This window comes from Danio rerio, chromosome 20 (genome assembly GCF_052040795.2).
Source record: "Danio rerio strain M-AB ecotype USA chromosome 20, GRCz13ab, whole genome shotgun sequence".
Taxonomy (NCBI): domain Eukaryota; kingdom Metazoa; phylum Chordata; class Actinopteri; order Cypriniformes; family Danionidae; genus Danio; species Danio rerio.
The window spans coordinates 44,225,001-45,157,500 of record NC_141040.1 but is presented as its reverse complement, the minus strand read 5'-3'; the positions used below and the strand labels follow the sequence as shown (position 1 = coordinate 45,157,500).

Genomic DNA, 932,500 nt, shown 5'->3' with positions numbered 1-932,500 from the left:
ATTCATGCTACAGGATGTCTAATTACATTTTTGTATTGAGTTAACAGGTAAATCACTCACAATTGACGTATGGTGTGAACGCACCATAAGGACTGGCAGTCTGGCTTTTTCTGAAGCATACAGCGCCATCTGGTGGTAAACACTAAGTTAAAATTCAAGGTTCAAGAGAGAATCGAATAGCATTGCAGAATGCAGGAAATTGCAAAATCAATGCAGAATCATTTCTTGATTCACAATCCATCAGTTTATTGTTCTAGCCCTAAAACCTTAATTCTAAAGGTTTTTACAGAGAAATATGTTAATATGTAACTTGCCGTGCAGTAAAAAATATTCACTATGGCTGTAACTTGTCAAAGATCTGATTAAATAAAAAAATATGTACATTATATATGTACATTGATATATATATATATATATATATATCAATTTACTTTAAAGGATACCTTGTGTAGGTATATACACAATATAACATAAATAATGTTTTATAAATGGCTTAAAATAACATAAATAATGTCCCAATGTCAAACAGTACCACTTTTTTTAACACAACTCAAAAATTAAATTACTGAGACGATGTGTCAGTTTTAGTTTTAATTTTCAATGAAAGTCATGCTGGTCTTCACTACTGTCGATTTTTCCACACAATTATCAACGTTAAATAGCTCTGGATTTCGAGTGAAATACAAGTCAAACATTTTAAATTTGCCAAAATGTAGATAGCACCCTCTAGTGGATTTGTCATCAGAAACATGCAAAGAAAATGTACCTTGAGAAACTTAGTTTATTTAGCAAAAATGTAGGCTGAGGTTTGTATTTTCATGGGTTGCGAAAACAGATAACTTCTTACCCTATTCACCTGCAGTGTCTTGCCCTCCGGTACTGTATTTCATAAATTATAAAAAACCTGCCACTACACGAATTGTGTTCGGAGCAGATTTTGCAAGAGTGTTTGCACTGTTACCTGATTTGCATAATTCCGTCAGAATGCTGGCCACTAAAACAATACAGCCCATCTGCAAATAAACTACCTTATCAGCAGCCGCAGTTCATTCCAAGTGAATTCCCCCCTCGTTTCTCTTTTTCCAAACGTCAGGCTGAAAAATCATTCATCTTTAGACAGCGTTCACCATAATTAGTGTTTCCCTCACTCCAGTCTGGCACTTTTTCTACAGTGATCTTTCATGTAGTGCTTGGCCTAGGGTGACAAAACTTGCAGAGAGATTAATTAGTTTGAATGAATCAGTGGGGAAAGGGGTTTGGAGACTTTGCCCCATGCAAAATACATTCAGCCGTTCACTCTCTGCTTTCATGGCAGAAGCAAGAGAATGAGCTTCAAAGCTTTGTTTTACACTGGTATTCACTTTGAGCTGTGTTTCTACCACATGTAGTTAAATATGATTTTCTGTTATTTGCAAACATTACGCAATTCTGAATGTGCCTCACACAGGTCAGTAGGCTTGACAAACCACCTATAGAAAACACACTCTTTCATCTCTGATACTTTAACCAACACTTGCACCAGTTTGCACATTTGCACTAGACACTTCCTTACAATTCCTCCATACAGTATCTTTATAAAAAAACATTGTGGAAAACCGGAAGACACCTGTAGAAAACAATGTCTAGCCAGTTTCTAAGCACAATATTATTTTGATGTCTAATACCGACATCAAATGATGTTCATATTTGGTTGATTTTAGGTTGTGTTGGAAAGTGACCAAAATCCAACATCTTAAACCAATGTCATATTGATCTCAAATACTAACATTTATATGTCAGTATTTACTGACATTTAACAACGCCAAGGGTTGTTATTTGGTTGTTAATAGTTTGCATTGGAAAGTCACCAAAATCCAACGTTTGTCCGATGTTGGACACTGACAGATTTTCTTTTTTACCTTAAATGCAAAGTCCCTTGACGTTAGGGTACAACGTCAATCTGACATCATGTTGATGTCCTGTGGCGGCTGGGTTAGGGTTAGGGTTCCAGACACTTGCACCAATTTGCACCAAACCATTTCTCACAAACAATTTATCATTTTATAAAACATTGTGCATTTCTGAGTGCCTCACACAGGTGAGTGGACTTGACAAACCACCTGTAGAAAACACACTCTTTTGTCTTTGACACTTTGAACAACACTTGCACCAGTTTTGCACATTTGCACTAGACACTTTCTTACAATTACTCCATACAGTATCTTTATAAAAACATTGTGCATTTCGGAGTGTGCCTCACACAGGTGAGTGGGCTTGACCTGTAGAAAATACACTCTTTCCAGCAAGCACACAATGTCAGAAGATAATATTAGGTTAGATTTAGGTCGTAATGTCAGCTGACCAAAATTCAATGTCTAGCCAGTGTCTAAGGACAACATTGTTTTGATGTCCAATAACAACATCAAATAATGTTGATATTTGTTTGATTTCATGTTAACAGACAAGCTACCATAGATGCATGTTCCTCATAATAATAAATAAATAAATAAATAAATAAATAAATAAATAAATAAATAAATAAATAAATGAGTCATTTTCTCTTTCAGTAAAGGTATCTAAAAATCCCTAAAACCAGATATATTAATTTTCTTGAGAAGCAACATTGCATACATATTAAGATATTATAAAATAACAGCATACTCTGCCCTTTTTTGCATTCATAATTAGCTTATGTTTACAAACTGAATTCATAAATAAGTTTACAGGGAATTTTCAACCATTCCTACTGAGTTGCTCTTCATCTTAAGGTTGGAAAACAAACTTCACAGATTCATTAGCAATTAAACAAGTACAGATATGTTCTAATATAAAATAATAAAGAAAAGACTTTAGCAATTGTATTCTCTGAAAATATTTGCCAGTATGAGTGAAATATGTTGCCAACAGAAAACAAGCTCTCCCATGATTGACATCTGCCAAAGAGGGATCATGGTGAGTCATACAAACAGAACCTGGCTGCTTTCTGCACGGTCACAGTGAGAGCAGCTCTTCTTCATTCAGATATTAAGAAATCTATATCACAGATGTGTTAATATATTTCTAATGAAACACACTTAAAAATGCTGTACCAAAATCATAACGGTTTATCTTTTAGTTTAAACCAAATATATGTTGTTCGAAATTGACTTTTTTTCTTGTTGTTTTATAAAGAAAATACTATAGTAGTTCATAGTAAATACTGTAGTGTTCTTTAACCCTGACCTGATTTCAGCGAGTAAGCCATGTCCTTGGATTAACATCTGTTGATCATGGAAAAACATTACAATCAGCCAATCAGAATTAAGGGATATGTTTACAGTTTATGTTAAGTTTAGGCTTATAGTTTATGTACTTCTACGTGATTGTTATCCAACTATTATTCCCCTCCAACTTTGGGAACAATATACAGTAATGGTTGAGTTTAGACGTAGGATGGCAATGACATGCGTTTTTAAACCATATATAGAGTACTTGAATTAAGCTATTGTGGCAGTTCTATAGCTGGTAACACAACAACTAGTAATACAAACAAATGACCCAATACTGTAGTTTTCTACAACTACACTAAAAAATTATTCAAAGATAAATGACTAAATAATAAATACTAAATAACTAAATTGTTTTAAGTTAAGTGGTTGTAAACAATTTATTTGGGCTGAATTTGAACAAACAAATTAAGTTGAACATTACTGAATTTAAAGAGTTTATTTAAATTCAACACAAATAAATTGTTTGCAACAATTTTGCAGACATTTTTTTTCAGTGTATAGGACATATTATACTACAAAACACACTACAGTTTACTACAGTAAAAACTAAAGTATACTACAGTATTTATTAAAGTTTATAAGTAACTATTTTATGCTCAATAACAAAGAGTTGTAATATACTATAATATACAGTATAATGCATTATATTTCCCAGTGATGGGTTGCAGCTAGAAGGGTATCCGCTGTGTAAAACATATGCTGTATAAGTTGGTAGTTTATTCCGCTTTGGCGATCACTGATTAATAAAGGGACTAAGCCGAAAAGAAAATGAATGAATGAATAATGCACTTTAATGTAGTATGGTTCAAAAACACTATAGTATTTACTCTAAATTATTACAGTATTTTTCATGAGATAAAGAAACATAGCCCGATGAAAAATTCATCTGTAACGAGCTGTTCATTTTAAATGGACAAAACCTAGCATGTTACTTCATCCATTATTCAAAGCAGAAGGATAATTATAAGATAGCCTTTCATATGATATAGAAAACAAACACACATGAAAAATATATATTTTTAAACAGTTGTTAGATCTTTCCTCTTTTTATGTCCGTACAGATGTTCTCTTTGCATGCACATACCTCTAGGAAACGATATAGGATGTTGCCTTTAGCCAATAATCTCACAAATAGGAAAATGTGATATATTACATTTATAAGCTCATCTTATCTTTAAAAAACAAAGCAAAACATTTAGTTACTTTTAGGTTACTTTTTTTTAAGTAGATAAAACTCTTTATTCATTCTTCACTCACTTCATTCATTTGTTCTCTATTCTCAACAAATATCAGAGTCTTTAAACCTTAATTTGTATGATTGACTGTCAAGGTGAAAATACAACTAATCATTTTGAACAGTGTGGCTTACATGATGACAAATACACTATGAGTTATGGTGGTCTTGGCCAAATTACTGACACAATAACTAGGTTTTGAAGCATGAATGAAATATTTTAGGGGAGTGACTACATTGTGCACATGTACAATAAAGTTCTGAAGTTCCAACAAACTGTTTTTTTTGTCAGTTGGTTGGTCGGTCATTTTTTTTTCTTTTTTTATTATTTCGCAAATTATGTTGAACAGATTCAGAAAATTTTCACAGTATGTCTGATAATATTTTTTCTTCTGGAGAAAATGTCTTCTTTGTTTTATTTCGATTAGAATAAAAGTGTTTTAAAATAATAAAAAAACATTTTAAAGACAAAATTGTTAGGCCCTTAAGGCTACTTTGTTTTTCGATAGTTTACAGAACAAACCATCATTATTCAAAAATCTTGCCTAATTACCCTAACCTGCGCAGCTAACCTAATTAACCTAGTTAAGCCTTAAAATGTCACTTTAAGCTGTTTAGAAGTGTCTTGAAAAATATGTACTCAAATATTATGTACACTGTGCCAAAGATAAAAGAAATCAGTTATATATGAATACATACACAATATATATATATATATATTTAGCAGACATTACAAACAATGTCAATATCAGATATTTATGGTGAAAACGTGCATATGCACATGTTTGATAATTGAATAAACAGCTTTGAGTGTGATGTTCAAACGATGAAAAATTATTGAGCAGTTTTGAATAGTTTGGCAGTTTACGGGTAAATGAGAATTGACTCATCAGTTTTGATAAACAAGCCATATGCAATTAGTTTTTGTGCAAACTACAGATAGTTGTACTTACTATTTGCACACATGCACCACAGCGTTTGGAATTTGCTTAAATCAGTAAGAAATGTCACTCTGAAGTTAACCTTAAGCTTATTCTTTAGAGACTTAAACTTCGAAATTCGAGAACTGAGCCAAAGCAATTGAGAAAAACCAATATTGTGATGACTTTTTTTCTCAATACTGCTCACAAATGGGTAAGTTTGGATTTTGAGTGAAAAGAACTGATCCTAGAGCAGCAGTAGGCATCTTCATTAAAGCATTAAAGTGAACTTGAGTTAAATCTCCCAGTGATTTTTCTTGTTCTATCAGTTTCCTGCTTGTACTTTGACAAGTCATCTTTAGTGGGCACAGTATGTCACTGCCCCCTAATGCCCACCCATGGTGCATGACCCTGGCATTAGTTCAGCCCTCAGAAATGAAGCCAGTTTACTGGAGATGTGATTGGAGGTGCAAAGTTGTGAATATCTATCTTCCCTGATGCTCTGCCCTACATTTAGCAAGAGGAGAGAAGCTCCTGAGGGTTTTGTAAAGTGTGAGTGGTGTCAGTGGCAGTCTGATGGTGTCGAGATGGAGTGACTTACACCGTTAATGAGCATTAGATATCAGGGACGGGAACCTGAAAGCCCTCTGGCACTGATGCATCTGTTGTAATCATCTCTCTGTCTCTCTCCAATCGCATATGACAATTACCTCCCACCTTCACTTGTCACCAGTTATGCGTTGAACTAAAAGACAAGCAAAAAAAAAAAAACATAAACTGAGAAGGTATACATGTGTGAGATATCTCATAAATAACCACAAACAAAGGAGAAGCAGGGATGCAATATAAAGACTCTATCACAGAAAGTGAGACACTCCATGGATTTTTCGAAGGTGTGGCAATTGTTTCACAGCTGGTGTCAGCGTTACACAATAATCCAGCTCATAGTCTACGTGATTCAGAACAACAGGGTCTCTCCAGAAACCACCATAGGGGTTCATAAAATCCTCTAAACCTGCCTTTTTATAACCATTTACTGAGTGTAAGCAAACAAGCAGTCTTCCATGCATTCATTGTTATAGCTGTCATTTTCTCAGGCCATAACGCTGTTTATTCATCAATTCATTGTTCAACCTATTCTTTATCCATCTACACATTCCTCTCTCCCTCTGTTGCTTTAATTATCTATTGTTTTATCCATTCATTCACTGTTTATTATCCTTTTCATCATCCATCATTCTAACTATATTCATCCAGTAATTGTTCTAATTATCCATCTTTCCACCATTTCACTCATCCACCCATCCTTCCACAACTTCACTCATCCATCCATCCTTTCACAATTCCACCCATCCATTCACCATTCCACTCATCCATTTATCCATCCATCTGTCCACCATTCCATCCTTCCATCATTTCACTCATCCACCCATCCATCCTCCATTCCAATCATCCATCCATCCATCCATCCATCCATCCATCCATCCATCCATCCATCCATTTATCCATCCATCCGTCCACCATTCCATCCTTCCATCATTTCACTCATCCACCCATCCATCCTCCATTCCAATCATCCATCCATCCATCCATCCATCTGTCCACCATTTCATCCTTCCACCATTCCACTCATCCATCAATCAATCCATTGGTCAACCAACAATCCAATCTATCATCTATCCACCCATTCTTTTTTCTATCCATTGCTCTAATTACTTATTGCTTTATCCAGTCCTCCATTGTTATTATTATGCATCTATCATCCATCATTCTAGCTATATTCATCTAGTCATTTTTTTAATTATCCATCCTTTCACCATTCCACTCATCCATCCATCATTCCACCTTTCCACTCATCCATCCACTTAGCCATCCACTTATCCATCCATCCCTTATTCCACTCATCCATCCATCCATCCATCCATCAGTCTGTCCATCCATCCACTCATTCATCTTTCCATCTTTCCACCATTCCCATCATTAATCCATCCATCCATCCATCCACCCTTTAACCAATCATCCCATCTATCATCCATCCACCCATTCTTTTCTACATCCGTTGCTCTAATTATTATCTTTTGCTTTATCCATTCATCTACTGTTTATCCATCTATCATCCATCATTCTAACTATATTCATCCATCCACCCATCCATCCACCCACCATTTCAGTCATTCATCCATGCATCTACCCATACGTCCAACCATTCATCTATCCATCTATCCATCCATCCCTCCATTAAAATATAAGTGAACGCAGTACATTGGTAGTGCTTTTTTTGACATTTTAAGAACATTATAATGTCCAGCTCAGCATAATTTGCCAACAACAAAACACACCCATAATCCAACAGGACTTTGCACCTATTTTTATATATCTTGTATAATTACTAGACAGTCCACATGCTGCTTATTAGCTGTAGGTTTGTTTTAAGACACTCTCAAAAAAAAAGTTTTTTAAATGATACATTCCAGGGGTCCTACATTCCTGGGGGACCACCAGCTCTGCAAATTTCCCATGTCTCCATAGCCAAACGCATCTGATTCAGAATATCTTCTCATTAGCAGAGACCGAAAGACCGTGTGACAGACAAAGGAAAAATCTAAAACATGTAGTGTTGGTGGTCCTTCAGGAACATGGTTGAGAAGCACTGGCATAATGCATCTTTAAGTTAGTAAAAACTAAACTATAGTCTAATCGCAACAATATCTCAGACTTGGATCTGATTTCCCAAGATGCCATGGAAATACTTTTAAAACCCATCTGCATTCATTTTAAAGCTCTACACCTTTGCTTCATTATTTTCTCATTTGGCGAAAAACACCTCAAGATGCAAATATGTTTAGGGAGGATATTTATGCTGCATCCTAATTTGCCTACTTGTAATATATGTTCTAAAAGTTTCTACTCTTTTTGTGAAGAAAAAAGTAAATAATTGAGTGTGTAAAAGAAGAGCATGCTGTTGAGAAGACTAAAACTCAACATGACATAAAAGCATAAAATTAAAATTTCTCTGCACCTAACCACCAATCTGGTTGATCCCCTATGTTTGTAGTTTATTAACTTCTTTTACCCATGTATGTAGATTTAATTGAATTCACGTCCAACACACAATGTATTGTGGGCAATATTGGACGTTAATAGTAGTAGTAAGCACAGCTCTGCACATCGAATTTCTACAGAAAATAGTTGACTTTGGAATTCTCATTTCCACACACTATGATTTGGGACATATCAATTCCATTTTTTATATTGTTTACACTGTAAGCTAGGGTGCCAAAAAATAAATAAATAAAAAATTGCTCAATAAATAACAGAAATTTACTGTAAAATAACGTAGGTTAAAAAAACAGAAATTTTCTGTAAAATAAAGGGCGTTTAACAACAAAAACAATTACTGTAAAATACAGGATGTTAAAGAACATATTTGCTGTTAAATAAAAGACAATAAATAACATATTTACGGAAATATTTAGAATTTTACTGTAAAATAACAGACGATAAATAACAGAAATTTACTGTAAAATAACGGACATTAAATAACATATTTACTGTAAAATAACAGACGTTAAATAACAGAAATTTACTGTAAAATAACAGACATTAAATAACAGAAATTTACTGTAAAATAACGGACATTAAATAACATATTTACTGTAAAATAACAGACGTTAAATAACAGAAATTTACTGTAAAATAACGGACATTAAATAACATATTTACTGTAAAATAATAGACGTTAAATAACTGAAATTTACTGTAAAATAACAGAGGTTAAATAAGATAAATTTACATTAAATAACAAAAATGTATTATAAGATAACGGATAATAAATATAAAAAATTTACTGTAAAATAACAAACATTAAATAAGAGAAATGTATTGTAAAATAATGGACATTAAATAACAGAAATTTACTGTAAAATAATAGACGATAAAAAAACTGAAATTTACTCTGAAATAATTAAAATAATGTAAAACACAATTACTTAATGGCTGTTATTTTAGGGGGGGGGGTTGGCACCCTAGGTGCACCACTTTTTTTTTTACAGTATAGGATGAATTGTGATGCAGGGCTTGCAAATATCTAAAAATCTCACATTTCAAACCAATGAAATTTATACATGCTGTCTAAATGCAAACTTAATTAACTTCTATTTTTCAAATTTGAATATTTTTTTCCTCATGTAACTTAAATTTTCTCAAGAAAGTTTCCTAAAACCAAATAAACTGCTTTCTCTATAGGGAATTTTTTTATCAGAGACAAAGCTGATAAGTAAACATAACGCTGCTGCATAAAATAGAAGCCCAGCATGACAGTTTGCCACTAGATCTGTCTGCCATCTACTTCAATATGTATTTATCATGTATTTATACTCCGTTAAGAGGAATATCATATTCCCAGATGAGAAACTAGGCATCAGGGCTGCCAATTTCCTTCTTTGTCTTCTTTCATGCGATTTCTTTTGGTCTCAAAGCAAATGAGAGCAAATAAATCTCACAGATAACAGCACATGCAAATTAGTCCAGCTTGATGTATCCAGTGGTCTCCCAATTTGGGTTCTCCGTGCGAAAATTAAGGTCCACTAGGTGTGTAATTAATTTCACATGAAAGTAATTCTGCGGGCTCATATATCACAGTAAAGCCACCGGGTTAGTTGGGTTAATGCATGCTGCGTCTATTCACCTCGCTGAAAGGCTCCGAGTTTCACGTTAAGAGGAAACTTTTAAAAAGATCTACAATTAGGCTGAATCCTTTTGTCCAAATAAGCAGCTATTGTCTTTTTTTTTCCTTTTAAAAAGCAGCCTGTAATCACAGATGAACTCTGTCAACCTCAACATCACAACTGACATTTCCAAATAACACACAGTTTGAATAAATGAAGGATCTTTTTGTTTAAAAAAACTGAAATTTACCACTTTAGTTGCGCTTAGTGGTTTGACACACTGAGAGTGGGTTTCTTTAACAGCTTATTTAACTTTAAACCGCTTAAATGCCTGCAGGAAATAAAATAAGGGGCTTTTTCTGAGAATTTTCATGTGCTGTGTTATTTGCTTTTTATTGGCAATAGCTGGATTTCCATTAGCCTGTGTTTTGCGCATTTGAAAGTACATTCACGTTAGAAAGGAATGATGAGAACTGCCAAGAAATATGAATAAAAAATGCTTGCTTAAGATGGTTTTGGAAGTGTGCGGAAAAAAGTGTTGAAATGAATTAGGGGAGATGGAAAATTATATTTTATAAACCCAATCAAATAATAAGTCAATCATAAATGTCTAAGTGGATATTACAACCATGTGACCAATCAGCTGTCTCAATTATGCTTATCATGTTTACTGTTGTTTACTAAGTTACCAATTTTCCCTTTAATGGTCATCTGCATCTTAAATGCTTGAAACTTTTTAATATTTTGATTCTTTCGAATATGTGTGCATATTAATATGTACACTCACTGGTTACTTTATTAGGTACACCTGTCCAACTGCTCTTTAACGCAAATTTCTAATCAGCCAGTTATATAGATGCAACTCAATGCATTTAGGTATGTAGACATGGTCAAGAAGATCTGCTGTAGTTCAAATCAAGCATCAGAATGGGGAAGAAAGGATATTTAAGTGACTTTAAATGTGGCATGGTTTTTGGTGCCAGTTGGGATGGTCTGAGTTTTTCAGAAACTGCTGATCTACTGAGATAATCACGCATAACCATCTCAAGGATTTACAGAGAATCTAAAAAAGAGAAAATATCCAGTGAGCGGCAGTTCTGTGGGCAGTTCTGTGTTGATGCCAGAGGTCAGAGCAGAATGGCCAGACTGGTTCGAGCTGATAGAAAGGCAACAGTAACTCAAATAACCACTCGTTACAACAGAGGTATGCAGAAGAGCATCTCTGAATGCACAACACATCAAACCTTGAGGCAGATGGGCTACAGCAGCAGAAGACCACACTGGGTGTTATTCATGTCAGCTAAAAACAAGAAACTGAGGCTACAATTCACACAGGAACACCAAAATTGGACAATACAAGATTGGAAAAACATTGCCTGGTCTGATGAGTCTCGATTTCCGCTGTGACATTTAGATGATAGGGTCAGAATTTGGCGTCAACAACATGAAAGCATGGATTTATCCTGCCTTGTATCAACTGTTTAGGCTGTTGGTGGTGGTGTAATGGTGTGGAGGATATTTTCTTGGCACACATTGGGCCAATTAGTCATAAACGTCATAAAGCATGAATCATCTTAGACTGCTTTCTTGAACATGACAATGAGTTCACTATACTCAAATGGCCTTTGCAGTCACCAGATCTCATTCCAATGAAGCGCTTTTGGGATGTAGTGGAATGGTAGATTCGCATCATGGATGTGCAGCCGACAAATCTGCAGCATCTGCATGATGCTATCATGTCAATACGGACCAAAATTTGAGGAATATTTCCAGAAGCTTGTTGAATATACGCCACGAAGGATTAAAGAAGTTGTGAAGGCAAAAGTGGGTCCAACCCGCTACTAGTACGGTGTACCTAATAAAGTGACTGATGAGTGTTTTCATGTATTCATGTATGTGTTATATCACTTTTGCATTAAATTACAAAAAAATGTATTATCGCTTATGCAAGGTGTTTCAGAAACACAGCGTCTATGATAGGACAGTAAATTTGACGTTACTCTCTCCTCTGGTTGCCGTTATCAGTAATTTTTTTTTCCTTTTTCTGAAAGTCTAGATAACATTTTTGTGGAGCTTTTCTTTTATTATTTCAGCATGTAGGATTGCAAAAAAATATAAATTTCTTGTACTTTCCCATTCACTGTGCTCTAGGTTTACTCAACTATGATGACTTTCACTACTGAGAAATTAGGAAATTCCATTGTGTGAAAAAGTGTTAAAGTCAATAAAGGGAAATGAAAAAAGCATATGCGAAGAAACTCTGACAGTGAATATTACACCTATTTGACCAATCAGCTCGTCTCAACTAGGCTTGCCTTGTTTACTGTTGGTTACCAATTCTACAGTGAGTCAACTTCTGTAACAACCCACAGTAATTCACGTTTGTTTTTGTTTTTTTAAATGTGAACTTTGGGGAAAAAAAGGGGTAAGCAGTTTGTAAAGAAACAATCTAAGCCAGTTGACTGATTTTTATAGACACAAATACATGTTAATCATTTTAAGGATAATGCTTAATGAACTGTAGGGTAATGTGTAATTAAATATTCTGTGGTGTAATGTCAATATGTGATGCAAAATATGATCAGTTGTGATGATGATGTCGATAAATAGAAAACTAGCACAAAGGTATCCATATCACTATGATCAGATGCTTTGTTGTGTGTTTATTAATGAGATATTTAGTTATTTATTATTTACATATTGACTTTTTTTTTGGTTTTTCCTTTTTCTCATCTGGCCAAAAACCCAGATGATAACATTTAAACTTCCTATCCAGTCCCACGCAAAGCACGCTGGGAACTAGAAATCCCTTGCTTGAACAAATGAAAATTATGCATGAAGTCTCGATGCAAAACGTATTAACTTCTGTTTACCAAATGTCTATAATTTTGCACCTCAGTGCAGATGAAGTTTTCTCATTAATTTCTTCTAAAACCAAATAATCCGAGGAACGGAAACTGCAGCTTACACTGGTTAAGTCTTCATGCAGTTATTCAAATGTATAGAATAGTAACAAAAGGCAAGAGTTTTGTCTTTCTGTTTGTCAGTCTGTTATTGAACAACTTTTGGATTGCATTGTGAGGCCTTGATCTTTGCACTGACAACTTTTGATGTTGAAACGTTGACAATATTGACATTTTTAAGTACACAGTAAAACATTATGTGACAAAAAGCTCTAATTAACTTGTAGATTAATCATTAGTGTGACACATGAACAGAGAAACAAAACTTGTAAGTAGAAAAGTAATTGTTAGCGCTGCCAAACAGAATTTACCGTTGTTTACATCCTTGTTTACATCTTTGCTACAACATACCTTAAACGCTAGAAACTGTGCATGCAATAGATCAGTTTAACCAAGTATAGATACTTACAGGTTGTGGCTCACAATTCACAGCTTCTGCTATTATGGTTGGAGCTGCTCCTCCTTTGAGGAGTTTTAACCGAATCCAGCACTCAACTGAGAAAGATTCTGGAAGTTCTCCTTTGTCAGATGCTAGCTATATCTTTTTTTTATAGTTCTCTGGAATATAATTAAAATTAAATTGTAAGCACTTCTCTCTTTATGTCATTCCATTTGGAAGCCCAAATACAGAAACAGAGCAAGCTCTGTGGAAATAGCAGCGTTTGAATGCCATTTTTAGCTTTCTCTGCTACATTACAGTGCCTCTGGCCACATCCCTTTACTGTGTGGGATATATGTGCATAGTGAATGCATGTAACTAGACGCGTTTGTGATCTCACCAGCTCGGATGTGTTTTTTTGTAGTCCTCAAACTTCATTCGCTGTAGGTTTTTTTAAGCCAACTCTGTAAAAGCCAAAGTCTCCCTTTGTGTTGAACTTTAAGCATATTACATTCAAAGATGCTATTTCTGTTCACACAGCTACATTACACATCAACTAAAGTTTAACATATGATATCGTAGTGGACTACCCCTTTAACGGGACCTTGGTTTGAAGTAGTAAATTATCTGGGCCATATTAATTGCCTTGCAAAAACATGTAATGAGCTGCCAGTACTTATTTATTTTAATGGATTTATTTTATATATTACATCTTATACAATATATACATTCACACGTCACTGCAGAGTTCAAATTTCAATATCAAAAGTTGTCGGAGCAGAGATCAGGGTTCTATAAATGCAATTAAAATAAATGGAAAAACAAATGATTTCCTAGGAACTGCCTGTTTTGTATGAGTGTGTGACGGCTCTGTTTACTTACATTAGCACCTTCACAAGAAAAGCTCTATTTTTTCACCTCAGTGGCAAACCTAAAAACAGATAAATACATTAAAAATATATGGTTAAAAAGGAAAACAGAGCATTTGATGTGTAAAACTAATGCCGTAATACTTGGTGGTTCATGTTGCTGTGGTGACCTCTGATAAATAAGAGACTGAGCTGAAAGAAAATGAATGAATGAAATAAAATCTCAGTGTTAAGTGAATTAGCTTCAGCTTTTGTAACAGTTTTTGCTGCACATGCTTAGTTTAATTAAGTAAACAAGCATCAACTTCATTGTTGAGATCATGTCAGAAGATTGATATACGAGCCATCATTTAAAACGACAACAGAGTGGATATCTTCAAAAAGCAAGGCTTTCATTAATTGTGGTTTAACTTGGCGTTTCAGACACGCACATCTCTCTTTTCTAAGATATCCCAGAAACTCATCCTCCCACGACTACCAATGTAATTTTAGTTCAGAAATGTATGTGGCTAGAGAAAATAACAGCAAGTGAGATTTATGAAGACACTGCCCACGGCCATGGCTCCTACAGTCTGATGAGACACAAGACTACTTGATGAAGTGTGTTTTCAGAGGAGGAGAGGAATATTAATTGATGACGAGACTCGCCATCAGAGGCGATGTGTGTTCGCATCACACTGTATATCTCGAATAAATCTGCATGCACAATCATCATCGGCGCAGTGTGATCCTGTTAAACTCACTGAGGGAATATAGTCCTGTTCAAAAACAGATTATAGAAAATTACAGATGGCGTTTAAAATGCTAATTTAAAATAAGTTATTGACAATTTATTTGTACGTGCTATTAAATTTAATTCCACAGATTTGCTTCAAAATTATTGTTATTATTTTTTAAAGACTTGAAATTATGGAAGTACTTAGAGGCCATTTGTTATATTATATTTCAATTATATTATAGTATAATTAAATTTATAAAACAGTTCTGTCTGGTTCTTGAATCTGATTGTCTGATAGCTGTTTGATATTTTGCTAGTAACATCACACAAAGACCTCTTTACCCTTTACCTCTGTGTATTACTCTGCCCACATACAGCAACCAACAAGCAGGCTACAGTTTGACAAATATTACTGTTGTTAGACAACAAAATGTACTTTTAAGGCTTTTTTTTAGTTGAGAATGTAGTTGTTTAGATTGCAACTATGTAGTTTTTTTGTAAGAATAGTGCCTATTTTAAAATATTTACAGTTTCTGGGACCTCGTCGGCGGCCAAAGACGGTTGATGTTGTCTATCCACAAGATGGCGCCAGAACCACATAATAAGCTCTTGCTCAGTGTGTTCTCCTGAGCGCGAATAAAAAGCTGAAAAACGAAAGCCTAGTGGTTTTTAAGGTGGACCGGATAGAGTCAATAAGAAGCTGCGAATAAGAAGCTGGATTCAGCCTTGTCCCTCCTTATCGCAAACACAACAGCAGTCTGGTGAAAAATCTCTGTAGACGGATGTTATTTCATGTCACGTTCAGCCTTATAATCTTAAAATGTGAGCAAAATTTGCTGTTTTGTCATCCCCTTCAGAGGGTCACACACCAGAAGCGTCGCTTCACATTACGCTATAAAGAATCATTCAAATACTAGCTCTAAAGTGACGTTGGTGAATTAGTAACGGCTTCTGCTGTTCTGATGTCAGCTGCAGATGTGAATGAATGGCGAAAGAAAGTAGTTTCTAATACAAAGAGAGGGTTTAAGACTCTTTGTGTTTGATTTTCTTTTTTATGTACAAGATTGTGCCGTCAAACTGTTGTATAAACGCAATATCACACTCGTAGCAGTGTGCTATGGCTGTATATCAGCACTGGTGGAGCGCTAAGGCACTCGACCTGCAGCCTCTTGCCGACGCACGCCTCCCACCAGTGCTGATATGTAGCCATAGCACATTGCTACTTGTGTGATATTGCTCATTTATATTATTTTTTTCTAATAATCATGGCTCGGTTTTTTGGTTATCTTGCTCGACATAACGTGTTTAAGACAATGACTGTAAAAAATATGGATGACGTGATATCAAAAATTTGTACGTCAAATCAACCATGCCACCCGAACTTGTCATTTGACCACCCCTATCTGCACTACAGCAAAGGCTCACTAAATAAATATAAGAGATTACATTCAAAAACAAGAAATAATATACGATTTAAAAACTGTGTGATGTAGCCGGGTTTTAATAATTTAATAAAAACAATACATGTTGTACTGCAGAAATTAAAAATAATTCATACACTCTAGTCTAAGTTAGACCAAGCTATGAGCAAAAAAAAAAAAAAAAAAAAAGACATATATTTGTATATATGTCATATCTATCTATATATCTATCTATATATCTATATATCTATATATCTATCTATCTATATATATATATATATATATATATATATATATATATATATATATATATATATATATATATATATATATATATATATATATATATATATATCTTATAACGGGTTGTTGGTATTTATTGTCTTTATCTTAGGATCCAAAATACACGCATCATAAACAGCTATTTCCCATGCAAAACTACACATTTATATTAACAAAAATTACAGCAATATTTCTAATATCAACAGGATATTTACATATCCCAGCATTACCTAAAATAGTCCTTATCAATTTGTACAATAAACTTTGCAGTATTAATACATCAATCTACGTCTATCAGCTACTGCAACATAGCTTGTATTGTTTATTTTTTTGCCTCCGTTTTCATTTAGTTTATTTGATGCCTTTATTATATCTGTCAAAGAGAAATTGACATTCATTTTAATGTGTATCAGGAGTTTCAAAGAGACATTCTTTAAATCAAGTTCGATTAACATTACAGGAGGTCAATCTGGACATAGGTTGTTTAGTCTTTTTAATTATTATATCAGACCCATAAAAATAATTACTGCTAGATAATGATCACCTGTTTTCCCTGAAATGATAACGTTTGGCAAATATCACCAAACAAAAGCCCACATTTAACCGAATAAACATCCTGTAGGTTAGAAAGTATAGTTTACTGCTGAACAACTAATTTTAAAATAACACAGAAATGAAACATTGGTACTTAAATCTCCTCCCGGAACTACGACAGTCTGCTTAGAGAAGCTGTCAATCATAATGACACGCCCCGTTTTTAAAGCATTAAATTACTGGATAAAATCATACTCTTTACAAAAATGAAGATCTGAACCTGTATCGGCGTGAAAACCAGTGACTCTATTGACCAAAACCATCTTTCGGGAAATTTTATTGCAAGTGTAATTAATTTTTTTAATTGGGCTCAAGTCTCGTTGGTTAACATGGGGGAGGCGGGCTTTATGACTCTGGTTGGAAGCGTCACTCATAGAAAGGTGTGTGGTACACTTGGTTTATGATCTTTTTCACAACCTAGACACACATACAGTAGCTTCATGATGCATTATTTGTAAGCATTCACTTTTTAAAGTACTTGCAAATAGCTTGCGGAAAGAAGGTAATAAATTAACGCAAAGGCAGGATCTTCATCATTCTTCATAATCTAATTCTTACATGCAACAGCTTATTTTGCGTCATTTAGAACCTACGCTCTAAAACATCGAGGGAATGTTATTGTAAATATGAATATATAACCATGAATATACATTAATAAGGGTCACACTTTACAATAAGGATTCATTTATTAATGTACACACACCAGCCACTTTATTAGGTACAACTTACTAGTATCGGGTTGGATCCGCGTTTGCCTTCAGAACTGCCTTAATCCTTCATGGTGTAGATTCAGCATGGTACTGGAAATATTCCTCAGAGATTTTGGTCCCTATTGACATGATAACCTCATGCAGTTGCTGCAGATTTGTCAGCTGCACATCCATGATGCGAATCTCCCGTTCCACCACATCCCAAAAATGCTCTATTAGATTGAATCTGGTGACTGTGGAGGCCATTTGAGTACAGTGAACTCATTGTTATGTTCAAAAAACCAGTCTGAGATTATACGTGCTTGACATGGTGCGTTATCCTGCTGGAAGTAGCCATCAGAACTGTGGTCATAAAGGGATGGACATAGTTAGGACATGGACAACAAAAATTGAAAATTAAAGTTGTAATTAAAACTTTTAAAATCATATCTTTCTTCAATAAACAGTGGGAAATGTTTAAAAGATAAATATATTCTACAGAATTACTCAACAGTCAGCAAATTAAATATAATAACTCTAATAATCATTAATTCAGGGTTGGGGGGCTAATAATTATGACTTAATTTTGATAATAATTATATAAATACACACACACACGCACGCACGCACGCACGCACGCACACACACACACACACACACACACACACACACCAGGACCTTTAAAGTGCAATTAAACTATGAGAGATGTTTCAAGTCCCCAAGACAAGTTGTAAAAAAACAGCCCCCCTGTAAAAGGACACCAGTGGAATGACAATCCCCTCCTCATACATCTCGCTCCCGCGGCAGTCATGTACTAATGATAACTACAAGATGGAAAGTCTCAGATCAGAATAGTGTTGCAAATGGAACTGCTGGAGTGTGACTCTTGATCCTTTCCCTTTGAAAAGCCAACTCCCTATGGGAAAGCGGCACAGATGAAAACCTATAATCACCAGGAGATACGGCCTATATAGATCAAACAGATCATAGAGTTGAATCAGACAGGATTTGGCTCTACTGATGGCCGAATCTCTGCTTTTTACACTGCTAATGTCTGAGTAAGCGTCTGTGTGCGGCAAATGCCATCCGTTTAAGTTTCAGAGCAGTCTTTGGTAAATATTAACATTTCTGCAAACGCCTGCGAAAGTCGTGGCAGGAATTAATGAAGGACAATGAAATGTATCCGAAGGCTATTCTTTCATTCACTGTAAAAAATGCTGGGTTCCATACAATCCCTTCATGTCATCCCAATGCAAACCGATTAAGTTAACTTACTGGTTTTTACAATTATGAGTTGATTGAACATAAATTAATTTATCCTCACAAAAAAAGCTTAAGAATTGTGTTTCAATAATTTTGTTCATTTTCTTTTCAGCTTAGTCCCTTTATTAATTTGCGGTCGCCACAGCGGAATGAACCGCCAACTTATCCAGCATATGTTTTATGCAGCGTATGCCTTTTTAGCTCAACTCTGGAAAACATCCATACACACTCATTCACACTCTTACACTACGGACATTTTAGACTACCCAAATCACCTCTACCGCATGTCTTTGGACTGTGGGGGAAACCGGAGCCCCTGGAGGAAACCCATGCGAACATGCAAACTTAACTTGTTTCAACTTATTTTAAATAGGTAGTTTGAGCAAGCAGCAAAAGTCCTTTGACACACTGATTTATATAGGCTGTTGGATTATGAAATCAAAACTGAAGTAAGAATTAAAACACGCAGGAATCCTTTTTACGTATCATGAAAATCTGACATAATATATCAAAAATAATGGGAATACGACAACCAAATAACTTTGTTTTGGTAATCTTTTCTCCGCAAGCTGGTTAAAAAAAAACAGTTCAGATTTCACTCCCTACACTCTCAGAAATAAAGATACAAGGGCTGTCACTGCGGCAGTACCTTTTCAAAAGGTACATATTTGTACCCGAAGAGTCCATATTGGCACCTCAAAGGTACATTTTAGGTGCATTTAAGTACTGATATGTATACTTTTGAGGTGCCACTAAGGACTCTTAAGGTACAAATATGTACCTTTTGAAAACGTACTGCCAATGCCTTAGTGACAGCGCTTGTACCTTTATTTCCAAAAGTCTTATTACAATATTACTGTCCCAAATATGCACACTTCCACCCACAGTGCCAATGCAGCAGTTTGCCATCCTTTTTACTCATTTATTTAAATTTTTAATTGTTCAAATTTTATATTTATAATTATTTTAATCAGAAATAAAGCATTATCAGTGTTTTGCTGTTGGATGTCCAACTGACATAAGACTCCAGACATAAGTGCAGCTGTGGATACTGTGGTTGAATTAAGTTTTTGAAGAACAAGTATACAAGAATCTTAGTAGGTATAAAAATATATAAAGTATAAAAATATATGGCAGACTTGTTAAATTTTGAAGGCATGCATAAAATCAGACTACCACAATTAATGCTTTGTTACTAGATAGAACAAACTTTTTCTATTTCTTTCATTTTTGTTAGTATCGCACAGCAGGTCCTAAAAAAAATTTATGGGGCAGGCACTATAGGATCCAGCAGGACGCTGCTTGTGAGTGATATTTTAAAGAAAAAAAGCATTAAATGGAGCAGATACTGAATTGAGCTCTGTATGAATGGTGTCACAGTCAAAAAGTCAATCTTTTTTCATACATTCTGACCAATATATCAAATAAGTCTAGGGCTCTATTTTGATGATCCATGCGCAAAGTCCAAAGCGCAGGGTGCAAAACCATTAAGGGCGTGTCAGAATCCACTTTGGCTATTTTAAGGACGGAAAAATCCTAACAGGGTTGAGCTTATTCTCTTAATGAGTTATAGGTTTGTTTTGAGAAATAAACAATCCGAGTCTCATCTCCCATTCCCTTTAAGAGTCAGTTGTGTCGCACTGGAGCGCATTTGCTATTTACATGACGGACTTTGTAAGTGGAAAAACTGAACACTTCAGATAAACAGATAAACAGATAAACAGAGCATCTACAGGCGAGAATGAGAGATGAGCCTCCTCATTCTTTACTTTTACTTTTGTGGATAGGAAAATTTGTTGTACGCACAGACATCCATTAGCCTATACATAATTAATTTTATTTGTTAAGCGCAAAGATTTGTTTCAAAACAATTTCTAAATATAGTTCTAATTTCCAGCAAACGAATATATGAACAATAATAATAAAGTGTGGTCAAAAAACTTATATCCAAATACACATGCTGTGCCCCATATGGTCCAAAACCTGAGCGGTGGACAAATCTAAGCTTGTTTTTAATAAAACAAATATGAATATGCATATAATAAATACTTCTAATAATAATAAGAACATTATACAAAAGCAAATTGTTATGAATAAACTGAAAAAGTCCCCCGAAATAAAAAAAAGGCATGGAGGCGGTGGTTGTTATATACATGTAAGCTAAAAATTATAATTTTTGTGATATTTTAATCCTTTCATTCTTTTTCATACATAAAGATATTTGCGTATAGCTGTACATTCTGTTCATTAAGCAATGTGTAAGCGAGGCGCACAACAAACGTGATCTGCGCTGCACTATAGACCTGTTTTGATCTGGTCTATTGAACAGTCTTTTATAGTTCATCAAAATAGCAACTCGCCAGCAATGCGCCTGATCATGCCTCCTTTTTTAGATCAGAATGCCTATGGGCGGACATATGAGCGCAAATGCATTTACTATTTAAACAGCGTGTTGCAAAACATCGAAGCAACTCCCGCAAACAACAATTGCGTCGCGTCTTCCGCCACATGGCGCCAGGTGTATGATAGGGCCCTAAGCATTTATGACATTACTTCATGTAATTTGTGTTTTACTTATTATCCCTAGCTTTACTAAACTTTACAGTTTACCAGCTTCCCCACACACACAAAGGTACAAAATCTGTCACTGAGGAGGTACTATTTTAAAAGGTACACTTTTGTACTTTACAGCTGAACATTACTACCTTTAAAGCACACTTTTGTAACTTTTAAACTACTATGAGGTACATAATTGTACTTTTTTTTAGGTATTAACATGTACCTGTAAGGAACAAAAAAGTACCGCTCCAGTGACAGATTTTGTACCTTTATTTCTGAATGTGTCTGTGAATTATTCGTGTTACTAGGTGGGCATTAGGGCCTGGTGGAGGCTTTTAGCTGACACATGCTGTAGCACTTCACAAGTGACTGATTTACTGAGGGATATTGTACACAGAGTTATTCTGTACTCACGTTCACAGATTACAATTGGTAATTCAAAACAGGTAATCTAAATCACAATTAAATGTTAACTTCAAATTGCTGGCGTGGTCTTATTAAAAGCCCAGACACATGCACACTTTACATGAGTTAGCCATGCAGACTTATTTACATTTAGCGATATATTGCAGTATATAACGGTCGACAATATATTCTGTGGTTTAATCTATAAGATTTAGCCTCTTCCTCTCCATTATTGTTTTGTTGTTTTTGGAGTTTCAGAATAGTGTGTAAAGACTCTGTCATCTTCTGGAAAAGTAGCAGCTTATTTGCATTTAAAGGCACATTTAAAAACAAAAAAAGTGTGTTTTTGCTTACACCAAAATAGCGGAATGTTTGATGATTTTTTTTTTTTTTACAATATTTGTATATATTTTTTTACTTTTATTCCAAATCTGTACAAAATCTGTCACTGAGGAGGTACTATTTTAAAAGGTACACTTTTGTACTTTACAGCTGCACATTACTACCTTTAAAGCACACTTTTGTAACTTTTAAACTACTATGAGGTACATAATTGTACTTTTTTTAGGTATTAACATGTACCTGTAAGGAACAAAAAAGTACCGCTCCAGTGACAGATTTTGTACCTTTATTTCTGAATGTGTCTGTGAATTATTCGTGTTACTAGGTGGGCATTAGGACCTGGTGGAGGCTTTTAGCTGACACATGCTGTAGCACTTCACAAGTGACTGATTTACTGAGGGATATTGTACACAGAGTTATTCTGTACTCACGTTCACAGATTACAATTGGTAATTCAAAACAGGTAATCTAAATCACAATTAAATGTTAACTTCAAATTGCTGGCGTGGTCTTATTAAAAGCCCAGACACATGCACACTTTACATGAGTTAGCCATGCAGACTTATTTACATTTAGCGATATATTGCAGTATATAACGGTCGACAATATATTCTGTGGTTTAATCTATAAGATTTAGCCTCTTCCTCTCCATTATTGTTTTGTTGTTTTTGGAGTTTCAGAATAGTGTGTAAAGACTCTGTCATCTTCTGGAAAAGTAGCAGCTTATTTGCATTTAAAGGCACATTTAAAAACAAAAAAAGTGTGTTTTTGCTTACACCAAAATAGCGGAATGTTTGATGATTTTTTTTTTTTTTTACAATATTTGTATATATTTTTTTACTTTTATTCCAAATCTGTACAAAATCTGTCACTGAGGAGGTACTATTTTAAAAGGTACACTTTTGTACTTTACAGCTGAACATTACTACCTTTAAAGCACACTTTTGTAACTTTTAAACTACTATGAGGTACATAATTGTACTTTTTTAGGTATTAACATGTATCTGTAAGGAACAAAAAAGTACCGCTCCAGTGACAGATTTTGTACCTTTATTTCTGAATGTGTCTGTGAATTATTCGTGTTACTAGGTGGGCATTAGGGCCTGGTGGAGGCTTTTAGCTGACACATGCTGTAGCACTTCACAAGTGACTGATTTACTGAGGGATATTGTACACAGAGTTATTCTGTACTCATGTTCACAGATTACAATTGGTAATTCAAAACAGGTAATCTAAATCACAATTAAATGTTAACTTCAAATTGCTGGCGTGGTCTTATTAAAAGCCCAGACACATGCACACTTTACATGAGTTAGCCATGCAGACTTATTTACATTTGGCGATATATTGCAGTATATAACGGTCGACAATATATTCTGTGGTTTAATCTATAAGATTTAGCCTCTTCCTCTCCATTATTGTTTTGTTGTTTTTGGAGTTTCAGAATAGTGTGTAAAGACATCTTCTGGAAAAGTAGCAGCTTATTTGCATTTAAAGGCACATGCACAAAAAAAGTGTGTTTTTGCTTACACCAAAATAGCAGAATGTTTGATCTGTAATCTTGGAGCTGAAGATTTACAGACACCATATTTATATTTGTATTTATTTATTTATTTATTTATTACAATATTTGTATATATATTTTGACTTTTAGTCCATGCCTCAAGATTGCTCAAAGCTTTTATCAGCCATGCAGGAGAAAAAAAAAAAGGACGGCACCTCCATGAGTTATGAACACTCCAACCACAGCACGAAAATATTAAACTCCATTGGAAACTATTTAATAATTAAATACATGCACGAAATCTAAGCAACCCCACTGCAAGAGTGATTACAGCTCGCAGTTCACGCTTGGAGGAGAATCACAGGTCCCTCAGAACCATCGCTGGCTTATTCATTTATAATGCAAATGGCTTTATTCAACTGAATGAACACATAAACAAACAGACAGAAGAATTCCCAGAGATTTAATCAGGGTGGGAATCCAAAATAAATCTGGTAACTTTGCGAGATTGGAATTACACTGCATGAAGAACCTATTATTAGGATCAATGCACAAGGAGGATAAAGAAATCCCAAGGGCTTTACAGTATATTTAATTCATTTTACACTCTGCATAGTGATTTGACTTAAGTGTATAGTCGTATGTTCCCTATAAGGACACATATTGCTGCATAAGTACTAAAGTGATTGTCTGGCTTTTCCAGAACATGAACACCTAAGGTAGTCCTTTAATAAAAGTGCAAATTTATAATTAAATTAAAAACAATTGCAGATCATATGCTATTCATGAGGTGATGCAGTGGCGCAGTAGGTAGTGCTGTCGACTTACAGCAAGAAGGATCCTGGTCTGAGCCTCAGCTAGGTCGGTTGGTGTTTCTGTATTGACTTTGCATGTTCTCTCTGCGTTCACGTGGGTTTCCTCCGGGTGCTCCGGTTTCCCCCACAGTCCTAAGACATACGATACAGGTGAATTGAGTAGGCTAAATTGTCTGTGTATGAGTGTGAATGAGTGTGTGTGGATGTTTTCCAGAGATGTGTTGCAGCTGGAAGGGCACCGCTGCGTAAAACGTGCATGCTGGACAAGTTGGCTGTTCATTCCTCTGTGGCAACCCCGAATTTTTAAAGGGACTGAAGCTACGGTCACACTAGAGTTTGTGTGCGAGAAATTCTGTCATACGGCGCTGCGAAAAGGGGCGGGATTAAACAAGCTTATTAGGCATTTAAAAAAGCGAGTGATTGCTCCATGTTTTAAATTTCTGTCCAGAGGGTTCGTGTTTTGATCCTCGATTGGTCTCTAGCAGTCAAGTGATGCGATTTTACATGTCAGAGTTCACCAAGCTTGAACTTTGCACTGCAGCAATCTGCGAAACTTATATCATGACCCTGCGTTTCTGGTCTGACGCATTCGAGTGCGTATGAATAGAAGTCTATGGGAGGAAAAGCCCAGTGTGACCACAGCTTAAGCCAAAAAGAAAATGAATGAATGAACGAATGATGCTATTCATGATATTACAAATTATGCAGGTCTATTTGCCAATGATACTAATCACCATGGGTTAATATTTTAATTGTTGAACTGAACTTACGTTTAAACCTTGGTGACATTTAATAGGCTTAAATGGACAAAATTGTGCATTAATAGTAAGTTAAATGTTAAATTATTTACATATGATCAGCCGTAGAAATGCAAAAGTCTTCACACATTCTTCGAATTATATTTATGTTACACATTTTTAATACTTTTGGATACATGTTATGACTTATAAAATAAAAATAAGTTTGTAAACAATTTGTATTTTATTAAAAAGTTTTGACATATGTTTATCTATTTATTAGAAATGCCATGATGCTGAATGAAAAAACTGCTGAATGAATGACATGTAAATAACATGTATAAATAATAAATAACTAAATTATATAATGTAAATGATATATGATCACAATTTAAAATAAAACATATCTTTAATTAATAATATTAGTATATTTTTGAAATATTTAATTCATTTAATTCATGATTGCAAAGCTGAATTTTCAGCATCATTACCAGTGTTGGGTAATGATGTTACTTTAGAAAGTAATGCATTGCAATATTGAGTTATTGCCCAAAAAAAGTGACTACTTGCGTCACTTAAATACTTTTTATGGTACTGTTTAAATAATGCATTACTTTACTTTTGAGTCACTTTCTTCTGAACTGGCTGAGGCTTGATCTATTTAGGAACTTGCAGGGTTTGTTTTTTAATTCCTTTTCTTTGTTTAATAGAGGAGTTCTGCAATTAACAACACACTGTATAACCTTTATTAAAAAAACATATAAAAAATTATTTAGGATAATGTTATCTTCAGAAAACTTCTAGACCCCAGAGTAATGCATGCTGTATATACAGATTCATGAAATACTGTCTTTGTCTTATTCAAAAGTAAAATCTCTAAGAATATTTCCATCTCAGAAATAGAAGTCTTCCTTACTTTCTGCTCCTGTATTCTCTCATTGCGTGCAGTATTCAATGTGACTATGATCAATTTAATTCAGCATTTTTTTTAAAAGCGAATTAACTTAACATAAAAAGGTAACTCAAGTTACATTTTTAAAAAGGAACTCAAATATTATTACTTAATTTTGAAAAGTAATTTGTTACTTTACTTGTTACTTGGACAATTACACAACTTGCGTTACCCCAACACTAGCTACGTTTCGATCCACCTGTTTTTATGTGCATTTTGGATATGCGCATAAAAAAAGTTGATGGAAACACCAAGATGTGCATATATTTTGAAAATGTGCATAAAAAAACATGCACATAACTGAGCAGGATAACGTCTTTTCGATAAGAAAATATGAACATAACTACGATGGAAACAATTTTACAGAACAAATTCCAGTATGCACATTAAAAAAGTCATGTGATTTTGTTATAAGAGATCAAGTGATGGTAAAAAATGTGTGTGAATGGACGAACCCACAGGCTGAGCACATTGTAAAACATCTAAAATGTTGATTTGGTCATTCTAAAACGCCTTAACTATTTCAGTATTAGTGCTCTTACATTATTAATTACCTCCAAAATTCTCTACCATTCATTTAATGCGTGTCGGCATAGTCGTTTATTAAATAAGGAAAAGTTTCACACAGCTTCTCCTGCCGCAGCAAATTCCGTTTCTACTGAGGATATTTGGTGCCAGTTAATTTGAAAATGACAATTTTGTTCTCTTTGACTCATCGAATGGAAACATTGCTTTATTTGCGCATCTTTTCTGTGATATTCCAGTTTTGCGCATAAATTTTATTTGCATTTTTGGATGGAAAACATAGCTACTGATCATTGCAGTCTTCAGTGTCATATGATCCTTCAAAAATCATTCTAAGGTTGGGATTTGCTCAAGAAACATTTCTCAGTTTAGCAGTTACACATCTTTAATATTTCCTTGTGAAAACATATGAAAAATATAATGACATGATTAACAGTGAACACCACCTTGTTAATTTAATGAATATGAAACTCTTTGATCTTATAATAACTTAATCATGCGTCCATTTTAGAGACTCACATTGCATTAAAGAGCCCATATTATACATGAAATAGGGTCATATCTTGGTTGTAAGGGTCTCCAACAACAGTTTAATATGCATGCAAGGTCAAAAAACACTTTCATGGTCTTATAATCTGCATTTATTTTTACCTAATTATCCCAGCGACTCCTGTATGAATCGTTCAGTGATTCATTTGTTCCCAAACCCCTCCTTAGCGCGAAGCTAATCTGCGCTGATTGGACCGATGACAGTCTGTCGCGATTGGTCGACTGCCTTCAGTCAGAGAGTGAAATGGCCAATAGCTAATCAGCAATTTAAAAAGTAATCACAGTTCAAACACGCTAGATAGTGTAGGCGTGGATTTTAGCTGCCACACACACACAAACACACACACACACCTCCGGACGAGAACGCTCCCGCTTCCGCCCGCACCCGCCAGGTTTTAGCCTTAGAACACGCCCCGTATTCTGCCCGCCGCGCCCAATCCCGCTAAAGAGCGGGGGAGAACAAAACCGAAAATCTGTATAAACACACACACAGCACCAAGCATAAAGCTCTCGCTCGCTCGCTCGCTCTCTCTCTCTCTCTCTCTCTCTCTCTCTCTCTCTCTCTCTCTCTCTCATACGCGCGCGTGCGCACTAACACACAAGCACCAAGCAGACACATCTTTCTCTTTCTCAGGCAGCCCGCTCCCGTCCCAAATCAAACCCGTTACCGACCGCTCCGGCGATTTATTCGGAAATTTATTCCCGCGCCGCAGAAATCTGGCGCGGGGACAGCCGCGGGTATGCACACCTCTAACGTTACCACGGAGCTCCATAAACAAAGCAGCACGCGTCGCGTTTTTAACGTGACTTTGCACGCGATAAGAGAATATAGCCAGTTAACCTGATACAGTACACTCGGTTACAAGTAACAAAACACAACTAAATACATTTGCAAGCTAGAGTCAACGAGGCAACAACTTTAACCGCACGTACTTACACTTGAGAAATGGAAGAAACCCATCCTGATGTCCATCAGTAAGTTACTGATCCTTCCTTTAACAAACGCAGATGAAGTATTCTTTGTAGCATGTAGCTTCCAGAAGTTTCCAGTAGTTTCCAACTGCTTGGCTATAATGCTGAGGTTTCATCTTTGGGTAGAGACTCAATATATCCATCTGCAATGTGACTTCAATCGACCGGCATGTTTGTGTGCGTGTGTTTGTGGGTGTGTGTGTGTGTGTGTGTGTCTGGGTTACTGCGTCAGAGGGCGGGGCCTCAGGTTTGAAATCTCCCGGGTTTGCGCGTGCACGTGAAAAACTTTGTTTCGTTCGTACGTCATGGCGAAACACCTAATGAGTCGGTATCAAGGCGACTCGTTTGAAGCACTATGAATCGACTCTTTTATAGATGAATCAACCGTTTTAAACACTGTATTCTTACAGATTTAAGCCTTAGCTGGATACTTCACTTCACTTAGAGCTGTGTTACACACTACATGGAGGGGAATTTTCAAAAACCCATAATATGGGCTCTTTAATTATCCATTATATAGAAGTATGTGATAAAATCCCTCATACGAACAACTATGATTATTAATGAGATCCTACTGCTGTTGGCATTTCATAAATGAGAGTTTGATTTACATTAAGCATATAAAATCTCCCCTTAACTGTAGTAAAATCCCTCCAGTGCATGGCCTCTTGTGGCATATCACTTTAATATGTAGAAACTCATTAGGTGGTCAGTTCAATAACCTCACGCAACTTAAAAACTCCGGTCACAAACCTATTTTTAAAAGACTACTTTGCTATTCCATTTGAAGCATTATTCAATACGCCTCAGAGCTTTATACCATTTAAATGCTGTAAATTATTACAGATCCTTGTCATATATCATGTCACTGAACTAATTTATCTCACAGACCGAACACATTAAGACTCGCCCAGCGCCTCACAGCTGGCGAACGATCCGCAATTTCAGACCTGGGTGAGCCTGTGATTGGAGCGCATGCTGGCAGCGCGGCTTGAAAGACTACTTTTTTTTTTTTTTTACAGCAGCATGTGGATGAAATGTGTGCTTTACTCCTCAAGTGCCATTGCTGAATTCAGAAGCACATATAGTAATTAATGATGTCACTCATTTGGATTTTAGTGTTAATTTCGGTTCTGATTCAGTCATGATATTTTTCATTAATACATTTTTTTTCATTGATGGAAATTATATGATAAATAAATATAGTGCTACATGTACATTTGAATTTGAACTTCATGTAGTTGAAGTGAGCCTGGTCAAGTGTGATTTTACCCATTTTTAGAATTTTCTTTTTATATATGTATAATTTTAAAGAAACCCAAAGTTAATGTTATAAATGTATGTTCTTCTTGACATATTCACATGCTCAACTGTAATTTTCAGAATTAATTATATTTAGTCAAATAAATAAGTCTGATTAAGTCTGTTATCTAAATGACAATGAAAAAAATGATTACAAAAATAAAAATGCTGCCATTAACACTGTGGGTATCGTACCACCAGCATGCTGGGAAACACTGAGTGCAGTTGTTTTGCCCATGCTATCAATGGTTGTCACCACAGTTAGGAAGAGATATGACCAGAGTTCCACCCTCTGCATGTGTCCGTGTGTATGTTATTTCCCTGCAGGGCTGTATTGCTGTGGGTATAGAGAGGAAGGCACACATAAAAATGAGCTACTTTTATGCCCTGTGAGCCTCCACTATCCACCTATGTCCTCGCTGGGCTTCTATATTACGCCCACTTCAACAAACTCCCATCATCCCGCAAGAGTGCGTCCTGGTTTAATGAGGCCGGAGAGCACATATTTACTGAAATGAGAAACTTCCAGAGAGAGCAATATCTCTTATGTGCACAGATATTACCAGTTATATGAAACGGGAAAGGGTGTTAAACGCTTGCATTGCCAATGAGCAATCAGTGCTGGATTATGAATTCACAAAAAGGTTAAGAAAAAAATTGTTTGGGTGAATTATAAGTTTGATAGAACTGCTAGAACTTAAAAAAAATGTTCTTAGATCTTAATAATAAATTCTTTATTTCTCTTGTACCACGCTATGGAAAGCTACTAGATCATTTCAATGTGGTGATGCCATTGGCTTATGATTCCTGCTTGTTGTCAAACTATTTTAATAACTGTAACAAGAGGCGATTCAATCATATCTCAACATTAAAACAACTGTCATAGCGGTATTTATCAATATGTGGACCTTTTAGAATTCTCGGGAGCTATGGAAAATAAAAATGTTAAACAGGTTATACATTAGGATCAATGGTATTATTTACCTCCCTCAAAATGGTATAAAATTCTGATTTATATTTCTGTGCTTGAGTAAAACATTTTTTCTTTTATTTTAAAATGGCAAGTTGTCATTTACAGCATTAATTTTTACATTTTTTAACAAAGAATAAGAAAGAAAGAAAGAAAGAAAGAAAGAAAGAAAGAAAGAAAGAAAGAAATATGTTTTCAGACATGTTTATACTTACTTTTAGAAATCACACCAACATTTCAACAGTTAAGAAAACAATCTTTGGTCAATTAAATTAGTATATGTTTTTGATCACCTTTTAAATTTTATTTACACTTTCTTATGAGCTCTGTACATTTTTTATGTTACAGCCTTATTCCAAAATGGATAAAAAAAAAAATCCTCAAAATTTTACACAAAATACCCCATAATGACAACATGAAAAGATTTTTTTAATTGTTGCAAATTTATTAAAAATAACCCGAACGATCACATGCAAATAAGTATTCGCAGCCTTTGCTGTGAAGCTCTTAATTGAGCTCAGGTACATTCTGTTCCCACTGGTCATTCTTGAGATGTTTCAGCAGCTTAATTGATGTTCACCTGTGGTCAATTCAGTTGATTGCACATGATTTGAAAAGACATTCAGCTGTCTACACAAGGTCCCAGGATTGACAGTGCATATCAAAGCACAAACCAAGCCTGAAGACAAAGGAGTTGTCTGTAGACCTCCGAGACAGGATTGTCGAGGCACAAGGTTTCTGCATCTATGAAAGTTCCAATGAGCACAGTGGCCTCCATCATCCGTAAGTGGAAGACGTTTGGAACCAGCAGTACTCTTCCTAGAGCTGGCCAGCCATCAAAGCTGAGTTATCGGGGGGAAAGGGCCTTAGTTAGGGAGGTGAGCAATAACCCGATGGTCACTCTGTCTGAGCTCCAGCGTTCTTCTGTGGAGAGAGGAGAACCTTACAGAAGAACAGCCATCTGTGCAGCAATCCACCAATCAGGCCTGTATGGTGGAGTGGTCTGACGGAAGCCACTCCCTGCCTGGAATTTGCCAAAAGGCATCTGAAGGACTCTCAGACCATAAGAAACTAAATTCTCTGGTCTGATGAGACTAAAATTTAACTCTTTGGAGTAATTGCCAGGTGTTATGTTTGGAGAAAACCAGGCACCACTCATCATCAGGCTAATACTATCCTAACAGTGAAGCATGGTGGTGGCAGCATCATGCTGTGGGGATGTTTTTCAGCAACAGAAACTGGAAGACTAGTCAGGATAGAGGGAAAGATGAATGCAGCAATGTACAAAGACATTCTGAATGAAAACCTGCTTCAGAGTGCTCTTGACCTCAGACTGGGGCGACGGTTCATCTTCCAGCAGGACAATGCAGCAGCACATTGCCAAAATATCAATGGAGTGGCTTCACAACAACTTGGTGAATGTCCTTAAGTGGCCCAGCCAGAGCCCAGACCTAAATCCTGTTGATTATCTCTGGAGAGATTTGAAAATGGCTGTACACCGTCGCTTCCCATCCAACCTGATAGAGCTTGAGAGGTACAAAGAGGAATGGACAAAAATTCCCAAAGACAGGTGTGCCAAGCTTGTGGCATCATGTTTAAAAAGACTTGAGTATGTAATTGCTGCCAAAGGTGCATCAACAAAGTATTGAGCAAAGCCTGTGAATACTTATGTATCTGTGATTTTTTAAGTTTTTTTTTTTTTTCATAAATTTGCAACAATTGGGTATTGGGTGTAAAATGTTGAGGAAATAAATGAATTTAATTTATTTTGGAATAAGGCTGTAACATAAAAAATGTGGAAAAAGTGAAGCGCTATGAATACTTTCCGAATGCACTGCAAGCACATTTCTTATTGAATAAAGTTTATCCTACTCAGTAGTTTTTTATGCAAAAGAATCAACTTCTCTTTTAGCATTAAATAACACATGTATGTCATGTTACATAAATATAGTAAAATAATATACAGTTAAACAAATATAGGTAGCACTTTAAAATAATGTTCCATTAGATAATGTTAACTAACTTACTAACCAACATTAAAAACAATTAGTAATACATTTATTATCATTTACAGGGTGGGATGGGGGTTTTGCTTAGAGATTTACAAAAAACGAAATAGTTTTATTAAACGATTATACTTGCCATATTTCATCCATAACCTACAGAAGGTAAAATTATTAGTTTTATGTTACATTAATTATGTCGTTATGTCTTTCATTTTTTTGTATTAGATAGTGACCCTTGGGGTGATAACTTTATATTAAAGACAAATCAATAGTGTCAGATGCTATAGACTGACTTTATGGCACCAGGTTAAACTTTCTGACACCTTTACAATATATATAAAAATAAATAAATTAATTAATAAAAAAAAGAAAAGACCTGGTCCTATTGGTGTGTGTGCACCATTGCATGCAAGGTTTTTATATTTATAACCACCTCAGAAGATATCAGGAGTTGCGAGTCACTGGCATTGTTATTTTGGGGGTTGCAGGCTGAAAAGTATTACTGAACTATTGGACCATTATTCTGTTCTTAAGTGTTACCAATATATATTTAATTTATATACATTTTATAGAAAAGTTATATCAAATAAAAACAAACTAAACTCTGTAGTAACCAAACTGTAAAATGCAAAAATAAAAAGTCCTACTGTGGGCTGTAATTCTGTCATTTCTGTTATTATGGCAAAACTTCACATTTAAGAATTGCGTAGGCCACACTAACCCTCTGCTGACCCTCTGAAACGTCATCATCTTCAGCGCTCTGAGTTTGAAGCTCTCAAATCCTGACCCTGCGCACCTCCGTTCTGCTTATCACCCTCAGACAGTCCAAATGAAGGAGAAACCTTGACTCTGGTCAAAAGCGGATAATTCACTGCAGGACAGAAAAAGACTGAGGGTCACAAAAGTCTGTAATGAAGGAGCGAAGGAAATTAACAGTCTCTTGAATAGCTAGAGGACAAGATCTACCAATCCAGGCTTAAACAGTGGACTACAAGTATGCAATCAGCCGTTATTGATTGCTTTCTAAAATAGCTGAAAGCGGGAGTATTTTTGGACGGTTATACAGATGGATTATGCGATCAGTGGGTGAAAATCTCTGCTATTTGGAGTCAGTGGTTTATATAATTTTCTCGCAGTGTGAAGTAAACTCCTTCCCCTTTTTCAACAATGATGAATTATTCATGCATAGAGCTGTGTGTTTTAGTTCATGTACATGCGCTGCTACAGATGCATGCAGGTTTTTGGCAACTTATCAGATCAAATGTGCTGCAGATGACCTGAAAACATGTTTAATCCACCCTAGATTAATATTTCATTTGTGAACATATGCTTCAAAGAGGGAAAACTGATTAGGTCTACGCCTCATGGGATGTTTTGATGCATCTTTTTTTTTTCTCAGAAAAGGTGATCTGCTTTGCTGTTCCTGGATCAGTATTTCTAGAGACTCAAACTTCTGAAAGGGAAATAAGTTCAATTAGATGGAAAATAGACAAAAATATGTCTGCAAAGTCTAACCTACTATAAACTGGAGAAGTAAAACAAAATAAAAAATAAAGTCGCCCCACAGCAAGTAGGTCGCTGGTTTGAGTCCCGGCTGGGCCAGTTGGAATTTCAGTGTGGAGTTTGTTTGTTCCCCCGTGATCTTGTGGGTTTCCACTAGGTACTTCGGTTTCCCCCACAGTCCAAAGACATGCACTATAGGTGAACTGTGTAAACTAAATTGGCTATAGTGTTTGAGTGTGTGTGCAAATATAAGAGTGTATGGGTGTTTCTCAGTACTGGGTTGCTGCTGGAAGGGCACCCGCTGCTAAAACATATGCCGAAACAGTTGGCAGTTCATTCCGCTGTGGTGACCCCTGATGAATAAGGGACTACGCCAAGGAAAATAAATGAATAAATGAGAAAATAAAAGTTTCAAATTAATAATGCTGCTTTTGTATGAATATTCTGCAAGATAAGCTTACACACGTGATGAAAATAAACAATTTGGATGCTATTTTGAGATTCCAAATCACAAAGAAGCTAAACAACATGCAAATTACTACTATTCATAGATTTATAAGGCAAAAAAAAATGAATAAAATCATCTCAAAAATGAATCTACCTCACCCCATTAACTGTTCCAGTTTCTGAATATGCATGACATTATAAGAGAAACGTGATTAATACTAAAAAGATGGCTGACATAATTGATGCAAGAGCCTGCATACAGTATGATATCCTACTGATTGAGGCCATAAAAAATGAAAGATTTCTTTTTATTATTTTAGTAGTTTAATGCTGCTTGTGTATTACTGCGAATAAGAACCACACAGCGAAAATATTGTGACCTGCACCTTTCTACGTTTTATTAACTTATTATAAACTGAATTACTGAAGTGCTGCTATTAATCAGAGTTGGGTGTAAAGCGTTCCACAGTAACACGTTACTGCATTTACCTTTTTGGGGAATGCAATAACGTAACGAATAACATTTTAAATGTGTGTAATTTGATCACAGTAACTAAAGTCAATGTTAATGTGTTACAAGTATAATATAATACTCGTCACCAAAGAGGACAACGGCCCAACTCAGCCTAAACAGACTAAATTGAATTTTTGTGCAGGATCGGGAGTGAAGGTAACTTCTAAAAATGTGAAGAAAAGCGTAGCTGCTTGTGGGGTCGTTCACATATTGCGTGTTTTGTGCACGCAAGTTCGTTATTTCCTATGTGGAGATGCGCAAAATGGAAGTGAAGCACATGCTGCGCACACATATTCCAGATTTTACATATTCCACATTTGAGCATTTATAGTTTGTTTTCTTTACAACCACAGACACACTGTAGTACGTGTTTTTCTCAGCATGAATGTCAATGGTTACAGGTATCCAGTTTTCTTCAAAATGGCTTTTTGGTGTTTAAAAGAAAAAAAGGCCAACAGGTTTGGAACATGTGAAGTAAATGATGAGAGAATTTATAATTTTGGGCAAACAATCTCTTTAAATCTGAATTGGTTTTGAATTTGTCAAGCTGCTGTGTTTTATATTTTTTAAAAGTAACCTCAAATTAACGTAATTAGTATTCTTAGTAATTAGTAACAAAAATTGTTAATCATAACTAGTCTTACTGTTACTGCATGTTAAAATAAGGGACAGCACAAATGCATGAGATGACAAAACATTGCTATGATAACCATGGTGTGTGAGTCACCTCAATTCACAGAGCAAGGTCATACACCCACACAACCAAAATATCATTTAAGGGAATTCAGAATTTGAATACAACTGTCACTCCTGAAACTTTACTGTGGGTATTTTTATCTTGTCAAATTCTCTAGTCAATATTCAGAGTGCAAATGCTATTGGAACACATCCCACAAAAGTAACAGTACTTAAAGGGATAGTTCACTCAAAAATAAAAATTGGCCCATCTTTTACTTACCCTTTATACTTGTTCACTGAATAAGTGAGATTATTTTTAACTATTAAACACAAAAGAGGATTTCTTGAAAAATACTTGTACCAGCAGCATTTCCCCTACAACGGAAGTTGACTAGCATTTCAATGACAAATGCTAATTTAACAAAAAAGTGCTGGAGACCTGGAGATTGGCTGAACGGATTAAAAAAAATGGTAATTGAAATATATAATTTGTAAATACCTTTGATTTGCAGAATGAGACTTTTTTTTTTTTGGACTATTCATTTAACATGTCTTGAGTGCCAACGACAAGCTCCTGATGGATACCTTAATTTTTTTTGTTAATATTATGATTAGAGCTGCTGATGTTCGCAGGTTCTTGCCTTTTTCTTCTATGCTTAAGAGTCAATTTGAACTACTTTTACAGTATCATGAACTCAAAACACCAGCAAATAAACTCAACATAGTGGAACATAGAAACCCACTGCCGACTAGTGTTTGAAAACTGTATTGCTATTGCAGCACAGACAGAATGCAGTAGTATAAATGCTGACAAAAGCATTGGCTATGTGCAGGGGATGTGCTGTGAGGTACTGCGATCATTCATTCATTCATTTTCAATCCCCTTAGTCCAACTGGCTCAGCCGGGACACGAACCAGAGACCTTCTTGTTGTGAGGTGACAGTGCTAACCACTGAGCCACTGTGTCACCCTTATTGTTATCACTAAAATTTTAATTGGGAAGAATATATATATTTCAAATGTAAATCACTGCAAAGATTCTGTTTGACTGACATGTGAATTAACCAATCAGTTTGTTTTGTTCAGCATCACATTTAAGGATGTGAAAAAGTACATTATTATTATTATAAAATATGATAAGACATTAATGTGCAAAGTGAATTAACAGTTCACCATTAAAAACTCCTGGATTTAACTGCCATAATCTACATAATCTATTGCTTAGTTGATCATGAAATCTACTGTCACAATGGGCTACAATCATAGTGTTCTTTAGCTAATAATAAACTTCCGGTGAAAGATTTAAGTTACTATTTTCATATTTATAAGGTTCCTTTTACTGCATCGATGTTGTGATGTAATTAAAATACATTCAGTTCAATGGACGTAAGCATTCATTTAGTTGTTCAAGCATAAAACGAGATGAAAGTCTGCGTAAACGCTAGTGACAACAATAGCCGGCTGGAGCAGAAACTCCATTGAAAATACTCGAGTAAAATAAAGTTTTATATTTTTAATACATGGCGGGGAAAAATGGAATTTAATTGAGTGCTTCTTGTCTGTTCTGATACCCACTTTATATCATGAATTTATCCGACAGTGAAGATCGCTGATTTTTAAAGGGTCAGGAAACACCAAAACACATTTTTTGAGATGGTGACAATCATATGCATGTCTCACGATGCTAAAAACACTATTAAGAAGCAAATATTCAGCTAAAAAGTGAAAATTCATACTTTGGGTTTGAAAAGAATTTTTGAAGCTGAGTCACAGCCACTGAATGTCTGTGCCGGCGGGTACAACGTGATGTCTTTGAGCTTCCATCATAACTCATGAGAAAGACTTGGTTCGAACCAAACAGCGCGCTTTATTGTGAATGAGGTGCAACTACTTTAATATGCATGATATTGCTTTGATGATACCCGTTACAGAATTTAGATGGCAGAGAGACGCCACTTTGTGTTGCCAACCATAATTAAAACAAGTGCAAGAAGAAGAACTGTTCGGAGACATTGGTCGTCATTGTTGCGTTTATAAATGTGCCGCATCAAAGTGTATTAAGTGTATAAAGTGTATAAGTGTGCCGCATCGATTACATGTAAACCCACATGTGTGGATTACACTAGTCTGCTAACATGCGACAAAGATATGATTGTAGGGAACATTTTTTACCCAAGAGCTTCTCGAATCTGGAAATGGTGAAATCCGGATTTGCTGCTAGTCTTCTTTTAAAGAAAGACGCAATTTCAGTTTGGTTTGATTGTCCTGTCTCTACAAATCTGGTAAATCAAATCAGATCTTAAACACTGATTTTGTAATAGAAAGATAGTTCACCGGAAGCGTTTGGGCTGGCTGACTGAAAATTAAAAGTCTGTGTGCATATACCTCATTGTCAACACAACAGATTTTGTCTCACATATAGGATTTCCCGTCATAATGGCTTTGTTTCCAGGAAGACCTTTTAAAAACAAGACACACTCCCACCCAAATGCTGTAGAATTCACCCTATCAGACAAAGACTTTGAAACTCCAGAAATGTTTCCAATTTATGTGCCTTATGCATCAGAAATTCAGTCAGCGGTTCACAGCCTGACATCTGAATCTCAGACTTCTATTCGCCCAACTTATAGACCAATTCATCTCCAGTCCACACAGTGTCAAGCCTTTTTTATTTTTATCTGAGTAAAAACACGATTCATTATTTATTTGTACAAATGTTAACTTTACCAGCGTCTGAGCGTTCAAAAATAATTGTCTGTACCTCTGTGATGATGCGTGTGTAATTTAAAATAAGACTGCGAATTTGAAGACGTGTATGTCTTTTTTTTGCCTTTGCCACACACAGACACAGGGGACGGTGGAAGATTACAGACAGAGGTCCGCAGTTGTGTGAATTAATGGTCGTATCTCAGCAGTGTTGCTGCTGGCTAGACGTTCCTTTGACTCTTGTATTGTTATATCAGTGTCAGGCAGATTAATGGTAGTAATGGAGATGTCTCCAAAACCACCATAATCACAGGCAGAGACAGACGCCCTGTTTTCTACCTCACTACAAAGATTCTAAAATACAAATCAAATCAAAACTAACCATTGCTAGTTTTGTGGTGAATAATTTATCTGTGCATGTTATTAAGAACAAATAAATAGTTTTCCTTTGTAATCTAAAATTGAAATCTAAGGGTGCTTTTACACCTGTGAATCGATTCAGTTGTTCCGAAACAGGGATTACAATTGTTACATTGTTGCTCTTTGCTCTTGTCACTGTCATTGGGTAATTAGCAAATTGTACTTAATTGTATGAATAAGATCGTACGAATTCATATGAGTTAGCCACTAAATCAAAAAGTTATGAAATGCTGTGAGATTGCGTTGGTCTGGAGGTATTATAAAGTTGATGACAACAACATTGCCATAGCAAACTATGAGAGATGTAAACTTGGGATTGCCTGTCAGGTATTTTAAATTGAGGTGCTATTTTTATTTTTATTTTTTTAAGATTATTTTAGATTTACTGTTGCACTAAAGTCCAAAAGAGAAGAATTTATGTTAGTTAATACTTGGTTGTTCAAGGTAACTCACAGAAGTGCTCTGTTTGTTAACAAAGTTGTTGAATGTTAAAATAAGGTAAATTAAATAAAAAAATAAGGAACATCCTGAAATTGTTTCTTCGCTCATCTTTATTCTTTTTTTTTTTAATGTATTATAGAAGTATCGGATCAGGCTTTGGTATTGGCAGAGACTTAAAATCAGATGACTCGAGGGCAAAAAAACCTGATCGGAACATCCCTAGTTGTAATAACTCTCCCGAAACCCTTTTTCCGATCTATCTGAAAGAAATGCCTACTTCATATATCCAATGAGCTTGCAGTAGAAAACAAACTCGCAAAAAACCCCTGTTGTCTCATCTGTTTCTCTATGAACTGCGTCGCAGTACATAAGGAAAAAAAAACAGTTACAACTTCCGGTTCATGTGGACTTTAAGACTACAGAACATAGCAGAAATTAAAAACGCTCATATAAACTGGTGAGAATCTGTTTGTTAGCAAATGCAAGATGCAAATCATTTAAATGTCACACAATAAACTAATGATTTAATACATTTGAGATCTATGTTGATTCTTCTTTTTGGGATTTGAGAACAGGGCTTTAAAAACTACAATAAAAATTACTTAATGGAGACTGAATATTTTGGTATATATAGACCATTTCAATGTGGTCATGTCATTGGGCCATGAACATTTCCTGCTTGCTACCAAACTATTTCCTAACAGTAACAAGAAGAAATTCAATCATAACTTGATTTTAAAACAGCTATTATAACATTATTTATCAATTTGTGGCTTTTTTTTGTGTTCTCGGAAGCTATAGAAATGTAAAATGTTAAACAGGAAATATGTTGGGAGCACTGTTTTTGTTTACAGCCATCAAAATGGTCTATAATTGGTCTATAATAACTATAATTTTGGTCTATAATAACTATAATTTTTTCATAATTAAAAAAAATTGTCTTGTTTTCCAGTAAAATATATAAATCATGCTTTACAATGCATTTGCATGATAATCTCAATGGGAATTAATTTAAGTCTTGTTTTTTTAAATGTATTACAGTGAGAGTTTAATCTCAAACAAAAATTGTTTTCCTCTAAATAAATAGGAACTCATTACATACAGTTGCATTCAGAATCATTAAACCCCCTTTGATTTTTTTTTCTTTTTAAAATATTTCCTAAATGATGTTTAGATTCAGGTAATTTTCACAGTAAGTCTGATAATATTTTTTGTTTCTGAAGAAAGTCTTATTTGTTTTATTTAAATCTACAATAAAAGCTGTTTTTAATTTTTAAAAACATTTTAAGGTCAATATTATTAGTCCCTTAAAACTATATATTTTTCGATAGTCTACAGAACAAACCATCATAATACATTAACTTGCCTAATTACCCTAACCTACCTAGGTTACCTAATTAACTTAGTTAAGCCTTTAAAAGTCTCTTTAAGCTGTATAGAAGTGTCTAGAAAAATATCTAGTCAAATATTATTTACTATCATCATGGCAGAGATAAAACAAATCAATTAGTAGAAATGAGTTATTAAAACTATTATGATTAGAAATGTGCTGAACAGGAATTGGGGAAAAATAAACAGGAGGCTAATAATTCTGATTGCAACTGTATATTAAATATTTTACATCTGTTTTTATGGTTTCCAGCATTTCTCAAAACGTATTCTTTTGCACTCAACAGAAATAAGGAAAGGTGGAGGGTGAGTAAATGGTGAAAAAATGTGTAATTTTAACCTTTATCTCTCACTACATTCCTGCAGAAGTATATGCACTTTTTACTACATTATTAATGGGTAATGCAGTTTCTCCTCACATTCTGAATGCCATTTCAGCAGCAGTTTATCCTACAAAAAAGATATTTGACCATCTCCTTAAGGTACTTGATCATAAGCATTTTGCACTTGCATGCACAGACCAGTCAACAATGCTACTTTACATTCCTGAGAGTGCATAAGCCGCTAGTTGCTGAATAGGTTCTCTATCATTTATGAGATGAGGAACTTGAACTGAATTAAGCAGGATAGATGACACTACTGTTTACATAAAGCTGCATTACAATTTTATTGCATCTCATAACACTGACACTAATTTTGAACTGACTTCAATCTACACTTGAGTCGAATAGGCTTGAACTTGTAATTTTACTCCATCCATTTATTCATTCATTTTACTTGGCTTAGTCCCTTCTACATCAGGGGTTTCCACAGCAGAATGAACCGCCATATGTTTTACGCAGTGGATGCCCTTCCAGCTGCAACCCATTACTGGGAAACACCCATGCACTCTAAACTCACCTTTACACAAGCACTCATACACTACAGTTCAATTTAGCTCATCCGATTCACTTATATAGTGCATGTATTTGGACTATGGGGAAAACCGAGGCACTCAGAAGAAACCCACCAAATACAAGGAGAACACGCAAACTCCACACAGATATGGCAACTGGCCCATCCGGGACTCAAACCAGCAACCTTCTTGCTATGTGGCAACAGCGCCGCTGAGTCACTGTGCTGCCTTATTTTACTCTATTATGTTTTATATTGAAAAAACCTTCTAGAATACTTTACTTGCACCCATACTGAGCAGCATTTGTAGAGGTTTAAAGATGCTGCTGTGTCAATCTTAAAATATTGAGGTTTTATTTTATAATAATGGGACTTAATTATCTTTTTCTTGCTTTCAACGATCATGTATATTGGTTGTTATATATAAATTAAATGAAACATTTAAATAAATAATGATAATAATTTCATTAAATAAATAAAAGTGAAATTAAGTAAATGTTTTAATTGGTTGTTGTATACAAATTAAATAAAACATTTATTCATTCATTCATTTTCTTGTTGGCTTAGTCCCTTTATTAATCCGGAGTCGCCACAGTGGAATGAGCCACCAACTTATCCAGCAAGTTTTTACAAAGCGGATGCCCTTCCAGCCGCAACCCATCTCTGGAAAACATCCACACACACATTAACACACACACGGACAGTTTAGCCTACCGAATTCAACTGTACCGCATGTCTTTGGACTGTGGGAGAAACCGGAGCACCCCGGAGAACATGCAAACTCCTCACAGAAACGCCAACTGAGCCGAGGCTCAAACCAGCGACCCAGCTATCTTCTTGCTTTGAGGCCACAGCACTACCTACTGTGCCACTGCTTCGCCCTATATAAAACATTTGAATAAATAAAAATAATAATTTAATTAAATAAATAAATCAAAGTGAAATTAAGTAAATGTTTTAATTCGATACTTTAAGACTTTTATTTGACTTGGGAATATATGGAGACCCAGAAGAGACTTGATTGTAAGGAAAAAAATTGGGTGGAAGAAAAAGAACTGGGTGGGAGAAAACAAATGGGTGAGAGATAAAAAAAAAAAACCTTACTCTGTGTGTAAGTAATAGTAAGACATATATAGTTTTTAAGTTTTTGATGTTTTTGCGCTCCCTTGCAAAACTTCCTGTTCTCTTTTTTTTTTTTTTTTTTTTGCAAAAAAAAACAGTTGACAAGTTTGTAACAATATTTGTTTACAATGCAGAATATGAATTACATTGTCAATGAAAAGAGATATGAGAGAGAAAGACAGAAAAATAAAATAAAAATAAAGAACATGATATAAACTTGAGGGTAAGACATTTAAGAATCAAGAACAGTACATAAATTAAAGTAATTACAAAATGAAATAGTTCTGTTTGCTTTCTTATTTTTAGATAATGAAATTAATTGTATATAATGACTAAATTCTTGCAAAAACACAGGAAAATATGGTTTAGTATTAGTAAATTTGCATTTGTGGATATGGAATTTACAAAGAAAATAAATTAAATTTATAACAAAACAAGCATTTCTCTTAGTAGGGGCAGATTCATAATAACCAAAAACAATTTCTTTAAAAGTAACAGAAACATCTTGTTGTATATTATCATTAATAAATAATCCAATATGTTTCCAAAATTGTACAGCATAATTACACTCCCAAAATAAATGAATAACAGTTTCAGTATGAAATTGACAAAATGAACATTTTACATCAATATTAGAATTAAACTTTTTCAAAAATTGTTTTATAGGATAAAATTTGTTGATCAATTTAAAAGACACCTCTTTGACCTTGTTGGTGAGAAAATATTTTTGTTGCAAAGACCATATTTTTTCCCATATCAAATCTCTATTGATATTATTCCAATAAGAGATTACAGGGGACAATGTAGCAACTTTTTCAATAAAAAGAGATCTAATTTTGTAATTTCTATCTTTTTTGTTTGAAAAACAAATTTTACCCACAAATGTTTCTGTCGGATCAGAAAGGTACACTTTTTTAGGAGTGAGATGAATGGTACTTTTGAAGAGCATAGTAATTCCTGATGTTATAGCTCCCATAACAATGGCGAAATTTTTTGGACTTACTGGTATGTTATACTCGGAAATAAATTCAAAGTAATTCATTAAAAAACCTCTGTTGTTAAATAACTGACTAACTAAAAGCAAACCGTTGTTAAACCAATCACTGAAAAACAAAGATTTATTTTTATATAAAATATTTTGGTTATTCCAAATAGAAAATGTGTGAGGAGTAAAATTATGTTTATAAATAAAGTCCAGGCCAGAAGTACTTGTTGATGGAAATTTGAAAGTTTAACAGGAATTTTGGTTAAGTTATAATTACACATCAATAAAAACTTAATGCCTCCAACAATAGAAAATACCTGTTTTGGGAAAATATTCCAAATTGAGTCTTCTTTATGTAGATACTGGTTAAGCCAATTAATTTTGAAAGTATAATTTGAAGAGCAGAAATCAATACAGTTAAGACCTCCTTTATTATACGAATTTATTATAACAGTCTTTTTCATATAGTGGCATTTATTTTTCCAGACAAAGTCTGTTAAAGTTTTATCAATTAGTTTGCATGTAGGCTTATCTACGTACAGAGATTGAGCTGCATAAGAAAGACGAGACAGGCCCTCTGCTTTGGTGAGCAAAATTCTTCCTTTAATAGACAGATCTCTTTGAAGCCAACTATTCAATTTTCTTTTAGTTTTTGCAACAATTGGATTAAAGTTAGCATCACATCTATTTTTATCGTTAGTTATATTTATGCCAAGGTAAGATACTGAGTTTTTAACAGCTACTCCACAAATTGAGGAAACACCACAATTTTTAATGGGAAGTAATTCACATTTATTTAAATTAAGATTTAAACCATATGCATTGGAAAATGTTTGTAGAGTATTTAATGCAGCCGCCACTTGAGATGAATCTTTTAAAAACAATGTTGTATCATCTGCTAGTTGACTTATAATTAACTCTGTACTTCCAATAGTAATTCCTTTTAAATTACTCCATTTGATATGTAAATTAAGAAACTGTACTGCAATTAAAAACAAATAAGGTGATACTGGGCATCCCTGCCTTACTCCACGATGTAAAAAAAATCTTGGGGAAGTACCACTGCTTAACTTAATAGAGCTATTTATGTTTTTATATAACATTTTAATCATTTTACAAAAAGTAACACCAAACCCAATTTCTTTAAGCGCTTGAAATAAAAAACCATGTTCTAAAGTGTCAAAGGCTTTATAATAATCCAAAAAAAATATGAAACTGTCTCCATCAATCATATCAGAATAGTCTAGGATATCTAAAATTAATCTTATGTTATTAGATATATGTCTATTTGGCATAAAGCCTGACTGAGTTTCATCAATAATAGAAGGTAAAATTACTTTTAATCTTTTAGCTAAAACTATAGCAATTATTTTGTAGTCGTTGTTCAACAAAGTTATTGGACGCCAATTATCTAATAAACTTCGATCTTTATTTGGTTTGGGGATTAGCGTAATCAAACCTTGGCATAAAGTAGGTGGGAGAAAAGAGTTATCTGTACTTTCCTTATAAACACTTAACAAGAAGGGAGCAATATTTTTACTAAACATATGGTAAAATTCTGAAATGAAACCATCAGTGCCAGGAGATTTATTCCGTTTTAATGATTTAATTGCTTCTTCAACTTCTGTTAATGTGATTGGAGCTTCAAGAAAAGCCTGATCAGCATTCTCCAATTTTTTTACACAAGATAATGTTTCGAAAAAATCTAAAGCATTTTGTTTATTAAATTTAGAGGTGTACAAATCATTATAAAACTTAGCACAAAAATTAGCAATAGTCTTCTGGTCTTCACATATTGATTGATTAATTATAAGTTTTTCAATTAGATTTTTTTGCTGTTGTTGCTTTTCCAATCTAAAAAAATAAGAAGAATTCTGCTCACCTTCTTCCAACCATCTTTTCCGTGATCTAATAAATGCTCCCTCTGCTTTTTCCTGATAGATTTGATCTAATTTATTTTGATAATGGGTATATTCAACCTTTTCACTATCAGACAAAATAGTTTTAGATAGAAAATCAGAAATTTTGCATATTATAATATTTTCATTTTCTTTTCTTTCTTTCGCTAATTTACTGCTAAATGTTCTTAAAAACTTTCCGATTTCATATTTTGCTAACTCCCAATTCTTTCCAAAAACATTTTCCTCGTTTGCTTTTTTCCAGTACTTGCAAATTATAAATTTGATTTTTTCATTTACTTCTTTATAGTTAAGCAATGAACAATTCAATTTCCAGTAAGAATTGATTCTACATAAGTTGGCAGTTTCTGAAAAAGGAATAGTTATCGAGATGCATCTGTGATCAGAAAAGGGTGATGGAATAATGTCTGAATTAGCCTTATTTAAATCTCTTGAGATAAGCCACAAATCTATACGGGATTGTCTGGAAAGAGAGTTATTTGAAACATTTTTGATTAGGATGAGTGTCTCTCCAATTATCAACTAAACAGAATCGTTCAATGAAAGTTTTAAAATAAAGATTTGAGTTATCAGGTGATTTTGGAGGCCATCTGTCTAACCTAGTATCCAATGCAACATTAAAATCTCCGCCAAGGATTAAAAAAGCATTTGGGTATTTAGTAAGTAATTTCAAAATGTGTTGTTCTATTAGATCAAGAAGTTTTTCATTTTCTTTTTGTTGATTAAACCCATAAATATTAACAATGATAAACATTGATTTGGATATTTCAGTTACAAGACAAATATAATGGCCATTTGAGTCACATTCAGAGCAAATAATTTTCCCATTAAATTGATTTTTAAGGATGCAAACACCAGCTGATTTGTTTGTACCATGAGCCATCCATAAATCTAAACCCCACTGAGATCTCCAAAAATTATAGTCCTCTTTTACAGAATGACATTCTTGCAAAAAACAAAAATCAGTTTTAAACTTTTTCATATACAAAAATATAGCTTTTCTTTTTAGAGTATTTCTTAACCCTCGTGTATTAAATTAAATTATAGAAAGAGACATAACAAAGAAGATATAACCTAGAATATTAAACTAGATTATTCTCAAAAAAGGATTTGCAAAGCTACATTCAGAACGATGAGAACTGCAAACTCTATATGAACTATAAAAATAATGTAGTGTTAATTAAGGTGCATAAATTTTACATCAAAGAACAAAAAATGTTTTGTAAATCAGATTAAATTACTGAAGTATAGAAGCTACTCAGTTGAACAATTTTACTTTAGCCCATAAAGTTTTTATAGACTATATTCAGTGATATTTTTTTTCAGGTGTGTTAATAGAAAAGTAAGAAAAAAGAATAAATAAATAAAATTGTAAAGTCAAATTCTAAATTGAGGCCCTTTTTGTAAAATACCCCTTTACTATTGGCTTAACTGTGTGAAAATAAGAAATTAGCGAAGTAAACTGTTAAATCAGTTTTAATTGTCCTAAAAAGGCCATCAATTTAACAAAAAGACATTTTTTTTTAACCAACTTAATATTAACATCACACACCTTCCCATGTAAAGTCTCAAGCAGGAGGGAATATTTCGTTTCCCTCTACGAAAGCCCTACTTCCGATGAAGTATGCTCGTTTATTATCTTTTCTTGCTTTCTCCACTGCTGGCCATAGTTTGTTTCTTCTTTTTTTATCTGCAAGGGATAAGTCTTCTGATATTTTAATGTTATTTTCGCGCAAAAAGGCAGAGTCCTTTGCTGCACGCCAAACAGCATCGCGAAAGAAACGGGAAGCAAATTGTAGAATAATTCCTCTGTTCTTGTTTGGTTGCTTGCGACCTAACCGGTGTACAGTGTCGACGGCGCTGGAGAGTCTGTCCTTGTCCTCTGGTAAGAGATGCTGACAAACGTCTATAACCCTACCACGAACATCCTCTCTTTCATTTTCCGGAATGCCGTGCATCCTGAGATTCCACCGCCGCGAGTAACTTTCTAACTGTGACAGCTTTCGGTCGTGTCCCACGCACGTTTCCTCTACCTTATTCAGTGTGGATTCCATCACTCCATACTTGTTTTTCAGATGGTTAACCTCAGCACTCACAAATTCGATAGCTTCTTTCACACTTGTAATTTGTTTTGTATTTTCATTAATTACCTCCTTCATGGAGGTAATCGCTCTTGTGTTTTCTCCGATCACATTTTCTAAAGCATCAGAACGGGTGTTTATTAATTGAGAAAGAGCTCCGAGTTGGGAGAGAATGGCAACCTCCGAACTTTCAGTTTTCCGTTGTTTTGTAGCAGGTGATTTGCATGGAGTTTCTGGAAGTGCAGGGAATTCTTCCTCACACATCATAAATTCGTCAAAGTCCACACTAATTTTTGAATAATTGTGTAATTTTTCCGTTTCATAACTACATGAGGCTCCCATCGTTTCACTCACGTTACTGCTAACATTAGCAGCGTTAGCTGTCCCCAGAGACACGTTTTTGTTCTTCCTTTTCTCCGATTTACCCATCTTATCACAAACAGGGACTAATTCTGTAGTATTTATATTATATTCTCTCTTTGCACAGAGTAAAATAGCTTTCAACTAATAACACTACTAGCCAATTACAATGTTTGAGCTTACAGAGCACATCAATCCGCTTGTTGTTAGAGCGCCATCTTGGTCCAGTCCCTGTTCTCTTTGTTACATGTCAACCCTCCTGTATTCTACCATTCTATCCCGCTATCATCCTATCATTAAGTTTTTTTGCCATATTTCTCCCATATTTGTAATCTTAAAAGCATGTTGAAGTTAATACAAAAAGTCTGCATTCACTTTCTATTCATTAAACCTGTGCGTCGATCATCGCCCTTCGTATGCAACCTCTGAATCAGTGAATGCATGCATTTGTGCTGACTCACGGACGCGCTCCGTATGATAAACTGATCCCAGATCAGCTTCTGTAAACGCCATTTAAAGAGGAGCTAAAGTGCAGGACACTTTGGGATTTGGTTAGGTTTAACCAGACAAATACACTAAATAATATGTAAACATGTCCGTCCTGCGTGTTTAAATGAGCACAAACAGTTACTAAAGTAATCAAATGCATACATTTTAGATCTGTGCATTCTTACAGAGAAACCTCTACTATCAAACAAAACAAAACAAAACGAAAGATTCATTTGCTGCTCTTCACTTGTTTGTTAATGAAGATGTCACTTTAAATGGCATGTACAGAAGCTGATCTGGGATCAGTTTATTATGTGGAGTGCATCCGTCAATCAGCGCTTATGCATGCATTCGCTGGTTCAGAGGTTGCATATGAAGGGCGATGACTGACGCACAGCTTTAATGGAAAGAAAGTGACTGCATACATTTTTATAATAATTTCAACGTGCTTTCAAGATTAAAAATATGGGGGAAATATGGGAAAATATTTAATGATAGGATGATAACGGGATAATGGTAAAATACGGTAGAATCCCAGCAAAAACGGAAGGGTTGACATGCACGTATGTATTAAACATACGGTGCTTGTGGATCAACAGTTTTGGGAGAGAACGCTAAACATCTTTGCGAGAGAACGCTAAGCATCTTTGCAAGAGAACGCTAAACATCTTTGCGAGACAACGCTAAACATCTTTGCGAGACAACGCTAAACATCTTTGCAAGAGAAAGCTAAACATCTTTGCAAGTGAACGCAAAACATCTTTGTGATAGAACGCAAAACATCTTTGCAAGACAACGCAAAACTTTGCAAGGGAACGTCAAAGATCTTTGCGAGGGAACGCAAAACATTTTAGCAAGAGAAAGCAAAACATTTTAGCGAGAGAACGCAAAACATCTTTGCGAGGGAACGCAAAACATCTTTGTGGGAGAGAGCTAAAACATATTTGTGGGAGTGAGCAAAACATCTTTGCGAGAGAACACAAAACATATTTGCGAGGGAATGCAACAACTTAATATATATTTATCTTCCTATCACTCACTTTTTTTTCTTCCGCCCATTTTTCCCCTCACCATCATGTCCCTTCCGGGTCTCCATGAGAAAATGAGTTGAAACTTGTAATGAGGTAATTTTTACCATAAGGTACATGTATTTTTATTTTAGTAAGCTCACTGTGGCGTCTTGGAAAACAACTTTTGCCACTTTGAGCGACAATGAAACATTGACTATTCTGAGATAAAAGACAAAAGTGTCATCTGTGTGTACAGTATATATCTATAACCAACTTACCATTAGCTTCTTGCAACTTTTTATTTTATTTTTTTTATTTGAGACTCAAGTCAGTGGATGAAAATTTCTGGAGACCTCTTTTTACGTCTTGTTTTTTAACTTTGTATATTGAGCATCACATTTTTAGAATGATGTGTCATGTGTATGAGATGCAGCAAAATACAAGGGAGCATTGTCAAACATATCCATATATATATATATATATATATATATATATATATATATATATATATATATATATATATATATATATATATATATATACACACACACAGAGAAAAAGCTATGTAAACCAGCACAGTAAAAAGAAAAAATGCATTCAGGCCCCTATAATCTTTTTGCACAGTATAGAAGCTCTGGATATAAACAAAAAACTTGCAGTGTAGTTAGCTTTTCTAATAAAGTAAAAGTTCTAATTTAGTTTTCCAGTGAACATGATTCAGTCAAATTAACAACTAAATACAAATATCAGTCACCAAAACAGTGCTTTACATCAGCCAGTGTTGCTTTGTTAGCAGAACTCGAGCAAATAAAACAACAATGCAGTGATTTACCAGCATAGTTTGAGTGGACGGCCCTGACCCGCACTCTCAGCATAATATAAAGAAAGACCTATGCTTTCACCTCTGTAGGGACTGATGAGAAAATAAGACTCTTGGCGTGGCAGAAAAACATCCATCACAGGAAGTACAGCCTTCACCATCCGGCAGACGAACACAACTGCATCTAGACACACAAAATGCTCACACACATACACAGAGGGAATGAAAACTCATCTGAAAACAGAAAGCTGAAAAGCAACATTCATCCTACCAATTTTATCATAGCTTTTGACGCCCAGTTCTCCAATCCCACAGCGGAGAAACAAACTAAATCTCTGATTTATTGAATGAAAGATTTATTGAACCATATTTAAATCCATCAAATAGTGATTTTCAACTTTCACTACGGCAAGCCGCCTTTAACAAATACATATTCTAGCTCTCAGCAGAGTAATTGGTTTTTAGATTGCAGTCAACCATCGCATCGCATGGAACATTGAAGAATATAACTGAAAACCCTCATTAGAAGCTTTCCAAGTATATGGGTTTTGACTGTGCAACTGAGACCCCGGGACCTTGAGATTTAGCCATGAATGTGTGAGTGTGTCTGTTCAGGGCGTAATTATTGATCTAACAAGATAAAGAAAAGCTCTGTATGAAAAGAGTGCTTACACAGCGATGCGTTTCGATGAGTGTTTCACCTCTAGGTGAGAGCACGTCATTCTGCAAGAAAGACTGAAATTATGATCCGCTCGCAGAGGTTTCTCCGTAATTACGTATATTGTGCAAATGCAAATTTGTGTACTGAATGTGTCATTTAAATGAGTTAAATTACAAAGATTGTATTTTGCTTGCCTGTCGCATTCAGAAATTCTCTCTTCTTCTCTTCATCTGTGTCATTTCTTTTTAGGATAAACAGAGTACTTTGGAGTCTGTAATAAAAAAGACAAGGGATTTTAAGGCAGTTTGAGCCAGCTAGCTCTCTGCAACTCTCACATTGTCACTCACTGAAGTTGAACAGGCCTGGGTCTGGTTAGTAACTAAATTGGAGATCGCATGAGAAAACTTTATAATCACACTGGTGTGATCGTACACGTGAAAGGGTTAAAAATCTCAGGAAGTCCTTTGAATAAAAAAAAGGAGTGTATCCCTGTATTCTGGCCAAGTTTTCCCAATGGCTTCTGTCCATATTGGCCTCCTAAACATCCCCATATTATAATTGGCCTTATCACTGCGTCTCCTCTACACCAATATGCACTTTGAGAACCCAGAAATGCACTATATACCGTGCATATAAAAAAATATTATTATAAGAGAGTTATAATAGCAAGTTAGTTATTTTGAAAAACAATAGTGTTGTGGGGGAAATTATTTATTTGTCATGTGTCCTTTACACAGGGATTGATGTATGGACATCTATAATACAATCTAAGAAAAAGAAAATTGATTTCAATATTCAACAGATACTTGCCCTTAAAGAAAAGTCACTTTAATTTCACACATTTTTTACATGTGTATAAAAATTGCATTCATAGAAATTTCAAAAGCATTTCACATGTGGTTTAAGCATGTTATTGTGTTTCACATGTGCGGAATTACATGTAGACATGCTTTATTACACATGTGAAACTTGTGTGGTATTTTTTAAGTGTGCATTAATTGTATATTAATACATTTCCCAAGGAAATCAAAATAGTGCTTATTTTGTAATATAGGGCTCTATTATCTTAATGATCTAGGCGAAAAGTCTAAAGTGTGTGGTGCAAAAGCATTTAGGTCATGTCTGAATCCACTTTTGTTATTAAAATGGTGGAAAATATGGTTTACGCCCCGCACATAATGAGTTATTGGTGTGTTTTGAGCATAACATTTGTTAAACCAATCAGAGTCTCATTTCCCATTTCCTTTAAGAGTCAGTTGAGTCATGCTATGGTGCATTTGCTATTGACATGGCGGACTTTGTAAATGGAAAAACTGAATGCTTCACAACCGAGAAAACAGTTAAACAAACCATCTGCAGTACTAGGATAAAGAACGCGCCTCGTCCATTCGTCCTCTTTACTTTCTCTTTACTTTTACCTCCTTTACTTTCTTGGTAAAGAAACAGTGTTGTACACACTGATCTGAAGACATGCATTGCCTACATATTTAATTTTGTTTGTTAGGCACAAAGATTTGTTTAAAAACTATTTCTAAATTCAGTTCTAATTTCCAGCAAACAAATAAATGAACAATAATAATGAAGTGTGGTCAAACAACTTATAAGTTATATTCAAACACACGTCCTACAGTATTCTTATGCCCCATATGGTAAAGCACACGTCTCCAAAACCCAACAGGTTGGGCAAATCTAAGCTTGTTTTTAATAAAACAAATATAAACATGCATAGGATGAACAACAGTGCTAATAATAATAATAAACTAAAGGTTGGTCGAAGGCGATGTCTATTACAGTTCTTCAGTATAGCAACGCACCAACAATGCGCCTTAATACACCTCTATTTTAGACCTCTATTTTTTAAAACTTTTCCATTATTAAGATTATATTTGGGAAAAAAGTGGAACCAGCAATTTTTTTTCATCCCATTCAAAATATAGAACTACAATGAGCAATGCAGAGCTACTACTAATACTACAAACAGCAAAAAAAAAAACTATATACTTGAGCATTTAGTCCTTTTAAGATTTTAGGTTTGTTTACATTTAGTTTGTCAATATTTCAGTCAAACGCTACCAGAGTTTGTTTGGAACTGGATGTCTTTTTTCTCAGTCTGTCTATTCTGCCTATCGCACATCAATGTTCAGACGGCAGTGGTCACACTCATTCAAATAAATCGAGCACAGTATTTCAAACCAAACCTGCCAAAGTGTGAATACACTCTAAAATACCACTTCCAGGTAGCTTTATAGCTGTACGGTTACATTCATCTGTCCATTTCCCACAGATTTGTAGACCAAATCATTTGACCATTTCCTGCACTCTGTTATTTTTTTTACAGTTATTTACCTGCTATTCCATGTGAAGTCCCACAGATTCACAGGAAATTGCATGTCTACACTGAAAAATAAGGTAAATATGAGTTTTGTGAAAAACATAAATGAACTAAAACACTGTCAGAACACATACTTTTGACTGTCCATCAGGAAAGAAAGACTTTTTTGTGGCAGCATGGTCCAATGTTCAATGCTAACACCCTGATAATCTAAATGTAAATTATTTAAATAGGGTATATATTATAAAGCAGTATAAAATGCATTCAAACATAGCAGGAACAGTGCAGAGCTTGTTGGACTTGCACAAAATTCCATGCCATCCAGTTACAATGCTTTGTGGCAAGTGTGTGTATTTCCTGTTGCTGTGCTAATGAAAGCTCATTGACACCCTGATCACAGAGCATGCAGTCGCTGGGGCACGTCACTAATTAACACCGCCATAATCCGTGTCCCGCTCTGACCTTTCCAGGCCGTCCAAGGTTTGTGTTGCTGGCACCGAAATTGATGTCAATTATTTCAGATTTCATGTATTTTCTCTGTGAATAAGTATTGTCTGGAATGACTGATGATTACGTTTCATGAAAATGTGATTAAGAGGACAAAAAGACGGTGTGCTTTGAATAGGCTATTCTGCCTTACTATTTCCTTTCATGATTGGCACATTTTGATGTGATTACATTTCATGCTACATGGTCATTTAGCTTTTGATATTGGTTCATTAATTATAAAAGGATAGAAATTGCTTCTATTAACCAAACAAGCCCTTTGTGATTAATGAGAAAAGGTGATAGGCAACTTTAAAGGCCTTCTTTTTATTGAGTATATACACTACCTGACAAAAGTCTTGTTGCCTATGCAAGTTTTAGGAACAACACATAATAACTTGATGTGTAATTGATTATTTGGTATCAGAAGTGGCTTATATGAAAGGCGAGAGTCTTTAGATTACGCTTATTTTTTTCAAATTACAATATAATCATGCCTTGATTTTTAATTATTTAATTAAATACTGAATTTGCTTAGACAAAAAGTCTTGTCACTTAACAGAAATAATGTAAGGTATAGAATATAAAGTCATGGTGCAGTGTAAAAAGAATTAATTTTGTGTAGGACTCTCATAAGCTCGGACGACTGTATTCATACTGTCATGATCAACAGCGATCTAACATCCAGAAATCACTTGTAAACATTCACATTTACACAACCTACAAATCTGCCGGTTTATGGACTACAGATCCCAGTCAAGCAACACACACACACTCACCTGCTCCAACTCATCATTATTGATTAGACACTCACATCTGAAGCTGCTTTTGGACTGATTACTGCACTATAATTACAGCACACTAACACACAGTTGTTGCTAAGTCTTGTTATCTGTTAAGTGACATCACAACGGGTTTCCTTTCTTTTGCTTTGCCGTGTTTTAGATCCTCGCCTCGTTTATATGTTTAATCCTGTTTGCTGCCTGCCTTTTGACCATCTGCCTGTTATTTTGACTATGAATCTGGATTGCCCTCATACATCTGTTTGCCCCTGTATTGGATCCAGCATTTGGATACCCACCATTGTTGTCAGTGTCACACATTGGTTGCACATACATCTCTGCAATGACTTAAATAACTTATTAATAAAATCATCTAGAATGACAAATAAAGCGTTCTTGTACTACCAGAGTTTATTAAGATTATTTGGATTCATCTTCAACGCCTCCTTTATTTTACCCCACACATGCTCAATAATGTTCATGTCTAGTGACTGGGTTGGCCAATCCTGGAGCACCTTGACCTTCTTTGCTTTCAGGAACTTTGACGTGGAGGCTGAAGTATGAGGAGGAGCACTATCCTGCTAAATAATTTGCCCTCTCCTGTGGTTTGTAATGTAATGGGCAGAACAATGTCCTGATACCTTACCCTGTTGATGTTGACATTCATCACTCTGCAGATTTCTTGCACGCCCCAATACTGAATGCAACTCCAAACCATGATTTTTCCTTCATCAAACTTCCAATAGATCATCTGCAATATTTGTGATGATTGAGGTGCAGTTTAACAGATGATTTATCAAAAAAAAAAAAAAAAAATCTACCTACTGCCACTTTTCCAAAGGATCAACTAGAAGTCAAGTTATTATTTGTTGCTCTTACAACTGGGATTGACATCAATACTTTTGTCAGGTAGTGTAGTGACCACATCAAGTTGTTGGATACCTTAGCCGCAAAAAATAATGTCTGAATTCCTAAAACAAATAGAATATGCTAAATTCTTTGAAGACAACAGCAATGCATATAGCGTGCATGGAATAAGAAATGAGGGAAAAAACCTCTAGAAATGCAAGAGATAGCAACGGAGGTCATGTTTAATGCAAAAACATCTCTAAAGCAATAATCTCATAAAACATAATGAACTATCTATGGAAACCTCATGTTCACCTTACAGATCAAGGTGAAAAATGTTTCTCAAAACAACCATTAGCCTTTGAAGACCCACTGCAGCACAATTATAACACTTGTAAGCAATTAAATATCTTAAAATATATCTTTTGCACTAAATATGTAAAAGTAAAGATAAGAGTGTTATATAACAGCATATAGATTGGAGACAATTTAGAAATGTTTTCACCTTCCTAATGATTATGGGTTCATAATTGGTTTAGAAAAATAAGCAGGTGGATTTTCCAATCAGTAAAAGTAAACCAGCATATTTACATTTAATCAAACTACTAAAATATCGATAAAAGTCATTTTGTAAACTGTGGAGTTGAATTTTTAACATCAAAAGTCGACAGAGCAGAGGTCAAGCTCCCATAATGCAATTCACAATCATGAATAAATGGAAGACACAAAATATTGAAACTGTTAATTAACTGATATTTTTACAGTGTATAACATGATTTGAATATAAGATATATAACTTATGTTTCTGTAAACAATAATAATAATATAAAATGAGGTGTATCTGACACTTTAGATGACATAACCTGCTTAAATTTGCACATAGTGCAGAGTTTAATCATTGAAATCATATCCATTACTGAACCTATAAAACTCTATCACAGACCTCACTGTACCTGAAAGTCACAGAACATTGTCATTGTCCCCTGAAGCACCATACTTCTGAATCCCATAACTGTCCATCACATCCAACTGCTGAGGAAATGAAAAGCTGCTTCAGTTCAGAAAATCTATGACAACTTTATATCTGATGTACTGTATGGCAGGCTTTATAGTTAGCACAGTTGGCAGCTAATATTCCACATTGTTTTCTCATCTCATTGTCAATGCAGTACAAGGCTCTAAGCCTACATTAAACTTTAAAAATTGCACTTTGAGTCATATTTCTAATCAGAAAGAATGGTCTAATGGTTGTATCCCAAGGATTTCATAACCTGCAATGATTTAGTACCAGGGCACCAACAACAGGAAATGAACAACAACACCGGTCACAAATAACCAAGGAAACAATTTGTAAGAATTTAGGAGCTGCTGTGAAAATAGTCTTGCAACAAGCTTGTATGTTTTCATCATCCTTACTTAAAAATGGAATCTCCATCTATGTAACTTAATCTATGGTCATTTTTCTTCTTTTGACATCTAAGAGAGACTATTCTACTGGTGGGTAGAAAAATCCTAATTTATTATTCTTATTTCAGGCAGAAAGTGTCAAAGACAGCGTTAAACAGAAGGCTTAAATTGTACTAATTACAAGGTAAACAACACACTCACTTGACATTATTAGCTTCAAATCAAGACAGACTTTAACTCCTCCGCTTGGTGAAGTTAAAGCTTCATCTCCATGCCTGTGACCATTGTAACACCTGCAGACCTTACAGGCAGTTTCTTGACTAATGATCTGAAAAGAAGATGACAATGAATAATAATAACAACAGAACACCAGTTCATGATAATAATGTGCAGACTTAAAATGTTGTCGTTTAAAGCAATGCGTAAAACAAAAAAAAGTTTTGAAAGAACACTCAGCTCAGCCTATTTTATATCTTCCTTCGAGTTAAACTGTGGAGTTTTACCATTTTTGAATCCATTCAGTCAATCTCCGGGTCAGTCGGGAGCATTTTTAGCTTAGCTTAGCATAAATAATTTAATCGGATTGGACCATTAGCATCTTACTCAAAAAAATAAAAAAGAATGTGTACTAAGAATGCAAGTAGAGCTCCTAGCCATTTGAATAGCAATCATTTAATTTCCTATTGATTTTACCAGACAATGTAACCAGGGCTTAAAATAAACCCTCACCAAGTGCCAAACCCAAAACATCTAAGCTCTGGTGAGTATTTATAAAAGTGTCAGTTGCCACTTGGGTTTACTGTAGTAGTAGTAGTAGTAGTATCAGTGCAAACTGCCTGTTTTCATGGCCAATAAAAAAAGAAAAAAGAAAAAAAGGCTGATAAATGTTTTCTAAGTCAGCAGCTATGAATGTAAGTATAGGCATGAAGGAGGGAAAGTTAGGAAGATTCTAAGGGCCCACAGTGTTTTGGGGTCTCCAGATTTAGGGCGCACTCACACTATGCTATCCAAACCACAGCCAGGTGTGTTTCCTGGTATGTTTGAGAAGTGTGACTGCTCTGAATTGTGCCCAGGCGGGGTTCAGTTGGCTGGCCCTGGTCCAGTTGAAAGAGGTGTACCAGAGCGTGGTAAACTTGTACTGTAAGTGCAAACTGTGCTGAGTCCAAAAGTGAAGACGTGACTTTTAAGGGACTGTTTTACATGCATTTATTAATTATTCTTAATGTTCAATAAATGCGAAATATCGTATTTTTCTAAAGACACAAACCCCTCACTGCACGTCAGCTGCACTTTCAGCAAATCTCCTAATACCCGAGCGATTCTCTTCTGTTAAACTGACCAGCGCATCATCGATGATGTAAGTGTGCTCCGGCTCGGATGCAATATGAGTGCAGGCTGTTGGAGCAGAAGGGAGGGGACAAGTGTGCTTCAGCATGGTTTAAGGCAACTGTACGTAGTGTGAGTACACCCTTACTATAGCACCCCCCTCTCTCTTCATTTTCGACCGCGACATTGAACCCCCCTTCATGCTCTTCACATTTGCTCCAAACACCACCCCCACCTACGCTCTTCACTTTCATCCATGACACACTCTATGCCAAACTCTTCACTATTGTACACGAGAGCCCCCACTAGAATGTTCTGACCGTACTGGCCAGCGGCGCCACTGACTAGGTGTCATGCTTTAAATAGGAAAGTGATAAAACTGACGGTTAAAAAAAAAAATTATAAAACTTTTTTTTTTTTTTGAGATGCTAATGGCCTAATCCAATTCAATGATGTATGCTAAGCTAAGCTAAAAGTGCTCCTAACAGACCCGAAGATCGGCTGAATAGATTCTAAATGGTAAAACTTTAGGTTTTTGTATTGCTTTTAACTACAACAATACATTACAATGAGCCTTGTGTTCTTTTAATATGGAAGTTTTAACCACACTATATCGGTATATTATAGAATGACAATGCTCAGATTTATGCCAATATGAGAAGGCTGAATTTTCATACATGAATTACATGGTACACACTACATGAGTTAGGATTAAAATAAGTGTTGATTTAAAATATTTAAAAAAGCAAAAATATATTAATCACTGGGGGAGGCACGGATGCTTAGTGGTTAACACTGTCACCTCACAGCAAGAAAGTCACTGGTTCGAGTTTCAGCTGAGACAGGAGGCGTTTCCCAGTGGAGTTTGCATGTTCTCCCGGTGTTTGCGTGGGTTTCCTCTGGGTGCTCCGGTTTCCCCACAAGTCCAAAGGAATGTGTTTGTGTGTGTGTGGCTGTTTCCCAGTATTGGGTTGCAACTGGAAGGGCATCCGCTGTGTAACAGATATGCTGGAATAGTTGGCGATTCATTCCACTGTGGCGACCTCTGAAATAGAGACTTAGCTGAAGGAAAATTAATGAATTAATGAATATTAATCACTGCAGTAAAGATCAATGCACACTTAAGTATTTAATTAAATACAAACAACAATATATATGTATAAAAACAAAAAATACAGTACTATAGTGTCAATGGTGTAAATTGCTTTACACGGCTCTAAAAAGAAAACCATAGGGATTTTGTCTCCTCATTTCAGAAGACTGCCACACGCCACTTACACAGTTGACTTACCAGGGTTAATCGGCAGTCTGATCCCTAAGATCTCTGTTAGCTGCTCTCTGCCACGACTCAGACCTTTCTGCTGTGACGTCTGTCATTAATGTTTCAGAGCTCAAGCACTCCGGCGAGACTGTTGCTTGTCTGCTGATGGGGCTGTATTGATAAATGAAAAGCATTAAGCAGAAGCTTGTTTGATCAGCAAAGTGGAGGAAACCGCTGGCATACCAATTTACACCCATCATTTACTTTTCCTTGCATGCTGTTGGTAAAACCTCATTTATATATATATATATATATATATATATATACAGTTGAAGTCAGAATTATTAGCCCCGTTAAATTATTAGACCGCTTGTTTATTTTTTCCCCAATTTCTGTTTAAGGGAGAGAAGATTTTTTCAACACATTTCTAAACATAATAATTTTAATAACTCATTTCTAACAACTGATTTATTTTATCTTTGCCGTGATGACTGTAAATAATATTTTAAATGATATTTTTAAGACACTTCTATACAGCTTAAAGTGACATTTAAAGGCTTAACTAGGTTAATTAAGTTAATTGGGCAGGTTAGGGGAATCAGGCAAGTTATTGTATAACAGTGGTTTGTTTTGTAGACTATCGAGAAAAAATATAGCTTAAATAGGCTAATAATTTTGTCCCTAAAATGGTTCATAAAAAATTAAAAACTGCTTTTATCCTAGCTGAAATAAAACAAATCAGACTTTCTCCAGAAGGAAAAATATTTTCAGACATACTGTAAAAATGTCCTTGCTCTGTTGAACACCATTTGGGAAATATTTAAAAAAGAAGAAAAAAAATCGAAGGGGGCTAATAATTCTGACTTCAACTATTTATATATATATATATATATATATATATATATATATATATATATATATATATATATATATATATATATATATACACGCATAATATAATCTCTAAATCAAGATAAACCTTCTGTTTTTTAAAAATAATAATAGGAATAATTAAACAGCTTTGAATATATTTACACAAATTACATCGTTATCTTTAAAAATATTGTTTGTATGTGCATTTAGGGACATTTTGTCTTGAAAATATTAACTTATATTAACTTAAACCTGAGTTTGTCCCTGCATTACGGTCAACTTAGTTACATCAGTTATAAAAGGTATGACAATTTTTGAAGCACAGATGTGATGACATAAAAAAGTATGTCATTATCATTTTATCTATCATTTGTACAAAATGTGTAGAATATACCAATACTAGATTAACTAGCTGTCAATCCTGGTATTTTCAGTGAACTTCACTTTTTAAAAACAATAACATGATTAAAAGTGCAGTATGTAAGTTTGACAGCCAGTGGCTGAACTAGATATTTCACTTCTGGTTAAAAACACAGGCAAGTGCAGGTTGCTAGATTGACGACACCAACAGGAGTGTCCCTGACTATCTAGTCAAAAGATTAAAATTTTGTTCTAAATAAAGGCAACAACGTAAATTCTCCAAATTTAAAGGAGTTTAATTTAAAGTGTTCTTTACACCTCAAATTTATATTTAGAAATGGCTTCTGTTTCTATAGCAGCTGAACAACAAGTACACCTCATGTGCTTTATTCAGTGTTAAATGCTAATATTGTGAGTTTAAATGCCATTTTACATTACATTTATTGCCATACCACTGAAAGCAGCAGCAGATGGTTTACCAGCAGCAAATAATTCAATAAAATAAACCATTTGAAATTGAACTTAGAACTTATTTCTAACTTTAGACTCAAAACCAACGCATATCAGTGATTCATTTAATAATGTTAAAGAGGTTTAGTATATCGGCGCTAATAGCCTAGTGGTTAAAGTGCACTGACACATCGATTCTCAGCTTGAGGTGCTTTGCCAACCCTATCCCTCTCTCTACTCCCAATGCTTTCCTTTTTATAACTTCAACTGTCCTATCTCAATTAAAGGGGAAAAAAACCTAAAAATAATAATAAAAAAGAGGTTTAATATGTAATATTTAGGTTATAAACCTTACTATTTCATGCATATTCTGTTCTTCTGAATGACAGCATATTAAATTTCTGTCGTGTTTCATCTGGTGCAAACAGCCAAATTGCTCAAATCTCGTCACGTAGCATGTAGTTAGGACACAGGGTTACAATGTACGCCTGTGTCCCTGTGTTTACGTTCCTAATATTTATATTATTTACTAAGTAATGACCTCATGTGGAACTCCGAATCTGCTTCTAATTTTAGAGTTTGTTACTGTCCAGCGGTGGTCGCATTTCGGTCGCAGACGCATGCTTTGAGAGCCTTTTTTAATGAATGAATGAATGAAATATGCAGTTTTCCAACAAGGCAACCCGGAGTGCTGAAATATAATTGGCTAAAGTGGTGGTGGGCGGGGTAAATAAACTAAAACAAAGTCAGCATTCCGACACGTAAGACATTTTCCAAGCAGAATATCTTACTTCAGCATTGTTTTTCAGAAAAACAGGAATGTTCACTAGGCATGTTTCCTAAATATCTGCAAACATATAATAGTATTTTTTGATGCTTTGGAAGAGTCAAAAACTTTCATACAGCACCTTTAAGAACATTTTGTCAAAATATTAAATCAAAGACACCCATTATATCATCAGATAATCAAAACTATATTTACTTTATCAAGTTAAATAAAAATTAGCTGTTTTCTGTGTTATTTGTATTTTCAGTAATAACGAATACATTTTGTGTTTGTCTCTACATCCTGGTCAACTCTTTTACATCGGTTATACTGTAAAAAGTATGACAACCTTTAAAGCACTGATAATAAATGCATGTGATGTTACTTTTTCTGGAAGGCACTGAAGCATGTCATTATTCTTTTCTCCATCACTTGTACAAAATGTTTAGAATATATCAATAGAAGATTAACTCAGTCAACTCGGTTTTTACGATATTTTCAGTGAACTTCTCATTCACTTTTTAAAAACAATAATGTGATTAGGGTTAGCATCTTGAGCTAAAGTACAAAGGGTGAAAAATGTCAACGGTGTTATATTGGTTTTATAAGTGCGGAACAACAATTAGTAACATTAGTAAATATTTTGTATTATTTTACATTAATAGTGGATTTGGTTTACTGTAAATTATACGTGTTGTACAGTATATTATTCCAGTTAACGAAACATAAATGGAAAAGCCCTAAAGTAAACATGAGCAATGTCACATGAGTAGCAGTGCGATGTGGCTGTATATAGGCACTGGTAGTGGGTGTGTTGGCACAAGGCCGCAGACTGAGTGCGTGTTGCTTGTCGCTGTATGTGGGCAATACACAAGGGTAAATAGTCATACACAAGGGTAAAGGGTTAAGAGGCTGGACTAGTGCTTTTATTTGCAGAGTATTGCATGGCTATCAGCCAATCAGATTCAAGATCCAGACATCTTGAGATAAAGCACAATAACTTTAGTAAACATTTTGCATTATTTTACTTTAATATTGGATTCGGTTTACTGTATTTTATACTTGTTGTACAGTATATCATCAAAGTTGAAGAAAAATAAAGGGAAAAGCCCTGAAATATACACATGTATACATGCATACTATTCAAATCTGATTTTTTTTTTAGAATAATTAATAATAGGTATCATTTAAAAATGTTATAATGGTTACACTGCTTACAAAAAAAAAAAATACATCAGAAGCTCCAAAACATGGAGAGTGTTTAAACCGAATTCTTATTTGCAGGAACAAAATGAACTTATTCTTTTGCCAGGAAAGATGCCAACCATCACATCACCATTAAATAGTCTCATCAGTTTGTACCTCGTTTATATGCACTACACAGATGTCAATGCATTATGTAAAATCAAACCCAATAATAGGCACTTCACAGTGAAAAGGAGGCAGGAAACAAAAAATCTCCCAACTGTCCACGCAATGCTCCCCCCCCCCCCCCCAACACTCACTATTTCATTTGTACTGAGATGTATTTTTTTGTTTCCTTTGCTCGTTTTCCTTTCCCCCTCACTGGCTTACTATTTTACCATCACAAAAGTGTGTTGGTGAGAAATTTGATTTTAATTGTTTTTAAGACAAGCAGACAGAAAGACAAGTAGACTGACATATCCAACATCAATTAGGAAAGATCGATAGAAAGATACAGACAAACAGAACAAAAGTAGACAGATATAAAAACAGAACAAGACCAGAAAACAGGATGATCAATAAAACAAGACCAATAGACTGACCAATAGCCAGACAGAAAGAATTACAAATCAAAAGACAGACTGAACATCAGAATGAAAATAAAACATGAGACAGACAGATAAATAGAACAAAAGAATAGGGATTAAATGATAGAATGGGGGGGCATTTGCACAGATGTACTAATTAAGGTAATTTTGTGTTTGTTAGACCCTTATCCTATAAAATATGAAATAAAAAAAGGTCATTATATATAATTTATAGAAAGTTCTAGGTATTTGTTGTGGGCCCCCAGACTTCCTGGGGCCCTAAGCAGCCGCTCCACGTCCACAACTTCACGCATTAGGTTAAATTAGGCTTTACAGTCTCTTTTACTTCCATTGTATCTATTCAGCTGAGAGAATGGAACCAACCCTGTGACGTCAGACACAGCGGCATTCCAAGATGGCGGCCCCCTAGCTCTAAAATCTATAGTAAAACATGCGGTTTTCTTTTAAATGGTTAATCGAGTTTGTTTATTATATTTTCAATAAAGTGGAATCAAATGTACAATATAAGATAAACTTGACTGAGTGCTTAATTTCCCCTTTAAATCATTTAGAACTGCAATAAAATACCTGCACATTTTCCATACTGCTCTTTTTGTTTCCATAACTCTTTAAATTTTGCTTATACATTTAATAACATAAAAAAAAAATCTAAATTTACAGACATTATTTTTGATACATTATTTAAAATATGTGGCTAAAAATAGCTATTAACTTTTCTGTTTTTGGTTGGGCAAGTAAAAATCTGAACCACAGTCCCGTCAGGGCCAGTTGAAACAAAATCCTTAGCATTGAGCCATTAACCCTTTAAATTCATTTACAGTGTTGGGAAGGTTACTTTGGAAATTTAATAGATTACAGATTACAAATTACTCTATTTAAAATGTACTCATTTACATACTTCTGCATAATCTCCACCAGGGGTCATCAAACTTGTTCCTGGAAGGCCGGTGTCCTGCAGATTTTAGCTCCAACCCTAATCAAACACACATGAACCAGCTAATCAAGGTCTTACTAGCTTTACTTGAAACACCCAGGCAGGTGTGTTGAGGCAAGTTGGAGCTAAACACTGTAGGGTCATTGGCCCTCCAGGACCAGGATTGGTAACCCCTGATCTACACCCTTTATAATTGTGAAAATTAGAATTAATATCAGAGATGTTGTCAGTTGTGTTACTTTCCCCCCTACTATCCTTTGTTACCTTGAAAATGTTCATTGTATTCCATATTGTATATTGTTAAAATGCTTTGGCCATACTGCAACAAAAAGGTCATGCCAATAAAGCAACTTGAACTCGACAGAGGGAGACAGACGGCACAGTACAGTCACACAGCAGACAGAATAAAATGACCTCACCTCTCTGACGTCTCCTCAGTTTTGAAATACTGTACACTCCTGCATGATCGCTTCACTCAAACACTATCAGCACATAATCTCCGTTCCTGTAGTTAGAAGAGACAGAGACATTCAAGAATAATGCTGCTTTTTGCGCCGGGTTATCTGCACAAGCTCTCATATTCGATTCATTGGTCTCCCTTCGCGCTCTGCTACGGATTTTGTTTCTGGTAATTCAAATGGCTGCTTGTATGATAACGCTAATGAGACTTTTTGCAATTAACCTGATGGTCTCTTTAGGTGGGCCTGAGGGGAAATTGTGCTGATGGTGTCATTATGGGTTAGATCACACCGAAAAGAGAATTTGTGAAATACCGAGCCAAAGAAACGCAGTGTGTTGCTACTGCAGAACACTGATAGGATTCATACAGGGGGTATTGATGGTGTGCGATGAAAAGCTGGCCTCCGACTTGACTGAGAAAGCGTGTGTACAATACGTAATGTGTGTTATAAATTATTGGCTTCTTCTGACAGGGAATGGATGGGTTGTGCCAGTGTAGTAATCTTCTCCTGCCTCTCGGCTCCTCTCCGCTTGCTTCCTTTCTTCCGTGATTACTTTGAACATAAAAGAGTTTTACTTTTTCGCACAAAGTCTGTAGATTTTTAACTCTCTTTGGTTTGAGCCTGATCCTTAAGCCTCTTCTATTCCACAAGGAGCAAGAATCGACTCTTTCCATCTCAACCATTTGCTGTAAAAAGAAACTGACCCATCGTTGAAGCTGCTGGGCTTTCAGTTAGAGAGAGAGAAAGAGAGAGAGAAAGAGAGAGAGATAGAGAGAGAGATAGAGAGAGATATTATAGTCATGCATTCTAATCACAAGCTAATCAGTTCAGATTAGAATTGATACAGAGGGAAAATGGATTCATGCTCTCACCCCTTGAGATTCTGAAGTTTAATGGAGATGGATAATGCTTGTGATTCCTTCTTCAAAGAACCTCCGATTGATTGTACTGTATGTTTATCAATGCACTGTAAGCAGATATCCACTGACTGACATTTGAACATGCTAAAGGACAACCGCTTAGCTTGACCTGAAACAGACCCAAAAAAAATCCTTTTCATTCTAGTGAACTAGAGCAATACAAAAAAAACTAGAGCACCTCTCTTTTTCAGAAACAGGCTTGACTTCCCCTGCTTTCTTGACAAACATTTTGAAACGAAAAACCTCATTTCACTCATTTTAGGGTTAACATACTCTGAGTTTTCACTCAACCTCCTTTCCGAAACGGGCCCTTGGTCTTATTCACTTTTATTGATTTTTGGCAAAATAAAAAACATCAACTCGATATGCTGCTGGGAAATGGGAATTTCCTTTTTGTAACTTTTTTTTTATGTTCAGTTATGAACACAAATATTTGTAGATCAAGTAATTTGACCATTTACTGCTGTTTGTTATTCCAAGCCATTTCTCCCATAGCCAAATGAATAAAAAGTCCAAAAACAATTGCAGAAAATAGGTGGAAAGGGGTTGCACTATATTGGATCTCCTTTTTCTCGTAAATATACTGTACACTGTCATTCATTCTTTCATAAATCTTCTTGTCGGCTCAGTCCCTTTAGTAATCTGGGGTCGCCACAGCGTAATGAACCGCCACCTTATCCAGCAAATTTTTATGCATCAGATTTCCTTCCAGCCGCAACCCATTTTTGGGAAACATCCACACACACATTCACACACACACTACAGACAATTTAGCCTACCCAAATCACCTGTACCACATGTCTTTGGACTGTGGGGGAAACCGGAGCACCCAGAAAAAACCCAGGCAAATCCAGGGAGAACATGCAAACTCCACACAGAAATGCCAACTGATCCGAGGCTCGAACCAGCAACTCAGCGACCTTCTTGCTGTGGGGCGACAGCACTACCTACTGCGCCACTGCTTTGCCGTCATATTTTAATAAGATACTATCTCAATCTGCATGACTGAAAGGACATCCAAAAACCATAAACAGAACTGACTGGTTTCTCACAACACTTTTGATTAAAGTATTAAAAACCCATGATGTATATCTTCACGTAGCTTGAGCCGAACTGCCATTTAGACAAATGTCCTGTTCTCACCACAAGCAGTAACTATAAAGAGAATATACAGTCTCTATAATGATAACTACAGTGTATTAGTGGCCACACCAATACACAATGATCTGCTTATTACAAGTGCACACTGCAGTTTTAAGTGCTTGTTTTAAAAGTCAATGTTTTCATTGCTCATCATCTAGGAAAATTAAATCTGAGAGTCCAACAATACCACTCCACTGTGTTGTTACTATTGCAGCTATAATTTAGACGTTCCATTTCTCACACAGATTGAATGATTAACTTTAGTTATCGTTCTTGATCTGAGTGGTCCTGTATCCATCAGATTACTCATTTCAAGTGCCCTTCAGAATAAGTAAAGGAAAGCGATGCTTGCTTTCAAATACAATCTGCCCATTTATCAAGCCGATTCTTCAGAAAGTGGAATTTGGCAGTCATAACAGAGATAATTAATGTGAAGAAGAATAATAAAGCTTATTTACCAGAGAAAAACAAGCTAACGCAACTCCTCAAGCCTAACGCAGAGACAGATAGATCCTAATTATCAGTTAATCAGTTTAATTACCCATAATTAGTCTTTTCTAATTAGCCAACAATTTCGGTCCGCAGATAGATCATCAACATCCACGACACAAAAGACTTGCATTGTCGATTCATAACATGCCAAAACAAGACACACTAGATGACTGTTGGCCAACAATCAGTCATTAAATCATTAACCTGATTAATGCGTACGCCTCGTTATAATTACACAGAGATGAAATCAACTGAAGATCCACAACTGATTTTATAGTATTATTAAATGAGCAACATACAGAGAAGTGTTTTAAAGTGCAGCAGAAAAATCGAAGTAAAAAAATATGCACCGATACGGAACTTTTTACGATGATAACTGCTTCTGCCTCCTACTGGGTAAACAGTATGCAATATTTAGCAGTTGTTGTGAAGGAGAAAGACACCTCTCTAATGATCTAATTCATTATTCACTGTGTGAGTTACAGATGGCGAGGGTGAGAGATTGCATCTATGTGCTAATGACGGCCTGTCAACGTGTTGCAGGCTCGATATATATATACACGACTTCCTTAGGATGGAAATAAAAGACTGCAGATGTTTATGTATGCATTTAGAAAGAAAAAAAAAAGGAAAAAAACTGCACTAAACAACACGACTGAGTCAACGGCCTGTGAGTCATCACATACACAAGTGTTGACATGTTAGATCACATACTTGATTGTCCATCAAGACAGCAATCAAGCATGAAAACCGATGCATTTTTCATGTTTACTGATGTTATGTGGGCTAATGTTGGCAGATGATTTGTGAACTTACACTCACCGACCACTTTATTAGGTACACCTTACTAGTACTGAGTTGGACCCCTTTTGCCTTCAGAACTGCCTTAATCCTTTCTGCCTTAGATTCAACAAGATATATTATATATAATATATTATATATATATATATATATATATATATATATATATATATATATATATATATATATAATATATATAATATATATATATAACAAGGAAGGAAATATTCCACAAAGATTTTGGGGTCTATATTGACATAATAGCAACACGCAGTTGCTGCACATTTGTTGGCTGCACATCCATGATGGAAATCTCTTGTTCCACCACATCCCAAAGGTGCTCTTTTGGATTGAGTTCCGGTTACTGTGGAGGCCATTTGAGCACAGTGAACTCACTGTCATGTTCAAGAAACCAGTCTGAGATGATTCGCACCTTATGATATGATAGACATCAGAAGATGGGTACACTGTGGTCATAAAAGAATGGACATGATCAGCAACAATACTCATGAAGGCTGTGGCGTTGACACGATGCTCAATTGGAACTAATGAGCCTAAAGTGTGCCAAGAAACAATCCCCCACAACATTACACCACCACCACCAGCCTAAACCGTTGATACAAGGCAGGATGGATCCATGCTTTCTTGTTGTTGACACCAAATTCTGACTCTACCATCCAAATGTCGTAGCAGAAACTGAGACTGATCAAACCAGGCAACTTTTTTCCAATCTTCTATTGTCCACTTTTGGTGCCAACTATAGGCTCAGTTTCCTATTCTTAGCTGACAGGAGTGGCATCTGGTGTGGTCTTCTGCTGCTGTAGCCCATCCGTCTTAAGGTTGGATGTGTTGTGCATTCAGAGACGTTCTTCTGCATACCTCGGTTGTGACAAGTGGTTATTTGAGTTAGTGCATTAACGCCCACAGAACTGCCGCTCACTGCATATGTTCTCTTTTTCAGACCATTTTCTGTAAACCCTAGAGATGTTTGTGCATGAAAATCCCAGTTGATCAGCAGTTTCTGAAATAACCAGATCAGCCTGTCTGGCACTAACAACATTGCCACATTCAAAGTCACTTAAATTACCTTTCTTCCCCATTTTTATACTCAGTTTGAACTGCAGCAGATCGTCTTGACCATGTCTACATGCCTAAACGCATTGAGTTGCTTCCACGTAACTGGGGGATTTGTGTTAACCAGGAGTTGGACAGGTGTACCTAATAAAGTGGGGTACATCAGGGGTTGGAAACCTTGATCAAATTAGTATTTTTGGTCATGTAACACACAGAACACGATCCGTCAAGTGTAGAGATGTACAAAATGCACAAAAGTCATGGTCACTGCTTTCTGTTGGTCAAAAGTGAATTTGTGAATCTAAATCACCATTGTGAAGTCTTCCAACCATTTTTTGAAATGCCCAGTAATGTGAATTTCAGAGGCATTGTTTGTGTTTTACTTGTAAAAATACAGCAACGAACAAAAGTAAAGATAAATGCACCCTAAGTGTGGTGGAAACCGTTTTTCTTCAGTCTTTTTCAATTTATCCTTGACAGATAGTACAATATAAGCCCAGATTGCTGTCATCAGTTTATGTCAGATAGTCGGGTAGCACTACAGATCCAAAAATCACATACACTGTCAGTTCATTGTTGAAGGAAACGATTAATAGAAAATGTAAGTCTTGTTTCCTTTTGGTAAAATCATAATTGCACAAAAGGAATCACATTGTTCTTTGTCTGTATATTAAAATCCATCTAGTTAAATATTCCTAACGTAAAAAGCTTTGCAAAATGTTTTCACATTGCATTGACCGATTCAACACAGTTACTTGTTTGAAATGCTTTACATATCCCATAGAGCAGGGGTTCCCAAACTTTTCAGCCCGCGACCCCCAAAATGACAATGCCAGTGACTCGTGACCCCCAATATTCTCTGAGGTGGTGGTTATAAATACAGAAACCTTGTATCCAATGACGCGCACACACACCAATAGACCCAAGTCTATTCTTTGTTTTTTTATGTATGTCAGTGCTGTAAATGGGCTAGAAAGTTTAACCTGGTGTTACAAAATCTGCTGCATCTGACAGTACTGCTGTGTCTTTAGTATAATGTAATTACCCAAGAAGTCGCAATCCAATAGAACTAGTAACTATAAGCTACTATAGTAACTATACAGTAACTATACAGTTCATAGTATTTTTTTCTCTTCAGTAGGTTATTGATAAAATACAGTAAGTCTTAAGGTTTAATAAAAATTAATTGATTTTTGAAAATCACCAGGCGACCCCCCTTCATTGTCCCGCGACCCCTCGGGGGGTCCTGACCCCCACTTTGAGAACCTCTGCCATAGAGTACTGCAAGCCATATAAACATATCATCTAAAAATCGTACAAGTAATTTTTCCCCCATTAAAGCTAGTACTTATCCAAGTACCAGTGCTTAATCTTTAGATGCTTGTATCTTTTTGAAGGGTATTAGCATTTACTGCATCTAATAGATAATAGTTCTTATTTATTAGATGTTTGTGTTCATGCATTAGACTAGTTCTTATTTATTAGATACTAGTACTTATTAATTAGACATCTATTAAAGGGATAATGATACTTATTCAGTAGATAGATACTACTTCATTAAATACTTTTGCTATTTCATTTTAGATTTTTTTATTCTTATTTTTTTACTAATAAAACTTTAGTTGAACACTGAGGACAAAAAAAAAAAAAAAAAAACTGCTAGGATAAGCCAAGATCCGAACTCATTCATTCATTAATTTTTGGCTTAGTCCCTTTATTAGGGGTCACCTCAATGAAAGTAACTGCCAACTTATCCTGCATGTTTTATGCAGCAGATGCCCTTCCAGCCACAACCCAACACTGGGAAACACCCATACACTTTTGCATTTACACACATACACAACGGCCAACTTAGCTTTCTCAGTTTACTTATACCGGATGTCTTTGGATTGTGGGGGAACCCGGAGCATCCAGAAAAAACCCTTGTGAACATGGGGAGAACATGTAAAATCTACACAGAAATGCCAGCTGACCTAGCCGGGGCTCCAACTGGTAAGAACTGTTACTTGTAATAGTAAAAATACACAAATACAGTATCTAATAAATAAGTTCTAGTATCATATGAATAGATACTAAGGTCTAAAATATTTGAACCAGTCGCAAATATAATACATTCAGTACTAGTCAAAACTGAACATCAGATGTCGGTAGCAAATCCCTGAGGAAGTCAATAGCAAAAATGTAACTTTTGATAGTAGTATTAAGTCATTATTATCTAGAAGTACTACTACCTAAAATATATATGTGTATTAAATAGGGACTAGTATCTAACGAATGGTCTTTTAAAAAGTTACTAATACCTAAAGAATTAGCACTAGTAATTAAATGAAGCACTAATAAGTAATGGAAGACACATTATTGTAAGTAATATACATGCACATACGTCGTAATACAAGTGCATATAAATAAGTAATAGTAACATGAAAATAGACACTAGCATATATAGACTAAATGTTAAAATGGCTTGCCAGACACTGAGAGGTGATATGGCTCTAAAGAGTTTGCCTTATATTTATGGTCCCCTGAGTGAGAATACTCGAGTATGGAATAAGATTCAGAAAACCAAAGAGAAAGAAAGCAAATGGAAATACACAGGGTGTTCAACGGATCAGCAGCCTCTTCGCACATCGATCATGTTGTGTTACAAAACAACCTTAGTTCAATCTTCAGTCTCATTCTGTACCACAAGCACTTTCAGTCCCTGCTGTTCTTCAGTGGTGTATTTCCTTCTAGCTGCTCCTCGGTAAGATGCTCCTCATGTCCGAGAGCACCATGGATCTGTAGCTGCGCTCCAGCCCCTCCATGTACTCCAGGTAATTACTCACTCTGAAGCCTTGGATTGGTTCCTCCTGCAAGCGGGTAAAAGAAGCAAGAGATTTGATGAGCAGTGCTTGAGAGAGCCGGTTTGCGCAAAAGGAGGTAGAACGGGCTTATGACAGCTTTAAAATAGATTGCAGCCAATTCATTTCAATGAGAGTTTGATACTCTTATTCCAGTCTGAGCAGATCCTGATTATGCTGCACAAAGAAAGGCCAAAGTGAGAGAAGATTGTGTTCTGCTACATGAAATCATGCAAGATTTTACAACTTTATAAACATTATGGCAAATCTCTGTGCCTGTAGTAACATTAATGAAACTAATGTAACATTCATATGCAGACACTGTTTGTGGCACGGCTACACGTTCTTATAGTAAACAAAACAGCGCGCCGTCTAATACACTCTGACATTTAGCTGGGGATAAATAATATTGTTTAGACAAAGCCAAATGAATTACATTTTGTTTACGATGAGTCAGCCGATGCAAGTCCTGAAGCTATGCCTCCGGTTACAAAAGGACACTTCGGTCCGTGGTGAATGGATGAAAATGAGAGAAAGGATAATAAACCTTTATGAGTTTGCTGCATTAAATAAAATATGGCTGCAGTGTAAGCAGTTTTGTGTTATAACTGCAGACCACAGCAGTTGGTTTTGGAAATGACAAACAAAACAGATACACACGATGCTTTAAAAGCAAACAAAACAACTAATGAATGGACAAGTCCATTATAAAATGAGCGATAACCAATTTTATGCCCTGCTGATGGATGCTAGATATTGTCATAAATTTAAAGACGGAGCCTATTGCAATAGAATAGATTCAGATAATAAAAACAGAAAAGATACGAATCATGAAAACTAATTTGCTGCTTTGGTTAGTAATGAGTAGGAAAACACGGAATCTGCGCTTGCAGAAATCAGTAGATTTTTAGCCCATCATTGAGTGTATTTATTTACTTGTGTAAGTGTGTGTACATTTTTATTTATTTGGTTTTTAAAGTAATTTCAGTAATACTATTGACTAACAGGGCTGGACATTAACACCCACCAAATGTGGGTAGATTTCAGCAGTGGCAGTTTAGAAAGCCTCTCCTACTAGCCACTTTGGCTGTTTGAAATTAATTCTTAATGGTAGTTTTCGTAAAAGCAGGGTTCAACAATAAGGATGACCCAATGTGCATGCAAATGTGATCTTAGAATAAAGAAGCAGCATGACTGACAAAAAATAGTGTTCGCACGAGCAAAAAAAAAGCAGGTGAATACCAAATGAGGGGATGATTACTTGTGTGCACACCTGATGTGATTTTCCTTGACCAAACTTGACTGATTTCTATTTGAATCTTGGGTCCATGCAGGTTCCAATAGGTCTTCTGCAGTATTTGTGGTAATTGGGATCCAGTTCAACAGATTATTCATTAAAAAAATCTACCTTCTGCCACTTTTCCAAATGATCAACTAGAAGTGAAGTTATTATTTGTAAATGTCATTAGAATAATGGAAGTTATAATAATACATTTTAAGCTGATGTTGTATGTTGACTTGCAGATTGGAGCAGCTTAGAGATTCTTCAAAAGTATGTCGTTTTTAAATGTGCTGTAAAAGGCATACAGGTTGGAAATGACATGAAGGTGAGTAAATGATGAATTTATTTATTTATTTTTATGTGGAACATTATTTGAATCTGTACAACGCTGATAACAGCAGAACAACTATAACACAAAACCACAAAACCATTAAGAAGAACGATTGCAACCAGTGTGAAAACTCCAGATGTTTCCCTAGAGCTAAAGAAAAGTCGTCTGCTCTACAAAGCCATTCAAAATCAGAAAATGGATGCACGCGGCTGTGTTTAAAACGAAAATGACATTTTAATTACAAGTACCCATTATCTAAACACATTAAAACTATTCCATTGCCTTTTGTTGCTGATAAAAACCAAGGAGAAAAAAAGGCCCGTTTTTGCAGGATGCTTTGAACTGACTAGCCAGACTTTGTCATGGTTTTCAAAGTGTTCGGTGCTGGTGACAGACAATTGCTTTTGAAATCCTGCAAACAAAGAATGACTTTAGCGTAGTTTGATTTCTGCTACGTTTGGAATCCACCAAAATGGATTCATTGTACATTTACTCTGGCATTCAGCTTCTGATTGAAATCGGGAAGGATTGTTACGAGCAATTTCCATCGCTATCTTTAATTTAGATGAAATACAGATACGTTTTGCAATCCTGGATATGCACCAATCCTCAAAAATTTTTCAGGAATTGTCAGAAGTGGTTTCTCTGTTCTACAGGGTACACTGTGAACGTTGGCGTGCGCACACACAAACACTAAAAAGTTTAGAACTTTTAAGGGTGAAACAAGGACAAGAGCGTAATCTGATTTACAACAGCCATGCTCACTGGAAACCTCCACACTCCCTTAAAACAACACGGCCTCGATATGTTCTTACATTAAAGCACTAGTTCAGCCCAAAATAAATATTCTGTCATTATTTGCTCACCCTTGTGGTCTTTCGAAAGTCTGAGGAACATGCTTTTTATGATGATGTTTTGTCTTTTTAGACCATTCTAGTCCCAGATCCCTATTCACTTTTATCACACAGAAAAGAATAATGTGAACATTCAGCTAAACTCATTTTGAGGCTGAACATTACAACTTAACTCCTCTCAGTGTTGCAGTTTTAAAACAACATGAAGATGAGTAAATTATAACTCAATGTTTTTTATACATGCACAAAATTATCCAATATTAGATTATTTCAGAAAGTAGTTTTTTATGTGTTTGCATGCAAATCAGTAAACCTGTTATGCAAAAACCATGAGATTCTAAGCTTTGCCAGATTTCATACCGACTACCTTTACATGGCCATCAGTAATCAAATTATTTGCCTTAATCTGAATAATAGAATAATGTGCTTTACATGTTTACATGAGTTGTTTTTTGAATGTTTCAATTTGATTAACGTCATTGCGTCAACACGCTATCCACATTTCCTCTGAAGTTTGATTAAATTTCAGGTATTTCATATTTAATTCATCGACTTTAACTGCAGTTTCACTTTTATTCAGAAACATTTCATGCATGCCTCCGAGACCAACGAGATATTGGTAGCAATGAACTCCTGGAAGAGTGTTGTTTTAATGGAATTTGATACTCTACGCCTTAGGGTGGAAAAAAACTCTGCAAAAAACCCTCAAGGTGCCGGTGTCTGTGGTCCTTCATTGACTCGGTAGGTGCAGAGAATAGTGTCAAACAGAGGTGTGTGTATAGACAGGCCTTTTGCAAAACGCGGCAAAAAATCTTAAACGACGGAATTAGTTTGAATGCAGTGTTTACATGTCTGTGCTGCACTTCAATAATGCAGCTAAAATAGGCATACTCCTCCACATGTCTTAATCTGATTTCTGTTTAGTCTGAGTATGACTTTAGTCGGATAAAGGTATTTTTTTTTTTAAATGAATAAATTACTGCTTACAAAGTAGACTCTTAATAAGAGTATTGTCTTAATCGTATTAAAATGTGATTATTGATGCCCATGTAAACGCACTCATTGAAAGCTAATGTCACAGCCCAAACATCAGCATCAGTAGCTCGAAAATTTTGAGGGGAGTCTGTCAGAAGCTGTGCTGTTGTATTGTATGTGTGTTATCACTTTTTTACAGTATTTGTGAATGTAGCAAATTTTATTAATCGATTATTCGGTGCATGAAATATAACTGCTGCCCCTGTCTAGAAGTGCCTGCTTAAACTGGATACATGTCCGCAGTAGACACTCTTGGAAGAAGGTAATTTTGATAGAACTCACGAATATTGATAGAAATGAAATCTGTGTTCAACAAGTACCTTGCATGTGCAATCAGACATGAGTACATTAATAAACTGCTAGAATGCTGATAAACTTGTTTACATGCAATGCGATAATGGGTATTGTGTAAAAAAAAAAAAAAAAAAAAAAAAAAAAGCATTTTAACCATCTTTTACCTTTAATAATAAAATAAATAGGGGTAATGCGTTTACATGGCATTACACATATCAGCTTATTAAAGGGATATTCATGCAAAATAGCAGATGTAATCATCATTTATCCACCCTGAACCTTTATGAGTTTCATTCTTTTGTTAAATAAAAAAGATATTTTTTAAGAAACCTGGAAACCTGTAACCATTGACTTCCATAGTATTTGTTTTTCCCTAGTAAGGAAGTCAATAGTTACAAGTTTTCAGCTTTCTTCAAAATATATTTTGTGTTTAACAAAATAAACAGGGTTTCTGCAGATTTCACCAAATCAAATTTTAAACTTTGTAAGACTTTTTTTAAGACCATCAATAATGAAATTTCAGACTTATATAGGGCTAACAGGGTTCCTGCATGTTTTATCATGTCAATTTAAAGACTTTTTAAGACCTTTTTAAAGCTATTATAAATAAAATGTTACACTTATACAGGGCTAAAAATTATTTCTAATTGCCTGGTTTGCCACAAAAAAATAAAATAAAAAAAAAAAAAATCTTAGCAACATACATAAATGTGTCAAAACAAGAAAACTCTAGTTGTATACACTTTTTGTAAGTATACACTTATAAGTATACACTAGTTGTCAACACACTATTTCTTTTTTTAAAGGTAAGTGTAACATTGTTAAAAGAATATTTTTAATGTGGAGACAATTACATTACTAATCAAAATATATATTTGGCGGCTTTTGGTCCAAATTAATTGAGTATAACTTCTATTCAACCTAATGTGTTTCTGTAATAAAACCTTAAGTTTCATACCTATTTATAAATATTATTTCTGCTCCCCCTTCTGTAAATAATGTATGAATGGAAGATATTGTAAAGACATATATTGCTCTGTTATTATCACAAGCAACCGTGTAATTGATTTTTAGTTTACTTTCCCTGATTTTACTAAGATGGATTGTTGGAGAATGGATGGATGTTGACCCGATTGGGTAGCTTTACTTGGACAGAGGGCATACAACACAATATTTCAGTGAATTTAGGGCTTTTAAAGGCCTAAAATTTTGTTTTTGAAATATAAGACATTTTAAGACTTTTTAAGACCCCTGGCAAAACATAAGAGATTTTTTTCCCATAAGAAAAAAAAAATAAAATTCTTGCCCTATCAAAAAGTCATTGCAATCAATTATTTCTAAGTCACATATTTTAAATGATGTGTCAAAACAAGCAGACCCAAGTTACATACACACTATTTTTCCACAAAACTTAAAAAAAACTCTTTAAAAAATGTAGTAAACTAAATGTATGCACAACAAACTGTTATAATTTTAGTTATAAATAGAGATTTGCAAAAAGTTTGGCATTATTGTTGATTGGATGTGTTGGATTACTGGGTGAGACCTGTTATAATGAGACCTGTTAAAAATTATTTAAGACAAACAAAACAATACTTTGGTGAATTTAAGACATTTTGTTTTTAAAATTTAAGACCTTTTAAGACCTCGTGGACAACCTGATAAAGAAACACATATAGGTTTGGAACCACATGAGAGTGAGAAAATAGTAAGTCATTTTATTTTCATTTCTCTATCCTTTAAAGCATAATCGGCTTATGTAAACGCACAGTTAAAAGGTTATACTGCACCTTGAGGAAGACCTGGAGGTCTTGTGTCTGTGTGTGCTGTAGGATGTCCTGCTGTAGGTGACGGAGAGCAGAGACGCACATGTACACCTGGTAATCGGGTCCCATAATGACGCAGGTGGTCACATACTGACAGATCTCAGGCCAGTCCAGGTAGTTCCAGAAGCACTGGCCGAGCCACTGAACACAGATCTAACATAACAGGTGGAGAAATAAAGAAAAAAAGTAGATTTAAGAAACACTTACGATATACATTTTTAAACACTGATCAATATGAGATGCTGGAAAGATAAGAGAGATCGATGACTACTGAGTATTGGATTCTAGAATGCCTTCAGTACTTTTGTAATCTTATAGTTAAACATTTATTTTAGAAGCAAACCTGGAGTTTTAGCAGTTTTATCTTATAGTCTCCAATATTAATAAGACTAATCCATTTCAACAACGATAAAAAAAAAAAAAATCTTTTTATGAGCACCAAATCAGACACATAGTAGACAATAAATGATGAATAGGATGATATTATTCAGATATTATTTGTGACTATATTCTGTTGTAGTCACACAGGAATAAATAATATGTACATATCGTCACAATATTACATTCATTCATTCATTCATTTTCTTTTCAGCTTAGTTTCTTTATTAATCTGGGGTCGACACAGCGGAATGAACCGCCAACTTATAAAGCATATGTTTTACGTAGCGGATGCCCTTGCAGCTGCATACAACCAATGGGAAACACACACGGCCAATTTATTTCACCTAATTCACCTATACCACCACCTATACCGGAGCACCCGGAGGAAATCCATGCAAACACAGGAAGAACATGCAAACTCCACACAGAAATGCCAGCTGGCCCAGCCGATGCTCGAACCAGTGACCTTCTTGCTATAGGGTGATCGTGCTACCCACTGCGCCACCGTGACACCCCCACAATATTCAATTTCTAAATAAAATTGTTTATATATATTTATAGGTTGGTATAGATACATTTTTAAAATCTAGATTAATCTCACTGCAATCTTGGAATTCATTTTAAAAGATTAATCTAGATTAAAATGGCTCATTTGAATTCTACCACAGGCATTCAGAATGTGTGTGCTACCCAAATAATGACTAAAAGTAAGTCTTTGAGAACGGGTTTCTCAAGCCAGATGGCGCATTAGACCAGGGACTCATCTCCTGTTTCCAAAATGCGTCACAAACTGCTTGAGAAACTGTTCTGCTATGATAATTGTTGATGTTCAATGAGATGTACTAGTGTATACTAACTGTTTTTTCAGTTAAACGTGAATTTTGAACTGTCGGCCTACATAAGCACGAAACAGCGATTTTGGATTATCTTAATCTGACTAAAGTAATAACTGAACTAAACAGAAATGATATTATGACGTGGAGTATGCATATATTAGTGGCATTATTGAAGTGAACACCGCAAACAAACTATTACAGTCATGTAGGACTTTTCTGCATATTTTCCGACAAGACCCACACACAAAGCTGTCGGTAAAGGACCGCACACGCACACTTACACTCACATATCGTGAAATGCAGAAGTTTTTTCTTTCCATTTGGCGTGCGTTATAAATTTCCATAACACTCTCGCCAGTCCTTACTCCTTATATGCATCCAATACCCTGGTTTGTCACAGGGGCATGAATAAAATGATTATAAGTGAATTTGAAACTGCCAAACTGCAATTAAAGTCATCCAAAATTACTGGAAACTCTTACATGAAAGCAGTTCATGTAAACACCTTAATTATATCATTGTCTTTTAAGGCAAATAGCTAACTACAGATGTCCATGTAAGCATAGTCAGTATTGTCTTCGAAGTAAGTGAAAGATCCAAAAGGGCATCCTGCTGATTTGATTCAGAAGGGCACTTTTTTGTCAGATGGCTCGCCGGTTTGACTTTCATTCACCATCATTCATTTTAAAAAAGCACCCGATCCATTTTACGTGTTTATGTTTTACTTGAACGCATAAACTCAACAGGTGCCTGATAGTTAAATGAGGAGCTAACATTAATCAGATTCACTCTAGTAAACTGCATCCATTTTAGCACGTCATTTTTGATGTGGTAATTTTACAGTAGGAATACACACAGGTTCAAAGACTTGTTCACGCCACCTACAGTGCAATTCGGCCAGATATATATCAGCGCTAAAATATCAAGGTGAAAGTCATCATAGCTTGCGTAGAACAAACCCAGCTCCCGACCCAACTTCGAGAATAGATTAACAGCGATATTTTTTTTTTTAAATCGCCCGATAAGAGGCCTAAGTAAACGCAGCATGCTGATAACGGGCCACCACTAATATATATATATATATATATATATATATATATATATATATATATATATATATATAGTCTTTTATAAGATGTAAGTCTAAAATAACTGCTTATCTATAAGGTCTGTTTAACCATTTAATAATCAGGCAAAAAAAAATTTAGAACATTAGTTTAATTTTGTGCAGTGTATAAATGACAGTGCAAAAAAAAAATCCTGTAGTTCATGCACATAAATAAATAAAGTCTTTTGAATCGTAATACGCAAATATTCTTTCCATCCACAGACTCGGCATATTTCTGTTGCGTTTCTGTGGCAGTGAACTGAGTTCAGGTCATACAATTCTCCGCAGAGGCTGTTCAATTATTCTGCGGAAGATCATAGATGACGTTCCAGTCTTGCCAAGCGTACATGCCTCCTGTACATTCAGACCACTCCAGCAGGCAATTTATACAGCATCTGTGTCTTTCTTTCAGACACTCTTCCTACTTTGTCTAGAATTTGAAATGCTCTCCCCGAGTGCACAGACACGGACGCCCTCTATGATGGAGGTGACGCTCAATTTAAAACAGAAAATCTTCTTTCCTTCACTTTAAGTGCATTCAAAACTAGTTAGAAGTTCCAGAACTTCAGGTATTTTTGATTTCTGCTGCAGCTTTTGTGTTTTTTGCATCTTTCTAGCTATTATTGAGACGACCTTCAATCATGTATTGATTGCAGCCTTTAGAGAATCAATACTTCTGTCTGGTGTATAAAACAAATCCTGTCTGAAAAGACTGAACAAATATTTTTTTTGAAAAAGTATTCTTTTTACCCTTGTAAAACAGATTCATGGTAAAATTATAGGCACTATTTTAAAGCATGTTACTTTCAATACAGGGATATATATATATATATATATATATATATATATATATATATATATATATATATATATATATATATATATATATATATATATATATATATATATATATATATATACATCTTTAATTATATTCTTTAATCTGAAAAATGTATCCGTTTTAGTTGATGCATGAATACTGTATTATATATACATTATATTATGTTCTTTTCATTACATTATCATTATAGGAGCACATCTGGTCCAACAATCAAAATCTTTCAAATTATGTCCATTTTACCACACAATTCTAAGAGTCAATTCTGTTTTTATGTTTTATGTATTAAAAGATCACTGAATTAATTAATCAGTTCAAGTTTTTGTTCTTTCCTCCCTCTTTACTACCCTTTACTAAGCATGAAATAAACATTAAGCGGTAACACTGTATAATAACTACACTATGAATTATTTATTAAGCTTTAACAAATAGTGAATTCATTATCTGATAAGCATTAACTCTAAATTAACAGATGTTAGTAAGCAGTTTATAATTGCAGATACAAATGCTCTATTCTTGACTTTTGAACATTTATAATGTGCATAATGATTGTATTTACATATTTTGTTAATTCATTACTAATTTAAGCATCACATTTAAGTATCACATTTACAAACCAGTTATTTGAGAGAAGTTGTTGGTTTTTAAAGATTATTTAGAATGCATTAGCAAATAATTAATAATCTATTCAAATTAACATTTATATATTTTATTATTCAGGCATATAGTATAATATATAATAGTTAATAATAAATTATAGTTAATAGTTAATAATAGTTAATAATAGTTAACTTGTAATTTAATAAATACTTCATTAACTTAACTTCATCCAGTTTTGTGACCATATCTAAAGTGAGGACTTTTTATGCTTTAGAAATCCCTTATAAATGACAATTTAAGGCTCAGTTATGAAACTGTATCATAAGATTTAATGAAAAATAAATCTTAAGTAAAATCTTAACTAAACTAAAATTACTGTGCAGTTTAAAAATCACTAAATAACATTGATATGTTGTATCATAATATGTTGTTGTTGTTTTATCCAATTTTGTTATATTTTGACACTACTGTTATATATTAAATATTAAGCATTTTAAGCATATTTTAAATCATGTTCCTTTCAATTCAGGTCTGTCATTTTATTCTGTGCATTATGAGTACCAAACAATTAACATGTTGTTTTAATAACTGCATGAGTGGAACATCATTTGAACTTTTAATTTGAAATCTTTAAACCAATGCATTCTTGAATCTGAAAAATGTAAATGTTTTAGTTGATGCATGAATACAGAATTATTATCTATCCATTATATTATGCTCTTTTCATTACATACATTATACAGAGCACATCTGGTCCAATAATCAAAAGAAGATTTGGTATGACTTTATTTTGCTGGTCCCTTTAATGCATTTTGTTGAATTTGAGTTACATTGCATCTTACATGCAGTTAAATGTCTGTTGAAGGAGCAGTATCAATAGATATTAAGCAGACAGTCGACTAATACTCAAATGAGAATCAATTGGCATGTAGTTGCAATGTAACTTTTAGTCAACAAAATGTGCAATAAGGGCCATCAAAATAAAGTCTTACAGAAGATTTGGATTTTGTCTCATCTTTCAAATGATCTCAATTTTACCAAGCAACTCTAACAGTGATTTCTCTTTTTATGTTTGATGTATTAAGTGCTGCATTAATGAATCAGTTCAAGTTTTCATTCTTTTCTTCCTCTTTACTACTAGTCACAGCATGAAATAAAGTCATTAGCCTCTTTCACACAGTGATACCAGTAAATATCTGGAAAATGTCCGGAACGACTTTACCGGTATATTCAAAAAAGCGCTGTTCACAGGCGAGGACGTTACAGAAATTTTCCGGAAAAGAGCATTCACACATCCATTCCAAAATACCGGTAAATTCTGACATCATTCACCACAAATGAGCTTCAAATGGCTGCGCTTGTATTTGTAAACATTTGACTAAATTACAAACTCTGTGGATGATCAATATTGTGAACAACTTTCGCAGGATCACTTTCTCATATCGAGATGTTCATAATATGTGCGTGTGCAGGGGCTCACAGGCTGTTTCACAGGCACACGCAAAGCTTGAAGGTAAACAAACAACGGCTTATCATAAGCATCTCATCGATGATTATTTACACAGTTGACATAAAGAAGAACATAAACATGATCTGACACTTCTAGCAGCTAAATGTGTCTGGAAAAATATTCAAAGGTTTTTATTCTCACAAACCGCGCGGACGTAAATGCGTCTGACTGTTGTGATTGGCTAAAGCAGATGTCTCACGTCAGCACGTTCTAGACGTGCACGCGCTTATTACGGTAATCTTCATTCTGCATTCACACAGCGCAGCATTCCGGCAAATTGCCGGTAATGTTACAACTTCTCTTTCTGGAAAATAGCCAGAACGAATTTACCGGTATTTTCAAAAAGGACCCGTTCACACATACAACCTTTCCGGAAAATTGCCGGCAATTTTCCGGAAAGGTCTGTATGTGTGAAAGGGGCTATTGTGTGAATTACTAAATTTCATCAAATTGGAGTTAAAAACCCTAAAATTTGATTTAGAAATAAGGTTTTATATGAGTGTTAGTTATTATATCTAAAACACATTGCAATCAAACTGAATTACCTTCATACCTCAGTGCAGGATATTGGGCAGGATTTACTTAACTTTTTTTTTTAACATTATCTGACACAGACTACATTTACATGGACATCAGTAATCAAATTATTTGCCTTATAATCTGAAAGAGACAATAATATGTTTGAGGTGCTTTCATGAGTTGCTTTTTGAATGTTCCTTTTATGATCCCGTTTTACATGTTATAGCATATAATTCGATTAATGTCACTGCGTCACCACGCTAGCCACATTTCCTCTGGAGTTTCAGGTAGTTTTGGATGTTTCATTTGTAATTTCTCGACTTTAACTGCAGTTTACCACTTTCACTTTCATTCAGGAACATTTCATTCGTGCCCGCCGTGACAAACAACGTATTGGATGAGAGTATGAACTGCTGGAAGAGTGTAGTTTTAATAGAATTTAATACCACATGGACTATGGAAAAAAAAAAAAAAAAAAACTCTCCACATTTTACAGTGTGTATCTGCTGTCTTTTACTGACTTGATAGGTGCAGAGAATAGTGTCAAACACTCGTGTGTGTATGAAGTATCCTGTCGCAAAAAAATGGTGAAAAGTCCTACATGACAGTAATAGTTTGATTGTGGTGTTTACATGTCTGTACTGCACTTCAATAATGTGACTAAAATCGGCATACTCCATGTCTTAATTTGATTTCTCAAAAGTTCAATTATGCCCTTAATCTGATTAAATTAATCAAAAATGGTACATACATGGTAGACTCTTAATCAGAGTATTGTCTTAATCGCATTAAAATAATCCAATTATTGGTGCCCATGTAAACAAACTCACAGACTGCTGAGATAAGGAATGTGCAACTCAAAATTAATTGTTTTATTTATAGACAGAACCACAATTTGTCCCATAAGCATGCACATATATACCATATACATATACTTATACTAATTATAAGTATATTATAAAAATATGTATACTAACATACGTCCTAATTACAAACTACAATACTAATTATCATGCACCTCAAAATATCATACCCTTGTTCTTTCTCAACAACCTTAATTCATACAAGAACAAATACAGCAATATTCAAAAAAGTTTAATATTGATTAATTTAGTTGAATTGTTTATACTAAGACGACTATGCAGCATTACTTTACATTTGATTATTCAATTACTGTAATGCTTAACCCTCTGGGGTCTGAGGGTGTTTTGGGGCTCTGGGGAAGTTTTGACATGCACTGACATTTGTGTTGTTTTCAGTATCTTAAAAACATATGAATGGCTAAAGTGTGATAACACTGTAAACAGCACAAGTTGGGCTACAATAATACCTAAGCAGCATGTTTGTATGTGTTTGTGTTTTTGAGTAAGAAACGTTTATGCGTGGTTAGTGAAAAACTAAAATTTTGAAGTCACTGAAACAAGGCCATGAAACACAAGGAGAACATTTGTGCACAAGACTTTTGAGAACTGGATCTGGTAGTCTAGTGTTTTTGCTTCAAAATGATGTGAGAATCATCTTGTTAACTTGCTCACAGAAAACAATAAATTAAAAATTCTAAGTCACTTTTTAAGTGAAATTGGTTTATGCAGGAAGGCGTGAACTATCATTACTATGCAGTGAGTCACACCTGAGAAGACAAAGACCTGCATAATGAGCTGCATAATGAGCCATCAGACAGGTACAGTATGTGACTAGGAGGGAAGAGTTTCAAGAAGGAATCAGGAATTCAGCGCATTTTACTGACGCGTTTCTAAAAGCAGTTCACGGAGAGAGAAAAGACCGAATGCCTACACTGTTTGTTTTTCTTATTTTGCAAATGCACACACGTTTGTTGTTGTTGTGAGTGTACACAACAAAAAGTAGACACATAACAGATTAGATTGATGTATTGATCTTATCTGTACAATCAAAACTGGAAGTGTAATTTAAGTTCATTTCAGCAGTTTGACGACACCACAGGTCAAAACACGTATACGCGGTCTTCGACCCCAGAGGGTTAAATACAGTTCGACTCCTCGGGAAAACAATAAAATGCTGTATATTTAATTAGTATTTTTTTTTAATTTAATTTATCTATGCTTGTAGATTTTTTATTATATTTTATGCACTCATTCATATTGCAATATATATCGCAGAATTAAAAAAAATATATCAAATATATTTCAAATATTGTGCAGCCCAATTTTTTTTTTCTTTTTTATAAGTCCTACACCCTTAAAAATAAAAGGCACATGTTTTCCAGAAAGACTTATATTTTTTGCACTGAGGTTTGCGTATGTGAAAGTGTTTGAATAATTTAAAAGTGTTCTTTTTCCCCAAACAGCTCTGAAACATTTAGCAAAATATACAGCAACCAAAAGCATCTCCCATTTTAATCCTAATGCATTTTAGCCATGCCAAAGGAATTAAACCAGATTCAGACTCCAATTGAGAGTGTACAGAAGATAAACACTAAACTGAAAATGCAGTTACTTTTCAATATGCTTGTCCTTGACTGCTGGAAAAGGTCATCTCTGACTAAATGTGACAGAAGACTGGAGGCAGAGCTTTGAGATCATGCATATAAACCTCAGAGAGAGTGTGTGGCACTGAGTAATCACTGCAGTTGTCTATGAAGATTGTCAGTCATTCAGGTCACAGCTGAATGTCCTTGTATCTTTATATTTCTACTCTGGCAACGTTACGCCAGTTCACCCAGCCATCACGACTCGCATCAGCAGCGATGCGACTCCCACAGAGAACGGTGACGAAGTAATGTGTGATGAGCTTAAATATAGGACATCCACACCATCTGATAATGTTAGGCATAGACACATGCCTCAATTTGTGCAGGTTATTAAAGAGATCATCCAGTAGATGAAAAATACCACAGACTATACTTTAGCACACATTTTATAAGATCATATCTCTAGGGGATGCTCTCATTTGTATCTGCCAATCAAGCAGCCAATGAGAAGTGACATAACTTTTGATCCATGACCTAGACATCACCCCTCAGACTACTGTTAAAATAATGAGATCAATATCGCGATCAAGATCAATAAGAGATCATAGAGAGGGCAGGTTTTTTTTTTCCACTCAGACTGGCCAGAATCCAAAATCACATAGTTACATAACCTATTGTCATGCCCTACGAAGCAACCTTTTGGAGCATTTTAGCAAACAAAAAATTTAAATAGGCAGTAAAATTTAATACAGAATTCTGATTGGCAATTGGTTTTTAAATATAACCATCTAAAACATATAGTCATTTGCTAGCAACCATTCGGTACACCCTAGCGGCCATTGAGATTTACACAGAAAGTTATTACCAATGCTGAGTTTATATGTACACGTACACGCACACACGCACGCACACACACACATCCTTCTGTATTATTGTTGTGCTCTCATTATGACAGTAATGTGCAACATAAATGTAAAGTCAGTGCAATATTTTCTAAAACATTTTAATAATGCCTTTGCTTTATAAAGTTAATTATAAATCATTAATTATATTGTACTAAAAGTTGTATTTTAATACTATTTTTACTTATTAAGTCCTTCAATCTTCAACCCTCTGAAAACTGGAAAAGTTCAGAGGAGCCTTAAAATTAGTTCTTTTTTTAGATTCTTATAAACGTACATGTGGCTAAAGTCTAATACATTCGTAAACAGCACAAACTGGTCTACAATAATACATTATCAACAATTTTGCACAAGATTGTGTTTTTGAGAATGAAGCGTTCATGCATGGATAGTAAAAAAATAAAATTTTGAAGTCACTGAAGTAACTCCATGAAAAAATAAAAAAACTGAATATTTGTTCACAATACTCGAAAACTGTATATTGTAGCATTTTTGCTTCAAAATGATGTGAAAATTGACATACAGAAAACATTATATTGATTTAAATTTTCTAAGGCCCGATTTACACTAATACGTTTAGTTTTGCTACGGTTACTTCATCCATCCAGACTATGGAGGAGTTTGAGCGGTTTTAAAAACGCTAAAGAGGCCGTTTTATTTTTCATTTTTCCACATTTCTCAATGTGGATGGGGGACAACAGACATCTGAAAATGGAGGTAGGGCTGCAGACTCTGATTGGACTCTGATCTGATTGGGGCTTTTTCCTCAATATTAAGTAGCCTACACAAAGTTCATCCTCTATTGTAAGTTCAGACTTCTCAAGTTTAATATGGAAAACAAACTCCCGAGGACCAGTCGGGAAAATCTTTTAAGGGAACAGGGTACTTTTTAACCCTATTCACATCACCCTGGCAACGTTTTCACATTTTTAACAATAAAATGAAAAAATGATATGATGAACTGCCTATTTACATTTTGATTATAGCAACTTAACAGACACCAAAAATGTTAAGGCGTCTTGTAGTTGCATACTTACAACAAAACACAGCCTACAGTATAACATAACTGCCTACTTTAATTATCATTGAAAACATGAAACATTCCCTCTTTTTTGCTGAATATCCGTTTTAATAATCAATAATGGTCATTATAAAAGTATAACATACAATAAAAAGGTAAAAAAATTGAAAATAAAAGCAAGCAATCAGTCAAATGTGCAGAATCAGTGTACGTAGTTACATAAATGAATATATTAATTTATCTTTGCGCTCAGCCAAAACACATTACCTGAGAACAAGTAATAGATTCAAAAGTCCAAAGTCGGAATATGTCGTTAGATAGAGAAAAAATCAATTTAATATCACGTTTAACAAATATAGTGAGTTTAGATCCAGCAGTAGATCCTTATTGAACTGCCCGACGTGTGCTGCTCTCATTGCTGCAGTTGCGGCAGAGTTTTTCAAAAATGCTGGTTGAAACGCCAGTGTAAACGCAGATCGTTTCATTCTCAAACCCTGGTTTAAAACTAAAACGTAATAGTGTAAACATGGTCTAAGACATAGAATAGCCCTATGGCTCATATGTGAGGAGGCATAAACTATCATCACTAATGTAGTGATTTAGGGTGCTTTCACATCTGTAGTTAGCTTCATTTGTTCTGGACCAAGGGCAATAAATGATACATTGTTGCATTTTATGCTGTCTTTGGGTTGTTTTCACACCACACTGCTGGCTTTGGTCTGAACCAGTTGAAACGAACCAAAATGCAGTCATCTGACAAAATCCACATCTCTCATTGGCCAGATATTGTTAGACATATTTCCTAAACCTCTTATTGATTGGTTAGAATTCACGTGTGGGAAAATGCCAATGAACTCCCGCAAGTAAACAAAACAGGCAGACACAAAATGTCATTTTTACTCTAAAGGGACGACTGCGCTGACTGATTGTATGCCTGCTTTAGACAAACTATACATTTAGAGAATGAAGCGTGGCTGCAAAACAGTGTTTTAATTTTACGCTCGTCACTTCAGGAGGAGGCGTGAATTAATTTAGCTAAACTGCGACATGGTCATCTTGCGGAAATATTACCAACAATCCATCAAGTAATGTTTTCCCCACTCTCTCTCTCTGTTGGTAAAGCGCTGTCAACAAATATTTTTCCTCCAGATCCCATAATGCACAGCACATCGGCCTACGGCAGATGGAATAGTCCAAGAGGCGCAGTACTTTTTGCGGTTGGACCTGTTTTAGTACGGATCATATTCTCACCACAAACGAACCGCTCCAGGGTTCTTTTAAAAGCGTACCGAGACCACCTTTTCAAGCAGGTCTCGGTACGCTTATTTGGTCCGCTTTTGGTGTGCACTCGAGTACGATTGCTGCATTCTCACCTGCCTAAACGAACCGCACCAAAAGAGAAAACGAACTCTAGTGCGATTCAACAGAACTAAATAAAGCAGATGTGAAAGCACCCTTACACGTAAGAAGATAAAGACCTGCATAATGAGCTATACAGGTGATGGGAGACTATATAGAGAGAAAAACAATTATGTTTAAAACTCATCTGTTTTTAGTTTATTCAGAATATATTTAGCTATCAGACAAAATAACTTAAGATTAACTAACTTCAATGTAGAGCTTTTCGTTTTGTGGAAACCAACAGAAAAAGGCTTTATTTTGTTGGCACAGCAAACACAGGCATACCTGTTTTTAAAATGCCTACAGGTTTGGAGGGCTGTTGGATTATTTAACAACAGAGCAATTAAAATTGTGAAACAAAATGAAAAATTAAATACTTAAAATATTGCACCTGAGAGGGAGTGAAGCCAGACATTCTGAAGGCAGAAAAAACCAGAGGAACCTCAGCCTTGAGCAACATCTCTACATAATGAGCGGTGCAGGAGTAGATTGGATGAATAGCCGACTGAGCAATCTCTATAGGGAGATGGACCTATAACGTAAAAAAGAAAATCCATTAAACTTTGAAGACATGGTGCTTACTTTAAGTCACATGTAAAAATCTCTGAATTTTGCTTGATTTTCATTGAATTTAAGAGATAAACACTTCTTTCCATTACCAAAAATAAACAGAAAAAACAGACAGCTGGTGTTTTGAGCACTGAGCAGACACAAAACAACCACAGACAGCATTTAAAAGGTGCAGACTGGTGACAGCATTTGATTTAAGTGATTGCCAAGTGGGAAAGGAAAAAACGGCACTGAAAAAATAGTATAGAAGAATTACATATTGCTAAAATAAATGAAAAGAAATGATTTAAATGACAAACCAAAAATCCATTATATTCAATGACATTTAGACAACAAAAACATTAAACTCCCTGGCTTTCAATGTCTGGAATATCCTTGATATTTAATGATATAACCATGGTATTCTAGAAATTGCATGACCTGTGGGAGCCTGTGAAGATGTATTGCGCAAATGTGTGGTGTAAATGAGGATAAGCTATTAACGTTCCTGCATGTTATGCAACTGATCATAGTGCATATATAAATATAGCATTTTGTTGACTGTTCTTCTTGCGAAATTATAAGACAAGCATATAAAAACAAACTACATTTTATTATGCTTTTACTATTTTGGGAATGAAAGTCTCTTTTATTTTTATAGAAAATAGAAGCATCATGCAGAAAATTGTATGCTTTTGGAAAGACATGGAGGTTAGTAAATAATGACAGAATTGAGTTATTTTGATGAACTGTTTCTCTAGGGCTGCTCACCATCCCAGAAAACAAAACACCACAGGTGCTAACGACACAGGCCAGATTTTATTAGCTGCCATTGTGTCTTCCTGTTTAGGGGATCTGTGATGAATGTGAGGTTTTCCTGATTCTCCTCATTGTCTTTCAGCTGAACGATTTACATGCACATCCACTTTGACAGCACAGAAATACGGAACTGTAATCAGACAAACTTGTGTGCGTGCGGAGCATTATCATACCCTGCACATATTTTTACAGCTGAAACTCTATTAACTGAGCTCTGTTTACTATCCGCCGTTCCGAGAAAAAGCAAGATTGCTCCATCCAAATTTTATGGGGTCCACAGTAATGACTATGCCCCAGTAATATCATGATATCCAGCATTTCCTCACAGTATTAACCTTTCCTATGCAAATGGAGATTAGTATGATAATGCAGGCCAAAATGCACAGCTGTGCTTACAGCACATGGATATGGAAGCTACACAAGCATATACATATAAATTCAGGACATTACTAAACATGAGGGGGATGCAGCTGGTTTATTGGTTTAAAGAAAATTGCAACATGGGCTAAACTTGGGGAAAAGGTCAAAACAAAACTATCATTTATGTTGTTCTGAAAACTGATTTTCTGCCATGCAGTTACTGTTTGCTGAAGCTTTCAGGTCACACTTTATTTTAAGGTACAATTCTCATTATTAAAAAAAAAAATAATTAATTATGACATTCGATTCATTTATTCATTTTCTTTTCGGCTTAGTCCCTTTATTAATCCGGGGTCGCCACAGCGAAATGTTCCGCCAACGTATGCAGCTCATTTTTAAGCAGCGGATGCTTTTCCAGCCGCAACCCATCACTGGGAAACATCCATAAACACTTATTCACTCATACACTAAGGACAATTTAGCCAACCCAATTCATCTGATTTTACTTTTTACACACATCAACTTTGTAGGTGGCAGTATATATACCTTTACGCTGGTCTGTAACTCTGCATTTATACAGACAGAGAAGACACAGGTTAAAATACTGTTTGAGTAAACATACAAACGCGCATTTACCTACAAATATTACTCCGAAAGGCCCTGAATAAAATTGAGGTGAGTGAAATTACTCAACAACTTGTTACATGCATACCTTATAACACAGGCATCAGCGGCATCTACAGCACACACTGATTCATGGCTGTTACACAGATTCTTGTATTTCTATTTACCTATCAATACATGTAAAAACAACAACACTTCTACTTTTTTCAATCTGTGCAATGATTCAGGGGATTTTTATGTTTGAGCTGTTGTGCAGACACAATTTATACAGATACATGGATACAATTTTTTTTTTACATACAGTATCCTTTACAAGAGTATGGAGATGCAATGCTTGTATACACCCCCTGAAAAGTCTTGTCGCCTATCCAAGTTTTAGAAAACAAATAATAACTTGACTTCTAGTTGCTTATTTGGTATTAGAAGTAGCTGATATGAAAGGCAAAGGCCTCTAAATTACGCTTATTTTATCAAAATAAAACATGATAATGTCTTGATTTTTAATTATTTGATTAGGACAGTAAGGTCTGACTTTGCTTAGATAAAAGTCTTGTCACTTAACAGAAATATTGTATAGTACAGATTATAAAGTCATGGTGCAGTGGAAAAAGATTTAATGTTGTGTGTGACTCCTATGAACTTGGACGATCTGCAATGACTCAAATAACTCATTAGGAATAGCAAACAAAGCGTTCTTGCAGGACTCCCAGAGATTGTTCATCTTCAAATTTATTTGAATTTATCTTTAATGTCTCCTCCATCTTATCCATCCCAGACATGCTCATTAATGTTCATGTCTGGTGACTGGGCTGGCCAATCCTGGAGCACCTTGAGCTTCTTTGCTTTTAGTAACTTTGGTGTGGAGACTGAAATATGAGAAGGAGCGCTATCCTGCTGAAGAATCTGCTGTTGTTTGTAATGTAATAGGCAGCACAAATGTCTTCTTTGTAAGGTAGTGCATGATTAATGCATTTGGTTGCATTTTTTCATGATGTACTGTTGACATGCTGTTGTTATAATGCATTGTTTGCTTAATGTTCATGCATGGTTGGCATGCTCTAAAGTTGACAAATAGCTACAAGCTATGAAAAAGAAAGATTCTTGTAAAAAAAAAAACTTGTGGACACTTTAAATTTACTTCATTACTTTTTATTTTTTTCATTATTAATATTTTAAGGAGTATAATTGGTTACATATGAAATATTCAAATGTTATTTTATACAGAACCCTGGGTCTAGGAGTAATTAAAATATATAATTAATAAAGACTTTTGTCTGTGGTATAAATACTTTTTACAGCAAATCAACACATAATTAGGTCGCAAATATTGCCGCAAATTTTAAATTAGGTTTTGTAGGTCGCAAAAATCAGAAAAAAAGTTCTGCAAAAACCTGTAAAAAATACTTTTTACAGCAAATCAACACATAATTAGGTCGCAAATATTGCCGCAAATTTTAAATTAGGGTTTGTAGGTCGCAAAAATCAGAAAAAAAGTTCTGCAAAAACCTTACAGGGACTGTAATTAATTCTAAAAGAACATAAATGTTTCTTTTTGTGTCACTTAAAAGAAACAAACGAGACGAGTGTGAGCAAACAATGGCATACATTTATTTTTTCTAATGTGTTGTGTCTGCAATTCTTTGCTACTGTCTTGATAGCTACTCAACAAACACACTGAAATCTGGTAAGAGTGAAGAGAAAGAGAGAGAGAGAGAAAGAGAGAGAGAGAGAGAGAGAGAGAGAGAGAAACAACAACAACAAAAAGTCCTGTAATGGGCTGTAACTCACAGAGCTGTGCAGTCTCGGAGGCCACAGGAAGGCAGACGGCAGGAGACGGGAGAAACGCAAGAGCAAACTCAGAGAGCGGCCCACATCACCGTGCATGAGCAGAAATACTGTAGAAGCAAACCAATCGTGACCAGGATAACCACCTTGAAAATGGGCTGACACCTGGGTCAAGGAATCTTAAGTACATTCAAAAGGTTGACCTGTTTGAGGTTTTCCAATGTCTTATGCTATGGAACAGAAATCTGATGGCAATAATGCTGATAAATAGAATCAAAAAGTATTAGAGATTATTCACGCTTAGAAATGCATGATTGGTGTGTTATTATAGCATAAAAAACCAAGGGCATGATCTGCAAAAGGATGATGATAGAGCTTTTCTTGTATGTTGTAAGTCCTGAAGTTTTGTTGTTGTTGTTTTAAAACAGTAGATTTGAACCAATTGATCTAAAGGTTATGCTTAATATGTGAATAAAGAAGCTATTTAAACAGGGTCTTTTTTTAAAAGAATGCATTCAATTGATCAAGTGTGAAAGAAAAGCTTTTTGAATATAACAAAACCTTACTATTTAATAAAAATGCAGCCCTTCCAAACTTACCATCCATAAAATAATCCTAAAAATATGTAGAACATTTAAATAAAATATCATGAGAAATGTTTTCTGAACGATTAATAAAGAATGGGGTAATGGATACTGTAAGTAATTGAATAAATTACAGCCAAACAAATATATATAAATACATTCCACTTATACATAAAAAAAATATTTTTTAACCAAATAAATGCAATAATAAAAGATTCTAATTTCACTACATGAATTGGATTAGCATTTATTATCAACTGTTTTCAAAGGTTTATATGGGCTTTATGTCTAAAGTAAATTTCCATTGGTTAGATCATTTTTAATATAATACTATAAGTTTTTTTTTTTTAAGTATGGCTTGCTTATTCAATAATATTTGGAGAATAATTAATCAAAAGAAAATATTGTTAAAAACATTTAATTATGTTTTATTTTAAATATTATTTAAAAAGGAACAAAATTAAATAAATGAACAAAAAAAATTAATAAATCAAACAAACAAACAAACAAAAAAAAAAGATCTATCTGGTTTAAATAAATATTTACCATGTTAAACTTAATGACAAATTACTTGGAAACTACATTATTTTTTAAATAATTGTGTAGCTTGTTCAAACTACTTTTTTGGAGACAAATTAATTGTTTTATGTTCAAGCAACGTAAATTTGTTAAGTTAGCTTAATTGTAATTTTGTCCTACTAATGAATGTTGGTATAATAAAATAAATCACTAACACTAACTATGTTTCTGGCTTAGTACCTGCTTTATCAGGGGTTGCCACAGAGGAATGAACTGCCAATTATTTTGGCATATGTTTTACAGGCGTTTCTTCCAGCCATAACCCAGCACTGAGGGTCACTAACTTCCACATTAACATAACTCGTGTATGTGTGTGTGTGTGTGTGTGTGTGTGTGTGTGTGTGTGTGTGTGTGTGTGTGTATGTATGTACAATATTTGAAAAAGAAAAAAAAATGTTCACAAAAAAGAATTCACAGGAGAGCCAATAATTCTGCTTTCAACTGTATGTACATATATCAAATGATGATTTTGTGCAAACCAAATATAAAACATCAGAAATCTTGCAATAAGTTGCACATCACTTGACTCCTTTCATAAATAATGAGGATACAGAGCTCAGAGGTGACCTTGACACGTTGCTGAGAGAGAAACTCCTGACAGTGTTTCAGCAGAAGACACAGATCCTGCTCTGAATCTTCTCTCAGCAGCTTCAGAAACTTGCCATACCTACACACACACACACAAACATACGCGTGCACACACAAACACACAGACAGCTTCATTTAATCCCCTTTTCAATAAGACCTTGCTAAACAAAGGTGAAAGGACATTGTTAAAATAGTTCTTCCCCAAACACCAACTTGTGTGCATTTACATAATTAGAACTTTCTCAAGGCAATATTTCTTCACTAATAAGAACAAATTTCGCGAGCAAAAATAAATTAAGTTTTATCATGCATATACAGTCTCTCCCTGGGAAACACAGCAACCAAATGAAGGTTAACAGGGAGTTACAATTATCCCAATGTGCCGAGCACTAGAATGCATTGGCTGATTACAGCCATTGTGGATTGCCTTAAGACAAAATACAGTATCTAAATGGGTTCATATTGAGTTTAGCTATACTGCTGAAAGACGAGCAGTGCAGGAATGAATCTTTCTGAATATATTTGTTCTGCAAAAATCATTTTCCTAATCAGTATTTTTGTCCTATTCTAGCACAAATATGACCAAATGGAGTTAGAATTTTCGCAACACAGAGTTTAAAAAAACACTGATTTAGTAATATTATCGATTTGAAAACTGACAATGCCACATGTAACTTTAATGTCATGAGATTTTTGCAGAGGTATTGAAGCTGTATTGAACTTCTTTTATAATTTATATTCGTTTAAACATGAAAAACAATTTCCCAACAGTAAAGAGGCTTTCAAATAAAAATCATAATAGTTATGAAAAAAAAATTAAAACATAAATAATATTAATTTTTAACAACACTTTAATTACTTTATATAAACATTATCAAAAATAATTTAATTTTCAACAGGGTTTCATGTAAGATTATAGTTACTACTGAAGTGTTTATTAACTGTTTGTTAAATTAGATTATATATAGCTACAATTAAAATTTGTCTGATAATTTAATTCAAATTTAAATAAATAAATAAAAAAGTGATAAATAAAACAACAAAATTATGCCTGTACTGTTTAAAGGGCACCTATGATGAAAATCAACTTTTGTAAGCTGTTTGGACAGAACTGTGTGTAGTTGTATTGTGTCCACTGACATATTGACATTTTTAAAAATTCCCAATGTTAAATTTGGACTCAAATCCCAGTGATTTAGAGGACCACCGCAACATGACATAGGAGTGCAGTTTTCCTCACCCACTGAATTGATTGACAGGTGCCATGTTTCCATAATAACATGTATAACCAACACAAGTCCATAGAACATTGTTTTGCAAAACAAAAACTTGGATTAAATGTTTGTTACAACACTCTGTGATTTTTTAAGTATTATAAGTTTAAAATGTTTTTAAAACAGAGCATGTTTGTTAAAAAGACAGTAAAATCGCAATGTAATTCTTAACTGCTATAAATCACCATGGCTGCACAGTGTCAGTAAACGCCAATATACATGTATTATGTACTGCTAACAGCATTTTGTAGGAGACTCATCATTTAAGAAAGTCTTGATAAAACTCCACCACAAATGCATCAAATAAACTTACTCAGTATTTCTGACTAATGAGCAGTATTCAGCTTTATCCAAGTCTGTCTCTGTGCTGTTTATCTGACGAAACGTATGATGAGAAGCTGACACGCATGTGGAAGAGGTGGGTGAGGAAAAGAAGCTAATTTGCATTTAAAGCCACAGGCTACATAAACAGCTACACCGTATTCAGAAACCAAAATGGGCAGATCTGATGTGTATTTTGAGAGGAAACTTTACAGATATATTCTGTAAACACCAAATTTATTTCTTATATCAATAAATGGATAAAAAAAATAGGTAAAATGGATAAAATAGGTGCCCTTTAATTAAATATTTATTATGGTAAACTAAATAAAAACAAGAAATTTGTTACTTAGAAACTACAATTAAAAAATTTGTTTTGCTTGTTCAAACTACTTATCTAAAATCAGCTGAAATAGCACAATTATTGAGAATATTTTGGGGACAAATTTTTTTTTTTTTTTAATTCACCTAAATTTGTTTAGTTAACCTTATCGTAATGATGGGACAACATTTATTAATAGTTTTTTTACAGTGTAACTCTTATTAATGCTTATTTAATAATCAGTTTATATATATATATATATATATATATATATATATATATATATATATATATATATATATATATATATATATAATATATATATATATATATATAAATATATATATATATAAATATATATATATATATATATATATATATATATATATATATATATATATATATATATATATACTATTATTATTATTATTATTATTGTTTTTTTTAAATATAACTTACGATAATCCTGGTTTCCAAGTAAATTAGATTTGGGTATATTTAGACATCAAATTACATATTTTCGTGTATTACAAAAGTATCAACTTGATTAAACTAATTACTAACTATAAAACTAATCTAAAATTCAACCTTTGATATGCCATATATTTTACCTGAGTGAGATTTCCACACCTAGCTGCTCCACAGATGACAGGCTTCGAGTCTTTACACTGTTATCCACCACTGAGATTAAAAAAAAAAAAAGAGAGAGAAAATGACTTCCCATTTACACCCCCTCTTCAAATACTAATTTAATACCAATAAATGGAGCACAGAGTAGCAAAAGAGCTCTGCAAAATGCGCTGTTAAATAATACATTTTCATCTCAGCATCGGCTTACCCACAAATCAACATCAGCTGCGTAATCTACATTCATCATGTTTAAGAATGGCTTTAATTGAGAGAATGCCCTTGGTGAGACGGAAATGGGCCCACTGATATAATTATAGGACCATTCCTCTATCCTCATTAATATAACAACAATGTCAGGATTGTAATGATGACATAATGCAGATGGATGTGCACCTTGTGAAGTGACTGGTCTTGACTGGCTGGCCAACGAGCCAATAGGAGAGAGGAGTTAAGGAGAAATGACAAATCACATTTCCTGCTGCTCACATCAGTCAGCGATTATGACATGAACAGCTAAATGAGCTGTAGCATAACAACTCGCCATTTCTGCTCTGCTAAACGAGAGAGGATATGAACCCAGAGGCAGACACAAATGCTAAAGCATTAACGCTATAATTCTTTCCATGTCAGGCATCTATACTTTAAATTTATACTATGGAGATCAAAATTAGATAACACTTAATTATAAATCTTCTGAATTTCATTATAAGGTCATTGTTTAGTCCTATTAAAAGCTGTCCTAAAATATGTGAAAGAGACGTTTTTAAGCATATCCCATGACTTAAAAACAGATTTTAAAAAAATAAAACTGATTAGTTATTGGTGTTAATATGGTACATGGTAGTCATTTCCTTTAAGGTCCCATAGACTGAAAATCTGGATATACTTAGTAGGCGTAGGTGAATAATAAGAGGACAGTAAATAGAAATGGCATACCATGAGCCTCATGGTAATTTTGTGTAAATTTATTCTTGTGTAAATTTGGTAAGTGTAAAATCCAGTGAAAACAGGTTAATAGTTACAAAACTCTGACGATCCAAATGCAATCACAAACATGTACACTTCAAGCTGCATTTAATTAGCCATATTGTTTTCTAGTAAGATTATAATAATTATATCTTTTCCCTTATTTTTAAGTTAATCTAAGATTTAATTATAATTACTATGTACATGGGATTCTTATTTTGAAAGTGGAGTGTAAAAGGAGCTTTTCTGTGAAAAAAAAAAAACAGCCAAGCTGTGTGTTTAGTCCGTCAGAATGCCAGATGCCACCCCAAAGATTCATAAGGTCTGTTTATCTGTATCTTTTATAAGTTTAACGTTCATATTCGGAATTTGCCACATATCTTTTTAATAGAGCAACAGACAGATGTGCTTGTTTTTAATGAGACAACAAATGCATATAAACTATAATTCAGAATAGATTTTATCCACAACACAATCACGTGTCATTTATTTAGGTATCAAGTCAATTGGTTAAAATATTTTTTGACAACTTAAGTATAATTATTTTTCAGTGTGTGTGTGTGTGTGTGTGTGTGTGTGTGTGTGTGTGTGTGTGTGTGTGTGTGTGTGTGTGTGTGTGTGTGTGTGTGTGTTAGACAAATAGGGGCACTCACATGAGCTGCAGATACATAGAGCGACAGAACAAGGCCATGACCCTTCCAAATATGGTCAAATAAGACTTTTCTAAACTAGGGGTAAATTCTAAGCCTCGAAATGGGTTTGTAAAAGTTTCTGAAGAATCGTTTTTCTTCCCTAGGCTAAGATATTAAAGAACAATTTAACATATTAACATATTTAACATATTGCATTAATGCATTCTATGGCACTTTTTAATTGTCTGACAAACATAATGTGGTTAATTTCCTTCATTCATCACCTAATTACACTGAAAAAAAAATATTCACTGGATTCACTTTTTTAGTTAATTGGTTGCAAACAATTTACATGGGCTGAATTTAAACAAACTAATTAAATTTAGCAATGTTCAACTTAATTGGTTTGTTTAAATTCAGCTTAAATAAATTGCAATTTGCATTGAACCATTTTTTTTCAGTGTAGCCAGCAATTGTATATAGACAAATGTTGGTTTCAAATTATCTGCTTTCAGGTGATTCACAAAATCAGTATGACTGAATTAATACTGGTTCATAAAATTAATAAAACAAAAGCTTCCAAGTAAAACATTAAGACGAGTCCAATCAGACAATTTCATACCCTATAGATAAACATATTAATCAATGAAAAATGAATCAATCATATTATACAACTAATAATATATGCTACAACCTGAATAAAAGTGCATTGGAGTATAAAAATGCAAGCAGCATATTCAATTGTGCTTTCAGACTTTGGACTTCACTCACACATAAAAAGATATGCTTGTCATTCAATTAAAAGTTCATGAGTGTTCCAGAACCCAGACTACTAATAATCTCCACAGTTAACTGACTTGTGACCCTCCACATACTCAAACAAAGAGTTTCAAAGTCTTTCAAAGTACGAGAACTTCAGCGCTCTGAGATTAAAAAGAAAATTTGATGTTTTGAGAGAGCAAGACATTTTGAAAGATCTTTGATGTCATGGAGTCAAATACAAAGCAATGTAATCAGAATTTTCAAGACTTGTTACAAATCTAAAACCCAACAATAGGTTGAGTGGAGTGTGAATTTGGTCAAATCTTTTGAAGTGGTCACATTAATCAAACTCGACCATGCAGATATTTCTTGCAGCAGGGATTTAAACAAAAGAGAATGACCAATATTATTTCTAAGAACCATTATGCTTAATAAATGAAAAACCTACTGAGCAGTTCAACTATTCGGCTGTTTTCTAAATAATTCTGTTTGTATGAACAGAAAGCTGACAAATGCCTTCTGGAAGGATTTTTACAATTTTATTACAGTGATCCCACAGCATGTCCTAACCAGGTAGAATGCAGAATTTCTTACGGTGGAATGTGACGCAATTACATCCTATCAGAATCTAATTACTTTACTGTTATGAGAAGAGTAATTGTAACACACAAGTGCATATTTAACCTTGTGCATTTTTTAATTCATACACGCATCTCTATTGTCTGGCAGCAACTTGATAATAAATAAAAAAATATCTTTAAACACTGAAGTGCTTTTGACTGACCTTTATATTCTGCAGGCGGAAAGAAGCAGTCATTGGATGAAGACGAGAGATGCAGAACGACCATCTCCAACAGATCGGCAAGCACTATGGGAGCAGCAAATAAAAAAGAAGAAACTTAAACTGCTATGGCAATTTCTTTTGAATCAAACCTCAAGTCTCCAGCAAAAGAGTCTCTGTAATATAAAAAGTGGATGCTAGAGAAATCAAATAATGTCTTGAGCAACAGAACACTCAGTTTAAATACGCTTTGTGCCAGTTTCCCTTGAAATGATCATTTGTTATATTGAACAAAAGATGGAAACTGTGTTTTATGTGCAAATTTTGAGGTTTCAACTGCATGTTAGAATCACATCTTTAAATAGAAAAAAAAACTACTGTTATGCATCATAACAAAGCTAAATCCTTGTTATGATGCTAGATCCTCGTTAAAAAAACTAAACACTATGTGTGAATGTCACATTGTAAATGATCTATTTTGCGATTTGTAAACAAAAAATAAAAAATAAACAATTATAAGATTTCTCTTTCAAAATAAATAAAAAGGTTCAACAATATAATGCAAAAAAACTCCATTTTGAATAAAAAGGTCACCTTAGAGTTTTTTTTTATATATATAATTGTATTTATTTTTCCCTCCAGTACATTTTTTATTTGCTAAAACAGGCAAAATTTTGCTTTTTTTATGAGTATTTTCCACTATCTCATTGACCCTTAAAATTAAACAGGCCATTTTGTGCTGTTTTGCCTTTAGGACCTCTATGTAAATACCCTCTTTGCATGTTAAATGAGTAACAACACTGACTCACAAGCTGCAGCTTTGCTGTTGAGCCCAATATCATTTAAACTGACACATCTTTCAATTTTTTTTGCAGAGCCTGCATTGGACTTTGACAGGATTCCAAAATTGAAATGTTGTGATGAAAAGGACTGGATTGTGCAAGAAAAGGTTTGCCACTGAAAAGGATGGGAATTATTATTAGAGTCTGTGCTTTGGGCACTTCTTACTTAACCCGTATTACCTTACTGTGACATGTTGTTTAAAAAAGGGGGGTTTTTCATTACTGACCCTTTTAAATACAGAAAAATTTAGCAGAAGATTAGAGAAGTTGGGCACCATGCAGTGGATATTAGACTGAATGTCGGTCATACCGTATCCTGTGAGAGTGTTTGACTTTGTCGCCATAATCTTGCAGAACTGTCTCCTGCAGTCATCCATCCAGCTAGCATCTCTCTCTGTTTCCTTAGATGAGGTGAGGAAAGCACCAATTTCTGACTCTGAAGGTAGATAGACAGACAGATGTCAGATAGACAGATAGACAGACAGACAGACAGACAGACAGACAGACAGACAGACAGACAGACAGACAGGGATTTATAGATGGATAGATATAACAATGAACTGAAAAATAAATAGACAGACAGATAGACAAACAGACAGATGATGTAAAACATTCTTTAAATTTACTTAACATCTCAGAAGTTGAAATATTAACACGATGTGTAAACTGAAGTATCAACTAATTTGTTGTGCTATGAACATTTCAATAAAAAATAAAATGTTTTCTTTGATCATTTTATCAGTTATCATTTTACAATAAATAGAAATAATAATTATAATTGACAGATTTAATGTTATTTGCATTTATATGTTCTAATATAATATAATAAATGTCCTTATATATTTGTCAACAGGACAAAAGGTCAAGTTTTAGAACTTTGTCTTTTTGCGACATCAACCAACAGTTTTTTTTTGTCCAGAAATGTCATTGATGAACAATTAACACAATATATAGTTATTTACTCTTTATGTTTACCTCTGCAAAGTCTATGAAAGTTTATGGCACTTGAAAATACATACTATACAACAATTTGGCCTTCAGTATGACTGCAAACTGACTCATGCCTAGCAAACATTTAAAGAAAAAAAAAACAGACACTGAATAGGCCTTTACCCACACGCTGACGCTTGTTCCTAAAGGATGAATGTTTACTAGGCGTTAAGAACCTCTAGTCCCTATTTATTGAGCTGGAAACAGCTGTCAAGCTGAAATAAAGATGCATCGCCGTGACAGTAAAGAAGAGAAATGAGTTTGTCATAAAGAGAGAAAGTGTCCTTGAAGTTACTGCAGAGTAAAACCATTGCTGAACTAAATAGTAAACTTAAAGAACTGCTTTCACATATTAGAACAATGGTACATGTATAATGCTTCATGCTTAAAATGATAGTTCTTACCCTGTTTAGTGCGGAGAATCTTGGGCACGTCGAATATATAATACTTAGGCAGAGGATAAGTGGACACCATTGGCCATGGGTAAGGGTCATTCCCCTAAAAGAAAGATGAGATATTTACATTTATTTATTTTATTTTTTTCCAAATTTCTGACAGTTGTTTTTTTTAAGCAGGAGGGCGGCAGCAAAATGTCATTTTACCTTGATTCTGTAGGAAGCAAAATCTTTTTTTATAATGATGTTTAATTAACTATTAATTTTAATTACTTAATCTTTTAAACAGCAATGTCCCATTGAGATCTCTTCTACCAGGGAGTCCTGGTCAAGACAGGCAGCATAGGACGAAGTTACAAAAAATAAAAAATACATGTCACAACTCAGACACACACAAAAATAGTAAAACCCATAATTAATTGTTAAAATGTGCACTGTTCTAAATTAACAGTCTTTAAAATATTTTTAAATATAGCGATAAATGGTATATTAAACAATATATATAGTGCAATATAAAATAGTGAGAGAGAGAAATAGAGAGAGAGAGAGAGGTGGATGAGGAGATTCCCTCCAATGTGTAAAAGCGCTTTGAGTGTCCAGAAAAGCTCCATATAAATGCTCCAAGAAACTATATATACACACACAGCACACAGTTAAAGTCAGAATTATTAGCTCCCTCTGATATTTATTTATTTATTTATATTTCTCATCTTTAACTGAGCAAGGAAATGTTTGCAGTATGCCTGATCATATTTTTTTCTTCTGGAGAAAGTCTTATTTGTTTTATTTTGGCTAGAATAAAAGCAGTTTTTAATTAAAAAAATAAATAATTACAAAAATAAAACATTTTAAGGTCAAAATTATTAGCCCCTTTAAGCTATATTTTTTTCCATAGTCTTCAGAACAAACCATCGTAATAGACCAATTACCAACCTACGTCACACATGACGTCACACGGGTCCCCGGTTGCAAAAAAAGGACAGGCTGCAATGGGAAAAATGTTGTTTTGTGCGGTAGGATGCTGAATTCGAGTCCAAAAATAGAAAACTTAACTTTTACCATACACCACACACTGCTTTAATACCGACTGCAGACGTCTTGAAGTGAAGTGAGGAGCTAATTAGAAATGCTGGACTCTGCAGTTCTCATGTCATATCAGGTTAGTTCACGCTTTGTTGAATCCTACACATCAATCATTTTTGATTGCAGAAATGATTTTAGCAAAAACAGTTAGATATGGTGAATTAAACTGTGGACACTAAATGCTAAGAATGAAACGTGAAAGTTACCTTTATTAAGGAAAAGTTGGTTTTATATTCACACATTCATTCAGTTACAACTTGTGACAAACTCCCTATACTGTTTACCACTGCACTTTGAATATTCGGTCTGAAATAACCTGCAAGTGTGACTTGAATACAACATTAACACAGTTTATTTGACTGTGAACATGTTGTACTTTGAAAGTCATTGGCTGCTAATAGGATTTCGCTATTTAGAGTTTGCAAATAATACTTTAATGAAATTATATTGTTAAGGAGAAAGTTCGAATGTGCGAATATAAAACCGACTTTACCTCGTTCACATATCCTGCCGTACAGGTGCAGTTCACTGTCAGAATGCAGTCGTTTTGCGTGTTGGTGATTAATTACCCAGGCCTTGTATAACATTAATTATGTTTTCTTTCCTTGTCTTTGGCAAAGCAGAATCTCGGTTTTTAGCTCTACATAGTGTTGAATCTGGTAATCATGGACCATTATTTCTTGCACATGACCATACATAACATCATTGTTGGCATCCAAAGACTTGTAGACCTTTAACTTCTCTCTTGTAAAATCACTTGGAGCTTCAATGAGATTGTATATTTGGGGCTGGATGCTTGGTCACTTCGTCTTATGCAATATCCATTGGGTAGGTGGTATCGCAAATGGACCTGTCAGATGAACGCAGCTCACTTTAAGGTTAATTTTGCCGAATCACTGTAATTATCACTCGGTGACGAGCTGTTATAATATGCTGAAAGCATTATGTAAATAGTATATATAATGTGTAATCTATATATCTTATTTCTAAGGCAACAACAAACTGCACCGCTGCAGTTTGCGCTCCCGGTTTTTTCTCTTGGCGCACCTCCCTGTGCGCGCATCCTGAATGTTTACAAACATGGTAATTGGTCTTTACAATAACTTGCCTAATTACCCTAACTTGCCTAGTTAACTTAATTAACAAAGTTAAGCCTTTAAATGTCACTTTAAGCTGTATAGAAGTGTCTTGGAAAAATATGTAATAAAATATATTTACTGTCATCATGGCAAAGATAAAATAAATCAGTAATTAGAAATGAGTTTTTAAAACTAATATGTGAAAAAAATAGAAATAGAAGTGTGTTGAAAAAATCTGCAAACAAAAATTAAAAAAAATAACAGGAGCTAATAATTTAAGGGGTCTAATAATTCTGACTTCAACTATATATATATATATATATATATATATATATATATATATATATATATATATATATATATATATATATATATATATATATATACACACACACACACACACACACACACACACACACACACACACACACACACACACACACACTTATTTATTTATTTATTTATTTATTATTGAACATTAATCAGACAATAGTTAGATTAATAAATGGCATTAAATACTTTTAAATTGTTTAAAAATATTTCAAATAAATGCTGTTCTATGAACTTTGTACACATCAAAGAATCCTAAAAACATTTATAACAGTTTCCATAAAATATATTACAGCACAACACTAATAACAAAAATAATCTGTATAAAATCAGCATATTAAGATTATTTCTAAATCATGTGACACTGAAAATGAAAGACAAAAGGCTTCTGAAAAATATGCTTTACATTAAAAAAGGTTTACATTTTGAAAAGCAATTACTTTCAGTTATAATAAAACTTTACAACATATTAGTTTGCCCACCGAAATGAACATTTTCTAAATCTATCACTGCGCCAAAGCGTTTTTTTTTCCTTTGTTGCTACAATAATAAATATGTCTTGCATTATCAAATCAAGAGACTGATTTCAATGGAGAATGAAAGAAAAACAAAAGAATAACACACGAGGACTTTGTTTGTCAGACACAAAAGGCTGCAGGTTTTTTTTTAGTTCCAGTCATGGTAATCACCTAAAGATGTGTTGAGTCATCAACCAACCAGAGCCTCATTTTAATCCTGTATGCCATAAATGTCATATTCAGTCATCACTCAAACTGTCATGCTGTATGCATCCACTGCCTTGTTTTTGTAACTACTTTGCAAAACCACTTTATACAGTTTTACAAAAAAAACTCATTCACTCATTTAGAAAACAAACAGATTTTTCTTCTACAGCAATTAAATGATCCCAGACACATCTGAAATACAGGCAAATAAACAACATGCAAAGTGACAGTAAACTCTCTATGGAGATGTGAACATTGATATGCATTCATTCATTCATTTTCTTGTCAGCTTAGTCCCTTTATTAATCCAGGGTCGCCACAGCGAAATGAACCGCCAACTTATCCAGCAAGTTTTACGCAGCGGATGCCCTTTCAGCCACAACCCATCTCTGGGAAACATCCACACACACATACTCATACACTATGGACAATTTAACCTACCCAATTCACCTGTACCGCATGTCTTTGGACTGTGGGGGAAAACCGGAGCACAAGTAGGAAACCCACGCGAAGGCAGGGAGAACATGCAAACTCCACACAGAAGTGACAACTGAGCCGAGGTTCGAACCAGCGATCCAGCGACCTTCTTGCTGTGAGGCGACAGCACTACCTACTGTGCCACTGCCTCGCCCCATTGAAATGCTGATATTTGAGACCTTTCTAAAGGGGAGAGTTGACCCAAAAGTGAAAATGTTGTCATAGTTTACTCACTCTTTACTAATTCAAAACCTATTTGAGTTTCTTTCTTCTGTTAAACACAAAATTAGACATTTTGAAAAATGCTGGTAGCTGGCACCCATTTACTTTCATACTATTGTTTCTCTACTATGTAAGCCAAAGTGTGCCAACAACCAGTAATTTTCAAAATAAAAATGGAAGAAAGTCATTCATCAAAGTTTAAAACCACATGTGGGAAAATAAATAAGGTGATTTTCATGTTTGAGTGAACTATCTGCTTAAATTCAAACCATTAGATGATTGACTGCAAAATAAATACAAAATCAGCCTTTAACATTAATTCATACATTCATTTTCCATCGGCTTAGTTCCTTATTCATAAGCGGGATGAACCGCCACATATTTCAACATGTTTTATGCAGTGAATGCCCTTTTAGCCTCAACCCATTATTGGGAAACACACATACACTCTCACATTCACACATACAATCATACACTACGGCCAATTTAGCTCATCCAATTCACCTATATTGCATGTCTTTGGACTGTGGGGGTATTCAGAGCACCCAGAGGAAACCTACATGAACACTGGGAGAACATACAATCTCCACACAGAAATGCTAACTGGCCCAGCCGGGACTCAAACAAGCAACCTTTTTGCTGCGAAGTGAAAGTGCTAACTACTGAGACACCATGCCGCCGCTAGCCACTTACAATAACATAATAAATCACGATGCAGGTACCTTCATTAAATCATTCATTCATTCATTTTCCTTTGACTTAGTCCCTTATTTATTAGGGGCTTCCACAGTGGAACGATCAACCAACTATCCCAGCATTTACCTTACGCAGCAGATGTCCTTGCAGCCACAACCCAGTAATGAGAAACTTCATGTACCTTTCTAAGTAAAATATACAGTATGCTTCTTTTTATTCGTTACATTCAAATAAATACTGTAGCACTATATATCAACAACATCCTCATCTGTACGCAGTTATTAGAACTATACATACAACTGTAAACATGCACAGTATATATAAACAAAATTCCTCTTACTTTCTGCAAGGCTCTGGGGGGAAGTTTTCTCTCAGATGGACCGCCAACTGCACAGATTCGAACTAGGATATGGTTTCTTTCCACAGACAGTCCATCAATGATGAATTCCCTGGGGATCATAAAGTCAGTATTACTTTCCACAGTATGTTTACATCACACATTTGGCCTATGGGTAAATAAAATAATAATATAAATAGCTTAGATGTTTTGTTTTTTCCCCAAGTCTTTTACTTTTAAAGGATCACTGTTGGGAGGAATACAGAGAAGACTCACCCTTCACCTGATGGTGGCTCAGTGACATTGTCCCTCTGACCCTGAAGCAGCAAGTCAGTAAGTTTATACTGAGACTCCAGCAGCAGAAAAGAATCCAGGTTACAGCAAAGCACACTCAGGAGTCTTCAAGAACACATGAAACAAGCAATTTTACTTCAATTTTATGTTACTGAAAAATGCTGTTTTATTATCTTTAACCACCACGGAACTTTAAGAAATTACAGAGGATGAAATTACCATTTCTGAGTTTAAAGAAACTTAAAAGTTAGGTAAGTAAGCAAGCAAGCAAATAAATAAAATAATGATTCATGGTTAAATTATTTATTAATAACAATTTTTATGTGTATATTATACACGCTGTATAATTTGATCTCTAAACACCTACATGAGAAAAACTAAAGCTATATAGATGGGATCTATATATTTGTAGAATTTAAACTCAACTAAAATAATAGTTCTGACAAAATATACAGTATATAAAGTTCTTAAATTTGACAATGCTTTAAAAAACAAGTGTTTTTGATGAAAAGTGTTTTAAATACTTTAAAGGGTATCACTGAGTTTTTGAAGATTACCATTCATGCAGTGTATAACAAATCTCTAGGTCAGGGGTGTCAAACTCAATTCCTGGAGGGCCGAAGCCTTGCACAGTTTAGTTCTAACCCTGCTCCAACACACTTACCTGTAGGTTTCAAACAAGCCTGAAGGACTCAATTAGTTTGATCAGGTGTGTTTAATTGGTGTTGGAACTAAACTGTGCAGAGCTGAGGCCCTTTTGGAACCGAGTTTGACACCTGTGCTCTAGGTGAATGGAACATCTAGCTGAGGTTTAAATCTGAAAGTGCACCACGCACTGTTAAAAACTATTCATTCTTTTGTGTCGACTCAGAATGATTGAAAATCCTTTGTTCGGATCTTTTGCCTGCATGCGTTGACGTCAATACGGGACATAGCCAAATTTTAACTGCCGGATCTGGTAAAACGTGAACGCACCTTTCCTTTCAGACATTAGCAAGTGCGAGGGGTCATGGGATTGATCATGAGGCGAAGATTACTATCAATAAAAGATGATCAGACATGCGGCTGAGGGGAATAAAGGGTTAAAGTTCACTTTCACAACAATACCACAGTATACATTGTGCTGTGTTTTTACCTGTCATTTTTGTGGTGATTGATATAATAACCTACCCTGCATGTGATTCGTCGGCCGTTTGTGATTAAAGGAAGGAGCAGCAAAGAGTACGGGCGCACTCACACTATGCTATCCGAACCGTGCCCAGGCCCATTTCCCTGATCGTTTGAGAAGTGTGAGTGCTCTGAATCGGGCTCAGGTGTGGTTCAGTTGGCTGGCCCTGGACCGGTTGGAAGAGGTGCGCCAGAGCGCAGTTCACTTAGGCTTTTTTCAAGGTATGCTTGTAGTGTGAGTGCAAAGTGCACCTGAGCCCAAAACCGAAGACGAGATGTGAATTTTAAGGGCCTGTTTCATATGGATTTATTAATTATTCTTACTGTTTAATGAACGCAAACTGTCGTAGATTATTAAAGACGCAAGCCCCTCACTGCACGACAGCTGCACCTTTAGCAAGCCTCCTAATTCCTCCAGAACGAGGACTTTATGATTGTTTATGAGCTTCAAAAGTGGCTGATCTGTTTGGCGAAATATTTGACTGCATGTCAGTGCATCCCAAACGACTAAAACGATATAAAGAAATCTCCACTGTGCTGAGCGAGAGCGCTTCTGAACAGCGCATCATCGATAACATAAGCGTGCTTAGGCCCTAATGTAATGTGAGTGTGGGTCGTCGGGGGAGACAGGAGGAGGGACAAGCGTGCTTCGGCCCGGTTTAAGGCAACTGTGCATAGTGTGAGTACGCACTACAAGTGTATGGGACTTTTTCAGCAACTGTTACAGTTTATATGGACCTGTTACTTCTTCCTCTAGATCCTGTAAGTGTTTCTCCTTCCTACAGAACATGTAAGTGTGATTAAAATTGTTGCCTTATTTTCTGTAGTTTATTACTATTTTATCTATAATAGATTATTGTTTGTAATGTACCTCTCAGGTTAAAACTGTATGGGGCTATTAACATATTCTTTCCAAAACCACATTGAAATCGCAAAACATACTTCTTCCTTTATTGATTTAAATGTGTTTTGTGCTCACAATCTCCTGCTGTTTATTGCTATGGCCACCATCAGCTGTTTCTACACATGCATGGCGCGGTAAATTTTCAAAATAGGGTAACATTGTCAGCATTAATCCAATGTGTGGATTAAAATTGAATGTGTCATTGTTATTACTTGTGGATAGGTTAAGAGTAGAGTAATATGATTGTGTTTAACTGCATTGCTTTAATGCATTCCTGCATTCTCACATATGCTGTGCTACTTCATGATCGTGATGGGCGTTTCTCCCCGTCCACCGCTGATCGCAGTCGACCAATCACAACAGACTGGGTCATCAGACCGATTACCACAGATTAGCCTCACGCAAAGGAGGGGATGGGAACAAATGAGTTGCTAAACAAATATATGGTAGTCGTTGGGATAATTGGGTAAAAAAAAAATGCATATTAATTATTATTATTTATTAAATAAGGCAATGAAAGTTTTTATTTATTTATTTATTTTTTAACCTTTTATGCATATCAGCATGTTGTTGGAAACCCCCAAAACCAAAATATGACCTTTTATAATGTATACTGTTATAAGGGCTTTTTAATTACTTGTGTTTTTATTAATGTTAATATATATCTCACAGCAGTAAAATCCATAATGACATCTGCCATTAATCAATAGTGAAAAATCACATTAGTAAGTATTGGTTTATGAATTCTGCTCAATGACACATTAACAGAAAAAAAACTATATATATATATGTTGGAAGAGTAATAAATCATGAAATCCCAAAGACATTCTGTATGTATAGTGACACATATCAGTTTTCGAAACATACAAGGTAGTGAAATGCTGGATGGTGAGGTGACAGATTTTGCAATCTAATGGTTTCAAACGATGGGATTCAATGCAGCTGAGCAAAGCTGATTGTCAAGGATTTTCAATGCAGCCTTTAAAAGGCACTGTCTGTGACGAAGGTTGAATCAGTGCAGCATCAGTGCTTCATTTGCAGTTAAAGACCAAGAGATTATCTTACACAAACATGCACTATCATCCAACAGCATCCTATTTTGTATTTTTATACTATGCGTTAAAAGTATATCCTTTTAAATATTTAGTACAATGTAATACGTGACACACTGACAACACTTTGACCTGTTCTAGCTTGAAAATGCAGAAACACCCTTTGTAAAAAGATGTAAGGAATACAAAGTGTGTGTTGAAAGCAATCAATTTATAAAATGTCATTTTTTTCTCTCATTAATATCCACTCATGGCTCATTAGTAGGCCTTACCTACTTGGTTATGTCTAAAACTCAATTGAATTTGTTCTTGATCATTAGACTTGATGTTTTAGTAGCTTCCATCTGTAACTAGTTACCTTGAAACGTGCCTTCACCCAAAACCAGTGGCTGTGAAGTCAGCGGCCTTAGCTTTCAGATGCTGCTAATGGACTGCGACTCTGATCACAAGGATGCGTGGGCTATCCAAAGCATAATAAATGTCAGATGCTTGGACGCTGATAATCTTAACAGCACTCAGCTCATCAAAGTCAGAGCATAGCCAGATGTATTTACTGTGGGCTGATGAAAGATTCGGTGATGCAACACAAAGGGTAAAAGATGTTAGATTAGATTTGCAATAATAAGACTAGATTTTGGCAATCTATTTAGAAGTGAGAAACAAGTCAGCTATGGCGATAAGCCTTCTGTGTGTGACAGCTAAAATGACTCAATAAAAGTAAAGAACATGTAACTATTTAATTAAAAATGCCTACTGCTACATACTGATTTTTAAGTATACAGATTAAATGCATAACTAACAATCCTGATTAAATACATTTATTTTTTAATATAGCGCAAAGCCTTAAACCTGACACAAGAGGGCAATTTATACATACTCTAGAAGTCTGTAATGCTGCAAGTAGAAATAAATACTTGAGCTGAAGGACTTCAAAACACACCCAGAGTGACAGAAGGCATAAATTGCATGCTGTTTCGCAAAACAGACCATTCCATGTAAACACAGGAGTGTGAGATTTGTTTATACAGCACTTAAGTCTTCGGAGAGTCGTGGTTTTGTCATATCCTACAGGCCCACACCCAGGAACTCTTATTACTTTACACTCCTGTTCACCTCTTGAACCTTGCCATCCCAAAAGCCAGACATTTATAAAGGAGTCATTTATATCAAATCACAGATGTGCTGCACCTACAGGGTGGGTTTTGTTTTGCTACTTAAAAAAAAAAAATACATATATATATATATTTCAGCTATTTAAACCTACTAATGGAAAGCAAGTTTAACAGTTACCTTAAGAGTTGTTATCTTATGTAACTAGGCAATAATTCAAAAGAATGAACCTTGACTCATTTCAGCGTATTGATTTTTTTATTTATTTTTTGGCCAAGCTTTTGTAAACTGTGTAGATCAAACAATGTTTCTCGGAGTAGGATGGTCAATTCTAGTGTATGTGGGCAGGTAATAGGCTTGTGTGATTTTATATTATTATATGATATTATTATTTAGTGACTTAAAGCAGTTCATATCTTCTTTGGAAAGCAAAAGACTTATTGTCACCTTAGAATTATAAGGTTCTATCTGACATTTCAATTCTGTACAGGTAATTTCTATAGGAAAACATGTGATTGTAAATATCAAGTGGGGGCAAAACATTTATCCACGGTGATTTTGCAATGATTGTTTACATTGAATTCATCAGAAAGAACCTTGTTTGGAAATGACTCCTGTGCTTTTTACATCGATTCAGTATACAACAGACATACTGTCTCCAAAAGTTTGCATATTTGACTACATCTTCATCTAGGGAGCAGCTCTTTTTGATATACAACCACCCATTAACTGCATACCATCATACAGTATTAAAGTCCTTAACACAGTAGCAGCTGCATTGCAATGCCATGAAAATTTTTTATAAATCTTCACATTATCATGGTACTAGTACCTCCTCTTCTCCTTATTAATCTCCATAGATATATACACTATATATTACATACGGACTCTGAGTATGCTTCAAAAGTGCCACCACATTTGTACAGTGCTCCCAGGACAAAAGTCATTCAACCACACTAGTCAAGACCAAAGACTATGTGAAGATGCTGGACTTTAGTGCTGTATATGGGTGTAGTAATGAGCAAACAAATAAAACAAAGCATAAGGGCAGAACATTTCATAGCCAAGATTTTTACTTTTACATTTGTGTATGTTACGAAGTTTTGCACTCAACAAGTAACGTTATTTATGAAAATGCATTCTCTTACTGCACTGACCATAAGGCAAAGTAGCACCAACTTGCACTAAATACTAGGCTTATACTACTTTTGTTAAATAAAATCAGCAAACAACGTAAAAGAAATATGACAACAAGATGCTACGCAGCCAGAAACTTATATTATTGTTGGCTAAGTGAACGACTCGTTCATAATGGAGATTCTTTACCAAACAAATCACTCCCTCCATTAGAATTAGAAGTGAAAGAAGAAGAGGGGGTGTGTTTCAGGACACGGATTAGATCAAATTTAACAGGAAGGGGGATAATACATTTCCATGCACACAAACAATACCCGTGCAATCAATTATCCATCGATGTAGAAGAGTGATGTAAAATTATAATTTTCGTAATTTAAAAAAATATTTGTATACTGATTACCGGGAAAACTCCAGATCATAGATATATATGTGTATATATCTCTGGCTCTGGATGGCCAGTCCTCCACTGCAGCTTGGTCCCACATTCTTTTCAAAGGAGCGCTACCCTGTACAAAAATGGCGGCTCTATTGACGTTTTCCTTCCAATAGACAACAGGGTAGGCGACATCTAATGTAAATATCTATGAATAATCTCTGTCTGATCTCACTCCACTAGCAACTAATTATGGCCAAAATCCAATTCAAAGTCTTTAAAGACTACCACTAGAAAATCTCCTTTCTAACTTAAACCACTACTACAAATGTATGCTCCCTCCTGCCAGCTCAGGTCACTAAATCAGTGACAATTTACTGTTCCTACACAACAAGGCAAAACATCACTCACTAAAACCTTTACCCTTTCTGGTGGAATTAGATGTCAACTTCCAAGAAAACTGCTGAAGTCATCATATCTTCTGAGAAGCAACTGAAAACACACTTCTTTCAAACTCTCAAAACAATGCACATGCACGCACACACACACTAGGGCTGAACAGTTTATAGTTTGAGAATCGATATTGCAGAGTATGTCATAATGAGGAATTAGATTATTTATTAAATATTAAAATATAACAATATTAATAAGTATTATAGGTTTTAAACTATTTATAAAATTATGACCTTATTATTTGACATTTAATTGTTTAATTGCTGTATTTTTAATACTGTTTGACTCCCCAGAAAACCAAAGCACTGTTTACTTTACTTTTATCTTTGCTCTTTTGTAATTATATATTGGTGTAATGTATTATATTTTACACAGATAGTGAATCTGTGCAAAGAAAAATACTTGATCATCCCAGACAATCTAAATTAATGAATTAATTACAAAAGATTACATATGATGACGTGTGCAGGTTCTGTAGTGCTGTCCCATTTCTTAGGGGCTAATTTTGAAGCCCTTCCTCTTCACACTGTTTCAAGGGCCAAGGGGAAATAGAAAGGGGTAAGGGTACAAAAATAAATTTGGGATTGGGCCTAAGACTGCTATTGTCACTTTGATTAATTTCTTTGCTTCTTGTTTTGAATAAATACATAAATGTAATATTTTTAGTGTCAACTTTTAAGTGTGCAAACAATGTTTTTATCCACCCTATTAATGCAGTATAATTCCAGCTAAGCTGGGTAATTATTATATTTTTATGTTTATTTACCAAAATACGCAGATCTCACTTTTTCCATCTCAACTCTATTAAAGGGAAGACAACAAAACTTACATGACAGCATCAAATAAACAGCTCTTGGTTTCATCATAACAATCGATCTTCAGATTGCCAAAGGCAACGTTCTCTGCACCGAGGCAAAATGCCATATAAAGATTTAGATTCAGGCGGAATAACACAAACACAGCAGAAACACAAAAGGTAGACAGAATATTATTTACAATCTCATTCAAAATTGAGACTTCAGCCCTAGATCTTAGCTGCCATGCATCACATTGTGGATTAAAATAACTGCTCAATACTTTTTCCACGTCTATAAAATGTTTAACGCTCAAATAGACAACCAAATCTTTCTCTATTAGAAAAAGTCATACTGCATTGCAGAGGTTGCCAACTGAAAAAGCCAAATAATTTTCGATAATTAACCATTTTCTAATGTATCGCATGATTAAGAAAAGTTAAATGGGGTAGAGGGAAAAAGCTCTCTATATTTTTATGTTTGGATTGTACATCCAATTGACCTCTACAGTGTTTTGGCAGTTGCCTAATTAAGCCGATGCCAACATGGAATGATTGTTTTGACATCTCATCTATGAAAAACATCAATAAAACAACAAAAGATAAAACAGGATCAAATAAATAGTTCACTTGCAGTGAGCTCAAACATGGTTTGTGCATAGTGAGTTTTGTGCTGTGAATTATAGACTGCCAAACGAAACCACTAAAACATTTTTTTTCTTAAACAACGAAACATTTCGTGGCCTGTATAAAATGTTTCTTATATTCTACAATAAATTTATACTGTGGGGCTGTTCCTGACATTAGCTGCATTTCTAAACCCCTTATTAACTGCACTTCTATAGACTTTATGCGCATATCCATTTGGATATACGCATAAAAGCGGTTGATGGAAACAACAAGATGGGCATACATTTTGAAAATGTGCAAAAATAACAGATGTGCATAACTAAGTAGGATAAATGTTTTATTTGATGATAAATAATGTGCATAAACCATGATGGAAACACTTTTACTGAAAAAATTCCAGTATGTGCATTAAAAAAGTTATGGGATTTAGTTATAAGACAGGGGTGTCCAAACTACGGCCTGCAAGGCATCTGCGGCCCGCAATCAGTTTTGTGGCGGCCTGCGAGGCTTTTTATGAATATTGATAAAATCCGGCCTGCCATACAAAAATGAACCTAATTCAATAAATAACCACCGGGTGTCGCCATTACATGCCTTCAATTAGGCAGCAGTTCCTGTTATGAAGTAAAACGAACCGAACAAACTGAAAGAAACATAATTCATAATCACGTTTTGGCGAGCCATGGCACAAGCAAGAAAAAGGAAAATCAACAGTGAGTGCAGGAAATTTCAGTCACGATGGGGCAAAGAATATTTCTTCACAGAGGTCAGTGGAATATGTGTCTGTTTAATTTGCCAGGAATCAGTTGCAGTAATAAAGGAATATAATATTAAAAGACATTATAAAACAAAACATCAAGCCTTCAGCTCTTACACTGGTGCCGAACGAGATCAAAAAGTAAAACAAATAGCAGCTGGCTTAACAACAGCAGTTTTTTTTTTTTCGTGCTAATAAAGTGCAAGAAAATTCTACGCTGGCTAGTTATGATGTAGCCCAGCTAATCGCACAGAAGAATTTATAAAGGACGAGTGTTGCAAGTGTAATTTGCCCAGAGAAGATTTGTTATTTTAATTCATCGTCCAACTGTGTTTCTAGAAAGACTTTCGTTTTTAAAATCTTGAATCTTCTCTGGGCAAATTCCAAATTATTAAAATAATTCAATAACACACACACACACACACACATACATACATACATGCATACATATATACACCTGATATACACACACACACACACACACACATATATACACCTGATATACACACACACACACACACACACACACACACACACACACACACACACACACACACACACACACACACACACACACACACACACACACACACACACACACACACACACACACACCCCTATTATAAAAGATCATGTGACGGTAAAAATGTGTGTGAATAGACAAACCAGCAGGCTGAGTACACTGTAAAACACTTGAAATATAGTTTTGGTAATTCTAAAATGCCTTAACAATTTCAGTATTAGTGTTATTATATGTTTAATGACCTTCATAAAAGTCAAGAGCATGTGTGCTACGCATCTCATGCCTTCAAACACCACCACGCATTCATTGCGCATCGGCATACCATCTTCTGAGGCGCAAGTCATTTATTAAATAAAGAAAAAATACATGCAGCTTCTCTTATTGCAGTAAATTCCTTTTTTATTCTGTTAGGTTGCTTTCACACTAGCACTTTTGGTCCACACCCGGGTTTGTGTGACGTCATAGTATGGTACGTTTAGATAGTGTGACCGTGTTTTCTGAGCTTGGGTGTGCACCCTTGAACCGCACCCGAGTCCGCCTGAAAGAGGTAGTCTGGGGTACGGTTCAAGCGAACTCTGGTACAGTTCACTTCTAGTATGCAATCGTACCAAATATTGGAAGTAACCGACAACTGTACAACAAACTATCGTTTTCATAACGTTCCTTCGTGTGTGTGTGTGTGTGTCAAATATTGTACCTTGGTGACAAGCGGGACTGAGCCAGGGAAAACACAGTGATACACAGTGATGTCTGCTTGTCTCCTCCAAAAACGGCTTCTGCAGACACTGTGTGATGTTCTGAATGTTCATACTATTTTTTTTTGCGGCAGATGGACGCGAGTCGCTTTCTGTATGTCCGAAACTAAATGATTCAGTAAAAGCAAATCGACCAGGATGTGCGGAAGTCTTTCTATTTTGGCGCTTTGCTTTCGTCACTGTCACCTAGCAACAGCCATATACAAAACAACAGCTTGATGACGCAAGCGAACCGGGATTCAGAAGAAAAAAAAAGACAGTGTGAACACAAACCATATGAGAAAGTGGCAAGGGGGGGCAATCAAACTTGGGTATGGTCCAGGCAATTGAACCAAGTGTGAAAGCACCCTTAAGGGCGTCACAGACCGGATGCCCCATGACAAGGCACTCACATGACAGTTGAAAGTATCGCACACCAGACGCGCACATTCACATGCTATTTAAAATGAAACTAATCTGATGGCGCTCTGTGGCACGGAAGAAATATGAGCAGTGTCCTAAGTCGTGGCTGGGCGCCGTGGACATTTTTAGCCCACGACTAATTCTGTTTATTGACTTGAGTAAATATGTGTACATGTATATTTATTCAGTTTTTTTTTTATTAATTACAGTAATATTGTTGACTTACATGAAAATGTTCATCTGATTTATGTACAATGCAGTTTGTACAGTAATATTTTCTGTCTTTTAGTAGATGTTTTAGATGATACTTGCTTTGTTTACCAAATAAAGTGAATCTAATTTGATTTGCATTTTAAACATTAAATAAAAGTTTAAAAGATATTATTTTATTTCACATATTAAGGTTTTAGTTATGATACTCCAAAAATAATTTAGCAGAAATCCACAGATTTTTACCAAAACTTTGCAGAAACAGCAAAAAAAAAAAAAAAAAAAAACGTCTGGCCCATATGCGATATTGCAGTTTTGTTTAATTTGCATACTTGGATGAAAACATAGCTAATATTGCAACATAATGTGTATTACTATCTCAATTTTAAAATTCAAATCTGTCATGGAGTGTTACAGTAGGATATATTCATAATTAATATACTGACATAATCGTTTTTAATATAAATGCCACTGGTGGGGGAAATAATTGGCACAGCACTGTGTATCTATGTAAATGTGATCTTAGCCTAGAGTAAGTGATCTCAAGGGCTGAACAAACTTTAATTCATGAAGCTGATTTAAGAAAACACATCATTTATTTTTAAGCTATCATCATTTATTGATTTATGTGGACCAAATGCATCAAAAGTGTTCCTTTTTAATAAGTAGGTGGATTACACCAGTCATTTCTGCTTCCTTTGAGAGCCCTAGAACTCTTTCATATCCTGGTATCACACTGTCTGGTATTAATTCAGGATAATCATAGCCCAGAGAACACAAAGAGCTGAATCAATCAGCCATTGATCCCCAGAGAAGAATGAATGGAGAAAAAAAAGGCTAATCAGATAATAAACCTCTATAAGGACCCTCTATCACTTCTGCGCTCTTCCTGTCCATTTACTGGTAGAGAGGACTGAACTATTGATCTTACCTCAGGCCAAACGTGTGGGACTGTTCATAGTTGAAAAGAGAGTGAATCTTCGCGTCAGAGTTAATAATGATGAGACGGTCCATCAGGTCCTGACGGGAAGAGCAAGTGATTATCAAACATGCATAATTTCAAAGTAAATGTGACACACAAGGCCACAGTGGGTTCTAAGATGGCTGGTACATTGTCGGTCAAACTCTGCCCTCAAATGATCATGATCTGAACTGCAATGCAAGAGAATCTGGGAAATTATATCATATTTAATATTTTTGCTAAGAAATAGTATTGCTAAAGAAACAGGTACAGCTCTAAGTCAAAATTATGTAATCAATCAATCAAGCAATCAATCTATGTCAGTTTATCATTAATTTAATAATTTTCTGTCTGTCTGTAAATGTATATTTCTGTCTATATGTCGTTCATTTTACAATTTTATCTATCTGAAAACACAAGAAAATAGAGGGTGTAATTACAAACTAACAAATTCAAAATCATGACTGATGTGAGATTCTTGTGATCACAGTTTATCTATCTATCTATCTATCTATCTATCTATCTATCTATCTATCTATCTATCTATCTATCTATCTATCTATCTATCTATCTATCTATCTATCTATCTATCTATCTATCTATCTATCTCTGTCTATCTGTCTGTCTGTCTGTCTGTCTGTCTGTCTATCTATCTATCTATCTATTTTAATGCATCTAAAATTTTTATCTTTTAATGTAATGCCAACAGTTAATTTTTTACCATTCATTACTCCAGTCATGATCCGATTCTTCCCTTAAATTTCGGTGGAACCTATCATATTTGTTTTTTAAAATAGTTTACTACTGAGAAAAGTTAGTTCCGTGAACACTATGCATCAGGCAGTCAGGTAAACAGAGACAGCTGTGGGCGGCTAAGACTAAACACGTATAGGCAAGTCTGGGTTAGGAAAGCAGGTCATCCAATCTCTTGCACTCACTAAAACGGATGTGGCCATCTCTCTCAGATTGTACTCCGTCTTGTTAGGAAGTGCTCGATGTCCCAGAAGCTCCCACACAGCGTGAGGTGAAGAAAGCAGATTCACTAGAGACAGGAAGGACTGCACACAGACACAAAAAAACTGTGAAGTTCACTCATAGCCACTTTCTTGTTGGTATTTTTAAACTACCAGCTCTTAACAACTACACACACACACACACACACACACACACACACACACAAACACACATATATATATATATATATATATATATATATATATATATATATATATATATATATATATATATATATATATATATATATATATATATATATATATATATAAAACCCCCTATTTCATTATGCTTGTTTTTTATTGGATTATTTATCATAAAATGGTCTGTATCATTATCTTTTATCAAATGTAATATCCTGCAACTGGATAATGATAAAGGTGCCATAGAATGCATACAATGTGTTAAATCAGAACTATGTTGTTTAGGTGTGAGCACTAAATCAGTGGGAATTTACACTTACAAAATTTGCATGAGAATGAGGAAACAATGGTGTTTGGAACTCACGGTATGATTCTGATCATTCAGCTATGCTGAGGTATTTCCAGATTTTTATTCAATGGCACCCTAAACCATATAAATGGACTGTGAATGCAGTTTTTATGATTTAATCATAGAACCTTGAGGCAGCTCCTGTCAATTGGGTCCATTGGAGTAGATTTTGGATGGACCACCCTTACATCCTCTCGTCCACATTCCAAGGCTGACCACAGCTCCACCACAATTGTCTGGACAAATCCTGTAAATCCAATCAAAGTTTAACTAGTTTAATCAAATTTCCGTGTTAAAACATTTCCTTCAACATTGAGTAATGCGATCTGACTAAAGTCATAAACCTCCTTAATCAAACACTAACCATGTAAAACACATCCAGCAGCACATTAACAAAACCTTTGCTACCTGAAACTTTTAGGACAATGAAACATGGAAAATGTTCGTAATGTACATTTAATTGGTGATAAATAAAGAGTTCTAGCTACCTGAGCTTTGCAAGGCCACAATTCCAGGGGCTGTAGTGGCCACTTGTGTCACCATAACACCATAACCAAACTTCTCACATCTGCTGACCTGAGATGGGGAAAAGAACAGAGAAAATACACATAGATCAGTTTACTGTGTCTACAAGTACGTAATGTCTAGCACCTTCCACTAGTAATTGATTGCAATTCTCACATCACTGGCTTCATTCCACCCCACAATGGTAATTGTATATATATATATATATAAAATACCATTATCATAAAGAATATTTATAAAAAGCAACAACTTACAAGAAAGTTCATTAAAATTACAATAACAATATTCAACCTTAAAATTAGGGGTGTAAAGGATCACAGTTGATCCGTGATCAGTACGGATTACAACCCGCAGATCAGAATGCATGTGACCTGTGGATTATTAACTTTTTTAAACTTGTAGGTTAATCCAACATTTATAACAATTGCAGAGAGATCACCTGCCGCATGATTCAAATCATGTGTATAAAAGCATTTTAGCTTCCCTGTAAAATATAATGACGGAAGAAGTTGTGGTGGGACCTACCTAAATGCTTTCATAGGGTATTAAAGGTGTTTTTGTCACTGTTTGTTTAGCCTGCATTAATGCATTTAGTGCAAAGCTGCACAATTAAACATTGAAAGATTGTGATCTCAATTTAAACCCGCGCAACATGAACGATAAATGATAATGATTTGCATATGTTTATTAATCCTTCTAAACGCTGCATTCATTGCATTGTGTAACCAATGGGTGACGACAACAATGATACATCTATAATGAAACATGAAGTTTTGTGTAAATTGTTAAATCACTAATTGAAAATAAATATGTTGTACACGATGTTAGATTTCTATATTTAGCATTATCAGCAAAAGTAGCAAAGATAATTTTTCGTATTTAATTTGTTTTCTTTTTATAAGCTGGTTATTTATTAATTTTTGTTAAAATTACAGGTTCTAAGTTCTGTTTGTTAAAACCAATGGTTTTTGCAGTAATATCTTTCTATAAATGGAAAGCAAATGACATTTGTCTCCCCTTTTTGCTGATTCAATTCAACAGTTTTTCAATAAAACTAAAATAACACTGTCTAATATTGTCCATTGTATATTATGTTATGTTATGTTATATGTTATGTTATATTATTTTATGTTATGTTATGTTATGTTATTTTATGTTGTGTTATGTTATGTTATGTTATTTTATGTTGTGTTATGTTATGTTATGTTATGTTATGTTATGTTATGTTATGTTATGTTATGTTCCTAGTAATGGGTTGTGTCAGGAAGGGCATCAGCTACTAAACATTCTGCTGTGGTGATCTCTAATAAATCAAAGACTAAGCTCAAAGAAAATGAAAGAAATAAATATTATATCACATTGTTAACTTTACATGACCATACTTTGAGTAATATTGTTGGATCAAAAAAACAAAACAAAAGCAATATAAAATAACCAAAAAAATAGCACAAAAGCTAAAATTTTGAACAATTATGGTGAAAATTTTTAGTTGGCACTGATTCCTACTGTATTTTCTGTCCATACAATGGAACTGAAACCCACCAATATTCCTCAAAATATCTCCTGTGTTTCACAGTAGAAGGAAATAATTTCAGGGCAAGTAAATAATGGCAGAATTTTCATTTTGGTTGTACCTACTGTTTAATTTAAGAGCCACTAACGGTCTTGTTAGCTTACAACTCTTGAAAGTGGCATCTGATTACATTACCTGCAGTTTCTTGGTGAATCTTGAAAACATGTAAGTGACACACTCATTAATGGCCCCGGTCTGTTGAAGAAGCAAAAGTCCTTTTGGTGTGGCTGCGAAATTCAACAGGTTGTCTAACAGCATCTCTTCCCAGGCCACCCTGCACAACCAGAATAAAACGATTCAGCTAGAAAGCTAATTATCTCATTCTTGTTGATTCCCTTCTATAAAAAGCAACTGGCAGACCTAGCTCGAGTTCAATGCAGAAAAAAACAGCTTGCGTCGAAACAGGAGAGTGTGATGGAGAGATACTCACACGCTCTGCAGCTCCTGGGACGCCAGTGCTGGGGGAGCTCCAGGAACAGGAGTGGGAACTCTTTCCGACATTGAGCTTGTCTGCGGGGGAAGAAAATTCGTTGTTATGCTGGACTGCAACATGCCGTTCAAACCCTTCGGCTAAATAATGAGACGACACGTTGAGTGCAATGCTGATTCCTCACGCCGGTCGAAGCCTTCTTTATAAAGGCAGGGAAGTCCCCGGGAGGTTTCATTACTGACAGTGCAGCACTTTACAGCTGCTTCTGTATTCTATAAATCCTCTTCACAAAGCTCAGAGAATGGACGTTCAGCAGTTCTTCCAACATTAATACTGTTTTGCTTGGGGAAAAGTCACTGCAGGCTGTAAAGCTACCATCCAGAATAAGTAAAAACAAAAATTGAGGTCGGATTTTGATTGTGATAAGAATGATATTAAATAACTTCATGATTTGGTAAAGAGGCAGAACATGTTTAGTGAAATTATATATCAGTATACTGATAATAAATTTCATACAACAGTTCTGTCTGGTCTCGAATCTTATTGGCTGATAGCAGTGCGATATTCTGCAATATCAGAAATCGTACAGCTTCTACTCGTGTATTTCTCCACCCACATAAAAGTGACTGAGGATCAATACACTCACTACAGCTTGACAAATATATCAGCTGTTGGACAACATAATATACCTTTAAAGCTTTTTTAGGCAAGAATGTAGTTGTTTAGATTGTAACTATGCAGTTTATATATAAGCATAGTGCCTATTTTGAATATTTATATAAATCGCCATCAGCCTGTCATTGAGCAAGGCAAAGACAGTAGACATTGTCCATCCACAAGATGGTGACAGACCGCATAATAAGACCTTAGAAGAGAAAAACTACAGCTGACCAAATCATTATAAAACAAGTGAGTGACATTTGAAGTCGATCTCCCTCTATCAGGAATGTATGTATGTTGTGTTGGCCACTTTTTGTAGAGCCTTGAGTTACTTTTTGGTTGGCCATCGGTTTGTTTCTAATGCGTCTCCTGTTGTTGTTACTGCAGACTAGTTCATTTAAAAAAAAAGGAAAGAATAAATGCTTGCATGCGTTTTGTATTTTTCCTTATCGCAAACACAATAGCAATCTGGTAGTGTTTGCGCTGCTTTGGCTTTTTCAGGGGTTAATTATTGTGATCTCCTGAGTGCAACAAAAAAACACTGAGAAATCTCTGTAGACTGATGGCATTTCATGCCGTTCAGCCTTATAATCTTAAAATGTGAGCAAAATCACCTGTTTTGTCATCACTTTAGACATTACGCTAGAGAATCATTCAAATACTAGCTCTAAAGTGATGTGTGTAAATGAGCAACGGTTTCTACTGTTCTGACGTCAGCTGCAAATGTGAAGTAATGGGGAAAGTATATCCTCATACAAAAGAGTTTTTAGACTCTCTGTGTTTGATTTTGTTTTTTTTTATATACACGATTATGCCATTGAACAGTTGTATAAATGCAATGTTTCACTCTTAGCACTGCAATATGGCTGTATATCGTCACTGGTGGGACACCCACACCTCCCACCAGTGCTGATACACAGCCATATTGCACTGCTACTCGAGTGATATTGCTCATTTAACATTTTCTTGACACAAATTAAGTTAGTCAGGCTAAATCAAAATGAAGTTTTTACCATGGATGTTCTTTTAAATACGCGCCAGTACAATTTAAAAGTTTTGTGTCAGTAATTTGTGTTTGTTTGTTTTACAGTACATTCATATATCATATCAAGGTCACATTAAGTTCATCAGAAGTGTAGGTAAAGACATTTTAAAGTGTTGAAAAAAAAATCAATTTCACAATAACACTGTTAAAATAAACCCTGTTTTTAAATGTCGAATTATCAAGGCATCCTGAACAACATGAATCATTGTTTCAACAAAATAAAACTGAAAAATAAATGTTTATGGATCAACAAATCCGCATTTTAGATTTTTGATGGACTATGTGACGTGGCATAACACCTGCAAAAAAAAGTAGGTTAAAATTTTTTTTTAAAGATTAATTTTAAATCTTACTGACTCAAAACTTTTTAACGGTAATGTATTAGTCAGTACAAGACTAGGAGTGATCAGATTCCCAGACATAAAATCATCAGTCAATATCTTCCAGTTGGTGAGTAATAAAAGATACATGTCTTTTTGTAAATCATTACAACAATGACAGACAACATGAAATATTTTATCTATGGTTTAAAGGTTAACTATCATAGTTCCCAAAATTCTGTCACTGACCCAATAAAACAACAACAACAACAACAACATGAAAATATAACATACTCTAAAGGGGGGGTCCTTTTCCGTGTCATAGGATTATATTTAATTTACACGGAGCATATAGTTTCATGTGTATAACATGTAAATGATAAAAAAATCAGGGCCTGAAAGAATATAAGGGCATCACTGTTAACTGCATTTAAAATCAGCAAGCCTATCTCAGTAATTATTGCACTGTAAGTTTGGATGAAGCTAAATTAGTTTAAACGAAACTAATAAGGGCATAAAGTTGTATAAAGTTCACCGTTCTCCAGGCTTGAGCAATGCACTCATGCAGGCTGTATGGCCGCAGAACTTGCAGGCCCTCGCAGGTGTTGTACATCTGCCGACAGACGAAGATGAAGGCCCCGCTCATGCTAGAAGAATTCTCCACTTGCAGCTCCTTTGCCAACAGCTTCTGGGTAAACTGCACTATTAGATGTGCTGCTGAAATGCTGTGAAAATAAGAATCCAGAATATTAGCACTGTATTATTCTAATTAGATTCTTAATGGATCTGTAATTGTTAATTTAGAAAGGCCAACTTTAGGTGTTTTTAAAGGTCCCGTGAAATTAAAATTACATGATTTAGATGTTAGTTTTAGTCTGTTAGGTCTAAGGATATCTATGAGCTAGTGTGCTCCAAAGAAGTGAAAAAATTTGCATTTAGAAAATATAAATCTGATATAAACATCCAAACACCTGCAGCTTCCCCACGATGGACATCCATTGTTCTCTAGCCCTGAGCACCTAGACTGCAGCTCTGCATAAGAAGCTTGCCCAGAGGAGGAATGATCGTGGTTTACTTTCATCAATTGGTGAAGTTTTGCTTCTCAACAATGTCGCCACTGGCTTGCTTGGTGTGGAGCTGAGCATTGGTGCATTTGCTCTAAAGTGTTTAGACTTTCAGCAGTGAAAATTAAACCACACTGAACTGAAAAAAGCACTATAGAAATAAATCTGAATTGAATCTGAATATTCTATATATCCCACCCTCTCTTCATTTTCAGTTGAGATTACGTCAAAGATTAAACTAAAAAATGCACATGTTAAAGCACTTATTATTTTTCTTTTACTGTGGCAAATTGAACGATGGCATTGCATGTAGGTTAAGAACATGCCCTGGGTAACCAGACTGCTTTTTTCCCAATAATGGCATTCATTTTTTGTTTCTTTCACATAGTAACTCATCTCACTCAAGTCGCAGGTGTCAAAGGGTCCTTTCTTTTATTAAGAAGTGCTTCCTTTCATCCCATGCATGTTGATGATACATGTGGCACAAGTGCCGACGAGCTCAACACGACACTAGCTGAAAGAAGAAATAATGAATGTAACCTGATAGCAAAATTAGATTTACTTACCTTTCACCCTCGGCCGAGACGAGATTTCTGTCATAAAGTAGGAGTGATAAACCTCGTTCTGTGGTAGCAATCCTCGCCAGCGTGTCTGCTGTGTGAGTCAGGGCACTTTCCATGGAATTTAATTTTGGCTGTAACAAAAGACAAATTGAAAATGCTCCGGGTGAACATATAATGCATATAAAATGCAGCAGATGAGGTCTCTGATCAGATGTTATATCAAAGGTTACGGTTGTAATTTAGGATTTGAATTAGCAGGATTTGGATTAAGGATTTGAATTTTACTTTGTTGCAATGATACATAATGGAAACAGCATCTTGATGATATGTTCAATCTCCAAAGTCCTACTGTCAGTACTGCATAAAATCTTTGGTTCTCTTTTTGCACAAAAGACACACATCCATCCATATTTATCTACCCATATCTATCGCTATCTATCGCTATCTATCTATCTATCTATCTATCTATCTATCTATCTATCTATCTATCTATCTATCTATCTATCTATCTATCTATCTATCTATCTATCGTTGCATAGGGCATACAATTGATATCCATAATAAAAAAGTTATATCATGGAAATACTTTTAAATAAGGACTTTAAAGGAAGAATACATTAAACTGACCAAAAGTGACAGCATAAATTGCTTTCAGCACTAGTATTAAAATATATATGTCTCAAAATTCATCTTTGCCTTTAAAAAGTACAATTTAAACACATTAAAATAACAGTAATTTAAATTTTATCAATATTTCACGAAAAAGCTTATTTTATTTTATTTTAATTCCAGTCCCAAAACAAAACCTTGGTTAGCACAAAAAACAATTCAAAAAACAAATCTTACTTTGTGCAAACTTCTAAATGGTTGTTTATTCATGTTAATTATACAAAATAGCAATGATGCAGCCAAAAAATGTTAAGAGATAAGTTGTCATGGTTCTACAAACAGTAGAACACAGCAGTCAACAACACCTGAAGTGGATTCAAAAGTTTATCAAAATTGCCCTGAAGCAAGAATGGGTTTTGTTCAGTAGTTTTAGGGAAACTTTGATGAAAGGTTTTGATCCACTTCAAATCTTGACTACTATACAGCTACATATTTTCTTTTTTAAATAAATACAAAATACCCACATTAACATATCAATGCCTATTCAGTAATAAGAAACTACTGTATATTTTCTATTCTGAGTGAGATTATTCAAATGAATGTTGACAATCACAAAAAGTGACAAAACAAACAAACAAAAAAGACTCTGAAGTGTAAAACAGCTTTCACATTTCATAGCTATGTCTAGACACTTGATTACATATGTGCTGATGGGAGTGTTCATGTTGTGCTGACCAGCTTTCCTGTGAGCAGAGTGATAAGAGGAGCCAGCAGAGTCTCAATAACAGGGATTTGGTAAAGACACTCCACAGCACACTCAGTGCGGTCACACAGGGTCCTTAACACCTCCATCACAAGATTAGTGGGGGACATGGTGTCTGGAGAATACAAACAAACACAGACATACACACCCATCCGATAACTTATTAGGATGTTCAAGACAACTTGGTTGTTTTTTGGTCTTCGGTATTACAGCTGTGCTCATTTAATGAATGATTTGAAGTGCAGCACTGAAGGTCCAATGAGGGTAAAAAAAAGTTTCAGTGCAAAACTTTACTAACAGTTTGCACTAGTTTAAACCCTCTTTTGGTGGTTGCATTAAAGGGGTGGTCCATTACGATATCATATTTTAAACTTTAGTTGATGTTTAATGTGAACATAAACAACATCTCTGATGTAATACGCTCAAAGTTCAATGCAAAGAGAGACATTGGCTTTTACATAGTTAGATTAGCAAAGCCTACAGCGAATTAATTTGGGGACTACAAAAAACTACAACCAGGCTAGTGAGATCACAAGCATTTCAGGTTAATGTACTCACCACACGCATATACGCAGCAAAAGGGCATGGCCAAAGGCACTGTAATGTTATAGCAGTGAAAGCTAAAATGCCATCCAAACACTGCTACATTTCCACAAAGTTTGCTCTGTTTCTGTATTTGGGCTTTTAAAGGACATGATACAAAGAGAAAAGTGCTTACAATTTAATTTTAATTATGTTCCAGAGAATTATAAAAAAAAGATATTGCTCTAGCATTTGACAAAGGAGAACTTCCAGTTTCTCTCTCAGTTCAGTGCTGGATTCGGCTAAAACTCCTCCAATTGAGGAAGCTATGAATTGTGATCCACAACCTGTAAGTATTTTTATTTGTTAAAATTGATTAATTACAGGCACAGTTTCTAGCATTAACGGTATGTTGTAGCGAGGACATAAACAATGGTAAATGTTCAAATGGCTGTTTGGCACCATTAAAAATTTAGCTACAAATTCATATTTATCAGTCAAACTGCTGTAAACACCCACAATCTCCAGCAGCGCTGCAGTGTCTCTCTATGTGGCAACTTTCCCTGCGTTCTACATCTCAATTAACAAACTCGCAAAAGATATGTGAACATTTTATATTACTTACACATGCTTATTCTGAATATATGTGAAAGACACTTGTCAGATTTTATTTTAGAGAGCAGGCGTGAGGTTCAACTGTGTGCTCTTCATTTTCTGTCTAATTCAGCTACTGTTTTCACAGTGCAAAAGTGCGTGCTTGTAGGGACAGGACTATTGACATAGAGCTGATCCGCAAATCACAGCACATTATGACCAATCAGAGCCTCTTGAGGGCAGGACTTTCGGAGGAACTATGAAATATGACAGTCATTTTCATGTTAGCCGAGTAGCTGTATATAATCGAAGTAAGATATATGGAAAAACAACATAATTTTCTATAAATGAAGCATGAGCACACATTGCTTTGCATCTTATAAACACAACCAAGCCTTAAAAACACACAGTGGATCACCCCTTTAAAATTTCAGTATAGAAAAGGAATGGACATTTAAAGTTGACCTTTTTTAGTTGGAGGAGTTTGCCTTTTAGATGCTCCATTTATGGGAGTTTTTTTTTAAATGAATAATGCAGTTAGATTTACTAATTTTGTGGTAGATAAGAAACAAATCAATCATTATTCAGCACCTACAAAACAAAATCTGGATTTTCTCCACATGTTCATTTTTTTTAAGTGACAAAAAAAGGTGCAATTTATAAACATCTCCCAAGCCACATTATGTTTAATCACACTGCTCTTGGTAGAATGTGTTTGTTATTATGAATATGACTTGTGTTCTTTTATTTGGGCATTTTAAGTAAAAAAGAAAGAAAAAAAAAAAAACGCTACCCATCAGGCATGGGATGGTAACTGGTTTCAAGGTTTACTGCAGTTTGGAAAAGTAAAAAAAAGTTTAAAACGGCTAAATGTTCTGCTATTCCATTCCTAAGGTATATGTAAGTTTTTTATGTGTTTTTTTAATGTGTTCTGTGAAATCTAAGAATTTCTAAGAAATCTTTGTTTTTGAAACTAATGAAGAGTGTGGAAGTCAATGATTTATTTTATTCATTTAGCCTGACATGTTTACATGTTGACATGTTTAAAAAGTTTTTTTAACCAGACATTTAAAAAACAAACTTATTTTAGAGGAGTAATCACAATACCGTGATATTGTAAAACTGTGATATTTTTATCCAAGGTTATCAATCCATCAGAAACTTATACCAGCATGGCTATTACCCATAAAACTTTCTACTACCATCAGATTCAGTGCTTTTATGGAATTGTAGTCCAACACTAATTTGCCCCATTTGTAAATATAGTTCATGATCAACTTTAAAACATGTAATATGCTTCAGATTGTGTTTTATAATTTACACTACCTGGTTCTCCCAAATATGAGAATTATTAACAATTTACTCTAAATTACTATGACTTTCTTTCTATGTTGCTAAATTGACAGACACTATTTACAACTAGCAATTAAATAAATGATTAATTTTTTACACAAAAGGGACATTCGATGTTCTTCATAATTTTACTTTGCACTAAAAGAGACTCAAATAGGTTTAGAACAACATGTGAGTGAGTAGAAAAATGCCAAGTTTAAGTTTTTGGTGAACTCTTTCATCTTAAACTTCTTAGTCAATAATCAGTTCCACACGATATATTGTATAACCACTGAAAGCGAACTTGATAAGATTTATAATCCCAAGGAAGTGAGCGGGTTCATTAACCAGAGGAACACATAATAGAACGTTGCCTTGGTCATGATAGAGTAATGCAATCTGACACACCCATATTAGCACCTTCTACATAATCGAAAAAAAATCACAAGCTCAGACTTTCTGACTAACTTCTTTTGAGCAGATAATTCGATTATATCACTACAGAAGTGATATGACGCACCTGCAAGTGCCGTCTCACCGCAGGATGGTTTTGGGTGTTGGTACATTATATTGATCAGAATCACGACTAAGTCGGTCAAAGTCACCGGATCTGAAAGAGACAACAATTTACACATGTATACCATTAATGAGTCAGATTAGTTATTCTCAAACATCATCCACTATCTAAGTTGGTTTTCTCCCCACTAAGCTTACCTCTTCGCTTCTTCACTTTAATAGGAAAAAATTTCCTTCCATTAGTGTACATCACAAGCCTCCCGAGAACACACAGCGAATGAACGAAGTAAACAAACTCCAGCTCTTTAGATGTGTAGAGAGTTCTTCCAGCGGGGCCTGAGGGGCAAAACACAGGAACATCTCATTCGCAGAACACACTCCAAATGGATTCATTTGCATGTGACCTCCTGTTTCTAAATTAGCATCGAAATATAACTTTGAATCTTTAAACAAATCGGAGTGCAGAAAGGTTGCATATTTAAAAAGTAGTAGAGAAGAAATTAACTTGGGTTATTCGCTGGGACTCACAAAACTCGTAAATTACATGCCCAAATCGCATAATCATAAATATAAAAAAGACATAAAAATCAAACACAGCCTAAATATTTGTACATATTATTTTAATGACATTTAGAGGTTTTCTGACCTTAAGTAAGATAAGATTATTTGATTCAATGGTAATATAAAACATCTGAAATCAGCAGTAATGTTAAATAAGGAACAATTCCATAGAAGAACCATAAACTTGGTCTGATTACAGAAACTAGATAAGCGTCTACTGAAAAGAGCTGCCGTGTAATGAATGTTTGACAACTTTGTATGGGTTTTGTCTGAAATCTGGTAGCAATGACTTGTGTATACAACAGAAGATAATGCAAACAGTCAATGCTCTGTGTATGTATGAAGGTGTTTTTTGTTTTCTATTTGAGTCTTCTAGCTACAATACAGGACCATAATTCTGGGAAAGTTCTTCAGTATGAATGCTCAAACCCTTGGAATTATCTCTGCCAATGATAATCTAACTAGTTGACCATGAGAGGACAGTCTGTAACAGCACACTGGGGAAAACATAAGCCAACGTTTCAGATAAAGCATGATACTACACGTGCACATTGGGCAAAAGTTCAGCCGTACCAATCTGCTGATGTTCCAGGCTGTGGATCATTTCCAAGGTCTCTTCACTTAATGCATCACAGGAATCAAAGTAATAAATGCACTGCTGCAGAGCATTAACAATCTGAAGGAAAGAATTGAGAAAATCCATAATTAACCACTTGAATGCATAATGTTGTTAGCGGTCATGGTGAAAGCTGTTCATTTTACCCATTTCATTCAAAGGAATGGTTCATGTAAAAAAAAATGCAAATGTGTTCTTAATTTACTAAGCCAAAAACAAATTATGCCATTTTTAGATATTTGTCACTAAAAATAATGAATATTAAATAATAAAATAATGTGATAATGTCATGTGAAGTCAACCAATGACAATGTAGCATCATTTTGCTTAAAATGTCTATGGAACAGTTAAATATATCTCACCAAAGACTTGTATTTCCTCTCCAGAAGTCTTAAGACAACAGTTCTGCTATAGTAACCATGCTAGAAGAAATAGTAAGTCAAAGAAAAAGATTTTAAGCAGTTTTAAGTGAACAGAACCATAGAGAAACACAGCAAAAATATTTACCAAGTTTAAAAAAATATAAATATGCTTAACTCTCATGACCCATTCAAAATACAGTATACACACCATTTTTTGCATTCCAGCTCTGTTTTACACTCTGTATTGTCTCTAATCAGCAAGTAATGAGTGAAAGTAAAAGTTAAAATTGTGAATTACTGCATTTAACACTTTTTGTTATTAATTACAAAACTGAGATTGGTGTTGCCAAGTCTTTGTCCAGGTTTTGAATAGTCAATGGGCTACTTCTGTTGTGAAAACCTGGCAACCCTGACTGAGATATACTTTGTAAATAAAAACAAACATGCTCATTTGAAACAAATCTGCAAAACTGTATCAAATATGAAGAAAAGGCTACACATATTTTACTAATGTTTTGGACACTGAATAAACTTCATATATAATTTTACACTACATATTTCTGACAACAAAAGGTGCTCTATACATATACCAGGGTGAGACACGACTTGAATGTGTTATAATAGGTTAAAAAAGTGAACAGAAGGGGTCACAGAAGGGGGTCATTGTGGGTCACAGAAATTCAGAAATGTATTATTGAGTGTGTACGACAAACAACTGTATAAGTCCAAAAAAACTTAAAATGAGATAACCATGTGACATTAACTGTATGTGTGAACTTGGTATACAGAAAAAGTTTGAGGATATTTTCGCGTGAACAAGAGTTTGCATTTTAAACATTAAAATAGATTCATGCTTTCAAGCTTTATAGCTTCATGCCATTAAAAAGAATGGAAATGCCGCTTGCCGTCATGTCCGCTTCAGACATTAAAAGGCAAATCCTCTGCAAAAAAAAAGGAAAGCCAACATGAACAAATGGAAGGACAGAGTAAAGAAGGCTTTGAGGGATGTTGGGAAACCATATTTGAATCGAAAAGGAGAACAAAAACCCAGAAAAAAAAAATCCACCGAAAGAGGTGAGTGGAAGAACCGTATATGTGATGTGACCTCGCTAGCTCGCTCTCGCTCTTTCTCAAAACGCGCTGAGGACCACTAAACAGCACAAAAACAGATAAACTATCAAAATAAAATGGATCAATGCATATTTCCGCCAGTCCTGTGTAAACTGTGGCAATCAGAGTTTATTCTTAATATATTTATTTATAACGTGAAATGGCAGAGTGTGAGAAAAGTTTAAAGTAGCATATACACAGAAGCGCTGGCACATATACCTGTGTATATTTATGAATAAGCGACAATATTTAGCTATGATGTTTGTCAGCATTGTATGTATGTATTGTTATATTTATTAATTGTTTATCGTTATTAATTGGCGGCGATGCAGTGGCGCAATGGGTAGCACGTTCGCCTCACAGCAAGAAGGTCGCTGGGTTGCTGGTTCGATTCTCGGCTCAGTTGGTGTTTCTGTGTGGAGTTTGCATGTTCTCCCAGTGTTCGCGTGGGTTTCCTCCAGGTACTCCGGTTTCCCCCACAGTCCAAAGACATGCGGTGCAGGTGAATTGGGTAGGCTAAATTGTCCGTAGTGTATAAGTGTGTGTGTGTATGTTTCCCAGAGATGGGTTGCGGCTGGAAGGGCATCCGCTGCGTAAAAACTTGCTGGATAAGTTGGCGGTTTATTCCACTGTGGCGACCCCGGATTAATAAAGGGACTAAGCCGACAAGAAAATGAATGAATGAATGTTATTAATTGATTGTTATTGCCTGTACTGTAAGAAGGTCTATGTATTGTACATAATTTATACTGTATTTTCTGTTTTTAAATAATAATAATAATAATAATAATAATAAACTTGAAATAAATTGAGAAGCTTTTGTTGTCTATCTTTAATTAAAATAAAAATATGTCACATAATGTTCATAATAGAATTGAAAAAAATCGTATTACTCAAAATGAGAAAATATGGACTTATATGGTCCTTCGTCTCAAGGCCTCAATTATCACAATCAATTTCAATACTTTTATGTAAAATGTATGAAAGTTTTTCAAAACATATTCCTCGTTTTATGGCAAGACAAAATATTTGAGGATAGTGTCTGTGTGAGATTTAGTTTGTTTTGATGTGTTGTGTTGGTTATTTATTCTTTGATAAAAAAAAAAATGTGGCTCACCATCCATTTCTTAAACCAGGTGGCTTTGATATCCAGCAGAGAGATTAAGTGAATAGGCTCTAGGGATTTCTCTGAGCCGGGACTGCTCATGCCCTGTTCAGAATGCAGAGCGAGAAGAGACAGGGTGTTTTCAATGATTTCTTCCATGTACCTAGAGCACAGGACAAAAAAACTCATTTATTTTTAAAGTAATTGGACATAATCAAGATACACAACATAGTATGCAATACTCGCGAATTGAATTTGAAATGTGAAAGCTCACTTCTCAGGATGCCGTATCCAAAACGTAGTCACTTCCTTTTGAAAGTCATTCATTAATCGCATCTAGAATGACCCGTAAAGAAAAAATATTCAAGCAAGCTTTAATGTATTCATATAAAAGAGTAAATAAATGCCACATACTTGTTTGAGGAGACGGGCCATATCTGGTCTGTTTGCATCAATACTAGTAGTGCCACTGGGAAAACTCAACTTGTGGTAAAGGAAATGAGCCTCCAAGGTTTTTGCTTAAAAGCAAAGTTAACAAAACATGAAAACAAACTGACAGAGTGGTTTATTCCAGACATATTAAATATTAAAACATATGGCATAGTACTGTTATAGCTTAAACTATTACCTATGCTAGCGTAGATATCCTTAGTCACATTTAATGGAGAGGATGAAAATGTTTTTGCAAAAAACTGAAGAACTTTATCCTGTAAAATAAAGCAGAATGACAAGTTCATAACAGTGTTATTTTAATATGAAGGACATGCAAGTTTAGTTGTTATTAATATTTTGAATAACTTTTTATTTATTTATTTTACATTTCGATTTAAGGTTGATTTATTCTGTTGTGCTTTTAGCATTTTTTGTTCAGTCATATATAAAAAATAGCTACATACTTATAAAGACACTGCTTTTTATTGAGCTATTTATACCAAAAATTGCAACAGTGACTGTAAAGAACAAACAGAAAAAGGCAAGCGGAGTTATGCTACACATCTAAAGGGTTCTGACTTTACAATACTGCTTATCATATAATAGGCCTCAGGAATGATTATAAACAGTACAGATAAGTGGTGCAAACCTTAAAGAACCTTATACTGTGGATATTTTCAAAATGCATTGCAGGCTTTCCAGTTGAATCAACTCAAAAATAACCTTATGCTATGGTTTAATTTAACTGACAGCTGGTTAAAGACAGCATTTCATTTTTGGGTAAACTATCTCTTCAACACTTTAGTACTTCTTTCTGAAGGCAAATAAAAAATGCAATTTCCTATCAGCCAATACTTAATTATTTTTTCTTTCATTTTTTTCCCCGAGTTCTGGGTTGCGGCTGGAAGACAGCTGCTGCATAAAACATATGCTGGAATAGTTGACAGTTCATTCCGCTCTGGTGAAAACTGATAAATAAGAGACTAAGCTAAAGGAAAATGAACGAATGAATGAAAAAATGAATAATTCCTATTTTATTTACAGTATAGTTATTTTAAAATAATTAAACTAAATGATCAATATTGCTCAGCATGTACATGCAATAAAAAAAATTGACGGATGGAAAATAATAGGAGAACTATTATTCTTAAGTAACTACAACTAAAATTGGAATTATTAAAAATATTATTAAAGAGCCCCTATTATGAGTTTTTGAAATTAAGCTTCCATGCAGTGTGTAACACAGTACTAAGTGAATGAAAACATCCAGCTGAGGGTTAAATCTGAAAGTGCACTGTGTTTAAAAACTATTGAATCTTTAACGAAATAGTCGACTCAGAGTTAAACAAATTAATTGAGTTGGGTTTGGATCTTTTGCTTAAACATGTTGATGTCGATACCGTACATCATCAAATGTGTAGTTCCAGATCCGGTAAAATGTAAACGTGATTTCCCTTTAGACACTAGCTGAGTGCGAGGAATTATGGGACTGATCATGACTCAAAGATGACGAACACTGACTAATGGAGATTCAGCTGCAGGGAATAAATGGTTAAAGTTCATTTTCACAACATCAGTATAGTATAGACAACCGTGTGTTGTGTTTGTTCCTGTAATTTTTCAGACTTTTGATACTTTAACCTATGCTGCAAAGCGAGATTTGTCGGCCGTTTGTTATTTAAAAAAGGAGCAGCAGAGATGTATGTGACATTGTCAGTAACTGTTACAGTTTACACGGACCAGTTTTTTTCTCCCTCTAGATCAGAGGTCACCAAACCGGTGTCTTGCAGATTTTAGCTCCAACCCTAATCAAACACACCTGAACAAGCTAATCAAGGTCTTACTAGGTATACTTGAAACATCCAGGCAGGTGTGTTGAGGCAAGTTGGAACTAAATCCTGCAGGGACACCGGCCCTCCAGGACTGAGATTGGTGACCCCTGCTCTAGATCATAACATGTAAGTGGAATTAAAACTGGTGCCTCGTTTTGTGTAGTTTGCAAAATGTGTCCAAAAACATGGTGAAAACAGAATGCGTGCTTCTTCCTTTACTGATTTAAATGTGTTTTTGAGCTTGTGATCCTCTGCCATTTGCTATGGCCACAATCAGCTGCTCCTCACATGTGCGGCATGGTCAATGAACAAAATAGCTCAACTTTTGCCTCTGTGTGAATTAATACTGAATGTGTGGTGTTGTTATTACTTTGGGTTAGCGAGTAATGTAATATGCAAGTGTTTAACTGCATTGCTTCATTGCATTCCTGCATCAGGCTCTCACATACTCTGTTACTTCATAGCCGTGGTGGACATTTCTCTCTGTCTCGCGCTGAGTGCAGTCGACCAATCACAACAGACTGGGTCATCGGTCCAATCAGTGCAGATAAGCTTCACGCTAAGGAGAGTTTTGGGAACAAATCAATCGCTGAAGGAATCATATGGGAGTTACAGGGATAATTACGTAAAAATAAATGCATTTTATAAGACAATGAACGTGTTTTGACCTTGCATGCATATCAGCCTGTTATTGGAGACCCACAAAACATGACCTTTTATAATACAAAATAGGGGCTCTTTAAATATCTGCTAATAAAAATTGCTTTATTTTGTTTGACTTCAGAAAATTGCATACATTTTCATTAATTCATTCATTAATATTTTAGTTATAGTTATTTACTTAAGAATAGTTAAACTAAATGATCAGTATTTCTCTGCATGTAGCTGCAATAAAATACTTTTTTTTTAGTTTTATGATTTTAGTTAAGTGTAAAAATTCTGGTTTATTATAGTTGAAGTACCAACTGTAGCAATAACAAACTCCCACATACTGTGCAGTTCAATACTGTTAGTAAAAAGGTTCATGGCCTTGTGTTCCACATGACATCTCTTCTCTAGAATGTGCTGAAAATGATGGCCCGTATATTACCCCATTAAGCAGCAAAGGAATCAGTTTTGCTGTTGGGGCCCTGACTAAAGTCAGCACCTATTTAGCACTTAGCTCTTACGCTGAGCTCAGGGTCTGGGTCAGTGAGTGCTGTGGAGAGGTTTCTGCGAAGACCAGTCCAGCTTTCACAGCTCAGAACATCAGAAGGAGGGGCATGGCAGAGAGACTGCAAAGCTTCCCAGCGAACCTGCAATTAAATAGATCAGGATGACTGCTTTGTGCTGAATTAAAATGACAGTTCTCTCTTTTTACAACTGCAACTATGAAAAGTGGGTGTCTCTGAGGAGCTTTCACCTCTCGCGGTCTACCAGGGTCAAGCTTCTCAGCGATGACTTGCAGTTGTTCGTGTTTAATAAATGCATAGCTCTACGTGAGGAAAACAAAGACGTCAGTAAGTGATTCAGTCCGGGGTATGAATGTACATAGTGTGAAAAAGCTGAGCGTGACAGGGTGATAAGCTTGTCAAACAAATCACATCAGCTCTTGTAACTTATTTAAAGTAAAGAACAAAAAACCTGATTGAATGAAGAGTCACTGTCAGAGCAGTTGTCAGCGTATTGACTGATTGACTGCTGGTGCTGGATCTTCCGGTCCATTTCCTCTCTTTTCATCTGATCTTCCTCAAATTTATTGATTAGTGACTCCACAACCATCATCATGGTCTGCTTCAGAGTTTGCATCATCTGTTTATACCTACAGATTTAAACAGACATTTGTGATTTGCATTTAGGCTATGTGACACATTATAATATGATGCTTCTCAGCAGGCATACAATATCATAAGACGTTAATATTAGGTTAGATTTACAGTAGGTCCTGATGTTGGGTGACCGAAATTCAATGTCTAGCCCAGGGGTCTCAAACTGACAGCCCGCTATCCTCCCTCTGGCCCACAACTGACGTCAAAAATATAACAAGGTTCGGCCTAGCAAAACATATATTTTTCGCATCCAGCCACTTGTGGTCTTGACCCGCCACCTACTCGACATTTAAAGTACTGCATTCAGATTAGTTTAAATTTTTTTTCAGCGTATGGTTGAGAGTAACACACATGCATTTTAATTCTGTAGCTGATTTAGGCCATACTCACACTAGGTAGAGTTGCCTCGAACCGCGACAAAGCACGCTTGTCCCCCCTCCCGTCTCCCCCGACCGCCCGCACTCACACCACAATCGGGCCTGGGCACGCTTACGTCATCGATGCTGTGCTGTTCAGTGAGAAGTGCTGTCACTCAGCAGCACAGTGGAGATTTCTCTAGTTATATTGTTTCAGTTGGTTCGATATGCAGTGACATGCAGTCAAATTTTTCGCCAAACAGTCCTTAGGGATGCGGTGACACGCAGTCAGATATTTCGCCAAACAGATCCACCACTTTTGGCGCTCATAAACAATCCTAAAGCCCTCGTGCTGCAGGAATAAGGAGGTCTGCTGAAGGCGCGCAGCTGTCGTGCAGTGAGGGGTTTGCATATTTAATAAGCTACGGCGGTTTGCGTTCACCGAACAGTAAGAATGATTAATAAATTCATATGAAACAGTCCCTTAAAAGTCACATCTCGCTTTCAGTTTCAAGCTTTGGCCCGTTTTATACTCACACTACAAACGTACCGCGCCAAAGCCAAGTGAACCGGGCTCAGGCCCACCTCTTCCAACTGGGCCAGGGCCGGCCAAGTAAACCGTGCTTGAGCCCGACTCAGCGCACTCACACTTCTCAATCGATCCGGGAAACGGGCCTGGCCAAGGTACGGATGGCATAGTGTGAGTAGGCCCTAAACATCAAAATATATGTCTGTAAGAGCTCTATTTTTACTAAAGCTCTATTTTTGTAAATATTCAAGGATCGTTTAATTATCAGTTGTTTTTTGTTTTACAAACACTTCTTCATGGCTTACATGTTGTGCTGGTGGTGTAACAAATATGATCATTTTGCTAATATTCAATTCAAATGGTCTCATTAAATATATTTTCCTTATATGCTTATTAAGAAAAATTGTACTGCTGGTTGAGTTGAACTTGTTAAAGTAAATGTGAATATGTACATACTTTTCCCCTCTTTGTTGTAGTTTTACAAAATAAGAAAGATATTGAGAAGAACATCTGCCAGTAAAGTCACTTCAGTTACCCAAACTGCTTTCTGCTGTTCTTACGCTATTGGGACAATACAATTGGTTGGGACAGAATAATTATTATTATCCCTATCATTTTTTTGTATTTTCATAATAATTTAACCCCCCCCCCCCCCCCCCCCCCCCCTTCAATATGTAAGAAACAAAAAGATAGGGTTTTGACTGCATATACTCTGTGGAAGAATGACTGAGTGTGTGTCTAAGGCTCAGCCCTACACACAACAACCACAGATATATTTCAGCAGCTGATGTGTGACAAGATAAACGTGGTGATTTGCATTATTACTGGTGACAGGTAATGCTTGAAATATAAACTGTCTGTTGTCCAAAGATGCATCAATCATGTCAGGTTTCCACTTTTTCCTGTACTTTAATGTTAAAACGGCCCTCCTATGATTTGTCAGTCACTGAAATGGCCCCCCCCCACCAATTTAAGTTTGAGACCCCTGGTCTAGCTAGTGTCCAAGAACAATGTTATTTTGATGTCTGATAATGACATTAAATGCCATTAATATTTGGTTAATTTTAGGTTGTGTTGGAAAGTGACCAAAATTCAATATTGTCATCAAATACTGACATTTATTTGTCAGGTACTGTATGGCAAACAAATTCCAATGTCTGATAGATGTCATATTGATAACATCCATACATAGGTAATATCACAAGCTGTAACATCATTAGACGTTGATACTCAGCTGGTTTTAGGTTGCGTTGGAAAGTGACTTTGGGTTCTGACATCAACCTGATTTTCATTTCCACCCACAATGCAACACCCCACAAGATTGGGGTACAACATCAATCTGACGTCATGTTGACTCCCTGGGCCTGCTGGGCCTTTTGTTAAAGTCATCTAATATTGCAAACTTTACTAGGCAACAGGACTACAAGAAACTAAAAGAAGCCTGACAATAGCATATATAAACTTTTAAAGACCTACCATGAGCTTCAATCAAATACATTTTGTTTTATAGTAATTCAAGAGTTCACCCTTAACTGATGATTGATTATAAAGCGTGTTTGGCATGCTGTCCCAGGAGAAAGCCCTGAGCCTGTGAGATCCTCGAGCCCAGGGTAGGGCTTGAGATAGGTAGAGCCAGATAGGTTGCGAGAACTCCCCTGCTTGATAATGGTAAATGTAGATTAGGAATAGTTATGGAGTAGGTAGAGCCAGATAGGTTGCGAGAACTCCCCTGCTTGATAATGGTAAATGTAGATTATGAATAGTTATGGAGAGTGTATGCTGAATTCAACGCTTGTCTGATGTCGATTTAGTTTTGTCAATTTACTTATGTTACTTGTTTTTGGTCTGTGGGAAGAAACCAGAGAGCCCTGGGAAAACCCACGCAAACACAGGGAGAACATGCAAACTGCACACAGAAATGCCAATTTAGCCAGGTAAGAGCGGAGCCAGCGACATTCTTGCTGTGAGGCAATAATACTAACCATTGGGCCTCCACGCTGCCCTGACAAGGAAAGGGGAGGAGTAGGGTAGGAAGGGCGGATTCTTCAATACGAAGATGGCTGAGGTAAGATACTCTAGTTATTTATAGCGATTTAGGAATCGTCTGATTGGTGAATCATGCATTAGCTAATGAGGCCCAGCTGCTATCAATCATAAGCGCGTGCTCCTCTCGAAATTAGTTTATAAATAAACGCCACTAATTAACTCAGCTACACATTTGTGTTCGTTTTAGTTTGATAAGAATTTTGATATTTTATTTTTTTAATTCAACCGAGTACAAAACCAACATGCAAAAATAATTTCTGAAGTTTTATAATTAATCGAATAATATTTCACATATATAAGGAATTTAAGAAATTTTTATACTAACATTTCAGGTTTTAAAATATGTTTAAATATATATTATTTAATGTAATAACCTAAACAATGTAGTTTTATGTTTTACTTATTATTTCGTAATGTGCAATAATTTATTAAAGTTATGGAGTATACTGTATCAATAGTTGTGAATTATCCTGAAGATTTGATTCATTATATGATTCATTAGGTGTGTGTGTGGGGGGGGGTGGGGGTGGGGTGGGAGGGTTTCCCAGTACTGGGTTGCGGCTGGAAGGGCATCTACTGCATAAAACATATGTCAGAATAGTTGGCAGTACATTCTGCTGTAATTATCCCTAATAATATAAGGGATTAAGCTGAAGGAAAATGAATGATTGATTCATTAGCTTTTTAGTAAAATACTTTTAAAAGGTTTATGGAAATATTTATTGTATAGAAAATATATACACTGAAATGTAATTAGTTAAAAAATTACTCCTAATCAAACTCGTTCCAAAGTTTCATTGATGCAGATAATTTTGCATCATGCAATAAAGTGCTTTATCTGTTAACATCAATGGTACTTGGTATTCACTTTCATCACTGCATTTTTATAATTAATTTTGATTTTAAAGATTCCTGACAATGTTTACTTTCTTCATTGCGTTGCTGCAGAAATGTTTGCATCATGCAGTAAGCACACATTTACAAAAGTATCTTATAATATAGAAAATAAAAAGATAGATGGCATAAGAAATCTGAAAAGCACATACTGTGTAGACTCCCTAGTGTTCTTTGTAACAGCGTGAACCAAGGTGTCCTGCCCAGAGCCAACAGCATGACCTTCACCCTTAGTAAAATTCTCAGTCTCCACTTCAATAACTGCTCCCAAGCTGCTCTCCACATACTCCCTTAGATACTTGACAAACTCATAGCTGAATAAAAGAGAGAAAGAGAGAGCTTCAAAATAAGTCAAACAATCAGCAATCACAATTAGGCTTAACACATACAGACAGATCTCTCACTTGTGGAAGTTCTTGTCAGTTTCCTCCAAATGAAGCAGGATCTCCTCAGCACATTCTACCGATGGTGCTCCTGAGATTCTGTCTTTGACACTTTTCAGGAGCTTTCGCAGCAGGGTCTGGAGCTCTGCCTCATCCTCGGTGGAGAACTGAGACATCGCTCCTCAGGGGGTGTAATCGGCTCTTCTCAGCAGGGAATCTCTTGTTTAGAGAAACAAGGGTGTTAAGTAAGGTGTGTTTGGCCTGTAGTAACAGAGGTGGGAAGTATACGCAGTCTATGCAGTGTATTTTGACACAAAGTTTGTGTTTTTTTAGGTTTAGCAGGAATGCTTCTACTGTACAAAAAGATTCTAGGAACTGGGGCTGGGCCAATAAAACAATATTTTATCGAATTACGATAAAATTTATGTCAATAACAATAAGCTCTGGACTTTTTTTTACTCTATATTATTCAAAGAGCCAATCACACAGCAAAAACAATGGGAATCTTAAAATGTGTTGATATTAGAGATGCATCGGATTTTCAGCCACCATTTAATGCTATTTAATGGACCAGCTAAGTTTTGTGGCTTCAGTCATTCATTGTTGGGATAATCTTTTTAAATCTGGAAGCATTAACAACTTAAATCAAAATATATATCGTATCATTTAATATAGAAAATAATTATCAAGATGGCATTTTTGCCATATCGCCCAGCCCTTCCTGGAATGCCTTAAAAACAGTATTTAAAGGATTTTATGTAACATTTTTCATCATTATTTTACCCAATACAAACAAAAAAGAAAAACAAAGGTATTCATATTTAGGTTGAAACAGCAAAGCTAGAAACGCACAAATCTGACTGACACATATCAGGCCCGTAACCAGGGGGGAGGGGGTGGTTCAAAACACCCACCCCTCATTGACAAAGTCTAGAATTTTTCTCATATATGAGCTCATTTGTCCTATTTTGACTGTTATACCATCATAAATAGTGAAACTAATTCATAGAAAAACCATTATATTAAAATGAATTTAAATAGAATTGTTGTTATCCATGAATTTTCAAATGTACTTTCAAAAACTGTGAAGCTCTCCACTACTGCTATTATTATTTTTTAATATTATTATTATATCACAAACAATCGGCGAGAGGGTCAAAGTAACCGAAAGTCATTCATTTTCAATGAGAACCGGCGGTGAGGAGCAGTGCGGCGCATCTTCTCCGGTGTGGGTGTCGAGGAGAATTGAAATCAAGTCAACTTTATGGTAATGAGTTATGACGCAGTTCGGCGGCAAGCTATCAGTGTGAAGCTATCCACCGCTTTAGAGGAGTTCAGAAAACACAGTCCTGTAAACTTTGGTTCTGACCACAGTTGTTCCCAGGGGTTTGATTATTGCGGTTGCCAGATTTTCAAGTCGCGACGACGCAGGGCCTTCTAATCACGCGGGGCCCCCCTGTGGTGCGTGCCCTGCAGGCCCGTCCGCTACACGACTGCACCCAACCAGTGGTCTGTGTGGGTCCTAATGCCCCAGTCTAGCGACAGGGACACTATACTGCTCAGTGAGCACTGTCTTTCAGATGAGACAATGAACCGAGGTCCTGACTCTCTGTGGTCGTTAAAAATCCCGGGATGTCCTTTGAAGAAGAGTAGGAAATGAATAAGAAAATTTGATAACTGGCCTCTGTCTATCATGGCCTCCTAACCATCCCCATATCATAATGGCTTTATTACTCTGTCTCCTCTCCACCAATCAGCTGGTGTCGGGTGTGTGGTCTGGCGCAATATGGCTGCTGTCGCGTCATCCAGGTGAATGCTGCACACTGGATGAGAAGATTCCCCCCTATGTGAAAAGCGCTTTGATTGCCCAGAAAAGCACTATACAAATGTAAGGAATTATTATTATTTTTGTGTTTAATTTAAAACGGATTGTTTTTTTTATTATATACTAGGTAATACATACATATACATATATATATATATATATATATATATATATATATATGTGTGTGTGTGTGTGTGTGTGTGTGTGTGTGTGTTTATATATATATAATATTTTATATTATATTATATATTTCTTTATTCTAAATTTAAGAAATATGTTTGGAACATCAAAATAGTGTGGTTGTGATGGTCATCTGACAAGCTAATCCAGCTAAAAAAATGTGCTTAAAATGTATTTAAATCTCATAATTAAATAAAAAAACAATTAAGTGTATAACTGCAAAAAGGTCTACTTATTGAGAAAAAAAAGAACCCCCTTTGCCAAACTGGATACGGGTCTACATATAATGCTTTGAAAACAATATTCTAAGGATTCTAAATGATTTTACGCAACTTTTTTCTTTATTATTTCACTCAACCCAAAACAAACAATACATTTTAAAATGAAAATTCATATGTAGGTAGAAATAGCAAAGGCAGACATGCCCAAATCTCACTGAAGCACATATACAGTCTACTCAAGGCTAGCTAATATAGCTAAAATGTGAAAATAGAGTAATAAATAGAGTCATTCACGTTACAGCAAACGCCTACCCGAGGGGAAAAAGCACCACAAGTTAGCTGCCATATTATATGAGCATTAAAACTGACGTTTGCTATTCAAAGCCCACAGTTTTCCTTATTATTAACATTACAAATACACATAATGAATAGTTTGAAACATTACCTGCTAAAATTTCACATCATGTTCTCACAGACCAGCAACGACGCTTCCATGAGATTAGAAATAATTCATAAGCAGACGTTTCATAATGCAGGGAGCTGTGTAAAAGTCAGCTTAGCATCCGTTAGCACTATCCGTTTCTATGGAAACAAGCTCAGCTGTGTTGAAGCCTCCACAATACGCGGGTGTAAAACACCCGTCATTTGCGAAATATAAGCTTCTCTGCACAACCATATGCATATATTCTGTTTCCAGCACAGTTTAAGCTAGCAAAAATTATACGAGGAAGCACATCAAAACCGGAGAAATGGTAAGAAAGGTATTGTTTGGATGTATGTGACGCTGACTGAAGACGCCAGCTTTAGTCACGTGACAGGAGTGTGTCACGTGACTTTTGAATGTTCCGGGTTTCCTGATTCATATGATGTGAGGAGACCGAAGAGGAGAATCTGGTGATATAGCGCGTGTATTAACAAACATAGTGAAGCTAGTTGGGTGCAAACTAAAACGTTGAATTTAAAGAGTACAATTTTTCGAATCAGCAGGTAACTGAGAGTGTACAGAATACAGCTTGTAATGGCCGCTGTTGACAGCTTCCAGCTTTTGTATAGAGAAATTGCTAGATCATGCAGTGGTTATGTGGAAACGCTGGCGCTCGTGGGCGCGTGTTACATGGCCAGCAAAACTGTTATATTTATGAGGGACTGCTATAGTCTGATAAGGCTTTATTTTGTTCCTCGTCTTGTGCGCCATAGAGATCTTAGTCAGCAATATGGACAATGGGCTATCATATGTGGTAGGTTTAAAAGTGAATAACTATCTTTTTTCATAATGAATTCATGCATTATTAATGTATTTCCATTATAAAGTAATATGGGACATTCTACCAGAAACGTACATTATGTGTCCCTGAAATAAAAACATAAATAGAGTGAATAAGAAGTATTTAATCCCCAAAATTTCTGTGAGTTCTGTAAAGGAATATGTCCTTCACTTGGTTCTCAGACTTTTTTTTCTTCATTACAAACACTTAACAAAATATACAAACCTGTCATTGTCCTTAGCCAATTTGAACCTAGAGCTTTAATAGTTTTGTAATGCAAAAAAATGTTATTTAGAGAGAGAGAGAGAGAGAAAAAAAACAGAAATAGCAAAGTTTAAGTTTTTATCATTCACATCAATTGATTAAACACATGAGATTTTAAATCAAATCTACAAATAAATACTACAAATATATAATACAAATAATTTTACAATTGTCCCCATGTTTCTGTCAGTCATAAAATGTGTGCAATACATGTTTAAGACTCGGAAGTGACCACATTTGACAGAAGAAGCTGACAGTCATCAAGGATGCGTTCTATTATTGAATTGTATAATTTTATGCTTGCTTTTTAGGATTTTTTTTGAGGAGGACAACTTTAAGTCAGGCCATCACATTTTTTATAAGTGAAAATGTTTGTTTCTGGTAGATTGTCCCATATATGTTTTAACACTGCATTCCATGGAAGCTTGTTCTGTCACAGAATAAAAATGAAAAAGATAGTAAACTTAATCTGAAGATTCTTAATCAGAATTTTCCCTCTGAGTTTGAGTTTTCACAATTCTAATATTTTTCTCTCATAATCCTTTTTTTTTCTCCAGAGAATTGAAGTTATTCTTATCTACATTCACACATTTAGACTTTCTCCTTAATTATATAATTTCAGAAAAGGATTCTTTGCAAATTCTAAAAAGGGAAATCATATTATCAGCCAATGACTATCAAAGCTTAACATTGTTTACAGTCAAATAAATAGTGCTAATGTTGTTTTGAAGTCATACTTGCATGTGATTGAAGACCGAATATTCAAAGTACCATGGTAAACATTATAGTCTGCATGTCACAAGCTGTCGTTGAATGTATGAGCAAATATATAACAGCAGTTACAGGAATGAATTAAGTATTAAAGTGATGGTTCACGTCCCATAAAACAATTTTCCATACTATTTACTCACCCTCAAGTGATTCCAATCCTTTATAAAATTCGTTCTTTTGTCAAACACAAAAAAAGATATTTTGAAGAATGCTTTCAACCTGTAACCATTGACTTCCATAGTAGGAAAAACAAATTCTATGAAGGTGCATGGCTAGGTTTCAAACATTTTTTTTAAATATCTCTTTATGTGTTCGACAGAAGAAATTCAAAAAGGATTGATACAAGTAAATGATGATGATGATCTTAATTTTTAGGTGAACTATCCAATTATTGGTTCAAACCTTGCATTTGTGAGATACAGTTATCAGAAAATAAATATTTATAACATAGGTCACATTTGGCTTTTCTTTTTTCCATGCTGGAAACAAGCTTCCATAAAAAATAGAAATGTTACTGTTATGTAAAAAATGTGTCTTTCATTTATTAATTTATTCCAACAGGTGCTTCAGAGGCAATAGCAAAAGCATATGCAGAGGAACTGGCCAGGCATGGCATCTGTGTGATCCTGATTAGCAAAGACCTCAGCAGTGTGTCGGACACTGCCAGACTAATCTCAAACAATTACGGCGTGGAGGCCATTTGTATTGAGGCAGACTTTAATCAAGGCCCCTCGGCCTGCAAACCCATAAAAGATGCCATCAGTAGTAAAGATATCGGTTTCCTTGTTAACAGTTTTGACGGGACTCTGGAGATTTCTCAAAACTTCCTAGAACTCTCTGAATCTGTACTGTGGGGCACTATCAATAGAAATATAGCAGCTACCACCCTTGTCACCCGCCTGGCACTGCCCGCTATGATGGAAAAGGGAAGAGGAGCAGTGGTCAACATTTCCTCAGGGCACTGCTTTCATCCGATTCCTAGAAAGGCAGCTTTTTCTGCATCTACGGTCAGTGTGTTTACTTGTCTTCTTGTTTTCCTGCCAATATATAGTGTTCTATTCAAATCATTTCAAGTTTATTGGCATAGTGCTTTTTACAGTTATTATCATTCCAAAACAGCTTTACGAAAAATGCCAGAAAGAGTTAAGGTGTTGAGTATAAGGAGGACAGTACATATAGTTAATCTGCAGTTCTACAATATATAGTGTACATTTCAAAAAGAAGGTGTCTGTGTATAATACATATTCGATGAAGTGATCTGATCATTACAATAATTGTGTATTGTGAATTGCTTGAAGGTCCCATAAAATTAAAATAAAGTTTTTTAGATGTTAGTGTAAGTATTGTTAGTTTTTTTGGGTTATCTATAAGTGGCAAAAAGTAACAAAATTCACGTTTAGAAGATATAAAATTTATATAAGCTTGTAGTCAATTCCACCTAAATAGATCAATGGTTTATTCACATCGCCTCATACTTCAGGTTCTCATGAAATCGTGACCAATCAAATGCTCTCTTGTATCTGACATGCCCTGCCCCCCGTCAAGACACTTCACATTTGATGCGACTGATCTCAAAAACACTTACTGGCAAAACGATGAGAAAAAATGCTATTGGCTGTTTTTTTTTTTTTTATAAAGGGGAGGAGCTACACTATGCCCCTGTATAATACATATTCGATGAAGTGATCTGATCGTTACAATAATCATGTATTGTGAATCGCTTGAAGATCCCATGAATTTAAAAACGTTTTTTTTTTACATGTTAGTATCAGTATTGTTAGTTTTTAGGATATTTACAAGTGACAAATCAGTGACAAAATTCATGTTTAGAAGATATAAAATGGATACAAACATGTTAAGCTTGTAGTCACTTCCGCCTAAATAGATCAATGGTTTATTCACATCGCTTCATACTTCATTCAGGTTCTCATCAAATCGTGACCAATCAAATGCTCTCTTGTATCTGACATGCCCCGCCCCCTTTAAGACACTTCACATTTGATGCGATTAAGCTCAATGACATTTACTGGCAAAACAATGAGAAAACAAAATGCTATTGGCTGTTTTTTCTTAAAGGGGAGGAGCTACACTATGCCCCACCCTTTCTTCGTGTTTAGTTTAAGATTACGTCAAACGTCAAATACAGATGCACATTTCAAAGTATTAAACGGGCTCTTTAAAGTGTTGAGTATAGGGAGGATAGTATATATAGTGTACATTTCAAAAAGTCGGATATTCGATGAAGTGGTCAGATTATTATAATATTTATATATTGTGAATGGCTTAGACTTTGCGCCGTCCTTGACGTCTTCGTAGGTTTGTCATCCCTCTTCAATTCCTACTTGCTAATGTTGCAATGTTTATCAATTCCCCACAGGCCTTTCTCGATAACTTCAGTCGCTCCCTGCACTATGAATATGGTGATCAAGGAGTCTTTGTGCAGAGTCTGCTGCCTTTTAGAGTCGCATCTCAAAGACCTGAGGGTTCTGCTCCTCCTGCTAGCTGGTTGGTGCCAAGCCCACAAGTGTATGCCAGCCACGCTCTTTCAACTTTAGGCATCTCTCACAGAACCACAGGATACTGGCCTCACAGTATGCAGGTATTTCTTCAATTGGTTTCCTCTTGAGTTCGATACCTACCGTGTATTTAGTATTTTATTTTATTTTTTTAATGTGTTTACATTTGCATTGTCTCTAGCTTGGACTGGTGAAGATGATGCCGGAGTGGGTTTGGATGCTGGGGTCACGCGTTTTCACAATGGCCACCTGAAATGTTTTACATCTATATGAAAGACGATGTTGTTTCGACCAAATTTGGAGATGGAAAGCATGTTGAAACTCATTCCTACTGTATAATCAATTCTGTGTGAAATGGCTCAGATTTTCAGTATATTTGATTGCACAACATTTAGCAGTTGGATCATGATGACTAAGCTATTATATTTTTTGCACTACTGTTATATATACTATATAGGTTTTGACTTTAAATTCCATCTTTATTCATTTAGTAAAGGTCATGTTCATATTTTGAAAAGAAAGGGTTTTGTAAATGAGGTATTTATTTAAATTTCAGGTATTTTGAGTGTACTGGCTGTACTCAGCAGTGACAGAACATATTTTACTACTGATTGTCTGATTATTGCAGTGTATCTCATGTAATAAAGATATGATCAATAAAAAGCTTTGATGCATATATAAAGACTGCATTTTTTAAATAAACTTTTGATACACAGGATCATTCCCAAGTTCCATGCTTGAAACTTGAATTATTTGGTAACACTACAATAAAGTTGTATTAGTTAATGCATTTACCAACTTGAACAAACAATGAACAATACATTTATTACAACATTATTTCATTATTAATTCATTTAATAAATAATAGTATATATATATGTTATTAAATCATAAATTTAATTAATAAAACAAACATGTTCATGTTAACTTATGGTGCATTAACTAATGTAAACAAGCATGCATGTGAATGTTAATACATGTAATACATGCAAATGTTCAACTACGATTAATAAATGCTGTACAAGTACTGTACATAACTAGCTCATGTTAGTATATACATTAACAACATCTTATTATAAAATGTGACTATTTTTTTTATGTTTGGAACTTTTTTCTCTATCATATAAACTCTAGTCATGCTGACTGTCATGCCAGTATTATCTCTCTAAATGAGCGGATAAGGTCAAATGTTGTGTCTCGAGTGCCAAGAACACATAATACACTTGGTTTATGTAATCCCATGTATGTTGACCTTAACAAAAGTACAAAACAAAGACAAGACTTTTTTTAGTAATAGATCTCCTTCAGTGTATTTAAAATGGAAATCTCCATGTAGAAAAAAATACTTCAGAAAATGGTTTCAGAAATTATTTTTTCACAATCAAGTATGAAATAGTCAAATGTTAGTTAATAATTTTTGCTATTATAATAACTATTTTGATTGATTTATGTATTTTGTTGTACTAGAAATACTTTTAAGCTAATAACGCAACACTATACTGAGGACTGTACTACCTGTTTACTTTATATAAAAACATTATATAAAAACAATCATTTTTGTTATTTAGATGACTGTCCTGCAGAAAGAAAATCATTATTTAGCATTACAGAGCAGTAGTAAAGCACAATCCATAGTTAAACATATACAGTTGAAGTCAGAATTATTAGCCCCCTCAATTATTAGACCACTTGTTTATTTTTTCCCCAATTTCTGTTTAACAGAAAGCAGATTTGATTTTTTTTAACACATTTCTAAGCATAATAGTTTTATTAACTCTTTTCTATTAACTGATTTCTTTTAGATTTACCATGATAACAGAAAAAAAACTGCTTTTATTCCTGCCGAAATAAAACAAATAAGACTTTCTACAGAAGAAAAAACATTATCAGACATACTGGGAAAATTTCCTTGCTCTGGTAAACATTATTTGGGAAATATTTAAAAAGAAAAAAAAAATTGAAGGGGGCTAAAAATTCTGACTTCAGCTGTATTCTAAAGTAAATTCATGCCATATAAATATGCATGAGAAACGCAGCTTAACATATCCAAACTAAATATTCCAGCTCCAGATGTCAAGGTTGAAAATGGTTGGAGTCTACACAATGATAATGTGACAATCTTTGTTTTGGTTCAAAACTGCCTCCTAGGATAGGAAGTGGAAGGTTTAACGAAAACTTGTTACACATACATCTTTGTTGAGTCCCTGAGCAGTCTTTTCGAGCCTTCTCTGTGCTTTTATATTTGGTAAGTAAATGTATTTGTCATTTTACTGTATGGGGTCATTGGGGTCATTTAGATATTTTTTAGAGGAAAACATAAGGGTTTTAATATTGCATTTTAAATAAATGTGAATTTTTATCCTAAAAAGTATGTAAAAGTAAACTTTTAACTTTTGCTTTTTTATGTATTACTCTAAATTTATTTCTGATAAATAGTAAACTCTGCCTTGGTGAGTATAGGAGACCTCTTTAATAAACATAAAAATATATATTTTACTTACACTTAGTAAATTTACTTTTACTAAGTGAATTTATTTTTCATTTATCAATAAAATTATCAAATTTATTTATTTCTTTACAATTTAACTGTAATGTTTGGAGTCATTAAGATTTTTTTAGATGAAAACACAGGTTATAAAATATTGTATTCTAAATAAATGTCACTGATTTGAACTTTCTATTTAAACCGTCCTAAAAAAAAAAGTATTGAAAAAAATATTGAGCAGATTTTTTTGAACATTGTGAATAACATTAGCATATCAAAAAAATATTTTTGATTTTATTTATTCATTTACAACTTAACTGCTATATTTGGGGCTATTTAGATATTTAGATACTTTTGTTTAGTGGAAAACACAAAGTTGTAAATATTGTATTTTAAATAAATGTTATTGTTTTGAACTTTATTCAAAGTGTGCAAAAAAGTACAATGTGTAAATGTTAAGCAGATTTTATAAAAAACTGTTAATTTAGCATATAAGAATTATATATTTTATTAAAACTTTGATGTTTTGCTTTGTCTAGCCAATATAAAACAAATAAAAGTTTCTCCAGAAGAAAAAATATTATTAGACATACTGTAAAAATGTCCTTGCTCTGTTAAACATAATTTGGAAAATATTTAAATATTTATTATTTGTAGTGCATATGTCTTGCTGTGGATTTCTTATCTAATATCTGGTGTGATTTAAAATGATTTATCTAGTCTAACGCACACAGTTAAAGTCAGAATTAGCCTTATTAGCTCTCATGAATTATTACCCCCAGTATATTTTTCCCCAATTTCGATTTAACGGAGAGAAGATTTTTTTTAGTATTATTAGTATTAATAATAGTTTTAATAACTCATTTCTAATGACTGATTTCTTTTATCTTTGTCATGATGACAGTACATAAGATATACTGACTAGATATTTTTGAAGATACTAGTATACAGCTTAAAGTGCAATTTAAAAGCTTATCTAGGATAATTATGTTAACTTAGCAAGCTAGGGTTATTAGGCAAGTCATTGCATAATGATGGTTTGTTCTACAGACAATCAAAAATAAATATTGCTTAAGAGGGCTAATAATATTGACCTTAAAAAAACTGAAAACTTTTATTCTAGCCAAAATAAAATAAATATGACTTTTTATGAAATTCAACCGGGCTAATAATTTTGACTTCAACTGTATATATAAAACTACTCGAAAACATCCTATTTTGCACTTCGGTAAAAAATCAGCATTCAGATATTGGTAAATGTTCAAAACGTGTTGTGTAAATGTTCAAAAATGTGCTTATTACAGAATTATAAGCTCAGATAAAGACTGCGTATTGCTAATGACAGCATCAATGTTTTGAGTTTTTGAGGTAAAACCTTAGTTCCTATGCACAGCATGGAACATAACCTACTGCATACTGCATGTTAAATCCACAATGTTAATGTTAAAACAGTGCTTGTACAAAATGTTGCCAGTCTATCCAATTAATAAAAATGTCTTTTCTTTTCAGGAATTCAATTAACATTACAGATGGGCGAGTGGGATTTCCTCGGACGACTGCTGGATAGAGTCCAGACACACTCCACCGTAGTGGGAAAAATCTGGCTCACCGTCCTGTTTGTCTTCAGGATTCTAGTCCTTGGAGCCGGCGCTGAGAGAGTGTGGGGCGATGAGCAGTCCGACTTCATCTGCAACACAGAGCAACCGGGATGCGAAAACGTCTGCTACGACCGCGCGTTCCCAATCTCGCACGTCCGCTACTGGGTGCTTCAGATCATCTCTGTGTCCACGCCAACTCTGGCCTACCTGGGCCACGTCGTCCACGTCATACACGCCGAAAAGAAAGTGCGAGAGATGATGAAGAAAGAGCTTCAGAATGAGCAAATCAACCTCTTCCTCAAGAAAGGCTACAAAGTTCCCAAGTACAGCCGGGAAAACGGGAAGGTCAACATCCGTGGACGTCTTCTGAGAAGCTACATTCTGAGTTTGCTTTGTAAGATACTACTGGAGGTGGGTTTCATTTTGGGCCAATACTATCTTTATGGCTTCACTCTTAGGGCTCAATATGTCTGCAGCTATTTCCCGTGTCCTCACAAGGTGGACTGTTTTTTGTCGAGGCCCACTGAGAAAACCATCTTCATTTGGTTTATGCTGGTGGTGGCTTGCATTTCCTTGCTCCTAAATGTGATTGAGATCTTATATCTTTGCGCTAAGAAGATCAGCGAGTGTCTCAGCCGCAAAAAGGACTACACCATCACTCCGGTGACCCCTGTGGTGAGCAAAAAGAACTTTAAAAATACAGATCAGGTGATACAGAATTGGATGAACCGCGAGTTGGAGCTTCAGAGGAGGGAACCTGGCAATGAGGCGACCAAGAGCTTGGCTTCAGAGGGTCGCAGTGCTGACATGCAAGAGGTTCATATCTGATCAGCAGGCCTTTGTACACAAAGGCTTTCACACGGTCAACTAAAGCAAACAGTCAGTCATACAAAGTGACTCGTGCATGGTCATGACCGCCTGGCTTTAAGCACACGATGAGCTGCCTCTCTCTGTTTAACAGATCAATAATGTATTGCTGAAATTTGTGATGTTTTCCTTTTTCTTTATTGTGTCTAAAATTACTTTCTGTGTGAAGGTTCAATGCATTTTCAAAACTGTGACATGTAAACTGTTCTGTTTCAATCTGTTTCTGTATTTATACAAAAATAAATGCATTTGAATGCAGTTTATGTGCAGCAAAAAAAAAATAAAATAAAAACATTATATAAAGATCATTCAAAGAATCATTTCTTTTTTTAATCAAACTACTGTGCTGATTAATATTCTGTCATTTTTCTTCCTGATAAAGTAGGTTACATTATTATATTCAGGGGCAGACTTAGTGATTTGGGGGCCTAAGCAACTCATTTTTTTTCCAGAAATTTTTTTTCTGTAGATTTTTTTATTTTATTATTTTTTTTGTAAACACATATTAAACATATTAAAAGTACTTAAATAATTTTAAATAAAGTATACAAAATCTTCCAAACTAATCACCATTTTTCATTTGAATTGAATAATAGCTGTTTGTGAATCGGGGGCCGTTTCACTGGGAAATGTTATTTTATTTGAACAGGCCCTCTCTTAACAAGCTCACAGCGCTCATCACCTGAGAGGTGTTTCGGCCAGAAAGCGGGATCGCAGAAAAGCTACGTTTCATTGTTTGTCTTATTTCTACTTTTTTTCCCCAAAATTTTATCTAAATTCTCACTCTACCTAACTCTACTCTGATCGCTGGCAGACTGGCGATGTCTTTGAACCACTCACACACCTCATGTGCAGTACGAAAGGAACGTTCCACTATTCTTGGGGGCCCCCGGTTTTGAACAGAAGTAATAATGTTAAAACCTTAACAGTTATAGAACGAACTTACAAAATATGGAAGAAAATGTATAAAAGAGCTACATGATTAATGTAGGCTTCTTGGCACTGAAGAAGCCTACACGGGGGCCCTAAGCGACTGCTTAGCTCGCTTATTGGTTAAGTCCGCCCTTGATTATATTACACATTATTCATTCATTTTCCTTCAGCTTATTCCCTTTATTAATCAGGGGTTGCCACAGTGAAATGAACCGCAACTTATCCAGCATAGGTTTTACACAGCGGATGCCATTCCAGCTGCTACCCAGTACTGGGAAAAACCCATTAACTCACAATCATTCTCACACATACACTTTGGCTACCCTAGCTTATTCAATTCACCTATAGCGCACGTCTTTGGGCTGTGGGGGAACCAGAGCACCCAGAAAAAAACCCTCGCAAACTCTGAGAACATGCAAACTCCACACAGAAACACCAACTAGTGTATATATACACACAGTCGAGCCTGAAATTATATACATTATACACTCTTTAAACCGAAATTATTTAATTATTCATACCCCAAGAGTATGAATAATTTCGAATTTGACTGTAAATATGTATTAATCACTTGTTTGTCCTAAAATAAACACATTTTCATTTTTAAACAGTTTCTTAAGATTTACTGAACATATTAGGTAATTATTATTTTTTTTAATTATATGAAGTAACTTTTGAAAACTTTTCTTCCAAGTTGTATTGTTATTGTTTGAATTGTAATGCTATCTGTATGGGTCAGAGACTTGAGTGTAGTATATACTATTGTTAAAGCCTTTCAATCATTAATGTGGCACTCCTGTGTACTTGCGTTCCAAATCCAGCTCTTTTTCATGACCATCTGACAACGTGACAGTCTGCCACTTTCAGCCATTACGCAATCTTAGTAAAGCCCAAAAATCAAGGTTCAACTTTTCTCGTCGATCACTTGGTATGCGGCTTAGTTTCTAATAGGTGCAGCTCGCTAAAGGTAAGAGTGAAATCAATATAACATTGTTGGTGTTTTTTTCTTTCATGTATTGTTTTAAAGGTTGAATGCTAATTTATAATAAAAAGGTGTTGCCTGTAATGTAAAAACAGTGTTTAGGAATGATTAAAAATAATGATCTGATCCTAATTATGCTAAGTACTTAATTGCTAATACCTAATTAATCATCTTAATGATTCTAGTTTACCTTAAACTAAAGACATAGACAGTAAAGCTGTGAAGAATGAATTTAACAATGTTTGCATGTATTATTTTTACCATTAGTTAGAGATGTTTTCAATTAAAAACAGTTTTCTGTCATCTAGTAATACCAGTATGTAGTATTTAGCATCAATAGCACATTCTTTTTATTTTTCACCAGCACCATATATTTAAAAAAAATAACTTACTTTACAATTTTATTAAACTCCATTAAATGTGAAATATTTAAATTAATAACATTAATTTATTGATTAAAGTTATTTTTATTATTATCATCATCATTATTTTTATATATATTTTTTTTTAAATGATCATCTATTCTTCATGTCAAATCTGAGTAGAATTTAGATTTTCTTCCCGTCAAATTCGAGTACAAATGTTCAGCTTGTTTAAAGGACTTATTAATAATTAAGTATATTAATCTATTAAGAGTATGGCATTAATGAAGGCTAGTTAAAAGGCTTATTGATTAAGTTTAACTTACAGTGGACTTTGTATTTAATCTGTGTTCCCTCTCTTTCTTATGTCAATTTTTTAGTAAAAAAAAATCTGAGCATCAGAAAACATGGGAGACTGGGGATTTCTCTCATCGTTATTAGACAAAGTACAGTCTCACTCCACCGTTGTTGGCAAAATATGGATGAGCGTGCTTTTCATCTTTCGGATCCTGGTGTTGGGAGCAGCGGCGGAGAGCGTTTGGGGTGACGAACAATCAAGTTTGGTTTGCAACACCTTGCAACCTGGTTGTGAAAACGTGTGCTACGACTGGCAGTTCCCCATCTCACACATCCGCTTCTGGGTCCTGCAGATCATATTTGTCTCCACTCCGACTTTGGTGTACCTCGGCCATGCGGTGCAGGTCATTCACAATGAGAACAAACTTAGGGAGAAGAAAAAAATCCTTGGTGATGGCCACATGTTGAAGGAACCCAAATACACCGACAGCCAAGGCCACGTCAAGATTAAAGGAAACCTCCTCGGCAGCTATCTAACGCAGTTGTTTTTTAAAATCATCCTTGAAATCGCGTTCATTGTTGGACAGTATTATTTATACGGCTTTATTATGGTCGCCAAGTTTACATGCTCCCGTTCCCCTTGCCCTTACACTGTTGAATGTTTCATGTCCCGTCCCACCGAAAAGACCATCTTCATTATATTTATGCTAGCGGTGGCCTGCGTATCTCTGTTACTGAATGTCATAGAGGTGTTTTACCTGCTGTTCACCAGAGTGGGATGTCGGAAGAGACGATCACATACTGTTACTACGGCTAAAAACCCGGCCAGTTTGTCTTCCTCCTGGCAGATGAACTCTGAAGACGCTCTGAAGCAAAACAAACTCAACAAGCAGTTTGAGAGCGGACAGAGCCTTGGAGGAAGCCTGGATGGGGCGAAAGAAGACATGCAATTGATGGAAGATCACTAGATGTTGACTCAGAAACATCTTTATAATTAAATTTTGCGTTGTTCAGTATTTAGTCAGTTGACTATTGTATGATACTTATCAAATGGATTGTGTTTAATTATTGCATGATCATTTCGTGCACAATGCATGTGGTAATTGGATAGTTTTGATAAACTATGGCACAAAAAAAAAACACTCATTGCTGTATGATTGTAAATACTGCCTGTAAATATATGTATTAAGAGTAAGCAAACTCTAAGAGTAAGCATCTTTTGCTTAATTTTCACTGCCTGTCTTTTTTCTCGTTACAAAATATAAATTTATAGCAATGTGTGTTCTGAATGTAAATGTAATGTTCAGAGAACAATAACAATTTCTTTGTTTGAAATAAAACTTAAAAATGAATTAAAACTCTTTCCTTGCAAGACATTGTCTTCAATTAAGTATATATGTTTTATATATGTTTATTTATTTATTTATTTATTTATTTATTTAATTAAATGCACATAATGAATATAATTTCGTGCAGTACCAGGTGATGATTTTATATATTATTCATTCATTCATTTATTTTCTTGTCGGCTTAGTCCCTTTATTAATCCGGGGTCGCCACAGCGGAATGAACTGCCAACTTATCCAGCAAGTTTTTACGCAGCGGATGCCCTTCCAGATGCAACCCATCTCTGGGAAATTTATATATTATATTATATTATATTATATTATATTATATTATATTATATTATATTATATTATATTATATTATATTATATTATATTATATTAGATTAGATTAGATTATACACTACCGGTCAAATGTTTGAGGTCAGTAGGATTTTTAAATGTTTTAAAATAAGCTAAATGTCACCGACTCTTAGCTTATATTTAATTTAATAGGTTATTCCAGTGATTTTAAAGATGAATTTTCTGGTTTATTACTCTAGATATCACAATCACATGATCCTTTCATTCTAATAGAAAATAATAATAATAATAATTATTATTATTATTATTATTATTATGTAAGTAACAGTAACAGTAATAAATAAGTAACAGTAATAAAAGCAATAATTACTGGAGTAATAATTTAATTTGAAACTACAACTTACTTAAAATTGATAGTAATAAATGTTTATTAAAGTAAAACTTTTATTTTTCCATTTGATAAATGTTGATATGATGAACAGAATAACTTTCTTTAAAAAATAAAAACATGAAGAAAACATATATATATATATATATATATATATATATGATATACACAGTGCTCAGCATAATTAAGTAGACACTATTTTGAAATTGTTGATATTTTGTATGATATTTTGTATGATATTTTTATCAATTTCTCAGTGAATATAGGCAATGTCTTTTGGTACATTTAAATAAAACTGATTTAATAAATGGCTTAAGTACTGACTAATAGGCATGGGCCAGTATATATAACGGTGTGTTAACCTTGGATAAAAAATGTCACTGTTTCACAGTATTGTAATTACTGCTCTAAAATATATTCTTTTAATATGTCTGGGTAAAAAACAAAAACTGTTTTCAGCTTTGAGCAAAATGACTGTGTTCGAAATCACATTCCATACTACATATATAGTACGCTAAAAACAGTATATGAGTAATATATCTGAATTCACAGAATTCGAAAAACAGTATGCGAGAAGTGACCGGATGACCTACTACATCCAGCGAGATTTCGAAGTGTGCATCCATCCAATCGATGCTATGCTATCCCATTATGCACCGCTAGAGTATTCATGAATGCAAGTAAAGCGGGTATGCCATGTGATGATGACAAAATGGCATTCATAAACGTCCGAGCTCCAGTTATACTACTTGCATTCATACTGTAAAGAACACACTTTTCAAATGCAGTACCTACTGAAAAGTAAGTGATTTTGTTGCAGCCAATACATTTTATTTTAAAAACATTTTAAATATTTTGAAATAGAAAATATGTCAGGCTAAATTATTTAAATGAAGACTTCTGCTATCTCCATTTGCTTCAATAAAACAGATTTCTTTACAATTTAAAATGGCATCTTTGGGGTTTTTTTTTCTGCTTTTCTGTTGTCCTAAAAAATACAAAAAATAAATGAATGACAAAAAATCTTACATGTATCGTAGGAACTGTACAACAGACAATTTTGACGGTTTGAAAACCTTGACTTTTCCAAACCGCGGTATACTTTGAAATCTATTATCGTCTAATGCCTACTGACTAATCTAACGTATGCACAAATGTAATATTGTAAAGCATCCTATTAAAACATGAATTTAAAAGAGATTTGTGAGGGGTATACTTATATATGCTGAACACTGTAAAAAAATAAAGAAACGCATGTAAAACATCATATAAAACCCGCAGATTAAGCTGCAGGCTGCATTAAAAGACTTGGATTATCTTTATACTGATGTGTGTTGTTCTCACATATCTCAAAAATGGCCACGCTGCTGATTTTTATCACTATATTTTTTACAGACTCCAGCACAAAACTAGCTCAGATGATGAAAACCTTACAGCACTAAAACTCAAGCATTCATTATGTTATAAAACCGTCTCATGTTGTGCATGGAGAGGGAATATTTATTCTGCTCTCTTCTCTCGCAATGAAACATTAAAAACACAGCGGGTTTACTTCCTATAGCGCTCATTGTGTTCAGAAGTTCCAGTAATGTTATGAAGCACTCTGATGGCAAATCGATATACTGTGCCAAGCTTTATTTATCTTTAGGCAGGAGTGTATGTGTCCGAACACAAATTTTGACATTTTGTCTGGCATGTATGTACTTATCCAAGATTCTCTAACAATGATTAATATTTAACTTTGTGCTCAAATTTATCCTGTTATCCCAAATATGGCCATGGAATGGTTTATCAGACGTCAAAAGGAATGTGACAGCCCAAAAAAAAAAAAAAAAAAATTGCGAAATCCAGTGCACCGAAGTTCAATCTTTACACCTGACACATGGCATTTAATCATTGAGCAACGTAGTCAATCAGCAGCGGATTCAGACGCAGTTGTCACAGGTAGAGATATGCCTTTTTCATACTATATTTGAACGTTTTTTGTGGTTAAATATACTAGTTATATGTACCGTAAGGTTTACTTTATGGCTATGAAAAGGTACCAGATCTGATATTCAATTCATCTTTATTTCTATAGCGCTTTTACAAAGTAGATTGTGTCAAAGCAGCTTAACATAGAAGTTCTAATGAATTAAAACTGCTTCAGTCCAGTTTTCAGAGTTGAAGTTCAGTTTAGTTCAGTTCAGTGTGGTTTAATGTCCACTGCTGAAAGTCCAAACACTTAAGAACAATGCTCATGATCATGATCTAGTCTTTATATTACTGTATACAGACGGATTTTGCTACATGTTAACCATTCACGGTTTCAAACTGAATGAGTGATTGAAAAAGTCAGTCATCCATATAGTTCGGTGTTGTTAAGCATGTTTGAAACATATGTTTGCCGAGTACTTGTCTAATTTTTCATTGTCATTAACACAAATATAATTACTCGAATGCAGAGAATAGTTTGCGTTCAATATAAATACAGAGAGCAGTCAATGTTGTTGTTGTCCGCTTAAGTTCAAGTAAATGTACTCATGTTCAGTTCAAGTCTTATTTTAACTGATATTTTGTCTTGTTTTAATCAGATTTGAACACTGCACCTTGAACGCTCTTATCTTTTGAACATCGGATTTTTGTCACAGTCCACACAGGTACTGTGGGCAACGTTTATTTCTCTGCATGAATAATCATTTCACTATTCTCTAATAATATTACTAATGATTCGAATGAAACTTGCACACAAAGTGAGTACACAATGAGTAATGCTGTTTATGACATTGTTTGTGCCAGATAGTAAGCACTGGCTCTGTATACTTAAATATTACTCATTGATATTGTTTTCAGCATACATAGTGCTCAACATAAATGAGTACACCCCATTTTGAAAATTGATATTTTCAATATAATTTGATGCATTTGAACAAAACAGTTTTATGAAACAGCAGTATTTATTAAAATTATATTTTAGTCACCAAACATATTTAGAAATTGGACGATTATAAATTTAAATTTATGTAAAATACAGGAAAATATATATAGAATTTTTTTTTAATTTTTGGTTAATTATTTCTCCCTAACATATAAATTTGGGTGTAATAATGTTGGACTGTTATCATAAGTTATTTTGTTATACAAGCCCCAGATTTGGCTTCAGTGCTGACTAATCTAATGTATATGCACAAATATAATATTGTAAAGCATCCTATTTACACATATTTATAAATTTGGGTGTACTCATTATTGCTGAGGACTGTATATATGTGTATGTGTGTGTGTGACACAAACCAACATATAGTGTTATTTAAAGCATTATTTTACAATATCATAGAATAACAAAAAAGGATTTACTTTTATAGAAACATACTTCTTTTGTCTGGACTTACATTACAAGTAGAAGTTTAATACTGCAGTTCTGAGTAGATAAAGAATGTTCAAATATCAATACTAAAACAATACTGTCTAAGAATGACATGCTGAAGAGCAAACAAAGACTTTATCTGTGTCAAAAATGCGCTTCTATTCTATGCGCTACTATGCGCTTCTGCACTTACAAACTCAACAACATAGTATCCGCTTGTTAAGTGTGACGTCATGTGAAGCGGCTTCTGGGTCTAAGCCCTATATCAACCTGTATGGGGAGCCACATCAAATGGTAAAAATAAACATTCATACAAATACTTTCGAAAATCGCGATCGCAATGTATATATCCATGCCTACTATCCAATGGCCAGAAAGTGAGTAATTTTTTAGAAATTGTAAAAATTTTGATATTTGTGTTGCAGCAAGTCCAGAGACTGTTGTGTACACCATGATTTGATATAAAATTCACTTTAATGTGTGATAGGACTAAAAAGAGCTCATAAATGAATATTCTCTCAATTCAAATGAGTAGCAGCTTGGACCCGGAAACAGGATTTCATACATCACCGATACGTCACAACAAGCGAATATGTATGTAGGGTCGTCCCAAATGGAACATTAATGTTTTTTTACTATGCGGAAATTCAAACTGTTTCCCTGATGATGTTTGACGGGTGCCAAATTAGCTAAATAAATGGCTAAACTATCAAATAATACCTGCCATGAGTATAACCACATTCACCATCAGGGGGCGGTATAATGACTTTCGTAGGAGAATTTTGATTTCACAATCCAAAACAAATAAAGTAATAAGGGTGTCACGATCCTCCAAATCCTCGATTCGATTACATTTTCGATTCTAAAGGCACGATTCAATTAGATTTTCGATTATGAATAATTAATTAATTAATGACCAATTAATTATTTGTACCTACCGTTTAAACTACCTGACCTGCGTGGTCTTTGTTTTACCCATAAACAAATCCTACAGTAAATGAATAAAGGCAAGATACACACATAATTACCACCTGTCAATCACTTTTTCTGCGGGACTCGTGAATAGGCAGTGATCTGTGTCGTTATAATGGCATCGGTAAAAAAGACGCACAACCAACAGGAACCAGCCAACAGTATCTGAGGTGTTCGCTAAAATGACTAAGTACAAGTGAGTGAAAGATTGAAGCAGCCCTCTGACTGCCTGAACCTGCTGTCTCGAGCGCATGACTGTGAGTGCGTCTGTGTCTGTGTGGTCACGTGATGTGCATTTTCAGAGGTAGAGAGGAAGGAGAGCTGCTCAGAAATGCTACACGCCACTGTGGATGTCAAATCGTTGTTGTTCTAAAATGCCATTTAAAAACAAAGACAGTGTAAACAGGGCCTGAGTGTGTACTTTTCGCAAACGGATTTGCAACGGGGGCGGGCGGAGGATCGCGATGCCGGTGTTGTCTATTGGACGAACCGTACGTAATACGTACATAGCAGAGCTTGCAAAACTGTGTTTTTTTTGTCGACAACATGAACGTTGTCAACATAACTCACTGGAAATCCAAAATGCTTACACACCGGCGACTTCATTGAAAGAGGAGAGGGTTTAAGTTCTGTCAACGGGTCTCCTGCTTCTGCAGTTTTTACAAGCACTTCAACAAGCCTGTTTTTTTTCCCCGCTTGGCAAGCCAAGCTGACGTGACATGGGGGCGTGGCAGCATCGACGATTCTATTTTTTGATTCGATAATCGAAATTGAGCATAAATTTCGATTAAAAATCTAAATCGTGACACCCCTATAAAGTAACCCAACATTAGTGCCTGATAGCTCCACCCCTTCTGCTTGTTGAGTGCATAAAGCGTAGATCTTTCCACACTTCATTTTAATGGTTGAATAAGTGCATCATCCGGGTATTTAAAGAGCACTTATTATTTTCAGAGTTTTTTTTTTTGTTGTTTACACTATACTACAAAATGACGCAGAATAGTGCATAATTGTGCGATTTGAGATGCAGCTTTTATTTTTGGCTACAGTTCCACTATAACTCAAAAGAAGGTAATGATTCACACTCAATTGCTTCGTACTGTTTTTATTTTTACTTTTTCTTACATTTTACGGGTGATAACACACAGAGGAGGCTTTGTGCCGAAACATCTGTTTGTCTGTTATCACCCGAAAAATGTAAGAAAAAGTAAAAATAAAAACAATACAAAGCAATTGAGTGCGAATCATTACCTTCTTTTGAATAATAGTAACGATTAGATTAACGCACCAAACCAAAGAAGTAACAAAAAAATAATAAATGCAAGCGCGCAGGACAAACTTCAGTAACTCTACAGTTCCACTATACTCTCACAATTATCAAAAACTAACCACTAATACTGCAATCCCTCCAGTTTTGCAGGTAGACAAGGCACTTCAGGCTCAAGCATGGGAGAATGGGGATTTCTCTCCAAGCTGCTGGACAAAGTGCAGTCTCACTCCACAGTGGTTGGGAAGGTGTGGCTCACGGTCCTGTTTGTCTTCAGGATCATGGTTCTCGGGGCTGGTGCTGAAAAGGTGTGGAGCGACGAACAATCAAAAATGATCTGCAACACGAAACAGCCTGGTTGCACGAACGTATGCTACGATCACACCTTTCCCATCTCCCATATTCGCTTCTGGGTTCTTCAAATCATCTTCGTGTCCACGCCAACACTTCTATACTTCGGCCACGTCCTGCATGTCCTCCACAAAGAAAAGAAACTGCGACACGAGATCGAATCCCATGCTGAAAAACAAGGCCTCAAACAGCCGAAATATATAGACGATTACGGCAAAGTCATAATCAAGGGCCAATTATTGGGTAGTTACCTAGCCAGCCTGTTTGTGAAGATCTTGCTAGAGGCCGCGTTTATCGTTGGCCAGTATTATATTTACGGTTTCATAATGATCCCGAAGATCGAATGCTCCCAGTCTCCTTGCCCTCATACAGTTGAGTGCTACATGTCCCGTCCCACAGAGAAGACCATCTTCATCATCTTCATGCTGGTGGTGGCGTGCATCTCTCTGCTTCTGAACGTGGTTGAGATGTTCTACCTGATATGCCGCAGGTCAAAGAGACACCGCGCCGCAAAGATGACTTCATTTCATAAAGGTTTAAACGGATCCAAGGTGTACATTTCAGGAACTTCAAAGTCTAGCAAATCTTAAGGGTTTAAAATATTATTATGCTTGATGTTTAGAGCTTGGCCGTGGCTAAATGAGACTAAGATCTGGGAATTCAAATTTGTTTTGCAGAGTTTTTGTTTTGCTTTTAAATGATGCCCAGCTAACAGCTAGCATTTTAAAGTTCATTTATTTTCCTTTAGCTTAGTCTCTTTATTTATCAGGAGTTGCCACAGTGGAATGAAGCACCAACTTATCCAGCACATGTTTTACACAGCCCTTCCAGCTGCAACCCAGTACTGAGAAACATCCATACACTCATTCACACACATGCACTATGGCCTATTTCATTCATTCATTCATTTTCTTTTCGGCTTAGTTCCTTTATTCATCAGGGGTCGCCACAGCGGAATGAACCACCAACTTATTCAGCATATGTTTTACACAGCGGATGCCCTTTCAGCTGCATCCCAGTACTGGCAAACATCTATTAACTCATTCACACACATACACTATGCCAATTTAGTTTATTCGATTCATTTATACAGCGTGTCTTTGGACTGTGGGGGAAACCAGAGCACCCAGGGGAAACCATTCCAACACAGGGAGAACATGCAAACTCCACATAAAAATGTCAAATGGCCCAGCCGGGACTCGAGCCAGCAACCTTCTTGCTGTGAGGCGGCAGTGCTAACCACTGAGCCACTGTGTCACCCAATTCTAACGTTACACTATTAAAATAAACGTTCCTTATTGGCATTGACGGTTCCATGATGAAAAAGACTCTTTATAGAAAAACATTTTCTTTGGAGAACCAAAATATGTTCTCCATCACTGGGAAAACAATAGTTCCTCCTGGCACCTTTGTCTGTAAAAGTGTATAAATGTTTGTCTTCCACACGGTAAAAACAAGTTGATTCAACTTAAAATTTATAAGGACATTTTTGAGTTTACTCAACTTACATTGAGTCAAGTGCAGTAACTGGGTTGAAAGTTAAGTAAACTCAAAAATGTCATGAGGTTTTTTGCTTTAAAAATTTAAGAAGTCAACTTCTTTTTTTTTTTTTTACAGTTAAGTAAAATTAATAAAACATTTATCCGGTGTCTTTAAAATGTTCTCAAAACATAAAAACATCATACTTTTTTTGTAAAACATATTTTGATCTTAAACATTCAGGAACAATAATATTTCATAACTTGAGAATGCTAGTTCAGTTGGCTGGGATATTTTAAACAACGTTTGCACCAAAACTATTGTTTTATAGGATATTTCTGGTAATTTATTTTGTATGAACTATTTTTAACTTCTGACTTGTCATATATCCTGCCATTTATCTCATCTGATAACATGTGATAATAGTTCATTATGTAACAGTGTTAATGCTTTTATTTTTCTCTTTCAATTTGGTTAAAGCTAACCTGATGGAGGAAAGCAATGATAGCTAATGAAGGCCTTGCTTTTTAGGTCAAGCTAATTTCTGCATTCATATGTATATTATGCTGTTAATCCTAAATTGTTTACTTTCTTAAATGTATATACAATGCATTTGTAAATATGTGTAATTATGTTTTAGCTTTCTTAAAACATAATAAAGTATTCCTCAGGTAAATGTGTTGTGAGAAACGTGCAGTATACATTGGACAAGATTCAGCAAATAATCAAACTCTTAACAACATTAGCCATGGTTTTAGAAAAGATGTTGTTTTAGATTATCATATAGGTTTTACTACAAATATGGTAAACTATGGATTGTGTTAAGATCAGTGGTTTATTCTCGGTTATTTACAGTTACCAAAGTTTAAATACAATCGTGTTTGTTTGTTGTATCTGTAGTAAAACCATGGTCAATTTCTTTAAGAGAAGTAGCATACAATATCAGTTGTGTTATCAAGTATACTCACCATCACGTTATTCCAAAGATCTCCATACTCTATATCTCATGTTCTGTTGAAATCATATTTATGCAGTTAAAATATGCACATATTTTAGGATAACAAACACAAATAGACCCACCTAAACATGGCGGCGTCTGACGTGTCACGCCAAGTTTTATTTCAGTGACGTCAAATGCAGCTAATCACGTCTTAAGTTGCCTAAAATGCAGTATTAAGTAGATCCTTTCTTTTTGGTTGAATTGTTTTTGAAGGGAATCTTAATGCTTAAAGCACGTAAAAAAACACGTAAGTTAAATTTAAATAAATAGTTATTGACTTTTAAAGCAACTATGACAAGCACATTATTTGAAGTAACCTACACATTGTAACCTACACATGGGTTCCAGTTGTTTACTTTTATTCTTTTGCTTGTTTGTTTATGTTATGTTTATGTTAGCACTATCTTAATAGTCTTCACTTCACTAACTATTGTATTCATCTGTTTATTAGGCTATATGAGTTAAAATGCATTATTGTCTGTTTCTTCAGATTTTCAAATGCACTCATGTTTTGTGATATTCATACGCCCCCCTAAGGTGAAAAGAAAGCAGTGCAAGCCTCCCAGATACACTTTTTTATTTTATAATATTTAGACAAATATAAAAGCATAATATGTTTGTATATTTATTTTGCACACGTTACAATTTGACAGATCATTTCCTAAAAATTTCTGAACCGTGCTCAATATTACATTCTGCTAGCATAACCTGATTAGATTTTCCAACAAAGCATAAGCTATGCAAACATATTATAAACATGATATAATGGTAGGGGACAGCGGGGACGAAAGTACCATTTTCATTAAAAAATATTGTTTTTAGCAGAAATATATTTTTGCTGTAGTTACTAACTCACAAGTGTGCTCTATCAAAATCAGCTGTTATTTTGTATCAATGTACAACAACTCCAATATAACTTCACTTTAAACAAAAGTTGCACTTTGTTATGTTTGACCCCATAGGTAAGGACAAAAGTAACACACGGGTGGGTCACAACAACAAGTAACACAACAATATTTGCTGGATTTACTAGCTTAATCTTGTTTATTTTAAATATATCTGACTATGAACTTGTTATTGTCAACTGCAAACATTTTGTCCTTTATTTTTGCAACAAATATTACACAGCATTTTCATTTTAAATTTCAGCTCCATCAAATGTTTCAAAAGCAATTCAACAATGTAAAAGATAAAAAAAATTTTTTTTGGAATATTTTTTTTATTATTGGCATTATGTATTTATTTTTTTTAAATATCTGAATCCAAACACTGCAAACTTTAATGTGGAAGTGAAAAATAAGTTTTGTCCATTAGCATAGCACATCAATAGGTGTTACTTTCGTCCTCACAGGAACTCTTGCCATATAAATCTGATGTACTTTTAAACTGTAAAACTCAGACATTTCAACCATAAGGATGTGTTTTTGCACTGAATTACTTGTATATTGATCATTAGTCTGACACATGAAAAGAGAAACACAACTTGTAATAAGGAAAAAGAACAGCTACAATAATTTACCATTTGCACCTAAAAACTGAAATTTGGAGCTGTCCTGAAATCACATGATATTTATAAGCTCCATCAAGGGTTGGATGCTGAATGTGCAGTTACAGCCTGGAAATCAAATGTTGTCAGGGCTTTGAGAAAATGTTACTTTCGTCCCACCTTACTTTTGTCCCCACTTTTCCTATACACATAGAGTAAGGCTCTTTTTACATTTAAACCTTCCAGGGTTTTCCTAAAAAATCATAAAACAACAAAAGTCACTACAATAAACACACTACAATCAAGAAATTGCATTTTAGTGTCTGCATCAATTTCAATTTACAAACGTTTATACATATAAATCATGAAGTGTCTACTTCAAAATGTTTCAAATAACATTTTGTGACAATTGAATGTTAAAATGTAGCTGAAAAAATTATTCATTCAGTAAATATTTTAAATGATTAAAACATCTTGCTGACAAATGGGTAAGGAGGACTTACAAAAGTTAAATATGTTTTTTTTTTTTTTGTCATATTTATAAGTGACCATGTTTTTTGCCACATTGATGGATGAGTACAAATTTACTAAAACACTGTGGTTCAACTATGGTTATAGTGTACAGTAGCAAAATCAAGTGAATAAATATGAAGCAAAAAAGATATATACATATATATAGTTGAAGTCAGAATTATTAGCCCCCCTGAATTATTAGCCCCCCTTTTTTATTTTTTTCCCTCTCAATTTCTGTTTAACGGAGAGAAGATTATTTTTCAACACATTCCTAAACATAATAGTTTTAATAGCTTATCTCTAATAACTGATTTATTTTGTCTTTGCCATGATGACAGTAAACAATATTTTACTAGATATTTTTCAGGACACTTCTATAAAGCTTAGAGTGACATTTAAAGGCTTAACTAGGCAGGTTAGGGTACCTAGGCAAGTTATTTTATAACGATAGTTTGTTCTGTAGACTATCGAAAAAATATAGTTTAAAGGGGCTAATCATTTTGATCTTAAAATGGTTTATAAAAAAATAAAACCTGCTTTTATTCTAGCCAAAATAAAACAAATAAGACTTTCTCCAGAAGAAAAAAATATTATCAGACATACTGTGAAAATTTCCTTGCTCTGTTAAGCATTATTTGGTAAATATTTTAAAAAGAAAAAAAATCAAAGGGAGGCTAATAATTTTGACTTTAACTTACAAATGTTTGTTTGTTTGTTTGTTTGTTTGTTTGTTTTCTTACTAAGAGACTTTGTCTGGTTTCTTGTGTAAATGTCTAAAATAAATTAAATTAAGAAGCATTTTTTAGACAAGTCATTTGTTTTCCAGAAAAACCTATCATAAAAACATGTTTTAAAGGAAAAAAAATTATTACATTTTGACTTTTCTTTTCGACAAGATTTAACTTATTTTATATATTTACACATTATATATATATATATATATTGTGTAAATATATAAAATATATTAAATCAAGGAGCATTTTACAAGTAATTTGTTTGTTTTCTGGAAAAACTCGTCAAAATTAAGCAAGATTCTCACAAAAACATAAGTTGTTAAGAAAAACGTACTTAATTTTGACTCGTTTTCTTTTCTTTTCGACAACACATTTTTTATTGTCTAGAAAATGGCTCTTGATTAAAGAATTTTTAGATCTTAGACTAGACACAAGACAGATCTAATCGAACACAACTGAACAAGCTAATCAAGCTCCAACTAGATGTACTAGAAACTTTCTGGCAGGTGTGTTGAAGAAAGTTGGAGCTAAACTCAGCAGGTCACCAGACCTCCAGGACCTAGTTTGGACAACACTGACTTAGGGTATCTAATTATCCTACTTACTGTAATGATCCATCATTTGAAAATCATGTTTTGTCAGATTAAGTGCACTTGCTTTTGTATTGGTTTTACTCTGCAAAAAAACAACAACAACATTTTTATATATATATATATATATATATATATATATATATATATATATATATATATATATATATATATATATATATATATATATATATATATATATGTGAATTAGATACCCTAAGTCAGTGGTGTCCATACTCGGTCCTGGAGGTCTGGTGACCTGCTGAGTTTAGCTCCAACTTTCTTCAACACACCTGCCAGAAAGTTTCTAGTACTTTCTTACTTACTTTTTTAGAGCTTGATTAGCTTGTTCAGGTGTGTTTGATTAGGGTCAGAGCTAAACTCTTCAGGACACCCCTGCCCAAAGTGAAATTTGATGATAATATTACACTGCATTTTACTCAGCAAAACGTTTCAGTGGGGCTCAATTTGTGCATCTCATCCACAGCATTCGAACGAGTCCTTGCTTTATACACATTCCTGCGACCAATCAGATAAAAAATCTCTCCAATATTCAGAGCTAAAGACACGCAAGCCACAATGAGCATGAACACAATGAAGATGCTCTTTTCAGTTGGACGGGACGTAAAACAATGCAGACCAACACTAGGACATGGCTCTACATTACAGTCAAGCTGCATGGGCATCAAAAGGCCAATTAAAAAATACTGGCCTACAAGAAAGCCAGCCTCCAACAAAATAGTCACAATGAGGCTAAACATATAACAACCGAGAAGGTTCCCTTTATAATAAACCTTCCCATTGCCGTCTGTGTATTTCGGTAGCTTGACACCGTGCTTCTCTGCCTGATTTTCTAAACGCTGCCTCAGTTTGTTTTCTCTATGGATGACATGCAGAACATAAAAGAGGTAGACCAGATTCGGAGTGGCCACGAAGATGATTTGGAGCACCCAGAATCGCATGTGAGATATGGGGAAGATGTGGTCGTAACAGGCGTTCAGGCAACCAGGAGTGTTGATGTTGCAGACCATTCTGGACTGTTCGTCTCCCCAGACTTTATCCAGTCCGGCACCTAGAACCATTATTCTGAAGATCAGCAGAACTGTCAGCCAAACCTTTCCAATGCTGGTCGAGTGAGACTGCACTTTGTCCAAAAGTTTGGAGAGGAATCCCCAGTCGCCCATGATTTACAGTGTCTGAAAATTAGAAGACATCAGAGGGTAACTATGTGATGTGGAAGACTTACATAATTATTAGGAATTACCACTTACTTTAACAATAAAAATCCAACATAATAACATCATAATCTTTTTAAAAATAAATAACAAAATACATTTGAAATGTTCTCGCTCTGTTAAACGGCTGATGAGAAATATTTTGAGGAATTAAAATTTCAGAGGAGGGCTAATAATAGCTGTCTGTCTATCTATCTATTCATCCATCCATCCATCCATCCATCCATCCATCCATCCATCCATCCATCCATCCATCCATCCACAGTATATCTGTCTATCTATCTATCTATCTATCTATCTATCTATCTATCTATCTATCTATCTATCTATCTATCTATCTATCTATCTATCTATCTATCTATCTATCTATCTATCTATCTATCTATCTATCTATCTATCTATCTACAGTATGTCACAAAAGTGAGTACACCCCTCCCATTTCTGCAAATATTTATTTATATCTTTTCATAGGACAACACTGCAGAAATGACTCTTTGACACAATGAATAGTGGTCAGTGTAAAGTGTTTATAGCAATGTAAATTTATTGTCCTCTCAAAATAACTACAAATACAGCCAATAATAGCTGAACCCCTGCCAACAAAAGTCAGTACACCCCTAAGTGAAAATGTGAAATGTCAATATTTTGTCTGGCCACCATCATTTTCCAGCACGGTTTTAATTCTCTTGGGCATGGAGTTGACCAAAGCTTCAGAGGTTGCCACTGAAATTCTCTTCCACTCCACCATCACAACATTATGGAGGTGGTGGACATTTGACAACTTGTGCTCCTCCACCTTCCTTTTCAGGATGCCCCAGAGGTGTTCTATGGGGTTTAGGTCTGGAGGCATGCTTGGCTAGTCCATCCACCTTTACCTTCAGCCTCTTTAGCAAGCCAGTGGTCATCCTGGAGGTGTGTTTGGGGGTTGTTGGTCTGAATGGTCTGGGCCACTGAGCTGCAGCACAGTTTCAGAGTGTTGGCTCCCTCGCTCTCTCTCTCTATCTATCTATCCATCCATCCATCCATCCATCCATCCATCCATCCATCCATCCATCCATCCATCCATCCATCCATCCATCCATCCATCCATCCATCCATCCATCCATCCATCCATCCATCCATCCATCCATCCATCCATCCATCCATCCATCCATCTATTATATGTGTCGTTAAAATGCATAAATACATATTTAGAAATACATCTATAAACTATAATAAAATATAGATATTTATAAGCATATATTTATATGTAAACTATATAGTAAATATTACACATGAAATGTATTTTTCATTTATTTTTAATCATAAATAAAGCTATGTATGAACAAATATTTACTGTTTTTCTCAGTCGCTTTGGTTCGTTTCTCACAACACCAGTGCATTTCTGCACAACAGTTAATGCATTTCTCAAAACAATTAGTTCAAACTGCAAAACCTAGCTGATAACCTGCAAAAGCATGTCACATGCTCAAAATGGATAGTTCATTCCTCAAAAGCAAGTATTCATGTCAATCAAATTGTAAGTATTATCAAAATGAAAAGTCCTGACACTATTGTTTATGAACAAGATAGTCAAATGGCTTGGTCATGTTTTCATTATGACAATTACTCTGTACAATATATCCAATGCAAAAAAGTCAGATTTTGGTGACACTTCCTGAAAATGCCCAAGACAGCACTATATATTATTAGCACAGCCATTTGAAAACTACAGTAAAGTTAGACATCACTGCATTTAGTGAGGTATTTGAGTACAAGACACTGAATCTGTATGTTTCCCATTTTTACTGCATTTGCTCTTTGCAATTCTAAGTTATTCACAGCGTTGTGCAAAAGAATTAACACACCCTTATTTACAACAAACATAAACTTCCTTTGGGTTGAGCTGTGCACAACTGTAAACAATATTGCAGAACATATTGGAACTGAACCTACAATATACATAGGTCTGTAAATCATTCATGAAACTGTTCAATTTTTAAGACATTTTCAGGAAAATAAATATTTACATTTTTTTATAAAATATGCTGGAAAGATTTTGACAACTAGTTCAACATTGTTTTATGTAATGACTCAAGTAATGAAATGAGGACTATTAGTTTTATATGAAATGACTATTCAGCATTTACAGGTTTAGTTAATTTTAACTGACATGACATAAGCAGATGATAATGTTATAAACAGCAGAGAGTTGTATGAAAGCAATTGATGCTTGTCCAAAAGCATCTGCAGTGTGTTGGAAGGAATGAGAAACTGCTACTAGGATGTGCACAAATGACTAATTGTTTTGAGAAATGCATGAGCTGTTATGCAAATGTAAATAGTGTTGTGAGAAATGCATCAAAGCGACTGAGAAAAACTGTAATATCCATTCTTTAAATAAAAAGACATACAAATAAGCATTATTACTGTGTTTTGTTTACGTTTATTGAAAAACTGAAAAAAAAACCTTACCTTATGATGACAAATAGTAAAAACTGCAAAACTTTGTCTTTAATAGGGTGCAAGTGAAAAGATCTTCACTCTTCATGATCTGATGTCCAACAGGTTTTGTAATTTTTATAAGTGTAGCTTTCATTTAGTGTCCACCCACAAAAAAAAAAAAAGAACACTTTGGAAGACTTTTAGTCATTTAGCACGTACTCACACACAAACACACAAACACACACACACACACACACACACACACACACACACACACACACACACACACACACACACACACACACACACACACACACACACACACACACACACACACACAGATTTACATCACTCCAGAATTTACATTGTCCAGCATTGACCCAAGATGTTGCAATGAAACCACAAAAAAAAAAAAAAAAAAAAAGAGTTAAAAGTCACCACCCACATGGTCACAAGAAAAGTGATGAAACAATGGTTTCCATAGACAGCACTTTTTGAAGTCACGCAAACACAATGCTAAACAGGAAAGATCTGATAGACTGAATTTCAAACATGTTTGTTTATTTTATGCTGGATTACTGTTATTATTATAATCATTTGTACAGATTAATACAATAATATTTCAATATAACATTTGTGTAATATTTATCTATACAATATATATGTCTGATTATATATGAACAAAGCATGTGGTCAAAATGATAAATAAAAATACAACTTCCTCCAACAAATATGTAAATATGCATGTTCACATTGAGACTCTGTATCAAACTTAAGAGCATGGGGCTTTCTCATACTCTGTGCCTACAGTATATAGACTGCATTACCCATAAGCATCAGAAATGCCCCTTCTCTGGACTGTTTTAAGAAACTTCTTAAGACTCATTTGTTTAGCATTACTTTAAATCTATAATGATCATCTTGTCAACTTATTCCTTGCATTTTTATTGTTTATATATTTTTGTAATGTTTTACTGTTTTCTTCAATCTTTTCACGATAGCATGAACCACACTACACTTTGAGCTAGACTTTCTTGTAGGGAGGAAGGGGATTGTAAGAGAACAGTGGGATGAAGGGGAAGGGAAGAAAGAGGATGAACAGTGAACAGGTTGATCGGGTGTCCTACGATGATGCCCAGAGACTCAGAGTGGGGGTACCGTCTCTGTAATATTTTGGTAGAGTGATTGGACCCCCTGATTCAACCTAGGAGTTAAAAGAGTGTTGTTGTGAATCGAAAATGAAAAAATAGAGGGAGGGAGGGTGGGTTCGAAAGAAGGAGAAGAACAGTGCTAAAGGGCTGGTCTGCCTTAAATAAGTTTTATCGAGTAGGTGAATGGTTATGGAGACAAAAAGTGGTGTGGTTCCACCGCAGAACCTTCATTAACAAGTTAACTAAATTTACCTTCACCCTTCCAGCTGCAACCTATCACTGGGAAACACCCATACACTCTAATTCACACTCATACACTATGTACAATTACTGTAGCTACAGCGCATGTATTTGGACTTTGGGGGAAACCGGAGCACTCAGAGGAAACCCACGTGGGGAGAACATGCAAACTCCACACAGAAATGCCAACTGACCCAGTCGGGGCTTGAAACAGTGACCTTTTTGCTGTGAGGCGATCGTGCTACCCATTACGCCACCGTGACCTCCTATTATTATTATTATTATTATTATGTTAACATGCACGTCTGTTAACTTATACCCTTACACCACGGCCATTTCCTACACTTTCCACCATAATTAAGGTAGAAAATTGGATAACATGATTTTTTTTCTTGGATTTTTATAAAGTTAACAAAATATAGTTGTTCTCACACGTACCAAATGATACAATGTGGGCACCCCAAATAAGCATTTGACCTAAAGGTATAGTTCACCCAAAAACTGGCATTCTGTCATCATTTACCCATCCTTCACTTATTTTAAACGTGTTTGAATTTCTTTAATCTGTTGAACACAAAAGAAGATATTTTGAAGAATGCTAAAAACCTGTAACCATTGACTTCCACAGTATTTGTTTTTCCTACTATGCATGGTCACAGGTTTTCAGCTTTCTTCAAAATATGTTCTTTTGTTTTCAAAAGAAGAAAGTAACTCATAATGGTTTATAACCACTTAAATATTAAATACATTTTCATTTTTGGGTGAACTACCCCTTTACGTATAGATTTTATGACACAAACCATTAAAATAAAACAATTGTCACATTTTGCGCACATGTGTGTATGTTTAGTATGCATGGTAACAGTAAATGGGTTATAGGGATTTGTGTTAGAAGAAACGAGAAGTGAAGTGTCTGCTGTTTAAAATCCAAGCCTGGTGTTTGGGAAGCAACTGAACCATGTCGGTCTACGTGCTAGATGTGATTTAAAGTAGTCTATTTCATACTTTAAAGAAGTAGCTATAGTTTACGATTTTTACAAAAGTAGATTCATTCATTTATTTTTCTTCAGCTTAGTCCTTTTATTCATCAGTGGTCGCCACAGTGGAATGAACTGCCAACTTATCCAGCCGTATATTATGTATAGCATATATGTTTTACACAGCAGATGCCCTTCCGGCTTCAGCCCAGTACTGGGAAACATCCATACACACCCATTGACACACATACACCGTGGCCAATTTAGTTTATTCAATTCACTTATATCGCATGTCTTAGGACTATGGGGGAAGCAGCAGCACCCAGAGGAAACCCACGCGAACATGAGGAGGCAGAAATGCCAACTGACTAATTGTCAATAAATCAGGTGAATCTACCATGTCTGTGCATGAAGATCAACTGCTGGAGATTGCAAATGGCGGCAGTCTTTTAGGGGCCGTTTGCATATCGCATCTTTTCTAGAGTTTGTGCATGTTTGTTATTTCCAATGGAGGGGTCCGACTTGCACACGTAAGTGGCATGACACGCTCGTGCCTTCCAGATGCACACAGTTGAATGAATGCCACAAGTGCACCGCAAGTCACGTGACAAGAACTGACCGATCAGCTTAAGCTTGTATGGAATACACACATTTCAGAAGACTGATCATCTCAGACAAACACAGATCGGCCAAACACTGCAGTGCTTTGTAACTATTCCATGAATAAAACTTGTATCAGAGTGACAGTAATGTTTTGTCAGCTTGTCATCCTTTGAGAAATAAGATGGTTGATAATTGCCAAGCTTTGACCAGTCCGCTGTGATAAAAAAGTTGGGGACCACTGACTTAGGGAACATTTTGTTGTACGATTCGAAAACACATCCATGAGAAGGCAAGGCTTATTATACAGCTCACTTAAACCACTGACCTAAACCTGACCAACAATGTTTTCAAAAGCAAACGTAAGAGAAAAGTTCACAGTGACCAAGTAGTTTGACCTTGATTTTTGATTGCTTAGGTCTTTGCTTTAAGCTCTGCATCACATGTGAAACACCCATACAACGTTAGCTTCTCATTCTGAAAGGCGATCCAGCAATATATTTTCTTTGTGATGTTATTGTTAGAGTTTTGAAGTGCATCATTCATCTATGTTAATCTTTGATGGATTTTTATAATGATATCTTTGTCATTCCAATCACGGTGATTGGCTTTAGTGTAAACAGTCCTTCATTTTGTGAAAAAATGTAAGTTGGCAAGGGAGAAAAACAACATTTGCATGTGCTTACTGTAAGATCATGAATATAACAATCTGTTTATAGAGATCAAAAGTCCATGGAAACATTATTCTGAAACCATGATTTCTTAGGAAGCCTCTTTACTTCCTTTTTCCATTATTTCCTGACCAGAAATTGAGGTTTCTTTAAAATTCCTAGCCACATAATGTTCTTTCAATAATAGCCATTAACAGTAATTTCTGTTTGAAGCCCACAGTATAATGATCTGATAATATGGGGGATAATATGAATTATCAAAGCTTGTAAGTACATGCTCCCTAAAATACTGAGTTTGTCAAAAAAATCTGATGATCCTGTTCTAATGTCATTCCCAGTCCTCACTGCTTTCGTTTTCAATGACAGTTGATATATGACAATAGAGTCCATTTATCAAGATTAATATTCATTCATTTATTCATTCATTTTCTTTTCAGCTTAGTCCTTTTATTAAGCTGGGGTCACCACAGCGGAATGAACTGCCAACTTATCCAGCATATGTTTTACGCAGCGGATGCCCTTCCAGCTGCAACCCATCTCTGGGAAACATTCATACACACTTATTCACACTCATACACTACGGACAATTTAGCTTACCCAATTCACCTGTACCACATGTCTTTGGACTGTGAGGGAAACCGGAGCACCCAGAGGAAACCCACAAAAACGCAGGGAGAACATCCAAACTCCACACAGAAACGCCAACTGACCCATCGGAGGCTCGAACCAGCAACCTTCTTGCTGTGAGGTGACAGCACTACCTACTGCGCCAATGCGTTGCCTAAAGGTTAATATTTAAGATTTTTTTCTGTCAGTACTAGATGACCTTTCTGTTGCATCTCCTGAAAAAAATATTTATTTTTTTCAACCATGTGGTTTAGTTAAAATCTATAGTACAACAGTAGTTCTGCAGAAATGTACTGTAAAATGATCGTTTCATCAGTTTACATGGCAGTTAAATAGTTTTTCGTCCCTCTGTTGCCTTCAGTTTTGGAACTTACGTATGACATGAAATGCAGTTGTATCTGTTTAATAAGCAAGAGATTACTCAGAGACTCAAGACAGGCTAAAAGTTCATTTCTAGGATGAACCGTCCGCAAAATCACTCTCCCACAATTACACACAATTAAACAAGAATTTCAATCCATGAGAAATAAAACTCCTTTTCACCGGGAGATTACTCAGCTTTACTTGAAGCTCAACTGTGTCAAGTGTTTAGACCAGGTCAGAGTGTGTTTTATTTTATGCAGAGAATAAATATAGAATGTAGACATTTTCCACATATTTAACCAATTAAGGATTAAATGCAGCTTGTTTCAGATGAGAGGCATTTACAAATAATTTTCAAATGTAAAATATTTTATCTTTTTCAATGTGTTTTTTCCATTTGTTTTGGAGGATTGATAGCACAAACAATTGAAAACCTTATTGTCTCCATGCAAAAAAATTTTAAAAAATGTTGATGCCATGTGCATGCTTATATCATATTTAGTCTAAAAAAAAACAACCAAACATCAATGCAGTGTTTCTTCACAGTCATACTGCAAACTACTGGCCTAGTATGCATAATACTAGAGATGCTTCAATCAGAATTTTTGCAGCTGATACCAAGTACTAATTCTCGGTCATGGTGATCGGCCGATACGGAGTACCGATTCTGACGCTTCAAGCTTTATAATGCATTAAGCACATTTTCCCTCAAAATATGATACTTTTCATAAAATAGATCTTTTCTTACCTAAGATCATAAATTAAGGATGTTAATCCCTTAAATGTGTCTCTTATAGCCATTTAGGTGTGAACATGTCATGGTAAGAAGAAAATTTTTAGATTTACAGAAAATAAAAGATAAAAAGAAAATGACAAACAATGCAATTTAGAAACATTGCAAATGATAGGAGAGGAATTCAACATATCTCAATGAGAAAAAGTTAGGAGCACATATTTTATGAAGTTAAAACGCACGCCTACAGTATAAATCCATTACTTCTTTACTAAAAGAAAATAAGCATTTACTCTACTGTTTATTGCAGTAAGTATATTACAAGAAGTTATATAATCAAATATTCATGTTAAAAACGTATTATTTACATAATTTTCCAGCTAAGCTTTAATGAACTTGCAATATGGTCAAAAACTCAGAACTTAAATTACATGCAAAAATGTCTAAATGTAAGGTCATTCAAATATTTTGCTCGTCTCCAACTAACACAAACACTTGCGATTGGTTCATGAGATCAGTTAGATCACCGAGTACCGATTGAGTCATTAAATGTGATTATCGGTTGATAACGATCTCTGGCCGATTGATCTAAGCATTACTACATGAAACTGCATTTTAAGCTTGATTTTGAATACATAATGTTCATTTTTAAACAATTTACTACACTGTAAAACCCAAGAAGTTAAGGTTACTCAAACTGTTTGAGGAAACCGATTGCAACAAATCATTTAAGTTCAAAAACTAATCCTTATGAGTGCTGTGAACAGTTTGGAGTTATCTACACTCATTTCATGTGATAAAGTTGACTGTTGGGTTTTACAGTGCACAGTAACACTTCAAAAAAATGTTTTTCTTGGATTTTTTTTGTCTTGTTAATAATCGAAATATCTAAAAATTCTAAAATCAAGAAGCATTTTCAAGACAAGCAAAACATAGTCGTGTTTCAAGAAGTATTAGAAGCCAAAAATAAGTTTAAAACATGCAAAATAATCTGCCATCTGTTGGCAGATTATGGACAACATGTTTTGCCAGTCTAGAAAATGCTTCTTGATTTGATAATTTTTAGATATTTGGACTGGAAACAAGACAGAAAATCTATGAAAAGCATTTTTGCAGTGAACTTTTCTTTTAATACCTCAACTTTAAATGAGTTATCCATCATTAAACCTGAATACATAAAACTATAATACACACACACACACACACACACACACACACACACACACACACACACAGAAACACAAATACACAAACTTGTATATGTGCTTTACAGGGACTCTCCATAGTTATAATGTACTTTATGATCTAAAAAAAACCTTTATATGACCCTAACCCCCATTCAATGTCAAAAGACCTCATTAAGTCAAATTACGGGTTTTGATTTACAGGGACACAAGGCATATCACTGTAAACCACATTTATAATGTACAACTTGGTCATACTCATGTCATTATACAGTTTTATGTCCTTGTAAACCACATAAACCAGGGGTCTCAATCTACAAACTGCGCTTACTGACAAAAATATTACATTACATAACACATGAACATATACTTAAACTAATAATATTACATTAATGTAAAATATTACATTACTACATTAAAAGTAAAATACAAGTAAAAACATTTGTTGTCATGACTTTTTCATATATTTATTTTTACAGTGTAGAATAATTACAATGTAAATCGCTTTTGTAACAATATTTTACTGTCAAAAAGTGCCCACAATATGTCTCATAAAATTATATCCACTTTCAACAAATAAATATTCAGCGTACATTTGACTTTATTTATTTTCCTTTGGCTTAGTTTCTGATTTATCAGAGGTTGCCACAGAGGAATGAACTGCCAACTATTCCAGCATATGTTTTACACAGCGGATGTCCTTCCAGCCGCAACCTGGTACTGGGAAACACCCATACACACTCTAATTCACACCACTCATACACTGCGGCCAATTTAATTAATAGAAATTCACCTACAGCACATGTTTGAACTGTGAGGGGAAACCCACAAGGAAAACATGCAAACTCTACACTGAAATGTGCTAACCACTGAGCCACCATACCGCCTTATATTTGACTTTTATTTCCATCCATTTCACCAATTTAACCATCTATTATTTGCAACTTTAATATCAAATATACTCAAACAATGTAAAAGACATCAAATTAAATGTATCTTAAATGTAAGATAGTATCACTAATTAGCTATTTAGTCAATTACTATTCGTCAATTATACCTCACAGTGTTAAAATACTGTTTAGTTGTGTATCAATTTAGCAACAAATAAATATTTTTTACAGGGTCAGTTCCTCTGGAGTAAACTGTTGCTAAATGTCAAGTCAAGTCATTATTTCTATAGCCCCTTATTACATGCTAATTACATCAAAGCAGATTTACTGTAGAGAGACAGGCAAGAATCATTTCTGTGAAACAACTCCTGTTCAAGTCTTCTCAAGGTCACAGAAGTGATTTAAGTCTCTTATGAGGCTCAATTCTATCAACCCTATATCAACTCTCATGTTTCACCACTAAGCCATAATTATTAGTGACACAACCAGTAATGATGATACAACCAGGTTTCACCAGTGTGTGAACGTATATTGGGACAAGATTCATTTCATGACTAATTGTTCCTAACAAGAACTGAAAAAGAGAAGTGAAGATGTCTGGTTTAAACTGGTTTTCATCATCATATATTTGGGCGGAGTTTTCACTGTTTCTTCAGATAAATCAAAGCTCAAAAACTAAAGATGACTGATTGATCAACAGGTCCCGTCTGAGAGTCTGTGACCTCACAGAAACGGACAGACATTTCATGTTTTAATAATACTAAAGGTTTATTACAGGATCGTCTTTATACCAACAACCTAAAAAAAAAAGAAATAGGGTTATTGAAATATCTATGAGTTGTTAAAAATCAGGTTCAATAGTACTTGCAGTTAAACAGCGTAATTACCATTTGGACTCATCTGTTCAGGTAAGAATATCTTGTAAATTCAGTATATTATATAAAATAACAAACACTTTTGATAACGAAGAAGATGCAGATGTTGAAGTTATGAATTTAAATCATTTTAAATTCATAAATCATCAGCATATATTTGACTTTTCTATCAAATATAGGCATTTAAGAACTACATATGAAAAATATATATAGTTGATTGTATTAAATCTATTCTAAAAAGCTAAAACGTTTTAAACAATGAACTATTTAATGTAAGCTTATCATCAAATATATTCAGACAATGAAGAAGACAAAATCAAATGTATTTTAAACGTAATATGGTGCTATTCAATACAGATAAAAGAGCAAGGAAATTTTTACAGTATGTCTGATATTATTTTTTCTTCTCGAGAAAGTCTTATTTGTTTTATTTAAGCTAGAATAAAAGCAATTTAAAAATTTTAAAAACTATTTTAAGGTCAAAATTATTAGCCCTTTTAAGCTATATTTTTTTTCTCGATAATCTACAGAACAAACCATCATTGTACAATAACTTGCCTAATTACCCTAACCGTCCTAGTTAACCTAATTAACCTAGTTAAGCCTTTAAATGTCACTTTAAGCTGCATAGAAGTGTCTTGAAAAATATCTAGTCTAATTTTATTTACTGTCATCATGGCAAAGATAAAATAAATCAGTTATTAGAAATCAGTTATTAAAAATATTATGATTAGAAATGTGTTGAAAAAATCTTTGCTCCATTAAACAAATATTGGGTAAAAAATAAATAAGGGGTTAAAAATTTTGACTTCAATTATATAGAGATAGTTTCTCTGGATGTAGTGATTTTATTATGCATGTGTTTTCATATATTTTTAAAAGGTTATAGACGTCTGATAAAAATTCTTCCCAATTTTTTTAAATAAAAACATTGTTATAATAATTATAATAGTTATTAAAATATTATAATAAAATAGTTTTTTCTCTCCAGAAAATTACTAAATGTTTTCTTATTTGCTGATTTAAAATATGTATTATTTTACTAAATAGTACTTTCATAATTCTTCTGAAAATTTGACTAAAACATTTTTTTCAAAACCAAAAATATTTTTGTTATTTTTCCTAATTGTCATTTTATGCTCCAAATAAAACATTCTCTTTTAAAATTAGAAGAAATGTTTTCACCTGTCCAAAATTTGTAAATTTTCTAAATTTGTCCAAATTGTCTAAAAAATTGTCTAAAAACTGTAAGATTATTTTTTTACTTATAGTTACATTATAACAGTAAAATCTTCTATGTTTATTATGATAATCTTCTATAACGTTAATATGAAATATATTGAAATAACTGACATGTTTTTTTATTAACTAAACATAAATAAGCTGTATTTTGATAGTTACATATTGAACAAATATATAGAGAGAACGACAGAATGGGATTTTTAAATCATATCAAGTATTCTTTATCAAATCTAAACATTTAGAAAGAATACTAAACAGAAATTTTGTCATCAAAACTTTCAGATTATTCAGTCAATCAACAAAGATACCTCACACAACATGTTATAAATCCTTTTAGAATGAATACAAAGCTTGACATAATATTTTGAATATGATTTTAAAGAATGTCATTTTTAATATCTACAGGATGTCAAAAAAAAAAAAAAAAACATAAACCACAATTTTTTTTCCACTTGCTGAGTATGAATTAAGTTTTACGAACAAGACACTGGGTAAGCACTTTAAAGAACCCATACTTTTGGGAAGTGAAAATATTTCATAATTTATGTGTGACGAGTGACAATTCTCATTCCTTGAACATAGTTTATTCACTTAGAATCATTTTTATGATTCACGTGATTCTATGCTCTTTGTTCACATTGTTGTTTTTTATTTGATGGTCTAGGGCCTATTCACTGTAAAAAATATATTGGGTTTCACACAATCAATTTGTGTTGGCACAACATCATGGAATTAAGTTAATTTAATGTTTGTTTTTTTTTTATTTATTTTTATTTAAGTGTAATGAACATAAAACACGTTTATATACAAAGTGTAAAAAAAATGTAAACGGTCTACTAATCTGTGTAAAAAAAGGCTGTGTTCCACCATCGATTTGTGTTGGAATAACATGGAATTATTGACCTTAGTAGTTTTTATAAACTTAAGTGAATTGAATTTAAAACACTTAAGTTTATACACAAAGAGTTCTTTAAAGGTCTACTGTAAAAAGTTATTGTTCAAATAAATTGAGTAAACCCATTGTCTTAAAAAATAACAAGTTGATTTTCCTTTAAAAAGATACATATTTCTGTTCACTTCAAACTGTTAAGTTGACTTAACTTAATTTTTATAATTGTGCACATAGTTAAATTACTTAGTTATTTTGAAGCAATGCGTTCACTAGGTTATTTAGCAAATCGCTTTTTAGAGTGTAGGCTATTCACCGTTTCACGCAACCGATTTGTGTTGGGAAATCATAATGAAATTAAGTTAGCTTATTGTTTTGTTTTTTAATTAGGTGTATTGAACATAAAAGACTGAAGTTTATTTGCAAAGTGTATATAAATCGTCTAGGCTATTCATTTTAAAAACAATTATTATAAAAAAAAAATGCTGGGTTCCACAATCGATTTGTGTTGAGACAACATGATGGAATCAAATTAACTTGTTAGTTTTTGCAAATTTAATTGGATTGAACGTAAAACCTTTTGTTTTGTTCACAATTTGTTTTTTTAAAGGTCTACTGTAAAAAGTGATTACTTATATAAAAATATGTAAACCCATTGTATTAAATAAAAAGCAAGTTGACTTTCCTTTAAAAAATATTGGAATATTTCTGTTCACTTGAAACTGTTCAAAGTTGACTTAACTTAATTTGTATAATTGTGCACATAACTCAATTACTCACATTTTCAGTGAATCGCTTTTTACAGTGTAGGCTATTCACTTCACTGTTTCACACAATCCATTTGTGTTGGGACAATATGATGGAATTAAGTTAACTTATTGCTTTTTTCTTTTTTTGAAATTGAAGTGTATTGAACATTAAACACTTACGTTTATTCACAAAGTCTAGTCTACTACACTCTCAGAAATATATATATATACAGTGGTACAAATAATGTTACTTAAGGAACAGTTTTGTACCTTTGTAAAAGTTGTACCTTATATAGTACAGAAAAGACCTCTTATGATACTGTTTTGTACCTTGTTACAATTGATAAGAAGGTACACAATTGTTCTTATAAAAAAGATACATAACTGTTGGATCACTCCTTTATTGCAATACCTATGAAAATAAAGAGTACTGGAAAGGCAAAGTGATTTATGAATAGTTTCCATATTAAAAGAAGAATCATCATTTAAAAGCATATGTTTAACCCTTTGATGCACTACATGGATTTAAAGTGACCCTTCTACATTTATTTTTTCTATATCTATTTTCAATCTAGTGCATCAAAGGGTTAAAAAAACTCATAAACATGAATTATTAAGTTCTATAATACAAAACAACTGGCAAAACAAAACTATAGGTAGTGTAAACTAAGCCTTTAAGTCTTTTAAATACATGTTTGGTAAGCATTTTTGACACTGTTAAGGTGCAAAGTGTCTTGTCACTGTGGTGCTTCCTTCATGGGTCACATTTGAACCTTTGATAAAAATGCAGGTTTTAGAAAGCAAAGGTACATTTTGGTTTCCCATGGTACAAATCATGTCCTTAAAGGTAGAAACTGCAATGCTACAAATTTGATTCTTTGTCTTAAGGTACAATTCTCTACCATAAAAAGGTACTGCCCCAGTGACAAGGGTTTGTACCTTCTTTGGTACAAAATTGTACCATTTTTTTCTGAGAGTGTGAGCTATTCACTGTAAAAGAAAAGCAAACAAATGTTAACAAATTCAAGTTTCAGCTCATTTTAAATCCGTAGCCTGGTTTAAACAAACAGCAAATTGTTCCCTCCACTGACCCCAAAATGCTAGTTTCAATCATGTTTTCTGACAGTAACTAAATATCAATAATTCACTATTATCTCCTGTTTAGCAAAGTCCTGACCAACTGAGCGGCCAGTTATGGGAGACTGGGGGTTTCTCTCAGCCTTACTGGACAAAGTACAGTCTCACTCCACTGTCATCGGGAAGATATGGATGAGCGTCCTATTCATCTTCCGCATCTTGGTGTTGGGAGCAGGAGCCGAGAATGTTTGGGGCGACGAAAGATCCAACTTAGTGTGCAACACCAACACCCCTGGCTGCGATAACCTGTGCTACGACTGGCAGTTCCCCATTTCGCACATCCGCTTCTGGGTCATGCAAATCATCTTCATTTCCACTCCAACTTTAGTGTATCTGGGGCACGTGGTGCACATCATCCACCAGGAGAACAAACAGAGAGAACTTCTCAAAAGCAATCCCATGGCAAAGTCGCCGAAATACACTGACGAAAACGGAAAGGTCGAAATTAAAGGAAGTATGTTGGGTAGCTACTTGACGCAACTGTTCATTAAGATCATTTTAGAGGTGGCCTTCATCGTCGGACAGTATTATCTGTTTGGATTCATCATTGACCACAAGTTCATCTGTGAAAGGTCACCCTGTATGAGGGCTGAGTGTTTCGTGTCCAGACCCACGGAGAAAAGCATCTTCATTATCTTCATGCTGGTGGTGGCTTGCGTGTCTCTGGCCTTAAATGTTCTGGAGATATTTTATTTGCTTTGTAGGAGGATCAGTCGGAGAAGTAAGAAGTGTAGACAAGCAATGTATAATGGTGAATCTCGTTATCCGGGACATTTCACAACAGAACTCGAGTCTATGAATGGGATGAGGCATAATGAGTTTAATGTGGCCTTTCAGAACAAGTGGAGTCAAAGAAAAGGCAGTCTGGACGCAGCCAAACCTGAGGCTTAAAGGGTCACGAAACACCAAAACACATTCTTTTTTAGATATTGACAGTCATATATGTGTCCCACATTGCCAAAAGCATTATTAGGACACATTTATTTCACACAAAAAAAGTGAAAATTAGTAGCTTTCGTGATATTTCAAGAAAATTCAGTTTGAAAATAAATTTTGAAGCTACGTCACAGCCATGAGATCCTTGTTTGAATTCCAGGGTTGAGACTAGATGTCTGTAACGGTAAAATGTGACATCTTTGAGTTTTCATCATTAATTCATGAAAAAGATTGGTTTAAACCAATCAGCGCATGCTAGGGGGACACAAATAAATAATTATACTTTACGTTGTAAAACATTTAACGATTCCATTTTCAACCTTGCCATAAAACAAAATTAAGTTTTTCACCAAAATAGTGAAATCCTTTTGTGTAGGCTAGTATTTCTTAACAGTTTATTTTGATTGTCCACTTGAGTATTAGACTGTTTGCTTAATATCTGTTGATATGCTCCTTCAACAGACATTTAACTGATTATAAGAAACTTTGCAAGTATGACAACTTACATTAATCCCAACCAAACAGTCTACATTTATGAGAACTAGTTGGCATGTAGATGCAATGTAACTTAAATTCAACAAACCGACCATCAAAATAAAGTGACAGATACTTGTATCATCCACAAATTAAATAAACTTAAAGAACTCTGATATCTTACACATATCATTATTGTAAATTATAAACAATATTGGACCAAAAACTGAACCTTGCGGTATGCCACATTTTACATTTAGGTGTGAAGATTTATGGTTGCCAATTTCAATAGTGTTGCCTATTTTTTAAATAACTGCTTATTCAATCCAAGACTACTCCTCTAGTTCCACACCTTTCTAATTTATTCAGCAATATATTATGAATTATTGTATTAAATGCCTTCTTTAAATCTACAAAAGGTCAACTACATTCTCCTGTTTTGGAATACTTGATTTACCAAAGTCACAAAAGTGGCAATTTCACATTTGTTTACAATTTCTACAAAGCACGTAAACTGTAAACTTGCATACTTTTTTGATCTCATTCATAACTCATGTCAGGCCAGGGGTGGTTCATTTTTACTCAAAAAGTGGACCATTTTGCAGTTGTAGGCCACATTTAGGCTACTATTTAATATTGAATAATGCATTTTAGCAACATTTTAAGCACTACTTTAGCTAAAATAGATTGTCGCCCTACTGAAAAAGACTGAAAGCTGAAATCAGCCTAGGCTAATTGGCTGGTTTTAACTTGTCGACCAGCCTGGTTTTAGAGAGGTTTTGGCAAAATGCCAAAACCAGCCATGTTCAGCTTAAACCAGGCTGGTCAAGCTGGTTTTAGCTGGATTTAGCAAGTCATTTTCCAGACCAGGCTGTAAATGGCTGGAAACCAGCCTGGAAATGGCCAAAACCCCTCTTAAACCAGGCTGGTCAACCAACTAAAAGCAGCCAACCAGCCAAGGCTGGTTTAAGCTGTTCTTTTTTTCAGCTTAACCAAAAAAAAAAAAAAAAAAGTACATGGATAACAACAATAGCCAAAATAGTATTCAAATTCATTTTAATATCGGTTGCTTTTTGTGCTTCACACCTTTTCATTGGTCATTTTTTGTTCCAAGATTTACAGTAGTATACAAGTTACTTGTAATATTTTTTCTCTCTTTAAAAACAATACAGTAGCAAAAGATGACCTCACTTCATCAGATTGCATGCTGTCTTGCACATCTGGATGTTGGACTCATGAAAAATTATTTTGTGCAACTGGCTAAAACTAATTAGCTAAAGTCACACTAGGGGCGAAGCAGTGGCGCAGTAGGTAGTGCTGTCGCCACACAGCAAGAAGGTCGCTGGGTCGAACCTCGGCTCAGTTGGCGTTTCTGTGTGGAGTTAGCATGTTCTCCTTGCGTTTGCGTGGGTTTCCTCTGGGTGCTCCGGTTTCCCCCACAGTCCAAAGACATGTGATATAGTTGAATTGGATAGGCTAAATTGTCCGTAGTGTATGAGTGTGTGTGTGGATGTTTCCCAGAGATGGGTTGCAGCTGGAAGGGCATCCGCTGCGTAAATATATGCTGGATAAGTTGGCGGTTCATTCCGCTGTGGTGACCCCAGCTTAATAAAGCCGACAAGAAAATGAATTAATGAATAAAGTCAAACTGAAGCGACAGCCGACAGAGGATTCCACTTGGTCTTCAAACCTTTTTCGATGGGTTATTTTCACTATTTATGATGCCATAGCAGTCATATGCATGGGACAAATTCTGGACTTTTGTCAATGAGGGGTGAGTCTTTTGAACTACCCGAACTACCTGGCTACGGGCTTGCATGTCTACTTTCCTAATTTAAAATATTAAGCATGTTAACAGATAGATATTTTTCTGATCCCATAACTCTGTGGTTCGTTGTTTTGCAAAATATTAACAAATGTTTCAATGTAATGTTAATATATAGGTTTTTTGTATTTATGTTTTAAGATTTTTTTTACTGCAAATGTTACATCCATAACGCTGGAATGGCTCCAGTGTGTTTAATCAATGTTGTCAACTGTAAGGCTCGCTAACTGAACACAAGATGGCGGTACAACTGCTTGAGTTGCACTCGCTAAACCGAACTCCTGTCTCTACAAGGCCAGTGATTTACTCATTTTTGTTTGTCTCAAAAGCATTTCAGTGGCATTTAATGAAATATGTGTGTTTAAATATGCTTTGTTCTAATAAAAATTTGACAACAAAGACAAACGTAAATGAAAATGAATACGTAACAACTTTTTCATAAAGAAGATGAGAAATATCAGGTGCTATAGTAAGACCGACAGAAAGAAACACACACACCACATAGCCTACTCAAATAATACCTGCGTGCATATACAGTTGTTAACATTTAAGGGGGATAAAAAAGTAAAAAAAAATTGTCCATAATTTTGTGTTGTTTGACAGTTTTAAGTAAAACTTCAATATATATATATATATATATATATATATATATATATATATATATATATATATATATATATATATATATATATATATATATATATATAGGCTAGTAATTGACTTTTCAAGTGGATCAACCCCTTTTATGAAAGTCTATGGATGAAATGGGGCATACGGTCTATGAATGCCTCACAAAGATCAGTAGGCTATAGGCTTACTTGCTAATTTCAGAAAATCATAATCTTGTCTTATACAATTCTAATACCACTCAACCTTTTCAGTTTTAAAGTCAGACTTGCCATTGTAGCCTATAGGTTACAACTTGTTTTCTTTCATTCAGTAATTTTCCTTTGGCTTAGTCCCTTTATTCATCAGGGCTCGCCAGAGCGGAATGAACTACAAACTTCCAGCATGTTTTACGCAGCGGATGCCCTTCCAGCTGTTACCCAGTACAGCGAAACATCCACACACTCATTCACGCATACAGGGCCAATTCAGTTTATTCAATTCACCTGTACCGAATGTCTTTGGATTGTGGAGGAAACCCAAACGAACACGGGGAGAACCTGCAAACTCCACGCAGAAATGTCACAGAATCGAACCAGCGACCTTCTTGCCGTGAGGCGACAGTGCAGCCACCAAATTGTTTTCCTATTTAGATTTATTATATGACATAACTAACAAAATTCTCGACAGTTTCATGACGTTTTCGAGAGAAGCGTTTGGTAAACCGGAGGATCAAGTGAGCGAGTTTAGGCTACAAGGAGGACCCAAAAAACTCTCGTGACGTCGCTAGTCATGTGACTTCGCCAAACTTTGTGCGTCTGCTTTCCACTTTCTTCCCTCTGACTCTCTTATAAGCAGGGAAAGTTTGACAAGTGTGCTTCAGTTTCTCCATAGTCGCGTACTTGGATTTGGTGACTGAACTTCAGAGGCGACGGAGTAAGTCCCTACAGGGCTCTCCACTCTTTACTTCTTTCCAGGTAAGTTTTTACACAGTCTTACAACTTTTCAAAACTTTTTTTCTTCTTGCTTCAAGACAATAATATACAGAGCTAAACGGTGGAAATATACTTTTTTAATAATTGCAAAGATTTATATGCCATTTTCATGGTAAATCGTAACTTTTACACAACGCTTCAATGAGTTTACACGTTCACAATTCTATTAATCGCCATGATATGATTCATATTTGCTATTTACTTTTTGTCAAAACGTAAATTATGCTATCATATTTTAGAATGAGCCTTTATTATTCACGTCTAATATTGCAGGAGACACAGTCGGTAGATTAATAAACTAATTTAAAAGGCATGAAGTTAATTAAAACAAAAATGGAATAACTTTTTGTTTTTGGGAGAAATTTATGAAGAAAAAACAGCCTCAATAGAAGTCACAAATTAAAAATACTGGAAACAATTAGAACAATAAATTTTTCTTATCGTATAAGATGTAATATAAATGTTTTTCTTCCTATTTTAAACAATTCTAATACAACTTTGTTTTTCGGAAAAAGGATATTTATGTGTCGTGAGGAGGCGCTGTTAAGACCTTCATTTCATGTAACTCTGCTTTATTATAGCAAACTTTAACCTGCAATTCTCAATCATTTCAACATTATTTTTGTAATCAATGTAATAACATTTTTTCCCTTTCAGTTTATGTTTGAATAAATGTAACAAACAATTTGGTGTCACATTAAGTGGCTTTAACTACTATGTGCTTACATATAAACTAATCCCTTGATACACCTATTGTGTACACTCATGTATTAACATAGTGTTGTGGCAATATTAAAATTCCATCACTTAGTAGGACACAAACATGTCCAATTATATTTGAAGATGATTTTATTCTCTTCCAAGAGGGTCAGACAGTCATGCAGAAACACAGGTTCACTGCAGAGTGTGACTAAGGGATGGCTTTCTCCCGCTTATATCAGTTCTTCAAGGTTACATTACAGACCTGCTGTACTTTTCCACGCAAGACAAAGAAATTAACAAAAATTCATCGTATATGTCATGCTAGGTTCCACAGATAGAAACACAAGGTTTATAAGCATCCACAATAGTACTTATATTTTTTCAATTAACTGCATGTAATTAATTATGTAATTTGTTTTTAGTTATTTAACACATTCCTTACATCTTAACCCATTCTTAAACCTACCTATATCACCAAACCTTTCCCTAACCTTACCCGTATTCCACCTCAATAGTGTTATGCAATACAATATGAACACAAAAGTACATTGTGCTTCAGCTAAAAGTTAAGTCCACCTAATATAAGGTTGGACCAACATTGTTTTATACTTTATTTTACAGCCTAACAACAAATCAAAGATTTAGTCAAATGTAGCACAGAAAAAACAACTGTAATTACTTCCCACTTATTGTCTAAACAAGAATAAAAAATATTTATCGCATTGTGCTTGTTTTCTTTCCCCACTTACAGATTTTAGCACTGTAATTATGCTAAATACATTCCACATACCCCATTCAAACTTTTTATTAGTGCCACGAGACCCACAAATTGTCCAGGATATTGAAGAGATGCTCTTCTTCATGCCTGCACCACATGAAACAGGCAGTTCTTTAGAACTTCTTAAACAGTTCCTTATGATATTTGACTTTCCATGCTGCACTGGGAAATTAATCAAAGACTTGCTTCCCAATTCAGATTTGAAGCGAATGGTATTTTCTGTATTTAAACATCTCTGAAATATCTGGAGGACATCTTGCTGAATAAACAAGGGTCTTTAAAATCCCTAGTCAAGCAATGTCCTATGCTTGGCAATGTTTTTTAATGGTATTTAAGATCTTTTTAATCAATGGATGATGACTCACTTGCTGTAAAAAAAACTATCATGCTAGCTTTTATTTGTGAATGTTTAATTCACTAAGCAAAAGCCAGTTCTGGCAGTTATCTTTACAACCTAAAACTTAACCCCTACTTGTGGGAGCCACATGTTTGTTATCCGAGACCAGGTGTAGTTTATATTATGATAATCCTGAGGTCAGCTTTCATGATTATTTTCATAATAACATCCTCAGCAGGTGCTGAAACTAACACTTTCATTATGTGCCTACAGTGACCTCAGATTAAAAAAAAAAGTTTATGGACACATAAGCCACACTTCAACGTGTTTAAATGTCATCTTTGCATTACATAATCACTACAACTTTTCAAAAAAAGCCAAGTAACTAATATATGTATATGACTTTATATTATAGTAGCATGAACTTGAAGGGGAACTGTTTTCATAAATGCAGTAAAAGTGATGGACTGTTTGGTTAAAAGAAAATAATGTGAAGTATTATTTGTCACTTTGATAGTGTGCATCTAATACAGTGACATTAAGACATATTCAAGTGTCACCAAAGTGTCTAAATACATTTGATTACATATGAGCTTTCTATTTTCAGCTAGAACTCCCTCAAGATGGGTGACTGGAGTGCGTTGGGAAGGCTTCTTGACAAGGTGCAGGCCTACTCCACGGCCGGAGGGAAGGTCTGGCTCTCTGTGCTCTTCATCTTCCGGATCCTTGTTCTGGGAACAGCAGTGGAATCGGCCTGGGGTGACGAGCAGTCAGCTTTCAAGTGCAATACCCAGCAGCCTGGTTGCGAGAATGTCTGCTATGACAAATCGTTCCCCATCTCGCACGTGCGCTTCTGGGTGCTTCAGATCATCTTCGTGTCCACGCCGACGCTCCTGTACCTGGCGCATGTCTTCTACCTGATGCGAAAGGAGGAGAAACTCAACCGTAAAGAAGAGGAGCTGAAGGCCGTGCAGAACGACGGCGGCGACGTTGAGCTCCATCTCAAGAAAATCGAGCTCAAGAAGTTTAAGCATGGCCTAGAGGAGCACGGCAAGGTGAAGATGAAGGGTAGCCTGCTGCGCACCTACATCTTCAGCATCATTTTTAAGTCCATCTGTGAGGTGGTCTTCCTGGTCATCCAATGGTACCTCTACGGCTTCAGCCTCTCTGCCGTGTACACATGCGAACGCACGCCTTGCCCTCATAGGGTGGACTGTTTCCTTTCTCGGCCCACCGAGAAGACCATCTTCATAATCTTCATGCTAGTGGTTTCGCTCTTCTCGCTTTTGCTCAACATCATCGAGCTCTTCTACGTGCTCTTCAAACGAATCAAGGACCGCGTCAAAAGCCGACAAAACACACAGTTTCCCACTGGCACTTTGAGCCCCACGCCGAAGGAACTGTCTACGACCAAATACGCGTACTACAATGGTTGCTCCTCACCAACTGCACCGCTCTCACCAATGTCACCTCCAGGCTACAAACTGGCCACCGGCGAAAGGACCAACTCTTGCCGCAATTACAACAAGCAGGCTAATGAGCAGAATTGGGCCAACTACAGCACAGAACAGAATCGCTTGGGCCAGAATGGCAGCACCATCTCCAATTCACATGCACAAGCCTTTGACTACCCTGATGATACACATGAGCACAAGAAACTGACGCCAGGGCATGAGTTGCAGCCATTGGCGTTGATAGATGCACGGCCGTGCAGCCGTGCCAGCAGCCGCATGAGCAGTCGAGCGAGGCCTGATGACCTGGACGTCTAGCCATGCCACATCCCAACGCTAGAGGACTGACACAGGCAATGAGACATGCTCATCTCCTGTAACGAGGAGGCGAGGCTGAATCCTCGCAAGTTCCTCACTCTAGACTCTAGTCGATACAGAGACATAAAATTACTCACACTGCTGGAGGTACTATTCATTAACAATGATGTTGAAACTAGCAGAGCTAACATGCCCTAACTACCGAACAGTCAAGGGGGCTCGTCCGGGACGAACGGCACTGAACTTGCCACGTCTCTCAACTCAGCCCACCAGAACAGACCTTGGCGATGTGATTGATTTTTGTTGTGCTTGTTGAAATGCCACACAATGATTCCACTTTAACACTTTGCACTCCTACAGTTTGTGTAGATTTGTGTTCTAACCCCCCCTACAGTCGATCCCGGTTATAACGTCAATCGTTCGCATGATCTCAAATCCAACAGGGTGTTCACAGTCATGAATTAATATTTATTTATTCATAAAGATTAACATGATATCCACCACTAGATAAAGATTGACTACTACTCAAGGTCATGTCTACACAATTAATACCATCCAAGTGCATATTTATTGACAATAATCCAAATTCCAGCAATACGTTCATCAGCAAATGTGTTTTTTTTTTTTTTTTTGCTATTAATCACAGTGGACTGTCATTTTCCTGATAAACTTTGAATTTATGTGGTGTTGGTTTTTGTTATTCGATGATATTTGTTGTATTTTGGGTGGTGGTATGAAACGGAAATGTCTTATATGTGGACTGAGCTGCTGTAACTTACACGGCTTGATTCTTTCTTTTTTCTGCATCTTGATTTTTACTGAATAGTATGAGAGAGAAAGGCTTTATTTTTGTTCTCTTTTTTATTTCTTATTTTCCTTTATTTTTGGAGGGCAGACAGAATGATTTAGTTTTTTTTTTTTTTATTAGAATGAATAGAAATTAACGTCTTACCTTTGGAGTGAATGACCTTTTTAACTCAATGTAATCGTTGCTGCTTGAGAGATAGAGACTTAGTACTGTAAATCAAGCTAATGTCACAAATGTGAGGTTTTTTTAGAAGACTGCTTTTTTAGAGCTGGACTAATATTTAGTCAGTTATATTAAGAGATATATGCCAGCGTAGCTCCACAACTACCAAACACTAGTAGATGAAATTTCATTATGGACATTCCTTGTTTTGATTCTTCAAATTGTGCATCATAGTATATTGGTACTCATTTGCAGAGGCTCATGGATTTTTCAGCTACAATGGTGTTTGCACTGAGATTTTGGCTAGGGTGTTATTTGATGCAAAAAAATGACGAAAAGTTCTCTGTTATGCACGTAACTAATTTATTTTACAACACACTACGAGGCGTAAAAATCACTACACTTTAACAGTGCTCTCACATAATCCTTGGGTTTGAGATGTTGAGTGGCTAAGGCAAGATTGTGCATCTGGTGAATAGTGCAAATTTGGGTTTAAACTGATGTAATGGGAATCCGCTGTCGTACCGTGCGCATGACAGTGGAAAAACCGAGCAATCACAAACAAAAACGGACATTAATCAAATCTGTGAAAAAGCAATTTAACCAATAAAGATTTTTTCTTTGTCATTTTTGTATTTGTGTGTCTCAGTCATGATCTTTTAAATGCCCACACCAGTGCTCAAACTGTGTTTCTAATATACACTTACTCATTTCTGTATTTATGTTTACACCCAACCAGAGGCTCACGGTCAAAAAGAAAAAAAAGCACTGCAATTTGTCTGGTGCCAGTATCTAAAGGAGTCTGGTGCAGGCGTTTTATCCAAGAGAATTAGCCCTACACAAACCACTGTGTTTAAACAGGCAATAGAGACAAACGCAGTGTAACGGCCAAAATCCATCTACGCCAAGACCGACTCGCAAACCAAAAGACTGATAAGTTTTTACATGTATGTTTTAAAATGCCCCAGAAACTTTCAAAATTTCATCATATAAAAAGATTCAGTGCCTTTTCTCTTATCCAAGTTTCCTATTTAACCTTTCCACAAAGCTAAATAAAACCATATGCCTGGGCCGAGTCTGTGGACCACATGTGGCTAGAGCAAAAGAACGTAAAAAAGGAGACTTTGATCTAGTGCTAATTAATGCAGATCTTTTTAAACCAGATTTATCACACAGTGCTATTGCACATAACAGAGGCTAAACTGATAAATTCTGCAGTTATTCATCAGAAAAGATAAAGGGATCTGCTAGTGCAAAAAAAAAAGGCAATGAAGCCTTCTGTATGTACATTGCTCAGCAATATTGAGTACACCCCATTTTGAAAATGAATATTTTTTTATCAATTTCTCAGTGAATATGGGTGATATTGGTGCATTTGAACAAAACAGATTGATTAAACAGATATATTTATTCAAACACGAAACATGTTTAGAAGCTGAGAGATAACACAATAAAATTCTAGCAAAATAATGCAAAAATTATTGCAACCTACAAAATTTCAACTAAATTTTTAAATTTTCTTGCTTCTCTTGATTTTTCCTCTTTTTATAATAGTATTCAATATTTTTCTATAACATTAAGAATCGTTTCTGGACCACTATCGTAGGTTATTTTGTTAGATAAGCTCCAGATTTGGCTTCAGTGCTGACTAATCTAATGTATATGCACTAATATAATATTGTAGAGCTTCCTATTAAAAATATGAACTTAAAAGATAGATTTGTGAGGGGTGTACTTATATATGCTGAGCAATGTTTATGGACTTCGTATGTATGTATACAGTGCTCAGCATATATGAGTACACCCCTCACAAATTCTCATTTAAATTAATATTTTCTATAGGAAGCTTACAATATTATATTTGTGCATATACATTAGTTTAGTCGGTTAAAATAGCAGAAATCAAGAGAAGCAAAAAATATATACAATTTTGTTGAAATGTTGTAGTTTGCATGCATTTAAATGTATTATCTTTCAATTTCTAAAGATGTTCTGCGAATAAAATATTGTTTTAATGAATATATATCTGTTTAATAAATCTGTTATGTTCAAATGCACCATTATATATTACCCATATTCACTGAGAAATATGATAAAAGTACTCATTTTCAAAATTGCTCAAACCGTTTGAGGAAACCGACTGCAACAACTCATTTAAGTTCAGAAACGAATCCTTATGAGTACTGTGAACTTAATCCATTTGAGTAAATGAAGCAATTTCAGCAAAAACCCAACACAAACTAACTGAGTACTGTAAAACCCAATATATGTTATAGAAAATATTAAATACAAATTGAAAAGATAGCAAAAATCAAGAAAAGCCAAAAATTAAAAAAGTTAGTTGAAACTTTGTAGGTTGGAATTTTTTTCTTTAATATTTTGCTTGAATTTAATTGTATTATCTTTCAGTTTCTAAATATGTTTGGTGACTAAAATATTATTTTAATAAATATATCAGTTTAATAAATCTGTTCTGTTTAAATGCACCAAATAAATTATCTATATTCACTGAGAAATGCATAAGAATATTCATTTTGAAAATTGGGTGTACTCAATTATGCTGAACACTGTATACAAACCATTAACTTAGACTTTTACTAAGCTCAATAAGCTAATAATTTGCTGTTTATTTATGGTCAGCAAGGTAGTAGTTGGGTTTAGGTTTTGGGTAGGATTAGGGATATAGAATAAGAGCATACTTTATAATCAGACAACATCTTAATAATAAGCAAAGCAGGTAAACTGTAGTTAATAGCGGGAATTGGTACTAAAGTGTTACCCATATATTTTTCTCAAAAGTAACATATTTTAAAGTGGCAATCAATCAGTAAAGACTCTCTATCTATAATAATATTAAGATAGATTGCTTATTTAAGAAACATATTTTAATTTCAATATATATAAAAATATATTATATTTTTTTAATGGCAAAGCTGAATTTACAGAACCATTACTTCAGAAATTCAGAAAACATCTCATTTGCTTAAGAACAATGTCTTATTATTATCAATGTTAAAAAATAGTTATATTTTTTAGGAAACACAAAAGTTAGAAATGTAGCTTTTAGCGCTAACAGGAAGACATAATATCACGTTATTCATCACAATCAGTTACCCAATACCCAATGTCACATCACTATCATATTTAGTTCCAACCAATCGCAACGAGACACAAGAAATATATTAGCTGTGCATTCATTTCATTCATTCAGATACTGATGCGGACATTCGGCCACCATCATCAGGTAAGACCTGTCCAGGAGGGTAAGCTCTGCCTTTGTCCTCGGCAGCCATAGCTGAATATACAAACTTTCGATTCAAGCTACGGACGGAGGCTCCACCAAATAAATCCTAAGTTTTATACTTTTTGTCAATCAATACTCATCAAATAAATGTAATTCAATATCATATTCATCTCGATGGTCTTTCTGGTAGAGTATTTATTTGACATAAAATCTTTTGTAACATTCTAAACGTCTTTACTGAGATTTGATCAAATTATTGCATAAGTGTTGAATAAAAGTATTATTTCTTTCCAAATAAAAATTAAAAAAAATACTGATTTCAAACTTTTAATAACAGGTATATAGTACTCTCCATTGAAATACTTTATGCCAAGTCACCATTATTACCACAAAATATTTCAGCAATGGACGTCAGAGAAACCACTCAAGGGATGGGTAAACATCTCTGAGGTAGTTTATTTCACAGAGAAAGATGGGTGCGTAAGTAAAGAGCGTCGAAATGCATATACAGCAGTGCTTCTGCCCACAGACTACTGAAAACCTCAGTGTGTGTTACATTTCCTGCGCCCATACTGCCACCCAGACCACAACTCCTGGGTGGTGCTGGGAATCCATGTTAAAGCTGCTAAGTTGCATGGAATAAACATGGCCAATTGATAATTTAATATGACATCGCCCATGTTTGATAAAAACAGCTGCTGTGCTTCTCTCGTAACATCTTATATTGGACACCCGCCTAAATTTATTTTTCAATGACATTTTTCATGATTTCCTCTTCTCTGAGAATGTACACTGTAAAAAAAAAATCTGTAAATTGATAGTACTTTGTGATCAATATTTTTCACTTAGTTATGCTTTTGAATTGCATTATGGGATGTCGACCTTTCCTCCAAAAGCTTTTAATGTTGAAAAGTTTGAAAAATTTACAAAAAAACTTGTAATAAGCAGCCTGTATTGCCGTTATATGTTATTTTACTAAATTTGTTCTCTATATATTATTTCCTAAACAATATCTTATCCCCTACTAAAATGTCAATAAGCCGCTCTCAGTGTTTAGTTACTTTAAAAAAGTAATAATTTACAAATTACAGATTACTACAAGAAATTGTATGATTACATTACTAAATTTATCTGATTACATTACTAATTGCTTCATGTAAAAAGTAATCAGATTACTAATTACTTTGAACTTACTTTTAAAACATATAAGATACCATATAAAATACAAAAAAAAAAAAAAAACTGCAGCTCTCTCAGTCATTTAATAATCACTGAGAATCATTACAATGGGTTGATCACAGCAGCTTAACATATTCAAAAGACTTAGTTCGCCCAAAACTTAAACTTCTCTTATCATTTCCTTTTTCCAATCTAGTTTGTCTTTTTTAACATTTGAAAGAAAACTGGATACCTGACCACTGACATCCATGGTATGCAAATGCACTACAGTTTTTGGGTGTTCTGTGTTTGTCTGAGGTAATTAGTCTACCTAAATGTGTATATTCCATACAAAGTATGAAGCTGATTGGTCAGTTCTTGTCGCTTGATTTGCGGTTTTATCTGGGTGGGCCTGGAAATTGTGAGCGTGCGCAATATGTGAAAGACCCCATAAGCAGCTATGTTTTTTTTTTTACATTCAGAAAGTACCTTCACTCCCAATCCTGCACAAAAAAAAAAAACTATTTAGCCTGTTGGGCCACCGTGAGTTGGGCCACCGTGATTTGGAGCGCCTGTGTCCTCCTTGGTGACGAGTATTGTCGTAGAATGCGTACAAGTTGCTGGTCGAGTTAAAAGCAGTCGAACGTTCTTTAGAGACTGGACATAGACTGCAGTTCACAGCAATATTGAAGCTTTTACGCTCAATGAATATTTTCAAATGAAGAAGCAACCGATCTCACAGCAACCATTTCAGCTTGCATTCTCTAGCAATTTAAAGGCGCATGCTTATGAACTGACATTGCAGCAGAAAACATGATTTAAAAGAAGCTTTTTTTTTCTTCCTAAAAACTATATTTGTAATGTTGGTAACACAATTACTTTGACTTTAGTAACTGTAATCAAATGACACACATTTAAAATGTAATTCGTTACATTACTGTGTTCCAGGAAATACAGTAACGCGTTACTGTGGAACGCATTACACCCATATCTGGGCACTCCGTTAAAACTGCTGTTAAATGTTTAAGTGAAGTTTGTTTATAAACTAATTTCGAGAGTATCACGTGCTTATGATTTATCACGGCCGGTCTCGTATTAGCTAATCATTATCTTTCAATCATATGAGCCCTAAGCTACTATAAAGAACCACAGTTTTCAGTCCACATTATCTTCGTTTGGAAGAAACCCCCCTTCCTCCCCAATTCTCCTCCTTGACCTTGATCGGGCGGCACGGTGGCCCAGTGGTTAGCACTGAAAGCCTCACAGCAAGAACACCACCAGCCTAGTTTCGCCTAGCCGGTGGGCGTTTCTGTGAGGAGTTTGTATGTTCTCCCCGTGTTCGTGTGGGTTTTCCCCGGGCTCTCCGGTTTCCTCCCACCGTCTAAAGATATACATCACGCTTAAGAACCAAGCACGCTTTAGCCCCCTTCTCAGGTGTTCCCTTAGCTATCGCAGTCGGGGAGTTCTGAGATCCACCGAGCTCAGGCTCCCCTCTAGCTCTGCGAACGGGGGGAAGCCTCGGGCTTGAGGATCCCTTGAGCTCGGGGCTCTCTCCCGGGACAGCATGCCAAACAAGCTTTGACAGATCATCAGCTAAGTGTGAACTCTTGAATGTGTGTTCAGAGCAGAGATAAAAGTCCCATAATGCAATTCACAACTGTAAATAAACACTTGTAAATCACAAAATACAAAACCTGTTATAATTAACAGATATTTTGTACAGAGTGAAGCAAGTTTGCCACTAAGTGTTCAAGGGAAATTCAGCCACATTTCTGAGAGCCATCATTTCAGTGATGGTCATCTTCCCGAGAGTGCTTAGATCAGAATGTTGATTAAACTTCTGCATGCATCTCTCTCCTGCTGTTTTTTTTTTTTTTTGGAAGTGATTCCTAGTATAAGTGCATGAGGACATCACATGTAATTCCTGCAAACTCTTCCTGGAGGTCAGTTAGGAATGCCGATCAAACAGGCTGGGTGTGAAAAACGTGCAATGCTTTGTAGATGGTCAGCACTCACAGACTGACCGCTCTGCACCTCCAGGCACTGTGGATATCATGCACAGTCATGTTTCCTGAGAGATCTGCCCATTCCCCGCTGTTTATATAAGCATAAGCAAAGCAAAACAATAGGATGCTTCCAATTTTACAATGGCGAGAGCTGCCAATCCCAAATGGTGTCTCAGCTTTCCGTGCGGTTAGAAATTGGATTCGTCCTCATTGCATTTTTCTTTGAAAATTTTCCACTGCTGGATGGACTGGGACTGCTGAGAGAAAAGCTGTGGTTTTATTAAACATGGAAGAGCGGCTCCCAAACATGTCTAATAAGCTGGAGAACACGCACGGAGTCAGAGGAGCACAGCACTAATAGACCTTCTCTGTCAGTGAGAGGATTTAACTCTCGCTGTTTCTCATTTCTCACTACATTGTCGCCTGACACTGTCGGTAGTATCAGTCAAACCTCATATATCTCCTTGTTTTAATATTTAGCTCGTTAGTCAAAGGGAGATCACGTTGCCTGTAGGTGGTTAGACCTCTGCTGCACCTACAGGAAGTCTGCAGGATGACCCGAGGCATGCGACCCCAGGCTTTGCCATTTCCTTCCTTGGAAAACAAAGTATTAAAGCTCACAATTTGACTAGGCGTTTCTGATAAGCTAGCACTAAAACAAAAAAAGCAAACAATTTGTCATTGGATTTTCATTGGATTTATGTAATTTATTTTCTAATTATTTTACAAAAAAGTGACTTATCAGACGAATTTGCTTAAGCATTTTACATTATGTGGCTTATGTGACGAAAGCTGTCCTACTGCATCCTCATTCAAAGAATTGAGATTGACCAATACAAACACAATAAAATTACCTTATAGAATCGTACAGCCTTAAATTAACGAAGAGACTAGATTATTTTAGAGACTTTTGACTAGGGCCAGAAGCACTGACACATCCTAGTGATTAAACAGCAAGGTAAGAAAAAAAAAAAAGTCAGAACCTTTACTATAGAGTCCGAGAGGATTCATGCTTTATGAAATGACACATTCTCCTGCTGTAAGTAGCAGTCAGAAGATGGATACACTGTGTTCATAAAGGAATGGACATGGTCACCAACATTACTGAGGTAGACTGTGGTGTTGACACAATGCTAAAATGTAACCAATGGACCCAAAGTGTGCCAAAAAATATCCCCCACACCATTACACCACCAGCAGCAGCCTGAACCGTTGATACAAGGTAGGATGGATCCATGCTTTCATGTTGTTAACGCCAAATTCTCACCCTACCATCAAAATGTTGCAGCAGAAATCGAGACTCATCAGACCAGGCAATGTTTCTCCAATCCTTCATTGTCCATTTTGGACTAAGTACTTAGATCATATATATATACATACATACATACAGAAATATATAATACAGAAAGTTTTAAAAGTGTCCTTGAAGTGAAACTTTTACTTAAAGTGTATCTCATTTATGTTAGGAATGTCATTTTGTTCAGTCTTTTTGGGTTAAAGTGACTTTTTTAAAATGGTGACTTTTTTTAAATGCTCTTATAATAAAATAATCTTTATTATTGTTTAAAACTTAATCAAAACACTGTTGGGTTTTAAGCTAATATGTATTGGGAAGTTTTGAATATATAAATGGAAATAAATGTAAACACCTTTTTAGCATATTCAAACAAGAAGTATTAGCGTAAAGAGTGATGTTTAAACTCCTAGAACTTGTGCTTATTGCTTTGTATTTAATAGGCCTATTAGTTTTTGTTGAAATTACCCCATTGTTTCCTCTTATTTCTCTCATGTGTGTGTTATAAATTTAATTCATAATTACCATTTTGTTTAAAAATGAACTAGGGGTTAGTGCGTTGACACATGCACTCCGGTGCTCGCGGCAACCCGGGTTCGATTCCGTCTCGCGGTCCTATGCCAATCCTTCCCCTCTCTCTGCTCCCCATGCTTTCCTGTCAATTCTCTCTACTGTCCTATCAAAATAAAGGTGAAAACCACGAAAAAATTTATTAAAAATAAATAAATAAATAAAATTTTAAAAAAATAATAAAAATGATGATGATGATGATCGGTCATCATTAGCCACAACTTTGAGCCCCGAAGTGTCTGGCTGTCTGGCTTGACGACTCTGTTTTCAACTCCACCCCCAACTGCGCTTGGCTAATCTCGTTGATCACTGGCTACAGCCATGATTCAAGTCGTATGCACCTCTTGTCTACATGCCTAAATGCATTGAGTTGCTGCCATGTGATTAGCTGATTGGAAATTTGCATTAATGAACAGTTAGACAGGTGTACCAAATAAAGTGGCCGGTGAGTGTATATAAATACTGACTGATGATTGCTTCGGAGCAATTTGGTTTTTCAACAGGCCATATTTTAGCCATATACTTCTGCTCTCACTCAACACACAAAGAGAGAGCCATACTTTTACGTTGCTTTATTTTAGGGCGCATAAACCACCTATTGTTAAAAGCTGTCTCCCAGACATTTAAAGTAAAAGAACACAGCACATGACAGACTGAGTTCACTGGGTGCTATTGCTCAGACAGAGGAAGAGACGTGGAGACTGATTCAAAACACAGACAGAAACTCAAAATATGGACACGGGAAATAGAAAACAGGAAATGAACCAAATATCAAACTCAGAGAATGGTGGAAAATGAAGTTGATATCCTAGTCGAGATATCTAAAACTTCAGAAAGTGGACAGATGCACGCTGGAATGCATGAAAATTAAACGAGGCAGATGAAGAGAATTAGGAAGAATGAAGTGCAAATCCAGAACATGAGCAGCCGGCATGAAAAAATTAAAATTAAATATTGCATGACGTATGCGCACATGCAGCATATTCCAGATAAGAAAATCTGAGCCTGGTCAGAGTGAATCAGCAAAGGGTCTGATGAAATAACCGATACGGCCTCCCTCGGAAACACGAGGTTCTGCCATATGTGTCGCTGTTGGAGCAGGATGTTGGCCATGTGGGACGCATTATGCGGCAGTCCTGCCACTGTCCACTCTGTTCCCTGCATCCCAGCACCACCTTTGTTTTGATAGCACTAGCTCTTCGGCTCCCCCGTTCCAAGTGTCAAGGCCATTAAATCTTTAATGTGGCCGGCTCCTGCGCGTCTCAACGAGAGACTTTAAAGTTCACTGGAACTCTACCTCTAATTGAGGTGGATGGGGTTTGGAGAGAAGGGCATGCTGGGTCCACACCAAAGCTAAAATTACGAGACTTGTCATCGGTTACTGAGAGGTCAGGAGAAAAGAAAGTATGCAGCCCGCATCCAAAGTCAATAGCGGGTTGACTGGCATAGGCAAAATATTTCCATGCTTCACCCCGAAACGGCGCTCTGCGTTTTTTCCCCTCACTTCCACACCAGCTCTCACTTACGGCAAAACGTCCAATATGTCAACTATGGTCATTACTCTAAATTTAGCCAGATGCGCCCCGGTTTTCCACTGAGTGGTCCAAATCGAGAAAATCAAGCCAGGAGTATTCTAAGAATGGGGAATAAGATATATTTCATTCGCCTGACTGTAACCAGCATCTATTCAAAGAATGCAGCAGTCTGAATCACTTTCAGTGCTTCTCTTTTTGGGGTTTTAGGGGGGTGTAGGTATAGATTTATAAGAGTCAGTAGGTCAGGTTAAAGCACACATCTCAATAAAAGTGCTATCAACATAATTAACCCTCTATGTGTACCTCTTTTTCTATACACCCCATTCTATTGGGGATTCAAATCAGCATTTAACTGTGGAGTCGCAGCTTCTACCTTCAAGGATAAGTCAATAAGTGTAGCACTTGAGGAAAGGGGGTTGAGGTTTACTTAAAGAACTCCTACTAGCTGGCCTCTGTTAACCTTGCCCAACAAAACTCCATTTGCACTCACTAAATTCCAACATGAGGAAGATTTGAACCAGTGTGTCAGACATGGGATGTAGGTGCATTAAAGAAGACTGCAAGTAATCAATCACGATTGGCCCCTTGAGACCAGGGTAATGAGATTTGCAAAACAGGCTCATTCTGAGAATGTAGCCCTATGTATTTACATTTCTGGAGACTGCGAATTATGTATCCAGAAATTACCTATAGCTGCATGGTGGATTTACTGTACACAAAAACAGCAGGCGTGAATGGCTCCTCAAGAGAAATTTGAGATGTCAAAAAGCATACACTGTGGTGCATTCGCGAAAACAAAAACTGCAAAAAAAAACTTATCTCATGGGATGTATTTGACGCTCTGCAGAAATGTATATAGTGGTACATTTTCAGACTGAGCCTGGATTAAAGATTTGATTTTACAGCTTGTTCTAGCTAGCCTCCATTACATGCCCCACCCTAACCACATTTTAATTTCATCCGGGTCACGGCACCAGAATCTTTGTTTCTACTTCTATTTTAGATAGCGGAGGAAAACAAAAAAGGATAAATATCAACCTAAAGCCCTAGCTAGAGTGTGCCTTTTAAGCCAACGAGAGTAACTACAATTTGGCCTCTATTATATGTGTCCTCTCAGAATAGTTTCCCAGCAGACACCTTGATATCAAAACGATATAAAAAAAAAATTGTAAAAAATGCAAATCGATTTAATGTCAAATATACATCTAACATTGCTGTCAAAAACACATCAAAATCAATTACAGGACAGTCTTTTGTGTTATATTTTGGTGGCCAAAAGGGCATTAATGGGTGGATGTCATATGGACATCAAGGTTTTGACATCAAATCGATTTTCATGTGTTTTTTTGTATGTGTTTTTAATGTTGTTTTGAGGCTGCTCACTGTTTTGACAATGTTTTTGATCATGGCATAACAGACTTTATAGACACATTTTAGACACTTCTGCTTGTGTTGATTACTAGCTGCTTCTCAAGATCAAGTAGATCTAAATACTAAATAGCTTAAATCTAACTTTGGTAGTAGTGTTTTAAAATAGCTAGTGTTTCACTTCCAGCATTCCAAATACATCATACAAGTGCACATTGGATTTTTCAAAATATAAAGATGCTCAAAATGTATGCTCAAAACTTAGACCATACACAGATGGGGGATGTTTATGTGAGGATTTAGAGTAATATTATTCTTGTTACCTGACATGCTGCACAACTGCTGTTCAGGACATGTGAACCCTGTGAGAATCCATACGCTTTTGGGTTTCATTCTGTGCTACAGCATTTGATTATACCTCCACTGCATTGGCTCTGAATCTCTAGAAAATTCACAAGCATGTTTACAATCGCATCAGGAATGCTAAAGCAGCTAATAACCTTGTTAAAAACAAGGCTTTGTATGTTCGCTTTTGCTGGCTGCACACTTGCCAAGGCAGTAGTGGCTCTCAGATGCTGAGGAACTCTGAAATCAGCAGAAATGCACGTTCCTCAGGCGCATACGAGTTGCTAAGACAAAAAAAAAAAAAGAGGTAGCCGGGAAGGATGACATAGCACTCGTTTAACTGCTATAGACACTTTCAACAAACAAACGTAAGTGCATATCCACAAACTTCCTAAACTATTCTTGTTTAATTTTCCCTGGTAGCACATACAAGGTTCTAAAACCCGCCGTGATTGTAAAAATAGACAATGTCAAGTGCACTTGATTATGTACCAAAGTGTGCTTTGTAATATAAAATGACTTTGATGAATGGCTGTTTGAACGCCGAGGAGGGTTGCAATTCCCTGACAGAGGGTTTCCTCATTTATGTAACATTGCAGCTTGTGAGGAATAGCAGTTTTCCTCAGCTGTCTTCTAAACGCCTGTGTAATCTCAGATCTGTACTGTCTCTGTACACAGGTGCAGTTTTTCTCCTTCTGCAGATTGCATTGCTCTTCTTCGAATTTACACATTCGAGGATTAGAACAAACTGTCTTTAGGCAGAAGCCACTGGTGCTCCCATAAGAGAAACAGTTTCCTGATTTAAAAATAAGCTTTTCTCTAGGGTAATTTAATAAAGCTATTAAACTTGCCAATTACTTTTGAATATGCTTGTAATATCAAAAAAATCAAACATGCTGTAGTTGGGGCCATTTTCTCAAACCACACTGCAGTACTATCCCATTGTTTGTCTAATCATACATGCAATAGATGAATGTGTTTGACCATTTGCATTTAAAAACCCCAGTGTTAAATTATTCATTTAGTTTGAAATTAATCATACCCCTGGGCTCGAACAAACAAACAAACCAATTAACAAACCAACCAACCTACCGACCGACTGGCTGACTGACTGACCAACCAATTGACCAACCAACCGAGCGACCAATTGACCAACCAACACATCAATGAGTTATCAAAACAATCAATCAACCAACCAACCAACAAACCAACAAATGAACCAACCAACGAACCAACCAACCAACAAATTAACAAATTAACCAACCGACCAACTAACAAATTAACCAACCAACCAACCAACTTACCAACAAGTGAACCAACGAATCAACAAACCAACTAACCAACAAACAAACCAACCAATCAACCAACCAACCAACCAACAAATGAACCAAGAACCAACAAACCAACTACCCAACCAATCAGCAAATGAATAAACCAACCAATCAACCAACCAAAAAAACCAACCAACAAACAAATCAACGAACCAACTGATCAACCAACCAACAAATGAACCAACCTATGAATCATCGAACAAACCAACCAATCAACAAATGAACCAACCAACCTACCAACCGACCATCCAACCAACCAACAAACTGACCAACCAACCGACCAACCAAAAAACAGACCAACCAACCAACCAACCAACAAACGGACCAACTAACAAACCAACAACCAACGAATGAACGAACCAACTAATCAACCAACCAACAAACCAACAAAGGAACCAAAGAATCAACAAAGAAATGCACCAACCAACCAACCAACAAACAAATAAACTAATGAACCAACCAATAACTGAACCAACCAACCAATCAACAAACCAACCGACCTACCAACCAACCAACCAACGAAGCAACAAACCAACGCATGAACCAACGAACCAACCAATAGACCGACCTACCAACAAACGGACCAACTAAAAAACCGACCGACCAACCAACCAACCAACCAACCAAAAAAAAAACAAAAAAACAAACAACCAACGAACGAACCAACCAACCAACCAACCAACCAACCAACCAAACAAAATCAACGAATTGACGAACCACTCAATCAACCAACAAATTAACCAACAAACGAACCCACCAACCAACCAATGAACCAACCAACCAAAAAATGAACCAACCAACCAACCAACGAACCAACCAACCAACCGACCAATGAACCAACTAACTAACATACAAATGGACCAACCAACCAACAAATAAATCAACCAACAAATAAAACAACTTATGAACCAACCAATAATTATTTTAACCTGCACAAAAAGGCAAAACAAGGTCTTCTGTGTTAAAAACAGGACACAAAAAGCCAATGATGATAAGGGAGACATCTCTAAGGAAATTGTAAAAAAAAACATGTATGGAATTTTTTCACAATACAGGATCTGGAATGGCTTTCTAGCTTCAAACAAACATAAAAACTTGCCTCAGTTTGTTAAATCTGTATTTCTTAAATACAGTATATACAAATGATTTCCATGTATGTTTTGTTTTTCATGTAACCAAAGTAATTCTTGGTTGTCTGAAAGACCATGAGAAGAAGCTTCTTGCCTTTTTGTGTTACAATGGATCAGCATGTTAAGAACCAACCGTTTAGAAAAATTATAAATAAAAGCTTAGGTTCATAAAACATCAACTTGCATTGTTTATATGGAGGTGTTTAGCAGGCGAGCATTTAGGTGCTACCAAATGAGAAATTGGGAAAGATTTTTGCATAGTCAAAGCAAGAAAGAAACTCACAGTAACCATGCCAAGCAAAAACAACAAACAAAACGAACAGGGTGCTAATTAGCAATCAGCTCACAGCGAAACGGGCTCCTCTTAGTAGGAGTTTGGACATGGCACAACATCGAGCTAAGCGGAGCGGACTTTGTTACCCACGCTAGCTTTGTGTTTTTAATCTGCAAGAGCTACTAACTGACCAAAAGTGCAAGAAAATGGTTTGAAGAATGCTAAGCTGTTGAAAAACAGATGAAACTATCACAGGAATGGTAGTGATTTTAACAGTTCCATGTGATTTTAACAGTTCTGGACATTATATTGCTTTTTATGTAAACTGCTTTGGCCCTTTGGGTATTTAATTCTTTGTCTTTTATTGTTAGCAGGTTAGCATCAATAGTAATGGAATGTGACACAAAACATACTAGGCACCAATGAAATGCACTGGTTTTATTGGTTGAAGTTTGATGGTTTGTAATGTTTTAAATGGTATTCGTGGTGAAAACAATTAGACCAAGTCTTCTGTGAGGGTTTCAATTGTTTGTTTGTTTTTTCAGCAGGGAAATGATCCAAGACAGAATAGCTAATTCCAGCATTTTCCCCTAATACTAAATGCTAGAAAAAAAGGTGCTATTTCACCCACTCTTAGCTCCTGGTGCAGCACACACTGGATTAATCCTTGATGTAAACACTTGCGGGGTTGTGTTGAGGACAGGGAAACGGGCTCAAACAGTTGAAAGAAAATGCCTTCAGCGCGCAATCGCCCTCGAATGACCCCTCATTTGGTCACAAGGTTCATATGGCTAACAATGAATGTCCAAAAATCTCAACAGTGAGAGCAACAGCGATAAACTTATAATAATGAATCCATACAAGCTGATACCTGGTGACTGTTCGCAGGGAACTCGTAAATTTGGAGCAAACAAATTGAAATAATGTATTTTATAGCAGATAAATCGTTAGCATAGACACGGTGTTCCCACTTTAAATGCTGCAAAACACAAGACAAAGAGAAACACATTCATAAAGACACGCTCTCCAACTCACACACAACTAAATGCTTTTTTTTTTTTTTTTTACATTTTCACCACATGAGTCCGTGGGAGGAATTCAGTTCCTATGCAACCCAATTCTGCTTTGCACGTCTCCGAGTCTGGCTCTGTAATACTGGCAACAAAGAGTTTGACACATACTTAAATGGAGTGCCAAGCTCTGGATGCTTTTATGAAGGCTTTAAAAGAAACACCTTTAAATGCAAAAGTATGTATTTCATCAGCGCACCCTATTTATATTGCAATTATTTCTGCTAAAGAGGCTTTTAGACAGGCAACCCAGAAGCAATGAAGTCCGCTCGATGCTCAGATGAAGCTGACATCATTTAAATGCCCATGCCTGAAGTGTTGCGTTTGAGTCATGATCATTTGAAGCCATGAGCTCACCTGGAAGAACGATTTTAATAATGAAGAACCTCCATTCAGATGTTGGTCTACAGGGCTATATAAACCCATTTCCACTGCTTATCATCTGAGTTCACTTTGAACTCATTGTGTATGGTCGAGCTCTCGTTTTTGATATGCTAACATATTCATTGGAACTGTTTGGCTTGATCAGGTCAAAACCCATTTTTACTGCAAAAACAACACACCAATATGACAACAATATAAATTGTTGATCTTTACTTGAAAAGAATATAAAGTCATGGTGCAGTTGAAACTCCCATGAGGTTAGTCGACTGTATTCGTACATCTCTGCGATGACTCAAATAACTTATTAATAAAGTCATCTGGAATGACAGAGAAAGCATTCTTGCAGGACTCCCAGAGTTCATCAAGATTCTTTGGATTTGCCTTCAATGCCTCCTCCTTCATCTGACCCCAGACTCAATAATGTTCATCTCTGGTGACTGGGTTGGCCAATCTTGGAGCACCTTGACCTTCTTTGCTTTCAGAAACTTTGATGTGGAGGCTGAAGTATGAGAAGGAGCGCTATCCTGCTGAAGAATTTGCCCTCTTCTGTGGTTTGTAATGTAATGGGCAGCACAAATGTCTTGATTGATCATGCTGCTGATGTTGCCATCCACTCTGCAGATCTCTGGCATGCCCCCATACTGAATATAACCCCAAACCATGAGTTTTCCTTTACCAAACTTGACTGATATCTGTGAGAATCTTGGGTTCATGTGGGTTCCAATAGGTCTTCTGCAGTATTTGTGAGGATTGGGATGCAATTCAACAGATGATTCACTGAAAAATGTTTTACCTTCTGCCACTTTTCCAAATGATCAACTATAAGTCAAGTTGTTATAAATTGCTCTTACAACTTGGATTGATGGCAAGAGTTATATCAGGTAGTGTACATAGAAAGACATATTTAACATCCTTTCACCTTCGAGAATATTTTAAATAATAAGAAACCTCCATTGAGTGCTAAATAAACTCATTTCCACAGCTTATCATCTGGGTTCAGCATTAGCTCATGGTGTATGGTTTGTCTTTTGCTTATGAAGCTCTCATTCTTGTAGATATGCTACCATATTCATAGGAATTGTTTGGTTTGATCAGGTCAAAACATGGTTGTACTGCAAAAACAATACAACATCGTGAATTTAAAAATAAATTAATTTAAATAGTTGATGTACTTGAGTTTTGAGATTTTTGCCTTGTAGACTGCAAAATTGACAGACTTATTTAAAATAGTTTCACCTGTGAAAATGTTCCAAGCTCTATTGAAGGCTATATAAACTGATTTGCACAGCTTCTGAGTTCAGTTTGGACTTATTTTGTATGGTGAAGCTCTCATTTTTGATATGCCAACATATTCATTGGAACTGTTTGATTTGATCAGGTTGAAACACAATTGTACAGCAAAAACAACACACCAACATGATAATAATACAAATGGTTGACCTTTACTTAAAGTTTCTTCAGAATTTACAAACTTGAACATTATAACATTTTACCTTGAGTTTGGAGGTTTTTGTTTTGTAGACTACACATTATAGATATATATTAAACGCCTTTTCACCGGTGAGACGATTTTTAACAATGAAAAGCCTACATTGAGGGCTATATAAACAGATTTCCAGGTTCAGTTTGAAATGATTATGTATGTTTTCTCTTTTGTTTATAAAGCTCTAGTTTTGGGGGGATATGCTCACATATTCAGTCACTGTACGAAATGCTGGGTTCCACACAATCGATTTGTGTAGTGGCAACATGTAGGAATTAAGTTAACTTACAGTTATAGTTTTTTGGATTAAGCATGAAATAATTAAGCTGCCCTCCCAAAATCTAAAGAATTGTGATGTTTTGGCTCATTTTAAATAAGTAGTTTGGACAAGCAGCAAACGTCATTGTTTTAAGTGTTGGAACTGTTTGGTTTGATCAGGTCAAAACATGGAAACAATACACCAACGTGAAATTTAAAATAAACTAATACAAACTGTTGATCTTTACTTAAGGTTTCTTCTGAAGTTACAAACTTTAACAATATAAACATTTTTAATAAAATTGAGGTTTTGTTTTATGCACATTATTAAAACTCATTTTACTGGTCAGACATTTTATCTCATTTCACCTGCGAGAATGCTTTAATAATGAAGAACCTCCACTTAGGGAAATATAAACAGATTTTCCAGATTTTTTGGATTTTTCAGATTTTCCGGAAATATAAACAGATCATTTGAATTCATACGAAATAGCCACTAAATCAAAAAGTTACAAATTGCCATGAGGTTGTGTTGGATTTTCACAGCTTTTCTGTTTGAACTCAATGTGCACATTTTTTTTTTTTTTGCTTAAAAAGCTCTTGTTTTTGAGGATATGCTCCCATATATCCTTAGGAACTGTTCGGTTTGATCAGGTCAAAACATGGTTGTACTGCAGAAACAATACACCATCATGAAATTTTAAATAAACTAATACAAACTGTTGATCTTTACTTCAGGTTTTATAGACTGCACATTATTAGAACCCACTGTTCATTATAATGGACATATTTTATGTAATTTCACCGGGGAGAATATTTTAAATATCGAAGAACCTCCATTAAGGGCTATATAAACAGGTTTTCACAGCTTATCGGTTCAAACTCACTAATGGACAAACATTATTAACATTATTTCACCTGTGAAAATGTTTCAAGCTCCACTGAAGGCTATATAAAAATATTTCCACAGCTTATCATCTGAGTTCAGATTGAACGCATCGTGTATAGTTTCCCTTTTGCCTCTTAAGCTCTCGTATTTAGTGGATATGCTCCCAAATTCAGTGGAACTGTTACCAAGCGGTAACCATAGCAAAATCCAGCAGCACCAGACGACTGTTTAATTTGGCTCATCTTTTACTTCCAATGTTATGTCCTTCCTTCCTGTCTGTTATAATCTTGGTGTGGATCTCTTCAAAGTTTAATACTTTCTATGACATGTGAAATCTGGATCTAAGTTGGTCTCTTTTTGGTTTGACAAATCACCTTATTGCCATATGGGGTGAATTCAGTACTGTTTTGCTTTATGACTTACAAGAGAATTGCTAAAAACCTGCATCACTCATCACCCACACTAAACTAAGTATAACGTGTCACAAGTGTTTTCAATATTGCAAGCCATTGCTGTTGTTTTCCACACAAGTATAAATGCTCCAATGTAAATTAGGCTTACTGTATTCACAAAAACTCACATAAATTCCAAGTGCAACCAATCACTAAGAAACAATCAGATCAGATGCCTTATTATGTTCAATTGCAGCGATATCAGTCATCAATGGTCAGTCCGATATTTATAATAACAGATGTTTTTTTTTACACACTGGTTCTCAAAATTATGTTATCGCATCAGATACCTTGGGCCATATAATTGTTTTAATTTTCATTGCGATGTGCAACAGCTGAATCAACAAGCTTTAAACTGGTGTAGGTATTGGTGTATCCTACTTTATATTTGTTATCCTTATTAATATCCTATATTAACATTGTTAGGATTAGACAATACCTGTGTGAGATAAAACCCTTACAATTCAAATAAAATTTGGAATGTAAGGGTGCTTTCACACCTGCCTTATTTAGTTCGATTGAATTGCACTAGAGTTCGTTTTCCCTTTTGGTACGGTTCGTTTGGGCAGGTGAGAATGCAGCAATCATACTCGAGTGCGCACCAAAAGCAGACCAAATAAGCGTACCAAGACCTGCTTGAAAAGGTGGTCTCGGTACGCTTTCAAACGTACCCTGGAGCGGTTCGTTTGTGGTGAGAATGTGATCCGTACTAAATCAGGTCCAACCGCAAAAAGTACTGCGCCTTTTGGACTAATCCAGCTGTTGTAGGCCGATGTGCTGTGCATTATGGGATCTGGAGGAAAAATCAATATCAATAAGCAGTTTAGGAAATATGTTCAACAACATCTGGCCAATGAGAGATGTGGATTTTGTCAGCTGACTGCATTTTGGTTCGTTTCAACTGGTTCGGACCAAAGCCAGCAGTGTGGTGTGAAAACGATCCAAAGACAGCAGAAAATGCAACAATGTATCATTTATTGCCCTTGGTCCGGAACAAATGAAGCGAACTACAGATGTGAAAGCACCCTAAAAGTAAAAAAACCTAAATACTAAGAAAACAGACTGAGAAAAATGTTCAGTGAAATGCTTAGCAATGCAAGCTACTAATCAAAAATTGAGTTTTGACATACAGTGAATTCGGAAAGTATTCATAGCGCAAACTTTTTCCACATTTTTTTTTTTTAGATTTCCACATATTTTTTTTTTTTTTTTACTGTTTCTAAGGATATATGGGAACAATTCTACACACAATACCCCATAATGAGAATGTGAAAAAAGATTTCTTGAAACTGTTGCAACTTTGTTAAAAATAATAAACCTGAAAAATCACATGTACAAAAGTTTTGTACAGTGTTTACAGTCTTTACATTCCGTTTTCTCTGATCATTCTTGAGATGTTTCAGAAGCTTAATTGGAGTTCACCTGTGGTAAATTCAGTGGATTGGACATGATTTGAAAAGGCATGCACCTGTCTATATAAGGTCCCAGGGTTGACAGTGCATGTCAAAGCACAAACCAAGCATAAAGACAAAGGAATTGTCTGTAGACCTCCAAGACAGGATTGTCTCAAGGCTGAGAAAGGTTACATAAACATTTCTGCAGATCTGAAAGTTCCAATGAGCACAGTGGCCTCCATCATCTGTAAGTGGAAGATGTTTGGAACCACCAAGGAGAGAACTAGAGCAGCCTGGCCATCTAAGCTGAGTGATCGGAGGAGAAGGGCATTAGTCAGGGAAGTGATCAATAACCCGATGGTCACTCTGTCTGAGCTCCAGCATTCTTCTGTGGAGAGAGGTGAACCTTACAGAAGAACAACCATCTGACTTGAGACTGTAATTGCTGCCAAAGGTGCATCAACAAAGTATTGAGCAAAGGCTATGAATACTTATGTACCTGTGTTTTTTTTTTTTTTTAAATAAATTTGCAACTATTTTTTTCACATTGTGATTATGGGGTATTGTGTGTAGAATTTTGAGGGAAAAAAATAAATAAAATATATATATATTCTATTAATAAAAAATTCTATATGCTGAGCTTAATGGACTTATATAAATGTAATGTTCTCGGTGAATTGTTGAAGAAATTCAAAAATTTCCAAGTGAGTCAAACAAATAAGGATCTGCTGCATAAGAGATAGTCCTGTGTTGAGCTGTAATGAGCAACCATTTTAGGAGTAGCAGTAATTTTAGGGTTGCATCTTGTGACATCATGTCCTGTTTAAGTTAATTTAGGTGTCATTGGTCCGCTATCTGCCTGAGATAAAATCTTTAGAAAATCTGGAATCAAAGGGATCAAACTAATGTAAATACTGAGTGGATTGCCTTTAAAGTTGCTAAAACGAAGTGTTTTTTTCATTGCATATCACTAATAAAAAGACATTTGATAAAGATTGGAACAATTTACAGTAGAAAATGTACTAAATATCTTTATGGAACATGATCTTTACTTAATATTCTAATGATTTTTGACTAAATATGAATCTAAAATTGTAGCCCATATCAATTATTTATGGTTTTATCAAAAATACACCTGTGCAACAACAGACTGGTTTTGTGCGTGGCTCCATTGATTTGGTCTTTCTGTCTTATACCACTAAAATTCTGTGACTGTCAATTCATGCCAAATAATTATAACTAATCTCACAATTTTCCTCCAATATCTAAAAATGTGGTGGATATAACTTCATCAGTCTAAAAACTGTGGTTATGGTTTGAACCCACAACCCAATAAACCCAAAAATGAAAGGAAACCAGTTTGAAGCATGATCTGGTTTCAGTCAGCCCAGAACAGTCTGGCACAGAGGAGATTAAGTTCCTTGCACTTTTACAGTAATTATTGGAATATAATATGCCATATGAAGCCTTGTGGGTTTTAGAGATTTGCTGACGTCTGAAGCACAAATAGCCACAACATTTGTTTTTGATTAATAGCGTTGTGCTATTGAGCTATAATCATAAACAATTAAGCATAAGAACAAAATTAAAGGAGCTATAATTCCTAAATTATACGATATGTGACTTGCTGGGTGTTCTGTGTTTTGAGGAAAACATATTTAAATGGGTCTAAAAGCATACACATGGTTGTAACATGTTCCCATGCATTCCCTCAAAAGGGGTAAACAAAACTCCTATAGTGGGAAGGAAATTTTGGTCAAGGTATAAATTTAATTATTTCCTAAAACACTCTCAAAAACTCTATACCATACTAATTTGCTGTTTATTAATACTTAGTAAGGTAGTAGTTGAGTATACACACATAAAAATCTGATATATGAAATTAAAATACACGTTTACTTATTATTTTATATACATATATAACTTTTTCCAACTCTTATAATTAAAATATGTTAATCACAGGTTTCTGTGGTGTTAAAAATAAGACTAAGATAAACAATTTCAGATTTTTTGCCACCTTAAAATATACCCTGTAAAACTAAACTAAAAACAAGCGGAACTATTTTAGGTGAGAGAAAACAAATGAAAGAAAAAAACTGGAATAATGTGGTTGCATAAGTGTGCACACCCTGAAACCAATACCTTGTTGAAGCACCGTTTGGTTTTATTACAACACAAAGTGTTTTGGTATATGCGACAATCAGCATGGCACATCTCCGATTGGCAATATCAGCCCACAATTCTCTGGAGAAATGCTCCAAACTTGTCATACTGTAAGAGCATCTCCTGTTCACAGCTCTCTACAGATCACATCACAAATTTTCAATTCAGTTTAGGTCTGGGCTCTGGCTGGGCCATCTTAAAACTTGAATCATCTTCTTGTGAAGTCAGTTGCTGCGTCCCAACAAAAGTGTAGAACCGTCCATACTCTAGCTGCTGATATTCCCCACAATGTATTGCACGTTGGATGTGAATTTGATTAGACCAACGATTGGCAACGTTTTTCTAAACTTCTATTGCCATATTTGGTGAGCCTGTGCAAATTGGAGCCCTAGTTTCCTGTTCTTAGCTGACAGGAGTGGCACCCGGTGTGGTCTTCTGCTGCTGTAGCCCATCCACCTCAAGGTTGGACATTTTGTGCATTCAGAGATGCTCTTCTGCATACCTTGGTTGTAACGAGTGGTTATTTGACTTACTTTTGCCTTTCTATTAGCTCAAACCAGTCTGGCCATCCTCCTCTGACCTCTGGCATCAACAAGTCATTTGCGCCAACAGAACTGCTACTCACTGGATATTTTCCCTTTTTTCAGGCCATTCTCTGTAAACCCTAGAGATGGTTGTGCCAGAACAGCCCGTCTGGTACCAACAACCACACCACATTAAAAGTCATTTAAATCACCTCTCTCCCCCCTACATGCCTAAATGCACTGAGTTGCTGCCATGTGATTGGCTGATTAGAAATTCGCGTTAACGAGCAGTGTACCTAATAAAGTGTCCAGTGAGTGTATGTAATTTGCACATATTTCCAAATATCAGATTTCTATATCAATAGGTATTGGGTAGGATTAGGCATGTACAATAAGATTGTATAAGTACTAATACACAGCCAATTATCTAAGCAATAAGCATGTAAACGAGTGAATAGTGAGAATTGTTACCGAAATTAAAGTGTTACCTATTTTTCTTCTTTCCATTTTTTATAAGACTAGTTCAGGATTGTGCTTATTTAAGCAAGTTAACCCAGTTTAGGCAAAAACGTGCATCTGAGTTTGTCATTTGAGCTCAAGCCAGCAGCACCTAATTGGAAAATGGAAGCAGAGTAAACTGTGATTTACATGACTGGTATTGGTCGATTTGAACAAATAATGTCTTTCCTTTTTGCTGGGCTCAGCGATAAGTAATGAAATTAAAGCGTTTATAACCAGTAATTAGTGAACTGCTTGGCCACAGTCTGTCAGACACAGACAAGGCCTAATAGGCCACTTCTTGCATTTTACTGCCCACAAAACAGCTTAATAAACAGTAGCTACCCATATCACCTGCTGGGAGAGCTGGGCTTTGGAAAAGCGGCCAGCCAGAAACAGGCCTGGGAGCGCTGAATGCCACTCCGTCAGCCCACAGCGGGTCTTCCCGTGTGTCACCCTCACCGCAAACCCGCACCGTGTCTCGCCTCACAGCTCTTTTTATTGCACTGAACGCCATGAGTGATTGAACAGTTAATGGTGCAGCTGCTGGAGAATTAGTCTGCGTAAAATGCCCATAAAGTGTGAAATGTAAAATTAATATCAACTGGAAAGAAAGCTGCGAAGTTACTGGTGGAAAACTATAAAGCATTTACAAACCGGATGGTTGTTAAAAACAGTTGTCCCACATGCTATTCTTGTCTGCACACGAAAGGAAACGAGTTTCTAAACTAATATTTAAACACAGAATGCAATGCTTATCTGAAAGCAAACAATACTAAACTAATTCTGCTGCAAATGGTAAATATTGCTTGTCTTCATATACAATAAGACAAATTCAAGCTTCTAATATATAAATATTAGATATATTCACTCCATTTTGAGTGGGGGGAATAGTACTTAAGGCTTAAATGGATGTTTTATGCTGATTATTTTGGAAACACTTTACCAAATTACCAAATCTCACTATTAACTATGGCTTATTAACTGTTTATTAAAATATTGTTTATTAATATATACAAAAGGCTTATTTTGCAGGAAAATCTAATCCTACCCAATATCTAAACCTACTGTACATACAAGAAAATGACATTTGCTGTTTGATCAAACTACTTTCCAGCAAGCATTTTTTTGTTTTTAAAAGATGTGTAATAGATGCCTAATAGACGTCTAAACATAGTCATCTTATCTAAAACAAGGCTAAAGTTGGGCTGTCAGTAAAAATCTAATAGACCTTTAAGAATAGGCCAAAACTAGACTAGTCATCAAATAAACAGAAATGAATGACTAGACATATAATGTCTGTGTAATCTGCCTATTTGACGACTAGTCTAGTTTTGGCCTATTCTTAGACGTCTATTAGATTTTCACTGACAGCCTACGTTTTAGCCAAGCTTTCTATGTCTATTAGCGTCTATTAAACACAAAATTGTTTGCTGGGTTTATTTAAAATGAGCTGAAAGAACACAATTCATGATTTTTTTTTAATGACAACTTATTTGTTTTATGTTCAATCCACTTACATTTGCAAAAACTTAATTCCTTTATGTTGTCCCAACACAAATCAATTGTGTGGAACCCAGCATATTTTTACAGTGTAATTACTACCTTAATAACAGCCAACCAGGAGTTTATAAAGGCAAAAGTAACAGTCGGTCTGTTTAGTCGGTCTGTCTGGGGGAATTCTACCTTAAAGTAAATTGTAAACTTTTTTAATCATTATCTTATATTTACTGACTTTACTTATGTCAGACACATACACTAATGCTGAGACATTAAAAATAACTCCATTCAAGTTCAAATTACACTATAAAAAATGCTGGCTTCCACACATATTCTTCATGGTTTCCCAACACAAATCAATTAAGTAATCTTAATTGTTTTTAACAATATATGTGAACTGAACATATAATATATAAGTTGTCCAAAAAAAAAAAAACCCTCAAGAATTGTGTTGATTCAGCTCATTTTAAATTTGTATGAACAAGCAGTAAAAAAAAATTTTTTTTTTTTAGTGTGGTTGATCATAATCAGTTTAATAATGTCACTGGAACTCAAACTATTTAAGTTGTCAATTTAAAAATGTAAGTTATATATGCACTGTGAAAAAAGCAGGGTTGCACACAATTTCTTCATATATATATATATATATATATATATATATATATATATATATATATATATATATATATATATATATATATATATATATATATATTTTTTTTTTTTTTTTCCAACTCCTGTTAAATAAGTATTTTAAACAAGCAGCGAAAAAAAATACAAAATTGAGTGTATAATCAAGCTAAATATAAATATATAAATAGGTGGAGATGACCCATTTTGTATGATGTGTAAATGTAAAGTTATATTTAATAAGTAAATCATCATTGTGATTCTGTTCTAAATATGCTTGGGAAGATTTGGTTATAGACATTAATTGTTTTACTTCCCTTTTGTAAATTGGTAAAGTTTGTTCCTTGCCACTGTCACCACTGATTTGCTTGGTTTGGGATTTGTGAAGCTGTGCATCGATGGATTTGTTCTTTAGTGTTTGGACTTTCAGCGGTGAAAATTAAACTACACTGAATTGAACTGAAATGAACCTCAACTTTAAAAATTGGACAGACAGTTTTAATTGACTAGAATGTTAAGCTGCTTTGACACAATCTACATAGTAAAAGCGCTATAGAAATAAAGATGAATTGAAAAAAAAAGTTATAATTAATATGTCACTGATTCACAGTGGGTTATGTGTGTGTGTGTGTGTGTGTGTGTGTGTGTGTGTGTGTGTGTATGATGTATGTATGATGTATGTATGGATATTTCTCCTAAAAAATAATTAGAAATGTGCATCTGTTTCTGGGTAAAATGTGTCTCACATTACAGTAACAGTAAGCTTTTCATGCAGGTGCAGATGATACTGTATCAAGGGTGTTGTTAAAAAAAACAACAAGTTCAATTTATTTTTCAAGTATATCCACAGGAAGCACAGATGAAGACAGTCCCACCTTTCAAAGAAAACAATCAACTTTCAAAGAAAATAATCAAAGTTTTCTGCCACAAAGTGATATATTGACACACACAGCTGGTGAAACTGAAAATAGGGATCAACATTTCATATTTCCCAGTACCCTCCATTGTGGGAATGTGGAATACAGTAAGGGGCCGCTGACACACAACACATTTTTCATTCCACTGAGCAACATTTTTTCCAGTTTTTCTACCTGAACATACTTTAAAAAGACGTTTCAGTCATTGTACATTTGCTTTCCAGTATCTCATGCATGACAAATCATTCTAAAAATACGCAATGCAAAAGGTAAGAGTTAAGAGAAGATTAAATTTCAGAAATATATACATGCATAGCTGATTTATGCTCATGTTTTTATGTTTTATGTTTTATGTTATTCATTGTAAAATTAAGTAAAAAAAAAAAAAAGATATGAATACGTTTTGTTACCTCTTGTTACACAGATACCCCTTAATTCTCGCAAGTTTCATCATTACAAGCATAGTTCGTTGATTTGGGATTTCCCAAATCCTCATTCCAACGAACATTCGCAAACTGCATTGTAAACATGTATGCTTGCAACTACACCACTGGAGCTGTAGTTAGAAATATTGTTCCTGGCTGTGTTCTATTCCCAGTTACCCCCCCCCCCCCCCCCCCTTTGCCCTGCTATTCCTTTAGAACAATCTAACATTTAAACTTGGAGTTATAAAAAAAAGCATTAAAGTAATCACTCTTAGGTGTAATTTGCTTTCAAAGTATTTTTACAGTTCAGTTTTAGCGATCTTTTAAGCGATTTAGTGATGTTTACAATTGCACTCCCTTCGCAGTGCACTTTGAAAACATTGATGTCAATTTGAACACAGCCGTGACTAAAGCTATAGGTGACCTATTGACCCTATTCTAAAATAGCGGAAGTGCGCCTGTTTTCGCGATTGTCTTAGAACTTCCGATTCAGTCGTCTATGGGAGAAATGACTAATAATAAATGGCAGAAAATGGTCAAACTACTTGCTCTACAAACAAATGTTTGCATGACTACACAGACCAAGTAGCATAATATAATAAGAAAATATTAAATTGCAACATCAAGCAGCGTAACGAGCAGTTGTTAACGTCAAAAAATGAATTGAAGTGAATGTGACCGGAAGTCGCGAGACAAAGAGATCAAAATGGCAGCGCCCGCTCGTCGGCGGAGAATAAGGTGAATTATTTAAAAGTAGAATTTACGTTGCGTCTCCACAGCTTGTGAAAGCAAAAAACATAGCATATAGGTTAAGGCTTTTAATTTATTTATTAAGTATCTGTGCTGTATATGACATGGGCCTGCTGGTTTGAACATTTCTGCAGTGGTTTGCATTATTATTAATAATATTATTATTAAGGTAAAAAAAAATAATTCCTAATAAATAATATGTATATTAAATTAAATTTCTTAATATATAGTCTCATTTTTGTTTTTTTATATATGATTTATATATGAGATTATAATATGTGTTAGCTTTTTGTAAGTGGTTTTATGCTTTAGAATATACTATGGAATATTCCCATTATTATTTGTAAAGGAAACATAGGCCCTGTGCGTGCCATTTACATATATTTCAATTAATATTAAAAACGAGTGCATGTTTTTACCAAAACTAATATTGCATTTTTTTTAAATGTGTGTAAAACAATATAATTTACGCAATGAAATCATGGGGTTTTTCTCTAAAGAAGTTGTTACCACCCTGTTTAGAGCATCATTATGTGTGTTTTACATTGTAACGTGATTCAAACAATGGATCTGCGACAGAGAAACTACGGGTTTCGTGAAACACTTTTACACAACATCAATCTTTTACCAAACGATGCATCATACTATGAGAGTTCAGCCACGTGTTACGTCGTTGTTTGGGAAACACACCCCTGGCTGGGCCAGTTGCCGTTTTTGTGTGGAGTTTGCATGTTCTCCCCGTGTTCTTTTCAGCTTAGTTCCAATATTAATCTGAGGTTGCCACAGCAGAATGAACTGCTGACTTATCCAGCAAATATTTTACGCAGTTGATGGCCTTCCAGCTGCTACCCATCACTGGGAAACATCCATACACATTCATTCACACACATACACTAAGGACAATTTAGCCTACCCAATTCACCGATAACACATGTACTTGGACTTGTGCCAACTGACCAAGCCGCGGCTCAAGCCAGAGACCTTCTTGCTGTGAGGCGATTGGGCTACCCACTGCGCCACCGTGCAGCCTAAAATTTAAGGTAACATTGAAAAAAACATTTTGAAAAGAACATTTAATATTTCATTCTTCAAAAATGTTTGTGTTTTAGAATAGACATTAAACAAAAACTATCAAACATAAAAAAAATAAACTAACCGCATAAATAAATGAAAAAATAAATACATAAACAAATAAATAAATAAATAAATAATTAAATAAATAAATAAATAAAAGCAGCCCACAATTTGTATTGCTATGATTTGAATATCAATATTATTGCATATGTATCAATACCAAACCAGTATCCCAATAATTCACATTTAATACAACTTTCCCACACAGCATCTTTATTATACGTAAAAACAGCATTTACACTCGCATCTGTTAGTCAGAGTTAATCAAGCCAGTCAGGGGCACCAGACAACTAATTAAAGTCATTACCGTAATGTCTACCTGCGTTGGCTTCAATACTAACATGCTATTGTGCAATGCGGGATAATAGCATATTACACACTATGATGTCAACAACGTGAGTAATGACTGTTTCTAAAGACCTAAAATCTAAGCACCACCGGCACCAGCCTCTCTATAGTTAAATATGCCAGAAAAGGCCAACACGTTAATCAGCCATAATAGTGGATCAAGTTAAACACGGTTATTTTGTGCTTGATTAAATGTTACAAGCATTATTTATGTGGTCGTAAATTAGTGGTCAGCAGAGAGTGAGGACATGTCTGTTTAAAACAACATGAGAGACACAGTTTTGAGATTTTGCAATTTATAAAAAGATACAAAGATTTAAAGGGTAGATATGGTGGGTGTTCAAGTAAACTGGACTTAGACGTACATAAATTTCATTGTGATTCTAACAGATCTGCCCTTTGAATAAGAATTATGTTGTTTGAGAGGCCATTTCTTATTGTCTTAAGACATTCCTCTGAGAAACCATAGACACTGTGTAAAACTGTTCCATGGGTATCTTGCAATGCGAGTATGCCACTTCTGATTAAAAGCTAAAGTATAAAGCAGAGATGCCCAAACCAACCATGCCATCTAAGAAAAGAGGAGGAATGATGGGGATGCTTAAGAGATTGTGATTTCAAATCTAATTTAACCTTTTGTTTGTTTGTTTTATCATTAAAAGCTTACTGAAATGAAATGTTTCAATTAAATATTGTAAACTGATCAGATTAAGTTCAAATGTACATACAGTACTGTCCTCTGATGGATCGAGGACAATGCAGAGACTTTGGTGAGCAAATCAAAGCAAAGGCAGATTCTGCTTGACTAATGTATTTAGCATTGAACTCCACTGTTCACTGTTATGTTTTTATTGCAATAAGTTATCACTTTAAAATAGTTACTGCATTAGTTAATATGATTTAAATTAATGTTTTTGATTCACTTTTAATTATTATTAAATAAATTTGGAAATTAGCTACTGTATGGCGACTTTACCGTGATATAGTTTATATTTATTTACCTTTGGCCCATGGCTAATAATATAAAAAGGTTTGGACACTCTTGGTATAAAGTATAAAAGCTGTACAATTTTTGTTTTGAAATCTTAAACTAATACAACCTCAAAGGGATAGAACACCCAAAATTCTAAATTACCTCATCATTTACTCTCTTTCATGTGGTTTTAGGTGTTCGGATTATACTGTTTTAAAGTTTCTTTCTTTTGTTGAACACAAAATTACCTATTTAAAAGCTGGCACCCATTAGCTATGTTTCCATCCACCTTTTTTTTATTTAATTTTTTTGCGCATAAAAAAAAAACAGTTGATGGAAACGCCATGATGCGCATAAATTTTGAAAATGCACATAAAAAACGTATGCGCCTAACTGGGTAGGATAAACTTTTTATTCGATAAGAGAAGATGCGCATAAACTGCGATGGAAACACTTTCACCGCACAAAATCCAGCATGCGCATTAAAAAAGGTCATGTGATTTTGTTAAAAAAGATCATGTGATGATAAAAATGTGTGTGAATGGATAAAACGTCAGGCTGAGCACATTATAAAACATCTGAAATGTTGTTGTGGTCATTATAAAACGCCTTACCATTTCAGTATTAATGTTATTATATTATTAATGACCTCCAGAATCAAGAGCGCCTGTGCTCCGCTTCTGACACCTTCAAACGTCACTGCGCGCTCACTGCTTGTCAGGCTTGTATTCTGAGGGGCATTCATTTAGAAAAGATTGATGCAGCTTCTCCTATTGCAGCAAATGCAGTTTTTACTGTTGATATTTGCCGCCAGTTAATCAGGAAGTGACGCTTTGTTCGCTTTGACTCGTTGGATGGAAACGATGCTTCATTCGCACAACTTTTATGCGATAATCCAGTTGTGCGCATAAAGTTTATTCGCATTTTTGGATGGAAACATAGCTATTGACTTCTATAGCATTCCATAGTCGTTTTTTAAAATATAGCTTTTCATATTGTTTTTATTTTTTTTATTCGGAAACTCAAATAGGTTTTAAACTATGGAAGGGAGATTAAATAATAACTTCATTTTGACTTTTGGGTCAACTAACTCTTTAAGGAATCTGATCTGATTTAAATTAAATGTAAAGAGGTTTAAGGGTGCTTTTACACTTGGTTCAATTGCCTGACCGTATCCAAGTTCGATTGTCCCCCCCTTGCCACCCTCTTGGTTGGTTTGTGTTCACACTGTCTTTGTTCCTTCTGAACCCCGGTACGCTTGCATCATAGAGCTGCTGTTGTGTGTAAGGCTGTTGCTAGATGACGGCACGAAAGCAAAGAGGCAAAATGGAGACATATGCACTTTGCTGTCGTTCTGCTTTTACTGAATCTTTTGGTTTTGGACATACAGAGAGCGATTCGTGTCTATCTGCTGCAAAAATATTATAAATGTTCAGAACATAGCGCAATGTCTGCAGAAGCTGATTTTGGAGGAAACAAGAAGACATGATCACTGTGCTTGCCCTGGCTCAGTCCCAATTGTCCACAAGGTACAGTATGTGATACACAGACACACACACACACACACACACATACACACACACACACACACACACACACACACACACACATACACACACACACAAATGAACATTATGAAAATGATAGTTTGTTGTACAGTTGGCGGTTCACTTCCGTTATTTGGTACGATTGCATTTATATCAGAAGTACACCGGACCAGAGTTCGTGTGAACCGTATTCCAGATCACCTCTTTCAGGCGTATTCGGGTACAGTTCACGGGTGCCAGATTACAGAAGAATCCGGGTGCAGACCAAAAGTGTTAGTGTGAAAGCACCCTAAGAAAACAACAACTGTATTTTCACTTAGACACTGCTTGTAAATCGTTCACTTTCCCTTCGGCTTATTTATAAGGAGACACCACAGCGGAATGAAGCGTCAACTATTCCGGCATATGCTTTATGCAGCGGATGCCTTTCCATTTACAACCCCGTAAAGGAAAACACCCATACACTCACACAGTCATAAACTACGGCCAATTTATTTCATCCAATTCACTTATAGCGCATGTCTTTGGACTGAGGGGGAAATCGGAGCACCTAAATAAAATCCAGGGACCCTCCAGCTGCACTCGAACTAGAGACCTTCTTACTGTTTGGCGACAGTGCCAACTACTGAGCTACCATGCTGCATTTATTATTTAAGTCATTTTGTGTATGTGTGTGCACATATTTTCAGTGTTAAAAATGTCTAGTTTATTTTAAGGGCTTTATTTCAGTGAAAACCAATCAGCTACTGTAGATGTACATCATCCCGCTTATTACACAGCTACTTGACACAAAAGTAAACAATTAAACTGTCACAATCACCAGCGATCTAAACCTTGCAGATCGCTGGAAAACTAGACATCTGTCACTGAACTGGACTACAAATACCATCATGCACCTTAAACACACCAGTTCCTGATTTGTATTTTCACTTAGTATTTTAGATTACCTATATGCTCCTGTTTGAACCATTGCCTGCGTGACTTACAAAAACACTATATTAAATGTATGTCACATTGTATTATATTGTTTAATAACAGTCAATATGATCTGTGTAGTACCTGGATGTAATTAGTGGTTGACCAATAAGAGTCAATTATTCAAGAGAGCCATGCAATAACTAATGTTAAGGAATGAATTAATATTGTGTTACCCTGTTATTGCAAAGACTTTATTCTGTATTTTTCTATTCTATTTTCAGGTACAGTTGAAGTCAGAATCATTAAACTATACCCTAGCATTCAGCTTAAAGTGCAATTTAAAGGCTTAGCTAATTAAGTTAATTAGGCAAGTTAGGGCTATTAGGCTAGTCATTGTATGGTTTGTTATGTAGCCAAAAATATTGCTTAAGGGGGTTAATAATATTGACTTTACAATGGTTTTAAAAAATTAAAAACTGCTCTTATTCTAATCAAATTAAAACAATAAAGACCTTCTCCAGAAGAAAAATATTATAGGAAATACTGTGAAAATTTCCTTGCTCTGTTAAACTTCATTTGGGGAATATTTTAAAAGGATAAACATGAGGGCTAATAGTTTTGACTTTAACTGTATTCAACTGCCTCTATATCACCTGACACTTTAACTAGCTGTACAGGCTACACCGTTTCTTTCTCAGAAGCAGTGCTTATACATTTTCGACTAAACGCTGCTTAAGATGATACAGCTGACACCATTAGTGCTTTCTATGCACTTGGGTTTCTATCTTTCAGAGTCCTGCTAAACAAGAGCTCTCATTACTTGTACATTGCTGAACGCTCATATCGTGATGAGGCAAAGCTTCAGAGAGCAGCTCGGGCCTTTTTGGTCAGCACATCAAACAGCGCTGGCACTCTTATGACCAGCCAAAGCAATCAGTCTCTGATTGTCAGAGCCATCCAGAACCCTTATTACACGCAATCTCCGCTAATGTTGCAGACAACAGAAAGATCCCAATATCTTCTCTCTTTGTCCCCCGTGAGCTGATAGAAAGAGCTGCTAGAAAAGGAATTAAGGAAAGGCTTGGGTAGAATTTACCATTGTTGTTTCATAGCGTGCGTTTTTAGATCTGAGATATCCAGTAAGGTTTCAGGACAGAGACACAGAACATTCAGGCGTCTGCTGGGGCCGATGCCTATCATTGTTTCGGTTTCATGCAGAACACCTTCCCTCGAAGGTCTTGAGACCGTTTAATAGAGCTGATCTCTGTTTGTCCCGCATGCAGTCATTATGGAGCTGAAACAAAGAAAATGATCCATTTCAGTAAGTGCTGCTGGCTACTGCACACACCATTAACCTCTTCCTGTGTGTGTTCGCAGAGACGTTTCAGGACGAAAAAAAATAAAAGACAATCCATCAGGCTGTCAGGAAGGGTTTATCTTAGGCCTGCAGTCTCCTGATGAATGTCATTAGAGTCTTAAAGAGCGTTAAGCTGAAGTCTTTAGCATCATTATAGACAATCTGTAATTAATCATCTACCGTTCCCAGTAGTGGCTATACAACTGACGGTTATTACTTCACACAAAAATGAGAATTCTGTTGTCATTTACTCAGCTTTGTGTCATTTTAAAACTGAATGACTTCGGTTTCTCTGTGGAAGGTATAATCAAAAAAATAATAATTAAGTCAGTGGATTGGATAACAAAATTTGTAAAAGCTCAGACTGACTGAGATAGCCAATCAAATGTTAAGTAGGACAGTTTACATTTCGCAAAAAAGAAAATTCCAGCTTGAAGCCTCAGTTTGTTGGCAATTGAAAGGTGTCAATATTTGACCATTCAATCATTCATTTTCCTTTGACTTAGTCTATTATGTATTATAGATCACCACAGCGAAATGAACCGCAAACTATTCCAGCATATGTTTTACACAGTAGATGCCCTTCCAGCTGCAACCCAGTGCTGGGAAACACCTATACACTTTCGCATTCACACACACATGCATGCATACACTTCAGCCAATTTAGTTAATCCAATTCACCCATAGCGCATGTCTTTGGACAGTGGGGGAAACCGGAGCACCCGGGTGAAACTCACATAAACATGGGGAGAACATGCAAACTCCACACAGAAATGACAACTGGTCCAGCTGGGTCTCGAACTAGCGACCTTTTCGCTTTGAGGCGACAGTACTAACCACTGAGCCGCCATGCTGACTATATTTGAAAATAGAAATATTAAATAATTGATAATACCCAGCTGGCACATGACTGACCTTTAACATTAAAATATGGTTCAAATAAGTAGTAGTCTCAATGCTGAAACAATGTTGATACAACGTTTAATGTTAAATGGTTGAAAACCAACCATGGCCAACCTTCAATGTTCAAATATGGTTGAAAAAATGTGGTCTTTTGATCTTTCAACATTGAAGCCACTTTTAAACAATGTTAAATAATAGTTATTAAAGGTTAACCGATTAAATCAAATTGAAATTTTAAGATCATAGCTTCACCCCATCTTCAACAACTTTTTAGACATCCATTAATGCAAATTAATTTATTAGAATTTGCCATGCCAAACTGACATACACACTCACTGGTCATTTTATTAGGTACATCTGTCCAACTGCTTGTTGAAGCAAATTTCTAATCAGCCAGTCACATGGCAGCACCTATTGCATTTAGGCATGTAGACATGGTCAAGACGATCTGCTGCAGTTCAAACTGAGCATCAGAATGGGGGAGAAAAGTGATTTAAGCGACTTTGGTTGTTGTTGCCAGACGAGCTGGTCTGAGTATTTCAGAAACTGCTGATTTACTGGAATTTTCACACACAACCTTCAGGCTGGTGGTGGTGGTTTAATGGTGTGGGGGATAATTTCTTGGCACAATTTGGGCCCATTAGTACAAATTTAGCAATGTGTCAATGCCACATTCTACCTGAGCATTGTTGCTGACCATGTCCATCCCTTTATGACCACAGTGTACTCATCTTCTGATGGCTACTTCCAGCAGGAAAACGGACCATATCATAAAGCGTGAATAATCTCGGACTGGTTTTTTGAACATGACAATGAGTTCCCTGTACTCAAATGGCCTCCACAGTTACCAGATCTCAATCCAATAGAGCACCTTTGGGAAGTGGTGAAACAGGAGATTCACATTATGGATGTGCAGCCGACAAATCTGCAGCAAATGTGTGATGCTATCATGTTGGTATAGACCAAAATCTCTGAGGAATATTTCCAGTACCATTTTGAATCTATACCACAAAGAATGAATGCAGTTCTGAGGGTAAAAAGGGGGTTCCACCCGGTGATTGTATGTATATATATATATATATATATATATATATATATATATATATATATATATATGTATATATATATATATATATATATATATGTATATATATATATATATATATATATGCAAAGTAAAAAAATTTAATTCCAAACCAGAATCCACCCTAAAACATATAGATGGAAATAAACCCAAAAGAGATCATGTGACAAGTCCTATTTAGTTTATGAAGTAGATACAAATAAACTAGGAGGGAGTATTGTTCAGTATAGCCATCACATAAATGCGCCTTAAATACAGCGTCCCCAATTCTATTCTTTGCTTTGTTCATTCATTGTTTTGTACAATCTGTATTAAAAAAGGCATATGAACCATTTTGTTTTTTATATTACTTGAAAGTGACATCTTTTGCAGTCTATTTTGAAGATAGACTTATCCTATTTATCATTTTTCTATATGACTTTATTGTTCCATGCATGTACACATATAAATCATCCTCTCTCTAAATGCACCAGCACAGATGAATACATCAGGAGCTTTGAGCTACTTAGCAAGGAGTCTCATGGTACGTGTGTATTAGTGTGCATTGTTGGATTGAACTAGTGTCAAGAGCAGAACGATCTGGCTCAGGTCTTCTGCATCATTACATCCCAACTGCTGTCAGCGCTGACCACCTGATCACACTATTTCTGCTCAAGCACCAAATCAGAAAGCAATTCTGTGCGCCGCATTTCACTCCCTAATGGCACACCCAATGTTGACAGAGCATTCACGCATTTCAAGTGCATGCTGTAAGTTATGTAAGGTTTTAAAACTTGCTTTAGTTCGGCCTTCACTTCTTTTCGCCACAGCATTATGCTGGGGTAAAGAAATAAAACAATGACGCTGATTTCAAGGCTGAAAACAGCAGCGAGCAAATGAAAGAGCCACATCAGACAAAACAAACTATGCCTGCGACTTGTAATTATGTATGAAAAGTGGTAACCGGGATTTGAGACTTTCAATTATTTGCTAAGTCTTCAGAGATATAAGGCTGCTTCACATGGTTCCACTTTACAAGCTTCAAGAGAAACAAACAAATTGCACCTCATTTGGTTCACCCAGGGATTTATTTTTAACTGCCTTTGGCTTAGGCGACAATCAATAGCGAATGAGAGTTATGCTTGGTGCTAATTCATCTCAACTCATCAGAAATTTCCTGAGCATCGAAAATAAATCGGTGCATAATAATATCGGCGACTGACCAGAAACAATTAAAAATCCCTGTACCCACGACTTCAGGTCCGGGTTGATGACATGAGTGGGATTTTAAAGAACCAGAGGTCTTTTCTATCATGATTCAGAAGCATCCTTTAATAGAGGCGGCTTTATAAATGGGTATAGAGTGGTGTTTGTTCAGCATGTCCTCACATGTGAGGCCAAGCAGGCGGGCGGTGGAGTCTATGAAAGGCAGCTTGGACATGTGCTGATCCTGCCTTGATGTAATTGGTCACTAAAAACAGGAGGTTGTGGTTCAAACAGAGAAAAAAGAAGTCGGATTGGCTGTAATCCTCATTCTAGCGGCTCTCTCTGTGTGTGTGAGAGAGAGAGAGAGTAAGAGAAATGGAGAAAGCGTCCTGTGGAGTATATCATGTTAACTCTGAGAACCTTTAAAGCTCTGCTGACTCATAGAAAGGCTGCAGTTTCTGCGTCTTGTTGGGTTATAAATATGGTAGGGAAAATGTAGTCAGTTGGTAGTATGACAAAAAAAACACAGACAGGGTAAGTAGGACCACATACACGTAAAAAGGTCATCAAACAAAAATATCTGACACATGTAATAGTATGACCAAACAACGTGAATCTAGTATTTTTGTGATTCACTAAAGGGATAGCTCACTTAAAATCCCTCGTGTGATTTTAAACATTTAAGAGTTTCTTTCTAATAAACACAAAAGAAGATATTTTGAAGAATGCTGGTACGCATCGACTTACGTAGTATTGAATAAAGACTATGGAAGTCAATGGGTACCAGCTATAAGGATTTTTGAGTAAATGAGTAAATTAATTTCCATTTTGGAGTGAACTATCCATTTAAATGCAAGTGTTTAGCTTCACACTAATTCAAAAAATCAGCCAATCACACTACAGGAACTCTGTGCTTTAAGACATGTGGTTATGATGATCTGCAGAAGTACAAACCTACTGTAATACCACAATAGAGAATAAAGGTGATTTAAGTGGCTGAACATGACATGGCTGTTGATGCCAAACAGGCTGGTCTGATGATTTTAAAAACTGCTGATCTTCTAGAAGTTTCATGCACAAGTTTCATGCAGTTTCATCCAAGTGTTTGAAAAGAGAAAATATCTAATGTCCTGAAGTCTTGATCCAACTGCAACCTTCATTCATTCATTCATTTTCCTTCAGCTTAGTCCCTTATTTATCAGGGGTTACCACAGCGGAATGAACCATCAACTATTTAGGCATATATTTTACACAGAAGTTACCCTTCTAGTCGCACACCAGTACTGGGAAACACCCATACACTCTCACATTCACACACACTCATACTCACACTACAGCCAATTTAGTTCATCCAATTCACCTATCCCACAAGTCTTTGGACTGTGGCGAAAACTAAAGCACTCATAGGAAACCCATGCGAACACAAGGAGAACATGCAAACTCCACACACAAATGCCAACTGACCCAGAAATGCCACACAGAAATGCCAACTAAACCAGCAATCTTGCTGTGAGGCAACAGTGCGAACCACTAAGACACCATGCTGCCAGAAAAGCAACAGTGACTCAAATAACCAATTGTTACAACTAAAGTCTGCAGTAGACCTTGTAGAAGATTAAATCTGATCGTTTTAACCAAAATTAGGCTGAGTTTCTGTACTTCTGCTTTATTTTTAGCATCCTGACTGAAAATGATTTTAGTTTTTCTAAATGTTGTTCATTGTGCTAATATTTCTAGTATTGACTTTTATCATCAAAATCAATGCCAATCATAGTCATGGTGGCCGAGATAGTTCAAATGCGCTCTGAGTCAAGAAAACGCATATAGAAAAAGGATAATATGATAATGATGATGATGATGATCAGCCTATATTTGTCACAACGCTTTTACATGCAATGAACTAGAAACCCTTCTGACCATACAGGTCAGTCAAGAGGTAGGATAGAAAGAGGAAATAAAATAAACACAGACGCAACAGGAAAGAGGAACAGAGGACGTGGATGTCTGATGTAGGCAACAGTTATCTGGTCCTGCGGCAAAAAAATGCTGTTCGCAGACCCACCTACCCACACCGGTGGTGATAAGCATACGAAGATGTGGACATTGGGGGGAAAAAAGGAGGTAACAACCCATCCTATACTGTCTTTAAAGTGGAGCAGTGTGAGATCAGGGAGGAGGAAAGCCCGAGCTTTTTTTTTTTTTTTTGGGTGATGAGCCTTTATTTGTCAAAACACTGTTACATGCAGCGAAACAAACAGATTTAGACTTATTATAACAAATTGAGATTTAGAAGTGGATGCTGCTGTTTTATATTGATTTAAATATGCTTTCAAGCTGAATTAAAGCTTAAGCATAATTCTCTTGAACAGCTCTGGCAATTAAATCACATTTGAGATATTTCACTTTTCATAGAAATAATAAAAATACGGGAGAAATATGGGAAAATGCTTAAGCAGGATGGTAAAATACCTGAGAATCCCGACAAAAATGGGAGGGTTGACAGGTTTGAGTATAGTATATTTCTTCAAACACTTATCACAGCAAGAGTCAATGTAAAATATATTAAGCCAACACACACAAAAACAATGTCACACGTAGACATTTTTCTATAAGTTTAGTTTCTAACTAAAAGCCTCAGTCATCCTCCTTTTCTATTCCCACAATAGAAGCCACTTTTGTCCTCTTAAAGGAAAGCGTGGAGTGGACACGGGCCGTGTTTGAGGGGGATGAAGGACAGAAGGAGGTGCTTTAATTCACAGAAATAAACTGACACTAAATCTTCTGTTCTCTAAAGAACTCCTCAAGCTACTTTGAACTGACCAAAAAAAAGAAAATACATCAGAGTTTACCACAGAAAGAGAGCCACTGAACTTAATATGAAGTTCGGCAAATCCTGGCTAATTAACACGTGATCCAATAATCAACATCAGATTGCATTTTCTACTATTTTAATTACATTTTAAACCAAAAACGTTGGATTTCTTTCCTTGAGTAGAATCTCTTTATTGTCAGTGCCAATAAGCTTGTGGGTTTGAGGTGGGTGCTGAGAGACTTTGTCCAGTACGGCTCTCACTTTGAACCAAAAATCAAAGACTTATTTTTGCCATGTTTACAGGACAAGGATACAAAGGACTACAAGGGGAAAATGCGCATGTTATTCCTCTAAACTCTTTTGTCAAAGCACATTCTGCTGTTCAGAGAAAGGTGAGAAAAAGCTCAACATTTTTCTTGTGCTTAGGATAAAAAGATTATCTGTCAATCCCGAAAAGACCTGGATTGTTATTGGTGCTTGTGTACACTGTCTGTCCGCTAGGGGAATGGAGGAATGAAGGGATATTTGATGCGAACAGCTGTTGTGGTTGAGGTTTTTCTGTTGTGGTTGAAAGGTCAAGCTCTTTGAATAACCACAATACACACTGGACACTAACCTTTGGCGATTATTCCCAGAAAGAACGTGCTGGTGAGCGCTTGGCCTCATTGTTCCCACCCGGCTGGTGTCCATTCTCAATTGAAGGAAAGTATGCTGGAAGAACTTGACCTACTACTGGAGAAAATTTGTGTCAGTCATGAGGAAATATCACAAGCGGGCTTTAACAATAAGTGACAAGTAGATTTTTGAAATACTGCGAATGGGGCTTAAGCGTAAAGTACGCAATGGAGATGCTAATAAGCTCTCAGCAGATCTGCTATGTGGTTTCTAGACATGCCTGCTAGCTTCCTGATGATTTAAGAGCGTTTGTACAGTCCAAAAATATATATAATAATAATAAGTTTGGTGAACATTTCGATCACATTTGATTTAAACTGACATTTTTAGGACTCATTTTTACTTTTTTTTATTTATTTATTTTTTTATTAGAGGAACGTTAAAGGGCTATGAAACTGCTCTCTTTCAGTTCAAGTCTACCTCAGAATGTTTTCAAAAAATGCTCCGAGATAGGCATGGAGCTCTGCGAGCAGAGGGAGGAGGCCAGCAGAGCAGAGGAAGAAGAGGCGAATGACCAACTGTTGTCAGTTGGCTCACAAAATGACACTCAAACCGTGATGAGACGCTTGATTTTATAGCGTACAAAGTTAAAATGCAAGGAAATAAACAGTAACTAATTTAATGTGCTTTTTCATGTGTTATTCGTAATTTTATATACACATAACCACAATTTGTTATATCATCATAAAGATAATTGTGTTTATATAAACACTATAAATGAGCAGGACTTGTCTCCTCCTTAATCCCTGGGTCTGACTGCAGACACAGTGGATAGCAGTGTAGCAGGTCTCTTGCCCTATTTATTTTAACCATTAGCTCTGCCGGTAATCTGGAGGATTTTAGACATAGGCGAACATGGCAGCACGGATATAGGCATCGTGTCTGAATGGTAACAAACTTAACTAATAAAAGATAAAATCTGACAAAATCATGTGGAAACACATGCAACAAACCACATGGATCATGGCAACAATTACATACAACCCGTGCCGTGAGCAGACGCCGTCTTACCCAGTCATTAGGTCTCACAGCTTGCCAGGTCTGCCCTGCTTTCGGAAAGCACATGCTTTCATAAATAATTAAGAAGCAAAGTCTTCCTATAGGATAAGAAAACTCTGCTTAGCTAGCAGATTCACGCTATGTCACTGATTTTGAATCCGTCCCCCCAAAAAAAAAGAAATTAGCTGACAAAACCTCAAAAATATCCAGTTTTCCCCACAAGCTAACAGGAGCTAACATTGTCTTAACTGATGTCCAACACACACAAATCTGTTAAATTCTTTAAAAAAAAAAAGTACTCCAGAGTGTCTTGAACCTTTAAGCAAATACCTTAATTTTTTCCTAAAAATGTTTTTTCTTTGTAGGTAATGCATTTTAGCTAACTTGCTTGGAATAATAATAATAACAATAATAATAATAATAATAATAACCCAGTGATGGGTTGCAGCTGGAAGGGAATCCACTGCGTAAACATATGCTTTCTAAGTTGGCGGTTTATTCTGCTGTGAGGACCCCAGATTAATAAAGGGATTAACCAGAAACGAAAATGAATAAATGAATAGCAATAATAAAAATTAAAACATGCTAAATTAAGCAATGCAGATGCTAATAAGTTCTCAGGACATATGTTAGGTGTGTTCACACTTGTTGTTTGGTTCTCTTAGTTAATTTGATCCAGTCAAAAAACAAAAAATTATAATAATACATTTATTGAACATTACAATCAGCATTTCAATTGACATTTTTAAGTCCCTAAACATAAACAGCAAATAAAGTAGTGGAACAAAAAAATCAAATGTTAAACCTGCTAAGTTAAGCTATTAAATTGCACTATACTAAATGAGCTAAAATAACTAGTAAGTCAGTATGTACTGTCATCTCGGCAAAGTCAAGAGAAATTAGTTTGAGAAATTTGGATGAGAAATTTAAGACCTTAAAAAGCGTACACAGTGGCCTCTGGTGGATTCGTGAAAACAAAAACTGCAAAAAAAAAAAAGAAAAAGAAAAGAAACGTAGCTCCTGGGACATATTTGGCACTCTCTGAGAATGTATATAGGGGTACACTTTCAGAATGAGCCTGGGTTAAACTTTATGCATGCTCATAACAACTGTACGTTTCATTCACTCAGTTATGACATTTTAAATGCAAAGATGTCATTGTTTGTTATGACAATTTGACATTCCCAAGATAACAAAAGTTGTCATAAATCTGTCATAAACATGATTGTCAAGAAGACATTATATAATACATTCAGTCACAGTTTATAGTTTATTTACAGTTATGCGTTTGTAAATCATAATTTATTCGATGTGAAAAATAATACTCATGTAGTTTTTAATCGTACTAATATTACACAATATTTCTGTTCACACAATACAGTATTTGTGATCAAGTTAACAAGCTCTGCTTGACATAAGAGGCTTTCTTCAAAAACATACTGTACATAATCTTTAATCTAATCCTTATTCATAGCTTTTTACATTGGGCAGTTAAAAAAGCTATACTCTCATTCCCTTAGACAAGCCTAAGAGACTTTATTTCAGCAGCATACATAATCTTAATTATTCCACACTGTTGACCAGTGGTGTTAAGCACATAATAAACTGCATATTTCCAGTATTTTCATTTGGCACTTAAAAATCACAACCCCATTCCCTTAGTAAAATAACAGCCATTTCTTGCCAATAAACCAAATGATTTGATGTATTGTTTATGTCAATATACCACAAATGACATGGGATGCACTAATGTTTAATATTTAGGGGTTTGTTGAAACCTAAGTATGAGTAATAGTAACAGCGGTGCTTCCCATAGCACTAATTAAGTTCTCCAGCATATCATTTAATGAACTGCAGTGAGTGAAGTCATGCTAAACATGTGTTTCTTGGAACTAACCTTTAAACATCTTTACGAACGTGGCCAAATGAAACTAATTTCTGGCACAACAGCAATGTAATATAGAGAATATGTTTGAAAAATGTGTGTGCTATAATGAAACAAAGCAGTTACCAGTGATGTTACGTAAAGTGTCAACATCAATGGCATCTGCCAAAAGTTTGAACCGGAGCCAAAAGCCACATTTCCAGTCTGGGTCGGCGTGACTGGAAAATATGTTTCACTTATCGTGGTCCAATATTGAAGATAAAAAAAAAAAACACACAAGCGGCTTCTTTCACGCCAACTGAAATCTGGGTAACAGATAGCCGTTTGATGCGAATATGTTCTTCAGATGTGATCATGAAAAAGACTGTGGGATGAAAAATAAACTGTTAGCATTTTTACTGATCTAATTATTTGGATAAGTTGTCTTTAATAAATCCTAGCTTTGTATAATGTGGGAGCGCAGTTAACATTAATATAATATCAAACGCAGATCCAGATCCAGTCAAAATGGGTTGATTTGCAAGGAATGGTTCACTCGTGAATGAAAATCCTGTCATCGCTTGATCGCGCTCGCTGCGGTTGTTCCAAACCTGAATTACATTCTTCCATTTAACAAAATGTTCACAATGCTATGAATGTTTGCCGTTGTTTTCAATGGAAAAATAAGCCAGAAAGAACCATTTAGGAGGAAAAGGAAAGTCAGATGGGTTTGGGATGACATGAGAGAAACTAAATAATTCAAACACTGGTGTCAAATATTTCAGTAATAATATTCTAATAAAGTATTTTATTATTTTGCTAGATCTGTGTTTTACTCAAAGGCAATATAAAGGATTATTTACCCCATATATGAACTGTTCCTTCCCTTCCACTTGTTTCGAATCTGAGTTTCTTTCTTCTGCTGAACACAAAAGATAATCAGATTAGAAAGACAGACAGTCAGACAGACAGATAGACAGACAGTCAGATTATTTACCCCATATATACACTTTTCCTTCCCTTCCACTTGTGCCAAATCTGTGATTCTCTTCAGCTGAACACAACAGAAGATAGACAGATTAGAAAAACTGACAGACAGACAGACAGACAGACAGACAGACAGACAGACAGAAAGTCAGACAGATAGATAGATAGATAGATAGATAGATAGATAGATAGATAGATAGATAGATAGATAGATAGATAGATAGATAGATAGATAGATAGATAGATAGATAGATAGATAGACAGACAGACAGACGGACGGACGGACGGACGGACGGACGGACGGACGGACGGACGGACGGACAGACAGACAGACAGACGCATTATTTACCCCATATATGAACTGTTCCTTCCCTTCCACCTGTTTCCAATTTTCTTTCTTTGTTTTGAAGTTTCTTTCTTCTGCTGAACATAAAGACAGACAGACAGACAGATAAACATGAATTATGCTATTAGTCTTCTTTGTTTTTGGTGTGAGGAACATTTAACAATCTCTTTTTTACAGTTTTAAAATAGCTTTTGTGCAATCATTATAAATCGAATAAAGAACCATCATTTTTAGTCATCATCAATTTAACTTTCACTTAAAGGCGTAGTTTGAAAATGTACTCACCAATTGCTCAACCTCAAGTTTACACAGGGCATCAGCGTTAACATTTTTCCTTTACTTTGAATGGAGTGACATCAAGTGGAACTTTTCAAGCACCAATGAAGGGTTGAGCCAATGAGATCGCTTCATGCAAATATACTAGTGCTGACAATAGCCAATCACTTTCATGCATGATGCAACACCAGAGAATAGCGGCAAACTGTAAAAAAGTAAATAACAAAAAAATTAAGAGAACAAATAGTTGTATGTTGCTTTCACAAATTTGATAAGTTAAATGATGATTCAACTATTTTAAAACAAAGTTTAACTTAATAATTTAAGTCAGATTAACAAATTGAGGCAGCAATATAGCAAAGTCAAATCGGAGGACTAGCTTATTGAAAAGGTTGACAGTCACCCAGTGCTCTATGATCAATCTTTATATACATCCTTATACGCTACTGCTGCTTCTTTCATCAGCATGAAGCTTCAGATGCCAGACAGACGACGCCCAGTGTTGCAAGATTGTTAGGTTTTGAATTTGACTGTGCATGTAAAACATGGATTAGGTGAGTTGACAAAATTTTTTTGAAACGGTTTTGAAACACATTTTGTATCCAATTTTTTTACAAAACGTAACTGTGTGCTCTTACTTTATTCAGGTAGTAGTGAGTGACCAATGCATATCGCAACCGGCATTAGCTCACCTGCAAGGAGGTGAAGGAAAGTTACAAAAAACTAAAATATCTGAAATACTTTATTTTAATTTCACAAACCATTTAATGCAAATAAGTTATAAGATATTTAAATATCTATTTATTTATTTTACACTTAATATCAAACCCCCTTTTCCGCCCAGACCAACATCAGGTGTTTTTAACAATCATTTTTAAACAAATAAATCTACAATATCCAGGCTAATAGGTAGTGTAATCTACTCAACGTCATGTTCTAATTTTAATATGATGGTTCGGTGTTGGTTGCTAAAACTAAATAAAAAATTAATCTAATATTTTGGGCCTTTTTGGTGTGTTTGATTGAGTTTTGGACAGTTTTTAGGCTGGAAAAAGTCTGCTATATCTGGCAACACTACAGATGCTCCATATAAATGTGTTATTTCCTTGTATAACCCTGGTAGTCATTAACATTAATTGTAGAAAATATAATATGGAAGTTAATGGGTTTTCAACATTCTTCAGAGTATCTTCTTTTGTTTTCAACAGAAAAAAAAAAAAAACTTTGATAGGTTTGAAATAAGTGAAGGGTTAATAAACGATGACAGCATTTCCAGTTTTGGGCGAGCTATCACTTTAAATATAATTACTTGACTACAGTCACAATGATCATTTCTGAGTGTACTATCCCTTTAAAAACACTGACCACCTGAGTTTTGACAATATTGTGTGTGACATCAAAGGTCAAATGTGAAGTCATTTTCACAAAATACACAAGCATCATTAGCGCTATTCTTTCCACTCCATCTACACAGCAAGAGCAAAACAGAGAAAGCGAGAATCAAAGACGACGGACAGAGAAATGCGCAGGAAGAAAAAAAGTGGGAAAGAAAACTGCCACTACTGTAAACAAATCGAGCGCTAGGCTGTTTATCTTGGCAGATCTGGCATAAAAAGCTAATTGCTCCTGAGAAAATCTACTGCTCAAGTACTCTGGCTCCAGTGCTGTTATTTAACACGTTTTTAGAGCATTAAGCAATGTACCAACAACTGAGGGGTAGTTAAGGTCTGTGGCTTTTACCATTTTAGCACTTTCTGCAATCACCAAGGCGTAAAATGTGTTCTTTTTTGTTGTTAGCATGACTTACAATGATTATAAAGCACCTGGCATTTTCCAGGAATATGGTACACTATGTCCTATGATTTTACAGCATTAGAGAGCTCTTTTTTCTTTCTTTGTGCCGCAAGACCTGATCAACTTAATCTAGTAAGAAAAAAAGACCTTTGAAATTGTGATTTTGACCTCATGCTTCTTTAACGGCCAAACAGGGTGCAATGATCGTACACATAACTTTGGGATATTATAATCACATTATTATTATTTTAGAATGTTGTTAGAATTATTAGCGACCAGTGATAGGAATAGCAGCGCTATAAATAAACAGCGTTACTAAAAGCGATACTTTTTTCAATAGCAAGTAATCAGGTGCAGACTTAACCAATAAGCAAGGTAAGCAGCCGATTAGGGCCCCAGGGAATTAGGGGGCCTCGACCAATGCCAAGTAATCTATAATAATCATATAGCTCTTTTATAAATTTTCTATCATTTGTTGTAAAATCTGTCTATAACTGTTATGATTTTAACGTTACTAGTTCTTTTCAAAACCAGGGGCCATCATGAATAATGGAGCGCTTCAAAGACACTTCCAGGCTGTCAGCTATCTGAGCAGAGCTGAAGTGCGTGCAAGAGCGAGAAAATTTGGGGAAAAAGTAGAACTAAGACAAACAACGAAATCCACGATCCTGCTTTCAGGCCGAAACACCTGATGATGTCATCAGACAATGAGTGCTGTGAGCTTGTTAAGAGGGCCTGTTCAAAGAAAATAACATTGCCCAGTGAACATTAATGGCTGCCGATTAGCAAAAAGCAATTATTCAATTCATATGAAAAAACGGTGAAAAGATTAGTTTGACTGAAATTATATTTGTTTATTTTATTTTATTTTTTTAAATTATTTATATTAAAATCTAATTACAAAAATGGCTAATTTAGTTTAATGGTTACAAATTAGTTTAAGAACTTGTTTTTTATATGTGATTTTTTTTTTGTATTTAATTTTAGAAGAAGCAGATAAAGGTTCGTTTAAATATTAAATTATATATATAATATACTTTTAATATTTTGTATATACTTATATACAGTTGAAGTCAGAATTATTAGTCCCACTGTTTAATTTTCCCTAATTTCTGCTTAACAAAGAGAAGATTTTTTTCAACACATTTTTAAACATAGTTTAAATAGTTTTTATAACTCATCTCTAATAACTGATTTATTTTATCTTTGCCATGATGACAGTAAATAATATTTTACTAGATATTTTTCAAGACACTTCTATACAGCTTAAAGTGACAAAGGCTTAACTAGGTTAATCAGGTTAACTAGGCAGGTTAAGGTTATTAGGCATGTTATTGTATAATGATGGTTTGTTCTGTAGACTATCGGAAAAATATATAGTTGAAAGGGGCTAATAATTTTGACCTAAAAATGGGTTAAAGAAATTAAAAACTGCTTTTATTCTAGCCGAAATAAAACAAATAAGACTTTCTCCAGAAGAAAAAAAATGTTATCAGACATACTGTGAAAATTTTCTTGCTCTGTTTAACATCATTTGGGAATTATAAAAAAAAGAAACAAAAAATTAAAAGGGGGGGCTAATAATTCTGACTTCAACTGTATAGTTATACTATATACTACATGTACAGTATACTTATATTTTGTACGTGTGTGTGTGTGTGTGTGTGTGTGTGTGTATATATATATATATATATATATATATATATATATATATATATAGTCATAATAATAATAATAATAATCTACAGAATATATATATATATCTACAGTAAATAGAAAGAGAATGTTTTGAGTTTCAATGCTAGGGCCCCATACTTAGAATTGCTTAGGGCCCCATTATCACTAAGTCTGTCCTTGACTATAATTGTGATCACTGAAGCAGTTTCATGCGAGCAGCGTCTCTCTCAGCTGAGAGAGACACTGAGAGAGACGCTGCTGAAAACTGCTTCAGTGAGGACCTTTCTTTCTTTGGGGTGGGTGGGTGTGTGTGTTCGGGGCTAGGCGTTAAACACATAACCAACCAGAGATAATGATTGGTGTGTTTGTGAATGTGGTGTAACTGGGAATGTGATGATTGGCTTAGATAGAGTCCATTTCCATCGTTTGCCAAGAAGCAAGAGAAGTAGAAGCAGAGTAGCGTGGGTGTTCACACAAGCACACGCAACAGTCAAAAGTCTTGTGCCTTTTAAATTCAACACTGTTGACAAGCAGTAAAGCGAGATCCAAATGCCACTTCCCAGTGTTTATTAACATTCCAGATGCATTGTGGGACAGCCCTGTGATTAAAGGCTTCTCATTAGTTTGCCCAATCAGGTCTTTCTACGAGCGGTTGCCATGAAAACGGCGTCTCCAGAGCAGCGGAAGAGGACAATGCTGGCGTTCACAGTCGACTCCAGTCCGCTTCCTGTTGATTCCACTCAGGATTCCCAACTGCCTCTTCCCACGTTGACACAAATACTTGAGTAAATGTGACGTCCGGTGTGGAAGAGCAGAACAATAACAGAACAGTGCGTCAAGACCTGGGAAATGCACCATCACACCTCAAACACATCAGGCTAGTTCCTTTGGATCTCTAGCAGCGCTCAGTGTCTCGTCATCAATGCTCATTTACCTCAATACTGGGAAGGAATCAATGTGTCAGCGCTGATTTCGTCTGTGATTGCTTCCTATGTTTGTGCACATGTGCGTATTACAACTAAAAATCCCATAATATAATATAATATAATATAATATAATATAATATAATATAATATAATAGAATAGAATAGAATATTACATCATTTATTTATAGTATAATATAATAATACTATATCTTTATATAAAGTAATAATTTTAAATGACAATAATGTAAATTATAAAATGTATAATAAATAATAAATCATAAATAATAAATAAGTATAAAGTAATATAACCAGCCACTTTATAAGGTACACCTGTCCAACAGCTCATTATGCAAATTTCTAATCAACAAATTACATGGCGACAACTCAATGCATTTAGGCATGTAGACATGGTCAAGACGATCTGCTGCAGTTCAAACCGAGCATCAGATTGAGGAAGAAAGGTGATTTAAGAGATTTTGAACGTGGCAAGGTTGTTGGTCCTAGACGGGCTGATCTACTGGGATTTTCATGCACAACTATGTCTAGGGTTTACAGAGAATGGTCCAAAAAAGAGAAAATATCCAGTGAGAGTCAGTTGTGTTGGTGCAAATGCATTGTTGAAGTCAGAGGTCAGAGAAGAATGGCCAGACTGCTTCGAGCTGATAGAAAGGCAACAGTAACTCAAATAACCACTTGGTATAACCGAGGTATGCAGAAGAACATCTCTGAACTGTTCCAGTTACTGAACCACACTGTTCCAGTTACTATGACCATTTATGTGAAGCTGCTTTGACACAATCTACATTGTAAAAGCGCTATACAAATAAAGCTGAATTGAATTGAATTGAATTGAACTCCCAGCACATCCAACCTTGACTCAGATGGATTACAGCAGCAGAAGACCACACCGGGTGCCACTCCTTTCAGCTAAGAACAGGAAACTGAGGCTAGTGAAAGGCTCAACGAAACTGGACAATAGAAGATTGAAAAAACATTGCCTGATCTGATGAGTCTCTATTTCTGCTGCAACATATGGATGGTTAGGTCAAAATTTGGCATCAACAACATGAAAGCATGAATCCATCCTGCCTTGTATAAATGGTTCAAGCTGGTGGTGGTGGTGTAATGGTGTGGGGGATATTTTCTTGGCACACTTAGGGCCCATTAATACCAATTGAGCAACGTGTCAATGCCACATTCTACCTGAGTATTGTTGCTGACCATGTCCATCCCTTTATGACCACAGTGTACCCATCATCTGTTAGCTACTTCCAGCAGGACAACGCACCATGTCATAAAGCGTGAATCATCTCTGAGTTTTTTTTAACATGACAGTGAGTAAACTGTAATTAAATGTCCTCCACAGTCACCAGACTGTAATCCAATAGAGAACTTCATTGTTGAATCTATGCCATGAACGATTCGGTACTACTAAGATCTACCTAATAAAATGGCCGGTGAGTGTATATAGACAGACAGATAGACAGACAGACAGACAGACAGACAGACAGACAGACAGACAGGCATACTGTGTGCAGATGCTTTAGCACAATTTTGTCCAGCCAAGATCTCCTGAACATGTTAAATTCCTCCCCTAACAGCTGATCTGAGACCAGATTCTCCTAGTGATGGGAGGGAAGCAGAACCAGTGAACGTGAAGTGTCAACGCTCTGTTACGTCAGAGAGAGGATGTGCACATGCTCACTGTTTGACAAGAGCGTCTGCAGGCCAAAATAAGCCCCCATATGAATGGAACTGGACTGCTTCAGGGAAAAGCTTTAAAAGTGTGCTTTGTCAGAGTTTTAAAATGACAGCGCTTCTTACGCCTGCACTTTGTGTTCTATTTCTGTGTCCGTTCAGTGCGGTATCCATGTTTTTGGGTTGCAGAACTGGTTGTGGACTGAAATGACCTTTCACTAGAGACGTCACTTGAATGTGCTGTATGGACAGCTAGTGTTTTTCAGCCAATGACGAACCTCTAATGAAAGCTTAATGTGACTATGTTCAATTTCATAAGGCTCCTTTTACAGCATCGATGTGGTAATGTAATTAAAATACATTCAGTTTAGAAAAACATAGATTTTGTCGTTTAAGAGTAAAACAAGATAAAAAGACCATCAGTAGCAGTAGGCTAGTGCAGAAACTCCATTGAAAATACTGAGGTAAAATAAACTGTCATATTTTAAAGACATGGCAGGAATAAATGTTCTTGTCCAGTTTGACACCAACTTTATATCATATATCTATCAGGCAGAGAAGATCACTGATTTTTAAAGAAATCAGACCTTAAACGTGGCCGTTTTATAATGGAAAGAAAGTTCACCAGAAGCTCTGAGGCTGGCTGGCTGAAATTAAAAGTCTGTGTGCATATACCCTGTTCATGGGGTCCCAAATGACACATTAAAGAGGGTCCACTGCTAGCAGGGACAATGAAAATCTCTCCAACACCAACAGCACATTCATTAATAGAGTTAGATACTAACTCTTTTGTCCTTAATACTAGCAATATTCATTCATTCATTTTCACCCACTTTTCCGGGGCCGGGTTTCAGGACTTCCCTTTGCCCAGACACTTCCTTCAGCTCCTCCGGGGGGATCCTGAGGCATTCCCAGGCCAGCCAAGAGATATAGTCCCTCCAGCGTGTCCTGGGTCTTCCCCGAGGCGTCCTCCCAGTGGAACATGCCTGGAACAATTCTCTAGGTAGGCATCCAGAAGGCATCCGAAACAGATGCCGGAGCCACCTCAGCTGACTTCTCACAATGTGGAAGAAGAGCGGCTCTACTCAAAGTTCCTCCCTGGTGACAGAGCTCCTCACCCTATCTATAAGGGTGTACCCTGTTACCCTGCGAAGGAAACTCATTTCAGCCGCTTGTATCCGAGATCTTGTCCTCTTGTCCTTCATGGGTGAGAATGGGAACGTAGATTGACCGGTAAATCAACCGCATTACTACCACTGCATCGATCAGCCTGTCAATCTCACATTCCATCCTTCCCTCGCTCGTGAAAAAAACCACAAGATGGCAAACTACTTTTTTCCGGTGTTGCACCATGGCCTCAGACTTGGAAGTGCTGATTCTCATCCCAGCTGCATCACACTTGGGGCGGTTTGAGAATCAGCACCTAGCAATATTTTTAAATTAATTTATTAATTAATTTTTTATGATAAATATGAACAATAACAATACTGTTATGAATTATTGTTTTTGCAACTTATTGTAGTAATTTAATTATTATTAATCATTAAATTAAATACAACTTACTGTAGTAATTACTACCTAATTTAATTTAATACAACTTATTGTAGTAATTACTACTTTTTTTGTAAAATTTGATTTGTTTTTAGATGAGGTATAATCTCATAAGTTATATTTTAACGGTTTATTTTAAAAATATATTATTATTATTACTTTTATATGATCAAAAAATAATACATTTTATTTTGTTAGTCAGCTAGTTAGTAAGATACTAAGTTTTTATCTATTTTATATATTATTAACTATTATAAAACAGCATGTTGTTTAGATTTGGTTTACAATACATAATAAAATATACGTCTTCATAATGTAAACACAATTAAGACCATAATAAAACAAACAAACAAACAAACAAAAACTTAATATAACAATTAAATTATTTAAACTATTAGTTTAACCAAACTAAATTAATTTAATACTTACAAATTTCACACTTAATTATACAGTCCTTAAACAGACCTAATTTAGTTAAATTTAATTTAATTAAAATCAAACCTAGTTAAGTGTAATTTAATTTAATTTCTCTTTTTGATCCTGTGGTAAAATGTTCCCAAAATGGTTTTGGATGGTTTTTAAGATTAACACATCATTCAAGACAAACAATTCTGCTGTGTAAAAAAGAAAAAGTCAGCAACGTTAAATTGCATTGTGAGTGGCTAAACAAATATTTTAATTGCTCTTCCGAAAGCTTGTATAAAAACACCAAAAGAGGAGCAAATACTTCAGCTGGGGGATTGAATTGGCAAAGCATACTTTCAAATGCTTAGCGTTTTTCTGTCTTTTGGCCTTGATGCGTGTACGAGCGTAAACAACTTTTCTTACAAAACCCGAAGGTCTGTGTTTGACCCTGACATCTCCCATGGCCTTTTCTGCAGCAGGGCTTTATTTTTCTTCCCACAGAGCAGCAGTCACAGGAAGTTGAACTACTTGTGCAGAAGAGTGCACTTGGGACAATGTACATTAAACGTGCTGGACTGCACACACATAGACACACACAGACACACACACACAGACACACACACAGACACAGACACACACACACACACACACACACACTCTCCTGAGTTCACACACACATAATCAACAAAACAGCAATCAGACACATCATTACCTTGCCAGAGATCGTGCGCACTTGACTGTGAAGGCCACACTCACACACCGGTGCCACACACGTCACAGCAAACACACACTCTCTCTGCCATGTTTGACACTATTTGTATGGACGCAGCTCCACAGCACTGACTGGAAATGACAAACTGAGAGAGAAAGACAGAGCGTGTGGGTGAAAAAGGTCATTTCAACTATAGTATTAGCTGTGGTGAAAAAAAAATCCAATGGCATCTTGCTGTGACTGAACAAAATATAATTAAGAGTTTACGTGCAAAAACCATGCTAGGCTTTGTTATTAAGTGAGTTTTCTTGTTGTGCTTTTCTTGCATTCTGAATTCTGAAAGGAAAAAAACAAACAGACATCAGATAGATGGATGGACGGATGGATAGATAGATAGACAGACAGACAGACATCAGACAGATGACAAATACAGATAGACGGACGAACGAACATACAAACGGACTGACAGACTGACAGACAGACAGACAGACAGACAGATAGACAGATCGATCGATCGATAGATAGATAGATAGATAGATAGATAGATAGATAGATAGATAGATAGATAGATAGATAGATAGATAGATAGATAGATAGATAGATAGATAGATAGATAGATAGATAGATAGATAGATAGATAGATAGATAGATAGATAGATAGATAGATAGATAGACAGTCAGATGAACGGACAGATGGTCAGACAGACGGACGGACGGACGGACGGACGGACGGACGGACGGACGGACGGACGGACGGACGGACGGACGGACAGACGGACAGACAGACAGACAGACAGACAGACAGACAGACAGACAGACAGACAGACAGACAGACAGACAGACAGACAGACAGACAGACAGACAGACAGACAGACAGACAGACAGACAGATAGATAGATAGATAGATAGATAGATAGATAGATAGATAGATAGATAGATAGATAGATAGATAGATAGATAGATAGATGAACGGACAGATGGTCAGACAGACAGACGGACGGACGGGCGGGCGGGCGGGCAGGCGGGCAGGCAGGCAGGCAGGCAGGCAGGCAGGCAGGCAGGCAGACAGACAGACAGACAGACAGACAGACAGACAGACAGACAGACAGACAGACAGACAGACAGACAGACAGACAGACAGACAGACAGACAGACAGACAGACAGACAGATAGATAGATAGATAGATAGATAGATAGATAGATAGATAGATAGATAGATAGATAGATAGATAGATAGATAGATAGATAGATAGATGAACGGACAGACAGACAGACAAACAGACAGTTTATTTTGTTTTCTGGGAATAAACCAGCTTCTCACTACAGAGGGTAAATCTAATTCACATTATCATTATGTAATATTTGTACAGGAAGGGACATTCCTCAATAAGATTTGATTTTCAATCATATGATCACATCTTGCATGAACCCTCTTACACAGACCTGTTTGAAAATGATGGCTTGTTTTAACCCAACATTAGGGCAAATATGGACAAACTGTTGGGTTAAAACCATTGTAATTTAAATAAAAAATAAAAATAAACTGTTTTTTGTTTATGAATGTTTGTACATATTTGAACCAACGCTGTGTTAAAACAACCCAGCATTTTATTTATTTTCATTTTTTGTAGAGTGTTGTGACTCTCAGCTCTGCATTCCTTTCAGGAACCAAAAATGAAAGGTTACACTACTGTTATGTGTTAAGCTAAAATTCCATGACAAAACAGCCCGGATCCCATTCATATTTCACAAGCCGAACGCACTCGAATTAAATAAACAGGGCTTTTCGCTCAAGAATTATTCATGCTAATCCCTGCTGGCCACATGTAAACGGCAACAGAACGTCACAGCAATGAGATAGCAGGGTGAAAACAAGTTCCTCCTCCCTGATAAAATCTAAACTCAATTATTTTTCAATTTGTTTATAACACAATAGCATGACATCTTCAGCGCCCTCACAGAACGAAGAACCCATTTTTGCTATTTGTGCCGTCAGTAATTGGCAAAATTCGGCCCATTAAGAGCTAATGTAATAATGATGTTAAGAGGTTCGCGCTGTTCCCCGGTGTGTCAGAACACCACCGCTGACACACTGTTTTTACAACTAAACAACACAGCGCCCGGTTGCCAGAAAAAGTCATTTCACTGGATCAGTACGAGCTGAAATTGTTCTTTCAGGATATTCTCATCCCGGGGTGGCACTAAATCTTTTAGATGATTCTAAAGCCCTCATAACCGTTTGGTAATTTCATGTCTAAACTATTTTAATGAAGACGAATGAAGGTGAACGCCATGACCGATGATGTGCGATGCATCAGGGCGAGTTTCCAATACAGACGACTCACGTATCTGGACGTTATGATGTCTGATTCATGCCTCTCTGGGGTGACACAACATCCAATACGTCAACGTTATCGTGTTGATTCAGAGTTATCACTGTTATTGCAATGAAAGCAGAGGGGAGTATATTCTATTCCCTAGTAGTGTCACAATCAAAACGGTCACAAAGAGGTAAGGAAAGAAGAGGTGCTCACAGACGGTATATCATTAGCTATCAAGTTGTCGGGATATGAACTTCCTGATATGAAGTTGATAGGTTGGTTGTCGATGTGAGAACTGCGGAAAAGGAAGAGGCTGCTCATAATAACACAAGCTTAAAAGAAGTGGAGAGAACAAGATATTCTGTGAAATTAGACACAAACACATGCTTAAGTCTATTTCTGTCTTGGAGTACAACATGTTGAACTTTCATATAAAAATAAATACAAAAATGTGTATTGAAGTGGAATGGTATAAGAAAATACTGCAATGGCAATAATAAAAAGGTTATAAATAAACAATAAAAAATAAGGTGTAATTATTACTAGCAATTCTGGCTATTATAAAATAAAAATAATAAAAAATGAAATGGTTTAAAGGGGATAGTTCACTAAAAATGTATATTCACTCTCTATTTACTCACCCTCAAGTGGAAGGGTAAAGAGACCTGATTCCACTAAAACAAGGTAATTATGGCTTCATTTCTCATGACTGAAACTTTATATCCCACACGTGTGACTTTTATCATTTTTAATTTGTGACTTTTATCGTTTTAATTTGTGACAAATTATCATATCCGAACAATATATTGAGGATTGTGGGGTACGTTTCCCAAAACCATCATTAGCCAACTAAGGTCGCAAGTGCTGTCGTTACAAACATAGTTTGTTGATTTGCCGTTTCCCAAATCCGTCGCTCCAACGAACATTTGCAAACTGCGTCGCAAACTTGAGCACTCGCAACTACACCTCTGTATTTAGAAACATAGTTCCTGGCTGTGTTCTATTCCCACTTATCCCCCCTATGCCCTTTTCATTTAGAACATTCTAACATTCACAGTTGGAATTATTAAAAATAAAAAAACATTAAGGTCATTTCTCTTAGGTGTAATTTGCTTTCAAACTATTTTTACAATTCAGTTTTACGGATCTCCATGTTTAAAATTGTGCTTCCTTCGCAGTGCACTTTGAAAACATTGATGTCATTTTGAACACAGCCTCATGGCGAAAGCTATAGGTGACCTATTATTTAAAAGCGGAATTTATGTTACGTCTCCAAAGCTTGTGAAAACAAAAAAACATAGCGTACGTTAATGCTTTTAATTTATAAAAGGTTATTTATTAAGTATCTGTACTGAATTTGACAAGGGCTTGTTGGTTAGAACCTTTTGCATGGGTTTACATGTGTCAAATTGTAAAAGTAGACTTAAAAAAAAAATATATATATATATATATATATATATATATATATATATATATATACATATATATATATATATATATATATATATATATATATATATATATATATATATATATATATATATATATATCCTATTTAATAATAATAATAACAATAATAACAACAACAATAATAATAATAATAATAACACTATTATTTTTATTATTATTATTATCATCATCATCATCATTATCATCATGATTATCATCATTAATATTATTATCAAGGTATGATTTTTTTCATTTTTAATAAATAATAAATATAACATTTAATTTAATAAAAAAATAGCCTAATTATTTATTATTTATATGATTTATATATGATATTAGAATACGTGTTAGCTTTTGTAAGTGATTTTAGGTCTTAGAATAGAATATGTAATGTTTAACTTCTCAATAATATTAGTAAAGCAAACATAAGGCCCTATGTGCTATTGACATATATTTCAGTTAATATGGAAAACGAGTGCATGTTTTTACCAAAACTAATATTGGATTTTATTTTAAATAAATCTATCCGCCCTGTTTAGAGCGTCATTATGGGCGTTTTCCGTTACAACTAATGTGGTTCAAGCGATAGATTTGCGAAAACTACGCGTTTTGAGAAACACTCGTCACTACATCGTGTTTTCCCAAACGATGCATCGTACTATGATAGTACAGCCGCGAGTTATGTCATTGTTTGGGAAACGCACCCCTGTATGGTGGAATTTCTAATTATTTATCACACCTTATTTTTTATTGCAAGTTTTATTGTATGCCTTCACCTTTGTGACTTTTGAAACTTTTTTTAAAGGGATAGTTGACACAAAACCAACATATTCGCCATAATTTACTCTCACTTGTTCCAAAGTCTTTTGATTTTCTTCTAAACATTTATGAGTTTCTTTCTGCTGTTGAACACTAAAGAAGATAGTTTAAAGAAAGCTAAAAAGAGGTAACTATTGATTAGAGTAGGAAAAATGCAATATTACAGAAGTCAAGGGTTACATGTTTTCAGCTTTGTTCAAAATATCTTCTGTGTTCAACAGAAGAAAGAAATGTTTACTAAAAATGTAAATAAATTGGAACAAGGGAAGGGAGACTAAATTATGACAGAAATGTAATTTTTGCATGAATTATCCCTTTAAGAAAAATGTTTTTAAAATTTCACAATAATTAAATAAATAAAAATAATAAGGTGCAATACTTAATTAGAAGGAGTGACATAGTAGCTCAGTGATTAACACTGTCGCCTCACAGCAAAAAAGTTGCTGGTTCAAGTCCCAGCTGGGTCAGTTGGCATTTCTGTGTGGAGTTTCTGTGTGCATGTTCTTCCCGTATTTGACGGGGTTTCCTCAGGGTGCTTCGGTTTCTCCCCACAGTCCAAAGACATATTAATACAAAACACATTAATACAAAAACAACATCAACAATAATAAGAAATATGGGTCAGGTCAGTAATAAATACATAGAGAACTTTCAAACAAATTTTACTGTAAGGTTAGCAAATAAACCATTATGGTAAATAAAAAGTTTTTATTTATTTATTTATTTATTTATTTATTTAATAATCATTAATTATTAATATTCATTATTTAAATAAAAAGTTAAATGTTTTATTGAGATGGATTGTTGGTGATTGTATGGGTGTTAGCCAGATTGGGTATCTATACATGAACAAAAGAAAATTAAGACTTAAGATTTAAGACGTTTTAAGGCCTATTATTTAGTTTTTGAAATTTAAGAAATTTTAAGACTTTTTAACACGCTGTTATAAGAAAAAAAAAGTCACAAGTGTGAGATATAAACTGAAGTTTCTGTTATGAGAAAAGCCATAATTACCTTGTTTTTGTGGAAGCAGGACTCTTTACATCACCATTGTACTGTAAAACACCATAAATACAAATCACTGAGGAAAAAAAGGGGTCAGAGTTGTGACAACAGGATGTGGAAAACACGCTCATTGGCAGCTTTACAACATATTTCAGCCATAATTACATTATAGACCACATACACATTTTTATAATTTTTAGTTTTATTATTTTAGCTTTTTTTTTTTTCAAAGGACAGAGTTCAAACTATTTCATTCATGATATTGCAAGGCTCCAAAGACAAACACATGCAGCATTAGTCAAGTCATCAATTTCTGCTTCATCAACTCACAGTAGTGCTCCAGTTGCAAACATTTGATTCATAATTTCATTTCATCCTGTCAGTGCAAAGACATGAGCATAACTGCAACAGGCTGTAGGTTCTCTTTGGTGTGCTGTTTGTCTCTGAGGGTTTGGCTCTGCCATCTAACCAGAAATGTCTCTCTTTTAATCCCATGGGTTCCGTTCAGAGGAAGACCTATTATCTCACATCTGCAATAGACTCCTCTCCCTGTCTATTTTCAGCCCTTAAACTGGTTTACCATAATTCTGTCTTATAATATAGCCAACTGTGCAACTGGGTCTTAGTATCCATGCTTGAATCTGCTGGTTTTCAAAACAACTTTATTTCTATATCGAATAATTCAATTTAAAAATGAAATACGACTATAAACTATGGGAAGAGCAAGATATTCTTTGACATATTCACTGTAAAATAAATTCTTGCTGCCCTAATTTTTTTAGTTGAATTAAATTTACCTTTCTAGTCATCTCCTTCATTTTCTTTTTGGCTTAGACATTTTATTAATCTAGGGCCACCACAGTGGAATGAGCTGCTAACTTATCCAGCATATGTTTTACACAAGGGATGCCCTTCCAGCTGCTACCCATCACTGGGAAACACCCATACACTCCCATTCACATACATACACTACGGACAATTTAGCTTTACCAATTCACCTATACCACATGTCTTTGGACTTGTGGGGAAAACCGGAGCACCTGGAGGAAACCCACATAAACATGGGGAGAACATGCAAACTCCACACAGAAAGGTCAACTGACCCAGCCGAGGCTCGAACCAGCGACCTTCTTGCTGTGAGGCGAGGACGCTACCCCCTGCGCCACCGCATCGGCCTCTTAAATTCCTAATTTTTAAATTTACAATTAAAAAATGTTAACTAGGAATTGCAAAAACGATTCAAAGTGCATTTGTAAGCTGTGCAGACATTATATACATGGTCTCACACACATTTTGTCACATAACCAGCGATTGCTCTCCAGAGATCGCTGGTTCTCACACGAACATTATGGACTACACTTCCGCCTTCTCTTGGACTACAAATGCATACATGCTCTCCGGTCACACTCACGCCTGCTCATTCATCTAGACTGATTACACACGCTACACCTGAGGACTATCAGAGACTCATTAGACACCCTACATAAGCCACTCATTTACCCATCCTGTTTGCTGAGTCTTGTTAACTATAAGTGACATTACAACGCGTTTCTCCCTGTCCTGTTTATCTGTGTTTAGATCCTAGCCTTGTATTCCCTGTTATCCTGTTTAGCCGCCTGCCTTACGACCTGTTGCCTGTTATACTAACAACGATTCTGGACTGCCTGAACATACCCGTTGTCTGATCTTTGCTTGCCTGACGCTGAATAAACCTGCATATTGGATCTTACCTCCAGTTGTCTCTGTCACTCCCTCCCATCGTTACACATATGATATATGTGATATATTTATATATATATTTATACAACAGTTCTGTCTGGTTCTGGAATCTGATTGGCTGATAGCTGTGCAATATTCTGCCAGTAACAGCACTCTTACAGCCTCTTCACCCTTCACTCTTTTGTATTACTTTGCCAACATACAGCAACAAGCAGAGGACACTCTATATTATGACAAATATTGCTGCTGTTGGACAACTTACTTTTAAGGCTTTTAGTAAAGAAAGTAGTTGTTTAGATTGCAACTATGCAGTTCATTTATAAGGATAGTGCCTATTTTAAATATTAATAATTTCTGGGAGACAGCGCTTCAGCGGCCATTAGCCTGTCTTTGAGCAAAGATAGTTAACAATGTCTATCCACAAGATGGCTACAGGACCACCTAATAAGTCCTTTAAAGATGAAAACAGCATCATTTCCAACTATAGTCTATCAAATCAATATACTGCTAAGGGATATTCGATAAGTCGATCTCTATTTTTTGTATGTTGCAGTGCTTTATATATACTATATAATTGTAGTTTTTTGAGTGTAAGATGGTACTCGCATATCAGGAATGTGTGTTGTGTTAGCAGAAAGACAGAAGAAATGCCTGCATGTGTTTAGCGTTTTTCCTTATCGCAAACACAACAGCAATCTGGAAGTGATTGCGCTGCTTTTTTCAGGGTTAATTATTGTGATATCCCGATTGCAACAGAGAAATACTGTAGACTGTAATAGACTATAATACTGTGAGGAGTTATCTCTGTGGACTGATGGCATTTCATGTCACGTTTAGCCTTAGAATCTTAAAATGTGAGCAAAATCACCTGTTTTGTCATCACTTTAGACATTAGACTAGAGAATCATTCAAACAGCCCTAAAGTGACATTGGTGAATTAGTAACAGCTTCTGCTGTTCTGATGTCAGCTGCAGATGTGAATGAATGGCGGAAGAAACGAGTTTTTAGACTCTGTGTTTGATTTTCTTTTTTTATATACACGATTATGCCGTCAAACTGTTGTATAAACGCAATCCAGCACGTCTCCCACCAGTGCTGATATACAGCCATATCGCACGGCTACTCGTTTGATATTGCTCATATAATATATATGATGGTGCACTTTAAGCTTAATAATAGTATCTAACTAGTACAATGTTATGTATTTTTATCATGACAAAGACAAGACAAACTACTAATTAGAAATTAATTACACTTTTGGGTGAAAAAAAATCCCACACAAAAAACGAAAAAAAAAAAACTTTCCTTCATTTAACATCACTTGGTAAATATTTTTGAAAGAATTTAATTTCACAGAAGGGCTAATGATTTTGCCATCGACTACAGCAGATGAAGTTCTAATGCCAAGATCTTTGTTTGCGCATAAAAACTGAATCATGCTCCAGCCTTTAATATCCATGCATTGCCTTTTGCTGGTTTTTCTATATTCTCACAGAGTAATCCATTAGAGAATAAAAGTTTTTTGGGGAAAAAAAACAACTCACAGTAAACTTCTGAAAACTTAAAATTTCAGCCTTGCAGTTGCTAAAGCTCAGGATTCTCTGCACCAGACTTTGTTTTGGGTACACTGGGTCGAGTCTCTTCCTGCCAACCACACCCAGATTAGCCCTGTAATGATACTGATGATAGCCAGACACATAAAACAGCCTAAACAAAGGTGCGTATCCCAGCTTTCCCATCACCCTTTGGTTGCCGCAGCATACATTTTTTTTCTCACTCTAGAATTTTGCTTTTGTTGTGCTGGTGTTTCTTTGAATTATGAAAGGATAACTAGTGCTACTTAATATACAGAAATAAATAAACTAATGAGGAAATGTTTAATAAACAAAGCTCGCTTTCCACGTCCCCATGCAGTTTCTTACAGGCTGCCATTTTCTAATTAAAGTGGTTTTGCTGAAATGACATCAAGTAACGTTCCAGCTGCCTTTTTCTCCAAAAGTTTGGCATGCATGGTCAGTCGCCCACAACTGTTCTTGTTTGTTTTGTCTTTCGTTTTTATGACTTGTGCTTGAATAAGAAAAGGTCAGAAGAGAAGCAGCCATCTTTCGGTCTACAGCGACGCACATGTGGGATAAAGCTCAGGAAGCTGTTAAATAAGAGAAAAAACTATTTATTTGCTAACACTTTCGTTATATACATAATTAATATTTTGTTGGAATACTTTCCATTGCCAGACTGTTTAAGTTAATTAAACATTACTATTTTTTTAATTACTGAGGTTTTAGAGTAAAACAAAAAATAAATAAATTACTTTTCTCTGAAAAAAGTATTTTCTTACAAATGTTTAGCTTGATTGATTTTTATAGTTTTAAATATGTTGATGGCAAACACAAAGACCAAAAATATTTATTTTAAAGAAAAATAATAATATTTTTTTAGTTTATTACAAAAATTTACAAAACACTTGCTTTTATTCACATAATATATATTTTTAAGATCTTCAATGGCATATTCTTCATATTCACATATTTATTTATTCATTTTTTCTTTGCTTTTAGCTGAATTTAGGAAGCTGCTAAAAATCATTATTTAATTATTATTTAATTAATCATTAAAACATCATCAGTAATAATACTATACACAAAAATAACAATAATAACAGTAACACACAAAATACAATAAATAATAATAATAATAATAATATTTAATATTAATAATATTTAAATTAACAAAAACAACAAGAATAATAATATTAATAATAATGATTTAATTATTATTATTAGTACTGGTAGAAGTAATAAATTAATACTTTAATAATTATTTTTAATTATCCTATCATTATTTATTATAATTGGAACTAAACTGTGCAGTTTGACACCCCTGGAATAAGCCAAAGGAAAATGAATGAATAAATGAAATTAGTATTATTATTATTATTATTATTATTATTATTATTATTAATAAAAATTATAATAATAATAATAATTTCATTTATTCATTCATTTTCCTTTGGCTTAGTCCAGGGGTGTCAAACTGCACAGTTTAGTTCCAACCCTGCTTCAATACACTTACCAGAAAGTTTAAAACAAGCCTGAAGAACTCAGTTAGTTTGATCGGTTGTGTTTTATTAGGGTTAAAGCTAAACTGTGCAGAGCTGTGGCCGTCCCGGAACCGAGTTTGACAACTCTGGCTTAGTCCCTTTATTCATCAGGGGTCGCCACAGCGGAATAAACCAGCAACTTATTCAGCATATGTTTTACGCATCGGATGCCCTTCCAGCAGCAACCCAGTACACTCTTGCTTTCACTCATACACTACGGCCAATTTAGTTTATTCAGTTCACCTATAGCACATGTCTTTGGACTGTGGAAGAAACCGGAGCACCCAAGAGAAACCCCCTGTGAACACAGGAAAACATGCAAACTCCACACAGAATTGCCAACTAACCCAGCCGGGACTCGGACCAGTGACTTTCTTGCTGTGAGGTGACAGTGCTAACCACTGAGCCACCATGTCACCTCTTATTATTATTATTATTATTATTATTATTATTAATAATAATAATAATATCATCATCATCATTATTATTATTATTATATTTATTAAACTACATGGATTAAATTGATCGAGAAAGCCAATGAAATATGAAGTACTACAATGCTAAGAAGCGTGTGCCATCAGCTGTTCTGAGAATCTGATGTCTCATGCCTTTCTTTCATAATGAGCTTCTTGAAGTTGTTTAGTATAGCATCTGACCTGTGACCCCAATCTCATTTTTTCTGCAGCAGTACTGCAGACAGCCTTCAGTATCAAGCACTTGCTGCTGGGGAGGATTGTTTTGATTCATTTGAGCTTCTCTCCGCCTTGCTTTGAGAACTGTAAACGCGGACACGGGTCACATCCTGTTGTAATTGCCTTCCCAACATGCAACAGTCACTTCTGATTATAAATAGTTTTGACGAGTGAAAGGCATCATTTCCCTTGGAAAAAAAAATGGAGGAACAGCACTCACAGACAGATGTAATCTAACAATGAGCAGCACTCCAAAAGGCAAGGACATCCTAAGAGTTTTCTCAAAGACACACTAAGAAGCGCTACATCTGTTTAATGAACACTCAAGCACACACACACACACACACACACACACGCGCATGATGATTATTATCAATGTTGAGCATAGCTGTGCTGCTCAAACAAATAAAAAATAAAAAATGTTAAATGTTAGTTTTAATCTTTTAAGGATATCTATAAGTGATTTGATGTGAAGTGATGTGTATTTATATAGCGCATTTATTGTGTATGGCCGTACACCCAAAGCGCTTCACAATCATGGGGGGGGGGGGGGGGTCTCTTCACACCACCACCAGTGTGCAGCATCTACTTGGATGATGCGACATCAGCCACAGGACAACGGTGCCAATGCGCTCACCACACACCAGCTATTGGTGGAGTGTAGAGACAGTAATAGAGCCAATTCGGTGGAAGAGGATGATTGGGAGGCCATGATCGTATGGGCCGATAGAGGGACTTTGGCCAGGACACCTGGGTTACACCCCTGCTCTTTCACGAGAAGTGCCATGGGATTTTTAATGACCACAGAGAGTCAGGACCTCGGTTTAACGTCTCATCCGAAAGACGGCACCCACTGACAGTATAGCGTCCCCTTCACTTTTAATGGGGCATTAGGACTCAAATAGACCACAGGTTGAGCGCCCCCTGCTGGCCTCACTAACACCACTTCCAACAGCAACCTAGTGTTCCCTAGTGGTCTCCCATCCAGGTACTAACCAGGCTCAGCCCTGCTTAGCTTCAGTGAGTAACCTGTCTTGGGCTGCAGGGTGATATGGCTGTGGCCACTAGACAGTGTCTAGTGTACTCCAAAATTAATTTGTCTTTAAAAATATAAAACTGATATAAACATATAAGGCTTGCAGTTTGTCATTTTGCCTAAATTGATATGATTTTCACATCACCTCATGCTTCAGTTTCTCATCAATTTTTCTGAATGAAACAATATTGGCTGTCGTTTTTTTTAAAGTGTCAAGAAAACTGCCCTCTTTCAGTTCAAGCAAAGAGTTTAGAATGACCAAGAGGCGACAATCAATAGAATGTTCCATTGTAACATCAGCGCCCAGCAACAGCCCCGGATTCTGCCATTTTGGAGTGAAAGCGATCGGCTGTCAATAGGATCTCATTGCTGTCGCGATGGCAAGCAGCTGCTTTGTTTTTTTATTTATTTATTGAAAAAGCACATTAAAGCTGAGATACAACCTGAAAGACGACAATGCAACACTTACTTTCACAATCATCAGCACTTTTAATAGTTAATTTTACACACTTATAATATGCTGTTGTTCAATTGGAGTTTTCTTTTAAAATGGCAGCTACGCCATCTACTGGCTGTTTCCCAAATTGCACTAGAGTGTCGCCTCTTGGTGATTCTAAAGCAGGTCGCACACCAGAAGCGCCGCTCAGCGGCATGTATTTTAGAATTCTAAACAGAGGTTTCTATCAGGATACACACACCGGCGCCGCAAGTCGGCAGCTGTCGGCGGCGCCCGGTGACGGCTCAGGACGCAGTTCATTTTTCAGCCGCGCCACAGAGCGCCATCTGATTAGTTTCATGTTAAATATCATTCGAATGTGCGCGTCTGGTGTGTGATACTTTAAACTGTCATGTACGCGCCATGTCGCCTCGCCGAGCGGCGCTTTTGGTGTGCGACCTGCTTAATGCTCTTTAGTTCAAGTCTACCTCATTAGGTGTTTCGCGATGAGGTATCCACAAAACACAAGTAGTTGCGCAAGCAAACCAGGGAGATTTGAAACCTGCGGCCCCGCCCACTAACACAGGAAAAAAAGCCACACACACACACACACACACGCCAGTTGAATGTGAAGCCACGCTGTGCAGATGGATATTATTGAGTCTCTACCCAAAGATGAAACCTCAGCATTATAGCCCAGCCTTGAGCAGTTTGAGTGCTTCTGGAAACTACATGCTACAAAGACTTCATCGGCCGTTTGTTAAAGGAAGGATCAGTAAAGAGTACTGATGGACTATGTCAAAACATGGATCGTTTTCTTCCTCCATTTCACAAGTGTAAGTACGTGCGGTTAAAGTTGTTGCCTTTTTTACTCTAGCTTGCAAATGTATTTAGTTGTGATTTGTCACTTGTAACTGCGTGTACTGTATCAGGTTAACTCGCATTATTCTCTTATCGCATGTAAAGCCACGTTAAAAACGCGACGCTTGCCGCTTTGTTAACGGACATCTGAGGAGCAGGCTAATGTGTGTGTGTGTGGGTGTGTGTGTGTGTGTGTGTGTGTGCAAAGTCAGTATTTTCAAGTCTATCGTTTGTATTTACATTCACCCAATGGCAGCCAAAATCCACGCCTTACACTATGAAGTATATATGCACTCTGACTACTTTTATATTGTTGAAATACTGGGCATTTCACTCTGTCTCGTGCTGAAGGCTGACAGTGTCAACCAATCGCAACAGGCTGTCATCGGTCCAATCAGCGCAGACTAGCTCCGCGCTAAGGAGGGGTTTGGGAACAAATGAATCACTGAACGACACATATGGGAGTCGCTGGGATAATTAGGTAAAAATAAATGCAGATTATAAGACCATGAAAGTGTTTTTTGACCTTGCATGCATATTAGACTGTTGTTAGAGACCCTTACAACCAAAATATAAACTTATTTCATGTATAATAGGGGCTCTTTAAAGACCAGGAAAAGGACTTATTCTTTGCCATATAAGTGAAATTACTTAACATACACAGGAACCTGATAAAAATGCTCATTTTGGAAAAAAAATTTCAGATGGCATTTAGTTTTTTGCATGTAAACTCTTCAGTTATAAATGCAAATAAAAATATATATTTCTTTTATTTCAGCTGAGGTAAATTTTCCATAACATTTAAAATGTTTAAAAATCCTTTTTTAATGGAATTCAAAAATCGGATCTCAAATTAAAATGAAAAATAAATAAATAAAACTACATAGAATTTCCTTCAGCAATATGAAGTTCATTAATAATTACTGAATGTTCACTAATACAGTAAAAGCTAAAAAATACTAATTCACCTTCACCATCAAATGAATAATTTTATTTATGTAAAGTATGTCATCCATATAAAACATGTTCCTCCATGCATGTGCAAGGAATTACATAACATCCACAAAACAGCTCTGGTCTGTGTTTGCAATGTCTGACTGTTCCTGAAAAGCACAGAAAAAACATCCCAGCACCCAAACAGAGCTAAAAGAATGTTTGGCTGATTCAATAACATCATTCACCTCAGTGACAACCATTCACAAACTATAGCATCACGTTTTTCTATGGTCAAGAACCACTTACTGTATATTTGCTTCAGGATTTGTACAACTTGTACTAATGTACTTTTAAAAAAATATATGAAAAAATAAAGTAATTTTTTTAAAGGTTTAAAACAAAACACTAATTCAGTTTCACTTTATAACTGCATTTTTAATTCTTAATTTATTTTTAATTAGTTCTAAAAAAATAAATAAATAACAAAACTAAATTTTATATGTCTTGATGTCTTTATTAATAAATTAATAGACATTTTTATTATATATTTTCTTTTTTTTTTTCATTCAGAATTTATTTGTTATTAATTCTAAAAATAAATAATCAATGTTTAACAGCATGGGGACTTGAACCTCCCCAAGCAGTGGTATGGTTTTTTCAGTTTATTCATGACAATTTGTATTTGTATGATGTTATTAGTATTAGTAGTAGTAGTAGTAGGAGATGTATGCATCACTATATGGGAGATAAGAATAGGAAGCGTGTTTGGATATAACTTCATTATTATTGCTCATTATTGTTCATTTATTTGTTTGCTGAAAATTAGAACTGAATTTAGAAATAATTTTGACACAAAATTTTGCGCTAAACTAAATGAAATATTAAGGCTAATGGATGTCTTCAGTGGAGTGTTTACAACACAGTTTCCGCATCCACGAAAGTAAATAGGTATAGAGTAAGAGCAAAATAAAGAGAAAGTAAAGAGGACGAATTGAGGAGGCTCGTTCTTTATCCTCGCGCTGCAGATGGTCTGTTTAACCCTTTAATGCACTACATGGGTCTAAAGTGACCCATCTAAGTTTATTTTTTCTATACCTATTTTATAGCTTGTGCATCAAAGGGTTCTTCTTCAGATGCACCATAGGGTGACTCAACTGACTCTTAAGGGGAATGGGAGATAAGACTCTGATTGGTTGAATGGACGTTATGCTTAAAATAGACCATGCGCCGGGGCGCAAACGGTATTTTTTCATCCTTAAAATAGCAAAAGTGGATTTGTACACACCCATGTGTTTTGTGCCATGCGCTTTAGACTCTGCACCTAGATCATTACATCAGTTTTACTTCATAATTCCATTTTTAATCCATTGTTCTTTTTTTAAAATAAATAAAAGTAAATTAAAGTTAAGATGCTTTGAAGCAATTACAAGAAAACGCAATTAGTTGGTCATTATCATTTTTTTTCATTTATACTTTCTTTTTAATTAATTCTAAAAATAACAAAAGATCAAATTAAGATGTTTTGAAGCATGTTTTACGAATGAATTCAATGTCTAAATATTTAGTTTTGAAAATTAATAAAACCGTATTAAAGGTAAGATGTTTTGAAGAATGTTTTGAAGAATGAAGAAAGAACTAAATCAGTTTTACATTTTAACTCCAGTTTTAATTCATAATTAATTTTTAATTAATTCTACAAATAAATAAATTAAATTAAAATTAGGAAATTTTAAAGCATACTTTACAAGAAAACACTAAATCATTCATTCATTCATTCATCTCCTTTGGCTTACTACGTTATTTATCAGGTGTCGCCACAGTGGAATGAACCACCAACTATTCCAGCATATGTTTTATGCAGTGGATGCCCTTCCAGCAGCAACCCAGTACATTCTCCCAAACACCCATACATTCTCACATTCACAAATTCAATTTAGTTTGTCCAATTCACCTATGGTAAATGTCTTTGGACTGTGGGGGAAACCGGATTCAGTTTAAATCAGTTTTACATTATAATTAATTATGCAATTTTAATCAATTATGAAAAATAAAAAAAGATCAAATTAAAGTTAAGATGCTTTGAAGTATGTTTTACAAGACAACACTGAATCAATTGTTCATTATAATAAAATTTCTTTCATTCATTCATTCATTCATTCATTCATTCATTCATTCATTCATTCATTCATTCATTCATTCATTCATTTTCTTTTCGGCTTAGTCCCTTTATTAATCCGGAGTCGCCACACAGTGGAATGAACCGCTAACTTATCCAGCACGTTTAACGCAGTGGATGCCCATCCAGCCGCATCCCATTACTTGGAAATATCCATACACATTCTTTCGCACTACCCAATTCACCTGTACCGCATGTCTTTGGACTGTGGGGGAAACCAGCGCACCCGGAGGAAACCCATATCAACGTAGGAAGAACATGCAAACTCCACACTGAAATTCCAATCAAACCCAGCCGAGGCTCGAACGAGCGACCTTCTTGCTGTAAGGCGACAGCACTACCCACTGCACCGCCCTAAATTTTCTTGGTTCATAATGTATTTTTTATCGATTCATAAACAAACCAAAGGTAAAATGAAAGTTAACATGTTCTGAAGTGTGTTTTATAAGAAAACATTGAATCAGTTTCAGATTATAATAACTTCATATTTCATTCACAGTTAGTTAATTCTAAAAGTAAATAGAAAATAAAGTTATGATGTTTTAAATCATGGTTTATCATAAAACAATGAATACGTTTTACGTTATGATTTCATTTTTAATTCATACTTGAATTTTAATCAATTCTAAAAGTAATTAAAAGCCTAAATTAAAATTCAGATGTTTTGAAACATGTTGTACCAGAAAAGGTTAATTAGTTTTTTAAATCAGCACTTCATAGTTCAATTGTTAGTTTATTCGCAAGCCTTTGTTGTGACTTTTACATACATTAAAATTCACTCTGAATCAATGGACTGATTCTCAGTGAACTCGCTGCCTTTTCTCTATATGTAACTTACAATCTTCTACATTGTTTTCTCTGAGAAATACAATGTACAGCCTGCATTCATAAATCTTGACCGTGTAAGTTTAAAGAATCAAGCATTCCCATTGTTTTCTCCTGCCAATCATGTCATCGTCTTGTGAAGTTAATGCAGTGTGTCAGTTGCTTGACCTTTTTTGTCATTTTCCTCAAGGACATCCTGGGAACAGACAATAGTCGAGAACAAAGCAAAGGAGCGGTTCCCAAGCTTTCAGTGCCATTGTTCCTCTCACAATAGTAGCATACAGCCCACAGGACCACAGCACCTGCAGTTCACTGTAAATCCCTTCCAAAAAAGAACCAAAAAAAAGTGCCCCCACTGGAAATCACAGCAGTCAACTCTGGCACAAACCGGGGAGCGCAAGATGATCTCTAAAAAGAGCATCAACAGCTGACAAAAACATATTTGGACAGCAGTTTTTAAAATTTTTATTTTATTTTTAGGTCAATAATATTAGCCACTTAATTTTTATTTTTGGCTACAGAATAAACCACTGTTACAAATTGCCTAATTAACCTAACTTGCCTAGTTATCTTAACCTAGTTAAGCCTTTAAATTGCACTAAAAACTACGCTTCAAATTACGCTAAAAACTAGTTTCTTGCTAAATGACCAGCAAAATATTATGTGCTGTCATCATGGCAAAGACAAAAAAAAAAAAAAAAATAGTGATTAAAACTATTGGTCAAGGTGGCTGAGTGGTAACCACTGAGTAAAAAATGTCTTCTCTCCTTTAAACAGCAATTTGAAAATATTTTTAAACGAATTCAATTTCAAATGAGGGCTAATCATTTTGACTTTATATGTAGCTATATTATAATTTATTTACTGAAAGAGATACAGCACAGTTCAAAGGTTTAGGGTCAATGAAATATTTAAAAAAAGGAAATACTAATCAGATTATGAAGTCTTTGATTAGCGCATGAAACTGTTTTTAAAAATGGTTAAATTATACAAAAGAGATTATGAATAAGTAACATTCCTTGTGCAATCCTTTCCGGATGCACTGTATATATATAAAGTTGAAGTCAGAATTTTTTGTCCCCCTTTCATTTTGTTTTTTCATTTTTTGAATATTTCCCAAATGATGTTTAATAGAGCAAGGAAATTTTCACAGGATGTCTGATTTTATTTTTTTTTCTTCTATATTTTTTACTTCTGGAAAAAGTCTTATTTGTTTAATTTTGGCTAGAATAAAAGCAGTTTTTAATTTTTTTAAAAAATTTTAAGGACAAAATTATTAGCCTCTTTAAGCTATATTTTTTCGATAGTCTACAGAACAAACCATCGTTATACAATAACTTGACCAATTACCCTAACCTCCCAAGTTAACCTAATTTACCTAGTTACGCATTTAAATGTCACTTTAAGCTATATAGAGGTGTCTTAAAAAATATCTAGTCAAATATTATTAACTGTCATCAGGGCAAAGATAAGATGAATCAGTTATTAGAAATGAGTTGTTATTATTATTAGAAATGTGTTGAAAAAGCTTCTCTCCATTAAACAGAAATTGGGGAAAAAAATAAACAGGGGGACGAATAATTCATGGGGGCTAATAATTCAGAATTTAACTGTATATATAAATATATATATATATATATATATATATATATATATATATAGAGAGAGAGAGAGAGAGAGAGAGAGAGAGAGAGAGAGAGAGAGAGAGAGAGAGAGAGAGAGAGGGGGGGGGATTTTCATATTGTAACTCTGAATCTCATTTCGGAGGCTGTTTTTTTTCTCCAGAGGTCACATTTTTGGCTGTGGCTGCAAACAGAGGCAGCCCTCAAGAGATAAAATATGCTGTTTTTTCCAAGGCCAACCTAGATGTTGAAATTTAATTGAGTAAATTGGCAGTGGGCGGAGTTACACAAAATAACTGACTGTATTGTTGTTTTTCAGATAAATATCTACACTTAACAACTTTTCTATATCTGAATATCTGCAAACATGTGGTATTTTTATGCTTTAGAAGAGTCAATCTCAACCCTAAAACACACCGAAGAGCACTTTTTTTTTTTTATCTCGGACATTCTCTAAGCCTGATCAGACAGAAACGTCTTCAATCTGTTTATAATAAAACACAACAAACCGCCCATAAACGTGTCCTGAGCCAAGTCTATTTGTCAGCACATGTTTATGAGTACACAATCGACAAAACTCTAGAGGAAGCTAAACATAAGCAGGCCCGACCGCACCCGTGCTCCCCTGCACTCCTATCTGGACTGAACCATTTCAGACACACACACACACACACACACACACAAAAAATCAACTATTCCACCTTTGAACTTCAAGTATATTCATTTAGCGATACTTAAACTTGAAATGAATCGTAGGCAATGTGCCAAAGGGCCATTAACGTTGATGCCAAAGTACTTAAGAACCTACCTATAAGCATTTGACTTCATGGGAATGGTGAATCAGACATTAAACTCTCTAGTGGCTGAAGAAACATCCTCAATGGCTTCCTGAGAGCCGTCGGCCCTTCTGCAAATTCCCATAAATGAGCATTGTCTCACTATTAAAAATCGCACACAGTCAAATCAATCTAATGCGTATAGGAATCTGTCACCAGGAAGGATGCGAAAGTTCATTTTCTTCGCCTTCTTTTTTAACAGACTGAAGAATAATAACAAAAAGACTGCACACAGTGACAACCTCATTAGACTTCCCATTATTGTTTCGTTTGCCAAGATATACTGTATTTTTTCTTCTTCTTTTTTTTTCCAGGTACCTCCCTCGTGTCCCGGGCCTCCAGGTACAGACCTTGGGAGGCCCAGTTTCTTTGTGAGAACTAAAGGTTGAACAGTTGAGATCCCATAAAAGTGTAATCACTCTTCTTGACTCAGCTGTGTGTGTGTTACTCTGTTTATTCTTGGTAGCTGAATGAGCAGGACACTTTTAATCTTCTAGCTCCTGAGGGAAGCACAATACTGGGAATCGCCAGGCTAGAACACAATCCAGATTAATTTTGCAGGACGGACAGACTGCGCACAACTGTTACCCCCTGGCTTCAGCTTCACCCCCTTATGGTCGCCTCAGATTATTCTTTTTGAAATTTTCTCCTGTTGACTAAAAATTGTGAGGGTGTTGGACTCTTTTGGTAATGTAAAGTGAAGAACAGAGTTAAAGCACACTTTATTTGCATGCTTACTGCACTGCAAAAAAAATGACCGTTATTTAAATGGTAAAAAAAAAAACAGTAACATGCCTTAATAAAAATACATAACTTAGTACATAATAGTAAGTTTACTTGAAGAGCCCCTATTTTTGATTATTAAAGGTCATATTTTGGTTTTGGGGGTCTCCAACAACCGGCTGATATGCATGCAAGATCAAAATACACTTTCATTGTCTTAAATTATAAATAATAATAATTAATATCCATTTATATTTACTAATTATCCCAATGACTCCCATATGATTTGTTCAGCAAATCATTTGTTCCCAAACCCCTCCTTAGCGCTAAGCTAATCTGCACTGATTGGACCGCTGACCCAGTCTGTTGTGATTGGTCGACTACGTTCAGTGCGAGACTGAGAAACGCCCATTACGACTGAAGTAGCAGAGAGTATGTGAGGGCCCAATGCAGGAATGCAATAAAGCAATGCAGTGAAAGACCAGCATATTACTCTACTCTTAAACCTAACCACAAGTAATAACAACACACATTCATTCAAATTATTGCTGTCACACACTGCATAGAAGGTCATTTTAAAAAACCCATAATAGGGGGTCTTTCATATAAATACACTGTAAAGGACTTTTGTGAATTACACAGTATTTAACTACAATATGAGCTGCATTTTACTGTAGGACAGTTATACAGTGTGATATTGTTTTAAAGTTGCACTGTTAAAACTGCTGCATATTTTACAGTAAACATAAAATACTGTAAATACATATACAGCAAGAATTATGCTGCTATAAATGTAAATTGTAATTGATTCGCCATTAACTTACTGTAGATTCTACAAGAATTGTTGACAGTTATCACACATTGACTGCATTTTCTGCATGATACTCCACTTTTTCATCTTTTTGATAAAATTACTTGGTTAATAATTATTTGGTTTTTTTAGCATTTGTTTCTCAACAGTTATGTACAGTAGAGTTTTTATTACATTTAATGTTGATAAGTAATGTTTATTGCATTAATTTAATTTAATTTTATTATATTTTATTATTTTAGCTCGTTTCTCTGCTTGTAGAAAAGATGGTTCATCATTTGACTTTTCTCTGTTTTTATATGTGTAACAAAGTATCTGATTTGTAGATGTTTGTACTTCAAAACACTGCATTAACAGCATCAATTAATGAAACTGTAATGAAATAATGATTGATTGATTGATTGATTGATTGATTGATTGATTGATTGATTGATTGATTGATTGATTGATTGATTGATTGATTGATTGATTGATTGATTGATTGATTGATTGATTGATTCATTCATTCATTCATTCATTCATTCATTAATTGATTGATTAAACCAACACTAAAACCCAACAGTCGACTATCAAATAAAGTGAGTGTAGTTAACTTAAAATTGACTGAAAGGTAATTCTACTGAGTTCAAAAGAGTTTTGAACTCAGTGTTGAAGGTATTGAGTTAATTAAATACCTTTTTAATTCAACTTAAATTGAGTAATACTCTTAAAGATTATTTTTTTAACTCAAATGGTTTATAGCAATCGGTTTCCTCAATTGGTTTGAGTTGCTTTAACTTACTGGGTTTTACTGTGCTCAAATTGCTTCATTTACTCAAACGGATTAAGTTCACAGTACTCATTAGGATTAGTTTTTAACTTAAATGGTTTGTGGCAATACTTACTCCAATAGAGTTAAAGCAATGAGGTATTTAATTAACTCATTACCTTCAACACTGAGTTTAAAATGCTTTTTCAAATGAGCAGAACTTTCAGTCGATTTTGAGTTAACTACACTCATTACATTTGATAAACATTTGATGTCTATTGGGTTTTACTATAGAAAATGGTTTCTAAAATCATACAACAAAATCAAATCAAATCAAAGTTGTATAAAAATGCAATCAGCCTATGAAACATACTGTAAAAGCACTGTCTTTCCAGCTATACAAAGAACAATTGGAGGTACAACGGTCAAATCAAATGTTGCATTGTATTATTAAATTTCACTATGATGCAGAGTCCTTCACTGCAGGGGGGAGAGGCACTAAAAGCTTGACTTTGTGGCCTATTGTTAAAGCTGTAGGTGAACTTTAAGACTCAAGGGCTTTGCTGTTGGCGAAAACATCACCTGTCCAGAAACTACTGACCCGTTACACCGGCCAAACTCTTTGGTTTCTACAGCAGCACCTCTGGAATGCCATCACATTTTTTCCTCTAATCCGTTCTTCTGCTCTGTGATTCCTACAAATCCATGCTATGAAAACAATGTACTCAGCATTCAGGGGTGTTTGAGCAAGCATTCGGACCATGCTTTTGTTTTGATTTCACTTTTGCTTTTGCTAACATTCGCTAATGACTCACAATGGATGTGAATTGCTGTAATTTCTTATTAGAAAATGGCATATGTCAAAAGATTATGTGCTGGTTTTATTAATCATTCATGAACAGCTGTGGAAAATGTAAAAGATTTGTTTGTATTTGTAATTATGTTTGTTTGTGTTTATGATTTTATAGTTTAATTAGTTTTTCTTAACCCTTGTATACTGTTGGGAATGTTTTTATCCACTCTGGGGTGATTTTAGTCTTATTTGGCCATAACTTTTTCTGTGTTTCAGCTAGGAAAATTATTTGTGGTGACAAATCATGTTTTAACACATATGGTGCATCTGGGAAGTATTCATAGCGCTTCACTTTTTCCACATTTTTTTAATGTCACAGTCTTGTTCCAAAATGGATTAAATTAATTTATTTCCTCAAAACTCTACACTCAATACCCCATAATGACAATGTGAAAAAGATTTTTTGAAATTGCTGCTAATTTCTTTAAAATATATTAAACTAAAAAATCCCATGTACAGAAGTATTCAAAGCCTTTGCAATGAAGCTCTAAATTAAGCTCAGGTACATTCTGTTTCCACTGATCATTCTTGAGAATATTTCAGCAGCTTATTTGGAGTTCACCTGTGGTAAATTTAGTTGATTGGACATGATTTGAAAAGGCATACACCTGTCTATATAAAGTCCCAGGATTGACAGTGCATGTCAAAGCACAAACCAAGCATGAAGACAAAGGAATTGTCTGTAGACCTCCAAGACAGGGTTGTCTCGAGGCACAAGGCTGGGGAAGGTTACAGAAAAAATTCTGCTGCTCTGAAAGTTCCATTGAGCACAGTGGTCTCCATCATTCATAAGTGGAAGATGTTTGGAACCACCAGGACTCTTCCTAGAGCTGGCCGGTCAATTAAGCAGAGTGATCGGGGAAGAAGGGCCTTAGACAGAGAGGTGATCAATAACCAGATGGTAACTCTGTCTGAGCTCCAGTGTTCTCCAGTGGAGAGAGGAGAACCTTACAGAAGAACAACCATCTTTGCAGCAATCCACCAATCAGGCCTGTATGGTGGAGTGGTCTGACGGAACCACTACCCACCTGGAATCTGCCAAAAGGCATCTGAAGGACTCTCAGACCATAAGAAACTAAATTCTCCAGTCTGATAAGACTAAAATTGAACTTTTTGGAGTGGATGCCAGGCGTTACATTTGGAGAAAACCAGGCACTGCTCATCACCAGGCTAATACATTACTACAGTGAAGCATGGTGGCGGCAGCATCATGCTGTGGGGATGTATTTCAGCAGCAGAAACTGGAAGACTAGTCAGGATAGAGGGAAAGATGAATGCAGCAATGTACAGAGACATCCTGATTGAAAACCTGCTTCAGAGTGCTTTTGGCCTCAGACTGGGGCGACGGTTCATCTTCCAGCAGGACAATGACCCAAAGCACCAAGCTGCCAAAACATCAATGAGGTGGCTTCACAAAAACCTGGTGAATGTCCTTGGGTGGCCCAGCCAAAGCCCAGTCCTAAATCCTGTTGAACATCTTTGGAGAGATCTGAAAATGGCTGTACACCGTCGCTTCCCATCCAACCTGACAGATCTTGAGAGGTACTGCAAAGAGGAATGGGCAAAAATTCCCAAAGACAGGTGTGCCAAGCTTGCGGCGTCAGATTCAAAAAGACTTGAGGCCGTAATTGCTGCCAAAGGTGCATCAACAAAGTATTGAGCAAAGGCTTTGAATACTTCTGTACATGTGATTTTTCAGGTTATTTTGAATAACTCCACCTTGGAACAAGACTGTAACATAAAAAAATTGTGGAAAAAGTGAAGCGATATGAATACTTTCCAGATGCACTCAAAGTATTGTATATTTGCTAAAAATGCTATCATACCTTTAAAGAAAAAAACAACAAAAAAAACAAACAAATGTTAAACTTTTACTCAAATCGATTTCTAATAAAAGACCATTTTTTAAAGTGGTTTCTGGAATTTTCTTTTCAAGCACATTTTGAGTGTTATAAATAAAGCTCATTCACCTAACTGGAGATTAGCAATGGCTCAGTAAACATTTTCATGGGAAGTTGAATGAACTGGCGTATGTACAAATCACTCATTTAGACGACTGGAGAAAGTGCAAAGAGATGTGAGATTAGATAAACTGCAATGCATTTCAAGAGGGTATTGAGGAAAAGCACACACACACACACACACAAAATGGATTTTTGTTTCAGCACCAGCTACCAGTCTGTAATTTAGTGAGACTTGCTTAAAATAAAAAATGAAACCTGCGTTTCATTTGGACAAATTGCTATTGAGGAAAGTCCTGGACCACTAAGTACAAAATATGGCAGCGCACGGGCCAAAGACACAAGAATGTTTTACTGTGGAAGTCTGTTTAAATGTCAAGTGTCTGCATTTGACATTTATTACTAGAAATCCCTTTGTTCTTCCAGTTTACTGGGCTCGTCTGGACACAGATAGAAAATCTGGCACGTCACGTTTATTTCTGTTTTAAATGACAAACCCTGCCTTATCCTGTTGACAAATCAGCAGATAATGAAAATCAAAACCAAGTCAGACAAAATGAGAAATATTCAGAAGTTTAATCAAGGAACTAAAATACACAATAAATACACTAGAAAAATATCTGTTAATTCACCGTTTACATATTTTGTGATTAACAAGTGTTTCATATTTATTTACGGTTGTGAACTGAATTATGGAAGCTGATCTCAGCTCTGTTGACTTTTGATGTAGAAAATTCAAGTCTACAGTTTAACAAAGTGACTTTTATTGAAATATTAGTTGTTTAATATAAGTATAATGTTTATAATGTTTATAAAGAAATAATATATAGAGAAATAAATCTGTTAAATAAAAGATGAGAGCCCCCTACTAAATATTTCAATTTTCATCATTCCAAATATTTTCCTCATTATATTTCAATATATTTCATCATACTGAAACATAAGCCAGAATCAACTTTCGGTTAATTTTGATTGATTGATTGATTGATTGATTGATTGATTGATTGATTGATTGATTGATTGATTGATTGATTGATTGATTAAATATTTGACAAACAATATTTGGATAACAATTTTATTATGATTTGCTTTAAAATATCTATAAATGGGGCATGTTTACACTAATTTAGCAAAGCTGCAAAATCGACTAGATTTTAAAGCACTTTGTAATCAATGTTTTACAAATTTGCTGAATTTATAGTCAACAAGAACTCATTAATTTCTAATATATTGCAGCAAATAGATAAACAGAATAAGAAATGTACCAATAATAAAGCACGAATGGATTATTTTGTACCATAAAATGTTAACCAAATGTTATGCAATCTTGGCTTGCTGTTGGCCAGATGGAAACGTTAACAGTTAATATTAATTCTGATTTATGGAGTCCATAGCTGTTACAGTGATGTGTAAATTAATTAAACATGAAATATAGCTATGCACGTAGCTGGCAACAATGAATAATACAACCGGGAACTTCATAGTTGCTAATAATTGTGAACGCTGTACAAGCTGCAGTTGTCACTGTCACGTTAGTGTAATATGATTAACTCATTTCTTCTTTATTATAACAATTCAATTATTTTTCTGCACATACACTACAGTGTACAGTAGATGATATTCAGAGGAGCATATATTTTTATTTTAAACTTTCGTCTCTCTTAAATTTATTCAGTTTCCTAGAAAACTTGATTTAAGGAATTTTATATATTATAGATTTATTTATTTATTTAAAGAAATCATAGCTGGTAATAAATACAATTTTAAGCTTATCATCTCACCGACCACTTAATTAGGTACACCTATCCAACTGCTCATCATTGCAAATTTCTAATTAGTCAATCTCATGGCAGCATCTCAATGCATTTAGGCATAAAGACAGTTGAAAGGCAGTTTAAACTGAAAATCAAAGTGTCAGACGGGCTGGTCTGAGTATTTCAGAAACTGCTGATCTACTGTGATTTTCACGCACAACCATCTCCAGGGTTTACGGAGAAATGGTTCAAAAAACAGAAAATATCCAGTGAGCGGCAGTTCTGTGGGCACAAATGCCTTGATTTCAGCAAAGAACAGGAAACTGAGGCTACAATTTGTACAGGCTCACCAAAAATGGACAATAGAGGATTGGGAAAATGTTGCCTGGTCTGATGAGACTCGAATTCTGCTGTGACATTCGAATGGAGGGGTCAGAATTTGGTGTGTGGTACATCCTGCCTTCAGTCAGGTGGTAGTGGTGTAATAGTGTGGGGGTTATTTTCTTGGCACACTTTGAGTCCATTAGCACCAATTAAGCATCGCGTCAACGCCACAACTTCTCTGAGTATTGTTGCTGACCATGTCCATTTCTTTATAATCTAAGGGCTCTATTTTGACGGTCCATGCGCAGAGCGCAAAACACAGGGCTTAAACGCTTTCAGGGCGTATCAGGACGCGCTTTTGCTAATTTAAGGACTGGAAAATCTGCTTTGCGCCGTGGCGCTTGGTCTGAAAGTGTTGAGTTTATTTACTTAATGAGTTATAGGTGTGTTTTGAGAATAAACCAATTAGAGTCTCATCTCCCATTCCCTTTAAGACCCAGCTGCGTCGCGCCAAAAGCACATTCGCTATTTACAGGATGCAAGTCTAAGTGGAAAAAATTAGCATTTCACTAGCAAACAGTTAACAGTTGACAGTTTTTTAACAGAAAACTGTTAAACAGAGCATCTACTGCGTGAAAATGAGAGATAATGGATCACTTTCACATTCGCTCTTGGATAGGGAAACCTTTACGCACAGACATCAATTAGTCTATAAATAAATAATTTTGTTTGTTAAGCGCAAATATTCGTTTAAAAACTATTCCTAATTTCAGTTCTAATTTCCAGCAGACGAATAAATGAACAAAAATAACAAAATGTGCTCAAAAACCTGAGTTATATCCTAAAACATATGCTGTGCCCCATATGGTCTAAAACCTGACAGGTGGGCAAATCTAAGCTTGTTTTTAATAAAACAAATATAAATATGGATATATTAAATAATACTGCTAATAATAATAACATTATACAAAACCAAATAGTTATGAATGAACTGAAAAAGCCTCCCGAGATGAAGAAGACATAAAAGCAGTGATTTTTCATATTTATATAGGCTAGAAAATAATATTTTTTGTAATATTTTAATCCTTTATTTTTATATCCTATATCTATTCTTATTATATCCTATATATATCCTTAATATTTAAATTTTTTCATATGTAAAGATATTTGCCTATTGCTCTCTTGTGCATAGCAGTGTGTAAGCGACTCTGCGCCACAGTTTAGACAGGGTTAGTTTTGGTCTAATAAAAAATCTATTTTAGTTTCTCAAAATAGCAACGCGTCAGCAATGCGCCTCAGAACGCCTTCCTTTTTAGACCAGAACGCCTATGGGCGCACAAATGAGCGCTAATGCATTTGCTATTTAAACAGCGTAGCGCAACGCCTCAAAACGACTCTTGCGCCAAGCTGAAACTACCAAAAGACTACTGCGCCGGGTGTATGATAGGGCCCAAAGTGTACCTGTTTTCTGATGGCTGCTTCCAGTAGGATAATGCGCCATGTCATTAAGCGTGAATCATCTCAGACTAGTTTCTTGAATATCACAATGAGTTCACTGTCCTTAAACGGCCTTCACAGTCAACAGATCTCAATCCAATAGAGCAACCTTGGGATATGTTGGAATGGGAGATTGGCATCATGGATGTGCAGCCGACAAATCTGCAGCAACTGCATGATGCTATCATGTCAATATGGACCAAAATCTCAGAGGAATATTTCCATTATCTTTTTGATTCTATGCGACAGTACTAGTAAGGTGTTCCTAATAAAGTGGCCGGTGAGTGTATAACCAGTTATAGCATATAATAATATATGGCTATATACTGCACATATACAACAGCAAATCCAGTTTGATCCACTTATTTGGTAAACAAAGCAAGTCTCTCATATAATATATCTACTAAAAGATAGTATCTATCAACCAAAAGACAAACATTATTGTGAATAAATCAAATTATCATTTTCATATTAGATATTAAATCATTAATTTTATTTATTCATTTAAATTGAATAAATATAAATGTACTCACTTTTACACAAGTAAATAAACTCAATGATGGGCAAAAAAATTGGTTTATTTCTGCACGCGCTGATTCCATATGGGCCTAGCCATAGTCACTAAAATAACAAGACTAAGATAAATCAAAGTCATGAGCTTTGAGTCCTCATGTTTGCAGTAGAATAATATTAGGATCACATGACTCTCTAACCTCATTCTCTACAGCCTACAGTAAAATCCCTCGTGCTCCAGTGGGATTCAGTCTAATGGTGAAAGCCCTCCAAATAAATGTTTCCCCTTTGTCAGCTGTTATTCCTCTGCAGAGCCATGATAACATGGTAATAGTAAGCTTTAACATCACAAAAGCTTGCGATTATACTTTCCTTTGCCAGATAAGCCTACCTTCAACAAAGGCATGATTTTGGGTAATTACACCTCAATCTAAATTTGATCTTTAAACCTTTTACTGTAAATCCAGTCTGAGAAAAAACACACACAGGTAAGCCAGATGTGTTAAATAACTGGAAAATCCCTGAAGCTCAATAGCTCGGTTTCAGCAAACTTAAAGTTCTTATGCAGCGAAAGTCAATTCAGATTAAGTGATTTAGGTGAATATCCTAGAATTTTTTTATGTTTTAATGCAGTGATTCAGGAGGCCAAATATTAAACATAATATATCATTTTTGCAGGTTTTAAAAGTGTCAAGTTAAGATGTTACATGATTACACCGTAAAAAGGTATGCTTCTTTGTAGAATTTTCAGCATAGACTCACTTAAATGTGTTCAGTTTCTCAGAAAACTTGATTTAAGGATGTTCATATAGTATACATTTATTGATTTTTTTAATGAAAAAAGAAACCATAGCTGCTTATAAATACAATCTTAATGCTTTAAAAATACTTTTTGAAGACTTTAATTATGTTCATATAAATTATGCTTATATTCCCATCAAAATATAACATCAGTTATAATAATACATGGATATATAAAATAATGATTATATCTTTAAAAATGAAAATAAAAAACAACAGATTTAGAAAAAAAGGATATTGGCTGCTATTATTTATAAAGAGGCAATGTTTTACAACTGAATTCCCCTTTATATGCATTATACAAAAAGGCTAATAAAAGCAATTTTTATTAGGTATGGTTTTGACTTTTACAACTTAATAATAATAATAATAATAATAATAATAATAATAATAATGCAAGTTTTTAAATAATTAGTCTGCTTTGACTTTCTTTATTTAAAAAAATTATATATATATATATATATATATATATATATATATATATATATATATATATATATATATATATATATATATATATATATATATATATATGTTAGCTTTATATATATGTTAGCTTTATGTTGGCAGCCTCCACACTCCCTGGACCAAAAACATTGTATATGTTCTTGGACATTGCAAATATGGAGCTGTTTGTGACAAGGATGCATGGGGCTTCTACAAAAAACTATAATTTTATGGATATGTGCAATAACTAAGATAAAGTATTAAAGCTCGAATACCTCGATAAGGTATTGTGATTTTTTCTTTGCATTTTACTTAACCTATGTGTAAAAGTGCAATCAATGTATCTACCCTTGTTAAAAGTGTTCTTGTTAAAAGGTAAATGCAGAGGTAAATGTATTTATTTATTTACTTTATCTATCCATCAAATCAACCAATCTGTAGAACACAAAATTGTTATTAATAGAATTAAAATAACTATATTTAAGTGAACAAAAATATGATAAAAGTTATCTGAACCCTTTAACAGGTATCATAACTACCTGAATGACTTAGGTTTTCATTATTTTTTAATTGCTTATAACTATTTATCAGAGTTGTGTCAGAATTTCATTCAGTACAAGATGTGGGCCAAAAAAATGTATTTCAAGGAGTGCACCTATTTCATAATCTGCGTGATAAGAATAAATTAAAACTGATACCACTATCTACAAATTATTCATTCACAGCATCCCAGATAGTATTATTTAAAAACATCCTACAGGACGTTTTTCATATTGTCATATAGAGACAACTAAGGCACAGTCAATTTATTTTCGAAAGTAATATAATAATACAGATAAAAAAATGAATAACAATATATTAATGTTATTTTGTGACTCTCTGAAACCTTATAAAAACATGCTACTGTACATGATCACTGAATGATTCGTTCACTCTCAAAACCAAAGGTACGAGAGCTGTCACTGGGGTGGTACCTTTTTAAAAGGCACACATTTGTAACTAAGGGGTCCTTATAATAACTCAAACATAATAGTACCTAATGTGTCATTCATTCATTTTCTTTTCGCCTTAGTGTGTTTATTATTCAGGGGGCGCCACAGCAGAATGAAAACCCACGAGAACACGAAGAGAACATGCAAACTCTACAAAGAAATGCCAACTGAACCAGCTGAGAACCAGCGACCTTCTTTCTGTGAGGCGACATCGGCTACCCACTGCAACCCATACCTAATGTGTACCTCTTGAAAAAATTTGGTACTAATATACACCACAGAGGTACCAATATAGACCCTTTAAGTACAAATGTATACCTTTTGAAAATGATTTGTGATTTCCTGACAGTGTAGATAAACAAATTGTCTATAGTTTATAGCAGGGGTGTCCAAACTTGGTCCTGGAGGGCTGGTGTCTTCCAGATTTTAACTCCAACTTGCCTCAACACACCTGCAAGGATGTTTCTAGAAAGCCTAGTAAGAGCTTGATTGGCTAGTCCAGATGTGTCTGATTGGGGTTGGAGCTAAACTTTGCAAGACAATGGCCCTCCAGGACCCAGTTTGGACATGCCTGGTTTATAGTATACACAAAAAACTACTATTTTTTTTTTCATTCAGTTAGATTAAGCAGAAGAAGAAGAAAAAAATCTAAAAATTGCTTCATAGTGTACCTTCCCCGCACCTTTCCTGACTCAACCAGCTATGTTTTTACTTTCAAAGCTGGAATCTGCTGATGGGCCCTGGTGCAGAAATAACATGCGCATTCTTCCCATCTAGTGAGTAAGAGGGAATGCAATTAGCACGTATTAGAGAGAGTGGAGCAGGCCTGTCAGGTTGCTGGAGAGCGACCAGAGGCTAAACCTAGAGAAGCCCTTCCTTTGGGCTTATGGAGGCTTTAATGATCTAGGGTTGGAGAAATGTGAGACAATATACTGACCCTGGACCTTATTTACGTTCACATGACATCCATGTTCAATATGTGGGTCAACAGGGGCTTTAAGTTCAGTCAAAGGCTTTAGCTTAAAGTGCCCGGCGCCATAACACACAAGGAAACACTTGTAGCTTTTAAATGGCTGTTGATTGACTGGAAATGGTGACCATTATAGCCTAATTACATGCGAAATCCACATGATACACTGGTCCTTTTGATGTACGGCTGTAGGATGTGATCTGATTTGTCAAGGTCATTTAATAGAAGGAAGGACACAGCGTTTTACACAGCGGATGTCCTTCCAGTTGCAACCCACTACTGGGAAACATCCACACATACTCATTCGCATTCATACTACGGACAATTTAGCTTACCCAAATCACCTGTCCCACACCTTTATTATACAAAAAGAAATGTGTATTTTTTTACTTTTACAACTTAAAAATAATAATGATAATAATAATGCAAGCTCTTCGAATATTATTAGCACCAAGACATTTGAATGATTAAAGATTAAAGAATGTTAGAATTGATCACCAACAGTGATAAAAATCAATCAATCAATCAATCAATCAATCAATCAATCAATCTGTAAAACAAAAAAATTAATAGAATTAAAAATAAATATATTTTAGTGAAAATGCTAAAAGTGTTCTTAAGTTATTTTGAGGGATATCGATGGAAAGACAAATGGACGGACGGACGGACGGACGGACGGACGGACGGACGGACGGACGGACGGACGGACGGACGGACGGACGGACGGACGGACGGACGGACGGACGGACGGACGGACGGACGGACGGACAGACAGACAGACAGACAGACAGACAGACAGACAGACAGACAGACAGATAGATAGATAGATAGATAGATAGATAGATAGATAGATAGATAGATAGAAAGAGACAGTTTTATCTGCCACGTATCAGCTGTTCAGCAGTCAGTGAAGGAGCTCTGGGAAAGTGCACAGGCATGTTTTCATGCTGAGCTGAACTCCACTTGTTCAGGGTGAAATGCTGGACTGCGCTTGGCAGGTTCGCTCTTCATCCTGCTTTCACAGCTTTGCAATATGAAAACAGCGCCTGCTATTTCAGACTTTCCGTTCCATCTTTGAGGAGTTTTTTAAATACCGAGGTGTTAGCCAAACACCTGTGAGCTGGCTCTGCATGAACACCTGAGTCTATATCTACAAAGACATCTGCAAAGCTCAAGTGAGATCTCATTTCTGTGAAAGCCAGCATTAAAGGCTAAAGGGGTGCTGAAATGATGTTGTAAGGAGATTTTTTGATAGAAAGTGACAGCTCAGGCAACATGAAAATTCTGTTAAAACTGACTACTGAACTGACACCATAAGCAGGTGCTCATAACGATATGCATATGTCAAGAGTTGCCACAATATAATAAAACTTAGGATATAGAATTTAATAACACTTTAGTAAAAGTAAAAAGTCACACTGTGTCTTTTTACCTGCCTTTTATTAAGATGTTAACTGTTTATCAGCCCTTACAAAGCATGATCTTATTCATTCATTCATTCTTTTTTCTTCAGCTTTGTTTTTGATTTATCAGGGGTTGCCACAGCAGAATGAACTGCCAACTATTCCAGTATATGTTTTATGCAGCAGATTCCCTTCAAGACGCAACCCAGTACTGGAAAATACCCCTACACTCTTACATTCACATTTACACACACACACACACACACACATACACACACACACACACACACACACAACGACCAATTTAGTTAATTCAATTCACTTATAGCACATGTCTTGGGACTTTGAGGGCAACCGGAGCACCCAGAGGAAATCCACGTGAGCATGGGGAGAACATGCAAACTCCACACAGAAATGCAAACTGGTCCAGCTGAGACGTAAACCAGAGACCTTCTTGCTATGAGGTGACCGTGCTAACCACTGAGCCACCATGATGCCATATGATCTTATTTTAGCTTCCTATTCCTACCCAATACCTAAACCCAACTTCAACTATCTATTATAAGAAGCTTATTAGTAGTTTATTGAGTTAAAATACCTTCTTAATGATTGGTAATACAGCGAACTATACATTGAAATAAAATGTGATCAAACTTAGGATAAAAAAACATATCTGACGAAGAACTCTGATCAACATTAGAAAACACTACTTGAGCAAATAAATAATGGGCAGAATATTGAGCCTCAATCTGGGGTGCATTTCCGAAAACCATCGTTAGCCAACTAAGGTTGTAAGTTCTGTCAACATAGTTTGTTGATTTGGCGTTTCCCAAATTTATTTATGACCTATTATTTAAAAGCAGAATTTATGTTACGTCTCTAATGCTTGTGAAAGCAAAAAACATAGCATACATTAATGCTTTTAATTTATAGTAGGTTATTTATTAAGTATCTGTACTGTATGGGTCTGCTGATTAGAACATTTCTGCAGCAGTTTACATGTGTGAAATTGTTAAAGTAGACTTAAAAAAAAATATCCTACTTTATAATAATAATGATGATAACAATAATAAAATAATAGTCATCATCATCATCATTATAATTATTAATGTTATTATTAAAGTATGATTTTTAAAATTTCCTAATAAATAACAAATATAAAATTTCATTTATTAATAAATAGCCTCATTATTTATCTATTTATGTGATTTATATATGAGATTAGATATATCTCACTGGGGCCATGGTCCCATAAGCTGGAGGCAAGCAGGCAATGTGCCATTTACATATATTTCAATTAATATGGAAAGCGAGTGCTTGTTTTTATCAAAACTAATATTGGATATTTTTTAAATGCGTGCAAAACAATATAATTTGCACACAGAAATCATGGAGTCCAAAGAAGTTGTTACCACCCCGTTTAGAGCATCATTATGGGCGTTGTACGTTACAGCTAAAGTGGTTCTAGCTAACGGATCTGCGACAGAGAAACTACAGGTTTGGGGAAACACTCTTCACTACATCGTTCTTTTCTCAAACGATGCATTGTACTAAGATAGTTTATCCGCGAGTTACATCGTTGGTTGGACAACGCACCCCAGGACAATTCATTTAAAAATGCAGCTTAAATTATGAGCAAATTACTGTTTAATTTAATTTTTTGAGCCATTTTGTCATGAACCCTTTTTATTTTGGAGGATATTAAAAGTAAATAATTTATTTTACTTTATATTTACATCAAACAGTGCTTTAAAGTGATAGTAAAAATGCAGTGAAAAGAAAACTGCCCTTTCATTTACTCTCCCTTATGCGGTTTTATACATTTATGAGTTTCTTTTGAACACAAAAGAAGATATTTTGAAGAATTTTTGTTGCTGACACCTAATAGCTATGTTTCCATCCAAAAGTGTGAATTAACTTTATGTGCAAAACTGGAATATCGCATAAAAGATGTGTGAATAAAGCAGCGTTTCCATCCAACCAGTCAAAGAGAACAACATCGCCACTTCCTGATTAACTGGTGCCAAAATATCAACAATAAAAGAGGAATCTGTTGCGGTAGGTGTAGCTGCGTGAATCTTTTCTCCATTTAATAAATGACTTGTGCCTTAGAAGACAATGCCGACACGCAATGAACTCGTGATGGCGTTTGAAGGCGTGAGACACGGAGCACAGACCCTCTTGACCATTCTGGGGGTCATTTATAATATAATAACACTAAAACAGAAATGGTTAAGGCATTTTAGAATGACCAAAACAACATTTGGTTTGTCTATTTACACTCATTTGTATCAACACATGTTCTCTTATAACAAAATCACTCGACTTTTTTTAATGTGCATACTGGAATTTGTGCAGTAAAAATGTTTTCATCGTAGTTTATGCACATCTATCTTATCGAATAAAATGTTTATCAGTTATGCACATAAATTTTTTATGCACATTTTCAAAATTTATGCGCATTTTGTCGTTTCCATCAAGCAATTTTTTGCGCATATCCAAAATGTGTGTAAATAGGTGAATGGAAATAGCTAGTGACAAACATCTAAAAAATTACAAGGGACGTCAATAGATGTCAGAAATCAGCATTTTTCAAAATATTTTCTTTTATATTCTTCTTTAACAATAAAAAAGAAAGCCAAATTAGATCTGAACAAGTAAAAAGTGAGTAAATCATGACAGAATTTTCATATTTGGGTGAACTATCCCTTTAAGGCATCCAGTGTAATTTCTGCACTTAAGCTTCCATGGTGGTAAAAATGGGCGCCTCTTTCAAATAACGAATAAGAGAAGTGTGTTTGCTTTGGGTACTAGTTCTGTTAGTGCTTAGCGTATTAAATCAATGTTCTTGTTTGCATTTGAAACGGCTGTATGAAAACAAATAGCTGAATATCGGCCGAGGACAACCATGAATAATTATAAAATGTCGCCAAGCTGTAGATGCTTCGAAAGGAATTCATCTTCGGTTATGAGGCACATGAAGTGAAGTGTTTGCTTCGATTTCTAAACACAGCTGTTAATCACTGCGAGACCTTGAGTCTTGCTTCCAAAGCTGAACAGTCAGTGTTTTCAAATCTTAAATTTGGCTCTTTAAACGTCCTCACAAAGTGCTTTGAGATGTACAACTCTCATTAAGTAAGCATATAACTCTTCCTGTGCTTGTAAACCACACAAATCCAAGAATGGATAGGGGGATTCAAAACTAAACTGCTTAAAATGCTCAGTAAGTTTTGTGAATGAAAACATTTTATGATCAATAGCGTAAGCAATTTTTTAAATTTGCTAGCGCATATTGGCAATCTTTAAGTGAACAATTAATTAGCGCAAATTAATCAACTGAGAGTAAGTTTGTTTTGGTAATCTCCAATCAAATTCCCATCATTCCCTTTTACGTTTGTAGTAGTGGTCATTCTCTGGTGATGTCAGTTTGACAGCTTCAAACATAATATTATTAGCTACGCTCGTTAGTTTGCTATGAGGGAAAGATGCGCAAAAAGAAAGCCCCGCCCTTTACTCAATATTCCATTTCAGTCTGAAGCACATCAGCATACTGAAAGAAAAATATCAGCAACTTCTGGTTCACACTGACTTTTTATAGAGATAAAAAATATATATATTTCATCGACTTATCTGCTTGTTAAGTGTGGCATAACACGAAGTGGATTCCGGGTCCAAGTGCTATATCAAACTGTATGGGGAGACTCAACAAATGGTAATAATAAACATTTACAAAGCGATGTACAGATGAAGTCAGAATTATTAGCCCCCCTTTGATTTTTTTTTCTTTTTTAAATATATACCAAATGATGTTTAAATTTTTACAGTAGGTCTGATAATATTTTTTTCTTCTGAATAAAGTCTTATTTGTTTTATTTAAGATAGAATAAAAGCTGTTATTAATTTTTAAAACCAATTTTTGAGGTAAAAATTATTTGTCCCTTTAAGCTATTTATTTTTCAATAGTCTACAAAACAAACCATCATTATACATTAACTTGCCTAATTACCCTAACCTGCCTAGTTAGCCTAATTAACCTAGTTAAGCCTTTAAATGTCATTTTAAGCTGTAAAGAAATTGTACGTCTGTAAGGTTCTACTTTCTACATAGAAGAAAGGAGCTCAGACAAAGTGATTATCGGGTTATTGATCACCTTCCTGACTAAGGCCCTTCTCCCTCACTCAGCTTAGATGGCCAGCCAGCTCTAGGAAGAGTTCTAGTGGTTCCTAACATCTTCCACTTACGCATAAGGGAGGCCACTGTGCTCAATGGAACTTTTAATTTTTTTCTGTAACCTTCTCCAGCCTTGTGCCTCGAGACAATCCTGTATCTGAGGTCTACAGACAATTCCTTTGTCTTCATGCTTTGTTTGTGCTTTGACATGCACTTTTAACCCTGGGACCTTATGTAGACAGGTGCATGCCTTTTCAAATCATGTCCAATCCACTGAATTTACCACAGGTGAACTCCAATTAAGCTGAAACATCTCAAGAATGATCAGTGAAACAGAATGTACCTGAGGTCAATTTAAAGCTCCACGACAAAGGCTGTAAATACTTTTGCACATGTGATTATTCAGGTTTTTTATTTTTTTTTTAAATTTGCAACAATTAAAAAAAAAAATTATTTTTCAAATTGTCATTATGGGGTATTGTGTGTAGAATTTAGAGGAAAATAAATGAATTTAATCTATTTAGAAATAAGGCTGTAACATAAAATATATATATTAATGCTAGAAATATATATTTTTTAACGGTGATGATCAATAAATGATGGTCAATATAAAAATTGTTGTGACAGAAATAGATTTAATTTTACACTTCATATACCAAAATATATATTTAAATGCATTTCAGGTTTAAGATCAAACATTTCCAATAAGAATAAAGTATTCATAGTTCTCAAATGATATAGTAGTAGTAGTACATATATTTGTAAACAAATAAATCATACAGTGCTATGTACAACTCATAAATTCTCTGGCAGTTTTGCCACCTAAAGGATCTGTTCTTCTTGTTTCCACCCTCTTTAAACAGAACCATGCTCCAATGTTTCAAGAGCGAGAAAGAGAGTGGGTCAGAACTGCTGCAGATTTGAGATCCTCATGCTTGCCCGCTCTGACCCTCTTTCCCACGTTCCCAGAAGTAAACAAACACACGTGCTCACACTAAACCAGTCTCAAGCGCCTTGCCAAACACACACAGAATCAGCCACTAAATATTTAGCAACAGAGAGATTTAAACAATATTTTTTAGAATGCAAAACTACAAAATGCATGCCTTATCGTCTGCTCACGTCACGGAGAGAATTACTCTTCGGAAGGCTGCTAAAGCTCCTCAAATCCTGCCTGAATCTGATTAGGACAAAAATCACTTTCCCATAATCCCTCTTCTGGATATGCACAAATGCAGTGGTCAAAAAAAAGTTTCTTGCAATGATCTGATTCATTTTAATATAACATCAAAATCAAAAACTATGTCAAAAACCGTCTGGAAGAGAAAGATTTGATTGATTCAAAACTGCTCAGTGACTGGTTTGAATTAGCTGTAAAATACAGTGCGCCAAAGAGAAGGATTTACCAAATATGTAAATAAAAGCTTTTGTGTGCAGGATTCAAAGAGAAATTATGAATTTATATGTACTGGTCACTTTATTAGCTACACCTGTCCAGCTGCTTGTTAACGCAAATTTCTAATCAATCAATCACATGGCAGCAATCAATGCATTTAGGCATGAAGACATGATCAAGACGATCTGCTACAGTTCAAACTGAGCATCAGAATGGCCAAAAAAGGTGATTTAAGAGACTTTGAATGTGGCATGGTTGTTGGTGCCAGACGGGCTTGTCTTAGTATTTCAGAAATGCTGATCTACACGCACAACCATCTCTAGGGTTTACAGAGAATGGTAGGAAAATGAGAATTTGCATTTTATATTTGAGAATTTGTATTTGATATTTGAAAACTTAAAACTTTATAATATTAACAATACTACTACTACTACTACTACTACTACTAATAATAATAATAACAATAATAATATAATAATAATAATAACACTACTACTACAACAAATAATAATAACAACAACAACAACAACAACAATAATAATAATAATAATAATAATAATAATAATAATAATAACAATTGACATAGTATATTATAATGTACAATCTAATATTTATTAAACATATCATTCTTATATTTAAATCACTATGACTGTCCTTTGTTTTATTGTAAATAATTTGATTAATACATAATTAATAAAAAAACTAAGATAAAAAGATTGAACATTTTTTACACAATATTTTCAAATAACGATTGCTCAATTGAACAATCTATAATTTGATTTGATTTATTTATTTTAAACTGAAAAATCCTACACAAAACAATTATTTAAACAAAATACATTTGAACACGGTCGAACAGAAGTGGGATGAAGCACAAGCTTATTAAATCAAATAATCAAATACTTACGATTAATAATAAATCAAATAACAATGAATTATTCAAATTATAATAATTAATCAAATAGCTATGAAACAAAACAGTGTGAGCAGCAATTTAGTTAATTAGAATACTTATGTGAAAGTGAAGAAAAAAGCTTTGCCACAAGAATAACAAAATACATTATGTATAGCAGTATTTGTAATACTATTTCAAAATATTAATGCTTTGCTCTTTTATCAATAATAATAAAAAGGTTAATATTTCTTTTAACAAATAATAATAAATGGTGGCGCAGTGGGTAGCACTATCACCTCACAGCAAGAAGGTATTCATACTTTTCTGTATGTAGTTTGCATATTTTCCCCATGTTTGCGTGGGTTTACTCTGTGTGCTCCAGTTTCCACCACAAGTCCAAAGGCATGCGGTACAGGTGAACTGGGCAAGCTAAATTGTCCGTGGTGAATGTGTGTGAATGAGAGTGTATGGGTGTTTCCCAGAGGTGAGTTGCAGCTGGAAGGGCATCAGCTACGTAAAAACATTTGCTGGAAAATAATCATGCCCTGATTAATAAAGGGACAAAGCTAAAAGGAAAATGAATAAATGACTGATATTAAATACCCAATTTAATTCAATGATACAGAATGCAGATGAAGTGAACTGCATGTTAGATTATAAAATAATAAACAGCACTGATTTGAAATCAAATTAAGAGCAATCATGACAAGAAGCATGGCCTCACATATTATGTAGTTGGTGAGATCTAATTGCTTTGTTTCTCATGACAGTGTAATTGGCATGGCTGTTGGAACGAATATTAAATGTCATGTACTTCATAAACCCCTTCATCACCAATCTTGCAAACTCACTTCCTCATTCAAATAAGCTTTAAAGAGGACCTGTTACGACAAAATCACTTTTATAGGGGGTTTAAACATAGTGGGGCAGCAGTTTATGAATATAGCAAGTGTCTAAAAGTAAAAATTAATTAATTCTATCTTTTTTATAATCGCACTTCATCAAAACAGCCTGCAAAAACACTTTGATTGACATTTTCTCTTTATATGTGTCATCAGAAGGGCAAAGCCCTGCCCATAAGTGTCAATCTTTCCCTCATTAGCATAAACAGTCCTGAGTGTAAAGCAGCTGTCCTCCATTACAATTTTTGTTCAATACATGCCAAAGACAATGTCAGTGACTAAGAGGTATTATAAATGTGAATCTTTAGGTTGCACATATAAACACTGTAGTCTCTATGTATAGACTCCCTTCATCTTTTGACATTTTCAGTTTTTCACAAAGATAAAGAAAACAAGAATAAGTTTTACATGTTTGTAATGAATTACAGCGATTTTACCGTCTTTACTTTATCACCACAGCCACGCATCAGTACAATTATAAAAGAAGACGCTTTGTTTTAATAGACATTGAATTAGGTTTATTTTGTAAATTAACATAATGGATATCTATACAGCAGTGCATATTAACATGTATCCTTTTTACATGTGCATGCAAAAAGTTAAATGTGTGTACTATATGTGTGTTCGTGAACTTTGTAACGATAGTGTGTGACTCATCGTTGCAGAAAGGCTTGAATTAACTCCACAACAAATACATCAAATGATCATTGGGAAAGTTCTTACTGTAGAGATTGGCTTCCTTCATGTCTGTCACTGCGCTGTTTATCTGACACAGTTAAGACAGAGAATGAGGCACACTCTTACAGGCATGTGGGAACCACAGACTGTAAAAGATATGGACGTAGTATCCGTGACATAACCCATATATTTCTGAAGAAAGCAAAAAAAGCTACAAGTGGGTGTGGCCAACCAGTGCCATTTTTTTTACGTGTCATCGCTCCAACCTGGGGTAACCAAATAAGGGCAAAGAGGCGGAGCATGAGTGGAGCTACAGACGCCTGCTAGCATTTTGCTTAGACAGGCTTTTCTTTGGGGGAGATGCTTAATACTTAATTACCTGTGACTCATTTGCGTTCTGACCACATGTGCTTGGTTGTACACTATATCAGTGTTTCGTCTTTTAAGTGAAGTTTGTTTATAAACTAATTTCGAGAGGATCACGTGCTTATGATTTATCACGGCTGGTCTCGTATTAGCTAATCATTATCTTCCAATCATATGAGCCTTAAGCTACTATAAAGAACCGCAGTTTCCAGTCCACATTATCTTCGTTTGGAAGACCGCTCCGCACTAAACTGCGCTCCAGCTACCCTTTACAAACAGCAAGCAAGCTAACGAACAACCATATCTCAGAACAACAACAACAACATCAACAACAACAACAGCAACAGCAACAACAATAACGACAAACATCTTCATCTTCTTCATCATCTGCTCTCCATCGTCTCCTCTCTCAATCATCCGGCACTTTCTCCAACAATTCTACATCATGAACAATGATCAGCAAAACAACCAACAAAACAACACCGCACAAGATAACCCGGAGACAATCACATCTCCTCCCGCAACTCAACCTCCCACAGCACCGCCAGGATCTCAACCAGAGCCCGAGGCCATCATGAGAGGCCGACGCATAACTCGCTCCATTTCAAATCAACTTCTCCGCCGCAGATCTCCAGCTCCAACCACTACAAGAAACCAAAATACTTCACCTACCTCGTCCTATGTATCAGCCACCTCATCAGTCCATCCACCGAAGAGAATCACAGTCTTAGAAATCAGGAAACTGCTCGCCGAACTCGGCATTCACGCACCCAGATCGCTCAATAAACCGGAACTTCTCAAGCTCTACAATAATGCAACTTCGGACTCCCATCATTCAGCAAGCCCTCCTGCCAGACCAGCCATACAAAGTGCACGATTTACTCCATATTCACAAGCCTCACGCCCGATCCAAGGAAAAAGAAAATCCAAACAAAAACACACAGCAAGCCACTCCCCCGCAAGAACGCAACTCCAGGAAACCCGGCCGCTCCTGATGACGTCACGCCCGCTCGAAGACTCCATTCAAGGAAACCCTGCCTCCCATCCCCTTCCTCTTTCCTATTCAACCCCTTTTTCCTGGCCTCCTGCTCCATCTAGCTCTCTTATCACTCCTCATTTTACTTCTACCTCTAATGCTCCTCCTCATTGTCTTTCTGCAGCTCCTCTTGCCCCTGCTCAAAACCAAACTTTACCCTTTTCTGTCCAACCATCTACCTCTGCTCTCAATCCATCCAACCTGAATTTTTCATCTCAAAATCCTCCTGCTAATATGCCTCCTTTTTCTTCCTCCTTTCCCACTGCTCATTCAAGCACTGACCCTGCTCATATTTTCTCCCTCCCTAATCCAGTTTCCTCTTCACGCCCCCCGTTCACCCTGTCTTCTGCCACACCCCTCCCTCCGCCAAGTAATGCGCTAGCACTGGAACCTCCACCCATCTCTAACTCAGCACGCAACCAGATCCTTTCAGGTGCCGACATAGATCTCATTTCACTCCTCTCACCGATTGCACCTCCCGCGGCAGAGCGCCAGGTCGATTGTGGCGAATTCTCAGTCTCTCTCAAACCATCAGCCAGTAATCAGTCCCGTATACTAACATTAGCAGAATTTTCCATTGCCTTCTCTAGATTTACAGATATAATATGCTCTGCGTTCCCCCATAGGAGACGCGAGTTAAATGACTATATGGCTATTATCGCCGAGCTCGCGCTCTCCTATGGGGGCACACACTTCTACACCTACCACAAACTTTTCTCCGCCAAATGTGCTCTGCGAGTGACCCAGTGGAATCAGTGTCCTTACTGGGGGGCTTTGGACACTGAGCTCCACAACAGGGTATTTTTAGGATGCCGCAATCTGACCTGTGCGGTCTGCCGCTCCAGCCTGCACCCCACTACCTCCTGTCCTCTAATCACCCCCTCCTCTGATCAAGCTAAACCACCTATCAAATCCACCAGCTACGTTCCTCAACCACCCAGCCACAACATCCCTTCTCTTCTGTCTGCCTCCCTCAAACCCTCTCTCCCGAATCGTGACATCTGCATGAATTTTAATATCAGCAGATGCAATAGGATGCCTTGCAGATATCTTCATTTATGCTCCTACTGTGGTGGTGCCCATGCCAAAATCATATGCCAAGTTCTCAGGGCAAACAATAAAAAATCAAAAAATTACTTGTCGACTACTGTGAATATTTCTAACCTTGCTGCAGAACTATGCTCTCACCCTGATACTAACTTCTCTGATTTTCTCATTTCAGGTCTAACTCACGGATTCCACCCAGGTGTCTCAGCTCTCCCTTCTCACAACCTCTTTTGTCCCAATTTGCAGTCGGCCATCACTGAACCAGAAACTGTCGATTATCTTATTAAAAAAGAAATCGACAATGACTTTATGATTGGACCATTCAAAGCCCCTCCATTTAACATATCACGCATTAGCCCCATAGGAGTCGCAACTCGAAAATTTTCAGACAAAAAGCGACTAATAATTGATCTTTCGGCCCCCCACAATTCTATTTTTCCTAGCATTAACAGCACCTTCCCTTTAGACGAATATTCGCTCAACTATCATGACATTGAGCAAGCAATCACCCTCATCAAAACAGCCGGTCGCAACGCCTGGCTAGCCAAAGTAGACATTTCATCTGCCTTTAAAATCATGCCAATTCACCCAGATTTTTGGCATCTTTTTGGCATACATTGGCGTTCCCAATTTTATTTTGCAGTTCGACTAACTTTCGGATGCAAAAGTAGTCCAAAAATTTTCGACATGATGTCAGAAGCCCTATGCTGGATTTTGTCCAATAACTACAAAATCCCTCACCTCATCCACCTCCTAGACGATTTTCTCATAATCTCCCCCCCTTCCTCACCTCCAGCTAAGCACCTAGCGATCACCCAACAGGTTTTCGCTAATCTAGGAATCCCTCTCGCAGAGGAAAAAACCTCAGGTCCCAGTACTTCAATCGAATTTCTGGGCATTAACTTAGACTCGCAGAAATTCCAAGCATCCCTCCCTAAAGAGAAAATTGACCGAATCATTTCTCTATCTCAAATATTCCTAGAAAAACAATCATGCACTAAACGTGAACTCTTATCTATTCTCGGCCATCTCAATTTTGCTATGCGCATAATTCCCCAAGGCCGCCCATTCATTTCTCACCTCCTCCAACTCTCCACCACAGTCCATGGTTTAGAGGAAATAATCATTCTCTCTAAACCCAGTCGCGAAGAACTAAGCTTATGGATCTCCTTCCTTAAGCAATGGAACGGATGTTCCTTCTTCTACAGCGACTTAGTAGCATCCCCCATTGACATTAATTTATTCACAGATGCTGCCCCGTCAGTTGGATTCGGAGGCTACTATAATGGGCATTGGTTCGCTGCCCCATGGCCAGCCCAATTGACTTCCATTCCAAAAGATCAAAGCTCTTCAGCTCTCTTTGAACTCTACCCAATAGTGGCAGCTGCCATCCTTTGGGGAGATGAATGGTCCACATCTAGCATACTAGTCCATTGTGATAACCAAGCTACCGTTCATTGCATCAATAAAGGGCGTTCCCACTCCTCTTCAATTATGCCATTGCTAAGACGCCTCACTTGGATATCTGCTCAAAAACAATTTATCATGACTGCTGAATATGTGCCTGGTTGCAAAAACCAAATTGCTGACTCTCTCTCTCGTTTTTCTTTCCAGAAATTCTGGCTATTGGCCCCGGAGGCGGACCCTCAACCAACACCTGTCCCTCCTTATTCAGAAATGATATTGCCATAAACCATCCCCTCTACAGTTTACACCAAACCTCCATATCTTTCATCCTACAAGCGGTAGCCCCCAGGACCCTCCATTCTTATCTCACAGCTTGGAACTCATTCAAACATTTTCACACCCTCCACCACCTTCAGTTCCCCGATTTTTCCCTCCTCTCCATTACCTCCTTTATAGCCCACCTGCACACGGTTAAACACATACAAGCAAGTTCAATCAAAAGCTATCTCAGTGGGATCCAATTTTTTCACAAATTAATTTACGGGTCCCTCTCAGATACCATCAACAATTCGCAAACCTCCCTCCTCATTAAAGGTATTCAAAAAGCCCACCCCACCACCCCCGATTACAGACAACCCATCACACTCAAAATCCTTTGCTCTTGCATTCATACCCTACGCAAAGGTTACATTTCCACCCACACAGCCCGCACTCTAGATGCCATGTTTACCCTAGCCTTCTTCGGCTTTCTCAGATGCTCCGAATTAACAGTTGCATCCAAATTTAATCCATCACTCCACCCCACCGTGTCTGATCTAACTTTGCAAGATAAGGAAACAATTTCTTTCCTTATCAAACAAAGCAAAACTGATCAACTCCACAAAGGACACCTCATTTACATTTTCAACATACCTTCCCCCACTCACCCCTTCCAGACTCTCCTAGCATTTCTAAATCTAAGGAAAACCCAAGAAGCTGACCCTCTAGCCCCACTGTTTACTGATGACGCTAACCGTCCAGTAACTCGCTTCTGGTTCCAAAAACACCTTAAAGAAGTGCTCCGCCTCTCAGGTTTTTCCCCTGAGCCAATTTCCAGCCACTCATTCAGGATTGGCGCCGCCACCACAGCAGCCTTCAATGGGCTCTCCCAGCATCAGATCCAAACCCTAGGTCGTTGGTCCTCTGAAGCTTTCCAATCCTACATCCGCCTTAGTAAATACCACCTCAAAGAAGCCCAACGGGCTCTAACCAACCCCTAAGCCATTCCGGCTCTGACTCTCGCAAGAGTCCAATAGAGCCTCGATTCTCGCAAGAATCATCCAAGCCAAATCCATGCTTAAGTTTGTTCTCGCATGCATTTATGCGTATAATTACTTATACTTGTTCCCTCCATCCAGCTTCCCAACCTTTCATTCTTCTAGCACTATTGCCCACTTTACCTTTTGGTTTCAAGTTCCTTTCTTTCTTCTACATTTTTTACTAATTCTCCTTTTCTCTTCTACATTCTACTTGTAATATCTCTCTGCTCCCACTCAGACACCATCCCCAAACTCCGACCCCCGCAGGGGTCCCTGTGAGCCCCAACTCCCGCAGGAGTTACCCCCCCTCTGGCCCTTACAGCCCCACCCACACCCAACCATTTCCCACAAACACGACTTAGCCCCGTTCATGACTCTCAAGATCCCCCCTTTAGCATTTCCTCGACCACTTCCCTAGTCGCTCCTCCCATAAGCGATCACTCCCTCTCCCCTTCCTGCTAATCACCACTCATATTACCCCCTTCCTATTTGTTTCCCTTACATTCAACCCAAACTCCCCACCCCAAACCATTTCTTTCCTCCCTGACCCCCGCAGGGGTCCCCTTCATGCTCCAACTCCTCCAGAGTCCCCCCTCCCTTACGTATCAGCCCTGGTTGCACCCACCACTCCTTTTCCTCCACCCAAACTGTCTCTCCAAGAGAGACAAGCCAGCCCCCTGCTTCCAATCCCTGCCAAAACACAGCTTATGCCTCCCATTTAGAATAACTGGACTACCAACCTCTCAGCCCTTCTTCAGCACCCATTCACATTAAACCCCTCCCGAGCCCTCCCTGCTAAGTTCTTGCAGGAACCTTACCCTTACCATCTTGCTATTATGTCCAGTTCCCTCACATAGATCCCCTTACACTTCTTAGTCTACATACACAAACCCCCACAAGAACCTCACCTACCTCTACATCCAGCAGCCCGATATAGCTCCATTATTCATTTAATTTTCTTTTGCTTTTTGGGGGGTTTTTCTTAAATATGCGGCTGCTGTCCCGAGCGATTATTTAATGCAATTTGGGGAGTTCTGAGATCCACCGAGCTCAGGCTCCCCTCCAGCTCTGCGAACGGGGGGGAGCCCCGGGCTCGAGGATCCCTTGAGCTCGGGGCTCTCTCCCGGGACAGCATGCCAAACAAGCTTTGATAGATCATTGGCTAAGTGTGAACTCTTGAAGTGAAGTTTGTTTATAAACTAATTTCGAGAGGATCACGTGCTTATGATTTATCACGGCTGGTCTTGTATTAGCTAATCATTATCTTCCAATCATATGAGCCTTAAGCTACTATAAAGAACCGCAGTTTCCAGTCCACATTATCTTCGTTTGGAAGAAACCCCCCTTCCTCCCCATTCTCCTCCTTGACATTTGATTGGGCGGCACGGTGGCCCAGTGGTTAGCACTGAGAGCCTCACAGCAAGAACACCACTGGCCTAGTTTCGCCTAGCCGGTGGGAGTTTCTGTGAGGAGTTTGTATGTTCTCCCCGTGTTCGCGTGGGTTTTCCCCGGGCTCTCCGGTTTCCTCCCACCATCTAAAGACATACATCACGCTCAAGAACCACGCATGCTCTAGCCCCTTCTCAGATGTTCCCTTAGCTATCGCAGTCGGGGAGTTCTGAGATCCACCGAGCTCAGGCTCACCTCCAGCTCTGCGAACGGGGGGGAGCCCCGGGCTCGAGGATCCCTTGAGCTCGGGGCTCTCTCCCGGGACAGCATGCCAAACAAGCTTTGATAGATCATTGGCTAAGTGTGAACTCTTGAAAAATGTTGTAATACATTGAGTCACTAAGCATTGTTCTTATGATGTTTTTCTACAGGAGGAAAGTGCTAATTACTTCCAAATATTTCAAGTCTGTGTTGGTAAATTCAAGGCTATTTATGAAATCCAGGCATAAGACTGTATGAAAACATTTCAGACGACTGTTCTAGAGCCAACAGCTAATCAATCTGTCTGATTCTGGAGTGCATTACAGGTCTAAAGAAAAATATAAATGATAAATCATCTTAAATAAAACAAATACATTTATAGAGATGGTGTATATACGTATATAATTTCACTCACCTGGGAAATGGAGGCCATGTGAATGGTTTGTGAGCACAATTAAGTGCACACAGCATTCCATATCATCTGATAATTGCAAGAAAAAATTCCAAAAGGCAACTGACTGTGTAAAGCCACATAAAACAACACAAAAAATATGATGTATATGCTGAGTTCAGCTGTTAATCACGCCCTTAATTATGCAGACTTAATATAAATTAATATAAAGTAAATGGATGAGTTATAAAAAATAATCATCCCCTTCACAGTTGTTGTGAAGAGCAATATTAGCTATATGAACTAAAATCGTTCTTCGTACCAGGCTTTAAACACCTTTTTGCCGCTGTAGAGTTGGCCATTTTAACCAACCCAGGCTCATTCTGAAAACGTAGTCCAGCAGATATTTCTGGAGACTGCGGAATACGTCCCGGGAGGTACGTATGGCTGCATTTAATTTTTTTAAGTGAATGCTACGGGGCGGTGTGATGCCGTTCACTTTCGCGCTTGCCGGCTGACCGCTTACCTCCGTGTGGAGGGCTTTCCCACTGGTGGGTTGACGCGAGAACAGCGTGGGCGCAAACGGCACTCGCGAGAGACGTTCGAAATATGAAAAAGCGCGCACAGCGGCCTTTCGCGGATTAGCGAAAACAAAACCTGCACAAATACGTACCTCCCCGGACGTATTTTGCAGTCTCCAGAAACGTCCGCTGGACTACGTTTTTTACAATGAGCCTGGGTTGATTTTAACAGTGGGCTCAATAGAAATGTGATCTGTTATGGAGCCAGGACTAGCGGAATTTAGATGAATTGCTGTTTCAGTTACTTTCATATTTGCATCACGAGGGAGAGCGGGAGGTTGCTGCTTGGTGAGAACAGTGAGAGGGGAGAACTGGCATTAAAGGCACAGACACCAAAAACAGCTACAATGTGTTCAGAGCAGAAAATCCCAACATTCTGAAAGGTGAGCTGAAACTTTACAGACATGTTCTGGAGACACAAAAGACATATCTTAAAACTTGAAAAAGGGGTAAAATAGTTGCCCTTTAAATAAAAAAAGCAGAAAAGTGCCTCACAAAGCAAGAGGAGACGGCACAGTTGAGACTGTTATGAAGCATTTGCACCTCATTTGAGATTCAGGACAGCCTCCAAACCATGCTGAGAGTGAAGCTACCTGCAGAAAAAAAATACAACTAGGGAACTGACACATGCTGCTGTGTTTAGCGCTGCAGAAGAGGATTCCCTTCACCACCCACTGAGGCACTTACCCATGATGCATTGCTCACAAATTAACTAATTTCTCTGAACTCACAAATGAAAACTCCTCCTCTGAAGCAACAGAGCAGTAATGAGTAGCAGACACTTATTGTTTCTTTTCCTCTCCCACTAAATGCATTTGACAGTATTGTACAAACAGGAGGTGGACTTTTGCTAATTAGTGCTGCTTGTTAAGGCAAGAATCACAAATATTAGGCTGGATAATTTAGCAAATACCAGAACACCAAAAACACCATATATAATCACCATAGCAAGCAAATTAAATCCATGTTACCTAGCAACCAAATAGCAACCCATTAATATGTTAGAACACATTAGTAACCCTACAAAAAACAGCTTGGCAACTACACAGAAAACCATATAGCAACATATTAGCACCCCAGATCATCTTAAAAACCCCATAGAAACAACCTGGCAACCACCCAGAACTCCACTGAAACCACCTAGTGATGGCATTTCAACATATCAAAATTAGCATGTTACACATTAGCTACCCCATACAAATATGGAGCTAATAATATGGATTATTTGCGGATTTAATTCAACAAGCAAGTTAAATATTTTTTTTAAATACAATAAAAATGAACGAGCTAAGCACTGAAACCAGCTCAAATGTTCTTCAAAAAACATGTTACAGTGTTAACATATGTACAAATATGTCATGTCTGAAAAAGCCTTTTTTTAGAGGGGTTTTGGCAGTTCAGAGCCACCGTACAAGCTAAACAAAGATAAACAAGCTAAACACTGTAACAGCTAAATACAGATAGTAAGTTTTACTTTAGAAAATGCGGTATAGATTCATCCTATTTGGTGTTTTAGATTCTTTTGAACACATGTAACTGCTGCTTTTCAATCAAACAACGATTCTCTGTTCGTTCTTGCTGTCAATTGCGGGAACAATGATTGATTAAAAGTCTATGATAAACCGCTGTGAGTTCGACTCAACTGCGGGCGCAGATTTGCTCTCGGAGTCAGATTTTGATACAGCACCTGAGCATTGAGCACATATGACTTTATGACAAACAGGCGATTTAAAGCAAAATACACAGTTGCACTCAATCAAACATATCTACAATGATATGGAACATGGTTACTTACTGAGTTATTTACACACAGCAATACCACATGAAGAAAGGACGGACTTTGAAGGAATAAACAATGTGAGGAGAGATCCATTATAGTGCACTGGACAAGTCTGAACAAGTTCCACCCACCCATGCAGGCTGTACAATTACGTAATTTATTGGCTTAAAGATATCGGCCTAATTTAGACATCGGATCGATAACGATAATCTTAAAAATAGCATTCATCGGCCGATAACGATATGGCTGCCGATATATCGTGCATCCCTAGCCAAAACAATAGATGACTTTTAAAAGAGGCATTTCAGTGTTGATAACAGGCTTTAGGCAAACTTATTCAATTTTTCCCTAAAATACTATAACATGTGCTATGCTGTACTATAGAATAGTATAACAAATAGAATCTTACATAATGTGATGAAGAAGTGTGTGCATCCAAATATTTACTTTATCACAGTTGTTACATGTAAAAGTGAAAAGTCCTTAAATGTGACTTTGGTAAAGGCGTAAAACCCTGTCTCTCCTGAAATAACCCATCAGATGTTACAGTATAGGTCAGAATCAGCCCTTGATCGCTCAAAACACAAAAAATGTAAATAAAATTGATTAACCAATGAGATGTAATTGAATTAAATATATTAATTTGGTTCACTGAAGCATGTACATATTTATTACACGGACTACTGAAAATAGCTGAACCCCGATAGTATGTTTGCAGAAGAATTGTGTCCTCCTGAGCCTCAAATACACTAGTAAACTCACACCTGTAAAATACAATTAAAGCATAATTTTTACAAACCCATTATCTGCAGTTTATTTATTCAGAACACAAAAAACCTGAAGTCTGAAAATGCGTCAATAAAAAATTCAAGTCTGAACAATTAATTTGTTCAAAATTTCAGATGTTCAATATTCAGCTTAAGAAATTCAAATTAAGGAATTCAAATTCAAAACTATTTTAAGAGCATATAAAAATTCAGATTTATTAAATTGCTATTCAAATTAACACAATTCAAATTCAGACTGTTTTGGCATATCATTAGCTGGATATACAAACAGCATGGCAACAATGCCAAATATCATAGATACCACACAGCAACACTTTTACATCCCAGAACACATTAAAAACCCCAAACGGACTCTGAACACTATAGAAACCACCTAGCAACCATATAGCCACATTTTACAGAACACAATAAAACAGCATAGAAACATCGTGGAAATTACCCAGAATGCCATAGAAACAACACAGCAACCCTTTGACATCTCAGAACACAGTAAACACCATATAAACAGCTTGGCAATCACCCAGAGCATCATAAAAACACCTAGCAACCACATGGCGACATATTAATATTTCAGAGCATACCAGTAAACCCATAGAAACAGCCTGTTAACCACCCAGAAAACCATAGAAACGACCTAGCAACCAGAGAGCAACATTTTGCAGATTCAGAACACAATGAAAACAGCCTGGTAACAACCCAGATTGCAATAAAAACACAGCAACCACCAAATACCCCATAGAAACCACACAACAACAAATATTTGTAGGCTGCTTGGTCGCACAAACTTTTTCAACTCTGCCCACAAATTTTCTATAGGATTAACGTCAGGGCTTTGTGATGGCCACTCCAAAACATTCACTCAGTCTGTTGCACATTTTAACTAACTTGGCAGTATACCTAGGGTCATGGTCTGTTTGGAAGACCCATTTGTGGCCAAGTTTTAATTTCCTGGCAGATGTCTTTAGACGTTGCTTCATTATTTATACATATTGTTCTTTCTTCATGATGCAAGCTATGCTGTGAAGTGGACCCGTCCCTTCTGCATCAAAACAGCCCCACAACATGATGCTGTCGCCCTCATACTTCACAGTTGGGATGGTGTTCCTAGGCTTGTAAGCTTTCTCCTTTGTCCTGCAAATGTAACACAGGCCATTATGGCCAAACAGTTCTATCTTAGTTCCATCAGACCACAGGACATGTCTCCAAAAATGATTCTTTTTCCCAGTGTAATTTAGCAAATTGTAATCTGGCTTTTTTTGTTGATTCTGGCTTGTTAATTTTCCCATGTTGTCACACAAGAAAGCAGTGTGGTTAAGGTTTTTCTTAAATACTATTCTACAGTTGTGCCTCGAATTAAGGCAAGGCAAGGCAAGTTTATTTATAGCACATTTCATACACAATGGCAATTCAAAGTGCTTTACATAAACAAGAATAAAAGAAACAAGTAAAATAAAAATAAAAACAAATAATAAAAATGCGTAAAAACAAAACAAAACATAAAAATAGGTAAAATGTGATATAAAAGAATGAAGAAGAAGAGAAAAACATGATAGTGCAATCTGTCGGACGCAGCACAGTGCTCATTCAGTAAAGGCACAGCTAAACAGATGTGTTTTCAGTCTTGATTTGAATGTGCCTAGTGTTGGAGCACATCTGATCATTTCTGGAAGCTGATTCCAGCAGCGAGGGGCATAGTGGCTAAAAGCCGATTCACCCTGCTTTGACTGAGCTCTTGGAACTTCTAGTTTATTTGATCCTAAAGATCTGAGTGATCTGTTAGGTTTGTATTCAGTGAGCATATCTGTAATGTATTTAGGTCCTAGGCCATTTAGTGATTTATAGACCAGTAATAATACTTTAAAATCTATTCTGAATGTAACTGGGAGCCAGTGTAGAGACCTGAGGACAGGTGTGATGTGCTCTGATTTTCTGGTTCTGGTTAGAATTCTGGCTGCAGCGTTCTGGATGAGCTGCAACTGTTTGACTGTCTTTTTAGGAAGACCAGTGAGGAGTCCATTACAGTAATCCACCCTGCTGCTGATAAAAGCATGAACAAGTTTTTCTAAATCTTCACTAGAAACAAAGCATCTGATTCTTGCTATGTTTTTGAGATTAATTAACTCAAATTTTCTCAATTAGCCAATCAGAAACTTTCAAAACCTTGACACCATCATCTGAGCTTTATCAGAGACATAATAATCTTACTGTATGTAAACTTGACTTTCAAGAAAAGTTATAACAATTTCTCAAACAATATCTCGCTCATTATTCTACTATTAAGTCTAACAGAAAAACTTTGATAATCCTAACTTCCTAAAAGAGAAATAGTTTAGTCACTTTAACATCTGACTTTTTTAAAATAGTTATGTGCCTTTTATGTAATTGGTTACAATTGTATCAGTAAACCCATAGAAACAGCCTGGCAATCACCCAGAAAACCACAGAAACCAACTACAGTACCAACCACAGAGCAGCAAACTACAGTAGCATGCCAGAACGCAATAAAAACACCATACAGTATAAAGCCCGGTATCTGGCCAGAACACCATTAAAAAAAACTCCATAGCAACCACCAAAAACGCCATATAAACCACATAGCAACACTGACATCTCAGAACACTATAGAAACCCCATGGAAACAGCTTGGCAACCACCCTGAACATCATGAACACATCTAGCAACCCCATGGCAACATATTAACGTTTCAGAACATATCAGTAACCCCATAGAAACAGCCTGACAGCCAACCAAATCACCATACAAAACACCTAGCAACCCCATTGTAACACTTTGACATATCAGAACAATTATTAGTAACCCAAGAGAAACAGCTTGGCAACCACCCAGAACAACTTAGCAACCACATGGCAAAATATTAACACCCAGAACACATTTGAAACCCCCAGGGAAAGAGCCTGGCAATCACCAGTTGTTAGTCGAGCACTAGAACTCACAGTTTCTTCAGCACATGTAAAAACCCAGTCAGTTTATCGATTAAAACATACTGAGTTTTATTGCTTCATTCCCATGACAAAAAGATTGCGTCTGATTGCAGGTGTGTTTCACAGCTGGCTTTTGTTGCTCATCAAAAAAGCAGAAAAACCTTTTGATGGGCTTTTAAGTAAAAAAAAAAAAAGGTTGCGTCCAAATATAGGAATCAGTTTATCAAATAATGATGCAGTCCTCATGTTGTTACCTTACCTTTTAAGACAATCCAGAGCTGTAGGCTCACTTTAAAGAGAAAATATCGGATACTGACATCTGTATGCATGTTAGCATTTTTTGTAATATTTTGTTTTATTTGACTTTTTTAAAGGATATTTAACAAACACAGTGAAATACCAATAAAAAGAAGAAAAAATATAATATAATATATAATAATATAATATAAAATGCCAGATTCCCAAGAGTCTTAAAATAGTTCCCCATGTGGTTTTAGCTTTTTTTCTGTGAAGTTAACACATAGTCGTTCCTTTTGAATGACATAAAGCAGCTCATTCAACCATCTCTTAAAACAGGGAGCCTTTGGAGATTTCCAATTAAGTAAAAGCATCTTTATAGCTGTAATCATGCCAACCATCAGGGCTTGCTGTTGGGTTGATGGAAAGGTGTTCATTATACTATGTGTCACCATTTTTAAGCAGATTTTTTTCATTCATTAATTTTCCTTTGGCTTAGTCCCTTAATTTATCAGGGGTCGTCACAGCAGAATGTTATCCAGTATATGTTTTACATAGCGGATGCCCTTCCAGCTGCAACACAGCGCTGGAAAACACCCATACACTCTGGCATTCACACACATACATACACTACGGACAACTTAGTTTATTCAATTCACCTATATCGCTTATAGCGACTGTGAGGGAAACCGGAGCACCCGGAGGAAACCCACATGAACAAGGGGAGAACATATAAACTCCACACTGACATGCTAACTGACCCGGCTGGGACACGAACCAGCCACCTTCTTGCTGTAAGACGACAGTACTAACCACTGAGCCGCCGTGCCACCGTACATTTAGTAACCTATAAAAAAAATCTGATTTCTCAATACACTTCATAATTTCATCTTAATTTTGGATGTTTAATGTTTTCCTCCTTGACTACATCAAGAAATCTCTACCTTTCTGTCCATGCACTATAAAAGCATTGGTTCATTATATACAAAACCTTCCTTCAAAAACATGGAATGGAATGTTTGGAATGATACAGTGGTCCACAAAACGTTTACAGGACAATAAACACGTAATAGCATTACACACATAAACACAACACCACACACACATCCATACACACACTTGCATTCATTATTAAACAATTTAAGAATCTCTTACGCTCACCCAGTGTTAGGAAAGTTATTATTTAAAGTTGCAATATTGAGTTACTCTCCGGAAAAGTAGCTAGTTGGCTTACTTAGTTTCTTTTTATAGTAAGCAATGCATTATGTTACTTTTGAGTTACTTTCCTGACATGGCTGAGACTTGTTTTTTTATTTATTTATTTTTTAATAAGCTCTACAATTAACAACACGCTGTATAATTATTATTATTTATTTATTTTCAAAATTAAGCGCAGAAATAACAAAAAAAATGTCAGCAGATTCTCTCTGGCCCTACATATAACATACAGTGTGATTGTGTTTTCATATATCACACATAAGAAAAATAAATATAAGAAGTAATGTCACTATTTAAAATGGAGCAAATGGTTTAACATTTCTTTGTCTTCCGTGGCCCTCTTTCCAGTTCCAGTTTGTAATGATTGTCCTGTTTCTACAGATTTTGTAAGTGAGCGATCAGTGTTCTTTGTTCATGTTTATTTGGAAGGCAAAGTTAGTATAGTCAGCAGTACAATTTTTAAAGACATACCTTAGTCAAATGATTTAGTTACTAAGTTTATGTCACGTTAATAGTTATAGTACATTATCACTACACTATTATGGACTAAAGGTCCGCTGTAAATGCTGCTTTCCGAATGTAAACATGTAAACACCTTAACCAAACTATTACCCTCGTGTAGGATTTTCGCTGCATTTTGTGACAGGATAGTCTATACACACATGGCTGTTTGATGCTATTCTTTGCACATGCAGAGTCTCTGTATCTAAGTTACCGAGAAATGCGGAGGTTTTTTTCTCCCATACAACCTGCAGTATCAAAAATTCCATTAAAACTACACTCCTCCAGCAGTTCTTTGCACCCAATATCTTGTTTGTCACGGGGGCATGCATAAAGTTCCTGAATGAAAGTAAAACTGGCAAACTGCAGTTAAAGTCGACTAATTAAGAATGAAACATCCGAAATTACATGAAACTCCGGAGGAAATGTGGATAGTATGGTGACACAATGACGTTAAACGAAATGTGCTATAACATAAAAAACGGGATCATGAAAGGAACATTCAAAAAGCAACTCATGTAAACACCTTAATTATATTATTGTCTTATTAACATTAAGGCAAATAATTTGATTACTGATGTCCATGTAAACGTAGTCACTGTCTGTCAAGCACTGTCCCTGTGTCTGTGGTTGTGTTGAAGCTGTGAAATTCCAGCCTGATCTCACGAGAAAACGTAAGTATTTTACGTTTTGCCAGTTTAGTTGTTAATTCATACGAATTCGTACAAGTTCAGTCGTACGAAATGGTACGATTTTAAAAAGGAGGCGTGGCACCTGACCCCACCCCTAACCCCAACCGTCATTGGGGGATAAGCAAATCATACTAAATTGACGAATGAATTAGATCGTCGAATTCATACGAATTAGCCACTAAATGAAAAAGTTACGAATTGCCGTGAGATTGTGTTGGAAATTCAGGGTGTGCTCATACTGAAACTCCCCTATTTATGCAAACCCTTCCCTTTTTTACCATCCGACACCCCCGCCTAAACAAAGCTGCACTCACCAACTTACTTAATTCCGTTAACTTAACTATTGTAATTTTACAAATTTAAGTGGATTGAAAATAAAACAATAAAGTTGCCCCCCCCCCCCCCCCAAAAAAATCAAGAATCAGCTCATTTTAAATAAGTTGTTTAAACAAGCAGCAAAAAGTCTTTTTTTTTAAGCGCGTTAACAGATCAACCAGTCTCTCTGAGTCATCATCAAATCTAAAAATAGGCATAGAAGCAAACCATGAAGTGACTGAACCATGCCGTCATTCGGCTGCAATTATCGTAGCATATTCCACATCCTAACCATATCTCGCAGCTCATTTTGTTCTCGACACATGAGAAACAGGACATCGGCCAATGTGTTTTCAGTTCTTGGATCTGTAAACGGAGGTTTTACTTGACATGGAGCCCGGCTTCGCATATCAAAGGCCCTTAATATGTCCCGTCCCCCGCTGTATATTTGTTTCTGTGTTGTTTACAGCGAGGCATGAATTGGTTGTGTATGTTAACAATGCTTCCCAGCAGCCGTACAAGTCAGACATTATATTCTAACTATAGCTGCGATGTAATATGTGGTCAGACAGTGCTGAATTCGGTGGTCTGTGTTAATAGCATGAGTAAATGTTTACAGAGCTGGCAGACGTCAGATGGGTGAGCGATCAAACACAGGCCTGAATGTAGAGCTGAGCGTCTCATCACGTGCCAGGATTCAGGACTTTGCAGCAATGAAACTACTTCTTCTGTATGTTTGAGTATGTTTGTGTTGAAAAATAAATGTCTGGGGTAATTGTATGTACAGTGCTCAGCATGAATGAGCTTACCCTCTTTTGAAAATGAATATTTGTATCCATTTATTAGTGAATACAAGGAATAATTGTATAAACAGTATTATTCATTAAAATAAGAATGTGGTCATCTAACATCTTTATGAATAGAAAGATAATACGTTTAAATTTATTCAAGTTATTGCAATATTAAATAAATAAATAAATAAATAAATAAATGGATATTTGAATTAATAATAAATAAATAATTTATAATTGAAATTTGATGTGTTATATGTTTCTGTTGGCTTTTCTGGATTGTTAGAATTGTATTTAATATTTCCCCCCAACATATTCATTTGGGTCTACTAATTTTTGAACGGTAGTCAACATTTTTTATTTATTTATTTATTTTTATTAGTTCCAGTTTTGATTTTATGCTAATTTAGTGTATATGCAGAAATATATTACTGTAAAGCATCCTATATTTTTTACTGTATATTATCTTATTGTTAACACATACAATTATGCTTTGTGATGTGGTATTTATTTTATATGTGGCTACATAAAGACATTTTTTTGTAATATATATATTACCTATATTTAAAGTTTTTAAATGATCTATTCAACTTAAATAAATTATATATATATATATATATATATATATATATATATATATATATATATATATATATATATATATATATATAATGTTTCTCTTGGCTTTTCTTGTTTGTTAAAATTGTGTTTAATATTTTTCCTCCAATGTATTATATGTGGCTATATTAAGACGTTTTTTACAGTGATATATTACCTATAGTTAAAGTTTTCAACAATTGAATTAAATAAAATAAAAAATGCAATAAAACTTTTAAATAGATAAAAACACATTCATATAAAAGAGAAGAAAAGCAAATGCATAATCTAAAGATTATCGTAATTATAAATTTTTGATTATTTTTAATGATTAAATAAGTAACCAATATATTAAATAAATCTGTATATTTAATTCTAAAATCAACGGAAACAACATATTTTCCAATTAATATTCTTTCATTAATTTTCTTTTCAGCTTAGTCTTTATTTTTATCAAAGGTTGCCACAGCGGAATGAACCGCCAACTTATCCAGCATATGTTTCACACAGCTGATGCCCTTCCAGCTGCAACTCATCACTGGGAAACATCCAAACACACTCAATCACATACACTATGGCCAGTTTAGTTTATTCACTTCACCTTAACCACATGTCTTTTTGGACTGTGTGTATATATATATATACATCTTAAATGTAAATATGTATATTTACATCTACAAAAAATCTAGGTTATATAGAAAGATTAAATTATTCGAAATTGGGGTTTCAGAATATTGTATTATTGCATATTATTGTATATTGTATTATTTGTATTACAACCAAATGATAATTTAGCATTTAAAGTAATGAAACAATATTTTCTGAATGCCTGATTAACATGTTAAAGGTTTCAGAATGTAATATTATTCACTAACTGTAATTTATCAGTTATTCAAAGCATATTGCAAAGACCGGGTAAAATAAAACCACCATTATTAACATTAAAAAGAGGTCTGAAAGAGATAAAATACGTTTTTGCTTACTCATAGATGAACCGTTGAGAAGTGCTTTTCCCACAGCTTTATCACGGGACTTTCCTGAAAAACATAAATTACCTGAAAATGAAATATACGTGCAACCTTGACAATAATATTTTAATAATGTCTCCCATTGCCCCAGTTTCTGAGCTCTCTTAGCATATGTTTAATGTCATGTGGTGACACTGGACGTAGGAACAAACGCTCTGGGTGAGAAGAGGTGAGGAAAGGTGACGCAGAGGAAGGAACATAATAAATCTTTTTAATATTCTCAAATAACGGTAGACTTTAAAAGCAGAGAGAGACAGAAAATTGACCATTTTTTAGTATGTTAACAAGGAAAATACAAAAGGGAGTTATTAAACTGACAATTGATTTTACTTTGTTTAGTTTTATTTCCCTATAGTTGGCTCTAGAGAATCTAAACATTGAATTTTAAAACAGCATCATGAATATGTTTTCTTGAGCTCAAGTATAGTGGTTGAATTTGTCATTAAAATGTCAATAATTATAAATGCTACTGTCATAACATTAGCTGACCTTATCTGAATTATCTGATTTTTTAAATGTTATTGACAAATTCACTTTGTTTAACTGAAAGAAAAATGATCAGAAAAATATTAATGACACAATTATACTGACCTTATGACAATTTTGATTATGACAGATTTATGACAAATTATGGTTGGTATAGTCAAGTTGTCATGACAAAAACACTGATGCGTTATGATGTATTTGGTTATGTCAAGTTGTCATAAAGACATTTCAAGCAATGTCATCTTTGCATTTAAAAAGTGAGTTAAAAGCACTTAATGACAGTTGTCATGCACAAAATCTCCTTCATATCATCACGTGTCCTGTTTTGATTATAAAAGTGTCTTATGAATTCTCCTGTTGTAGACATTTTTTTCAAAGTGTATGATATTTATTTTAAAAGTTTGACACCCAGGGGTTGAACTATTGCACGCCTGGTTCAAAACACACTCAAGCGCAGGTTGCCAGATTGACGACACCAACAGGAGTGAGTCTGACTATTGAGCCTAAAGGCTGATTTAAGTCGTGTTCTAAATAAAAGCAACAGCACTCGATAGAAGAAATATTTCTATATTAAAAAGAGTTTTTGTCATAACCAGCACCTGAAATTAATATTTTAGTAAGGATTTTATTTCTTGCAGCGGAACAACAGAAAACTGACAATGATACCCTCAGGTACTTCTCATGTGCTTTTTTCTGTGTTAAATGCTAATAATGTAAGTTCGAATGCTATTTTATGTGACATTTATTGCCATACTGCTGAGAGCAACAGCAGATAGTTCACCTCAGATCTTGAAAATAAAATGAACCTTGTGAAATTAGAACTGACTCAGTGTAAACCAACAAATATGAGTGATTCAGCATCTACACTTATTAATGTCAAAGAGGTTTAATATGTATTAATTAGATTACAAACCTTACCATTTCGTTGGAGTAAAGTAAGTGCACTATTCTGTGCTTTTAAATGGCTGTGTTTAAAGTTCTGTCGTGTTTTTCAGGTGCAAAAAGCACAAATTTCGAATTACTGCAAATCTCGTCAAGTTGCGTGATGTTAGGACACGGGGTTATAATGTAACCTGCTCACCTAATGTTTACGTTCGTAATATTTATATTATTTACTAATTAATAACCACCTTATGTGGAACTCTGAATCTGAACTTCATTCAGAGGCTGCTACTGTCCACCAGAGGTCACATTTCAGTTGCAGAAGAACAACTTGAGAGCCTTCCTGACTGAATGAATAAAATACGCAGTTTTCCACCAAGGCAACCCGAGGAGCTGAAATATAAATGGCTAAACTGGCATTGGGTAGGTTAAATGACCAAAACAAAGACAACCGTTCCCACTCGTTACAGACATTTTCAAAGACTAACTGACCCTAGCATTGTTTTTCAGACAAACAAGAATGGTCACTTGTTTGTTCATGTTTCTTAAATATCTGCAAACAGATTATTATATTTTTATGCTTTAGAAGAGTCAAAAACTAACATGCGGCACCTTTAAACACACACACACACACACACACACACACATATATATATATATATATATATATATATATATATATATATATATATATATATATATATATATATATATATATATATATATATATTTTTTTTTTTTTTTTTTTGTCTTGTTTATCGATTTGAATGTGAACATCATAAAGGCATGGAAAATGGAACAGCAGTAAGCCGGAAAAACAGAAGTGGGTTGGACACATTTTTTGACCACTTCAAAAAATAAAAATAAAAATGTTGACATTTTTAATTTAAATTGTATAGTGGTACAGTATTCTGAATTTAACATTGCATAAGAGCAAATGCATTATGCATGCTGCAATTATTTCAAAGCACTTTGCTTTTAGAATTTATTAATGTGATTTTTGGAGAAAATGTTCTAAAGATATAGTTCATTCTCTCTATCTGCCTAAAAATTGCCCTGACACTAAGAAGGATTAAATCTGCTAACGGGTCCTTGCTAAGACCTTGCTAACTTCAGCAAGCAAAGTAAATGTCTTTCAAGCAGGAGATAAAGGCATTGAAGCCATTTCAAATCAAGGTTAAATCTTACTATTAACAAAATGTCAAGCCATATCTGCTTATAGTATGAATATAATCATTTAAAAAAATGAGAAAAATTGCTGTTTATTTACATAAAAAATTTGCAAGTGATGCAACTACAGCAAATAATGTTGTAAATAACGTTCAGTTTCTTGCATAGTTAGTTTTGCTTCAAGACTCAAAGGAATAATTAACCCAAAAAATGGAAATTTCCTGTTAATTTACTCACCCACAGGTCATTCAAGATGTAGGTGACTTTTTTCTTTAGTATAACATTAAAGAAAACTTTGGGCTGAATCTGTGGTTCTTGGTGGTTCATATAGTGGCAGTAAATGGTGGTAGCTTTTTTTTAGATTAAAAATAAACACATACAAACAGTTCTTGGCACATGCACAACTAGTCTATTCGTAGTCAAGTGACTTTTGACAACGATAGCGCGAGAGCTGATGAAGCAATCTCCAATATCTATCAGCAAACTTTGTCACCTGACCTGTATGTGTTGTTTTTTTTTTTGTTTTTTACTTTCAAAGCAATAGTAGCTAGTAATGGTAGTTAGACTTTGTTGCAATTTTACAGTTATTCACTGGAAAATTGCCCAGCAAAATACCACAGACATTCTTTACAGTACACTACTGTAATATGTACTGCATTGTGCATTATTTTAAAATGTTTACAGTAATATTGAGAGTTTGTGGTATTTTACAGCAATCAAAGTAATCACGTACTGCTACTGTGGTTAAAGACAAAAATGAAACGGTTAATTTAAAACAGATTAATTAACATATTTCATCAAAAATTATGTTTAAAATAGAAAATTAATTTTGTCAAGCATTTAAAATAGATATAATATAAACCTTACCATTCCGTTGAAGTACAGTAAGTGCACTATTCTGTGCTTCTGAATGGCTTTATTTAAATTTCTGTCGTTTTTCATCTGTTGCAAACAGCCCAATTGCGTATCACTGCAAATACCGTCATGTAGCATGTTGGTAGGCCACAGGGTTACAATGTAACCTGCTCACCTAATGTTTACGATCGTAATATTTGTATTATTTGCTAATTATTAACCACCTTATGTGGAATACTGAATCTGCATCTCATTTCGAAGGCTGCTACTGTCCACTGTAAGTTTACATTCTGACGGAATGAATAAAATATGTGGTTTTCCACCAAGGGAAGCCTAAGTAAAGTATAACTAAAATAGACAGATGAATGAAAATTACTTTTGTAAAGCATTTTTAAATAGATATATTAACAATTAATAATAAAAAATAATATTGTACACGATCGTCACTTGTTTATAATTTATTAAATTCTATAGTAAATACAAAAAATACAGTTTTTGTCTTGCTAGTGTAAAATGTAAATAAATGACAGTAAAGGTACTGCAAAAATTGTCATACTGTAAAATTTAAATGTAATTGTTGTAGGGCCCTGCTGCTGTAAGATACATTTACAGGTAAGCTACTGTAAAGGGGCAGTTGTAGTAACATGCTGGCAAGAGTGCCAAATATACAATAAAATGTCCAACAGTGTATTTACCTTCATTATTAGAAAGATCAAGGACAACAGATTCAGCTAAAAATGTTCTGTCTTGTTCTACTCGAGAAAAAAGTCACCCATTAGCTTGAGGGTAATTTAATAACAAACTTCAATTTTTCAGTGAACCATCCATTTCGGCACTATTGACAGCACTTTTCTTTTAGCATTTATTCTCTATAATCAGAAAACCTCCCCAATTGAATAATCAGTCAAATATGTGTTTATGTTTAAGCCGTTTCAGCATGTTGCATGAAGGCGTCCCTTGCAGATGTGATGTTAGGACGATAATTAGTGCTAAGATCACAAAGAAACTGCTAATTTAAAAACACTTCACCACCAAGTGTCTGCTATACATCTGTTCTCCTTGTCTGTCTTTGCTTTACAGCACAAATGTTTGGCTTTTTGTTCCTTTTTTAATAGTCTTGATCACAAATCCTTCTGGCAATTACTTCAAACATGCTTTAAATAGGCCAGTGGAATTTACAATGCAGACTCAAGACATGCACTACATGCACAGTAGTCCATAAAAATGCAGATACTGTGATGATCCCAATTCCATTATTTACAGTACACTTTTGTTTCTTCCAAGCACATTGTGAAAAATGGAATCAAACAGAAAACTCACTACTTTCCTAATGCTTTCTCCCCAAAGAAATACAGATTAAGAGCACCCTGACATTGTTTGATGTGAGTACAATCCCAAGGAGACATTGTGGTTTTAGCAGAATGAGAAAAATAAAAACAATCTAGAACTGACTGCTGCTATTGCCTCCTACAACTTCCAAATTCTAACTGTCTATACTGCTACATGATTTGTGATTCATTTAATGTAAAATCATATACAGGCAGACATCATCGAATCTAAAAAATGATGAATTGAACAACAAATAATGTGAGAAAATAATAAGAAGAAATAATGTGAGGTGAACAGATAGACAGGAAGATCCATAAGAACAGACAGATGGACGAACAGACGGACGGACGATAGGACGCAGGAAAGGATAGACAGATGGATGGATGGTTGGATGGTCACATGGACAGATGGATGGATGAACGAATTGATGGAGGTATGGATGGATAAAAGGATGGATGGATAGACAGACAGACAGACAGACGGAGGAAAGGATGGACAGATAGATAGATTGATGGTCGGATGGTCGCATGGATGGATGGATGGATGGAAAAATCGACGGAGGAAAGGACTGACAGATGGATAAGAGATGGATGGTCAGATGGTCGATGGATGGATGGATGGATGGATGGATGGATGGATGGATGGATGGATGGATGGATGGATGGATGGATGGATGGATGGATGGATGGATGGATGGATGGATGGATGGATGGATGGATGGATGGATGGATGGATGGATGGATGATAGATAGATAGATAGATAGATAGATAGATAGATAGATAGATAGATAGATAGATAGATAGATAGATAGATAGATAGATAGATAGATAGATAGATAGATAGATAGATAGATAGATAGATAGATAGATAGAAAGTTAATGATAGATAGATAGATAGACAGACAGACAGACAGACAGACAGACAGACAGACAGACAGACAGACAGACAGACAGACAGACAGACAGACAGACAGACAGACAGACAGACAGACAGACAGACAGACAGACAGACAGACAGATATATAGATAGATAGATAGATAGATAGATAGATAGATAGATAGATAGATAGATAGATAGATAGATAGATAGATAGATAGATAGATAGATAGATAGATAGATAGATAGATAGATAGATAGATAGATAGATAGATAGATAGAAAGTTAATGATAGATAGACAGACAGACAGACAGACAGACAGACAGACAGACAGACAGACAGACAGACAGACAGACAGACAGACAGACAGACAGACAGACAGACAGACAGACAGATAGATAGATAGATAGATAGATAGATAGATAGATAGATAGATAGATAGATAGATAGATAGATAGATAGATAGATAGATAGATAAAAAGTTAATGATTGCCAGAAGGGTGGATAGAATGATGGTTGGACATCCTGATAGATAAAATGATAGAAAAAAGCGACAGACAGACAGACAGACAGACAGACAGACAGACAGACAGACAGACAGATAGACAGATAGATAGATAGATAGATAGATAGATAGATAGATAGATAGATAGATAGATAGATAGATAGATAGATAGATAGATAGATAGATAGATAGATAGATAGATAAAAAGTTAATGATTGCCAGAAGGGTGGATAGAATGATGGTTGGACATCCTGATAGATAAAATGATAGAAAAAAGACAGACAGACAGACAGACAGACAGACAGACAGACAGACAGACAGACAGACAGACAGACAGACAGACAGACAGACAGACAGACAGACAGACAGACAGACAGACAGACAGACAGACAGACAGACAGACAGATAGATAGATAGATAGATAGATAGATAGATAGATAGATAGATAGATAGATAGATAGATAGATAGATAGATAGATAGATAGATAGAGGGCTGTAGAAGGCTGACATTGCAACGTTTCTTCTGTTCCCCATCTGTTAGCGATAATATACAGACTTTCGTGCAGGCATGAAGGAGTCGTTTTTAACAGTGACAATCCAAGAGCTGACCAATATTCCACAGTGCTATGGCTTTAGCCCACAGCTTTTCCACTGACATCATCACTATGTTGTTGTTGATATCTCCAAATTGTTTGCTGGTTGGAAATTTAAATAGTGGTGCGACCAGGAATATGATCAAAAATAATGCCAGACTGCAAGATTCTTCAAGCATCCGATCCAAACCAAAGAGACAATTCAATTGCATTCGGGTTACCTTGAAAGGTTAGCAAAGAAAAAAAAAAAAAAAAAAGTTCATGACCTCTTTAGTGCCTTGGAAATTATCAGCCACTTCATATATTTTCCTTATGGACCCTTTTCACAAGACTGTTTTGACACATTTAACGTTAATCAGCATATTAAATCCTTAAAAGTTTTTAATATTTTGAGTTTTGAACATGACTCTATAAACATTTATATGTATTTATGTATGTATTGTATCATCTTTGCATCAAATTACAAAATAAAAAAAAAATGTATTACTGCTTGTGCGAGGCAAATGAAATGTAGAGTCTAGGGTCAGGACTGGAAATTTGACGTTGTTCTTTCTTCTGCCTGCCGTTATCAGTCTCACACATTTTTGTTTTCCTTTTTCTGAAAGTCTTGATAACATCATAGTGGAGTTTTTCTTTTATTATTTCAGCAAATAGGATTGTAAAAAATAGTATTTGTTGTACTCCTCTGTTCACTGCACACCAACTATGATGATTTCCGCTACTGAGAACCCTGGAAATGTGAAAAGGATCCATATACTGTGTGTATATTTATGAGTGACATAATTACAACCCAGACCTATTCTGAAAACGTATTGTATACAATTTTAGAGAGCGCTTTATGAGATCTCGAATTTCTCTCGCAAACAAATGTATCTGTCTGCGGATTGTAAGACGAGGACGTAAGATAAAAGGGTGAAACTTGTAGTAGGTAAGAGGCATTGGGTTTAGGTTTGGGGAAGGTGTAGATGTTTTAACTATGATGGTTGGGTTAAGGGTTGGGGAAGGTGTAGAAGTTAATAACTATAATGGTTGGGTCTAAGGTTGCGGTAGGTGTAGACATTAATAACTGTGATGGTTGGGTTAAGGGTTGGGGAAGGTGTAGAAGTTAATAACTATAATGGTTGGGTTTAGGTTTGGGGAAGGTACAGACGTTAATAACGATGATGTTTGGGTTTAGGATTAGGGAAGGTGTAGATGGTAATAATGATGATGGTTGGGTTTAGGTTTGGGGAAGGTATAGACGTTAATAACGATGATGGTTGGGTTTAGGATTGGGGAAGGTGTAGACGGTAATAACGATGATGGTTGGGTTTAGGGTTGTGGAATGTATAGACATTAATAACTGTGATGGTTGGGTTTAGGATTGGGGAAGGTGTAGAAGTTAATGATGATGGTTGGGTTTAGTTTTGGAGAAGGTGTAGACGTTAATAACGATGATGTTTGGGTTTAGGATTAGGGAAGGTGTAGATGGTAATAATGATGATGGTTGGTTTTAGGGTTGTGGAATGTATAGACATTAATAACTGTGATGGTTGGGTTTAGGATTGGGGAAGGTGTAGAAGTTAATGATGATGGTTGGGTTTAGGTTTGGGGAAGGTATAGACGTTAATAACGATGATGGTTGGGTTTAGGATTGGGTAAGGTGTAGACGGTAATAACGATGATGGTTGGGTTTAGGGTTGTGGAATGTATAGACATTAATAACTGTGATGGTTGGGTTTAGGATTGGGGAAGGTGTAGAAGTTAATGATGATGGTTGGGTTTAGTTTTGGGGAAGGTTTAGACGTTAATAACGATGATGGTTGGGTTTAGGATTGGGGAAGGTGTAGACGGTAATAACGATGATGGTTGGGTTTAGGATTGGGGAAGGTGTAGACGTTAATAACTGTGATGGTTGGGTTTAGGATTGGGGAAGGTGTAGAAGTTAATGATGATGGTTGGGTTTAGTTTTGGGGAAGGTTTAGACGTTAATAACGATGATGGTTGGGTTTAGGATTGGGGAAGGTGTAGACGTTAATAACGATGATGGTTGGGTTTAGGATTGGGGAAGGTGTAGACGGTAATAACGATGATGGTTGGGTTTAGGATTGGGGAAGGTGTAGATGGTAATAACGATGATGGTTGGGTTTAGGATTGGGGAAGGTGTAGACGTTAATAACGATGATGGTTGGGTTTAGGATTGGGGAAGGTGTAGAGGTTAATAACTGCGATGGTTGGGTTTAGTTTTGGGGAAAGTGTAGATGTTAATAGTGATGATGGTTGGAGTTAGGGTTGTGGTAGGTATAGAGGTTAATAACTGATACGGTTGGGTTTAGGGTTGTAATAGGTATAGATGTTAATAACTGTAATGGTTGGGTATAGGTGTGGAGTAGGTGTAGACATTAATAACTAATTTACAGCACCATATTGCAGACAACACAGTTTTGACATGTCTCCATAACTTTAAGTTACACCTCTAAGGAACTACAGGTTACGCCCCTAATGCGCCTTCATGTTACATCCCTGTCTTGCAGTTCGCAGACAGACCCTACTCCTTGCAAGTGTCATTCATGCCTGCTTTTCTTTCGTAAATCCACCAAAGGCCACTGTGAACTGATTGTTTGACTGGCGCCACATTCACATGGGTATTCACAAACTGGTAACAGCAGGAAGCTGGCCATATGGAGGTAAGAAGTCAGCTGGTAAACGCGAAAAGTAACAGCGTCATACCACCTTGTAGAGTTCGTTTAAAGAGTTTCGTGTAAAGTCGTAATGTAGCCATATGTACTTCTGGCAACATAATTTGCTATCTCCAGAAATGTTTATAGGGCTACATTTTCAGAATGCGCCTATGTTGTATAATTATCTCAGTTCTGCAAAAAATATGACTTGCATATACAAGGTTCATACACTGTAGGAGAACAGACGCATCAGGCAAATCTGATTATTCATAATCTGATTTCCAAACTAATACATTTCAGCATTAGCCAGGCAAGAAAGATTCTACAACCATGGCAGAGTTTTTGTAAATGTTTGCAGTGGATTATCAACATATTATGTTGTCTAATATGTTCAAATGAACAAAGTTTTTCATTCGAATCATCCAGCACTTTGCCATTTGATTCCAGCTTAACTGGGGTTAAATGTTTACATAAAAGCCTGAGGTCTTATTACACAAAAATAACGAATAATCAAAAAGATAATCAAATACTTTTTTTTGTAAACAAACTGCAAAGTAGGTGAAGATGCAAAAAAAGGAAGGAAGTGAATGTTTTGGTAAACTCCATCTACAAGCTCCCCGAGAAGAGGCCTTGTCTAATTGCGACAGATCTGCTTGTAGGTTTGTCCTGGCTGTTTTCCAGGGATATTTGGGAGTCCCAGTTACTGGTCATTAGTCCGGAGCGGCACCCAGCTCCATAGCATGAGAGACTGACAGCTTAATCCTGCCCGAGCCTTTTGTTTTGTGTACCACGTTACTCTTTCATAGATGACTGAGTCACCCCTGCCTGGAGATTAAGTAATTTCTTTAACAACTTGAACAAGTGTCAGGTTTACTACTGTCCTCGGTTTGGACACTGCTGAGCATGAGAGGCCTGAAGACTGTTTAAAGTTGACCTTTCAGCTGACCTAATGATCACGTCAGCGGAAAGGAGTTCCAGTAAGAGATGAATTATCATTTGAGTTAACCTATAATCTTTTTCTGGCAAACATCCATTTACTAGAAATGCGAATAGTAGGACACAGACAGAAAAGAGGTCAAAGTTGTCACTTCTTGTTTTGTTCGTCTGTATACTCTATAGAGTAATTTAGTTGGCCTGTAACCACAGCTGCATGGTTGCCATTCCAGACATTATTTTAATGAATAATGCTAACATAATGATGACTGTTACATTAACTTAATATTTTGAGCAATTAACACTTTTTTTTTCTGAAGTTGCAGTACTTTAAAGGAACTGTTCTCTTAAAAATAGGCTCATTTTACAAGTAACCTTGAATTAAACATTTGATTTTTACTGTTTTTGAAACCATTCAGGTGATCTCTGGGTTAGCAGAGATAACATTTAGCGTAGCTTAGCATAAATCATTGAATCGGATTAGACCATTAGCATCTTGCGAAAAAAAAGTCAAATACTTTTTACTGCACTCTCACTCAGGCGTAATAATCAACACATTTTGTTTCCGTACCATGGCTGAAGCAGGCACAATGATATATGCAGCACCTGAAAATAGTCCCCAGCTAGGTACCAGTGCTCTGTATTATCACTGTGTCTGCCAAAGCCATGGTATGGTAGCAAAGTCCACTGATTATTATGCCAGAATAATAGTATAGTTCTTAGTCATATTGGCCTAGCCAACCAATAATATCTGGTTGCAGACTTGCACATGCAGTCTCAGACACGTGCACTCAATAGAGCTAATGACGTCACCGTGAGAGTTATGGGTGTACAAATTAAAAACACTGCATGTACTGTAGTCTCAGCTTGAATGAGCACCCCGTCTGCAGCAAGACCCTTCACTAGAAAACAGCTACTATTATCAAGTAGTCTTAATACATGGTGTAATGAGTCAAGCTTTAACCCCCAGCGGTCTAATGGTGTTTTTTGGCCGTGGAGAAGTTTTGACATGCACTGACATTTGTGTTTTTTTCATTATCTTGGAAACATATTAATGGCTAAAGTATGGTGACACTGTAAACAGCACAAGCAGTAACAATAACACCCAAGCAGAATGTTTGTATGTGTTTGTGTTTTTAAAAAAGAAACGTTTATGCATGGTTAGTGAAAAACTAAAATGTTGAAGTCACTGAAACAAGGCGATGAAACACATAGAGATCATTTGTTCACAAGTCTTTTGAGAACTGGATCTTGTGGCCTAGTGTTGTTGCTTCAAAATGATTTGAGAATCATCTTTTTTACTTGCTCACAGAAAATATTTATCTAATTAAATTGTCTGAATCACTTTTTGAGTGAAAATGGTCTATGCAAGAAGGCATGAACAATCATTACCACAGTGATTCACACCTAAGAAGACAAAGACCTGCATAATGAGCCATCAGACAGGTAAAATATATAAAATAAACAAAACTTTTTTTTTATTTTTTGGTTAAAGATGCTAATGGTCTAATACGATTAAATGATCTATGCTAAGCTAAGTTAAAAGTGCTCTTGCCGGACTCATTTCACTCAGAACCATGGATTTGAAAGTGGTATTACTCAACTGCTTAAGATTACCTGTAAAATGAATGCTCATTTTAATGAATTTGTAATATCTTGTTTACTAAATTTACTTACTAAATAAGAAACATTTAACATGGGTTATGCTAATTGTTCTTACTTTATTCATTTAAATATTTCTAGGGCAACTAGAAAAATATCTTGTTTATTAAATATACTAACTAGATAAGAAACATTTAAAATGAGTTATGCTAACTGTTCTTACGTTATTAATTTCTAGGGCAACTTAATTAGGAACTCATGTTTCTTTATCTCAAAGCAGTTTGTTTCCTGAATATTATTGTCTGTTCAATTGATTTTACTTTTAAAACAACTTTTTTTAGTCTAGGTCAAAAACTCTTCTTATTAACTTTAATATTAAACAAGTGACTTGCATATTGTCATACATGTATGATTTTATTGATAAAGGTCTATATACTGTAGGAGGACAGAAGCACCAGGCAAATTATTATGAATATTCATAATCTGATTTACAAATTAATGCAGTCATGCTGTTGTTTTCAGTAAATTACCAACATACATCTCTGGCTGCACAAGTTCTCCACTTCTTGGGTGAGATAAGACACATTAAAAATAAACTGATTTTATAAGACTTTTCTGTTGGACTTTTCACTGATGAAACCAACTAGTTTGTTGCCACAGTTAATGACCTAAAACATGGAGATGAAAGCAGCCCTGTTTGATCAGGCCATTTCCAAGTGATTTGGCCACGTTTGAGTTGCTTCAAATAATCTGGATCATTATAGTCAATCATGTGTGTTCTGTCATCAGCGATGAACACTGTATCCAGAGAGAAGTTCACTCGTCCTGCCCGGGTTGTGAACAAAAGTAGCACAGAACTTTTTTTTTTTGCCTGGGAAAATGTGAAGAGCTCACTGAGCACTTGGGCTTCTATGCGGACTCTTTTGAGGGCCTCTATTGCTAGCTGTGCTGCCAAAAAACTGGAATAAAAAGCTCATTCTGCCTCTCACAAACAACCATGGAGGGCCTCCTCTTTCCTCAGAGCCCCTTTAAAGCCTGGCAAATCAAAGTATTTTGCTTTATGAAAAGGCATCAGACTCCAAAGCGTATATATGGCTCCGGGGATGATGGCTAAAAGTTATTAACCAGGCTAATGTGCTGGTTAGTAAATTCTTTAAGAGAAGTGCTTGGACATGAAAAAATGGGAGCATGGTATTGTTATTGTGGAATTTGCAGTAACACAGAACCATTATGCATCTGACACCTTGCCATATTTCTGAATAAACTGAACTAAAATCGATCTACATTGTAAAAAATATCTGTTAATGAACAGTTTCCATATTTTGAGGGTTTCCCTTTTATTTGTGGTGGTGAATTGCATTATGGAAGCTTGATTTCTGCTCCATCGACTACACCCACAAAACATTCGACGTCTGACTGACATGCAGATTATGTCTATATTGTGTTCGTCAGTCCAATTCTGCATGCCTACACAATGTCAACATCTAACCAAGACCCCATTTGGACTTCAATTTGCAGTTCAACATTTGACCGTAGTAGGCAACTTATTTGGATGTCTAATGCCTCATTTACACTAGCAGCAACTTTGTAGCTGCCTGTCGCTTTAAAGCAGGGGTCACCAAACTTGTTCCTGGAGGGCCGGTGTCCTGCAGATTTTAGCTCCAACCCTAATCAAACACATCTAAACGAGCTAATCAAGATCTTGTATACTTGAAACACCCAAGCAGGTGTGTTGAGGCTAGTTGGATCTAAACCCTGCAGGGACACCGACCCTTCAGGACCAAGATTGGTGACCAAGATATATATATGTAGATTTGTAGAGTAACCCATGTTCTCTTGTCATTCATGTTTTAATCGGTAGAACTGTCTGAGATATAAAGAAAAGAAACAAAAGCAAGGGATGCATCAAGGTTTGATTTGAAAACATCTTGATTGGTTCTAAAAATCTTTAAAATCATTAAAATATTTTATAAAAATAATACAAACAATAGTTTAAAAATCTTCAACGATATTAAAGATACCCTGTGACTTAAGCCTAGTTTATACTTATACGTCAAGTGATCGGCGTGACCCCCGGCGCATACAAGCGTGTAGTCCGAAATGCTAGTTGGCAGTGAGGTGTTAATGTTCCTCTGTGTTGAGTTTCTTCGCTGGTGTTTTGTTTTTTCTGAATGCTTCCTTAATGTACAAGTGGCTAAAACTTGCTCATTATGAAGCAGGAACTGGCGGACGTGCAACAACTTTAACCATGAGGTAAACACAAAAAAACTTTCTATCCGGAGCTCCTTCACGGGACTCCACACTTGTAAACAATTGCTCCATCGGGCTTGCACGGCTCGGGCTTTTCCCGCTCAGACTCGTCAGCGCTACCAAGCCGACCAATCACTGAGCTTGCGCTAGACATTGTTGCGACGTGTAGTTACATTTTATGACAGGTGCGTGTCAACGCGTAGGCTGTGCCGTAGCATACGCGTGCGCTTGACACAGAACTATAAATCAGCCTTTAGTTCCAGAAACTTTCTACTTCTCTGTTTATCCATCTGACTTTACGGGGGATTCCTTTTGATTGCTCCATGACGTTTTAAAGAATATCTCAAAGGCGAACGCATGAAGTATAAAGGCCTCGTCCGTTTTGCGAGGTTCGCATGCCAGGCGAAAATATAAATCAGACTTAAGTGGCGACCTGCAACAAATGCAGGTCTGTGTAGGTCTACAGCAGAGAGAACACAACCGGCCTCTGAGCGAGCTGAGAGACAATCACAATAGCTCTACTGGTGCTCCTATTGGCTGTCGCTCAAGAAAGTCACTCTTCATTTGCATAAAGTTGAAGGATTCCCAACTTTGTCTTGTGGCCCGACATGCCCACCTGGTCGCCAGCGGTTGCTATCGCTTGCGTAGATAGGGGTTGCAGAAAGTAGCTCATTCTCCATTGAAATTATTAGTCGCTTGTCACTTTGCCGCTGTGAGTCGCTCGTACTGTGAATGAGGCTTAAGACACTTGTAGGAAATTTACATTATAATGAATGTAATATATTTAAGACAAATATCATTGTTGATATTAACAAGAGTGTTAATGCGATTATTTCTGATAAAACATTATTTGTCATTTAATAACACATACACATAAATCACAAATGCTTTTGAAATTCAAATCCCCTAAAGCAGGGGTGTCAAACTCAATTCCTGGAGGGCCGAAGCCCTGACCAGTTTAGTTCCAACCCTGCTCCAACACACTTACCTGTAGGTTTCAAACAAGCCTGAAGGACTTAATTAGTTTGATCAGGTGTGTTTAATCAGGGTTGGAACTAAACTGTGCAGAGCCGCGGGCCTTTTGGAACTGAGTTTGACACCTGTGCTCTAAAGGATTGTTAGTCTGCATTATTTAGGGCAAACGGAAACGGGAACACTTGCCAAAAGACATTTTAAATTGTCTACTGCGCTTATGTTAGTTTGTTTTTTTATTCCTGAGGTTTCCATAATCCTGGACCAGGCCGTATCCTGAGCAGCTGCTGTGATGGTCATAGAGGAGTGGAGAGCTCTCCAGCCTCTGGTGCCAAGACTGCATCTCTGCACAAGAAGTTTGGCCAGAGGAGAAATGGTCGTGTCCAACTGAGCCCAGTTTCTTTTTGGGATTTTTTTTTTCCCTTCACTTTCGTCAATTGGTAAAGTTTGTTCCTCGCAGCTGTTGCCACTGGCTTGCCTGGTTTACGACCTCTGTAGCTGGGCATCGATGGGTTTGCTCTTCAATGTTTGGTCTTCAGCAGTGAAAATTAAGCCACACTGAAATGAACTAAACTGAAGTTAAACACTGAAAACTGAACTGACACAGTTTCAATTTATTAGAACTTCTATGTTAAGCTACGTTGACACAATCTACATTGTAAAAGTGCTATACAAATAGAAGGGGAATTTAATTATTAATTAATTATTAGTTATTTTTATTTTTGTATTTTTTAATAATTATTATTTATTTATTTATTTATATATTTTTAAACTGTCTCTGTTTTAATCGTTATCAATGGAAATAAACACTTGGACAATGAAGCATTCCAACTTTAGAACTTTAAAGTCCCCAAGAAATCAAAACTAACCATTTATCAATGATATTGATATTGACATTTTACTAGTTTGAAATAATAAAATGTATATGAAAAAATATATAGAGAAATAGGTTTAAAATAACAGTAAATGCACTGGCAGTTTATTAAAATGTGTTTGTATAACACCAACCCAGACAATATGTCACTTTAAACTATTAAAAATGTTCATAAAAGTCACTTTTTTAAACTTTTTAAAGTTAAAAGTTGTTGGAATAAAGAAAAAGGTCCCATAATGCAACTCAAAAAATAAATAAATGGGGGGGGGGAAGAAACATGAACCACAAAAACTTTACGAATATTTTTGTACAGTGAAAAGTGAAGCACTGATCATCTCCTCCATGTTCAACTTTTTAAGCACTTGACAATATTATTAAGAAAGAACCCAATGACATAACGTGCACTATATATCACGAAGCTGTAAAAGCTTTAGGAATCATGGCAACTGATTCCAGAGTAAATCACGGCTGTTAAAGCGTCATTTATCTCCATGCTCAAATTTTTATATAATTTATCACAGCTGGACGCTGACCTCACCTGGCTGTTTTCAATTGAGTTTATTTGCTCATTGTTCGGCGGAACTCAATGTATAGCATAAATAATCTGGGTTTTAACGTGCTATAATAAAGCGGTCTAATTGCTAATGAACTGCATGACCTGCCTTGTTTGTTCCTGGAATTCTTCGCAGCTGGAGCGAGACGTCTGGCTTCACAGAAGAGCTACAAAAGACTAGACAGATATTAGACTGACGCTGACCTGTCAATTACTACAAACACACTCTCAAAAATTCTGAACAATTCTATACCGGCTATTTAATGTGTCCTTTATGCAAGTTAATTCAAGGAAACGTATTAAAATGTAGATTGTGTCAAAGCAGCTCAAAGGTGCAGTATGTGATTGTCTTCAGAAGCATTTTTGTTGTTGTGCTGGTTGAAAGTCTCTTCACAGTCTAATAGTAATGATTACAGTAAATGATCTAAATGTATTTATATGTATTTTTATATTTTAAATAACGCATAACAAAAAAAAAAATGTTTATCCATTTAAATAGAGTCGAGCCGACATCTCTCATAATTTCGATAAGTAGCCCAATCTGTCTGTCAGCAAATAGAGATTTGAACAACTGCACAGCCGTCTGAACGCAGCTCCGCCGAACGCCGCGTGTTCATGAGAGGGAGCATGCGCGCGATCAGTAAAAACCAGCTTAATCAAAACTTTTTAAAACCCTGAATCAATATTGGAGTTACCTTTGCACGCTGGAGAAAGGAAGACACAATGTCAGAAGGATTTCTCTTAATGTTCTGTTTTAAAACTGTTTTAACTTCACACAAAGCAGATGTAACATTAGATGTTGTTACAAATGGGTTATATCTTCACAGAAGTGTTGTTGAGCCACTAAAATCTTCCGGTGAAAGATTGATAAGACTATTTTCAGTTTCATAAGGGACCTTTTACAGCATCGATAATGTAGACTTTAATTAGTTTAACAACAAAACACAAGTAAATAGCAATTTTCCGCAGTTTGGCTTGCACGCCACCGGACAAGCACTAGTCGCTTTTAACACATGAAAGAGGGTTCTTTTGCTGTGCTCATATTTAAGGAGGCGTGACTCTGACGGCAGGGGAGGGACTGTGATTCAGACATTTAGGCCGTTCTCACACTAGGTACAGTTGCCTCGAACCGGGCCAAAGCACGCTTGTCCCCCCTCCCGTCTCCCCCGACGGCCCGCGCTCACACCACAAACGGGCCTCGGTACGCTTACGTCATCGCTGCTGCGCTGTTCAGTGAGAAGCGCTGTCACTCAGCAGCACAGTGGAGATTTCTCTAGTTATATCATTTCAGTCGTTTGTTATGCAGTGACATGCAGTCAAATATTTCGCCAAACAGTCCTTAGGGATGCGGTGACATGCAGTCAGATATTTCGCCGAACAGATCCGCCACTTTTGGCGCTCAAAAACAATCATGCACGTAGCTTTGCACTGTTTTTGCACAGCAAATGTGACAGGATACACGTTAATATACACTGCTGTATGGAGATCCGTTATGTTAATATCCTGTACAAAATACACCTGAAATAAGTCAATAAACCGGGATTGAAGCGTCTTCTTTTATAATTGTTCTGACATGCGGCATTAGTGAAAAATTACAAAGAGATTTTACTGTCTTTATTACAAACATGCTCTGTTTTAGAAACGTTTCTAACTTGTAAAACTCATTCTTGAGGTGCTGCTGATCACAGAGAGCTGAAGAGATTGTTTACTACGGAGACATGTTATTATGCGGCTGTCAATCAATTCGTTGGGTGGAAAAACCACACTCCTACGTCACGGTGTGGTGGGCCTCAAAATGGCAGGGATTTGGATCCTATTTTAACGTGAGAAAATTTTTAAAAGAGACTTGTTGCGTTTATATCACTCTAATATGACTGTGGACACACTATACCTGCACACAGCTCTGTCCAAACAGCTTACAAAAGATGATCTTCATCATGGGTGCCCTTTAAAACCACATGAAGAGGAGTAAATTATTGGGTCATTTTTATTTTTGGGTGAACTATCACTTTAAGTAATGTTAAATGAAAGAGAATATATTTTGAACAAAGCTGGTCACCTTTAACCATTGACTTCCACAGTATTTGTTTTTTCTACTAAGTCAAGGGTTACAAACTTTTCAAACTACTTATTTAAAATGAGCTGAAACAACACAATTCTGGAGTTTTTTTGTTGTTGTTGTTTTTTTTTTTTGAGGACAACTTAAATGTTTTATGTTTAATCCACTTAAATGTTTAAAAACTAATAAGTTGACTTCATCCCTTCATGTTGTCCCAACACAAATTGATTGTGTGGAGCCCAGCATTTATTTAAAGTAGAGATTTTCAGCTTCTTTTTTTCCAAATAACTTGTATTGTGTTGAACAGAGAAAAACCTTAAATATTTCTAACCACTTGAGAGTAAATAAATAATGAGTAAACTTTACTCTGGTGTGAACTAATTATTTATTTACTTATTATTAGCACTTTTGTTACCACGTCATGTTTTCTCGAAACAAGCAAAATAATTCTTTACTCTTAATTCTAGTCTAATTTTTTTAATGAATTAATTTAATGATTTTTGAAGATTTTTTCAATGCATTTTTAAACATAATAGTTCTAATAGTTTATTTCTAATAGCTGATTTATTTTCTTTGCCCTGATGATAGTAAATAATATTTTACTAGATATTTTTCAAGATACTAGTATTCAGCCTAAAGAGCAATTTAAAGGCTTTCTTTACTAGGTTATTTTGGTTAATTTGGCAAGTTAGGGTATTTAGGCAAATCATTGTATAATAAGGATTTGTTCTGTAGACAATCAAAAAAATAAATAGCTTATTTTGACCTTAAAATGCTTTTTTAAAAATTTAAAACATATATTATTCTAACTGAAATAAAAAATTAAGACTGTATCCAGAAGAAAAAATATTATAGAAAATACTGTGAAAAATGTCTTGCTCTGTTAAACATCATTTGGGAAATATAAAAAAAATTAAATAAATAAAATTCCAAAGGGGGCTAATAAATCTGACTTCAACTGTATCTATTTTCAAGATTTATTTTATTTATTTGTTTATTTGGCAGGGACAGTGTACATTAAATAGCATTGCTGCAAATACACTAAATGCACCATTTTTTTGGCTTGTCAAGATTTCATTTTTTTTTATTGTATGGCTAAAGACAGCTATAATTAATAACCTTAGACCTTGTGAACCCGAGTGCAGCTACTGTCTCTTTTTCCAGGACAGGTTGCAGGGGTGCTGATGGAGGCCGGCTCGCAAGACTCCCATAGGCCCCTGTGTTTAGCCGCTTGTAAAGCCCCGTCAGCCGGACATGCCATTCAGACTGGCATGCTAATTGAAAACAGCACCACTCTCCGGTTGAGATTCAAGCCTCCTCCAGAAGTCTGTAATACTCTAACAGCCTGAGAATAGCATTGTTAGGTACTGTATGCAGTAAACTTCTTCTTTATACCCAATTTAGAATTCGAAAATATAGAACCTCAGTGAATTCCTTTACCTCACCGTATACCATTAAAGTCCATTTTATGTGGCAGGGAGAGGGAATGAACTCAGAGGATATTTGCCAGAATCCCATTTCTTTTAACAGTCTGATTATTTGGTGCTCTTACTTAAACGTGGTTGAGGTCTGCCAACACATTGCACCTTTTTGCCTATCCAAATTGAAAAGTGGCACTTGAATTCCATTTCCTAAAATAGCAATTACTCGTCCTTCCAGCAATGCACTACATATTACAAATGCAATTAAGACGGTGCCTGTGAAATAATGATGCTATATAAAATAATCTCGTAATTATCCTGGGGGCCTTTTTTAAGTTTCAGCATTGTGTTGTCAAGCATATCATCCACCCATTCATACAAGTCATCTCTGGTTTCATTTCATTTTTATGGCATGTTTTGTAATTGTGGATTTTGAGTTATGGATGATAGTAAGCATGTAAGAAATTTTTTGAAGCAAGTCAACAAAGGGAATGGTCTTAAAGGGATAGTATATGCAAATTATTTACTCGCCATCATTCCAAAATATACATGATATGAAATGGTTTGGTTTAGTTTTTTTTGTTTATTTATTTTATTCTTCAGTGTTTGAGTAATACTAGTTGTTGTTCAACATTTTCATTCATTTTCTTGCTCAACCTCCAACTTATCCAGCAGGTTTTTATGCAGCGGATGCCCTTCCAGCCGCAACCCATGTCTGGAAAGCATCCACTCACACACTCATACACTACTGACAATTTAGCCTACCCAATTCACCTGTACTGCATGTCTTTGGACTGTGGGGGAAACCGGAGCACCTGGAGAAAACCCACGCAAACGCAGGGAGAACATGCAAACTCCACACAGAAATGCCAACTGAGCCAAGGTTCGAACCAGCGACCCAGCGACCTTCTTGCTGTGAGGCGACAGCAATACCTACTGCGCCACTGCTTCGCCCCTTGTTGTTGTTGTTATAATTGTTATTGTTGATGTTGTAATTTAACTTTTTTTTATTATAATTTATTTATTTATTATCATTATTTCTTTTTAATTTTTTTTATTCTTTTAACAACAAAACTATGAAGAGAAAAATCCAAATTTGAGTGTGATATTTGAATGACATTTATTTTAGATTTTAGTCATTTGACAAATTAATATTACTTATTATTTGTATAAATCATATAATAATAAAAAATTATATAATAATAATAATAATTTGTTTATTAAATAAAATGCATGTTGTACACAATACTAAAAAAATAATTTTTTGATTAAATTTTTACTAAAAGACTTGTAATTAACATATATAGTATTTAATATTTAATATATATAGTATTAGATTTTTAACTATGTGTTTCAGCATGTATAAACTTGTGTTTAATTAATCATAATCTTAATTACGTTCAACTCAAGTTTATTTGTACAGTGCTTTTCAAAATTAAAATCAGAATTAGAAAAGTTAAGGTTATACTTACCATAACTTTATTGGTAATTACTAACTTTAATTAACTAGTAACTTATTACTAATAGAGTTTAACAGTTAAAGTTATTATATTAACATAGTTAACCTGCAGTAATATAGTATAAAGGTGATGTCTACGTGTACATGTTCAATGAAGTTTATATAATCATCTGATAAAGCCCAACCTGGCTGATCTGACTGCTTCAGACATGGTACAAAACTGAAAAACTACTGATCTCTAAACAACTCTGTGATTATTCGACAGCATAAACAGGTAAACAACGAGCCATACGTGACTATTCAAATGTTCCGTTGTGCTCGTCCAAGTCTAGTTTTTGTTTGCGTCTGTCATTGAACAAACTAATCCAATTTTCACTGGTTTACATAGGTAGCATTTTCAGACTTACAATAAACATTTTCCCTTTGGTCTGAGGAGCGGAGTTTAAATTTCATCTCATCACACACAAACACATGTTGCCGTTCATCTGCTCAGTGTTTAAAACCATTGCATTCCTCAAACATCCCTTAGTGCATCCATGCTGAAGATGCTGGGGAATTATAATGTTTTTCTTTACCCATTAGTTCAATCATGAGACACGTGGGAGCTGCTTTACTAGGTGTGGAATATATGCATTTCCCTTTCGAGGTTGTTGGGTTTAAAAATATTAAAATCTGAACTCAGGTGATTAATTCTGTGGGTGTTCTAGGAGTGTTGATGGCATAGTTATCCAAAAGTGGATTCTTGTTATTTCAGTTATGTCTCCCATGCTGGTTCTAACCAAAAGGGAAATATAGGAACTAAAACAATTTTGTAAACCTTTATCAGGATATTTGGAGAACTTCAGGTTAAATTCAAGCAAGGATGTAAGGTGAAAAATGCATTATTTTTGCCTGATTAGATTGTCTGGAGATTTTAGCCCACGTTTTGTCACAGATTAACATAGCGATCATAAATCAAGATGATCCTTATTAAGATGCTTAAACAATGATATACAGTTGAAGTCAAATCCATTTGCCTTACTGTGAATTCTCTTTTCTTTCAAATATTTCCTAAATGATGTTTAACTAAACAAGGAATTTTTTCACAGTACTGTATGTCTGATAATATTTGTTCTTCTGGAGAAAGTCTTATTTGTTTAATTTAGGCTAGATTGAAAGTAGTGTTTATCATATAATTTTAAGGTCAATATTATTGCCTTTCATAAGCAATGTTTTTTATTTTTTTCAAATGTCTACAGAACAATCCATCGTTATACAACAATTTACCTTATTACCCTAACTTGCCTATTTAACTTAAGCTTTTAAATTACACTTTAAGCTGAATACTAGTATCTTGAAAAAATATCTAGTCAAATATTATTTACTGTCATCATGGCAAAGATAAAATAAATCAGCTGATAGAAATGAGTTATCAAAACTATTATGTTTAGAAATCTGTTGATTGTATTAAACAGAAATGGGGGAGGGGTATACAGGAGGCTAATAATTCAGGAAGGCTTTCAAATTTTGACCTTTTCCTATTTTTTTTTATTTTGGCACAAACTTTTTACTACTTGATTATTATTTTTACTTCTTTTAACTAATAATTGTTTTCTTTTTACAGTTTACTTCCTGAGTACTCCAATGTACAGCAACTTCAACTGTTTTTAAAACAAATATTGAATTTAATACCTTTTATTCTCTTTTCAGGATTAATTTGTTTATGGAACCTTGAGTTATGGCTCCAGTTTCTTTCTTTTTTTTCAAATTTGAGGATAATCCCACACAGGGAACTCTCCTTTGTCTCTGTGCAGTATAAATATATATATATATATATATATATATATATATATATATATATATATATATATATATATATATATATATATATATATATATTTTTTTTTTTTTTTTTTTTTTTTTTTTTTTTTTTTTTTTTCCCCCAAAGATATATCAATACATATTGGACTCTTAGTTTGCAATGTTTCTGTGCATGTTGCATAAAAATACATGAATAAATAAAAGCAGATTTTCAGAATTTCAGAATTTCAAACACCTTCAAGCATTTTTGAGCATTGGAATATCAAATGTCTCACAGTATAATCAATATAATCAAAAGCGTCAGTTTAAAAAATAATAATAATAATTTGACAATGTTAAAAATGTCAGCACAAAAATGCTTTATTTTTTTAACTTTCCAATCCTTAGAGAACCTGAAATGTACAAAAAAAAAAAAAAAAAAAAAAAGCAGCTTCTAGGAAAACTGGAATTCTGGCAGCTGAAAATTCACAGGAATTAATTGCATTCCTTTTTAAAGTATATGAAATAACAATATAACAATATTTTACAATATTATTGTTTTCATTTTATTCAACTGATTAAATAACAATACCAAAGCTTTATACGGTGGTGTTTATTTTATGCAATTGCTAACTAATTATCATGTTAGCTTTGAACAACACAGCATTCTTCCTCAAACTGACTGAACCAAAGAGATCTTTTTGGCCATAAAAGAACAGAACTAAAAAAAAAAGCTGACTTGCAGCATTTCAATGCAAACTACAACCCAATTTAATGAAGGGTATCATTTAGGTCAGGGTTTCCAACAAATCTGGTTAAAAGACATGCATGTAACCCAGATGATGCAGATTTATTTCGTGATTTGTGGTTGTTTGTGATTTGTAAATCAATGTCGCGGTTAGTGCTACAGGAAATGCAAGAAGAGAAAAAACCTCCACTGGCTCAGTTCTCAGGGGAAATTCGAACCCTCAGCCTTTTATTAAAGCATAAGCAATACCATCAAACCACAATATAAAAGACACAACCAACAGAGACCACATGCAATGTTAGATACGTCTAATTTTTTATTCCATGCTTGAAGAACATAACTTTCTGGCCACATTCATAGCGCAGCAGAACATGCTTGTCAATTCTGTATTTGAGTCATTAATCTACATACGTTCACACAAACAAAAATCAGACTCAAAACTGCATTTAAAGAGACTGTCTTTATCATGTTACAATAGTTGGTGTGTCATTTTTGTTGCATTAGTAATTGTGTATATTGTGAAATTTTCCATATATGTTTGTAATGTGGCAAAAAACACACTGCTGTATGTAAACTGCTAAATACTTGTACAGCCTCTTCACCCTTGTGTATTACTCCACCCATATAGAGTGACAGCATATCAATAAACTCACTAGAGCTTGACAAATATTGCAGCTGTTGGACAACAAAACGTACTTTTGAGGCTTTTTTTTAGGTGAGAATGTAGTTGTTTGGATTGCATCTATGCCGTTTATTTATAAGGATAGTGCCTATTTTAAATATTTATAATTTCGGCAGCCATGAACCGTTTATGCTGGGCAGAGCAAAGATGGTTGACATTACAACACAAGATGGCGACAGAGACCACATAATAAGTCCTTAGGGGGAGAAATATTCTGCGTAAATTTCAAACTACAGCTGATTAAATCATTATAAAATCAATCTCTCTCTTTTGTATGTTGTAGTGCTGCATTTATACTATAGTAATCTGGTAGTGTTCGCTTTTCTTTGGCTTTTTCAGGGTTATTTATTGTGACATCCCGATTGCAACAGAGAAATACTGGGAAATCTCTGTAGACTGATGGCATTTCATGCCGTTCAGCCTGAAGGAAATATCAGTTTGCAACATCAAAAAGCAGTTTTTAATGCCTAAAAATGAATGGAAGTGAATGAGACCGGAAGTCTCTTGCCAAAAAAGATTCAAATGGCTGCGGCCGCTCGTCTGAGAAGAATAAGGTGAATAGGTAAATTTGGTAGGTTAAATTGTCAGTAGTGTATGGTTGTAAATGAGTGTGTATGGATGTTTCCCAGAGATAGGTTGCAGCTGGAAGGGCATCCGCTGTATAAAACATGTGCTGGATAAGTTGGCGGTTCATTCTGCTGTGGCGACCCCACAGTAATAAAGGGACTAAGGGTGCTTTCACACCTAGACTTTTGTTTCGGAACCTGTCTTGTTTGACCAGTTAGCGCAGTTCGTTTGGAATATGTGAATCCACCAATCGCTCTCAGATCCGCACCAAAACTATCGCTCCGAGATCGCTTAAATGAGGTGGTCTCGGCTCAACTGAAACAAACTGTGGAGCGGATCGATTGTAGTGAGATACAATCTGAGACCGGTTATATCACAGTGTTTTATGAATATAATAGGCATATGGCTATATGAAGAGAGAATTATGAGTTGGGCGGGAGGTCATTCAACAGACATCCTGAGTCTCCAGCAAATGCACAGAGACTCCCTGATGCCTGCATATGAGGGATAATCTCCCGGTAATCACGTGCCTCACTTCCGGTCATCAAATACGTTGCGCACCCTTCTCACCCCTCCTCGCTCTTCAGACACGTCGCACACACCTTGTCAAACAACACCAAACCACCACCCCCCTGACAGCTGAGGGGGACTCTGCAAAATAAACAGTGAAACTCAGACAAATGTGAGGAGAGTTTACTTGTTTTAGCTCTTTTGGTCCGTTTAGAAACTTTGTACTGTGAAAGCAAACTGCACCAAGAGCAAAGAACAAACATTGTAGCAATTTTAATCCCTGTTTCGGAACAACTGAATCGATTCTCAGGTGTGAAAGCACCCTAAGTCGAAAAGAAAATGAATGAAACCTATCCACCACACAGTTAAACAAACAATTATTTTGCAGATGTATATTAAGACAAAAAAATATTATTAATTAATCACTGTTTGCCATCTTTAATGACTTGCATGATGTAATTCAAGACAGAACTACCATCTGATTTCTGGTAGCAATAGCGCACATAAAAAAGTGTTCTGCATATATCGAAATTACAATAATAAGCAGATTTAAAACTTATAAAATTGGAGTTTTCTGAAAGCTCATGGTTTCCGCTACATTCATTCTTCCATGGTGGGGCGCCACTCCAAAATTCATCCCGGCACGGCTACATTACAGCTTCTCATTCAAAACGTTTTATTTTTTTTATAGCAGGTAATAATCGCACCAAAACGTATTAAAGGGTAAGTGAATCATAACAGCGCAAACTTTTCTGTAACCGTAGTAGTGCTGTGCGTCATTTGTTTACCCTTTAAGGTGACGTGCTAACTGACTGACTGACAGGCTGACAGGTGCGTGATGCGTGAGGCCAGCAAACACGACGTATAGCCGTTACACTTTACTTCAGGACGCATTAATGCTACTCTGTAGGACTATTGCAGACATTCATAAATATTCCTAGCAAATCTAATAAATTCTGGAGACATACTCGTTACATAAATGCACTAAATCGCACCCAGCAGTGTTTGTTTGAGAGCGCACATGAAGATCTGCGCGCTCTTGAAGCAGCTTATATTTGAGGTGGCGTGCAAGAAGTTTTGTGCACGAGCAGAGGAAATCGGCGCGTAAGCACAGAGATTCGCATGCTCGTAGGCTATTACATAAATGCGATCCCAACTTCTAATACTGCGCTCACGACATTTGTCATTGAAATACAAACCCCACAGGTAGTTGGTAGATCTGTGTTAAAAAAAAAGGGCTGCTGCCACAGCTGGAAAAAATCCTACAGGAAACACTGAAGCTACAACTTGTACCACATAGCCACTGCACATCATGCAGAACCAGAGAAAATGGTAGTTCTTTTAGTAGTAAAAAGAAATTAAGCAGTTGGTAAGACTTTATAAGACATTTTGTTGACCAAAAGTTGCATTGCAACTACATGTCAATTACTTCTCATTTGAGTATTGGTAGACTGTCTGCTTAATATCTGCTGATACTGCTTCTTCAACATTTAACTGACTATTAGAAAACTTTGTACATGTCAGCTTATACTCAACCTAACATAACAGTCTACGTATAACCTATTGAGAATTAGCTAGCATGTAGACGCAGTGTAACTTAAATTCAACAAAATATGTTAAAGGGACCATCAAAATAAATTGACGACAAGCTGTTTTTTTGTATTATTTATGTTGGGGTTTTTTTATGTTGCTGCCTTCATACAAAATGAATATGAACATTAAGGGACATAAAGGTAACAACAATTTTTGTCATGGGTTTATAACAGTCCATTCAAAACAGGTCTTTGTTGAACATTATTTGTTGTCATCAATTACAGTAAGTACATAACATAAACAGAGTAACACAATTGCTTTCATGGCATGTTCTATTAATTGATTTTTCCAATAGAGTTTCCAACATTTCTTTAGTATTGAACATTGATTTGTTTTATTGTGTTACCATATGACCATAATGCCCCATTGACAACCTCTACTACACCCAAAACTTTCTTCAGTTAAACAAAGAGAAAATTAAGTCATTGCATTTGGGAACAGGGATGAGGTTCTCAAGGTTAATGTGTATCTTGTTTCTAAGGGTCAAACAATACAAAATAAGGTTAAGAATAACGGTGTGAATCTGGAGTCAGATCTGAGTTTCAATAGTCATGTCAAAGCAGTTAGTAAATCAGCATACTATCATCTCAGAAACATTGCAAGAATTAGATGCTTTGTTTCCAGTGAGGACTTAAGCAGGTCGCACACCAGAAGCGCCGCCGCCGCGCAGCGCCACGCAGCGCCATGTATTTTAGAATTCTAAACATAGGTTTCTATCAGGATACACACACCGGCACCGCAAGTCGGCGGCTGTCGGCGGCGCCTGGCGACGGCTTAAGCAGGTCGCACACCAGAAGCGCCGCTCGGCGGCGCGCCGCGCCACGCAGCGCCATGTATTTTAGAATTCTAAACATAGGTTTCTATCAGGATACACACACCGGCGCCGCAAGTCGGCGGCTGTCGGCGGCGCCCGGCGAAGGCTCAGGACGCAGTTCATTTTTCAGCCGCGCCACAGAGCGCCATCTGATTAGTTTCATGTTAAATATCATTCGAATGTGCGCGTCTGGTGTGCGATACTTTAAACTGTCATGTACGCGCCGTGTCGCGGCGCCTAGCGGCGCTTCTGGTGTGCGACCTGCTTCAGGACGCAGTTCATTTTTCAGCCGCGCCACAGAGCGCCATATGATTAGTTTCATGTTAAATATCCTTCGAATGTGCGCGTCTGGTGTGTGATACTTTAAACTGTCACGTGCGCGCGGCGCCGAGCGGCGCTTCTGGTGTGCGACCTGCTTTAGAGAAACTTGTTCATGCTTTTATCAGCAGCAGGGTAGATTACTGTAATGAATCCTTACTGGCCTTTTCAAAAAGACAGTCAGACAGTTACAGCTCATCCAGAACGCTGCTGCCAGGATTCTGACCAGAACCAGAAACTCAGAGCACATCACACCTGTCCTCAGGTCCCAGTTACATTCAGAATAGATTTTAAAGTATTATTACTTGTCTATAAATCACTAAGTGGCCTAGGACCTCAATACATAACAGATATGCTCACTGAATAAAACAGATCACTCAGATCATTAGGATCAGTCAAAGCAGGATGAATCTGCCTTTAGCTACTACTATACTTGCTTCTTTTATTCCTGGTCATGTAAAGCACTTTGAATTACTATTGTATATGAAATGTGCCATATAAATAAGCTTGCCTTGCCTTTATGTTAAGGGTATGTTAACATTAAGGATTGCTCAAGTGTTATTCGCTCTCTGGCCTGAGTCGGACTTCCATTGTGTTCGCAAAACCGCTCGGGATGCAGTGGCACGCTGACAAAGCACTTGTCGAAATAAAAAAAAGTCAAGCAGCTGCAGCCCCGCACAGAGGAAGCACTCAGCCCAGTTCTCCTTTCATTCCTCTCCGGGGAGAACGTTCTCCAGGAGGCAAAGAGCATGGCAGGAAATCCGCGCACACTGCCACTCGTCATTTCCAGCCGTCTGGGCCTCCAGTCCAGCCGAACTCAAATTAATCTGTCATCAGTTGCCTGAGCTGGAAGGCAAGCAGCTACACTCCAATCTCTAAAGAACATCTCATAATTGCCTGCAGACTTTAGCAGGGCTTTGGTACCAAGGCATCCCCCGTTTAGCATACTGTACGACTCAGAGTTCACAGTTGTCCAGTGTGGTCACCAAAAATATTGGTGGATTGGTGTGGGAGGGTGATTCACTGTGTTACGGTGATTGTGGTATTCAATCATCACATTGATGGGCCATTAGCAGAGAGTTTTGTTCTTCTAACTTGTGAATCACTAAGTTATTAAAACAAGCGTGGCCTGTTTCCTCCATGATGAACAGGATGAGGCTGAATGAGTGGGCGTTTTAACAGGAAGGGCTTCCACAAACAGTCATCGGGAGTGGGCATCCATCTGAAAACTTTGTGGTCTATAGGACTGCATACACTTAAAAAAAAGGTTCTTACTCGGTAGCTTTGTATTGTTTTTCAGTTGAAATATGCAAAGGTTATGTTTTTTTAAACATTATATACACTGTAAAAAATATCTGTTATTTAACAGTTTCTGTATTTTGTGATTCACAGGTGTTTTCTGTTTATTTACGGTTGTGAATTGTATCATGGAAGCTTGATCTCTGCTCTGACATTTTAATGGTCTAAAAATAATAAAAATCTATAGGAAATAATATATACAGAAATAAATCTGTAAAATAACAGAAAATGTACTGGCAGTCTATTACAAGGTATTGTGCCATAATATAAAACACCAATCCAGACAATATTTCACCTAAAACTATTAAAAATGTTTAAAAAAGTCACTTTTTCCAACTTTTCAAGGTTAAATCTTCTTGGAAGAAAAATCAAGATCTCACAATGCAATTCAAAAGCATGAATAAAAGTAAAACAAAAATAGAAAAAACTGCTAATTTACAGATATTTTTACAGTGCATAGAGCTATACACAAAGCCGGGACTCGAAACAGTGACCTTCTTGCTGTAAGATGACAGTGCTAACCACTAAGCCACTGTGTCACCTTTTTTAATTTAATTTAACTTAATTAAATTAAAAAAAAGAATTTTTGCTTGTCAAGAACAATTCTCATTTGTTTTCAAACAATGTACCTTGCTTTTTAAAATGTTTATTAGTTAGTAAATGACCAAAATACTGTGGTAGACCCATATTTCTGAGAAATAAACAAACACTGCCATTTTAACTCTTAACTTTGACTTGTTTTTTTACTAAAACCTTAAATAAGATACATAAAGAAAAATTGCATGTAAAATCCTGTTCTCAGACAAAAAGTATTAACAAATACAATATTATAAATTGACCATGCTTAAACGCTGTCGTGTTTGTCACTTAATTGTGATCATAATAATAATTAATAATTAATTCCTTACATTTATATAGCGCTTTTCTGGGCACTCAAAGCGCTTTACACACAATGGCGGGAATCTCCTCATCCACCACCAGTGTGCAGCATCCACCTGGATGACGCGACGGCAGCCATTTTGCGCCAGACCGCACACCACACACCAGCTGATTGGTGGAGAGGAGACAGCGATGAAGCCAATTGGAATATGGGGATGGTTAGGAGGCCATGATGGACAAAGGCCAATGGGCAGATTTGGCCTGGATGCCGGGGTTAAACCCCTACTCTTTTCGAAGGACATCCTGGGATTTTTAACGACCACAGAGAGTCGGGACCTCGGTTTAACGTCTCATCCGAAAGACGGCGCTCACTGAGCAGTATAGCGTCCCCGTCACTATACTGGGGCATTAGGACCTACACAGACTGCAGGTTGGGCGCCCCCTGCTGGCCTCACTAACACCACTTCCGGCAGCAACCTAGCTTTCCCATGTGGTCTCCCATCCAGGTACTGACCGGGCACAGCCCTGCTTGGCTTCAGTGGGCAACCATGTGAGAGTTGCAGAGAGCTAGCTGCCGGCAGATCTTGATTTACTGTAAGTCTTTTTTAGATATTTGCACTAGAAAAAAACACTCAAAAATCAAGAGTAGCAATTTGTACAGTTAAAAAGAGAGACTTATTCCAACACCTTTCTGTTTTGGTCACATACGGTAAAATAATTATGGATATCCTTTTAGCATGTTTTCCTGTTAGCCCAAAAATACACAATCAGCAAATTTGCAGGGGTTTTTTCCCCTCAAGTTGTTCATCCACTCTTAGCTTGGCGTCGTGTGACATCTGGAAGCCATGGGGTCCCTTCACATTAACCTCAGTCAGAACTGGACCGGCCTCAGTTATCACACCTTTTATTTGGGCTAAAGGTCAGCTGAACTAGAAGAAAGCACCAGTTTAGGCTCTCATGCTTTCTGTGCAACTTTTAACCCCCGTCTCTGTCATCCTCCTTTTCTTTAGACAGGAAGAGGAGCGAGAGAATAAGACTCTGTCAGACAGGAGAAGAACTCAGGAGGCGTTTTCCTATTTGCAAATCACCAGGGAGTTTTACACATTTTCTTACTAGGTTTATGCACATTTACAGCGTCACCAAGATGTGGTTACAGAAATAGGGAAAAAGATTCATTCAAAAGTTAAAAGTTAAAATGGAACTAAATTGAATGAAAAAATATATGAATATATATATAAGCAGAATTAATTCCAAAATTAAATTCATTTAATAAAATAATTCATACAATTTATTTATATTTTTCTTAATATTTATCACATTTAAAAGTTATTAAATATAACTTTTTTGATATATAAATTTTAAAAAAAATGATGACAAGTCAGGCTTTTAGTACCATAATTAAAAAACAAAAAAATATACACTTACCGGCCACTTTATTAGGTACAACTGCTTGTTAACACAAATTTCTATTCAGCCGATCACATGGCAGCAACTCAATGCATTTAGGCATGTAGACATGGTCAAGACGATCTGCTGCAGTTTAAACTGACCATCAGAATGGGGAAGAGAGGTAATTCAAGTGACTTTGAAAGTGGCATGGTCTGAGTATTTCAGAAACTGCTGATCTTCTGGGATTTTCTTGCACAACCATCTCTAAAGTTTACAGAGAATGGCCCGAAAAGGAGAAAATATCCAGTGAGTGGCAGTTCTGTGGGCGCAAATGAATTGTTGATGCAAGAGGTCAGAGGAGAATGGCCATACTGATTCGAGCTGATAGAACGACAACAGTAACTTAAATAACCACTCGTTACAACCGAGGTATGCAGAAGAACATCTCTGAATGTACAACACGTGCAACCTTGAGCCGGTAGAAGACCACACCGGGTGCCTCTCCTGTCAGCTAAGAACAGCAAACTGAGGCTACAATTTGCACAGGCTCACCAAAATTGGACAATAGAAGATTGGAAAAATGTTGCCTGGTCTGATGAGTCTCGATTTCTGCTGCAACATTCGGAAGGTAGGGTCAGAGGTTGGCGTCAACAACATGAAAGCATGGATTCATCCTGCCTTGTGTCAACTGTTTAGGCTGGTGGTGGTGTAATGGTGTGGGGGATATTTTCTTCTCAGAATCATCTCAGACTGGTTTCTTAAACATGACAATGAGTTCACTGTACTCAAATGGCCTCCACAGTCATCAGATCTCAATCCAATAGAGCACCTTGGACGGGAGATTCACATCATGGATGAGCAGCCAACAAATCTGCAGCAAATGCGTGTTGCTGTTAAGTCAATATATACAATATGGATCAAAATCTCTGAGGAATATTCCCAGTACCTTTTTGAATCTATGCCATAAAGGATTAAGGCAGTTCTGAAGGCAAAAAGGGGTCAAACTAAGTACAAGAGAGGTGTACCTAATAAAGTGGCCAGTGAGAGTACAATACTGCTATAATTCTGTAAAAAATAATACAAATAAAAAATAGTTCAAATAACCATAAAAAATAACAAAGTGCATAAATAATAAAACAAATAAAAAACTGTAATAAATTAAAAGAAATATATAATTCTAAAGCAAAGCAAAAACATAAAATAGTTTTTTATTTTATTTTATAAAACTCATTCATTCATTTTCTTTTCGGCTTAATCTCTTTATTAATCTGGGATCACTACAGCGGAATGAACCGCTAATTTATCCAGCATATGTTTTTTACGCAGTAGATGCCCTTCCAGCTGCAACCCATCTCTGGGAAACATCCATACACACTCATACACTACGGACAATTTAGCCTATCCAATTTACCTGTACCACATGTCTTTGGACTGTGGGGGAAACCGGAGCACCCGGAGGAAACCCACATGAATGCAAGGAGAACATGCAAACTCCACAAAGAAACGCCAACTGACCCAGCCGAGGCTCGAACCAGCAACCTTTTTGCTGTGAGGCGACAGCACTACCTACTGCACCAGAGCTTCGCTTATTTTATAAAATGTAAATTGAAATAAAATTAAAAATCTGTAACAAGGGCGAGGCAGTCCGTAGTGTGCGTGTGAATGTGTGTGTGGATGTTTCCCAGAGATGGGTTGCGGCTGGAAAGGCATCCGCTGCGTAAAAACCTGCTGGATAAGTTGGCAGTTCATTCCGCTGTGGCGACCCTGGATAAATAAAGGGACTAAGCCGACAAGAAAATGAATGAATGAATGAAATCTGTAAAAACAAAATAATAATTTTAAATTATAAAATGTACAATTTTATAAAAAACAAAACCCTAAAGATTGTTTAATAAAAAATAATAACACAAAATCTAATCTATTCTGATGCCCAACTTTTTAAAAAATATGCTAAAATAAACCACATTATTGAAAATAAAACTGCACAGCAACATCTTGAAAATATAACTCACAAAGATAAATCAAAAATAATAAACACAATATCCAAAATTATTTTTGAACAAGGCAGCTACATTACTGTACTCTGGGTGTTTTACTCAGCTGTCTGGAATGCGAAATCCCTTTAAACACTCCATGAAATGACTAAATTGCTTGTGTACATAACCAGCTGATTACAGAGGGGCCGGTGGAGTGTTTATGTTCTGATTCTGGTAAGTAAACACAGAACGGGCAAATGTGTGGAGGGCAGACTGCAGAGGGTACATCAAGGGTATGTACTGTACACTGTAAAAAATGCAGGGTTCCACACAATTCCTTTTAGCTGTCACAAATCAATTAAGTTAAGGTAACAAATTTAAGAGGATTGAACATAAAACAATTAAGTTTTCCAAAACTAAATCTACAGAACTGTGTTTTGAGCTTGTTTTTTTTTTTAAGTATTTTGAACAAGTAGCAAAAATCATATTTTTAGTGTAAAAAAATATCTTTATATTTTGAGATTTATGTTTTTTATTATGTTTTCCCATTTATTTTTACTTTTGAAATGCATTATGGGATCTTGATCTTTCTTTCAGCAACATATAATCTTGAAGAGTTAGAAAAAAGTGACTTTTATGAAATTTTTTAATAGTTTAAAGTGATATATTGTCCGGGTTTGGTGTTGTATTTTACAGTACAAAAACCTTTTAATAAACTGCCAGTAGATTTTCTGTTGCTTTACAGACTTATTTCTCTATTTATCATTTCTTAAACATTGTATTATTTCAAACTACTTTTCAATGTTCGACATCAAAAGTCCACAGAGCAGAGATAAAGGTCCCATAATGTAATTCACAACTGTAAATAAATGGAAAACACTTGTGACTCACAAAATACGGAAACTCTTACAGTAATTAACAGATCTGTTTTACAGTATAGTGTTCAAAAAATAATAATAATAATCCCAGAGAGACTCCTAATCACATCCCTCATTAATTACCTCAGTAAATGTACAGCTGCTGGTATATGACACATGAATGAACAATACATGAATGAACAATATTAAATAATGATCTTCTAGAGATTTAGCAGCAAAATTGGTATTTACAAAATAGCTATGAAAAACTAAACAAAACTCTTCCCAACTATTGAACGTTATATTTAAGATTCCTCACTAGTTTCAGAGACCATTTTTAGGACCAAGTTGAAGGTGAAGGTCTCGCATTGTGATTGCCCTCTACTGGTCGACACGGGAACAGCAAGAAGCAATTACGGCTACAAAATATGAGGCAATCGTCAGGATCCATTGCATACATGTGCTGTACACTGTAGATAGGCTGAACGTGACCAATGATAAAAGGCAAAATCACACAGAAATCAAGCCCAATAGCAGGGTTGCTGCTCGAAGAATTACAGCTGTGGTCATTTACTAAATGACCAATTAATTGTATTTTATTAACATCTACCAACATCATCCCTAAAACAAACATCACATTAATTATACAGAGTATTATTCATATTATGTATTAAATTACCCATTAAATTGTATTCTATCAACACCTACCCTACCTCAACTTTAAACCCTCCCAATGTAATAATATTAATTATATTAATTACAGTGTCACAAAAAGTATGCTATGTTGATGTATCCGCAGCTGTATCCCATCTTGACTTTACCCAAAAGCAGTGTTTTTTTAAATGGCATTTAAAGGGATAGTTCACCTATTTTAACTCCATTTTTGAATAATATAGATTTTATACAGTCACTTTTGATCAACTTCAAAAGTTCACTCCAAAAATGAAAATGACCTCATGATTTATTATCCTTTGTGTAGTTTTACACCTTAATTTCATTTTTCTGATTAACACCAAAGGAGATATTTTGAAGAATGCTGGCACCCATTGACTTCATGCTAGGGAAAAAAATACTATAAGGACATCAATGGGTGCCAGCTAACATCATTTTTCAAAATATATTATTTTGTATTCAACAGTAAAAAGAAACTGAACTAGATATGAAACAAGTGAAGGGAGAGTAAATGATGGCAGATTTTTCATTTTTGAGTGAACTATCTCTTTAGTAGTTAATAAAATGTATTAATTATTAATTTCACCACTTCTATGATTAAGTTAGACCACTGTCAATCAACTGAAACCAACAACACAAACTGTTTAAGCTGTATGCAAATTATCAATTTAAGGTTTATTGTGATGGGAAAATCATTATTGTTGATCATATTCAAATAATGATCACTAATCCTTTGATGCAAAAGCTATAAAATAGATATAGAAAAAATAAGCTTAGACGGGTCACTTTAGACCCATGTAGTGCATTAAAGGGTTAATGTTGAAAAATAGAATATTTTAGACCACTTAAAAATCCTCAATTATTCAACCAAACATTGATTTATTAAATATACTGAAGTAGAAACATGGGTATTGAGTTGTTTAAAAAGTAAGGTACACATTATTTGTTTTTGGTTATTTTTATGCAACACTCATGGACTTGAGTAAATATAAAAATAAAATAAAAACATTGGTTTTGTTGCATAAAGGACTAATACAATTTGATTAATTCAATTAAAAATGTTCTTATTTTTCTTAAAATTGGTCAATATAAAAAAATAAGTGTTTCACTTGCTGGTTCGAGTCCCAGCTAGGCCAGTTGGCATTTCTGTGTGGAGTTTGCATATTTTGCCCATGTTCGTGTGGGTTTCCTTCGGGTGCTCTGGTTTTCTCCACAGTGCAAAGGCATGCGTTATAGGTGAATTGGGTAAACAAAATCGGCCGTAGTGTATGAGTGTGTGTAAATGAGTGTATGGTTGCTTCCCAGAACTGGGATGCGGCAGGAAAGGCATCCACTGTGCAAAACATATGCTGAAATAGTTGGCAATTCATTCCGCTGTGGCGACCCCTGACAAATAAGGGACTAATGAAGGAAAATGAATGAATGACTGAATGAAAATTTCACCAAATATTGATTTCTTAACTTTTATGAAGTTAAAACATTGGTATTGAGCTGTATAAAAATCTATATAAAACTAACTTATTTGTTATTTGTATGAAACAGAATAATAGATTTGCAAAGATATATCAGTGATTCAAACAATAAAAAAAGTTTCTCTGGATTTACTGGATTTTTAACCTATGAATTTGAGTAAATGTTTATATTTGTTTTGTTCTATAAAGGACTAATAACATCTGATTATAAAACAAACATACATTTTATCATTTAGAGCTTTCTATAGTGAAAATTTAATGTGACTGAAAATGATTTTCACCAAATATTGGATTCTTCCATGTTTCTGTTTAGCTTTTTTTTATAAATTTTTACACATTGTACTATTTTTTCTACAGTCACATACTCTTACGAAAGTCTTCAAATATATTTGCTTTTATTAACTATTGCATAACTTCTATTGTTATTATTATTATTGTTTTATTTTGTTGTTTCTATTTCAAGGTCACGAGCGGTTGTGTAAGCATTTCACTGCATATCATACTGTTTGACTCTATGTGACATATACATTTAGAATTTATAACTATTTTACAGCAAAAATGTTGGTACTGAGTTGTATAAAAAGTGATGTAAACTTATTTGTTGATATTATTCACCAAAAATGCTCTAAATGACAAAATCTTAAAGAAATATCAGTCATTTATAAAATAAATTAAAAACATTTTCACTCAAACACAACTATAACAAGTGTAAATCACGAAAAACAGATTTTTTAAAAATTTGTTGCTACACGACAGATATGTTGGTCCACATTATATTATATTAGCACGTGTAGTTCAGTGCCCTCTTCTTGAATTAGTTTTGCATGTTTTGTTCATTTTGATGTCATATCTATCACAAAGCCCTGTTAATTTCTAGCCCTGACCCAAAGCATCATATTAAGTCAACAAAGTAAACAAAAATTGCATTAGCAAATACTCAAGTTGACTTTTATTTCCTGTATTTTGTGTGTGTGTGTGTGTGTGTGTGTGTGTGTGTGTGTGTGTGTGTGTGTGTGTGTGTGTGTGTGTGTGCACGCACGTGTGTTTTTGTAGCATCTCATGCTTAATACAGTAAGCATGTGGTGTCTGAAATTAAATCTTGGCCAGTGCGGTAAATTCTGGCAAATGTAAGTTAGTGAGATAACAGAGTCAGGATGACTACAATGTTTAAAAACATGCAAACCTAATAACAAACCCCCATTCTAAATCACACTTTTCAGATCAGGGTGTCTACGAGGACAAGACTAGATCGTTGTGATCTATAAATCTTGTATAGTTATTACCAGTTACATTAACATCTAAGCGATGCAATCACAGTTTACATGTATTTACTGTTTAAACCCATAGCACCCGCTTTCTGACAAAGCACTTCATCTACACTCAAAAAGATGCTGCTTGATGCAAGCTTCTTATTTACATAAGATAAAACAACACAATTCTTGATTTTTTTTTTTGAGAACAACTTAATTGTTTTATGTTCAATCCACTTAAATTCGTAAAAAAAAATAAAGGTCAACCTAAACAATTTGTGTTGGGACAGCAAGAAGCACTTGTGTGGAAACCAGCATTTTTACAGTGTACAAATGACATCTATACTGAATGTTTTTCTAAATCTCTCATAAAATAACAACTTTATAATTTCTTCTCTGGCTAATACTGATTTCTGTGCTCAGAAAACACATTAAACGCTTGCCACTGACAATTTCATCAGGGTAATGGCTTCTAATCAGTGTCATGCTTTTGTTATTTGCTTAAAAAGGTCAGACATAAAGCTGTCCCACCCTTGCAACGCTAATCATCAAACTGGCAAGGATTTCCAGGAATTGAGCTAAAGACTTTTTTTGCAGCGCTTCATCTTAGACTAAATCTAACGTCTGTTGGCAGTTACTCTGATTGTGTACCATGATAACAACTTTTATTTTCTTTTGGTTGCTAAGCATTTCAAGCATATACAGTTACACCACACACAGACACACACACACACACACAGACACACACACACACATTGCATGAGGAATCTGAATCGTAATGATCAGAAACCCATATTTCTGTTTCAATACAAAATGTCAAAACAGCAAATAAAACTTGCCAAGCAATTTGACAGGGCACTTTAAAAAGTACCCCAACTCAAATGCAACCGACACCAAGATGACTTTATGTTGGGGAATGTAAGGATATAAAAATTCTCAACATTTCAGTAAAAGAAACACTGTGGTTGACCACATTAAATTGAATTATTAAAGAGCCATTTAAATGCTTGTTATGGAATCTTTTCCCATTTGCTTCATAATGTCAAATACTTTTACTAAACCAACGTTGGGCTTGAGAAATAGAAATAACAGGGCACCGAGGTATTTTTTACAAAACAACACTGAATTTTATAAGTAACCCGAGTTGAGGTATAGACCGCAGCATATCCAGTGTCAAAAAAATGTCTTTAATGAACCTGAAAAGTACTTACTTTGGTCAAACAAAAAAAAAAATTTAATCAATAATATATTAAAAATAATCATTAATAGGCAAGGCAAGTTTATTTATACAACACATTTCCATCCACGCCGGCCACCTCCTACTGAAGAAACATAGGGAGAAAAACAAACCGGTACATACTGCATGGCCTTCCTAGACCTTGAAAAAGGTTTTCAACAGGGTGCCTAACAACCTCATTCGTCACTCCCTACAAAGGTTATTATAGTTAATGAAAACGAAAACTAAAATCCTTGTGGTTAACTGAAAAATAAAAATAAGTTTTTAAAAACTAGAACTAACTGAAACTGTATTGTGTACATACAAATCTAACTGAAACTAAGGTTATAGCAAATACGACTTTCGTTTTTGTCTTTGTAATGTGTTTAATACATAATCTAACTGTATCATACCTGTCAACCCTCCAGATTTTCCCGGGATTCTCCTGTATTTTACAGTTTTATCCAGCTATGATCCCGTAAAGGTATTTTCCCGTATTTCTCATGTATTTTCAGTCTTTCTCTGAAGGGTGGCAAATAAACATTAAAGAGTCGAGCCTCCTTATACGCAATCCGTACCGCCGAACCACCAGGGCTTATTCTTAAATGCCAGTCTGTTCTTTGCTTTCATATTTGCTTCATATGCAATACTCAAAACAGTCATAGCGCTGCATGACTGTCAGCTGACGCGCTCCATAGTGATAAATAGACCGTTTTCCAAACTAATTTTGTACTCGTGAATTGAAGCTGAGCAAAAGTCTGGGTTTTGGGTGCGTGTTTAAACAGACATATACACATAATTAATAATATTAATATCTAAAAAAGTTGATCTTGGTAGGGTTTTTTTCAAACACAAGTAATTTCATGATAAATAAGCATAAACAGTTAGGAAAGCAGTCGAATGCTTTCATTTTAATGTTAGATGTGTGCATTTTTAAAGTGACACCTGTTATGTAATCAAATGAAAAAAATCTAAATAAATAAATAAGAGATTCATTCGTTGCTCTCTAATAAGAATGTGTATGTTATTCAGTGAAGAAACGTCTAATGAAATTTGATTTATTTCATTATAATTGCTATTAATTTTAATAAGCTGAACTGTTTGCTATTTTATTTGCTGCTAATGAATACTATTTATTTTTTCTTTTGTGAATAATAATAATAAAACATATTACTGACCATTTAACTGTTTATTTACAACGAAACCGCTCCAACTGAGCATATTTAGTAATTTGGGGATTTTTTAAAGGGGGTCAGAGGAATCTTTTATTATGGTGGACATATCCCTTATTTTCACATCCCAATGTTGACAGGTATGTACAGTATGTACAGTATACCTTTTAGAAGTAAATCTATTTACTTCACACTGCAGGTGTTTGACCCGAACGGGAGCTCAGAGTCTGTAATCCTGATGCCATTGGCCAGATCAAGCCGGTCCTTCTCCAGTCAGTCCTCGGTGTTGCTCCCGCGTGAGTGAACATGACAGGAGCACATGACAGCATTAAATACAAAATTATAACTTTACACATCTGTGCCCAATAATATATTTTTTTCTGTATTAGTGATCACAAATGAATCTTTAACCAGATCTACTAACTACTTCAACAAATCGAAATGAATCATTTGAAACAATTTGCGTCTCCAGTAAGCACTCTTATCCACAAATTACTTGCTTTTTAACATGCCTGATACCCCCCTCTGACTCTAAATAAACCAATATACTCTTATTCAGTTACTAGAACAGTACACTGAGATCAGATTTGAGAAGCGATACACCAATAACTGCGCAAGCGTGATTCACTGAACCGAACACATACAGTACATCAGGGGCGGACTGGCCATCTGGCAAACCGGGCACTTTCCCGGTGGGCCGACGTACTTTTTGGGCCGGGCTGATCATCGTCTTATGATCTGATCGGCCCATAAAAGGCTTAGAAGCCTATCGTTTTTTCTGCCTTATTAATTGACGCTCCTGTCCTGTGATCTGTGACTATCTGAAAGTAGATGATTTTTTTCCCGGACAGACAGACCGGGCCGGCCCATGTGACACTCTGCAGCCCATTGGTTCTTTTCTTTACTGACATTGGGCTGGCCCAATCACAAACTCCTATTTTGGACTCCGTGTGAGCGTGCGTCGTCTGTGTGTATTTGTCAAAATAGTCGAGAGTCAGAGAGAAGAAACGGAAGGGAGGCGCAGAGAAATCGCGGGAAATACACCGGCGTTTCATTTAGCGGTTCTGAAAAGTTGTCCTTTCATTCTAGTACACGGCTAAAAGCGCAAATCACGTGACCACACACTCTCTGCCAAGACCTTCAGCCAGTAGATCAGCGGGTGAGCATAAACCCCAGGTGAGAGTATAGTGCATGTCAGAGTTCATCTGCTGGATGATCTCATCTCACTGTAGTTGTTAAACATGATATTCATCTTGTTGTCTCTATCTAACAATTCTTATGTCTTTTGTATTACTTGTTCTCAGTTAACTGTTTTGGCAGAATGCAAAGATAAGCTAATATAATAATTTATGTAACCACATACACTGATTCTGCACATAGACTGATTGCTTACCTTTATCGTTTAAATTTAATGTACGTTATACTGTTATAATGGCCATTATTTGTTATTAAAACTGATATTCTGCAAAAGAGACGGGGTAAAGTTCATTATTTTCAATGGAAATAAAAGGAGACAGTGATATTTAAGCCCTGTTTGGTCATAAATATCCAGAGTGAAGATGCTCATATAAATATGCAGCTACACGAGGCTGTTTGGTGTCTGTTAATCATAATATCAAAATGAAACAAATTTGACTTATATTATTTTTTCATTGCTTAGATAGTGAAACAGCAAGCAGGATGAGGTGAATGAGGTTAAAATGTAACACTGTTCCCTTCGAAGATTTACCGATGCATTAGCAGGCAGTTTTTGTTATGTTTATTATTAAATATAGGCTGAGAGAATAGTGTATTGAATAAGCTAAATTGGCTGTAGTGTATGAGTGTGTGTGAATGAGTGTGTATGGGTGATTTCCAATATTGGGTTGTGGCTGGAAAGGCATCTGCTGCATAAAACATGCTGGAATAGTTGGCAGTTCATTCCACTGTGGCAACCCCTGATAAATAAGGGACTTATGCAAAGAAACATAAATGAATGAATAGTGTATTTTTTAGAACTCAACAAATATCTGGACAGTATACAGAAATTAAATTGAGATTAAAGTTTGTATTTATTTATTTATTTAATATATATGGCTTGTGTGTTTTATAGAATATGAGTTGATAAAAATATTGGACGTGCATAGATAGATAGCATTTTGATTGAATTTAGTGGGCCGCTCTGGCCCAAAATGCCAGGGCCGATTTTTTGCCCCAGTCCAGCCCTGCAGTACATGACAGCCTGCTGTGACTGAACAAAACTTGAACAACTGCAGCGCAACCGAGAGTCTTAATGAGAGGATCTGGCGAAACATAAGTTTAGTTCATAACAGAAAGTCGTAATGGAATTTAAATGAGTGAATCATGCTTTAGTTGGGTTGCAAAACTTAACTGTAAGATTTTTTTCAGATCATGGTGATGCTTGAACTGACTGAAATTATGATTGCTCACTACATCATTTTGGTATGTTAAGTCCTTTCATGGGACGATTGTCACAAAATATCCGGTTCGCATTAAAGATCTGAACTTTCCATACTGTGTATCTAACCTTAGATGCAGCCTTGCACACATATTGTACTTAAGGCTGCTGTCTTGTGGGCAGTTGTATTTGAATTTGAGGGCGGGTAAATGGCAGTGGTAGATGATAGTGGTCATGTGTCCTCTGAATAAATGTTCCAAAAAATGTGTTGTTCAGTTTTTATTATACAATATTTATTCTGATGATTTTGAATCTTGCACCTAACAAATATCCTTATTTAGAAAAATAACTAAAACTAATAAAAACTAAACTAAAACGAAGCAATTTCAAAATATAGAAATTAATAAAAACTAGTAAATCTCCCTCTAAAAAACTAATTAAAACTAGCTAAATTTGAAAACAAGAAGTCAAAACAAAATTAAAACTAAAACTAATGAAAAATCCAAAACTATTATGACCTTGCTCCTTACGATCGCATGGAGGTCCTGAGGCATTCATTGAGTGGATCAGGCTCCTCTATAAGAACGTCACCAGCACAATCTAATGCATAGCCAGATTGTCACATCCTTTCCCAATCAGCGTCAGAGAACACCAAGGATCAGCCCTGTGACCACTAGTCTTCATTCTATGCATGGACATCATTACGGCTGACCTTAAGCTGCCCCACCCTTGGTCACTCCTTTTTGCCAATGACATGTTCCTCACCAGCGACGATAGGGTAGAGACCCAAACGAACACCAAGCTAGGAAAAACAAAGCTTGGCGAGTATGGTCTGAGGCTCCAAATATCTGGAAGGTAGTCCTAAAATGGATGGCATCATCACAATTGACAACGAAGAGCTGAAGAAAATGTGATCAAAGTCCTGTAAAGAGATGATACTAAGCACAGAAGACTTCTAGTGGTCTCCATAACCCTGGACCAGGCCGTATCCTGAGCAGATGCTGTGGCGAAGTGGAGGAGCGAAGTGTCTGAGACTGATTCCTGAAAGACCCAGTAACAGACTAGTCTCCGCATTGATCACGTGGGCCAGCCTGTACACCCGCCGGTGACCTACTCACCTACCTGGAGCTTCTCCACGATGGATGAAAGCGTTGTCCAGTCTCCGGTGCCTAGTTTGCAGCTCTGCACAAGAAGTTTGGCCAGAGGAGAAATGGTCATGCCCAACTAAGCCTGGTCTCTCTCTCTCTCAAAGTTTTTTCCTTCATTTTCTTCAATTGGTGAAGTTTTGTTTTCGCCACTGGCTTGCTTGTTTTGGGATTTGTGGAGCTGTACACTATTTGATTTGATTTTCAGAACAGTTTCAATTTCAATTTACTAGAACTTCTAAATTAAGCTGCTTTGACACAATATGCATTTTAAAAGCGCTTTAGAAAAAAAGATGAATTAAAAAAAGAGTGATGGGAGAAGCGATGGGAGCATCACCTCCGATGTCCGGGTAATATTAAATGCAACTTGGCTGAAATCAGTGAGGGAATCATTTACAAAACAGTCTTCCACCCAGTAGTCCTGTATGCTATGAATATTGGCCTGCATCTACCACACATGAACAAGCCCTAAACACTATGGAGATGGTACGCTGAAGCCTAGGAATAACAAGATGGGACCATATTATGAACAACGAAATACGGAAGCGACTGGGAGTAGCCCCCATCAAGGAGAAGATGCTCTAATCACACCTAAGGTGGTATGAACACATGAACCGAAGTCATGAGAACTCTGTAGCAAGAACAGCCATGAGAATCGCTCAAGACAGATTCTGGCCATATGGTTGACCGAAAAAACTGTAAGATTTGAGAAATCTCCGATACTTTTATGTAGCCACATCTGGACAATACAAACAGGGTATGTAAACACAGAGACATTTGCTTCCACACCCACACCGAGTGGGAATGTGGGTAAGCTCACTCCTCTTTTTTCCTTCATTTACATTTGAAGCCTCTCCCGCACTCCCTTCTGTTGACTCAGTCTCCTCTTCATCCAACTCACACAGAATGGTCACCTCAAAATATGAATGTTCTATATTACAGGTGTCAAACTCAGTTTCTGAAGGGCCGCAGCTCTGCACGGTTTAATTCCATTCCTACTTAAACACAGCTGATCAAACTAATGGAGTCCTTCAGGCTTGTTTAAAACCTACAGGTAAGAGTTGGAACTAAACTGGGCAGAGCTGTGGCGCTCCAGGAGTTTGACACTCCTGTTCTAAATCAATGCAAGTGATTTTTTTCCCATCATGTTTGATATTATTTGAAATGTCTCAGTGCGACTGGTACAATGGTCTCATTCTCACAAAAATATACATAATCTAAGTAAATTGATTTAATTAACGCATACACACACAGGTTTATTTTATTATGATCATTATATATAAATAAATATTTTTAAAAACAGCCAATAAAAATTGCATTTCTAGGAAATTTTGCAAGAATTATAGTTATTATAATACTTAACAATATTGACTATCACATATTTCCCTTAAAAAAAATATGTAAATGCATTAACAAAAATTTAAAAACAATAAATATTTGTAATAAAACAGTTTCTAGAACACTTCATGACTTCACAAACTTATTTATAAATATTAACAAAATGACATATGTTTTAAACTGACATTACTAGTAAACTGTGGTATATCCTTATAGTATAGTAAATATCATACAGTAAAAAGAAATTGGCAGGGTATAATAGGAGTAAAACCTCTAATAAATTCATTAACTTAAGCATGTTGACATGGTTAAATGGATCTGCTTAAGTTTAAACCAAGAATGGTCAGTTTTGGTGCCAAAGAGGCTGCTCTAAGTATTCCAGATATTTCAGAATTCTGCTGGGATTTTCACTGACATTCATTAGCTTGGTCTGGTGAATCTTGATGAAATTCACATGGTTTGGTCAGAATTTGGTATAAACAACATGAAGGCATGGAATGTTTTCACACTTAGGGCCAAAATAGAGAAACTAGTTCTAAGAAAAATCCCTTGCATAATTTGTTGGACATTTACACTTGGTCTCATATTTTATGCAATGTCATTCATCTTTAAAGCAATACTAAAGTGCCCTAATTAAAGTTATTTTTAGAGCATCAGAAGCATGCTGTAAAATCCTAAATAATTTAAGTCCCTTTAAGAAACTTTATCAGTTCATAGTTGTTATTTTTTGGATTTTAACCATGACTACACAGTTGTTGAAGGCAACATAAATGGTTTCCTGTGAAATCCTTTAGAAATATTTTTAATAATAATAAGTAAGTGCTGTTTAATAGAGAGATTTTTTTCATCATATTTGTTAAACACAATAACTAATTTCTAATAACTCATTTCTTTTGTCTTTGTCATGATGACTGTACATAATATTTTACTAGTTATTTTGCAATATGTTATTATTCAGCTTAAAGTTCAATTTAAAGGCTTAATAAAGTTAACCAAGCAGTTAGGTTAATCAGTTAGGTTAGTCCCTCAAGGATTTAGCATTTAGCATTTTACAAGGTATGCCTGTTTTCATTCATTCATTCATTTTCTTTTCGGCTTAGTCCCTTTATTAATCTGGGGTCGAAACAACAAAATGCTTAACCAAAATGCTTAACAACAAACAACTTAACCAGCATATGTTTTACACAGCGGATGCCCCTCCAACTGCAACCCATCACTGGGAAACATCCATACACACTCTTACACTACAAAAAGTTTTTGTTTACCCAATTCACCTATATCACGTCTTTGGACTTTGGACCAGGGCACTCAGAGGAAACCTACGCGAACATGAGGAGAACATGTAAACTCCACACAAAAATGCCAACTGGCCAAACCGAGGCTCGAACCAAACCATTGCTGCGAGGCGATGGTGCTATCCACTGTCCCACCGTGATGCCCTATTTGCCTGTATTTTTAAAGCAAAATAACTCAAGCAAACAATTTCAAACTGAAGCAAACAAAAGATAAGCCATCACTAAATGTAAGGCTATAATTATTTAGAAAAATGTCCGCGCAAAATCCTGAAAGAAATGGTTAATTAAGTCATAGGACAACATTGTGTTCTGTTGACAATGACAATATATATTATTTAAGGGGGCTAATAATATTGACCAGTAAAAATGACTTTTTTTTATGAAAAATTTGATTTAGTTAGTAGAGAAATATTACTTTTTTCCATAAAAATAATATTATTATATTATATATATTATTAAATTGTTATTATAGGGAATTCTGTGAAATGCTGTGAAAATGGCCTTGCTCTGCTAAACATCACTTAAAAAATAATTGTAAAATAATATAACACTTTTAAGGCTAATAATTTTGGGGCAGCATGGTGACAGCAAAAAGGTTGCTGGTTCATAAAAAAAATACAAACCAGAAACCAGAAAAAAAAAAAAAAAAGATAGATTTTTAATAATAATGCGTTTTTCGTGTGCATTATTCTATAAAGCCAGCTGTGAATCTCCAGCATGTGTGTTCAACTGGTACATGGATTACTACACCGAGCCATTCATTAATTCATTCATTTTCTTGTCGGCTTATTCCTTTTATTAATCTGGGATCGCCACAGCGGAATGAACTGCCAACTTATGCAGCACGTTTTTAGGCAGCGGATGCCCTTCCAGCCTGTACTGCACGTCTTTGAACTGTGGGGGAAACCGGAGCACCCGGAGGAAACCCTCGCGAACGCAGGGAGAACAAGCAAACTCCACACAGAAACAGCAACTGAGCTGAGGCTCAAACCAGCGACCTTCTTGCTGTGAGGCGACAGCACTACCTACTGTACCACTGTCACCACCACACCAAGCCAAACTGTGCATAATATCTCATGCAAAATGATATCAAATAGTCATTCTGCGATGCTGACAGCTGTTCGCATAGCTTCTCTGTGAACTACGGCCTTTTTGTAGTAAATGTTTCTAATGTCAAACCTGAAAGCATGTGCAAATAGCACATTCAATGATGTTTTAACTCAAAACTAACCTCATAGTTTCAGTCGAGTGTTTAAAATTAGTCCTTCTATAAAATGATGGGGCTTCTTACATGAAATAAAACACGCAACATAAATATAATAGCCTTCTATGCATTGACAAAGGCGTTGCATACTTTATTAGCAGGAAAATGATAATAAGAACTCGGATAAATTATATGTTGACATGGTCATGTGTTTATTAATACCAGTGAATTAATAATAGTTCCCTGCCAAACTACGCAAAATATCAATATCATATGCAATGTCATCATGCGATAGTCAAACAGCAAATAAACATTCTGTGATATTGACAGCTGTTTGCGAAGCTTCTCTGTAAACTACGGCCTTTTGTAGTAAAGGTTGCTAATGTCAACCCTGACATGTAATGACATTTTTATACTCAAAACTTACTTCATAGCTTCAGTCAAGTGATTAAAAATAGTCCTTTGGTAAAATTATGCGGCTTCTTAGATGGAATAAAACACACAACATATTAATATAATAGCATTTTAACCAGTGACAAAGGCGTTGCATCATTACATACTATCTTATCAGAAAAATAACAAGAAGAACTCAGATAAACCATATGTTGTCATTGTCATGTTTTATTAATGCCGTTAAATCAAATGAAAGCAGTTATATCTTGTGTTTATACTTATAAGGATTTCCCATAGACTGGTTTTACCTGGGTTTCTTTGGGGCATATTTGGTTGTTCTTGTTCATATTTGGTTGTTTGGGGCATATTTGGTTGTTCTGTGTTTGGTTGTTTAGTCCTTTGGACTAAATTTACTACTGATCACATCACTGTATTTTCCTCATATAATATGCAAGACAATAGTAGCTTTCGTTAAATCATAAATGCGATTTTATTTCGATATATCGTTCAGGTACATGCGGTATAGGTGAATTGTATAAACGAAATCGGTTGTAGTGTACGAGTGTGTGTGGGTGTTTCCCAGCACTAGGGGTCCACAAGTTAGTAAACTCTCAGTGCTGGGTTGCAACCAGAAGAGCATCCGTCACATAAAAGACATATGCCAGATCGACTGGTGGTTTATTTCACTCTGGCGACTCCTGATAAATCAAGCACAAGGAAGGGAGTAAGTGAATAAGTGAGTGAGCAATTTTGCCATCAACTGTACATAAAACCAAGAGAAAGAGAAAAAAAATTGGTGTAAATCAAGCATTATTGTAAAATATATATATATATATATAAAATATATATATATATATTAGGGATGTGCGGAGCAGCCGGTATTTGTATTTGTATTTGTATTTGTTGAGGGGGGGAAAGTATTTGTATTTGTATTTGTATTTGTATTCGAGTAAAATTCAAAATGGCGCAAAAATATATATTTTTTCTATAACACTTCTAATTTACATTATAGTGAAAGTATTGTTTAATTATACCCATTATATAAATTATAGACATGCAATATTGGCTGTTGTTTTTAAACATGTGACAAGAAATGTCATTGAAAAGAAAATAATATAGAAGCCATTATCTCATCCATGGTTAAACCAACAACTAATAAAATACCATTGTGAATATTATGAACCCCCACCACCACCGTTCTTGTTGAAGGAAACTGAATAGACAGAATAAAAACAAATAATACTTCAAAAAACTGTTCTTCTTCTGAAAGAACTTCTTTCCAATGCACAGAATTCCAAAAACTAATATTAACTAAATAAATCTAAATAAAACCCTGCCTGGGGGATCTGGCAGAACAAAAGTATTCTATATAATACTAAAAGATACAGCCCTGCTATTATCATCTGCCAACCACAAAACAGACACAAAGTATGTTTGTTTTTTATGTTTGAAACTGACTTGCTGGGGCAGAATGTGGCTGTGTTGATGGTTTGGTGCTTGTGGAGGATTTAGCAGAACATAGCTGTGCTGATTGAGGGGATTGATGCTTGTGGGGGGTTCACAGACAAGATCAGGAGAGGATGCTTTTAGTGCATGTGATAATACATTACATAGAAGGTTGCGCAGTGGCACAGTGAGTACCACTGTCACCTCACAGCAAGAAGGTTGCTGGTTCGAGCCATGACTGGGTTCTCCCCATGTTGGCGTGGGTTTCCTCCGGGTGCTCCGGTTTCCCCCACAGTCCAAACACATGCAATACAGGTGAATTGGGTAAGCTAAATTGTCCCTATTGTGTGTGAAAGAGAGTGTATGGATGTTTCCCAGTGCTGGGTAGCAGCTGGAAGGGCAGCCACTGCGTAAAACATATGCTGGATAAATTGGTGGTTCATTCCACTGTGGCAACCCCAGATTGATAAAGGGACTTAGCCGAAAAGAAATGAATGATTAAGCATAGGAGATGTTGACAGATGTTTAATATCTCTGCCGATTTCACTTTTGCACACATTATAACGTTACAGTATCAGTTTGTTTTATCTGCAGCACCACTGACTGTACAATTCTTCCACAAAGAACATGTTTTTTTTGACTGGTGGAGGACCAAGAAATGGCTCAGAAGCAGTCTCACTCTTTTTCTATTCGGGTGCCCAAATGTATTTGAGGAGTTTCAAGTTAATAAAAAGTGACGGGAAGCTATGCTAAGGTTAACTAGCCTATAGCATATATCTCGCTGTCTGCAAAAGACAGTAATGTAGACGTACCGTATAACTCCCATAAGTGCATACTATTCGACACAACAGCACAAGCATCATTTTAACCTTTATAAACGAACGTTAATGTTACTCTGTCAACAGTCTATTGTCTAAATTACCACGCTAACAGAGCTAACGTTGCGTAAACAGAGCACCCGGTTGCAAACTTCCCGATCCCGATCAAACTCCGCTACAAGTTTATAAACTGCATCTGGAACCCAATTAAGGTACAAAAATCTATTTAACAAAAATAGTGATGCAGATAAGAATTTTTTTCGCTCAGCCGAGCCTTCTCTGTCTGTATCTGTGGAGAAGATTGTGCCAGACACCTCCGCCCCGCCCTCCGACTGAGCGTCTCACTCGCTCTCTCGCTCTCGCTCTCGCGCTCTCGCGCTCTCTCTCTCTCTCTCTCTCTCTCTCTCTCTCTCTCTCTCTTTCTCTCTCTCTCTCTCTCTCTCACTCACTCACGCGGGCATGCACTGTGGTCTCATGAGGAAACGCTGCTTTTTGATATAGTGTTTTTCTTGCTCCCGAATACAAATAATTTTTCAAGTATTTGTTCGAAATAAGTATTCGTAAAAACACGCTATTCGTGCCTTTCCGAATACCGTATTCGGGTTCGGCTCCACCCTTAATATATATATATATATATATATATATATATATATATATATATATATATATATATATATATATATATATATATACCTGACAAAAGTCTGGTCGTCAATTGCATTCCATCTGTTGAACTGCATCTCAATTATCACAAATACTGCAGAAGGCCTATTGGAGTCCACATAGACCCAAGATGAAGTTTGGTTAAGGAAAAATCATGGTTTGGGGGTTACATTCAGTATGGGGCGTGCAAGAGATCTGCAAAGTGAATGGCAACATCAACAGACTGAGGTTTCAAGACATTTGTGCTGCCCATTACATTACAAACCACAGGAGAGGGCAAATAATTCAGCAGGATAGCGCTCCTTCTCATACTTCAGCAACTATATCAAAGTTTCTGAAACCAAAGACGGTCAAGATGCTCCAAGATTGGCCAGCCTAGTCACCAGAAATGAACATTGTTGAGCATGTCTGGGGTAAGATGGAGGAGGCATCCAAGATGAATCCAAATTATCTTGATGAACTCTGGGAGTCCTGCAAGAACGCTTTCTTTGCCATTCCAGATGACTTTATTAATAAGGTTTTTGAGTCATTGCAGAGACATATGGATGCAGTCCTCCAAGCTCATGGGAGTCAAACACAATATTAATTCTTTTTGCACTGCACCATGACTTTATATTCTTTACTGTACATTATTTCTGTTAAGTGACAAGACTTTTGTCAAAGCAAAGTCAGACCTTACTGTCTTAATTAAATCATTAAATATCAAAGTATGATCATATTTTATTTTGGTAAAATAAGCATAATTTAGAGGCCTTTGCCTTTGATACCAAATGATCAACTAGAAGTCAAGTTATTATTTGTTGCTTTTAAAACTTGGATAGGCGACAAGACTTTTGTCAGGTAGTGTACATTAAAGTGACACAGAGGTTACACGCTTATTCTACATGTTATTAATCTGTCATATTAAACCCCCCAGAAATAGCAGTCACGGTTGACTTAGCGCAGACAAATCTGTTCATCATCATCGTGATAATAAACACAGTGTTTTTATGAGAATCGATTTGGTTCACGTCTAACTCAGCCTGGATGCATTTCCAGTCAAGTCGAATTGCATGACAGTTCTCCGCCACATTAGTCTCCTAATGAGTTCCGTTTTATGTTGGGGAACACAACGTGATGTAAATCAAACAAATAGCGCATTCCTGACCCCCAATAACCAGACTGGGACGTCAGAGAGGCAAAGCGTGCTGAGCAGCCAGACAAACCTCCTCAACCCAGATACAGCAGGCAAAAACATGAGAGTTATGTTTGTTTTCACTCAACATGAGAGAAAGAGAGAGAGAGAGAGAGTTCAGTGCCACGCCATAAGCCAGCTGCCCAGATGTTAACACTTCCTCTTCCACACTCCATGACTTTGTTGGGACACACCACTAATAGACCTCTATTAGGCAAATTGTTTGGGGGAAACTTGCTGCCCACAAAACTAGTTGGGTTTGCATGCGATACCAGTGCAGCATGTTTGAACTTGATAACGTTGAGGGGGTGCTAGCCAATACATTAAAAATAATTGATGATGAAACAAAACTCCAACATTTATTTCAAGAGTTCACACTTAGCTGATGATTGATAGAAAAGAGTGTTTGGCGCGCTGTCCCAGGAGAGAGCCATGAGCTCTGAAGATCCTCAAGCCCGGGGCTTCCTCCTGTTGCATTGGGAGAGAGGGTAGTCTAAGCTCAGGTAGGTCTTGAGAGTTCCCTCGAATTCGGATTCATTTGGTCTATTTCTTGTTTATTAGGGGTTGCCACGGCGAATGAACTGCCAACTACACCAGCATATGTGTATGCGATATATGCCCACTATATACTAAAATACTCATATACTGTACCAATTTGGTTTATTCAATTGAATTATACTGCATGTCTCTGGACTGTGGGTTGAAACGGCAATACCTGGGGGAAACCCATTTGAGCACAGCGAGAACATTTAAACTACACACAGAAACACACCAGCCATCAAACCAGTGACCTTCTTGCTATGAGGCAACAGTGCTAACCACTAAGCCGCCGTCCTGCCCTGTCTTGGATTAATCTAGGAAAAAGGGGGAGGAGTAGGGATGGATGGGGGATTCTTCAAAACAAAGATGACTAAGGTAAGGAAATCTGGTTATTTATGTACATTTGGATTCATCTGATTGGTAAATCGTATGACAGCTAACGTGGGATCAGCCATGGTCAATCATAGGCATGTGATCCTCTCGAAATTAGTTTATAAATAAACTTCGCTTAGAGAAAGTGTTCTGACTCAAAGTGCTGTTTTTAGAATATTTAACATAAACGTGAACATTTTTCACACACATCGCCTACGTTGCGCAGCATAAAGCAAAATATAATGCTGAAAACTTAGCAGATCTACAAACATGTATTTGTTAAACAGTGCATAGTGTGACTCTTGATTGTGCCAGCCAAATATCACATTTATCTGAGCGGAATCTAATTTACATTGTGGATTAACCTTTTTTACATAGATTTTCAGTTGGTCTTACTACACAATATAACTACGTAAGTGTCAAGCTTTTAATTTTAAAATGATCAAAACTCTTTAGTTATTTTTGAGCTAGATGCTAATGTTCTAATCCGATTCAATGATCTATGCCAGGGGCGTCAAACATTCAGTTTAATTCCAATCCCTGCTTTAATATACTTACCTTGAGGTTTAAAACAAGCCTGCAGTGTTGGGCAATCTACTTGAAAAATGTAGTGAGCTAAGCTATTAGCTACTCAAAATGTATTTTAACTACAGTAAAAGATAAAAGATATAGTAAGCTAAGCTACAGGTTACATAGCAAAAGCAGCTTAGCTGAGTTTTCATTTTTAAATCGAAGCAACTTAAATCCAAGTCAATCATATCTTATTGATCAATAAAACTGTCAGTGAAACATATGAGGGATAATTGTTCAGTGTTTTACCAAACAGAAACAAATTATAGTATATAACAGCAAAAACAACAAAAAAATCTAATAAAACCAGGTTAAACATTTAAAATACTATAGAAATTAATAGTAAAGGGAAATATTTAGGAATAAGCCTTTTATTGTATATATATTTACAGCTCTTCAACAATGCGTTGCACTACTATAAGAATATAGTATACAGTATAATAATCTAGTATCATTAGTAACTCATTCATTCATTTTCTTGTCGGCTTAGTCCCTTTATTAATCCGGGGTCGCCACAGCGGAATGAACCGCCAACTTATCCAGCAAGTTTTTACGCAGCGGATGGCCTTCCAGCCACAACCCATCTCTGGGAAACATCCACACACACATTCACATACACACTCATACATTACGGACAATTTAGCCAACTCAATTCACCTTACCGCATGTCTTTGGACTGTGGGGGAAACCGGAGCACTTGGAGGAAACCCACGCAAAGGCAGGGAGAACATGCAAACTCTACACAGAAACGCCAACTGAGCCGAGGTTCGAACCAGCGACCTTCTTGCTGTGAGGCGACAGCACTACCTACTGCGCCACTGCCTCACCCTCATTTAGTAACTATAATAAACTAATAGTCATAACTATAGTATAATTTAGCCTTTACTACAGTAAACTATAATGTACAACAAATTAATTTGAGTACTTCACTATATTGTGTAGATCAATATAGTACTTACAATAAATTACTGCATAATTTTTTGAGCACAGCATCAGAATTAACGTTACTACATCTTAACATGTACTTCTCGAGGTATGGTAACGAGGAATCCTGCTTCAGAAATAACTCCATCAGTCATTTTTCCATCACGCAAATTTCTCGTGTTAGCGTAATTTGTTGGTGATGTCACCAACCAGAACGAGAGGTGGCAGTAAAAACAGCGTAAAATCGTAAAACAGAAAGAGATATTCTCGCCCATGCATGTTCTCGCCATCAGTTGATTTTACTTTCATCTGCTAGACACCCGCCTCACAGCTCCGTGAATGTTGGTGTTATAACTTATTGATCTGCGATCGGTAAATGTTGCTTGTGTTGATGCTACTGTGCTACTTGCAACTATATCAAAGTTTCTGAAACCAAAGAAGATCAAGATGCTCCAAGATTGGCCAGCCTAGTCACCAGAAATGAACATTGTTGAGCATGTCTGGGGTAAGATGGAGGAGGCATTAAAGATGAATACAAATTATCTTGATGAACTCTGGGAGTCCTGCAAGAACGCTTTCTTTGTCATTCCAGATGACTTTATTAATAAGTTATTTGAGTCATTGCAAAGATGTATGGATGCAGTCGTCCAAGCTCATGGGAGTCATACACAATATTAATTCTTTTTGCACTGCACCATGACTTTATATTCTTTACTGTACATTATTTCTGTTAAGTTGTTAATGTAACATGGAGACTGACACGGAGGGATCCATTTTGCAGTATTTATTAAACAAAGTTCAAACACAAACATCCAACACGCACTAAAGTGTGAACTCACATCAACAGTATTCAATAAAGATCGTGGGGCTGGCGGCTGACAGACACAGAGTGGTTTACCAGGCATAGATCAGTGGCAGGCGGCGTGGTTCAGAGTCCGTATAACAAGCGTGGGTCGTAGGAAGGCAGAGTGGTTCAGAGTCCGTATAACAAGCGTGGGTCAAGGGCAGGCAGAAGGCAACTCAGAGTCAGAAACAGTCCGGGGTAATGCACAGAAGATCAGGCAGGGAATAACGCTCAGAAATGTTGGCCGTGGCTGAACAAGACTTCGCAATGAACTAGTGTTAGAGTGTGGCTTATATAGGGAGCGTGGGTCGTTAACGGGATTCAGTTCAGGTGTGTGCACAATCAGTCTAGGTGGATGATGTAATGCTTAGAAGTCCGGGGATGGCGGCCTCTGCTGGCCAGCAAGGGGAATGACTGGGACAGAGTCGGTGACAGTTAAGTTGCTACTTGCTTATATAATAGCTTCGCTACTGAAAAGCTAATCGATTTAGAAAGTAGCGACGCTTCCGCTACACTACTAAGAAATGTAGTTAAGCTAGTAGTGTCACTACTTGTCTTGATTTGAGTTTGACCAGTGAACTTTGCTAAGCTAAGCTAAAAGTGCTGAATTTCGGCTAAGTGGATTAAAAAGATGGTAAAACTCAACTATTTAACTATTTTCCAAAAAGTGGAGTATTTCTTTAAAGCAATCTGACCAAATCCATTTACAAACTCGAACATTTCAGACCTTGCTGTCATCTACTTGTGATCAGATTAACAAAAGCACAAATTGTAAACAGCGCCTGTACTGCAAGTGTTACTAACAAAGCAGAGCTGAATTTACACAAAAAAACCCAGCATACTTCACATACAGTATGCCAGAAGTGTCTAAATGCAGAGCATCTGTAGAGTACCAGATGAACAGCATCTATCAAGTTTCCCTCTCCGTGTCTGTTTGGATGTAACCGATTCCCCTCACACATGATCTGAATCGCGCTGCCGTGCGATGCGAACCCTGACCACCCCAAAAGCAGTTAGTCATCTGGAGAATGCAGAGATTAAAAAACACATGTTGCGAACAGGACAGCCGCACGCTCCAAAAATCTGTCATTTCCACTCCAACTCACGTCACGCAGTTCCGACCTGTGCTCTTAAACAACACATCATTCGATCAATCTATCAGTGGAATAATTATCGCCTGAGAAGGAACGGCCGGGCATTTGAGCTGAGTGTTTACATCCAGCCATGCTAGATTCCGCTCCCCTCCTTCCCCGACCTCCAGTATCGAATAATTCGTCTCGCAGATGAACGTTTCAAGGGGACAGATGTATAATCATACACACACAAGCACGAGGCCAGAAGCAGAGGTTTTCATTGAATAATAAGCCTGTAGCCCGGGAGGAAAACATCAACGAGCAATGCGTAAACATTAACGCTGGGAGCGCAGAGTTGTTTGAAAAAGACTGATGCACGACATCGCTATTCAAATAGCCTTCTCATTATTTGCCCAATCGGTAATCCAATGAGCGTTCAAGTATGCCAAATATGCAAGTTTGGAGCTCCATATAAAAAAAAGAGAACACGTCTTGCTTGTCATCTCATTCAGGATTGTGTATTTGTGTGTATTCCATGGTGATGCTTCCTCAGGGATGACGTATGGGTGTAACATAATAATTAAGAAAATGACAAATGGACCTGATCTATTGCTCTCAGGCGATGTCTAAGGAAACCTCATATTCAGAACTGTACCATCCAATTGGGAGGTGACCCACTGAGGGTCAGAGTTCGGCTCACTCAACTCCCCCACCCATACACGTGTAAACATTTACATATCTGTCTGTGCAAAACACGCTTGGAAATAAACAAGATTTTTTTTAACAGAAGACTGCACCTCAGCTCTGGTGTCGATTTGTCCCCGTTGGCTTTGTGGTGAACTGCATCTTGTACTGGCTGCGCCCAGTCGACCATGGCGAAGCGCTCTATTTTCAGCACTCTCTGCGTAAGTCCAGGCCTCCCGAAAAGCTTCTTGTCCCTTTTTTTTTTGTGTTGTTGCTTTGAACCATTTGGAGTTTTATGGCTCGGAACATGTGCACGTCATTGGAAACACAGAGAAACGAAACGGAACAAAGCGAAGGTGCGTGTGAGAAATTGTAAACGGTGCTAATGCAAACTAATTCGGCCCATATCATCAATAAAAGCCAATAATACGTTGTCGAAAGTGATCACAGATGGACGTCAAGTCCGACCGAAAACTCCCTGGGTTATTATTTGAGCGCTTGTCTCGACGAGGGGAAAAAAAGGTAGATGGGATAAATACATGTCAGCTTCAATTTTTGCGCTAGGCATGTGAGCTCTGTCTGCTTTACCCAACATCTGTACAGCACATGACAATGCGAGGTATTTCAACACCTCCAAGACCACTTCTTTTTAAAGGCGAGAGAGAAAACACTCGTTCTAAAAGGAAAAATGTCTGAGAGCTGCGTTTTGACCCACGTCTTGGTATATTTAGCAGGCTAGAGGGGTTGCAAAGTGCATTCCCTCCCCTTCTCTTTAACATTTACCAGGACTTTCCTCTTACCAAACGCCAAACTTTGTAGGTGAGATCACAAAAAAGGGGGGATTTTCATTGAGGCTTGATTTACAAAGACAGGGTCTAAACTTAGCCCTGCTATGCTTAGCACCAGGGTGAGAGATGCTTGGCTGTTGGTGTGATGTCCAGTTATGTGCCATGGAGAAGTGAGCAGTGGAAGAATGCTCTGCACTCTATTGCATCCGTGCATCGGGGCTGAGGGGTGCCTTGAACCAAAAACAATACAAACATATGCACTATTTACTCTCCTGTGTCATTCGAGCTTGTATTGCTTTTATTCTTTCATGCAGCACTAAGATATTTTTAAATATATGTGTTGTCCATGTTGTTACACCAAATGGGGACTGTGAGTTTTAAGGTTCTAAAGGGACAATCACTTTGTTTTCCAAGAACATTTGAGAGCTTTGTGATAGAAAGCAATCAAAAAGTCGGTATGCAGTGTTAATTTGCCTCTAGTGACTCTCGGCTTAAGCATCCTTTTTGAAGGTTAACCCTTGTTTGCCAATTTTACATGTGCCTACAGTATCCACATTTTAGGAACAAAAAAAATAATAACTTGATCTCTAGTTGATCATTTGATATTAGAAGTGGCTGATATAGGTAAAGGCCTTTAGATTATGTTTATTTTGCCAAATAAAATATGATCATGCCTTGATTTTTAATTATTTCATTAGGACAGTAAGGCCTGCCTTTGCTTTGACAAAAGTCTTGACACTTAATAGAAATAATGTACAGAATAGAATATAAAGTCATGGTGCAGGGGAAAAGGAATTAATAGTGTGTATGACTCCCATGAGCTTGGAGGACTGCATCCATACATCTCTGCAATGAAAATATATTATTAAGTCATCTGGAATGGCAAAGAAAGCGTTCTTGCAGGACTCCCAGAGTTCATCAAGATTCTTTGGATTCAACTTCAATGCCTCCTCCTTTATCTTAGCCCCAACATGCTCAACAATGTTCGTAGGTGGTGACTGGGCTGGCCAACTCTGGTGCAACTTGATCTTCTTTGTGGTTTGTAATGTAATGGGCAGCACAAATGTCTTGATACCTCAGGCTGTTGATGTTGCCATCCACTCTGCAGATCTCTCGCACGCCCCCATACTGAATGTAACCCCAAACCATGATTTTTCCTTTACCAAATTTGACTAATTTTTATGAGTATCCATGCGGGTTCCAATCGGACTTCTGCAGTATTGTGATGATTGGGATGCAGTTCAACAGACGATTCAATATAAAAATCTATCTTCTGCCTCTTTTCCAAATGATTAACTAGAAGTCAAGTTATTATTTGGTGCTCTAACCACTGGGATTGATGATCTCACGACTTTTGTCAGGTAGTGTACTCTATATAGGTCTTGAAATGTCATAAAAGTATTATATGTTAATATTTTTCCTGCTTTCCTGCAGTTTTTTAGATGCATTTAGATTAGTCCTGATAATTACTACCAAAAATGTGTTTACTTTTATGAATTTTAACCTTTTAAATTACTGTTTGTTTACATAATTCCACTCTTTTTGTTATTTGTTGTTTGAAAAATCATTTATTTTATATTAATTTCTTTGATTATTACAACCTTGCAAATATCAGTGATTACAAATTCTACTGACCCTTATTCTTCATGTATGAGCAGGCGCAGATATTTGAATCATTTTGGCCCGAGACTTCTAGTCTCATTCACTTACATTAACTTTTATACATTAAAAAACTGCTTATTATGCTACTTGATGTTGCAAACTTATATTTTCCTATTATATTATTCTACTTGGTCTGTATAGTCATACAAACACTTGTTTGTAAAGCAAGTAGTTTGAATCGGAAGTTCTAAAACAATCACAAGAACAAGTGCACTTCTACACAAGTTGCAACTACCACTCACAAACATACAGAATTATTTTAGCACCCACTTCAAATGTTATCACTCAATTGAATGGGCGTTATCAGTAGTTTTCAGCTGAAAGATATGGGCCAGTAGGGGCCTTCTGCGCCCACTGGTAGGCTCAGAAGGCTGTTACCATCCATCCACATAGTAAATCAGCTATACTAATAAAGAAAACTCCAGATCCACATTAACATTACAGTGAGGGTTGAGTTTAGTGTTGGGTTAGTGGTAAAAATGAATTGAATGAGAAATTTAATAAATACACTGTAAAACACAAGTCAACTTTATCAAATGAAATGAGCGTAGTTAACTCAAAATTGACTGAAAGTTAACTCTACTCATTTGAAGAGTTTTGAATTCGATGTTAAGTGAGTCAATAAATACCTCATTACTTCAACTTAAATGGAGTAAGTTCACAGTACTTGTATAGATTCGCTTTTTTACTCATAGTTTGTTGCATAGTTGTTTCCTCAAATTTAAGTTTCCTTAACTTAGTGGGTTTTACAGTACTCAGTTGGTTTGAGTTTTCTTCATTTAATGGGTTTTACTGTGCACAAAGAGCTTCCTTTACTCAAATGGATTAACTTCACAGTACTTATTAGGATTAGTTTTTTTTTTTACTTAAATGGTTTGTTACAATCAGTTTCCTCAAATGGTTTGAGTTACCTAAACTTATTGGGTTTTACAGAATATAAATAATTCTTGTTAACTCTAGGCCGCAACAAAATGTGATCTATAGCTGATTAACCATGTGAATAGACTATTATAGCCTTCTGAGCCTACCAGTACATGCAGAAGGCCCCTACTGGCCCATATCTATCAGATAACAACCACTGATAATGCCCTTTTAATCAAGTGATAACATTCGAATCAGGTGATTCCAGTATGTACATACAAAACTAACTCAAGCCTGCAGTTCTCATCAGCAAAAAAGAAAGAAAAAGGAAGAGTATTTGTTCCATTTGATCTGAAACCTGAGAAAAATGTATGTGTTTGTTTGCGAATTAAATAGCACTGGGATTTAGCTTTTTAGTAGGTTTCAGTTTATGTCTTTAAGGTCCAAATTGGAAGTATTTTTCATATCTAGTGTAATGGAAGGAAATGGTTCACTTTAAAAATTCTATTGAAAAAAACACACACTTCTTGTAAAAAGATATACTATTTGCATTTAAAAAGGCTAAAATGAAAGACAAAATTGTCTATGAGAAGTTTTAAAAGCCTTAAAAAAATGTATCTTCACTGCAATTTCCTGAAAAAGATACCATTCCTTGGAATTATGCTTATTACGTTACACGGAAATAGAAAGTAATGCAAGTTTGGAAAGACATGAAGGTTGGTAAATAAAGTTTTCGGGTGAATGATTCTTTGAACTAAATAATAAATGGTTAAAATGGATAAATGGCTTAAACAAAACATAAAACAAACTTCTTATACTCAATTTATATCAAGTGTAAAATGAGATCTTGCAATGCACTACAGAAAATATATACAAGGAGAAAACGTGTAACATTTTTTACAAGCTGATCATGACATTTTTCCTCTGAATACTGGTTTACAAAAACAAATTAAATTAACAACAAAGAAAATATAGCACATTTTTTCCTATATACATCACTAAAATCATTACCAAAACCCTCAGTGGGATTTGGCAAAGTGTGCAGACAGCAAAATCCTAATTAGAGTTCATATAATCAAATGCAACCACTAAAAATCCCAAAATACATTTTGTTTTTGTTAAAAAAATGCTGAAAGCTTGACACATCCACATCTGCAGACGTCTTAAGGAAAGGCATTAAATCCCACTTCATTATCTACTTATCCACTTACCAAACCTCATGTAATGGGTAAAGGGATGTGCTCTAAAATTAATGAAAGGCGTTTTGGGTTGCATCCCTCTACTAAGAATAAACCCATCGTGCAAGGCGGTGTGGGTGAGCGAAAACTAAGATGCGGGACACAGCGAGGCCTGTGTTTGTGCACACAGGCTGCATATTAAAAAAGAAAGACACGCCACACAGGCCAAATTATCTGATTAAAGAAGAGGTGGAACAAGGACAGATGGTCCACAGGCTCGGCTGTCTGGGAGGAATTAGCATCCAGAACTGAGGAGAACTTTCAAAAACAAGGGGACAAAATATTAGCCTTGATGTCAGAACACTGAGGAATTCACAAACTGTCCCTGAACTCGTCCGGAAAAACAGCAGCATGGTCATTTGTATGCATGGAGCCTACGTCTACAGCCAGAGCTCCTGCTGTTGCTAAGGTTCTTTTGGGCTGGACGGGACAGGGACAGTTATTGGAATGGATGTGAGAAGGAAACAAAACATGCCCAGACTGACAATAATGACTTTCTACTCTCTTTTCTGTGGTGCTGCTGAAATGCCAGCAAACTCCCAGCGCACAAGCTCTCTCTCTCCCTCAATCTCGCTCAAGTTAAACCAACCCTGCCTGTCTGAAACTTGTCTATGAGCTGCCACGTACAATCTGATGTGAATCGCATTGAGACATTTAAAACCCGCAGCAGTGATGTTTAGGAACAGGTTCGTGACTTCTGAAGGTCTGTCAGCATAGATGCAGTGCTTAAGGTTGAAGTGTGTATTTTTCAGTGTTTAAGTAATTGTCTCATTGAGAGTTGATATAGAGAGACAACTATGAGTAAGCTATTCAAAGGATGACTGCTTATAAAGTGTAAACACATCCAACATTTCTGTGTTTGTTTGAGAATGCAACATCGAGCAATTCAGGAATCCAACCAATAGCGTGAGTTTGGTTCAGGGCTACCTGTTTGGCGTATTGATGAAAGACATGGCATGAAAAGGGCAGTATGAATGTTTGGTAAGCATGTCTGTTACACTCTCAGAAACAAATAAAATCAGTCACAGGTCCTTAAAGGTATGTTAAAACATAAAAATTACAAATGTGTACCTCAAACGAATAAATAAACAATAATAAAAGTTATATCCTAATACACATGCTGTGCCCCATATGGTCTAAAACCTGACAGGTGGGCAAATCTAAGCTTGTTTTTAATAAAACAAATATAAATATGGATATAATAAATAATACTGCTAATAATAATAACTTTATACAAAAGCAAATAGTTATGAATAAACTGAAAAAGCCTCCCGAGATGAAGAAGACATAAAAGCAGTGGTTTTTCATATTTATGTAGGCTAGAAAATAATATGTTTTGTAATATTTTAATCCTTTATATTTATATTCTATATATATATATATATATATATATATATATATATATATATATATATATATATATATCCTTAATATTTAAATTTTTTCATATGTAAAGATATTTGCCTTTTGCTCTCTTGTGCGTATTAAGCAGTGTGTAAGCGAGGCGCAACTCTGCACTGGAGTTTAGACCGGGTTTGTTTTGGTCTAATGAAAAATCTATTTTAGTTTCTCAAAATAGCAATGCGTCAGCAATGCGCCTCAGAACGCCTTCTTTTTTAGACCACAACGCCTATGGGCGCACATATGTGCACCAATGCATTTGCTATTTAAACAGCGTAGCGCAACGCCTCAAAACGAATCTTGCGCCAAGCTGAAACTAGCGAAAGACTATTGCGCCACGCCTTGCGTCATATTGCGCCGGGTGTATGATAGGGCCCTTAATCTTCATATTCAGTTCAATGATCAAATACAATAGTAGACGGTATGCACCTTCCATAAAAATTGCCACCTCAACATGGTCAAAACCGCTGTTTTAACACTGATTTTAAATACTGACTACTAGAGCTGGGCGATAAAATCGGTATTGATATTTATTAACTGAACACCATTGTCGAAAAGATATAGATTTTTATAGTTTCAGTATGATGGATATAGTTTTATTAAAATGTGGCTCCTGAGCGTGCGCCTTGGAAGCAGTGCTAATAAGCTTAAGGTTTGTCATTTCCAATGGAGACGGGCGACTTGCACAATACGCACATGGTGTACAAGCGGTGCACACGTGACGTGCGCACATTTTCTAGGTACATCTAGTTATAAAAACATCTGAACTTTTACGAATGCCGCAAGCCCACCACAATTCATGTAAGTAGAATTAACCAATCTCCTTCACACTTTGTATCTAATATACACGTTTCAGTAATAACGGCAAACTAATTACCTCAGACAAACGCATTTACAGTACCATACAGACTATACATTTACTTTATTTTAGATCAAATAAATGCAGGTCTGGTGAGCATAGAACACTTTTTTCCCCAACTCCTATTATTTGTACAATTTCTGTTCATTTATTCACAACAAAATAAAACTACACCCGCTTTAAGCTCCAGAAGGTCTAGACGAAAAGAAACTGAGTAAGAGTGCTGCCCATGCCACCTAACTGGCAGTTAAGACCCAATACTAATTTATCCCAGTTCACACTTTCCAGAGACCTTCATGCCCCTCATTTATCTTCTGAACCATGTGAAACTGCTTAACATTTTTCAACCCGCAGACACATACCTCTGGAAATCCACCATGTGATTAGTCACAAGAGGTAATGCGTGTTTTATTTAACACTACGATGATTTGCTTATCTTCATTTTATGTAGGGGGCCGTAAAGTGCATTGGATATATCCTTTTTCTAAAAATAGCAATCGTGTTCCTAATTAACCAAACAAGCTGTATTTAAATCTTGTAACTACAAACTTGTAGCAGGAATTCATGCCTAGATCAGTCAGTCCTATTACACTCCAAATGACTGTACACAGAGGCCTATCATGGTCCTCAACAAAAGCTAAAAATATCTACAAATGTAGCTTTTTCTTTTTAAAATTAGCATAACTGTGTGCATGTGTGGCAAAAAATGTCATGGAAAAAGTTGAGGGCTTTATTGTTTCTGTGTGTTTCAGGTTTTTGTTATTTGAATGAATTTCATATGGCTAAAATTGAGCAATTTTATATTTGCATGTTTCATAGCTATTTCTAGTACGGGGTCAGGTTCACAAGTGGCACGCAGCAACCCCTCCGGGTCCTTATAAAAAGAAAAGTGTCACCAACACAGGTTTTAGGAGTACCATTTAGGACTTTTCTGGTTTATCCAAAGCATATAAACACACTGCCAAGACTTGTAAACCATGGTACTTGTTCTCAGGGCAAGAATTCAACTGAACTCTTTATCCTTGAGATCATTTCTTGAAATGTAAACATTGTAAAAGAAAATAAATTTGTTTCAGAAGCAAAATTAGGATATTAACACTTGCTTTATATACATAAAAAAGCTATTTGTATAAGCCAAAAATACATTGTAAGGGTCAAAATGATCTATTTTTCTTTTATGCCAAAATACTTAGAGTATTAAGCAAAGGTTGTGTGTGGTCCATGAAGATATTTTGTAAAATTTACCACAAATATATCAAAACTATATCAAAAAAGAACCAAATCTTCTACAACAGCTATGCTCATGACACTCAGATCTACTTTGCCTTACTGCCTAATGACTTCAGCCACATTGACAGCCTCTGCCAGTGCATTGATGAAATTAACAGTTGGATGTGCCAAAACTTTCTTCAGTTAAACAAAGAGAAGACTGAAGTCATTGCATTTGGGAACAAAGATGAGGTTCTCAAGGTTAATGTGTACATGCATCAAACAACACAAAATAAAGTCAGGAATCTTTGTGTTATTCTAGAGTCAGATGTAGGTTTCAATAGTCATGTCAAAGCAGTAAGTAAATCAGCATACTATCATCTCAAAACATTGCACAAATTAGATGCTTTGTTCCCAGTGAGGACTTAGAGAAACTTGTTCATGCTTTTATCAGCAGCAGGATGGATTACTCTAATTACTCCACAGCTGCCTTCCCAAAACGACAGTCAGACAGTTGCAGCTTATCTAGAATGCTGCTGCCAGGATTCTGACCAGAACCAGAAAATCAGAAGACATCACATAAGTTACATTAAAAATAGATTTTTAAGTATTATCACTTGTCTATAAATCACTAAATGGCCTAGGACCTCAATACATCACTTATGCTGACTGAATACAAACCTAAGAGATTACTCAGATCTTTAGGCACATATAAACTAGAAATTCCAAGAGTTCAGTCAAAGTAGGGTGAATCCAGCTTCAGCTACTGTGCCCCCTGCTGCTGCAATAAGCTTTCAGAAATGATCAGATGTGCTCCAACATTAGGCACATTCAAATCAAACCTGAAAACACATCTGTTTAGCTGTGCCATTGCTGAATGAGCACTGTGCTACGTCTGACAGATCACACTATTATGTTTTTATTTTCTTTTTCATTCTTTTAAAACCTGTTTTAAGACATTATTATCTGTTTTTATCAGTTTTTAATCATTTTTATGATTTGTTTTTAATTACTTATACTCTTCTCCTTTATTTATCTCCTGTTCATGTTAAGTACTTTGAATTACTATTGTGTATGAAATGTGCCTATAAATAAACTTGCCTTGCCATAATGTATAAAATCTCAAAAAAAGACCGGTCTGTCTGTCTGTCTGTCTATCTATCTATCTATCTATACGTACGCACACGAGCATGCACGCATACACACACACACACCTTTTTTAGCTAAAAAATAATGACTATAATATAAACTTTGATTTAAAAAAAGACACACATTTATATGCTGTTTATGCTGAAATATAAATATTTCCGATTTGGCACACAAAACCTATTACATATTTAATGATTATATATAAAATGTATTATTAATAAGCTACAGGTCAGAATGAACATTTTTTTCATTTTTAAATAAAAATTAAACATCTGTTATGTTGAAAAACGACATTTCACTAAAATAAACTACAAATATGAATATTAAACAAATATCAAACTATAAATATTAAATCATTAAATATTTTAAATATATATTTGAGAATTGTTTTTTTTTACTTTGAAAGCTACAGCATTGCAAACATAAATAAATAAACAAATAAATTAATAAATGTGGATGGATTAATACAAAAAAAATTTACTTTTTGTCTGAAAGTAACTACTAACTCTAAGGTGGAATATTTTTGATAGAAAGAAAGTACATATACATACTGTAGGACATCATATGATCAAACACACTCTTTGATATATGAGATTCTCTCTCTATGAATAGGTCAAAAGTGAAAGACCACCCGCTAAACAGCCCCCGGAGACAGCATTTTTCTCACAGTGTATTGAGGTCGAATGCAAGTGGCAAAGAGAGTAAAGTTTTAAAGAGGTCACTGGGTTGACACACAGCTTTTACACAGTAAACTAGCCACACTGATTCTAGTAGTGTTTTTTTCTGCCTGCTTCTTTCCAAAGAGCCAAACCCCTTAGCTCTCTGCCACACAGCTTCACCGGTGACCACATTGATTTTATAGTATTCCTTGGCTGACTTCAGAACAGCAGTCATTTGGTGGACGCAGCGCAGTAAAGCTTCTCTCAAGCTTTATCGCCGTATCTCCACTACACTGCACAAACAGCAGCGGGCGGCCAAACCACAGAGGGCCTCTCAAATTAAACGCTTATTCAAATCAAAAAGAAAAGTAAGTGCCAAGCTTTTGTTGTACTAAAACTGAAAAAAAGAGGAACATTTCAGAAAGAGGTGATGCTGCAGGAAATGAAATGCTGCAATTGTAATGAGCTAAATGCACAGCTAATGTTTTACAGCCAACAATAAACTTGAAAGGTTAATGTGACTATGTTCAATATTATAGGGTTCCTTTTACAGCATCAAGCTTGTAATGTAATTAAAATGCAATCAGTGAAATAGACTTAAGCATTCATTTAGTTGTTCAACCGTAAAATGAGATGAAAGACCGTTTAAAAGCTAGTGCCGTCAGTAGCAGCAGGCTAGCACAGAAACTCTATTGAAAATACTGTGGTAGTTTAATGCAGTGCTTCTTTTCCGGTCAGAGATCAGCTTTCCATTATACATCTACACTACCTGACCAAAGTCTTTGCCCCTATCCAGGTATCTACCCAGATATCCAGAAACAACAAATAATAACTTGACTTCTAGTTGATTATTTGGCAATTGGAGATGTTGGTAATGCAATTTATAAATATTTAACCTCTTTAATGTTATTAAAAGTACATGTTGAATGGCATGCTAATTGTTTTATTTTATTGCTGGGACTTTTCTGGCTATAAATGCTATGTAAAATGGTATACATTGGTAACACTGAGTATTGCATGGCTGTCTGAAATACTTGTTCAGCCAAGACATTCCAAGGTACGTTAATCCTAGATATTTTGAGTATTCCTGGGTACTTCAAACCATCTTGGCCATCAGTGAAGATGTTCATATTTATATTTATATGTTTTGTGTCTTATTTTTACATTTTGTGGTAAGCAGCGTTGTAATAAGCAGGAACAAGTGCATCCAGGCGGTTGTTTTTGCAGAATAATGCCCTTCTGTCTTATATAACAGCCCTCCGCTTAGTTTCGGGGATAGCTGATAGGCCTGCCAGGCTTTATGTTAAGGATAAAATACATCCAGGAGGTTGTTACCGTAAAATAAAGCCAGACAGTCTTGTCAGCAGCCCAATGCAAAGCAGAGCACTGTTATAGAAGACTGAAGGGCTTTTTATTTTAAAACAACGGTCCTGGATGTACATTATCATGCTTATCACATGGCTAACTGCCACAAAAAAAAAAAAAAAAAAAATATATATATATATATATATATATATATATATATATATATATATATATATATATATATATATATATATATATATATATATATATATATATTGGAGAGAGAACACTTTAATTACATGCAAAGCTGAAACAAAAACAGCTGAATGAAGTATACACTAACCTACCCTTAATTCCAATGCAATCTCATGGCAATTCTTAACATTCTTATTTAGTGCCTAACTCATATGAATTCATATGCTCTAATTCGTACAATTTAATATGATTTGCTCATCACCCAAGGAAAGTAGAGTTTAGGGGCAGGGTTGTGAGCCATGCCTCTTTTTTAAAATTGTACTTTTTATAGAACTGAACTTGCACGAATAAGCCACTAAACTGACAATACGTTTTTCTCGTGAGATCAGGCTGGTTATCCAGTCAAAAGATGACACCGAACAATAATGGAAAGCTAAAACAAAACTGACTGGGTAAAACATATACTAACTTACGTTTTATTAATTCACTAGCTGGTGTCAAACTTACAAAAACAGTTTAAAACCAAAGCATGACAAACTAGCATATCTATACGAATGTGAGCAAGTATATGGATTTGGAAAATATTCACTGACGGTCAAGGTTCCTCGATGAAATTGTGCTATTTAGCAGTTGTTATCTTGGAATAATATTTATTGAAATGTCATGACTGACTAATCAGAATAGAGTAATCCAGACAGTAATGTAATCAGCTGTGATATCAACCGCCTGGAAGTACATTATCCTTTACATTAAGCACATAATCTTTCATATTTGTTATGCTCTTGTTCTGCTGCTATGTTGCAGAAATAGCAATGACTTCTAAACATAAATTTTGCCCACCACTGTACCACATGGGTAGTTAGGAAAAACTCCTTTCAACATGAACCAATACATTTTATCTCATAAAGCAGCACTGCGCACATGTTGATTAAACACGATGTGAGACATCGCTCTGGTGTAGCAGGAATATAATACAATTAATGTCCTTACTGACTGATGGCATCACAAATAAACACCCACACGGGTATGGTCCAAATGGGTTATGTCGCCCTCCAAAGTACTTTAAAGTTATAACCATCATGGCCACCAAACTGAAATGTCATTCCAAACCTACATGCTCAAAAATGGATGTAAATGTAAGAACAATACTGAATGAGTTCCAAAATTGTTTTAAGCGGCTCAAAAATATATATATACATCAAATCAAAATATTTGTACGATTTATGAAGTATCATGGAACATTTAAGACTGGAACGAAGACTGGGGAAAAATCAGTTTTGCTATCACTGCAATAAACAGATCTGAAATATAAAACACTTATTTTTAATTGTAATAAAAAATGTAAAATATGTCTTTTTTGATCAAATAAATATGTGAGAAGCATAAGAGATGATTTAAAAATCTGACTGACCACAAGCTGAATATTATTAATATTAATTCCTCGCAGAAAAATGCAGGGAAATATAATCAGCTAAATGTATTGCTCAAAAGATGCTTTGTTATTTAAACTCTAAAAACAAAGTTACTTAAACATTATTTTGAGACTAAAAACGAATGTCTGACATCGGCAGACCATTAAAAAATATTTAAAGAGGAAAAAAAACAGAGCTTACAATTCACATTCTGTTTGTTGTTTTTCTGCTCGCCTAAAAAAAAAACAGAGAAAAAAATGACCACATGAGCCTTTAATTGTCTCACTATTACTGTTAATCTGTTGTTGTATAATGCCTACAAGGTACCAACAAGGAACAATATGTTGGCTCTGCAATAAAACGCTGATTCCAGTAACTACAAATACATCCAGACTCTGAGCTGTAAAATGCACTGGGCATAATAAAATTGATTCAGTGATTAATTATTGAGCTATTCACAATTTTACAAGAGAACACCAGGATCTTTTATTGAGCCCTTATTTCATGTACAGCCAAAAATACCACATTTGCACTCTGAACAATACATAATTTCATGTAAGAATTTTGCGCACATGATGGGAACAAGTCAAATCATGCTATTCTTAGACTTCTCTTGAAATTCATTTTGACAACTACCAACAACAACATTCCCAGAACAAAACCCAAAGAAAACTCGATAAATGCTAGTCAAAGTTTTAAAGAATATTAGCATGTACAAATGTTAAAACATAAATGTGCAAATTATACATTTGAATTAATTCACTTTGGTCGAATCTAATCTGATACAACAGTGGTTGTGTATCTATTATCAATGAACAATGAAAATTGCATTGCTTCTGAAAAGAAATCAGGTATTTATTCATTGCTGTCTAATTAAGATTGATAGTTGTAAAAATGCATTATACAACACATTATGTAACACATTATACATTGTATACACCAGTTGAGCATAACATACATTTGGTCTCAACTGGAAGTCAGTGATTTAAAGTTATAATACAAAAAAATGTAAAGTTTCTGTTACAACAACACATTAATCCACTTAATAAGACCCTTTAGTGTGTTTAATAATAATAATAATAATAATAATAATAATAATAATAATTCCTTACATTTTATATAGCGCTTTTTCTGGGCACTCAGAGCGCTTTACACATAGGGAGGAATCTCTTCATCCACCACCAGTGTGCAGCATCCACCTAGATGATGCGACAGCAGCCATATTGAGCCAGACTGCACACCAGCTGATTGGTGGAGAGGAGTGATGAAGCCAATTATGATATGGGGATGGTTAGGAGGCCAATGGGCAAATTTGGCCAGGATACCGGGGTTAAACCCCTACTATTTTTGCGAAGGACATCTTGGGATTTTTAACAACCACAGGAGTTAGGACCTCGGTTTGAAGTCTCATCTGAAAGACGGCGCTCACTGAGCATTATAGAGTTCCCTTCACTATACTGGGGCATTAGGACCAACACAGACCACAGGTTGAGCACCCCCTGCTGGCCTCACTAACACAACTTCCGGCAGCAATCTCTTTCCCATGTGGTCTCCCATCCAGGTACTGACCGAGCGCAGCCAACCCATATGTTTACCCACTGTTGTCTGAAGCTTCAAAATAAAAGTCTATCATATTATACAGCATGGGAGAGCCAGGATGACATTTAAAACTACTCTGTAAATCTGACAGAAATGAGTCATGTACAACAAACATGAGGGTGAGCAAATTATGGGTTAATTTTTGGGTGATTTTTTTTAACATATCAAATCAGTCTGACAAAGAACTACGCAGCAGGCATATTGATATACAAACGATGTCAAAAATGTCAAAATTTCTATTTGACGTCAGATGACTACCTTGATGTCAAAATGACATTAAATTAACATCTAGCATAAAAAAATATGTCAAAAATTAATTACAGGACTGTCCTGACTGTTGCTCATGATATAATTAGTTTCAAGATTACAATTTAAGCTGTTAGATGAAATATTATAATACTTTAGCAATTAAGGCTAATTGAAAATATGTGCCCAGGACTACATTTATGAGAACTGACAAATATGCACCCTGGACTACGTTTTCTTGCAGTTTTTGTTTTTAACAAATCAACTAAAGGGCTGCGTGTATATTTTTGACAATCTCAAATATGTTACTGAGGCATATTTTCTCATACATGCCATTTCTTGTAAATCCACCAAGGGCTGCCACACACCCCCTTCCCTAAACCCAACCTATACTGTTTTCAAAAGCAAACTAGAAAAGAAAAGCCTTCGACTGCACCCTTACGCTGCTTTTTTTGGGTTTCAGTTTACATATTTGGAACAGTCATTCGCAGGACTCAATCCCCAGTCCACTCCGCTCCACCTACCAAATCTGGTGCCATTTACGGTGAGCTACCGAGCAAACTAGTCACACCAGAAAAGCTTTATTTGTTTTTTAAGGCTGAATTATACTTCTGTGTATGGGTGAAATTTCCATTTAACAGTAGGGAGGGACAATAAATCTAGAATTTCTCATGAGAAGGGTGGGCGAAGCGGTGGCACAGTTTGCCTTACAGCAAGAAGGTCGCTGGTTCAAGCCTCGGCTGGGTCATTTGGCATTTCTGTGTGGAGTTTGAATGTTCTCCCCGTGTTTGCATGGATTTCCTCTGGGTACAAAGACATGGGGTATAGGTGAATGAGGAAGGTTAAATTGTCTGTAGTGTATGTGTGTGAATGAGTATTTATGGTTGTTTCCCAGTAATAGGTTGCGGCTGGAAGGGCATCTGCTCTGTAAAAATTATATGCTGGATAAGTTCGCGGTTGATTCCGCAGTGGCGACCCCGGATTAATAAAGGGACTAAGCCGAAAAGAAAATGAATAAATGAGAATTTTTGAAGGGGACACAAATAATACAGTAAAAAAATGTACATATATAAATGCACTTATGTATGTCCAGAAGGGACCATATTAATTATAGTAAAATATATTAGGGTCAGTTTGAATGTAGCACAGTGCTCATTTAGTAAATGCACAGCTGTGGCAGTTAATGTTAAGTTAACATTATGTTAAGTAATCACAAACAAAACAATGCATGGTAAATGGCTTTGGCATGTTAGTTGCAGTGCACGCAACAAGCTATTGTAAACAAGTTAACGCTAACTATTCATCCATTCATTTATTTATTTTTTTTTGGCTTTATTAATCAGGGGTCACCACAGCAGAATGAACTGGCAACTTATCCAGCACATGTTTTACGCAACGGATGCCCTTCCACCCGCAACCCATTACTGGGAAACACCCACATACTCTTGCACGCATTCACATACACTACGGTCAATTTAGCTTATTCAAATTACCTGTATCAGATGTCTTTGGACTGTGGGGGAAACCTGAGCACCCGGAGGAAACCCGCGACCTTCTTGCTGTAAGGCGATTGTGCTAGCCTCTGTGCTACCCCTAAAGCTAACTGGATAATTAATATTTTAACCGCTAACCCTGCCCACACTCGGCAACACTAACAAATCAACCAATCACAGAGCTTTCACTACGCGTCATCAGTTACAGTACATTTTTTGAGAGGTGTGTGTCAGCTTCGGCCACAGCAAAGGATATGCGACTGTGCTGGACCTTCCACATGCACTTGGCACACAAAAAAAATCTGCCTTTACACACACATTTCTCAAAAATGTACACCAGGACACATTTTCCCATTGAGCCTGTGTCATTATTTTGGTGATCAAAAGAATGTGTGGATGTCAAATGGATGTCAAACAGACGTCAAAGTTTTAACATCAAATTGATTTGAATATTAAATATTTTTTGACCAATGTCCGTTTGATCAGTTTTGACATCAAGGTGCCCGCGTCAATTTGAACCACCATCAAAACAATGCATTGATTTTCAGAAGTGAGTATTTATTTAGTCTATTGCACATTGTGGAAGAGATTCATCTACAATCAGATGAAAAAATGCACACATCCTAAAGAAACTTTGAGCAGGGGCTCAATTATTCATTCACTTTCTTTTCAGCTTAGTCCCATTATTTATCTGGGATCACCATAGCGGAATGAACCGCCAACTTATCCAGCATTTGTTTTATGCAGCGGATGCACTTCCAGGTGCAACCCATCACTGGGAAACACCCATACACACTCATTTAGACACACACTTATACACCACAGTCAATTTTAAAGGGCACCTAGGTTACCCCTTTTTTCAGATTTAATAAAAGTCTTTTGCATCTCTAGAATGTGTATATAAAGTTTCAGATCAAAATACCCATCAGATTTTTCATTATACCTTTTACAAGATGCTGTTTTATACTGATTTCCAGCAGAGGGTGGTTTTGTCGTACTGCGCCTTTAAGACGAGTCTTTCCCGCCCACTATTTCTACATGCCTCCTCCCTCAGCTGAGTCAGACAACAGACAGACTTAAAGAAAGAAGGTCTCACGTAGTGTTTGTGAGATACTACAGTAAGAACTAATCTTTACTAATCAGTATTGTGAAGTTGCATTGATGAGTCACACACAATATCGTTACAAAGTAACACGCGCGCCCGCGCACACACACACGCGCACACACACACACACACACACACACACACATACACACACCACAGATGACACACACACACACACACACACACAGGCAGGCAGGCAGGCAGGCAGGCAGACAGACAGAGCGCGCTTAGCTTAGTTAAGGCTAACCTCAAGTACTGTGTGGATATCTGTTATGCTAATGTACAAAATAAACCTGATTTAACTTCCACAAACCGGGATTGAAGCGTCTTCTCTTATAATTGTTCTGACACACGGCTGTGCTGATGAAGTAAAGCTGAAGTAAAACGCTGTAATTAATTACACACATACTCTGTTTTAAAACACTTTAAACATGTGAAACTTACTCTTAATCACATTTGATGATGATTGCTGATCCTAGCGAACAGAACAGAGCTTTTATTCCAAGTTTTGCTTTGCGTATGTCTGCCTGGTCTTGTTGACATATACACGCGACTACCGGAACATGTTAATGCGCACAGCTGTCAATCAATTCGGTGGGCGGGGGGATCGCACACCTACGAAATGGTGCGATCGATTTGAAAACAGCTCCAATTGGCCAACCCTTTTTTTGTAGTTAAATTGAAAAAAAAAATACTGGGTGTGTTCATATCACCCCAGTATGACGGTCTATACACTATACCAACACACAGATCTGTCCAAACAGCTTGAAAAGTAGATTTTTTACCATAGGTGCCCTTTAACATACTCAATTCACCTGTACCATGTCTTTGGACTTGTGGTGGAAACTGAAGCACCTTGAGGAAACCCACGCAAACACGGGGAGAACATGCAAACTCCACACAGAAATGCCAACTGACCCAGCCGAGGCTCAAACCAGTGACCTTTTTGCTGCGAGGCAAACGTGCCACCGCCCTGGGCTCAATTGATTGAAACTAAATAATAAACAAACAAAAACTGTCCCTCTTCCACTATTGCTCTCAAAAGGCAACAGATCTCATCTACATGTAAGATTCACCTACAGCCTGTCATTAAATCAATGTGTTATAATCAATCACCCATTACATCAATGTGTATTAATGCGCATCATTGAAAATAACATCTCAACAAGCCAACAGGTTTCAGCTTTAACTAGTGTTTGATGTTCAAAAGAGACATCGTTCATGGGCAGCCAATTGAGACTATAGGCTCTCATTATGCAGAATTATTACAAACAGTTCAGGAAGTAAAACTGCAATCACAGATGACTTGCTTTAGGAGAACTGGTTCTTTCTTCTGGGAGACAATAGCTCCATTTATGCTTCACTTTGATCATTTATAATTACCTAAACCTTTACACTCACAAACAGCATTACACGCTACATGAAATGTAATTTCCAGAAAAGCATCATTAAAGGAGCACTTTAATTCAACATTTATCACAGGGGTGTCCAATCTTGCCTCCGGAATGCCAACATCCAGCTGAGTTTAGCTCAAACTAGCTCCAACACACTCAAATCGGTGTTTTAATCTTTTAAATGCCATGGACCTTTAAATGCACTATGATAAAATGCAATGGAGACCCAATTTGCACTCTGAGAAAATATTACTATTAATGGGCTTCAATTGTGTTATTTAGAAAATGTTTAGTTTATATTATATATTTTATTATGTTACACATGCACATTCTTTTTTTATTGTAAAACATATTACACATATTTACACATGCATTAACTTTAAACATATTTTATTTATTTTTAAGTTCAATTATTTTGTATCATTTATTATAATTTTGTATCATTTATTTGTCTTAAAACTTTTTTGCATTTATTATTTTATCATTAATATAGCTTTTTTTTCTTCAGTTTGTATGTTTGTCCTTTATACTAACTTATAATATGAATTTTAATCTCATTTTTTATTAGTTATGCATAATATTTGATGTTTTTGATTAAAACAAAATGTGTAAATATGGAATTTGGAATTGAAGCTTTCAGATGAATGAAATATAATACTTTTTGCTTCATCATCTTGGTGATTAAATGGACATCAATGCGTGGCTGTTAAATGAATGTCAAAGTTTTGACAACAAATCAATTTTACAATGTCAATTTGATGTGGGTAGGTAATCAATCTGAAGCGTCATCAACAGAATATATTGATTTGTCAGTGGCGAGTGTTTATTTAGTGCGTTGCACATTGTAGATAAGAGACATCTTTTTAATCATATGAAAAAATAGGGTCAGTGTGCGGACATCCTAATGAAACATGATTCATTTTCTTTCTGCTTAGCCCCTTATTGATCAGGGGTCGCCACAGCGGAATGAACTGCCAACTATTCCAGCATGCGTTTGTGAACTCCATTATAGGATGTTGATCTCTACACTGTAAAAAATAAATCCGTAAAATTTACGGTAAAAAAACGGCAGCTGTGGTTGCCAGTACTTTACCGTTAAAAACACGGAATAACCCGTAAAAGTTATTTTTCATTTTTACGGTAAATTACCAGATTTGATTAATTTATAGAGGTAATATGTCTGTATTTTGAATGATCAACATCTACACATCTTTTGTTTCACAGTTAGACACGTTAGCACACCCACATCAAGAAGGTGGTGATGAAATTACATATGAGCCAATGCTCATCACAATCAACTTTTCGCACAAGCAGAAAAGAGTATCAGCATATAGAAGGTGCTCAGTGTCATTCACACAGCTACTAAACACCAGTATGGTAACACGCATAAAATTAAAGTCATGAAATAAACATTGTTTATCAACATTAGATGTAACATAAATCTCTAATGTACATAACTGATGGGGAAACAACTAAAAAGATCCATATTAATGTCAACCAATAAAAAGTGATGTGCCATGCAGGGAATTCTGGGAAAGTCAATTTACGGTTATTCGCCGTATATATTAAGGAAACATACCGTTAACCAGGTTACGGATTTGTACTGTAGCATTTTTACATTTTTTTACCGTTGAAATCACGGCCATTTTTTACAGTGTACTCTGTTGACTTTTGATGTTGAAAATTCAACTCTACAGTTTAACAAAATGACTTTTATTGACATTTATTAGTTTAAAATAATATAATGTAAGCAATGATAAATAGAGAAAGAAGTCTGAAAAATGACAGAAAATATACAGGCAACTTATTATAAGGTTTTTTAGCATAATGTACGACACCAAAACACACAATATATCACTTTAAACTATTAAAATGTAAATAAATGAATTTTTTTTTTAACTTTTCATGGTTAAAACTTGTTGAAAGAAAGATCAAGTTCCCATAATGTAATTTAAAAGCAAAAATACAATATAAAACAGAAACATCAATCAAAAAATACAGAAAACTGCTCATTTCCAGATATGTTTTACAGTGTAGGCTCTCATCATGGAGATTTATTACAGATAGGCATGAGCTGTTATAAGATTCTGACGATACGATAACCTTGGATAAAAATATTGTGGTTTTACGTTATGGCGGTTGTGATTACTGCTCTAAAATATGTTTGTATGTACAACATGTACAAAAAGCTTTTTTTCCCCTTTGAACACAGTATATTGTATTTTGGGAAACATTTTAAATATTTTGAAACAGTGAACATATCAGGTTAAATAATTAAAATAAATTATTGACTTTTGCTGTCTTCATGTGTTTCAGAAACACAGATTTCTTTACCATTTAAACTGCATTTTTGGATATATTTTCTGCTGGAGATACTGTTGTCCTAAAAAAAAAAAAAAAAAAAACTAAGAAAACAGTATTACCAAAAAAGTTGGCGGTTTTAAAACCTTAACTTTTCCAAACCACGGTATACCTTGAAAACATCAAGAAAATCGTCCCATGCCTAATTATAGACAGATCAGGAAGTAAAACTGGAACCGCAGATGACTTGCTTCAGAAGAACCGGTTCTTTCTTCTGGGAGACAATAGCTCCATTCACTTTGATCATTAATAATTATCTAAACCTTTACACTCACAAACAGCATTAGACGCTACATGAAATGTAATTTCCAGAAAAGCATCATTAAAGGAGCACTTTAATTCAACATTTATCACAGAGGTGTCCAATCTTCCCTCCGGAATGCCAACATCCAGCTGAGTTTAGCTCAAACTACCTTCAAAATACTCCAATGTGCGTTTTTCATCTTTTAAAGACCCAATTTGCACTGTGAGAAAATAAATTTTTAATGGGTCTTGATTATGTTATTTAGAAAATATTTAGTTTATATTATATATTTTATTTTATTACACATGCACATGTTTTATTATTATATACATTACATATATTTACATATTTATTATACTTTAAACTTTATTTTAAGCTAGGTTTACTGTTTTATTTTAATGTAATTTTGTATCATTTATTTGATTTATTTAAACGTTTTTGTATTTTTTATTTCATCATAAATATCCATTTTTGAATTGATCTGTTTGTCTTTTTTACTTTTATTCTTATTTGGAAAGAATTCATCATTTTAGATATTGTAGGGGAGTGCATCTGCATAAAATTATATAAACCAATCAAAAGTATTGATAAATAAACACATGCAGGCCTTAAAAACACATGCAGATGATAAACATTTTAGTAACTTTCGATTAAAGTTTCAAGTTTTTGCAAACCAGATTTGTAATTTCAGTTCCTGTGACTATTACACTATTACAGATACAGGCATTGTGATATCGATCCTAAAACAATATATAATAAAGCCCTAATATTATACACAGTAAAAAAAAAATTGCAGGGTTAAAAAAAAAAACGTAAATAAATAAATAAATAATAATAATAATAATAATAATAATAATAATAATAAAGCATTTACATCCAGGGTGAGAACCCGTCATAATATAATTCCTTCCAGAATAATCTCAAATGACCATGTTCATTATACACACGTGGATAATACACAATACAGTATGAATATATATAAAACCATATACGTATTAGCATATATTTTTTTTATAAGTTGAGCATCTTCTATTTGTTTAAACCAACAAAATAGGTCTTCTAACTGAAATATATTTAACCATTTTCACTTAAATTAAGATGTGATTTTTTTTTTTTTTTTTTAAAGGGTGTAACGATACGCGTATTCAATTAAGACTAAAATCTAAAAAGATTAAAAAAAAAAATAAGTAGAAAATATAATGTTTTCAGTGCAGCAACGCTCAACATGGCATCCCAAATGACATGGCAGACAACATGCTGCCTTCCCTGCTGTCATGTTAAAGAGTAGACCATCGCTTTTTAACTCAGAATATCACTTTATTAAAGCATGCGCTCATTAGCAGCCTGGCTGCTCGTGCTGGCTCCGCCCCCGTTGCCCCAGCAACCCTGGACCCCCGACACAAAAGAGCCAACCTCCAAACACTACTCCAGGCACGTGCTACACTAGCTCGCAAAATGACTAGTAACGTTAATGTAATCCCAGACATCCCAAGTCTCCCGGAAGCTTCGAGAGACTCCTGGATGCCCACAAACGAATGATAATCTTCTGGAAATCGAGCGTCTCCCCCCCCCGGTCCTTTAATACGCACTCCTCTCCACCGCATCCCTCCCAGCTCTTCAGGTACATTGGGCATAACTCACCCCTGCCGCTCAGGTACAACGCACGCACACGCCTCCACTGCTCTTCAGATCCGTCACGTACCATCACCGCTACCAAGGGAGTGATAGAAAAAAAAACATCTGAGAGATTTTACTCGGTAGTGAAAATGTCGGGTTTTAATAAAATGTTAAATATAATAGAGCCCTGTTACATTATTCCTTCGTAAGCCCATTTCAGTCAGATAAATCCTGCTTTCAGATCGACTAAAATGGCAGGTGATCAAATCAAGCAGGTGATAAAATTAAGCAGATCTGTGTTGTCTGAGGAAAAGGTGGACACTCATCTTTCTGAAAATAAAAAAATACTTAATTGATTGAAACTGAGTTCCATATACAAACTAAATTGTTCTTTTCTTTTTATTTGTTTGACTGCAACAATTTTATATCTGTTTTTTTATAAGCAGCTTTTTGGTTTTGAGTATAAAGGATTTGTTTTATTTACTGCTAAGCAGAAACCCCAGAAGTATAGCTCAATCACTGTTTAAAGTGAAAGAAAAAAAAACAGGATCATACTTTTATGATGTTAGCTTTAATACATTAAAAAATTACAATTAGAGAATTTTTTTGCTGTATCGAAAACGTACCGAACCGTGACACCACTGTATCGTATCGAACCGAACCGTGATTTTTGTGAAGCATTACACCCCTAATATACTTATATATATTTTGCACTGGAAGTGCAAAAACAGAAAAGACTGATAAGAATAATGAGTTTTACATTATTTAAGCACTGTCTTAAACGGGCACCAAAATACATGTCTGTGAAAAAGGATTATGAAATGTATCATCCTATGGTTCCAGCTCTACCGGACATATATCATGTCAAGAGGTTCAGTCAAGGATGAAACCATGTTGGAAACTTTGCTTTGTGTTCCCAGGATGAATTTTCCATTTCATACCGAATTTGTGTCATTATTATTATTCAATTATATGCTGTATAAAATGTGAACCACCTGCCGCAGAGCCTTCGGGGGGGGGGGGGGGAAGGAGAAGGGAAACGTCTGTTCTTAGGGAGCGGATTGATGCCCGCTTTCTCCTCCAGTTCCCAAATAAACCCAGACCTCCTTCTTCAGCGCTGCCCTGTTAATCATTTGGAATCCATACTAATAAATGCCTTATGTTTGCTAGGGCCCGTCCAAGGGCATAAAGCGCTCTATTTGTGTGGCCTGATACAATTCCAATGATACCCTCAATAAAAAGAGATAAACCTTCCTTTTCCCAAGAGTCGACAGCATCAGTCTGCGGGAGGCACTTTGCTGCCGTTTCTTGCAGCGTTTAAGTGGAATTTCCTAATCATAAACTTTCCTCCCATTACAGAAGAACACAAGCACTGAAATGAAAGCACCAATAGACCACCTGAGCATTCAGACGTATATTAGCCATCTCAACTTACAACTGGGTCATGACCACATCCATTGTTTTACTGGGATAAATGTGGGCCTGAGCTGAGAATCGCTCTGGAAACAATTTGTTGAACTCACACATGACTAATGCTGTTATACATCATCATTGTCCATCATCTCAGTAGGCTACAAAATCAGTATCTTAAACGCAGATGAATGCTAGCTATATGCACTTACTGTACACATGTTTTGTAGATTACAAATCAAATCTGCGATTTCTGATTACCAAGACAAAAACATCTCAGTACGGTGGCTAAGAGAATTTTAATGCGCTGCAGGTTAAGAAAACACATGCAAATAGAAAAACACTAACAAATCGAGCAAACTAAATTTCACAACATGCGCAAATACATGAAAATACAGAAATAGACTGCATGTACTGTAGCACAGACTTCAACGAAAATGGTTGATGTCCCCAAAAAGTGACATAAATATCTGCTTCCTGTTTAAGGGCCCACTGTACTTCAACAAAATTCATTTTCAATTGAACGTTTTTGTGAAGTGAAAAACGAGAGACTGCAAATTGTATGTCTTACTTAGAGTTTCTGTCTTGTTTCTAGTCCAAATATCTGAAAATATTTAAATCAAGAAGCATTTTCTAGACAATCAAAAAAAAAAAAAGTCAAAATTACGAGATACACTTACCGGCCACTTTATTAGGTACACCTTACTACTATCGAGTTGGACCCTCTTTAACTGCCCTATTCCTTCCGAGGCGTAGATTCAACAAGGTACTGGAAAAAATATTCCTCAGAGATTTTGGTCCATATTGACATGATAGCATCCCATAGTTGCTGCAGATTTGTCAGCTGCACATCTATGATGGATCTCCTGTTCAACCACATCCCAAAGGTGCTCTACTGGATTGAGTTCTGGTGACTGTGGAGGCCATTTGAGTACAGTGAACTCATTGCCATGTTCAAGAAACCAGTCTAAGATGATTTATGCTTTAAGACATGGTGTGTTTTCCTGCTGGAAGTAGCTATCAGACGATGGGTACACTGTGGTCATAAAGAGATGATCATCAGAAACAGTACTCAGGTAAGCTGCTCAAATGGTACTCATGTACCCAAAGTGTGCCAAGAAAATATCCCCCACACCATTACACCACCACCAGCCTGAAACGTTGGTCTTCTGCTGCTGTAGCTCATCCACCTTAAGGTTTGATGTGTTGTGCGTTCAGAGATGCTCTTCTCTCAACGTTTTGAGTCACTGTTGGCCTTCTATCAACTCGGACCAGTTTGGCCATTCTCCTCCGACCCCCGGCATCAACAAGGCATTAGTGCTTACAGAACTGCCACTCACTGGATATTTTCTCTTTTTCCGACCATTTTGTGAACTCTGATTCTATGTAAAAATCCCAGTAGAGCAGCAGTTTCTAAAAATTCTCAGACAAGCCTGTCTGAAACCAACAACCATGCCATGTTTGAAGTCACTTAAATCACCTTTCTTCCCCATTCTGATGCTCAGTTTGAACTGCAGCAGATCGTCTTGACCATGTCTACATGCCTAAATGCACTGAGTTGCTGCCATGTGATTGGCTGATTAGAAATTTGCATTAACAAGCAGTTGGACAGGTGTATATAATACCTAATAATGTGACTGGTCAGTGTATATTATAACATTAAGTAAAAAATTTGTTTAGATAATCTGCCAATGGGGTAAGTAAAATAACCTTGATTTTCTTTGAAATAAAGGACACACTTTTGATATTATAGGTATTATTATTATCTAGAAATTGCTTCTTGATTTTTTTTTAGGTATTTAAGACTACAAACAAGAAAAGCTTTTGTTTTCAGTGAGAACAGTTTCATAAACATCTGCTAAAAACAACATTGTCCATGAGAAGCACCATTGCGGTGCATCACATCTTTACATTGTTTTCTATTTGCTACGGACAGACGCTGAGTGGTGCCACCAAACGGCACAATCTCTGAATAAGGACACAGTGCAAAAAGGTGGTCATCTCGTCCAGGGCATGAAAGAAAGAGAGTCTTTAAAATCTCTCTGTACAGGTTAGGCTATATATGTACCAGCTCTGCTACTCGAATCTCCAGTGTATTCATCTAGCTAGTGTTGTTGTTATGGTTGTTACTGTTATTATGGCCAGCCTAGGGCACATCTGTGCAATAACCATGCTGTCTAATCAGCATTTTTGATATGTCACACCTGTGAGGTGGATGAATTATGTCTGCAAAGTGCTCACTAACACAGATTTAGACAGATGTGTGAACAAAACCTGCGAGATATAGGGCTTTAGAGTACATACAAAAAGTTTGAGTTCTTTGAGTTGAAAATCGGAGCAAAAACAAAAGTGTTGTGTTTATATATTTAAGTGTATATAGGTTTACTGATATTTTACTAATTTTTAGAATAATGGTCCATTACTTAATCTATTTACTAACATTAGCCAAGTATGAATCATTTTGTAAAGCATTTATTGATAGTTCAGCATTTTCTAATACATCATCCAAAGTTGAATACAAAGTTGTGCTTGTTAACATTAGATAATGCACAGTGAGTTAACACAAACTAACGTTATTTAACTTAAATAACATTTACTAACATTAACAAAGATGATGAAATACAATAATAAATGTATTCCTAATTGTTTGTTCATGTTAGTATTAGGTTATGCATTAACTAATCGATCATTATTTTAAAGTGTTACCTTTTAAATTTATGAGAGAAGACATCATGCTCAGAGTTTGTAATTTTATTTTTTGCACACTTTAAGTTTTAATTGATATGCTTTTAAATGCTAATATGTTTATAAAGCAGTGTCATATTTAATTGATTTAATTCATGAAAAACACTGCTGAGACATACATAAAACAAATTAATAATTACAATTTCTTATTTTTAGTTTAAAAGTAGATTTGAATACTTGATGTCAAAGGTAACAATAATTTCAGAGTTTTTAGATTTTAGTTATGCAGCACGAGTTTTCAACCCTGACAACACAAATTTATTTTTAAACAAAAGCTGCATATCATTTCTAAGCAATCTGAAAATGTAATAACAAGGACCACACGGAATCTGCGCGCACAGAATTCTGCAGATTTTCCTCAGAATTCCGTAGATTTCCGCAAATTTTTAGCCCATCATTAATTCTGCTTATTTACTTGAGTAAATCTAAGTTTATTCAGTTTTTTAAATAATTACAGTAATATTATTGACTAATATAAAAATGTTCATCTGATTTATGTACAAGCAGTTTGTAAAGTAACATTTTCTGTCTTGTAGTAGATATATTATATGAGAGACTTACTTTGTTTACCAAATAAAGTGAATCTAATTGGATTTGCATTTTAAACAATATATAAAAGTTAAAAAGATATTATATTTATGTCACATATTAATGTTTCAGTTATGATACTCCCTAAATAATTCCGCAGAAATCCGCAGATTTTTACTAAAATTCTCCACAGGAATAGCAAAAAATGTCCGCAGATTCCGTCTGGCCCTATAATAACTCAGCTTTGCAAACATACATGACTTTTATGATTCAAAAGACAATAAATAAAATAGTTATCATTTATTATATTAAATTGTATTACAATTTTTATATCAGTTTATGCCAAACAAATGCAGCCTTAGTAATCAAAAGAGATCAAACACATGAACAAATCTTACTATACACAACAAATGTAAGTTAAATATACCTTTTCATATGAAGTAATCATCTTTATCACGATGGCAATACATTCCAACGGCAACTGCCAAAGTAAGCTAAGGTGTTATTGCCAACTATTGGGAAATTCAGAAACCCTTGGCCTGACTTCACAGGGATTGTTGTTGTCAGATTTTCACCAAAGTAACTGGATATCTTGCTTCATGAATGTGCAGGACAAGAACAAATAACTTCAAAAACCTTTTCTGTTGTCAGACCAAGGGTGTGAAGTACCCTTTACTGCGCTCTGTTCTGTTAAAGGTCTTTTTACATTACAAAACATAACAAACATGATGTAGTCCAGTTATCTGATCTTATTGGATCTGAGTTAAGCAAACAAAACAGGTGAACATGCATTCAAATGGATGAACAGCCCTACAGTCACTGTAAAAAAAAAAAGCAGGATTCCACTCAATTTATTTATGTTGTCCCAACACAAATCAAGTAAGGTATTACTTCACAAATTTAGGTGGATTGTTTATAAAACAATTAAGCTGTCCCAAATAAAATCTCAAGAATTTTGTTGTTTCAGCCTTTTCCTTTTAAATAAGTAGTTAATAAACAGCAGCAATATAATTTAGTGTTTAGGCAAGATAGCCAACTAATAGATGAACAGTAATCAGTTTAGTGATGTTTTCATAAGGAATAACTGATGATTATTATTTTCTAATAAATAACTTTTTTCAATTATGACTCTATTTAACGCAACACCAAACGGCATCACCAGATCGCGCAATCTCATAAAAAAGACATGGTGAAAAAGGTGGGCTTCTCGTCCAGAGCATGATCCCCTCCAAGTTTTTAAAATCTCTCTGCTACTCAAATCTCCAGTGTATTCATCTGGCTAGTGTTGTTATTATGGTTGGTATTATGCAATAATCACGCTGTCTAATCAGCAACTTAATATGTATAGGAAGGATATAGAAAGTAGTTTGAACAAGCAGCAAAATCATTATTTGACCAATTAAGAAGATGACCAATTAATAGATGAGCATTAATCAGTTTAGCAATGTTTTCATAAGAAATAATAAAGAAAAGTAGTCAATTATGACTCTATTTGACACGGACAGACACCGAACGGTGCCACCAGAGTCTGCAATCTCATAGAAAAGACATTAACATCTCTCGGTACATATTAGGATATGCCTGAACCAACTACTCAAATCTCCAGGGTATTAATCTGGCTAGTGTTGTTATGGTTATTATTGTTATTGCGGCTAGCCTAAGTCACATCTGTGCAATAATCATGTTGTCTAATCAGCAGAAGAGTACAGAAAGTAGTAAAATCATTTATTCTAGTGTACATGGTTTACGCAAGATGTCCAATATATAAATGAGCAGTAATAGGTTAGTGATGTTTTCATTAGGAATAACTGGCGATTATTGATATCTAAAAAACAACTGGAGTCAATTATGCTTAGACACTCTTCAGATGTTTTTATTTCAAGACATGTGTCATGTTTTTGTCTTCAAACTGCTTCTGTGTGTAGAACTACCTTCTTACGCATCTCATTCAAAACCTTCCGTCTTGTTGTGATGTAACTTTTGCAAATTGGAGGTTGTAAAGTAATTGAAATACTTGGGCGTATAGTGATTTGGAACTGAAATGTGTTTAAAACCTGTCAGGAATTACTTTAGTTTTGTGTTTATCTGAAAAATATTGCACACCTTAGAAAACTGTAAAAAATGCTGCAATTCAACGCATGTTGTCCCTACACAAATAGATTGAGTTAAATATATTGTTTTTACAAATTTAAGTGGATTGAACATAAAACTATTAAGTTGTCCACAAAAAAACTCAAGAATTGTGTTAATTCAGCTCATTTTAAATAAGTACTTTGAAGAAGCAGCAAAAATCTTTAAATGAATGTTCATCAGCCAAGCAGAATCAAGCATGGGTCATATGCCAGTGTTTCTCAACCATGTTCCTGACGGACCACCAACACTGCATGTTTTGGTTGTCTCCTTAGTCTGCCACACCCACTACAGGTCTTTCAAGTCTCTGCTAATGAGCTGATGATCTGAATCAGATGTGTTAAGGAGACATGGAAAATGAGCTGGTGGTCCTCCAGGAAAGTGGTTGAGAAACACTGCACAATGCTAAATGAATGTAATTTTTATTATTTTAACAAAACAAATGTCTCCTTAAAGTAAAATCGTTAGTTGATATGTGTCCAGCGTTCTACATTTGATTATAGAAAAAAAGCCATGTGATAACATGCTCATTTATATATTTGTATATGCCTCAAAGTACAGTCCTTAATGAGGCATGCATCAACCACATTACCTCAACTAATGGCTGAATTGAATGCCCTGGGAGATGTTTAATAACACTATTCCTGTGGTTTTGCTCCATGTTTTTAGTAAAGCTGATTCATCGGGTAAAAGATTTCATGATCATGACTCACGTTCCGTGTAAGGTACAGATGTTTGTGAATGGATTAAGTGGACTTTATTTCAGATTTACACCTAGAATTATGCTCAATCTCAGATACTCAGATTTTTTTTTTTTTTTCAAAGTATCATATGTGTAAAAATCCAATTTCAGTTTTGTCTATATAATAACTACTGAAATTTAAGTTTCAAATAAATAAAAAATTACGATTTACAGCATTTATTCAATTTGACGTTGTGCATGTTTTCAGACTTTACATATTAGGGAAATGTATAAATAATGAATGCACGGGACATATTAATTTTATGCTTCATTTAACACACTCTTTATATAATATTCCTAAGTGACATGGTGAAAACATTAACAGTTTTTTTTTTCCTTAATTTTGTTAAAAGCACATGTCTATTATTGTCATACATGTCATTTAATGTCATTTCTAATAAACAGCTTGAGGAAAAAACAAGACAACGTTAAAGCTATCAGTTTTTTCACTGTACATATTTATTATTTATTTATTTTTATTTTTTTTATTTATTTATTTTTAGAAGAATTACGAAGAACAACAAGAATGTTAGAAACTGATAACCACTAATGAATATAACAAAAATTTAAGAACAAGATATAAAAAGAACAAGATATTTTGAAAAATGTAACTATTGAAAAATGTAAACATTGACTTTCACGATATTTGTTTTTCCTACTATCAAAGTCCATGGTAACAGGTTTCCATCCTTTTTTCAAAACATCTCCTTTTTTGTTTAGAAGAAGGAACTTTTTTTTTTTTTGGTAAAAGTGAAGGGAGAGTAAACAATGACCCTATCCCTTTAAATTTTACAATTCAAGTTTGTTTTTTTTTTTTACTTTACTTAATTAGGCTTATAGGTGGCACATGTTGGTAGGTTTCTAATTGCTGTTTTAGAAAGTGTACATTCCTTATTTCCACAATGACGCACCAAGCATGTCACAAGACACTTAGAAGTCATAGTGGGGTTCATTATACTTTTAAATGCAAAAGCCAAATATACCCTAGCAAGTTTAGCATACACTGTAAAAAAGGATGTGCTCCACACAATCAATTTGTGTTAAGACAACATCAAGGAATTAAGTTAACATATTAGTTTTTACATATTCAAGTTTATTCCATTCCATTATTCCATTTCCAAAAACACTAAAGATATTTAAGCAATAAATTGAAATCTTAGTTTTTTAAATAAAACTAGGACAGTTGACATTTGCTTTACATAATTAGAAAACACAAACTAAATGAGACCTCAGCACACATTAGGTGACATGCTCTAAAGGCAAAATAGTGAGTTCATTTTTACTGTAAAATCATAACCAAAAAATATATTGTACATTTTAGGCGTTCTAAAGATGTGTAATTTTTTATCCGCATTTAAAAAAAAACAATAACTCAAAAGCACAGAAATCTGTGCGTCATGTAAAAATGACATGTAAAAAAGCTGTCATTGTTCAGTACTATGAGGCAGTGTAATCGTTTTTATGTCTGCTCTAGTTTGATGTCAGAAAGAGTTAGTTAGTTAGTTAGTTAGTTAGTTAGTTAGTTAGTTAGTTAGTTAGTTAGTTAGTTAGTTAGTTAGTTAGTTAGTTAGTTAGTTAGTTAGTTAGTTAGTAACTACTGTCATTTAAAAAAAAAGATATTTAAACTACTTGTTTGTGAAAAGATATTGTTACACTACTGTTTTTGAAACAAACTTATATTGTTAAAATACTTTTTTTTCTTTTTACATGTTTCTGAAACAATAAGACAGTGATTGACTTCTTTCTAGACAGGGAAAATGTATTTGAACGTGTAAAGTTTCAGACAAGTTTCCAAAAATGAATTACTCTAATACGACAAAGTCAGTTATAAATGACGGCAAATTACAACAAAAGTCAAATACCAGATGTACAAAACAAATTACGGAAAATTATTTTAGCCATAAATACTCTAGAAATAAATAGTGGTGATTTATTTAGATGTGATTTCATAATTAGTCACTATAGGGTTAAATAAGACCTTTTGAACAAATCGAAAACATTTGTGTGTGTGTGTGTGTGTGTGTGTGTGTGTGTGTGTGTGTGTGTGTGTACTTCAATGTAGTTAAGTAAATTGAATATTTTTAGATTAAAAGTCGTACAACAAGAGCACACTTCTTTCTTGGTTGTTTAAAACTTGGAAGCTTAAAGTTGAGGACTTGCAGCTTGACTCAGGACTTGACACTTGAATGCAAACACTCGAGATTTGACTTGGGACTTGAACGCAAAGACTTGAGACTTACTTGCGACATGGTCCCACCTCTAAATTCTTTTGCCACCACAGAAAATTACGAGAAGTGTAAACTGTGTCATCCAAGCTTGTCATCATAGTGTCACCTAGCATCTCTGCTAGCATCATACGCTTACTGCTACTAGCGTGTGCTAACTCAAAACACCATATGGCAGCATGCAAAACAAAGTGTGCTTGCCTGAGCTTGAAGAAGGCTCTTTTTTTTGTCTCTTTGACACTTTGATCCGTCTCTGCCAACTCAGACCACCTTGATTGAAGAGCGGGGGTCAAAGCATGGTCACATGGCCGTTCCTCACAGAGTTTGGATCCAGCTTCCTTTTCTGCTTCTTTATCCATGGTCCACAGCGGCTTTAGTCCTCGCAACACACAATGATGGGTTTCTAGAAACAGGCCAAAACAGGGTTATAAAGCTGGGCTGAGCAGAGATACGCTTTTGCATGTTGAGAGAGTCTCCAGTGGAGGGCCGGAGAACAGTTTGCACATTTCTGTGTGGATGAAGGCCTGAGCTTAGCAACAGCTTTGTGCTCCGCAAAAAATCTACCAGTAAGGAACGTTTTCATGAATTAAACATGTGGAACACAAGGTGCTAGAAATGTCCAAACATTATTTACTGATGCTGGGTTATATAACCTAAGACAAAAAAGGCACACTAATGAAGCTGAAATCCTGCCAGGGGCTCGGGGACAAAATAATAACAGAATGAAAAGACCCTGATGGATCTGTTTAGTTCTGCAGAATCACACTGGAAAGATATGTCAGATGTATTAATACACTGGTCAAAAAATGTGAAAAATCTTATTACAGATGGAAAAAAACTGTAATATTGTGAAAAATTATTTAAATTATTATAATTTAATATAACTATTTTGTACAACCACAAATCAGAAAACATTGGGACAGTGTGGAAAATGCTAGTAAAAGAGAATGTAGTGATTTCTAAATTTACTTTGACTTATATTTCATTTCAGACAATACACAAACATTATTTTTTGTGTTCCTCATGATATTCATATTTTTGTTTGTTTGTTTGTTTGTTTTTTTTTTACCTTTGCCAAGGGCACTGTTACAACCATCACCATTTCTCCCAAAAAAACTACCTAAAATACTGATTCATCTGATCCCAGTGCACATTTTCACTGTGTGATGGTTCATTTCATGCCTCAGAGCCCAGAGACACCGACAGCGCTTGTGGACAATGTTAACATATGGCTTCCTTTTGGCTCAGTACAGTTTTAACTGGCATTTGTGAATGTACTGTAACTCCGTAATGTGGTACTTGACAAGTTTTAGCAAAGTAGTCCTGAGTCCACATGGTGATATCGTTTATAGATGAATAAAGATTTATGTCTGAGGTATTGGAGATCATGGCTGTTCAGCTTGAAATTTCTCTCCAGATTCCTTGAATCTTTCAATTGTTATGCACTGTTGAAGGTGAAATATCCAAATGTCTTCCTATCTTTCTTTGAGGAACATGGTTTTAAATATTTCAATAAATTTCTCATGCATTTGTTGGCAAACTGGCGATCTCCTGCCAATCTTTGCTCCTAAAGGACTAGACATTTCTTCGATGTACTTTGGGTCAAAAGAAATTCAGAAAATTAAGAGTTTTTGAATAAAGTGGCTTTTTTTAATGGCTCAACAAGGCTGCATTTAGCTAATTAAATTACAGTTAAAAAAACTGTAATATTGTGAAAAAATTAATATTTAAATTATTATACCTTAATATAACTCTATTGTACAACCACAAATCAGAAAATGTTGGGACAGTATGGAAAATGCAAATTAAAAAAAAGAATGTAGTGATTTCTAAATTTACTTTGACTTATATTTCATTTCAGACAATACAACAAACATTATTTTTTGTGTCCCTCATAATTCTCATAGTTTTTTTTTTCCACTCTCAGATGTTCATCTCTGTTGTCCAGTACAGTGTGCTCAGTCCAATTTGATCTGTCTGTCCTTTGCATTCATATTTAACGTAGTCACCCACTTCAGTGCTCTCTTTTAGGCCGACGATTCTGATATTCTGACGCTGACTTCTATTTCAAAGTTCTTCTATCCATTAGAGTGCTTTTTGCAAGGATGTCTCAATAGATCTGAGGCGTGCTGAGCTGTTATCTTGATTATCTTCGAGGTCCAATACTCTCTGCTCGGCCTCGATGACTTTCTTGATCAAACTTTTCATTTTGCCTGATATCTTGGAAATTGGATCGCGTATCGCCTGTAACTTCTTTTCAAGAACAATCGACAACCTTTTCGACCATACAGTTAAAGGCATCATCCAATAACGTAGTTTTGTTAGAAACAGCTGGGCCCAGATTATCGCTATCGTGCTCAGCAATAGTGCTCCTGTTTTGAAGTTGATTTCTTCCAGCTTGTTTACTAGTCGAATCTGATTGCGGCAAAAAGGCATTGAGAAACATCTGTATCTGTACATATGTATATCTACATATGTATTTTGCGCTTCAAAATGCGCCACACATTCTCTATTGGAGACAGGTTGGGACGCAAGCAGGCCAGTCAAGTACCTGTATTCTCTTTCTCCACAGCTAGGACTTGTGTGCAGAATTTGGCTTTGCAATTGTCTAAACATGGGCGTCCCTGGAAAAGAAGACAGCAAAACCTCAATGTACTTTTCAGCATTATTAGTGCCATCACAGAAGTGCAAGTTACCTTTGCCAAGGGTCATGTATCTGCGACCACCTACCAACCAAACCTAAATTGCTCCTGTCCCAACTTTTTTTGGAATGTGTTGCAGGTCTGAATGACAGGAGACGATGTATGTTTACAACTGAAATCACAGACAAAACATGATTTTTTGTGTGTGTTCATATTGTCTGCAATGAAATACAAGTCAAAGTAAATTTGGAAATCACTACTTTTCCACACTCATTACATTTTCTGATTTTAATATGAATTCAAATGATGACATTTGTCATCAAGTGACTGCATATTTGAATTTTCAGCAGGCATTACTGTAGTCTTCCATGCTACTTAATCCTTCAGATGTCATTCTATTATGTTACATGCTAATTTGGTGCTGCTCAGTTATTTTAACTTGTGTAATGTTTATAATTGTTAATGCTGAAAACTCAGCTCAATATCTTCGAAGAAACAGTAACACTGTTTTCAAAATGCTTTGAGAGATAAAAATTAAATGAATGGCATTTATTGTGACATGCTACATGTGTGCATTATATAAAAAACATTAGATGCTGGTCAGCTGTGAAGCATTACAGTGGTAGTCAGTAATATAGACTGTGTGTAGTGCATATGATCTTCAAATTACTGTAAAACAAAAATGCTTGCTTTGTTATTGCAGTTGAGGCATGTAAACCTGCCCTCTGGTTTCATTGTCTGATCCTTCTGTTTTTGAATGTGCCAGCTTTGATGTATCACCAAGAGTTATTTTGCTGTTATTGAATTTGTGAGAAATCCCAGCACGGTCCTCGACAGGAAATTAAAAGACAGGTACCCACAGGAATTGTCAGCTCAAAGAATTTAGTCAAACATGGCAACTTCATGGAAAAACATCAGAATGGATCATCCATTGATGAGTTTTCTTGTCACGGTCAAATACAGTACAGTATAGCTCTCATGCAACATGATTGACTGGAGCGTTCAGGAAATAATGTATGAATAAAGGGGATTGAGTGGGCCCTCTAGCAAAAATGCCTTATTTATTATAAACATAATAAAACAGGCTGGCCATATCGTGCCTATACAACATCCTGTTTGTAAATGTGACATATAAAAACATCATCATATGCAACTGTCCTAACTAAATTCAGCATTCCACCCTGCCTAAAATAATAAACTTGGTCACTTCCAAGTTGAAAAAAAAAACACTGGAACTGAGCTTGAGGCTAAACAAAAAACTGGGCAAATGGAACTTCATTCATGAGAAAATGACAAAAAGTCACAATGTGTAAACTTTTTTCACTTTTCAGTGGTTGTTTTAGAGCAAAAACGCTTATTTGAGTTGCTAAGTATTTGAAAAAGAATGCAATAGTACTTTATACCTAGGTATACTTAGGTATGCATGCTTAGAATGCACTATAGGACTGCCAAAATATTAGGACAGCTAGTGATTTGCTGGATATTTGGTGGAGGCTGCTGAAACATTCTTTAAATTTTTATGGGTGGGCAGTTTGAGCAAAATCCTGTTGCGCAATACGAGTAATTTTGAATCACTGTAATGATATATTTTACTATTTACTCTTTTAAATAGGTAATTATTCAGGAAATTAAGAACATGGAATATAATAAATTTAAAATACTTCAGAACTGAAAAGTTTTCACCTTTTTCTTTTTGGACCTTGTTAGGCGGGATGGTGGTGCAGTGGGTAGCGCTGCCGCCTCGCAGCATAAAGGTTGCTGGTTCGAGCCTCGGCTGGGTTAGTTGGCATTTCTGTGTGGAGTTTGCATGTTCTCCCATGTTGGCATGGGTTTCCTCCAGGTGATCCGGTTTCACTTACAAGTCCAAAGACATGTATAGATTTATCTATAGGTGAATTGGGTAGGCTAAATTGTCTGAAGTGTATGTGTGTGAATGAAAGTGTATAGATGTTTCCAAGTGATGGGTTGAAGCTAGAAGGGCATCTACTGCGTAAAACATATGCTGGATAAGTTGGCGATTCGTTCCGTTGTGGCGACCCCTTAATTAATATAGGGACTCAGCTGAAAAGAAAAAATTAAATGAATGGACCTTGTTAAATATAGTAAATATATTTGATTTTTGACAATATTTTCAAACTCCTCATGGCTGAGCTGATGCCGATATCTTTTCAGTTTGTGTGTTTTTGAGAAGTGTTCATTTATAGGTCAATTTACAGAAAACGTTTATTCCACCATTAGTGTTAGCTTCATAATAAATGTAAATTAAATTGTATCTTTTTTTACTGTAGGTATACTATTAAAACACAGAAAATTCCTACTTTTTACTGTTGGCACACAATAAATAACCGTTTTTAATATAAAAACCCTTAAAATAATAGAAAATGTTTTGCGTTTTTGGTTACACCATCAAAAACAAAAAACTTTGACTTTCAAAAGTCTGAAACAAGCTGCCTGTACTATATATATATATATATATATATATATATATATATATATATATATATATATATATATATATATATATATATATATATATATATGGGCAATTCCATGCAAATGTCAACCTTGCCATAAAAAATAATTTAGTTTTCACCAAAATAGACAAACCGTTTCTACATTTTTTGTGTTAGCAAGTATTTTACAGTACTGTAAAAATACTCGTAAATGTTTCTGTCAGTATTTCAAACTATTATATTTAATTTGCCAAAATCACACAAGTGGCTATTTCACAGCTGTCACATCCATAACAGAAATGTGTCACATCCATAACGACACTTTTTCTTCATAAATGCAAAAATGTCAAATAAAATAAAATCAATCATTATAATTCTATAGTGAGCCGACTCATACCTGTTTGATGAGCATTGTTTCTTTTGGGTTGTGCAGTTTAACTGTCAGAATTTCTAAATAATCTGTTGTCCATTGTAAATTCGCAAACTTTTTTTGTCACATCCATAACGCATGTTCATTTTCCTAATTTAAAATATAAAACATGTTTACATATTGATATTTTTCTGCTACCATAACTCTGTGGTGAGCTATTTTGGAAAATATAAACAGAAGTTTCAATACAATGTCAGCATATACTTTCTGTGTGAAATTATGTTTTGAGTTTTTACTGCAAATGTCACATCCATAACGCTGGAATTGCTCATATATATATATATATATCTCCGAACTGACACTGTAACCTTCTATGTAATATGTATGTACTACAACCTTCTATGTAAAGCTCCTTTGACATAATCTAAATTGTAAAAGTGCTATAGAAATAAAGGTGAATTGAATTGAATTCAGTGCGATACTTCTGGATCGCAGCCCTTTCTGTTAAACACGTGACCAATCATAGGCTCTTACCAACTCAATAACACTCAAAAAGCAAGCGGGATAATGTTTACATTTGTTTTTTTCCTCTAAATGCTCATGTTGTTCTTTGCATGTATTTGAGTTTCGTTTGATGCACAGTGTTTTCTTTGAGCAGGTAAATTTTACCACATAAATGTGTGTAAGACTAACAGAGAATCAAAATGTGACCACTTGGTATTTAAAGTATGGAGCAACCATTTTATTTATCGATGTTGCGTCATCTTTTTTAACTCTACCCTTTTTGCAGCATTGTCCAACAGAAATTTGCATGCTCAAACTCTAATGTGACTGCAGCTTTAGCCATGCCCACCTGCTATTTACATACACAGAATTAAAAAAATAAATTATGGTTGACAATTTATTCCACAGAAACTATATATTCCATCACTCTACACTACATTAATAATAGCCCTAAAGTGTCCACACCTCACAACACTCGTCTTTATGCATGCACTGTTGAGCCAAAATGCAATATACACTAGACTGTCTAAATATTAGGACAGCTAATGATTTGTTAAATATTTAGTAGATGCTCCTAAAATGTTCTTTATTTCCATCATAAATAGTCTCCACACCTCATAATCCTTGTCTGCACCACTGGTCTGTTACTGTCAAAATGTGTGAGTGTCTTCTATTCATGTCGCCTCTCATCTCCAGTGAGAAATGCGTGCATTCATTCAACACATCTTATGAAGGGCAGATGAGAGAGCGCATGTGCCTTCTTATGTGGTATAAATGCGCTGCAGCAGTTTGTCCTGACACATGGTAACATGTCACAATAAAACTGATAAAAGAAGGACCTCTGCTGGAAGCTCCGCACTTTCCCCGCATCTTGACGGACCTTTAAAACAAAAAGGAACAGGGAGTAGCTTCAGGACATTCTTGACTGGGACATCACGAACCGACGAGACGACACCAAACGTATGACAAATGAAAAACACGTGACACGGTCCACTATGATGTTTGCAAGATCTCACATTTTGCTGCGTGCCAGATCTCAGAACTTTTCTTAACTGTTCTCATATGAGATCAAAACGTTGGGCCTTTACACGACAAGTTTTGGAAATTAAATCGACTTTCCAGTAACAGCTTATTTTAATTTGAGAGCAGATGATAGTTAGCGCAGCGATGTTTAGCATAGGAATATTAGCACAACCTGTGTTTTCGACGCTAAATGCTAAATCTTTGGTACATCTGGCTATCAAAGGGTGCTGTTTCACTGTTGAAATTGTTCAAGGCCTCCAAACGCTACAGAGAAGCCAGATGTCTGTGTCTCTGAGTGACAATCTTCTAACAGCGCTGCTTTATTTTCATTAATTTGTGGAGCTGTTTTGTCTTGGTTCTGCGCACAAGCTATTTCGCTTTTGTCAGCAGTTTAGCTAATACAAGCTATGTGCGAGAGTGGTAGAAACGTGGAGCTTCAGAGACAAATATGCTCAAAACTGCGACTGTATTTATGCAAAACTACCTTGATTATAATCTCAAGAGATGGAAATTGCACGAGGAGACAATCCGCTCTCTTAAATCCGACTAAAATTACACCTTTCTCCACATGCACAACAGTGAGGAGGGCTAGAATCTTATGCTATTGTCCAAAACATCACTTTAAAGTGTAGACATGTCATCGGGATGCAATGAAAACGTGGAATTTAGTGTGATCCCACACAACCATGTGTGGGGTTCCTCCGCCGTTGGAAATTGCGAGTTAAATATGTTTTGTCCTCTAAGGATGCAGCCAGTGCATAATTAACATTCCCTGGCTGTTTACAGTTGATTATTTAACTCCGTGGTTTTCCCTGGGAGCTGGTGATTATGCTGCTGCTTGACTACTAATAAAGAAATCCCTTTGAAAGTCAAGGCTCATATCAGGGAGATTTGGCAAAGAGGAACCAGTTATTAAGAGACAGAAAAAAAAGAACAAAAAAATCAGGATCATCTTCACGTTCAGCTTAGTGCAGTGAAGCCAAAATGATAATCGGCAGAGAAGGATAAGATAAGACATTAAATTGCACCACAAGAAGATTTTTGTGAACTTTTTGTAAGTCCATTATTAGTTGTGTCAATGTGTAAAAGTATAGGTGATTTTAAATACAAACAGACAAATAAACAGATTGATTAATGGACAGAATGATAGAACAATAAAGACACTGTAGAATGATAGATAGAATAACGGAGAGAGAGAGAGAGAGAGAGAGACAAAGAGAAAGAGAAAGAGAGAAAGAGATGGATTGATAAACAGTTCAATAAATTGAACAACAGACGGACGGGGACGGACGGACGGACAGACATAGAATGATAACAATACTACAAATTGAATGATAGAATGCAAGGAATGCAAAAATGATAGATAGAATGTTGGAACAACAGATAGAAGGAACAATAGACAGACAATGATAGATAGAACAAATGACAGACAGACAAACTGACAGACAGAATAATAGACAGATAGACATACAGCCACACAGGATGATAGACAGATAGACATACAGACAGTAAGACAGAATGACAGAAGGCGGACAGAGAGACGGATGGATGTACAGATAAAAGATGAACAGACTATAAGATAAGATAAATAGAATGATCAAAGTAGAACTATAGAATTATAGATGGAATGATAGAACAATAACAATAAAACAAATATAGCTGCAAGCAGCCATTAAGGGGCCAAGCACTTCTTAGGCAGAATGAGCAAAGCAGTCCAGACGCCAAAAGCAACAAGGTTAGTAAGGAGCATCAGACAAAGTGAAACATTTAGTTTTTTAATACATTTGAAGTATGTAATGGCTGACAGACAAAATGGCTGACCTGGAAAGATCAGTCATCGTCGCATTCAGCATGCTCCGCTGGATGTAGAGACCAATTTTATGAATTTTGGACAAACGGTTGAGAAGTTCTAAGCAAAAAATGGCATTTTTTGTATCTCTGGACCCCGGGGGGCAGAGCACCGAAACACTGCAGATAACCTCAGACTATAGCAGGGTATACGCAGGAATAAGCTTGAAAGAATAAATTATGCGGTTGTTTTGAGCGACAGGTTTCAACCACTGTTTAAACTTGGAGTACGTTTAACACTGTTTAAACTTTGAGATTCTCCAACTAGGAGTACGCAAACTTACATTTTCCCATTTTGCTGTCTGTTTCGCTACATGTGAAGAGCATCACATCACCTGTCGTTTGTTGCAAATTACGTGACTTCACCCAGACAGAGGAGCTTGGCCAGATGAATTCCATTCCAACTTGAATTCCATAACTTTTGGTCAGCATTGTCTGTAGGTCATGTGATACAATTTTTGTGAAAAATCGGGCACGCAGCCTAGGACAAGTTCGATAAAATAGGTTTTTCCAAAAATCGGAAATAGCGAAAAAATATTTATGACATAAAATGATGTAGTAAGATGCGTTTAAATCGGCCTGATTCAAGGAATCAGGAAAGAATTCTGATTGTAGCCCATTGGGTCCAAAAGTCACAATGATAAACATAAGTGAAGTTTTAGACAAGTGATGGCGCTAAAAAGTTTGAGTTAGAAACTTCATGTTTGCTCTACTTAATGTTGAGACTGCACTCTATAATTGTGCCAAATTAAACAACTTTCGAGCATACGGTTTAATGGGCTGCCATTCAAATTAGGCGGAAGAAACAGAAGGAGGAATAATAATAATAATAATAATAATAATAGGAACGCCAACGAAAACAATAGGTGCCTACGCACCCGCGTTGCCTGGCCCCTTATTAGAATGATAGAATGTAAGAAACGATAAAATGAAAGATGAATGTTAAAACAAAAGATAGAACGTTATATAGAATAAATGACAGACAGACAGAATGATAGATAGAACAAACAACCGACAGACAAAAAGACAGACAGACAGATAGATAGAACACAATAGAATGAAAGGCAGACAGACAGATGGAACACAATAGAATGAAAGACAAACAGACAGATAATCAGATAGACAGATAGACTTACAGACCGACAAATAGACAGACAGACAGACAGACAGATGATTAGATGGATGGAGAGAGAGTTTCTCAGAGAGAGAGATACTTCACATAAACATTGTTTACAGTTTGGTTGAAGTGTATAAAGTATGTCAAAGCATTATCGCATTCAGATTCCGAAATCTGCAGCTGGACAGCTTGTAGTGTCATGTTTTCTCTCTCTCTCTCTCTCTCTCTCTCTCTCCCCACAGTCCTGCCACATGAGTATACAGGCTTGCTTGCCAGTGTTTACAATTTGATAAGTGCACACAAGTTAAAGGCTTGTGTGCATATCTGCTGGTTGGTATAAAACAAGCAACCACACACAAAACTAAACAAGCATATATTGCTACTTTTTGCCAGAAACATGCAATTACTTGTAGTTTTCAGATCCAAGCACTTCCTCTTTTTACACGTTTTCTTTTCCTCTTTGAGAATCCCATTCGGAGAAATAACCACATGTTGCACTGGAAGGGTCTCAAATGTGGTGACGGGAACACAGTTGATGAACTATTAAAATTCCTCTGGGATAATATGGTTGTTATACACCAAAGCCATAAGGATCAGTGTCACTTTTCTTTAAGAGATACAGTAAACACTAACTGGACTACTGAACTGACTGAGACTGTCACTTGGCACTTTACTGTACATTATAACAATCAGTGTAACGCCATCAATGGACATTTTATTGTTACTCCAACTACTGCTTATTACATTATCCTTCGTAATTTTAGGGTCACTAAGATATTTTAATACTTTTCTTTATGGATGGATGGATGGATGGATGAAGGGCGGACGGGCGGACGGACAGACGGAGAACAAAGTAGTTGGATTGATGGATGGACTATGAATGAATGGATGAACAAAGTAGTTTGATTGATGGATGGATGATAGATGAATAGATGGAAGAACAAAGTGGATGGATGGATGGATGGATGGATGGATGGATGGATGGATGGATGGATGGATGGATGGATGGATGGATGGATGGATGGATGGATGGATGGATGGATGGATGGATGGATGGATGGACAGACGGATGGATAGATGGATGGATGGATAAAGTAGTTTGACTGATAGATGGATTTTGAATGGATGGATGAAAGAACAAAGTAATTGGATTGATGGATGGATAGATGGATGGATGGATGGATGAACAAAGTAGTTAGATTGATGGATGGATGTACAAAGTGGATGGATGAATGACTGAATGGATGAATGGACAAAGTTGGATGGATGGATGGATGGATGGATAAAAGAACAAAGTTGAATGGATGGATGGATGGATGGATGGATGGATGGATGGATGGATGGATGGATGGATGGATGGATGGATGGATGGATGGACGTCCAAAGTAAATGGATGAATGGCTGAATGGGTGAAAGTACAAAGTTGGATGGATAGATGGATGGATGGAAGAACAAAGTAGTTGAATGGATGGATGGATGGATGGATGGATGGATGGATGGATGGATGGATGGATGGAAGAACAAAGTAGTTGAATGGATGGATGGATGGATGGATGGATGAATGTCCAAAGTGGATGGATAAATGGATAGATGGATGGATGTACAAAGTTGGATGGATGGATTGACAAAGCTGGATGGAAAGATAGATGGATGAATAAATGAATGAATGAATGAATGGATGGATGGATGGACAAAATTCAGCCAATGGTGTAATATTTTGAAACAAAAACCACCTTTGCAAGCTTTATGACAGCAAAACTAGTAGATTCTAGCCTGTTGAAACAAAAATGAGACAGTTGTCGATCTGTAATCTTATCATTGCTCATCAAAACCCATAAACAAAAGACAGGAAATGAGGGTATGTTTGATTTGTAGCCAGTGGAGCGAAGGAAAAGTGTGTCCTATTGTTGTGAAGTCACACAGGGACTACAACTCCTGAAAAACAAGTTCAAAATAGACTAGATCATATCTATACACCACCGTCTCTCAATTCCAATACCTACACAGGATCTGGATTAGCCTTGACCTCATTTAAGGATGTTTATAGAACAAATCACAATTATTTGACGTGCATCAATGACATTTCCAAGCGTCAACAAGTTCACAGAGGAAGGTTGTTATTAACACAAGTTTGGGTTCAGACGCCGCACAATCAAAGCCATTTATGTGAAATCACACTTGGAGAACAGACATGGTTTATTTTTGCCATCTGGCGAAAACACTGCGCTTTTGATACGGCCAACAAAGTAAAAATGCAGCAGACTGATGGAAGCCATTGCTCTCATTGAGTTAATCTACAATGAATGAATTATGAATCTATGCATGCATATGATGAATGTTTAGTGCTTATGTTGCTTTTTTTACTAGCCTTAATTTAATACATCTTATCTTTCTATCAATATAACTAACATCAGCTGTTCTATAGTGTCTCTCATCTACAAGTACAATTTAATTAGTGCCTAAAGCTGCCACTAGATTGCTTTTAGAAAATAAAGAGGGCTCACATCACTCCAAACTTCAAGGCACTTCAGTGGCTGCCCGTTAAATTTGTAATACATTTTCAAATCCTACTTTTTTTTTAAATCTCTTTACTGTCAAGCACACACACAACTATTTGAACTGCTGCATCACTCCCACGAGAAGTCTAAGGATACATTCATACTGCAAAGCTTAGTGCTTAAAGATTCATTTTTCTCAGATCTGAATTTTTATTTTTTTTATTTTTTATTTTTTGCATGGCTGTTCACATTGTTATATATATGGCCAGAATCAGATTTGGAGAGTGAACACTAAACAGATCATAAACCGACCTGCATGTGCAAAAGTTCAGTTATTGACAGCAAAAATAGTCTAATTATGCACAGAATGTGTATACTATGTGAAGTAAGCACGTTGTCAGATTAGGTTTAATATGATCATTGCTCTTTTCACAGACAACCGTGAACTATAAAGGGTTGTTCTGCTACTACTAATGTGTTTTTCGGCATCTGAAACCTAAAATAAGTCTCTTGTGATTGAAAACACTGATCATTCGTGATTTATGACAAGCGCGGTGCGTGTATTTCTGACCACTTGTGTGGTGAACTTATCAAGGGTTAATGAGCAGCCGCAGACTGAACTGTGAGTTGGTTTATTTTCACATTCATATCATTTTCAAATGATAGTCTTTCATATTTGTTTCTGTTAATGTATTAATTATTTAATTAGGCTATTTTGTGTAGGCCTACGTGTTTTATTCATTTTACATATGCAATTTTTATGGACATATTTTTATATTAAATCTAACTGAACAATATATATTTTTAAAAGTTAATGGTTAATGATTGGTTAACAAGCGCATAATGCCTCCCAATCATCCCCATTCCCCAAATTGGCTCCATCACTATCTCTCCACTCCACCTATAGCTGGGGTGTGGTAAGGACACTCGGGTCGTTGTCCTGTGGCTGCCATCGCATCATCCAAGTGGATGCTGCAGACTGGTGGTGATGTGGAGAGACGCCCCCTCATGATTGTAAAGCACTTTGGGTGTATGGCCATACACAATAAATACCCTATAAATACACACATAACATTACCATGCATCAGACAACATCAGTGATCATTTCGTTTACAAAAAACCAGACTTTATTAATCTAAGACAAACTCCAATCAAACACAATCACACTACTGCTATTTCAAATTTAGCATCATCTCAAAGAGGAAGAATAAATGTGATTCAATACACAACTGCGGCATAAACACTTACAGCCTAAGGCCACATACTTTGAAATTCTTGACACTCTTTGATTTGTAGAAGTGTTTGGCTCCAAAGCACATATCTTTGAATTTGGGACCAATTTCCCTTTCGTTTAAAAGAGCATTGTTTGACATCAGCAGGCTCTTCTGACAAATACCAGATAATTGCGGAGCATTTTTTACATTTTCTGCAAAAAAGGGCAAAAACTAGTCATCAAGTCAGGGTGAATCACGGTTATTGACTCATAACCTCCACTTCAGGCAGGATGTGAGCTGCTGGTTAAGTGTGCTGAATGAGAAAGCTCACATACCTTCTATGAGAGAGATACTGCACACAGTGTGTTCACTTCTTAAACCGCACTGCATCAAGGATCGAGGTCAGACTTTCCAGAGAGGCATTCAGGATAAGCTGATAACACAGGGAGTAGCTAGAGTGTGGATAAGACCACCTGTGTGTTTACAGAGGATATCACAAGGACATGCTGATGTGCAACTTTAAACAGTGTAAGCTTTGCTTGCGTTGCCAATTGTTTTTGTGCAGTGAGGTGGATGTGGTAATTATTGGCTTTACTGAATTACTTTAATGACAGTGTTTTCTATCATGCTTACTTGACTTTTAAAGGACTTTAAAGGTTAAATCAAAATTGACCATGTTTATTTTGCTTGCACACATCGTTATTCATTAGGTAAAGAATGAATTTGTGCAAGTTAGCCCACTGAAAAAAATATATATGTTTTAATAATCTTCAATCAAAGTCTGACCATTTGCTTCTGTTTGTAGTGATGGTCCTTCTCCGTTTGAGTTTCAGTCACATTCTTAGCCACGCCCCTCTTACCATTAGTTTGATATGAGGGAATGATGCGCAATAAAAAAGCCCCACCCCTACTCAATATTCCTTTTCAGTTGGAAGTACATTAACATACTGAACTAAGTCTCAGCAAATTCTGTTTCATGCTGACTTTAAAGATGCCCAAAGTGTATTTACTGTATGTGTTTAAGTATGTTAAATTGGTCTTTGATATCTACATAGAAGGTATGTGGGTTAGGTAAGTTAAAGAAAAAAATCTGTAAATGTTTTTATATGTTCAATTTGTTCATTTATAACCACATGAATTATCTCTAGAATAGCTGTGACGTCATTGATGACGCGCGAAATTAAAATACAATATCGCTATCGAACATCAGAATGTTTCTGTTTTATGTTGTTTATAATTGTTTAAATCAGCCAAAATAAGAAATGTCGAACAGCTTACAGACTTCCAAATTTTTGCTCATAAAAGGGGGTGAAAGTTCAAGAAACTGGCAAAAAAAAATGAAGAAAAAGCGGCATGGAATAAACATTTTTTCAATACATCCATGTGTACAAACTGTTTTTTGAACGCAATAATCCGTTTGACTGCACCAATAAAAATTATATACAGGCCTAGCTATGTGGATTATATGTTAATGTGTTATAAAAAAATCATACAATCACCACCACACTTATACAAAATCCAGGAGAATATTGATAATGTACCCTCCTATGTAATCGCTGCAATGAAATGTCTGTCTTGTGTTGCAATAATCCACGTGTTTACTGGCATCTCGGCAGAATAAAGAACCGTAAAGTTAACATAGAGATGCGCAGTGAACGTTTGTTGATGTTAAGTTCATTAAGTTCATTCCACACACAAAAATAAATAAATAAAATATATTGTAGACTATGTGTTCATGCCTTTGTATGCTTTCATTGGTTATTTCGTGATGTCTGGAAGATATCCGCAAGAAAAAAAGTGAAGTGTATAATGTGTACAACTATTTGTTAATGAATGCTACAGAATACTGTATTATACAAAAATGATAAACTGTAATAAGTAACGTTAGTGTAAACTGTGGTGCATTGTGATGGTGTACAATTAAAGCAAAGAAAACTGAAACCTATTAAATAATTTGTTTATTACAACAGTCGTGTCATACCACAGCAACAATAATTACTACAACAGTTTATGTAATTATCTATAGTATGCTTCCAAACACTATAGTATTTATTTACTATAGTATTTTTATGTAGCGTAATAGCTTATACATTATTATATATCTACCGCCTCAAGGACAGGCAATAATATACGACATAAGAATCCTAACATGCCCAACATATGTGGCTATTTTCTATATCTCTTTTGAAATAATTTAGCCAAATCCATTTGGCTGTGCCCACACGTACATGAAAAACAGGCTCAATAAAAAGCATTTATTTGCCATTTTTAGCATCCATATGCACCTTTTAGGAATAGTTTTAATTTATTCATAACACAAAGCAGATGTTTTCTTTCCAATGCAATCATTGTGGATTTTCAAGCGGCAAAACTTGTGCACTACATTTCACTTTCACTTTACTTTGAAAGTGAGCCATAATATTGAAAATTACAACATACACTAAGAAATAATAAATAAACAGTTTTCATATTTTCAAATACTTATATTATAAAATGTAAAATTTAAAGATAAAAATATATAACAAACATTATGCAAAATAAAATAATAAACACTTATTCACAACATTTGTGCTACCACTTAAGAACTGATGAGTTCAAGGCCATGGAATGAAAAGGCCTCTGCTGTATCTGTGATCACACAAAGGAGGTATACACAATTTCAGCTGTATCGCCAGTCCCCCTTTTTCAAAGTAACAGCAAGCAGCTACAAAGACATCTAGAGGAACATTGTTACAAAAGTACTATTAAACAATTCTTGTATGTTCACCTGCTGAGAAACAAAACTTTAAGGGATAGTTCACCCCCTAAAAAATGAAAACCTATCAATATTTACTTTCCATCCATTGCTTTACTCACAAAAGAAGATATGTTGAAGAAAGATAAAAACCTATAACCAATGACTTTGTTATTAGGAAAAAGAAATACTGAAGAAATCAATGTTTACAGGTAACAACAAAATTTGAGTGTGTTCAACAGCAGAAAAAACTCAAACAGGTCTAGAACAAGTGAAGGGTGAGTGAATGATGACGGAATTGTCAGTTTTTCCCTTTAGTATCAATTGATTACCTCACCTTTACAACATTTTGACATATTTGCCTAATTTGTATTGTGCTTTATACAACACTGAAAGACTTCTGGTATCATTCATTCAAAACAAAAGGCTGCAGTAGTGAGAACACAATCCTATCTTTTTAATTGTATCAATGTGATTTAAAATCTGCCACTGCTCAAGGTCACTCAGTTCTGTGGTAGTTCAGGAAAGGACTAGCTGACAATCAATAATATCATGAAAATGCTGGCACCTGCACTATTGGCAACCCTGGGCCCTCAAAACAAAGAATCAACTAAAATATAATATAATGAATCAAAATATCAGTTTGCTTGCAACAAACAAAAATTGTCTGGATGCACATACAGTTACTTTATTAAACAGCTGCCAGTGTAGAAATATGAATTTTCCTGAGAGTGACCTTTACGCACTTACCCTGATGTGTCTGAGAAAATGAAAATATGCACATCAGCTCTCAGAACTACATGGAGTAAACAAAAACAGCGACAGAGAAACTACAGGTTCTGGGAAACACTCATCACTACATCGTTCTTTTTCCAAGTTAATTAGGTTAATTTAAATGTCACAAAGCTGTATAGAAGTATCTTGAACAATATCTGGTAAAATATGTTTACTGTCATCATGGAAAAGATCAAATCAATCAGTTATTAGAGATGGGTTATTAAAACTATTAAGTTTTAAAATGTTACGAAAAAAAATCTCTTCGTTAAACAGAAATTGGGGGAAAAAATAAACAGAAAGGCTAAAAATTTAGGGGGAGGGGGGCAATATCTCTGACTTCAACTGTATATATATTTATTTGATGCATTTTTACAGCAGTTTCATTTAATGGTTGTTTTCATCCCTAATGTAACAAATGGGTAGTAAATTTGCCCAGTGTTTCAAGTTTCAAATCGAATTTCAAAATAAAATAGCTAGTTGCTGAAACAGAGAAAAGGCTGTGGCCAAATAAAGACTCAAAATTACCCCAGAGTGGATGAAAACATAATAATAGTCTAGATCAGGGGTCTGCAAACTATTTTGTAGCATAGACTGGTGTTCGGGTTAATATTTTTTGAGAACAATGGGGGTATGTGAAAATGTACATGAATTTACATCTACTGTATATGCAGTCAACAAGCAACTAAAACAAACTATACAACTCACCATAATAGAGTGAAAAGTTTGTTTCTCACTTATGCTAGAGTAACCCAATCTTAAAAAGACGGGCGCTGAACCTGCCACAAATCGGCTCTTGACTGCAGCTCTGGTACCCTATGCCCTATTTATTACCCTATTCGACTATAACTGAAATATGTACTACATTTGAATTTTATTTTACTACACAACTGTTAGAAAAGGATGTTCTATATAGTATGAATGTTAGTAGTATGAATGGAATTCGGATACACTACATCCGCCATTAGTCAACATGACTAACCAGCATCAGTTGAGACGCTTCACTCCCATCCCTGAATTCTCTTACATAGCATTATGGGATAACATAGCATCCATGAGACGCACACCTTAGAATCTTGCCAGAAGTAGTAAGTCATCCCAGTACTTCATCCATACTGTTTTTGAATACCATAAATTCGGACATATAACTGTTTTTAACATACTGTTTTTAACATACTATTGAACGCAGCCATAATGTTTTGACTTCTCATTCGGCAATGTGCACAGATATATATGGATACTGGTTCTTAAAGGGATAACTCTAAGTACATCTTATATATAGAGTATTTTTGCATTATTGTGGCCTGGTAGAAACCTTTTCTAAACCTATAGTGGTTCACAATTCAGGGGTTGGGGACCCCTGCTCTAAATACTACATAAAATGACTGACTCTCACATCCCAATGCCCACCATCATTCAGTATCTCAAATACATCATGTCAAATTCAGGCTGAAATCATGTAGTCTGAATCCAGCAAAACACGAAAAACACTGTTTAATGGACTGACACTTGGTCTGAATGGGTTAACAAACCCAAATGCCTGGTGCTAAAAACTGGCTGGTTTTATACCTTCACGTTTAGCAGTGGCTGTATTTCTTCTAAACCTAGAGGACACCCAAGTCGATGCCTCTAAAATGGTCACACTCCGTATCATACGCCAAAACAAGTCGTGGACCATGGGGGATAGAGTTGGATGTCAAATAGCTTGTATTAAAAACAGCTTTGCTTAGAAAGTAAATCCAGACAGTGGGTGGAGGACCAGACTTGCCCAGAGCAAGTGGCTGGAGCTTAACAACTCATTCCTGAACGAAAAGCATAAAACCTTCAAAAAGCTTGAAAAAAAAAAAGTGTAGTTCTTTATGCTGGATATGAAAAGGTAAACTCCAGAGGATGCTTAAGATGTTAGCGAGGTGACTGTAAACATTTGCAAACAATGCACCAGCCCCTCTGAGTTGAAATGATATCTAGTGTCCAAAAACTCTATGTGCAGATTAAACAGTGCAGCTATTTAGTTTACTTCCATTTTAGGCCACAGATTGTTGAATTCCATTTTGAGTTGAACTGTTGTTAGTTTGATACAATAAATGTCACACAATGTAATTGTTAGATTAACAACAAATTGGTTTTGGTCTCCAAGGCAATTAAGTTGTCACATTTTCGATGCTATCTCATCTTTCACACTCTTTGAATAATGTTTAAATAGCGGCTCATAAACCTTCCTTTTGTTTAGTTTTTTTTTTTTTTTTTTGCTTGTTTTTTTGTTTCTGGAAGATGCAACCAAGTGGTCAGAGTTTGTCTAGTAAGCACAGCATTCTTGGTAGACACTTTAATTGCAAACTCCAGGCAAAAAAGCAAACACACAATGATGACTATAAACAAATAACAAAGTATTGTGATTAAATAGAATTAAAATATCACATTTTTATGAATTTTCTAATGAAAAATCTCATTGGTTTAGACACATTTTAAAATTATTTTTAATTATTTGCATTTCTATCAGAACAAATGAAGAGTTCAGATGCTAAAAACTCTAAAAGCCGTTTAAAATTTCCTTAAAAACATTAGCTTTTTGTCAGGCTCCTGTGTGTAGGTTCAGTGATTTCAAGTTTATGGCACAGAATATACTCTTGTAAAGGTCTTTAAAATGAAATAAGTCAAAATAAACATAAGAGTCTGAGAAAAATGCTAATTGTCGGTGGAAATTTCAGATGGCACCTTGAGGTTTTTGCATCTGAACTCTTCAAATATCCTAACGTTCTTAAATCAACATATATTTACTTAAAAAGAAATTTTATAATTGGCAATAATACTGTATTATGTCTTGTTTTGTAAATAAAATAATAGCAGATTTTTCCTGAATCGTTATTCTTATTCCTCATTCTGGTCAATGCTGCAATTACAAACTCCTCCAAGCAAAACTATTTTTTATCAATGATGCCTATGCATGAATAGCAGTGTACTGTAATGAAATACAATTTAAGTGTCAAATTTTAATCATTTAATGGCCAAAGATCTCCTTGGTTTTAATGATATGTTTTAAAATTATTAATAATATCCTAACAATCTTAAATCAAGATACTGTATGTTAACTTGAGAATCAAACTTACTGATAATAATATTGCATCTTGTTTTGTATTAAAAATAATAATAGCAGATTTGGCTTGCATTATTATTAAAATTATTAAATTTACAGTCTGATAAATGCTGTAATTAAAAACTAATACAGAAAAAAAAAATTCTAACAGTTGCGTAGGACCAAAAACCTGTTTTAAGGGCACATTTTAAAACTATTTTTAAAATGATTTGCATTGTTCACCAGAACAAAACCTAACTTAAAAAGCAATACTACCTAACTTGAAAATCAAAATTACTTATTGATAATAATTGAATCTTACTTTCTACACTCACCGGCCACTTTATTAGGTACACCTGTCCAACTGCTCGTTAACACAAATTTCTACTCAGCCAATCACACGGCAGCAACTCAACACATTTAAGCATGTAAACATGGTCAAGTTGATCTGCTGCAGTTCAAACCGAGCATCAGAATGGGCTTTGAATATGGCATGGTTGTTGGTGCCAGACGGGTTGGTCTGAGTACTCAGAAACTGCTGATCTACTGGGATTTTCATGCACAACCATCTCTAGGGTTTACAGAAAATGGTCCAAAAAGGAAAAGGTGGGCTGAAATGGGCTACAGCAGCAAAGACTACACTGGGTGCCACTCATGTCAGCTAAGATCAGGAAACTGAGGCTACATTGCCTGGTCTGATGAGTCTTGATTTCTGCCGTGACATTCAAATGGTAGGGTCAGAATTTGGAGTCAACAACATGAAAGCATGGATCCTTGCTGCCTTGTATCAATGGCTGAGGCTGGTGGTGTAATGGTGTGGGGAATATTTTCTTGGCACACTTTGGGCCTATTAAAACCAACTGAGCATTGTGTCAACGCCGCAACCAACCCGAGTATTGCTGCTGACCATGTCCATCTCTTTATATCACAGTGAACCCATCTTCTGATAGCTACATCCAGCAAGATAACACGCCCATGTCAAAAGCGCGAATCATCTGACTGGTTTCTTGAACATGACAATGAGTTCACTGTACTCAAATGGCCTTCACAGTCACCAGATCTCAATCCAATAGAGCACCTTTGGGATGTGGTGGAATGGGAGATTCACATCATCTGCAGCAACTGTGTGATGTTATAATGTCAATATAAACCAAAATCTCTGAGGAATATCTCCAGTACTTTTTAAAATCTTTGCAAAGAAGGATTAGGGCTGTTGTGAAGGCAAAAAGGGGTCCCAACCCGGTACTAGTATGGTGTACCTAATAAAGTGGCCGGTTAGATTATATTAATGCATTTTTTCGAAAAAATGTGAGCAGTTACAATCCTAGGAAATCTCATACACCCTCAGGCAGATCACTTTAAATTGTAATTCACATGTAAAGTCATGTAAAGCTCACACAGCTTGTCGAACCTCCTGGTTTGCGGTCTGCCAGGGATATTTTAGTGGTTACAACTTGTACACAGTTGGCTGTTCCTCTGTATTTACAGCCTCTGTGTTTATGGGGAACTGCTGAATATGCATATGAGACACAACAGGAGTCTCAAAGCTGGCATCATCAAATACCTCCCTCAGAATTCACTCTTTGCAGCGGGACTTTCAATGAACAGGGATTCACGTTCCTTTACAAAATGAGAAACACCTGGCAAGGTAAAGCCTCATAACTTTTGTTTGCACTCCATCTGTCCAGCATTTAGGCTTAGTGAGCTGACACGCTGCCTCCTAAAGCAGTATGCTAAACACTGAGAAACAGAGGCTTTCACAGACTGTGATGATAATACGTTTCCACAGTTGTTCACAAGTTGCAATCATTTACTCAAGCTCATGTTTTTCCAATCCTATTAGACTTTTAGGACCCTATCATACACCTCGTCCAATGCAGTGCCAGGTGCAACACAAGTGATTGTTTCTAGTTTCAGCCTGGCACAATTATCTTGTGCCATGTTGTCTTAATACTACAGTAAATACATTTGCGCCCATTTGTGTGCCCATGTTAATACTTATTGTTGACGTGTTCCTATTCTGAGGCAAATAAGTTACACCATGGCATTAACCAACTAAAATCTGGTCTAAAGTCAATTGCGCATGTTTTTTATTATTGATATTATTTAAAAGTGTGTTAGTAATGAGCAGGTCCAAAAAGAGTGTCCACATTGCTTATTACACTCACAGTAATGTGCAGCAGCACAGAAAAAATATATCTAAATATAAAAAAATGAGAGAATTAAAATGTAAAAGATCATTTCAATCTTCAATTGAGACATTGTATACTTTGTGAAATATCTTGTATTAAGGGGTTACTATTTATTATTATCAACTACGTTATGGTTCTCACTCACCAATTAAGCATGCTTGAGTTTTAGTGAACAAATCTGAATGCTACAAACATTGTTCAATCATCAAGGTATTTACAGTATAAGACAAAAGATTTGGTATAAACCTTAAAAGGAATATTTTTGCTACTTGAGGGCACGTATTCGCAACAAACAAACTTTAGTTTGATGATGTTGTGAATCGTGGGATTTGTCATCTTTGTTAATCCTATAGGACTCCTGTAGAAATTATGTTTATGAGCTAAAGTATTCAACACTTACTATCCTGGTATAAAGCACAGTTAAACTGCTCTGAAGCAATTGCTGATGAGAGATGAGTGCAATGCAACACAAAAGCAGCATTATTATGACATGGTCCACAACTTCCTGAAAAATCTGTGCCGTTTTATTGTCATAAATACAATTTCAGTGGCTATTTTAATTCTGCTCTGTGCAAATGCACAATATATTAAAGCATCTTTCATGTTTCCCTGTTTTCTATAACTCAAACTAAACACAAGTGTGTATTTGACATCATTAGCATGGTCACATCGAACATGTTACTAGTTAAAACATTTTGAATAATGTTCTAATCATTGTTCTACTGATTTTTATAGGGGTTTTATGTTACATATTGTGGCTTTAAGTCATTTGGACTTGTTTTTTTATATTTTATTTGTGTTTCAAAGATAATCAAATTTATGACATACTTGTAATGACATGACAGTGAGTAAATGATGACAAATTTTTAATTTGGGGGTACACTAACTCTATACTTACATTTATTTATTTCATCTTTATTAACTTTAGGGTTATTACCTCTGCATTACATTACTTTAAAATATATAAAAGTAAATGTTATTGTGGTTGTTTTCTTGTACTATTTCTGCAAATTATAATATAAGGATTACTTTGAATGATTTCACTATATGAACCACTATAGATGTTTACTTCCACTTCTACTTCTGAAATCCATGGAAATGTGAAAAGCCTGTCACAATGCATTTTGTAACTGCCTTAAATGCATATGATGCAGAATTTTTCTAAAACCAATTTTTAAATGGCAATGTGACGCTTTAAATGCAGCTTCTCACTAGAATTTGTTTACCTGAAGCACTTAAATTATAAATACCTCTGTCAAGATCCTCCAATTTCTGCTCTCAGAGGAATTCCACCTGGGTCATGTGAAACTGCAAAATACAGCCAATCACATCCCTGTGGCCTAATGACACAGCGCTAAGTGTTTTCTGAGCAATAAAGCAGCAAAAAAATGTTAATACTGAAGCATATAAATGTACATGCCAGGTGGTTCAGAGAGCTTGGCTGCATTATTTATCTCTTTACTTTTATGACACTTGGCATGCTATGATGCAAACCCCCGATGGAGTGAAAACAGAATACATGCTGACTAAATTGCTTCATTGCTTCATTATCATGGAGGTGAATCAGGAAATAAATTTGGAGAAAAGTGAAGTTATTTAAATGGAAACCAGGATTGTCAGGCATACAAATTGTAAAAGTTTAGGGATTTCAAACAAAGGCCTGAAAGGCTTCAAGTTATGTAATAGGCCTACAAAAGTGAAGAAACAAAGGCCAGATGTGAACACCTCCCCCTCTTTGATAATGATTAATGCGTTAATGAGGTGGCAGAAGAGCTGGGTGCTTTTTTAAAAAGCCAGCATCATATTTACCACAAGATAACTCTGCGTTTGGTGTTTAACTAGTGATTTTAAAAATTATATGATCACAAATAATAACCAAAAACAATGTATTGCTGGGAACATATAAATAAAAAGGGTAACATCAAATATTTGATCTCTATTGACATGATAAAAATAATATTCAAAATCAATACTTTATTTCCATATTCCATTTCGATAGTGTTAAAACCCTAATGTGTTAGCCTTAGTTGCTTGAACGTTTCCCCTCTTTTTCTATTATTTAATTATTCATTCAACATTTGCACATGTCAGCGCTGCATACAATAGTGAAAATGCTTTTGTCGTTAAAACAGCAAACCCTCTTTTACTTGCAAAAATGAGAAAAACAATGTCTTCACCTAATTTAACCTTTGATTCCACACTTCGTGAGGTCATACGTGGCAACATCTATTCTCAAACCTAAGACTCCTTGATGCTGAGGCTAAATGTGAAAACGTACCTTTTATTGCCTCTGGCTAGCATATCGTCTATAACCATTTCCAAGTCTCACCAAGCTGAAAGAAAAGAAATGGATTTTATGTTCTCTTTAAAAACAACTTCCTCAAAGTAAAGAAAAAAAAAAGTTTTCTCCCTGACATCCAACTGGTAAGGTGTGTTTTATTGTTGCAGTTTAAAACATTGGCTCTAAAATGCCAACTAGTTGTATGATGAGATCATTCCACTTCAATTTGTGTGGTGGAATATGGAAATACTGCACCAATTAATACAGAGAGGCATGACTATTCAGCTTCACTTAATCAAAGATGTTTCAGGAGCAATAAAAATGGTCTCCTTGGCAGCTCTGCGTGGCATAATCCAAACTTATCTATTCATTAGGTAAAAAATAAATCTGCTGAGCTCAGCACTAATATATTTTTCTCTGTTTCATTTCGGTTCTCTTAGACTTCAGGATTAATCAAATAATGAGAGGGAACAACAACTATAAAACAAGGGTCCAAGTTCTACATCCAATGGAAAATATCAATTCTTTCCAGGCTTTTTGGTCCAACTCCGTTGGAAAAAAACAAAAGAAAATAAAAGACAAAAAGAGCGGGCAAGGGAAAGTGAGTGTACTGCTTCACAACCAGTACCTATAGCTGAAGACATCAAGCCTGTCCAAGCAAACGGGTTCAATGATACAGTGTGTCAGTCACCTCGGCTGACTCCAACATCTGCTTTTTGTTTTCGATTGTTTGCTTGTTTACATTATGAGGATGCCACGATACTTACATTTGTGCAATTTGGCATCACTTTCAATTGCGCATGGCATGTGTTTGCACACAAGATAAAATATCAAGCATATCACAACCTCCTATCAACTATTTCTAAAGGTTTCAATTTGAATGCTATAATATATCTAACTGGTGATGCCAAAGCTTTGCTCTGTTTGAATATCCTGACCAGGCATGCCTTTAGTTACCTTAAAAATGTAAACAAGAATCTGTAAACTACTGATGCATTTTTTTATTCTTAGGATGTTTGGAATTACAGGATCAATTAGGTATGGGATTGAGTTAAATTGTAAACATTTCGTACAAATTTCAAATCAGAATGTTGTAACTTGAATAATTAAAATTAATGCACTTTTAAAAAATGCTCTAAACAACAATATTTTGATTTGAAATTCAAGAGAATCAAGAGAAACTGAACATTTTTAATACATCTTTTAGTGTTTTACATAGCTGTGTGTACATATATAGAGAGAGCCTTATTCCAAAATGGATTACATTTATTTATTTCCTCAAAATTCTACACACAATACCATGATGGCAATGTGAGAAAAGATTTTTTTGAAATGGTTGCAAATGAAAAAAAAAAAAAAAAAAACTGAAAAATCACAGATACATAAGGATTCATAGCCTTTGCTCAGTACATTACTGATGCACCTATGGCAGCAATTTCAGCCTCAAGTCTTTTTGAATATGATGCCACAAGTTTGGCACACCTGTCTTTGGGAATTTTAGCCCATTCCTCTTTGCAGTATCTCTTAAGCTCTATCAGGTTGGGTTGGAAACCAAAGTGAGGTCTGGGCTCTGGCTGGGCCACTCAAGAACATTCACAGAGTTGTTGTGAAGCCACTCCATTGATATTTTGGCGGTGTGCTTTGGGTCATTGTCCGAAGTCAAGAGCACTCTGAAGCAGATTTTTATTCAGGATGTCTCTGTACATTGCTGCATGCTGCTGCTGAAAAACACCCCCACAGCATGATGCTGCCACCACACCATGCTTCACTGTAGGAATGATATTAGCACGATGATGAGCGGTGCCTGGTTTTCTCTAAACATAACGCCTGTCATTCACTCCAAAGAGTTCCATTTTAGTCTCATCAGACCAGAGAATTTCTTCTGATGAGTCTGAGAGTCCTTCAGATGCCTTTTGGCAAATTCCAGGTGGGGAGTGGCTACCGTCTGGCCACTCTACCATACAGGCCTGATTGGTGGATTGCTGCACAGATGGTTGTCTTTCTGTAAAGTTCTCCTCTCTCCACAAAAGAACGCTGGAGCTTCAACAGAGTGACCACCAGGTTATTGATCACAACCCTGACTATGGCCCTTCTCCCCCGTTCACTCAGCTTAGATGGCCGGCCAGCTCTAGGAAGAGTCCTGGTGGTTCCAAACATCTTCCACTTACGAATGATGGAGGCCACTGTGCTCAATGGAACTTTCAGAGCATCAGAATTTTTTCTGTAACCTTCTGTAACCTTCTGTTCACACTTCTGTAACCTTCCCCAGCCTTGTGCCTCAAGACAATCCTGTCTCAGGGGTCTACATATGATTCCTTTGTCTTCATGCTTGGTTTGTGCTTTGACATGCACTGTCAACCATGGGACCTTACATAGACAGGCGTATGCCTTTTCAAATAATGTTTTATCAACTAAATTTACCACAGGTGAACTCCAATTAAGCTGCTGAAGCATCTCAAGAATGATCAGTGGAAACAGAATGTATCTGAGCTCAATTTAGAGCTTCATGGCAAAGTCTGTGAATACTTCTGTACATTTTTCAGCTTTTTTATTTTTAATAAATTTGCAACAATTTCAAAAAATCTTTTTCACTTTATCATTATGGGGTATTGTGTGTAGAATTTGAGGAAATAATTAATAAATACATTCATCTTGAAATGAGGCTGTAATATAAAAAATGTGCACTGTATACACACACACACACACACACATATACATTTTTTTCTGCTATTTTACATAATATAATAGTTTAAAGTGATATAGAGTCTGTTTTAATGTTGTATATTACGGTACAAAAATCTTGTTATAAACTGCCAGTAGTTTTTCTGATATTTTACAGACTCATTTTTCTTCATATTGTTTCTTTTTTACTATATTATTTCAAACTATTAAAGTGTCAATAAAAGTCACTTTATTAAACTTTAGAGCTGAATTTTCAACATCAAAAGTGGGTGAAGCAGAGATATAATATAGTGTTACTGAAAGAAAGAAAGAAAGAAAGAAAGAAAGAAAGAAAGAAAGAAAGAAAGAAAGAAGTCACGTGTTTTACCGCAACTGTGCTATATGCAATAGTGGCTTTCCTATCACCTGTCTAACTGTAATTCGCACTGATTTTTACCATCTACATAATCTCTCCTACCGAGAATCAAAGAATGTTCTAATTATGGCTATTAGGAAAGACCCTTTGATGCAATCGTTTGATGTGATATTACTGTCTGCTCTCATTAGTCGGCCCTGTCAAGTTCATTCTCCCTAACACTCACCTTAATGTTCGTCTCTTAGCATTGTTAGTCCACACTTACAGTTACTCTATGTCCAACATCAGCTCTCGTTAATTAAACACAGCCTTTTATTTCTCTCAGAAGGCAATTTGTTTTGCAGCTGGCTTAACAAATTAAATCAAGTGCTAAGCATTTAAAAAGCACAATAATCAGTTATTTATAACATCAGCTAAAACTGAAATTACTATCACATGTGTGTATGTGTGGGAGAGAGAGCTGGGCTTCGGAGGGGCAGAATTTGTAAGTTTTTTTTATTTGCAGCTGCTGCACGGGATAAATCCTCTTCACAACAGACTCGAGGGCTCTGAGGAGGACAGAAGTTTAATTTCAATGCGTTTTCACCCCCATGGCTGAATAGAATTGTTGAAGGACTGCATCCTTTTACCATCTTACATGTAAAAATACATTTAATCCTGCTTAGTCTGATCACAGTTTTACAATGGATTTGTACTGCAATATATCTGAGTAATATCATCAGGAATCGAATAACTCCAAATAATCAAGCTATCATCTGTTTCTGAACTTTTCAGGTCAAAGCTGTTTCAGCGCTAGTATTGTTGTGTAATGTTGCCCTCTAGTGTTAGAAAATGGCACTTCCAAGACAAAAATAAAAGTACAAATTGCATCCTAAATCCTATTCATAGGGGCTTTCCTTTATACATATGTTGGTGGGAATTATCTTAATACGTAATTTAACTTAATACGTAACACGTCAAAACAAGTGTGCATGACAGGTCATAAAAAGTGAAAAGCAAAACATTTTGATGGCTCCCTTGTGACTGTCTGCAGTATTGATCAAAAACTCTGGTCTTTTGTTATAAATGAATGGGATGTGTTTTATATATATATATATATATTTGAGCAATTTATTCATATTGTAATATAAACTGCGGCAAAATAAAATATCGCAATGTCAGATTTTTATAGCATCAGTAACTTTTCTTTAGTGGTTCTTTAGGGTGATTAAGGCAATTTTTAAAGATATATAAACATATAATAAAGAAAACAATTAGATATAATTAAGTTTTCCAAGACGTACACATTCAGAAAGCTGACAATGATACAACCAGGTCTGGAGAGATATTAACTCTCAGAGAATCATGTAGGATATGGCTTGTTCCTGAGTTAATAACTGAGTTCCTGTAACTACACAGTGTGAGAACCCTATAATGTAATTGATTCTGAATATATTATTGCAATACATACACGTGTCATTTTAAAATACACAAGAGAATACTCACTTGCTCACTTTGCCCTGGTGCAAACTGTCTGAACTGCAACTTCAATGATGTGCGAACAGTATCTGCTGTCAAAACAGGGGAAAGGGAACACAATTGTAGTTTTATAGAGGTAAATGTGTAATATTCTGTTGTCAACTTATTTATTTTATAAACAATTTTGTTTAACACAGTCATTATCACAGATAAAGCAAGCTGTATGTGGCAAGTCATGTGATATCAATATATTTGCCCTTTTAGACATAGATATATACATACATACATATATATAGACAATTTTGAGAGATGTAAATAAAAACAATGGGCCCAACTTATTGTTATTGTTTTACATTTTTAATTTCTATTTATAGATTCTGAGAATCCAGAATGAGCCACATATTGATAAATAATGTTAAGATAGTTGTTTTAAAATTAAGTTATGATTGAATTGTCTCTTGTTACAGTTTAAAAAAAAGTTTGATAACAAGCAGGAAATGTTTAGAGGCCAATGACATCACATTGAAATGGTATATAGGCTAACAGTTACTGAACATTTCATTTACACCCTTATTAGTCTTGAAAATATATACTGTAGGCATATATATTTCCTTTAAGGAGCACACTGTCACAATTACATGCCACTATATTACAAACAAAAGATTTATGAACAGTTATGAAGCACGCATCATGTAACATCGTCAAAAAAAGTCAAAACTATTATACTTCATCACAAGCAAAGTCTTATTGTGATTCCTAAAGTAAACAATACACTATACCTTCTCTGTGACAATTAAAACGGCTAATTAATATACAATAACTTACATTTTAGACAGACAATTAGCCAGTTAGCTTCCTTCTCAACAAACTAATTAAGTTCAAACTTTCAAAATAGTAAATGAGCGTTAGCAAGCGACTCACAGAATAAAATGCGCAATGGAGTATCGCGAACGAGTGGAACGGAGCGACGATGAATTTCTCCCAGCGTTCTTTACTGACTCGTTTTAAACTCCACTCCGGGTTTTCCATTTTCTTTTCCTTCAAACAATTACGGTGAACAGAAAACATCAAGGGCAGCTGTATGATTTGTTTAACGAATTTGGCTATAGTTCACCCCTTACAAAGTTCCTATTTGATATGTTTACACTGTATGTTGATTATTTTTGTTTCATTTTTTTTGTTTAATTGTATGCTTAGTGTTTAAATCATTGGGCTTTTCTCAGCCCGTCTGTGAAAGATACAGTGGAATTGAGTTTTTCCTAAATTGTTATGGCTTTTTTAATGCAACTATAAAGCTCAAATGCAGTTGTATCAACCTTTATTATATAATTCGTTTTCTGTGCATTTGTGATTTTATTGTTCACTTATCTGTTAGCAAAATGTGAGAAGTTAAATTACATTTAAAATAAATGATTCGGGTTTTTAATCTGTTACATTTCTTTATATTTATTTACAAGAGATTTATTTTTGTATTTGTGCAACACAGACATTTAAAACACGTCATGGTGTTGTTTTATTTCTCTTGGGGTAGAAGAGTAGCCAATCAGGTCCCTGTTTTCTCAATGGTGCGCATTCATTGGCTCACACCAACATGCGGATGACAATACACGTGAGGAACCTTACGTAAGTCAGCAACGCACCAATCACAGCTCTCGAATCGTGGAAGTTGTGTGTAGTTGCGTCGCTGTTTTCCCTGGTGCGTGTGTTTTGTCTACACGAGAAAAAAACTGAGTCATATTAACGTTATTTCTTTTCTGCAGCGTTTCATTTTCATACCAGCAAAATGAAACACAGCTCGAACGTCCCCGCATTTCTTACCAAGCTTTGGACCCTCGTCGAGGATTCGGATACGAATGAATTCATTTGCTGGAGTCAGGTAAAAAAACAACAATGTTAGCATTCTAGCTTAGCGTCAAAATCGTTTGCAATCCTTGTTCTAAGGCTATGTGATCAGCTGTAGATTGTGACGGATGTGTGTCAGATTATAAATGTCATACAGTGTTTTGTATTTTTTCAGCACTGTATTTTTGTGTATTAAGATTAAGGATATATATATATATATATATGTGTGTGTGTGTGTGTGTGTGTGTGTGTGTGTGTGTGTGTATATATGTGTGTATATATATATATATTTATTGCTTAAAGTGTTTTTTTAAGGCTTAACTAGGTTATTAAGTTAACTAGGCATGTTATGCTAGTTAGGCAAGTTATTGGATAATTCTTGTTTGTTCTGTAGCGAAAATAAATATTTGTTAAAGAGGCTTATTACATTGACCATTAAAATTTTCAAAACAAAAAAGACCTTCAGAATAATTTTTTATTTTATTTTTTAGTAAATGCTGTTTAATTTTCCTGGCAATTAAAAGCAAAAAATCATAGGGCTAATAAATCTGAGAGAGGTGGGTATATATTACTTAAAATTGTCTTTAAAGGATTAGCAGATAATGTTCAGGCATGTAGATATCTCCATTTTCCTCCCTTTAAATAGGTTTTCCTATAAATAATGTTTGCAAAGTATCAAAAACACAGCATAGCACGAATAACTTTGTACCAAGTACGGATCCCTGTGGAATACCTTTGAGGTAAAGTTGGTTTTATATTCGCACATTCTGACTTTCTCCTTAACAATATAATTTCAGAAAAATATTCTTTGCAAAGTTAAGTCATATTTATTTTCTGCAGGGTTTCATTTTCATTCCAGCAAAATGAAACACAGCTCAAACATCCCTGCATTTCATTTATTACCAAGCTTTGGACGCTCGTATTAAGACTAAATATTGTGTTGTAGGTCTTTAAATCTTTTTTTTTTTTCATTGCAAAGGGATACAATCACAACAGCTGTTAGACAGTTTTACAGAAAATTCTCTAAATTAAATTCCCCAATCAACAAAAAGAAAACTGTAAACAGTAACATAATTCCTCATGACAGTAACAGGGCAACATATCCCTTTACATGATCTCCCATTTGTACAAAAACTTTTTACAGAAGTAAGGGGGAATGGACATAACATTTATAAATAGGCTTGAAACTATGTTGAAAAAATATGGACATTAAAATATGTGGCTAAGAAATAACTAAATTTCTATTTTTTTATGCATTTTCTTGTGTGTTGCAAGCTAAACAATCCATTTCAAAAAATGTTTAGATACTTTATCTAATGTTTACAACTTTAGATAATTGTTATTGTGGCGTAAAAAGTGTTTAGCTTTGTACAAGTCTAAAATTTCATTCCAAATGGTCTTAAATGGGTCTTAAATTTGACTTGATGAAACCTGCTGAAACCTTGAACTTTGGATCAAGTACTGACCCCTGTGGAATACCAAACAGTGCACTAAAATTATACTCTGTGTCAAGGTTTTTTTTGTGTGTGTGTGTGCTCTGCAGAATAAGAACAACATGGTCTTTTTTTAACAAAGCATTGCTTTTCTTTATATTTTATAGGAAGGGAATAGTTTCCTTGTACTTGATGAACAAAGGTTTGCAAAAGAGATTCTCCCAAAGTTTTTCAAGCACAACAACATGGCCAGTTTTGTACGACAGCTCAACATGTGTAAGTTATTTTACTTCTCTATCCCTGAACAGAATATCTCCATTATTATTGTTTGGCTGTAATCTGATATCAAAATTTCTTTCTTTGTCTTCTTGTTCATTTCCTGTTCAAACAGATGGATTTCGCAAGGTGATGCACATTGATTCGGGCATAGTTAAGCAAGAGCGAGATGGTCCTGTCGAATTTCAGCATCCATACTTTAAACATGGGCAAGATGACCTGCTGGAAAACATCAAAAGAAAGGTAAGACACCTGTATATTACAAAGAAAGGAGTCTTGAAAATATTTGAAGGATATATTTAGTTTAAATTTATATTATTATAAACAATCTATTTCTGTTGATATAGGTGTCTAATGCGCGGCCTGAAGAGAGTAAAATAAGGCAAGATGATCTTTCAAAAATTTTGACTAGCGTTCAAAGCGTCCATGAGCAGCAAGAAAATATGGACGCTAGACTTGCCACCCTGAAAAGGTAATAAAATACACTTTATAGTTCTGGTAAAAATGCATTCATCAATCAATGTTTTAATTCAGTAGAACATTAAAGAAGATTTTTTTTAGCTTTCGTCATTCATAATATGCAGGTCAAAAGTTACTGACATTTTAGGAGTCAAAGAAAGCGTACAGGCAAAACAGAATTTATGCTATCTGCTCTTGAGGTCTTATAAGGCTAAACGATTGGTCTGTGAAATAAACAGAATGTTTTTACAGTATTTTTTAATTCACAGCTACTGCAAACATGCTTGTATCTTTTTGTTAGTTTGTTTGACTCTTAGGGCCTACTCGCACTATGCTATCCGAACCGTGCCCAGGCCCGTTTCCTGGATCGTTTAAGAAGTGTGAATGCTCTGAATCGGGCTCAGGCATGGTTCACTTGGCCGGCCGTGGCCTGGTTGGAAGAGGTGTGTCAGAGCGCAGTTCACGAAAGCCTGGTTTATACTTCTGCGTCAAATGACCGTCGTAACCCACGGCGCATGCAACGCGCGTAGCTGTGCATCTATACTTCTGCAGGCTGTCTCTGTTGGTCTGCAATAACACTTCCGAAACGCTAGTTGGCAGTGAGGTGTTAATGTTCCTCTGTGTCGAGTTTCTTCGCTGATGTTTTGCTTTTCTTGAACACTTCCGGGATGTACAAGTGGCTCAAACTCCCTCATTTTGAGGCAGGAACCGGCGGACATGCAACAACTTTAACTATGAGGTAAACACAAAACAAAACTTTCCATCCGGAGCTCCTTCACGGGACTCCACACTTGTAAACAATCGCTCCATCAGGCTCGCACCATTCACGCGGCTCTCGGTCCCGCCCAGACTCATCAGCGATACCAAGCCGACCAATCACAGAGATTGCGCTATGCGTCGTTGCAACGTGTAGTTACATTTTTTGAGAGGTGCACGTCAGCAACGCCGACGGCCACGGCGAAGGGCTATGCATCAGCGCCGTAGCATACGCCGCCGTTTGACGCAGAAGTATAAATTAGGCTTTGGCGCGGTACGCTTGTGTGTGAGTGCAAAACGCGCCTAAGCCCGAAACTGAAAGCGAGTCGTCACTTTTAAGGGACTGTTTGATATGGATTTATTAATCATTCTTACTGTTTAATGAACGCAAACTGTCGTAGATTATTAAAGACTCAAACCCCTCACTGCACCTTCAGCAAACCTCCTAATTCCTGCAGCACGAGGACTTTATGATTGTTTATGAGCGTCAAAATTGGCTGATCTGGTTGGTGAAATATTTGACTGCATGTCACTGCATCCCAAACGACCAAAAAGATATAACTGAAGAATTCTCCACTGTGCTGAGCGAGAGCGCTTCTTACTGAACAGCGCATCATCGATGACGTAAGCGTGCCCATGCCCGAATGTAATGTGAGTGTGGGCCGTCGGGGGAGAGGGTAGAGGGGACAAGCGTGCTTTGGCCCGGTTCAAGGCAATTCTACATGGTGTGAGTACGCCCTTAAAGGCCATTGCTTTTATATGAATCACAAAGAACCACAGTTCTAGCTAAAAGCCTTCTGTAATGTTTTGCTCAGTAATGTACACTGACCCAAGGTAAAAATCTAACAGCATATGTGAATTTTTTAGTGAACTCTCTTTGAAAATAAAAATATCTTATTAGATCTTTAGCATGGAATCGAACTAGCAAATGAAGCAGCAAAATAAGCTATCTCCTTGAAAGTGACAGATTGTTTAATTCCTTTTGTGGACTTAAAACCCACAATTAATTTGTACAGAAACAAAACATGGCAAAGGGAATGGGAAAATTGCATAAATAATAAATTACATGAAATTAACCCTAAAATATATAAAAGACATCTTGCAAATTATAATTTTGAGACCATGATCAAACTGTCTATACTAGATGTCAAATTGGACATTCTAGGTTAACTCATTTGTATTTATTTAATAAAGAAGCAGCAACTAAATGTAATAATTGCCAGGCTGCTCTTATTATCAAACATATTTTGTTGGAATATGGAAGTTTGAATACAATTAGACAAAAATTTTATAAGGAGAGTACTTTGGGCATTTATAAAAAGGTATCACCAGGGAGATTTTTTATATAATGTAATGTTTTTGTTAATCCATCTTGCCATGAAATTGCCATAAGTTGCTGATGTGGCAATAAATAAATAAAAACTTATCATATCTTTGTGTGTTTGTTTGGAGTTTAAGAGAATGAACAGATTAATTATTTGTTGTTTTATATTGCTCAGTACTACAATTATCAGCATGCTAAGAAACACTCTGAATATCTTTGCAGACCACAAAGAAATTTTTTTATAGAACATATAAATCTTTTTTTTTTTTTTTTGTCTTTTCCTCAGAGAAAATGAAGCTCTTTGGACGGAGCTGTCAGACCTCAGAAAGGTACACGTACAGCAACAACAGGTCATAAAGGAGGTATGTTCTGTATACATTGAGATTTTGCAACCAATGCTTTTGTAAAAGCATGAAACTTCTTACACAGATTTGAATTCTAATGCTGCTTTCTCTGTTGTTTCAATCAGCTGGTGCAGTTCATCTTTACATTGGTTCAGAACAACCGTTTGTTAAATTTGAAACGCAAAAGGTAAGTAAGAAGTGTTTGCATCCAGGACCTAAAATTAACACTTGCCAAATCAGTGTGTCAGATGTTGTAGGTCTTAAACACTTTTTAACAGGTCTTAGTTTTCCTTTGTTCATGTTAAGCTTACCCATTTGGTACAACCAACAAATCCATCTAAAAAAAGTTTTTAAAAAGTAAAAAAAATATATATAGCAATATGGTTTGATTATCATCCTTAGATGCTTACAATAACATTTGTTTAAAAGTTATCCATGTATTTATGCATACATTTAGGTTGTGCATGCATTTTGTTTTATTATAGCTTTTAATTTTATTTTAGAAAAATTATGCTAATAAAAATATATGTATATAACAAGAGTTTGCTTGTTTTGACACATTGTTTAAAATATATGGCTAAGAAGTAACAACATTTTTATTTTAATAGGGCAGTTTAAAAAAAAAATTCCCCTGGCCATTACAAAAAACAACATTTCCCTGTGAAAGTCTGAAATTTCATTTATAAAAGTCTTAAAATGGACTTAATGTCTCATTTTAAACCTGCAAAAACCCTGCAATTGCAAGGCATTGACAAATATGTAAAACGGGGTTACAGATTTTTATTTTTTATGAATGTTATAAACTTTCTTGCTTTTGTAAAAAAAATCACCATTTCAAAAGAGATGTTTATGAAAAAAAAATGGAAAATAAAGGTAAAATATTAGTCCTTTAATTCTACTGTTATTATATAAGATAATACGTTTTTTCATTACTATTTTATGTAATTGTTATTTAAAATAAACTATAATCCATTAAATGCTTCTTAAAATCTTTTTTAAATCAAATGTTATGCATCAAAGTATACTATTCAATTCAATTAACTTTTATTTGTATAGCGCTTTTACAATGTAGATTGTGTCAAAGCAGCTTCACATAAATGGTCATAGTAAATGTGTTAATTATTTTGTTATAATGGGTATAACAAAATAATTAACACATTTTACAACATAAAACTAATAAATGTTAATTATTCGCTGAATAACAGGAAAACATTTATTATTATTATTATAATTAACAGCATTTTTTTTTTGCAAATGGATGAATATACATCCTTTTTTAACATAAGAGACTTAAAGAAATACATTAAAAAAATCCTGACTCCTTTAGACAAACTTTAGATCGGTTTTAAGACTTAAAAAATTGATATTTTACAAACGTATATTAATACTTGTAATGCTTGCTTTGTTTTTATAGGCCTCTTGCATTAAACATTAATGGAAAGAAGTCGAAATTCATTCACCAGCTCTTTGAGGAACCCATAGACCACAGCAAAGTATGTGTACATCCATCTGATGAGTATCACTGTATTTCATGTTTCTCCTTACTAGAAAGAAACCTGCTGATGTTAGTTATTTTGGTTCTAATGTTAATTAATGCTGCTATTCTTCACCTTGCGTTTTTCTCTCTTGATGAGATTTGAGGCAGGGTTCACTTAGTGTCAAAGTGTCCTGTCCTAGGATAAGAACCTTAAAGTGTGAGAGTTGCCGTCAGTTTAATTTTCATTGGTGGGGGAGCAACTTATTCACATTAACACGATAAATCCGTTATTAAAAGTGAATCTTGAAGATCTGTTTGCTAGACTCATCTCATCCCTTTTCTCTTAGACCACTGTTAATGGACTGAAGAACAATTCTGATATTTCTGATGATGTCATAATCTGTGACATCACAGACGAAGATCCAGAAGTTACAGATGGGATATCTGTACCTGATGAAGAGTAAGGGTTTTCAGATTGATTGATTGAAACAGTCAGATCACTTTTTGCATGAGGTTTTGCTTGAGAAAGTAAGAAATGAATATTTTTCTTAATGTCTAATAGGGATGCTGAAATCGTGGAAATCACTTATGAAAGCAGCCCAAAGACTGTACAACAAGACAGTGCAAATGGCACCATAGTAAATTCAACCGCTCACCAGGAAGCAGAACCCAAAACCACCCCTGACGTTTCAACGACCAATAGCGCCCTGCAATTGAACAAACCCTCATGTTTAAGTTTAGAGGATCCAATGAAGCTCATGGACTCAATTCTCAGTGAAAATGGAGCCATTTCACAAAACATCAACCTTCTGGGCAAGTAAGTAAACTAATGTTGGACATGCACAATGCAAATGAAGCTGAGATTTAATATTCACTGTGGTATGGTCCTCATTTGCCATGAGACTTTTTTTGAAAATGAAAGTTTTCCATGCTCACTATGTAAGAAAAAAATCCTGCTTTTAATAAATCAGAAATCATACAGTACTGTGCAAACGTTTTTGGCCCAAATTAAATCTGTTGTTTTACTGACAGTATAATGGCTATATGTGACCCTTTGCCAGATATTTTTTAAATTTGAGATTTATACAGGGTGAATAAATTATCTTTCAGTTGATGTATTGCAATGAAATCCTATTTGGAGAAAGAAAACAGCTGATGAAACACAGACACTCTAAACCAGGGGTCAACAATCTCGGTCCCGGAGGCCCGGTGTCCCTGCAGGGTTTAGCTCCAACTTGCTTCAACACACCTGCCTGGATGTTTCAAGCATGTTTGATCAGGGTTGGAGCTAAAATCTGCAAGACACCGGCCCTCCAGTAACAAGTTTGGTGACCACTGCTCTAAACCTAAAGAGCAGCTCTGGAAATTGCTAAAAGAAGCCTGATTTTACACAGCACATTATTTTAGAAAATGTCAGGACAATTAGAACAAAACAGTTCTATGGGAATCCTTTTTAAGAAAAAGACTGACTGATATTATAAATTGCCAAACACTATACCAAATTTGTTGGTCTAAGAGTTTTACACACTGTACATAATTCTGTAATTAGGGGTGTAACGGATCACGGTTGATCCGTGATCTATATGGATCACAACCTACGGTTCGGAACGCACCTGACCCATGGATTAATACATTTGTTTGAACTTGTAGGTTAATCCAACATGAAGATTTATGTGTAAATTGTGGAATCATTAATAGAAGATAAATATGATGTTGCACAATATGTTACATTTCTATATTTAGCATTATCAGCAACAGTAGCAAAGATCATTTTTCGTATTTAATAGTTTCCTTTTTTCAGCTGGTTCCTTCTTGATTTTTATTTTCATTAAAATGACAGGTTCTATGTTCTGTTTGTTGAAACCAAGGTGTTTTGCAGTGATATTTTTGTATAAATGTCAAGCAAATGACATTTGTCTTATCCTTTTCTTGCTGATCTGAAAAATGGTCCGATCTGTGATTTTAAAACCCGTAGTTTGATCCGAACTGTGAGATATGTGATCCATTACACCACTACTCGTAATTGTCATTCTTCTAAATTTTTTAAATTCATCACATAATTATGACTTTGTAGCTCACAATTTGGACTTAGTAGTTAATTGTGACTTTTTACCTAATAATTATGACGTACTCTCTCATTATTATGACTGTAGCTCGTAATTAAAATTGTATTTCTTAATTAAGGCTTGGTAGCTCTTCAGATGTCATAATTATAACAAAGCATGTCTTTTTGCCTCATGTAGTAGCTGATAATTTTGACTTTGTATGTAATTTAGATTTTTCTCAAATAAAATAAATGTGGTTTATTAGTTTTGTTTGCACAATTTTTCCACCAAAAAAATATGCTTCACATTGACATTTTAGATCATAATTATGTTTTTTCAAAGAAAAAATTTCTTCTTAGATTGTTGTTTATCCTTGTTTTAAATCAAAACTATAACAATTTTTTTATTTATTTTTTTCACTGCTGACAGTAATAAATGACACACTTCTGCTTTGCGCAAATTTAATTGTTTTCACTGTAAATCACTACAGAGTTGAGCTGATGGACTATCTGGATAGTATTGACTGCAGCCTGGAAGACTTCCAGGCCATGCTATATGGAAAACAGTTCAACATTGACCCAGAGATCATAGAGGTAAATTAGGAGATTCTTTAATCTGACTCTAGCCATGTGTCCATCCATCTGTTCGTTCTACATTTTTAGTGAAAAAGTCATTTTCCGTGATGCATCGCTAAGCTGCTTTATTTCACCATTTTGACCTGTTGAATCCTATTCTGTGTTGTCATATTTTTGATGAAGATTTTTTTTTCTCTTGCTCTTGGTAGGAAACAATCTCGGAAACCAAAAATAACAACAGCAAAGCCAACAAAGAGAATTTCGATTCAGAAAACACAGGTAATTGTTGCTTGCTCCTTCGTGATTTCTGCGACATGAAAAATGCGGACATAAAAAGGAAATAAAATTATATTTAGAATAAATGAATCAAAGGTAGTGCCGTACATCTAATCAAATCACTATATAGACTGTTTTCTGTGCGAAAGATCTGGTTTAAGTGTAAAGGCACCAGCATTTTACCATTTTATTAAAAAGAATTTTGAGAACATTTTGCTGTGGCGAGCCCAGATAAAGAAGGGAGGACGCCAAAGGGATGTTGTGTAACTGCATGTTTACATGCGATCTGATATACACTTTCTCTGATCATCTTTGCATTTCTTACATCTGGAGACTTTCTTACATCTCTTACCGCAATACACCTAGAAAACGGATTGCTTTAAACTAGTCAATATCAGGGAAGTGTTCCCCAAATGAAAGAGAGAGAGCTTATGTTTTAGAAATTGATTGTTTCATTTTTTTTTTTATTAATTGGCCATGACTACTAAAGTTTGCTATAACTAGTGGTAATTTTAAAATCAAAATGGGGAAAATGGAATCTAGAAAATAGGGTTTGTCATCTTTGAAAAAGCTTGAATTTTAATGTTGCATTTTACCAAGTTCCCAAAAATATAGCTTGAAATTGTGATCCTAGAAATAAATGTATTCAGATCAAATAAAGTTTCTACATCTACGTTCTACTTATTTAGAAAATTAGTAAAGAAAAAAGAAAAAAAAAAAAAATATATATATATATATATATATATATATATATATATATATATATATATATATATATATATATATATATATATATATATATATATATATATATATATATATATATACATATATATATTCAATTGTAACAAAGAATTTAATAAGAATATTTACCTCTCAAAATACCACTCAAAAGCCTGCAGTCTCAGAGCAAAGACATATAATACATCACAAATGCAAATTTAACCTTTAACTGTAACTCAGTTGTTAGAGAATAAATGGCATAATTTTTTCTTGAACACCCAGTGTCAGAAATTGAAAGGGGCCTGAGCAAGTTTATTTTTTTATTTTTTTTATTAATAAGGTGATATATCTATGTTAATCTTATGATGTATGGACAGTGAAATGAAAAATTTCCGTTACATGCTTTACCGGTATAAATATGTGCATATGCATTAGATTAGATGGTACGAAAGCCAAATCTAACAAAAAACTTAAGATCACAGTTTAAAAATTAGTACACCCAAATTAATATGTTGGAAAAAAACATTAAATAGTTTTAATAAACAGAAATAAATCAAGAGAAACATCAAAAAAAAATTGTTAAACAAAAATTTCTAATTTTATTTACCAATAACTTGTTTAAATTTAAATGTGGTATCTTTCTATTCCTAAAGATGTTTAGTGATCAAACACTTCTTTTAATGAACATAACCATTTACTAAAACCGTTTAGACCCACTGAGAAATAGATACAAATAGATATACAAATCTATACAAATAAATACAAATATTAAATTTCAAAAGGGGGTGTAGTCATTTATGCTAAGCACTATATATGGATGTACATTTATTTATATTATATTTTAAATATATATATATATATATATATATATATATATATATATATATATATATATATATATATATATATATATATATATAAATATGAATAAATAAAAAAATTAGGTAGTTTACCACAGTTTTAAAATGACACCTTAGAAATTGTGTAAGAACCAAGGTGAAAAATGAAAGCAGAATGTGTCACTTGCTGTGCTGTCATTTGCGTACCTCACCATGGTGCATTTACCTGCCCATTGGTTCCTTCATTTAGACAAGCAGCTGATTCAGTACACAACGTGCCCTCTGATGGCCTTCCTGGACGGCTGCACCCCTCTAACCCCATCCGAACCTCAGCCAGAAGATCCCCCAGACCTGCTGGATGAGTCCCTGGAGATGGAGACCCCGCGCAGCTCTCTGATCCGCCTGGAGCCCCTGACAGAAGCGGAGGCCAACGAAGCCACGCTCTTTTATCTGTGCGAACTAAACTCAGATCTCCCCAATGCAGACACACCACCGCTTGATATCTGAATTGAAAAAAAGAGACTGTCATTTATCAAGTGTTTTTTTTTTTTTTTTTTTTTTTTTTTTTTTTTTAAATGCATCAAAATGATGATATTTATTTGCCAGAATAACTTTGGTACCATCTGTCCATGAGTTTTTACATTCCTTCATTTCACACACAGTTCACTAGCTAGTGTTCTTCTTTCCACCTTCAGGCTGCAGTTCTGTTGCTGGTTTACATTGCAGCAGTTTCGTGGAGCATGTGTGTTGTTCTTGTTTTATTATGGAGCGCTTCAGTAAACATCATAGCGCTCTTTATGTATGTGATCTAGAAGTGCCTGCCTGGTGTCCTAATGTCAGCACAAAAATGGACGTGAAGACTTTGGCTTACGGTTAGTTCCATACAGTCAGGCAACACACAGTGATTTTCTTGTTACCGTGAGCTTTTTATCATTATTCCAAGCATTGCAGTAGCATTAAATGAACTTCAATGTCAATGATGGTGTGTTTTATTGTTGTTTGGCCTTTAAAGGGCACCTATTATGCTACAGTGTTCAAAGTGTGTACGTGAAGATTCAGCATAAAATACCCCACGTAAAATGTTTTATGACTCTTTAAAACTGCCCTTATTAGGCTTTGATCCAAATTGTGCTGCTTTGTGACTCACTTTAAATTCAAATGAGATTTATATAAGAGGGCGGAGCTACAAACTCTTGCGCTTTAGCATAGTTGCAACTTCCTAAAGAACCGACTTAATCTCTGGAAAACTCAAATTGTAAAAAGAATTATCTTCAGCAGGTATGGTGCAAATACTCTGATGGTCGACGGCTGCTTCTCACTCAGGGCTGTCAATGCTAATGAGGGAGAGTTTGACAGTTAAAATGACACAAAACTGTGTTTAAAGCCCTTTAAAAAGTGATTTTTGCATAATAGGACTAAATATGATTGGGTTCTGATCAATTTTAAGTCAAATAAATTTGTATTATTAAATCTTAAAAGGGACTAAGCTGAAAAGAAAATGTATGAATGAATATAAAATCCCAAGATTTGTTTTTTCATCGGCTCTGTTCTCAGTTAATAAAACATGTAGCTGCTTCATTTAATGAAATATAATTCAAATATTTTAACTGGGTTTTCCGGTATGGCGCCGACACGTGTAGCAGCATTGAAGGAGCGCTCCCATACACACTGGTATTAATCTTCCTTTTCCATCATATATGATAACCTAAACCATATTTAAATAACGGAGGAGGAAAAAGCAAAAAGGCTAGGGCAAAACCAGTGAAACCTGAAAAATCAGATGAAAACAATCCAAGATGGACGGGATAGCCGATAGCCTGTCAGCTAGCTTTGCAGCTATACATACGACATCAAAGCTTTCCGGATTGATATTAAAACCGATTTAATCGCTTTCCAAGATTCTCTCGCAAAAGATGTGAAAATGGAACTAAGGAATTTTAAACAAGAAGTCAATCAAAAATATTTTAATTATAATTATGGGGTGGCTTTGGGTGCTTAATCCCCTGATCCTTTGGAATATGTTACACTTGAAAAACAAATAGGTTGTATAACATTTATTTTGTTATCACATACATCAGGCGCACTCCACTTAACAAAGCTTTTGAGTTGGGTATTTAAATAGTCAGCTGTTCAGCAGTACCTGTTTCTACCGGCTGTGGGACACACTTGTCACATGGCAAATGGTAAAAAAAAAATCCAGCCACTGCACTGTCCTCATTCATACATTATTTTGCAGTAGTATCTGGATGCAGCTTTTATGATGCAAGCTGAGATTGCATCACTCGATGCAATGTCAGACAATGCACTCAAATGGTGCGAGTGACGTCACTGTGAGGGTTAGGTTAGGTGATCCCATTAAAAAGTATTAGATTAGATTAGATTAGATTCAACTTTATTGTCATTACACATGTACAAGTACAATGCAACGAAATGCAGTTTAGGTCTAACCAGCAGTGCAATAGCAGCAAGTGCAGGATACAGGAATAAGTTTTAAAGTGCAGTTATAGAAAACTATGGTGATATTTACAGATGAATGTACTATGAACATTATATACAGGTTGGATAAGCTATGAACAGATTTACAATAAATGAATATATGTGCAGGTTGCTATTAATAATCAGTAGTGTGCAGATAGATGCACATGATTACAAGTGTATATGTTACAATATATGAATATATGTCCAGGGATAGATAAACATGATTACAAGTGTATATGTTACAATATATGAATATATGTACAGGTTGCTATTAATAGTCAGTAGTATGCAGATAAATAAGCATGATTACAAGTGTATATGTATAGTGGGAGTGTACATAATTACAAATGCCCATATGCAGTGGGTATGTACAGTTCAATAATGTGGTGTAGTGAATGTGCAAATTTTAAACGTGCAAATATTAAACAGTGCAGTTATTGCGAGGAGTTTAAGTTAGAGCAGAGTGGGGGGTGTATTTGGGGGGGCAAAAAAGTCAGTGTGGGGCAGAGTTCAGGAGGGAGACAGCTCTGGGGAAAAAGCTGTTCCTCAGTCTGCTGGTTTTTGTGCGGGGGAGCCTGAAGCGTCTGCCAGAGGGCAGGAGAGAAAACTGTCTGTGAGCGGGGTGAAAGGTGTCCTTCAGAATACTGCGTGCTCGACGCAAAGTGTTTCTTCTGGATGTCCTCTATGGCTGGCAGTGTGGTTCCTGTGATGCGTTGGGCAGTTTTCACCACCCGCTGCAGTGCCTTACGCTCAGCAACAGAGCAGCTTCCATACCAGACTGTGACAGTTTGTCAGAATGCTCTCTATTGTGCAGCGGTAGAAGTTCACCAAGACGGCTGATGATTAGCTCAGATTGCACTACGTCAGGTCTGCATCCAGACCTCTCTTATTTTGAGGAGCTGAAGCTGAGGTAATAATACAAGTGTTTTGCAAAAACTGAATCGTTCCAACTATGAAGCTTAATGTTTGTTTTCACAGTATGAAATGTGTGTATTTGTGAAATGACTGTAATCAATAAAATGTGCATAATAATAGGAAAATATGTAAATTATTCAGAAAAATGTAAATTATACTAGCTTTTTTAGATATGATGTATGTATGTATATATATATATATAGAGAGAGAGAGAGAGAGAGAGAGAGAGACATATTAATCTAGATATGATATAGCCAGTCACATCTGTTTCTGTAATAGTTAAATCACAGTCAGTTCTTGTTCATTTATTCCAAACAAAATAGTTGTTAAACTAAAGTTTTTATACATAAGATTAATGAAAAAACTTTGTTTCATTGTTAATAGACAGCTCGCTAAGTGTTAACTAACAATCAAAATCGAATCCATCTGAGGTATATCCAGATTTTTATTCTAGGCACCTTTTAAACATGTGAATCAGAAAAATGAAATATGTGAAATCTGCATCAATATTATTTACAAACTTTGCTCAAGACATCCATTTTTTTTTTACCTTTAATAAGTTGCAATGTTGAGTGATTACAATGCACATCAAAAGAGAAAAAATAACACTGACATCCAAAAAAGAAGGAAAAGAAACATTTGGGACAGCCATCTAGTAAATCACTGGCGTGCCTAATACAATATACAATAAAAGGTAAAGCAAAACAAGTCAGCTATTTAGGTTTTATCAGCGAAGAATAATATATCCAGTGCAAAACATTGTTCAACACACACACACATTGGCTACAAGCATTAAATGAATAGTGTGCCAAACAACTAACATGTGCAAGTTGCAAAAGGATTATTAAGCACTGTTACAGTCATATGTTTATGTTGTAAATCATTAAGAAGGACAAAATCTACAACTTTACGTCAGTTTTTCACATGCTAAAGCAACACTGTATACATTGTGCGTTCTATAGGAAACGATCAATGGTGTGACTTATGGAAAACATGACCTGCTTTGTCATGTTTACTTCTCACAAATAAATTAAGATACTTTTTTTAAGCACAGAAAGATTAATAATCAATGTTTGATTTTTTTTTTTTTTTTTTGAAGAAGAACACAAGTTGATGAAGGAAATATTAACATCACATCAAAGGAAACCCAAGCCGTGTTCTTCACTTAGTTCAGCTTTCAACTAATAAACACCAACCGTAAAAGCATGCAAGATTTAAAATACAGAAAATACACATGGGGTTAGCCGAATGCGCAAAACACTATTTACATTTACACTCTCTTATCCCTATACATGTGGATATTGACAGAAGTAACGGCGGATTCTCTCAGTCGAAGTCGCGGTTGGTGAGGACCAGCGGAGCCACCAGAGTCCACACGTACAGAGAGATGCAGATCCAGCTGGAGCTGATCTTCACCCACACAGACGGCCACTTGCTCGTCATCGTCTCATAGTTGGAGTCAGGGCTATACAATTCACAAGGGGGGGAAAAATGAAAAAGTTGAGTTTAAGAATTGTTCTGTATATAAACTTTCCAGAATAAACAGAGTATAAAATGACATCACGACCTGTCTGCCGTTTAAAGTGCTTTATTTACCAAGACTGCATTTGATTGATGAGTGCATTTGATAGAGTACAGTACAATGGGGTATATGCACAGCTAGTGTCTTTCCTCCTATCGATAAACTTCCGGTGGAAGGTTAATCTGACTATTTACAGCAACGATGTTGTAATATAATTAAAATATAATCAGTTTAATAAACTTAAGCATTTGTTTAGTTGTTCAAACGTAAAACAAGATGAAAAGCCGTTTAAACACAAGTCCCGTCAGGAGCAGCAGGCAAGTACAAAAACTCATACATTTTCATATTTTAAAGACATTTTGCAGAACAATGGAGTTTAATATAGTGCCTCTTGTACATTCTGAGACCCACTTTATATCATATATCAATCAGGCAGTGAAAAATCACTGAATTTGAAAGAAAACAGACCTCGAAGGCAGTGATTTTGTAACGAATAACAGTTCACCGCAAGCGCTGGGTTACTAAAAATTAAAAGTCCTTCATACCTTATTTTGAAATTTTTATTTACAAATGTTTGCAATTCTGAGTGTGCCTCATGCAAGTGAGTGGGCTTGACAAACCACATGTGGAAAACACACTCATTCACCTCTCTGATAATTTAACAGTCTTAAACCACACACTTTCTTACAATCACTTCATATAAAAAAAGCTGCATTTATTAGGAGTGTAACGCATCACAGTTAATCCGTAATTCGTACGGATCACAACCCTTGGTTCAGAACACACATGACCTGCAGACTAACACTTTTTTTACGCCTCTCACGTCACTCAAATCACATATATGAAAGCATTTAGGCTTCCCTGCAAAATATATTGGATGACGAAAAAGTTGTGGTAGATTATTCGGCATGTGGTGGCTTTCTTAGCTTTTTAAAGGTGTTTTCTGTCACTACTTGTAAGCTGCACAGTTAATCATTAATATATCTGGATTTCAACACCCACACAACATAAATGATAAATGATGGTGATTGGAATATGTATATTAATCCTTCCAGTCACTGAATTCAAATTTGTTTAAAAAAAAAAAGAGATTCATTCTTTAGTCTTTTGAGTTATTTATAAAGATGCAAACAGTCAAATAACACAGAAATATTAGAATAACAGTTTATAGTTTAGATAAAACCACTGATGTTTATGGTAAAGATTAAAATCGCAGGAGATTGCATGACAGACAAAGGAGACATCCAAAACATGCAGTGCTGGTGGTCCTCCTGGAATATGGTTGAGGTAACCACAAACACTGGTATATAGTATAATGTTCAAAAAAACATTTCAGATAAATGCTGATCTTCGGATCTTTTTAATAATCTAATAATCCTGATAAACAATTGCTTAACTGTTAATAATATTAATAAATATTTCTACCGTTTAATTTAAAATTATTAACCCTTCTGAAGGCGAAGGAAAATTTATGAAGACAGATGAAAATATTATCCCATACCTGTACCAGTTGGTCAGTGTCATCATGATGTATAGGGAAGCCAAGAAGAGCATGAAGTGGAAGAAAGAATAGCTGTAAGTGACGCCATCCTTCTCATTATCAATGGCACGGTTGGTACCATCGCCCACTTCAAAGTTCTCAGGGGCAGGACCGTCCTCGATCAGAGCAGATTCATCGCTGGTCAGGGTCAGTTTGTTCACCTGAGTATTACTGGAGTTGCGGATGCTACGGAAATAAAAAAACACAAAGTTGACAAGCGCTGATACTATATAATGGGTGCGTTTACAAACACGGTCTTAATGTGTTTGTATGCATGTGGTTAATATGCATGTGGCATGAAAACATGTTAACCTCAATAATAAATATAAAAGAAATTGTAAAGTAATACTAAACTATTACTATTATATAATATAATTAAAGAGGGCATGCGCTGTGTAAAACATATGCGAAGAGCACAATTTTTTTTAGACTCGAGCGAACAGTTCGCGCAGTGCCGCGTTTCACTTGAGTTGAATATGAATCACTTTGAAGAGATTTTGTCTGAAACAGGGACTACTGTACAGACATCTTTATGATCTGTCCATGCGTGATCATAGAGATAACCAGATGAGCAAGAATTCTTGGCTAAAAATTGCAAGCCCAGTGGAAAAGGAGGAAAGTTTTTGTTAAAAAAGTAAAAAAAAAAAACCTGAAGGATAAGTTTGTTAAAACCAAAAAGAGAGGCGATGGCAAAAGTGGAGAACCGGGTGGTTTTAATACTCAATTACAGAATATGTTTTTCCACAATTCATAGGTTTTTTTCACAAATTATTTCTTTATTAACTGGAAAGGAATATTTAAAGCTATCGGTTTATTGGTGATGTGGTCACATAAGTTGGACCATTATTGCCTTTTTAGCAATAATGTAGAGAACAAACTAGCCAGACAGTAATGCGTGAATTGTTGAGTGGGTTAAATAAAAAGAGTCTTTAGTTTTTAGATTTTTACTAAGTGTACTGTTTTGCTTTTATTATTGGATAATAAAAATATATATATTTGAAGAGCAACCCATGTTCTGTGGTCATTAATATTTGAATAAACTTTAAAAGGTAGAACTGTCTGAGATGAACAAAAGCAAGTGATGCATCAAAGTTCGATTTAAAACAATCTTAAATGGTTAAAAAAAAATCCTTAAAATCATTAAAATATTTTATGAAAATAATTAGTTAAAAAAATCTTGAATGATATTAATAAGACGTATTTGCAGAAACTTCCTACTTCTATGGTTATCCATCTTGATTTTACGGTGGGTTTCTTTTCACCGCTCCCTGTTGTTTTAAAGGATATCACAACAGCGAACGCATCAAGTATAAAAGCTTCGTCCGTTTCGTGAGGTGTGCGTGTTGTCAGCGGATGTCCGCAAGCGGCACCAGGCGAAAGTATAAATCATGCTTAAGTTAGCGGTTCATTTCGCTGTGGCGACCCCTGATGAATAAAAGGGCTAAGCCAAAGGAAAATGAATTAATAATATCATTAAACAGATTTTAGCAAAATCTGGTAGTTAAAGCTTCATTTATTAGCTAATTTTGCCAAGAATGTAAACACATTAACCTTCCCTCGGTTGGTTTATTGAAGTGTGCACTGTTCATGTTGGACATGTAACAGCCTAATTTTATTTTGCTTCTCCACGGCACATACTTTGCACAAAGCCAATGTTATTAGGGCCATTTATACTTATGCATTCTGTCTTTGCTTCTCTGGCAATAACACTTATGAAATGCCAGCAGCCAATGGGGTTTCTATTTTCCACTGTGTTGAGTTTCATTGCTGCTGTTTTAGATTTTTTGACCAGAAATGCATTAGATGCTATTGTAGAAGTAGCGCAAATGTTCACTCGCTCACAAGTGGCCAAAATGAGTTTACATCACAGGGTGGCAGGGTGCACCCTTATAGATAGGGTGAGAAGCTCTGTTACCGGGAGGAACTCGGAGTAGAGCTGCTGCTCCTCCACATCCAGAGAAGTCAGCTGAGGTGACTTGGGCATCAGTTTTGGATGCCTCCTGGATGCCTACCTAGCAAGGTGTTCCAGGCATGTCCCACCAAGAGGAAGCCTCGGGAAAGACCCAGGACACTCTGGAGGGACTATGTCTCTGGGAACTGGCCTGGGAACACCTCGAGATCCCCCTGGAGGAGCTGAAGGGAGTGTCTGGGGAGAGGGAAGTCTAGGATTCTTTCGTGAATCTGCTGCCCCCGTGACCCGGCCCCAGAAAAGTGTAAGAAAATGAATGAATGAAAGTTTTGGTGGCATTGCTAGAATTTGATTGACACAATGTGAGGTTGTATTAATTTAATATTTGAAATAATTCCTTACATCCTTCAGTTTGCAATGAACTTAACTGTGAATTTAAGAACATCCAGATAGAGAAATAATCAGTAAAGAGAAAGAAATATACTACAAACTCAAGATACTTTTTTGACCCAGAGTTGTGAGAATGCAGCAGAAGTAGATGTTGCCTTTTGAGAGAATAAAATATGAAATAGAAGATTTCCACTGTGAAGTCTTGTAATTGGTTTTTTAACAATTTATTTAACAGAACAAACAAATAAAACACTCAGAGTTATTCATGCAAATTACTACGTTTTAACAGCACTACCAGGAAATAAACAAGAAATAAAATCTTTATTAGTTTACTGATTTGCACTGCACAACAGGTTTTTTGAGAGTGTATTGGTGTGTAAGTAAGCATGCTCATGCCTACAAACAAATGGCAAATGTTCTTACCTGGAGTACAGCACACACATCAGGAACAAGATCAAACCCACAATGCCCTGGGCATCCCACCACTGAACAACACGGTCCTGACCGGCAGGGCTGGTGCTGTTAAGACCAATAATGCCAAGCAAGCTAGGGTTGCATCTGCGGTCTTTGGATAAAAAAATATATACATTTTTTGTTTTAGACCATTTTATTACCAAGTAAATATTTGTGAGATTTAGAAAATCGTTCATGATCAATACCAGGTTCATTAGTCATGGCAGACCAGGTCAGATACATGGTGTAAAGAGTAACAATGGAGGACTGCAAGAGACCAGACCTGGGCTGGGACTCCTAGAGGAGATGAAAGAGAAGGAGATGAATTATTAACAGTGGATGCTGACTCGATATGGCATTTATTCCGACCTTCAAAAAGATCATCGCAGTCTAGCCAAACAAACAATGTCAGTATATTGTTTTCGTAGTCTGTACCTGGATTTTAGGCAGGATGGACATGACAGATGCACCAACGCACAGCAGCATGTTGATGCTGATGAAGACTTTATTCTCAGTGCACCCGTCAGAGTGAGTATAATAAACATAGAACAAGACCAGAGACATCAGGGACAAAGCGTAGTTGATGGCTGTGGCAGATAGAAGAGCTACAAAAAAAGATCGGGAAAAAAAAAAATTCATCAAATTGTGACCAATCAAATGCTCTCTAGTATCTGACATGCCCCGCCCTCTTCAAGACAGTTCACATTTGATGAGCTTGACCTCAGCCACTCTCACTGGCAAAGCCGTGATAAAGCAAAACGCTATTGGCTGTTTAATAAAAAGGGGAGGAGCTACACTATGTTGAACTTTCTCTTCATGTTGTGGTTGAGATTACGTCAAACGTAGAATAAAAATGCACATTTTAAAGCACGTTTCTCACTTTTTTTAATTAATGTACATGTACTGCTGTTCAAAAGTTTGGGGGGTCAGTAAGATTTTTTTTTAAGAGAGAGACATTGATACTTCTGTTCAGCAAGGATGCATTAAATTGATCAAAATTAACAGTGAAGACATTTGTGGTGTTATTTATTTAGGTTTTAATGCCATATCAGCAGCATTGGCTAAATTCAGCCTATTCTATATATAACTTACAATCATATGTTTGTTAATAATAAAGCATTGTGCAAAACACTGATAAAAAAAAAAAAAATCTTTCAAGTCAACCAATGATAAATATTCAAAAATGCCTCCAGAAGACACCTTTTTAAACAATTCACTTAAAATATTTTCTGAATTGCCTTCTAGTGTGTGTGTGTGTGAGTGTGTGTGTGTGTGTGTGTGTGTGTGTGTGTGTGTGTGTGTGTGTGTGTGTGTGTGTGTGTGTGTATTTATTTTTATTTAATTACTTAATAATTTTTCCCCCTGAATAAAAACTTTCCCTAATATCTTTTAAATTCCAATATACTATTAAAATATTTTATAGTCAAAATATTCTTACACAAGTTACAAACAGATTTCTCTTTCAGTGACCAATTCTGCAGCTTGTATGTACAACCTAGTCATGTCTCATAGTGTTACAAAAGATTTCTATTTAAAATGCTGTTCTCCTAACTTTGTATGCATGCTATATCTTTTGCATCAAGAACGAATTATAAAGGATCATGTGTCCCTGACGACTGGGGAAAAATTTAATGACATTTTAATACTTATTAAAAACAAAATAACAGATATTTTGGGTTTTAAATATATTCTACAATAAAACTGCAAACGAAAAAACAAAGAAAATGTTGTCCAACGTCAAACTACTGAATGCACAGGTCTAAAGGATTATGTACATTTACTTTTTTTATGCTATACAGCTACGTTCTGTAAAAATACATTTTAAAAACTTGAATTCTCATGTGGGACAGAACAATTGAAGCTCTCATAATGCATACCTGCATACCAGCAGCGAGAGTTTCCCTCCTCCATTTTCTCCACCCAGGACTCATTCCAAGAGTGGGCAAAGTCAATCAGAAGCACAAGCTGAATGAGGATGAAGCAAAATGCTCCAGCCATCCCAATGTAAAACCAGACTGGAAAAGATCCAGCAGAAGATCATCAATAGATTCTCACAAAACAAAAGCAAAACAAAGTCAAGTCTGCCTAATCTTTAATCTTTCATTGCTTAAGCTGGCTTTATAAATCCCACTTTTTATGTCAAACTATAATCACATATGTTGCATTCATTTGTTATTTTGGTTTATGGGTCACCATATTTCACCTTAAAGGGATAGTTCATCCCAAAACCACCAGCAGCCACAGTCTTCCATAGTAGGAGCTAAAATATTACAGAAGTGAACATTCCCTTTAACATATTCTAATTGCAAGCATGTTTCATTTTAAGATGCTAAAATGGAACTCTACCAGTGGTAAAAGGGCCCTCAGGAATGAAGAATGCTCCGACTGTAATAGCAGTGGCTGCAGCAAACTTGAAGAACCAAAACCTGTGGAAGAGAATTACATGCAGACACTTTAATCCAAAGTTATACAGGAACATGAGCTGCAGTTCGACAATATTCACAAATGCCTCATTTAGTAATCTAGTTTAAAAAAAAAACAAGCAAGAGATTTTATGGCTTCAGCAGTTCAGTGGGAGGCTGGCACTCATTCAACTTTAGTTCCTTTCGTGCAGAAACAACAAGGCGCCATTTGTTTAGTGAAATTTAAAATTTCTTAACATAAACCCTGCTAAAAAAATAACACAATAGACCCTTTCACACATATTTTATTGGTCAATTACTGTTAAGATATCATGTGAATAAATCACACTTTTCTATAATACATAAGTTTAAAACAATAAAAAAAATAACAACCAAAATAATCTATTATATAACATAAACATCTAAAACAGAGTTTTTTTTATGATTTACTTTTGAAAAATACTACATTTTTAAAAGACTCACGTTTACATTAATTCCTTATAACTAACAAAATAATAGGTTTCTCCAGATAAAAACCACGGTCTCATGAAATTAAATAGGGCATTGCAAAATATGTTTTACATAAAAGCTGTTATTGTAAGAGATGTTGTAAAATCGCTAGTAAGCATACACGTGTGTATATAGAAAACAGGATTACCAACGTAGGCATGTTCAAAGACAGAAATCTGCTTTGGACAAGGCATGGGAAGAAAACCTGTTTCAAGGTATACCGCAGTTTGGAAAAGCAAAGTTTTTAAAACCAGCAAGATTTTCTGTTATACCATTCCAATGGTATATGTAAGATTTTTTTTTTACTTTCTTTTTAGTTTTTTAGGACAATAGTATCTCCATGCTGTTTTAAATTGTAAAGAAATTTGTGTTATTGAAACTAATTAAGACAGTAGAAGTCAATGCTTCATAATTTAGCCTGACATGTTTACTGTTCCTAAAGGTTTCTTAAAATAAAATATATTTTGTGAAAATATTGTGTTCAAAGGGAATAAAAGTTGTTGTTTTTTACCCAGACATTTAAATAGAACATATTTTAGAGCAGTAACCACAATATTGTGAAACCGTGATATTTTTATCCAAGGCTATCATACCTTCCCAATCATATACCGACCCATGCCTACTTTGGACCAATCATAATGTTCTGTCTGGCTGGCTGTTTATAGAAATCGCTATAAACGGATTGTAATTTACTTCTATGTAAACATGATGCGGTAACACTTTACAACGAGGTTCATTAGTTAATGCATTTACTAACATGAACTAATCATGAACATTACATGTACAGCATTTATTAATCATTATTGAACATTTACTAATGCATTATTAACATCCGAGTCCATGCTTGTTAACATTAGCTAATGCACCATGAGTTAACATGAACTAACAATGAACTACTGTATTTTCATTAACTAACATGAACAAATACAGTAGTAAATGTATTGTTCATTGTTTGTTCATCTTAGTAAATGCATTAATTAACATTAACTAATGAACCTTATTGTAAAGTGTGACCCATGATGTTTTAGAAAAACATTTGACTATTGTGCTGGGTCTGGCACTTGAATCACATCTATCTTCATAATTTTGCTATGCCGTGGTTCTCAGTACTATAGTAACTATCTTTATTAGTATAGTATTCCTCGTATCCCCCCTCCCCCCAAATTTTTTTTTTTTCAAAAGTGTTATCAGAAAGATCCAGAAACTAAAGCAATTCTCATCCAGGTTGATTTAAAACAAAACATACATCATGAATATTTTAGTACTTGTGTTTTGTCAGTAAAATTTATTTTAGTACCTTAATATTGTTTAACTCCTGAGAAAAAAAGTGCTGCTTTTTTATTAACACACACTTGTAATTTCTTATATTCAACTTGCCAAATGTCAAGACAAAATCACCCAATTGTTCTAGAACGGGGGTGCCCAAACGTGCCAAAACCAAACTTGATAGAGGGCTGTGGGTCGAAGGTAAATATACCAAACTATATTACATTCAATTTGCCATGGCTAATTTCCAAATTTATTTGCGAATATTTAAAAATAACTAGAAAATGTTACTTTAAAACATAATAATTAAGGATGCAGTATCATTCTTAACATTTTACAATGAACGTAATATGGTAAAAACATAATTTCATTTATAACACATTTGAGTTCAATGGTGAATACACTAGTCGAGCTGCTCAAGCCTTTGTCTTGATTTGCTCACCGATGTCTTGTGAATTGTCCTCAATCTGTAAAGTGACAGTATTTACATTTTAAAAGTCTGATTTGTTTACTGCATTTAAATGAAAATTTTATTTATTTATTTTTTTTTGTAGCTCCTCAAACAAAGAAAAAAAAGGTTATGTTAAACTTGAAATGGCGAACTCTGTCACATGCATTCACCCCAACCAACTCCCCATCATTCTCCCTCTCTTTTCAGATGAAATGGTGGGCCAAATCAAAGATTAACATGGGCCAACAGATCCTACTTTGGGCACCTCCGTTCTAGAATAATGAATCCTTTCCAAACAGAGCTATTATCTTCATTAATATCATGCAGCCCTAGTTATTTTGGTAATCATACAGACTAATGATAACATACAGTGCTAATGATAGATTTTTGGAAAAGTTAAATTTGGTCACACACTCACCCGTTATGCACAGCAGCTCTCGGGTCCTGGCTGCTCTTGACCTTGACCATAATGAGAGAGAAGAGCAGGAAGAACATGGCCATCCCAAAGCACACACGATAAACAGCTTTATAGCCCACCAGCACATCACAGTTAACATGACCTTCCACTCCTGGAATGGATGAACCCATTCCTCCTTCACAAAAGCCTGGAATCTGTGGTGAAGTAAAAAAAATGCTTTAGTAACAACCCTGAGTATCAATTGTAAAATGAATAAATAAATTGAACTTTTAATGCTGAGTATTGCTGTGTCACCTTCTTCAATTGCCCCTCCATGCCCGGCATGAGCATAATACAGGCGATGCCCACGCCAAGCAGCATGAAAAAGGCATAGATCAGCCGAGTGACAGTGGAGTTGTTTCCACTCGGGCAGCATCCGCACAGCAGGCAAGGAGCACTGCCACAAAGGCAAGGGATCTACAGAAGAAATAAACAATAAATGTGATGCAAGCCATTTTAGATGGTTGACTTTTTTTAAACCCCAGTCTCTCTGGATTTGATCTGTCAAAGAGATCTCAGGAAACTTATCCTATATATTATTTATTTTATTAAATTATTTAATATATCATCATTATAATGAGCATGCACAATACTGATAGAATGGGCAGTTATCATTTAGACTTTTAGTGTGCCTTTTAAGAATATTCAGATTGTTGTATTTCGGTAACTGTTCGTCAGAGTACTATGCTGGAAGACTTAATAGTTCTTTATTTTCCAACATGAACATTTTCAAGTGTTAATCTGGCCTACGACATTGAAAATTCTGTGACTATTTAAAGATGTTTTGTTCGTTAGTCCTGTACAGTAAGGCTCCATTTGTTAACATCATTTCCTTTACCTAAAGTCTATTTAATGACAAATAGGAATGCTTATATATAATAACTTTAACTGTTAAAAGGTATTAATTACTAGCTAATTAGAAATTAATAAAGTTGTGGTAAATAATAACTTAACGTTTCTGACTTTAATTGTAATACAATAATGGTTAAGTTTTTTTAAAGTTTTTTATAACAATAATTGTGAAAAGTGCTATACAAATGAACTTTAAGTGAATTGAAGTACAAAAGCATTTAATTATCTTAGGTAATGTTAATTTCTTAGTTAATGCCTAACAAAATCCTTTTAAAAGCCATAATCATTTTATTAAATTGAATAAATAACTAATAAATTAAGTTGTATTATTTTTTATTCATGAATTTGTTGATTTTAATGCAATTACTAACGTTTACTAATAAGACTTTATTGTAAAGTGTTACCTATTGTACTTTAAGATCCTTTTGCATTTCTGTTGCACTCAAATGTTAACGGGAAATGGACGACGTTTTTAAAATTCAGTATCAATTGGTACCAAATTACAGTATCATGACAACCCAAATGAACAGCATGTGTATATATATATATACACAATAATGCAATACACTAAGTATTTTTTGTTATTTTACCTATTACAGCAAGGGTTCTTAAATTCCGGCCTGGAGGGCCGATGTCTTGCAAGGTTTAGTTCAACCCCAATCAGATACACATGGGCTAGCAAATAAAGCTCTTACAAGGCTTTCTAGAAACAACTTGCCTTAACACACCTGCAAGGATGGAGCTCAAATCTACAGGACACCGGCCCTCCAGTACGGAGTTTGAGAACCCCTGCGTTATGGTAATTTTTTTTGCAGCTTATGTCAACTTATCATGTTAATAACATATATCATGATAAAAGCTTCAGCAATTCATTGCAAAAAGCAGTTTCTCTAATCAAAAACTTTGCATTAATATAACTTACAATGGTCAATCACTTGATGCCATTCTAAATTTTGAGTGGTTTTTATATGAAAGTGTCTGCAAGAGCAGGAGTTCGCAAACTTTTCAACTGTCCATGCACACCAATAGTCATATATAAATACGAGCATATTGACAGTGCAAAAAAAGTGCAACAGTCTATTAACTATATACATTTTTTGTCATTTATTCATTAGTTTAATTTAATATTAACCTCATGTAATGAGACTGGTGGGCACAATGTTTACAGCAGAAGTCTATTCTTGGTTTAATTTTGAATCTGTATTTTTAATGTACGTGAGTGTCAAAATTTACTATGGTACCATAAAATCAATCTGCTTCAACTGATGCTACTGCTGCTGTGTCGTTAATATAATGTAAAAACACAAGGGGTCACAATCCAATGGAGAAAAATCTAAAGGCTTATGATAAAGGCCTTTATTTGCATATCGTTTTTTTTTTTTTTTTTTTTAATGTAACTTTTAAATCCTATTGAGCAATTCCAGCATTGTGGATGTGACATTTGCAGTAATATCTCAAAACATACATTCATAGAAGAGTATATGTTAACTTTATATTGAAACATCTGTTTATATTTTCCAAAACTACTAATCACAGAGTTATAGGAGCAGAAAATTATCAATCTCTAAACATTTTTTACATTTTAAATGAGGAAAATAAATCTGCGTTATGGATGTGATGAAAAAAGTCAGCAAGTTTACAGTATACAACATACTTTAGAAATTCTGCGAAATAAACTGCACAAACCAAAAGAAATAATGCTAATTAAAAGAAGAGAGTTTGTTCTCTACAGATCAAAAACTAATTATTTTATGTTATTTGACATTTTTTGCATTCATGAGGAAAAATCTTTGTTATGTGACAGATGTGCAATTGGCAGTTGTCTGATTTTGGTAAATAAAACATAATTGTTTGAAAACACTGACAGAGACATTTTCGAGTATTTTTAAAGCACTGTAAAATACTTGCTTACACAAAAAACACAGAAACAGTTTAGCCATTTTGGCTTAATTTTTTTCATGGCAAGGTTGACATTTGCATGGAATTGCCCTATTTTATCTTCTGTAGGTTATGGATGAAATATGGTCATTCTAATAGTTTAATAAAGCTTGCTTGATTTTTGGAAATCACCAAGCGTCCTCCCATCACATCACTTCAAATGACTTCTTTGAGTAAAATAAGCAAGCTTTGGTGACTCATAATAAACATGATGAATGCAGAGTGAATCTTATCAGTTTTTAGGAACAATTTAAGAAGCCTCATCATCTCTCGCCCGTACCTAGGGTCCAAACCAGACAAGGATTGTACCTAAATTTGTCCAGCCTTACGTAACAAAGACAGAGTGTTTAGACATGATTAGCTCAAACAGGACCTTAAATCTGTCCTGAAATAAACCTCTGGATAAATAACTTATTAAACAGCTTCACCTAAAATGAATAGCTTACACATTCTTTTGTTAGGGACATAGATATTAATAAACCTGACATGACAACAAGACTCTATACCAGCACAAATATATTTGGAATATTAAATGATGATCTCTTTAACAATATTGCGATTTAAAAAATAACTAAATATAACTAATATAAACATACAGGTGTTAAGCAATACATTCTGTTAAGCAATATGTTTTCTCTTCGGTCTCTGTATGAGTGTGTGTCATCCTCATGTGCTGACATCTTATCAGTGTTTTGATGTCGCAACACTTGAAATCATCATTTGAAACCAGCATGTCATGTTAGAGGATGTTGTTTATGCTTAGAAATGACACTTGTGCTGAGAAAACATGATAATTATTTCTAAACTGAAATATCAAACGACGTGTTGGTTTCATTATCACACTGGAAAACATTGTTTATCTTGTTTAATTATTCGGCTACGAGATAAATAGCAGTAAACACGTTTTACTAACAAAATTACGCGAAACATAAGACGAAAGTGCTGTGCACTTTGTGTATCTATGGTTGTGTACGACCACAATAACATTTTGTTCTTCATCAAAACAAGGGAACCACCCAACATGACACTGTATATTTGATGCAACATCACGAATTTAATCAAGAAAAATGTAACCACGGACATTGATAATTTATTATCATGCTGTAACGTTAGTTTGTCATTATTGGTAATTATTCTCATGATTTAGTGGGTATTATGAATTTAGGGCATCTCGAAAGGCCCAGACACCATTTTCTCTTGTGTCTCTGTGCCGATGCGAATGTCATCAGCATAACATTTTAATAAACTCGTCGAAAATCCGAAAGTTTACATGTATTAGGTTGTATTTATATTTAGACAGCGTATTATTTATTGAACTCACCCAACTGGCCATGGAACAAAGCCCAAGTACGGCCCCCATATTCGTCGGTGATGTGGAATATTTTTCCGGACGGGTTTGAAAATGGACGCGGTGTGTTTACAATGCAGCTCCGCTGTCTGATGAAGCCGGAAACCGCAAGGTAGTTTCACATTCAACATTTCAAAATAAAACGTCTGGCTTTGACGGAGGCAAAATATTTCATGGAAATTACCAAGAAGATGAAGGGGAAAAGTAACAATTTTACATTGTGTCTCAATTTAAAACATAGAAACGAGTGATACAAAGTACATGTCATTTATTTTGAACACAAACAACAAAAAGTTACACATAATAACAATAATAATAATAATAATAATAATAATAATAATAATAATAATAATAATAATAATAGTAATAATAATAATAATAATAATATATAAATAATAGGTGGCTCTATTATGTTTTAATAGCAATTTTGTTTACATTAATTAATGTAATGTAGGAATTCCTAAGGGTTATAATATATTTCACATTATGGATCTTTTAAACATTATTATTTAGCCATTTTTAAAGCTCTCTGTTTTTTTTATTTATGTTAATGTCAACCAAACCTCATTTACCTACAGCCTTCACTATTCAAAAATAGCTCCCTTCTTATAAATTGTTTGTATGGCCCTTTAACAACGGAAACTTCCAGCTTGTTTTCCATGGATTTTCACAGGCTCATTTTTGTGTCTTGCTTCATATTTATTGTTTATATTCTTCTGTGTTCTGTATGGCTGCTCAATAATCCCCATATGTGTTTTTATTGTGTCAAATTATATTTGAGTCTTGTTTTATCTTGTTATATGAATCCATTGCACAAATAAAAAGAACACAACTTTTGGTTTCTTCACTGAAATAGATTTGTAAAGAAGTAGAGAAGAAAACTTAATAGATAAGCTGTTTTAGCAATAAGAAATAATTGATGATGAGCTGTTAAACTATAGGGGGAAATGGAAAAATGCACACCTCTGGCAATTCAATAAACCAAAGTACTTTATTTCACTCTTATACGATTACCACAGCTAAAACAGGGTTGAGATGTTGCATTTCAAGACGTTTTCAGTGGACCAGTGAAGCTAAAGCTATATATCAATAAAAAGTGTATTAAAAATAATATGTATTACGGACCATTAAATAATAGTTGCCAAATGGTTTGCCATCTTCAGGTTGGAGGAAAGTCCTTACCCCAGGTGAAGGAGTGTCTTGGGGTATTGTTCACGAGCGAGGGAAGGATGAAACTTGAGATTGACAGGCAGATCGGTGCAGTGGCAGCAGTAATGCGGTCAATGAACAGGTCCGTTGTGGTATAGAAGGAGTTGAGCCGAAAGGCAAAACTCTCAATTTACCAGTCAATCTACGTTACTTTCACCTATAATCACAAGATTTGGGTCATGACCGAAAGGACAAGATCTTGGATGCAAGTGGAAAAAATGAGTTTCCTTCGCAGGGTGGCTTGACGCACCCTTATAGATAAGGAGGGGAGCTGTCACCCAGGAGGAGCTCGGAGTAGAGTCGCTGCTCCTTCACATCGAGAGAAGTCAGCTGTGGTGGCTCATGCATCTGTTTCGGATATCTCCTGGATGCCTAGGGAGGTGTTCCAGGCATGTCCCACCGAGAGGAGGCCTTGGGAAAGACCCAGGACACGCTGGAGAGCGATAGTTTGACTTTATTAATCCCCGGAGGGAAATTCACATGTCACAGCAGAGCTCTCCATACTAAAAATAGATAAATAAGTTACATACAAATAAAAACAATAATAAAATTACATTTCATACTGCACACCTTGGTTTCAAAAACAACGAGTAAACACTTGTACATATCTAATATCTAATTCAAGTTCAGCACAATTCATCTGGTATGACTTTGGTTATACAATCTGATCACTGTTGGTAAAAAAAACTTCCTGTATCTTTCTCTGTGACACCAGGATTTAATTAATCTTGTACTAAAAGAGCTTGCACACGCTTGGACTGTATCAAAAAGGGGATGACTATCGTGGTTCATTATACTAACAAATTTGTCCAGCATTCGATCCTGTGCAATCTCTTCTATGGTAGGTAGTGCTCACCCCACAACAGAACCTGCCCTTTTTATAAGCATATTTAATTTGTTTTCTCCTTCTCCAACAGTCCCCCTCCCCAGCAGGTTACAGCATACAGAATCACAGAAGACACCACAGAGTCATAAAAAGTTTTTAACAGTGTCTGACACACACCAAAGGACCTCAGTCGTCTTAATAAATGAATGCGGCTCTGACCCTTCTTATACACCTGGATTGTGTTTTCAGACCAATCGAGCTTGTTGTTCAAATATACACCCAGGTACCTATATGACGAAAAGATGTCTGGGGTTCTTTCCTGAGACTGCTGCCCCATGACCCGGCCTCAGAAAATCCATTGAAAATGAATGAATGAATGAATAAATAAATATATTAGGGACTTTGCAGTTGATTATTGGTTTAACTGAACTATCTGTAAAATTGATAGATAAAGTATTGATAGAAAATTACCAGTAGGCTACTTGAAAAAAGAAGCATTTAAAAATCACATTTTGTCTTTAACATTCTTATTGTGAAATCAAACTTCAACAATATCAATAATTGAGTAATGAAACAGAATCAAGGAAATCTGTGTCAGCTCGAACAGATTCATGGAAATCAAGCTATAAGTCCAGGTAATACTTGCCCTTAGGCAAATGATTAAATAAATGGGAGATGCGAAATATCTGTAAAAGCTCTTAAGGTTATTGACCTCATTTTTAAATATTGAAGTATAGCTGTTGATTCTGTGACTGTATGAGATTACCAGTTCATTAGTCACTAGGGAAACCCAAAACCAATACCTCACACCAATACAGACTAATATATGCTGCTCAAAAAATAAAGGGAACACTTGGAGTTACATTGTGTTGTTTAGGTGTTCCCTTTGTTTGTTTATTTATTTTTTTGTGAGCAGTATATTATCACTGTTATTTTTTTGCAGTCTACTTCATGACAAGTCAAAAGGAAACTATTAACAATATCAAAAAAATAGTACAATCTACAATGAACATATTTGCCTCCTCTCCCACCAAGAACCCAATTACACTCAAAAAATGACATTTAAATGATCTGAATCAACATAATTATTGAGTTTTGTGGGGGACAGCTTAAATGTAAAAATATTTATGTTCAATCCACTTAAAACTGTAAAAACTAATGAGGTAACTTAATTCTTTCATGTTGTCACAACACAAATCAATTGTCTGGAACCCAACATTTTCCTCTTTTACTTCTCTTTAACCTAATTAACCGCCAACTTATCCAGCAAATGTTTTATGCAGCGGATGTCATTCCAGCTGCAACCCATCACTGGGAAACACCCATACACTCTCATTCACACACATACACTACAAACAATTTAGCTTACCCAATTCACCTATAATTTACCTATGTCTTTGGACTGTGGGGGAAACCAGAGCACTCGGAGGAAACCCTCGCAAACATGGGGAGAACATGCAAACTCCACACAGAAATGCCAAGTGACTCAGCGAACCAGCAACCTTTTTGCTACGATGTACCCTTATAGGTAAATTGAATATACTTAATTGGCCGCTGTGTCTACATCCGCTGTGTAAAACATATGCTGGATAAGTTGGCAGTTCATTTCGCTGTGGCGACCCCAGATGAATAAAGGGACTAAGCAGAAAAGAAATGAATGAATGAAAACATGTTTACATTTTCCATTTCCAAACCACCAATTTAATAATGACTTCTCTCTCTCTAGGCTTACTTGTGAGATGTAGCAGAAGTGGTACTCAACACTAGAGCTGTGATTGGCCCAGAATGTCTTATTAAAGGGCCACCATTCTGTGATACACTCAGTCAGCCTAGAATTTCCCTCTTATTGAAAGTGACAATCCTGTATTACTCCAATCTCTTTTTCAAATTAGATTTTTATTACGTAGAAAGACATGAAAGCTTTCTATTCGAAGTAGATGATACTAATTATTTTAATGAATCTCGGGGAAGATCAAGAACACTGTATTCGTATTTTATCAAGCCATTGTAAAGTCACCATTGCATCAGTACCCATAATTGCAGGGTTGGGATTTTAATCCAACCACTGGTTGTAAAAATTTGGTAACCGTTTACAATTTGGGGCATTCAATTGTTGTATTTATTAAAATTAACAATGATTTATTATTAATAATTAGGCCCACTCTATTTTCCCCTTCATTAAGTCTATTTTCGTACTTGTGTAAATGTGTGTGAATTTATAGTAATTCATTTGTTTTATTCATTTCAGGAATATTATTGGCTGATGTTCATATGATTTGTTTATAATACAGTTTGTAAAGTAATATTTTCTGCCTTGTATAGAGACTTGCTTTATTTACTAAATAATACATTGAATAAATATTAAATAAAAGTTAAAAGGGTATAATTTTTTTATTAAATTTTTGTTATAATACTCCCAGAATCATTCTGCATCAATCCATAAATTGGAAGAGCATCCACTGTGTAAAATATATGTTGGAATAGTTGGCGGTTCATTCCATTGTGGCAACTCCTGATAAATAAGGGGGTTAAGCAGAAGGAAATTTTTTAATTTATGTTTCATGTTGTGCATTATTACCATATCGAGCAAACAAATGAATACTATGCAAAGCAACAGGACATGATGCAGTCCTATTGTTTTAGTAGGCAAATGAACAAACAGTTATTTCAGTTTGTTAACTGCAATTTCTCCCTCTGGTTTCTCCACCATCTGCCTTTTCTCAGGAGAGCTGAGTAGCCTTTTTTTTTAACAGTTAATCAACCCTTCATAAAATTTTCAGATGAAAATCTCTTTTTGCCACTCTTTTAGATCAATGCTCCTTTGGTCTACAGATATCCTCTATCACTTCATAATTAAACATATGCCCTTGGGCCGCTGGCGTTGGTTTTATTTTTGGATTTGACAAATGAGATGAAGCCGCTGCGTGTGAAGCAGGATTGTAATTATCCTCAGCCAGTTCAGAGGGTTACCGGTTTGTTTGTGAAGGGGAGGATTGTGATTGCATAAGGTGTTTAAGGTAGTAGTAGACAGATTAAGGTTTGACCCGCAGGGCGGAGGGTCAGAGATTTTGTGTATGTATGTATAAATAGAGCTTGATGTTTCTGTCAACTGATTGTGGATGGGCTACAGTATATTTATCTAATTATTGGGGCAACACGGTGGCTCAGTGGTAAGCACTGTCGCCTCACAGAGAGAAGGTCACTGGTTCGAGTCCCTGCTTGGTCAGTTGGCATTTCTGTGAGTTTACATGTTTGCCTTGTGTTCGCATTGGTTTCCTCCAGATGCTCCTGTTTCCCCCACAGTCTAAAGACATGCGGTGTAGGTGAATTGAAGAAACTAAATTGGCCATAGTATATGAGTGTGAATGGGTGTGTATGGATGTTTCCCAGTACTGGGTTGCAGCTGGAAAGGCATCCGGTGTGTAAAACAAATGCTTGATAAGTTGGCGATTCATTCCACTGTGGCAACCCTTAAATAAAGGGTCTAAGCCAAAAACAAAAACAAAAAACAAATGAATGAAAACATGTTTACAAATGTAAATGATACATCTTTATTTTAAAATGATATATAGGTGTGCAAATACAATATTAAATTAAATAAATGTATATTTTTATGTTATATCATTATACACATTAACTAAATTTCTCTGACATGTATAAATACAGCACTGAGTAGTAACTGATTACATGTGAAGTTAATAAAAGTTAGAATTTTAATAGATTCTAATTGTAATATACATTATGGACTGGCATATGGATATGGTATTTAATATATATTTTACATTTTTACACTCCTTTACTTTTTAAATATTTCTGCTTATACTGTTGGTTACATTAAGAGTTGGTCTGTAGAAACTATTTTCATTTAGAAATTGACAGTAAATTTGACAGTTACAGAGAATTGACAACTCAATTAAACGTGAAACTATAAGGAAATAGTGAAGGGATACTTCACAAAAAAAATCAGTTTTACTCCTCTTTTACTTGTTCCTCTACAGAAGAGTTTCTTTGTTCTGTTAAAGACACACTGACAAACAAAAATATATTTTGAAGAATGTTGAAAAGCAGCAGCCAATTTATTGCTCTTACTATGGTTGCTGGTTTCTAATATTATACAGAATATATTGTTTTGTAATCAACATAAGAAAGAAACTCAAACATGTATATTCATTCATTTTCTTTTCGGCTTAGCCCATATAATAATCTGGGGTAACCACAGCGGAATGAACTTATCCAGCTTATGTTTTACACAGTGGATGCCCTTCCAGCTGCAACCCATCACTAAAAAAACATTCTAACATGTTTAGAACCACTTAATAAGTGATGACATAATTTTCATTTTAGTAAAAGCTCTCCCTTTAAAATTAAATCAGTTCATCTTAAGGCTACTTTTTACAATGTAGTTTGTTCAAATCAGCTTAAATACAAAGAAAAAAATAATAAAAACCATAACAATATTTCACTTAGGTGCATGGAAAGCACAATCGCCTCACAGCAAGAAGGTCACCGGTTTGAGCCTCAGATGGGTCAGTTGGCATTTCTGTGTGGAGTTTTCATGTTCTCCGTGTGTTCACATGGATTTCCTCTGGTAGCTCTGATTTGATGGGTTACAGCTGGAAAGGCTTCCGTTGCTTAAAACATACGCTGGATGAGTTGGTGTGGTTCATTCCGCTGTGGCGACCCCAGATTAATAAAGAGACTAAGCCGATAAAAAAATGAATGAATGAATGAATGAATGAATGAATGAATGAATGATCTTCTCAAGTTGTAAATGAACTTGTTCACTTGGTCTGCTAGATTGGGATGCTTGATAGCAGGGGTGGATTTAACAAATAAGTGAGGTAAGCAGTTGCTTACCCAGAAATCTAGTCCCAAGACTCGATGAGTCCCAAGAAATCTATGGGCCCCCCTAAAATATCTTCTATAAATTATATATATTAATATCATATTTTCTATCGTAAGGGTCAAACAAATACAATTGTAACATAATTATTACATCCAGGAAAATGTGTCCCCCCCAGTCCACCCACTCCCAATTATTAGAGCATTCCAGAAATCAAAAAAGGTTTATCCAGCATATATTTTAAGCAGCGGAAGCCCTTCCAGCTGTAACCCATCTCTGGGAAGCATCCATACACACACATATACACTATGGACAATTTAGCTTACCCAATTCATCAATACCACATGTCTTTGGCCTTGTGGGGGAAACCGGAGCACCCGGATGAAACAGAAATAGCAACTGACCCAGCCAAGGCTCGAACAAGCGACCTTCTTACTGTGAGGCAATCGTGCTACCCACTGCGCCACCGTTTAAAAGTAAAGGTTTAGTTTTAAAAACAAAATAGTTCATGCATTATTTTTAATTGTGAGTTCATTTTAAGGAAACAAATCATCTAAAATGTAGAGATTGCATTAAGATATGGAAAGGAAGATTGAACAATTTAAGAAAAAAGACTAATAATAATAAAAAATAAAAATAATCAGTAAAAATACAAAAGCTGCATCTTAAGATTGTTGGGACACCGTAGCTGTATTGCTTAGGGCCCCCAAATAACTAAATCCGCCTCTGCTTGTCAGTCTATGTGTCTATTAATATTATATTGAGCGCGCTCCCGCGTGATGTCGGCGGCGCGCGGGGTAGTTGTGCTCGCTCGCGCTTGATTCGGTGTCAGAGAGAAGGAGAATCACGACGAAGATGGTCTCGATACGCGGAGTTCCCCTCATGGATAGCCTCTGTTGGTACTGATTTGAGTGTTTCTCCCGGATAACTCTGCTTCGAGGAGTTACTTCGTATTCGGAGTGAGTAAAAGCTCTGCTGCAGGACTGTTTTTAGAGATATACAGAGAGGGTTTAGAGATGTGGAGAGAGAGCATCACTGCGCGCTTTCAACTTCTCTATGTCCAGTGCTCTGTCCAGATGCTCGCCAATGCATTACTGCGTTTACATGACAGGACAATAAGTACACGAATATGAACCACGTGTTTGGAATGAGTATGGATAGACGGTATTTAAATAATCCCACTTGTCGTAAGGAAAATCTATTGTTCCTGTTATAGTGTTCTATGCACTGTTATCATGCAATATGCGTCTGACACTTGAAGTAATGCACTGTATTAAGATTTATTTATTGTATGCCATTGTATTTTTAGCGTATGAATGGCTTTCGTGATGAAATGATGCTGTTGCATTTATGCAAGAACTGAATATGTTAGGCTGGTTATTGTTTTCATTTGACTTAGTTATAGTCTTTTCTGCCTGAAATTACACTGACCTTGAATTGTGTGTAGTGTTGTAGACCAGAATGCTTTATATGGCTGGTTATTAACTAATCAAAATGATTGCAGTAGCCTATATATATATATATATATATATATATATATATATATATATATATATATATATATATATATATATATATATATATATATATATATATATATATATATAAACAAACCTTTAGTCAGTTGCTCATACCATGTTCAAGTCATTCATATGTTTCTGATCAAGCAGCTAATGACAGGCTTAGAAATATGTACCAAAACAGCTTAAACTGGATTTTCCAGCAAGGATTATTGCAGTTGCACTGTATGAATTTGGTTGTAAATGATCAGTGTCTGGTAGGGATTCTTCAGGGCTGTAAATGTTTGGACATAATGAAAAACCTACTGTATGTAAAGTTGGAGTGCTTGTGTTAAATATTAACCTTTTTTGTTGTTTCAATAAACCCTAAAAATATATATTTTCATATTTAATACTTTTAAAAATATACAAAATCCAATAACATGTTTGCTATATATATATATATATATATATATATATATATATATATATATATATATATATATATATATATATATATATATATATATATATATATAAACAAATAAATGTTTGTCTAATCATTCTTGCCACTTCAGCAGTCAAAAAACTGCTGTATTTGTAGCTGTTCATACACTACTATTATTACTTAAAAATATTTTATATTGCAATTTTTTACGGATAATTTGGTTGACCCTGAATTACATTTTGAAATATATTTTAGTAAATGAAGATTTAATGTAAATATATTTATATATTAAATATAAATATATATGAGTAAAAATATACACTCCCCAGCCACTTTATTAGGTACACCTGTCCAACTGCTCGTTAACGAAAATTCCAAATCAGCCAATCACATGGTAGCAACTCACTGCATTTAGGCATGTGAACATGGTCGAGACAATGTCATAACTCATGTCATAAAGCGCGAATCAGCTCAGATTGGTTTCTTGAACATAACAATAAGTTCACTGTACTCAAATGGCCTTCAAATTCACCATCTCAATCAAACAGAGCACCTTTTGGATGTGGTGGGACGGGAGATTCACATCATGGATGTGCAGCCGACAAATCTGCAGCAAATGCGTGATGCTATCATGTCAATATGGGCCAAAATCTCTAAGGAATATTTCCAGTACCTTGTTGAATCTGTCATGAAAGATTCTTTTGTAGTTCTGAAGGCAAAAGGGGTCCGTCCAACCCGGTACTAGTAAAGTCTATTACCAGCATAATGATAAACAAATATACTTAGCAATAGCCAAAGAAAAAATTGTATGGGTCAAAATAATAGATTTTTTTAATGCCAAAAATCATCAGATTGAATAAAAATCTTATTCCATGATGATATTTTGTAAATATTCTTGTGTAACCGTATCAAAGTGTAATTTTTGATTAGTAATATGTCTTTCTTTGCAATATTTAAATTTTTTGAACTATAAGACTTTAGATTTTCAAACAGTATATTATGTATCTTTGCCATATATTAGGGCTGCAAAATATTGGAAAAATCTGACATTGCGATATTTTGTTTTGCTGCAATATATATTGCAATATGAACATAATTTCAATTAAATAATTTGAATAGCTCTATATCATTAAGATATTATTAATTTAGATTGACTGGGATGGTAAAATCTTTTTTTCTATGCAATGGGTCTGCATAAATTATAATAAATTCACAAGCAAAATTAAATAAATAAACAGTGCTTTATGGTATTCTGGGGAGTCTAACTGTATTCAAGTACAGAAATTTAACAATCAAACGTAAAATAACTGGTCATCGTTGTATAAATAAACAAAAAACCTATATAATAGTATCGTTATCTATTGATCTTTAATAATTAAGATAATCCTGCGATGTGACTATTGTAGATACACACATTGCGATATCGATGCTCAAACAATATATTGTTCAGCCCTACCATATATTGTCCTCACAAACCATACATCAATGGAAAGCTTATTTATTTAGCTTTCAGATGTCTATTTGTGATTTGTGGTCCAGGGTCAAAAAAATGTTCACCATATTGAACAATTCAACAGTAATTTTAAAAGTATATAAAGTTTCTTGTATCATACATTTTTCCTTCCACTGTTTATGTATAATTTTTTCTGTTCTAAAGCCCTGGAGAATGTGAGCAGACCGCAGACTGGTTTTGTGACATTTGGGATCATTTATTTGCTACACGCTAAGTAAAAAACGGTTAAAGTTGCCTAGGAGACACAGCACTTTCATTATCTTCTCATCTAGAGGCATTTAGTCAAACGGGCACCGTGTCCTTTTCACTAGAAGGAGTGTTGCATTTACATCCTGGTGTAAAGGCCCTTTTGATCTATGTACATCTATTTTTGCATACTATATTAGTATGGTTGGGAAGAAAAGGTTGTCATGTTGCTGTGCTGTAATAATAAATGGACCTCCAGCAGGGTTAAATCACACATGAAATTACACAATGATAAGTCCCATTTCTCCTGAGAAAAGCTCAACAACCCTCACAAGATTTACTGATAGAGTGCTGGATCTGCTTTTTACAGACTGTCATTTTGTTATCAGCACACTTACTGAGATAATAATAAACTGTATGCTAGTAATTAAAGCTATTTAGATTTTTCTGGATGTCTATGTTCCTTGATTGGGCATTGCATGTTTTTAAAGACAGAATATGCTGAAATAGCATTGTTATGATACTGAAATTTCCAACTTCGATACAATACCTTGAAAAATATCGATATTCGATACCATTTTTGGCTGGATCTGCTTTTTACAGGCTGTCATTTTGTTATCAGCACACTTACTAAGACAATAATGACCTGTATGCTATCAATTAAAGCTATTTTGAGTTTTCTGGATGAATATTTTAGTTGCTTGAGCATTTTTTCAAAGAAAGAAAATGCTGAAATAGCGTTGTTACGATACTAGAATTTCTAATTTCGATACGATACCTTAAAAAATATTGATATTCGATACCATTTTTGACTGGATCTGCTTTTTAAAGGCTGTCACTTTTGTTGTCAGCACACTTACTCTGAGATAATAATGACCTGTATGCTGTCAATTAAAGTTTTCTTAAAATTTTCTGGATGACTCTTTTTAGTTGCTTGGCCATTTAATGTTTTTAAAGAAAGAAAATGCTGAAATAGCATTGTCATGATACTGAAATTTTCAACTTCGAAATTATACATTGAAAAATATCAATATTCAAAACCATTTTTGACTGTATCTGCTTTCTACAGGCTGTCATTTTGTTATCAACACACTTACTGAGACAATAAGGACCTGTATGCTATCAATTAAAGCTATTTTGAGTTTTCTGGATGTCTTTTTGAGTTGCTTGGGTGTTTTTTTTAAAGACAGAATATGATGAAATAATGTTGTCATGATACTGAAATTTCTTATTTCAATACAACACCTTCAAAAATATCGATATTCGATACCATTTTTGACTGGATCTGCTTTTTACAGGCTTTCATTTTGTTATCAGCACAATTACTGAGATAATAATGACCTGTATGCTATCAACTGAAGTTATTTGGAGTTTTCTGGATGACTATTTCAGTCATTTTAGCCAGTTATTTTAGTTGCTTGGGCATTTTTTTTTTCATTTTTAAAGAAATAATATGCTGAAATATGTTGTCACGATACTGATACGATTCCTTGAAAAATATTGACATTCGATATCATTTTCGATACCGTGGGGAACAAATTCCACAACACTGAAAGTATGCAAACAAAGTAAAATGGGAAATAATAAGCTAAACCATGCAAAGCTTATACCAGGTATGTCAGCAATCGTTAAGTCTAAATGGCCATAAATAAAAATAATAAAATCTAAATTAGTGCAAACTCATCCTATTGTTATTTTTCAGGGTGTAAAAAAACATTGTTTCCGATCATTTTTTAAAAATAATTTATATGAGCGCAATATTTCATATCATTATGAGGATGCAGAATAAGAGCGTTATTAAGTTGCAATCTTATAAAGTTATAAAGTTGCCAACTGAGCCAAGGCTCGAACCAGCGACCTAGCATTTTATTTAATTACATTATTATTTTTTATGCTGGACCTGTAATTATTAGTTTTTGAAAAGTATTTAATATTTTATTATTTATCTTTACATTTTTAATCAAGCATATGCCCTGAAGTTCTAAATAAAGTGAATATAATGATCACATTATGAAAAATACTTCAAAATGAGTATGCACTTTAAAATGTGAAAAATAAACAGTCCTTTACATGTAATCAGTATATAATAGTATATAATCAGTATATAATAATGACATTGTGATGATTTGTTTAGCCACGATATATATATATATATATATATATATATATATATATATATATATATATATATATATATATATATATATATATATATATATATATATATATATATATATATATATATATATATATATAGCAATTTGAATATAATAACCAAATGATTTAAATAGCTCTATTTGGAAAGATTTCATTTATCTAGATTGATTGGGACGATCAAGTCTATTTCTATGCATTGTGTCTGCATAAATTATAATAAATTACAACCAAAGTAAATAAATAAAACAGTGTTTTATGGTTTTCTGGGGAGTCTAACAGCATTCAAGCATGCAAATAAACAATCAAATGTAAAAAAACATGATCATCATTGTATAAACAATGAAAAAAAGAATGATATTTATTTAATAATATATTACAATCCTTAATAAATAATGTAATCCTGTGATGTGATCATTGCAGATACATGCTTTGCGATATCGATGCTCAAACAATACAGTTGAAGTCAGAATTATTTGCCCCCCTTTTAATTTTTTTTCTTTTAAAAATATTAATCTAATAATGTTTAACAGAGTGAGGAAATTTTCTCAGTATGCCTGATAATATTTTTTCTTCTGGAGAAATTCTTATTTGCTTTATTTCGGCTAGAAGCCAACCTTTTGCATCCATCAAACCCAGTGGCGTTTCGTTCACAAAGGTGTGTGTATATGTTGTGCCATGGTACATTAGAGCATCTCCTGCTGGGTGCCGCCCATGGAGAATCTATTTTTAATTGGCCTTGTTGATGATAACAGAAACTTTGCAGCCACGTCTGCTTTGCTCGTGAAGTTAATTGTGCTCATGGGATTAGACAGTATCGTTTGGCACAGTTTATTTTCTCCATTACCGCTGGTGCTGCACATTCTCACTTGCTCATCCACTTTCACACATATGTCAGACGAGCTGCAATTAGACAAGAAAAGCAGATTTGATGCCCAGACTTCTTGTTTTACTTCTTCAGGCATTTTTAATATTTAAAGTCGTTGTTTTAGAAAAATGCTGGTGTTAGAAAATCATAATGCAGACACAGGTTAATTAGAGGGCAGAGATGTGTTCTACTATATGAATCATATCGATGTGAGTTTTAATCAGTAAGGAAACTGAACCATGTGGTTATAGCATTAAAAGGCAGCTCAATATTTTTAGTGCATTTCATTTTGAATGATAATATCACATAAAGTTTCTTGATTGTTTCATACTGATTCATTAATTTGTTGATAGATTGACTGTAAATTGCAAAAGAACAGACATCACAAAAATGGCAAAGGTTATACAGTGGGAAAGTATTCAGACCCCCTCACATATTTCACACTTATATTCCAGCCAGTTATATTCCAGCCATTTGCTAAAATCATTTAGAGTTATTTTTCCCTCATTAATGTAAACACTGCACCCCATATTGACAGGAAAACACAGAATTGTTGACATGTTTGCTGATTTATTTAAAAAAAGAAACACTGAAATATCACAAGCATTCAGACCCTTTGCTTAGTATTTAGTAGAAGCATTTTAATCTAATACAGCCATGAGTCTTTTTGGGAGAGATGCAACAGTTTTTTTTACACCTGGATTTAGGGATCCTCTGCCATTCATCCTTGCAGATCCTCTCCAGTTCTGTCATGTTGGATGATTGGTATACAGCCATTTTTAAATGTCTCCACAGATGCTCAATCGGGTTTAGATCAGGGCTCTGGCTGGGCCATTCAAGAACAGTCACGGAGTTGTTGTGAAGCCACTCCTTCGACAATTTAACTGTGTGCTTAGGATCATTGTCTTGTTGGAAAGCAAACCTTCGGCCAAATCTGAGCACTCGAAAGAAGGTTTTCGTTCAGGATATCCCTTTGCCGCATTCATCTTTCCCTCGATGCAGCCAGTCATCCTGCCCCTGCAGCTGAAAAACACCCCATAGCATGATGCTGCCACCACCATGCTTCACTGTTAGGATTGTATTGGACAAGTGATGAGCAGTTCCTGGTTTTCTTCACACATACCGCCTAGAACTATTCCATGTAAGAATTATGAAAGCCACTGTGCTCTAAGGAATCTTAGGTGCAGCAGAATATTTTATCCCCATGGCCAGATATGTGCCTTGATGCAAATCTGTCTCTGAACTCATCAGGCAATTCCTTTGACCTCATGATTTTCATTTACTCTGACATGCATTGTGAGCTGTAAGGTCTTGTATAGACAGGTGTGTGGCTTTTCTAATCAAGACCAATCGTTATATTCAAGCACAGCTAGACTCAAATGAATGTGTAGGATCATCTTAAGGATGATCAGAAGAAATGGACCTGAGTTAAATACTGAATATAAGTTTCACAGCAAATTGTCTGATTCAAGGGTGCCTAAACTCAGTCCTGGAGGGCCGGTGTCCTGCAGATTTTAGCTCCAACTTGCCTCAACACACCTGCATGGATGTTTTTAGAAAGCCTAGTAAGAGCTTAATTACCTAGCTCAAGTGTGTCTGATTGGGGTTGGAACTAAATGTTGCACACCGGTCCTCCAGGACCCAGTTTGGACATGCCTGGTCTAAATACTTAAAACCATGTGATATTTTAGCTTTTCTTTTTTATTAAATCTGCAAAAATGTCTGTGTTTATCTGTCAATATGGGGTGCTGTGTGTACATTAACGAGGAAAAAAATTAATGAACTTAAATGATTTTAGAAAATGGCTGCAATACAACAGACTGAAAAATGTAAGGTGGTCTGAATACTTTCTGTACCCCCTGTATATATATAAATATATGTCCCATTTATAGTATATGGGTTGTTGATATGACGTTGCATTTTCCACTGTCACACATGACATAATTTTATGTCATCATTTAAAATGCAGCAAATGTTTACACATTTCTTTGTCTTCAATGGATCTCTTGTTATAAATACTGCTGTGTTCATATAATTTTTACAATTTTGAGGCAAATCTCAAAATTGTCCTATAACAGCATAGTTCAAGCATAGTTTAATAAATCACTCATTTATTCATTTTCCTTTGGCTTAGTCCTCTTATTTATCAGGGGTTTCCACAGCAGAATGAACCGCCAACTATTCCAGCATATGTTTTAAGTAGCGGATCCCCTTCCTGCCACAAGCCAGTACTGGGAAACACCCATACACTTACATTCAAAGACAGTCTTGTACACAATGGCCAATAAGGTTCATCCAATTCACTTATAGTACATGTTTTTGGACTATAAGGGAAACCGGCGCACGCAGAGAAAACCCACATGAACACATCAACCTTCTTTCTGTGAAGGCCATTGTGCCCAATAAAATTACTGTTATAAATTAAATATATATATACATACATGAGGCATAATTTTACTAGTGACTATTTAGTTTACATATAGAACATACTTTTTTAACAATTGAGAAGTATGCTTTTACATTTTTTAAGGGTCAAACTAAAATTAGTGCATAGTATTTAAGTTTAGATGCATCATTAACACTGAAGAAATTACGCTTGACCTTTACATTTATCTGTTATTTCCAGTATTTCAGTTCAGATGCATTTTTTACTCAGTAGAAATCACACTTCACCTTTACATTCATCTTTTATTTCCAGTTTCCTCAAGAATTTGAGGATTTTTTTTTTTTTTTGTAATTGACACATATTACAGAATCATAAGATGAGTACTGTATATTGAAACATCATTACTTCAAGCATTAGGAGTCATTGTGCTTATTAAACCCGAATTCTTTCATATGCTTTTTTGGATGCAGGCTTTTGAAAAGATTAACTGATTTAAGCCGCCAATATGCAACAGATCAAACTTTGTCCTTGAAGAAGCTCAGCCTCTTTCTGTCTCTTCGTCTTTTCTCTTTTAACAGCTTATATTCATTCAGTTTCAGCCTCCCTCAGAGCATCATCAAGGCTCTAGTGAAAGGCATGACAGCTTCTGTTCTAGTGTTTCACTGGCGAGATCCCAAGAGAGCTCAACTCTCCATTCATTCCACCAACTGGTTCATGCGTTACATAAATATCCTCATGTAAACAAACAATAGAGCAGTGTGGTACACAAGGAAATAATGGAAAGTTATTATTTGACTGTAACTCATTTTTACCCAATTTACATTACAGTTACTGACCAGTTCCGTAACTAATATATTCAAGATTTAAACCACTTTTAACCCTCTGGGTTCTGAGGTGATTTTGGGATGCGTAAGATGTTATGTCATGCCCTGACATTTGTGCTTATTTCAGCTACTTATTACATAGAATTGGCTAACATGTATTTTTTCGTATTCTGCACAAACTGTGCTACAATAGTATGTGAGAAATATTGATGTACATGCTTGCGTTTTTGTGGCAAAAAAAAATATATGCGTGGTGGGTAGCTTCTGGAGAAAAAAATGTTGAAATAAGGTCCAAAAACCACACTCAATGGGCCTGAATAAGACTTTTAACCAGTCTTTTAGGCTAGAATATTTACTTCAAATTATGTAATGTAATGTGTGTATTTATATAGCGCATTTATTGTGTATGGCCATACACCCAAAGCGCTTTACAATCATCAGGGGGGGTCTCTCCACACCACCACCAGTGTGCAGCATCCACTTGGATGATGCGACGGCAGCCACAGGACAACGGCGCCAGTGCGCTCACCACACACCAGCTATTGGTGTAGTGTAGAGACAGTGATCGATAGAGGGACTTTGGCCAGGACACCGGGGTTACACCCCTGCTCTTTCACGAGAAGTGCCATGGGATTTTTAATGACCACAGAGAGTCAGGACCTCGGTTTAACGTCTCATCCGAAAGACGGCGCCCACCGACAGTGTAGTGTCCCCTTCACTTTTACTGGGGACTCACTATTACATTAGGACTCACACAGACCACAGGTTGAGTGCCCCCTGCTGGCCTCACTAACACCACTTCCAACAGCAACCTAGTGTTCCCTAGTGGTCTCCCATGCAGGTACTGACCAGACTCAGCCCTGCTTAGCTTCAGTGAGTAACCGGTCTTGGGCTGCAGGGTGATATGGCTGTGGCGAAAATTAATCTGTTCTCTCATTCAAAGTAAACATTACAATGAATTACATTTTGTAAAGTCTGTTTTGGGTCAGCATAGCTGGATGCATGAGTGATAATGGGCATGATTTCACACCTGAAGAGACAAAAGAAACTCCCCCACTTGCTAATATTCAACCATCAAGGGCTTTGTAAAGCAATGTTCAGCTGCAAAATTTAGCCCAAACTATTTATAAATGTTTGTTGTATTACAGACCATCTCTGTCATGATTCCAGTGTCCTCTGATTGGATTCTGTTTGTCTGACCTACTGTATTGTATTCAAAATTGTTTGGTTGGAGTCTTCTAGTTATATTGCAAAACAATGCACATGAATTTCACAGTAGATCTTAAAGTGGTGAAATGGACATGATTTTGGATGCATAAAGGGTATATTTACTTCACATACTGTCAATTCAAATCACATTAAACAAAACTTTGCATTGATTTGGCAGTCTTGCTGCTTTATCCCTTTGTGTAATTTACTTTAACTGAATTTTACAAGTACATTTACTTGCAAAGGGAGCAATTAGAACCAAATTATACTTAACAAAAGAAGGAAAGAGAGACACATGCATTATTACAGAAAATCCCCATTCTAAGTAAGTTCCTGTGGGATTAATGTCAAAATAGCTATTGAAAGGCATTACTAAATATTGCAGTATATTGCTATCAAAATTATTTTCAAATGTAGAACTTTTTAAAATATTATACACAGTACAGGTCTTAAAATAATTGTTTTTGATAAAGGGAAATTTGTGCAGTAATAAAAGAACCATTTTTAATATGATCTTTCACTTACCAGTTCCTTATAAAAACAACATTGCTTATTGTTATAATCAGGACTTGACATTAACACCCGCCAACCTGCTAAATGCAGGTAGATTTTAGCTTTGGTGGGTTAGACAGCCGCTCCCACTAGCCACTTTGGCTGGTTGAAAATAATTTTTAAATTGTGTTTTTCTGAAAAGCAGGGTTCGACTATAAGGATGACCCAATGTGGGTGCAAATGCGGTATTATAATCGAGAAACAGCATGACTAACAAAAATAATTGTGCTCGCAAAAGAAAACAGGTGAAGCAAAAGAAAGCAGGTGAATACCGAATGAGAGGATGTTAACTTGTGCTTACAGCTGATGTGATGCGCACGACTGTTTAAAACGCGGGGTGTATGTGTGTAAATGAGTGTGTATGGATGTTTCCCAGTGATGGGTTGCAGCTGGAAGGGCATTCGCTGCGTAAAGCATATGCTGGATAATTTGGCCGTTCATTCTGCTGTGGCGACCCCAGATATTAACACTCTCTGCACTGGACTTTAGACCTCTTCTAAGTTGGTCTATTTTACAGACTATTATAGTTCATCAAAATAGCAACGGGCCAGCAATGCGCCTTAACATGCCTCCTTTTTTAGACCAGAACGCCTATTGGGGCACATATGAGCGCAAATGTATTTGCTATTTAAACAGCGAATTGCAAAATGTCAAAACAAGTCTTGGACCGAGCTGAAACTTGCAAACAACAATTGCGTCGTGCTTTGCGCCGCATTGCGCCAGGTGTATGATAGAGCCATTAAAGTCTACATGAACCGGAAGCTGCGACCAATTTTTTTTTCATATTGTGACACAGTCCCTACAGAAACTGAATATTAATTGAGAAAACAGTGTACATGACTTATTTTTTCTACTGTGAGCTGATTGTATGTAGTAGTGATGGGTCGTTCATAAACGATTTGTTCATTTTGAACAAATCTTCAATTTGACTCGGGAACTACGAGTCCTCTCAGGGAGTGATTCGTTCATCCGCGTGTGCGCACATTTGTGCAGGTGATATCATTCATTTCAAGTCTTTTGAGCCGTTCATCGCGGAAAGACAGAAGCCAATCATATGCGTTTAGAGCCGAAAAAGAATTGATCCGTTCACCTCTCGAGTCCTCTATCGGTTCTGGGTCATTCGTTCCTCTTGGGCCAATCATTTGCGTTTAGAGCCGGAAAAAGAATTGATCCGTTCACCTCTCGAGTCATCGGGTCTGAGTCATTCATTCATCACGGGCCAATCATATGCGTTTAGAGCCGGAAAAAGAATTGAACCGTTCATCTCTTGAGTCCTCTATCGGTTCTGGGTCATTCGTTCCTCTCGGGCCAATCATATGCTTTTAGAGCCGGAAAAAGAATTGAACCAACCATCTCTTGAGTCCTAGGGTTTGATTCATTCTGTCATGTGATCTAATTACAAACTAATTATCACGGCTCCTATAGACTCAGATTGTGTACATTGGTTAAGATTATATGTGACTGTCAGTGTAACGTGAACAAATCACTGACATTTGAAGACATAAAGAGGTGAGCTGAGCAAAGAGACAACAATACCTTCATAGACAAAAGAGCAGGTAAACATTGAATTATTATTTTCTCCTTCTTATAGTATTCTATTTATAACTTATTTGTCATGTGATCAACCTTTTGGGCTAGTTGTAGATGTGTTTGGAAGCAATTCGGAACATTTTAATAATATTTTGGCAAATTAAACCAATTGAACAAAATGACTCGAACAAAGATTCGTTCATCTCGATGAATGAGACTCAAAGATCCGACTCAGTAAAATGATCCGAACTTCTCATCACTAGTATGTTGTAAAGTAGGCATTTCATTCAGAAAGTTTGGGAATTGGGTTTCAGGACAGGACAGACTCACCATTTCTGTTTGTTGTCATAAGCGCTGTCAAAACAGACAGTTGGAGGGGCGTGGTTAGTATGTTAGCCACACCCTATACCTCAGACAGACGTAATCTGAGAATTTTACCGAAAACAAACAGAAAGTACATTTTCAGTTTTTAATTTTAGATTACAAGGGCAAACAATTTTCTTTTTCTTATTGACATGCACGGATGAATTGTTCAGCTAACACAATCAATATGCCACTAAAGAACATTGTTTTATGTGTGCTTCTGTTAATAAAATAAAGAATTTACTTATTGCATGGCGATTGTATTACCCTTGGTACTCTGCATAGGTGGCACTGATGGATCATTGGTAGTTTGGCGAGGCATGAACAGCTAACAGCTTTATGCTTTGCACCATATGGGGTACGGTGTGTGTTGTTCCACCTTCAGTGAAGAGTTAAAGACCACACAGTGTTCTAGCGATAAAGCCTAATCCTGGGCTCTGCTATATGGCAGAGCTAGTGTGAAGTCTGGCACCGGAGGCCAGAGGGCTATAAAGAGAGGTCTCACTGTTATCTGTTATCTTAAATCGGCGGATTTGTGTGCCATCATATCTGTCCTAAAAATACACCGCGGCAATCTAGGGACCAAGGTATCCTGGCTTTGAGTTTGATCTTCACCTGCCAACTGTCAAAATGTCTTGCACCAAGACAGCAGCTTATTTTATTGTCCGCTCAGAGCTGTACATACAATATGTCAAGTAAATAAAACAGACTGCTGCGTGTTGCGAAGCTGTACAGGTCTTACTTTTCTGCACTGGATAAATTGTCTGTGACGGGAGAATAAGGGGTTACATTCAGAAAGAGCTCTTATCGATCGTACACTGGAACCCTGGCAGATGTGAATTATTTATGAAAGCACGGTGTCTTCATGCATGGCACACTATGTTGTGTCATAAGCCTAGAATGTATTTATACACAGAGGTCCTGTAAAATATATTGAAGCTGTATTTAAAGGCTTGTCTTGCATTTTTCTTTTTGTGTTTGGACATGCAGTGAGAGATTTACAAATTGGTAAATGTTACTAATATAATAGATATAGTAATAAATAAACTAGCATTGCTATAATGATTCTACTGGGCAAACGGATTACCTGAGAAAAGGGATGACAGATTCATTTCTAAATTTTAAACATAACTGCCCAATTTAGAGTACAGTAGCTGACTTTAACTGTGTTGTACACATACAATACATATACATATACAATACAATACATATACATATACGTACTTGTGATAACATGTAGTATTTACTTTTTTTATGGAATTTTATGGAAAGAAAATCATAATCTCCCTGAAATGTCAGTTTTGAGAAGTAATTTTGGACTGATTGATTTGATTACAACAAGATATAAAAAATTAAAATAAACATTTATTTTGCAAGTTTTTAAGTTTTACAAGCTCTACCTTTGCAACAGACTGTTCAATCCAATATTTTTATGTGAATTTTAGGACCATAAAAATGCAGAATGATCAAGAGATGTGCATTTTCACAAAAAATAGAAAAAAGTCATTATTCACCAGTTAACGCATATTTACATATGGATTTTATATTTTTTATTTATTATAAACAACTTGATTTTTAGTTGATCATTTAGAAAAGTGGCAGAAGGTTTTTTAGGGAAATCATCTGTTGAACTGCATCTTAATCATCACAAAAACTACAGAAGACCTTTCGGAACCCGCATGAACCCAAGATTCTTGCAGAAATCAGCCAAATTTGGTGAAGGAAAAATCATGGTTTGGGGTTACATTCGGTGTGAGATCTGCAGAGTGAATGACAACATCAACAGCCTGAGGTATCTGACATTTGTGCTGTCCATTACATTAAAAAACCACAATGAGAGGGCAAATTCTTCAGCAGGATAGCACTCCTTCTCCGCTTTCCAGATGACTTTTATTTAAAGTTATTTGAGTCATTGCAGAGATGTATGGATGCAGTCCTCCAAGCTAATGGGAGTCATACACAGTATTGATTGTTTTTCACTGCACCATCACTTTATTTTATACTGTACATTATTTTTGTTAAGTGACAAGACATTTGTCTTAGCAAAGTCAGACCTGACTGCCCTAATTAAATAGTTAAAAATCAAGGCATGATTATATTTTGTTTTGATAAAATAAGTGTAATCTAGAGGCCTTTGCCTTTCATATAGGCAAGGCAAACTTTATTTATAGAGCACACTTTTACACAACCGTAGTTGATCCAAAGTACTTTACAATGAAATAAAATATTTAAGAAAATAAAATAAAACTTGTATTAAAAATGTAAGAAAAGAAAACATATATGTAATACTAAAATACAGATAGAAAATAACATGTATGCGTCACATAAAGGCAAGGGAGTAAAAAAAAGTCTTTAGATTTAAAAGCATCCAAGGATGGAGAAATCCTGATGTTTAAAGGGAGACTGTTCTAGAGCCTTGGAGCCGCAACACTGAATGCTCGATCACCTTTTGATTTGCAGCAAGACCGAAGGACAGACAAAAGAAACTGATCATGGGACCTTAAATGGTCTACAAGCTGTATGTAGCCTAATAATACTGACATAGACTGGGGCAGAATTGTGCAATGCTTTAAATGTGAAAAGAAGGATTTTAAAATCAACTCTGAATTTTGGAAGCCAGTGAAATGAGGCGAGGACAGGGGAGATATGATCTCTTTTCTTAGTTCCTGTATTAATCTGGCTGCAAATAAGCCACTTCTGATACCAAATGATCAACTACAAGTCAAGTTATTATTTGTTGTTCCTAAAACCTGGATAGGCGACAAGACTTTTGTCAGGTAGTGTTGTTTGAGTTGGACTAAAAGTTGGACTTGTTTGAGGTGTTTTACTAAAAAGTGCCTATACGGTCTATACGGTTCAGTGTTGGGCAAGCTACTTGAAAAATGTAGTAAGCTAAGCTATTAGCTACTTTACTTTAAATGTAGCTTAACTACACTAAAAGCTACACCCTGGGAAATGTAGCAAGCTAAGCTAAAAGCTACACGGTAAAAGTAGCTTTCTAAGTTATTTTTACAATTAAAATTTTTAAATCGAAGCAATTTAATCCAAGTCAATCGTATTTTTGTGATCAATAAAACTGTCAATGAAACATATGGTGCATAATAGTTCAGTTATATATATATATATATATCATCGGCTAGACAGCGGCCTCACAGCTTTGTGCATGTCGGTGCCACTTATTGATCAGCGATCAGTAAATGTAGCTTGTGTTGGCGCTACAGCGCTACTTGACTTATAAAATAGCTTCACTGCTGAAAAGCTGTTTGATTTAGAAAGTAGCGACGTTACCGCCACACTACTGAGAAACGTAGTTAACTTAGTACTGCCCAACACTGACGCTCTTACAAATAAGGTTTCCAAAAGGGAGTTTTATGCTCTGATTCCTTAGAAGAACAATTTTTGGTTCCCCAAAGAAACGTTTAGTGAAAAAATTCTTCAAAGAACGCATTTTACTTAATGTGAAAAATGTTTTAATAATTTGAAGAAACTAATGTTTATTAAAACTGTTTCATAAATATTAAATGTTCTTCATGGAACCATGAATTTCAGTAAAAACATATGTTTAAAACAAAACCCAATGTAACCAATGCCATATATAATATATAATAACACATTTTCAGAATCCTTCCATGAATTGTTCTTTAAAGATTCAAGTGTCAAGAATATTTTAATGACATACAGTTTAAGTCTTATTAACCCCTTGATTTATTAGCCCCCTTGTTTATTTCCCCCAATTTCTGTTTAAATAAGAAATGATTTTTTCAGCACATTTCTTAACATAATAGTTTTAATTACTTAATTCTAATAACTGATTTAGTTTATCTTTGCCATGATGACAGTAAATAATATTTGACTAGATATTTTTCAAGACACTTCTATACAGCTTAAAGTGACATTTAAAGGCTGAACTAGGTTAATTAGGTTAACTAGTCTGGTCAGGGTAATTAGGCAAGTTATTGTATAACGAAGGTTTGTTCTGTAGACTATTGGAAAAATATAGCTTAAAGGGGCTAATATTTTTTATCTTAAAATGTTTTTTTTTTAATTAAAAATTGCTTTTATTCTAGCCGAAATAAAACAAATAAGACTTTCTTCAGAAGAAAACAATATCATCAGACATACTGTGAAAACTTCCTTGCTCTGTTAAACATCACTTGGAAAATATTTTAAAAAAAGAAAAAAAAATTTAAAAGCGGGCTAATAATTCTCACTTCATCTGTAAGAGCTTTTTCAATTGACCTTATTCTCCGCAGACAAGCGGGCGGTGCGATTTGAATCTTTTTGGCACGAGGCTTCCGGTCTCATTCACTTCCATTCATTTTTAGACATTAAAAACTGCTCAATTCGCTGTTTGATGTTGCAAACTGATATTTCCTTGTTATATTATTCTACTTGGTCTGTATAATCATGCAAACATTTGTTTGTAGAGCAAGTAGTTTGACCGTTTTTTGCCGTTTATTATTCCTTGTCATTTCTCCCATAGGCAACTGAAACAGAAGTTCTTAGACAATCGCGAAAACAGGCGCACTTCCGCATTTTAGAATAAGGTCAATATGATATACTTTTTTTGTGAACTGAAAAGTTTCCATGCATGTCATGAAAGTTCTTTATAAAAAATAATAAACAAATCTTTAAGAGAGTGTCAGTTTTTGAGCCATCTCCCATATACCTGTTCATAATCAGTCATCAGTTATAGCAAATGTGTGTATTTAGCCCTAACCCTTATCTGGTGCACTTTTAGGGCTTAAGATTGAAGGTCAAATTTCTATGGCGCCAATTCCTTACGGCTGCATTGCTATTGATCAGTCTTACTTTGCCCCCCTCTCCTTTCCTGCCATTTTTTAAACAGCTTGTCATAAATCTTAACTGTATAGAGGTGGCAGCAACAAAATCTGTGCCAAGCAACAGCAAATATCCCAACAGCAAATATCCCACTGACAAATACTAATACAAATACATTTTAAAAAACCTAGCATAGACTTATTTAATGCTTAAGAGCATTTAAGTGTATTGATTTGTACTATGTATAGCGCTTTAGATAAATTACTGTAATTGATTTAATTTTGTTGAAGGCAGCTTTTTCTCCGGTGCAGATTTGCTTAGATGCTCTGAGGAAGAAAAAAAAAGGGAAAGAAAGTCCATTTACTTTATTGCCATAGCTGTCTTGTGGATTTGTTACTGCATGTGGAAAACAATGCACATGTTGGAGTCAGCAATATGGCGGGTTCAAACCAGTTCAAAGAGACATTAGTGAACCCCTGAGATATGTGAAAATTGCTCTACAAAAAGAAAGGAAAAATGTTTACGATAAAATATCCCTGTGAGACTTTGCTCTTATACTTTATAGTGTTGCACTGTTTTGTACTACTAGATTTGACCAATTCTGTGAAGAAAATATGAATGCTTGTTAGGGCTGCACAATATATCGTTTCAGCATTGGTATCGCAGTGTGCACATCCGCAATAGTCACATCTCAGGATCTGCAATGTTCAGTTATAATTACAGTGTTACCTCTAGGATTTTTTCTAGCTGATTTTTATACAGATCTACCAACTACCTAAGGCGTTATTTCAATAACAAACGTCGTGAGCGCAGTATTACAAGTCGAGATCGCGTTTATGTAATGCGAGCATGCAAATCTCTATGCTTGTGGCCGATTTTCCTCTGTTCGTGCCCAAAACCTTTTTAGATTTTCTTGTGCGCTCTTAAATAAACGCTGCTGAAGTGCAATTTTGTGCATTTATGTAAAAAGTATGTCTCCAACATTTATTAGATTGGCTAGGAATATTTATGAATGTCTCTAATAGCCCTATACAGAGCGGCATTAATGCATCCTGAAGTAAAGCGAAACGACTATAGATAACTCCAGCAAGATAAAGTCATTGTATGCAGAGCCATAGATCTTTATCTATAAAGTATATATTAGTTATATAGAAACTGTGTTTATCTTAACTGAATGCTATGTCATGTTTGCTAGCCTCTCGCATCACGCATCAGGCAGTCAGCATGTCACCTTAAAGGGTTAAACTGGGTTAAACAAATAACACACAGCACTACTACGATTACAGAAAAGTTTGCGCTGTTATAATTCACTTACCTTATAATAAGTTTGGTGCGATTATAACCTGCTATTTAAAAAAACTAGCCACAATGAATTCATAACCACGTTATTATCAGCACTGCAGCTTATTATCAGTGCCTGCAGCTTATTGCTGTTCACACTCATGCACACATAATGTACTGTACAAGAGATTGAACATGAGTCAGTGCGCTGATGGACTCACTGCAAATTTCATTTTTATTCTTTGATTTGAGGTAAAAATAAACTTGAATCACCTTTGCAGTAATATATTACTAATAAAAAACACCCCAACATTGTCTCCCAGATTTTCTCTCAGTATTAAATAAAACACAAGATGTCAGCCACAGGAAAAAGTAGAGAAAGCATCTGATGATCACAGTGATCTGAATATGTTTGCACAAGCTCTGCAATGGTATGATAGTTGGTTCTAAAGTAAATTTGATGCTGTTTATAGACTATATAATTCTGGTTGTGTAAAGACTGTACTTTGCTTTGCATGACACCTTGACATTACAGTATAGAATAGCTCTTTCATTTTATTCTTCATTGTATATGGATAGTATAAGTATGTATTTCATGTGTCAACAGAGGAGAGCCTCTTATCTTAGGATAAATGTCAAATCCTTTTGATAAAACAAATCAGTCTGCACCTATGAAGTGGCTTAAGGTCTCATTTAAAGTTTTGTTACAAGCTGGTCGTATGATGCTTTTTTTGGTGCATTTTATGATGTGCCTATTGAAAATTGTATGTATCAAATTAATTACTTTAATTATCAATTAGACTTTGATTTTTTTGTAGTATGGGGCAGTATGAATTCATTAAGCATTATCAATAGTGAAGTCACCTTTATTTCTACAGTGAGTTTAGTTCCAACTTGCCTCAACACATTTGCCGGGACATTTCTACCAAGCCTAGTAAGAGCTTGATTACCTGGTTTCAGGTGTGTCTGATAGGGGTATAGTATAGTAGCTTTACTAAACTATATAGGACACAGTCTAAATCAGGCGTGACCAACCCTGTTCCTGGAGATTGACCTCCCTGCAGATTTCAGTTGCAACCCATATCAAGCACACCTGCCTGTAATTATCACGTGCTGTTCAGGTCCTAATTAATTGGTTCAGGTGTGTTTGATCAAGGTTGGAGCTGAACTGTGCAGGAAGGTCTATCTCCAGGATCATGGTTGAGCACCACTTGTCTAAATGAAAGAAGCTCCGCCTCCTGGTGACATAGCCAATCATCAATCACTATAGACTGACAATTCTCAGTTTTTTTCTCAGCTTCATTGTTATAAACCCTCCAGGGTCGGCAAATGCACTGAAATCTTAGCAAATACTTGCCTCACAGGCATGAGAAATATATCTACATAAAGGTTGAAATCTGTACTCATGAACGAGCCAACCAAACTTGTTCTAAATGTTTTTGGTTTTGTAATCTGTATGAAACAAAATGAAATACAGTATGTTCTGTCAGACCTCATTATTTTAAAATAATTTCCGCAAAAGGAAATCACATGACAGCAACCACTTGTAAACAAATATGTTGCTGTTATTTTGGTATGGATTGCCTTAGGAATAAGTTGGAAAGTAACCCAAGAGACCAGCTCAATCAGATGTTGCTTTCATTAGAGGATGAAACTGTGTAAAATGTAACTTATGGAATCTTAAGGCTGATTTATACTTCTGCGTCAAACATACCCGTATGGTCCGGCGGAGCCTTCGCATGGTTGCATAGCCCTCGCCATGGCTGATACTGTAGCTGACATGCTCCTCTCAAAAAAAAATTAATTACACATCGCAATGATGCAAAGCACAAGCTCTGTGATTAGACGACTTGGTAGCTGTGAAGAATATGGGCGGGGCTGCGAGCCGCGAGCCCGATGGAGCGAGTGTCTGTCGCGTTCCATGAAAAAGCTCCAGACGGAAGCTTTTGTTTTGTGTTTACCTTATGATTAAAGTTGTTGCACATTATTACGGTCCCTAATTTAAATATGACTCTTGAACCAAAGACAACGTAACATAAATAAACAATGGCCAAAGTGCTCCAGCTAAATTAATTATTAACATAACCAGCAAAACAATCCAAAATGACAAGAGATGCGGGGCCCAACAACATAGTAAACAACAACCAAACAAACCTAAAGCAGGTTGGAACTTCCCACTCCAAGCAAATGTCAAAAGGAAAGCATAAAGGAGAACACAACAATAAAGCCGTCAAAAACTGTAGTGGCGTGGAGGAATGAGGGATGGCGAGAAGTCTGCTTCCGTCGGTTTTAAAGGTATGACGCCACCAAATCAACCAATAGAAAACTGAAAAGGGAAAAAAGACAAACACGATCAATTGAAAGTAATAATTGTGGGCAGGAGTGAATGCCACACGCAACTCACGTCCGCTAGTTTCCGCCTCTGAATAAGCGAGTTTTAGTTACTTGTACATTAAAGGTAGCATTCAGAAAAAACATAATACCCACAAAGAAACTCGACACAGAGGAACATAAAAACCTCACTGCTAGCTAGCATTTTCGGAAGTGTTATTGCAGAGCAACATAAACAGCTTGCAGAAGTATGTAAAGCTGCTTTAACACAATCTACATTGTAAAAGCGCTATACAAATAAAGGTGAATTGAATTGAAAAAGTATAAATGCACGACTATGCACAAAGCAGACACCGAGGGTCACGACGATCTACTGACACAGAAGTATAAATCAGCCTTTAGGGTAGTTAAAATAGTTTGATTGATAGGATGACGTCTGATCCCGTTCTCCAGAAACAGTGTTGTGATCTTTTTACCTTCATGTGCAACTTGAAAAACAAATTTTTTTGTTGTTGTTGTTAAATGCCATTGGTGATTCCAAACATGAAATTTAATTACATGCTTGTCACACAGATTTGGACAATTTGATATTTCCCAATTTAAAGAGATAGAGGCTGCACTTACATGCCTGTGAGGCGTTTTAAGATTGCTGCCGAGTGAAATGACTTGCCTTAAAGGGACTTGAGTTGAAGGATGTGATTCAGTAAAGAGCAGATCAAGCCAGATGTGACAGTGGAAGAGAACCAAAATGGCGAAAGAAAATAAATCTGCTTGGCCAACAGCACTAGTAATTCTTGCCTTGCCATCAGTTTCACCAATCAACACTCCAATCAGTCTTCATTCAAATACGTTTACAAAAAACCTCAGCATTTCTGATCTATTTGATTGTAAAGATGTATCACTCGGTTCTGTTCAACACTAGAAATAATATGGTGTGATATACTGGAATGCTCAATGTTCCATATAATCAGTCCAAATATAGTTTGGGATAATGTCAGAATTTTTCGATGCCACTTTTCCCTTCTATGGTATTTCAGCAGCGTCCGGAGCACATCGATGTTGTCACTGAGCGCAGTTTTTGTTTAGGGAGGCAGATAGCCAATGGGAAAATCATTCCCCAGGGATACACTACGCAGGGAACTGAGGTCTGCCTTTCAAACGTGAGAAGATGAATCACATGTAATCTGTGCTTTGTTCTTCAAGCCCACACGTATGGGCTTTGCCCTCAAGCGGCTAGCATCTGCTATAAATAGGCCGAGATTAAAACCGTTGTTGTCCGGATAACCTACAGTTCATCTTCCATTTGCTTCTGCTAAGTATGTATCTGATCCCCTGTAGATGATTGGATGTGACTTGGCTTGTGTTATTTTTGGCTGCACACAACATGTGATGTGATGCTGTAAACAGCTTCGATAACTAAGGCTATGGCTGGAGACGTCGCTGTTATCTGGTGCTAATTGGCTTTGTTTACAATGCACAGATGTGTTCACGAAGGTGTCGGATTATTTGAATCGAGTGTCCAGTGGAATTGATTATATCATATCTCATTTAGACTATTCAGATATTAATAAAGCAGTTAGAATGTAAGGGAATTTTCATGCATGATGTGAGGTTGAAAGATGCTGCAGTCAAAACATTATTTTTTCAAAGGTCTGAGGTGGAATAAAGGCAGTCGGATGAAAAGAATGTGACAAGGGGATGCTCAGAGCCATATCATCTGACGCAGCTGGAGCTCTATGATAGTTGTAGTCTGGTGGCAGTTCCTTCAAGCATCAATGGCATTAAATCTTCCTTGAGTAACCCTGATGAAATTGCAAACCCAAACCAGTCTTAACTAGTTTAGCTGGCCATGACATTTAGTTGGTTTGCAAGAGTATTTGACATTAACATTGCAATTTTATTTCAATTAAATGACAGAAGTCTCTTCAAAGAATGTTTAAAAATGAATTGACTGACAACCATACATAAATGAAATGAAGCAAGAACAGTGAAATTCATTTAGGCTATTTATTCCCTTAAAGGGCACCTATGATGCAAAATCAACCTTTGGAAGCTGTGTGAATAGAACTGTGTGTAGTTTTAGTGTGTCCACAGTCATATTGGGTGATATATACACACAGCAAGTCTCTTTTTTTAAATTTCTGACTAATATTTGTTTGTCTCATCGTATCAGAAAGGCTTGAATAAACTCCACCAAAGATTCATTAAATAAAGTTACTTGATATTTTTGACTAATAAACTGGATCTCAGCTTCGTCTGTCTCAGTCACTGACGGCTGTTTATCTTATGTAATGCAAAAACAGTAACGCACATGGGAACGGTGGGTGGGGAAGACCAGCTCATTTGCATTTAAAGGCACAGGCTACAAAAACAGCTACACTGTCCTCAGACCCTAAAATGGGCTTATTTTGCATTGTATAATAAATAATCTGGTGGGTATTTTAAGCTAAAACTTTACAGAGACATCTTGGACACTCCAAAGACTTATTTTGCATCTTGTAAAAGGGATAAAATAAGAGTCTTTTAATGATATAATGTTATTATGCTATATAGCTCAAAGTTTAATGTCGGACATGGGAAAGACACTCAGATCAGAAAACCAATATGGAAATATCCATTGCTAGCAAAACCAGTGGCTATATTTAAAATAAAAATATATTATATCCATTTTCATATTAAAACATAATTATTTTACCCATTGTCAGAAAGTGGCTAATTTGTACAAATTTGTATGATTTCATTTGTATGAAAACATAAAATAGAGGAGGTGTACCTCCAAAACTAACTGTAATCTTGAGGAAATCATACTAAAATGTGTGAATAAGATCAAATTAATACGAATTAGCCACTAAATCTAAAAGTTATGAAAATTTACAAATTGCTGTGAGAAGTTGGAAGTATTATGTCAAAGACTGGTACTAGAGAATTTTATGCTCCACTGAGTTCATTGAAACAAAGAGAAATGCTAATAAACAATACATTTCGACTGTTTTATTTCTGTTAATGCCCTGAGAAGCCATTTAAAATTTTTAAGAGAATTAAGTCAGGGTTATTGGAATTTTTGAGTCCAATTTTGCATTAAATATATTTTTTCTGTGAACTTATTTTAAAGTTTAAATGATAATTAACTTATTTTAGTGAGTGTCAGGACAGAAATCCTTTGTTTTCTAAATGTTACCATATGTAAATTAGGATAGAAGATCTTGAAACACACAACAATACTGTCGCAATCCCCACCGGTGTATGCTTGCAGATCACTGGCATACATGTGGATCGCTATAAGCACTACAAATCTGCCAGTACATGCACTACAAGTTTCAGTCATGCATCACACACACTCACATCGGTTTCTGATACAGACTGATTGCAAACACATAGCCGGAGGATTGTCAAAGACTGATTACATGAACTATTTATACAGCGCACATACACACACACACATACATCAGTGTTAAGTCTTGTTAAACGGATTGTGAACATTACAACGCATTTTCCTTGCCTTGTCTTTCGTGTTTGAACCTTGCTTTGTTTTATTTGTTTTACGTTGTCTGCTTCATGCCTTCTGACCACTCGCCTGATATCTGACCACGACTCTGGAACATGTTTGCCCCTGTGTTGACTGTTGCTTGCCTGACTATTCTTATTAAGAAACCTGCGTTTGAATCCGAACTCCCTGTTGTCAGCATCCACTTCACATTACAAGTACAATGTCATGTCTGTATTCATTTTTCCCAACTCTTCCTCAACTTGGTTGGCAGACCGGTGGTTGGTTAATCAGCCTGAATCATAAGAAAGGCTCTCAAATAAATGCCTATAATTATTTTAAGCAGTTACAAATTCAGTAACTGTAAATAAGGCAAGCCAAACAGCCGCAATTGAATGAAAATATTTACAGTGGCCTACAAATCAATTGAAAAAAAACCTGCGATCTACTGCTAGTCAACAGTGAGGCTTGAAACTTTATAAAATTACTGTGTTTGGTGTTTATGAATGATATGTGAAGATATTTTCCACCCAAAATCCTGTCAACAAAAGTGCTAACGCTTTAACATGTTTAAAAAACATGTACTGTTGTTGTCCAATGATATTTTTTGATGTAGTTTTCAAGAAACTAGACCTTCCTCACAGCTAAATACGGCAAAACAACTGTCTAGATAACTTAATTAAGCAACTGGTGTCAAACGGGCCTATAAATCTGTGAAAAGTGAGAAAAGAAACTGCCCTTTAAATTTGTCATGCCGCTGCATATTATGATTTAATTAGTGTTTTGTACCTTAGGCATTAAGCATATTCAAAATATTCAGTGTAAAATTTTACATTTTAATTAGCCACGACAACCAGCAGTCATTTTACAACGTGAATCATTATTTTTTTCTGTTATTGCCTCTGCCCTGGTATGTCTACAGATGGAAAATTCACTCCAGAGGAAGCTTCAAGAATTTTCTGTTTGAAAGCTCAGTATGCTGCCTACCTAGACAATATTTTAAGGTATCACATCTATATGACAACCCATATAGAAATCTGATGACAATAGTTAATGCATAATACATGCATGACATACAAGGTCGGTCCGTGTATCATCCGTTCATTTGATTATTTTATTTATTCTGGAAAACGAAACACCAGAAAAACAGTCAATATTTCGTTTTACTGTTTTATTCTGTAGGCGGAAAAAAGCTCATCTGTTGTCCTGTTTTAACTCAAAACGGAGAATTAAAACAAACACAAAACAAAAACAAAATAACAAGTAAAAAATATGCATTTACTTGTTTATTCGTTTGATCAAAAAACGAACACCAAAAATAAAAGCGAGATTTCAACATGTGGGCGTGCACGAGACGGTGACTCATTGTTTTGTTTTAGTTTTGTGTTTGTTTTAATTCTCCGTTTTGAGTTTTAAACAGGATAACAGATAAGCTTTTTTGTGCCAACAGAATAAACAGTAAAACAAAATATTGACTGTTTTTCTGGTGTTTCGTTTTCCAGAATAAATCAAATAATCGAATGAACGGAATGGATGATACATGGACCAAGGTCATATTTGCATTTCACATATACAGTATATGTAATATATATGACAATAATGAACAAACAGACATAGTCAGAATTATTAGCCCTCCTGAATTATTAGCCTCCCTGTATATTTTTTCTTTTATTTCTGTTTAGCGGAAAGAACATTTTTTAACACATTTCTAAACATAATAGTTTTAATAACTCATTTCTAATAACTGATTTATTTTTTCTCTGCCATGATGACAGTAAATAATATTTTGCTAGATATTTTTCAAGACACTTCTATACTGCTTAAATTGATATTTGAGGGCTTATCTAGGTTAATTATCCAAATTAGGTTAATTAGGCAAGTCACAAGCTATGTTTCCATCTAAAAATGTGAATTAACTTTATGCGCAAAACTGGATTTTCACATTAAAGATGTGTGAATGAAGCAACGTTTCCATCTAATGAGTCAATACACCTCAGAAGACAATGCCAACACGCAATGAACATGTGGTGGTGTTTGAAGGTGTGAGACATCGAGCACAGATGCTCCTGACAGTTCTGGAGGTAATTAATGAAATAATAACACTAATACTGAAATGCTTAATTCATTTTAGAGTGACCAGAACAACATATCAGATGTTTTACAACATGCTCAGCCTGCTGGTTTGTTCATTTACACACACATTTTTACCACATATTATCTTAAAACAAAATCACATGACTTTTTTAATGTGCATACTGGAATTTGTTCGGTAAAAGTGTTTAAATCGTAGGTTATGCTCATATTTTCTTATCGAATAAAAAGTTTATCGTAGTCATTTTCTTCAAAGTGCTTGCGCCTCTTGCGTTTTTATCAGCCGTTTTTTTATGCGCATTTGAATGTACATAAAAATAGGTGGATGGAAACATCGCTATTAAAGCTATTGCTAATAACAGTAGTTTGTTCTGTAGACAATCAAAAAACCAAAACTCAAAATAAAACAAAACAAAAAAAATAAAACTAAAACTTTAAATATTTTCGTAAAAAATCAAAACTGCTTTTATTCTAGCCGAAATAAAGAAAATAAGGCTTTCTTCAGAAGAAAAAATATTATATATCAAATAATTTTGACTTCAACTGTAAATGAACCTACTATATATATATATATATATATATATATATATATATATATATATATATATATATGTATATATATATATATATATATATATATATATATATATATATATATATATATATATATATATATATATATATATATATATATATATATATATATATATATTCTGTTTGTACATATTAATTCCAGTGGTTGTAAAAATATATATGTAAATGGCCATTTTTTTGTAATATTTGCTGCATTTCTGACACATTTTATATATGTGAAATCCATATATGAACTTGTATGTCATATGTGTAATTTGATTTCTTTATTGCAAACCAAACATCTCGCTTAGGCAACATTCTCAGGCAGGGTTGTAAATGTTTTTTATGTTTCCTATATAATCTCAACAAATGCACCATATTATGATACTGTTATGATCACCAGCAATTTAGTGACTGTAGATCATTAGTAAACACGCACCTTCACCTGGACTACAATTTTGTCACTTAACGAACTACAAATCTCGACATGCACTTCATACACACCGGTTCCTGTTTCACTTTGATTAAACGCACACACAAACAGCCGGAGGATCGGTATTAACTGATTATATGGACACACACATCAGCGCTGAGTCTTGTTTATTTGTTTTATTGAGCCTTACAATGCGTTGTCCTTGCCTTGCCTAGTCCTGCCATGTTTGACCCTTGCTTTGTCTGTTTGTTTACATTGCTTGTCGCCGAAACTGACGATTCGCCTGTTTATGACAATGCTCTGGATTTCCCTGCATGCACCCATTTGCTCCTGCTCTGACCACTGTTTGTATGAACTCTCTTGAATAAACCTGCATTTGGATCCTCAATTCCATTGTCAGCATCCATCACATAAAAGGTACTGCTTGAAAAGGTAGAGGATTATTTAGCTGTAGAAAACATGGCAGCTCTCAGATTTTGGAACAGAGCGCATGTCTTTTGACCTGGGAAAGACTAGCTGTAGATTCAGTGCAGGGAATAGCTGTCAAAAGCTTTATCATATCTGTTACTGAAATTGATCAACAGAACAATGTCAAAACACTACGATCACGGCGCTCGCTTTGTTCACTTAGAATCAATCAAACATGACCTAAGAACAATCGATGAAACAATAATTTCTGTGCTTTATGATTTATTTAGAAAATCCTCAGAGACAGTATTTTGACAACATTTTCAGAAAACAGGAATTAGATTATTCACCTTTGAAAGATGCCTGTTATTGGCAGACAGTGTTGATATTTTCACAGCTGTGTGACAGTTATGGGAATGACAAGTGAAGGTGCAGTGGAGCTGGATCCATTATGTATACCGCCCACAAACTTATGAGGTCTTGACCTACACCTCCTCACGAATCAAGGAGCCAGTCCCGTAGATCATTAATGTTACAGTCACATTGCAGCATACAGCAATGAGAAGATTAGAGGTGGGTGGTATGACTTAAGGCTTTAGAAAAGGTATGAGTAATTTCTGAAGATTTACCGGAACCTAAAAAACTAAGCAAAACAAGCAAAAAACACATATAGACTATACACTCACAAAATGATTTTTGTTGCTTGTTCAAACTACTTATTTAAAATAAGCTGAATCAACAGAATTCCTGAGATTTGAATTAAAACCTAGTTATTTTATGTTCAATCCACTTAAGTTTGTAAAACAGTTTAGTTAGCTTAATCGATTTGTGTTGGGACAACATAAAGATATTGTGTGGAACCCAGCATTTGTTTTACACTGAAAAAAATGATTCAAAGATGATTCCTTGGATTTACTTAATTTTTTTTTTCGTTAAGTGGTTGGAAACAATTTAATTGTGTTGAATTTAAAAAAACAAATTAAGTTGAACATTATTGAATTTAATTTGTTTGTTTAAATTCAACGCAAATAAATTGTTTGCAACAGTTTTGCATGCAACACTTTTTTCAGTGTACAGTGTACACTCAAGAAGGGATTTTTGCTGCTAGTTCAAACTACTTATTTAAAATAAGTTAAAACAACACAATTGTTAAGTGTTTTGGTGAGAAAACTTAATTGTTTTATGTGCAATCCACTTAAATTTGTAAAAACAATCAAGATATTTAATTGATTTGTGTTGGGACAGCATAAAATAGTTGCCTGGAAGCCAGCATTTTTTCAGTTTTGTATTTAACACTGGAAAACCAGAATCCTATAACTACACTAAAACCCAACAGTCAACTTTATCAAACTAAATGAGTGTAGTTAACTCAAAATTGACTGAAAGAGAATTCTACTCATTTGAAAAGAGTTTTGAACTCAGTGCTTAAGGTATTAAGTTAATTAAATACCTCATTACTTCAACTTAAATGGAGTAGGTTCACAGTACTCATAGATAACTTTTTTTTTTTTTTTAGCTCAAATGGTTTGTAGCAATTGGACTCCTCAAATGGTTTGAGTTACCTTAACTTAATGGGTTTTACAGTACTCGGTTGGTTTGAGTTCTCTTCATTTATTGAGTTTTACTGCTCAAATTGCTTTGTTTACTCAAATAGATTAAGTTCACAGTACGCAATAGGATTTATTTATTTTTTTAACTTAAATGGTTTATTGCAATCGGTTTCCTCAAATGGTTTGAGTTACCTTAACTTTTGGGGTTTTACAGTGTACTAGAATGGCCATATCTGTCATTCTGACTGTTCTTTTAAGATGTATATTTATACGTAATTTATACAGTACATATGTTTTCACGTTATATTGGAAGCTTCAGTTGAGATTTTAGAATTAAGCTTTAAATTCCTGTCATGTTTTATGAAGTCATTGCCTAAAAATTGTGATTTTTTTTTGTAATATTGCCTATAATTTTGAAATGTTGCCTATAATTAGTTACTAGACCATCCCCAAATGTGGGTACTGTACCTGTACTGTACTGTACTGTATAAAAATGTAGAATTAAATATATACAGGTGACGCAGTGGCGTAGTAGGTAGTGCTGTCACCTCACAGCGAGAAGGTTGTTGGTTCGAGCCTCTGCTGGGTCAGTTGGCGTTTCTCTTTGAAGTTTGCATGTTCTCTCTGCATTTGCGTGGGTTTCCTCCAGGTGCTCCGGTTTCCCCCACAGTCCATTCCACTGTGGCGACCCCGGTTTAAAAAAGGGACTAAGCCGAAAAGAAAATTAAAGAATTAATATATACACAATTAAGAAAAGTCAGGGTACTACTGTAGCTACATGGGTCAAAATGACTGCCTTGGTAGTTCTAGTATGAAAACACCCTTTACTTCCATGGTTGTAAAGCTGAATTTTCTTCATGTCTTCAGTGTCAAATCCATCAAAATCTTTCTAAGTTACTGAGTTGATATTAAAGAAGTATTTCCTTTAATTACCAATATTTTTCCTTAATGTTTAGCGCACATAGTGATATTCACTTTTTAGGATTGTCATAATATTTATAACCATGTGTAATCTTAGATGCTTAGCCAGTTATTCTTTTGTAAAATGTAAAATACTGTAAAAATATAGGTGTCTGGGATAAAGTTCAGAGACTTTTTAGTCACAACATGATTTTGTAAAAGATTTGTTTAACAAAACAGTGGGAATAAATGGCTAACGAGTTTTTGCAATTCAAATGAGTAGATGCTATGGCCAAGAAAAAAATACTTTGAACTGTCTGAATGGCGAACTTTGTGGAGTGAAGCTTTAGTGTCATTTTACTAAATGTGTGGACATACAGTGGAATGAAATTTTACTTAAATAAACAATCTACATACATAATGAATCATTAATATGAACACAAGACTGGCCATATAAGCTATTTTAAGCCTACACATTAATAACATACATGTAATAGAAGCGATGTTGGACAGCAGAGTTGAGGATCCACATGCAGTTTTATTAAGAGAAGTCATGCAGGCAATATTCTAAAACAGGAGCAAACAGTAGCGTAAAGTAAATGCTAGATGAGATGTCAGTGTGGATCGTTTTCATTCTAAACTGCTGTTTTAACCCCTTCAGATCCTGCATCCATTACAATGGACATCACATGACATCCCATTTTTTTTAAATTTGGAACATAACATGTGCAAATTGATGACAGATATGAAAGTGCGTGTTTTCTGCAGGTGGTTTGTCGAGCCCACTCACCTGTGTCATTTTTGGTGCTTGAAAGCCTGTTTCTTTTCCATGGTACTGAAAAGATAAACATTCACTGCCATGCAGACATGAAACGCCCATATACCATCATCCCCTGTGGCTCTAGTGGAGAGCAGCAGTGTGTGATGCAGCAAATGTGGCATTTATCATAGGGCTGGAAATAGGATAGTGAGGCCTCTGTAGCGGCCATTGTGCTGCAGATCTACTATTCACTGCTCATCCACTTATCTGTGTCAATGTAAGCCTCCTGAGAACGGAAACGCACAGTCATGACAGTCCCGCAGTAAAGCTCATTCAGAGGTCAGGCTGCTTTTTTGAGGATCAGTGCTTCTGAGGTTGTTTGGATTTATCTGGGCTTGACACAGATGCCCTAATCAATGTTCTATTATCTGTTGTATGGTGTGTGTGAGTGATGGCTGTGCTCAGAGCTGTGATCAGTAGTACAGGACAACCACAAACCACATCCTGGGTGCTGTGATAACAAAGATTTTAATATTTGTGTGTATTATTGACTGGAATCCACCTTTATGGTATCAGCACAATGTGTGTACTGAAACCATAATCTGTTAATTTAATTTAATTTAATTTAATTTAATTTAATTTAATTTAATTTAATTTAATTTAATTTAATTTAATTTAATTTAATTTAATGCATTTTATATTATTATTTAAAAAAATTTGTAATTACATTTTTTAATTTTTACATTTAATTAATTATTTTTTATTAAAAAATTTAAAATTTAAAATGAGAAAAAATTTATTTAATGATTAAGATAATTAATTATTTAATTGGTTTATTATTATTATTATTATTATTAATTAGTTTTTTATTGTTTTAGTTACAATTTTTAGAATGTTTTTAAATTTATTTTTAAAGTTTTAAATTTTCTATGAATTTTCTGTAGTTTTATTTAATTTTATTTTCATTTTTAATTACAATGTTTTACATTATTAAATTGTTAAATGTAATTTTTAAAATTTTAATTTTAGTTTTACATTTTTAAATTATTTTTTTTATTGTTTTATTTATTTATTTATTTATTTTTATTTTTACATTTTTTTATTTTTATTAGATTTTTCTTAATTTATTTTTAAAGTTTAATTTTTGTATGTTTTAATTTTTATTATTGATTCATTTATTTATTGATTTATTTATTTGCTTATTTGTTTTTAAAGTTTTACATTTTTTAAATTAAATTAAATAAAATTTTGGTCATGTCAGAAAGCATCACATCTTTATAAGTATATAATAATTATTTGTGTAGTAAATTTATTTTTTTTCTTCTTGACTCATTTTTTACATTATTTTGACAGAAATTATTCAGAAAAAAATATAACTAAATTAGTGTATTAGAATTATTTTTGAAGGATCATGCACTGAAGATTAGAATAATGGTGCTGGAAATTTAGCACTGTCAACACAGGAAAAATGTCACAGTACATCTCAAGTTAACCAATATTTTCAATTGTAATGACATTTTGCAAGACTACCTTATTTTTGATTTTGTAAAATATCAATTCATGAAGGGGAAAGTGTTTTATACACCAGTCAAAATCTGAATAATTAAGATGGAATGGAAAGCATAGCAGAATAATAATGATCTTAAATGTTTGGCATATCGATAACTCTGATTTGTTTTAGTTTCATTATGGGATGCTTATAGTCATACAGTCTTTTTTTGGTGTTTGTCAGTTGGAGATAAACCATGAAGGGCAGAGACTGTCAAATGAAATGGGTTGTGTAATCGTGCATAGTTGTGATAGCAAATAAATAGGCTTTAAAATGGGGCAGAAAATGCTTGTTGTTGACATGAAAATGCTTTGTGTCCGACTCTATCAAAGCAATGACACAGTGGACCGTCTGTGCATGCTTAAGACCAGCCCATGTACAATGAACATCATTTGTTGATTTAGTAATATAATAATAATAATGATTAAGATAAACTAATTTACATCCTTTTGTATTGCACAGTTTAAACATAAACTAATAAACTTAAATGAAAGAAGTATTCTTCTGGATTCAAATAGTTACAGCATAGTTTATGGTATGCTATATGATCTGTTTGATTTTATTTTAATTTCAAAATGTATTTTTTCACATTAGAACCAGCATAAAAATCCATTCCCTGCAAAAGAATATGCAATAATATTTATTTTGCTGTAAAAATGTTGCTTGATGTATGGAACAAATCAGAAAAAAAAAAATGTGATGATAAATATTTAGAGGCGACATTGTGGCTCAGTGGTTTGCAATGTTGCCTCAAAGCAAGAAGGTTGCTGGTTCGAGTCCCGGCTTGTTAAGTTGGCACTTCTGTGTGGAGTTTGCATGTTCTCCCAGTGTTTGCGTGGGTTTCCTCCGGGTACTCCGGTTTCCCCCACAGTCCAAAGACATGCGCTATTGGTGAGTAAATATGCCAAATTGACCTTAGTGTATGTGTGAATGAGTGTATATGGATGTTTCTCAGTACTGGGCTGCAGCTGTGTAAAACATATGCTGGAATAGTTCATTCCACTGTGGCGACCCCTGATATATAAGGGACTAAGCCAAAGGAAATTGAATGAATAAATAATATAAACAAATTTACATCCATTTTGATTGCACAGTGTAAACATAAACTAATAAACATTCATTCATTCATTCATTTTCTTGTCGGCTTAGTCCTTTTATTAATCTGGGGTCGCCACAGCGGAATGAACCGCCAACTTATCCAGCAAGTTTTTACGCAGCGGATGCCCTTCCAGCTGCAACCCATCTCTGGGAAACATCCTAACACACATTCACACACACACTCATACACTACAGACAATTTAGCCTACCCAATTCACCTGTACTACATGTCATTGGACTGTGAGGGAAACTGGAGCACCCGGAGGAAACCCACGCGAAGGCAGGGAGAACATGCAAACTCCACACAGAAACGCCAACTGAGCCAAGGTTCGAACCAGCGACGCAGCGACCTTCTTGCGGTGAGGCGACAGCACTACCTACAGCACCACTGCCTGTCCCCAACTAATAAACAGTCATACTTAAATAAAAAGAAACAGGTATTTTTACAGGTATACAGAATACAGTTTGTTTCTGGATTAAAATAATTACAGCATAGTGTATTAGTTATGGCAGTAGCGCCTGAAGCCGTTCGGCTGTACGCACTGTTAGTACCTACCATGACAGGGCGCGAATCGAATTAATGCTGCTTATTTATTTATTTTTTATTTATTACATAATTTAAATCGATTATTAAACAGTATATTGTACGATATACTGACAAAGCAAGAAAGAATGAGATTAAATAAAGGTGTGCATTTGTGTGATAAAGTGTGTATGTACTTGCATGGTGGGAGATGGGTATTGAAATCTATTGGATTTAGTTTTGCTGGCACTTTTTCCACACACTAAAAATTACAATTCAGATAGCTATTGTTTAAAACAACATTTAAAATGAGTAAACTCTCTTTAAAACAGATAAACTTAATTGAGACATTTGCCAAAAGGCCTAAAACTAATGAGACAAATATTGCTTCCCCACACTGGGTGGAAAGCGCAATCCCATCAGCACCTGAGATGAAGAAAGGCCCAGCTCGTGGCTGCGCAGCGTCCCCGCATGGAACTGCTACCATTCAAGGTGTTTTAAACAATTTTATCTGACAGACTGGCACAAATAAGCAGACATTCTCATTCTCACAATGCGTTTCTGAGTTTTCTCACCTTTCCAGAAAACTGGTTGAGACTGGTTTTGAAGCACTTCACCTCAGATGTTATTCGTTATTCTTGTTTATCTAGTGGATAACTAACTGGATAACTGACCAACAAAAAATACATTCAAATTAAGATAAAATCATGTGGTTTTATTTTATCTCTCTCACTCGTGGCAATACCCTGAAATAATGTAGCCTTTGACAGCAAGCATCAGTGTTTTTTGAGATTGAAATAAGAATAAGGGAGGATGGGGTGGGGTGGGGTGGTGCTGGATATGAGTGTACCTTTGAATAAAATTCTGCAGGTGAGTTATGGGATGCTATAATCTGTTTCATTGTATTAAAAACCAGCATAACCAGCATAAATCTATTCCCTCTAAAAGAAAATACAATAATATTATACCACTTATGTTATTAATTAACATAATATTGTTTTGACCCCCTTAATTAATGCTTGATCCCCCCTGAAACTCCCCTGAAATCAAAACCAGATGTATACTTAAAATAGTTTGCTCTGATCTGTATCGTAAATAATGTTAATAATTAAAATATTAAAATGTAAATATACTTTTGACCATCACACAATGGTTCATACCATTTTCAATGCATAATCGCACCAATCACTCTATGTGAGAAGCCATTCAGCAGTCTGAACTGCAGATCAAGAGGACTAAGAGACTTTTTTAAGTGTACACAAGACACTTTTCCTGTACAATAAGTGTTTGTATCTACATCTATCTTAAAAATAAAGTAAAATTAGATGCATAGTTTGTATAGTTTGACCTACAGAAACCTCTAAAATAGCCATTAAGAGGTGACCGTATAGGTCAGAATACACTAATAATTCCTCAGATCAATGAAAACTTAAATATGTTAGAGAAAATTTACGGAAAAGGTTGTCTCCCCGCTCCCCGATCGTCAATGTATAATTCGCACCCTGGCAATAATCACACACACTGTTGCCACACAAATGTAATTAAACTCCTTAGAAAAGTGATTTTTGCATAATAGGTCCCCTTTAAGCTTAAATATGAGATCTCTTAATTTTTTTTTTACATTGTTCTTCATGCAAATCTTAACAGTTTTTTACAGACCCAGCAAGTCAACACCTTTACGCTATAGCATCAGCCTTCCGGTCTTTGCTCTTGATAAATTGCTTGCTGTCCTTCCATTGCTCGACCTTACAGAATCCCAGTGAGGGGGGAAATGTACGAAAATAAACACTTCTGCACGATGCAGCACCATCAAATCAGACATGCTGCTTTCCCACCGCCTTATCTCAGTAGCCCATGCCTTTGTAGGTCATCTGCCACATTGTTCTCACTTGTATTGATCGGCAGATAGCACGGCATTAGCATCGTTAGCCAGGCTGCACAAATGAGCGAGTAAATAGACAAGACCTTTAAATGTTAGGCGCATGGAGACTTGGTGCGTAACATGCATGACGTCTCCTCCTCCTCAAACAGCTCCTCTGACTCAGTATTGTTCAGTCCTGGAGTCATCAAAAGCGGCGCTTTTATTGCATAACTGTATGCGAACAATTGCAAACAAGCTATTTATTTTCCACTGCCATCACAGCAATATCAGCAAGAGCTACTTTTCCTTCTTGTCAGGCGTGCTCTACAAGGTTGCCTTGTCTGTAAAGGCTGTGTTGAAGTCGAGTGGAAGATGAGATCAGGCTCTTGTCCTTGTGCTCAGAGCGAAAATTCAGCAGTTTTTTTTCCCCTTTTATTTGGGTTGCCTGGACAGAGGGTCAGCGGGGCCCTGAGTGTTTGGTCCGATGAAAATGGGGCTTTTGTTTGTGCTTATATTCAGACATAAGAGTTGAATTAGAACTAAAGTGTATTTATTGATTCGTATTCATACAGTAATTGTCCTGGTCTCTAAAGACCCTCTAAACATGAACTAAATGCACTTTGAATGAGTGATCATAATTGTAAGTGGTGCTTCATTAGGCCGAGCTGGATGCTTATTGTTGAATGCTTATTTATGATTGAGTGCTCTTGATTTATTTGAAATGTTATGATTTCAAAAGATTCTGTTTGGTTAAAGGATTTGTTCTGACTGGAATGAACATTTAATCATTTTTCTTTGGCTTAGTCCCTTTATTAATCAGGGGTTTTAGACTATGGCCAATTTAGCTTATTCAATTCACCTACAGCACATGTGTTTGGACTTGTGGGTGAGCACCCGGAGCACCGGGAGGAAACCCATGTGAACACGGAGAGAACATGCAAACTCCACACAGAAATGTCAAGTGACCCAGCTGAGGTTCGAGAGTTAATTTTTAAAATTTATTCCCAGTTTATTTAGGAAAGAAATATATGTCTTTCTTAGGATTGTAACGGTATTGTAAATACCGTCATACCGCAATATAAATTTTTTTCGATATTACCGAAGTCGCATGACTCGGTAAAACTATAGGTCTTCTGAGAAAATTTGCTCAGGCGAATGAAGCGAACGGGAGGTAGCGAAAACTACAATTCCCATCAGCCCATGCTTGACCATCATCCCTTGCAGTCTGTTGTCGCTACAGATCCAGTAATGCGGAAATGGAGAGTGCTGCTAGAAGCGGGGATGAAAAAGAGCTGGAAAACTCTAAAGCGGGTGTTGTCGCCGCACGCTTACTGAATAGCGGTGTTGTCGCGCGAGTTCTTATCAGCTGTGTTGTCGCGCGCGTACTGAATATCGGTGTTGTCGCGCGAGTTCTTATCAGCTGTGTTGTCGCGCGAGTTCTTATCAGCTGTGTTGTCGCGCGCGTACTGAATAGCGGTGTTGTCGCGCGAGATCTTATCAGCTGTGTTGTCGCGCGAGTTCTTATCAGCTGTGTTGTCGCGCGCGTACTGAATAGCGGTGTTGTCAGCACACTGTTCAGATTGATGCAGACATGAGACCTCTATCTTACTCATGGTTTGTCCTCTCAAGTGGGGAAAAGACAATGCACAACGTTACCCACTGCTGTCAACCTGGGCCAAGTCATATCTCTCTTGTCCCAGAAACCTCAGTCCCAAATGAGAGTTTTTTTTTCTGTTGCAGGGGACATTGTAAATGCCCAGAGATACCAGCTTTTACCAGATTATATTTATATGATAATTTTCCTTTAAACCCATCTCTATCTAAGTGAGTGAGTGATTAAATGTTGAAAGTGATGAGTTTTCAACAATACTAAATTGAAACTTTATTTTTTTTATATGGTTTAATATTTTTTTGTCATTAAAATTGAAGTTCCTGTTTCAAAGCTTACAGATAGATGACTAATTTGTATGTCATTGACACTTTTGGAACTTTTTTGGAGTATTTTCATAAGTTTTGTTTTTTCCTGTAAATGATTCAATAAATACCGTACCGTGACATTCATACCAAGGTATTACCGTACCATGAAATTCTGATACCGTTACATCCCTAGTCTTTCCTAAATAAACTGGGAATAACTTTAAAAAATGTACCTTTGGTGTTTCACAGATAAGAGAAAGTCATTTGTGCTGGTGACCGGGCCTCGTTTATGCTGTGACTGAAATATTCTTTTGAAAAAAAAAATCAAAGCAAATGATCATCGCAACACTTTTTCTCATTATGCATAATCTTTCATGTTCATATTTGAAGCAGCCCATCTTAGCAATATAATTGCGTGCTTAAAATAGGTCTTATAACACAAGACGTTTTTGCTTCACTGTGTTTAACATTTTCAATTTTCATTTCTGTCACGCTTTTTCATTTCATTCATGCTCTTTCCAGAGCTGTCTATGAGAAAATGTCATTATATATATATATTTTTTTGCGGATTGAATATATAACTCAGCTGCAAGTGTGCAGAAAGGAAAGTGGTAAATGGAAAAAACACCTCAGCTCTTCTGTTCGTGCTATTTTAAAGCTTGTTACTGGGCCGTACATGGATTAGGACTGGATTAACCTTGTTTGTTCTGACATTTAAAGTATTGCCTGTTTATATTTAGCACATTTTTTTATGTGTGAACTTCACATCTGGGTACAAGCTGAATGCAGGCATTTTTGCATGGTGCTCTATTTTAAAAATAAAAATCTGTTTTTATCATTCATCGACTACACAAAACTGATTGCGTTGGACTATTTGACGTCTCTGTGGGACCATACTGTGACTGGTAAACATGGTATATGCCTATTGAGACATGGGCACAGGTGTGCGGGGTAGCAGCTGCACTGCTTTTGGCAAAGTTCTGTTGTGGGGATCACAAGAGGGCTTTATCTAGCTGAACAAGGCTGCTGCCCTTGTTGCTCATTTCAGGTGCTTGTTGCTAAGTGTTCATGCTCAGGTGGCAGAGCTCATCTCAGCCGAGAGATCTGTTCTGAAGTAGAGCAACTTGTGGTGCTTTTTTTACTCTTCTGTTGAGGTTTATGCCTCATTTTCACTGGTATAGTTCAGTTCGGTACGATACAGGTCACCTTTATCAGACATGTCTCCACCGCATTTTTGTAGGCGTGGTGTTGGAAAGAAAGTTGCAGTAAACTTCATTTTTGCTCAAAGAAATGTAAAAGTAAAGCTGTACGAGTCATTCACATATCGTATGAGAAGCACTTCTCACAAAACAGATGCTTTATTCACATACATACTTGTGCATAAATGTTAATTGCTAACCATTGATGCAATATAGCCTATTGTAACATCAGGAATTATATAAAATAAATGATAAAACATATACAAATAACACATACAGATCTGTACAGTCTCCAAAATGTTACCAATTACAGAAAAATTATACACAATGTACATTTAGGTTTTATATTTGGTTCAAAAACGATATGAAACATTGGTGCAAACCTCTTATCTGTATCTTCTTTATTCTTCACCAGCTCATGTAACCTGAAGTAATTCTGTCATTCTGAGTTCATAATAGTCCAAAAGGTGATTATAGTTAAACATGGCAGTTTATTTGTATTTTGGGTAGCTGAAAGAATCATTTGCTTGATTGTTTTTTCATGGTGTACTCTTGCCTGCTTTGTCTGTTTCTGAAGTTTTCAAGTTATCAAGATTTCAAATATAGACACAAATATAGAGTAGGGTGCGAAAGTGAAACCACTGGCAGTTTTTACAGGCTTTTAGACGGCCTCATACACAACAATAGGACACAAGGCAGATTCTGCTATGTTTGGCACTTGGCACATTTTTTGGTACCCTTTGACAGTGAAAATAGGCAAGAAAGCATACTGCACTGTACTGCAACATACCGTACCATACTACTTAGTGGAAACAGGCCAGTAGTTGCAGAACTAGGGCTGGACAAAATATTGTTTCAGCATCAATGCATGATTTGCAGTGTTGAGTCTGGAATATAGCTGACCAGACACTACAGTTTAAAACAATGTGAATTGTTGCAAAGTTTAACCCTAAAATCTGCATGAACCGGAAGTTACAACCTTTTTTTTTTTTGTATTGTATTAAATGTTTCAAATGTCTTTCATTTTTGCTAACAGTACATTGTAAAAAAATAAGCTGACTCAACTTAAGTTGTTCAGCAAATTGGCTTCCAATTTTAAGTTAAGTCTGTTTATTTTTTTACAGTGTATTCCATTATTTACTTATGAAAAGTATGTTTTTATTTAATGTCAGGCTATGTTGTTTTTATGTATTTTTTATTTTTTTATTTATTTATGTATGTATGTATGTATGTATGTATGTATGTATGTATGTATGTATGTATGTATGTATGTATGTATATATATATATATATATATATATATATATATATATATATATATATATATATATATATATATAATATTTTTATCTATTTGTATATTTATTTATATATTTATTTATATTTATTTAAATACTTATTTATTTATTTATATAGTCTATTTGCCCACTTGAACTGCATGTCATTCATTTGTACATGACTGAACTGGCATGACTAAAATTGAAGACATATTCATTCATTCATTCATTTTCCTTCAGCTTAGTCTCTTCATTTATCGGGGGTCGCCACAGCAGAATGAACCGCCAACTATTCCAGCATATGTTTTAAGCATATGTTCCAGCCTCAACCCAGAAAACACTCAGACACTATCTCATTCACACACACTTTTACACTATGCTATATTTACTGTAGTTCATTCAATTCACCTTTACTGCATCTCTGAGGGGGAAACACAGAGAAAACATGCAAACTTCATACAGACATGTCAACTGACCCAGCCGATACTCGAACCAGCGACCTTCTTGCTGTGAGGTGACAGTGCTAACCACTGAGCAATCGTGCCGCCCTAAGACATATTAGATTAAACAAAAACAAAAGCAAATATGAATTCATGACATCTCACCCAAAACCTTTTAACAGCACACTGAGGTGTTGTCGTCTGGTGGTCTTGTTGGGTGGACTTGCCATCTGGCATCATTTGTGATGCAGCAGATCTATTGTCATTATTTTGGTTTCCTGCTGGCGAAAGGTGTCGTTTCCAGAAAGAGGATTACTGATAGTGTCTCACCGCTAAGCTTACTCACACATGAGGAGCCTTTGTATTGTAGTGTCATTGCAACTCATAGTATGCATCGATTTTAGTGGCGTCTGATCTTAGGATTGAGTGTGGCAGAGCAGAGTTAAGTGCTACAGGTGATAACAAGGTGAGGCCATAAATAGTTATGGAAAAGCACTCTCAAATGTAATGTGCTGGTTGTGTTTATGTCTTAATTTGCTGGTAAGTATTTGCCCCTTGTGTGGAGCACCTACTTATGACGGGACACCATCTGTTGTGGATTTTTTAAAAAAAGGGGGGGAAAGGCTTTTTTTAAACCATTTGTTCATCTGCTCTGGGATCCAGATTCCAGCATACATGAAGCTGCTATTATTTATTTAAACAAGGTTAAATTTGCAGTGCAGGTTACATTATGTTCTCCTAGATGAAACATCATTTTCTGTTTGAATTGTTTCACCGATAATAGTTTACAAATGTTATGTTATTTATGGTAATATACAGTTCAAGTCAGAATTAATAGCCCCCCTTTGAATTTTTTTCTTTTTAAAAATATTTTCCAAATTATGTTTAACAGAGCAAGAAAATGTTCACAGTATTTCTGATAATGCTTTTTATTCTGGCGAATGTCTTTTTTTTCAGCTAGAACAAAAGCAGTTTTAAAATTTTTAAAAGCCATTTTAAGGTCAAAATTATTAGCCCCTTTAAGCTATATTTTTTCGATAGTGTAAACAAACCATCCTTATACAATAAACTTGCCTAATTATCCTAAACTGCTCAGTTAACCTAATTAACCTAGTTAAGCCTTTGAATTGCTGAATGTTTGTATCTTGAAAAGTATCTAGTCAAATATTATTTACTGTCATCATAGCCAGATGAGGTATTAAATCTATTATGTATGTATTAGAAATGGGTTGAAAAAAAAAGTCTTTTTATTAAACAGAAGTTGGGAGGGAAAGGGTATATATATATATTTATTTATTTATATGTATATAGCTATTTTCCTCCCTGTAAATAAGAAAAGGGAAATTATTACAATAGATTTAAAATTATGAAACAAACTGTGCTTTGAGCATCTTTACTGTAAGAAAAAAAAACTTTAATTATAGCTACAAAAGTCCTTCAGTCAAGAGCAGTGAGTGATTTTGCCCTTTGTTGTTTGATTATTAATGATAAAAAGTCAGCAGCAGGATTACTGTGCGCTGTGACTTTAAGAGCAGTACGGTTCTGATTTATGGTTTCACTTTTACATGTCTTTTGATTCTCATTTGTTTATTACATAAATTACTACATGTATTACATTACATCACTAAACACCATGTTTTGACACAAATTTGCATGTATTTGACCATTAAAGCGCTCACATTAGGATGACTTTAGATGTGTGTGCTCTACTCGTTTCTAAGGCTGAGCATTTACACACAACAGCATGCGAACTCTCTCACGCTTTTAAAAACATGAATGATTTGAACGTAGATCAATGAATGATGCGCATTCCATAATGCAAACTTCACAATACAGTACATGCTTTTAGTTATTTTCATGTGAAACTGAGCTTTGCAGAGCAACACATGTGTACAACTGGAAAGGGGGCGGTATATGATGCAATAATTGTTTATCTCGATTCATGTTTTTTTTTTCAGTTTTTGTTTTCGTGAATCCACCAGAGGCCGCTGTGTCTGCTTATAAGATCTCAAATTTCTCTTGCAGTGTGACATTCTGACATTCGCACCTGCTGTTCTCATGTAAATCCACCAGAGGCCGCTGTCAACTGACTGAATGACTGACTGACTGACCTATCGACTGACCCACTGACCTTCCCTAAACCCAACTGATAATGTTTTAAAAAGCAATCCAGAAAAAGAAAAGCTTTCGCCTGATTTTTACCATGTTTTCAGATTTTACAACATTCTCTGTTATTTACCTGTTTATTTAGTTTTTTGGCTTTTGTTTTACCTGCTTTCAGGAACTGTTTTTCGCCAGACTCAAAGTACATTTGAGCTACGTTTTCAGAATGAGCCTATGTTGCATATATTATTTTAACTTAATGAAAAAATAATAATAAAAAAATGTCAATAAAAGTCTATTTTTCACGATCAAAAGTTATTGGAGGAATTTCAAGTATTATTGGAGGAGGATCAAGGTCACATGATGGAATTCAAAAACATAAAATCAGAAAACATAAATCACAAAATATGAAAAACTGCTATTTTACAGGTAGATTTAGAAAACAAGACTAAAGTCTAATTTTGTCATCAATGTCTATGTTACCTTCTCTTCTTTTTAAAAAACATTCGGATGTTATTGCATTTGCTTCATTGGTCACGAGAAGATTATTTCGCTTCATTGGAAGTATTTTGCTTCATTGGAAGTGTGCAACTCCTCCCCCACTTAGCAGCTGGTTAATAGATCTCATTTCTTTCTCTTGAAAGGGTTAAATATACTGACAAATTCTATAAAACTTGGACCCCCATTCTAACTTTTTTTGACCTCATTAGATTCTGACTGAGATTGTCTGGGGTAATCTTGTCTTCGTGTTGTGCCATCTAGTTGTGTGGGTGTTCTCCCTGAATTTTATTTACGTTATTTCCTTTCCTTTTTTACATTTATGGACCATATACTTTAATATATAGTCCTTTTGTTTATTTTGTGCACATTTAAAAGAGTCTGTATAGTTTTCTCATTTGATTCTTATTCCTCCCGATGAGTTTGTGGATAGGTGTGGGTATGTAATGATGGATAGTTCTAGTTTGAACCTAAAAAACATGCAGACAATATGTTGTTCTCTAAAGTATATAATAAAAAAGTATGTAGTAAGAATAAGTGTAATTTAAAAAGGGAACAAAGATATTGTGCCTAAGCACAGTAAAAAATTTTTAGAGATTTTAGATTTTTTTCTATTCAGTTTTAGAGCAAAACAAACTTTGGAAAATATAAAAAACACAGCAAAAGCAAAATTACTATTGATTGTAGATCTTTTTTGTTGCACTGATATTTGCTCACATTTTTATTTATTTTTTTATTTTTTGCTTTATTTCAGAAGATACAAATAAATAAAGTTATTTGCATACTGTCCATTAGACATTTATTTTAAAAATCAAATGAGATCAACATCGATTTCTTTTAAATTTTAAAACATGTTTCTTTTCTTTTCAGTTTGTTTCACCCTCTGCTTTCAAGTAACATTGGGCTGATGCACAGGCAGGAGATCAGTCTCTGATGATTTGGTGTCCCACATTTGTCTCCGCATGAAGAACAAACCAAACAATATGCGCCAAAGTCATGCAAGCGTTACATTCTCAAGCCACAGTATTTTCTTTATTATTAATAAAGAAAGCTTCCAGCAAACGCTTTTAACACTTCATATAAAAAAGCAGAGAAACCATTCATTTTACATTTCATGTGTCAAGATCTGATCTGAGCTTCAAAGAAAGAGAAAACAGAAGAGACATAAAAGGCACATAAAGAGAAGCATTCAGGTCTCAAAAGCAGATTATATGGGTTTTTGAAAAATATCTAATTTACGGTTTGTAACATACCTATCCACAGTTGCACAGTGGTTAGCACTGTCGCCTCACAGCAAGAAGGTTGCTGGTTTGAGCCTCGGCTGGGTCAGTTGGCATTTCTGTGTGGAGTTCTCCCCGTGAGGGTTCACAAGTCCAAAGACATGCGCTGTAGGAGAATTGGGTACGCTAAATTGTCCATGGTGTATGTGTGTGAATGAGAGTGTATGGGTGCTTCCCAGTGATGGGTCGCAGCTAGAAGGGCATCCGCTGCGTAAAACATATGCTGGATAAGTTGTTGGTTCATTCTGCTGTGGTGAACCCAGATTAAAAAAGGGACGATGCCGAAAATAAAATAAATGAATGAACATACCTGTTCTTCAATGTAAACAAGCCTGCATTGTTGTTAATCAAAAAAGTGCATGATAAATAAAGATATTGGCCGTCATTTAATAATCCAATGTCAAAACGAGAGCACATCCGAGCGCACACATCAACATACGACAATGTTTACATGAGATTTTTGAAAAGTACACATGCCGAAAAATTACGTCATTCGGACGTTGATGCACTGCATGTTAATAAATGTGGCGACTGAAAATGACCATCTTTTGACTATCAGACTCTTAAATATTCATGCCTCATCCTAGAGTTTACAACATGGTAAAATAGATGCTAATGATCTAATCCGATTCAATGAATTATGCTAAGCTAAGCTAAAAGTGTTCCCATCAGGCGTGGAGATCAGCTGAATAGAATAATGATATGAAATAATTAGTAGAAAATAAAAAAATTATCAAAATGTTTTTAAATTTTTTGAGCAAGATGCTAATGGTCTAATCCAGTGGTTCTCAAACTGTGGTACGTGTACCACTAGTGGTACGCTGGCTTCCTTCTAGTGGTACGCGGAGGAATGCAATATGGCATGTACATGCTACATATATTTCAAAATTTATCAAAAATGATGTATATAGGATGCCATATATGACATATAGCCTATATTTCTGAGGTAATTTGCCACATTTTTTAACTGTGCAGAGTTGTAGCTGCTTGACTGGGCCTACTACACTACTGTATTTCAATACTGCTCATTTTGGTGGTACTTGGAGAGACAATTTTTTTCTGAGGTGGTACTTAATGAAAAAAATTTTAGAACCGCTGGTCTAATCTAATTAAATTAATTATGTTAAGCTAAGATAAAAGTATTCTTGCCAGGCCCTGAGATTAGCTGAATGAAATAATAGTAGTAACAGAAAAAAGCAAGTAGAAAATAGTAAAATTATCAAAACTCTTATTTGATTTTTTTTTTTAGCGAGATGCTAATGGTATAATCTAATTCAATGATTTATGCTAAGCTAAGCTGAAAGTGTACTCACCAGGCCTGAAGATTAGCTGAATGGAAAAATAGTAGTTACAGAAAATAAAAAGCAGAGAAAATAGGAAAATTATCAAAACTTTTTTTTACCATTTTTTGAGCGAGATGCTAATGGTCTAATCCAATTCTATGACTTATGTTAAACTAAGCTAATGTTGTTTCCCTCAGGCCCAGATATCAGCTGAATGGAATAATAGCAGTAGCATAAAATAATAAGTAGAAAATAGTGATATTATCAAAAATCTTTTTTGATTTTTTAGCAAGATGCTAACAGTCTAATACAATTTAATGATTTATGCTAAGCTAAGTTAAAAGTTTTCTTACCAGGCCTGGAGATTAGCTGAATGGAAAAATACTAATAAAAAAAAATAAATAAAAAATAAATATATATATTTTTTACAGTTTTTTTACAGAGATGCTAATGGTCTAATCCAATTCAATGAATTGTGCTAAGCTAAGCTAAAAGGGTTTTGCCAGGCTCTAAGATTGGCTGAATGGATAGAAAAAAAAAACTGTTTACCTCTAGGGGAGTTGTAAAATGAGATTTTTCCCATAATTGTGGATTGTTTCCTTTTAGGATCGATGCTAAATAATTTGGCAGTTCATTCCTCTGTGGCAATCCCTGATGAATAAAGCGAATAAGCCGAAGGAAAATGAATGACTGACTGAATGAATTGAATTGAATATTGTCTCTCAAAAGAAAGAAATGTGAATTTCAAAGACCAATCAAAGCAGATTTGGCCAACTGACCAATCAGAGCAGCGATTATAGACCTTAAGCCCAAATTGATTCAAATGAACCATTTCAAAATCAATGCAAAATGATTCTGATTTTAAATGCATATTTTAACGAAATTACAATATTTTTTTTACTTTATTGGATACATTTATTGTATGCTATAGAATGCATTTAAGGATGCATACCTTATGCTAGGATGCATTTAGGATGCAGGATGTGCATACACAACGTGTAGTAGGGAACTAATTTAAATGACTCTATGACCTGCTCTGTAACGAATAAGAGATATAAATAAAATTTGTGAAAAATTCATTCACACACTAGAACATCACACTCAGAAGCAGAGCAGATGAAAAACTGAAGATGCCAGAAAGATAGAGTGTGATTGATGTTGCATTTATTTGTGATGGCAGCATGCAGAGGCATCCTGCACAGGCTGGTTTGTAAGAGGGCACTAGTACTGGAACATATGATGCCAATGGCAAGACAAAACATGACTGAAGGACTCCACATACATACACAGTTCTATAGAATCATAGATGTTCTTCACAGAAGTGTCGAGATTTATGTTAAGCCTGGAGGTTTTCATTTAGTGTGAAAGATGCTCGAGGATCCGGTTCTGACCTGATTCGTAATGTTTTATTAAATGGTCAAGCAAAACTGAAGCATGATAATGAGCGGTCATCATTCAAGAACTACTTTGACTCTTTGATAATTCATTTTGATCCCTCAAGGGACAATATGATATTAATGTGTGATGATTTATTTTATATATTGTAACTATAAGTTTATTCAGTGTTTTATTGGTAACTAAAACTATATATTTCTTTACAGTTTCATATTACATTTATTATTATTTATTTATTTGTTTGTTTGTTTGTTTTTTGTTTGTTTGTTTGTACATTTTTCACAATAATTTAAAGAAGACAACCACTAAATGAATCATACAATGCAACAACAGTCTATTTTAAATGGTCATTTGATGACATGTTAAAATGTAAGGATCACAGGTCAGCCCTAATATATAATATATATATATATATATATATATATATATATATATATATATATATATATATATATATATATATATATATATATTTTTTTTTTATTTGTGTAGCACTTTTCCTACATACATGCAACTCAAAGCACTAGACAAACAAACAAGTATAAAAAAAACAACATCAATATCAGGTTAAACATTAAAAAACGGATAAACAAATACAAAAACAACTAATGTATAAACAAATAGAGCAAAATAATCAACAAATATGTACTCTCACATAAACGCACACATGTACACACATATCTACTGTACATATCTACACATACCCACACACACATACAGTAGCACTTAAAGAGCCCATATTATGGGTTTTTGAAAATTCCCCTCCATGTAGTTTGTAACACAGCTCTAAGTGAAGTGAAGTATCCATCCAAGGCTTAAATCTGTAAGAATACAGTGTTTAAAACGGTTGATTCATCTATAAAAGAGTCGACTCATAGTGCTTCAAACGAGTCGCCTTGATACCGAGTCATTAGGTGTTTCGCCATGACGTACGAACGAAACCAAGTTATTCACGTGCACGTGCAAACCCGAGAGATTTCAAACCTGAGGCCCCGCCCTCTGACGCAGAAACCCAGACACACACACACACACACCCACAAACACACGCACACAAACATGCCGGTCGATTTAAGTCACACTGCAGATGGATATTATATTGAGTCTCTACCCAAAGATGAAACATCAGCATTATAGCCAAGCAGTTGGAAACTTCTGGAAGCTACATGCTACAAAGAATACTTCATCTGAGTTTGTTAAAGGAAGGATCAGTAAAGAGTAACTTACTGATGGACGTCAGGATGGGTTTCTTCCATTTCTCAAGTGTAAGTACGTGCGGTTAAAGTTGTTGCCTCGTTGACTCTAGCTTGCAAATGTATTTAGTTGTGATTTGTTACTTGTAACCGCATGTACTGTATCAGGTTAACTCGCTTTATTCTCATATCGGGTGCAAAGCCACGTTTAAAACGCGACGCGTGCTGCTTTGTTTACGGAGCTCCGTGCTAGAGTTCTGCTCCCGCGATTTATTCGGACATTTATTCCCGCGCCGCAGAAATCTGGCGCGGTGACAGCCGCGGGAATAAATTTCCGAATAAATCGCGGGAGCGGTCGGTAACGGGTTTAATTTGGGACGGGAGCGGGCTGTCTAGCAATATCACGGATATTGCTATGCGAATGAGAAAGAGAGAGTCTGCTTGGTGCTTGTGTGTGTGTGTGTGTGTGTGTTAGTGCGCACGCGCGCGTATGAGAGAGAGCGAGAGAGAGAGAGAGAGAGAGAGAGAGAGAGAGAGAGCGAGCGAGCGAACGAGCTTTGTGTGCTTGGTGCTGTGTGTGTGTTTATACAGACAGCTTGGCTGTCTGGACTGTTTAGCTGGGTGATTTTTGGTTGTGTTCTCCCCCGCTCTAGCGGGATCGGGCGCGGCGGGCAGAAAACGGAGCAGGTTCTCAGGCTAAAACCTGGCGGGTGCGGGCGGAAGCGGGAGCGTTGTCGTCCGGAGGTGTGTGTGTGTGTTTTTGTGTGTGTGTGGCAGCTAAAATCCACGCCTACACTATCGAGCGTGTATGAACTGTGATTACTTTTTATATTGCTGATTGGCTATTGGCCATTTCACTCTCTGACTGAAGGCAGTCGACCAATCGCGACAGACTGTCATCGGTCCAATCAGCGCAGATGAATCACTGGACGATTCATACGGGAGTCGCTGGGATAATTAGGTAAAAATAAATGCAGAATATAAGACCATGAAAGTGTTTTTTGACCTTGCATGCATATTAGACTGTTGTTGGAGACCCTTACAACCAAGATATGACCCTATTTCATGTATAATATGGGCTCTTTAAATGTGTATATACATGTCATGCACACACTGTACACTACCTGAAAAAAGTCTTAACGTCGATCTCAGTTGTAAGAGCAACAAAAAAAAACTTGACTTGTAGTTGATCATTTGAAAAAGTGCCAGAAGGCAGCTTTTTTCTGATGAATCATCTTTTGAACTGCATCCCAGTCATCACAAATACTGCAGAAGACTATTTTAGCTTGCATGGACCTTCAAGAATGCTTTTTTTGTCATTCCAGATGACTTTATTAATAAATTATTTGAGTCGTTGCAGAGATGTATGGATGCAGTCCTCCAAGCTCATGGGAGTCATTAACAATATTAATTCTTTTTCAACTGCACCATGACTTTATATTCTATACTGTACATTATTTCTGTTAAGTGACAAGACTTTTGCCTAACCAAAGTCAGACCTTACTAATTAAAAAAATAAAAATCAAGGCATGATCATATTTTATTTTGATAAAATAAGCATAATGTAGCATTTCATATAAGCCACTTCTGATACCAAATGATCAACTAGAAGTCAAGCTATTATTTGTTGTTCCTAAAATTTGCATAAGCGACAAGACTTGTGAGGTAGTGTATATTCATATATGTTAATAAATAGAATAAAGTCATTTTAAATCTTTAAAATGGTAGTCAATAGTCAACCATAAATTACCCTCATTTTGACATTTTTTTCTCAAAAGTTCAGTTTTTTTGTTTAACATGCTTTTAATATGCTTGAAAACAAAAGCCAGTTTTACTAATTTGATGTCTGTGGAAAAGCTTAAACATAAAATTAAAAACGTTCAATTTTGAAATGTTTTGATCACTAATAGGCATAACAAATCAAATCAAATCAAATGACTGAAAAATAATCATAGTAAATAAGTAAATGCTAAATAAAATATTTAAAAACAACGTTTTAAATTTTCAAAAACGACAAAATACACAAATAACTTATGTGCTTGTTAAACACTGCTTTACAATTGCTCTTGGCTTACACCTGTGATGGGATTTTGGATTGACATTAAGCTATATTGGAAGAATAGCCATATCAGTTAATATAAAGAATATCTGTACATCTTCAAAGCGAAATAAAAGGCATTTTTAGCCTCCTATTTGTAAAAAAAAAACGCATTATATGGATGAGATGCATGCCCTCTGCTGGTCAGATTGAATGCATAAAGAAAAGCCAGCGTGAGTCCAGCCAAATAGCTCTCATTAGCAAAAGTGATGTTTTGATTCTATTATGTTTAGCACCAATGGAGCTGAAATGGAAATCGATTGAAAAAATTTCATGATTAAGCTGCAGTGGCGCCATCTAATTTATAATAATGTTTCCAGCCCAGAGAAGAGAAAAAAATAGCTGTGGAGGAATCATTTTTTGTTCAATTTATAAAGATATTGATTAGCAACCAAGATATTGTTCATAAAATGAACAATATTAGACTGCAGACATCATGACCTACATATTAGCACTGTTTCTTTGTGATTTATAAGCACCATATGTTTTTTTTTTTTATTATGATTATTTTTTTAGGATGGGAATAAAAGCTCTTTTGGTTGGCCTGACAGTGCGATTTATCAGTCAATCTGTTCCCACAGTCACATCTGCCCTTTCAAGTAGTACATTTTCCCTGCAGGCTTTGTGTACAGTCAGATTCGATTCAATGACGCTCAAACTGAAGAATCATTTAACTTAAGGATGATCAAGTGTTTCTGCTGATTGAAGCCATCGCTAAATGGTTCGGAAACTCTTGCCTTGTCCTGCTAAAGCAATAAATGTTATTTGCAGGCCTCCTTGACAGTACAAATCCTGAGAGGGATTTTGGCCAAATACCTCAAAGCCACTCCATTTTGTGAGCTAAGATATTGGAAAAAAACTGACATTTTAATCTTTTATTTTTCTGCGATATTGAGCATAATTTTAACAGATGAGATGAATATACCTCTGTTTGAAAAGAATGAATAATTTTAGGACAACTTTGGATCATAATAGGAGGATAGGGTGGTACAGTGGCTCAGTGGTTAGTACTGTCACCTCACCAGCAAGAAGGATGCAATTAATGATTAATAGAAGTTTGTAGTGGAGCCCATCTGCTTAAAATGTAATAAACCAAATCACACTCAATGATCAATATGGTAAAGCCGACAGCTAGCTCTCACATGGTCACCCACTGAAGCTAAGGAGGGATATACCTGGTCAGGTCAGTACCTGGATGGTAGACCACGTGGGAAAGCTAGATTGTTGCCGCCCCAGTATAGTGAAAGGGACTCTATACTTCTCAGTGAGAGCCGTCTTTCAAATAAGACGTTAAACAGAGGTCCTGACTCTATGTGGTCTTTAAAAATACCTGGATGTCCTTCGGAAATAGTAAGGGTTTAGTTCTGGCATCCTGGCCAAATTTGCCCACTGGCCTCTGTCCTCCTAACCATCATTATATCATAATTCGCTTCATCAATCAGTCAATGTGTGGTGTGCGGTCTGGTGCAATATGTCTGCTGTCGCGTCATTCAGGTAGATGCTGCACACCGGTGGTGGATGAGGAGATTCCCCCAATGTGTAAAGCACCTTGAGTGTCTAGAAAAGTGCTATAAAAATGTAAGGATTATTATTAATATTGTTAAAGCAAAGTTACAAATGAAATAAATACTTTCTGTTTTTTTTCTGGGAGTCTAGCAGTATCTTTGAATAATTAAACATGAATTAAATAACACTGTAAAATCTTTATTTCATATATACGGCACATAAATACAATTCATGTTTCGTAAAGTGACTAAAATTGTAATTTCTTGTGCCTGAATGTTTAAAGTTCACATGAACCGGAAGCTGTGACTGTTTTTTGTTTTGTGACTTGTGTCTGTGTTTGTATTAAATTATAAAACAGTTGGTGTGGCTTGTTGTTTTTTTCTAATGTGAGCTAATTGGATGTAGTAAATGAGCATTTAATTTAAAAAGATAAAGAGAAAACGATTTCGGGAGAGTTACGGCCCATTCACATGGGGCGTCAGCATCAATGCTTCCCATTCATTTTGAAAGGGGCGACATCAAGCGTTGCAACAAACTGTTGAAGAAACACAGAATGGTCCAACTCCTCATTCATTCCTCTAAGTGTAAGTGATGATGTGAGTTGGAATTTTATTGTTTTGATGTAGACTTAAATAAGTAAAAAATGATAACCGATATGCTATTTTCCTGTGAAATAATGTCTTTGTAGATGAAGGTAAATATTTCTTGTGTGGTTAATTATGGAATAATTAAATGAAAATGAGATTGTTTTTAATCATCGAGTGGCCGACTAACCAATGACGCAATGTGATTGATTGCGGGATGAAAGGGTTGAGTGAGAGGATTGTGTCACACACTGAGGAAGGCATTGTGCCGAAACGTTTGTGTTTTGTATCACCCGGAGAATGTAAAACAAAAACTGGACGAAGCAGTTATTTAATGAGTGCGAATCATGACCTTTTTGAATAATAGTATTGACAAGATTAACGCACCCAAAAAGTTTTTTTAAAACAGCCAGCGTGCTGGGCAAACTTCATTACTCTACGCACATAAATCAAACTTTTGTCCATGAAAAGGCTTGTTTTTCTTTCATCCATGCAGTTTTTGAATTGCATGTATAAGCAGCACAAATAAAAATGATAGTTCTCCAAAAAAAAAAAAAATTAAATGTGTAGCCCATACATCTATGTTTTTGGGTGAACGATCTCTTTAATCTGGGAGTTTATTAAACGTTTGAGATCTTGTCTAATATATTGTGTAGAACTGCTGCTGAGCTGTAAACATTAAACTTCTTTAATCCTCATATGTCCGTGACTGAGCGATTGTGTTTTGTCTGGTTTGTTTCAGATGATGCTATGAAGACCACCAGAGATGACTGATGTGGAACCTGTTGTCTCTGACTTTGCAGCCACGGGCAGGACTGGCCGGAGGAATGCATTGCCAGACATTCTAGGTTCCACGGCTGGTCCTGGAGCCGCCGACCTACCTGATAAACTAGCCGAACTCACAGTAGGAGGTGCTGCTTTATCTTTTGTTCCGCAATAAATGCCACATAGTCTCAATGTATATGTCGCTTATATAAATATACAGTTGAAGGCCAAACTATTGGCTCTCATGTGAAATTTGATTTAATTTTCAAATATTTCTCAAGTGCTGTTTAACGAGATTTTTTCAGCGCATTTTTAAACATAATATTTTTAATATCTTATTTATTATAACTAATTTCTTTTGTATTTGTGATGATGACAGTACAAAATGTTTTACTACCTATTTAGCAATATATAGTTTTCAGTTAATGTGCAAGCTTTAAAGGCTTAACCAGGTTAATTATGTTAACTAGGCAAGTTAGGTTAATTAGGCAAGTCATTGGATAACAGTAGTTTGTTCTGTAACCAATCGAAAAATAACAATTTCAATAATATTGGCCTTAAAAAAATATATTTAAAAAAATTCCAGAAGAACAAATATAATAGGAAATACTCTGTAAATGCAATAGCTCTGTTAAAGGGGTGGTCTACTACGATATCATATTTTAAACTTTAGTCGATGTGTAATGTAGCTGTGTGAACATAAACAACATCTCTGAATGTAATACATTAATGCAAAGGAAGACATTGGCCTTTACAAAGTTAGCTTAGCAAAGCCTACAGCGAACGAGTTTACAGTTTAAATTTAATTATTTTCCTGAGAATTATATAAAAATATATAGCTAGCATTTGACAAAGGAGAACTTCCAGTATCTCTCTCAGTTCAGTGCTGGAGTCAGTTAAAACTCCTCTTACCTGTGGACTGACCCACAACCTTTAAGTATTTTTATTTGTTAAAATTTATCAAATACAGGCACAGTTTCTAGAGTTATTGGTACGTTGTAGCGGGGACATAAAAAACAAGGATGGAAGCAACCGGAAATGCTGTTTGGCACCACTAACTATTTAGCTACAAATTTGTATTTAGCAGTCAAACCGCTGTAAACACCCACAATCTTCAGCAGCGCTGCAGTGTCTCTCGATGCGTGTCTCTCTATGTGGCCGCTTTCTGTGCATTCTCCATCTCAAATAACAAACTCGCAAAACATATGCGAACATTTCATTTACCTACACATGCTTATTCCGATTATATGTGAAAGACACTTGTCTGATTTTATTTTAGAGAGCAGGCGTGAGCTGTGTGCTCTTCATTTTTGTCTGATTCATTTTAGCTGCTCTGAGCCTCCAACTGGACTGTTAACACAGTGCAACAGCACATGCGTGTGAGGGAGTGATGTGGAGCCAGCCCGCGAATCACAGCACACTATGTTAGCTGACCAATCAGAGCCTCTTGAGGCGAGTCTTTCAGAGGAACCACAAAAACATGTTTTCATGTTAGCTGAGCATAAACATGAGCACACATTGCTTTGCATCTTATAAACACAACCAAGCCTTCAAAATACGTACTTGTGCATTAACTGGATATCAGCAGCTTTATCTATTTACAAAATACTTTCATGTCATAAAAAGTCTGAAAACATGCCATATAAACATTATTCTCTTTTTTTGGAGAACGGAAGTATCACTTTATATATTAAATGCACTATCACTGTCCCTATTGTGACAATTACCTATGTCACAAATATAATGTTGAATTCAGTTAGACTTTAAAATAAATAAATTAACATCTGTAATGTTTAAGAAAATCCAAATCAACTTCATAGGTGTGGGAAAATCAGTATTTGATGCAATGACTGATTCTCAATCAATCATCCTTTATAGACTGAGAGTTAAACATTTTAAGATGTGAAATTTAAGAAAAAAATTGTCCTATAAATCAAATACCTGTAATTCAACTTAAAAGTGATGTAAGGACAGTACTCAATAAACATGGCTAGAAACTAGTTCAGTGCGTAAGTTAACTAGGCTAATTTAATCCACACTGTGTGTATCTTTGATGTCTAAAATGGGCCATGGTGTTGACAGAATGCCTTGCTATGCAACACTGAACTGCAATTGCCAAAAACACCTCTTTCTAAAAGGCAGAGAAAAGAGCACTCTCTCATCACAAATACACTTTCTTCAAACGCTTAAGTGCTTTTCTGAGATCGAGCTGTCATCAGGAGGTTGAATATAAGTTCCGCTGCCACCAGATGCTGTCAGAAAGTCATTCATTAGTCTTTAGTCCCTATTTTGTTTTGAATTTCAAAGGCAAATATTAATAATATGTTTAATATTTTCCAACAGTAAAATGTAAAACATTTAATTAAATGGATAGTTGATCCAAAAAATGACAATTTACTCACCATAAACTAAAAACTAAAGAGGTTTGGATCAAATAGAGGTTGAGTAAAGGGTTGTCACACCAAACATGATAATTATAAATCTAACTATAAAGACTTCTTCCAAAAATTGTTCTGAATGTAAAACAAAACCAAAAATTAGACTAAAATATAAAGGGCTTGTGCATTTAAAGCTACTGACAACAGTGTGGAAAAGCACACTTTTATTTAAAAATAATCACTATTTTGAATACAATTAATTATGCTATTGGAGAGATTGATACAAATTTTAACGTAAGTAAGCCAGGCTAGTCAATTGAAGTATAAAAATAAAACCCCTCGATGCTGTATGGTTTTGCCATCTGTGTGTTACCTCCTTTAAAATTGCTGCGGAAAAATACTTTGTGTTGTTTTTATACCGATATGCAAGATGATCGCTACATTCACTAGAAGATCACACGAGCTGGATTCACTGGTCAGATGCGCTAGAAACCTTGCGCTGTTCTGAATGTAAAAGGATAGCAGTTCAGACAGTGGCTATAATGATAAAAATGTATAGAAACAATATTGTTGGGATTGCTTTCAGGTTTCGTTTTCAGCTAATAAATGATAAAACTGTAAGCTAGTCAGAATCCATTGAAATAAAAAAGGCTCACGCAATTTAAAGATACTATTTAAAGCTAACTCAATTCCTGGAGGGCCGCAGCTCTGCACAGATTTTCTCCAACCCTAATCAAACACAGCTGATCCAACTAATCAAGGTGTTCAGGACTACTAGAGACTATTAAGGCTGATTTATACTTCTGCGTCAAACACCGGCGTATGCTACGGCGCTGACCACAGCCCTTCGCCGTGGCCGTCGGCGTCGCTGCATGCACCTCTCAAAAAATGTAACTACACGTCGCAACGACGCGTAGCGTAAGCTCTGTGATTAGCCGGCTTGGTAGCGCTGACGAGTCTGGGCGGGACCGAGAGCCGCATGAATAGTACGAGCCTGATGAAGCGATTGTTTACAAGTGTGGAGTCCCATGAAGGAGCTGCTGATGGAAAGTTTTGTTTTGTGTTTACCTCATAGTTAAAGTTGTTGCATGTCCGCCGGTTCCTGCCTCAAAATGAGCGAGTTTGAGCCACTTGTACATCCCGGAAATGTTCAGGAAAATCAAAAAAGCAGCAAAGAAACTCGACACAGAGGAACATTTACACCTCACTGCCAACTAGCGTTTCGGAAGTGTTAATGCAGACCAACAGAGACAACGCGCAGAAGTATAAATGCACAGCCACGCGCGTTGCATGCGCTGTGGGTTACGCCGGTCACTTGACGCAGAAGTATAAACCAGGCTTTAGGCAGGTGAGAGTTGGAGTTGGTTGGAGCTAAACTATGCAGAGCCCTCCAGGAATTGAGTTTGAGACCACTGACTTAAAGGTAATGACAATCTTTAAAATAGTTGGTTATACTATGGGAGGGAATAATAAATAATGACACAAAAGTAAGCCAGGCTAGCAAACTGAAGCATAAAAAGTACCACAGGTAACCAGTAAATTTTTGGCATCTGTGTGTTACCTCCTTGTAAAACGCTGGGGAAAAATTATTTGTGGTGTTTTTTTTTATTCCACTACACTGGACGATCACTACAATCACTAGAAAATTACAAGAGCTGGATTCACTGGTTAGAAGAGATAAAAACAGCACTCTGAGGACACCTGCTGGTTACAAGTGGGTAATGCAATTAGAAAAGCATAAGCTAAAAGCACATCATTGTCTTTACAACACTGAAGTGTAAAACAGTTAATTCAGTTCATAGTTAATTAAGAAATTACTCACCATAAACTAAAAACTTTGATTTGGACCAGATAGAGGTTGAGGAAAGGGATGTTCACGCCAAGCATGTTAACTATAAGCATAATGATAAAGACAACCTTTTTGAAAATTGTTCTGAGTGTAAAAGGATAGCAGAGTTTAGACAACAGCTATAACGATAAAGATGCAGAGAATAGATTACTTTCAAAAGGTTTCGTGTTCAACAAGTAATGATAAAACACTGATAGCCAGTCAGAATCCATTGAAATATAAAGAGCTCACACAAATAACACTACAGGCTACATTACATTGTGGAAAAGCACACTTAATATTAAGCCCTCTGCTCAAATATTATTTAAAGATAATGACTGTCTTGAAAACAGTACTATGGGAGGGAATGATAAAGAAATTTACACAGAAGTAAGCCAGGCTAGCAAATTGAAATATATTAATAAATGTACCTCAGGTATACAGTATAGTTTTGGCATCTGTGTGTTACATACCTGTCAACCCTCCCTTTTTCCCGGGATTCTGCTGTGTTTTACAGTTCTATCCCGCTATCATCCCGTAAAGGTATTTTTCCATATTTCACCCGTATTTTTAGTCTTTCTCTGAAGGATGGCAATACACATTAAAGAGTTGATCCTCCCTATACACAACCCATACCGCCAAACCACCAGGGGACGCCCCTTGCTCTTAAATGTGAGACTGTTCTGTGCTTTTGTTTTATTCAGGCATGAAAACACTTTGAAATAAATATAAAAACGGCGGGATTCCTTTCCTTTTCATTACAGGTGTCGTCACCCCTCCTAAGCAATCCTCAAATCAGTCATGTAGTGGTGCGTGACTGTCAGCTGATGCGCTTCATAGTAATAAATAGATGCTGTTTCCGAAATGGATTCTTCACACGCAATTTGAGGCAGAGCAAAAGTGGACACTCTGGGTTTTGGGTTCGTGCTTGAACCGACTTATGCACATAATTAATAGTAATAACATCTAAAGATGTCGATCTGGGTGGGTTTTTTTCAAACACAACTAATTTTGTCCTAAATGAGCATAAACAGTTAGGAAAGCAATCGAATGCTTTTTTTTAATGTTAGAAGTGACACCTCTGTTATTTAATGTAATCAAACAAAAAATCCAAATATATCCCTTATAATAAGTCCTTTATATGCCCTCCAAATAAGTGCCTTATTATGATGGGGATATCCCTCATTTCACATGCCAATGTTGACAGGTATGTTGTGTTACCTCCTTTAAAAATGCTGGGGGAAAATAATTTGTGTTGTTTTTATTTCACTGTTACGAGATCACTACATTCACTGATTATATGGATTACACAAGCTGGACTCACTGGTCAGGTGTGCTAGAAACATATCAGGTATTGCAAAAAGATTAAGAGAACGTTGTTTGCTTTATATTTAGTTCAGCATTATATTTATATGTAAAGTTGTCAGTCTCAGTGTGAACAGCCTGTAAGCCTTTTCTCCGCCATGTTACCAGATCAAGTTATTGTAACCATCACATTATATTATAACCATCCAATTGGCAAAATACAAGTTATGAGCTTTTTTTTTTTTGTGATATTTTGTTCGTTTGTTTTTCATAGCAAAATCTGGCAACACTTCACAGACTTTAATTGACAGGCCTCAAACAAAAAAAGTATATGGACGGTTTATTAAAAGAGAAAAGCAATGATCATTGAGATATTACAGTATCTGTACGAAATATCAATGTCAAATGCTGTTAAAACCCCCGTGCAAAACAATTTACAAAGATTAAAACATTACATAGATATAAACAAATACATTAACAAAGATGAAGAGAATAAAAATAAATTAAACAGACTGTCAATATTCAAGCATATCAAAAGGCTATGCAGTTTCATTAGGCTGAATAGTTAGCTATACTAAAACTAAACATTTATCATTAGATCCCACTCATTTTTAAACCTTGACTTTGGCCATTAGTAAATGATACCCGAATTTTCATTTTTGGGTGAACTATGCCTTTAAGCACTGACCTTGATTCAAAGCACACACTTCTGATAAATATGATTTCAAAAGCCTTCTTGGGAGTGTTTGATCATGACCGAGGCGTCCTGCGCTTCAGTAATTGCCTGCAGTCAAACACTGTTGATTTGCTGTGTGTTCCCCATAAAGCTCAAAGGCATCACACATGATCCCTGCAAATGATCTTTTATGAGCGGTTTGTGATGACGCTGGAGATTCTCAGCAGTACACTGAAGAATGTACTGCCTATTCCACATCATACATAATTTATCCTGTTTTAAATAATAAACAGAGACTCTGGTTTGTGAGTCGGGGTCTTAAAGGGATAGTTAACCCATAAATAGAAACATTTGCCCATTTTCGTGTCATTTTTTTGCTATGGGAAACATGCTGAATTTGGGTCCTGTTTAAATAATGAACGACTTTTTCTGCCCTCTAGTGGTGATCATTATGATTGAAAATGAACTTTAGATTTTTTTCATTTCATAGGGTGAGGTAGTGAGGTCATCCTCTAAATTATAATGAAACTGGAAGGTGATTAAAGCTATCAAGCACCAAAAAGATCACAAATTCCTAATAAAAGAATCATATATTTAACGTACCAGTGATTTATATTTAAAATGGTATCTGGAACTGCTAAGGACTTTGTGGAAGAGGAAAAAAATATGAATTAATTTTTACATACATACAAATAATAATAATAACATCAGTAAAATGGAAAGAATGTTAAGAATTTGATGTTATTACTTTTTAAATTATTTTATTTTTAAATGATTGAAATTTTTAAACTATTTTAAATAATATTTTCTACATTTAAATATAGTTTGATGTTGGCTAGACAAAAGATACAGTTAATAGTAGAAAGTGAATCTACTTTAGATGATATTTTATGCATTTATAGAGTTTTCATATTGGAAAAGGGATGTTTCTATTTGTTTTTGACGCACCATATTGGGTTCAGAGAACAAAACATTGTAACGCTTTTCTTTTAAAATGATTTGTGCAGAATTGGTGCTATATTTCTCACATATGCTAAAGCCAAATGATGTGCATTAAAAATGTAACATTTTTAGCAGCTAACATCTTTGATGATAGCAGTCGCATAGGACATTGGTTTTTCCATGTCATTTGACCAACTGACAAAGCAAAATGGGTTATTGTTGTTCTCATATTTTAAATACTCTGAATAACACACACACACACACACACACACACACACACACACACATATATATATATATATATATATATATATATATATATATATATATATATATATATATATATATATATATATATATATATATATATATATATATATATGCCAGTTAGCATTTCTATGAGGAGTTTGCATGTTCTCTCCATGTTTGCGTGGGTTTCCTCCGGATGCTCTATGGAGCTAATGATATGCCAAAACAATCTGAATTTTAATTGTGTTCATTCAAATTGTAATTAAATAAATCTGAATTTTTAAATGCCGATAAATAGTTTTTAATTTGAATTTCTTCATTTGAAATTGAATTTCTTTATTTGAATTTCATGAATATTTAATATCTGAAATTGAATATTAAAGAAATTTTTCAAGGCTGATTTTTTTATAGACGTATTTTCAAACTGATTATTTTGTGTTCAAAATTCACTGCTGATATCCAGTTTGTAAAAATAAAATTTTAAAATTCAGAATGAGGAAATTCAGAACATCAAATTCAATATTCTAAAATTCACACCTTTATGAGTTTCTGTCTTCTGTTAAACACAAAAGAAGAAATTTTGAAGAAAGCTGACTAACTTGAGGCTGTGCGGTGGCGCAGTGGGTAGCACGATCGCCTCACAGCAAGAAGGTCGCTGGTTCAAGCCTCATCTGGGCCAGTTGCCATTTCTGTGTGGAGTTTGCATGTTCTCTCCATGTTGGTGTGGGTTTCCTCCAGGTGCTCCAAAAACTGTAGTGCTGTAGGTGGATTGGGTAGGCGAAATTGGCCATAGTATGAGTGTGTATGGGTGTTTCCCAGTGATGGGTTGCAGCTGGAAGGATATCCGCTGCGTAAATTATATGCTGGATAAGTTAGCGGTTCATTCCTCTGTGGCAACCCCAGATTAATAAAGGGACTAAGCCAAAAAGAAAATGAATGAATGAATGACTAACTTGAGTAACTTGACTTCCATAGTACGAAAATCAAATACTATAGAAGTCAATGGTTACAGGTTACATTTTACAAAATATCTTCTGAATCTGAAGCAAGTAGGATTAGTAAACATTGATAGAATGTACCCTTTTGGGTGAACTATGCCTTTAATAGTGTTTGTTTGTGTGCAGATGATGGTGAACAGGGTGGAGAGAGCTCATCCTCAACCGACCCACCCAAAGAATCCACAGAGGGGGCAAAGACAGAGGGTTCATAAGTCGACAGCATGTCCCGACGCGATCTGACCTCACGATCTGCCTCTATTCTTGTCCCATTGACCAAACAACTGTTACAGTCTGTGCTATGCAACATCAAGACCACCGAGGATTGGCATTCAGACATGGCCCAGCGGGAAAAACAGCTCATTCCCATAACAGGAATCCACCCGAAGTTGCGTTTTTTTCCCCCAAATAGCAACGATTGTTCATTTCATTTTGTACCTCTACAACTTCTTTCCAAAGACTCACCAGACTCATGATTTTCAAAACAACCCAGCTGTTTTGTGTGTCTTATGAAAACAGATGTGACCTGCTTTCCCATTTTAAAAGAACATTCATTTCATTTGTTTTTAGGACTGCCCCTTTTTGCATTTTCTCTGAATGTTGACATGTTGTGGCGAAAAAAAAGTCTCTTTTTGCACAAAAAAAAACAACAAACAAAAACAGTAAATACATTCCATTTGGTGGCGTTTTTTAATCTTACGATAAATCCGTCTGTCCTTGTACAACAACACTACATCCTCTGTGTTTTGTATTGTAAAGATATGCATTGTTAACGTTCTAGAGGAAAAGAATAACAGTGCTGAACTACATGAAATATGATATTTTCTTCTTGTAAATATACAGAATTGTACATTATATTTGCTAGTATGTTTAAAAAGCCTTTTGTTGTGTGCGTAAACGCTGTCAGTGTTGCCCTGTGTGAGCTGAAATTGGATTGTTAGTTGTCGGATGTATCGCCGCAAAACATCTTGTGGTCATTCGGACATGGTTTTTAAGTGCTAGTCTCAGATATTTCTTTGCTGTTGTTGGTGGCAGTGGAAAAATATGATTGTGGAGACGTGTTCCTCTTTCATTCCTCTTTTTTTTCATCTTGCTTTTATCAGAGAAATGCATTTAATTTAATTGTATATTTTTTTTACAAGGCCATGAATCTTGTGTCATTAAGTCTGTTATAAGCAACATATAAAAAACAGTCATGCTGTGTTTAATAATTACAATAAATCTGTGCTTAGTATTTGTAGCCTTAATTTTTTTTTTTTTTTTGGAGGTGGTGATGATTTATGTAACCAGCAGAGGACACCAGGGGTACCTTTTTTAACATTTAAAGCCACAAAACTGTTCCAGTTGATTTTTAATAGTATAAAAAAACCATAATAATATTATTACAAAAAAGCTAAATAAGTTAGCTGTATTTATTAATAATTGACAGTTGAAGGCGGAATTATTAGCCCCCCATTTTGTTTACTTTTTTCAATATTTCTCAAATGATGTTTAAAAGAGCAAGGCAATTTTCATAGTATGTCTGATAATATTTTTTTCTTCTGGAGAAAGTCTTTTTTTTTTTTTATTAACTTCGGCTAAAATGAAAGCATTTTTAGTTTTTTTAAAAACATCTTAAGGTCAAAATTATTAGCCCTTTTAAGGTAATTTTTTTCTTCGATAGTCTCCGAAACAAACCATCGTTATACAATAACGAAAAATATCTAGTTAAATATTATGTACTGTCATCATGGCAAAGACAAAATAAATCAGTTTTTAGAAATGAGTTATTAAAACTGTTATATTTAGAAAAGTTTTCCGTTCAACAAAAATTGACGTAAAAAATAAACAGGGGGCTAATAATTCAATCATAATTCTTCAACTTCAACTGTATGTACTTTTATTGCATTGTAAAGAAAAAAAAATTACAAAGTCTGTGACAAAGTCTCACACTTCTGTGTGGAGTTTGCATGTTCTCCCTGTGTTCGTGTGGGTTTTCTCCAGGTGCTCCGGTTTCCCCCACAGTGCAAAGGCATGCGCTATAGATGAATTGGGTAAGCTAAATTGTCCGTAGTGTTTCTTGTCTTGACTAATTTGATTCAGCTTAAAAAATAAAGCAATTTTTTTAGAGCGTATATCCTTATATACTATGTAATATTTTTACTTAGTTTGATTGTAAGTTCAGATGACTTAATCATTTTAGTTCAGCAATAATGTTTTACAGTGTGGAGATAATCAAAGCATTTGGATTTATTTATATTGCATAAATTAGAGCATAAATATCAGTGTCCCCATCCCCCCTCCCCCCGCAACACACACACACACACACACACACACACACACACACACACACACACACACACACACAATTAAAAATTTCTTCAAATGTTTCTTGGACTGACAGCCAATTGGAACGCTGGTCCCTCCCACTCCTTAGACAAACTATTTAAGACTATTCGCAAAGCGAAAATGCAGCTACATTTTTACAAGGCATTATACAGTAAGTTTGTTTATCACAGTTTTGATTCAGAAAATGGTGGATGCTTTTTGTGGCACGTGGAAGCTGGTCAGCAGTGACAACTTTGATGAGTATATGAAATCCCTAGGTAAGTTTTACCATAATATCATGCAGAATTCAAATTATTCAGAAAACACTTACAGTGTTTTACAGTATTTGTTAAATATTATTAACGTTAATGATGTTCACAATAGTTAGGGTGTAAATAATATGTAGTTAGTCGGTAACACTTCACAATAAGGTTATAGTTATTATTAGTCCATTTACTAACAAACAATGAGCACCACATTTATTACAGTATCAGTTCATGTTAAGCTTATTACACTTGATCATTGTTTGTTTATGTTAACTCACGATACATTATAACAGATCCATAATGTAATAATGTTGCATTATCATTGATAAATGATTAATAAATATTGTTCATAATTAGTTATTTTAGTACATTAAATAAATGTATTAATTAAATAATTACGTTAAATAACTTAAACTAATGAAACCTTATTGTAAAGTGTGACCAATAATTCATTTATAACCCATTTTTAAATGAACTTATTTTAAAACGTTTAAGGATATTTAGCCTAGACATCATTTACAAATTGTATTAACAGTTAATTATTTCTAAAAAATTTATTCGTATTCATGCTTAAGTGTATTATAAAAACCGACATATATAAATGGCTGTTATATTGTTTGTAAGGTATTGGGTTTGCAACAAGACAAGTTGGAAATGTGACCAAACCGACGCTCGTCATCTCGAAGGAGGGAGAAAAGGTGGTCATAAAAACACAGAGTACCTTCAAGAACACCGAGATCTCATTCACACTGGGTGAAGAGTTTGAGGAAACCACTGCTGATGACCGACAGTGCAAAGTAGGCTTGGAAAAGAACAACTTCATATACCTATTTTACACTGCATTCCCATTCGAGACGAAGATGAATACAAAATAGGTTGTTATTATTATTTTTTTATCAGTCCACTGTGCTGCTCAAAGGAAACCAGCTCGTCCATGTGCAAAAGTGGGATGGGAAAGAGACCACTTTTATCCGAGAGATCAAGGACGGGAAGATGGTGATGGTGAGAGTCTTAACTGTATTTTCAAAAGATTCTTCAAGCGTCCTTGTAGATCTGTACTGCATTCAATGTCTTTCTGATTTCAACTTCGATTTAGAAACTCACCTTTGGGGACGTGGAGGCTCTTCGCACCTATGAAAAAGCATAGGCTTTGGGAATACTATCAGGTGTCGCTGTTCTTCTTTCTGGCCAGAAACAGACAGTCATGATGTGCTCTGAAAGCAAAACCTTGAACTTTATTCATCCAACTCATTGAAAGAATGGACTTTAAATATTTTTGTTTTTTAATTATTATTATTTTTTATTTGTACAATAGCTACATATAGTCTGCTAGTTTGTATAATAAAGAACCAAAAGAAATTATGACTTGAGTGTTCATTCATGGATCGAAATTGAGCCCTGTTTAAACTTTAATCGTTTTGATGCTGGATAATCCCTTTTTACACTTGTAAGATCTATCTATCTATCTACAGTATCTATCTATCTATCTATCTATCTATCTATCTATCTATCTATCTATCTATCTATCTATCTATCTATCTATCTATCTATCTATCTATCTATCTATCTATCTATCTATCTATCTATCTATCTATCTATCTAGACACATACAGTTGAAATCAGAATTATAAGCCCCCCCTTGTTTATTTATTTTTTTAATATTTAAAAAGGAAAAGAATTTAAAGGAGGGCTAATAATTTTGTCTTCAACTGTATACCTTTAAATACGATTCGGTTTTCCAATTAACCTACTCTGTAAAAATAGTTGGGTTAAATATACCTCAACATATAACCTAATTATAGGTTATTATAGCACCTTCCCAACTATGGATTATTTTACAGTTTTTCTCAGTCACTATGGTGCATTTTCTGTAATGTTTGTTTGTTAACAATTATTGCTAACTGCTAATTACATTTGCAGTTAATGCATTTCTCAAAACAATTAGTAAAAACTGCATAACCTAGTTGATAACTTGCAAAAGCGTGTCCCTTGCTCAAAATGGAGAGCTCATTCCTCAAAAGCAAGTATTCATGTCAATCAAAGTGTCAGTATCATCAAATGTTTTCATAATGACAGCTTACTCTGTTCACTTTTTCCATTGCAATAAAGTCAGATTTTGGTGACACTTCCTGAAAATGCTCAAGACAGCACTATATATTATTTGCACAGCCATTTGAAAACTACAGTAAAGTTAAACATCACTGCATTGAGTGAGGTATCTGAGTACAAGACAAAAAAAAAAAAAAAAAAAAACTGTAACCCAATGCATTGTATTTGTATATTTTGATTAAATGTTATTTTATCCATTCTGGTGTTATTGCTACTATTAATTTTATAATTACGGCTGTGTAAATAAATAACATACAGTTTTAAAAATACTTAAGTGCTTTAGTTTTATTCCATTTTAAATTCCAGACACTTTTATTGAAATAAAACAAGAATCAGAAATAATGAAGAAACGGAACAAAGTACAGTTATAATTGTGCGTGCAAAAAATCATGTGTTGATGGAACAGAATATAGAGTTGTGTGCTGTATAGAGACTGTCCAGCAAGTGCAGTTGCTTCAAAAGATGGTCTTGCTTTGGTGCCATTCCTCCTATGATGAAGATTTTGTACTTTGGCATTTGATGCCTCTCCTGCTTCTACTCCTCAAAAATACTCCTCAAAATTGATGCTTGCTCAACATTAAAACATGTACTTACCCATTTTAGCAATGGAAAAATTATAGCTTGAGGGCTGCAACATCTCCAGGAATAATTCACAATAAATCAATAATACAATAAAATGTTGTGTTGCACTTAATGCTCTTCTAAAATATATATTACCTATATCTGTAACATTAAAAATCGACATTTCACTAAACTAAACTACATAGAAAAACCAAACTAAGGTTTAAGGTGTGTGAATGATATCATAGATGTATCAAAAAATGTTCTATTTAAAAAAACTCAATTATTAATTGTTTCTATTATTAAAAATATTTTTATTACTTATTAATAAAATTAGAAAGATTTCTATTAAACGTCTATGATTATGACAGGCTTTAGATTTGTAATTTCCAATCAGTGCGCGTGACCGCAGAAGGTTGCGCAAACCAGCAGTCACGTGAGATCCGCTGTTTTTCCTGTTTTGGTTTACACAACAAGAGTTTATAACAGTACCCAACTTAAATGCTCAGTAATGGCTTTACTCGTTCTGTTATTTTTGTTCTGTCATGTTTTTAACTTGCAGGTTTCTTCTGCGCCAGTTAATGTATTCAAACACCTGCAGACCGCATGTAAGTGTTTCAGAACCTCATCAGCTGTTTCAGGGGTTTACGTTATGTCTCCTCCTGAACCTGGTTTTATGCTGAAGTTTGTTCTTTATATATAATATTTTGTTCTTGATATAGTATACCTTTTAGTTTCTGTCGTATATAGGCGTAGATTATTACATAGTAACAGTAATTAATCTTATAGAGCCAATTGTTGTCCAGGTTTAGTTTGTTTCAGGTGTTTCAGGTGCATCATCTCCTTCTAAAGCTGGTTTTATGGTGATGTTTGTTCTGTGACATAATGTACTTGTTTCTTTCATAAATAGCCGTATATTCTTGCATATCTACTGTAATTCGTCTTAATGAGCCTATGTTGTCCAGGTGTACTTTGTTTCAGCTGTTTCAGGTGTATCATATTACCTCCTGAAGCTGGTTTTATGCAGAAGTTTGTTCTTTGATATTGAATACCTTTTTATTTCTGTCATAAATAGCTGTAGATTCTTATATATTTAAAAATTTGAGGCTTTTTAACTCTTATATTAGTTAATTAAACGTAAAGAAGTATTTTTAACAACAACAACAAAATGTTCAAGTTAACTAGCATATTTTATTAAGATCTATTAAGAGGTAACTGGTCACAAACTGGTAACTGGTTTTGTTGTTGTTGTTAAATATCAAATACTTCTTTATGTTTTATGAACTAGTATAAGAGTTCCAAAGCCTCAAACTTTTAAATACTTACAAAAATTAGTTTCAGTGTACATTACTGTATAACTTTAGAGTATTTCATAAATATAATGTAAAGATCGATAAAGTGTTTTGTATAATGTAAAAAAGAACTGTCGTTAAAATTAATTTACTCAAATTTAATAAACTGTATTGACAGTCAGAGAAATCGGTCTGAAAGATAAACTTAAATTACATTAGGCTGTGCATATAAAGCCAAGTGTGCAATTATACTGAAATGGTTCTAGTGAAGCCAAATTAGATTATCTGTAGTTTACAGAAAGATTAAATGTCATTTAATATTTAACCGAGGTATTGAATTAGCCTGGTCCTTAAAGGGTCCTGAATAGAGAAATTTCTCTTGATGTTTTGACATAGGATGTTATTTTACTCTACAAACATCTTGTGATTTTCAAAAACTCCTTTTATTTAAAGAATGTTTGAAAAGTAATAAAATACAACAAATAAAGTTGAAGGCAAATTATTAGCCCTCATGTGAAAGTACTATTTTATAAACAAGATTTTTTTTTCACTGTATTTCCTATAATATATATTTATATATATATATATTTATATATATATATATATATATATATATATATATATATATATATATATATATATATATATATATATATATGGTTTGGAGAAAATGTTATTAAATTGATCGTATTAATTAAAAAAAATATAGTATTATTCACTTTAAGAAATTATATATTTTTTTATAATATATTATAATATTGCATAATAATAAAACAAACCACTGTTGTCCAATAACTTTAATAATAACCTAACTTGCCAATCTAGTTATTCCATTTAAGCTTGCAATTTAAGCTGAATATTAGTATCTTGCAAAATAACAAAAAAAAAAAAAAAAAAAAAAAATATATATATATATATATATCAGTTATTAGAAATTATTTATTAAAGCGATCATGTTTAAAAATGTGTTGAAAAACATGTTTCTGCATTAATCAGCTCTTCAACTATACATAAATAAACAGTTAAAAGATTATTTGGGTCAAAACACAAAGACAAAAGTATTATTTTTTTGCCTGAGGAAATCAAGACTACATGCCAATCATTAAAAACTGATTTTAGTGTTCAGGCAATATTTAAAGGAAGGTATTTGACATATTTTTAATGTAGCTTCTAACACAATTATTGTAAATTCCAGCTAAATTCTGGCATATCTCAGACCTGCACTTGGATCCGACCTACCATGTGACAGAAGACCATACCAAAGTGTGTTTTTCCTCCAAGGGTGTTCCAGCATTGGACCCGGGAGTGTTTGGAGATTTCCTCTGTGATTCTCCATACCAGCTTATTCTCTCAGCGTTCAGTTACATGAAGCAAGTGGACCTGCAGCCTGAGTTCATTATATGGACCGGGTATGAAGCAATCTTGAGTTTGACTTGCATCAGTTCTGAGTGATCTTTAAAATGATTGCTATTGGTATTAATAAAAATGCATGTTTAGATTGTTGATCATTCTAATGTGTTTATTTTTAATTTTTGTCTATGTTGAGTCCTTGTATTTTAATGCATGTTTGATTTTCTCTCATTCTCTCGTGCTTTAGGTTTTAGAAATGAGCATTATAAATAAAATGTATTATTATTTTCAATTTGTTACGTGGCATAACAATACTATACTTTTCTTGAACTGTTGCAGGGACAGCCCTCCCCACGTCCCTAAAGAAGAGCTGTCCACTGATGTAGTGATCAATGTGATTGCTAATATGACCCGCACCATACAGCAGTTCTTCCCAAAGATTCCTGTTTATCCTGCCCTGGGCAACCACGACTACTGGCCACAGGTATTTCAGATCCAAGGACAACTGGAGTACTTCACTAGGAATTCAATAGTTCTGGGGTGAGATAAGGGGAGGGTGTTTTTGGTAGTTTAAATGGAGTGTTTGTACACCACTTGTTTATGAAAATGTTTAGTATAAGTTAGTTAGTTAGTTATATAAGTAGCTTATTGTAATATTAGTGTTGTCAAATGACAAATAATTGACAATAATCACATCCAAAATAAAAGTTTGTAATTACAAACGTACAGTTTATATTATTGTTTATAAATTACTATATTGTATAAAATGTTTGTTTGTTTGTTTATATATATATATATATATATATATATAGATATATATATATAGATATATATATAGATAGATAGGTAGATAGATAGGTAGATAGATAGATAGATAGATAGATAGATAGATAGATAGATAGATAGATAGATAGATAGATAGATAGATAGATAGATAGATAGATAGATAGATAGATAGATAGATAGATAGATAGATAGATAGCAGTATAGTAGCAGTAGCACGAGTAGCAGTGCGATATGGCTGTATATCGGCAAAGCAGGTGTTGGCTCGAGGCAGCAGGCCGAATGTCTTAGTGCCCCAGCAGTGCTGATATACAGTCATATCGCTCTGCTATGAGTGTAATGTTGCGTTTATACAACAGTATATATGCATAAAAATGTATTAAAAAAAAAAATCAAACACGGAGAGCCTCAAAAATATTTTTGTACGAGGAACTACTTTCTTCCGCTGTTTATTCACATCTGCAGCTGACCTTTAGAACAGCAGAAACTGTTGCTTCTTCACCAATGTCACTTTAGAGCTAGTGTTTGAATGTTTCTCTAGAGTAATGTCTGAAGTGCTCACATTTTGCTCAAATTTTAAGATTATAAAGCTGAACGGCATGAAATGCCATCAGTCTTCAGAGTTTTCCCAGTATTTTTCTGTTGCAATTGGGATTATTACATTATTTACCCAAAAAAAAAGCCAAAGCAAAGCAAACACTACCAGATTACTGTGGTATAAATACAGCACAACAAAAGACAAAATAGAGAGATCAACTTACTATACCTGTTCTATGATGATTTGTTCAGTTGTTTTTCCAAACAATTATATAAATATACAAGTTATATATACATTTATATGTAAATCTATTTCTTTTGTATATTTTTGCATTTTATGTACAGTACGTTTGTGTGTATTTATGCATATATGAAAATGCAAACTTTTATCTTGGATGCCATTAACACTTGACAGCTCTAATCAATATTTGAACATTAAAAGCTTACTTGTATTTTGTTTTTATATTAAAAACAAGTTAATGCACAAAAACAGTTAGGCAATGAATAACTTTTCAAACATTGTCACATGACATAGTCAACATCGATAGCATTGATTTATTTGTTATTTCCAGAGCCAGACAGAATCAATTTTTTTTGCTACTGTATTTCTGCTCAGAATTTTGTAAAATAAAAAATCAGTGGATTTATAGAGAATGATTTTGAAAGTATAGTAACTAAAACCATAGCACATGAAATAAGAAAATAAGAGTTATAAAAATTTGCTTAAGGTTTAGGGTCAATAGTGAGTGTTTTGCATTATGACATGCAGAAGAAGAAACAGCATGTCTTCATGTTAACGTCTCAATTTGCTATTTGGTCAGTGTATATTGCTGTTCTGAAAATTCCTAATATTTATGTTGTGATCTCATCTTTATCGTGCTTTAAATTTTTTTAGGATCAGTTTCCAACATCTGAGAATGCGATTTATGATGCTGTTGCCAAACTCTGGTCCCCATGGTTGAACCCAGCAGCTGTGGCTACTTTGCAAAAAGGTAATCCTTGATAAGGAAGACATACTGCCTACAGTACATATGTAAACATAAATAACTTGATTGATTTGAAGCAACAGATGCTGATTGGTCAATACAGAGTTTTAACCATGGTTACTGTGCAAGGAAATGTAAGTGGATAACCTCTTCGGTTCGCATTCGGTTGCTAATTTTGAAGTAACTTTTGGGGTAGGGTTATGTTTCAGGTTTAGTTAACTTTTCATGTGTTCATATGTATCTATATACACACACACACACACACACACACACACACCGGCCACTTTATTAGGTACACCTGTCCAAATATCTAATCAGCCAATCACAAAGAAGCATCTCAATGCATTTAGGCACGTGGACATGGTCAAGACGATCTGCTGCAGGTCAAACCTGCAGGTCAAAGCTTCAGAATGAAGAAAAAAGGTGATTTAAGTAGCTATGAACATGGCATGGTTGTTGGTGTCAGACGGGCTTTTCTGAGTATTTCAGAAACTGCTTATCTACTGGAATTTTCACGCACAGCCCTCTCAAGGGTTTACAGAAAGTGGTTGGAAAAAGAGAAAATATCCAGTGAGTGGCAGTTCTGTGGGCACAAATGCCTTGCCACAGAGGATTAAGGGAGTTCTGAAGGTGAAACCTGGTACTAGTTAGGTGTTCCATAATAAAGTGGCTGGTGAGTGTATATGTGTGTAAAATAAATTAATTAATTAATCAAATACATTCATTAAGTCATTCATTGTTTGTTTGTTGGCATATACTGACGTTTTGGCATTGTATTTAATATCAATTTGAAGTATTATTCATTCATTCATTTTCTTTTCGGCTTAGTCTCTTTATTAATCTGGGGTCGCCACCTAAACCGCCAACGTACCAGCACATGTTTTATGCAGCGAATGCCTTTCCAGCTGCAACCCATCTCTGGGAAATGAAGTATTATTAGGTTAGCAAATTTTATACAGCTAGTATTACAGTGGCGTGAATAAGTGTTTGCCCCTTTATTGATTTCTTTTTATATGTTTGTCACACTTTAATGTTTCAGATCTTCAAACTTAATTTGAAATAATATAGGTTACGATGTTCTTTTTCTGAAATGCGGTGTCACTTTTATGCCATAATGGGACATACACGCATACACACCTTCTAAAAAGTTAAACTTTTGTCTCATTAGTCCACAGAGCATTTTCCCAAAAGTCTTGGGGATCATCAAGATGTTTTCTGGCAAAACTGAGACAAGCCTTTATGTTTTTTTTGCTTGGCTGTGGTTTTCATCTTTAAACTTTACCATTTTTTCTTAGTCTCTTTTTATGGTGGAGTCATGAACACTCACTTTAATTGATGCAAGTGAGGCCTACAGTTCTTTGGATGTTGTTTGATGTTTTTTTGAATTTGGGGTCTTTTGGATGACTTCTTGGGTGCGTAGTAGATGCGCTCTTGGAGTAATTTTTGGTTGGTCAGCAACTCTGGGAAGATTCTCCATTGTTTTATGTTTTGGAAAAGGGCTCTCATTGTAATTGCCTCCAGTCCAAAAGCATATATTAGCAATGATTACATAACATTTATATTTTATTTTTTTCTCATTTGTTTTTAAATTTCTTTGGATCTCAGCATGATGTCTAGCTTTTGAGGATCTTTTGGTCTTCCTCACTTTGTCAAACAGGTCCTATTTAAGTGATTTCTTGATTGCGAACTGGTATGGCAGTAATCAGGCCTGGATGTGGCTAGATTAATTGAACTCAGTTGAACCAAAGTTATGTTTTAAGTAACAGGGGAGGTAAATGCTTTTTTCACACAGGGCTATATAGTTTTGGATTTTGTTTTCCGTTAATAATAAAAACCTCAATTTGAAAACTGTTTACTTGTTTTGTCTTTGATTAATATAGAGTTTGATAATCTGAAACAGTTAAGTTTGACAAACATGCAAAAAAGTAAGATATCTCTAGGGGGCAAACACTTTTTCACACCTCTTTATTGTAAACTTACATTATTATTATTGAGTTATTTATGCATTTATTATTTCACATTTAATATTATGATGCAAACTACATGATGATGCCAAATCTCTGTTCATCTAGGTTCTGTTTTCATCACTTTGATTGATTTAATTAATTGATTGCACCAAACAGAAACCTTTTATTAAAAATACATTAAGCTAATGCCCTTTGTTTGTCACTTCTGTGTTTGAAGGAGGCTTTTACTCTCTTGTTATCAAACCTGGTCTGCGTCTGCTGAGTCTCAACACAAACCTGTACTACAGTCCTAATGAAGTGACTGTAAATATGAGCGACCCTGCAGGGCAGTTCCAGTGGCTGCAGGAAACACTTGAGCTGTCAAGACAAAACATGGAGAAGGTAAATATATATCCTGCCTGCTTTAACAATGCACTTTCATTTCAGTAAGAGTCCTCTGCACTGATCATACGGGGCCATTTTATTATAAGCTTGTAAATGAATAGTCACATAGTGATGATGTGTGCATGTAAGTGACATCAGCATTGTGTGAGTGACTGCTGGGATTAATTTCCCTGTCATGCTTTTCTTGAAGGTCTATGTGATCGCGCACGTCCCCATCGGTTACCTACCCTTTGCTAAAAATACGACAGCCATGCGAGAAAACTACAATGAACAACTGGTCAAAATATTTCGCAACTACAGTGAGGTGGTGGAGGGTCAGTTTTATGGGCACACTCATCGGGACAGTATAATGGTTCTTTTGGATCAGCAAGGTAATGTAATTCACTTCAGTGCATTAATGAAAATTCAATAGAATTTTTGGTTTAGGGTGTGTGAGTCACTGTTAAGGGCATCGAAAAAACAAATAACTAACACAGAAAAATTTTTTGCAGTTGTTTTTGGTTGGTTGAATTGAATATTTACTTACTGCACTCCAAAAAAATATATTTTTTAACTTGTTCAAACCTCTCAATTAAAATTAACTGAAACAACACAATTCTTGAGATTTCATTGGGACAACTTAATGTTTTTAAGTTCAATCCACATACATTTGTTAAAACTTTTGGGTGTTTAAGTTGAGACAACATGAATAAATTGTGTGGAACCCTGCATTTTATACAGTTGCTGCAAAATATCCACTGTATATATATATATGTGTGTGTGTGTATGTGTGTATATATATATATATATAAAATAAAAATATGAATGAAGTATTAATGAAGTATTAAAAAAATATTAATGAAGGGTTTGTATAAAAATACAATTGTATAAACGTATAAAAATATTAATGAAGGGTTTGTATTTCTTTAAAATATTAGTGCATAAAATAATAATAAAATTCTAACAAAATTCATACATTTTTTTTGTATTCAAAAGTAAAAAAAAAAGTACGGTGGCACAGTGGGTAGCGCTGTCACCTCACAGAAAGAAGGTCGCTGGTTCAATCCTTGGCTGGGTCAGTTGGCATTTCTTTGTGGAGTTTGCATGTTCTCCCCGTGTTGACCTGGGTTTCCTCCGGGTGCTTCAGTTTCCCTCACAAGTCCATAGATATGCGCTATAGGGGAATTGGGTAAGCTAAATTGTCAGTAGTGAATGTGTGTGAATGAGAGTGTATGTGTGTTTCTCAGTGATGGGTTACAGCTGGAAGGGCGTAAAACATATGCTGGATAAGTTGGTGGTTCATTCAGCTGTGGCGACCCTTGATTAATAAAGGGACTAAGCCGAAAATAAAATAAATGAATGAAAAAAAAAGTTATACTCGGCATTAACTAGCTCTGAATGTCACATTTAAACACCAGATTACAAAGAGCAATTATTCCAAAAAGAGAGCAATGATTTTTTTACATTTTGTTTTTAACCTTTAAATAATAATAAATGTTTTAACAGCTAAAATGCTTATTAAAATGATATTTGGTAATTTTATTAGAATTGCTTTTTGATGAGAACTACAAAGAACTAGCTTTAAAATTGTACACAATACTTCACCATTGTGACACTTTCACATTCATTCAGTCTGCGTGTACTATTTATTCATCCTCAAGTGCTTCTAAACCTTAAAGAGTCTTTCTTCTGATGAAAACAAAAGAATATATTTAGAAGAATGTTAGAAACTGGTAATCACTGTCATAAATGGAAGTCTGTGGAATGCCATATAAGTCGGTGTCTCCTGGTTTCCAAAATTCTTCTTCAAAATATAATTTTGTGATAGAATACAGAACTCAAACACTTTAAACAAGTGGATGGGGAGTAAGTGATGACAGAACTTTACACCTTGTTTACAGAATTTTTCACCATTTCTGATTTTCTTTAAGGTAAACCTGTGAACTCCATATTTGTCACTCCTGCTGTTACACCCATCAAAAGTCAATCAGAGCCATTTTCAAACAACCCTGGTGTGCGTGCATATCTCTACCAACCTGACAGTTATACTTTGCTGGTAGGTGTCTGCAAACTATTACTGATTTATTTACTTTCTGTAGAACATGCTTAGAATTATTAACAGTGTTTCGACAGGTTTCATCAGACTTTTTTTTTAAAGATCACTATGAGTGAAATTGAAGACCTACTATATATCACAATATTGGTCTCATTTGCTGTCGTAATACAGCAGATAATATTTGGACTAGTGAAAGACACATATCAGTGCCCTAGAACACAGTAAATTGAGTGAATTAAAGTCTTTTGAAGGCTTACATATTTGAAAAGGTACAGTTGAGTCAGAATTATTAGCCCCACTATATATATTTTCCCCAATTTGTGTTTAACGGAGAGAAGATCTTTTCAACACATTTATGAATACGTTAGTTTTAATAATTTCTTTTATTTTTACCATGATGACAGTAAATAACATTTGACTTGATATTTTTCAAGAGACTATTCAGCCTAAAGTGCTATTTAAAGGCTTGGTCAGATAAGTTAATTAGGCAAGTCATTGTATAACAGTTGTTTGTTAAAAAAAAAATATTGCTTAAGGGGGGTAATAATATTGACCCTAAAATGGTTTAAAACAAATTAAAAACTGCTTTTATTCCAGCCGAAATAAAACAAATTATAAGACTTTCTTCAGATAAAAAAATATTATAGGAAAAACTGTGAAAAATTCCTTAAAGAAAATATTTGAAAAAGAAAATCACTGGAGGGCTAATAATTTCGACTTCAACTGTATGTGGTTTTGACTATTTTAGTGGGATTTACTTGTAAAAACTAGTCATTTTGACGCACTTTGAAATCCAGATGTTTTTTAATGTCTAATGCATTCATTCTGTACTGCATTTGCATGGGCTATAAAAACCTTGCAATAATTTTTTAGAGAATATTAAATTAATTAAACCTGTTTTTTTTTTGTTTTGTTTTTTGCACCGATACAAACAATAAAGTAAAACAGTTTTCAGTTTAATTGGTCCACAATTGTAGTTTTTCTAATGTAGCAATTTTAATGTATCATAATTTGTCATGAGCATTTCCTCAATAGAAATTCAGTAGATCATAATTTAATTATGTTTACTAGTATTGTAGTTTATTTTAGCAATGCACTTCATTGAACATGTACACATAGACATCACCTATATATTATATAACTGCAGGTTAACTGTGTTTTTGTAAAACACCTTAAACTGTTAAAAGCTATTAGTTGTGATTATTATACAAGTAATGTAATAATGTGAACCTTCTGTAAAGCTGCTTTACAAATAAACTTGAATTGAGTTGAATTAATGGATGGCACGGTGGCACGGTCACCTCACAGAAAGAAGGTCGCTGGTTCGAGTCCCGGCTGGGCCAGTTGGCATTTCTGTGTGGACTTTGCATGTTCTCCCCATGTTGGTGTGGGTTTTCTCCAGGTACTCTGGTTTTCACCACAGTCCAAAGATATGCAGTTTAGCTGAACTGGATGAGCTAAAATGGCTGTAGTGTATGTGTGCATGAGTAAATGTGAGTATGTAGGGTGTTTCCCAGTACTGGGTTGAGCTGAAAGGACATCCGCTGCGTAAAACTTACCCGAATAGTTGGTGGTTCATTCCGCTGTGGCGACCCCGGATAAATCAGGAACTAAGCTGAAGGAAAATTAATGAATTAAAATGAATTGAATAGTTTTGCTTCATCACATATAAAAAAAAAACAATCTGTAATACAACAACTTACACATTTTATTAATTGTAGACTTTTCAAAATCCCACCAAAATCCTGATTACCACAATGTCTAAAAATGGCATGTTTTAATTCTGACATTATGAACAGCATGGCTCTAAATGTTTGGCTTAATTCAAACAAATGAGAAAGTGTCTTTTGTGTGTAAGGTCTTAGTTTCTCTTGCTAGAGCGACTCCTGTTTCTGAATGATTAATGATGCTGTCAGGTCTAATTACATGCTGTGTTTTAATCAAGGTGTCAGCTCAAAGTGTGTTGGCTCTTCCATCGCATCTCTTCTCATCACCACTCTCTCTCTTTCTTTTTTTCTTCTTCCTCCAAAGGATATTTGGCAGTTCTATCTAAATCTCACTGAAGCAAACCTGGAGCAAAGGTCCGGGTGGAAGCTGGAATACATAATGACTGAGGCGTTTGGTATCGATGACATTCAGCCAGGCAGCTTGCAGGAACTCGCACTTAGGTTTGAAAAGCCACAAAGCAAGGCCTTTGACAAGTATTTTAGCAATTTTATGGTTAGCTACAACATAAGTGCAAGATGTGAGGGTGACTGCAAGACAATTCAGGTTTGTGCTGTACACTATTTGGATAGAGAGAGCTACTCGCAGTGTATTGACAAAAGACAGTAGGATTGAGGTGATGATACAATTCTGAAAAACTTGATTTGAAACATTTTTGGAAATCATTTTTGAAGCAACTTGATCGACTCTAATCAGGGAACATTTTATATTTAAAGATTAATTGGTAACACTCTTCTTCATGTTCCTGGAGGACCACCAACACTGCATGTTTTGGATGTCTCCTTTGTCTGACACTCCCATTACAGGTCTTTCAGTCTCTGCTAATGAGCTGATGATCTGAATCAGGTGTGTTTGCTTGAGGAGACATGAACTGCGTCCCAAATCGCATACTTATGCACTATTCTACGCCATTTTGTAGTATAAATAGTAGTAGTGTGTTCACACTGAAAACTCTAAAAATAATAAGTGCACTTTAATTATCCGGATGATGCACTCATTCATGCACTCAACGACCGCAGGTTTGCTTACGTAGCGGAAGGGGCGGAGCTATCGGATGCACATGTTGGATAACTTTATTTATTTTAGATGGTGAAAGCAAAATTCTCCTATGAGAGTGATTATTGCGCCTCCCGATGGTGAATGCGGCAATACTCACGTTAGGTATTATTTGATAATTCGGTCGTTTATTTCACTGATTTGGCAACCGTCAAACGTCATCAGGGAAACGGTTTGAATTTTCGCTTAGTAAAAAAACATTAGTGTGCCCATTGGGACGACACTACATACATATACTATCATGTTGAGTGTGTAAGTACATAAGTACATAATGCATAAGTGCATAAGGTTTAGTGTGCCATTTGGGACGCAGCTATGGAAAATGTGCAGAGCTGGTGGTCCTCCAGGAACATAGTTGAGCAACACTGCTTTACTTGGGTGTTCATAAGACTGTCATGAAACCTTTATAATCTCAACTGACATAGACTCAACTGCCATGACGTAATTAATTAATGTAAAGTGAACCGATGAATCTATGGTGTGGTAAGTGAAGTTATAAAGTACACTGCCGTTCCATTTGAAGAAGTACTTGACTTGTGTCCTCACGTCTTCTGTAGTTCGCTCTTCCAAGTCTGAAATTGGAAAGTCTGAACTTCCAAGGATGGAAGTCCAAACTTTGTGTACTTGGTATTGAGAAACAGCCATAGACTCAAGTGTCATTCACTCAGTTTTGTCATTTTAATTAGTTCATTTTAATAAATTCGTTTTAATTTAGGATGTCACCTTTGAGCAGTGGTGGAAAGAGTACTGAAAAATCATACGTAAGTAAAGTACCATTACTTGCCTAAAAATGTAGTGCAAATGTAGAGTAAAAGTATCTGTTGTCAATATTACTCAAAGTATGAGTAAAAAGTAGCCCTTTCAAAAATACTCGAGTAGTGAGTAAAACGCTTTAAAAAGCTGATGCGTTTACATGTAGTTTGTGGATGTGTGTAAACATAACATTCTGTAGTGCGTTTAGTTATATTGCCCAGCAGGCACACAACATCATAAGTTAATATTAGGTTAGATTTAGGTCATGTTGTCAGGTGACCAAAACTAAATGTCTAGTCAGCGTCTAAGAACAACGGTATTTTGATGTTCAATATCGACGTCAAATGACATTGATAATTGGTTGATTTTAGGGTGTGTTAGAAAGTAACCAAAATCCAATGTCGAGCCAACATCTTAAACCAACTTCATATTGACGTCAAATACTGGCATTTATTCGTCAGATATGGCATCCAAAATCCAACATCTGATAGACATCATAGTGATGTGAAACTGTATGAGTTGACGAGAATAAAACCGTTGATCCATTTAGGCGGAAGTGACAAATTACAAGCTTTATATTAGTTTAATTTCTTTTAAATGCAAATTTTGTCACTGTTTAGGAGCACACTAGCTAATAAACATATCTTAAAAATGAACAACACTAATACTAACATCAATAAAAAAAAAAAGTTATTTCATGGGACCTTTAAATGTCATAAAATATTATTAACGCTGAAATGAAGTTATTTGATAGAGTATTAACACATTTATTGAAAATTTTAAATGATAAAAGTGGTCAGAAAAATAATAATGACCCAATCATTGTAGCCTTCTGACAATCATGTTGATGACAGATTTATGACAAGTTATGCATGGTAATGTCAAGTTGTCATGACATTTTAAATAATGTCACCATGGCATTTAAAATGACATAACTGATCAAATAACGCTTAATGACCGTTTGTATACGCATGCATAAAATCATGATTATAAAGATGAACTCCCTCTTATGAACACCCTCTTCAAGTAAAGCGTGAAACAGTACATGATTCTTGAGTGTTTATAAAAATTTACTCATGAAAACGTGTTAATGCACTTTATAAGACATTTTTAAAAGAAATATGAATTTATTTTATACTTTGCTTATTTTGTAGTTGAGAGAAATCATTATGTATAATTTTCTATGGACTTTTAAATGAGCTCAACATGCAATTTAACTTGTTTTTGTGCTGCTAAAAATTTAAATAGATTTATTTATTTATTTAATTAATGCACTTAGTTTTCTCTTTTTTGTTTACTTTTGTGGAACCATGAGGGTTTAGATATGTTATCATATTATATGTTTTGTTATAAACAAACCGTTTATAAATGAGTTTTAAATTGATTTTAATGCATTTAATACTTTATTGTATCTGACGTTCAAATACGACTTTATAAAACATATTAAATCTTTTTTGTTTGTTTGTTTAATGCTGGCCTAAACGATCACTAGGGGAAAAATACTTTTACATTTTTTTTTTTTTTTTTACTTTTTAAATACATTTAATTGGGTCTTTGGTCTATGTGACCTGAATGTAGACTAGTTCTTGTTTTTTGTGCTTCTTTCTGACATCAAAGAATCAACAGGAGCTTGTGGTGCATCTCAGTCAGCCAATTTAAGGTTTGTTTCAGTTGCAAAATTCTTTAAGTGCACTGAATCTTGTTTTACCCAATGTAACTTACATAACACTTGATATCAGCTATATTTTCATCCAAATATGCTAAACTTTTGTGCATAACTGGAATATTGCATAAAACATTTGCAAATAAAGCACTTTTTCTTTTCCATTTGTCAAAAAGATCAAAGTTGTCATAGTCTAATGGTTGGAGAGCTGGACTTGTGATTGAACCCACAACCTTTTATCTCAAAAGATGTCAGCGTTTAATTCATTTAAGTGTTTACAGTCTATCCGATATGCTAACAATATGGATTCAGTATGCTATATAAAATCAACAAAGGCATAACTAAAAACAAAGCTTGTGCATCATAGAGAAATATATTTAGACAAATTTAGAGTTTTGGATAATTTATCTCAAATTATTTCAGCTTAATTCATTTAAGTGTTTACAGTGTATTCAACCTTAAAAATATGAATTCATTACTCTTTATCATCAAAGGCTTAACTATAAAAAACAGCTTTTGCATCATAGAGAGTAATATTTTGACAAATTTAGAGTTGATTTAAATATTTTATCACAAATGGTGTCAGAGTTTAATTCATTTACGTGTTTACAGTGTATTCGACCTAATAAAATAGGGAATCACTACTGTATATAAAATCAACAAAGGCATAATTGTAAAAACAAAGCTTGTGCATCATAGAGAATAATATTTAGACACATTTTGAGTTGATTTGAATTATTTATGTCAAATGATTTCAGAGTTTAATTCATTCAAGTGTTTACAAGTGTATTCAACCTAATAAAATATGGATTCAGTACTGTATATAAAATCAGCAAAGGCATAACTGTAAAAACAAAGCTTGTGCATCATAGAGAATAATATTTAGACAGATTTTAGAGTTGATTTGAATGTTTTGTCAAATTGTGTCAGACTTTAATCAACTTTTACCATATTTACATTAAAAGTTATTTAAAAATTATTATATTATAAAATAAATAAAGTGCTAATTCCAAAAAGTCTTGTGCACTAACCAGGATGTTTTTATAAACATTTTGGTTTTAGTTTTATTGTATAATTACATATGATTTAATTGTTTAATTAATTCGAATAGTTTATAAAAAAATTTTAATTGAGACATTAAGCCTTGTGCAACATAAAGGGCACATATTTATATCAATCTGACAATGTTCTTGGCTCAAACTATAGCAGGAGCAAAGAATTTAATTGGTTTGAAACCGAATGTCTAATGAATGTCAAACTAACTTTACAGTGGTTTTGTACCGTACCCCATGTCCAGAGGCCCCGCCTATACTTTCTCTGGCCCCTTGCTGAGCCATTCTGATTCGACTCTTTGGTTTTTGTAATGGATTGAGGAGTCAAAAAGTTGAGTCGGAGATGAAGCAGGCGCCGCTGAAACTCTTGAGTTTCTGAGATGCTGTAATCAGCATTCATCAGTGCTCTGCCAATCTGAGATTCATCTGTAACGGTACGGGTCAATATTTGCCCTCCGCTAAAGGAGTGATGGGGTGTTTTGAAGTGTGGGCCACTGGGCTGTACTGAGGTGGGCAGTGGTTTGACAGCAGCATAAATCTCTGAGAGTTTTGTCTCCTTTCTTGGACCTTTGTGGAGAAGCTGTGCTGGTACAGAGAGTACTGGACTCATGTTTTAGTTTTCAGAACACAAATGTCATGAGGTTGACACATTTCATTTGTGCCACACTTTAATGTTTAGTTAGTTCATATATTTACTAACATGAACTAAAAATGAACATTACTTATACAGCATTTATCATAGTTCAGCATTTACTAATGTATTGTAAAGCCGTGTACTGTTCAAATGTACTACCTTTTCATTATGTTTGTAGCTGTTTCTTATTTATTTGACTTCTATTATAACAGCATTTTTGGATTGCAAACCCATGACACTATAATTATGCATTATTGATTGATGGTGATTTTCCATGTTGGGAAAAGCTAAAATTTGTCATTTTTACTGTTGATCATCAGTTGACCGCTTTAACCCTGTAGATAGGCCTGTGCAATAAGGTTTATGGCTTTTAAATGGAGAGTAAAATAGTAGATTATAGTGTGTGTGCATTAAAACACTTTACTGTGTTTACTATATTCTAAGACCTGAGGCCACCAGTTTTTGCTCTGCATTTGATAATCAACAGTAAATTCAAAAATAACTAACTAACTAACTAACTAACTTTATTTTCATTAACTAACATTAACAGGAATGAATAAAATGCATTTTTATTGTTTGTTTATGTTAGTAGATACTGTACATTAACTAAGGTTAATTCATTGAACCTTGTTATAAAGTGTTACCTTAATGTTTTTGTTTATTTAGGTTAGGTATCTTTTGAGTGTGAAAAGTATAATAATAACAAGTATTTTGATAATTATATTTGTACACAGTCTGAAGAATATGTCATTAAATTTGTATTTTTATTTATTTTTTTGGTTTCTGTTTGCCTTGTGCTTTGTTTTTGTATATGTTCAATATATTTTTGGGAACAACAATTTTATAATATTGACATTGGCACACTTTATAAAGAGTTTTATTTTATTTATAATGGAAAAATATGGTTGGTATATGTAAAAAAATTGGTATATATATATACAGTTGAAGTCAGAATTAATAGCCCCCTTGTTTATTTTTTCCCCCTATTTCTGTTTAACAGAGAAGATTTTTATACACATTTATAAACAATAGTTTTAATAACTCGTGTATATAATTGAGTAATATATATCTTTGCCATGATGACAGTAAATAAAATTTGACTATATTTATTAAGACACTTCTATACAGCTTAAAGTGACATTTAAAGGCTGAACTAGGTTAACTAGGCAGGTTAGGGTAATTAGGCAAGTTATTGTATAACGATGGTTTGTTCTGTAAACTATAGAAAAAAATATAGCTACAAGGGGCTATTCATTTTGACCTTTCAATGGTTTTTTTTTGTTTTGTTTTTTTAATAAAAACTGCTTTTATTTTAGCTGAAATAAAACAAATAAGACTTTCTCCTGAAGAAAAAAATATTATCAGACAAACTGTGCAAATGTCCTTGTTCTGTTAAACATCATTTGGAAAATATTTAAAAAATAAAAAAGAGGGCTAGTGATTCTGGCTTCAACTGTATATATTTACTGTATATACACTGGATATACATTTGTCCATTTCTCAGTGAATAGGTTATATACTTTGCTGCATTTGAAACAAATTTGTTAAACAGATATATTTAATAAAATAAATTTTTGCCATGTTACCAAACATCTTTATAAATAGAAAGATAACACATAAAAATAATAAAATAATAATAATAATAATAATAATAATTAAACTACAAAATTTTAATTCTCTTGATTTTATTTATTTATTTATTTTATAACATAAATTTGGGTGTACTAGTTTTTGGCCCATTATAGTAAGTTATTTTGTTAGATAAGCTCCAGATTTGGTTTCAGTACTGACTAATCTAATGCACAAATATAATATTATAAAGTATTTCTTAGAAAATATTCATATAAAAGAGAGATTTGTGAGGAGTGTACTAACATGGCTTGAGCACTGTATATATAATTATTATATAATTATTTTTATTTACATTTTATATATATTTATTCTATTGTTAAGTCAGTGTTATGTTTTTAAAATGTCTATTAGCAGAGTCAAATGTTTAACTCAACTAAAAAGAGATATTTTGCATAATGATTTTTAAATTACTATCTAAAGATTTAAACTTCAAAACTCAGATCAGATCAATTAAAATTCACCAGTTCGTGACAAATGCACAAGTTTCTCCAGATCTGTTTTCCCTATCGAGTGTCTCTTGCTGTCCAAATATGAGGCTCTAGTCATAACCGATTACTCACTGGCCGATTACCTAGTTATTACTGTCACATATATTCAGCTGGTCTGGCAGTCCCGTGTCTACTTTAAAAGCTAAAGAGCTGTAACAGGGCAGGTCAATGCTAGAGACTTTCCACTGATTACAGGGCCTCATTACGCCGGCTTCAGTCTTTGATGGGTCTGTTTAACCCACTGTACTGTTTAAGCTGTGGATTAGCAGCGCTGGTTGTGTAAGCATGCAGACTGCAGGGCACTGGAATTTACTGAATATGCTGCTTAATTTGATGAGTCGAGGCAGCAACTGCATGAGCGTTTAGGATTACGGTACAAAGCAGTTGATTGAGTTTACGACTGAAACTGTTATGAAGGACTTGCTTTTATGCAGCGTAGTTATGTAAGCCATTAAAAATCTTTATTTATAATATATATATATATATATATATATATATATATATATATATATATATATATATATACACACAGTATATAATTTTTTAAAATTCGTTTTATGAATTTGCATACTTTTTATTTTTTATTTTATTTTCAATTTAATTAAAAGATTTTATTGAAAAATTATTTATTGTAATTTTATTTTATAATTTCATTTATTTTTGGTTTTAAATTTTGTGTTAAATTGAATTTAATGTAATTTTTTTTTTGATTTATTTTTTGTTTAATTTTTTTTACATTTAATTCAAAAAGAAATTTAATGTAATTTTATTATTTAATTTATTTTATTTTAAAATTAACTTAATGTAATTTTATTTTTCAATTTGATTTATTGTTTTATTTAATTTATTTGACAAATTCATTTTGAATAAATGTAAAATAAAATAATGTAATTTTTTATTTTTTATTTAATTTGTTTTAAATTATTTAAAAATTGTATTTAATATATTTTATTTTATCGTTTAAATTATTTAATTTTTATTTAGTTTATTTTGTTTTTATTTAAAATTTAATTTACATTTAATTAAATATTGAATTTTATGTAATTTTATTTTCTTGGTTTATTTTATTTTAAATTAAATGTATTTTTAATAAAAAAGAATTTAAATTTAATTTAAAATGTATTTTTTTGGTAATTTTTTATCATTTTATTTTTTTTTTATTTTAAATGTAATTTATTTTTCAATGTAATTTCATATTTTATTTAATTTATTTTACTAATTCTTTTTTGAATAAATTTAAAATAAAATAATGTAAGTTTTTTTATTTTAATTGTATTTGTTTTATATTATTTAACATTTTTATTTATTATAATATAATTTTACTTTATTTTTATTTTATTCAATATGTTGTTTTTTATTTTAAATTTTACTTTATAATTTACATATAATTGAACATTACATTTAATGTAATTTTATTATTTTATTTAATTTTAAATCAAATAAAAAATGTATTTAATTTTTTTACATTTAATTCAAAATGTAATTAAATGTAATTTTATTTTATTATTTTATTTATTTGATTTTAAATTAAATTTAATGTCATTTTATTTCATTTTTAATTTGATTTATCATTTTATTTTTCTTATTTTACGTTCATTAAAAAATAATAAAATAATGTATTTTTTACTTTATTTTAAATTTAAATTGTTTTATTTAAATTTTTTATTTAATATACTTTTATTCTATTTTATTAATTAAATTATCATTTTTTATTTCATCTAAAATTTTATGTAATGTAGTTATATATATATATATATATATATATATATATATATATATATATATAATTAATTAATTTAATGTAAATTCATTATTTTAGTTTATTTTATTTTATGCACTTGAAAGCTTAAAATCTGATGTGATTTTCTTATTTAGCTTTAGCTGACAATTTTCTGTGTGCTATAATTTTGTTTCCTTGGAAACTCTTTAATATGGATCGTGTGTGAATTCTGTGAGATCAGCATAGCGTTATGTAGAAATTTGCTGACACAAGCCTCCACTGTGTTCCCAGAAATCCCCATGTGATTTTTTCTTACATCTTTTTTTTATTTTTATTTTTTTTTGCAGCAAAATGTATTTTGTTTCAAGCTATGTTTGTCAATTAATAGGTTAAAACCCTAACAGATCTTCCCAGAAAAGTTCTCCATTGAGTTCAGTGCTACAAATTAAGATTGTTCACTTCATTACTGCTTTTATAAGTTGCTTTCATGAGACTTTACAACAAGAGTTCATAAGTGTATTTGCTATTATGAAATAAGAATGAACAATACTTGTACAGCATTTATTAATTATAGTTCAACATTTACTGAACCACTGTTAAATTATGTTAACAAATATGAATAAATAATGTTATAAATGTATGTTCATGCTAATGAATACAGATAGCATTGACTAATACAACCTAATTGTAAAGTGTTACCATATTAAAAAATGTAATGATATTTGTGTTATTACCTGTAGGGTTTTTCAGTGAATAATAAGCGTGATAATCTCAGTGAAGGTTGCAAAAGCAATGTTTACAATGACAATACAGGAAAAAAATGAAGTACACATCATAATAATGATAATGATGCACCACTTTTAGATTTTTGTTTCTAGTTTAGGATTGATAAAAATGTTGAGAGCCAATCAGAGTCTGATTTGCTTTAAGATAAGAAGCTGCATGTAAATAGCGTACAAAAGTAACTAACAACTATTGCAACCGTCTCATGTCAAATTTAATTGTAATTTTCATTTTATTTACTTTTTTCTTAAAGAAATAGTAGATAATTTTTTTTTTCAGCTTAATCCCTTTATTTGTCTGGGGTCGCCATAACGGAATGAAACGCCAACTTATCCAGCATACGTTTTATGTAGCCGATGCCCTTCCAGCTGCAAACTTCTCACAGAAACGGCAACTGGTCCAACTCGAATCAGTGATCCTCTTTCTGTAAGGCAACAACGCTAACCACTGAGCCATCATGTCTCCTTTCTGAATGATATTCAGAACAAATTTTGAGAACCAAAATTCAATGGCCACTGACATCTTGAGAGTCGTTGTTTACTCTACAGATAAAACAAAATGAATGTCTATGACTCCATAACATTAAACAGCTATCTCATGAATCGAAACAAACCGTCTGTGTAAGAAACTGAATGTTACCTTTAATTAATAATGGTCCTGAGCATCCTGTTGTGCAGTGTTACATGTGCTTCATTCACATTTTAACACACACTGAGTACACAAGCACAGATGGCTTGTATTAATAAATAAGGTCTGCAGTAGACTTTATGTAGAGAATGAGTCGTCTAACTGAATCTCTGTCCTCTTTAATCTTGTGATGCTGTTAAAATTGGATTTTTTCCTCTGAGTTACAGAAATGAAACCAAATCTAATTATAAAAAAAGCGATTAGTTAGTTTTACTTTAGAAATGTGTAAACCCATTGCTTTAAAAGTGATTAGTTGACTTTACTTTTTCAAAATTAAGTCTTTGTATTGCTAGCGCACATTGTTATTATTTAGGTGAACAATTAATCCAAGCAAGTTCATTTATTTATTTTTGTTAAAGTTTGACCATTTGCTTCCATTGTTTGAGGTGCATCGCAGTTATTCTGTTGACATCAGTTTGACAGTTTCTGACACAATTTTTTAACCACGCCCCTACTACTGTTATTTTCCTATAAGAAAAAAGAAAGCCCTGCGCCCTTCTCAATATTCTTCACTGTAAAAGATGCAGGGTTCACCACGATTTATGTTGTCACAACACAAATCCATTAAGTTACCTAATCAAATTGAAGTGGATTGAACATAAAAGAATTAAGTTGTCCCCCCAAAAATATTTCTCAAGAATTGTTTTGTTTCATTCATTCATTCATTTTCTTTTCGGCTTAGTCCCTTTATTAATCCAAGGTTGCCACAGCAGAATGAACCGCCAACTTATCCAGCACGTTTTACACAGCAGATGCCCTTCCAGCTGCAACTCATCTCTAGGAAACATCCATACACACTCATTTACACTCATACACTACGTACAATTTAGCTTACCCTATTGACCTACTGTATACAGCATGTCTTCAGACTGTGGGGGAAACCGGAGAACCCACAGGAAATCCACACGAACGCGGGGAGAACATGCAAACTCCACACAGAAACGTAACTGACCCAGCCGAAGGTCAAACCAGTGACTTTCTTGCTGTGAGGTGACAGCACTACCTACTGCGCCACCGTGTCACCTGTGTTGTTTCAGCTAATTTTAAATAAGTAGTTTGAACAGGCAGCAAAATTAATTATTTGAGTGTTTTTAGATTGGAAATACATCAACATACAGAAATTAAAGTCCCAGCAAAACCCATAATTATAAAATTTTATTTAAGTCAACTTAATGGTTTTAAGTTGCAACCGTTTTATGTATTTTTTTAAGGAGAGTCAACTTGTTGCTTTTATAGGGCAACTATTTTACCCTTTTTCAAGATTTAAGACAAGTATTTTGTGTCTCCAGAATGTGTCTGTAAAGTTTCAGCTCAAAACACCCATCAAATTACTTATTATACCTTTTAGAATGTTGGGATTTTCTGCTTTGAACACACTGTGGCTGTTTTTGTGGCCTGTGTCTTTAATACTAGTTTTCCCCGTGCACTGTTCCCACATGCCTGTCAGTGTGTGCCTCAACCTCTGGCTCGGCAGTGTCAGATAAACGGCACAGTGACAGACATGAAGGAAGTAGATCTCACGTAACGTTTGTGTGAAATAGTACAGTAAGAACTTTCCCAATGATTATTTGATGTATTTGTTGTGGAGTTAATTCAAACCTTTTTGCGATGAGTCACACACCGTGTATATACAAAGTGCAAGTACACACAGACACACACATATTGTGTGTTTAGCTTTGCACTGTTTTTGCACAGTTGATAGGATACATGTTAATTTCCACTGTTGTATGGATATCTGTTATGTTCATGTACAAAATAAAACTTCTCCTACGTCACGTTGCGGTGGGCTTCAAATAGGGAGGGACTTGGATCCTATTTTAACTTCAGGAAATTAAAAAAAGAGACCTATTTTCTTTATACCACCCGAATATGACTGTGGACACATTATACCTACACACAGTTCTGTCCAAACTGCTTAGCACCTATAATGAAAATTATATTTTGTCTTTAGAAGTTACTCTCGTTTTTTCTTTTCTTTTTCAAATTAAATAACTAATCACTTTAAATCACTCTATACATTGTGGAATGATCACTATGTAACAGCAAACTGGACAGAAGCTCTCCTGATAGTTCTTTCTTCAGTAAAAAAAAAAAAAAAAACGAGTTTGCTTTTTGCTTTTTTTTTTTTACTTAATTTCATAATATCAGTAGTACATGTTTTGCCATTGTCAGTTTATTTCAGGCTTATTGAAATGTGACTCTTGCGAGTGCACACTCAGCACAGAAGGCCATAAGCCACTTCTTCTTTCCTTTTCATCTCGAAAGCTCTTTTGTCAGGTTCAATGCAGACGTTTGCATTAGGAGTCACATGTAAACGGCTCTGTTGAAACCACAAACATTAGTCCTGGGAAAAGTTACTTTCTGTTTAAAAACTGATTCACCATAGCTTCTCTTTGTGGCTTGCATTGTGTCGCAAGCCATGAGGCGATTCCTGCGGACCCTCGGCTGTCAAAGACAACCGAGCGATTAAACCTTAGAATGCATTGCCTGCTGTATCAGGATTAACTTGCATTCCTGTGTTATTTCTTGAGTCGTACTGTGTTTTAATTATGTTTGGACATTGATGGGATTATGAGACCGTAACACTACGTTGCTACACTGTAAAAAATTTCCCTGTAAAAAAACAGTAATCTACTGGCAGCTGTGGTTGCCATTATCATACTGTAAAAATATGGTGCCCTACCGTTTTTTAAATTACCAGCATGATACTGTTTTTGTTAGCAACAGTATTCTACTGTTGTGGAACTGTAAAAATACAGTGCCCTACCGTTTTAAATTAACAGCATGATACAGTTTTTTTAGCCACAGTAATCTACTGTTATGGAACTGTAAAAATACAGTGCCCTGCCATTTTAAATTAACAGCATGATACTGTTTTGTAAGATACAGCATACCACTGTTATTCTAATGTAAAAATACAGTGCCCTACCTTTTTTACATTTTATCTACAGCATGCATCTGTTATTTAGAAGCATAAAGCTGTTAAATTACAATCCATATTTAACCATATTATTTCAGATTAAAATGATTAAAAAAGAGAAATAAATCCAAGTTATATTTCACATTTTTATTTTCAAACAACACAAAATGAAATCTGCATTGTGTTTGTGAAAATATTAAGCCAAAGAACAGGCAAAAATTGTAAGTTCTCCAGAAATGTTAAGATTGTATTCAGCATTGTACATCAAGAAGCAACTTACCGAATGTCATAGAAAAAATTAATAAATAGCCACTTTACAATTGAGTCTTGGATATAAAATATAAAAAATTTATAGCCCCAAAATGAGCTTCAGCAAATAAAGAAAAAAAGGCCTCTGTGTTGCAAAGGTAGGGGGGTGCAAGCTAGCTGCATTTTAAATAAAGTCCCATTCAAAGTCCATTAGTTTCTTTAAAAGGTTTGAAACCTTGGGGTTTACAGTCATGGTCTTCTTCTGAACTGTCTTGCCAGTTTTTTTTGACGTCACATTTCCTCTCACAGCCTTGGTTCCCCTCTCTGGATTTATGCCAGCAAAGCATCTGAATAATAAGAATAAAAGATTTTCTGTGAACAAGGTATTTAAAACTGTATGACTTACAAAAATAAATAAACTATCTGCAAAAGTGATTTTCTGTTCTGAAAGAAAATTTTAGTGAAAAAGCACATGCATTTTTGCAGCACTAAAATGGTTTTCCCTGAAAAAAGGTTATTATTATATGATGAAGATTAAAGACATGAAAAGGGCATTCAAATGTTAAAATGTTTGATTTTTGAACAACACCAGTGACGGGTGTGTACATAGTTTAAGTCCCTATTTGCTATTATTTATGTGCAGTTGAAGTCAGAATTATCAGCCCCTTTTTTTGAATTATTTATTTTCATTATTTTCCTAATGATGTTTAACAGAGCAAGTAAATGCTCACAGTATCTGATAATATTTTTTTTTCAGGAAAAAGTCTTGTTTTATTTTGACTTTTACTTTTTAAATATTCATTTTAAGGTCAAAATTACTAGCCCCTTTAAGCTATATAATGTTTAGATAGTCTACAAAACAAACCATTGCTATATAATGACTTGCCTAATTACCCTAATCAGCCTAGTTAACCTAATTAACCCAGTTAAGCCTTTAAATGTCACTTTAAGCTGTATAGAAGTGTCTTGAAGTATATCTCGTCAAATATTATTTACTGTCATCATGACAAAGAGAAAATAAATCAGTTATTAGAGATGAGTTATTAAAACTATTATGTTTAGAAATGTGTTGAAGAAATTCTCTCCGTTAAACAGAAATAGGGGAAAAAAATAAACGGGGCAAATAATTCAGACTTCAACTGTATATAATATAATATATATATATTTTCCCCAATTTCTGTTTAACAAAGAGAAGATTTGTTCAACATTTCTGAACATACTAGTTTTAATAACTAATTTGTAAAAACTAATAACTGATTTCTTTTATCTTTTCCATGATGACAGCAGATAATAATTGCCTATATTTTCTTAAAATACTAGTGTTTAGCTTAAGGTGACATATAAAGGCCTAACTAGGTTAATTAGGTTAATTAAAGTCATTGTATAACGATGGTTTGTTCTATAAACAATCAAAAATATGTATTGCTTTAGGGGACTAATAATATTGACCTTAATATGTTTAAAAAAAAAAAAAAAAAACTACCTTTATTCTAGCTAAAATCAGAAAAAATTTCTCCAGGAGAAATAATATCAGAAATTTTGTGAAATATTCTTTGCTCTGTTAATCATAAATATGTAAATATTGAAAAAAGAAAAAAAAATCAAGGAGGCTAATAATTTTGACCACGCACGCACACACACACACACACGCACGCACACACACACACCACATATAGTGTTCAGCATAAATGAACAGCCCCTTTAAAAAATGTATATTTGTATAAATTCCTCAGTGAATATAGACAAATATATATTGGTGCATTTAAACAAAACAGTTTTATTAAACAGAGTAATATTTTTTTCCTGTTATTCCTGTTATTATTAAAGATGTATTTATTCATCAATAAATATTATTTTTCATCAAAATATTCAAAATATTCACTGGCGTGTACTAAGTTTATTAGCTCCAATTTTGGCTTTGACTAATCTAATGTTTATGCACAAATATATAATTGTAAAGCATTCTATTCAAAATATTAATCTGAAGGACAGAGTTTTTAGAGGTCATGTTTAAAAAGGCTATTCTGCTCACAAAGGCTGCATTTATTTGATCAAAAATAAAGTAAAAATGTTGAATTTTAAAGTGTTACTACTAGGGATGTAACAGTATCAGAATTTCACTGTACGATAATACCTCAGTATGAATGGCAAACTTATTGAATAATTTACAGGAAAAAACAAAACTAATGAAAAGACTTGAAAAAAGTCCCAAAAGTGTTTATTTACCTTAGCACTGAACATATCAATGACATACAAATTAGCCATCTATCTGTAAGTTTCGAAACAGGAACTTCAATTTTTTAATTTTAATAACAAAAAACTATTAAACTATATATATATATATATATATATATATATATATATATATATATATATATATATATATATATATATATATATATATATATATAAAGTTTCAATTTAGTATTGTTGAAAACTCATCACATTCAACATTTAATCACTCACTCACTTAGATAGAGATGGGTTTTTTAAGGAAAATGATCATATAACTAAAATCTGGTAAAAGCTGGGATCTCTGGGCATGTCCCCTGCAACAGAAAAACCCCCTCTCATTTGGGACTGAGGTTTCTGGGACAGAGAGATATGATTAAGCCAAGGTTGACAGCAGTGGGTAACGTTGTGCATTGTCTTTCCCCCACTTGAGAGGACAAGCCATGAGTGAGATAGAGGTCTCTTTGCGGTACAAGTCAATGTCTGCATCAATCTAACAAGTGTGCAGTGTTCTGCAGTCCCCATGACTGTTTTTAGTCGTATTCCCCGACCTATATTTCACCACAGTCTGGCAGTGCCTGCATACTGCATTCTTATTTGTCTGTCACCTTTTCTCCTTTCTTGTATCTTTTTAGAGAGAAATCGAAATGCTTTCAAACATCTGATTTGAAACCCACTTTAGGTTCGATCATTTCCAGCTCTTTTTATTCCCCGCTACTAGCAGCACACTCCATTTCCGCATTACTGGATCTGTAGCGACAACAGACCGCAAAGGATGATGGGAATCATCCTGGGCTGATGGGAATTGTAGTTCCTGCTACCTCCCTTTCGCTTCATTCGCCTAAGCAAACTTTTCTCAGAAATATAGTTTTATTGAGTCATGCGCCTACGCTAATATTGAAAAAAATTACTATTGCGGTATGACAGTATTTACAATTTTGTTATATCCCTAGTTACTACACAATTTAAATAATTCAAATTTTTCAATTTTTATTTTTTTTCTTATTGAACTTAGTTTCACATTTAATTTAGTGTCACATGATCCTTAAGAAATCATTATATTATTGGTACAAAACCACTAATATTGATTCTTATAATGATCAGTGCTAAAAAAAAAAAAAGCTTCAAAGTATTTTGGAAACTGATACATTCTTTTACCATTGTTTGATTAAAAAAATAAGTAATTTTTTTTTTTTAATCTTTTTTGCATTATAAAAAATTAATTTACTTTTATTCATTCCTTCATTCATTTTCTTTTTGGCTTTTTCCCTTTTCTGGGGTCGCCACAGCGGAATGAACCGCCAACTTATCCATCATATGTCTTAAGCAGCGGATGCCCTTCCAGCTGCAACCCATCACTGGGAAACACCCATACACTCTCATTCACACTCATACACTACAGACAATTTAGCTTACTTAATTCACCTGTATCGCATGTCTTTGGACTGTGGGAAAAACCGGAGGACCCGGAGGAAGCCCACGCGAACACAAGGGGAACATGCAAACTCCACACGGAAATGCTGACCCAGTCGAGGCTTGAACCAGCAATCTTCTTGCTGTGAGGTGACAGCACTACCTACTGAGCCACCGCATTGTCTAATTTACTTTCATGCTTGAACAATTTAGTTTGATGAGTAAAAGTAATTAATTTTCAGTGGTACTTTGAAATAGTATTGTATAATGTGTACTGACGTGGTGGCGCAGTAGGTAGTGCTGTCACCTCACAGCAAAAAGGTCACTGGTTCGAGACTTGGCTAGGTCAGTTGACGTTTCTGTGCGGAGTTTGCATGTTTTCCCCGTGTTCACGTGGGTTTCTTCCTGGTGCTCTGGTTTCCCCCATAAGTCTAAAGATGTGGTACAGGTGAATTGGGTAGGCTATATTGTTCGTAGTGTATGTGTGTGAATGGGTGTGTATGGATGATTCCCAGACATGGGTTGCAGCTGGAAGGGCATCCACTGCATAAAACATGTGCTGGATAAGTTGGCGGTTCATTAAGCTGTGGCAACCCTGGAATAATAAAGGGACTAAGCCGAAAAGAAAATGAATGAATAATGTGTATTGTATTGTTTCACAAAGTTCTGACAACAACAATAAATGTTTATTCTTAGCAGATGGTTATATTAAGCACCATGAGAATTATGTGACACTGAGGACTAGTATTTTTAATGATGATCAAAATTTAACTTTAAAATACAAGAATCACATTTTTAAACTAAATACAATAAAATACCAGTACATGATTTAATTAGTTTATGATAAATATATACTATTTAACTGACATTTCACTATATCACAGTTTTTGATGTATTTGTCCTTGTTTCTATTACAGTATTGTTTAGCCTTTGTGAGCACAAGAAGCTTATTATACGACATATATATATATATATATATATATATATATATATATATATATATATATATATATATATATATATATATATATATATATATATATATATATATATATATATATATATATATTTCTGATTCCAAACTTTTCACTTGTAGTATATACACACAAACACACATGTGACAAGTTGGACATAACAATATTCTATTCCATGAAGTCCTCATGCTAAATTAAAAACTAAAAATTTGTAAGTGCAAACATATTACCTTTGAAGGAATTCCAGTGTGCATGCTCACCCTCACAGATTACTCTGCCTTCCATGCTGATCATCCATTGTTTTATCCACTGGCCCAAAGTATCATCTGAACCTTTAATAAATTGGTTGATTAAAGTATTATTTAGGAATTATTCTGGAGATTAATTCTGTGATTTATCATTTGTTTTGAAAGGCTTGGTGTAGAAAGGGCCATAATAAAATTATGCAAGACGTGATAAAGCCATACAATATCATTTTTCAAAATTAAAATAAATATTAAAATAACTGTAATAAGCAACTACATGAAATCAAACCAGGTAATCTGAGATTCAAAGATAATGAAAAGTGACAGAATGTCTTAAGCATGTGTTAAAACATTGACAATAGTATGTCAATAGTAATACCAAAGGATAACTAGGCTTCTAAAAGGCAAGTTTATTTCTTTGGGTATCAGATCAAAACAAATACATACATTTCTAACTAAATGAGACTTTGCTTTAATGAATTAAAAACGAATGAATCTATTTCGTCAAATACAAACCAGCAAAGTCTATAGCGGGACACAAATTAGATTTTTTCCCTATCTTAATCACAAAATACTTACCAGGCAGAATCAAATGAGGAGTCACAGGCAGGTTACCCATCTTTTCAAGATTAGCAGTGGTGGCAGACATCTATTGGTCAAAAATGAATTGTAAAGAATTTTCATTATAATAGCAGTTACTCCTTACTCACAAAAAAGATTAAAAGCTCTGCTACTTTAGGTAACGTTACCAAGCATAAAATCTGATCGTAACTCTAGTCAATTTCTATATAAACCAACTGCAATAACGTAAAAATAACAAAGGTCTCACTCGATCTTAAAATGTTATTTTTAGAAGCACCGGAGTTGCAAATGAAAAGGTGTATCTGTAATAAAATGGACCAAATATGCAAGTTACACATGTAACCACATGAAAAAAAAAAGATTCTGTATGATCTTCACTTAAAGTTCATGTAAAATCTAGGTTTAACATTCTTACCTGTGTGTGATGTGAATATGAGTCCTCCAGCCATCGTTAGCTTGCTAAATTAGGCTAAAGTTACCCTCTTTCTCTTCTCAAGACATTCACAGGGTCGGATCCTGCAATTAAATAAACAGGTACTTTGGTTATGTGTTGATTGGATGTTTATGGAATGATATTTAAATTTAATAAGTATTTTAAAGATAGTACGTTTACAGATATAGCTTCTTACCTCGTCGAAAATATCCAAATTATCCAATTATCCTTTCTTGTAAGTACCTTGGAGTTTCAAACAGAGGCACGCAATTCAAATCTGTCATAAAATGCAGGGCAATGTACCAGTTCATGTAACCACAAATTATAACGTTCAACATTTTCACTGTTCCTAAAAGTTCAGGTAAAATATCCATCCAGGCTCCAGGAGATGTGAGGACTAACGTTACCGAGTCCTTATGCTAATCTTGCTTTTCAAATTCACACAGTCAAATCATTGTTGCAGTTGTGTGTTTATTGGATGTTTACATGTGATTTTAAAAACTAACAGGTACTTTACAGATAGTTAGTCACATATGGAGCTGCAAACTTACCTCATGTAGATAATCCAAAATGGCGTCTTGTGTACACAGAAAAAAATATGGTATAAAACCGTTAAATTACAGTGCCCTTACTGTTGTTGCTCAACCACTCAAACTGAAGTGAGCAAGTCTTCCCATGATGCATTGTAAAAAACGGCAACTTGCTGTTTTTACATTAAAACGGTATTTTGCTGTTTATTTTCATCGTAAATTTACAGGAATTTTTTACAGTGTAGGTAATTTATGTATACTCAATGCATTTAGGGATGTGGTCAAGATAAACTGTTTAAACTGATCATTAAAATAGAGAACAAAGTTGATAGTTTCATTTATACCATGGTGTCACAACATACATTGTTTTCGGTAATACAGTACTTTTCATTATTTGCAAGACTGCAGTCTTGGGACCTGGCCACACCGAACCAATGCCAAAAAACTAGCACCAATGAAACCCAACTGTGTTTTCGCCTTGCGTCGACTAATGTCTAATGGATTATATGCACAGCTAGTAATTTTCAGTCAATGATAAAACTTCAGGTGAAAGGTTTATTTGGCTATTTTGAAGTTCACAAGGTTCATGTGTACAGCATTGATGTTGTAATAAAATTAAAATTAAATCGGTTAAATAGACTTAAGCATTCATTTAGTTTTTAAAGTGTAAAACGAGATGAAAAATTGTGTTAAACTTAAGCAGCGTCAGTGTAGCTACATTTAAAAAAAATAGGGTAAAATATATTTCCATATTTTAAAGACAAAGCGTGGAAAATTTAATTTAATAATACAGTGCTTCTTGTCTGGCGCTCTCTTCAGCTGACGGCCTGACATCTATTCAACATTCTGCCATTATTAAACAATAAGGATTCAGCTAAAAAGCTTCTTTAACATTCTAATAGCGTCACCTATAGGTCTTGGATGTCCTGTGGGTGAGTAAATTAACACAAAGTTGCCAGGGATCATGGAATTTCTGCAATACCATGGAATTTTAAGTTTGATTCCAGCCCTGCTGAAAAAAAATGTTTTAGCTGGTCAACCAGCCTGGTTTTAGAGGGGTTTTGGCCATTTCCAGGCTGGTTTCCAGCCATTTCCAGCCTGGTCTTAGCTGGTCAGGCTGGGAGATGACCAGCTAAAACCAGCTTGACCAGCCTAGCCAAGCTGGGAGTCCAGCCAAAACCAGCTATATCCAGCTTAAACCAGGCTGGTCAAGCTGGTTTTAGCTGGATTTGGCTGGTAATTTTCCAGCCTGACCAGCTAAGACCAGGCTGGAAATGGCTGGAAACCAGCCTGGAAATGGCCAAAACCCCTCTAAAACCAGCCTGGTCAACCAGCTAAAACCAGCCAACCAGCCTAGGCTGGTTTAAGCTGGATTTTTCAGCAGGGACCAGGCTGGAAATAGCTAAAAACAAGCCTGGAAATGGTCAAAACCCCTCTAAAACCAGGCTGGTCGACAAGCTAAAACCAGCTTGACCATCCTGGTTTAAGCTGGACATAGCTGATTTTGGCTGGTCATCTCCAAGCCCGTCCTGCTAAAACCAGGCTGGAAATGGCTGGAAACCAGCTGGAAGTGGCCAAAACCCCTCTAAAACCAGGCTGGTGGACCAGCTAAAACCAGCCAACCATATAGGCTGGTTTAAGCTGGATTTTTCAGCAGGGACCTCTTAGTACAGGACAACAATCATAATAATTGATCACTTTTAGCAGCAATTAGCAAACGATTTAATTTTTGAATGTTTCAGTGGCATTGTTTACATTCTGCTTTCCAAAATGGCTGACTGGTGATGGGTCGTACACTATAACGCGGCTGGTGAGAGTGTGAATATTTTATTTTTTACTTTCATTGAATTTATTTATTTATTTATTTTTTAAGTGTATTTAGTAAAATTGATAAAATTATGCTAAGTCTCCATGATAATGTTTTACATGTTTGGTATAGGGTGTCGCTTTTTAAAGTGTGTTTGCAGTACCACTTATAAGCATGAAGGTCAATGAAACTAGCACGACGAAAATTTGGGGAAAACCCTTGTAATTATATAATCCCTTACAAAACGAGGCTGGGTGAGAGAATTACTTCAGTGAAAGCAGGGGTTCTGCACACCCTGAGGCTTTCCTTTTGCCTCATTCCTAAGAGGCATTTCTTATATGAAAGCATCAGTAGGGTTTCAAACTTTATTAAATCTTAAGCTGATTGTTCTCACGTCTTTGTGAGCTGAAAGCAGGTTCATGTCAGCCAATGGCCTTTCATTTTGAGAGAGACATCAGTGTCAGCTGATGCCCATTCAAACTTGCTTTGAGTTCATGCTTTTGGTTGCAGGAAGTCATTATGGCACCTTCATTAGACCTTCAGATGCTGCCTAGACAACTTAATACAATGTGCCACAAAGAAAGGCTGAGCAAAAGGCAGTCTGTCTGTGTAGCTTTAAGGAACTTTGAACGAAGATGTGTAAAAAGTGACTTCCTGCTAAAAATAAAAATTCTGTCATAGTTCCAAACCTCTTTAAATTTATTTACTTATGTTTAATATTTCTAAAGAATTGTGGGGAAAATAACTCATTGACTTCCAAAGTATTTTTTTTTTTGTTCTTACTATAGATGTCACTGGATATTTTTCCCTCAACATTTAATCTTAATGTTTATAATTTCAAAAAAATTATTTTGTTAAAAACCATTAAGAGGTTGTGAGATATACGGCTTTTATTGTTTAAATTCTATGTGTTATACTGTACAAATGGTTAAGTCTAGATATACTGTATTTCCCCCACCGGCAGTGTTTGTTGCCCACACACAATGTTAATCCACCGCGGTTGTAGCACAATGCTGCCATCGTCTGGTCAAGTAGACAACAAACATGCTTGCTTTTCTGCTGCAGGGTGAATCATTTCCAGGCTTTTCTAGGTATACAGTTTCCAGTGGCTGTAGCTCATTATGCAACTCATATACAGTTTGTTTCTACTCATATACAGTTTGTTTGCTTGACATCTCAGTGTTCAGTTATGTAGATGTCGCAAGAGCTATTTATCATTCAGATTTGAATTAGGAATGTCATTAAATTATTGCATGTGTTTGTTATGTATACTGTATGCTATCATTTATAAATCTATAAGAACATAAATCAAATGGAATTAAAACCAATGGCTACATTCATAATATATATTTTTATACTTTTTGTAAGTTATTAAGATTTTATTGTATTATTATTATTATTATTATTACGAGAATTTAAACATTAACATGCAATATATTAGTCTTCGGGGCAAAGCATGGCGCAGTAGGTAGTGCTGTCGCCTCACTGCAAGAAGGTCGCTGGTTCGAGCCTCGGGTCAGTTGGCGTTTCTGTGTGGAGTTTGCATGTTCTCCCTGCGTTTGCGTGGGTTGCCTCCGGGTGCTCCGGTTTCCCCCACAGTCTAAAGACATGCAGTACAGGTAAATTGGGTAGGCTAAATTGTCCGTAGAGTATGAGTGTGTGTGTGAAAGTGTGTGTGGATGTTTCCCAGAGATGGGTTGTGGCTGGCAGGGCATCCGCTGCGTAAAAAAGACTTGCTGGATAAGTTGGCGGTTCATTCCGCTGTGGCATCCTCGGATTAATAAAGGCACTAAGCCGAAAAGTAAATGAATGAATGAATATTTGTCCTCATTTTATACACTTAATCAAAGACATTAAACCATATTTAAAGGAACACTCCACCTTTTTTTGAAAAAGGCTCATCTTACAAGGCTCCTAGAGTTGAGCAGTTTACGTGAACCATTGAATCCAGTCAGCCTATTTCTTGTTCTGGCATGGTCATTTTAGTTTAGCTTAGCTTAGCTTAGTTTAGCTTAGCATAATGAGTTTCTAGAGTCCTCTGTAGATACCTAGTGTTACAAAACTGATGGAAAATAACAATTACTATCTTCTAGGCCAGAGATGCCCAAAGTAAGGCCCGCAGGTCAAAGTCCATGGTAACCTTTGATTTGGCCCACCATTCTATCTGAAAAGAGAGGGAGAGTAGGTGGTTGTGGCGAATGCTTTTGACAGAGATCGTCTTTTTGAATTTAACGTAACCTTTTGTTGGTTTGTTTTATTGCTGAGCTACAAAAAATCTAAAATTTAATCAAATGTTGTAAATGAATCAAACTTTTAAAATGTAAACGCTGTCACTTGACAGAGAGGAAAATGCACAAATCATCTGCGTGGAAATCAAGGTGAAGGCAGGAGCAGCTCGACTAGTGTATTCAGCATTTGAACTCCATTGTGTAATAAATGAAATTGTTTGTTTGTACAGTAATAAGTTCAGTATAAAATGATACTGCGTTATTTAATATGATTTACAGCAACATTTTTTTTTAGGAAATTCCCCTTGGCAAGTTTATTGTAATATGGTTTGGTATATATTGTGACAATTAGTTTGGTTTTTGGCCCTTTATAGGAAAAAGCTTTTTATGCACCCCTGTTCTAAGCCAATATAGCTAACCAACATGTGTTGCATAAAAACAAAAGTATATTTAAAAAAAAGATTGATTTGACGAGAATTATTTTTGTTTCAGATTTACTAATAGCAGATTTATACTAATCAGGAAATTCTTTGTTCTTCAGGGATAGTTCTTTTGCATAATGATTATCATTTAATTGTGAAAAGCATCTCTAATGAACTGCTTTACATAATGAAAATTCATCTTAAAACTTAAACAAATTCCAAAAACTGTACTTGGTTGTATCACTATCACTATCACTATCACTATCTTAAAAAATTATTAACTTTCCTATCAGAAAATGTCCTAGTCAAGATAGTAGTTGTTTCCCGAAAGCCATTTTGAAATGGAAACAATATTTTTCTTTACCTTTTATAGATGATATTTGGTCAACAAGTAATAAGTTTTACTCCCAAATAAGGTAAAAGAAATGCATTTCAAAATTTTACACAGGTACTATCCTTGTAATATATTTATTAATACATTTTTTAAATGACATTTCACCACAATGTTCTTTTTGCAACACTGAGCCCGAAGGTCTTTTACATCTATTTTGTACTTGTACATTTTCTGATGATTTTTGGAAACTGGTTTCAGGGTTGATTTTTGATTTATTTTACAAAATGAAACTTTGACGAATGCATGACTCTTTTTTTGTATTGTAAAACTGGCTATGCTTCACTCAATAATACTTTGAAGTTGATCATTTTTCTTGGGAAGTTTTACACAAGGCAAAAGTAATGTCCATGACTCCCTTTAATTTTTTCTGTAATGATTTAAAATATTTTATAATTCTTTGACCTCAATTACAAGAAACAAGAAGGCTATAAAAAAACTCTCAAATAATGAAAAAATGATGCATCGCCTCAGATGTATTGTAGTATTTTTTATTAAATGTATGTTCTGCATCACTAAGTTTTGTATGACTCTTACAAATGTTTTATATAATCCTGTATGCTTCTCAGTTACTTGCTTCAATAAAAATAAAAATAAAGTAATAATAATTACTCAAAAAGTGTTGTACCATTGCTGCACCTTGCAGTGCTTCTTTAATTATTATAAAAATGAAAATCAGGCCTATATTATTTTATTAATATCAAATTAGTATTTATTATTGTTGTTACATTTTTATTATTGTTTTATTTAAAATATATATTATTGTCTAATGTAGTTTTTTATGGACCAGTTCAAATTTGAAGGACTTTATGTGTTATTTGGCAAAATGTGAAACTATTTTGGGATTAAATTATATTTTGAAAATATAATACCATAAAGTTTTTTAACCAGTGTGTCTAAACTAGTCTAAATGAAACGTAATTCTGTGAAGTCAGAAAACATGCGCTACACTAATCAAATGATTTCATTCTTTTCTTTAAACTGTTTTTCTAACTTCTTCTTCCTGTCGTTCCAGTTCATCGACCTGCCAGAAGTCGACAATTAACGTTGACATTTTAATTTCTGAATTCCTGCACAATGCCGGTGTTTTTTTCACTTATAAAGGTTAGTTCATTAGGGTCACGATTCATTTGTTTTGAACACCACACAAAACCTAAAGCCACACTGGGGAAATAAACTCCACATACGCATGCAATAATTAAACATGACAGTATTTGTCAACATAGAATAGGCATTTTGGAAGTGAACCAATTTTTTTTTTTTTTTTTTTTTTTACAGTCTATTTATCTCAAGTGTCTAATTGAACTGGTCTCTGTGTGTCTGGCCAGATGTCAACATTAGGAGCCACATGACCATCTGCTGTGCATTTATTATGGGTTATGCCAAGACTCTAATGTACTGAGCCTCAAACTATGACTGTACGCAAAAGAGGCCTTGACATGGTTTTTTATCACTTCAATGTATTCCTTGTAGTAATGATATAATGTTATAAAATAATGCTGTTTTTTATGATTTACACTACCAGTCTGAGATCTGGTATATTTATTAAAAATGTTTTTAAAATGTTTTAAAATATTGTTGAACACTTTTTGTGTATTTATTTGATCAAAAATACAGCAAAAATATAATATTTAAGAAAGTATTACAATTTAAAACAACTGTTTTCATATTGTGTAATTCATTCCTGTGGTTTGTTGCTTAATTTTTAGGACTTCAGTCTTCAGTGTGTACGTTTACATGGACATCAGTAATCAAATTATTTGCCTTAATCTGATATATGACGGAGGTTTGTGATACAAAAATTACAGTGAAGCATGAATTAAATTATTATTTTCCCTGGAGCAAAATAAATCATCCACTTTTACAGTCAAGTATGGATAGGCACAAACAAAAAAAAAGTAAGTTTTTCTTGAAAAAAATATATATTTTGAAACTAATTGCGTTTGGTATCATTTGTGTAATTTGAACAAAAAAAAATAATTCTAATATGGAACATTTAAGCATTAGTGTTAAAAACGGCTGCTTCATATTTGTGTGGAAACTGTGATACAGTACCAATCAAAACATTGATAACCTTAACAATCCTTTCTAACGATGGCGTACAAATAATAAATGACCATTATAAAACAGCATATTCAGCAAATCAGCATATTGTGATTTGTAAAAGATCGTATGACACTGAAGAATGAAGTAAATTCAACTATATCACAGGAATAATTTATTAACTATGAAAACAACACAAAACATTAATTTGACAAGTAAATATTAATTTACAATGCTGCAGTTTTGACTGTATTTTTATCAAGCAAATACAGCCTTGGTGAGAAGAGATTTACATCCATATGTTACTGATATCAAGATCCTCCTGAAATCTAGATATACAAATGATCTGTTTAAACCGGACACATCAAAACAAAGCTTCTTTTTCTGTTCATTTTGTCGTGTTTGTCAGCAGCACCAAGCATGTTTGTTTAAATGATAATGTTGTTTTTGGGACTAAAAAAACATAAATTCCTAAGGGGAAGTTTCTTAAAACACCACCGTTGTTGTGTCCGTGTAAGCACCAGAAAATAATGACATCATGCACATGCATAAAGGCAAGCACAAAAGTTGCATTGTGAAAATAATTGTATATTTTACAGTAAAGATATACAATACTGTAAATAAATATACATCAAGATAAATGGTGCTGAAAATGTCAATTTCACTCAATACGCACTCTATAACATCAGAAAGGTCCGACCCTTCTTATCTGAACATGCAGCTCAACTCCTTGATCAAGCTCTTGTTCTCTCCAGACTGGACTATTGCAACTCTCTACTAGCCAGGCTTCCAGCTAACTCTATCAAACGTCTTCAGCTGGTTCAGAATGCAGCAGCACGAGGGGTCTATAATGAACCTAAAAGAGCACATGTCACTTCGCTACTCATCCATCTGCACTGGCTGCCAGTTGCTGCTCGCATCAAATTCAAAGCTCTCATATTTGCTTACAAAGCGACTTCTGGCTTTGCTCCATCTCATCTGCTCTCAGTTCTGCAGATGCATGTGCCCTCCAGAAACTTGCGTTCTGTAAATGAACGTCGCCTCGTGGTTCCATCCCAAAGAGGGAAGAAATCACTTTCCCGAACTCTCGCATTCAATCTGCCCAGTTGGTGGAATGAACTTCCTAACTGCATCAGAACGGCAGAGTCACTCGCTGTCTTCATGAAACGACTACAAACTTAACTACTTAGCCTCCACTTCACTTCCTAATCTGCAATTGCCTCTGGATCAACCACTAAATATATTACAATAAAAAATAAAAATAATTACTAATGCTTTGCTTCTTACACTTTACACACCTGAAATTTGCCTACAGCACTTATTCATTGTTGCTCTTATAGTTGTGTAAATTGCTTCCTTGTCCTCATTTGTAAGTCGCTTTGGATAAAAGCGTCTGCTAAATGACTAAATGTAAATGTAAATACAGCATTTTTGCTGTAAATGATTTACAGCAAGTTACTGTAGATTCTACAGGACATTGTTAACTGCACGTAGTAGTTTCCTTAATGAGTATCTGTATATACAAATGTAGACAGCATCAGTGATTATAATTGATTTTAATATTGCTTTTGATGCGACTCAAAGCTTCTCCTATTGTAGAATGATTAAATGCAAGTGGGTGGAGCCTAAGGTATGGAGGAAGCGTATATGCAAATATATCTACCTCTTTTATGTCACGTGCTCCATTTTTACAGCTTGAATAAATAAATGCTATATGTTTATAACAAAGAGGTTGCTTTAAGAGCTAAAACTCGCAGGATCATTTCATGGAACAAAGATCTCTTATATGTGAAAAGATAAAGGCCTCTTTGATTTCACATGTCATGACCCCCTAAACTCTGGTTAAACATGTAAAATATTTCAGTCAAGCTGAATGGATGGGTTTGCCTATTCATTATCTCATTGCTGGCACTGTTCATAAAACTGAACTAGTGATAAATGGTTATCAGCTTAATTCAAAGAGGATTCCAACTATGGTGAGCTGTTGAGTTGAATCATTGTTTATGTGTTGCAGAGAGGTTTTTTTTTTTTTAGACTGAGAGCACATGCACTCACCATCTGGCCTGAACGATAAGCTCTTGGACATTGCCTTCATATGTAGCATTTAATACTCACACCAGTGGCCTGATGATACCGAGATGTGTTGCTTGAGTTCATTTTAAGCAGCAAAACCTACGCAGAGTAAATACTTACACTCTAGTGCCTGTGTTGTAGTTTCTGAATGTATTGAAACCTAGATGATGCTTTGGTTTTTAATGCTATTTCACGTTAGCCTTGCATTGACCTTTAGTGTTTGCAGTGTTTTGGATTAAATTCTTTTAAAAAAAAGGGTTTACACAGTATCAATAATCCAGTTGAAGTAAAATTTTAAGTTTACATTGGTGGTAAAATTACATATAAATCCAGATTTTTTTATTTGCCTTTCGTTTGATTTATTTCTATGTTTCATATTTTAAGATTATTGTTAATATTCATAACTGCTATTCAAAGCTTTTATATAATGTTACAGAATTGTTAAATTAAAATTGAATTAATACTGACTTGTGCGCGCGACGTATCTAAAGAGCTGGGGCGAAGAGGAGTTGCATGTGACGTACCTGAAGAGCTGGAAGGGATGCGGTGGTGCGCGACATATTTAAGGACCGGGCGGGAGACGTGTGATTTTCGGGAGATTATCATGCGTTTGCGGGCATCTGGGAGTCTCTATGCATTTGTGGCAGACTCCCGGAACTTCCGCGAGACTTGGAATATATGTTAATAATAAAGAATAGATTATTAAGGAATACTACATACATGCACTGTCGACCGTGCAATTTGCTTATCCACTGAAAGATTTTTTAATGGAAGTACAGACATTACATTCGTCAGTAACAAGCGAGACGCAAAATAAAAAAGCGAATTCAGAATGTCGTTCATTTCTTAAATACACATAGCTAGCATTTGGTTTACGATAATGTCACAGCAGTAGAGGGTTCTCAATGATAATGACAATATCTATATAATAATAATCTAAAATCCATCCCATTTTTAAGCTGTATTAAACTGCAGTAAAAAAGAAACAAGCCAAGTCATGCCAAACTCTACAGAGCTGAGTTGTCAATACAAACTCTGTCAGGAATAATGCCCCAAACCAACATATAAGACAAGACCAGACAATAAACTGGAAAAAAAGTGACAAACTTAAATATAAATGAGACAATTGGATAAATAGATCAGGCATGTCAATTAAATAACCAAAACGTTTGTGGGACAAAGGAAATGTACAAAGAAAAGCAGACAAGAGCTATTACTTCCAATTCCTGGGAAATGCGAACTGTAAATGTTGCATGAGAGAAATGTAGAGGCCATGATGAGCAAAAAACATGATGGATGTGGATATTTAGGTTATGTATAAATAGGCTAATATACCAAAGACAAGGGAATCGTGTTATCAGGATGTTAAAATAACACCCAAAAAACATATCCTTTCAAGTATCACCTGAAATTTCACTAAGCAATAGTCACGGCACAAAAATAATAAAATAAGCAAATCCCAGCCAGGTCTGTCATGTTTTTTTTTTGATTCCCTTGAACCATTTCCATTGTGTTCTGTGCTATTTGCATGTGTTGTGAGAAAAGGCAGGCGTTTTCTTCATTTGTTTTCATTGTGAAAAGATGCAGCATGTTTTCTTAATGTGTTTGTGTTGTGAGGATTTGCAACAGGTAGACATTCAAACCGATGAGGATCTTTTCTTAATTTGCTGGCATTTTTTGCAACTAAATGTGTTTTCTTAAATTGCAGCATGTTAAGCTCTCTCGGTCACCGACTGTGCTGTACAATTCAGCGGAAAACCGTCTTAAGGTGGAGCCAGATGGGCCATGGCAAAGACAAGGGAGCAATGAGCAAAGGTGAAGCTGAAGGGCCGAGGTGGATACCAGGTCTTAATGGTTGGAGGTGGAGACAGGGGATCCACATGGCTAGATCGAGCTATAGCAGGTGAAAGTCCTGCAGCAAATCAACAGTACCATGTGTAGCTGCCTGAGGGCTAACAGAGACCACCGGATACCGTGTTTAAGGGCCAGCTGATAGCTAGAGTGGGAGGCTATTCAGATTCAGAGATGTCTGATGAAAAAAAGCTGGGCAGGGCCAGTGGAAACTCAGGAGATCTGGGTGGGATCAGCAGAGAAGGGAGTACAAGGACGCCATCCTTCTTTATACTATCAATAATGTATGCTGAAACACACCCTCAGTGGTGAGAGTGTGAGTGAGGACAGGCGATGTTGCCCATTCATGTTAGACTCTGGGGCGGTGACAAGCACAGTTGCTCCATGTGTTCTGGCATAATCCTCATGGTGGGCTCGGTCTTTTAGTCTGGTGATCGCTCCAGTTATTATGTAAATTTGTTAAGGTTTGGATTTAAGCCATTAAGATGACTCTGTGTTATTGAGTCAAAGAGAATTTAAATTCATCTGAATGTCTCTGTAGCGAAAGGTCATTTAAAAATTAGCATTAAATGCGTCCCGCTTCTTTGAGATAAACATTGCATGTGATCGTCCCCCAGTTTATGCTCTTTGAATCATTCTGTTGTCTTTTTTTTTTTTTAATCGACACAGCCTCTTATCTACTTCAGGAACAAGGAGAAGCCAGTCTAAAGAAAGTCAAAATGGCCGCAGACCCATTTTAAGTGACAGCTGCTCTTCTGCAACAAAGGTAATTTGAAATGCAAGCAGGTCCATTCATTTGATTTCCTCCACGTCTCCCAGAGTGCTGAATGTAATTATCATCCTCCATCTCTCGTCCCGTGGGAGCCCTTCCCCCTCCACACTCAGCTGTGACCCTCTCCGCCCTCCCCCACCTCAACATGTGACTTTACCCTGTCCTGTCCCGACCGCCTGTCCCACACACAGCAGCACCTCTCATAATCCCACACAGGGCCTGAAGCAGGATCGTTCTGCACTGATTCTCTGTCTTGTTACATCAAGTGAGATGACAAAACCATTTTGTGCTAATAATTTGGATTAGTAATTATATTAATTAGATATAGTTTGTTGAAATAGATTAATATATGTATTTATGTATCTGTTTATTGACATATATGGACTATTATTTGCATCACTTTAATATATAGCACAATTTTGTGGTAAAAATTTAGGCTTATACTTAGTATTAGCAATAAGATAATTGTAGTATTTATATTAATTATATTTAATTTGTCTAAATAGTTTAATCTACATATTTATGTGTGTGTGTATATATATATATATATATATATATATATATATATATATATATATATATATATATATATATATATATATATATATATATATATATATATATATATATGAATCTATGTATTGGCATATATGGACTAATTATTTGGACCACTTTAATATATAGCACAAAATTATTTTGTGCTAGTAATTTGTACTAATAGTATTCACAACAAAATAATTGTAGTACTTATATTAAGTATATTTGATTTGTTTAAATAAATTAATATATGTATTTATGTGTTTATTTATTGACAGATGCGTATGGACTAACAATTTGGATCACTTATCACTTAAATATATAGCACAAAAAAATGCGAATAACTTGGACTTATACTACTTAACAATAAGACAATTGTATTATTTATAATAAGTAGATGGGCGAAGCATTGGCGCAGTAGGTAGTGCTGTCCCCTCACAGCAAGAAGGTCGCTGGGTTGCTGGCTCGATCCTCGGCTCAGTTGGCGTTTCTGTGTGGAGTTTGCAGGTTCTCCCTGCATTCGCGTGGGTTTCCTCCGGGTGCTCCGGCTTCCCACAGTCCAAAGACATGCAGTAAAGGTGAATTGGGTAGGCTAAATTGTCTGTAGTGTATGAGTGTGTGTGTGTGTGTGTGAATGTGTGTGTGAATGTTTCCCAAAGATGGGTTGCAGCTGGAAGGGCATCTGGTGCGTAAAAAAACTTGCTAAGTTATAGACTTAAAAAACTTGGATAAGTTGGTGGTTCATTCCGCTGTGGCGACCCCGGATTAATAAAGGGACTAAGCCGACAAGAAAATGAATGAATGAATGAATATTAAGTAGACTTCATTTGTTTAAATAAATTAATATATGTATTTATGCATTTGTTTATTGGCTGGTACGTATGGACAAATTATTTGGATAACTTTAAAGTATTGCACACAACTTCTTTGTGCTAATAATTTGGACTTATACTGCTTATTAATAACAATAAAATGATTATTTATATTTATTAGATTTAATTATGTAAAATAGATGAATTTATGTATTTATGTAAACGGTTGGCATATTTGACCAATTTATTTGGATCATTAATATATAACAATACAATGATTATTTATAATACTTTTTTAATTCAATTTAATTTGTTTAACTAGATTAATATTATGTATTGGCATATATGGATAAAATTATTTGGATCACTTTATTTTTTTACTCACTTTAAAACCCTTTTGTGCTAATATTTTAGATCTATACTACTTGGTAATAACAATAAAATAATTGTAGCATTTATAATAAGTAGATTTAAATTGTTTAAACAAATTAATATATGTATTTATGTATTTGTTTATTGACAGATATGTATGGACATATGGAGCTAATTGGATCACTTTCATATACAGCACAAAACCCTTTTGGGCTGATAATTTGGATTTATACTACTTAGTATTCACAATAAAATAAGTGTATTGTTTATATTAATTAGATTTAGTTTGTTTAAATAAATTAAAATATGTGTTTATGGATTTGTTTATTGAAATAGAGACATTATTTGTATCACTTTAATATATAGCACAAACAATTTTGTGTCAATACTTTTGACTTATACTACTTATTAATAACAATAAAATAGATGTTTTTTAATAATAATTAGATTTAATTTGTTTAAATAGACAACAATTTGTATTTATGTAAATGTTTATTGACATACAGTTGAAGCCAGAATTATTAGCCCCTCTTTGATTTTTTTTATATATATATTTCCCAAATGATGTTTAACAGAGCAAGGAAATTTTCACAGTATGTCTGATAATATTTTTTATTCTGGAGAAAGTCTTATTTGTTTTATTTTAAGGTCAAAATTATTAGCCCCTTTAAGCTATATTTTTGGATAGTCTACAGAACGAACCATCGTTATACAATAACTTGCCTAATTACCCTAACCTGCCTAGTTAACCTAAATTTTTAAGCTTTTACATATCACTTTAAGCTGTATAGAAGTATAGAAGTGTCTTGAAAAATATCTACTCAAATATTATTTACTGTCATCATGTCAAAGATAAAATAAATCAGTTATTAGAAATGAGTTATTAAAACTATTATGTTTAGAAATGAGTTGAAAAAAATCTCCCTGTTAAACAGAAATTTGGGAAAAAATAGTAAACGGGGCTAATAATTCAGGGGGGGTAATAATTCTGACTTCATCTATAAATGGACAAATTATTTGAATCACTTTAATATATAGCACAAAAACATTTTGTGCTAATAATTTGGACTATACTACGATACAATACTTTATTGTCAGACTTGCTTTAGAATTTTTTTCTTGCTTAACAGGATGATAAATACTCCTTACAGAGACAAAGACATACAAAAAAATCCAACCCAATTCATTTTACGCAGGCCTTATTCAGCTCCAAGACAGCTTAATGTAAATATAATTTTTTTAAATTTCATTTTATTCAAACTTGGGGATCTAAATTGACAGTTAGACTTGAATGGTATAAATTGATGATTCAACACATAAAAAGGGTTCGAAAAGATGTTCCTTGCCAGCCTTGTGAGGATCTTGTAATATGAACAATCATATAATTTCCCAAGAGGCTTTACAATCTTGCAACAGATTTTAATCTGGTTCATCAACTTTGTTTTTAGACTCATAGACAGACTCATATACCATACAGAATTACTATACTGCAGAACACGTATAAGTACAGACATAAAAGAAATGTTTTTCGATGCTCCAAAAGATCTAAGACGATGCAAAAAAAAAAAAAAAAGATTCTTTGTTTTATATTGTTGCACACACTATCAGTATGATCTTTCCATGAAACCTTGTTATCTTATTACACCCAAATGCTTATATTTGTCTAGCTGTCTGATGTTTACATTATGTATAACTACAGGGTTTGTAGATACATCAGGTATTGTGGACCTGAACACGATTTCCTCTTTTTTTCCAGGTTAATCACAAGAGCATTTCTGTAACACACTCCACAAGATCATTCACACCTTTCAAGAGCAATCATGTAACTTCTACCTTGCTCAGTAAAGTTAATAATACTGTATCGTCTTACATACTTCACACCGCATACCACTTAGTAATAACAATACAATAACTGCATTATATTAATTACGTATAATATGTTTAAATAAATTAATATCTCTATTTATGTACTTGTTTGTTGATAGATAGGGACTAATTATGTGGATCACTTCATTATATATAGCACAAAGTGGAGTGTGTGTGTTAATTATTTCTTCCTTTTAAGTAAAACAAAGGTTTCTGGAACTTCAATAAGAGGTAATGTAACAGTTTTGGTATATTATAATGTTTTTTAAGTATGTTAGAAAGGGTTTTTCATAGCGTTAAGATGTGAAAATGTCAGTGGCGGTAAATAATCTGGATAAATTGAATAAATGTTATAAAGGATGTACGTATATTCTTATTATTTCCTAAGATATATTTCAGGAAAGTTAATGCATTAATGTAAGAGAAGCTGAAGTGCAGAACACATAGACGCTTCATTTGCATTCATATTTTAAGGCTGATCCATCAGAATCGCTGAGATTTTACATGCAATCACAGCCACAGGACAGCATCAGCCAGTCCACTGTGAACAGAGAGAGTCTGCATCATCACAGATGGTGCTTGAGGGCTTTGATTGTGCTCGGTCAAGTACCTGCCTGAAAAGTGAGAGTGTGCAAAGCTTTTGTTTGACCATATGTGCGCATACATGTCGTCGTTGCTGTGTGCATTTAATTTTAACACGTTTTACACTGACTGAGTCCTTTGCAGGCTCACGGATGTCCTACAGGGTTGACTTCTGTGCGTTTTATTTTCCAGATGGTAAACATGATCTGATTCACCGCGTTGGCTGTTGCTACTTTAACCTGTGCAATTGTGCTTGTGCTTGCATTTATTTATGGCAGAATGCATCGCAACAAACACCTACTTTGCATGCATCTCATTTGAATATGAAGCCCCGCCTTGTGTAGTGGGCCCAGAGTTGTTGACCCATAGTCAGTACCTTTGAAGCACACTGCTTTTCCTCCACTAAACCAATATACAGACAATATTCATAGTTTTGAAACAAAGAAGATGGAGATCTATTAGGCATAAAAAGCATAAAGGAAATGTTCTTATGGTAAAGTAATGAAAGTGATACAAATTGTTGATTATTCATATTAATAATATTAACTTTTTTAAGCAATATTAGGTCCATCCAGATTGATCCTTAAAATTAATCATTTTGTATAATTATACTGCTTAAGACTTGATTAAGGGTGATTCAACTTTACTTGGATAAACATATTAAATTGCTTACACATAGTATATATTTCAAATTTTAGTAGAATAATAGAAATAATAATAATAATAATATTAACAATAATACTATCAATTGTTAAATGAGAGTACTAATTATTCAATGGAATAATTGATGCACATTTTATATTTAATATTTGTTGCCATTTAATATAATGATAACAGCAAAAACAAAAACAATAAAATAAATAATAATAACAGCAATAGATACTGGTTAATAATATCATTAAGTATTTTTATGTATTTAAATTAATTTATCGCTGATGATGAGGATAATAATAAGGGTGATTATAATAATAACTATTACTTTTATTTAGTAGTTTAATCATTATATTACTAATGTAGACTTTATGTAAAATATCTGGCTTTTAAATAATAAAGAAATGAATTATACCATTATTATTGTTATTATTAATATTATTATTATGATTATTATTATTTATAAATGACAGTACTAATTATTCACTTGAATAATTGATTTAAATTTACAATTATTGTTTGCTGTTCTCATTTAATATAATAATAATAATAACAACACATACTGAGTAATAATATTATCAGTATTTGAATATTTTTTTATTTATTTAAATGTATATTATATTGCTGATTATGAGGATGATGATAATACTAATGATGATAATAATAGTTATATTTACTATTATATGCAGAAGTCGTAGTATTTTTCATTTAATGTATTTATTGTTCATTTATTGTTACTATTATTCTAAAATGTGCTTTGTGTCATTTTATATATATATATATATATATATATATATATATATATATATATATATATATATATATATATATATATATATATATATAATATTATATTTATATTTTATATTCATATAAATTCTCCCAAAACAAACACACAAACGAATAAAATGGTATTTATTTTGGGTTTACTTTAATCAATATATTACTTAAGCAGACTTTTTATGTAAAATATTTTGCTTTTAAATGACAAATAAATAAATAATATAATACCATTATTATTATTACCACTATTATACTGTTGTTTTACATTTTCCCATTAATAAAAACGCATCAACCAATATGTGTGAAGCACAAAATCTGGCAAAAGGAAAGGGGAGAAAAAACCTTTCTCTGGAGGGTACAGAGCGAGCGAGCGCTTCTCCCCTCCTCCGCCATGTGATGACGGACAGACTGTATCACCGGAGCGAAGCTTGAAGTCACTCTCATCAGCAACAAAGCGAAGCAACAGCAGCAGCAGCACTGACGTAAACCATTCACCACATCACCGGAACCATACGGACCCGGACCGACACCATACCGAAAGGACGTATAGGATGCACACGGAGCGCTGATCGTGATGAGGCTCGGACTGCGATTCACGGCAACATTAGAAATGCGCGTTAAATGGAGACTCATGACAAGAGATGCTGCAGGGTGCCGCATTGCCTGGCCGCTTGATGATGGTAGGATAGAGCAGCGCTTTTAACCGTCATTGGGGTGGGATGGAGTGAATGAACGGATTTGTAGTCTAGTCAATGCCTCCGATTTGATCATATACGCAAACTCAGACGATTTCCGCCTGCTTAAGCCATACAGACACACACACACAGACACACATATACATATACAATCGATGAGCACGACCAAATGAATGTACGTGATGTAATGTTATTAATAAACCTATGATACAGGTCAACTCATGAGCTGAAGTAACAGTGTCGTAGCTCACACTCAGGACCATCTCCAAAGTCAGGTTTTTATTTGAAAGCACTGCAGCGATAGGGCTTTTTATGATTGGCATTTTCATCATTAACATATAGAGTATATATCTATATATAGTGGTAGTACAGTATAGTCAGCATTGGCTCAGTGCAAGGACAATGACTCATTTACAGGCAGGCCTGTCTCCAGAAACCCTGGAGAAAGCCAAGGTGGAGTTAAAGGAGAACCCCGACACTTTGCATCAGGACATACAGGAGGTGAGGGACATGATCATCACCCGTCCAGACATTGGCTTTCTCAGGACAGACGATGCTTTCATCCTGCGCTTTCTTAGAGCTCGTAAATTTAACCATTTCGAGGCCTTTCGCCTCCTGGCCCAATACTTTGAGTACCGGCAACAGAACCTAGATATGTTCAAGAACCTGAAGGCCACCGATCCAGGGATCAAGCAAGCTCTGAAAGATGGATTTCCTGGAGTCCTTTCCAATCTGGATAGATATGGGAGGAAGATTCTGGTCCTGTTCGCAGCCAACTGGGATCAGAGCAGGTAGGAAGCTATTGGATTTTGGCTAATTGTGGGTAATGACACGCACGGTCAGAGCTGTCTTTAACACATCAGTCTTCTGTCATTCATGACAGAGTGATGTTTAGACATTAAATAAAGGTTACAATCTATGATGTTATACATATTGTAGTATTAGTAAATGACTTTATGATAACTTAGCATGTGTGAGATGTTAGGAAGGAAAAAAAATAGTACATTTGTTACATTTTTATTTTTTTCAAAGATGGCACAGCCAAACAAAAACTATGCAAATATACTGTTGAAGTCAAAATTATTTGATAAAAGCAGTTTTTAATTTTATTAAAACCATATTAAGATCAATATTAAAAGCTCCCTTAAGAAATTCTTTTTTTGATTGTGTACAGAACAAACCATCATTATACAATGACTTGCCTAATTACCCTAACTTTAACCTAGTTAAACCTTTAAATAGCACTTAAAGCTGAATACTATCTTGAAAAATAGTTAGTAAAACATTATGCTGGCCCATAGCCAGGGGGTGGGGGTTTGGGGTTCGGATGGTTCGAAAGGCCCAACCCCCTACTGACAAAATCCAGAATTTGACTCCAAATGAGCTAATTTGTCCCATTTGCTAATTTGGAGGCTAATTTGGCCTTCATAAACTGTGAAAATGAAAGACTGAAGATGGCTTTATGAGAAATAAAAATTTTAGTTATTCAAATAGACAAATTCTAAATAAATAAATGAGCTGGCCAGTTTGTTATTTACCTATAGGCTACAGTTTAACAGATTCCTATTTGTTTTGGGGTTTTTTAATGATGTATAATAATAAATCTGTAATTTTTAACTTTGTTCAAAATGTTTAATTTAAAATTCTAATCTCATTACATTATTTATGAACCTGTAATAACCTACAGTTTAAATGAACTTTTGTAAATAAACCCTTCACGGTAGAATAGTATGGTATGCAATTTGACAAAAATCTAGGAAATATTTTTATTGCATTAAAAGTGACGCAGTAGGTAGTGCTGTCGCCTCACAGCAAGAAGGTCGCTGGTTCGAGCCTCGGCTGGGTCAGTTGGCATTTCTGTGTGGACCTTGCATGTTCTCCCTGCGTTCGCGTGGGTTTCCTCTGGGTGCTCCGGTTTCCCCCACAGTCCAAAGACATGTGGTACAGGTGAATTGGGTAGGCTAAATTGTCCGTAGTGTATGAGTGTGATTGAGTGTGTGTGTGGATGTTTCCCAGAGATGGGTTGCGGCTGGAAGGGCATCCGCTGCATAAAAATGTGTTGGATAAGTTGGCGGTTCATTCTGCTGTGGTGACCCCGGATTAATAAAGGCACTAAGCCAAAAATGAATGAATGAATATCACTAAAATGCAATATTTGAACCTCATAATTTAACAGAAAATGAACTATATGACTGCAAAATGGTCCACTTTTTGAGATAAAATAACCACCCCTTCAGTAAGCTGGCTACAGGCCTGTTATGTACTGTCTTCATGGCAAAGAAAAAAGAAATCAGTTATTAGAAATGTGTTATTAAAACTATTATGTTTAGAAATGTGTTAATAAAATCTTGTTTCCATTAAAAAGAAATTGAGGAAAAAATATACAGGGGTCTAACACTTCATGATTCTGACTTCAACTGTAAATGAAAAGGTGACAACACCAAAAGCTCTAGAAGTATCAAATTTATTCACTTACTGTAATAATGGTGTGCTCGCAATGTCACACGCTGTGATAGCCTTTTTAAATGAATAAATCTGATACTTTTGGAGCTTTTGGTGTTACTGCCTTTTCATATATATTTGCATTACATTTTCTTTTACAAAATTGATTTAACCCTCTACTAATTTCAGTTTCCATCTGAGGTTACTCAGGGAGATTCATTATCATTTCAACCTACCTAGTATTAAGATACGTTCAAACATTTTTGTCATGCTCTACATCACTTTCTGGGTAGGATCTCATGAATGATGTTGAGTTGTAAAACGAATGAACCAACATTACTTGATTTGTAAGCAAATGAAAATTGTCTGCATGACAAATGAAATGCGTATGGAATTATTGTTTTGGTGCCTTTTCTCGTAGCCAACCTTTAATAATCGTGTTTTCATGTAGTTGGTCATTTGTTGCTATTATTACATTCGACTATGTGAATGCCTGTCAAAAGCAATCCAATTTGATTTGTTGTAGACTAACCCTGGAAGTGGTTGAAAGCTTAAAATATTGCATGCCCATATACACCTGTATTTAGCCTCATCCACTTGTGATCAGTGTTATGAAGATACTTTTTAATACCAGGTGCAGACTGTGCATAGAGAAATGTTAACCTGATGGTTTGATTTAACATCTAAGCCATGGTGACTGATGACCTTTGATTGACCTCACCATATCCTACATGATGGTTCTCTATGTATCCCATTGTATATGTTATTGTCCTTATTACAGCATTACAACATACACTCACCAGCTTCTTTATTATAGGTACACCTGTCCAAATGCTCATTAACGCAAATTTCTAATCAGTCAATCACATGGCAGCAACTCGATGCATTTAGGCATGTAGACATGGTCAAGACGATCTGCTGCAGTTGAGCCTCAGAATGGGGAAAAAAGGTGTTTTAAATGACTTTAAATGTTGGTGCCAGATGGGCTGGTCTGAGTATTTCAGAAACTGCTGATCTACTGGGATTTCCACACACAATCATCTCTAGGGTTCACAGAGAATGGTCAGAAAAAGATAAAATATGACAGTTCTGTGGGTGCAAATGCCTAGTTGATGCCAGATGTCAGAGGAGAATGGCCAGACTGGTTCCAGCTGATAGAAAGGCAACAGCAACTCAAATAACCAATCGTTACAACCGAAGTATGCAGAAGGCGGATGGGCTACAGCAGCAGAAGGCCACACCGGGTGCCTCTCCTGTCTGCTAGGAACAGGAAACTACAATATACACAGTCTTACTAAAATTGGACAATAGAAGAATGGAAAAACGTTGCCCGGTCTGATGAGTCTCAATTTCTGCTGCGACATTAGGATGGTAGGTTCAGAATTCGCATTTTTCATCAGTCGCAAATCATCTCATACTGGTTTATTGAACATGACAATGAGTTCACTGTACTCAAACGGCCTCCACAGTCATCAGTTCTAAATCCAATAGAGCACCTTTGGGATGTGGTGGAACAGGAGATTCACATTATGGATGTGCAGCCGACAAATCTCCAGCAACTGTGTTATGCTATTATGTCAATATGGACCAAAATCTCTGAGGAATATTTCCAGTACCTTGTTGAATCTATGCCATGAAAGATTACGGCAGTTCTGAAGCAAAAGGGGGTACTATAAGGTGTACCTAATAAAGTGGCCGGTGAGTGTATATTCAAATAAAAACTTAAAAGTTATTATTTTTAAAGAAACTTTTACTATTCTCCCACTTGTCTACTATCTCAAAACAATACATTATCTTATAATGTTAAAAAGAATGACCTTGACACATGCATGTAAGGGTCTCAGATCAAAATGTACATTACAATGACTTTCTTCTGGCAAATCTCAAGTAATGTACTGCTGAATAATTCATGAGGGCAAGTAATGTACTGAGATTTAGCCTTTCATTCATTTTAACTTTAGCCTTCAAGGGTTAATCTATTATCGGTGTGTCTTTGAATAAAGCACTTTATCCCAGTTACTCCAGTGACACTGGACGTGCAATAGGTGCAATGTACTGTAAGGCCCAATCCCAATTCTCTGCCTTAGCCCTTCCCCTTACCCCTACCAATCGTTTTGCACATTCATGTGAAGGAGTAGGGGTGTCGCAACTCTCTTTAGCTTGAAGGCATAGGGCTAAGGGGAAGGGGTAGATACCCCTTCCAACATAGTTTTTTCAGGACCACACTCGAAACCAAGGGGTAAAAAAAAATTCCCAAAATACCAAAATAGAAGTGGAATTGAGCCTAAGTAGTTTGCTCAATCCCATTTTAGATGAAAGTATGATTTGATAAAAAAAGTTATTTAATATTATTATTTTATAGAGTAATCATATTGTGCATTTAATCGAAGTTTGCTTTAATGGGACTGAATGCTACTAATATAATTGTTGTTGGTTTTTTCACCAGTTAAACTCGGAATGAATTTGAACCCTATATTTGAGATTTTAGAAAATATAAAGGGGGCTCATAATTATTGAACACTTGAGTCATTTTTAAGTTGTGTTTTTAAATTATTTTGTATGTAATGACATTCAAATTGAGTCAAAATCATACTTTTTCATGATATTACCTGCTATGTTGTGTGTAATTTTCTGTTTATCAGTGTAAAAGGTCTTTAATGTTTCAATTCTCAAAGTGAGCCAGTTATTGTCCCAGAACAAAGAGTTCATAACTTTGAACTGCCTGAAACAAGTCATTCTAAAGATAAGTAATTTCAGTCTTTCTTCCTGCACAGTCCTACGTAGGTTTGTATCAAATTTGCATAATGCCATGTCTTCATTGGTCATCTGCAAAGGACATCTGCTTTGTCCTCAAGCACTGTAGTAGTAACTGAGGTCTTTAAAAGTTTAATTAATGTCATTGACATGTTGAAATAACAGTATTATGTGCTGCAAAATAATATCCACCTCCAAAGTATAAAGACTTAGGCTTGAATTAATACCAAAACCAATGGCAGCGTTACTGTACGGACACAGTACACATGGTGAAAAAGCCTCTGTAGCTGATATTCAGAAATGTTAATGAGGGTTTTGTTTCCAATGTACTGTACGTTGTAAGTAATGGACCAATCACAACAGACTTTCCATATGACCAATAAGACTTTAGAATGATCAGATTTTTATATAAGCTATTTCTGACACAAGTGATGCTGTAACATATATTTTCAACCTGTTTAATTGCATAATAGGAGTAATTATGACCAAATACATTTGGGGTTGCTGTTTAGTGTGTGAATGTATGCATTAAAGAGTTAATTCACCCAAAAATGAAAATTCTGTAATTAAGTACTTACCTTAATGTGTATCAATCCCCTGAGACCTTCATTCATATTTTGAATACAGATTTAAATATTTTAGATGAAATCTGAATAAAAACTGATGAAAACTGAACTGAACTTAAACACTAAAAACTGAACTACACTGTTCCAATTACTATGACCATTTATGTGAAGCTGCTTTGACACAATTTACATTGTAAAAGCGTTATACAATTGAATTGAATTGATTTGAAATCCAGAGAGCTCTCTGACCCTCCATAGACAACAGTGATCATGAGAAGCTCAAAGTCCAGCAACCAAAAACATTGTCGAACCATTTCATGTGGCTTCTGTGATTCAACTGCAATCATGATGCTCAAAGAACACATTTGTCTTCCTTAAAAACTGTAAAAACGACTTTGTTTGTTGTCTTCTGTGTAAGATTAGGGTGCACATTTATTAAGGCCAATAATACAATTCAAGAGTTTACACTTAGCTGTCAATCAATAGAGCGTAATTGGCATGCTGTCCTGGGAGAGAGCCCTAAGCTTGTGATATCATTGAGCCCGGGGCTCCCTCCCTTCAGAAGGGCAAAAGGGGAGTCTGAGCTTAGGTTGGTCTTGAGAATTCCCCTGCTTGTCGCCATGTGAGAAGTGTAAGTCGATTGGGTATGGTGTATGTTTTTGGACGGTGGGACAAAACCGGGAAACCCAGGGGGAAACCCACACGAACATGGAGAGAACATAGAAACTCCGCACAGAAACACGAACCGGTCCGATAGGAGGTTAGACCAGTGGTGTTCTTGCAGTGAGGCAACAGTGCTAGCCAATCGGCCACCGTGTTGGCCTATCGGAAAAAAAAGGGAAGTGGGGGTGGAAGGGCGGGGAACTTCAAGACGAAGATAACTGGAGTAAAAAAATGGTTATATATATAATGCTTTAGTAATCATCTAATAGAGCAGATTAAAGAGCTAATAAGGTGCCAGCTGTGTTGATTATAAGCACTTGATCCTCTTGAAATTAGTTTATAAATAAACCACACTTATTGTAGTATTGGCCTTGACAATGTATTGTAAATTTTTACAATTATAAGGGTATATTTGTACTTATATATTACTAATATGCAAGTATTTATTGACAATTTATGTAGTAAACACGCATGTTGACCTGTCATGCAAGAAAAAGGTGAACAAATTCATTTTTACAGTTTTTTTTTTTTTGGTGGACAAAAGTATTCTTATAGTGTTGAATGATTACGTTATGCAATTGGAGTGACATGAGGCTAAATCATTAATTACAGAATTTTCATTTTTGGGTGAAATAACCCTTGGAATGTGGATTAGGGCTATTTCAGAAGATTTACGTAGAAATTTAATCTTTTTTTTTCAATCATACCACTACCTGTTGATGTTTAATCTCGCCTCTTTAAACTGGAGAGTACATAATGCTCGAGTCTATATCAAACAACCTTTGAATCTGTGCCAGTCGCACCATTGCTTTGGATGGCAGCGCTCTTGGCATCCTCTCATAGGAACAATGTGTGACAAACACCAGGGTCAAGTCGTGCCTGATTTGCTGCATTTATTCAAGCATTATTGCAAATGTACTAAAGCCCTGTAGAGAACTTTAAATGCAAATATTGAAGCATCCTACAAATACAAAGCAAACTTAGCCAGTAAATAAATATGAGAATTTGCTCATTTCAAAAAAAGCAAGCTCAAATTCACAGTTTGTTTGCAAATCTTGCTAAAAGCTTCTGTTTATCTGCAGGTACACTTTTGTGGATATTCTGCGAGCTATTTTACTTTCTCTGGAGGCAATGATAGAAGACCCGGAGCTACAAGTTAATGGATTTGTCTTGATCATTGACTGGAGTAACTTCACTTTCAAGCAAGCTTCCAAGCTCACTCCAAGCATGCTGAGATTGGCAATCGAGGGCCTGCAGGTACCGTCTGTTTTCAGTCTTTATTTATGTTTACATTGGAAATCTGCATGGATTTAATATGCACTTTCAGTCGATGTACTTTCGTATAAGTCACTGCCATATCAAACATGTATACTGTTCATAAAGTGTGCATCAGGTTCAAATAATGAAAATTGCTTGGGGAAATTCTGCTGCGAGAGGCTGAACAGGTGCTTGTAGAGAAATCCCTCTCCGTCCAACATTTGCTATTCTCTTTGTGAGTAACATGAACGCGAGCTGACCCAGTGATCTAATGCAAGGGAACACAATGTGCATATAAATCCGAAATTAGTATTTTGCTTCACTTATTTCATATTTAACCAACTAAATAGCCTAAAATAGCTGAAAGGTGCCATAGAGTGCACTGATTTTATATGTTAAATGGTTCTCTGATGTATCTATTGTGGTTTTGTGGCTTAGGTAAGTGCAAAATAAATCCAGAAAAGGTTTTAGGTGCTCATTTGTAACCACAGGAATTACCCATAAAATGCATTGCTTGGTTTTGACCATATTTGGAAGAGTCTTGAATATTAATGAGCTCTGCTCTGATGCTCCATAGCTTGTGTCAGTGCTTGAATATTCTTGATTATAATAAGTTAAGTGGATTCTTTGTTAAATGACAGTCTTTTCAACTGATGTGGTAGATGTGGTTGATTTTAGCTAAAAGGGTTGAGTGAGCTATTTCAGTAACCCCAGAGCAACCTAGATTGCTTTTAAGTGGTGTTGTGGATGAAATCTAGGCTAAATTCTAATTAAACTCAACAAAACCTACATATACAGTTGAAGTCAGAATTATTAACCCCCCCTAGAAGTGTCTTGAAAAATATCTAGTCAAATATTATTTGAAGTCATCATGGTAAAGATAAAATAAATCAGTTATTAGAGATGAGTTATTAAAACTATTATATTTAGAAATGTGTTTAGAAATGTGTGTGTGTGTTTTTTTTTTTTAGAATTATTATGTTTAGTATTGTGTTTTAGAAATGTGTGTGTTTGTGTGTGAAGGGGGGGGGTGCTAATAATTCTGACTTCAACTGTATGTATTTAGAGTTTTGCTTTGTGGTTTTAATATATACAAAATCACATAAGCAAATGAAAAATGTACATAAGAGTTGAGTGATATGACACGATGCATCAACCTTCATTAAACACTTAGGGTGCACTCACACTATGCTATTCTATGCTAACCGTGCCTAGGTGCATTTCCCGGTTAGTTTGATAAATGTAAATGTTCTGAATCGGGCAAAGTTCAGTTGGCCAGCCTTGGACCAGTTGGAAGAGGTGTGCCAGAGTGCGGTTTGGTTGGTCTTTGGCACAGTACACTTGTAGTATGAATGCAAAGTGCGCCTGAGCCCAGAACTGAAGATGTGATGTCATTTTAAGGGAGTGTTTCATATGAATTTATTAATCATTCTTACTTTTAAATGAACCAAACTGTCATAAATGAATAAAGATTAAACTGAACAGTCGCATCATCGATGACGTAAGCGTGCTGACCATCGGGGGAGATGGGAGGGGGACAATCGCGCTTTCGGCATGGTTCAAGGCAAATGTACCTAGTGTGAGTATGCCCTTATTTTCAGCAGTCCACCTGTGTTTGTTGCCTCATTAAAACATACATGGCACATTTCACAATATACAGGTTAAACTAACAAACGTGACAGTAAAAAAGACGTTAGGCCTCTTCGGAGGTGCTGAATAAAATTATAATCCGTATATCCCACATCTTGCATTCTGACGATGAGATGAGATACTCCATGGCTGGTTGCATTAGCTGAGAGCTCTATAATGCCGGTTTCGTTTTCAAAATAAAAGTCTTACATATATACATATATACATACACACATACACACACACACACATATATATATATATATATATATATATATATATATATATATATATATATATATATATATATATATAGTTATATATAGTTATATATAGTTATATATATATATATATATATATAGTTATATATAGTAAATATAATACAACTTAAATTAAATATAAAAAATAAGTGGAAAATTGTCATTATTGTAATCTCATTTAGAAAAGTTATGGCCAATGAGATGCATATTATTGATCTCTTGTGGATCGTCAAGAGTCAGGGAATTTGCACTCACAGGGTTCACATCAGAATGAGGAAACAATGGTGTGTTTGAGGCTCACGCATGTCATTTCTATGTACTGAATTCTTACTATTAAGCTATGCTTAGGTATATCCACGTTTTTATTATATAGCACCTTCAAAGGCTGGACATGCACACATTGGGTGTAATTGTAGTAGTCTTTTAAGAATATATTGATTTAACTCTATGCTGTGTTGTTTCAACCCATATTTGGGTGAAATATGGCCAACCACTGGGCTAAACACTGTATTTTTTTCATCGCCGCTGGGTTTATTAACATTTTTCCCAAAATTGGATTAAAACAACCCAGCATTTTATTTGAAAAAAGAAAGCTTCTTTTAAAAGATCCATTTCCTTTCATTATAGTGAAGTAAACCACATATTTTGACTTTAATTTACTGCTCAAATTTGAGTTTTGGCATCTGAAACACACCAAAATGAAATGTCATCATTTAATAACCCTCATGTTGTTCTGAGCCTGTGCTACATTCTAAGCAGTTACACTCTAAAAAATGCTGGGAAGTGTTAATCCATGCAACATTTGGTCAAATAGCATTGGGTTGACACAACCCAGCATTTTATTAGAATGTACAATCAGTGATGGTCTGGTGCTGTTTAGACCCCGTTGACTTTCTGTATTGACAAAAGTTGAACCCTTACTTTATTGAAATTTTCTATATTATTTTGATTTCTGCAGACAAAAGAAAGGAATGCAGGTTCAAAACATCACACAAGTGAGTCAATAATATAATATAATATAATATAATATAATATAATATAATATAATATAATATAATATAATATAATATAATATAATATAATATAATATAATATAATACAATATAATATATTATAATATATTATAATATATTATAATATAATATAATCATTTTCTTCATATTTTTTTAAAATGAATGATCCTTTTAACCACAAATAAAGTGCATAACTTGACGATTTATTTGTAATCCTCAGAGCTGAGTGCTTAATACTTTTATAACTACTAACGATGAACTTGTGGATGACGTTGTCATAAAGACCTCTGAAACCACCCACAATGTTCCAGTGTATTTGCATGGACACTCATCATGTACAATACACAAAATCTATTGTAACACCGCTATGACACATAACTGAGCAGCAGTCATCCATTGTGCAATAAAATGGTCAGCATGCGTTTAACAAGAGCTAATCTGCGCATAGACATCGTCCATTTCCAGAAGCAGCCTCTTGAAAGCCCTCATTTAGACATGGCTCCTTTGAGGAGGGCTTGGGTCTGATATGACATGTAGGCAGTTGCGGAGTGAGGCCTGTTGACTGAATATTAATGCGGGTCCATGATGAGCCTATTCCACATTCCAGTGCCTCTTCAGACAGATTAGCCGGTGAATAATTGATCGCCGCCATTAGCATCTCGCATCCACAATGTGCTGTTCACATCGAGTGGGACATCGCTTTTGTAGCCGCTTGAAAGGGAAACAATAGCGTAGATTGAGGGGAAAACAGCCACAGCTAATTAGTTACAGTTCAAAAGAGTGCTCATCAGTTAGCTTGTGTGCCCAAGTCATCGTTTACATGTGTAAATATTTACAGGAATTCAGATTTGTTTTGCATTTCTCATCTGATTTGCATGCTTCAAAATGTTACTAAGAATGACTTCTGCAATGAAAGATTACGGTCATCTTTTAGTGTCTTTTTTTTTTTGAGAGAGAATTATTATAATTAATTATTATAATTTTTAACTAAATTTGACTCAAAATTACATAAAGACATACCGTTTAAGTCAAAATGATTAGCCCTGCTGTGCTTTTATTGTATAATTTTTTTATTTTTCTAATATTTCCCAAATGATTAGATTTGTAGAAAATTCCCAAGTGGAATTTTTCACAGTATTTGCTATATTATTTTTTCTTCTGGGGAAAGTCTTATTTGTTTTATTTTGGCTAGAATAAAAGCAGGTTTTAATTTTTTAAAACCATTTTAAGGTCAATATTATTAGCCCCCTTAGGCAATATATATAACATTACACAAGATGCATATTTTGAATAAATGCTGTACATAAAGTAGATTTTGCATGAATTTGTGAGTGTGAAATATGAGCCATTTCCTAAATTAAGAATAATCTTTCGTTATTTAAAAATGAGTTCTGTTAAGTTTTGTTACCCATGGTCTTGTGTGATATATGGCTCCAGTTTAACGATCTAGGCCAGGGGCCACCAATCTCGGTCCTGGAGGGCCGGTGTCCCTGCAGGGTTTAGCTCCAACTTGCCTCAACACACCTGCCTGGATGATTCAAGTATACCTTGTAAGACCTTGATTAGCTTGTTCAGGTGTGTTTGATTAGGGTTGGAGCTAAAATCTGCAGGACACTGGCCCTCCAGGAACAATTTTTTGTTGACCTCTGATCTAGGCACAAAGTCTAAAGTGCATGAAAAAAAGTGTTAAAGGCATGTCTGATTCACTTTTGCTATTTTAAGTACAAAAAAACATGTTCTGCACCCTGGTGCATGGTCTAACAGAGTTGTGCTTATTCTCTTAATGAGTTTTGGGTGTGTTTTGAGTATAAGCTGCATTAAACAAATTCAAGTCTCATCTCCCATTTCCTTTAAGAGTCGTGATATGGCGCATTTGCTATTAAATGGCGACTTTGTAAGTGAAAAAAATGAATGCTTCATTAGCGAGAAAACAGTTAAACAGAGCATCTGCAGCGCGAAGATAAAGAATGAGCCTCCTCCATTCTGTCTCTTTACTTTCTCTTTACTTTATTTTAACTCTTTACTCCTTTACTTTCATGGATAAGGAAACAGTGTTGTGCGCACTCCACTGAACACATCCATCAGCCTATATACTGTCATTAGTTTCATTTGTTAAGCACAAAGATTTGTTTCCAAACTATTTGTAAATTCAGTTCTAATTTCCAGCAAATTAATAAATGAACAATGATAACGAAGTATGATCAAAAACTGAGTTATATCCAAACACACGTCCTATTCTTATGCCCCATATGGTAATGTATGCGTCAACAAAACCTGACAGGTGGGCAAATCTAAACTTTTTTTATTAAAACAAATATAAATATGCATATAATTATTAATACTGCTAATAATAATAACATTATACAAATGCAACTTGTCATGAATAAACTGAAAAAAGCCCCCCGACATGAGAGGTAGTGGAGGCAGTGGTTTTTATATTTATGTAGAAAATAAAAATTTTTGTAACATTTTTATCCCTCAATTTTTTTATTTTTTTTATTTATAAAGATATTTGTGTATTGCTGTACATACTGTGTGTATTAAGCAGTGTGTAAGAGTTTTGGACCTGCATAGAGGTATAACAAACGCACTCTGCGCTGGACTTTAGACTTTTAGTGAAGTTTATTTCAGTTCCTGAAAATAGCAACGCATCAACAATGCGCCTTAACACACCTCTGTTTTAGATCAGCACACCCAAGAGTCCACAATGTGGTGCAAATGGATTTGCTATTTAAACAACGTGAAGCAAAACGAGAAAATTACTGTCGCGCTGGTCTTAAAATAACAACAAATCACGCCATACACGCCTTGCGCCTTATTGAGCCGGGTGTATAATATTTAGTGTCCAAAAAATCTAAAATAGCAGAATACAAGAAGCATAATTGTTTCTTTTACAGTCTAAACAATAATATATACATGCAAAAGTACAGAGTTTCTGTTTTTTGGGTTTCAGTTTGGTTTGTAGCTTCACCAAACATCATTAAAATATAGTAGAGCACAAACATTTGCCACTATTTAAGCAGAATCACATCATAACTAAAGATCATACACTTTCTGACTTTTCAAATGGTTTCGTTTTCAGCCTCCCAACATGCAATTGTCTTTTTTATGTATACAGTATTTTATATTTTTAAGTTTTTAGATTTTGAATGTTAGTTTGACTGAATATTAATAAGAAGAAGGAACACATTTGTCACCATTTCAGCAAAATTTAGGTTTTAAATGAATTTGAGTTTACATGGAGGTGTAGCAATCAAACAAACAAATCAAACAAATTTTCAAAAGTTTGTTTTCAGGTTGCAAAAACATGATTGTCAATCAAAATGTTTAGGTTTTAACTTTAATAATTTGTGTCATGTAAGCACATTAAATAATCACAAAAACTATATTGTAACACAACTCTTTTAGAGTTCTTTTTTGATCACCAAATCAAGAAAGGCTTTTAGCAAGCTTTCTTAAAACTGAAATCAGATTTGCCATCACAGAAAAATAAATGCATTTTATAATTCATTCATTCATTCATTTTCTTGATGGCTTAGTCACTTTATTTATCCGGGGTCGCCACAGCGGAACGAACCGCCAACTTATCCAGCAAGTTTTTACACAGCAGATGCCCTTCCAGCCGCAACCCATCTCTGGGAAATATTCACACACACACACTCATACACTACGGACAATTTAGTCTACCCAATTCACCTGTACCGCTTGTCTTTGGACTGTGGGGGAAACCGGAGCACCCGGAGGAAACCTACGCGAATGCAGGGAACATGCAAACTCCACACAGAAATGCCAACTGAGCCGAGGCACGAACCAGCGACCTTCTTGCTGTGAGGCGACAATACTACCTACTGCGCCACTGCTTCGCCCATTTTATAATATATCGAAAAAAAAATCTGTTTTGAAATTGTACAAAATCTACTCTTACATTTTTGACTTAAGAAATGACCCGAAAATTGGGTAAACAAATAAACTACCCAACAATTAAAAATAGCCCATAAATGACCCAGTTTGCTTAAAACAGGCTCAGCTAAGAATTTACCAACTTTTAAAATTCACACAACACAAACCCCAAAATGACCTCAAAATAAAATTAATAAAATATATTGAAAATGAATAAACTATAAAAATGAAATGAAAAATAAATAAATAAATAAATAAATAAACAATAAAATAAAATGAAATAAAATTAAAACAAAAACATATAAAAACAAATAAATAATTAAATAAATTTTAATCAAATAAAATAAAATAAAAACATAAAACAAATAAATAATAAAATAAAATGTAATGATATAAAAAATAAATAAATAAACAATAATATAAAATTAACTTATATTAAATTACATTTTTTAAGATTTTAAAACAAAACAAAACAAAAAAATAAATAAATGACATGAACCAGGTAACCTAGCATTTTTGTAGTTCAGTTTATTTCATCTCTATTTCAATAGCGCTTTTACAATGTAAATTGCATCAAAGCAGCTGTCCAGAAGTACAAGTAACGTTTTACCCGTACCGTGCAAGGAGCCAGTAGCGTTTTGCTAAACACTTATAGGTCATAAGCTGAGTGCTAGAATGAGAGCTGTGATGCCCCATGGTTCTATTTAGACACTGACAAACCCACAGTCTGTACATTGAATCATTAAACATGACACTTAAAGCTTGAGGGAAAACCGCACAGCACTTCGACCTAAAAGTGTAGGGTCATGTAAAGCATAACGTCGGTCTGATGGCATTGTTCATATGGACATCTGTCTGCCTCAATCATCAGTTTAATGAAGCGTCAAAACCTTTTTATGACGACTCAGTGCTTTCCTTAAACTCTTTTTGGTGTTTTGGCTACTGTCAGTGAGTGAACAAAAGGACCAGTGATATGAGCAGGGAAGGCTGTGAAAATGTCTTTGATTGTTTAACCTTTCAATTGTTTCTTTAAAATTCCAGTGGTGGAAATTAAATTATACACTGTAAAACTCAATAAGTTAAGGCAACTCCATTTGAGGAAACCGATTGCAACAAACCATTTGAGTTCAAAAACTAATCTAAATGAGTACGGTGAACTTACTCCATTTAAGTTGAAGTAATGAGGGATTAACTCATTACCTTCGACAGTGCTGTGAACTTAATCCATTTGAGTAAATGAAGCAATTTGGCAATTAACCATTTTTTCAGAGGATGACAAGCTTTACAAGTTTTATTTTGGAGAAAAGTACAAAGCGCTGCAGTGTTGGTGTGTTCTGTGTTTGTCTGAGAAAACTAATCTTACCGAAATGTGAATATTCCATATCATAGCTGAAGCTGGTCAGCCAATTCTTGTCATGAGACTTGGGGTGCGTTCGTGGCCCAGGGTTCAATGGTGTGAGCGCATCACGTCATTTGTGTGTGCAAACTGCACACCTCCATTTGAAACAATAAACTTGTGCAAACTCTAGAAATACGCGATATGCCAATGGCCCCTAAAAGGCCGCCGTCATTTGTGATCTCCATCAGTTGATCTTCTTGCACAGACATGCTGGATTCACTTGCTTTGTTGACAAATGGGTTGCGGATCCATTCCTTGGCAGTTCCTTCACTGGGCCATTCCCCTTGGCAAAGAAACTTTCCAAAGACGTCTGTTTCTAACTCATTTTGCTGCTTTTGGGTTAAATCTGGGCGCTTAAGTGACCGAGATGTAAGCGAGAGAATAAGGTAATTTTTCAGAATAAAAAACTTTTCAAAATAAAAGATCGTTCAGACTCAGATAATAATAAAACAGAAATAATTAATGATTTCTTGTGCAGCCTGGTACCAAATGATCCACGCACCGATGGTTGAGGACCACTGAGCTAGGGGATAAAATGAACTAAGGCAACATGATCATTCTTCTAATTGTCCACTGCTTAGAAATTTTTTAAATATGACGCAACCCCCCACAAAGCTGACTAAGGCCCCCTTGTGGGCCGGGACACCCCTGTTGGTAACTGCTGTACTAAAGTACCATTACTTGCCCAAAAATGTATTGCAAACATAGTAAAGCTATCTAAACTCATACTTTAAGGTAGTGTTTAGAACAAAGTAGCCCTTTTAAAAGTATTTAAAAATAGTGAATATTATGTTGTGAAAATGATTCTACCTCATACTCTGCAAATTAAGATTGTAGCTTACATCAGTGCAATTTTCTTTTATGAGTGTTCCTAAGTGTTAAATTGTTTGATATTCATGGGGAGTATCATTAAAAAGTGAAATTAATTTATTGTATACATCTATAATGACCTATCTGACAGAAAGAAGGTTGATGCGATTACATTCATTTATTAATTTTTCTTCGGCATAGTGCCTTATTTATCAGGGGTTGCCACAGCAGAATGAACCGCCAACTCATTCATTCATTTTCTTTTTAGCTTAGTCCCTTTATTAATCAGGGGTTGCCACAGTGGAATGAAAGGCCAATTATTCCAGCTTATGTTCAGTTGCAACTCAGTTTGAGGCGACAATACTAAGCTGAAAAGAAAATGAATGTTTTGTTTGTTTTGCTTTATTTCATTTAATTTATTTTATTAAATTAATTTTCTTATTTTTTTATTATTATTGTATACATTTTTTGTTTTATTTTATTTTATTTTATTGTTTTGCTTCAGTTTTTTTTTTTATATAATTATATTTATTTGATTTGTTTTGTTTGTTTTGCTTCATTTCATTTATTTTTTTATTATTATAAATGTTTTGTTTTATTTTATTTGATTTTATTTGTTTTGCTTTTATTTCCTTTATTTTATTTTATTTTGTATTATTTATTATTTTTAATTTAATTTAATTTTATGTCTTTTATTTTATTTTATTTTTATTATTATTTTATACATTTTTTATTTTATTTGTTTTGTTTTGTTTAGCATTATTTCTTTTATTTTATTAAATTGTTTTTATTTTGTTTTGTTTGTTTTGCTTCATTTCATTTATTTTATTTTTATTATTATTTGATTAAATTTTTTGTTTATTTAATTTAATTTGTTTTGTTTTATTTCATTTATTTGACCGGGATTGATTGAAGAAGCGGTGACGCAGTGGTGCAGTAGGTAGTGCTGTCGCCTCACAGCAAGAAAGTCGCTGGTTCGAACCTTGACTGGGTCAGTTGGCGTTTCTGTGTGGAGTTTGCATGTTCTACCTGCGTTCAAGTGGGTTTCCTGCAGGTGCTCCGGTTTCCCCCACTGTCCAAAGACATGCGGAATATAGGTGAATTGGGTAGGCTAAATTGTCTGTAGTGTATGAGTTTGAATGAGTGTGTTTGGATGGGTTTCCCAGATGGGTTGCAGCTGGAAGGGCATCCGCTGGATGCTGGATAAGTTGGCGGTTCATTCCGCTGTGGCGATACCAGATTTATAAAGGGACTAAGCCGACAGGAAAATGAATGAATGAATGAATGAATGATTGAAGAGGCACGTTGATTGAAGGTTTGCAAAGAAATGTCATGCTCCCTTGTAAAATTAGTTTGCAGTATTTTGATACATTTGTGGCTGCTGTATTTTTTATTTTTTTTTTTGATACACATAAAATCAAGGTATTTGGTATTTTATTTTAAAATACATTTCAATGTATTTTTGCCCATCCCTGGCCACTATTTGTGGAGGGCAAAGTATTAAAGAGAAAGAGCGAAGAACATGAACAGAAGGAAGAAGAGACAATACTTAAGTCCCTTATGTTCTCTCCTCTCTCTCTTTTCCTACCGAGTCCTTCGGATGAACTCGAATCTTGGTTGCGTTCCAAACCATGTTTTGTGCCAGAAATGATCACGTATGTAACAGAACTAATGGATTTTTTCATAGAAAGCCTCCCTGTTCTTCTTGGTAGCATGTTTATTGTTAGTTTCTAGCAGACCCATCTATCATATAGCAAATGGTGGTTCATAAAAGAGCTCTTGATGCGCAGAAAATGGCTGTTCTTAGCAAAATCAATAGACAGCAGCGTTGCTCCTGAGTAAGAGAAAGTGCTGCTGGCTTTCCTGGAGCAGTGCTTTTGTTGTTTTGAGCCTCTGTTGTTTTGCTTCTTTCCTTTGGACATGCCTTTTGTCTCTCTCTCAGTCTTGAGAAATAACCCACGCTTGGCAGCCAATCACAACAAGCCAATCTTCTCCTGCCCGCCCCATGCCGAGTTTCCCTGGCAACCTGTCCGAGCGCCATGCTATGCGCCCTTCCAGATGGGCTGTGTTCACAGAGAGAGACGCTCTCCTGTCGCTCAGCCACCATCGACGTATGTGTGTGTGTCTCTATGTAGGGCACTTAAAGCGCATCTTGAAAAGGACAGGAAGTTCATTGTGCTGACATGTAGCACACTCTGGCATAAAAGTCATTTTCATTGCACTGGGTTTTATTTTGCTGCTCCCCTGGGACTGACAGTTTGTGGAGGATCAGCAAGATTTGTTTTTACAATAATTTTATAAATATTATATAATACAAATATTATATATATTTATTATTTTATTCATTTTTAAATTTTATTTAATTTTATTCGTTGATTTTTTTTGGGGGGGGGGGTATTTTTATTGTTTATTATTATTATTATATTAATTTTTTTTTTTTACACTTTAAAGAATTTTAATTGATTGACCTAGACTGACATCATTTCAGACAAACATTTATTCCGTTATTGCTTTTATTATTTAGATTTAGTTTTATTTGTAGTAATTAATATTTTTACATTGGATTGTAAAGTTTTTTTTTTCTGTGCATTTATTGTGGAGTATTTGTAACATTTATTTGTATAATCATTTTATTTTATGTTTAAATCATTTGTTTTGTTTGATCAAATTTTGTTTATTTTTTATTTATTTTATTTGTTTTGTTTGTTTGTTTTTAATTCTTTTTTATTATATTTTATAAAATTTTTATATTTTATCATTTGTAGCTTCCACTACTCTTCCATAAAAAGTCATTTTCTTTGCACTGTATTTTTTTTCTGCTTCTCTGGGACAGACAATGTGTGAAGGATCAACTAGATTTTTTTATCATTAATATTACAAATATTATGTAATATAATAATTGTAATATGTATTATTTATATTTATTCTGTGTTATTTATTTTATTTTATTTATTGTTGTTTAGGTATTTGTTTGTTGTGGGTGTTTTTATGTCAGTTTAAATCATTTTAATTGATTGACCTGGACTTTTATCGTTTTAGACAAACATTTAATTTTGTTATTGTATTTTATTTATTTTTTTTAGATTTATTTATTTTTTTTTATGCCGTATTTAGTGTTTTTACATTGAATTGTAAAGTTTTGTTTTAGTCTGTACATTTATTTTGGAGTATAAGCAACACTTATTTAAATAAATCTTATTTTTTATTTTATTTCATGTTATTTGTATCGTTTTATTTAATTTATTTGATTTTATAAAATTTTATTTATTTAATATTTTATTTTATTTGTTTTATTTTATTCATTTTATTTTATTTAATTTTTTTCCATGGTTCTTACATATATATAGATGTAAGATCTATGGATGTGGAGAAAACAAATCCAAGTCCTATACAAGTACATCAGCTGATGACAACAGATGATTTAAAGTGCTTTTTATGGTACACCAACCTTACCTCACAAGTCATTTTTGTATTTCTCTCCAAAAACATATTTAATTTCTGGGTGGAAAATCCCTTTACGTTATCCATAGAAACAATTAAATATCGCCATTTTGTACGCTCTCTAATTTTAAGACATCTGATTCAGATCAATTTTCTTTGCTTGAACAGATTCAGTAAGTGTCAGGTCAGAGGTTTATGCAATATTTATACAGCACTCTTTGTCCCATCAGCAAACACTGGAAAGCCTGATCCATGGATGGAGCTCCTTCTCAGTCCCTGTTTAATCAACAGTAATAGCAAGTAGCAAGTAATAGCAAGCTGCACATGGAGTAGGTTTGCGTCCCTCACGTCTAGTGTTGTAACGAACAATACATATTTATAAAGTGATAATATAAAAATGCAACATTTTATGATTCACTGATGTAAACATTACGATAAATTGAAGTTAGGTCAGATCTATAGCACTTTTTACAATGTCAGTTCTGTCAGAGCAGCTTTACTTGGATAAATAAAAGCCATAACAATATTTCAGATTATAGGAACATCATGCTATTATAAAATCAAATAAACAGGTGATAGATATTTTTCTGAGGTAATTAAATAAAAAATAGATTTTAATACACCAAAAATGAATAAAAACCTTAGGAATTCTGATTCTTATATGCTGTAGTCTCTGCAAAAATTTAGTGGGACCACCAGAACGACCAGTGGCTGAGTTACATAACAATGAACTCCACATATCGAGTTATAGGGTTAGCTTCCCCAAAAATGATAATTCTGTAATTAATTACTCACCTACGTGTTTTTTTAAATCCCCTGAGACCTTCATTAATCTTCAAAATACTAATAAAGATATTTAAAGTTAAATCTGAGAGCTCTCTCATCCTCCATTGACATCAACGGTCCTGAGACATTCAGAAAAAAGTCCAGAAAAAAATAAAACTTCAGTGGTTCAACTGTGATCATCAGAAGCTCCAAAAGCAAAGAAAAACTGTGCCAAACATTTTGTTCACTATAGATAAATTACCATGTTTGTAAACATTTAGGATGTAAGGTGCAAGGTGACAGAAAAAAAAAGGAAGCGCTTGCATTTACAGCAAGGGAATGACACAGATGGTACAGAGTTTGTTGTTGTCTTAGAAATAAGTTATATTGATTGCATTGTATAAATATTATTTACATAATGCTTTCAGCATACTATAACTGCTTGTCACTCAGTGATAAGCACAGTTATTCTGCAAAATTAAAGTTAAAGTGAGCGGTGTTCGTCTGACTGGTCCCTTTGCGTAGCATCTCTTCCAATGGATATTGGATAAGACAAAATGGCCAAAATATGCAATCTCGTTGAAGCTCCAAGTGTTTTAACAAAAGAGAAGTTAAAGCCCTACAAGACTTTGGATGCCAACAATTTTGTTCTGTGTAGTCATGTGCAAGAAATAATGTTCCATGAAAAAAAACAAGGTTCTGCCTAGCCATAGACAAAGAAAAAAGACGGAGCTATACAACATAATGGATAATTATCAACAAGCAAAACAACTGTATTCTGACAGTGAACTGCACCTGTTCAGCAGGGTATATGTGAACTTACACATCAAGGTAAAGTAGGTTTTATATTCGCACATTCAGACTTTTTCCTTAATAATATAATTTCATAAAAGTATTATTTGCAAACTCTAAATAGCGAAATAATATTAGCACTCAATGACTATCAAAGTACAACATTGTCAAGTCAAATAAACAGTGTTAATGTTGTTTACACTTGCAGGTTAATTCAGACTGAGTATTTAAAGTGCCGTGGTAAACAATATTGTGAGTGTGTCACGAATGTGTGAATATAAAACCAACTTTACCTTAATAACTTTAAGGTTTCATTCTAAGCATTCAGTGTCCACAGTTTAATTAACCATATCATTGCTGTTTTATTAATGCATATCATTGAAATCATTGCTGCAATCAAAAACGAGTAACGTGTATGATTCAGCATAGCGTGAACTTACCTGATATGAAGTGAGAACTGTAGAGTCAAGCATTTTTATTTAGGTCCTCATCCCATTCAGCTCCCTTTTAGCCAAAGACGTTTGTGGTTGGCATTAAAAGCAGTGTGGTGTATGGTAAAAGTTAAGAATTTGGCATTCTACTGCACAACATGACATGTTTGTTATTGCAACCCGTCTCTTTTTGCAACCGGCAACCCATGCGGAGTCATGTGTGACGTAGGTTGGTAATTCATCTTTATCTTCTCTCCCGCCTCAGGTCAGGGTGCGCATTTACTTGGTCAATATGAAATTTTAGATAGATAGAGCCAATAGAGCCAGCAGCACAACACACAAACTTCATATTGACTGTACACCTTAAAGCATGAAGTCATGAAATGCTTTGACAATGTTTTTGGTTGAACGTCTCTGGAAGAACAAATCTGAAAGTAATTGAAAATTTCAACAAATCGGCATGATTTATCATCAATTATGGTAATAGATTTGTTTTAAAATTGTGCAAGCTGACATTATGGAGTCAATCTCTCAGTTTAAAAATTAAAAAAATGTGTTACAGTTCCAATGCGGAATGTCAGAATGAGTCTAATAATTTAAGTTATAAAAGCCAAATTCATCATATTATAAGTTGTTTTACATCCATACGATTAAAATTAACCACAGAATCAGCTGTCAGCTTTTTTCTGAATATCAGCGTGTGAATGTCTATGCAACAGCTCAACAAACAGTAAATGAATACTAAGTAAGCTAGAGACAATTTGTCCATTTTTCTGTTTTGCTGATGAAAAAAATCTTTTTCTTTTTATCAGCAATAATCTGTTTTCTTAATTGAGTGAGTTAGATTTTATGATTCATTCATAAAGACTGGATCACTTGCTTCATTTCTTAATGGATCAGATTGTAATATGAAGTGGGATGCTGACAACGGAGTGCGGATCCAAACACAGGGTTTATTATGCGTTGAAGGGTCAGGCAAGCAACAATTAACACAGGAGCAAACAGATGTATACAGGGAATCCAGAGACATGGTCAAAACACAGATGAATAGTCAGGACAGGCAGGCAGCTGACAACCTAAACAAACAAAACAATAAAGCAAAGGTCTAACACGAAAAGGCAAGGAAAACGTATCATAATGTTCACTGACAGTATAACAAGACTCAGCCAATTCTGTGTGTTTGTGCGCTGTATAAATAGTCCAGTAATCAGTCCATGAGCAGCTTCAGCTGTGAGTGTAATCAAACGGGATCAGGAACTGGTGTGATTGTGCAGTGCATGACTGGATCTTATAGTCCAAATGATGGCACATTTGTAGTTCTATGCGATTTGCTTGTTTACTAGCAATCTGCCAGGATTAGATCGTTGGTGATGGTGACAGGTGTTTTGAACAAGTCATTTGACTGAATGATTCACTGAATCGAAGATTTAAAGGGATTGTTCACCCCCTAAAAAATGAATTCTTTGACCATTAACACTCTTTCCAGTTTACTCCAAATTTCCAGTTTGTCTTTTTTTGTTAAACACAAATATATATTTTGAAGAATGTTGTAAAATAAGTAACTATTGACATCCATAGTGTGTGTATACTGTATATATGGTATGTATGTGGTATTGAAACTATATGAGGATAAGTAAAAAGTGAGTTCATGTTAACTTTGGGGTTAACCTCTTATTACAGAAATTAAGCTTTCGTATTTCATCTAAAATATCATAATTTGTATTCAATTGTAATTTGTGTCAAAAGACAAAATAACAATTAACACTTATGCAATGTGTTTCTAATACTGGAGCCAGGGCTGGGGTTGGGGCTCGTATGCTAGCACCTGGTGGCCTTTTAAGCTTTTAATTCACCCGTCAATCTAAGCTCCTACCCTCACCTATGGTCATGAGCTTTGGGTCATGACTGAAATGACAAAATCTCGGATACAAGCCGCTGTTTACATTTGTGGAGTCCCGTGAAGGAGCTCCGGATGGAAAGTTTTGTTTTGTGTTTACCTCATAGTTAAAGTTGTTGCACGTCCGCCGGTTCCTGCCTCAAAATGAGCGAGTTTGAGCCACTTGTACATCCCGGAAGTGTTCAGGAAAAGCAAACAGCAGCGAAGAAACTCGACACAGAGGAACATTTACACCTCACTGCCAACTAGGGTTGTAACGTTGAATTTTTTACGGTATGATAATTGTCTAAAACAATACCACGGTTTGACGGTTTCGCAGTATACGGTATGTTACAAATGTTACAAAATAATAGAACAGTGAAGCAAATTTGACTTTTTCCAAATAATATATTTTTAGTTACTATAAACAACACCACTTACAATGAACAAAAATAAAAAAAGAAAATAATAAATAATGTGTCAAAGTCCAAATAAAGTCCAAATAAACATGGTGCAAACCCTCAGTAAAAAATAGATATAAATATTTACTATACTATAAATAGTTACATAACGAAATTAGATTCAATATGGAACATCCTTAGGTTTTATGTGCCAGCATGGATATGGTTGTCTGTGGATATGGATTTGGATATGGTTGTCTGCAATGCAGACAAACAGCTGCACCTTCATTTGCGTCTTTTGAAAACAGCAAGAGCAGCAGTTCGTCTTTGCTGTGTCACTGTTTTGTCATGTTTCTGTGCTGCTGTGCATGCAAAAGTACTTAGTATGAGAATTATTTCATACAAAATTTTTTTTTTTTGCGTTTTATTTAGCCACGCATAAATGTACAGCCTATCTCTCATTCCGTGTTGTTCAAAAAGCTCATTGTTGGTCCACAAACAAAAGCGAAACCTATGCTTATTGGTTGTGATATAGCGAGTTTGAACCAATCTGGGCATGGAGGAGGGACAATGCATCAATGTATCATGTCTGGTTTGTCCGGAGACACAGTGGCGAGCGTTTCTTTGTCAAATCAGCGTTGTCAAATTTTGATGACGTAACAGCACTGATTGCGGAGCCTCTGAAAGTCCGCGAATGTTATGTGATACAGCACTGGAAAGCTGAGTTTCTTTTCTTCATGCCAATCTTTGAATTGTATAAATCGGATCAGCGGATCAAAAGTTATTAAACTTTTAAGAGCAATACTTATTTTTAGCCGCGGGCGGCTGTCTTGGTCTTTAAGGGTTAAAGCCTTTGATATGCAATTGTTCATGGTATGATAAACGTGCACGTTCAAATCGTGGTAGACCGTCATACCGGTATATTGTTGCAACCCTACTGCCAACTAGAGTTTCGTAAGTGTTAATGCAGACCAACAGAGACAGCGCGCAGAAGTATAAATGCACAGCTGTGCGCGTTGCATGCACCGTAGGTTACGCCGGTCACTTGACGCAGAAGTATAAACCAGGCTTAAGACTGCTACCCCCGCGACCCAGCAACGGAAAATCGGTTGAAAATTAGTAAATGAATGAATGACTCATTGGATGGAAACGCTGCCTTTATTTGTGATATTCCAGTTTTGTGCATATGTTTTTTTTGCCATCTTTTTTTTACATAGCTAATATAGCTAATCTTATTTTTTCCAATGTCCTTCAGTATATCTTCTCCTGTGTTCAACAAAAGAAAGAAACTCAAACAGGTTTAGAACAAGTGGAGGGTGAAAAAACAACATACAGTAATTTTCATTTTTGGCTGAACTATTTCTTTCTTAGCAGGAATAACAACAATAAAAAAATATTTCTTTATAAAATATGCTTAAATAAATGCTGTAATATCACGATACTGAACTCACGATACGATATGTATCGAATGGTGACTTAACTTTACCCAAACTTGCATCAACTAGTTCATCTGAATACACACATCTGCTGCCCCCCAGAAAGCAAAGCGCTTCTATTAGACATCCTGCTTATCTGGGAAATGACACTAGACATATCTAGGCCCGCAGGACTGGAGTTCGACTAATTGTTTTGCTCTCTGCAAAGTGGCACAGTTACGGTCGCGCTCTGTTTATCGCACTATAACGGGACTGTTGTGATCTGTAGCAGAGCTGACAGCTAGCAAGTAGCATTTCGTCTTTGTGTTATTGGCCTTGCGTTGGCTCCGCTCAGTGGACCGGATCTGGCAGGAGTAGATAAAATGTCTCCCGTAGAGCTTTAATTATTGACGTGAGCAATGGCACGTGTCACAGCCTGGAGCTTCTTATTACTAGCTCGCTCCGTTATGGTTAGTTTGTCTTCATTTTAGACAAAGTATTGCTAACGGGATGGTAACTGTTAGCCTCAGCTGCCAGAAGCACAGCTAATGGAGCGATTGCTGCATCAGCTCTCTGGGTTTGTTTTTAGTTAAAGTTTGGTTTGACCACTAAATACTTTTAGGTACATTGACTTAAGTACATTTGGTTTTACCATCAAGTACATTTACATATCTATCTATCTATCTATGTATCTATGTATCTATGTATCTATCTATGTATCTATGTATCTATCTATCTATCTATCTATCTATCTACAGTATCTATCTATCTATCTATCTATCTATCTATCTATCTATCTATCTATCTATCTATCTATCTATCTATCTATCTATCTATCTATCTATCTATCTATCTATCTATCTATCTATCTATCTATCTATCTGTCTGTCTGTCTGTCTGTCTGTCTGTCTGTCTGTCTGTCTGTCTGTCTGTCTGTCTGTCTGTCTGTCTGTCTGTCTGTCTGTCTGTCTGTCTGTCTGTCTGTCTGTCTATCTATCTATCTATCATCGTCTGTCTGTCTGTCTGTCTGTCCATCCGTCTATCCGTCCGTCCGTCCATCCATCCATCCATCCATCCCTTTTTATAGCTCCTTTAGAAATTTATTTACTAGAAAAAAATCATGTTACTTATTTTATCTGCGGTACATATAGTAACAATAATTGTATTGGGTTGTATATTCTCTGGGCGACATGGTGGCTCAGTGGTTAGCACTGTCGCCTCACAACAAGAAGGTCACTGGTTAGAGCCTCGGCTGGGTCAGTTGGCGTTTCTGTGTGGAGTTTGCATGTTCTCCTGTGTCGGGATGGGTTTCCTCCAGGTGCTCCGGTCTCCCCCACAGTCCAAAGACATGCGCTATAGGTGAATTGAATAAACCTAATTGGCTTTTGTGAATGAGTGTGTATAGATGTTTCCCAGTAATGGGTTGCAGCTAGAAAGGCATCTGCTGTGTAAAACAGATGCTGGATAAGTTGGCGGTTCATTCCGCTGTGGTGACCCCTAATGATTAAAGGGACTAAGATGAATTAAAATGAATTAATGATTGAATATCTATTATTCTCTGTTTATGGTTCAGTATGGGTAGTGGTAGAGTTAAGGGATCTAAAAATTCAAATAATTTATTTATACAATGAAAAAAATGAAGCTATACAAATATCTTTATGATATAAAGTATTCAGAAATATTTATCATATTACAGTTTTTCTCAGTCACTTTGGTGTATTTATTTCTTACAACACTATTTACATTTGCACAACAGTTAATGCATTTCTCAAAACAATTAGTACGGACTGCAAAACCTAGTTGATAACCGACAGTATATTCAAAACTCAGCAGCACGCATTCTCGCATACACGCAGCACATTACTAATGTGCTTTATAGCTTGCATTGGCTCCCAGTTCATCCCTGTATTATTTTTAAAACAATCACACTTGCATATAAAGCTCTACATGGTACAGCTCCTTCCTATATCTATGACATTGTCTCTCAGTACACACCTTCTCGTTCCCTGCGGTCTGCTGATACTCTGACCCTTAAACAGCCACCCTGTAGACTAAAATCAATGGCGGGGAGAGCCTTCTCTGTTGCTGCCCCCAGGTTAGGAAATGCTCTCCCTTATTCTGTAAAAAATGCCTCCACATTTTTAGTTATTTTCCAAGAAGAGGCTAAAACCTATCTTTTAAAGACTGCATTTTTAGATTTTTGATTATTCTGTGTTTATATTTTAGAACTTTTTTATGCATACTTGTATTTTATTGCATATTTGATTTCTCTGTTGTTGTAGTGCTTTGGGTCTCAGAAAAGTGCATTCTAAATAAAATAATAATAATAATAATAATAATAATAATAATAATTATTATTATTATTATTATTATTATTATTATTATTATTATTATTATTATTATTATTATTATTATTATTAACCTGCAAAAGTGTGTCACTTGGCCAAAATGGAAAGCTCATTCCTCAAAAGCAAGTATTCATGTCAATGAAAGTGTCAGATTCAACAAGATGAAAAGTCCTGACACCATTGTTTATGAACAAGGTAGTCAAATGGCTTTGTCATGTTATATTATGACAGTTTACTCTGGACATTTATTCAAATGCAAAACAGTCAGGTTTTGGTAACACTTCCGAAAATGCTCAAGAATGCATTATATACTGTTTGAGCAGCCGTTTGAAAACTACAGTAAAGTTAGACATCATTGCATTAGGTGAGGTATCTGAGTACAAGACACGGAATATGTATGTTTTACTTTTTTTCATATGTTCTTTGCAATGCTAGTTTATCCACAGCATTGTGCAAAAGAATAAATACACCCTTGTTTACAAAAAAATAAAAAACTTTGGGTAGAGCTGTGCACAACTGTGAACAATATTGCAGTACATATTGGAATTGAACCTACAACATACTCAGATCTGTAAATCATTTATCAAATTGTTCAATTTTCAAGACATTTTCAGGAAAAAAAAAGGTTTAATAAATTAAACAAAATTAGCTTGACAGATTTTGACAACTAGTTCAACATCTTTGACAACTAGTTCAACAGACCAGGCAACGTTTTTCCATTCTTCTATTGTCTTAAATCACCTTTTATATTGTAAAGAAAAAAAAGCAATTCCTTTTACAAAAGAGTGAACAATTCTTGACCATAAATTATAAACAGATGAAGTCAGAATTATTAGCCCCCCTTTAAATGATGTTTCGCAAATGATGTTTAACAGAGCACAAAATTTTGTTACAGTATGTCTGATAATATTTTTTCCTCTGGAGAAAGTCTTATTTGTTTTATTTTGGCTAGAATAAAAGCAGTTTTAATTTTTTTTAAACATTTTAAAGACAAAATTGTTAGCCCCTTTAAGCTATACAGTATATATTTTCAATAGTCTACAGAACAAACCATTGTTATACAATAACTTGCCTAATTATCCTAACCTGCCTAGTTTACGCAATTAATCTAGTTAAGCCTTTAAATGTCACTTTAAGCTGTATAGAAGTGTCTTGAAAAATATCTAATAAAATATTATTTACTGTCATCATGGCAAAGATAAAATAAATCAGTTATTAGAAATGAGTTATTAAAATTATTATGTTTAGAAATGTGCTGAAAAAAATCTCTCAGTTAAACAGAAATTGGGGGGACAATAAAGAGGGAGGCTAATAATTCTGACTTCAACTGTATATATATATATTATATATTATATATATATATATATATATATATATATATATATATATATATATATATATATATATATATATATATATATATATATATATATATATATATATATATATATTAGGGTTGGGCATCTAAGCTATAATGCCGATCCGATACGCATCTCGATACAAAGAATACGATCCGATATATTAGCGATACATTTATGACATATTGCGATGCAACACGATACGATTCACACCCATATCACGATACAATGCGATAATTCAGCACTAACTAATTAAATCAAGTTTATGAGATGATGTGAAAGAGGATGCTGTGCCATTGAATGAGTTTGATTATTTATTAACCAAGCAAAACCAAGACTTTTTTTTACAAACTGGCTTTTCTCTCAGAGCCAGAGTGTCAGTTTACAGTACAGGGCCATTTTAGAACATATAGCACATATTATTTAAGGATTTTCAAGATAAACAGAATGTATAAGTGCAATATATATTAAAATATATATATTTGCACTCTTTCAACATAAAGGTTGAGCATTGCACAACAAGAATTGTGATTTAACTTTTCAACTATGAAAACAAGTTTTACAAAGATATATTTTGCCACTGATTATTCAAAACTTAAGGTTGTGAACTAGCAGTGTTATGCTGCTTTGAAACATCACTGTCACTGTAAACAACAGGCTAATAAAAATATAACAAACCAGCAATCTTCTTGCTGTGAGGTGGTCAAACTACCCACTGTGCCACCGTGACACCCATTATTTTTATCATTATTATTATTAATATTATTATTATTATTATAATTAAATAAAAATTAACAGGAGGAGGTGTTTAAAACCGCCTAGTGCGGCAGTATAGAGAGGGCGGCGTCCGCAACACCCAGTTATATCCGCGCATAGGGTGGCAGAATAGAGGTCCGCGACACCCGCGCGTCCTCAGTTATATCCGCGCATAGGGCGGAAGAATAGAGGTCCGCGACACCCGCGCGTCCTCAGTTATATCCGCGCATAGGGCGGCAGAATAGAGGTCCGCGACACGTCACTTCATTTTCATAACCGGTCACTTTCGTTTTAACATTGGGGTTGAGGGCGGCGTGATCGTCCTCTGCCTAGAGCAGCAGTTCAGCTTGCTCCGGCCCTGCAGATGAACAATGCAGTAACATCCGTTATTGGCATAGAGCGCACAAAACTTTTGCGCATGGAAAAAAAAAACTTGCAGTGCTTTTCTCACTACTTTTGGAGCTGGTAGCTACAGTTCAAGCAGTGCGAAAGCCGGTGATGTAGGAACACTGGAAGATGCTTTCACAACAACACCGTGGCGCTGCTTCAAGTGAGATATCAGATTACTCGTACTGCCCGCGTATTTTATAGATGCGCGGCACATTTTGCAAATTGCATCTGTCCTGTCAAGTCGTCCATCCTTAAATCCATAATGTTGCCATACTTAAGATTTAAAACTCAGTGGGGAATAAAATGTTTGTTTTGCTTCTCTCGCTTTCTGAGGGCGCTCCACTAGCTTCATCCGCACACCTGATACACTGAGTTGTAGTGTGAGTGTACACATCCGCAAATCCGTTGCTAAGGCTTACTTTATGTAGGTCGATTAAATTATGCGCCAAAAACAGGTTGACAACACTTGTTAATAAATAAAAAATACATTCTATATTAAAAAAATAAGCTGTATCTCGGAAAAACCGATGCATCTCGCAAAAACCGATGCATCTCGATTTGCTTCCAAAATTTCATTCATCCTCTGCTGCTCAACCGATGCACTCGCATCGTGCACGCGCATGACCGCGTATCGATACATATCGGTTAATCTTCCCATCCCTATATATATATATATATATATATATATATATATATATATATATATATATATATATATATATATATATATATATATATATATATATATTCCTTATATTCTTCTAAAAAAACTCCAGCTTTGAACCAGTATTTGTATTTTAGGTTAAAGAAACCATTGTTTTTCTTTTCCTAAAGGCTTTTAGAAATCAGGTTTCATATCCAGGAATCCTGTCAGTGAAACTAGGACAGCTCACTGCCTCTGACTGATATGTATTATTTGGTAAGGAGACCATGATAAAATACTAGCTTTTCCTCAGGCTACATCTTTCAAAAGGACTCCAGCAAATAGATCTCTCTCTCTCTCTTTTTTTTTCAATTACCACGCTAGAGTTCAGCCGTGCATCATCAGTGACTCCTGAAAAGAAAAGAGAGGGATGTTTCATGTCAAGCCACTGAAACAAAATGCACAGATGAAATCAGCGCTCCATCAGCTTACATAAAGACTAAAAACAACCCCGTAGAGCTCCAAAGCACGGCCGTCCTGTGATAAACTGCAATTCAGTGTCGCTGTTTAAAACCGGTAATTATTTAACATTGCAGATTGATGTTTTAAATGGCTCCTGATTTCACAATGAGGCACTTTTAAGAGCAATTATCCCGTGGCTCTGCCTCCTTTCTAGTCGATCTGACCTTCTGCCAGAATCTATGTGAGCCGCTTGATGGATTTGTATTCAAGCTAATACAAGCAAACCCTTTTCAACAATTCATCTGAGTGCGTCACTTGACCAAAACGCCAATGCAGAAGCATCAAGCATAAAACCCAGATCACTCCATAAGAGTGTTTTATATGTTTTGAGTGGCTTGTTTAACAAATCTTGACATTAATAAAATAATTAGTTTGCCTGTTTTTTTAAAACAGCATTTACTTTTTTTTTCATCTGCTTTTGCTCCTGTGATGACCGCAAAAATTTAGCCCAAAGTGGCACATTTCTGTCAACGATTACAGGCTCACTGCATAATAAAGTGGCAAGAATTACTTCTCTTCATAAATATTAATTGTGCAAATTTGTTTACAGGTGGCTTGCGGTCAAGATTTCTGTTTACTGGTTTTAATTGTGTGGGATTTTTTGTTTGTTTTGGTGTGCTTGTTTCACACATTAGCAACTTTGTAAAGCAATTGCTAAATTGTAAAGCAATTGTTTAATCTGTTTTTTTTTCTTTTCTGTAAAATAGTGTTTTTTAAGTGGCCAGATGCAGTACAAAAATAAAAAAGAGGGCAAAAAGGGGACAGTTTACAGAATAACTGATTTGTTTTCCTATTAAGCAGTGATATTTTCTCCTTTAATTGATTTTGAGGGGATTAGGTATTTGTTTATTTACTCATTTTTGTATTTTTTATGGATCGGATTTGCCTTCCTGATTGTATCATTATTCATGTCAATTCTCCACCTTTATTCCTCACTGTTTATATACTTTATATTTTTCTGTTTGCTGTGTATGTTTTTTTTTTAATATCAAACGTGTTGGCTGTCATTTTTTAATGATGAATTTTGTTTGTGAATGACTGAATGACAATTAGATTTAAAGTTTCTTCGGAAGATTTCCAGCAGGCACACAATAAGATGTTATTATTAGGTTAGATTTAGGTCGTGACGTCAGGTGACCAATATTCCATGTCTAATGTCTAAGGACAATGTTAGGGTGCTTTTTACACTTGGTTCAATTGCCTGGACCGTACCCAAGTTTGATTGTCCTCCCTTGCCACCTTCTTGGTTGGTTTATGTTCACACTGTCTTTTGGTTGTACGGCTGTTGCTAGGTCATGGACACGAAAGCACAGCGCCAAAATTTGGAAGACGTACACACATTGAGGTTGTTCTGCTTTTACTGAAGCTTTTGGTTCTGGACATACAAAAAGCGACTTGCGTCTATCTGCCGCAAAAATATTATAAACATTCAGAACATCACGTAATGTCTGCAGAAGCTGTTTTTGGAGGAGACAATCATACATTGTCACTGTGCTTGCCCTGGCTCAGTCCCACTTGTCACCAAGGTACAGTACGTGATACATAGACACTCACACAAACAAATCAGTGTTATGAAAACGATAGTTTGTTGTACATTTGGCGGTTCACTTCCGTTATTTGGTTATTTTGTACGATTGCATTCATACCAGAAGTGAACCAGACCACAGTTTACTCGAACAATACCCCAGATCACCTCTTTCAGGTGTACCTGAGTTCAGAGGACACATTCACACTAGCTAAACTTACAGTACTATGACGTCAAACAAACCAGGGTGCGGACCAAAAGTGTGAAAGCTCTTGGTTCAATTGTCTGGACCGTGCCCAAGTTTCATTGCCGCAATGGAACATCATGTTCAAAACATCACACAGTGTCTGCAGAAGCTGTTTTTGGAGAAGACAAGCTGACATCACTGTGTATCACTGCGTTTGCACTGGCTCAGCCCTGTGTGTCACCACGGTACGAAATGTGACACACATGCACACACACACACACACACATACACACACACACAACGAACGTTATGAAAACGATAGTTTGTAGTACAGTTGGCGGTTCACTTTCGTTATTTGGTGCGATTGCTTTCACATCAGAGGTAAACCGCACCCCAGACCACCTCTTTCAGGCGGACTCGTGTATGGTTCACTGGTGCGCACCCAAGTTCAGAAGACACGTTCACACTAGCTAAACGTACAGTACTATGACGTCAAACGAACCTGGGTGCTGACCAAAAGTGCTTGTGTGAAAGCAACCTTAGATGTCGAAAAAAGACATCAAATGATGTTAATATTTAGTTGATTTTAGGTAGAATGTTGGACATTTACATCGGTTTAACGTTGGGTTCTGATGTCAACCCGTTTTCATGTGTTGGAAAGGGACCAAAAGCCAACATCTTAAACTGTCATATTGACGTCCAATACTGATATTTATTCGTCACGTATGGCAACCAAAATCCAATGTCTGATAGACGTTATAGTGGTAATGTCCACACATTTTCAAGTTCTAACATCATTAGATGTTAAAATTTGGTTCATTTTAGGTTGGATGTTGGACATTGACATCAGCCTGATGTTGGGTTTTCATGTCAACCTGATTTTCATTACCAAACAAAATGCAACATCCCGCGACGTTGGGGTACAACGTCAATCTGACGTCATGTTGACATCTTGTTCCTGTTGGGTTTGTTCATTCTCCTGATTGTTTGGTTGATATTTCTCTAAAATAATTTGTTTGCTCTTTGCTCATTTTGTTTGTAGCATTTTAAGGAAGTTTTAAGCGAAGCACTGTTTTAGGCTATTCAGTTTATACTGACCATAGGCCTACTTAGTTTTATACCAGTACTTAGTATAGAATATTCAGCATTAGTCTAGTACAGTTTTTAGTATGTTCCAACTATTCATTTTCTTAATTGTAATTTTAAAAATAATATCAGCATTCAGGAGTGATGACATGTTATGTTTTTTGTTTCTTGAGTAGTTGCATATAATGTAAGGACGTTTAGGTGTTGAAAACAAAACAAAAATACTACGGGTTAAAAAATATTTTTTATTTTGCATTTCATTTCATTCACTACATTGAACATGTACACATAGACATCACCTTTTTTGGAAGGACATTATAGACAACTGCTGCTCAACTATATTTATATATAATGTCTTCCCTTAACGCAACTGTTTACCTTTTCTGTTGCATCCGCTGCCTAAAAACATATGCTGGAGAAGTTGGTGGTTCATTCCTCTGTGGCGACCCCAGATTAATAAAGGAACTAAGCCAAAAAGAAAATTAATGAATAAATAATGTTTATGTATTTATTAGTTGTTTAGTTTTTTATACCATAATTTGATTTAGATTTCTATTATTATGTTATCTGTTAATGTACTTTCTGTGACTGATGTCATACTTATATGTCTAATTAGAAATTATTCAAATCAGTCAATCCTAAAGCAATCACATATTTGGGGTTGTTGTGGCTCATTTTATGTGTGCACTTAATTACATAATTTATTTTTACATTTTAATTCATATTAATTACCGTCCATTTGATATAGTAAAATAGCAGTAATCTTAAACATATTACAAATGAGCATTCGACCGAAGCTTCTGCTGATACACTATACTATTTGTAATGTATAGTATCATATAGTATTCAACTGTTTAACATATCAGATTACAGAACACCCTAATACACCATCTTACAGCATCTCTAACAGCAATATAGCTCACATATATTGTGAATCAGAGGTGCAGACGATAACAAAATGTGTGAATTCAGTAATGCTTTGCCAGCAGTTGCAGGATCAGATGATGTGTATCTTCAATATCTCCCATCCCCCGTTTGCCTGAATCTCCACCCCCTGTCACACCACAAGAAGACAGATCAGTCAGATTTCAGCTGCTCACTGTTCATGTTTAATGCAGCTGAGACCTTTATCTGGCTCAATCGCAGCAGGTCCCGGAGCAGGGATATCATCGTGTGCTGACACCACCTGCTGGCCAATCCCTCCCAGCCCCTCCTCTGATCCACCAGCCAATCGCTGTGCGCTTTCGGCATCACCTGCTTTCTGTGTCAGATCCACTGCGAGATCTGACACCCAATGCACAGGCCTGCGGTCTGCAGCCGGACACTGGCCCGAGTGACCCAGTTTCCTGCAGCTGGCCATCATCGGCATTACGCCAGCCGGTTTTGATAGGAAAAGCTGCGAGACAGCGTAAACAAGGCCTTGGTGTGAGGAAATACAGTGGGTTTTGAAATGACATAGTCTATCTGAAGAAATTAGAGTTGAAGTCAGAATTATTATCCCCTTGTATATGTTTGTTCCCATTTTCTGTCCTTAAATAGTGTGAATTAGAAGAAATAGAAGAATAAATAGAAGAAATTTTAATTGTGGCCTAATCATGGTGGTAGAACAGTTTTCTACTAAATAACAAATGCACTTCAACTAAAAGTGCTTTATTTTGTCAAAAAAAAAGAAGAAAGAACAGTAATTATTTAGTATAAATAAAGACTACAACTCAAATTTTTGTAGGTTATAGAGGGCAAAATATTGTAAAAAGTGTGTGACCCCTTGCTTTGAATCATTTTAGCACATCTGCAGCCACATGACATCACATTTCTCACAGCTCTACCATTCTTAGGCCTGATTTAGTTGATTTGAGTTTTTTTATTAGGTTTAGTTCGGGACTCTTGCCTGCCATTTCATGATTTTTGTGTTTTCAGCTTCAATGAACCCTTTATTGTGTGAACTGTTTGTCCTGCATGAAAATCATTGGCTGATGAACATTTGTGCTCACTCTGCCATGTATCTGAGTAATATAAACATAATCTTCCCCAACAGACCCTATTACGTCTTTTTGACGTTATACAGTTAAGGGACTGTTGTTTTGGTTTTGCTGGTTTTTTAGGATACACGGGTTGTCTGTGTTGGATGTCAACCACTCAGGACACAGACTGACGTGCGATGACGTAATAGAGCTCCAATTATTGTGCCTCAGGAAGGTTGCACACTATATAAGGAAAACACGGCATCAGTTTGGGATAGCCAGCATTTCGTGTGAACCTGAGCTTTGTTTGGCATTTGTTTTCTGTGTGTGTGTGTGTGTTTCTTCCCCTTTTGCTTTGATTTACCGTTGTTTGATTAACTTTTGTTTGCCATGTAATACTGAAACGTATTTGTTTCAAACTCTTTTAAGAACTGGAGTGTAAACATCGTATCTGGGTATTATTCTAGATGGAGGAGAGGGAATAGGTAAGCTCTGTCATGGATGTACAGTACAGTACATGGCGCACATTCTTTTAGTTATACACACTTGGTTACAAATTTGTGCCACACTTGTAAGTTTTGCTTTGTAAAGAGAGAGCAGGTAAGATACGACGTCTAGGACGTTGAAAGTTCACTTTTTGTTTTATATTGTAGTTCTAGGAGAAGAGTTAAATGGGTTTGTTAGTTGATTTTTGTTTTATTCTTTTCTTTTGTTTGGCACAGTCCCATTCCCTTTGTCCTACTTATGTATGTTAAACTTGGTTAATTTTTTTTTCAAGAGTTCACACTTATATTGCTTAATAAGAATAGCAGGTTTGGCATACTGTCTAGGGAGAGAACCCTGAGCTCGAACAAAATTCAGACCTTGAGACCTCCTGTCTGGTCAATGAGCATGTGAGGAGGTACAAGATAAGGAAGTGCTCGAGAGCTCTCCCTGGTAAAGGAGGAAAGGGGGAAATGGGGTGGAAGAGGGGGGTTCTTTAAAAAACGAAGGTGAGGGAGTAATGCTAGTTGAACTATTTAGCTGCGGTCACACTGGACTTTTCTCCCCATAGACTTCCATTCATACGCACACTAATGCGTGTACCGGAAATGCAAGCTTGAGCAAAATAGTTGTACAGTTTGTTGTGTTGTAAAATATAAGCTTGGTAAACTCTGACCTGCGAAATCGCATCACTTGATTGTGTGAGACCAATTGAGGATCCAAACATGACCTCTCTGGACCAATAGCTAGCTTTTTAAAATGTCTAATCATCTTGTTTAATCCCGCCCCTTTTCACAGCGCCGTAAGACAGAATTTGGCAAGCTCAAACTCGAGTGTGATCGCAGCTTTAATAGTGAGTTTGGAATGATCTGATGGGCTTACTAATGATTACAGATGAGAGACCAGCTGTGATCAATCATTTCACGTGCGCCTCTCGAAATTAGTTTGTGAAACTTGACTTAAATTTGCTCTATAAAGTGAGATTTGGTCCAGTTCACAACATGCTTCTCAGAAAAGGTTAGTCTAGTCTTTTAATTCTTTGTTCTGATGGTCTCTGCAGGGTTTTCAGTTCAAATTCTCTTAAACATTGAGACTTTGCATGCCAAGAGACAGATCTATACCCTTTTGTGCATTTGTCTTTCATGAATAACTACTAAAAAGTCACTATAGATCAAAACATGCATAAGTAATCCTGTAAACTGTCCTTCCTTGCTCTTCTTTTGCTCTTTGTACAGCAGTATGATTGGAAAAACATGTATATGGCCACTTTAGGGGTTGTTTACAAAAGATGCAGGTGTGTAAAAACACATTAATTGTTAATAAGGATGTGCATTTTATTTTGTATTTTTTGTTGTTGTTGATCAAATTATTGAAAAAGGTAAACAAATTTTGGAGTCATCTTTGTATTGACCTCAATATGTTGTCAGGATATTTTCATAGTACAAACATTTCAAACACTGACAGTAATAATTAATGCTTCTTAAACAGCAACTTAGTATTTTAGAGTAATTTCTTAAGTATCATGATGAGATACTGACTAATTGAACAATTCAGATTTATCATCAAAAGAATAAGTCAAACTTTTTACTGTATTTCAGATTTTTTTCCCTCTTTCTCATAGTTAAAAAACTTAACTAGACTGAAGTTTAAACTCTGTTACCTGCGACCTGGAAGTATTTTACCATCATTACTCAAGACTTGATTTTCGTGAGCTTAGCTGCGAGACAGCATCATTATGAGGCTTCCCGGAGCCCCTGCAGTCAACTTTATGAATATGGATTACTGTTCAGGGCAGATTAGTGAACACAGCAAAGTATTTATCAACTTCAGCACTGTGATATCAGGGAAAAATGGGAATTATGCCTGCTTTTTGGTGTAATCCTCTGTGGAATCATGAACTAGACTTCAGGATACTTCAAATGAGTGTTAGAAACTGTCATACATACCACTGCATGATCTTCCACTACTAAAAACAAGGCTGGAGAAGATCATTGGTATTATTTCATGTACTTTGTTTTGCATACACATTTATTTCTGATCTGTTTCAGTTTATATTTTAATCAAAAACAAGTGAAATGGTTACCACTGATTTTGAAATGTTTTGATTGATTGATGGATGGATTGATGGATTGATTTATTGATTCATTTCCCACAGGATAGCTTCCCAGCCAGGTTTGGAGGGATTCATTTTGTCAACCAACCTTGGTACATCCACGCTTTGTACACAGTCATCCGACCTTTTCTCAAGGACAAAACAAGAAAAAGGGTGAGACATTTTTAACATTTTAATCACGATTTTCTTTGATCACTGGTATAACACCATGCTTTTAATATGTCTTTTATTAAATATAAATGCTAGCTTTTATATAAAATCTAACAAAAAATCCTCAGAATTTTTACATTTAATTTCCAGCACAAATATGTATATTAAACATCCTTTAATCAACACATTTTCTTGAAATGCAAAATGACTTTGGGGGCTATCACACGCACTGCCTGTTTTTGTTGGCAGGAAAAAAAAAGTGCAATCACTGATCTATATACGTAGACCTAGTCCTGCGATTCCTGTCCATTCAAATTGCACATAAAAAGTAAATAGCATCATACTGAACAACCTCAAGACATGGGAACTTTATAAACACAACAAACCATATGGAAGCATTAAAATATCCGAAAATAAAATAAAAGATGTCCAAAATCTTTACAATGATCCAGAGACTGTTTGTACACTGATGAGAAAATGATGAACTAATAAGGAAGGAAGGATTTAAGGAAGGACTGAACAAACTAAAGAAGAAAGGATCGAATGAATGAATGAATGAACAAAGGATCTAATGAAGGAAAAAACTACATCTGAATGAACAAACTAATGAATGAGTGAACTAATAAAGGAAGGAATGAAGGAAGGACTAAATGAAGGAAGAATTCAAAGAAGGACTGAACAAACTAAGAAGAAATAAAGAATGAACAATTTAATGAATGAATGAACAAAGGATCTAATGAAGGAAAAACAAAATCTGTATGAACAAACTAATAAATGAGTGAACTAATAAAGGAGGGAATGAAGGAAGGACTAAATGAATGAAGGAAGAATTCAAAGAAGGACTGATCAAACTAAAGAAGAAAGGATCAAATGAACTAATTAATGAATGAATGAACAAAGAATCTAATGAAGGAAGAAAAACAATTGAATGAACAAACTATTGAATAAGTGAACAAATAAAAGGAGGAATGAAGGAATGACCAAATGAATGAAGGAAGGATTCAAGGAAAGACGGACCTAACTAAAAAAGGAAGAAATGAAAGAATGAAGGACCTAGAAGTAACAAAAATATCAACGAACGAATGAAGGGAAGAACGAAGGAAGGGACGAATGAAGGACATAACAAACAAACAATGGAAGGACGATTGGAAGGAACGAACGAATATAAAAAGATCACTAAATGAACCACAGAATGTTACGTTTACAAATCCCTGCACAAACTGCATGTAAACGCATCAATGAATGAACATGCAAACTCCACACAGAAACACCTACTGAGCCGAGGCTTGAATCAGCGACCTTCTTGCTGTGAGGCTACAGCACTACCTACTGCGCCACTGCTTTGCCACTTTTTTACTCATATTATGTATAATATTTACAACAGATATTTTAACTCTACTTGCATTTTCGGGCAATTATTGTTACTTTTACTTGAGTATGATTTTTCAGTACTCTTTTTTTTTTACCATTGTTGTGCTTTCTGTTTGATTTGGGTAACATCAAATTCTCCAAAACTGTTTGTCAAGCTTGCTATTATTTCTAACATTTTACTTCTAAAAGTTCAAATCACACAAACTCTGCAGAAACTCACTTCTGGTACGAGCCCCTCCTCTGGAGAATCGTTAGTCTATAGCAGTAGCTGATTGGCTCCTGTACTAAGGCGGGGCTTCATTCACCATATGACCATTATTACACTTTTTTCCCATTCAAAACTATACAAGTGATATGTCTTGTGTGTTCTATAGTCTTTAACACCACACTGCCTTTTGTTGTTGACAAGAAAAATAAAGTGTGCTGCGCTTTTTATGTTGTGATATTCAGGATTTGTAAAGTCATATAGCTCCAGATAACTTCAGACACCGATTACAATTCTCTCCTTCATCTTTAAAAGTCTCTGTAGTCGTCTTGACAACACAAACACTGCTATCATCATAATGAAAACCCCGCCTCTTCTTTCATTTGATTGGACAATGAATACGATGCAAGTGATGAGCATTTTTGCTCAGAGTGTATTTTTTTCAACTGCAGGCACACATTGTGCAAAGGCAAAGTCATTCAAAAAGTGCTTTTGGTGTGTATAAATTAAGCTTCTTTTGATGAATGTAGCATAGTCAAGTGATTAATAGCTTAAAACAAAACAAAAAAAGATTATTGCTTTAAATATATCTTGCAACATGGCAAGAAAATTAATTTAGAATGAAAATAAAAAAATTTTACACCACTGACATGTTTTTTTTTGTGTTGTGAGCATAAAGCCATTTAATTCTGGTGTATTTTTATGAAGAAAACAATACATGTATTGTCTTTAGTGTCTTGATTTTCGAGGGGAATGTATGGGAAAGTATGGGAAAGCAAGACTAAAATACTTTTTTTATTTTGCATTTAATTTACATACGTATTAGCGGTCTGTAAATCTGTCAAAAAATAGCACATCTCAATATTACAGTATAATGTCCACCCTAAACACAACTCCACAATTTGGATTGTAATGCAATAATGTGCACTTTTGGTGAAGGTGCTTTAAAGCTTTTGAAGCTGCATTTCAATATAAAAAAAAAATCTCCAAAAATAAAGCAGCAGTTGTCTGTCGTAAAAATTGATTCAATAAATCCTTTATTCAGTACTTACAATATTATCATCGATGTTAAGTATTACACACACACACACACATTGCCTATTAATCTAAAAGCTGGCTGCTTAGTATAAAAAAAAATAACCATGTGTTTCATGTTGTGCGATTAGATTTTCATGCATGGAAACAATCTGAACAGCTTGCACCAGCTGATCTTGCCTGAGATTCTGCCGTCTGAACTGGGTGGCATGTTGCCTCCGTACGACATGGGCACATGGGCCAGAACGCTGCTTGACCACGCATACGACGAGGAGACGGACTACTGCCCCGAATCCTACACCCTTTCTGTTAAAGACCTGGAGAAAGACCTGTCGCCCAAAACCATGAAGAGGTTTGTCACTTTTCAGTATATGATTTAGCACTTTACCACGGCTGAGTTTAACGTATTTGTTTTATTTTTGCATTTTATTTTACACTTAAGGGGGAGGCTTTATTTGTATAATTTTTACACTTTCATTTTTAATTTTCATTTAAAATTAAATTTTATTTCTTGAAATGTAAATAAATTTTTTCATGTTTTATTTGTGTTTTAGTACATTTTAATGATCGTAAACTTTATTTATCAGCATTAAATAATAAAAATAGGTTACTGCAGTTTTTTTCTCAGAATTGCATTGCATAAGCTTTCTTATAATTGTGGGAAGGAAATCACAAGCTTTAAAGATATAGGGCCCTATCATACATCCAGCTCAGTAAGGCTCAAGACATGTATGGTGGGATTTGTTGCTATTTCCAGACCAGCGCAACAGTAATTTTGCGTTTTGCACCACGTCATTTAAATAGCAAATTCATTTGGGCCCCTTTGTGGACTTATGGGTGTGCTGGTGTTAATATGAGGAGTGTTAAGGCACATTGTTGACGCTTTGCTATTTTGAGTAACTGAAATAGACCACGCCATTGACCAACTGAAAGCAGGTTTAAAGTCCAGCGCAGAGCGCGTTAGTTATGGGCTTATGCAAGTCCACCACTTACACATTGCTTAATACAAACAGTATGTACTACAATACACAAATATTTTTACAGATGACAAAAAATTAAATGATTAAAATGTTACAAAAATGATTATTTTCTACATAAATATAAAACTTATTTCAGTTTATTCATGACAATTTGCATTTGTACAATGTTATTATTATAAGCAGAATTATTTATTATATGCGTATTTATATTGTGTTTTGGAGAAGTCAACATTACCATATGGGGCTAAAGAATAAAACCTTTGTTTGGTTATAGTTTTTTGACCACACTTCTTTGTTATTGTTTATTTATTAATTTGCTGAAAATTAGAACTAAATTTAGAAATTGAAACAAATCTTTGCGCTTAACTAACTAAATTAAATATGTTGGCAAATGGATGTCTTCGGCAGATTGTGTCCAACACCGTTTCCTTCTCCACAAAAGTAAAGAGAAAGAGAAAGTAAAGAGGCTGAATGGAGGAGGCTTATTCTTTATCCTCGTGCTGCAGATTGTCTGTTTAACTGTTTTCTCGCTTGTGAAGCATTCAGTTTTTCCACTTACAAAGTCGCCATGTAAATAGCAAAGATGCAACTGAACCTTAAAGGGAATGGGAAATGACACTCTGATTGGTTTAATGCACAAAACACCCATAACTCATTAGAAGAATAAGCACAACCCCGTTGGACCATGCGCCAGGGTGCAAAACTTATTTTTCCGTCCTTAAAATTGCAAAAAAAAGAAGATTCAGACCTTTTGCACCATGCACTCTAGACTTTGTGCCTAGATCGTTATAAACTTTCTTAAAATTACGAGAAAAAAAGTCAGAATTCTGACATAAAAAGTCTCTAGTGTGAGTTATAATATCAGAATTTACTTTATATATCTTGCAATTCTTAGAAATAAAGTTGCAACTGTAGGGGAAAAAGTTGGAATTTTGAGATAAAATGTGTCAGTTGGAGTTATAAAATCAGAATTCTGGCAAAAAACAATTATTTATTTATTTATCACAAAGATTAGAACATTTTTCTGATTTAAACTTGTCCTTTCTATCTTCCCATAGCACATTTTTTTAGTGAATATAACAATTTCTGAATGAAAATGTTCATTTTTAACTGTTAAATGCAACAATTTCACAATATTTATTGCTTATTTAAACTTAAATATAGTATTTAATTTAATTGAGTGCATTTTTATTTTAGTGCAAATTAGATTTTTTTATAGTTATATAGTTATAGTTAGGTTTTAAATGATAGCTTTTATTATTTTTCATGTTTCAACGTCTATTTATTTAATAGCTCACAACTTTTACATTTTTGTTTTTCAACTATTCAACTATTTATTTTTATTTCAGCATTATTTATTCATTTAAAAACATAAATTTAATTAAACTACATTTCATTTTATTGAATACAAGTTTTTTGAAGCAAGCATGTGAGGTCATCATCCTGCTCATATTATGCTTGCTGTTTATTTCTGTTGTGCTTGTTAAGTAACTTCATTTGGTGGCTTGCCATGGAAACAGCGTTTGCTTGCTTGCAGGCTTCATTCAAGTGGAATCATCAAGAGAATCGCTCTGGATAACAAAAATAAGCATCTATGCTAGAGGCGTAAAAAAGCCACAGTGTTTGTTGAAGGAGTCACAGTTAAGCAGAATACTGTCTGCTCTTTCTCGCTTGCAGTGCCTAGCAACTGACTCACCAGCTTCATCATTAAACACAGCACTTATTAATAAAATCAGTATTATTCAGTCCATTCCTGCATGACTATAGAGGATTGCATGGTTTGACTGATTTATGTAAGGTCATTCACCTAAGTATAAAGGGGTGTTTTAGCAGTGAATCCATAGAAGAAAAAAAAAGGTTTACAGATTTTTATAATTTTTTTGTTGAACAGTTTTTCAAAGCACCTACACTACCTGACAAAGGTCTTGTCGTCGATCCCAGTTGTAAGAGCAAATAATAATAACTTGACTTCCATCAGAAGGTAGATTTTTTTTTTTTTTTTAGATGAGTTGGATTGGCCAGCCCAGTCATCTGACATGGACATTATTGAACATGTCTGGGGTAAGATGGAGGAGGCATTAAAGATAAATCAAAAGAGTCTTGAACTCTTGAAGTCCTGCAAGAACGCTTTCTTTGCCATTGCAGATGACTTTATTAATAAGTCATTTGAGGCATTGCAGAGATGTATGGATGCAGTCGTCCAAGCTCATGAAAGTCATACACAGTATTAATGAATATTCCACTGCACCATGACTTTATATTCTATACTGTACATTATTTCTGTAAATGTGACAAGACTTAATCATTTAAAACAAGTCATGATCATATTTTATTTTGGCCTTTGTCTTTCATATAAGCCACTTCTGATACCAAATGAGCAACTAGAAGTCAAGTTATTATTTGATGATCCTAAACCTTGGATAGGCGACAAGACATTTGTTAGGTAGTGTATTTTAATAGTGCGAAGACCATTTTATTAATCTAAAGAACATGTTTCTACTACAAAGATCATTTTGTGGAATGAAAAGTTTCTTTAGATGTTCTTTGGAAGGTTTTTCATGGAACCATCAACGCCAATAAAGAACCTTTATATTTAAAGTAAAACAATTATTTTAAACTCTTGTGCAGGTCATTGAAATTGATAATTCATCCAAACTAATCAGAAAATTCTGTCATTATTTACACACTCTTTACACACTCAAAGCTGGATACCTGTAGCCATTGACTTACACCAGGGATGTCCAAACTCGGCCCTGGAGGGCCAGTGTCCTAGAAAGTTTAGCTCCAACCCTAATCAAACACACTGGAAGCAACTAATCAAGCTCTTACTAGACATACTATAAATTTTCTGGCAGGTGGGTTGAAGCAAGTTGGAACTAAACTAAGCAGGATACCGGCCCTCCAGGAGCAAGTTTGGACATCCCTGACTTACACTATTGGTTTTTCCTTTATGGAAGTCAGTAGTTACAGGTTAACTTATAAAGCTTTGCAACCACTTGAAGGTAAATTAATAATGAGTAAATGTTCATTTTTGGGTTAACTATCCTTTTAAAGATTGTGAGTCACTGGCCACTGTTTTGATTAGCTGACGTCATTGAATAGAAACACTGTTGATAATCAACATTATCCATTTAAAATGGTCATTTACAAACAAATCATTATGAAATGATTAACTTTCGTATTGGATAATCTGTTATATTATATTTTTAGCTCAAGACCTTAAGTCTCATTCGCTTCCATCGATTTTTAGAAGAAAAAAACTGCCTGTTACGCTGCTTGATGTCGCAAACTGATATTTTCTTATTATATTATTCTACTATTTATGTATAGTCATGAACACACTTGCTTGTAGAGCAAGTAGTTTGAATGTTTTCTGATATTTATTATTCCTAGTCATTTCTCCCACTGGCAACTGAATTGGAAGTTCTAAAACTATTGCAAAAACTTCCGCAGAATCAGGAAAAAAAAACAAAAAACTGTAAATTCGGGATGTCATTAGCATGGCCACACAGGACACAATCTGTGTCATTAGTTAAAATAGCTTATTTTTCTGGATTTTACCGGTCTTTGAAATATTTGACAACATGTAAGCTAAATATAGAAATAAATATAGAGCAAAATATAGAACAATGAAACATTTTTTACATATTATGCTTTTAATCATTCATCGGGCAATGAACCATGATAACTTCATTGTCATTAATTACAATATATATGTACATATTTGAATAAAAGTTTTGTGCTAAACCCAAGTAACACTCTTTTTAACACTGTTTTCAGTGAGTTGCCTATACAGGGTTAAGTCATAAGTAAGCCAACACGGAATCTGCCCGTGCAGAATTCTGCAGATTTTTCTCAGATTTTCCACAGAATTCCGCAGATTTCTGTAGATTTTTAGCCCATCATTAATTCTGTTTATTTGCTTAATCTAAATTTATTCAGTTTTTTTATTAATTACAGTAATATTATTGACTAATATGAAAATGTTCATCTGATTTATGTACAACACAGTTTGTAAAGTAATATTTTCTGTCATTTAGTAGAGATATAATATGAGATACTTGCTTTGTTTGTCAAATGGATTTGCTTTTAAACATTAAATAAAAGTTAAAAAGGTATTACTTTTTATTTCATATATTAAGGTTTTAGTTATGATACTCCTAAAAATAATTCCACAGATTTTTACCAATACTCCGCAGAAATAGCAAAAAACTTCTGCAGATTCCATCTGGCCATGGTCAAAAGTCAAGGTATGGAAGTTTGGAAATCATTTTCGACACAGAAGTCTTAAGATTATACTATATAAATGGTTACTGTGATTTATTTATTTTTTCTCAGAATTGCATAAGAAAACAGTAAAACATAATAATATTTAATTTATTTATTATTTATTAATTTATTAATATTTAATAATTAAAAAGTCACTATTGTGAGTTCAGACAATAGATCAGAATTAACTTCATACAACATTCCCTATAATAATAATTCCTTACATTTATATAGCGCTTTTCTAGACACTCAAAGCACTTTACAGACATTTTTTTTATGACACAGGGAGGTTAGCAGGCCATGATAGACAGACGTCAGTGGGCAAATTCGGCCAGGATGCCGGGGTAAAACCCCCACTTTTTTTCTCGAAAGACATCCTGGGATTTTTAATGACCACAGAGAGTCAGGACCTCGGTTTATCGTCTCATCCAAAAGACGGCACTCAGTGAGCAGTACAGAGTCCCCCTCAATATACTGGGGCGTTAGGACCTACACAGACCACAGGGTGAGCGCCCCCTGCTGACCTCACTAACACCACTTCCGGGAGTACCTAGCTTTCCCATGTGGTCTCCCATCCAGGTACTGACCGGGCGCAGCCCTGCTAAGCTTAAGTGGGCGACCATGTGAGAGTTGCATAGAGCTAGCTGCGAGCTATAAAGGGTCATAAGATCAAGGCAACTTTCACATCATGAAAAAGATTGTGGGTTGTCATGACTAACTGGGTCATGAAATCAGCACAAGGAAGTAAAGACTCTGTCTGCTGTGATAAATGATTCACAGTGTTAACATAAATGTAAATAGAGCATAAAAACACACATGATGAAGGTGTACCTGTGGCAAATATCTCAGCTGGGAGACACTGGCTACCAAATATAGCCTTTACAATGGCTCACATTGATGCAACTGTTTGTAGTGTGTGAATGATGTCAAAGTGTCCACGGGGCGCTGCGTGTCCTAGATGTTCTCCGGCTGCCAAGATCAAAGTACTGTTCCTTAAACAGCTTTGGCTCTGAAACGAAATCTCCCAGTTCACACATAATGCATCTATGTACATAACAATCTAAGCTACAGCAGAACTCTGCATTGGGGGTTATTTTCTCTTGGGTTGAATGATTAAAATAGATAATCATGCTTTCACTTTGGGAACTGCTGATGAAATATAATTATTGATATTTAATTCAGTCTATACAGTCTCAGGGATATATAATAAGTATTGAACACGTCACCTTAAACATATTTCTAAAGGTGCTGTTGACTTGAAATTTTCACCAGATGTTGGTAACAACCAAAGGAATACATATATGTAAAAAACTAATTTAATTGGTTGACAAATTAAATTGTGTAATAAAATGAAATGACACAGGGAAAAAGTATTAAACACATGAAGAAAGGGAGGTGTAAAAAGGCAGTGAAAGCCCAGACAGCAGCTGAAATCTCTCACTAGTTCTTCAGCCACCCTCTGCCCTTCGTCAGTGTAAGTTAATATTAGCTGACGGTATATATATACATATAGTCTCCAACATACAGTATATATGCATATACAGTATATACAGCAAGAAGGTTGCTGGTTCACACATGCGCTATAGGTGAATTGAATAAGCTAAATTGGGCTATAAATAAAGTGTTTGCAAGTTCTGGGTTTTGACTGAAGGGGCTTCCACTGCGTAAAACACACATTGGAATAGTTGGCGGTTCATTCCACAGTTTCTGATAAATAAGGCACAAATATTAACAGTCTAGCTTCAAAACTATCTTTATATTCTGTCGTTTAACACCATGTGAGAGCTGTTTTTTATCTATTCTCCATATTTATTCCAACATATTAATGTCTATTTTATAGTGTTTATTTTTATTTTATTGAATTCATACATACACATCACTTCCCAGCAAAATAATGTAATAATATAAATAATTTTGTTTTCAAAAGATGTCTAATAGATATCTTATAGATGTCTAAACATGGTCGTCTATGGTCGCTAAAACGAGGCTAAACGAGGGCTGTCTATGGAAATCTAATAGATATCTAAGAATAGGTCAAAACTAGAATAGTCATCAAATAAACAGAAATGAATGACTATAATCATAATAATAATAATAATAATTATTATTATTATTATTATTATTATTATTATTATTATTATTATTATTATAAACTTTATTTTACAAGGAAAGACACATTGAGATTAAAAATCTCTTTTACAAGAGCGTCCTGGCCAAGATTAAGCAGTACACGTCACATGGGTCTAACAGACGACAACCAAAAACAATTGCCAGTTAACGTGAATTACACATTGAAAAACAAACTATTCAAAACATCTACAAGCCTGTGTTTCAATTTCTAAATCCTGTATACTTTTTTTTTAATCATTTACTTAAATAAATTCTTTAAACTGCAACTTTATAGATTATTCAATTCTAAAGGTGCTGTGTATCTAAAAGCCTATTTTGCCATCTCCGTTTGACTACACATTATAAAGTCTGTCTGATCTGTCTATTTGACGACTTGTCTAGTTTTGGACTATTCTTAGATGTCTATTAGATTTTCACTGACAGCCCAAGTTTAGCATCGTTTTAGCCAAGCTGTGTATGTCTAAATGTCTATTAGACCTCTATTAAACACAAACTTATTTGCTGGGTTTGGTGAACACTTCTTATTCCTAAAACTTTTAAAGACTAAAGACTTTTGACTTTAAAAATTGCGCCTATTATGGGGAAAAGAAAAGCATTGGACTGCTGTTTTTCATTCAGGCTATTGTTTCTTGTTTTCCCACTCGTGTTTTTAATTGCTCACTGCATGTCATACTTGAAGGATTATTTTTTGATAATGGCTGGCTAACTGTACAGTAACATACTTCCAACATACTGTATCATAACCCACTTTTCACGATTCAGGCAAATCCTGGAGGAATTATTTTGTCCTACATTATTTCCTTCTGAATATTAAGTAGTGCATCCAATAGATTCACACTACTGAACATAATGGAGTGCAAACTGGATTCCTTTCATTAAATCCAGCAGTTGTCAGATAAGGTGTCAGTTTTTTTTTTCTGGAATTTTCAGGATTACAGTCACAGGTTTGTGCTTAAATGTGTCTGTCGTAGGAAAGTGCCCCAGATCTGTGCTGATGAACAACAGCACACTGTCCTCAAAGCTTCTTATGCCTTTACGAGAGGGCGAAGTCTAAAGTAGGCCAGCACAGTGAACTAAGATGACATGTTCCATTATGCATCCTTCACTTTAAACGAGTGTGACATGCACAACGCATCATTCATTTGTACTACGGAGTGTGTGGCTCTCTGTGGATGGATCTAAATGTTTGATTTGGGTCCAGCTGTTACCAACAGCTTTCACTAACGTTATGCTGATTTTAAGAACAAAAGTTTAGTAAATAACGTTCATATTAGGAAGTTTAACATGCATTTTCATGATTTTGAGAAGAAAAGGTAAAGGCTTTATAATAATATTCTTGAATTGTACAATTTGTTGTACACTTGGTCCAAATGTCTAATGAATGTTCACTCAGTGTTAAGGGAAATGTTGTGAGAGCATGATTTTTGGTACATAATTCATGTTTTCATAATGTTGTTGGAAAATGTCTTTACATTTGCATTTACATTTAGCTATATAGCTGACACTTTTGTCCAAAGCGACTTACAATTTTGAAGGTATTCAGCAATTTAATAAGAAGAGGCAATACATACAAGAAGTGCTAGTTATTCAAAGTAGCTTGTTTGTGCTCAGAGGATTTAGTGCTGGAGTAGGAGTTTTTTATAAAGGTGGTTTTGGTATTATTTCACCAGGGTTCAGGTCTTCTCTGTAGAGATGGGCTTTTAGTTGTCATTTGAAGGATACCAGTGTAGCTGCAGTCAGAGTGGGAGTGGGAAGATTATTCGACCAGCAAGGAACACTGAATGAAAAGGTTTTGGAAATTGACATACTGTATAACCTCTCTGCTAGACACCACAAGCAACATTCCCACGACGTGCTTTTGATTTTATTGTGCTGATGCTGACATTAATGTTCTTGGAATATTACAAAAGAAACATTTAAATAATAAATATTAAAGTTGTGGGTAGGTTGTAATAATAATATTATTTTATAGTTTTTAAGAACATTCTAATGACTGTAGTAATACTGGACATTTTAATGTTTTATAAAAAATGCTAATATATTATTTTAGAATGCTTACAATTGAAACTGAGAAATGTCTGTCACTACATTTGAAGAGTCGAATGGAAAAATCTCTAAGCGCCATCTGAACTTCTCTTCTAATACGAGCATCTTTCTTTTATTTAAATCTTTATGGCAAAGATTAGGTTGTTTTTATTGTCCTTAAAGTGAAATAACTGAACACAAACATAGGAGGCTGAGAAAAATGCTCGTTTTACAAGAAACTTTCAGACGACACTATTTTTCTATTCATTTATTTATTATTTAATTAATTCATTAATTTTAAAAATGATTTAAAAGTTTGACTGAAAAAATGTGCATAAGTAATTTATCTCTTTCATTATTTATATTTTCTAAAGTATTATATTATATTATAATATATTATATTATATTATATTATATTATATTATATTATATTATATTATATTATATTATATTATGTTATATTATATTATATTATATTATATTATATTATATTATATTATATTATATTATATTATATTATATTATATTATAAATATAAATACAACTTTATTCATTGCTTTTCATTTAACGCTTATTTCCAGGTTAAAACTATACATTTCCAAAGCACTCTCAAACTTTTTCACCTATTAGTTTTTCATCTTAAAAAACTGGTCACTGGGGACACCATTCATATTTTATTTATACCCGCAGGTCCCAGTCCGTGGTGGAGCCAGGTGTCCTGAAACGACCAGAGAAAGTGAAAAGTGAAGAAGAGAACATGCAGCCGCTGCTTTCGCTGGACTAAAGCTTCTTAATTCCCCAGGCAATGAGGAACCATTCCACCCCGTCTGCTGGGAAGGAGTGCGCCTTGTTCCTGTAACACACAAAAACACGAAAAAAAAAATGTACAAAGCAAGCAAATGTTAAGAAACGAAAGAACACACCAAACAGCCTCTAGGAACACTACGGAGGGCTGCCAGTTAGAGCGATATTTTTGAAGCAAAAGCGAACGGCGGATGTCCGTATGTATTTGTCAAGTGCCAATTCAAACGTGTAAATACACTGCGGTTCTAGACGTGAGATTGAGGGAGTAATTGTGACATGAACCTTGTAAAGACTGCTGTGAATAACCTGTGTGTGCTTCTCGTGATTATAATGTAGAACATGGTACTGTAGGACGGATAATCATGCTTATAAAGAATCACAAAAAGCTTCGGGGTTTCTGACATTTATAAAACCCCAAATCAGGAGTCGCTCTGGGGAGTATTTCGAGAGGAACGCATTGACAAGCATATGCTACTTCCATTAAAGCAAAACCACCATCGCTCATGCAGGTTTCAGTGTTTCACAGTAAATTCCCCTTTACCGAGAAAGAGCTTTTCCTGAGCGTTTGCTATTATTTAACCACACCTTAAGCTGTGTTAATGGGTTAGTATTCTTATATCCCAAAGGGGTCGGGCACATTCACTATTGGCTATAGTTGTTTCTTCACAGATGGCCTTGTTGTTTACACTCTTGTCGTGGATCTGCAGAATATTGCTTTATTTCAAATCCATTTTCCTTAGGTAGTTTCCAAGGCAGATTTGTATTCATACCAAGTACCTGATAAAGTACTTCTGAAGTTGGGATAGTTTAGCCAAAAATGTGAATTGTATTATTTACTCAGCCCCTGCTTCTAATTATCCCTAAACAGTGAAGGTGATGGGTAGTATGTCGGAATTAAAAATATTTATAAAGCATTACACGAATAGTATGTTAGTCAACCCAGGCTCATTCTGAAAATATACCCCTATATACATTTCTGGAGAGTGCCAAATACGTCCCAGGAGCTAAATTTTTTTGCAGTTTTAATTTTCGCGAATCCACCAGAGGCCGCTGTGTATGCTTTTTAAGATCTCAAATTACTCGCGAGTGCCATTCGCACCTGCTCTTCTCACGTAAATCCACCAGAGGCCGCTTTCGACTGACTGATAACCTCACCAACAGACTTCCCTAGGCCCCAACGATATTGTTTTCAAATAGCACCAATTGATCGGTGCCTAACCGCTTCCATAAAAACCCAACCGACAGTTTTTTCAAAAACAATCCAGAAAAATAAAAGCTTCCTGATTTTCACCACGTTTTCAGTTTTTACCACATTTTCACTGTTTTTTACTTACGTATTTTATTTTTAGGCTTTTGTTTTTGTCTTACCTGCTTACTGAAAATGTTTTCGCCAGATTTGAACCATGTCGTTACGATTAACTCTTTTTTTTTGTGTCTCATGTCCGCCAACATATGCTGCGAGCAACTGGACAAACTGATTACAGCGGGAAAGCTTTCCATACGGAGGCAACCGGTCAGCTGTTTAGCAAGAAAAGGAATGGCATCATACCACCCCGTAGCATTTATTTTAAAGACAAAATCTAGCCATACGTACTTCTAGCTACATAATTCGTGATCTCCAGAAATGGATATAAAGCTACGTTTTCAGAACGAGTCTATTTTGACTTTAGTATTTCCACCAAGATTCAAAGAGTCTGTTCACATATTAAGTCTAAAAATGTGCAAAAAGAAGGAGTCTTGTAACTTCCTTTGTTTTCAGTGGGCTTCTGTGCTCTCATTCCTATGACTATTTTCTATCATATTAAGCCACAGTATATTTGGCAACCCAGGCTCATTAAAAATGCGTGACTCAGCATAATTTTTTTGCAAAACCTGACTTGTTGCACATTTCAGATAACAAATCCACTAGAGGGCACCGTGTATATTTTAGCAAATCTGAAATATGAAAAAAGGGGCTTTACCACTATATAGTGTTATTATTGTGTTGATGTCTCCGCAGGAACCTAAAGGCGAAAATGATAGCAGAATTTCTCAAATATGTGTATTATTTCCCCCCCAAAAAATGTAGATATTAACGCAGAGCAGAAATTGTTTTTATGCGTATATAGATCTGCAATGAAGCGCACATTTTTATCATCAAGAAGAAATATATATATATATATATATATATATATATATATATATATATATATATATATATATATATATATATATATATATATATATTATTGTGTTACAGCTTAAATAAACTTTATAATGCAAGAACACCATTGCGTACGCATAATAATACAGCTGTTTTGTGTCAGTTAAATCAGCTGACTGTTTAAATTCAAAATATTTAACCCAACCAGTTGAGTTATTAAGTAAATAACCTAACAAAAGCTAAAAATAACCCAAAAAGAACCAAATATTTAACCCAACTGGTTGAGTTATTAATAAATAACCCAATAAAGGTTCAAAATAACCCAAAAAAGCACCACTCTATTTAGGTCAACCAGGTTAAATAAATAACCCAATGTTTTTTAGAGTGTAGTAGTATATTATTGGCACATATTTTTTTTTTCCAACTTTGTTTGAAGCAAAAAATACCTGTCAAAGATTATCATACAAGTTTAGAAATATATAAGGGTGAGTAAATAATGGCAAAAGATTCGTTTTTGGCTTCACTATCTCTTCAGTGTTCATTAAATCGCTTCATTCAGTATTGCAAACTAAAACATTAAGACACTGGTTTACACAGAGCCATAAACATGGTGTTGTACAGTCACACATGCTAGTGCATGCTTCCACACGGTTATCTTGGTCAGCTTATTGTTTAGATTGTGTGAAAATAGTTTTCTCTTAATTACTCAGCTGTTTTCTGGAATGCTGTGCGGTCAGTTTCTTTGGCAATAGGATTTTTCAGCTAGTTTATGAATTTAAAACATACAATAGATCATTTCACCGTTTGATTTGAGGGATTTACTTTTGGTGTGCGTGTGTAAGGAACAAGGGCAATATATAGTACAGTTAAAATACAAGTGCATACAAACCAAGCATTCAGACTTTTACTATTGTTTGTTTATCTATCGGGAGCAAATAATTACGCCACTTATTTTTAAGGAAATGATTTTCCCAGACAGAAATGTACAATACAAAGACTTATTTAAAGCCTCTAACATGGCCGAAGAGTCAAATTTAGGAATATTGTTGTTATCTTAGTATTTAATGTGATTATACAATGTACAATTATGTGGGCACAGCTTCTGTACAGTGGTTCAGTTTTGTCCTGTTTTTATTTTTGTATTTCTTACAATCCATGCATAAAGTTTACGAATGATTTTTGTATATTTTCTGAAACATACATACAGTATGGATGCACTGGCAGCATCTAAAACTTAGCCGTGTATACTTAGCTTTCAGAATGCATATATATATATATATATATATATATATATATATACACATACACATATAAACACTACCTGACAAAAGTCTTGTCATCAATCTCAGTTGTAAGAGCAAGAACTAATAACTTGACTTCTAGTTGATCATTTGGAAAGTGGCAGAAGAAAGATTTATCGATTTTTTAGATTAATAATCTTTTGAACTGCATCCCAATCATCACAAATACACAGAAGACCTATTGAAACCTGCATGGATTCAAGATTCTCACAGAAATCAGTCAAGTTTGGTGAAGTAAAAGACATGGTTTGAGGTTACATTTAGTATAGGGGCTGTGCAAGAGATCTGCAGAGTGGATGGCAACATCAGCAGCCTGAGGTATCAAGACAATAGTGCTGCCCATTACATTAAAAACCACAGGAGAGGGCAAATCCTTCAGCAGGAAAGCGCTCCTTCTCATACTTCAGCCTCCACATCAAAGGAAAGCTCCAGTATTGGCCAGCCCAGTCACCGGAAGGAACAATATTGAGCACGTCTGGGGTAAGATGGAGGAGGCATTGAAGATGAATCCAAAGAATCTTGATGAACTCTGGGAGTCCTGCAAGAACTCTTTCTCTGCCATTCCAGATGACTTTATCAATACATTATTTGAGTCATTGCAGAGACATATGGATGCAGTCCTCCAAGCTCATGGGAGTCATACACAATATTAATTCTTTTTCCACTGCACCATGACTTTATATTCTATACTGTTCATTATTTCTGTTAAGTGACAAGACTTTTGCCTAAGCAAAGTCAGACCTTACTGTCCTAATGAAATAATTAAAAATCAAGGCACGCTCATACTTTATTTTGGTAAAATAAGCATCATTTAGAGGCCTTTGCTTTTCATATTAGCCACTTCTGATACCAAATGATCAACTAGAAGTCGTTACTATTTGTTGTTCCTAAAACTTAAATGAGTGACAAGACCTTTGTCAAGTGTGTATATATTATAAAGTTCCATTTTATACATGTTGATAATGTCACGGATTAAACACTATACACTCAGACTACTCATTCCATGCATTCATCTTTAAAGTTGTTTATGTTTAGGGTTGTATTTTAGGTGCTGTTACGTATTTTTCACATGATGTATGTTTCAGTATTTATGCAAATGTTTTTTCCTCCATCTGTGGCTTTGGACACTAAGAATATCCTGATTTGTTCCTCTTCAAACAAGCAGCTTAACAGTCCAAGTGATGATTTATTAGATTTTACTGACAACTTGTTAGGGAATGTAATTGGTTTTTATTTGCGAAATCTAAAGTCTCTCATGACTCACTGAGGTTCTAACATTTCAAGGAGCGAAAATTGCTTCTAATCGCTTTGCTTTTTCATCATGGACAGAAACAGAGTTTAAAAAAAGCTGAAAAGAAAATTTGGTCGTTTCAAATCTGAATGTATTTTCCAGAGAATAATGTCAAACTACTCTGGGTTCAGAGAATGATACTATATGAATGCTTATTACTCCATTTCCTGAATTATAGGATGTTCAGATACGGTGAGCTGGAAGGCCTAAAACGATGGTGTAAATTTCAGTATATATTTAGTAGAGCTGTGTTAATGCCATGATCAGTATTTTAATAATACCTTGAATTGATTTGTATTCCTGTATATGTTTTGGTCATGCTGCATTATGAACAGCCTTGTTTGTATTTTAGGCATTTGGAATGTTAATCATGGATATGTACATGTATTTCCGTTACAACCAAAGCAACCCTGGGTCGAGGAAACCGACTGCTATCCCCAGCTTTTCTAAAGACTACAGGAACAACACATTTGTTATTTCTTTGATTGTTGGCTTATCTTTTTCATATCACGTTGATTGTATAATAGGGTGTTAGTGCTGAGAAGCCCATGCAGTATAGAGGTATTATCATGCAGAACACTACATGTGGTTTAAAGGAACATGTTGAATGGGAGTAAATATGTGTATATGTCCTTTCAAAATGCTGAGATAAATTATGTAACTGAAACTAAACTGCGAAAGGAAAAAAGCAGCCAATAAATATTGATATACATAGTTTAAATCTGACCCGTTTTTGTGTCTGAATATTTCAGCTTGGCCTTTGTTCTTTTTTTCTGTTATAATGTTGTTTTGAGTGAATCAAAAAAGACAAAAATCAACAACGTACAGCATATATTGTATCTTAAATGCTGTTTAATGCACCTCAGAGGTACCAAGCATGTATTTATCTTGCAATTAGAGTTGGACCAATGTTTAAAGTTTTAAATATGTTGAATGTAGATCTGAGAAAAGATGCTTTTAACATCAATCCAAAATTCAGTCTTCATGAGTGAATGTTTCGTTTAACTCGATGAGTCATTGAATCACTGCCTGAACTTTTCATGAACTAAACACTACTGTAGAATAATGTAGTAAGGAAAACCCATATTGACAATATTGTTTCTAAAATGCTGTTTAATGTAGCTCAGAGATATCAAGAACGCATTTACCTTGAAGTGGGACCACTGTTTTAGGCTTTAAATATATTAAATCTACTTTAACGAAAAAAGATGCTTTTAACCTTAATCTTCATGAGTGAATGGTTTTGTTTAACTTATTCAAAATGACTTGCTGAATCATTAGTGTAAATTAACCGATTCTTTCAAAAATGCTGATTCCTTCATGAACTAAACACTACTGTAAATGTTTAAATTCAGTCTTCATGAGTGAATGTTTCGTTTAACTTGATGAGTCATTAAATCACTGCCTGAATTTTTCATGAACTAAACACTACTGTAGAATAATGTAGTAAGGAAAACCCATATTAACAATATTGTTTCTAAAATGCTGTTTAATGTAGCTCAGAGATATCAAGAACGTATTTACCTTGCAGTTGGACCACTGTTTTAGGCTTTAAATATATTAAATGTAGTTCAACAAAAAGATGCTTTTAACATTAATCTTCATGAGTGAATGGTTTTGTTTAACTTATTCAAAATGACTTGCTGAATCATTAATGTAAATTAACCGATTCTTTCAAAAATGCTGATTCCTTCATGAACTAAACACTACTGTAAATGTTTAATGCAGCCCAGAGATGCAGTGAATCATTGGTTCATGGATTCATTTAATTGATTTGTTCAAAACTGCTACTTCATTTAGGAATGAAGCAAGTGGATCTCTTGATGAATATTAAAGGGGTGGTCCACTATGATATCATATTTTTATATTTAGTTGATGTGTAATGTAGCTGTGTGAACGTAAACAACATCTCTGTATGTAATGTGATCAAAGTTCAGTGCAAAACGAGACATTGGCTTTTACAAAGTTAGCTTAGCAAAGCCTACATAGAACAAAGTTTCGGGACTACAAAAAAGATCTCACAAAAGATTCAGGTTATGCACAATTACCATGCGCAGCAAAGGGGCGTGGCCAGAGGCGCTGTAATGTGATAGCAGAGAAAGCTAAAATGCCATCCAAATGCTGCTATTTTCACATAGCTTACTCTGTTTCTGTATTTGGGCTTCCAAATGACATGACATAAAGAGAGAAGTGCTTACAACTGAATTTTAATTATGTTCCAGAGAATTATAAAAAAGATATGGATAGCATTTGACAAAGGACAGCTTCCAGAATCTCTCCCAGTTCAGTAATGGACTCTGCTAGAAAATCCTCAAAAATAAGAGAAGAAAGAAAGGAGCAGCTCCAACCATAACAGAAGAAGCTGTGGATTGTGAGCCACAACCTGTAAGTATTTATTATTATTATTATTATTATTACTATTATTATTATTATTATTATTATTATCTTTTTTGTTAAAATTGATCTATTACATGCATAGTTTCTAGTGTTAAAGGTATGTTGTAGCAAGGGTGTAACCAATGGGAAATGCTGTCTGGCACCGCTAACAATTTAGCTACAAATTCATGTTTTATCAGTCAAACCACTGTAAACACACACAGTCTTCAGCAGCACTGCTGTGTCTCTCTGTGCGGCCGCTTTCTGTGTGAAAGACACTTGTCAGATTTCAATTTAGAGAGCAGGTATAAGGTTCAGCTGTGTCCTCTTCATTTTCTGTCTGATTCAGGCTCAAGCTGATATGGCTAAAAGTTACACTGACTTGACAGTATAACAGCAGAGGCACAGCACATACTATTAGAGGTGTGATGCTTTTCCTGGTGATGTTGAGCTGATCTGCGAATCACATTACATTATGTTAGCTGACCAATCAGAGCCACTTAAGGGCGGGCCTTTTAGAGGAACTAGGAAATATGTTTTCATGTTAGCTGAGCAGCATACAATCAAAGTAATATATGTGAAAAAAATAATCAGATTTTTTTTTACAAATGAAGCATGAGCAAACATTGCTTTGCATCTTATAAATACAACCAAGCCTTAAAAATACACTGTGGACCACGCCTTTAACACTAATTGTTTAAAAAAATAATAATCCAGAAACAAAACAGCCCTGAAAACAGGCTTAGAATAAGAGAAATATAAAAATTAGAATTAGAGAAATAAATCTTTTTGGGTGAAAAAAAATATTTGGTTTATTAAGGATCTACTTAGATTAAAAGTAAAAAAAAATAATACATATTTTTCAAATAGATATTTTGAACTTTTTGAAGTGTCTATAATATACAAAGCATATTATTATTAGTAGCAGTTGTAGTAAAAAGTTGTAGTAGTATTATTATTAATAAAATATTTTTGAGCAATAAATCAATGTATTAGAAACATTTCTAAAGAATCAAGACACTGAAGACTAGAATGAGATATAATACCTAATGCTTTACATAATAATAAATAATAAACATTTTAACATTTTTATTGTTTTCACTTTAGTTTCAATATAATAAATGCATCTTTTTTTGCTTTTATTTTAGCAAGTACTTGGAAAAACTAGTAGTACATCACTCCTTAACAATCTGCATTATTTAATGTATCATAATATAATGTTTCACTCATAAAACCGAAGAACTACATAGCAAGTACTCTTCCAGCCTTTTTTGGCTTATGTGTGCAGCTAATAAGTTTGAAGTCATCGTTTACACTCTAAAGGGACAGTTTGTTTGCTGAGCCTGCACAAAGCCGGTGCCAAAATCTGCCTGTTGTCCCGATCTCACTCTGTGCCGCCCACTCCGAGCGTCTGCCCTGAGCCCTCGAGTACAAACACAGCACAAAACCACTGGGCGCCTGCATTATTTAGTGAGGGTGTCATCATAACAGCTCACACCACCTTAAGTGTGCAATCAGGAAGCAGCTCTCTGATGGCCACACATATGTCATATACTGCAGCACAGAGTCTTATTAAAATTAGGGTGGCCTTCTCTGAAAAGGAGGACATTTTGCTTAATTCAGTGAAACTGGTATAAAAAAAACTGATACATTTCACCATTAAGTGGTCACATTTTTCTCTTATATTTATTTACAAGAGCTTTTTAAGTAGGCACATTTTCCGTGGCATAGAAGCATCATATAAAATGGCATTTAGATGTATTTACACAGACTATTAAATGCTATACTCAGAGATTCCAGAAGTGCAATACATTGCAGTTGCAATTGAATAAATAATGTTTGGATACTGGGGTTTTAAGTGTTAAATATATTGGATATAAAAGTATGAAACAAATACATTAATAATAAAGCTAAAACTGTCATGCGGAAAGTAGCTAAAGCAGTGACTTAACTAATCATTGATTTACTTAACTCATCTAAATGAGACTTTATTAATAGCATAAATATAAATAATAGATAAATACTATTAATTAAATAAATATTACTATTAAATATATTTCATATAGAACTGTAAAAGGACTAAAAAATCAATGGCCTTGTCCGAAACCGCCTACCACTCAGTAGGTACTGCATTTGAATTTAAATGTACTACTCGGCCGTTAGAAAAGTATGTTCTATACAGTATGAATGTGAAAAGTATGAATGGAACTCGGACATACTAAATCTGCCATTTTGTCATGGTCATGTGACCTACCTGCGTCAGTTGCGTCGCTTTACTCTCATTCATGAATTCTCCTGCGGGGAATCATGGGATAGCGCAGTGTGCATGGGATGCGCACTCCAGATTCTCACCGGAAGTAGTAAGTCATCCGGGTACTTCTCGCATACTGATTTTCGAATTCTAGGAATTCGGACATATTACTCGGCTTGCATACCAACTTTAGAGTACTATATAGTATGAAAGTATGCGGTTTCGGACGCAGCCACTGTCATTTGTTTAATTGAGTCTTTTTTTAACTAATTCATTCATTCAACTGATTCGCTCAAAAGCCTGAATCATTCAGGAGTTAAATGACCCTTTTTCGCTAAATAAAGAAAGACTGTGGATCATGGAAATATTGTCTTAAATGCTCTTTTAACACTGCTTGGGGATGTCATAAATGCATTTGCACTTTATGATTTAAAATAATAAACATATTGCATACAGAATTGTAAGAGAATAGGTCATATATGAAACTAAAAATGCAAGAGGATGGCAGCAAAATTGTTGCTGTTTTATACATTATATCCAAATATATTGAATAGAAAACTGAGAGAAAAATTCTTACAATTTTAAAACCAAGACAGTGAATAGGTGGCAGTCTTAATGAGTTAGTAATTGAGTGATTCATCCAGTAATTTGTTAAAATGAATGATTCACTTATGAATTAGGCAATTGTTTGTCTTTATTATTGATTCAACTCACTCATGTTAATAAACATAGAATCATTTTGAAACAAAGTTTATTTATAAACTAATTTCAAAAGGCGCACATGCTTATGATTGACTGCAGCTGGTCTTGCATTAGTTAATGCATGTTTCACCAATCAGATGATTCCTAACTCACTATAAATAACCAGAGCGTCTTAGCCTTAGCCATCTTCATCTTGAATAATCCCCCCATCCAGCCCTACTCCTCCCCTTTTTCTTGACAGAGTTTTCATTCCAAAGCAGTTCCAAACAGATGATTCATTCATGAATTAGGCAAGTGATTGTCTTTATGAATGGCTTATTGAAATGAATCACCCAATTTGTTACTAAACAAAGATTAATTTTGGAACAAAACACAATTTTTTGGACATATTGTACTAAATATATATATATATATATATATATATATATATATATATATATATATATATATATATATATATATATATATATATATATATATATATATATATATATAATTGAAGTCAGAATTATTAGCTCCCTTTTGATTTTTTTTCTTTTTTAAATATTTCCCAAATGATGTTTGCAAGGAAATTTTCACAGTATGTCTGAAAATATTGTATAGTTTTGAATTTCTTTAAAACAATTTTTGGGACAAAATTATTAGCCCCTTTAAGCAAATTTTTTTTTCGATAGTCTACAGAACAAACCATCGTTATCAAATAACTTGCCTAATTACCCTAACCTGCCTATTTCACCTTATTACCCTGGTTAAGTCTATAAATGTCAGTTAAAGCTGTATAAAAGTGTCTTAAAAAATATCAAGTAAAATATTATTTACTGTCATCATGGCAAATATAAAATAAATCAGTTATTAGAAATAAGTTTTTAAAACTATTATGCTTAGAAATGTGCTGAAATATATATGTATGTATGTATGTATGTGTGTATGTGTATATATATATATATATGAATATATGAATTAGTCAAGTGTTTGTCTTTATTAATGGTTCATTGAATTGACTCACAAAAGTTATTAATAAACAAAGAAACCTTTTGGAACAAAACACATTTTATTTAGATGCAGTGGTTGACACCCAAGAGAAAAAAAATGTTTTTGTCGACAATACTGTATCTAAAATATATGTCACTAAATGTTAACTTTTATTTATTGAGTCATTGAATCATTCATTTGTGTTATTCATTTAAAACAGATAATTCAATCATAAATTAGGCCAATGTTTGTCTTTATGAATGGCTCATTGAATTGACTCACACAAGTTATTATTAAACAAAGAATCATTTCGGACATAACCGTTTGCAAAATTGAGAAATGCAGTCCTTATTGACAATATTGTGTCTAAAATAAGTCACTTAATGTTAACTTTTGTTTATTTAGTCAATGAAGCATTAATTCAAGTGATTCGTTCTAAAGCATGATTCATTCATGAATTAGGCAAGTGTTTGTCTTTATGAATGGCTTATTAAATTAACACACAAGTTATTAATAAACAAAGAATCATTTTGGAACAAAACACATTTTTTTTCTGATACATAACCTTTTGCAAAATAGAGAAAAGCAATGTTGTGTCTAAAATATGTCACTTATTGTTAACTTTTGTTTTATTAGTCATTGAATCATTCATTCAAATGATTCATTTAAATGAATAATTCATTCATGAATTAGGCAAGTGTTTGTTTTTATGAATGGCATATTGAATTGATTCACACAGTTTATAAATAGACAAAGAATCATTTATGAACATTGAGATGAAATAGTTGGCAAAATAGAAAAAAAAGTGACAAGAAAAAATGTATGTCACTTAAAATGAACTTTTATATATGTATTTATTACATGACTTTCTCAGAATAAAACATAAAATAGCTCTAAAAATAAAAGAACACATGAGTGTCAGACTCAAACCTGCACTTGTAGACAGATGTTAAAAACTGGACTGTACAGCATATAACATGAAAGATGGCCACACTATTTAACACCGCTTGTCATATTTAAAGCAACGGTGTACCCACTGTCTCTCTCTGCATGCTCTGTTTATGTCCGTATATTCGCAAGGAGTCGCTTCTCAGTAAGGATGTGCAGACCTATTTATCTCCAGGGCTTTTATTGTCTACCGAGACCATGGGATGCCAGTGCTAATATGAGATTCACAGTCACACTGTCTTCTCGAGACAGCAGTTTCCATATTGGATAGTTTGGCCTCGTCTAAACCGGCCTATTTTAAATGGAGATGAAGCACTGATCCTGCCCCGAGGAAGCTTCGCTGCTGATGTTAGTGGAAGACCGCTTGCTTTTATGGAGCAGCAGGGTGTTTGTGATTCATGGATGTTCCTGCAATGCAACCGTGATTAATAACACACTAATTGAACCTGATATGTTGCAAGGAGTGTTTCAGTCATGTGCGTTAAAATGCTTTTGTAATTTTTTTTATTTGGGATTTTAAGAAGAAGAGAGAATGAGGTTTTTAGATGAACACATATGGATAAGTGTTGTTTTTTGTTTTGTTTTTTGGACGAGATTGCCGCTATTAAGATGGACACAGACTAATTCAGTTAGTTGGGGCTATTAGGTTAATTTAATTTAAACAGACAAATCAATTTAGCTTCAGGTTGATTTCACCAACTCAAAATGACAGAAATAGCTATTCATTTCACAGTATTTTGGGAAAGGGGCAGCACATTTTTATTATTATTGTTTTTATTGAATAATTTATTTTATAGATTTTTTTAAATTATTATATATCAGTTATTATTATTATTATTATTATTATTATTATTATTATTATTATTATTATTATTATTATTATTACAAACAAACATCAATTAATTGTTTGATTTAATGTATTTATTTAAATACTATTTTGTGTCTTTATATTTATTGATATTTAAAAAGACCTTATACATACATACTTTCTCATAAGACTATACATTATAATACACACAATGCAGAATAGATGAGAAATTACAAATGACAGATTATTCCAACATAAATCCAATCATGCCTTTCACAATCCCCTCAAAAAACACAATAAAAAAAGATGCTATAAAGCCGCTAAGAGTAAGAATAAACTAAATATTTAATGAAAAATCCCTTTTAGGAGTCAATATTTGCTCTTTCCAATAGTTTATTGTAAATTATAGAGATGGTATCTATTTATTCTTTTATTGTGAGATTTGTTGGTCCACAAAAAAAAAAATAATAATAAAAATAAAATAAATAAATAAATAAATACAAATAAATAAAATAAATAAATAAGTAAATAAAAAATAAAAATAAAATGTTTTTTAACTTTCATCAAATATCCCAGATCAAAGTTTGATCTTGCTTCAGACAAACCTCAAAATACTGTACATTATTATTAAAATAATAATAATAATAATTGAATTGAATTATTATAATAGCTGTTTGCAATAGTTTTGAATGACTTAAAATGACAGAATGATGAAAGCTAATGTTTTTAAGTTAGGGTGTTCATTTTTTTTCTTTAAGGCTAATTGAATAAAACATGTTATAATCAGAAACCCTAATTCTTTACTTAAATCAATATAAAAATGTATTTTGAACAAAAGACACCGTAGTTTCTTTTTTTTTTCAGTGTACCGAGCCAAAAGCTTCTCCATTCCTCTCTGTATAATTTATACAGCCGCTCAGTGCTCACTGTCATCATGTAGTTTATCTGGCTGACCCAGATATCTTCACTCATCAGCTGATGTGACCTGCTTGAGCCACACTACTTATCCAGACTGAGGCCTAGAATCCAGAAACCTTGGCTTAGATTGTGTATTTTTTTTATAGCCAGGCAGCCATGGAGGATTCGGCTTAAAATAGTGGACTGCTTTAATGTTGCTCTCGACAGATGTGGGTATGAAGAGGGCACAGTGCGGGGCATTACATGTGGCAAAGTCTGACTTTATTCACCAGCTCATCTTCAGCAGATCAGATTCAATTAGTGATATGAATAGATTAAGAGTGCCCAGACATGCAATCTCTTAAAGTAAAGGCAGGGATAAATTGATAATGGAAATATTTTAAAATAGTTTAAGAGACATCTTTAACATACCAGAAACATACATTTCACTCATAAAAATGTGACAGGGCCTGACATTTAAGCTTGTCCTCCTCAAAAAATTATATAAATACAAGCCAATTTAACACAGTATAATTTCAATGGAATCATAAGGTTTATTTGATTCAGCTTAAAAATTAAGGCAACCAGGGATTTTTTTTTCAGTATTTATTTGTAGAATTTAATTATATATTCATGTTTTTAATCAATTGATGTGAATGACAACAACTTAAATTTGCTATTTCTGAAGTTTTTTTTAATTTCTAAATAACAGCTTTTAGCATAACAAAGCTATTAAAAGCTGTAGGTTCAATGAGGCTGAGGACAAGGACGATGACAGGGTTTGTACATTTGTAAAGTGTTTTTTAATAAAGAACAAAAATCTGAGAACCAAATGAATGACATTCATGCAAAACAACTCGCAGAAATCAACCATCAGTCCATTTCAGAAATTATTGGGATGAATTGCTTTTATTCACAATTTATGTTTTTATTTCAGGTACAGATATTGTATGTTTCTCGTAGAATGTCCCTTGAAATAGAATTTAAAATAAATGTTTTATTGTTGAATTCATAGATTGAATTTGTAATAATAATAATAGTAATAATAAAAATAATAATAATGGCGATTCATTCCACTGTGGCGACCCCAGATAGGGACTAAGCCGAAAAGAAAAAGATTGAATGAATAATAATAATAATAATAATAATAATAATAATAATAATAATAAGTATAAATGTTTTTATTAGATTTTTTTTTTCTACTGGCTACTCATAAAAAAGAACAAATCATGATTCTTACTGGATGAATAAATGTTTTTAAAAAATCCATATCTTGAACGAATTTGATAAAACCAAAAATACATTTTAACAGTATTTATTTATTTCTACTTCTCCAGTTACACTTTCAAAAGGTAAGTTGTTGTAATATACATTTGGGTTTAAATCTGAATTATAAACTTTTATCACTTCTGTGATATTTCAACTGGTTGCATAGAACAATGTGGCTTAAATGATTCTTGGAAGATATATTTTAAAAACGCAGACCTAAATGCTCATTAAAATTGCCAGAGTTTTATAGCTGAACATTTGAGATTTTTGAAATATTTTATTAATGATATATAATGAAGTTATCTCCAATATGTTTGTTTTCAGTTACCTGAAAACACAATTATGTGAAGGTGAATGGGCATTTTTCTTTTTTCAAATGGTGAATTAGGGAGAATTAACAAAGGGCAATAAAATGTTCAAACACTTAAAAAACAAAAGGTATTATTTTGACATTTGTTTTTGACGAATTTGCCTACTGAGTTACTATGCTGCCATACTCGTAGTATGCATGCTAGTTACCCAGAATCCATGACCACGTTATTGTGTGGCTTGGTGATGGTGAGAAAAAGTTAGCTAAGAGAGCTAATGTGTGTGACAAAAGTTTGATTATCCTGTTGTAGGTGATATTCCTTGGTGTGTTTGATGCCTGGATTCCTGTCATGCAAGGTAAGGTAATAGTAATCTTTTAACATTTTAAGCTATAGCTAATTCCTGCCATACACAATAACTTTTAAGTATTTTTTAGTAGGCTAACTAGTACATTTTAGAAAACATCGTTTGTATTGAAGTTTAAAAGACGCCCAATGTTACTAAATAATGCGAGTATGAACTGAGACCAATGTTAGCTAAAATGTGTAGCAAATTAACAGGTTTAATTAGAGAAGTTTGATGAGTTTATATTTTTAATAAGAGTGTATTGATATAATAAACACGTTTTGTTGTACATTTGACACTTTATTTAGCCTACATATTATTGCTCATAAAATGTATGGGCAACATTTTTGCTAAGATTTGAGCCTAATATAATATACTTATGACTTTCAGTGTTAGGCTAAGCAGCTATCATTTTGTAGGAAAGGAAGAGTCAGACTTTGGTGTTACATTTATATCAAAACCTCAACAAATTAAATTACAGGCTGCTTTTTCCCCCTCAATCTTTTATTTATAAATTGCTTTCACACTTTTGACTTGTCATATATTATTACTCCCAATGAAATATTAACTTTCCAAGTATATGAATAAAAGAAAATCTTTCACTTAGACGTTTGCACAAAGCAATTACTTTATTTCCAGAATTCTGCCCACTCCAAGATAAAATCCAACAAGATGTGCATGAAAGAAAAACAACAGTGATTAACCATTGAAACATTTCTTTAGTTGTACTGACGGCTCTTATTCAACATTCATGTGAAACATGACAGTTTAACATATTTAAAACTTTGAATTAATTAGATCTTTGCGAGGTGATGAAAAATTACAGCTCAGTATGTCGTGCCCTACAAAAAAAACCTGATAAATCAAACCACAAATTCTATCCTGTTATCAACTAAACATTCAATGTGCCTTAATAACTGACAAATCCCAGCTGTGCAACATCACATCAATACTGTAAGTCTCATGAAAAATATGATATAGCAGCATCTTTTGAAAACATATCAGAGACTGACTTTCACATGGGTTTTCTTAAGGCTCATGCAAATACAAAATACATTCAAAAACTGTTAGAGCGTCTTCTGTCACCTCTTAAAATTTACTTTTAGATCTACAAGTGAATTTTGTACATCTATGATGTTCAAAGCCTTCTGATAATCAACAGATGAGGTTCTACCTCGTAAACATGGCATTTTTATTGAGGCAAAGTTGGTTTTATGTTCACTTAATCGTTCAGTGACAACTTGTGACACAGTCCCTGTATTGCTTATCATGTTACTTTGAGAATTCGGTCAGAAATAGCATGCAAGTATGACTTCGAAACAGCATTAGCACTATTTAATTCACTGAAGAATGTTGAACTTTGATAGTCTTTGGCAGCAAATATAATTTCCCTATTATGATTTTGCAAATAATGCTTTTCTGAAAAAATAATATTAAGAAAAGTCTGTGCGAATATAAAACCAACTTGACCTCAATGGCATTTTCACTGTAAACCGTCTCTCATTTATGGTAAGACAGTGATTTTTCTCAGTTTCAGACAAAAACTAATTTTATGCATGTTTCATACAATGTCATTATATAATATTTTATATTATGTCATCAATCATTGTCATTATAGTCATAGTGTACACATATATCCACAGTAAATATATCCACAGGGATATCCACAGTAAAGTTGACATCCTCTCTACATGCTGTATCTTCAAAGTGGGATGATTTTGTGTCCTACTTTTCTGTTCAAAGTCACACAGATACAGCTATCTGTCTCACTATGTCCTGATTAAAGAGAAACAGCCTTCTGCTGCAATCACTACATACTGTATCAACACTATGCAGTCTTTCCATGACCATATGTACAGTAGCTCGTATGCATAGGGGCATTTAGAAATACCACCGGCTGCTCACTATCGGTCTTGTCATTTAGATATTATTCCACTTCAGTGGAATATGAAACATCCATTTCTTCCTTTTGAGTGCTGTTAAGCAGGTTTCTAAACACTGTTGATTGGCCATTGAGTTCACATGCTCAACAAATATGACTTTGATTGGCTCCAGTTAAAAGTCGTGTTTATCATACTGTAGGATCTGCACACGAGCAGATGTGGGAGAAAACCATTGACCAGGTTGCAAATTACAAGGGTTTGATTCCCCTGAAACATGTCAAAACAAGACCTGGGTCTGCTCTTTAAAGAGTGGGAGATAGTTGCTGATCAATATTTTAAATATTAATAGTATTAATACATATAACAAGTAATATAAATATGTCATCATGTCCAGCAGGCTTTACCGGAAATCTGAAAGTCTGAACACTGGCAGATCTAGATGTTTAAGCGCCAGTCTAATTTCAACATGATGTTTATAGAAGAAGGTTAATAGCCTTGATCTTCAAGTATTGTAAACTTGTGCACATCTTAAATTACAAACTGCTAACCGGCACAGCAGTAATCAATCGCTGCTTTCGTTTTGCTTAGAAACTAATGCGGTCGGAACCAAAGTTTATTGGACTTCATTCTCTGGAACCTTCTGAAGCAGTAGTAACTTATTAACATACGCTGTAAACAATGCTGGCTTTCACATAATTCCTTGTGTCCCAACATATATCGATTAGTTAAACCTAGTAATTTTTACAAATTTAAGTGGATTGAACATGAAACAATTAAATCCTCCGCCTTCCTCCCGAAAAAAACTCCTGAATTGTGTTGCTTCAGTTCATTTTACTGCACAGTAAGTGTTCAAAACACACTTTTCATGCAAAATAGGTGTTTGTATTTACATCGTAAAAGTAAAATTGGACGCAAACACTTAATTAAAAAAAATATATATATATTTGATGTGTGTTCAAACTATTTATTTAAAATGAGTTGGTCGGCGCCAGTGGTGTAGTAGTTAGTGCGTCAATATGCTCATGGCGACCCGAGTTGCTTTGCGGTTCTATGCCGATCCTTTCCCTCTCTCTGCTTCTCCTGCTTTCCTGTCAATACTCGTCCTGACCAATGAAGGTGAAAAAATTATTTAATAATAAAAAAAAAAAAAGAGATGAGACAACATAATTCTTGAGTTTTTTTGGGGACAACCTAATTCTTTTATGTTCAATCTACTTAAATGTGTAAAAACTAAGTTAACTTATTTCCAACACAAATTGATTGTATGAAACCCAGCATTTTTAACAGTGTAGTGTGTATTTGATAGATGCCTATGCTTGCACAAGGAAGATAAACAGTAAAATGCATAGCATGGTCTTTTATGATCTTCCATTTTTTTTGTGAAGAAATGCAAACTTTTCATCGTTCAGCTAAATTCTGCATTTTAAACACAGTTCATCTTTGAGAATAACCCATCAGTTAAAATAACCCATGTACTGTTGAAATAACCCAGATCACTATAGGTCAGAATCCAATTTTTTAAATAATTTTTCAAAATACTGAAAACTTTTGATTGACCAATGAGATAATTGAAATAATTTAATTTGGTTCACGGGCGCATGCATACTACTGAAAAAAAAAAAGTCAGTGTAAAATTCACACACTGCTACTAATAGATAAACTGATGGTTGATGAGCTTGAAGCAGTGGTCACTGTAGCCAATCACAGTCAGGTCTGAGCACGTTAATTCAATGGCCAATCAACAGTGTTCAAGAATCCACTCTGCAAAGCTCAAAATAAAAGCGGTAAATTCTAGTATTGTCACAATTTTAACATTTCAGTACTGATTGGTATCAAAGCTGATACTTTTGAAAACCTTAAATATATTTTAGGTAATACCAATCCTTAAGTTTCTGAAAATAAAGAATAATACGCCATTGTGCTCTTGGATAAGACAGTATTTCTGGCTAATAAATTGTCATACCTGCAATAATTGCACTGTTCAGAGCAAAATTAACAAGGAAAAGATGCCTTCAAGAATATATCGTGACCTCGGATCACCATATTCAAAAAATCACTGTTGGTCAAAGTAATGTCATCAACACAAACATTGTCATTATTCTGCTACTGTGTTTTACAGTACAGTGTTATCTAGAAAAAGGGTCTTTAATAGGACTGCTTTTTAGTTAGTTATCCCTTAAATTATCAGCTGGTAACCACATTTTAGTATTCAAAATGTAGTGGCTGATATCAATAATTTATTTGAATTTGATGATGTTTTCACAGCTTAAGGCAAAGAGGCTACCAAAATAAAGCAAAATGTCGGACTAATTTAAAATAAGTGGACAAAAAATGTTTCTTGAAGAAAACAGTTTTTCTGCGATCGTGATTAAAGTCAAATGTAAGATTGAAAGAAAATTATAAATTCATGGTGCTGATTTTTAGATCTGCAGCATCGGATTCAGCATATTTTTACATGCCTTTTTATTTTTGCAATGGATTTCATATCTTTTCATAATTTTGTACCTTCAAAAATCCTAGTTGGCAAATTCTGTAAGCACCGTCTAGCATAATGATTATTAATTATAATTGTATATAATTATTATAATGATTAATTAATTGTCTTATCAACATATAAAAAATTCTATATATTTAAAGTAGGCATGGGCTGGTTTAAGATTGTGACGGTATGATAACCTTGGATAAAAATATCACTGTTTCAGGGTTGCACAGTACTGTGATAAAATATGTTCTTTTTTTAAATGTCTGGGTAGAAAACAACAACTTTTTCTACATTAAAAACAATATATTTTAGTTTAAGAAACATTTCAAATATTTTAAACCAGTAGCTTTTGATGTAGAAGGTTTTGATGTAGTCTGCTGGAGATATTGTTGTTCTAAAATAACTAAATAAAAAAGATGCAAAAAACACATTAAAAAAAAAGTACATATACTGTAGGAACGATATACCAGAAAATTCTGGTGATTTTAAAACCTTGACTTTTCCAAACCACGGTAAACCTTGAAACCGGTTATCATCCCATGCCTAATTTAAAGTAAGCTACAAGAACATAGAGCATGACTTATTTATATTGATAATAATCATTGTTTATATTTTAATTCATTCTAAATCTATTGCATTTTAATATTTAAACCTTTTATAGATTTTTCTTATTTGTAAATAATGCAGATGAACATCAAATACAGAGCATTAACATAAAAGCAGTACAATACAAAAAAAAAAAAAAAACACAATTATTAAAGTAAAACTGAGTAAATAAACCAACCCAAAACACATAAAAAAGAGGGTGTGGGGTTGACTATATCGTAGCCTTAATGTTATTTTGTCTGATTATATGTTTGCTAGTATTGTGGGCCACAGAAATTCTGAAAGTTTCACCATTTATCAAAATAAATTTAATTTATTTCATTTTTTAATTTTAAATATTATTAATAATAACGGCTGTTTCACTTGATAAACAAAACAACGTATGCCAATACTGTATTGTGCCATACACATTAGACTTTCGGCCAATTCACAAAGAGATTCTTGCAGTTTAAAAAATGATGAAGACCACTGATCTAGAATAATATAATAAATACTGTAAAACACTGTATGCATTAACTGTACACAAGTAGCAAAATTGCTTTTGGCTTAACCTGTGCATAAATCTTCAACAAAGACATACACTATTAAATTCACTTCAGTAAATCTAATAGCTCCCAGTAAAGAGTTTCAATTAACTCAAGACATATACTCGAGAAGTCTCAGTCAAGTATACAGAGAAAGCCTTTTATTATTTAGTGACTGTTGGCTTTCGTGTGCCTTCATTTCTTAATGTCTCTTTCAGTTCTATGAGGATGTAAGCTCTTCTCATAGGCTAAGATAGGAATCGGATTCGGTCCAAATGGCGTCCTCCTGTTTTCTAATGGCCATGCATACAAATGCAGAAAGATTGCAGACCCTGGTAGAACCCAGACACACTACACATAATCTTATTAGCAGGAAATGGCCTGGACCGAAAGATAAGGGCCCTTAGTGAATGTGCGCTGCTAGATTTCTTTCCGTAATGGGATCATATACTCTGACATAGAAAAATAAATATCTCGAGTAATTAGAGCAATGCTTAAATATTTAAGCAGTTCTAAATTTGCTCTGACGCTGAGTAGTCATAAAAAACATACATCATATTCCCTGCAACAAATGTAAACAGATGATTTAAGATCTTGATTATTAATAATAATAACAATAATAATAATAATAATAATAAAAAAAAACAAATCTAACCACTAACACGTTTTTTGACAGGCTTTTATGTGTTAATTATATTCCCAAATGTACATTGATTATTTAGTTTTGATGTTAATTTTTAGCAAAATTAAAAAAAAATATGACCTAATTCAAATGCCACATGATGGAGGACTGGAAAACCATAATTTTTAAAGTATCTGTAATGGTCTAAGTGAATTGCTCTTGAGAGCACAACAGCAGCAGCTCTGTCTCTACAGCAGTTCATAAGCAGTTTTTAATGCCTGGGCTGGATGGGTCTGTCGTCCAGCTACTGACCGCCTGTTCTGGCTTTCTGCTGCAGTAATGCTGCCCGCTGCTCCATCATGGCTCTCATCATGGTGGGGTTAATAGCTGGACTCATAGCAGGGGACATGGGTCGCAGTGGATACTGACCGGATTTCGAACTCATTAAAACACACTGGAAGTATGGTATCTTGCCTGTAATGCAACAAACAGAGTCAGTCAGTCAATCGTTCAATAAGCCAGTCAATCGTTCAGTCAGCCAGCCAATTGTTCAATCAATCGATTGATCATTCAATCAATCAGTCAGTCAATCCTTCAAACAGTCAGTCAATCCTTCAATCAGTCAGTCAATCCTTCAAACAGTCAGTCAATCCTTCAAACAGTCAGTCAATCCTTCAAACAGTCAGTCAATCCTTCAAACAGTCAGTCAATCCTTCAAACAGTCAGTCAATCCTTCAATCAGTCAGTCAATCCTTCAATCAGTCAGTCAATCGTTCAATCAGTTAATCGTTCAATCAGTCAATCAATCAGTTGTTTAGAAAGTCAATCAATCTTTTAATCACTCAATCGATTGTTCAATCAATCGTTTAATGAGTAAATCAATTGTTCAATTAGTCAGACAATCCTTCTGTCGTTCAATCAGTCGGTCAATCCTTCAATCGGTTATTCAGTCGGTCAATCAGTCAGTCAATCCTTCAATCAATCAATCTGTCAGTCAATCCTTCAATCAGTCAGTCAATCCTTCAGTCAGTCAGTCAATTCCTCAATTAGTCAGTAAATTGTTTAGTTAATTGTTCAATCGTTAAGTCAATCAATCAGTCAGTCAATCCTTTAATCGGTCAATCAGTCCTTCAATCGGTCAATCAATCCTTCAATTGGTCAATCAATCCTTCAATTGGTAAAACAATCATTCAAACAGTCAATCAATGCTTAAATTTGTCAGTCAATCCTTCAATCAATTACTCAATCAGTAAGTCAATCGTTCAATCAGTCAGTAGGTCAATCAATCAATCGTTCAATCAGTCAGTCAATCAATCAAATTCTTTAACTCATTACTGTTAAATAATTTTATATAATAAATGTAAAGTAAAATTAAAAAGAAAACTGTGAAACTGTCCGGATTCTTAAGCACCATATAGTATAAATTGTAAAATAATTATAATCAATTTAAGATTGTACAATAATTATTCATTTATATTCCATCTTTATTGAACAAAATAACATGGCTGTTTTACTGTTTGAAACTTTGATAATGATTTGAGATGTTTTTTGAAAGGTGAAAATCAGAGTTGTCATCAGATCTATTCATTTAGAAACGCTATAATTTCAAATTGTAATGATGTTATGACAATTTTTACTTCGTCATATAAATATAGCCTTGGTAGTTTAAAGTTACATGATGTGTATAATTGAACATAACAATATACTAATTAATTAACAATATCTGAAAACCTGTTACAGTATCCAATTTCTACAGCAAAAATCATTATACTGTTGATAAAAGTAAGGATGTGCAGATGTAGCTTCACTTACCTGGCTTTTTGCCCTCCGTCACATTTTCTTCCACATTCAACTCTTCTAATTAAAGTTAATTAATGAGAGAGAGAGAGAGAGAGAGAGAGAGAGAGAGAGAGAGAGAGAGAGAGAGAGAGAGAGAGAGAAAAATTGAGTAACAATAGATTAATTTCAGCATATAATATTAAGCACTGTAATGGAAATCTTTAAGTGACGGACAAGGACTTTCAGTTAAGGATTGAATATCTGTTAATGTGACATTTAGTTATCAGTTGTTAAGAGGTGACATGACAAAGCTCAGTTCTCAGAGGAACAGTTTTTACATGCGGCAGACCCTGATATCTGCAAATACTCACTGAGGAAGAGCTGAGGACTTGAATTTTAAAGTAATGACCTTCAAAAGTTACTTGAAATGGATGAAAAGCAGGCTTTCAAATAGTGACTGATGGGATTTTATATGGATAATAAAATAGAAATAGATAGAATTAAAGGTGCAGTAAGTGATTGTCTTCAGAAGCATTTGTTGTTGTGCTGGTTGAAAGTCTCTTCACAGTCTAATAGTAATGATTACAGTAAATGATCTAAATGTATTTATATGTATTTTAGAATTTTGGGTAAGGCATAAAACAAAACAAATGTTCATTCAATTAAATAGAGTCGGATCGACACCTCTTAATAATTGCGATAAGTAGCCCATTCTGTCTGTCAGCAAATGCAGATTTGAACAACTGTGCAGCCGTTTGTACGCAGCTCCGGTAAAAACATAGCTTAATCAAAACTTTTTAAAAACCTAAATCAATATTTGAGTTACCTTTGCACGCTGGAGAAAGGATGACACCATGTCTGAAGGATTTCTCTTAGACGGGTAATGTTCTGTTTTAAAACTGTTTTAGCTTCACGTAAAGCCGATGTAAATGGGTTATATCTTCACAGAAGTGTTAAAAACTAAAATCTTTCGATGAAAGACTGTTTTCAGTTTCATAAGGGGCCTTTTATAACATCGATGATGTAGATTTTATTAGTTTAACAACAAATCCTAGTCCGCCTAGTCTCCATATACTGTTTACCATGCTACTCTAAATATTTGCTCTGAAGTATCATGTCAGTTTGGCTTGCACACCGGACACGCACTAGTCACTTTTAACACATGAGAGGGTTCTTTTGCGCTGCTTGTGTTTCAGGAGATGTGGCTCTAGACGGCAGGGGAGGGACTGTGATTCAGAGGTTTATGCTAAGCTGTTAGCATTGTGGAATATCACTTACTGCACCTTTGAGCACAGTTCTGTGGCAAAAGTGTGTGAGTATAGCCAGCCTCTAATAGGCACTTTGATTGACATTCTCTCTTTGTACAAATCAGCAGATGGGGAAAGCTTCACCTTTTTGTAATGATCTTTACCTCATTAGCATAAACAGCCCTAAGTGAGAAGCAGCTGTCCTACTTAGAAGTATTATACAAGTACAGTTTTAGAATGCTCAATTGAACACTGTTGTCTTAATAGACTGCCTTCGTCTTAGCCCATTCTTTAGAGTTTTTCAGTTTTTTCACATAGGTTACATTAGTCCTGTTTTCAATCTGCCACTGTGGCACTATTTGTAGCTCCACCCTATTTTGAAAAGAGCACAATCTGATTTGATTTTAAATCGACAGTCACTAAAATGGCACAATCTAGCCACAAAAAGCCTAAAAGGGAGTTACAAAATATTAGCTGCTTCCCAATTCCCATACTATCTATCCTAAATAGTATTTCAAAATAGAATTGGTATGTCCCAAATCGTAGGATGTTGAAAAGAGTATGCTAAAGGTTACCGCATGGTTTACTATTTCTAGTAAAAAATTTAGGTGTAGAACGATCCATACTTTAACCACTGATATTGCCAACAATACATTGGGCGTTGGGCGTGAATTTGATTAGAACTACTAATGTGGGTGAAAAGTGTAAACAAACTACAAACATGATGGACGCGTGAGAGCAAACGTCAAGAAGACAGGTTTTGGTAAAAATGTTTGTATGACTGATAATTAATATCTAGCCCACTGGAAAATATTACAATCAAGTTTTCTGTTTTATATTTCATCTGCAACAACAATCCTGAACTTATATAAAGACGTGTTTGGACATTAACGTCTGAATGCATAATTATCCAAAGACCTAAGGAGATTTCTCTGCAGGTAAGACTTGTGAATGGCAGATTAACCTGCTGCTGATTCTCCAATAGGGTAGGAAATAGGGTAGGGTTTTCTGAAAAAAAAAAACCCACCTCAAAATAAGTGACTGTTTGCTTTAAACAAGCAAAATTATTTGCCAATGGGGTAAGAAAAATAATCTTAGTGAGTTATAATCTTTTGTTATAAGTTATAATAAAGTATTGAGTTATAATAAAGTTTTTTCACTTAATTTTCTCATGCCAATTTTCTTGTTTAGTCATGACTTAAGATTTTTTAGATATTTGGAGTGGAAACAAGATGAAATTATAAGTAGGAAAAACTTTTTTTTAGGAAAAAGGTGAGTGAATAAAAACAGGTCTTTAGTCTTGCAATGCAAAGTGCAAAGTAACTATACCATCTTGGCTTTTCTTCTGTTATTAACTCTTTCACTGGTGAGTTAAAAATATTCTATCTGGCCCCGGAAGTGAGTTTTGTTAGGCAATCATTATTTTAGAATGCTCATACTTAATGTTTCCGTGGCGACGCATCATGTTTGCCACGTGACACACTGCAGCCACAATAGCGCTGTATAAGAGATGTATCCCTTTAATTATGTTTTTCCATTTTAATACAAAATATATAAGTGAGTGTTTGTGGTTTAAAAGGCGTATAAATGATCTCGATCAGGATTTTTCATGTCATGCTTCTCAAGCTGGATAACAAGTAAACACTAGAACCAGGGATATTACGTTCCTCACTTCAAAATGGAACAAAAGTAGGATTCTGTAGTGATTTACCCTGCTGGTGCTCCCTTTCTCCTCAGACTCCAACATGCTTGCGTTTCAGGTGGTAAATCATTGCCGTGATGCTTCCGTCATCACTTTTGCATATTTGGCTGTTTACACACTAATTTTGTTTATTTAGTGTGAAATGCTTTCACACATTGGATGACTAGGGTCAGACAGATTTCTCTGTCTTCGCTATGTATGGTTTCTCTAACGTTACCTCCGCTCATTTTTTTTGCTCCGTCCTGTCTATGAGGCGAGAGAGGCAGAGAATGTTCAACGCTAAGAACATTTTCTACTGATTTTTACTTGCCTTGCCAAAATATTTACTGGCCCCTCCAAAATAAATAAATAAAAAACATCTATTTCTTGGCTACATATTTAAAATAATGTGTCAAAAATCAAGTCTGTAAATCTAGAATTTAAATACTTTAAAAATGTTAAAATATTTAGCAGTAAAATACAGCAGTATGGAAAATGTGTAGGTATTTTATTGCATAACAATAGGTGGCTGACTTAAAAGTGATGGAAAACTATGCAAGACATCACTTTTTTTGTTTTTAGGTGTTGTACCCATGTAAATATCTGTTTCCACAACGTTAGAAACTAGCCTCATAATTTGATGTTGCCATCTCTTCACTGTACTGATTTTTACCAGGTTGTGGAAAAAAAATAACGTGCTCACAACATCCAATCAGATAAAGGGAACCAAAAAGCAATATGGTGTTTACGACTTCACAGAAAAGGTAGCATTCAAAGACTTAAAAGCACAAATTGTTTCACGATTCTAAGCCTGTATTTGTAAACAATTGACAAATAGTCGCAGGCATCTTAAAATTTTGTGACAAGGCAGCACTGATCGGGCCAGTAACGATTCTCTCTACTGTCCCGAACATCTCTCACGCTGGCCACGGGCCATCTGGCAGTCCTTATTGTTGAGCCCTGTATTCACTCCGCTCCAAACTCAACTAAAGTATTTTAATAATCAAATGTCTCTGAAATGTACAAATGTACAACGAACTGAATATGAAATTCGTTGCCAACGTATTTAGTAATCGATTTTAATCGATTTGATTCGTTATTGCAGCCCTTGTTAAATTGGACTGCAAGTGGTTCGTGAAAAAGAGCCAAGTTTTTGCTATAATAACATGCTGAAGTAGAACAACAGTTAGTACATTTGACCTTCAGTCTCTAAACAAGAAAAGTCAAGCAATTTGTGTTGTAAAATAAAAAAAAAACTGGTCAGGTGTTTTAGTGGAAAAGTGACAATATGAGTTCACGCAAGGCCAAGCAGCCAGCAGCATTAGTTTATTAATAGCTGCATTTAATTTCTCTATTTCACTAATGCTGTTTAAAAATAGCTTAATCTCTTTGGTATAAGCAGGAACCACAGAAGAGTCACAGTGTGGTTTGTTGATTTTACAGTGAATAGTTGTGTCTGAGTTATTGAAATGGTGATGTTAATATAATTGGTGTATATAGAATTGTACCTCAGTGTCGCCTGGAGGTTTTTGAAGTTCTCCCAATTTCTACAATATGCAGGTATATATGCAGGATCACTATGATGATGCTTAGAATATTTATTTCAAAATGTAATCTGTAAACTGCTTACACAAATGGATGCATTATCGATTTGCACACACACTTAATGTAATGCTTTAATGGAAGCTTCACACCATCCTCACAGACGACAGAAAACATCTAAACTTACTGGTTGCTGCTGGTGCTTCGGCTGCTGGTTTCTCTGTAGACAAAATAAACGAGGACAGAATTATGATTAGCGGAGATTAACCTGTAAAGGAATGGAACACTTAGGCTCCGTTCCAAAGCGTAGAAATGTCTCGCCGCCTACCTATATTCTAACTGAAATAGAAGCTTAGAAGTGATTGATTTGGAAAGCTCACCATAAGCAATTTCCAAATAGCTAATCACACTTTTTAGATGGATTCCAGCAGAGTTTGTTTTTAACACATTTATGAGCTCACAATGGCGTTTATTTTAAATGATGTACATTTTTATTAAATGTGGTATGTATAAAAAAATGAAAGATAAAAAAACAGCTCATTACCCCCTTAAGAATAATATATTTTATTGTATCTACAGAACAAACCATTGTTATCCAGTGGCTTGCCTAACTAAACTAATTAACTTTAAAATTTAATGGAAATGTATTTTATTGAGCTATTTAAAGAGCAAAAGTCTTAAGTGTTATTTCATATTTGCTTTTTGAATTTCTCTACCTGCAACCTGAATATGATTTGACTATACCCTGAAAACCTAAAAGCACTGTTTATTCCACTGTTTTATTTGCTCTATTGCATTTATCTATGCTTGTAATTTTGCTTATTACATTTCATGTGTGATTCACTTCCCTACAGAATCATCCCAATCAATCTAAATGAATAAATTATTTGCATAGAACTATTCAAGTCATCTGGTGAAATTGCATATACAGTTGAAGTCAGAATTATTAGCCCCCCTCTGAATTTTTTTCTTCTTTTTAAAATATTTTCCAAATGATGTTTTACAGAGCAAGAACATTTTTCATGCCTGTTAATATTTTTCTTCTGGAGAAAGTCTTATTTTATTTTGGCCAGAATAAAAACTGTTTACATTTTTTAAAATAAACATTTTAAGATCAAAATTATTAGCCCCTTTAAAGCTGTATTTTTTTCCATATTTTACAGAACGAATAATATAAATTGTATTATAAAAAATTATAATATAATATTCATTCATCCATTTTCTTGTCGGCTTAGTCCCTTTATTAATCCGGGGTCGCCACAGGGGAATGAACCGCCAACTTATCCAGCAAGTTTTTACGCAGCGGATGCCCTTCCAGCCGCAACCCATCTCTGGGAAACATCCACACACACACTCATACACTACGGACAATTTAGCCTACCCAATTCACCTGTACCACATGTCTTTGGACTGTGGGACAAACCGGAGCACCCGGAGAAAACCCACGTGAAGGCAGGGAGAACATGCAAACTCCACACAGAAACGCCAACTGAGCCGAGGTTCGAACCAGGGACCTTCTTGCTGTGAGGCGACAGCACTACCTACAGCGCCACTGCCTCGCCATAATATAATATAATATAATATAATATAATATAATATAATATAATATAATATAACATAACATAACATAACATAACATAATATAATATAATATAAAATAATATAATATAATATAATATAATATAACATAACATAACATAATATAATATACAACACAACATAACACAACATAACATAACATAACATAATATAATATAATATAATATAATATAATATAATATAACATAACATAACATAACATAACATAACATAACATAACATAATATAATATAATATACAACACAACATAACATAATATAATATAATATAATATAATATAATATAATATAATATAATATAATATAATATAATATAATATAATATAATATAATATAATATAATATAATATAAATTAACTGCCATACAAAAACTCTTGAGTCAGATGGCTGAAATGAAATGGCTAAAATAGTTATTTTTCTTATTCTTCAATTCTTGAGTTCATCTTTGTGTGTGGGTGAATGAGGGTGAATAAATAATGACAGGCTTTTGCTTTTCTGACTGACTTATCTCTTCAATGCACAGCCTACATAGTCAGAAACTTGAGCAAAACTGTGTGCTTCTTTCCTACCTTTGGTTTCTTCAGATGTTTTCTTCTCAGCAGGTTCAGGTTTTTCTGGAAGTAATGGAAAATAGGACTTGTCACCTTACGGTCCTTTAATCTACCATGCTTTCACATTGACACATGAATGTGACACTTACAATAATATCACACTTCAGGTGTTCATGCTGTCTTTTTAAGTCATGTTGAAAATCATAGTTATTTCTATTCTTTATGAGTCAGGAACACATGCTCAGTTATGTGATTACACAGTCAATGCACTATTCGTCATAAAGAAATTCTGTCATGATTTTATTTATATTTCCTGACAGACACAATTTTCTTGTGCCAACTGGAGTCAATTTTCGTTTCTTCCTTTTTTAATTGCTTGATCTAGAGGTGCACGATTTTGGAAAATAAATCACTTTGCATTATTTTGTTTTTCTGAAATACTGTTGAAATCAGAATTATTATTTTTTTTTTATATTTCCCAAATGATGTTTACGAGAGCAAGTACATTTTCACATTATGTCTGACAATATTTTTTTCTTCTGGAGAAAGTCTTATTTGTTTTATTTCGGCTAGAATAAAAGCAGTTAAAAAAAAAAAAAAATTTTAATGACAGAATTATTAGCCCCTTTATATTGTTTTTTGATAGTCCACAGAACAAACCATCATTATACAATAACTTATATAACCGTAATTACTCTAACTTGCCTAGTTAACCTAACTAACCTAGTTAAGCCTTTAAATGTCACTTTAAGTTGTATAGAAGTGTCTTGAAAAACATCTAATGAAATATTATTTACTGTCATCATGGCAAAGATAAAATAAATCAGTTATTAGAAATGAGTAACTATAACTATTATGTTTAGAAATGTGCTGAAAAAAATCTTCTCTCCATTAAACAGAAATTGAGGAAAAAAATAAACAGGGGGGCTTATAATTCAGGGGGTTTACTTATTCTGACTTCAACTGTATTGGGATATGAAATACATTTCACTACACTGCAAAAAATGTTTTTCTTACTTAGATTTTGTCTTGTTTCTAGTCCAAATATTTACAAATTCTTAAATCAACAAGCATTTTCAAGACAGGCAAAACATATCATCTTGTTTTCCCAAATGAAGTGAGTTTTTCCTTAAAACAAGCAAAATAATTTGCCAATGGGGTAAGAAAAATAATCTCATGTCAAAAGGAAAACATGATTCTTTTGCAAACCCCATTGACAGATTATTTTTTTAAGGAAAGACTCACTTAATATTGGTTCATTATTTTTGAAAACAAGACAACAGTCTTTACTCGTCTAGAAAAGCTTATTTATATAAGAAGTTTTAGATGTTTGGACTAAAAGTAAGAAATAAAAATCTAAGTAAGAAAAGCAGTTTTTTTTTGCAGTGCAGATGGATTGAATATCTCAATTTGTGCCAAATTTATTATTTCAAAATGGTTAGGGTGATTTTAAAGGGGGACTGCATTTGCAGGAATTAATATAAACTAGTTAAAATTCAATTCAAACAAGATTTTAGAAAAAAAAAAACATAAATGAGTAAAAAAAGTGCTTTAAGCTGCTACTTTTTTCTGGTAAGTCTAATGCCTCATTCACACTAGCAGCAACTTTGTAGCTGCCTGTCGCTCTGAGTGGCGACCTGCTGCAAACGCAGGTCTGTGTAAATCAACAGCATGGGTCACCAATCTTGTTCCTGGAGGTCCGGTGCCTGCAGGGTGTATAGTTCCAACTTGCCTCAACACACCTGCCTGGGTGTTTCAAGTATACCTAGTAAGACCTTGAATAGCTTGTTCAAGTGTGTTTGATTAGGATTGGAGCTAAAATCTGCAGTACACGGGACCTCCAGGAACAAGTTTGGTGATCCCTGGTCTACAGCTTGGAGAATACAAGTGGCCTCTGAGTAAGGGAGAATCATGTGAGCTCTACTGGTGCTCCTATTGGCTGTCACTCAAGTCACTCTTCATTTGCATAAAGTTGAAGGATTCTTAACTTTGTAGCATCGCTCGACACGCCCACTTGGTCGTCAATGGTCGCTGTCGCTCGCATAGACAGAGTTCACCGGAAGACTTGCACTCTTCATTGAAATTAATGGTTGCTTTTTGCTTTGCCGCTGCGAGTCTCTGTGTGAATGAGGCTTTTTTGGCACAGTATGACACAAATATTTAAAAATCTAACCTTCATTAGCTACATCTAGCCTTCATTAGCTACAAATGGTATTGTTTCTTGTGCCCAAATGCTTTAAACTCACTTGGTATGTTTACCAGAAAAAAAAATAAAACTACTACAAATTATAAATTTTAAATCCACAATGGTTAAACTTTGCCATTAACCAACAAGCTCCTGGTCAACAATAACCCATACCTGACATTGAAGATCATGCAATGTGACCAGTGCAGATGTACACTTTGCTTTATCAAGGCTTAAATGATATAATGTGCAGCACTAGCTTGAGCCACCTTATAGTGATTATCTAGTTAGTTTACAAGAATAAAGAAAACATGTACCAGTATTCACATAACAATGGAATTTGAATGAAAACTTAATTATTTAAAAACATTTATAAAAACATTCCCTTAATTTTTATTTGAATTTGTCATTTTTTGAGAATAAATTATTGTAGAAACCTCCTGTAGATCCAATCTTGTTAGCCATGAAAATGAAAGATTGTTGTCTCTTTTTTCAGTCTTTCAGTCTTTTTGATTAAAATAGTGATTAAAACTTACCTGCAACTTTTTCTTTAATGGCTTGTTTGGCTTTAAGCATTGAGGTAGACTTCTTCTTGACTAGTGATCAAACATAAACATTATCTATTATACAGTAAGGCACTGCTAATATACTGTATAGTGCATCCGCAAAGTATTCATAGCGCTTCACTTTTTAAAAAATTTTATTTTATTTTTTTACATTTTTTATGTTACAGCCTAATTCAAAAATGGATTAAATTCATTTATCACTCAATACTCCATAATGGGAGGTTTTTGAAATTGTTGCAAATTTATAAAAAAGAAAAAAGAAAGTAATATAAAAACATGTACTGAAGTATTCACAGCCTTTGCTCAATATTTTGTTGATGCACCTTTGGCATTACAGCCTCAAGTCTTTTTGTATATTATGCCACAAGATTGGCACACCTGTCTTTGGGAATTTTTGCCCATTCCATTGGCATTGCGTGACCTTTTCAGATCTCTCCAGAGATGTTCAATAGGATTTAGGTCTGGGCTCTGGCTGGGCCACTCAAGGACATTCATAGAGTTGTTGTGAAAGCACTCTATTGATATTTTGGCGGTGTGCTTTGAGTCATTGTCCTGCTGGAAGATGAACCGTCACCCCAGTCTGAGGTCAAGAGCACAGTAATGATGACAAAAATTTTAGTTTTCAAGCAAACGTTATGTTTTATATCTATTTATGTCTATATCTAGATATGGTTATGCACAAATAACAGCCTAATGTTTCCCAGAGATGGGTTGCAGCTGAAAGGGCTTCCAATGCGTAAAACATGTGCAGGATAAGTTGGCAGTTCATTCTGCTGTGGTGACCCGAGCAGCATTTGTCTTACCGAAATGTGAATATTCCATACAAGCTGAAGCTGATTGGTGAATTCTTGTCACGTGACTCGCAGTGCGCTTGCGGCCCGGGGTTCATTGATGCGAGCGTGTCACGCTGCTTGTGCGCACATGCTACGCACCTCTATTAGAAACAACAAACTTGTGCAGATTCTAGAAATACGCGATGTGCGAACGGCCGCTAAAAAGCAGCTGTCATTTGCAATCTCCATCAGTTGATCTTGCAAAGCCATGCTGGAGTCACCTGATTTGTTGACAAGTGTGTTGCGGATCTATTTTTTGGCAGTTCGCAGGTCGTTCACTGGGCCATTTCTCCTTAGCAAAGAAATTTTCTAAAGACGTCTGTTTTTTGCTCATTTTGCAGCTTTGGGTTAAATTTGGGCACTCAAGTGACCGATACCTAAGCGAGAGAATACTGTCTTTTTAAAAAAAAAAGACTTTTCAAAATAAAAGATTGTTCAGACTCAGATAATAAATAAAACAGAAATAATTAATGATTTCTTGTGCGGACCAGTTCCAATTGATCCACGGACCAGTGGTTGAGGACCACTGAGCTAGGGGATAAAACAAACTGAGACAACATGATCATTCTCCTAACTGTCGACTGCAAAGATTTTTTTTAATATGATGCGACCCCCCACAAAGCTCGCTGAGGCCCCCTTGTGGGCCACGACCCCCCTGTTGGGAACCACTGCTCTATCCTGACTAGTAAACGTCCCCGCAGCATGATTCTGCCACCACCATGCTTCAATGGTATTAGCCTGGTGATAAGCAGTGCCTGGTTTTCTTCAAACATAACACCTGTCATTCACTCCAAAGAGTTTAATTTTAGTTTCATCAGACCAGAGAATTTTGTTTCTTATGGTCTGAGAGTCCTTCAAATGCCGTTTGGCAAATTCCTGGTGGGGAGTGGCCACTCTACCAAACAGACCTGATTGGTGGATTGCTGCACAGATGGTTGTCCTTCTGTAAGGTTCTCCTCTCTCTTTAGAAGAACGCTAAACCTCAGACAGGGTGACCATAGAGTTATTGATTCCCTGACTAAGGCCCTTCTACCCCGATCACTCAGCTTAGATGGCCAGCCAGCTCTAGGAAGAGTCCTGGTGGTTCCAATCATCTTCCACTTACGGATAATGGAGGCCACTGTCAACCCTGGGGCCTCATATAGACAGGTGTATGACTTTTCAAATCATGTCCAATCAGCTGAACTCCAATTAAGCTGCTGAAACTTCTCAAGAATGTTTAATTGAAACAGAATGCAACAGAGTTCAATTTAGAGCTTCAATGCAAAGGCTGTGAATACTTATGTACATGTGTTTTTTATATATATATATATATATATATATATATATATATATATATATATATATATATATATATATATATATATATATATATATATATATATATATATAAAATTTTGCAACAATTACAAAAATAATTTTTTCATATTGTCATTATGGGGTATTGTGTGTAGAATTTTGAGGAAATAAATGAACTTAATCCATAAGACTGTATAAGACTAACATAAAAAATGTGGAAAAAGTGAAGCACTATGAATACTTTCTGAATGCACTGTTCATGCATGAATACAATTGTGTTTATAATTATTGACACTTATTAAATAAAAGCAAAAGTTATGAAATTATATTTGAACTGTTTATGCTTTTAATTTTGCATAAAGACGTCACAAAAACGCATGACCTTTTATTAAAATTACTAATTGGAAATGAGGGGGAAATCTTATGAAGTTATACATCTTTTTTTTCTCAAAATGCACTTATCACTGCGGGTTGTCACTTTTTGCACCACTTTGATTTGACTCGACATTTAAGGCCATTTTAAAAGTTAATGGGTTGATATTTTAACATTTTATTTTTGGAGATAAATCCAATTTTAAACATCACTGTTTTATCCACTTTTTTTATTCCTGTACTTACCGGTTACAACTGAAATGAGCTATTCCAGTATATATTAAATAAAAGTATAAAATATCAACAGATCAAAATATTATACCAGGAGGTTCTTTATATCTGAAACGCTTAAATATGAGCATCAGTAAATGATAATATATAAACAAATAACTTACCCTCTGCAGTGGGCTTCACTACCTTTGCAGATTTTTCTTCTTCACATGAACACAAAAAATTATGTATTATGACAATAATTATGTTTATCAATATTTAAACTTCACTTTTTAAAGACAAGTTTCATAAGACTGGATTTTATCTAATGATGTTTCAGGGATTTTGTGGTTTCATATCAAAGTGGCATATTGAGAAATGTTAAAGTAAATAATTGTTTTCATCTGCCCTTATTCAGAAATCTACAGAAGTAGAGGAGCAATGCAGAATTCAGCTAAAGGTAAAAGAAGTAGGAGGGATCGCTAAACTGTACTCTCAGCAAAACTCTTTTCCACTATTTTATTCCTGTACCTGCTGGTTACAATTAAAATGACTAGCCATTACAGTATATATCAAATAAGAATAAAAATATTAACTGATCAAAATATTATATCAGGGGGTCTTTATATCTAAACCAATTAAATATGAGCATCAGTAAATCTGATAGTATATAATGAAACAACTTACCCTGTGCAGTGGGCTTCACTACCTTTGCAGATTTTTCTTCTTCACATGTAGACACACAAAAAATTATGTATTATGACATTAATTATATTTATCAATATCCAAACTTCACTTCTTAAAGACAAGTTTCATAAGACTGGATTTTATCTAATGGTGTTTCAGGGATTTTGTGGTATCAAACAAAGTGGCATATTGAGAAATGTTAAAGTAAATAATTGTTTTCATCTGCCCTTATTCAGAAATCTACAGAAGTAGAGGAGCAATGCAGAATTCAGCTAAAGGTGAAAGAAGTAGGAGGGATCGCTAAACTGTACTCTCAGCAAAACTCTGTGGTCCTGTTTTTATGTCCAGCACTTTATAAAACAGTGAGGCAGAAAACATGATGACATTGCCACAGGGTGGCTAACAGGCACTTGCCAATAGAAGCGAGGCAAATATCATCTAGTGTGAAATATTTATAGCTGTTACCAGTTCTAAACACTCAGCTGAAGCTCTTTCAGTGAGTAGTATACAGGAACTAGTAAAAAAGCAAGTTTTTCCCTTTTCCTAAACTTTAAAAGGGCCGTATTTTATTTTTTTAGACTTTCGACTTCCTTTGTTTTGAAGTGTTGCTGTTTGATTATGAAAAACTTGAGCAAAGTTACTCCAAAGTAAAAAAAAGTCTACTCCAAAGGGAATAATTCTCTATATTAGGAAGCGCTATTTCTGAGCTCCCTCAAACTCATTGTAGTTCTGAGTTTTTGTCTGAAAAAGCACAATACAACATCCAGGATTTAAATAATTTCCACCTAAGAGGACAAGGCTTAGTTGAGTTGCATTAGTAAGTGATGTTTTCATTTTCAATAGATGCTGTTTCACAGATTTAATACTGATACATTGTTCTGTACCTGTTTACATTCGCCATTATAGTCAAAATAATTCATAACATTAGGTGAACTTGTGTCTTTTGTGTGCTTTTAACATAACAATGTGAATGTTTTACTGTTAGCACAGAAAATAATGCTAAAATACTCACAAGTTGCACTGTTTGACAGATTTCCTGCGTATTCACTTCATTTCTTTGTTCTGAGAAAATTGTGTATTAAATATATTAAACTATATAAATAGATTTAAACCTGAAAAAGCTTTAAAATAAACACAAATTTGTTTTGTTTTGCTGGAGTAACCAAGCCAAGAGTAGTAAAAGCTCCACCCTTTTTTGAAATTGGGGGCAGGGAAAAGCAGCTAATTTGCATTTTAAAAAAACGAAGACATTTTTGCCACACCTCAGAAACTGACATTAATAGCATGATATAATAAATTATTGGTAACACTTTACACTGATGTGCATTAGTTAATGTATTTACTAACATGACTATCAGTACTTGCACAGCATTTATTAATCATAGTTCAACATTTACTAATGCATTAATAAATTCTGAAGATGTTCTTGTTGCAGCTGTTTATACGAAAGTTCTGTCTGAATCAGATTGGCTGATAGCCATGCAAAATTCTGCCAGTGACAGCACTCTTCCAGCCTAGGGATGCAAAGATTAACCCGTTTACTATTAACCGCACTTTAATTTATCACAGTTAATTAATCGTAAAGGATTCTCTACACCACGTTTCTGCACAGAAAAAAACTGCTGCAACTAAAAGTTATGCCAACTTTGCGCTAGCTTAAATTTTTGAGCTTGTACGCCGAGAATAATATTCACAAACACACACACTGGATTAACAGTGACTGAGATTATTAACTAAGGTAAGTTTATTATTCCCAATGGAGGAACACGCACTCGACGCAACCAGCTCACAATTTCCAGCCGCACTTAGTTGAGATGACAGGGGCTTTTGTGAAGTTTTGTTTATTTTGGGGAAGACGCAATGAAAAGTACACATGTTTGCAAACCTACCTAAAGTTACAAATAATGGTGCCGATGATGGCGATCTTGTGGTGAATGTTGATCTGCTAACTGAGATCAATCGAGTGTTTTCAGAGAGAACATTAAACTGCTGTTTAATGGCCTGAATCTCAATGCTTTGCATTCACTTTATGTACAGCGCAAAGGGCCGCTAAATTTAAAACCTAGCACTGTATACATCATCACCAAAGAAGCTCAACTTTACTAAGTTTAAACTGATACGGCGACCTATGACAAAGAACAGTACTGCGCATTTATACACTAACGATTATGTTGACAAACTGTTGTATAAATGCAATATCACATGAGTAGCAGTAGCCACATCGCACTGCTCGTGTGATATTGTTCATATAGCATACCTGTGAGTTAACATGAATTAATAATGAAAATTTTATTTTCATTAATTAACATTAAGACACATGTATAATAATACTGTGATAAATGTATTGTTCATTGTTGGTTCATGTTGATAAATACAATAACTAATGTTAACCAATGGAACATTATTGTAACATGTTACCAAGTTATCTTTAAGGTGAGTTGATACTTAACAGAGACATTTTGTGTACATCTGATATTATCCAAAAAGAAGAATAGGACCCCTTTTAGGTTTAGGTATGATAATAGATTAGCTTAAATAATAAATACTAAATATACTGTGTAATTAGTATGTGAGATTACCTTTGTGTTTGGTTGCTGTAACTCTTGCCTTCCTTGTTACTGCTGGCTCTAAAGAGGATAGAGAACAAATATTTCAGATTTTTTTTTGTTTAACAACCAAATTGGTATTAGTTGAGATTTTTAAGTTCATTTTAGTCAATTTAAGAAATCATTTGCATCAATTAGTAAACTTTATTAATGATAGTGTAAATAAATAAATGGATAAATGCATTAATATGTATGACATATAAAGCGTGTATGTGAAATATATAATATGCAACGTGAACTGTACCTCTCTTAGAAGAAGGTTTTGCCCTTTCTTTAGTGATCACTCTCTCTGCAAAAGAGGAAATTGTAAGTTAAATCTCATTAATATAAAACTACATTCAAACCAGTTCCTGAACCATAATTACCTGTCCTTTTAGGCTTCGCTTTCACAGCTATTGGCTCTTAGGCACACACACACACACACAAAAAAGATTTATTTAGTATGAAAATAGATCTAAAATGTAATTTTTTGGCCATTTTTCTATTGTCCTTACCTTTCTTTGCCACTGTAGGTTTTACTTTAGGTTTAGTAACTGTGGGTTCTTAGTAACAAACAGTGCAAAAACAAAGATGAATGCAGATTCATAAACATGCATTAAAATGTATTAAAAATGATCAATCCAACATAATTAATAACATTTAGTTTCAGATATTTCCTTTGATTTTAAATGAGTTCTTACCTTTTTTAGCTGGAGCTGCTTTGGCTTTTTCTTTCGGAGGAGCTGGTTCTGAAATTGAAGTCAGGGGTTAATTTTTGTCTCAGGGTTGCTAACTTGCTTGTAACTAGTAAACAAAATACATCCCATTCGTGCCTGATCTCAGGAGGAATTGAAACTATTTTACGTTTTGTCAGTTTAGTGGCTAATTTGTACAAATTCGTATGGTTCAGTTGTACAAAAATACCCAACCCCACCCCTAAACCCAACCGTCATTGGGGGGGGGATAAGCAAATCTTACTAAATTGCACAAATGAAATTGTATTAATTCATACGAATTAGCCACAAAACAAAAAGTTACGATTTGTCGTAAGATTGTGTTGCCAATTCATATTACAGGTGCTATTCATGAAATTACCTTTCTTTTTAGCAGCTTGTTTTGGCTTTTCCTTTTCATCTTCTGGGTCTTAAGCAAACAAAACATTAAATTAGATACGTAAAAGAGACAATATTGTCATAAATAAAATAAAATTCCAAATACGTTATAAGACAAGCACCTTTCAATATAGTGGGAGCTTGATGAGTTGTTAAAATAGGAATTTCGGATTCTGAAAAACACATGGAAAACTGTAGTGTAAAAAAAAAAAGTAATTCTGTGAATAATTAGATTTGTGGCACTACATAATAGTGCTGCACAATAGGGGTGTTAATTAATTGTTTCTTTGGTGCACCACGATGCAGACGCCGACAATTCGGTATTGTTTCAGTAATAGATCCTAACCAGTTATTAAGCACTGACGTCATTTATCTCATATACGCTATATTATGATAGTTTACTATGGCGAGGGAGGCAAGCATGAGTAATTAAAATTCTCCAACTAATTAAAAAATACAGAAACTCTTTACATGGTTTCTCTCCTCTCGGCTGTTACAGTGATACTTGTGGATCCAGACACAAGTGTGTCTGCAGAGCAAGTTTTCTTCACCTTATCAGGGATCAGCTGTGATCGCCATTGCCGTTTATCAGTGTAATGGCGCAGTCACACTCGAGTTCGAGCATGCAAAATTCTGTAGTACGGTGCTGCGAAAAGGGGCTTGATTTAGCAAGGTGAGTAGACATTTTAAAAAGCGAGCGATTTGTCCATATTTTAAATTTCTTTACGGAGAGGTCTTGATCTTTGACTGGTCTTAAGTGGTCATGTGGTGCAATTTGGCAGGTCAGAGTTCACCTAGCTTGAACTTTGCACTTATAGTGCACTTATAGAGGATTAGAGCCAATCGCAGCCCTCTCTGTTAAGTGCGTGACCAATCTTAAGCATTTAACAACTCACTCGACAATGCTCAAAAAGCAAGTGGGAAAATATTTATGTTTGTTTATTTGCTGTAAATGCTCATGTTGTTCTGTGCATGTACTGTAGTTTTGATATATTCAAAAAGAGTGTTTTCTTTAAGCCGGTAAAATTAAAGGTACGGTTCATATATCTTGTATTAAAGGACACAATTGTATTACAAATACACAGAAAATTCATTTATAAATGATACATTTTAATACAAGAATTCTTGTGCTGTGAATAAAATATAACACTGTGTATGGAAAGTATCGTCAATTCACCGTGATTCACAGAGATACCGAATTCAACCAAATCGATGGCATGATAAACGTAATCGAACCGTGAGACCAGTGTAGGTGCACACATCTACTGAATCTATATAGCAATGTGTGAGTCTGCAATAGTCAAATCCCAGGGATCTGCGATGTAGTTGAGATTATAGTTGATGAGACATTTCAGTTAACAACATTTCAGATTTTAACCTTAAGTGTAAACTATAAGAATGTGAAGCAATTGTAAGCCATTTTGGCAGAATAAATGTTTGTAGCTTAAAGATTAATTGTACATTTATATTATTATTTACTCAAATAAAATGATACTATGTTGTTGTTGTTATTATTCATGTTATTATTATTCATATTATTCATATTTATATTAGTATACAGTTATTTTTTAATTTCTGGATCTGAATACCGTTTGAAAATACTGCTGGTAAAATCATAAATCATTGTTTATTTGCATCGTTTCTCTGTTTTATTTAACTTTGACATTTTAAAATTATATTTTATGCAAATATGCTTCCCTACAGAATCATCCCAATCGATCTAAATTCATTAATTTCATTACAAGCTTTTTAAGTCATCTGCTAAAATTGCATTTATAACGCATTATATACCGCAGTGAATGAAAATATTGCAATGTACGTTTTTTTTTCCAATATGGTGCCGACCCTACGACAAAAGCAAAAACACACAACGAGTATCTTGATGAATACATTTGAATTGAAATAGATTTGGATACCTGGAATAGCCGATGGTGGTAATGGGCTACTGGTAACTATATGATGAACTGTAGGATGAAATAAATGTTAGGGTATTATTAAATGATGCTTTCAAATTACAGTACACACTGTATAATAACTGGGTTCCACACAATTCCTTTATGTCGTCCCAACACAATTAATTAAGTTAACTTGATTGTGGTTATATTGGATTGAACATAAAAAAAATAAGTTGTCCCAAGAAAGAACTTAAGAATTGTGTTGTTTCAACTCATTTGTAATAAGTAGTTTGAACAAGTCTGAGTGCATAGTGATTCTAGGTGACTGCATTACTCACCATACCAGCCAGGGGGCGCTGGGCAGTACACAGGAGTTGGTCGGCACATAGGAACTGGTATATAGAGTTGTGACAGAAAGATTCAGAGTTACAGCAGACTGATTGTAGATTGCGTCTTATTGCTGCTGTCATGTGGCATTATATGAATGTAATGCAGTGTAATAATAAAAAGGCTCAAGGCTATGAGTTGCACTTACGCTCCTGTATCGGAGCTGGAGCTGCTGACACTTCCATGTCCTCTGAGGGTCTGGATCCTGTTATAAGAAGAAAAGACAGCACCGCTGTCATATTTTTAGATCAAACTGAATTTTAAAACATCAACTTCAAGAAATAGTTCAGAAAAATCTGTCATAATTTACCCATCCTCATGTTGATCAAAAAATGTCTTCAGTAGAACACAAAAGGAGATTTTGAGCAGGATTTCATGATGCTCTTTCTCATTTAATAGTGACTTATGCATGTCAGGCTCCACTAAATGCCAGATAAATGAAAAAGTGCACAAATTGTGGAAATGTTCTTTATATTTTTAGTTCATTTATTCAAACATATTTATTATATTGATTTAATTTATACGTATGTTGCATGGTTCATTCTCAAAGGGAATGATTACTTATAAAACACAAAGGAGAACCAATTAAATATTATTAACTGGTTATCATTATGTAGTCAATATATACTTTAACAACTTTACATTTGTGCATAGTTAAATAAAACCCATATGCACTGTAAAAAAACATTCTTCCTGCCTAAAATGTTTTAGTTTAATCAAGTGAACTTTTCTAGTCCTCTCAACTTACATCAGTCAAACTGACTAAAATATTATGTTAAACTTTGTATAACTTTGAATTACTTAACCTGATTACTTTTTAAAATAAGTTAAACATGCTGTATTTAAGTTTTTGGCTCCTCTAAAGTTTAAAAATGCCATAATACGTTTGATTACATTTAAGAAACATGCCAAGTAAACATTCTTGTTTATCTGAAAAACAAAGCTGTAGTCAGATATTCTGCTTTGAAAATAATTGTTTACGTGCCGGAACGCTGTCTTTTTTTTTTTTGTTCTTTTAACCTGCCCACTGTCAGTTTAGCCGGTTATATTTCAGCACCCCGAGTTGCATTGCTTGAAAACTGCAAATTTCAATCATTCAGTCAGGAAGGCTCTCAAAGCATGCGCCCGTGACTGAAATATGAACTTTGATGGACTGTAGCAGACTCTGAAAGAGACGCAGATTCAGAGTTCCACATGAGGTTATTAATTAGCAAATAAAATAAATATTACAAATGTAAACATTAGGTGACCAGGTTACATTGTAACCCCGTGTCATAACAACATGCTACGTGAAGAGATTTGCAGTGATAAGCAATTTATTCTGTTTTCACCAGATGAAATACGACGAAATTTAAATACAGCCATTCAGAAGCACAGAATACGCACTCACTCATCAAATGGTAAAGTTTATAATCTAATTAATACATATTAAACCTCTTTAACATTATTAAATGTAGATACTGATTCACTGATATGTGTTGGACTCGGAGTCTCAGTTCTATAATTTCAAACGATTTGTTTTATTTTCAAGATCTGAGGTGAACTATCTGCTGCTGTTTTCAGCAGTATGGCTATAAATGTCATGTAAAATGGCATTCCAACTCACATTATTAGCATTTAACACTGAATAAAACACATGAGGTGTACCTTAACCGTAGTTTATCTTATTGTTCAGGTGCAAAAAATAGACGTTTCTAAAATATCAAATTGAGGTGTTGCTTAGGACAAAAACACACTTGTACACTACGGACAATTTAGCCTCCTCAATTCACCTGTACCGCATGTCTTTGGACAGTGGCGGAAGCACCCGGAGGAAACCCACGCGAACGCAGGGAGAACATGCAAACTCCACACAGAAACGCCAATTGACCCAGCAACCTTCTTGCTGTGAGGCGACAGCCCTACCTACTGCGCCACTGCGTCGCCCCATACCTTAACCAACTTTGTTATTTATTTATTGGTTTTGTGCTGTATATAGCATATTCCTCAAAGCAAGTACTGTGAAAATATCCAATCTGCACTGTTAAAAAATGCACACTGTAAAAAAAAAAAACTTTTCTATTGAACATTAAACAATTAAGTTCCCCCCAAAAACTCAGGAATTGTTTTGTTTCAGCTCAGCTTATGATAAGTAGTTTAAACAAACAGCAGACCGAATTTATTTGATTGCATCACTTTCGGCCATTACTGTTGAAAACATAATTATTTTTTTGTGCTTTTTTTTTTTTTGTTTGATGGTTGAAATTAATGTTTTATACGGAAAAGAGCATTTCAAAACATTTATTAAATTATCTCCTTTTGTGTCTTATGAAGATGAAAAAAATATACAATGTATATTTGCTGATAACCTATTCCTTTTAGTTGAAGCATGATTATATCATGTGGATTTACTTACTCTTTTTGGGTATGTTGACAGCTGCTGCCTTTGCTTTTGGAGCTGAGGATCAGAGAGCAAACTTGAGTCTGTGATATTCATCATTCACTCCGTATTGTTTGAAACGTGTCTTTCAGGGGAGGATGATAAAAATAAGCAGGAACGCTTTGTTCTTTTACCTTTCTTTGCTTTTTCTAGTCTTGTTCTTACTGGAGCCTCTTTTTCTGACGATGTTAGTGAGGAGGTGAGATAGAAACAAAAAAGAAAACATGGTTATACAAATACATCACATATCTATATTTAAAATAGGTGTGTTTGCAGATATGAGTGAAAACAATAACACTGAAGGAGCTGATGGATACCTTTTCTCTGTTTAAGCAGAGTCTCCCTTTTCTTGGTGTCAGCTTCTATATTAAATAAATATAAAATTAGTTTTCAGATATACGTTATACAGTTGAAGGCAAAATTATTAGCCCTTATTACTATATAAAAATACAGCTTTTTTTAAATATTAAGCAATATTTAACAGAGCAAGGGCATTTTTCACAGTATATTGTATAAAATTTGTTTATTATTAGTTTGGCTGGAATATAATCTGTTTAAATATTTTAAAACTGATTTTAAGGTCAAAATTATTAGCCATAATAATTATGTATTTTTTGTATTGGCTACAGACCAAACCTCTGTTTACTTTGCTAATTAACCTTGCCTTGTTAACCTAATTATCTTAGTTAATTATTTACATTGCACTTGGATGCTAGTTGAATACTTGCTGAACTGCTGTATTCTTGCAAAATAGTATGTACTTTCATATATCTAGAAATATATGATGAACTTTCATCCTGGCAAAGACAATAAAAATTGTTTATACTTCTAACTAACTAAACTAATATATTTAAAACTTAAAAAAAAAAAAAAATCTTTCAAATAGCTCTTTGGAAATATTTGATAAAGAATACAAATTTCTCAGGAGGGCTAAAAGTTTTGCCTTTAACTGTATATGTTTTATATAGTTTATGTATATATAGTATATAGCTTTATGTATATGTAGTATATAACTTAGAGGACATTTATAATTATGGAAATACAAACATAATGCAATTGAATTTGAAAAACCCGCATCTTGCATGCTCAATAAGGCTTTTGGATAAGCCTCTCTTAATTATTTTACTAACAAGTTTTTAAAGCATACACAAATATGCTTTATCAATTTATTAGTCTGACTAATAGTTGCTATAGTTTGGGACAGGCTTGTTGAGAGCTGTATTGTTAAAGCAAGCAGCTTGCATGTAGAAATTGACAGTTGCCTTGAGCTAAACCAGCTTCAATCAAACAAAACAATACTTCACATACTTTTGCGCTCTATGATGACTCTTTTAGCTGTGAAATGAAAAACAGTCAGATGTAAATCAGCCTAAACTGCTTTGTTTAGAGTTTAAACTTTGATTTGTAATGACTAAATTACTGATGCTGTGCGTTGATTCTGGGGAAAAAAAAACAAACAAAAAAAACATTTGCCATATGTATCAGCAATCATAGTTGATATTATACTTCCCAGGCTTGATATGAAAATATATGCTTTATTGGTTGGGGTTTTGGTTGAAAAAGAAAACTTAGATTAACAGATATGCACCAGGGGGCACTATTGTGTTTGCCAAAGCTGCTGCAAGTGTGAGGAAAAAAACAGCGGTTAACTGATATAAAATCCTCAGTGATGTCTTTTTAAACAGATGAGTGTATTATTATAGGCTACAGAGGAGATTAAAGGATCTAATTCTATTAATTTAAGCTTGTATGAGCAAAAATAGGCATATACACTGTTTAAAATACCAGTTATTTGATATTAACTTAGTCATAGAACTATTAAATGCCTATTAAATTCTGGGGCCTTATATCTACAGCAAGTCTATATACTGTCTAAATATGTGCGTTGCTACTACACTCTTGAAAAAAAAGGTACACAAGATGTCACTGGGGTGGTACCTCTTTTAAAAGGTAGATATTTGTACATTGAGGATCACTTTTGTATTTTTTACGTACCATTGAGTTATTTATATAGACCTTTTAAGTACAAATTTGTACCTTTTGAAAAGGTAGTGACAGCTCACGTACCTTTATTTCTAAAGGTGTAGGAAATATACTGATTTCTAGTTCTACTTAAATTTTTGTTTTATTTTAATGGGCTTTTAAAGGGATAGTTTGCCCAAAATTTTAAATTCTGTTATAATTTACTCACCTTTCACTTCACCTGTTTGAGTTTTTTTTTTTTCATCTGTTGAACACATAGGATATTTGAATTTGGAAGAAAGCTGGAAACCTGTAACCTTTCATTTCCAGCATATTTGTTGTTTCTAGTGTGGAAGTCAATGGTTACAGGTTTCCAGCTTTCTTCAAAATATCTTCTCTTATGGGTTTAGTAGAAAAAAGAAAGGCAAAAAAAAAAGTTTGGAACTACTTGCGGGTGAGTAAATAGTAAGTTTTCATCTTCTGGGTGAACTATCTCTTTAAAGCTGCTGTATTCACACCACAATATTGTTATTGTCATTAACTGTCAATAAATGTGTTACAAACATTTGCAGTATACAGCCTTTTTTGCACTACAAATACCTCTTTTCTTCACTCTGTCAGGTTCAGCTGAAAGAAAAAGTAGTGCTTCATTTTAATATTACACTAGATGGTGACTGGATGCACAAAACTGACTGCTGAAGGTCCCGTGAAGTGCTTTAAAATGTCCATTTTGTTATTTTGTGTTTGACATAATCTCAAATAAAAAAAGACATGGCAGGATATATATGTCACTCAAAAAAACAAAACAAAAAACAGCCAGTAGTGTTTGTTTTTTATCACAGCTCTGTTAGTGAGAGTGGTTGAGTCAAATGCATAAATGAAACTCAAGTGAGAAGCATCTTGAATGGGGTAGAACAAGTTATTAGAGTGCGTTTGATTGATCAGAAGATTTGATGTCAAACTGAAATATGAGGTGATGCCAAAAAAACGATTGATCCATTTCGGTGGAATTGACAAACTGCAAGATTTCAATGCAAATTTTGTCACTGTTTTTGAGCACACCGGCTTATATCTTTAAAACTAACATACTGATACTAACATCTAAAAAAACTTTCACGGGACCTTTACAAGAGGACAAGTTTAATATACAACAATAGAAATATGTTTTTTTTTTTTCCATTCTCATTTTTACATTACATTTACATTTAGTCATTTAGCACACGCTTTTATCCAAAGCGACTTAGTTTCTAAAGTGCAGTATAGTAATTCATGCATGGTTAGAGAGATCTGCAAAATTCATACTTGAGTACAGTCTTTTCATTCTTCCATATTCCATTCTTTGAATCCAACTAAATGTTATTGTAAAACACTGGCCACTTTATTAGGTACAACTTGCTAGTTGATTGGGCCTCTTTTTGCTTTCACAACTGGCTTATGTCTTTGATTCAACAAGGTTCTAAAAACATTCATCTTTTTGAGATTTCTAATACGATGGCATTTATATTTTCACTAAATGTTACTGTCTTATGTATAGCACTTTGTTCAGTCTTGTGGCTTTTTTTAAATGTGCTTTATAAATAAATACATTTTGCCTATTGTAAATTTTCTGTTCATCCACATTTAAGCGGTGCTGCATTGGACTGAGATCTGGTGATTGTGGAGATTATTTAATTACAGTGAACTCATTATTATCAAGCAAGATAATTTGAGTGTGAAAGCTCAGCTTGTCAGTTGTCCTGCTCTAAGTAGCATCACCAGATAAATGCATGGATATGGTCAGCAACAATACGTAGGTAGACTGTTGGGTTAAATGATGCTCAGTTGGTGCCACTGTGCCTTTACACCACCAGCAGCCTGGACTGGTGGTTCATGGCAGGATTGATCAAGTTTTTTTTTTTAATTTATGACAAATTCTGACCCCATCTTCAGAGAAATCGAGACTTATCAGATAAGATAAGTAAACTGTAGGTTGTTGTCTTTGCTGTAGATTGCTGTGATCTACTTTAGTGTTAAATATGTTTTGCAGACCTAAAAAGTGCTGTGCTTTATTCTGCTGCGTCATTCAGAAATGTCATAAAAGCTTTGGTCAATCCTGCCATGAATCACCAGTTCAGTAATACTGCTGTCTATATGTAAGGATGGACCAGTCTGTCCATTCACCACTCAACAAGACAAAACTGCAGCTCCGCATTATGATCATCCTCTATCAAACCTTCATATAATTGTATGTGAATATCCCAGAATATAAGCAGTTCTTCTTAAAAACTCAGGCCAGCCTTAGCTGTCTGGCAACTAAACTCAATTACTGTGAGTGACAATTTTAATGCTCTGTTTAAACATAATAACAAATTTATTTTCTGGTTAGATATTTGCATTGGGGAGGAACTGAACAGGTTCAGTTTATCAGATAAAGTGGCCAGTGACAATGTGCACTCAAAAATTACTTTTGCTGCTTGTTCAAACTACATATTTGAAATGAGTTGAAACAACACAATTCTAATTTTTTGTGGGGACAACTTAATTTCTTATGTTTAGTCCACTAAAATCATAAAAACAATTAAATAACTTAATTCGTCTTGGGACAATATGGGAATGAATTGTATGGAACCCAGCTCTTTTTTGATTTGTAAATGGTATTTAGTTGCATGAGTTTACATAAGGCATCAAGGGGCACACTGTTAAACCAGATAAGTTAACTAAAACTGTTTGAGTAAACTAATTGTGGCAAACCATTGAAGTTTTGAAACAAAATGGTTCGAGTGCTGTAATCTTACACATATATTATTTGTGTTGATGTTGTCAAACATTTAGAATATTAGTAACTTTTTGGCCTCTTTTAATGATCTAGGCTCAATGTCTAAAGCCATGGAGCAAAAGCATTAAGGGCATATCCAAATCCACTTTTGCTATTTTAAGGACGGAAAAATATGGTTTGCGCCCCAGCGCATGGTCTAACAGGGTTGTGTTTATTTTCTTAATGGGGTAAGGGTGTGTCTTGACCATAACGTGCTTTAAACCAATCAGAGTCTCATCTCCCATTCCCTTTAAGAGTCAGTTGCGTCGTGCCATGGCACATTTGCTATTTACATAGCGGACTTTGTAAGTGGAAAAACTGAAAGCTTTACTAGCGAGAAAACAGTTAAACAAACCATCTATGTGAGGATAAAGAAGGAGCCTCCTCCATTCAGCCTCTTTTCTTTCTTTTTTACTCTTTACTCCATTACTTTCAAGGATAAGGAAACAGTGTTGTACGCACTCCATTGAAGACATCCATTAGCCTACATATTTAATTTCATTTGTTAAGCACAAAGATTTGTTAACAAATTCGTTTCTAATTTCCAGCAAATGAATAAATAAACAATAATAATGAAGTGTGGTCAAAAAAACTGAGTTATATCCTAATACACGTCCTATACTGATGCCCTGGTGATGCAGACATCTCCAAAACCCGACAGGTGTACAAATCTGAACTTGATTTTAATAAAACAAATATAAATATGCATATACTGTAATACATAATACTACTACTAATAATAACATTATACAAATTGTCATGAATAAACTGGAAAAAGCCCCCCGACATGAAGAAGGCATTTTAGGTAGTGTTTTTTAAATATTTTTGTAGAAAATAATAATTTTGTAACATTTTAATCCTTTAATGTTTTTTCATATGTAAAGATATTTGTGTATTGCTCTACATCCTCTGTGTATTAAGCAACGTGTAAGTACTTTATACGTGCAAAGGCACATAACCAATGCGCACTCTGCGCTGGACTTAAGACTACGTTTCACTCGGTCAGTGGCGCGGTCTATTTCTGTTCCTCAAATAGCAACCCGCCAACAGTTTGCTTTAACACACCTCCTTTCAGACCAGCACACCCATAAGTCCACAAAATGCAAATGCATTTGCTATTTAAATAAGCTAGCGTAAAATGTGAAAATGATTGTTGCACTGGTCTGAAAATAACAAATTGTGCCAAACACATCTTGTGCCTTATTGCGCCAGGTGTATGATAAGGCCCTTTAAGTCCCTTTAAGTTCAGTTATCAAATTGAAATGAATTTAGTTAATAGAACAAGCAACTATATAGCCAACTATATATATGTTCAAACAACTATATAGCTACTCAAATGACTTGCTATTGCTTCTAGCATTAGATTTAAGTTCATTAGTCCATTTATTCATTTTCTTTTCAGCTTAGTCTCTTCATTAATCAGGGGTCGCCACAGTGGAATGAACCGCCAACTTATTCAGTATATGTTTTACGCACAGGATTCCCTTCCAGCTGCAACCCATCACTCGGAAACCCATACAAACTCATTCGCACACATACATACACTGTGGACAATTTGTCTTACCCAATTCACCTATACCATATGTCTTGTGGGGGAAACCGGAGCATCCGGCAGATGCCAACTGACCCGACCGAGGCTCGAACAACCGACCTTCTTGCTGTGCAGTGACAGCACTGTCTACTGCGCCACTGTGTCGCCCCTTGATTTAAGTTTACTAGATTAAGTAAAAAAATGTTATTCATTCATTCATTCATTCATTCGTAACTTATTAGGTTTGACTTCTCTTTAATATAATCAGTTCATGAGTTACCAAAACTCTTTTTCATTAAGTCAAAGGAACTTTTATTTACATTTTTCATTTAATGATTTTCACAGTTGGATTTTACTGTGCAGTTAAAGTATCTATAAGGTTAACAACTCGCATTTCATTTTCTCTAGATGCTGATACAGAAACTAACCATATGGTTCATATTCCATGCATGTTTTATATACACTGCGAATATAAATCCAGTCTTTCACACAATTCATTCATGTTGTCCAAACACAAATACGTTAAGTTGCCTTAATTTTGTTTACAAATTTGAGTGGATTGAACATAAAAGAATTTAGTTGTCCCAAAACAATCGTAAGAATTGTGATTTCTCAACTCATTTTAAATAAGCACTTTGATTAAGCAACAAAAAAATAAATAAATTGAGTGTACAGTATGAACAGTTCACCATCTTTTCATGCACACACTTGCCTACCTTCTATTTTATTTAGGTTTTAGATGCACATCATTCACCAGTCAATTATAACATTTTTAGCATGCCATTTATTGCATGAACACAGTGCAAAATACCTCTTGGTTAGTTATTCTTGCATGGAGAAAACAGTATTTATTAGAACAGAAACCACAAAGATACTGGCATGACTCTGACTACAGTACATCTATGAATTATCATAGCCAGTGTGATTTGCTGTAGAATGACTGTGTTATTCAGAAAAATCGAAAATGCGGCCAGGCTCTTAAATTTTATTTTAAAACATCATGCATGATATTGACCTTGCAAGTCAATATCAAATACCTTTTTCGTCTTTTGGTTTACTGTCTTGGGCTTTCTGAGGCTCTTTATGTATTTGTGAATGCATGCAAGGACAGGTAGAGGGCTCTTTTTGCTTGTCTAGATACAAACAAATGCAAAACAGTGAGTGTTGTCATTGACTACAGTGATTCATTTCCTTTTATTTTTGCTAGAACAGTCTATACCAAAAACAAATCTGCCCTCAATCGATTAAATATGAACATTATTTTGAAGTAAATGAAAAAAAAGACAGTCTAATGAGAGATGTATTAGATTAGCCTCGTTTAAATCAACACAGGATGATAAAGATCACATTGGCAGCTAAACACAGTGATAAATGTCTCCTACAGCTTAATATATTGATGTCATTATCTTTAAAACCCATAATGTGCTTATGCCATCGGAGGCCAATGCCAGGTTTTACGTCCATAAATCAAAATGTTATTACTAAAATTAATTTTTAAAGTGGTGGTGGTAAATCACAGGGATACAAATATGACACCTTCATTATAAGTTCGGATTGCATAAATTTGTCAGAATTAATGTGACAATTTTTGATTAAATGCCAACCCCATCGGTAAAGAGATTGGATTAAAACAACACGAAGGAAGCCGGCTGAAAAAAGTTGACAAGCTCACCAAACAAAATGGAGATTAACAATCATCTGAAGATATTGGCCGAGACGAAGGGAAATGTGTTTTAGCGGCTGCATGCAAGAATTTCAAGAAGTCTCTTTGAATAATAATTGTATTGAAATTCAGAAAGTCGGTTTTGATTGTGTTGCTTACATGCTCGCGGGGAATTACGGGGAGGTGTCATTCAAAATGCCTTTAACCTAAAATGCTAATGCCATTTCTGATATCAGTCAACCCTGCAGCCGAGTACATGATCGGTGTTATTAAAACAGCACGCCATTCTTTCTTCCTTTGTTTTTCTCACTGACCTTTGATGCAGAAGTTTATTAGCTAATAAAATGCATTTACTCTTTGCTGATTAAGATCAGCAGGGCAAGGTAAGATAGGGGTAATAACCTGCTATGACTTTGATTTGCCATTGGAACTTCATTGCTTTTGTTTACATTTATTCCATAGTCATCTTTTTTTTTTTTTTTTTTTTTTTTGCATTTAAACAACATTTAGAGTTTAGTGTAACTAGGCACTGTTTATGCTGATATAGCCTAGTTTTATATGCATTTAACAGCACTGTCATTATTTTCAGTGCAAACAAACAGGAAATTAAAAATTTTCAGGAGCAAATGAACTCATTTTTCAATGGAACAACAAAACGAAGGAGAAATAAATTTTTAAATTCATTAAAAATAACATGAAAAAACCCATTTATCTACAAGGGTGGCACGATACTGGAATTCGGTACCAATCGATACTGAAATTTTAAAAACGTCCATTTGCTAACATTTGATGCTGGATCACAGGAGCGTTTTAAAGCTGCGATTCATCAGCAGATCGCTTGTATGGTAGTTAATAGACAAACCAGCTGATCGACGTGACTTTAGAATGCTCCAGTGTCCCTGTATCTGTGGTTACATTTTATATAACAACGTTGAATTGGTTAACGGATGATGTAATGAGTTTTTTTTTTTTTTTTAACAAAACAAAAATAGGATACAACATTTTTTTTCACTCTTAGCTAATATGAACAAATAATGAACAATACTTGTACATAATTTAATAAAATAAAATAAACAGCAGTTTGCTACTATGCGGATGAGAACAGTCAGAAATGTACAGTAGCTGTAAATACCCTGCTACTTGTAAATAAAGATGAAATAACGAAACAACATTATAATTCCTTAATTAATTATTTAAAAAGCTTTTCAACAAGTGTCATTATCATTGTTAACTCAAGTGCAATGAGGATTCATTGTGTAAAGTAAAATTAAATAAATAAAAGACAACTAAAGTACAAACATATTTTCACAAATAAATAAATAAATGATATAAATAAATAAATAATATAAAGCAGTGTTCTAGCCTAATTAAAGAGAGAATTACAGTGTTTGTTATTTTACAGTGATTGGACTAAGACAGTCAAAAAATAAGCTTTTTCATTTACGTTTTCATACATAACTAATATTAACTAATACATCCTCATTGTCAAACTGTTGTCTGTATGTATAAATAAATGTAAAAAGAAAACAAATTAAAGTTGTTACTTTTTATTTAGAGAAAGCTAAAAAAAATCCATGTTTCAAACTAAAAAGAAAAGAAAAGAAAATTTGTAAAACAGTAAAATTCACTAATTGTTTACTGACCTTCTTTTTCCGCCTTTGCCACAGGTTTCTCAGCTGCTGCTTCTTTCACCTCCTCGGCTGTGGCTGTTTTAAGAAAGATAACAAACAAAACAAAAGGTGAGTCTTAAAGCCCAGAAAGAAAATAGAGAGACAAAAGACATAGACATGTACAAGCTTACACACACACACACACACACACACACACAGACACATCGACTGAACGCAAACTTTGATGTTCAGATCTTGTTTTTTTTTGTAGTTTGTTTGTGCTTTCGGTGGAGACTGTTCACAACCCCATGGGTCAAAATGGATCTCTTCAAGTCCCACATTTTCGCACTCTCTCTCCCTTACCAGCAGGCTTCTTTCTCTCAGCAGGGATTTATTTTGTTGTGTGAAACATATCTAATGATGTTCTTGATAGAGGAATGACAGAGTATCTGCTGCTTGCCTGCAGGCAGGGCAGAGATTCGTGTTTTTCTGGCCTGCGCTTTGCAATAAATGGAATGGGTTGATGTTATTGCTATAATTTTCTGCAGAGCACACCATTTTAAAGAACTAAAGTACCAAGTAGTAAAGTCAAAACAAGCCAAATCTATTTGAGTTAACCTTGTCAATACAAATAAAAGATCAGTTAAACAAAACCTTGTGATATTTTTAATGTGAAATAGGTGGGATTATAAAAATGCTGTAAATAAACCTAATATTTATGTGCGAATGGGTAAAAACAACAATACATTTTACACCCATATCATATTGCCATTATTAAGTTAAAGTGTCATAATGAACTGTACACATTTTTGCAATAAGATGAATTCTAGTTTGGTGAGGGAAATATAGATTGCTAAGTTGCCTAGCATGTTTTAACAAACCGTAAGCATAGTTATTTAAATATTTAAGTAACTTACAGTTATGTTTTAAACCTGACGCTAGCATTTTTAGCACGTTTTAAGCATTAACAAGTGGTTAACATGTCCTAAGCATTATAGCATGTTAAAAAAAAAAAACTTTGATAACAATAATGTTTACCATGTTGCTAGCATGTTTCTATATTGTACTGGCTTTTCTAATACACTGCTAACCCATTTCTAAATGTTTTATAGCATTTTTAAACATCTAGATATTTTTGTTATGAGATGAAAGCTAATTTGATGAGGCAAACATTGATGTTGACATGAAAAAGTTTTAGAATGTTAAAGTTTGAAATAGTTACTGATTTGCTTTAAGTATGTTTTAGCAAATAAGTAGCATAAGTATTAACTTAATGTTTTACCATGATGTTAGCATTTTAACATGGTTTAAGCATTAACAAGTAATGTGTCCAAGGCTATTTTTCACGAGTTAGTTGATTTTAGAAAATGTTTTACTTGTTTTATGTGTAAGAAGATGCTAGCATTTTTTAGCCTTAATTTGGTAGTTTACATGTTGTAGCACAATTATAGCATGTTACAATAAAATCATATTGCCATTATTATTATTTAAGCATCATGATGAACTGTACCCTTTTTTGCAATAAGATAAATGCTAGTTTGGTGAGGAAAACATAGAGTGCTTAGTTGCTAGCATGTTTTAGTAAATTGTTAGCATGGTTATTTTAATATTTAAGTAACTTACAGTTATGTTTTAACATGATGCTAGCATTTTTAGCACATTTTAAGCATTAACAAGTAGTTAAGATGTCCTGGGCGTTATAGCATGTTTAAAAAAAATGTGGATAACAATAATGTTTACCATATTGCTAGCATGTTTTAATATTGTACTGGCATTTCTAGCACACTGCTAACAAATTGCTAAATGTTTTATAATATTTTTAACATCTACATATTTTTGTTATAGTGAAAGCTAATTTGATGAGGCAAACATTGATGTTGACATGACAAATCTGTTTTAGATTGTAAAAGAGTAATTGCTAAGCTGTTAGCATGTTTTTTTTTAATTGGTAGCATAAATGTAAACAAAGTCATTTTAACATGATGCTATAGCATGTCCTAGGCTATTTTTTCACTAGCCAGTTGATTTAAGCACATTTTTGAATGACTATTTTTTATGTGTAACAATTTGTTAATATTTATTTGCTTTTATTTAGTTGTTTACATGTTTAGCACATTTATAGCATGTTTGAAAAAACGTTGATAACAATAGTATTTACCATATTGCTAGCATGTTTCAATATACTGGCATTTTCCACTAGCCAGAGGATTTTAAAACAGTTTTGACTTTTTTTTAAATGTGTAACAAGTTGCTAGCATTTATTAGCCTTGATTTACTTGTTTGACATAAATACGCTAATCTTTATACCACACTGCTATCATGTTTTAATATGTTCCTGATTTTCTAGCAACTTGCTAAATGTTTTACAGCTTTTTTTAAAATCTACATATTTTTTGTTCTAAGATGAAAGCTAATTGGATGAGGCACACATTGATGTTGACACGACAATTTTAGTTTAGAATGTTGAAGTTTAAAATAGTTACAGATGCTAAGCTGTTAGCATGTTTTTAGCAAACTGGTTGCATAGTTGTTAACTTTGTTTTAACATCGCATGTTGCACAGTTAAGAATTGCTGAGCCAATCATTTTTTAAGAACATGTCTGATTTTCTTTCTTCTGTAACAAGTTGCTAGCATATATATTTACCATATAGTTGCTTCAATGTTTTAGCACATTTATAGCATGGATAGAGGAAGAAAATGCTAGCAAGATGCTAACGTTTTTAGCATATTGCTTGCATTTTTATTATGTTACTAGCATTTTTAGCACATTGCTAGCACTGCTTAATGTTATAGCATTTTAACTTTAACATATCTATCTGATAGGAGTTCTATCACCTTGAACAAGCAGAGCAACAACTCTGTCATTGAAGACAAATCATACATTAGAGCTGCTGTACTATAACACAAAGTGAGCAAATGGAGAGGGTACGCTATGTTTAAACAGAAGTCAAGGCAGAATCACAAAGGAATGACTTCGGTTCATAAAAGCAGTGGTCAGCTTGAGATCTGCTTGAGCCATTTTAAATTCAGTGCGTATAAATTGCCACAAACTTGACATACATTTTTAATATGTTCTATTGCACAAACAGCAGAAGACTGAATACAAATCAATCTGCTGCTGCAAAGTCATTCTAGGTGAAGTGACAGACCTAACTAGAAAAGTAAACTTAGTCAAGGTTAACGTCAAATCATTGTCTAAATGTTTAAATCAGAAAACTTTTGGTCACATTTTGTTTTAATTTGCAATTCACGCTATTAACAAATAATTAATAATTAATAAATAAATAATGAAACAAAAAGTATTATCATATTAGAAATGTTGTATTCATTCTCTTTTCTTCGGCTTAGTCCCTTTATTAATTAGGGGTTGCCACAGCGGAATGAATCGCCCTTCCAGCCGCAACCCAGCACTGGGAAACACCGATACAATCCCGCATTCACACACATACACAAAGGCCAATTTAGCTTATTAATTTCACCTATAGCGCAGGTCTTGGGACTGTGGGGGAAACCAGAGCACCTGAAGGAAACCCATGCAAACACAGGGAGAACAGGCAAACTCCACACAGAAATGCCAACTGGCCCAGCCGGGGCACGAACCAGTGACCTTCTTGCTATGAGGTGACAGTGATAACCACTAAGCCACCTTGCCGCCCAAAAAATATTTAATTAACTTGTTATTTATCCCTACAATGCATATAAACTATATTGATGTTAAAATGACATCAAGTTGACATTTTTGATGTGTTTTTTGACGCCAATGTTAGATGCGAATTAGATGTTGTTTTGATATTAAGGAAGTCAGTTGACAACAAATCGATTTACATTTTGTTGTTTATTTTTGTTTTCAATGTCGTTTTTGCCTGCTAGACTGTGTAGTACATACTAATCGACGCTAATCAAATGTATATCAAAATCTTGACGTCTAATTGACCTCCACACATTGATATCCGTTTGACCACCAAAAATAACAACTCAAAAAGTATTATAATATATGAAACATTTTATTATCTGAAAACTTAATTAACAAATTAACAAATTTTACAAAATAACAAAATTACAAATTAACACTGGATTTTGTATCCTTACAATGCATGTAAATTAGCTTAATGTTAAAATGACATCAAATTGACATTTTTTTATGTGTGTTTTCTCACACCATTGTCAGATGTCAATTTGATGTTGTTTTCACATCAAGGTAGTTAGATAACAGCAAATCCATTTACATTTTGATTGTGTACTTTTGTGTTGTTTTAAATTTCGTTTTTGCCTGCTAGGCTGTATAGAACATACTAATCAATTTTATATCAAAATATAGACGTCCATTTGACATCTACACATTGATGTGTTTTGATCACCAATACAACAACACAAAGTATTATTTGAAAAGTTTTATTTATCTGCAAGATTTAATCACAAATTATCACTGGATTTTGTTTCCCTACAATGCATGTACTATATTGATTTTAGAATTACATAACATTGACATTTTTATGTCTTTTTAACACCAATGTTAGATGTCAATTTGATGTTATTTTGGCATCAAGGTAGTTGACAACAAATCCATTTACATTTTTTGTAGTTTTATGTAGTTTTTAATGTAGTTTTTGCATGTTAGGTTGTGTAGAACATACTGTTCTGATTAATTTTATATCAAAATATAGATGTCCATTTGACATCCACACATTGATGTCCTTTTGACCACCAAAATAACTACACAAAAAGTGTTGTAATATATAAAACATTTTATTAATCTGCAGACATCAATTACTAAAACTGGATTTTGTTTCCCTAAAATGTATGTAAACTATATTGTTGTTAAAATTGCATCAAATTGACATTTTTAATGTGTTTTTGACACCAATTTTAGATGTCAATTTAATGTTGTTTTGATATCAAATTGATTGACATTTTTATAGTGTATTTTTATGTTGTTTTAAATACCATTTTTGTCTACTAGGCTGTGTAGAGCCTCATGATAAATTTTATATCAAAATATAGATGTCCATATGACATCCACACATTGATGTCCTTTTGACCACCAAAATAACGACACAAAAATTATTATGATATATGAAAGTTTTATTAATCTGCACACTTCAATCACTAACACTGAATTTTGTTTCCCTATAATGCATGTAAACTATATTGCTGTTAAAATTACATTAAATTGACATTTTTTATATGTTTTTGACACCAATTTTAGATGTCAATTTGATGTTGTTTTGATATCAAATCGCTTAACATTTTTATTGTGTATTTTTATGTTGTTTTAAATGCAGTTTGTGTTTGCTAGGCTTTGTAGAACAGTGTTTCTCAACCACATTCCTGGAAAACCAGCAACACTGTATGTGTGGATATCTCTCTTGTCACACCATTACAGGTTTTCAGTCTCTGCTAATGAGCTTATGATCTGAATCAGTTGTATTTGGTTAAGGAGACATGGAAAATATGCAGAACTGGTAGTCCTTTAGTAACATGTTTGAGAAACACTAGTGTAGAACATGCTTATCAATGCTAATCGATTTTACATCAGAATCTTGACATCCATTTGACCTCCACACATTGATGTCCTTTTGACCACCAAAATGACAACACAAAGTATTATAATATACGACACGTTTTATTAATCTGAATGCTTCCATTACAAACTAACACTGGATTTGTATCCCTACAATGCATGTAAACTATCTTGATGTTGTTACAGGTTGGTTGAGCATACTTTTTGACCTTTTCTCCTTCACCGAATGCATTTGAAACTTTCTGTGTACGTCTAGTGCTGTGTCACCATGTAAGCCTCAGTCTGGCCATATTTTACTGTTATGTACACCTCATTCTTCTCTTCCCAGACTGAAGAAGCAGCCTTTCTCTGAACTCATCTCAGCTCTGAGTCTGCTGTGATACTGCTGTGTCATACACTGTCTCTGCACAGGATTAGGTTTCCATCTCGCAATACACACATCGCTTTATCCCCAATCTCCTCTCCAGATTTTAATCTGATACCCAGCAGGATCTTTTGCCCTCAGGAGGAATTCAGAAAAAAATCTAGTTCAACACCATATCAATAAATCAAATAGCAGGAATAATTGGAAAGGGAGGGGATACATCTCACTGGAGAAAATCTTATTACAGAGATTCTTGTGCTTTTATTTAATGTTCATTATTACATTGCAGAGGTTACACCTTTTTTTGCTTTCTGTGCATTATTTATTATTTTCTGAGTGTTCAGCGAGATACTGTACACTTATAGAGGCTTATACTAGTATCTCCTTTTTCCCCTGCCAACTTTTATTTTTTCAATGCTTTCATAGTCACATATATTTCATATTTCATATCACACTGAACTGAGCTAAGCTAAACTGAACTGAACTTGAACACTAAAAACTGAACTACACTGTTCCAGTTACTATGATCATTTATGTGAAGCTGCTTTGACACAATCTACTTTGTAAAAGCGCTATACAAATAAAGCTGAATTGAATTGAATAGTAAACATTATAATAAATTTTTTTTCAATCTATAATATGCTATTAAAATAATTATTTTGAATAAATGAAAATTAATAAATAATTAGTATTTTGTATTTTAATGTATGGGGAATTACGTCAAAAATATTTCAGGTCTGCTCTCTAGGCCTGTATACTGTATTAAATAAAAAGTTTATTAAAATAAATTAACTTTAAATCTGAATGGGTTTCTGAATACATTAACTGTCCACTTTATTAGGTACACCTTACTAGTACTGGGTTGGATAGAATCACGCTGTTGCTGCATATTTGTCGACTGCTCATCCATGATGCGAATCTCACGTGCCACCATATGCCAAAGGTGCTCTATTGGGTTGAGTTCTGATGACTGTGGAGGCCATTTAAATACAGCGAGCTCATTATCATGTTCAAGAAACCCATCTGAGATGATTCAGACTGTCCACAGAACTGCCACTTACTGGATATCTCTCTTTTTCTGACTATTCTCTGTAAAGGCTAGAGATGGTTGTGCGTGAAAATCTCAGTAGATCAGCAGTTTGTGAAATACTCAGACCAGCCCATCTGGCACCAACAGCCATGCTACATTCAAAGTCACTTACATCACCTTTCTTCCCCATTCTGATGCTCGCTTTGAACTGCAGCAGATCGTCTTGACCATGTCTACATGCTTAAATGCATCAAGTTGCTGCCATGTGATTGGCTCATTAGAAATTTGCGTTAACAAGCAGTTGTACCTTATAAAGTGGCCGGTGAGTGTATATTAAAATGTATTTAATAAAAAAAAATACAAACATACTTTTAAATACATGATCACTTTAACAAAACAGGTGAAAACTTTTCAGTCTATTGATTTAAAAGTTTTAGCACACCTTTCTTTTTTTGTCTTTTGTCTTTTTACAGCAGAGACCAGAGCAGAACATCAAGCACTAGACACATAGCAGCAGCAGCATCCTATAATATTGTGAAGTAGATGGAAAAATGAGCCATAAGGAAGTCTTTGGAGATCAAAGTTTGAGGCCTAAGGCTCTGTTCAGCCCTCATATTCTCAACCACACGCTCATTCATAGACTCTTCTCCCCTCATCCACCATCCCCACAATTCTACATGCTGTACAACACCTCTCATCCACCATCAATAACCATACACCTCATTAGTGATAAAGCTATTTTCTTATTTTAATTTTGGTCCGTTTTATCATGCTGTTTCCATGTCTCTTACCCTTAGCGACTGGTTCTGGTTCTGCTGCTTTTTCTGCAATTTCCTCTCGCTCTGCACTTTCTTCCTTTTCATCTTTCTCCTCCTCTTTCAGGGTTTTTATGTCTTTGAAAGAAAAGAACACATATTTAAAAGTTTCGCCGAACAGAGAAGTCTTTGTGATTTTTCATCTTCGGTAACCATTAAAATTCAGTTATTAAAAATATATATTTTTTTCTTCTTTCTGCATTTTCTAGAATGCTGAAAAGAAGATTTATTAGATTTACAATTTTTTAAGGTAAGGGATTGCAAACTATTTATATGGGATGAATTTAAGCTAATTAAATTTAGTAATGCTCAACTTAATTTGTTTGTATAACGTCAGCTCATATTTGTTTGTAACCAGTTACCTTAAAAGGGTGACCAAGAGTGAATTTTTAGGACTTGACTGTGTTTATAGGGTGCAAAGCAATGTGTGCTCATGCTCCATTTGTAGAAAAATGTTTATTTTTTCAAGTATCGTATTATCAAATATCAGCTTCTGCTATTATGGTATTATGCTATAATGGAGTTTTTAGCCAAATCCAGCACTGAACTGATAGAGATTCTGGACGTTCTCCTTTGTCAAATGCTAGCTATGTCTTTTTTATAATTCTCTGGAACATAATTATAATTAAGTTGTAAGCACTTCTTTTTTTTGTGTCGTGTCCTTTAAAAACCCAAATACAGAAACAGTGCAAGCTCTGTGGAAATAGCAGTGTTTGGACGGCATTTTTGCTTTCTCTGCTACATTACAGTGCTTATGGCCACACCCTTCGAAGCGCATGGTAAATGTGAATAGCCTGAGGGGTTTATGACTTCATTAAGCTGTATGTATTTTTTTGTAGTCCCGAAACTTTGTTCGCTGTAGGCTTTGTCTTCCTTTGCATTGAACTTTGAGCATGTTACATTCAGAGATGTTGTTTATGTTCACACATCTACATTACATTACAATTGTGCTAAGTGGACCATCCCTTAAAAAAATAGCAAATCCAATGAATCATTTTTTCAGTGTAGGATGACAGTGATTTTCACACTGAACATTTTGAAAATAGACGATACCTTCAGCCATTTCTTCTGTGTCTACTTCATCAGTGTCTTTGGCTTCAGGAGCTGTTGTATCACATAGATGAGTTACACACACAATGCCGTAATGGTCAACAATTTATTTAACCTATTATTTTATCACTTTGCCAAGCAGTTTTTGCAGAAGCTCAACTTTTTCCTCTGTCGATGGGTAGATTGCATTAGTGTCTGACATAGAGCTATAATCAGATTTAATTAGCATGCAAAATCGTTTTTTCATTTGTACTGGGACGATCCTTCAGAATTCATTATAGCAGCATCAGCGGCGGGTTAGGAGCAGAAACAGGTGGTTTAGTTTTGCGCTGAGTGAATCGACAAATAAGCTAAATTAAGTTAGCAAGGTAAACTCAAGCTGCTCTTTGTTATAAGCATATGTTATCCGCAGCATACATTACAGTCTCCAGCTAAGTCATTCATTCATTTTTCTTTGGCTTAGTCTCTTTATTCATCAGCGGTCGCCACAGCGGAATGAACTGCTTACTTATTCAGCATATGTTTTACACAGCGGATGCCCTTCCAGCTGCAACCCAACTTGGAAACACCCATACACTCTCATTCACACACATACACTTCGGCCAATTTAGTTTATTCAATTCACTCATATCGCATGTCTCGAACTCCACACTGAAATGCCAACTGACCCAGCAGAGACTCGAACCAGCGACCTTCTTGCTGTGGGGTGACAGTGCTAACCACTGAGCTCCTTTGTCGCCTCTTCACCAGCTAATTCTTGTCTATATTCCCTAGATTTGCTCGATCTTCATTTGGCTTAATCTGTGTTTTCATGTTTTCATTGATCGGCCAGAACTTTGATGCCCTTGAATGACCCCTTTAGAGACGTGCGCCCTGTGACAGCTAACATGAAAGCAGTCTCTCATGGATTCGAACCGTTTCACTGGCAGCTGAGCAGCAATGCACCAGCTGCTGTGCTTTGATCCACCCAGCATGAATTAGACTTCAATCACTAACTCAAACGTGCTCCTTTCCTGCCAGCGCATTCGGATATGTATGTTAATCTGTGTTTGTGTGACCATAAGTCTAAATGATTATTGTTAGTTAAAAGAAACAAGAAAAAAGACATATATTGAGTATATAAAGATTTTATAAATATTTCCAAGATAAATGACAGCAATTAAATATGAGAATTAGAAAGAAATCATATTGCATTACCTTTACTAAAGAAAAGTTTATTCAAGTGTTTTATTCGTATACTTTTTAAAATAAGTCAGTCTACTTTTTGTGTAGCTGTCTGAAATGTGTATCTTAAGTATACACAATATTGCTCTTAAAGGAACACTACACTATTCTAAAATATATATTTGTAACATAAGTAGTTAAACAGTTGAGTTTTGCCATTTATGAATTCATTCAACCGATTCCCTGAGCACTTTTAGCTTAGCTTAGCATAGATCATTGAATCGGATTAGACCAATTGCATTGTACTTAAAAAAAAAAAAAAAGTTTAGACTCTTCTCTAGATACATCATGTACTTAGTTTATATGTTGTGTATGGTTGAGATTCCTATTCTGGGTTAATGATATTGCCTTTACCTAGATACCTACAGTAGCTGGCGACTACTTACATGTGTGGCATGATATCATTGCAGCTGTTTAACTCTAGAATTGTAAAATGAGCATATTTTTTAAAAAGTGAGATGTTACTTTAAAGGGAACATTCTCCCCAAAATGAAATTGTACTCCTCAAGTGGTTTTAAAGCTTTATGGTTTGTTTTTCTTTTGTTAAGCACAAAAGAGAGAGCTGAAAACCTGTAACCATTGACTTTTATAGTATTTGTTTTTCCTACTTTAGAAGTAAATGGTTACAGGTTTTCATCTCTCTTTAAAATATCTTTTAAATATCTCTTTAAAATAACCTTAAGTTTCTTTCCTCTGTTCAACACAAAGGTAGATATTTTACAGAGAGCTAAAAACCTGTTACGTTGACTTCCATAGTGTTTGTTTTTATACTTAAGACAATGGTTTCAGGAGTTCATCTCTCTTTAAAAATATATTTCACCCTTTAAAAAAAGCATAAGTTTCTTTCTTCTGTTCAACACAAAAGTAGTTATTTTACAGAGAGCTGAAAACCTGTAGCCACTGACTTCCGTAGTATTTGTTTTTCCTACTTAAGAAGTTAGTGGTTACCAGTTTTGAGGTCTATTTAAATTATCTCTCTTCTTTTGGGTTGAACAGTGGAAACAAACTCGATCAGGTTTGGAACAAGTGAAGGGTGAGTAAAATATGATATTTTTGTGTGAAATAAGTATATTAAGTAAAAGTAACTTGACAGAGAAATATGAGCATATTTGGCCTATAATGTTACACATATATAAAACCAAAACATTTTTAAAAATCAAATATTTCGAGTACTTGGCTTATAGTTTTTTTTTTTTTTTTTGAGTAGCCTATTCATTTTCCTAGTATTACATTCTCCATTGCTTTCAAAGACTTGTGGATGGCCATTAACGCAGAGTCATTCCTTTGGGAAATCAGACTAGTCTGGTTGTGTCTTATGTTTCAATAAGAATAGACTTGGAGTCATTTCTTCAGAAGTATGTTCAGCATGTCTTTTTGATTCTCTATAAAGAACCAACCAGTTTGACTATGTTGGCAGTGCATTATGCTTTTATTGACTAAAACTGACTGTGAGTAATTCTTTGAGATTTAAAGGGGTTGCACAGTATGCTTTGATACACTAAATAAAATCTCTGAGTCATTCATTTGGGAGTCTACTCAACTACACAAGTCTTTCCAGATCTAGGTTCAGTAAAATTGCTGCAGTTCCACAGAAATAAAAAGTCCAGGACATTCTGACCAAGGGTTTTGGTATGAGTTTGAGTACTTTAAATCTACAGAACTTAACTCTTTTTCTTGATTCCCACTACTAAGATCACTGTATGCTGTATTACATGACATGGATTCATCTTTACATTAAAAAAAAAAAAAAAAAATTCAGACTAATTACCATTATTAACTAATCAGGTATTGTATACCTTTCTCTGGTGAAGAGCCATCTTCATCGGCCACCACAGCTTTCTCATCTCCACCTGCTTCAGGACTAACTACAGGTGCTGTTACTAGATCAGCATCATCATCATCATCTTCATCCTCAGCATTTATCTGATCCTCTCTTTCCTTATTTGCCTCTTTCTTATCTGCAACACCATCATCAGGTTCCTCAATAACACCCTCACCTTGACTTGGTGTATCTTTTTCAGAGTCAGCATCTTTCAGGCCAACACCAGTCTCATCTTCTAACTCTTTAGCTATCTCATCATCATCGTCATCATCATCATCGGATGCGATACCAGCAGTGCTTAAGCTATCTTGTGAGTCGTCAGCTTTAGCAGCGCTCTCCTCTACAGCTGTTAATATTGCTGCATCACCATCAGCTTTAATTATAGGTTCCTCACCATTTGCTTGTTCTTCAACCTCAGCTACAATACCAAGAGCAATGGCGATACCAGCATCTTGGACATCATCGTCATCCTCTTTCTTCTCAATTTGGTCATCTTTTTGGTCATCGTCCGTAGTAGGAGTCACCGCGATAGGTGTCTCTGTTTCGTCTGTTTCAGCTGGAGTGACTTTACCAGCTGGTGGTTCTTCTTGAGCTTCAGCATCTTTGTCATCATCCTCTTCATCAGCTTCCTCAGCTTCTTTAGGAGCTGCAGGGATCGGAGCAGCTTTCTTTTCGGGTGCAGCAGAAGCAGCTTCCTCCTTTTCATCTTCCTCTTCCTCCTTTCCTTCTTCATCCTCTGGAGCTTCTTCCTTGTCTGTTTCAGGTTCTTCTTCCTCCTTTTCTTCTTCATCCTCAGGAGCTTCTTCTTTGCTTGTTTCAGCTTCATCTCCCTCCATTTCCTTAGCCTCCTCTTCATCTTCATCTTCCTCCTCTGCTCCAGCTTCCTGTTTCTCCTTTTTCTCAGCCTCCTCTTTCTCTTCATCCTCCTCCATTGCTTCAGGTTCCTCTTCCTCCTTTTCCTCAGACTTTTCTTCTTTTCCCTCTTCTTCATCTTCATCCTCCTCCTTTGCTCCAGCTTCCTCTTTCTTCTTTTCCTTAGCAGCAATTTCTGTTGCTGCTTCTTCATCTTCCTCCTCTTCTGCTTCAGCTTCCTCTTCATCTTCCTCCTCCTCTTTTTTCTCCTTCTCTTCTTTTGCCTCCTCTTCATCTTCCTCCTCCTTCTCCTCCACCACCTTCACCCCAGGTTCCTCTTTCTCCTCTTCATCCTCCTCATCCTCTTCTTCTTCCTCAAGCTCTTTCTCCTCTTCCTCCTCAAGCTCCTCCTCCTCTTCTTCCTCAAGCTCCTCCTCCTCTTCTTCCTCCTCCTCGAGCTCCTCGTCATATTCTTCCTCTTCTTCCTCATAGTCTTCTTCCTCTTCATCAGTATCCATCTCCTCCTCTTCCTCCTCCTCTTCGTCCTCCAAGTATTCCCCTTCCTCTTCTAGCATCTCCTTGGCCCATATTTCTGTAACTATATTATTAGGTTGTCAGAAGTGTCAGTGAAGGCTCTGTGTGGTGTTGTTGGGCCAAGCGCACAGCCTCACAGCATTTGACAGCAGACAAATATTATTTGGCTTGACATGCACAAGCCAGCGCATAACATATAATTAGACGTACCGTACATAATGAATAATACTATGTATTTTACAGTGACAGCATGCCTTTACAGTGCTATTAGATGCACTAAAAAAATGAATCATTGGATTTACAAATTTTTTTAGTACAGTACTTAATTAGGTAAGAGGTTGCAAACTATTAATATGAGCTGAATTTAAACAAACAAATTAAATTTTATGTATTTTTTTATTAACTTTGTTTGTTTAAATTCAGCCCATATAGGTTGTTTGCAACCACATACCTTTAAAACAAAAATTGCAAATCCAATTATTCATATTTTTAGTGTAGTTGCATGCTCAGGAGACATGCCAATGGTTACAAAGAATTTGGTAAATAATAATGGGTGAAAAAAACTGTAAATTCAAAAGAGATTCCTAATGGATTCAAGTTAATCATTCAGGATTATCTCATTGATAAACCAACCTGTCCTCCAACCCACACGCTTCAAATGTTATAACTCGATTGAATGGGTATTATCAGTGGTTATCAGCTGATAGATATGGGCCAGTAGGGGCCTTCTGCACCTACTAGTATAGGCTCAGAAGGTTGTTATCATACATCCACATGGTTAATCAGCTGTTCTAATAGAGAAGACTCCAGATCCAGATATATTTTTACATTACTGTGAAGGTAGGGGTAGATTAATGGAAAATTTAATAAAAAATAAAAATAATTTTCGTGGTTAATCAGCTTTACTAATAGAAGACTCCAGTTCCAGATCTGTTTTTACATTACTGTGACGGTTCGCTTTAGGGTTTGGGTTGACATTAATAAAATACATTTAATGGCAAATTTAATAAATAATATAAATAATACTCGTGGTTTATCCGCTTTACTAATAAAAGACAACAATGAAAACATTGTGCAACACTGTAAAAACACACAATTGTCCCAACACAAATCGTTTAAATTAACACAGTCTTTTTACAAATTTAAGTGGATTGAACATAAAACACTTAAGCTGTACCGAAAAAACTTACGAATTTTGTTGTTTAAACTCATTTTAATTAAGTAGTTTGTATTAGTAAAATGTGTGTCTTGAATAGACTGTAAATTGTGTTCCAAAGCCTCTACCAAGTGCTCAAATTTTGTACAGCTGGATCTAGAGCTGCCCGATATTGGAAAAATCTGATATTTCATTATTTTATTTTTCTACAATAAATTTTACAAGTTGCACAAGATAGTTTGAAAAGCACTACTTGATGGGTTTCTTTGGGGTCTTAACAGTATTCAGGTACTGAAATTGCATAACCACAATGCAAATTTTGGTTTCCTTACTTTGCCATGTCTTATTTCTAGACTAAATATCTAAAAAGTCTTAGATTGAGTAAAAACTGTAAAAATATTGTCAAAATTAAGAGTTTGTCCTTAAAACAAGCAAAATTATCTGTCAATGTGGGATGTAAAATAATCTTGTTTTTTGCGTTGAAATGTGGATATTTAGACTAGAAACAAGGAAAAATGAGAGTAAGAAATATATACTTACTCTCATTTTTTCTTGTTTCTAGTCTAAATATCCACATTTCAACGCAAAAATAAATAAATATATATATATATATATATATATATATATATATATATATATATATATATATATATATATATATATATATATATATATATATATATATATATATATATTTGGCATAACTTTGATCAGTTCTGTGTAAATAATTAAATACAAATAATCTTTACTGTAACAGCATTTAGTTATTTTACTTTTTAAAAAGTAAGTAAACCAGTTGCCATAAAAGTAACAAGCTGACTTTAAAAACTTGAGTAAACCCATTGTAACATGAAACTGTTAGGTTGACAGCGTATTTTTTTTTTTTTATTATGCGCACAGTTTATTTGCCTAAAAATTAAGGCATTAGGTTTACTTATTTGTTAACTAATCCCTTTAAAAGTATTTATAGTGTGACTGCTAAGTTTAGAGTGAATGTTTAGCATATTCATGTGTTTCTGGCTGTGACTGAGCAAGAAAAGTTTCAAACATTTGTGTGCAAAAACTAACCAACAAAGTTTATTATGACATCTGTCACCACAGCTTGCAGCAACTATTTTAGTCTTTCAAATTAATGCTAATAAATAAGAATTTTCTAAAAGTTTGAGTTAGATAAACAAGATAAACAAGCCTTAATAGTTCTGATTTCTATTAATTATAATTCTGTAGGTTTTTATTTACTACAGACCTTGTTTCTTGACATTTATTCAAAAATCCATTAAAGCACTTTGTCTTCAGCGTGATGGAAGTTGAAGTTCTAAAATGCTAACTTATTTCTGGGTTTTACTCATACACAAAAAATGTCATCCCTGCTTTTATTATTATTATTTTTTGCTTCAATAGAAAACAAAATAAGCAAAACAGAATGGCACCCTCAAAGAACTATAATTATGGTTTATCATACTCTCCCATTGACAATGTCTATACGTCTTAAACGCTTACAGCTAATTTCCTGGTCTCTTAGGTCTCCTTGTGTCAGTAATTACGTACAGTACTTCGCCTTTATAGCAAAACAAGAGGCTTGCAAAGCTCCCTTAAGTCTTAATGTAACAAATGACAGCAAATGCGTCACCCATATAATCAAATCCAGACTTTTATTACGTGCATATGCAGAGCTATTTTCATTCACAAACATTTGCATTAGCTAAAAGTGATAATGGTGTTTAGATGCTTTCTGCAATAGCTTTACCATTCGGAGACGGCTTAATGATGATTCCATGAAGATGTTAATGGACAAATACATGCAGCTTGATTAGCACGGGGAGCACAATTAGTGCGTGTGAAAACAAAGGGAAATGATTATGAATGGCTCCAAATGTAAAATCGCAATCAATGACAAACATAATGCCCATTCTCCATAAAATACTCTAATGCTTGCCCTCCTAATGCAGCCGTAATATAAATGCGTTAATTACAGATTCAAGCAAACCGTTATCTGTTATGCTGATGGTTTATGTATTCCCTAATGAATGCAATCTCATCAAGCGCTCTCCAAGACGCTAACCTTTTTTCCTTGGTGGCAGGAATTCTCCTGGAGGAGAGAGAGACAGAGAATAACATAAGAAAAAACTCTTGATTAAGTTACTTAGTTAATGTGAGGTTTAATGCATAGAGTGGTGAAGAATGAGGCAATTATCTAAATCTCCTTTTTTAATAGTGTAGGAAAATGCTGGTTAATACTTCATCAGTGTGTTGAGACCAGTGTTGGGTTAGTTAGGTAAAAAAAAAAGTAATTAATCACTAATTACATAATTAAAACTGTATTTAGATTACTTATTGAATGACTAGTTCTGAGAAGTAATTGAAATACTTAATAAGGAATTTAATTACTTGACTCAATACTACTTAAAGTTTTATACATTTCAATGCATATATACATTAAACTATTTTAATTATTTAAATCTGAGTCAAATCTGACCTTTAGATAAGCATTTAGTAAGTATTTTAAAAACATTCATTTTGTTAGTTAGCAAGCAGAATTACTCAATTCGATTTCATTTTATTTAATTTTATTTGTAAAGCGCTTTTCACAGTAATTCTCTGCAAAAAAAACAAACAAACTATTTGTATCTCATTTACATTTAGTCCTTTAGCAGACGCTTTTGTCCAGAGCAACTTATGAATGAGGAGGCATTCAGTGATTCAACATGAAGAGGCAATAGACACAAGGGACCCTATCATACGCTGGGCAATGAGGCACAGGGCGCGACGCAATTGTTATTTGCTAGTTTCAGCTTGGTACAAGAGTCGTTTTGACATTTTGCGCCAGGCTGTTTAAATAGCAAATGCTTTTGCGCTCATATGTGCGCCCATAGACGTTCTGGTCTAAAAAGCAGGCGTGTTTTGGCACGTTGCTGGCGCGTTGCTATTTTGAGAAACTGTAATAGTCTGTTCTTTAGACCAGAACAAAGCCGTTCTAAAGTCCGGCGCAGAGTGCACCTCGCTTACACTCTGCTTAATACACAAGATGTAGAGCAATACGCAAATATCTTTACATATGAAAAAGAATTAAAATATTAAGGATATATATATAGGATATAAATATAAAGGATTAAAATATTATAAAACATTATTTTCTAGCCTACATAAATTTAAGAACCACTGCCTTGAATCCTTCATCTCGGGAGGCTTTATCATTTCATTCAATTTGCTTTTGTGTAATGTTATTAATATTAGCAGTATTATTTATTATATGCATATTTATATTTGTTTTATTAAAAACAAGCTTAGATTTGTCCACCTGCAGGTTTTAGACCATATGGGGCATAGCATGTGTAATAGGACATAACTCAGTATTTTGACCACACTTCGTTATTATTGTTCATTTATTCGTTTGCTGGAAATTAGAACTGAATTTAAAAAAAGTTTTGAAACAAATCTTTGCACTTAACAAACGCAATTAATTATTTATAGGCTAATTGATGTCTGTGCGTACAAGGTGTCCCTATCCACGAGAGCATAAGTGAAAGAGAATTATGAGATGCCTTATCTCTCATTCTCGCGCTGCAGATGCTCTGTTCAACTGTTTTCTTGCTAGTGAAATGCTCAGTTTTTCCACTTCCACTTACTTTACGTCATGTAAATAGCAAATGCTGTCATGGCGCTACGCAACTGGCTCTTAAAGGGAATAGGAGATGAGACTCTGATTGATTTATTCTCAAAACACACCTATAAATGCAAAATATATTTGTTTACCTAAATTTCTCTGCATGCTTCTCTAAATTGATTTATGCAAAAATGTTACATTTTTACAGCATATACAGCTAGTATAAGTAATTAAATGACCTCAAAAAAAAAAAATAGTTTCTTACTTTATATTTCAGTGAATAAGTCATTTAATTACAGTAACTAAGTAGTACTAACACCCAACCTACACAGTTGAGACACGGTACTAAAGCGATTGGATAGTTTACCCCCAATCAATATAGTTTCATCATTTATTTACTATGATGCCATTTCATATCCATAAGGCTTATATCAATCTCAAAAGGAGATGTTGGGTAGGATATGCATTTTACACACTACAGTTTTAAGCTGCAATACCTTGAGTAATTTACTCTTGTTAAATTTTCGTATTCATATTTCACCTGAATTGAACATGCAACCTTTGGGGTCTGACACTTTAAGAAATGTATCCACATTACAGACTATTGGATAAGAACAAATTTTGAAATAAATTAAAATTGGTTGATTGCAAAATCCTGTACTGTGGTTGTGATATATCAATTATGAACTGATATTTTTAACTTTACAGTATTATTGCTTCAAAAAAAAAAAAAAAAACACATTTTGTTTGTGTTTCAGGTGTGATTTTAAAAACATTTTGTTTAAAAAATAAAAAATTTATTGAAATTAATACAGATTAATTGACTTTTCCATTAAAAACAGTGGGTTTACTCGCTTATTTACAAAGCAATTAATTGACTTTACTCAAAAACATAAAAAAAAATAAGTTAAGTCAACATAAGTTCCAAGTTACAATGGGTTTACTCCCTTTCTTCAGTAATTAATCACTTTAATTCAAAACATTGTTTGTGTTAAACATAAGAAACATTTGTGAAAAAAGCACAAGGGTGTTTTGATGACTGGAGTGTTTGTGTGTGTGGGTGTGTTTGTGTGTTGAGCATCAGTTAGGACAACGGTAGTACCTGTCAGGGAAAACTGGATAATTTTGTCAGCTAATTTCATATTCAGAGTTTAAAACTATTTTTGGTGTAGAATCAAATTAGTGACGTATGTACGGATATCGGTAGCGCAAATTTGCTAGTAAAGTGACACATCGGTTTCTCATTATTATTCATTGTGGAGTTTTCTTATCCTATGAGAAGACCCTGCTTCCTTATTATTCATGAGAGCATGTGCTTTCCAAAGGCAGGCAGACCTGGCAAGCTGTGAGACCCAATGACTGGGTGAGATCGCGCCCACGGACTCTGCGTGCGGCACACAGTATTTAGCCTTTCATGAAGGGTCGTGTGTGATTGTTTTCATGATCCACGGTGTTTGTTGCATGTTTTCCGCGTGATGCTGTAGGGTCGATATAGCAAAGCTGTTGGTTTGCAGCAAGCATTTTTGTCAGGAGAGCTGTACGAGAATTGGAGAATGGCGGACTTTATCTTTTATTAGTTGAGTTGGTTACTATTCAGACACATCGCCCATGTCCGTGCTGTTGTGTTCGCCTTAAAATCCTTCAGATTACAGGGCTGGGCAAATGGTTGCAATAGATAGGGAAAGAGACCTGCTGCACTGCTATAGGCTATCCACTGTGTCTGACCCGGTGATTGAGGAGAAGAGGAGTGCCTCATTTATAGTGTTTATATAAACACGATTATCTGTATGATATTATAAATTGTGGTTGTGTGTATATGGAATTACAAATAACAAATGTAGCAGGATATAAAATTACTGTTTATTTATTTGCATTTTATCTTTATAAACTATAAGATAATTGGTTTCCTCACAGTTTGTCTTTCTTTATGTGAGCCAACTGACAACAGTTGTTCGCTCCCCTCTTTTTTTTCCCTGCTCTGCCGGTGACACCCAATCCTCCCACTGGTTGCAGTGCTCCACGCCCATTATAATGCATTTCCTTTTAAAATTCCAGGGTAGACTTGAACCGAAAGAGGGGCATTTCAGGACCCTTTAATTTGAACGTGGTCCTTCAAATCCAGCAAAAACCCACAGCTCCTTCCTTTTTTTTTTTTTTTTTTAATTTAAGACTTTTTTTTCAGGAGCCTGTCAAAATATTCCCCCTCATAGGCACCTGAAGTGATGCCTTTTAAATATTGCTTTTAATACTCTTTCAATTAGCAGCTGAAAGTCTCACAGGCCTAATGTGAGTAGCATTTTGTGAGGAGATTTGCATATTTATTTAGTTCAGCAATGTGTCAGTTTTCAAAACGACAGACAGAATATGACTATTTGCACCAAACACCACTTGACACCCAAGTGCTGTTGTGCTCCACTTTAATAAATGCTTCAGAAAACCATGAAAAAAAAGGACATGCAGCTTACAAGGTCAGATGGGAAAAAACTCAAGTAGTGGGGGAAAAATAGACTTTGACTATGTGAAGACAATCTGCTGAAGTTCAAAATGCGGATCAAAATGAAATCAAGGCAATTTAAAGTGGACCTATTATGCAAAAATCACTTTTATAACGGGTTTAAACACAGTTGTGTTGTAACCACTTGCTAAAATAGCCAGCTTCTAATGGCATTCATGTATTAATACTAAAATTAGTCTACAGAAACACTTTGATTGACATTTTACCTATCATCAGATGGGGAAAATCCCACCCATTAGTGATATCTCACTCATTAGCATATATAGTCTTGTTTCCACTATGCTGACACACAGGCATTTTTAGCTCCACTTTTTAAGAAGAGGGCTGCATGCACAATCTCATTTGAATTTAAAGTGACAGTCACCGAAATAGCACAATCAGCATCAAAACCCAAAAGGGGCAGCTTCAAAGAGTTGCAAAACATTATTTGTGGGGTATTTTGAGCTGAAACATGCGTATTTTAGGGACATAAAAGACTTATTTTACATATTGTAAAAACTGGCATAATACTGTATACGTCCCCTTTAAGAGACTTGGAATGTGGTATTGTTAATGATAGACAGATTAATCTGAACATTATCAGTACTTATTTTTTGGGTCTAGTGCCTTTCATTAGGTAATACTTAATTCTTAAATACTAGTACTTATTATATAATGTACTCTCTTTTTGTTATTACGCTAATACCGGTTAAATAGAGACAAACACTTAGTTATAAGTTACTTGTTAGTACTTGATTATCTACTCTACTCTATTTCTGTGTATTCAATAGATAGTGAAAACGTCACTTTTTCACATTGAAAATGTCACTAGTTCTTGAAATTGTATTTTTTTAAATCGGCTCTATACTGTGGACATTCAGAGTAAATGATATATGACTAAATATAATCTACAATGCAGGATTTGCTTAATGTTGATTAAAGCAAGGTTCTTGATAGAAAAACGATTAAGTACTTATTTATTAAGGTTGTTTTCTGTGATAAGGAGACCTTGAATTAAGGATGCTTTTTTATTGGTGGCCATATTGAAATATTTTTAAATTTTATTTATATTAAAAAATAGTTGGTTAATAAAGTTCTGAGATCAGTTCAAACTTTTCTGGAGGTAACGTTCTAAAAATAAAATCAGCTATTGAATGTAAATGTTTACAAACATGCAGAAAATTTACTATTTATTTCTATTGGCTAATATCGGCTATCGCTCTTCAAATCGGTTATCGGTGTCGGACAAAAATTCCATATTTTCTTGCATTTCTACTTTAAATGATAATGACAGTTAAGTTGTACTTAAAGTTAGAGTGTGGAGTTTGCTTTTGTTATTTCAGCATATTTTTTTCTTTTAGTTGAGGACCAATAAGCTTAAACTTTCTAGGAAAATTTCTTTAAAACCATGTCTACAAAACAATTATTTTTTGTTTTTAGTTTAATCTTTTTTGATATTTTAGTCTGTTATTTTTTGTGTAGTGCATATCATAAGATGAATGCAATAGCAGGTGTGAATAATGAGATAAAATTGTTACAATCAATAATGACAAAATATTTTGGGATCTAATATAACACAGTTTAAAAAAATCACAGAGAGGCTACAAGTCATTTTCCAAAACCATTTCAATCAATGTTTCTCGCTGGTTGAATGACCTTTCGATTCCAAACTCAGACTGCAGACTCACTATCCTTCAAATGACAACTAAAAATCCATCTCTTCCCAAAACATCTGGGGCCTCATGAACAAATGCTTGCGTTGAATTCATACTAAAACATTGCGTACGGACAAAGCTGTAAATGTACGTACGCAGTAAAAAATTTAGATGTATGAAACACTGCGTACGCAGAATCCCACGCATATTCTCTTTGTACATCCTGAATTAACGTGAAACTGAGCGCACGTGCACGAGCACAAAACCCCTCTCTGTCTCCTCCCCCTAATAAATATGGTAATAACTCAATTTTGGCAAAACCAAGTGAAAAAAGAATGGCAAAAGCAAGCAAGAAGAGAAACTTCACAGAATGTAAATAGGAGGTGCTCCTATCAGAGGTAGACCGGAGAAAAACTGTGTTATTTGCAAGTTTGTTTTCCGGAATTAATGACAAAACAAACAAAAAAAAATAAATAAAGTGGGAGAGTTAAGCTGACGTGGTTAACGCAGTGGGGTCTGAACATCGCACTGTGAACAAATTAAAAAAGAAATGGTCCGATGTAAAGGTGCAGGTTAAGAGGAGAACAGCCGTGCAACGTCAAAGTGTGGACCGAACAGACGGGGGAACAGGGAATGCTCAACTAACACCCTTTGAGGAGAGAGTTGCCCCAATTGTAGTCAACACTTTTCTGTCTGTAGTAGTATCTGTGTCTGTGGGAGACACAGATGTATTAGAGGAACCCTTTGTTAGGGCAGTATAGCAGCACCCCTCCGCTCTTATCAAGGCAGCGCAACCGGCATTTCAGCTGCCCAATCGCAAAGTTTTTGTGCGTACGCAGCATTGATACATGAGGCCCCTGAACCCCGGTGAATAATACCAAAACCACCTTATTGTATGTATTGCCTCTTGTTGTTGAATTGCTGAATACCTCCTCAATTTTAAGTCCCTTTGGACAAAATCGTTTGCTAAATGACTATATGTAAATGTAAAAAACATTGACAACTTAGGATTGTAAGGCAACTTACTGCACAGTTCACTGAAATTTACCATTTTAACTGAAATTCAACCCATATTTTTTGTTAAAAGTTGTAATAAACTCTAAAATATCTATGCAGCAAATCCCCCTACAATTTTAATTAGTTCATTTTAAAAAAAAAAAATTTAAAAGTGTAATTCATAAATTGTAGTGTATAGGTACCTAAGTTGTAGTGTAGGTGCCTAAAAATAACATGTAGTTTTTTTTTTTAAATATGTAGGCCTAATCTCAAAAGAAGAGTGTGTATAATGATTTTTTTTAAAACACAGGTTTGCCTTTATACCATGTGAGTCTGCCTTTACCTTTTAACCAATGCGTCTCTTATTTGTGTATAATGAAAGTGAAGGAGGACAGAGTTTGATACTAACCTTTTTTCTTCACAAAATGACGCTCGCCTAAATTGGTGAAGGAGGAAGGAATACAAAAGACAAGAGTGTTAGAGAAGAACCTACAAAATAGATCTTTTGAAACATTGATGAGGGCTGAATAAATTATAAATGTGGATCAAAGAGAGGAAAAGGCTTGTGTACGATTCACAGCACTTTATTCTGGCCTTTAAGATCTTCTGTGAAAGCAAAAAAAAGGCATGCCAGCATCAACACACACACGCACACATAAACAAACATGCATACGCAGAAGTGTTTTCTTGCAACCTCCGTCTTTCACCCCCACACATTTCATTTGCATGCAAGAATACTCAGAAAATGTTAATTATGCAGCCACCTTTATAACTGGTGATGCATTTACATGTGTAAATAAAGTAAAATGATTAATTAATCAGCTTGTTTGACTGTCGAGCGATTTGATCTGGCGAGCCTGTTTTTCTGCAGTGTGATCTGTAAATACACCCATCTGGGTTAGAATGAAGAGGATAAATTATTGCTGGTTTTGTACAGAGCTGTGGTGCTCTACCAAAAGTAAAATGATTTAAAACAAAGCCAAACTAATAGACTTTAAGATAAAAACTAAAAAAAAAAATAAAAAAAATTCATGTAGTTGCCCCTCAAGTTTTTGTTTTATTTGTGCTTTAAAGAACTTTTTTCCACACAATTAGAAATCATGTAGGAATATTAACCCTTGTGTGCTCTTGTGGATGTTTTAAGGTGGTGATCTGGTGTGATTCTGAGGCTTTATTCAACCACAATTGTCTCTGTTTCAGAAAATGGAAGGATTTTTTATGGCAAATCTTATTTTGACACATTTTAGGGAAATGCTGGGGAATTAATATTTTAGGGAAAAAATCAGCACTGTTTGCAAATTCACTACTTTTTTGTTTTGTTGGTGGCTGTTTTTGCACTTTTGACTTCAATTATAACAAAATGGTTTGATTGCAAAGCCATGACACCATATAATCATGCTATATTTATTGCTGGTGGCTTTATCTGCTGGGAAGAGGTAAAAAAATTTTTTTTTACTGTTGTTCATCACAGTGCAAAAAAAAAAAAGCTTAGTTTCTGGCTTTTTTTTTTTTTTTTTTTTTTTGAGAGACCTTTGCACACTTACCTTATTATGTTTGAGAAAATAAAAAAATAAGCAGCTCAGCTCTCAGAACATAAACATTGTAAGTGTATTAATGCACACTCACTATAATTTGTTGTTTTACTCCAAAGAATTCCATATTAAAGCCAGAAACATTTTTTCATTGGCCCATCTAAAGGGTTAATGGTGCCAACTGATGGTCAACAGTAAAAATAATAAATCGTACCTCATCCTGACAGGGAAAGCCACCAACAATCAAAAATGCATGGTTATTTGGAGTCAAGGCTTTGCAATCAAAAAATGTGGTTATAAAGGAAGCCAATGAGGCACAAACAGCCTCTAACCCACTATCCTAAACACAATCATCATTTGGGGCTTAAACAAATCATACTAAAGATGTATGAATAAGATTAGTTAAGATAAAGTCATTCTAATTAGCTGCTAAATCAAAAAGTTACGTTCTTGTGAGATTGCCTTAAAAAAACTCATAAAATGTTTTGTTTTTAGGGTAAAAAACTAAAAGCAACATTTTTTTTTCTTATTTAAACAATGGTTACATTTTTTAAGTCAATTAAACGTTTCTTTTTATTTGTTGTCACTTTTGACTATAAATTATCCAAGAAATTACAAAAATAAAATAAAAGTTTTGAGCTCATTTATTAATTGTTTACAGTGGAGGCCTTGAAGTGACAAGGATCATACAGAGATAACATTTTTTTTTATTTATGATTGGCTTGTTTTATTTTTTAATTATATATATATATATATATATATATATATATATATATATATATATATATATATATATATATATATATATATATATATATATATAAATATATATATATATATATATATATATATATATATATATATATATATATATATATATATATATATATATATATTTTGTATTTAAGACAATTGTATTTTGTGTTTAAGTGAGAGTGGGTTCAATCTCTGGTTAAATTGTACCCAGGTTTTATTGGTGTATTGATTGTATTGAATGCTATTTGTCTAACCACACTGCAAAGATTTTTTACTGCAAATCAAAACCATTGTTAAGCTACCATTTTGATTACTGGTTACCATGGTTTAACCACAAAATCTATTTTTTTTTATTCTTATTTTAAAAAGTTTATTTTCCTTAAGAGCTGTTTAGCTGACAATGAAATGACGAAAGGACCACCTATAATTACCACTTATGAATAGTAAAATTATACTTCTTATATTTTTTAACAATAAATTCATGTTAAAGTTAATATTTTATGTACACTTGGAGTTGAAGACGATATCATTAGCCCTTTTGTGAAGGTCAGGATAAAAAAAAATACCCTACCAGTCAAAGGGTCTTTTTTTATAATTATTATTAATAATTTTATTTAATAATTTAAATGCAATTATTCTGTTCATCAAGGCGGCATTTATTAAATGTAAAAGAAAAGTAAAAATGGTTAAATACATATTTATTAAATATTTAGTTATTACTTATTTTATGTAGTTTCAAATGAAACGAATATTCCAGTCGTTAGCTGCTTTTGTTATTACCTTCAATAGTAATTACAATACTACTAATAACAACAATAATTATTAATATTAGAGTGATTTCTGAAGGATCGTTTGACTGAACACTGGAGTGATGAAGCTGAAAATTCATCTTTAAAATCACTGAAACAATAATTTATTATTAAATTAAAATATAAACTGCTTTTTAACAGGTATTTTATAGCGCAATAACATTTCACAATGTTACAATTTGTACTGTATTTTTAATTAAATAAATGCAGCCTTGGTGAGCAGGAGAAGCTTATTTTAAAACATTTAATAAAATTTATTAGAACTGTGTTGTCTTGGTTTGTGTAACATCATTCGGACCCCAAACTTTTGACCAGTAGTATATAAATTTACTGTTGAAGGCAAAATTCTTTATATATTATTATTATTATTATTTATATAATTTCTAAAGGTAGCACTTTGTTTTGATGGTCCATTTGAGTATTGGTACACTGTCTACTTAATATCTGTTGATACCGCTCCTTCAACAGACATTTAACTGACAATACAAAACTTTGCAAGTACATGTCAACTTACACTAACCCCAACTTTAATCCCAACCTAACAGTCTACTAATAATCTAATGAGAATTAGTTGACATGTAGGTGCAATGTAACAAACGGACCATCAAAATAAAGTGTGACCTTTTTTAATAATACTGACCTTAAAAACAACTTTTATTAAAGGCCAAACTAAAACAAATGACACCAATACTAGAAGAAAATGAATATTATAGAAAATACTTTGAAAATGTCTTTGCTCTAATAAAAATTACGAGAGAAATATTTGAATTAAACTTTTTATGAAATAAAATCACTGTCATAAATGTTTCGTGTGTAAATAAAATTCACAAATCCGTAATTATAAAATCAGAAAAGAAAACTGAACGTACTCGTAATTTTACGAGGGTACAATTCCAAAACCTGCGATTAGAACAGACACAGATAAAACCTTTTCTTTGTCTGTTTGTATATGACAGATAAATTTGTGATGTGTGTACTTTACAAACACGAAACACAGTTTCACCACGGACACAAGTCCTGATTACGAGTACCAATCAAACAGCAACACTCCACTGTCAAAATTACGTCACTGCTGTCACAGGCATTAATAAACAAGCAAGAGTCATCGATCACAACGGCGTGCCTCCTGGGCACTCAGAACCCCCACACACTCAGGTAAAAGTTTTGTTATTCCCTCTTTGAGAAATGTCTGTCATGAGCTGTAATAAAGGTTGAGACATAATGAGGTCCATTTTCGCTGTGTTTCTTGGACATTTTACAGAATCAAAATTAGGAATTAGAAATTGTACCCTCGTAAAATTACTTCTACGTTCCGTTTTCTTTTACGATTTTATAATTACGGATGCATGAATTTTATTTACGCACAAAATATTTATGACAGTGATTTTATTCCATAGCATTTAGTGCTAGTTTTGCCTTCAACTGTATAGTGTGTCTGCACTGTAAACAAAAAGTTAATCTGTTTCCATATTTTCCATACACAAGTGTTTTTCTGTTGATTTACGGTTGTGAATTGCATTATGAAAGCTTGATCTCTGCTCTAATGATGTTTGATGTTATGAATTTAACTCTACAGTTTAACAAAGTGACTTTTATTGACATTTTAGTAGCTTGAAATATCATGTCTAAGCCTGTAAAATAACAAAAAATGTACTGGCAGTTTATTAAAAGGTTTTGTAGTGCAACATACAACACCAACCCAAACAATATATCACTTTAAGGTATTAAAAATGTTATTAAAAGTCACCTTTTCAACCTTTTTATGGTTAAAAGTTGTTAAAAGCAAGATTAAGATCCTATAATGCAATCTAAAAACATAAACTAAAATCATAAAAAAAATAAATCATAAAGTTCAAAAACATGGCTAATGTATAGATTTTTTACAGTGTTGTTATCAGTTTGTATACATTGCAGATGATATATTTTGTTGGTGTGTGATGTAACCGTCAATGTGAAAAGCATTCATTGATAACTGGAGCTATTGAAGCGATGTAGCAGTCAATCCGCACGCATTTATTTTAAATGAGCACCTCAAGGTGACTTATGAGGAATCCTAGCCAAGCGTGTTATTGGTTGGCAAATGGCAATGTCACAATTGTCTCTCTCTCAGTGTGTGTTTTGAGTTCTCCTTATAAATGTTTCTTAAAGTGTTCTCTGTGCTTATGTATTCATTTGTGCTCTGACTGCTACACAAATATTTCTTTTGTAATTCAGAAGGTGTCAGACACTTGTACTGTACTGTATTTTCTGTATGTTTTAGCTCTTGAAACATTTGTGTAATGACTCTTGAGGCATTGTGGGGGTTTAGTTAATTGATAGCAGATTCTTGGTCACTGATAATTAATTAAAGTAAATGTCATTCATTAAAGTACTTCATGGGCCTTGTTTAATTGTCATAAGCTTGATTCATCTTTGGAGATTTGACTGATGATTAAAGCAAATACGGTAGCTGTATGTTTGTCAGTTTTAACTCTTTAGAAAAAGTTACACATATCATGGACCTAAAGTGTATAATGGACTAAAATGTATATGTTCAAAAATGTCATAAAGATATTTTTATTTTTAAAATTATAATTACCAAATTAACAAATATTACCAAATATTCATGCATTTATAGATGTTTAACCATTTAAATTATGCTTTTTGTCTTTTCTTTTTTTTTTCAAATTGGTGCAGGTGTTTTGTTTTATTTAAAAAAAAAAAAAGTAAAATAGTAATTATTTTCCCATATGTTACGCAGATTTAGTTTTGTTAATTACAGTTTTGGATGTATCAATGATAAATACAAATAACAACATTCATTCTGTGACATTTATTTTTATGTAGTGTTACTGTATATTTATTTATGTGTTTTTTATTTATGTATTATTATTAAATTAAATACATTTTACTAAATCAGTTTTGAATTTCAGCCCTGATCATTTTTTTATTATATTATATTATATTATATTATATTATATTATATTATATTATATTATATTATATTATATTATATTACATTATATTATATTATATTATATTATATTATATTATATTATATTATATTATACTATATTATATTATATTTTATTATATTATATTATATTATTATATATTTATAGTTAAATTTTATTCATATATAATTGAATAATTCATTATTATATCAGTATTATACGTTTTTAAAACAACAAACCATTTGGTCACTTTTTATTTATGCTTATGACTAAAAACTAATCTCTAATTACAATTACTTGTTTGTCTTGTTAGTCATCAGGACAGAATTTCTGGTTGTGACTGGTTCATTTATAATTTTATTTAATTTTTTAATTTTACATTATTAAATGTATTTTATTAAAACTAATTTAATTCCTCACATATATAAGCTACTATTCTTTTGTTTTATCTTTAATTTAATTTAATTTAATTATTCATCATATTAATTTAATGTAATTCCCCACATATATAAGCTACTATTCTTTTGTTTTATCTTTAATTTAATTTAATTTAATTATTCATCATATTAATTTAATGTAATTCCCCACATATATAAGCTACTATTCTTTTGTTTTATCTTTAATTTAATTTAATTATTCCTCATATTCATTTAATGTAATTCCCCACATATATAAGCTACTATTCTTTTGTTTTATCTTTAATTTAATTTAATTATTCCTCATATTAATTTAATGTAATTCCCCACATATATAAGCTACTATTCTTTTGTTTTATTTTTTTTTTATTTTAATTATACCACATATTAATTTTTTCCCACATATATTAGCTACTATTTTTTTTTGTTTTATCTTACTTTTGTTTTGTTTTGTATTGTTAAATGTATTTCATTTTATGGATTTTTTTCAAACTTAAAATACTCTGATACATAAAATAACATAATATGGACAAAAATATCCATGTCCAAAAATGTGTATGTTTTAAACTGTGTATTTTAATTAATGTAAATGAGGGTGAGCTATTTAAATTCCAATAAATATACACACCTGCACCAAAGCTTATGTAGTTAATATTACGCATTATTAAAAATATTAAAAAAAAAAAAAAAAAAAAGGAAAATGAACAAAACTGTCAGTTAGCTTTGTTTGCTAACTTGCTACTGTACTATTCTGTACCAGCCTTATCATTTGGTTGGTTTAGTTGATGGGATACATTTTTTAAGGTTGATTAAAAATTAACTCTATTGACTTAAACTTAGTCAGTAAGTAAAGGTTTATTTATATAGCACCTTTCCCAGACACTGAGTCACAAAAACTTGATACAAAATCAGGATAAAGGGGACATAAAGCACCTATAAACATTTTGAATGAGCTTTTAAGTGCATCTGTGGTTGAACACCAGGCCATTGGAGCTCTCAATGAGACCACAGTGGCCAATTAGCATCCAAAATGAAAGAGGGGAGGTAAAGATGTCTCAGGTTGTTGTGTGTGTGAGTGAGATTTATTGTTCTCTCCTGATAATTACTTTTTTTAAGTTCTCTTGACTTCTGCTTTGTTATGACATAAAATCCATCATCTGTTCCTTTGGATTGCATTGCAGAGGTGTATTTAAAAGATATTATTGTCTTCTTTTAAGAGACAGTTTCTTGAAAGTAAAATTTAAATGTGATTTTTTTAAAAATGCAGGATCAGATTGAACATTGAACTGTTTTGAATTAATAGTACTTTTGTGTATTTATTTTGTATAATATTTTCTATGTTTAAAGCAAGAACAAATGGCAGCTGTACAAGATGAAAGATTTTGAACTATATTATATTATATTATATTATATTATATTATATTATATTATATTATATTATATTATGCAGTTAAAACCTTTAAGAATTATTGCTTGTTTATTTTTTATAATTATGGCTTATTATAATCATCTAATTATGGTATAAATTTATTATTATTGTATATTATTTGACTATTTTTCATTTATTTCAGTTTTTTTAAAAGGTTGATGGCTAAAACGAGAAAAAAAAAAAGATGTAGTAAAACGTTTTAAAATATATTATCTAAAAAGAAGAGTTAAGTTATGCACTTTTACTTAAATGCATTTTAGTAGTTTTATTTTGCCCTGAAGTCCTGATTAGTTTTTTGACCAACATTACATTATATATTATATGATATTATATGATATGATATGATATTATATTATATTATATTATATTATATTATATTATATTATATTTTGTTAAGTTACGTTATATAGTATATTATATTTTATTATGTTATGTTATGTTATGTTATATTATATATTATATTATATTATATTATATGTTATGTTATATTATATATATTATTATATTATATATAATTATTATTATTATTAATAAATTTATGATTTAATAATTTATTATTGTATTAGTATTATTTGTTGTATTGTTGTATTTAACAACAATAAATCATATGGTCATTTTTTATACTTATAACTAAACAAACAGAATTAAATCATTCATCACAATTACTTGTCTGACCTGTTAATCATCAGGACCAGATTTCTGATTTTGACTGGTTCATTATAATTAATTTAAATTTATTATATATTATTTCAACTATTTAAATTAATTTGATTCTATTCCATACATACAGAATATAAGCTTCTATTTTAGTACTCAATTAATTAAATGAAATAGTGTTTTATTTAATGTTTATTGTTATTATTGTTGTTATTGTTATATTTATCTATTTATATTTTCATTTATTTTTATTAGATTTTATTTTTACAAATTTAAAATAAATTTTGTTTTATTCCCCACATGCAGCTACTATTTTAATACTCAATTAATTAAATAAAATTACAATTTATTCATCATTTTATTTATTTATTTGTTTTTCATGTATTTTTTGCCTATACTCTTACTACATTTTATTTTAATACCCACATACATAATATAAGCTACTGTTTTAGTACTCATTTAATTAAATAAATTTTTCCATAAATTTGTATTATTTTATTTTAACTAAATTAATTAATACATTTAATTTCCCACATACAGTATATAAGGTACTATTTTAGTAATCATTTGGGTTAATTAATTAATGTATTTATTTATATTTTTATTATATTTTTAACTAATTACATTTTAATTTAATTTATTCCTCACATACAGAATATAAGCTACTATTTTAGTCCTCAATTAATTAAAATAAAGTAAATGTATTTATTTATATTTTCATTTATTTTTAACTAATTTAATTACATTTTATGTTATTACCAACACACACACACACACACACACACACACACACACACACACACACACACACACACAGACACACACAAACACACACACACAGAATATAAGCTACTATTTTAGGACTCAAATAATTAAATAAAATAAATTTAATTTGCTTATTGAAGTTTATTTATTTATTTATATTTTCATTTATTTTTTTATAAAACTTTTTTTAACTAATTTGATTACATTTTATTTCATTTTATTCCCTACATAAAGAATATAAGCTACTATTTTAGTACTCAGTTAATTAAATAAAACAACTTTTTATTTAATATTTGTTTATTTTTTTATATTTTATTTATTTGTGTTAGTTTGTTTTGACTTATCTAATAAAATAAAATCTTATTTTTTTTCCCACATACAGTATGTAAGCTACTATTTTACGACTCAATTAATTAAATTATTTTTAAATTAATCATTGAATTTTATTTATTTATTTATTTATTTATTTATTTATTTATTTTTATTATATCTAATTTTAACTAATTTAATTACAATTTATTGATTTTATTCCCTAAATACAGAATATAAGCTACTATTTTAGTACTCAATAAATTTAATTAAATTGCACTTTATTTATTTATTTTATTCATTTATTTATTTTCATTTATTTTTATATGTTTTAACTAATTAATATCAATTTTATTTCCCACATACAGTATATGAGCTACTATTTTAGTACTCAGTTAATTAAAGTAAATTTAATTATTTTATTTATTTTATTCCCCACATACAGAACAATTCTTTTAGTACTCAATGGAAATTTTGTACAAAAGCATTACTTGTCCTAAAGGAATTACATAAACACACATAAACTTTTTTTTTCAATAATATTATATTACTGTGCATAAATCCCTGTGAATCCAACACAAAATAACTTAATATATACTAAAGAAACCAAGATGATTTTAACAAAGATTAATGACAGAGATGTGATACTGTTTTGTTTGATTTTTATTGTCATTTTGTAGAATCACACAGAGTTTAGGTGGACAGTTCCTTGCAGAAATCCCTCATCCTCTTTCTCAAAACTCTTCATAGTGGTGTAAAGCTGTAAAACAGTGACCCATCCTTAAATATATTCCTCAATAACAACACTCATCATTGAGCAGATCTTATAATATTATATCAGACCATAGATTGCATAAACATAGATGTGCACAAACATAATCAGTGCTATTTGCCAATCCCATTGGGAGACCAAACCAGGTTTATTCAGCAGAGAGGAAAAAAACGTGACCATAAAAGCCAGCTCCTATTTCTAAAAAGACCTATTTATACACATGGCTCATCAGATCAAACCGCTGTGGTTAGTCTGTGGTTTTAGAGATTGTTATTTTCACAGTACACACTTTGTTGCTGCTATTGTGAAAAAAAAATCCCATGGCAAATTAATATACCTTCATCCTCCTCTTCTTCCGGCGCTACCAAATTAGTCATAAAAGTCAAGATGGATGTAATCCAGTCGGAAGAGTCATCCATGGCTTCGCTCACTGCTTTTTCAGGGCTGATGTGGTGAATGCCTCCTAAGAGCATGTTTTAAACAAGGCATCTTGAGACACATGTTTCTGTACGGCCAGAATAGTTTCATTTACAGGCACTTGATTAGATAGATAGATAGATAGATAGATAGATAGATAGATAGATAGATAGATAGATAGATAGATAGATAGATAGATAGATAGATAGATAGATAGATAGATAGATAGATAGATAGATAGATAGATAGATAGATAGATAGATAGATAGAATCAGTTTATAGATAGATAGATAGATAGATAGATAGATAGATAGATAGATAGATAGATAGATAGATAGATAGATAGATAGATAGATAGATAGATAGATAGATAGATAGATAGATAGATAGATAGATAGAATCAGTTATAGATAGATAGATAGATAGATAGATAGATAGATAGATAGATAGATAGATAGATAGATAGATAGATAGATAGATAGATAGATAGATAGATAGATAGATAGATAGATAGATAGATAGATAGATAGATAGAATCAGTTTATAGATAGATAGATAGATAGATAGATAGATAGATAGATAGATAGATAGATAGATAGATAGATAGATAGATAGATAGATAGATAGATAGATAGATAGATAGATAGATAGATAAATAGATAGATAGATAGATAGATAGATAGATAGATAGATAGATAGATAGATAGATAGATTGATTGATTGATTGATTTATAGATAGATAGATAGATAGATTGATTGATTGATTGATTGATTTATAGATAGATAGATAGATAGATAGATAGATAGATAGATAGATAGATAGATAGATAGATAGATAGATAGATAGATAGATAGATAGATAGATAGATAGACAGATTTGTAGATAGATAGATAGATAGATTTGTAGATAGATAGATTATTAATCTGCAGAAATCCTGAATATGGTTTTCACACACTTTTGGCCACAAACTGTATATGCTACTTCTTGATTTTCAGTGTACCGTTCATCCTGAATGACATCTTCATCGAGAAAAATTGATGATTTCAAATGTAGCAGTGAGAAAGACTAGCAAGCACCCATGTCTATAAAAAAACCCATATGGTCGTATATACGTCTACAGATAAAAATTGCAAAGTCAGTAAATCATATTTGGGTGTTCCCGCTCTCCAGCGCCCGTCGTCAGGAATACTCATCAGACTCCACACATCTCCGTGTAGTTTCTGTGTGTCTGTGGTGGTTATCAGCAGGCAAACAGCATGACCCGAGTCAAAACCGTTTTACCAGAAGCCATTATGCAGAGGGTGACGTGACAGCGAGCACAGACTCCAGACTCCTCAGACCTCCATTATAGCCTCTAAACACTCTCATGTTCGCCGCCGCTACCAGAATAAATTAGTATTTGATTATGAAATATTCTGACAGCCTGCTACTTTAATTTGTAGCGTTTTGAAACATTCGCAAGAAGGTGTTAAAATCAGCTCATAAAGGAGTTATAGATGAACATCACAGCTATTTTAGTTGCATTTATTACAGTAAGTTGGTGATGAATTGTTAAATTGCTTCATTATGTTAATCACATAAGATTAAAGAGATATTTCCCCCAGAAAGGAACATTTACTCACTGTTTATATTCGCATGCAGGGGTTTCCAAACCTCTTTATACTGTTGAAATCAAAAGAAGATATTTTGAAGAAAGTTGAAAACCTGTAACCATTGATTTCCCTTTCATCATTTACTGCAAGTACCTGGGTGTATATCTGAATAAAAATAAGTTCAATTGGTCTTAAAATACAATTCAGCTGTACAAGAAGGGTCAGAATCGCATTCATTTATTAAGACGAGAAGGAGAAACACTAATTAAATAAGCGTATAAAAAGGGCAGGTTCTGTTGTGGGGGGTGTAATAATCACTATAGAAGAGACTGCGCATGATCAAATTATTGTCAGTGATGAACCTCGGTTGTCATCCCCTTTTTGATACACAGGCCTTGAAGAACCTGGAAAAGTCATGGAATTTTGACATGGCATTTTTCCAGGCTTGGAAAAACAGAAAAACCCACAAAGTTTTGGAAAAAGTCATGGAAATTAGTTTAAAAAATATCTGTATACTTGAATTAGGGGAGTGTTATATTGGAAAATCTGACATTACCAGATTTTGGATTTCTGTGAAATAATTGCGATGTGAATACAATTTCACCAGATGATTTAACAGGTTTATTTGGATTGATTGGGGGGATTTTGTAGAGGAGTGAATCTTGAATAATATAAAATACAAGCATAGATAAAACATAATAAAGATAAAAGTGAATGATAGTTTTCAGGTATTCGCTTTTCAAGTACAGATATTGAATGATCAACACTGCATCGTCTTCATTGTATGTTATTTCATCTTTATTAAAGTTACAAAAAATTTCTTGTAGCCGGATGTTTTAAAATTTGAAATATTGGAATGTTAACACAGTCACAGGCCTTAAAGGGACGGTTTACTCAAGATTAAAATGTACTCACTATTTACTCACTTGACTTGTTTCAATAGTTTAAGAGCTATTCAATTATATTGTTTTTGTGTTCATTAAAAAAAAAAAGAAAAAGAAAACTCATTAATGTTTGAGACAAGTAATGGGTGTAATGAAAATGGCAAGTAATTTTGGGGAGAACTATCTATTTAAAAGGCATGCAAATGATAAACTTTTACTCCATTATGATTAAACTCTATATTAAACTATAATCCCCACATTGCATCTTGCAACATGACTATTGCGGATGCACACATTGTGATATCGATGCTGAAACAATATATTGTGAAGCCCTAACTTCAATATTGGTTAGTTGTCTAATTTTATGTCCTTGGCCAAAAACTTGCTCCCACATTGTTAGTGCTGTGTAAGTATTATCAAAATCAATATAAAAACAAATTTAAACAAAATAGATTGTTGAATGTTCTATGATTTGCTGTAAGGAATTTGAATGTCATTGTTTTTCTTATTATTTGCCTTGTACTGTAGACATTACTTGAAACATTAGGTTATGTAAATGTACTTGAAAGTTCTGGAAAAGTCATGGAATTTTAGTAGTAAAAATGTTTTTGAACCCTGGATACAGTCCAAACGTGTGCAAGCTTATTTAGCTTAAAATTAATTCAGCCTCGGTGTTACAGGGAACGATACAGAATCAGACCCCCAGTGATCAGATTGTATAATTAAAGTCATACTAGATGAATTATGCTAAATTTTAATAGCATTAATACTGTAGATATGGATTTCTCGTTGTTTGAAACTAAAGTGTGCAGTATGAATGTATTAATACACTGTAAAACTCGATTGCTGCAAGCCATTTGAGTTAAAGAACTAATCTATCTGGGTACCATGAACTTACTGTACTCCATTTAAGTTGAAGTAATGAGGTATTTTATTAACTCAATAGCTTCAACACTGAGTTCAAAACTCTTTTTAAATGAGTAGAATTAACTTTCAGTCAATTTTGAGTTAACCACTTATTTAATTTGATAAAGTGGACTGTTGGGTTTTACAGTGTATTATTGCCTTTTTCATTTATGTAATGTATTTTATAGTATATGGAAAGCTCTGCTGTGATGTGAATTTCCCCTTTGGGGTTAATAAAGTCTAAACAAACAAACATTGTAGAAATAAAAATACAATGGTTACTGATTTTCAACATTCTTCAAAATATCTTCTTTTCTGTTCAACAGATGAAAGAAACTCAAGCAGGTTTGGAGCATGTCAAGGGAGAGTAAATGATGACAAAATTTTCATTTTTGGGTGAACTACCCCTTAAATGTGAAATGCACAGTTGAAATCAGAATTATTAGCCCCCCTTTGATTTTTTATTTTAAATATTTATCAAATTATGTTTAACAGAGCAATGAAATTTTCACAGTATGTGCGATAATATTTTTTTCTTCTGGAGAAAGTCTTATTTGTTTTGTTTCGGCTAAAAGTTTATTTCGGTTTAATTTTTTTAAAAACATTTTTAAGGTCAGAATTATTAGCCCCTTTTAAGATTTATTTTTTTCGATAGTCTACAGAACAAGCATCATTATACAATAACTTGCCTAATTATCCTAACCTGCCTAGTTAACCTAATTAACCTAGTTATGCCTTTAAATGTCACTTTAAGCTGTATAGAAGTGTTTTGAAAAATATCCAGTAAAATATTATTTACTGTCAAAATGGCAAAGATAAAATAAATCAGTTATTAGAAATGAGTTATTGAAACTATTGTGTGTTGAAGAAATCTTCTCTCCTTTAAACAGAAATTGGGGGAAAAAAAATGGGGCTAATAATTCAGGGGGTTGAATAATTCTGACTTCAACTGTATGTACTGTAAAATATCATTTAAATGATTAAATATTATTTATTTTATTTATGTTTTTGAATACAACAAAACTCTTAGTTTTCTCGGAGAAGTCATATGTGAACACTTTAAGGTATTAAAAGCTATTTCCACAGATTAAATTGGGAAATTAGTTATTTTTCTACTGTGAAGAAATCACTGTAAAGGTAACACTTATCACCTTTAAAAATCTACAAAACATTCACCTCGTGCCCTAATGCTACTTAAAGATGCCATTCAGGATGACTGCTTTCAAATGACACTGAAATGCTTCAAATTACACTGAAATTCCCCACATTACTAGCAATGACCTTGGTTTATTAATTGTAAGCAACTGCTGTACTTCACATTTGCTGGCTACCAGATCCACTATATAGTCTCCATTCATATGTGTAAGATGTAAGATATATTGTAAGATGGCTTGCCTCTAAGGCTGCCTGCTTCCTTTAATGTTTTCCTGACACGATGTGGCTGAGGTCCTGTTTGGATGAGAGACACAGAAGCACAGGTGTGGGACAGCGACATACATACTGTATACACAAACACACACACACACATAGGCTGCGTTTCCATTACATTTTTATATTGAGCACATTTAAACAGTAAATTGAAAATATGCCTAATGAATTTTTTACGCACACATGATGAGGTTTATCAGGCAATTTCACAGAAGTGTTAGCAAAAGGGCAGTGGATTTTCTTCTTCTCAAATTTACAGGTCACCTAAAAAGTCATATGATCATTCTTTAAAGATGGCACCATATGTCTGGCCCGAAGATGTGACCGATTTCTTTTTTTAAACTGATTAAAGTCCAAATAAAGATGGGAAAATTAGATTTCAAGAAACAAAACAGACTTTTTATTCCATTTTGTATTACGCAAACTAAGATTGTGAGTTGAAAATTTGCCTAATGAAGTTTAAAGGCTCATGTGAGGTTGTTTTTCAGGCAGTTTCATTAAAAAGGAATACGTTTAAATACACATTTTCAATGCTTACAGGTCACCATGCAAGTCATATGATCATTCTTTAAAGATGGCACTGTGTCTGTCCTGAAGATGAGACAGTTTTTTTAAAAACCAATTAAATTCGCAATAAATATGGGTAAATTTGATTCCAAGAAACAATAGACATTTTATATTACACAAACTAAAATTGTGAATTAAAAATGCCTAATTAAGTTTTTTTAACAACTTGTGGTTTTTCAGGCACTTTCACACAAGAATTAGCAAAATGATAATACGTTTATTGCTTTGTTTTGCATATGGAGGTCGCTTAAAAAGTCATATGATCATTCTTTAAAGAAAAGTTCTTTTTTTAAACTGATTAAAGTCTGAATAAAGATGGGAAAATTGGATTTCAAGAAACAAAACAGACTTTTTATTACATATTATATTCCGCAAACTAAGGTTGTGAATCGAAAATATGCCAGATGAAGTTTTTAAGCTCACATTAAGTTGTTTTTCAGACAATTTCATTACAAAGGGAAAAAAAAAAAACTAATGGATTTTTTTTTCCTGTTTACAGGTCAACTTAAAAAATCATTCTTTAAAGATGTCACCATATTTCTGGCCTGAAGACGAGACAGAGTTTTTTCTTAAATTGATTAAAAAACATTCCAGTATTGAGTTGCAACTGAAAGGGCATCTGCTGTGTAAAACATATGCTAGATAACTTGGCGGTTCATTCTGCTGTGGCGACCCCTGATGAATAATGGGACTAAGCTGAATGAATGAATGAATGAATGAATGAATAAAAATAGAAAAAAGTTATGGGAAATTAGATTCAAAGGAGCAGAACAGACATGAAAAGGAAGGAGTTTGGAAAGTCATGGAAAATATTATGGTATAAATGGAAAACTAAAACAAAAGCATCTTTCAAAGAAGAGAAAACTTCGCAAAAGCAGTGATAGGGGAGAGAAAATATGAAAAATTTAAGCATTTCGACCAAAATGTAAGAAGTTTGATTAACTTTTTAACTCACCCACTTGTCTAGAGACCTATTGAACACAGTTCTAAAATAGCATAAACCTGATATAACTTGTATTAGCCTTGGGCTTTGTTTACTTAAAACTTTTGTTCGACAAAAACAGTCCAAATCCAGTAGTCCCAATTTGGGTACACTACCAAATAATAATAAAAAAAGAATCAAAGTAGGCACGCCACAGCTCAAAAATGACCAACATAATTATTATGTTTTAACCACAGGTGGTGTTTCTGTATTTGCAGGATATACCTAATAATGATAATAATCCCATGTATACCTAAAACATTATATATGCTGTACATACAGTGGGGAAAATAAATATTGAACTAGTCATCATTCAAACATATTATTAAAGGTGCTCTTGACTTGAAATTTTCCCTAGATGTTGATAACAACCAAAAAAATCCATATATGCAAAGAAAACAAAAGTAATTACTTTACAAATTAAGTTATGAGTAATAAAATGAAATGACACAGGGAAAAAGTATTGAACGCATGAAGAAAGGGAGGCGTAGAAAGGCAGTGAAAGCCCAGACAGAGGCAGAAATCTCTCAGTAGTTTTTCAGCAATCCTTTGCCCTTCGTCTCTGTAAACTAATATTAGTTGCTTCAGCCCAACATCTAAATAATCAGGATTATGAAGATCAGGGTGGAAATTTCAGCAAAACAGCTAATTTTTCAGATTTTTTATTTTTATTTTTTATTTTATTTATATTTGTATTGTTTGTGGTTTTACCACAAATCTGGTTCACTTCCATGTCAACAGCCCATTTTGAAATATCATTCCCAGGAAATACATGACGTGTGATCAGTATATATAAGTAGACCCCTCACAAATCTATCTTTAGAATTCATATTTTTAATAGGAAGTTATGCAATATTATATTAGTGCATATACGTTAGATTAGTCAGTACTGAAGCCAAATCCAGCAAGTCCAAAAACACCCCAATTTATGTTATAGAAAAATAGCAATTTTGTAGGTTGTAAAAAGTTTTTGCAATATTTTGCTTGAATTTAATTGTATTTTTTTTTATTCCAAGTATGTTTGGTGACTAAAATATTATTTTAATAAATAAAAATACATTGCCTATATTCACTGAGAAATTGATAAAAATATAAATTTTCAAAATGGGGTGTACTCAGTTATGCTGAGCACTTTATATAATTTTTTAGAGCAGTACTGTTCCTACTTCATTTTTTTTAATGAAATGCTTTGTTCCAATCATAATTCATAAGCTTATTAGTTCAGGGGACGAAGTTTACTTGCTTAATACTTGGGCAATGTAAACTGTGTCATTTCTTTGCGTTGGTATATATCTAAGAAGAATCATTAAAGCTTTGTGCATATTCGTAATGGAAACGCGCCTACTGTTCTGTCATTGGGTCATCCTCACTGAGCATGCTCGGAACCATAGGCAGGATAAACAGACACATTTAGCCACCAGTATCGATAAAATACAGTCACACTTTGGACACGAAATCACAAGGAAGGTGTGAAGAGACATTTTAAAGTGATAATGACAAATGCAAACATTAACATTTTGTGTCAAATAAACATGTACAGAAAGGCAGGATATGTACAGTATGTAGCGTGAAAGTCTTACGTCAGTCAGTGTATTATGTTTCTTACAGCATTTAGTGACTCACAGCAAATCAAATTGTCACACTTTCTCTTTTCTCATGCCTGCTTCCAGCTCAATTAAAATTCAAGCCTCGTAAAGCAATTGTGACATCTCCTTTACATAGAGATGCTAATGCAATACTGATGAATTCAGTGACATTTGTTTGATTAACTTTTTAACCCACTTTATGGAAATTCAGTATTGCCCTCTAAGCTCTCGCTCTCTCTTAAAACTGACAGCATTGTACATATTTGAGTGCTTGAATGTGAGGTGTAAACTCATGTAAAGAAAATAACATTTCAAATTCTATACATTTAATATCTTTAGACTGGAATATGGAGTCAGCAGATGGAGGCTGTTGATGTCTTCTGCTTATGTGTCCATTTATAGACAGACCGTATAATCTTACATCACTCCTTTAGATTTCTTAAATGTGTCAAGATAGCAAATCAAAATAAGACAAGTCATTTGAAATATTGTATACAGCTAAAGTCAAAAGTATTAGCCCTCCTGTTATTTCATTTTAAATTTTGTTCAAATATTTGCAAATTATGTTTGACAGAGCAAAGAATTTTTTACCGTATTTCCTATAATATTTTGTTTTCTAGGGAAAGTCTTATTTGTTTTATTTCAGCTAGAATAAAAGCAGATTTTAATAATTTTGAAGCCATTTTACATCTATTAAATTATTATGTACTGTCATCATGGCAAAGATAAAATAAATCAGTTATTAGAAGTTAGTTATTAAAACTATTATGTGTAGAAATGTGTGGATAATTGGGGGGAAATATACAGGAGGTCTAATAATTCTGATTTCAACTGTACTTGTATACATCTATGAAAAAATTAAGACCACTATTCATTTCTCAAAGAATGTTATCTTTTAAAAATTAGTGTTTTTCCAGTAGATGTGGATTTATTAACTCTTCTGAATTTAAATAGATCTGTTTTGTTCAAATGCACCAAAATACATTGCCTATATTCACTGAGAAATGGATAAATATATTCATTTTTAAAATAGGGTATACTCGTATGCTGAGCACTATATATATCTTTATCATGATATGAGAAGACTTGTATTATAATATTAGATGTTTGTCATATCGCACAGCCCTATTCCCAACTTTATCAGAGACTTTGTACATAACAGATAACTAAAGACAAAGAACATTTTCTGAGCTGTGAAATATATCCAGACAATACACAGATAAACAACTGAAATCAACCTAAAGGGCAGAAAGCCATACAGAAGACACAATGAGCTGAATGAATGTCTTGTGTACATCTTGAGAAGAATCTACAGAGTTCAGTGCAGTTTTACACAGTCCTTTAAGTTTGTTTGCGTGGGATTTAATCTTATCTTATGCCTGCTGTTTTTATCAATGCAGAAATCACTAATCCTAATCTAGTTTTCGATCTAAACTAAGATATTCTTGACAATCATAACTACTTACTTTTTTTTCCCCATTCAGTCTTTATTTATAGCCCTTTTGCATGTTTAATTTCACAGAATGTTCTGTTACGTTGTCCCTTAAAAATATTCTATTGCATTGATGGAGCATTCATAAGGCTCCAGGGCAAAAAGAAGACACTAAACTATTGCAGATCTCAGAAACACAGGCATGAGGGGGAATGATTCCCAATAGAGGGTCTCAGTCACTGCATTGGGGAACACAGTGGTCTTTGAATCCCATCTTGAAAGTGAGTGAAGCTTCACCCTTCGCTCTCACTTCGGTCTTCTGCTCGCTTCTCCTCTTTTTCAGCTCTCCAACAGTAAAGGGAATTATATATGTGTGTATCAGTCATGTACTATAATGTGTGTATTATATGTTTGAGCAAAGTGTTGGTTTTTATTGGTTTATTGTGCATGTGGCAGCATTTATTGTTATGTGCAAGTGTTGGTTTTTTTCCTGATATACAGTATTTCATCCATTTAAAAAAAAATCCCATCAAAGTATTGTTGCCATTCAATATAAATGTTAGATGTTCAATGTACTCATTTTATTTTTTTGTGGAATAGTGGCTCTCAACTGGTGCAGATTAGACACTTATTGCCACCCCCATCCCTTCAAAAAAATGGTTGTTTTCTCAAAAATAAAAATAAATACTTATCTTGCCGTAATATTTTTGGGTCTGTACACAAATTAAGACTTTTTAAATAAATATGACAAATTTCTATTGCTTTATTGAAAGTCTGCTCCTTTGAAAGTATGATGCTTCAACGTTCTTACACTGTAAAAAAAAAAAAAAAAAAAATATATATATATATATATATATATATATATATATATATATATATATATATATATATATATATATATATATATATTTTAGGGGTGTCACGATTTCGATTTTTAATCGAAATCGATCGAAATTTATGCTCAATTTCGATTATCGAATCAAAAAATAGAATCGTTGATGCTGCCACGCCCCCATGTCACGTCAGCTTGGCTTGCCAAGCGGGAAAAATAACGCTTTTGTTGAAGTGCTTGTTAAACTGCAGAAGCAGGCAGCCTGATCTCACGAGAAAATGTAAGTATTTTACGTTTTGCCAGTTTAGTGGCTAATTCGTACGAGTTCAGTCATACGAAATGGTACGATTTTAAAAAGGAGGCGTGGCACCTGACCCCACCCCTAACCCCAACCGTCATTGGGGGATAAGCAAATCGTACTAAATTGTACGAATTAGATCGTACGAATTCATACGAATTAGCCACTAAATGAAAAAGTTACGAATTGCCATGAGATTGTGTTGGAAGCAGGAGACCCATCGACAGAACTTAAACCCTCTCCTCTTTCAATGAAGTCGCCGATGTGTAAGCATTTTGTATTTCCAGTGAGTTATGTTGACAACGTTCTTGTTGTCGACAAAAAAAAACACAGTTTTGCAAGCTCTGCTATGTACGTATAACGTACGGTTCGTCCGATAGACAACACCAGCATCGTGATCCTCTGCCCGCCCCCGTTGCAAATCCGCTCGCGAAAAGTACACACTCAGGCCCTCATTACACTGTCTTTGTTTTAAATGACATTTTAGAACGACAACGATTTGACATCCACAGTGGCGTGTAGCATTTCTGAGCAGCTCTCCTTCCTCTCTACCTCTGAACATGCACATCACGTGATCACACAGACACAAACGCACTCACAGTCATGCGCTCGAGACAGCAGGTCCAGGCAGTCAGAGGACTGCTTCAATCTTTCACTCACTTGTACTTAGTCATTTTAGCGCACACCTCAGATACTGTTGGCTGGTTCCTGTTGGTTGTGCGTCTTTTTTACCGACGCCATTATAACAACACAGATCACTGCCTATTCACGAGTCCCGCAGAAAAAGTGATTGGCAGGTGGTAATTATGTGTGTAACTTGCCTTTATTCATTTACTGTATGATTTGTTTATGGGTAAAACAAAGTCCATGCAGGTCAGGTAGTTTAAACGGTAGGCTACAAATAATTAATTGGTAATTAATTAATTAACTAATTATTCATAATCGAATCGAATCGTGGCTTTAGAATCGATAATGTAATCGAATCGAGAATTTGGAGGATTGTGACACCCTTAATATATATGACAGCAAAAGTCATGACAGCAAATGTTACTTTAACTTACTTGAAGTTACTCAGGTTTAAGCTAAATTTGTAGTTATACAAAGTTTTACTCAATATACTTAGTCAGTAGTTTAGTTGATGTAAGTTGAGTTCATTAGAAATGTTTGTTTGGTTTAAACGGTACATTTTAGGCAGCAATAATTTTTGTTACAGTGCAAAGACTGAAATTAAAAAGAGCACAAAAATAAGACCTACCGAACAGAAGAGACAGTGAATTAATATCAAAGAGCTTAGAATCCCGACACTTAATAAAGCACTTGCAGCAGCAGCGCCCAGCAACAGCCCCAGATTTTGCCATTTTGGACTGAAAGCGATTGGCTGTCCATTGGATCTTATTGTTTTTGCAATGGCAAGCAGCTGCTTTGTTTTTTATTTATTCATTTAAAAAGCGCATAAAGCTGAGATACAACCTGAAAGATGACAATACAACACTTACTATCACAATCATCTTCACTTTTAATAGGTTATTTACAGACTTATAATGGGCTGTTGTTCTATTGGGATCTTCATTCCAAAATGGCCGCCGCGTCATCTAGTGGCTGTTTCCCAAATCGCACTAGAGTATCGCCTCTTGGTGATTCTATGCTCTTTGTTAATATTAAGAACTGACTTTATTCAGGTTTGATCACAGAAGCTCAAGCATGCTTTCTTGACATGCAAGAACCAATGAAGTTTATTCTTGCATCTCATGTGGCACGCTCCAGTTTCTGTAAGAGCCAATGACATTTGTTCCTGTGCATCAAACAGTCATAGCTGTAAATCTGTTAAGTTTGATAAAGATGTATGTTTATATGCCAAAAAAGTCTGATAATCATGCAAAGAAATCATGTATCTTAGATGAATCTCTTACATAATTCTTAAATCGTATGGATTATAATTATTATTATTATTTTGGTCTGTCTATGAATGTTGTGAAGCATTTGATTTTTTGGTGAATAGAGTATAAATGGAGGAACAGAAATCACTCAGATTTCATTCAACAATACTCTAATTTGTGTTTCTAGATAAAAGCAATTGTTATGGGTTTGGGATGACATGATGATGAGAATTTGATGGATTTCATTTTGGGTGAAATAAACACGAAAAAATACTACAGTAATTTCTATTAAACACTATAGTGTTATTTAACCATAATTAAATGTTTTATACTGTTTATATTCAAAATATTGGGACAGCATACTATAGTATTAACTATAGTTAACAGAAGAATGGTCATAGCATACTTTTGGTATTGCTACAGTAAACTGTGGTGTATTGTAGTTTAATATACCATATTCTGCAATGTGGAAGTGTGCTTGTTTTAGAATTGAGTTCTGATTCAGTTTACTATGGGAGAAATGATTAGGAATAATAGATGTCAGAAAACGATCAAATTACTTGATCTACGAACAAGTGTGTTTATGACCATACAGAAGAAGTAGAATAATATAATTAAAAAAATCAGTTTGCGACATTAAGCAGCATAACGGGCTGTTTTTAATGTCTACAAATAAATGGAAGTAAATGATATCAGAAGTCTTGAGTCAAAAGTCTAACAGATGTAGAAAACTACATATATTGTGTCAGTGTTTTACATTACTATAGTTATTGTGTTGCCATAGCAACTATAGAAAAACGATGAAATATTAACCCTTTAACTGCCACACCAAGAAAAAAAGCAATAGAAAAATTTTGGACTGCATTTCTTAACTCCTAAATGTCCTAAAAGGGACTAAAAATATATTTACTTCAGAATTGATCTCTGTATATTCATGAATAAATAACATGCTGTGTGATATTTATTTTGTGAATGATCAAAAGTTAATATTTCTCAGCAAACAGTCCATTCGGACTGCAGAAATGCAGAATATGAAAACATTAGTTTTGCTTTTGTACGCATACTATAAAGTGACAAATCAACCATTCGGTCAAGCATGATTTAAAAAAATTGTTACAAATATACTACATATTTTTTATGGCACCAAGTTGTAAAGTTAGAGCTAGTTTGTAATATATGTCAAAAAAAAAGAATATATATATATATATATATATATATATATATATATATATATATATATATATATATATATATATATATATATATATATATGCCTACCATGGAAATTTTCATCAAAAACAGTTTACATGTCAGATATGTTGTGATGAGTTAGTGACAACTAGTGGATTTTTTTTTTGGATTTTAGAGACGCCTCAATTAGGTTTAGTTAAATTAGGTTCTCCTTTTAATAAGATATAGTCAGTCAAAATATGTTCAACTATTTGGTCGAGCAGGCAGTTAAAGTGTTACTTCAAGTACCTTTCTGTAGTATAATTTAAAAACATTATAGTATTTACTATAAATAACTATAGTATTATTTTTAATGCAGGCCTTTATGACAGAAACTATGTCTCTTCATTTAAAAAAAAAAAAAAAAACCCATTAAACTACACACTGTAAAATAAATATGAATGAGCTATTTGTGTTTTGTTGTTTTCTTTTGTAGACCGGCTTGGATCTCCGCTTGGCGTCCACTGTCAAATCTGGGATTTGAAGCAAAACCAGTTGAAAACCACCATTTTATAGACCACCTGAAGACAAACGGTAAAGACTCTGTAAATGCAAGGCTGTGTTAAGATGGACCAAAGCGTCAACTTCCTCCCCATGATTCCACATCGTGAAGACTTAGCTGTGCATTGAGGGAAATTAAAGTTTATACCCCTTCTTCTGAAAAGAACGCGAGAAATCTGCAACATAGAATACTGGATTAATATTCTACAGGTAAAATATCACTGTTTTTGCTCAGTGCATTATTAATTGGAAAAAAAAATCAAATCATTCTGCATGGCAAGGAGGAGTTGCCGTTCAATACCACACAGTTAATGAACGAAGTCACGCTACAATGCTTTCAAAGCATAGTTATCGATGTTAGAATAAAATGAATTGATTGAAGTGAATAATTTGAGGCTCACTGAAAGCAGTATCGCAAAGTAGACGTCAACACATGAATGTTGGAAATCATAGGGTGGAAGGGAGCAATTGGCACGAAGATTATTGATGTCATGCTGGCTCAAATAAAATCATGCTTTAAAGTTTCCTCAGATGATATACCGTTTTGAATTAAAAAGTTGAGCTCTGGGAATATGAGATTGTTGTTAATATGTTTGCAGCATCTATGTTTCTTTTCTGAAGCACTTCGATGTTCAAAATGCTGTTCATAGCCTTTATTTCATCCTAGTAAGGATGATGAAATCAGTGCCGCGAGCATTTAGATGATGACATACTGCATTATGCCACTCATATCAAGCCATGCTGTGATATGAGGTTTATCCAAATCACATTTGAAATAAATGCAGATATTTCTACTTTAATATAACTGCTGAGAAGGTTGTATTTGTCTCTTGTTGCATTTTAGTGTGTTGCTCAAGGTATACAAGAGATTTTTCTTTGTAATTGTTTTGTGATGATAATTATGTACAGTACAGTTTAATTTGTGCAAAGGGAATATATTTTATTTTGAGACGATTAAACTTTTTTGTGTGCAAAGGAATATGCATTCAGGTGAAACAACAGCCTTTCTTCAAAGTAAATTAGTTTGAAACGATTTTCAGTATTATTAATAGTCAGGAATGGGCAGTATTTATGATACAGGTATTTCAAATACATATTTTAAATACAAAACAGTAAGTTGTATTTTATAGGGTTTATGAAAATGGCTGAACATTTTGTACCAAAATAAATAAGTGTCTTGTATTTTTGTATTTTTAAAAAACTGTAAAATACCTTGTAAGAAGTCTAAATGATGACATCATAAAAATGTGGCCCACAAAAAACTAAACAAAACATGATTTATGGAAGATTTTAGTAGATTTCAGCAATCGTGACTTTTCATTTTTACTTTTTAATCAACTAGATTAATTTAGCAAATAATGTGAACAAAAACTTCAAATACCCTTTTTATGTATTACCATTTTAAAATATAAGACTGTTATGAGATGATGGCAAGTTTCACAAAAGATAGAGCTAGAGAAATTTATAGTACTATCTTCCAGCTCAATATACAGTGGGTAAGAGTTTAATATGGCCATTACCCTCGCCTATGTACCGCCGCCGCTCTAAAGGAATGATTTTTACTGTGAATAAAGGGATCGTCTTTTTCTGTATAAAATTTGTACAAAATCTATACTAAAATCAAAAAGAAACACAATTTTTTTTTTTTTTTAATGAAAACCTCCTCATGTACAGTAGGTGAATGAGGTGCAGAAATTATTATTGTTTTATTTTCAATTGTAATTATTTTTAATTATTTTTGTTTTATTTGATTTTGTTTTTACTTTATTTCATTTATTTTATTTTGTTAAATTAATTTTTATTTTATTTTATTTTATTTATTATTATTATTATTTGTTTGTTTTATTTGATTTAAATGGTTTTGCTTTATTTCATTTATCCTATTAATTTTTTTTATTATTATTTTATAACTTTTTGTTTTATTTGGTTTTATTTGATTAGTTTTTTATTTAATTTAATTTGTTTTGATATTTTATTAAATTAATTTTATTTATTTTTTATTGCTTTATTAATTTTTAGTTTTATTTGATTGGTTTTACTTCATTTCATTTATTTTTTATTACATTCATTTTATTTTATTATATTTTTAAGTATTTTTTTCTTCATTTGATTGTATTTGATTTGTTTTGCTTTATTTCATTTATTTTATTTTATTAAATTCATTTTATTTTATTTTATTTTATTAATTGTTTTGTTTGATTTTATTTGATTTGTTTTGCTTTATTTAATTAGATTTATTTTATTAAATTTATTTTTAGTATTATTTTATTAATTTTTTTGTTTAATTTAATTTGATTTGTTTTGCTTTATTTCATTTATTGATTATATTTAAATTTTTTTTGCTTTATTTCATTTAATTTATTTTATTACGTTTATTTTTTAGCATTATTTTATTTAATTTTTTGTTTAATTAAATTTTATTTGTTTTGCTTTATTTCGTTTATTTGATCAGGATTGATCGAAGAGACCTGTTGATGGATGGTTTGCGAAGAAATGTCATGCTCCCTTGTAAAAGTACTTTGTAGTATTTTCAAAAAAACAAAATGCAGTATTTTATTTTGATACATTTCTGGCTGCTGTATTTTGTAGCTTATTTTGATGCACGTAAAATTGAGGTATTTGGTATTTTATTTAAAAATACATTTCAATATATTTTTGCTCATCCCTGTTAATAGATATCAAGAATAAAATGCTATCTTTGCTTGTTATGTATCGAGAAACTAAAATACAATTATGCTTTGTCATACATAACATAAGCATTCCAAGGTGGATTTCGCATTTTGCGGAGGTGATTGAAATGGGTGTAAAATCTGATCAGATGCCTAAAATCTGAAGCAATCGCCTTTTTTTATTACTGCAAAGCAAGTGCATCTGCTTCCACAGAGAACTCAGTCTCACACCTCCCTTTACCATTACGATGAAGTCAAAGGTTTGCTGTCACACTGAATGGAGTGCATGACAGTCTAGTGGAAGTGATGTCGTGTTCATGACAGACAGATTAGATGGTTCAGTAAATTTGCATGTCCGTATGAATGTTGCCGATGAGAGTGACAGTTGCTCCCTGTTTGCATGCTGGAAAACCACACAACCACACAACCACACCACACAAACACACATGAAAACAGGCATTAGCACTGAACTGCAGGCAGAGAGTCTTTACCAGGTGGTAAACAGGGGTCGTCACAGTATAATGTATGGGCTTTTTATTGGATGGCAACAGGATGACACATGGTGATGGACAGGGTGGAAAAAGGAGGGAAATTTATTAGAAATAATGTAATTGTGACTCTTAATGGGTGCAATCATGTAGTGAACTACATGATATGAAAGTCTGTTGCTTTCTCTGTGAAATACCTTCAAAATGGGTTAATGTGTTTGCGTTTTAAAGTTTTTGATGGAATGATTTGTGAATGAGATGTGATATGATCTTAATGGCTGTGATAAATCCGTCTAAACAATGACAAATTTTTAAACAGTTTAAAATTGCCATTATTAAGCTACAGAATCACGCCGAGAACTTTAAGCAATTCTGCACAATAAACAACAGTTTGGTCGCCTTCAAATTGCATCAACTATGTTTCATCAGGTGGTAGCACAAGGTAAACTGTTGTCCTACAAGGACTTTTTCAGCACTCCACATGATAGGTGACTGATAGCGACCCGGCCAACGGGACACCCTATCTATCCTTGTCACTGTCAATGCTATCAGGAACAAGTCAATATCCCTCCCTCCCGCTCTTAGAAGCCTCACAAGTTTGTCCTGTGGCACAGCTGATAAACTTCCAACAAGAAAACACACTCAGAGTTTTATCACATCGTGAAGACACATTCAAGCATCCAATTACTCCTCATCTGTGTCCTGTTTTACCTTAAAGCCAATGTTTTGCTTTAAAACCCCCCAATAGGGGAGCCTTTATAATAATCGATTGCTTCGCCCAACCTACAATCTCTTCAGGACGAGTGTTCCGAAATTACTCCCCATCGAAGTGAATTAGGCAATGATAAGAGAGCTGGACCTACCTTCAAGACCCTTGCTGTCGAGTAGGTCAAACATAATGATGGCCACGGCTGACCAGGTTATGATAAGAGCCAGCACGAGGATCCAGGCCATGGGGGAGCTGAACGTGGAGTAGAGGTCATCAGTCATGGTGCGCTTGGACGAACGTACTGAATGTGAGCTCACGTCATTTTTGGCCTCTACTATGGTAGTCGTGGTGGTGGACCGTGCTGTAGAGATAAACAGAGCTTCAGAAATGCAAACCGAAGAAAAATAATGAAAGCAGAGTAGTTGTAGTACAAAAAGTTGCAACTATAAGAATCCATACCATGTATATTAACTATCTTTCCTGTTTTTGTTGAAGTGGCTGATTGGGTTGACATCTTTGTTGTTTTACACCTTTGCTTTGGTGAATATAGAGTTAAGCCTGAATTATACATCTGAGATGAGCGAATGTTATATCCAATGATGCATACAGTGCATCCGGAAAGTATTCATAGTGCTTCACTTTTACTACATTTTTAATGTCACAGTCGTATTTCAAAATGGATTAAATTCATTTATTTCCTTAAAATTCTACACTCAATATCCCATAATGACATTGTGAGAAAAGATTTTTTGAAATTGTTGCAAATTTATTAAAAATAAAAAACCTTAAAAATGTACATGTTTTTTTTTTTACCCCATTTACATGAAGTAACTTCAGCTGATTGGACATGATTTGAAAAGGCATACCCTGTCAATATAATATCCCAGGGTTGACAGTGCACGTCCAAGCATAAAGACAAAGGAATTGTCTGTAGACCTCCGAGATAGGGTTTTTAACTCTTTAATTGCCAAATTCACAAATGATGTCACTAATTTGGTGAAAAACACACACCAAAAAATGACATTTTTATTCTAAAAGTAATTGTTGACTGGACTTGAAAAAAACTTTTATCAAAGTCTTGGAGATGTGAAACAACATTGCCTTTGATGGATTGTTTTTAATTATTTTTGTTTTTTGTTTTTTTCTCCCTAATTTGTTGGTGTCTGTTTTTACCCCAATGACCTTTATAACCACACTTTTTTTTTTGACAAAACCATGACGGCATATAATTGTGCATTTTTTATTGTTGGTGGTTTTTCCTATTGGGAAGAAGTAAACATAGTAATTTTACTGTTGGTCATCAGTTGGCACCATCAACTCTTTAGATAGCTGCAAAAAAGCTTAGATTCTGGAGTTAATATTGAGTATAACAGCAAATTAAAGTATGTTTATGTGTGGCTTTGAGAGTGACATTTATGCAATTACCTTGGTGTGTCTGAGAAAATCAAAATATGCATCTCAGCTCTCAGAACTACATGGAGTAAACAAAAACAAAGACTGTGTATTTATGCACCATCAAATGTGGTTATAATAGAAGTCAATGGGGCAAAACAGCCACCAACAGTAAATTAGTGAGAAAAAAATCAAAATCTAACAATGCATTTATGCCAGTGTTGTTACTAATCGTTTAAGACTGTAATAAAAGGTTAAAAAAATAAATCCAGTCCACAACTGCTTTTTATATTGAAAATACATCATTTTGCGTGTGTTTCTTAATCAAATCAGTGACATCATTTGTGTATTTGACAATTAAAGAGTTAAAATTCTGTATTTTTTTTGATCAGCATAGAGCTTTATTAATAATAATAATCATATAAATTCCTCACATTTTATATAGCGCTTTTCTGGGCACTCAAAGCGCTTTACACAATGGGGGGGGATCTCCTCATCCACCACCAGTGTGCAGCATCACCCTGGATGACGCGACGGCAACCATTTTGTGCCAGACCGCACACAACACACCAGCTGATTGGTGGAGAGGAGACAGTGATGAAGCCAATTGAATATGGGGATGGTTAGGAGGCCATGATGGACAGAGGCCAGTGGGCAGATTTGGCCAGGAAGCCGGGGTTAAACCCCTACTCTTTTCGAAGGACATCCTGGGATTTTTAACGACCAAAGAGAGTCGGGACCTCGGTTTAACATCTCATCCGAAAGACGGATTATGCAGGTTTCTGCAAAGAAATGACATGGCTGTGGTTGGACTTATGGTCAAAGGAAAAGGAAGAGCAAGAGAGGACCTACTTTGAGTACATGGAACATCTGGTGACATGGTGTAAGGAGAGTGCTTTGTCACTAAATGCTTTGAAAACTAAGGAACTAATTATTAGTAGAGAAGGGCAGCCTGTATGTCATCCAGTTACTACTGAGCGTTAACGTGGAGATTGTATTAGATGCTAAAAGATTAGATTGTATTTGTGCCTTATATTATGGTGAACACCCAGTCTATATCTATAAAAAGGCAACACAGAGATATTTTCTTTTAGGGAAATTAAAAAGTTTTAATGTTAGTAAGGTTATTCTGATGGAGGTTTATACCAGTCTGGTTGAAAGTTTTATCTCCTATAATATTTCTTGCCGGTATGGAAATCTTGGAGCTAGAAACAAGTATTAACTTGCAAAGATCGTTAACACGGTTGATAAGATCATAATGGACCCCCAGAAGCAGCTTGTGGAACTGTTTATAAACCAAACCAGACGGACAGCCTCACAGATAGTTCAGGACTCAACTCATCCTCTTTATTATGAATTTGAAAAGCTTCCTTCTGTTAGACGATACAGAGCACCCACAGCAAAAGCAAATAGTTTTAAGAAATCTTTTAAACCGTCTGCTATTATTATATTGAATAAATGACCATGAAGTAGACTGCATGTCTAGATTTGTGTGTTGGTAATCTGTGGTGTAGGAAGCTTTGTGTTCTGTGTTTGTGTTTTGTATTTGTGATGTTGGGGAGGCCAAAAATGAATTTCCACACGTGTGGACAATAACGTTTTTTCTAAATTTGAAGAAAATATTTATCTAATGCATTTTTATAGCACTTTAATTTAGTGGATGTTTTCATCCCTAACATAACAAAAGGGTAAAATTATATGACATTATATTTTTTTAACTATCTTTAGGATGTGAAAATAATCCATAGATGTGCTTACAGGGAGGCTTTTCAGTCCAATTACTAACAAATGTTTTGACTGCCATGTAATCGTAGCCAGTAATAGACACTGTGCACATTACATTGGAAGTTGTCTAGTTTTGTCACGTCGTTCGCTCTCAGTGTAGACAAAAAGCGATGAAGACAAAGCCCGGTGGACAGGAGATGAATGTTTGCTTTTTTCAATCTTTATCAATGCATTGCCTGGGAGAAAGATTGAATTGAACTTGTTGTCTGTATATAGGGTGCACATCTGCAGTGGCAATGTTTCATCATTAAAACATCTCCAAGGCCGCACGAGGAATGTTGGCTCTGTGTCATCTGCTGGTCAGAGCCCCTTTAAAAGCCTCTTTTCTAAATGGATATAAATTCTTGCGGCAACTCAGTTTGAATTGCTGCTCAGAGAGTCCACATGTAACCTTTATACTCTCTGCCACGTCTATGAGCCCCCGTTATTGATCTTCGCCAATATTGTTGATATAAGTCACGGCAAATGATTGATTCTTGCTCAGTCCGTTGTGATTGCGTTTACAGTAATGTATTTGTGGATGATCCATTGTGAGTCTGAGTCAAGACCAGGTCACTGGGTCTTGTTTATGTTGGCCCTGTTGCTCAGAGAACAGTATTTTCTACTCTTGGCTTGTATGTATGATGACGTGTGTGTAAGTGGGGGTCGGATACAGACGTCACGCACCAAAGGAGTCAGCTAAGACCACCTGTCGCAGATCTTCACTTTGGTCCCTGTTGTCAAACTTAGGATTAGACGTCCCTCCAAATGCTGACTCAAGAAGCTTTCTGCAGACGCAATATACTTAGTTGCATCTGGTTTGGTTTTGGTGCGTCTTTCTCTGTGTTATTAGGGTTTCGCCCCTGCAGATTGTCTACAAGCTTTAGTATCTGATTGTACAGAAATGTAAGATTGCTGATAAGGTCCACAAAAGGCTCGGGGGAAATCTTTCCATGGCAACATTATGCGTAAATGCCACTTCAGCCCTTGCTGTGCTGTAAATCGAATAGGTGGATGGTGCTGGTCCAGGAATTGACTCTTCTTATTTTAATATAAGACATTGTGCTCCAGGGCGAGGCAGTGGCGCAGTAGGTAGTGCTGCCGCCTCACAGCAAGAAGGTCGCTGGTTCGAACCTCGGCTCAGTTGGTGTTTCTGTGTGGAGTTTGCATGTTCTCCCTGCCTTCGCGTGGGTTTCCTCCGGGTGCTCCGGTTTCCCCCACAGTACAAAGACATGTGGTACAGGTGAATTGGGTAGGCTAAATTGTCCGTAGTGTATGAGTGTGTGTGAATGTGTGTGTGTGGATGTTTCCATCTCGGCTGGAAGGGCATCCGCTGTGTAAAAACTTGCTGGATAAGTTGGCGGTTCATTCCGCTGTGGCGACCCCGGATTAATAAAGGGACTAAGCCGACAAGAAAATGAATGAATGAACATTGTGCTCCTCATATTGCTGTTGGGTGTAACGGGTTTCACAGTAACATGTTACTGTATTCTAATTACATTTTAGAGGAACACAGTAATGTAACAAACATTTTAAATTTGTGTAATTTGATCAGAGTTAGCAAAGTCAGTGTAATTGCATTTCTTATGTTACAAATATAGTTTTTAGAAGAAAAAAAAATGCTTCATTTAAATAATGTGTTTCAATGCAACGTCAATTAATGAGCATGCGCTTTTAAATTGCTGGAGAATGAGAGCTGAAATGGTTGCTGACGAGAGAGGCTGCTTCAACAGGTGAAAAAACGTTGATTTCATTGAGCGTAAAAACTAAAATATTGCTGTCTATGTCCAGTCTCTAAAAAACTTTCAACTGCTTTTAACTTGACCAGCAACTTGTTTAAGCACTTCTACGACAAAACTCATCACCAAGGAGAACACCGGCAACCAAAAACAAGGCGTCCCAACTCAGCCTAAACAGGTTAAATAGATTTTTTGTGCAGGATCGGAAGTGAAGGCATCTTGTAAATGTAAAGAGAAGCTTAGCTGCTGATGAAGCCGTTCACATATCGTATCTTTTGCTCGCTCAAGTTCGTTATGTCCAATGTAGGTGCTTGGCTTATGCACATGTATTCGGAGCACAAATTGCGCACTCGCATTTTTCAGGTGCACCAGTTGAAAACCGCAAGTCACACAACAAGAACTGACCCAAACTCACCCTAACACTGCAGTTCTTTTTCATACTATGGATGTCACTAGCTACATTTCAATTCACCTTTTTTAATGCATATTTTGTATATGCTCATAAAAACAGTTGATGGAAACGGCAAGATGCTAATAAATTTTGAAAATGCGCATAAAAACATATGTGCATATCTGAGTAGGATAAACTTTTTATTCTATAAGAAAAGATGAGCATAAACTACAATGGAAATACTTTTACCGACTAAATTCCAGTATGTGCATTAAAAAGGTCATGTCATTTTATATAAGAGATCATGTGATGATAAAAAATATGTGTGAATGGACAAACCAGCTGGTTGATCACATTGTAAAACATCTGAAATGTTGTTTTGGTCATTCTAAAATGCCTTAACCATCTCAGTATTAGTATTATTATGTTATTAATGACCTCCAGAATCAAAAGCGTCTGTGCTCCGTATCTCACGCCTTCAAATGCCACCGCACATTCACTGCGTGTCGGGATTGTCTTTTAGAACATTTATTAAATAAAGACAAGATTCATGCAGCTTCTCTTACTTAAGCAAATTCCATTTATACTGTTGATATTTGGCACCAGATAATCAGGAAGTGACTATTTTGTTTACTTTTACTTGATGGATGGAAACGCTGCTTTATTCACACATCTTTTATGCAATATTCCAGTTTTGCGCATAAAGCTAATTTGCATTTTTGGATGAAAATATAGCTAATGATAACAGGTATCCAGTTTTCTTCTAAATATCTTTCTTCTTTTGTGTTTAAAAAAAGATAAACAGGTTTGGAACAAGTGAACGATGAGAGATCTTTTAGTTTTGGGCAAACTCCTTAAGTCTTTAATTGAATATATCAAGCTGCTATCATCAACCCATTATAAAGATTCAAAGTGAATATTAAATGACTGAAAGAGCTGCAGTTTATTTAGTATTTTATAGGTATATTTCATATGTTTTAAAAGTAACTTCAAAGTAAAGTAATTAGTAATCTGATTGCTTTTTACATTAAGTAATTCAAGAGTTCACAGTTAGCTGATGATTGATTATAAAGCTTGTTTGGCATGCTGTCCCGGGAGAGAGCCCTAAGCTCATAAGATCCTCGAGCCTGGGGCCCCCTCCCATTTGCAGGCGATAGGGGAGTTTGGGCTCAGGTAGATCATGAGAACTCCCCTGCTATAGTAGCTAATGAACAGATAGTGATTGCTCTTAAGAGCTAACTACTAACTAGGAGCATGTCTATGAAGCCGATTTGGATTAGTCAATTAGCTTAAGTTGCCGGTATTTTGACGGTGGGAGAAAACCTGGTAACCCTGGGGAAAGCCACGTGAGCATGGAGAGAATGTGTAAACTCCTCACAGAAATGTCGGCTAGCTTAGTAAAGACTAGAACCAGTGACGTTCTTGCTGTGAGACAACAGTGCTAACCACTAAGCCACTGTGCCACCCATCTAGGAAAGGAGGAGGAGAAGGGGTGGAAGGTGGGATTCTTTAAAACGAAGATGGCTGTTATATGGAACTTAGGGTATTTATAGTGGCTTAGAAATCGTCTGATTGGTGAACAAATTGAATATTACGCGACTGGCTCGAAGCAATCATAAGCATGTGATCCTCTTGACATTAGTTTATAAATAAAATTCACTTAGTAATGGAATTAGATTACAATTTTCCAGTAGTAGTCAGCAATTTTATGATCTATTACTTTATTTACTTTTAAAGTAACTTACCCAAAACTGATGGCAACTAATCCTATGTTAGCAAGCTGTTGAGACAATGAAGTTAGCAAAAATAAAAAAATTTTGAAGTATCACTTTCAATATGATTTATTCGGGCTGATCTAAGAGTCTTTTCACCGTTTAATCAGAATTTCAGATTTACTTTTAAGTCTTTGCAACATTAAGCCATTTCACGCAAGACTGAGGCTCATTTATGCAGGCCTTTGACGTCAATAATTGGCTTTTTTAGGGGGAGGTCTAGCGCAAGTCATTAAAAATAACTAAAAAGGTTTTGTGCTTTTTAAAGACATTTTTTATTCCCTTCAGAAACTGACAGGATTTTAGTGTGTTTGAAAATCCTTTGAGAATATTGCACTTCTAAATCTAGGAGTTAAATGACATTAGCTGTCAGTGGAAATATACTGTAGATGGTAAGATACAGTTCAACCTTAAGCTTTCTATGAGGATTGTGGCTTTTCAGGAGCCTTAAAAGTGGCCTTGCGGTATCTTAAAGGGCACCTAGAATGAAAATCATCTTTTGTAAGCTGTTCGGACAGAACTGTGTGTAGGTATAGTGGGTCCACAGTCATATTGGCGTGATATAAACACAATAAGTCTATTTTATTTTTATTTTCTGAAGTTAAAAATGGATCCAAATCCCTCCAATTTTGAGGTAGACCACAACATAATATAGGAGTGTTGTTTCCTCACCCACTGAATTAATTGACAGCCGCATATTAACATGTCTGTGTAGTGACGTGTATAATCATATCAATAAGACAGGATGTGCGCAAAGCAACTGGGATTAAAAGATCTGTTCAGCTCTCTGTGATCATCAGCCATCATCAAATGTGATCAAGAGTGATTTTTACAAGTTTAAAACTTTTTTAAACAATGCATGTTTGTAATGAATTACAGCACTTTTACTGTTTTTATCACCACAGCCGCATGTCAGATGCTTCAGTCCCGGTTTGTGGACATTAAATCAGGTTAATTTTGTGCTTTAACATAACGGATATCCATACAGCAGTGGATACTAACGTGTATCCCTTCACATTTGCAGTGAAAAAAATGTCCAAGGTAAACTTGCTCACTGTGTGTGTTTGTCTGTGTTCGTGTGCATGAAATTTGTAGCAACATTGTTTGTGACTCATCGTTGCAGAAAGGCTTGAATTAACTCCACAGCAGATATATCAAATAATTATTGGAAAAGTTCTTAGGTGAGATCTGCTTTCTTCATGTCTATCACTGTGTTATCTGACACATCACTGTTTATCTGACGCAGGTGAGGCGGAGATTGAGGCACACTCTGACAGGCCAGTGGGCACGGTGGGCGGGGAGCACTAGCATTAAAGGCAAGGGCAACAAAAACAGCTACATTGTGTTCAGAGCAGAAAATCCAACATTCTGAAAGGTATAATACATAATCTGATCAGTGTTTTGAGCTGAAACTTTACAGACACATTCTGGAGACATAAAATATGCATCCTAAATCTTGAAAAAGAGGTAAAATAGGTGCTTTTTATATCTTCAAATGCCAAAATGTATATAAAAGAGCTACCGAGATGCAAGTTGTTTTCTACTGATAATCTTGAATTCTGTCATTTGGTCCAATCTGAAGCTGCAGTCTAATTGTTTTTGCACAAAAAGTGACTAGGATCTTCACAATTTCTTCTATTGTGCTCCACGGAAGACAGAAAGATGTAGTGGTTATAGAAATGACATGAGGGTAAGTAAAACAGCTCATAAATCATTTGCACTGTGAATGACAGTAATTCACATTTCTGAATGAACTGTTCCTTCAACTACATTTTCTCTAGCTGATTGAACTTCTGCAGTTCATAACTATAAAAACTCCTAAACCCTTAAAAAAAGCTGCGCTAACATCACAGGCCTGCTTCAAAGGACTACTGACTCCCATAGAGCCATATGATATGATGTATTTTTAGAAGCTTTCAAGCACAAAATTCCCCTGCAAAGCAGATTGCTTCTGTCTAAATTAACTTTACTCGGGGAAAAATTTAAAGGAGTAGTTCTGTCATCTTCTGCTGAAGAAAAAAAAGACGATATTCGCATGTTTAAGAGGAATGCTGAGCAATGAACATGGTAGCCATTATCTTCTACTGTATGTATATGGTTATCAAAAACCATTGAAGAAAGAAACTTATACTTGTTTGGAACAATTTCAGGAAGAGAGTTCTTACTAATTGTAATTATACAATTAGTAGCATCATTTATGTAGCATACAACATATGTTTGACTTAAACCATCTTATAACACACATAAAAACATAACCGAAAATGAAGTTCACAGTACCTTCCATCTCTCTCATGCACTAACAGGCTGAAAACACAATCTCAAGAGTCAATTCCCCGGGTCCAGAATAGTTTTCCAATCGAAACACCACTGTGTCTCTGTGTGCCTTTCCTGTTAGAGTCCCAATAAAACTCGCGCTTGTGCCAGGGCTCCTACAAAGCAGCAAAAAATGGCACCTGTTGCTTAAAGTGACATATGAGAAAAAACAATACACCACCAACTGGGACCGAGTACCAGCAGGGAAGGGAAAAAACACACGGCTAGGCTGTCAAAAGAGCAAATCAAGCCCTAGGTTGTCCTTATGTTTGTTAGCAGCCTATGATGTGTGTATGTGTGGGGGTCAGGAAACATGGGAGAGAAGGGAGGACGGGTTTCAAGGTAACCTTATCTGTGAGTGGACTGTGTGGTTTATTCTTAGAGTCCCCGGCAGCAACGGCATTATGTTTTGCCTTTTTAGGCCAGGGGTGTTACCCCTGAAGTGGAGCTGGGCTGTCATCGGGTGAGTGTGTGCGGAAACTAACCACACACCACAAAGCACACCTCAGAAATGTGCCGTTTAATCCGTTTTAGCAGCGTTTTCTGCTGATTTGCATAATGAAATATGCCACTTTATACATTAAAAGCATGGCGTACTGTATAAAGATGTCTTTAATGGAGATTTCGTGGCCGAGATTCTTAGGCGCACAAGTAAATGAATGCATGTAAGAAACGGAGCCCGTGATAAACTCGGGTTAAGCTGTTTACGGCGGCTTGTTAAATATTCATGCAAATCAAGCGAAACCTTTTTCATAAGCCGTGCAAATGGAACATTTAGAAAGCTGACCTTTAAAAAGCAAATAGCATTTTGTTCTCTCAGCTCTACCTGCTCTGTATTTCAGGGAATAGGAAGAGATGTCAGAGTATAACTGTGCTTTTCACCGTTAAATGTTGTATGAAGTTGCATTATGAGCAGGGGCTTCTTTCTAGTTTTTAAGGTTTATGTATTTTCTATTAAAACAAGAAGTTGGGTCGGGATATTTATTCATTTATATGACCGGAATAGGCAAACGGCTTTATGTCATAACTATTTATTACTGTGATTTTCTATTTCTAGTCATGCTCTCACTTTATAACTATTATTTTATTGGACCGAATTTAGGACATGAGTCGTCATAACGTTTAATTTAAATCAAGCAGATAAAGGCAGTCTTAAAAGTTTAAGCGATTAGTTTATTACCAAAATTAAAATGTACTCACTATTAAGTAACACTCATGTGGCTCCATAGTTTCTTTCCTCTGTTATACACAAAACTTTTCTCAAAATAAATAGATGAAATTATAGGTAAAATAATGTTCCATCGTCATTTAGCACAGTGTTTCTCAACCACTTTCCTGAAGCTCCACCAGCACTGCATGTTTTGTATGTTTCCTTTGTCTGTGACACCCATTACAAGTCTTTGAGTCTCTGCTAATGAGCTGGTGGTCTGAATCAGGTGTGTTTTGTTATTATTGAGATTTTCGATTTCTAGTCTCTCACTTTACATCTATTATTTTATTGGACTGAATTTTGGCCACAAAATTGAGTCATCATCATTTTTCATTGATGCCAATTTCAAGCTGCATATGAGCATATATGTGACCTCAAAGTTAAAGGGATAGTTTACCCCACAATTAAAATGTTTGTACTATTTACCCACTCTGAAGTGGTTCTATATCTTTGGATATGGATATGGAGTTTGTGTCCTCTGTTATACACAAAAGAAGATATTTCGAAGAAAGCTGAAACCCTGAAATCATTGACTTCCATTGTAAGAAAAACGAATACAATGAAAGTCAATGGTGACAGGTTACCATCATTCTTTAAACCAGCTTCTTTTGTGTTCAATAGCTGAAATAAATTCAGGCAGGTTTGAAACAAGTAAATGGTGGGTAATTGATAACAGAACTTTTATTTTTAAATTTAATTTCAAATAAATAAAACACTGCTGCATTACATTTACAAAAACATAGTAAATTGAAATAGTTTTCTTTCCAATTCCAGAATTTAATTTTTTTTGCTGATTTATCCCTTCAATACATGCTTAAAGCAAAAGAAATGCAATTTTAACATTACATTCTTTCATTTAAAACTAGAAGATTTAGGTTTGGCTCAGTTATACAGCTTCATTTTGAAGAAGTTGATGAGCAATTTTGAAATTAAAAATCTACATTCTAAAATGAATAATTATTACTCGAGCAGTTTTAAGAATCTAGTCAATCCATAAATCGTTAAAAAAAAATCTGATGATTTAAAAAATTCTTAATAAAATAAATGAATGAAATTAAAATATGGGTAAAAAAGATCCATCATCGTGTAGCATAAGAACTATAAAACTGTAAAAAAATGAAGCAACATTGGTAAAGACCAGTGAATTTAGTATAGTAGTACAAATGGAAAACCTGCATGCACTTAAAGAAAAAATATGTAAACAGTTGAAGTCAGAATTATTATGAGCCCCCTGTTTATTTTTTTCCCCAATTTCTGTTTAAAGGAGGGTAGATTTTTTTAAAACAAATTTCTAGCAATAATAGTTTTAATAACTCATTTCTAATAACAGATTATTTTATCTTTCCCATGATAACAGTAAATAAGATTATACTAGATATTTTCCAAGGTTATTCTAGTTATTCTATAGGGTTATTCTAAAGTTATTCTATAACGATGGTTTGTTCCGTAGACATCGGAAAAAAATACAGCCTAAAGGGGCTTATAATTTGACCTGATTTAAATTTTTAATTATTATTTTTTTAATTTAATGACATATAGTACTTTAAAAGTATTAATTCTAATCCTCTCATTCATTTTGAGTTTTTTACCTCACAGTTTGATTGTATTTTGCTCCAGTTGGTTTTAATGATACTACCACATACACAAGTACATATTATGTGAAACAATCTCTGATATCCACACTACTAATATACCCATATCATTATTATTATGTTATTTAACTAAACGTAGCCTGCAGAAGACCAGAAAACCAATAAACCAGTTGCTTCATAGGTCAAACCTGACAAAATTACTGCAAATTAGTACAAATGTAATGGATGTAATAATAATAATAATAATAATAATTTTATGGATTCAAATGACAACATGTTTTCCCTTGAGGTCTTGAGTTTAAAACATTTGGTATAGTGTAAAAACGTTTTTACCAAAGGGAATGAGGACTTTAAATTTGGGTATGCTGTTTGCATGTACAAACCCATAATGATAAATATTAATTAAATACAAAAAATGTAAATGGGGCAGCATGGTGGCTCAGTGGTTAGCACCGTCATCTCACACCAAGAAGGTTGCCGATTTGAATCCTGACTGTGCCAGTTGGCATTTCTGTGTGGAGTTTGCATGTTCTCCCTGTGTTTGCGTGGGTTTGCCCTCCAGTCCAAAGACATATAGGTAAATTCGGTGAACTAAATTGGCCATAGTGTATGAGTGTGTGAATAAGTATGTCTGGGTGTTTCCCAGTTCTAGGTTGTGGCTGGAAGGATGCATAGAATATATGCTGGAATAGTTGGTGGTTCATTCTGCAGTGGCGACCCCTGATATATAAGGACCTAAGCCAAAGATAAATGAATGAATGAATACAGGAAAAAAATTAATTGTCCATAAGTAAACTACGGTTAGATGTGTATAAACTAGACCATTCACCGTTAAACTAAAGCTGAAATAGCTAAAAACATTCAATCTCAAAGAAGACTCCCGAATCTCCCTCCCAAATTTTATCGGAAGACCCATATGCTCTGAAACAATCTTGCAATCGTTCTCCAGGTCCCTTAAGAGCAGAGTATGCAAAAGAAGCTTCGCACTTCTCACCCACTCATCTGCATTGCTGTCGTAGTCAGTCAACCCTTTTGCAGGTCAGGATGAAACATGCAGGTCTGACGAAATCGGGTGCAATGAGGAGCAAAAATGACTGGCATTGTGATGTGAATCGCGGGTGTTTTTCACATGTGAGCGTGTTTGTGTGTGTGCGGAGCCCATGCTGGGAAAGAAAGTTGACGCAGATGCATTCTGTCCTGTTTAGTGCACCGCTATGTCACCTCAGGGTTCAATCCTGGCTCGTCGTCTCTGAACAGCTATCACATAAAAGACGCTGCGATGACATCTGTGACCCCCTTATCTCACAATAGCGGGGTTTTATATCAGCCAGATTTACATCTAAATGCTGCCTCTGTGAATAGCTTCTCAAGGCCCTGAAATGAGAAAAGACTTTGCAGAGGGTTTGGATAAACTATCTGCATCTCTATCTGTGGTGCAAAAGTGATAAATAAAGCATTGTATTTTGCAGACGGCTCAGTCAGTGGTTTTGGGACTGCTGTCATAGGAGAAAAGTGGAAGTTGAATGACTAGTCGTGGCTTTAACCACTTAAACCCTGCTGCTATTTGGGGATTTCCACCTGGATTTTGCCTACCCAAATTTAAAAGCTTCCCAAATCCATATGCAGAGGTGTAAATGCAAAAATTTGGTATCATTTTAAAGAAAACCCTTTGAATTTTCATAAAACACTATTAAAAGTGTTTAAAATAGTTGTATATGTTGTCTGTGTTATAATAAACACCTAAAAAAAGAGGCGCTTTTTGTATTTTTTTTTTATAAACTCAAATTTGAAAGTGTACCTTTTAGGTTCTGTGTGGTCTAGCGTGCTGTAATTAATTTAGGTGGTTCCTCCACATGTCTGTAATAATAGGAAAAAAAGAAAAAAGTCTCTACCATAATCTATGCAAAAGTTATTGCATTCCAACTTATGAGAAGTGCCGTACAAGCCACAGAGACCGATCCTTGTATATATATTTCACTATTCTTTTGTTTGATCAAACATAATTCACTGTGTTTGGACCACATCAGACATATAAAAGGATTACTTATGCACATCACCTCAAAAACAGAGGAGAATGGCCCTAAAGGGCACAGCATAAGGTAAGAGATGACAGCTGTCTGTGCTATCTGGGGCTGCTTATTGATCATAAATGTATTGTTTACATTTCTGCGCCATGGAAACACCACAATTCATTCAACAACTGTTTGTTATGTGAATATGATTCAGTAAAAAGAATGCTAGAACTGTATGAGCACCGGCAAGAGCTTTCATTTGAGCTATAACTTGTACATGTGTCATATAAAAAATATGAAAATGAACCAATGTAAAATACCCAGCTCGGGTATCCAAAATACAGTGTATTTAAGTGTAAATAACTTTTATACAGTAGAATAAAAACAAAAGTGATGCATATGTGCATAAAATATAGATTCTACACTTTCAAACGACACCACTTACGGGGGTCTGGTGCAACGCTAGCCCTTTAAATCTGAAAGCGAAAGTCGATTTGAAAGGAATCAAGGTTGAGTTGTTTGATAATTTTGACTTTAAAGACTGTGTGGACCGGAAGTTGCTGAGATGTTATTTTTATATGTTGATGTACTTCTACCTAAAATGGAATATTGAGTAGTGGGTGGGGCTTTCTTTTTGTGCATCATTTGCTTGTAGCAAACTAATGGTATAAGGGGCATGGTTAAGAATATTGTGTCTGAAATCGTCAAACTGACCACATCAGAGAAAAACCACAAGTCTAGACGCCGTAGCAAATTGGCAAAATTTGATTAAAGATTATTAAAAATGTACTACAATTAATTGTAAAAATTAATTTTTAAATTATTTTAAAAAATAATTTTGTGTGTGTGTGTATTTGAGTGATTAACTTACACAAATTAATTGTTCACCTAAAGCAGTGGTCACCAAACTTGTTCCTGGAGGGCTGTTGTCCTGCAGATTTCAGCTCCAATCCTAATCAAACACACCTGAACAAGCTAATCAAGGTCTTACTAGGTATACTTGAAACATCCAGGCAAGTGTGTTGAGGCAAGTTGGAGCTAAACTCTGCAGGGTCCGTCCAGGACCGAGATTGGTGACCCCTGACCTAAAGAATAACAATGTTCACTGGTAAAATAATCATAAATTTTGATTTTACATGCACTAATATCCCTTGGAATCTACAGTAACTGCAGCAATTTGACAGTAACTTACTGTAAATCATTTACAGCAAAATACTGTATTTTCAGCACCATTTATCTTGCTCTATATGTTTTTACAGTATTGTATATCTTTACTGTAAAATGTACAGTAATTTTCACAATGCAACTTTTAAATACAGCAACATACGGCATAACTGTCCTACAGTAAAATACAGTTCATTTAAGCTAGAGTAATTATACTGACACTGTTAAAAATCTATTCTCAAGCACGCACAAAAGACATTTCAAATGCTTGTCGTAAGAGCTGCACAATTAATCGAAAAAATATTGTGATCTCGATTCGACCCCTGGATCTTAATCCAGCATTTCTACGATTCTGCCAATCATATTTTCAAGTTTAAGATAGAAGAAAAGGCGGCCGCACGAGTCTTTTCATTGTTTCACACACGTTGCTCAGCGACATGGACACCTCCAAATGATTTTAAAAGAGTCACATACTGTATTAACAAGGTATAATTCACCCAAAAATGTATTTTTTGTCTTCATATAATGATGTATTCGCGTCCGGGAAATCACACATGACGTAAGCTGCTGACTGTGCGGGCACACGCCCTGCTTAATGACAAACGCGCGCACGTATACTTTAAAGAACAGAACCTGCATATTCTGTGAGTAACAGGTAATAAAGTTGTAAATAATATTCAGTTTTTGGCACAGAGTGATCGTTTGAGAGCCGCGCAAGAAGTATGAACTGCACTTAGCAGTGAAAATAAAACCGAAAGCAAGCATATCATTTAAATAATCGTATCACATTTTAGAGTAATGACTACGACAAGCATCTGATATGTTTTTTCTTTCATAGCGAACAAACAGTTGTGCCTGAAAATAAATGTTTACAGTGTTAGTATAACTACTCTAGCCTATATAATAGCCTGTATAATGATTTTACCAGTGTATTAAATGGTCTAATAATGTTCTCAATGACAGATTGCAAGCATAGGCCTATATCTCAAACATAATTCAACATCAAAATTACTATATGTAGAACATAATTATTTATAGAAACCAGTAGACCTACACATAATATTAATATTGTTGTTTGACCATATGTTTGACAATAAATAGTAATCTCATACCAAGCTTTATTTTACATCTACCGAATCGTGCGAGAATCGTGATCTTTATTTTAAGCAAAAAAATCGTGATTCTCATTTTAGCCACAATTGTGCAGCTCTACTTGTTATAATTATTACTCTAAAATGCGATATGATATTTTAAATGATGTGCACGCTTTTGGTTTCACTTTCTCTGCTGAATGCACTCGTGTCATTGCTGCGTAACTTTGAGCATAAAAACAAACATGCAAGTCCTACTTTCTGCGCAGCTCACAAATGATCGCTCTGCAACTAACTGAAAGCTATTTACAACTTTATTACCTGTTATTCATGGCTTTTGCAGATTCTGTTCACATCATTTGTGGACATGCAGGCGTCCTTTCAGTAGTAAACAAACTGCGCGTCTGCTCACATGTCGTTTGCGGCCATGAATACATCGTTATATTAAGACAGAAATGTAATGTCAGAAATAAAGTATGTAGCTCTTTAACACTATTTGGAGGTGTTCACATTGCTGAGCAACATGTGTAAAACAATGTGAAGACTTGTGCGACCATCTTTATGCTTCTCCCGAGCTTGACAATATAATTGGCTGAATTTTAGAGATGCTGGATTACGATCGTGTGCGGGGTCGAATTGTAGAGATGCTGGATTACGATCGTGTGCGGGGTCGAATCAAGATCGTGATCTTATTTTGATTAATCGTGCAGCCTTGCGTTCTACCCAATACCTAAACCCAACCACTAATTATTTAACTCTTAATTAACAACTAATTAAGACTTTATTGAGCTTAAAGTCTTACTTAATGGTTTGCTAATAGCATGAATTGTACAACTATAATAAAGTCTGACTGTTATTTTTTTAATTGGGTAAATAAATATACATGTTCAGTCTCTATTTTTTGATAAAACATTTTAAAATACAAAACAAACAATAGATGCCTAAAAGATATGCAGGTTTGTTTGTATTTTTAGATCATCTGTTTACCTTTCTTGGTTTGTGATGTATAGTTTGAACAAAAGCTACAAAAAAAGTAGAAAAGAGCTGATGAGTCTATAATCACAAAACGTTCAACAAAGTTGCAAGACTTCCATCCATGAATGGTTTTAAAGAACTAATTTAGGAAAATGACTACTTTTGAAATCTACTAAACTATCATTTCTATGTGCCATGTTATATAAATGTTGCACATTCGCCTAATCCAGTCCCATGTGTACTAATTTGTTCGACGATTTTCGTAGTGTTATTTTGGCAGCCATCTGCCTTATTATCTACCTAATATTAAGATATGAACTGTTTATTAGCACTTATAAAGTATGGTCTTATTTTACATCCCTAATACTACTAAGGGCTGCACGATTCTGGCTAAAATGAGAATCACATTTTTCTTTCTCACAACAATATTATTAGACCATTATTTTCACTGGTAAAATTTGTCATTATTAGATTCCCTCTTGATTTATATTCAACGTTATATAGGCTAGAGCAAGGTTGTCCAAAGTCAGTCCTGGAGGGCCAGTGTCCTGCATATATTAGTTCCAACCCCAATTAAACACACCTGAACTAGCTGATCAAGCTCTTTCTAGGTATACTAGAAACTTCCAGGCAGGTGTGTTAAAGGAAGTTGAAGCTAAACTGTGCAGGACACCGGCCCTCCAGGATTGAATTTGGACACCCCTGGGCTCGACTAATTACTGACACTGTTAAACATTTATTCTCAAGCACACAAAGAAGACGTATCCAAATCCTTGTCATAATCATAACTCTAAAATGCGATATGATCATTTAAGTGATGTGCACGATTTTACTTTCACTGCCAAATGTGCTAATGTCATGGCTACTGTCACTTTAAGGATAAAAACATACATGCAAATCATACTTTCTGCGCGGCTCACAAACGATCTCTCTGCAACAAACTAAATACTATTTACAACTTCATAACCTGTTATTCACGGCCCTTGCAGATTCTGTTCACATAATTTGTGGACATGCATAATCTTGCAGCACTCCTACCCAATATCTAAACCCAACCACTAATTTTTAACTAATAATAAGCAGCTAATTAGTACTTTATTGAGCTAAAAGTCTGTCTTAATGGTTTGTTAATAGCATGAATTGTATAATTACAAAATTCTGACTGTCATTTTTTATTTGTGTGAATAAATATACATTTTCAGTCTCTATTTTCTGGTAAAGCAGATTAAAATACGAAACAAACATTAGAAGTTTGAAAGATATTCAAAGATATTCTTGATTTGTGATGTACAGTTTGAATAAAAGCTACGAAATAAAGCAGGAAAGAACTAATGAGTCTAAAATGATGAAACATTCTACAAAGTAGCTAGATTTCCATTCAATTCCTGAGAAATTTAGAAAAAGAAATGACTTTTTTTGTGAGCCCTACTGATTTCTGAATAAAGCAATAAACCAGCAGGGGAAAAAACGTAAAGCATAAACTTGTCTATAAAAGCAAAGCGCTCACTTTGCTCTGCATTTTTACAGTTAGCTTTTGTCAGACAGAACAAAACCAGCCCTAATCATTTAGTAAAAGTTGCATTACTGACCTGGCATGGTACAAATTCTGGCCGCTTCATTGGAAAAATAATCCTTCAGCTGCCTTAAAGAAGCGCTCGTCTCTCTCTAATAAACATCAGGTTTTGTTCTTCTCTGTAGCTGCTGCTGAGAGGAAGCAGACCCAGCAGTAACGGATCGGACAAAACTGCATCTTAATGGGTAATTTAAAAGAACTGCTGATGAAGTCATTAATACTTAAAGACGGTCTGTCTGGAGTGCAATAACAAGCAGCGCTAAATGACCGTAATGGGAGGAGAGGTCAGGCCCTGATTCAAATGCTTTCGGAGAACAGGAATTTAGGGAGAGGGAAAAAAAAAAAGAAAGGAGCAAAAAATTGGCCTAATGGGCTCTGTCATTGTGCTTCTCGGGGAGGGGGTGTTATGGATGTTCTGAGTGCATCAAACCCCTGTTATGCCATGCCAAACCTAATCATAATTTAGTCCTGTCAGCTTTAACTGGCCATCTGGATGCTCGCTGTACTCGGCAACAACAGGGCTATAAACAAGGAAGAATATGGGTGATGCAGGGGATTGATGGGATTGTACTGTACAAATAATGAGCTCTTTTTTGGGAGGCTTGAATCTCTTTTATAGAGCTGTTCATAGTCATTATACCAGAAGTGAATTGGCCTTTTTTTTAGGCATGGGCTTTCTTTTTTAGAGTTGATTTTTTTTTATTGGTAGTTTTAAGTTTATAAGTGCAAAAAAATAAATAAATAAACTAAATGCTGCGGTTGAAATTAGTAGAACATAGTGTCTGTAACTTAAATCACACCCAGATTACCTCATATGTTAATATTGAAACTACTATTGTGTTGTCAAAAAACAAAAACATCTTTTTTTTCTGAAAGACAAACTGACGAATGACTGCTTTGTTGTGTTAGAATTGTTTAGTGTCAGTGTGTTAGTGGTTCTTCTCCTATTCCTCCTCCTTCTCTAGAACAAATCATGATTTTGTGGGTATAAACATGCCTAAAAAATTAACACACCCCAGAAGTTACAAAGATTGGTTGAAGGTTTCGGAAGTGGGTGTGGCAAAATGACTCGACAGTGCCACTTTTGACAGAGTGGCCCCCGAGTTATGTTTCACGCATACATGCGAAAATTGGCACACACGTCAAACATGCCAAATACTTTAAAAAAGTCTCTTAGAGCGAATCTCAAATCCAACAGGATGTCGGAAATTTTCAACTTACTCTGTTGAAATAGTGCAGGTTTTAGCAAGTATTGTTTTTTAACAAACTCCTCCTGGGGATTTTATCCGATCAACACCAAAAACTGGGCATTGTTATCTAAAGACATTGGCGATTTTGAAGATCTAAAGTTTTCGTCAAAAGGCACGTCAATGGCGGCCTCTCAAACTTGTTATAATTCAGGCATGCATTCTCTGATCTGCCTCAAAATCCACACATTTGATAACAGTCCTGATCTGAAGCCTGAAGACGTTAACATGCCAATATCCAGTTACAGTTATAGCCCCACCTGCTGGCAACAGCAAATTACGTTTTACAGTGTAACAAACTGCTTCAACAAATTTGATCAGATTGCATCCATGATTTTTTTCAGTAAAATCCAAAGGCATTTGAGATGTGAAATTGTAAAGGTCTAGATTTTTTCGTTGAAGGGTGTGTCCGTGGTGGACTGACAAAGTTCAGTACTTCGCCATGGAGGAGGAAGTACTTATAACTCAATGTCATACAGTGTCCGAACTGCCTGAAAATTCACCTGTTTGATGAGATTCCTCTACTGAAGACATCGTCATGCCAATATATTCTTAGGTTTTTTTATGTACAGTATATCAGCTTAAATTATTGTTCACTGTTCTCTGTCATCCTGAGGCCACTGGGTGGTGGTGAGCTCAGGTGCGAGGGCCCTTTTCATCTTTGCTTGCAGCTTTAATTAGTATTTATGTTTTGCTTGTTCTGTTTTTATTGTTATTTTTATATTAAAATACATTAAATTGATCAGGTAACATTAACTTAAGATCAAATTTTTACTGGTGGCAAAGTGGCTCAGGGGTTAGCTAGAAGCAAGAAGATAGCTGGTTCAAGTCCTGACTGTGTCAGTAGGCATTTCTGTGTGGAGTTTGCATGTTTTCCTTGTGTTGGTGTGGGTTTCCTCCGTGTGCACCGGTGCAAATATTTTACTTAATCGAGGTTTAGAGAAATAAAGGTGATGTAAAACATTAAATTGGATTAATTTAAGTCTCGATTTTATCAAACCTTTCTTTATTCTCAACAGGGCTTCTTCCCAGATCTCATCAGCCACTTCTTAATTCAAATCCATGTCCCAAGCTGTCTTAATGTGCTTCCATTATCTTTTTAATAATCATATTATTATTATTATTTTTAATTTTGTGTATGTATTTGTCAGAAATCTAATTGTGTTTTTTTTCTGTATGAATACATATCTCTTTACAATTTTATTAATTGTTTTGTTTAATCTTTAATGCTTTGGCAATACAAAAGTCATGCCAAAACATTTCCAAACTAAATTGAACTAAGTAATTTAGGTAGTCAAGTTGGCAGCTGCCCACTGAAGCTAAGCAGGGCTGCGCCATGGTCAGTATCTGGATGGGAGACCACATGGGAAAGCTAGGTTGCTGCTGGAAGTGGTGTTAGAGAGGGCAGCAGAGGGTGCTCAACCTGGGTCCTAATGCCCCAGTATAGTGGAGGGCACTCTACAATGCTCCGTGAGCACTGTTAAAGGGCCATGACACCCCCCACTTTCGGTTAAAGTCTACTTCAGAATTTTTTCAAAAGATGCATGATTAATGGGCGTGGAGCTCCGCAAGCATCGGGCAGGAGTGGGCGTGGCCAGCAGGGGAGAAGGGGAGTGAATAACTGTTGTTGGCAGTTAGCTCACAAACTGAGACACAAACCGTGAGGAGACGCATGAGTTTATAGTTCACAAAGTTAAAATGGAAAGAAATAAACAGTAATTTAATGCCCTGCTACATTTGTTATTCGTAATTTCATATACACATAACCACAATTTATATCATTATAAAGATAAGTGTGTTCATGTAAACACTATAAATGAGGATTCTTCCTCGATCCCCGTGTGTAATTTATAGATCTTGAATGCAGACTCAGTGCAGCAGGTCTCCTGACCTGCCTATTTTAACCATTAGCCCTGCTGGTAATATAGAGGATTTAGGCAAACACAGCAGCACGGCGATGTGTCTGAATGTGAACGAACTCCTGATAAAAGTCAACGTCCGCCATTCTTCAATTCTCTTGCTGCTCTCCCGACAAAAATGCTTGCAGCACACACACAGCTTTGCTGTATGATCGGCCCTGACAGGATCGCAGAGAAAAAACATGCAACAAACCCCGTGGATCATGGAAACAAACACATACGAGCCTTCATAAACGGCTACGTGCCGTTGGTCTGTGTCTCACTCACAGCTTGCTTGAAACTGGCAGGTCTGCCTTCGGAAAGCACGTGCTCTCATCAATAAGTAAGCAGCCGGCTCTTCTCATAGGATAAGGAAACTCCGCTATGAATAATAATGAGAAACCAACGCGTCATCATTGCACTTGCAGTTCTGCGCTACGTTGCCGATTTTGATCCCGCCCCAAAAATCATTTTAAACCCGGAAGCTGAAATGAGCTGACAAAAGTTTTAAATTATCCTGTTTTCCCCACAATTAAAGCTGACAGGTGCTAACATTGTCTTAACTGATGCTCAACACACACACATCTGTTAATATAAAAAAAAGGTCTCCAGGGTGTCCTGAACCTTTAAAGTGAGATCCTGACTCTCTGTTGTCGTTAAAAATCCCAGTATGTCCTTCGAAAAGAGTAGCGGTTTAGTTCTGACCAAATTTGCCCACTGGCCTCTGTCCATCATGGCCTCCAAACTATCCCCATATCTTAATTGTCTTTATCACTCTGTCTCCTCTCCACCAATTAGCTTGTGTGTGATGTGCGGTCTGGCACAATTTGGCTGCCGTCATGTCATCCTGGTGGATTCTGCACACTGGTGGTGGATGAGGAGAATCCCCCCCAATGTGTAAAGCGCTTCAGAAAAGCGCTTTATAAATGTAAGGAATTATTCATTATTATTATTATTAAGTTGTAAAGAATGATGACTAATAAGAGAAAACAACAAATATCTATCCTTTCTTTGAGTTGCAACCACATTATGAGGGTCTCATTCACAGCACCAATCCATAAAGGCCCATCTTAAAAGCTCGCTGGATATTGATAGCGACTCAACTGGGAATGCTCCTGCTGGCTAAATTGCTAGCATTCCATCATTGTAAAGTCTACAGTATTATTGGAGTTGTGTACAGATTTGGCCACACGGCATGCATTATGGCAATCCCTCTGAACTGAATGATGTTCGCTTGTAAGTAATTAGAGTTGAAGGCTCCAAAACATCCCATATTGAAGTGCTGAGATGGGCAACCCAATGCATCACTGAGTCCTGCTTTAGGAAAACCTGAATGGAGCCTTTCTTTGTTCCGATACCATATCGTCAATTAAAAACCCCTGCATTGCAGACACTCTTCTGGCATTCATTCATTTTCAAAGCGCTCCACTAAAAAGCAGCACTAAGAGTGTCACACTGAAAGTTCAACCAATCTCTCTCCCTCTCAAGTTCACTGGCAGCTATCAATAGAAGCAGATGTGGAGGCCTCGGGATTGAAAACGCAGCGAAAAACACTAGGCTGTAAATGCACACTTTAAAAGTGTAGGATAATTGCGGAGGTTGTGTAAACGACTTCATTCAGTGGTAATGTGTAATGTCTGGGCTGACAGGTCAGCTGTGTTTGTAAGGCAAACGCTTAACAAATCTGAAGAGAAAAAGCTGAGTGAACTGCGCTGTGGTTGTTTAGACTCGACTCAAAGGAATAAGTCAGCTAAATATGAAAGTTCTGTCATTAGACTGTAAAAGGATTTAACTTTAGCATGTTTTTGAAAACGCAATGCAGTAATGCTTCATTTATTTAAAACTGTTTCAATCATTCTACTTCAAACTATCAAATTTAAAGCAATAGTTGACACAAAAATGAAATATTACTCTCTTGTTTCAAACCTGTTTGAGTTTCTTTCTGCTATTTTGAAGAATACTGGTAATCTGTAACAGTTTACAGTACTTTTAATTTGTCCTACTATGGAAGTCAGTTGTTCCATGTTTTATATCTTCTGTGTTAAACAGAATAAAGAAACTCAAAAAGGTTTTGAATTATTGAGGGCAAGTAAGTACACTTAAAAAAATGATTACTTCTGCTTGTTCAAACTGCCTGTTTAAAATGAGCTGAAACAACACAATTCTTGTAGTTACATTGGCCAATTTATTTGTTTTATGTTCAGTCTACTTAAATTTGTAAACCATTATGTTTACTTAAGCGTTCTTTGTTGGGACAACATGCAGGAATTGTGTCCAACTCAGTGAGCTGTAACTGTTCTAAACTGAGTTCTGAGATCAGTCTCAATCAACTGTATGTGTAACTCAGAAAATATGCTTCAAAATGGCTCTTTTAGTTAATTTGGGATAACTTCAAATAAAACTAAGAGACTTCAAAAAATACAAATACTAAAAATAGAAATGTATTTTAACTGTTATTTGATAAAATCCTGTTGCACCAACCCAATTGCATTTAATTGTGTAAATAGTTTTTTTTTTTTTAGTTGGTGCTGTATAAATTTATTGGATGAAAATCCTGCCCTCAGTTAAACTGAGTTCATCCAATGAGTTATTTTTTTAAGTGTAGTCAGTAAATATTACATTTTTTGGGTGAACTATTCGGAGATGAGATGAAATGAAATAAAATAACACAACGAAGCAAAATGAAATGAAATGAAACGAAGCACAAATAGATAAAACGCATACAAAAACAAACAACAAAAAACAAAAAAACTAAAGACCAGACCAGAAGGTCACAATAGCCAAAATTAATGACTAATGTGTGGCAGTATTTTATTTTTTTAAAGATAATTGCTATGTTTCCATTAAGCAATTTTAGCAACATTTTGGAATATCACATAAAGAAATGCTTGCTGGAAATGCCAAGACGTGCATACAATTAGATAATGTACATGCACTGTAAAAAATGCTGGGTTCCACAAAATTCCTTCATGCTGTTCCAACACAAATCGATTAAGTAAACTTATTTAAAAATTTAAGTTGATTGAACATTTTAGAAACAATTAAGTTGTCTCCAAAAAAGAATTATGGTATTTCAACTCATTTGAGTGTATGTTCACAACTGAATAGGAATGACTTTATATCTATTATGAAAACATTTGTATAACCTCTGCTGGAAACACATTTACCAATTTTGTATTGGGACAACATGAAATGGTTAAGTTAATAGTATGTACAAATTTACTGTAAGCGGAGTAAACATAAAACAGTTGTCTCAAAAACTAAATTAAGAATTGTGTTGTTTCAATTCATTTTGAATAAGTAGTTTAAGCACGCAGTAAAATTCATTTTTGATTGTATGTTCACAACTGAATAGAATTAACTTTTTATGCGCATCAAAAAAGATTTTGTTTTAACAGATGAAGAGTTTAGATGCAAAAACCTCTAAAAGCCATCTGTTATTTTCTTCTAAAATTAGCATGTTCTCCAACTCTTGTGTAATTTTACACTTATAGTGATGAATACATTATTTACATTGCCTTTAATGTGAATAAACTGAACACAAGCATAGAAGACTGACAAAAATGGTCACTTTAGGAGAACATTTCAGATGGTATTGAAAGGTTTTTGCATCTAACCTCGTCAGATTATGTGATAAATAAGATGAAATTAATATTTGAATTGTTGTTTTAGTCATTCTAAAAACCCTTACCCTAAGTCCCTCATTAATGTGATTGAGCATTATTACCTTCCAGAACTTTCTTGCATTGCGTCTTTGTCTTATGAGGTGCAAGTCATTTATTATATAAAAAAAAAGGCCCAGGGTGGCTCCTATCACATCAAGTTTCATCAGACCTTTTTACATTTTTAAAATATATGGCAGCAGGTTATTAGAAAGTGATGATTTTGTTCTCTTTGACGGATTATCCTGCTGGAAGTAGCCATCAGAAGATGGGTGCATTGTGGTCATAAAGGGATGGACATGGTCAGTAACAATACTCGTGTAGGCTGTGGCGTTGACACGATGCCCAATTGGTACTAATAGGCCAAAAAATGTGCCAAGAAAATATCCCGCACACCATTACACCACCGCCACCAGCCTGAAACGTTGATACAAAGCAGGATGGATACATACTTTCATGTTGTTGACGCCAAATTCTGACCCTACCATCTAAATGTCGCAGCAGAAACTGAGACTCATCAGACCAGGCAACGTTTTTCCAATCTTCTATTGTCCAATTTTGGTGAGCCTGTGCAAATTGTAGCCTCAGTTTCCTGTTCTTAGCTGACTGGAGTGGCATCCGGTGTGGTCTTCTCCACCTCAAGGTTCAATGTGTTGTGCATTCAAAGATGCTCTTCTTCGTACCTTGGTTGTAACAATTGGTTTTTGGATGATGATGATGATGATGAAGCCTTTATTTGTCACACATATTTACATGCAGCAAAATTGTACTTTATTTGAGTTACTGTTGCCTTTCTATCAGCTCAAACCAGTCTGTTCTTCTCTGACCTCTGGCATCAACTTGGCATTTGCACTCACAGCACTGCCGCTAACTAGATATTTTCTCTTTTTCATTCTCTGTAAACCCTAGAGATGCTTGTGCGTTTCTGAAATACTCAGACAAGCCTGTCTGTCACCAACAACCATGCCATGTTCAAAGTCACTTAAATCACCTTTATTCCCCATTCTGAAGCTCGGTTTGAACTGCAGATTATCTTGACCATGTTTACATGCCTAAATACATTGAGTTGCTGCTATGCGATTGGCTGATTAGAAATTTGCATTAACGAGCTGTTAGACAGGTGTACCTAATAAAGTGGCCAGCGAGTGTAAGTAGTTTGGACAAACTAATTTTTTCAGAGTCATTAATGCCTGTAGAGATGGAGTTGACAAAATCAATACCGTCTACAAATTTAAAAAGAATAGTGAAATACAGCTTCAATATAGCAGGATTGTGAGTAAATTACCGAATGCACGTTTTAGTGAACCGTTCCTCAACTTCTGAGTGTTATTCGCCCTCCTGTCGACTTGAGGGTTGCTTCACATAAGCAGCCACTTGCATCACTTGCAAACTTTGATCAAGCAGTCTGTCGCAGAGCAGCCGCAAACAAACTGGGGGCAGGAAATTATCATCAATATCTGATGGCCCTCTGGAATGCAGCTTTTAAATGATTCAAACTGGCAGCGAGCTGTAAAAGCGCTGTGGTTTCCTTTGCACAGCAGCAGACATTGTGTGCTGTGTTTATCTTATGCCAGTATACTAGGCAGACAGAGCATAGTGCATCTCTTGTGCATGTGTTAAAATAACGAATTATGCTTTTTGTGTTCTCGTTTTAGACTTTACTGTATGCATATTGAAATATTTGCATGTACAGTTGAAGTCAAAATTATTAGCCCTTCTGTGATTTTTTTTTTCTTATTTTAATATTTCCCAAATGATAAACCGTTTTGGCAAACAACAGCTTTCATCAGGGTAACAGTGATCAGGTGCGTCTAGTGTTTCATTAGAATGCTACGGTCTCATGACTAGGCCCACACGGAATCTGAAATCCGCAGATTTTCCCAGATATTCAGCCCATCATTGAGTCTATGTATCTACTTGTGTGAATTTATATTTATTTGGTTTTTAAATGCACTTCACCAATATTAGTGTGATATAATAATTGTAATATTAAAATGTTCATCTAATTTATTTATAATACACTTAATAAAGAAAAATGTTCTGTCTTTTGTTAGATACATTATATAACAGACTTGATTTGTTTACCAAATAAGTGGATCTAACTGGATTTGCATTGTAAACCTTAAATAAATGTAAAAAAAATTTATTATAGTTTGTTTTTTGTATAAATGTATTATAGTACGTTTTTAGTTATACTAAAATACTCCTAAAATCATTCCGCATCAATTAGCAGATTTTTTACAAAACTCTTTGCTGAAATAGCAAAAAGTGTCCACAGATTCTGTCTGGCCCTACTCATGACTCATTAGAATATCTAAGCAATACCAAAGTCCCTTTATGGCAAGTCATTTTATTCAGCAGCCATCATTGTAACGCCTCTTGGGCAGTATGCTTGAGCCTTCTGTCTGAATGGGGAAACATCAAATTCTTCAAAACTACTTGCCAAGCTTATTATTGAATTTAATTTTAGAATTCACCAATAAAACTAAACAACAACTGTCTCATGACTTACATTACTAAATGTTCAAATCACACAAAGGCCCAATCCCAATTCTTTTTTTAACCCCTACTCCTTCCCCTTGGACCGTAAAACTGAGTGTGAAGGGAAAGGGCTTTAAAATTTACCCCTAAGAATTGGGACAGCACTACAGCACCTGCACACATCATCATATGTCATCGAGATCTCTTGCTTTATGAAATTAGACAATCGTGACTGCGGTAGTTGTTCCAGTTTTGTTATTTTTTGGTAGTTATCTTCTGGAAATCATTGAAGGCATATATCATGTTATCATAACAATCTATTGTGGCAATAAGCTTGTAACTCCACTGTGCATTTACACAGTGGCTATATTCATCTATGTAAACGCATGAAAACAACATTAGCATTATAGCAGACACTGTAAAAAGCACATTACCAGCCACAAGACTTTTCTGACAGGGTATTCGAGTGTCACAGAATGTTGTGGGATGACTATACAGACAAAAAAAACGTCAAAAATAAAACCGATAAATTTCCCTATCTATAATCCATAATAATAACTTATTATGGATTATAGATAGCGAAATTTAGCAGTTTTTATTTTTGGCGTTTTTTTTTTAAGCATGAAAGTAAAACATGTACACGGTTATAAATGTATTAACACATACTTGTTTGTTGTAAAAAATCGTAATAATGCCAAAAAATATATATAATAAATTTTGTGGATCTCCTTACTTTTAGGTGCAGTCATGATGCCGTTGTGGCTGGTGCATTCTGGTAAATTTTATTACCCCTTGGTTTCGAGTGTGGTCCTCAAAAATCTCAGTTCGAAGGGCTATCTACCTCTTCCCCTTAGCCCTACGCCTTCAAGCTAAAGAAAATTCGGACACCCCTACCCCTTCACAGGAACGCGCAAAACAAATTGGGATTGGGCCAAAATCTGCAGAAACTCCAGCTTGATCTCACGAGAAAACGTAAGTATTTTATGTTTTGCCAGTTTAGTGGCGAATTTGTACGAGTTCAGTTGTAAGATTTTTAAAAAGGAGGCGTAGCACCTAACCTCACCCCTAACCCCAACCGTCATTGGGGGATGAGCAAATTGTACTAAATTGTACGAATTAGATCGTACGAATTAGCCACTTATTAAAAAGTTACCAATTGCTGTGAGATTGTGTTGGAAACTCACATCTCCAAGCTCCAATATAGCTTAAAAGGGCAAATAATTTTGAGCTTAAATGGTGTTTTAAAAATTTAAAACTGTGAAAGCAGTTGAAATAAAACAAATAAGACCTTCTCCAGAAGTTAAAAAATATATATATATATTAAACTTACTGTGTAAGATTTAATGCTCTGTTAAACATCATTTGGGAAGTTTTTAAAAAAAGAAAAAAAAATTCAAAGGTAATTCACATATATAAATTTATACACACACAAACACACACACACACACACACACACACACACACACACACACACACACACACACACACACACACACACACACACACACATAAATATATATATATATATATATATATATATATATATATATATATATATATATATATATATATATATGCATATTTGCGCATACATGAATACATATTCAACAATATATAATGAAAGTCTGTAGAATATATATAAAAGAGAGAACATTTTTACAAAAAAGGATAAAAATCGAATTCGTCATTTAAGCCTGGAAGTCTAGTCGCTTTTAATGTATAGATTCAAAAGGTGTCTCTTTGTTTTAATCTATTTCTCCTGTCTTGTTCCCTTGTAGAATTAAAAATATGCTCTATACCAAACATTTTTAATGAACTGGGATTGCCGTGACCTTGATTTGTATTATATAAAGCTATTGGATATTTTTGATTACAAGTACGTATCGAATTTTTATACTCAGCTAATCTCGTTTTAAGGTCAATATTATTAGCCTTTCAAGCAATATATATATTTTTCAATTTTCTACAGAACAAACCATCGTTATACAATGACCTGCCTAATTACCTTAACTTAATTAACTAATTGCCTAATTCACTTAGTTAAGCCTTTAAATTGCACTTTAAGCTGAATACTAGTGTCTTGAAAAATGTCTAAAATATTACATACTGTCATTATGGCAAAGATAAAATGAATTTGTTACTAGAAATGAGTTCTTAAAACTATTGTGTCTAAAAATATGTTTTCCGTTAAACAGAAATTGGGAGAAAAATATACAGGGGGGCTAATAATTCGGGTGGACCAATAATTCTGACTTCAACTGTATGTGCTGATTTCATTAAGGAGCATATGCAGTTTTGGTCCAGGTGGGGAACATTAAGCTATAAAGAAGTTATTATTATTTAAAAATTACATAATCAACACACGTTAATGGCCATTTGACAGCTCTGGCATGTAATAAATGGCAGCTTTTAATGCGTAGCTGTAAAAAAAGCATGCTGGAATGCAATCCTACATCCACAAGGGGGCAGTGAAACACCCAGAGGGGCCAATCACAGGCTTATTAAAAAATTAATTGAACAAACCTTCTGCAGGCTGTTATTGAACACCTCATTATTGGAGCTTATGTAATCAGCTCTCGGTGTTACACTTATTAAGACACACCGACAGGTAGCGTAAAGCAAGGCTGCTACTGTTTGTTAATGCTGGCTTTGTGAACTAATTACCTCTAATATACTGTACCTCACTGCAGTCATGCATATTAGTAGTTGTGTGGGAATTAGAGTTACTTGAGGTAATGTAAAAGGGTGTAGAATAGGTATTTGTTGACACAGCAAAATTAAATAAAAAAATATTTATTTTATTTCTGTGTTTAACGTAGTAATAATTAATATGTAGCAAAATCTTTAAAAACATTTATTATAATTATTGTCATTTAAATATTTACACTTTGCTATCAGCCATCAAGTCACTAGGATTTACCCATTTGTTAGGTTTTAATAAAAAAAAGTGTGATCAATTATATATTTTAAAATTACAGGATGTTGTTTAATTTTTACATAAATGTATATGGAAATATAAAACAAACAAAATTAAATTCAACTAAATTATTATGATTTATATATATATATATATATATATATATATATATATATATATATATATATATATATATATATATATATATATATATATATATATACAAATATATAGGTTATAGTAAATTGCACAACATGAAACATTTGGCATTTTGTTTTTTTTCAAAAGTTGTTTGAAACATCAAAATAGGCTTTATTGTGCATTTTTATGTATATAAAATCACTTTTGGTAATTTTATTTAATGCTGACTTTTAAATGGGGAGCTTCTAAAATAAGTGTATTTAATTCTGAACCCACTTTAACTAAAAAACAACCAAATATCTGGCAACCATCTGCTCACATGCCATCAAAATTTCAGTATTCCATCTCAGCGAACAAATAATATTATTACAATTAACACTGCTACACAGTTGCTTGAGATTTACATATGGGATGTAGTGGAAACCAACACAATATATTAGCATAACACAACAAGCATATGGTGGTTTGTTGTGAAGTCAGCCTATAAATGCATTCAAATGACTGTGGTATCAGTTCTGTAAATGTATTAAATAATCTTGGTGTGATTTAAATGATCCTATACAACCATAACACACTGCTAAAGCCTTCCAACAAGAGTTTTTTTTTCATCTGAAGTGCAAAGGTACCACTGAAAGAATAATGTCCTGATTTTTTTCCGCCATTAAAGTGGGGTGAAAATCTTATAATGGCATGCTGATGGAATAAGAGCAGATCAAATAAAACATTCAGGAGAATCCAAAGTTGGACCTCACTAAAGCACAAAGCAGGAAAGTGCATCCGTCTGGTGTCCAATTTAAAGGGATAGAAGTCAGGGGCTCTGCGGTAGCTCATGAATTTTTAAAGGATCGATATCTCCCCGTACAGCTGCTACAGATGTGCAGTCCTCCTTAATTCCGTATTCTTTAATAGTTCGCCCCAGTTTTCCCAATTTAGATTCAAATTTAAAAAAGCTATCAGATAAGAGCTGCGTGACACTTTCAGGCGGATAATTAAACATTTTGCGACGTGAATGAAGTTAAGTCAAATCACAGATCTGAATCGAAGACAGCGGTGTCTGAAAGAGCTTTAATGACACTTAAAGGGGACCTATTATGCAAAAAATCATTTTATACATAGTTGTGTTGTAACAGTGTGTAAATATAGCCAGCTTCTAATGGTTACAATTGTATTATTTCTATATTTTTATAATCACACTTCATTAAAACAGTATGCAGAAACACTTCGAGTGATGTTTTCCCTTTATACATGTGATCAGAAGAAGAAAGCCACGTCCATTAGTGATGATTTCTTCACACCATACCTAAAGATGTCATCGATTGATGCAGGTGACAAAACGGCAACAGGTTTTGAGAAATCACAGACAAATGCCTGAAATCAGAGGCAAATCTGAGCTTGTTCACGTGAGGAATCACTCAGTGTGAACTATCAAAGACGCGATTTAAGAGAATCGCCAATTAGTCACTGACACCTGTGAGATATTTGGCATGCTAAAAATCTGGACCTATCTGCGATTCAAAATCATGCCGTGTGAAATGTCTTCTCATTGAAAATAACATTGGCGATCACCTACAGCCAATGAGAGAGCAGCATCCACTGGGTATGGGTGTCTGAATGTCAGCGGAAGGTTGTGAAAGGAGTTAAAAGGGCTCCTTTTGGTCTATTCGGACCCAAGAAATGGAGGAGAAACTAGTGGACATTTTGGCAGAAGCAGCTGTTTGGCTTGTCATCTGAGCAATATCACAACCAAGTCAAAAAGGAAAAAGGTGGAGGTGAAATTATTCCCTTTAAAATCCAGCTGAGCAAAATAAATGCATTTTCTACCCCATTAAAGGCTTCTTCCTCTAAGAAGGCTAGTTAATAGCAAACTATATACTATGTGACCTTGCACTGCTTACATGTCACTTTTCATGTGTGTTTGTATGCGAAAGATAGTTTGCGGACCGAAACAAAGTAGACTAAGATTCCTCCTAAAGTAAAGTCATGCAGTGTGAAACCCCATGTCACTTATCCATCTTTTAGTGTAAACACAGCAGCGATGAAATGCAACCCCAGATAGTCATTCAGTGTGAAAACATTTATGACTTGACTACTTTGTAAATCGTGCAGACTGAGCTCAGTGTAAGAGGCCACATGCCATCCTCTGAGCCACTTCTTTTAACATTTTCAGTTTTCCACAAAGATAACGGTAGTCCTGTTTCGAATCTGTTGCAATGGTGATGCATAGGCATTTGTTGCTCCACCTTTTATTGAAAAGAGGGCTGGGAGCACAATCCCATATGAATTTAAAGAGCCCCTATATTACAGGTTTTTAAAAATGACCTTCCATGTTCCTTCCACCTTCCATAATTGAAGTGAAATATCTGCCAAGGGCCTAAATCTGAAAGCGCACATTGTTAAAAAAAAAAACTATTGATTCATTTATAAAAGAGTCGACTCATAGTGCTTTAAATGAATCGTCTTGATAACGAGCCTTTAGCCGTTTCGGCGTGATGTCGATAGAAAACTTGTGCACGCAAACCTGGGAAAATATTAACCCCTGGCCCTGCCCACAAACACGGTAGCAAAGAAAAAGAGGAAGACAAGCACTGTAGCAGATCCCGGTTAAATCATCTCGTGAAGACGCTGTTCTCAGCTGGATATTTTTGGAAGTGTGAGCGGCAAGTTCTTTACCCAAAGATGGAACTGTGACGAGTCAGTGGTAGAGGTTTATTTTTGCAAAATTATCTTAGCATTATAGCCCTCATTTTTCTGACGAGTGCTTCTGTAATCTATCCGTTTACAACGCGGGGTTCGGTTCGTTAGAAGGGGGTTAGGTTCGGGGGGTTGAGGTGTCTGAATAACACTGTTGAGAACCGGGTACTGTGTACTGTGGTGTTGCTAACTACTATAAAGCGTGTTTCGGGCAGCCATTACGATTGGATTTTATACTAATGTTGGGGAAATGGGGGTTTCACTGACCGTACCAAAATGCTGAGGACCAGGGGCCTCATGTACGAAGACTTGCGTGGAAATCTTACTAAAACATTGCGTACGCACGAAGCTGTAAATGTGCGTACGCAGAAAAAATTTCAGATGTATGAAACACTGCGTACGCCGAATCTCACGCATATTCTTTTGTACATCTGAATGAACGTGAAACTGAGCGCAACATGCACGAGCACAAAACCCCTCCCTGCCTCCTCCCCCGTATGAATATGCTAATGACTATGCTAATGGCAAAACCCAACGAAAAAGCAACGGCAAAATCAAGCAAAAAGAGAAACTTTGAACAGAATGTGAATTGGAGGTGCTGCTTTCGGAGGTAGACCGGAGAAAAGCGGTGTTATTTGCAAGTTTGTTCTCCGGAATTAACAACAAAAGAAAAAAATAGAGTGGGAGAGTTTAGCTGATGCGGTCAACACAGTCGGGTCTGAACATATCGCACTGAGTGCATTAAAAAAAAAAAAGAAATAGTGTGGTTTATATCTGTAAACTGTTGAAGTACGCTAAACAGTCTCAGTGGCGCGCTCGTAAGACTTATGTGATCATGAATTGATACGTTCGAGCATGAACTCGGCTCGAATCCAGCGTCTGATGAACTCTTTCTTGGTTTTACCCCCGCTACATATCAGATTTTGCCAACTATTTATCACGAGAAAGACAAGTAGGAATCATCAATAAGTTCATATCAATAAGCATCATATTTTATTTGCACATTTATTGAATGGAAATGTTTCTGATTCACGCATGCAAATTCATCTTCAGATTGTGTCTTTATAGCAATGTGCGTGCGGTAGATCGCTCAGATTACATTGGGAAAACAATAAAAAAATGTGCGTACGCCTGCCAGAAAGCTGCCGTGAAGGTGCGCACATTCTCACGTTCAGTTCATTGTTAGTAAATCCAAACGTGAGCGATTCTGAGCGTGAAACCTGGCGTACACAAAGTTTTTGTGCGTACGCAGCGTTGATACATGAGGCCCCTGGTGATTGAAATTACAAGAGTTTTCCGGGATAAATAACTAAATGGGAGGGTGGCGGGAGATGGGTCTGAAATGCGGGAGATGGGTCTGAAATACGGGAGTCTGCCAGGAAAAACAGGGGTTTTTGGCAGGTATGCTCACACATGCATTCTGATTACTTCAATATTGTTGATAAGCTGTGGTGGGCATTTCATGCTGTCTTCTGCTGAACGCTGTTGACCAATCACAACAAACTATCATGGGTCCAATCAGCACAAATTAGCTTTGCGCTAAGGAGGGGTTTGGGAACAAATGAACAACTAAACGAATCATATTGGAGTCGCTGGGATAATTAGGTAAAAATAACTGCATATTAACTCTTTAAAGTGTCACTCACAATTTGGCACAATTTGGATCGAAGCATAAACGGGACAGTTTCAATAAGTTAGGAAAAATAAATATTTGTGGGAAATTTTAAGCTGAAACTTCACATAAACACATGGAGACATCGGAGACTTACTTTAGATCTAAAAATTCTGTAAAAAGGGGGATATACAGTAGGTCATCTTTAAGAGAACAAAAAAATAAATAAATTACACGCAAGAATGCCAAAAAGCAGGATTCTGGTTACAAGTATCGTATTCTCTTCCTCAATTTAAGACATGGTTAACTTATCTTGATCAAACATTACATATGATAAGAGTCCGGTATGTAGTTATTGGTAACCTTGATAAGTTATACAATATATGGCAACCATTTCTTGATCACCTGGTCAAATATAATGCTGATTCTGACCAGCAGTGTAGTGCTGGTATTGACTTCCTTTTTGTATTTTCTTCGAAATCGTTTATGTCACGGTCACCAGCGATCCAACCTTAGCAGATCACTGGTAAATACACTGCTCGCTAACGGACAACAAATCCGCCATTTCATGGACTACAAAACCCAGTCATGCACCACACACACACACACACACACACACACACACACACACACACACACACACACACACACACACACAACTGGTTCCTAATTCTGACTGATTACATTCTCACAGCCGGAGGATCATTACGAACTGATTACATGGACTTTAAACTGAGTGCACACACACTTCATTGCTGAGTCTTGTTTACATTTTGTGACATTACAACGCATTTCCTTTGTCTTGTTTTGCCGTGCTTTGACCCTAGCCTTGTTTGTCTGTTTATCTCTGTCTGCTGCCTGCCTACTAATCATCTGCCTGTGTATCTGACTACAACTCTGGATTCCCTGTATACATCTGTTTGTGTCTGTGTTGACCATTGCTTACCTGACCTCGCTAATAATCCTGCATATGGATCCGCACCTCCAGCTCTAATTTTTTTTTACTAATAATTATTTTTTTATTTTATTATTACCATTATTTTCTTTGTATTAGTATGCTCATTTAGTTTTTTTATTGTTCTTGTGTTGTTTGGTAATTATTGAAAAATGTAGAACTAGTAAAAACTTGTTAATAAAAATAATTGTTTGTCGTAAAATGAGATTATTGGCTTTCGTTTCCACCAGATTTCTTTTTTGGAATTTTATTACAGTTTTTCTTACTCTTGTTACTTGGTATTTTGTAAGTTCTTGCAACCATAAAACCACCATATTTGTCTACAAACCTTTACTTGTTTGTGCATTGCTGAAACATGGCAAAAGCTTGGACGAGATATGATGGCTGGAAGACTCAGATAAGTCATGTGGGACAAACATAACGCAGTATCGCTAATTCCATCACTTAAAATTGTAACAAATCCTGAGATTGAATCTGTCCAGAGGACGAGAATGACAGGAAGAAGGGGTTTGCAATTTGGTCCCCAAAGTCATTACCTCAGGAAATCGGAAAGTAAATACATGCTACTGCCACTCAAGATTGCTGGGAAAATTAAAGCATGTCCTAAACATTGATAGAGAGACTGATTGTATGTGTATTCTTTGTCGGTGTGGGTTCGTGTTTGTTAACTTGCATTGCACTAAGATTAATTCTAAGTATGAAAACAGGCTATACTGTGCACACAAGTACACTTTTATTCTTGTCCTCTTGTTAAATCGTGACATAAAGAATAGGTCTACTGTTTCTAGGTCAAATCCTCTACTCGTCTGAAATGAGAATACTACAGTATCTCAGAGGTTTAGGGCTGATATTTATTCACATCACATATTTGAGCGAATCTTTAAAAACTTGTGGTGTAGATACAGTGTACAGTCCAGGACACCAATTTTTTATTGATTTATGAAAGATGAATCTCTGTCTAAATTTGAGATTTCGATATGGAGAATAAAGTTTAGGATTATGATGTTTATTATGGTTTGTTGTTTGCTTTTGGCATCTGATACAATGAAATCAGTGGCATGTAGTGTCAGACTTACAGTAAGCATAGTACTTGCTTGAGTAGGTACTTTTTTATTTATTTTAATTTGGAATTACTTCACAGCCACTAAAAATTAACCAAAAGTGAATTCTATACAGTAAATGTTTGCATTTTAAATGTATTCTGCATGTTGTCGATCTGGTACCTAATGTTAAAAAAATACAACATCAGAACCAATCAAAAACATCAGAATGGCATCGCTTTACTAAATGGCATTTGTTACGGTCCCCTTGTTTGAACATAAAAAGCTCAGACAACAAAATAACTTATTTATTATACAAAAAAACTAATACAACAACAAATCAAACAAATGTCTAGGGATTGAATCAAGAAGAAGAAAGATATAATCACAACTAACTTAACTATAAATTATGCAAAACGAAACCAGATTACAGAATGAAAGAGATGGTCTTGACACGAGAATGTCCAAGTAGCCACACCTTCCTCCAGACACACTAAACAACACTTCTAGCACAACACTCTTATTTTTATACATTAAATAATTTGGTGAGCAAGCAGGTATCCAATCAGGATCTGCCTCATTCAAACTGGTATCCTGGGTTTGTCACACATTTAAAAGTCATCATGTCCATCTAACACAGGCAGAACAACAAATTCATATTATTCGACACACTGTATCTTAGTTTTTTACTGAAAATATTCAGTGTAACCCCTTTGTAATTGTTACAATTTTTACAAGTAACTAATTACACATTTATATGTTAGGGCTTAGTAATTATTATTATTATTATTCTATATGTTACGCATTTAAATTTAGCCTAATTAATTCACGACACTGTGTATAAATTTGTTTTTGTGACATACTGTGGGAACTATGAGATTTCGCTTGATACTCGATTCTGATTGGTCAATGCGACTTTTAGCGGTTAGACAGTCCCATATTTTCATGTATTAATCCGCTAAGGGATCTACATTCAGCGCTACTTTCAAATTAAGAAGACTAGCCTGATCGTTTGTTTGTTTGTTTGTTTGTTTGTTTTTCTGCCAGCCGTTTGTGTTTACTCTTTGTAGGACGCGATTCAAGTAAACTGTTGTAAGATAGATAGATAGATAGATAGATAGATAGATAGATAGATAGATAGATAGATAGATAGATAGATAGATAGATAGATAGATAGATAGATAGATAGATTTACATAGATGGATTGGCCTAGATAGGCCAAGATAGATAGATCAATTTGGATTAGCTAGCCTATCTAAGAATAAAGATATCCCTGCAGCCAGTCGTTGTCAGGTATAAACAGCTAAACCTTTTAAGGAAACAAAAGAAGTGTTTTGTCAAAAAAAAGAGTCTAAGCTACAAAAAAGGAAGAAGATTACGAAACGAATTATGTACTAACAAGAAGATTTCTTTTCATCGTAGACTTCGAAACCCGAGGGATCTATTTAAATTCAGACCTGGAATTTCCTAAGGGCGACCGAAGCAATTACAGCCCGTTATATATCTGCATCTTGCCGACTGACCCCCCAGCGCCACACAGTCATTATTTCCATATCGTGTTGCTCTCACGCCCACTGAGAGAGAGAGCGAGGGAGAGAGAGAAAGAGCAGAGACTCATCCGGCGCATTGAGGGACGTCCAGCTCCTCATCTGCGCTCTGTCTGTACAGCATCAGCATCAGCACCAGCCGCTGCGTGAGAAACAAACCGAGTCGCATCCCTGCCGAGTGCAGCGCCGCGTGCGTGCGCTTCATTCAATCTGGAGCGTCAGATGGTGCAGGATGCGCCGCTTCTTTGTCCTCTTGTACACCCGGACTGAGCAAGTTAACAGTGGAAGGGACCAGTAGTAGTTGAGGGACCCGTGAAGACACGTCTCAGCTGCACTGAAAGGCTGCTCCAGGACGCGCGCTCGGATTATTGTCCTCGTATCACCGTTCCCGTGGATTTCCTGCTGGACAACTAAACGCACGAGAAGCGGCTTCCAGAGAAAGAAAGCAAAGCTTTTGCGCTTTAAAATGTGTTAATTCGGTTTCTTTCGCACGAGGGAGGAGCAATGAGAGCGTAAACAACACTGGCTGGCTTTGTTTTTCACACCCGGACCCGTGGAAGATCACATTAACATGTTTTTCAGCGCTGGATTTGGAGATAGCGTTATTTCTACACTAACTTAAGGAAGTGTTGTCCGCGTCTCTTTGACTTTGCGTACGCGTCAATTCTACTTTTCCAAACAGCACATGCAGTTTCCTTCACATCTTTCTTCCTACACGGTGAACCGCTTGGGATGCTTTTATCGGAAGGGCGTATTTGATTCGCGTCTCTCGCCTCCGGAGTGAAGAAAGATCCGTTTAAACCCGTTACCTGGGTATCGTTTTTGTGGAGTTACAGCGATCCACGTGGAAACACGGACTCGACGGAGAGCAAGATGGGCTGCTGCAGTGGCAGATGTACGCTGGCGTTTATATGTGGCATGCAATTGGTAAGTGATTATGCTTTAAGTGATTTGTTCTTAACCTGCGATGAACTCGTGGACTCGAACCTACAACCTTTCAGCTTACACTCAAAAGATTCAGTTGCTAAGCTTTATCTCATAAAAACAGGTGAATTTGTGATTAAACTCAATGGAGTAATGCTGTGTTGAGTTTCACTAGGGGGTTGATTATTATTTTTAAATTGCATATTTTTTTTTATAATTTTTAAATTATGTATTAATCTAATTTGGCTTGTTAACATGTTTTTATGCAGCTGTCACTTGCACAGTCATAAAAAAATACTGGCATGTCTCCCAGAAGTGAACCTGTAAACTTAACTCAAGTGTCCATCTGACAAGTGATCAGTGATAGTGCATTAAGATGTATGTGGCTGTGAGTAATCTTAGTGGGAATGATGCAGGGCTATATGTGGAAACCCTGCCTTGTTATATTACACCGGAGGGATGATGATGCTCATGAAGGTAGGGCTTGTGTCATTAGCCTGGGGCCACTATCATTTATGCTTATCTCTCCACTACACCACGGATCCTGACAGCCAATTAGGAGTTTTAAGTTAAAGAAGCTAAGCCAAGTCTCATTGACCTACTAAAGCAGAATACGATGACTTACTGCTTCCGGTAGAACATGAGAGTGGTTTTTATCCCTTTATTTCTTGTAATGTTTTGTAATCTAGTCCCATTTAAAAAAGAAGATGATTTCAGTCTGGTCTGGTGTTTGTGCAGCAACATTGCGCTCTGTGAAAATTCACAGGACTGAGTAATTTTACTCCTCGCAGACTAACTATATGACACCTTTCTGAATCACTCTTTCAGTTACAGTAATGGATAGCGGCCAGCGACAGTCTCACCATGCCAACCAGCTGGCATAGTGAATCAGGCACGTGTGTGTGTGTGTGTGATAGATCACATGACGACTGGTGAGCGTGAGTACACTAATCCAAATAGACGTTTGTAGGTTAATGTATTGCGCTGGTCATTAACCCGAAGAATCAGACGTAGTGGATGATATCACCACCTGCTGTCTATTATTCATACTTTACTCAGTGTTCATAACTAGACATGAGGATGTCATGAGTAAGGTTTTTGAAGGGGCTGATGTCATAGGCTACAGAGTTAAGTAGCCATCGTCTTGTTTGGATGTTGTTGAATTAGGATGGTTTTTTGGAGGGAGTTCACAGTTTGTTTGCTGTGGTGAACTGATCGGAGCTCTCTTCTGGCCTCTCTTTTCATCTCTTTTTCTCTGACCTTTTTCAATCCTCTTTTCCACATGTTTGCTGCTATTCTGAGAGAGACTTCTTTCTGACCACTACTGAGATGCCCACAGCTGGATGCTCTTAAGATTTGGAAACCATTATAGCGCTGGAATATTAGATTCTGGAGAAAAAATAAAACTGGCATTGTGATATTTTGTCTTTCTCCAGAATGTATTGCGATATGAAAAGAAATGTCGGATTTCAAAACAGCTCTGTTCTGAAATAACTCATTATTTTATAATTGTCAGAGTGATTTTGTGAAGGAGTGCATCTGCATGATTAACAAATTACAAGCAAACAATAGAACAAAGATACAGATTAAATGAACAGTGCTTTATGTTTTTCCTGGGTGGTCTAACAGAATTCAGGTAGACGAATTTTGTGAGAAATAACATTTCAGTGTGGGGCTGGACGAAATTGCAAAAATTATCACAATATCATGTTCCATATCATTTAATATCAATAATTATTATTGATTTAATAGTCAAAAACAAAAACATTTAAACAAAATATCTGATCTCTTTATAATAAAATAAACAGAAGTGTAAGAGATTCTTAAACTTTATGAAAAAAATGTTACAAAGTGTCATAAAAATGCAAACTCTTAACAATCAAAGCAAATTTTAGGGTGTCAATAAAAATAATAATACAGTAAACCTTAAATTCTGTAAACAGTGCAAATTATGATAATCAAATCTAAGCTTTGAAGTAAAGGAACCAACCATCATTATTCAAATACATACTGCAACATTACAAATTGTGAAGTTGAATGACCATATTACCCCCTATGCTGTAAACGCTTTCAGATGGTGGGCTAGTGGCTGGGATGCACAAGAAAAGAAACCAAAAAGCCACTCTGGCGACATCCTTACATCCTATTTTATTCACAATCTCCTCAATGCTGCTATACAGCATTCATTTCTCATGTGTTGTTATTCTAAACTGAAGTGACAAGTGCGAGTGTGTGCTTTCCTTTTTCCTCTCTCGTAACTAGGCGACCATCAACCATTTTCTCAGAGGATGACAAACGGACAAACCATTGCTGCAGCTCTGATGCAAGTTTGTGTAGAAAAATAAAAAGCACTGCAGTGTTTGGATGCGCTGTGTTTGTCTGAGGTAATTAGTTAACCGTTATCACTGAAATGTGCATTATCCATACAAAGTGTGAAGCAGTTTGGTTAGTTCTACTTACATGAATCGCGTTGGGCATTAGGAAACCATATGTGCATCGTGCAAGTCGCGCGTCTTCATTCGAAATGACAAACTTACACACTAAGCTTATTAGAGTTTCTTCCAAGGCGCACTCAGCAGCTACATTTAATAAAACTATAGCCTTTATAACGAAATTTTACAACAAATTTTTTTAAAAATTGTTATTAACAATGGTAATCGGTCAATAAATAACGATACCGATTTTATCGCCCAGCCCTACTGTAAATACAGACATGATTATTTCTTTCATATATATGATTTAACTTCCTTAATGCTTACATGGTACAACTCTTAAAAAGAATGTGCAAATGATCAAGTTTCCCCCAATTATTTAATCGACACGACATATTTATTGTGAACCAGGGGTGTCTAAACTCAGTCCTGGAGGGCCGGTGTCCTGCATAGTTTAGCTTCAACTTCCTTTAACAGACTTGCCTGCAAGTTTTTGTATACCTAGAAAGAGCTTGATTAGCTGCTTCAGGTGTGTTTAATTGGGGTTGGAGCTAAAATATGCAGGATACCGGCCCTCCAGGACAGAGTTTTGGCACCCCTATTGTAAACTGTTGTGCCTGGTCAGTCGTCATCTCCACTTGACATTATTTACTATTGCGGATGTGTGCATTGTGATGACAATGCTGAAATTATATACTGTATTGTGCAGCCCTATTGAAAACACATTCTTGCTGTTTTTCTGTATTTCTTGTGTAATACTGAGCCAGGCAGGCACTAAATGCACAGTACTTGCTGAATGCTGAGTAATGTTCTCTCTCTTCAGAAGGAAATGAATGGTGATTGTTTGAGAAAAAGCCTTATAAAGCATCTAATGTATTTTTATGCCATAAAATCGATGTTTATTTTGAAGTTTTGGTTTGAAGTTTTTGGTTTATAGTTGACTTCTTCGTGGATGTCTTGAGCATTTGCCAAACTACTTACAGTATGCATTTTATTTGTTTTTTCTTATACATAAATATTGCAAACTTGATCTAATGTAGAATGCAGTATCTTTTGGATGTTGCAAACTTATTTCAAATGTAGGCCAGTGAAAAGCACGCTTAATAGACAAGATGAAAACATCCCAGCTTTACAGAATGAATTTCAGGGCAACTGACAGGAACCATCCAGTCTTCATCTCCCATTCCATGACAACTACTAAAGAACAAACTTTTTCTGGGCCTTTTTTCAAAGAAAGAGAAAACATGATTTCCACCCTTTTTTTTGATGCGACATGTAAACCTTCCATTAAAAAATATTTTATTTAAATAGGTTTTCAGATAAGTGTGTGAATTTACATTGAAATGGTGTATTGAGGGGCTGAAACATGAACAAGAAATCTAATAGCAGTTCCGTTTCCGGGCTTGTTATAAACAGTGTTTATGTGCACTTCATTATTTTGTAAAATTTTGTTTGGTAAAATCCATAACCTTCTCTTCCCCCTCAAAACAACTTTTGCATAAAATAAAGACCCTTATATGCTGGATTCAGTGACTGAAGCACCTCTGCCCTGCTACTGTTTGGTTTGTGTGTGTGTGTGTGTCCATACACTTGACATACTGCGCAAAGACATTATAATAGAAAACATTGTCCGCTTTCGGTTTGTTGCTTCAACACATCAGCCACCATGAATTTTAATGTCTATAGTAGCCTACTACCAATGTTCAGGATTTGTTTATGTACGCGAATGTGTGAAGCATCACAAGCAATGTATCAAAATTCCACTGATTTCCTGAAATAAACTTTGCATTTCAGGATAATCCAGCGCAGCTCTTTGATAATGAGCTTAACTCTCCTTCTTCTCTATGTAGTACTGGATGAGCACAATATGTAGCCTATTCCTCTTTCTGTTTCTACTTTGGAGAAGAAAGGATAACGTATCACTGCTTAGATTGACTCCGAAATGTTTTGCGTTTTTTTGTAATGGATTGATTAATACGCATCAAACTCAGAGTGCAAGGTTTGTTTACGTGATAAATTATTTACATGTCAATACGAAAAAAACTTACACGTATTGTATTTCAGTCAGTGTGCAAAAACCTTAATGATTATTACACACTGAATCTGAATGCTCATCTGTAAATTTCGCACATTAAAAATATATATTCGACCTCACTTTGTGTGAATTGTATTGACACACTGTCTCCGAAACTTTCATCCGTCATAAAAAAAATTCAAACCGGGTTTAATTTAGTTTTTATGCTTTTCGCATGAGAAAAATCGATTTGAGAGGTGTTTTGACAGTTCAGAGCCACCGTTCAAGTGAAAATACAGAATGCTGTCATTTGAGCTACAGATAACTTTGTGACAAACACACTGCATAAAATAAAGACAATGTGGCGAACAGTTGAGAACCATGGATTCAGCTGATGCACCTCTGCCCTGCTACTGTTTGGTGTGTGTTTGTGTGTGTCTATACACTTAACATACTGCTCATAGACGTAATAATAGAAAGCATCGTCCGCTTTCGGACAGGTCAACACGGCCACCTTGTATAATAATGTCTATAGTAACCTACTACCAATGTTCAGGATTTGTTTACGTGCGCAAATGTGTGAAGTATCACAAGCAATGTATTAAAATTCCACTGACTTCCTGAAATAAACTTTGCACTTTAGGATAATCCAGCTCTTTGATAATGAGCTGAACTCTCCTTCTTCTCTATGCTGGATGAGCACAAAATGTAGCCTATTTCTCTTTCTTTTTCTACTTTGGAGAAGAGAGCAGGACAAAGTATCACTGCTTAAACTGACTCCAAAATGTTTTGCTTTTTTTTTCCTACTGAATTGATTAATATGCATCAAACTCAGTGTGCAAGGTTTGTTTACGTGATGAATTTTTCGCACATGAATGCAAAAAAAAACAAAACATATGGAAATTCCAGACTTCAGTGTTTAAAGACCTTAACTTGAAAATCATAAGGTTTTTCTTTATCAATTTTGGCTTACCAAAGTAGGACATCCATTTCACATTATGACGTGAAATACAGTAAATGAAATGTTTGTTTCTTTTGTAAGAGCGGCTGTAGAAAAACGAATCAAATGGAGCTAATGCACCCAGCTCTGCTAAATTACCAAGCAGACCATTCTTTTTATTGCCTAAGGCTATAATGCAGCTAAAACGTCCATAGTTAAAGCATTTATGAGAGTTTTCTCTCTGGTGGTTTTTGTGTCTGGCGAGTATAAATGCCTGTGGTCCAACATTCTGACACTGAGGAAAAGAAAAGAATATCGTACACTCTAGGGATGTGTTCATAGTGATTGCTCAGAGATGCATTTATAGGAAGGACATCTGGTGATATAGTTTGACTATTATGGATGATGAAAAAACTGATAGCAGTCGTCAAAGTGGCCCTCTTAGCTTCAGCCTCCCTATGGACCATATTGTACACTGAGATGAATACAGCTGGTGAAATCCGCCCGTTCCAACCGGTTGCCCGCAGTGGGACTTCAGGGAATCAGGCGTGCAGTTTGTTGTTGTTGTTTACATGCTGCTGCTGTTTCATGAACTGATTCAAGAGTTTTGTTTTAGACTTTCTGTATCTTCTGATATGCCCTTGAACCAAGATCTGACAATGCAGATTACTCAAATTTTGCCCTAATGTGCTTGTTACTGTCTTTCTGATCTTTTTGAAGAAAGGCAGGCATCATTATTTAAATGTTTTGCCACGTTGTCGTAAGCCGGTCTGTTGTTGTGGCTGCATCGATTTCAGATTTGTCTGCCCCTGAACACCCTTTTCAAAAACAGTTGGTCATTTTATAAGTGGGCAGTTCTTGGCTGGAGTAAACTACAGTTTGCAGCAGATTTTGTGGCAGTAGTCAAAAACGTGACTTGGAGTCTGTCTGGATTATGGCTGACTGCATTATCTGTTTCTTTGTTATCTTTGTTAAGATCCTGTGAAGTGTTTTAAAATTAGCATTTGTGTTCATCGTGTGAAAATTTCAGCTGAAACATAGTAGCTCCTCTTACTTCTGATCAAACACCTGCGCTTCCCTAAAGAAATGTACATGACAATTGCAGCATTTGATTAATCATATTGTGATTTCATTTCAATATACTGGGCTTTCTACTTTGCAGTACTGTATGTTTATATTTCTGCCGAAACATAGAATTTCTGGTGTTAAAAGCAAACCAAGACTAAATGATTCAATTTAGTTAATTAAACAATATGCTGAATAATCAAACTACTCACATTAAATCCACAGTTAATGATGCATAGCTGTTTTTTTTCAGGGAAAAGTGCTTTAATTGATGATAGTACTGTGGCAGATGACTTGACAGAAAGGACAAGGAAGTGGCTTAAGAAGTCAATTATTAGTTTGTTTTCAATGTTATTGAAGTCAAAAATAGAATTTGACAAGAGTTTAAAGAGTTTGGCAATCAATCTTTTTTTGTTTTGTGGTGTCAGGTCAAAGTACATGTTTGTGGGATTTAGCAAATTTTATTTATATATATATATATATATATATATATATATATATATATATATATATATATATATATATATATAGTTGAAGTCAGAATTATTAGCCCCCTGTTTATGTTTTCCCCAATTTCTGTTTAACGGAGAGCAGCTTTTTTTCAACACATTATTAAACATAATACTTTAAATAACTAATTTCTAACAACTGATACATTTAAATTTAAACTTAAAGGCCTAACTAGGTAAATTTGTTTAACTAGGCAGGTTAGGGTATTTAGGCAGATTATTGTATAAAGATGGTTTGTTCTGTAGATTATCAAAAAATAGCTTAATGGGGCTAATAATTTTGACCCTAAAATAGTTCTTAAAAAATGTAAAACTTCTTTTTTTCAAGCCAAATAAAACAAATAAGACTTTCTCCAGAAGAAAAAAATATTATTAGACATACTGTGAAAATATCCTTGCTCTGTTAAACATCATTTGGGAAAAATTTTAAAAAAGAAAAAAAATCAAAGGTGGGCTAATAATTCTGACTTCAACTGTTTGTGTAAATATACACACTACCTGACCTGTCGCCTATCCAAGTTTTAGGAACAACAAACTATAGCTTGGCTACTAGTTGATCATTTGGTATCAGAAGTGGCTTATATGAAAGACAAAGGCCTCTAGATTATGCTTATTTTACCAAAATAAAATATGATCATGCCTTGATTTTTACTGATTTAATTAGGATAGTGAAGTCTGACTTTGCTTAGACAAAAGTCTTATCACTTAACAGGAATAATGTACAGTATACACTTTTAAAAAATAAAGGTACGCATACGCAAGTTGTCACTGGGGTGGTACCTTTTCAAAGAGTACAAATTTGTACCTTAAAGGTCCATATTAATAAATCGAGGGTACATATTAATAATTAAAAAGTACAAAAGTGTTCCTCTTAACATTTTTAGGTACTAAAATTTAAAAAAAAAAATTTTGAGGTACCAATATAAACCCTTTAAGTACAAATGTGTACCTTTTGAAAAGGTACCCCAGTGACAGCTTGTGTAGCTTTATTTTTTGAGAGTGCAGAATATAAAGTAATGGTCCAGTGGAGTTAATATTGTCCTATGAGCTTGGAGGACTGCATTCATACATCTCTGCAATGACTCAAATAACTTATTAATTAAGTAATCTGGAATGGCAAAGAAAGCAAATTTTGCAGGACTCCCAGAGTTCATCAAGATTCTTTTGATTCATCTTCAATGCGTCCTCCTTCATCTTACCCCAAACATGCTCAAAAGTTTTCATATCTGGTGACTGGTCTGGCCAATCCTTGAGCACCTTGACCTTCTTCGCCTTCAGTAACTTTGATGTGGAGACTGAAGCATGAGAAGAACTCTAATCCCGCTGAAGAATTGACCCTCTCCTGTGGTTTGTAATGTAATGACCAGCACAAATGTCTTGATACCTCAGGCTGTTAATGTTGCCATCCATTCTGCAGATCTCTCACATGTCCAATATACTGCTGAATGAGATGCAATATATATGTTCAATTTACTTCTATGTTGATAATTTGAGAAATCAAACTAGCTTTGGATCATGTTGTTCATCTGTCTTTTTCCTCCCTTTTTGTTTATGCTTTTTGTGCTGCACCTTGTACTATCTTAGGAAACAAATTATTCTCACACACAAATGTATGTTTACCCAAATAAACCCACAGTTGATTAACTCAAATGTTACCCAAGTAGTAAAAATAGAATGGTTAAATTGAAAAAAAAGGAAGGAAATAACTCCCTCTCAGATTGCTTGTGTCCTCATTTGCAAATAACAGATTGCCCAGAGACTGTCAGGCACCTGTTGTTCTGGAGGTCATGAACTGGGTTTATTTCTAAACTCTCTTGAAATATTCTCCACCTGGTGCTACGCATTTCTATAATTGCTTTGTTTTCAAACTGGTATGAATGTCTGCTGTCATTTTTGTCCTCTTGGAACAACACAAAGACAAAGGTTTAATTGTTGTTTTCCTTCAACGTAATCAGCTGTATGCAGGAGAAAGGCTTGAATTTAATTACTCTCCTGAATGCAGGTGATTTGCCAAATGCAGATTTGAATTGTTTTAGGTCGCGTATAAAATTCGAGTTTATCCATTAATGTGTAAAAGAGCTCTTACTACTTTTTTATTAATTAGAAGTAACCAGATTTTTAGAGTATAGGGATAGAAAAGCCTTTCATTTGCCAGACAAAACAATCACGTTGGCAGAATATGGTTCTAAATTGCGGTGCAATGCCTTTGCGATGTGACCTTGCATTTTTCCCAAAACTAACAGATGGTTTAGGAAGCTGTTTTGCATAACGAATCCAAATATTTACATTCTGTCTCATCGAAGCATTCAAGCCATAACTCCACAGTGTATAATTGAATGTTTTTGTACAGCATGAATTTAAACTCAGTAATTAAAAAGCCAGTTCTCTCCCAAAAATGAAAATCTGCTGTTAATTTACTCACCGTCAGTCCATCCAAGATATATGTTTTTTTTTTCCTTCAGTAGAACAGTAACAAATATTTAAGCTGAAATTGTGGTTTTGGGACATACGCAGGTAAAACTAAATTAATACTAGTGGGTCCTGGAAATACATTGATATATTATGAAGTGATTGGTTTTTATCTACAACGTTATTACTTTCAATCCACAGCTTACCCTTGGGAAATGTTTTTACGGCAGTCAAGCTATTTGTTGCGTAATGAAGTATGCAAGCTTAGGACTGTCTGCCGATGCTATGGATCGAAGGCAGTGCTGTAAATAATGGTCACTTTCTTGCACAGACTAATTGTTTCATTTCATAACACAGTCAGGATCACTAGGGATGCACTTTGCTTTGCCTGTATATGTTATGCATGTGATTACAAAACCAGTCAAAAGTTGCATAGCTATATTTGTAGGAATAGCCAACAATACATTTTATGGGTCTAATTTTCTTTTGTGTCAACAATCATTAAGAAAATTAAGTAAAGATGAAGACATTTAGTAAATTTCCTATGCTTAATTTTTTGATTAGTAATCACAGTTTCAGTTAGGGCTTGAACGACTTTAGATTTTTGGAAGTTGAATTTTATTTTATCAGTCAAGTCGACATTGATTATTTATTTTTATTTGTACATCGCTTTTACAGTGTAGATTGTGTCAAAGCAGCTTCACATAGAAGATATTTAAGGTACTGATTAGTTGGTGGTAACGTCATTAATAAAGCACAAGATGCAAATGTTTTAGCAACATGCCACAATTTGGGATTTATTTGCATAAGCATTGTCAAAACATTTGACCAAAGTTATACAGTTTAAAAGCAAAGCTATAAAAATACCAAGGAAATGTATGTAAATGTTTGACTGTCTAGAAATAAATAAAACATTCTCAAAAAAAAAGTATCATTCTCATTATTCTGGCATTTAGCAAATGTAAATCATTTTGGTAATCCTAACAGACCTAAAATAGTAAATGTTTAGTCTGATTTATCATCAGATATGTAAAAAAAATGGTTATGTTCCTTTTTTTAGAATGTACAGTATGTAAACTTCTGGGTTTTTGAGACTCATTGTTTTTACATATACAATAATGCCGTCAAACTGTTGTATAAATGCAATATCACACGAGTAGCAGTGCGATATGGCTGTATACTAGGGTTGTAACGAATTTAGTATAGGAATAGAATAGGGTTGTATGAATTTTTTACGGTATGATAATCGTCTAAAACAATACCACGGTTTGACGGTTTCGCGGTATACGGTGTTAAATAGTAATTCTCATAGCAAAGACCCTGAAAAGAATAAAACACGTTTTCTGACTGAACAAAGGTTTTATTTCAATAAACTTTTGAAAGAACCATTTTAATAGAACTATAGAAGTCTTTTATAAAAATAAACTGAAAAATTTACCATTTTAATAAATTAAATTAGAAGGAATAAACAAGCAGGGTCTTTTAAGATTAGACAAAAATAAACTTAAACTGTCCTTCCTTATAAGCAGGATAAATGGGAGACCAAAAGTGCAATACCAAGTTTATGGCTGTAAACATGTATTTAAAGCGTTGTTTTTTTCAGTCTAGGTTGTGATGAAGAAATGTAAGCATGTTGAGATTTTCAGGACTTAATCTTGACCGCTGAGGTGAGAGAATGTGTCCACTTGTACAATGAACAAATAAAAAAATAAGAAAATAATAAATAATGTGTCAAAGTCCAAATAAACATGGTGCAAATCCTCAGTAAAAAATAGATATAAATATTTACTATACTATAAATAGTTGCATAACAAAACTAGATTCAATATGGAACATCCTTAGGGTTTATGTGTCAGCATGGATATGGTTGTCTGTGGATATGGATTTGGATATGGTTGTCTGCAATGCAGACAAACAGCTGCACCTTCATTTGCGTCTTTTGAAAACAGCAAGAGCAGCAGTTCGTCTTTGCTGTGTCACTGTTTTGTCATGTTTCTGTGCTGCTGTGCATGCAAAAGTACTTAGTATGAGAATTATTTCATGCAAAACTTTTTTTTGCGTTTTATTTAGCCGCGCATAAATGTATGCCTATCTCTCATTCCGTGTTGTTCAAAAAACTCATTGATGGTCCACAAACAAAAGCGAAACCTATGCTTATTGGTTGTGATATAGCGAGTTTGAACCAATCTGGGCATGGAGGAGGGACAATGCATCAATGTATCATGTCTGGTTTGTCCGGAGACACAGTGACGAGCGTTTCTTTGTCAAATCAGCGTTGTCAAATTTTGATGACGTAATCGCACTGATTCCGGAGCCTCTGAAAGTCCGCGAATGTTATGCACTGGAAAGCCGAGATTCTCTTCTTTATGCCAATCTTTGAATTGTATGAATCTGATCAGCGGATCAAAAGTTATTAAACATTTAAGAGCAATATTTATTTTTAGCCGCGGGCGGCTGTCTCGGTCTTTAAGGGTTAAAACCGTTGATATGCAATTGTTCATGGTATGATAATCGTGCACGTTCAAATCGTGGTAGACCGTCATACCGGTATATTGTTACAACCCTACTGTATACATATACAGGTATAGCCATATCGCACTGGTACTCGTGTGATATTGCTCATATATATATATACACACACACACACACACACACTCACACACACACACACACACACACACACACACACACACACACACGCACACATACACACACACACACACACACACACAAAGGAACTTCAATCTGAATGGGTGAATAAATTAGCAGAAAAAAAGTATTTTCTGTATGCTTTGTTAAACACGAACTTACTATCTGACTTAAACCTCAATACCAATAAGAAGAACGATAAGAAGAATGATAAGGGAATGATATCTGTTTTTTGTTTTCTTTGCAACATTATGCACTGTATGTATAATGTAATCGATTTGGGTAACTCTAACATCATATAACCTCATTCGTATAATAAAATTCAGTACATCCAGATCAATAACTTTCGCTGTCGTTGACAAACAAAAGATGCATCGCTGAAAACCTTTTGCATCATGCTTGGTGTGAATCCATTGATTTATCATATAAATGTGGGACTGTTGAATCAGATCGTTTTGTTTGCTAATAATATTGTAACAAATGTGACTAAAGAGTCTCAGAGTGACAAGCAGAATAAAGACTGCATAGCATCATGAACAAATGAAGCTCTCTGGCTTTGTGACGGTGACTGAAGAGCTGCCTCTCAGGGAAAGAAGTCCTTGATATTTGGCAAGTGAATTGAATTGGCTTCTCCACACCACAATCCAAATCTAAAAAGGCAGAAAGATTTAATGGCTTCTCAAATGTTATAAATCAGTCCCAGCTTAACAAAACCAATAAACACGAGTGCTGCAAAGGTGTGGTGGGAATAAGCCTTCGCCGCAGGACATTTTTTTTCATGCATCTCTCCTTCGTTCGGCATTAAATTAACCTTTCTTCTCCCGCCCCGGATGCCTTTTTCATAGTCGTGAGATTTGAGAACACAAAAGGTTACGGTGATGATACCTGTGCTGTGCCGAACGCATTTTGCCAGCTTCCCATTTGATTGAGGAGAGCCATAAACATTAGCGGGAATGTCTCCTAGCAACAATAGGTATGAATGCTGGAATTTTGCCCAGAACTGAACGCAGAGGATCTGGACTGCTCGTTCTACTGGAGCTGCTCTTTTGACCCGCCAAAGCCCAGAACTGCATAAGAAATGCATTTCTGTGTAGCATGATGCCTTTTGGCTGCTTTTGTTGGTTAAAGCTATTTGATTCGAATTTGCATTTTATGTTCTTGGCAGAGGCTTTCTAACCAAGGCGTTCCCGTAATAAAGTGCACAAATCACATTAATGGTTGTTTCGGGACAGGTTGCAGGGAATACAAATAGATTTCGGAAATTAAATCTTTGGCATTAGATCAGAAAGACCTCGTAAGGAAGTTAGCAGGGACTGTTGGTTTGTGATTTTCTTTTGTTTGTTTGTTTGTTTCATACGTTTTATTTAGTTGTAATGATAACTATGGGGTGGCACGGTGACTCAGTGGTTAGCACTATCGCCTTACAGCAAGAAGGTCACTGATTCGAGTCCAGACTGGGCCAGTTGCCATTTCTGTGTGGAGTTTACTTGTTGTCCCCGGGTTTCCTCCAGGTGCTCTGGTTTCCCCCACAGTCCAAAGACATGCGCTATAGGTGAATTGAGCAAACTAAACTGGTCGTAGTGTAAGAGTGTGTGTGTGTGAGAGAATGAATGTGTATTGGTGTTTCCGCTGCGTAAAACATGCTGAAATAATTGGCGGTTCATTCCGCTTTATTTTATTAAAAAAAAAAGAATTTGGGACAACCTGATTGTTTTATGTTTAATCCACTTGAATTTTTAAAAACGATTTAAGTTAACCTAATCGATTTGTGTTGGGAAAACATGATGGAATTATGTGGATTTTGTTTTTTTTTTACAGTAAATCTAGCTATTTGTGAATACAAAAGGTCTACAAACTTTTAAAGAATAAATAGATCAATAAAAATAATTGAATTCCTGAAAATGAGTGTATTGTTGTTTCGATATATGCTGTAAGATGTAAACCACTCACAACAGACTGGGCCATCTGACCAATCAGAGTAGAGCAGGCTCTCAGAAAAGAGAGGTTAAGAAAGAATGAATAGTTTTGGAATCTTTGATAAATTAAATGATATTAAATGTATGAGAATATTTGTGGTTAAAGAGCCCATATTATACATGAAATAGGGTCATATCTTGGTTGTAAGGGTCTCCAACAACAGTCTAATATGCATGCAAGGTCAAAAAACACTTTCATGGTCTTATAATCTGCATTTATTTTTACCTAATTATCCCAGAGACTCCCATATGAATCGTTCAGTGATTCATTTGTTCCCAAACCCCTCCTTAGCACGAAGCTAATCTGCGCTGATTGGACCAATGACAGTCTGTTGCGATTGGTCGACTGCCTTCAGTGAGAGAGTGAAATGTCCAACAGCTAATCAGCAATATAAAAGTAATCACAGTTCATACACGCTCGATAGTGTAGGCGTGGATTTTAGCTGCCAGTGGGTCAATGTAAATACAGACTATGGATTTGAAAAAACAGATGACTAACTATTTTATTGAGCAAAAACTCCAAAAACAGTTGAGGAGATCTCCTAGCTTCTCACTCTGCTCTTTTCACAGACACACACACACACATATTGCACACACACACACACGCACTTAACCCTGCTCCGGACGACAAGGCGCACACGCACGCACACACACATGCACACACAGACACACACACTAATCCTCCTCCATGGAGCTCCGTAAACAAAGCAGCACGCGTCACGTTTTAAACGTGGCTTTGCACCCGATATGAGAATAAAGCGAGTTAACCTGATACAGTACACGCGGTTACAAATAACAAATCACAACTAAATACATTTGCAAGCTAGAGTCAACGAGGCAACTTTAATCGCACGTACTTACACTTGAGAAATGGAGGAAGAAACCCATCCTTACGTCCATCAGTAAGTTACTCTTTACTGATCCTTCCTTTAACAAACGCCGATGAAGTATTCTTTGTAGCATGTAGTTTCCAGTAGTTTCCAACTGCTTGGCTATAATGCTGAGGTTTCATCTTTGGGTAGACACTCAATATATCCATCTGCAGTGTGACTTCAATCGACCGGCATGTTTGAGTGTGTGTTTGTGGGTGTATGTGTGTGTGTGTCTGGGTTTCTATGTCAGAGGGCGGGGCCGCAGGTTTGAAATCTCCCGGGTTTGCAGTTTGCACGTGCACGTGAATAACTTGGTTCCATTCGTACGTCATGGCGAAACACCTAATGACTCGGTATCAAGGCGACTCGTTTGAGGCACTATGAGTCGACTCTTTTATAGATGAATCAACAGTTTTAAACACTGTACACTAACAGATTTAAGCCTTAGCTGGATACTTCACTTCACTTAGAGCTGTGTTACAAACTACATGGAAGGGAATTTTCAAAAACCCATAATATGGGCTCTTTAATGACATTAGATCCATAGAAGAGACCAAAATAATGCGGAAACTTTTAAAAAACATAATCAGTGCACTTTAAAGTACCTCACAAGTTTACACACTGCATCTTTAATGTGTGTTTTAATGTCAGATTTGTAATTGCTGTTAGATTCAAGCTGTGTAATCAGTTCTGTTAATTAGACTGTTAAGAGTGACAGCCTACCGGTTCTCGGCATATGCCTGTCACTGCTACTGTCTTTCGTTGGTAAAACCATCATGTTATTCTCCATCACACCAGGCGGCATGTGACCACAATTTGTGAAAGTCGTTTTACGGTAAAGCCTCGCATTGCATCTGGGAATACAGCCATCATCTTTTGCGGCTTGGCAGTGTTTCAGCAAACTTTGTTAGAACATCTTCTCCCTAATGCGGTTGCCTATAGTTTTTGATCTAATAATAAACAGTCCCTTGTGTTATTGTCTGGAAATATGAATACCCATAACGCTTTTGAATCACCTGTCTGATAAATCCTCAGTGTTGCTGTTTTTTTTTTTTTTTTTTTACCTGACTGCAGCAGTAGAGCCTGGAGGATGTGATCTCATGGGAATGCAGACAAAGAGGTTTCAGACAAATGCGCTTTAGCAGAACCAAACCAGGCAGGGCAGTATAATGGATGTGTATGAAAGCATTATTTTTGCTACTGTATGTGTGCAGTTGAAGTAAAACGAAGAGTTTGTTATCGTATGCTGTTGCCATGTGCTTGCAATCAAGCTTGCGCATTTGCTATTAATACAGATTTTTATATGCACAGTGTTCATGACATTTCAGGTCACAGTCTTTTCCTGCGTAATGGTTAACATGACAATTTCTGTTTCTCGCTGTTAGACTGCTGATAATGTTGTTGACAATATTTTAGCACATCAGCATTGTCCTCTCAGTTATTATAAATGAATTATTAAAACTATTATGTTTAGAATTGTGTTGAAAAAAATGTATCTCCGTTAAACAGAAATTGGGGGGGGAAAAAAGGGGGGGGGGTAATAATTTAGGGGGGCTTATAATTCTGACTTCAACTGTAAATAACTAGGGTCTGTTTGTTTTGACACATTATTTAAAATATGTGACTTGGAAATAACTAATTAGACTTTTATTATTTTTAGATTATATCAGAATTTATATAAATTATTTCATACTAATTTAGAATTATTTCTTATTAGATAAGGCAAGTACATTTTTTGTCCCTTATGGACCATAAAAATATATTTTATATACATCGTTTAGCCATATAAAAGTCTGAAATTTTATTCTTCATGGTCTTAAAAAGGTTAATATTTGTATTTTATATACAGTTGAAGTCAGAATTATTAGCCCTCCTAGATTATAAACCCCTTGTATATTTTTCCCCTGTTTCATGTGCCTAATGTTGGAGCACATCTGATCATTTCTGGAAGATGATTCCAGCAGCGGGGGGCACAGTAGCTGAAGGCCGATTCACCCTTCTTTGACTGAACTCTTAGAATTTCTAGTTTATATTATCCTAAAGATCTGAGTGGTCTGTTAGTCAGCATATCTGTAATGTATTGAGGTTGTAGTGATTTTTAGTCAAGTAATAGTACTTTAAAATCTATTCTGAATGTAACTGGAAGTGTAAAGGTGGACAGGTGTGATGTGCTCTGAGTTTCTGGTTCTGGTCAGAATCCTGGCCGCTGTGTTTTGGATAAGCTGCAAATGTCTGACTGTCTTTTGTGAAGTTCAATGAGAAGTCCATTACAGTAATCCACCCTACTGCTGATAAAAGCATGAACAAGTTTCTCTAAGTCCTCACTGGAGATGAAGCATCTAATTCTTGCAATGTTTTTGAGATGATAGTATGCTAATTTACTAGCTGCTTTGACATGACTATTGAGACTCAGATCTGACTCCAGAATCACACCAAGATTCTTGACCTTATTTTTTGTTGCTTGACCCTTAGAGACAGTGTGCTCGTTCACCTTGAAAACCTTATCCCTGTTCCCAAACGCAATGACTTCAGTTTTCTCTTAGTAAAGTTTTGGCACATCCAACTGTTCATTTCATCAATGCACTGGCAGAGGGTTCCATGGGGCTGTAGTCATTAGGCAGTAAGGCTAAGTAGATCTGAGTATAGCTGTAAAAGGAGATTTGGTTCTTTCTCAGTATTCAGCTCAGCAGGAGCATATAGAGGTTGAACAGGAGAGGTGCCAGAAATGAGCCTTGTAGTACTCCATATGTCATGGGTGTGCACCTCGACCTATGGTCACCTATACTGACATCGTAACCTCTCCCTTCAAAGTAAGATCTGAACCATTTGAGGACCATCCCAGACAGCTTAAACCAGCAACCTATCCAGAAGTATGCTGTGATCTTCAGTGTCAAATGCAGCACTGAGATCAAGCATTAACAATCTATCCTAAACAACATTTATTTAGCATATACTATTTTAGATACATGCACAATATTAATCATTAATCAAGCTAGGTCTTTATACAAGAAATTATGTCGATGCTTTTTACATTTTAGAGTGAAAGTCTTAGGATGATCATATTTGGAGAGTCTGATATCAAAAAAATTGAAAACCCTTGCCTTGGAGCCCCATGTAAAAGCCATTGCATATGAATAAAGGTGACCAATACATTATCACAGTACCGTAGTACTTTACATTTTCGTAAAGTGATTGCGAGATAATGTATTAACTCTATTGTTTAAAGCATGCAGCCCTGTAATCCAAAAGGGAACATACTGTTACAAGGAAAGCTTTTAGGATGAGTGCTTTTTGATGCCAGAGGAATCATAAATATTTAACCAAGCTGAAATCTAGGTTTATCGTTTCTTTGTTTGCCTTTACCTTCAATGTATACGTAATCTTACAGCTATCTAATTCTTGTTTGCTTATTACCATTTCAGTTTCAACTAACAGTAAAGGGACTGTTCAATCCTGTCATCTTTTTTCACCCAGGAAGATTGCCATACTCATTTGGAATGACATGAAGATGAATAAATGACAGATTTTTATTTCTTGTGATGAACTGTACCTTTTAACTGATTGCATGTAGCTGTAATATGAATAACATGTAATCCAGACCAAAACCAAAAGCTGAATTGACACATATTCTATGATACAATATATACAGTAAGTAGTTGATGATGGGCCATTGAATTATTTTAAATTTAATATGCAAAAAGGGTGGCTCGGTGGCTCAGTGGTCGGTACTGTTGCCTCACAGCAAGAAGGTCGCTGGTTCGAGTCCCGGCTGGGTTGGCGTTTCTGTGTGGAGTTTGCATGTTCTCCCCATGTTCTTATGCATTTTCTCCAGGTGCTCCGGTTTCACCCACAGTCCAGAGATATGCGCTATAGACTTTTTCCAGTGTTGGGCAAGCTACTTGAAAAATGTAGTAAACTAAGCTATTAGCTACTCCACTTAAAATGTAGCTTATCTACACTAAAAGCTACCCTCTGGGGAATGTAGCAAGCTAAGCTTAAAGTTACTTGGCAAAAGTAGCTTAGCTACATCTAAACCAATTGTGCAATTTTTATGTTTAAATTGAAGCAACTTAAATCTGAGTCAATCATATCTTAGTAATGAATAAATTTGTCAATGTTCAGTTCAATATTTACTGCAAATAATAGCAAATCCAAAAATTCAAGAAAACCAAGGTTTCACACATTTAAAATACTATAGTAATTTATAGTAAAGGCAAATATATAGGAATACGCATAATATTGTATATATATTTACTACACTTTATTAATGAATTACACTACATAATGTCATTAGTTACTATCATGAACTAATAGTAATTACCATAGTATACTTTATCCTTTACTACTGTAAACTTTATATATATATATATATATATATATATATATATATATATATATATATATATATTCACAAGAACATTGTATATGTTCTTGTGTTGGCCTAATTGGTTCCCTACGTCACCAAACAGAGCGAGAGGTGGCAGTAACAAACCAAAAAGTTTGTTGTGGACCATCGTAAAACAGAAAAAAGAAAAAATTGTCATTCTCGATATCATATGGATTTACTTTCTTCAGCTATAGACGAAGCCTTAAAGCTCTGTGAATGTTGGTGCTGTCACTTATTGATCGGCGATTGGTAAATGTAGATTGTGTGGACGCTACTGCGCTACCTGACGAAAAAAATAGCTTCGCTACTGAAAAGCTCTTTGATTTAGAAAGTAGCGACACTATCGTCATGATACTGAAATATGTAGTTAAGCTAGTGACGCTACTGCCCAACACTGACCATTTCAATGTGGGAACGTCATTGGCCCATGAACATTTCCTGCTTGTTGTCAAACTATTTCATAACTATAACAAGAGACAATTCAACTAAAACAGTAAATGCTAACTTAAAACAGCTATCATGTCATTATTTATCAATATGCAGACCTTTTTGGATTCTCAGGATCCATGGAAATTAAAAATGTAAAACAGGAAATACGTCAGGACATTTGATATTGTTTACATCCCTCAAAATGGTCTGTAAGTGAGTTGAATAAACTAAATTGGCCCCAGTGTATGAGTGCATGTGTGAAGGTGAGAGCGTATGGGTGTTTCCCAGTACTGGGTTGCTGCTGGAAGGGTATCCGCTGCATAAAACATGCTGGAATAGTTGGTGGTTAATTCCACTGTGGTGATTCCTGATAAATAAGGGACAAAGCTGAAGGAAAATCAATAAATAATATAAAAAATAATAATTCAACAGATGCTGTGGTTACTATCTGAAGACAGATGTTGTGTTTCAAGATAGCTGTCAGGATTTTCTCAAACAGCTTCTGTAATAGCTTCTTATGCAGCACATCCAAAGCCTTCTGTTTTGTTTTGTTTTGATTTATTTATTTATTTTTGCACAAAACTGAGAGGTCTGTGTTAAGGTTATGATAATGTCTTGCCTAATGTACAACACAGCAATACACAAAAATATAGAGTTCTCTTTGTTATCATACCTGTTCAAATAACTCTATTTTAGCTTATGTCAATATATAATGAGAATTTATACAGTGCTAAAAGCAATTATTGCATTTACAAAATAAATATGCCATCATATGCCAACAAGCAGTATGAACATCCACACACACACACACTACTTATAGTGGTTAATACTGTACCTCTCTGCTGACTGCCTGCAAATGCTACAATAATTTACGATCGATACTTACTAGTGAGATTGGTCTTTATTTTCCATAAAGTGCTTTATGGGTGCCTGGAATGGCATTTTAGCAGGGTTCACGCCTCAGCATGGCACTTAGCCTGATTACGACTGTGCTTCTGCATTTGCTAGCATGATAAGAGATTTGGGGATGCCTGGTCAAGGACGGAGCCGCGAGGCCTGTACCGATGTTTGATCTGTCAGTGTGTCACGGCTCAGATGAAGAAACGCTCTCGCTGATGAGGTGGGCTGTTTCACATCTGTTCAGGTCAGCTGAGAGTCTGCAGGTCTGAAGGGTCAAAGCCCATATCCAGCACATACCATACAGCCATCAGTCTTTATTGGCAATGTTTTCTGAGCAAAACCTGCTCGTTTTTTTTAACGGGGGTCTTTTTAACCAGTTCTGTTTGAATGTATAGAGAAGTAAAATCGAAAGGAATAGAAAATGTGAATAGAATAGTTTTATCATGAATCAAATAAATAAGTAAAATTATTTATATTTATGTATAATAATATTTATAATAAATTTTTAATGTTTAGTTTTAGTAAATTATCTTTAAATATGTAATATATTTTATTCAGATTATAATTAAATTATTTTAGGGTAGAACAGACAAGAGAAAGATAGAACAATTTTTGTTAATTGTAATCATCATTAAATTATTTTGCAGTATTTAAATTTATATATGATATATTTAATATATATAGTAAAAATAATATATATTTATATATATATATATATTAATATATAAATATGTAATTAATATATATTATATAGTAAAAAATAATATATATATATATATATATATATATATATATATATATATATATATATATATATATATATATATATATATATATATAATTTTTACTGTATATATTAAATCTATTATTTAAACTATAAAATGATCAAATAAAAAAGGTATATGTATACACTCACCGGCCACTTTATTAGGTACACCCTACTAGTACTGGTTTGGACCCCCTTTTGCTTTCAGAACTGCCTAAATTCTTTGTGGCATAGATTCAACAAGGTAATTCTTAAACAAATTCAAATTCTGACCCTACCACCTGAATGTCACAGCAGAAATCGAGACTCTATTAGTGAGCTTGTGTGATTTGTAGCCTCAGTTTCCTGTTCTTAGCTGACAAGAGTGGCACCTGGCGTGGTCTTCTGCTGCTGTAGCCCATCTGCCTCAAGGTTCGATATGTTGTGCAGATGGTTGTGTGTGAAAAATCCCAGTAGATCAGCAGTTTCTGAAATACTTAGACCAGCCTGTCTGGCACCAATAACCATGCCACATTCAAAGTCACTTCAATCACCTTTCTGCCCCATTCTGATGCTCAGTTTAAACTGCAGCAGATCGTCTTGAACATGTCTACATGCCTAAATGCATTGAGTTGCTGCCATGTGATTGGTTGATTGGAAATTTGCGTTAACGAGCAGTTGAACAGGTGTATCTAATAAAGTGGTCGGTGAGTGAATACTGTATATCTTATATATATATATATATATATATATATATATATATATATATATATATATATATATATATATATATATATATATATATATAACACATTCTTAGTTTTATTTTATAGTTTGTACAAAATAAAATTATTTTGCAGTGTATTATTTATAGCATCATGTGCAGTTATTCGCATATAGTTTTAAATTGGTTTTAGATTTAGATTGCCACCCACAGATCTACTAATTTCAGTTCCTGAATCTTAATTCAGCTTTCCAAGTGCGACTAATTTAATTAAAAATGTGCTGACTTCTATATTCAAAATTTCACCCAAATCTGCCTTTAACTAGCCTTCACACTAAGTTGGTCTATGCCATTGTGAGTCTACTATCTGGTATACTTTCAAACACAATCACCTGTACAGGAGAATTCAATCACATGTCCACATTTTGTCTATTAGGTGAGATAATCTTTAGTCTCCAGTGCCTAGACTGCAGCTCTGCACAAGCCGTTTGGTCATATGAGAAATGGTCGAGCCCAAGTGAGCCTGGTTTCTCTTCAGGTTTTTTAATTGTTCACTTTCGCCAATTGGTGAAGTTTTTTCCTCGCCGCTGTCGCTACTACCTTTCATAATTCGGGATATGTAGAGCTGCGCATCGATGGATTTGCTCTTCAGTGTTTTGACTCTCAGTTGTGATAATTAACCACACTAAACTGAGCTAAACTGAACTTAAACAATAAAAACTGAACTACATTGTTTCAATTTACTATGATCTTCTATGTTAAGCTGCTTTGACACAATTTACATTGTAAAAGCGCTATACAAATAAAGGTGAATTGAATTGAATAATTGGCAGTTTTGAGAAGATATATATGGGAACTGGCTCCATAAGGCTCTGTTCTCTAGCCTAATTTCCTTGACTTCTTAAAGGCACCTATAGGTTTTCATCAGCGCTATTAGACTGAGAGGAGCAGATGTGTGCCGTCCTCCTCCACTTTTGATGGAGGCAGGTTATGGGGACTGAAGGCATTGTTAGCCTGTGCACACAATGGCAGATCACACATTTTAATGTGCCTCAGGCCATTGCCAATGGCTTCGTATTACAGTGTGAAAATATAATTACATTCTTAGCACAGCAAGAGTAGCCTTTATGGAATATATTAGCTGTATTAGACACTTTTTACCAGATAAATTCAAACGGAGCTTTACTGATCTGTTTATGGGCTTGGCTTGAAAGCGAAACTCACTAATTGATTGTTGTTGTTTTTGGCTTGTCTCATTAAGTGAAAAAATGTGGTAGAAATATGGTGAAACATGTTGCAAAGTGGTGGCAGGGTGGCTCAGTGGTTAGCACTGTCGCCTCACAGCAAGAAAGTTGCTGGTTTTAGTCCCGGCTGAGCCAATCGGCATTTCTTTGTGGGTTTGCATGTTCTCTCCGTGTTGGCATGAGTTTCCTTTGGGTGCTCCGGTTTTACCTACAGTCCAAAGACGTGCACTATAGTCTGCTCAAATAATGCATTAACGGGACAATTTTATGTAGTATACTTGTTCCTGCTGCCTGCAAAATCTCTACTGTGCTGTCATAGCAACACTGGTAAAATGACACCTCTCGAATTAGTTCACTGTCAATATTATTTTGCTGTGTATACTTTATTGGTATAATTTAGGTTGTTGAATTAAATTCAAAAGTCTTACTAAATTACTTTTTTGAATTTTTTAATAAAATAAAAAATACTTGTTAAAAAGCATTTTCAGTTTTAGTTTGGCTTTCGATCAAGTGCATCCAAAATGTCAATTTTGCAATACAAGCAACATTGGTCCACAAGCCCTAAGTCAAGTTAAGTGAAGCTTTATTGTCATTTCGCTACATGTGTGGACACATACAGAACAACAAATGTCATGTCTTGCAGAACAACAGGGCTATATAAATTAATCATAAATACAAACACAGCACTAGACATAAGAGCTACTTAAAAAAAACTATGCATAACTAACATGTACTAAACTATGCATATATAATATACTAAACTTTAAGTATACATATAGACATATACTTATTCTCTTGAAACCTAACTGATAGTTTTTTGGGGGTGTTAGTATAAATATTTAGGGCCATTTAGGGCTTTAACATATTATTTTCACCCATGCTTATCACAGATGTTTAATGCCCTGTGACTTAGCAACTCTTGACAATGTAAATGTGCACACCAATTAATAAAATGGCAAGTATAAATAAGTAAAAAAAAAAGTCTTGGATATTAAATACGTTAAATACTGGTCGAACAATGAGATTTTTTCATGGCTTGTAAAGTTTTTCCCGCAAACTTTCGAACAGGTGTTTTTAAGCGGAGGAGGACCTTAAACAGAAGTGAAAAAGCTAAAGCGATAAATAAGGTAAAAGCATGGGGGTGACATGTTCTGTGCATGTTCTGAGTGTTAGAAGTGCAAAGTTGCACAACACCATCTTGTGTCCTGGTGTTTTTCTATATTCATTAACCACTATCTGACTTTAGGGAATGATTTTACATGTTCGCTCTGCTCATTGCCTGTGAAAATGTGTTGGTATGAATGTCCAAAAGCATCTAGAAAAATGTTGATGATAAGTGGGAGTGAAAATCGTCAGTGCACAACCCTTTAGTCTTGTGGTTATCTATGAGCATGTGTGCTCTCAAACAAAGACAAATCACAAAATGCCAAATTATGTCAAAATGAACCAAGGGTTTTTATGTCATCACAGAGTCCTCCAGCTTCTCATCTGACCAATCAAAATATTCTCTAGAGTCTAAAGTGTTCTGATCCCCAACAAGTTCAACTGTAATTGCTGGTTTTGTGCTAATGTCAGAAGCTCAGTGTATTTGTTTTTGACTATGGGTGTCATGAGTCAGATGAGCTTTAGCTCACCAACTCTGATTTGCTGAACTTTGATATGAACGAAACTTTAAAAAGAGGTGGGGCTAGTCAATATTCCCTACCCTGTCTTTATGTTTCAGTGAATAAAATACATTACACGTTGAACAAAGCTGTGCATCTTAAGCCACTTCAGACGACCTTTAATTCAAAAGGCCATGTTGGTTGACTAGTGTTGACAGCTCAGCTGGTTAGCCATGCTGAGATAGGCTCTTCATGCAGTAGCTGCACTTTAATTATTGTTTTCAGGCGTCATGACTGCCGCTGGGCTTGGTAGGAGGCGTGTTTAGATTTTCAGATGCAGTGGATACACCCCAGTGTGTTCATCATCTAACCTATATTTTGAGATATACCATTTAGCACTCATTTAAAATATTAAGGAATCAAGTCAAGTCTACGCTCACAGTAGGGTGTCTTCTGCTGATTGCATACATATGTCTATGCAATATCATCTGTATCTCTGTAATATCTTAGTTGCTTTAGTAAATGAAGATGTTTAGGTCCCAAACAGAAATTGTATGACACAGTTATTATTAAATTAAATTATTGATAACTAAAATTTTATGAATTCAATTGATTAGACTTAATTTTTATTTATAAGATTACAATATAATCAAGAAATATTAACATGGATACATCCCTATTATTATGTGGTCTGTTGAAATTCTTGTTTCTAATTGGTTGAAAGGTGTGCAAAAAAATGATTTAAAGCACAGGTATTTCGAGTCAGATCACCATTCAAAATTATTGTGCTACCCTTAAACATTAGTTCCAACTATAGTAACTCAGCCTTCATTTATCGATGTAATCTCGGAGACACCAACTTGTGCCTCACTATGGAGCTGATGAAGATTAACCAACTGGCCAATATGCTTAAAAAAATGCTAAGAAGTAGCTAACGCATGCTACTATGAGCTACTAGATATGCCCATGTCATTTATATCCCTCTTTTTATGTCTGGCTGTGACTTGTCTATACATGTCTATATGTCTATAGCTTGGCAAATGACTCAAAATAATTGGGTTAATCAACGGCTTGCTGTGCATTAAAATATTTTAAAAGAGGCAATCATCTTGTGCATTTAAAATACTTTGAAGCAGTTCAATCCATTGATTATCCCTTACTTATTACATGGCTGCAATACTTGATTCTGACTGGTCAGTCGTGATATTTCAAGGTACTGTATGCTATTCTCAGATAACAATCACTTAATAACACAGGCTTATCCAGGAAAATGTGTACTGGTGGTGTGCCTTCAGGAACAAGGTTGGCAAACACTGTTTTAAATGGTCTTAATGGTCAATAAAGATGTTTACATTCATTTATATGATTGTCTGTCACTGTTTTTCACGGTTTGGGGCTATTTTGTGACTGAAAATTATGCAGGGTAGTATATGCTCCTTTAGCCTCATCCAACCATTTTTGTTTCTGTCAGCTTTGCCTACAAATTGATAAACTATTACAGCACAGTATGGATGCACGATATATAGGCGGCCATATCGTTATTGGCTGATAAATGCTATTTTTAAGGTTATCATTATCGGTCTGATCTCAAAATTAGGCAGATATACCAATAAATTAAATACAAACCAATAAAATACAAACCAATAAATTACGTAATTGTGCAAAATTACCTGCCTCACACTTACGTGAGTTGAACTTGTTTAGACCAGTGTTGCCAGATGTAGCTGACTGATTCCAGCTCTAAAATCAGCTGAAAACCCAAAAGCAGCACTCAACAATCTGTAGACTATAATAACCTGTTAAGAGGCTGAGGAGCGAGGTAAGGGGGTGGGGATGTCTCATTGGGAGATCACATCTGTTGTAAGCGTTTGTATGTGAAGAATGGGGCTATGCTTGCCCTGTGTTGTTGATGTAAGATGATGTGTTGTTGATGTGTTGTTGGTTCAGTTTGATCTGCATGTTTATAATGACTATAATGAGCACTTGTGATGGCTATTACCACGAGCGCACACACATAGTGAGTTGACAGAGCCTTCACAGCCGCATAGGGGTGAGGTGCGCCAGTCACTCTAGCACAGGGTGAATGTGAATGTGATGATCAACCGATCATCACATTTAGGCTTTATATTATGCTCTGTGTTTGTCATAAAGTCATCTGTGCTCAATGCTCAGGTATTGAATCAAAATCTGACTTTCTAGGACAATTCTGCGCCTTCAGTTAGTTTTAACTCACAGCGGTTTTATCATAAACCTTTCATCCATCATTTTTCCCGTAATCGACAGCAAGAACAAACATAGAAGCATTGTCTGATTGACAAGCAGCACCTACATGTGTTCAAAATAATCTAAAACGCAGAATAGGATTAATTTATGCCACATTTTCTAAAGTAATACTATCTTAATAGCTGTTCACTTAATATGGTGGCTCTGAACTGTCAAAACTCCTCCTAAAATGCCTTTTCAGACATTGTATATTTCTGCATATGCAAATTACTGTAAAACCTTTTATTCAAGAACGTTTGAGCTGGTTTCAGTTCTTAGTTCTTTCATTTTCAATTTAATTAAGAAATATTTAATAAAATTGTTAGTTAATTAAGTGCAAATTTTTTATTTAACCTATTATTTTTATACAACAGTCAAGTTGCATGTTAATCTGGTATGGGAATAAAAGGAAATTGTTTTTTTTTTTAGCATGCTAAAAAAAAAACCTAAATATAAGTCTTTATAATCACCTTTAGAAATTATAGCTGTTTTGCTTTGAGCAGCGCTATTCAGTTCATAAGATTAGTTCAAACCTTTTGCAGTTTTTAAATTCATATCAGTTGTACAATGTATACAAACATAACATTTTGAAATATTTATAATTATCGGCTATAGTATCGGCTATCAGCCTCCAAATCTTGAGAATTATCGTTATCGATATCGGCCAGAAAATCCATATCGGTGCATTCCTTCTGCACAGAACAATGTTGTGTCTAATTTTAACGTTTTGTAGCTATGAAAGTAGCTATGAAAAAGTAGGATAAAGCACATCCAGTCCATTGATTTAACAGAATAAAGCCCTTCAGTCTTATACAACAGACCTCTGCATTTAGCGTACACTCATGACTAAGTAATTCTTAGGGTATTGTATACTCTATTCCGCCGGTTTTATTTCTGTCAGCTTTGCTTTAATTAAAGAATAAACAATTCAACTAAGAACAATGTTTTTTTGTTTAATTTGTACATTTTGCATAAATAAGTTATGTAATAAATGGGATAAAATACATCCAGGTGGTTGTTTTAACAGAATAAATCCCTTCAGTCGTATACAACAGCCCTCCACAACAAATTTGGCTGACAAGTAAGGCTTTATTCTGCGATAACAACCGCCTGGATGTATCTTATGCCTTCATTATCTTACACTGTCCCATTACACATATAATATATTTAAATTCAGGAAATTGTAATGAAATGTGGCCCAACTGACCAGCTTCTCCATACTAGAAGACCAGTAAACTACTTTAAGCTCTTTTAAAGCACTTAAGCAAATGCCATTTTGATTAACTCTCCTGAGCTACAAAATAAACATGTGAGCATTAACTTTTTTCCTTTGGGAAGGGTAATTTAAAACTTAGACTCCTATTCTTTTTTTTTTTTTTTACCCAACACACACTCACATATATTGTTTTCCTGTTATAAATGCTCGCTGTTGACCCATTTTTCTTTCTTTCTCCTTCATCATTTGTTAGGTGGTTTGTGGGCGTCCCTTCTCAATACCCAAAGTGCCTCATCTTAGAATTAACACATGCTACTATGAGATATTAGATATGCCCATGTCATTTATATGCCTCTTTCCATGTCTATGACTTTTTCAAAGCGGGCAGATCTAACATGTCTATAACCTGGCAAATGAGACACAATATTTGGTTAATCAACGACTTGCTGTGTGTTAAAATATTTTAAAAGAGATAATCATCTCTTATTGGTCTGCCGACATATCTGTAGGGATTTATTCTGCGATACCAACCGCCTGGATGTACTTTATGCCTTACTTATCTTACAGTGTCCCATCACATGTATAATATATGCAATCTGGAAAATTTGAATGAAATTTGACCCAACTGACCAGCTTCTCCATACTTGAAGGCCAATAAACTACCTTAGGCTGTTTTAAAGCACTTAAGGATATGCCATCTTGATTAACTCTCCTGAGCTACAAAAAAGCATCCTTTGGGAAAGGTAATTTAACACTCGTACCCCTATTTTTTTATTACCCAACACACTCAAAAACACTGCTTTCCAGTTGTTAGTGCTTGCTGTTGACCCATTTTTTTTCTTCTCCTTCATCATTTGTAAGGTGGTTTGTGGACGTCTCTTCTTAATACCCAAAGCGCCTCATCTTAGAAATCTCAAAAAAACAATGATCGTGAGTGGCCCGCGCGCAAATGACACACAATATTTGGTTATTCAACGACTTGCTGTGCATTAAAATATTTTAAAAGAGATAATCATCTCTTATTGGTCTGCCGACATATCTGTAGGGATTTATTCTGCGATACCAACCGCCTGGATGTACTTTATGCCTTACTTATCTTACAGTGTCCCATCACATGTATAATAAATGCAATCGAAAAAATTTTAATGAAATTTGACCCAATTGACCAGCTTCTCCATACTTGAAGGCCAATAAACTACTTTAGGCTGTTTTAAAGCACTTAAGGATATGCCATCTTGATTAACTCTCCTGAGCTACAAAAAAAAGCATCCTTTGGGAAAGGTAATTTAACACTCGTACCCCTATTTTTTATTACCCAACACACTCACAAACACTGCTTTTCAGTTATAAATGCTTGCTGTTGACCCATTTTTTTTCTCCTTCATCATTTGTAAGGTGGTTTGTGGACTTCTCTTCTCAATACCCAAAGCGCCTCATCCTAGAAATCTCAAACAAACAATGATCGTGAGTGGCCCACCCGCATGTTGTTGCCATTGTTCTGGGTGTCAGAAGTGCCCAGTGGAGAAGTGATGGCTGTCTGTGGCTCATAAATATAATTTCCTTGAAAGCTGTGAGCCGTGTGCCGCTGCGGGGAGGTTGGGATTGTATTGGAGGTGACAGAGGCAGCATCAGACCGCCTGGTTCAACGCAGTGACCTTGTGGGACTTGAGGAAGTGGTCAGGAATGATGGATTTCCTTGTGTTTATGATGCTTGTCTGTCGCCCTGCTGGGAAAGACTCTGTGGAGTGGGGATTTTAAAGAAAAAACCTTCTTCATTTTATGGTAAAAGAGCTGCAGAAAATCCTAAAATACCATGCTGTGTCATTTTACAGTTAGATTTATTGGGATTCAACTTTTCTTTTACTTTGGTTGAACATTTTTTTCCATCAAAAAAGGTTATGAATTGAACTGGAAAATACTTTAAGTTATTATAAGGTATCAATGCTATATGTGGAAATACATAATTCTGAAAAAAAAAATCACTTCAGTTATTCGTTCTGTGGAGTATATGTGTTTTTTAGCAACTACCGACAAATTCTAATACAGTGGTCCCACGTTTTTCACGGGAGTTACGTTCTAAAAATAACTAGCAATAGGCGAAAATCCGCGAAGTAGCTTTTTTTTTTAACAATTATTATAGATATTTAAAGGCTGCAAAACCTCTCACAACACACTTTATACACCTTTCTCAGACAGGCATTTACATTTTCACACTTTTCTCTCTTGTTTAAACACTCTTAAAGTTCAAACTTTCGTAGAAAATAAGTCCAGTATTACAGAATGGAAAAAAAACAAACATTCATTGCTAGTGAATTCCTAAAGCTTTTTAGCTTTTGTGTGGAAATTGTTGCCATCCAGCAAAATGTTCTTTTTCCTGCAGTCACAGATCCACAAAGCTGAAGCAAACTCCATCCTTAAGGGTTTTGCACACCGAGTGTGCCGCTCACATGACAGTTGGAAGTAAAAACACACCGGATTGGCATGTTATTTAAATGAAAATATTCAGATGGCGCTCTGTGGCATGGCAGAAATATGAACAGTGTCCTGAGTCATAGCTGGACACCACAGACAGCCACAGACTTGTGGTGCCGGTGTGAGTACACTGATATAAACATATGTTTACAATTCTAAAATGCATGGCGATGTGTAGTGTGTTGTTTTAGACCCCCCTTTACAATGGTCTTGCTGCGGACAGTTACAAGCCTTTTTGCATCCTTGTTGAAGCTCACACTGCTAATGATTGAAGATTTAGGTTAATTTGGCAAGCCGAGCGCATTCTGTACTGTACAGGAGACACCAAGGAGATTGACTGACAATGGTCTAAAGCCAATCAGGGCGCATAACATAACGCACTGTAATAAAAAGAAAAATCATGTCAGACTGCACAAAAAAAATTAATTAATCAGCGAAACTGTGAGGCCACGAAAGGTGAACCGCGTTATAGCGAGGGACCTCTGTATTACAATGTAGAGCATTTATTTTTAGAAAATTATATTTAGTATAAAGTTTGCCATCTTTTTTCACCTTTTTTTTTTTGTAGAAAAGGTAAAAAAAAAAATGTCATATTTAGTTTTTTTAATTGTCATTTTTTTATAGCTAAATGCTCTGAATAAAAATATTCTGAATTATTGAGTTGAGTTGAGATTTTGTTGAGATTACAGTCAAATTTAGGGAATTATAATTTATAAATTATAAATATTTATAAATATCTCTAAAAATAATGGATTATATTTTGATTGATATTAAAATGTAATGTAAGTTTGGGTAAACTGATACACTAAATTCTAATACTCTAAATTGATGTGTTAGAAATATTTATTATTATTATTATTATTATCATCTAGGGTCGCCACAGCGGAATGAACTGCCAACTACTCCAGCATATGTTTTATGCAGAGAAAATGGGGAGAAAATGCAAACTAAACACAAAAATGCCAACTGACCTAGCCGGGACTTGAACCAGTGACCTTCTTGCTGTGAGACGACAGTGCTAACCACTGAGCCACCGTGCCGCTCTATATTATTATCAGTAGTAGTAGTAGTATAGAAAGTTTGAAAGAATTGTATTTTAGAAATATTCTAAAAAGTTTAATAAAAAAGGATTAATCTGTCCTTTGAAATATTTTTGTTGATTTTTTTATATATTAATATATAGCCCTTAAATTGCTCCTGAGATATTTAGTTTTCTTATAGTGTGAATTTTTTAATATATGCTTCTTAAATTGATGTTTGCACATTTGCATTTGTTTGCATATATACATAAATAATTCCCCTCATTTCCTGCCAAGGTGTCACAAGGAACAACACAAGCTCGTATAATCACTGATAACAGCATGAGCATTTTGTTCATCATATGTGTGAAAGAGAGAATTGAGGAAGAAAAACTGCTTTATAAAATGAGAAAATCACCACACACACACACACACACACACACAAACACAACATTTTATAAATATATATAGACTCACATTTACACGCAAACTCTAGAAACGAGAGCTAGAGAGGTGTATAATGGGCAGAAATTAATTAACGAGTGGCGGCTCAAGTTGCTGGGTTCAGTCACAGAGCAAGGTGCTGAGCTGGCTAATGAGATGTGGAGGCAGCCGCTATTACACAGCCAGGCTCTTTTAATGGGAAAGGTCAGGCATGTCAGCTGCCATTATTGTTCCCTGTGTCCTGCTGACGCTACAGCCAGTCGAGCTAAATTGAGATCTCAACTTGCTAATAGCCTAGAACTTCACTAGCGGTGGATTAAACCTGTCCAGAAGTTTCCTGTGGCTTTACTGTCCATAGAATGAAGTGACTACACTTTACCTACAGGAGAAGATGAATTGAAGTTTTATAAAAAATTAGATCTATCGTTCTATCTATCTATAATTCTATCTATTGTTCTATTTATAATAATAATGATATTAATAATACTATACACTATATACTACTTGCACAGCCGTTTGAAAACTACAGTAAAGTTAGACATCACTGCATTTAGTGAGGGATCTGAGTACAAGCCACTGAATCTGTATGTTTCACATTTTTACTGCATTTGCTCTTTGCAATTCTAATTTATTCACAGCATTGTGCAAAATAATAAACACACCCTTATTTACAACAAGCATAAACTTCCTTTGCGTAGAGCTGTGCACAACTGTAAGCAATACTGCAGTTCATATTTGAACTGAACCTACAGCACATACTGTAGGTCTGTAAATCATTCATCAAATTCAAATTCATTCAATTTAGAAAACATTTTCAGGTAAAAAAAAAAAAAAAAAGATTTACATTTTTTTTTCTTGACAGATTTTGACAACTAGTTTAACATTCTTGGATGTAATGACTCAAGTAATGAAATGAGGACTATTAGTTTTATATGGAATGATTATTCAGCATTAACAAGTTTAGTTAATTTTGACTGACATGACATAAGTTAATGATAATGTTATAAACAGCAGAGAGTTGTATGAAAGCAACTGATGTATGTCCAAAAGCATTTGCAATTTGTTGGAAGGAATGAGAAACTGCTACTATGATGTGCACAAATGACTAATTGTTTTGAGAAATGCATTAACTGTTGTGCAAATGTAAATAATGTTGTGAAAAATGCACCAAAGCGACTGAGAAAAACTGTCATTTGGTTAAACTAAAAAAGTATTTTTTTACAGTGCACTTATAAATTTGTTCCTGCCTCTAATTTGTAAGTTATTTCAAACTACAGTAATTAGACTGTAAATTAAAAAATCAAGTAAAAATTCGTAAAACTTGAATTAACCTGATTAACTTATTTAAATAGGTTAAAGTAATATAAAATCTTATTTTGTCATGACATTTTGATTTTGTGTATATGTGTATGTATGTGTGTGTGTGTGTGTGTGTGTGTGTGTGTGTATGTGTGTGTTTTTGTTACACTTTTATCTATCATTCTTTCAAATGTGTTGTTATTCTATCACATTTTAATCAGTATTTCTATTGTTTTATCGATTGTTTGTTGTCCTAAACATTCTTTCTGTCATTCTATTCTATTCTACTTCTGTTCTTATTTATGTATTTTTAGTATCAAAAAGAATGATTACCTTATATCAAATTTTCTACAGTTCAAAATGCCTTTTTTGCTTTGAGTTTTTGTCTGGTTTCTAGTACAAATATCTATATATTTATTATCCAAAATCTAATGTAAAAATATTGACTTGTTTTTGTAAATAATGTGTCAAAATTAAGTGAGTTTTTCCATTAAAGAAAGCAAAATAATCTGCTAATGGGTAAGCAAATAATTTTTTTTCAAAGCAAAGGACATTAGAAGATTATTTTGCTTGTTTTAAAGAAAAACTCAATTAATTTTGACACATTATTTCCAAAACAAGACATTACTTTTTTTACTCAAGAAAATGCTTCTTGATAACAGAAATTTTAAATATTTGGACTGGAAACAAAACAAAAACCAGTGTAAGAAAAGCATTTTAAAATGGTATTTTACCATTTCATTTGTTCATGCACTGAGGTTGGATGGTTTTGTTCACAGATACCTTGGCTGGTTTTACCTTTGTTACTGGTATAGGATCTTCAGCTACTTTGACAGTGAGACCAGTATGTTGCATAAAGTGGAAGACATGACTGTAGCCGTGAATGCAGGGGTGGAAACTTACAGGGATGCCACACATCAGTGTCGCACTGTCAATCTGTCCCAGTTTGTTGAGGATTAGACGTATACATCCCTGTCAGCAGATACAGCTGTCGCTACTGAGCTGAGAAATGGATGTACATGCATCACCTTTTCAGGCTTTAAGTATTTGAGAGAGAGAGAGAGAGAGAGAGAGAGAGAGAGAGAAATAAGTTTCCCATCATATTTTACCTTAAATCTGAGTATATTACTGAGGAATAAGACAAGGAATGCTAGCATGCGTAGAAAGCAGTGATAGTTTGTTGAAATTTACTGTTGAATTCCTGATGTTTTGTGGGCTTCGTTGTGTTTTTAGTCATCATGATGTTTTTATTGTAGTTGTAATGAAAATATTGTGCTCTTCTGTTCATTAGGTGTTTTAGTGGATCTTGATACTCTTTTTGGTTGCTTTTGGAGTGGAATCACCATAAACAGTCGTGACAGTTAGAGCACATAACATTTTATTTACAAAGCATCTAAAACACATTAGCAAGACACTAGTATTTACATTGTAGTCATTGCATTTCTCATTTTTATGTAAATTAGGCTCGTTACACACAAAAAATGACATTTGCTGTACTGTTTGTACAAACTACTTATTTAAAAAATACAATTCTTGGGTTTTTTGAGGGAATAACTTAATTGTAATTGTTCAATCTACTTAAAAAAACTAATACATTACCTAACAAAAGTCTAGTTGCCTATCCATGTTTTAGAAACAGCAAATAATTACTTGTCCTCTTGTTGATCATTTGGTATTAAAAGTGGCTTATATGAAAGGCAAACACCTTTTTTACCAAAATAAAATATGATCATGCCTTGATTTTTTTTTTTTTTAATTATTGAATTAGGACAGTAAGGTCTGACTTTGCTTAACCAAAAGTCTTGTTAAAAGAAATAATGTACATTATAGAATATAAAGTCATGTTCTATGCCTCCTACATCATCTTACCCAAGACATCCTCAATAATATTCATGTTTGGTAACTGTACTGTCCCATCCTGTAGCACCCTGACCTTCTTTGCTTTCAGGAACTATGTATAAGGAGCGCTATCCTGCCGAAGAATTTGCCCTCTCCTGTGTTTTGTAATGTAATAGGCAGCACAAATGTTCTGACATCTCAGGCTGTTGATGTTGCCATTCACTCTGCAGATCTCTCACACTCCCCCATATTGAATGTAATCCTAAACCATGATTTTTACTTCACCAAACTTGACTGAATTCTGTAAGAATCTTGGGTCCATGCTGGTTTCAATCGGTCTTCTGCAGTATTTGTGATGATTGGGATGCAGTTCAATAGATGGTTCAATGGACAAATCTACTTTCTGCCACTTTTCCGAATGATCCACTAGAAGTCAAGTTATTATAGATTAATCTTACTACTGGGATTGGCCACAAGACTTTTGTCACCTTGTTCCCCTAATACAAATCAATTATGTGGAACCCAGCATTTTTTTTACAGTGTTTATATTGCAAAGTCTGTTTTTTTTTTTTTTTTTTGGCATGGCATGGCAAAAAGTAAATTGCAGACAGCACAGTTCAAGTCTGTGGCTTCTGTATGTTTTTGGTTTAATACAAATGTAATATTGTAATTATGTATTTTTATTATATTTAAAAAAAGAATTATATGGCAAACTACAGTAAAAAGAGATATTAACAATTATATTTCAAAAAGTGTAGATAGTATTAACTTAAGTACATACAGTGAAATTATAAAAAAACATACCAACAAATAAAAAGTAAGTGATAATGTGGCTTAACAAAACTACAATTGTACAATCTGTATCATACACTCTACTTTGAACTTCGGAAAGAAAATTAATCAATTTGCTGGAACAATGATTCAATCTGACAATAAAATATGTTCTTTGATACATTTCCTAAATTAATTTTCTTAAATTAGTTAGATGAACCTTTAGAAAGTCAAATTTTTTCTAACTTTGAGAAGAAGAGGACACCACAGATTCACTGTTGCAGTTGGAGGTTTCTGTTCTTCCACCTAAGCTTGTAAAAATGTACTGTATAAAATATACATTTTTCAAGTCCCGAAGTGTGGCACCAATATCTGCTGCACATGTTTATTGCAGGGATTGAAGTGATTTCATATCCTTAGACTTGCATAATTGTAACATCTTATTTCTGACAGATTCTTTAAAGTTTAGATTCAAGACAGGCTTTCATGAGAATGTGTACAATGCTGTTTGTGTTTACCTAGTTTAACATAACTCTCTGGTATTATGTTCTCCGTAAGCTAAAATAAAGCCATGTAAGCCAGTGTCAAACACAAGAAAACTTTGTATGGACTGAATAGCATTACATATGAATAGTTCACCCAAGCATAAATGCCAATCAAAACCTGTATGAACACAAAATAAAATCTCTCAAAGAGCTTAGATATCCAGGCAACATTGAATCATTCATTCATTTTCTTGTCGGCTTAGTCCCTTTATTAATCCGGGGTCGCCACAGCGGAATGAACCGCCAACTTATCCAGCAAGTTTTTACGCAGCGGATGCCCTTCCAGCCGCAACCCATCTCTGGGAAGCATTCACACACACATTCACACACACACTCATACCCTATGGACAATTTAGCCTACCCAATTCACCTGTACCGCATGTCTTTGGACTGTGGGGGAAACCGGAGCACCCGGAGGAAACCCACGCGAACGCAGGGAGAACATGCAAACTCCACACAGAAACGCCAACTGAGCTGAGGCTCGAACCAGCGACCCAGTGACCTTCTTGCTGTAAGGCGAAAGCACTACCTACTGCGCCACTGCTTCGCCCACATTGAATCATAATCACGCTTATTTAAAATGATTATCTGTGGGCCATGTGACCAAGATGTTACAGTATATGATAATATGAAGACTTTAGATGCAAAATCAATGAGTATTTTTCTGTGTGTCCAGTAGGTTTTGTGATTTTAATTTTACAGCAAAGAAACATAGGAGGTGGAGCATTAAAACCCTTTATATATCTTTTTTTTCTCTATAAAATATATGTATTGTCACTATACATATAATGAAACAGCACAAAGTAAAATAGGACAAAGTAACTAATAAAAAAAGAAACTACATAAAAAGTCCTCAAAATAATGGAAAGGAATAAAAATATATACAAAAGAATAAAAATATACAAATTAAACAAACTGTGCTTCTTCATTCATTCATTTTCTTTTCGGCTTAGTCCCTTTATTAATCTGGGTTCGCCACAGCGGAATGAACCGTCAACTTATCCATCTCTGGGAAAGCTTTAAGCATCTTCACTGTAAAAAATACAAATTGATTTGTTTTCGTATTAAAGCTACTTCAAGTCTTAAAATCCTTCAGTCTAGAGCAGTGAGTGACTTTTGTGGTTGTCCTTTTTATTTGATTAATATTGTTAGACACCATTGGTTGCAGGGATATACTCGCTGTCACTTTAAGAGGTGCACAGCTCCAATTTACAGTTAAACATATCTGTTCAGTCTTAACTCATTATGTTAATTTATTACATATCAAACGAGGGTCCATGTGAAATAATCACTAAATGCCATCTTCTAACACATTTTGCATGTATCTGATGTTTAGGTATGCATGTTAAGCTAATAGATGTCTTCACATGTCTGCCTTCTGCTTCATCTCTAAGACAGAGCATATGCACACAACAACACAAGTTATTTTCATGCTCTTACAAACATTAATGATTTAAAGTCTCATGCTGCAAAAACCACATTACACATTGATTTTACTGATTTCCATGTAAAACTGAGCTTTGCTGAGGAATGAATGCAGACTGCTGGAAAGGGTGAGGGATGTGATGGAAAAATACTTTTATCTCGATTAATGTTTTTCATAATTGTTGGAGGTCAAAATTGAATGTGAATCGATTAATTACATGGCACTATATTGAACCCAATAGACTTTCACAGTATATACTGTACTATTCAACAGCATAGTGTACTATAGACAGAGAGTTCCACAGAAAAAAAAATCAATGAATATAAAAATCATGTGGGTTTGGAAAGATATGAAGATAAATATATGATGACAGATTTTTTTATTGTAGCATAACATTTATATTATAACATATTGCATTTATATTGTAACATAACATAGATTATCTGTTAGTTTTTATGCATCATATAACCATGCCAACCACCAATGAGGAGAACAATTGTAATTTAAATCAAAGAAATATATGAAAAATACACAAAAAAGTGGTATAAGACTGTGTACTATAACCTCAAGGAAAATACCACAATCCAAAAGCATTGTGAATGACACAATTAGTTGAAAATATATATATTTTTATATATATAAATAAAATTATTTGGTTAAAGTTGATGGTTGAACCTAGCTGTGTATGCTTTTTCAGATCTCAAATTTCTCCTTTGAGTGGCATTGGCTGCCCTTCTGTTCTCACATAAATCCACTGGTGGCCACTGTTGACTGACTGACTAACCGACCAATCGGTCCCCTCACCCCCTTCCCTAAACCCAACTGATAGTGTTTTCAAAAGCAATCCAGAAAAAGAAAAGCCCTCGTGGCCTCCTGATTTTCACTACGTTGTCAGATCTTACAACATTCTCGCCTTGTTATTTACTGGTTTATTTAATTTTTTGAGTTTTGTTTTTGTTTTACCTGCTTTCTGGAACAGTTCTTTGCCATAATCTAACCCCGTCGTCACGGTCAACTCCGCACTGCACTTTGCTCTGTGTCTCAAGTCTGTCGACGTACACGGTGAGCCACTGGGCAAACTCGTAACAGCATAAAAGCCGTCCACACAGAGGTAAGCGGTCAGCTAGTAGCACAAAAATAAACGAAGATTTACGGCGACATCTTACCACCCTGTATCATTTGTTTTAAAGACGTGCGTAGCTCTGGCTACATAATTCGCGCTCTCCAGAAATGTGTATGGGGGTACATGATTACAATGAGCTTATGTTGGAAACAAATTTGAACTCATTGCAAAAAATATATACACATAGTTTATTTTGAAAGCACGTGCTTCATGGGAGTGGTAGAAGCTAAAAAATAACTTATACCCTTGTGCTTTTCTCATCTCTGATTGGTAGAATTTTCTGCACAGCATTTTGGGTAATGTAGTTCTTCTGCACAATTTCTACTATTAAACATGATATTTTAATAAATCTGATCAGATGGCTTCATCAAAGGTTTATAAGGTTATTAAACAGCCTCAGAGCTCATAACAGATTTGTCTTTAACATTTACTACTAACAGATACTATTTGATTCTGCCCTCAAACTCAGTGTAATGCAGCATCACTTATTGTTTTCTTAAGGACCCACGCGCAGATTATCGATCATCATTTTAGGGCTTGACGTTAATAGAGCCTTCACTTATGGGAAATATGTGCTGACCCTGGACGATGTCACATGGACATGAGTAATAGGCGAAAATGAGAATGAGGCCAATGCCCTTGCGACCCTCATTGGTAGGCTTGACAGGAGCAGGTCAATATTGCCTTCCAGTTTAATTTATTTAATTGCTTGACCTATGAAATGAAAGGTCACAGCTGCTTCTTCAAGGTTTTATCCGTTCATTGACCATTTGAAGGGTTTTTAATGGGGAGACCACATTTAGATTTATATGTATAATTTTAAAACGGGAAGGAATAAAGGGTTGAATAGTCTCCTATTCTCTTGAGCCTTCCTCACCGGACAAATTCCCATTCGCCTTGTGAATTGTCATTAGAGTTTCCCCTCTCTGTAATCTGTACACGTCTGTGCTAAGCAGCCCCAAAAAACGGGTTCATAGGCAATAGCACATCCTCCGGTCTTCTGTGACTGGTAATTAAGTGGTAAAATTTCTGACACATTCATTACTACACGGCCTACGGACGCCAGCGTTTGCTGCATTTTATAGGTCGTGACTGGTGTCAAACTGTCAGAAAACTGTTGATGGAGGAAAATTATCATGCATTTAGAGTACATGATTAAAAGACTACAAGGACGTGTGAATGCAGGCTTGCATTTAGTGTTGCGCTGGGGGACTGTGCAATACTTTTTTATCAGCAAAGAGTGCTTGCAGACTTATTTATTTACAGATAGCAAATTTGTTATAGTTTTAGGCAAAACTGACAGCTGTAAACCCTGAAAAATACACTCTGACAATCACACTAAATGAACTTTAGCACTATAATTTATTTTTAACAATAACAATATTAGCATCCATACCAGAGTGTAGGATTCTTCTGTTTATTAGAAGAGCACACTGTCTATCTATATGCTTAGACTCTTAGCAGGTTGCGTTCTTGTTAGCTGTCTTTTATTATACAGATTAGAGAGTATGTCATTATTGACAGCCAATTAAAAATAATTTCACCCAAAAATGGTGTTTATGCCTGCATTTATAATCTGTATTAAAGTAGATTTATACTATTTTTAATGTATGTCCTAAAGCAATAATTTCCACATGGTGCAGTGTTAACAAAAATATAGATTTTATAGATTAAATTACTACAATTTTATTTTATTTTATTTTTATACAATTTAACAATTGCAAGTACTTTGCAGTCTTGATATAAATACAGAGGTTAGACAATGAAACTGAAATGCCTGGTTTTACACCACAATAATCCATTAGTATGGTCTAGGGTAGGGATGGGCAAACTCGGTCCTGGAGGGCCGGTGTCCTGCACAGTTTAGCTCCAACCTTAATCAAACACACCTGCTTATAGATATCTTGTGATCTTAAAGACACTGATTAGCATGTTCAGGTGTATTTGACTAGTGTTGGAACAAAACTCTGCAGGGACACCGGCCCTCGAGGATCAAGTTCGCCCGTCCCTGGTCTAGGGCCTCTTTTTGGGGCCATTGCAGCTTGAATTTGTTTTGTAAATGACAGACACAAGCACTGCACAGTGGCCAGAGGGATTTTGAGCCATTCTTCCTGCAGAATAGTGGCCAGATCACTACATGATACTCATTCCTCCAAAACACACCTAAGTAGCTCAATAATATTTAGATCAGGTGACTGTGCAGGCCATGGGAGATGTTTAACTTCACTTTCATGTTCATTAAACCACTCTGTCACCAGTCTCATTGTTCAACTCTTGTTGCTTTTCATTGAATAATAAAATGTATTTTTAAAACCAATGCTTTTTGCATGCTACAGCTAACGCTTGCAGTGTTGCAAATAATACAAAGTTACATTTAAATAAATCCTTAAAAGGCTTTCAGAAGTCTGCTGTATTGAAGCAACCCTTATGAATATAAAACAAATAGAAGCCAGCTTTGTCGGAATAAATAACGCCTCAAAATCTATTGAAAAGAAAAGAGTTATTTTAAATTTAAGTAATATTCCAGAATTTTTTTTAATGATTTTAGTGTTTCTGATCAAAATAAAGGCTGAAAGAAGCTTTACAGGAGCTCCAGCTTTACAGGAGCATTGTTAAAAGAAAATCTTGCAGCCGAGTCTTGTTACATTGACACCCCCCCCCCTTTTTTTTTTCTTTTTTTTTGTTTTTTTTTCTAGTCCTCAAATATCAAGCCTATCTGTCCATGCAGGGCACCATGTGTGAGTCTGAGCTGCTTTGCTGTGGGTCTCTGACATTCATCTATATAAAGCAAACATGCCAAAGACAGAGACCCTCTGAACTCGGGTCAGTCCACAGAACCTCACAACAGCCTTAACACTTCTCAGATAGATCACTCAGACCCTGCCAGGTAAACAAGATGCACCATCAGCCTGAAATGAAAGCCTGAAAGGTGACAGCCTGCAAAAGATATTGGCTGATGTGCTAAAGCAGCGGTTCTCAAACTTTTTTTAGCACCTTCAGTCAAGCCAGTACATCAAAGATATATACATGCATGCATGTCTGTCTTTAGCAATGTTTTTTATGCATTTGTTCATATATTAGGGATGTCAATGATTAATCAATAACGGCTTAATTACTGATAAATTACTGAAAATCAGATAAACGTTATCAATGGTTGATTAAGGCCCAATCCCAATTCTAATTTTGTACTCCTACCCCTTCCCCTTTCCCTTGGCCCTTGAAACAGAGGGTGTAGGGAAAGGGCTTCAAATTTTACCCCTAGGATATGGGACACCATTACAACATCTGTAGATGTCAACATATGTCATTGCAGTCTCTTACTTTGATGATTCTCTCTTATCAACGATTGAGACTGCTGTAGTTATTCCATCTGGCAGACCGGGCAGTTTTCCTTTACTTTTTGGGCTGCTCTGAAAGTAAGATGTTTCTTTTTCGAACAAACCGGCCTATGTGACACAATCTGCAACCCATTGGTTCTTTTCTCTATTGACATTGGTCTCATCTAGTCACAAACTTCCATTTTGGGCTCTGTGTAAGCATGCAACGTCAGTGTGTATTTGTCAAAATAGTTTCTCGTCCCGTTTCTCGTCCCATGCGCACATGTTAAGAGCAGTGGCGGCAAGCAGGCATTTGCACAGATCAATCTATTTCTGTCTATTCGATCTAGTTACCTATCTGTCTATATAAATATACTTTTTTTAAACTTTTTAACTGCACCAAGGCCCACAGCAACTTCCTCCTATGCTGTTACCTTAACCTGCAAGTCTTTATTTCACAAACTTTATATATATATATATATACATATATATATATATATATGTATATATATATAAAATAAAGAATGTATGCTTTTCAAGCTCTATGAGGAGTGTCATTCATGTATTTTAAGATGCGCTCGGTCAAAAGTCAATCGCATGAGAAATGACATTTTGCTTTTGATCGTAAGCATGATGTAGGCCTATATACAGTAGTTACAATAATATTTATACAATATGGTTGTAATGACATTTATACATGACCAAACTATTGTGCAACTTAAGCAAAACTAACATTATTGTTTTACATTTAGTTTTGTAGTTCGGGCCCAAACAAATATTTGTTGCATTTTTTAACTGTAAAGTTTCATTTGATTGACTATGGTCAATCCTTAAGCTATGTTTGATGTTTCATTGTTGAGTTAAACATTTTTAAGGGTCTCTGACACATTACTTTTTCATTTATCTTTATTTTGTTAATCAACATTAACTGTGCGCGTAAGCAGGTGGTTTCTGTTACGTATTTAATATAGGCTCACTCAAGACACACAGGAACACACAAGATGGACTTCCAGGTTGGAATGGATTATAATTTAATATAATAATAAATGATTTGTCAACTCTCATTATTTCCTAAATATGGCTTTAGTGCTTTTATAGAATGGGAGTTGGTAAAGATATTCAAGGACGTGCAGATGGGTAGCATTTTAATTGAATGTAGTGGGCCACTCTGTCCCAAAATGCCAGGGCAGATTTTTTGTCCCAGTCCAGCCCTGACCGTGGCCATGTTCATCTATGTAAACACACATAAACAACATTAACATTATACCAGCCACTGTAAAAAAGGTCATTCCCAGCCACTAGACTTTTCTGACAGGCTATTCAATTGTCATCGAGTGTCAGAATGTTGTTGGGCGACTATACATGAGTTATTATTATAGTTTTTTATTTTAGCATTTTCTTTTTAAAGCATGACGGTAACCCATGAACTCTGTTATGAAAGTAGAGTATCCAATATGTGAAAATTAGAAAGCAACAGTCGGTGGTTGTTGTACAAGAGCAAGGGAGATTGGGGGTCAAACAGAAGTGTCAGAAAAGAAGGCAATAAGCTGGGTGAGAGGAAACATGTACAAATGAGTGGCCAGGCAAAGGAGATGGAAGCTGTAGATGAGGGAGATTGAGACAGGCTCTGAGAGTGAGACAATCAGAGAGCCAGAGCTCAGAGCGGCAGGATAAGCTCAGCACAGCTCACCAGTTGATAGCACTTGACTGCTTGAGGGTGGCTGGAAATAAGACAAACTGTCCCTTGCTGTCAAGCCTTCAGGACTGATTGATCTGTTATCTCTCCGCACAATTTATCTCTTACTTGCTTTATTACTGTGTGTGTGTGTGTGTGTGTGTGTGTGTGTGTGTGTGTGTGTGTGTGTGTGTGTGTGTGTGTGTGTGTGTGTGTGTGTGTGTGTATGGGTGTGTGAGAAGGGAGAGAGAGAGAGCAAATAAGTAAAAGAGGGACTTGGTAAGCTAGACAACCTCCACTTGAAAGGTGTTTTGAATGCTAAGTACTTTTGAACTTGTTTAGTTATAGAAAGAAATATTTTATCAGTCAAACTGAAAAATATTACACCTATTAAGTTAAACCTTGTGTAACTAAAACAAATAGTTGAAACCGGATTAACTCATTCAAATAAGTAAAATAAAACATTTATGGTCATGACTGTTTGTCAAATGTTTAAAACACAGGCTCATTGTGAAAATGTACCCCCATATACATTTCTGGAGAGCGCGAATTATGTAGCCAGAGCTACGTATGGCTGCAATTTGTCTTTAAAACGAATGCTACAGGGTGGTATGATGCCGCCGCCGGCTTTTGTTTCTTTTCGTGCCACCAGCTGACCGCTTACCTCTATGTTGTCATAGCTGTTTGTCAATTTTTTTTGAAAACAGGCTCATTGTGAAAACATATGCCAGTGTACATTTCTGGAGAGCGCAAATTACAACCCAAGCTCATTCTGAAAACGTAGTCCCGTGGACGTTTCTGGAGACAGCGGAATACGTCCCGGGAGGTACGTACGGCAGCATTAATTTTTTTCAAGCGAACGCTGCGGGGCGGTGTGACGCCGTTCCCTTTCGCGCTTGCCGGCCGACCGCTTACCTCCTTGTGGAGGGCTTTCCCGCTGCAACCCGTTTGTCCACACAGCTCACCGTGTAACGTCGGCAGGCTCGAGATGCAGAGAGGAGGAGTTGACCACGGCGATCGATCGGTTTCGAGTCCGGGGAAGAGCAGTTCCAGCAATCAGGTAAGACAAAAACAGAATCCCAAAAATTAAGTGAATGAGTTTCACGACAAGGTGAGAACGCGGTGAAATCCAAAAACGGAAGAGGTAGAAAAAAAATCAGGGTTTTTCTTTTTTTGGACGGCTTTTGTAAACTGTTGCTCTGGTTTAGGGGAAGCGAGCGGGCGGGCGGGTCGATCTGTAAAATTGGTTGGGTTCAAGGAAAGAGGAGGGCGGTCAGCCGATTGGCCGGTCGCGCAGTCAATCATCCGGTCAGTCGGACAGCGGCCTCTGGTGGGTTGACGCGAGAGACTTTCGAGATGAGAAAAATCACACAACAGCGGCCTCTCGCGGACTCGCAAAAACTAAAACTGCAGCCGTTTGTACCCGCCGGGACGTATTCCGCGGTCTCCAGAAACGTCCGCGGGACTACGTTTCCACAATGAGCCCGGGTTGGCAAATTATGTAGCCAGAGCTAAGTATGGCTGCATTTCGTCTTTTAAACGAATGCTGCAAGTAATGTTTATTGCACAGGTGTCAGGGTCGGAGATCTTCACAGTTTAGTTCCAACCCTAATTAAACACACCAGATTCAGCTAATTAAGTCCTTTAGGCTTGATTGAAACTTACAGGTAAAGCTGTGTTCACACTGGACTTTTCACCCCATAGACTTCCATTCATATGCATGCAACTGAAAACGCAAGCTCGTGCGACAAGTTTCACAGTTCACTTCATTGCAAAGTTCAAGCTTAATAAACTCTGACCTGCGAAGTTGCATCACGTGACTGCATGAGACCTATCGAAGATCAAAGCATGACCTCTTTAGACATGGACCAATCGCTTGCTTTTTTAAAACTGTAAAACCCCAAAAGTTAAGGTAACTCCAACCATTTGAGGAAACCGATTGCAACAAACCATTTAAGTTCAAAAAACTAATCCTAATGAGTACTGTGAACTTAATCCATTTGAGTAAACGAAGCAATTTGAGCACTGTAAAACCCAATAAATGAAGAGAACTCAAACCAACTGAGTACTGTAAAACCCAATAAGTTAAAGCAACTCAAACCGTTTGAGGAAATAGATTGCAACAAACCATTTGAGTTAAATCTAAATGATTATATTAGTTATAATCTAAATGTGTACTGTGAGCTTACTATATTTAAGTTAAAGTAATGCTGTGTTTAATTAACTCATTACCTTCAACACTGAGTTTAAAACTCTTTTCAAATAAGTAGAATTAACTTTTAGTCAATTTTGAGTTAACTACACTCATTTCATTTGATAAAGTTGACTGTTGGGTTTTACAGTGAATGTCTAATCATCTTGTTTAATCCCGCCCCTTTTCGCAGCACTGTAGGGCATGATTTCACATGCTTAAACTCTAGTGTGACTGTGGCATAAATGTGTTGGAGCGAGGTTGGAACTAAACTGTGCAGGGCTGCGGCCCTCCAGGATCTAAGTTTGACACCCCTGCTTTATTGCTATAAAATATGCTGAGGGAGCAAACTTAATGGAAAGATTTAAAACTAACTGAACACTTAATTGAATTACTGATTCACATTAAAAGTGTGACATTAGAAACTGCAATGCATCACGTTGACATCTTATTAAAGCAATAGGTAACCCATAAATGAAAATTCTGTCAACATTTACTTTAATCTTCTTTAAACAAAAAATAAGATATTTTAAAAAATGCTAGACTTACTTAAACTTACTGACTTAAACACATTGACTTCCATAGCGTTTTTTCTTAATATGGATGTTAATGCTTACAGGTTTCCAGCATTCTGCAAAAAATCTTCCTTTTTGTTCAAAATAAACAAAAGAAACTCAGAAAGTTTTTTTTTAACGACTTGAGGCTGAACATATTGGAATTGTTTTTGTGAAATATCCCTTTAAGTGCTTTTTAGTTAAAAATTTTATTTTAAAAAGTGCTGGACACATTTTTTTTTACTTTAAGATAATTTTCTCACATGTTTTGTTTTACCTAAAGACAAAAAAAAGCCAAGCAGGATATTCTGGCAACCTTTTGGCGAATGCAGTGAGCTGATTGAATGAACAAATAAGCAGTAATTCTACTCTGGTTATCACCTACTTATCTGCATGTCAGGAAAACAGATACTGAGCGAACATCATGTAGTTAATATTCATGAGTCAAATGCATTTATTTTAGAATGTTTACTTCCCTGTTTAAATGTATATTTGAATTGTAATGCCGTTCATTTGAAGGTTTATGGTGTTGTCATGGCAACTATGTTGAAAAATAGAGATAATTTAAATAGAAGAACATGTAGATGTGTTCATTTTTTAACACCAAACTCACATTAACATGTATATTTTTATATCTTAAGGCCTTATTATTGAAGCAGTATTTCAATATTTATGAATTGGCTCCATGCTAGGGCTGTGCGATTGAGGAAAAATATAATAATATAAAAATATAAAAATATATTTTTTTATTTTTTAGATTTTGCATTTCGATTTAATTTTGTAGTCAAGCTTCAGCTCAATAATCTGTATCGTAGCTTCTTACTGCTAAAATGCAGTGAGTGTTAGTTAAAAAGAAACTGAAGTTTCTCACTTTATCCCAGGTTAGCGACCAGCAGAAATATGTCCTTTAGTAAAAATATGTCCCAACACTTTTAGCTTTTAATAAATTTTTAATTAATTAAGTTTTGGTCACAAATGCGCTTAGTTGAACTTAACAAGTAAACTTGGAGCTTGGAGTTATTATAGTTTACAAAAACTACAACTAACACAATAATGAAAACAGTATAGACATAAAAAAAAAGTTTATAAAAACACACACAAAAAAAAAAAACGAATTTCAGCTAAAATATAAAATGTAAAATTTAAATCTTCACACTAAAATTGACTGATGTTCATTAATTTTCCTTCGGCTTAGTCCCTTTATTCATCAGGGGTCGCCACAGCGAAATAACCTGCCAACTTATCCAGCATATGTTTTACACAGTGGATGCCCTTCCAGCTGCAACCCAGTACTGGGAAACACCCATAAACTCTCACATTCACTCACATAGACCATGGCCAATTTCATTCATTCATTCATTTTCTTTTCGGCTTAGTGCCTTTATTAAACTGGGGTTAACACAGCGAAATGAACCGCCAATTTATCTAGCATATGTTTTACGCAGTGGATGCCCATGAGCTGCAACGCAGTACTAGGAAACACTCATGAACTCTCACATTCACACACATACACCATGGCCAATTTCATTCATTCATTCATTTTCTTTTTGGCTTAGTCCCTTTAATAATCTGGGGTTGCCACAGTGGAATGAACCGCCAACTTATCCAGCATATGTTTTACGCAATGGATGCCCTTCCAGCTGCATCCCATCACTGGGAAAACTGTGGCCAATTTAGTTTATTCAATTCACCTAGCACATGTCTTTGGATGTCTGATGGCTAGTGAGTTACAAAAGGTGAACCCAAAATTGAAAACGTACTATTAGCGGGAGTCAAAAAAAAACAAAGGAGTTTTCACCTCATGATGTCAGTGGCTATTTTCTCCTTTCTGACTAACATGGCTGGGTTCACATCAAAACGTGGAACGCGTAAATTCCACACAAACACATTGCGTATTCTGCACTGTTTGGATGGTAATCGGCCTCTGTTCTCACGTTTAATTTACTTGTATATAATTTACTTGCAAAAATAATTAATTCCACATTTGATGTGAACCCAGCATGTCATTATCTGTCATTACTAAAAGTGTCATTATCTCTACCTCTTGATTCTGCATTCCCTTAACATGCATCACAGTGTGGATAGAGATTTTTTTAAAAACAAAAGTTGGGAAAAATCTGTTTATGAAAATACCCATGTATGTGTGGATTGAAGTAGATCAGAAAAAAATATCTATTACCCAGCATTTCTTTAGGGATATGTTATCATTAAAATTATCATTATTGAAATACTTAACATCAATATAGCATATTTTGTCCAGTATCATGCAGCTATACTTCCAACTATATATTGTCTTATGAAACAGAACAATCAATGATTGCATCCTCCAGGACTACAGAAGATGCTTCACGTAATTGTATTGTTGTTTTATGACCTTTAATTGTCCTTTCAGATGGCCTATGTGGACTAAAGGTTTAGCTCTGCTGATTTAATATCATACAGTATCTTTACGGTAACATCTGGGTCAAAATGCCACCTGTTTTGTGTTCAACACTAATCAGAGCATGTCCTGGACCTCATCAAGGTTAACTACTCCAGACAGACCGATTTGTTACGCAATCTGACAGTCAACAGTCTTTCCTCTTATGAAAAATCCATACATCAACGATAGGAGCTGTGCTGTAAACACTGTGAAGCCGAAGCGTTGACTCAGCTCAATCATCCATTAAAATAATGAATCACTCTAATTTAATTCCACCTTCATTTGTCTGGCGATCCATTATTTCACTGTTTCAGTTTGTCAGAAGAGGACGGTGCGGTTGGCATGTTTTGTTCTCCTGTCAGAAGACTAGAGTACTGTTAACATCTTAGACCATTAGTATTTCCACCAACATTTTATTTTTTTACGTCAATTATTTCTATCTTTTGGTACAGAGTGACAGAAGCAAATATCAGTTTACATTATTTTGCTTATTAATTGTGATCCAGTGAGATTTGTTTGCATGAACATGGAGTCTGACAGTACTGGATACAATTTTAGCCACTTGAGAAAAAAAAACTGTATAGAGGTGGCTGTCCAAAGTAATAGCGTAAATAGATTTTATTTAGCAAATCAGTTCTACTAACTAAAATAGATCAACATTTGGTGTTACCATCGTTTGTGAAAGCAGCTTTTGTCTGACTTGCTATGAATATAATTGATAATCAGCAGCTTTTGTCTGGGCTACTATAAATATACTTGATAATCATGATGTCAGTGTAAGCCTATTTCATAATTTCTTTCATTTTCTTTTCGGCTTAGTCCCTTTATTAATCTGGGGTTGCCACAGCGTAATGAACCGCCAACTTATCCAGCATATGTTTTACGCAGTGGATGCCCTTCCAGCTGCAACCCATCTGGGAAAGCCTACTTCGTAATGATTTATTTAATTAAAGCAGCTATAGTACACATGTTGAACAAAAGTGTAGTTTGTTATTGATTGATTCATTGATTGATTGATTGAGTCATTGATTGATTGAGTCACTGAGTAATTGATTGAGTCATTGAATTGTTTGATTGACCAAAAAATAGACATTATAAAACAGGCAAAATAGGCCTTATGCTTACTTAAAGTATACTATATCTGACTATATTTATTGCTGACAATTTGCAGCGCTCGCCAGTTTTCCCTATGTAATCGGAGCGATCGACTGCACGCACATTGCTATAAAGGGGCTATCTGAAGACGAATTTGCATAAGTGAATTGAAAACATTTCATTCAATAAATGTGCAAATAACATGTGATGCTCAAATGCGCTTAACAAGTATTGTGGCAAGGTAGCCTTGGTCATCCCATGATTAATTCATACTCATAAACAGCATAGTTGGGATGAGGCTCCGAGGTGGCAGACACTCGGTCAGTTTTAGAGCGGGCGATTTGGCAGCTGAAATGCCGTTGGCGCTGCCTTGATAAGAGTGGAGGGGTGCTGCTATAATGCAAAGTGTGCCTCTAATACATCTGTGTCTTCCACAAACACAGATACTACTCCAGACAGTAAAGTGTCACCCACAATTGAGAAAACTCTCTCCTCAAAGAGTGTTAGTTGAGCATGCCCTGTTTTTTATTTTATTTATTTATTTATTTATTTATTTATTTATTTATTTATTTATTTATTTATTTATTTATTTATTCATTCATTTATTCCGGAGGACAAACTTGCAAATAACACAGTTTTTCTCTGGTCTACCTCCAATAGGAGCCCCTCCAATTCACATTCTGAGAAGTTTCTCTTCTTGCTTGCTTTTGCCATTGCTTTTTCATTTGGTTTAACCATAGTGGAGTCATTACCATATTTATACAGGGGAGGAGTCAGGAAGGGGTTTTGCGCTCGCGCACGTGTGCTCAGTTTCACGTTAATTCGGATGTACAAAGAGAATATGCGTGGGATTCCACGTACGCAGTGTTTCATACATCTGAATTTTTTACTGCGTATTTACAGCTTTGTGTTTGCAATGTTTTAGTATGAATTCAACTCAAGTCTTTGTACATGAGGCCCCAGGAATTTTGCATAGTAATGTATGTGTGCGCTTGTATGCGGTTGCAATATCTTAAGTAGCATGAGTCTTAAAGTGCTGGGCTTGTATAAGATGGATGGGATTGGCTGATAAATCGCATTAGACAAAAAGCATTGAGTGTCTCCTGCCAGATGCACACTGGACGCTGAGAGGTTCATGCTGTACTGGACGCTATGATGCCGTTCATTCATCCAAGACATACTGTCATTAGCATCCCTGTTTGAGAGTCCTCTACCTTTCACTGTTAAACATCCGGCTTCTTCCGTTGCTCTTCAAGGGCTATTTAATTACTGTGTGGATATAGCTGATTCATATTATTTACTGAGTTATGCGCTTGAATAATTCACATCCAATTAGATGGCAAATGCTATCATAGTTTATGCTGCTTTTTGATGAGGTAATGTAAAAGCTGCTTTTAGTCAAAGTTGATTTATCACAGGCTGTGTTGGGAATAGTGTAGTATGGGTGTCATGGAGGGCATATGGGCAGTTGCTGAATAATTTGGATGACCTGCATGTCAGCGTAATGCATTGAATATATATCTCATGATGCAGTTCACTCAATTTAATTTTTCATTTACAGAAGATTTAGGATGACTGGAACAGTAGCATAGGTTAGCTTTAAATTTATTATCCTGACTTGTGAAAATAATAAATTATGTTTTGTTATGTTTTGCTTTAGAAAGAATCTTAATTGTTAAATGCAAAAAAAAAAAAGCCTTCTGTCATATCATTTATTAACTAAATTTACATCACAGATGCTTCTTAATACAAAGTACTGTGCAAATGTCTGACCTCCACCAGCTACCACCATTAATATATAAGAAAGAATGGAAAATGTGTACACAAAATATAAAAAAAAATGTTTTTGTCAAAAGTATTTATTGCTACATCCCTTTGCTCTGAGCATCTATTATTATTATTATTATTATTATTATTATTATTATTATTATTATTATTATTATTATTATTATTATTCATTCATTTTCTTTTCGGCTCAGTCCCTTTATTAATCTGGGGTCACCACAGTGAAATTAACCGACAACCTATCCAGCACATGTTTTACACAGCGGATGCCCTTCCAGCCGCAACCCATGTCTGGGAATATAATAATAATAATAATAATAATAATAATAATAATAATAATAATAATAATAATTGTTATTATTATTATTATTATTGTTGTTGTTATTTTATTATTATTATTATTTTTATTATAATTAGTAGTAGTAGTAGTAGTAGTAGCACTAGAAGCAGTAAATTTTTCAGACAATCCTACACTGCCTCTATTATATTTAGGTCTGGATTCTGTATAGGCCAGTTCATGAGCAACAAGTCAACGCTTTTTCTTTGCTAACACAACAAATCTAATGGTCGCCTAGAAAGTTCTCCCAGTGCTGTATTTATGGAAACAAAAATGAGTAACATTTATAAGAGATCTTATAATATTTTTACCATTATAAATGCAATTCATTACTTAGTAAAAGTATTCATTTATTTAAAAAACATAGTCTTGGTCACCATATTTTTTATAAGCAGGTATGCAGTATTCTCAGAAAAAAAAGCATTTATATTTTGCAGCACATTTCAGAACATTATACCAGCTATAATATTCATTATTTTAACTAAATATTCTTCATAATGTTCACACTGAGGTTACGTGCTCGAAGGTCACAACTAGACCAAATGTAACAGTCAGCGATTTGTGTGCTTGCAAGCCTGCCCTTTTTTTAAAAGCGTTTTTTGTTTGCTTGCTTATTTATTTATTTATTTATTTATTTATTTATTTATTTATTTATTTATTTATTTATTATTATTTGTTTTTAATTTTTTTATCCAGACAATTTCACAGTGCCTCCATTATATTTAGGTCTGGACTCTGTAAAGGCCACTCCATTAGACTGTAAATGCTTTACCTTTGCTTGTCTAATAGTGGCTTAAGCCATTAGCACAGTGCTGTTTATGGAAACCTTAAAGCATTTAGTAAAATAATAGTGTATATGAGAGATAGAAATCTTGCTACCATTATAATGCAAGTCAGTGCATATTTGCTTAGTACAAGTATTGGTTTACTTAAAAAACAAATCTTAGTCACCTAACACACAATTGTTAAGCACAAATTCAGTATTCTCAGAAAAAACACAGGTTATTTTAGCAGTATATTTCAGAAAGTAATACCAGCTATAATATTCATTATCATCACTAAAGTCACTGTTAAATATTCTTCATGATGTTCACATGGAGGTCACGTGCTCCAAGGTCACAGCTACACCGAATGCAACTGTGAGGCAATCAGCGCTTCGTGTGCCCGCACGCCTGCCCTTTCCAGAACAAGAATGAGACAGCTTGATTTTTATTATCAATCTCCCTTTTCATCATGCAATTGGGGCTCCAGCCGTCAGACAGAAATTACTCTGATTATTTTCAGCATATGGGGAAATAAGACCCAATTTCCCACCTCAATCTTCAAGATGATTTGAAGTGTAACCAGTCTGTCACACTGGACAGGCAGAAAGACGCACCAGGCCCTGATTAAGGTCCACCATAGAGCAAAGACAATTTTTTCCCCCCGCTAAATTATATCAATCTTAATTTATTTAGACTGCAGGAGCAAGGGGTTTTCATTCACCTTCTCAGAGGATGAGGTTATTAAATGCAAATCGCCAAGTTAATGTCTGCAATTTTCAGCAATTTAACAATAGCTCTGCTTCGGATTTCAAGGTTGTGTGTAATCACAACAAGTGTTTTCCTTTAATTGACGTGGAGAATCAAAGCGTGGCTCTAAAATGTCTGTTTCAGTCTTAAATCTAACAACTCGGTGTGCCAGGTATCGAACGTAACCTTTGATTAGTGGTTACAATTCCCTTAAGTCCTTTATTACGGTAATTACATGCCTTTAAAGATGCTGGAGCTTGATTGAATTGGTTCCATATGATATGTTGTGAACTTTGTTGGTGCAGGTTTAGACTTGCAATGTTTAGTAATATAGTATGTGGAGTTAGTAGTATAGTATGCTACGATTGTTAACATAGGGGATTTTCATTCATTATTTTTCTATTCAGCGTAGTCCCTTTATTAATTTGGGGTCGCCACAGCGGAATAAACCACCAACTTATCCAGCGTATGTTTTACACAGCTGATGCCCTTCCTGCTGCAACCCAACACTGGGAAACATCTATTCACACTCTTTAACACACATACACTACGGACAATTTAGCTTATACTGCATGTCTTTGGACTGTGGGGGAAACCAGAGCACCCGGAGGAAACTCACGCGAACAAAGGGAGAACATGCACACTCAGCCGAGGCTCAAATCAGCGACCCTCTTGCTGGGAGGCGATTGTGCTACCCACTGCACCACCATGGTGCCCTGTGAGGATTTTGTGAATAGTTATTTATTATTTATGATAATTATGCTTTATTAATGAAACTTTTAAAATACTATTGAATTTAAATAGCTAATCATTTGAACCTAAAAATAAAATGTATAATTTTTTTATATAATGTATATTTTTATACATATTATAATGATTTTCTTAAAATAATCAAACACTATAACAAATGTAGTTATTTTTTACTCTGAATAAATCAACTAAATATGTAATAAGAGGTTGTATGGTGTTGCTTGCTGTATTTTAGACTTCTTTTCCAAATAATTTGTTGGATTTTTTTTTTTATCTAAACATTTGTGTTCAACAACGTATAACACATTTTAATAAAAAAATATTTTGCAGCTTATTTTAGTATTATGGTAATAAATATTACAATAAAAGCTTTATCAATTATTGCGATGAGGAAAAATGAAATATGCCCAGTGCAGGTTTATGCTTCTTTTTGTAACATTTTAACCTTTATGTTACTTGATAGTCATTTTTATGTTTGCTCACTGTTCATTTAATAGAGTTCTCCAAAAATAATTAAATAAATAAAATATAATTATAAAAATAATATAACAATAAAAATAAATACAACTTGATGTTAACTTTCTTAGCCTCAGGCCATTCAAAATAGCAATTTTTTTTTCTTGCAACAAAACAGTAAAGAAGGTTTTTTTTTTTTTTTTTTTTTTTTAAATTAAACTAGCCCTTAGTGTTTCATAACATGAATTCAGTGGACACAAATCTTTGAGTGTCAAAAACCTGTGGTTCCTGACAATATACTGAGGTCTTATGAAGCAAGATCACTATTCAGCCTGTGCAAGAAATTTACAACATAATTACATTTAATCCACATTCTTTTTTTTAGCACATTGCTTTCAATCTTAAAACCTCATTTATTGACAAAAGTTTTGTTAAAAGTGCTTTATGTAAGTTTTTGACTTTTCTAAAGCATAAAATACCAAAATTTGTTTGTAGATATTTAAGAAACATGCTAAGTGAACATTCTCGTTTATCTGAAAAACAATGCTGAAGTCAGATATTCTGCTTTGAAAATGTGAGTTACGTGCCGGAACATCTGTCTTTGTTTCGGTTCTTTCAACCTGCTCACTGCTGCTTTAGCCAGTTATATTTCAGCACCCTGGGTTGCCTTAGTGGAAACCGGAAATTTCATTCATTCAGTCACAAAGGCTCTAAAAGTATGCATCCGCGTCCGAAATGCAACCTTCGGTGTACAGCAATAGCCTCCAAAATTAGATGCAGATTCAGAGTTCCACATGAGGTTATTGATTAGCAAATAATATAAATATTACAAACGTAAACATTAGGTGAACAGGTTACATTGTAACCTCATGTCCTAACAACACACTACATGAAGAGATTTGCAGTGATTTGACTGTTTGCACCAGACGAAACATGATAGAAACATTCAAATACAGCCTTTGAGAAGCACAGAATAGTGCACTTACAGCACTCCAAATTGTAAGGTTTATTATCTAAGTAATACATATTAAACCTCTTTAACATTATTAAATGTAGATGCCGAATCACTGATATTTAAGTAACAGTTCCAAAGTTCAATTTCAAATAGTTTATTTTATTTTCAAGATCTGAGGTGAACTATCTGCTGCTGCTTTCAGTAGTATGGCAATAAATGTCATGTGAAATGGCATTCAATCTCACAATATTAGCATTTACCACTGAATAAAGCACATGAGGTGTACCTGAGGTGATCCTTATTAAAGTTTTCAGTTGTTCAGCTGCAAAAAATAGAAGCCCTTTCTAAAGTAAAGATTTCAAGTGTTGGTTAATACAAAAACTCCTCTTAACAGATCCTCTATCGCGTGCCGATGCTTTTATTTAGAACACAATTTAAATCAGCCTTTAGGCTCAGTCATCACTCTCGTGTTTATGTCGTCAATTTGGCAACCTGTGCTTGTCTGTTTTGAACAGGAGTGCAATACCTAGTTCATCCACTGGGTCTCAAATTTACATACTTCATCTTTAATTTATTCATTTTTAAATTACATTTTTTTATTCTTTAAAATTAATTATTGGCTCCCAAAATATACTATCATAGTGAATTTAAAAGGATGTTTAACAGCAGAAAATAATTGACTAAACTGTTACATCTGCTAAAACATGTTCCCACACCTTCATGCATACAGTATAAACTAATTAAGCCACATAGCAGTAAACAGTGTTGTATTTAATAATGTTTTATTATGCTGCTCTCTGATTTGAATAGGTACACGCGTCACTGTTACACAATCACAAGTCAAACGAAATGTTCCTTTCCTTCCCGACTGCTTCAACATGCAAATTAGCATTTGCCAGTGAACCAACAACATCCGAGAAATGACTTGAAAAATTGATGACCTCGGTACAAGCATTACATCTGAAACACCTCATTAGCCGCTTTCCTCTCACCAGAGTCTAGACTGTATTTGGGTTATGGAAACCTCTCTTTTTCTTTTTTTCGATTAAAAGGCCCAAATAGCTGTAATTATCTGGAAGAGTCATTAGCATGGTGTTTATCCAGGTAAAAGCCACAAGGTTTTTTTTTTCCATTATATTTTTATTCATTTCTCAGTGAATATAGGCTATATGTTTTAGTGCATTTGATTTATTAATTGGATATAATTATTAAAATAATATTTTAGTCACTGAAAATCTTTAGAAATAGAAACATTATACATTCAAATTCAAGCTAAATATTGGTAAAAAAATTATAAACTACAAAATTCCAACAACATTTTATGCAATTTTTGTTTCTCTTGAATGTTGCTTTTATAATTTTTTATTAAATATCATATACGGGCTGCATGTTAGCGCAGGGAGTAGCATGATCAACTCACAGCAGATCGCCTCACCCTCGGCTGGGTCAGTTGCCGTTTCTGTGTGGAGTTTGCATGTTTTCCCCTTGTTCACGTGGGTTTTCACCAGGTGCTCTGGTTTCCCCCACAAGTCCATAGACATGCAGTACAGGCGAATTGGGTAAGCTAATTTGTCCAGAATGTATGTTTGTGAATGAGTGTGTGTGGATGTTTCCCAGTTATGGGTAGCAGCTGAAAGGACATCCGCTGTGTAAAACATATGCTGGTATAGTTGGGGGTTCATTGTGCTGTGGTGACCCGTGATAAATAAGGGACTAAGGGTGTTTTCACACCTGCTTTATTTAATTTGATCGAATGGTATTAGAGTTCATTTTTCCTCTTGGTGCGGTTCGTTTGAGCAGGTGTGAATGTAGCAATTGTACTCGAGTGTGCACCAAAAACGAGACCTTCTTGAAGAGGTGGTCTCAGTACACCTTTAAACAAATCCTGGGGCGGTTTGTTTGTGGTGAGAACATGATCTGAGCTGCAACAAACCCAACCACAAAAAGTACTGCACCTTTTTGGACTAATCTAGCTGCGTAGTCCAATGTGCTGTGCACTATAGGATGTGGAGGAAAAATATTTGTTGTCAGCACTTTACTAATAATTTTGAACAGGGAGAGGTAAAAACATTACCTGTTGGTTGGTTGGTAATATTTCGAGAAGATGAACATGTCGCAGTTTAGCTAAATGAATTCACGCCTCCTCCTGACTTGACTTGCAATGCACCTTCGCCATTTGCAATGCATTAAAACATTGTTTTCTTCGCTTCATTCTCAAAATGTATAGTTCATCTAAAGTGATGTATACAAACTATATAGTATACTATGACCAGGGATACAATAAGCCAGCGCAGTCATCCCTCCATAGTAAAAAGGGACATTTTGTGTCTGCCGGTTTGTTTACTTGTAGGAGTTCCATTGGTATTTTCCTGCACTTTAATTCTGACCAATCAAAAAGCACTTTAGGAAATTCGTTCAATAACATCTGGCCAATGAGTGATGCAGTTACATGACTGCATTTTGGTTCTTTTCAACTGGTTCGGACCAAAGCAATCAGTGTGTGGTTAAAAGGACCCTAAAACGACAGAACAATGCTACAATGTGTCATTTATTGCCCTTGGTCCGGACCAAATAAACCAAACCACAGATGCGAAAGCACCTTAAGCCAAAGGAGAATCAATAAATGAATATAAATTTGGGTGTAATAATTTTGGCCCATTATCTTACATTATTTTGTTAAATTAGCTCCAAATTTGGCTTCAGTACTGACTCATGTAATTCCTTAAATTTATATAGCACTTTTTCAGGGCACTCAAAGCACTTTACACGTCGGGGGAATCTCCTCATCCACCTTCAGTGTGCAGCATCCACATGGAAGACGCAACGGCAGCCATATTCACCAGACCTCACACCACACACCAGCTGATTGGTGGAGAGGAGACCGAGTGATAAAGCCAATTATGATATGGGGAGGGTTAGGAGGGGTTAAACCTCTAGTCTTCCTGGGATTTTTAATGACCACAGAGTCAGGACCTTGGTTTAACATCTCATCCAAAAGACGATGCTCACTGAGCAGTACAGAGTCCCCTTCACTATACTGGGTCGTTAGGACCCACACAGACCGCAGGTTGAGCATCCCCCTGCTGGCCTCACTAACCCATCCAGGTACTGACCAGGCGCAGCCCTGCTTAGCTTTAGTGTAATGTACAGACACAAATATAATATTCCTATGGAATCTTCCTATAGAAATCTTAATTTAAATGAGAAATTTGTGAGGGGTTTACTTGTTTGTGTTGAGCACTGTATGAGTGATATTTTCCCTTCATTTGCAGATTCACTCAAGAGAGATAGAAATCAAACATGGAAAGTTCAAACCGTTGGCTTCCTCCCGCATGGCCGTCACCGTTGTTAATGCCCTCCGATGTAAATGACTGATAGTCTGGATTTGCTCTGCCCCTGAAGTACGTTGCAGCAGGGTATCGGCCACTTAATTCAGCCGCTATGCCACGCTTCTAAGAGGGGAGATAAGCCAAGAGCGGCCAATTTCCTTCCGAGATGGGCAAGCTTTATTGATGGAGTGGACCACGCTAATGTTTTTAGCCTCCTGGGTGTCCATCTGTGAGCATTTTTCCAGTGTCATCACCACTCTGTTTAAGTAGCTCCAATGGCTTCTTCGGGCAAAGGGGAGATAATGCAGGCTATTTATCATGCAGGAATTCAATTCTGAGCCCACCATTCTCCTCATAAAAGAGTTACCAATCCATATATCAACCATTTAGTTGTCTGTTTTCATGAGCGGGAAATCATTTGTATGCATTTTATTTATTTATCGCACAGGTCGGATGGCCGGCGGAGGGGGATGGGGTGTTTTGTTTGCCCATGGGGTGGAGGAGAAAGATAGTCAAGGCGAACAATTAACTAGGCTGGCAGTGTCAGAGAGGAAGCAGAGGGGAATGCTGGGCTGTATACTTTCTTGTGCAGTATGGAGTATGGATTGAATTCTTTTGGGGATGTTTGAATAGATGTTTTATTTTTTGCGTGTGCATGTGTGGAATACTAGAAAATATTTGCTGCATTTTTACTTTAAAAATTTGTACAAAAAGATGATAGCTGTGAGAAAATCAGCATTACAGTATGTTTGCAATTTATCAAAGTCATGTTGAAAGGTGAGGTTATTAAACTTACACAGTTTTACTATAAAGTATATTTGAGGGCATAGGCTATAGGTGCTATATTCACAATAGGGCTGGGCGATAAAATTCGTATCAATATTTATTGACTGCACACCATTGTCAATATTTAAAAAAAAAAAAATTGGTTTTGTTAAGAAGGCTATACTTCTTTTTAATGGAGGCTCGTTACTTGCACGACCCACATATGGGAGCGATGTGCACATGTTGTGCAAGCGGCTCACTTACGTCCCACTTACACAGCGCATCCAAACACTGCAGCCCTTTTTACTTTTCTCCATAAACTTGCATCGGAGCTGCAGCAATGGTTTGTCCATTTGTCATCCTCTTAGAAAATGGTTGATTGACACCAGGGGAGTTCAAAGTCCATTGTAAATGGTCATGGAATCCTCGTGCATGCGCTTGACACTTCAGGTCAGAATAACTACACATGTGAAAATGAGTCCCGTATAGCAACAGTGAGGAGATTGTAAATGAAAAAAGATGTCTGAACGATTTTTTTTAGCACGGGGGTAATATAGTCATTCAACTTCACAATTTGTAATGTTACTGTATGTATTTGAATAATGAAGGCTGGTTCCTTTACTTGAAAGCTCAGATTCAATTATCATGATTTGTTTTGTTTACAGAGTTCGAGGTTTACTGTATCATTACAGTATAGATGTTGTAATATTTTATTTATCAAGTTTAAGAATCTTTTTAACACTTGTTTATTTTATCATAAAGAGATGAGATATTTTGTTTAAATATTTTTGTTTTTGACTATTAAAACTACTTGCTATGTTTATTGCTTGTCTTCACCCCTCGTATCATTATTCTATTTAGCCTGATTGTTTTTTTGCACTTTATACACCAAGTTTGTGTTTCTCTCTCATCGTCTGTTGTATGTGATTGGGCCTGAAGGCATGGCCATGCACAACAAGAAAGGCAAACACTTTGTTGAACTGGCCACAACCCGTCACTATAAAAGAACTACAAAGATTTCTGGGCTTTTCTAACGTCTATCACCGGTTTATTAGGAACTTCAGCACATTAGCTGCTCCACTCACCTCTATGGTAAATAAGGAAAACAAACACCTGAAGTGGACACCAGGAACAGTACAGGTATTTAAAGATCTTAAGTCGCGAATTGCATCAGCACCCATTCTATGTCATCCTAATACTGAACAACCATTTGTAGTAGACGTATATGCTTCAGACACTGAAATGGGCTAATCTGCTATACTCCATTCATGTCCCTTTTTTTCTTGCAAACTTAACAAACACAGGGTGTGAACATTACAATAGATAATAGTAACAACTAATAATATTATTGTTATAAATGTTTGATAATATACTGCATACAATTTAAGACTATTAGCCCTCTTAAAAATGTTTAATTATTATTATTTTTAAAAAATATTTCTGAAGTGCTTAAACTCTGTGGACCCGTTAATGGAGAGAAGATTTTTAAACTGAACAGTTTTAACCAATTCTTTTATCTTTGCCATGATGACAGTACATAATGTTTTCTGGTTATTTTGCAAGATACTTGTATTCAGCTTGAAGTGCAGTTTAAAGACTTATAGGTTAATTAGTGTAACTATGCAAATTAGGCAAGCCATTGGACAACAGTGGTTTATGTAGCCAATAAAAAATATGTTTAGGGCTAATAATATTGACCTTAAAGTGTATAGTAGATTTTATTAGAAATAAGACTTTCTCCAGACTGGGAATACTGTGAAAAGCTGTCAGCACTTGGGAAATATTTGAAAAAAAGAATTAAAATATCAGACAGCTAATAATTTTACCTTCAACTATAATTATTTAAACTTTAACTTAACTTATTATTTTTTCATATCTTGCATTTATTAATAGGGTGCCAAAATTAAATGATTAACCTAATTTAAGTTCTTTTTTTTTGGGTGTTGGGGGCAAAATTGGTTATAAATTGTATGCTGCCAGACATCATCATCTTATTGGTGCTTATAATTTGTAGAATTTGCTACTTAATTGTAGATTTAGTAGAGTTATAATCTTTGACAAGAACTGTTTGATAACCTCTTACAGTAGTCACTATTTGAAGTGGCAGTTTTTTTAATGTCCTAAGATAAGAATGAGTGTTGATCAATAGATTTAGGACAACTTTGATGAAAGGTTTTAATCTACTTCAAATGTTGACTACTGTATATTATTTATAGTTACAAAAATATATATACTTTGATTTTTTTTATCTTTTTAAAATATTTTCCAAATGATGTTTAACAGATTCGGGAAAGTTTCACAGTATATCTGATAATGTTTTTTTTTTTCTTCTGGAGAAAGTCTTATTTGTTTTATTTAGGCTAGAATAAAAGCAGTTTTTAATTTTTTAAAAAACATTTTAAGGTTGAGATTATTAGCCCCTTTAAGCTATATTTTATGTTTTAAACAGAATTTGGGGGGGAAAAATAAACAGGGGGCTAATAATTCAGGGGGGCTTAGAATTCTAAATTCAACTGTGTGTGTGTGTGTGTGTGTGTGTGCGTGCGTGTGTGTGTGTGTGTGTGTGTGTGTGTGTGTGTGTGTGTGTGTGTGTGTGTGTGTGTGCCTGCGTGCGTGCGTGTGTGTGAAATTCACTACAAAAATTTAAAAAACGTCCATTTCCGGCTGACATTTGTGTGCTATTGAGCAGATTCTTAAGCAGCGCTGATTTGCCTTTGTGTTCGCGTGCTCAACAGAAATGACTGTGATTGGCCTTGAAGCTCATCAGTTCACCAAACTCACCGCAGTTTACTGAGTGTAAACACAGATAAAGGGGCACTGGAGCATTTTAAAGCTGCGATTCATCAGCGAATTGCTAGTATGTCAGCTTATAGACAAATCAGCTGATCGGTGTGGTTTTGAAACACTCCAGTGTCCCTGTATCTGCGGTCGCACTCAGTAAACAGCGGTGAGTTTGGTGAACTGATGACCTTCACGGGCAATAACAATAATTTCTGTTGGCAAATCAGCGATGTTTGAGAATGTACTCACTAGCGCTCAAATGTTAGTGGGAAATGGATTGGTACTGAATTCTAGTGTCGGGACAACCCTAGTATATATTGCATCTATAAATATTATAGTTTCATAGATATAAATAGAACCACTCCTTTCTCAGACTTCAACTCTGGATTGTTAGTCATGGCCACAGGTTCTCGTTTTACTCAGCATTTGCGTTCCTAATGAGCTCTGCCCTCCGCTTGGGAGCCTGACCTCCACTCACTGGGGCCTTACTCTTATATGATTTACGAGAGAACGATTCCGCTAGATCACACGAGTGTTCAAAAACACCTTTTGATGAAACCCCTTTTGATGAAGGGCTTATATTAATAGTATCCAGTGTTTTATGTGGCTCTCCTGAGGGCTTCAGATTGAGGCACACACATGCCTTGGACAGACTCTGGTGTGTTTAGAGGACTAGCTATAGCTGTGCGCAGCTGTGATCCAGTCAAGGTCATGAGTCTGAAATGTGTTTTATGCATGTCGGACAGTAATTAATTGTACTGGGTACAGTGCTGGCCTTCTCTCTACTGCTGCTTCTTATCTGCTTGTTAAGTCTGACGTCATGCGTCACAGTTTCTGGGTTTCTTATCAGAAGCCAAAAGTGAATAAAAATGGCACAAAGTTACGCTCCCAGCATTCTGTATTACTATTAAAAATCTTTGTAATGTTTATACCCCTGCCTATTCTCAGATGGTCAGACAGCAATTTATATTTTGTAAATCATTTCAAATATTGGTGTCTGGGATGCAGCAAGTCCGAAGACTTTAATATGTGATACAGTATGACTAAACAGTGGTCATAAATGGCTATTACGATTGAGTTTTATTAATTCAAGTGAGTAGAGGCTTGAATCCTGGAGCAGTATTTTGTCACAATTCAAACATTAATCAAAAATAGAGAGAATTTAAACAAAGCCAGCATCAAGCATCATATTATGTATTATGAATTCCATATCGTCTTTCTGAGGGTTCATTTACACTAGAATTGTTATGATTAACAGTGATGTAACCCTCACAGATCACTGGAGGTTACTCACTGTCATTCGCATGGACTACATATCCCATCCTGCACTACACACACACAGCTGAATCTCGTGAAGACTGATTCATTGGATTATATATACATAACGCACACACACACACATACATTACTTCTTACATTTCATAGTGTTTTCCTTGTTTTGCCTCACTGTGTTTTTGACCCTGTGTTTGTTTACTGTTTCTGTTGTTTTGCTGTCTGCCTCAACCATTTACCTGTGACTTCCACTAATCTGTTGGCAGGGGCAGTTTGTCCCTGTTTTTACCTTGCCTGCCTGGCTAATCTTAAAAAAGCTGCATTTGGAACTGCACCTCTGTTGCCAAGCTCAGTCATTGTTACAACAATGCCTTCATCCCAAAATGGGAAACCTTTGACCTATTTTGTCTTTGATAATTTTTTGTCGGTTTACATGTTATTTTTGGGTCATCTTTTGAAAATGCTACAGTTGTCGTGTCTCTGTAAACCCCTGTAAAAGAATGTTTTTGAAAACAGTGGCATCATGTTGCTTAAAATTATTTTAATAAGTTAATCTGGTATCAACTACTTATTTTTAGTTATACAAAGTTTAACTTAATGTTTTTGGTAATTTTACTGATATAAGTTCAGATGACTAAAAAAAAATAATTTGATAAAAAAAAAAAAGTTTGGCAGCAATTTTTTTTGCAGTGTATCTGTTTAGTGGAGTGAAGATTAAAGGCAAGCGCAAACAAACATAAACAAAAATGGCAAAGTACATGGTAGTGTTGTTTTTATCCACAGTAAAGTGTGGACATATGCATTTAAAACACTTGGCAAATCATATATAGACACAATTAATGAACCACACGTCATCACTTTCTTACACTAACTATTCACTAGCAAAGTGATGTTGCCAATACTGCATTATTGGCTGTTTATATGGAAATATGTAAAATGTGTAAACATGTAGATGTAAAACTTTCAAAATGCAAGTGAAAATCAGATCATTTTTTGGCTACATTGTTGTCATGTTAATGAGCTCCCTGCCACTCTGTGTGTCATTGTAAATACAAATGTGGTCATTAAAATTGCAGATGGCAGTAATGTGAATATGATGGCTCGAATTTGTCATAGTCATAATCACCAGTGGGACTTCTAAAGTGTGTGACCACTGGCCACACTGTGCCTTCATGTACAGTCGTTATTTTAATTGTGCCATTCTCCCAGTCTGTGTAATTTATAAACGGCTAGTTATAATCAGTATTATTTATTGGACAATAATTAGATGACTAAGTACGTTTTCTGTAACGATAACAGGCTTGTGCTACTTGTTGAATGTTTTTTTGTTGAAGGTTGATACTTCAGAACAGAGCAGCAGGAGCACCAGCTTATTTGCATTTAAAGGGCTAAACACACAAAAAAGTGTGGTTTGGCTCATACTCTGAAAGTGGCCATTTCAACGAGCTATAAAAAAGATTTGAACTTCACATACACACTCACAGACATTAGACCCACACCTAGGGATATCTGAGGTTTATTTTAGATCTTGTAAAAAACGCATAACAGGCAAATAGAACTCGGCAGAGTTGGCTAACATTATAAAGCCGCAGATGTGCCAATAGTTTTCCTATTACTTGATAGAGCTTCAAGTCGAATTGCATCGATCACTGTTCATCTTTCCTGTATTCCCCTCTGTAATGGAATGGCAGATGAGATGATTTACATTTTTAAGGTTACTTTTTTCCTCATGATTGATTCCATCTATTTGCCTGCCAATAAAACACATCAGAGCAGAGGAAGTCTTCATCTAATGACGAACCCCCTAATGCTGTATAAATGACGCTGATTGAAGGGAAGTGTTTGTGTGTGTGTGTGTGTGTGTGTGTGTGTGTGTGTGTGTGTGTGTGTGTGTGTGTGTGTGTGTGTTCAACAGTGATTGTCAGCTTTAGTTTTGGTAATACATTCCACACCATCTGCACTATCAGTAGGTATACTTTTAGGTGTGTTATGCAGATTTGTGGCCTCGTTTACACTAATATGTCTTATTTTTAAAATGCCGTTTTAGAATGAAAAGTCCACACCGGCGTTTCATCTAGCATTTCTGAAAAGCTCTCCGTCCACACCACACCTTTGAAAATGCTCATCATGTGACCACACTGTAACAGTGTGGGAAAGTGTTTTATCCTTCCAAAAAAGGAAAATACAAAATTGTCACTTGTTTTAAATTTACCTTGGACGCCAGACAGAAATATCTGTCAAATTATTATTAGTATTAGTTTTTTAAAGAAATAAAAAATATATACCATGGCTAGCTCTTACCACCAGTTAAAGCTTAAATGAAAGTATCCCAATAGTTTCAGATATCTGGCATGTGCTGCTGCGTATGCGCACGTCTGAGCTAAAGATAATCTGTTACTTGTAAACATGTAAATCCCCTAATCGAACTACTACCTTCGTGTAGGATTTTCGCCGATTTTTGTGACAGGATAGACCTAGTCACACACACAGCTTTCTGACACTATCTAAGTGTATCTAAGTTACCGAGAAACGCGGAGGTTTTTTCTTCTATTCACCGTGCCGTATCAAACATTTTATTAAATTATTCCAGCAGTTCCTCGCATCTAATATCTCATTTGTTTCGGGGGCATGCATGAAATGTTCCTAAATGAAAGTGAAAGTGCCAGACTGCAGTTAAAGGTGACAAAATAATATTACTGATGTCACTGACTTTCTCCCCTTTGTCTGTGTGTTTGTTTTGCCTCTGTGAAAATTGGCGCGTGCCCAAACGGTAACTCCCACTTTTATGCAAACCCTTCCCTCTTTCCCTCCCCTGACACTTCCATCTAAACAGAGCTGGACACACCCACTTTCCTGGCTTTTTCCAAACTAGATGTTTGAAAACACCCTGCGGATACAGGGGGGTTTCGGGGCCCTTTGAGGTAGTGAAACAACATAGCCAGGGTGACGTGAATGAGGTTATAAAGTACACTGTTCTCTTTAAAGATTTAGCCGACGTATCCTTGGGAGTTTGCTTTTCATATTGAACTTGTGAAGTCTGAACTTAAGGAAAGGATGCAAGACTGAACTTTGTGTACTTGATATTGAGAAAAAGCTCCAGTCAGATCCATTTTCAGATGTCTCTGTTTTCCCCCTTCCACTCTGACATTTCCAAAACTCTCCATTTTCGGGGCTTGAAAACTCCCAAGGTGTGTTGCTGGAAGTCGTTACCGTGCATTCATATTTCTGAAGGCTGTTTGTGTTGCTCTGCAATAAAAGAAACACTAGTTGGCAGTAAGTGTTTATGTTATCGAGTTTCTTTAGTGGTGGTTTGTTTTTTCTGAGCGCTACCTAATTTACAAGTGGCTCAAACTCGCTTATTTTGATGTGGGAATCAGCGGACGTGCAACAACTTCAATCATAAGGTAAACACAAAACAACAGTCTCCATCCGAAGCTCCTTCACTGGACTCCACACTTGTAAACACTCGCTTCATTGGGCTCGCATGGCTCTCACCTCCACCCACACTCGTCAGCGATACCAAGCCAACCAATCACAGAGCTTATGCTACGCGTCGTTGCGATGTGTAGTTAAATTTTTTGAGAGGTGCGCGCCAGCGTCGCCAATGGCCACAGCGAGGGCTATGCATTGGCTGCGCTGAAGCATACACGCTTGACACTGAAGTATAAATCAGCCTTTAGTGTGATAGAATCTACACACACACACACACACAAACATACACACACATTTATTTATATAGAAAACGATTTAATTTTATTTTAACTGTGCTAATCAAGAAACTATAGACTAATAATTCTAATCCTTTTTAGAAGATTCATTGAAAATCCAATTGGCTCAAATTATTTTTAATAATAAAATGTTCACAACTCAATATATACAGTAATCTCCACATACCAGTCTAATCTTACATCATTTTGTTTTCAAGTAAACTGATCTTGTTTTAAGGCCAGTTCAGATATTTTTATGGAAAAACAAGACAAAAGATACTGATTAAACAATGATTTCAGTGAAACCAGAGAACGTTTTAGGCTGTCTGAGCATCAGCTTTCTGTACTGATTTAAACCGCAAGTCCAGCGTATCCCGACGCCCGTCTCACTTTCGAATTGTCCTCTTTTGGCTCTCAGTTTGGAGCTCTGCGTGAGGGAATTAAGGACTGAAATCAATTTGAGCACTGCCATTTCCCCCTCAAGTGGCTTATTAGAACATTACGCCACTGCCTGAGATTATTGATTCCAATCAAATCTGTTAGCTTCATTAGCTGATAGCTTCGCCTGTTGAGACAGATGAAAGATCAGCGGAAATGGCAGCCCGATGTTACGATTTTGGTTGTTTCAGATCGCATTACATTTTAACATCTAAATGCCAGCGAGGCTTTTTGTGTCGAAATAGCAGCATATTTTTTCTCGGGCAGAGGTTTTTGAGATAGCGAAAGCTTTTTAGATGATTAGAGTTTGGATGGAAAGAGAGCGAGCAGGAGCCAGAGACCTGTGCGATGCATTTAATCTCATAAAGTAATGCGCTGTGCTCGCATTCAGCAATCAGCTCATCATGGTGGGCTGAAGTAGCTGACACCGTGACACATGAAGGGTGAAATCACAGTAGCAATAACTCTGTTCTGATCTTTGTGCTTTGCTGGCTCAAGAGGGGAAAGAATGCCTGAACACTTTGCTTTCCCTGAGAGCTGCTACTACTAGTCTTGTAATGGATTAGGGAATGAGTCTTTTCTGCTTTTTCATTTTCTGATAGCAGATGCTCTTTATAGTAATATAGTGACCCATGCGTGGTGCAGTGATGGTAATATTTAAAAGGGCAATGTGTAGAATTCAGAAAACCTTGTTATTAGCCGCACCAGTAGCTGTTAAGTGAACTGCAGACAGCAACTTATTGCTGGTATTCACATGTATTGCTGATGTAACATGCAAGAGACTGAATGTAATTCAATGGCCTGATATACTCCCTACAAATATCTTTTTATTTATTTATTTATTGTTCATAAGATAAAATAAGCTGGAAAAACTTTGATTAGGGATACCGACACTTAATCGCTAGATTACACACTAGATTACACTATTTGTGTATTTCTTTCTTTCTTATTTTTCCTTTTAAACCTGTTTTAGCACAATTATTTATTTATTTTCTTTTGGCTTAGTCTCTTATTTATCAGGGGTCGCCACTGCAGAATGAACCGCCAACTATTCTGGCATATGTTTTGCGCAGCAGATGCCCTTTGAGCTACAACACCTATACACTCTCGCATTCACACACACTCATACACATTGGCCAATTTAGCTCATCCAGTTCACCTATAGACTTTGGCCTGAGGGGGAAACCGGAGCACTTGGATGAAACCCATGCCAACACAGGGAGAAGAGGAAAACTCCACACAGAAATGCCAACAGGCCCAGCCAGGAATTTTTTTTTTACTTATTGTATTTTGTGTTTTTCTTATTTTTGTTGATGTAAAGCACGTTGTATTACCATTGTGTGTGAAATGTGCTATATGTAAACTTGCCTTGGCTTGCCTTAATGAAGGATGGATTACTTGAAGATCTTGTAAATTGACAACACATTATCTAATCGCATTAAGTCCGCTTGTTTGCTTGAGTGTGCGTGGCGAATGTGATGTCACCGCTGAGTTTGCGGAGGATCACTTTAGCACCAGTCATAGCACTAGAATATGTTTTTGCACCAGTCATAGTTTTTACACTGATGTATATATTTGTGGATAGGGCTAAGTCTAAAAAAAAAACAAACAAAAAAAAAACCATCAGTATTTTTTGTGTGTACTTTTTTTGCTTTTATTCTTGCCATAATGAAAATATATTTGTAGAGCAACTCATTTTTTCTTGTTATCAATATTGTAATAAACTTTAAATGTTAAAACTGTCTGAGATTTGAACAAAAGCAAGTGATGCATCAAAGTTTGATAAAAAAATCTTGAATGGTTATAAAAATGCTTTAAATCATTTAATAATGTATAAAAACAATACAAAATAATTAGTTTTAAAATATTAAACGACATTATGACGTACTTCCGGAAACTTCTTACTTTGTTTTTCAGTCTGATTTTATTAGCCCCTTTAAGCAAAATTTTTTCTCGATAGTCTACAGAACAAACCATCGTTATACAATAACTTGTCTAATTACCCTAACCTGCCTAGTTAACCTAATTAACCTAGTTAAGCCTTTAAATATCACTTTAGTCTGTATAGAAGTGTCTTGAAAAATATCTAGTAAAATATTATTCACTGCCTTTATGGCAAAGATAAAATGAACCCATTATTAGAAATGAGTTATTAAAACTATTATGTCTAGAAATGTGCTGAAAAATTCTTCTCTCCGTTAAACAAAAATTGGGGAAAAAATAAACAAGTGGTCTAATAATTCAAGGGGGCTAATAATTGTGACTTCAACTGTATAAAGATAAGTTACACACAAATTACCACCTGTCAGTCACTTTTCCCGCAGGACTCTGGCATGAATAGACAGAGTGATCTGTGTTGTTATAATAGCGTCAACCAGCTTGGTAACCACCTTTGTAAAAAAGGTGCACAACCAACCTGAACCAACTAACAGTATCTGAGATTTTGACTAAAATTACTATGTAGAAGTGTGAAACTGAAAGATTGAAGCAGTGTACAAACGCTTTGACATGTTACCTGATTCAAAACACTGAAGAGTCGATGGAGACAAGACTAATTAAATGTCACGTTTAACAACTATAGTGAGACAAAATCCAGCGGTACATCCTTGATAAACTGTCCGACATGCACTACTCAAAGAGTCCGCTGAGCTGGTGCTCAGACGAGTGCATGACAGTATGTATGTGCGTGTGTCTGTGTGAGTGAGTGTGTGGTCATGTGATGTGCGTTTTTAGCAAGTGATTCTTAATACTGTGAACGGAGGGCTGTTCAGAAATGCTATAGATGAAACGTCAGTGTGGATGTGGATCGTTTTCGTTTTAAAATGCCATTTTAAAACTAAGATGTATTAGTGTAAAAGCCTAAGAGGGTTTTTTCGCAATCGGAATGCGAATTGTTTCTTTATTTATTTTTTATTAATTATTATTTTTTAGGGGTTTTCACCTTTAATGTGATAGTACAGTGAAGGACAGACAGGAAAGCATTGGGAGCAGAGAGAGGGGAAGAATCGGCATAGGACCTTGAGCCGGGAATCAAAATCAGGTCGCCGTGAGCATCTTGACGTTGGCGAACTTAACCACTAGGCTATTGGCGCCGACATTTCTCTTTCTTATCATTGTTTGTAGTGTGATCAGCGTTTGATGTAGTTGTAGATGAGTTTGGAAGCAACTCCTAACATTTTAAAACGATTTTGTCAAATTGAACGAAATGACTTGAGAAAACAATCGTTCACCTCTCTGAACGAGACTCGAAAGTCTGAGTCAGTAAAATGATTTGAACTTCTTATCACTAAAAGTGAAGAGAGCATGCATACTTTTATTAAAAAACAGAACAGAGACTCAGTTTATTGTCTGGGGTTGCTGTGTTGTGTTACATCCTCAGATCATTAAGTATTTGAAATAGATTAACAAATCATTTAACTCAAATGATGCATTTGTCTCATGAACTGGTGATATAACATTTTTTAAATTGTAACCGTCTGAGGTACAAAAAAACTAATGAATGGGCTGATTAAATGGCAGATAATTCATGTGTAAAAGTTGGCGCGTATCAAAATGCATTTGTCACCATTCATAAACTTTTGGGTGAAAGACTAACACTAGCACATGCTAAGGCCTTGGTATTTCTAGACAAATTAAAAAAAAAAACACCATAGATGCTGTTGTTGGTGCCCTATACTGTAAAACCCAACAGTCAACTTTATCAAATGAAATAAATGTAGTTAACTCAAAATTGACTGAAAGTTAATTCTACTAATGTGAAAAGAGTTTTGAACTGTTGAAGGAAATTAGTTAATACCTCATTACTTCAACTTAAATGGAGTAAGTTCACAGTACTCAATGGATTAGTTTTTTTTTTTACTCAAATGGTTTGTAGTAATCAGTTTCCTCAAATGGTTTGAGTTGCCTTAACTTTTTGGGTTTTACAGCACTCAGTTGGTTTGAGTTCTCCTGATTTATTGGGTTTTACTGTGCTCAAAATGTTTCGTTTACTCAAATGGATTAAGTTTACAGTACTCATATACTGTAGATTAGTTTTTAACTCAAACGGTTTGAGTTGCCTTAACTTATTGGGTTTTACAGTGTATGTGTTAAAGATTTACTTCTACTGGTAAAAGTCAATAGAAAACTTTACCCCTTTAAACAAGTAAATAGTTAATGTAGGACAATCATCTCGTGAACAATGCCTAACTGCAACCACGTGGGAAATGGAATATGTTAGCATTCACAATGACTGGGTGGAATTACACAACAATTAGCATCTGAGAAATGATTGGCAAGTTTAAAATGGCACACGGCTGTAATTAAAATGCAACCAAAGCCGAGACTCCAGAGTCCTGTTTGTGAGCGGCATTACTTTACTCTGCTCCAAATTCATGGCTGTGTTACCTTACGCCACCTTCCAGCAAAGCGAATGAAAAGGACATATACGGCTCCCATCCTCTAACATTACCTGAAGGAAATGACTCGGGAGACGAGGAGAGGAATACTGTATTTCTTCATTCTATTTTCCATCCACTTTTTTTATTGAATTTGCAGGGAATTTGCTGTACACTGATAGCCTTGTGCTGTTTGTGCAGACTGCTGATAGCAACCAGTCAATGCTTTTTCCTGAAAACATGGCTCTCGTTTGTCGAATGATACTGCTTAAGCTACGTAATTTTGACTTGATTTTGATTCTTTTGGCACTTAAGAGACAAAATTGGGGTTTGGCTGACTGCCTTAATGTTCTGTCTGATCGATGACAGGGTCAGATGATTGATGAATCAAGCAATCAGCGAGTCTCTCCCGTGGACTTGTGGACGACGCAGACGATCAATTCCTCTCCCAATGGAGTGATATCATTAAGCCTCAGGAAGTTTCGATAACAGTCTCTGCAGGATCCTTCTGCCCGGACCTAGGAATATATTTGACCTAGGAAAGGGGCTGTTAACTTTTCCAAAGTCAAGACAGAATAGCTCTACTTTGCCAAGGCCCCAGGGCACAATATTACTTCTTTGCAATTTTCAGACCCAGGGTCCCAAAGCACTTTTGTTGAAAATGCACCCATTTTCAGGGCTTCTCTCATAATTAAAGTCGACTACCACTTTGCTAGATTTTTTTTCTTCTCTTTTTTTTGGCTTTGTTTCACTTTAATCTATTGCACTTTTTTCATCCTCTCTTAGAAAAGGTCAGAAAATGATCAGCGCTTAAATCCCAGGCGTACAAAGGGATCAGAGATGAGCTACCATAATCTCCTCTCCTTTATGACAACGGACATTTTTCAACTTTGATATCAGATAGGTGTTGGCCTTTGTATGCCCCGTCTGTGTCACTTTTAGTTAAAGCTAGTCTCAAAGGAAGTGCAACAAAATTGGTGTTTGATAGTGTTTAGCATTTTTGCTAGTACACTAGCATTCAAGGTAGGGCAGCTTGATTATGGGAAAAATCATAATCACGATTATTTTGGTCATAATTGTAATCACAATTATTCAAAACAACATACAGTTCGTATAAAAAGCCATAATTATTCACCCTCCTTTGATTTTAATTTTTTTTAATAAAAATTTCCCAAGTTATGTTTAACAGAGCAAGGAATTTTTCACAGTATTTCCTATAATATTTTTTCTTCTGGAGAAAGTTTTTTTGTTTTATTTTGGCTAGAAAAAAAAAGCAGGTTTAAAAAAATGTATAAACTATTTTAAGTGTTAATATTATAAGCCCCTTTCAGCTATATATATATATATATATATATATATATATATATATATATGTGTGTGTGTGTGTGTGTGTGTGTGTGTGTTTATGTTTATTTTGTTTGTCTGCAGGAGAAACTACTGTTATACAATGACTTCCCTAATTACATTAATTAAGCCTTTAAATTGCACTTTTAACTGAATGATTGTACCTTGAAAAATATCGAGTAAAATATGATTTACAGTCATCAGTCATACAGTTATTAATTATGTTTAGAAATGGGTTGAAAAAATCTTCCCTCTGTTAAATTAGGGGAAAATATAAAGAGCCACTTATATTTTAAGAGGGCTAATAATTCAGACTTCAACTGGATATATATATATATATATATATATAGATCTTTTCCCCCCGTAAATAAGAAAATAGAAATAAAAACAGTAGAATAAAAATATGAAGCAAACTGTGCTTTAAGCATCCTTACTGTAAAAAAAAAAAACAGCTACAAAAGTCCTTCAGTCAGGAGCAGTGAGTGATTTTCTCCTTTTGTTGTTTGATTAATGATTAAAACAGTCGGCAGCAGGAATATTGCGTGTTGTCACTTTAAGAGCAGTACGGTTCTGATTTATGGTTCCACTATCACGTGTTTTTTGATTCTCAACTCATTTATTTAATACATAAATTACTACATTTATTACATCACTAGACATGGCGTTTTGACACAAATTTGCATGTATGTGATCATTAAAGTGGTCACATTAAGATGACTTTAGATGTGTGTGCTCTGCTCGTCACATATAATATTTTAAATAGTTTAGTAGGAATTTCCCTTTTAAAACTTTGTACACTTCAACAGTGCTTTTGAAGATTGTTTGTCCTGCTGATTTGTTAGCTAATTTGCTTATTTAGCAGTTATAGTTCTATTAGTTGTAGTACTACTGTATTTTCTTCCCCAATTGCTGTAAGTGAAATTGAATTGCATTGTGTTTGGTAAGAACACTGTAGGATAATTTCTTTAAAATGTACAGACCTCAAACATTTAAATTAGAATTAAAAATCTTTATTGTCCACACATGTGGAAATTTGGCCTTACAAAAAGTTACTAAAAACTAAAAAAAAAAAAAAACATCCCCAAGCATCACAAATACAAAACACAAACACAGAAACATCCATACACACTAATCCATGCTCATACACTACAGCCAATTTAGTTTATTCAATTTACCTGTACCTCATGTCTTTGGGTTGTGGGGGAAACCGGAGCACCCATGCAAGGAAACCCATGTGAACACGGGAAGAACATGCAAACTCCTCACAGAAATGCCAACTGACCCAGTGACTTTCTTGCTGTGAGGTGATAGTGCTAACCACTGAGCCACCATGTTGCCGTTTAAGGAAAATTACATACTATATGCTTATATGTTTTGTCATTTTTGGAAAGAAAAAAAAATAAACATTAGGAAATGAACTTCTGTTTTACTAAGGAAAACATTATTTAATATATATTTGTATGAGTTTCAATTTCAGAACTTTCCACACTCAACAATGCTTTTGTCAGATTGTTTACCCTGCTGATTTGTTTGCTAATTTGCTTTATTTAGTAATTATAGTCAATATTATTCATTAGTGGTATACATTTTATTTCCTTAAATGAGTGAAACATTGTACGACCCTTAATATGAAAGTGCCAGCATACAGCGAGGATTATAAGTATTGAATATGTCAACTTTTTTCTCAGAAAACATATTTCTAAAGGTGCCGTTGACTTGAAATTTTCCCCGGATGTCGGGAACAACCAAAAAAATCCATATATAAAAAGAAAACTAATTTAATAAGTTTAAAAATTTTGTTATGCGTAAAATATTAAAATGACACAGGGAAAAAGTATTGAACACATGAAGAAAGTGAGGTGTAGAAAGGCAGTGAAAGCCCAGACAGGAGCTGAAATCTCTCAGTGGTCATCAGTGTAAATGAATATTAGCTGCTTCAATCCAACATCTTTATTAGCAGGATGATGAAGATGAAACCAGGGTGGACATTTCAGCAAGACAAAGATCCATAACACAGTCAGGGAAACTCCTAAATGCTTTCCAAAAAAGAAAATCAATTTAAATACGGATCAGTAGTCCAGCACTTTCTCCTTGTGTCATTTCATTGTTATTACGCATAACTCATTTTCAGAATTATTATTTTTTTGCCTAGTTTTATTGTTATGTTTGTATTGTTTGGGTTTTTACCAAAATCTGGTTCAATTCCATGTCACCAGCATCTTTAGAGATATTATTCCCAAGAAAAAAAACATGATGTTGAATACTTATTTTCCCTGCTGTATATGCCTAAAAATTTATTAAACTAACTTTAAATTGAAGCATTTACTAAATGCTTATATATTTTTATCATTTTCTGAAAAGGAAAAAAAAAACATATAGAAATCATCTGTCTCTATTTGCATATCCAAAAATTTATGCTGTCAAAGACCACTAAATATACTGAAAAATAATTCATGACAATTTATAAAACTAATTGTTTCTCGTTTAAGTAAAATGTCAACACAGGAAGGGAAATCATCACGGGCAGCACTTTTTGCAGTTAGCTTCACCTTTTCAAACCTTTTTAGGTGTAGTTTTGCATTAAATTTTTCATTGACTGATTCCTAAACTTCAGTACTCTCTGTTCATAGCCTATTGTTCATGGCCCATTGTGCGCTCTGTGCTCAGGATCAAAGCAACAGGCTGCACAGTAACGTTTTTTTTTTTCTTCTAAAATACTTCCCTAACAGGAAGGATGTGCCCAATTGACAGCCAGATGCTGCAAGAAAGAGATGACACAAAACCAAGATATTTTTTTTCAGCCCTCAGCCTGCCATTCATTTATATGAAAATCTGGGAGAACAGCGTGACTCATCATTCATATTCTTGACTTGAATTTATGCATCCGAACCCATAAGATTAAATAAATAACAGACTTATGCAATATCTGGATGTCGATGCCAATTTTGAAATAAAATAGACACTAATGAGACAAGTATTGACATACAGTAAGCGTATTGAGCTCTAAAATGAATGTGAATAGCTTGGATAGTTTTATATTTGGCAACTTGGACACCATTTTAGACTTTGTGATCACACGGAAGAGGAAAAGACACTTCTAATATTGTATTCAGGAAAATTGGTCTCATTTTGTCTCTCTTTGCAGTTTTGAAGAAACAGTTGCAGTGCTATCTAAGAAGAGATGGTTGTATAAGAGGTGTTTCATACGGGTGTGTGTGTGAGGATGGTTTGTCCCCCATCTCTGCTGAATCTCCATCAGCACATGTTTTTCCCCAGAGGGTGCCTGTCATCCGAGAGCATGTGGGCTTGTGGAAACGTGACCTTAGTCATAGCCTGGCTGTTGAACATGCCTGACTTTCACAGCAGATTTACATAAGTATGGCAGAGTCTGATAAATATTCACATCTTTTGCCCTGCCAAACTCAACTTCTTGACCCAAATGATGCTCTATTGGTGATTCCGGAAGAACTGCACATGCTGTTGTTGTATCGTTTTCTGCAGCTTAAAGTCAAGCAATTTATTGGTTTGTAGTGTGTGTGCATGCCTGTGTGTGTGCATTTAGTCACCTTTAGAAAATCGATAGGATCATTTACATTTTGCTGAAGAATGTGTAAAATCTTAGGCGTTTGAAGGATAGTGGCAACATATGAAGATTTAAAATAACAATATTTACATATCTTCTAATATGTCATCAAATAATTCATGCTGCATGTCTGCTGGACTAAAGGATACTAAAATCTAAATTGCAATTGTGTGGTTGTATTTAAATTAAAATAATTTTAAAATGGATTGTCACATTTGCATTAATATTTAAAGGCATAGTTTACCCAAAACAAAATTTCTGTCATTGTTTACACGTCCTTCACTTGTTTCAAACTTGTTTGAATTTCCTTAGACTGTTACATTCAACATAAAAGAAGGTATTTTGATAAAAGCTAATTACCTATAACCCTTGACTTCCATAGTATTTTTTTTTTCTACTAGAAGTAGGTGGTCACCAATTTTTGACTATCTTCAATCTATCTTCTTTTTTTATTCCGCAGAATAAAGAAATTCACAAAGGTTTAAAAACCCTTTGATAGCGGGTAAATTAGAGCAAGATATTGAAAAAAATGTGACATATGCAATGATGTTGCTTTTTTTTTTTGCAATATACATTCACTTGCCACTTTATTAGGTATACCTAACTAGTACCGGGTTGGACCCACTTTTGCCTTCAGAGCTGCCTTAATCCTTCGTGGCATAAATTCAACAAGGTACTGGAAATATTCCTTAGAGACGTTGGTCCATATTGATGGATTTGGCAGCTGCACATTCATGATGCAAATCGATCCACCACATCCCAAAGGTGCTCTCTTGGATTGAGATCTGGTGACTGTAGAGGCCATTTGAATACTGTGAACTCCTTGTCTGGTTCAAGAAATCAGAGCTGATTTGAGCTTTATGATATGAAACGTTATTAAAAGATTGGTACATTGTGGTCATGAATGGATGGACATGGTCAGCAACATTGCTTGAGTAGACTGGCGTTGACATGATGCTCTGGTGCTAACGGGCCCAAAGTGTGCCTAGAAAGTATCCCGCACACCATTAAACCACCACCACCAGCCTAAACCATTGATACAAGGAAGGATGGATCCATGTTTTCATATTGTTTACACCGAATTGAATGTCCCAGCAGAAATCAAGACTCATCAGACCAGGCAACATTTTTCCAATTTTGTTGTCCAATTTTGGTGACCCTGTGTGATTTGTTGCCTCAGTTTTCTGTTCTTAGCTGACAAGAGTGGCACCCTGTGTGGTCTTCTGCTGCTGTAGCCCATCTGCCTCAAAGTTGGATGTGTTGTGCGTTCAGAGATGCTCTTCTGTATACCTCAGTTGTAACAAGTGGTTATTTGAGTTACTGTTACCTTTCCATCAGCTTGAACCGATTTGGCCATTCTCCACTGACCTCTGGCATCAACAAGACGTTTGCAATGTATAAACAATGTATATTGTCTCTTTTTCGAAACATTCTCTATAAACCCCAGAGATGGTTATGCGTAAAAATGACACGTTCAAAGTCCCTTAAATCACCTTTCTTCCCCATTCTGATGCTCAGTTTGAACTGCAGCAGATCGTCTTGAACATATCTACATGCCTAAATGCATTGATTTGCTGCCATGCGATTGGCTGATTAGAAATTTGCGTTAACCAGCAGTTGAACAGGTGTACCTAATAAAGTGGCCGGTAAATGTAAATTGCAATAAGAAAAAATGCATTATCACTGTTTTCTACTTGCAAATTCATTTCTTTAGACTAATTGGGATGATTGTGTATGGGAGTGAAATGTAAATATTATTATATTTAATTTTTAAAATAGATATAAAATCAAAATACAGTAATGAATAAATACAATGGCCCAAATATAATGTCTTTGACATATAAATAATTGAATAAAATAAATGTTTATTAAACATTTATGCACTACTAAAATGCTTTAAACTCTCTTAAAATGCTAAAATAGTCACAGGCTTTAAAAACACATGCAGATGATAAACTTGTACTTTATTATGGTTCAATGATGCTTCACAAATCTGGTGTGTTTTAAACCTGTGGATTCTGGCCCTTTATAATTCCAACTCAACATTGCAAATCTTGCGATGTGACTATTGCGGACGCACACATTGCTCAAGCGATATATTGTGCAGCCCTAGTGTAAATAGTGAGTAAATTCCTGGCTGAACTATCTCTTTAAGGGAAATATGGCACTTCCAGCATGAGAGCATTAGTGTGTTAAGATGTTTCAGTAGACTCCACTAATATTTAATTATCCTCATTAGGCAGTAAAAGTCTCTTTTGTTATTGTTGACCAACAGAAGTGAGGAATTTGCTGTTTATTCAGTGATAAAAACGCTGTGCTGTATGTGGCGGATGAGTCAGCCAGCACTGCAGTTGTGTGTGTTTATTATTAGCTAAATATTTTATCTCCCCTCCCACTCCACAGCCTGTTAATCAGCAAACACATATTTGCACATATTTCTCAAAAACACAGCTTTATTATTTTTTTTACGTAAGCACAGCGTATAAATGCTTTTATTGCCCTTGTTATTGGGATTGCAATAGCTCAAAAACCCAGACGGTGTGTGTGTGTGTCTCGCAAATGTATCTAATGTTTACACCGATCTCGAGTTTGGCCTCACATACTCAAAATCAATAGTTTATTTTAAGAGATTGCCAAATATTTCTTTCTCTGCCTACAGAGAAAGTGAGCTCAGATACAGTCGAACACTTAAGCCACACTTAAAAATGTATGAATGTTATTGTATTAGATAACAAAATATCGAAGAGCACTTTGAGAAGTGTATCATTTCCATATCTGTCAACATTGGGATGTGAAAATAAGGGATACCCCCTTAACTCCCCAAAACTGCCCAAATTACTTAATATGTTCAACTGGAGGTGTTAGAATAAAAAGATAATATAAATAGTATACAGCCATATCACCCTGCAGCCCAAGACCGGTTACTCTCTGAAGCTAAGCAGGGCTGGTCAGTTCCTGGATGGGAGACCACATGTGAAGACTAGGTCACACATACGATAACAGTAAAGTTACATGCAATAAAAGGATAAAACATATAATAAGAATGCCATAAAAAGTTAGAGTAATAAAAGCACTTGATTGCTTTCCTAACTTTTTATGCTCACTTAAAACAAAATAAATTGTATTTAAAAGAAAACCCACCCAGAATGGCATTTTTAGATGTTGATGTTATTATTATCATTATTATTATTATTATTAATAATTTTATTATTATTATTATTATTATTATTATTATTATTATTATTATTATTATTATTATTATGTGTATATGTCTGTTCAAACACCCACCCAGAACCCAGACTTTCGCTCCACTTAAAATTGCGTGTACAGAATCGGTTTGGGAAACAGCCAGTGATGGGAGATTACCAGCCCAAAAGCTGTCCAAAACCCGCTCAACAAACCCCCTAAAATATTTGATTAACATTTTATTTCGTTTTAATTGATTTAAATAAATCTAGTTACTTAAACTGTCATAATTTTTAACCATGCAGCAACAAACACCAGCAAGTCACAGAACCACAACACAATCGGGTCACATCGAAACACTTCCCCCTTTTACCCACACTCTGCACTTATTGTTGTGTAGATTACACTACCTATTAGAGTATGTTTTACTTTCAAAATGAGGTATAAATTCATCCTATTTTGCATTTTAAATTCACTTTAACAAAATTAAGTGCTATAATCCGACAACGCTTCTATGTTTGTTCTTGCGGTCAATTGCGGGAAAAATGATCAATAAAAGTGTCACGATAAACTGCTTTGAGTTAACCTGCAGGCGCTGCATGATGCTTGTAGACGCAAAGGGGAGTCAGAAATGTCCAGGGAGTCAGATTTTGATACAGATTTCCTTCATCTCTTCCTGCAGGTAGGGCCACGCGGTTTTGCGTTATGCACTGGTCACTACTAACTGATTGGAGAAGGAGCACAAAGTTATGTAATTTTGAATAAGTTGCATTTAAAATTTACGCTTTCAAATCACCCAGATTTTGTCAAGCAAATGTCTCTTTTACCTGCACAATCAAATTCAAAACCACCCAATCTGGTTTGAGGATTGCATAGTAGGGGCAACTGCACCTATCTATTTCCCTGTAATGAAAAGTAAGGGAATTCTGTCATTTTTATAATTATTTCAAAGTGTTATACCCAAATAAAACGAAAGCACAGAACAGATTCACATTTAAGAGCAAGGGGCGTCCTCTGGTGGTTCGGCGGTATGAGTTGCTTATAGGGAGGATCATTTTTTTAATGTTTATTTCCACCCTTCATAGAAAGATTGAAAATATGGGAGAAATACGGAGAAGTACTTTTATGGGATGATAGCAGAATAGAATTATAAAATATGTGAGAATCCCGGGAAAAACAGGAGGGTTGACGCGTATGATCATTTCTTCAGATAACTTTTTTTTGGTGATGAACGTTTGACTCCAGCATTATGTTTTTGAGAAAAGCGGATGAAGGCGTAAAGCTCAAACAGAGTTCGCTGTTTGTTACTATCTGACTTTTGGCTCTCTAATGCCCTCAAAACAGCTTTCTCTGACCTGTAATATTTCCCATTAAATCCAAAGCGGATTTTAGCTCTTTGTGGAAGCAGTGCTTTTTGGGGCTTTAAAGAAGCTGGCACAAGCGTAAAGAAACTGTCAGACACCGAAACTTGGTGTTTACCAGCATGTCTCTGACAGAATCACTTAAATGAGAAGTGGCACTTTTCCTGAACACACCCGGCGAGAAGTGAAATAAATAAAGCATCAAGCAATTACGAAGCTTCAAAATAAAGATGACAGTTTAAGGCCAACCAATTAGAGGTCTGAAGTCAACTTACAGTTACTTTTTTAGAGACAGAGTTCGCTGTCACAGGGACGATTGAACCACTTAATGCATTCATGTCACTTGTATAGCATCTCCTGCAGTGGGTTTTATGTCAGGGATCTATTTTTAATATGGTTTCTGTGGTCGTGCCCAAGAACCTGAAAGATATCTGACATTTAGATTGAATTTCCATGCCATCTCCAGAGTTCCTACTGTAGTCTGACTAGTTCTTATTTTACATATTTATTAGTAAAGCCATTGTGGCAGCTCTCACAGTGGGCCTTCTCCTCATGCTGGCAGCTTCCATCCTGCTCAGTTGACATTTGAGTTCACTGCTGGGTTTATTCCTGTATCAGTCTCCATCATCTTTCTGGCCCTCGGGCAACGGCTATTTCGCCAGCCTCATTTAAATGCAAACGAATATTAAAATAGATGATCATCATTAACACGGCTGTATCTTGATGAATTTTGTTCGGTTGCTCTCCTCCTCCCAGCCCTAGAGCCATCCATGCTACAGGAAATTAACATTCGCCACTTGGTCCCTTAAAAAACCTCTGGGTGGCAAACAAGAAGCTGTTCTTCAGCAGGCTGTACTAATGAGCCTCTCGAATATAGGTGTGGAAAGTCTTCAGTATTCAATATTCAGGTTCTTAAGTGATTCATGACAAGAAGTCAGGGGCTGCTTCCCAATTTGCAATCTATGTTACGACTAAATAGCATGTGAGATATAGATTAAAGTATAGACATTCAGTGAAAAATCTGTTTACTAAATGCATCCCATTGATCTTATTAATTCACACATTTTTTTTTTAACTAGGACTACAGAGGATGTCATTTCGACCATTTTCAGTTTGTTTAATTTAATAACTTTGTTGAAATAAAACTCACATATCTATAAAAACCATGACTTTTCCTAAATATTTGTATATTTGTTTCTTCTGTCACGATCACTAGCGATCTAGCCCTTGCAGATTGCAGGAGAACACTCACTGTCACTCGAACTACACATCTGCCACTGAATTGGACTACATATCCCATCATACACCTCACACACACCAGTTCCAGATTCCATTGATTGCAAATACACAGTTAAAGCTTGTGATAACAGATTGACTGGACTCTAGGAGTAAAAAGTCTGCCAGGTGACTGTACAGCATTTCAGAGTCTGTAATCCTGCGACAAAAACGATTGGACATGACAGCAGCATGGTGACATCAATAAATACGATTTGAGCAGAGACTTAAAAGTATTAATTTAACACATATGTACCAAATAATGGGTTTTTATATCTGTATTAGTGATCCTGATCACAAATGAATCGTAAACTGGTTGAACTAGTTCAACAAAATCAAACTGAATCATTTGAAATTATTTGTATTACAGTAAGCACTTATCCACAAACTAATTACCTTTTAACATGTCTGATACCTCCACTGACTCAAAATAAAACAATTTCCTGAGTTATTCAGTTGTTAGAACAGTACACAGAGATCAGATTTGAGAAGCGGTAAACCTATAATACTTCATATGCGTGATTTAGCAGGTAAAACGAACACACAGTACATGGCAGCCTGCTATGACTGAGACAAACTTGCAGTGCGGGTACACCGAGGGCTTAAATACGAGGAACTGGTGAAACATAAGTCTTCTGATTACGTTTCAAAAATGTACCTTTGGTTGCGTTTTTATTATAAAATATTTATTCTGATAATTTTGAATATTACTCCTAACAAATTTCCTTATTTACAAAAAAAAAGAAAAACTAAAACTAACACTGAAACTAATAAACTTTAAACTAAAACTAAGCTATTTAAAAATATCGAAATTGATGAAAACTAATAAAACTACCTCTAAAAACTATTTAAAACTAACTAAATTTGAAAACAAAAAGTCAAAATTAAATAAAAACTAAAACTAATGAAAAGTCTGAAACTATTATAACCTTCGTGTGTATTTGCTTCTTCTGTCATGATTACCAGTGATCAAGACCTTGCAGATTGCTGGAGAACACCCACTGTTACTCGAACTACACATCTACCACCAAACTGGACTACATATCCCATCATACACCTTACACACATACCAGTTCCAGATAACAACTAATTGCAAACACACAGCTAAAGCTTGTAATGACAGATTACCTGGACTATAAATACACCTCACTTTCACACACATTTTGCTGAGTCTTGTTAGCTGTAAGTGAGCAATTCAAAGCATTTTCCTCGACTTGCCTGCTGTGGTTTTGACCCTGTTTTGTTTACTGTTATGTTGTTTTGCCTGTGTATAAACTGCGTTTGGATCCCCACCTCTGTTGCCAGACTCATTACACTTACATTGTTGTTTTATTAAAATTGCAAAGCAGAATAAAGCTGTGAGTATTTTTACCTTTAATTACCATAGGGGTCAAAATGGCCACAAGCATTTCAGTGTCTGCTACTTTTCCCTGTGACTTTGAAATTGCGTGCCTTTCTATGCTAACAAAACATAACTTTCTGATAGCAAAAATATAACTTTACTACAGACGTGTCTTTCAAAACAACATGTTTAGTGCTGTGAAAAAAAATAGCTTTCATTTCTGAAAGTGAAAATAGTAGCCTATTATTACTAGTACTACTGGTAGCCTTACTTTACATTTATAGGTTAAACTTCCAAAAAATATTGTATTTATGGAGTAATGACTTTATAAAATATGATGACAGACATTCAAAGCTAATTTTACTATCTCAATAGAAGCTTTGAATTTAAATATGACGTGACAATATGCCTTCTTATATGAGAATGGTAAGAATGACTACTATGATAATTCTAGCAGTTATAAAATTCTGGTCATTCAACTGTTAAAGTGCCTCCTCCACCATGTTGCCGTCAAATAAAACGTAGCTTTCATGCCAACATGCCTCACAATGCTTTCCTCGCCTCAGAGTTCTTCTGATTGGTTTACTGCTTTGGAACTGACAGTGATGAGCAGAGGTGCGTGTAAAAAAATGTGGTGCTCATATGCGAGGCGCTGCTTAAGATGCAAGACATAATGGTAACAAATGTCCATCTAGCTCATTTACATAAAAAACAAGGAAAAAGTAGAGCATTCGAATGGAAAAATTAGTTGTGTGTGAATGGTTCCTTGATTTATTGTAAAATTAGTGTTCTCTCACTATATACCAGACTTGGCCCATCCAGTCAACAGATAATTTTGATAATGTTTCATTCAAATACACATTACTACTATAGTAAAGGTAAAGTATGTGTATGTTTTGCATTGTCTGACTAAAATTAACTACAGAAAAAGAAGGAATTTTACTATTTATTATAAGGATATATTCAATTAATTATTATATTATTTTATGTTTAAAAAGGCTCTCTTTTAACTTTTTTTTAAAGCTACCTGCTAACTGGTCCTTACCAGTTTGGTTAATCATAACTATGATCTAAAGTGAGTTCAGGCATTAAGTATTGTTTATTGACACTTAGGCATCTTTTATAAACAAATTTCAGGAGGAGCATGCTCAGATGTTTCAACAATTCTAGTACATTATTGACAATCATTCTATTATCCAATCAGCAATAGACCAATCCCCCATGACTACCAAACTCATCCTACCGTCATATCTTTTTACTTTAGCATCGACCCTGACACCTCACCTCTTAAACACTATCTACCTAGGGAGAGTGTTCTGCGACCGGGCTAGACACTTCACTCGGACCCCAATGTCTCTCACTTTCCCGACAAGTGGAATAGCACGAGTCGTGGTGTCTTTTCCGAGCTCAGAACCCTCTCCCCGGACAGCAAGCAAAATAAGCTTTATTCTACAAACATCTGTAAATGTGAACTCATGAATTGGCATTAAGACTGATTTAGTATTAAGTATCAAGTCAAAAGTGTCAAAAGTATATATTAAAATTGCAATGTAACGAATATAGAGCAGGTATTTATTGTATTATGTAGACATAACAGATAATAAGCATTATCTAGCTCTGACATTTTCTTTTTTCCCATGCAGCAAAGTTTCAGTTTGTGAAATTTAATATTAATAATCTCTGCCGTTTCCTCCATGGTGTCTTTATCTTCACTCTGTGGGCGTAGAACAAAATTACTTTTGCAAAGTGCTTTTCTTTTGCTGCCGTTTAGACCTTTGTGAGGATTCTGGTCAAAGAGCAAGAGGGCAAGAATATGAAACGACCCATTGTGAAATCCAGATAATGAACAGCATTTTTCAAGCTTAGCTACACATTCTGACAACTGCCACAGAAACCCTCCGCTGCATATACGGCATGCTTAAACACATCATTGTCTCTGTTACATGCTGTGCTGCCTCTGGAAGTCATCATCGTTGTCTATTACAAATAACACAGTTACTCCTCAAATGTCCAATGTGCATCATTCAACATAGAATGCTGAGATTTCTGCAAAAGACAAGTATTCTGTGTGATAATGAACACATTCAGACAGCCCTGTAAATGTAAATAGCCTCATGCATTTTGAGTAAACTCTTACTGGATGCATATAAACGCTGGCATCCTTAACACTGGTTTACTTTTTGCAGCATTTGCTGAAAGTTGTACTAGAGTGTAATGACGTTGTTGTGTTTGCTATGTAGATTTGTTTAGGCTGAAATGGAATTTATTTAAATCATTAGTGTGTTTGCTTATGAGAACTGACATGAGTGAGATATTCTTTTGTTAAACATTGTGTTTCAGTGATGAAAAATATTATACAGTATGTCAACGAGATCCCGAATAACTGGGCTTCATGTAGATGCCTTTACGTACAGTTATTTTACATGATTGATCAGATGGATGGATCAATAGATGGATTGGATTGATTGCCATGGATTGTCACTAAAAGTAGATTGATGATACTGTGGATAGATGGACAGTGTGGGTGGAAGATATTGTGACATGACTGAAAGCTATGGATGATAGATGGAAGGGTGGATGGATAATTGAAATGATGATGGTGGATGGATTGATGGATGATACTGTGTATAAATCTGTATATGGATATATAAAATGTAATTGATGATACTGGGGATAAATGGATGGATGGATGGATGGATGGATGGATGGATGGATAATATTGTGCATGCAAGCTATGTATGGATGGATAATTGGATTGATGATGCTGTGGATGAAAGTTATGTATGGATATAATATAATTGATAATACTGGGAATTGATGGGTGGATGAATTGATTTATGGATGATACTGTGCATGAAAGCTAAGTATGGATATATAATTTAAATGATTATACTGAGGATGGGTGGATGGATGGATAGATGGATGATATTGTGCATGACACTTATGGATGGATTTATAATTGGATTAAAGATACTGTGTATAGAAGCAATAAATGAATGGATGGATCATACCGTGCATAAATTCTATGGATGGTTGGACAGTTGGATTGATTATACCGTGTATAGAATCGATGGATGGATGGATGGATGGATGGATGGACAGATAAAAATTTGTATGAACGTTACGGATGGATGGATAAAATTGTACATGAAAGCTATGGATGGGTAATTGGATTGATGATACTGTGGATAGAAGAGATAGGTGGATGAATGGATGGATTGATTGATGGATGATATTGTGCATGAAAGCTATGGATGGATGGGTGAATTATTGGTTTGATGTTGTTGTGGATAGAAACGATGGATGGATGGATGGATGGATGGATGGATGGATGGATGGATGGATGGATGGGTAATACCGTGCATGAAAGCTATGAATGGATATAAAATCTGCTTGATACTGAGGATGGATGCAATAATGGATGTTTATTGTGGGTGGATTGACCTTTTCCAGTGTTCAAATCTTTAGAGGATTTAATGGATACAGTGGGTTGATAAATGAAAATGTGGATTGATACTTACGGAATGCATAAATAGATGAATGATGGATAGATTGATGGATGGATGGATGGATGGATGGATGCATGGATGGTATTGCATAGTTTTATAATGAGATGTGTGAAAACCATTTTTTATTAAACAAAATAGACATGTCATTTTGTCGTTGATCATTATATTTTACATCAGAGGCAGTATGTCAAATCAGATGAAGCAGATATCCCCATTAAGTCATCATTACATCATCATACTTAAACACTTTTATCTGGTCCACTGAAGTGTGTAAGATTCATCTCGTCTTGTCTTCATAAGCTCCTCCACAGGCTGAGTTCTGTGCCAAAAAGGAACAAAGAAAGTGCATAGTGGTATACATCACCTCAAATGGATGGCTTCCTGTCATTGTAGTTGGTGGAGAAGTGCAGCTCTGAACATCACCTGTTCATTCTTACATTCTTCAAATAAAGCCATTCCAGCTGATGTTTCTTCATAATCTTTGTTTTTTAGAAAGTTTTTTTTTACCTTTACTGTACTTTTGCTTGTTTTCCTGCTTTTATGTTTTCCTTTATTTTTCTTTGTCTGCTGGATTATTTGATCCCTCCCTCCTTCCTTCCTTCCTTCCTTCCTTCCTTCCTTCCTTCCTTTCTATTGTTTTTTCCATGTTTTCCTTCCTTATTTCCTTCCTTCCTTTTCTTTTCTTTCCTTTTCTTTTTTCTTACTATTCCTTCCTTTCTTTTTCCTTGTTTGTCCTTTCCTTTGATTCTTTCTTACCATTCATTGTCCTTCTTTCTTTTCTTCCTTTCTTTTCTTACTTTCTTTCTTTCTTTCTTTCTTCCTTCCTTCCTTCCTTCCTTCCTTACTTCCTTCCTTTCTATTTTTTCTTCCATGCTTTCCTTTTTTCCTTCCTTCCTTTTTTTTCGGTTCTTTTTTTTCTTTTCTTTTTTCTTACTATTTCGTCCTTTCTTTTTCCTTTTTTGTCATTTTCTTTGATTCTTTCTTACCATTCATTGTCCTTCTTTATTTCCTTTCTTTCTTCCTTCCTTCCTTCCTCCCTTTCTATTGTTTCTTCCATGCTTTCCTTTTTTTCTTTTCTTTCTTTTTTTTCGTTTCCTTTTTTTCTTTTCCTTTTTTTTCTTTTCTTTTTACTTACTATTCCTTCCTTTCTTTTTCTTTTTTTGTCCTTTCCTTTGATTCTTTCTTACCATTCATTGTCCTTCTTTCCTTCCTTCCTTCCCATCTTTATATTGTTTTATTCATGCTTTCCTTCCTTCTTTCTTTCTGTCCTGCCTTTTTCTTTTCTTTTCTTTTCTTTTTTCTTACTCTTCCTTCCTTCCTTTCCCTTTCTTTTGTTATTTCCTTTGATTCTTTCTTACCATTCCTTTTCTTTCCTCCTTCCTTACTTCCCTCTTTCCTTCCTTCATTCCATCCATCCATTCATCCATCCATCCATCCATCCATCCATCCATCCATCCATCCATCCATCCACCCTTTTCTTTCTTTCTTTCTTTCTTTCTTTCTTTCTTTCTTTCTTTCTTTCTTTCTTTCTTTCTTTCTTTCTTATGCACTCATTTAAAGCAGTGCAGTCAGTTTAAAATTACTATTAATCTGCAAGGATATGTTAAAATGATTTACATTGTTACTAAACAAACAAAGAAATAAACAAAAGTATTGCATTATAAATAAGTGCAGTTATTTTGAACTTATTTTGAAAAGTCTTTCAACAGTTGCATGACTGTTTCCACAAAAAAAAGAAAAAAAAAAGAAGTCAGACAATTATTTTCAACACTGATAATAGTGAGAAACGTTTCCTGCCATTCCGAGCACTAAATTAGCATATTAGAATGGCTTTTGAAAAACTATTTGATGCCGAAGGCTGTAGCACTGTCTGCTGGAAATTTAGCTTTATCGTTACAGGAAAGAAAGGAATGTAATTATTCTTATATAACAAAAATCCTGTTTCTTTTCATGCTTTAGAATTCCTTCAATGGCCTTATTGTAAAATAATGTGGTTTTCATGGTCAGTGATGTATGATTTTTGCGTTTGTCAGCTTGATATGCATAAAGTGTTGCAAATATTTGCTTGAAACGCCCACTTGAATTTGTGCATAAACATGTCCATTGTATGGAACACACAGGGGAGAACAGCGGGGTCCTTGGATGTGTCTAATAGTTGATGTGCTTTTCAGATTTCAGATTACTGAACAAAGCTGTGTTTGTTTTATATGCTCTTTCATATCTTCTAATGACTTATTTACAGTAGTTGGACTGGACTGAGGATCTTCTTAAAGGCGCTAAAAAGAAAATGGCCCTTTTTTTCCTAGTCATAAATATGTCATGTTCTTAAAGGGATAGTTCACCCAAAAATGAAATTTACTTACCATTTACTCAACCTCAAGTGGTTTATTTTATTTTGTGTTGAACGCAGTATAAGATATTTAAAAAACGGTTACAAACCTGTTACCACTGACTTTCATAGTAGGAAATATACTATGGAAGTCAGTGGTTAGATGTCCCACATTTTCCATAATAACTTATTTCATGTTCAACATTAAAAAAGAAACTTAAACTTGTTTGTTATATGTAATAGGTGAGTAAACAATGACCAAATTTTCATTTTTGGGTGAACTAGCTCTTTAAAGTGCATAAAGTCTTTTCAGGGAAAGTGATTTGTTGTACTTCATCCAATACCACTTTAAGGAAATGAAACCCAACGGCACTTTTGAAGGAATAATTCCCACCACTGATACTGCATGAAGTGTGAACGCGGTGTTTGTAAAAGAGTGTTGTGCATTGTCATGATTGGCTGTTTCTTCCGAGGTTGCATTATGTTTGATGAAAACAGACACAACACTAATAAAGGGTTTGTGCTTTAAGGAGTATGCAGTATGTTGAAAAGAAATTGGTGTTGTGATGTGACTTTGTGTGATTGTCAAATCATGAAGAATGTGATTTTATTAAATAAACACATGCACTACTGCTTTTAGAAGCGATGGGCCTTTTGTTTTTTTGAGTGACATCTGCACTTAAAAACAAAATGAGTTGCCTAATGCCTCATTTCCACTGAGTGCACAGTATGGTATGGTACGGTTCGGTATGTGTTAGCTTTGTTCAGGCTTGTGTCTCCACTGCCAAATGGTACCAATGGTACCCTTTTGGTGGACATGGTGTATCTTATTAGAAGCTTAATAGTCCAAAAGGTGATGATGATAATGAAACATGTCAGTTTGTTTAGTTTTTAGGTTGCTGAAAGAATCAATTGCTCCTTTGTTTTTTCCAGCTTCTCCTTTGTTTTTTTCATGTGTCACTCTTGCGATTGTCAGTTTCTAAAAAAGATCGGATGTCAGAAGCACTTCAATAATCACATGCACATTATTATCATACATCTTATTATCATACCTTAAGGTCTTTATTTTAAATGTAGATGTGCTGAAAGGGAATGCAATTTTATTAGAGAAAGTGAAACCATCCACGCTTTAAGAACCACGGCAGATTCTGCTCTTCTTCTTGACTTTGTGACTGTTCATCAAGACGACGACAAGGTTTGTTTGCGGTCGTGTTGACCATGGCTCGTTATTATATGTATATATTATTACGTTGTAATGTCTCGGCTGTGTATTTAAATATGGCGGTTCCTTTGTTTTTATATTTCTAGCTTGAGCTAGTGCTAGTGAGGTTTCTCTGTAAACCAGTAGTGTTCAGCTGCACGTCTAGCTCCGTCTTTTGGTACCGTTTTGTTGTGCTAGGTACCCTTCGGAAAGGGTACCCCAAAAAGTGGTACAGTTCGGTTCGCTTTTTGGTAGCTTTTGACAATGGAAACGGCCATCAAACCATACCCTATTATACCATACCGATCAGTGGAAACGGGCCATAACCTATTGTTATGTGTGTGTGGAACAGATCTAAACATTTGCAATGATTGATACCATTGATGCCAAGGTTCTGGCACCTTTCATGATTGGTTATTGTTTTGACGTCATTTATTATTGTGTTTTGCACTGTGCATACAGAAAATACAACACAACAAGTTTTTTCCAGTTCTGTTTTGTACACTCTGGATTAAATTTCGTAAACAAGTTAAACAATGAATAGAGCAGGACTTTGCACTAAAATGTAAACTGCAACCAGATTTACCCCTGTCCTAAATAATTTTAACAATGATAATAATAATAATAATAACAACAATAATAATGATAATTATAATACATTGTGTATTTACAGTAAATGAAATAGATCTTTATTACACATTTTTTACAGTACAGTAGTGTTACTATCTGATATTATTTGATATATTGTAACTTTATTTATTTTTTCCCATAATGCTTTTAACAGATATGAAATACTGTAAAAAAAATCCTAGCAGTGTTAAATATCACTTGTATTCACATATTTTAATAATAACAACTATTTCCCAGGTGGACTAATACTATTTCTTTCAACTGCATATTGTCACATGTCTGGTGTGTCTGTGTTGTGTTGTGTCATGTGGTGTCCCATGTGTTTGTTCCATGTGCTTCTGTTTACCTTATGTGGTTCCTTTGTTCTGTTTTCCCGCCGTTTATTACTGTTTATTATTTCCACCTCTGTCTCTCCCGTTTGTATTCAGTTCAATTATGCCTTTTGTATTTATACCCCCTTGTTGAGTTTAGTCTTTGTCCGGTATTAAGTGGCAACCTCCACATGAGTCAAGTTCCTGTAGTAAGTGCAATTTTTGTAAATAAATAAATACATGCGGATTTGATCATCTCGAGTCTCGATCATCTGTTGTACGACAGAGACTGTGACATATATAATGAATTAATCATGATTGTTTATTTTTATATTGAAAGAAGGACTGTGTCTTCAATATGAAGTCGAAAGTCAATAGCTCCAGGATTTACTTTAATTGCTAAAATTTTGAAATCACACTTCAAATTTTTAGTTTCTTGTACAGCTTAGCCTTAGTACTTGTATAATATTGCAAAAATTAAATATAATAATACATCTCCCCATTAGCAGCGAACACGTCTTCTTTAAATACTTCTTTAAATACATCAGTTTATGTGTCATAGTTTAATTAAGCGCCCAATTCTGCAGTTATTTTTGCAGTCTCATCTCCGCAGAGCAGCATTAAAATCACTGGCGGCAGAAGCAGATGGAATTGGATTACTGACGGACAATGGAGGCAGGCCAAGATGCGTCTTCTTCCCTCTGCTGTGCTGCATGGGAGCCTTCTCCATTAGCCTGTAGTTAATGCTCTGTGGCGCGAACGCTGGGAAGAAAAAAACACTATAACATGGCCAGCCTCATCTGAATGCGCCGTGAAGCTCTCTATTCAACCTGCCCCTGCTGATTGATTAGCTTTTGTCTCTCTGATTAAAGGCTGCTCGTGTCCTCGCGTACCCAAAGAAATGTATAAATGGGAGAGAAATAGAGGCGAGCGAAAGCGCAAGGTTTGGAGAACGAGATTCGGCTTTGTCACTAGGAGAATGAACTTTAATCTCAATCATGGACTAAAAGCGCACGCTATAGCAGCTAATCGCTAATGGGATGCTTCTCCTGCCAAGTAATAATCACAAGAAAACATTATGCGCACATAAGGAAGGGAAAATATCATTACAGGAATTGCTTGCGCTGACCTTTGGATTCGATATTCATTAGTAAATCGGTTTAGCGGTGCTTTTAGTTCGAAACTCTCACTCCTCACTGCCAATTTAGTGTAGTTTGTTGACAAAAACAAGACACAAATTCTCTCGACTGTGGTGAGTGTATTGTCTGGAGTGGCTTGTTATTTGTATAGAATGATGGCAGAGGCAACATGTTCAATAAGTAACAGTGTTTATTAATATTAATAATCGCCATAAACAGTTGTTCTGCAGAGTAGTACTGTATATTATGCTCACTGTAGGCTGTTTATCACTTTAATGGCTTGAAGCATTGTTTTCACAGCTGTAGCCAGTAGAGAATGCTTCCAGCAAGGTCATGGGTTCAATTTCCACATACTGGTATAATGAATACATTGAATGCACCGTAAGTTATAACAGCGCCTGGCAAATGAGTGCGTGGAAAATGTTGCAATGTGCTGCATTTAGTGATTGAACTGTGTGTTTGTTATCGGTCAAAAGTTTAAGGGTTGGAAAGATTATAATGTTGGTTTTTGAAAGGTATTAAAAATTGTTTTATAAAAAAAATGCACTATTAAACAAAAGGGAAAAAGTAAACCTTATATACATACATATATATATATATGTGTGTGTGTGTGTATATGTATATATATGTATATATATATATATATATATATATATGTATGTGTATATATATATATGTATGTGTATATATATATATGTATGTGTATATATATATGTATGTGTGTGTGTATATGTATATATATATATATATATATATATATATATATATATATATATATATATATATATATATATATATATATATATGTATATATATGTATGTGTATATATATATATATATATATATATATATATATATATATATATATATATATATATATATATATATATATTGAACTTATATATATATGTATTGTTGAACTTATATATATATGTATTGTTGAACTTACATTTTTACATTTTATTCAGGCAAGTTCTTTCACCTATCTACTTTATTTGCATTCCCTCCTAAAAACTTAATATAGATGGGACAGCTCTGTCTTAAATCAGACTCATTTTGGACTTGCAGGCTGTAAGACTTCTTGAAAATGCTGTTTGACTGCAGTACAACCAACAGATTTCAAGGAATTCTGCTTGAAACGAGTCTCCTGGTTTGGGTTTTCATGCAAAAAAGCACAGTCAAATGAAAATAAAATAAAAACTTTACAAGCTAAATACTATACACAATTAATACAAAATGGCAAAGATAATGCTAAAATAAACAGTACTTTTCAGGTTTTCGGTTAGATAAAATGAAAACTAGAATTAAATAACACTGTATACTGTATATATTCGTCACTGTTTAAATTAAATAAAGCTTAGGCATTACTGAGCTATAAAGCCATTCAGTCAAGACTGATTTAATTATCTACAGACAGCAGGAGTAAGATGTTTTTATTTTAAAACACAGCACAGAAGCAGCACAATGAGAAAGTCACTGACAACACAATTTCCAAGGCAAAACTGATTGAATGCTTATCAAGTTGGACAGATGGAAATAATTATTGGTCATAACCCAGTCTTACCACAGAGAAGCAAGACTAATTTTGCACTTCGTAACTTTTATTCAGTTGTTTAGTTGAGCACTTTTCAGATCTCCCATGAGCTCATACTCTGACATATGGCTTACAGTACGTCACTTTCATTTTCACGTTTCTCCTACTTTAGTGCTCACTGATATATATATATATATATATATATATATATATATATATATATATATATATATATATATATATATATATATATATATATATAACAAACACAGCCTGTTTAGAGAGTACTTAAAGAAAGGGGGAAATGAAAAAATACAGTTTCAAATTTTTATGTAAATCCTAAAAACATCAATATCTATATGCGTATGGAACCATTGAGGTCGTACTGAATGATTTAATTTATTTCGAGTATTGCGCCATCCCTATGTTTGCACCGAAATATTTCACATCAACTTTATATAATAATGTTCCCTGACCACTAAGCAAGCATATTTGAATGATTAATAAAAAAAAATTGTGACATATCCAGCTTTAAATCACATAATAAAATTACATTTGCAATACATTATAATAGGAAACAATAATTTGAAGTTATAATAATATTTCACAACGTTAAAGGGATCGTTCAAACCAAGATGAACTCATTTACTCCCTCTTTAATTGTTTCAATGCTTTATAATTTTCTTTATTCTTTTGAACACACAAGAATATTTTTTTTAAGAAAGCTAGAAATCTCTAACCATTGACCGCCATAGTATTTGTTTTTTTCTACCATGGAAGTCAGTGGTTGCAGGTTTCCAGCTTTCTTCACAATATCTTCTTTTATGTTCAACAGAATAAAGAAACTTACAGAGGTTTGGAACCACATGAGGGTGATTAAATAGTAACTAAATATTCATTTTGGGCGAACTTTGATGTTTTTTATTGTGTTCAGAATAAATTCAATTCAGCTTTGGTGAGTGTAAAAGACTTTTAAATAAAGTTTCTACTGAGCCCAGACCTTTAAGTAATAGTGTACAGTACATTGACTCATTCAGTGAGTCTAAGTCTAAGATAAGTCTAAGATTTTATTTATTTATTTAATAGATGCATACTTGCGTGTTTAGGTCTGCACATTATCCAGAAAGCACTGAATGTTTGCTTTCTGTTTGAATTCTCAATGTGTCTCTTTGTTGTTTAGTCAGTGGTTTTGAGCCTTTTCTTCTTTTAAGACCCTTCCGCTTTTAAATCTTCTGAACATTCATGCATTTTGTTCTCACATTTAGGGATTTAATTACTCTTCTATACAAAATGACTTGATAAATATGTCATTCTGAGCACAGCTGCCATGCAATGCTGTTTATGTTACTGTTTATATAAAAAAGGGAGGGCCAGGGAGCCACATTAATGATGATCCTGGCCCCTACCACAAACAAGAGCCCCGAGGCTTCTCCATAAACCCTCTTAAGCTTTTTTTCCCCCATCGGACATGCATGTTAATCCTAGCACTCTTTTGGGAATTCTGTCAATAAGCGCAGGTGTCCACAAAAGCCTGACAGAAGAGAGCTGTGAATTGAGTGCCATTAGGATGTGTTTTAAAGGCATTGTCAACACACCGTCCTTCACCCAACAACATAATATAGCATAATTAGCCATATTTGCATTTTGCAACCTCTTCGCAGGCAGGGCAGATTGTATTTTGTGCTGGCATATGGGCTCTCTTCAGCACCGTGGCACTGTTGGTTATTAGTGGATTTCATGGGTGGCTGTCGTTTTTCCACTAGGCTTTGCAAAAGAAATGGAATTACTGAGTCTGGGTCAATCAATCGTTTATCTTTTCTTTTTTTTTTGTAGCTGCTACCAACTTGAGCTACCATCTAAAGAGCTTTGACAATGAAGGCTCTGTATTATAAACCGAGAATAAAACTATCGAGCTCTCTGCCATGCTTACACTTTTATTTTTAAGTTGACAATGGAAAATAACTCATTGAATGAGTTGTACTGCCGGAATAATTTTATTTTATGCCATTTTATATTCATTCTGATTGGTTCTAATCTATCCTAGAGGCACAAAAGGTGAATTTTTAAAGAACTGGACTGTCGTTCTTTTCCTAGAGTCAACGAGTCACTGAGTTGAACTTAAGAACATGTTTAGTCTGATTCATGATTGACTCATTCAGATCATTTTCTGTTACTTATTATAAAATCAGTGAGTTCAACCTAAAAATTTGTTTAGTTTGATTCATGATCGTCTCATCCAGATCATTTGCTGTCACTGGATAAGTTCAGTGAGCTGAACTTATCACAATCGACTCGTTCAGATCATTTGCTGTTACTTAATAAAATCGGTGAGTTGAACTGAAGAATCTGTTTAGTTTGGTTCATGATCGACTCATTCAAATAATTTGCTATGATTCACTGAATTCATTGAGTTGAACTTAAGAACGTTTAGTCTAATTCATTGATTCATGATAGATTCAGTCAGAGTATTTGCTGTGACTGAAACGATACAGTGAGTTGAGCTTAAGAACATGTTAAGTTTGATTCACGATCGACTCATTCAAATCATTTGCTGTTATTTATTTTAAAATCAGTGAGCTCAACCTAAAAATTGTTTAGTTTGATTCATTATCGACACATTCAGATTGTTTTTCTGTCATTGGAAGGAGTCAGTGAGCTGAACTTATCACAATCGACTCGTTTAGATCATTTGCTGTTACTTAATAAAATCAGTGAGTTGAACTGAAGAATCTGTTCAGTTTGATTCATGATCAATTCATTCAAATCATTTGCTGTGACTTAATAAATTCAGTGTGTTGAACTTAAGAACATGTTTAGTCTGATTTATTGTTTTATGATGGATGCATTCAGATCATTTGCTGTGACTGAAACGAGTCACTGAGTTGAACTTAAAAACATGTTTAGTCTGATTTATTGATTCATGATTGATTCAGTCAGATCATTTGCTGTGACTAAAACGAGTCACTGAATTGAACTTAAGACCATGTTTAGTTTGATTCATAATCGACTCATTCAGATCATTTGCTGTTACTTATTATAAAATCAGTGAGTTGAACTTAAACATTTGTTTAGTTTTATTCATGATTGACTCATCCAGATCATTTGCTGTCATTGGAAGGAGTCAGTGAGCTGAACTCATGACAATCGCCTCGCTCAGATCATTTGCTGTTACCTAATAAAATCAGTGAGTTGAACTGAAGAATCTGTTTAGTTTGATTCATGATCGACTCATTCAAAACATTTGCTGTTGCTTAATGAATTCATTGAGTTGAACTTAGGAACATGTTTAGTCTAATTCATTGATTCATGATCGTTTCAGTCAGATCATTTGCTGTGACTGAATGGAGTAAGTGAGTTGAACTTAAGAACATGTTTAGTCTGATTCATGATTGACTCATTCAGATCATTTGCCTTTACTTATTATAAAATCATTGAGTTGAACTGAAAAATTAGTTTAGTCTGATTCATGATTGATTCAACCAGATCAGTTGCTGTGACTGAAATGAGTCACTGAGTTGAACTAAAGAACATGTTTAGTCTGATGATTTGGTCTGGTTCATAATCAACTTATATAGATCATTTGCTGTGACTTAATACAATCAGCAAGTTGAACTGAAGAATCTGTTTAGTCTGATTCATGATTGATTCATTCAGATAATTTTTGTCACTTAATAAAGTTGGTGAGTTGAACCTAAAATTTGTTTAACCTGATTTATGATTGATTCAGTCAGATCATTTGCTGTGACTGAATGGAGTCAGTGAGTTCAAATTAAAAGTCTGTTTAGTCTGATTCATTTAAAAAATAATTCAAATCCTAATTTCTGAATCCTTTGCCAACTCTATTGGTCGGTTTCTTGGAAAGGTTTGACACTCAGAAATTATTTGATCACAAATGCTTCTCTCGTAAACTTGTTCTACTCTTACTTCTCTCATCAAAGTAGAATCAAAAGAGAGATTTCACAATGAGTTACTTCACAAGACTTGAAATAATGCTTGAATCATACTGAAGAGAGAGTTTTATGCCGCCTTTGTGTGCTTATAAGAAGATTGAAAGCCTTAGTTCCAGTAATTGGATGGAAAAGAGCAACCAGTGTAATTCCTCACAAACATCTTTTTGTTTTACAGAAAGAGTGTTTGGAACGAGATGAGGGCGAGTAAACAATGACAGACTTTTTCATTTGTGAACTATTCCTTTAAGAAAACAGATGGCAGCGCTTTCGTCTTTCCATCCTTCTTTTTTTATGGAAGAAATATGGAGAAGAGCTAAAGTAAACAAGAGCAAGTGCAGGGGGAAATCACATGTCACGATTCATAAAAACACACAAAATCCAGTAGAATTATTAGCTGTCACTGAAAATTGAATGGGAAGGCGAAATATTATTGTGGTACAAAAGAGTGGTTGGCACTTGGAAAGGAACCATTTTCGTTCTGACACAAAGCTAATCTCAACTGCGCCCCAGAGCTGTGATGGTCCTTAATCAAGAGACTCGTGTGAAGTGCGCTGGTGTTGCTTGGTGTTGTCAGCATAATACCTTTCATTATGATGGAAGACTTAAGTGTTTAGGGCAGGCGCAAAACACCAGATGTATGCTAGCAGAAGCTCAAAGGAAACGCCCAGACAAAGGAAGACACGTCCCTCTGGGAGATCAGGGGTCACAAAGTGGGCATCACTGGCCTGATCTGGACAAGATGCACAGATTAATAGACTCCTGAGCTTTGTGTGGTGTTGATAGACTTATAGGATGAAGTATTGCTCAGTTATGAAGAGTTCAGTTGTGAAGATTTTTCTGTAGATTCGTTCAGTGTACAGCACCATGACTAATTATATTTTAATACTATGAGATATAATACAATCTGAAATTCTGATATTAAAATATGAATCACTAAATCTAACAGAGCAGTTGCTGAAATAACTTTAGATTTCCGTGCTAAACTGTGGGATTTTATTCATTTTGATCTGAAGGATAATTGTATTTCATAAGGTTGTGAATTGATAGCGTAGCATGTGTAAAAAGAAAAAAGAAAAACTTTTTTTTTTTATAGAGAAATAAGAGTCAATAATTTTGTAATTTTAGAATACTCAAGATTTCAATTCTCTGTTTTTTCTTCAATAAATACAGTTGAACGTTTTGCTGGTTACATTTTTAAAGACTGTTTTGCATAATAAATGGATATTAATAAAAAAAAAACGATTGATTGTATTACAATTACACATTTTAATGTTGGCTATACTACTACTACTAAAAAATAATAATTATTATTAGTAGTAGTATTGGTCGTAATAGTAGTAGCAGTAGTAGTAGTAGAAGAGGTAGTAATAGTTGTTGTGGTAGTATTAAATAATAGTGGCACGGTTGGGTTATGGAAAGAACAAGGACTAGAGCTTAAGATCTTTGCTTGAACCTGAAGGAAAACAGGCGAGACCTGACGAGTTCGGGTGGGTTCGGGCTTAATTTCTATCATTTTAGACGGGGTCGGGTCGGGCTCGGGCTTGCACTATGGTTTGCATGGTAAATGAACAGTCATGTGATGCATTTCGATTAGGGCGAGAAAGTAATCAAATATTTGTTACAACATTAAAACACATTCCTGCAAAGGTGAAACAAATGATGACGGAGAAGTCAAAAAGAGTTAATTTTGTGGAGTGGGAAAATGTACAGCAAGCTGACAGGGAAAATGACAAGGTCACTCGCTACATTGAAAACGTTTTCATGGAAAATTATATGGATGTTCTTGGCTGGTGGAAGATGAACAAACAATCCTATCCAAAACTTGCAAAATTAGCCAGATCAGTAGTATGCATCCCGGCCAGTAGCAGCAGCAGTGAAAGGGTGTTCAGTGCTGCTGGATGCACCATCAGTGAGCGAAGGACCGCGCTAAAGCCATCTAAAGTGGATTTAATAATATTCCTCCACAAAAATATGTAGCCTTATCTTGGTGAGTAAAGGATTTTCAAATTATAACTAAATATATCAAGTAAATCAAAAATGCATAATGTAGTCAGAGTATATAGGCTAATGTATAGTGGCGAAACAGAGCCTTTATCTTAATTTTATTATTGTCAAATACCCATCATAATTTAATTAATTTTTTTAGGAAAAACTTATTTTTGTTGGTGTGTTGGCCATTTAAAGGCCAAGTATATGTACCTAGGCTTATTTAGAGTGCTGAGACGTTGCTATGTTACAGAGGACTTATTTTATTTTTTACAGCCTTTGTTAGTTTTGTATACATTATGATAAAACACGTATGAATGACTTATTCTTGAAAAAAGGCAAAAGAGCTGTGTGTATGTGCACATTTGAATAATGCTGGGCTATAAACAGGTTCGGGCTTTTAAAAAGGAGTTCAAGAATTCACACTTAGATACTGTTTGACAACTTGTTAGCAAGTTAGCTGGTTTGGCATGCTGTCCCGGGAGAGAACCCTGAGCTCGGATATAGTTGAGCCCAGGGCTCCCACCAGGTCCATAAAGCATGTGAGGGGAGTACGAGGTCAGGTGTTCTCGAGAGCTCCCCTCGGCAAAAGAGGAAAGGAGGAGAAGGGGTGGATGGGGGGTTCTTCGGAAAATGAAGATAAGGGAGTAGTTCTTAGCTAGGTTACTTATAGTGAGTTTGGATCAATCCGATTGGCTAGCCAATGAGTGTAGATGAGTGGCCAGCTGCAGTCAATCATATCATGTGCTCCTCTCGAAGTTAGTTTGTGAAACTTCATTTAATCAAAACATACTTGTCGGGAAAATTCTGAAAATTCTGTCAGACTCTGACCCTATAGACCTAACTTTTATGGCCCGATTACAGGTCTAATGAGGACTCAATTGCAGAACTAAAATGGGTATTTAATAATTATAAAAAATAAAACAAAAAGGTAACAAAAGCTACATTGAGGGGGGAAGACATTAACAAACAAACAAACTTGACTGGGGAGGAATGGTCAGGAATACGGATGGGCAAAACAGGACACGACTCGACTAGATACGGCATATGACGAACTGGTACAGGACAGCAGACAAGAGGGAGCTATAAAGAAATGCTTACGCAATGCCAACACAAACAATACACAAGACATGAGCACACGATAAATGAAAACACTTACCGTGCACTCACACATGCGACACGCATGCTCCGATCCCAGCGGCAACCTAAACTGTAACCAACTAGACTGGAGCACTGAGATCAAACACTGTGCCGCGAACAGACAACACACAGCAGGACGAGAGCACACATCCCGAGCATGCCTAGACGCGGTAGCGCACACGGCCCAAGTATGGCCAAGACAGCACTCATGCAAAGACGAAGACAGTCAATAGCTATGTTTCATCCAAACATGCAAAGTAAGTTCATGCGCTAAACTGGAATATCACATAAAAGTCGTGCAATAAAGCAGCGCTTCCATCTAACGAGTCAAAGCGAACAAAATCGTCACTTCCTGATTGTCTGGCACCAAATATCAACAGTAAAAATGGAATTTGCTCCGACAAGTAAAGTGTGTGAATCTTTTCTTCATTTAATAAGTGATGTTTTGCAAACAAATTTTAGGAGGAGCACGCGCAGATGTTTCAGCATTAAATACGTCATTGACAATTATTCTTTTATCTAATCAGTTTTTGACCAAACCCCTATATACAGTTGAAGTCAGAATTATTAGCCCCCCTGAATTATTAGCCCCCCTGTATTATTAGCGCCCCTGTTTATTTTTTCACCAATTTCTGTTTATTGGAGGGAGGATTGTTTCAGCACATCTCTAAGCATAAAAGTTTTAAAAACTTATTTCTAATAACGGATTTATTTTATCTTTGACATGACAGTAAATAATATTTGACTAGATATTTTTCAAGACACTTCTATACAGCTTAAAGTGACATTTAAAGGCTTAATTAGGTTAATAAGATGAACTAGGCATGTTAGGATAATTAGGCAAGTTATTGTATAATGATGGTTTGTATTATGATAGCTATAGATTATCGAAAAAAAATTAGCTTAAAGGGGCTAATAATTTTGTCAAAAAATGGTTTTCAAAAAATTAATAACTGCATTTATTCTAGCCGAAATAAAACAAATAAGACTTTCTCCAGAAGAAAAAAATATTCAGACATACTGTAAAAATTTCCTTGCTCTGCTAAAAATAATTTGGGAAATATTTTAAAAAATTAAATTAAATCAAAAGGGGGCAAATAATTCTGACTTCAACTGTATATATACCAAAGCTGTCCTACCTGCAGTATCTCACGACTTTAGCATCCCTCCACCACCCCGACACCTCACCTCATAAGCAATACATACCCGGGGGCAGCGTTCTGGGGTCAGGCTAGATACTTTGCTTGAATCCCAACTTCTCTCTATTCCCATATAAGAGGAATAACACGAGTTGGGGTGTCTTCCCCAAGCTCAGAGCCCTCTTCCCGGACAGCACGGCAAATACTCTTTATTCTTAAACATATGTAAGTGTGAACTCGCGAAATGACTTGCGCCTCAGAAGACAATAACTGACACGCAGTGAACACGCAGTGGTGTTTGAAGACATGAGACGCAGAGCACAGACCCTTTTGATTCACTAATACTGAGATGGTTAAGGTGTTTTAGAATGACCAAAACAGCATGTCAGGTGTTTTACAATGTGCTCAGCCTGCTTGTTTATCCATTCAAATACATTTTTATCATCACATAATCTCTTATAACAAAATCACATGACTTTTTTGAATGTGCATACTGGAATTTGTTCGATAAAAATATTTCCATTGTAATTTGTGCTCACCTTTTCTTATCAAATAAAAAGTTTATGCACATACATTTTTTATGAGCATTTTCAAAATTTATTTGCATCTAGGTGTTTCCATTAATTGTTTTTTTATGTACGTATGCAAAATGCGCATAAAAATAGGTGTATGGAAACGTAGCCAGTGACAGGAAATATGAGTGCTCAACTCGAGAAAACTCAAGCTGAGCACAACATACTAGACAAGACAGGACTAGAGTCTGGAATCCGCCACCAAAGCATGAATTAAAAAGACTGGAGTAGCAGAATCCTGACAATAAGTATACTTATTTTAATAATTAATATTAAGTTAGATTGAAATTAATATGCTGACTTTTCTGAAGTTTTCTACTTGTTTAAGCTAAAATTATATTTTATAATTAGTTCTTTTTGACTCATTTATTTATTCAATTATCTATTTAAAATCTTAACGAATCATCCTTTTAAAATAAATCCAATATTTTTCCCACCAACATGTGGGGACATCTATTTGATTGATTTGATCTACAGAGTTAAACTGGGTCTCCCTGCTGCGAAAAATGTTCAATAGCTCTTCTATAGCATCTCACCACAACTCCTAGTCATTTGATATTCATGCTGCTATTGAACTCTCTGAAGCCTCTATTGATGTTCACTTGAGTAGATGTTTGTTAAATGAATCTATTGAGGTCACAATGGCGTTCATGTTTTCAGCAGCTGCGTTTTCAACCTTCATCCTGACATTTGGCTCTTTAATGTCCTCCATTACATCCCATAGCAATGCACATGATTCCAGTGGCGTGATTCTTCTTCTTTTTTTTGTTTGGTTTCCTTTCCACAAATGGCCTTGAATATCTGAGGTTGTAAAAATGCCTGCTGGTGAATGCAGCTGGAGATGCGAGTGCTATTAGCATTAGCTTTATGAGGCTGTCTCATGGGGATAAAACCGTGACCCGGTGCTGGTCTGCTTTTGGAAGTGCCATAGCTTGTGGTATTGACATCAGTGTCATGTCCAATCAGTGGCGGAGATTGGAGCATGCGGAGCTGAGAGGCTGGACTTGCCAGCTTTAATTTCCTAGTCATTTCTGGTTTTTGTGGATTGCTGGGGGTTTGACTCTGAGAGCGGCACGTCTCGGTACTAATTAATCGCCTGTGTGACAGGGGCTTTCCTCTGGCTGCTTGTAGAGTGTAGACGCTTGTGCTTTCACTTGTAGCCCTGCGGCCCGTCGTCTCACCCTGCCTTCCAGCTGACAGCAGTGTATGTCATAAAGCGACCCCTGAAGCTGCTTTAAAATGGAAATCTTCACGCATCTTTATGCTGTAGCTCAAATAGTAGAGCGCGGTGCAAGCAACAGCAAGGTCACACGTTTGATTCCTAAGCAAAGCAAATGCGTACCTTGAATGTAATAGAAGTCACTTTGGATAAAAGCTTCTGGCAAATGCGTGAAAGTAATATAAAGCATATCTATTCTCACGGGTTAATGTCCTGTTCCTTTTTTCCCTCCCTGTTTCACTTCTAGATCAGCATCTTGGAGCGACAGATATTTGATTTCCTCGGATACCAGTGGGCTCCGATCCTTACAAACTTCATCCACATCATCACAGTGATTCTAGGCCTTTTTGGGACGGTACAGTTCAGACCGCGATATGTGACCGGGGTGAGTTTCCAAATGCTTTCATATTCAGTTTGTGGTATATTTTCTCTTTCCCTCTGCATGTTATGCTGTCATTTTGTTATATTAATACCACCGGTGTCATAAAACTGTCTTACTCTGAGTCCTAGCCAGGCAGCATAACAATAAAGCAGCACAGTTTTTCCATGGTAATCTGACTTTTTGGCCTAACATTTTGCAGCCGCAATGAGCAGTGAGACATTTTGTCAGTTTGGTTTTAGTCCTAGAATTACCCACAGTGGAATATCCTTGGTTTGAAATTCCACTGCAAATATGTACTTAATAGATGTGAATGGTGTTGTGCAGAAGCTTTACATTATATAGACAGGCTTGAATCTTTACTTTGTTCCAAAAAGACTTTGTAACAAACAAAGCTGGCTAGTTTAGGCTGGTTTTAAGTTTGGGGTTTTGAGCATGATTAATGTTTTTGTCCAAATTGTTACAATTTCGATTTTTCTTTTTCATTTGGTTAACTTCATTTTCAAAACATGAACATTTGTTGAAAATCAAGTCTAAAATAACCTTGCTGATCTTAAGCCGCCTTTCCACTGCACACGACATTTGAACACGACTGTCAGAATACGCCCCCTTGTGGCAGTTGCACAGTATTTTCAGTGTTTACCACGGAGGAGAAGCTGATTCTTATGGTGTCCGAAATAAAGGAGGGCAAATGCAAGAGCCTTTATTCTCTGTGCGTATACATGGTTTAATGGATGAATGAATACTAGAAACTCATAGACCGCTAAAATATTGGAGGGATTGTGGAGACAACATTAAAAATTTATATTTTTATAACTTTCTTACTTACATTTATGAACAGAAAAGTTTTTTTTAATATAGATTTTTAAAAAAATAACCAAATAAAGTCATATTTCTCATCTTGTGCGCACGAATCTGCTTGGACAACACTGGAATACATCATATCAGGTCGGCAGGTCGCATACGGTCTAGTCGCAGGAGTTCAAATATTTCAACGGATCCGCAGCTCAATTCGGATCCACATTTTACGCATACAGAGATGATCAGAACTCTACGCAGCTTCTGGACTGCTCTCCATTGGAAATGAATGACTTCCGGTCTGTCGCTTGTCGTTTGTCGTGTGCAGTGGAAAGGAGGCTTAAGGATCGGTTCATATATCTTATCTAAAACCAAGTGGAAAATTCCTTTACCAATTTCAATATGTTTTCATCACTGACATACAGTGTATCGGAAAGTATTCACAGCACCTCAATTTGTCCACTTTTTTTATGTTACAGTCTTATTCCAAAATGGATTAAAGTCATTTATTTCCTTAAAATTCTACATTCAATACCCCATAATGAAAATGTGAAAAAAGATTTTTTGAAATTGTTGTAAATTTATTAAAAATAAAAAACCTGAAATATCACATGTACATCAGTATTCACAGCCTTTGCTCAATGCTTTCTTGATGCACCTTTGGCAGCAATTACAGCCTTAAGTCTTTTTGAAAATGATGCCACAAGTTTGGCACACCTGTCTTTGGGACTTGTTGCCCATTCCTCTTTGTAGTACCTTTCAAGCTCTATCAGGTTGGATGGGAAGAGACAATGTACAGCCATTTTCAGATCTCTCCAGAGATATTCAATTGGATTTAGGTCTGGGCTTTGGCTAGGCCACTCAAGGACATTCACTGAGTTGTTGTGAAGCCACTCCATTGATATTTTGGCGGTGTGCTTTGAGTCATTGTCCTGCTGCAAGATGAACAGTCGAGGTCAAGAGCACTCTGAAGCAGGTTTTTATTCAGGATGTCTCTGTACATTGCTGCATTCATCTTTCCCTCTATCCTGACTAGTCTTCCAGGTCCTGCTGCTGAAAAATATCCACACAGCTTGGTGCTGCCACCACTATGCTTCACTGTAGGGATGGTATTAGCCTGGTGATGAGTAGTGCCTGGTTTTCTCCAAATGTAACGCCTGTCATTTACTTCAAAGAGTTCAATTTTAGTCTCATCAGACCAGAGAATTTTGTTTCTTATGGTCTGAGATCCTTCAGATGCCTTTTGCCAAATTGAAGGTGGGGGGTAGCTTTCGTCTGGCCACTCTACCATACAGGCATGATTGGTGGATTGCTGCACAGATGGTTGACCTTCTGTAAGTTTCTGTAAGTTACCCAAATTTAAAAGTTTCCCAAATCCACATGCAGAGGTGTAAATGCAAAAATTTGGTATCATTTTAAAGAAAACCCTTTGAGTTTTCATAAAACACTATTGAAAGTATTTAAAACAACTGTATATGTTGTCTGTGTTTTAAGAAACACCTAAAAAAGGAGGCGCTTTTTGTATTTTATTTTTTTATAAACTCAAATTTGAAATTGTACCTTTTAGGTTCTGTGTGGTCTAGCTTACTGTAATTCATTTTGGTGGTTCTTTCTTAGTTAAATACAGGGGAGCTCTTGACACCTACCTGAGCTCATTTATCCCGATATACAGGAGGAAGCCCCGGGCTTAAGCATCTTCTCAGCTCAGTGCTCTCTCCCAAGACAGCATGCCAAACACGCTTTTACTTATCAATCATCAGTTAAGTGTGTGAACTCTTAAACATGTTAGATCATTGATCAGGATATTTATGTGCAGTTTATAGTTGAACATCATTGCTCAAGAAACTCATTTGCTCAATTTTTTGGTGTTCTCATCGATTGCGTTACTGATATATGCTTGAACTGTGAGAGAAAAGTGCATCAGGTTCTTCGTCCAATGAATCAAGTGACAGATTTATGCGTGATATATATTTGTGTCCAGTCTATCGAGAAAGTTATGGTGTTTTGGAACAACCAGTTGCTATTCACCACATTTAGCATGGATGAGATTAAACCTCTTGTTGTGACAGCTTTTCTCTCCAGTCGGGTACAATGGACATTCAACACCCTGGCTAGCATAACAGAGTAATATCAATGTACTGACAGATCGGGTCATTGCCTCAAATGTTGCTCAGACCCAAAGTCGAGATGGAGCAGATTGCCTTTTTAGTGTTATGTCTCTCCCATTGGAATAAACAATGCTCATTTTTTCAGTCTTAGAGCAGTGACCGGCCGTAGAGATGGAGAGGGAGCCTCCTACAGAGATAAATTGCTCACATTTGAACATTACTCTTGCTTATATCCGTTCTGGGGATGCTGTCAGGCCAGATAAATTTTTATTCTAATTCAACTTGGCACGTTCCAGTGGCTGGCAAAGGGCCAAATGAGGTTCCACTACATGCCCGCATCTTCTGTATCTAATGTCCTGACAACATGTCAGATTTCAAGATGGCAAAATTCCTTCCTCTTCTGAGTCTCAACGGTCTGGTGCGCTCCGCATGCTCGCACAACTTTGTGAGGGAAAGGTTAGGCCAGTAACAGCCCTTGTCGAGAGCACGTTCGTAACCTCCTCCCTACGGATCAACCACCGATGCGTGTTAGAGATATCAAGCAGGATTATGAGAATTAATTGAAGTCAATCGCTCCGTCTAGACCCCCTCCTGCTTAAACATGTGGAGGAGGCTTCTTTTACTGTGGAGTATTGAAGGCAGAAGAAACATCAACCATTCTGTAGTTAGAAGAGAAGCATAATGGGTTGATCTTTGCCCTTGGCCTGAGGCGCTCACTGTTGCTTGCGCATATAACTGCATATCTTTGAATAAAACATGCTACACTGACACCATTCAAGTGGGTCAGCCCTTTCGTACCAGGTCAGTCCTAATAGATTGTTGCAATGATGCCCCGATTTGTTAAAGATCATATTGACTTAGCAGCATACAGCAAATTTTTCTAATGTAAAACTTAAAAGTGATGCCTAAGAGTGTTTGCACGTAACTTTTTAAAAAATAAGTGGAAAGTGGTAGCATTTTTATTGATGAATCGTTCAGCTTTTCTTTAGCTTTTCAAAGTTGTTTTATTGACTGAATTGCTTGGCTGTGCTCATAAACTCTGTATTACCCTTTCCCTTGCTGTGTGTGCATCTATTAGTTGGGTAGAAACCAAACTGTGATGACCTGTTAGCTAATAAACAAACTAGTACACATGACAGTTTTTAATATTCCCTTTAAATTAAAAAATAGCTAAAATGCAGTAAGCTGCTTTTGCCATGTAGCTTATTTGTGAGTATGTTTACATGGACACCAGTTATCGGATTTTAATACGATTTAGACAATACTCTGATTAAGAGTCTAACATGTAAACGGCGATTTTGGAATTTTTTTTAATTATTATTGGTTTCCTTTATTTAATCCAATTAAGGTCATAATCTAATGAACAGAAATCAATATATATATATATATATATATATATATATATATATATATATATATATATATATATATATATATGTGTGTGTGTGTGTGTGTGTGTGTATATATATATATATATATATATATATGGGGCGAAGCAGTGGAGCAGTAGGTTGTGCAATCGCCTCACAGCAAGAAGGTCGCTGGGTCGCTGGGTCGCTGGTTCGAGCCTCAGCTCAGTTGGCGTTTCTGTGTGGAGTTTGCATGTTCTCCCTGCGTTCGCGTGGGTTTCCTCCGGGTGCTCCGGTTTCCCCCACAGTCCAAAGACATGTGGTACAGGTGAATTGGGTGTGAATGTGTAAGTGGATGTATAAGTGTGTGTGTGAATGTGTGTGTGGATGTTTCCCAGGGATGGGTTGCAGCTGGAAGGGCATATATATATATGTATATATACAGTGCATTGGGAAAATATTCATATTGCTTCAATTTTTCCAAAAATTCTTTTGTTACAACCTTATTCCAAATTGGATTAAATTGAGTTAAGCGTAATCGAGTTAAACTATTTAATTAAGCGAGATTTAGATCTTTGACCCAATTGCCCAACCACAATTAAATTCTTTTTAAATAATCTACAACTATTTGCATCTGAAAGAAAAAAGAGGGTTTGCACTGGCGCAAACTGTTTTTATATCTGGCCCAAAACAGGCATTTTCAGTTAGATGTTATGGTTCACAACCAAGCGAGGTGGTACATTTGGACAGAGAGGTTGCGGTGTCTTTGCACATGCTCATTTTTTATCAAAGCTAAGTCCATATTGATCTGTCTATTAGAGGCACTTTTGGGGAGCTACTCAGAATGCATGTCGCTAACTGCTCATTTTCAAGTGCTAAAGGCCGTGTTTTTCCGCTCAAGTCCCATCAGGTAATTCAAATTGATTTTGCATTTCCCCGTGCTCAGTATTTCATTTGCACTCACCTGTCTCACTTTGAATTGGATCAGATAAGTGTTATTTTATCTAAAGATCACTGCCTGCCTAACAGACCTTGGAGTTCTTACATTTTAATCAGTGAAAACATGCTACGAGCTGCTAATGCTCATGAGTGTATTCAGCAACCCGCGCTACATCCATCCTTCTTTTGAGCAAATTCGTTTAGCATAATGGCAGTTTGCTGAATTCCCAAATGATGTGAAACAGGATGAGTGTTTGTTTAGCCAAAATTTGCTTCATTTTCCAAGACACCCCCTTGCGCCAGTTATGGTTTTCCTGGGGAATCTGTTTCATTGTTTTATAATCACATCCCGTTATTTCGATAAGCATTAGCTCGTGAACCGGGGAGCGAGCCACCCTCACAAACTCCCACGCAGGATTCCTGCTTCCTCTGCGAAATGCATGGTCTGCCTCTATTGCTTTTTTGGCAGATTCCAGATTTGTGGAGGCAGAATGTTTTAAGGAACACACATCAGAAAATTAATTACAAAGACAATCTCCCACTTACGCTTTTGCGGGCCAGTTAATCATGTATATGGAAATGCGAATTTGGTTATTGGGGCTCTGGGGTTGGAACAAGTCTTTCAAACAACCTCTTCCTGTCTTTTTCACAGTATGCAGTCTGGTTGGTGCTGTGGGTCGCCTGGAACGTCTTCATCATCTGTTTCTATTTGGAAGTGGGTGACCTTTCAAAGGTAACATCTGATTTTGCATTTCTTTTTCGCAGTGTATAATGCCTCAACCAATGTTTCTCGCGTGCGGCTAAGCATTTACTTGGTTTTATTCATTCATTTTAACTGTGACTTCTTAATAAATATGTTGTAGATCATCAACTTGCATTAGTAGAAAGGTCAGGGATGGGATTTGCTGATAGTGTTTGTGTTAAATCTTGTTTAGAGCTGTAAGCGGTGCCTGAATGAGGAGTTTTTATAGGAGTTTGACTAGTCTTTCAAAAAGTGATATATATATATATATATATATATATATATATATATATATATATATATATATATATATATATATATATATATATGCGTAATTGATTTGATATAGAATTTGATTCTAAGCAGTGGTTCTTCAGTGGCTATAGTGGTCATCTTACTCATGCACATATTATTGTGGGCATCCTGTTGTTTGTGTTTGTGCCCAGTACTTAATTTGTAAATTGCGAGATCCCAGAATATATTGGGATAATGGATCTAGCTTGTTACCAGGGGAGGGAGAGGTGTCGCGAACGAAGGTAAAGGGGGTGGGGCGGTTTGATGTCTAAACTAAAGGGTGGGGGGTAAGGGGTTGAAGTGTCAGCGAAAGTAAGGGGGGGGGGGGGGGGGGGTCTAGACGCAGATGAAAGTAAAGAGCGAGGGGGAGAGGGCTGGTGGTGTTGCGGACGAAAGTGAAGAGGGTTGGGGAGCTGTGGAAGAAACTGAGGGTATGGCAGAGCAGGGGTCCGTGTGAAGGGGGGGATAGATAAAATGAGGTGCTGGATCAGATTTCAGAGGTGCCGGATCCGCATTCGGCTTGTTCGGACACGAATTAAGCCCTGCATGTGCCTGTTCCTCTTTCATTGTTTTGTTTTTACAATGGTGCATTAACTTTAAAAATCCGTCTCAAGAGCACTGGATTTACAACCATAATGTTGCACTGTGCCCTGCTGTTTTTGAAAGTGAGATAGTAACATAGCAACTACTGCGAACACTCCGTAAACTACATAGCAATACACAGGGAAGAAATAAAAATACTAAAAACTACTCTTAAAGCCAATAACAACACAGTGATAGCCATTGAAAATACCCCAGGAACCACATATTAACTACCACGTAAGTCCCTTTAAGGCAAGTCATTTCACTCAGCATCTCCATATCAACACTAATAATACAAATCTGATTACCCTAGCATCCGCATAACAACACAGACACCTCAGTAACACAACATCGACTCTCACTCATATCACTGCAGCAACTGCATAACAACACTGTGACACAACCACTCAGAACACCCCAGCAACAGCATGGTAACACATTAACTCTTGCTCATAACACCACAGAGACTGCATATCAACACAAAAAAAAACATTTCTGATCACCCTAGCAACTGCATAACAACACTGATCACAACCACTCAGAACACTCCAGCAACTGCATTTACTCTAATTTAGAGCACCCCAGCAACTGCATAGCATCACAAGTAAAACAATTCAGATCACCCTAGCAACTGCATAACAAGACTGACACAACCACTCAGAACACCCTAGAAAATTAGATCAGCCTAGAAACCACATACGGTAACAACACTTGGTACAGTAGCAACAGCATGGTAACACAATGACTGTCACTCACAACATCCCAGCAGCAGCATGATAACATTGACGCCCTTAACGCCTCAGCAACTGCATAACAACACAAATAAAACAACTCCAATCACCCTAACAACTGCATAACGACACTGCCACAACCACTCAGAACACCCTAGAAAATCCATAGCAACACAAATAAAACAACTCAGATCAGCCTAGAAACCACATACGGTAACAACACGTGGGATAGTAGCAACAGCATGGTAACAAATTGACTCCCACTCATAACACCACAGCAACTGCATATCAACACTAGTAACACAAATCTGTTCACCCTAGCAACTGCATAGTAACACATTGACTCACACTCATAGCACCCCAGCATTTGCATATCGACAATAATAACACAAATCGGATCACCCTAGCAACTGCATAGCAACACTGTGACACAGCCACTCAGAACACCCCAGCAACAGCATAGTAACACATTGGCTCTCACTCATAATATGCCAGCAACTGCATGTCACTGCAAATAACACAAATCTGATCACCCTAGCAACCGCATGGTAGCACATAGACTCTAACAGCTCAACAAATGCATAACAGATTAACAACCATTCAGAGAAACCCAGTATAGCATCTTAGCAACTACTCAGGATCCCATAGCGACACTCAGAACACCTTAGCAACTGCATATACTGTACATCTTTATCTTCTTCCCCCTCTTATTTTCCCAGCTTTGCCTCTTTCCTTTCAGCTAACAGTTTATTAAATAGACCTGCCTGTGTGTAGAAATAGTGAGCAAATATGCAATTAAAATGTCAAATAGTGTACCCAATTAAATGGCAAACCAGCCATGAAAACTGATTACCAGTTCCACCAAGCACTTTATACGTTTTACATCTTTATCCTGAAAGCTCCCACATCTCCACCTCAGCTGATGAGACCCTGCTTTTCTTTCGACTTCCATGTAATACTCACTGCAAGAGTTTTAAATAGGCATTTCTCTACTTCTCTACAGTCCATAATTGCAGGCCTTCAAAGGATATGTGAGCTATACCATGTTTTCATGTCGTTTGTTTTACGTCATCGGCAGGGCTTGAAATAAACCCCCACCAACCCAAGTTAAGACAATTCTTAGGGCCCACGCAGTTTTGGTGCCCCTAAAGATATTATTAAGAGCCCAAATAAAATATAATAGAAAAAATTTCCCCTAAGTAAAAAATATATTAGTATCCCATTTGGGACAACACTACACACATATACAGTACTGTAGAGTAAGTGCATAAGTGCATAGTGTATAGTGTTCAATTTGTAATGCAGCTTATATAAAGCTTGAGCGCTTCAGTTTCCTTGCACGAAGCAAATGTGCCTGCAACGTAACTTCAGCATTCAGTTCTCTTTAAAATTGACTGGACAGAAATTATGGGAGTGCATTCACAGTCCTGCTGCTCTCAAGAGATCTCCAGATTCTTTTTAAATATGTCGTTTTTGTAAGCAGCAGCAGTTGCCGCTTTCGCTTTAACCATTCTTTGAACAGATTATTAATTGATCTAATGGTAACGTGATCATCTTTTCACTATCGCACAGGGTATGTTTTTCACCTGCTTTCTTTTGCTTACAGTTATTTTATCTTTTTATTGTTTAATTATCATTCTTTACCATAACATTGCTTTAATATGAAATTAACTTACTATTTAAGTGTAGTTAAATAGGGGTCTGGGACTTTTAGCCTGGACAAGCTACTGTGCATAGTTTTCGATACATGACTATTTATTTTTAAAATGTCTTTTTTAAAATTTTGAATTAAAACTTTTAATTTTCAATGTTGAAAAAAAGGTGCATGTATATAGCTATATTTAGCTTGTGGAAAATAAAAATTAATTAGTGAAAATTTGTAGCTAAGAAATAATTAGTTATTTGTTTATTTATTTTTGGTGTGACCAGAGAAAAATTAGTCCTTAATGTTGAGTCTTGAAAAGTCATGTGAAATAAAACTAATTGCCAATACAACACTATGAAAGCACAATCCATTTGCTTATGCTCATTGAGCAAGCTCATACACAACACACAAAAAAGTGAAATGAAAGAGGTGGCAAGTGGAAATAACACACAATAAACTAAATCCATTAATTTTAGCATGCCACAGTCAAATTTACGCATATAAAATATATTTTCCTAACAACAAAATTGTGGCTAGTTACAATGCAGAGTGGCTAGTAGCATTAGAAAAAAAGTTATTGTCAAGCCCTTGTTATTGATAGGCCCACATGGAATCTGCACCCGCAGACATCCACAGATTTTCCACAGATTTTCAGCCCATCATTGAGTCTATTTTATTTAGTTGTGTCTTAATATGTGTAAATTTATATTTATTCAGTTTTTAAATATTTCAGTAATATTACTGACTAATATGAAAATGTTCATATAATTTACTTACAATACAGTTTGTAATGTAATAGTTTCTTTCTTTTAGTTGAAATATAGTAGATGTATTATATAAGAGACTTGCTTTGTTTTCCAAATAAATTGATCTAATTGGATTTGCATTGTAAACCTTAAATAAAAATGTATTATTTTTTATTTAACATATAAAGTTTTTAGTTTTGATACACCCAAAATCATTCCGCATAAATCTGCAGTTTTTTTTACACAATTCTGCACAGTAATAGCAAAAAAAGGTTCACATATTCTGTCTGGCCCTAGTCATCGATCATAAGATTTGTGAGGCAAGTTTATTGAGGTATAAGGATAGAAATGATGTAGCGTATCACCAATGCTAAAAAAACACTATGGCAAATGTCTGCACTCGCTTCCTCCGGCACAGATCCGTAATGGAGATTGATCCTTTAATCTTAAAATCACCCAGAAATGTCTGGCAGTCAATCTGGTCTTCTGGTTGATATGTCATTAACGTGCAATCTTATCAAGCATCTCGGATGACAGAATGAACGTTTCACTTTAGATCTGTTGGTGCTTTGCAAGCTACGGTGTCAAAGATGTCAGACGGATCGCCGGCTTCAGCTATCATTTCTCTGTTATAGCCTCTCACGCCATCAGGTTCTGATGTGTCACACATCAAGGTTTTTTTTTCATTAGTGAAGCCATGGCTTACAAGATCTGGGTAGAAAAGAAGATTATTATAGGTTGGACCAGGGTGCGAATTAAAGGGGTTTAGGGGGAATTGACCCCCTTAATTAATGCTTGATCCCTACTGAAAGATGTGAAAATCACATGTGGGGGGGTTCAGTCCTCTAAATAGTAAGAAATAGTTTGCTCTGATCTGCATCTTAAATATTAATATTAATAATTAAATAATACATAATATACAGTAAATATACATTTGACCACCCCACTAATGGATTATACCATTATGAATGCATAATCACGCCAATTAATCTAAGCCGATAGACATGGTAAGTGTACACAAGACACTTTGCTTGCAAAATAGTTGTTTGTTTCTACATATGGCCTAAAAGTAAAGTAAAATTAGATGCGTTGTTTGTATATTTTGACCTACAGTAACCTCTGAAATGGCTAATCACAGGATATTGTACACAAAGTAACCCACAAAACACTGAAAAATTAAATATGTTGCGTTTATAAAATAGATGTCTTTTAATTTGATTCACTGAGGCATGTATTTCATAAAATAAAAACATTGCCGAAAAAGTTGATCTCCCCTTCTTGTCAATGTTTTTATTCGCACCCTGGCTTGGACTTCTTGTTAATTTTATCTCAGGCCTTTTTTGGGAGAGCAGGATTAATATGTTTCTCCTTTCTGCATGGATATTCTTCAATTGCACCTTGAGTTTTGGTTTAGAAAGAAATGGCATGGTTTCATAGGGATTATAAGTGAGAAAGGGAGGAAAATGCCTTGTTTTAAAGTGAAAATCGACTGGGAGAGAGATGTGAGTGAGGGTTTATCGAATGAAACCAAGTGTAGTCCAGTGGAATAATTCATGGGGTATTGTTCATTAAATCCGGTGACCATATCGCAAGGCCAGTGTCTGGTGTGTGAGAATAGAAAAGAATGGAAAACAGATGGAACCTCTACTGACAGTGACTGATTTAAAATGTGCCGCAGCCACTCACAAATATGGCTCCTCGTGGGAGACTCCCATCACAGTAGATTCCAATAGAGATGTTGCCAAGCGAACGCTCAGATCTCCCTCACTTTTCTACTGTTTCCTGGACATTTAACTTTCTGCACTGCTGCCAACTCTTAAAGAAGCAAGTGCATCTTTAAAAACAAGCCCAAAACAAGCTCAATATGAGTGGATTATGTACTATCAAGTATGCAGTAACAATAACTGAAGTTTATTTATAAACTACTTTCGAGAGGATCACGTGCTTATGATTGCTTGCAGCCGGCCCCACATTATTCAATTTATGATTCACCAATCAGACGATTCCTAAGCCACTATAAATACCCCATGTTCCATATGACAGCCATCTTCGTTTTGAAGAATCCCCCCTTCCGCCCCTACTTTTCCTCTTTTCCAAGATGGGTGGCACGGTGGCCTCACAGCAAGAACATCACTGGTTCAAGTCCTTACCAAGCCAGCTGACGTTTCTGTGCTGAGTTTACACATTCTCCCCGTTCTCACTTGGGCTTCTCCCAGGTTCTTCACTTTCCTCCGACCGTCAAAAAACATGTAACTTAAGTTAATTGACTAATCTAAATCGGCTTCATAGACATGCTCCTCGTAAATAGTTAAGAGTCTCTTAAGAGCAATCACTTTCTGTTCATTAGCTACTACAGCAGGGGGGTTCTCGAGATCTACCTGAGCTCAAACTCCCCTCTCGCCTTGCAAACGGGAGGGAGCCCCAGGCTTGAGGATCTTATGAGCTCAGGGCTCTCACTCGGGACAGCATGCCAAACAAGGTTAATAAACAAACATCAGCTATATGTGAACTCTTGAAATAGGCTTTCAACATATTAAACTGAGTCTAAAGTGCAAAAAGAAAAGTTGAATGTTGTAGGAGATGCCTACCATAAGCATGGATCTCCATTTGATTGTTTTTTATTGATCGCCGACCTATGTTGACTAATGGAATAGTTCACCCAAATATTTAAATTACCAAATCATTTATTCACCCTCAAGACTTTTACAGACTTGTACATTTTATTCTGGATTTTCCATGGTGTATGATGGTGTTAAGCAGTAGCCAACACCATTCGAAAAGCGTCATGCGTCAGAGATTTGGTTGTGAGCTGCGAGCAGACACTGTCAGTCAGTGCACTTGAGCAAATGGTGAACATAAATGTCAAGAACTGAACTTGCTTGTACAATGCTTTTGAGAACAAGCTAGGACTGCTTGGTTATGAGAAAAAAAATCATGATAATTTTGTTCAATATTGGAATGATGACTTTTATTATTACTACTATTATTAAAATTATTATAAAAACATGGAATATATGATCAAAAGTGTTGATTTTTATATAGAAAAAATATATATTTATACACACACATACACACAAAGACACACACACACATATTTATTGTAAAGCCTGAAATTATTCATACCCCTGGTAAATTTTTACTTAAAGTTACTTTCATTCAACCAGCAAGTTTGTTTTTGTTTGACAGAAAATGACACAGGCTTCCCCCAAAAGATGATGTATAAGAGACATCATTGTTTCAAGAGGCATCATTCTTGTCAGCTTTTATTTACCTTTGAACAACAAGTGGCCATCAGAATTTGCCAGGGGTATGAATATTTTTGGGTTTCACTGTATATGTTTACTGTTACAGTTTATTCATTACATAACAAACAAAGGTTTATGTGAATGATCACATGATGAATATGGAGTGCAGGAAAGGGCGTAGGATAGGATGCAGCAATCGTTTCATGTCGTTATTTTTCAGAATTGTTGGAGACCAAAATTGAAGTAGAGATGTGCTTTTGCTTTTATAATGCATATTGTAAAAATGAGTTACACACAATTCCTTCAAATTGTTCAAACACAAATAGATTTAACTAACTTAATTATTTTTACTATTTTAAGTGGATTGAACATGATCAAACAATTAAGTTTGAAAAAGCAGCAAAGCCATTTTTTTTTTTTTTGAGTGCATGTAACCTGTGTGGCTTTTTTGTGCAACTCAACCAAAGTTACATAAAAAGACAAATACCGTTTTTGTACCCTTCAAGGACACTTTGTCAAGGCGATGCCATTCATAGGAATATTCAAATGACAATAAACATCTGAAAATCTTCAAAAGGGGCATTTGTAGAAGACAGTTTACAAAAGGAACATTTGACGGTCATACCCTACACCCTTCAAAGAACTCAAAGGGAATAGGGTAAAGGGATATTTTTGGAATTTGCCCTATAAGTCGACTTGGTTACTCAGCTTTGCTTGATTTAAATAATTTTGACCCGCTTTGTTCTTCATAAAATGGAATAAGCCTGTGCGATATTGGAAAGAACTTACGTTGTGAATATTTTATTCTCTGCAATTTAGATTGTGATAATTCGCCAATAATTTAAATTTCTATTTTAAAAAACATTTATATTGAATGGGACGATTTTAAAGATGAGTGCATCTGAAGAAAACATAATAGACTAATTATCACCATACATAAAACAGTAGAGAAAGGATATAAATGGAGTGTCCTTGTACAGAAATAAAATAATTAATTGTACAATAAAGTTATATAGTGTAAGAAAAATCTAATTAAATTTCGTTATAGCTACAAAAAGCAATCATTCCTTGTGCCCAAAGCCTTTAAACTCACTTAAAATACGTACACAGTCACAAGTCTTTAAACACATACAACCAATAAATTTTTTTTTTTGTTATGGTTAAACTGAAATGACTGCAAAATTGTACCTGGTCAACAATAATCCTCACTCCACATCGCAGGATCTATGAATATTGTGCCTTTACACATTATGATATCAATGCTAAAACGATATATTCTTTCCTTTAAAGCTGGTAAATGAAAATTGGGAATGTTGTTTGTGGCCGAACAGTCCCTTTCAAAGTATTCACAGTGATCAGATTCTTTTCAGTGGCCAGTGCCACCCATAAAGTGAAGCCTGGTTTATGCACTGCAGAATCGGCACTGTTGGTCTGCAGGATTGGCAGTCCTGATGTGTGTTTCTGAAGCTCATCGTCAGAGGGGCTGGCAGCCTGTCACAGCTACAGCTTTGTGGGAAAAATTGAGAGCCTCCACAAACCTCTGGAGAGCCTCTTCGTGAGTCTTCATTGCCGTTCGACGCCTTCTTCGTTTTTTAACTGGAGAATTGGCACCGCTTCACATCCCACAAGGGATCTTGTCAGTTCGTTGTCAGCTGGAGAAGAAAGTCACTTCAGTATCCTTGATGTCTTTGCGGTCTTCCTTTGAATAGAGAGAACTTGAAGAGGCAAACAAATGGAGTTTGCGGATCCGCCTCGCCGAAATCACTCTCTAAGTCATCGACACGACTTTAATTAGTTCGCAAAGTTATAGGATATTATTTAGCATAATTTATTTCCTTGCGACAGTGCAGCTCATGATTTATTAATGCGGGGGTAATGTGTTTAACCAGGAGACAATCCATTGAGACTCGCAAAGGCAATTAGATTTAGATCACACAGAAACAAATGAAGATAAATGCAAGAGAAAATTCACAGGCTTTCATTTTTTAGGTCGCGTACAAGTCAGTATAAGTCAAGACTTACTCTGTTACTTATATCAAAGTACAGGAACAGATGTGTAGATCTTCCCACAATTACTTTTTAGACTTTTTTGAAAGTTTAAGACAACATAGAGCGCTCTTGATGTAAAAACTGGTGCCAAATAACTGAGGTGCCTTAGACAGCATTCGTGTTTATAGAAATGACAGCTGTAGAATGTTTTTGACAAGGTTCTGTGTGGATAAAAAAATTACAACAGGATAAAATAATTAACTGCAAATATTAGTTGCTAAACGCCATAAAACCAATTGTTTATAAAAAAATAATAATAATAGTAAAAATAATAATAATGATGATTCCACCAAGATGATGTGCTTTGTGTTGATGAGCTAATTGTTACCATAGCAGCATGTTCTATTAAAATTAATTGTCTATGTCTGTCTCTTGTGTCTAATGTTCCTACCCTAAAAAGGCACTTTAATTATTCATTCATTCATTTTCTTGTCGGCTTAGTCCCTTTATTAATCCGGGGTCGCCACAGTGGAATGAACCGCCAACTTATCCAGCTAGTTTTTACGCAGCGGATGCCCTTCCAGCCGCAACCCATCCACACACACATTCACACACACTCATACACTACGGACAATTTAGCCTACCCAATTCACCTGTACCGCATGTCTTTGGATTGTGGGGGAAAGCGGAGCACTCGGAGGAAACCCACGCGAAGGCAGGGAGAACATGCAAACTCCACACAGAAATGCCAACTGAGTCGAGATTCGAACCAGCGACCCAGCGACCTTCTTGCTGTGAGGCGACAGCACTACCTACTGCGCCACTGCCTCGGCCCCACTTTAATTATGCGTTAATTTATTTTGCAATGCAAGGATGCGTTGCATTGATCCATATTAACAGTAAAAGTTATTAAAAAATATTCTAATTCATGTAATAGAATAGGATTATGTGCAGTGTGTATTTATAAACTAATTTCGAGAGAAGCACATACTTATGATTGAACTTCGGCTGGTCCAGCATTACCTAATACACGATCCACCAATCAGTCGATTCCTAACTCACCATAAATAACCAGAATTTTTTACCTCAGTATCTTCGTTTTAAAGAATCCCCTCTTCCACATCTTCGCCTTCTTCCTGTCTAGACAGGGTGACTGGCTTCCCATGTTTTTAGCCCTTTTGCCTTGCAAGAATGTCACTGGTTCAAGTTCTTACGAGGCCAGCGGACATTTCTGTGCAGAGTTTACATTTTCTCCCCGTGCTCACGTGGGTTTCCCCGTTTCCTCCTACAGTCCAAAGACATGCAGCATAGGTGAATTGAACAAACCAAATTGGCACTATAGACAAGCTCTAGCCAGCAGTATATTTCCACAGTAATCCATAAATTGTTACTTATAGCTCGGGAGTTTTCGAGATCCACCTGAGCTCAAACTCCCCTCTCAGCCTTCAAACTGGAGAGAGCCCCAGGTTCTTTTAAGCTCAGGGCTGTCTCCCAGGACAGCATGCCAAATATGTTTTTATTATCAATTGTCAAATAAGGGTGAACTCTTAAAACAGTTTTATTTTAAAACCTAAATAAATATACTACAATTATAATAAATGGTATTTTTTTTATTTAACAGGATTACATAAGCAGAAAGAGGCAGTAAAAACTATACACAATCAGTGAAAAGGGGAAAAATTCTATATGAAAAATTCCATTAAAAAATACATTAAAAAATGTGTGTTTGTATATATATATATATATATATATATATATATATATATATATATATATATATATATATATATATATATATATATATATAATAAAGCAATTATAACATTAATTACATCAATTATTTTATTTTTAATTTAGTAATGGTGTTAATCAAATAAAAGCATCATTTGTGTGACTCATTTCATAAACATTTAAAATGCAGATTAAAACCTTTTGAATTCCACTGTGATTGTGTTGGTTAGAATAAGCAGTGGGGAGGAAAAAAGAAATTGGTTTTACCCACGATGACTGACAGATGAGGCAGCGGGCCCGTTTTATGTGCAATCATTTCCTGTTTATCCGCATATTTTAATGTGAATATTCTTGAGGTTATTGTCTGCCGCAAAACCCCTCCTCTATCTCGAAGTCCACATGTGCATGTTTGGAATGGGATTTGGGAGCCATTACTTGAGGATAGGGGTGTTGAGCAAAAGTGACAGCAGAGATTTTGAGGAGGTGGCCAAAGTAAATAGCACAGCAGCCTCCATCCAGTCCACTAGTTTATAAGCAAACACAGACAGTCTGGCGAGAGGCGGGAGTTGCCTATTGCACCTCATTTTGCAATCCAGAAGATGCTCCCCAATCTACTACCCAATCCCCGTGGCCAGATTGCATGCCTGCCTTTCCGCTAAGGATTTAGTTTAGTAAGTGTTGTAGAATATTATGTGCTACGAGCATTCATATTGACTATTTAACAACGCATGCTCAAGTCATTTTTAGAAGCAGAAGCTACATGTTTCTATGTTTTAGGTTTAAAGCAAACAAGTTTAGTGATGTAACCCTCTACTTTTATTGAAAATATGCTCATTTAACTTCCCTAGGGGTAAATAGTTGAGTTTTACCATTTTTTTATCCATTCAGCTGAGTCTGGTGGGAACACTTTTAGCTTAGCTTTGCATAAATCATTAAGTCTGATTAGACCATTAGCATCTTGCTCAAAATTTTCCAAAAATAATTTAGATAATTTTAATATTTAAAGCTTGACTTGTCTGTATTTAAACTGCGTACTACAGTACAATTAATGGAATATGAAAAAAAACAACAACAGCAATTAGCTATTTTAATATGTCTAAGAACTTTACTCTCATTCTAGTGTAAAAATCAAATAACTTTTCTCCACCAGACCTGAAGATCGACTGAATGAATTAAAAAAATGGCTATTAAAAATGGCTATTTCCCAGGATAGTGGAGTGTTCCTATAAACTGTTTACATTTTAAATTCAGTAACCTTTATTATTATTAGCGACACCGGTGGCCAAGTGAACTGCAGTCTGCACATTTCGTTCTCATGCTCGCCCTTGTGTATATACAAAAAACTGAATGTGAATCAATGCCCTGAAATACTCACAGCAAAGCTCTTTAGTTTGTTGTGTGATTGGAAAAAAATATGTTGGAAATACTTCTGATTCCATTTATTTATTTTCCTTCAGCTTAGTGCCTTTATTAACCTGGGGTCACCACAAAGCAATGAACCGCCAACTTATCCAGCATATGTTTTATGCAGTGGATACCCTTGCAGCTGCAACCCAGTACTGGGAAACATCCATACACACTTATTTGGAGGCACAACTGTAGAATAGTATTTGAGGAAAACCTCAAACAAACTGCTTCCTTGTGTGGCAACATGGGAAAATCAACAAGCCAAAATCAAGAAAAAAAGAAAAAAAAAGCCAGATTACAATTAGCTAAATTACACTAGGAAAAATAATAATTTTTGGAGACATGTCCTGTGGTCTGCTGGAACTAAGATTGAACTGTTTGGCCCGAATGGCCAGTGTTACATTTGGAGGACAAAGGGACAGCTTACAAGCCTAAGAACACCATCCCAACTGTGAAGTATGGGGCCGGCTGTCATGTTGTGAGGCTGTTTTGCTACAGGAGGGACTGGTCCACTTTATAGATGGCATCATGAATAGGGAAATACTGAAGAAACAACTCAAGACATCAGCCAGGAAATTAAAACTTGGCCATAAATGGGTCTCCCAAACAGACCATGACCCTAAGCATACTGCCAAATTAGTTAAAATATGCTTTAAGGAAAAGAGGGACAATGTTTTGGATGTTTTGGAGTGGCCATCACAAAGCCCTGACCCTCAATCCTATAGAAAATTTGTGGGCAGAGTTGAAAAAGCCTGTGCGAGTAGGACAAAATCTGACCTTGTTGCACCAATTCTGTCAGGATGAATGGGCCAAAATTCCTTCCAACTATTGTGAGAAGCTTGTGGAAGGATACCCAAGATTTTTTTTTTTTTTAATCATCTCATTATTCTGGCATTTAGCAAATGTAAATCATTTAGGTAATCCTAATGGACCTAAAATAGTAAACGTTTAGTATGATTTACCATTAGACGTTTTTATAAAAATGGTTAAGTTCCTTTTTTTAGAGTGCATGTAAACTTCTGGTTTTATCTCAAAAAATGTGTTTTGGTATTTGGTGACCCTTGACACTCATGGTTTTTCTGTAAAAGTTATCACTCTCTAAACCAAACACAGTGATTCTCAAAACCTTCCTAAAAACAAATTCCCCAAACCTTTTTCATGTCTGCCTTCTAGCATGAATTTGTTTTTATTATATTGGTATTTCACGGTAGTGAAGCTTGTGATAACGCTGTCCAAAAAACAGCAACTTAATCCAAAGAACTTCATTGGCACGGGTTTATTTCCCCCTTTACAAAGAAAGCATCTTAAAATGCCCGGCCCTGTCAACACACTCCGAGTCCTCATAATATTCAGTAAAATGTTGGAAGTCTGAAAAACTGTCAGGGGGTGAAAGTGATAAGGTGATTTATAGTCAATTTCACTGGGAGCTGGTGGGGAAACGCCGGGCCTGTCAGCCCTGGCTTCTCAAAACAAATGACTGTGAGCCCATGCACTGGCTCAATAAGGCTATCATTCCCCATCAGGACACATCACTGCCACTTGGAGATGCTTTTGGGAAGGTATTTGAGGCACAGGTGAGTCAGTGATACACATGTGCGCTGCTGCTCCATCTAATGCTGCTCTTTGGCTGGCAGTAAAGCTCATAGAGATAATTGTTTGCTTACCAGAATGCCGCACAAACCGCAAACACATATTTGTCCCTAATAAGATAACAGAATGACATGGTCTTTGGCTTTGACAGCACTGACTAGATTTGTTGCTGGGTTTTGAAGCGGAAACCTCAAGCTTGTTTTGAATGAGAATGGGGAAAGTTGTTTACATGTGTTCCTATGAACTCAAGTCAATAATTCCAGTTGTTGCTTGTTGGGTTGATTGTTAAGCAGAGTATGTCATCAGTAAGATTTGTGTTTGGGGTGGATTTTATTTGATATATGTATTGTTTAAACTGGTTTAATAGGGATCTCATATGTGGTTGTTGTTTTTATCTGAGCAATATTGGCTTTATTTTAAATTAGTAAACTGAATAAATGTAACATATTTGTAACATTGAATAAATAAATTGAAATATAAATAAATGCATTAATAAATTGTAAAAAGCAGCTCAGATGTGTGTAATGTAATCCGTCAATCCAGAGAGGCAGCTGAGATTTGCTCAGTACTAACTATTTGATGCCATATCAAAAGTTGGTCCCACTTTAGTTGCTTATACCTGTGAACTTACACGGTAACTAGTATGTAATTACAGTGTATGTAAACACTGGTACATAGTATTTACTTGTGTTACACTGGTGTAACTACACACGTAACAACACACTGAATAGTATGTGTAAGTTTAAATGTGTTACAGGACATTATTAACGCAATCTTTGGCAAACTACCCCTTTAATGTGAATTACTGGTGTGATTCTACAATTTACCTTAAAACAACATACAAACAAGGTATTTGTATATTTCTATATACACTTCCCACTTTGGGAAAAGTTTGTTGTTGTTAAACAGTTACACAAAGACTTAGGTTTTATATATTACACAGTAATTTTTTATATATCATCACAGTATTTTTTTCTTTTTTACTTGTTCAAACTACTTAATTAAAATGACACAACACAATTCTTGAGATTTCATTGGAACAACTTATTTTTTTATGTTCAATCCACATAAATTTGTTAGAAGTGTGAGGTAGTCTTAATTGATTTGTGTTGGGACGACATGAAGGAATTATGTGGAACCCTTCATTTTTTCAGTGTATGCAAACTGGTGTGGAAGTGGGAAAACACCTGCAAGTACATATTGTTGTTACACAATGCACTTATGTAATTCTTGTTGCAGATGTGTACTTTTTTAATGTTTTACCAATGTCCTGTTACACATTTGAACTCACACATACTATTCAGTGTGTTGTTACATGTGTGTAGCTACACCAGTATTACACAAGTAAATACTGTGTACCAGTACGTACATACTACTTACATATCTAGTTACCATGTAAGTTCACAGGTATAGGCGACACTTAATATAAAGTGGGACATTGTAATTAAAATCAAAGTATGCCAGATCATTTTAAATTGGCATGGTTTCTGTGATAGTGCTGCTCTGATTTGGTTTTCAAGAAACATTTGTTTTTAATTAAATTCAATTCAACTTATCTTTACTTCTGTAGAACTTTTACAATGTAGATTGTGTAGATTGGCAGACACCCTCTTCCAATACACTGATGAAATTACAAGTTGGATGTGCTAAAACTTTCTTCAGTTAAACAAAGAGAAGACTCAAGTCATTGCATTTGGGAACAGAGATGAGGTTCTCAAGGTGATTGCGTGGCTCTAGGGGCGAAACAACAAAAAATAGGGTCAAGAATCTTTATTCTGGATTCAGATCTGAGTTTCAATAGTCATGTCAAAGCAGTAAGTAAATCAGCATACTATCATCTCAGAAACATTGCAAGAATTAGACTCTTTGTTTCCAGTGAGGACTTAGAGAAACTTGTTCATGCTTTTATCAGCAGCAGGGTGGATTACTGTAATGACTCCTCATTGACCTACCCAAAGACACTCAAGACAGTCATCCAGAATGCTGCGGCCAGGATTCTGACCAGAACCAGAAAATGAGAGCACATCACACCTGTCCTGAGGTCTTTATACTGGCTCCTAGTTACATACAGAATTTATTGTAAAGTATTATTACTTGTCTATAAATCACTAAATGGCCCAGGACCTCAATACATTATAGATTTTCTGACTAATCACTTAGATCATTAGGATCAAATAAACTAGAAATTCATTAAAGGGATAGTTCGACCAGAAATGAAGCACAAATGCAGCCTTTTGCTCACCCTTCTAGTTCAACGCATGTCTGAATTTCTTTCTTTTGTTGAACACTGTTTAATGCTGAATGCTGTTTGCTTGCACCCATTAAATTCCAAAGTATTTCATTATTTATCATTTATTTACTATGGATGTCTAAGGGTGCCAGCAAATAGCATTCCTCAAAATATCCTATTTTGTGTTCAACAGAAGACATAAACTATTTACGGTTTGAAACCACATGATTGAGACAAAATGATTAGGCGATTTTCATTTTAGGGTGAAGTATTCCTTTAGTGTCACTAGTCTTGAGATTTTCAGATTTTATTCAATTTAATTTAGTCTAATAATGTGTTAAATAACTATTTGAAACCCTGCTGTTTTTATTATACCTACAAGAGCGCACATTTAAAATATCATTGCTAAATAACACATCAAACTGCATTACAGCAATCTTTTTCTTTTCAAAGCTGCCAGCAAAAATTTATAAAAAATCAATATAGTTCTGTCAGCATGGATAAATATCATGAAATGGCTTAACAAATGCTGTTTTCTCGCCTTTGTTGGCAGATTTCCTGGTAAATTAGGAAAATATCAAAGGTCTCATCCACATGATTTGCAAAAATCTGTTACATCAACATTTTTACTTCATTTACACCCAGAATAGGAAGAATATAAATCTGCACATATCTGCTACTGTATATCTGCTCTTTCCCATTCACAGCAATGGACTAAAAGCCACTTTCATTTTGATTTCATGGGATCTATTCAGGATGTGCATTTGGTTAATGTGAAGGGAGTGAATAGGGTGACAGCCCAATCTCATTTTTGATGAACATGAAGCTCTAAGGGCCTTCTGTGTTATTAAAAATGACAATGAAAGCCCTTCCTTCAATGTGCCATTAAGATCAGAGTGACACTAATGCACCGTTCTCTACATGTGCAGGGGGTCTTACCTCCATGTCTGAGACGGTGAGCTCCATTTTCCACACTGTCACTTCATTTGTTGAGACTACATTTCGAGTTCACACACAGGGCCACAAGACGTTGCGCTCATCCTAATCAACAGGCTTTCGAGAGCCAAACCGTCGTCATTGTTTGCTTCACTGCTTTGAGTTAGTTCGTCATTATGTCCGTCCGCCGTTTGGCAGGAATCTTGAGGGGAAAGTCTGTTCATTAAAGTTTCTTTTCGACTGGTTTTTGAAGCTACTGCCATCAATCATGTCTCAGCAGGAGGCCTCGGTTTGGGTCCCATTGCACTCTTTTGTGAAGTAAGCGTGTCATCCTCAATGTCACTCAGTGCAAAACAAACAAACACGCTGCAAAACTCTCTGCAAAACCCACAGATCTCCTCAGATGGGTGAATAGGCTCCCATTACTCACCCACACAGACGATCGGATGCTGAGTTTCAGCAGGGTTGAGTCATAAGTGATAATACTCAACGCACTATTGGCAGTTGTTCGGGAATACCTGAAGTATGAAATGAGCACTGAATTTAGCACCAAAGCGATGTGTATTACCATATTCATAGTTATGCATATATTTCGCTGCGGTTTGAAGTCTTGAGGGATCGTACCACTCAGGTCAAACACCAATTCATTTGATTTAATCAGCAGTTGCTGTTTTTTGTTCATCTTGTATTTTTCTGTGCTATGTAATGTAGAGAATGTTACTTTTTATAGCTTAAACAACACATATTAAACAACATATAATGTGTGTGTGTGTGTGTCTGTGTGTGTCTGTGTATGCGTGTGTGTGTGTGTGTGTGTGTGTGTGTGTGTGTGTGTGTGTGTGTGTGTGTGTGTGTGTGTGTGTGTGTGTGTGTGTGTGTGTGTGTGTGTGTGTGTGTGTTTAGTTAAAGGGAAAAAAAAATTAGTCCTTCTATGAAATCTTTATTTATTTATTTATTTAGATTTCTCAAGTGATGCTTAATAAAGTAAGAACATTTTCACAGTATTTCCTATATTATTTTATTTATTTCTGTTAGCTTGGTTGGGGGAAAACAGTATTTGTATATTTTAAAAGAATTTTGAAGGTCTATTACATAAGCCCCTTAAAGGGATAGTGTAACAGAGTCCACTAAAGGTGAGAATACAGAACCTAAATGCAGTTTATTGACAAAAAGAGCAAAACAAACAAAACAAGAACTTAACACTAAACTTGGCATGAATACAAAACAAAACATGAATTTGACCAGAAATAAACTCATGGTTTGACATGGCGTAGCATAACCAAGGAACTCACTGACAGAGGTTACAAAAATAAAGCTAGACCAGGAACAAAGTAATATTAGTTCTACCAGAAAGACTAGGGAAATTTTGATGTTGAATTACATTTATTGATGAGTGTTATTTGACAAAAATATCATTTAACAAAACATAGGATTTGTTTGGTAGAGGCCCCATTCGTAGCTTGAATTGGAAGCTGTTAGATCCAGCTATGACTGCCGAGGATAAAGGCGAAGCGTACACCCCCTGGACAGGGCCAATCTGGTGATGGTGAGGAGGATGATGGGTGAACATCTATATCTGCAAGCAAATGAATTAAATAAATGGAAAACTTATATATTTTTTGTGTTTTGGGGCTATAGGTTGGAACTGATTGTGTTGAGTGATGTGACATTAGGTCTTCCTTGTAGAATTAGCTCTAAAATGTAAATGCATGGCTGATGTGAAACTGACGTTTCTACACAGTGTCGAAATCCGGAGGCGCAAGTGTTTAATAACACTACAACAAAGATCCAAACCACCAAGGTCAAAACCACCAAGGTCATGTGGCTAAAGTGCTTCGAAACATTGCACCGAAGCAAGTATGAAAGCCTCCACTCGTGACTGTATGTTAAAAAACTGTGATGGAGTTTAGGGTTGGGGAAGGTGTAGATTTTAATAACAATAGCCCCTTTCACACATACAGACCTTTCCAGAAAATTACCAGCAATTTTCCGGAAAGGTCTGTATGTGTGAACAGGCCCTTTTTGAAAACACAAGTAAATTCGTTTAGGCTATTTTCTGGAAAGAGAAGTTGTAACATTACTGATAATTTGCCGGAATGCTGCTCTGTTTGAACACAGAAGGAAGATTGCCGGAAAGAGTGCATTCATGTCTACAACGCGCTGACGTGAGATGTCTACTCCAGCCAATTAGAACATTTAGATGCATTCACGTGCGCATGGTTTATGAAGATAAAAGCCTTTGAGTATTTTTACAGTAACGTTTAGCTTCTAGATGTTAGTCAGATAATGTTTCTATGTTCCTTCTTTATGCCAACTGTGTAATTAATTATTTATAAATGCTTATGATAAGTCGTTGTTAGTTTACCTTCAATACGTATGTACATAAAGCAGCCAGTGAGCGCCAGCACACGCATATTATGAACATCTCGACATGTAAAAGTGTTCCTCCGTATGTTTTCATTGAAGTTGTTCACAATACTTATCCATCCACAGAGTTTGTAATGTAGTCAAATGTTTACAAATACAAGCGCAGCGAATTAGAGGTCATTTCTGGATAATGATGTTATAATTTACTGGTATTTTGGAATGAATGTGTGAATGGTCTTTTCCGGAAAAAATCTGTAACCTCCTCATCTGTATGAAGTTTTTTTTTTTTTTTTTAATATACCAGTAAAGTCGTTCTAAAAAAAATTCCGCATATTTACCGATATGCGTCGCTAATGATGCTAATGATGGTTGGGTTTAGGCTTGTGCTAGGTATAGACATTAATAACTGTGATGGTTGGATTTAGGTGTGGAGTAGATGTAGATGTTAACAACTGATACAGATGTTAATAACTGATGTACAGCACCGTCTTGCCGACAACATTGTTTTGACGTGGGTCTCTATAACTTTAAGTTACGCCTCTAATATACTTCAAGGTATGTACCTGTCTTGCAGTCTGCAGACAGACCCTACTCAATGAAGCATCTGTCAGTGTTTTTGATAAAAGTAATTTGAAAGGACAGAAATTGACTTATATTTTATTAACAATGTAAGTCTTTACTGTCGCTTTGCTGAATTGAATGTGTCCTTGCTGAACAAAATTGTTAATAAAAAATACATGTCTTGCAAACTTCAATGGTTTATATGATATTAATATATATGAATATGATAAGCATCCTTCTGATTTTCCTTATAAACTCAGGAAGACAACTTGGAAAAGTGTTGTTTGTTTAAGTTCTGTCACAAGCTGTTCTCCTATTGGCATTTAATACATTATAATAAGCCCTTTTAACCGTTTTATTCTAATACATCAGCTTTTTTCTTCTCTTTTTAAAGTTGTTAACATTTTTTAGAGCCCAGCAGTATGCCAGTCTGAAAATTCATGCATGCTGAGAATTTTGCCAGGCGTGTTTCATCTTTTGAGGAAAGATGGAGTGATTTGTCAGGGCTTGGCCAGTAGATGTGCGAGGAGCCACTTGTCATTTCCCAACATGGTTTCAGCCACTCAGACAGAGATGTGTCACCAGTGTGAGCCTAAAACTGGCACCAGAGGCTCAGTATGCAATCAAAGCCCCAGACCAGCTGCTCTTCTCAAGGGTTCCAGGGAGATGGGTGGTAAAAAAAAACGGAGATGGCAAAAGTCAAAATCCCAGAGGAGGCCGTGTTTGAATGGAGAGTTCCTCCACATGCTGTAATATGATGAAATGTCCATTCACCGCTGCAGACCTCTGAGGTTTAGACGGCAAAAGCAGTAAAATAACACTTTAGCATTGTGTACTTATTGTAACAGACTCAAATTTAACCTTTTGCTTTAGTGTGTCAAATGAATCAGTTGCATCAGATGCAGGATAAAAGATGGGCACATAATAATCTGTAGTCTTTTTACTTCGACGTTGCATCCTTAGGTGCCGTTTGCACTAGTGCATTTTAGTTTTAAATGATGTTTTAGAATGAAAAGTCTTCTGTTATGGATGACCATTTACACACACTGAGCATGTGCATATTTTGGTGCCATTCATACTTGCAGTCTACTGGTTGTGTAATGGTCATGTGAAAGAGTCTTGACAAATCAGGGAATACTATCTCCTTTACTATTGCGATACGCAATAGTAAAGGAGACCCGTCTGCATTTTAGTCTGCCTACATTAAAACAGAACACAAGCATTTTAAAATGAAAATGGGATCTTTAGCATTTACGACATGTGGAACACACCAAACCAACTAGTTAGAACAACACTGACCAACAGCCCTAAAAGCCCAACGGCCGACCTTCAGCTTGGTGTGTCCCAGCCCTAAAAATCATCTTGGATTCAAAGAAGACTCATAGATCAACATCATCTTGGTCTCTAACCCAAGTTTAATGACCATCACTATAAAACACAATGAAATGGTAATAGTAAATTGCAAATACTCAGGTGCTCATTTGAAATTATAAAGAGCTGTGTGACTGAAATAGTAATGGGCTACCTAAATTGTTTTATTTCGATGCAGGCATTTAGAATGAGGCTTTTACAGGAGGAGTTGTTGACCTTTGTGTGGCTGTTCAAGGAGTGTTATTACAGTAGGTTGATCTAATTGAGCCTAAATTAAATGTGAACTGATGGCTGCATAAAATGATTGTTAAGTTGGATGAATACATTTGAGCTATTTAACTAAGCATATGAATTTGGTATTTTTATCTGTTTTATATATATATATATATATATATATATATATATATATATATATATATATATATATATATATATATATATATATATATATATATATATATATATATATAACATATGTATGTATGTATGTATGTATATGCAGCAGTTCTGTCTGGTTCTCAAATCTTGTTTGCTTATAGCTGTTCAATTAACTCACTACAGTTTGACAAATATTGCAGCTGTTGGACAACTTAATGGACTTTTGAGGCTTTTTTATGCAATAATGTAGTTATAAAGGTTGCGACTATGCAGTTTTTTGAAAGGATAGTGCTTATTTTTAAATATTTATAATTTCTGATACAGATACATTTTCGGATTCAGCACATTAAGTTTGTTTTCCTTATCATAAACACAACAGTAATCTGGTTGTGTTTGTGCGGCTTTGGATTTTTCAGCATTAATTATTGTGATATCCTAATTGCAACAGAGAAATACTGGGAAATCTCTGTAGACTGATTGCATTTCATGCCGTTAAACCTTATGAACTTAAAACGTCAGCAAAATCACCTGTTTTTTCATCACTTTAGACATTACGCTAGAGAATGATTCAAACTCTAGCTCTGAAATGACGTTGGTGAATTAGTAACGGTTTCTGCTATTCTTACAATCAGCTGCACATGTGAATGAATGGTACAAAGTAGTTCCTCATGCTTAAGGATTTTTCGACTCACATTGTTTGTGAGTTGTGATGGCAGGTGGACCATTTGGTATTATATCATTGGTTTATTATGCTGTTGCATATAAGAATATTGATGTAATATGTAATTATGAGTATTACTGTATTATTATATTAATTTAATTTATATCATACAAAAAAGAGTGCTATTGGATGTTTTTCAATTGATTATTTAAAGTATCTCAATAATGTTGTATTATTATTAAGGTAGGAAATCTTGATTTAAATTTGCACATTTTTATTTGGATTCTTGACACAAATTACTACATTATTACATTTGTTGTAGCATACTAATACTGATACAGATAGTTATGATAATCCAACTCATCTTTCAAAAGGTAAAGTGAAGACAACAATTATGTTTACATTAATTCAGGGCATTTACTTATCAGTCACAGTCAAACATGTCTTTAATTTAATTTAATTTAATTTAATTTAATTTAATTTAATTTAATTTAATTTAATTTAATTTAATTTAATTTAATTTAATTTAATTTAATTGTATTTAATTGTATTTTATTTTATTTTATTTTATTTTATTTATTTATTTTTTTAACAAACAAACAAACAAATAAATAAATAAATCAATGCAATTATCCATATGATTTTTTGTTTTTGTTTTTATCACAGGCTTTGCTATGGTAACAAATCTGAGCACAGATATAGATATGAAATTAAAACTTATCTGAGAAGACAGACACTTCGCCATTTAATCTGAGAAACAAGCGAGAAATAAAAGACATTTCATTTGCGATCTGTCTTTCTCATAGCTGCCAAACGTGTGCTAAACAAATGAATAGTAATCAGTCATCAGTGACGGTGATTTATATGTTTGCACAAGGGTGTGTGTGTGTGTGTGTGTGTTTGTGTGTGTGTGTGAGTGTGATCATTTGGAAGCCTGTTTGTGTAAATGTCTCTCCATCCTTTTTCTTTCTTGCTCTTTCGCTCTTCTTTTTCTCAGTGCCCCATTACACATGCAGAGCAATTAGTTCATTGACTGTGAAACACCAGGGCTCGTTCTAAAGGTCAAACCTAATTCGCAGTTGCTTGGAAGAATTGCTTTTTTTTCTTTCCAGGCAGTAACAAAATAACTGTAATTAAGCCTAAAATCTCTACTGTATTTATTTATTTTATTTCTTAAAAAGTAGAAGAAGTGTGGTTCTCCTAATAATGCGTCTTCATTTTATTTGGTGCAGAAGGTTTTGGTCAAAGTGCCCCTGGTTGTGTTATTAAGAAAGTAGTTTATTGGATTCTTCAGTGTCCGCAGAGAAATGTCTCCATTTTCTTGTCATGGAACATTAAAGATATCAGTAGGCAACTTGTTGTGCTTCTCATTTTCTTGTTAATCCCTAGAATTTTTTTCTTTTCACTGAGCGATTTGTACAGTATAGTGCAAGCAAAAGGGATTGAATGAATGAATGAATGAATAAAAGGCTTTCCATAAATGATTTATTTCAAAGCATATTGGAAATGGCTAAAATACAATAGATATTTTGTGAATAAACCAGGAATTAAAACCTGGTAGGTAGATTAAAAAAGGACACAATTAAGAATTTCCTGTAAAATTTACAGTAACTTACTGGCAGCTTAATACTGTATATACATTTACAGCACTATTTATCTTGCTGTATGTGTCTTCAGTGTGTTTTATCTTTACTGTAAAATAAACAGTAATTTTCACAATGTAACTTCAAAATACAGTAACACACTGTATAACTGCCCTGCGGTAAGATGCAGTTCATATTACAATTAAATACTGTGTAATTAAAAATAAATAAATTATAGTTTATGTTTTTAATCTTTACTGTAAAATAAACAGTATTGTTTACTATGGTACTTTAAAATACAGTAACTTACTGTATAACTGTAAAACACAGTTTACAATACTGTTAATACCGTGTAACTTACAAAAATTGGTCGCAGTGTATGTATTTTATCTTTACTGTAAAATAAACAGTATTTTCACAATGGAACTTTAAAATACGGTAATATACTGCACAACTTTCCTACATTAAAAAAACAGTTCATATTACAGTTAAATATTGTGTAATGTGCAAAAATTGTTAACAGCGGATGTATTTTATCTTTGCTGTAAATTAAACAGTAATTTCAAAATGAAACTTTAAAATATAGTTACACACTGCATAACTGTCCTACAGTAACATACAGCTCATATTACAGTTAAATACTGTGTAATCTTTGAAAATTGTTAACAGCGTATGTATTTTATCTTTACTTTAAAATATAGTCATTTTCACAATGGAATTTTAAAAAACAGTAACATACTGCAAAACTGTCCTACATTATAAAACAATTCATATTACAGTTAAATACTGTGTAATTTACAAAAATTGTAAACAGCATATGTACATTATCTTTACTGTAAAATATACAGTAATTTTTACAATACACTTCAAAATACAGTAACCTACTGCACAACTGTACTACATTAAAATACAATTCATATTACAGTTAAATACTGTGTAATTTACAAAAATTGTTAACAGTGTATGTATTTTATCTTTACGGTAAAATATACAGTAATTTTACAATGTAACTTTAAAATACATAAAATACTGCATAACTTTTCAACAGTAAAATCATTAACAGTGAACTTAAAAGCGTCACCATTTGAAGCAAAGAAATAAAATAAAGCCCTTAGCTACAGTCCCTAAAAATGATTGGGTCTGTACTGGACAAAGAAAGAAAGCAGGCAGCCAAGCGGCAAAAAAATAAATTAAACTCCAACAGCTGTTCATATTTTTGCCATAAATCTGTTGTACAGGCTCTGTCAAACACCTCCGAGCTCTGGAGGCTGAACAGACAGGGAGTTTTTCAGTTCAGGCTATTTTAGACATGATTACGCTCGTGTGTTGTGACACTTTTGCTTTTCTTTTTTGAGAACTGCATAAAAATTATATTATTGTGGGTAAATAACGGTGTCATTTAGCTACTTGGAGAAATGTGCGATTGGTTTATTGTTTTATTTATAAAGTAAATTTATATATAATAATTAAATAGCAAATATATATATATATATATATACTGTGTGTGTGTATATATATTTTTTTATTTTATTCCTATTTTTTAAAAATGTGTTTAACTTTTATTGGATTGAATTATAATATATTATTATGTATTATATTATGCTGTAAAAATGTAATTTCAATAATTGTCTGTTATATTCATTAATGTTCATTTGATTATTATTTTATATTACACTGTAAGAAAATATCTGTATTTTAAGTTTTTTTTTTTTTTTAATCAGTTTTTATGTATTTTTGCTTTTAAGACCTTGTTCTTTCCTCCAACAATGTTTGATATAAAAAAAAGAAAAAAAAACTTACATTGACATTTTTAATTGTTATTGGTGTTATTGTGGAGCTATTAGTGTTGTGAATTAGGATACAAACAAAACTTGGTTATAAATTATTAAATTATTTTTAAAGTATAATATATAGTATGATATTAAGTATTCTCTCTATCTATATATATTTCTTGTATTATAATATAGTGTTTCAAACTAATAACATGTCAGTAAATGTGACTTTATTAAACATAGTTAAATTTTCAACATCAAAAATAAACAGAGCAGAAGTCAATGTTCTATAATGCAATTCATAAACGTAAATAAACAAAAACTTTGATCAAAACAACCTGTTAATTAACAGATATTTTTGCAGTGTATATTATATTATATTATATTATATTATATTATATTATATTATATTATATTATATTATATTATATTATATTATATTATATTATATTATATTATAATTCAGTAAGAGTAAGAATATGGATTAATGAAAGGCTCTGCTACTAATGAGTTTTGTAAAGCAAATCCCAAATCTTGTTATTTTCTGTTTGCTCAAGATCATTTTGATGCTGGAGATCAGTATTATTGAACACTCTGTGAGACAGAGATCCAGCATATTAACAAGCACAGATCAAACATTCGATTGACTGCTTCAGCATAAGTGTCCAATACTTCACCAGTGAAATGTGAGTTATAAAAGTTAACTTGTACTCCTGGTTGTCGATTAAACAGACAGAAAAGTTTCCCAAGAAGACTGTAGACTAAAGCTTTACATGTTCCTGATACAAACGAGCAAACACTCTCAGATCTGTGTCTTTTCGACGCCTTTGGTGTCTTGTCTTTTTTGCTTTTTATAGTAAAAGCTTGTCATCTTCTGTACGTCTCAGTACTGAGTCATTTTCTAAGACCCCCCTGTTGTAGTGTTGTTGTGCACTTGCTAGGACTTTGTCACATGTTCTAGATCTCACACCCTGACTGTGTTCACGAGCACCAGAATATTCACATTTCTTATTGGAAAATGCTCATATTTTAGTTATGCAAGATGCATGATGTGCAAAACATAAACTGTTAACAATTTCCTGTAGAATCTACAGTAACTTACTGGCAGCAGTTTACTGGTAGCTTTACTGGTGTAAATTAATTACAACAAAATTACTGCATTTACTTTTACAGCATTATTTATATCGATGGATATGTATTTACAGAGTTGTTTGTTTACCATTACTGTAAAATAAACAGTAATTTTCACTATGCCATTTTAAAATACAGTAACATACTGCATTACAGTCCTACAGTATAATATAGTTCATATTCAAGGTTAAATACTGTGCAATTTACAAAAATTATTAGTAACTTTATTAAATGTATTTAACTCAGTACTTATATTGTATTGAATTATAATATATTATATTGCGTCATATTATGTTGTAAAATAGAGATACAGCATCTTAAATAAGAAACTTACAGTAATGTTAATTTATCGTTTATGATGTATTATATTCATTAATATTTGTTAAATAATTAATTGATTCATTGACACAATGCCGTTTTAAAAAACAGTAACATACTGCATAGCAGTCCTACAGTAAAATATAGTTCATATTTACATTTAAATACTGTGTCACAAAAATTAGGGTTATTATACAGTCAAGTAGCTCACTCAACTAGCTCAGCACGTATTCTTCCAAAAGAAAATAAGATGATGTACAAGAGGCATCACTGTGGAAAACATATATACATATTTCTTCAATTAAAAATATTTCTTTAAGTAATTTTAAGTCAGAATTTGCCAGGGGTATGTATGATTTTGTGCTTGACTATATTATATATAAGTACAAAGTTAGCACGTTTGTTTATGCTGAATATGTGAGTTACGTTAATAGGGTGCAAATTTTAACCAGTAGTTATCAGCATATCCCCAACTTATCTTTGTATTTAAATCTAAATATGCAAATGAGTCATTATTTTAATAAATATGCACTCATCTGCATATTTTTCTAGTATAATCATCTGAACTCTGGATAAAATCACATTTTTTGTTTAACATTTTTGATTTTGTTTTTACAGAGTTGATTTGGGGAATAATTTCATCACAATAATTCTCACACCTGCAATCAGAAAAAAAAGACTTTTCTGTAGAATAAAATGTTGCATATAATCAAAGTGTCTTGAAGTGATTTCTACAGTCTTTGATATAATGGAGTTATGCATGTACAGTACATATACATAGACCAAACCTTTACAGTTTTCAAAGTTAAATAACTGTTAGTATATAACTGTTCATATATAGCATATAATTAGTGTATTATATGTAAGTATAAACAATAAAAAAAACATGTTTGGAGAAAACTGAAAATATACAGACACAAATTGAAAGTGGAATAAAAGAAACACTTAAAAGTGTTTTTGGGATGCTTTCTTTGTTTTAGACAAAAAAAAAAAGCACCTAATATTGAGCTTATGAACATAATGTATGCTAAAGAAATGTATATGTATATATTGTCATGTATATGTCAATATATATTAATGAATATTTAAATCACACTTGCATCAGTTGATAGTCTGTACAAATGTGATTGCACATTTGACAAATTGTGTATTGTCAAAAGTGTGTCTTCACACTTTTAAATCCCGTCTAAAGACCCATCTTTTTAAGCAGGCTTTTACTTAACAATTTTTTATCACGTTTTTATTATGTTCTTTTGTATTCGCTATTGTGTTTTAACTTGTTTGGTCAATGATTGTTTTTAGTATTGTTTAATTTGTTTTAGTATGTCTGTTGATGCTTATTTGTAAGGCGACCTTGGGTATCTAAAAAGGCGCCATTTACAAATAAAATGAATTAATATTATTATTACATTTGAGAATTAAATGCTTCTAGTAAATCATCAACAATATATTCTTTTAACAATCTGATTAGTCTTCTATTTATACATAAATCAAGTGGCAATGTTTGTCTTTTGGATGTCATTTGCACACCTTGTTATGTCAGTGATAATGCTCCATTGAAACAGACACTATTACTTGAATTATTAAGGTAAATGATTAATCAATTAATTGATTGTTAACTGAAACAAAAAAATAGATCTTGGGAATTTGTGGATACCCATAACCATTTCAATCTTTTAAATCAGGGATTTTGGCAGATGTGCATGTTAACATGGTCAGTTGTAGATTTATTTAGTTCAGTTTTGTGTCTCATAGGTTTTAAAGAGGGAATGAAGACTTAATGACATTGCGCTCTCCCCTACTGTGGAGGGGGTCTCTAGACGTCCCACTCTTAGCATATGTTTATAATTTGGCTCTAATAAGCATGTTAAGCTGAACGGGTTCTGCATTTATGTCTTCCAGCTGTTGTGGGGACTTCTGTTGATGAAGGTCATGGAAGAGTGTTTGCCAAGGTTTATTTACACCTTATGGTGTGTCAGAGCAGTGTGGAGACAGCTGCATTGTGGGACATGCAGCGGCATTACTATTACCAGTCATTGGCTCAATAATGACTCTTATCTATTATTGTTTCAAAAAAATTAATGATTAGCCATCTTGTGAATTTTTTTTTTAAATAATAATTCCAAAAACTGTTTAATAGAAAGGTTATTTAGCAAGATAGTAGCATTCAGTTTAAAGTGCAATTTAGAGGCTTAACTATGTTAATTGAGTTCAATAGACAAGCTAGGAAAGTCATTGGACAAAAAAGTTTGTTCTATAGCCCGGTGGTTCTCAAAGTGGGGGTCGCGAGACAATGAGAGGGGGGTTGCTTGGTGATTTCCGAAAATCTCATATGTTTTATTAAACTATTAGAACTTTTATATTTTATCCATAACCAGCAGATTATAAAAATAGTTTTAACTTATAAAATATACCTAATATTCAAAAGTTACATGAAAAAAAAACATGCAAATAAAGTCATCAGCCTTTCAATTTTTTTTTCCATTGGATTGTGACCCCTGGGGTTATTATGCTAGATTAACATCACAGCAATAGCGTTATTTGCAGCAGATTGAATTTACGGTGCAATGGTAAACTTTGACACCTTTATGGCATACATTAAAAATACAGGCCACGACTGAACAAGGAGGATGATCTACAAATGGCTCCAAGTCTCCAAAATTAAACCAAGAATAGTCTTGTTCTATAAACATTGTGCTCAGCATTCTCATTAAGTGAGATTAATGTTAAATTAAACAAATAAATATTGATAAAACAAATAGACTTTTGCACTTTTGTGTTGTCAATAAGCTTGTTTATATAGTTCCTGTTGGTGTGTGTGTTTGCACCATTGTGTGCAATATTTGTATGCTTATAACTACCTCCTAGCATAGTGGGGGTCACAAGTCACCGGTGTTGTTATTTTATTGGTCACGGGCTGAAAAGTTTGCTAACCCCTGCTATAGCCGATCAAAAATATATATATTCTTAAAGGGGCTAATAATATTGATCCTAAAAAATCTTTGAAATATTTTACAACTGATAGACATTCTCCAGAAAAAGTTAATGAATGAATAAATGAATGAATAAATTAATCATTAACGGGGTGGTTTTGTAGAACTGTATGTTGTGGATTGTGTTACATAAACTATACCAAGTAGCAATAAATATACATTTATTTTATAATTTTTTTTTACCCAATCAAAATTTAGATTTTTTTTATTAAGTTGTCAATATTAAAACATAATTACAACTTGGCAAAATAAGTGGTCAACATGGTGTAAACAAACAAACAAGGTACTCATTAAATATTTTAGCAGAAAAAAAATGTATAAAATATAAAGGCTAATATTGTACAAAAATAATTTTAAACATATTATTTGTGTTCAGAAATAATATAAAATTTGCTAACTTTTAGACATACAGTTTTAGAGGTCAAATCAAAACTAAAAGTGTAGTCAAGTTATTCATTTATTCATTCATTTTCTTTTCACCCTAGTTCCTTTATAATTCTGGGGTCCCTATAGCGGAATGAATTGCCAACTTATCCAGCACATATTTTACATAGCAGATGCCCTTCCAGCAGCAGCCCATCACTGGGAAACATCCATACACACCTATTCACACACATACCCTACAGACTGTTTAGCTGACCCAATTCACCTGTGCTGCCTGTCTTTAGACTTATTGGGAAAACCGGAGCATCCGGAGGAAACCCACGCCAACACAGGGAGAACATGCAAACTCCACACAAAAATGCCAACCGACCCAGCCGAAGCTCGAACCAGCGACCTTCTTGCTGTGAAGTGACAGCCCTACCTACTGTGCCACTGCGTCGCTCGTAAACATATCTAAATACAAATTTCAATGAAAATTCTGTACCAAAAAAAGTATTTATAAAGTAGTCAGATTAGATTAGATTAGATTAGATTAGATTAGATTAGATTAGATATGAAAAAAGCATGCAGCAGTATACTGTTATTAGCATGTAATGTTTAAAATAAAAAAAATCACAGCAACTTTCAGCTAGTCATGATCATTCACAAATGTAATTTCAAGCATACAGTAGTAGTTCAATGTTATGGTATTTTATAAATAGTGTCACATCTGAGTGTAGACAGTCAGTAAGTTTAATTGAAGACAAATATTCAGAATAAAGGATTCTCAATTTTACATATTTTGTCCACATATTACATATGCAAAGAAAGAAAGAAAAGGTAATTTATTGATATTTTTATTGCAGTGGATCATTTTCAATTGATTTAATTCTAATATTTGATAATACTATAACTATGCTTCCTCAAATTTAATGAAAACATGAAGAAAACAATACATCCAAACACGTCATGTCTTTAAAAATCTTGTCAGTAAAATGTGACACAATTTCTGTTTCGTGTTATTTTAATGCATTTGCCATAAAACTGGTGTTAATATTTAGTGCATCGTGCCACAACTCTTCTGTTTCCCCTAATGTTCAAATGAAACCTCCGCCACTGCTAGTATCCCATCATGCAAGTGTTTCAGACTCTTTGTTCATCTGAACCCGTGAATGGCAGCTCAGCTGGAGCTGTCTTAGTCTCACACTCTTTTTTTGGATCTCTTTGTTTTGTTTTCCAGCTCTTTTGATAATGGATCGTGCTCGCTATAATGGGTGCATTTCTCCATCCGATGTTCTCTGTCTGTCTTCCTGAGAAGGGCGCCCTGCACAAAAAAAAAAATATTGAGTGTATTTTTGTTTTCGATCTCATTCTTAGATGATGCAACAGAATTTCAGGCCTGTTTCTTTCTCGTTTTATCCTCTAGCCCTCCTTTTCGCCCTTTCCTCCTTTTATTTATGTGGTTCAAAGACTGCGAACTTGTACAACTATCTTTTTTCCTCTCTCTGTCCACACTCATTTTTCCTCTGGATGATGCCACTGGGCTGGAACCGTGGATTTTTCGGGAATAGAAACGAGGCTCTCTGGACTCCCCAGAGGGCAGGTTTACCAGGTGAGGTCATGGAGATGGCAGTAGTTAAAGATCACCCATCTGGGACCCAGCAGCTGTGGTTGGCTTGACATTTACTCTGTACCCAGTGCATATGTCTTGCTGTCCACTAGTGCCCTTGATAAAACTCGCACTCAGGAGCAAAACTACTCATTAGAGCACTACCAGATGTTTACATGGCCTTTTTTCTGATGATAAGGCAGTCTGAACTAGCTAAATTGTTGAACAAAAACTTGTTTAAAGTGGCATTCTGGTGTAAGCTGATTTAAAATGGTTTATTTACATGTGGTCATTTAGTAGACGATTTTGTCCAAAGCAACTCACAATTGAGGAGGCATTCAGCAATTCAGATAGAAGAGGCAAAACACACAAAAAGTGCTAGTTATACAAAACAACTGTTAGTGCTCAAACAATTAGGTTCTGGGGTAGGAGTAAGTTTTTAGAGAGAGAGAGAGAGAGAGAGAGAGAAAGGGGTTTCTACAGGTGGTTTGTCAGGCCCACTCACCCGTGTGAGGCACACTTCATAAAAACTTTGTTTTTTGTGCTGATTATAGGAAAGTGTCTGGTGTAAATGGGTTAAACTGGTCCAAGTGTCGAATTAAAGTGTCAGAGATGAAAAAGTGTGTTTTCTACAGGTGGTTTGTGAAGCCCACTCACCTGTGTGAGGCACACTCAGTTTGGGGTGGTTGTGTGGAGAAGTGGTTTATCTAGTCTGTCACCCTGGCAGAAGTGATGTTTGTCTTTCTGGGCAGTTAACTGGTGCCCTAAAAAAAGCAGCAAACTGGACTAGCCTGACATGATAACTCTTATTTTTTTTAATTAATAATATTTTCAGCAGGCGAGGCAGTGGCGCAGTAGGTAGTGCTGTCGCCTCACAGCAAGAAGGTCGCTTGATCGCTGGTTCGAACCTCGGCTCAGTAGGCGTTTCTGTGTGGAGTTTGCATATTCTCCCTGCCTTCGCGTGGGTTTCCTCTGGGTGCTCCGTTTTCCCCCACAGTCCAAAGACATGCGGTACAGGTGAATTGGGTAGGGTAAATTGTCCGTAGTGTATGAGTGTGTGTGTGTGGATGTTTCCCAGAGATGGGTTGCGGCTGGAAGGGCATCTGCTGCGTAAAAACGTGCTGGATAAGTTGCCGGTTAATTCCGCTGTGGCGACCCCGATCAATAAAGGGACTTAGTCGACAAGAAAATGAATGAATGAATATTTTCAGCATTATTTTTTAATACACACATGCACAAGCACATACACACAAATACACAGAAAATTATAATTGTTCATTCATTCATTCATTCATTCATTTTCCTTTGGCTTAGTCTCTATTGCAGAGGTTTCCACAGTGGAATGAACCACCAACTATTTCAGCATATGTTTTACACAGCGGATGCCCTTCCAGCTGCAACCCAGTACTAGGAAACACCAATACACACTCATTCACACACACTCTGTCACAATCACCAGCGACCTAGTCCATCCATATTGCTAGAAAACTACAAATCCTCCACCAAAAAAACTACAAATCCTGTTATGCACCACACACTTACACCTGTTCCTGTTTCACCTTGGTTACACACACACACAGCCGGAGGATTGTTATGAACTGATTCTTAGACTTTAAAAGCAGCAAAGACAGACACACCAGTGGCGTGATATAGACAGAGTCGTGTTATACTGTTAGTGAACTTTACGATGCGTTTCCTTTGTCTAGCCTAGCCGTGTTTGACCTTTTGCCTTGTTTTACTGTTTTTGTTGTCCAGCATCGTTCAGATAACAAATACACCACAGCCATTTTTAGTTTATTCAACTCACCTGTACCACATGTCTTTGGAAACCCACATGAACACAGGGAGAACATGCAAACTCCACACAGAAATTCCAACTGGCCCAGCCACGACTCGAACCAGTGACCTTTTTGGTGTGATGCGACACCACTGAGCTACCAATTATAAGTATAATTATTTTCAGCATTATTTTTAAAACACACACATATTTTTATATATATTTTTATACAAGTATACACAGCATAGCTTGACATCGATGTGCTATATGAGTCAAATGGATGGTTATTATAGTAAGTGCTGTTAGCCTGTCTTTATAAAACAATATTCTGTCATGAAGAATGTAGGGATCTAGAAAGAATGAACAGCGCTATCAGATTTCATTCAGTGTGCTTTGCTAAATTTATATAACAATCTCTGAACAAGAGATATTCATCTCCGACATGTAGCAAATCAATGTCTGAACGTTACGCCAATTACAGGTCTAATTCTACAGATTGAAATCCACTCGTCAACCCGATGGCAAAATTTTGTGCTGTCAAAGTCAGTTTAAAGCAAAAAAAGCACTAATTTCAACACGGTTTTTCATGAAAATTTCAGGCTGCCAAGTCTCTTATTGATTTGCATGAAATCCATAACATGGTGGCTGTGCCTAGAATACAATCTGACGCTCATACCTAATGTAGCCCTTCGCAAAATCAAGAGATTTTATATTCAGAACAAAGGCCAACCATCCATAACCCGACGACACAGCGAGCACGTAAGTCATCCGAGTCCACGCTATTGTTATGACAAAGGTAATCAATCACTCCTTTGTGCAATTGACATTCTGGTGCAGACTGGTGGAAGTGTGTAAAGATAATGAATGAGGAGACTGGAGCACATGTCACTGAGGGGACGTGATGATGGGGGGCGTTTGGGCCCTACTTTAACCAAGAGGAATCATGTGACTTGTCTTTTCTGGATGAGAGGTGAGAAGAGAGGGTGCTTAATAGACTCGGTTGGACAGTGATGAAACAAAGAAAAATGTATTAGGACAGATTAATGGGAGGACTATAGTGGACAGATACACAGTGTTTGATTGATATAAAGACTAGTCATAAGAAATTATATTGAAGTTTGAATTACACTAAAATTGTAACAATCAAATGAATTATATGATATGAAAATGAGTGCAAAATTAGTGTTAATATGAAGAAGTACAGTTGAAGTCCAAATTATTAGCCCTCCAGAATTATTACCCCCCCCCCCCCCCCGTATATTTTGACTCCAATTTCTGTTTAACAGAAAGAAGTTTTTTTTTCAACACATTTCTAAACATAAAAGTTTAAATGATTAATTTTTAATAAGTGATTTATTTTATCTTTGATATGATGACAGTAAATGATATTTCACTAGATATTTTTCAACATACTAGTATTCAGCTTAAAGTGCAAAGGCTTAACTAGGTTAAACAGTCAAGTTAGGGTAAATAGGCAAACCATTGTATAACTATAGTTTCTTTTTTAGACAATGGGAAAAATATTACTTAAGAGGGGTAATAATTTTGACCTCAAAATGGTTTTTAAAAAAATCTAAACTGCTTTTGTTCTTGCCGCAATAAAACACTTTTTCAAGACTTTCTTCAAAACTAAAACATATTATAGGAAATACTGTGAAAAATTCCCTGCTC

The 932,500-nt window shown here is 35.1% G+C and overlaps 17 protein-coding genes and 4 long non-coding RNA genes across 116 annotated transcripts in view; 12 read left to right on the top strand and 9 right to left on the bottom strand.

Moving 5' to 3' along the window:
• Positions 1 to 65,284: 65,284 nt before the first annotated feature.
• Positions 65,285 to 68,573, bottom strand: LOC147839431 (uncharacterized). 2 transcript variants are annotated; one of them, XR_015518835.1, is made up of 3 exons: positions 66,551 to 68,573; positions 66,277 to 66,506; positions 65,285 to 66,128 (listed from the first exon to the last, which is right to left on the bottom strand). It is a non-coding gene; the product is annotated as an uncharacterized LOC147839431 (long non-coding RNA). The 2 variants fall into 2 exon arrangements; XR_015518836.1 differs by lacking the exon at positions 66,551 to 68,573 and having other exon boundaries at positions 65,285 to 66,123; positions 66,277 to 66,435.
• A 1,762-nt stretch (positions 68,574 to 70,335) lies between these two features.
• Positions 70,336 to 169,333, bottom strand: tbc1d32 (TBC1 domain family, member 32). Of its 8 annotated transcripts, XM_087297533.1 has the most exons (36): positions 169,288 to 169,333; positions 169,176 to 169,218; positions 159,515 to 159,679; positions 144,212 to 144,409; positions 143,960 to 144,121; positions 139,798 to 139,975; positions 139,577 to 139,648; positions 139,344 to 139,469; positions 136,539 to 136,617; positions 136,325 to 136,428; positions 136,185 to 136,246; positions 135,923 to 136,073; positions 133,696 to 133,755; positions 133,291 to 133,393; positions 132,355 to 132,492; positions 132,161 to 132,250; positions 129,165 to 129,307; positions 127,824 to 127,951; positions 126,729 to 126,918; positions 124,169 to 124,248; positions 123,874 to 124,012; positions 122,129 to 122,216; positions 121,769 to 121,887; positions 121,073 to 121,192; positions 120,105 to 120,193; positions 108,890 to 109,012; positions 108,617 to 108,725; positions 103,674 to 103,767; positions 102,590 to 102,715; positions 101,441 to 101,524; positions 98,278 to 98,347; positions 95,713 to 95,828; positions 94,002 to 94,156; positions 90,253 to 90,393; positions 78,261 to 78,449; positions 70,336 to 72,683 (listed from the first exon to the last, which is right to left on the bottom strand). In XM_087297533.1, the coding sequence occupies exons 4-36, from the start codon at positions 144,364 to 144,366 to the stop codon at positions 72,564 to 72,566; spliced, it is 3,903 nt and encodes a 1,300-aa protein (XP_087153659.1). In that variant the 5' UTR covers positions 144,367 to 144,409; positions 159,515 to 159,679; positions 169,176 to 169,218; positions 169,288 to 169,333; the 3' UTR covers positions 70,336 to 72,563. The 8 variants fall into 8 exon arrangements, 7 of the variants coding, with proteins under 7 accessions (XP_087153659.1, XP_087153658.1, XP_087153656.1 ...); XM_087297532.1 differs by having other exon boundaries at positions 169,176 to 169,333; XM_087297530.1 differs by lacking the exons at positions 159,515 to 159,679; positions 169,176 to 169,218; positions 169,288 to 169,333 and adding an exon at positions 146,862 to 147,243 and having other exon boundaries at positions 144,212 to 144,451.
• Positions 147,244 to 151,905, top strand: hsdl1 (hydroxysteroid dehydrogenase like 1). Its single transcript, NM_001008607.1, is given in 4 exon segments — positions 147,244 to 147,654; positions 149,278 to 149,723; positions 151,094 to 151,315; positions 151,414 to 151,905. Coding segments are annotated over 4 exon segments (960 nt in total). The 5' UTR covers positions 147,244 to 147,434; the 3' UTR covers positions 151,486 to 151,905.
• Positions 153,414 to 156,490, top strand: gja11 (gap junction protein, alpha 11). The gene is made up of 2 exons (NM_001030200.2): positions 153,414 to 153,477; positions 155,227 to 156,490. Exon 2 carries the CDS (start codon positions 155,247 to 155,249, stop codon positions 156,141 to 156,143), a length of 897 nt encoding a protein of 298 aa, NP_001025371.1. The 5' UTR covers positions 153,414 to 153,477; positions 155,227 to 155,246; the 3' UTR covers positions 156,144 to 156,490.
• Positions 158,017 to 160,115, top strand: gja13.1 (gap junction protein alpha 13.1). The gene is given in 2 exon segments (NM_199612.2): positions 158,017 to 158,082; positions 158,840 to 160,115. A coding segment is annotated over 1 exon segment (858 nt). The 5' UTR covers positions 158,017 to 158,082; positions 158,840 to 158,866; the 3' UTR covers positions 159,725 to 160,115.
• On the top strand, positions 162,642 to 168,883 carry gja12.1 (gap junction protein, alpha 12.1). Of its 3 annotated transcripts, NM_001007324.1 has the most exons (3): positions 162,697 to 162,736; positions 163,366 to 163,431; positions 166,523 to 168,883. In NM_001007324.1, the coding sequence occupies exon 3, from the start codon at positions 166,557 to 166,559 to the stop codon at positions 167,316 to 167,318; it is 762 nt and encodes a 253-aa protein (NP_001007325.1). In that variant the 5' UTR covers positions 162,697 to 162,736; positions 163,366 to 163,431; positions 166,523 to 166,556; the 3' UTR covers positions 167,319 to 168,883. The 3 variants fall into 3 exon arrangements, with proteins under 3 accessions (XP_087152764.1, NP_001007325.1, XP_087152765.1); XM_087296638.1 differs by lacking the exon at positions 163,366 to 163,431 and having other exon boundaries at positions 162,642 to 162,736; XM_087296639.1 differs by lacking the exons at positions 162,697 to 162,736; positions 163,366 to 163,431 and adding an exon at positions 166,065 to 166,181 and having other exon boundaries at positions 166,379 to 168,883.
• Positions 169,334 to 172,832: 3,499 nt separating the features above from the next.
• On the bottom strand, positions 172,833 to 176,333 carry gja12.2 (gap junction protein alpha 12.2). Its single transcript, XM_087298556.1, has 2 exons — positions 176,220 to 176,333; positions 172,833 to 173,726 (listed from the first exon to the last, which is right to left on the bottom strand). The coding sequence occupies exon 2, from the start codon at positions 173,712 to 173,714 to the stop codon at positions 172,971 to 172,973; it is 744 nt and encodes a 247-aa protein (XP_087154682.1). The 5' UTR covers positions 173,715 to 173,726; positions 176,220 to 176,333; the 3' UTR covers positions 172,833 to 172,970.
• A 7,979-nt stretch (positions 176,334 to 184,312) lies between these two features.
• gja13.2 (gap junction protein alpha 13.2) lies at positions 184,313 to 192,157 on the top strand. Of its 2 annotated transcripts, XR_015517857.1 has the most exons (3): positions 184,313 to 184,533; positions 188,546 to 190,665; positions 190,852 to 192,157. XR_015517857.1 is itself a non-coding variant. In NM_001030210.2 (2 exons), the coding sequence occupies exon 2, from the start codon at positions 188,575 to 188,577 to the stop codon at positions 189,406 to 189,408; it is 834 nt and encodes a 277-aa protein (NP_001025381.2). In that variant the 5' UTR covers positions 184,326 to 184,533; positions 188,546 to 188,574; the 3' UTR covers positions 189,409 to 189,750. The 2 variants fall into 2 exon arrangements, 1 of the variants encoding a protein (NP_001025381.2); NM_001030210.2 differs by lacking the exon at positions 190,852 to 192,157 and having other exon boundaries at positions 184,326 to 184,533; positions 188,546 to 189,750.
• On the bottom strand, positions 184,859 to 567,609 carry LOC147839429 (uncharacterized). The gene is made up of 4 exons (XR_015518819.1): positions 567,483 to 567,609; positions 566,889 to 566,990; positions 561,460 to 562,386; positions 184,859 to 185,076 (listed from the first exon to the last, which is right to left on the bottom strand). It is a non-coding gene; the product is annotated as an uncharacterized LOC147839429 (long non-coding RNA).
• gja1b (gap junction protein alpha 1b) lies at positions 193,241 to 198,536 on the top strand. The gene is given in 2 exon segments (NM_131038.1): positions 193,241 to 193,335; positions 195,778 to 198,536. A coding segment is annotated over 1 exon segment (1,146 nt). The 5' UTR covers positions 193,241 to 193,335; positions 195,778 to 195,793; the 3' UTR covers positions 196,940 to 198,536.
• On the bottom strand, positions 217,660 to 432,228 carry LOC147832305 (uncharacterized). 25 transcript variants are annotated; one of them, XM_087298593.1, is made up of 13 exons: positions 432,184 to 432,228; positions 431,386 to 431,450; positions 426,861 to 426,915; positions 404,837 to 404,954; positions 404,692 to 404,764; positions 402,342 to 402,543; positions 330,442 to 330,496; positions 328,660 to 328,717; positions 311,964 to 312,017; positions 242,919 to 243,114; positions 242,637 to 242,710; positions 242,164 to 242,222; positions 240,133 to 241,685 (listed from the first exon to the last, which is right to left on the bottom strand). In XM_087298593.1, exons 6-10 carry the CDS (start codon positions 402,497 to 402,499, stop codon positions 243,080 to 243,082), a joined length of 360 nt encoding a protein of 119 aa, XP_087154719.1. In that variant the 5' UTR covers positions 402,500 to 402,543; positions 404,692 to 404,764; positions 404,837 to 404,954; positions 426,861 to 426,915; positions 431,386 to 431,450; positions 432,184 to 432,228; the 3' UTR covers positions 240,133 to 241,685; positions 242,164 to 242,222; positions 242,637 to 242,710; positions 242,919 to 243,079. The 25 variants fall into 25 exon arrangements, 4 of the variants coding, with proteins under 4 accessions (XP_087154719.1, XP_087154720.1, XP_087154721.1 ...); XR_015518737.1 differs by lacking the exons at positions 240,133 to 241,685; positions 328,660 to 328,717; positions 330,442 to 330,496 and adding exons at positions 230,105 to 231,715; positions 238,379 to 238,491; XR_015518745.1 differs by lacking the exons at positions 328,660 to 328,717; positions 330,442 to 330,496 and adding an exon at positions 251,673 to 251,817 and having other exon boundaries at positions 431,386 to 431,447.
• On the top strand, positions 433,027 to 444,702 carry hsf2 (heat shock transcription factor 2). The gene is given in 12 exon segments (NM_131867.1): positions 433,027 to 433,234; positions 434,801 to 434,909; positions 435,025 to 435,152; positions 435,257 to 435,381; positions 437,735 to 437,810; positions 437,918 to 437,979; positions 439,207 to 439,285; positions 439,617 to 439,729; positions 439,832 to 440,086; positions 441,805 to 441,907; positions 442,099 to 442,168; positions 443,978 to 444,702. Coding segments are annotated over 12 exon segments (1,470 nt in total). The 5' UTR covers positions 433,027 to 433,141; the 3' UTR covers positions 444,235 to 444,702.
• Positions 447,548 to 462,247, bottom strand: serinc1 (serine incorporator 1). Its single transcript, NM_199727.1, is given in 10 exon segments — positions 447,548 to 448,585; positions 450,144 to 450,368; positions 452,905 to 453,046; positions 453,141 to 453,231; positions 453,370 to 453,539; positions 454,812 to 454,949; positions 455,281 to 455,360; positions 457,982 to 458,175; positions 458,276 to 458,437; positions 462,132 to 462,247. Coding segments are annotated over 10 exon segments (1,380 nt in total). The 5' UTR covers positions 462,171 to 462,247; the 3' UTR covers positions 447,548 to 448,446.
• On the top strand, positions 469,864 to 533,334 carry pkib (protein kinase (cAMP-dependent, catalytic) inhibitor beta). Its single transcript, NM_001122945.2, is given in 3 exon segments — positions 469,864 to 469,995; positions 523,705 to 523,873; positions 532,230 to 533,334. Coding segments are annotated over 2 exon segments (231 nt in total). The 5' UTR covers positions 469,864 to 469,995; positions 523,705 to 523,728; the 3' UTR covers positions 532,316 to 533,334.
• Positions 497,725 to 501,416, bottom strand: LOC147839430 (uncharacterized). Its single transcript, XR_015518833.1, has 3 exons — positions 501,192 to 501,416; positions 499,027 to 500,208; positions 497,725 to 498,829 (listed from the first exon to the last, which is right to left on the bottom strand). It is a non-coding gene; the product is annotated as an uncharacterized LOC147839430 (long non-coding RNA).
• fabp7b (fatty acid binding protein 7, brain, b) lies at positions 534,553 to 536,024 on the top strand. Its single transcript, NM_214807.1, is given in 4 exon segments — positions 534,553 to 534,685; positions 535,298 to 535,470; positions 535,574 to 535,675; positions 535,770 to 536,024. Coding segments are annotated over 4 exon segments (399 nt in total). The 5' UTR covers positions 534,553 to 534,612; the 3' UTR covers positions 535,821 to 536,024.
• Positions 537,720 to 580,063, top strand: smpdl3a (sphingomyelin phosphodiesterase acid like 3A). Of its 9 annotated transcripts, none has more exons than XR_015517616.1 (11): positions 537,720 to 537,951; positions 539,831 to 540,044; positions 540,325 to 540,469; positions 542,201 to 542,297; positions 544,476 to 544,639; positions 544,833 to 545,013; positions 546,553 to 546,677; positions 548,709 to 548,845; positions 574,312 to 574,400; positions 579,121 to 579,315; positions 579,933 to 580,063. XR_015517616.1 is itself a non-coding variant. In XM_087296789.1 (11 exons), the coding sequence occupies exons 3-11, from the start codon at positions 540,001 to 540,003 to the stop codon at positions 574,598 to 574,600; spliced, it is 1,008 nt and encodes a 335-aa protein (XP_087152915.1). In that variant the 5' UTR covers positions 537,720 to 537,779; positions 537,906 to 537,951; positions 539,831 to 540,000; the 3' UTR covers positions 574,601 to 575,833.
• A 6,244-nt stretch (positions 580,064 to 586,307) lies between these two features.
• On the top strand, positions 586,308 to 638,553 carry clvs2 (clavesin 2). The gene is given in 5 exon segments (NM_001025545.2): positions 586,308 to 587,124; positions 593,841 to 594,015; positions 625,562 to 625,672; positions 628,412 to 628,632; positions 638,375 to 638,553. Coding segments are annotated over 5 exon segments (990 nt in total). The 5' UTR covers positions 586,308 to 586,735; the 3' UTR covers positions 638,469 to 638,553.
• LOC147839428 (uncharacterized) lies at positions 597,851 to 601,039 on the bottom strand. The gene is made up of 3 exons (XR_015518850.1): positions 600,009 to 601,039; positions 599,889 to 599,928; positions 597,851 to 599,692 (listed from the first exon to the last, which is right to left on the bottom strand). It is a non-coding gene; the product is annotated as an uncharacterized LOC147839428 (long non-coding RNA).
• Positions 638,554 to 653,959: 15,406 nt separating the features above from the next.
• nkain2 (sodium/potassium transporting ATPase interacting 2) overlaps positions 653,960 to 932,500 on the top strand; it is a 432,978-nt gene continuing 154,437 nt past the window's right edge. Inside the window, exons 1-6 of one of the 4 annotated variants that reach the window (XM_087296307.1) lie at positions 653,960 to 654,112; positions 674,499 to 674,540; positions 692,783 to 692,854; positions 740,690 to 740,787; positions 890,752 to 890,889; positions 896,730 to 896,810. Coding sequence is in view for 1 of the 4 variants with exons in the window: in NM_001351706.1 (NP_001338635.1) it covers positions 784,673 to 784,726; positions 890,752 to 890,889; positions 896,730 to 896,810 (273 nt within the window). In the remaining 3 variants the exon portion in view is untranslated. 4 annotated transcript variants of the gene reach the window in all.
• trdn (triadin) lies at positions 659,734 to 754,278 on the bottom strand. Of its 50 annotated transcripts, none has more exons than XM_087298478.1 (35): positions 753,956 to 754,278; positions 744,775 to 744,981; positions 743,915 to 743,953; positions 731,417 to 731,470; positions 726,559 to 726,684; positions 716,253 to 716,279; positions 709,157 to 709,183; positions 704,527 to 706,002; positions 701,510 to 701,560; positions 700,433 to 700,534; positions 692,759 to 692,821; positions 690,490 to 690,585; positions 685,728 to 685,754; positions 684,474 to 684,500; positions 683,483 to 683,527; positions 683,300 to 683,344; positions 683,142 to 683,183; positions 680,895 to 680,951; positions 680,698 to 680,751; positions 680,381 to 680,428; positions 678,587 to 678,637; positions 678,448 to 678,495; positions 678,054 to 678,101; positions 677,868 to 677,915; positions 677,739 to 677,774; positions 677,618 to 677,662; positions 677,347 to 677,394; positions 674,768 to 674,806; positions 674,266 to 674,304; positions 671,337 to 671,396; positions 668,634 to 668,678; positions 666,654 to 666,686; positions 666,433 to 666,471; positions 662,030 to 662,074; positions 659,734 to 660,691 (listed from the first exon to the last, which is right to left on the bottom strand). In XM_087298478.1, exons 1-33 carry the CDS (start codon positions 753,969 to 753,971, stop codon positions 666,434 to 666,436), a joined length of 3,207 nt encoding a protein of 1,068 aa, XP_087154604.1. In that variant the 5' UTR covers positions 753,972 to 754,278; the 3' UTR covers positions 659,734 to 660,691; positions 662,030 to 662,074; position 666,433. The 50 variants fall into 50 exon arrangements, with proteins under 50 accessions (XP_087154604.1, XP_087154582.1, XP_087154583.1 ...); XM_087298479.1 differs by having other exon boundaries at positions 660,597 to 660,691; positions 662,030 to 662,071; XM_087298456.1 differs by lacking the exon at positions 666,433 to 666,471.

Coding starts and splice junctions, on each gene's coding strand:
- tbc1d32 (XM_087297532.1), bottom strand. CDS start 144,366: ATGTCTCAGTTCTCCACCGAGGATGAGGCAGAGCTCCAGACCCTGCTG. Junction 124,249..126,728: donor TTGCTCAAGCCTGGAGAACG/GTGAACTTTATA, acceptor CTTCCCCCGCAG/ACAAGCTCAATGTCGGAAAG. Junction 95,829..98,277: donor GGTGTGGAAATCTCACTCAG/GTAAAATATATG, acceptor GTGTGTGTGTAG/GTATGGCAAGTTTCTGAAGC.
- gja11 (NM_001030200.2), top strand. CDS start 155,247: ATGGGCGAGTGGGATTTCCTCGGACGACTGCTGGATAGAGTCCAGACA.
- gja12.1 (XM_087296638.1), top strand. CDS start 166,557: ATGGGAGAATGGGGATTTCTCTCCAAGCTGCTGGACAAAGTGCAGTCT.
- gja12.2 (XM_087298556.1), bottom strand. CDS start 173,714: ATGGGCGACTGGGGATTCCTCTCCAAACTTTTGGACAAAGTGCAGTCT.
- gja13.2 (NM_001030210.2), top strand. CDS start 188,575: ATGGGAGACTGGGGGTTTCTCTCAGCCTTACTGGACAAAGTACAGTCT.
- LOC147832305 (XM_087298593.1), bottom strand. CDS start 402,499: ATGGATAAAGAAGCAGAAAAGGAAGCTGGATCCAAACTCTGTGAGGAA. Junction 330,497..402,341: donor AGAGCCTTCTTCAAGCTCAG/GCAAGCACACTT, acceptor GTGGTTTTAAAG/GGCACCCATGATGAAGATCA. Junction 328,718..330,441: donor TTGGACAGAGCTGTGTGCAG/GTATAGTGTGTC, acceptor AGTCTTTTGTAG/CTCTTCTGTGAAGCCAGACG.
- smpdl3a (XM_087296786.1), top strand. CDS start 537,855: ATGGCTTTACTCGTTCTGTTATTTTTGTTCTGTCATGTTTTTAACTTG. Junction 540,470..542,200: donor ACCACGACTACTGGCCACAG/GTATTTCAGATC, acceptor AAATTTTTTTAG/GATCAGTTTCCAACATCTGA. Junction 542,298..544,475: donor TGTGGCTACTTTGCAAAAAG/GTAATCCTTGAT, acceptor CTGTGTTTGAAG/GAGGCTTTTACTCTCTTGTT.
- trdn (XM_087298456.1), bottom strand. Junction 668,679..671,336: donor CATTAAAGAAAAAGTTGCAG/GTAAGTTTTAAT, acceptor CATTACTTCCAG/AAAAACCTGAACCTGCTGAG. Junction 662,075..666,653: donor CGAAGCACCAGCAGCAACCA/GTAAGTTTAGAT, acceptor AACTTTAATTAG/AAGAGTTGAATGTGGAAGAA.